Below are 1,131,674 nucleotides of genomic sequence, written 5' to 3' on the forward strand. Positions count from 1 at the left end.
TAGTCCATTGTTGGATGTAGAGATTGTGAAGATTTTCTCACACTCTGTGGGTTGTCTGTTTACTCTGCTGACTGTTCCTTTTGCCTTGCAGAAGCTCTTTAGTTTAATTAAGTCCTACCCATTTTTGTTTTTGTTGCGTCTGCTTTTTGATTGTTGGCCATGAAGTCTTTGCCTAAGTCAATGTCTAGAAGGGTTTTTCTGATGTTATCTCCTAGAATTTTTATAGTTTCAGGTCTTAGATTTAAGTCCTTGATCCATCTTGAATTGATTTTTGTATAAGGTGAAAGATGGGGATCCAGTTTCATTCTCTTACATGTGACTTACCATTTATCCCAACACCACGTGTTGAATAGGGTGTCCTTACTCCACTTTATGCTTTTGTTTGCCTTGTCAAAAATCAGTTGGCTGTAAGTATTTGGGTTTATTTGTGGGTTCTCTATTCTGTTCCATCGGTCTATGTGCCTATTTTTGTACCAGTACCGTGCAGTTTTGGTGACTATGGCCTTATAGTATAGTTTGAAATCATGTAATGCCTCCAGATTTGCTCTTTTTGGTTAGTCTTGCTTTGGCTATGCAGGTTCTTTTATGGTTCCATGTGAATTTTGGGGTTGTTTTTCCTAGTTCTGTGATAAATGATGGTGGTATTTTTATGGGAATTACACTGAATTTGTAGATTGCTTTTGTCAGTATGGTCATTTTCACAATATTGATTCTACCCATCCATGAGCATGGAGTGTGTTTCCATATGTTTGTGTCATCTATGATTTCTTTCAGCAATGTTTTGTAGTTTTTCTTGTAGAGGTCTTTCTAATCAAGAGGTCTTTCACCTCCTTGATTAGGTATATTCCTAAGTATTTCATTTTTTTTTTTTTGCAACTATTGTAAAAAGGTTGAATTTTTTATTTGATTCTTGGCTTGCTTGCTGTTAGTGTGTAGCAGAGCTACTGATTTATGTATATTAATTTCGTATCCTGAAACTTTGCTGAATTCATTTATCAGTTCTAAGAGCTTTTTGGAGGAGTCTTTAGGGCTTTCTAGGTAAACAATCATATCCTCAGCGAACAGTGACAGTTTGACTTCCTCTTTACTGATTTTGATGCCCTTTATTCTTTCTCTTTGCTGATTGCTCTGGCTAGGACTTCCAGTACTATGTTGAATAGAAGTGGTGAGGGTGGGCATCCTTGTCTTTTTCCATTCCTCAGAGGGAATGCTTTCAACATTTCCCCATTCAGTATTATGTTAGTTGTGAGTTTGTCATAGATAGCTTTTATTACATTGAGGTATGTCCCTTGTATGCCAATTTTGGTGAGGATTTTAATCATGAAGAGATGCTAGATTTTGTCAAATGCTTTTTCTGCATCTATTGAGATGATCATGTGATTTTTGTTTTTAATTCTATTTTTGTGGTGTATTACATTTATTGGCTTGCATATGTTGAACAATCCCTGCATCCCTGGTATGAAACTCACTTCATCGTGGTGGATTACCTTTTCATATGTTGTTGGATTTGGTTAGGTAGTATTTTGTTAAGGACTTTTGCATCTGTGTTCATCAGAGATATTGTTCTGTAGTTTTCTTTTTTTGTTATGTCCTTCTTGGTTTTGGTATTAGGGTGATACTGGCTTCATAGAATGATTTAGGGAGAATTCCCCTTCTCTATCTTGTGGCATAGTGTCAATAGGATTGGTACCAATTCTTCTTTGAATGTCTGATCGAATTCAGTTATTGAATCCATCTGGTCCTGGACTTTTTTTGTTGGTAATTCTTTTTATTACAATTCCAATCTCACTGCTTTTTATTGGTCTGTTCAGGGTTTCTAATTCTTCCTCATTGAAGCCAGGAGGGATATATTTTTCCAGGAATTTATCCATCTCCTCTAGGTTTTCTAGTTCATGCACATAAAGGTGTTCACAGTAGCCTTGAATGATCTTTTGTATTTCTGTGGTGTCAGTTGTAATATCTCCCATTTCATTCTAATTCAGTTTATTGGATCTTCTCTCTTCTTTGCTTGGTTAATCTTGCTAATGATCTATCAATTTTATTTATCTTTTCAAAGAACCATTTTTAAAGGGCTAGTTCCTTATGGAAATTCAGAGGAAACAATCCATTTCTTCACCATTTCTAGAGATCAACTTGTGTTCCTTGCCTAGTGACCACTTCCAACTTCTTGTTTCTGTTGTCACATCTCTTGCTGATAACGCTAATCCTCCTGTCTCTCTTGAATAAGGATGCCTCCTGATTCCATTGGGTCTACCTGAGTAATCCATGATAACCGTCCTATCTTAGGATCCTGAACTTAATCACATCCATTGTTATCTTTTACCATGTAAGGCAGCAACATACTTAACAGTTCTGAGATTAGGATGTGCACATCTTTGGATGGACATTGTTCAGCTTATTATAGGCTTTGTATTGGTTTTGTATATGTATTCTTTGATATTTAGATAGGATGAAGAGAATTCTATTTTGGTATTGTGTTCTAAGACAGCCCCTTCTTAAGTGCTTTTCAAATACTTTCTCAGATCTCAAATTGAAGGACTGGTTGATTTGTATTTATGTCACTGTTTCTTTGATCCCAAAATTTCGAGTAGTGATGAGGCACCTACATTCAGTTAAAGCACGAGGGACTTCTAGTTTCCATACCACGTTGTTGCAGAAATCTATGACTAGCAGCAAGCTTTCTGAAGCTAATTTTCTGTTCTGTGCTGTCTCTGCATAGAAGAGCTCCTCCAGCTTTTTTCCTTTCACTACTGTCAAAATGCAAGGTCCATGCCTCTGAAGGTGGTAAACACCATGAAGATGATGATGATGATGATGATGATGATGATGATAATGATGACAACAACAATGATAATAGTGGCTACCACATATTGTGTGTTGCTTTAAAACTATGCACCTTGATTAAAACTTTGCATGTATGGTTTCATTTCTTCCTTTTCACAAACCTGTGAAATCAGTATCTTTATTATCATTTCTACCTTTGAGAAAATGAAAGACACAAAAAGAATACTGACTTAGCTTCAGGTCACATGGAGTGGAAATAGCAAAAATGAATTTTTGTATGTTACCATGGTACAACTATCTTCTTGTAGAAATAAGGGTCTATTTTCACAGTTTGCTGTAGCAAACCTCTCCCTGGGGTCTCCTAGCACAGTTGGGTCAAAATATTCTGCTATATATTAATATCTTACCTTTGCCCTTGCAAATTGGGATTTGTTTTCCGTGTTCTGCTAGTATGTCTTTTGTGAATATATTTGGAATTATAGTACTTTCCTGAGGGGAATAGTTGTGAGTTGGCCCTTGGTGTGTCTCTACTCAGCATGTTCCTATTTATACTGAATTTAGGAGAAAACACCTTTATGTCTTAGAGTATGTGGACAGCATTTTTTAGTTTCCAGGGCTGATACATAGTTTCTCCTAATATTTTATATCCTCTGATCATTTCAATATATCTTTAAGAGAGAGACTGAGATGTTCTTATTCTAGATGCCATCATTTTAGGAAGTCCCTTTTTTTTGAGATGGAGTTTCATTCTTGTTGCCCAGGCTGGAATGCAATGGTGTGATCTCAGCTCACTGCAGCCTCCGCCTACCGAGTTCAAGCGATTCTCCTACCTCAGCCTTCTGAGTAGCTGGGATTACAGGCTTGCGCCACCATGCCTGGCTAATTTTTTGTATTTTCAGTAGAGACAGGGTTTCTCCACAGTTGTCAGACTGGTCTTGAGCTCCCGATCTCAGGTGATCTGCCCGCTTCCACCTCCCAAAGTGTTGGGATTACAGGCGTGAGCCACCACGCCAGGTCAGGAAGTCCCCTTAAGTTTCTGTTTTAAAACTTTGTTTAGGTATCTTAGTGAACTGCTGACCATCTCTGTCATTATTTCAAACTCTCAAATCCATGATGGTGTATTGTTTAGAATCCCCTTAAATCTTTCTTTTTATTTGAATTTACAGGTACCTAATTTTTTTTTTTTTTTTTTTTTTGAGACGGAGTCTCACTCTGTCGCCCAGGCTGGAGTACAGTGGCCGGATCTCAGCTCACTGCAAGCTCCGCCTCCCGGGTTTACGTCATTCTCCTACCTCAGCCTCCCGAGTAGCTGGGACTACAGGCGCCCGCCACCTCGCCCGGCTAGTTTTTTGTATTTTTTTTAGTAGAGACGGGGTTTCACTGTGTTAGCCAGGATGGTCTCGATCTCCTGGCCTCATGATCCGCCCGTCTCGGCCTCCCAAAGTGCTGGGATTACAGGCTTGAGCCACCGTGCCCGGCCCTACAGGTACCTAATTTTAATTTGATTTGACATATTAGTTTGTAAGATATTTTTAAAAGACATTTTAGACAGTAGTTTTAGGTTAGCAGAAAAATTGAGCAGAAGGTACAGAGAGTTCCCATCTACCCCTGCACCTACACAGGCATAGCCTCCCCAGCATCAGCATCCCCCACCAGAGTGGTGACATCATTGTCACACAAAGACCATTGCTTATACTAGGGTTTACTCTGGGTATTTTATATTCTATGGATTTGGACAAATGGATAATGACATATACTCACCATTACAGTATCATACAGAATAGATTCACTGCCCTAAAAATCTTCTGTGCTATGTCTATTCATCCCTCTCTCTCTACCAACTCCTGGTAACCACTGATCTTTTTATTAGCTCCATTGTTTTTACCTTTTCCAGAATATCAACCAGTTAGAAGTAAAAGATTTTCAACCAAATAAGCAAAACACTTTTCTTTGTTGGGCTACTAATCGTGATCTTCTCATTCTGCTTTTTTTTAAAAACAAACAAACAAAAAAACAAGATAATTTAAATAGGCAAACTGATTTTCTATTTATATTTTAGTATTTAAGAAAGATAGAAGATATCCTGTGTGTTATTATTGAGGAAGATACTTAAAATCCCTAGATTTAAGCTTCAGCAGCTCTGTTATGATTGGGTTGTGTGGCATTAACTTTCCTTTTTTTTTTTTAATACAATGATGTTGAATTGGATAATCTATTCCTCCTTTAAAATGGCCTAATTTTTAGTAGCAAGAGATTTATATTTAATAATATAATATAACAAGAAATTAAATATAAATCTCTTGCTACTAAAAAGAGATTTTGCCTCGAGCACATGGGAGTAAACACTGTTTCTGCTTGGGACACTAGAAAGCAAAAGATAATAGTGTGACGACTAATCTTAGTGTTTAAACAGGTATTTTATAACCCAACATTTCATGTAAATGTCATAGAATTTGGTCATGGAGGAAACCTCCACTCTGAAAGCTCATGACCTTTCAAGGATAAGACAGAAAAAAAAAAAAAAGAGTGGCATTGAGACAAACACAGTTCATTAGCACTTCTCAAGTTCTTATTAATACAGGTTTTCATTTTCCCTAAAAGCCTTTGAAATCTTTGCAGCAGAAGATATTTGATTCGTCATAAAAGCATTTCACAACACATAGAGCTGATATAAGGGGACGGAGCATTTAGGTGGAATTAAACCCAGGTCGGAAAGCTGAAATTTGTCGTCAGCTGTTCTCCAAGCTTAACACATTATAAATTTATGCATTGCATATGGCAAGTGAGGGTGAAATGGAGACTTGAGGAAGCCAGACTTTCTGCACATAAACATATTTTTTCTTGCAGAAAAGAGAAAAATATAAAGGAATAGCATAAAAAAAGAAAGGTTCTTGGTGAGCAAAAACATTTTTATGCTTATTTAAAAATTAATTTCTGTGATGGAAAGGACGTTAATTAAATTACTATGTATTTTTTATTTTTATTATTTATTTATTTATTAATAATTACAGTTTTCTTTGTATTTGATCCATAAAATCTTCTGAGGGCCAATCTGGTGATTTCATGAGTCAGGTAAAAAGAAAGATTTGCCTGAATATATTTAAATCTCTGCCAAAATCTAAGCATATAAGGCCTGAATCTGGAAGTGATTAAAATAAAATCTGTGCTAATTTAGACAAAGATAGGCAAAGGAGAAAATAGATCTTTGGACTGAAAATAACGTGTGGGTCAAGAAAAAGATATTTGTCATCAGTGCCTTGTGTTAATGAAAATGAGTAGTAGAGAGTTCCGGAGGGCATTCAATACCTTGAGGTCTTGCTGAGAATGCAGCTGCTGGCTCTATATATAGACTTAATTCTGTTGCTGAGGGAATAAAAGCATACACACCCTAGTAATGAGATTACTGGGACAGCTCCCAAATTGAGACAGCTGAGCCAAATCAATAGATGTATTTTTCTTCCCCTTAAATTTGCCGAGCCCATTAGAAAGGCCAATATACTTCATGGTTAGACCTCTGCAGCTTAGAGGTTGTGTGTCAAGCTCCCTCTAGCATTTTGAAAATTAAAAATTTAAGTGCAAGTATGATTCTGAAATATAACCACATCATCAAAATGACAATTTCCCTGAGATAAGTACTCCTACTTCTCCTTTAAAAATTCCCTTGTACAATTTGGACATGTAAATTGTACATAGTTTTTTGATCAGTATTCTGGGAAGTGTACCATATGGTATACTGGGAAGTATAGGGACTTGAAGTCACACAGATTGGAAGTTAAAATCCAAGCCACTATATGTCTCAGCTGTGTGTACTCAACTACAGATTAAAACAAATGTATAATCTTTCCCTCTATGTAAAAACTATAAAATTGGAGGAGACAAAATCTACAAGTCATTTTAAGGAAATCATTAATGATGTGGATAAATATTCAGCTACAGTGATATTCCTTGCAGCATTGTGTTTATAATTAAAAAAATAAATTTAAAAAGAGAGGATGGCTTAAACTACATGTTTAAACAAAGCATTATTTTATTATTTAACCACTTACATGATAATTTTAAATAATATTTTAGGTAATGGAAAGAGGCCCAAAATGTATTATTGAGTTAAAAAGAATTACGTAACACATCTGTTTTTAAGATATGACACCATTGTGTGTACAGTTTGTATATATACAAAACTTACACATTTATACACATTCACACATCATATTATACATAGAAAAGGACATCTACTAACTTGTAGACAGCAGTCAGTAGTGTGGTTATGGATGAGTATTGATTCTCCTCCTTGTTGCTTTTCTGTCTTAGTAAGTTCTCTAAAATAAACATCATATTCATTTTATAAAGAATATAATTAATATTCCATGAAATAAGAAAGACTGAGACTCTCTTCAGTGATACAAAGGAATATCATAGCACATAAATTGGTGAGTATCACCACCTACTTATACAGAAATTCGATCTGCTTGCAATGAGAACTCCCAAAGAATACATTGTGAAGCCCAGTAAGTGAGAGCAGCAGAATGAGAAGACAGCAGTCCCAAACTTGGTGCCATGGAGGAGACACACAGTTAGTAAAACCTCCCCACAATTCATAGACTCTTTGGAAAGTCTGCCAAGCTATGGAGAGGGATGGGCAATTTTTGTCATAACAGACAAAGGTGGTACCTCTGTCCTGGAGCAATATTCCACTCATAACCTCATCTCCTGTGGGCAGGCAATAGGGTCAAATGGCTAAATACAAGGTCTAACACCACATAGGTCTGCTTTTAAGTCCTCACTTTGCTACACCGTTAACTGGCCCTGTGACCTTGGCCAGCTTTGCATCTCTGAAACTAGTTTCTTCATCTCTTAAAAGGGCATAATAATAATAAGAATGATCATTGTTTTAATTACAGTTAATATTTACTTTGTGCCAGCTAGATCCTAAGTTTTGCTAGTAACATCTGCCTGGAGATTCAGGAAGACTTGTCTGTAAGGTAATTAGCATAGTGACAAAGCACTTAACCCATGCTCAGCAAATGCTAGTTCTCAATACAACTACGGGCAGAGAAATGGTAATTATGCATTCACTTCACAAACTACAATTTGTATCTACAATTTGCAAAGTTCTTTATTATAAAACAGGGAGGGGTCGAAAGATGAATAAGATACTTTCTCTGCTCCCAAGGAATCTACAGTTCTGTGGGGGAGCAAGTTTAGGAGAAAATGCAGAGGGAAGTCTTGGTATGTAAATGGCCAACCTCATAAGGCCGAATTGAACCAAGTCTGCTTGTTTTCACTTCCATCCTCAGGGCCGTTCAATGATATCATTCTTCCTGGGGTCTGGGGACAGATGGCTACCTAGACCTTCCAGTCCTATGTGCATGTAGAAAAAAGGCAAATATTTAACTTCTATTTTGAAGTTTATCATAGAGTTGAAATATGTCCTTTGATACAGCTGTCTGACAGTAAACAAAAACAAAATCCAAAAAACTTAGTTGTCCAAAGTAAAAAAGTGATTCTATTGCTTTGTCCTCTTTAAGAGATATCATAGATATTTAAAAATCATGTTTTTTAATAAAAAGCACTTTCTTATTTCAAACATGAAAAAAATCTATAAATAATTTGATATTTGAAGTTTAAAAAGTCACATGGCCTTATTTTTATTGTTCTTTTATCCTTTTCAAGCTATATTTCCAGTCATTTGAGTCTTTTAGCAGCCTAGTGAGGTAGCAAAAAGCGATGTTATTAGCCTAATTTTATTGATGATGCAAATGAGATATTCAAAGGTCAAATAACTTTATTCAAGGTCATATAATGTGGCAAACTCGAGCTCAGGATCCAAGCCACTTAATTGTCAGCCTTAAAGTGTTTTATCTCCACTATATTCAAAACATATTGTAAGACACTGTTTTTTTTTTGTTTTTTTTGTTTTTCACACGGAGTTTTGCTCTTGTTGCCCAGGTTGGAGTACAATGGCATGATCTCGGCTCACTGCAGCCTCTGCCTCCTGGGTTCAAGCAATTCTCCTGCCTCAGCCTCCCTAGTAGCTGGAATTACAGGCACCCGCCCCCATTCCCAGTTAATTTTTTTTTTTTTTTTGTATTTTTAGTAGAGATGGGTTTTCGCCATGTTGACCAGGCTGGTCTTGAATTCCTGACCTCAGAGAGTGATCCACCTACCTCGGCCTCCGGAAGTGCTGGGATTACAGGCATGAGCCACCACGCCTAGCCTGTAAGATGCTTTATATTCATGATTTACATCATTTTTATAATTGAAGAGACAGCATTGAAAGAATACCTCCAAGTTTTAGGCTGGCTTAGAAAGGTTTTGTGAAAAAGACGTTTTGATATTTCACAGGCCTGCAGTGCAGTTTGCACATGACAGTGATTGCCTGCCGGACTCCACACATTGCCAGATCATTCATCTCCAGAGGTATCCTGCAATGCATAGAGGGGAATTTAAATCCTCCACAATCTTGTTGGACTACAGATGCAGAACCAGAGGCTCAAAACATACTAATGTACTAAAACACTCTGGTAGCACGTTGGAGACTGATGCTATAGTTACTTGGTATTTACTGAAATGTTCTTTCTTTTTTAACACTGATGAGTATGGCCTGCAAATAAAACTAAAGCTACTTTTCAAAAGGAGGATGCAAATCACATGTTAAAGTACTTTTGTAGTTAATAATGAATAAATCTGTGGGACATTTAATATCTCCATTTGAATATAGGGAAATTGAAGTATTATTTCTTAAATATTTTCCACATGGGGAGAAGGTGTAGTTTTCAGTTTCAGTTGTAGGATTTAATATATCCACACAACTAAGAAAAAGAAATTATAAGTTTTTCCATTCTTTAAACTTCTACCAATTCTAGAAAGTTAAATGATTTATTCCAGAGGAAAACTGTTAATAAACCCAAGAAATCTCATAAAATCTAATGCTGATTTTTTATTATTTAACATAGCCAAGATTACTACTTTATTAAATTTGAAATTAGTCTTTCTATGGTGATTAATAATAGAAGTGGATTTATATACATTTTCTTCATTCAAGAAATTTTAAGATTTAATTTAAAAATGCCATGTACATATACTTAAGAAAAATTATATGTGCAGAAAAAACATCAAGAATAAAACAAACACTTTTAATAATACAACAAAAAAGACAGCTACTGTAAACATTTTTGGTGTATTTCAGCTCGCAACTGAGTTTTTTTTTTTTTTTTTGCTATCAGGTCTTTTTATATATTTAAATCCTATATCTCTCTATATGTGTTACGTAAAATTCATATAATCAAATCAGAGCTTATATCAAACCAGAAATTATATTGTATATGTTGTATTATATACTGGGTTTTCTTTTCTTTTCTTCTTTTTCTTTTTTTTTTTTTTCCAGGCTGGAGTGCAGTGGAGCGATCTCAGCTCATTGCAACCTCAGCCTCCTGGGTTCTAATGAGTCTCCTGCCTCAGCCTCCTGAATAGTGCACACCACCACTCCTGCCCAATTTTTGTATTTTTAGTAGAGACAGGTTTCTTCATATTGGCCAGGCTGGTCTTGACCTCTGGACCTCAGGTGATCCCCCCGCCTCGGCCTCCCAAAGTGCTGGTATGACAGGTGTGAGCCACCGTGCCTGGCCTATATGCTGGTTTTATTCTTGGCATCGAGTTTCTCCATTTTTTTTTCTCAAATTTGTGTTGCTAATGACAATCAAAGTGAGATAAATAATCCTGGAGGTTTTGGTATAGAAGACTAACCAGGGCTGCCAAAAATAGACAATTATTTCAAATTTTCTTTTTTTCTCTTTCATGTGAAATTTTCATTGCAATCCATATTACATTTGGGTTAGTTGTTTTATTGCCCCTTAGATATATTTTAATAAACTTGACAGTCTATGAAGATGAGGTATATTTATCCCATGGCCCAAGCACCATCTCACACAGTGTCACATGTAAAGACAGGCATCCCCTTTAAAGAAGCGTAGACAGACATGTACAGAGTGCCATTTTAAGTGTGATGCATGAATGAATCGATGAATGCAGTATAACTAATGAATGATATAATTATTTTCAATTGTTTTAATTAACAAAATTGTATATGTTTATGTGGTAAAACATGTTTTAAAATATGCATATATTGTAGAATCGCTAAATTGAGCTAATTAATATATGTATTACTTCACATACCTGTCATTTTTTATGAAGAGAACACTCAAAATCTATTCTCTTGGCATTTTTTAGTATATAATACATTGTTATTAACTATAGTCACCATGTTGTACAATAGATCTCTTCAACTTATTCCTCCCATCTAACTGAAATTTTGAATCCTTTGACCAACATCTTCCCCATACAACACTCCCCACTGCCCCTGCCCTGCCAACCCAAACCCATGGTAACCACCATTCTATAAGTCTCAGTATTATGATCCCTTAAAGCTTTGCTGTCTTGGGTAGTACTCCTACCCCTTTTTTGGCGCTTCAGTTTTCTTCTTTTTAAACTCAGGCAGAAGAACTATAAAATCCATTAATTTTAATTATAATGCCACTCATCAGTTTTTAATATTTCTTACATTCCTCTTAGAGAAACACTACAAATATTTCCTTCATGCAATTAATATTTTTTTAAAAGTAAGCAGACATCCCAAATCCCAGAATACCACAGGTATTGAAAAATGTTGGCTGTCCTTTGGAGATAAAACAGTGATTGCATTTTGCCCTGAATTTGTTAGAACAGCATCTTGTCATTGATATCTTGTTTTGATTGATATTAGGCAGCCGTTGTCACTGGCACATGGTATTTTCCCTTGACTGAAAGAAAATCTCGTGAGTGTCTAATTTAAAACATTCAAACAGGAAGGAATTGTGGTTTCCACCATGGATGGTCAAAAGGTCAGGATGGGTTTGGGGCTGTGTCTTCTGATGATTATTACCATGGTTACTAGAGGTTTGCAGGATGCATTTAATGGAGAGCCAAGTGCCTCCTGCTGTGGAGCAGCCGGAATGCTCTGGCAAGGTCATGACCTGAGGATGGAAATGGAGCTCACAATGATCAGCCACTATTGAAACAAGGAATTGCCTATCAGGCTGCAGAAGCCAATGCCTTCCTCTAGAGTTCCGCAAGGATCGATTCATCAAAGGAAGCAAGACAGATCACTCAGAGTGAGATCAGCAACTAGAGATTCTGATGCAGTTAATTGATACTAAAAGCAATTTAAAAAAAAACTGCTTTGTAATTTTTAAAAATCTGTCAGAGAAATTATATTTACTTCTAACCATTGAATCATGAATTCCCATCAAGCTCAGTGTGTTAATCTCCTCTGTGATACTCCTGATAGAATGCCCTGTGAGAAAGTTCAGAGTTATCCTTGAGATTTTATCCATTCTATTTCTAAAAAAATGGACTTATAATTCTGTACTTCCCACAGTGCTATGTGCTTTGCATGTGTTATATTATTTTGTCTTTACAACTGCCTTATGCAGTAGGTATTATTATTAGTTTCAGAATATTCACACAGGTAGTCAATAGAGAAACCAATATTTCAATCCTGATCTCTTTGACTTTATACTGATGCAACAGAGTATCATAGTATATATCCTTTTCTCATATCCCAATCAATGAATGAATCCCATTACTTCTACCTTCTTAATATTTCTTGGTCCATTCACTTCTCTCCTTTCTTATAGCCATTGTTTAAACACAGTCCTTCATCGATCCTCCTGGAGTACAGCAAACATCTCCTAAAGGCGTGCATATCCACAGATTACCCTCTCATTGGGGTTATCTTACAAATACAAAAATTATAGATCTGGTGAAGTTATTCCTTTGCTTAAAATTCTTCAACCCAAGCCTGTTACATATATTATAAAATAATACAGTCCGAAGGTCTTAGCCTAGAGCAACCATATTATTGTTATTATTTTTTGAGATGAAGTCTCATCCAAGCCGGAGTGTGCAGTGGTGCAATCTCTGCCCACTGCAATCTCCGCCTCCCGGGTTCAAGCAATTCTCCTGCCTCAGCTTCCTGAGTAGCTGGGACTACAGGCATGCACCACCACACCCAGCTAATTTTTGTACTTTTAGTACAGATGAGGATTTCATCATGTTGGCCAGGCTGGATTCGAACTCCTGACCTCAAGTGATCTGCCCACCTTGGCCTCCCAAAGTGCTGAGATTAAACAATATACTTTAGGGTCTAACTACAACTTTTCTTTGTTGCCTCATACCACCTGAGTATAGCACACTCTTAAGTATTTTGAAGTCTATGTTTAAGTGATTATGAAACAGTAAATAACACAAAGATATTGTTGCTTATTAGGGGTGGGGTGAAGAGAGCATAGTTTGTAGCATAACATAGGAAGAAAACAGGGACTTTTGTGTCTTTGTTGTTGCTCTTGTTTGTTCTCTTGTTTAAAATTAAAGGGAATTTTTGAATGATCGCAGCACACACCGATGAATTCCAGCCAGAGGCTAAGAGTGGCTATAAAGCCCACCCACTGCAGCACCAGCAATCAAAATCTGCCTGCACATTAGAAAGCAGCTGAGGCAAGCACTTTTGCAGAGCACATGTTGGAAGGATGCAGTGGTGAATCTTCTTTAGTTCAGGAATAGCAGGACTGAGCTGAAGCATCCAAGAACAAACAGATAAATGCACAGAAATGGAGTTAATTATGTCTGTAGTTTAGATCTTGATACTTAAGCATTTGTAGATAATGGAAATGTTTTATTATTGTTACACAAAGAAAGATTTATGTGAAACGGTGTGGGCTTTCACTACAGCTGATCAAGAATAAATTTATTTAAAGTCATTCTTTTGTTTCTGAGAATCGGGATTTTTTTTTTAAAGAGTCTTCATAGGACCACTTGGCCATGAACATCAAGAGTGGTCCTTCAGGAAATGTTAATTATAGCATTGCACAATCAATGCAGATGAATATAGAATTGTGGTCTGTTACGCACACATATTTGGTAAATGTTTATATACTACTACTACTTTGGTAAATGTTTATGACTTACATAAGTAAGTCATCTTATAATGTGAGTCTAATAGTTACCATGTAATTATTTTTATTGTATTTATTCCAAATTAAAGTGACTCATGATCTTTCAATATTGCTAAGGAAATGTAACAATATAGTGCTAATTCGCAGACCACACAATATTCTGGAAACTGTGGTTGACAGTAAGTAAGTAGAAGCCCCCTATCCACTCCATGGCATGTTATCATTTTATTTTACTTTTTAACAGAATTGTGCATGAGCTTGCTAGGGCTGCCATAAGAAAGTGCCACAAATTCAGCAGCTGAAACAGTAGAAATTTATTGTCTCACAGTTCCAGCAGCTGGAAGTCTAGGATCAAGATATTGGAAACGTTGGTTCTTTCCAAGGTCTGTGGGAAAAAATTTGTTCCAAGCTTCTCTCTTGGGCCTGAAAATGACCATCTTCTTCCTGTATCTTCACATAGTGCATGTCTGTCTTTGTGTCTAAATTTCCCCTTTTTATAAGGACACCAGTCACACTATTATAGATGAGGGACCATGCTAATGAGCTTATTTTAACCTGATTGCCTCTGTAAAGACATTATCTCTAAATAAGGTTACAAGGTTACATTCTGAAGTGCTAATGGTAGTGACTCTAACATGCCTTTTTTTTTTTTTTTTTTTTTTTTTTTTTTTTTTTTTTTTTTTTTTTTTTAGGGGCACAATTCAACTCGGAATAGAACCTGCACAAAGAGAGTGAATAATTATTCCTACTCTCATTGCATCTGTACATTGATTCTTTCTACCTGCAGTCCTATCCCTCTCATCCTTGCCTAGCAGTTTCCTACTGACTTTTACAAAACTCATATTAAATGTCTTTCTTAGGAGAAACTTCCTTTTGACTCCCAAGACAGAGTTGGTTGATCTTTCTTCTGTGCTCTTATAAGATTTTTTTAAAAACAAGTATCATGATCTTAGCACACCTTATTTTATTCTGCTATTACTTGTCTGCTCCGCGAGGGTGTTGGCCCTCCCAGAGCAGGGATAAAACCCTAAGCTCAGAGCCTGGGGCACAGCATAAGTGCTCCAACTGTCTGAAGAGTGAATGCCCCAGGGTCAGCAATGGGGAACTCACCCCTGCTTGGATCAGCCCAGTCCCTTAGTTAGAAATCTTTTATTCCTATCAGAGCAAACCAAACAAAAATTCCCCCTGTATCATACAAATTTCTGCTCATACCTAAGCATAAGAATAGCCTGAGGCATTGATTGGTACGGTGGCTCACTCCTGTAATCCCAACACTTTGGGAGGCCAAGGGGGGCAGATCATGAGGTCAAGAGATCCAGACCACCCTGGCCAACATGATAAAACCCTGTCTCTACTACTAAAAATACAAAAAATTAGCTGAGAGTGGTGGCAGGTGCCTGTAATTGCAGCTACTTGGGAGGCTGAGTCAGGAGAATCGCTTGAACCCGGGAGGTGGAGGTTGCAGTGAGCCGAGATGGCACCATTGCGCTTCGGCCTGGCGACAAAGTGAGACTCCGTCTCAAAAAAAAAAATAAAAAATAACCTGAGGCATTTACTAAGAATATATCTTCCTAGATTATTCTGCTGAAATTCTGATATAGTAGGTCTAGTGAGTCCAAGAATATTATTTTCCCCAAACCCCACCATTGTTTTTGTTTTAATTCAACTGTCTAGAATTATATAGAATTTGTCTAGTCATTTTCTACATGGAACTCTATTCTACATCTTTCCATAATAGAAACATGAATTTTCCCAGAAGAAAACTTTAACCTCGTCCTTCCCAAGTGAATGCTTCTATTTCCACTGCTCCCATAGACAATGGGTTGATGGACGGGTTGGTTCCCCTTGCTCCAATCCACCATCAGGTAAACAACAGCTGTGTGGATGACCCAGCCCATATACTAGCCTTTAACTTCCATGACTTCCTCAGTTCTAATGAATTCACCTAACTTGAGCTACCCATACACATAGTCACAAATCAACTGAAATTAATTGTTCCATTTCTGATCTTTTAAACATCACATTCTGTGGAGGATGGCAATCTCATTCCATCACTAGTCGTTTCATTGCTATGTTTAATTTGTTATTTGTTTTATTTTTGTTTTTTTCTCATAATGCTTCCAGTGTCTGGTGTATATACTTCTCATTTTTCCTTTGTTTCCTGGATCTTCTGGCCCTTCCCTTCTTTTCCCTCCCCTCCCCTTCCATTCCTTTTTTTCCTCTTTCTTCCCCGTTATCTTTCTTCCCTTTGCTCTTTCTCTTTTTCCTCTTCCTCCCCCTCCTTCCCCTCTCCTTTTTCCTCTTCCTCCTTGTCCTCCTCCTTTTGACACTTACATGACAATATCTCAACCCCGGATCAATCCAAAAGTATGACTTCACATTTTCACCTAGGTTGCCAAGTGCTATGAGGAAAATAGAACAAAACAAAAAACAAATCCTACCAGATGCAAACTGATTTTACTACAGGTGTAAATTTCTACCCTTTGCTGGAACTCTGGTACTATGGAAAGTTATCCAATATTTTCCAGAAACATTTGCTTTCCTCTGCAGTGGCAGTCATTTCAAACCTTCCCCTTTCTTTAAAACTACCCTTGTATTTAGAAAGTGGGGAAAAAAGCAAATTTACAGAGCTCATCTTGTAATTTCTATGTATTTCTTTTCTAGTGCTTCTCTCAGATTTTGGTTTTGAAATTATGATGGAATCCTGAAACAAGTGAGGAAGCAATCTTTCTTTTTTGTCTAGTCTCTAGAAGCATTTTTAAAGATTGACATTATAGTCTTTTTTTTTTTAAGGCTTTTTCTTTAAATGTGGGCTTGGAGATTTTTGTGTGGGCAAGTTTTTAATTATAACTTCTTTGCTAGATATAGGATTACTCAGATCTTTTTTAGTGTTGTTTTAGTTTTGATAACGTGTTTTTACAGTAATTTGTCTCTTTCAACAATTTTTTAAAATTATTGTCTTAAAGTTGTTTAATTACAGTTTTAATTTCTTTAGGATCTATTTGTAGCAACTTTCTCTTGTCAAACCTGATACTGGTAACTTGTATCTTCTCTCTTTCTTCCTGATCAGACTTGCTAAAGATCTTTCCATTTTTTTAGACTTTTTAATGAACTGTCTTTTGGCTTTTGATTTTTTTTTTTTTTTTGCACTGTGGAAAATTATACGGCTGATCGCTTTCATAAAAGCAAGATTAATTCTAGCAGTATATAAAAATATTAATATATAATGAAAGTCACTGTACTTTTCTACATTAATACAAAGCAGAGAAAAATATCAGAGTTATATTGATAGATGCCAAGACATTTTGTGATTCAATTCACTACTCACAATTTTGGCAAACTAGAAATGAAAATAAACCTGCTTAAAGTAATAGATAATCTGTAAAACCAAAGTAACCAACCAAACAAATTTCTGTAATGAGCAAATTCTGAATTCACAATTAGTGTGAATTTAAAATTCTTCCTGAATTTGGAAATGAGTAAAGATGTCTAGTTCTACTTCTGTTCAACATTGTATAGATATCCTACTTATTGTTATAAAGTAAGGAAAAAAAAGCAAAAGTTATAAGGCTTAAACAGTAAAATATAAAACTCTACTTACTGGTGATAAGACTGGATGTAGAATGAATCTACAAGTAAAATATTCGAATTCATCAGTGAATTAATGTTGCAAGATACAAGCCAACATAAGATTTTTTAAAATTACATACAAATGACAAATAAAAATGACATAAAAAACTTATAATTTGTAACTTATAATGGTTTCAAAACTATCACGTATCTATAAGTAAATCTAATGAAAACTGAAATATCTATACATTTGGAAACTCTAAAATGTTACTGATTTTTTTTGAAATCCAAAAACAGTAGGCAATAACCATTTCCATGGATTAGAATATTGTAGATGTTGCAAAGATGTTTACTTTTCCAAAATTGTTCTATAAAATAAATGTAATCCAAATTAAAATCTCAATAGTGATATTGACAAAATGATTATAAAATGTATTTGAGCATTCAATGGACAAGGATAACCAAAGCAAATTTGAAAAATAATACCTGGGCAGGATTACATTCAAGATTCAAGACTTATTATAAAACTACCTTAAGCAAGGCAGTGTGGGATTGGCACAAATAGATCTTAGGCCAGTGGAATAGTGTAGAATGTCCTAGAAATAGACATGTACACGTGTTCATAAAAATCACCTAAAGTTGTTCATCAACCCATTCTGCTTTTAGTAAAGTACAATAGCTTTATCATTCCATCCAGTCAAGTTTAAATATAATTTGTAGGCCAAGATGTTTACATTTATTTCTCGGAATTTTAGTTTCTCAAATTGTGCCATTCTAACGATAAAACATAATCTTTGAGTATTTTTCAAAATATTTGCTTAATAATAGTTATTTAAAATATATTCATAACTTAGGGCTTGATTCATCAATATACTAGTAAATTTCTCTATAGTTAATAGTAATAATTCATTGGGGACAAGCTATTCTGACTCTGCACCATCCATTATATCATCTTTTCAGATAACATTTACAGCTGTGTTAACGTGTTTAAATTGGGTAATTAAATATATTCCAGATAATCATTAGGTGGATAGCTTTTCTCCATTAATGACTTGCAGAGAAGTAAATAATCTACAGAATCATATTCAGCAAGCACAAGTAATTATGTTAATATTTGCCTAAATGAAGCTAAGTCTGAATCTATTAAAGATTAGAATCTGTATATTAATTTCCTTCTTCACTGATTTTACCACCCTCACAGGCTTTTTAAAAAAACTTATTTAAACCTCAGTAACGTTAGTTAGAGCACCTCCATTCTGCCATTTGTTTTCTGAAAGCAAAAAAGACACAAACTCGGCCGGGCGCGGTGGCTCAAGCCTGTAATCCCAGCACTTTGGGAGGCCGAGACGGGCGGATCACGAGGTCAGGAGATCGAGACCATCCTGGCTAATATGGTGAAACCCCGTCTCTACTAAAAATACAAAAAAAAAAAAAAAAAAAAAAAATAGCCGGGCGAGGTGGCGGGCGCCTGTAGTCCCAGCTACTCGGGAGGCTGAGGCAGGAGAATGGCGTAAACCCGGGAGGCGGAGCTTGCAGTGAGCTGAGATCCGGTCACTGCACTCCAGCCTGGGCGACAGAGCGAGACTCTGTCTCAAAAAAAAAAAAAAAAAAAGACACAAACTCAATAAATTTTATGGAATTTTTAATTTTTTTCTATGTGATTGCCCTTGTCTGCTGAAAAAGAAAGGGAGACCAGCATGCTATTTTCTCAAACCCTTTAATCACCAGAGAGGGTAGTTTAGTTTTGGGTGCCCTGTCGTAATCTAGGGAAGATAACGTATTTATTTTGCTAAATTTATCAGCTGGAAAGAGTTTTGAAAACCACAAGGTGAAAACATCTGTATGTGATGTCAACATTTTATACTGTTGGTTTTAGATGTAGGAATAGCATCACTATCATTGACACATAAATTGTACCATGCCTGGTTTTCTTTTTCTATTTTGAGACAGGATTCAAACATTGGTACAACTAAATCGTCAGGATCCTGCAGTAGAACTTTCCACACTGCAAATTCTATATTATAAGAGAAAGAGTATTTCAAAACTGTAAGTAGGTAATTACTGAATTTATCAAACAAAGATTCGGCAGTCCTTGTGACCGAAGCACCTTTTCCAAATCAACGTTTCTATTTATATGTCTATTTTTTTTTAACCTAGAAAGATTATTTTACCAACACGTTCACTAAGAGATTTTGAAATTTTTGATCCTGATACAAATAGACTATTGCTGCAAAGTGAATTCTATGCCTGGTGGGAAATATAATTAAAAAAATATTTTCTGGGTTGATTCCAAGACACTAGGACATTCTTTTTGCCTTTTATTAGCTCCAGTTTCTTCTTCCCCTCTCATCCCACGCCCCCCACCCCATGGGCCACTTGATTGCTGGGATGAAAAAACACAGCCCTGAGCCCTACAATAACTTGCCGTGCCCACTGCAATTTATCCTGCTTGATTTTCCAACATCAGGTCTCTGTTCTGAGCTATTTCATTCATCAGCATTCTTCAACAAGATTTAATCCCAGAGCCAGCCCTATACATAGGCAAGGGAGATAGCTGTTTATACTATGTGTCCTACTAAAAGGCTTACCTATTTCCAAATAAAATTTATTATTAATGATGAAAAGACAAATAATATGTACTAACACTCTCATAGCTCTGATTACACACATTACAGGCGTTGGTCTTTACAGGTTTTATGAACATTACCTCATTGAATACCTACAACAACCTTATGAGTCTGGTATGCCATTATTCTATTTACCTATGAGCAGCTGAAGTGCACAGAGGTTAAGAGTCATGTCCAAGTTCACACAGCTAGGAAGTGACAGATCAGGATTTGAACTCAGGCAACCCGGTTTCAGCCAAAATTTTTAACTGCTGTATTCTACTGCCTCTCACCACTTGAGAAATATGTATTAAGTACCTACTATTTCCTCAACTTTGTATTAAGTTCTGGAGTGAACACAATAGTTACAGTACCTGATCTTGCATGGACCAAAGATTAGTAAGCACTGCAAACAAATTACAGAGGTCACTAAAAACTTGGTACATTGAGCTAATATGAAAGCACCTCTTCTGAGCCAAGCAAGTATTACTACATAGAACGTAGTAATTTTTGATGTATAGCGAAAGAGAAAAATCCCTAGGAGTCAGCTATGGTGGATAAACTGTGAGAGCAGTAATCAAGAACTAAGACTAAAGAGCTCATGGGGATATATGAACTTGATCTAAGCCTTTGTGCATAGGGCCTGAGGTTCTGATATCCATCCAGAAGGCGGTCTCCAGGATGCAGGCTCCGTGCACAGGGGGAGCTGATATTGAGTCATCTATGAACCATTTAGAGTCCTATCTGCAAAATAAATGGGGGGAGAATGAGTCTTCTGCAATAGATCAGAAACCCTGGCTTGTGCCACCCTCAGGTTGGGATTTTAATTCATATTTATTTGCATAGTGGAGCCCTTCCCCATCCCCAAGTCACACATTAATCATTCTGAGAATTCCCTATGACCTTGGAAGGGAAAAGAAACATAAAAATAAACAAATTAAAATTCAATACTCAATAGCTGTTTGGAATATCTTACTTGTCAGAACTAAACAGAAGCTTTTTTGCAGAAAAGATAGGATGTGAGAGCCGTCTTGCTGATAGGAGGGAAGAATGGGTGAAGAAGGGGAAGATGAAGGAAAAAATCAAAGCCAGGTAGTAGAGTGAAAGCTACAAAGTCCTGAAGACATCAGTGAACCTCCAGAATACAACTTATTTTGGACTTTTCAGTTTTATAAATCAATAGTTTCCTTAAAAGTTATCTTAAGCTACTTTGCTTTTGGTTTCTACCATTTGCAGCCCAAATCTCTAATACTCAGAATATTGTGTACTAAAGGTTTTTTTGTTTTTCTTTCTTTTTTCTTTTTTGAGATGGAGTATTGCTCTGTTGCCCAGGCTGGAGTGTAGCGACAGATCTTGGCTTACTGTAGCCCCCACCTCCCAGCCTCAAGCAGTCCTTCCACCTCAGCCTCCCACGTAGATGGGACTACAGCTGCAAGCCACCATACTCAGCTAACTTTATTTTTTGTAGAGACAACTCTCACTGTATTGCCTAGGCTGGTCTCAAACTCCTGAGTTCAGATAATCCTCCTATCTTGGCTTCCCAAAATGCTGGGATTACGGGCGTGAGCCCTCACACCCTATACTGAAGTTTTGACTACCTTCCAAAACATTAGTACTCTAGGTCTTCTTTATATAATGAAAAATTATAAATGGTAAGGCTTTCTATTTTGATCATGGCAGATTAAGCTGTAACAAGCAGTCCTCTCAAATGATATTGGATTTATACAACCATGTTATATTCCCTACATTTTGACCACCAGGATTGGCCCTGGCATGGCCTTGTGCTGTCTTTATTCTGGGACCAGGCTGAAAGAGCACCTCCAATCTGAGGCATCTCTTGTCCTATGGCAGAAAACAAGGGGGTAGGGGGGATGGGAAGCAGAACCAGAAGATAACTCTCAAAGCTTCAACTCAAAAGTGGCATACATTACTTCTGCTCATATTTTATTGGCCAAAGCAAACTATATGGCCAAGCTTGATGTCAAAGTGGTGGGGAAGTATAATCCTCCAACGGAGAAAGAAGTATGTGGAATAATAATAACATCTATTCACATTCTTGAAATAGAGTGTGAATAGATGTTATTCTTTATATATATTTGCATATGTATGTTACACTTTTTGCCATATAAGTAAAATCACAGATTTGAAAATATCAACACTATTCATTTAATCGACCTGAGTTAGTACAATATGCAGCAGGATCATGTTTCAAGATAGTTACCACACTCTGCAACCATAGGCATTTTTCCCTGATTTGCCTAAAAATGCAAGAGGTTGACTACGTCTAAAGGCACCACTCCTACTTGCAGACACTGAGTGAAAAGTCAATAGTGTGTACTGACTTTTGTCTTTAATTGCTTCTGTCATTGTTGCACTATTCAAGAAGTTTTTATCCACTGCTGTAATAATCGTCTTGCTTGTCTACCTCCTTGTGAAGCCCTTAGTGATTTTCTAGGGTGGGACAATTTCACTGACATCATGCATGCCAACAGCCTTTCCACCCTTGGTCTCCCAGTACTTCTATTTCTTGAGTTTACACTCATATGCATTGACATCCCTTGTGCCATAGGACAGCTGGGTCTGAGGTAGATTCATATTATGCCTGAACAAATCCTTCTCACAGTAACTTTCTATTTTGTTAAACCAGATGTCTTGTTCAGAGAGCTCCTATCCTTATTGAATGTTCTCCTTGGGGCCTATTGGTGTCTTCAATATCAATGAACCTCATTTGGCATTCTTAGTACATCAGACTCCACAGAACACAGGAGCTGGGTTCTCAGTTACTGTTCTTATAGGATACCCCATGACACACATTTACCAATCTTGTCCCTGAAAGCAAGGGTCAGTGAAGGTTATCAAAATGAGTCACTTTTGTCAGACTAATCAGTGAAGGATCAGTTGCATTTTATCCTCAATTTAATGAGCATCTGCTTATCTCACACTTACATAACTAGAAATAGCTACACAAATGACTGTATCCTTAAACGAAATCTGATCCAAGATGACTTGTCTCCAACCCTAAAGGAAAGTGACCTGCAGTTTATTATAGTTTTGTCCAATCAGGATGTCCTCTGCAGGTAGGAATCTATGTGGGAAAAATAGTTTGGAGAAACTAGAGGGAAATATTGTTTTACTAAAATGATATGAATCCTACTACGGGTTGAATTTTATCTTCTGAAAAGTTTAAGTTCTAACCCCCAGAACCTTGGAATGCAATCTTCTTTGGAAATAGGGTCAGTGTAATTAGTCAAGTAAGATGAAGTCCTCCTGGAGTGGAGTGGGTCCTAATGCAGTATGACTGGTATTATAAAAGGAGAAAATTTGGACACAGGCTCACATACAGGGAGGAGGAACAGTATGCAGACATGAAGACAGTCATCTGTAAGCCAAAAAGAGAGCCCAGAGATGGTTCCTTCCCTCACCCCCTCAGAAGGAACCAACACTGCCAAAACCTTGATCTTAAATTTCTGTATTTGTCTATATACTCATCCTACGTCTTATATAATAGTTCTGAAATTGTTTTCATTATAAACCATAAAAATCTTTGAAGATTTTAATATTTCCTTAACTAAAATACTCTAAATTGTCCTACCTAGCTGAAAGTGGCCTAGAGGCCCTTTATCATAACATAGGGTCATTTATTTGCTTGGAGAAAATAATGCTCACATAAAAAATATGCATTAAATTTCTGAGAGGATTGCTAGGCTCCTAGGTTGGAGTGGTGAGTAGCTTTGAGATCTGTCCCAAGAGATGGAGATCCAACAGAAGAGAAAAAGAGAAACAGTTTTCAAGAGAAGGCTCTGAACTTTATATGCCCCTGCTAATAATTTAATTCACTGCAGTCCTCCTCTGAATTCTTCTTTAGAGCTAAATCAGACAGTGTTATAGGCTTCCTCCTCAAAGTTTCTATTTTAATTTCAACTTTGCCCACATGGATAGAAAGTTTGCTGAATTCTGTTGGGTTTACCTCAATTTTTTAAAGCAAGGTGGGTGGAATATATTGTATTCCAAAAGAAGTATTATCAAGGTCCGTACGTGTTAAGGTTGTATTAGTAACTAGGACCTCATTTGCCTGAAAGGGTGAATATTGAAAACAGGAGATAGCATATTTATAAGTCTCTATAATTGGATCTGTACATTTATTTACGGTAGGAAATGAAGTAGCATCCCACAATAATTAAACTGTTTTTAAAAATTATTTTGATCATCTTTTGTTTTTAGAATTTGTTTAATTATTTGAAAGTCATTCCTAAGCTTTAAATAAAACTGTAGCTAAAAATAGCAAATACTTTATATTCAAGGTGTTTTTATACCCAGAAACTAAAGTTGTTCTAGATATCATCCTCTTTACAGAATACTGCACTATTTAAAATGTGAAAAACATCTGGGGGTGGCAGAAGACAACTTTTTTTTTTATCAACAAAAGACTGTCAAAAGATACATGCTATACAACCCCTTATGTGTAACATTTTTGAGAACATTATTTTAAAGATGAAAAAAATAAAGTGGTTGCCAAGGTTAGGATAGGGAGGGATTGACATGGCTGTAAAAGGGAACACAAGGAAGTCTTGTGGTGATGGTACAGTGGACAATCTGGTTTGGGTGGTGATTAGGAAGGTTCACATGGTAATATTGCAAAGATACACGCTCACACTGAGTAGATGTATAACTGGTGAAATCTGAGTAAGTTTATAAGCTCTATTGATTGTACCAGTGTCACCTTCCTGATTTTGATATTATATTGTTGTGTAAGAAGTTCGCTTTGGTTGGGTGAAGAGCATGCAGGGATTTCCTGTACATTTTGCAAACTCCTATGAATCTATAATTATTTCAAAATAAAAGGTTAAAACTATTGAACCAATTTAAAGTACAAAAAAAAAAGGGGGGGTCCTGGAAACTAATTAATTCCCTATCTTGGGCCAAGGATTCCATGAGGAGAGTGTTATTCATTCTGTACCTTGGGTCCTCTCTGATACCTTTATGTTCCCATCCACTAGAAGTTGCTGCGATTTCCAACTCGTGTAACATTCTTACAAACTGTCAAATTACTTTAGTTGGGCCAGGAGATCATTTAGAACAAAATTACATTAAAATTAAATGGACTCTTTACAAGGAAGTCGTAGCCTTTCCGTTTATGAAGACCTGTTCAATTTTCAACACACAGTGACGATCCTGAGAGATGACTATTCTTATAGTCTTGGCTATGGCAGTAGAAAACTGAAATCATTCTGGGTCTTTCAAACATACAGGGTTTGATAAAGGAAGCTGAATACTTACAGAATCGCTAGAAATACTGGAGAAGTAGAAATAAGGGGTTATAATTGAATGTTTAGATACAAATATCAGGAAACTGTTTATGCTACTGCCACCACCCCTTCCACTGCCAGTAGAATGTGACTAGGCCGGAGAATGCAAGATCCAATCCTTACAAACATCCATGCCTAGGGGAGTTTGCTTGTTTCCTGCCATGGATGCAAGTTTATTTTCTCTGGCTCCCTTCTGCTTCATGAACTTCTTCAAGTGCACTTTCATCGTTGAAGCTTAGATCTCATTCAGAGCCCAAGCTCAAGAGAGTCAGAAATAGAGTTTTTAGACTTCCAGGCCCTGATACACAGTCATGAAAGAAAAACAGATGAGAAAGGATGTCAACTGCTAATAAACATGTTGCATTTATGCCTAAGCATGTGGAATTTATTTATATCATTCTGCTCAAGGTCATTGCCAAGGTCTGATTGCAAAAATTCAAAAACTTGCAACCTCTGATGAGTTAATCCTAGGAAAACTTTCCTTCAGTAGCACAGCCCATCCAAGTACAGTTCCTGAGAATACTTGTTTTGGAAGCCTTGTGTTTCAGTAGTTCTTGGCCACTGCACAAACAGAAGGATCCATTTATCTATTTTAGCTTTCACTTTTTTTCTTACATATTTCTCATACATTGCTCTGTTTATTCTCTTTTCTAAGCCCAAGTCACAGTCCTCTTCTTTCTCCACAAACTGTTCCTTATGTCTTCTGCAATTAAACTGTATTCCATTCCATTGTAATTAAACGTCAGCAGAGCCTTATCCACTGCCTCCTAATTGTGCCTTTGAGCCTTTTTCAAGCTGGCTTTTCTAGCTTGTATGCTTACCCCTCACTGTCACTGACTTCCTGAATTCGCTGAAAATTGTTACAGATGCTAAGCTCCTAGTCTCCTTCCTATGCCCTGTTATTATTCTACTACGCAAATAGTCCTTAATTACTATAGATTCTTAATTTATTCCACATTGGCCACTCCACTTAGTCACCTACTTGATTTTACCCTGGACTTACATCCCTCACTGGGGGATGTAAGTTAAATCCCTCACTGTTTTAATTTAAAGTCTCAAATTTCAATTAAAATCTCACACTGGAACAAACTTGTTCTGGTTTGTCCAGGACTGTCCTTGCTTTAAAATGGAGCCTATTGAGTCCTGGGCAAATAAACAGAGCTGACCACCCTATTCTTGGGACACTGTCATACTTTTTAAAGGAGTTGAAAATCAACCTATGTTCCATATATTTATTTCATATGTACATGTGAAAAATAATTAGATTTTAATAAGACAAGTTTGATTGTTTCATCTGTTGTAGTCACTATTGTCATTTATTCTATTAAACCATTCAGTAAAATCTGATAAAGTGTTGCATAGTCCTGAAAACTGGCTCGGTGTCGATGATACCTTAATTCTCCCCTAATCCAGGTTAATTGTAATTAACCAAGGTAATCTTAGCCTTGGTTAATTGTGACGCATATGAGATGAATAGGATTTCCAGTATCATTAAAGTAGTGAGTTAATCGCTGCTTGTTTTTGTGAGTTAGCAAGACATATGGCATGCTATTAGTGATGTGGCTAACTTACATCTGGTTTTGTATTCTTGCTAACCTTCATTTTTCTTCTCTAAGTAGATTAATGTTCATATTAGTGCCTTTGTAGTAAATGAAACTCCTACAAGCAAATGCAATATTCCTCATACTGTTTCTTAAGAGATGCACACTTTAAACTTGGTACCCATCCAACTCCTTCTAAACCACTTTCCTTTTAGTGTTTCTGAAAGTACGATATTCGTATCACCTGCCACAATATCAACCAGGGTGTGCCTCATTTTATCCCAGGTGCCTGCATTTAACAAAATTCCAGGTGATTCCAATATCCAGCAATGTTTGTAACTCACCAGCAATATAAATGGAGTAATATTTGTAGAGGAAAAAACTCAGTTTTGAAGCCATGCTTCCTAATGCACTAGAACTGTGATTTTGAGAAACTCACATACTGATATGGTTTGGCTCTGTATCCTCGCCCAGATCTCATGTCAAATTGTAATCCCCATGTCAGGGGAGGAACCTGGTGGGAGGTGATTGGATCATGGGGGTGGATTTTTCTCATGCTGTTCTCATAATAGTGAGTTCTCATGAGATCTGATGGTGGCACTCTCCCCTCCCCGCTGCTTTGCCATAAAACATGTTTGCTTCCCCTTCACTTTCTGCCATCATTGTAAGTTTCCTGAAGCCTTCCAGTCATGCTTCCTGTTAAGCCTGAGGAACTGTGAGGAAATGAAACCTCTATTAATAAACTACTCAGTCTAGGTAGTTCTTAGCAGTGTGAGAACGGACTAAAACACCTACCTTCTCTGAATTTTAATTTCGAATCTGCAAAATTGTAAAGCATAATAGCTATCATAAGACTCGTAGAGGTCAAGTGAAACGTGAAACCTGAAATGTTTAGTAGACTGTAAAGTTCAAGGGCAATTGTTAGCTACTGACTTATTCATGATCCTTCTCTTCTTTTTCGTTAGAAATGCTAAAGAAAAGTTATTTCATGGTGTTTGCATCCTAGTTACTTGACTGCCTTTATTTAACATTGCTTGGTTTGAAAAATAATACTGACCCATTAATTCAAGTTAGTTTCATGGGTATTTTGTCTGATTTGATTAGTCATTTTGGCTGAACTGGTTATGTGTAAAATTGCAGGCATTTTTGATGAAAAAAGTACTGTTACATTCAAACAAAATCACACATAACTTAAATATGAGACCTATTCCATTTCGTGGTGTTGATTGAGGCTATGCAGTAAGTTACTGGGCAGATACTTTCAGATTCCAGCTGTTTTAACAGATGCCTATTACAAATTGGAAAATCCACTGATAACAATTGCTTCTGACTCAATGTGTCCTACCTACTGCATTTGGGGCATTTTTAATAAATAACAAATTGCTCCAAGACCTTAATAAAACAACTACAATTAGTAGCACTGGTAGATCTTTCTCTTTAGGAGACTTTCCCTAATTAACAAAAATTTATTCTGATTATTCCTTTATTTCTCCTCTTCTAGAGTAATTTCATTTGCACGGATTTGATAATAAACTCTATGTTCTTTCCATGTGTTCTTATTTTTCTCTCTTCTATTCCTATATATTGTAGATTATATCTAGTTTGAAGTACCTCAGAAAGTATTTACATAATATACACTAGGTGCAAGACAATGTTAAATTCCAAACAACTGTATACTTGCACGGTTGTCTATGAGCTTATAATGTATTTGAAGAGATAAAATATACAGGTTAGTAAATACGCAGCAAAGCAGGATCAATGTGGTAAATCCCAGAGTTCAGAAAATTATGTTTTGGCCTAAGTCTGTCATTAACTTACAATGTAGCATAATGAAAGCTTTTGGCTTGTCTGAACTCTCACAAAAGAAAGCAGTTGTGGAGAATTGTTAAACTAGAGCAATCTGGTGGAGAAATTAGAGTCTTGAGGATAAAGAGATCAATAAGTGTTAGTTGATCCAAGAAGACTGCAATGAAGATTTGTATTCAGATCCTAAAAGGGAAAGAAGGAAGAATAGGGGGAGAAAGAAACTAGCATCTACTAAATACAGTATTAAGTTAGTGTCTTTGCATTCTTTATCTCAGTTAATCCTTCCAGTAATGCTATGAGTCAATATTAAATTGAACCATATAAGTTCATAATTTTTGTAGGTTACTAACAGTCAATATGGGCAATTATGTATGTGTAATAACAATGTTATTATCCTTTTTAAGTAGATAAATGAAACTAGTCTCAGAAAAGTTAAAAAATTTGTTCAGGCTCAGATAATTATTTCTGACTCCAAAGTTCTTGTTGAATTATTTCTTACCGTGTTCCCTATGTTGAATTCATAATCCAGATCTTATAAGGTCTACTCTTAAGATATTGAAAATCCACTGACTTCTCTCCATCTCCACTGTTAACATCTTAGTCTAGGCTGCAATAGTTTTCCCCAGATACTCTAATAGTCACCCTGCATCTGTCTTGCCTCCCAAGAATCCATTCTCCACCCACCCTCCAGAGTGAGCCCCTAAAGACTCAAAGCAGAACCAGAGCACGTCAGTCTCTGTTTAAAAAACACAATCAAACAAGTTTGAAAAACAAAACAACACCTCTGATGACTTCCCACTTTGGAACAAATTTAATTATTTTTACCATTGCTCTTGTCTACAGTTTAAATAGTATGGGATACAGTGGGTTTTCAGAGATTTTGTTGAATGAATAAAAGGTGCGGTGTTTGTTAAAGAGAGTTTGAAAAATAAAGTAGGAGAGATAAAGTGGGAACCAGAGCATTTTAACTTTATCCTCTTGGTCACTGGAACCTATTGTGAGTCTATAACCAGGGGAAAAAAAAATATCACCATGGAAAGATTAGTTTGAAGGCAGGGAATTAAAAGTGAGAGAAAGGAATAAGGAAAGGCAAGAAAACCAGTTGAAAAATTATCTTAGTACATTCCACTGGTTTATAATGGCTTGAGCAAAAGAGGAAGATGTTTGCAAAAACAAACAAACAAACAAAACCAAAAAATAAAAAACAAGAAAAATTGACATTTGAGAATTTGAGTTTCTTGGCAACTAATCAAAGAGAAAGGACAAAAGACATCATGAACTAAAAAAGGTTATAATTGTTTTTCTCCTTTGACCAGATGATGCTTGTAGTAGTGATAAGTTAGTAGGGATAAAGCTTTTTTTTTTTTCTGGAAAGATGAATTTTTGTTTTTGATGATTTTAGTTAAGTAGTAAAATGTAAAACTGAAAAAAAAATATATTAGAGGTATGGGACCAAGTATTTTATCTCTCAAAGTCTTGAATATACCTCCATCCTCACTGCTGGTACCCTAGTTCACACTTTCATTATTTTCATTCTCTTGCCTGGGCTAAGGCAGTGATCTCCTTAGTTGTCTATGGGGCTGTGCCTTGTCTTCAGAGTAATTCCTTACATGCAAATACATTTCTGCATTTTCTGACTCAAAAATTCCAGTGGCCTCCCCCACCACCCTGTGTTCCTTTTTCCCAAAGCATCATGTCCCAAATCCTTAGCACAGTGTTCAGGGCACTTCCCTACCTGTCTCAAGCCTTCACCATCTCTCACTGCTCTATCCTCCTGCCATGAGCCAAGCTGTTATCAGCAATTGGTCTCCTCACTGCTTCCCACTTCATTCCTGAGTCTAAGAGACAGAGGACAGTACCTTCACTCAGGAAGGCAAAATAGGTCATGGCTATTCTTTTTGTATCAATTACACAGAAGAAGAGTCAAAGGTGTTACATTCCCTGCCCCACTACAAACTAAAGATTCCAACAGAGCTTCCAGGAAAGAGCACAAGCCCAAGAGTCAAAAGGTAGAACTTAAAGGAAGTTAGCATATTTTATGATACAAATGCTTTATTCCTAACACAGGATCTATTTGTATGCAAAAAGCTGTACAACATTAGAGGTCTTCTCATTCTGCAGTATAGGGTAGGAGTGAGACTGGGGAAGACTTGAGCTGCCATGGAAATGTGGTTTTCATAGTTTCTTGACCTTGATACAGAGTAAAAAATTAAATTTTACAATGTGACCCAATATACTCATATACACACACACAAACATAATATATGTGTTATATGTGCATATATAAGCATGTATATGCATTTCATATGTGCACATATAAGCATGTATATGCATATTTAAATACATGCTATAGATGCACATGTGATGTATATGAAAACTGTTTTACAAAATAATGCTTCTTACTCTATGTCACGTACTTTCTTTTGTATTCATTTCTATTTCCTATTTATATTTTATTTTCTATTTTATTCTCCTCTATTTGAAATATTATCGAGAGGCTCTGCTCACTAATGGGTTGACACCAGTATAGTGAAGACCATTGCCTAAAGTTGTTATTAATCAACAAATGGCATGATTATTTGCACCTTTTGGACAGTGTTAACTGTGAAATCATGACTGGCTTTATTTCAGAATCAACTTTGTAAATGTATTTACTTTCCGTGTGTGAAATGAAGAGTCAATACAGAGAAATTACCTTGCCATTTCCAGGTTGCTTGTACCTAACTCACATTGTGGAGCCCTGTTTTATTTACAAATTATCATATTGCTTTGGCAGTGCAAACATTCAGCTTACCTTCCAAAAGAGTGTGTTGGTAGAGGTGAGTTGTAACCTAGAGGCCTTCCGTCATCCATGGTTATCTCTGTTTTAGACAGCATCTCATTCTCCTATCACTTTATAAAAGCAGTAGGGACCTTACAGGTCATTTCTTTCAGCCTATCATTTTTAGATGTAGGAACACAGGCATTACAGATTAAGTGACTTGTTCCAAGTTATAGACTGCTGGCATCAGTGACAGGTCTGAAACCCAGATTTTTTGTTTCTTACTGCATTGTGTTTTCACTGTGTGACATTTTTCTCTCCTTGGGTCTTTAATAAATGTGAGTTGATTTGGGTGCCCACTGAATAGGAAGAGAGGGCATAATAGAAAATAATTGCATTCTCTTTATCCCGTGTTTTCCTCTAAGGAGGATTCAAGGTATCTGATGATTGGCAGGTTTTATTAAAAATATTCATCATTTTTGTAAAACTGAAGCGGGTTAACTGGAAAACATTCACATATTAGGTCTCTAGTAAAGTTTTTATGTTCTCTTAGCTTCTATGATTACTCTGTTATTCTGTTATCTTAGGGCTGTCTTACTTGAAGGCTTGAATTCCTGATTTCTCCTACTAGCTTTTCACAATTTAAAGCCCAAAACATGGCATTAAAAAATGCAGGAATGCAAAAGGATGACTTAGAAGTTAGTAAGCATTTGGTAAACATCAGTGCCTTATGTTTCTCCTTTTATCGTTTTTTAGGGAAAAGCCATCCCTGTCCTCATCACCCCACCCAGTATACAGCTCAACATGAAACTTTAGGAAGAATGAAAAAAGTATGATTGGCATCCCCTTCCAGCTGTTTCATGAGGTCTAAGGCCTGATGACACATCCTGGTGCCACCAAAATGTAGTTTAAGAAATTTAAGGATATGGCCAATGGCAAGAGGACACAGGTCTCTATCATTAGTAAAATTTAGAAATTGAATCCAAGCTGGTCTGATTGCAAAGTCTAGTCTTTCCCTCTACTCTACGCTGTCTCAGATGGTTTCCTGCCTGGCTTGATTGTGACCCTAAAATTGAAGGACAAAGTTCCCCGAAATTATCACTTAAACTTTAAAGAAATAGAAAATTTAGAACACATCATAAATTGCTTTATTCAATTTGGTTCATGATTCCTGTCCACGTCCTCCCCTCTGTCTGGTCCTCTCATGGTAAATCTAATTTGTCTGTTTTTCTGACTCCAGGATGTATACCTCTAAAGATGGTTCTAAACCTTTGGGGAGTTTTATGTTCCTGCCCAGAGTTCTATTTTTTTTTTTTTTTTTTTTTTTTTTTTTTTTTTTTTTGAGACGGAGCTTTGCTCTTGTTGCCCAAGCTGAAGTGCAATGGCGCAATCTCGGCTCACTGCAACCTCCACCTCCCATGTTCAGGCAATTCTCCTGTCTCAGCCTACCGAGTAGCTGGGATTACAGGAGAGCGCCACCACACCAGCTATTTTTTTTTTTTTTTTTTTTTTGTATTTTTAGTAGAAACAGGGTTTTACCGTGTTGGCCAGGCTGGTCTCGAACTCCTGACCTCAGGTGATCCGCCCGCCCCGTCCTCCCAACGTGCTGGGATTACAGGCATGAGGCACTACACCTGGCCCCTGTCCCATCGTTCTAAAGCTCCTGGACTAAGCTCACTGCTGGAGTTCTCCAGTTATTCAAGAGTTTACTGTCTCTCCCATTCCCTAGCTTCTCCTTGATGTGAAGACTCCTCTGGTTTCTGTCATTTCTCCATTCCCCACACAGAAGTTTATGACATATTTTCAGCTCATTTAAAGAGACTAGAATTCATTTTGTTAACCTTATGAGACTGGAGAGATACCCCAGTTACCCATTCACTACCATTAACTTACTAAAATAAATTTCAAAAAACTTTAAGAGTATAACTAAATGCTATTATTTAATTATATATTAACTAATACATTTTAAAGTATAATAAAGTACTTATTTGTTGTACATTTCCTGTATCTCTGTACACTGCATATGTCATCTGATATAATCTTCAAAACTCCTTGAATATATATTATCCTCATTTTACAGGTGAAAATATGGGCCAGGGAAGTAATTTAGAAAATGACTTGCAAAGAAATTTGCCAAGTGGCTCAGCTGATAAGTACTAGAACCAAAATTTAATCTCTTTAATAGCTGGTTTCAAAGTCAGGGTCTCCTTAATGCTGCATGACCTGTGAGCAAAGGCGTCAATAGAACCTGCCATGCGCCCAGACTCAAAAGTTGTTACTGATGTAGTGAAAATATTATACTGTTTTCTTACTTAAAAGTCTCTAGTGGCATGTTTGTTTTTTAACCCCTACATTATATCCAAATTATCCCATCTGTTTTTAAGATCCTCTTGTATCTCAGCCCAACCTTCCTTTCAATTATAAGGATGACCCAAAGGAGAGCTATTTTGTGTTCTCAGTGTCTATAGAGCTATTAGTGAAACAGGCAATTTTGACCTCCACTCTCCATCACTCTTTACTACAACCATGTAACTGCAGGCTTTGAACAGAAATTAGGGCCTGAGCAAAGAGATTGACTGACCAAGGCAGGCTCCATTCTGTGATTTTCTCCAAAAACAAATACTTGTCTTTATGCAAAGCATATTCACCGAGAGTCTTTTTTCCCCTTTGGATGAGACTCTTAAAACTTCCTTTGAAGAGACTCCTGAGTAGGGGTGGAGAATAGCTAAGTCCTACCAGGTCTCCTAAAGCACAAATCCACTTCTCAGATCAGACAATGTCATGACCTCACAAGGTCTTTGTCACGCCCAGCCTCAAACCTCTACCCAAGTTCCTTGTACTTAATTAAACCTCAAGTCCACAAACTTCTTATTTTAGCTCTCAAACATAAAGAGCTTGGAGATTTCACTCCCATCCTTACAATAACAAATAGACAGTCTGCAAGCAATGACATTGCTCGGACACATCAGAGAAATCCAGACACAAGGCCAAATGCCAACCCCAGAATCTGGAAAGAGAAGGATATCCAGAGAGAGACTCTGACCACAATCTGCTTACTGCAAGGGAGACAACTGAAGCCATGAACTGGTAGAAAGACTCAATTTTGACACATTGCTGGAAGCTGTCTGTGGACTAGCAGGAAAGTGAGAAATTCTAGGAGTCCCAGTTTGTGGGGAGCTTTCTCATTAGGAACCACACCAGGTTTTCATGAGGATTCAAGAAAGACCCTCTTGATTCTGGCAGGGTAATGGAAAAGATACCATTGTGAAATACTCCTAGAATATTCTCCATAGCAAAGGCCTACACTGCGATAGAGAAACCTTAGGCTTATGTCTGAAACTTAATCTCAGCAGGGAGAAGGAAATTCTTTTCTGCCACACCAGTCATCTCCTACTTTCTGTCTTACCTCAGAGAGAATATATACATATATATACTGAATCGAGGTCAGAACTTCAAAGAAATGGTTTGGGAACTCTGCAGCCAGGAAAGAAAGTAAAGGGAAGGGGTAAAAACTTATACAATTGGAAAAACACTTATGAAGGTCACAGACGGGGACACAAGTCTACTAAAAGACCAAGAGTTAATCATAATATTAGAGAGCACTCCTCCTCTCCAAAACCTTTCCATTAAAACCTATGAGTCTCCACTATAATAACAGTGGATTCCAGCTGAAGGAGCTGCTGGATTCAGAGATTCTCTGAAGAAGAATATTTATTTGCAGGAGCTCAAAAGTATAAGGGATGACAAAAACAAGGTCACCAGAGAAATTTGAAGCCTCTTGTACCTAAAGCTACAGAGAACATTAAACACAGCCTGACTTCTAGCAAGATTAACATAAAGCCAAACATTAGGCCAAGTGCGGTGACTCACACCTGTAATCCCAGCACTTTGGGAGGCTGAGGCGAGTGGATCACCTGAGGTCAGGAGTTCGTGACCAGCCTGGCCAGCATGGTGAAACCCCATCTCTACTAAAAATACAAAAACTAATCAGGCAGGGTAGTGGGCACCTGTAATCCCAGCTACTCAGGAGGCTGAGGCAGGAGAATTGCTTGGACCTGGGAGGCAGAGGTTACAGTAAGCCAAGATCATACCACTGCACCCCAGCCGTGGGCAACAGAGCAAGACTCTATCTAAAAAACAAACAAGTAAATATTAAAGGCCCATTTACTTCAGTTCCTATTACCCAACACAATATATGAGGCATTCAACTAAAAATTACAAAGAATGCAAAAGGCAAGAAAAAACACTGTCTGAAGAGACAAAACAATAATTAGAACCAGATTCATTGATGCAGATGTTAGAATTACCTAGAAAAAATTTAAAACAAAAATAATTTTTATTTGAGGGTTTGTCTTAGGCCATTTGTGTTGCTGTAACAAAACACCACGGAGTGGGTCATTTATAAATAACAGAAATATGATACAGCACATTAACAGAATGAAGGACAAAAATCATATGACCATCTCAATGATGCATAAAAAGCATTTGACAAAATTCATCCTTTCATAATAACAGCTTTCAGTAAATCAAGTATAGAAGTAATGTATCTCAATCTAATAAAAACCATAGATGACAAGCCCATGGCTAACACTCAGTGGTGAAAAGCTGAAAGTTTTTTCTCTAAGATCAGGACCAAAAGAAGGATGCCCATTCTTGCCATTTCTATTCAACATAGTACTAGAGGTCTTAGCCAGAGCAATTAGATAAGAAAAAAGAAATAAAAGATACCCCAGTCTGAAAGGAAGAAGTAAAATGGCCTCTGTTTGTAGATGATATAATCTTATGTTCAGAAATCCCTAAAGAATCCACTGAACAAACTGCTAGAAATAAATGCAATAAAGTTGCAGCATGCAAAAGTCAGCATACAAAAATGAGTTGTGTTTCTATATACTAAAAATGAACTATGTGAAAGAGAAAGTAGGAGACTAATCCTCTTTAAAATAGCTACACAAACAATAAAATTGTTTTATTGTTTGTGTAGCTATTTTAGGAATAAATTTATTTAAGGGTGGCGAAATAGGAATAAATTTATTTAAGGGTGGTGAAATAATCAGTACAGTGAAAACTGTAAAACATTTATGAAAGAAACTGAAAAAGATACAAATAAATGAAATACTATGTTCTTAAATTGAAAGAATTAATTTACTCTTTCTTAAATTATTATGTTTTCTTACTGTTACTGATTATGTGATAAACCACATAGGTGTATCTATTCAATCTATTAATATCATAGGTTTATCTGTTCAATGATTTTTTCTGGGGTCCCAAATATGAGTATAAAATAGAGATCAAGAGCCTATGAACTTCTGTTAAAAATTGTGGTCTCTTCATGTATTTGCTGTGTGGTCTAAGATTTGATGTGTCATTTAATAAAATTTCATTAGCCCCTCAGATTTCATATCTGCATAAAGAGTCAGTAAGATAATACAGTAATTATGAGCATTATCGTGGCAAAGAGTTAAAATATACTTAAGTCAGGCACATAATAACGGCTCAATAAATATTGACCATTATTAGAAGCATGGAGTATGATTTTCCACAAAGACTTGGTTGAGACATGTAAGGAATACTATCAATGGGGAAAAAGAAAACTTCAAATTGGAATGCTAGAAGGCCTGACAATTTTACAACTTTACCAGTCAATCTGGGCTGAAAATATTGACTAGTATAGTGAAGATTTTGTCTGGTTTTTCAGGATTTTTTTTTTATATAGTTCAGATGGGCTTGGAACACTCATATTTCACTTTTCTTCATTTCCCTGAAGTAAACAAAGGCTTCTGCCATAGAGTAATATCCATGTCAATATCAATATCAATACTAATGTATAACTGGGAAAATGAATCATCTCTTGACCTCTGGATCCAAGCATTAATGAAAGCTTTCAAGGAACCACTTATTCTTCATTACTTTAGTGTATCTAGAATTGCACTGAAGTATTAAAGCAGGTTTTCTAGCAACTCACTTTATCAGATTTCTCTAGAGAAATAGAACCAATAGGATATATATATATATATATATAAAAACAGATTTATTATGAGGAATTGGTTCTTGCAATTATGAAGGCTGAGAAGTTCCCCAAGCTGACGTCTGCAAGCTGGAGGCCCAGAAAAGCCAGTGCTGTAATTCAACCTGAGTGTAAAGGCCTGGGAACCAGGAAAACTGATGGCATAAATCCTGTTTCAAGTCCAGAGGCCCAAGGACTAAGAGCACAGGTGTCTGAGGGTGGGAGAACATGGATGGCACAGCTCAAGCTGTGAGAGTAAATTTGCCCTTCCTCTATCTTATTTTTTTACCAGTCTCTCAACAGATTGAATGATGCCACATTGATGAGGGTGATGCCCATGTTGATGAAGGTCACCTGCATCAATGAGGGTGATGCCAATATTGATGATACCCACCTGCACTGATGAGGGTGATGCCAACATTGATGATGTGCAATGCACTCACATTGATGAGGGTGATCTTCTTTATTCAGTCTGCAGATTCAGATGTGGATCTCTTGTGCAAACACACACAAAAATAATGTGTACCTGCTATCTTAGTATCCCTCAGCCCAGTCAATCTAACACATAAAATTAACCAATGTACCTCTATTCTTTTTGTTTTTCAAATCATTTTTTCTCCTTCGCATTGAACACTTAACACATTTAATTTTCTCATTGGTTTGTGCCTGTTATGAATCAGTATGTACCTGCTCTTAAGAAAAAAGTAGAAGATTTGCAAAGGTCATTGATGATTTATCAAGTCTAATGGAACCAGGTGACACATGGGCCAGAGCTGACAGACTGTACAGCTCCAACACATTCACATTTATTCTATTGACATATAATGCATGGAGGACAATGTAAGTGCCTAAAGCCCTCGCCACAGGATAGCCCCACATTGATGACTTATTGCAGTAAGGGGAAAAATGAAGTTTTTATCCCCTTCTTCAAAGGACGAACTAAAACAAAAGACTTTTACAATCTATATCAAAACTCTGTGAGCCTAGGGCTGTCATTTTCAGTATCCTCTTGGGTGAATTCCTGGTTTTGAAAGTTCTATATCATCCCAATGATTAAGATATAGTATACCAATTTTGTAAAACTTAAGATGCAGTCTGTCATTTCCAACTTAACATCCCAGGAAGGATATTTTTACTTGGTAAATAATTTGTGATTTATTACCATGAAAACTCCAATAATTCCAGATTCGAACTGTTTTCCTTCTTCCATAGCTACACTAATTCCAAGTCATTTTTCGATTCCCAATTTCTTTCTAAACCCTTACCTAATCTTTCTAAGCTAACTCTTTGAGCTTATAGAACGTATTTTTGGTGTCATTCATTCTCCATAAAATATTTTTATTTCTCTTGTATTAAATCAAGTTTAGCTCAAAGCTGCCTCCTTGAACATTTTAAGTTCAGCCTAAAGGTTTCTGTATACGTAGTAAACTGAAATCTAACTGGATCCATCAACAGACTGTAACCTACTCTTGTGCCAGTCATAGGTTTTGGGCAATCAAAGGGGGCCAACTGTTCAAGTCATGTTCAAATAAGGCAAAGATCGAGGTGTAGTCATTCTAGCTATTTTTTTCTTAACCTCACTCCCATTTTCTATACATCATTTTCCTTTTGCTGTCCGTAAGTCTTCTTACACCATGTGGTTGTGCTGGTGTCTCTCTGAGCCTACCACGGCACAGGAGGCTGGCCCATTCACAAATCATTCTTTGCTCAATTAAACTCTGTTAAATTTAATTGTCTAAAGTTCTTCTTTAAACACCGGTATTATTATTAAACTTTCCAAGTGCTACTTTCATGTTCATTTCATGCTGGTTACTCTTCCATTAACCACTTAATGATCATTTTTGGTCAAAAATTTTTTTACAAAGCAATTTCTGCCTTCAAGGAATTCATAGGGTACTAATGGACATACACGTAGTGGATATATACATTACTGACACATAATGTGCTGCTGAATAGATAGATTCTGTATGTACACTTTGCATATAACTGAGACATGACAAGATATTGTAGAAATTCAGAAAACTGAGCTGTCAACTCCACTTAGGGGAGCAGGGCAGAGAATCCAGGGCATTCATGGGGAGTGGATGGCCTTCCTGGATTTGGGTGTGAATAGACACAATAAGCTCATGGTACATAGTGAAAAGGTGGAAAGATACCCCAATCAAGAAATAATTAGGCTCAATTTGTATTTTGAATCACTAATAATTTCTACTTCTACTTATGTTGTTCTAGAAAGATTTGCATTCTGGCAATTTCAAGTTTTCTTAGAGGACGTAACAACACTTGGGCAGTAGATTTTATATAAGAAAGTTCCTAAGAAATATTTGGCTTTCTAATATTATTCTAAAGTGCCAGGCTCAAGATTAAGATATGGTAAACTATGAAATATAAGCCAAATTTAAGAAGAGTCGAGCCTCAAAATATAATGTTGAAGTCAATAAAGATGCTATCTTCCACATTAGTTGGTAGGAAAACTGAGGTCTCCCTAATAAAATTAAAATCAAATATCTATATCTGTATCTGTAATCACCTAGGCATGGAAACACTTTTATTAGGACATTTCTCTGTTGAAGAAAAGGCATCAGGTGACAATAGGATGTCTGCATGACCTACTTTTCTACCTGCTATGTTGGTGGCATGTACAACCAGGCAGAAAGGCTGCAGCATAATACAATAACCTTGATTTTTCAGTAGTTAGATGACAAGAGGTCAACTTTGCCATTTGTCAAAAAGTAAGTTTCACAAACGTAACACTAAGAAATAAAATTTTAAAACATAAAATTCACATAATGTTTGGAGGTGTCCTATCCCATAGGGTGGCAAGAAATTTAAAGCAAACCACATCCAATGGTAGCATGGATTTAAAGAAGAGTCAACATCCAAGTAAACATGGATTTATTTCTCCAGACTTTCCTCTGAAAATATGCTAAGGGGAAAAAAACATGAAGATGCTAAAAGGAGTGATTTACACATTTTACGTTAGCACTTCTGTATATGGCATTAACTCTGCCAGAAACTGTATGCATTTAGGTTTCATATAATGCTTTTGATATTGATGGCCTGTAAAATTACACCAATAAAAAAAACCAATGTATTAAAAATACTTAGGTGACAGGGAACTAGAGAGGTCATTGTCATTTTACAATAGCTTTTACTTTACAAATTCTAAATCCATTGTTGAAATGCATCTATGGTTATAGAAAGAAATTTTTCTATAAATCTTTGAATGAGGCCTTCTCACCATACCCATTAAGATTTTTTTTTTTTTAGTGGTGAACTAATGTTGACAGAGAAAAGGTATTAGATTCAGACCCATTAAAACAACTTGTAATTATTTCAAAAATATTTTTTAATTCTAAAATTAAAAATTATTTTAGAAATGCATAGTCATTAGAGAATTTAGTAGTGTTAAAGACATGAAAATATCTTGGCTAAAATGTGTAGAAATATTCTCTGGCCCTGAGTGAACAAAGTGTAAGATTGCATGATGCTTTTTACTATTGTTTCTTAGAATGGAGCTTGATTTTAAAATATCCTATGTTCAGAGGATTCTGCCTTCTGATGTGAACTATAAGCTAACTGAATTCTGTCTCTAGAGTATTGCTTTCCTGAGTGACCCATCCCTACCCATTAGTGATTTATTTTCTAAAGGGCAGAAAGATTACAGAACAGGTTGCATAATTATTTTGTGCTGTTTTCTTGCTGTTGTTGTTTTGAGACGGAGTCTCACTCTGTCACCCAGGGTGGAGTGCAGTGGTGAAATCTCCGCTCACTGCAATCTCCATTTCATCGGTTTGAGTGATCTGAAGTTTACTTTTCTTATAACTTAATAGTAAGAATATGATAGGGAGATGTACAGTCTTCACCCACCTGAACTGTCCCTAATATCTCCTCAAAAGATCACACATTACCACATTGGCTTCGGTCAGTCAGCAATCATCCTGTCTCAGATCAGGCCAGCCATATTAATTTGCTCAGGTACTTTGTTAAGTACCACACCCTGAGTGGCTTCTACAATAAAAAATCGTTTTCTTACAATTGTGGAAGCCTGAAGTCTGAGATCAATGGGCCAGCAGGGTGGATTCCTTCTGAGGCTTCTGTCCTTGGCTTGCAACAGCATCTTCTCCCTATGTCTTCACGTGGTCTTTCTTCTATCCATGTCTGAGTTCAAATTGTCTCTTCTTGTAAGGACACCCGTCATACTGGATTAGGACCCACCGTAATGTTTTAACTTAATTGCTTTCTAAAGACACTACTTTTTTTATTTTTATTTTTTGCTTTTATTTTTGTGTGTGTGTGTGACAGAGTCTCCCTCTGTCTCCCAGGCTGGAGTGCAGAGGCTCCATCTCTGCTCACTGCAAGCTCCGCCTCCCGGGTTCACACCATTCTCCTGCCTCAGCTTCCCGAGTACCTGCGACTACAGGCGCCCACCACCTCGCCCCGCTAATTTTTTGTATTTTTAGTAGAGATGGGGTTTCATCATGTTAGCCAGGATAGTCTCGATCTCCTGACCTCGTGATCTGCCCACTTCGGCCTCCCAAAGTGCTGGGATTACAGGCGTGAGACACCGCGCCCGGCCCAAAGACACTATCTTTATATGCAGTCGTGTTCTGAAGTACTGGGGGATTAGAAGTTCAATATATGAGGAAGACATCATCCATCCATGACACCACCCTTAGTTGAGCGCACAAAAAACAGTTTATAAATGAAAGGTGTGAGAACTGCTCTCTCTCTCTTTCTCCCCTCACTCTCCCTTCCTGCGTTTTTACTGGAGGTAGGTAGAAGGGCTATTTAAGTGACAGGGTCTCGCTCTGTCTCCCAAGATGGAATGCAGTGGCACCATCATAGCTCCCTGCAGCCTTGATCTCCTGGATTTAAGCTATCCTTCTGCCTCAGTCTCCTGAGTAGCTGGGACTACAGGCACACACCATGGTGCCCAACCAGAAAGATTATATTTTTCCCTAAATAACAACTCAATGGTGACAACTTTTCTTTTCCTTCAAGCATGCCAGCCTCCTTAAAGAGTGGGGACTTCAGGCCGGGCATGGTGGCTCACGCCTGTAATCCCAGCACTTTGGGAGGCTGAGGTAGGTGGATCACGAGGTAAAGAGATTGAGACCATCCTGGCCAACATGATGAAACCCCGTCTCTACTAAAAACATAAAAATTAGCTGGGCGTGGCGGCACGTACCTGTAGTCCCAGCTACTTGGGAGGCTGAAGCAAGAGAATTGCTTGAATCCAGGAGGCGGAGGTTGCAGTAAGCCGAGATCGTGCTACTGCACTCCAGCCTGCCAATAGAGCGAGACTCCGTCTCAAAAAAAAAAAAAAAAAAAAAAAGGAAAAGAGTGGGGGCTTCTTGCCGCATACCTGGCTTCCAAATGATGGCTGTCTTCCCATTTTGGCACCTCAAATGGTCCTCAGTTTTCATCTGTATTCGGGGTTCCTGCAAAGACTGCTCATTTTCTTCCCAGTACCCCTTGCCTCCAGGGGACATCTTGCAGGCCTCTCATTGATCCATCCCTTTGTGCCAATATTTAGTTGCTTAATGAGGTGAAGAAGTGGCCGGTGAACACAGCCTCCAGATTGGAAATCCATCATGCCAAACAGCGTTTTATTTTCCCAGAATCTTGGATCCTTAAAGAAAACTAATTTTATTCTTGATTGTTACTATGCTGATATTTGCAGCTAGGTCATGACCTTTAGGAATATAATATACTTGTGAAAAATGGTATTTATCTCTGCTATTAACATATTTACCTCTGCTATTAACATATAAGCTTGAATATAATAAATTTGTGAAAAATGGTATTTCTCTGTGCTATTAACATATAAACTTGGGAACCCTGATATTTTCCATCATTTTTAAACAACTTTATTGAGATACGATTGACAGATTAAAGTGTTCAAATGGTAAATTTTGACATTTCTATACCAGTGAAGCCATTACCACCATCAGTAGAGTGAACATATCCATCACCTGCAGAATTTTACTTATGTTTTTGTTTCCTCACTCCTGCTTTGACCCACAGCCACTTCCCTGTCACCAACACTGATCTGTTCCTATAGATGAGTTTGTATTTTCTAGAAAATATATAAATGAAATCATAGAGTGTGTATTCTTTTTCTCTGGCTTTTTTTCACTCAGTGTAATATGAGATTCATCTCCAGTGTTATATAGATGAATGGTATATTCTTTTGAATTGTTAATTAGGGCCTCATTGTATGGGTTTACCAGATTTTTAAAATCTATTCATCTGTTGATAGGCACTTTGATCATTTCCAGTTTTTAGCCATTTCAAATTAAGTTGCTATAAACATGCCACTGCACTCCAGCTTGGATGACAAAACGAGACTCAGTTTCTAAAAACAAACAAACAAAAAATGCCATAAATATTCATGTACAAGTCTTTATACGGATATGTTTTTTCATTTCTCTTGGGTTAATATGAATAAATGGGTGGCATGGAAGAGTCATGTTATAGATATACATAACTTTCTAAGAAAACATCAAAGTGTCTTCTAAAGTGGTTGTATCATATAATAGTTTTCTATTGCCAGTAGCAAATTATAGAATTTGTGTAGGTTGAGTGTCCCTGGTCCAAAATGCTTGAGACCAGAAGTGTTTTGGATTTCAGATTTTTTTTAGATTTTGGAATATTTGCATATACATAATGAGATATCTTGGGGATGGAAACCAAGTCTAAACACAAAATTTATTTGTGTTTTATGGGCATCATATCCATATGCCCTAAAGGTAATTTCATACAATATTTTTAATTTTGTACACAAAAAACTGTGTACATTGACCATCAGAAAGCAAAGGTGTCAGTTGTTCAGTTGTGGAATTTTCCACTTGTGGTGTCATGTTGCCAATCAACAAGTTTTGAATTTTGAAGCATTTTCGATTTTGGATTTTCAGATTAGGGACTCTCAACCTGTACCAAAAAAACTAGTAACCAAAGCAAAATCAAATTTATTATCTTATAGTTCTGTATGCCAGAAGTCTGATACAAGTGCCATGAGACTAAGACCCAGCTGTCAGCTGTCACCCAGGCTGCTTTCTTTTCTGGAGGCTCTAAGGGAGAGTCCGTTTTGTTGACTTTTCTAGCTTCCATAGGCTGTTCATGTCCCTTAGCTCCTGGAACTCTTCCTCCATCTGTCTGATTGCTGTTATTTGCTTAAGCCAGTTACTTGATGTAAATGTTGAAAAGTTAGTTTCCCTTAGGAATCTTCAACACTTGACCAACAAAAGGATATTAATTTCAACCCAGGCCAGCCTTTCACGTATTTTTGTTTAAGATTACATGAGAAAACAGCTGAAGTGCTTTGCAAGTTATTTAATATTGTACAAATACAGGGTGATGTTTTCTGTTTCACATTTCTTATTTCATGGTTGGGGAATTTGAGGCTCAGATGAGTTAAGTGATGCCTGCAAGGCTAGAAAATTTGTCCAGGGGCAGTGCCTGAATGGAGCACCACCTTCTATTCCCTCAGCCTCCAAAACGGGTATATTGTGTGTGTGTATATATACATACACGCTTTATATATATATATACTTTAAATTCTGGGATACATGTGCAGAACGTGCAGGTTCATTATGTAGGTATACATGTGCCATGGTGGTTTGCTGCACCCATCAACCTGTCATCTACATTAGGTATTTCTCCTAATGCTATCCCTCCCCTTCATTCCCACCCACTGATAGGCTCTGGTGTGTGATGTTCCCCTCCCTGTGCCCATATGTTCTCATTGTTCAACTCCCACTTATGAGTGAGAACATGCGGTGTTTTGTTTTTTGTTCCTGTGTTAGTTTGCTGAGAATGATGGTTTCCAGCTTCATCCAGGTCCCTGCAAAGGACATGAACTCATCCTTTTTTATGACTACATAGTATTCCATGGTGTATATGTGCCACATTTTTTTATCCAGTCTATCACTGATGGGTATTTGGATTGGTTCCAAGTCTTTGTTATTGTGAATAGTGTTGCAATAAACACACATGTGCGTGTGACCTTATGGTAGAATGATTTATAATGCTTTGGGTATATACTCAGTAATGGAATTGCTGGGCCAAATGGTATTTCTGGTTCTATATCCTTGAGGAATCTCCACACTGTCTTCCACAATGGTTGAACTAATTTACACTCCTACCAACAGTGTAAAGGTGTTCCTAATTCTCCACATCCTCTCCAGCATCTGTTGTTTCCTGGCTTTAATGATTGCCATTTTAACTGGCGTGAGATGGTATCTCATTGTGATTTTGATTTGCATTTCTCTAATGACAAGTGATAATGAACTTTTTTTCATGTTTGTTGGCTGCATAAATATCTTCTCTTGAGAAGTGACCGTTCATATTTTTTGCCCACTTTTTGATGGGGTTGTTTGTTTTTTCTTGTAAATTTGTTTAAGTTCCTTGTAGATTCTGGATATTAGCCCTTTGTCAGATGGATAGTTTGCAAAAATTTTCTCCCATTCTGTAGGTTGCCTGTTCACTCTGATGATAGTTTCTTTTCCTGTGCAGAAGCTCTTTAGTTTAATTAGATCCCATTTGTCAATGTTGATTTTTGTTGCAATTGCTTTTGGTGTTTTAGTCACGAAGTGTTTGCTCATGCCTATGTCCTGAATGGTATTGCCTAGGTTTTCTTCTAGGACTTTAATGGTTTTAGGTCTTACGTTTAAGTCTTTAATCGATCTTGAGTTAATTTTTGTATAAAGTGTAAGGAAGGGATCCAGTTTCAGTTTTCTGCATATGGCTAGCCAGTTTTCCCAACATCATTTGTTAAATAGGGAATCTTTTCCTCATTGCTTGTTTTTGTCAGGTTTGTCAGTGCTCAGATGGTTGTAGATGTGTGGTGTTATTTGTGAGCCCTCTGTTCTGTTCCATTGGTCTATATATCTGTTTTGGTACCACGAACATGCTGTGGGGTTACTGTAGCCTTATAGTATAGTTTGAAGTCAGCTAGCGTGATGAAGAGGCACTATTTTCTAACTCTCAAAAATCCTGGAATAATTGCTCCTGATTGGGTATCTGGTATTAGTGGTGTGATTTCAGTTTCTAACATACCTGGGAAATTGGAAGGGAGACCCCATGTGGGAGAGTTCAAGCGTGTCCTAAGTAGTGACTCAGGGCTGGGCCGAAGTGACTTGTGAGTGATTTAGGTCATCCTAACGCTTGAATGACAAACAACACTATTTTTACATTAGTGTTTTTTTTGTTTGTTTGTTTTTGTTTTTTGTTTTTGTTGTTGTTTTTTTTTACTTAATAGGCAAGTCACAGTTATTCTGTCTCTCTAAAACAAAATATAAAATTCATTTTTAGGAAAGATATCAAATACACATTTGTTGCTGTTGTTCACTTACTGCTTTTGTAATTGACATAAAGTACTCTCCTGTGACTTGATTCAGCAAGAAAACTAATTTACATTTTTCTTTCCTAGAAAACTTCTGAAGCACCAATACTTGGTCTATATATAAATCTTAAGTGTTGCTGTTTTGGTTTTTAATATATACTAGAGGTCTCTGAAACAGCACTGGATTCCCTTCAGAACCTTTTCAGGAGCTTCCCAAGGGAAAATTGTTTATCTGGATTGGCACGGTGCTACTCCCAAATTGCAAGAGATCCTAGGAATCTATATTTAGACTTCAAGAAATTTGACACATGAGAATGCAAAACCAAATTGCTTTTTCTCAATTTGTTCTGTCAGTATCAGCAATGGCAAAGTTACAATTAGGAATATGACTTCAGTAAAACTTCGTTAATCCAAAGGCCACTAATTTGATATTTTTCATCATGTGGGTTGAGGCTGAAGTTTGCCTTTTCACTATTGAAGACTGTTGGGTTTGCTATTTTTATAATCTGAAAGAGGGCGAAAATTTAACTCAATTTAATAAGAAGTACAGAGAATCATTTGAAAGGATATAGGAAAAATCTGGGGGAAAGTGAAACAAGCCAGTAGCTGTCATTTCATGTTGTCCAGGACCTAACGAGCCCCCTCTCTCTCACTCACTGGCCCATCAATCCTCAGAGACTCAGAGCCCACATTAAGATATACAATTTACTCTACCACTGAGATGTAAAAAGTTGCCTCTTCCTTGGAAATTAACATTTTGAAGGTCAACCAAAGCCATACTTTTTGAGATGAGGCTCAGAGAATGTAGTTTCTACTTTTTCCCGGGGAGATAAACATTTTGTTAGAAGTTAAACTTTAAAACCTTTTCTCCTTTCACCAATTCAACAAATGCACCCACAGTGCATTAGGAAGAGTGTTAACTGTTGCCAATGAAGAGAGTAAACGCACAAAGACAGAGTCCTGAACTCACAACCTTGATTGTATAGTTCCTTCTGTGCCCTTGACTTCTGTGGCAAGGTAAAGGGAAGGGTAGTGGTAGCATGTAGGTGCCACTGTAGCATTTCAGTCTTCTGCCAGGCTACTTAGATGGTCATGAATTTTAAAAGGTTGAACACACACACACACACACACACACACACACACACACACCTTAAATAATGAGATTAAGAATATGTGATTAAATATGCAGTTTATTCATGCAAAAAGCTTGAAGATTCCTGCACAGGAAGCACAGACTCTTCAGACTTGGCATCACTGTTCTGAAGTGTAGAAGTTTGGGGTTGTCTATGTAGATGGGGTTTAGGGAAACTTACCAGAATTTCAACATGTTTCCATATAGGCTTACTGCATAGTTATAATGATCTGATTGGTCAAGATGTTTTTTGTTTGTTTGTTTTTTGTTTTTTATTTTGGGAGAGGTATGTTTAACATTCCACACTGAAGATGTAACAGTCATGAAGTCTTTTGTGTCACCTGGTCTGAGTTAGGTACAGGACAGTAAGGGCAACAGTTAAACTATAACAAAGGTAAATAATTAGAAGGGGAGGATGTCTGGCCTTTGGTCTCTCCTAGTCACTTTCAAAATAAGAACACTAAGAAAGAGTAAATCTGTAATCTGAGAAGCAGAAGTTACAACTACATGCTATATGACTCAGATCACACAGTCACATGCCTCTCAAGACTGAAAGTGTTTTAGAGGTTCCAACAGCTTTTAAATTTTATTTTCTCACATATGGGCACACAATTGCAGTGATAAGTAATAGTGAGATGATAAGGAAGTGTGACAAATGCACAGTCACTTCAGGAGCTCACAAGAGAGTCCCATGAGCAGGTTATCAATGAGGTGAGAGTTGAAGTACATGATAAGGAGTAGCCCTTGTGAATAATGGACCTTAAAGCTATTCCTAGTGCAAGGACATGTGAGAAAATGTGGGGAGAAGAAGGCATGTGGTATGTCTGCCATATCTAGGGAACTCTAGGAATTTCAGGGCAAAGGGTCCTTTGGAAAGGATAAAGAGTTAGGAGAGGATGGTGAAGACCAGATCATGAAGGACCTTTTAAGTCTTGCCAAAAGGATACTTGCTTTTATTTCAAAGGAAATACATTTTAAGGTAGCTAGTTAAAAAAATCAGTTTGAATTTAGATATATTACTCTGACAGGATTGTTGGGTGGTGATTTGAGTAAAAAATGCTAACGTAAGTAAGCAGTAAGGCCTCTATTGTAAGCAGCAAGGCCTCTATTGTAGTAATGCAGGTGGGTAATGAGCTGCCCTATGATGTAATCAACAAGAATGCACAGTAAGAGTGGGTTGAGTTCTATGTGGGAGGCTGAGTTGCTTGCACTTGGGAATTGATAGATTTAAGAGGTGAGGAAGATGATGACTTGGTTTACTGGAGTTGGGGGGCTGGATGTAAGTTCCGCTTGAATATACAAAAATACATGTGGAAGTTTTCGAGTATACATGTTCTGGTGCTCTGCTTTGACTCCATATTCTCAGATAAAGTTACTTATTCACAACATAAATATTTCCCCAAATTACAACAATTAATTTGAGGAGCAAAGTCTCAGAATATTTATTATTTTTCAAGAAATTTGAAGTGCATGTTGTCCGCCTACAGATAAATCCTGTGTTGATTAAACAGGCATTGTCTATTTCCCCAATTTTACTCTTTGCTTTAGTGTACGTACTATGACAGACACTGTTGTTACCTAACCTGGTACCCATTTCCAAGCACTGCTAGCCCTTGCTGCCTTCACAACGAGAATGGGAAAGCTAACTGCAGAGTTCACTACCTTCCCTGCAGCAGTGGTGGCCATGTGGTACAATCTTAGGCAATGATACGAAACAAAATCTTCTGGGGGCGTCTCATTTCTGATAAAAAGAACAAACAACTTTGGTACTATCTTTTCCTCTCTTCTTTTCACTTTGTTGAAATACCTGAAGTTGGAATTGTCATCTCGCATTCATGAGAACCCCAGGGACCCTGTAACTTCTATGGTTAAGCTGCTAGGACAGTTCCAATTAAATGTGAAACTTTTCATTGGTGAGAATTTTTAAAAAAGCTCTCATTTGTTGATGTCATGATAGTCAGGTTTCCAGGTGTTGGCAGCTCTGTGCTATCCTAATATCCATCCCTGCCCAGAGCTTTAGCTACAACATATAATCACTTTAAAAGTTGCAATAAATAATTCCATGAAAATGACCAAATTCACTAATAAAATATCCCCACCCTTCAAAAAGAATCTCTGATCCTGAGGAACACGTGCAATAAACTATATCCCAAATACATGACTCAGATTTTCCAATTATACTAATTGGATAAGTGAACTGGATATAGCAGAAGTAGAAAAAATTAGCCCTGATAACTGGGCGTGTCATGGAATTGAAAGAAACTAAAAAATAATGGATTGGGGGTAGACAGGAGGGATACAGCATAGTGACATCTGTGACTCTTAAGTATTTATTGAGGTCCACTGAAATAACCGCATGATCTCATTTAATCTAAGGAAAAAGAAGAAAATGAAGACAAAAAGTTCTGATCAGTTGTTTATGTCCTCCCCCTGGTGTAGTCCTAGCAGAATCTGGATGCTTCTGTAATAAAGATGATCTTAGAGAACATATGTATTAGTTAAATTTAACACAATGATGTTACATGACAAGCCATTCCCAAACTCACTGGCTTAAAGCCAATGCTTTTTATCGCTCAGAAGTCTATAGGTCAGCTTGACAGTTTTTCTAGACTCAGTAGGGCCCCTCTCATATGTCTGTGATTAGTTGCAGGTCAGCTGGGCAGCTGTGGTCATCTCAGCTGGGCTTTTTCACAGGCTTGATGGCTTGGCTGGGATTACTGGACTCAGCTCTGGTTCATGTGGTCTCTGACCCTCCACCCAGTGATCTTGATCATGTTATCTTGGAGGCAGAGTCCAAGAGAAATGGTGGAAGTGTGCAAGGTTGCTGGAGTCCTGAGCTCAGTGTTCCATTCCTTTCTATTGACCAAAGCAAGTCACGAAGCCAGACTAAATACAAGGGGTGGGGCAATAATTAGTGTTCTCTTGATGAGAGAAGCTGCAAGGTTACACTGGAAAGGATGTGGATACAGGGAAAGGGTGAAGAAACAGGCCATTTTTGTCATTAATCTATTTCAGTAACTACATGTCAGAATGTAGAGCTGAATTAGATGATCTTTAACAGTTCCTTTTAATGCTAGAGTGAGAACTAATGGAAACTTGAATTAATGGTTGTATTTGTCTCAGAATGGTGTTTCCTGAAAGATTTTTACCTTCCAATGTCTCTGATAGCAATAATGGTTGATTTGTATTCTTAGGGATACATGTCCAACATGCCAGTTTGGTCCTCCAAGCAGCAGACACCAAGATAGAGTTAGATATACAAGAGATTCACAGGAAATACCTGAGAAAGAAAGGGAAAGCTTTCAAACTATGGTGCTAGTCAGATATCTGTGCAGAGAAAGAGGAAGAGAAGGATTAGATAGGGAGAACCTCAGATCTCAATCCAATTCTGGAAAGAAAACGTCGGCCATGTCAATATGTAGGACTGGCCCAGGGCTACTATCTCTGCTAGGCCCACTTATCAGCTGGAAGTGAAACAGGGGAAGTGTGTCCCAGTGTGAATCTGAAGATATATCCCAAAGTGCGGCAGCTGGAGGTTGCCAGTCACCTGTGCTGTCCACAGCAGATTCTCTTGAAGTGAGATCTGAGTGGATCAATCCCACGGTTACCACATAAGGACAATATAAAATATAATGAATGTTCAAATAAGGGTGGGACCAAATTATATCTATATTGGTCATATTATTGTATTCAAGCCCAAGGCTAGCTACAGGAATGGGTACACTGGGCTCTTATATGAATGTGCACTCAAATTGTCAGTGGGGAGAGTACTATTAAGGAAAAAAAAATGCTCTTCTTATGTGTCATACACGGTCATAAAGATCTCTCCAACAAGTCTTTTCTACTCTCCATCTCCCAAGCATGGTTGTTAAGTCTCACCTATTATTTATGCTGTGTTCTCTGTGATGTCTGTCATTTCTCCTCCACCTGTCTGACACCCAAACTTCCAGGTTCAACCTGAGTACCACCTCTATGACCCCTCAAACAGCAAAGCCCTCCCTCCAAATGCCTAAGGAATATCGTTATCTTATGACTGTTTTCCACTTAATGTATATAGCCATACATATCCTTATAATATTAGTTAGCTTTCTATGTCACTTAGAATTTACATTATTTGAGGATAGGAACTATGAGCTTTTTTAGATTACTATATTTGTAATTTGTCTTCTTTTGTTTTGTTTGGTACTGTTGGGGGAGAAAGGGAAACAGTAGAAAGTCACCTGAAGCCACCTGGAAATTTTCCATATAATCGGCTAAAACAGTGTATATATGAAATGTAGGATAGAAAAATAAAGATTGTTTGGTGTCTGGGGAAGGAATTCCAAATCTTCAGACTATGCTTTTCTGCAGATGCAATCTGTGTACTGCTTATAGTCACAAAGAGACTATGTAGGAAGTATCTAAGGGATTTGGGGAACTGGTAGGTCTCTGTCTCCTGGGATTTCTCAGTTCCACACCCTTGTTGATTCTAGCTCACACCTACAGACAGCTCTCCATCCCCACTGTCATCATCCCACTGGGGGTGGATGAGTGTGACAGCTTCCTAATTTGTCTCGCTGCTTTCATTCCACTCCATTATTTACATATCATCTAGAGTCATTTTATAAATTTATAAATCAGAGATATCATTTATCTGTGTGAAACCATTATTGATTAGGAATCTGAAAACATTCAGTTTCCAGATGTTTGGCATATGATCATTTTCTTTAGAAGTTTTCAATATTTTCTTTATATAAAGTTTTATAACTCAGCAGACCTTTTAAATCTGGAAACTCATTTCTTCAAGTCTAGGAATTTTCCTATATTACTGCTTTTATGATTTTTCCCTCTCCTTTTACTTTGTTTTAAAATTAATAAACTTTTAGTTTTCTTATATTTTAACCCTAATTTCCATCCTACAATATCTTTACTAAGGAGATGGAAATTATGTACTACAGAGTTACTCCTCAAACTAGCTTTAGAGGGGTTGGTTTGAATGAGCTTTACCCCAGGGGCTATTTTTACCATGCTTTATTTTCCAATTAATTGACAAGCTATAAAAAATTTTATTTTTTTTCTCTGTCTCTTCAATAGTTCCATACACCTTATCTTGAACTGATAGTCTTACTAAGAGCTTAACTTAAAAATTCACCCTGAAATGTGTTCATGTCATTTTATTTTTCCTTCAAACCAGTGAAATAAACTGCGTGGTTAGAAGTGGGGATAAAATGCACAGTAATATAAATTTAGAAAGTAGGTCAGGTCCTACTTCTGTGTCAAGGATAAAAATTGAATCTAAGATTCAGAAAGGGGTTATTCAGTAATTGACATGAAGAGAGAGCTCCCTAAAGTCTAAGTCATTTGTCATTTGGTTATGGAATTCAGGAATTCTAATCAACAGCATAAACTCCAGGGAAAGTAACCCTCACCTATTCATTGTAGAACTAACAAGAAGTAATAAGATTTCTGGAATGTAGTCAGTGAGAGGAAGAAAATAGAGAGAGAGAGGGAGGAGACCAGTGATCAGGCAGCATGGGGTAATGGGAAAATCACTGGATTAGAAACTAAGTTAAATTCTGGTTCTGCACTGTGACCGAGGGCAAGACAACACTGTCTGCCTGAGCCCCAGGATCTTTCATACAATATGAGAATAAAATAAACCGTAATATTTGCCTCATCATTGAAAAGTACACATTTCAATTAAAAATCCATAGTTATGATTGAGGAATTGTTCTAATTTGAAATAGAATCCATAATATGGAAACACTAATTGTATTGTTTCATATATCTTTTTTTCTCAGATTAGAAAACTGTCAATAAATAAAAGAGAACGATCCAGAAGTAGATAAAATGCAAACTTCTAAATGTTGGCCCATTAAACATAAACACAATTTAGTTGAGAATTTATGATGAACATATAGAGAGAAATTGATGTCTTCAAAAGTTGCAGTGACTTTTTCAAGAATAGTTGAGAAAAAAATAGGATGAGTTTAACAAATTGAAGCATTTGTACATGATTCTTTGTACTCTCACTTGTCTGTGATGATCTAGGGACTATTTTACCCAAGACAGAAACAGGTAGTATGTAAGTTCTGAAGAATATTTCTTATAATAATTAAAAAATTAACCAAGTGTTGTTAGCTAATGAAAAACATTATTAGAGAGGCTGTAAAGTTTTATTTAATGAGCTGATGACCCACTTGACTGGTATCATTAGGATACTGTGTGGTAGCTAACAAGTCTAGGCAGACTCTGGGGAACCCCTCTAGCTCCAAGAATCTTTAGTAGAATATAGGTTAATCATTACCTTCTAAACCATTCCCCAAGTAAATTATATTTAGAGTATTGGAAAATTTGTGATTTACACCTCTGTATCTTTCTACATGCTGTTGCCTCTGGACAAGTGTTCTTCTTTATTCTTTACCCAGTCTTTGTACCTTCAAAACTCAACATACGTCATTTCTCAGATAAGCTTTTACTGACATCTTCTTTTTATTTAAATGCAAGGCCTCTATGCTCACATAGGCCACCTACATGGTATGATATCTATTACACACTGGAAATGGTGGGTTATTACTGTGTGTCTTCCCATGGACTGTACAAACACGAGGATAGGATCTCATAAGATTACATTTTCCCAGTTTCTAGCACACTATCTCATATGCTAGTAATCCAGATTAAACCAAGGAAGTACATAAAAAGAGCATGGAATTTATAATAGGAAGACCTGGAGTTGAGCTCTAGTTCAGTTCATTTCTAGCTATCTTACTTTGGGGAAATCAATTAATCCCTCAGATGATCAGTTTTTCAGTTCTCAAATAGAGATACCAATAACGACTTTGTTATACACTTATTGAGATGCAAATATGAGATTATATAAAGCCATTTTGTAAGCACAAAATGTTATATTAACATTAACATAATTGTTCTACAGAAGGAAAGAGGTGTCAAAACTTCTTGATCTCATGATAACATGCAAATGCTGGTATCAAATGCCTGTGTATTTTAAAAGCCTCAGATCCCTCTACAAACATGTTTACAAACAAATTACATTATGGAAGACAAAACTATCCAAACACCTTATTAACAACACTGGAGAAGAAAGGGATGTTTGGATACAGTGTGGGGCAGGAGTGAAGTTAACTTGCAACCACTGTCAGTGAAGGGGGATAGGGACAGAGAAGCCAGGAGTGGTATAGATAGATGTTACCAATCTTTAGACAGATAATTAGAAAACATTTTCATAAAGTGTTTGAGTAAAGAAATTCCTACTCAGAAGTCAGAAATATGATCATAAATATCCTATTGTCTAAAAGCTAACATTTATAGGAAACTAATAAGCTAGTTTTGGTGTTTTTTTTTTCTTTTGGTTATAGACTAAAAACACCCAGAAACTTTTGAAAAAGATGACATGAATTATGGTTTATGGTTACTTTGAAATAAAATTATTTTGTCAGTATTCATCTATGTGCAAAGAGATTGTGAGTAACAGCCATTGGATATGAGTTCAGAAGGTCTGAAAGCAGACTCCATGTAGAAGTAAAAAAAAATGAAGAATGACATTTATTTTATTTATCTAAAAAGCCAAGTCAGGATTCTTAGGGATGGGATGGAGAATTTCATAGCAGACCAATGTTCCCACTGAGACAAACTAGACAAAACAGTTAAGGTACAATTTTTATAGATTTAATAATGTCAGAAAACTACAGAACTATGAGGACTACAGAGTAATGTTCTAGGGAGAGAAACACTTTTAGAAGGTGAAATTAGGACTTTCAGTTCTTTGTGGACATTATCTGATTCTGTCCATGGTGCTGAAACTGAGACTCGAGGTGCAGTCCAGGCTGTGAAGCAGAGGCAATCTTAGCAGTCATGAAGGGTTTCAGGGACAGATTTAGAGGTGTGAAAGTCCTCAAACAGATGGCTAGTTTCCCTTTTCATACATTTGCTGCACTCAAAATCTGCATGGGAGAGGAGGCTAAAGAATTAAGCCCAGGCCGGGCGCGGTGGCTCAAGCCTGTAATCCCAGCACTTTGGGAGGCCGAGACGGGCGGATCACGAGGTTAGGAGATCGAGACCATCCTGGCTAATACAGTGAAACCCCATCTCTACTAAAAAAAAAATACAAAAAACTAGCCGGGCGAGGTGGCGGGCACCTGTAGTCCCAGCTACTCGGGAGGCTGAGGCAGGAGAATGGCGCAAACCCGGGAGGCGGAGCTTGCAGTGAGCTGAGATCCGGCCACTGCACTCCAGCCTGGGTGACAAAGCGAGACTCTGTCTCAACAAAAAAAAAAAAAAAAAAAAAAAAAAAAAAAAAAAAAAAAAAAAAAAAAAAAAAGAATTAAGCCCAGATCTCAGAAACGCTGGGTGGAATTTTTCAGTCTCGTTACTTACCAAACAAATATGTACTAGGGACAGTACACACATAATGAAAGTAAGAGAGGAGAACTAAAATCCCCGCCCCCCATGATGGTAAACTGACATGGATACAGAACTCCAGTTTCTTTGTTCATGGAGGTACTTGAATATCTGTATATCACTACAGTCTTAAAATTCAAGCTTGACCTCTAGAAGCAGACATTGCAGTAGACAAAGAAGCCAGAAGGATGTTTGACATTTGCTCAGAACTTGAGTGATAAAATTGGAAAGTCGAGGGCCTTTAAACACAGCTGGTCTCCTCCTCAAGACCATTGTCAAATTCTAATATGTGGGATGGGAGACTAAAGCACTAAGCTGAAAACCTTGTGAAAATCAGAGCAGAGATTCCTGCAGCTTCTCATTGCTGAGGAGACAAAAACTCACAATGATTTCAATTGAAATCCCTGAAGGGCTATATCCTAGGAACAGCTACAAAAAAGAAGTTGGCTAGATTTTTACAAACTGCAACACGGTGTTAGCTGGAGTATTCTGTGATTGGTTTGAAATAATTAGTCTCCTTTTAACCATTTAACGGAATAAAGGGGAAGCCTCTCTGGAAGAGAAAACCCTTCAAAGTATCTACAATTTTTTAACCCACTATGTGTCATTCAATAAAAAATTCCTAGATATATGAGGAGATAGGATCATAGGACTGAACTCTAAGACGAAATTGATAGTAGAAACAATCCAACAAGGAATCCATGTATTAAATTTAGCACACTAGTTCTTTAACTGATCAGGATGTTCAAAAAAGGAAAAGGGAAAAACGGAAAGAGTGCAGAATTTCACCATGGAATTGGAATCTGTGTAGAAAATCTTAGGGATGGGATGGAGAATTTCATAGCAGACCAATGTTCCCACTAAGACAAACTAGACAAAACAGTTAAGATACAATTTTTATAGATTGAATAATGTCAGAAAACTACAGATCTATGAAAAATAGAATTTTTCCATATGGGATTTCCATAGAATTTCTGAATGGATGAGTTTAACAGCAAATTAAATATACCAGAAGACAGAATGATGACCAAGAGGAACAGCCAATAGAAAATACCCAAAATTCAGAGAGAAATATGAGTTGAAAAAATAGAGCACAGTAAAAGAGACATATGAGTCGTGCTCAAAAAGTGTAACACGTACTTGGTATTTGGGTGGGAAAGAAAAGAAAATGGAAAGCAGATAGTTTTTAAGGAAACGATTGTTAAAAATATTTCAAAATTTATGAAAAAACATCACCCTATGACTTCAGATAACTTAGTGAAAGCCAGGTTGGCAAATATGCGTTAAAAAATAGGCACACGCTAGTGAAATTTTTAAAAACCAAAGAGAAAGAGAAAGTCTTAAAAGTAGTCATAGGAAAAAGCAACACATTAACTTTAAAGGATCAACTGACAGTTGATTTTTCTATAAAAGAAGTAAGAAAAAAATACAATGACATCTTTAAAGTGCTGAAACACGAATAACTGCCAAACTAGAATCGTTCGTTTGTTTGTTTGTTTGTTTGTTTGTTTCTGACGGAGTCTCGCTCTGTCGCCCGGGCTGGAGTGCAGTGGCGCAATCTGGGCTCACTGCAAGCTCCGCCTCCAGGGTTCACGCCATTCTCCTGCCTCAGCCTCCCGAGTAGCTGGGACTATAGGCGCCTGCCACCACGCCCAGCTGATTTTTTTGTATTTTTAGTATAGACGGGGTTTCACCGTGTTAGCCAGGATGGTCTCGATCTCCTGACATTGTGATCTGCCCACCTCAGCCTCCCAAAGTGCTGGGATTACAGGCATGAGCCACCACGCCCAGCCGCCAACCTAGAATTTTACACCCAGCAAATATATCCTTCAAAGATGAAGGTGAAAGTAAAGACATATTCAGAATAAAACCAAGTAAATTTGTCACCAGCATACCTACATTAAACAAAATACAAGGGAGGTCTACAGGAATAATTAATGATTTCAGTGAAAATATGGAAAAGCAGGAAAGAATGAGAAGCCTGTTAGAGTATATAAGTGAATAAATGTGAGGAAATTGACTGCAGAAAAGAAAACTCCTAATGTCTGTGAGGATCTAGAACTAGAAATACCATTTAACCTAGCGATCCCATTACTGGGTATATACCCAAAGGATTATAAATCATGCTACTATAAAGACACACGCACATGTATGTTTATTGTGGCACAGTTCACAATAGCAAAGATTTGGAACCAACCCAAATGTCCATCAATGATAGACTGGAGTAAGAAAATGTGGCACATATACAACATGGAATACTATGCAACCATACAAAAGGAAGAGTTCATGTCCTTTGCAGGGACATGGATGAAGCTGGAAACCATCATTCTCAGCAAACTAACACAGGAACAGAAAACCAAACACCGCATGTTCTCACTCATAGGTGGGAACTGAACAATGAAAACACTTGGACACAGGGTGGGGAACATCAAACCCCAGGGCCTGTCATGGGGTAGGGGCAGGGGGAGGGATAGCATTAGGAGAAAAACCTAATGTAAATGATGAGTTAATGTGTGCAGCAAACCAACATGGCACATGTATACCTATGTAACAAACCTGCACATTGTGTACATGTACACTAGAACTTAAAGTATAATTTAATATATATATAAAATATAGAATTAAAATGTGTGATAAATATAACACAAAATGCATAAGGGGTAATTTGAGTTAAAGAATTGTAAGTTCCAGAATTATTAGGAAGTGATAAAAGTAATACTTATACCGCATTACACTCACTCAAAAATGCCTGCTATAATATACGTAGTAACCACAATGCCTGCTATGGTATATGTAGTATCCACTAAAAAAGAATGAAACAGAAAATAACTAAGAAGTTAGTAAGAGCAAAATGGAATAGTGAAAATAACATTTAAATAATATAAAATATAAAATGAGAAAAAATAAAATTAAAATAATTGGGTCAAATAGAGAACAAGCAGTAAAGTGGTAGATAGAAGCAGAACTAAATAAGTAATTAAATTGAGTATTAATGGATTAAGCACTTATATTTAAACACATTAAACATAAAGATAATAAATGGATCAAAATAACTATATTCCATGTAAATATGTAATAAAAGAAAGCTCTAGTAACTTTGCTAATATCAAACAAAACAGACTTTAAGGTAAGAAATCTTACTAAAAATAAAGGGGTATATTTCATAATAATAACTGGGTAAATCTGTCAAAACAGTATCAATATTTTAAATTTGTATGCCTTCAATGGTGCATCTTTATGATATGTAAAGCAAAAAATATTAACATAATTTAAAGGAGAAATAGACAAACCAAATTAATAGACAGATTTTAACAAACATCTATAGCTTATAGAACAAGTAGATAAAACTCAGTGAGAATATAGAAGAAATTAACAACACATTCAGTAAACTTGCTCTGATTTATCCATTTATGCCTGAGGTTGCAATTTTGTGAATTTTTGCAATCAGACCTGGGCGATGACCTTGAGCAGTAGGATATAAATAAATTCCACAAGCTTAGCATTCCAATAATGGAACACTAGGCATTTAACATGAAGAACACCCCATAAAAATCACAATAGAATTCACATTCTTTTCTTTTCGTTTTTGTTTTTCAACTTTTATTTTAGGTTCAGAGGTACACATGCAGGTTTGTTACATGAGTAAATCACATGTCACAGGGGTTTAGTTTACAAATGATTTTGTTATCCAGATAATGAGCATAGTACCCAACAGTCGGTTTTTCACCTCTCACCCTCTTTCCACCCTCTACCCTCAAGTAGACCCTGGTATCTATTGTTCCCCTCTTTGTGTACATGTATACTCAGTGTTTAGCTCTCACTTACGAGAGTGAAAACATGTGGCATTTCTTTTTTGTTGTTTCTTTTTTGTTGTTTCTGCATTAATTCACTTAGGATAATGGCCTCCAGCTGCATCCATGTTGCTGCAAAGGACTTGATTTCATTCTTTTTTATGACTGTATAGTATCCTGTCATGTATATGTACTACATTTTCTTTATCCAGTCAACCATACATAAACATCTAGATTAATTCCATGTATTTGCTACTGTGAATAGTCCTATGATGAACATATGCATTCATGTATCTTTTTAGAAGAATGACATTATTTCCTTTGAGTATGTAGCCAGTAATGGGATTGCTGGGTCAAATGGTAGTTCTATTTTAAATTCTTTGAGAAATCTCGAGACTGCTTTCCACAGTGGCTGAAATAATTTACATTCCCACAAGGAGCATGTAAGTGTTTCCTTTTATCTATAACCTTGTCAACACTTTATTTTCTAACATTTTAATGATAGCCATTCTGACTGATATGAGGTGGTATCTCATTGTAGTTTTGACTTGCATTTCTCTAATGATTAGTGATGTTGAGCATTTTTTCATATGCTTGTGGGCCATGTGTATGTCTTCTTTTGATAAGCGTCATTTATGTTTTTTGCTCGTTTTTTAAAGGGGTTGTTTGCTTTTTGCGTATTTATTTGTTTAAGTTCCTTATAAATTCTGGATATTAGATCTTTGTTGGATGCATACTTTGCAAATATTTTCTCCCACTCTGTACGCTGTTTGTTTACTCTTTTGACAGTTTCTTTTGATGTGCAGAAGCTCTTAGTTTAATTAGATCCCACCTTTCTATTTTTGTTTTTGTGGCAACTTTTGTTTTGTTGCTACACGGTTGTCTATTTTTGTTTTGTTGCTTTTGGAGACTTCATGAACTATCCGCCAAGGCCTATGTTCAGAAAGTATGAGCCAGGTTTTCTTCTAGTGTTTTTATAGTTTCAGATCTTACATTTAAATCCTTAATACATCTTGAGTTAATTTTTTTATATAATGAAAGAAGGGGCCCGTTTTCAATCTTCTGCATACAGCTAGCAGCTATCACAGCACTGTGTATTGAACAGGGGGTCTTTTCCTTATTGTCAGCTTTGTTGAAGATCAGATGGTTGTAGGTGTGCCACTTTATTTCTGTATTCTTTGACTGTATCAATTGGTCAATGTGTCTGTTTTTGTACCAGTATCATGCTGTTTTGGTAACTGTAGCCTTGCAGGATACATTGAAGTCTGGTAGTGTGATGCCTCCAGCTTTGTTGTTTATGCTTAGGATTACTTTGGCTATTCGGGTTCTTTTTTGGTTCCACATAAATTTTAGAATATTTTATTCTCAGAAAGAATATTTTGATTGGAATAGCATTGAGTCTGTAAGTTGCTTTGGATAGTATAGCTATTATGACAACATTGATTCTTCCTATCCAGGAGTGTGAAATGTTTTTCCAATTTGTTCATGTCATCTCTGATTTCTTCCAGCAATGTTTTGTATTCTCATTGTGGAGATATTTCACCTTTCTGGTTAGCTGAGTTCCTAGATATTTCATTCATTTTGTGGCTATTATGAATGGGGTTGTGTTCTTGGTTTTGCTCTCAGCTTGGGCGTTATGGGTGTATAGAAATGCTACTGATTCAAAATTCACATTATTTTCAAGTACACATAAAACATTTACTAAAACATTTACTCTTTTAGTGTGCTGAACTGTTTTATGTGCTGAACCACAAAGAAAGCTTTAACAAATGTCAAAGGATTAATATTCAGAGGATGAGGTTTGATCTTCAGGGAAATCAAGCTAGAAATAAATAATTAAAAATAACTTAAAATTCTTTGAGTTTGTGAGGCTGAGGTGGGAAGATCGCTTGAGCGCAGGAAACGGAGGCTGCCGTGACCCATAATTATACCACTGCACTCCAGCCTGGGTGACAGGATGTGTCTAAAAAAATAAAAAATAAAATAAAAATTGGGCCAGGCACAGTGGCTCATGCCTGTAATCCCAGCACTTTGGAAAGCTGAGGTGGGTGGATCACTTGAGGCCAGGGGTTTGAGACGAACCTGGCCAACATGGCGAAACCCCGTCTCTCCCAAAAATACAAAAACTAGCTGGGCATGGCGGTGAATGTCCATAATCCCAGCTACTCAGAAGGCTGAGGCATGAGAATTGCTTGAACCCAGGAGGCAGAGGCTGCAGTGAGCCAAGAGTGTGCCATTTTACTCCAGCCTGGGTGATAGAGGGAACTCTGTCAAAAAGAAAGAAAGAAAAAAAAAGAAAAATAAATAAAATCTCCAAACTTAGAAATTTAACAATGCATTTCTAATTATTTGTAGACCAAAGAAGTTACAACCAAAATTATAGAGTATTTTGAATTCAGTTTCAGCAAAGATATAACCTTTTAAAAAAGCAAATTGTGGAACTCAACTAAGGCTCAAAGGCAAATTTTTAGTGTGATGTATCTATATTAGGAAGGAAAGAAAGCAAAGTACTCACAAAGCTAAACTAAATAAAATAGAAGAAAAATAGTAAAGTTAAAAGCAGAAATAAATAAAATTAGAGTACAATAGTAAAAAGCAACGAAATTATAAATTGATTATTTTAAAAATTAATAACATCGATAAATACCTAGAAACGGCAATTAACAGAAAGGAAGAAAGGGTAAAAAGGAAGAAAGTATGGAAGAAAGAAAAGGAAAAAGGAAAGAAGAGAGAGGAAACATAAGTTACCAGCAGTAAGAATGAGTATTACCACATCTCCTATACACATTTAAAGTGGTAACAGGATGTTAGAAATAACTTTCTGCCAGTAAATTTGACAATTTGGATGAAATAGATAAATTGCTTAAGAAAAAACTAACATAAACTGAAAGCAATAGGAAAAAAATCTCTAGCCTAATATTTAGTAAAGAAATTGAATCTGTTGCTAAATACCTTCCATATACACAAAATAACAACAAACCAAAACATACTCATATAACTTTGCCAGTATTCTTTCAATACTTAAGGAAAAGAATAATACCAATATTAAAAAATTCTTTCAAAATATAGAAACACAGGGAATACTCCCCAACTCTTTTTATGAGGCCAATATAACCTTCATCCCCAAACTTGATAAGGACATTATAAACCAATATTTCTCAGGGATATAGATGTAATAATTCTAATAACACTTAAGCTTAGTGAATCCAACAAAATATATTTTAAAAAAAGAATACATCTTGAATAAACTGGTCTTATTCCAGGAATATTAGAGTAAGCTAATGTTTGAAAATCAACCAATGTTTTCTTTCATATTACTAGAAAAATGTTGGTGGGGAGTGGGGATCAAATGATATTTTCTCCATCTGGAGATAAACATTTGAGTAATGCCAATACTATTCACAGTAAAACAACAACAACAAGCCAACGAGACAATAATAACAACAACAACAACAAACAAGGAAAGTAAATTCTCAAGAAACAAGGAAAAAGAAAAAGCATTTCCTTATATGAATGAATTTCTCGTTATGTTTATATAAACCAAACCTAATTAATGCATACAGTGTAAGTAGACTTATATAAAATTCTAAACCAAGGAAACGTAATCTATAGTGTTAGAATTCAGATAAGTAGTTATTATTGGTCTTTATTGGCTTGGGCTGTCCAGAGTGAGTGGTTTCAACAGCAGAACTTTATTTTTCACAGTTCTGGAAGCTAAGAAGTCCAAGTTTGAGGTGTCAGCAAGGCAGATTTCATTCTGAGGTCTCTTGGCTCTCAGGTGGCTGCCATCTTACTGTGTATTCTCATAACCTCTTCTTGTTCTGTACTCTCATAATGTCTTCTTGCTCTGTATGTGAAGGGAAAGACAGCAAGTACTCTTTTATTTCCTCTTATCAGAGTGCTAATTCCATCATAAGGGCCTCATCTACTAAATATTAATATTGTATCCAAATACCACCACATTGCAGGTTAGGGTTTCAACATACAAATTTGAGGACAGGAGAAAAGCATTCCGTCCCTAATACCATTTTCAAGAGAAAAAAAACAAAACCACAAAAAAACAAACAAAAATACCCTCGCTGAGTGAGGTGGTGCACATCTGTAGTTCCAGGTACTTGAGAGGTTGTGGTGGGAGGATCACTGGAGCCCAGGATTTCGAGGCCAGCCTGGGCAACATAGTGAGACCCCATCTCTAAAAATGAATAAAATATGTAAAATTAAAAACTCTACAGGATGTCCTTTTTATGTACATTATAAATTTATAACTTCTTGCTTTTTTTTAGATTTAGGAAATGTGCCAAGGCAACCTGCATCAATTCTGATCACTTTTCCTACCTTGGAATAGGCTTATTTTGTATTTCTTAAAATGTCATCCAGGCTCCCAAACGTGAAGCCTTATTTTGGACATGATTTATGAAAATTTAACACATGCAATAATTTTTTTACAGGTTATAATTAAAAAGAACTGGACTTAGCAGGAACTTAATTTCCAGGTGGACTTTGTGCAAAATACTGAATCATTCTATTTCCTGGCCTGAACCCCTACAGTGTTGCTCATTTTGTGTCTGTAGGGAAAGGTACCCTAGAGACAGGCAAACTGAGCTATTGTTCTCACACTTCTCTGGTCCTATTTTCCCTGGAAGATTGTAAGTAGCTACTGCTTTTATTGTCCTTTTAGGAGGAAAACCATGATATTAGTGAATTGTCCTTGACCAATTTTTGTGGACATAAAAGAGAGAAATTGAGGGAAACTTGTTCTGGAACTGATAACCAAGTGATTTCTTTTTGTAATCTTCCCCCCACCCACCCTCTTAAAGGCATGAGCCAAGAAGTGAAGACAGGAACTGGGCCTTCATCCCTGGAAACTCTGGGTCCTGGTTTGGGACTGTAGGACTCTGTCCTGTTTGGTAGCAGCTGAATGCAGTGTCATGAAGTGTCAGAAGAATACTGTGTTGATGCTATCCGATTTTTCAAAAGATATTTATAAGCAGCATAACAAAGACTGCTAAACGATTCTTCTCAGTTGGAATTAAAGTATAATGCAACAAGAGAGGCAATTTTCTCCCTTCTTAATGACCGTGACCCATGAGTTTAAAATAACTTGGGCTATTAATCACTAATCAGATTTTCCAGATTGCCAAGTCAATATTTATCATAGTATAAATTCTGTATAATTGCGCAGGTTCCCATCATCCTTTGGGGGGATATACAATAATAAAACTTTTTTTTTTTTTTTTTTTTTTGAGACAGAGTCTCGCTTAGTCGCCCAGGCTGGAGTGCAATGGCGCGATCTTGGCTCACTGCAAGCTCCGCCTCCCGGGTTCACGCCATTCTCCTGCCTCAGCCTCCCGAGTAGCTGGGACTACAGGCGCCCGCCGCCTCGCCCGGCTAATTTTTTGCATTTAATAAAGCATCTTTAATATCTGTTTTGGTTCAGTACTTTAACTCTTGAATTACCCTTCGATGGTCCACTACAGTTTGCTTTTCTCTCTCAAATCAATTCCCTTCTCACCAGATGCATGTGTTTTGATTCAGTATTCACCCTTAGATCTCACCTAAAGCTTTCTAAATGAATCTGTTTTCCTTTCCTCTGCCCATGGCTCCACCTTTCTTCCTCAGTCCCTAACCCCAGGTCTAGCTTTATAAAATTCAGATAAGATCATGTCACTGTATTGGTAAAAATCCTTCTATATCTCCTCATGGTTTTCAGGAGGAAATTCTGTCTGACTTTGAACATATGGCCTTTCATTCCTTAGCCTTTGCCCAGTTACCACGCTCAATGACCTTGGCCAATCCACTGTGCTTTTTGCAGCTCAGTTCCCTGCTTTGCAAAACTGAAATAATGAAGTTCCTACCTCACAGGGCTATGATGAGGTTAAAATGAGATAAGGCATATAATATATTTAGCTTAGTGCTCCACATGCAGGCTGAAGGTGGAAGCACAAAACAGGATGCATGTCTCTTCACATGGCAGAAAAGTGGAAAAGGGGAACCCATTCCCTCAAGGCTTTTATTAAAGGCCTACTCCCCATCCATGAAAGCTTCTTTCTCATTAATTAATCAGCTCCTAAAGGTCCTATCTCTTAATACTGTTGCCTTGGAGATTGTTTCAATATGAGTTTTGGAGGGACACAGACGTAGACCATAGCAAGGACAATTTTAGTTCCTTTTTATCATTATACATTTTTGTACTATCTATAAAACATACAATAAAGAAGTGTTACTTATATAACCATAAAAGTTAATAGGGTTATTTTTATATGGGAAACAGAAAACACACACAAACATACAAATAATACAAATAGGAGTTTGTAAGACTTCTGGATGAGATGGCAACATGAGCAGAAAACTTCATGTATTTCTCTAAATGGCTCTCCCTCCATTTTTTCCACCCTCTTCACAGTACCTTAATGAAATGATCAACAAAATATAATGAGGAAAAATCACCATCAACGCTTTGATAAGAAATAGGAGTGATCCATAGTCCTGAAAAGTTAAGAAATCTGCAGGATAGAGTACAAAAGTACTTGGGTTTAAAGGAAGGCAGGGCTGACATGCACTATTCACTCTTGAGAGTGTTCTGTTACAGGAAATATACAGAGGAGACCACAGTAGACTTCACCCTCAGTATCTTATCTGGAGCAATGAAAGCCTGTGGCTGAGGCAGATCAGAGGTGTGACAGTGTGCACACTTGTAGGCTCAAAGTCACCATGAGGCCACTTGGTTCATGCAGCACCTACAAGTGGGGAGAGAGGATGGCAAAGAGGAAAAGTAGTCATTATATGAAAAAGATACCTGCACACACATGTTTGTTGCAACACAATTTGCAATTTCAACAAGTGGAACCAGCCCAAATGCCTACCAATCAATGAGTGGATAAAGACAATGTGGTATATGTGTGTGTGTATATCTATATCTATATCTGTATCTACATCTGCAATGGAATACTACTCAGCCATAAAAAGGAATGAATAAATGGCATTCACAGCAACCTGGATGAAATTGGAGACTATTATGCTAAGTGAAGTAACTCAGGAATGGAAAACCAAACATCATATATTCTCAGTATAAGTGGGAGCTAAGTTATGAGGATGCAAAAACATAAGGATACAATGGACTTTGAGGATTCAAGAGGAAAGGGTGGGAAGGGGATGAGAGATAAAAGTCTACAAATTGGGTTCAATGTGCACTGCTTGGGTGATGGATGCACCAAAATTTCACAAATCACCACTAAAGAACTTACTCATTTAAGCAAACACTATCTGTTCCCTCAAAACCTATGGAAATAAAAAAAATTAAAAAACAAAACAACTTGCATACAACCTGTATCCCTTACATGCCCCCAAATTTGGAGAAGCAAGTGTTACAGTTAATGGAAGGTTTTACAGAAGACTGAAACCTTATCAGTTGATTCCATTTCATATCTATAAGTCTGAAACACTAAGAGATAGTTAGTGACTATCTATCTTGTTACGGACCTTGTTACTGAAACTGTGGGTCTTAGGGCTACAGCATCAGTAATATCTGAGAGCTGATTGGAAATGAAGAACCTCAGGCTCCACCCACTGCTACTCAATCAGAATCTGTTTTTTTAAGAAGATTTCTAGTGATTTACAAGCATGTTAGTAAGAAAAACACTGCATTAGGAGGCCCTGAATTAAAAATAAAGAGAGTTAAGCAGTAGTCAGGTAAACTAAGAGAACAACCCAGGAGGTCTCACCCACCTTGTTATAGAGAAAATCATTTGGATAGACCTTTACTCACTCTCACTTGGGAGTAAAGAAACAAAGCCCAGTCAAATCAAAACAAACAAAACCACAGAGTTGAATGATTCTGCAACAATTCGGTGCTCTTAAGGAAAGAACACATTTTTGAGATTGAATAACCATAGCAAACAGGACATAAAATAAAGAAAGATGAAAGTAAAACATTTCTCAGTAAAATTGACATGAAATTATTTTAAAAAGTTGTAAATAAACCAGCAAGAACAGTAGGAGCTAAGAATTAAAATCTGCATCATATTCGGGAGAACATATCACAATGGCAGAAATCCAGATTACTAAATGGAACCATGATAGACAAAAACTCTCACCATTAAAAGCGAAAACATTCAAATGGGTAAAAGGTAAAAGTTTTCATATAAAAACTGGAAGTAATCTACACATAATTGGCATTCTTAATAAAAAAGGGAAAAAAATAAAAAATCTACACATAATTGGCATTCTTATTTAAAGAAAGAAAAAAAAGGGGGAAAAAAACAGAACAGTAATAATACATATATAGATAACATAGAAAGACTCTTCTCATGCCTGTAATCCCAGCACTTTGGGAGGCCGAGGCAGGCGGATCATGAGGGCAGGAGATCGAGACCATTCTGGCTAACACGGTGAAACCCCATCTCTACTAAAAATACAAAAAACTAGCTGGGCGTGGTGGTGGGCACCTGTAGTCCCAGCTACTGGGGAGGCTGAGACAGGAGAATGGCGTAAACCCGGGAGGCGGAGCTTGCAGTAAGCCGAGCTCGCACCACTGCACTCCAGCCTGGGCGACAGAGAGAGACTGTCTCAAAAAAAAAGAAAAAGACTCTTGAATGATACTCTCTAGTTTGCAGATCAAACAGGTCCCATGGTTAAAAAAAAAAAAAAATAAAATAAATTAAAAAATGTTGAACGCAAACTCTAAAAATGTTGAATGTAAACTGACAGCTCTTAAAAAGAAACAAGCTCAAAGTCATACCTCAAGTACATGCTGACAATATTAATTCCTAGGCCTGCTCCTAGAGAGTATGATTAGGTAGGTTTGGATGGAACCAAAACATTCAGAATTGCAACCAAAGCCCAATGTGATTGTGATAATCAGGTAAATTTAGGAAATTAAAACCTAGTGACAAAAAGAAAGTCAAAGAAACAACTAATTAAAAAATATCATTGGTGTATCTGGGAAAATAGCACCCAAAGCATAATAGTATAGGAAGTTTATGGTGGCGTGTCCCTGTAGTCCCAGCTACTTGGGAGGCTGAAGCAGAAGAATCGCTTGAACCCCGGAGGCCGAGGTTGCACTGAGCCAAGATCACGCCACTGCTCTCCAGCCTGGCGACAGAACGAGACTCCATTTCAAAAAACCAAACCAAAACAAAACAAAAAAATAAAAAATAAAAAAACCCCACCTTATCTTCTAAAATAGAAGTCAGTTAATATTTTCCCATTTCTAACACTTATTATTAGAAACATAAATTTCCAATATAGTTTTAAAAGTTTGAATTAATCATACATACATAAAATGTGAAATGGTTGTAAGTTCTCCAGATTATTGGAGAAAAGCAAAATCCAATAAGAAATCTTAGCTCAAACAGCAAAATAGAAAAAAAAAAAGGTATAATAAAATGTAATAAAAGACCCGACATGAGTTTTTATGAAACATTTAACCAAGATAAATAGCCTGATTATAGACTGGACAAAAAGTAAAGAACAATTCTGTTGTTTAATAATACTCTTCCAAAATAAGGTGAAATGGAATTGTTATCAGTAACTTGTTGGAGAGAATATTTTGGACCAAAAATTTATAAAATACTAAAGCAAAGTATACCTAGCATTAGTTATAGTTAGAGGGTTCCAGGGCAAAAACTTTAAGTGGGAATACAAAGATCACTTATAAATTAAAATGATAACTCCCCAGAAAATAAAGTACTAATTAACTAAACTTTTATCATCTATTTTTAAGAAAAGATAAGGAAAAAAACCCCACAACATTATAAATAAAAACTATATGTGACTAATAAAAATATATATATTTAATAAATAACATATGTAGACTAGTCTGCCAATAAATTTTATTCACCTGAAATCTTGACAGAATAAACATAATTACTAGAAAATGTTATGACTTCATTTGATTTAAGAAGAAATAGAAGATAGGAATTGATCGTGGATATGCAAAAATGAGATTTATTTTTTGGCCAAAAAATTACATCTGAAGAATACTGTTGCCCCAACTGGTAATTCCAGGTCTATTTTTATTTTGAATTTCCAAGATTTAATGTCTGTAACTAATTATGCCAGGTTAAAAGAAAATAAGATCAAAAGCTTTCCAATTCATTTAACAAAAATTTACATTTTGCTAAAACTATATTTGATAAAGGTAGAAACAGAGAGTGAAAGAACTAAGTACTACAAAAATTAATTTTTGCACTATTAAAGACCATGATCAAGGATATAATATGACCATTACCGAATGATAGAAAAAGAAATAAATAATCGTATGGGAATGTTCCCCTTTGTTAGAAATCCAATAATGCAGATTAAGATTTTTTTGCTATTGTGATCATAGTTATTATCTTAGTCGTGACTATGAGGGGAAATAAGAAATGTTCATTTATGAGCAAAAATTTCTATACATTTTCTAAAATTTTGTGGAAGTTTATCAGGCTAATTCTAATCAAGAAATTTATTTGTAGGAAATAATCAGAAATGCCCATAAAGACTTTATTATGTACAATAATATTTATTATATTCTTATTTATGATAGCAAAAAATAAAAATTACTAAATATCCAACAATTAAAGTTTATTTACATGCATGATAGCATATCCATAATGTGGGATTTTAGATCATTTGTAAAAATGTAGCAAAGTGACCTTGATATAACCTGAAAAGAGAGATATCAAACAGTATATAAACTACCACTGTCTTTAAATATATAAAATATCCATTTAAAAATATTGTGTGTATGTGTATATGTGTGTAGATAGGTTAGATGGATGGTAGATAGATGGATATATGGATAAATTTGTATAAAGAGATTTATGTGACATGTATGTATATATACGTATAGATAGGTTAGATGGATGGTAGATAGATACATAGATAAATTTGCACAAAAAGATTTATGTGAGGTAAAATAGTTGTCTCTATGTTTATAGCATTTATAATTTTTGGATTGAGGAGTTAAATGTATTTTGGCTTTCTTTATACAACTTTGTATTTTTCACATTTTGTGCAAAGATCAGTTCATGATTGGGAAAACGATGCTTAAGTGCACAATTTTGTAAAAGATCAATACTATGTAAGGAAAGTTTGAGGCTATCTGAGTTTTGGAACTTTTCCTAGGGATTCAGAAATATCCAATTATAGACACCGTCTTAAGAAATCATTGGATCCTATTGTTTTGTAGCTTCTGTGAATTGTGCTTCTCGTTCCTTACCAATTTGTTTCAAGTAACACACCCTCATAACTCAGAGGGGACTGATTTGGAGGAAACTGGCTCTGTGCTGAACAGGCTTTGGGAGTGGGGTGCTGTATATATTCATTTTCAAATAACTCAGCATCCTTCCTTATCTATTTTATCTGGTAAGATTAAAATTTACTGTTGCTATTTTAACTGTTCCCAGAAAACCCTTAGAAGGTTTTAGCTAGAGTGTGTCTATGAATATTCATAGACAGTTAGCTTCTGTATTGGAAACCACACCCACATCTTTGCAGTATCTGCAGCAAGAATAAGGGTGTCCTCTGAGACCCATAGGGCAACATGGAAACTTGACAGCAGCTGCCTGCAGAATGCACATAAGGTTTGCTTGGCTGCATTGATTTTCATAAAAAAGCCTTCTGATTTATGTTTTTGCATTATGGAAATGTTTTTAAGCTTTTTGTATCTGCTTTGCATCATTTGCCTAACACAAAACCTCATAAAATTAAAAAAATTATCTTTTTCTAAAACCAGAGATTAATATGTAGTTTTTTTTGTTGTTGTTGTTGTTGTTTTTTTTTTTTTTTTTGAGACAGAGTCTTGCTCTGTCGGCCAGGCTGGAGTGCAGTGGCACGATCTCAGCTCAGTGCAACCTCCGTCTCCCAGGCTCAAACAATTCTCCTGCCTCAGCCTCCTGAGTAGCTGGGATTACAGGTGTGTGCCACCACGCCTGGCTAATTTTTGTATTTTTAGTAGAGAAGGGGTTTCATCATGTTGGCCAGGTTAGTCTTGAACTCCTGACCTCAGGTAATCCACCCACCTTGGCATCCCAAAGTGCTAGAATTACAGGCGTGAGCCACCACACCTGGCCACCACTACACCAATATGTAGCTTAAAAAAACAAACAAAAAGCAATACATATACTGTTCCTGTATTTTTGGGGATGTACAGTGAAGCAACATTTTGCATATACACGTGGTAGGGAATGTATTGATAGAAAGGAGGTTAAATATATAGACAAACATGCTATGACATGCTATGCATGTCAATGAGGCTATCATTTTGAATTTGAATTTGCTATAAGAATAAGAGGCATATGTAAGTGAGTCAATATATGAGTAAATATTGGACACTTGCCTAAGATCATTTAGCTAGCTAGCTAGCTAAATTTATTAGATGTGTTTTATTGGCATGTATCATTTATGTCTATCTATACTGTGTAGCACATAGGTCAACAGGAACCTTCTTGCCCCTGGGGGAAGTAGGAAGTCCTCCTCACAATTTTTTGTGTGTCAGTTATTGCTGCCTAGTCTCTCATGGCCTCCTCTATCTTATCTTATAAACATAGTCTTTTAATTGTACTAAGTAGCCAAAAGTGGAAATCAATAGCTGTTAGAGAACTGACCCCCTCCACACAATCCCAGGCCAAAGAATCCACAGGTGTAAAGACATCAGTAAACCGTGGAATTACTGAAGTTTTCATTTGGGAAGAGTGTAAATCACAACATAGAACCTCAAATTTTTTTTTTTTTTTGAGATAGAGTCTTGCTCTGTTGCCCAGGCTGGAGTGCAGTAGCTATTTAGCTCACTACAAGCTCTGCCTCCTGAGTTCATGCTATTCTCCTGCCTCAGCCTCCTGAGTAGCTGGGATTACAGGTACCCAACACCACACCTGGCTTGCTTATTTATTTATTTATTTATTTATTTATTTATTTATTTGTATTTTTAGTAGAGACGGGGTTTCACCATGTTAGCCAGGATGGTCTCAAGCTCCTGACCTCGTGATCCACCCACCTCGGCCTCCTAAAGTGTTCAGATTACAGGCATGAGCCACTGCACCTGCCGAAATATATTTTTTCTAAAGTTCCTGCCAGAGTCTTGCTTTCTGATTTCCCTAAGCATCTAGCCTTCCTTTTGTGTTCTTTTGTCTCTATTTTTGTCTAAAGAACTTCAATTCTCTTGTTCTCAATTGCAGAGTAATTTAGCCGATTTGCATCTCTCCTATTTGCTTATCTAAACCTATCAATGTGCTCTCAAAACAGGACTTTTCTTATTAACATAATTCATCCTCCTTAGGAACAGTTGGGGTTATATAACATAAGCCTTTTCTTTTTAATTGAACACACACAATGGTTTTTCTTATGCATGAGTGCACCTGGGTTCCATTTTTCATTATCTTCTCACACAGTGTTCTTCCTGTGTACGCTCTCCATCTCTAGTGGCTCAAACTCCTGTTTCTATTATAGTGATTTGCAAGTTCCTGTCTCACCTTCTACCTCCACCTGCGTCACAAGCCCACACACAGATCTGCATCCCAGACATCTAGACTTGGAGGTCACTTGAGCACCTTAAATTCAACATATTAGAAACAAATCTCTCTATATATCCCACAGGCAACATGTTTTTATTTTATTTCATTTTTCTATACTCTTTATATGTATTAATACTACCACTATCTTCATAAGCACTCAGAAGTCTTACCTTGTAATTAACACTGGATTTCTAATGAAAATCTGTCCCCTCTAAATTTGTCATTTCCTTTGCAACCTCATTAGCCTTCCTTGAAACCCTCATTGTTATTTTTCTCCTAGACTCTAGAAACCAACAAAGTAGTCTTTTTTATTTGGTCTGTTTCTACTTCAGTATCCCTCTTCCACTTGTGTCAGAGAAATCTTTCTAAACTATAAATCTGACTTTCACTCCTCTGTTCCTCCTCTAGGGTCAAACCCAAGGACGCAATTAGAGTACAGCGTCCGTCACAATCTGGATCCAGGTGACTACCTGCCTTACACATTTCCATTCTTCTTCAGGCACCCCATCTGGGTCCAGCCTCTTCTTGCATCTCTCAATGAGCTATCATATTTGTTTTGTATTTCTGAACCTATGTAAGTGTTGTTACTTTTTCCTTGAATGATATTCCTCAATTTTATTTTTCTGATCTGTAAACTCCTACCCTTCCATTAAGACCCAAACCAAAAGAATCAACTGCTGTGAAGACTTCCATGACCCCTGTATTTTTCCCTTTTGTTCAACATCAATTCCCTTTCCTCTTTGTGTTTCATAATATGTTCTTTACCCTCTATTAAAGCATATGCTGTATTACATTGTGATGATTAATTCACACTTTGGTCTCTCCACTAGAGTGGGAGTTCTCAGGTCAAAATTGCATTATATTTGAATTTATTTCTTCTATATTGAGCACAGTGCCTACAGCAAGGTCAGTGGATGCAAACTGTTTAATTAAATAATGGCCGAATCTTATTTATGATATTTGGAGACAAATGAACTTCAGAAGGGCTCTTGATAATGACCTTTTGTGTAATAAAGATTCTCTCCTTGACCAGACCTTAGCCGGGCTCCTCTGAGTCACCTTTAAGACTAAGCCTCATTCTTGGGTTTTATCTTAGGCCTGCTCAGTGCGATTTTAGTCAGAATCCTGCTAAGTCACTTTAGCAAGAATCTCCCCAACCTTGATATCCAATCAGCCTCGGTAACTCATCGGATTTCTCATTCTCAGCCTTTGGTGCATACATACTTGGCTTACCTTCAGTAAGAATCTTGTTAAGTCAGTTTAGCAAGAATCCCACTACCCTGGATCCTAGCTGTTACCTCCTAGTAATTTTCTTTTCTTTCTTTCTTCTTTTCTTTTTCTTTTGAGACAGATTTTCACTGTGTCACCCAGACTGTAGTCCTAGCTGTCACCTCCTAGGAATCTTCCTTCCTTCCTTCCTTCCTTCCTTCCTTCCTTCCTTCCTTCCTTCCTTCCTTCCTTCCTTCCCTTTCCTTTCCTTTCCTTTCCTTTCCTTTCCTTTCCCCCTTCCTTCCTTCCTTCCTTCCTTCCTTCCTTCCTTCCTTCCTTCCTTCCTTCCTTCCTTTCTTTCTTTCTTTCTTTCTTTCTTTCTTTCTTTCTTTCTTTCTTTCTTTCTTTCTTTCTTTCTTTCTTTCTTTCTCTCTGTCTCCCTTTCTTTCTTTCTTTCTTTCTTTCTTTCTTTCTTTCTTTCTTTCTTTCTTTCTTTCTTTCTTTCTTTCTTTCTTTCTTTCTTTCTTTCTTTCTTTCTTTCTTTCTTTCTTTTTTCTTTCTTTCTCTGTCTCCATTTCTCTTTCTTTCTTTCTTTCTCTTTCTTTCTTTCTCTCTCCTTCTCTCTCTCTCTCTCTCTCTCTCTCTCTCTCTCTCTCTCTTTCTCTCTTGACAGATTTTCACCCAGGATGTAGTGCAGCTGTGCTATCTCAGCTCGCGGCAACCTCAGCCTCCTGAGTTCCAGTGATTCTCCTGCCTCAGCCTCCCGAGTAGCTAGGATTACAGATGTGCACAATTACGCTTGGCTAATTTTTGCATATTTAGTAGAGACGGGGTTTTGCAATGTTGGCCAGGCTGGTCTTGAACTCCTGGCCTCAAGCCATCTGCCTGCTTTGGCTCCCAAAGTGCTGTGATTACAGGCATGAGGCCCTGCACCCAGCCAGTAATTTTCTATCCACTGATTCCCTCACTCCACTCTTTGGCTATAAATCCTTAAAGGTCTGTTTTGTATTCAGAGGTCATCTCTCTCCTCTACTCTAATGGTGTTGATATCTATGGTAATAGTCCTGATTAAAATCTTTCATATCCTTTTAACAAGTATCAGAATAATATTTTCTATAATATATACCATATTGTTTCTTATGAAGGTACTCCCTCTGCACATCAGTAAAGTTCTCAGAGACATACTGATTCTTCTAGATCATTTTAAAAATTCTTTCTATCTAAGATGAATTCTCAACCTGCCTGAATAACTGGTTAACTTGGGCTTAGAGAGAAACTTACTCATGTATCAGAATTTCACTGTCTGTAATCAGGATAATGATATTTCAGTATCTTGTTGGTACACATGTGTTTATACATAAACAGAAAGGACTGATTTTATAATGAATGCATAAGAATATGTACATATAAATGATTATTCATCACTGAGATTCTTGAAATTAGATCAAAATGCTAAAGAAAGAAAATCGCCCAGTGTCTGAGTAATTCTAAGCATTCATTTGTACATTACTTTTTCCTGTTTCTCCAATCAATAGAATGTCCTTGAGCAGCTATCCACTTAGTCCAATGTTACTGACACTGACTGAATGCCTCCTCTGGGAACATATAAATTACAATATTTTTAGGATCAATTTTAAGAATTCCTAATAACACTTTGGTTTTTCCTTAAGTATTAAATATTTTATAACTACTTCAAGTAAGATATGAATACAGTACCTTTCCTGGGTACTATATTTAAATATTTTTCAGCACCTACTGCTAGGTGCTGTGAATATAGAAGAAAAATGATGAAATCCTTGTCCTCATGGAGCTTATGTTGTCGTGCAAAAGGATGACAACAAACAAGACAACCTAAAATCTGCTAGACAGTGACAAGAACTGTAGAGAGAAACATAGCAATGCAGAAAAGAAAGGGTGTGTGTAGAAGATGTAATTTTGTATGGGTTTAATAGTCAAGGTTCTATAGAAAAACAAAATATATATGAGGAGATTAATTATACAAATCAGTTCATGCATTTGTGAAGATGATGACCCATGACATGCCATCTGTAAGCTGGAGAACAAGGAAAGCTGGTGGTGTAATTCAGTCCAAGTCTGAAGGCCTGAGAACCAGGGGAGCCCATGGTGTGATTCCCATCCTGAGTCCCCTGAGTCTGAAGGTCTGAGAATGAGGGGAGCCCACGGTGTGATTCCCACCCTGAGTCTGAAGGACTGATAATGAGGGAAGCCCCTGGTGTAACTCCTAGCCTGAGTCTAAAGTCTTAAGAACAGGCTGTGTGTTTGGAGGGGGTGCTAGGGTTGTGCTAGTGTTAAGTCCTGGAATCTGAAGATGCAGAGACCAAGAGCTAAAATTTCTGAGGGCAGGAGAAGATAGATGCTCCAGCTCAAGAAGTGTGTGTTTGTGTGTGTGTGAGAGAGAGAACGAGGGAGGAAGGGAGGGAGGAAGGGAAGGAGGGAGAAGGAGACAGAGAGTGAATTTTCCCTTCCTCCACCTTTTTGTTACATCTTGTCTCTCTATGAATTTCATGATGCCCACCCACCTTGGTGAGGGGGGGGTTTTCTTTACTCGGTATACTGAGTCAAATGCTACTCTCTTCTGGAAATAGACACAACCAGAAATAATGTTTCATCAACTATCTAGGCATCCCTTAACCCAGTCAAGTTGCCACACAAAATTAGCCATTGCAATGAGAGAAGATTAAGAACGCCTTTGAAAAGGTTATAATTGAGAGTAAAGCTGAAGAGAGAGCAAGAGGAAGTTTGCTGGAAGACAGTCATCCGAGACAGAGGAAACGCGCGGTGCAAAGGTGCAGAGGGCAGATGCCGATGCTTGCTGTATTCCAGGAACAGAAGAGGGCAGTAGTAGAAGAGGAGTAGAGAGATAGTGTTGGGGCCAGGTCAGTGTAAGGCCTCTGACTTTCACTTTGAGTGAGATGGGACCTCTGAGGTTCTGGAGCAGAGAGGTGACATTGCTCATTAACTGTTTAGGAGAATTACTCAAGTTGCTTTTTGAACAATAGACTGTATGAGATGGGCATAAGCAGGGAGAGTAATTAGGAGGTTTTTGCAATAATCCAGGGGGAAAAATGGCAGCAGTTTCCACCAGAGTGATAATCACAGTGGTGATTATGAGTGGAAGAGGCTGGATTGTGAGTGGATTTCAAAAGTAGGTCCCCTGTATTTGCTGATAGAGTCAAGGTTGGGTGGAGAAAGAGGAGAAATAAAGATGACTCCAAGATGTTTTGCTTAAGCAACATGAAGGATGGAATTGCCATTTACTGAGATGAGAGAGGTGGGGATTTGGGAAGGCTAGAGTTGGGTAGAAAGAATATCAAGAATTTTGCTTTTAAATATGTTAAGATCTATAACTAGAACTCTCTCCTAGGAAATAAATCTGTTGCACTTTTTTTTCTTGCCAAGATAGCAACAGACTTGAAGCTATAGATGTGCCTATGCAGTGGGTTGTATACTTAGATGGCTAGACATTGCAATGAGTAGTGGGATACTTGCTTCAAAGTCTCGTGGGCTTGAAGATAGGATTTGAAACTCCCAATGGGTCAATCAGCCTAACTATATTTCACAAAGTTAAGAGAGCTATTCTAATAAGATAATTAAGTCTCAAGACAGTTTGTCTTGGATAGAACTCTACCTCAAGAAAACCTGTATCTTCCTCCCTAACATTAAGGCAGATTGCCTTCTCAGTTTCTGGTTTTTTTTCTTTTAACATATGGACATATCACATCTAGCTAAGAGGATTTCTGTGTTTGCTTATAAAGGGTACTAATGTTACCTCAAAAAGGGGTCATAATGTCATCTGTCCCTAAAATTATAGGAAACCATGGAAGTTGAGGTAGATGTGATATCTTCCAGAGCCTTTGCATGTTCGATATTTCATTGGATGCCCTTGCATGCAAAAATTCTGTGGAATAGGTAGGACTGCCACAATTATCATCATTTTTCAGCAAGAAATAAGAATTTTGAAAAACAAAAACAAGATGAACCTAAATCCTAGAAGTGGTAAGTAGAAGCACAAAGTTGCCAAGGTGATTGTATCAGAGCTTGGATTAGGAAAGAGGTGTGTTAACTTATAGTTTAATATTCTTTCCAACATAGTACACAAATATAATTACTTAGAATTTTACTCTGCATTTCTTAATCTCTTATGTAGATTTTCTCTTGGAACAAGCAGAAATCCCTGCAGGCTAGTTTATGTATGAGTTTGTTGGGAAATAATTCTAGGCTATTGGCAAGTCGAGGAGGGACTTGCTTTTACTGAGTGATCATAAAATATCTTATATAAGCAATTGGAGACTATCCAGTTCTTTCTGGTTGCAGAGAAACTTGTCCTCCAACTCCTGGAAACAGAAATTTTAGACTCAACCAATGAAGCTTAAGCAAATAGCATTACCTCATCAAAAGAGCGTTTCATTGGCTGTTCGCTTTCCATGTAGCTTTAAGATAGTTTTTAATACTTTAACCCTTGTGTGTATAAATCTATGTAGTACAGTGTTGGAGCTAACTCTTGATTCTAAAGACTTTTCGGTGATGTACATAGAGCATATGGATAGATTAAAGAAGTGAATGCCATTTATTTCCTTTCAAAACATACAACAATACTAATAGTCAATTTGACTTATAACAAAAACTTTATTTTCTTTTTGCTGACTCATAATGCCTCTATTTGCATGCTAAAAAGATCTCAGTTCTTGAAAAATATAAAAGAGCAAGGAGAACGATAGACTGATGCTCTACTATATGTACTAAACCTTGTGACTTCAGAAACATCTATTTCCCATGGATTACACCTCCTTAACCATCTGTCTTTGGTAAACTGGGAGTTAGTGTTGGAGAGGGGAATAGAAATCTATGCATGGGGGAACCAAAAGGATGAATACAGCTAAAGGATTAGAGCAGCATTGGAAGGATCCGTGAATTAAAAATCTCCTATAGTTCACTTTGGGAGGCCGAGGCGGGCGGATCACGATGTCAGGAGATTGAGACCATCCTGGCCAACACGGTGAAACCCTGTCTCTACTAAAAACACATAAAATTAGCTGGGCACAGTGGCGGGCACCTGTAGACCCAGCTACTCAGAAGGCTGAGGCAGGAGAATGGCGTGAACCCAGGAGGCAGAGTATGCAGTGAGCCCAGATCGCGCCACTGCACTCCAGTCTTGGTGACAGAGCAAGATTTTATCATAAAAAAAAAAAAAAGAAAGAAAAGAAAAAGAAAAAAAAATCTCCTATAGTTAACCATGAGCAGCTTACTCAATCTTCTCTGGTATAGGAATGTTTTTGCCATTACCTCTCTTTCTAGTCCCGTGAATCCTTTAGGTCATAATAATATCTCATCTCTTCTAGTTAAAGCAGTTCCTATTAGTCTGAGTTCGCATTTTTGACTGCTTACATTTTTTCTTCTGTCCTGCTTCTGGACTAATATGGTGACCTATTTACAATATTTATCTTGTGTTGCCAATTAGATTATAAACCCTGTGAGGTCAAGATTTAGGAGTTATAAGTTTTCAGTCTCTCTCAGAACCTAGCACAATATGCATCTGAAGATTGGTTAATAGGGATGATGATTGGAGTCAGACTACAGAGTAAGGGCCTGAGAATGAGCACATTTCTTAATAGCTAACAGGTGAGGACAGCCCAGTCCGAAAAAGAAGGGCAGACAGTGTCTTTTGTTTTTGTTGCAGTTCATAGACTTAGATTCTCAGAGTCTTAAGTTAGCTGAAAGTGCTGTAAGATTGAAAAATATCTACCTTCGATACCTATCTCTGTCTCTTCCTGTATTATACATTTTTATAAATTATTTAATTTCCATGAGCTTTAGTTTCCTTGTTGTAAAACTGGGAGAAACGAAACCTAGATCACAGAGCAGTTGTAGGGATGACAGGCACGTACACAGACCCACCCTCTCTGGCATCTTCTTTACCATCTCCTCTTTACTCTAGATAAGTTTCATTCATCCTAGGTGGTGAGAAAGAACATGTTACACTTAGCAGGAATTTTTTAGTATTACTCTCTATCTGTCAAATTACAATAAAAATAAAGCCAATATGTAGATTTTACAGAATCTGCCAGAAGCCTCTGTTTAAAATGACCTAATGCAAGGACAAATACCCCGGTGCCTTTTGTGACTCCCCACTTATTTCTGCCATGGGATACTGAAGCCCTCACTTTGCCCTAACTTCCCTCCCAGTTTGTAGCCAATCCCCATCAGGACAGAAAGAAGTTCAGTGACAGCATAGGTCATGAATTAGATTTGTTGTCATTGATCTGCTTCAGCTCTCATGAGCCACGTGCATCTGAAAGCCACAGGGCTACAGCCTTCACCTTTGCCTCTGAGGTGTAGGCCTCTTTGTTCCTCTTTATCTTGTCTTCCTGCTTAACTTTTCATTTCCATGGTGAGATAAGAGATTTAACTTCAGCTGTGGCTCAGCATTATTAGAATCTAGACATCGGTCCTGTCACTTGTCTTTTCTGAGCTGTGCCATCCATTCAAACTATGGGAACTCATGCCAGGAACCACAGGTTTGACCTGATTGTATGTTATCAGTACCAATACTAAGTCAAATGCCTCGGCCGATTTGGGCATTGTTTGGTATCACTGGTTAGCTGATTAACAGACACATCCTTCAAGATTATTTAATTTGTTCACTTTAAAAATTTTTCATCTGTTGTTTCATCCACTTTCTGAGCACATTCTCTACTTCGAATTCTTGCCTAAGCCCTAGGATACAGAGCTAAATATATTAATGTTCATTCCAATGGTTTTGATCTGACCATGCCTCAGCTTCACCTTGAACTGTACTTATCCCAGAGTGACTCATAGCTCAGCCTGAAGTATCCTTAAAAACTACCTCATAGTGCTTTTTAAAATTTTTTCAAATAGAAAATGAAGATGTGTTAATAGATTCAAATGTATATAGAGTACTTTTGATATTTCCTGAAGTCTTTAATTTACCTCGAAGCAAATAAGCAAATGATCTTTTTAAAGTGAAATTATTTACATGAAAAATGAAGATATTGACCAGGCATGGTGGTTCATGTCTATAATCTCAGCACTTTGGGAGGCTGAGGTGGATGGATCATTTGAGCCCAGGGGCACAAGACAAACCTGGACAACATGGTGAAACCCCATCTCTACTGAAAATGCAAAAATTAGCTTGGCATGGTCATGCACACCTATAGTCCCAGCTACTCAGAAGGCTCAGTTGGGAGTATTGCTTGAGCCCAGGAGGTCGAGGTTGCAGTGAGCCATGATCATGCCACTGCACTCCAGTCTAGGTGACAGAGTGAGGCCCTGTCTCAAAAAATAAATAAGCATTTTTTTGTCTTTCTAAATTATTATTTTGTTAATCTCTTTATTTTTATTGGTTTATTTATTTGAGACAAGTTCTCACTCTGTTGCTCAAGCTGGAGTGCAGTGGTGTGAGCATAGCTCACTGCAGCCTCGATCTTCCAGGCTTAAGGGTTCCTCCCACCTCTGCCTTTTGAGTAACTGAGACCACAGGCACTGCCACCATGCCCTGCCCAAGTAAAAAAAAAATCTTTAGAAGAATAGCTAAGCAATATACTGTGTTTGTTTAGAGAGAGACAGAGATTGGGACAAAACAATTTTAATGTGGGACTCTGTCTTCTCTATACAAATGCTGTAGTCTTAATAGATGACTGATTTGTTATAGTCCTAATGAAGTTAATGGAAAGAATGAAAACCTTTCCAAGTTTTTTTTTTTTTTTTGCTTTTACTCTAAAAATCAATACCCAGCTTTCCATCAAATTACAATAAAAATAAAACCAATACGTAGATTTTACAGAATCTGCCAGAAGCATCTGTTTAAAATGACCTAATGCAAGGACAAATACCCCAGAGCCTTTTGTGACTCCCCAAGGCTTGACCTATTAACACCATATTTGTGTTCTCTAAGCAAAGCAAGAACAAGGGATATCAGTGGTAGTGTCTTCTCTTTGGTTAGACTTGGGATTAAGCCATATGCTATACCCTGAATTTCAGTGGTCCCGTGGAGTCTCTGCCAGGTTGACCTTGGGTATTGTCCATGGAGGTGAGTCCATATCACATCCACAATTTCAACCTGGTACTTGCCTGATTAATTAGTTCCCTTATGAAGCTTTGCTTTAGTGTTCTACCTAGACTTATGGCTAATATACTGCTGTTTGTGTAGCTTGTTGGTTCATTTGTTTATATAACAATTATTTATTGAACAGCTACAGTGTGCCTGCTGGGTACTGGATTAGCGCAGGATAAGGCTGAGATCCCCTTACCTTCACATAGTTTACAGTCTAGTGAGGTGACAGATAATTAACAAGAAATTGCTATAAAATGTGATGAATGTTTATGGAGGAAGTATAATTCCTAATCCCTAAAGAGGGTAGGCCTAGAGTTCTCATTGAGGAAATTTCCTGAACTCATAGCAACAGTTTCTCTGATTGCCAGGAATGCTACTCCCTCATCCTTGGATTTTTCCATACTATGCTCTCACTACCTCATTCTGTTCCTCAACACTGAACACTTGGAACACCGTAACTGAGGCCAGTTTCACTGTGCTGGGACCTCCCTGGTCATCTCTGCCGCTGGCCTTTCTAGCAAGGTCAGATTCTTCTAGAATGGCTCTGGTGTGTGTGTGTTTCAGGCCAGCCATTATGTCTTACTCTCCCTCTCAGCTGCATATTATACAGATCCTATGCAGATCAGTCCTGAAGGCTGCAAAGACCCCTGCAAACATATCTTCATATAAATTTTAACTTGGAACTGACTTTCTCTGTAGCCAAACCATGTGGTAACTCTTAAGATACAATACAGTGCTTCTTTAAGGAACTTGGAAATTCTTACAGAGAGCCTAAATCACTCTAAAGCCACCGATATACTATTTAGTACCTTAATAAAGGATGAACTTTTATCATGTACAAAACGAAGAAAACAAATATTGATATAAGGATCAGAAAGAAGGGAAGACTTCTAGCTGCAATGCACCATGACATGTAAAGCATTCTTGCAGTTATTTGCTAAGGAATACCCTAGTAGCATAAAAGAAGCATTGTATCCACCAGGATGAACTTGCTTACCCAAGAGAGTAAGATCTGTGGCTGCATGACTTTCTGACATTAACATTGATTCCATGAAACTATTGTATACTAGAAATGCTTAAATATTTCAATAAGATCAATTCATAGAGAAATCTACTATCTGCAAACATTTATTACACAAAAAGCAACTACAAGGAAGCATATCAAGTGATTGGGACTTACAATGATTTAACGTTGGATCATGACCACTGAGGGGCTTACCTATTTTAAAAGACAAGCGGCATATACAGAAAAGAACAACTGTCAGTCCTCAGTTAAGTGTTAAATAAAGGATACTGGAAGTGAATAATGGGAACAAATTCACAGGGAGCCAATGCTTGTGTATAATGTAATCCTCATAATAAGTATGCAAGATTCATATTGGTACCTCCATCTTGCAGATGAAAGACATGAGACTGAGCTAAGTTCAATCCAATCAAGGCAAAATAGCTACTAACTATCCATATTCAAGTCAATTATACAACAAAATGTGAGATTTTCCACTCAATTGAAATTTCGATAGTTTGGAAACTATGGGTTTCTTACCATATAATCTACTATCCAAACTGGGAAGCCTTTGAGAGTGAAAGGGGCTATTGTCAATAATTACTCTGAAACAACAGAAGTAAAACAGTAAGGACCTGGGAAAATGGAGACATAAGATCATCCTACCTATCAGATTTTATTTAAGTTGTGTCCCGTGGGGAAAAAATGAAGATATAGGAATGATTTAGAGCAGGGTCAAAGGCAAGTGTCTCAATCAGTAACTTAGGGGAGGAGCCATCTCTATGACCCTGAACCCACCAGATTCAGCTGTGTTCTTAGACCCACAGTTCTTGAGTCTAATATTCTTTAGCTGCATAGTCATAAACCAACCAGTTATTTGCTTGAAGCTTATAGCAAGTGAATACTGTGTTAATGAACATGAGGTCCCAAGATGGGTCCTCAAATGAACCTGTGAACTTGCTTGGTCACCACTGCCCCTTCTCTGCAGCTAGCTGCCTTATATTTGTTACATCAGTCATAGCGGTGCTCAGGACTCACCAACTGGCCTCGATTTGAATCCTCATCTTTCTCTTAAACGTGTGATATTTGGCAAGTTATGTAACTTGATTTTGCCTGAATTTCTTTATCAATAAAATGTGGAAAATAATAGCATGTGTGTCATAGAACTTGAATTCCAAATGTATTCACAATGTGTAGTATTAGCATTGATTAGAATTATCATTACTTTCTACCACGCAAGGTATGGAATAAGTAGCTCAATACGTATAATCTTCTGATATTTTGCAAAGAGTATCATTAGTAATAGAATGGTGAGTTTGGAACTGAACATCTTGGGTTAAAGTCCTAACTCCTCCACAGAATGTTCCTGAACAAGTCATGTAACTTCCCTGAGTCTCAGCTTCTCAAGTGTATAAATTGGAGCTAATACCTACCTTCAGAGAGCTTTGCCTATCCCACAAGGTCATTGTAAGCATCAAGATAAGGTATTTTATATTCTGAAAAGTGATATATAAAAGTAAATTATTATAAGTTTTAATTCTAACATGTTTTATTATAAATGATTTAATAAAGTTTGTATGGCCCTTGACAACTTTCAAATATTTTGGAATAATAATTCCTAGCTCTTGTATCACTTTTGAAATAACTGGTTGATTTATCATTGCAGAGTTGGCTCAAGAGCTAAAAATAAAACCACTGTTGTCAATTTTCGTGAAGTAAACTGGGTTCAGAGTTGGCTTGTGAGACAAAATAATGGCCAGGAGAACGACTGGCTACAAACGTCTCATTATATCCAAGCCTTTGAGAAACTACTAACTGAATCCTCCCAAATGTGTAAACTGAGTCCCGATATTAAAATATATTATACATGATGAAAACACTGTCAAAGTTAGAACTCGTTGTGCTTGGGAGAGAATGCTGTGCTGCATTTCAGAGAAATACGAATAGCAAGGCTGAAACCAGTTAAAGAAGTCGGTTTTAATTCTCATTTTCTCCCCTATTGAAGGAACCAGAGAAACCAAGAGTACCAGAGTTCAGCAGTAGGCCAGAGGGGTCCCCAGGGCAATTTCCAGGGAAAGATCATAAATCAGGCGCAAGAAAAAGGTCTCTACTATATGCAGTTGCTATAAAAATCAGATTAAATGTGGAAGTTTCCAAGTGAAAATCTTGTTAAAACAAATAACCAAAACGTATAATTTTCATGGAAAAATCTGTATTTTAAAAGGGCATAGTGAGAGTAATATTCACTACACTTGAAAAAGATGTAAGCAATTTCATCCACATGCCCAGAGCTGGTGTGGAGTCGGGATGCTTGATGCTGTGATGCCAATCCCCTATTCATTATTCACATCAAGTAAGACAGTCTCATTGTCCAGTTAGAGGAACCGGACTGAGTTAACTTCCCTAAGCTCACAAGCTGGCTGTTTTCAGGCTTGTTGTTTCTCACTAGTAAACTCCACCATCATTCAACTATACGAAGCAGAGAAATTTCATAAAATGCACTTAAAACTTAAGTGGTAGAAAGAGCTCATGGTTGCCTAGCAACAGGGCTTCCAGAGGTAAGCAGAATGACAAGCTGAAGAGATCTCTAGAGAAAAGAGGAAACCTGCCTTCTTGCTGCAGCTTTTTCTGGTTATATTAAGTGGGAAAGGCATTTCAGCAGTTGGAGGGATGCCCCTATAAAACGACGTGCTTGAACTAGATGATCACTGGAATTCCTTTCACTGTTTTATTTATGATTAGACGAACCGTCAAGTTATTTGAGTCTTAGCCTTGAGACATGACACCTGGGTTTAGATCCTGACGTTATCAGTGAATACAACTTCTTCGGTCATTCCCAATAAGTTTAGACTTGTCTAATTCTTTGTGTAAAATACCACCCTCTCATTATATGATTCTTTTGCATGATTTACTTAAAGAACACACATTTCTAGTGCACTAACTGTGTACAAGGCATGGTGCTTATGTTAAGGGACTTAACGTGAGTAAATCACAAACTCCATCCTCTAGCAGCTTGTAACGTTGCAGAGGATAGGAAAATGTACACAGAGATTTACGAAACAGGGAGTAGCCTTAGACGGCACCTAGCAGAAAGTCTTTTTGTTGACTCCCAAGGCTCTGTAGTGTTCTGGAAGGCTTTCATTTTAGAATGGAGTTTATACTGTAGTAAGTCCTGAAAATTTGCAGCCATCTTCCATATTTTGACATAATAAAAAAGGCCAGGCACAGTGGCTCACACCTGTAACGTTAGCACTTTGGGAGGCCGAGCTGGGTGGATCATAAAGTCAGGATTTCGAGACCAGCCTGGCCAGCATGGTGAAACCCCGTCTCTACTAAAAATACAAAAATTAGCCGGGCATGGTGGCGCATGCCTGTAGTCCCAGCTGCTCAGGAGGTCAAGGCAGGAGAATTGCTTGAACCCAAGAGGCAGAGGTTGCAGTGAGCCGAGATCACACCACTGCACTCCAGCCTGGGCAACAGTTGAGCAAGACTCCGTCTCAAAAAAAAAAAAAAAAAAGAAAAAATTGAAGCTAAATGACTTCCCTCAAATCACACACTTAGTAAGCAACAAAGGTAGGATTCAAACTACTGCTTTCTCATTCTACATTTAGTATTTTTTTTTTGAAATTAGGCCCTTGATAAAAGGGGAACATTGATAAGCACATATAAAAGATATAAAAATAAAGTGGTGATAGTCCTTGAAAGGAGGGAGAAATTGCACCTGGAAGGAATGAGGAAAAACTTTTATCAAAGAGGTAACATTTGAATTAGACATTGTGGGATATGTAGAATTAGGTCTCTGAAGATAGGAGGATGCAAATCTATGGCAGAGGGCCAATTATGAATAAAAGAAACAAAATATGATTAGTAAGACTAGATGCAGCAAATGTGGAGAAAATCAATCTAGTTACAAGAATCAGATATGAGAAGTAGAGCAGCAAAAGGCCTAAGTGAGATAGCTTGAAACCAGCTATGAAGGCCAGGCCCAGGGGCTTTGATTTCATTCAATTAGCAATTGGGAGACATTAACACTTAGAAGCAAAAGAATGGTGTCAACATGTTTATGGTCTTGAAGGAGTCACAGTTATGATGGATACAAATTGTTGTGAAGACCGATTAGGTGGTAGCTACAATTGTCCAGGAAAAGGCATGAGGTGGCAAAAAGAATGATAATTATCAGGGAGGGGAAGAGAGAATGGACTCAACAGATTGTAGAGGCAGAAATAATAGTATTGTGGACACGCTGTCAAAGGTGAGGAAGGGTTCAAGTGGTCCCGTGTAGCAAGTGTGCTTGACAGCAGGGTAGGGATCTCAGGGCTACAGCTATAGACTTTGGCATCATCTGCCCACAGAATAATATTGGTAGAATGAGGGTAGATGAATAGCCAAGGGGAAGATTAGGTACTATTTATAAGTCTGTAGCCCCAAAATTAAATAGCAGGAACCTTAACTACAGGAGGTCATATTTTTATCTTTAATAATGTTATAATTAGAATACATAGTCAGAAAAGTGCACAGATATTGGATGTGAAAATGTCTGTCTTTTTACTGAGAGACTGCAATGAAACATTATCTACATCCTGGGATGCCTCAAGTTCTTCTTTCGTCAAGTTATAGCAGATGGATGACAATTTCCAGGACTCACTGTAATATAAACTCTATCATAAAATAAAAGCCTTCCAGATCTCTAGGGAGCCTTAGGAGTCAAAGGAAAGGCTCTCTGCTTGCTGCCCCCTAAGGTGCTACTTCCAATTTCATAAACCTCTGTGTACATTTTCCTCTTCTCTGCAGGGCTGCTAGCTCCTAGAAGATGGAGTTTGTGATTTACTCATGTTTACTTCCTAACTCTTGTTCTCTGTGTCTTCTCTTCTGTTTCCCAGAGGTAGTCACTATAGCCACTTAGTTTTGTCTGTTTTTGCCCTTTATATAGACACAACCACTGAGAATATATCCTTTTGTGTTTGGCTTTTTCTGCCCAGTTATGCCTACAAAATTTATCTATAATGTTGCATGTATTGATAAATTATGTTTATTTATTATTGTGTAGTACTCTATTGTATAAATATCCTATGATTTATTTATACATTGTTGTTAAATGATTTGAAATAATCCTGCAATGACATTTTTGTGCATGTGTACATGTATTTCTATTGTGAGTAACTCTGGGAATATTATTTTTGTGCGTGTGCATATGTGTGTGTGTGTGTGTGTGTGTCTGTGAGTATGTGATTCTAATTTTTAATGAAGTAGGATTGCATTAGGCCCTTCTATGGGTCATGATGAACTAACCATCTGTAGCTGCTCAGTGAGGACATGAGTGAGTAGACATAAGCCAGGCCAGAACTAACAAACCCAAATGCGGTGCTATCTCTGAGAGCTTAAATAAGAATGAGAGTATCCACAAGTAGCATTAATTATTTCTTGATTTGAGCTGTCAGTTTACAGAGGAGTCTGATCTAAAGAGTGGTGCAGAAGAAAGAACTTCGATATAGTGGAGATATGACTGGTAAATAGAAATCAATGTCATGGTTCCAGGTGGTCCATGTGGTTTTGAACAAAATAAAAACCAACATAAGAAATAGCGAAAAGTAGTCCAGTCCCCAAAGCAAATAACAATGGGGGTAAAGTTGTATGTCAGGGTCCTCTCTATTTCAGTTCCAATTTCCAATGCTATCAGGAAACTGGATTACAAATGGAGTGCAATTCAGGAAACAGGCAGAAGCCCAGGTATGTGGTCTGGAAACTCATAGTAGAGGTTAATGCAAGATTGCAACTCATTGACAAGCAGATGTCTATGAATCACTGCAGAACAAACCATGGGCTGGTTGAAGCATGACCAATTCTTGACCCTATCCAAGGGTGGCTACCAGTTTTCTTATGGTATCCTTTGGTTTAATCTAAATTGGCTCAGAGCTGAGTCTTTACAGGATAGACCTAAGAGCTATAGTCCAGCCTGGAAGAATGGAGCAGGAATTAGCTCATAATCACGATACCCTAAGATGTTTCAAACTTATGTATTCAAAGAGAGATCACTCTAAACAGATTACCTATGCATTTTAAAAGCAAAAATAGGAAATTTATTGCCTTATTCTTTTGGAAACAATTTCCTTTGCTCAGTGGAATGTGAAAGTAAGACAGACAAACCTCTAAGCTATGTGTAGGCTATAAGATCAGAAAGTTGCTTCCCTAGTGGAACTGCAATGGGAACTCAAGGGGAGGGAGTGTGGGCAAATTAAAGGCCTCAAAGAGAAAGCTTATGATAAACATGTTATGCCTGGGGTCTTCTAGTAAAAAGCGCTGCACACTGTAATACTGAATTCAAACAAGGGAATTAAGTAGCATACCTGCCTTTCTGTTCCTTTTTGCAGTTGTGAGAAAGTGCATTCTATTTCCAGATTCCTAAGTTAATGAGTAATGCATTATGTTTTATAAAGGAGCCTCCTTGAAATGCATTGATTGGTTTGTATTCTAGGACATGAGAGCAACCTGGGAGATCTGGGGATGTGTAAAATGTTTATTCTTGCTCCTTGATTGTGAATCTTTACCTTCACTTTCCCCTGCTCTTCACTGGGCAATTTCAGTATTCATAAATTATTTTAATAGAATATTGTCAAGAAGGGAATAAACAGGAAATCATAGAGTTAATAAAGATCTTTTTAACAAGGTCAAATTTAATAACATGTACTTGTGTTTTCTATATGCCAGGCTCTGCCCTAATTGCTTTACTTATATTTACTCAGCTAATTATTATAACAATCTTATGATGTAGGTACCATTATTACAACGTACCCTTGATGAAAGTGAGGCACAGAATGATTATGGAACTTAACCGGGTTTACATGTATAAGTAGTGTAGTGAAGAGTCAGACACAGGTTTTCTGGGTTCAACCTATGCACTTAACCACCATTCTATGCTGCCTTTTAATTATGTGTGAGCACCACAGGCAATAAGAAGACTAAACCCTAATTTATTCAATAGACCTAACCTTAGTGTCATCTATGAATTAGAGAATGCTGTGATCTAAGTGTGGTAAATATGACCAAAACATGTTGTCACTAGAATTGATAGATATATGCTTCAAACTACAGATGTGAAAATAGGCACTTGAGTTCAAATTTTATGTTCAATATTTTCAAAGAATCAGAGCAGAGCTAGGAGCAAATCTATGGTTCTTTCAGCACCTGGCTTAAACTTTAACTGTAGCCTCATAGATTTTAACCACAATATTTTACAGAACTTCTTCCTGCAACTCTCTCATATCTGCTGGTAAAATTCCTTTGTTGCAATTTCATTTCTTGTTCTTATTCTGCTCACAGTCTAACTGAGTTTCCACTGACTATCTATTTCTGTAGCTGGGGTTAGATGAGTAAACTCCTATATTTTAGATACACCTTTTAGCACCTTGGCTTTGCTTATATGTACCATTCCCAAATATTGAGTTTTGGGAGCTGCAAGACTGGAGTTGTAAGGAAATTGGTGCTGCTTGCTAGAGGTCACTGCAGTGTAAATCAGACTAACATTTATGCCGTGTTTATGCATAGTCACAAAACATAATCAATGAAGCCGAAGGAAATGAATATGAAAGCAGTCATTGTGTTGGCCACTGTACAAAAGTGTTCTAACACCATGACACTATCACCTACCCCACTGAACCCCAGTAGATTTTTATTACATTACATAATACTGGGTGACTTAAGGCCAAGCATTCATTAGGTTGCATGGAGGCATTGACATTTCAATGTGGTAATGAGTCTTCCACAAATCACAAACATCAGTGTCTGTGACTTTCACATCAATCTTGGTAATGTTTTTCACTTTGCTCTGTAAAACAGACACCTAGTACTTTATTTATTTTTATTTTACTTTTTTTAGACAGGGTCTCATTCTATCACCCAGACTGGAGGGCAGTGATGCAATCTCAGCTCACTACAGCTTCAAACTCCCAGTTTCAAATGATCCTCCCCCCTCAGGCTCCTGAGTATATGACATCACAGGCAAGAGCCACCATGCTCAGTTTATTTGTTTATTTATTTATTTATTTATTTATTTATTTATTTATTTATAGATACGAGGTTTGCTATGTTGCCCAGGTTGGTCTCAAACTCCTGGGCTCAAGCAATCTGCTTGCCCAAGCCTCCCAAAGTGCTGGGATTACAGGCAGGAGCCACCACACCTGGCCGAGACCTGGTATTTTAGACAATAGCTCCCAGTGGCCCTGAGGAGTCTACAACAACTCTGGAGCTGAGATGGATGGGTTTACCAACCTAGGACGTGGACAAAACCCCGGAAACTTTAAAAGCTGTAATTCATCCCTGCCTCTGAGGCCATAGAATGACAAAGTCAGATCTGTTCAGGCCACTACTCCTTGCCATAAAAACAAAACAAACAAAACAAAACAAAACAAACAAACACTATGACTTGCAAAGTCACTTATAAAGATTTTCTCATTGATCAAACAAAAAATTATGGAACAGTTGGGAAATACAAAATGTCGTATCAGTTCAAACATGGTTCTGTTAATTTGAAAGCCTGAAATATACACATATATTTACACTATACGAAAACAAATATTACTTTTGCTTAATTTCAGGGCAGAGTTGGAGATTTCAATGAGTAACCTGGTACAGTGTAAGCAGCACGAATTTGGGTTCAGAGAAACCAAAGTTTCTCACACACCACATACACACTCATCATGATTTGTGAGGGCTGAATGAGATAACTTAGGCAAAGTACCCAGCAGAATTTCTCTCTTGCAGTTTCCGTAAGGTTTTCTATATAAATCACTAGAGGAGATCATGTTCAGTACAAGAAACAGACTAAGGTGACCCATCCCAGTAGAGGTGCCACAAAGAGAAAACCTTGTTTGTGTCATTCTTTCTCATTCGAGCTCCCTGCTTGGAATAAATATCCATGTGGACTCATAATAGTGTTTAATGAATAGATGGAACACATTTTGAACCTCATGCCATAATGGGTCACTGTGAGTTTATTGATAATGGAAAGATTACATTGGAGAAGATACTGCTGTGGGTCAGATGTGGCTTGTTCCTGCCAAAGCTCATGTTGAAATTTGATTCCCAATATGGCAGTGTTGGGAGGTGGAGCTTAGTGGGAGGTGCTTGGGTCACAGGGATGGATCCCTCATGAGTAGATTAATACCATCTAGGGAAGCGAGTTCTCCCTCTTGCAGGATTGGATTAGTTAGCAGAAACCAGATTGTTCTTTCTTGTGTTTGGTCTCTTTACACATTCCCCTTCTCTTCCCCATCCCCTCTTTCTACCATGAGTTGAAGCGGCAAGAAACCCTCAGCAGGTGGGCTGCCTGATTTTAGAATTCTCAACCTCCAGAACTGTTATCCAAATAAACTTCTTTTGTTAATAAATTACCCAGTCCCAGATATTCTATCATAGCAGCACAAAACAGAGTAAGACAGGTATCCAGATAATATGTTGTAGCAGAAGTAACACCAGACAGGTGCTAGGTATTTAGGAATCTAGTTTCATCTGGCAGCTAGCTAGCAAGTCATCCAGTTTCTCTGAGTGTCAGTTTCCACACCTGAAAAATGAGAAAAATGGCCCAATGACCATTACAACCCTGAACCACTCTTTGAATCTGTGAAGTAAAATTCCTTTATGAAAGCGTGAGTTCTGTAGCTCAGCAAATGGACCAACTGCTATGGAAGATTTAGAAGGTTTTAGAGGAGTCAAAAAACCTTTCTCTATTATTTCCCAAATGTGGGTTTAGCTTAAGGAGTTTCTGGAGCACTGGCTGATAGCAAAGCAGTGGCTCCATCACTGAGGAGAAAAGTGCAAATGAGTTTATTCCAAATGGGAATATTGCCTGCAATGCAGCAGTATTTTTCTAACAGTGTCATTAATGAAGCTGTTCAATATCTTGAGGGTTTTACAACAATGTCATACGAGTTTGATAGCATTTCATTTGGAATGTTTTATATAATACTCGTGCATTTTAATAAGCATAATGGATAATTAAGATGCCACAATATATTTATTATTCTCTCCTAATACCCCTGTGAATCCAAATGGATTAACACATGTATTGCTTTGCATTTTACCCTCTCCCACATTAAGGAGATTTTTCTAGGTCAGGGACTGTGTGTCACTTTTCTCCTTACACCCAGCACATAGCATTTTGCTTAAACTATTTATTTGGCAAATAAGATAAAGAATCAATATTGGGTCACAAAGATCTGAGGAAGTACTGATTTGGGAGTTAACAGACATTCAGTTCAATGACAATCTGCCAGGAAGTTTAAATTTAGAAAATGTAGAATTCAGGCCCTATCAGATCCAGGTAAGTAATTTTCACCTATCTAAGCTTGCATGTCCTCCTTGTCAAATAAGAGGATAGAACAACATAATTGTAAAGGCATCTTTCCGTTCTAAATTCGGTACTTTCATGCTACATACATATTGTATTTAGAAACTGACCTTTCTCCTCAAAAATATAAAATGACTGTCCGGTGCCCAGATAAACTTTAGTTCCTTAAATCTGGCATTCCATTCCTTTGTCAGAATATACAATTTATTACATTTGACATGACACATTCTGCAAGGTTACTTTCAACATACAATATTCACTATCGAATATACAACTTTAGAAGATCACAATTGTCCATTCACTTTATTTTAAACTTCTCAAGGGAGGGATTGTAGTTTTTATTTTGGTTCTCACTGATGCCCTCCATATAAGAGGTGCTGAAATATATGAAAGTATGGATGAATAAATGATATCAAAGCTTAGCTTCCTTCAAACACACACAGTGAATGAATAAAACAATGAGTAAAACCAGTTAGAAAAGAGGAAAGGACTATAGAGGGCATCTCCTTTAGCTATAGGCTTGATTTAATTCAGAGAGACTTAGCTCAGCAGTATGACTGTTGAAAATTCTTAGAGGAAAACAGATCAATTGGGCTGACCACATATATATTCAAATAAATGATTTCTGTTAGTTATACCAGGCGAGTAACATGTAAAAGGTATTGATTATGAAGACTGAGTGTCCTAATTTAAAATCTTTTTGTGTGATTTTGAGCAAACTACTAAACACCCATAGACTTAATAAAGTTGTTACTAAATAAGGAAATGCACAGAATATCGCATAACCTTTTTAAAAAATATTCTAAATATGCTAGCTTTCCATTTTCCTCCAAAGATTTTGTATTTCTTACAGTTGGCCATAAAGGAAAAAGAAAGTATCATATGCAGAACATTTAGATAATCAGAAAGTATAGACCACTTTATGGCCTGTAATCTTATTGGAGTCCTTGTCAGATGGACTTTGTAGCCATTTCTGATCCTTTTCATCCCTTTGCCCTTTTTCTAAGGCTATTATTGCTTCTTTTAGACTACATTTAAAACCATGTGCCATCACAAAGGTAGCCTGGGCCTAAAGAATTATTATCTACTCACTTTTCAAGAAATAGGAATTAAGGAAACTTTCTTGTATGGAAACTACTTCTGGGTGAGTTTCTGAACATTTTGTCAGCTTTGCAATTTCCAAGTGCAGAGCTGTGTTGAAGGCTTATTTATCTGTCATCTCTCTTCTACTGAGCGGAGCTTTAGCAAAGTGCCATAATTCTTTGTAAGGCTCTCTTAACTAAAGATTTAAAGATTTCCACAGCTGCCATTATGAAAGAATGGGCTTGGCTTCTACTGGTTTCTACATTGTCCAGAAAGTTTAAAAGGGTGATTTTGAAGATAGCACTACCAGGGCTCCAAGATCTCATTAATTAACCAAAACTACTAGAACAGAATTCCTTCCAGTGGCCTGTCACTTGTCTCTTCAGGTTGATTTTATACCTTCAATGTCTTCCTATTGCTGATTACATCGAATGTAAATACTTCTATGTAACTTTCAAGATCCGCCTTCGAGTGGCTTTCTCTACCCATCTGACTTCATCTTCCATTGCTCCCTAAACCCCACTCCTCTCAATGTATTAATGTCCTACCTCATTATCTTTGCACAAATGTTACCTTTCCCTGAAATACTCTCTAAACTTCTTAATCCTTTCTATTTGTCAAGGTCAATTTCATCTTATCTATCTTTTCTGATTTGTCCAACCTTTGTAATTATGTTTCTTACTCCTCCTGGCTTCTATTATTGGAACTGAGAACATTCTGCTTGGATAAGCTAATGCTCTGTAAGCCAAGCCTTCCCAACTCTTGCTCCCATCAGCTGAGCCTCTTTGTATCCAGAGGCAGGCAATGCAACTTTTGTTTTATGCCTGGGAGGAATGTTGTGATTATGAGCAGGGTTTATGAAGAGGATAGAGGATGGGAAGAATAACTTGATTCCTCATTTTTATTTTTTTGCCTCTTTTCTAAGATTATAGAGAATTGAGTTTTATGAGATTTGGTGTAACTATTTGACTTATCTGAATATAAGCTGATCTGCTTTGGGCTCCATATAATTGCATGTGACACCAAATGGGAAAAGAGGATGAATATTCTCCTTCCCCTCCCTTGGCATGAAACGCAGCAGAATTTTGACATTGTGACATTCAGAGTCCAGGCAGGTCATAAGTGCTACACTTGAATGGGGGATAATTGATAAGTGTGAATGAGAGGAGTAGCAGGAAGAGGATGATGTCCCATTTTGCAAAAAGGTATACTTAGAGTTTCAGGAAAATCAAAAAGGATGATGAAGAACCCCAAGACTATCAACAGCAGGTAGCCCTTACCACCCTCACCCTAAAGGGCAAAGGGAGTGAACTGTTGCTGGAAGAGAAAGGTATGGGGGAGTTGCTGTTAGGGACAAGGCCGCTTGACAAGTGTTGTGGAATTTAATAGAGTAGCACGGCAACTTCCCAAGCCATAGCCCTGTGCAAAAGGAGTTGGGAGAATGCAAAGCCCAATCCCAGTCTTTCCTTTCCAAACTTCAGCCTATTGTGTCTCCTGTTGGACAAACTCCAAAGGAAGCCACAGAAAGGAAATGCTCATTGCTGTCGTCCACAGCATTCTTGAGGATGAAAAAAGGGTGTAAAGTGAATCTGAGAATCACCTAGGAGGCATCCTGATGATTGAAAGTTTTGAATGATCTGGAGAAGGGGTGTGCACAGTGCTGGGATGAGACAGCAGAAAGGAGCAAGCTTGAGCCTGGGTGGACAAACAGCATAAACTTGCATGACTGCAGCCAATTCTGTGATTTGTTGGATGTATGTGAGAATCCCTATAGGACTCCCAGAACTATTATAAATTGAGGAAATTTAAATGAGAGAATAATACCTACCAGTGAAGCTTATGGGGAGGCAGTGAAAGGTACATGCCACCTAGTATGTGTCAGAGCTGAGAAGTCTAATTTGGGTGGTTTCACTGCAGAGCCTGCAGTTTTAATGATTTCACTCCTCTACCTCTATTTTGAAGTCATAGTGTAGGGAGACCTGGGATATTCACGTTATATAACACTTTATATACTGTGCACTAACATCCAGCTTTGAATGACATACTTTGTATTATTTATAGGTAGATCTTATTTTCAAAATCCAAATAGAAGGATAAAAACTGCTTATCTTTTTTATCATGAGAAATAACAATGAAATTCTAAGCCTCCCAACTGACTGAACAGATCCCTTCTTGGCCAAGGAGACCTCAGAGAAACCTTGAAAACTGAATTCTCAGGCATGATGAGATGGAAGGTTAGATGTGCCTCGTTATACCCCTTCCTTTGCAAACTGCTATTAAGCTTTCTTCCCTAAGGGAAAAACAGAAACCAACCCTTTCAAAAGACTCTACCAATAGTGTAAACCAACTGCTGGACACTGGTCCACCCTTTTGCAATTTCAACAAAACAACCAGCCACATTCCTTTTGATAAGAGTCCACCAACCATGGAGTGGCTCTGGCCAGTCTACAAAGAATGTGTAATGAGGGTTTTCATGTTCTCTGCTTCACCGTTTGCCATTAGAGGGCTGAAAACTCCGCTCTGGGGTCATGGCACTTGCAGCCATTTATACTCATAAAGGGACATGAAACTCAAACATGCATGCACACATTTCTCTTTTCATAAATATACATGGCTACCACAGCTTACCAACTATATATATTTGGCCACCCTGTTCAGCATAAATTCCTATTCCCTTTGAGGTGTCTGTTTTTGGCTTCTGACCAGAGACTACGCTTCCCAGTCTGTCAGAATGGTCACCCTGTAGGCTGCAACCCTTTATGAGAAATAAAGTTCTCTTTTCCAAATTGATAAATCTCATTATTTTAACATTAACAATAGTTGTCATGTATATGTAGTAGTATTTCTGAGGGCTGAACACATAGTAGGTGCCAATTAAATATTTGTTGATGGCTTAGTAGCCTTTGAAAGCTGAATTTTATAAAATTTAGTTATGTATAAATAAAAACAACTATCTGACTATGGCTATTTTACCCCCATAGAACTTCTAATGAATGACACAGACAATGACAATGAGTATCCTTGCTTGAAGCTACTTTCTGTGTATCTCAATTTCCATGTGTTCATACATTTAACATGAGGAAGAACAACTGTTACATTTTCTATATATGGCATATATTGTCTCACTGGTAAGGATGTTAGAATGTCATGAACAGGAATTACAATTACCTTGAGACTTTTTATGTAAAGTGAATTGAAGGGAAAGATCACCAAAGCAAGAACCAATGCTTTGAGATATATATACAGCAGATCTAGTACTATGTTCTATAAATGAGTGCTTACTGCATAGCACAGTAATTATATATTACAGTGTTATATACAAAGTATTATAACAGGAGAAATGGCTATTCTCATTCACAATCAAGTGATGAAAAACTGAGAAAATAAAACAAGCCAAAAATTTCCCCACAATTGGATATAGAAAACTTCCTACTTAGTATAGTGTTCTTCCAAATTTTTCTTTAAACTAGGATTTTACTCTTGTGCTTAATATTCAATACAGAAGACACATTTAAGTAGGCTTCATCAGGTATCTTCATCCTAAGTGCCTCCTCTCCAATAATACACAGCTGTTTTGAAAACTCCGAGTTGATTTTTTTTACTTACAGAAGTGGTGGGCAGTGGAGTTGGCAATGCCCTTCATGATCCATATTCTGTGTTAGAGGAAGAGTATGTGATGCCCTTGTTATGGAAGGAGAGCCTGTGTTATGGTTCTGCATCTGTTCTAAGATCTCAGATGAGCCATTTGCTGCTCTAAGAATGAGGATGGCAAGTCAGGTGTCTCATGTTTCTATCTTAAAAATAATTATTTATTTGTACATTACTACAGGTAGTCCCCATTGATTTTAACTAGTAAATCATGCAACTTTGTAAAAAGAAATTTAACATCTCTGCCTCTTTCATTTTCTATTTCCCACAATGACCCATGTTTAGAGCCTGGAAAATAGTATTTCACAATGTCCTTCAGGTTCAAACACACAAACTCACATATAGGGCTAGATCGCCCTGTGCACCTAGTTTGTTTAAGGTTAATGGCACGCTTTACCATGGGATTGTTTTCTTGTACATATTAGTCCTTCTTCCTAAGCCAATATAAGTTCCCGAGAACAAAAATGATTTAGAGTATCTTTTCTGCTTCCTTTCAGGTAAATACGATCCCATCTTCTAAGCCAATTCAAACTCACTCAGTGCCAAGGTGTACTGCTGACCCTGTCTTGACATGACCTTTTCAATCATACTCTGAGGACCTATTAGAAATCCTAGTATTTCTATGGCTATCATTGACTTTCTTAAAAAAAAAAAAAAAAAAAAAAAAAACTAAACTAAAACTAAACACCACTTGTGTTTCTTTTATTTCTAATGTCTTGCCAAAATGCAACTTTCGTAAGGAGAAACTTTGCACCTCTTGTAATGGGGGAAAAACTATACATTTCACATGCATAAGTAGGAAATTTGACTGTGAAAAAGAGAAAGATTTTAACAAATGAATGCAAGTATTAATATCACTAGCTTAGTGAAGTTTTAAATTTTTCTTGCGGCCTAACTATTCTAAAAACCATCTTCCACTTCTCTTATACATATGCACAGCCTCTGAATACACACATAAAAATTATTATCTTAGTGACTAAAGGAAAATTGCATTCTCATATTCTAAGTACTGCAATGTAATGCAAGCCATTCTAATCATTGGTTCTAATTAAAATAGTAAATCTCTTTTAAAAATCCTTGTGTTCTTGTTAAAGCCTTGATTTTAACACTCCTATCTTAACAGTGCTCCTTAAAGAAAAGAAATGTGCCCAATACCTAGAAGAAATGAACCCTCAGTGCTAGGCTTTTTAGTCAAAGGCAGGATGCAGATATTCTGTCAAGTTAGTCAGATACTAGTGATGCTGTCATCCAGTGATGCTGGCTCATCAACACAACAAAGAGCTTTGTCTTGATCACTTGCAGACTGGTAATCTCATCTATTTCATCTATTTGGAGGGCTCATAGAAGCCATGGATTGAACGTCAAAATTCAATCCTTTGTGTATTTGTGTGTTTGGGTGTTTGGGTATATATGTATTGGTTTTAAATTTGAGGCCTCCCATCATACGACACACGAAAGTCATTTTTTGTCCCATCCTTTTTAAACGGAAGAACTCACTTATGCAAACGTATATGGAGAATTTGTACAAGCCTAGTGGCAGACATTGGCTCTCATGTCTGGAATTACTCCAGGCCACTTCTTATTTACTTCCCTCATTTCAGCCAGTTCTCACCAAATTGCCTAGCTCTCCAATTCCAGTTGATCTCAATATGTGGACTCTTGACGCTTCCTCTATTGCAATTTTAAGGGCCCACTTTGCACATGCCTCTCTGGCTCAGCCTCAACTTTTCTCTCAGTCACAATTTCATGTTGTCCTTCTGGCACTAAGTAGAGATGACAAAGGGACAGTCCTGGTCCTCCCTGGACTTCTATGTCAACCTTGTGGACATACCCCCTCATCCTACCCTGTATGAATTCTCCAACGGGGAAGTCAACTTGAAATAAAAAAAAAATCTGTATCTATATCTATCTATCTATCTATCTATCTATCTATCTATCTATCTATCTATCTATCTATACACACATCCATAAGCACCTATATATATATGAGATATAATATTAGATATTTTGATCTTTATACATTGAAGACCAAAAAAATTGCATCTCTTGGTGTTTCAACCAGAAAATAAAATTATTAAGTTTTTAGCAAAATTGTCTAAGTTATTTACTCATTTGTATGAACCAGAAGTCGAATGTCTTAATAGCTCACTGTGTCTTGTGATGGACAGCTACCTTATCTTCTTTGAAAATATTTTTTTTCATAAAATGTACACATAGTTTAAAATATCAAATAATATCCAAAGATTTATAATGAAATACAGGAGCTTCTGCCCCGTATGTTACCACTTCTGATGCTCATTTGTTATATACTAGATATTCCATACTTTCCTATTCCCACTACCAGCTGCCTCTGTATTTCTAAGTAAGTTACTTCTATTTCCATTTGTACCTTTGTTGGTTTTAGGAATTATATGCTGTCTTGCAACAAAGAAAGTGCAGTCTGATGATTTTCCTTCAACTCTTGAAACCTTTGCTCCATTTTCTTCTAACTTCCCAAGCTGCATTAAGAAATATAATGCCATCCTATTCTTAATCCCTTTTTTATAACCTGCATTTTCTCTTGGAGGTATTGGATTCTTCACTTTAAACCCTATGATTTGAAATTTTAGTATGACTTTTAAGAAAAGTATTTTTACCTGGAAACTGACACGCTCTAGTTTTGAAAACATTTTTTCTTTTCTTTTTCATCTCTTTCTTTTTAACGTTACTGGAATATATATATCCATCGTTACTTGAATAATGTCAATCCATTGTATCATCACTTCAGTTAGATATGTTACATCTTTTCACTTTCTCTTACATCTTTCCTAGTCTTTTATTTTTCAACTATATTTATTTTCAACTATATGCTGTGTTTTGGAATAACTTCTTCAGAATTGTCATAAAGCTCACTAATTATCTCTTTGTTTATGTTCAAAATACTGTTCAACACATCGATTGCATTTTAAATTTCAACTATGTTATGTGTGTTATACAGACTACTTTTATTCACTATTTCTATTTCTCTGATCATCCCATAACTTTTTAAATATAATGAATGTACTTATTTTATATTTTGAGTCTATCCCAAAATTGATTAAATCTGAGAGGCTTTTTTGTTTTGTTTTGTTTTTGATGGAGTTTCACTGTTGTCACCCAGGCTGGAGTGCAATGGTGCGAACTTGGCTCACCGCAACCTCCACTCCCAGGCTCAAGCAATCCTTCTGCCTCCTGAGTAACTGGGACTACAGGCAAGCACCACCACGCCCAGCTAATTTTTGTATTTTTAGTAGAGATGGGGTTTCACCATGTTGGCCAGGCTGGTCTCGAACTGCTGATCTCAGATGATCCATCTGCCTGGGCCTCCCAAACTGCTGGGATTACAGGTGTGAGCCACCACATCTGGCCATATTTGTGAGTCTTAACATTGTTGTTTACTTTTTCTACTGACCTTTGTTCTGGATGACTTAGATCCAGTTCCATTCTGTGATTTTCTAAAACAGTCTCATGTTCACAGGAACCTTATTGTGAGATGAAACATTGAGGTTGTGATTAAAGTGGTTTGTATTTAACTTACATTTCTGGATTTATGTTTCTCATTGTTTCTGGACTCTGAGAATAACCTTTACTTTCTTATCAAAACAACAATCCATTGAAAAGTTAAAAAAAAAAAAATTCCAGAACTTTTCAGAACCTTCTGGTGTTTTGTACCAGGTATGTTTCTTTAGCTTTCTTGTTCACTATTTTGCCAGCTAGGGAAGCTACAATTCAACTTCACTCTTTACTTGTATCCAACCAGGCATTAACTACAGAAAAAGGAACCAGATTTACCTTCTTATCTGGAACAACTGTAAAAACTTAAATGGCAAACAGTATGAAAACAACAGTTTAAGGCACAAGCCATCCAACAATGAAGGATGATGAATCCTGAGAGACTGGAAATGAAGGATCTGAACTATCTGGTTCCCCAAACTCACTGTCTTCAGAGTTTTCAGGCTGCGGCACACAGAAGGGGGAACCCAGGCAGAGCCCAGCGGATTCCCTGAGGTAAAGAGAAGGAGCTATGGATCCAAGTAGAGTAAGGCACCTGTATTTCACAGTATGTATTAGTTCATTCTCACACTGCCATAAAGAAATACCCGAGACAGGATAATTTGTGTGTGTGTGTGTGTGTGTGTGTGTGTGTGTTTTGAAAATATTTTATCTCAACCTGTGGCTTGTGTTTCACTTTTCCAATAGTTTCTTTTTTCTTTTTTTTTTTTTTATTATACTTGAAGTTCTAGGGTACATGTGCATAACATGCAGGTTTGTTACATATGTATACTTGTGCCATGTTGGTGTGCTGCACCCATCAACTCGTCAGCACCCATCAACTTGTCATTTACATCAGGTATAACTCCCAATGCAATCCCTCCCCCCTTCCCCCTCCCCCTTCCCCGTGATAGGCCCCGGTGTGTGACATTCCCCTTCCTGAGTCCAAGTGATCTCATTGTTCAGTTCCCACCTATGAGTGAGAACATGCAGTGTTTGGTTTTCTGTTCTTGCGATAGTTTGCTGAGAATGATGGTTTCCAGCTGCATCCATGTCCCTACAAAGGACACAAACTCATCTTTTTTATGGCTGCATAGTATTCCATGGTGTATATGTGCCACATTTTCTTAATCCAGTCTGTCACTGATGGACATTTGGGTTGATTCCAAGTCTTTGCTATTGTGAATAGTGCTGCAATAAACATACGTGTGCATGTGTCTTTATAGCAGCATGATTTATAATCCTTTGGGTATATACCCAGTAATGGGATGGCTGGGTCATATGGTACTTCTAGTTCTAGATCCTTGAGGAGTCGCCATACTGTTTTCCATAATGGTTGAACTAGTTTACAATCCCACCAACAGTGTAAAAGTGTTCCTATTTCTCCACATCCTCTCCAGCACCTGTTGTTTCCTGACTTTTTAATGATCGCCATTCTAACTGGTGTGAGATGGTATCTCATTGTGGTTTTGATTTGCATTTCTCTGATGGCCAGTGATGATGAGCATTTTTTCATGTGTCTGTTGGCTGTATGAATGTCTTCTTTTGAGAAATGTCTATTCATATCCTTTGCCCATATTTTGATGGGGTTATTTGTTTTTTTCTTGTAAATTTGTTTGAGTTCTTTGTAGGTTCTGGATATTAGCCCTTTGTCAGACGAGTAGATTGCAAAAATTTTCTCCCATTCTGTAGGTTGCCTGTTCACTCTGGTGGTAGTTTCTTTTGCTGTGCAGAAGCTCTTTAGTTTAATGAGATCCCATTTGTCAATATTGGCTTTTGTTGCCATTGCTTTTGGTGTTTTAGACATGAAGTCCTTGCCCATGCCTATGTCCTGAATGGTATTACCTAGGTTTTCTTCTAGGGTTTTTATGGTATTAGGTCTAACATTTAAGTCTCTAATCCATCTTGAATTAATTTTCGTATAAGGAGTAAGGAAAGGATCCAGTTTCAGCTTTCTACTTATGGCTAGCCAATTTTCCCAGCACCATTTATTAAATAGGGAATCCTTTCCCCATTTCTTGTTTTTCTGAGGTTTGTCAAAGATCAGATGGCTGTAGATGTGTGGTATTATTTCTGAGGACTCTGTTCTGTTCCATTGGTCTATATCTCTGTTTTGGTACCAGTACCATGCTGTTTTGGTTACTGTAGCCTTGTAGTATAGTTTGAAGTCAGATAGTGTGATGCCTCCAGCTTTGTTCTTTTGACTTAGGATTGTCTTGGCAATGCGGGCTCTTTTTTGGTTCCATAAGAACTTTAAAGCAGTTTTTTCCAATTCTGTGAAGAAACTCATTGGTAGCTTGATGGGGATGGCATTGAATCTATAAATTACGTTGGGCAGTATGGCCATTTTCACGATATTGATTCTTCCTATCCATGAGCATGGAATGTTCTTCCATTTGTTTGTGTCCTCTTTTATTTCACTGAGCAGTGGTTTGTAGTTCTCCTTGAAGAGGTCCTTTATATCCCTTATAAGTTGGATTCCTAGGTATTTTATTCTCTTTGAAGCAATTGTGAATGGAAGTTCATTCATGATTTGGCTCTCTGTTTGTCTGTTACTGGTGTATAAGAATGCTTGTGATTTTTGCACATTAATTTTGTATCCTGAGACTTTGCTGAAGTTTCTTATCAGCTGAAGGAGATTTTGGGCTGAGACAATGGGGTTTTCTAAATATACAATCATGTCATCTGCAAACGGGGACGATTTGATTTCTTCTTTTCCCAACTGAATACCCTTGATTTCTTTCTCTTGCCTGATTGCCCTAGCCAGAACTTCCAACATTATGTTGAATAGGAGTGGTGAGAGAGGGCATCCCGAGACAGGTTAATTTATAAAGAAAAGAGGTTTATAATCCCAGCACTTTGGTAGGCATAGGCAGGCAGATCACTTGAGGTCAGGAGTTTGAGACAAGCCTGGTCAACATAGTGAAACCCCATCTCTACTAAAAATACAAAAATTAGCCTGGTGTGGTGGCACCTGTAATCCCAGCTACTTAGGAGGCTGAGGCAGGAGAATTTCTTGAACTGAGGAGGCAGAGGTTGCAGTGAGCCGAGATTGTGCCACTGCACTCCAGCATGGGCAAGAGAGCGAGATTCCCTCTCAAAAAAAAAAAAAAAAAAAAAAAAGAGTTTTAACTGGCTCATGGTTCCACAGACTGTACAGAAAGTATGGCAGCATCTGCTTCTGGTGAGGCCTCAGGGAGCTTTTACTGATAGCAAAAGGTAAAGCCAAAGTGGGGGTCTTATATGAAAAGAAAACTTAAAATTAACCTAGAACAGACACAGATATTTGATTTAGCAGACTAGGCTCAGAACACTCATTAAAATAATATTCAATATGTTCAAAAATTTAAGTAGAGACATGGAAGATATAAAAGATATTAAACATTTGCAGTGGACTTAGTGTTTCAAGTCGGGGAAACAAGGAAGATTGTGTTGGGTAGAATAGCACAAAATTGTCATTTTGTCTTTTCAAATAGAATGACTTTCTTGCTTGAGGGGACCTTAACTTTTCCCTTGAGAGGCCTTTATTGGGGCTTAGAGTGAAAGTTACAGAGGCGCTTACTCGGGAGAACTATAAAGTCTTTAGGGTTTGTAGAGAATTTTTGGAATAGCCTAATAGTCTTTATCTCACCAATGAGTCTGCAGATGGGCAGGGACCATGTACTACATAAGAAGCTAGGAGAGTTGGGTCCTGTTTGCACAATTATCCATATTTTATTTATTTTCCACTAGTGGTTTAACTTCACTGGGCTTTGTTTTCAAAACTTCTAAAGGGAACAAGTTGCTTTTAAATCTAAAACAATATTTGATAAACCTACCCTGTACTACATACCCTCTGTTCCTAGTCCAAGGTTCTAGATAGTCAACTGTTAGCACAATAACTGGGTAAAATTGAATGCACATTTTTAAGTAATTTTTTAATGAAAACTTATCTGAGTATTTCTCAGTATAATTTTTTTTAGATTTTTTGGTTGATACACATGTACATATTTTCAGCATAATGAGTAGGGTGTCTACACTTAACATTCATCAATTGTATATTTCAAAGTAGCTGGAAAAAAATAATTTGAGAGTTCCTCGCATAAAAAGATAAATGTTTAAAGTGATACATATCCCAGTTACCCCAATTTGATTACATAAACTTACCAGTATACTTTTTATCATTATATTAATTCACTATATTTATTTACATAAGAAAGTTAAAAATGCATCAAACTTAAGCTCCATTGTCATCTCCAATCTAACCTGCTTCTTTCTTACTTTCTTTTCTTGGTTAAGGAACCAATAAAACTTCATCTACACAAATCAGAAACATAGAAGACAGCATCAACTCTGCCCTTGACCTCATCCCTGTTCCCTTACCCAATCAAAAAAGAACTTCTTGTAGCCCTCCTTTTAATCTATGTTTCTACCACCCTGGTCTCTCTGAGGTTTTATATCTTCTAACTTGGACAGTACAGTAGCCTTCTCTCATCCAACCTTCAAAATCATGACTTCTCCCCCCCAAAACACAAATTTTACCTTGTTACTTTCATTTAAGTTATTTTACCAAGTCAATTGCCTTTAAGATATCCACAGCAGGCCAGGCACAGTGGCTCATGCCTGTAATCCCAGTACTTTGGGAGGCTGAAGCAGGCATATCACTTGAGGCCAGGAGTTCGAGACTAGCCTGGCCAACATGGCGAAACTCTGTCTCTACAAAAAATTAAAAAATTAGTTGGGTGTGGTGGCACACATCTGTAGTCCCAGCTACTCGGGAGGCTAAGGCAAGAGAATTACTGGAACCCAGGAGGCAGAGTTTGCAGTGAGCTGAGATTGTGCTCCTGCTCTTCAGTCTGGGCAACGTAGCAAGACCTTGTCTCAAACAACAACAGATAACCACATCATAGAATATCCAGTGTAGCCTATCTTTAATGTACTCTCATACCATGCTTTCCTATATAACTTATGATATAACTACACTAACCTACTTTCTGTGATCAGACCCACCAAACTCAGGTATGCTTAGACTCGCTGCTTCTCCCTGGAATGCTAATTCTCTGCTTGGCAAACCTTTGTACCTTTGTTAAGACCTTGATTAAAAGTTACCTCTCTGAAGCCTTCTCCATTCCAGCAAGCATTACAAGGCTTCTCTTCATTCCCTGGGCAATTTCACCTACTGCCTTCCTCTTTGGTGCCATGTATCACATTAATTTATTTTTCTAACTTTTTTCCAGAATTTCATTTTTCATGTATATGTGGCAAGGCATTTTATTTTAATTTTATTTTTAATCTTTTAATTTTTGTGGGTACATAGTAGGTATATATATTCAGAGGATGCATAAGATGTTTTCTTACAGACATCACATAATTTATGACCATCCATTTAGAAGCCTGTTTTGCTTGCTCACGGAGCTTGGTTTTCTTAGGGCAGGGCTGTGTACACCTGCATATCTTCACGTCCCTAGAATAATACCTCTAACACAGCCAGTATGCGATGGTACATGTTGAACAAAGAAGTTAATGGATAAGTAAACAGAACCTATATGGTATCAGTCCATATTTGTTGTTTATTTTTATAAGTATTTTTTCCTCTGAAATCTGTAAGCGTGCTTGATCGCTGCCTCTGCTTTTTTGTTGTTATTGTTTCTATTTAGAGGGGTCTAAGAGGGATCCTAGTGAAGAGGGTAATAACTTTGCCTGTTTTGTGATGCGGGAGGTGACGTCATGTGGTTCTGCCATTTTAACATTGTTCCTTCTGAGCCTGAGTGTTCTTTCTGTTGAAGATTCAAGCGAACCAGGTCAGGAGAATGACATCAGACTGTGCTTGTGCCTGATAATTCATTTCTGAAGGTGCAATATTAAGTGTCGCAGTGTCCAGCTGGTGATATTTTCGGCATAGAAACCTGTTAGACATGGCAGCATTAACGAGATGGAATGAATTGATTTATTTCTCTCCTGAATTGCTTGGCAGTGCCTCAAGATTGAGGCATCAGATTTGCACAATGTGCTACTTAGGAGATTATTTCTTCCTTCCTCCAGCCAGACAGAAGACTACAGTAGGCAATGATAGCTTAAACTTGGGAAATGTCCTTCTTCAGAGACAGCATGAGGGACATTTCAGAGAAGATCAGATTACTCTCTAATTGCTTTCACAGGTGGACCTGAGGAGGCACGCCCCTGAACCAGGTCTTTAAGGGAGAGAGTAGAAAAACCTAGAAGCTCAGGAGGTCACTCCAACTATTATTTTCCCATCTGTGGCTTATTGACATACACTTTGACATCAAGGCACTGACACTGATAACATGAGAGAAATGAATAGATTAATTATGGGAGGAGTATTTTAAATGTTAAAGGCTTTGTCTAAAATAATTCACATTTTTCCATCCAGTGGTTCCTCTCTTTGAATCCTGTTAGAATGACAGTAGATCTTTTCATTCTTTCCCTGCTTTGGGCATGACTTTGAAGAACCTGAAGATGTGAAAATGAAATGGATACTGTGCTCCTTTTGGCTAGGATTGGGGAGGGAGCACTAACTGATCTCTGCTACCAGCCACTTTCAACATCAAAGCTACTTTTTTCTTTTCTTTTTTCTTTTTTCTTTTTTTTTTTTTTTTTTTTTGAGACAGAATCTGGCTCTGTCGCCAGGCTGGAGTGCAGTGGTGCAGTCGGCTCACTGCAACCTCCGCCTCCTGGGTTCAAGGGATTCCCCTGCCTCAGTCTCCCGAGTAGCTGGGACTACGGGTGCATGCCACCACACTCGGCTAATTTTTTGTGTTTTAGTAGAGATGGGATTTCATTATGTTGGCCAGGATGGTCTCAATCCTAAGCTACTTTTAGCAGGATTGAACTCTGAGGTCATCCAGTGGCCAATTGTGATGCTGTTGTCATTCTTAAAACTGGAGTGACTTATCGTTTTTGGTGGTCTGAGGCTTGTGATTCCTGTTTTGCCATTTCTTGGCTGTGTGTTTGAGGACCTCTTATCCCTAGCCTCCTCATTTGTAAAAGAATCCTTTCCATGGACCTTGTGCATTTCATGGAAATATAATAGCATCTTGCAGGTGCCTGGGGTCTGGAAGATGCTTTGTAGGTGCTCTACCTTTCCCTGTGTGTTCCAAGTGACCCTCATCTGGTGCATTCTTCATTTGATTAAAGCAAGGAAGGACGCTTTAGCAGAGGGCTCTATCTCTTGATTGGCCCCTGCCATCCCCTGGCCCACTGTCTTCCCTATTGTGCACAGTGATGGCAGAGACAACAACACACAGCTTGCCCAAACACACTAAGCTGAATTAAAGCACCACCCAGGTAGAGGTCTATTCTATTAAGCAAGGATCATCCAGAAATTGAGTCACTATAACACAAGGGAAAGATTCAAGGATCACAAAGTCCCTGCTAGGAAGTGACTAATGAGAGCTGCAAAGGGCGTTTAAGTTTTGGTCCATCCCCAGATACAGTTCTTCCTTGGACAACAGCATCTCAGCTATGCTCTGGCTGAACTGGGAGGTGACAGCTGCCTAGCTTTGCTCTTCCTACTTGATATGTTAACTCATGCACCATTGTTACTGTGGTTGGGAAGTATGGTGGACCGTAGATGGAAGAAGAGAATGGGAGTGAGATATTTACACAGTTCTGAATTTTGGGGGTGAGGGCTGTGCGTTTTTCCTGTCAATGTTGTATTTGTATCAGCAGCATAATAATGATTAAAAGCATACTCTTTGGAGTTAGACTTCCTGGCTTAGAATTGTGAACATACTACTTAATCGGCTATCTCTTTTGGCACATTATTTGACTTTTTTTATATCAATTTTCTAAGCTGTAAAATGAAAATAGTAGTAGTATTTAACTCGTTGTTTCAAGTTAACTGAAATAATACATATGAAGTGCTTAGAATAATATCTGACAAATAGTGTCCACTCACAAAATGCTATGTTTGTTTTAGCTGCTGTAGTAGCATATCCCTGGTATCCTTGAGCAAGAGACTTTGGCTTTTGAATTTATTTATCTAAGATCCTCTAAGACAGCTCTGATGTAATTTCCTCCCAGCCAGCATTCCTGCAATCCCAAAGACCCCCCTTTTCCATTTTTTTGTCCTTGGAGACTTCTAAGGTTTAAAGTTATGTGTATCTTCTTTCCTTAGCAATCAATACCCATTACATATGTCTCACAATTATAACTTTTCCTGGAAACAGATGTTAATGGATTCTGTCCAACCCAAAAGACCCTCACTTCCCTATACATCAGCTCTTGAGTTTCCTAAAAGCCTGACCTTCAGTTAGAAAGTGATCAGGAAGCTTCTCAAAAAGCCTAGGAATCTAATCAATATTTCTCACTCAATGGTGATGATTAGTAGAGGACATCAACAGTGCACCACAATGTCAGATAAGTAACACAGGATGCAGGCTTCTGACATTCACCATCCATTATACATCCCCCAGGAGGTGGGAGAGCTTCAGGTTTCCATGGCTGCAGTCAGCCAAGTTAATTTGATGGCCTTCAAACAAAATGAACAGATAATACATAATTAAAAAACAACAACAAAAAAACTAGACACCCACTCGTAGTAGTTTTCAGGAGCCTGGGTTTTCTTTGGGTCTATCCAAATGCCAATGTCAAGAAAATTGGACTTCATGACTGAGAGTAAAGAAGATTTATGCATTCAGTCTAAAATCTCCATTCAAAGCTTTCTAGCTGAGAGCCCAATTCCCCTTTTGTTTAGGGATATGGTCCCTGTTTGTCTGTTTCCATCCACAGCTCTGCCAGAGACGAAAGCAGTGTTTGAAACAATTCACCCAGATTTCCATCTGTAATCATCAAGAATGGAATTCATCAAATTCCTTAAGATATTTACTGAAAGTCATGATTTTGAGGGCCTAGTGCTCTCCGGAAAAGGGACAGCAGCAGCCTTGATCAGTTTTCCCGCTAACAAGAATTTCGTTAGCTATGTGGCCCCCTAGTGGCTCTTCCATGAACGTCACTGATGGATTGTCAGGTACACAGACAATCGTCCACTAATGAAGAAGTTAATATCTTTCTTGGAATATGACTTCCTAATTTTAGCACATGCGATGTGAGTTTCTGAATTCTAGAATCATCTGGCAGGACAGACACTTCGAGAAAAAGGCAGAATAGCTATGGGGAGATGTTTGATATTTGGGAATGATTGCTGGTATATTGGGAATGCTGATGACAGGTCATCCGTCGGCGAAGGTTTTGTTTTGTGTCGTCATTGGTGTATTCCTGGCAGAACTGATGTAAATATGCACATGAAGATTCCTTGGTACAGCAGCAGTTTGATAATATCGTATAGCAAGTATGGATTCCGATTTATTGTTTTGAGTGTTTTAAAAAGTGGCTGAACTGGACTTAAACTGCACAACCGATTTCCCCCATCCTCTCCCTTAACTCCCTTCCTGAAATGTACAGCCACGGACATCTCTGCTTGAAGTGTATAGCCACGAACATCTCTGCTCAGGTTTTAATTCTCATGTTTATATTTTATCTTGTTTTCCTATGGGTTGCCCTAGTGTCGGCATGTTATAGTGGTCAGTAATTTGGACAGAAGTTTTGCTTAAACCCCAGGGACCTGTAAAACTTCAGCCCTCAGGCCACTGATCTGTGTATGGGTTGGGAGTGTAATCGAAGCCCATCAGCTTTCAGTCCTCTCTTGGATTTTACTCTCCGTGGTGCTTTCTCAGATACCCACTCCCATGCATGTCACAGGGGTGAGTGGAGAGCTTGGCAACCCTTCCATGCTTCTCTCGTTCTCAGAATGCCCCCCCAACTGCGACCCTAATTCCATCCATGGCTGGTCCACTCCTCACCTCAGCTGCACCTCCAGTCCCAGGATAGCCAAGTCACATCTTTGTCCTATTTTCCATAAGTTTTAGTATTTTTGCTTATAAATCATTTGGATTTCTCCTTCCCAACCCAAATCCAGTCCATGGAAGACCATTAGAAATGTAAATGTACAATTAGAAAAATGGTGTTGAAAAGGGCAGTATGTATTATGGGCTCTAAAGGGCAAGATCATTTGCTTCCAGTTACATCTGTGTCTGTTCAGAGCAAAGGGGACATGACCCAACTGCAAGGACAACCCCATACCCTAAAACACACCATCTTCAAATACAACAAACTCAAGTTGAGTTTGGGCAAGTGCCAGCTATGTCCATGTATGGGGTGGGGACTCCCGATATCCATTCCCGGGAAATCATGGCCAGTAACTGGCTCCACAGCCATGGCAGAACTGGGCTGACAAGGGGTCAACAAGTAACGAGGAGCTGTGATGTTTGATTCTGCTCTGTAGACATTGGAAGGAGAGGCTTCTTAACAGCATTTAAAAGGAATAGAAAGTCCTAAGGCCCGGGGTCTACATATGGACAAAACTTGGAGAACGTGACCTAAAATTGAAAAGGGGCTTAACTGTCAGAGGCTTCTGAGGTTGTTGAAAGGAAAGGGAAGCAAATTAGAAATCTAAAGAGATCTGAACAGGAAGCAATGAGTTGGGAGAATGGAGGGGGTATAAGAGATGTTTATTATTGGAGAGAGAACTTCGAAAAAAAAAATCACCAGAAAGTAGCAGTTAGTTAAATATGGAGCCCAAGACAGAAGTAATGGAGGGAGGATTTTGTCTGAAAGAGATATGGAGACAATACAAAAATAATGAATCAGAAAGGTGATCCTTTTATAAAGGAAATACGATATCATCAAACTGTGCTTTGTTCATCCACATATGCAGTGTTCAGGAGAATAGGAAGATGTGGCTGTTCTGTAATTTTGGACATCAGAGGCTTATTGTTTGCTTTAATGAGGAAAGCAGGTATCAGATGTGGAGTTTCTGGGGTTTCTTTCCCCTCAAATTTACATAAAACGTTTAAATTAGTTTCCTTGGCTTTAAGTACACATTTGTCAACACTCTTTCTTAAAGTGGCAGCTTTGATTAGAACAACAGATGCAGAAAGAAAGCTCCTGTGGTATCCAGTGCTGAGTCACTGCCGTGCTATGCTGCAGGCAGGCTCCGCTCCAGGAGAAAGACAAGTCAGCGGAGCAACAAAAATGTCAACAAGGACAACAGTCTTTCTTCCTTCCGTTGTAGCCTTTATTTATTTCATCGAGTCAGAATATTTTTATTTAGCACTTGAAAACTTTATTTCAGTAAATGGAAAAAAAAAATATTGCATGTAGCTTTAACAGTTCGCAAGAAGAAAATAGAGGACACAAAAGAACACCTTGAGAGGCATCTGTGTAAGCAGCAGCTGAAATCATTCCCAGGGTAACCCCCCATCCCATAACAGACAGACAGGTAGGGGGTGGAGACGGCACAGAAATAGCACATTGTCAAGTGGCACATGATAAAGACCTTAGAAACGCTTCATAGGAGTTTTGAGTATGTCCTCACTTGAAGTACCCTTTCTGAAATTCTTGTAACCCTCTGATTTCTCTGTCAGCTTCTTAAGGAATTCTAGAGAGGTAAACCTAGGAATTTAGAATTGCCAGGAGTATTCTGTGTTTTCCTTTCCTTCCACCGTTATTTTAAGGACTCTCCTGCAGTTCTGTCCACTATTCTTCTGCCTCTTTCACTTTCAATTACCTAGTAGAATCCATGCCACTCAGCCCTGCCTTCTTTGGCATTTCTGCAGGAATTTCATTTAAACCAGAGTTAGTGCTAATGATTTCAAGTTTTAAAAAGTACTTTTACATTTCCAAAGAAGTAACTTTTTATATGCAATGTTTTCTTCCTAGACTGTAAGTTATCATCCTCAAAGTTTGGACTCTTAAAATAAACTAGAGTAACATTTTGTAGGAAAATACTATGGCAAGAGTACGAATTTTTATATTGCAGTAAAGAGCATTTGAAAGACCACGAGAAATGTTTTTCTGCAGCGTATGTTTATGATAGAGGGTGTGAATTCTACCGGTAAATATTAACAGGAAGAAGTTGCTTCTCTTAAACATTTTCTGTCTGGATAGAGGACACTTGAAAAACTACCAAAAATTTGAGTAGCAGATATCTAGGTAAGGTTGTAAAGATCTTGCATCCAGAATCCCAAGCCCAGGCTTGCACAGCCATTTTGGATATCCAACGTCAAGCTCTAAATAGAAACAGATGGTTAAAGATAAGTTGTTTACTATGAAATCTGTGAATCATGTATTTCCATTACTCATTTATATCTACTAATTAGAATAACCTTTCTGGATTCCGTAGTCTTACATTTATTCATGCTTTTATAGCTCTCCCTAGCCATTGCTAATTAAGCAGTTATAAAACAAATAGGCCTATTATGAAAGAAAGAAAATAATTTTGTTTTCCATTATGGGATGCCAAACAGTTTGCTGGCACTAAGGAGTGTCTTCACTCTCTACTCTCTGGGGGACAGGTTTGTCATTGTGGAGTGGAAGGATCATTAGAAAATACCCTGCTTTTCAGTGGAGGGGGCGGTAGGTCTGTATTAAGCAAGTTTCCTCATAAGAATGCTCTGTGAAAGAACCTTCATACTAATCCAGTGCCTACTGCACTGTGAAAACTCAGCAAAAATGAAGGAGGAAGAAATGAAAACAAACTCAAAATGTACTCAAGCCATGCTCATTTTCTTTCCCTTTGACATAAATCACAATTTTTGAATAAATTTTCTAATATAGACACACTAAGTTGAATGTGAAGTCAGCCCTCCCATTTATTGATTTGATAAGTAAAAAATTTAGAAAAGCAATCATGAAGGAAACTGTTTCTTTTCTGTGATTTCCAGCATTACTAAAGCCCTTTAACATACTTGAAGAAAATCTGTGGGTATGTATACTCCGACCAACAAAAGTCTGAAAGAATAGTGCTGCTTTCATTATTCCTAACCTGTATCGAGACTCTGGCACTGTTGAATTCTAGATTGCTCCGTTGGTCCGGTTTGAAAGTTTTGGATTAAAACATCCTTAGCAGAATTATATATTAGAAATTTAAGCATATCAGAAAAAAAAAAATTCTAGCCTTCCTAATCTGTTGATAAGTACAGAGGATGTCCCCAGTGAATCAATGAGTAGGTAAAGAACACATAACTATGCCAGCATTTGAAAAATAAAAACGGGAGGTACTATCTGCCAGGGCAACCTACCACTTGGCACTTTGATTGGGATCTGCAATTCCTCTTGAATCTTTACTTGCAGGTTTCTGTAATAAATAAATTATGTTGTATTAGGAGCTGCACCAGATGTTACATGCATGTGCATCCACACACGGACATGCGTGTACACACATACATGTGAGCACATACACACAGACCACCTCTACTTGCTCCTTGAAAAATCCAAGACTGTTTGCAAATTGCTTAAGACAGTTTGTAAATTCCTATGGGACTGGGGGAGAGGAGGGTAGATAGTGCTGGTTAAGCAAAGCTGTATCAGAAACCATTATTGGTTGTAAAACTTGTGAATCTTCCCTAGAATATATTAGGTAAGAGATCTGTAAACACTTTTTAAGTATTAGCACTTTCATTCTGATAACATCTCTATTGGAATCTCAATAAAATTGATTTTAAACATGGACTGCATGGGTTCAAGGAAGAATTCATTCATACAACTCCCCCGGCTGTCTGCCACTTTCTGTAATCCTTTTGTGTGATCGAGGATCGTGTGTAACCACAGATTATAAACGAATCAACTAATCACAGCATTTTAGTCGTCCATAAAGAAAGCTTAACGAGAATGGCTGCTTTTAAAAATACAGAGTTGAAAATCTGTGTGCATTCAGCACCCAGTTCTGAGTAAGAAGTGCTCTACTGAGTAACCTTGAGGATGTAGAGAGAGAGATTATAGTCATTTGGGCAATCCATAGAAATCCTGTAGTGGTTGTACTCTGTGTGTGTGTGTGTGTGTTTTGACTCAGTCTCTAATGCATGCGTATGCTAATATGTGCTAGTATTTTGTTTCTCCCTTATAAATAAAGATGCAGGGATTATACTGCCTCAGCTAACTAAGGGTTCCGGGGGAGAGACTCTGGCTCACTGAAAACCATTGCTGTGTTTTACCTTTCAGAACAGGGGCCAGGACTAGAGTGAGGTGAGTGAGGCATTGGTCTCTGGGGCAGAATTTAAGGGGAGAAAACTAATTTGGTAATTAAGATAAATTATGTGCTAATGTGTTAATTTAAAATATCAAAATTAATTTGCAAGAAAATGAATGTATCAAGATAAACAAAATGCCAACATTTTAAACAAAAAACTGAGTCTGCCCTGGGACTTGCCTGACTCACTTCCCCCTCCTCACCCTAACTGCCACCCTGTTAAGAAGTAGGTCTCTATGCCAGAGTGTCAGGATGTCCCATTTCTACCGCCAATCAGAGAGCTATCCATGTTATATTATTGGTCCTTTTCAAGGAACCAACAGATAAGTTTCATGAAAGTTATTATCGGAAAGGACACAGGCCGCCACCAAGAGGAAGGGGAGGGGGACATACCAGTGTGATGTAGTGGGGACTTGAAAAACTGGTGGGCAGGCTTTCCAAGGATTCTGGAGTTCTCTGCTAGTGAAAAGAGATACTATTAATCTGCAATTCCTAGTAAGTATACAAATACTAAAAGACCCAGACCTAATATTCTTGCCTAGGTTGTTATCCTACAACACATGAGTCTATCTCAGGACCTGTCTATAAGACAAACCTACATATAAGAAGAGTGGGGATTTATACGTTGTGATATGAATATGATGAGGCAGGTCTGTTAGCCACCAAATGTTACTATCGCTATTTGGCTGTATGCCTGAAATTCCCCAGCCAGCCACAGTCTTTTGGGCCTTGAATGTCTTTGAGAAACTCCACAATTTCCTATTAAAATATAAAAATTCCTAAATGAAGTTTCCCTCTTTAAAGTGTGTTCTGTTAACTCCCCAGTAGATATTAATACAACTAGAAAGCATGGTCCAGTGGAGGCAGGATCTGGATGCCAGAGCAGGGAGAGTAAAAACAAACAAAAAAACAAGCATCATTAACATAACAGGTAAAAGATGCCAAAGACAGACATCCCCCAAACCCCAGTTTTGCTGAGGACTGGTCTTTGATGGGTAACTGTGTCAAATAAGCATCAGTTAAATCATTATTGTTTATAATATTTCATGCCAAAAAATATAAAAACCCTAAATGTGATGTCTGAGGATCCAGCTCTGCTATCTGTGTTAATATCATGGTGTATATGCTATCAGCAGTAAATTGAATTCATTCACATATTCAGCAGATATTTATTCTTCTTCTCTTCTGGGTGCCCCTCATTCAACCAAAAAACCGAAAGCCCTTACAGGAAGCTTAGAATCAAGAATCGTAACAAATATGTCCTAGGCTCTATGGTTATTCATCACTGACCAGTACTCAGCCTACCTTTCCTGACTCCTCTCTCTGGAAGTCCACCTATTTTAATGTATTAATTTAAGGAAAATGTAATTAGGAAAGTAACTTTAACAGCACATGAGGCATAGTAGATTAAAATAACACATATTAAGTGCCAAGTATATACCAATCACTGTGCTAGGCATATTTACATACAATTTCTCATTTAAACCTCAAGACAAATGAATGAGAATTATATTAGCATCATGTGGTTTCATTCCTGAAAATCTCAATGTAAACTTAAAAGAAAATCATACATTTTTTTTTTGTTCATTCTAATTGACAATTAAGACTCAGTTTTACCTTCTTAGAGTCACAGCTGGCATAATAAAGAGTAAAAATGGATAAAAATGATAACTAACAAACATATATAACCAGAGAAAGATTCACTATTTCTATACTCCAGTGAAATTCAGCAGAGGCATTTCCACTAAAATGTCATATATGTGTTCTGGGGGATAGAGTGGGGATATGCTCTGCAACATTGTGCAGTAAAAATCACAAAGCTTTTGGCATGCGCCTAAAGCCATGGCAAAGCGTTCAAAACTTCTGGAACTGTGTAACCAGACCAGACCACCCCACCAACCAAAAATATCCTGATTTTAAAATACTGGCAATATTATATTTTTATTGGCACTTGCATCTAGCAACAGTCAGTTAATTATTAACCTTAACATTGGGGCCTTTTGATCCCTTCTTCATGATTTAAATCCTAATGGGCAGTTTCATCATTTTAAAGAGATAATCTTATCAAGAATCATGCTTTCTTCATCAGCTATTTTTTTTTTTAAAAAAAAGCTAATGCCTTTGTAGTTTCTTAATCTTTGCTTACAGGTTTTGTCTTGATCTTTTTTTATTTATTTTTTTATTTATTTATTTTTTTTTTTTTGAGACAAGGTATCACTCTGTAGCCCAGGTTGGAATGCAGTGGCATGATCATAGCTCACTGCAGTCTGGAAATCCTGGGCTCCAGAGGTTTTCGGTGCCTCAGTCTCCCAGCTAGCTAGGGACTACAGGTGTGCACCATTATGCTTGGCTATTTTTTTCTTTTTTTATATAGACAAAGGCTTGCCATATTACCCAGCCTGGTCTAGAACTCCTTGCCTCAAATTACCCTCTTGCCTTAGCCTCTCAAAGTGCTAGAATTATAGCTGTGAACCACTGTGCCTGGCCACTCAGTTTGTTTGTTTGTTTGTTTGTTTATTTAATCTTATGTTATTTTTATACTTGAAGTTCTGGGGTACATGTGCAGAACATGCAGGTTTATTACACAGGTATACACGTGGCATGGTGGTTTGCTGTACCCATCAACCTATCACCTACATTAGGTATTTCTCCTAATGCTATCCCTCCCCTTGTCCCCCATCCCCCGACAGGCCCCAGTGTGTGATGGTCCCCTCCCTGGGTCCATGTGTTCTCACTGTTCACCCCCCACTTATGAGTGAGAATGTGCAGTGTTAGGCTTTCTGTTCTTGTGATAGTTTGCTGAGAATGATGGTTTCCAGCTTCATCCATGTCCCTGCAAAGGACATGAACTCACTATTTCTTATGGCTGCATAGTATTCCATGGTATATATATGCCACATTTTCTTTATCCAGTCTATCATTGATGGCCATTTGTGGTGGTTCCAAGTCTTTGCTATTACGAATAGTGCAACAATAAACATACATGTGCATGTGCCTTTATAGCAGAATGATTTATAATCCTTTGGGTATACACCCAGTAATGGGATTGCTGGGTCAAATGGTATTTCTAGTTCTAGATCCTTGAGGAATTGCCATACTGTCTTCCACAATGGTTGAACTAATTTATACAGCCACCAGCAGTGTAAAAGCGTTCCTATTTCTCTCCATCCTCTCCAGCATCTGTTGTTTCCTGACTTTTTAATGATCACCATTCTAACAGTTTTTTAAGTGAGTGGAATGTATTGGAAATTATAGCTGTTGCTACAATTATTGAACAAGCTATGATTTGCAGGGACTTCTGTGGGATTTTCAACATTTTTCTTAGATCTTCATATATTGCTTACATTTCTAGTTTACTGAATTTTCTCAGGAATAGATATAATTTTTTCAAATAATTTATCTGCATCTATTGATATGACCATATGATTTTACACTTTCCCTGATAATAGAGTAAATTAGCCTCATTGCTTTTTTGAATGTTAAAGTTTCTTTGCATTATTGCAGTAACACTTGATAATGATTTATTATCCTTTATATATGATCATGATGCATTATCATTTATCATGAGATTCAATTGGCTAAAATCTAATAATAATTCGTGCACCTATATTTGTTAGTGTATTAGTTAGTAGTGCTTCCTTCTTGTAATGACTTTTATAAGTAGGTGTCAGAGAAATATTGGCCTCAAAAAATAAATTGGGAATTTCCACCTTCTTTCCAATTATCTGGAAAAGTTTATGTAGAATTGGTGTTATGTCTTCATGAATTTTTAAATAGAATTCACCAGTAGAGCCTTAGGGGTCAAATATTTTTTTGTTTATGGAAAGGTTTTTACTACAAATTTAACATATTAGATACAGAGTTATTCAGGTTATCTGTTTCTTCATGAGTAAGCTTTAGTAATTTTTATCTTTCAAAAATTTCCATATCATTGCACTGTCAAATCTATTAAAATAAGGGTTTTCATAATATTTTCTAATTATCAATTTAATATTTATAGTACCTTCATTGATGTTGCCTTTCTGATTCTTGATGTTAATAATACGTACTAACTAGTTAGACTGGCTGGAGGATTATAAAATTTATTAATCTTCTCAAAATACATTTTCTCTGTTATTTTTCTGTTTTCTATTTCGTTAGTGACCAATCAGATATTTACTTTTTCTTTTCCTCTGCATATATTGGGCTTCATTTTCTTTACTTTTCTAGTTTCTTAAAGTAAAAGCTGAGGTCATTGATCTTTTACTTTTCTTCTTTTCAAACATAAGCAGATAAGTGGTATAAATTTTCCTTTACTGATTTTACTACACCCGCGTGTTTTGGTACGTGGTATTTAATTTTCATCCATGTTAAAATACTTTCTAATTTCCCTTTTGATTATTCTTTTGAAATTTGAGTTCCTTAGAATTTGTTACCTAATTTTCAACTGAGAATTTTTCTAATTAGTAATATCTTTCCATTACTTATTTCTATTGGAATTTAATTCTGAGAATATATTTTGTGTGGCTACAATTCTTTTCTTTCTTGTTTCTTTTTTCTTTATATTTTTAGTAGAGACGGGGTTTCACCATGTTGGCCAGGCTCGTCTCAAATTCAAGTGATCTGCCCATCTTGACTTTCAAAAGTTTTGGGATTACAGGCGTGAGCCACTGTGCCCGGCTCAATTCTTTCAAGTTTGTTAAGACTTGCTTTATGGCCCGTACTGTGGTTTATGCTTGTAAATTTTTACAATAGTGCACAAATTAATATTTTATTCAACCAATATATTCTGCTCTGGTATAGTATCTTGGTTATTGTTCCATATTTGTTTTGAATCCTGTCCTCTTTTCTTTCCCTACATGTAGATTCAAAGCTTCACGTGTGTGTGGAACCATGTTAAGTTGCTCCTCTGCACCTGCCACGTCACTTAGCTTAGGATGGGTTCCATTTTAAACATACACAGCTACTTAAAAAAATCAATTAACTAACTGTTGCAAATGGAAGTTTCTTACATTTAGGAAATGAATTTCTGGCAGGATTGGCTCAGTCCTCATCTGCTGCTCATCACCAAAGTATCCTTTATTCTCCACTCCCAGGGTTTCTATAGGTGGGCTGTCAAGAAGGAAATTGAACACCTAATTTATTAGATATAGGGCTATTCAGGTTATTTATTTCTTCATGAGTAAGCTTTAGCAATTTTTATATTTCAAAAGTTTCCATTTCATTACAATGTTAGATATATTGAACTTTTTATATTGGCTAATTATCAACTTAATACTATACAATCTTCAGTGATGTCACCTTTCTGATTCTTGATGTGGGGAGAATCAGAAACTATGGGATAAACAAACTATGGTATACACTTATGGCTAAAATTAAATCATCTACAAGATTTTTTAAATACTGATGCTCAAGTTATACCCAATGACAATTAAATCACAATGTCTTCAACCCACATCAGTATTTTTTGAAAGATCCATTGGTGATTTCAACGTGCACAAAGTTTGGGAATCATTGATATTAGCATCTGGATAGGAGCAAGTACATAAAAGCTTGAGTTACTACTATTCTTAACCCATCTTCAGTAAGAAGCTTATACTTCCCCCCATCGAATATCCTCTATAACTACAAAGCTTATATATTCTCAGTAACAATTCCCTTCAACACATAGAAAATGCATATGTACCTCTGAACTTGCTTCAACTTGATACATTTTTGGTAACGAATTAATAGTATGAGAACTCCGATACCGACAATAACCAGGACAAGCACAACAATCAAGATGGCAACATCTGCAACATGAAAAAACACGGACTTCAGCCAGGGTATCAGTTGTAAAACAGTGGAATATTAACATTTAATGGAGCTGTTACAATGCTCCTTATTCCTTTCTATAGGACTTTGATTCTCCTTTCAATTATTTTTATGTAAAGTAAAAAGCCCAAACATTATACAAATTACCATTTGTATTTGCAACTGACGCTCCACCCAGTATTCCATTATATTTAAGGGAACCACAATAATCAGGAAGAGATTTGGTTGTCAGTTATTAACTACAGAAAAGCCCTTGTGTGTTGAGGGTTTGTAGAAGACCTAAGAAAACCTAACTGAGCTAGAAGAGACTACACTCGCTATAAAAGGGAATTGCAGTAAAATCAATTTGGGTATTCATGCAAAATAATATGAAGACCATACAAATCCATATCAAAACACAACAGATAAGTAGCAGACTTGAAAAATAAGAAAAACAACTTTTTTCGTTGGGTAGGCTTTTGATATATGAAAGATTTTGTTTTAGGATGCTCACTGGTAACATTTAAGGTTTCTTCCCAGGCTACAGGTGCCTGTCCTTCCTCACAGTGGCACTGGAGTCCATGGTCATCCATCTGGAAGAGCAGTCAATGATATTTTCTCAAATGACTGATATAAGTTGTGTTCTGCAACTCACTTACTTTAGTACTACCTGTACATCAAACATAGATGCACACAAGCACAAGCACGAACTTTTTATTAGTTAATTAAACTGCCTAAGAAAATCAATGATGCATAAAAATAAGTAAACAAAATACAAGAAGCAGCCATCTTTGAAAATGGCCTTTGAATAAGAGAATGATACTGACAAATTCAAAGGCAGATGAACAAGACAGCATGATTTATCTTTCTAGATAAATATATGATATGTATGATAAATATGGTAACCTGATATATATATGTGTGTGTGTGTGATATGTGTGTGTGTGTGTATTACTATATAAGTGTTACTGATTAACCCAGCATATGAGTGATATTAGGCATAAACTGTTAGTAATTGCTGGTATTAGTGTTTATTAAGTGAAAAAATATACAATGTTTGCCGATTTTCTCAAAAGCTTAACTTGACATTGGTGTAATTTAACTATAAGACATATTGTAATAGATTCAACTTTAAACATCGGATTTAAACTTTATACATACATTAATCACTGAATTTCTAGATAACCAGTACCATAATGAAAGCTTTACTTGTAACACTGGCTATATCTGTGTATAATAATATGTGGTTTAGCTCCTTGGATCAATTTTGTTGATAACACATGAAAAAATGAATCCCAAATATATATTTGACTTAGAAAACAGCAAACATACATATATACATACATATACATGCACATACAGGCTGAGGAATAAAGTAAATATATGGCTGATAAGACATTAATTTTAAAAGCAGTCATATCTTACAGGATTTTCATGGCACTGAGAGGGGCAATTGGTTGAGTTATAGACCTTTTCCATGTTTAGACATTCACCATTGTTGCACACCTAGAAATGAAGTAATCAAGCATGAATTAAAATGACTTAATGTAAAATTGTAATTACATGTAATGCATGTGAAGCACACAATTTTGCATGTAATTTACATATGAAATTTTTCAATTTACATGATTTAATTGTAAGTTAGGTAATTTTTCCTATTGTAAAATTCCACATGTAGTGTCTTCTGTGGATAGAGAAATCCTCTATAAATGTTTGAGGAGTGTACTATTCATGCAAACAAATATTTTAAGCTCATTAAAATATTTATGTTCTGAGTAATTATTTCAATATTAGTCTGTCAAAGATTCTACAACTGTAATTGCAACAGTTTCTTTTGTTTCAATGAAGTTTTTCTTTTGATTTGGTTTAACAATGTATGTTTATTATATCACAGTTGGGCATTTTATTAATTGATGGTTGGGCATTTTATTAATATCAATTAATCTTATTTGTGTTTAATATTTTTGCTTTAAATTTTCCTTTCTCTTGGTAAATTTGATCACCAAAATATTATTGGTTTTGTTATTTTTGGTTTTTGCCTGGTTCATCCTTACTCATTTATTTAATTTTTAAGTGTTATTTTTAATTTTATTTATAGTTAAACATTTATTGCCACCAATTCAAAGATTATATTTACATTTTCTATAGGGAGAACTTAATATATCCATATTATATTTACATTTTCTGTAGGGAGAACTTAATGCATCCATATTTATTGGAATAAGTGATATATATACACTCTTACTCCTTTCATTTTAATTACTTGATTTCCAACATCAGACATTGTAGCTTACCTTTTACTATACTTATCACTTTTATTCAGCTATTGTTTTCTCTAATTTGAAAGCTATATATGCTAATTTCTAAAGGTTGATTTGGTTAACATTAATATATTTGAATCTAAATAATTCTATCATTTTCAAGAAAAAATCACCATTAATTTCTCCTTCTGTAAGATAAGAAATTTATCATGTTTTTGCTTCTTTCCTCTTTCTCTCATTCAAGTTTTTGATTGAGTAAATCAGATTCTACATTGTCAAAATTATTTATTATTCCTGAGATTTTTTACATTGCTGTAATATATTATAATTAATAACTAGAATTTACTCAAAAGTCTTATAGATTTTGTTGCTTGCAATCATTTCTTTAATATCCTATCTCCTTATTTTACCTTCTAAATTTAAATTTATTTCTCTGTTGGCTGGAATACATTCTGAACTATTTGTCTTTTCAAAAAACAGGTGGAGTCTATATTACTATGTATTTTATTAGTTATAATATGTGTGAGAGTGTTATTCTATTGCTTTTCTGTCTGAATAATAACTTGGCTGTAAATATAGTTTTAGGGTCTCAACAATTATGTTTCCCAAAGCTCTGTAGATGTTGCTCCATTGTCTTCTGGATACTTGTTGCAGACAAGTATTATGGTAACCTGATATTTCTTTCTGTAGCAAATTAATGACCTTTTCTCTTTTGTGCTTATGGCATGTATTCTTTATTTTTGACATTCAAGGCATGAGGGTAAGTAAAAGCACTCATCTCTTTCTATAAATTTTTCCTGGTACTAAGTGAATTTTTTCATACATTCTTCAGATCAGGGACATATTGTGATTATTTCATTAATTATATTTTCACCTCTCTTCTGTTTTTTTAAATTTAGAATTCAGATTAAATCTGTGATGAATTTTTTAGAAATCTATTTCCTGCTTTTATTTATTTTCTTTGATTTTTAAAATTCCTTTATCTTATTGTGTTAAGAAGTTTAGCATCTAACTTATTGATTTTTTTTGTAATATCCATTCAGTGGTTTACTGCCCACATTACATATAAACCAGTAATCATATTTTGTACTTTGAAAGCAATGCTCTTTGATCTCAAATTACATGTTTTAATATAGATTTAATATCTTTTAAAATTTCATTCAAAAACTTTTTCTTGATAAAGGAGGACATTTTTGAACATTATATTAGTTCGTTTTCATGCTGCTGATAAAGACATATGTGAGACTGGGCAATTTACAAAAGAAAGAGGTTTAATTGAACTTACAGTTCCACGTGGCTGGGGAAGTCTCATAATCTTGGCGAAAAGCAAGGAGGAGCAAGTCACATCTTACATGGATGGCAGTAGGCAAAGACAGAACTTGTGCAGGAAAACTCAACCTTATAATAACCATTGGATCTCATGAGACTTACTATCAGGAGAACAGCATGGGAAAGACCTGCTCTCATGATTCACTTACCTGCCAGTGGGTCCCTCCCACAAAGTGTGGGAATTCAAGATGAGATTTGGGTGGAGACACAGTCAAACCACATCATTCCATCCCTGGCTGCTCCCAAATCTCATGTCCCCACATTTTAAAACCAATCATGCCTTCCCAACTGGCCCCCAGAGACTTAACTCATTTCAGCATTAACTCAAAAGCCCACAGTTCAAAGTCTTGTTCAATACAAGGCAAGTCCCTTCCACCTATAAGCCTGTAAAATCAAAAGCAAGTTACTTACTTCCTGGATACAATGGGGGTACAGGCATTGGATAAATACAGCCATTCCAAATGGGAGAAATCGGCCAAAACAAAAGGGCTAATAGGCCCCATGCAAGTCTGAATCCAGCAGGGCAGTCAAATCTTAAAGTTCCAAAATGATCCCCTTTGATTCCATGTCTCACATCCAGGTCACACTGATGCAAGAGGTGGGTTCCCAGAGTCTTGAGCAGCTCTGCCTCTGTGGTTTTACAGGGTACAGCCTCCCTCCCGGCTGCTTCCATGGGCTGGCGTTGAGTGTTTGCAGCTTTTCCAGGAGCACAGTGCAAACTGTGGGTGGATCTACAATTCTGGGGTCTGGAGGACAGGGGCCCTTTTCTTACAGCTCTACTAGGCAGTGCCCCAGCAAGGACTGTGTGTGGGAGATCTGTCCCTACATTTCCCATCCACACTGCCCTAGCAGAGATTCTCCATGAGGGCCCCACTCCTGCAGCAAACTTTTGCCTGGGCAGCCAGGCATTTCCACACATCTTCTGAAATCTAGGCCGAGGTTCCCAAACCTCAATTCTTGACTTCTGTGCACCTGCAGGCTCAACACCACGTGGAGGCTGCCAAGGCCTGGGACTTCCACCCTCTGAAGCAACAGCCCAAGCTGTACCATGGTGCCTTTTAGTCACAGCTGGAGTGGCTGGGGTGCAGGTCACCAAGTCCCTAGACTGCACACAGCACACAGCACGGAGACCCTGAGCCTGAGCCATGAAACCGTTTTCTCCTAGGCCTCTGGTTCTGTGATAGGAGGGGCTGCCATGAAGACCTCTGACGTGCTCTGGAGACATTTTCCCTGTTGTCTTTGGGATTAACATTTGGCTCTCTGTTACTTATGCAGATTTCTGCAGCCAGCTTCAATTTCTTCTCAGAAAATGTTTTGTTTTGTTTTGTTTTCTATCACATTGTCAGGCTGCAAATTTTCTGAACTTTTATGCTCTGCTTCCCTTATAAAACTGAATGCCTTTAACAGCACCCAAGTCACCTCTTGAACGCTTTGCTGCTTAGAAATTTCTTCTACCAGATACTCTAAATCATCTCTCTTCAGTTCACAATTCCACAAATCTCTAGAGCCGGGGCAAAATGCTACCAGTCTGTTTGCTAAAAACATAACAAGAGTCATCTTTGCTCCAGTTCTACCTTATGTTCACCTTTACTTGAAATGGCAATTGAGATTGAATAATTTTTATTTTTTTCTTTAAATTCATTGATTCTTTCTCTTTGATTCCCTCCATTCTTCTGTTGAACTCATTCGCTGAATTTTTTTATTCCCATATTGTAATTTTTCAGTTCTAAAATTTCCATTTGGCTCTTACTTATATTTTGTACATCTTTGCTGGAAGTTTGTTATTTTGCTGAGACCTTCTATTTTTCCATTTATTTCAAGTGTGTGTGTATTTGTTCACTGAAGCATTTTTATAAAGGCAGCTTTAAATTCCTTGTCAGGTAATTCCAACATATGTACTACCTTGTTGTTGCATCTAGAGATTGTCTTTTGTCATTTCAATTGAGATTTCCCTGGTTCTTTGTATGAAGAGTGACTCATTTGTATTCTGGATACTTTGGGGACTATGACCTATGGGATCTTATTCAAACCTGTTGTTTTAACAGAATCATTGCCTCACTCATGCCAGCTGGGGTGGAAACCCAGCCTCCTCACATACTTTCATGACACTGTGGGGCTGGAAGAATTCATCACCACTGAGCTGTGGTGAATGTCCTGACTCCCCATAAGCCTCCGCTGAAACCCTGTCTGGAGCCAGGGCATCTGTTAGAGCTGGAAGAAAATGGAAGACTAGGCTTCCCACTTGATCCTTGCTGATGTAGAAGGAGTCAGACCACTGAACTTTTCATGGGTGTTTGGTTGGAGTGGGACAATTATTACCAAAATGTTTTCTGTCTTGTTAGCCTACTCCTTTTCTTGTCCTTTGGTTTTAGAGAAGCCCTGCTAAAACAACAGATTTGAATAACGTCCCATAACTCATAGTCTAAAAATAGCATATCAATGCCAAAATGAAGATTTTTTTTCCGTTCACATCATTGTGATACCTACATAGACCAGCATTAACTATGCATGAATTTCTTCCTTAGAATTTGGCTGAAGAACCGACACCGCTGTGATGGATGTGCTTCTGCCCTAAGCCTTCTCTTGAAGGAATGAGCTCTCTATGCGGAGTACATGGTCACAGTGTACTTAGGAGATGGAGGTGGATTTCTTCACAACTGCCTTTCTATCAGCCCCTTTCTTCAGTCCTTGCCACTCTTAAAGAAGGAAACGCTTTGTATTTCAGGCTGGTTTTTCATAACTGAGGTGAATAGCAAATCTTTTGGTATTTTCATCTACCTAAGGCTTCACACTTTGTCTTGCTGAATAGCTTTGAATTTTTTAGCTTGCGGTTAGCATACGTACCTTAATCTTCACAAACATAGATTTCTTAGCATGTTGATATTCATTTAATCGTTTTAACAGGAAGTAGTATAGTTAAATATATAGACTCAAAACATAAATCTCTATTAAATATTTAGTTCTAGTTCTCTTTTTTTTACATTCTGAACTTTGGTTTTCCAAGTTATTTCTCTATCACACTATACAAATATCACTGTAATACTTTTGGTGATAGTGTAGAGAGAGAGGGGAAGACATATCACACAGAGAAACTACTCAGTTTCAGATAGCTGATTTTGGGGGCAAAATATCATGTGTTTTCCATATATTCTTTATGAGCCAGCTATTGTTTAGAGTATGCATTCTAATATTGTCATCTTGCCATAAAAAACTCTTTCCAATTTGGTCCCATTCTGTCTTCTCTTCAATTGCATCTTTTGCCATTTATCCCAAAGGTCAAGCCACTTTGAAATTGCTGGTTATCTGAATTATGCCATACACTTCGTACCTTTGCATATTGTGGAGGCATTTTTTGCTAAAATGTCTTCTCCTGTTTCCTGTGTTTTAAAATGTTCAAGTCAAAGCTGAAATGTTGTTACTCATTGAAGATGCCATTTCATCTTCTCTAAGCAAAGTCAGCCACTTTTCCTTTAGACATCAATGTACATTGTTCACACCACTAAGAAAGCAATTTGTTGAACTGTAATCATTTAATTTTTACTGTGTGAAATTCTCATGTATGCTTATCTTTATTGTACAGTCAGTGGCACCATAGTATATGGCCAGTAAATATGATTGAATGAATAAAATAAATGAAGACGTGAGGCTATTTTATAGTCACATTAATTAGAAAAATCCATGTCTATAATTTCATTAGATATCCATTGTAAGTTACTAATTAAGCACATTTGTAACAATTATGTGTCATTTGGCATGACTAAAATTAGGCAAAATGGATATTTATTACAGTGTTATTGCTACTCTGCTCCTCATTAAAAAATAGTTGTCAATATTTTTTCCTTTTCCATATCTAGGCCTCTTTGGAACCAATTACAGTATCCAATAATGTTTTTAAAGGATTGAACTAAGACGTTTTAATAAAACAAAGGTCTTTTGTCTTACCATTCCATCTCCGCATTTTGTTCCTGACGCCACCAGGCCAATGTCTGTAGAATCATGGTACAAAAAAATGGTTTTGCATTTGACAGTAGCATTTTGCTGGGGATCCTTAAGGTGATAGGTCTTGTCTTCTCCAAGGAGATAGGAAAGCTCCCCTCCAGTGCAGTAGATCTTTCCACATCTGACATCTCTGAAGAAAAGAGAGAATATTCCAACTTGGAACTAGAAATACAACTTTTGAGACTAGGCTGGCAATGAAGCCTCCCAGTCACTCTTTTTCTAGATCCAGGTTTCTCACCAAGTTAAGGAGGCTGGAATGGGCCGAGAAAACCAGTGAGCAAAGTCTTGGCCCTGAGAACTGAGATGAGTCCGTACAAAATGTAAAATTATTGTATTTCTTTTGGATTTCCCTGTGAACCTCACAAATCAATACTGGCTTAAGTTTACAGGGGAATTTTTTTTTATTAGTAATTTGAATTAGCATGATTTTAATCAGGACACCAAGATTTCCTTATTTCCCTCTTCTCCCGATCTCAGTAAAAATTGGTTAACAGCTTTGGGGACAGGAGCCATTCTGATTTTGACAAAGTGCTGTAAGAAGGCAAATTACTTTTTTTCCACGGGGCACTTACTTCTCCTCACAGGGAAGAAATCTGTTTTCCTTGTTTTTGCAGTACCCAAATTTATTTCCTTTTGTATTCATCTTGTAGCAGATATCATGACTCTCTGTTGCCTCTGGGGTAAAAAATGGTTTAAAAGTAAAACAAAAGCATGACTATCATGAATCATAAAAGACCTTATTTTTCTAATGTAATTAAACTTTCAGAATCATGTCATAGTGAAGTAGAATGGAATACATTATTTAAAAACCATCCTATTGCCTCAGGAGAATATTTTAGGCTGGAGATATAAAACAGTAACAAATATACATAACTCATATACTGAGATAGTTAATATTAGACTTAAGATCAACTAATATGACAGGTAATATACAGAGAAATGCTAAGCATTATCTTGGAATAATGCCACAAATGACATTATCTCTGATCTTGACCCAATTCCTACAGGGCAATAACAGAGAAATAGAGGCCATCATCTATGTGAATCCTTCACTGTGATTATCTCTCACCATCATCAAATAATTCAGAGCACTGATCCCTACGAGTAGGACATTTCCCCATGAAGCAGTAGCCTTCTGAGTTCTTGCAAGGAAATCCATTGACTCTGAACTGGTCCTTAGGACATGCAGGCGAGTGGCCAGTGCACATCTCAGGAAAATCACATTCATCTTCTGCTGGTCTGCATATGGACCCTGCTTTTTTAATCTGTTGAGGAAATACAAAGAGACTAAATCCTGTTTACATTTAGGTAGGTAAGGTTTAGTAAGTAGACAGAAAGTTGACCCATTCATCTAAAAAAGGTTTTAAGGATGGATCATAGCTTCCTTCTACATTCCACCAAGAATCATTCTCATTTGTAAATGTGTTGGCACTCATGTAATTTTAGGAATGACAAAATGATGTTTTTGAAATTTGGTATTAGAACAGCCTTAGGGAGAGTTGGGATGTACATCAAACGAAGAAATGGGCAGGTGTTCTCATTTATCTTGTCTTTTCTTTGTTCCAAGGGATCCAGTACACGCCCTGCCTACCCCCTACCTACCTCAAACTGGGAGCCCCTGCCTATAACGAGGAAATCTCCAGTCCTAACAAATCAGATTCCTGCATATGAAGTGGAGAAGAATACCCTTGCTTTCATTGCTGGAGGGAACTGCATAGAGATATTCTCTCATCCAGCCGTTCAATATGAATTTAATTATGCTGGGTTCTGGATGAATTTGAAGATGCATAAGACACATTTGTTTTCTTTGTGAGTTCACAATAAAGTTGGGTGAAAGAAGTGTCAATAAACCCTCGGACAGAGCCACTGGGGTTTCTGGTTGTCTTCCTCAGGAACGTTTCTCCACTTACTAGCCACTACCACTTTCCAATCCTGATATAACCCTTTCCCTTTTAGCTCACCCTTGGGATTTCAACCATCCTCCCAGCTGAGGTTAAACAGATTGGTGATTATTTACAAAGGAGCAAGAATAGAGCTGGTCATGTGACTTCCCTCCTAAAACTCCAATTGCTACTTGATGTTTCTCCACTCCCCAGGCCATAGCACAGCCCAATGCTCAGATGTTGGAGCATCTCACAAGAATCTCTGTTGGGTACTTGCAAGCCTAGATTCATTCTGGAATCAGTGGTGCAGGGCTGTCCAGTGGTTAGAAAACTCTTAGATCCTACACATTCTTAAACTGAAACAAAACAAAACAAAACAAAACAAAACAAACAAACAAACAAAAACCTTCTCCTGGCACACGACCTTACCTGACAAGATTCACAGCATTCTCCTTCTGCACAAGTAAATCCTGGCTTCAAAACACATGTGTGTGCATCACAGCAAGGATTAGTACACTCCTGGCAATAACCACAAAAGAAATATGAGAAGTTGATATGTGCTTTGACTCCTGTTTGAAGAATTAATTAGTTGTGCTTCTGTGTAATCTGTTACAGTTAAATGCTAATGCATGATTGTTGACTGTGGTACATACATACAGATAACTGTTTAGAACTGGTGTTTGGGACTTTTACTATTTCTCCTTCTCTTGTGCTGTTTGATACACTACAGATAATGGATTCTCACTGACAGAATTAGAGAGTCCAACATTTACAATCTTCAATTATCCTAACGATCTCCATTTCCTTGAAGGGCCTTACTGCTTCCCTGTACTGAAGTATGATGTGAGACAGTTCAACTGCTGAAGATCTCATTTTACGTTTTGCTCAAGCTGCTCATAATTTCAGGCTGACTTTTATTTTTTAGTGTATCATTAAATAGCATCAAAATGGTAACCTGTGCCCTATTTTCTCAAACAAAATTAAAACCTCAAAGAAAACGGAGTGTGGCCAGATAAGGTACCTCATGTGTTAGAATGAATCCATGGAACCATTCCAAAGAATGCATATGGACAGGAGGATCAGTTTCCAAAATTAAGAGCCTCTTTACGTTTAACCTGAGACATTTGAAGACATTCTTATAGCCTTTGGACAGGTCACTGTCCCCAGTCTGATTATGGAGTCTCTAACTGCTGTCCTACTAGACCTCCTGGTATTGTGGTCCTTGGGCCAGCAGCATCACTGTAACCTTGCCGCTAGGTAAGTGTGCAGAATCTCAGAACCACTCCATACTTACTGAATCTGAGTCCACATTTTAACAACGTCCCCTGGTGATTCATCTGCATTTATTAATTTGAGAGGCAGTTGTGTAGAACACATACCTATGTGATAAGCTCTTGAAAGAAATAGCTTCTATGATGGAGAAAAGCATATTAAGAATTACTTTAAAATTTGCTTCAAGGGCTTTCCCTAAATGCTCCAGAGACCACAACTATGATAAATACATGAAACATTAGAACGTTTGTGCTCTATTAAGAGTTTTCCAATAACAGGAACTATCCAACTGTGATACAGGCTAGCCTCAAAAGTTAATAAATAAAACTTGACTGAGTAAGAGATTTTGTAGAGCAGACTCTGCATGAGACATCAGACTTAAGGACACTTATGTGCCCTTGTCACAAGCAGAACCAATTGTATATAAACAAGGAAAGGTGATGCTGCTGATCTCCAGCAAGGTCATTACACATGTTTCGTGACTTGATAAGAAGCCTTGGAATGAGGCTGCACCAATAATTTGTTAAAAAATAAAAATAAAAATGGAAAGCAAAAATTTTAAAAGCTTTACAAGGAACATGGTTGGTTTGATTAATGGTCACATCCCTACCTAGGTTCTACCTGATCATAAATTTTGCAATTTAAAGATAGCATTGTTTGCAAATACCTGAGGAGGGCCACAGTCACACTCTTCACCCTCATCCAACTTCTTGTTTCCACAAAATTGGAAATCATCAAAATTGCAAGGAAATGGAATGTTGAGCATGCATGTTGGCTTATAATCCTTCAGGTACTGGTGGTACTGGTTTTGGCTGCATTTACTGAATTTCAGTGCAGGAATGCTAGAGATAGAATGAAGTAAAAATAAATATTAATCCTATCAAAGCATAGTGGTGCGACAGCTATGAGAATTTTATGAAGCATTTAGAAAGAACAAATGTAAATGTTTACTGTTAGAGCAGGGAAGTAACTGGGTTACTTTATTACAGAAAATATCTTCTCAAAACACAGTGAACACATGCTATTTTAGTGAAAATATCTTGGCTATAGATCCTCTAGCAAATCCTTCCTGAAGCCCACATTATAGACTGATTGTGTATGTTTATTGCTTCCAAATCCTCTTTAATTTGGTCCTCTTGAAATAACCTATATACTTGTTTATCATCTCTACTAGATTATAAGCATCTCAAAGCAATAATTATATCATGTGCAATTTTAAAAAATAAACATTAGTTAACACAGTGCCTGGAACGAAGTGGTTCTCTATAAATTTGTTAAGACAAGCGGTTTATTTAATAATGTACATATCCATAGGAATGTGATATACTTCTTAACCTGAAATTTATCTCCCTTCCATCTTCCTTTTCTTTTGACTTCCTTAACATTGTTATTGACATAACGATTAAATACAGTAGGACTTTAGAGTCTTGATTACACTGGACTGAGATGGTAGGACTCTGTAAAATATTACTAATTATGTAAATAATAATGTAAACTAAATATTAATTACTGAGTTCTTATTCTATGCCAGTAATCTCATTTGGCTGTGTTAGCCACTTTACTTCATTTAATCAATGTGTGGAAGCATTGATCACCAAGAAACTTTTCTTACTATATACAATGCTTTATGTATACTTGCTCTGAAGGGATTCAAAGATGTGCGAGACTTAGCACCTGACTGCCTGGCAATTTACAGTACAGTGGGGAATGCTGGATGTGCTTTTATTCTGTAACTATTTATGGAGTATTTAATATGTGTTTGGGACTTTTCCAGTAGAGTGGTGATACAACAGTGACCCAAACAGACAAAACCCTCTGACCTTGTGGGACTAGATTATATTTCAGCAGAAGAGTAAAGTTATAAATAAGCTGAATGCATGAAACAGAGAATATGCTAGATAGTAATAAGTACTAAGGAGAAGACAAAAAACAAAAGGAGTGGGAAGTGAAATGCCAGGATATGTGTGTGATCTAGAAAACAGGTGGCCAGGGAAAACATTGGTGGGAATAACATTTGAATAAAGATGTGAAGGAAGACATTGTAGCTTATAGAGAAGATGACAAAACAAAGCATGCAGAGTCTATTTCTCCCCTAATTGCCTTGATAGTGATTGGTAATAATTGTTCATGGTGTACTTTTGCAATGTGCCCAGAAAGAGTTTTGGGATTTCTCTCATGGTATCACTAGAGAGAGACACTACCAGTTGGTAAGATTTAGCCCCAGAAAGGAAACTCTCATGTCTGGTTATGTAATAGACATTTTAGGAAATTCCATAGCTTTACAACATATCCTGTAATAATGGGTTTTGACTCAAAATCCACTTTTGAAATTCTCTTTTCTTTCTTTCTTTCTTTCTTTCTTTCTTTCTTTCTTTCTTTCTTTCTTTCTTTCTTTCTTTCTTTCTTCTTTTCTTTTCTTTCCTTTTCTTTTCTTTTCTCTTTCTTTTTTTTGGAGATGGAGTTTTGCTCTTGTATCCCAGGCTGGAGTGCAATGGCGTGATCTCGGCTCACTGCAACCTCCACCTGCCGAATTCAAGCAATTCTCCTCCCAAGTAGATGGGATTACAGGCATGTACCACCAGCCCGGCTAATTTTGTATTTTTAGTAGAGATGGGGTTTCTCCATCTTGGCCAGGCTGGTCTCAAACTCCCAACCTCAGGTGATCCACCCACCTTGGCCCCCAAAGTGCTGGGAATACAGGCATGAGCCACCACGCCCAGCCCACTTCTGAATTATTTAAGTGTATTCTGTGTGTTGTTGGAACCTCACCTTCCATCACTGTCCATCACACATTTTCCTGAAGGACAGGTGCATGGGAACTCATCATGCTGCATCCCAAGGTTATGCCCCAGTTGATGTGCCATTCTGTTTGCAATTATGTTTGTGTCAGGCAAAAGATCCTAATGAAAAAAAATTGCATTAGAAATTTTTGAAAGATAGCACACTGTAGTACATAGTGCTTCAAACTAGTGGTTGAAAGACCTGGCTTCTAGCTCCTAGTTAACTGGTACCTATTTAAAAAGGCATGGACTCAGTTACCTCTCTCCCCTGTACCTAAGTTTCCTTAATTATATAAGAAGCCCAAGAAAGTGACTTTTTAAATATCTCTAGCTCTAACATTTTGAAATTCCTTCTTTGTGGCATGGTGATAGTTGTTGTTAGATTTATAGAAGCTCATTCTTATAAATAGTTAAAAACTATTAACTAACATTATTATGATTTTTACCTCTTCAAAATTCATATGTTGAAGGTATAAAACTAACTTCAAGGTGATGACACTAGGAGGTGAATCTTTGGAAGGTCATTAAGTCTTGGGGGCAGAGCCCTCATGAGTGGGATTAATGCCCTTATAAAAGAGGCTTGAATGAGATCCCTGCCCCTTCTACCAGGTCAGGACACAGCAAGAAGGTGTCAACTCTGAGACAGAGAGGCCTTAACCAGACTCTGAATCTGCTAAGGACTTGATCTTGGATTCTTAGCCACCTCCGAGAAATAAATTTCTATTGTTTCTTACCTGTTCATTTGTGATATTTCGTTACAGCAGCTAGAACGAACTAAGATAAATATCCTACACAATATAATAAGTAATATTGATTGTCCTCTTTGTACTAGATATCCAAATTCTATACAAACAGAAACGTGAGGTTCTTGTTTTCAGCTTATAGTCTCCCATTGCACAACAATGCTATACAATCTTAAAGAGGAAGTTTCTATTACGAGAAACACTTAAATGTCAGATATATCAAATCCATGGAAGAATTGGTTAACTTGGCTCATAGTTCTATTGTATGCTTTAATTTCTATGTTAATACAAAATTAATTTCCAAAAAGAGGTGGGCTATCAGATTACTATAAAGCTAATAAAACATACCTAATTTGGTCATCTCATCTTACTCATATAAAGTTTAAAATGTGTCCTGGAGTGATTATAATATCATAATCTAAGTAGCATATATCATAGTCTAAGTAGCATAATCTAACAGCATATATCAGACGAAATTGACTCTATGATCCAAAACTTATGTTACTGAAATACCATAGGAAAAGCTATAAGCACAAAATAATTATGTAATAAATAAGTCATGTGGTCATTTAAATAAGTGCTAGCTTTGAGGTCTTTGATCTTAATAACAGACAAAGCATAGCAACAACTAGGCAGCAACATAAAGGAAATAAATAGAAACCTTAGTGTTTTCAAGAATCTGTCAGATGGGGTTACTTGGACAACATTTACTAGAAGCTTAGAGACTTGGAAAGGATCACATAAAAAAAAGGAGTCAACAATTTTTAGGTCTTATGCTTTCTAAAAACGAATTGACAGGTCGTCTTGATATGATACAGGAAGTAGTTTATGTACCTTATTATCAGCACAAGGACAATTATCCTTACTTGCCAAATGAGCCATCAACTGGTGTGTATGTTATTTGTCCTTATAAGTAGCTATATTTCATATGCAAAAGAGCAAAAGAGCTTTACTAATCATTGCATGCTGATCTTTAAACTCTGAACAAAATGAGTTTGCCCTCAACATTTATAATTTTTTAATGAAACATTTTTTATTCATTTAATGAAGAAAACATAACAGTCTGTTCATGACATATCGTAGTGAGTATATATGACAAAATGAACACATAATCTCTTTCCATGGAACCCAGGACTTACAAAAATTTTATTCAAACATTATTAAGTAATATAAATAAAACACAGCCCACCTTAATGATACTGGTCGAATAATAGGGCAGGCACATACCCGCTGGATAAGAAATTCCTTGCACATGTGTGTAGATCCACTTCCCACTAAGAAAAAGATGCAAATATACTCTTCAATCTGAGTTAGTAGTTTAATTAACACAAAGATCAAATTGCAGTGAACCCCAACAATGTCAATGCTTTTGCATGTGAAAATGCCTTCTTATTTCTGGAGTTTTGGAATTGAGGCTGACCTTAGTTGATATTGAGCTCATCTTTAACCTGTGGGATATTCGAGGCATTAAAAAAGCCAGTGCATTTGGGAGGCTGAGGCAGGTGGATTCACGAGGTCAAGAGATCAAGACCATCCTGGCCAACATGGTGAAACCCCATCTCTACTAAAAATACAAAAATTAGCTGGGCATGGTGGTGCACACCTGTAGTCCCAGGTACTTGGGAGGCTGAGGCAGGAGAATCACTTGAACCCGAGAGGGGGAGGTCGCAGTGAACTGAGATTGTGCCACTGCTCTCCAGGACACAGAGTGAGGCTCCAACTCAATTAAAAAAAAAAAGAAAAAAGAAAAAAAGAAAAAAAAAAGCCAGTGCAATCTTAAACTGAAATTGTAGAAAAGTATAAAACAAAAACAAAAAATACAAATCAAAAAATAAAATCGAAATCCCATTTTACTTGACTCTGTCTACTCTGCCCTCAGCCTTGGATAAAACCACTTATAAGACCAGAAATTAATTAATTAATGAAATTTAAAAGTGCTTAGAAGGAAAAACAAAGTAACATAGTGAATGGACTTAACACCATGATTGATTAGCTACAATTGAAAAATGTTAAGACTTTTAATCAACCATAGAAACTCAGGTATGTTTGATAGCTACAATAAAACACTTAAATGAGTTGTCAGGTAAAATGAGAACTGTTCTTGGATTACTTGAAAAGACAAATGTAGATATTTATATTATAGGAATCCAAATTTTATTTGATTTCAGGGATATTATTTAGAGTTGAACCACTTTAAAAAGAGCCATTAAGGGCTAAAGGGTCACACCTGGAATGTAACAGAACTCAAAGACAAAAAAGGTGGTCAGACTAGATGACCCCTTTCAGTCTAGACCTGTTTTGACCATTTTTTTCTTTATTACTGAAATGTTTCTCTTCCTACATTTTAGGTATCAATATTTGACTATGCTTCTTGGAAAGACAGAATTCTGGTCGTTTTAAACTCTGGGGATATTGAGAAAACCACATATATAGAGGGGAAGCACCAAGACAAGAATAATCTTGAGTGTTCTCTCATGGTCGCTTGACATCAAGTAACACATGATAATGCTGTATATACTGTCTTGCCACTTCTACAGCTAATGAATACAGAAGGACAGATACCCAAGAAACTTAACACATAAGAAGTCCCAAATATGATGCTCAATTGGCTATTTAGTAGCATTTCACCCCATCTCCTTACTTGCAGACATCCTATTGATATGAGAAGCTACTGGTTAGAATAGGAGATGTTCTAAGGTAGTTAAAAGTTTTCTACTTACACCCATTCAAATATTTTTGGGTTTATTTATTAAATATTTAAAAATACACGTATAAGGAGAGGGCAAAAGAGTTAATCTTGCCCACTCTGAAGTTTATGGCGATGTTTTACTACGCTCCGTTCCCCATGATTTTGGGGCAAGCTAATGCATGAATATTCAAGCACAAGCCAGGCACAACTATGCCTCTGGAGATATACGCTATGGGCCATTCCAGATATAAAAAACAGGAATTATGTTACTTTGGAGGTCTGATTCACTCTCATTAATCTGCCAAAGGACTGAATCTGACTTCCAACTACAGGTATCGGAAGCTTCAGGTTTTTGAGTTCAGACGGAAAGTCAACATCTAAATAATAATAGAAGATTAGCAGGCTGGGCTTGCAGACCTTAGGAGAAATACTGATATTATGGGTATATAAAGTAGGAAAAGTGGGCACTATTCTAATACAGTAGCTTTAAGGGCATCAGAAGAGATGCTAAAAGATGGCATCACTCCAAAGGACTTCTTCCACAATTTAGCATTCTTTAGGATAACAGGACTGTACTAAATATTAGGTTGTATTACATTCAGTTCCATAATTACTTATCCTTTTCTTCCGGGCTAAGTACTGTGCTAGGTATCTTGAATAACAAAAATGATAAAAATGGTCCCCTTTTAAAAGAAATTAAAGATTGAGTAGTCTAGACAAAGTCATGCTTTTAGTTAGGAATATTAAAGCTCTGACAGGTTTCACTTATCAGATTAGTTGTCTGTTCAACTGTAGAGTAGAGAAGACGGTATTGAAGGGCTGGTCACCAGGCAGGCAGATTTTGATGAGGGGAAATGTTCAGAGAGTGAGGTGCTTTCCCAAAAAGGCAGATTTTGGTAGAATATTGGAATGGTACAACATGGGAGGGTGACAGGAGTTAGCTCTGGATGTTCATAAAAAATGTAAATGGATTCTAAAAGCATTTTGCTTACCTAATGGCATTTTTAAGTCTACCAAGGAATATGAATATATCAGATTTTTTCTTTTCTAGTATTAATATTAGAAAGATCATTAAATAGCCCACTTGAAAACTTTCTATTTATTTATTTATTTATTGAGACAAGGTCTCACTCTGTCACTCAGGCTGCAGTGCAGTGACACAACCACAGCTCATGTTATCCTTAACCTCCTGGATTCAAGAGATCCTCCAGCCTCAGCCTCCCAAGTAGCTAGGACCACAGGTGCATGCCCCTATGATCAGCTAATTTTTAAATTTTTTGTACAGATAGGGTCTTGCTATGGTGCCTGGGGCTGGTCTTGAACTCCTAGGCTAAAACAATCCTTCTACTTTGGTCTTCTAAAATGTTGGGATTAAAGGTATAAGCCACTGTGCCTTGCTTGGAAATTTTCTGTATAGGTACAAACAATATTTTGTCCCTATGTACTAGCCAAAAGTCAACTGCTTAAACAGTTTTTTTTTCTGTTAATTTTTTTGTTTTCTTTTGTAATAATCCACCGAAGGTATGCAAGAAAATAGAGCAATTACCAACCTGAGTAATACAACATGATCAAAATCCTTCCTTGTTTTAAGGATCCTTTCTTGCCAAGATGAAAAACGCAATAAGGTAGTTTCTATATTTGAATGTAGTTCTATTTTATCTTCATGTGTCCATATTTCAATGCCAACCAACGTCACATGGATGTTTAAGGTTTTATAAATCTGTTCAAAGAAGAAACCATTTTTCACAAAGTCAGGTTGCTGGAAAGATTCTGCAATATTGCTATATTCCTTCACATTTTCCCAAAAACAATAATTTGAACTTGTGAGGTATATAAGTAAACAGTGCAAGCCTCATGTTACAAACAGATATATCAAAAGGGGACAGAGTGCATTGCCCAGAATACCTGGTGAATTTTCTGGGCAACAGTGAAATTTAATCAGAAAGATCTACCTCCTCAAACTATCATAAGTCTTACAGGCACTGTCTCAAGATGTGCTGGAAAAATTTATTAAAGTTCTGAGTTTAGAACTGGCCTAAAAGCATAAATTTACTAACAGTGGCAGGTGGTGTGACTGCTCTTTATTCACCTTCATACTTTAAGCCAAGGGTTCGTTCTGTGACAGGTTAGAAAGTTGGTATTGGTTTTCAAAAACTTACCTGCTGTGTTCGATCTTTATGTTTGATTTCTGTAACTACCTTTTTTTTAAATCTGAGAAATGTTACTAGGGATTGCTCTAAGCAGGCAGAAATAGTTGTAGCCTATAAACCTCACACCTATTTCTACCTGCTTTGTAAACACCTGGGTGATAGGTACTTTTATGCCAGGACAAAAGAAGTTGGAGTTTATGCAATTGTTATGGGAATTTTGAGAGAAAGGACTATGTGTTGTATCAGTTTTATATTCCACAACAGTCAGTACAAGTAGGTTGAAAGACAGTGAATGATAAAGTATCAACACTGAACAAACGGAAATGGAATGATCATTCATACAATGTTACTAGGCAATGTAACTAGTCAATAAGAAGGGTAATACTTATATCATTCCTGTAACAATAAACTTGTGTTAATATTCTACTTTTCGTAACCTGCAAGATATGAATATACTCAATTCCATGTGTCAATAGAGGCCAAAAAGGTCAGTTCATAATCATGAGAATTAGATGCCTTTTAAACTCTCCTGAAGTTAGACATCTAGTCAAACTCTGACTTCAAATCTATAAAGCCTGTGATATGCATCCTTATTCCTCTTGGCCCTAAATTTTTTGTTTGTTTGTTTTTGAGATAGGGTCTCACTCTGTCACCCAGTCTGGAGTGCAGTGGTGAATCATAGCTCATTGCAAAGTTGAAATCCTGGGCTCAAAGGATCCTCCCACCTCAGTTTCCTGAGTAGTTGGAACTACAGGCACATACCACTGCACCTGTCTTTCTTTCTTTCTCTTTCTTTCCTTCCTTCCTTCCTTCCTTCCTTCCTTCCTTCCTTCCTTCCTTCCTTCCTTCCTTCCTTCCTTCCTTCATTTCTCTCTTTCTTTCTTTCTTTCTTTCTTTCTTTCTTTCTTTCTTTCTTTCTTTCTTTCTTTCTTTCTTTCTTTCTTTCTTTCTTTCTCTCTCTCTCTCTCTCTCTCTCTTTCTTCCTTTCCTTTCCTTTCTTCTTTTTTTTTTTGTTGGAATGATGTCTCACTTTGTTGCCCAGTCTAGTTTTGAACTCCTGGGCTCAGTGATTCTCCTGCCTTGATCTTCCAAAGTGTTGGGATTACAAGCATGAGCCACCACACCAGGCTCTTGGCCCTAATCTTAATGTGTGGTAAACTTTAGAAATTAAGTACGACATAGCAACAATTTTAACCTGGGATTTTCGGACCCTCTCTATTCATAAGTGGGCTTTACATTTACAAGACTACACACAAGTGCAAAAGGAAATATTATTTGTCATTCTGATTATATTTTCTTCTCATAAGAACAAATCTTATAAAATAAAAGCCATGCTTTATCTGCTAAATTCTTGGATAGTTTTGGATACACACATATGGAAGGTTGTGGAGAATTGAACTGCTCTTTATAGTAGGGAAATAACTGTGGAATCTCTAAGTTAAAAGGGGTGAAGACATAATGAAAGTCAAAATAAGAAAGGACCCAGTGAAATAATATGAGTATGGGCTCTGTGAAGGATAATAAAGGGTCAGTAAGAAGGGACACAATGGCCAGGCACACAGGCTTTTAGACTTTGTTACCTTAAATTGTTTGTTTTATAATGTGCTATGTAACCTCCCAATCTAAACTACAAATCTTCAGTAAAAGTTCAGCACTATGCAATGGTTTTATATGTATGTTTATTTGAAGATTAGAAACCAAGGAGAGAGTTTTAATCTTGAGTTGGGGTCAATGCCAGGGAAGTGATAAAAGACATAATTGTAAGATAAAAGGAATGGAAGAAAACAGAAGTGATTATGAGATGTAATCATTGCACTCCACATTGTTCCTTCCTCCCTCTTACAAAAAGGCATGGGGAAAATTTTCAATTTCCACAGACATAAATTGAAATAGTTGGGAGAAGTTCTGCTTCTGCCTACAATGTATGAAGTTAGAAAGAATGTTGCCTCTACCCTGACAAAAAGGACAAGCCAGAGAAACTACAAAATCATATATTTTTTTCTGAGTCCACCTGAGAACTGAGGCAATAGGGCCAACAAGTGTGCCTGAACCTTAGGCAAAGACAGTCTCCTTCAAGGAGAGGTGGTGCCAGAACACTTCCCTTGTGGCAGATAACGAGAAAGAAAGATGGTGAGCACTTTATTAACGGGTAGAAATAATTGACCAAATATCATTAATGAATTGCTTAAGGCCAAGTATGGGAGAAAAGGAGAATGCAGAGCCCCATGGAGATCCAGACACAGGGATCTCAGGTCCGCACACAGATTGATCTCCATGGGCCTCCGTGGATGCCGACAACCACAGTGGGGGACAGAGAGGGAGTTTCAAGATGACCTCTCTCAGTGGGGTGGGCCTGAAGAAGGGGAGAATTGCTGCTTTGCAAAAAATTATAACATCTACCGAACTCTTTCCCCAAGGAACACAAGCCTTAAGCTGCCAAGGGAGCTATAGCAAATTTTCCCCCCAGAACTCAAATCAAAATTTATTACAGCTGAAGAAAAGGAAAACAAAACAAAGCAAATCAAAACAAAAATAGGCTTCTACTCCTGGAGGAGAGGTGGGAAACTGTCCTGAACCCAGACCATTCGGGATCTCCTACCAATGGAGAGGAAAATGAACACTGAGAAATACTCAGCCAATGACCCATGGACAGGGCTTCCCTAAGACTGAGGTTAAATCAGGATAATAGAAAGTGCTCTGGGCCCCATAACTAGGCTAGAAGGCACTGAGGAGCAAACAACAGGCCACTATTGAAGAAGGGGTGAGAATGTGAAGGGAGGTGCTGGCTGTCAAAGCCTAAAGTTGAGAATGGAACAGAAATAAGGGGAAAAGCTCTCCAACAATGCAGGACCCATCCTATGCACAAAGTAACACTAGATGAATACGCAGTTGATAGTTCACTGCAGGTAGCAGTAGCAACAGCAAAACCAGCTCAATTTCTGACCAGATTAATCGACTTCCACATGTTAATGACCTAGCAAAAGAAGAAGTGCACCATTTCAGGCATAAATACTATTTTGTTAGACTCTACTATGCATACTGTCTACTATCCAATAAAACATTAAAGAACATACAAAAGAGCATGAAAAGACTACCCACTGTTGGAGAGAAAAGAGCTGACAAAACTAAACTCATAGATGACCCACATGCTGAAATTGTCTGATGGGAAATTTAAATTAGTTATCAGTAATATGTTGAAGGCTCTAATGGAAAAGATGGATGTGGTTTGCAGAATTCTAAGATGGCCCCCAAGGATTCCTGTTCCTGGACACTAACACACTGTGGAATGACCTCCCTTTCAATGTGGGCAGCACTGTGAGTATGATGAATTTCATTAGTATATTTAGGTTATGATACAGCACAAAGATAAAGGGAGCTTACAGCTTTTCAGATGCAATTAAGGTACCCAAATCAGAGGATTCTGAGTTGAATAACAGTGAACTTACTGTAGGTAGACCTAATTTAATCTTTTAAAACAAGTCTAGTAATTTGAAGCGGCAGCATTTCTCCTGGTGGCCCAAAGAAGAAACCTGACATGTTGTAAAAGGGTCCAAGAGAGCACTGTGTGGTAAGAAATTGTCAGGGGCCCCAGTAACTGAGATGGCCCCAGCAGACAGCCAGCAAGAATTTGAGGACTTCAATCCTGCAACTGCATGAACTAAATTCTGCTAACAATAACAAGCTGAGATCGCCAGGCCCGATTTCCTCATTCTGAGATCCTGAGCAGAGAACCCAGTTATGCTGTACCCAGATTCCTGCCTACAAAAATTGTGAGATCGTTAATGAGTATTGTTCTAAGGTGCTAGGTTTGTGGTAACTTGTTATGTAGTAATAAAAAAAATGAATATATTGAAAAACAAGCTTGAAAAGATGAGGGAATTTCAGCAGAGAGGTGGAAACTATAAAAGAGAGTGGATGAAAATAGCAGAGTACATATATAGTAGACACACAGAATACCATTGATGAGTACATCAGTAAGCTAGACATGGGTGAGGAAAGAATCCTGTTGGCCAAAAAAATATTAGCCAAATGGAAACACAAAGAGTTAAGAGTGAAAACCACATAGGGGAAGGTCCAAAGCTGTGGGAAAACCACAAGATCTAATATTCATATAATAGAAATACAACAAAGAGAAGAGAGATAAGAAGGCAGAAGAAATATTTGAAGAGATCATGGTCAATAATTTTCAAAAATAGTATAAAACAGCAAATCACAGATCCAAGAAGTTCATAGAATCCAACACTATAAATACCACACACACACACACACACACACACAGACACACATACACTGATGAGGGTATGCCAAAGGGACACATAGACCAGCTGAAATATTGCCCAATGGACAAAAGTGAAACAATGTGAGCAACAAAATAAAGTAGTGTTAGGTTGTAACTCAAAGTACGAAATAAATATCCACTGATATAAATAAATTATTAAATACATGTTAATGGAAGAAAAGAGATAAATCTCTTGCGTAGAAAAATTTCAAGCAATTTATGTAGATGCTCCATTGTCAAGGAGGAAGAGCATAATTTACACTTCTTAAGTGTGAGCTGTGCATAGTAACTTTCTTTCAAAGAATATATTACTGTAAAGAAGCATACACGTTCCATATGACCCAGTATTTCTACTTCTTCGTTATTTACCAAAGAAAAATGAAATTTTATAATTGCACATACAACTATACACAAATGTTTAAAGCCATTGTATTTACAATAGCCAAAAACTACAAGCAGATTAGCCGGGCGCGGTGGCTCAAGCCTGTAATCCCAGCACTTTGGGAGGCCGAGACGGGCGGATCACGAGGTCAGGAGATCGAGACCAGCCTGGCTAACACAGTGAAACCCCGTCTCTACTAAAAATACAAAAAACTAGCCGGGCGAGGTGGCGGGCGCCTGTAGTCCCAACTACTCGGGAGGCTGAGGCAGGAGAATGGCGTAAACCCGGGAGGCGGAGCTGCAGTGAGCTGAGATCCGGCCACTGCACTCCAGCCTGGGCCACAGAGTGAGACTCCGTCTCAAAAAAAAAAAAAAAAAAAAAACTACAAGCAGATTAAATGTCCCTCAACTGGTGAATTAGTAACCATTGGCCTAGAGGGGCCTTCCTTACAGCTTTTTCCTATGGGGTCTCTTTATCCTAGTAATAGGGCTGAGGTGTCTCAGAATGAGTCAGCAAAAAAAAAAAAAAAAAAAAAAAAATGTGTTGCAATTCACAATTTGTTTTTTTAAAAGGGTTGTATACCTCATTCTAATTTAGACAAATTAAGCATTTTAATATATTTTACTGAAACGCTCCACTTTCTATGCCAAACCATGGACAACAAATTATAGCTTAAAAGACTTTTCATTATACAACTTCACAGAGCAGTGATTTAAAGTAGTGCGATTTGGTTTATAGTGATTGATTTTCATATTCTTTGTACATTGCTTCATAAATTTTGTGGTTAGAGACCAAGTTTTGAAACTTATTTCAATATTAAATGCCATTTACATCGAAAATTGAAAATTCAGAGCTGTGGTTTGTTGTTATTACTTTTTCCCGTGGATTTTTGTTATGAGTCTACTTGGTGAATCTTTGTGCTTTGTACTCCCTTAATATCAGGTGACTACAATAGTCCGGCAGAGATCTGTGCTGAAAGGTTCTTTGCACTCATATTATTGGCTTGATTCAAAAACTATATCAAACCTTACCATGTTGACAAAATTGACCATTCCCCAAATTCGGTTCCTTAGTTTATTGTGAGGATGACTATTCCTGCGATACTGGAAATATAAATATCATATTAATATTCATTAACAATAGGAGTTACATAAAAGCTCAACAAAATACTTCATTCATCGTCAGCTATTACAAAGAAAAAAAATCATTGGTCTAATGAAGAAAGAGAACTCCTTTCATTCAGCTAAACACCAGACAACTTAAATAAGTTTTTGATATAAAATAACTAAATACAGCTCTCCTAAAGACGTGCTTAGGTTTAGTATTACTTCAAGTTTTTCCTTCTAACTTTGTTTCCTTTCCACATTACATTATACTACATTACATTAATTTATTAAACCAACTGATTAGTGTTCTTTAGAGTCCATTTTTTATCATATAGATGAAACAAACCTATTAAAGCTACAAAGCAATCAATATATGGCAAAGAACAGCAACTTTATTAACCCTTCTGTGTCCTTGGTGTTCACAAAGTAAAGAATATGTAATAAAAAAAACCCCACTGGAGCCGGAGATATGCTGAACAGGGACAGGAAAGTGTAGCTACCCCTTCCCTCCAGGAAACAGCCATGAGGGCAAACCAGACTTTCATGTCCCGTCTATTCTGACTTTTGTTCTCTCCTTTTAACTGCATTCCCTTTTTGTACCATTGGGATCTTGTATCAATTATCAATTTAGACTTGATCAAATGTACTTAATAATAACATAAGGTGTACTGTAGGGATAAATGCAAATGGTCAAACTTCTTTCATAATAAAAATAAGAAATTAACTTGTCTTTCCTGAATCTTACAAGTATCTGCTTGTTACCATCCCATTGCTCTCCTGTTACGTTAAATATCAAAATAATGCTAAGATATAGCATTCTTCAATTTTCATCTCCCACCTACTCAACCTACTACACTCTGATTATAACTGCCACTATTCCATTGAAACTATTTTTAAAAACCCACAAATATTCTCTTAATTATCAAATAAATTGTGAATATATTTTCCTTTCTGGTCATCTTGTCCACATTTAATGTTGACCATTTTCAATTTCAATAAATTTCTTAACTTCTTGGTTTCTATTACCCCGTACACTCCTGCTATTTTATTGTGCGTTCCCATTATCCTTTTAAATACTGGATGACAAATATGTTTCCCAACAGGATTTCCACTGATTGCTTGATAGATAAGAAGTACCCAAAAGTCATTGCCTAAAATTCACTGTGGAGAGAGATTCTGAGGCTATTTTAGGGATCACAAAGATTAGGTACTTTATCAATCAGTGATTTTCAACCAGAGGAGAGGGAAGAGGAATGGTTAGGTATGAGCTTTGTACTTTTATTGCCAAATCTTTATTTAGTAGTTGGTGTTCCCCAGGATTCAGACATTTGTGTTCTGCTCTTCTTTTTCAACTTGCTAGCTGTCAGTGTATCATCCATATCCTCACTTAACTTCCCTGCTGAGAATTCCACACTATCTTCAAGATATGTAAACTTCTCAACATGTTTCCAAAGACTGCCTTTGGTTTCCTTATTTTATTTGATCGGAATGCTCACATTTTCTACCCTTCTCTTGCTTTCTTGCCCTTTTTATTGTTGTTGTTCCTCCAGACAAGGTCTTGCTCTATCATCCAGGCTGGAGTGCATTGGCGTGAACATGACTCATTGCAGCCTTGACCTCCTGGGCTCATTTGATCCTCCTGTCTCAGCCTCCTGTGTAGTTAGATTCACAGGTACACACCACCACACCCAGCTATTTTTTTTTCCTTCTTTTTTTTTGTAGTGATGGGGTCTCGCTCTGTTGCCCAGGCTGGTCTCAAACTCCTGGTCTCAAACAGTCCTCCCACTTTGGCTTCCCAAAGTGCTGGGATTACAGGTGTGAGCCACCACACCTGACCTCTGCTGCTCTTTTTGTTTGGCTATCATATATATCATTAATACTCAGAACCTAGCATACTGAACGCACATTAACTATTTGTCAAATGAAAATGGATGATTTACCATAGGAACTTACGTAAATAAAGAAACCCTTAAATATTTTAAGACGGTATTAAAGCAGCACGTGCAAGAGCTATACACATAAAGCCCAGTTTAATGCAACTAAAATAACACCAAGCAACCCTTCTCCTAGTATCTGAGTAAAAATTTTAATAACCTGTTCTTAGTCTTTGATAACACGTATATTATTATTAAGAGCATAGTGTCTCTTAGCACTCTTTTTAAAATTTCTCAGCAACATGATAGAGTAGGCCTATCTGTTTAGTGCTTAGAACTTACAATTTCAATTTAAAATTTTTTTCATAGGTTAACTACAGTTTCCTCTATTTTTAATGTGTAAAAATGTTATATCTTTTCAATTAAAATGGGTCTTACCTTTTTTTTCTTATTACATTGGCTGGGAATTTCAGTAAAAATGCTAAAAACATCTGGTGACAATGAGCATATGTACCTTATTCCCAATTTTGGAGGAAAACTGCCAGCATTTTATTAATAAGTTTAATGTTTATACTAAACAGGAGTTTGGTAAATTTACTTTATTTTCTTCCATTTTTTATATCCTAAGAGTTTTATTATGAATGAGTGTTGAATTATATGTGTGTATACATACACAAATACCTTATATATATATATATATATTTGAGATTATCAATTTAAAAATATCTATTCATGTCAAAGCAAAGCAATATTCACATCACTGGAGGAAACCATCACTCTCATGTAAACTGTTTATGGATATATCTTGGCTTGGGTCTGCAAATATTTCTTGGACATTTGAAGTTGCATTTATAAGTGAAATTAGCTTATAATTTTACTTTCTCATAAGATCACGTCTAGATTTGTTACCAATATTATCAGTTGTCATAGATTGTTATTGTAATGACTCAAGGAATCACTCTTACAGGTATCTGTATCTTTTTATAAGTTTCCTCCAACGTTGATTCTAGGCTTGGACATATGACTTACTTTGGGTGAGACATGTAAACATGTACAAACAGAAGCTTGAAAGGCTCTTGCACCTTGGAGCCTCTCCTCTCTTTTGATGCTTTGATGCCCAGCTATGATGCAAGAAAGCACAACCAGCTAGGCTACTGGAGAGACATGGCCAGCTGAAACCCAATACCATGTCCCAGGCAAATGACCGTGGCCATCTTAGACTAGCCAGTCAGTGGAGTCAATAGATTATTGCAGCTGCATGAGTCATTGATTACCTACCAGGTTTTGATTAGTTTATGACACAGTGGTAGATAAATAATACAAAGATTAGAATAACGATATAAAATGTGGGATTTTTTCCTCTTTTCCTATTCTTTGGAACAGTTTGTAAAAGGTAAGGTTATTTATTACAACAAACTTTGGTAAAACTTGTCACCAAACTAGTCTGAGCCTGGTGTCTTTATTTGTTGATAGGTTGTGGCCTACTTATGTAATTTTTCAAATTTGTTGTAAATATTTTTGGGATTTCCTATTTATTGTTGAGTCAGCTTGATAACATTTAACTACATACTTCTGTTTATAAATTTATTGGTACATAGTTCTTCGTATATTTTAATGATGTGTAACCTTAATTTTATTTATAATTATATTTTATTTTCTAACTTTACATATATTTTTATTCTTTTTAATCGGCATTGTCAGAAGCTTGTCTATTTCATTAATGTTTTCAGAGAACTAGTACTCGGCTCTGTTGAACTACTCCACTGGACGTTTTTTTGTCTTTTGTTTCGCCTTGTGGTTTTATTGATTTTTCTCATTGTTAAATAACTTTCCTCTTTCTATCTTCTTTGGATTTATACTGTTTCGTTTTCAAATCTCTCTAGTTGGACTCTTAGTCTCTTTATTTTCTTTCTTTTTTCTTAATAAAACTGTTTAAATTGACAAATGTCTAAATACTGGTATGCTACCTGTATCGAGTAAATTTTACTTTAGTGTTTTTTTGTTTTTGGTCAGTTATAAAGAGTCCATAATTTCAGATTTAATTTTTTAGACAATTAATATTTGGAAATATATTTTGCTTTAAGTTTCCCAACCAATTGTCTTTTAATGGTCTAATTAAACAATTTTTGTTATAACTTCTAATTTGGTTGTGGTAAAAAAGCAAAAAGTGATCTTATGATATCTCTTTGTTATTTCTATTTATTTTCTTTGTGGCCAGATACCCTGTTAATTTTTTCACATATGTTATTTGTACATGAAAAATATACATATTCTTTTTAAAAAAATGCAAGGTAGTATATCAATTGGTTAGATCCAACTTACATTTTTGTAGTTCAAATCTTATCAATTTTTGCTGAAGCTATTCCTCTTGACTTAAAATTTTCTGATAGAGAAGAGCTAAAAAATACCCTGCTTTCTCTGGCAAGCCTGTTACATTTTTGTTATCTTTTTATACTTTGTTTTTAGGTGTTTTCATATTTTATGTCCTTCTGGTACTCTTTTTCTAATTAATTTTCCAATTTATCTCAAATAACGTTTTAAATCATAAATTATGCTTTACATACTATTAAAATAATAAGATATCTTTTTGGGGGGAAAGATCTACTTTATGTTATTATTTAATGAGATTTTTCAAGTTTCTGAGAAGTTTAGCTATATTTCTTATAAATGTCATAATATCCTTTTTTATATATACAGTTTGAGACTTTCTAACTTCTTTTTTTGTTGTTGTTTTGTTTTGTATTTTGGGAGATGGAGGGAGTCTCACTCTGTCACCCAGGTGGGAGTGCAGTGGCGTGATCTCAGCTCACTGCAACCTCCACCTCCCAGATTCAAGCAATTCTCCTGCCTCAACCTCCTGAGAACCTGGGATTACAGGCGCATGCCACCTCGCCCAGCTAATTTTCATATTTTTAGTAGAGACGGGGTTTCACTGTGTTGGTCAGGCTGGTCTTGAACTCCTGACCTCAGATGAGCCACCCGCCTTGGCCTCCCAAAGTGCTGGGATTACAGGCATGAGCCACCATGCCTGGTCAAGACTTTCTAACCTCTAACAGGCAGATGTAATTGTTACATTTACTCTAATTTCTGACACATTTGGAATTACTTTCACATATTTTATTTTTGTATTTACAATTCTATATGTATGTATGTATATATGTAATATAGTCATACATTGCTTAACAATGGGAATATATTCTGAGAAATGCATTCTTAGGTGATTTCATCATTGTGCAAACATCATAAAGCATACTTACACAAACCTAGATGTTATAACCTACTACACATGTATACCATATGGTATAGCCTAGTGCTCCTAGGCTACAAACCTATAGGGCAGGTTACTATACTGAATATTGTAGGCAATTGTAACATAATGCTTTTTGTATATGTAAACTTAGGAAAAGTACAAAAAATGTTATAAATGACAAAAAATAAAAAATAAAAAACTGGTATGCCTCCTGGGGAACTAATTATGAATGGAGCTTACAGGACTGAAGGTTTCTCTGAGTGAATCAATGAATGAATCAGTGAGTGAATGTAAAGGCCTAGGACATTACTGTACCTCACGGTGAACTTTATAAACACTGTACACTTGGCTCCACTATATTTATACAAGTATAATTTTATTTCTTTAATAATAAATTAAGCTTGGCTTACTGTAACTTTTTTACTTTATAAACTAAAAATTTTTGAACTTTTGACTTTTTAGACAACAGTTTAAAATACAAACACATTGTACAGCTGTACAAAAATATTTTTTGTTATATCTATATTCTGTAATCTTTTTTCTAATTTTTATTTTTACTTTTTAAATTTTTGTTAAAAACTAAGACAAAAACCACACATATTAGCCTAAACCTACACAAAATCAGGATCACCAATATCATTGTCTTCCACCTCCATAACTTGTCCCCCTGGAAGGTCTTTGGGGCAATTATATACATATAGCTGCCATCTCCTATGATAACAATGCCTTCTCCTGGAATACCTCCTGAAGGACCCACCTGAGTCTCTTTTACAGTTAACTTTTTAAATATATCAATAAGAATACCCTATAAAATAACAATAAAAAATATAACATGGTGAATACATAAACCAGCAACATAGTTGTTTTTTATTATCAAGTATTGTGTACTATACATAATTGTATGTGCTGTACTTTCATATAACTGGCAATGTGGTAGGTTTGTTTACACCAGCATCACCACAGACACATGAGTGAAACATTGTGCTATAATTTTATGATGGCTACGATGTCACTAGTGTAGGAATTTTTCATTATCATCCAATGGGACCACTTTCATATATGTGGTCTATTGACCAAAACATTGTTATGCGGTGCATGACTGTTGGCATATGTGTGCATGTGTGTATTTTCTTTGAGACTTTCTGTTGGATTGGTCTTTTTTTTTTTTTTAATGTTCAAATCCATCTATCCCCCTCTACTGTTTTGGGATATTTACATTCTAATTGCTAGGTTAATAGTGATTACAATTAAAATTTTAACACCCATACTTTACTTACCAAGTGTAAAATTGTGACTACCTTTACATTCCTAATCTAAAATTCCCATAGAACATTTTAAGTATGATTTCTTTCTCCCAGCCTTTATCCTTGCCTGATATTTTAGTACTCAATTTAAATTTTACATTTTGCATTAGCTGTTTGAACATATTGTTCTAGAAACTATGTCTTCTGTTGTTTGAAAGGTATGCTCTGTTTGTGATTTACTTATAGTCAATCTATCTCTTTCTTATAATTGATTTTAAAAGATTTTTTCTTTGTCTTTGATATTCAGAAATTTTTCTACAATGTTACCTGATTTGTTTATTCCTTTCCTTCTGGAAGATTCTCAAGAATTGCCTCTCATTTGTCATCTGTCATCCAGTCATTCCCATTCACTCTTTATAAACTTCATATTCTGAATTAATATCTCTTATGTTCTCTTTTACAGTTTCCAACTTATTATTTCTCTGGAGAAATGGTTGTTTCTCTAACTCCTCCACTCTCCAATTCACTAATTATTTCTTCACATGCGTCTAATCTTCTGTTTAATTTTTCCAAGGGTATATACTTTTTCCTTTTATAAATGTTAAAACAGGTAGTTTTTCAAGTATGCCTGCCCTGTTTTCCAGTCTTTTCTAGTTATTTTAACATCATTTTTATTCATCTTTACATCTTTAATAACTTAAAATATATAATTTAATGTTATAGCATAGTCTGAAATATCGCTGGATGATTTACAGATCCTGGAGAGCTTATTTTCCTTTTCTTTAAGTTGGTTGGCTTCCTTATGTAGTTCATTTTATCTTAGATTATTAAAGAGTCATTTTAGGGCATTTTTGACTTGACCTCCAGCAGTTTAGCAGGCCTCTAATAAGTTTTTATATTAAAAAGTTTGCTTGGCAATGCTGCATCTGAAGAAATATATAATATCATGTCCCACATCTGTGCATAACACAAACAGATTTGTTTTCCCATGTGTAACATTTTACCTGCTCATGGCTACAGGCAGACAGAAAATTTCCTTTATTTCTTGCAGTTTCTGTGGAGCGTTTCTAGCTCCCTTTTCCGAGATGGGCAGCCCTTTATGACTCTGAGAATGATGCAGAGGTCTCCTTTCCAAATTTCAGTATTTTGCTTCTCAGGGGTTTAATTTCTTAATTGCCTCTTTTTGCATTCTATATATCGGGATCACCAAGCCTTTAAATTTTACTTACTGTTCTGACAGAGATTTTCTTCTTCGTTTTTAGTAGTTGTAGATTTTCCACTTTTTCTTTTGAGCTTAACAATAGGTTGCTAAAATGTTTTCAATTTTTTGTATGTCATTCAGCATTTCCATACATTCTTAATGGGGACAGGTGTTCTATTTTGGGTTAGTCTGCTATTGTGGCAAAGGACCCTAGTCTCTTATATACATCTGCTTTGGAAAACTAAAAATAGGACTTTGAGCCTAGAATGGAACTCTGATTAGAATACCTTTTTCTCTATGCTAGAATCATAACTACAAGTTCTACAAGGAAGAATAAAGAGAGATATGTTCAGCTGAAAACTTACCACAGTATCATCAGCAACAATGAACAATTCAATGTACTTTTCATTATGGATAGCCTGTAAATTTAAGGAAAATCCAGTTGAAGTATATTAAACACTTTTTATCTTAACCCTTTAAGTTGGAAAAAAAAAACTAATATTTTCAAGATAAGAAATGTTAATATTATTGATACAAAATGGGGAGGCACATGAATATATAAAAATTATATAAATTTATCTAAATAAGATCTACTATATGATTAAACATGGGGTCCTATATATCGGATTGTAGTATTTCCTATTTGTTCTTTTTATCTTTTCTTTTTTTAAAAAAAATTATTTTATTTTTTAATTTCCAGGCTGCATGTGCAGGATGTGTGGGTTTGTTATGTAGGTAAATGTGTGCCATCGTGGTTTGCAGCACCCATCAAACCATCACTTGGTATTAAGTCCAGCATGGATTAGCTCTTTTTCCTAATGCTTTGTTTAGGCTTTCAGGTGAAATAAGAGTTGTAAAGAATCATAAACTCATACTTTAACATTTAGGTTTTGTTTTCTTCATTTACTGAGTCAGTGCTTCATTAGTAAGCTTGTGTGAAAAACATCCATCTGTACCTGACAGTTAAAACAGAGGATGGAGTAATAGGACCGACTGCATTTCTTGTACTCCTTCCCCTGCCTCTCAACTTTCTAATTTTCAGTAGTCTCAATTCCAAGGAAACATGTATAAATTTTGCTAATTATAGATCTTTTATTTTTATTTTTATATATTTATTTATTTTTCTTTTGAGAAAGGGTCTCACTCTGTCACCCAGACTAGAGTGCAGTGGCAAGATCTTAGCTCACTGCAGCCTCCACCTCCTGAGTTCAAGCCATTCTTCTTCCTCAGCCTCCCAAGTAACTGGGATTATAGGCACACGCCACTACTGCCTGGCCAATTTTTTGTATTTTTAGTAGACACGGGGTTTCACCATGTTGGCCAGGCTGGTCTCAAACTCTGACCTCAAATGATCCACCTGCCTCAGCCTCCCAAAGTGTTGTGATTATAGGCATGAAGCATGAGCCACCGTGCCTGGCTGATCTTTTATGTCTATGAAACACCAATACCAGGAGATTCTTCTAAGTGTTCAGGTTTCAGTATGCATGCACCGAGGTATGTACACATTCTCTGAGGACAAACCAGAGGTAAATTGTTCAAAGATTTGGCTAAATCATTTTTCTATGGACTAGGTAATCATTTATTTGTTGATTTATTCAATCAAGAAACATCCATTAGGCATATAGTATGTTTCAGACAGTATATGAATCAAGGACATATGAAAAAGAAAAACAACAATGTAGTTTACAGGCTAACATCCACGGGAATTTAAGGAGATATAGATTAGTTGTGTAGAAAAACCTAAAGCTCCAAGGACTATGTTTATACAACCATCCCACCAGAAACTGAACTTGTTTTATCCTTAATTGTCCTTAACCATTAAAATATTTGGATGATAAAAAGGGCTGACCATAGCTTGCCATCAATAATTCTGCAAAAAAATGTCAGGGAAGACAAGGAAAGATAATATCTCTAGATTATGTTTTAGGACATTGAAAATTCCATTATTTCCAACTACTCATAGCCCCAGTGCTATCAATCTATACGTAGGATTGTAGAATCATCCTTTGTTGAAACTCATGAAACAAACAGATTTACTCTATGAAAATAAACTTTTTACATAGATAACTGAAACAAAAGTTTTCAAATTTCAAATATCAGATAAAGTGCCAGACTCAAAGTAACACATACATTTCACTAGCTAGACTCATGCTTTCTCCCTAGACATCATCAAGAAAATAAAAGGTGTTTCATTTGGGGTAAAGATGACTTAATAATACTCACTTTCATTTTGGGGTCTCCTTCAGATTCAGTATCGCCTGGAACAGTTTTCCTGGTAAAATTAAGCTCTGTACAGGAATAATTGGCAACATATGGCACCCTCGGGTTATATTTGAACACCAAATGTTCTCCCTCATCTGAGTATTTCACTGGTTCAATGAGGTATCTTTGGTCATTTACTCTGAAGAATCCCCTGTAGAAATTGGGAACACAATGTATATTCAAGGTCTATAGTTGCTCTATTTCATTGCACTGACTTTGTCTTTTCAAGAAAGAGAAACTACAAAGCCAGCGCCTCATGAACACGTAGGAGGGTGCTTTCAGTGGTAAGGAAATGTGATGATACGTAGCCTTTGACTGAATCAATACTTTTTTCTAAGAGTCAACTTACTAGATTTTCAGAAGTTGCACAGCCTAATATCTGCTTTGAGTACAGGTAGGGTAGCAAGTCCCACTGGTGGTTGTGGACCGCTGTCAAGTCTTATGACTTATTGCAAAAATTATGTGAGTTTCTATGTCTATCACGACGTGGAATATATATAAAAGTAAATATATGAAAGTAAAAATACTAATATATGGTAATTGTGTCACTAAAGGGGTTCTCATTCTTGAAAATACTAAGAACTAGTCAAGTAAATTTCCCATAATTAAAGACAAAACTTCCTTGTTCTTCTACTCTTTACCTCTCTACATCATCCTTCTTTGTTCATGAGCCTATGATCTATAGAGAACTATAGGCCTTACTTCTGAATTTTTACTTTCACGAGGCTGCAAACACAGCTGGATTTAGTAAAAACTAAATGGGTCAAGCCTCACGGCATAATGGGAATTCACAAAACTAGTATTCAAAAGACCTGGGTTTTGGACTCAATTTTACCACTAGCAAATGAAATATTCAGGAGACAGTTTCTAATTTCAGTCAGTATCCTGATCAATAAAATGAGAGGCCAGACTAAATGATTATCAGTAATCTTCCAAATATGAATCCCTTATTTATATACTGCAAAGCATGTCTCGTTCAGGACTATGCAATGGACATCTGTTTGTCAAAACTCAAATCATAGGCTAGAGCTGAAACTGCTAAAAGTGCACAGCAACTTTCTTCTTATTCATTTTTCTGTATACCAGGAGTGATAAAAGAAAATCAACGAAGTTAATTTCTTTGAAAATCCATAGGAAAACTCATAAAGGAAAACGAAAGATATTCTGCCTTACCTTAGACCATTACACGTACTGATACTGGCAGCTGAATCATATTCATGTACTATGGATCCTTGGTAAAAACAGTGATCCTAAAATAGAAGAAGACTTTATTACTATATCTATAAATATTGGCATTATATAGATATTAATATCTAAATATTTTCTGTTTGGAATATATCAATATTTTATTTTGACAAATTGCATTGATATTTGTTCATGCATTCATTCATTAAATTTTTTCATTTGGAAATATTTGAGCCTGCTTCAGAGGCCTTTTACCTTAATTATGTGATTATTTTGTGTAAAGCAAAGTATAGATTCTTCCTCTACAAGTTTTATAGTGTATTAATGATGACAGTAGTTTTAGAATTGTGACCATTTTCCTTAGAAATATAAGTTCTTAATCCACCCTATAATTTTTATCAAACTAACCCTTCTGTGATAATACTATAATTTTTCCCAGTTGCCCATGAAATCAAGACAAATGCTTGATGATCATGAAAACTAGGTCTCCCTCTCCAACCAGCTCCCCTAACGCCTTTCTCTCTGGCCTGTTTCAATCAAATTGGTGTCTTTTTTACTCCTTCCTTGATGCTCTGCCCGTGGTAGTCCAATCAGATAATTATTTTTCCCATCATTTCCATGTGTTCAAATCCTACCTATGGATGACACTTTCTATGGTCTTCCAGTGACCTCACACTCTCACAAATAACCCACCCCCTGCATCAAAGAATGTTACCCAGTTTTCCTCTTGTCCTATTTTGAAGATTGCATAAAGACTTAGCTCTCATAGAAGTTGGAAGTTGCAGCCGGGCACAGTGGCTCATGCCTGTAATTCCAGCACTTTGGGATGTCAAGGCGGGAGAATCCTGAGGCCAAGGGATCGAGACCATCCTGGCCAACATGGTGAAACCCCGCCTCTACTGAAAATACAAAAATTAGTCGGGCGTGGTGGCATGTGCCTGCAGTCCCAGCTACTCGGGAGGCTGAGGCAGGAGAATCGCTTGAACCCGGGAGATGAAGGTTGCGGTGAGTTAAATTGTGCCACTGCACTCCAGCCTGGCCAAAGAGTGAGACTCCATCTCAAAAAAAAAAAAAAAAAAGTGACACTCCATCTCAAAAAAAGAAAAAAAAGTTGACTGTTGCTTTAAATGGAGGAAATACTTTTTTAAATGTATAGTTTTGGTAAATGTAATGTTCTTGGAAGGTTACAGAGGACCTGCTTTGCAAAAAAGCAATGGGGGTATAAAAATAAAATCTATATCTAGATTTTATTAAAATTAATGGAATTACATTAATAACAAATGAACAAAAAGTCATTTGAGGATTGAAAAAAAGACCTCAATATTGGTGCATCAGAAAAACTGGGTAAAGGGGTGAGAATCACAAAAGGATCAATGAATGGAGATTTTAAACTTGTTTCATAGCTTCAGATTTTATCCATGTAGCTTGATCACAGCCTCATAAGGTGCCTTATATTTTTGGTGTCCTGCTTTACCCTCTCCCAGACTTAACACCATATTGAGTGTATAGAAATCAGTTTAGGAAAAGAAAAGATATATTAGCAGTCAATGATTTGCTTGTCACACAGTAAGAGGTTAGGGTCCACACAATCGTATTTTTATACTATAATTTTTCGGTGAGAGTAATCAATTCAGAACTTATTTCTGATGTAGTGCTTTCTGGAGCAGCTTGTACAGATAGAACAGGGTTTCAAAATCACATCAGGAAATACTACTTTTAGAGAAGAGACACAGGAAAGTTCCATAAGATACCATGATCTGAAGATGCCTGGTGAACGCTTCTCCTTTCATGGAGTAGAATGTTTCACTGTAATTGGAGCCTAGGAACTCCCTGAAAAAGAGGGCAGACAGGTGGTGAGACTTGTTCATTCTAAAAATCTGACAGATACAACCAATAATGTGATGGAGAAGTGTCCAGTTTGCTTCCACATCTCAGCAAGATCCTCTTCTGCTAAAAATAGTAAAGCAAAATCAAGCCCACTCATATGAAAAGCCTTTCTAACTAAATACAATGGTTCATAAAGACTGTAGAAAAACTAGAAAATAGATTCTGGCAGTTTTAGCAAACCAGTATTTTTTAAAAAGCTTGGCGAAAATGTTATCTAAGTAAAAACCTGAGACCAAAATTAATGCAAAATACATGCATTAATATATGTGATGAAAATGTCTTATATTCATCACATCATAAGATATATGTGGTGAATATGTCTTAATACATAGTAACCTAACAGCTACATATTTAGGTAAACGCAATATATACTAATTATAACAAATTCACACTAGCCATGCTGTATTTGGAACTGAGCCCAATCTCTCTCCCCCGTGGCAAGACCTTACCATTGCAGTTGTCTCTATATCTATAGTGATGGGCCTGAATAAAGCCTGCCTTATGGTGCTTTAACAACTGTCACTGAATAATTTTTTCTTTAACATCTTTTTGGACTACCCACGGCCACTTCTTGATCCCAATATGAACATAAGAAACTTGTAGAAGTTCTTCTAAACTCAGTGCAAAACATACTTCCTGACGCCATCAAGCAGATTTTGAGATCCCTTCCTAAGGTGTGTTTCACACTTCCAAAGGTGTTCGTTTTCATGTCTGCCACATTTTTATTATGTATGAGGTCACCAAACCTTTTCTGTACAGGTGAAGATAATAAGTATTTGAAGCGGCCGGGCGTGGTGTCTCACGCCTGTAATCCCAGCACTTTGGGAGGCTGAGGTGGGTGGATCATGAGGTCAGGAGATTGAGACCATCCTGGCCGACATGGTGACACCTGGTCTCTACTACAAATACAAAAATTATCTGGGCGTGGTGCATGCCTTTAATACCAGCTACTGGGGAGGCTGAGGCAGGAGAATCAATCACTTGAACCAGGGAGTCGGAGGTTGCAGTGAGCCAAGATCGCACCACTGCATTCCAGCCTGGCAACCGAGTGAGACTCCGTCTCAAAAATAAATAAATAAATAAAAATAAAATAAAAATAATAAAGATTTTTAAAAATACACATTCAAGGCTACATGGGCCACACACATGGCTGCTATTACATGTTCTTTGTCTGATTTTATTTTTTGTTATTGTTGCTGTTGTTTATGCTCCAGATATTCCAAATTTAAGCATTACTCTTAGATTAAGGGATATGCATACATACAAAACATGTCCAATTTGTTGTACCAATTATCATTTGTTCACCCCTGGTGTATTTCAGGTCAGTCTTCAAGGTTACCTGTGAACTACCTTAGGAAAGGGACTTTTTCATTTTTATTTATTTGTGTCTCCTGGTTTCTAAGGTAGTATTTGGAATACTAGGAGTGGTCAAAAAATGCTGAACTAATGTTTAAAATGAACTAAATATAGCATTTCACTACTGCTATGACTGAATAAGCTACTATCAGACAGACATTCTGTATATAGTTATTTAGTTCTGGATAACATATAAAAAGAAAGTACCTAAAGGGTCTAGGTATGGAGCAAAAACAGCATCCTCCAGGAAAGGGAAGGAGGCACAGGGAAGAAGGCACAGCATGAGATGAAGTTTCCAGTTTTACAGCATTTAGCCTGAGGTCAGGCTGAAGTCTGCCTCATAGAGGATGGATAAAACTCTGCTAGAAAACCACAGTTGTTCTGATTTGAAAAGCCATACAATGGAGTTTAGAGTAATGACAGTAACAGGAATGTACACAGTAATCATGGGGGAAAAAAAATGAGAGAGTGGGGAGAATCCTCAGTTCTGTAAACAAACTCAGTTTGAAATTCAGAATTTTCCCTGAACTATGACCTGTGAGGGATAGACTAAAAGTAGCCACGCTAAGAATAAAATAACTGAGCTAAAATTTGAGCTGCCACCCAGAAGACAGAATTTGCAGTTTAAGCCCAATAAAGTTAATCTCCAAATACAATGAAAATATGAGAACTCTTTAGCAGAACATAACAGAATTCAGAGTCCGTTTCACATAATATTCAAATTGTTCAGTTCATAATTCAAATTCATACAATGAAGAAACATAAAACATTGAACTATTGTCAAGAGAAAAGATGATCAGCAGAGACTTATCTCAAGTTAACCTAGAACTTGAAATTATAGATAAGACTTTTAAAGCAGCTACTATAACTATGCTCAGCAAAGTAAAAGAAAGTTATTTGCAAAGCATGCAAAAATGTAGAACTGTGGCAGATAAATGGAAGTTATATTTTTAAAAAACAAATTGAAAATGTTATAACTAAAACCTACTTAGATAAAAGTTTTACTTGATATCCTTAAAATGAGAACAAAACTGATAAAAGAAAGAGCTGACAGACTCAATGAGAGTTCAACAGAAATTATGTAATCTGAAAAAGAGACAGAACAGAAGTAGAGCTTCAGAGTCAAGTAGATTATATCAAAGGACTAATATACTGATAAGTGGAGTGTTAGAAAGTGGAGAAAGGGTATAATAGAAAAAAATGGAAAAGTAGTAGCAAAAAATGAACCCAATTTGGAGAAAGACATGAATTGTAATTTCAAGAAGTTCAGCAAACATCAAACAGCATTTATATGAAGAAAGTCACTCCTTTGCACATCACTGTCAGATTGCAGCATATCAGAAATAAAGACAAAATCTTGAAACCAGCAAGAGAAAGACAACACGTCTTTCTGGGGAAATTTATACGACTGGGGAACAGAAATTTATACAACTATTAACATTGCATTAGAGACCATGTGAGCCAGAAGAGAGGAGAACATCATCAGTCATCATCTTTTCTTAAAAAATACAGAAAATGGACCAGGTGCAGTGGCTCACCCCTGTAATCCCAGCACTTTGGGAGGCCGAGGCGGGTGGATCATGAGTCAGGAGATCAAGACCATCCTGGCTAACATGGTGAAACCCCGTCTCCACTAAAAATATGGAGCTTGCAATGAGCCAAGATCGCACCACTGCACTCCAGCCTGGGTGACAGAGCAAGACTCTGTCGCAAAAAAAAAAAAAAAAAAAAAAAAAAAAAAAAAAAAAAGGAAAAAGAAAATTGGTGAACCCAGAATTTATATGCAGCAAAATGCAGCAAAAAATAGCCTTCAAGAAGGAAGACTAAATAGACTTGCAGATAAAAGAAAACTGAAGTAAATTTTTGCCACAGATCTATACTAGAAAAGTTGGTAAAAGTTCTTTAGTTTGAATGAAATTGTAACACATGAAAAACTGAACCTCTAACAAAAGGGAGAGATAAGAAATGATAAATAAATGAATAAACTAAAACATTATATTTTCACATAAGATACATATAAATGTTTAAAGTCAAAATTATAGTTATGCATCATGGGATTAATAATCTATATAAATATATAAATATATGTATATGGCAAATTTGCACAAATAAGTAGTATCTGTAAGTGAACTTACTGCAATGTTTTTACATTTTACGTACAATGACATGGTATTAACTATGAATAATAACTTAATTAATTGTAAATATATGCTGCAATTTCTAAAATGAAAATTAAATCTAATGTAGAGAGTCATTGTTACAAATTTAACAGATTAATAAGAAGCCAGTAGGGAAAGTGAAAAATAAAGTAAGCCAAAGATCAAAGGAAAAAGGATAGTAACAGAGGAGATAAACAGAAATGAAATAATTCCAACCATACGAATCATAACATTTAATGTAATGTTAATAGGAATGGTAACATTAACATTAAATGTTAACCTACTAAAAAAGAATAGGCCGGGGCGATGGCTCACACCTGTAATCCCAGCACTTTGGGAGGCTGAGGTGGGTGGATCATGAGGTCAGGAGATCAAGACCATCCTGGCTAACACGGTGAAACCCCGTCTCTACTGAAAATACAAAAAAAAAAAAAAAAATTAGCCGGGCATGGTGGCACGTGCCTGTAGTCCCAGCTACTCGGGAGGCTGAGGCAGGAGAATCGCTTGAACCTGGGAGGCGGAGGTTCCCTCTGGGAACCGAGTGCAGTGAGCTGAGATTGCGCCACTGCACTCCAGCCAGGGTGACAGAGCAAGACTCTGTCTCAAAACAAACAAACAAACAAAAACAAGCAAACAAACAAAAAAAAAAGAATAACATTAACATTCAATGTTAATGTTAACATTCCTATTGAAAATCAGAGATTATTAGAATGCATTAAAAATCAGGACCAAACTACTTTCCTTCTTACAAAAGACACATTTTAAATGTAAAGACACAGATATGTTGAAAGGAAATGAATAAAAGAATAGTATCTTATTTATATAATAAACATAAGAAGGCTGGAATAGCTGTGTTAATATCAGATAACAAACTGCAAAATACACAAATGATTGGCCCAAAGATACGTTTTAAAAAATCAAACAAATCCAAACATTGGCAATTACATAGCATACTCTAAAATGATTCATGACTCAAAGAAGAAATCCCAGAAGAAATAAGAAGATATTTTGAAATGAATGATAATAAAAAAAATCAAGACTTTTGAGATGTATCTAAATGAAGACTTGAGAAAAATGCTATGACTTCAATATTTTAAATACTTAGAAAATATTAAACATTTCTATAACCAGAGAAAAATAAACACCCAATAAGAAGAAAAAAGAAAATTATACAAATGATAAAGGAGATCAGTGAAATAAATAGACAACCAATTACAATTATTCACAAAGCTAAAGAAAAGATCAGGCCAGGCATGATGGCTCACTCTCATAATCCTGGCACTTTGGGAGGCCAAGGCAGAATTGCTTGAGCCCTGGAGTTCGAGACCAGCCTGGGCAATGTGGCGAAAACCCATCTTTACATAAAGGGTTTTAAAAAACAAACCAGGCATGGTGGCACATGCCTATAGTCTCAGCTACTTAGGAAGATGAGGTGGGAGGATGCCTAGAGACTGGGAGGTTGAGGCTGCAATAGCCGTGATTGCACCACTGCACTCCAGCCTGGGAAACACAGTAGGACTCTGTCTCAAAAACAAAAAATAAAAATAAAAATAACTAACTAAATAAAAGGTCAACAATTGATAGTCCCTTCTAGATTGGTAATATAAGAAGAAAAACCCAAATTACCAATGTTAGAAATTTAAAAAAGAGTTATCACTCAATAAATTATTACTTTTTAAAATAATTATAATATTATAAAACACTTTATGCCAAATATGGGGCAACTTAACTGAAATAGACATTTTTCTTGAAAACTGTAATTTAAAACTGATACATAATAGAATAGAAACTTTGACTAACCCCTTATCAATACATTTGAATTTGTTATAAAACCTCTTTCCTACACATACACACAAATATGCTCAAGGCACATGTAGTTTCACTTGTAAATTCTATCAAACACTTTGAATATAAATAACATCTTTTAGAAAATATAGGAGAAAATATTTCCCAACTCAGGATCCCAACATAATCTATTATCAAAATTTGATAAATCTATCATAAAAACTAAAATTTTAGTTTTTTTGGGAATAGCCATCAGTAACATAATTTCAAAAACCCTTAAGATATTGACAAATTTAATACAGTAATTTACTGTAAAATAATATATAATGTATAATGGTCAAAAATGAATGTACACTGCCATATGGACATTTCAATGGATTCAGACAGAATACTTGCAGCAAACTTTTCAAGGAACTTTCTTAATCTGATAAATAAACGGCAAATCTACAGGTACTGTCGTATTAATCATTTAATACTGAATACTTTCCCTTTAAGATCAGGAAAAGTGTAAGGTTGCCCTCACTCCTTCTAGTAAAATTGTAATGAAGGTCCTAGCCATTGTCATAAAATAAAGTATAGAAATAAAATAAATAATAATCAGAGAGGAAGATAAAAATATCAGTATTTTCAGATGACAAGATGGTAAATTTCCTAGAAGATTTCTAGGTACTCTATAAAACAATCAATAAATTCATTTACTAATGCTTCTCAAATCCAAAGCCTAAATAAAATAATCAATTTTGCTTTTCTATTATAGACGCAAATCATAGAAAAATGAAATAATAAAAAAAATTCAGCTTATATAACGACCACAACTAGTAAATATATGGAAATAAATTTAACAAGACGGGTGAGAGCTCCACATTGTAAACTTTAAAACATGTTGATCAACATTAAAGAAGACGAGTTATAAGGTGAATACTCAACACTATTGAGAAGTTAGTTCTCTCCAAACTTATCTATAGATTCAATAAGTTAAAATGAAATTCTATAAAATTCCAGCGGGCCTTTTAATAGAAATTGCCAAGGTGATTCTAAATTTTGTAGAGAAATGCAAAGGACCTAGAATAAATAAACAATTCTGATTAGAAGAGTTACACATTGTGCCTTTAAGGTATACTAAAAAACTGCAGTAATCAAGGTAGTTTGGCCATGACTTACAGACTGTACATAGATCAATAAGATAGAATAGAGAGCCGATAAACAGTCATTTGATTTTAGCCAAAGGTGCCAAAGTAATCCAATAGCACCAGAAAGACAATTCATCAAAATGGACCGGAATAATTGGCGGTAAATATGGAAAAACAAGAATATTGACTTCTCCAGCAAATCACACCCACACATACACACACACACACACTCACACGTATATGCACATACACAAATTTAAGGTCATAACAGACCAAAACTAAAAGCTAAAATTATGAAGAGCTTAGAAGCAAACATACAATATCTTTGTGATTTGCATTTAGGCAATGTTTCTTAGGTCCTAGAAAGTGATGAACATAAAGAATAAATTGAAATTTATTTAAAATTATAACTTTTTACTTGTTAAAAGACACAATTTTAAAAAAATGAATTAAAAGGTCACAGACAGGAACAAAGTATAACAAGAACTATATTTGACTAAGGACTGGTCTCCAAATTATATGGTGGCTCATGCCTGTAATCCTATCACTATGGGAGACCAAGGTGGGTGAATCGCCTGAGCTCAGGAGTTCAAGACCAGACTGGCCAACACGGTGAAACCCCATCTCTACTAAAATACAAAAAATTTGCCGGACATTGTGGTGGATGCCTGTTGTCCCAGCTACTGGGGAGGCTGAGGTACGAGAATCACTTGAGTCCGGGAGGCAGAGGTTGCAGTGAGCCAAGATCGCGCCACTCTACTCTAGCCTGGATGACAGAGCAAGAAAAAAAAAATCTCCTTGAACTCAATAATAGCAGTACAAATAACCCAATAAAAATGGGTAAATATTTAAAGGTAAAAAAGATATAAAAATGATAAAATAAGCACATACATGAGTTTTCAACAGGAAACAGAACATTTAATAGAAATTAAATATTAAAACTAACCAACTACTATAGCTAAAATTTTTTAAAGTGACAATATAAAATGATGAAGAATACATACAGCAGCTAGTATTCTCGTACGTTGCTGGTAGTTACTAAAATTTTACAAATGCCTTGGAAAAGAATCTGTCAGATTTCTATGAAACTAAACATATACATATCCTGTGACTCAGGAGTATCACTCCTTGGTGTTCACCAAAGAGAAATGAAAACATATGTTCATAAAAAGGCTGTGCATGAATGCTCATAGAAGTTTTACTCATGATAGCCAAACACTGAAAACAGCCCACATGTCTATCAATAGGAGAATGGATGAACGAACTGCATTATGTTTATTCAACAGAATACTACCAGAAAATAAAGCAAACTTCTGATAAATGCAGCAACATGAATGAATCTCAGTATCAGTATGCTAAAATTTAAAAGTCTTACACAAAAGAGTACATGTAGTATGATTCTCATTTTAAAACTTTCCAGAATGGGCAAAAGTAATCCGTGGCGAAAAAAACTTCCAAGGACAGATTTTGAGAGGAGGTGGCTAAGAAGAAGCGTGAAGAACTTTTCTGAGTGATAGTTCTGTATTTTTATAGGAGTTTTATAGGTATGGGCATTTGCCAGAACTCAACGGATGGACCTAGCAATTCCACTTCTGGTTGTTTATGTAAAAGATTTGGAATCACTATGTCTCCTCCCCATGTTCATTGCAACACTATTCACAATAGCCAAATTACGGAATCAACCTAGGCGTCCATCAGCAGATGAATAGATAAAGAGAATATGGTAAAGATACACAATGGAATGATGTTCAGCCTTAAAATAGAAGAAAATTCTGTCATTTATGACAACATGTATGGAATTGGAGAACATTATGCCAAATGAAAAAAGCCAGGCAACGGAAGACAAATACTGCATAATCTCGTTGATATGTGGAATCTAGAAAAATTGAACTCATAGAAGCAGAGAATAAAATGGCGGCTACCAGTGACTGGAGCTGTAGGAAAAAGGGGGAGATGATGGTCAAAGGGTACAAAGCCCAAGTTACATGGGATGAATAAGTTAGTTTGTGTTTTATTGAGATCCATTGCATAGCACGGTGAGTTTACTTAATAATAGTGTGTTTTACGATACAAAATCTTATTGAGTAAATTTCAGATGTTTTCACCACAAAAAAATAAGTATTTGAGGTGATAGATATGTTAATTAGCTTGATTTAATTATTTCACATTGTATTCATTAATCATAACATCACTTTGGCCACATAAATATATACAATCATAGTCTGTCAAATTACAATAAATGAATACATGCATGCATACATACATACATAAAATTCAACAAATATGTAGATGCACATTTAAGATTTATGCATTTCATTTTATGAAAATGTTACACAAATAAAAAATTAATTGTAAACCTATATATTAGGCTGGGTGGAGTGGCACACACCTGTAATCCTAGCACTTTGGGAGGCCAAGGCAGGAGGATTGCTTGAACCAAAGAGTTTCAGACCAGCCTGGATAACATGGTGAAATGCCATCTCTACAAAAATACAATTAGCTGGGTGTGGTGGCATGGGCCTGTAGTTGCAGCTACTTGGGAGAATGAGGTGGGAGGATCACCTGAGCCCAGGAGGTTGAGAACAAGGCTACAGTGAGCCGTTATTGTGCCACTGCACTCCAGCCTGGGTGACAGAGTGAGGCTGTATCTCAAAACAATCAAACAAACCAAAAACAAATACTAAACTCGAATGCTAAGCTTGTTCATGTATTGAGAGGAAAGTAAACTGATGTCTGTAATATAATTTGAAATGCATAAAAATAACATGGAAGATGAATGGATTGATCGATGGATGAATAGATAGAGGAGGAAGACGATATAAAACAGAAATAGTAAAATATGAATGAATATGTGTATGTATGTGTACCTTAATGAGTCTATGGGTATATGTATATGTTAGTGGGTATATGGATTTTTTCAATTCTGCCCTGTGTGTTAAAATTTTATCATAGTAAACTTTTTGGGAACATTAACTAGATGCGACAGGTAAATAGAATATAATTATTTTGTGGTTGTTTTGAAAGAGCAAATATAAATTGTATAATAAATTGCTTGGTTGTATAGCAGATTCTAAATTAATATTTCTGGGGAGTCATATACATATACAAATAAAACTCTTCATCTATTAATAGATTTATTATAGCGAACAGAAAGTTGACCCAATCAATGTTTCCACGGAATGAATATACAATCTGATTTGACATTGTTATCACAGAAAAATTCATCACTATTTCTCAACATGAGTTTATAAAATAAGTACGTATTTTTATCAAAACCAAGCTGAATGAAACTTAGAGGGGAAACGCTGAAAAGTGTGGTCATGGAGAAAAAGACAAATAGAAATCTAAATAAGATCAGTTTCTGTTTATTACTGTGTTATGAAAACATCCAATTACGTAATATTCACAGGTTTGGAGGCTCTGTGGTATGCATTAAATTCATTTACTTTGTAGAACTGAGGGAATGAGGCAGTGTTGCCTGTTACACACATTGAAATTATATTAAACTGCTCTGTGTGTGTGCAACCCAATAACAGGCCACGCCAGGCTGATTAGCAGGATCAAGCAATGGCTAGTACAATGAAATTGACTCAGAGGCCTAGGCAGCCTGGGGGAATTGTGAAAGCAACTTGAAACTCCTCAGTCAGACCACCTGCATCATCGTGTGCTTATGAGTATTGTGACCCCGGACAAGTTATCTTTTCAGTGCACCTATGATTCTTCCTCAATAAAGTGCAAATTAAACAGTATCTGTCTCATTTACATTTTTCAGGAATTAAAAAGCAACTTAGGGAAAGAGAAATCTCTCAATAAATGTTAGCTTCTTTCATGCTGAGAAGGTAAAAATATGCAGAGTCTAAATATATTATCAATATAGTTATGGAATTAAGTTTATTATTCTGCACATGTGTGTGTCTGTGTGTGTGTGTGTTGTTATTTACTTTTAGCTAATAGACCAGAGTCTCAATTCCCCAGCAGTATCACTCTTTCTTTCTACTTAGCATTTGACAGCTCCTCATCCTTTTAATATTTGGGACACTGAGACAGAGCTATTATGTGTAGAAATGGGCCAATGGAGAAACAATGAAAATTAAACAGCAGCAACAAGAGAGATTATTTTGAAGAACACCTTGAAGAAAGTTATAGGCATTGCAATTACAGTATTTGGCTACACAAGATGTCTTGACAAAGCAAATGCTCTACAGTTCGTAGTTTACTCTGCAATGGAACTTGGTTTGATATCTAGTTTACACAACTTAGAAGTCACTTTAAAAACCATGTTTTTCAAATTTCTTTTGTTCCACTGATTCCCAACACAGTGATGTATTAACCCTGTTCTTAGAGTGACTATATGGAGTTCAAAAAACTCCAAGTATCCAAAGTAGGGAGTTATTTAGGAGTGGGAGAAGAAGAGCGGCATCTATGATTGCCTTTAAGCTTTTGAGATGTGATTGGCTTACACATGAAGAGCTTTTATTTGAAGAGGAAAAATTCAGATTACATACAAATAACAATGACTTGAGGAATCCACTTCACTGGCAGTTTTCACGAAAATTCGGATACCATAGTCACTAAAATCTATAAGGTACTGGAATCACAATAGAACTTACCTGGATCTTAGAAGATGAAGGACTAAGGTTTTTCTATTTAGTTTTATTTCATACATCAATTCTTCTTCATACGTTTCCTGAAAAACAAGAGGCATCACATGACTTCAACATGGGCTCATTTAGTGTGTACTGGAGCAAGCAGTGCTTTGGGTGGACATTCCCTATCTCCAATCCACCCAGCAGTCCTTTCAGCCAAAAGGCAAAATACTGATAAAGATGAATTGAAAGAGAACTAATACTAGAAGGAAGATTTTACAAACCTCCTTCTAGTTATATTTTAGAACTGATTTCTTCTAGTTGTATTTATATTAGAATAAAATATAAATATATTCAGTTATATTTATTCTTTTATATTTTATATTATTGGTTATATTTTATAGTTTATATTATTAGTTATATTTATATTATAGCTATTCATATTATAATATAGCATATTATAGTTTAATATAATTATAAATAATATATAGCATATTATATATAGTTTCTAGTTATAAAATACAATACAATGGAAAATGCAGATTCTCTCCTCATCCAAGGATACACCATTTACCATATGTCCATGCAGCAGCCCTATACACAGATATCCTGTTCACGCATTTTTGAAACAATTTTTATACATACTGTTTTTTCGTCTACTTTCCACTCGATGATAAATCATGACTATTTCCTATTTTAATAAATTTTTCATAGCCTGTGTCTTTAGGCAGCTAAGCACAATGTGAGTGAAACTTCATTTATTTAATCTATATTTACTATGAGAAATTTGGTTTGGGGTATTCCTTGTAGTTGGACAGAGCTGCATTTTCAATGACATGAAAAAAAAAATGTAAAGCTTTTGATAAATATTGCCAAACTATCATGAAGAAAGGAAGTGGACATATTTAGAACTTTACCATCAATTTGTAGCAGTTTCTGTTTCCTTGCCTTCTTACCAGTAATAGCTATTATGATTAATACAAATATTTCAGACAATGAATTGATAACTTATTGTGATAAATTGTTTTCCTGGATGATCATTCACATCAGTATTTTTCCTTTATTTATTGAGTTATTTGTAGTTTTCAAATGGATTCTGATTCATATTCTTTCACCATTTTCTTTTGTGGTATCTTATTTCTTCATGCTTCATAAAAATTCTCTATAATTTAAGATTCACAGTTGTTGGTCATACGTGTTGCACATTTCTTTGAGATGACTGTCCATTCATTTATTCAATGCCTGCTATTTCAGGCACAGTAATATGGAAAATACAATGGTGTAGAAGGTGGACGTCTCTGCCCTCATGGAAGACCCTGCTTGGCAGAGAAAAACACTGGATAACCAAGCACACGTAGTGGAGTGTAATGAGCATTATAACAGGAGAGGTGCGAGTACTGTGCCAGGAATATTGCAAGAAGTTGGGGGTGGGGGCAGGGAACAGTACATGCCAAGGCCCTGAGCCAGGAAGGAACATGACACATTTGAAGAACAAAGAGAGGATCAATATTGCTGGAAAATCAAATGTAAGTTGAATAGAAATGAAATGACAAGGTGGGAAGGAGTAAATCATGCACAACCTAGTAAGTCAAGGATTTGGGCCTTATCCTAAGGACAAAGAGAAGCTAAATATCTAGGCAGAAACGTATGGTAGCAAGCATGGTGTTTTAGTACTTTACTTATTATAGATAATGGATAAGCAAAACTCAGTACTGTAGCCAGGAAAACCATTTAAGGCTATTGATGAATGCAGGTGATTTGAGCAGAGGAGTAACGAGTAGATAACTTTAAAAGACATTTACATGCTATTTTTTTGTTGTTGTTATACTTTAAGTCCTAGGGTACATGTGCACAATGTGCAGGTTTGTTACATATGTATACATGTGCCATGTTGGTGTGCTGCACCCATTAACTCATCGTTTACATCAGGTATATCTCCTAATGCTATCCCTCCTCCCTCCCCCCTCCCCACAATAGGCCCCAGTGTGTGATGTTCCCCTTCCTGTGTCCAAGTGATCTCATTGTTCAATTCCCACCTATGAGTGAGAACATGCGGTGTTTGGTTTTCTGTTCTTGTGGTAGTTTGCTGAGAATGATAGTTTCCAGCTGCATCCATGTCCCTACAAAGGACACGAACTCATCCTTTTTTATGGCTGCATAGTATTCCATGGTGTATATGTGCCACATTTTCTTAATCCAGTCTGTCACTGATGGACATTTGGGTTGATTCCAAGTCTTTGCTATTATGAATAGTGCTGCAATAAACATACATATGCATGTGTGTTTATAGCAGCATGATTTATAATCCTTTGGGTATACACCCAGTAATGGGATGGCTGGGTCAAATGGTATTTCTAGTTCTAGATCCTTGAGGAATCGCCACACTGTTTTCCACAATGTTTGAACTAGTTTACAGTTCCACCAACAGTGTAAAAGTGTTCCTATTTCTCCACATCCTCTCCAGCACCTGTTGTTTCCTGACTTTTTAATGATTGCCGTTCTAACTGGTGTGAGATGGTATCTCATTGTGGTTTTGATTTGCATTTCTCTGATGGAGAGTGACGATGAGCATTTTTTCATATGTCTGTTGGCTGTATGAATGTCTTCTTTTGGGAAGTGTCTGTTCATATCCTTTGCCCACTTTTTGGTGGGGTTATTTGTTTTTTTCTTGTAAATTTGTTTGAGTTCTTTGTAGGTTCTGGATATTATTAGCCGTTTGTCAGATGAGTGGATTGCAAAAATTTTCTCCCATTCTGTAGGTTGCCTGTTCACTCTGATAATAGTTTCTTTTGCTGTGCAGAAGCTCTTTAGTTTAATTAGATTCCATTTGTCAATATTGGCTTTTGTTGCCATTGCTTTTGGTGTTTTAGACATGAAGTCCTTGCCCATGCCTATGTCCTGAGAATCTACAAGGCTCAGTGATAGTTAGATGATGTAAGAGAGACTAATCAAGACTAAGCCCAGATTTCTGATTTGTTTAACTTGTAGAGCTATGCTACTATAGCAAGGAGGATCTGAAGAGGGGCAGCTATGAAGTCGGGAAGGAGAGTTTTGTATTTGCTCAATGTTAAGTGTGCATAAGTTAAGGCTGTTTTGACTGCAAGTTGAACAATAAAATCACAGTTTTATCATAAAGACATAGAATTCCCAGGCGGAGAGCCAAGAAACTAGGCTAGGTACTTAACCAGGTAGAAAGCGTTTGGTCACATTTTGCAACATGATGAGTTGTGTGTGTAGAGGTGTGTATGTGTGTGTGTCTGCGTGTATGTGTACATGCATGTATGGGTGTAATGGAAATTTTTGGAAATTCAAATGTGGATTTTATATTAACAAATATTAAAAGATTGTTAATATTGTCAATATTGTTAATATATTTTAAATTGTGTCATTAATATTGTTTTTAATAAGAATTTGGTTTTTAATTTTTATTTTGGAATCATTTTAGGTTTATAGAAAAGTTGGAAAGATAGTGCAGAGTTCCACATACTCCGCACTCAGGTTTCCCTGTTTATTAACATCCGACATTACTATAGTCTATTTGTCACAACGAATGAGAGCCCAGATTCATATATTATTATTAATTAAAGTATATAGTTATTCAGGTTTTCATAGTTTTTCCCTAATGTACTTTAACTCTTTCAGGATCTGATCCCAGATCCCACACTACATTTAGTTGTCATGTCTCCTTAGCCTCCTCAAGTCTCTCAGTTTCTCAGGTTTTTATTTTTTTATTTTTTATGATCTGGACCTTTATGGGGAGTATCTGTCAAGCATTTTGTAGGATGTCTTACAATTTGTTTTTGTTCTGATGTTTTTCTCATGCTTAGACTGATGTTATGGATTTTGAGGTGAGAACCACAATAGAAAATGCCATTTTATTACACCCTACGAGCCACAGGACTTAACAAGTGTTAAACTTGATCACGTGGCTGAGGTGGTGTTACCATCTTTCTCTCTGTAAAATTACTCTTTCCCCCCTTCAATACTGTACTCCCTGGAAGGAAGTCACCACCTACAGCCCACACTTAACGGGTGGAGATTTAGGTTCCACCTCCTGGAGAGGATAGCATCTACATAAATTATTTGATTCTTCTCCCAGGAGAATTGTCCATTTTTTCCATTTATGTATTATAATTTATTCAATGATTTATTTAGATCAATATGGGCTCATGATATTTATTTATACTTCATGTTATAACACAAAACTGTTATTTATTTTGTTCTTCAAATTATCCCAGCTTTGGGCATTGGGAGCTCTTTCTGTTGGCTTCTGAATTCTTTTGACAAAACCCCTTCAATGTGGTTTGAATTTTGTTTTGTCTGTTTGAGCACGTTCTGGTACTACAAGAAGCTTTAGGTTCATTGTTTATATTTCTTGCCCTTATCCAAGCTTATCTGGCATATTCATAGTGATATTTTTATTTTATTTTATTTTATTTTATTTTATTTTATTTTATTTTATTTTTTTGAGAGAGTCTTGCTCTGTTGCCCAGGCTGGAAGCCCAGTGGCATAATCTCAGCTCACTGCAACCTCTGCCTCCTGGGTTCAAGCAATTCTGCCACCTCAGCCTCTGGAGAAGCTGGGATTAGAGGTGCACGCCACCATGCCTGGCTAATTTTTGTAATTTTAGTAGAGATGGGGTTTCACCATGTTGGCCAGGCTGGTCTTGAACTCCTGGCCTTGAGTGATCTGCCCACCTTGGCCTCCCAAAATGCTGGGGTTACAGGCGTGAGCCACTGCACCCAGCTATAATGAGATTTTTAACATCAGTCTTGATTAAGTCTTAAGACAGTAGTTGTGAGAAGAGCCCACCAGTGTATGCACAATGGGTGTTAGACAACTGGTGAAAGCCACCTTAGCTGAGTACCAATCTTCAGCCAAGACAAAGTTTGAGACAGTGAGAAAAGAGTTGGATATTAAGAGAGAAATCTTTCAAAGAGAATTGTTGAAGAAAAATAGTTATGTGTTACTTCCAAAGGAGAGGAGATGGAGAGTTGCTTTTTTATTTTAATCATCTCAAGTCATAGGAAAGAGATCTCAATGGGACTGTTTAGAAAATTAAAATGTATCTAATGTATGAATGAGAAACCCAACAAGTGAGAACCTGAAAAACTGGCTGTTCTAATGGTGGACAGAAGAAACTCACTGGGAAGGGTTGGGACTTCCATAGTACATTTGGACAAAGTGCCTGTCAATATTGTCCATGAGCTAAATTAAAACCTAAGGCTTAAAAATCAAGTGCCTAATAAAAAATATCTAAGGACATTAATCTAATGTCTTTTATAACAGTGGAAATTGAAAACATCCTAACTTTCAAGCTTGTTCCCACTTATATATATTCTATATTTTCTATAACAAGCATTTGTTACTTTTGAAAGTAATATTTCACATATTGTTATTTAATTTTTAAAATCTGAATAAATACCCTTCTAGGCAACAGACCAAGCAGGTCTTTGAGTTCCTCTGAAAGTTGTACATCTTTGCTGCAGACTCTACAAACCAAAACCTGCATACCAGACCTCTGGAAAGCAAAATGCTCAAGATGACATTCGCCAGGCACTGGCTCAGAACAAATGAGGTTGTTATAAGTCAGCCTGAAAAGCCGTTGGTGGAACTCCATAAACTGGAAAATTTAGAATGGTATCCCCTAAACCTGAGCTTTACTCCTTTTTGTTTTCTAACCCACTGAGAGGTTGCTTATTCCTAAGCACATACTGTATGCTGAATGGGAGTCCTTAGAACAATTGAAACTCCTCTCTCCCTATTTGCTTTTGGTTGGAGCCAGAGACAACTGTCTACATGCCTGTGAAAGCAATGAGTCTTATTTACTAAATCAAAACCTGTACCTCTATGTCATCATCATGGGTGTGTCCAATATCTCGCTTCTGCATCAGAGAAAGCTTTTTAGGATGAACCAGTTGTTGACCCTCTACTCCAAGGATGACCTTTTCTACAAGGAAACATAGGGGAAAAATCGGTCTGACATTAACATTCATCCACAGCTGCTGAAAAACAGAATTGTTATAATACAGTTCATTTGCCCCCAATTAGCAGCCATGGACAGCAACACTATGAAATATTATTACCACTTTGCTGGCAAGGAAATTGACACTGATATTTACAAATCAGGAGAATATGAGGAAACTTGGAAAGGAGCCAAATGAATCAATGTCCCTCCATTTTCTCCATATTTTTGCCACGTTCTGCAGCTGTAATTTTATTTTTTATTTTATTTATTTATTTTTTTTGAGATAGTCTCACTCTGTCACCCAGGCTGGAGTGCAGTGGCATGATCTCAGCTCACTGCAACCTCTTCCTCTCCGGTTCGAGCGATTCTTCCACCTCAGCGTCCCGAGTAGCTGGGATTACAAGCACACACCACCATGCCTGGCTAATTTTTGTATTTTTAGTGGAGACGGGGTTTCATCATGTTGGCCAGGCTAGTCTCAAACTCCTGACCTCAGGTGATCCGTCCGCCTCAGCCTCCCAAAGTGCTGGGATTACAGGCATGAGCCACCATGCCCCACCTGCAGCTGTCATTTTATTATCCTCATGCTAACCCCTGGATTTTGTCTCCTGTCAAAGCCTGCACTGTTGGCCTGTTTCAATGTAAATTACTGAATTTGGTCTTCCAGGGATGTTTGCATTTAAACTCTTACCTTCCATAGTTAAGTATAAGGCCTCTACCTGTTAAAGAATTTTGGTCCTGAATCAGTGCTAACCATAATCTTCCATTCATGACCTTTATAGTCATCTTTGAGGTGAGCCCTGCTTAATTAAGGTATGGTACTTAAAGAGCAATAAAGAGGAGAGGGCGGGGGCTTTGTGGAATATGCTCTGATTTGAATCAAGGCTTTACCAATTTATTAGTTGTGTGGTCATGAGTAGCATATCTAATCTCTCTGATCTGTAAATACTCATCTCATTTTCTTTATCTTATAAAGTGGGGATATTAATTGCGAATTTTAAACACTTTAACATACAAAACAGCTAATGGCCAGCACAGTGCCTGCCATGCTGCAGGTATGCAGTACTTGTCCATTCCCTTCTCCTCCTTACTGTGGGTCAGAGTGTTCAAGAGTGATATGGCATTACACAGATGCATGGACTCTCATGATTAGCCATAATCCAGTCGAAGCTCTCGGCAAAATCGCCAATGCATAGTTAGTGTCTTTATCACTTACAATTTAAAGTTTGTGACTAACATGACCTCATAGCATAATAAGAAAGTCCTGATAAAAGGAGCAAGACATACCTTTAACCTGAAGAATGAGTAAAATCATCAAGAATATACACCCGGGAAGCATTCTGAGTGATTCTGGCAGAGGAGAGCACAAGTGCTTGAGAAAAGGTGTTCACCTTTCTTCCTCCTTGCTTCCACTGCAGGGATGAAGCACCTCACAGATAGGTGGGCAGTTTTGATCCAGCACAAGGAAGTGTTCCTTGAGGGAGTTACACAACATGCTAGGTGCTTGAGGCTAAAACCTGGAGGTTGAACATCATGTTCTAATTAAAGATGACGACCAAGGTGGTGGTGGTGAAGGTTGGCTAGACATAGATTCCTACTTCATGTCTAATATAAATTTGATACCAGATATCTGAAAATTTCAAAAGTGGGAAAAAATCAAGAATGTCTTAGGAAAAAAATGTTGAAAAATATTTATATATGCTCTGGTTGTTTGCCATATAAAAACTGTAAGGAACATTTGTTAAAATAAATGAAAAATATTGAAAATTTATGTGGCATAAATCACATATTAAAATTAAAATATCCAAACTCCAGGAATGTATGCAATAAATAATTAAAAGGTGGGAGTAAGTGTCCTTATAATATAGAACTCTTTCAAATAAATACAAAAAGGAGAATACTAATGGACAAATGTGCAAAAGGCCTGGATAATTCTACCTGTATGTCTGTGTTCTCTTGTTATGTTAGTAGAGTTATCTCAAGGCCAATATAATCTTTTTATCTTCATTTGAGATTCTATGTCTTGCCTGCATCTATATTTCTCTAATATTTCCAAAAACTGAACCAATCTATGTCAATTGGACGCTTCCTTTTGATATTTAGACCCTCTACTCCAAGGATAACCTTTTCTACAAGGAAACATAAGGGGAAAAATCCATCTGACATTAACATTCATCCATTGTGATTGAAAAACAGAATTGTTCTCATACTTTCACTTGCTCCCAGTTAGCAGCCAAGTATAGCAACATTATAAAATATAATCCCCACTTTGCAGGTGGGGAAATTGACACTGATATTTACAAATTGGGAAAATATAAGCAACCTTGGAAAGGAGGCAAAGAAATCAGAGTCCATTGGCTTAAAATGGGGCTACCATTTTAAGTCAAGACAAAAGTCTCTCCTTTTTGAAAAATTCTCTCTATTCTATATCTCATATACCCCTACTATCAACTTTCTTCCCATTTCCTTTACAGCTAAATTTCTTACACAGTATTATCTGGACTTTTTGCAATTTTCTTACCTCCAACTTGTGCTACCACATCCCAGTTCTAGCATCTGCCTTTATTATTCTACTGAAATGGTCAATATCTCCAGTGATTTTACGATTTCCAAGAGATATTTTGTTTCTCATCTCATTTGCCCTCTTGACAATTTTTGGCACTGTTGACCACATCCTTCCCCTTGAACTATTCTATTTAGCTCCCTTGTCACAATAGCCTTATTAACTTCTTCCTGGTTCAGTGGCAACTTGTAGGCATATCCTCTTCTATGTAGCATTTAAATTTTTGAGTTCCTGGAGGTATTTATTCAATACCCTCTTTTCCCCCAATTATGCTTGTTCCAAAGCCATCTCATCTTCAGTTATGGTTTAATTATTGCTATGCTATGCTTCACATTTTATATTTTTAGCCATTTGGGCAACAGATCTTTACAACGAAGTTTCTACTTAACGTCTTCAAGGGAAGGATCAAAGTCCCTGTAAAATCAATATGTGCAATACATTTCCCCCCAATTTGTCCTCTGTCTTGGCCAGCAGTGCCATCATCCCTTCAGCATTGCAATTCTGAAAGTCAGGATCATCATTGATATCCCTTATAATCAGTCCACCACTAAGTTTTTTTTTTTTTTGCCTCCATTCTAGTCCAAGACATTCTTTGGTTACATTGCAACAAGCGTAATTATTTATTTATTTTATTATTTTTGAGATGCAGTCTCACTCTCTCACCCAGGTTAGAGTGCAGTGGTGCAATCTCGGCTTACTGCAACCTCTGCCTCCTGGGTTCAAGCAATTCTCCTGCCTCAGCTTTCTGAGTAGCTGAGACTACAAGTGTGTGCCACCACACCGAGCTAATTTTTGTATTTTTAGTAAAGATGAGGTTTCACCATGTTGGCCAGGCTGGTCTCAAACTCCTGACCTCAAGTGATCCACCTGCCTCAGTTTCCCAAAATGCTGGAATTACAGGTATGAGTCACTGCGCATGGCCACAGTGTGATATTTTTAATAGGTAAACCTGACAATGTCACATGCCTGTTAAAAAAATGTTTCAATAGTTTTTCACTGGTGTTAGAAAAAAGACTCACTTGACTTAAATTGCCTGACACTTATTAACTCTGTGGCTTTGGTTAAGGTATGAAACATTTCTATACTTCTGTTTTCTCATCTATAAAATGGGCACAATAATATAAATCTGATAGGAATGACGTGAATATTAAATGAATCCATACTGACAAGCCATCTTTTATTCCCTAGTTAATTCACTCCCCACTTCTCTTAACTATTGTATACCCTTTCTTCTTTCCCTATATCTCTAAATCTTCTCTTCATCACTCTTATCTGACCATCTTGCTTTTCTATTTCACTGGAAAAAAATAAACCATCATAGGAACTCTCACTTTCTCTCATTATGACATCTACCTTACAATGTGTGCCCATATAGACTCATTCCTTCCTGTTTTTATGCATGCACTGTTCATGCTTCTAAGGTCTATTTCCCATTAATATGCAGGATTCTATTCCTTCCTGTCCCCTCAATGTCATCACTCCACCAATTGTTCCCCATCTCTACTCTATCATCTCATTTTATATATATATATATATATATATATATAAAATATCATTTTTTTCTATCCTCTGAAAAATATTTATTCTTTTACATCACTCTCCTTTCAGTTACCACCCATTCTTGGATTCTAACAGTAAAATTTCTAAAATAAATAAATAAATAAATAAATGTCTACAGTTTATTTCCAGTTCCTTTCTCCTTATTTGTTCTTCAGATTAGTCCTGTTAGACTTTTTACCCTTTGCTCAACAAGGCAACGTTACAAATGATCTGTACCTTGCTTAATTCAGTGATCAATTTTGAATCCTCACTCACTTGATCCTTTAGCAGCATTGGACACAGTCGATTATTCTAATTTTTTAAAAGGAATTGAGTCCCTGGTGCACCATGGATTTCCTCCGTACTTATTCACTGCATCTTCTTAGTCTCCTTTGTTGGTCCTCTTTCTCTGCCCGATGTGTAAACGCTAAAGATTCCCATGGCTTCATTCTTGAGAATTTCCTCTTCTCTATATACTCATGAGGTGGTTCCTCATTCAATCTTTTGGTCTTCAATGTTATCTATAATATGATGGCTGCCAAATTTATTTGTTTAACATGATCTTTTCTGAATTTCAGACTCATAGAAGGAACTCTCTTTTCAACATCTTCACTTGAAAGACTAATGGATTTCTCAAGCATAAGTACAAAGCCAGATTCTTGCTCTCCCCCTCCAAACCTGGTGTTTCCATAGTCTTTCCTATCTTAGGATATTGCAACTCCATTCTTTCAGTTACTCAGGTGTCATCTTTGATTCGTCTCTTTTCTTCACCCTTTGCATCCCATTCTTTAGCAAATCCAGTTGCCACTATCCTGAAAAGGCATCAAGGCTCTGACCATGTCTTACCACATTTACTGCTACTTAAACTGATTCTTGGATAATCTAGACATTATCATCTCTAGCTTAGTTTATTGAAGCTAAACTCTTAATTAGTCTTACTGTTTTTCTCTTGGTCCCTCACAATGTATTATCCACCAATCACCGAGAATGGTCTTATTAACATGCATCACTTTATGTGATTCCTTCTGTCCAAACTTTTTCAATAACTTCCATTTTCAGAGTATTAGGCAAAGTTCTGATAGACTCCAGGATCTACATGATCTAGCCTGATGTTCTCTGGCTTCATATCTTACTACTCTCCCCCTCCCTCACTCTGAGCCTATTGCCAAGTATTTTTGGCATCTACTGAACATGCCAACCACATTCTGCTTCAAGGGTCTTTGCTCAGTGTTCCTTCTTCCTGGAATGTAACCTTCTCAGTCACACGTCTATCCTTTCCTCTCCTTTCAGGTCTCTATTAAAATGCATCACTCTGTGAATCTTCTCTAAGCACCCTATGCAAAATAGACCTGCCCACTCCCGCCCTGGCACCTCTAAGCCCTTTTGTGCCTTGTATTAGTCACCATCTAAAATGTTATACATTTACTTGTTTGTTTACTTATTTTTCATAGCCCGACCCCTCTCCTTAAAATGTAGCTCTGTGAGAATAAAAATTGGGTCTGTTTTGTTTACCACCGTATCTTTATTGCCCAGAACAGTAGATAGGCAATAGATTTTTATTGAATGAACGTATAATATACATTTGCAAAGTTGGAAAGGTACCTGGTACATAGCAAACACCCAATAAAAGTAAACTATGGGCCTTCTCCTCTAGGAAGTCCCCTCTCACTGGAGAGAGAGAGAGCTGTATTCCTTTCTCTTTCTCTTGCCTATTAAAAACTCTACTTCAAAAATAAAGACAGTAAGCTATGATTATTTTAGATTCTAATGATGAGGTGGTTGTAGAGTAGAGTAAATAAAAGTACACACTAAGAACCACACCACCTGGGTTCAATTTCCAGCACTTAACCTTCCTACCTGTAAACCTTGGGCATATCTGATCTCTCTCTGCTTCAGTATTCTTTTATCTCCTGAAATGAGAATAGCAATGTTATCTAACTTGTAGCAATTGTTGTGAGGATTCAATGAAGTGATTTATGTAAATCACTGAAAACAATGCCTCCCATATGTCAATAGATAGATAAGTGTTGATTTTCTAAGAGCTATATAAATGTCGATTTTTGATATTATTACTTTTATTGGTCCAATTGTATCTGCTACTATTTTTTTTCTCTCTTCTGCTCTCTGAGCTCCAGGTTTTCGGGCTTCCCCTCTTTATTCGATATGCAATGCTTTCTCCCATTAAAGGGCCTCTAGACACAATTACCTTTTTATCTGTAGTCTTGTCCTCTCCTCCTTGTGGCCAAATTAATTTCTCCATTTTCAGTTCTCACTTCAATGTTCACTATCTCAAGAAAGTCTCCCCAATGCCTAAGTCTAGGCCACATTTCTCTGTGAAACAAGATTCCTTTACATCTGAAAATTTATGTTGGTGTGTCCCACACTTGTTAGTCTAAATATTTGAATATTTGTCTCTTCCAGAAAACCAAAGCTCCATAAAGTAAAAAGTGCAGTTGCTTTGCTTACTCTAGTACCACAAACCTAACAAGATCTTGCATATAGACATTGCATTCAATATAAATTTGTTAAACGAATTACTAAATTAATTTGCAAAATAATTATTTTCTGATTAGATCCTTACATATTTTCTTTCCAGAAATTTTGAACCTGTCCTTGAAACAGCTTTAACCCAAATTATCATCTTTACTGGTAGAATTTCTAAGATTCTTTCAGGTCAATAGAAGAGACAGTTGAGGGCCAATGGGCCTACTGAGTGTATCTGACCCTTCACCAAACAAACATTCATTCATGCATCAAGTGGAAATTGTCAGCTTTATTCAGTGACCATTGAAAAGAACATTTTATGTTGGGTGATGGAAAATATGTTGAACTTGCCTCTATTAGAGTTAAGATTGTGGAAAATGAAATAAGTCAATTTTTAAAATACCAGTCATGGAATCTTAGTTATTTATAGTGTCATATTAAAAGATAAGATTTTAAGGCATTTGTCTGATGTCTTTTGGCAACTTATGGTCAAGCCAACTTTCTAGTGTATCTGAAATATTACATATGACATTATCTATGATTACCCCAGGTGAAACAACCAAGAACTTTAAGGAAATTCACAGAAAAGTTTTTGTAACTTATTCAAACAACATAATAAGTGGAAAGCAGAGATGAAAAGAAAATTTCTGCCTAGCGCTGTGTTATTTTTATTATACAGTGAGGCCTTCCTTTTTTGATCTGGGAGAGGAGAAGCTTTATTCCTTCTCACAATCACACTATGATCAATTTTTCCAACTTGAGGAATATGATCCCTCAATTCTAAATTCTACCAGGTCATTGGTATGGGATAGGAAAAAAAAAATGAAGATTTTATAACTAGCCCATAGTAGATTCTCATCTCAGGTCACAGCTTTCTATATTTAAATTAATGATATTGTTAAAGTATACAAAGCTTTAAAAAAAAAAAAAACCCTGAAGCATTTCAATATCAAAGGAACTCTGTGGAGTCCAAATGCCAAACGAAAGCAGATTTTAGAGAAGATGAAACAAGTATGAGAACGCGCTGTTCTCTTCTTAATTCTCTGCTGTAAATTAGTGAAGCAACCTCTCACAGCAGGTGCTCTGATTGAGTCCCATCTAGGTTTCCTTGAGGAGTTTTGAAGCCGTAGATTCTTCCATTCATTCCTTATCGCCACTGGCATCATCTTTTTACAAAATAGTCAGCCAGGAGTACTTGTCTTGGAGGCCTCACAGCTCTGCACACAGCTTGCCTTTTCCTCCTTTCGATTGCTCTCACAACCCAGATACTCCTTCAGGCTTACCCTCCTAAGTCTCCTTCTCTCTCTAGCGCCCTCATTCCCACTCCCACTCCCAGCTAGCAACTTGGAGAGCAATCTCATCAACCTTCTTCAGGATTTAAAAGAGTGAATTCACAATAATGCAGGCCTGGGAAGAATGGCAGTTGATAAAGAATATATTCTGTGTCAGAAATGGAAAGGTGCCCACTTTGTGGACCCAAAATGCTTACCCTTGTGCCACCTTTGTAAAAAGAAGCATGAAGGAAAGCTGCAATATATTCAAGTGAATGGAGAGACTGAAGAGAATGAATCAAAGTATCTTATTTAAATTATAATTGTAATGGCAAAAAAAGGTTCATATAGAATTACTGGAATAAAAATCAGCATTTTCTATCTGACTTTACAATAAATATCATAAAGTACTCTAAAGACGTGTTATTCCAGGAGAATTTGTAATTTTCTTCATAGATTCAGAAGCTCTTTTCAGCTCAGTAATTATGTTTAAGTATTCTGAAAAGAATACCAGATGCTAAATCAGAAGCCCTGTATTCTTCTCTAACTAATTCAGCAAACTTCAGCAAGTCACTTATTTCTGGGGGCCCCTGAACCTTATTTATAAATTGGGATAGTTATGCTTGATCCCGTAGATTGTTTTAACAACAAAATGCTATGTTTCCATCACTCTATTGTTCAAATGTTTGCATCTCTTTACTGATTTTTTTCTTCTCTTAGACCTTCTTCATTGTAAGTATAGATTTCAACTTATCATAATAATAAAAAACTGAGGTCATTTTATCACTATCGTGTTTTCCATTTCCAACCACAAAGTTATTGATTTATATATAGTAAACGTCAAATAATAAATGCAACAAGAATCAAAAAATTTGACTCACTCTGCTGCCCAAAGGGACAAGGTTATTCCTAGGGAGTGGCAGGCCCAGAGTAAACAGAGTGTATAACAATTTTACCTCTTAATTATGGTAATCGTATTATTTAGCTAGCGACATTGAACAAACTACTTGATATTTCCATTAATGATCTTGTTTAATGTACACAGTGATCCTAGCATTCTATACAGGATCACTGTGTACATGAAACAAGCTAATTAATGAATAGCGCATAGCACATGTATAACTCTCAATTTTATGAAAGGGTTGATGTTTTTCTCACTTTCCATCTGACTCTTTCATAACAGCTTTAAGAATTTCACTAAGTTCAGTAAGGTCAAAATGGTTTTAATAACACAGGCTTAAAGCCAAGTGGTGACAGGGTATAGAAGGCAGTATAATTAGATTTTTTTCCCCTGTTGAATTACTGGGCCCAAGGTGATGGCATTCATGCTTCTATTCATAAGTTTCATCTTCCAAAACTCAGTCACAGCTTTGCCTCACTCCTCAATCCTCCAGTGGCTCTTCCTTCATCTCTAATAGCTAATTACCTTGCTTCCAATTTACTGAAACAAAGAGAATCAGAAAAGCATTTCTACAAACCCCCACTGCCACATCTACCCACCTGTCTGTGCCCAGATCCTCTGTCTTACAGTTACTGAGAATGAACGAGTCATGCTTCTATCAAAGGCTGATACATCCACTTCTGCATTAGACTCCCACTCTTCTTCCCTATGGAAGGACATTATGGCAATATGAAGGGGAAATCTTGGGACCCCAAAATACCAAGCTAAGGGAAAAGTCAAACTGGGAACTGCTCTGGACAAACCTGCCTTCCATTCTATTCAAAGCCATCCCTCTGCTCATTGAGATAGATGCATAAAACTCAAAGAATTCATACATTTGTCTCTTACCTACCTGTGACCTGGACACCCCCTCCCTGCTTCAAGTTGTCCCTGACTTTCTGGATGGAACCAATGTGCTTCTTACATATATTGATTGATGTCGCACATCTCCCTAAAATGTATAAAACCAAGCTGTGACCCAACCACCTTGGACACATGTCTGCAGGACCTCCTGAGGCTGTGTCGTGGGTGCGTGCCCTTAACTTTGGCAAATAAACCTCCTGAAAATGATCGAGACTTGTCTAGTCATTTTTCTCAACTGACAGCTGCAACTCACCCCCTCTTGCATCCTTTACCCACTCTGTCCTGGAGCATTTCCATGAGCATATAAACAAGTCGCAATTTCCTTCATCTTTAAAAACTTACAGTAACTCTCTTGATCTCACATCTCCATCCAGCTACCTACAGCTTTCTGATCTCTTTATAACAAAATCCCCTCCAAGAGTTATCTATAATCATTGTCACTAGTTCTTCTCACCATTTGCTCTTTAGGCCACCCCACAGGTTTTTGCCCTCATTACTCTGCTGAAACTACTTATCAAGGTCACCAAGAATCCCCAGATTTTACATTCAGTGGTCTGTTCTCAGCAGTCCTGACTTCATTTGACCTCTCATTCAAGTTTGATTTGTTATTGATCATCTGCTGTTTGGATACACTTTCTCTATGTGACTTTCAGCTCAGGTTTTCTTTCTCATTAGCTGCCCACTTTCTCCCCATGCTCCAGACACTTAAACATGGGGAGAGCCCCAAAGCTCACTCGTTTTGCTTATTCTCCTTTCTGTCTACACTTATTCTTTTGGAGAATCTCAATAAATTGCATGTCTTTAAAACGATAGCTGGGTGGTTGATTGTCAAATTCATAGAACCCAGAAATATTTCCTTGACTTCAATTATCTATTTATCATCTCTTCATTTTGGTCTCTAGTAGGCATTTCAAATTTAATATATACAAAAACCAATGTCGTGATCTTCATCCTCCAAGTTCTTTCTCCATTTGTCTTTCTCACCTCAGGTAAATGGCAATGCTGTCAATAAACCTACTCAAGCCAAAGATGCTGAAGTCACCATTGACACCTTGCTTCCTCTCACACCTCATAATCTGTAAGGAAATCCTGTGGTCTCATCCTTCAGAATATACTCCGAATCTAACCACTTCTCATCTGCACTGCCCCCACTCAGCTAATCCATAATCATCTCTCACTAGGATTTCTGCAATAGCCTCTTTATTGGCAGTGTCATCACTTTTGTCCTTGCTTCTCTCCCATAATTCCTTTTAAAATGGACACAATACTATGCCATTCTTTGCTGAAAATCCTCCAATAGCTTCCCACCCCACTGTGAGTAGGTGAGTAGAAGCTAAATTTCTTGCAATGATCTCCAAGTCCCCACTTGCTTTGGGGCCTTGTTGTTCATGGACCTTATCCCTTACCCATCCCCTGCTCACCTTCTCTGCCCTTGTTGCTGTATGTAACATGCTGTGTTCTTGCTGTCAAATGCTAGCATGTTGTCATCCCAGGGCTCCTTCCTCCTGGCTCTATCCCTTACCTCTTTTAGTCCTTTCTTTAAATGTCACCTTTGCAGTAAGACCTTCCCACTTTTCAGAAAATATCAGCACTTTCCACTCTACTTTAGATTTCACTCCCCCAACACACATGCATCTAAACATGCATCCCTCTCCCCGCTTGATGTCTCATCATAGCACTTCTTAACACCTGCTCGATTAAAACTTTATTTGTGTATTTCTTCATCTATCCCTCTGTACTACAATAAAACATAGAATTTCATCTGTTGTTCTGTGCTGCACCCTTAATGTCTAGTATAGTTCCTCACATATAGTAGCCTCTCAATAAATACTTTTAGTGTAAATTGACCATTTTAAGGATATTGTCCTTATATTACATTTTCTTGCATTCCTTACAATAGCTTACATGCTCTTTCCAAGAACTGAGTATTATTAATAAATAACCAAGACTCCAGATTCTTCTGGCTTTCTGAAGAAAATTTCCTACTCTCATAAATGCTCAAGTATGAGGAGACATAGGTTATCATGCCCAGTCACTGTTTGGAAAATGTTTTAAAATCATCAACTAAGAAAGAGTAGAGATGTTACTTTTGGCCAACGATCACTTGGTTGGTTGGTCTGCTCAGTTCTTGATGTTCCTGCTCCTTTTATGGCATGTCTGTGTGAATTCTCCCATGCAGCTGTCTTTGCTTTCATCTTCCTACAGATTGTACTGAAAGATAGTTTTCAAGGTTGACTGAACAGAACTCCGAGGGCACCTGTAAAGCCTTTTGCAGCCTAATCATATTTTTGATTCCATGTCCCCTTTCTCCTCCAAACTGACAATATGATAAATCATCCTCTGGCATGAGGAGCTCCCTGTCCCATGCCCATCACTTTCCCCAAACCCACACATGTAATATCACATTCTCCAGGAAACCTCTGTTACCCCTCCCTGTCTCCTAATACTCTGCCTCCCTCTGCTCTACAGTCTCCCTGTTGGTGTGTGAGGGTCTTTGAGTGAGTCTTCAATCTTTTCTTTCCTCATTATTGTGGACTAGTTGTAGTGAGGTGTGAGGTATTCAGTTAATTTGTTTGTTTAGACCTTAATAAAGTGATAAATCTTAATTTGAAGTCCTCTGCCTATTCCTGCTTCTGAACATTTGCAATGCCAGGAATCAGAGGTCACATTCTCATATTATTTTCTACAATATGTGTAGGCTCTTTGAAGACAGAAACCATGGCTAACATTCATGTGTCTTCTGCAAGGTCTGAAAACACCAAACCGTGCACATTGTTGGGACTCAGTAACTAGTAGTTTAAGAAGTTTATTGATTTATCATAACTTTATTGCCACACCCAATTTATAGAATAGATGATAAATATTATGGATTTGATATGACTAAAAAGCAATTACCACTGTAACCTTTATTTTCCTAAGAATATATACTGCTCTGGGTCTCTACAGTTAGCCCAAGGCTGCTGAAAAGCTCCAGAGTTATCTGGGATCCAGAGCTATTCATAAGCCATTGAACACCAGAGCCAAGGCCATAGTGATAGTTGTAACTACCTGAATATCCATAATCGTTTTGTTCTGTTTTGTTTTGTTGTCTTGAAAAGAGAAATGAATGTGATAGCATCTCTACAGTCTGCTCATTCAAACTCTGTAAGATCGCTTTCACCCACAGTTGTTCCTTTGGGCACAGCTTGATCTCTGTGTGCCTGTACCAGCAGGTCTCCATTAATCATGGGTCAGAGGCTGAGTGTGGCCCTCAAATTTGTGCCAGAAGCTCCCTGCTGCTAAGATTGTCCCCTGGGAAGAGAAAGTAAAGGAGTGTATTTGGTACCCAGAATGCCCCTTTGGTTGGAAAGCGTGCACTTGAGGCAGGTTTGAAATTAACCCCTCTAGCTAACCATGAAATATAGCCGATATCCTGAGCGTTCCCTCTGTCAGTCTCAGTCATTTTCACAATACATATTAGTTATTGTTTAGCCATTTTACTAATGAGAAAACTGAGACTCAAGAGAAAAATTCACCCACTCTAGGAAAACCAGCAAATGGGGGAGCTTTGTCCTAGCCCAAGTCTCTTAGACAATTAATTTACTGGGTTTCCACTATTCTAACTCTCACTTCTGTGCATCACAGAGAAACCCTTTATCAATGATAGTCTTTAGAAAAACGTTTTTGCTTCTCAAGGCAACCACTACCTGCACAAGATTTAAAATTAAGGAAACCAGTTTCTTCCACTTTCAAACTCTAACCGCAAATGATGCAAAGGTCAAGGGCGTATTTGGAGCCTCTGCCTTCCTCTGTACCTTGTTGGTGGTGCTGCTGTCTGCTCATGCTCATGGTTGTCCTCAGAAATCTAAGAATTTTTAAATTTTCTTTCATCAAAATTCTTCCTTAAAAGATCATGCTTATGTATCCCTAATTATTAAGGAGAATTCACAAAAAAACTATTCTCACTCCCTATGAAGTCAGGAGGTAGGTTTTTGTTTTCTTTGTTCTTTTTTGTTTCTTTTGCTTTATTTTGTTTGTTGTTATGGTTTAAGGCCCTCCAGCATTGGCTTCCATCAAAATCCTTGCTGGACTTTCTCTGTTGCTTTGCCTGAGTAATACATGCTTGTAGCAATTGAATAGTCTTCTAAGAAGATTAAAAAAACAAACAAACAAACAAACAGCCAGTTGCTGCAGCTCAGGCCTGTAATACCTGCACTCTGGGAGGCCGAGACAGGTGAATCACAAGGTCAAGAGAGTGAGACCATCCTGGCCAGCATGGTGAAACCCGGTCTCTACTAAAAATACAAAAATTAGCCGGGCATGGTGGTGCGTGCCGGTAGTCCCAGTTACTCAGGAGGCTGAGGCAGGAGAATGATGTGAACCCAGGAGGTGGAGCTTGCAGTGAGCCGAGATCGCGCCACTGCACTCCAGCCTGGGCGACAGAGTGAGACTCCGTCTCAAAAAAAAAAAAAAAAAAAGAAGTCAGTTTGCTAGGGTAAAAAGATAATTTATCCTGGTGGCAATAGCTGCTAAAGATTTTAAATACAGACATAAAATTGTTCAACCTTTTTTTTTTTTTTTGGAACGATAAGAATATCTGGAATAATGGATTGGAATGGGGAAAGAAGAAAATGGTTGTTATTATGCCTGATGTCATCTTAATTTAGTTTTTTCTCCCACTGACATACTTTATTTTTGTCCTTCAGGCTCAGATATTTTATTCCTGGAGTTTTCTTTTGCTGGAGAAAGGGTACCCAAACTGTATTTAATATAGGATATTAAATGTGATGATTTTCAAGGAATCTTGGAAGATTTTCTCAGTGATTTGGAGGACTGCTGCATGATTTTCTCCAAAATTAAGAAATAAAATGACAGCCATTGCATTTCTTAAGCCAGGGGAAAGGATACTGCAATATATGGAACACAGGTTTTATAAATAAAGTTTTATTGAAACATAGCCATGTCTACTTGTCTGTGGCTGCTTTCATGATACAATGGCAACGTTGTTACAAGAGAAACCATAGGGCCTGTGAGATATAAAATATGTATATACTATCTGGCCTTTACAGGAAATGTATATCAACCTCTGGCTTCAGCGATTTTTTTTATGTTAGTGTTATTTTCCATTTTTGTAAGCATTTTAAATTTGGGGAGATATTTGAACAACTCAAAAGAAAAATTTTCAATAGTATTTATTTAGGGCGACCAGATTCTGGGTCAGGTTTTGGCCCACCAAAAAAAGAGATTAAACTCCAAGGAAATAAACATGGAGCATAAACAAATCATATTCCTTCTAAAATAGATTTTCTACCAATTGTACAACTGCAGTTAAAACTCTATTATATTACAAGAAGGCAGGTGTACAGAAGGAGGAATCATTTTCTTAAGGACATACTTCTCTGGCTCAAAGTATCTGTCGTCCCCAGAGGTTTACTGCATTACATTTTAGTATCAAGAGCTCTTAAGAACTGAAATGGAAATTTGAAGAAAGAAGGTGTATAGAAGGCCTCTCAAATAGTAAAAGTAACAGAGCACTGCACATGTACATGCAGATACGTGCATGTGCAAACACATACACACATGTAAACAGAAGAGCATTTTAAACAGACAAAGCAAGAAACAAAGATAAAAATAATTTGTTTGACCTACTGTGTAACTTAATGCTGTATTTTTTTGTTGTTGTTGTTAGAAAAAGCCAAGTTTGTCTCTTAGAATATCCAACCTCATAATAAACTTCTGAGAATTCTTTACTTAGACACTGGGGCACCCTTCTTTGTTAAAAGTGTGTAAAGGATTGTGTCAGTACATGGGACACAGAAGAATGTAGGCCCCAAAAAGTGGACTTAAAGAAGGTGCTCATGTGCCCTGGGCTACCGGTTTAGGTCAGGGAGATAATAGTGCAGTAGAAAATCAGCAGAGCTGTGACATTACATCTGAGATTGAACAAAGACAAAAATCATTTCTATTATTGAGAGTTACTAATGTTACCTTCCATTTGCTGAATGCTTACTGTGTCTCACACACACTGCTAAGCAATCTCTATTAAACCTTTCAAAGATGGTAAAACATAACCATGCTTTATCCAGGGCTTGCATATCCTATGTCCTCATCTTTAAAATGGGAGGATGGGGTGGTAATTTTATAGATAAGAAAACTAATTTTCCTTTTTAAATTCACACAGATAGTAAGTGGCAGAATAAGGACTCCTGAGTCCATGTCCTAAAAATCCAATTGTTTTTCAGGATATCACAGTAACTCTACTAAAAGTAAATAACTTTTAAAAAAATACCAAGTATCTATTTCTTGCCAAGACTTATGATTCAAAGCAGTTAGAAGTCTCATTTAGGGAATAGGAAAATAGAGTGGTAACTGGCAATATATACTTCTGAAGAAACACGAACTTAATCAGTACTAGGAATCAATATGTGTCCTAAATATACCTTTTTCTAAAATTAGCTCTAAATCCATTAAGGTTGTTCAATATTGAGGTTCTTTTCTAGCTCTAAAATGCTCTTTTTCTAATAATGAAATCTGACTTCAACCGTATGCCCTGAGAAAAAGCACTTTATCTGAAGAGTAAAATTACCGAGAGAACATTTTAGGTCAATCAAATGAATGTTTCCTCCTAATTTACAACAAACTATTTTGATTCTCTAACTCTGTGAAGCTTTTTTTAATTTCCCAGGTGAAAGTAAAACAGAAACATAAAACAATAGAGTCACTTTTTTTAGGAAAAATAATGGATTTTTTTTCATTTGTTTTCTACGTGTGTACATGCGCAGGCCTACATGTGAATGGGTTTTACCATGCAGGGAGAATTAATTCACTAGAAAACTAGTTGATCTATGGGATTTACAAGAAAAGAGAATTTTAAGAACTTTACCTGGTGCTACTTTAACCTATTTTTCTTGTTAGTATAGGTTTTATGATCTTACTTTTATATTTCTGTGGAATATGGAGAAAATGTTTTTTTATGTTTCTATGGATTAGATAGATTTTAGATATAAAAACTTTCTAAAAGTCTTTACACAATTTACACCTTCAGTATCGGAAATGATGTAATAATGAAATACATAGCGTAGCAAATTGTAAAAAGTAACACTGACCATTTAAAACAGAGGGGTAAAAACTAGAAAAATTGGACATGTGAGAAAGTATACTACAGAGACAGATTATGGTAGGAACAGAAGTAGTCCCTAAGAACTGACTGACTTTTATGATCAATAACTATTTTTTGAAGTTTTATATAATGATGAATACCTGCTTTTTTTTTTCTGTTAGGGCAGAGTTTTTGGAAAATACATTCACATTCCTTTTCTATGTGGTTGTGTTCTTTCTGAAATTTTTCTGTGAATTGATGTGCATTGATGTCAGCATTTCCTATTGAACTTTCATGCTTCTGTGTTGTTTTGTGAAACGAATTTTCGCAAACCCTCATGTGCAGACCACAGATTTGGTGCAAACAATACTGGTGATTGAATAGCAACACCGTTGGGCAAGTGTTTGAGATTATGATCAGCATGACTTTATGCTAATAAATATTTTAAATCTACACGAAATGGGAAAATTCCTTAAGAGATTCAAGTTGTTAAAACAAATTAAACAAGATATAGAAAATCTAAATAGATATAGCCACTAGAAAAATGAAATTTGTAGTTTTAAATCTTCCCACAATGCAAACTCAAGACCCAGATAACTTCCTTGGTGAAATTCATTCCAGCATCTTAAGAATTCTACATGAACTCTTCTAAAATTTTGAGCATGAAGGAAAATGTTCACAATTACATTTTGGGATCAGAATTAACCTATTGCCAAAACCATACAAAAACATTTTTAAAAAATGGTTGGCTAAGAAAGAAAATAGTTCAAAGAAAATGTTAAAAATACAAATAAATGAAATATAGCAATATATAAATGAATAATATAACATGACCAGGTGGAGTTTATCCTAGAAATACAAGTTTGGAATAACATTCAAAAATTAACCCCTACATTTCATCATTATGAAAGAGAAACTGATACAGGAGCTAGAAACAAATTATTTAGGCAGATAGGAAGGGTCAGAATTCTTGGTAAGGTTTTCCTTTTAATAAAAAGCAGCCCTCAAATAATATCCTTTTTATTATGCTTTAAGTTCTGGGGTACATGTGCAGAACATGCAGGTTTGTTTCATAGGTATACACGTGCCATGGTGGTTTGCTGCACACATCAACCTGTCATGTACATTAGGTATTTCTCCTAATGTTATCACTCCCCAAGGCCCACACCCTGCCACAGGCCCTGGTGTATGATGCTGAGAATGATAGTTTCTAGCTTCATGCATGTTCCTGTAAAGAATATAAACTCATTCTTTTTATCGCTGCATAGTATTCCATGGTGCATATGTGCCACATTTTGTTTATCCAGTCTATCACTCATGGGCATTTGGGTTGGTTCCAAGTCTTTGCTATTGTGAACAGTGCCGCAGTAAACATTTGTGTGCATGTGTCTTTATAGTAGAATGATTTATAATCCTTTGGGTATATACCTAGTAATGGGACTGCTGGGTCAAATGGTATTTCTAGTTCTAGATCCTTGAGGAATCGCCACAGTGTCTTCCACAACGGTTGAACTAATTTACACTCCCACCAACAGTGTAAAAGCATTCCTATTTCTCCACATCCTCTCCAGCATCTGTTGTTTCCTGACTTTTAATGACAGCCATTCTAACTGACGTGAGATGGTATCTCATTGTGGTTTTGATTTGCATTTCTCTAATGACCAGTGATGATGAGCTTTTTTTCATATGTTTGTTGGCTGCATACATGTCTTCTTTTGAGAAGTGTCTGTTTACGTCCTTCGCCCACTTTTTGATGATGGTGTTTTTTTCTTGTAAATGTGTTTAAGTTCTTTGTAGATTTTGGATATTAGCCCTTTGTCAGATGGATAGATTGCAAAAATGTTCTCTCATTCTGTAGGTTTCCTGTTCATTCTGATGATAGTTTCTTTTGCTGTGCAGAAGCTCTTTTGTTTAATTAGATCCCATTTGTCAATGTTGGCTTTTGTTGCCATTGCTTTTGGTGTTTCAGTCATGAAGTCTTTGCCCTTGCCTATGCCCTGAATGGTATTGCCTAGGTTTTCTTCTAGGGTTTTTATAGTTTTAAGTCTTACGTTTAAGTCTTTAATCCATCTTGAGTTAATTTTTGAGTAAGGTGTAAGAAAGGGATCCTGTTTCAGCTTTCTGCATATGGCTAGCCAGTTTTCCCAACACATTTATAAAATAGGGAATCCTTTCCCCATTTCTTGTTTTTATCTGGTTTGTCAAAGATCAGATGGTTGTAGATGTGTGGTGTTATTTCTGAGGCCAAAAACCAAACCGCATCTTCTCCTCCAAATAATTTCTTTTCTAACAAAGAGCAGCCTGTAAAATTGAGCTGCAGACAAAAATAAGCAAGCTGGAAGCTTGTACAGGTGAATGCCGGCAACTGTGCTAATAGGAAAAGGCTACCTGGGGGCAGGTATGTTCAAAATGGAGGTTCCTTCTTCTGTTTTCTTTGTTGCCATGTGTACAGTAAAAAGACAGGAAGGCTGGGCACGGTGGCTGACGCCTGTAATCCCAGCACTTTGGGAGGCTCAGGCAGGCGGATCATCTGAGGTCAGGAGTTCGAGACCAGCCTGGCCTATGTGGTGAAACTCTGTCTCTACTAAAAATACAAAAATTGGCTGGGCGTAGTGGCGAGCGCCTGTAATCTCAGCTACTAGGGAGGCTGAGGCAGGTGAATCAATTCAATCTGGGAGGCTGAGGTTGCAGTGAACCAAGATCACACCACCACACTCCAGCCTGGGCCAAAGCAGAGACTCTGCCAAAAAGAAAAAAAAAAAAAGAAAAAAAAAGAGGCAGGCAACCTGGTAATGGCCAGGTAGAGACCCCATCTTCATAATAAAAGATTAGGGTAGGATGGTCAGCTTCTTCGCACTATGTGAATGGCACACCTGGCTCGACCAATCTTTTGGGCTCTATGCAAATCAGACACTGCCTCCTCAAGCCCATCTATAAAACCCCACGCATTTCACCGCAGAACCAGAAGACCCACTCAAGAACCCCTTTCTCTCTGTAAGAGAGAGAGCGCTTCTCTTTCTTTCGCCTACTAAACCTCTGCTCTTAAACTCACTTCTTGTGTGTCCATAGCCTCGATTTCCCTGGTGTGAGACGATGGATTTTGGGTATTTACCCCAGACAGCAATCCCGCTTCAAAATCAAATGACTTACTATAACAATAAAATCCTTTGTTAAAGCTCTACACCCATTGGTTATAAAAGTTCTCAGCAAACCAGAAATGGAGGAGAAATTTCTTAACCTAGTAAGGTGCATCTCCATAAAACCTACAGTTAAAATCACACTTCATAGCAATGTTGCTCAGCTGGGAGTGATTTTTGCCCCTAGAGAACTTTTGAAAATGTTTGGAGACAGGTTTGCTTGTCACAGTTAGGGTGGGGGATGACGTTCCCCCTGTGTTTAGTGAGTAGAGGCCTGAAGTGCTGCAAAATATCCTATAATACACAAGACAGCTGCCTGCACAATGAAGAATTATCTAGCTCCATATGTCAACCTCATCCGTATGGATTGAGAAAGCTTTATAGTGAGTGAATGAGTGAGTGAGTGAATGTTTCCCCCATAAGATCAAATACAAGACAAGGATATTCATTCTCAACAATTCTACTAAATATTTTTCTAGAGTACCTAACATTGTGATACAATAAGAAAAAGAATAAAAGGTGTGCTTATTAGAAAGAAGGAAGTAAAAATCTCTTTATTTGCAGACAACATGATATTGTATGTAGAAAATCCTAAAGAGTCTAAAAAATGCAATTGAAACTAATAAATTAGTTCAGCAAGGCCAAAGCATCCGAAGCGCTGACATACAGATCAACAGAACAGAATAAGGACGACAGAAATGGACTCTCATGTCTATGCTCGCTAATTATTTTTGCAAATGTACAAAGGTAATTCAATGAGGGAAGGATACTTTTTTCAATTAATGGTGCCAGAACTACTGGTTATAGGTATTGAAATGATGAACATTAAACCATATCTAACATCATGCATAAAAATTAACTGGAAATGCCTCAGAAATCTAAGGTAAGAGCTAAAACAATACAATTCTGGAAGAAAATATAGGAGAAAATCTTAGCAACCAAAGAGAAGCAAAGATTTCTTAGTACAGAGAAAATAAGACACAACAGAAGAAAATTATTTGGACTTCATCGAAAACTTCTTGAAAAGATAACATTAAGAAAATGAACAGGGAAAAACAATAGCCTGGGAATGATATTTGTGTAGTGTGGATATCTAATATATCCGGAATATATAAAGAACTGCAATCATTCAATAATAGGACAAAGAACTCATTAAAGACATGTGAATGATTTCAACCCATTTGTGTCAATCAGCATTGAAAACCGTGCTCAATGACATTAGTCATTAAGGAAATGAAAGTTAAAATTACAATGAGACAACATTATATATACAACTGAGTGACTAAAATTTGAAAAAACTGACAATACTACTGTTGTTGAAAATGTAAAGCAACTTGAATTCTCACATATGGCTGTCGGGGATGTAAAGTGACATCATTCTAGAAAACATTTTGTCAGTTTCTTATAAAGTTAAATATATATTGCCATATGGTCTAGAAATTTTACTCTTGGTATTTACTCTGAGAAATGAAAATATATGCCCACACAAAGACTTGTACACAAATGTTCATTACAGTTATATTCGTAATAGCCAAAAACTGGAAACTGCCTCACTACCCATGAACAGTTAAAAAATGATTTCTTAAAACATCTTTAAAAATGATTTTTAAAAATGATTCCATTGTAATTAAATAATGTGGCAGTTTTAATATATATCCACAGATCCTTTGTCAAATTTTTTGGGCCTTCCCTTAAATCTACACTGACCATGATCATGTACTTAAAAGCAACATAACGCAATCAAAGTGACGCTACGTAACCTCCGTGTCTACGTCAGAAAAGGCCAAATGGCTTCTGCCTGGAATCCTGACCTACCAGGTAATGAGTCTTGCTGTTCTGAGACCATGAAGCTATGAGAAGACCGCATAAAAGTGTTCCAGCCCAGACATGCCTTTGAGGTCTCTACCAGTAATCAGCATCAATCCTTAGGCACGTGAGTGAAATCATCCCCATTACTCTGACCCCCAAGCGTTTACTCGCCCTTGTCTGTCCGTATTCCCAGCTGAGGCCCTATGTATCATTGAGCTGTCCCTATTGTGGCCTGATGAAAGTCTGACCTACGGGATCAATGAGCATGCTCAAATGATTGTTCCCTGCCACTGAGTTTGAGGTGACTAGTTATGCAGCAATAGTAACTGGAACAATAAATGAACCTGTTAAACATTACACTGAGTGAAAGATGCTGGACACAAAACATGCATTCTGGATGATTCCTTTTGCTTGACACTAGAAAAGACAAACTTAATTTATAGTGATAGCAGATCAGTGATTACCTGGGACCCCGGGTGAAGTTGGGCTGACAAGGAAGGGGCATAAAGGAATGGGTAATGGAAATGTTTTATATTGTGATTGCAGAAGCTGTTACATTTGTTAATATTCATTGAACTATGCCCTTAAAGGAACTGCATTTTATTGTGTATAAATTATACCTTAATAAAGTCATATTTCCAAAAAAATGAGAGGCAAACATATGTAGGTAGCTAGAAACTAGAAAAGAGTGCTGTCTACCTGCCCAAAGTTTGCATAGATGCCTGCAAATATTAGTCCAACTATTGGTCTCTAAATGGCTCACCACCACATCCTCAGGGAAAAAGCCAGGGACGCAGAGGTAGAGAGACAGGTTTGGGGCTGTTTAGAATGTTTCAATGAAAAATGCTTCCTGCTTAATACTGGACTTTTAACAGGCTGCTTAGTACTGGACTTTAAATAGTCAGAAAAAAAAAAGAATAACTTATTTGCTCATCTTCCCCCAGAAGTTTTCATGTCCTAGCAGTGTTTCTTTTCCATAGAAAAGGCCTGCTTTTGAGAAGAGGGTAAGTTCTTTGTTTCTGACAGCAGGTGTCACAATTGCCTAATAAAAGAGAAGAAAGCTGCAAGATTTCCTAATGCAAAAAAGCAAGCCACCAACACCTAAAAATACAGACTCATTCAGTTAGTATCATTAACATATTGGAACAGCCATGGTAATGAGTACAATTCCTCCATTCACAGATAGCATGCTGGAATAGACATGGAATAGACAGCATCTATTTCATCACACTTTTTGAGATGAAAAAGGGCAATAGTACCTTATAAAGTGTGTGTTTCTATGTGTATATGAATACGTATATGTGCAAAAAATATACATACATATATACTACAAGCAGTATCCCAATTTCATGTATGTTAAAATGTGAAAGCACTTGAAATATGGTAACCAACCACATGCTATTTGGAAGGTACCCAGTGAGTCACACATCCCTGCCAATGCTTTCCAGTTTGCCAGGTGTCTCTCTGCCTGATTCTGCTTTCTTTGCACAGAGGCTAACTCTGGAAAGGTGCCATTGCCCCTGCTGGTCAATGACTCATGACAACAATGGAGAATTTTGAGGCAGCGGGCCCTGGGTGGTGAAGGATGGTGGTAGGCACAGTCCTATTTGCTGATGGATACAGGAGGTGGTACTCTTTCTTTCAACGTGCGTTTTAAGAGTAATTAGCAGGGAAATAAAGAATTATCTCTGTTCTTTGTAATCGGAACCTATAGTTAGTAGATGCCTGTTGTCCTGGTCTAGGGCCATAGGGGAAACTCAACAAACACAGAGAAAACACAACCACTAACAATCTCTAGCTGGTGATAGTTGCCCGGCAGGCCATGAGAAAGTTCATTTCCCAGCATTTAACCAAACAATTTTTTGTTTTTGTTTCTGAGATGGAGTCTTGCTCAACTGATGCCCAGGCTGGAGTACAGTGCTGTGATCTCAGCTCACTGCAACCTCTGCCTTCCAGGTTCAAGTGATTCTCCTGCCTCAGCCTCTGGAGTAGCTGGGATTACACGCACCCACCACCACACCCAGCTAATTTTTGTATTTTTAGTATAAACAGAGTTTCACCATGTTGGCCAGACTGATCTAGAACTTCTGACCTCAGGTGGTCTGCCCATTTCAGCCTCCCAAAGTGCTGGGATTACAGGCATGAGCCACTGCACCCGGCCTCAGCCGAAGTTTTTATCTTCCTGTGCTCACATGCTTAGAGAGGACTTTACCATTGAATACTGTCTGGATTTTTCTTTCCTTTAAAAAAGTAATTTAGTATTCAGTTTTTCATGTCTCTGCATTCAACCCAGGACCTTTCATTTTAGCTAAGATTATTACATCTGTTTTGGTGAATGTTCTTTTGTAGTATGAAGTCTATATCTACTGTGTCAAAAAGATGTCCTCAGAGTAGCTGAGCGGTAAAATTCCCAGACACAAGTCCATCTTCTTCCAATTGAATATTTCTTCTGTATGTCTCTTTAACCCACTGGAGAAGGAATAAGTAATCAAATGAATAAATAAATAATATTAAAGTTAAAAAAGTATTAATCTTTTAAACGCTCAGTTACCAAAGGACAAGGGATTCTCCCTGCACCACCACATAGAGATAGCCCCCTCTGGGGTAAACGCTGAAAGATTCATTTGCTAAATTGAATTTCTGTGCTAAAACTGTTGTCTAAGCAAATATAGATGATGCCTCTGACTTGGAGGATGAAGAAAAGAGAATGACATTCAGGTCACCAACCTGGTGCAAGGAGGAAGTAACTGAGTATGGACCAGAGGGCCATCACATGGCAGGATTAGGGGAGAGCTTCAGGATACAGAACAGGACACACGTGTAGAGTCCAGATCCAATTTGGGTTGTTGATAACTGAGTTGGCTGCACAATGTGATTAGGAACAGTCATCGGTGTCTAAATAATGTGACAAGTCAATGGAGAGTCCTGGATTTACAATCCGGTAGACAAGGTATATCAAGGAAAAGCAATGTCAAAATTCAGAACCTACATAAAAGCTACTAGAATAAGTTAGTTTAGCAAGTTGCAGGATCAATATACAAATCAATAGAACAGAATAGAGAGGCCAAGAATTGATTCTCACATATATGCTTAATGACTTTTTTATTTTACAAATGTATCAAGGCAATGCAATAAAAACAGGATGCATTATTTTCCAGTAAAAGGCGCTGGATCAACTCACCATATATATGGAATAAATGAGCGTTGGACCTTACCTGACACCATATATGAAATGTAGTTTGAAATACATCATACAACCAAATATAAAATCTAAAAGAATGTCAGTTATGAAAGAAAACATAAAAGAAATTCTTATCAACCAAGATGAAGAAAAGGTGTGTTAGTACTGAGCAAATATAAAGCATAAAAGAGAAAAGATAAATTGAATTTCACCAAAATTGAACATTTTTAACATTGAAAACATGACAATGAGAAAATGAAAAGGCAAGCCCCAGCCTAGGAGGAAATGCTCTATGTACGTACATATATGTGACATATCTGGAATATTCGAAAAATGTTTATAAGACAAAGAACTTGTGCCTAGAATTCGAATCCTCAAAAATGACAGTAGGCAGGGTAGTCATGATCCAAGAGATTTATCTAAATATGGGAAATGAGGCAAGCCTACAGTTCCAAGTAGAACCATCAAGGAAAAAGCAAAGGAACAAGCCATCCCGCATCTGTGGCTTCAGGCTGAGGTTAAGGAGAAGGGAGGGAGATTACGTAGAAGGTGTGCTAGGCCACTCTTTGTGTTGCTGTAAAGAAATAACTGAGACTGGGTAATTCATAAAGAAAAGAGGTTTACTTGGCTCATGGTTCTTCAAACTGTACAGGAAGCATGGTGCGAGCATCTGCTTGGCTTCTGGGGAGGCCTCAGGAAGCTTACAATCATGATGGAAGGTGAAGGAGGAACAGGCATCTCATATGACAAGAGAGGGAGCAAGAGAGGGTGGAGGGGAGGTGCCCCACACTATTAGCCAGATCTCAGGAGAACTCACTCATTATCACAGACAGCACCAAGCCATAAGGGATTGACTTCCATGACCCAAACACCTCCCACCAGGCCTCACCTCCGACATTGGGGATTACATTTCAATAAGAGATTTGGGCAGGACAAATATCTAAACCATATCAGAAGGTAATGAGAAGGTAGCTTTTTCTTTGAGTAAAAGGGGATAGAAAAGGTTGAGTGAACTCTAGGATAGGAGACACTGTGGTTGGACTAATTGTGATACTTCAGAGGAACAGATGATGATGTCATCTTGCCGGTTATTGCCCTAGTAATGAAACTCAGGGATTTTAGCCCTAAACTCCTGAAAATCCCTTACCTGGAAATCCACCTGATAGGCCTGAGCAGGCATCTTTCTGGCCAGCTGGACTAAGGTTACCTGCCTGGCCTGCTAGTCTGGGCAGGAGGTCTGTTTCTGCTCAAAGACTGTGAGATATGTCAGTCTAGAGCCGGTGATCTGCCCCCAAAAGCTTTAACCTGGACCCCTGATTCCTCTAATTCCCCTTTACCCTTTCTTTTCATACCAATGGACAATAAGCCAGAATCTCCTTAGTATTTGGCCTTTTCCTTTTGCACTCCTGAGTAGAGACAATAAACCTGTAGTCAACCATACCCTGCACAGACTCCAGGTGACAGCTCTGTGCGTCTCTGTGGAAGGTCTCTGCGGTGGTTTTTGTGGCACTCAGCTTGTGAATATGCGTGTGCATGAGGCATGTTAACAGTGCCCCAGAGACACTGCTTCCAGAGCATGCATGTTTTCTCCTTCCAAGAGTCTTCTTAGGCTGAAAACTGGCCAAATCAGCCATGAATAAGGAAGAGAATCCTTGCAAACCCTTAATTTCAAATTCAGTTCCAGATAAAAAGTAGAACGGAGATATTTGGGTGGAAGACAGAGATTGATTATTTCTTCATTCAACAGGTAACAAGGGAGGAGTTGGTTGTGCTGAACTAAATGAATGAGGCTTGGCCAGAGATGCAGTTTTCAGCCCAAGAAGCTCAGCTTTTGTTAAGGTGACCTGAAAGGCATGCATAGTGGCTGAGGGTAGAGGCTGTGGGCAGGTTGTTGTTCAGGGACAGGTCCAGTGGAAGCTGTCTGTAAAGCTGGATTTCTCCTCTCTGCCACGGTCACGTGCTCACATACGGCTGGACCAGCACAGCCAGAGGCCTGCAATAAAGCCATTGTCGGCGGGTTGTGTTATCACCTACGATTCAACAGAAGATGGAGACCTGGGCTTTGCTGCTGTCAACATTATGGCCACACGAGGGCGTACAAGGTCCTAGATTTTGCCCACAGAGGCCTGTCTCTGCGTCAGAGCCATACCAGGATTCAGGGATCTCCTACTGTGCCTACCTACAGTACACCAGTCACAGCCCCTCTGATGCATGAGGAATGCAGAGGAAATGCAAAGGCAAAGAAAGGAAAGAAGTCCTTGGTCCTGAAGGCGCTCCGCTCCCACCCTGTTCTGTGGGCACAGAGGCCTGTGGGGCTGAAGAAGTGGGTTCACCTTCCCTGTCACCTGCTAAGTGGGCTCCTGGTGGAAAGCACCCACGGAGGTCAGAGGCTTTCCTGGAAGCTGATAGGAAAGGGCCTTGCCGACGGTTCACAAGCAGGATTTTTAAAAATGCAGGGTATCAGGAATTGAGGAGGAAAGATTAGGAAATCGGTAATAAAATGTAGTTTCCTACCTGGAAATGCAGGAACCGAAAGGGAAGCGGGCATGATACATAAAGACTGGCCAGTCCTTTGGCCTGGAGCTTGTCTTAAGGTCAGAGATCTGCACCCTGGAAAAGTGACTCTATTTAAGTTTTGCGTGTTATCACAGTATTTTTTCTTGTTTTTATTGAGGACAGAGTAAAATTATTTTTTCAGAAAGTTCTTTATTTAGCTTTGCTTTGCTTTTTTGTGATTGAAGATGCATTTGCAAGAAGGAAGTCTAACTATCTCTGGAATCGACGTGGTGCATTCCCAGAGGGAGAGGGAGTGAACTCAGACCACGCTCAACCTGGCAGTCAGAGGCTCTCTTCACAGTATTTGAAAAGTTTTGCCTTTTTCTCCTAAATGCCTCTGCTAATTTAATTCATCGGTACTGAATTTTCACGCCTTGACTCTTCCTCTCAGCTTCTTCCCAGATGTCCATGAAAACCTCGTTATGTTCCCTTTCCTCTGATTTCTCACTGTTTTCTTGTATCCTGCGGCCATTATTATACCCGAGATAACAGCGTGTTGGGTTTTTAAATTTTTTTTAAAAGTCTCCATGATGGGTAGGGGGACTATCTCTTCTTTTTGCAGGTTTCTCTCTTCTGCCTCCTATCCTCAATATAGGTTAATGTGATTTCAGAATGAAACATTCTGCCAATATAGGATTGTTACTAGATGGTGGTGGGTTTGGGGGTGGACAAAGTTAGGAAGATGTTGTGTGCAGTCCTCTTCTCCCATTCTCTCATGATGCATTGGTTCATTCTTTCTTTCATTTTTCTGGTGTCTAGCTGAGGGCAAGGTATGTGCTATGTGCTAAGTGGTGAGGAGATGGGCCTGTGGACACCCTTTTCCTTTTTTCTCAAACCCTCATTCTAAAGAAAACTCCAGGAAGAAAGTGCAATTGAGGGATATCGTCTGGCACAAGATTCTAAATGTTCACCTTAGAATACCTCCCTTAAAACACAGCATTTGTTCCATACTTTTCATCTGTTCTCCATTTGAGTGTATCACAGCAGGTAAAGTCCTCTCTAACATTCTTATTCATAGATATTTCTCATTTGGTATTGATTTTCTGAATCTCAGCCCTGCAAAATTGTCTTCTAAACTATGTCTTTCATACAGTGGCCTTCTTTTTAAACTTTCTTCTACTTTTTAATTAATACATCATAACTTTACATATTTCGGGGGTTCATGTGATATTTTGATCCATGTATACAATATGTGGTGATCAAATCAGGGTAATTGGGGTATCCATCACCTCCAATAAATATCCACATTTTTTTCGTGTGTTTCTTTCAAACTTGACTTCTGTAAAAGCTCAAAATATTTGTCTTCCTTTTTAAATGGCCACATTTTAATTTCTTCCGTTTCCAAAAAGTATACTGCTACATGACTTCCTTAATGAAGGTCCTTTCTTGGTTCTAATTTTGCTCCCTCCTCTACCTTGCAATGCTACTTTAATCGGCGAACTCTTCATCAGTTCTCCATCGCATCTTCATTTGTCACCATCCACAGCTAATCGGTTTGATCAGTGAAATCTTCCACGTGCTGCCACCTTCCTTCCCATAGCCCTGTGCCAACATCTGTGCTCTTCTTAGATCTCCTCAGGGGTGACTGAACTCTGCATTGACCTTACCCAGCATCCTCACTCACTGACATTCTAGGGCAGCTGGCTTCCCAGACTTTTCTCTGGATGTGTCATGATCATTCCCTGTTCCAAATGAGTACTCCAAAGAAGCACACACATGCGTGTACACATGTGTGCACAGACACATATGCACATGTATATGACATATCCCTTGGTTTCTGTGATGTCTAAGGCTTGGTTGGATTAGTCTTTTCATCTAGTCTAATTATTAAGGGTACATATTTCCTTTTCAATTTGTTTCTAGACCAAAATAATAACCACATTTAAAAAATAGGACATGACCTCTAGAGCACTTTATATCTATTTTTCTCTTGGCCAGTTGTTAATGCTATGAGAGCTTACAGAGATTCCTATGTGCTAGGATCCATTGAGCTGAAATCCCAACACACTGCTGGGACTGTGTAAGAAATCTAACATCTTTCCTCTTTTTTTCTTTTTTTTTTAATGATGAAGTCTGGGATCTTATTGTATTCATCACCAGAATGTACATTGTAGCCATTAAGTAATTTCTGATTACCTACCCCGTCACACCCCTCACCCTTCTGAGTCTCCAGTGTCTATCATTCCATACTGTATGCCCATGTGTACACATTATTTAGCTCCCACTTATAAGTAAGAAAATGAGGTATTTGGCTTTTTGTTTCTGAATTATTTCACTTAAGACAGTGTCCTCCAGTTCCAGCCATGTTGCTGCAAAAACATCATTTCATTTTTTGTTATGAGTGGGTAGTATTCCATGGTAAATATATTCTATTTTTTTAACTTTTAAGTTCAGGGGCACATGTGCAGGATGTGCAAGCTTATTACGTAAGTAAATTTGTGTCATGGGGGTTTGTTGTACAGATTATTTCATCACCCAGGTACTAAGCCCACTACCATTAGTTGTTTTTACTGATCCTCTCCCTCCTTCCACCCTCCACCCTCCATTTGACCCCAGTGTGTGTTGTTCCCCTATATGTGTACATGTGTCTCATTATTTAACTCCCACTTATAAGTGAGAACATGCTGTATTTGGTTTTCTCTTCCTGTGTTAGTTTGCTAAGGATAATGGCTTCCAGCTCTGTCCATAACCCTGCAAAGGACAGGATCTTGTTCTTTTTCATGGCTGCATAGTATTCCATGGTGTATATGTACCACATTTTGTTTATCCATTATATCATGGATGAACATTTATGTTGGTTCCATCTCTGCTATTGTGAATAGTGCTGCAATGAACATACACATGCATGCATCTTTATAGTAGAATGACTTATATTCCTTTGGGTACATACCCTAGTAATGAGATTGGGGGACCTAATGGTATTTTAGGTCTTTGTTGAATTGCCACATTGTCTTTCACAATGTCTGAACTAATTTATACTTCCACCAACAGAGTATAAGTGTTTCTTTTTCTCAATAACCATGCCAGAATCTGTTATTTTTTTGACTTTTTAATAGTATCCATTCTGACTGGTGTGAAATGGTATCTCATTGTGGTTTTGATTTGCATTTCTCTAATGCAAAGCTGGAGGCATCATGCTACCCAACCTCAAAGTATACTACAGGGTTACATAAACCAAAACAGCATGGTATTGGTATAAGAACAGACACATAGAGCAATGGAACAGAATGGAGAACTCAGAAATAAGACCACACACTTACAAGTATCTCATCTTTGACAAACATGACAAAAACAGGCATTGGAGAAAGGTTTCCCTATTCAATAAATGTTGCTGGGATAACCAGTGCTGGGATAACTGGCTAGCCATATGCAGAAAATTGAAAATAGACCCCTTCCTTATGCCATATACAAAATTTAACTCAATATGGATTAAAGACTTAAATGTAAAACCCAAAACTATAAAAGCCCTAGAAGACAACCTATACAGTACCATTCCGGATATAGGCACAGGCAAAGATTTCTTGACAAAAATGTCAAAAGCAATTACAACAAAAGCAAAAATAGACAGATGGGGTCTAATTAAACTAAAGAGCTTCTGCACAGCAAAAGAAACTATCAACAGAGTAAACAGACAGCCTACAGAATGGGAGAAGATTTTTACAAACCATGCATTGGACAAAGGTCTAATGGCCAGCATCTATAAGGAACTTCAGCAAATTTACAAGAAAAAAACAAGTCCATTAAAAAGTAGGCAAAAGACATGAATAGATGCCTCTCAAAGGAAGATATAGATGAGGCCAACAATCATAGGGAAAAAAACTCAATATCAGAGAAATGCAAATCAAAATCACAGTGAAATACCATCTCACACTAGTCAGAATGGCTACTATCAAAAAGTCAAAAAATCAGAGATTCTGGCAAAGTTGTGGTGGAAAAGGAACACTTATACTCTGTTGGTGGGAGTGTAAATTAGTTCAGCCATTGTGGAAGGCAGTGCAGCAATTCCTCAAAGACCTAAAGGCAGAAATACCATTTGACCCAGCAATCCCATTACTAGGTATATACCCAAAGGAAAATATATCATTCTATTATAAAGATGCATGCATGTGTACATTCATTGCAGCACTATTCACAATAGCATAGAGATGGATCCAACATAAATGTTCATCATTGATAGAATGGATAAATGAAATTTGGTACATATATACCATGGAATACTATGCAGCCATAAAAAAGAACAAGATCATGTCCTTTGCAGGGACATGGATGGAGCTGGAGGTCATTATCCTTAGCAAACTAATGCAGGAACAGAAAACTAAATATGTCATGTTCTCACTTACAAGTGGGAGCTAAATGATGAGACCCATGTACACATAGGGGGTAACAACACAGTGGAGCCATTGGCAGGTGGAGGGTAGAAGGAGGGAGAGGATTAGTAAAAACAACTAATGGGTAGTGAGCTTAATACCTGGGTGATGAAATAATTGTGCAACAAACCCCATGACACACATTTCTCTATGTAACAAATCTGCACATCCTGCACATGTACCCCTGAACTTAAAATACAAGTTTAAAAAAGTGTTTGGAAGAAAAAATATTCTTTAGATATCTTCTATACTTCCTACTTAATAATATGCAGGTACATTACTAAAGTATACAGTATGTGTTCAATAAGCTTCCAGTATATGGTGCATCTGTTTGTTTATAGAAACTCAATATATGTGTTTTTTAATCACTAAAAATGGGAAATTTTGTTTATCCTTGTGTGGACCCAATTTTCTTCCAATTAACTACATTTCAATTTTATATGTAAATTATAAGGCTAAATATTTTTTACTTTAACAGTAAACTCCTAGTGTGAGGCAATCTGGTCAAGGAGCAGTCAGTGTTTTTAGAAAGCAAATTACTCAGCATTATCTGCAGGCATTCGTGCTTCAAACTCACATTCATTTTTAACATCATCCTCAGTTCCCTTATGATTTATGACACCTTATGTGTGTCAACTAATAAAGTGGCTTCTGAATGCTTTAATATGTGGCATTCATCCACCTCAAGAGATAATTCCATCAGAATGGAAGATAAGTGGTAGAATTCCTAGCTTTAGGACTGTTTGAATTTGTGTTCTAGGTTTTTTTTTTTTTCCTTCCTTCCTTCCTTCCTTCCTTCCTTCCTTCCTTCCTTCCTTCCTTCCTTCCTTCCTTCCTTCCTTCCTTCCTTCCTTCCTCTCTCTCGCTCTCTCTTTCTCTCTCTCTCTTTCTTTCTTTCTTTCTTTCTTTCTTTCTTTCTTTCTTTCTTTCTTTCTTTCTTTCTTTCTTTCTTTCTTTCAACAGTGTCTCTTTCTGTTGCCCAGGCTGGAGTGCACTTCCAAATTCACTGCAGCCTCAAATTCCCGACTCAAATGATCCTCCCACCTCAGCCTCCCAAGTATCTGGGACTACAGGTACTCACCATCACACACAGTCAATATTTTAATCTTTTATAGAGACAGGGTCTTTCTGTGTCACCGAGGCTGGTCTTGAACTCCTGGGCTCAGGCAATTCTTCCGCCTCCGCCTCTCCAAGTGCTGGCATTACAGGCATGAGTCACTATGCTTGGCCTCTGTTTGCCGTAAGTTTTCTATAGAACCTTAGATAAATCATGTAACAACCTCTTTGGCCACAGATTCTGCCCCTATAAAATTTACATAATAACGATTATCATCATATATGTCTCATTGATTTCATTAAGAATCAAGCTAGATAAAAGATGTGAAAATACTTTGAAAGACTTATCCATTGAACAGATAATTAATAGTGTTTTATTTCTGCTTTGGTTGGAAACAATTATGCCTGTGAAAAGTAATTGCTAGATGTTAAAAGTCACATCGCATTTAACTGTTAAACTGTATGCATATTGTCAACCATCAAAAGCAAACCATCCAGATGTTTCGTCTACCAACATACCAATCCTCTGGAAGTTTCCAAAAATAGTATTTACCTTTTTATCAAAGAAATGACTATGTTTCCCTAAATAATTCTATGATCCATGCTAAATTCAATAGAAAACTTTTCATATAAGTTATTTGGTGATAAGTTAATTATGCACAACCTTTAAAAATTGCCCAAATGTCTAAGTCAGTTTTCTTAAAGAAAAGTGGATCTTTTCATGACACGTGAGGAATCATTTCAAAATTGAAATTTATTGAGTAGGACATTTAGGGTTAGGCAAGGGCTTGGATCTTCGACACCAAAAGCAGTTGGGGTCAGGTTTTACTCCTGCTCCAAAATATACACCAGATTTCAGTGGTTGGATGCTATTAGGTAGAATTAGAAAGGATTCACCCTATTTCCTCCCTTCTCATATCTGTATAGTGTCTCAAGCAATTGTGGCAGAGTATTCTCTTAAGGCAGGAAATAATCAGAATCCTGACTCCTTTTTCTGAGATTTATGTCTATAAATCCATGTTCAACAGACTGCAGGAAGTCTAACTAACCAAAGTTAATTTCAAAACAAAAACAAAAACAAAATAGGGATTTTTTTTTTTAAAGGAAAAACACTGAAAGAAAAATAGAAGGGCCACACTGTGCAGCTGTACTTGCTCATTGGCTAGGAAGTCAGTGGGGAAGGGGTGGTGATCATATTTCTAGGCTAATATAATCCATCCAACTGCATTCTCTGACCACTCTGATGACATTCACGTGCCTGCCTTAAAGCAGGTAGCTACATACGGAACTTTAAAAATTTATGTTTAAGGTTCTGTAATCTGTGGTATGCTGGTAAATTTTTAAAATCTGACTCCCTGGTAGTCCTACTTTTAATTCTTTAAGGAATCTCCATGCTGTTTTTCATACTGGTTATACTAGTTTATATTCCCACCAGCAGTATGAAAGTGTTCCCTTTTTGGAACTAACCTAAATGCCCATCAACCAATGAGTGGAATAAGAAAATTTGGTATATATACACTTTGGAATACTACTCAGCCATAAAAAGGAATAATGTCTTTTCGGCAGCTTGGGTGGAGCTGGAGGCCATTCTTTTAAGTAGAGTAACCCAGAAATGGAAAACCAAATATTGTGTGCTCTTACTTATACGTGTGAGCTAAGCTATAAGGATGCAAAGGCACAAGAATGATATAATAGACTTTGGGGGCTTGGGGGGAAATGTTGGAAGGAGGGTGAGGGATAAAGGACTATATATGGGTACAATGTTCACTGCTCAGGTGATGGGTGCACCAGAATCTCAGAAATCATCACTAGATAACTTATCTAGGTAATCAAAACTACCTGTACCCCAAAATTATTAAAATAGAAATAAAAATTTAAAAAATTAATAATTATTGATTGGAAAAAAGCTATCTCTTTGGGGAAAAAGAGGTTGTGTACATATAAGTACCTGTGTTTATTCTAAATTTCAGTGATATAATATGTAGCATGCAGTTTTCAAATAATAATTAAAATACAATATTACTATAATTCCAAACAGGCAACTGATTTTAACAGAATGCTTTCATTGGTTTCTGTTGAACTATTATGCCTTAGTCACTATGGTGGCAAGCAATGAATGAGTATAGTTCCAACATTTTGGTTGATATTTTTGCTTACATCAATTAGCAAAATTGAAAGAATAAAGATATCTATTAGATTTTCACTCATTCATTAAAAGTGTGAGTGACTATTGAGTTGCATGATAGTTTTCAAATAATGAAAACATATCCTCTCAAAATTCTATGCTTTCACATTTTAATTGCTATAAACAAGACTTACTTTTAAATTAAAACTCCATCACTTTCTTAAGTATAGATAATAAGTAAAACAATACATCAAACCTCGATTTGTAGCATTTGGCTATTCTGTGCTAAAGTTCTCCTATCATATACCATTGCAACGTGGTGTCACTGGTCAGAGAGTAGGGAAGAGGTGTCAGAGACTTAAATAACCATAGAGCATAGATGAGTCAAATGTAGTAGAACAGGGAGTGATATGTTTTGAGTATTTCCTTGATTTTACCAGAATTTATTTAATTATGAATTTATATAGGTTGGGTTTCAGTAGTGGCTGTGTTGAGCAACCAGCTCACAATACTCCTTAAAGTTTAACAGTTGATGTTCACAGACCTGTACTAGAAGTCTCCAGCATGTCACTGATTTTAATCCCTGCAGCTCAATCAGTTTTACTATAGGAAGCCTCTACCTGAGCACAAGGTCAGGGGTTGGGGGTGGGGTGGAAAGGATGCCCTAAGAAGCCCTTTTTCCTTGGAAGAACTGGCTGGAATTTGTATCAGACCAGTGGGCAGTGGAGATCCTGGCAAGGCATATCCTGGGGCCGCAGCTGGGCTGACACCCACACCTGGCACACAGCTTCACAGGAAACACTGGCAGTGCCAGCCCATCAATGACAGCGAGGCCATAAATGGGGAGACGGCCAACACCAGCATGCAGTGCATCCCAGGAGGCCCTTGGTTTCAAAGCCCAATCTTTAAAAATATGTCTGAGTTTCTAGTCTCCCAGCATAGACATCTATGGAAATTTAGGTAACTTTCATTAATTGTTAAAAATTATTTAGAGAAGGAAACCTCAGGAAGAAGCCTAGTCTTCCTGGTGACTGGCCTCGCATCATGCCATTTTGGGCGTGAAAAGATGACACGACCTCCTTTTCTCATATCCATATAGCATTGCTTGGCTATTTGTGACAATATTATTAAATTACCAGAGCGACGATTTTCCAGTGATGTGAGAGGCTTCAACACCAAACACAAACCTACAAAGAAGCTTGAAAATACTCAGTTTCATAAATGACCACACAGAAAAGCCTCAAAAATTGCGTTTTTATTGACATTATGGTTCATTAAATCATTAAGCCTTCTTTGCTGGCTCAATTAAAATGTAAGCAATGTAGACTTCTCAGAATAAACTTCATATATAATGATGAAGGAGATGTGTATAGGATATAAATGATAAAATGAAAAATATTTACATTTAATCATTCTTGGCATGAGATAGAAAAATACTGCACGTTCAAGAGCAAGGCAAAGTGAACACAGAGGAATAACATAAAACCTGAATTCTATTCTTCTTTCTATTGCCAAAGCCTTCCCCCATTGCGTGGTATTGTTTTTTTATAGGCCATACTAGTAAGATGAAAGAAGCGTTAAAGCATAGTACTTGTAATTTAACAATTCTAGAGTGCTAACTCTGAATAATTCAGCGGTGCATTTTAAGGTGCTTTGATGGAAGGCTACTTTCTTTTGTTCTCCAAAGGGCAGAACTAAGTCACAAATTCATGATCTTTAAAAAAAAAAAAAAAAAAATGAAAGATTAGGCCTAAACAAACAGCCAACGTCTCTAAGTACATCTGTTTACCTGTTTCCTGGACTGATAACAATATAGAAAGTAGAATAACAGTGAAAGACCATTATGTCTAAGTACACAGGTGAAAATTCACCAGATTCCTGGGACAGTTAGCATTGTTGGTTCTTGTCCTGGCAAGGCAGCATCTCAGTGAAGCAGACTTTTGGATTCACTCTCTGATTAAAGGAAAAATAAAGTTTGGAAGCCAGGGTTACAACAAGTTATAAAATATTATGTAATAACAATAATGAAAATGTATAGAATGTAAATTATGTGAATAAGAATTCATATTATTTAAGAGACAATATTATTCGCTGTATTTTATGAGTGAAAAAAAAATCTAGTTTAACTGCATTTAAAGTCCCACAGCTAGTTTGGGGCAGAAAAGACTAGAATTTTAGTTTCCTGAGAACACCTCCAATTTTCTTTCCATGGTATAAATTGCGTATCTTGCACAGTAAGGGGCATGTTCACCTAGGGTTCCAAGTCCCTAAATTGCTGGATGATTCTTTTTCTTTTGCGATGCTATGTTTCTGGCCTGGGCACAATTTCCAGAATTTCCTGCAGAGTGGAATCATTCCATGATCCACGCAGGCTGCATTAAATGGTGCTTGGTAAATAACCAAGCGTTGGTCCTTATCTTTGACCTTGCCGATCCATTCCCAATGAAATGATAATTGATGGTGCTTGAGTCCATTATTTTCTTTATACTCTTTGTGCAGTTTCTATTCCAGAAAAGATTCGGGAAAGGGGAGTAAAGAAAATATATCCTGAGTCTTTCTCCTATTTTTGATTTTTCTTGTTGCCATTTTTATATTTAGAGGTTATTTTTCATTGAAACAAGTACCATTTTCCAAGTAATTGGGTTCCGTAGCCCAACTCATATAGAATTGTATAAGACACAGAACTACTACCTGGGTTATGACTCATTGAAACACTTTAAATGGAGTAAAATTGTCAAATTTTATAGCATGTTCTTAAATGCTATTGATTTTCTGACAGCCTTGCAAATTAAAACTACCAACTTCTAACCAAGAATAAAACGAGCTCATTAACTGAGGCTGTTTTTAAATACACTTTTCTTTTCTCATTTTGGTTGGTATTAAACTCATCATTCTCTAACAGGAATTTAAAAGGTTTTGGCATAGATTCCAGCAGCCCTAATCTCACAAGGGTCAAAGTAGCTACTTTTCATGAGTGTTTGTCCACAATCCTTCGTCATGTTCATAATGGTTGCTAGTTTTCCTCTCCAAAATTGAGTCATTTCAAAAATATAAAATACATTGTGTTTTAGTGTATTATAGAACCCAGTGGCATATTTTTCTCAAATGTGAAATAAAAGTGAGAAAACGTTTTGGAACAAAGAAAGCAAAAGGTCTTACGTGGTATGGTTTGGAGCGTCTCCTCCACAATCAGTTCCAGGCTTCAGTTTACACTTTAGGGCTTCGCAGCAGAGGTTGGTACATTCCTTCAAAGCACACACACAATGGAAAAAGGTGGTTCAACACTTTCTTCCCATAGACTAGGTGATAGAATTCTGGTACAAGATGGCAATGAAAGTTTACTTTTTAAGCTAAATTACTCTGATAGGCGAATTCCAGTGACAATGACCAAGGACATTGAAAAATAGAAAACAAAATATCATCAGCAATGAAGACTACTCCTTAGAAGGTGAGAAATAGAATTATTCAAGAATTTTTCAAAAATAAATTTTGTCTAGATGTATGATGTGTATGTCCAAACTAAAAAAAAGAATGACATACAGCAGAAAGAAAAATATGAAAATAATTTAAAAGACCTTTCAAAAGTGCAGGAACTCCATGAAGAACTTTATGTATATAAATTTCCTCAGAAAATTTAAAGGCAACTTGTCTTTTAAGACAATGCTTAATGTTGTAAAAATATCAGTGCCCTTCAAAGTTAAATATAAATTTAATGCATTTCCATCAAATCTCAATGGTATTTGAGGACAAGTTTGCAATAACAACAGTAATGACAAAATAATGAAAAGATTTGACATTAAAATGCATTATCAAGTTACAATCTTTAAAATAGTGTCATGCCTGGGAGAAATATGTAGACAGAAAGCTTATTTTTAAAATAGAAAAAAACTCCTAATTATATACCTAGGAATAATAAACTGGCATATCAGATCTATGAGAAATTGGATTAATCAATAAACAATACTGTATAAAGTATATATACTACTTTTTGGATAAGAAAACAGTTATTTAGAAATTCAGTTGTTCCTAAACCCAAACTCTCTAGTTTTATTCAATTACAGAAGAAAAATATCAACAAGATATGAAAATAATACAGGAGTTGACTGACATAATTCAAGAATTTTAGATGTTACATATTCTGTATACAATGGTCCTCTCTTGGCCTCTTCCTTCTTCTTTCTCCCTTTCCTTTCTGTAAATACATACCATTTACTTGCTGAAACCAGAAGTACCTAGGGTTTTGAGTATCTTCAATTGTCTTCCACCCAAGAAACCATAGAGGAATTTAAGCAAGTAAGAATGAGATAAACATAACTCTAATTTATTATAAAATAATCAAATCTTTTGTAAAATTCCGTGCTTCTTTATAATTAACAGAAAGTTTACAATATTCTTCACAAATGACTAAGTTATGCTGCATAGACTTCTGATGTGATCTAACCACCTAAAATTTCTGAATACATAAACTGAAGCATAGAGAGTTTAGACACCATGCTCATTGTCACAGAGCCATCTTAAGTAATGGATACTTCTTGGGCTGCATCCTGCTTCACCAATGATTAGCTGTGTATCTTTGAAACTAGTTAACTTTTCTGAGCCTCACTTTGTCTCTAAATTGGGACAATGGCAATATTTTGTATATTTGTGAGTAACAGAAGAGATGGTGTATATGAAAGTAATTTTCAGATTATCTGATATGTGCAATATCTTCAAATAAGAATTCTTAGTCTTTGTCTTAAAAGTAAAAGAAACTTGTTATGACACCAGAAATATCTTTTAGAAGCCAATGGGATTGCAAGTGGTCAGCGTTGTTTAGAGTATACAAATGCCTTGAAAGAGTCTGATTTATAGAAATTAACAGAATCATAGTGCTTATTCTGGATGTTCTATGTTAATAGCCCATTTTCTACAGATTTTTGTGATTATTTTTTCTTTTCCTCTTTCTTCTCTGTTTTGTTTACAACCTGGTTTACACGTTGGCTTGATGAGAAAAGACCAACTCTCCCTCTGAGGAGAACTTACTTCTAGATCTCTAATTGTTCCTGTTCAACAGATGATCAACTATGACATTATGTCATTTAGGGATTTCTGACTAATACACGTTTTGGAAAGATCATAAGTGACATGTTATAGTTAACAATTAATTTCTTTACATTTAACTTCATATAATTACATCAAAATCATGTCCTGGTTTTTGAGATGCCTTTCAAAGGTTACTAAATTCAGTAGCAAAAACACAAGTGCAAATCTACTTTTTACTATGATGCGAAGTTTGTCTTTAGAAAGAATTTCCAAAAGAATATTGGAAAACAAAAAGAAAACTGCATAATTCTTCCGCCCCAGTCAAAATCTAATAAATAATACCTTAGGAGAACCACAATCACAATCTTCTCCCACTTCCAGAAGGTGGTTCCCACACACTGGTGTTGTCATTATATTTGTAGGAATAGGTGCTTGCAGCAGGCACTTTGGTTTCTGAGATAAAAGGTATCTTTCAAAATGTGCGCGGCAAGACGTACTGAAATCCTTTGGGAATTTTGAACTGTAATCAGAAGAAAACTCAAATAATATGATATACAGTGTGGTGCCTTCTGCATGAAACACAGAATGAAGATAAAGAAACACGAGACTCTGGCTTATCTAACTGTATTATCGACCTCAATGGAAATTCCAAATTTGGCAACCATTTAGGACTGTACTGTATTAAATGTGGTAGGTGATAGAACATGCATACTGTGGTATTTGGAAATTTTTTTCCTAGAGCCTAAGTCATAGAGCTGAAAGGATTTCCATTGCCATGTGGCCATTTAGTATTGTTCTGAAGGACAGCAGTGACAGCTATCACCATTTGTAATAATCCACTCATTTTGCATTGAGAAATGAGGGGCAAGAGATAATAATAATGAATCAGTGAAAGGAAGTAGTTGCAAGCTTCTGGGCTGTATGGAAATATTTCTTTTCTTCTTTGTGAGCATTTCAAGAACAAAGTATGTTTGATTTATTTTTCTATCCCAAAGTCTTTGCAAAGTGCCTGGCATTCACAGGTAATTCATAAATCGGCAAAAATAGATGATTGGTTGATTGATGATAGGAGTATAAGACGATCCTGTCATCATCATAATGAGATGAATATTTTTAGAAACTATGGGTTCATTTTAAGTTAGACTCATTTTAAGTTAAAATTATAAGGTCACCATACTTGCAAGCTCTATCTTGGCATATTTATAAATCTTAAAGAATGAGCCCTGGTAGTTTTTAAAATTTGTGCCTCAAGAGACCGGAGGTTGAATTAATGGGATACACAACCCTTGGGAAAAAATATGCCCATCCAACATCTGTAGACTGCTTCCGAATTCTTTAAGATTTGGAAAACATCTCTCTTCTTCTAGGATGACGAGGTCTCACCTCAGATACTGATTCATCACACAACTGCCGGAGGGACACTTGGTGTCGAATGGAACATCAGGCATACCAAGGACATGGCCCAGCTCATGTGACATCACTGCTACAAGAGCCACACTATTCTTTTTTTTAGCCTGGAAAAAAAAAAGTAGACACATTTATTTATTCTGTTTTTATTCAATTGTTGCCAATGTGCAGTCTTTAAAAATGGCTTAAGAGATGAAAACTAGTGAACCATTTGCTAAATGTGTATTGCAAAATGTTGAAAGAGCATTGGAAGTGATTGGGTCCTATGGATACAATATATTTTATTCAGTAAATATTTGTTGAACTAATGGATACTAAGTTACCAGTAAATCATGGTTAAATTAATTACATTCTTCATAGGAAGTACTCATAGGCACCATATCAGAGGTCTCCAAAACCTATTGCTATGATATCTATGACACTGGAGTGCTTGGACACATGACATCTACATTCACCTTTCTTCCTTGTCTGGCCTCTCTGGCCACAGATACTGGGGATGAATAGTGTTAACCCGGGTCACAGAGGGTATTGGATCTCCTTTCTGTTCCAATATTCCGACTCTGGTTTTCTAACATGAACTAAAGAATGACATGGCATGCTCTAGCAAGGCTGATGTAAGGAGATGTTCTGTTTCATAATCCAAGGGGTCTTCAGTGCAATGACCTACCAGTAGTTTCATTTCTACCTTGATTCATTGATTCAGCAAATGTTCATTTTGCTCATTCTATATAAGGTGTTATGCTGGACTTCATAGAGGATGCAGAACCACAGGGAGGCTTACTATAAATTTACACACCTCAATAACAGCAATCGAAGATGGGGAACACAAGGAATTTGAAGCTGCCAGTCCCACGCGTCGATTGTTGAAGCTAATCCCGCTGTATGAAAGTTACAGATACTACTGTCACAATCTGAGCCTTTGTAACAATTAGCTTTTGTTAATTATGTTAATGAATTGCCTCACTGCCCTAGCCTTTTTATATGGACTAGGCCCAAAAAAACTTCTATTCCTTCGTGTTATAATGACCATAGATGGTTATCTTATATCCAAGAGCTCATTCTATCATCTGATTATTGATCCAATAATCTCACAGGTGAATTGCTAGTGGTACAATGTCAAGCACTCTGACGGTTGATCAGGGAACTATTACGGAGCTGAAACCCTTGCTAAGGAACCTTGGGGATAGCGATCCATTCTGCCTACATTCACCTGGCCAGCATGTGCTCACCTGAGGAGCTGAGCATGGTCGTGGATCTTTTCCCTCAGGTTGGAACTGTGCCATCTCAGGAAGTTGTTAAACGTGGTACTTCCGCTGGGCACCACCTTTATCTTATCACCGTCAGACCAGATTTCCATACCTACCAAGGCCACTTGAACATCTATGGTGTTATAAATCTGTAGAAAGAGCATTTATCTTCATACAAATGTTCAGGATTCCTTTTGTGTTTGAGAACTTTTGTTGACCCCAAGTGATGGATAAAGTGACAGACTGTAAGTAATGAATTTCCATTTTGAAAGTAAAAATTTTAAAAATTGTCTTTGTTGCAATGCATATAATTTCACCTCGATGTTGATCCTTGTTCTGCTAAAATTTCCCTGAACTGTTTAACTTAAGGCATTTGTGACCTTTTTAACCTCTTGTTGGTGAAATCATAGGGAAGTTCCAGGCTTCTATGCAGAAACACGAGGTTTACATGACTAATGTCTTACCACATTGAGTAGGTTCATCACATCAAACACAAAGCTTCTTATCAGAGTTAGATTCTCATTATAGTTCTTATACTGTAAAATACAAAACACAAAGTATAGTGAAATGGCAAATTACACTGAGAAAGCTGATGGCATACAGGATTTCACATTTTAAGAAAAATTATGCATTTCACTACAATGAACATCTGTGCATTCCATAATTAAATAATGTAAGACTGTGTTCTGGCAAATTCTATTTCAAATGTTAAGAGTTTTTTGATAAAAGTGTGACATTCATGTAAAATTTTAATGTTCTTATAATTTTATGATTTTAAGTTGAATAAATCAAATTAACAATTTTAAGGTTTTTAAACAGAATCATGTGATTAAAATTTGATTATAAGCAACATTTGCTAGATAGAAATGTAGATTCTAGTATTTTCCTCTGTATCTATCAATATAATTTCTAAGTTATATAGAGTTTTGTGTTGATTTTATATTGACATAATATTTATATTAAATATATTTAATTTTATATTAAGATATGAAGTATTGTAATATTTTAATAATGCATTCTTTTTAATTTTTTTTTGGTTGATTTCCTGTAGCTATCTGGTGTTAAGTATATCGCCAATATCTAAATATGTTCGTGGCAGATGGATATTAAAGGGGATGAGGAGATAATAACTATTGCTGGCAAGGCAAGTAAACAGCCAAGACACCCAGGTGGACAAATGCCCCATTATTAGCTAAAATAGTTTATTGCTTGCTTTTGCTTGATAAGTAAACTTAAAAGGTGACTGAACTGGCCAAGAGGCCTGTGTGTTTCATACTCACAAAGGCATTATCCAGCACCAAATAGAGATCAATGTATTTCTGTGCCCGAAGAAAGTCTTCTTGCTTTACAAAGAATAAAAGAACATTGTTAGTCACTGTCTTTATCCTAAAAGATTCTAAAGCTTAAAAGGAGACTTTTTTCCCCTAAAATAGAAGATAAATAGAAAAATAAGTAAATAAATTATAGACTTGACACATGTTACTCATTTCTAAGAATAGTAGTATATCGCCTATCTTTGCTGAGACAATTGAAGTAAATGATGAGGTAATGGAATTGTATTCACCTCTGGGCTTTTGAGTGATCTAGAGATTCGAATTGGGCCTTGTTTCCCGCCAGTGCTCCTCACACCACATGTGTAGTTAGCTGGGTCTTGTTCCTCCTGGTTAGATGTAAAGATGGCATGTTCTTTCTTGTCTGTGCTTTTCAGAGGTTTTATCAGGTATCTTTGATGATGATGTGTGAAGTATCCTCTGGGAGATATAGAGACTTGTATTTCAGGATTCCTGACACACAGAGTCATATTTGCATCCAAGAATGGATTGATGTCTGCCCCTCCATCCCAATTTCACACATAGTCTTGTCATTCTTAGACCTTTCAGCTAACTTTTGGTAATGTAAGTTAGAATCACTATTTGTCGATATAAAATGAAGCCTAGCTTACTTACCAAGATAATTCTGAACAAGAATTATAAAGATGAAGCAACCCCAAAGAATTTGGAATTTGCACCATGGTAAATATTTTTCCATAGTTTATTGATTCATTTAACAAATATTTCATGGCAGATCCTAGGACTATAATGGAAAATGGAGTAAGGGAATGTTTAGATAGCAAGAACCCCAGAGGGGAACATGAATGATCAACAGGCCAACCAGAGTAACATGCTGGGATTAGAAGTAGCTTAAAGAATCCCTGTTTCTATAATCATAATAGTATGATAATTTGTTCATAAATAGAAGGTGAATCCATATAATAAAATATTACAATCCAACATAACTGTTCAAAATTATATTCCTGAAGGTATGTTATGATATGTGAAAAACTTGTCATGTGTGTTATGAGCCATGTTGGAAGAACAATGTGTTCTATATTTTTATTTCAATGCTGTGAAAGATACATTTGTCTATATATGTATATAGGGTGCCAACATGACAAAATGTTAATAACACTGATCACTTAGAGGTCAACTTTTGTGGTAGTTGTTATTTTCTTTTTCTTTTTTTTTTGTTTTGAGATGGAGTATCGCTCTGTCGCCTAGGCTAGAGTGCAGTGGAGCTATCTTGGCTCACTGCAAGCTCCACCTCCCAGGTTCATGTCATTCTTCTGCCTCAGCCTCCTGAGTAGCTGGGACTACAGGTGCCCGCCACCACACCCGGCTAATTTTTTTTTTAGTATTTTTAGTAGAAACGCGGTTTCACCGTGTTAGCCAGGATGGTCTCGATCTCCTGACCTCATGATCCACCCACCTCGGCCTCCCAAAGTGCTGGGATTACAGGTGTGAGCCACCGCGCTTGGCCTGTTATTTTCTTATTTGTGCTTTTTCTTACTTTCCAAACTTTCTCTCATTGGCAAGAATTATCTATGTAAACAGAAACACGTATACTTCTACAATTAAGTTCAATTGCGACAATTGCAGGGAAGAATGTTTTAGAAAACAAGAAGTAACTGTTTCAGAGAGTAGGGTGGACAAACATGGAAGTGGATCCAGATATCATCAAGGTCCACAGTGTAGCATTCTTGTTTTACCATTCTAGGCCTGACTTCTCCTAGAGCAGCAGATTATGAAATGACTGTCAGGGTAATACTTTGTTCTTCACTTTAACCACATATATTCCGCATTTCAGCAATGAAAAATTTACCAAAATAGTAAGAAGACAATATCTAGTAGCCCTTAATTCTGTGTAACAAAAAGCATCTTGATCTTGAATGATTTTGATAGTAGTTCTTACCTCAACCCGTGACAAGTACTAATGCTGGCAACAGAATTCTTTTCATTTAGGATGTTTCCTTTATAGTAACAGTGTTCCTGGAGTGGAAAAAAGAAATTATGCTTCAGAAATGTGTGTGTGTGTGTGTGTGTGTGTGTGTGTGTGTGTGTGTGTGTGTAAAATGTATGAACTATGAGAATACATGTATCACAGTTGTGAGGAAAGCTACTGTCTTGAATATGTAAAAATTCTTCAAGTAGTGACTGTGGCCAGAGCAATTCTCAGAAACACAAACAGCAAGAACCTCCGAGGTTTTCAGAATTGCTTCACTGGAAGCTCTGTATATTTGGTGGCTGAGCTGTTTTTCTGACATTAATTTACACTAAGGAAGAGTCCAGGGAAGTTAAACTTAGGTGGGCTCGTAGTGAAGGTGGTTGTTTTCTCTGAGAAGTGGCCAATACTCTAGGGATTTACAGTACTCCCGGTGGGTCCTCAGGTTTGGGGGTCAGTGCTCAAGAATTTGGCTTCCCTGTCCTGAGTCCCAAAGGCACTGTGCATTACAAATAAGTAAAATGAGACGTCTATTTTCCTAGACTGGGGAATCCTCAATACTTCACACTGTCACTCCTGAGCTCCTCAGACTAACTTATTTAATCACTGTTTTAATTGATCTATTAGTGGAATCCCATTATCAGCCTCAAAGATTCAAAATTACTTGTCTACAGCTAGAGATTCAGACATGATTGCTGGCCCGCATCTGCAAAGTTAAGGGGCCACTTATGTGGAGTGATCCAAAAAAGGTAACGAAAAAACTCCAGTGCGAAATAAATTGACCTGCCTCAGGGTCTGAAATTCCATCTGTGGTCTTTTCTCCCTGTTTGGAAGAGATCTTGTCAACATAAACATTTTTTCATAGAAGACTTGAGAATATTCCTCATTAATGTATCATCAGCTATTAACAATTAAGCATGAATTAATTTATCAGACACTGTCCGCTGAAGATAGTGTTAGCAAAAATTCAGATGTTCATGAAATAAGTTTTGATGAGCATGGGGAACAAAGAACCGTTTTGTGGTAGAAGTCTATTTTTTTTTTTTAATAGAGAAATACACGTTTAGGGTACCTTGTAGGATGGCTCTGAGAAACTCTCCTAGCTTGGGAACGTGAACATCTCTTGACTGAGATTTGTTGTATTCTCTTTCTGATACTATATGCCATGATTCTTAATGTCTGACATTTGGCCCTGGCATTATCTACAGGATAATGATTTAATCAGATATAAAAATAATAATTAAATAATTGATATTTCATTGCTGACCTCAGGATAAATGCATATATCTCCAGAAAATAGTAAATAGTGACATGAGGTTTTAAGTACCCATAGAGAAGAATTTTTCTAACCTATGGATAAAATGGTCCAGGGACAAGTGGACTTTTGGTTGCTTCCAAAAATGTGACACTTGGAAGCCTTCTGCTGCTCCTATGTTTTAAAAGCTGAATGTGATTTTCCAAACTGTTGTCTCATTGGTCACAGATGAGCACCTTGCTTTCAAGTCCTTTGATTATTTTTTGAAGTTGTTCTTGGACCTATGAATTTTATAAAATAATTGAGTCCTTTGGGGATCTTAGTTAACATTAGCACAAACTAATAACATCTAAAACTCAAAAGAGTCTCACAAAGGATTCGGACCCTACCATGTTCTCAGGCTTCGTGGTGATTTCCTCTCCTCTGGGTGAGTACAGTGTTTCAGTATAGTCTGGCCCCAGGAGATGCCTGTAGAGAGCAGAGAGCTGCATGAACCACTCTGGGTGGTAAGAAAGGCAGAACTTCCTGAACTTCAGCACTAAAAAAGTGATAGTGTCTACAATGAGAAATAGCTAAGGTTCTGACCTACTAATCCTCTTCCAATATTGGAGCTCTGCTACTGAAGCAAATCAGAGAGTTAGTTCTTCCTATTAAATCTGAGGGAGGAAGTCCCCTCATCTCCTTCTCATCTGTAGATTCCTTGTCTTCAAACCAGTCATTTTGAGATTTCCTGCACCAAGGACACAACCTCTACAGAACCTTTGAAGGGTGCTGAGTCACAAATATGCTTATAGGCCCATTGCATTCAGGGAGAAGTTTACTAACTGTTATAAAACTAGGAGGAACCCTATCCCCTGGAATCTATCTCTAGGTCATGCATCTTGAATCAGCCTTGGACATACATTCTCATAAAAGAATAGAAAGCATCATCAAAGTCTTGAGTTTATATGAGTAGAAAAAGATGTTCAGTAAGTTCCCGGAAGGTCAAGGAAGAAAGTCATTTACATATGCCATTCCTTTTGTTTTACACTTTGTATATAATTTCCTAGGAAATCTGCCTTTTAGCACAAACTAATATCATGTAAAGCTCAAAATGCCTCATGTGTTCTATGTCAAACCACACTAAATGGAGCCTGAAAAAGATTGCTCCCCAATTTCATAACCTAATCCAGTGATTAGACTTTTGGAAGGTACAACTTACTTGGATTTTTGTAGGGAGAGAATGATTTCTTCTCCATTTAAGATCATCTGATATTGAACTTCGGGTTCATACCTTTCCTGAAAACATTTAATTACACCAAACAATTTATATTTCTGAACATAACTAAAATAATTGTAATGATATATGTAGTATATATTAGAAGAACAATTACAAATGCATATAGGATAAAATCAGTTCTCTGGTGTTTTCAAAATATGTACGACAAAACACATTATGCACTAAAATGGACTTTCAAAAAGTAGAATTATGTGATAATAACACTTATAGATTAAACTAGCTGTAATACATGAGATAGGGACTTCTCATTTGTCCTAATGTACAGTATACTGTGTCAGGATCCCCCAGCCAGGGAATCAAAACAAGGTGTGTATTTTTCTTACTTTAAAACCAAACTAAATACGCTTAAAAACAACAACAACAACAACAAAAACTCACAACCCACTAAGAATTAGGTAACAATTACAAAATGAGGGAAATACTTGCAACAATGTAATAGTCAAATAATTGATATCTTTAATCAATAGTAGAAATATTGTGTTAACTACTGATACAAAATTTAATTCTTCACTATTGACAAAACGGCTGAGGAAAAAGACAATTCACTGGAGAAAAGGGGTGGTGGTGAGGCTGGCCAGGAACAACATCTCAGTTAAAGATGGCTGACCTTCCTGGGCTTCTCTCCTCACTCTCAAACTGAGAGAAATGTCTAAGCAGCTTTATCCTTTCTTTTTTTTTTTTTTTTTTTTTTTTTTTTTGTGTGTGTGTGTGTGTGTGTGTGTGTGTGTTTTAATTTATTTATTATTATTATACTTTAAGTTGTAGGGTACATGTGCATAACGTGCAGGTTTCTTACATATGTATACTTGTGCCATGTTGGTGTGCTGCACCCATCAACTCGTCATTTACATCAGGTATAACTCCCAGTGCAATCCCTCCCCCCGCCCCCCTCCCCATGATAGGCCCCGGTGTGTGATGTTCCCCTTCCTGAGTCCAAGTGATCTTGACTCTGCTGCTTAACCATAGCGGCATTCTGAGAAATTGTGAGCTGTCTCCTGAACACAGGGGAGCTGTATACATGGGCTTCAATATGAAACTATTAGATGGTAACTGTAACATCACTGCTGTTAGTGAAAAGGCTTTTTATTGCCTCTTTGGATGATTGTAACATCTACCACAGTCATTCACCTTGCTTACCTCTTTGCCATGCTTTTCTGTCTGGTTGCTCTCGATCTCTCTTTTGTGTAAAATGTGAAGTTTTATAGGACGAACTATTTCATGGAGCGTTAATTCAGGTGTTTGCTTTATGGCTATTGCTACAGAAAGAGAAATAATATTCACATAAAAGATTTAAAGGTTTCGGTTTTAGTCGTCTTGTGTTTTGTTTTCATTTGTTGGGTTGCTAAAAGGGCAGTGAAGACTACATTCCTATGTAGAGAGCAAACATCAGGAATAACAAATTGATTCTCCTACTTCAGCTTTGATGACAAGGATTTTTTTTTTTTTTTTTTTTTTTTTTTTTTTTTTTTTTTTTTTTTTTGCTCTCCCTCCCCGCATTCTGAAAAGGCATGAAGATTACAAAACAGTTCTTCAGATGATCTCTCAGTGCATGCAAATGCTGGACCACCATACCCAGAAAGGACAGGTTATGGATTAAGAACAGGGGTTGTGTGAGCCTAGAATTCTGCCTGTAGTAATCTATTTCCTTCTTGCTTTAGAGTCTTCTTAAAAATCGTGAAGTTTTCTCTCAATGCCCTCCAAGACTTTTTTTTTTCTTTTTTATACCCTTTTCCCTCTGAAGCACAACTCCTGACTATACACTCTAAAAATAAAATTTTTCCTTTGTATATAATACTTTACTTTTAGGAAAGACTCTACTAGCAGTAATTTTATTCCTCAGTGTGACAATAAGCCATGATGCTTTTTCTCTCAGCATTTTCCCTCAAGACTTTAGATTTCAAAGAAATAAAGATTTTGTTTGCCTCTCTTTGAAGAGTTTTAAAGCCTTAGAGAGGAAGGAGAAATATTGTTTATGGACACAATGTTCTTCTTGATGTACTTGAAATTACATTACATAGACAGATTTTCATTGTTTACAAATAATAGAAATTATCTTGGAGCCAAAAGATGTGGTCTTATGCCCTAGCTAAATAACCTCATAGAAGTCACTTCAGCTTTGTACCAGTTTATTATCTAAGGTATAGGTTAGTGTAAAACTTGAATAAGATAAAATATATAAAATTATTTAGCACCCTATTAGGAAGATGGCAGCATACTTTTTCTATTTTTTCTTTTAATTATTCAATCATTCTTATAAGGTCAGTCTTATTTCTAAATGCTCACATTTTCATACATACGTATCTGTGCTTAGAGACAGTTTTCCACTCAGTATGACAGAGTGATCTTAGGGAAAACAGGAGATTTTATACCTGGCTGATACAGAAAATGAAAGGAAATCACAAAGCAAGAATTCCCTCCTAGTCAGCTCCCAAAGTTCTGCTGCAATACTCTCCCGAGCAGGATTCATCACACACTAAAACAGGAAATCTACAAATGTATGAGTAAATGATCTTTTATTAAAAGAGAATATGAGTCCATTAGTGGAAAAAGCCATGCGCTTGGAATGAGAATGAATTTTAACAATGTCTAGTCCCAACGCTAGCACTAATCATGCAATTTTGGAAGAGCCCTCAAAATCTCTGTTTTCCTTCCTCACTTCTTGTTCTACCTACCTTATTTGTCTTTGGGGAAACTTTATAAGAGTAGATTACAATGTGATTTAGACAAAAACCTTTGCAAGATATATAAAGTAAAAAATCAAAACAACAACAACAACAAAAAAAACCACCCAAATCAAACAGTATTGTTGTTTTGTTTTGTTTGTTTGTTTTGAGACAGAGTCTCGCTCTGTCGCCCAGGCTGGAATGCAGTGGCCCGATCTCAGCTCACTGCAACCTCTGCCTCCTGGGTTCAAGCAATTCTCCTGCCTCATCCTCCTGAGTAGCTGGGATTACAGCTGCGTACCACCACACCCGGCTAATTTTTGTATTTTTAGTAGAAACGGGGTTTCACCATGTTGGTTAGGCTGGTCTTGAACTCCTGACCTCGTGATCCACTGCCTTGGCCTCCTAAAGTGCTGGGATTACAGGCATGAGCCATTGTGCCCATCCCAACAGTGTATTTTTAATGAATATCAAAATGATAGTAAAACAAGGTTGAGTGAAATTTCAACCTCTTAAAAACATATTTTAAAAACGGAGACATTGGGTCAATATTATACTCTTAACTATGATGTGTCAGATCACTACATTTGATTTTTTTACATAGAAGAAAAATAATGTAAAATTATTACATTCTTTTCTAGACAGTAAGCAACTTATCTTCTCTGATATTTCTTTTATATTAAAACTCAAGTATTCATTTGACAAATATGTATTGAATGCTGACTTTAGGCCAAGCACAGTTTGAGGCTGTCAGGTTAAATGAAATAATAGAATAGATAGTGACCCATGCCCTTATAAAATTCATTCTATTGGGAAATGATGTTATATTACATATATTTATACATATGAAGTATACATTATGAATAATTAAATTATTTACAGGTTGGAAGATGATAAATGCTATGGTGATGAAATATATCAGAGTAAAGGAGATTGTGAATGCCGGATTAGAGGTGAGTGTTGCAATTTTAAATAGGGAAGTAATGATAGTCACATCGAGATGATCACTTTTAAGCCAAGACTTCAGGAAGATGTGAGACTGAACAATATCATTCTTTGGGAACAAAGAGTTCCGGATAGAGGAAAGAGCTAGTAATAAGGTTTTAATGTGAGATCCTGGACAGAGAGTGCATTTAAGAAACCACAGGGATCTAGCTGGAATGGAATGAGAAGAGTGAATAATAGAATATGCAAGTAGGTTGGTTATGGAAATGAATAGATTGTGCAAGACCTGATTGACTCTTACAAAATTTGGCTTTTACTCTGTGTGAAATGGGGGCCACTGGAGAGTTCAGAGCAGAGAAGTAACATAATCTGACTTTTGTTTAATAAGATTGCCCTGTCTGATCTGTCGAGAATATCCTGCAAAGAGGCAAGTGTAGAATCAGAGAGATCATTTAGGAGGATACTGCAATAATCTAAGAGAGAGGTGGTGGTGACTTAGATGAAAGTGGTATCAGTGGAAGCAGTGAGGTGTGGTCAGATACTAGATATATTTTGAAAGTGAAATCAATAGAATTGGTGAAGAATTGGATATAGAACATGAAAGAGAGGAATCAAGGATGACTCGATATTTTTGCCTTGAGCAAACAGAATTGCCATTGACAGACTTGGGGAAAGGTGAAGGAAGAATAGATATGTGGGAAAGGTTCTGGGTATGTTGTTTTGAGATATCTACTAGGCATCTGTAGAGGCCAAAGCAACTCCATCTTGGATGCTAATCTGGCAAGCTGGCTTCTGATTAATCCCTGTTCTGGGAGCCCTCTAAGATTTCCAGTGTATCCATTGTTCGTTGTGTAAGAGCAGGTACTTATCATAAATGTTGCCTGTAGGTCAAACAGCTGTGATGCTATCATACCTCAATTGTCCTGTACATCCCTTCTGAACCACCCCTCCCCTACAGTATAAAGGCCCTGGATCTGGAGAGTAATGGAATAGGGATCCACTGTCTGTGTTGTCTCGTCACCACTCAGGACACAGACATGAGTTATCTTTGTAAGCCCTTATTAAGACTTGTTTTCTAAAAAACTGGATCTTTTAGCCTCTTTCTTTGGCCTCTCAACTTCCTTGGGCTTTGGGGCGGTTTGCATAGACCTGCCCACCATGAACAGTATCTAAGTGGGTTTGTTAGAAATAAAGTGTACATTTTAGTGTGGAAGCAAAAAGTTGGGAGTTGTCCTCTTGTGGATGGTACTTAAAGCTAAAGATTAGATAAATCACCAAATGACTGAACACTGCTACAAAAGAAAAGAGTATCAAGCACTGAGCCCTGGGCTATTCCAACATTAGGAAATTGAGGAGAAGAGGAGGAACCAGTAAAGGAGGCCAGTGTGAGGTAGGAGTTCACCAAATGAAATGGTGTGTTTCAGGCCATGGAAAAGGAAAGAGAGAGGAAGGCAGAGAAAGAAAGAGTTGAAAAACATGAGAATACGATGCCCCCAAAATGACCACTGGATTAAACATCCTTGAAGCCGTAAGAGCAGTCTTGATGGAGTGCTGGAGATGAAAACTCTGTAGAAGTAGGATAGAAGAGAATAGGGTGAGACTAACTAGAGAAAAAGTGTATACACAGCACCTTTGAAGATTTGTTATGCAAAAGGAAATGTGAGTGAGTGGTCAGAGTGGTGGGAAAAACTATAGGGAAAGGACGCAAACCTTCTGAAAGTTCGGAAGATTCTGCAGAGCCCCGGGAAAGAATAACTGAAGGCAGCTGTTCTATAACCCTGAGGCAGAGGGCAAGGAGCAGGTACAAGGGAGTATAGGGGGCTTTCTCTTAAACAGGTTCATCTACTTATGTTGACCTGGAACTGACCTTTGATCATCCACGCACCTGACGTTCCCTGAAAGGGGAACAATAAATGTTAATTACCTACAGGTTGTTTTTGCTCCAGGTTTTCGGCATTGAGCTTGCACTGAATAAAAGCAAGCAGCTCCAGCTTCTCAGGGCTGCTCTCTGGCCACCAGAGCCAGGCGGTCACCTCGCTGTTCTTACAGTACATACCTGTGTCTGAATACTCATTTCATCCATCTGCCAGCATCTGCGGGACAGACCCGGCAGGTGGTGCCCCACGTGAGGAATGCTGCAATGGATGGCGATGAAACCCTCGAGAATGAAAGTGAAGTGACTGCAAAGTAAGTAATTGGTGATTGGTGGGGATTTCAAAGTTTGAGGGGATTTTCAAGCTAGGGTTTCATCATGGGACAAAGTTATCAGCTCAACAACAACAGTATATAAAAGTATTGAAACAGCTGCTTAAAGCTAGTGGAGCCTGTGTCTCAGAGGCACAATTAAAGGACCTAATGCAAACTGTTGCTTTCTATAACCCATGGTTCCCAGAAGAAGGCATGCCAAACCTAGAGCTCTGGGAACAATTGGGGGAGAAATCTTAACATCATGCACAAGGGCAACAGGTCCCAGTAACATCTTTAACATTATGGGCCTTAGTCAGGGCTGCTTTGTCCCCACTCTACACAGAAGAGCCTTAAAAGGGAAGGAAGGAAGAACCATTATCTACCTTACCGCCGCCTCCTCCTCCCTCAGCCCCACCATTACTGGGTAAAGGTACCACAGAGGAAACAAATATTTTCTCTGAGCCCCCTCCCCCAATAAAATGGAAAAAATACAAGGGATACACTACCGTTACGGGACCCTGTCTTAGGCAAGTGGAATTAGAAGGGGAACTCTTGACCTGTCCAGTGATGCAAGATCAACAAGGCAAACAGGTACATGAACCCACTGCTTTCAACACTTCTAAAGAAATAAGAAAAAGCATTAGAGAACAGAGCTGCTAGCCCATTTATGAAAGGATTCATTGAGACCATAGCAGACTTCCATATGACCCCATGGGACTGGTCAGTGCTAGCTAAAACAACTTTAGAGACCAGGCAATACCCCCTCTGGCAGACAGAATATGATGAGCTATGCGAACAACAAGCCAACCAGAATCAATTGGCCTGGCAAAACGTAACAGCTGCTCTCTGGCCACTAGGGCCAGGCAGCTCTAGCTAGCTGCTCTTACACTGCATACCTGTGTCTGAGTACTCATTTCATCCATCAGCCAGGGTCTGTGGGACACACTTGGCAGGAGAGAGAAAATTTAGGATGTTAATTGGCAGAAGAGAAAGAAAAAGGATATTCATTTTAAGTTGGGAGAATTTATATGCTGACAGGAATGATTCCATAGGGAATATGGAATAGATACAGTAGGAAGGAGGGAAAATGTTAGGTCAATGTCCTTGTATGAGAAGGGATACAATCTAGAAAACAAATAGAGGTGTTAAGCCAGCACAGATAGGTCAGAGAGAGGAGCAGAAGGTAAGGCTGATCATATAGGGACAAGAAGCAGTAGACTGGTGAATATGGTGGAACACAAAGTAAAACCTTCTTACAATCCCTCCTATTTTCCCCAGAAACTTCTGGCATGTTTTTTATATACATAAAGCAAAACAAATGTAATGCTGAAGTTCATTTTGCTTAGCAGTTCAATGAGTACAAGTTTGTTGGAACATGATTGTTTCATGTACTATTCACAATGATGGTAAGATTTTATGGAAGTTCCAGAAAGTTGTGAGCTTGAAAGAAGAATAATTTACTAGATAAGATTGTGTGTGAGTAAACATAACATTACGAGGTATAAAATTATCTAATTAACTGCAACCTAATGAATATCTTCTAAAATAATAGCTTTTATTGTTAACTATTGGGTTATGTAAAGTAATAGGGAGGAACATTTAAAAATGTAGGGCTGCTTGGGCACTATGGATATCGTAGACTCTCATCAAATTCAGAAGTATTTCAGTGACTTTTTCAGCAGAATTTTGAGAGAACAATACAATAGTAATAAAAAGAAGTTTCACTTTTCTAGAAATGTATCAATGACTGTTTTGAGGCCTCTGAGGAATGGGGGAAAAAGATGTGTAGATGATTTTTTTCATTTCAATCAAATTCTATTTCATTATATGTTGTGTGACTTTAGATACAATTCTCATCAGACAGCACAGGCATAGTTGTTCAGTTGGTCAATTAATGTTTTCTTTTGTTTAATAATGTAATTATAATATATCTGATTTTGGTTTAATAATGGAATTATATATGATTTAGCCCTCATTCTATTTTAAACTCTTCCCTGTTATTCATCCTAGCAAAGGTATGATTAGGAAGTTGTCTTAAATACATGGATTTGATTTTTGGCCAGGAAGTTAGTTCTGTGTTGTCATTGGGATGGTGTGTTTTAGAAAAGAAAATAATAGATCTAGTAGGGTTATTAAATAAGAAATACAATTCCAGAGACATCCTTCCCAAATCATTATGCAAATCACAAACTGTTGACTGTAAGGCTGTCCTTTTATATTTATATGGATTGAATAATTGCAAAGACTTCAGTAAGCTATGTATATATATCACATAATTATTAGTATAACACTCTATCCTTTTTTGGGGTATAGTATTGGTGATGGACAATGAGGAAATATAAAAGAATATGAAAGCTAGAGCCAGCCATATGTGTGGAGCTTTTGCTCAGCAACCTTTAGGCAAGTGAGAATTTTGTGGGGAGTTTGGATAACTCCTCAACTATGTACTTTACCTGTTTCAATACAGGGTTTAGCACAAATATGTTTAACATGGAAATGTGCAAGTTTACAGCTTGACTTTTAACATGCTTATTATGTGATCACTAGTACAATAACCAGTGACTTGAAAATTATTTTTAGGGTGTGTATAGAGTGTCATCAAATTGGTTCATCTATCAATCAATCTCAAAGACAAAAGGGATTTCCTTTCCAGAACTAGTCATTCTGACCCTGTCATTCTGCTTTTAAGAATTTTTCTCAAGGAAATATCCCAAAGTGCAGATTTTTAAACAGCCGTGATTCATGAAGATGTTAATAAAACTTTATTTACTAGAGAAAAGACATAATGAATGGAACAACATGTAGCTTTTTGTTCCTCTATTTTGGAAAATACTGTGCAGACATAAAATTTATTTGTTAAAATATATAACAATTGGAGGAAATAGGACAAATTTTAGAATGCATGTTTCATATAGTGGTTTAAAATATCTTCACTCAAAAAGATACACACACATATATATATATAGTTTGCTTTTGCAGAGAGGTAGAAAATATACCAAAATGCAAATAGTAGTGATCTTTTGACCATAAAAACAGATGCCTTTTTTTTTTTAAAAAAAAAAGCACTTTAAACATTCATCAAATAATTCGACTTTTATGTAAAATGCTGGTGTAATGGTACTTACCTTGAGTTTGAACAATGAGCCAGAGTACAGGCAGCAGGACCCAAGACATGGTGGCTACTGCAGGTAGCTGGGAGGTCCCACACAGCATGAAGTTGTGGTCTCCCCAGTGTCCAGTTTTATCTTCCCCAATTTCTCTTTAGAAGTTGAACAAGAAAATTAAAACTCCCACTTTTTGTGTGAGATTGGGGAATGTTTCTTAAGAGGGTTGGGAAATTGTCAAAAAATTGCAGTGTCAACATCATGAGAATGTTCCTCATCTTTGAGAGATATTTACGGCTGTGGTTATAGCTCGTTAAGGACTCACATCTGGACACTGTTTGCCCTTGGTGCTCCTATAGCAGTGGGAATGTGTGAACTGAGACTGAGGTGCTCACGTGCATATCTACATACTCGACAAACTGGACCATCACGATTGCTGTTCAGTATCTTTATAGAAATAAATCCGCATATTTAGGACATATATCAGCATTCTGTACATATTTCGAGAAACTGTCACAGTGAACACAATCTAAAAAGCACCAGGCAAAGTCCTACAAACCAAGATACTGCAAATCTCTCAAATGTTCAGTCTCCTTATGAGTCAACAGGGGATGCTGATAATATTAACTACCTCAAGATTCTTATAAAATTCAAATGCATTTGCACACATGTGCACATGCATGTAAAATTGTAAAGAAATGTGCATGTATAAGAAATGTGCAAAAAATGTAAATAACCTTGACAGTGCTATCCTTGACCAAACTCTACAACCTATGAAATATGTTTCAGGTGTACTTTTTGAGTTCTACCTTATAAAATAACAATGTTTCTCTGACAAATATGGTAGATTTTCATGATCATAATGTCACAAGTTTATTATGGGGAAAAAAGTTGATTGCCAATGATCTGACATCAAGAAATAACTTCTGTTAACATTTTTATAATGTATTTTCATCTTTTTATGGAGAAAAGGAAAGCTAACCTTATTGGGCAAAGGGTTTAAGAAACTTATTTTTTCAAGGCACTATAACATTAGCATTAAGCATTCTCATGACATTGAATATTAAGACGTAATTTTAATGACTATCATATTTTGTGCATACGTTTGTGTTGAGTGTCCATGTAATGTGTGGTTGTGTGTATTTAATAGAATTTCTGGCGACTTCAGGATAAATGTCTAGAAGTGCTATTTAGCTAAAAAGGTTAAATCAACTTGAGATTATTGATAAATATTGACTCAGTGCTTTTCAGAAAGTTAGGGCCAAATTAAATTATTATGTATAGAATTTTCCCAATCTAAAAACCCATACCTTCTAACTGCTGAACTTACTTTCCACTGATACATCTGGGAGTTTCTTAGCATCTAAGAGGAAGTCTAAAAATCCCCTCTCTATGTCTATTCTTCATTTTGTTGCTGTTCTAGCTTCCTTTAAAATAGTAGCATTTTCTCTTATTTTGCATTTCTCTTTCTGGTCCAGAAGATAAGCATTCTTCTTATATCCTTTGTGATCCGCCTTGAATATTTTAACAAAGTATAATTCTAATTATGTCTCTATCAAATAATAAAAGAATCCTGGAATGGTGAACTCTTATGAGTGCCTTACTCTTTGCCACCTTGGAAGTTGTCAAGTATTTCAGTTTGTTATGATTTTGACCCCCATGTTACTCACTATTTTTGTGTTTTCTACAGGTGTTTGAAATTATTCATGTGTACCAACTTCTTTGCTCACAGGTCCTTTTAGCATCAATTATTGTTTCTTTTTAATTCTTCATTAAGCATATTCGTTTTTATTATTTCCATAGGTTTTTGGGGAACAGGTGGTATTTGGTTACATGACTGAATTCTTTAGTGGTGATTTGTGAGATTTTGTTGCACCCATCACCTGAGCAGTATACACTGAACCCAATTTGCAGTCTTTTATTCCTCACTCACTTCCCATTCTTTTCCCCCCGAGTCCCGAAAGTCCACTGTATCATTCTTATGCTTTTACATCCTCATAGCTTAGCTCCCACTCATGAGTGAGAACGTACAATGTTTAGTTTTTCATTCCTGAGTTACCTCACTTAGAATAATAGTCTCCAATCCCATCCAGGTTGTTGCAAATGCCATTAATTCATTGTTTTTTATGAATGAGTAGTATTGTGTCATACATATATGGTATATACATGGTGTATATATGTTATACATGCATACATATATACCATATGTGTGGTGTGTGTGTGTGTATATGTATATGTGTATATATACACATACACATGCATACACACATACCACAGTTTCTTTATCCACTCGTTGAATGATGAGCATTTGGGCTGGTTCCACATTTTTGCAACTACAAATTATGCTGCTATAAACATGCAATACACAATGAAATACCACCTTACTCCCACAAAAATAGCCATTATCAAAAAATCATAGATGATGTTGGTGTGGATGCAGTGAAAGGGAACACTTCTACACTGCTGGTTGGAATGCAGACTAGTACAGCTGCTATGGAAAACAGTGTGGAGATTCCATAGAGAACTAAAAGTAGAACTGCCATTTGATCCAGCAATCGCACTACTGGGTGAAACTTTGCTATCTTTCGGTGACCGTTGTTGCTGTGGACAATTTTGCTTTCTGGCTATTCAATGGAATTATATAAGTAGTAGTGCTAGGGCAGTTGAATATTGAAATCATATTAAAGTTGTTTCTAATACATTACTACTACATTTCTAAGAATTCTAAGATGATTCTGACACTATCCTTGCTATTCAGATATTCCTGCAATAAAGTCTAATAATGGAGACAGCCACAAACAGGTAGTCTGTACAAATATGAAGTATTATGATTGGTGTTTGTGTATTGTGTTGAGATGGATTTTAGAAGGGACATATCGCTTGATAGGTGGAGATAATCAGATAATAACTAGAAAAGGAATAGTAGAGCTGGTACTATGAGCAAAGCCATGAGTGTATAGAAAATCATGGTGTTTGTTGAAGCGTATGTTCCTCATGACTTGAACATAACATAAAGGAATCAAACCAAATGTCCACCAATGATAGACTGGATAAAGAAAATGTGGCACATATACACCATGGAATACTATGCAGCCATAAGAAGAGGGTGAGTTCATATCCTTTGCAGGGACATGCATGAAGCTGGAAACCATCATTCTAAGCAAACTAACAAAAGAAAAGAAAACCAGACACCACATGTTCTCATTCATATAAGTGGGAGCTGAACAATGAGAACACATGGACACAGGGAGGGGAGTATCACACACTGGGGCCTGACCGGGGCCTGTTGGGGGATGGGGAGTTAGGGGAGGGATAGCATTAGGAGAAATACCTTATATAGGTGACGAGTTGATGGGTGCAGCAAACCACCATGGCATGTGTATACCTATGTAACAAAACTGCACGTTCTGAACATGTACCCCAGAACTTAAAGTATAATAAAGTAATAGGTATGTGATATAAAACTTGTAATATATGCAGGGGCCAAGTTATGGGGGAACAAATGATCTTAAAGAAGGTACATATTTGAGCACTACTTAGCTTATAAAAGTGTCAGACTTGCTGATTGATTGTATGTAGCCACTCACAGTTGGAAGAGACAGAGGAATCCAGAATGACTTCTAAGGTTCAGCTTGAGCCACTATATAAGTCTTCCAATTTGGCGTCTTGATGGAAGTTGCAGTTTGTTAATTCATTAAAAACAGGAAATATATATCCTGGGGCACCCTTCAGGACCACAGCACCATGATGGTAATAGATGTTTAAGATATTCATTGAATATATGAACACCATAAAAAATTTGAAAACTAAACTCTGCATAAGATACAGATGCTGTTTATTAGATAGTTGAATATCAGCTTATAAATCAAAACTGTGGGAATAACAGTGAAGAAATTGTTTACCCAGTGCATCTGGAGGGAATGAGAAATAGAATATATACAGAGCCTTATGAAGACAATATTTAAGGATTGACTAAACATAGGATTTAATTTATGATCCTAAAACTAAGAAATCACAACCAACATCCTGATTACCGAGAATTTTATTCCCATAATGCTTGCAACTTAACATTTTGGAATGTTGCATAATAACATATCTTTGATTTGGGGCAGATGTTTAAATGTTGTCTAACTACAAATGAAAATAGAACAACATGGACAAAAATTATGGTAATATCTTGCACAAGTAACAACTTTTGCATACATGATTTTCTTTGGTCATATAACAATAGATATAAGCAGTCGGTTCAAAGATTTTGGTTCCCATTTTATAGATGACTCAGAGGTTAGGTGATGTATTATACTTCAAATCACCCAGAAATGTAATAGATGTCTCCAAAGTCATTATGGTGGGAAAAGACGTGCTTGATAAAGAATTTCAAATATTTTACTGTGGGAGATCTCTAGGATGGCTTCAACTGCTTCAAAGAAGGCTATCTCAAGGATATGAGAGTGTAAGAGTCAGAAGTTCAAGATGAGAAGTAACATAGTGGTGTCCATGCTCTGAACTCCTTTGATACTCAGGAATCCCTATTTGCTTATGACTGACATTGGGGGAGGGGTCATGTTCCCTACCTCGGTGGTCTATCAGTGTATTGGAATTATCTAATGAGATATTTTTTTTCCAATTTGAGCTTGTCCAAACCCACCAGGAATCCCTACTGGAGAAAGCTGTGTTAATAGTAATATTAGCTGACAATTACATAGCCAGGCATTGTTCTAAGTGGCTTGCATGCATTCAAACATTTTATGTTTATTACAACCCTATTTAAAACATATTTAAACAAAAACATGTTTAAATATCTTGCCTGGATCCTACCAATTTTGCTGACCCATATAATGTCAGTACATCCAGTTTTTCTATTTTTTTCTAATTATGGACATTTTTACCTTAAAATTATAACTGCTAAGACTTTGAAGTAACATAGCAAAAACTTAGTGTTATATTCAGAGCAAAAATAAAGATACAACTTTATGCACATAAATTATACTTTTAGCTATGGAGTTCAGTGAAATCTTTCACTAATGATACCTTGATGAGCTAGAAAAAAATACATATATGTATAACACATTATCTTTTTGCCTTTATAATTATCACATTTTTTCTAACATTTTATATGTATAGTGTACATAGGTTGTATATATAATGTATATTTAATATATAATTATGTATATAATATATAAAATATATAATATAATTTATATTTACAAATATTATTTTTATATAATATATAAATAAAATACATACATATAATATTAGAAAGGTGAGAATTGTAAAGGCAAAAAGTGGTTGAGAGATCAAGGTCCCAGAAAGGAAGGAAGTACATGGCATGAGCTTGACATTCCTCCCAAATTTCCCTCTAGGCATTTAGCACTTCTTGTGTTCCAATTAAGAGGTTAAGAATCCGAGCAGATGAGTAGATTGCAAAAATTTTCTCCCATTCTGTAAGTTGCCTGTTCACTCTGATGGTAGTTTCTTTTGCTGTGCAGAAGCTCTTTAGTTTAATGAGATCCCATTTGTCAATTTTGGCTTTTGTTGCCATTGCTTTTGGTGTTTTAGACATGAAGTCCTTGCCCATGCCTATGTCCTGAATGGTATTACCTAGGTTTTCTTCTAGGGTTTTTATGGTATTAGGTCTAACATTTAAGTCTCTAATCCATTTTGAATTAATTTTCGTATAAGGAGTAAGGAAAGGATCCAGTTTCAGCTTTCTACTTATGGCTAGCCAATTTTCCCAGCACCATTTATTAAATAGGGAATCCTTTCCCCATTTCTTGTTTTTCTGAGGTTTGTCAAAGATCAAATGGCTGTAGATGTGTGGTATTATTTCTGAGGACTCTGTTCTGTTCCATTGGTCTATATCTCTGTTTTGGTACCAGTACCATGCTGTTTTGGTTACTGTAGCCTTGTAGTATAGTTTGAAGTCAGGTAGCGTGATGCCTCCAGCTTTGTTCTTTTGACTTAGGATTGTCTTGGCAATGCGGGCTCTTTTTTGGTTCCATATGAACTTTAAAGCAGTTTTTTCCAATTCTGTGAAGAAACTCATTGGTAGCTTGATGGGGATGGCATTGAATCTATAAATTATTTTGGGCAGTATGGCCATTTTCACGATATTGATTCTTCCTATCCATGAGCATGGTATGTTCTTCCATTTGTTTGTGTCCTCTTTTATTTCACTGAGCAGTGGTTTGTAGTTCTCCTTGAAGAGGTCCTTTACATCCCTTGTAAGTTGGATTCCTAGGTATTTTATTCTCTTTGAAGCTACTCATCTGACAAAGGGCTAATATCCAGAACCTACAAAGAACTCAAACAAATTTACAAGAAAAAGACAAACAACCCCATCAAAAAGTGGGCAAAGGATATGAACAGACATTTCTCAAAAGAAGACATTCATACAGCCAACAGACATGAAAAAATGCTCATCATCACTGGCCATCAGAGAAATGCAAATCAAAACCACAATGGGATACCATCTCACACCAGTTAGAATGGCAATCATTCAAAAGCCAGGAAACAACAGGTGCTGGAGAGGATGTGGAGAAATAGGAACACTTTTACACTGTTGGTGGGGTCGTAAACTAGTTCAACCATTATGGAAAACAGTATGGCGATTCCTCAAGGATCTAGAACCAGATGTACCATATGACCCAGCCATCCCATTACTGGGTATATACCCAAAGGATTATAAATCACGCTGCTATAAAGACACATGCACACGTATGTTTATTGCGGCACTATTCACAATAGCAAAGACTTGGAATCAACCCAAATGTCCATCAGTGACAGACTGGATTAAGAAAATATGGCACATATACACCATGGAATACTATGCAGCCATGAAAAAGGATGAGTTTGTGTCCTTTGTAGGGACATGGATGCAGCTGGAAACTATCATTCTCAGCAAACTATCACAAGAACAGAAAACCAAACACCGCATGTTCTCACTCATAGGTGGGAACTGAACAATGAGATCACTTGGACTCAGGAAGGGGAACATCATACACCGGGGCCTATCACGGGGAGGGTGAAGAGGGGAGGGATTACATTGGGAGTTATACCTGACGTAAATGACGAGTTGATGGGTGCTGACGAGTTGATGGGTGCAGCACGCCAACATGGCACAAGTATACATATGTAACAAGCCTGCACATTATGCACATGTACCCTAGAACTTAAAGTATAATAATAAAAAAATAATAAATAAATAAATAATCCCCCCCCCAAAAAAAAAAAAAAAAAAGAATCCGAGCAGAGTTCTCTGAGCCTCACAGTGCTACAAAGACAAAAACTGGAATGAAGGATCTCTCAAGAAGGAGGATGGGTCCAATACATTTCCTAAGAATAGTTTGAGACCAAGGAGAGTCTACACTCTCAACCCTAGTTGCCCAGTTAAGGCAAGTCAGAAATACTCTAGACCTTAACAAAATTGAAAACTAGCTTCTGATTAACTCAATCCAGATTGGGTTAAAATGATTTACTTTGAGATTAACTGCTTGCCAAAAGTAAAGTATATTTTGGTATAGCCACACAGTGAAATTCTAGATAGCAGTGAAAATGTGTGATCTACTACATGCAGAATCACGCAAATATTACAAATACATTTTGAAAAAGGTTATGATTTCACCGAAATACAGTCCTAAACTGGTAAAATTGATCTAAGGTTTTAGATATCAGGTAGTGGTTTCCTTTGGGAAGGAGAGATTACATTGACTGCAAAGAGATATGCTGTCTTCTAGGGCACACTCTTAATGTTATATTTGCTGATTGGACTGGTATCTACATGGGATATATACTTGGTGATTATTCATTGAGCTGTACCATTGTATATTTTGTGTACTTTTTTGAATAAATACATGAAGCTGAGAAAATATATCTCACTAGTTATGGCTGCATTTTAAATAATAGGCTGTTAGGAAATCTCCATTCTGGGGGAAAAAAAAATTTCCAGGAACCACTATTCAGTTGAGCTGTTGCTTTCACTATAGCAAATTTTTACAAGTATATATCATTTGGAATTTGTATATATTTAGATTTATTCCTGGAAGAAGCACAATGTTTTAACCCCTTCGTAAGATTAGTATCTTAGGAATTACTTAAAACAAATATTTTAAGTAATACAGTACATCTCGCATGTTCCATCAGTTGACTATTTCATATTTATTGCTAGTTACTTGATAATTTCTGATACTATTATAAAATTACCTTGTCTTTAATTTTTTGATATTTCTTCCTTTGTTTTTTCATATATTCATACAGTTGTATGACTTTAAAAAAATCATAAGTAACTCATTGATTTACTTAGTGACTTTATTAGAAATCAGTTGATCTCTGTGTAGGTCTGTTTCCCCTTTTTTTCATCAATATCACACTGTCTTGATAACTGTAGTTCTATTTAAAACAACAAAACACTTAAAATCAAGTAGTGTATGTAATCCATGATTCTTATTTACAAGTTTGTTTTAGCTCTTCTGGGTCTGTTACATTTTCATACCAATTTTGAATTCAACCTATTAAGTCCCAATAAAGAGCTTACTAGGATTTTGATTGGGATTGCATCGAATCATTCAGTCAAATTGGTAATAATTGATATTCTAACTGTATTGGTATTCTGATGCATAAGCGTGTATTTCTCTGCTTAGGTCTTTTTAAATATTTGTCTCATTGATGGTTTGTGCTTTTTAAAATAGAGGACTTGGACAAATTTCATCAAATGTATTTTGAAATATTTTTTGCTTTTCAATGGTATTGTAAATAAAATTATTTCTCCATTATTTATTGATAGCATATAGCAATACAACAAACACAATCTTGATTAAGTGGAGTTTATTTCAAGAATGCAAGATTCTTTGCAAAGACCATAATTTACCTTATTGACAGAATAAAGGAGAAAAACCATAGAACCATTTCAATAAGTTCCAAAAGAAAAAAATCCAACATTTTTCACAAAAACTCAACAAATTGCCAATAGAAGGGGAACTTCTTAATCTAAAAAGGGCAAAATAAAACTTACAATAACTTATTTGTTGATGAAATTTTGAACATATTTTACAAATATTTGTTCTACTGGTTCTAGAAGTATAAAAGGGCAAATAAATAAGCATACATGTTGAAAAGGAGTAGTGAGACTTGCTTTTTACAGGTGACATGATAGTTTACGTTGAAAATCTTCTAGAATGAATAAGATTTATGTATGTGTGTATGTATATATATGATGTATATGTACATAAATATGTAGTGTTTTCTTAGGGAGTTTTGTACCCATATTCATTAGAGATGTTTTCTTACAATTTACTTTTCTTGTAATGCCTTTTTAAGATTGTGATATAGCAAAATTATGTTGATCTTATAAAACAAACTGCATAGAGTCCTATTCTTCCATATTCTAAAAGAATTTCTTTAGGATATTCTTTTTTTATTATACTTTAAGTTCTGGGGTACATGTGCGGAACATGCAATTTTGTTACAAAGGTATACATGTGCCGTGGTGGTTTGCTGTACCCATCAGCCTGTCACCTACATTAGGTATTTCTCCTAATGCTATCCCTCCCCTAGCTGCACCCCCCTCCCCGACAGGCCCCAATGTGTGATGTTCCCCTCCCCATGTCCATGTACTCTCATTGTTCAACTCCCACTTATGAGTGAGAACATGCAGTGTTTGGTTTTCTGTTCCTGTGTTACTTTGCTGAGAATGATGATTTCCAGCTTCATCCATGTCCCTACAAAGGACATGAATTCATTTTTTATGGCTGCATAGTATTCCATGGTGTATATGTGCCACATTTTCTTTAGCCTATCATTTATGGACATTTGGGTTGGTTCCAAGTCTTTACTATTGTGAATAGTGCCGCAATAAACATACATGTGCATGTGTCTTTATAGTAGGTTGATTTATAATCCTTTGGGTACATACCCAGTAATGGGATTGCTGGATCAAATGGTATTTCTGGCTCTAGATCCTTGAGGAATCACCACACTGTCTTCCACATGGTTGAACTAATTTACACTCCCACCAACAGTGTAAAAGTGATCCTATTTCTCTACATCCTCTCCAGCATCTGTTTCCTGACTTTTTAATGATCACCATTCTAACTGGTGTGAGATGGTATCTCATTGTGGTTTGATTTGCATTTCTCTAATGACTAGTGATGATGAGCTTTTTATCATGTTTGTTAGCTGCATAAATGTCTTCTTTTGAGAAGTGTCTGTTCATTTCCTTTGCCCACTTTTTGATGGGGGTTGTTTTTTTTTCCTTGTAAATTTAAGTTCTTTTAGATTCTGGGTGTTAGCCCTTTGTCAAATGTGTAGACTGCAAAAATTTTCTCCCATTTTGTAGGTTGCCTGTTCACTCTGATGATAGTTTCTTTTGCTGTGCAGAAGCTCTTTAGTTTAATTAGATCCCATTTGTCAATTTTGGCTTTTGTTGCCATTGCTTTTGGTGTTTTAGACATGAAGTCTTTGCCCATGCCTATGTCCTGAATTGTACTGCTTAGGTTTTCTTCTAGGATTTTTAGGGTTTTGGGTCTTATGTTTAAGTCTTTAGGATATTGTTTTATTCTGATAGTTTCTTCATTAATTTTGAATAGGATTTATCAGTGAAACCATGTGAGCAAGAATTTTATTTGTGAGAAGATTTTTAATTAAAATTCAATTTGTAGATACATATATAGGGGAATTAGAATTTCTTGAGTCAGTTTTAATGTGTTTTTAAATTTTTTATATTGAAATAACTATACTTGCATATGCAGCGTAAGATGTAATATGGAGAGATTTCATATACCCTTTACTCATTTTTCCCAGTGGTAACATCTTGCAAAACCCTAGTACAATACCACAATCGAAACATTGACATTGGTACAGTTACAATACAAAATAATTCCATCACCACAAGGATGCCTCCTGTTGACCTTTTATAGCCACAGCCACTTCCACCCACCCTGCATCCTCCTCAACCCCTGACAATGACTAATCTACTCCATTTCTACACTCTTGTCATTTAAAAATGTTATGTATGTGGAACCATACAGTATGTAAGTTTTTGGGATTGTTCATTTCTCCAGGATAAACACCCAGCAGTGTAATTTCAGCATCATGTTAGTTGTATTTGTTTTTGTTTGTTTGTTTGTTTTGAGAAATTGCCAACCATTTTTCAGAGAATCTGTACCATTTTACCATTTTCACCAGTGACATATGGATGATCCAGTTTCTCTGCATCCTTGCTTATTTTCAATGTTGTCACTATTTTTCATTTTAGCCATTCTGTCTGGTGTTTAGGATTTTTCATTGTGGTTTAAATTTGACCACGATTTTGCGCATGTGCTTATTTTCCATCCATGTATCTTCTTCATTGAAATGTCTCTTTGTCTTTTTCCAGTGTTCTAATTGGATTATCTTTTTTACTGCTGTGTCGTGAGTCTTTGTTTATGCTAGATACTCGTCCTTTGTCAGTTATGTGGCTTGCAAACATTTTCTCCTAGGCTGTAGCTTGTCTTTTCATTCTCTTAACAGATTTTTACAGAATAAATGTTCTTAATTTTGATGAAGTCTAGTTTATCAATTTTTTCTTTGATAGATGGTATATTTGCTTTTAAATCTAAGAACTCTTTGCCTTACTCCAGATTTTGAAGTTTTTTTTCTATGTATTTTTCTGAGTTTATAGTTTTATATTTTATATTTAAGTCCCTAGTCAATTTTGAGCTAATTGTTGTATAAGTTGTGAAGTTCAAATTGGGGTTTGTTTTCCTTTTTGCTTATAAATGTTTATTCACTCCAGCACTACTTGAAAATTTCTTCGCTATTGAAATGCTTTTGCTCTTTTTTCAAAATCAGATGTGTTTGCATGTGGCTATGTCTGAGTTGTCTAATTGGTTTCATTTATTTATATGTCTATTCCTCCATCAATACATTACAACTAGATTACTGTATATATACATAATGTCTTAAAATCAAGTGAACTGATGCTTCTCACTTTGTTCTTTTCAAGATTGTTTTAGCTATATTAGATCCTATGCATTTCATGTAAATTTTAGAATAGTGTTATCTGTATGCAGAAAAATTCCTGATGAGATTTTATAGGAATTGTGCTAAACATATATATTAATTTGCAAAGAATTGACATCTTTACTATGTTTAGTCTTCTAAACCATGAACAGGGAATGTTTTCCCATTTATTTAAATCTTCTTTGATTTACTTTATCAGCATTTTGTAGTTTTCAGGGTTATACATCCTGTATATATTTTGTTAGGTTTACATCTGAGTATTTAATTTTTTAAAAAAAAATGTAAATGGCATTGAATTCTTCATTTCGGTTTTCTTATATTCATTACTAATATAGAGAAATATAATTTATTTTTCTGTATTCATCTTGTAATCTGTAACCTGACTTCACTTACTGGCTCTAGGATTTTTGTGGTAGATTCTTTCGGATTTTCTAAATAGACCATCATGTCATCTGCAAACAGGAGAGTTTTATTTCATCTTTTATCATATAGTTGCTTTCCACCCCTCCCCACCCCTGACCGCCTGCTTTTCTTATCTCGTTGCACTGGCTAAAACTTCCAGCCCATTGTTGAATAAAAGTGTTGAGAGCAAATGTCCTTGCCTTGTTCCCAGTTTTAAGAGAAAAGCATTCAATCTTTTATCATTAGATTTAATATTAACTGTAGGTTTTTGGTCAATGTTCTTTATCGAGTTTAGAAAGTTCCCTTCCATTCCTATTTTTTTCTGAAGTGTTTTTAAATAATGAATGCATGCTTTGGTTTGAATGTTTGCATCCCTTCCAAACTTTATGTTAAAATGCAATAGCTAATGCAATGTTATTAAAAGGTGTCGCCTTTAAAAAGTGATTAGGTCATGAGGATGGAGCACTCCGGAATTGATTAGTGCTTTTATAAAAGGACTGGAGGGAACTAGCTAGGCCCCTAGCTTTTTAAGTTTTATTACCAAGTATATAACATTTGGAATTATCATGTCTTCATGATGAATTAATTAGTAGGAAATGCTGCTATTTTTCCAGCTCTCTCTCTCTCTCTCTCTCTCTCTCTCTCTATCTATCTATCTATGTGTGTGTGTGTGTGTGTGTGTATATATATATATATATATAGTCTCTAACAAATACATAAAATATATTTATTTTTAATATATATATTTTTTACTAAAATCTACTTTTTGTGGTATTCCTATAGTCACATCAGCTTTCTTCTAATATTTGCATGGTATGTCTTTTTACATTCAATTTTATCTTTACATTAACACAATATATTTTTCTTAGGGTTTAACCCAGTCTTTTTAAAACTTTCTAAAATGTGTCTTTATTTTAGTTGATTTGCTTATTTGTGCTTTATGTAATTATTGGTATGATGAAGGGATATGCTATTTTGCTTTTTATCTCTCCTTTTTTGAATTTTTTTTCTTATCTCTCTCCTTTTATTGCATTATTTTCTATTTGTCTTTTTCTTCCCTGCCTCCTTGTGTTATTAAAATATTCTTGGTGTTTTTAATTCTTTTATTGCATTTTTGATTATATACTGTAATACTTTTATAGATTTTTTTTCTTGTTGGGTGCATATGTACAGTAGATCTCGGTTGACAATTCTATTGTTCAGCTCACCTGTATATTCTGCCTAGCTTTTTGCCTATTTGCACTATTCACAACCAAAAAGGAAATGTTGAATCTGACACAATGAAGGTGGATAATATCAACTTATCCTAATTTTATAAATTTATTAGTTATAAAGATATGTAAAACCCTATATTGTCTTTGCAAATTGTACCTTTTAAAATTATACAGTGACTCTGTCACTTACCTCCTCCATCCCTAATGATGCTTTCCACTGTAAAGTATGTGTATTTGATAATTAGGTGCCTACATGAGCGGATATGTCTATTGCTAGCCATTCATTTTCAGTCTTTGCAAGAAATTCTGTTAGATGTATTATTTAGAAATAATGTGTGTCTGTATTTTATCTAGTCCATCAATCTTTGCCTTATAACTTACCCACCATGCTTCAGATCCCTTACTTTTCCCCAAGCCCTACAACATATTGATATTATTGAGACCTATAATGCCTGAAAAGTAGCCATTAATCCTATGTGGCTATTAAGATTTAAATAACTAAAATTAAATACAATTTAAATATTTTGTTTCTCAGTTACAGAAGCCACATTTCAACCTTGGTAGCTGTGTGATTAGCGGCTACCATATGGAACAGTGAAGACACAGAATAGTTTCATCACAGAAAGTTCTATTGCACAGAACTGATCTAGGCTTTCAACTCAGAGTAATTATGGATGTAATTTCTGGTTTTATTTGGTTTAAATAATTTTATTTAAGATACATAATTTTATTGAGGTATTTGGTTATCTGTTTCATATGTCTCTTGCAGCATATTGTAAATTATCTTTCTTCTAATTTATTAATTTATCCAAAATACTTTTCCAATGGTTCTTTACATAGTTATGTTTCTGTAACCCTGTATTCCTGAGCATATTTTTTAACTAAACCCTTATAACTGAGTGACAATTTGGATGTAAAATCCTAGAGTCTAAGTTCCTTTCCTTCAATATTTTACTATTTTATTTTATTCTTGAATCTATTCCTGCTTCAAAAATTCTGAGATCATGGGTTCTTCCTTTGTTTCTATGTTATAATCCATTTCACTTAGAATTATAGAATTTTTTCTTTGTTTTTGATCTTTTTTTAAAATAATACTTGAAGTTCTGGGGTACATGTGCAGAACGTGAAGTTTGTTACATAGGTATACACGTGCCATGGTAGTTTGCTGCACCCATCAACCCGTCATCTACATTAGCTATTTCTCCTAATGCTATCCCTCCCCAGCCCCCGACCCCCTGACAGGCCCCACTGTGCATTGTTCCCCCCACTTCGTGCATGTGTTCTCATTGTTCAACTCCCACTTATGGGTGAGAACATGCGGTGTTTGGTTTTCTGGTCTTGTGTTTGCTGAGAATGGTTTCCAGCTTCATCCATGTTTCTGCAGAGGACATGAACTCATCCTTTTTCAGGGCTGCATAGTATTCCATGGTGTATATGTGCCACATTTTCTTTATCCAGTCTATCAGTGGTGGGCATTTTGGTTGGGTCCAATTCTTTGCTATTGTGAACAGTGCCACAATAAACATATGTGTACATGTGTCTTTATAGTAGAATGATTTCTAATCTTTTGAACCAGATATTTTTATAGTGCCATGATGTTCTTGGAGGCCAGGGTTGTTGTTTCGTGCCTTGTTTTTCCTTTTCTCTTCTTTGGCTTGCCCTGTTTTTTTTTTTTTTTTTTTTTTTTTTTTTTTTTCTCAAGTCTAAATAAATTATCTCCATTATTCAAGTATTTCCTTATGTCAATTTTTTGGAAATATCAATTTTTGTAGAATTCATATTTTAATTTTAGCATTTCTACTTCTACCTTGAAAAAGTAATTTTTACTTTTTCTTAAAAAATTTCTTTGCTAATTTTTCTTTTCTTCTTGAATATTTTCTCTATTTGATCTTTTCTGTTTACTAATTTGTTCCTCAGTTCTATCTATTCTATTATTCATTTTACCTATTTTATCCTGTATTTTAACTATTCCATTTTTTATACCTGAAATGTTCCTTAATTCATTTTTGTTTTTTCTTATGGTTTCATATTTCAAATGTCTATTATGCCTGCTAATATGTGTATTGTTATTTTTGGCCCCTCTCTTTTGATATTTATGCTTAGATTGGAATCTATAATGCAGTATATTTTTCTTTTCAAACGTTTGTGCTTCTCAATGTACTGTTATTCTGGCAAGCAATCTCACTTATACTACTAAGCAATGCATATGGAGGGCAGTGCATATCAGATATTATCAACTGGAAAAGCTTATGGAGCTGGGAGTTGATGAATCCTCCTCATAGGTGTCAAAACCTGGGGACCAGAAAACCAGTCAATCACTCCCCACCCAGAAATAGAGCTCGTCAGATTTTCATCTTTTGTCCTTAGAGAAGCAGAGTGAACAACATAAACTTACTCCTTTTGGAGGTGTAGAGGTGGTGGAGTGAGAAAGCAACTGCCAGAGGTTAGTTTCATTTTCTCTGGTGCCACATTGCACAAGGTTTCTCTATTGCCCTAAGTTTATCTCAGAGTCCACTAGGACTAGTTCCAGCTTCTGCAGGTATGCACACAGCACTGTGTCCAAGGCGAAGTTGGCAAGTAGCCAGAGAAGCACAATAATGCATTCTTTCTCTCTCACAGACTCCCTAAACTGCCTTGTGACCAAATCCAAAGCACCGCACAGCCCAGGGTCCAAAATTAAACTCACTCCCATTCCCACATCCTCTATGGTTTTTTTTTTTTTCCATTTCTCAGTACTTTCTGAGACTAAAGAAAAAGACCTCTGTGAAAAATGAGCAATTTGCTTTAAACCATTGAATTCTTTTTAACCAAGGCAAATATAGACATGTTTTCTTTTATCATTAAATTTACTTACAACTACATCATTCAGTTGAGTGGGTCATTAAACCCCCCCTTTCAGTATAAAACTAAGTTATATCAGCCTAGCTACTTTTCTTCTTCTTTACTTCTCTATTTTGTGTTTTAAAAAGAAAACAGAATTCTAAACTGACAGTTCTTGTGGCTTTAGTGGTGAGACACTGTTGCACAGTTTCACAAATTGCTGATGCAGGGGTTATTTGAGGTCATCTGAGTCAGTATTTATAGGATCTATTTGTGAAAGAATCTCCAGTTGCAACAAAGTAAAGGATGCTGGGGTTACTTCAGAAGCCTATGTCTAGCAAATAAGCATACAAAAAATACTCAACATCATATGTCAGTAGGAATTGTAAATTGAAACGGTAATGAAATACCACTACTAGAGTGGCCAAAATCCAGAACACTGATAGCACCAAATGCTGGAAAGGATGTGGAGCAACAGAAACTCATTTCTTACTGGTATAAAAGTAAAATGACACAGCCACTTTGGAAGACAGTTGGGCAGTTTCTTAAAAATCGAAACATACTCTTAACAATCCAGCATTAGCACCACTTAGTATTTACCAAAAGGAGTTGAAAACTTACGTCCACACAAAAACTTGAACTGGAATATTTATACAAGCTTTATCCATAATTGCCAGAACTTGGATGCAATTAAGATGTCTTTCAGTAGGTTAATACCACATTGATAAATACACTGCAGAATGTAGGGTGAAATTTTTACCTGTACCCTTTAGAGTTTGTTTTTTCAACTGGTCCTGAAGATTAAATTGATATAAAACAGATAAACAGGAGAAAAACATACAAATTTATATAATACAAGTTTTTTCTAAGTATCTAAAACTGCTCTAAAATAGAGTCTATTTTTAAAAAGCCATGACTTTGGTGCATGGTCATAGGAATGAACCTCAAATGAATGAAAGGACAGAGAGCTGCGCCTATTATGAGTCTCCCAAAATGCTTTGGATTCTGCTACAGTCGGGAACATTTTCTTATTTATGCTTGATATTTTTATACAAAGTTTTTCAGCAACCACCAGGAGAGAAATCGTAACCTCAAGCCTGAATATTTTCTTTTATTCATGATTTACAAGCTGATCTTTTCAAGATGATTTGCTTTGTTGTTGTTGTTGTTTTTTTTTTTTTTTTTTTTTTGAGACGAAGTTTCGCTCTTGTTGCTCAGGCTGGAATGCAATGGCACGATCTGGGCTCACCGCAACCTCCACCTCCCGGGTTCAAGTGATTCTCCTGCCTCAGCCTCCTGAGTAGCTGGAATTACAGGCGTCCACCACCATGCCCGGCTAATTTTTTTTTTTTTTTTTTTTGTATTTTTTGTAGAGACGGGGTTTCTCCATGTTCGTCAGGCTGATCTCGAACTCCTGGCCTCAGGTGATCCGCCCGCCTTGGCCTCCCAAAGTGATGGGATTACAGGCGTGAGCCACCGCGCCTGGCCGATTTGCCTTTTTAAAACATTTTACTTTGTAGAACTACCACTGGATCCAGCAATCCCACGACTGGGTATCTACCCAAAGGAAATGAAGCCATTCTGTGAAGAAGGCACATGTACATGCACGTTTATAGCAACACAACTCACGATTGAAAAGATAAGTAACCAACCTAAATACCCATCAACCAATGAGTGGATAAAGAAAATAGGATATATATACACTATGGAATACTACTCCATCATAAAAAGGAATAATGTCTTTTAAAGCAACTTGGATGGAGCTGGAGTCCATTATTCTAAGCGAAGTCACCCAGAAATGGAAAATCAAATACCCTGTGCTAAGTGGAAGCTAAGCTGTGAGGATGCAAAGGCATAGGAATGATATAATGGACTTGGCAAACTTGGGGAGGTTAGGAGGGGAGTGAGGGATAGAAGACCATATGTTGGGTACAGTGTACACTGCTCATGTGACGGGTGCATCAAAATCTCAGAAATTACCACTGAAGAACTTATCCATGTAACCAAACACCACCTGTTCCCCAAAAACGGCTGTAATAAAAATAAAACGTAATAATTATATTCCAGGTAAAGTCAGAGGCTTTAGCAGTACCACCAGTTAAATATCCTATGTTTAGAATTTGAAAATTCTTTGGATAAAAAGTTGACATTAAAACATAAATTTGTGAATTTGAATTTTTGTAATCAAATTACTTTTGCTATTTTGGATGCTAATTTGCATGAATAATCAAGATCAACAGTTACAGCATACAATTAATCTCTTAAGATAATAGTAGGGATAAGATGTTGGTAGCCAACTACGGCTGAGATATTTCCATTAAATCTTTGGTTCTTAAGAGTACACATTAGATTCATCTCTAGAACTTACTAAAATATGTCTCGATTCCTTCCCTCTGTGTTCAGATTTTTTTGGTATAAGTTGGTTGATATAAAATGGTTCTTGACATATTTTGTCAAGAACCATTATTACATGAACTCTTTCAACAATGATTTTTAGAAAATGAAATATATATATATATTTCATTTTATATATATATGTAACTTTACTGTTTCTTTTACTCCATGCTGGATTGATTACAAATAAAATAAAGGGTAAGAGAACAAATATTGTAACACCCTTATATATACTTTAGTCACCAGAAAAGATCATCCAATATGCCTAGGAATCACTCTGTAGGAAAATAGATTCAGTTCCTCAAATAATCAACTGAGAATCTTTAAAAATTAATGATTAGGCAGTGATAAAAAAATGTAACCAATGTCACTAAAGCCACTGTGTTTTCAGATATTGAATTCCCTCAAAGGAAAATTTAAAGATGCTATGATGTATATTAAAAATTTGTAAGTATTCTAAAAGTAGGTGAAGATAACTTTTACTTGTTCAGTGATGATATGAATAGCCAAGCTATTACTTGGCTTCCAAATTCAGGATATACAGCTCATATCCATTATTCCATTACCCTGAGCAGTGCTGAAAGTTATTGATGAAAAGGTTGAGAGGGTGTTCTAATTTGAGCCTATGTCTTGCTTCCTGCTGGGGTTTATGACTGTGTGCGTGACTGCAGTGTGGTTAGGGCAGGCAGCCAAGAGACTGTATCCATGAAGTACTGAGGGGCTCCCAGGGTGAGAGTCAGCCAAAAGGTACAGACAGGTACTCTAGTTGGATACAACAGCAACACCATCCTGAGTGCAAATTTTAGGTCTTAGAAAGAGCTATGCTCAGTCTTATCCATTAATTTTTATTCACTTGGCTGATTTTGTTTTGTTTATGTGGTTTTGCTGTCTTCCATGATGTTATGTTTGTTCTTTATAGACACTGTGAGTCTCATATAAGTCCTGTTTACTTCTCTTGTTTACTGTTTTATTCTTAGATAGTTTGGAGCTCATATTTATCAAACACGTAGGGCTGTATATTTTATATTTCACAAATCTCATCTGACCCATGGCTTTATGGTTTCTAGAACTTTCTTGCTTTCTAATGTTCTTAAATGTTCATTTTTGGGGGATGTTATACTTTTCTAAATCTCCTGAATTTGTGTACGTACAAATATGTATGTACCTTTGATGAAACATGATGTATATATAAATACCTAAACATATTCAAAAATAACAATTTTTGGTTTTCTATAGTCCTGATGATCTGCTTACAGTTTCCTGAACATGTCATAGCCCTTCTGGAATCATGACTTTGCAAGGCTGTTATTTAACTCCATTATTTTCTAGAAGAATTTTCTCTTTTTCCTTTATAGGTCTAATAAATTGCAGAGTTCAAGATTTAAATGACACCTCTGAGAAACTTCTCATGCCTTCTCTTGGTAAACATTTACTCTGTGCTTTCTTGTACTCACATTTTAGCAATTTATTTTAGTGATTATTTTATTTCTATATTTATGTCAGTCTCTAGAGCTAGGATGTGAATCCCTGGACAGCAGGGAAAGAGGTTAATCTTTCTAGCTCCAGTGTCCACTTAGTAAATAGAGACTTTGTAAATGTTTGTATTACAGAATTAAAACAACCAGATAAGTGTAAATTACACAATGTATTCAACTCAGAATCTTGATGGAAGACTTTTGTTAGCTGATTTATTGAGTACTTATTTCCCAGGCTCTCTGCTAATCACTAGTAACAAGAGGGGAAAAATGAGAACTGATTTTCAGGAGTAGAAAATGAAGAGGCATAAGATTTGACTGCAGCAGAATGGCTATTACTAAAAAGTCAACAACGGATGATGGCAAAGCTCTGGAGAAGGAATGCTTTTACATTATTGGTGGGAGTATAAATTAGCACAACTGTTGTGAAAGATGGTGTCACGATTGCTGAAAGACCTAGAGACAGAAATACCATTCGACCCAGCAATCCCATTACTACCATTACTAAGTACATACCCAAAGGACTAGAAATCGTTCCGTTAGAAAAGACACATCCACTGTCTGCATTGTAGAACTCTTCACAATAGCAAAGACATGGAATCAACCCAAATGCCCATCAGTGATAGACTGGATAAAGAAAATGTGGTACATAAGCGACATGGAATACTATGCAGTCATAAAAAGAAATGAGATCATGTCTTTTGCAGTGACATGGATGGAACTGGAGGACATTATTTTTAGCAAACTAAGCCAGAAACAGAAAACCAAGTATGGCATGTTCTCACTTATAAGTGGGAGCTAAATGATGAGAACAAATGGACATATGCAGGGAAACAACAAACACTGGGGCCTGTCAGAGGGGTTTGGGAGGAGGGAGAGGATCAGAAAGAATTGCTAATAGATGTTGACCTTAATACCTGGGTGATGGAATGATTTGTGCAGCACACCACCATGGCACCTGTTTAATTACCTATGTTACAAACCTGTACATCCTGCACATGTACCTCTGACGTTAAAATAATAGTTGGAAATGAAAAAATTTTAAAAAGATTCGACTGCAATTTCAGATACTTTCATTGGAAACATTGCCTAGAAGAATTTGTTGCTGGAGATAAAGTAGAATTCTCATACTTAATAATATAGTATTAAATGTGCTTCTCTGTGCAAAATAGTTTTGCTGCAGGCAGTGTGGTTGTGTGGAAGTAAGATTCCTGTGCAACACTGTCACAAATGTTAAGTGATATTATACATGCACACATACAAACATACAAAAATACACACAAACTTAGCCGGGCGAGGTGGTGGGCGCCTGTAGTCCCAGCTACTCAGGAGGCTGAGGCAGGAGAATGGCGTGAACCCGGGGAGGCGGAGCTTGCAGTGAGCCGAGATCGCGCCACTGCACTCCAGCCTGGGGCACAGAGCAAGACTCCGTCTCAAAAAAAAAAAAAAAAAAAAAAAAAAAAAAAAAAAATACACACAAACTTGCATAAATCAGAATGTGCTACTGTGTACTTTTGTTATTACCTTATGATATCCTTTCTTTAAGAAATAATCAAATTTGAAATTGGCTATGATTTTATTTTCTAAAAGTTATACAACTTCAGTCCATATTAATTTCCCCAAAATATGAATCCAGGGTCTTTGCACAATGCAGCCTCGGATCTATGACAGTATTTTATTTGGCCCAGAAGTTCTGACTGAGATTCAACTTTGTAAGATGAGAAAACTGAATAGGATTACGGAGAAAACTCTAAAAGCATGTCAGAGGGAGAATAAAAGACCAAGGAAAAAAGACTCGGCTGGGCACAGCAGCTCATGCCTGTAATCTCAGCACTTGGGGAGGCTGAGACAGGAGGATGACTTTAGCCCAGGAACTTGAGACCAGCCTGGGAAACATAGGGAGACCCTGTCACTAAAAAATATTTAAAAATTATCCAGGTGTAGTGGTGCATGCCCATAGTTGCAGCTACTCTGGAGGCTGAGGTGAAAGGATCACTTGAGCCCGGAAGGTCGAGGCTGCAGCGAGTCATGATCATGCTGCTGCACCTCAGCCTGGGCAACAGAGAGAGACGTTGTCTCAAAAACTCACCAATGAAATATGTACTCACCAATGAAATATGTACTCACCAACTAAATATGTACTCACCAACGAAATATGTACTCACCAATGAAATATATACAAACAGCAAATAATTCTTTCCCCACACCTTACTTTCTGCTCAAACAGCAAGTAATTCTTTCCCCAAACCTTACTTGCTGCTCAGAGACATATGACACGATAGACTGTTCAGAGAGGGTCTTGGTGCTGACAAGCCCAACAATGGAATCCTCCTTCAGGTAGGCACTGACGGATACATGTTACTTACCTTTCTAGATGATGGACATTTCCCTCTTTTCTCTTTATATTTTCATGTTCCCCTTACATGTTTCTTAGAAAATCCTCTTTGGGGCAGGGCGCAGTGGCTCATGCCTGTAATCCCAGCACTTTGGGAGGCCGGGGTGGGGGATCCGGAGGTCAGGAGTTCGAGACCAGCCTGGCCAACATGGTGAAACCCTCTCTACTAAAGACACAAAAAATTAGCCAGGTGTGGTGGTGCATGCCTGTAATCCCAGCTACTCGGGAGGCTGAGGCAGGAGAATTGCTTGAACCCAGGAGGCGGAGGTTGCAGTGAGCTGAGATCACGCCATTGCACTCCAGCCTGGGCAACAAGAGTGAAATTCTGTCTGAAGAAAAAAAATATCCTCTTTGAATATTGGTAAGTCATACATTTTTAATTTCATTTTATAGGGGAGTAAATGTACAGATGCTCAACAAATTGAAATTATTTGAATAAAGCTAAAGAACTAGTTTTTGGCAGAGCCAGGAGGACTATCTATGTTTCATTTTCTGTGTGTGGCTTACCCTCCTGTACCATAAACTGACTTTTCTATCTCTTATTCTCTTGTCTTTATATTTCTGCTACATTTTTCTTCCCTTATTTCCTATCTGAGACTGTAGCTTTCCAGTGGATCTACTCAGCCCTGCCATGGGCACAAAAGAACTGATGGAGTCTTGCCAGGAACTGGCTCCTGCAGGCTCCATTTCAACTATAGTTACAACATGTCAAAAGGGACCCATGAATCTCAGAGAGCTATTGCACAGCAGTTAGAGAGATCTAGGCCAATTTGCAACACATATTGATGTACAAGGGAACAGAATTATCTGCTGAGACACAGCACTTGGCCTATGAATTGGAGTCTTCTCTACGAGCAATGCAACAACTTTTGCGGTTTAGCAGCTGATGCCTGCTTTCTCAAAAGCTATTGGGACATCAGGAGGGGACCGTTATCTCTAGTCATGTCATCATTTTATTTTTCATTTAGATACATTTCTGAACTTCCTTAAATTGTTGTTCCCATCAGGATTGCACAGCTAAGATTTCAACATTGAGCCCGAGGCCTGTGCTTGGTCAACTAAGAACAAGAAAGAAACAGTGGATGTGGTTCTCATGAAGAAGAGAGGGACAATAATTGATTTAAATGAGGTTCTAAAGTACTAGGAATAAAGTATGTATCATTATCAATTTTAAAACAGGTTTGCTATCAAAAAAGTGTAAATTTAAAAAGTATAAAGCAGGAGAAAAACAATGTGAATTCGAATGATGATGTGGAGCAATGGAAATTATGTCCAGCCATCTCAAGTAGAAAATAGATTAAAAGATTACTAGGTTATTTAGCCTTAAAAATAAATGCTGATACATGCTATAATATGGATGAAACTTGAAGACATGATGCCAAGTGAAATAAGCCAGATACATAGATGGAAAAATACTGTATAATTCCATTGATAGGAGCTACCTAGAATAGACAAATTCGGAGACAAAAAGTGGAATAGAGGTTACCAGAGTTTGAGGGGAAAATGTAATAGGGAATTATTGTTTAGTGGGTATAGAGTTTCTGTTTGGAATGAGGAATGGGTCCTGGAAATAGATGGTAGTGGTGGTTGAACAGTACAGTGAATGTACTTATGTCACTGAAATTGTATACTGAAGACTGGTTAAAATGATAAATTCAACATCATGTATATTTTACCACAATAAAGTACAATATTTGAGTTAAAATTTAGGTAGCTGAAGGACTCAATATGAGGACTGGAGAACCAAACTTGGTAGCTATGCAATTAGGAATTCCAGCCTGTATTGTGGAGCTGAATAATACAGAATGTCTCTCTCACCCTTGCCACTGTCACTTAACTGACACTGCTAATACTCTTTGCACCACATCAGCCTTGAACCAGCAACTGGAGCTAGTCTCAAGACTTCCTGAGGAACTCAGCCTTATTATGACATCCTGCATCACCAAAGATAATTCTCTGTAATTTCTGCTTTATATTACATACTTCTGATTCAAAGTTCTGGGAGGGGGCATCTGAAAGTTAGATCCTTGGCCATAACTATGTCATAGGTGCAAAAGAGGGTTGGCCAGGTGCTGTGGCTCAAGCCTGGAATCCCAGTACTTTGGGAATCCAAGGCAGGCAGAACACTTGAACCGCGGAGTTCGAGACCAGCCTGGGCAACATGGCAAGACCCCTTCTCTACAATGAATACAAAGATTAGAGTGTGGTGGCACAAGCCTATGGTTCAGCTACTTTGGAGGCTGAGGTGGGAGGATTGCTTGAGCCTGGGAGGTTGAAGTCACAGTGAGCCAAGATCATACCACTCTACTCCAACCTGGGGCAAGAAAGCAAGACCCTGTCTCCAGGAGAAAAAAAAAAGAATCTGGTAACAACATGCAGAATACTTCCAGTTGCCACTACAAATAGCAAAGGAGTTATATCTCCAAGATGTGCAATGTGGGAATCCTGTAAGCAAGGAAAGGTGTTAAGATAGGCATTCTCATTCTTAATATCTGCCTATGTAGAAACAGTTTCATAAATTACTAATGGAAATTTAAATTCATATATGCCTACTACAGAAAAATTTTTGCAAAGTGTAGCAAAAAAGTTGGAAAACTTCCAGGGAGCTAACCAACATAGAGTGCTATCCAAAGGAATTAAGAAGTAATAGATGTTTGGTGTGGTGGATCATACCTGTAATCTCAGTGACTTGGAAGGCTGAGGCAGGAGGATTATTGAGTCTAGGAGTTGGAGACCAGCCTGAGCAATGCAATGAAACCCAGACTCCAAAAAAAAAAAAAAAAAAAAAGCCTTGTTTGGGGCTGCACAGGTCCCCATTAAGCACAGAAGAACTTATCTCCCAATTGTTGGCTGTGCTACCTGCAGACAGCCATTAACTTGCCTTTGAAAATGCTTTCACTAAATACAGTCATCTTGCCCAAAGTCACAGCTCTTTCGAGAGCAATTTGCACCTGTGACTAGTTGACATGAGGGAGTAAAAGCTTTTCCCTTTTACCTCAACTTGGCTGCATTCTGAAGGATTACCCAGGTTTAGGGCTGGGTGGGCCAGCTAAAGCCTTCTTTGAGGCAGCCTCATTCCCAACTCCTCCAGCCTAATCCTGCTTTCTCCCATTCCATTAAACAAATACGGGACCTGACCTGAAAGCATTCCATAATAAACTTCCTGCATGCTAAAATCCATCTCAGATTCTGCTTGCTGAAGAACCCAAACTGTGATACAGAGAACTGCCTGAAGATGGTATATACACCATTGTTCATCACTGCATTATTTTAGCCATAAACATTTTGGAGAACGGACTTCATTGTTGAATCAGATATTAAGTAAAGCATTATTCATTCATAAAATAGTATTGATGGCTGCATAATCTCTTATATATTTGTGTCATATTACTAACAAAATTAAAAGTAATACAAATAGCATAAATATTAATTATATACCAGACATAAAAGAGAGGAAAAAGTCATATTTCTAAGTGTTAATAGAAATCATACTTGGTGAGATGAGGAAAAATTTTTATGTTAGTACTTTCACTTGTATCCCAACTTTTCTACATTAAGCATATATCATTTTTAAATTTTTTTTTAAATTTTACTTTCAGTTCTGGGATACATGTGCAGAACATGAAAGTTCGTTACTATAGGTATACATGTGCCATGGTGGTTGGCTGCAACCACCCACCCACCCATCAACTACATTAGGTATTTCTCATAATGCTATCCCTTCCCTACCCTCCCACTCTCCAACAGGCCCCGGTATGTGATGTTCACCTCCCTGGGTCTGTGTGTTCTCTCATTGTTCAACTCCCACTTATGAGTGAGAATATGCAGTGTTTGGTTTTCTGTTCCTGTGTTAGTTTGCTGAGAATGATGGTTTCCATGTCCCTGCAAAGGACATGAACTCATCCCTTTTTATGGCTGTATAGTATTTCATGGTGTATATGTGCCACAGTTTCTTTATCCAATGTATCATTCATGAGCATTTGGGTTGGTTCTAAGTCTTTGCTTTGTGAACAATGCCACAATAAACATACGTGTGCATGTGTCTTTAGAGTAGAATGATTTACAATCCTTTGGGTATATACCCAGTAATGGGATTGCTTGGTCAAATGGTATTTCTGGTTCTAGAACCTTAGTGAATCGCCACACTGTCTTTCACAATGGTTAAACTAATTTACAATCCCACCAACAGTGTAAAAGCATTCCTATTTCTCCACATCCTCTCCAGCATCTGTTGTTTCCTGACTGTTTAATGATCGCCATTCTAACTGGCATGAGATGGTATCTCATTGTGTTTTTAATTTGCATTTCTCAAATGACCAGTGATGAGCTTTTTTTCATGTTTTGTTGGCTGCATAAATGTCTTCTTTTGAGAAGTGACTGTTCATATCCTTCACCTACTTTTTGATGGGATTTTTTTTTTCTTGTAAATTTAAGTTCTTTGTAGATTCTGGATGTTAGCCCTTTGTCAGATGGATAGATTGCAAAATTTTTCTCCCATTTTGTAGGCTGCCTGTTCACTCTGATGATAGTTTCTTTTGCTGTACAGAAGCTCTTTAGTTTAATTAGATTCCATTTGTCAATGTTGGCTTCTGTTGCCATTACTTTTGGTGTTTTAGTCATGAAGTCTTTTCCCTTGCCTACATCCTGAATGGTATTGCCTAGGTTTACTTCTGGGGTTTTTATGGTTTTAGATCTTACGTTTAAGTCTTTGATCCATCTTGAGTTAATTTTTGTATAAGGTGTAAGGAAGCGGTCCAGTTTTAGTTTTCTGCAATGACTAGCCAATTTTTCCAACACCATTTATTAAATAGGGAATCCTTTACACATTGCTTGTTTTTGTCAGGTTTGTCAAAGTTCAGATGGTTGTAGATGTCTGGTGTTGTTTCTGAGGCCTCTGTTCTGTTCCATTGGTCTATCTCTCTGTTTTGGTACCAGTACCATGCTGTTTTGGTTACTGTAGCCTTGCAGTATCATTTGAAGTCAGGTAATGTGATGCCTCCAGCTTTGTTCATTTTTTTTTTGGGGGGGGGGGGTTGGGGATGGTGTCTTGCTCTGTCACCAAGGCTAGAATGCAGTGGCACGATCTTGGCTCACTGAAACCTCCGTACCCTGGGTTCAAGTGATTCTCCTGCCTCAGCCTCTTGAGTAGCTGGGATTTACAGGTGCCTGCCATCCTGCTTGGCTAATTTTTGTATTTTTAGTAGAGACAAGGTGTCACCAACTTGGCCAGGCTGGTCTCGAACTCCTGACTCTCGTGATCCTCCCAAAGTGCTGGGATTATAGGCGTCAGCCACCGAGCCTGACCAAGCATACATCTTTTCATAGAAGAAAATTAAATAAGTATTTTACATTTGTGATTTGTCCAGATTTTAAAATAACATTGTCAAACTATTTAAAGTAACAAATAGTTTTAACTTTGTGTGAGGTGGGAGCAACATAAACAACTTAGTCATCTTAGTCATTTAATATTGAGATGTCAGATATATCCCAAGAGTATGGACTTTAATATGAGGTGAAGGAGATAAACAGTTCAATGTTCACAAGAAGTTGCCTTCACAATAAATTATATACCATAATTTTCATGCTTAGGAATTTTTTATAACAATAGTATTCGCTTAGCATACTGCTAACAGTAATAGTGATGTTGTATTAGTGTTGGGCATTGTAGCAGACTACCCAGGCCTAGTTGCTAAAAAGTGTCTAACATTGTCAAGCGAAGGCCTTTTTATGGAAGCCGCAAAAGAGACAAGGTGAATTCAAGGGCAAATGTACCAATGTGGCTACAGATTTTGTTAGAGGTGCTTTTTCCTGAGTTAGGATCTTCCCTGACAAGGTGGATCTCAGTATCTCCACACAGCTATGCCAGTCTTGCATTGGCCCACTTTGGAGAGAGAAAAAAATTGAGAAGAAAAGAATATGCAAGACTTGCTTATCACCCCAACCATTTCCATATTGTTCCATATTACATTCAGATACTAGTGCATGCATATTATTTAACTTACGCTCAAGAGATGGATTCTATGAACAAAGACATATAATGAAAGAATATTAAAAGCCTGATATTAATAATATTGGATGCACCAACTGAAAAATAGCAATATAACACTTAAGAAATAAGGGTGTCTTTGAATGATGGGGAACATACTAGTCAAGTGGCTGAGAAAGCATGTACTTCTGAAAAACATTTACTCTGGGAAGCAGTAATAAGGTTTATACACATTTTGCTTTAATTTTTAAAATGATATCTGGAAATGGAAGTTAAAAACAGTTAATTGGTTAGCCTTTATAAAATTAAACTGATAGGAAAGAAGAGAATGTTATTAAGTAAACAAGAGAAACAACTATAAATTTTGAAATTAGTGAACAGGAGGACTGACAGTACAGAACATAAAAACCAGTAATTTGGAAGATAAACTTAAGGAATTATCCCAAAATACCAAGGAAATACAAAGTGAGAAAGAATGTGATAAATGAGAATACTAGCTATCAGAGATTTCAAGTGAATCCTCGGTGCTAGTAAAGAAGGGAGAACAAATGGAAAAGACTAGAGACACAGAAAGGAAAAAAAGTTTTGCAGTGATGAAAGCCTATTAAATACAGTTAATTATACCTAAACCTGTCTGGACCATTTGAAACATGATATGGCTTGGCTCTGTGCCCATCCCCCCAAATCTCATTTTTTTAATTGCTATAATCTCCACATGTTGAGGGAGGGACCTGGTGGGAGGTGATTGGATCATGGGGGTGGTTTCCCCCATGTTGTTGTCGTGATAGTAAATTCTCAAGAGATCTGATGGCTTTATAAGTGTTTGACAGTGCCTCCTTCACACACATCTTCCACCATGTAAGATGTTCCTGCTTCCTCTTTCATCATGATTGTAAGTTTCCTGAGGCCTCCTCAGCCATGTGGAACTGTGAGTCAATTAATCCTCCTTTCTTTATAAGTTACCCAGTCTCAGGTGGTATTCTTTATAGCCATGTGAAAACAGACTCATACAAAATGTTTGTTCTCTACTTCCTTGTGTCAGCTGTCTATTGCTGCATAACAAATATCTCCAAACCATAACAACTTAAATAAAACAACTCATATTAATTATCATACGGTTTCTGTGGGTGTGTAATCTGGACAAAATTCAGCTGCATCCTCTACTTCAGGGTGTCTCACAAGGCTGAAGTCAAGATTCAACTGGGAAGGAACCTAATTCCAAGCTTATTCAGTGGTTGTTGGCAGACTTAACTTCATTTATGGGTCATTGAACTCAGGGGCTCATTTTCTTAATGGCTGCTAGCCAGAAGCCACCTTCAATTCCTTAACACATAGTAGTGATTTCCAATGTGAATAGTAAAATCTTAATTATAATAATAACCCTTTCCATATTCTGATTGCAAACAACTAAAATTTGCTTTTTTTCCATGCATACTTCATTATTTTTTTAAAAAGCTAAAAGCATTCCCAAAGCCCATATAAAAGCAGCAATTTGGTGAGTTATAATAAGTAGACAAACACTATGGTATCTTAGTCTTAGAGTAACTGGATAAAAACACAATTTCACAATTTAACCTAATAATGTTACTGTTTTAAAGTAGAGAAGGTAAAAATAATGATAAAAACACATTCGGTGGCATATCTGAGGTGGCTAAATGTCAAATAAGCAGAATTCCCTTAAAGTTAGAAAGTTATGGCTGTAAGTGTGGAAACAGTATTGTGAAATCAAAGTCTGTTCTAAACTCCTCTGCAGTTCAGCTGAAAGGGAAACATTGTAGGACTTGGATTCACAGTTCCATGATAAAATACCGGTTTTCCTGTCATTGTACTGCATTATTTCTCTTCAAAAAGGAATTGTGTATCTGCATCAGAGACCTGGTGACATCATTTAGGAACTTGCAGGAATGTTCACATGCCACTGCTTGAGAGTGTATGGTTTAGTTTTTGCTTGGGTTATAGTACATGGCTTGTTGAGGATTCACAGGTTTAAGATTTCCATTCCATCATTATAAAAAAGGATTATATGAATCGATTACTGGGGACAGGTGTTAAACACACACACACACACACACACAGAAAAGGCTCATAAGTTGGTCACAAGTACACAATGGCTTTCCAGGAAATAGGGATTTATTTCCGGGTCAGGGGAGAGTCTTCTGAAACATCACAGGGCAGATAAAGCTCTACTTTTTAAGTTGTTCTTGTGCAAATGCCACATGGAAAGAAAACCTCTATCCTTGACAGTGATTTGATCAGTGGATTCTTGATTTCCTGAGGATTGAGATTCACTTTTGAGGCCAGAGTGAACTCATCTAGAACCTCATACTGCAAGGGTAAATGAACCATAAAGTTCCTCATGAAGAGACAGGCCTGTGGGGACGAGGTGAGTGATGGAAATTGGTGAAGCAGACAAATACAAGAAAAACTGTAGCTGTGAAGACGAACTAAAACATGTTCCCTGATTATGGAAATAACTACTTTACCAGTTAGGATGATCTCTGTTGAAAAATGAGAGAAAATCCAACTCAAATGGCCTAAACAACAAGGAAAATGTATGGCTCATATAACAAGGAGTACCAAGAAAGTGTGAGGTGACTCCAGCAGTCATTAATCTACCAATTCAATGACATCATTGAAAGGCCAGGTTTTATTCTTTTCATCTTTCTGCTCTATCTATCTTCTTCAGCCTTCATAATCACAGTGTGGAGTGCAGCAATACCAGGTAGAGTATTCAGATACCCATATCTGGAAAAATTTGCCAGAAATGTCCTAACAAATTCCTCTCTTGTCTTATTGAGAAAAAAAAGGGCATGGTGGGGGGAATAAAATCATCTCCAAGTCAACTACTAGCAAGGAAAAAATGAGGTTATTATAATTGACTTAAAGTGACAGGTATTTATCCATGAAATGGAGATATTTTTTCCTAGAAGTGGGCAGGTGAACAAAATTAGGGTTCTAAAAGCAAGGAAGGAAGGGGATTATGTGGTAGGCAACCAATAGTGTTTGCTATGTTACCCATCAACTAAGCTGACGGTTGCTATGGGCAATGTAATTCTATCGTTGACAAAGCATCGGATTACTTTTTGATTACATCTGACAACGCTGAGAATCTGGATGTTTATGCAAGATCTCTCAATTTTTAAATATTAGCAACACATTCAAAACATTTAAAAGTACTATGTGTCCAATGTCATTCAGACCAAATAAAATATATTTGCAGTGCAAACATGGCCTACAGGTCACCAGTTTGCAACTTCTGGTTTATCGATTAATTTAACTAAAATTTTCTCCATTTAAAAAGTGAAAACCACTTTAACCATGCCAGTAATTAATTATACAAATATATATGATAAAACATTTTTTAATTCATAGTTTTACTAAATTGTAGAAAACCTCAAATGGTATAGCTAATAATGATTTCAGAAGCTAATGTAGGAAAGAGATCCACAAAACAGAACGTTTACATCATTTTCTTAGCTCAGATTCTAATTTGACAAGTTAATGGTTAAAGCAGTCAAGATGTTGCTACTCATTTAATGGATGTACAATTTTTCTTATTCCTCCAAGATTAGTGTAATGTTTTTATGTTTTGTTTTCATTAGAGAATCAATTCCTATTAAAGATTTTAACTTCCCAGATATTTCTTTACAATCATTTTCCTTCTTACAAGAATGGATAATTGAAATTTTTAAACTCATGCAAAGATTCTCAGGCATATGCCCCTCTTGAAAATTCTCTTTAGTCTCTTCAAAGTCTAACATGAATCAGAAAATATTAACCTTCTTGAGTCAAGAGCAAATACTAGTGAAAAATAAGTGTATTTCTCTGCCATCCAGATTTTCCAGTTTTCCAAGTTGATAATTGAGCCATCAGTTCTTGCTTAGCTGTTGCCTCATGCTTTTGGATTTGAGTCCTAAAAAAGACAGAACTTTTAAATGATCAGCTTTCTTCAAAAATTTAGATATTTATTATGAAACTGAACTATGAAGAAATTAAAATTAATTATCTGAAGTCAGTTTCTATTTCATAGGTCACTTGATACAGCAAAAATGAAGCAGAAACGAGAGAGGATAGGAAGGGAGTGAGAAAAACACCACATGAAGTTCTAAATATCTATCTGGTAATTAGCATAATATGGAGAAGGTGTAGGGGACCTTCTCCATATTTGGTAGAGTTATAGGATACTAACTCTATAGAAGGTTTCTTCTCATGTTCATCCTTATGGAATATTTCTGAGAAAATAAATAATATTGGTGTCTACATAGCTTTCTAGCTGAGGCCCTTCTAATTTCTCTCTTTTTAATTGTTGGCCATACTCAGAAGGAAGACATTCATGTCAGCACCCATCTCCAAATCATACAGATACTGTTCTTAGTAAATTTTTTCTAAAAAGACAGGTGGGCCTTCTCTTCTTGATAGTAGGAGATAATACAAGAAGATAATTTGGCTATAGATCTCTCACCTTAGGTGTAGATGTTCACTTATCCTTGAAAAGAGTAGAGGGAAGTGCTTTTGTGTCTTTATGCTACATTAATTATAAAAATGGTATGTCATTAGAAATGCTATGCTTGTCCCATCTTGGCTATATTTATTTCCTTAATGAAATTATTTCTTACCCCTTCTTCACTCATTTAAATTCTCCCCAACTTTCAGGGTCCAGTTCAAATTCCAACTACTCAATCAATGAATATTCATCCTACTTTAACCACTCCGAACCCACTGAATTTCTCCTCATCATATTTTTCTTGTCAGTGTCACTCATCTTGGGTGATACTACAAGTAACAGTTGAGGAATCAAGTACTCCATTTTTACATGACTTGTTTTCTCACTAAAAATGTGAAATTCCTTGAAAGATAAAAACCTTAAATTTTGGTCTTTCTTATTTACCCACAGCAGAATACCAAGTACAAGAAACATGGTCAGGAGCCATTTAAGGAGTAAATGTACTGCAATTTTTACTTCATGAGCACCTGACTTTTATTCCAGGTTGGCCTCTATATCACCTGTTTTTCATACCCTACCTCCTACAGAAAACTATGACTAATAATAGACCTTATTCTATCTATAATATATATATATAATGTAAAATATCACATAATACAATTTTATCTCCTCTTAAATAAGCATCTAGAAATGTATCTTTGAAGGAGACATTTTACCTCACACAGCAGAGCTATTTATCATTTCTCAATAATTACATAACAGTAACGCTTTTATAATGAAACATCAATACCCATACTAATTTATAGACAGTAAGTGGGCCTTGCTTTTTTAGATATCCCTGGGACAAATGTGCTGTGATATCTCCAGTGAACCTCAAGAGCACACATCCTGATAAATAACCCATGCATTTGGAGACAGCATTCACAATGAGCAGAATAGACATTAAAAATTCACCAGTGACTACCTGATACTTACAAGGAAAGAAGATGATCTAGGTGCAGGAATTGGAGGTGGTGAAAAATCTGGCTTTGTAATTAGCTAGTAAAAGGATAAAAAAATTAAATTCAAAGATTGGGTCCTGAAAATAGGTGCGCATGAAAAGGCTTATATCATTTTCAGAAATGGAGAAGCCGTGACCCCACCCATGAGAATATTGTAAACATACGAGTTTGATTGCTTTCATTTAGTTGCACACACAATTGAGACCTAAGTCCAATGCCAGTAGGTATCTGATGAAGATGACTGCTATAAACTGTATCTTTGTGTCACCCCACAATTTCGTATGTTGAAACCCTAATCCCCAGAATGATGGTATTTGGCGGTGAGGCCTGTTGGAAGTAATGAGGTCATGAGGGTGTAGCTCTCGTGATAGGATTAATGCCCTTATAAGAAGAGGCACAAGAGAGATGTTCTCCCTCTGCTATGTGAGGATACAACAAAAAGACAGCTGTCTACAAGCCAGAAGGCTGCTTCACCAGACACCGGATCTGCCAGCTCCTTGAACTTGGACTTCCCAGTCTCCAGAATGTGAGAAGTAAATATCTGTTGTTTAAGCCACTCAGTCTATGATAATTTAGTTACAGCAGCCTGAGCTGATGAAAACAGTGGTACTCTGTTAACCAGATTAGTCCTCTTCTTGTCACAAGTTGGCATGGAGTGGCGTACATGTTCACATTTTATATTTTCAAACTATTTTGCAGAAGAATTTGTATTTTATATTAATATTCACATAGATTTCAATATTGTCCTGAAGAAATAATGAAGTGTTGTGGGCTATGACTTTCACCGATATTTCCTGGAGATTGAACTAGGGTGATATTTAAGAGAAGTTGCAAACTCACAAAAGAGGCTGGGGGCTCATTGCCTTCTACTGGCAGATCATACACATGGAGCTTCATCTGACTCATCTGAAAAGAAGAATGAATCTTTCAAAATGAACCATTAGTTTCATAAGCACAGTTTTTAAGGAAGCAGACTTTTCAAGGCATGGAAGCTTGGAACTAAGCTGACACCAAGAGACCAGATAGAAAACCACAGTGGTCCAGCTGGTGTATTCCATAGAAGTATTTCCCAGAGCTGTAATGAAAATTTGTCATCAAAAAAGGATTACCAATGTTATCATTAACCAACTTCAGCTAAAATCTTTAAATTTACAGGACATGAGTAGGACATTTGGGTTATAAATATTACATGTATTATCATACAGACATACATATTTTTGGATCTATTAGTCAATTTGCAAAGAAATAACCTAGAGTCAGAGCAAGAGGGAGTGTGTGTGTGTGAGAAAGAAAGAGGCAGAGACAGAGAGACAGGGACAGACAGACATCTGCTATGTCCCTTTTTGTTCTCCTTATTCTGTTTGCATTTCATGAACCCCAGCAAAGCAGCTCTGCATTTTAGGGACTCTTTTGCATTTAATAAAAGGCAAAGGAGACACTTCTGAATGTGGAATTGCAAAACACTGCTGGGTAGAAAGGATAGGTAGTCAGGATAAGAGTGTGAGAGAAACGCAAAGTGCAGCCATGGTCATCACTATATAGTTCACCTCTTGTGGTTGAACAGCCTTTACCATCTGGGGTTTCCTCTTCTGCTTGTGTGGCCTGGTACCAGTGGTAGATAGTGGCCTGTAAGAGAGAAACATGTGGTATCAATTGACTTAGCAGCTCCGTCAGCATGACAGGGAAACTCAGTAGATGATTCCCAGCTTCTTTTTCCCATTGTGTCTTTCTTGCCTGTTGCCTGGGTTTTTATCTGCTCTCTGGGTCATTTTTCAGTTTTTACTTCCCTATCAGCCTCCTTCATTGCCCTGTCATTCATAATCACTACTCATTTTCTTTTTGTTCTCTACAGATCCTGACTTCTAAAAATGATAGTGTTGAATCCAAATTTATCTAAATTGTTTTGTTAATGTCATATTCAATATTAAACTCATCATGGGTAAATAAATCATTCTTTCTTTAAAAATACTAAAAAAAAACCCAAAAACACTGTGGTACCAGAATCACATTTGTGAGACCAACCCAGGCTCCACCACTTACTCTGCAAGACTTGAAAGCATGTTTGCTAATCTCTCTGAGCTTGTTTCTACATCCATCAAAATGTGAAGTTCCTAACCTTGCACAATTGTGTTAGGGTTAACGTAAAACACTCTTCATCTGTAAAATGAAACTAATAACCACTTTATGAAGTTCTTGTGACATTTAAATGAGATAATAGATATAAAAGGGCTTAGCACAGGGCCGGGTGTGGAGACTCACACCTGTAATCCTGGCACTTAGGGAAGCCAAAGTGGGTGGATCATTTGAGTTCAGGAGTTCAAGACCAGCTTGGCCAACATGGTGAGACCCTGTCTCTACTAAAAATACAAAAATTAGCCCGGTGTGGTGGTACACGCCTGTAATCCCAGCTACTCAGGGGGCTGAGATAGGAGAAGTGCTTGAACCTGGGAGGCGGAGGTTGCAGTGAGCTGAGATCGCGGCATTGCACTCCAGCCCGGGCCACAGAGGGAGACTCCATGTCAAAAAACAAAAAAAAAGGGGAGGGGGGCGGTGCTTAGCACAGTGCTTATCATATAGTGATCAATTAATGCTAGATATTTTTATAATAAATTCAAAAATCCATCATTATGAGAGTTAATATCTCTTATTATTAATTATAAATATGGTGACTAACAGAAGGAAAAACATTTCTAGATGTGAAGAATTTCCCAGTTAAAGGGAAACTCAGCTTCTGGTCCAAAAAGACTGTATCTGCATGTATTTCTGAATATTAGAAGTAAACCAATTCAATTTGAAAGGGTAGGTTATACATTGAATTTAAAGTAAAATAAGGGTCAAAGAGTCCCTACAGCAAGATAAGATAAAGGATCACCTCTGATCTTTCTTCTGCTTTTCTCTGGAGCTCTGTTGGCGGATTACTATAGCAACCACCAGAGAAATGACAGCCACTGGGAACAGCACCGCAACCACAATGGAGAAGTCTGCAGCAGAGAACAGGGACCCGCTGAGAACTACAGAAACACGCATCTGCACATCACACTAGTCCTTGTTTCTTTACTTTGCACACATTCCAGCTACCCTTTTCTCTAATGAGCATAAATTGCCATAGCCAGTAAAATGAAAATGTATTTTGATTAGGCAATTACATTAATATTTAGATAGAAGAAATATACATGAAATCTATAGGAAACATTTAACATGAAATAAGTTTTAAAAATCATAATATTGAGAATACTTAGAAGGGATAATGTTTGTAACAATTGGAAAATGAGCTGGGAGATTAGAAGAGAATATACAGTAAGGAAGATGGCAAAAAAGAAACATTTTTGAAAAGCAGTCTTGGAATAAAACAGAGAAAAAGAAACTAAAACTTTGAAAATACATTCCTGTCAGTAGTAAATAAGAAGCTGAGGTGTGACTAAGAGAACTGATACACAAATAATTGAGTGTTTCACTGATGTTGGTCTACACTGGAATTACAGACAGGAAGTTATGTGACCTTGAGAATGAGGAAATGCTTTAAACAAATATTCCTGGGCCCTCGTGGTGTTTTTTCTTTTAATGACAAATTTAAATAATGCATATAACTTCAATCTTTTGCTCTCAACTGTTCATTTCTCTCACAATAATTGGAAGCCACAAGAGACCGGGAAGTAAAAGATTGAAGAGTAATGCCAACAGTTACCATTCTCTTTTTACAGAAATTAGCAAACCAATAGCAAGGTGAATATTTGTATAAATGCAAGAAAAGCTCACAAGTTTGAGCACACACACATGTAAATAGAGGTAGACACATCGGAAGCAGAATTCTAGGTAAGACAATGACTTTCGTTCAAATATTCACTACTCTCCACCCTCCACAAGATTCCAATCCAAAAAGTCAAAGGAAAATAAAACATGAAGCATTCTGTTATCATGTAGATATATTCAGAATGAAAAATACACACTTACTTGCACAAATGTCAGAACTGTATTTTCAGAAGAATGACATATTAGCAGAGAAATAAATGGGAATTTGGCAGTACTTTACAAACACACCGAACTTGAAAAGAGCTAACTAAAGTTGGGGCATAAGACAGATGAAAGTATAATAACGGAAGGTTTGCAGGTGAAGATAGAAATCACTGAAGAGTAAGTGCAGCCTCTTCTTGTTTCTGGTAATGGTGGATTAGGAAATTGAGACCAACCTGCCCATTAAAAATATCTTTAAATTTTTTGCAAACAAAAGCTTCCTAAAAGTATAGAAGTACTTAAAAGTTAGAAAAAATTACTTTGTAGAGATTAGTGAGTGGTCAAGAACCCAGAGAGACGGAAAAGAAAATAATCCTAGGTAGAAGTTCAGAAATGCAGAAAGAAATGAAAGGCAAATGAACCAATAGCAAACCCTAATGTAAACTGTGGACTTGAGGTGATAATGATGTGTCAATGTAGGTTTATGGAATATTTGTTACCATCAACAAATACTCCACGGGAGTGGGGGATGTTGATGGTGAGGAAAGCTGTTCAGGAGCGGGAGGTGCCGGGTATATGCCAACTATCTGTACTTTCTCTTCAATTTTGCTGTGAACCTAAAACTGCTCTACAAAAGAAAGTTTGTTTTTTTTTTTTTAAAGCAAATGAAGTGGGAAGTTTCAGGATAATCATTAAAATATAAAAGAAATGCATAACATCAAAATAATAGAATCAATAAGTATAAGAAAGGAGAGAAAAGGGAACATAAACAGGAAAAACAAATAGAAACTATATAATTGTGGATTTATACCCAAGTGTATCAGTAATTACATTTAATTTAAAGGGACTATGTACCTCAGTTAAACAAAAACCAAAGATGTGAGTACTACTAAAAAATATATGTGCATGCTTTCTTTAATAAAACAAAGACAGATTTAAAGCATGATTCAGAAAGGATAAAAATAAAAATAGGGAAAAATGTTACTCCAGTGCAAATACAGACCAAAAGAAATATGTTACAGCTCTATGGTCTCCAGGAACTGTAGATTCTCAAAGGTAAGAAGTGTATTAGATAGACACACAACCATTTCATAATGATACGCTGTTCATTAATTTGGAAGATGCAACACCCTAAACTTGTAAGTACGTAATAATATGCTCTCAAAGTATAAAAGTGTTGATAGAGCCAGAAGTAGTAATCAAATTCACAGTTATAGTGGGGGTATTTTAACACTCCTAGCACAGTAATTGGTAGAACAAACAAACAATGTTAGGATTAATTTATATATTAGACAATTAATAAACTTGATACATAATATCTGGAGAATACTACAGAACACATGTATGAAAAAAACACAGTCCAATTATGAACCATGAATATAAACTAAGAGCAAAAAAAAATACAAATTCTTCCAGAGAATATAAATGAACACTCTCTAATACACTTTATGTGACTAGCATAACATTGATACCAAAATTCAGCAATTTTTTCAATATGAAAAAATCACAGTCCAATATCACCCAAGAGTATAAAATAAGAGTAAACATCCTTCAATATATAAAAAAGATACTATTTCTAAGTTAGGTTTATTCAAAGGTTGCAAAGTTAAATATTCACAAACCAATTGATTTATTTGACAGTACTAATAAAGGGGAAAACATTTTAATAAATAAGGAAGTATTGGATAGAATTCTTAGAAACTTGAAAGAGAACTAGTGGACTTCCTTAATCCAGTCACTAGAATGGATGATATTGAAAGCATAAGGTAGAGAAAAAGAAGAAAATGAGCATAGAAAAATTTCATACATACAAACTTTAAAGGCTTGGTAATAATGATGTGTCTGGGTATGTTTATGGACGTAACAAATGTACCTCTCTGGTGACAGATGTTGATAGTGAGGGAAGCTGTGTTTCCTGTGTTTACAAACTTTATATACATGGAATTATATAACCAAAAGTTGTTGTTTAAGGATGTGTATTTAGGAAACAAAACTACAAAGAAAAGTAACAAAATGATTATGATCAAAGACAGATGAATGGCCAACCCTTAGAGAAAGAGAGGAGTTCATACTGAAAAGAGGCAGGAAAGCAGATGTCTGGGTCTATTTCTTGGCCCTTATTATATTACATGAATGTTCATTTTGTAATCATCAGGTTTGCCTTTATATTTACATGTTTATTATATTTTACAAACAAAAAGATGGTGTTAATAATCTTGAAAGCCAATGGCTGTGTATGGTCATGTTGTAGGGCAGTGCTCTTAACCTTTGTTATGCTACAAATCATTTTGGCAATCTGATAAAGTCTATAAACCCCGTTTCTGAGTGTTTCTAAATTCATTCATAAAAGGCACAAGATTTAAAGGAAGCTATTGATGGTGGGATACAGTTGTCAAAGTATTATAAAACAATTCATGATATAGTAAAGTATGTGTTTATTAACCTCTGAAATAATAAGTTCTAACAGTGGATCAGTAACTACCAAAATTTCAAACAAATGATACTTATGTGGTAATTGGAGATACATCCAACAACTGCAATGAGATATTGAAGTATTTATAATTTATATTGGTGACAAAGTCATGGAATATTGCTAATAGTATTATGGTTTATAAGCCATACATTCCCATAATTGTAGAAAATTCTAAACTTTAGAATTTAATGAAAATAAAAATGTAATTTTTTCCCATTCAAGTTTAGATTTAGGACCCTAGCTATAGTAAAAATTGTTATCCTCTAGGGTCTGTCTTCTTGGTACAAGGACACTTCTGAACTAGGAAATGTTCCTCAGTCTATCTGAGGCTTTTCTTGACTGTTAGATAAGAAATAGCACTGAAAGCGCACCGAACCCACTAACACAATGCCCTGAAAAAAAACAAGGCTTGGGGGATAAAGTTGAATTCTGATACAGTGGTTTCAACAAACAGTAAGTTGAGACAAGCTTCCACTGTATGTATTTTGAACTTCTCCAGCTACCTCTTCATCCTGCTGAAATACAAATTTCATGTAATATACTGTAAATTTGTATCACTAGTCCTCCAAGTTAAAAATTTTGAGAAATACTTTTTAACGGTGCTTATCAGAATTAATTCAACCTTATTGGATTATAACTAAAGAAGAAAAAGCGTCAGTCGAATCAAAAGATTAGGTATAAAATAACACATAGAAGTAGAAGTATACATAAAATATATACTTTCAGAAAATATAAGGAATCAAATTTGGGGTACTCTTAATGCAATTAAAATATAGACTGCAAAAAAACTAGTTATGAAACAAAACCAACTGGGATAAAAAAATCTTTCAAAGAGACGTAAAAATGCCACTGAATACTTTTAAATGTCACTATGAGTAACAAGAGAATTAACATTGCTAAAAAGTTTATTTTATGATACAGAGAATAATCTTGAAAAACTTTCCCAGAATTAACAAGAAAAATGACCCAATGTGGAATATAATATGGGGATCACACAGTAGAGATATTTTGTATAAATAATTTACATTTCTGATTCAGAAACCAGAAAACTGAAACAAATTTTAAAACCTAAAACAATAGAAATATTTCTTAAACTGAAGAAAAAAAACAAATCCTCAGTTTGAAGAAACTCACTAGGTAACATGATAATGGAAAGAGAACATCACCCAGGAATAAAATAATGATTTGTTTTGATTAAGTAGTAATTCTAAAAGCATTTAAGCCAAAACAAACCTAACGACTTTTTAAAGGGATGTTATTTAACATCAACAAAAAATCAGGCTTTTTTTTTTGACATTAAATATAAGCATCTACTTTAATAGTCATGAATGCAAACTTGTGATTTAAAAAATCAAATTCAATCAAACCCGCTATGCATGCTATGATATAGAATATTAATTAAAATATTAAAAATATTTGGCAACAAATACATTCTCATAAATACAACTTAGAAAGTTTTATGTGGATGCATTGTTACAACACGAAGAAATTACTCATAGAGGTGACTTAGCAAATCAATAGATATATCAAAATAAAGCAGTCAAAGTCATAGTTCAAAAGGATTTTTAGTGAGCATTGAAACCATTAAAGAGTTTTCTAATTAAAATAGTTGATTGTGCTCATGCTCCTTTCAAAATACATGACAAATACATGTGTATATAATAAAATCATAGGACATGAGAAAAAATAAATTTAAAAATCTTAAAGATAGGAAGTTAAGGGATTTATGTGGATGAAAACAGAATAAATATAGCCTAAACATCAGAAATAAATGTTCTGTCTTGGAAAGTCTAACAATCTGAATTTGGGACAGATATCTCACTCAGGTCTACCTCATCTCCTGTGTTTATAGAACAAGTTGAGCTCATAACCTGAGATCAAAATCCTAAGAATTTCTCTGTTTCTGCCAACAGAGGATGCAGGAACACCAAAAGGAGGATAGAGGCTTCCTCTAGATACGTACACTATATATCAGACAGAGAAGGGAGGGTCAAGGAGAAGATGATGAGGAAAAGCAGCTCTCTCAGGAAATGAGCTCCCTCCTCAGGGTAAAATGTTCCTCATCATAACAACTGGAGGTGGGTCCCCACTGTGGCTCCTTCCCACCCTAAAGAGCCATAGGCAGACCTACCTACCTGCCCATAGAGCTCCCAGCCAGATTCCCCCATCAAGAAAAATATCAGTAGGTACAACAGCACACACAAATGCAGAGAAATCCCATGTGAACTAATCCAGGTCTACCAATTCCACATTCAACTAAGGATCACATATCCTGAAGAAAAGTAATACAACAGAATATAAGTGACATGGTGACAGAACAGAACAAACCAACTCAAAAGAAACAGATAATTCAAAGAATAGACCTGAATGTACAAAAATAATCATATTCTTAGAGAGTTTTATAAGGATATTATACTTTTCCATTAAGTTGAGGCTGCTATGAAAATGGAACAGTCCTAAAGTAAAAATGTGTGAAAGTAAAATAACATTACAAATATAAAAGTTGCAGATATTTTTTTGCATGTGCAGTGAAAACAAAGACATGGAAAATATAATTAAAATGTGTTAAGGAGATTTGGGGGATAAATATTGTGGATTCAATGTCTACAGAACAGAAATCTCAAGAAAAGAGAAAAGAGGCAATGAAATCTCATGTAATACAAAATAAAGGCTTGGAAGAGGAGAGCAATTTTCTCAGGTTAGATGTGTAATGTTACCTACAGAAGACCACTGAGGAGTCATCGCAGTCAGGAGGGCTCCATCCTTCCTCACATTGACACTGGAGCTCATGGTCACACACCTAGGGTAGCAATGATCCTGTTACTGTCCCCGCTAGACTGACCGCAAACTCAAATCCCTAATCATCCATAATAAAGTTCATGCTGAAAAAGGAATAACCCCAATCTCCAGGCTTCCATCTATCTACGTAAAGTATGAATGAATGACAGGCATTTCATGAATGATTCTCAGAAGAAATTTCTCCTTGAACCATGCTACTGAAGGCTTGGATAAACTTAGTAATTCTCATCATTTAATGCTGAAAACATTCCTTTAGCTTTCTTATGACTGACCTAGAATGTCATAAGAGTCAGAGAGCTTAGGGAAACATATTTCCAGAACTTACAGCATGTCCTTTGCATTTAGATGAGCAATTGGTTGATTTGTAGGCTTTCTCAATATCCACACATTCTGCATTAATGCAAACCTGAAAGTGATGCAGAAAACATGAAGCTTCATCCTCTCTGCATGTAGATGAGAAAGTTGAGGTCTGTGTGAAGAGGCTAGCAGATATTGTTTAAGGTGGCTCTGCCAGGAGGCTGGTGCAGAGGAAGGGAAATAGAGATGGGCTCTGTTGCTTACATTATCCTCTTAAACCAACCCAAAAACGTTGATAAAATCATCTAAGCATTTATGTATTTTTAATAAATCCAAACAACTCTATATTCCAGAAGCAATGACTATGCAAGAAGTTCAGGGATAAGCAATAATGAGATGATCTTAATACCAGGGGACCCTGAAACACCTCAATTCTGCCCTAGTCCCAGTACCGTCCTCCCTTAAGACCCAAGCACCGCAACACTCTTGCCAGGTCATGTGATAACGTCTCAATGTCTTTAAAGTCTTCAGCACTAGAAAATATAAGGAAATTTGTATTTGAAACCTGGAAAACCCAATTAAAGATTATATTTTATGTAAAATTCCTTGCCCTTGATGCTGGCATATATTTCAGGAAAAATTGGGGTAAGGATAAATTTAAATATTGTGGGTACTTCTTATAGGGAAGACCTAATATTTTAACATCAATAAACTTTGCTAAATTTTTATTTTCAGCTCCAAGGGCTCAGAGACCACATCAATCTCATTCACTTTTTTATATTTACTTTTTAAAACTGTATGAGCAATACCCACACTGAACCACTAAGATAATTTTGGACTCACCATTGAATAAATTTACCTTTGAATAGCGAAATCAGCTGAAGTAAATAAGATATGTTTTTAGGACTGGCTTTACCACAGTGAAAAATCAGGGGAATTCTTTGGTCATGTGGATATCTTAGTGAGATAAATAGGGTAATTCTAATCTCTTAGGAGAGACAAACCTCCTCATTGTCAAAGTTCATGAGTTGGTTGGCCCTGGCTAAACAGTACTTGTACTTGAGATAAGTTCATTATATTATGAATGATATACAGGTCTGTTAAATGAAGCCCAGTATCACATACACTGGCACTTTCAGTGAGTTTTCAGACTTTGTCTATGAAAGTTAAACGGATGCTACCATGTGTTATCCACATGACAATATGATACTCTTCTTGAAATCATGACTATGAGAGTCAATTTCCAAATTTCACCATAGGGTTTGAGAATGTTAATGTCGATGTGCTTATTCCTGCTATTTACTAGGTTCTGCACCATTTTCACTTCTGTGTTCCAAATTCAAACTCTGTGGGTTCTATTACGGCATGGTGAACCCCAAAATTGGGAAACAAGGCACGTAGTGAATAACCAAGGGGCAAAACAACAAAACACATCAAAGTAAGAAACACTATTTGGAGTGAAAGCCACAATGTCAACTTACCTTGTTATGGCCACATTTAGTTCCATTGGCCACCATGCCTATTTCTTCACTTGTGTCTTCAGGATCAAATGTTTTACATGTCAGGAAAGTCACTATCTGCCCTTTCCAGGGCAAATTATCTGACCCACCTTGACAGAACAACTTCCCACACATGGTGTCACTGAGGAAAAAGCCAAAATTTATTGCAGGATTCAAACTGCAGTTTTATATAAATGCAAATCAGCTCTAGGACTATGGATACTTAACCGATGTATTTTTCCCTGTAGCTGAGACTTTTAGTTGTACTTTACACTCATTTTCCCTTATTTCTCAGTAACAGGATGCCTGAACATTAGCACAATACATTATTGCTCAAATAAACAGCATTACCCAGATGCCCGTACACCTAATTTTTGCCAGTTGCCTAAGTGCTGGCCCATGAGAAGAAAACAATCTTAAGCACAAATTCTAGAAGGTGGCCTTAAATGAGGAGTTATCTTCTGTTTCTCAACATTTTCTCATTTTTGCTGATTGGAGTATGATAGCTGGAGAAGCCATCACAGGCCTAGAGAAACACTTGGAAATGAAGGTCATGTGGATGATGGAGCTAGAGATAAAACATGGGTTCCTAACATCATGGAGGCGTCTGAGACATCAATTTCTATCTTGTTTCAGATAGTTTACTCATTTATTTGTACAACTGGCTGCAGAATAATTCCACCAAAAGAAAGCCCATGTCTCCACTATAATTCTGTCGGAACAAAGCTGAGCTTCCCTTGATACTGCAAGGCATCAAGTGGAGTTACTAAAAGAACTGTCTCCCTGAAGGTGCAGATTAAACTGCTCAACACTCAATCAAGCCATTCATTTACTGCCAACGGGACTAAAAGACAATAATATTGAAGTCAATTGCTTTATGCAAAATTCAGAAGAGGGCTGTGAAAAAGTATCCTGAAAGTGATGGCATCAGATTTTTTGATATCTCTTGGCTGTAGAAAACATGTTTGAGGAGAGGAGAAAGGCATATATTCTCTCTAAACGCAACAGTGTGTTTTTCTTGAATCATTTAGGTAAAGCCATAAAGGATGGCTTTAGAGCACAGGGAATTTCAGGCTAACCCTTCACTATAGCCAATGACTACTGTGAAGTGACTAGGATGGCAGTTTGTGGGGGTGAAGGAGCTGCTTGAGCCACTAGCTGCAGAAACTAATGCTCACGCAGAGAGTTATATGGGACAATGGTGTGTGCAGAGGAAAGATGGCGAGGCCCACTCTCTTCCCATTCACCACCTACAGTTGCTCTTCCTCTGGCCCTCACATACTGCCTTTTACATAATTTCCTCTTCTGAATCTGCCCTGATTTCCTATAGAGAAGAGACCACAAGACCACAGAAAATGATTGTTCTTTAGGAACAGATTCTCCCAAGAGATAACTCTATATCCAAAGCATAGTTTGGTAATATCTGTCATTCAGCAAATTCATGTCCAATAGACAAATTTTGGGAAATGTTGATCTTGTGCAATCTCTTGTTATAAATTACTCTGCATGTGTCAAATTTGGAGCAGGTACACAGAGTTTACTATAATTGAATTTTAAAAGCCACCTTAAAATTGCCGAATTAAAAATAAACCATAGAAAAGTCTCACGTTCATCTGGTGTGCTATTCTATAGTGTTTTCCCAGATAATCAGTACTAAAACTAACAAACTCTTCACATGAATTGTCAATAAGAAAATATTTTCTTATTGTATTTTTTCTTCATGTAATTCTACTGACAATTTAAAACTGTTCAAGCACTGCATCTGTTATTCCTCTGGGGAGATAAATATTTCTACTCTGAATCTTACAAGGAGAAACGTGAGATTGAGAAAGCATCTGATTTATACTGGGAAATCCCTGGACAAATTTCCAACCAGACCCATTCATGGTTGCCTGTTCCATCATCAACCATTCATTCTACCCAACAATGACTGTGTTTGGTGTCATCTGAAGCACTCACCATGAGATACTTGAAGAAAGAAGCCATTTCTCATTTCTTTTCAGACTCAGTACCTAGCCCACATCATGGCACATAGTAGTTACTCAATAAATGTCAAATGATTGATGGCCAAATGCGCTTTCCCTTTAACTGGAATAAATTAGAATGTGCAGCTGGAAGTGCACCATTGCTCTAGTCTGTGAAGCAGGAAGGTTCAGACAAGGCCACTTACTTTGTTTTGCAGGGAATGAGTGTGTCGTCCACTCTGCGACAGTACCCGTACTTTGACCCACCTTCATTCCTGTTGTAACATGACTGATCTGCAACCTTAGTTCCTGGGACCAGGATCAGTCAGTAGGGAAAAGAAAATCGATTTTTGAGGTTCAAGACATATTTGAAAAGAAAAGAGATTTTTAAAATTCAGTGCTGGCAAGGGATTTATAAAATATAAAGCAAGAAAAAAATACTATTTTAGCATAATTCCATTGACCACTCCTAGAAACATGGGTGTAGTAATCTGGTATCAAATGAGCTGGCTGGAATTACAAATAATCTTTTAAGTAATCTGTTACTCCACAAAAAACTCCTACTATGTGCCAAGTACAAAAATAGGCATCACATATTTCATGTCTCAGGTAATCTTCCTTAGATCTCTATCAGACAAAACACGTTAGTTAAGAGCTCAGGCTTTAAGCAAGACTGAGTAATTGTGTGAACATGGGCAAATGTCTTAACCCCTGAGTTTTCTCATCTGTAAAATGGTGTAGAATTTATATGTGAGTATATATATATATATATTTAATATATTTACACATATATAAAATGTATATATACACATTACATATAACAGTACCTACCTCAGAGGTGTTTTGAAGATTAAATCACTTAATACAGGTGAGTCACTGAGAACAGGGCCTGATCAGCAGTACATGGTTGACAAATACTAGCCATGCTTATTGCCATTCTCAATTTATCAATAAGGAAACAGAATCATGTCGAGTCACAGAGACCTATGTTCCTTCTTGGTGCTGAGGTGCCCCCTCTTCAATAACAATAAGTAATTCTGTCTTAAACATTTGGAAATTTTGAGTCTAGCCTTTGACAAACAGCAAACTAAGTTAAAATAAGCAGACACCTATGAAGATACTGAATTGTTTTTAAGAAATACTTTTAAACCTACTATGATGACTTGTAAACTCAAAACATTTTAAATGAATTCCGTGTTTCAGTGTGCAAGATAAAATGAGTTTTGTTGCCTTTTTTATTATTTGTATCTTAGTAAAATGTATTCATTTTAATATCTACTGTGTAGATATTTATACAATATCTACACAGAAGAATCATTAGTTATGAATAATCAGGGAAAAGCATTAAATTCCTAATCTGAGACTTCAAAGTTATTGCTGCTAATATTGTAGACTGTATCATTCATATATTTGGCATCATGCTGTTTTGTAACTTCTTGCCCATTAACAATATAGCTGTCCTTTCCCCAGGCATTAAATTTTCTAAAGCATCACAGCAGCAAGAATTGTATTGAAATAATACACTTTATTTAATCCGTATATTTTGGATTTTGAGATGTTTTTCAATTACTATCATTAAAAATGCTGGCTGAAAAATTGTCGTAAATATTTGAGTGCAATTGCTAGGAGAAAGAGTAAAAAACAACTATTTTTAGATTTTGTGCATGCATTTTTCTCTCGGTAAAGATGATGCTAATTCGTATATTTACCAGCAGTGTAGGAGGGGAGTTGTTTGATTATGTTTTCACTGACACTGAACATTAACATCTGTAGCAAACTTTTGCCAATTAGCAAATGTAGAAGATTAACTTGTTTTCATTTAGGTTTTGTATGTTGCTAATGAGTTAAAATGGTTTTAATTTTATGGCACATTTGTATTTCTTCTTCATGATGAATTGTCTGCTCATGCCTTAGCCACATTTTCAGTACTTGGAACTACAATTGATTTGTGGGAATGATTTGATGCCAAAAAGAATGATTTTTAAATTACTTACAAAGTTGCAAGACTTTTCAAACTTCCCAGATTTATTTAGAATAAATGGGTAATCCTCTGTGAATTATAAAATTTGGAATTTTATTTAGGCAAATTGTTTTCTCTGGCCTCTTGTAATGGCTGTATTTAAAAGTATGACTTAAGAGGTCTACTCCATTTCATGATCAGATAAATATATTCAATAGACAATTTTGAGCTTTTTACTAAAGCCAGGTACTGTGCTGGGAGGCACTGGGAATACAACTGTGAACAATGTAGACAATGTCCCTGTTCCAGGAAGTTTACAGATTTGCTGAGGAGACTAATCGTAAAGTCCGAAAAAGGAGGGTAACAGTTAATATTGTTTGCAGTTAATATTTACTACAAGATAATAAAGGCGAAGCTCAGAACTTCACCTCTGTGCTAAAGATTTTCTTTCTCCTGGTTTTTGCCATATACTGAAGTTAGCCAAGGAAACATGAGCCTCTTAACCAACAGTCAATTTTGTTTCCACCTTTTTAACCTTGCACATCCATGAACTGGAGGCAGGATTGCTGAGGCCTGGTTCCGGGACACCAGTGAGCTTGCTGACGTACTAACAGCATTGAGCTTTGCTCCTCAAATTGTGTCTCAACCCACTGTAGCCAAAGACAGAAGTTTACAGGGAGGTTTTTCTAGGGTCTTGTCTATTTATTTCCCAGGTTTCTTGTTTTCACAGTGCATTGTAAGTCAGGAATTTTTGTTGATTTTCTCAATCTTGTTTTAGCTGTATTTTCAAGAATTACGAAAAGTTTCTGGTATGCGATGACCCCTTTCAAATGCTTTTAGGAATATGTAGATTTTCTCTATTTTAATAAATACTGTTTCAGTCATTTAAGTAGAAATCTGAAACTGTATTAGGAAGGGGGTATGGAAATTACATACATGTACACAATACACATCATATCCAGAAAGTCCAAATAACTGGTTTTTAAAAACTTGCTGTTTTCGACTTAAATTTTGTATCCTCTGACCAACATCTCCCCACCTCCTCCCCTCCTCCCCTCCTCCCTGTCACCCCCTGGAAACCAGCCTTCTACCTTCTACTTCTATGCGTTCAACTTTTTTAGGTTTCACATATAAGCTAGATCACTTATATGATCTAAAATTGCCTTTCTAATAAAGTTATTTAATACTATATAAATTGCTGTTTAAATTTTCAGATATCTCTCTAATCTTTTATTTTTCCAAGTTTTCTTCTTGGTGAAATTAGAGAATATGGTCTCTAAAATTTTGGTGTTATGGACAAAGTGACCATTTAAGAACTTTCACTATTCTGTATTGCCTTTCTGCATTTCCAGAGTTCTTCTTTTCCTTTTTCCACCTTTCCTTATTTCTATCCCATCCCCCAGTGCTTCTGCCACACCTGCGCGCATGCACACACACACACACACACACACACACACACACACAGATTTCCAAGGGTTCATGATCTTAGTTAGGGTTTGCCAGATTTAAAAAAAAAAAAAGACACCCAGTTTAATTTGAATTTCAGATACACAAATAATTTATTTTAGTAGGAGCATACCTGAAATATTCCATGGGATAAACTGATGCTAAGACAAAAAGCTTGGCTGTTAATTTGAAGTTAAAATTTAACTGGTCCATCCTTATTTTTATTTGCTAAATCTAGCAACCCTAAAACCAACCTCAAATCTTAAAACCTTTCCATGATTTTGAGTTCGAAGTTTCTAAGAAGGATAGGGCAGAATGGTCCTTTGGCCATGGTTAAACACTGTCATCTGAAATTTGTTTTCTTTCGCACATGCAAAAAAAAAACAGATTTGTCTTCCTACCTGGTCCCCACAGCTCAGTGCACTGCTCCTGCAGTGTGGGGCATGCCCCCATCAAGCAGTAGCCCTTCCCGTGATGGCAAGGGAAGCCATTGGCACGGAATCTATCATCAGGACAATTACCAGATTTACCGTCACACATTTCAGGCAGGTCACACTCATCTTTTGCTGGTCTGCACACCATCCCAGCCTTTTTAAACTGTAGAAAAACAAAAATAGAAGGCTTTTTGTTTTCCCTACCTGCTTTACCCTGATACCTCAAATTAACACAAAGATTTTTCCATTTGGACTTTTTGGGCATAGTAGTTTGAAGTGTCATTTCGCTGAAGCTTACATCGTCATTATAAATTAAAGCCATCATCTGCTATATCACTTCTATTAATATTGGTTAATGCCCTAAGATTTTAAGCAATCAATATTTCTGAATTTGTACCAAAAACACCAAAGAAACATAATGTAGAAAAGTACAGGGACAAAAAAAAAACAGGCAACAACTTAGATATAAGGAAGGGAGTTATTTCTCCCTTGGTTGAATGCATCTCTATCAGGAACTCCAAGGAGATTTAAATCTGCAACTTCAGAGATGTACTGGTGAAGTGGGTCTTCGGTATTCAAGGAGATAAGTTTACAAACACCAGATCAGCAGACTTGGGCTTTCCCAGGCCTCGAGTTTCCTAATCCTTAATTCCTTTTATTGTAAGTTCAGCTGGTTCCTTTCAACTCACTTCTTTCATAGAATGACTTATCATGAGGGAGAAATAACCAAATATTCCCTTGCTATATTAACTCGATTGTAATCAGATACTGCAAATCTTACTCTTATTTGCTCAGAGAAATGTTAGTGAAACATTCTGCCATTCCTGCAAAACTGAGAAAGCATGTATGTTTGTTTGTTTGTTTGTTTGTTTTTTCCTTTCTAACAGGAGCAGGTTTTTTACTGCATCAAATAACTTTGAATATCTTAATGCCAGTGATGGGATCAAATCCAAATTTCAATGCAAGCATGTGAGATCCTCCAAATTCAACCCATGGCTCCAGCCAGACCATTCCTTACTAGATACCAGACAAACCATGCTTGTATCTCCTCTTATGTCTTTGCTGTTTCTGTGTCCTCATTTGGAAATTCTTTTTTTGTTGTTGTTGTTTTATGTCTAAATCTCTTTTGTCCAAAATACTTTAAGTCCAGTTGAAAGCCCCTTTCCCAACAAGTCTCCTCTGACATCTTCAATACAAATTGTTGCTCCTGTTTTCATGTGCTTGGGAAGAGCCTTGAATTCAGATTTAGAGGATAGGAATTTGAATCTTGGCTCTGTGCGTGTCTGAGTGCTGAACTTTGGAAAATGGATTTAATCTCTCTGAAAATCCCTGTCCCCATCCAACATCTACTTTACAGGGCCATCGTGAAAATCAAGTGAGACTGTGCAAAAAAGTTTAATATATCATTATGCTATCTACATGGCCATTGAACCACACATTATATTTTCATATGTTTCATATATGTATATCATTGCTCTAAATAAGTAGTAAGAAACTGGATACTTTTTTATGTACCACAATCTAACAAACAGCATTTACCAAACATTCTTTGAGTACTGCTTAAGTCCTCAAATTTACTTCCTTTTGGACTTCTTTCCTCTCTCTCCAACATTAAAAACAAAATTACACCAAGCATTCCTTATAACCTGGTATGCCATCTACACATCCATGCTGCAGTTACAGATCATTTAAAATGTATAAAATTCTGTGCTAGGTGAAAGTGAATCAGTCTTCTGGCCTTAGGAGTCAATCTAACTATGGAAACAAACACACCCTCACAATGTAAAAGGATATGCAACAATAGAAAGTTAAATACTAAACTTGAAGGACAATTCAGAAAAGCACCACAGAGAACATGAAATGTCTTATTTAGTAGAATTTCACCCTGAAGTGACTTCAAAGATTGAAGATAGGGACACCTCCACACTACTCAGAATAAAACTTCTTCCATCACACACATTGTTAACGGGAGATACAATCAGTTTTTGTGAGATTTGACCTGAGAAAGCCATGAAGCATGAGAAACAGCAGCAGGTAGGAGTAACTAGCTGTGGCTTTGGAGATGGTCACACTTGGGGTTATCCCACTCAACAGTGGCCACGTTTGTTTTTACATTTTTTTGTTGTCTATATTTAAGGTGTACATGATGTTTTAACATATATGTACATAGTGAAATGCTTACTACATATGTACACCTACTATGTGCCCACAAAACTTTAAAAAGAATTTTAGAAAGAAATGATTACTACAGTCAAACATTGATGTATTGGTCTCTTACATAGGTGTGTGTGTGTGTGTGTGTGTGTGTGTGTGTGTGTGTGGTGAGAACACTTAAAATCTACTCTGTTAGCAAATTATTAATATACAACATGGTCACGTTGTACCTGTACCTATAGTCATGTTGTACATTATGTCTTTAACCTTACTCATGCTAAACAACTATAACTTTGTCCCTTTTGACCATCATCTCCCCATTTCCCGAGCCTCCTTGTCCTTAGTAAACACCATTCTACTATGCATGTATTCAACATTTTTGGACTCCACATATAAGTGAGATCAGTATGCAGTCTTTGTCTTTTTATGCTGGCTTATTTCACTTAGCATAATGTTCTCAGGTTTATCCAGGCTGTAACAAATAGTGGCCATATTATTTTGGTCATTTTCTACTCTGCATTTTATTCTCAAAAACAAAATGAAATAATATCTACTATGAAGGATCATTGGAAGATGCAATAGGCCATGTATGTAGAACACTGAGTAAGTGCTTCGTATATAGTAAATATATCATTTTATTTAAAGAAAAATATTGCATTGCTTGTTTTGGTTAACATAATCACTGAGATGTTAATGTACAAAAAATGTAATAATTATTAAAATAGAATAAAATAATCTTACTTGGCATTTTTCACAACATTCTCCTGATGTACATTGAAAACCTGCTTTGATTTTACATGTCTTAGCATCACAGCAAATATTGGTACACTCCTAAGAAATACGAGAAACAAATGTAAATGCAACATTACTTTTTGGTCCCAGTTCAGCACAATTTGTAACACAATACAGTCATCAGGCATATGTTACTTTCGTGGAGTCTAAATATGACTTTCAAAAATAAAGATTAAAAAATTAGAAACCCTGAAATTTTGGAGCAACTGATGGCTTATGGTTTATCTGAATTCCACTTATGTCACTTTTCTATTAACTAGTTTCCTCAGTCTCCAATAATACTAAGGAAAGATCTATTCTTTTTGGTAAAACATGAAGAAAAAACACAGTTCTTACAATAAGATTTGTCTAATTGTAGAATATAATTCCTTCAACTCATCAGTTATGTACATATCTAACAGTAGATCCAATTGCTAGGATATCTACTGAAAAGCTAAAGATATAGCTCTTTATCAAACTTTAATATTTAATTCAACTGTGCTTGATGCAAATACTTTGTCTTAGTCTCTCTGCTTTGTGTCAGAATCCTACCTGCAAAAAGTATTGGAGAAACTCCTACCTCAAAACTGTTCCCTGCAGCTGTCTAGATTCCCATAGAAGATTGAGAGTTTTAGAGTTACAACATTTTAGGGTTAAAACTCTGGCCCTTAGTTCAAATACAGTCATCAATCAGGACAGACTACTTTATCTCGTAGATTGAATAAATACATAATTAAATATATAATCATATTTCAAAGTTACTGAAAGCCAATACTCTGAAGGCTTGATGCATTACTTATATTAAGCACTAATAACATGGAAGCAGAGGTCCCATTCAAAATCCCAGCTGCCCTTTGAAGAGGGTCAGCACAGAACTTCTTATGGTAATAACTCCTGAGTGCCAAAGCAGTAAGGGATGCACCAGATCCCTGTGCTAGGTGGTCTTGTGTTTCAGAGCTGAAAACAGATACATTTGATATCAGTTCTTGGCTCCTCCATTTGCCAGCCCAGTGACCTTGAACCAGCAAGCTCTTTGTACTCTGAGCACTCATAGTGCTCTGTCTAAAGTAATACAGGGTAAGTCATAGTCACATAGGGAACTTCAAGTATTTCACCTAGAAAGGGAGGGAGGAGGATACAAAGCCCATGTTAGTAAATAGTCCTTATAAAAAGGAATGAATATAGAACCCTGGGAGAGAAAATAGTAAGGTCTGTTCAGCAGTTCAGGGTTCGTTGTCAGAAAGATTTTCCTGGAAAATACCTACAAATGGACATACCCAAAACTACCCAAAAAACCTACAATGTTATAGTGGGCCACGCATTATTTTATAGTTTATCTTCTTAGCAATTGAAAAACAACTATATCCTTTTAGAAAGTGATTGGTCATACCTCAGATGTCCCACAGTCACAGTCCTCTCCCATTTCCACCATCTGGTTCCCACAAATTGGAGTGGATATGATATCTGTAGGCAATGGAGCATTAAAGAGGCAATTCGATAATTTATCTTCAAAAAACTTGTCATAGCTGACACGGCTGCAGGAACTGAAGTCTGTGGGTATATAGAAGCTGTGAAGATAAGGAAAGAAAAACTGGAATATAGTCATGCTTAAAATGTGGGAAGCAGTATCTGACATTAGGCACAATTACACCCACAGCCTGCCCCAAAAGATAAAATCCAATCCACTGACCAACTGCCAGATTGTAAGCTCATTTGCATGCCTGAATTAACCTACCTGGGTGGACACAAACACCTCCAATTTCATGAGAAAATATAGTCACATTTCAAAGTATAGCATCCAGGCCACTTTTAATAAAACAAATACGTCTCTGACTTCTCCAGATAATCTTAGATCATTTGGGTGTTGTAAAGACCTAAAGGTACCAAAATATGTATTTACATGTCTCAGAATTCACTTTCCTTTAGAGGAATTCCTACTGATAGGATCTCTTCATTATACAGATAAAGATGAGGTTTACAACTGCTGTAATAGAGGGGAGAGGTAACATAAGCTCTGTAACTGGCATGCAGCCATATGCTGTTTCGTGCAGGGGCTTTGGAGAATGACCCTAGCTTGAGTGGGCTGAGGGAGGAAATGAAAATAGAAAAGAGGAAATAGAGTTTATAGAGTGAGTTGTATGTATAGAAAAGAGGACATGAATATATAAAAAAGATGGTGAGATTTTAAAAGATAAGATTGCCTAAAAATTTTGCCTAATTCAGGGTAGGAATGTGTGATGTCTTTTCATAGACTGTCCTCATTGTCCTATGAGCAGTTTCTTCTTTAATTAGAGTTTTATTCTAGAACTCTTTTCTGACCACCATCTATTCTGAATTCATGGAAAATCTGATAAATGCTAATGATTTTTCTGAAGCCAGGTCTTGTATAGATGAGGATAAAATGATGAATTGCCCCAACAGCAAAGAGACAATATGTTTAAATTATGTCTGAGTTATTAAAAAACATTACATATAGATGAGGTGGCTTGGCACAAATGCACATTTATTTAATGACTCAAAAACTTGAACACATTGTTGAAGATGACCTAAAGTAGTACAGCCCATGGTGGATCAAAACCAGGGCTACATAGCATGTCCCCAGAGCCCAGATGAGCCTCACCTCAGTGCTTTGTCCATCACACATATTGTAGAAGGACACTTGCAAGAATAGTTGTCATGAAACATTCCAAAGTTGTGGCCCATTTCATGTGCCATTGTCCCTGCAACTCTAAGAAGATTGTCACTATGGTCCTAAGGGTATGAAAGAAGAAAAAGATTCTCTGATTTTCGACTGAAATTATACTTCACTCGCCATCTCTCTCTCTCTCTCTTTCTCTCTCTCTCACACACACACACACAGAGTACTAAACGGAACTGAATGCCCATCACAGCATATACAGTCTGCCCTTTGCTCTTTGAGTAGGTTCCTATAACGAAGGAAGTTGTTCCAGTTTTCCTTCCAAGAAAGATGGCAAATTTTCATCAACAATAAGAAATAAGAACTTTTTTAAAGTGATATATCTCCCTTACCTCTTTGGCTTGCCTTTTAGAAGTCTTTGATGCATTTGGCCATTAGGGATCTAAAATTGTTTGTCAGCCTAGCACTTTAGCTCTATTTGTATCTTTCTCAATTCCGTAATTGCCAAGAGTAGACATCAGTCATTTAAAAACTTGCCCATTGCATGAAATCAGCCTATAGCCAACTTGATCACCAGATTGTTTCTGGTTTGAGGTGCTTGGACTCAACTCCAAGCTTGCAGATAAATTAGAGCTTGCAGCTATAAATTGTCCAGGAGCAATAAAACAATGCAGGAGAACCATTGCAGGGTAAAATGTCCTATTGAGGAGACAAGAATCTGCCAGTAACATCCACCTACAGAAGTCTGATTCTGTTATCTACTTCATCTCAAAGAACTAAATGTAGAGTTTGATGAGGAACAGTACAAGAGTGGCAAACAAGCAACAGCGGTGTAAATTGGGAAGTTGATACCTACACACTGTATATTCTTTCATTCTTTTGAGATGAACATGGTAAACCCTCCTATATAGAAATATAGAGCTCTCCAAATGGGGAAAAACGCAAGCCAAAAAGCCCAAGAAAAAATGTGTTTAGAGGCCTATCTGAAGCTCCTTTCAAATTATGGTTTATTTCTTTAAATAATGGTTTTCCTAACTTAAATGATTTTTGCCCTCGAATGATCTCCATTCTGTCTTGCCCCACTCTAAATCCTACCTACCCTTTGAGGTCCATTTTTTTTTTTTTTTTTCCTGAGACTCTGTCTCACTCTTGTTGCCTAGACTGGAATGCAATGGTGCAATCTCTGCTCACTGCAACCTCCGCCTCCTGGATTCAAGTGATTCTCCTGCCTCAGCCTTTTGAGTAGCTGAAATTACAGGCACCAGCCACCATGTCCAGCTAATTTTTTTGTATTTTCAGTAGAGACAGGGTTTAACCATGTTGGCCAGGCTGGTCTTGAACTCCTGACCTCAGGTAATCCACCTGCCTCGGCCTCCAAAAGTGCTGGGATTACAGGCTGAGGTCCATCTTAATGCAACCTTTCCTGACTATGTTAATATTCATCAACAATCATCTCTTATGAATTCCTAGCATGGTTTTCACTTCCATTAAGTAGTATTAAGCTACCTACTATATGTTAGAACTATTGCTTTAGGTAGGCCAGTTTCTCTTCCAATTTTATGGCAAGCTATTTCAAATTTGAAAATATGTATTTTACTTCCTCGGTATATCCATGAAGCCTATCACAAACCGAGACTCAAAAGATAGTAACTAAAAAGTATGTTAATTCCATTTCTATCTAGGATGTAGAAAGCTGGAAAGAACATTATTCTTACACTAACAAGGATAAGGCAGATAGATAACTATAACTTCCCTTGAATCCACCGGTAAGTTGGGGTTACAGGACATCCAAAAAGTCTGTGAAAATATATTCAAAACGAAAGTAAGATAAAGCCTTTCTTAGACAAACAAAACTGAAAGAATTTACTGTATTATAAGGAATGTTTTTAAAAAATTCCCTTGAAAGGAAAAAATATATACTAGATAGAAATTTGGACTTTTATAGAGAAGTAAAGAGTCCTGGAAATGCAATAAAGTGATGGTAAATATAAAACTTTTTTTAAACTTCTATTATAAGTTCACAGGTACAAGTGCAGGATCATTACTTAGGTAAACTGTGTCATGGGGGTTTGTTGTACAAATGAAAAATATTTTAATTTTAAATTGCAATCAAAGATGGATATCTAAAACAAAATTAATAATGTATTGTGTATTTATGTGATATAAAGTTAAACATATGATAACAATAGCACAATAGATGGGAAGAAAGAGAGGCATACTCTTAAAAAATCTGTACCCTTTTCCCAGCACCATTTATTAAATAGAGAATCCTTTCTCCACTGCTTGTTTTTGTCTGTTTTGTCAAAGATCAGATGGTTCTAGATGTGTGGTGTTATTCCGAGGCTTCTATTCTGTTCCATTGGTCTGTATATCTGTTTTGGTACCAGTACCATTGCTGTTTTGGTTACTGTGTAGCCTTGTAGTATAGTTTGAAGTCAGATAGTGTTATGCCTCCAGCTTTGTACTTTATCCTTAGGATTGTCTTGGCTATGCAGGTTCTTTTTTGGTTTCATATGAAATTTAAAGTAGGTTTTTCCGATTCTGTGAAGAAAGTCAATGGTATGATGGGTATAGCACTGAATCTATAAATTACTTTGGGCAGTATGGCCATTTTCATGATATTGATTCTTCCTATCCATGAGCATGGAATATTTTTCCATTCATTAGTGTCCTTTCTTATTTCTTTGAACAGTGGTTTGTAGTTCTCCTTGAAGAGGTCCTTCATATCCCTTGTAAGTTATATTCCTCGGTATTTTATTCTGTTTTTAGTAATTGTGAATAGGAGTTCACTTGTGATTTGGCTCTCTGTCTGTTACTGGTGTATAGGAATGCTTGTGATTTTTGCACATTGATTTTGTATCCTGACACTGCTGGAGTTGCTTATCAGCTTAAGGATATTTTTGGTTGATACGATGGGGTTTTCTAATTATACAATCATGTCATCTGCAAACAGATCCAATTTGACTTCCTGTCTTTTTATTTGAATACCCTTTATTTCTTTCTCTTGCCTGATTGCCCTGGCCAGAACTTCCAATACTATGTTGAATAGGTGTGGTGAGAAAGGGCATCCTTGTCTTGTGCTGGTTTTCAAAAGGAATGCTTCTACCTTTTGCCCATTCAGTATGATATTGGCTGTCAGTTTATCATAAATAGCTATTATTCTGAGATATGTTCCTTCAATACCTAGTTTATTGAGAGTTTTTAGCCAAAAACTTCATGCTAAACAATATATTAAAAAGATAATGCATCATCACTATGTTGAGTTTACCCTGGAACGCAAAGTTAGTTCAACATTTGAAATTCAATCAATATTATTTACCATGTTAACAGACTAAAGGAGAAAAACTATCATGATCTTCTCTATAGATTTTTTTAAAGCATTTGGTAAAAGTAAATCATAGTACCAACAGTTTATCGTCATACAGACCTGAACAACACCAACTGAATGATAAGGAGAACACATTGTAGACATAAATGCAAGACCCACAGTCATTCCAGCAAATTCTGTTGCTCTGCAAGAAAGGAAGAAATTGATATAAAAAATTATAATGCTAAGCTCTATTTTTATAGACAATTCATCCAAAACCGTAAATGGTTACCAGAAAAACTCACTGTGAACCATCACTCAATGTTTTTCTTCAGTTTTTGAATTTGCATAAGGCATTTTTCTGTAGAATGGCTTTTGTGTCACTTAAAATCCAAACACCTAGATAGAATTATGTTGAATATTTTCTATCATTTCTGATTATAACACTTTTCATTGTGATATGTATCCCTTGTGAAGAAAAAAGAAAGGCTATTTTTGGTCCTAATAAGTATTTCTCCATATACATCTTGTTTTGATATTAGCATTAGCACACAGGCTTTGTTTTCATTTATATTTTACTCATATTTTTATATCACGTACTTTTGTTTTACATTAGCACTGTTTTAGTACAGTAGGTTTAGGGATTGGGCCCATTTTGAAAGCATTTGTATTAGTGATCATTTATATTATTCAAATAATTTTTATACTAGAGAGGGGTTTGAATCATTTGCACTTACATAGATAATATGTTTTTTCTTTTTTTAATATTTTATTATTATACTTTAAGTTCTAGGGTACATGTGCATAACATGCAGGTTTGTTACATATGTATACTTGTGCCATGTTGATGTGCTGCACCCATCAACTCGTCAGCACCCTTTAGTAATTTTAATTTGCTTTATTGGTTCCTTTTAATTTTTCTATAAATCTTCAATAATTTCATACTCGTTCCTTTTAGTTTTTTTTCCTATCTGTACAAGATCCTGGCCCTTAATTGTCTCTGGAAATTTGCCAAATTTGCATCAGGTTTTTAATTTCCTTAGTAGATGCATTTACATGGGAAATTGAACCTGTATTTTCCATAAAACAATATTAAAAATAGAAAGTATCGATTCTGCTGTGTAAAATAAATGAGAAAACTTCTCAATTTTTCATTCCCTGCAGATTTTATCCATTTAGTCTGATTTCAGATATTTATTTTGAAAATATATTTTACATTATACATACTTAAAAGGTTTATGATACCTGTAATCTCTTTTAAAATTATATCACAAAGTTATTTATACTTCATTCTACATTTTTGTGGTTTCAGTTCTCCCCACTTGCTCATTTGCAAAAACATTTCCTTCATTTTGGAGTTATATATTTTGGTTTATCTTTTAAGTGAACAGAGTATATTTGGACTCTAATTTTTTTAACTACTTATACCTAAGTATAGGTATCTTTTGTTAATTTGTTTGGTAAATGGTAAGACATTAATTGCATAACTGGAAGAACAAATATTTCCTTTCTGTTTTCATTTTTTTCTGATTCTTGACATTGTATCATTGTTTATTTTTACCTATACATTTATCATCTCGTCTATTATTTTTAAGCTTCTACACTATTACTGTACAGTGATGGAGTGTTCAGTAATTTGTCTGGCTCCCTTATTACTTACCAGCTATGAGACCTTGGAAAATCACTAAACCCCTCCACAAAGAATGGGCTCTTGAGTCTAAAACTCACCTTTCCAAATTAAAAAATTGTGTAGGCTACTTCCCAAAGGTGACCCCCCAATGAACCAGCCTTGCAGTATTCTCAGCCTGAGTAGTGCCTTCCCCTTGAATCTGGATTGGCCCTACAACTTACCCTTGATTAAGATAATATACCAGTAATGACACCCTGTGACTTTTGTAGTTAGGTCATAAAAAACCTTGATGCATTATCTTGTGCCTTCTTGAAATGCTTAGTCCGAGAAAAACTAGACACCTAGTAAGAAGTCCACCTACTCTAAGATAGCCATATTGAAGGGAAGCTCAAGCTGGGCACATGAAAGGGGATATAGACAGAAACATGACCAACCAGACTCACTGTTCCAGCCAAATGAGCCCACATGCCAATTATGTAAGTGAAGAAGCCTTATTTCAAGCCCAGAAAGTCAAGCTCGTTTGTCATGCAGTAACAGATGACCAGCACAGGAATATTAACTAATTCTGGTGGACATAGTTCACTGATTTCCCATGAAATTCATGGTTTTCTTAGATAATAGACTCTCCAGTAACTTCAAGTCAATCCTTACTGCTTCCTTCTATCTGATTTCAACTAAATATTATCCAGCTACCAGCAGCATTTTCTTGACCGTTTTGAGGCACACCCTCCAGTCTCATATAATTTATAGCCATTAGATTTATTTCCCCTATTGTTGTTAACTGGATATTTCAGCAGGAAATAAATGAGTGAAGATGTGGGGTTAGAATATAATACTTATTTTTTCTTCTAATAATATCTTAGAGGTTTCTTCTAACTTGAGCCTAAAGCCAATCAGTTCTTTAATTAAACACTGAATCAAAAACTATCTTTCCATTATATAAACTTGTCTTTTCTTCCTGTATACCCAATAAAAACAAACTTTTTATGAATCATTGCTTTTTTTTTTGAAAAAAGAAAATACTTGGATCCAAAATAAGAGCATATTTGACATATAATCCAAGTAAGTGCTCTATAAATGTCTACTCCCCTATGTGTACACCTCACTTTGCCAAGGTTCAGAAAAGCGTCCACCAAATACCACATAGTGTGCAATGGGGGAAAATCTGTACATACGTGATTAACTGAGCAATATCATGACGCTTTCTTCTTGGGAGAACACTCCCCCTCCATTTAGAAAAATTTTCCAAGGTGAAGCTTGCATTTGGGGTTATGTTTATCTTATCCTCGTCAGTCCAGATTTCCATACCAACTAAGGCCACATGAGTATTGAGTTTTTTATAAAGCTGTCCAAAGAAAATAAATGGCAAAGCAATTACTTATAATGGTGATATCATATTAAACATTTTCAATGTATTTTGTATTTTTAAACATTCATCACAGCAGTATAAAAACCTTATTTCCAAGCACATTGGTGAAACAGAATGTATTGACTATTTTGTAGACACTAAAACTCCCATTCAAAACAAAAGACAGATACCCTAAGATAGTTCAGGTCTGCAAATTTTTTTTTTGGGGGGGGGTGGGGTGGTGTAGAAAAGGCCCTGTTAAGACAAAATATTCCTGTTTGTGCTCTTAAGAAATACTACAATTTTGTGTCAGTGGCCCATTACTATGGCTTCAATTGCCTATATGTTTTTCAGTGCTCTCAGAGTGAGAATATTTCAGAATTAGCAAAGTTTGCTCAGTGCCGGTTTAGGCATTAAAGTAGTAACACAATATGATCAAATGTACATCGATGCATTTACAATAAGCTAAGTAGTTGCTATAGTTTGAATGTTTGTGTCCCCCAAAATTCATGTGTTGAAATCCTAACCCCCAAGGTGATGGTGTGTTAGGAGGTGGGGCCTTTGGGTGGTGATTAGGTTACGAGAGTGGAGCCCTCATGAATGAGATTAGTGCCCTTAAAAAAGAGATCCCCAGAGAATTGCTTTGTCCCTTCCACCATATAAAGGCACAGTGAGAAGGCAGCTGTCTCCAAGCCAGGAAGACAATCTTCACCAGAAACCAAATCTTGATGGAACTTGATTTGGACTTCCTAGCCCCCAGAACTGTGAGCTATAAATTGCTGTCATTTTTGAGCCACCCATTTTATGTATTTTCAGAATGACACAATGGTCCTCTAATCTTAAACATGAATTTAACCAAATAATCCACAATGCATATGGGATAAACTTTAGAAATAATGAGTTAAGCTTATGAGACAATATGCTTACTCTAAAGATAAAAGCTTAAATTACTACTATAGTTTCTAAAAGTGCACAGTGACATTCTCACCAGCAACTTTCTGCTAAGAAACTTAAATACTTCTTTAAAAAAGGTAGGTTGGAAAACAAGAAAAGCATTAAGGAATGCAGTTACTGAGAGTGAAGTTAAAATCCAGCCATGTTATCATCCTTCACTTGATTATTCCCTCAACTTCCTTAACTTCCTTGTTCCTTTCTTGCTTAATTTTACTCACCTGACAAAACTCCAATCCTGGTTAAAGCAACTTGCCTCTAAACCTCTCCTCCTTCTGCCCTTGAACCAGGGGAAAACACATTGTTCTGATTGCTCTCCTTTTTTTTTTTTTTTTTTAAGACGGAGTCTTGCTCTGTCTCCTAGGCTGGAGTGCAGTGGTGCAATCTTGGCTCACTGCAAGCTCTGCCTCCCGGGTTCATGCCATTCTCCTGCCTCAACCTCCCGAGTAGCTGGGACTACAGGTACCCACCACCACGCCCGGCTAATTTTTTTTTTTTTTTTTTTTTTTTTTGGTAGAGACAGGGTTTCACCATGTTAGCCAGGATGATCTCGATCTCCTGACCTCGTGATCCGCCCACCTCAGCCTCCCAAAGCTCTGGGATTACAGGCATGAGCCACTGCACCTGACCCTGATTGCTCTCACTTTAAAGCTGTGACTACCAACCTCAAGTAGTCCTTAACGCTTTCCAGCAAAACTGCTGTATTTCCAAATTCCATTCACACGCAGCTTTCTGCACACTTTTTTTATACTTCTTTTCTTGGTAATTCTAACATTTCCTTTAAATCTGACTTTCACAGTTGTCCTTGCTCCACATGCACTGAGAGTATAAGAGCAATCTGAAGAGAACGTCCGCAAGCTCCCACCGTTGGCCTATCCCCTCACCTATTCTTGTCCAAACATCCTGCGCCTCCCCATCTACTATATAAATGAACAACCTCTGAGTCTAAGACCAGTTTCTCCACGTACGTACTAAATCTCTTATTTCTGCCCCCATCAAGATTATTCCAACAATTCTTCTGTCTTTCCTGCATTATCAATGTTTAGCCCTCCACAAATCATTCCCATCAGTGTAAGAAGGAAATTTATTACTTCTTTTATTTCATATATATTGACTTCATATATATTGGTAACATATTTATTTCATATATATTGGTAATCACTTCACTATGCATATGCATATCAAAATAAGTATATTACAGCATTATATTGTACAACAAAAAATTATCTTTAGAGCATTTATAGAATACCACAAAGAGACTCATTAATTTCAAAATAAGTATGCCAACTATATATCCAACAAACAGAAAACTAAGAATTAGTACTTAAAGGTTGTAAAATCATTTTTAAAATATTTTGGAAATTAGATAACTCAATCATGTCTAAAGAACACAGTCAACAGTCGTATGACTCAAATGGGTTTGGAAATCTGACAAATCTATATTCAAACCTCATGGTATCCTTTTCTCACTTCGTGATCTTAGGTGAGTTACTTTGTTTCTGAGAATATGATTCCTTAGCTATACATTAGGCTTTAGTAACATTTAGGATTGTTCTGGGGATTACATGAGATAATTGTTTATGAAATATGCTACTGTGACAGTGCTTTGCATTTTTAAAATTATTTTTCCCCTCTGGATCAGCTTTCTGTCGGGATTTGGTCTTCAGCATTTTCTTAGTGGATTTTTGGAAAACACAATGCACCCACGTAAAACCAGTTTTTATGTCTTCTTATACCTGAGAATAGTGCGGCAGGTAAATAAGAAGTGTTGGTTTGTGGTATTAATATTCATGTTCACCTGTGTAGCAAAAGTCGTGGTCATCCTTCGGGAGCCAGTCAGCCACACTGGTCTCAAGTGTCTTGACTTTGCTTCCCTGCTTCAGGTGCTTTCACTGAAAAACCCAAAGACATCTCCCAGCAAACTGTTTAAAACTGCAGGTAATAAAATATGTCTTACCATGTTGACATAATTAGCCATCTCAAACACCCTCTTTCTGATCTCATCTTGATTCTCATTGTACTTTTTAAACTAAAAGAAAAATTAAGAAAAAATATGGGCATTGATAAAAATTAATATACTTGGAAGGTTAAAAAGGTATCTTCTCTTATATTACTTATTATTGATTTCAATTAAAATTAGTTATTAGAGTTAATTAAAAGTTAGAATCAAATTCCTATTCATCTAGCTACATTAAAGCACTTTGGGAGTGAATATGATGTTTTCTGAAGTACTAGCTCAGTTTAAAGCTCTAAAGAATTATTCCAAATGTATTTTCACTTAAATTTTATAGTTTTCTAAGCTGTGCAGAATTAGCAAAAGGAATACCTTATTAATTTAAGAGATATGTATATGAACAGTACATGAATTAAGCACAATAAGTAAGGCCAAAGCTTAGGGTCTGAGCTAATAGTTGACTTATATTTTCATACACATGTGCATTTTAAATTTAGAAAACCCAGTATATGAAAATGCAGTCTTACAGTAGAAGATAAACAGTGACTGTCACCAAAGATTTGCCTTTTCAGAGGATTCCATTCACTAAGCTTTCATTGTGACCAAGTAAGCTTTTATATTGACTCCCTAATGAGAATAAATTTTAATTTACAAATGATTTAACAACAAAAGACAAAATAACAGAAGAATATAATTGGAAACCTAGTTAGGTGCTCTTAAGTCAATAAGAAAATAGTATTATAAGTCCCAACAATTTATGCGTATCGTATCAATTGCCTTGATAGCTCTGAAAAGAAGAAATCATATCAACTTAATTACAAATGTCAAATTTCATAGTTTTAGAAAAGTATGTAACCATAGCTCATATGCATGATTCTTTAAGTCTCATCCAGATATTTAATGTCTCACATAATAAATAAATATATATGAATGGGAGTTTTGGAAGACAGCACATTTATCTCATACAATTACCTCACCATTATCCAGGACCAAATAATATTCTATATATTTCTCATGTTTCTGAACCTTCCCATCATTCAATTTCTGAAATATAAAGAGGAGAATTACTGATACAACATCTTTTTCTGCAAAAGTTCTTATATTATTTGATATCTGTAATTTTATAAGCAGTTGGTTTATATCTGGAGTAAAGGCAGACAATATTAGCATTTTAACACCAATTCAACAGGCAGGATTATCTACCAACAAGGCTCATAAATTTGGAGGTGAAGGGACCCCAGTAATATTCTGGTCTGACTTCTTCATTTTATCAAGGGGTCTAAATTATGTTACTAGTAGGGGAGCTAGAAATAAAACCAAAGTCTTTCTGTTGTTTTGAACAGTAGACTTCTTCAGCATCCTGACACAAAATAGAGGAACTTTGCCTTTGGCATCCTCCTAGTGTTTTTAGTTAGTTTTGTTTTGTTTTGTTTTGTTTTGTAGCCTTTAATTCATATCCTGGTGAAATACCTGCTCCTTTATCAATGGTGCAATGCAGAGACACCATTGTTTCTAGTCTACTTTTTTCTCTTCTCTCCTTCCCATGTTTCAAACTTAACAATGTTCTGTTCCTCTCTCTATCTCAAAAACAAAAACAAAAACAAACAAACAAAAAAAGGCTAGGCGTGGTGGCTCATGCCTGTAATCCCAGCACTTTGGGAGGCCGAGGCGGGTGGATCACGAGGTCAGATCAAGACCATCCTGGCTAACACGGTGAAACTCCGTCTCTACTAAAAATACAAAAAATTAGTCGGGTGTGGTGGCGGGCACCTGTAGTCCCAGCTACTTGGGAGGCTAAGGCAGGAGAATGGTGTGAACTGGGGAGACGGAGCTTGCAGTGAGCCAAGATCACACCACTGCACTCCAGCCTGGGCGATAGAGTGAGACTCTATCTCAAAAAAAAAAAAAAAAAAGAAAAAGAAAAGAAAAGTTACATAGTGGATTGTCTCATTGAAAAGCGACCAATAGATTATTCCTACTAAATAATAGCTCACCAAAGTTTATTAGATTGCATTTCTGGAAGTGCACATCTTTTAGTAGGTAACTAAAGTTCAATTACAAAGAACAAATTCCTGAAGATAGACTTTTAGATGTTATCTAATGAGACATGAGACATGAGACATGTACTTACTTCCTGCCCTCCATGGGAACAAAATATTTATTAGCACTTACAATACACTGAGAGTGCTCTGGGAACTGCAAATGCAGTAGTGAAATCAACATGGTCTATCTGCTGATAAAGCTTACAAGAGACAAACATAAACATATCAGATGGTGGCCAGTGCTATGTGGAGGATTAAAGTGGGCATGTGATACTGAGTTACTAGGTAGTTATTTCAGAATAGGTGAAATTATCTAAAGAGCTGGTCGTCTAGCAGATGTATTAGGAAAATGAGAAGCTAGGCAAGGAAAGATAAATTGGAAGACAATTCCAGCAGAAAAAAAAAAATTAGTAAATAGACTCTAAGGTGAAAAGTATTGGCATATTTAGAGCATAGGAAAAAAAAATGCTTGTGTTCTGTATAACATAATGGGGCAGGTCACCGAGAGATGGGGAGTAAAGAGTAGGAAGAGACCAGAGAGGTTGATGGGACGACAATCATACAGGGTTTTGTGACCCGTGGTCAGTTGTGTGACTTTTATACTAAATGCTATGGGAAGACATCAGAGGGCTTTGAACAGAAAAGGGATGTGATGTGATTTACAATAAAAATAGCACTGGATTGATTGTGTGGAGTGTGGATTCTGCTGAACTGGGATGGGCAGGTCAGGCAGAGGCTGTTGTCATGGTTATTATGAGATGGTACCTTGGCATAGTCAGAAAAGGGAGCAAAGTAAAAGATCTGAAATATGTTGGAGGCACTTGCTTGTGGATACCATGTAAGGAGGGATGAAGAAAAAGAGAATCAAGGATAATTTCTAGATCCAAACTTGAACAAATGATGAGTGGTGGTAGTGTTAAGTAAAATGGGGAGAAAAAGAGAGGAGTAGGTTTTGTTTGTGGTTTAGAAATTTGTAGTTCTTTTCGGGACATATTTTAGGTTTGTGATATCAGATGTTTGAGTAGATATATTAAAAAGATAATTATAACAGTCTGGCCTTTAGGAGAGGGGCACAGGCTAGAGATACACATCTGATGGCCATTGGTGCACAGTTCCTATTTAAATAAGGCACAGGACAGGGTGAGATTACCTAGGAAGAATGTGTAGATAAAGAAAAAGATCCAGGATTGAGTTATGTGAGGTTCTCTAATATTTACCAGTCAATCAGAGCAAGGGTGACAGAAAGGAAATGAGAAGGAATAGCACTCCTGAGGTAGAGGAAAGTCAAAACGATAAAATGTCTCGAAAGCAAGGCTCTTTCCACATAGTTACCCAAGGAATGGAGACAGACGGATAAGAGGCCTGTACAAGCAAACCCAGGAGTCGATATTCATATAGCTAGGAGTTTCACCAAGTTCTGGCCAATCAAAGGTGGCCAACTCTTCAAACCATGTTCAAATAAGGCAAACACCAAGTTGTAACCAATGCAGCTGTTTCTGTACCTTAATACATTTTCTGTACGTCATTTTTCTGTTCATAAATCCTCTCCAACCATCGAGTAGCACGGAGTTGCTCTGAACCTCTTCTGGTTCTGAGGGCTGCTGGATTCTCAAACCATTCTTTGTTCAATTAAACTCTGTTAATTGTCTATAATTTGTCCTTAACAGTCCTCATATTGTACGTTAGATCTTTCAACTGCTTCACCCAGCACATTGGCTACTTGGTATCCTTAGACCTGTATCTCCCCATTTCCTGTCCCTACCTAGACCCTGGTAACCACTGTTTTATTCTCTATCTCTATATATTTGACACTCATTCCCCCACTTTTTTTAGATTCCTTTTCATTTTGTTTCTTTTATTTGCTGTGCAGAAGCTTTTTCGTTTGATATAGTCTCTTTTTTTTTTTTTACATTTTTACTTTTATAACCTTAGCTTTTAGGTATGATATCTAAGAAGTCATTGTTAAGGTTAATGTCAAACAGCTTTTCCTCTCTATTTTCTTCTAGGAGTCTTATGGTTTAAGATATTACATTTAGGTTTCTTACTCATTTTGATTTGATTTTTAGTTATGGTATAAGAAAAGGATTCGATTTCATAATTTTGCATGTGGATATCTAGTTTTCCCAGCACTATTTATTGAAGAGACTATCCTTTCCCTAGTGTGTCTTTTTGGTGCCCTTGTTGAAAATTAATTGACCGTATATGTTTGGATTTATTTCTGAGCTTGCGATTCTGATCCACTGGTGTAGGTGTCTGCTTTTATGCCATTATACTGTTTCAATTACTATATCTTTGTAATATAACTTTAAATCAGGTAGTATGATGTCTTTTTTTTCTCAGAATTCCTTTGACTATTTGGAATATTTTGTGGTTCCATACAAATTTTATGATTTTTTCTTATTTCTGTAAATACTGTAATTGGGGTTTTTATAAGGATTGCATTGAATCTACATATTGCTTTAGGTAGTATGAATATTTTAACAATATTCTTCTAATTCATGAGCATGGAATATTCATTTATTTGCATTTTCTTCTATTTCCTTCATCAATGTTTCATAGCCTTCGGTGTACAGGTCTTTCACCTCCTTAGTAAAATTTATTCCCAAGTATTACTTATGTTATAAATGGAATGGTGTTCTTGATTTCATTTTTGACTAGGTTGTTTTGTGGATAGAAATGTCACAGATTGTGTATGTTGATTTTATATCCTGCAACTTTATTGAATTTATTTATTGGTGTTAATGGGCTTTCGGTAGAATCATTAGGGTTTTCTATAGGTAGAATCATTTCATCTGCAAATAGAGGTAATTTTAGTTCTTCCTTTCCAAGTTGAACGTTTGTTTCCTTTGCTTTTCTAAATGCTCTTGATAGTACTTCTGGTACATGTTTAACAGAAGTGGTAAAAGTAGGCATCCTTGCCTGGTACCAGAGAATGGCTTTCTATTTCTCCTTTCTGATTGCTTATGATGTTATCAGTGGCTTTTCATAAATGGCTTTTAATTTAAAAAATAGAAAGAAGAGTGGGCAGGTAAACCTTATTGCTTGGGCTGAGACATATTTTAGAGTTTCACATCATTCCAGCTTCAAATAAAATAATGCAAAAGTGTTCTTAAATATTCATTATGGTTTAATCATCAACAACTGCATTGTACACTATCGACATTTGTGTGGTTGCTGAAAGCCTATGATTATGTATGTGCACTTAACCACACCTTTCTTATCAAAACTCGAATTCCAACTAAGCGAAGGACAAAAGTTACATATTCAACGAATTTCAGAAGACCCACATATTTGAGTGAGCACTTACTTCCATGAAGAAAGAAGAATATAAGAATGACAAAATCTCTGAAATGTAACTGGCATGTAAAAAAGTTTTCTGATTATAAACTATCAACTTTGATTTAGTTTTGGGAAACTAGCTGCTATAGAATGTTTACAAATATCCTAAATCAAGAGAATTGGTAACATTGTGTGTTAATAAAATAAGGCATATTTGACTGTTAAAATATATAAACAAATAAATAAATAAATGGCCTTTATGATGTTGAGGAACTTTTCTTCTATGTCTAAACTCTCAGATCAAGAACCATTAACTCCACACCATTATTTAACTGCCTAAACTTTTAATCAAGACAGCATGTTGAACTTCGTTTAATGCCTTTTCACCAATTGATATGATCATGTATTTTTTGTCTTTCAGTCTGTTGATATGATTGATATATTACATTGATCAAGTTGTGTATGTTGTCAGTATGCCAAGAATAAATCCAATTTGATTATGATGTATAATCTTTTGGATGTGTTGTTGAATTTGATTTGCTAATATTTTATTGAAAATTTTTACCTCAATGTTTGTCAGAATTATTGGCCTGTAGTTTTCCTTTCTTTGGTGTCTATGTCTTGGCTTGGTATAAAGGTAATGCTGGGCTTGTAAAAAATATTAAGTACACCTTCCATCTCTATTTTTTTGAAAATTTTAAAAATTATTGGTAATAATTCTTCTTTGAATGTCTGATACTTTTCAGCTCTAGAGTCATCTAGTCCTAGGTTTTCCTTGTTGAAAGGTTTTTAATTACTATGTCAATCTCTTTGTTATTGGTCTGTTCAGGCTTTCTACTTCTTTCTGATTCAACCCTTATAGGTTGTATTTTTCTAGGAATTCATCTATTTTCTCTAGGCTATCAAATTTATTGACAAATAATTTTTCATATTGTCCTTTAAGATCTTTTTATTTCTGAGACATCTTTTGTAAAATCTCCACTTTCATTTCTGATTTTATATATTTGAGTTTTCTCTCTCTTTCTCTTAGTCTACCTAAGAGTTTGTCTATTTTGTTACCATTTGCATGGAATATGTTCTTCTTTCTTTTTCTTTCAGCCAGTGTATGTCTTTAAAGCTTAAAAGTGTCTCTTGGAGGCAGCATATAGTTAGATCTTTTTTCAGCCATTCAGGCACTCTTTATCTTTTGATTGGAAAAATTAATCCATTTATATTCCTAGTAATTATTTATAGGAAAGGATCTACTACTGCCATTTTGTTTTATAGGTTTATTTTTTTTTATTTCTTCCTCCCTTGTTTATCTTTGTGATTTGGTCATTTTTCTGTAGTGCTGCATTTTTATTCTTTTCTATTTATCATTTGTATCTGCTGTAGTTTTTTTTTTTTTTTTTTTTTTTTGTATTTACCATGAGGTTTACATAAAACATCTTATAGTTGTAATGGAGTATCTTATACCAATAACAACTTCAGTCATGTATACAAACTCTAGACTTTTATCTTCCCCCTGACAATTTATACTTTTAATGTCATAATATACATATATTATATATTTCTTAACAAATTATTATGGGTATCATTATTTTTGACTCACTTGGTTTTTAAGTTTCATACTAGAGATATGTGTGATCTACAGAGCACTTAAAAGTATTGGCGTATTCTGGGTTTGACTACATATTTACCTTTACCACTGAACTTGCTGGTAGAATTTAAACCTATAGAAAATTAAACTGACTAGAAATTTTATTTAGACCAATTATGCCCTGTGCTCACAGACTCTGAGAACATTTAAAAGAAATGATTGGATTTGAAATAAATATTGGAAATAAAAGTAGTATCAACAAGGAAATAAAACTAATGTCAACAAAGATATTTTGATATGTACTCTACAGACTAAAACACAACACTATATTCATTTTTCTCCTATGACTAGAAGCAGAATTCCACACATAAAATGATATTCTAAGTTCCTATAGCCAAATTCTATGTCTATCTTGCTTATTTCTATCCCTCCAGCACCTGTGACAACACTTTAAGAGAGATTTGTTGAATGAATTTATGATGACAGGAGGATGTTTTATTTCAAAATAATAATAATCACTTCATAGCTTTTTGGCTAAAATAAAGAGCAAATTAATAATAATACTTTATGTCTTTGTGGTGTATTATAGGCTACAGGGAATACTGTGACAGGTTCCTGCTTCTAGAGGGCAGTTACATTTTACACTTAGTTTTAACCTTTGTACATTGCTGAAAATAGTAGTTGATTCCAGCCAAGTGCGGTGGCTCACGCCTGTAATCCCAGCACTCTGGGAGGCTGAGACAGGTGGATCACCTGAGGTCGGGAATTTGAGACCAGCCTGACCAACATGGTGAAACCCCATCTCTACTAAAAATTAGCCAGGCATGGTGGGACATGCCTGTAATCCCAGCTACTCAGGAGGCTGAGGCAGGAGAATCACTCGAACCCAGGGGGTGGAGGTTGCAGTGAGTTGAGATCACACCATTGCACTCCAGCCTGAGCTACAAGAGTGAAACTCCATCTCAAAAAAAAGAAAATAGTTGATTCCTAACTATTTGTTAAATGAATCATTAATGTCTAGCAATATTTAAGGATTAGTGTCTCTATAACTTACTAATTTCGAAAATGACTATAGTTTCAGTAAATTGCACTGCTAATTCTGGAAACCAAGGCAGAATACATGAAAGCATTTCAAATAAAAATGAAGTTACACATACTACTAGTCTGGTGGCAGGTCGGGCAATGTTCTGCAAATCATGGGCCCACAACACACCATCCGTCCCACAGGTGCTGTCATAATTCTTTTCATCGGGGTCATACTTGAAGAGTGCATGCTCCTGTCCATCCCGATGTATGGGGCTTAAAGGTTCAATAAAGTATCTTTGATTCCCCTGACTGAAGTAGCCCCTGAAAAAAACAGAGTTCTGGTTTCTTAACAAAGTATTACTGCATTAGGTTCATACAGATTTATAAGATCCAAAAGAGGACCTTTAAAATTCCTAGTCAATGTCAAAAACAATTTCAGCTCATGGCAATAAAATACAGAAAAACTTACAGCTGAAGATACCTTGGAGATTATCTAAACTTATTTTCTACAAGGAAGTAAGACATATTAGGGAGAAGTGACTGCTGCAATATCGTGCAACCAACCATTATCAGTTCTGGCACTAGAATGAATATTTCCTGACACTTGATCCAGCATCCTTCCAATTTTAATGCTATACTTGTTTTAAAGGTACCCTTAAAATGAAAGAGACTTTAGAGTTTTATAGATAACTGTTAAAATACTGGCTTTATAACTCATTCACTGTGACACATTGGGAAAATTTTTTAAACTCAAAAGCCTCAGTTTCTCACTTTTATTTGTCCTGACACCTTCCTAATATTGTGATAGTAAAGATTGAATGTGAGAACATGTAAAGCACATGACAAATAAATATTATCAACTTCCTAATTTTCTCTGCTAAAACCTTGAACTAGGATTCATTCAACCAATATTCACTGAGTACCCATTATTCATTAGGCATTGGACCTAAGGGTAGACAGCAAAAATAAAGATATGGTCTCTTTTCTTATGGAGCTTATGTTCAAATGAGGAAGATGGATATGTATCAAATAATTACAGAATATATATAACTATATAGTAAGTACTTATATATAATTATAATAGATAATTGATGTGAAGAAAAAGTACAAGAGAATATAATAGACTGAATTAAGTGTACATAAAACTAGATAATGGCAAGACCTCAAGTGGTCCGCCCACCTCAGCCTCCCAAAGTGCTGGAATTACAGGTGTGACCCACCACCCCCAGACTCCCTCCCCACTTTAAGCTCCCTCTCTCTCTAGATTGTCTTATCTGTGGTTATGACATATGTTTCTGTCTGTTAATGATATGCTATGCATCTCATGTCCATGAGATGCATGAATTGAGAAGATGATATGAGAAGATGAATTATTGCAATGGTCTGCATAAGGAATCATGGTAGATGGACTAGGATATTGCAGTAGAGACAGAATGAACAATTTCAGAAAGCGTTCAGAGGATAGAATCAACAAGACTTGGTAAGGGATTGAAATTGCAGGGCTGAGGGGCAAGCAAACCTCAAGGAATTTAGGTTTCTGAACTGGGCAAGTGATTATTTGATTATACCACTGATTAAGACAGAGACATGGAAACTGTACCAGACTCAAGAGACGATCATTAGTTTGGTTTAAGGCACACTGAAATTGAGATTTCTTTAAGATATCCAACTGAAAATATGGAAAAGAAAATTAGATAATCAAGTCTGGACATCAGAAGAGCCACCTTACTATAGACAGATGCATAGCATATCATTAACAGATAGAAACATATGTCATAACACAGATAAGACAGTCGAGAGAGAGAGCTTAAAGTGGGGAGGGAGTCTGGGGGTGGTGACTCACACCTGTAATTCCAGCACTTTGGGAGGCTGAGGCGGGCGGACCACTTGAGGTCAGGAGTTCAAGACTAACCTGGCCAATATGGTGAAATTCTGTCTCTACTAAAAATACAAAACTAGCCAGGTGTGGTGGCTGGCATCTGCAATCCCAGCTATTGGAGAGCCTGAGGCAGAAGAATTGCTTGAACCCTGGAGGCTGAGATTGCAGTGAGCTGAAATCTCACCACTATACTCCAGCCTGGTGACAGAGCAAGACTCCATCTAAATTAATAAGTAAAATAAAGTGAGGAGCGAGAAGAGAGAGCAGCTCCCATTCCCGAAAGATTCTGACTCCAAAACTGGGACTCAAAATCCTGTATTTTAAAAATAAGCTAACAAAAATATCTTTGAAAGCAATTCAGATATGTAATTTACAAACCACTATCAAGAGAAGCAGTGTTGCTTCAAGTTTCAACATTTATGGCCCTTATGATTCATATGCAACTACATAAAAATTAATGATATTTGGGACTCATCTGGTTGGTTAGATATATACATAAATACCACAATCACAGGTGCATGCAAAACATTCCTGAAGTCTTACCTTAGACCCCTACATGTGCTGATGCTAGCGTCAGAATCCTTTTCATTAATGATATGTCCTTGATAGTAACAATCATCCTAAAGGAAAAGGGGTTTTGTAAAGAGAAGTACATGTGAATGTTAGTGCCACTGCTAAAGCCACATTTGAAATCTTGAAACAGGATTTTAAATACTTTAAATACTTTCAAACCATATTCTGCTGAACAACAGTACACTCAGAGACTTTTAAAAAATAATTAAAAGCTTTCATATAAATTGAAATTGCTAATGTCAGTCAACGATCCCAAAATGTTTACAAGGTATTAACTGTCAGTGTTGACTAAGTAGGATGAATGTCAATAATATTTAGATGGAATAAACTTGGATATGTAAGTTTAAAACCTGAGCTCCTAAAACACTGGGCACTCATTTTTCCTTTTGGCTGATTTCTCATTAACTTTTTTCTAGCAAAGATCTACAAGCCTTTTTCCAAAGGACGGGTTATTCAGATTGGGTTTTTGTTTTTTCTTTCTTGATTTATCTGAAGTGTTCCATCAGATTAGTTGGATCAGCATATTTCTTGCCTGCATTTGGAGCAAAATGCCCTTAACATTTTTTCGTGTGGGTGTTCCATGAAGGACCTTTCCAGTTTGGGACAGATGAGGTGTTGGCCCATGTTAACTCTGGTATTATTGCTACAGAGAACAATGCTTGAAGGGCTTCCCATGGAAAATGGAGCTCAGAAAAAGAGGTAATGGTGCATGACGCCTCACATGGCTACACACTGTCATCTGCTCACTCTAAGAAAAGATGGGCTATGAATAGGAGTCAAGAGAAACTGTTAAAGAAAAACAATTCTGCAACTGCCATTGAGGAAACAGTCTTGGTTGAAGAGACCACAAATCCAGAGAAATGATAGAAATTGATTGAGAGCATCAGAGGTATGTAACTCTTCATGTTCATTCTACCCACCCTCCTATAGGAGTCCTTAAAGGCTGGAAAAACTTACCAGAGTTGCCAAGAAATTGTTTTGCTCTTGTTAAAATATATTTTAAAAAAAAGAAAAGTGGAAGATCAATTGGGTAAGGGCTACTGCTGAAAAAAGCACTAATGTTATAGATGCAGTTTCACTTCTATTATTTGCCTAGCAAGGACACTACCTTTAGGGCTCTGGGTAAAACCCCTATTAAAGCATTGAAGAGACTCTGTTATACCATAATTTGTGGGCTTGTGGTGATCTCCTTTCCAGTGGAATTATAATATGTTTCTGTGTAGCCTGGTGCAAGGAGGTTCCTAGAGAAAGACAAAAATGTTGTGGTTACTTGTGGTGATTGCTAAGTCCAGTGAACTTCTTAAGTCATTCGAGAGCAAAAGCTGATTAGTCCAGGTTTGTGCCAGCCATAAGCAGCAACAGACTCGGCACACTCTCCATATGCTGCCTTTCTCTTGCTGAGGATAATATCACAGATAAACGTACTTACTTGTTTTTTTTCAAATAAAGCACCGCAATTTTTCCATTAACTGTCATTTTATACTTTAATTCAGTTTCAAATTGTTCCTGCAAAAATATACAAACATTTACTTGTAATTAAAAACATACACAAATATTCACTTGAATATTATACTTCTATCTGTGTAGTCATTAGCAAGCAATATCTGCTTTTTAGCAGTGTAATACCAAATGCTTGCCTATTCCCCTTTTAACAGATCAAACAACTCTGGCAACTAAATAAACAAATTTTCTGAGAGCCTTTTATCCATCCATCCTTCCATCCATCCATCCTTGCATTTTACAAATATCGTTTGAGCGAGTGCTGTTTCTTTGTAAGATACTGCTTGGTTTTGAAAATTCGACTCTTAAGCAAGAAAAATTGCTACCTACTGTCAGAGAGCTTATAATCTTGTGAAAAGACAGACACTGACGTGAGTTATGTGCATGATGATGGATGTATTTAGTAGGATGTCTAACATCTTAAGGCCAGGAAAGGCTTTTCTGAGGAAGTAATGTTTAAGATGACACATAAATTACCCAGGTGAAGTGAGAAAGTGAAGTTATCTGATTAGAAAGAATAGTGTACACAGACGCCTAAAAACTTCTATCACATCTCATGATTTTTGGTCTTGAGGTCTTCTCAAGACTAAGTGGAATATAAACTGTGAGAAACATAACAGGAATATATACTGTAATGTGAGGAAGAACCATCAAGAAGAAACCACAGTCCCAGGTATTTAGGAGGAAGAAATATTACCTCAAGTCAACCACGTAAAAGGAGAATTATTTTAAACTTGGATATTGGTATATAAGGAGAGCTGTTGAGGACTACACAGAATTCTTTTAAAGAAGATGTTTTGGGGTACTAAGTTCTGACTTTCGTCTATAAAACAGGGTTATTAGCTGTGGTTGCACTCAATATCTAAAAAGTTATTAGGAAGTGCCTCGTTACTGTCATTAAAGATATCTAAATATGGTAGACAAAAGGTGGTTGAGAAACATATATTATAGACTGAGTTCTGTTTCTTCTGCTGTGTTGCACCTAAGGTCAAGCCTTCCTTCTCTCCCTCCCCTTCTGGCCAGTATGGTATCTGAGCTCATAGAGGGACAATGCATGTTAGAGTCATCAGATCATGAGTACTGTTCTGGGATTTAGCCCTCTCCAAAGTCAATTGTTACAGTCCATACTTTCCTTAAATCCTCAGTTGTTGAGGTCTGCTCTGCTGTCAATAATCCCAGGCTATAAATATCCCCCAATGTGGGCCTAGATAAGTAGAGGTTGATGGACTCAGCTTATTTTCATGGACGACGGGAACTGGAAAGAGACAGGGCATTGAAAATAAAAGTTATGCAGAGTAGTCATAACCTCTTATTGTTCAGGTTTAAGAAAGGCTAGCTAGAATGAAGCTACGAGAACGATACCAAATATGGTCTTCTACCAGAAATGACCTTCCAGATATCTGCTTCCTGTTCAGCAATGGATTTTTAGTAGATTTAGTTACTAAAACTTTAGCTGAAGGTTGTTTTAGAAAAGAATAAATGCTTTTGGAGTGGAGTTTTGGTCAACACTGGCATAAAGATTATGGATGGAAGGAAAGATCAAGGAAGAAAGCCAGAGCCTCTATGAAAGAGAGTACACTGGGTAATATAATAATAATATTTTGAAAGCGAGTTCCCTTGTGGAGAGCAAGGTTTGAGGATAACAAGTGTTGTTCTAGTTGTGTACTCTGTGGGTTCGGAAGTATGCATCAAGAGAAGTAAGGTGCACCTTGATTTGGAGAGTACTCACTAGAAGGAAATGATTTCGGTTTTACTGAGGAAGACTAGCTAGCCACAGAAACATATAGATCCAAATTTTCTCTAAAAATAATGTCATGGGTCCTACTTAGAGGGTGGATTGTGAAAGCCACAGTTCTGGATGGTCCTGGGATGGGGCAAATCTATAAGTTCAAGGACATGTCAATGGGCACACAGGAAATATCAAGAGAAGCCCTAGAAGACAGAGAGATTCTTAATTCTAGTAATATAACAGTTATTCAAAACTCTCAGTGAATCCATGAGCTCTAAAAACCCTGCTAAATCAGCTAATGGGCCTGAAAGAGTTCTCAATCTGAGGGAAGAATTGTGCTGTAAGATATTTTCTTTTATGACATGGGCCAATACCAAGATGGTTTGGGCCTCCAAGAACATGTACAATCTGGATGCTGAATTCTATGAAGAATAGTTACTGTCTTTAGAATGTAAGTTCCCAGCATCAGGGACTTTCACAGAGTATATGTTAAATATGTCTCTAGGGAGGTTTATGGGTAATATGCTCCAGTCATAAACATTTATTCATTTGTCCATTAGTTTACTTATTCATTGGTCATTTAACACATACTTATTTAGTCCTTATATCATTCATATAAATACAATCGTGAATATAATTATGAATAAAATATTCAAAGTTCTACCTTGTTCTTTACCCCCAGCCCCCCCAAAACTTTTTACAAAGGATTATTTCAGTCTAGCTGAAATATTAAGAGATGTGGCATGTGTGATCAAGTCAGAAAGATGGTGTCACACCCCTGGCATAGCTGACAGGTAAAGCCAGTGCCTCAGTTCTCTGGTTGTATAATAAAACAACACAGGGCACAGTTGTATAATGATAACTACAAAAGTCCTCCATCTGTTCATTGTCTTGAGAAGTGAAGCACTTAATCTAGGGTGAGGCCTATGAAGCTTTTATGGGATGGGATACAGAGATCCCCTTGATCATAAGGGTGGTCAACTGCACTATGAATTGTGGATTGTTTCAAGTAGTATTTGCTAATCAAGTCTTTGCACAGGGAAGACCAATAGTCTCAACACAGAAACTGCAAAGATAACTCCCAAGAACTTGGCTTATACCTGGAAGACAGCGTTCTTATTAGTCGTAAGGTGTGCCTGAGAGACTATAGAAGAGTCTATGCCAATGGAAATCATATATTTGTTGTGTGGCAAACAAAGATGTCACTAACTTCTTTAGTCTATGTTTGTAAAACAAGTATCATATGGCAGAACCCAATAACCCCAACAGGGCAGGATTGAGATATGAGGCATGCAGCAGCATTAGAAGCCTTAGGTCGTGGATAGGACAGAATCTGGAATCATGGAGAGATTGCTAGGGTTTAGTTCTGGATGTTCACAGGGTGATATCAAAAGCCACAGAATAGGATTGCCAGGTAAAATACAGGATGCCAGTTAAATGTGAATGTCAGATAAACAGAATATTTTTGTTAATACATATAATACTTTATAAATACATGTGCCCCCTATGACCACTGTGACATACTAATGAAATATTTGTTGTTTACTTGAAATTTAAATTTAACTGGGCATCCTATATTTCTATTTGCTAAATGTGACAATCCTGCACATGGAGGAGTTTAGAAGATAGGAGAAAGAATGGAAAGTAGAAATCAGTGACTAAGAAAAAGAGATGCAAATGCACTAGCTGGGAAAATTAGATTCATTCTGTTGGAATGCTTCTTTACAATTATATCAGAAATGTTGTGTGGGATATATATATATATACACACACACACACACACACACACACGGTGGGGGGCGGGGGGCGGAGGAGGAGAGGGAGAAGGAGAGAGAGAGACTCACTCTCTCACCCAGGCTGGAGTGCAGTGGCATGATCTCAGCTCACTGCAACCTCTGCCTCCCAGGGTTCAAGTAATTCTCCTGCCTCAGCCTCCTGAGAAGCTGGGATTACAGGTGCGCACCACCATACCCAGCTAATTTTTTTGTGTGTATTTTCAGTAGAGTCAGGGTTTTACCTTGTTGGTCAGACTAGTCTCGAACTCCTGATCTCATGATCTGCCTGCCTTGGCCTCCCAAAGTGGTGTAGGACATATTTATACAAAAAGATTTTTACTGTTTGTCTGAAATTCAAACTTAACTGGTACTCTGTATTTCATCTGGCAACCCTATCATGTGACGTTTGATATCTTCCTGTGAACAGCTGGAATTAAACCCTAACAAAAATTACTGCTAATGGTTTAGCCACCTGGTTATTGTGGGGTAATTCAAAGGTGTCACCTGACACCTGAGACATTAAAAAGTAAACATGGGAGAGTTATATTTATTTCTGAGATGCTGTGGAAGCATTCAGTGCTTATTCCATTATATTCATCAGGCCTGATAATATATTCTCTTCTACTCTCTACAACCACAGGGAGCAGGAGAGAACTTGGAAATGTAACAGATGAAACTAAAAAAATAAAAGTTTTTCCTTTTGAAGAAACGTTAAAAGGTTCTAATTATTTAGGTAGTTTTTTCTTCAATTATCTATGGTATTTATTTTAATAATCTTATTTCCTTTAGAGATAAAAACTAATGTGCTTTACAAGTATTTATTTGGACCCACATGTATTAATGAAACAAGTATTTATGTTCCAGGACAAGGATTGGCAGATGAGGGTGAAGGAGGAGTAGAGACATGGCATAGACATATTTAAAGGAAAAAAAAAAACCTTTAAAAAAATTTACCTGGAAAGTTTCAAACCGGAAGTGAAGGCTACACTTGCTCTCATAGAAACACATGCACACACACACACTTGTGAACACACCATCGCTACAGACACGTTTCTTTTTAAAATCAGTAGCTAAACTTTATAATACTGACTGTGACTGATGCACGATTTCAGAATAGGGACGTATTCGTGTATATAGGAATATGGCAAGTTGGCTTGACAAAGACTATAAGAGACTCTAAATGTAGAGTCCCCTAAATGGGAGGGACTCTAAATGTAGTGAGAGTATTTTAAGTAGCAAGAAATCCATTTAAAAAAGCATAGAAGTAGAAACAAGAATATTATTAAGAAAAGCAAACCAAAGTTGACAGTTTATGTCAAAAAGAAGAATTTTAAAATAAAGGTTTATTAACTGGGACATGAAGCCACAAAAACTGAAAATTAGTCATAAGAAATGGAATATGATGGTCTACACAGGGCCATGCCATAACATAATACATAATTTCTCTCTCTCTTTTTTTTTTTTTTTTTTTTTTTTTTTGAGATGGAGTTGGAGGTTGGAGTGCAATGGCATGATCTCAGCTCACTGCAACCTCTGCCTCCTGGGTTGCAACCAGTCTCCTGCCTCAGCCTCCTGAGTAGTTGGAATTAGAGGTGTCCACCACCACACCCAGCTAATTTTTTGTATTTTTAGTAGAGACGGGTTTCACAACGTTGGCCAGGTTGCTCATGGACTCCCGACCTCAGGTGATCCACTCGCCTCAATCTCCCAAAGTGCTGGGATTACAGGTGTGAGCCAATGCACCCAGCCCATAGCATAATCTTGAATAGGGAGTTAAAATTTGGATCCTTCCTTGCTTTTCATATACATTATCCCAAAATATTTGTATAAGTATTATCATGATCATCTCTACTTTAAGACAAGAAACTTAACGTTTATGTTTGTCTAAATTTATACAGAGAGAATGGACAAAATTTACAGGTGAACACAAACTAATTCTCTGAATTCAGATCCTATATACTTGCACTGTGGATCAGGAAAATGTAAGGTTCATGTAGCCGTTTAACCTAGTAATGGACTAGATAAGTAATATAAACACAATAAATATCAAGCACATTATATCAACCTCATCCACCTAGTCAATCATTGCAAAAATTAATATTTTCCATCTAGTATGAGCCAGTAACTAGTCTGTGGCTTTTGTTAATCAAAGTATATTATTCAAAGCTCAAATTTATTTTTTCAGTTGTGAGGAAATAATTTTACAGCTCTGATTAAAAATAGTTCACCTGTGTTTAAATTTTCCTCAAAATGTTCAGTGAAAAAAGGGTGGTGTGTGCGCGTGTGTAAGTAAATGTTGGCTTTTCTCAGAAGTGTTGTTTACTGTGAGTCAAAAACACATAAAGAGTAGATAATTAGTATAAATTTCCACAAGGACACAATCACTGGTTTAGTAGCAAAAGGTTGATGACACAGAAAATACAGGTGAACCTGTGAAATTCGAGCTGATGGCTAACAAGAGAAGTGAACGACCTCTTCAAGGAGAACACACACGACTGCTTAAGGAAATCAGAAAGGATGCAAACAAATGGAAAAACATTCCATGTTCATGGATACGAATAATCAATACTGTGAAGATAGCCATACTACCCATAGTAATTTAGAGAATCAATGCTATTTCCCTTAAACTACCATTGACATCCTTCACAGAATTAGAAAAAATTACTTTAAAATTCATATGGAACCACAAAAGAGCCTGTATAGCCAAGACAATCTTAAGCAAAAAGAACAAAGCTGGAGGCATTATACTACCAGACTTCAAGGTATACTACAAGGCTACGGTAACCAAAACAGCATGGTACAGGTACAAAACAGACACATAGACCAATGGAATTGAATAGAGAGGTCAGAAATAAGACCACACATCTATAATCCTCTGATCTTTGACAAACCTTACAAAAGCAAGCAATGGGAAAAAAATATTTCATATTTAATAAATGGTGCTGGGAGAACTGGCTAGCCACATGCAGAAAATTGAAACTGGACCCCTTTGTTCCACTTTATACAAAAATTAACTCAAGATAAATTAAAAACTTAAATGTAAACCCTAGAAGAAAATCTAGGCAATACCATTCACGACATAAGCACAGGCAAAAATTTCACGACAAATTGTCAAAAGCAATTGCAACAAAAGCAAAAATTGACAAACAGGATCTAATAAAACTAAGGAACTTCTATACAGCAAAAGAAATTATCATCAGAGTGAACAGACAACCTGCAGAATGAGAGAAATTTTTTACAATCTATCGATCTGAGAAAGGTCAAATATTCAGAATCCACAAGGAACTTAAATTTACAAGAAAAACAACCCTATTAAAAAGTGGGCAAAGGACATGAACAGACAGTTCTCAAAAGAAGACATTCATGCAGCTAACAAACATATGAAAAAAGCTCAACATCACTGATCTGTAGAGAAATGCAAATCAAAACCACAATGAGATACCGTCTCATGCCAGTTAGAATGGTGATTATTAAAAAGTCAAGAAACAATAGATGCAAGGCTGGTTCAATCATTGTGGAAGACAGTGTAGCAATTCCTCAAAACCTAGAACCAGAAATACCACTTGACCCAGCAATCCCATTACTGGGTATATACCCAAAGGAATATAAATCATTCTATTACAAAGATACATGCATGCACATGTTAACTGCAGTACTATTTACAATAACAATGACATGGAATCAACCCAAATGCCCATCAGTGAGAGACTGGATACAGAAAATGTGGCACATATACACCACGGAATACTATGCAACCATAAAAAGGAACAGGATCGTGTCCTTTGCAGGCACATGAATGGAGATGGAAGCCATTATCCACAGCGAACCAACACAGGAACAGAAAACCAAACACTGCATGTTCTCACAATTCAGAGCTGAACAATGAGAACACAGGGAGGGGAACAACATACTCTGAGGTGTGGTAGGGGGCGGGGCAAGGGAAAGCATCAGGAGAAATAGCTAATGCATGCTGAGCTTAATACCTAGGTGATGGGTTGATTGTTGCAGCAAACCACCATGGCACACATTTATCTATGTAACAAACCTGCACATCCTGCACATGTATACCAGAACCTAAAACAGAATTTCAAAAAAGATAAAAAGTTATTAGAAAAAAATTCAACTGACGAGTCTCTTATTTTTAACAGTAAATGATACAACAAACTGGTCAGTGTCTCAGGGTTACAGACTGATTCTTAGACTTCAGTGTAACAGAACCTGAGCTACCTTAATGGCCAGAAAGCCTCTATTGATGCCACAGAGGCATTTGGCTGCTTGGATAGGCAGCCACAAAATACTAACACATAAAGTTGTCATTTGGAGTCAAACAGGTTTGAATCCAAGCTCTAAAACATAAAAGCTATGTGCTCCTAGGCAGGGTACTTAAATTTTCTGAGCCCCTACCTCTCCACTTAGAAATAAAATACTGTAAAAATACACTTATGTTATATGGTTGTTGAAAGGACTAAATATGAAGATATATTAAAAATCGTTATTTTTTTTCCAACTTTTATTTTAGATTCAGGGGATACCTGTGCCAGTTTGTTATATGGGTAAATCGCATGTCATGGGGGTTTCGTGTACAGATTACTTTGTCACCCAGATAATAAGCATAATGCACTACAGGAAAAAAGGTGTCCGACATTTTAAAGAAACTCTCAGAAGGCACTTGAAAGTCATATTGAAGGGGAATCCAATGCATTTGGGTTCCATCTGAATTTAGTGAAACCATTTGGTTGATAATTATTTTAGGAAATGGGGTCAAATACAGGTTCTGTTGTCATAAATTTGCTTTAGAAGAAATGCTATGGAAAATCGCATACAGTGAGGGAATATGTGCACCGAGTGTGCTGGATTTCAGAGTATTTCTGTAAACTATTATTTGTGTCCCATTTATCTGTATCTTCCTGGCTCCCAGAAGAAGACGTAAGAGTGCAGGTAATTATAACATTGTTATAATTGAATGAATCATGTTTTAGCTTTTCTTAGAATTAATAAATGTTTATTGAGTGAATGTTGACTGAGAATATGTTGTTTCATTTGCAGTAAGAAATGTACAAACATTAAAAAGAGTCTGTTCAGAAAAGACAGATAAATTCCATGTTAATGTGCGTGTATACATGCATTCACTTGCTGTATTTTGTTTCCTATTTCTGTTTCAATTGTCATAGTTGTGTTTAGAAGGATGGATGGATGGATGGATGGGTGGATGGATGGATGGATAGATAGATAGATAGATAGATAGATAGATAGATAGATAGATAGATAGATAGATAGATAGAATCCAATTTTCTTTGGAAGTACATAGAATAAATCATCATAAAATATTAAATTTATGGCCAGGCGGTAGCTCACGCCTGTAATCCCAGCACTTTGGGAGGCCAAGACGGGCAGATCACAAGGTCAGGAGATCAAGACCATCCTGGCTAACAGAGTGAAACCTCATCTCAACTAAAAATACAAAAAAATTAGCCGGGCATGGTGGCGGGCCACTGTAGTCCCAGCTACTCAAGGCTGAGGCAGGAGAATGGTGTGAACCCGAGAGGCGGAGCTTGCAGTGAGCTGAGATTGCATCACTGCACTCCAGCCTGGGTGACAGAATGAGACTCTGTCTCAAAAAAATTTAAATTTCCTCTCTTTGTTACCTTGGACAGTTTCTTTCACTTCTCAGAAACTTGATTTGTAGAATGAGGTTAATAATATAACTTCGGGTTATAGTAAAGATTTTTTAAAAGGTCAAAAAGAAATACAAATATAATCATTGTTATTTAACTCCAAGGTGTAATTGCTGAAAACATCACAAATTCCACTTGACACACACAGGCACACACACACACATGCACATATATAAACACACACATATAAATCTCATCTATCATCATAGATATATATATAATGTATATATATGTGTATGTGTGTGTGTATATATACATATATATATATCTCAAATCAAGATTCTTTGATAAATCAAAAGCTGTACCTGTTGCTCTGGCTCTTTGACCTCTCTTTTATGTAGTGGATGAAGTCTTATAGGATAAACCACTTCATACTTCTTCACTCCAGGGAGTTCTTTTATAGCACTTACTGAGAAAAAAGAAAAAGACTTATCCAGGTAGAACTGAAGTAGGCTGGCCAGTAACGGCCATCCTTACTGCATTCCCAATGAACGATACCACACACAGAAGCCTGAAGTGACGAATGTCAGAGTTATTAATGGGCTGACACCAGCAGAGAGCGACAACCTCAGAAGGCTACTCTTTCCTCTTAACATTTTACTTTAACCTGTATCTTCAGATACGTCCCCCATTAAAAGTTTACAAGTGTTACCGTATTTAGAGAAAGTATTTCTTTTGGATTTTGCCACTTCTCATTATCTTTGATCCCTGCAGTGCAGGGAAATAGCAACAGCCCAGCCAAAAAAAAAACAAAAAACAAAAAAGACAGAAGCGAAAGTAATCCTCTGAGAAACTAATCAGTCCCAGAAAAATTGCATTAAAGCACTGGAAACCATACAAGGTTAGAAAAAAATAACTAATGTACACAATTTTAATTCTATTTTTCTTGGATTTGAAAACAGCAATGTTTTGTACTAGTGAAATAAAACTATGTCACAGTAAGAAAAGGCTCCAATACTAGGTTCATAGAATGAGCTGGCAAAAGCAATGCAGAAAAACCTTCATGTTTTGCATACAAAACATTTAAAAAATGAAAATTAGAGAAGCAGATAATTCAAACAGAATCACTGGCCTGGAAGGCCTTTTTTGAGCCTGCAAGTCATACTGAAAGAGAATTGAAAAGTGATTTGATCCAACCTGTCTGCATCTTAAATGCTCCTCTCCATGTTGTCTTCAGAAGTCTTTTTTTTTTTTATTTTTTATTTTGTTGAGACAAGGTCTTACTCTGTCACCAAGCTGGAGTACAGTGGCACAAACACGGCTCACTGCAGCCTCAACCTCCTGGGCTCAAGCCATCCTTCCACCTCAGCCTCCAGAGTAGCTGGGACTGCAGGTGTGCACCACCATGCCTGGCTATTTTTTTTTTCTATTAGAGAAGAGGTCTCGCTATGTTGCCCAGGCTGGTCTTGAACTCCCGGGCTGTAGCAGTTCTCCTGGCTTGGCCTCCCAAACTGCTGGGATTATAGGCATGAGCCACGGCACCCGGCCTGGAACTCATTTTAGAGAGAGATTCAATTTTGTCAAAGCTAACATTAGATTTTCTATTTTCTTTTTGATTTGCCCATGTGGTCTAGTCTCTGTTCTGCATGAGGTCAATAGATCTGCTCCTTAACTGCTAAAGGTGGCTACAGGCTTAACCAAAATGTGGACTGCAGTAACAGAATGGGGCCTAACTCTACAACTTTCTAAGACTGGAACTGAAAAGGTTTTGTTCTCTTCTCTGAGTAAGGACTAGGAGGGTCTCTAAAGGTAACCCTAGCTCAGAGTACTCAAATCTTAAAGTTCTATGGTGAGATACATTTATGTTACTGTGGTTGATCTTTTAACAAACATAACAGAAGCACTTAAGTATTACTTACTGCTTACCTAGGAGGGCTGTGCTTTTACTCCAGTCATTTATCACAGAGCAAAACATTGTTTAAAGTTTTCTTCAGAAACTAAAGTATAAACTTTCAAAAACTAGTGTTATTATCGTTAATCATTTGAGAATGGCTTTATTTCATTTAATGACTGAAGAGTCACTTGTATTTAACTTTGAAGAACAGAAAAAGGGTTTAAACCAGCTAAGAACTCTTTGAGTCAAAAAGAGTGTTAAAGTAATGAACTATCTTTTCTCTCAGTGGCTTAAGAGTTACTCTAAAAAATATCAAAATTACTTAAAGGCATGGCACTGACTACCTTATTTTTTTATTTGGTTTGAGTCTTTAAATAGTTTGAAAAAAGGAGGCCGAATAAATGGTTTCTAAAGCCAGTTCAAGTGGTTTATGATTTATGCAAATAAATACAGAATCCCCTATAACCTCTTTGAAGAGTCAGTGATCATTAGGATAGCTGAATTCTGATCCATTGTGATAAAATAAGCCTCATTACATTGTCACACTTCAAGAACAACATCACGAGGTGCTTCAGTTCCTCATTTCTTGCTCTCACAGAGGTAATCCCTGGGCATCTTTGATTTCTATTAAATTAACTTTTGGTAAAGGAAAAGAATAACATCAATTATAAAAAATTTTTGAAACATAAGTTCGAAAACCTAAATAAATATTAAATTGATGATTCTTTTTCTGAGTTAAAATTTTTCTAATTTTTGTAATTATTTTGAAACTGTAAGATGCCAAGAGGTAAGAAAATTACTCCTGCCAGAAATTGACTGATGGTATTGACACAATTCCCTGCTGCCTCCTTAATTTAGGGACACAAAACAAGCATACCATAAGGCACCAACATGCTGCCTAGTAGATTACAGTAGCTAACCAATGCGAGTAGTCTTGTTAAAGATAGAGTTAGCGAAGCCAAATTTCACCAATGTTGCAGCCAACACAAATCTTTTAAAATGCTATATTAGAACACACATGATTCTAACAGGAAATACTAGTCCAAGCTGCCTTCGTAGAATAAAATAATAGTTGTGTTCCTGATTTTTTGTATAAAAGCAGAAAATGAAGTGAGTTTCCTTCTCAACACCATTCAGAAATGGTGAGAAGGAAAACAGGCCCATCTAGCCAACACAAATTTTCTCTCACATGCACACTGACCTCTATGCTTCTAGTTAGTATCTGAATCCTAATGTTTCATGAAATCAGAAATTACAAACTAGCTCTTGACTATGGGCTCAAAATATGTAAGTTAGTTATAAAATTTCTTACTAACTTTTTGGTGGATGAACCACTTCCAAATGGAAATCAAAGACAAAGCAAAGCAAAACAAAATCAACAACAACAACAAAAACCCACAGCATTTCTTTTAAAAGTCTTTGGCAACCTCTCAATCTCTTCAGTTTGAAGTGAATGGAATTCCAGCTCCTTCCAAACTCTTGCCACTCCATATATTCTCTAAAGAAACCAAATAGAATTTCTCTTAAAGGCTCTCATTTTCCGGAAACCTAGAAGTCCCTGAAATAATGAGATCTGGAATACAAGAAATTACACAGCCATTGTAAACCTAATATTGTTTAGCTCATCCGCCTTCAAGTTTAATGGAGATGGTGCAGTCTCATCCCCACTGAATAACATCATGTTAATTATTTTGAAGCCTGAGGAACAAACACAACCAACTGCCATCCAGGGATTACACAAATCCAGGGTGTAACACAATATGTTTCTATTAATTCATTTTAATACTTGCCTTCTCTCTCCCACAGAACTCACATGTTGGATTAGTCTTGAATAGCAAAACCAGATCAGGAAAAAGAAAACTGTTATTTTGGTTTAGAATGGATAATTATTTTTGACTGTTTTGAGTTTTAGAAAAACCAAAGCTCATTAACAACATTAATATGATCAACATTAGTCTGGATTGCTTCATTATTTGTTCATGTGTTTGGGGTCATTTTGAAAATGGGAACATTAGTATGTAATATCGACATTTTCATTTTTGTTCAAATGTGTTTGAAACTGTTCAAAGAAATGTCTTCTTTCCAAACTGAACACATCACATTAAATGCTGAATTAGGGTTTACACAAGGATATTGACTTACGTTCTGGGATTCTCTGTATCTCATCAATCCATCTTGTGGTTTTAAACTTCATGCATTAAAAGTGAGTACAAACAAAAGGAAAAAACTGCATTTCAATTAAGTCTATTATTTTGGCTATTTTGATTAAATTGTATATATCCTTTTCAGTCTTCTAGTCACCTTATAAAGGCAAGGAATAACTGGTAGTTTGAAATAAAATAATTTCAAAATTGCTGTACCCCCGGGTATTCTACTGTAATAAGGTAAAGACCTTTCTCCTATATTGATGCACTCATTTACATCTTCACCCCGCAAACACCTGTCACATCCTTTTAAATATTTGCTTTTCCTTTTTGTAGGATGAAATCCCGTAAGTCATTTTTTCTCAGGGGATTGTGAAGTTCACTACACACAACCGGCCTTATTTTACATCTCCTTCTTTTATGTCAACCGTTTGGGAATTGGGTAGAAGTCGTGGTCAGAGGGGCATATATTTATTGCTTTGATGATAGGGGCAGAGAACAAAGAGGAAGAGGTGGGAAATGAAAATTGCTTTACTTCTTAGATTCTGACTAGAAAGGCCACCCAAATGGGAATCATAACAGGGATAGTTCAGTGGCAAAAAAGACTCCCTTAAAAATGCAAGCTGGAAGTTAAAGGAGGGGTGGCATCACACTTCTAGGCGTGACATCAGAGGAAGCTGCGTCTCTTGGTGCCATGTTGTACAGGCACCGTCAGGGCAGCAGAACCGATTGGTGTGCCTAATTGCACAGAAGGGTTGTAATGTGCATGGGACCCAGTGTTAGTCATGCGAATCTGTTAATGGATCCAGCTTGATCTTTTTTTTCTTTTTTTTTTTTTTTTTTTTTTTTTTTTTTTTTTTTTGAGACGGAGTCTCGCTCTGTTGCCCAGGCTGGAGTGCAGTGGCCGGATCTCCGCTCACTGCAAGCTCCGCCTCCCGGGTTCGCGCCATTCTTCTGCTTCAGCCTCCCGAGGAGCTGGGACTACAGGCGCCCGCCACGACGTCCGGCTAATTTTTTGTATTTTTAGTAGAGACGGGGTTTCACCGTGTTAGCCAGGATGGTCTCGATCTCCTGACCTTGTGATCCGCCCATCTCGGCCTCCCAAAGTGCTGGGATTACAGGCTTGAGCCATCACGCCCGGCCCCGCTTGATCTTTATGCTCTGCAACAAAGCTAGTGCCCAAGCAGTTCTTGTATTTCAGCTAAGAGCGGGTTCCTGAAAAGCTGTTGGTGATAGCAGTCTTGGAGAATGGAGAGAAAAAATATTTCTATTAAGTTTGACTCAAAAAGTAGGAATTTCAGGTCAATATTAAATGCCTGACATCAGTTTTATTTTTTTTAATATTTCAGGCTCATTTTACCAAAAGAAAGCTGGTGTAACACGTTCACATCAGACAAAATAGATATCAAAGCAAAAGGCATTAGAGATGAAGAGGATCACTGCACAGTGATAAAAGGTTCAGTTCAGATATAGGTACATATTAAAAGTGAGTGCAAACAAAAACATAGAAGCAAAAATATACAGAAATGGAAAATAATCAGATAATTAAAGATATTAGGTTAGATGAAATTTTTATAAGTCTTGAAAACAAATCAAAAACAAGTCAGAAGCAGGAAAATCATTTTTAGCAACAAAGTACTAAGAGGGTGCATGGACAAGGGAAAGTTTTCCCTTCCTAAGCCCCATACCTCTAGCTGATAATCTGTTCCCATCCCCAGGTCCCAGCAAACATTCTAAGACCCACAAACAGGTTTACTGGGGAGGAATTCGAGGCACTGCAGTTCATGTGCTGAGTTAAATAAGCTCTGGAAATAGAAATAAGCTGAAGAATCACGATACCTAATCTAATTTAACCAAAATCTAATTAGAGAATTTACCAGCAATTGAGAGACTTGCTAGACACAATTTCTTGTTGGGAAGGTAGTATTTTTCTCCTTTCAAATTTTTAAATGTTTGATATAACCAGCAAAATAAAAGTAAATTATCAAGTTAAGCTTAATAGCAATATTGTTTTGTTACATAATATCATAATACCTTATAAATTTAAAAAAGATAGTTAATTACTTCCAATTAGTCACATTTATTATTGCTAATAATGAATAAATACAAAAATATACACTCAAGCAGAAAGAGCCAAACTGGCTCCCATAATAATAGCAGGTATTTTCCTAAGCCTTGTACACAGTAATAGTCAAATTTGCCACATCTTTACCATTCTTTAAATGACAAGCTGGGTTTTATTAATTCCACTTTTTCAGCCAGAACTCATATTCATTATTTAAATTGTGCTGTATGAAATTGTCCATTTTATTTCTATATATTCTCAGATGAGATGCATACATATTGGTTCAAGACCTCTTGTTGCCTCTTTTTAACATTGTCTTTATATCACTCACAGCCCCCAAACAACAGGTTAAAACCAGCCCAACTAGTTAGTAAAATTGGTTGAGAAAAAGAAAAAAGTCAAAATAGTTTATACAATAAAACTATTAGGAGATGATGAAAAGTTCGCTAATGCATTCAATAGAACCTGAAAAAGAGCTAAACACGTACCTGGAACAGGAGAGAGGAGGAGACTGACTGTCAGGAGAGCTTGCAACATGCTGGGTGATTCCAGGAGCACAGTGTCTGCTCTTCTCGCTCAGATGGGCGCTGCTGGGTCTGTCCCTGCCTCCTCTCCAGTGAGACAGAATGAAACTCCCTGGTTCATTCTTGACTCTGATTCAGGAAGTGTTTACTAAAGGTGTTGCACAACCTCGAAGCTGTGGTCCTGCAACAATGGGACAGCAGGAGGAAGTGCTGGCTGCCTCCTGGCTGTAAGATTCCTTGATCTGAACTATTGTTTCACTCTCCTTCTCCATACTCCCCACTCCAAAGTAGTACATTTCCAACATATTATTATAGCCAGATAAGCTACAAGGAAATAGGCAACGGCATTAATCAGTCTTGAAAAATATGCCATTGATTTACATTATGGATATATGGATACAATATATAAATATATATGTTTAAATATATTTTACATATGTAAAATTGTAGGAAAAAAGTTATTAAGAATGTTATTTTTCCCCCACATACATAATGTGGTTATGTAAAGCAATTCCTAATTCAACCTAATTACTATATAGCATTCTCTTTTCCTTTATTTTCTATTCTCACACAAGGGTACTCTCAGGAAGCTTTAACTATCCTGAAATAAGAATGTCTGACAATATAAGCACAAGAATTTTTAGATCCCTGGGGGTATTTGTATCATAACTGACAACAGGAGTGTGGAAAAAGGAGTCAAGACCCAAATGATACAATTTTAGGATCTGTCACTGGTGGTAGTAAGGCTAAATTGGGCATGTCCAAAAATCATATTTATAACCAATAAAATAACTAGTCAGTTGAGCTGCTTATTAAGTTTTAGGTACTGATAGGGTTTGGTTGTGTCCCCACCCAAATCTCATCCTGAATTGTAGCTCCCATAATCCCCGTGTGTTGTGGGAGGGACCCAGTGGGAGATAATTGAATCAAGGGGTGGGCTTTTCCCACACTGCACTTGTGATAGTGAGTAAGTCTCATAAGATCCAATGATTTTATAAAGGGCAGTTCCCCTGCTCAGGCTCTCTCTGCCTGCCTCCATGTAAGATGTATCTTTGTTCCTCCTTCACCTTCTACCATGAGTGTGAGTCTTCCCCAGCCATGTTAAACTGTGAGTGCATGAAACCTCTTTTTCTTTATAAGTTACCCTGTCTCAGATATTTCTTCATAATAGTGTGAAAATGGACTAATACAGGTACTCTCCTAAATCTACTGTACTTGTTATTTTATTAGTCCTTATGATATGTATTATGCATTTACATTCATTTTTCAGGTGAAAAATTGAGGTTTTAAAGGCAAAATTCAAATGATTAAGACTCGGTTGTCCTCATTGTATAGATTAAGAAGATTAAGCAGATAAAGTCACCTATTCAGTAAGTGGTAGAAGTGGAATCTGAGCTATGTGTTGTCTGGGCTCTTAGTCATATACTCTAATGCTTTCCCTTGGCTTAGCTGACTTATACTCCCAGTCTTATTTCTATTGATACGATTCTGGGAGAATAAAAATAACTATGAAATTCTTAAGGAATAGAAATAACACCGAGGACCAGTTATTACCACAAAATGTTGTCCTACTCCACTAAAATCACGCATCATTTTACAGATTCTGAAACACATTCTTATACTACAGAGATTGCAGTGATGATTGATATCTCCAAATGATCATAAAGTCATCAACTAAAAACCACAAGGGAATTTTTTAGTCTAGTTATTGAGCATTTTAACCATCAGGATTGTGATTCATGGATTTCTTGCCTTTTCAACCCAAGTTCCATTGCTTTATCTTTCCCAGGGAACATAAAGGACACTTCAACTTTTTAATTATTACATGTTTTTCCTCCATCAATTCAATGTAATTTTACTTATAGCTATTATGTGTCAGACACTGAGATTGCAGTTAAAAAAACACAATCATGGCCAGGTGTGGTGGCTCACGCCTGTAATCCCAGCACTTTGGGAGGCTGAGGCTGACGGATTACCTGAGATCAGAATTTGAGACCAGCCTGCCCAACATGGTGAAACCCCACCTCTACTAAAAATTAAAAAATCAGCTGGGTGTGGTGGCAGGCACCTGTAATCCAGTTACTCAGGAGGCTGAGGTAGGAGAATTGACTGATTGCTTGAACCTAGGAGGCACAGGCTGCAGTGAGCTGAGATTGCACCACCACACTCCAGCCTGGGCAACAGAGCAAGACACTGTCTCAAACAAAAAACACAATCACTTTCATTGAGATGTTCACAATATGAGAAAAGTTCAATTACTATAAAATTGCACAAAGTGAGTACCACCTATAAATGATCACAATATCACAAGGTGTTTAGTGTTACAATAGATTTATCAATAGAAATCAGAGGTCTACACCAAACAGGGCAGGGAGCGCATTCTGGAGGCAGGAGTCCTGGGAAAAGGACTCCCTATTTCATAAATGGTGCTGGGACAGCTTGCTAGCCATATGCAGAAGAATAAAACTGGACCACTACCTTATACCATATACAAAAATTAACTCAAGATGGATTAAAGATTTAAACATAAGACCTCAAACTATGACAATCCTAGAAGAAAACCTAGGAAATGACATTCTGGACATTGGCCCTAGGAAACAAGTTATGACTTAAGTCCTCAAAAGCAATTGTAATGAAAACAAAAATGGACAAGTGGGACCTAATTAAATTAAAGAGCTTCTGTACAGCAAAAAAAAAAAAAAAAACTATCAGCAGAGCAAACCAACAACCTGCATAACGGGTGAAAATATGAGCAAACTACACAGCTGACAAAAGTCTTTTAATATCCAGAATCTATAAGGAATTTAAACAATTGAACAAGCAAGAAACAAATAGCCTCATTGAAAAAATGAGCAAAAGGCCAGGTACAGTGGTTCATGCCTGTAATCCTAGCACTCTGGGAGGCCGAGGCGGGTGGATCACCTGAAGTCAGAGGTTTGAGACCAGCCTGGCCAACATGGTGAAACCTCATCTCTATTAAAAATACAAAAATTAGCCACGTGTGGTAGGCACCTGTAGTCCCAGCTACTTGGGAGGCTGAGGCAGGAGAATCACTTGAACCCAGAGGAGGAGGTTGCAGTGAACCAAGATTGCATCACTGCACTCCTGCCTGGGTCACAGAGCGAGACTCTGTCTCAAAACAAACAAAAACAAAAAAGTCAAATGAGCAGACACTTCTCCAAAGAAGACATACAAGCAGTTAACAAACATGTGAAAAAGTGCCCAACATAATTATCAGACTACACATTTTAAAAAATGAGATACCATCTCACACCAGCCAAAATTGCTCTTATTAAAAAGTCAAAAAAATGACGAACACTGGTGAGGCTGCATAGAAAAGGAAACACTCAGACAATGTTGGTAGGAATGTAAATTAGTTCAGCCAGTCTGGAAAGCAGTTTGGAGATTTCTCAAAGAAATTAGAATAGAACTGTCATTTGGCCCAACAATCCTTTTACTGGATATATAGCCAAAAGAATAATTATTCTACCAAGAAGACACATGCACTCGTATGTTCATCATAGTACTATCCACAAGAGCAATGACGTGGAATCAAGCTAGGTGCCCATCAGTGGTGGAATGGATGAATAAAATGTGGTACATACATACCATGGAATACCATGTAGCTACAAGAAAGAATTAAATTGTGTTCTTTGCAGCAACATGAATCACCTAGAGGCCATTACCCTTAGTGAATTAATGCAGAAGGAGAAAATCAAACACTGCATGTTTTCAATTATACATGGGAGCTAAACGTTGGGTACTCACGGACATAAAGATGATTATAATAGGCACTGGGGACTGCTGGAGAAGGGAGGGAAGAGGGGAAAGGGCTGAAAACCTAGCTATTGGATACCATGCTGAGTACCCAGGTGGTGGGATTATTTGTATCCCAAACCTCAGCATCACGCAATATATCCATGTAACAAATGGATATGTACCTCCTTGAATCTAAAATAAAAGTTGGAAAAAAAGAATTAATTATGAGAATAAGTAAGGACGATATATTAGAGCACATTAGTTTATGGCTGGTAGTGTTTGGAACTGTTGGAGCAAAGAATGCCTGGGAGAATGGGAAGATACCCTGCTAAGCGTTAAGAGTTCATGCTTGACTTTGACCCTTTGGTGAATGGGCACCACTGATGGGATCGAATGAGAGGGAGTATAACTTTCCTGCTTGCCTCTTGAGGAGGGGAGTGCACTGGAAATTGTGAATGATGACAGTCTGCACACTGATCCATGTGGAATTTTAAATTGGCACTTGTTCTTCAGGTCTTTTCAATTCTCTTGTAGTCGTTATTTGCCTTTGATCACAGTTTGTTCCAGTTATCATTCTCATAATTTTTTATCATTCTTCATAGCCCAGAGTTAAATTTATAATTCCCTTTACTGTCAAAGAATTTATACCAATCTCTAAATGAATTTTATTTTCTGCTTCCCTGGTTATTTCATCAAAGATGTATTAAGCAAGCGTAAAAGTAGAATTTGGACAGTCAGCTTAATTTTCCCCTTTGTTTCTTTGTGATAAATACAGCATTATCGTTGACATCTTTAATTGTCATGACTTGTCAAACTCTTTGCCAGAATATAAAATATAAATGGCTGAAAGAAGAGCCACATGAGTGAAAAAACATATAATACATGAAGAGGAGTACAATAGAATGAGAAAAAGCATAAGGCAGCACTCAAAACCTGTGCTAAAACATTCAATAATGTTCTATATGTATATAATAAATTATGCACAGGAATAATGTATGCATATATACATATCATTACTATTGACTGATTATACACACATGAACAGTCATGGATCACTTAATGGGGATACAGTCTGAGAAATGTGTCATTAGATGATTTCGTTGGTTTGTGTTACAGTATACTTACACAAAGCTAGATGTTATAGACTACCACACACCTAGGCTGTATGGTGTAGCCTATTCCTCCTAGGCTACAAACCTGTATAGCATGTTACTGTACTGTATACTGTAGGCAGTTGTAATACAATGGTAAGTATCACGAAACTAAATAATATCTAAGTGTAGAAATTATATACAATATTGAAATCTTATAGGACCACATCATATGTGCAATCTATCAATGACTGAAATGTCATTTATGTGGTACATAACTATATACGTTTATGTGTGTATATATACACACACATAAATATACACACATATGCACACATAAATATATATAAACCCTCTCTTTTTTGGGGGATGGTCTTGCTCTGTTGCCCAGGTTGGAGTGCGTTGGCATGATCTCAGGTCACTGTAACCTCTGCCTCCTGGATTAAACCTTCTTTCTATTATACATAGGTATGTGCCACATAAATGACATTTCAGTCATCAATGGATTGCTCTTATGATAGTGGTCCATCATCACATATAATTGTATGTATATATGTATATGTGTATAAAAATATAAATATATTTAGGATAGTATTTCAGAAATAATACTACAAGGTATGAGTGTTGCAAAAGGAAGTATGGAATGGTGTAAAATCAGATTTAAATCTTAGAACAATTACACTGGCAGCAGTGTAGAGAATGACTCTAAAGTCTGATTAGATCAGAGAACAGAAACCAGTTGTAAGTGAAAATGAAAGAAAGCAGGAGTCTGAATTTAAGTAGAAACAATAGGGATGGAAAGAAGGGGAGAGGTTTGAGAAATATTTATTAAGTATATTGGAGAGATACAGTTATTAATTAGATATGGGGGTGCTAAAATAAAAAAGGGTTTATTAAATATGTAGTGTCTACTATGTGCCAACTACTGGAATAGGTTTTAGGGATTAGGCTTTGAACACAGAGATAAAAATGTATACTTGCTTGGAGATGAGAATCTAATTGGAATGGGAACGTGAGCAAAATCAATGCTATGAAAAAAATAAAACTAGGTGACAAGTTCTGAACAAACATCCATTGCTCATTCCCACTGTTTCCTGCCATGGGAAGACTACCCAGTAGCATAACCTCCTAGCCCCTTTCTGACCTTTGCCTTATATTGCCAAGGCAAGTAGAGGGACCCATCTACCTGGCTTCTTCCTCTTCTCCTTCTCTTGGGAGCACATGTGTGTTCTGCTTCTCCATCCTTAAGTGTCCAGGGGCGCAGTGAAGAGCTGTCCTCGTGTGGAACAGAGCCAGCCCAATGAAATTCCTGGGAAAGGTAGATGAGCCCACTGAATTCTGGGGACCAGTGCTAGCAAACATGCTAGTCCAAAGTTATAAACCACATTTTGGTCGTATCCAGCATTAACAATTACAAGGGGGATGTTTTAGTCTTTATTTTCCTTGCCTGCTTTCTCAGATGGCTCAGAGATACAGTGAGGAAGATGAATATTTTTAATTGCTTTATCTTAAAGACCAACAAGAAGGGGTAGGAAGGAAGGAGAGCTGGGGCTCCTTATTCCTCTTTTGGGAGATAACAGATGTTGTGGGCTCTAAATGATGAGAACCTAAACATGAAAAAACATGAGGGAAGAGCATTTCAGGTAGAGGGAACAGAAAATGCAAAAGGTTGAGGCTGAAGCACACTCAACATGTCCAAGAACAAAAAGCGAATCCAGGTGGCTGGAGCGACTGAAGGAGAAGAGTCAGTGGGAGATGTGGGGAAAGGGGGTAAGAATGTTGAGCCTGAAATTGGCTTATTTCAAGTGCAATGGAACACCCTTGGTGGAACTTCAGTACATTTCTAAAATTTATCCACAGAGACAGAAATACAGAGTGGAAGAAGAGAGACCAATTCAGAAGCTGCACATCCAAAAAACACATCCAAAAAACAATGGGTCAGTGAGGTAGCAGTGAAAATGGAGGTCAGTGCTCAGGTTAGGGACATATTTAGGCAGTAGAGATGCCAACGTTTGCTTATGGCTTAATTCTCTGATCTTTGTGTAGGAATCTGAGTTAGATAATTGCCTTGTTCCCTTAGAGTGGAGATTCACACAAGAGAGCAGGTAAGGGAAAAAAATGCGTGAGTTTAGTTTGGGACATGTTACATTCAGGCAGAATATTCAGTAATTAATTAGAAAAAACATGTTTGGAATTCAGGATGGAAATCTATTTTTAAAAAACAATAGGTATCATAAACATAATTGTAATGCTGTGTTCTCTGGATATTTATTATATTCAAGAGCTTAAAATACTTTGAAGAGTAATTACTAACCATCAATTTATATGAATGAGAAACTGTCTTTTTTTAATTTAAGTTCCAGGGTACATGTGTAGGATTTGCAGGTTTGTTATATATGTACATGTGTGCCATGGTGGTCTGCTGCACCTATCAACCCATCACCTAGGTATTAAGTCCCACAGTCCCACAGCCCCACATGCATTAGTTATTTATCCTGATGCTCTCCCTCCCTGTCCCCCCAACAGGCTCCAGTGTGTGTTGTTCACCTCCCTGTGCCTATGTGTTTTCATTGTTTAGCTCCCATTTTTGAGTGAGAACATGCAGTGTTTGGTTCTCTGTTCCTATGTTAGTTTGCTGAGGATAATGGCTTCCAGCTCCATCCATTTCCCTGCAAAGGACATGATCTCATTCCTTTTTATGGCTGCATAATATTCATTGGTGTATATGTCCCACATTTTCTTTATCCAGTCTACTATTAATGGGCATTTGGGTTGATTCCATGTTTTTGCTGTTGTGAATAGTGTTGCAATAAACATACACATATCTGTATCTTTATAATAGAATGATTTACATTCCTTTGGGTATATGCCCAGTAACAGGATTGCTGGATCAAATAGTATTTCTGGTTCAAGATCCTTAAGAAATTGCCTCACTGTCTTCCACAATTGTTGAACAAATTTACATTCCCACCAACAGTATAAAAGCATTCCTATTTCTCCACAGCCTCACCAGCATCTGCTGATTTTTGACATCTTAATAATTTCCAGTCTAACTGGCATGAGATAGTATCTCATTGTGGTTTTGATTTGCATTTCTCTAACGAACAGTGATGTTGAGACTTTTTACATATTTGTTGGCAACATAAGTTTCTCCTTTTGAGAGGTGTCAGTTCATGTCTTTTGCCCAATTTTAATTGGCTTGCTTATTTTTTTCTTGTGAATTTGTTTAAGTTCCTTGTAGATTCTGGATATTAGACCTTTGTCAGATAAGTTGCAAAATTTTTATTCCATTGTATAGGTTGTCTGTTCACTCTGATGATAGTTTCTTTTGCTGTGCAGAAGTGCTTTAATTAGGTCCCATTTGTCAATTTTTGCTTTTATTGACGTTGCTTTTGATGTTTTTCTCATGAAATCTTTTTCCGTGCCTATGTCCTGAATGGTATTGCCTAGATTTTCTTCTAGGGCTTTTACAGTTTTGGGTTTTACATTTAAGTATTTAATCCATCCTGGGTTAATTTTTGTATAAGATGTAAAGAAGGGGTCCAGTTTCAATGTTCTGCATATGGCTAGACAGTTTTCCCAGCACCATTTATTAAATAGGGACTCCTTTCCCATTGTTTATTTTTGTCAGATTTGTTGAAGATTGGATGGCTGTAGATGTGTGATCCTATTTCTGAGATCTCTATTCTGTTCTATTGGTCTATGTGTCTGTTTTGGTACCAGTACCATGCTCTTTTGGTTACTGCAGCCTTGTAGTATAGTTTGAAGTCATTTAGCATGATGTCTCCAGCTTTATTCTTTTTGCGTAGGATTGTCTTGGCTGTGTGGGCTCTCTTTTGGTTCTATATGAATTTTAAAGTAGTTTTTTCTAATTCTGTGAAGAACGTCAATGGTAGTTTAATGGGAATAGCAATGAATCTATAAATTACTTTGGGCAATATGGCCATTTTCATGATATTGATTCTTCCTATCCACAAGCATGGAATGTTTTTCCATTTGTTTGTGTCCTCTATCATTTCCTCTGAACTACAAGTACTAGTTTGTCCTTGAAGAGGTCCTTTACATCCCTTGTTAACGGTATTCCTAGGTATTTTATTCTCTTTGTAGCAATTGTGAATGGAAGTTCATACATGATTTGGCTCTCTGCTTGCCTATCGGTGGTGTATAGGAATGCTTGTAAATTTTGCACATGTATTCTGTATCCTGAGACTTTGCTGAAGTTGCTTCTCAGCTTAAGAAGCTTTTTGGCTGAGATGATTGGGTTTTCTAGATATAGGATCATGTCATCTGCAAACAGAGACAATTTGACTTCCTCTTTTCCTACTTGAATACCCTTTATTTCTTTCTCTTGCCTGATTGCCCTGGCTAGAACATCCAATACTATGTTGAATAGGAGTGGTGAGAGAGGGCGTCCTTGCCTACACTGGTTTTCAAAGGGAATGCTTCCAGTTTTTGCCCATTCAGTGACACTGCCTGTAGGTTTGTCATAAATGGCTCTTATTATTTTGAGATATGTTCCATTAATACATAGTTTATGGAAAGTTTTTAACATGAAGGGATGTTGAATTTTATCAAGGCTTTTTCTGAATTTATCGAGATAATTGTGTTTTTTGTCATTAGTTCTGTTTATGCGATAATTATGTTTACTGATTTGCATATGTTGAACCAGCCTCGCATCCCAGGGATGAAGCTGATTTGATCGTGGTGGATAAACTTTTTGATGTGCTGCTGGATTTGGTTTGCTGGTGTTTTACTGAGGATTTTTACATTGATGTTCATCGGGGATATTGGCCTGAAGTTTTCTTTTCTTGTTGTATCTCTGCTAGGCTTTGGTATCAGGATGATGCTGGCCTCATAAAATGAGTTAGGGAGAAGTCCCTCCTTTTCAATTGTTTGGAATATTTTCAGAAGAAATGGTACCAGCTCCTCTTTGTGCCCCTGGTAGAATTCAGTTGTAAATCCATGTGGTCCTGGGCTTTTTTTGGTTGGTAAGCTATTTCTTACTACCTCAATTTCAGACCTTGTTATCGGTCTATTCAGGGATTCGACTTCTTCCTGGTTTAGTCTTCATAGGGTGTATGTGTCCAGGAATTTATCCATTTTTTTCTTGATTTTCTAGTTTGTCACATACAGTTGTTTATAGTATTCTCTGGTGGTTGTTTGTATTTCTGTGGGGTCAGTGGTGATATCCCTTTTATCGTCTTTTATTGTGTCTATTTGATTCTTCTTTCTTTTCTTCTTGATTATTCTAGCTCGCGTTCTACCAATTTTTTTTTTGTTTGTTTGTTTTCAAAAAACCAGCTCTAGATTCATTGAATTTTTGAAGGGTTTTTGTGTCTCTATCTCCTTCAGTTCTGCTCTGATCTTAGTTATTTCTTATCTTCTGGTAGCTTTTGGATTTGCTTGCTTGCTTCTCTAGTTCTTTTAGTTGTTATGCTAGGATGTCAATTTGAGATCTTTCTAGCTTTCTGATGTGGGCATTTCATGCTTTAAATTTCCTCTTAACACTGCTTTAGCTGCATCACAGAAATTTTGGTATACTGTCTCTTTATTCTCATTGGTTTCAAATAACTTCTTGATTTCTGCCTTATTTTCATTATTTACCCAGGAGTTATTCAGGAGCAGGTTGTTCAATTTCCATGTAGTCCTGTGGTTTTGAGTGGGAGAAACAGTCTCTTGAACTCCACACAAGGGGATTTACTACTGAAGCACCGGAAGGACTTCACTGTAACTCTCTTTAACTCCCAGAAACAAAATAGCTATGCTCCCAGGTGCTCTATTCACTTAGGGGAGAAGAAGGGCTGTACATGTGAAAGATTATATCTTTTCCAAAGAACTTCACAAACACCTCTTTTCAGCCCAGAATTTTCCCTTCTTTCTGCTTGCCAGTTGGATTATTTCAAAGAAGGCCATATAGCAAGAAGAGTAAATGGTTTTTTTATTGAAGGCTGGGAATGAGAGAAAAAGGATGACACCTACTGAGCCCCAGCCTCAGGTCAGGGGGTGCACAGTCTTGGTAAGGGCAAAAGAAGACAGGATCACATGTTCACTGGGCAGCTGGAATGTGCCAGATGGTTTATATTAGCACGTATCAATCTTCACCATAACGCTGAGAAGGAAATATCATGGAAATATCAAAGACAATAGACATTTTCTGATCACGTGTGACAAATTTGGGGGCCACTGGGTGTGGGATCTTCAACATATGTTTTTATTCAGTTAAAATATTAGTGACTAACAGCTGTGTTCTTACAATTGCTCCTGGAATGGACAGAAAAGTACCACTCCTTCAACCCAAAGGCAGACCACAGTCATGTAGTGCCAAGGCACTGTATTTGTTTCCCAGTACCTAGAAATGACCTGCACAGAATTGGCACTGAGTGAATGCTTTGGTGATGCTTTTAATACATGTTTGGTGGGGTTTCAGGAAATTAGACTTTAACATGACTGACCACATTCCTTCTATCTGCTCACTACATATATTGTATATGTGCTGAAAATGTATCTGATTTCTTCCGTACCTCTGTTGAGTTTAGCAAAACAGATAAAAGTGCAAACTTAGAGTTGGAGAGTAACCTCCAAGAGAAAAACAGACTGGTCAGTGTCAAATACAAGATTTTAAAATATTTTCTTATATATTAAACAATACTTCAACCATTGAGAATCATTCTAAAGAAATTGTCTGAAATGTAGAATGTATCAAGATATTAATTATATTATTGAAACAGGATAAAAGCAAAATTAAATGTCCCAAAATAAGAACATGGGTACGTAAATGTTTCATGCTTGTTTGCTCAATAAAATACTGAACCATAATGTAAAATTAGCATTATAATGAATTTTTATATTATAGAAAATGTTTACCTTATACTGTTAGGGTAAAAATGAAGTAATATGGTTATATGAAAAATGATCAAAACTAAATAAAAACATCAAGAATTCATTAAGAATAAAAACCAAAAACAGAAAAAGAAATCCAAAATATTTAGAGACGTGTGCATGTGTGTGTGGTAAGAAGATAAGTATTTTTATCTCCTCTCTTTCTGTATTTCTTAATTTTTAAGCAGTGGTTGGTATCACTTTTATAAATTTTTAAGCAGTGGTTGGTATCACTTTTATAACTTAACAATTATGTAAAAATAAGCATGAAAAATAAATATTTTCCAAATTTAACAAAACAAGCTTTTTCTCCTCTAAACCAAGATTCTTTTAAAGATATATGTGTTATTCATCATTAAATCCCCAAGACACAAATACAGTGATTAGAAAATAGTAGCTACTAAATATTTGCACACTAAATTAATAATTGAAAGAGGATCACTCTTCAAAAACAAGTAGAGCCTCAGAACCACAAGTCATGAACTGCTGAGTCTTAGAAGAGGAGGGGGAAAAAAGGTATTAGGGTGTCGTAGTCTAACTTGCTATGTTCCCACCTGTGGTAAGTAGATAGTGTTGCACAAAGAAAAGAAAGCTATTTGCTTTTGAGATTAGTAAATACATTTCCACAAAAGAAAGCCAAGAGATTTTGTTATCACCTTTCAGGTACTATATTTACATAAGTTTCTACCCTCTTGCTTAGGTTGCTATTTTATAACGAGTTAATAACCTCTCAGGCCCTGAATTACTAGCTGTGTATTTAAGACATGCTACATGCTATTAGGTCCTTTGTAACATGAAACAGCCCATCCTCTCATCGTATAATATCTAAGTTTTAAAGCAATAGGTAATCAGCAGAGATGTTAATATATTGTGGACAGTCAGCGGATGCACCATTTGCAGAATTTGATGCACTTAACAAGCAGACAGGGCTTGGCAGAACAATCTGCCTTCCAAGTAGAATGAGGATAGACACCACCCATCTTTATAATTCTTCTACGTTTTCTTTCTTCTCCCCACACTCCCCACTGGCATGATGAGATATAAGGACTAAAATTAAGGTTCAGTGTTATGCATGACATGACATCTGGGGAAAACTGGTAGGGCCTGGAATGGCTTCACCACCAATCTTGCTCCTCACCTTTCTCCCATGGATAATGTCCACTAGTCAAACAACTCTCCTTATCGCAGGGACTAGGCAAAGGTCCTGCTTAACCCTGAGTAGTGAGCTTCAGTTCCCTGCCAGCTACAGAATTACTCATATAAGGCAATCACATACTCCCACAGGAACCAGAGAGCACCTCACCCCTTTGATACCAATTAGAAAGCCTGCTTCCCACAGCCCTAGTTGTTCCCTGTTCCCTGTACTTATGTTCCTCATGTGGCCTTTAGGGCATGCAGTGTCCTCTTCCTTGAGCCATGAGTGTATGTGACATGAGCATTTGTCAACCTTATCTGTCTCGGACCAGGCAACATGTGTTCAGCATCTCCATAACCCTAGGATGGGAATCCTTCCCCAGCCAACAGGGCAAATAAAAGCAGATAAGACTGCTCACCATACTACCTCTGCATAACTAAGAAGGCCCTTCAGTGGATCCTTTGTAGGACAAAGAGGATCAGCTTTTTTGGGTAGAAAATCCTGGATCCACTTTACAAAGTAATGGACACCCACATGAACAATAATGCCCAAAGATATCACAAGTGGATTAAAATGTACTTTAAACATCTGGGAGTATGTGAATTCATATATATACACACACACACGCGCGTGCGTGCACACACATATATATGTGTGTATATGTATGTGTGTATATATACAAACTCCCAGATGTACTATATATATTTACATATATTTTGCATATATTTGTACATATACACACACGCATATATACTCTCAAATGTACTATATATCCAACATAAAAATATATATGTGTGTATATAGATATGAACCTACTATGTATATTCAGAAAATTATATATATGTGTGTATATATATGTGTGTGCATATACACACACACATATATACTGATTCTTCATCTTTTGATCAGATAAAATCTTACAAGCGAGGACCAACAGATTCTGAGACTGACAGCACTATCCTCACTTTTAAATAAGCAATGTAGGAGAACACTGACAAGAATATATTCAACATGTTGATCTCTTTAGGAATGAGTCATTCTACAATCTTACCTGCTCTTGTCATGTGCTTCTGGATTGATAAGAGGTGCTCAGCTGAGAGAATCAAAATACAAGACCGGGAAATTCTGATCTCTCTCTCAATTTGCAAGCAAAGAAAGTTGTTAACCCATCCTCTTAAAAATGGGTGATTATTTATGCACAATGTGTATGAATGACAACCATTCAAATATTCGTATTTTGTTAATTTAGTATTAAGCAGATGGGGATAGGTCGAGAAGGAAGTTATTTGTGAGAACAGCTTAAAAAGAGAGAAAATAAATTCAGTGGAGTGTCATTTAACTGAGAGAGAAGAGTTCGAAGAAATTAAGATTTGGAATTTTAACATATAAATATGTGATGGTTAATTTTGTTTTCCTTTTTGGCATTGAATTATTTTTATTTTACTTTAAGTTCTGGGATACGTATACATAATATGCAGGTTTGTTGCATAGGTATAAATGTGCCATAGTGCTTTGCTGCACCTATCAACCCACATCCAGGCATTAAGCCCCATATGCATTAGGTAGATGGTAATTTTATATGTCAACTTGACTGAGCCAGAAGGTCCATATATTTGGTCAGATCTTATTCTTGGTCATTTCTGAGAAGATATTTTTATGAGATTAACATTTAAATGAGAGGACTATGAGTAAATCAGATTGCACTTCATAATACAGGTGGGCCTCACCAATCAGTTGAAGGCCTTAGTACAACAAACACTGACCTCACCTGAACAAGAAGGAAGTTAGCCTGCAGACCACCTCTGGACTTGAGCTGCAGCTCTTCTCTGGTTCTCCAGGGAAAACAAAATATTGATTTACCAAGCTTCCACAATTATGTGAGCCAAGTGCTTAAAGTAAATCTCTTTCATATGTATAGGAAAGAGATATATATGTGAGAGATATATATACACACACACACACACACATACACATACATACACACACACATGCACACAAACACACACACACCCTGTTGATTCTGTTTCTCTGGAGAGCCCTGATGCATACAAACTATTCATTTCCCTTTGCTTCCTATGGGAATTAGGTTTTTTTGGATACAACATTCCACTTATACTTGAACATATTCTCCTTTTCCCCTTTCTACCACTTAAGATGTGATAGAGGAAGAAATGATGAAAATGGCTGTGCAAATATTTTTTCCAAGAATGGGAAAATCACCGCTCTTCTCCCTCTCTGTATCCCAGAACTTAAAGTAAAATAAAGAAAAAAATAATAAAAAAAATTCTCTTCTGAATTAAAAAAATATTTTCAAGGGGGCTATTTTTTTCTGTTAATATACATTAAAGGTCAAGGAAAATCATGCCCTCTGCATAAGAAAATGTGTATAGATAACCTGAGAAAATGATTCATGATGTAAGTGACATATATAAAAAATTGAGCTAATTTATCCTTTCTTCAGCACTGGCATCCTTAGGAATACCTTTGAAAATACCGTTTCATTACCATTTTTTAAATCTTTGCCAATTTGATGGATGAAAAATATGATTTATATTTATATTTTACATTTCAATCTTTAAATAATCTGGAATGAGTAGATAGAATATTCTAAGTTTATATTTTTCTTTTCCGTACATACCTAGTTTACTAAGCCTGCTAATTAATATCATGTTTTAAGTCCTCTAAACTTTCTCCTCTAATATGAAACTATAACCTTATCATACATTAAATATTTAGGTATATTTTGGTGCATTTCTGGACTTTCTCTTCTGCTCTACTGATCTGTCTATTACTATGCCTGTAGAAGACCTTTAAATTTTGTAGCTTCGTGATCGATTTTAACATCTGGTGTTAAAAAAAAAAAAAAAAGTACACTCACTTAGACTCACTTTTTATTGTTTGCTAAAATGAATTGAGAACTATTAATCAATACAGTTGAGAACATGAATAACAGCGCTCTTGGGCCCTTTACAAGGTTTGGCAGGTAAACTGATGTATTTCTCTAGGTCTCTGCGTCAGTAATTTCATGACGAATTGTTTACATCTCTAGACTATGTTTCTTCTGCAGACCAGTATTTCTCCTGATCAGCTTCCCTGCTGTAGATGTCCTTACTCCCTGCCCTGACTTATTTCCTTATTTCCTAAGGACAAGCAGTAACAATGGAGAGCACCCCTGGAGCTTCTTGGAACGTGTGGTTCATGTTTCGTTCTACTTACTCTGTTGCTCTGGGCCTGTTCACAAGATGTCGCTGTTTCTGATAAATACTTTCCCATAATAATACCTTCTAGAGTGTACCCACTAGGTATGGTATGCCAAGCAACTCTGGGCAATGGATAATTAGGAAATGCTTGTTGTAGACATTTGAGAGCTTCTGCAAGGTTCTGTGATCTGCATAGAGGAGATAAAACTCCCACCTTCCAACTTCTGTGCTCTTATTTTTCCAAGAATTTCCTCCTAGGACTATACCTTTTTCTCTCAAGAGTCTGCCAGCCTTCATCAGCTTTCAAAATAGAAACTACTTTGATCGATCTTTTCCTATACTTTTACCTCAGTATTTCCCTGTGCTTCCTGTGGGAATTTGTCATCACACCATGGCTCTCTCTTCTAGACGTTTCACTGTGCTTTCTGAAAGGACTGTTCCTTTGTTTACCATACATGCCTCACTTTTAGCATGATTTCACCTTGTTTGGGTACACCAAGGATAACATGCACCTGCAGGCTTTTAGTAGACAACCCTCATTCTACCACTTTATAAGAACGACAAGCCTAGGATCCAGTGTTTGGTTTCTCTCAGTTTCCCACTTCTATTGTTATACTTTTTACATGTGTGCAAGCACCTGTTTTTCTATTAGGCACCCTTCTACATTTGCTTAACCTCCAAGCTACTTCTCCCTATTCATCCGGGATTTACTGCTCATTTCACAGGTTTCCTATTCTAATCCCCACTTCCTGTCACCGTCCTGAGTGATAACAATGTCCATACAATCCTATAGAAAATGCTTCTCTCTCAGTTCCTTGATAATGAGTTGCATTTTTCTTATCACTTCCCAAGCCATTCAGAAATGGTTTCATTCTTGGCCTGCTTGTCACTTGAAATTCTCCAGCTTTGAAACAAAGTTTCAAAAGTTTTTAATTTCTGGCTGGGCGCAGTGGCTCAAGCCTGTAATCCCAGCACTTTGGGAGGCCGAGGCAGGCAGATCACGAGGTCAGGAGATCGAGACCATCCTGGCTAACATGGTATAACCCCATCTCTACTAAAAATACAAAAAATTAGCTGGGCACAGTGGCGGGTGCCTGTAGTCCCAGCTACTCAGGAGGCTGAGGCGGGAGAATAGCGTGAACCTGGGAGGTGGAGATTGCAGTGAGTCGAGATTGCTCAAAACATGATATTAATTAGCAGGCTTAGTAATTAATAGGTATGTATGGAAAAGAAAAACGTAAACTTGAAATATTATATCCACTCATTCCAGATTGCTTAAAGATTGAAATGTAAAATATAAATCATATTTTTCATCCATCAAATTGGCAAAGATTTAAAAAATGGTAATGAAATGATATTTTCACAGGTATTCCTAAGGATGCCACTGCTGAAGAAAGGGTAAATTAGCTCAATTTTTTATATATGTCACTTACATCGTGAATCATTTTCTCAGGTTATCTATACACATTTTCTTATGCAGAGGGCATGATTTTCCTTGACCCTTAACATATATTAATAGAAGCAAATAGTCCCCTTGAAAATATTTTTTTTAATTCAGAAGAGAATTTTTTTTCAGTCAATTTTTATTGATACTGGCAAATTGGATTGCAGTATTGGTTAGCTGGGTTCTTTACTGGGATCTACATGCAAAACAGCAGTGCTGTAAGTTAGTAATAAATTCATTTCACTCTTGCCAAAGTGGACAGCACAATGTACTGCAACTAATAATGTCTTTCTTGTTGGTAAATCTAACCCCGCTGAGTACAGTGTGTTCACACAGTCACCATCCACTGAGAATTAACAGAATTGTCTGAGAATTTGAAATCAACTAATTCTTCGCATAGTAATATTTTCCAGAAGCCAGGATTTATTTTGCTTACGTTTTAAACCCATAAGTAAACATTCCATATTTCTTTTGGAATTTTCCAAATCTTAAACCTTGAACAATAGAAGTTACAGAAAAATACTGTTGAATTTTTTAAAACTTTGGCTTTTTTAGGTAAGTAAAGTGAATTAGTAGGTATGTTTCCCTGTTCTATTTATTAATAGAAAATGATACTTGCTATAACCTCACTAATCTTCACATCTTTTAACCAATTTTATCCACTTATACTATAAATGATTATTCATTACCTTCCTCTCTGCAGGGAGATGGCAAAACCAAACACCCAAAACACACATATATTCTCTCTCTTCCTCTCTTTCTGACACACACACACACACACACACACACACACACACACACACACACACATACACACACCCCAGATTTTTTTTTTTTAATACTTTAAGTTCTAGGGTACATGTGCATAACGTGCAGGTTTGTTACATATGTATACTTGTGCCATGTTGGTGTGCTGCACCCATCAACTCGTCATTTACATCAGGTATAACTCCCAATGCAATCCCTCCCCACTCCCCGTGATAGGCCCCGGTGTGTGATATTCCCCTTCCCGAGTCCAAGTGATCTCATTGTTCAGTTCCCACCTATGAGTGAGAACACGCGGTGTTTGGTTTTCTGTTCTTGCGATAGTTTGCTGAGAATGATGGTTTCCAGCTGCATCCATGTCCCTACAAAGGACACAAACTCATCCTTTTTTATGGTTGCATAGTATTCCATGGTGTATATGTGCTACATTTTCTTAATCCAGTCTGTCACTGATGGACATTTGGGTTGATTCCAAGTCTTTGCTATTGTGAATAGTGTTGCAATAAACATACGTGTGCATGTGTCTTCATAGCAGCATGATTTATAATCCTTTGGGTATATACCCAGTAATGGGATGGCTGGGTCATATGGTACTTCTAGTTCTAGATCCTTGAGGAATCGCCATACTGTTTTCCATAATGGTTGAACTAGTTTACAATCCCACCAACAGTGTAAAAGTGTTCCTATTTCTCCACATCCTCTCCAGCACCTGTTGTTTCCTGACTTTTTAATGATTGCCATTCTTACTGGTGTGAGATGGTATCTCACTGTGGTTTTGATTTGCATTTCTCTGATGGCCAGTGAAGTTCACATAAGCTCCTAATGTGTACAGTTTAGAAAAAAGTAGAGCAAGGTAAGAACAGAGCTAATTTACAATATGAGGATACCATAAGACTGAGGGGCAGGTTCTACTAATGAATGAATTTGCATAAGCCACACAGCAATCCCTTGCAGAAGAACACATAGCAAAAAACAAAGCAAGCATGAGAATTCAGTTATCTCATAAACCCTGCTCAAGTGCAGAACATTCTCTGTGAATTTTGCAGTCAAGAACTGGCAACCAAAATACTGGAAAATAAAACATTCAGTAGCACATATATGGGAGAAGATGGCAGATGACAGGCAACATTTTCATTTGAGGCTTGAATTGGTCTTTCTGTCCTGGAAAGAACGACTTCTCATAAGAATAAACTGTGCTTAGAGGGGAAGAAGCTGGTTGAAGACACAAGAGAACAGTTTACTGATTGCCAGTGACTTGGAGACAAGATTGAGGGCTGAGAGGGAAGAGTCAACCAGGAAATAAGGAGACGGAATGTACAGTTTAAGGGTAGTTAGCATTTAGAACAAATGAAAACTACATGGGGTGAGAAGGCTGGAGATGCTGTTTGAGGCAAAGTTCACTAATAATGTGTGGTCATTTCATGTGTAAGATTTTTTGAAATAGGTGGAAAAAAGGAAGATGACAGAACCAGAGAAGGTATAGATAGATGTTATGAAAAAAAAGACCTGCTTTCTATAGCACACCACCATTGACTCCAGCAGAGATGCTGCCGAATATGCCAGAGATTTGAGCTGCAGAATAACCAGTTAGGTAAGAAGAATTCTTAACCTCTGAGCCAAACCCACACATTTTCCTAATAAGAAACCCGAAATCAGTGAGGCCAAGTTACTTTTGAAAAAACTTCCACTACCAGTTAATGCCAAAACAGGAAATCAACTCAGTTCTGTCTCTTAATTGTATTATTTTGGTTTTATTTTGTTTTGTTTTGCTACAAACCTCTGCTCCAGTTATAGCTTTTCTCATTTGTGAAATTTAGGCAGAAATGTACCAGGGCCAAGGCCAGAGATTTGTTAGTGTAGTCAGAGAGAAGGTGGCATCTCCCAACAATGTGATAGAAGATTGGCCTCTAGTAAGCCTGTTTGGAGCTAAGGCTCATGTTAAAAGAAAAAAAAATATCATGCTGGACAATTCAGAAGTTCCTCTTACAAAACAAATTTCTCCAAAGCCATCTGTTCCCACCATTTCTGGATAGGAAAGAAGGATAGAGCTTGCCATGTTTGTACACAGGAGGGAGTGGTTGGAACCAGATTACCAAGTGAGTCATGATCAACTTACACTTCCCTTTATCACTTCTTGTCAAAGCCTGACGTCAGAGCCAATCGTGTATCACACTCATGTTTTCTTCAAAAGCCCTACATGCATATTAATCACAGTTCTGTACTCCTTACTGTTGATCTATTGTGTTGCAGAATTGTAGGGTTTACTTTTGGTGAACTTCAGATGACACCTCAGCAAACGTTGTCTTCTACATGAGAATTAGATATTCAGGAGACCTCCAGGTAAAACATTTGAGCTCAGGCTAACTAGAGGTCTGAGTGTTATTGCATCGAAGCCGAATAATCCGTGCTATCACTCCTGGGTTCTGTCTAGCTCAGCTCAATCCCATTCTTAAAGGTTTTTACTGTCCAGATAGGATGTTTGGTGGCTTGGATCAAAACCTCTTATTTAAGTTGCAGAGGATCTATTTTGGCAAAATTAGAAAGATAGCAATGCACACAAAATCATAAACTTAGCCCCTAATGAGATATTCTAGAAACAATGTACAACACCACATTGAAACAGAGAGTGTTTCTAAGTATTTTCACTGTGCTGAGTGAAACATTGTGATTTTTGAGACATTAAGAGTTATTGCTACCAAAAAAGGCAAGGGGTGGGGGAGGATGGTGTCACTGAAAGCACCATTTAAGCAATGACAAATTCTCAGAAACTTTAATGTGTTTTGAAAACTAAAATGCTAAACCCCACAGCTGACTGAACAGATCCCCTGTTGGCCAAGAGAACCTCAGAGAAACCTTAAAACCTATGTCACAATGGGATGGAAGGTCAGACACACTTTGTTGTCTAAGCCTTTTGCCTTAGACGTAACAACTGACCAGCATTAATGCTAAAATAGAGATTATAAGACTGACGGAATGGACTCTTTGTGGCAATAAGATACTAAATTATAAACAAGACCTAAGCTCACGTAGGCAAGGGTTACATCCTGTACCTCTACGCTTAAATAATAAACTGTGTTGTAACTGCTACAAGTTTTTCCTTTTTCTCTAGCAGCTAAGGGAGCACTAGCCTTGAGATAAGCATTATCAAAACATTTGCAACTCACCAACCATCAGACCCTGACTCATAAGCCCCTGTTCCACCAGGTGCTTTGATGAGACAAGAGAGTGATTTCAGTCACTTTCCTCTGATAAGATGATTACCAACCGTGGACTGTCTCTAGCCAGTTTACAGAGGTTGAGCACTTATAATATCCTTGCTTCACCTTGTGATGTGTAGGTCCTAATTGTAACATTATATATTTAAATGTTAAGTCTGTACTGTAGAGTGAACACGGGAGGTAGGTAACATGCACGTTTATTCAATACACACGCAGCAGGATCGCCTTCGTGGATATTAATGACTCCTCCTATAGGCTGTTGAATCTGAATATTTGGCCAACCTATTCAGCACAAATCCCTGTTCCAGCTCCTTCTTCAGAGTGCCTGCCTTTGGGTCTCTGCTGGAGGCTACGCTTCCTGGCCTATCAGAAGGGTCACCTTGCAGGCTGTAATTCTTGACAAGAAATAAAGTCTTCTTTCCAAATTTATAGATCATGATTTTTTCAGTTGACAGTTACCTTGCCTGGTGACATGCCAAAATAATACATAGAATTTTCAGAAGATATTTGATCATAGAACTATTTCTGGTGGAAAAATGTTTACTATCTGTTCTAATTCTTTATGACAGCTGGTCAAACCACCACACACACTTTAATACTCATCGGACAAACATTTATGAGTATTATATCTCCCACAGTTCCAGAATGTGCCTGGGTATAGCCAGGACTTTCTTGCCTAGATCCTCTCATGCAATTGTCATTAGTCAGTAGTTGGGTCTGGAAACATCTCATATGTCTGGTGGTTACTGCGGCTGCTACCTGGGACCCAAGCCAAACCAGGCATCATCTGGGCCACCCTCACAAAAGCGCTCCATGTGGCCTCGGCTCTCCTTAGACCCTGGCATCTGAGTTCTAAGGGCAAGTGTCCCAAGACAGACCAGGTGGAAATTGTGTTGTCTTTTATATTCTACCCTCAAAAGCCATGCAGGGTCAGCCAGGCACAGTGGCCTGTAATTACAGCAATTTGGGAGGAGGCCAAGGCGGGCAGATCACGAGGTCAAGAAATTGAGACCATCCTAGCCAACATGGTGAATTCCAGTCTCTACTAAAAATACAAAACTTAGCTGGGTGTGGTGGCATGCACCTATAGTCCCAGCTACTCTGGAGGCTGAGGCAGGAGAATCGCGAATTGCCTGAACCCAGGAGGTGGAGGTTGCAGTGAGCTGAGATAGCACCACTGAACTCTCCAGCATGGGCAACAGAGCAAGAATCTGTCTCAAACAAAACAAAACAAAAGCTCTGCAGTTTCATTCTCACGACATACTATTCATTAGAAACAAGACACTAAGTCTTGTTCTTGTTCACACTGAAGGGAGGAGGAATTAGACCAATGGTTCCCAACCTTTTTGGTACCAGAGACCACTTTCATGGAAGACAATTTTTCCACTGGGGAACAGGGGCATGGAGGTGGGGGGCACAGTTCTGGGATAAAACTTTTCCACTTCAGGCATTAGATTCTCATAAGGAGCCTACAACCTAGATCCTTCGCATGCACAGTTCACAGTAGGGTTCACACTCCTGTTCTTCCCTGAACCAAGCCAGATTCAGCTGCATTTTCTCAAGGCCCAATAACGAGAAGCAGACAAACTAGGAAAGAAGGAAATTAACCACTGTAACCAGACACAGGGAGAAGGCTGGAGATAATTCCACCAGACCAACTCAAAGTGTCATAATTGTGTTAGTGCTTATGTAGGTTGGGATTATGTGCCTACCTGCAGTATAGCATTTGCCTAAGTCTATTGGTAACTAATTTTGTTTCAAGTAGAAGGTAAGAAGCAAAAAAAAAAAAAAATGCTAAGTTCGATTAAAAGGGCTCCATTGCCTTCAAGGCCTGTCTGCTGTGGTACTGGAGTGATTATTTCTATCGTATCTCCTTTACAGCTTGGTCCTGAGGGCTGCCTTAGACTCTCCAATGAATCTATTGAAACAGCAGTCTCTGTTACTTTGACTTGTGTCAGATTTTGTCGACCTAAGACGGGTCCTGGTATTAGGAATGTAAAACTGTTTCTATTATTTTCACTTGCTCCAGCAAGGGGAGAAGCCCATGCAAGGTTCCTACTGGCCATATGTTTCATTTCTAGCTTTGATGTCTGGGCACCGTTTTCCCTAGGTTTAACTATTTGCTCGATGTTAAGGCAGTACTAGGGAAATTTGTGTAACGGGGTGCTATGCAGGCCTGTCTGTGTGATTGTCAGGGAGAATTGACCTGCCATGCTAAGATCGGCAGCTACGTTAGAGTCTCAAATAGCAGGTGCAGCTCAGGTGGTAGTGCTCACTCACCCACAGCTCACCTCCTGCTCTGCAGCCTATTTCTAACAAGCTACAGGCCAGTAATGGTCCATAGCCCGGGGCTGGGGACCCCCGAATTAGACTGCTTCTCTTAATGGGAAGAATGCCAAAAAATTTGAGAATATATTTTTGAATCATCACATCATTTCAGCAGTATTTTTCAGAATATAGTTTGGGAAACTCTGAAACTACTTTTGGTAAGAGTCTGGAGTCTGGGGTATTACAGTGCTAATACTTCACATTTGAGTCTTATTAACTTATTAACTAAAGCAAAAAAAAAGGGCTAAACAAAAAGACAGTAATACCTAGTTAGGTGATTGATCACACCCTGTGATCCTGTGTCATATCATACGGAGTGTATGAGAGCACTGTTCTATTTCCAAGTAGGCTGGACTTAAGTTTTCCAGGAGCTGACCAAACCCGAAATCCACCTGGACTCTTCCTGTGCTTTGAACCCCATATCCACGGTGACCATACATCTGAGTTTCCGTGGGAGTGTCCTGGTTTTCTCTTGTTGTTCTGGCCTGTTAATAGAATTGTGTGTCATAGTAAATTATGCAGTGGCTCTCCTAAGCTCTCAATCTAGTACTTTTAAAGGCAAAACCACATGTTACTTTTGCACCCACCTAATAGTTGCAAGCCTTTCTATTCACCTGTAGTTTCTATACCATGCTCATCCTGACTTCCATTTACATTGCCATGCCTGGACTTCTGCAATTTTCCAGTCTGCAAATTCTCTCCTCCATTCTGTGCTCCCCATTCAGACAGATCTTTCCAAAACATCACTTCGATTGTTCTTAAAGTCTTCAGCAACATCCCTGCCTCTGACAACCCCAGCTCCTCACAGCAGTTTTACTGGTGTGCCACCCGAAGGCTCACTCTGTCCCATGCAGCACTTGAGTCCATCTTAAACAATACAGGATGCAAAACACAGTCTCTGCTCCTCTCCATATTTAGCAGACGTGAGAAGGAATCATGACCCTTTCTAGACTCAGGAATAAGTGGTCCTATCTTGCCTGCTGGATTGGTATGGTATTCTCTGAGTTTCTTTTGCTGCCCAGAACTAGCTGTTGTTGCCAGAGGAGATTTCTGGATACAAGTTATATGGCTGATAGAACACCTTCTCTATCCCTAGTCCCTTTTCTAATGTTTTCTGATTTGAGGGATTTTTTTTTTTAATAGAGGTGTCCTGATGCCTTCAGGCCCACCTTAAGACTTTTCTAGATCCAAGTCAGTGTAGAGGGTTTTGCCAGCCATGTACAGTTCTCAGAAATAACAACTGCCTCCCTGTCCTCTGGCCTAAATCTGAAAACTCTCCTTTGCCTACGTTCTTTCCTACTTGGTTCTAAATACCTGATTCCTTGGCCATCTGAATCTTTTACCAATTGTCCACTGTCTCACTATCCCATCTGCACCTCCAGAGTCAGTGCTAGAGCTGAGCTGCTTTCCTGACCCCCTGAAGTCCACTTATAGACCCTGTTTCAAGATCAGTATTCTGAAACATACACTGATTCCTGGTACCAAAAGGAATCTATGATAAGCTTGGCAAGGAGGTTGTTCCAACCCTGTGTTGTAATTGCCATCATAACGCCCTCAAACTAACCAGGCGGGACAGAGGGAGGCGTTGAGTCCAGCAAGCCTCCTACATCTATTACCTTTGTCAGAAAGACATGCTCGGTCAGGGAGCTGGTCCTGGAACATTTCACCCATTTCCTAGAACACTATCTTCCTAAACTGCATTCATTTAGTAATTTCAAAGCTGAGAGGTTCACTACAGACAGTCAGGAAGTTGGGAAAGTGAGTGGACTTGGACTTGAAGATTTGGGTTTTAGCCTCAGAACTAGACAGTGTGAGCTTAGGCAATTCAATTAACCTCTGTACATTTCAATTTTCTCCTCTGTAAAAATAACACAGCCAAGTAAGATGATTTTTTATTTTTCCTGAGATGGAGTCTCCCTCTGTTGCCCAGTCTGGAGAGAAATGATGTGATCTCGGCTCACTGCAACCTCCGCCTCCCAGGTTCAAGCGATTCTCCCACCTCAGCCTCACGAGTAGCTAGGATTATAAGCACGTTCAACCACGCCCAGCTAATTTTTGTATTTTTAGTAGAGATGGGGTTTCACCATGTTGGCCTGGCTGGTCTCAAACTCCTGACCTTGGGTGATCCACCCACCTCGTCCTCCCAAAGTGCCGGGATTACAGGCGTGAGCCACCATGCCCAGCCGTAAGATTATTTTTAATTTTCCTTTCTGCACTTATGGACATCTCCACAAGAAGGTGAGATTAGACCTGGGACTGGAGAGTCTGCTAGGATTCACAAGCAGGAAAAAGAATCAATTCTACATTGTTGATAAGCCTTTATTAATTCTCCAGAATATGTTAGAAGCTGGCTTTAAATTTTTCCATAAAGAAACGGACATATAAATTTCACTGTGTTTAGAGTTTGGGCATGGCGTTTTGGAATAAGCATGCCTTCTATTTAGAATACATTGTAGAATATAGAGCATCTATTGGGAATAGACGAGTCCCCAAGATATTTTTGTCATCCTATTGTTTTTGTAGAGCGATACTCTCAGGTAAGACACATTAATCCATAGATATTTCTGTTTTATAGAAGTATTTCCAGAATGTCACACTGGAGAATTCTGGGATCCTTCTTTCTCTTACTTTTTAAAATTTAACTCTTTGTGTTTCCAAAGAAAAATATTAGGTTTTTTTTCACCCTAATAGACACATCCAGCTGTGATTATTAAGGTGATGATGAAATAATCTTAAGGTGATGCTACTTCTTTATAAACTAAGCACATACACCCATAAAATATGCCACCCCCTCAATAGACACAAAAATGAAGACAAACATCTCTCTTGGCATTGAGGACTTCACAAAGAATATGTATGTTATTTGTATTTATGTATGTATGGTATTTATAAATTTATACTATCCATACTATATATGCTAATTTATAGTATTTATAGTATTACTATATTTACCATATAGATGCATTTATAATATTACTACATATGATATTGTAATATAATGAAAATATTTTCCTTTTATATAGCTATTTGCCATTTTACAAAATGTTGTTACTACCATTTCTTCATTTAATTTGACTTAAGTTAATGGGATAAATAATTCATAGTGAAATGTGAACTTTGCCTGTATAGGTTAAAAGAGACATAATCAAAGCAAAGTTCTTCTCACTTCTTTTCCTTTTTTCACCTTAATTCTTCCCTGTGTTCCACATATCATGTGTGAGTCTAAGATATCAAATACCAAGCCATCAATGCATTTTTCATTCTACATCCTGCTGGTGGAAAAGTAGCCCACACCAGCAAGTTCATTTTCAGCAAATGGCTGTGTTGAAAACTCCAATATAATTCCCATTCTTACAGTGAAGGGAGACTGTCATTTGCACAGTAAGCATTCTATGAAGGTATATTATCTTGCTAATGAAAACAAGAGAATGGATTTTCTTGACACATTTTCAGGCATGTCATAGAGTCAAACTAACAAGGAGGCAGCATAAAACTAACAAGGAGGCAGCATAAAACCAACTGTAAAAAATACACAAGAACTGTGGCTTGACTCCAAGCCACTCCAGTTTCAAGATAAAATCAAAAGTGCTGGAATTTTATGAAGAATCTCAAAGTAATTCTGTAACTTTATGATAAAATTTACAAAGTTGGAAATTAGTTCTCTTAAGGTCTATGTTTTCATAATTCCTGGCTCAAACTGCTTTAAAATGTGTAAACTCTATTAAATGGCTCTCCCATCACCACCTCCAGTAAAGTTTTACCAGCAAATGACTCCTTAGCTCTGCTTGCATTGAATCCTTCTGTTAACTAATTGCTGTTACTAGTAAAAATCATGGAGAAAAATTGCTCATGTTTCATAAGTTAGCTAATCTTATGATATTTCTGGAAGAACTACCAAAATGAACAGTTAAGCTAAATATGTAGGCTTGCCAATCACAAAGAAAAAAGATATAAGAAACATATGATGACAATGTAGGGTAGAAATTTATGTACTTCTTGTATTTATTTCCTTTTTTTCTTGCTGAAGATGCCATCACTTTATCTGGGCTTAGCAATAATGTAGAAGTAAGCCAAGAAAGTTTTTATAGTCTCTCTACTCTGTTACCAGCAATTTTCCCTACAGTCATTTCATTTTTGGGGTGACTTTTGTCATTTTACCTCAAGTCCTGAATGTCTCTGTGAATTTAGTGATTATTTATTGATTACTCACTAGATATAGGCACTGTGCTAGGAACTTTAAATAAAATCAAAATAAATGGGACATAGCGCTTGCTATAGCTTAACATTAAGACTAATTTTAAGATACACTTCAAATAGGATTTAACAGCATCATAAAGAGATTCACACCACACTTGATATTTGGTTTGTTTAGTTCCAGGGCAACAATTGCATATCAGATTGCAATAAATGAACTCCTTTCTTCTTATAAATATAGTGCCATTAACTGGAACAATTCTAGTAATTTATTTCATACTAATTTTTACAAAATATCCATATCGTTAAACAATGACAATAAAGAATCATGTGTGTATATCTAATAGTTATTGCATAGGCCAGACTGATTAAATAATTTTTAAATATGAATCTAATTGCATTTAGACTAAATATGGCTGAGTGGGTAATTGAGAACGAAGCATTAATATTAAGTAATTGATAATGCCATTAATATAAATAAAAAGTACTGGAAAATGAATGTGCTTGAGGGAAACATACTGAGTTCAGTTTTAAATATGAGTTTGGTGGGAGTGATCACCAAACAATTTTCATGCAAGAATGGGGTTCAAGAGAGTGGTGTTGAACACACAAAATTGGTAGTTATGTATATATTACAAGTTGTAGGAATGGATTATGGACTTACGGGAGAAATTGTAGGGAGAGAAGATAGCCATGGAATGGATGTATGTAAAATTGCACTTGGAGGCCAAGGAAGAATAAGAGAGTCAGTGAAAGAGTGAAATGCAAGACACAAGCCTTTATCACAGAGGACAAAGGGAATGCTGGCATCATAAAGGTAGGAATTGTTAACTGTGGAAAATGCAACCAAGCGGTCACAGAAAATGAGACTTGAAAAGGGGATAAAGGGAGATAAGAGGTAAAAGCAAAAGAGGATGAGAAGATGCTACTTACTAAGAAGATGTGGGATACTGGTAAAAGAGAGACATGGTAGGCTGGGCACGGTGGCTCACACCCGTAATCCCAACACTTTGGGAGGCCAAGGCGGGCAGATCACTTGAGGTCAGGAGTTTGAGACCAGCCTGACCAGCATGGGGAAACCCTGTCTATACTGAAAATACAAAAATTAGCTGGGCATGATGGCAGGCACCTGTAATCCCAGCTACTGGAGAGGTTAAGGCAGGAGAATTGCTTGAGCCTGGGAGGTAGAGGTTGCAGTGAGCCCAGATTGTGCCATTGCACTCCAGCCTGGGCAACAAGAGCAAAACTCCGTCTCAAAAAAAAAAAAAAAGAGAGAGAGAGATGGTAATATAAGTAGAAACAGGGTGAAGGAGAGTTTATGTTAGGATGGTGAAACCAGAATGTATCTGAAGGTGGCAAATTAATACATAGTGAGGAGGCTGGACAGAGAGCGTGTAATGAAATAGTAGGTTTCACAGAAGGAGGAGATAGAATTCAGTCAAGTTTAGGAGAAATTTTTGGCAGGAGCAAGGAGAGATAAGAAGGATGAAAACCCAGGGAAATAGGTGGATAAAATATAGAAACATTAAAGGCACATCCCATCAGATGGACTCATAAATAGAAGATCATCTACTTACAGGAGCTGAAATGGGGGAAAAGTAGAGATTTGAAGAAAGTAGAAAAGTTATAAACAGTAATTTGGACAAAGCAACAGGGAGGCCACAAAAGTTGAAGTAATTATGGGACGGCAATGAGTATAACCTGGCATTGAATACTCCAATAGGAGAAGCATCTATCAAATGCATACCGCATTCATACTTGGCGGCAGAAAAAAAGAAAGTAAACCCTGTGAATTTTTGTAGGTTGAGTAGCAAAAGTTTATGGTATACTTTCCCATAAAATAGTCAAATTTTTGTTCTAGTAAAAACTATAGGACATATCCTTTGCCCCAAACAACCAACCCACCCCATCAAAAAAGTGGGCAAAGGATATGAACACACTTCTCAAAAGAAGACATGCAGCAAAAAAAAAAAAAAAAAATATATATATATATATATATATATATATATATATGAAGAAAAGCTCATCATCACTGAGATACTACAATGAGATACCATCTCATGCCAGTTAGAATGGCGATCATTAAAAAGTCAGGAAACAACAGATGCTGGAGAGGATGTGGAGAAATAGGAATGTTTTTACACTGTTGGTGGGAGTGTAAATTAGTTTAAACATTGTGGAAGACAGTGTGGCGATTCCTCAAAGATCTAGAACTAGAAATACCATTTGACCCAGCAATCCCATTACTGGGTATATACCCAAAGAATTATAAATCATTCTACTATAAGGACACATGAACACGTATGTTTATTACAGCACTGTTCACAATAGCAAAGACTTGGAACCAACCAAAATGCCCATTAATAATAGACTGGATAAGGAAAATGTGGCACATATACACCATGGAATGCTATGCAGTCATAAAAAAGGATGAGTTCATGTCCTTTGTAGGGACATGGATAAGTTGGAAACTATCATTCTCAGCAATCTAACACAGGAACAGAAAACCAAACACCACATGTTCTTACTCATAAGTGGGAGCTGATCAGTGAGAACATAGGGACACAGGGAGGGGAACATCACACACCGGGGCCTATTGGGGGGTCGGGGGCTAGGGGAGGGATAGCATTAGGAGAAATAGCTAACATAGATGATGGGTTGATGGGTGCAGCAAACCACCATGGCAAGTGTATACCTGTGTAACAAACCTGCACATTCTGTACGTGTATCCCAGAACTCAAAGTATAATATAGTATACTAAAAGTGTAATAAAGTATAATAATAATAAAAAACTATAGGACAAGTAATACTCTTCTTTCACCAACAAAGGAACTGAAGTTAACAAAAATTAAGTATGAATCAGATGAGCCAAAATTTTAATGGGATATTTGTTAGGCACCTTGACAATGGTTGAAAGAGATTCCGATTTAATGGAAATAGAGAAGGAAGAAGGGACTGCAACCTCAAGTGTCAGTAAGATTTGAGAGTAGGATATTGTGAAGTTCAGTCCTGTTAACAGTTGGGAAGGAGAAGGCAACACAGAAAGAATTGGGGCTATGTCTGCACCATGATTTCAGATATGTTGGTGGAAGTGGTGCTTCTGCTTGGACTCTGTTACCTAATGTTTCATTCTTGTTCGGAGATGACTTCCAACTAATCCCTGTAAGTGTATTAATACTATAATAAAAGTAAGTAATCAAGGCTTAGTAAAAGAAAGATTTGCTATTTTTGAGGAGTGAGACCCTGCCTCCTTCCTCATTGTATTGAATCATGCAGCCCTATTCCCACATATCAATTGTTTTATTCCTCAATTGTGGAGCTTATAGACATATTCCCCAGGACTCATCAACCACACCTGGCCCATACCTCAAACTGTAGCAGCTTTCTCAGCATGGAGGAAAATATTGATAAGGGCTGCACATCACCCTACGTTCCTACATCGCTCTTCATATGTTATCACTTTCACCTTCAAGTGGAATGAAATAAAATACTGGGCAGCTATTTCCAAAGAATTTGCCAATTCCTATTTATATTCCTAAAGTTAAGAGTTTTGGCTAATGTTTAATCTTAGAACAAACTACACAATTTTATTTTTATTAAAGATCAGTGATTATTACTGCAACAATGTTACTACTTAGAGATTTTGAACAATGGCATTTAAAGACTGTGTTAACAACCAAACCCTATCTTTTGCTTTAAAGATCTGACAGCTTGATGTTTTATCGTGCCTGTGTGTGTTTAACCTCTAACTGCAATGTTTCTGGAACTCAAAAGAAATTAAAGATCAATTAATCCACACTTTCTGTAGAAATACAAATAAAATGCACTTCTGCTTACATTATCTGTATATTTCTTATGGGCAGTTGAGACAATGATCAAGGCTAGTGGTCTCAACTCTGTCCATTGGTGTTACCTGGAGAGCTATTAATAAACACCAATGCTCAGATGTCACCCCAAGCAAATTAAATCATATACCCCAGGGGAGAAACCCAGACTTTGGTGTTTGTTAAAAACTCCCCCAAGTGATTCTAAGACTTGGCCAGGCTTTTGAAGATCACAGATCTCCGCTTTTCAGTTCGTAAGTCCACTTGGTTAAAATACCTCGCTGAGGAAGAATTTTCCTTTTGGATGATTGTCTTCTCTGCTTCCTTACTTCTTTTTGTAAATCCTCCCTTCTCCTTGAGTAAATCGTTCCCGTTTTTATGTTTCACCATTATAACTCTTTCCCTGAGTATTGCCAAATAATTTTATAGTAGGAAGTGACTCATGTTTTATAAATGTTGAAATAGAGCAAAAGCTTATTCATTAAGCTTGTCTGGGAAAGCCACCCCCTGGAAAATTGAAAAGCAAAATGTAAGAAAATCTGGTTTGAAGTGGTTAAAGAATAAGTTGTCTTACAGGAAAAGTTTACAAATACTTTGAGGAGGATTTAGGAAGGTTCAAGTATAGGCTTCTCTGACACTGTCCCAAGTCTCCAACATCAAGATCAAATATTACAATTCAGTCACATTAATAAGTACTTGGAATCTATAATGAACAATCCAAAGTGGACTTAGTCATATTAAAGAGAAACCTGATCATCATAAAAGACACAAGTGAAACCATTTCAGATTATGTAGAACCTTTACAGAAAGTGAAGAGAAACAAAACTCAACTGATTTCTATAAACCATTTTCTCATATCCACCTCTAATCTGTTGTAACTTGGAACTCGTGTTTTCGTTCTAAGCACTAATTATTGACTCTTGGATGGGAAGAAAAAGCCATTTTCAGGCACTTTGGTGAATATTTTCTATACTTCGATTTATAATATAAATTGCCACTGCTATAATTGAACAAAATGTCTTAGTGGATTATTCTAATCCTTTAAAGTTTTATTTAACATAGTGCCTACTCTTTTGGTAAATTGAGAAACTCATCACTGAATGAATGAATGAATGAATAAATGAATGAATGAATACATGACTCAGAACAGGTCAATATAATAACCTTTATTTGGTGGTTCTTTTAGCTGCTGACAAAACAACATGTATCCTGTTTTTCCAATAATTGAAGAAAACTTTCTGTACATCTTATTTGGGTAGTAATATATAAGATATGGCAGTAATAGAAGTTTTTTAAATGAGTTTTAATAAAACTGGATGAGACATTTTGTTGTTGGTAGGCCATAAACTATCACTAGCAACCAATGCCCCGGTGTAACAGGCCTCTTAAGTTACATGCATCAAATCTGCCTTCCCCCAAAGGGTTATAATTTGGTGGGTTATACTGTTCATAAGGTGTTACTTAATTTAAAAGCAAATTACATATTAGCATTGTGTGATCTCTCTCAATTCTGCATAAAAAGTTTATATTATGTATACTAAGAAAACTGGAATTATAACAAAGTATGAATGGATGGGAATAAGAAAGATGTATTTTCTTTTTTCTAATGTTTTGCTTTCAAATTATCTGTGATAATTTTGTGTTACATTGAATAACTTGGTTCATTGTTTCTTATAATTGCTTGCCAAGTCACTTATTGTTCTCCTCATTCACTTTATTTTAAATGCTACCATTCCTGGTGATGTCAATATAAACGTTATGTCTCTTATTGAGACTGTTTACCAAGAGTTTCTCTTAACAACTCACTCTTTGCTCCTGCCCCTTTTTCCTTCCTACTCCCTCTTACACTTCTGGGAGGAAACACACACACACACACACACACACACCCCCTCACATACACACATCCCTGACCCCCTCCCCACAAAACAAAACAAAACAAAAAGAACCTCAAGAAATTTGTAGCTAATCAAAAATTAGCCATTAATAGAGGTTTTTAAAAATCTGTACCCAAATTATTTTTTAAAAGCAACTGAATGTCTTGAGATTAAAACAGGACAGATTTGAAAGTGTAAAAAGTTTCCAACAAAATAAAATCAACTTCTTGCTTTCTTAAGAAGTTTTGCCTCTTAAAAACTATTTCTAATATTATATTTATAAGCCATATTAATGACTTTACAAAATTTACTGAATAATTAACATTTAATAATAATAATTCTTCCTCTTATTAATCTCAATGAACTCACCTATTTATGAAGTACTCATGAAAATACTTAAAGAAGAAGGTACTTAAAGGATGAGGTTGAATTGAGGCATCAACAAATAGCCCTCAATGAAACAGATACACTGTAAGAGAAGAAAATGTTAGCAAATATTTAATTTTTGTTCATTGGGTTATCTGAGAAACCATTACATTCTAAAATTAGACCATAATTTTCTGGGAGAGGAGAAAATCTCAAGGAAATTTCTAGAGATGAAAAATATAATATCTACCAAAGTGCACTGAAGGAAGGATCCATTAGATTGGATACTACAGGGAATTAGAAAGCAAGCTTGAGAAACACTTTTTTTAGAACTCAGAGGAAAAGTATATGCATTAAAAGAAAAGGAGAACGAAGAACTTATTTATCTGATACAATATAAATTTAATAGGAAGTTAATATGAATGCAGAAAAATGGGAATAAAGATATTCATGGCAGAAGTGTTTGTAATAGTTACAAATGGAAGAATAGTTATTAAAATTTTATTTAAAATAAGGAATAGTGAGATAATGGAATACCATGTAAATATTTAAATGACATTATAGAATATCATGTAATGTATAACATGACATGCTATTCATAATGTGTTACTAAATTTAAAAGCAAATTACACATTAGCATTGTATGATCTCAATTCTGAATAAAAAAGTTATATATTCTAAGAAAAACTGAAATTACAACAAAACATGAATAGTGGTCCTTAAATATGGATGGGAATAAGAGGTTTCTTTCCTTTTTTTTTAATTACGTTTTTTGCTTTCAAATTATCTGTGATAAGTTTGTATTACATTTTTAATTTAAACCATGCTTTTTTTCTGTTTTTGAGAGTAGAATTCTTAGAGTGACACAAATAAATGCTGAATTATTTCCTGATGACTCTGAATGGAGATCCCCGTACTTCTGTCTGGTTCTCTCAGGTTATTTAGGTAAATCAAAAACAGTTGAAAAACATCACCTTGGTAATTGATGGAATGTTAAGTTAGAGATATATGTAATGTCTTTATGGTAGTAATTGACTGTGAAGGCAGAATGTACTGGGACGATTGCTTCTAATATACTACAACAATCCTAGAAAGGTGTTTTTACTTTCCAAGTAGGTAACAGAATATTACATAGCAGATGTCTGTTTGTTACAGAAGAGTTAATTATGATAAGCATAAACAACATAGAATAAACGACCACAATTACAGGCTCTGCTCACTCCCTTAGTCCCTTGATCCCAGTCTCATTCATCTGGGAACCTCTGAATTCTGGAAAACTCAGCAAAGATGTTCATATGGTCATTTAAATCCATTATCTGACATCCCACCAACTTGCCCAACATATGTTCCTTTAATTATTTGGCTCCTGGGCAAACAACCTTGACTGTACTATACTTCACAATTCTGGGAGTGTTAATTGTACTTTTAACAAGAAGCTCTAGGAAAACTATTAATTTTTTTCTTCCAAAATTCAGTATAGGAACTGACCCAATCAATAAAGCCTATTTTTTTTAGCCCAAATTACTATTTAACACCTTTAAAAATTATGTTTGAACATTTAAAATGAAGGGTTATTAAAGTCAACTGAAACTCAGATGTTATCCAAAGATATTATAAAAACAAAAAAATTGAAATAAAAATCAACAGGGTTTTCTTCAGATATTAAAAAAATTGCTGTTATAAATAAGCAGTTAGAAATCCAATTAAAGCTACATTATTTCTACTTCTATTGGGTGTACAATCAATTAAATACAGATAATATCACAGATAATTTGAAAGCAAAAAATGTAATTGAAAAAAAAAAGGAAAGAAACCTCTTATTCCCATCCATATTTAAGGACCACTATTCATGTTTTGTTATAATCTCAGTTTTTCTTAGAATATATAACCTTTTTATTCAGAATTGAGATCATACAATGCTAATGTGTAATTTGCTTTTAGATTTAGTAACACATTTATAAAGAGCATATCATGTTATACATTACATGATATTCTATAATGTCATTTAAATATTTACATAGTATTCCATTATCTCACTATTCCTCATTTTAAATAACATTTTAATAACTATTCTTCCATTTATAACTATTATGAACACTTCTGCCTCGAATATCTTTATTCCCATTTTTCTGCACTCACATTAACTTCCTATTGAGTGTAGTGTGAAAGGCACTGGTTGTGTGCTATGAGAGAATATAAAAGAGGCAAACATCTAAGTTTCTATGCTTATTTTCAACAGAGCTGAAAAAACAACATGTAAACAATTTAGAAAAAAAAAGTGTCTGGCAATGCAGACAATGTCAAGACCCAAGAAAATGAAATGAGCCTACAATTCTGAAAAATGACATTTGGTTTGGGAGCTTGAGAAAGGCTTTTGGGTTCAGGGGCAATGTAAACTGGGTGCTATGACTTGAATGTTCCCCAGTCTCCCCAAATGTGTCCCAAAGTTCATGTGTGAAAAGCTTAATCCCAAGTGCAAGTGTTGACAGGTGGGACTTACAGGCAGTGATTAGGTCATGAGGGCAGAGCCCTCATAAATGGGATAATGCTTTGTCACGGGAGAGGTTTACTCACCATGGGAGTTTGTTAGTTACCATGGGAGTGGGTTACTTACCATGAGTGGGTTCCTGATGCAAGATGAGTTTGCTCCCCTTCCCTATTCTCTTTGTATCTCTCACGTGCACTCTCTTTCCTTTCCACCTTCTGCCATGGGGATGACACAGCAAGAGGCCCTCGCCAGATGTGGGCGCCTCAACCTTGGACCTCCCGGCCTCCATTCTCCATAAATTACACCCCGCCCCCACCCCCCCGCCCCAGGCTCTGTTTTCCCTAAATTATTTCTCTCCATAAATTACCCAACTTGTGGTATTCTGTTACAGCAACACAAAACAGACTAAGATGCGAGGTATTCGATTATAAGTAGGACTCAGAAACATGAAGCAGAATTTGGTTCCTCTTTCTTTTTTTTTTTTTTTTTTTTTTTTTTTTTTTTTTTTTCATTTATTTATTATTATTATACTTTAAGTTGTAGGGTACATGTGCATAACGTGCAGGTTTGTTACATATGTATACTTGTGCCTTGTTGGTGTGCTGCACCCATCAACTCGTCATTTACATCAGGTATAACTCCCAATGCAATCCCTCCCCCCTCCCCCCTCCCCCCTCCCCCCTCCCCATGATAGGCCCCGGTGTGTGATGTTCCCCTTCCTGAGTCCGAGTGATCTCATTGTTCAGTTCCCACCTATGAGTGAGAACATGTGGTGTTTGGTTTTCTGTTCTTGTGATAGTTTGCTAAGAATGATGGTTTCCAGCTGCATCCATGTCCCTACAAAGGACACAAACTCATCCTTTTTGATGGCTGCATAGTATTCCATGGTGTATATGTGCCACATTTTCTTAATCCAATCTGTCACTGATGGACATTTGGGTTGATTCCAAGTCTTTGCTATTGTGAATAGTGCCGCAATAAACATACGTGTGCATGTGTCTTTATAGCAGCATAATTTATAATCCTTTGGGTATATACCCAGTGATGGGATGGCTGGGTCATATGGTACATCTAGTTCTAGATCCTTGAGGAATCGCCATACTGTTTTCCATAATGGTTGAACTAGTTTACAATCCCACCAACAGTGTAAAAGTGTTCCTATTTCTCCACATCCTCTCCAGCACCTGTTGTTTCCTGACTTTTTAATGATTGCCATTCTAACTGGTGTGAGATGGTATCTCATTGTGGTTTTGATTTGCATTTCTCTGATGGCCAGTGATGATGAGCATTTTTTCATGTGTCTGTTGGCTGTCTGAATGTCTTCTTTTGCAATCTACTCATCTGACAAAGGGCTAATATCCAGAACCTACAAAGAACTCAATCAAATTTACAAGAAAAAAACAAACAACCCCATCAAAAAGTGGGCAAAGGATATGGTTCCTCTTTCTAAAGAGTGGAGAATTGTGAGCAAGGTATTTTCCTCGAGAATGAGAAAATTGTGTCGGTTCAGATGAAACACAGGGTTCATAGAGCAGGCTGGAGAAAAATTAAGCTTGAAAGAGTGAGTACGGCAGATTGTGAAAGGTGCTGAGAATATTGAGCTAAATACTTTCAATTCTTGTCACATGGATTATGAGCATGTAAGGATGATATTGGAGCAAGGTCATGATATAATAAATTTTCTAGGTACCAGTTATATTTGAATACTACACCAGGTATAGAATACTATTGAAACCCTTGGAGTTTCATTGTTACCTCATATAGACATATTTGTATACCAAATTCCAAAGATATGATCCTGAGATGCTTTGAGTAAGCTTATATTTTTACACATTAATTCATATAACTAATGTATCAGTGCCATCTCAGAATCTACTTAATGATACACACCTAAGCCTACTTTTCACCAGGTTTGAGATTAGCTTTTATATTTAACTTTTAAAATTATAAGATGTAGGAGATCAGTCAGGGTGGTGGGAAAAGTTACAGGGTAAGACGCAAACCTTCTTGGAAGGCCGGGAGGTTTTGCAAAGCTTGGGGAGAGAATAAAAGCTGAAAGCAGCTAATTCCCTTACCCTGAGGCAGAGGGCAAGAAATAGGTGCAAGGGAGGGTAAAGGAGTTTATTTACTTATGTTGTCTGGAAGCCAACCTTTGATCATCCACATGCCAGACTGTTCCCTGTAAGTGGGGGAATAACAATATTAATTATCCCCAGGTTGTGTTGGCTCCAGGCCTTTGTCATTAAATCTGCACTGAATAAATGTAAGCCACTCCAGCTTATCGAAGCTGCACTCTTTCTTTGGCCTCTCTAAGCTGAGCAGTCCCCTAGCCATGCTCACACAAAATACCTGTGTCTGCATACTCCTTTCATCCATTGCTCAGCCAGCGTCTGCAGGATAGACTTGGCAATGAGACTTTGTGTTTATGTATTTAAATATATGTACACATTACACTTAGTATATAGCAGAGCCACCAAGGAATACTAAATTTACCTAAATCAGAAGGAACTGTGGGAAGACTATACTTCTAAGTCATACATTGCTGTAATAATTGATGTTTCTAATAACAGGAAGGTGTTTTTAATAACAGAAAAATATTTAAAAACAAGGAAAATTAGATAAACAGAAAACAAATAAGAATGTTTAGATTTTTATAATGGGAGGCTAAGAGACACACCATGTATGGATTGGAGACAAGATCCTTTTTAAACTGAGGTCCCACACATTGTGTAAAAGTGGCCAATTTTCTGAAAACCATTATACATATGTCATGCAGTTCAAAAATCTTTAGCAACAAATAATGAGATGAGCCAAACCACTCAGGAGAAGCAGCTAAGTAACAAAAACTCATATGCCAATACTTAGAAGCCTCACAGACTTGGAAACCACTTCTTCCTTGTGGCACAAATTTTACTTAAAATATATATATATATATGTGTGTGTGTGTGTGTGTGTGTGTGTGTGTGTGTGTGTGTGTATTTACATACCATATATATTTACATACTATATATAATTGTGTCAAATTTAAATGATCGCTTTTTGTACCACTAGAATAAACCAAGGGAAATAAAGATCCAGTCCAAATTGATAGGGTCTGTATATTAAGTCAGTACTCTAATAAAGCCAGAAACAGAAGCAACAGTAACAGGCTAGAGTGCAGGAGGGTATATGGATACAAATTAGGCTGGGCCTAAGCAAAACTCATGAGTCAAAAACGCATTTTGAATCTCTCAGGTTCCACAAGCCTATCCTCAAAGGTGGCAGGACCCATAGTGTAGCCATGCCTGCAAACCAGCTATTCACCAGAAACCCCCAGAAGCCAGTTTCTCGAACCTGATTGATCACCAGCATCATCTAGAACTTCAAAAATACAGGTTTTCAGATTCCAGTCTGGATGATTTTCATTTGAATAGGTCCATGATGGGGCCGTGGCATCTATGTTTTATAAACCTCTACAGAAAATCCAGTGACAAGCCAGGTGTGAGAACATCCTGCTTCAAGCTACTTCACCCTCTATTTGTTCTTTGGCCATAAATTCATTTTTTGGTCTTCCGTCTGCTTATGCCTGGTGGACCTCTATCAAAATCTATTTTCCTGGCAGATGCATTCTCAGATCTTGGACCCATCTAGAAATATAACTATCATTTTCTCTTTTATATCAACCACACAAACTCAGATAGGACTCTGCTTTTATTTTTTCCTATGACCCAAGGAGGAACATGAGTAGTAACTGGATGCATAACTTAGAAAATTAGGCCATGAAACAAAACTAAAGTCAAGAGTTATGTGAAGAGCAAATAAAATGCCAAGTAGACATGTGAGAACTAAAAAGTCATCTCACCCGAAGAACGGAGCATAGCATCCAAAATTCAGGCAGGGATAAATTGGAGTTTTTCAAAGAGTGAAGACTACACATAAGTAAATAACTAAGACATAAATAGAGCCAAGAAGTGCACAGAAAGTGAGCTTAAGGTACAAAGAAATTTTTTATAACTAAATCATCTTTTTAAGTCCCCAATCAAAAGAACTTAATTCAAAAGAACCCTTCCAATTTGCCCACCAAGCTCCTTCCTACGGCTCTATTCTCCCAGCTTTGCCTCTTGTCATTAAACTCCGCAACCAGCTGCTACTTATCAATGAAGGTGAAACAGCCAGGCTTGTTTATTCTCCATTCACAAATGTGTAAGTATATCAGATTTTATTGAAGACTTAAGGAAAATAAGAGTAACAACCTAGGAGGGCAAGCACTTAAAACTGTAGTTTTATTCGTATGGCAAGAAACTCAAGAAATAGAATCCTTCCCTAAGTTGGCTCCATATGTATTCACTCCAGTGTCTAAGCTTGCTCCATAGTTAGGATGAAAGAGGGCACTATAAATAGCCATCTGGACAAGGGGTATAACTTAGAACTCTCCTGGGCACTTGGCATGTGTGGTCACCTGCCCAGAGTCCTTACCTTTGTGCTTCTTTGTGAAATTGGCCCTTTCTTCTAAATTCTGCCATGTGACTCTCTTTCTGCCTTTTGGGCTTTACCATCACACCCACAATGCACATTCCTCCCTCATGAAGTGGATTTTTCCCAGCCTGAATTATATTTGGAAATACACATGTGTAATTTACAAAATGCCATATATTTGGCAAATCAGGAGGAAAACATTGGTCTGCATCTCTAACTCCTTCTATAAACAGGCTTAGGGAAGCCAATGACATTTCAAATTTAAATCAAAATCTTCTCCAGCGACTTACAGATACTCTTTATTCTCCAACAAGTAACTAATCACAAGTAACCACACACACACAATCTTTCCAGAAGGAAAAATATCAAATCTCACATATTATAGAATGTAGAACCCTAAAAATGAAAATAAATGTGTTTTTCTGTCCATAATCTACCATGATGTTCTTGAGCCGAGAGAGAGAATTCTTTGCTGTCAGGGGATGCCCTGTGCATGGTAGAATATTCAGTAGCTCCTCTGGCCTCCATCCATGAGGTGTCAGTCTGACTAACCCTGTGCTTTTGTGACCACCAAAAATGACTCCAGACATTGCCAAATATCACCTAAGGAGAATTCTCCCCAGTTCATAACTACTGTTCTAGAGTGAAAACTTCACTATGAATAGAAGTTTTAGTTGTTTTCCTTTTATTTCCTCATTTTCAGAAAACCAATCCCTCAGACTTGAAGGTACCAAGAAATAAACCCAATGTAGGGCAATAAGTATCCTAATGTACATTCTCTTAGTTACATAAAAGCACATTGAAACTATTGAAATGATCACTTGTAAACACCCAAGTGAATTCTTAGCCAAAAGCCATCCTTCTTCCTGGTCTGTCTGGGGGAGAGATGGTAGGTGGTAGTTTCATTCCTGCAGTTACCTGATGTTCCTGTGGAAAACCCTAATATAACTATATCAGGTTGAGTGAGTTATTGAGCACACCTGGCTGAGCTGCACAGCGTGTTTTCTGGAAGATGCATTTTAGCACCAAATCATACTAGAATTCAGGTAGGTGAGGGACTAGTGTCTGGTTGGGCCATACCTACCTGAGCTGCCTATTTAGGTAGCTCATGAGAGAAGAGAGAATTATTTCTCTGCTAGGTAATTTACCTCTGCTATCTCAGGCCCTCAAGAATTTAGTAGTATAGGACTCATTATTTTTGTTGTTGAAGAACCTTTGACTCAGAGAATTTATAATGCAACTAAATCACATAGTTAGCAACTGTTACCTCTGGGAGCCATAGCAGATATGATTCCTGATCAAAGGTCTTGATACTACAGAAGAAGTCAATTATTAAAAATCTCACTCAAAATCTAATTCAGAGAGGAGATAAATTATGAGTACATATGAGAAATAAATACTTGATAAAGTATTAGGTTGAGCCACAGTGGCACAGAGAAGGAGGTATAATTTGCCAATTGTTCCCCAGAATTCATTGTGCTATTCTTCTACCAAAAGATGGTGGAGAATCCACCCTGCCATCATTATCCAGCAGGAGGCTTGGGAAGGACCACCACTCCCAGCTGCAGACATGGCCCCTGGTTGGCTTATAGACAACAGCAGATCCTGCCTTCCATTCTGTAAGGTTTGTATAATATCCAATTCAGGCCAAAGGAAGGATACATCTTAGCATTTGCTTGGGATGTACCAGGAGAGAACCTCTCTGTACTCTTAAATAATGTAGAGTGAAGTTAACACCCGGAGCCACTGCAGCCATTTTGCTACCATGAATTGAGAGCTTAGTGCTGTCTTGGGGTAAGTGGGGTGGGCTGGAGTAAGGAGGGATGGACATTGAGGGGGATGTCAGTGCTGCAGAAGGCAGGATAAAGAGAGTGAGGACAGGTCCTGAGTAACATGGTCTGGATGTCTGAGTTGAGTCTCTCCTGAAGTTAGTCCCATATGTGGACTTTTAGTTAGAAACTGATATGATTTCATTAATGTGAAAGTCAGGGTGGTTTGGAATTTCTGATACTTGAGACCAAATGAGCCCTAACTATTACAAGAAGTAGGTAATCACACAATGAGATCTTCTTGCTTGCTGTCCAGATAGAGCTTGTTTAAAAGACAGGGGAATTTCAATAGAGAAAAAGCTTAATTCACGCAGAGCTAGCTGAATGGGAGACTGGAGTTTTATTTCTCAAATCAGTCTCTCAGAAAACGTGGAGATGGGTGTTTTTTAAGGATAGTTTGGTGGGGGGTGGTCAGGGAGTGGAGGAGTGCTGACGGGTGGGGTCAGAGATGAAATCAAATGAGGTCCAGTGGGTTTTGCTTGCTGCCTTCTATTCCTGGGTGGGATTGCACAACTGGTTGAGCCAGATTACTGGTTTGGTTGCTGTCAGCTGTTGCATCAGAATTAAGGGTCTAAAAAACATCTCAAGCCTCAATCTTAGGATTTACCATTGTGATGCTATCCCTAGGAGCAACTGGGAATGTATGGAATCCTGTGACCTCTACCTTCATAACTTCCTAAACCATAATTTCGAATCTTGTGGCTAATATGTTAGTTTTACAAGGCAGTCTGGTCCCCAGGCTAGAAGGGGGCTTGTTTCCAGAAAGGACTGTTATTATCTTTGTTTCAAAGTTAAGCTATAAACTAAGTTCCTCCCAAAGTGATTTTAGCCTCTGCCTAAGTGCAGCTTGGAGGTTAGAAGCAAAATGGAGTCAGTTGGGTCAAATCCCTTTTACTGCCATAATTTTCTCACTGTTATAATTTTTGCAAAGGTGGTTTCAGGTATACCATGCATGTCAGGTGAAAATAAATTCTTTAAATCTCTAAACTCTGAAAAGTTGTTGACAAGGGGTTATCCCTGCGAAGACAACTGGAGCCAATCTACTCAAAAAGTAGGAGAGACTGTATTTAAGGTTCTTGCTTTCAGATTAAATGCTGCTCAGAGCCTTAGTGCTTAACTCATTTTTACCTCAGAATAAAATTTGTTTTCAATGGAGTACTCGTTATATTTCTATTGAGGTAAGAAGAATGAGGCAAAGAAGAAAGAACAGTACATTAGAGTCAAACTAGTTACATTTCTATACTTTTAAATTATCGTGTAGTTACTTAACTTCTCTAATTGTCACCTCAATTGTCTGTAAAATCAACAGAATAATGTCTGTTTCACCTAAGACCACAGTAAAGATTGCAGTAAATAGTAAATGTGTAAAAATGGTTGAAAATTGGTATAAAATGCAAATAGGCAGATGTGAAAGAGGATTTGAAATAAGAAAAGCAAATGAGCCCGACACGATGGCTCATGCCTGTAAACCCAGCACTTTGGGAGGCTGAGGCGGGCAGATCACGAGGTCAGGAGATCGAGACCATCCTGGCTAACACGGTGAAACCCTGTCTCTACTAAAAATACAAAAAAATGTAGCTGGGTGTGGTGGTGGGCGCCTGTAATCCCAGCTACTTGGGAAGCTGAGGCAGGAGAATGGCATGAACCCCGGAGGCAGAGCTTGCAGTGAGCCGAGATCATGCCACTGCACTCCAGCCTGGGCAACAGAGCAAGACTCCATCTCAAAAAAGAAAAGAAAATGAAAATGATTTTCAAATGTATGTTTCTTTGGATAGTGACTAGTTTCTTAGCTTTATCTGGACCATGACATGTCCTTAAAACCAATTCATTCCTTGAAATCTAATTCCCAATATGATGGAATTTGGAGGTGGGGCTTTTGGGAGGCAATAGATCGTGAGGGTAGAGCTTCCATGAATGGGATTAGTGCCTTTATAAGAAAAGGCCAGAGAACTAGTTCACTTCTTTTCTGCTATATGCAGACACACAGAGATGTCAGCTGTTTACAACCTGGAAGAGAGCTGTCACCAAAACCCAGCCATGCTGGCACCATAATCTTGGACTTCCAGCCTCCAGAGCCATGAAAAGTAAGTTTCTTTTGTTGGTAAGCCATCTAGTTTATGATATTTGTTTGTAGCAGCCCAAGCTGACTGAAACATCATCTTCATCATCCATTAACAGGTACAATATTTTATAGGGCCACTGTTATTAAATCATTCATTCAATAGTATGAGGAATACTGCTAGCCACCAGGATTGCAGAGAGGTAAAATGTCCTTACCAGGAAAGCATGTGGGAATTCTTTGCACTATCTTTGCACCTACTCTGTGAATTAATCTAAAATTTAAAAAATTAAATCTCCATTAGTTCTATACTCTGTGTTATGACTGGTTAAAACAATAATCTTCTATAGACCATTATAACTAAATTTGGAGAATGATGAGAACGTATAAGTAAAAAATGTTGAAAAGTCAAAATAAATATCCTCACAGGGGCTTATGATGTAAAACTACAGAAACAGCTATAGAAACAGCTTATGATGTAGCTACAGCAACAGAGGACAAGCTTATTGGAGTTGATATAGAAGCAGTCCTAAGAGCAATGGGCAGCACTTTTGAGGTACCACTGTTTATTCAGTAATGTTTTTTACTAAAAATATTTGAAATCCCCAAATGACACGCTGACTATTCTGTTGAGGTGGTAAAGAGGGATACTATGGCCTTGGGTCCTCAGCTGGGAAATGCTCTTAGTGATGGGAAGTAACTCAGGTCAATCACAGCAACTGGGAGGCTGACAGGCTGGCTGTGCTTATGCAGAAGAGCCAACTTTTGCAAGCGAATGTCAGATCTTCAGGCTCCTTCCCTATGTATTGCTGCCACCTAGTGATCAAATATTTTTGTGAAACACCAAAATAAGAGAAATATAAGACTCTCAGATTGCTTTAATGTTTATGTGAACAATCTAAAGTGCTCAATAGGAATGCAAAAATTCATAAAGTTTATTGAATAACAATTTCATATTCATCATATATATGGGTTATTTGGAAGATGTATAAACTCTATTCCTTAAAAAAGTTTGTAATCTACTGATTCACAAAATTGAAAGTAGTACAATACAGTATGAGAGGGACAAGATCTTTATACTTTTGCTCCTACTTTGGTGGTTTTGATATCAATATGTGTATTCATTTTCATGCTGCTGATAAAGACATAACCGAGATGGGCAATTTACAAAAGAAAGTGGTTTAATGGAGAACTCACAGTTCCACATGGCTGAGGAAGCCTCACAATCATGGCAGAAGGCAAGAAGGAGCAAGTCACATCTTACATGGATGGCGACAGGCAAAGAGAGGGCTCTTGTAGGGAAACTCCCATTTTTAAAACCATCAGACTTCATGAGACTTACTCAGTAGCAGGAGAACAGCACACGAAAGACCCGCCCCCCATGATTCAATTACCTCCCACCAGGTCTCTCCCACAACATGTGGGATTTCAAGATGAGATTTTGGTGGGGATACAGCCAAACCATATGAGTTTGTGTATACCTACAAATGGTAGTTATATCAATAACTACCTGCAAATGGTATTAATAGTTATTGATATAACTACCATTTGCAGGATGTCTTCATTATGGCAGGCAATGAGCTTTGTGCTTTAAATGAATAATATTTATAATCTTCATGCATTTAAGAAAGTCTTTGTTACTGTATGTTTAACTATGACAATACTGAGTCAGTGAAGTTCTGGCACTTGCTCAAGATAACACAATTAATGAGTTATATAGGCAGGATATTAACTCAAGTAGCTGACTTCAAATTTAGTATATTTTGAATAAGACTGAATTGACAAAATGAGAATATTTTCAAACAATGCAGCATTTGCAAATCCATGTGTTTTTTACTTCAAAGGATCCACCATAGGAGGTTATCTCCCTTTTAAATTATTCTAAAGATATTCCACCATTGCCCTAGATCATGTCTTGCAATTATTTTGGAATGAATTTTAGAACCATTCCAGAAGGAAAAACCTATATTATTAAATTTAGTAATCCCTATTTGATTTCACATTATTTTAAAAGTCCTAAGCTTCACACATTTTATTTTTATGACAAAGTCTGAGTGAGAATGAGTGGGACCCTGAAATTAATGCCAAAATATTACTGGCAATGTCATCGACATTCTCAATGAGTTTCCCACAGACTATTTCAACTGCTTCTAACAGGTATAGCAAAACATCTTCAAAAAGATTCTATCAATAAGCTAGAAACTACCAAAAAACCAGAAAACAAAGACTTCCTTTCAGAAATAAAAATAACTCTATCTCAAATAGTGTGTGAGTTAGTGATGAAATAAAACAAAAATTTCATGTACCCCCAAATAGTGATCTAATGACCCTTGTATATGGACTACAGTTAAAGTACAGTTCAGAGAAAAATATATAGCCTTACTAAAAAAATGAATGAATTAAACCTACAAATCCAAAAGAACAAAAGAAAAAACAAAATCAACTGAAGGAAAATGAAAAGAGAAACTGTTAGCTAAAGGCAGAAATATACCAGAAAAGAGAAAATAATGAAAATGAAAAATAGTTCTCTAACAAAATAATCATCTAAATCTAATCAAGAAAAAAGGCAAGCTGCACAAATAAAGATTGAAAAGATGGAAAACCACAAAAATTCAGGAAAAGATATGTAGAAGACAACTTTGTACTGTATGCACATAAATAGCAAAATATAAATGAAATGGAAAATACTTAAAGATATATACTATACACAATTTTCATTTTTTCTTTCTTCCAACCTTACTGTCTTTCTTTGAGATTTGTTAATTTTTTCCAATGGCAAGCTTTGATCCTTTATTCTTTATTTTCTGTGTATCTACTAGAGGTATTTCCTTTGCAGTTACCATGAGGCTCATATAAAACATTCTGTAGTTACAAAGGTCTATTTTGAGCTAATGACAACTTAATTTTAATAACATAAAAAATTCTACAGTTTTACTCCCCTCTCCTCTTGCATACACATTTTATGCTATTGGAATCTTGCTTTACATTATTTTATATTGTGACCCATTGACATAGCAACTCACAGGGTAAAACAAGATATTTTACTTTTTCCAGGCAAACACAGTAATATTGGCTACCTGACTAACATGGTATATTATACTAGTGTAGCAGGACAAGCCGCAGACAAAACCCCTCACACACACCGAGTTGTAGAAGGAAGGGCTTTATTCAACTGGGAGTATTGGCATACTCACGTCTCCAAAAACCAAGCCCCCCGAGTAAGCAATTCCTGTCCCTTTTAAGGGCTTACAAGTTTTTATCATTTGAAGAAGTACAGGTAGCAAATAAGGGAGCAGTAAGCAGGTTTCTATTGCTATTATAACTCCTATTATAAGAGTTTTAAATCTTCTTAGTGCTGGGAACCATTTTCTAAACAAGGCCCCAGGATCAAATCCATGCCACACTTGCATGGGCACATGTGCCAGTTTTGTCATATTTCTAACTATGTCTTCAACTACTTGCCCTTGATCATCTATGTGTAGACAGAAATTAGTAAGGTTAAATTTCCTACAGACCCCTCTTTCAGCTGCTATCAAGTAGTCGAGGGCCAATCTATTTTGATAGATAGCATTTTTCGTCTGAGTTTCTTGCCGGGCCAGAATAGTCAAGGCTCTGCCAGTAATATTAGTAATTATTTCTAAGATACCTTGTAACCATATGATTCAGTTGAGCATGTAAATGGGGATCCAGTATCCCCATGAGCCGTCTTTTGCCCAAGTAGCAGGCCCATAACGTTGTATGATTCTCTCAGGGGGTCATTCATTATTTTTCCAATTTCTTATAGCTATGCTTTTTTTTTTCTTTTTCTTCTTTTTTTTTTTCACAAGAAGCATAGACAGGGAAGCCCAGGAGTTCGCCTGTCTTTATGGGCAGTAGGAAGAAAGATGGTTTAATAGTGCCAATAACACAATTACCAGCACACTGGTCGGGTAATTTGGCATAAGCTCTATGCCCACATATCCAGTATAATCCAGTGGGGGCTGTCCAGTCCTGGTAGGACTGCGGGTGGGTCCACATGGTTTGTAACTTTGGAAATTTACTAAATGGATTTTTCTTAGTGTGGTTTGAATTCCACTAGGTGGCTGTTTTTGTAGTACTATTATACAGTTTTTGCCCAAAGCAGCTGAGTCTTCCCGTAGGAAGGGTGAAGTCCTCCACTCTTACTATACAGTATTGTCTAATGATTGAGGCTTTTAGGGCCCAGAAGTTATCAGGTGATTCTTTTGAGCTGGGAATTCATCAGGAACTGGGTCCGTAGGTACTAATTCTCTGGCTTCCCATGGCCATTGATCTTCAATTACCGTTCCTCCATATACATAACATGTAGTGACATTAAGAGACTGGGCTACATGCTTGGCTAATTGCAAAAACAAATTTATTGTTTTTCCTGGAATTTCTGGTACTGGCACATTCATTTCATCATAGAAGGTTTGAAATACTGGCTCAGGAGAGCTTTTATAAACTTCTTCTCAAACCACGATATTTACTTGAGGATCCAGTCCAGCCCCATCGATTCCTAGGGTTACACACCCCCTTTTTCATCCATCGAGGATTAAGGGGGTTGGTTATTACTTGTTCTAAGGGGTTACACTGACCACTGGTACAGGAAGGGCCACTTTTTCTTTTCTGAAGGTGGACAGGATCCTTTTCATTTTTTATCCAAGTAGCCCAAGTGATACAAGACCAGTATCTACGTTCATTTCCACACAGTCCTAATTCATGTCAAATGTACTTATTTTCTGCCATATAGCCTCTTTCCTAATTAAGAAAACCACATCCTATTCCTATTACTATTAATGACAGCACAGGCATCAAATTTCAAGGTGACTTGTTTGGGCACCCCTTTTTCTTTTGTTTTGGCTAACACTTTACTCATATCATTTATGAGCCCCCACCAGTCCTCAGTCCTTAATCTTATTTCAAAAACTGGTCATGGGAGGCTCAGATGGGTCATAACACACGTCAGGTTGGTCATTTCCTGGGCTACATACCTTGTATAGAATAACATTATGCAAATAAGTTCTTTTTAGAGTTCCGGTACACTTATAATAACCATAAAATAATAGGACCATATTGTCCTACCTCAGTGACTTGATGTATACACTGGGAACCGTCCTCAGTCTGAGGAAGGTCAGTTGAAGTCTTTACTGTACAAGTCCAAATTTTAAGGAAAATGAGTCCTGCAATGAGTTTTCTCATGCTTCAGCTGTGTGTGGACCAGTAAGCTTCTGGGTGTGACTGGAGCAGGGCTTGTTGTCTTCTTCAGAGTCACTTTGCAGGGGTTGGTGAAGCTGCTCCCATCCACATGCAGGGGTTGGTGAAGCTGCTCCCATCCACATACAGCTAACAGTCTACTGATGCTCAAGGTTGGGCCCACTAGAATAAACTGAGTCCAACACCTCTACAGAGTTAAGGTCAACTGGACTTTCTGATACCAGGAGCAAGGTGGTGGGGTTTAGGGTGTTGCAAACCTCAGTGGTTACATGGGGATTTTCACATGGTACGCTTTGGTACTTGGTTAATCTAGCATTTATTAACCAATGATGTCCTTTGGTATTTATCAAAGTTACCACAGCACGGGGGTCCTTTATATTCAGGTTTTGCCCAAGGGTTGGTTTATCTGCTTCTTGTGCTAACAGGGCCATTGCTGCCAGGGCCCTTAGACACAGGGGCTAGCCTTTGGAAACCCCATCTAGTTGTTTTGAGAGATAGGCCACTGGCCTTGGCCAGGGTTCCACAGTCTGGGTTAAAACTCCAACTGCTATTTTTTATCTTTCTGACACATAGAGTATAAAGGGTTTTGTCAAGTCAGGTAGCCCCAGGGCTGGGGCCAACATGAGTTTTTCTTTTAACTCATGAAAAGCTCGTTGCTGTTGGTTGTAATAGATGTAGTTTATCCAATCAACATTTTTATTAACTGTCACCCACCAAAGTATTGACTCAAATCCTGCAGCTATTTGATTTCAAGCTTTAAATTGAGCTGATATTCTCCATGGGACTCCAATTGCATCTAAATGGACATGAGAGTCGAAAGACCCACAAGGGGCTTCTCTTGCTTTACGATGTCTTATTTTTCCTCCCTCTGGTTGATGAAATGCCAGGGTGAAAGGGATAACCAGTTGGACTAAAGTACAAGTGCCACTCCAGTTATTCGGCAGAGTGCCCAGTAAAGGTCCACCACAATACCACTACACATCCGCTCAGGGATGAACAAGGGCTGACTGATAAGCTCTTGAAAATTCTTTGTTTTTTTTTTTTTTTTTGAGATGGAGTCTCGCTCTGTCGCCCAGGCTGGAGTGCAGTGGCGCGATCTCGGCTCACTGCAAGCTCCGCCTCCCGGGTTCACGCCATTCTCCTGCCTCAGCCTCCCGAGTAGCTGGGACTACAGGCGCCCACAACCACACCCGGCTAATTTTTTTTTGTATTTTTAGTAGAGACGGGGTTTCACCGTGGTCTCGATCTCCTGACCTTGTGATCCGCCCGCCTCGGCCTCCCAAAGTGCCTACCAAAGTGCCTCCCAAAGGGATTACAGGCATGAGCCACCGCGCCCGGCCAGCTCTTGAAAATTCTTAAGCTCACTGCATCCCTTCAGGTCTCCAAGGAACGCTAAGTTTCCTCCCTGTCGTGAGAGACATGAAATGAACTTAGTGTTGGGAGATGGAGATGGATGGCTCTCGGGGGCTGAGCCGCAGGGTGCCAGACTTTGGGATATAGCAGAAAGAGCTTGGTGTGACTTATTACTCCAGGCTGTAGAATCCTGGAAAAGAGCTACCATGCAGCCCACACCTGGTCAACTGGAGGACCACCTTAGTGGAAAGGGGACTGGGCCTCTGGCCTGCCATGTGCACAAGCATAACAATTGCTTTTGTTTAATGTGCGGATGAAATATTTGATCCATTCCAACCAGGCATTTGCATCTTGGTATTCTGTCTTAATTGCCAAAGTTTGTTTTAAGTCTTTAATCTATATGATCCTCTAGTAAAATGAATGTATGATTTTAGGAAATTACAAAACCCAATTGGGGAAGTCCATCCTTGCTCTTTAGTGGTCCACAGAACGTTGGACCAACTATGGCATGAAAGCTCTACATCGGGGGGCAAGACTCCTGGTTGGCACTGGGGTCTTTATCGAAATTTCCCCAGATTAAACGGTCCTAATTGACTAATGCCCAGTCTGAGGAGAGTCAGGAGGGACAGGGGTACTTTTCTGAAGTAGAGAGCTGTCTTTGACTTGGCAAGTCCCCACAGGGTATATAACAAGGCAAGCATTAAATGCAATAGTTTGAGGTGAAATTGACTTGGTTATGTTAATAACTAGATGGTCAGCAATAGAGCGATGAAAGAAGAAAGAGTAATAGAATAGATGAAAGAGTTAAATTTTTCTTAGCTTTGGTTTGGTAGGCTTTTCCCCTGGGACTGTGGCCCACAACTCTGGAGGGGGTGGCACTTTGACTCAGATGTGATGAGTCCATCCCTTTTTCACTGTATGGATAGCAGTCTCAGTGGTTAGCAGCACAAGGTAGGGTCCTTCCCAGGCTGGCTCGAGTTTTCTTTTCACCCTTTGATGAGAAGGTGATCTTCAGGCTGGCACTGGTTTACTGGAAATTCTAGGGGTGGTAGCTGTGCTAAGACTTAGTTTTGAGGGAAAGGAAAGTGGAAGATAAACTAAGTATATAATTTCTAAGAAACTGATCTTTTGTTTTAAATGTGGGGTCACCAACAGTGGACTTTATAGTCTTTGGTGCCTTCTGACTGAGAAATTTCCTTTAGCACCTATTTTTATTAGTTTTTAGACCAAAGAAAGCCAAACACCATTTTCTATTTGATAATGTTTTTTGTATGATTTGTATACCAGATAGGTTAAATTTCACCTTTATATTAGTATGTTGTTAATGTTAAACTTAGTTTTAATACAACTTTATAGACATATTTATTCAATTTTTAATGTTGGACCATAAGGTAAGATTTTTATAGACCTTTTTTTAACCTTTTATAATCTTTGTTGAAGAGCAGGTTAGTGCTTTAAGAAAAACCCATTGTGGTTTTACTTTAATGTCCAGTTCACAGAAAAACTGGATGATACCCCTTTAACTTTAGCTAATATGTTTACAAACAGAATTTACACACAATTAACGTTTTAATGTAGGTAAAAATATAGGTAACTTTTTAATGTAGGTAACCTTTTAATGTAAGTAAAAATCAACATTCTTATGCCTCCTTATAACCCCTTTACCAAAGGGGTTCTTTGCTTTCCTTATACACCTTGCACATAAACTGTCTCTTCAATAGTTTTACATTCAGGAGACCTAATTACTTTTAAATTATACAACATGTCTTGCATAAATTCTTTTTCTTACACACGTGTTTTATAACTTTTTTTTTATTTCACAACTTTTACAGGCAATTCTTCAACATGCCTTAACTTTCTGACTTACTACAAACATTTCTTTCTTTAAACAACCAGTTAATTATTTCAGGACAATAATTTACCATATAACATTTTTTTACATAAATTTTGCCCCTGCTTCCCCCGCCCCACTTTTTTTTTCCCGAAGATAACCATTCTTTTTCAAAGCAAACTTCCTTTATGTCTGTGGACTAGACTGTCTAAGGCCACAAGGTTAGAAGTTACTATAATACATGTTACACTGTTAACTTTTAGCAAACTTTACTTTTGTTGAAAACCTTGTAAGTTTGGGATTTCAATTATCCTATGCTATTAGTAAGACCTTGTTTAGTCCAAATTAACTTAGAATTGGTATAGATGACTTTTTTTTTTCCTTCAATTATGCGGGAGGAACAATCTATTTTCCTGTCCTGAAGGGAGTTCCTCCTAGGTCTGGTCAGACATTTGTGTGGTAATTAAGATGTAGATCTTCTGTTAGGAAACCTGCTGGGTTAAGGGAATTTTCAGTGGTTAATGTTAAATCATCTTTTTTAACAGAATAGCCCCATGCTTTAAGATTTTTAAGTTAGTAAGCTACCTTTTTGTTTTTTTGTTGTTTTTCTTTTTTCCCCCTTAGGATACTCCTGAACTGGTGAGGTATGCTCACAATGAGGTTTCTTCTAAAAGTTATTTTTCTACTTCCTTCTGTTAGCAAAGCAGTTGTCACTACAGAATGAATTCATTTGAGCCATCCACAGATAGGTTAAGGATTTTTGATTGGAAGGCTACAAGTTATCAGTGACCTCAGTGCTTTCGGGCTATGCCCTTGTTTACACTGACAGCAAAGTGCTATTGGAGTGTTATAGGGTTTCAGAGAATACCTTTAATTATCAATTATAGGTTTTAAATTTACCCTGGCTTTTAAAGGAATATGGTACACTGCTTTGTTTTTTTTTTTTTTTTTCTCTTAACTACTTGTGTATCTCTCTCTTTCTCTCTTTGACTTTCTGTCTCTCTCTCTGCCTCTCTCTCTCTCTCCTTGATGCCCTCTCTGTCTCTTCCTCTCTGTCTTTGCCTCTTTTCCTGTCTATTTCCTTTCTCTCTCTCTGCTGGTCTTTCCTTGCCTCTTCCAGCTGCTTATGCTGCTGTTCTCTCATCCACTGTGGGGTGGGGGGTCTAAAACCAGCTGTAACCAAGTGTCTATGTACAGGGACTGGTCTGGGTGCCCTGGCTTACAGGTCACCTTGTGCCATACATTTGAAACAAGGGACCTGTCCAGGCTTCCTTCTGATGACCAACCCACCTCTAATGCTGGCCAGTCTATCTTACACAAAGTTTTAAGTTTTCCTGGTGTCATAGTACTCCATAGTCTCCCTTAAATCCTATTTTGAAATTTTTCAACATAGTTCCTGGTGGGGTGGGCTTACTTTGTCCCTGACTCATGCTTCCTTTAGAAAAAATACCACACTCACACCACAAAACAAAGAACGGGTAAAAAGGGCACACACACTTTTATGGTTTGCACCAAACCAGAATCAAAACCAAACTCAGAGTATCAAGAAATCCAAGCCAGGTCAAAACCAAAACCAAAGTATCAAGCAATTCAAGTAAAGTCAAAAACAAAAACCAAAGTGCTAGTACAGGCACACCATAGGCAATCAGGCCACGCTTCCACTCAAATGGAGTAGACAAGTTCCCAAGACCAATCCTGTCAAGCATTTCAAACCAAGTCAAAACCAAAACCAAAGTGCCGATAAAGGCATGGTGTGGGCGATCAGGCCACACTTCCATTCAAATGGAGTGGGCAAGTTCCAAAGACCAGTCTTACCAAGTTTCAGATGTCCGGACTCCATGTGCCAGTTCCTTCCCAGTGTTCAGCCACTGCGTTGATCCTCCATGGGGGCCTGCCATGCACCCCTCTCATGAGGCATTCCACTGGGGCAAAGGCCTACCCAGGAGTGCTCTCAGGATCTGCATCACTTAAGCTGGCCGGAGTCCCCCACAGGGATGCTCCACAGGGCAGGCCTAAGCTGCCTTACAGGCTGCCTCAACCGTCCGTCAGTTAATCACCTCACTTCCTGGTCAGGGAACCAAGAAATGTAGCAGGACAAGCTGCAGACAAAACTCCTCAGACACCGAGTTGTAGAAGGAAGGGCCTTATTCAGCTGGAAGCATCAGTAGAGTCACATCTCCAAAAACCAAGCTCCCCGAGTGAGTAATTCCTGTCCCCTTTTAAGGACTTACAACTCTAAGGGGGTTCGCGTGAAAGGGTCGTGATCGATTGAGCAAGTTGGGGGTACGTGACTAGAGGCTGCATGTACCAGTAATTAGAACAGAACAGGGATTTTCACAATGCTTTTTCATACAATGTCTGGAATCTATAGATAACATAACCGGTTAGGTCAGGGTCAATCTTTAACCAGGCCCAGAGCGTGGCGCCAGGCTCTCTGCCTGTGGATTTTATTTCTGCCTTTTAGTTTTTACCTCTTCTTTCTTTGGAGGCAGAAATCGGGCATAAGACAATATGAGGGGTGGTCTCTTCCTTTCTAGTAGTAGTAGTAGTTGCTTGCAATTTCACCATTAGATCACCTTTGTAAAGATGGGTTTTCAGTAGTTGCTGTATTAAAAAGCAAGTGTGAATCACTGTAGAATAGAAAATGAGGGTGATGGTGTCTGACATGGTTTGTCTGTTTCCCCATCCAAATTTCATCCTGAATTGTAGCTCCCATAATTTCCATGTGTCATGGGAGAGACCTGGTGAGAAGTAATTGAATCATAAGGGCGTGTCTTTCTCATGCTGTTCTCGTGATAGTGAGTCTCATGAGATCTGATGGTTTTATAAGGGGGAGTTCCCCTACACAAGCTCTCTTGCCTGATGCCATGTAAGACATGACTTTGCTCCTCCTTTGCCTTCTGCCATGATTGTGAGGCCTCCCTAGCCATGTGGAACTGTGAGTCAATTAAACTTTCTTTCCTTTATAAATCACCCAGTCTCGGGTATGTCTTTATTAGCAACATGAGAACAGACTAATACAGCGTCCAATCTCACTCTGGGCTTTAGGAAATCATATAGACCTAAGAAGTTCACACACTCAATAAGTTAAGTAACTGTCACTTTTTTAATGAAGTAAAAATATTTTTCTTTGAATTTATGAGTTTTATCATTTTCAAATGGCTATTAAGTCATTAGAACATAAGTATTTTATCTTGTGTACCTAACTACTTAATAAGTAGTACTTAAAGGTATTTCTTTGGGCCTAGGGTACAATGAAAAATGATTGGGTGATAAAAGATGCAGTGGATGAAGACAGCTTCAGAACCTTTAAACTAATCACTAAAGTTGCATATGGAGGCTCATGCCTGTAATCTCAGTGCTTTGGGAGGCTGAGACCAGAGGATCATTTCAAGTCAGGAGTTTGAGACCAGCCTGGGCAACAAAGTAAGACCCTATCTCTGCAAATAAATAAATCATCACTCAAAAGTATACCTATTGGTAATTAACACAATCAAACCTGTACTACTTTACATTAGAGGTCAGCAAACTTTTTCTATAAGGGATTAGATACTATATTAGGTTTTGCAGTCCACATTTGATGTCTCTTGCATATTATTCTTTCCTTGTTTTTACAACCCTTTAAGTAAAAATAATTCCTAGTTCACAGGCATTCTAAAACAGGCTGCAGACCACATTGGATCATGTACTGCACTTGCTATTCTTGCACCTGCTGCTGGATAAGTTGCAGTCATGGGAAAGTTGCCATGGTCTCCACACACATGAACTTGATCACAGACATCTGTATTGTTCTCTTCTCAGTCAAGTTTTGTGGATTATTCTACATATGCTAAGTTTAATTATTTTAAAAAAAATTATAAATGATTATACTGTGATTTGGCATTGAAAACAAAATATAACTATACAAAGGTATTTTATTGGCCTCTTCTTCATTTTATTAATGAGGAAATAATTCTCACCATAGGGTTAGGGGGATGGTCAAACAAAACACCCAACACAATGGACAGATGAAATTGTCAGTGAACTACCGAAGACCGGGTAATTTATGAAGCAAAGAGGTTTACGTGACTCAGTTCTACATGCTGTACAGGAAGCATGGCTGGAGAGCCTCAGGAAACTTACAATCATGGTGGAAGTTGGAGGGGAAGCAAACACATTTTACCATGGCAGAGCAGGAGAGAGAGGGAAGGGGAAGGGAGAAGTGTTACACACTTTTGACCAACCAGATCTCATGAGAACTCACTAGCACAAGAACAGCAAGGGGGAAATCCACCCCCATCATCCAGTCACCTCCCTCCATGTCCCTCCCCCCAAAGTGGGAATTACAATTCCATATGAGATTTGGGTGGGGAAACAGAGCCTTACCATATCAGTTTATTAGTCACATATAGTCAGCCTGGGAGAGGAGAGCATTACACTACACAGAGGTTGTATTCAGGAATCAAGTGCACAACCAAGGACTGTTAGAAACAGCATCAAGAAACAGGATGCTCCCTGGTGCCTATAAAACATTGTGATGGACTTGTTTGAATAACTCTGTAGACTGATAGGTAACCCAGGATAAGCAGGAATTGGTCCCTGAAATTCCAGTGGCATAAGTGTCCAGTGTCAGTTACATGTGCCACCTAAATCTCAGCAGTGGCAGAAGAATGTGTCCTCTTCTGATTTGAGACATTATCTCTGCCTGTGTAACCTCCAAACTTATTTTCCTGGCATGTCAAAAGATTCTGTAAGTTATCACTGTCCTTTAATAATTTCTACCTTCATAAACTCACCATTCTTTTGTTTACAATAATGTATTTTTGACACTGGATGCTCTTAGTTGGACTTTTGTGCTTAGGACTAAACTAATACGAAAAGTAGTGCTGGAAAAAAATTGTAGCCAAGAGCCTTTCCAGCAAAGAAGTTGGTGAAATTCAGGATTTATGACCTGGTCTTGTTGGTGCTGACAGCCATAAAAAATTTTTGTACAATTAAGGGCTTGAACTCTCTGGCAGCTGGCAGCTGATGACATGCATAGGCTCTCTATGGTCACCTGTAATAAAGAGCCTATTAAACAGAAATGTTGGAAGCCTGGGTGGCTGGTGAATGGAAGAGGATGTAAGTCTGAGAACATCAAGGGATTTGAGGTGAGCTGCTTGCTTTTGATAGTGGTACACAATCTAAAACTCCAAACTTTAAAGTCCAAAATTCTCTGCTCAAGGCATGGACTCAAAGTTAGTAACAGTGATATAAAATTGTGTTAAAATAATCTTTTACCACTTGCAGCATCAGACTGGGATGGCCAAGAAATAAACTTTGCATGTTTCAGAAAGACAATAGACCATATCCCCATTATGTCATTTCTGTTATTATATCTTCTCAAGTTTTGTCTAAAATATTTCTTGTTATGGTTTATTTATGGTATTTTCATTTTTCTTACTATTGTGAATGGAGTGTATCCCATTATATTTTGAATGGACTATTTTTTCATTCACAGTAGAAGCTGTTATGGCTGTTTTAAAGAACATATATGAAATTTCATATATAAATATTGTAATCATTTGCTTAAATTGAATCTCTTGATTCTACACAGTTGTCAAAGCAATGTTTTTATTTTCCTCTTAGGTACATCCTCTGCATAATAGTAATTATCTGTCCTTCTTTCCAATAGTTATATGTCCTTTCTCCCTAGAAAATATGTTACCTACATATTCAAATATAATTTTTTAATTTCCAGTGCACTAAAATATTTTTCAATAGAGAGGAGATGCTGACTTTTCATATTCAAATACCTTTCCAGCATCCTTGGGATTATCCTGTTTTTCTTACCCTTGACTTAAATGTGATGAAAGATGTTCAGTGTTCTTTCTTAGTCTGGCTATATGTTTTATTAACAGCAAGTCTCCTTCTCCAGGGCATGAATCAAATTGATTCAGGGAGATTTCAGGACCTGACTTGAACCCACAGCTCCAGGTACTTAGCACTTCCCAGGGCTGACCTGGCAGGAAGTAGAGTAGGTAAAACCATGTTTCCTGCCCCCATTTACTCCCTTCCAGAGCCAGAAAACACATGAGCCTGGGTGTGAAATGAAAAAGAGCAGCAATAGCAACTTATGAGAAGAAACAGCTTTTTCCTCAATTTTGTAATAGGTGAGGGGTGTGGTGTATTTTGGTGAAAATCAACTAGAAGTGGTGATTATTTTATAAGAATCAGCTAACTTTCAGGTTACCTCTTACCTTCTCTATCTGACTTTTGTTCCCTGAAGATGGAATTTTATAATGACATAAGAAAAAAAAAAGACCTTTCATCTAGCCATGTTCCATTTGAAAGGTGAGATTTCCAATATTATGACATAGTCTACTTCTTGGGTAGGTGATGACTGATGACATGTGCTGTCTGTTTAGGGTAGCACTTACCTAGCCAGTAGAGTTCCTGAGGCATGCTTACCTGACAGTGAGAAACTTTTCATATGCCCATATATGTTCATGTTTCTAAGTGTTATACCAACACTAAACATCATTGATTTATGTATTAAAAATAAATTTTAAAAATGAATTATCTGCTTAAAGGTTAAAACTTAAATAACCTTTCTAAATATACTTTGTGAACTTATACTGTAAATATGTTGTAATCTTATGTTTTACATGATAAAAAGTACATATATAGGAACAGAGTAGGTTTTTTTTTCTTTATATCATCCTTTAAGGGAGGAAAATAGATTAATATTTAGTGTCACATATTGTTTGTGTGTTCATGAACATTCTGTCATTGACAAAAATGTAGAGCCAGGGTGAAGCAATGGAACCGTTGAATTTAAAGCCTATGGTCCCACTGCATGCCCATGGCCTCACAAAGCTAGGTTCTGTATATTCAGTCCTGCCCACATTTTATCAAGACTTTTAAAACATGCCTCTGATCCTTTTGAGTATCCAAGGTCATTTATTCTTATAGGTTAAGTTCCTCTCACTTTGTCCTTTGATTCCTCAAAACATACTGTCCTCCCTTTTCTCTGAACAGCTATAAAATGTAGACTACTTTGTCACATAAATGTCAGCATTCATATACATTTTTGGCATTATCCAGTTATATTACGTGATAGTACTTTCTAGCCTTCAAAATTCTGTCCACTGGATTACACTTCAATCAGCTTCTTTATCCTGCTAAAATCCAGCATCAAGTTGAGTATCTGATACTCAGGAGTATGTGTGATTAAATAGAAGTATTTGTAGACTCATAAAATATTAAAAGCATTATGAGGATACACAGGAGGCTTGGGAGTACATTTTTACTTAACCTCACTACCTCTGTGCACACACTAATGATTGAAGTTAAAAAAAAAAAAATACGAGAGAGCAACAGAAAGGTCAAAAATTTAAGTACCGGCCAGGCTTGGTGGCTCACGCCTGTAATCCCAGCACTTTGGGGGGCTGGGGGGGGGGGGTGGATCACGAGGTCAGGGGTTCAAGACCAGCCTGGCTAACATTTAGCCGGGCGTGGTGGTGCATGCCTGTAATCCCAGAGACTCAGGAGGCTGAGGTAGGAGAATCACGTGAACCCAGGAGGCAGAGGTTGCAGTGAGCTGAGATCATGCCATTGCACTCCAGCCTGGGCAACAGAGGGAGACTCTGTCTCAAATAATAATAATTACCTATTAGCAAACTGATAAAACAATATTTTAAGGCATTTTTAAAGTTAGAGCTTAAACAATAGAGATGACAAGTAAAAATGATTTTTGAACTGTGTACCATGGAGCTCTAGGGTTGTATCAGGCTTCTGAAGAGACTCTGGGGGAAATGAAAAGAAGATCTAAGTTGACCAAGCTCAGCCTCCTCGACACAGCCTAAGCTGGAATGGTTCCACAGTCTTTCATTTTATTTTATATTTTTGCATTCTGTGGAATATTTCATCCATAAAAATGGGCTCAGCTGATTAAACCAATTGATAATTTTTAGAAACCACCAATTTGGTTCAATGCTTTCTTTTTAGGAATGAAGAAATTGTAGGTCAGCTAGGACAAATGGTTTGTTTGACCTCACCCAGCTAGATCATGGTGGATTTGAAACAAGACACAGACTCAAGAAGCATTCATAAAGTACTGGCTGATTACTAGATGTCCTGGTTGCTAAGTACTTCCACACATTCTCGAGCATCCATAATGTAGCCTTCAGTTTCAGGATAGAAAGATTTGCCCTAGCAGCAACTTGTGGAGTGACTAGGTTGTCAAGAAAAATATTTCTTGTGCCTTTCCCATTCAGAAAAGATGCTAATGTTAGTGAAGACTGCCTGACATTTTTATACATGATAATTTTGTTTAAAAATATTAATGTGAAGGATTTATGTGCTTCTACCATATCTGTTCCCCCTCTAAATTGGCTTGAAGGAAATTTCTGTCTTGAACTAAGCCTCCATCATCCAAGTGATTTCTACATAGAGGAGACCACTAGAGGGCGCCAAAGGCATTGTTCTCAAATCTGCATCCACTTGGAGGCTACTTTTTTTTTTTTTTTTTCATTGTAAGTTTAGAGGAAGTGGGTGGGGAAGCCCAAGGTCTGGGAAAATGACCATAATAATGGTACCTCATGTTTATATAGCACCTTTCTTCAATTAGCTCAGCATGTTGGGATATGATTATTCAGCTGGGAGCTTCCAGTTGTGGGAAATGAGGCACAAGGCAAACACGTGGCCTAGGTGGGACAGAGGGTAAGACTAATTCTTACTCATTTCACACGTCCATTCATTATTTTTACTCTCAAAAGCTGATATGTGACGTTTCCTGCACATTTCCTTAGAAACAATAAGCTGAGAAGTCAGAGTCCCAAACTCGAATAGATTAAATGGAAAGACTCATTCTGCAAGGGAAAGAAATCACACTCCTCCCAGAGTCAAGGAGGGAACTAAAACCAAATTTTAAAAATTATATAATCAAATTATAAGATGTCAAGTGGAATGTATTATTTTGCAAAGCACATCATGAAAACAACATAGCTTAAAAAACAGCTACATCCTTAAACAAATATGCTCAAATCTGTAATGTAAGTCATTCATCTTTTCTTCATCCAAAATGACAATAAAAGTAAAGAACAGGCAGGAGAATGGCTTGAACCTGGGAGGTGGAGGTTGCAGAGAGCCCAGATCGTGCCACTGCACTCCAGCCTGGGTGACAGAGCGAGACTCGGTATCAAAAAAAAAAAAAAAGAAAAAGAAAAAAAAGAACAAATTGAACTTTAAAAAGCTCAACTTTTGTACTACAAAAGAATATATTATTCCAGAGTTTAGTGTGTTAAATAAATATGCCTCCCAGCACTTTGGGAGGTGAATGTGGGTGGATCCCCTGAAGTCAGGAGTTTAAGATCAGCCTGGCTGACGTGGTGAAACCCCATCTCTACTAAAAATACAAAAATTAGCTGGGCATGGTGGCAGGCACCTGTAATCCCAGCTACTCAAGAGGCTAAGGCAGGAGAATCACTTGAAACCAGGAGGTGGAGGTTGCAGTGAGCCGAGATTGTACCACTGCACTTCAGCCTGGGCAACAAGAGCGAAACTCCATCTCAAAACGAATAAATAAATAAAAACAAACAAATGTGCCAACATGAATTAGTAGAGAAACATTATGAAAGAGCATTTGATTAACAGACAATTCGGTCTGTGGCTTAATCATCAACGATGAATATTGCTATAGTGAATGCCTCCAATGAGAGCATTTGCAAAGACTGATATGTAATACACCACTAAGATGCTGTCTTCCTCCAGAGTCATTTTGGGTCTCTGCTACAAATGCAAGGTCTTGAGTTTTCTCAAAGTATGAAGCATGGTCTTTAACTTCAAAATTAGTACGTGGGCATTTACTCACAGGTATGTTTGAGATTGTGACTTTGCAAGTTTACACTCTCGAGGGTCATCTGTTTTCACTATATATATATATATTTTTTTTTCTTGACATTGCAGATGGTGCTTGAATATGGCCTCCTTAATAATGCATATGATCTTAATGAATACCTGTCATATAAAGGGTTTGTCCAAAAGTGTGAGGGGATGAATATGTTTGCAATTAGCTGATCTTCATTTTATGAAAATATACATTTCAGAGACTCTGCATGTCCTGAAATGGAAACAAATCAAAATATGTTTCTTTCTAACTTACTTCTTTCCCTCTCCCACATTATGTTGAATTTGAGAAATGCCAGTGATTGATTTGAGTTTTGTGATAGTTAATACTGGGTGTCAACTTGATTGGATTGAATGATGCAAAGTATTGATCCTAAGTGTGTCTGTGAGGGTGTTGCCAAAAGAGATCAATGTTTGAGTCAGTGGGCTGGGGAAGGCACAGACCTACCCTTACTTAATTTGGGTGGGCACCGTCTAATGAGCTGCCAGTGACTAAAAAGCAGGCAGAAAAATGTGAAAAGTCTAGACTGGCCTAACCTCCCAGCCTACACTACGTCTTTATCCTGTGTTGGATGTTTCCTGCCCTCGAACATCAAACTCCAGGTTCCTCAGTTTTGAGCCCTGGACTGCCTTCCTTGCTCTTCAGCTTGCAGATGGCCTATTGTGGGACCTTGTAATTGTGCGAGTTAATACTACTTAATGAACTCCCACATACATATACATGTATATGTGTGTATATATAATATATATGATATGTATATTATATATAATTAGTTCTGTCCCTCTAGATAATCCTAATACAGGTTTTATGGGAAAATATTTGTTTTTACCTTGTTTATTTGGATATTTACTCACATGTCTACTTTTCTAGGAATGGGGTAGATCGACTTCTACATACCGGCTATAACCACTGTACATCATTTCTCACCCTCAAAATAATAAAAACATATAGGATTTGGCTTTGGAGGTTAGGGGTTTTAAGGATATTAGACTGAGTAACTCAAACACACATGAATCTAAAGGTATGAAAAGTAAAGTATTACTACTTTAAACTCATCCTGATCACCATTTAATTCCTGTTTGAAATCATTGATTTCTCATTGATGTGAGTTTGCTAGAAAACCAAGCCACAGCAAGGTTAAGTAGCTTGCTCATGAAGAGTCAGTGGCAGCTCAAAGTCACTAACCTAGGTCTCTTAAAGTAGCCTTTATTATTTTCATTAATCTTCTTAATATTCCAGAGGGATTTTCTGTTTAACTTCTACATAAAAAATAGGATGAAAAAGTCAATTCTCTTAATAAATTAATTTTATTCCATAAATATTTTTGAGACACTACCGTGTGTAGGGTTCTATTTAACACAGAGGTGAATACACATAGTGTTGGACCTCTGAGGACTCAGAACTATTTCTTATATTTTCTAATTAATTTCGATAATTTTTTAAAAAGACTAAATCTTGGTATCTGTAATTTTACATTTTCTGATTAGAAATATATTCACATCCAGGTAAACCCCACAAGCAGTATTAAATAACCATGGCCACCCCTCTTGGTACTTCCTCTTTATGATAGTTTTCCTCTGGAGAAAATTCAAAAAGTAAGTTTTACCCGGAAGTAATGAAATTAAAAATGTCATTTTAGTTTTGAGAGCTTTAGTCATTACTTTTCATATTTTGAGCATAAGTTTATGAAAATCATCTTGAATATTTCCAGATTTCAAATTCCTTAGTAATGCTAATCACTGGAAATACGATTTTTTTATATCACATATACCACACATCTGTAAAAACACGAAGCACATTTTACGGAAACTTTGATTTTTGCCTAAGTAATCGGTGTAATTCCTATAGGGATTTTGTTTCATTCATCCTTATGTCTCATAGCACATGTAAAACTAAAAATAAATGCATGGTAAATGAATAATTCAAGATTGAGTAGATAGATGAGTGTCTGTAAGAATCAAGCACAAATAGGGTCAGCCGAGGATGGGAAAAGTGATAAAATGGAAAATGAACAAAGACAGAAATGTAGGGATCAACTACACTTAGGTCATTGCAAAAAGAAAAGAAGTTGGATTAAACTATGATAAACAATCAGAGAGCTAGGGAAAGAGGCCATCGGTATTTTGTGTTGTGGAAAACAGAGAGGACATTTTTAGAAGTTTGGGTTGGCAATAGTGTTAAAGGTTAAAAATGATAGGAAATGTGGTAGTTATTAGAACTGTCCATAAATATTCCAGCGCTCTCTCTCCTTTGTGGTACATTGAAGACTGTTTCCCTGACTTGTTTTGGTGGATGAAATGTGATTGGAAGCGACTTGTGTTATTTTCCATTGAAAGCTTTGATAGCCAGTGAGAACTTCCCCATGTCTCCTTTTGTTTCCACTGCTAAGTGACGGAATGTTTAGATAACGGCTGCTTCATTAGCTTGGGACTAAGCAAGGGGTGCTGTGTAATGTGAACTAGATTCTTCTCCCAACCCACAAAGGACATGTTGCATGAATGAGAAATACATCTTAGTTCTTTAAAGCCACAGATTGTGGGATTATTTGTTACTACAGCATTAACTAGCCTGTTCTGACTGACAGAGAGTGAAAAGAAGTAATAACCTGTTATTAGATAGGAAGTAATTAAAATAACAAGGAAGTAGATTGAAAGACTTAAACAATAAGTCACTGATAAAAAAAAATTAGGGGAAAGGGTATGAACTACTTATTTAGTATAAAAAGAAGAGACCTACCTGTTATCTCTATAAAAAATGTTATTTGAGAGGCCAAGGTGGGCGGATCACAAGGTCAAGAGATTGAGACCACCCTAGCCAACATGGTGAAACCCTGTCTCTACTAAAAATACAAAAATTAGCTAGGCATGATAGTGCGCACCTATAGTCTCAGCTGCTCAGGGGGCTGAGGCAAGAGAATCACTTGAACCCGGGAGGTAGAGGCTATAGCGAGCCGAGATTGTGCCACTGCACTCCAGCCTGGTGACAGAGCGAGACTCCATCTCACAAAAACAAAAACAAAACAAAACAAAAGTTATTTGGAAAAAGAATCCTAAGAAATAATGCGGAAAATGTATATTGATACTATACAGGGAATAGTTTAATGTTTGAAAAGTGTTGAAGAAGGCTATATGCAATGTACCCACAGGTGAAAAATGATTGATGAAATTACTGAGTGAACTGCTGTTCATCACTATTCAAGAGTCTGTGTTTGGAGAAAATAGCACTTATTACCTAGCAGAACTACAATACCATCTTCTAGCTTAAAAAATAAAACACTAGAAGGGCAGATGTTCCTTGAGGCAATTGGTAAAGGCCTAATATCTATCCTACTAGCTTCTTGGAGAACTAGGGAGTCTTCTTTTGAAGTCACTCATTTGTGTTGCTAAGTGAAGAAGAATCTAAGTGAAATATGGTTGATATTCCGATTGGCTACTAAGGAAGTAATTTGGAGAGGGTGTCACTGGCTAAGTTATACTCAAGCTGCCATAACAACTATGTAAGAGAAACTTTGTAGCACAGAAGCAAACTTGACTGTGCAGAATACTGCCCATTATTTTCACCCAAAGTTCTGGATATATGATCTGACATAGTTAAACCTTAATAAAACTGATTTTTTTCACCTCCTGCAGAGTTTTCTTAACTAAAAGAGAGACTCGAAAGATGTATTTCTAAAAGCACCCATTTTGACTCTCTGAAATAGAAAAATATTTTGTATCAAAGGTATTGAAATAAAAAAATGGAAAAATATCATCTGTTAGTATCAGGGCAGTGAACAGAAACATCCATATAAATAAAGGAGAAGTCAGTAAATGTGTCTTGTGAAACAAAGCTGCTGAAATAATCAGAAGAGGACTTCAGAAAATCTCGAACTTTCAAAGAAATCTGAGAGCATATGGCAGCTATGAAATTAGAAGAGGAGGGGAAAAAAAGTCACAATAGAAAATAAGGACATGATTACTAAACAGAAAAAGTGCAGTGGAGGCAGTGAACTGCTTAAAATACAATTTTTAAAGTAGAGGACAATCTTAATAAGTCACCTAGAAAAATCAGAGTAAGACAATAAATACATAAGTGTTAAGAAACAATCAGAAATATAGGTAACAGAAGAGGGAGGTCAGATGTCATTGTAAGAGGAATTCCAAAAAAGTGAGCTCAGAAGGCATAATAAAGGGAGGAGAAAACTGTTCTAAGATAAAACCTGAATATTTAGATGTGAAGGGCCTCTTACTAAAAACTAGGTAATTTTAATTAAAAATAACCACATCCCCCAATATTTTATCACTAAATATGTTACAGGAACATTTTAAAAATTATTTAGAGAAGAAAAAAATTATATGCACATCCTAAACATGAACTTTACATAGGAAAATGGAAAATAGTAATACTTAGTTTATGAAAGAAGAAATATAAATTGCCAGTAAAGAAGTGGGAAAACAAGAATTTAAACAAGAGTGACAGTTTTAACTTATTCCATTGGAGTTAATTAAAATAGAATAAAGCTTGATGTTATCAAAAATATATGGAAATATGAACTCTAGAATATTTTTAAGAGGAGAAGTCAGAGCAAACTGTATGACAATTGAATGCAGGTAGTTAATGCTTTTGGTAAACTCTTTGACAAAATTTGTTTACTAGAATGTATCCAAAGGAAAAAATTATCTATATGTGCAAATATCTAGCCATAAGAATATTCAGCAAAAAATAAAACAATAATGTATCATCACAAATTCAGTATCTAACGTGACCTTGGGGTAAAGACATTAAAATTATGAATCACATACTGCTGATGTATTACGTTGGTGCAAAGCAGTTGCAGTTTTGCTTCAAAGAATAGAAAAGTATTCCTCAAATTGGAAAAGAACAAGTTTTAAAATATATAAATAGCATATTTTAAGTTTATGATCCTGTCTGCCTAGAATTAAAAAGCCACATGTTCACATTTGTTTCTGGACAAGATTCCCTCATCAAACAACCTTCCTTATCATGGGGACCAAGGATACTTAATACTTATCCCTAAGTAGCAGGCTTCAGTTTTTAGCTTGTGTGCAGAAATATCAAACAAGCCCATCACATTGCTCCTACAGGAACCAGAGGGCACCTCACCCCTTTGATGCTACAAAGCCCCGCTAACGTCCCACAGCCTCTGGTTGTTTATGATTTCCCTGAGTGAAATCCCTACGTGGCCCCATGCATGGCATGTGATGTCCTCTTCCCTTAGGCTGTGAGTGTTTGTGACTAATACACGGTTGTTGATCTCATAGGCACAGCGCTGCGTGTCATGGGTTTGGTCCTCCCCGCAACCCTAAGATGGAAATCCCTCCCTCACTAGTGGGAAGAGGAGGAGGCAAATAAAACAAAAAGATGAAAGGTTCCGGTGAAATAAAGGAATTTGTAGAGCCATATCCTAGACTGAGAACAAGCTGATGGACTCTAACAGATAAACGAGTTAATTTGCTGAGAAAAAGCACTCCCTTCTATTAAACAGGAGAAAGGGAGGATAGAATGGGAGAGAGGGAGGATAGAAAAGGGTGCCATCTGTGGCACACCCAGATGTGTCACTATCCACCCAGATAGAATGGGATATGACACAGCTGTGGGATCAAATGGGATGTGACCCAGATAGAATGGGATTGAGCCAGGATAGAATGAGAGAGGACCCAGCTGTGCCATCTGTGGCACACCCAGATGTGCAACTATCCACCCAGCTGTGTGGATAGTTTGGGGCTTGTTAGTCAAGTCGGAGGTGATGTCAGCTGCTGAGATCAGAAGCAGTGATAAGGGTTGGGCCTTAAGAAGTGGATTCAACAGGGTAATTTTTGCCCAGAAACAGCATAACTCCCAGCTAACAGTAATTTAAAGGCAATTAGTTATCTCACTTAATAAGAAGCCTAGAAGTCGGCCGGGCGCGGTGGCTCAAGCCTGTAATCCCAGCACTTTGGGAGGCCGAGACGGGCGGATCACAAGGTCAGGAGATCGAGACCATCCTGGCTAATCCGGTGAAACCCCGTCTCTACTAAAAAATACAAAAAACTAGCCAGGCGAGGTGGCGGGCGCCTGTAGTCCCAGCTACTCGGGAGGCTGAGGCAGGAGAATGACGTAAACCCGGGAGGCGGAGCTTGCAGTGAGCTGAGATCTGGCCACTGCACTCCAGCCTGGGCGGCAGAGCAAGACTCCGTCTCAAAAAAAAAAAAAAAAAAAAAAAAAGAAGTAAGCAGCTGCAGGATGGGGTAAGGATGTTCTATAAATATAAGGATACAGGATTGTCATCTGTGAAATTTCCTTCACCTTTCCCTGAAAGTGGCAAGATGTGGTTGAAGAGTCAATCATCACTATTTTACAGGATATCACCAAAAAGCCAAGAAAGAAGGGAAAAAATCAGCACATTATATATATTATATATAAATATATATAACATTGATTATATATATAAAATGTTATATATAATAAATACATTGTATATACTTACACACACGCCACACACACACACACACACACACACACACACACACATATATACACTCTTTTTTCAGAAGCCGGCAGCAACTATCTGCTTAATCTCAGCAGCCAAAACTGGTCAGGGGTTATTCCAACATCAGCAACTACCAAAGAAAATGGGATTAGCTTCCACAATGGCTGAACTAATTTACATTCCCACCAACAGTGTAAAAGCGTTCCTATTTCTCCACAGCCTGCCGGAATCTGTTGTTTCTTGACTTGTTAATGCCATTCTGACTGGTGTGAGATGGTATCTCATTGTGGTTTTGATTTGCATTTCTCTAATGATGAGTGGAGTTTTTCATGTGTTTGTTGGCTGTGTAATTGTCTTCTGAGAAGTGTCTGTGCATGTCCTATGCCCACTTTTTGATGGGGTTTTTTTTCTTGTAAATTTAAGTTCCTTGTAAATTCTGGATATTAGACCTTTGTCAGATAGGTAGATTAAGAAGTGGATTCAACAGGGTAATTTTTGCCCAGAAACAGCATAACTCCCAGCTAACAGTAATTTAAAGGCAATTAGTTATCTCACTTAATAAGAAGCCTAGAATTTTTCCCCCATTCTGTAGTGTTTCCTGTTCACTCTGATAGTTTCCTTCGCTGTGCAGAAGCTCTTTAGTTTAACAAGATCCCATTTGTCAATTTTGGCTTTCATCACAATTGCTTTTGGGATTTTCATCATGAAGTCTTTGCCCATGCCTATGTCCTGAATGGTATTGCCTAGGTTTTCTTCTAGGGTTTTTAGGGTTTGGGTTTGTACATTTAAGTCTTTAATCCATCTTGATTTAATTTTTGTATAAGGTCCAACCATATAGTATGGCAAAGACAGTATGGTGATTCCTCAAGGATCTAGAACCAAAAATTTTACCATTTGCCCCCGCAATCCCAATACTGGAACAGAAAACCAAACACCACATGTTCTCACTCATACATGAGAGTTGAACAATGAGAACACATGGACACAGAGAGGGGAACAACACACACCTGGGCCTGTTTGGGGGTGGGGACTGAGGGCAGGGAACTTAGAGGATGGGTCAATAGGTGCAGCAAACCACCATGGCACATGTATACTTATGGAACAAACCTGCACGTTCTGCACATGTATCCCAGAACTTAAAGTAAAATGTTTTAAAAAAGAAAATGGGATTAGTATAGCTGGTTTAGACCAATCATAATATTTACTTCCAGGCTAAGCATTGTGCTACCTGAATAAAAGTGGGGTTCTGTTAGCAAATAATAAAGGGGAATCATTCAGGGTAAGCAACCTGCAGAGATTGTTCAAGTGAGCATGGAAAAGTTTTGGAATAGCAGCTGCACGGATAATGTCATAGGAAATCCATAAGACGTGAATAAAAGGATTACTGGGCAGCTGTCTGTGCAACATTGAAGCTGGGAAGGCATGAATTTATAGAGAACATGATATCCTAAATCTGAGATGTTTTTTGGCAACACATAGCAGTCTAGGAATCAGAAGTAAATTAATATGTGGAGTATGGAAGGAAATAAGAATGCTAGGATGTTCATGGAAAAGGTGTGGGATGGCTGATGATGGGATCCAGAACTTTAGGAGGTAACGGAGGCAGCCATGAGTTACAAGAATTAACAGAGGAAAAAAAGTACAGCTCTGGTTATCTGGAGATCAGGATGAAAAAAATGGAATGAACAGGTGGGATAAAGGAAATAAAGAAATTTTATTAAGTAAATCCAAGTTCACTGATATGAAACCATTTTACCTCAAAGCATAGACATGGCAGAGGGAGTCTGAGTAAATTAGGATGTAAAGGCAGTGGATGTAAAGAAGTTAAGAATGTCAGAAGAACATCTATTCATACAGTAGAGAGAATGGCAGGAATATAGATATTTTTATTATATATAATATGTAAATATATACATTTATATATGTATATGAAATATATATTTTATAAATACAATTATATTTTTATATATTTATATTTGTATATATATAAATTTTGCCTACATCATCTTGTGTTTCTAGCTTTATCATATTTTCTTTCAGGCCGAGGTGCATATTTCACATTTGTTTCTTATCCTAATCTAGAAATGGGGTGAGGTGGCGTAGTGTATGTGGTGTTACTGGAGACGTTCCCTAGGATTCTGAGATTTCACAGGGGCTTCAACTAGCAATTATCATATTAGACCTGCACAGTTAGCTTTTCAATACTTTCATAAAACCAGAGAATAGTTTTGCATTGTTAACTTGGTTGAAGGTATTATGTGTGGATACAGCTCTTTCTCTTGTAGTTTCCAGTTGCACTCTCATCCTATCTACCAGTGGTGCATTTTCCCCAAATACAATCCATGGCTATGCCTGGAATATGCAAGTGCCGGTAGATCCCCACCATGCTGCAGAATACCTGAGACCTATCTGGTAGGTCTTAGGACCTTACCTTTTTGGTAAAGCCATTTGTTGTCCTGAATCTAAAAACAGGAGGCTAGAAAATACATCAAACAATACTCAAGGGGTTGAATACACTTTGTGACATGTGTACAAAGCGAAGTTCTATGGCCATAGAATGATGTTTAAAAATGTGTTAACATAAAAAGCACAATGTCATTTTAGATTAATATTTTTATGCACATGAAATATCTGCAATATTTGATTGAGAATATGGAATATTTTTTAAATCATGTTTAGGATTTTATCATGTTTCCCAAGTAAGCATATATTATTTCAGTAATAATTAATTGTATAACAATAACAGTGATAATAGACCTGACTAACTCTGCCCTTTAAAAATGGTGAGTGCTAGACCTGAAAAGAAAAGACGAATTGGGGAGGTTTATCCTCTCAAAGCACCAGAAGGCTTTTTCCTGTGCATAGAGAAAGAACTCCCACCAGATTCCTTACACTAGTCCCAGCTTTGTGGTCCCCATCTCTTCCTTCCAGGTAAGTCCTTAGTCTCTCTCTCTCTCGCTCTCGCTCTCTTGGTCTCGCTCTTTCTCTCTAGGTAAGTAGGTAGTAAGATTAGCTTCTGAGTCACCATAATGCATGCAGCTTCATTTCCTTTATTTCCTGTTTGGGAGCTAAGCCAGAAGGTCTCAGCACAGTCTGATTCAGCCTCTGTTTGTGTAAATATTACCCCAGGCTCTTTCCAGCCCCTAAGGCAATTTCCTTTGCCCCTTCAGAAAACTCGTGCTTTATTATCTTATTGCTTTCTGGGTTGCCAGAATTGCCAGATTGAAAACACTCTGCACTTGGTCAAGAAGATGATGAGCTTTTTGTAGGCTGCTGCTCTTCAAACAGGGCTAAATCCATCACAGTGGTGAGGGTTCTTTTGACTTGGGTTCGGGGGGGCTCCATGGAAAGCAGGCAGAGAGCTGGAAGGTCCCCCTTGGGCTGGTGACTGGACTCTCCCAGGAGACGCATCTGTGCCACTCACCAGGACTCTCTGCTGTCACCTCACTGTTGGCTCTTTGAAAACAGCAGTGTGTGTGAAATATCCTATCATAAAACAAACAAGTAAAACCCAGTCATGATTGCACCCCAGGATATTTCCGTGGTCGGCTACTCATTTTTCTTGATGCTTTTTTCAATTGTCAGGCTTCTTTATAAGCCTTTCTTCCTTTTGGATGTCAGAAATTCCCAAGGATCATTTTGACCTCTTACACCCTCTCTCTTCAGGAACTTACCTACTTCCTGTCTGAATTTTCCCCAGCAGATTGGTGAATCCTAGAATTAGATCTGTCTCTAGATGCTTCAGTGTCCTGACTGATACATTCAGATCCCCTTCACTCATTTTGTGTCTCTTCTTCACAGATTCAGGGGGTATACGTGCAGGTTTCTTACATGGATATCGTGTGATAATGACGTTTGGGATACGAGTGATCCCAAGGTAGTGAGCATGGTACGCAATATGTAGCCCTTCCTCCCTCCATCTCCCCACCCTCTAGCAGTCTCCAGGGTCTATTATTCCCATCTTCATGTTCATGAGTACCCAGTGCTTAGGTCCCACTTATAAGTGAGAATGTGCAGTATTTGGTTTTCTGTCCTTGCATTAATTCACTCAGGATAATGATCTCCGGCTGCATTATTGCTGCATAGGACTTGATTTCATTCTTTTTTATGACGGCATAGTATTCCACACTGTATACGTACTGCATTTTTTTTATTGAATCCACACCACTGGTGAGCATCTAGGTTGATTCCATGTGTTTGCTATTATTAATAATACTGCAATGAAAATACAAGTGCATGTGTCTTTTTGGCAAAATGATTTATTTTCCTTTGGGTATATACCCAGTAACAGGATTGGTGGGTTAAATGTTAGCTCCGTTTTTAAGTTCTTCAAGAAATGTCCAAACTGCTTTCCACAGTGGCTGAACAAATTTACATTCCCACTAACAGTGCATAAGCGTTCACTTTGTAGCCTCACCAGCATCTGTTACTTTTTTACTTTTTCATAATAGCCACTCTAGCATGAGATGGTATCTCATTGTGGTTTTGATTTGCATTTCTCTGATCCTAAAGGCTAGCTCCAGCAACCTTCTTCAGAAGGCATTCCTTGGGCTACTGGAGCCACTTTGCCTAAATAAACCAAGGGCCTTAAGTGCCTGGAAGTTGGTCCCTTGGGGCAGACCATAGCTAATGACTGATGCAATCGTATAAAAGCCCAGATATCTTGCTTTGAGCAGGACCAGCTTTGTGGTGTGATTCATTCCTCAGAATTCTGTTTGGCTTTGGGGAAGCCTGAAACGTCACCAAAACTTCACTCTTGTCTGACTCCTTTCTTACTGAAAGAACTACAAGCAACTCTTGAATGTCACAGGTATATGAATTTTGTCTCAGCATCTGCTTCTGGGGAAGTTGAGCTAAAATATTGCTGAACCTGTAATTCACTTTCACAGATGCCTACTAAATGTGGTCATCTGGACAAACACATGCACCTGAAACTCAATTTGTCTCCAACTCAATTTATCCTTTTTCTCCTAGTCCTGCTCCCCTTTCCATACTCCTAAGTTTATAAATGTACCAAGTTGTCCAAGAAAGACAGTAACATGAAAGTCATACCAGATGCCTCCCATCCTCAAGCCCCACATTCACTTCATCACAATTTCCTCCCATTTTAACTCTCCAGTTTCAAACCTTTCTTCTAGTCTCCATTAGCACTGCCATGACGTTTTAGGAAACATCTATTTTTTTCCTAATCTCTCAGTCCTCAGTTAACCCTTAATCCTACCCAAGCTGGGCCCCAAAAGAAATCCTTTCCCCTTTCACCAGAAATTTCAACTCTTTCTTCCCCTTCCTTCTGCTGCACCCACAACTTCTTACTCCAAATCCCTTCTATGGTGTTTTCTCTCCTCTCTCAGTTAAGCATTGGTAGAAAGAAAGAAAGAAAGAGAGAAAGAGAGAAAGAGAGAAAGACAGAGAGAAAGAGAGAGAGAAAGAAAGAGAAGAGAGAGAGAAAGAGAGAGAGAGAGAGAGAGAGAGAGAGAGAGAGAGAAAGACCCAACCTTATATATGATTTGTAAGTCACCACAAAAGTTTAAATTTCAACACAGAACTTCATTCATTTTATTATTTTTGTTCTGGCTTTGTCACCCAAGCTAGAGAGTACAGTGGCACAATCTCTGCTCGCTGCAACCTCCACCTCTTGGGTTCAAGCAATTCTCATGCCTCAGCCTCCCAAGTAGCTGGGATTACAGGTGTGTGCCACCACACCTGGCTAATTTTTGTATTTTTCAGTAGAGACCAAGTTTCACCTTGTTGTCCAGGATGGTCTCAAACTCCTGACCTCAAGGGATCTGACCACCTTGGCCTCCCAAAGTGCTGGGATTACAGGCGTGAGCCACTGCTCCCAGGCTTCACTCACTTTAGAATGTGAGAGTTCTGTCTTCTAGTTCAAAACCAATCTAATTCCTGCTTATGTTCTTCTTTGTCTCTCAAATATTTTTGTTTCATAAATTTTTACAAATTTCATCTTTCTCTATGGGTTTTACCTCTCAAGAAAAGGTCTATTTCATCCTAAAACACACATACACATACAAAACAAAACAATCTTTATCTTGACTTTTTCTCATACTTTAGCCACTTTAATATTCTTTACTATGAATCATCTAGTAATTTTAAAAAGCCATGAACTTTGTCTCCACTAGAAAGTCTTCAGTATTCTGTTATTATGCTTTCAAAGTTTTATCATGATTTCATCTTTTGCATTTAAACATTTGATGCATTGTAATTTATGTTTGGGCAAAACTATAGATATAGCTATATTTTTTTTAAGAAAGTGAATCTGTGATCCCATCACTATTTCCTAAATCCATCTATTCATATTTATTCAAAGTTTTTCCCCAATTTGTTCTCTCTAAGAGGAAGATAATAATAGCATCTACTTTATAGGGTTGATTTAACGCTTAAGTGAGAGTATTTCTAAAGGACTTAAAAGCATGAAAGCACATAGTAAGTACTCAGTATTTCCAGCACTTATTATCCACAACATTATTTTTAGTTTATTTCTGGGCTATCTTCTGATAGGTTAGTATGTCAATTTGTGGACTATCTTCCCGTTACTAATATTCTTTTTCGAGGTTTTCTGGCCATTCTATTTTCTTATTTCATCTTTCCACGCCTGTCTCTGTGAATCTGCACTTCTCAACCATAGTTGGGTTTTGAAAGGAGTCAGTCCTTGTTTACAGGAATCAGGATGTGAATATTCTCAAGTATGTAGTCTTTATCCTGAATTACAGTATAATGTGCTTGTTGCCAGTGGATTAGGAGGAATTCTTTTCCTATTGTAGCTCCCATACTGGAAGCAGAAGTTTCTCTCATCCTTGTCACATGAAGAGGGATAAATGTTACTGAGTGGATTTGAATCCTTTTTATATCTTGTCTAGGAAGTCTAGAAATTACTGACACAGGACCCAGTGTAAATGAATTCAACACATGAAATAAGTGAAACACTGAAGATTCCATTTAGATATTTAAATAAAATGGCCCCACCTCTAAATTAAAAATAAGTAAATAAAGTAAAATAATCTTTCCTTGCTAACACCAAGCCAATGAAAACATGGGGTATTTCTAATATTATAGATAACTTTAAGAAGATCTGGATTTTTTAAATATTTTTTGAGTTTTCCTATCAAGAGACATTAAAGTATTCTTTTAAATATTTACATCTCATTGTTTCTACATATTCTTTTAAACATTTTTGGACTTGTTTTTCTCTTGATCTCTTTCTACTCCTATACCAAACCATATCATATTAATTGAGTTTGCCTTGCATCATTTTTTGATAGCTCATAGGGCAATTTTCCCCATATTTACATCTATGCTATTTTTAAGCATTTCCTCTTCTAAATAAATGGTAGGCTCAGTTTATCAAAGTTCATTTAAAATCTCCTCGTAACTACATTAACAGTGTTTCACATTTGTAGGCCTGGCATTTTTATAATCCTTATTCTTATTTTTTTAAATAGAATACCATATTTATTCTATCATTTATTCCGCTGTTTAATTAAATTTACTAATTCATCAGTAGTCTTACATATATCCTGTTAAACTTTTTATAGATATCTTAAGGTTTTTTTTTTAATTGACATTGGGAAATGAGTGTTTCTCCTGTCATATTCTTAGATTTTACTTTTGACTAATAGGATATAATTAGCAGTTAATTTTACTTTACTAAATTCTTATTTGTTGCAATAATTGCAGTGATTATAATGAGTGCTTGAAAAGAATATATACTTTTTAATTACTGGACTTAATTTTCTGTTTATGAAATTGTCAGTTTTCATTTATCAAGAATATTTGAATAGTGAGAATTTCTAAATAAATATGTATATATCTACATATATGCACATACATATTTTCTTCTTAATCACTTAGTGACAAACTCTGAATTCTGTCGTCATAATGATGTATTTAAATTTTTCTTCTTGTAAATGTGTCAGGTTTTGCCTTATACAATTTGAAGCTTTATTATTAGTTGCATACAGATTTACATCTTCTTGGTAAGTTCTTTTTATGATTATGTAGTGATGATTTTTCTGCCTTAAAATATTTTTCCTAATAGTGCTATAGCTTCACTAGCATTCTTTTGGTGAGTTGTCTAGTGTAATTTCTTTCATCTTTCTACTTTTTTTTTTTTTTTTTGAGATGGAGTCTTGCTCTGTCACCAGGCTGTAGTGCAGTGGCATGATCTTGGCTCACTGCAACCTCCACCTCTGGGGTTCAAGTTATTCTCCTGCCTCGGCCTCCCGAGTAGCTGGGACTACATGCACGCAGCACCATGCCCAGCTAATTTTTGTATTTTTAGTAGAGATGGGGTTTCACCATGTTAGCCAGGATCTCTTGACCTCGTGATCCGCCCACCTTGGCCTCCCAAAGTGCTGGGATTATAGACTTGAACCACTGTGCCCGGCCTATCTTTCTACTTTTAACTTCTCAGTATACTCTTGTTTTAGATGTATTTCTACAACTGGAATTGTTTCTTTTTTCTCTGTATTAAATTAGACATTTTCAGTTGATAATCTTAGTCTGACTGATATTTTAAAATTTAGGTTTATTCTCTTGTTTTGTGTTTCTATTTATCATGATATTTCTACAGATTTTTTAATCTTTTTTTCAATGATGTATATAGTATTCATTTGTTAGCTGATTGCCTCAGCTTTGTAGCACACATCTTTCCTAAACAGTGCCTAAAGTTAATTATAATTGCCAGTTGTCTCTCAAAGTATTCAGGAGCCTTAGAATGCTTTAATTTCAATTTCCTATCTTTCATTTTGCATCATATTTTGGCCAGTATGTTAGTTGCACCTTTATATATCCTTTACTACTACTATTATTTTATACAGTTAATGTGAGTTCCTATGTTTTACGTGTTTGCCAGTTTATTTGCTTACCATTCTATGTTACATATCCTGTCTTCCCTTTGGTTTCTATTGTTTTTCTTCCAGGATTATGTTCTTCAGCAAGTGTATGTTAATGTTAAACATGGTCTTTGTAAAAAGTTTGTTTTTTCTCTGTGGTTGTTTAAAGGACCTCTTTTCCTTTGGTATCTCAAAGTTCACTGTGATGTGTTTGTCTAAATTCAGTTGTATTTATCCTTCACTGCATTCCTTAGGCTTCTATAATTGAAGCTATTTATGCCTTCTTTTATTTCGAAAAAATTCTATTCATTGAATGTTTATACACTGTTGGTGGGAGTGTAAATTAGTTCAACCATTGTGGAAAACAGTGTGGTAATTCCTCAAAGAGCTAAAAACAGAACTATCATTTGACCCAGCAATCCCATTACTGCGTATATACCCAAATATATAATGCCATTACTGCGTATATAAATTGTTCTATCATAAAGACACATGGACATATATGTTCATCGCAGCACTATCCACAAAGTGAAGACATGGAATCAACCTAAATGTCCATCAGTAGTAGACTAGATAAAGGAAATGTAGTTAATAGACACTATGGAATACTATGTAGCCATAAAAAAGAGTGAGATCACGTTCTCTGTAGCAACATGGATGGAGCTGGACATCATTATCCTTAGCAAACTAATGCAGGAACAGAAAACCAAATACTACATGTTCTCACTTATAAGTGGAAGCTACATAATGAGAACTTGTGGACACATAGAGAGGAACAACAGACACTGGAGCCTACTGGAGGGTGGGATGAGGGAGAGGATCAGGAAAAATAACGAATGGGTACTAGGCTCAATACCTAGGTAGTGAAACAATCTGTACAGCAAATATGCATAACACAAGTTTACCTATATAACAAACCTGCCCATGTGTACCCCTGAACTTAAAGAAAAAAAATGTAAAAAGAAAATTTTACCCACTACCTCTTTAATATTGTTTTTCCTATTCTTATTATTCTGTCCTTCCAGAATTCCAATCTGCAACACTACTCAAAGACTTAGAGAAGAGGAGCTCTGGTCTTGGATTTCATGTCTTAGAGGTTCTGCATCTCACAACACACACTTTCCTTCCCTTGCTCCCTCCCTTCCTTCCTCTCTCTCCTTCCCTTCCATCCTCTCTCTCTCTCATATTTAACATGTATTGTCATCCCTCTCTCACTCATGTTTAACAAGTATCATCACTTGGGATTCAGTACTCAATGTTGGTACAATTTAACTTATAGTCTTAAAATTAGCACCACTTAGGCCCCAATAAATCTTCTTGATTATATTCTTGCAAAAAAAAAAAAGCTATTAATTTGAAATGTTATTAAATTTTGTGGGTTGTGTGACAGCCAGTGTCAAAGATGGATGGTGCTTTGAAATGCAAAGAGGATTTGAGCAATAGAAGACTTGAGGTAGCAGGAAGCTTACCTAACATGCCAAATCCATCTTTTCTGAAAGGATGAATACAAGAGATTCTTGGGTAACACAATACATTTCCAAGTAGTGTCTTGAGTCCACTCTCTTGCTTATCTTCTTATTTCAATTCATAGTACCAAGATACCTAGCAGTTAGCCTAGTTAGCAACAGTTGAACCAAGTGACTGTATTAGTTCATTCTCACAGTGCTATGAAGAAATACCTGAGACTGGGTAAATTATAAAGGAAAGAGGTTCAATTACTCACAGTTCTGCATTGCTGAAGAGGCCTCAGGAAACTTACAAACATGGTGAAAAGCAAAGGAGAAATAGGCACCTTGTTCACAGGGCAGCAGGGTAGAGTGAGTGCAAGACAGGAAAATACAAGACACTTACAAAACCACCAGATCTTACAAGAACTCATTATCACAAGAACAGCATGGAGGAAACTGGCCCCATGGGGCCTCCACCTGGCCCCACCCTTGACACATGGAAATTATGGAGATTACAATTCAAGGTGAGATTTGGTGGGGAAACAGAGCCAAACCTTATTATTCTGAGCAACATTTTGCAATACCAAGCAATTTCTGTGGAATGGTTAATTTTACATATCCACTTGACCAGGTTAAAGGATGCCCAGATAGCTGGTAAACATTATTTCTGGGAATGCCTGTGAGGGTGTTTCCAAAAGAGATTAACACTTAAGTCAGTAGACTGAGTAAAGAAGCTCCTTTTTCACAATACAGGTGGGTATCATTCAATATATTGAGGGCCTTAAAAATAACTAAATGGCAGAGAAAGGGTAAATTCTCTCTCACTTCTTATGCTAGGACATTTATCTTCTGCTGCCCTCAGACATCAGAGCTATTGATTCTTGGCTCAACACCTGGGTCTTGGCTCTCCAAGTTCTCAGGTCTTTGGCCTCAGACAGAATTACACCACTGGCTTTTTTAGTTCTCCAGCTTGTAGATTGCATACTGTAGGACGTCTTGACTTCCATAATCATGTGAGCCAATTTTCAAAAATCTCCTCTTCTGTATATGTGTAGATATATATATATCCTATTGGTTCTGTTTCTCTAGAGAACCTTGACTAATATATTATTCTGAAATTTGTATTCATGTATGTCTGGATATAACAATTTTTTTTATTAGTGTAGGATTCTAGATATCACGTTAAGAGATGTGAAACTATGTGAGAGCAATGCGTTTAATTAAAATGTTTAACATTTTTCTGCAACAATAATATAGGCATCCTTATTAAAAAGTCTAAACGTAATATAAAGTTCTTAGATTATTTCCAAATCTATTAATTATTGAAAATGAAATAATTTTAAGTATATTATAGAAGAACTACAATAAAGGAGAGCTGTCTGACATTACTGTCAATGGAACAAAATTATATAATAATATTTTTATGAACATAACTAATGATTTTTTGAAAAAAGAAATAAGTTTATAGATGTATTATATAATTCATAAATTATGTATATTCTTGTATATTATATATTCAAACATCTTAATCCAAACATGCACATTAGTAATTTAGTTAACTGTGCTATTCTTTTGGCATATGAAAGTCTTATATTCTTATAAAGGTATTTCTGTCAAGGAAGAAAGATATAAATCATTCAATAATTTGTTAGCTTGATTGAAAAATTTTAAATATTTAGACATACATTATATAGACCTGCATTTTTACTATTACTGAGGCCCCACAAATATCTTCTAGACAGGATAATAATTTGACATTCTTCCAGATCAGTGTTTTAAATTTCTTTAGTTGATGCAAGGAAAAGTTGCTTGCTGAAAATATGATCTCCTTCATGACTCTTAACAGCTTTCATACTTTCCATGTCTCTCCCTTTACTTAATTCCAAAACCGTTTTTATATCTAGAAGTTCTGTTTGATTTCTTTTAACATGCTGCCAAGTGTTTTTATGTTATCTTTTGGTTTTGAGTCCTTTTTGAAAAAATGTGTTTAATAGTTTTAAACATTCTTATTTAATAGCTCTGTTATGTGACATTCTTGAAATCCTAAACTTTTCATCTCTCATTCGTGATATTTTGTTTTATGGTGTCTTTGGCCATTTTTAGGTCATGTGGTCATTATTCTAAGGGATTTATCAATGAAGACTTTAAGAAATTTAGATTAATGCTGTATACTGCTAGAATGGTTTTTGATTCTGCTATGTATTATAAGATATTACCTACCCCAAACCTCTTTTTCTCTTACCTTCTTGGCATTAGAATACCTAATACAAAGTAGTCTTCAAATGCAAATAAAGACAAGTTTATGATTATGAATTCATAAGGAAAATTTTATTTTTCTATTCTATAAGTGAGAAAAGATGTCATAATGCTGATATGTGTGCCTTTGCTAGGCCACGGTGTGTCTGAGGATGTGAGGAGGTAGCACTTTGAGGATCAGAGTGTGATATGGTTGCCTCAAGTACATTTCTTTACTCCACGTGGATTCCAATGCTCAGCTCTTGACCCCGTGTAGGGCAGAAATTCAGTTTACACATCAATTTCCCTAATTTATTTTTCTTATTCCTTCTCTTCTTCTTTCTTCCTTTGTTATTTTCTTTCTGCTTTCCTCCTTCTCCCCCTTTCCCTTCTTTTCCGTCCTTGACTAGGTAATAAATGCATGTGATACAGATTTTAAAGTACAAGAGAGCATACTATGAAAAATAAGTCACTGTCTATCCCTGAAGCCCCACTAGAGGCCACCCTCATTGTCAATTTCTTATGTGTTCTTCCAGAAATATTCTAGGCACACTCATGTGGGTTTCTTCCCATACATATGTAGCCATGCCATACGTCATCTTGTGTACCATTTTCTTTACTTAAAATACCTTTTTGGAGGTCGTTCTCTCTGCATATATAAAGAATTATCAATATTCTTAGTGTGGCTTACTATTCCAAGACATGTACAATGTGTTCAATCTTTTTCTTTTACAAATAAAATACACTGCAATAAGAACCTTGTATATAACCACTTTTATTCCATATGAGAGTATAAGCTAATTCTTAGAAGCGGAATTATGGTTGAAAGTATACATGCATGTTATATATGTAGATATATATTTTTTTCTCTATATAGATTTTACTGATTTAAAAGTTTATCACAAATGCAAGAATGTGTCTATTTTCTTGCTCTCATAAGCACAGTGTGCTCATAAATTTTGACCTCTGCCAATGGGAAAAAATAACATTTCATTGGAATTTTAATTTTCTTTTATCATAAATGAGACCGAGTTTTAATGTGAGAAGTCATCTGTATATCCTTTTCCATAAGCTTTGTGTTCATATACTTTGACTATTTTTGCAATGGTTATTGGACTTCTGTTGAATCGTAGCAGATAAGCCTCCTTCCATGTGAGCAGGTAAGGTTCTCACATCCTATTCAGATCCATCCTCAAGCCTATGCTACAGCAACTGATCCAACCAGCAAGTCTGTTTATGCTACTTATCCATTATTTAAATCCCCTTAGTGAATCCCATCAACAAAGAAAAACCTCAGATACCATAAAATGGCAGGTAAATCCTTCCATCATCTGTCCCCTATCTATCTCTTAGTTCTCTGTTTTAGTCATTAACCATTCCTCATTTTACACTTCTGCAACATGGAATTGCTTGAGGATCACTTTTATACCATGTCACTCCCTCTATACTCTGTCCTATTCCTAAAATACACTCCCCCAAGTCCTCCTTTCAGTCAGTAACCTCTTATCCCTCTATTCTTCAGCCTTTTCTGAGTTAATAACTTCTACTCATGCTCTATGTAGTGGTTAAACTATCCCCTTTATAGAAAGCATACTCTGACCTCAGAAGGCAGTAGGTGTCCCTCTTCTGTACTCTCAAATCATCTGTTGTGACTATTAAAATTTTCTGATTCCGTGACAGTCTCTCCACGGGGCTGATAACTTATTTCCAAGGACTCTATTCTATTAATCTTTCAATTTCTAGAGTGTAACATAGTATCTAACACACAACAGGTACTTGGTAGGATTTATTAAATAGGCGAACATATCCATCAAAGAAAGTTGGATAACCCACCCCAGTGACAGAGAATTAGAAAACATGTGGGAGGAATAAATGAATGCAAAAGTGTGACATGTCTCCACCTTTCACCAAATATGCTACTGTGAAGATGTATCTGGTTTGAGTGTGGTTATACTAAGAAATATGGAGACTGTGGCTGAAAAGGGGAATAGACATATGTTAGTCTGTGTGTTTGTGTGTATATTTCCAGGAGGACTCGAAGATGATAGAGCATATGTATAAGATAAACATGTATACTTTAAAAAATAATACAAATTAATTGTTTCAGGGTGTGATAAAATATTGATTCCAGAAACTGGGAAAATTCATACCTTTCCAGAAATGAAGAATATTCTCATGCAACCTGAATCGGTCTAATAGTGTTGATTAGCAATCATTATCATCGCCATAATGTAATTGCTATTTTCAGCAGTATTTTTAAAATTTTTCCATGACTGAGATGACTCAGCTATTTAAAGAAAAATAAAAGTACAAATGAGTGGATGAGTGTGACCTGAATGCCCTCCTCAGATAATTAAAGCTATGACCCTCTCAGCTGTTTCCACTGTTACACACACCCTTTCATAAAAGCTATGCTATGAATAGTCAGCCAGCACAATATTGAATTTATTAGCGAGTCACACCATGTTACTTGAAGGTCTTCCTATGCTCTTTACTTGGGTTGAGGTCCCCAGAAAATTAGAGGAATTCTGTGAATCTGTATGCTCCCTTGACACCAAACAGTTATCGTCATGTTTACAGCAAGAGAAGGAGATATTGAGTTCAAAATCCTGGGCCTGAACCTTCTCTGTTTAAGTGATCTGATCTTACTGAACACTTGTTGAAAGCAGATAAGAGGAACAAAGAGGGAAAGGGTCCCCAGTCTCATACTAGGGGTTCGCTTTCTTACATCGTGGTCAAAATAGCCTTCTAAATCCTTCCCTGGGAATCCAACCGTTTTAAGTAGAACACTTGTTTATAAGAGGCAGAAATACAATTAAAAATAGACTTAGGGGAAACAAACATGGAAAAGGGAGAGAGGTTTTGTTTGGTCTTGTTTTAAGATAACAGGGAGCTTCCATCCTCAAAGAGTTAAACAGTCAACTTTGTAATCAAAGCAGTTCTGGTCCTCAGGCAAGAAAAAAAAACAAAACAAAAAACAGAGTTCCAACGTTGTCATCACCCTCCCTCGCTTCTTCTCTCATCTCTGTTTCTCTTGGCCTGATAGTTTTATTCTTTCTTATTATAAGACGGTGTCTTCACACAGTGGGAGATGCGACTCTAACAGCAAGGGGTTCACAACCTCATAACCTCACACTAGAGAAACTGGGGGTAGTCCCCATAACTCCAGTTGAAAATATTCTTGGAAAGGAATCAGGTTAGCCAGGACCAGCTTAAGCTACCTGGCCACCATTGGATAAATCACTGTGGCTGAGCAGGGAGCTACTATGGTTGCCCCAACTTGAATTGTGTCCACTCCTTTGACTAATTACTAAACTTTGACTAAACAGCTGGAGGTCAAGGGGTTTGGAGGCACTCTCAGAGAACCACAGAGTGAGAGAGAGAGAAAGGGGTATTGTCAACAGTAGACAAAGGGAGGGGTTTAGGCAGAAAAACAAAACAAAACAAAAGAAAACTCATGCACCTTAGAAACCAGCAGCATAACACTGATTTTATGGAACATTGTGTTCTGTGTTCCAACAGTTCTCTTGATAAGTGAACTTTGTGAACTTACAGGTTGGGGACCGCCTATGTCTGAATAATTACAGAAGAGGAAAAAAAAGACAATGCTTATGAGAGAAAGTCCATCATGTTAGTCCTCATCTGTTTTTCCCTTGAAGAACAGGCGTGGCTTTCCTTTGGGGTTCTGGTTGTCCCAACTGAAGTTGCTTCCTTAGTTGATAGGGCTACTACCCTTTAGGTCAAAGCTTAAAGTCAGCCTGATTGTCAGCATTTATAAGGGCATTAGTAGCAAATCTCTCCTATCCTCTAAGGACTGAATGAGACTCTTCTTTACTTTTAATGGAGTATAAGACATATATATTACTATCTTCTTCACAGCTCAGTGTTTATTATACATACTATGAATATGTAAATTAACATTACACAACATATATATACTGTATATATTTTAGTCTATTCTGAAATACTTGCCCCAAGGCTCATATTAGAATATTCCCCATGTTGAGATTTTTGTAGTAATTTTTCTTATACTACATAGACATATTTTGTGAGATAATTACTATACAGAAATACTGTGCTGTGCATTGTATTTTTTATATAATCCCCAAATAGTATGCATTAATACCTCTCAAAAGCCATAGAATGTTTACCTTGTCATGTAGCCCTGTCCTTGGGCAAATGAGTAACTCATCAGCTCTGAAGACCTGTAGGAATGCAACAGTGGGAAAAGTTGCTCAGATATTTTTGGCAGAGAACTCTGGAAAGATTTTTTTAAAGTTATTTCACGCAATTACTTTACAAATGTTAAAAAAGAAAACTAAGAAATCTGAACATGGAAATTTTCTCAAAATGCAAAACCCAAAACTCAACAATCACAACTGAAATATAGTTAATAACAGCTATAGAATTCCATCAACTTTCTAAGGAAAGGCTTATCGAACGAGAGTGTATTTTTTTTGTTTGTAAAGTGAAAATGTCCCTCCCCTATGCTTTATTTTCATTTTTTTTTCTCCCATCACTGTGGAAGAATGTAAGATTTCATAACAACAGACATTCAGCTTGCTTGTGATTGAGTCACTGTATGCAAATATTTCACTACGCTGGAAAAGAGAATTGGGAAATAGAATCATTTTTCCTCCCTCTGGAATTCTTTATAAACTCCCTGGAGCATCTGAGGTAACAGCATGGCTACCAAAAGCTGTCATGTTCTGTGATTTAGACATAAGCATGCACTTTTAGAGCCATGGAACTAACGAGTTTTATTTGGGAACACTTTATGTACCCAGTGTGAAATAGGTCAGACTCCTTCAAGTAACCTTCAACTTTTACTGGAACTGATCTCAAACTTGCAGCTTAGAGGAAACAGGGTACAAACCTTGCCCTGTCTGTATTCAACCTTTTAAAATGCTTCTGTGGGACACGGATGTTATGTTATTTTCTTAGCTGATGGTGAGAAACTCACTGAGATTTACATCTGCTTTGTTGCAAAGCTAAATTTAGCCTCCTTTTGACAGTTTACTTTGGCCCTAAGTCATTTCCGTTAGTCAGATACCTTTCACTGTCCAACTCATCCCATTGGCATGGATAGAGTATTAAATGGAATTAAAGATTTACAATCTCATGTGACTATCATTTTAGTCTAAAGGGAGATGTGACCTCTGAAAACTGAAAATGGACTTAGTCTACAGAGTTGGTGGTAACTCTTGTGGTTTGAGTTTGAATAACTCCAGTGTTTTTACAGATCTCCCCCAGTGTTAGCTATACCACTTGAAATCGACAATTTCAGAAAACATGCTGGGATAAGCAATGGCAAGTATCCAAAAGAATGAATGTCTTAAAATTCAGTAATTTTTTGAATGCAGAGAGGCATTGAGTGTAATTAGTATACATTAAATAACTCAGTTTCCATTCCTTATCTGTTGATTTTTTTTTTTTTATAACTAGCTGGGATTGGACAATAAAAGTAGTATAGTAGAGATTTATAAATACATTAAACTAGGAATTGGAAACTTCTAGTTACAGTCCTGGCATTAAGCCATATGTTGCCTAGAATAAATTATTTCAACTCTCTGAGATTTCTTTTTCTATCTGTATACAACCAGCCTTCCATATCCATGGGTTCCATATCCATGCATTAAACTAACCTTGGATCACAAATATTCAGAAAAAATAAAAAATATAATAAAAAGGATACAAAGAAAAATAATAGAGTATAACAACCATTTACATGGCATTTACATTATATTAGCCATTATAAGTAATCTAGAGATGCTTTGAAGTATATGGGAGGATATGCATAGGTTATATGCAAACACTGCACCATTTTATAGCAGGGGCTTGATCATTTGCAGATTTTTGTGTCTGTGGGGAATGCTAAAACCAATCCCCAATGATTCCAAGGGACAACTGTATTATTTAATGATAACCACTGTAACAAACAACTACAAAACTTTGAGAGTTAACATAACAAAATATATGTTCTAATGACACAAAGTCCAAAGAGGATTTTCTATATCAGGTGACTCTTGGGTTTCACTCGGGGTGGCATTCTGCCAAAAAGTAATTCAGGGACCATTTCCTTACATATTGTGACTGTCTCATCTTGGCATCCTTCATTTTTGGTTTTCAAACAGGGAGAAAGCATGAAATATTTTGTAGGATGATTTGGGAGTGAGATCTAAAAATGACTTGTACCAATTTTGTTCACATTCCATAGACTAGAACTCTTTAATATCCACAGAATAGATAACTTGCATTCACTCAGAACATTTTGACTAGAAACTTACATTCCCTAGATGTAAAATGTAAAAAATGCAACTTATGGGCACTTAACAATTTTTCTTGTTGATGATACTAGAAGCTGATAGACTTGAGGATGGGATGAAACAGGTGAGATGAGAACAGGAAAGTTTGGGTACAGTAGAAGATAATCTTTTTTATTTCGAGATTTGATCTTAGACAGTCTTGGCATGGGTAAGAAAGTCAATATGGAACCAAACAGTCAAATCAGAGCAGAGAATTCTCCTATTTACAGACATCTCCAGTATTATTGAAGGACCTGGTCACATTCTCAGTCATGGCAAGGCAATTTTGTGTTATAATAGTGAGAAGACTTCTAAGAAGAAGAATAGACCCTCAGAGCTCTTCAAAAACTTTTACTTTAGAATTTGTATGAGGTTTATTTCATTGTGGTGGTCTTTTTTTCTTTTGTTTCGTTTTTAAGATGGAAAAAAAAAAACATTCTCGTGGATCAAAGAGTCTTATTTTTGTGGGAAGTTTTCCAAAATCCATAAACTATTCATGAAGAGACTTCTCCAAACACACAATGATTTCAACAAAAATAAGACAAAGCTGTTGGATTTTTGCCCTGTGTTGTCAGGGGACAAAGGCGTATCTCTCAACTAGATAACCCTTTGCTATAGCCTGGCCTCATTATCTGAAATTGCCTGGTGACTTACATCAGTTTTTATGCCAATCTGAGCCTGGTTTCTAAACTCTAAAGGTGAAGTGAGACGTCTTAAAAACATAGCAGTATTCTCACACCAATATAGAAAAAAATACACATCTAGGAAATTTAATAATGGCCAGTATTTATTTACTACCAGGCACTATTCTGTTTATAGGTATTAACACGATGAAACCTCTTTTTGAGAGAAGGTTACTACCTGTTTTGTCACCTTATTTTACAGAGTAAGGAACTAAGGAGCAGCAAGGTGAAATATTTTTCTCAAAGTTACACACCTGAGTAAAAAGAGAAGCCAGAATTCAAAATCCCATATTTTGACTTCAGAGTCAAGTTTTCAACTGCAGTACATATTGCCTGGGGTGACATGAAATATCACCTTCAGCCACTTCCAATCAAAAACAAATTTTAATAAGATATTTTTAAAGGTAATAATGCATCCACATTGAAAATTAGAGAATAAAGATTTACACTCTAATAGTCCACAATCCAAGATAAGTCTTCAAGCATCTCTGACACGAAGAGCTTGCAAGTCATCCTTCTCATCTTTTACAACAATAAAAAATTGAGCAAAATAAAAATCCACCACCAAATCTGGACAGACAGTGGCAGCTGAGGCCTGCCTACCTGCAGAGCATAAGCCACTGGAGCTGCAGTAACACCCAAATAGCTACTTTCCTGGAACATGACTTGGATAGCCTGTAATAAACTCCTGACCAGGGGCTCTCCTGGTGAAACATTGAGAAAGATTCTCTCCTGGATCTCTCAAGGAAAAGGGCAAAGTAACATTTGTGAAATATGCTTACAGCATTGCTCTAACAAAGTCCTACTCTACAGGGAAGAGTAAAACTTGAGCATAGCCTTATCCCAACATGAGAAATGATCATTTGTCTCTCTTCATCACCAGTCATTGATGCATCCTTCCAGAGAGGAAGATGGAATAGGCAGTTCTGTGCTTTCTTGAGTTTTAGCCTCTTGTTATGCCATTACAGTAAATAATTAAATGCTTAACACTTTCATACTGGACTTGCTGCTTTGACTGGCTACTCTCATGCATGGCAGCTCAGCCTATCTCCCAGCTCAGCTGAGCTCCTGACATCTAGAATAGATTTCTTTTTTTTTTTTGTAATTTACAACTCAATAATAAAAATATGAATAATCCAATTAAAAGATGAGCAAAGGAACTGAAATGACATTTCTCTCAAGGAAAATATACAAATGGCCAAAAAGCTGATGAAAAAATGCTCAACATCCCTAAACATGAGGGAAATGCAGAAAACCACGATGAGATACCACTTCACATCCATTAAGGGGGCTATCATCCAAAAGGTGAATAACAAGTGTTGGAAAGATGTGGAGAAACTGCAATTACATATTGCTGATGTGAATGTAACGTGGTGCAGCTGTCTTGGAAAACAGTATGGTAACTCCTCATATCATATGATCCAGTAGTTTCACTTCTAGCTATATATGCGAGAGAGATTAAATGAAAGGGAAATTAAAATGCACTCATATAAAAGCTTGTACACAAAGGTTCACAGCAGCATAATTGATAATAACCAAAAGGTAGAAACAACTCAAGTGTTTATCAGCTGATAAATGGATAAATATTCATACAATGGAATATTATTCAGCAATAAAATGAAGTACTGATACCTGCTATAATATAGATGAACCTTGGAAACATACTAAATGAGAGAGGATAGACCCAAATGACCACATATGATTCCATTTAGACAAAATCACAAATAGGTAAATTTATAGAGACAGAAATGAGATTCTTAGGGACCTACAACTATCAAGGAAATGCAGAGATTGGTGGGTGACATCTAAGGCATACAGGGTCTCATTTTAGGATATAGAAAATATTCTAGAATTTATTGTCATGAGGGATGCATAATTGGGAATTTCCCAAAAGCCATTGAATTTTAACCTTTAACTGAGTGAATTGTAAATTTTGTGGACTATACCTTAATAAAGCAGTTGAGAAATACATACACACAGTGAAAGTGTTACTGTATGCAATTTCTAAATAAGAGTGAAATTATTTAGAAACATCCTGATCATATCTCCATACCATTCAAAATTCATCTAATATATTTTTTATTCTTTTGTACACAGATAAATTTCTAGTTCTAAAGACAGTATTTGCTATATATTGGTTTTCAATGATATTTGATTACTTATATTTTTAAGTTGTAAAACAAGTAAATATGAAATAGGCCATAATGAATATGGCCAAATTATCATAATACCCCACTTCCAAGCTGTCACATTACCGAGTAGCTAATGTATTGTCTTTCAAATAGCATATTAAGTGTTGAAGAGAATCTTCATTTTTGTCTTAATCTTGAATGTAAAGGGACTAATACTGGCTGTTTCTTTGAGATAGCAGACGTGTGTGCATGTGTGTGTGTATTTTGGTGGGTAGGAGGAATCCTTGGTACAAAGAGCTAATTTAATCATAGTCTTCAGTAAATGGAACATTATCATCATTGATCTGCACAACCCTGTTCTTCTGGTTTCTTGTTTTTGACTCATCCATTGATTTATTTGTGCATTTACTCAATTTCCTCATATCTCACTATGTCTCAACTATTCTAATATGATGTGTAGCCTTTTATTTGTTTTTATAAATATTCATTGCTGTTTCGTAGACATGTAATTTTGAATTTTAAATTTAATTTTTTTAAGGATTGTGTTAAGCTTTCTAGTTTTGTCCTTCATGACTGCTTTAAATATTTTTTAAAAAGATTGTGTTAAGCTTCCTAGTTTTGTCTTTCATCACTGCTTTTAGGGTCAATCCATGTTTCTGTGTGTACATCTAGTGTGTTATTAACTCAGACTCATCCTCCATGGAGTTTACCTATAACATGCTACCTAATTGCTTCCCCAGTGATGGACATTCTACATTTCTGCTACCCACTAACACAAATACTGCTGCAATGAGTAATCAGAGGGCACGTTTTTGAGTTTCTCTAGGATCATATGCCTTGGAGAAGGATCCCTGGGTCGTGGGGAATAGATGGATTTAACTAGAGTAAACATTGCTGGGTGGTTATGCAAAATAAGCTGTACCAACCTTCCATGAACAGGGCATAATATATCCACAGCCACACTTCCCAATACCAACTGTCTAATTTATCACCCTCTGATAGACATAAAGTGATAATTATGAATGTTTCTATTTTTATTAATACAATTGAGCATCTCTTTGAGATTTTCTATTCTGCGAATTTCCTATTCAAACCTCTCACCCATTTTCTATTAGGGTTCATGTCTTTTTCTTGTTATTTGCAAGTGTTTAACTTTTATATATTAATCCCTTGTCAATTTTAGACATTGCAAACACCTTCTCTCAGTCTAAATTTTCCATAATGTTCTATATTTAAGATAAATCTTTAATTTTTATGTAATTTTGCATTTATGCTTTCTGCAGTTGAGATTTTTACAAATAATTAACACTTGAGATTTGATAAAGTTGTAGAATACTGAGTACCTAATGTGTGCTTTTTTCTTCAAATAGCATCTTAATTAAGTGTTGAAGAGAATATTTTAGTTTATGTCCTGATCCTGAACGTCAAGGAGTTGCTCATCAATTCTACACAGAAATACATTGTGATTATCTTCTAATAACTTTATGGTTTACCATTAAAATTTGACTTTTAGTCCATCTGCATCTAATATTATATATAGTTTTGATGAGGATTTATCTTCCAGTTCTATTCCTTTGCCACTGTAAGGAATAAGCCAGGTATGTGATTATGTATCTGGGAAAAGATACATATTCAGGCAGAGGAATAGCAAGTATAAAATCACTACGTGGAAACAAGCTTGGCATCTTCCAGGATCAGGAAGAATTCCACTGTGGTAGGAGAGCACAGAGCTAGGGAAGGAGCTGTCATAAGTGAAGAAGTAGGCAGGAGCCATTCAGCAGAGTCCTTGAAGCCATGGGAAAATGATGGATTTCATTCTAAGTGTAATTGCAATCCATTGGAGGGTTAAAAGTAGAGTCACATAATTTGAGTTACGTTTTAAAGTAGATTTCCATGGGGCTTCCAATTATAGATGAGATTAAGAGCATTCTACTTCTTTTCTCCTGATAATTATAACTTAACACTTTAAACAGAATACAGAAACAACTATTAGAAGACTCTAAATAAATGAATATTTGTAAAACCAGATTCATTAGAGGACTCCCCTGAGGTTATGTTTTATTTTCCTTATTTTTTTCTGTTTACTGACCTGATTTGCAGGCTATTGGGACTGATCCTAAACCCATTTGGTCCTGGGCATTACTGGTTCTGATGAGTGAATAATACCTGCTGTCTAAAAATAAGCAGCCCCAAATCTTTTGTGTTTTATAAGAAACTGCTTTGGTGACTCCTACCTTTTCCAACAAAACATCATGTCCAGTATGTATATACATATCTAGTTTGGATATTTCAAAAGAAATGTCACCACTCAATATGTACTCACTTGAGGCTTTTATTTAAAGGATACATGGTAGCATGAGAAAGAGAATGCAAGCAGGTATTAGAAGTCCCCAGAAATATCCCATAGCTTGAACTCCCCTGGGCTCCATCTGCATACTAGGACTGGGCAGTGTTCTAGTGTGTCCATGATTTGAACTGTCATCTGTGTAAAAAATCTTGGCTCCCGGAGAGCACTCCAAAAATATCTCAGTAGCTCTTTTAGTCAAACCACTTAGTCCTGTTGCCTAACCATAAGTTAAGAAGGTAAACTTGGAATATGCCAAGGATGTTTCAGTCCCTAAACAGTACATCATAAATGCCACTGACCTTATCTTAAGAGTAAAAATCATCCAGTGTCTAAATATCCCCAAAGATTAAAAACAGAACATTTCCAGTACAGTTGTAGATCAGCTCTATTCCAACAGACTTCTAACTCTTGGTCAAAGCATTGCAAGTACAAATTGCTGATGGGTGTTCCTGTCCTTGTATCTTTCATACTATTTACAGGAAAAAAAAAAAAAGAACAACTGCTAGAATACTATTTATTTGTATCAACAAACAAGTGGGGTATAACTGTAAAGAAAGCTTTCAGTTTGCCAAAGATTCTAGAAGATTCCAGGGCCAACTTCTTCGTAATCATGCACAAGCTTGACAACAATTTGACATCCTTCTGCCACTGAAATGTAAACTTTATAAAGGGTATCAATGGATTGATCCAATGGAACGATTAATTCTTTGTTAACTAAATCTAGCTCCTCCTTTGCTCAATCAGCTTCTATTGGAAGAAAATCTTGTAGAGGTTTTAATTCAATCTGACAATACATTTGGCCGTCAATATCAGTGTTATGGGTTTAGTCAAAATCCATTAAATTAACCTTATAATTATACCAGCATTACACCAATTAGCAGTTAAATTACGAATTAGATTAAGATCACCACAAAACAAATCAGTTAAAATTATTTTCACATTTCCCTGGCTTTCCCAGAAAAAAGTGACTTTGTCCATATACCTAATGTTGTCGTGGACTGAAGTATAAATCAAGAGGCAAGTTGCAGTTAGTTCTGGATTCCAAGTCCCTTATGGGCATAGTTATATGGTCTGTTTCATACTACAAAGTTTTACGGATGCAGGTTCCCAAGGTGTTTATTTTTAAGAAATGTCTGTCTTTCCCCCACTGGTAAAATCTTGAAGTTTAATTAGTTTTAACTGACTTCACCAATGGGTACATCTGTTTTGATTTATGCACGGGACTTTGACAGTTAAGAAGCATGCATGTAGACTGTATTCTCCATTTAGAAATTTCCAGGCCCTCAGGAGACCATAAGTCTCTTGTAACTCATCCCTGGATCCCAGAACATTGCCCTTAAGCTAACTGCTACCATCTGGAGGAGCATACTTCACAGCTCCTCTTTGGTTATTGTGCATGCCCTTTTCTACCTTTGTTCCCTAGGGTGTATGCCTAACTATCTATTGAGTCTGTTTGCCTACTTCTCCAAGGCTGTGTTATCTGCCCAGGCTTCTTGCCACCTTTTCCCTTTCTCTTGAAATAACATCCAAACTAATAGGCTAATATGGGCCAATAAGTTGTTTCTTCAGTATATTTTCTATATATAGTAAAAGTAAGTTTGGCTTGTCCTAGGAATCCTAGGACTATACCAATTTCATCCAGGGCTCTTTTACAGTGTTTTGGACAATGTTGGTTTACTGATTGCATATACTGTTGCCATAGAGTCTTATAGAGTACATACAAGTTGAGTACATATTTAGGACACAAAAATGGTGAATTCCTCAGGATAATGTCATTTAATCAGTAGTCATCCCCCAAAACACTTTAGTTTGACTGTGCCAGAGTTTGCTATATACTCCCTTAGCAGATCCTGGGGCTATCAGCAGGAGGTATGGGCCCACCAAGTCACCCCTAAACAGACATTGAAATCTGTTCGAAAAGTATTCTTTACATTGACGATTTCCCTCCATCCACATAAGCGTGGATTATATGCATTAGGCCACATAATACTATGACAAATTGAACATGCAACAAATTTGTTCATCATGTTTAGGCATCTTCGTCAACAGGCCATCATTTAGTTTAACTGCTACACAGTGAACTATGGCCCTTTCCTGCATGGTATTTCCCAAAAGTTGTCTTTCACAAGGTGTTGATAATGTCATTGGGATGCTTCATATACATGAACACATGGTAATGCTTCTTTAATTCCCTGAAGCCCATCCTGGACCTTCAGATTCAAGCAAAGGAGGAGTTTTCTGCGGGCTTACACATTCACTCTCATGGGCATTTGTAAATATATCTAAAAGTAAGTATCATTTTCCGTTCTAGCTTTTCCTTGTTAGCATTATCCATTTATTGGCTTCCTTTAGATTTAGCAAGCACTTCTCCTTCTTTGATTGATTTTCACCCATATCCTCCTCCTACCCCTGAAGTAAAGACATAAGGATCAGCAGAGGACTTACCTATAGAGGGGGAGGCAATATGAGTCCTGCCAATGCCTTCCCCTTTATTCATTTCATTCCAATAGACTAGGGTTGGATAAGTACATGCTTATAACACTGGCTCACCTGCTAGGTAGGAAAGCAGAAACCGATCCAGTTCAGACAAGTCAGGAGAAACACAACTTGTCATTCGTTGAGGGAATTGTACAGTGACATTGAGGGACATTGTCATGGTGTCGTGTTAGCAATTGATCCTTATTCTGGAACTCTTGAATTCATTTCAACTCCTGGCATTACAAGATCAGGCAGAGAAGAAGAAGATAAACTAGAAATAAAGAAAAAGTTTATGTAACTTCCTATGCCCCATTCCTTCTTCCCCATCTTCCCCACAATATCTCAACAATCGATTCAAAGGCAAACCCTCTTTACTTCCACACATTCTACATTTTAGCACATATATATTCAGTCATGGTAAGCATCACTTCAATTCTTAGCACCTCCAATTTACTAAGCCAGTGTTTCAATTTCCCATTCCCATTTTCAGTCAGTCTGCTACTTTGTAGGTAGTCAACTTCCTTGTATATGACACTTTTTAGCTCGCAGTGCAGGGCACTCTAATAAAATTGATTCCTGGATTTGACAGTATATAAGCAGGAAGTCCAAACTGAAATAATATTATTTGCTCTAGGCCTCTATGGTGTTAAAGGAATTTGCTTCAGCTGTCAGATATGCAAACCCAAATCCAGAATGAATATCCATCCCAGTGAAGACCCACTGTATCTACCACAAAGTTGGGAATCCACTTGCCAGCTATAGGCAGGCCCAGATCACCTTGGTATGAGGCCCATGACTATTCCATCTCTGATGTTCCTGTTAACAAATAGAACAATTTTTAGTCATTGTTCAAGTTGCTAAGGGAGACATTTGGATACGTCTCACTCCTTGTAATTGTTGCATTGCTCAAATGCTTCTATGGCTGCTCAGAGCTCAATTTGCGTACCTAAAAGGCCGCTTCCAAGGTGCACTGGAGGACATTTGCTTATTGGTCCCAGTCTCCTCAGAAATAACAAGGGGGCTTTTTAACGGGCATGGACATGGGTCCCACTTTAATTTCCCCTTCAAGTCTGCAGATTTTTCTATAACAGAGCATCCCACTAGGTGTTCCTTCTATCTTTTGGTCATCTAAGGCCCATTTTCCAAATCATATTGCCAGCCAGCTAGTTCCTAGCTCAAAATCCTAGCTATTGCCGCTGGGTGGCAGTCACAGGCCTTTATCAGAAGCTCCAGTCAGCAGAGCTGCAAGTAGCAGAAACTTCCCAAATCATTTCATTCAGTTCTCTTTTCATCTACAGTTCACCTCCTGGATCCATCAGCTTTTCTATAAGAATGTAGAATATTCTTTTCTATAAGAATATAGACCATTACAAACAGTGTCATAAGGGATTCAGGGGTACTAATATTACTGCATATAACAGATCTGCAATAAAGGGCAAACTTTATGCCCGCCAGGGTATCCTCTATTGTTTTAAATTACAATTTAAGTGGTTTCATTCTAACAATTTGTGAAGCAGCATGCCTAAAAACAGGGGAAGGAGGAAACCTGAACAAAATCCCTTGCCCAGTGATTTTGATAAGGAAAAACGTCCTCAGACATCACATCCATTGCAGTGATACTTTGATCAGAGTAGGGCAACGCTGTGCACATTTTCATCCATAAATCTCCACTTTAAGCCATACTTTCACTTGTTCGCCTTCATGAGTTGCAACACCACAAACTTCTAATTTAACTACATTGCCCTTTATCACTTCATTCGCAGGTTTAAGTACCAATGTTCAGCAATCTTGATAAAGTTTCTACACTGTGCATGAGCCATTTTACCTATACCAATGTAAACAGCTAGGGGTCCCTGGCTGAGGATTTTTCCAAGACACTTGGGCTCTCTCATTGCATTGCACTTTTGACATTGGTGTAAGCTCTGAAGAGATTTTAGACTCTTTTGTGTAACATTCAAATTTTTAATCCGTAACATTATTACTAGGATATATTTACTAGGATGAACTTACTGGGATAAATTTTCTAGGATACATTGAGTGAATCGGTCTCATTCATTTTATCATCTGAGTTGGTATTACAGCTTTTATAATCTTTTATAGCAATTCATTAACATTTTAGTGACTACTCTATCTCCTCCTTTTTCATGCCATTTTTTAATCAACAATAACATATTTCTGCCTGGTTCAATTGTTCCAAAGTTTTTTCCAACTCCTGTATTCTTATTGTTTAATTTCTTCTGAATAATCCTGCTCTTTTTCTTGTCATTAAATACCCTATTTGGGGGAGCTGAGTAAAGAGATCAACTGCAATTTTCCTCAAATCTTTTTGTCCCCCCAACAATGTAGGCACCCAAGGAGTCCAGGAAGTTGCAACTTTTGTTATTACAACATCAACCCTCACCTACGCCAGTGGTAGCAGAGGTTCCCAACCTTTTTGGCATCAGGGAATGGTTTCATAGAAGACAGTTTTTCCATGAACCAGTAAGGGTAGAGTGTGTGTAGGGGTAACTGTTTCATTTCAGATCATTAGGCATTAGATTCTCATAAAGAGCATGCAACCTGGATCCCTCACATGCACAGCTCACAGTAGGGTTTGCACTCTGGTGAGATCTAGTGTCCTTGCTGATCTGACAGGAGGTGGGGCTCAAGCAGTAATGCTGGCTTACCTGCTGTTTACCTCTTGCTGTGCAGCCTGGTTTCTAAGAGGCCATGGACTGGTCCGTGGCCCAGGGATTGGGAACCCGAGTCATAGCATTAAGTTATGCATCATCACATAACCAATATAAAGTTACCTGCGTCTTTAGCATTTCAGTACCTTTGGGGTACTCCACTTAATATCTAAGAGAGGAGTGAGACAACTCTCCTTTTCAGGGCATGAATCACATACTCTTGCCTTTATGCAACTTAACAGAGTGGGACCATAATTCTGTGAAAGCTGCAAGCCAATTTAGGATCCTGAGTAAGATCCAACATGAAGTTACCCAGGATCCCCCAAACTCAATTTCCATTGCAAAAGCAATTGTGAAAAGAGCTGCAAAACGAACCTAAAAAGTGGCTTAACTCTTTTATAATGGACAAGACTCCAAAGCAAATATCTGACCAGTCCCCTGTGGACACTCCATTCCACACAGGCAGATACAGGGCCTAACACTGAGGCTCTTGCAGCTTCACTCTGCCTCTCTGGGATCGTCACTTTAGCTAGAACAGATGGGAGCAGCCAAGACACCTATTCTTGGCTGACTTCTCCTCAGTGTAAACCTTTTTTGTTACCCATTTAGCTACCTCCCCTGGCCCTGGTCCACAAATGCTTTTCTACCCATCTGTGGACAGAATATTTTTGTGACCTCAGTCTAGGAGTGGGCGGTCAGAAGCCAGCAGAAACCAATGCTTTCATCCCCCCAACCTCAGCTCATCTTTCCTTCTCCTAAGCAATGCCTTAGCCGTTACCTAAATTACAGAATGGAAAGGGTCATTTCAAATGTCTGGTCTGGGTTACTCACCGTATAGTGTTCCCCAGTTTGGGTATTTTGAAAAGTACTTGCCATAGAGTATACTCATCTGAGGTTTTATTTCAAGGCAAAAGATTCAAGGCAGCAGGAGAAAGGAAATACAGACATACCTGGGAGGTTGGAGAAACATCAGGAGGCACAAACTCCCCAGGGCCCTGTCTTTGTAAACTAGGGATCTGGCTTGAACCAACTTCATGCAAGGAATCCTGAGAAATCCCCCCAAAAGGCTCTCTAGCTTTCTAAGTAGTCATGCCAGGTTATCAAACCGGTTAGGCCAGTTGCAAACCCTCAGTAAAGAAACTGACCCTTGGGGGTTTCCTGGGAGAGTTTGGATTGTAAGTAGTACATCATAAACACCACTGCCATTATCTTAGTCAAAAGTAAAACCAGACATCCAGCAGTCCCCAAGGATAAAGTATTTTCAGTCCCTCTGTAAACCAGCTCTCTCTCTACATATCACCTCACCAGAAAACTCAAAGCATTTATTGCCTATATTATGTAATTACAGTACACCATTGTCTAAAATTAAGTAAAAATTTTAAGGTTATATGTATATGTTTTATCTCTCTAGCCATATCAAAAGTTTTGTGATGAATGAGTTCATTGATTCATTGCTAAGTTAATATTTACTGAATAAAAGAATGAAAATTACCATAATTAATACATGAAAAGTAATCATACTGAAGTAAATGAGAAATAGGTCACTACTAATCCACAATACTGAAAGAGATTTTCTAACCACCATAAGAGAGATGCCACCAGCCAGGTTGTGCCTGGGAAATATATATATCAGAATTTCTACTTCAGTTTCACATCACTTAAATATAGACTCAGGAAACTTAAATTATTAGTCAGTGTAATAATCTAGGTCCTATGCAGTTCAACAAAGCAAGAATGAATGGTAAAATAATTGAAAAGGAAGAAATAAATTTTTTCTATGAGTAGACAATTTAATTTTCTACATAGAATATTCAAGAGAATTATATATGAAGAGCTGAGATAATGACAGTATATTTTTTCTTTTTTTCTTTCCACTTACATGATGATGATATAGGTATTTATTTTTGTTACGTTTTATATGGGACATTTAGGCCTTCACTTTTTGAATATGTGCTATATTTCACAAACTTGAAAAATTTTAAATTCATGAGAATTGACAAACTATGGGAAATATTTCCAAAAATTAAGAAATTAAAATCGGTAATGCCCCTAGGTTGCAGCAGTAACAAATTGGAAGTTTTGATTAAAAGAGATAAAGTGAATCTTAGTTTATGTGAAAGTATTTTAAGGTTTGTGAGGGGGTTGTCGGAGAAATCTAGAGTGGATGACTCCGTGTCAAGACAGTAAATTGGAGACTCATATGCCCTCTGGGTTTAGTAGAGGCAGACCAGCTGTGCCTCTAATAGCTGGATGTCGTATCTACTATGTTGGAATTATCAATATGAGAAATTATCAAATACTTTTTTCCACTAAGACCTGTTGCCCACTCCCAAGGTTAGACTTCCTCTCCTAAATATTTCTGATCACACTAAGAAAATTTTTCCTCTCATTAGCCAGTGTAATTATCGAAATGGCCTACATTTATCGAACATAGTATTCTTCTCTACATCAACAGGATCAAGAAATAGATTTGTTTAAATTGAAGATCTTTTCCCAGGCTTCTGTACAGCCTCACCAAGACACACACACAGTGGAGCCATCTTTTCTTTCATTTTCTATTTTTATTCTTTTTGATCAAGATATCAGGCCTTAGTCTAATTGTCTAGCTTAGAGTTCAGTTATACATGCTAATTCAATTTTAGTAAATGCATAGTAACAGTGTAAAGTCGTATAAAACTGCCCTTTGTGAGAAAAAGATTGTTTAAACAGGTTTTCTGTGAATGCTGACATTCATTTTCTACTGTGATTTAATTATATGTACTTGTACCTGTGGTGTGATCTATTCTGTTATGTCCCTTGCTTTTTGAAGACAGAGATTTTATCAAATCATCTTTGGAGTTCTTATTACACTTCATCAAGTATTTTGGCCATTCTAAGCATTAAAAAAAAAAAATGTGTGCTAGCTAACTTCATTTTCCTCATGCTAGCATTCAGCTATTCATTTATTCAAAATAAACACCTATAATCTGCAATAAGTATAATGGGAAAACTTGGAGGTTCTATTTTTCTCCCCACATTTTCCAGTTGGTTAAACAATTAATAGACACAATATGTTATGTGACTATATCATTTTTGGGAATAGGAGCAAGACTTGGTTCCCTTTAAACTCTACGCTTCCCACATCATCTCTTAAAAGTAGAAAATAAATAGTGCTGCTGTTTGGCTAAACAGAGCCAGGAGAACAGTTCAAATTGGACTTGAATGAGAACACATTCAAGAATCACAATATCATATATATTTGTATATCATTTGAATTTACCAAAGGTCTTTCCTATTTAACCCTCATTGAAACCCTTCAAGACAGGTAATCATAGAATATATGATCCTCATATTTCACAGATAAGGATGCAGGTTTCAGCAATGCTACATTATTTGTGCAAGTCACTTACGAGGGTAGTGAAGTCAAGCTTGAATCCAGGACTTTGGAGTCCTCTGTATACACTTTCTACTGTATGACACACAAACACAGACTTAGGACCCCAGAAAAAAGAAGTAGTAATCAAGAGATAAGCATTTTGCTTCCAAATGCAAAGCAGCTAATTTGTTTTAAATAACATTATAAGTCCAATATCAAATTATGACTTAAAGGAAATACAGTGGAAATATAAGCAATATGTTCTTTTTGTCAATAAAATTATTTTGATTTCTTTTTCTTTTCCTACATTGCTTATTCTCAGCTGAGGTAATCAAATAAATTTTAGGTTTATTATTTTAGCCTCCTCTGTCAATTCAAAGTATTTTAAGACTAGACCTACACATATAGCTTTATAAAGCTACCATTTGTTAAGTGCCAGGCACTATTCTGAGCATTTTATAAAGATAATTTTTATTAATCTTCATAATGATGTTATGATAGAAGTAGACATTATTACTTCTCTATTACACACAAGAAATCTCATGCTTAAAGAGGTTTAAAACTTGTCTAAAGACACATGAACAGCAAATGTTAGAGCTAAGATTTGAACCTGGGTTAACCTTGACTACAAAGCCTGGGACCCCAAACACTCTGCTAATTTGGTCCTCCCGCTATGTAAGGGGGATCAGGAAATGGAATAAATTTCAGAAATTATCCATGTCATTTGAATTCTTACGTTGGTCAAGGCTCAATTACGGAATCAGAATCACTAGGATATAGATAGATTTGTTGCAGAGACTTGACCTTATGCCATTGTGGGTCTGGTTTAGACATCTCCATAAGGTTGTTGTCTTTGTCTAATGCTGGAGTCTGAAGATCGCAGAACAGGTCATTGGGAAGGAAAGCTGGATGTGAGATGAGTGAGAGCAAGATCAAGCGGGAACACTCATGCACAATCGGAAAGACAATGGGAAACCCACATCAGTTTTTGTTGCCACTGAACTTGATGATGAGGATATCCTGCAGAAGCTGGGGTCCTTTGTCACAGGGCTAAACACACACACACTTGGCCTAGGCTTTGAACAAATGGAGCGGACTGTGGCAAAGCGGAGCCTTTGCGAGCCTATCTGCTGCCTCATGCCTGCGAGGTGAATCAGCAGATCTGCCGCAATGCCTGCGATCTATTAAATGGCTGCTGCTTCGCATGCGTCCTCCAGATCTCCCACAAGAATCTCTCTTCTAGTCAATGCTAACTGGAAACATATAGGAAAGAAAATGCTGGGAAATGAATAGGTTGGTGCAAAAGTAATTGCGGCTTTTGCCGTTAATGAAAGAAAAACGCAATTACTTTTGTACCAACCTAATAATTTAGCCCACCCAAGTTGACCTGTCACAGAGCCACCATAATTCTCTTGCTTTATGGATGTGAAAAGTCAGTCTTGGATGGGTTGTGCGATATGGCTAAGATTTCTCAAGAAGTTGAGAATAAAGAAATCCTATTAACTTTCCAGGTATTCTTTCCATTGTAAACAGGGTAACACCCAGGTTTCATTTTACTTGCCAAACATATAGATTGATGGTGGCCGCTTGAAACAGTAGGTTCCGAAGAATTCTGAGAATAAGGGTTTCTTTATTGATCATTGATGTCTGCTATAGGCTTAGGAGGGAGAAGCAATGATTTATGTGCCACAATGGGCACCCAACCCTGTACTATTTTGCTTCTCTTCAGAAAAGAAAGTTGGCTTTTATGGGGAGGTGTTTGTTTGTTTTTAATGAGACAGGAGCTCACTCGGTTGCCCAGGCTGGAGTGCAGTGACACAATCATGCCTCCCTGCAGCCTTGAACTCCTAGGCTAAGCAATCCTCCTGTCTCAGCCTCCCAAGCAGCTGGGACTACAGGAACACTCCACCATGGTCAGATCATTTTTTAAAGTTTTGTAGAGATGGTGTCTTGCTTTGTTGCTCATGCTGGTCTCCATCTCCTGGCTTCAAGTCATTCTCCTGCCTCAGCCTCCTAAAGTGCCGGGATTACAGGTGTGAGCCACCACACCCAGCTAGAAAAGATTTTAAGGGATGTGATAAATTAATCAATTTTAGCACCATATGTACTTACTAAAGGACATAAAATTGGGGGCAAGGAACTCTCTAAATTTACAGAATAGCTATCAAGAAGATAATCACATGTTTTCACAAAACACCCCTGTTGGAGCTAGCACATAGGGCTAAATGTCCGTATCTAATATTTTCTGGACACATAGAGGTGAATGGATTTTTCTAATATTCACTTTCTTATTAACAATCTGCTTAGAAACACATACCAGTTTTCACTTACAAACATTCTTTTTGACAGGGAAATTAGAAACATAAAACTGCTGCTAGTCTGCAATCAACTATTCATACTAAGGGAACTAATCAGGTCTTAATTGGGGCTGGTCTGAAAGTTGGGTTTTCCATTGTAACAGCATCCAGGGAGGAATTTAAGAAATGTTCTCCCATTTGGATAGTGTATATTTTAACAAGCTTACATAGGGCTTGCTGAGTTCTATCAACAAACAAACATTTATCTTTTCTATGCACATGCTTTATCTCACTTACTCCTCTCCTTGACACTGTGAAGCAGGTATTACTATTTTCACAGATGAAGATATTCAGGTTCACATATGTGAAACTGCTATGGCCACATAACTGCTAAGTGACAGTGTCATAATTCCAACCCAGATTTGTTGACTGCAAAGCTCACTTACTCTTTAATGGCTATTTCAACGATGCATGCTGATCCCAGACAGGGGAGAACGCTCTCATTCTGAGACAGACTTAGGAAGCATGTACAGGAATTCTGCTGTCTGTGGCCTTCATTCATTGACTGCTCTGCCATTCATCTTCATGCATGCTTGCGTGAAGTACTTAATACTGCCCCCTTCCTTGATAGGGGAAGTTTGTATTTGTCTAAATCTCTCTTTCCACTCTCTTATCACACACATACACACACACCACCACCACTGAAAGACAGGAATATAGTGGAGGATGATGGTGGAATGTTTTTAAGTTTTCAGCAAAGTTCTATGCTGAAGCATGTGCATCTATCTTTATATTTGCCTTAGCTTCACTAGAATAGGTGCCCTGTTAAAGCAGACGGTGAAAATAGGACCTTTCTGCACTGAATATATTATACGTTGACAACTATAGATGTTTAGGATAGGTGGGAAATTGAGATATGTTCCTTGCAGTACGCCAAAGGGAAGATAATCACAAGGATTTGCAAAGGGAACTAACATTTTCAGTTAGTACTTGGCACTGTAAATCTTAATCTTTGCAACTGTGTTCTGAGACTGCTCTCATCTTTCTAACTATATTAAAGAAGAAGATGAGGTTCAGAAAGCTGCTGGAAGCTTCTTGAGGCTCTAAAGCCAGTAAGAACTAATTATTATTATTCTTACAAAGCTCCTGCTTATTGTGAAGTCAAAACGTTCTTCTTAGTTCAGTCTTTGGGGTCCCAAAACAAGTCTAAATTTTTGTGCAATAAATAAATCATTAAGGATAGAAAAGTGGGTCTAAACTAAAAGGCAGAATTTCCTCTTTAGGATAATTAAATACAACTGAGCAATGGACATTCATCAGGGGTTTCAGTAGACGTGTCTATACAATGAACCTATTTCTCCAGGACAATCCCATTTTACTCATCAGTGGCAACATCCATATTAACAGTAGCTGCTATGAACCAAAAACTAGCCAAGTGCTCCTCGGTATCTAAAAGAAGTGTATATTTTTCCTTGAAATTGTGTATCTGAGAAGAATGAGGGTTACAGTAGGTCAGTAAATTTCCTAAAGTTATACAATAAGTAAGGGACAGAGCCAGGGTTTGAATGTAGTCAGTCTGACACTGATACCACTGTAAAGCACTGTGTTCTATAGTCCACCAGTTCAAAAAAAAAAAAAAAAAAAAAAAAAAACCAGGTCCCAAAGAAGTGGGCTGGGGAAGGGGAAGAGAAAGTCAGAAGAAAGCCAGAAAGCCTTGACCAAAAACTCAATGGCTCCCCTACTCTCCACATTACTATTTTCGGCAGCTGGCAATAAAATGCAGTTAATAACAACAAAACTCCCAAAACTTGTTTTTTGAAAAGTACTTTTTGTACTGTACAATTTTTTAATAGACAATTTTTAGAGCACTTTTAGGTTCATAGCAAAAGTGAGCTGAAAGTACAGGGAGTTCTCCTAGACATGGCCCTGTACCCATCCATGCACGATCTCACTCACTATTGACATCCCCCACCAGAGCGGTGCATTTGTCATAATAGATGAACTTACACTGACACATTATTATCATCCAAAGTCCAGAGTTTATATTAGGGTTCACTCTTGGTGTTGTATATTCTATGCATTTTGATAACTGTGGAATGACATTAATCCACCATTGCAGTATCTTACAGCCTAGTTTCACTGCCCTGAAAATCCTCTGTGTTCTGCCTCTGCAACCATCCCTCCCTGTGACCCCTGGAAACCACTGATATTTTTATCATCTCCACAGATGATGCCTTTTGCCTTTTCCAGAATGTCATGTTGGTGGAATTATACAGTATATAGACTTTTCAATTGGGCTTCTTTGCTTAGTAATATATATTTTTCACCATGCCATTTAATGGCTTGATAGCTCGTATCTTTTTAGCACTGAATAACATTCCATATTGAGATGTACAACAGTTTATCCATTTACCCACTGAAGTATATCTTGGTTGCATCCAAATTGGGCTGATCATGAATATAGCTGCTATACACATCTGTGTGCAAGTTTTTATAGGAACGTAACTTTCCAATTCAATAAGGTAAATATCAAGGAGGGCAATTGCCAGATCACATGGTAAGATTATGTTCAGTTTTCTAAGAAACTATCAAACTGTCTTCCAAAGTGGCTAACCATTTTGCACTTATTTCCACAAGCAAGGAATGAGTTCCTCTTGCTCCACATCCTGTTTTGCATTTTGACCCTTTTGATAGTTGTGTAGCAGCACCTCATTGTTGTTTTACTTGGATTTGTAATTCCCTAGGGACATGTGATATTGAACATATTTGCACATGCTTATTTTCCACCTGTATATATTCTTTACTGAGATGTATGTTCAGCTCTATTGCCCATTTTTTAATCAGGTCATGCATTTTCTTATTGTTGCATTTTAAGAGTTGTTTGCACAGTTTGGATAGTAGTCTTTCAGAAAAGACACATCTGGTAAATGTTTTCTGCCAGTTTTTTTTTTTTAACCAATCCTGCAAAGCATATTATTATAACTTTATAGTCTTGAAATTTATCAGCCCTCCAACTTTGTTCACCTTTAATATTGAGTTGAAGTTTTTGCCTCTTTGTATAAACTTTAAAGCTAGTTTTAAAACAACCTGCTGGGATATTGATTTGGATTGCACTGAATCTATGGATCAAGTTGGAAAGAATTGACATCTTTACAACACAGCATGGAATAATTATCTGTTAACATGGAACATCTGTGTATTCACAGCTAATCTGTGAATTAGTACTAATCTTTTAAATTAGTTCTTTTAAAATTTCTTTCATCAGAGTTTTGTAGTTTTCCTCATGTAAATTGTATACATACTTGTATTGTGTTAGATCTATACCTAAGTATTTATCTTTGGGAATGCTAATATAATGGTAATGTGTTTTCAACTTAAAATTCAAATCATTTATTGACAGTGTATAGGAAAAGAATTGACTTTTGCATATTAACTTTGCATCCTGCAACTTTGCTAACACTTATTTGTTTCAAGAGTTTTTGGTCAATTCTTTTTTATTTTCTATATAGGCAAACGAGTCAACAGCAAAGAAAGTTTTAATTCTTCATTTCCAGTCTGTATATCTTTTATGTCCTTTCCTTGTCTTATTTCATGTGCTAGAACTTCCAGTATAATTTTGCAAAGCAATGTCAAGAGGGGACCATCATTCTCAGCAAACTACCGCAAGAACAGAAAACCAAATACCACATGTTCTCACTCATAGGTGGGAATTGAACAATGAGATCACTTGGACGCAGGAAGGGGAACATCACACACCGGGTCCTATTGTGGGGGCGGGGGGAGGGAGGAGGGATAGCATTTGGAGATATACCTAATGTAAATGACGAGTTAATGGGTGCAGCACATCAATATGTTACATTGTATACATATGTAACAAACCTGCACATTGTGCACATGTACCCTAGAACTTAAAGTAGAATTAAAAAAAAAAGGGGGACATAGGCCAGGCACGGTGACTCATGCCTGTAATCCCAGCACTTTGGGAGACCGAGGCAGGCAGATCACGAGGCCAGGAGTTCGAGACCAGTCTCGCCAATATGGTGAAACCCCATCTCTAATAAAAACACAAAAATTAGCTGGGTGTTGGTAGCATGTGCCTGTAGTCCCAGCTACTTGGGAGGCTGAGGCAGGAGAATTGCTTGAACCCAGGAGGTGGAGGTTGCAATGAGCTGAGATTGAGCCATTGCACTCCAGCCTGGGAGACAGAGTGAGACTCCATCTCAAAAAAAAAAAAAAAAAAAAAAAAAAAAAGAAAAACAAAAGGAGACATACTTGCTTTATCCCCAATATTATTGAAAAAGCTTCAAATTTTTTCATTAAATATGGTGTTAGCCAGTTGTTGGAGATGTTCTTTGTAGATAAAATTGAAGAAGTTCCCCTTTACTCCTAGTTTGTTGGGAGCTTTCATCATGAATGAGTGTTGAATCTTGTCAAGTTTTTTCTGTACATATTGATATGATGTGATTTTTTTTTCTTCAGCCTGTTGATGTCATGGATTACACTGATTTTCAAGTGTTGACCTAGTCCTATGTACTTGAGATAAATCTCACTTAGTAACAGCATGTATCTCTTTTTATACATTGTTGGATTAAATTTACTAATATTTTGTTGATGATTTTTACCTCTATCTTCATGATACATATTGAACTGCCATTTTCTTTTCTTGAAATGCCTTTGTCTAGTTTTGGGATTGGGGTAATGCTGACTTCATAGAATAAGTTAGGATGTATTCCCTCTGCTTCTACCTTTTGGAAGAGATTGTTAAAAAAAAAAAAATTCGTCTAGAGTCTATCATAAATGTTTGGTAGAATTCACTGGTGAAACCACTTGGACCTAGCACTTTATGTTTGGAAAGATTATCAGTTATTCAACTTCTTTGATAGACACAGGCTTATTTAGAAGATAAATTTTTCTTATGTGAGAAATAATAATCTTTTGGAAGATCGTCTTCCAAAGAGTTGGTTTATTTCGTCTGGTTATCCAGTGTTTGGGCATAGAGATGTTCTCAGTGCTCCTTGATCATTCTTTTAATGTCCATGGGACCTATAGTGATGTCTCCTCTTTCATTTCTAATCTTAGTAATTTGTGTCCTCTCTCCTTTTTTCTTAGGCAGATAAAGGCTTATCAATCTTACTGCTCTTTTCAAAGAGCTGGCTTTTGGTTACATTAAATTCTCTACTGATTTCCTCTGTTCCATTTCATTTATTTCTGCTCTAATTGTTATTATTTCTTTTCTTCTGCTTACTTTGGATTTAACTTGCTCTTATTTTTCAGGTTTTCTAAAATGGAAGCTTATTGATTTTAGCTATTTCTTATTTTCTAATATATGCATTCCATTCTACAAATTTTTCTGTACAAACTACTTTTGCTATATCCCCTTTAAGGTATTTTCATTATCATTTAGCTCAAAATCTTTTCAAAACTCTCTTGAGATTTCTTTTCTGATCCATGTGTTGTTTAGATATGTGTTTAATCTCTCAGTATTTGGGAATTTTTTTAGCTATCTTTCTGTTATTCATTTCTTATATAATTCTATTGTGGTCTCAGCATACACTCTATAATTTCTACTCTTTTAAATTTGCTAACGTGTATTTTATGGCTCCAAATGCTTATCTTGGTAAAAGTTTTATGTGAGCATTAGAAGACTGATGTGTTGTTGTTGTTGAAAAAAAGTGGTTTGTGAATTATATACAGTTAATATCAATTATATTCAGTAGATGTCAAATATATCCAGTTGATTGATGGAGTCATTGAATTCAGCTATGTTCTGATTTTCTGCTTGCTGGATTTGTACATTTTGAATAAAAGTGTGTTGAGTCTCCAATCATAATCATGAATTAATTTATTTCTCTTCACAGTTCTATTAATTTTTGCCTCACATATTTTGATATTCTGTTTTTAGGCACATAAGCAGTAAAAATGGGTATGTCTTCCTGGAAAATTGACTACAATATTGTTTATAATCCCTTTCCCTATCCCTGATAACAGTCCTTGCTCTGAAGTCTGTTCTCTTTGAAATTTATATAGCTACTCCAATTTTCTTTTAATTAGCATGCTATAACCTTCTCCATCCTTTTGTTTTTCACCTATATGTGTCTTATTTAAAATGGATTTCTTATGAACAACATATAATTGGGTCTTTTTTCTTCTTATCCACTCTGACAATCTTTGTCTTTTAATTGGTGCTTTTAGACTATTGACATTCAAAGTGATTATCAGTATCGTAAGATCTATATTATTCGATATGATTTTATTTTTTCTCCTTCCTTAGCATATTATACTACTTTTTATAATTTATTTCAGGGTTTGCCTGAGTGGTTACATTTCACTAGATAATCCAAGACTACTTTCAAATACAGCATGCCTGCAAATGTGCCTCTGTGCAAAGTTTTGGTGAGCATTTATCCTGGTTGGTGTTTTCTGAACTTCCCGGGTCTGTGGTTTGTGGTATGACATTAATTTGTGGAAATTCTCAGTCATTTTTGCTTCAAATAGTGCTTCTGTTTCTTTTCCTCTTTATTCTCCCCTGGTATTCCCACTTTGAGTATTTCGTAGTTATTCCACTGTTCTTGGAATTGTGTTCCTTTTTTGTTCTGGTTTTCTCTTTGCTTTTCAATTTTGAAGGTTTTTATTGACATATCCTCAAGCTAAGAGTTTCTTTCCTCAGCCATGTCCAATCTACTAGTGAGTTCATCAAAGCCATTTTTCATTCTATTATAATGTTTTGATTCTTAACATTTCTTTTTGACTCTTTCTTAGAATATCTATCACTCTGCTTACATTACCCATCTCTTCTTACATGTTGTCTACTTTTTTCATTAGAGACATTAACGTATTAATCCTTGCTTTAAGTCCATGGTTCCAACATCCTTGCCATATCTGGTTCTGATGTTTGCTCTGTTTCAGCTGGTTTTTTTGTTTGTTTGTTTTTGTTTGTTTTTTGGTGTGCCTTGTAATTTCTTGTTGATAGAAGACATGATGCACTAGCTAAACAGAACAGTGACAAATAAGCTTTTAGTAGTATGATGTACTGTGTAGGGGAGGGGAACCATTTTATACTCCTATGATTAGGTCTCAGTCTTTTAGTAAGTCTGTGCCTTGGACCAGAAACTTCACTAATGCTTTTCAGTTTGTTTGGGATTTCCACCCCATCATCCCCACCTTCTTAGGTGGTCCAGGAAGGGTAGAGAAGTTAGGCATTTTCCTTCCCCAGGTAAATTATGCTCTAATAAAACCCCAGTGGGTTAGTTTTTCTGGAAGGCAGCCCTAGTGACAGAGAGCAGAGCGTTCTGCATATCAGGAATGGCTTCTTCCGCCAGACCCCTGCTGGAAGCCTTAGGGAATTTTCAACAATCTTCACTATGAGAAGCTAGCAGAGCTCCTGGAAATAAAACTCATAAGAGTGTGGGACCCCTTACAATTGGATCTCCCTGGAAGTTTGCAGGAAAAACTCCCTGGAAGTTCTCAGACTTGTCCACACTGCACCTCCAGCAGTTTGTCAACTATAGTTGAGATATTCCCATGCCAGCGTTGGTTCTGGGGTGGGTCCTGCAGGTGGATGTCTGCTCAAGTCAGCTGTGATTCTCTGGGTATGCTTATCTGTCTTTCCATTTCTCAGGGCAGCAAGTTTGCCTTGTGACCTCAGTGCTCTGACAAATATAAGAAGAGTTACTACTTTTTCAGCTTTTTACTTATTGTTGGGGTAGAGTGGGAGCTTCTAAGCTCCTTCTCTGATGGCCCAGAAACCAGAAGTCTTTCAACAGTATTTTAATCCCTCTTTTCCTTTCAAAGAGTTTGGTACATCCATGTTGTAAACCAGACAAAGGCAGAAAAGACAGAAGAATGAGGATCTTATAAAACCAGTTACTCTGATCTGGGTTAAGAATATAGCTAGAGTAATTGTTTTACTGAGGGAGATAACTCATAAAAAGGTCAGATGTTTGAGATCTTCTCAGTGACAGTAGCATTACTGTTTTAGACTGATAGATTTACAGAGTGGCCTTTCTGCTTTTTTTTTTTTTTAACTATATTCATTTTATTTTATCTTGCATTTGAACATGTGATACAAGTAAGTAGTAGGTAATTTGCTCACAAGGCTCTAAATGCCACACTTGAACATTAGGTGATTAAACATATAAAACATTGCCATATATTGCCTTAATGAATATATGTAATTTTATTAAAATATAGAACTACAACAAAGTAAGCAACAGATTGGGACAAAGAAACTAACACTTAGGTACAATTTGACGCTACTGTAATTAATCTTTAAATGCCACAATCTCACACCACACCTCCAATTTTTACTTCAAAGTGTCACTCATTTGTCCTTCCATCAGCACAGTTGGTTTGATGTCAAAACACAGTTTCTTGCCTCTATGGCACCCCGACAGACTTAACTTTATAGCTATAAACTATGAAAACTGCTGCTATACAGCTATATATACTATACAATGCTGCTTCTTTATATATATATATATATTTACTTTATGTTTATATATTTACTTTTTATATATATATATTTACTTTATGTTTCAGGGTACATGTGGACAATGTGCAGGTTTGTTACATATGTATACGTGTGCCATGTTGGTGTGCTGTACCCGTTAACTCATCATTTACATTAGGTATATCTCCTACTGCTATCCTTCCCCACTCCCCCCACCCCATAACAGGCCCCAGTGTGTGATGTTCCGCTTCCTGTGTCCAAGTGTTCTCATTGTTCACTTCCCACCTATGAGTGAGAACATGAGGCGTTTGGTTTTCTGTTCTTGTGATAGTTTGCTGAGAATGATGGTTTCCAACTTCATCCATGTCCATGCAAAGGACATGAACTCATCCTTTTTTATGGCTGCATAGTATTCCATGGGGGTATATGTGCCACATTTTCTTAATCCAGTCTGTCATTGATGGACATTTGGGTTGATTCCAAGTCTTTGCTATTGTGAATAGTGCCACAATAAACATATGTGTGCATGTGTCTTTATAGCAGCATGACTTACAATCCTTTGGGTATATCCCCAGTAATGGGATGGCTGGGTCAAATGGTATTTCTGGTTCTAGATCCTTCAGGAATTGCCACACTGTCTTCCACAATGGTTGAACTAGTTTACACTCCCACCAAGAGTGGAAGTGTTCCTATTTCTCTACATCCTCTCCAGCAGCTGTTGTTTCCTGACATTTTAATGATCACCATTCTAACTGGTATGAGATGGTGTCTCATTGTGGTTTTGATTTGCATTTCTCTGATGGCCAGTGATGATGAGCATTTTTTCATGTGTCTGTTGGCTGCATAAATGTCTTCTTTTGAGAAGTGTCTGTTCATATCCTTTGCTCACTTTTTGATGGGGTTTTTCTTGTAAATTTGTTTGAGTTCTTTGTAGGTTCTGGATATTAGCCCTTTGTCAGATGAGTAGATTGCAAAAAATTTCCCCCCATTCTGTAGGTTGCCTATTCACTCTGATGGTAGTTTCTTTTGCTGTGCAGAAGCTCTTTAGTTTAATTAGATCCCATTTGTCAATGTTGGCTTTTGTTGCCATTGCTTTTGGTGTTTGTTTTAGTCATGAGGTTTTTGCCCATGCCTATGTCCTGAATGGTATTGCCTATGTTTTCTTCTAGGGTTTTTATGGTTTTAGGTCTAACATTTAAGTCTCTAATCCATCTTGAATTAATTTTTGTATAAGGTGTAAGGAAGAGATCCAGTTTCAGCTTTCTACTTATGGCTAGCCAGTTTTCCCAGCACCATTTATAAAATAGGGAATCCTTTCCCCATTTGTTGTTTTTGTCAGGTTTGTCAAAGATTAGATGGTTGTAGACGTATGGTATTATTTCTGAGGGCTCTGTTCTGTTCCACTGGTCTATATCTCTGTTTTGGTACCAGTACCATGCTGTTTTGGTTACTGTAGCCTTGTAGTATAGTTTGAAGTCAGGTAGCATGATGCCTCCAGCTTTGTCCTTTAAGCTTAGGATTGTCTTGGCAATGCAGGCTCTTTTTTTGGTTCCATATGAACTTTAAAGTAGTTTTTTCCAATTCAGTGAAGAAAGTCATTGGTAGCTTAATGGGGATGGCACTGAATCTATAAATTACTTTGGGAAGTATGGCCATTTTCACAATATTGATTCTTCCTATCCATGAGCATGGAATGTGCTGTTTCTTAAAGTTTCTGGGGTTGACACATTGTAAAAGGCCTTGTAACTGAAAATTGTAATATACTACAACCATTTTCAGTTATTCAAATATGCTTCTTTTCAGTTATTTAAATACACTAAGCATGTTCACACCATAGGCTTCTGTGCATGCTGTTCTCTGCTTAGAAAACTCTTCCTCCAGATATTCACAAATTCATGTCCTTACTTTATTTAGATCTTTAGTCGACTATCAGAAAATCCCAGAGAGATCGTCCCTCACCCCTAATATCAAAGCTGCAGTCACTTTGTTTCCTTGAACTGTATTATTTGTCTTCATAGAAACTGACTGGGAAAACACTGATTGGTTATCTGTATATTGTCTGTCTACTCCACTGGAATAGGGTCTTAGTCTCTTTTCTGTAGGGCTGTATGCCCACTGCCTAACAGAACATGCCTGACATGGAGAAGGTGCATGTAAAGCTTTGCAGAATGAACAGACGCTTTTCCCAAACATATTCGTTCCCGGTATGTATGCTGAGATAATGTCTCATCACCTTTCTCCTGGTGTGAATTGTAAGTAAGAGAAATGTGTGCCCATTCTTTTATTCTTAGTTCAACACTTGGTTATTGGTGTACTGGAGTCCACCTTCAGTGGTGGAATCCTGCCAAAAGCTGCTATGTGGCTTCTTTGGGAGGCTCAAACTCTACTCCAGAGTTATTACTGGTATCTACAAATTTGTACATGATCCATAACCCATTGCTATAATTATATCTAATCAATATAACAGCTTCAGTAATATGAATACGTATACCATTGAATTTATTAATATCTAAATATTCATAATCAAATGAAGGTAAATATTCTAGCTATAACTTGGAATGAAACCCTTTTATATGTTATATTTTAAAATTCTATCAGTTGGATGAAATACAAATATATCTAGTATTATTGCAAGAAAAATGGTTCTATAATTAATGACTGAAAGCTGTTAACTTTACATATAAAAACATATTAAAAACTTTCAAGTAGTTGAATAGAGTAATATATTTATAGTTAATTTGAGAATACTAGATTATGCAGAACTATCTATGTGGAAAACATAGTTTAATACAAAACAATATTTAAAAATCTATATAATAGAAATTGTAGAAAGAAAATAATTTATAGAGTAATTATAGCCTGGCATTCCTAACAGTATATAAAATAATGCTTAATATTTTTTAGATACTTAATTCCACCTATACTCAAGCTTTTTTAAAAGCAATCCTACTCATGAATTTTCATATCTATAAGGATGTATTAAAAGCCACATTTCCACGAAAAGAAAAATTTCCAAAATCATATACAAAATATTCACACTAAATTACTTTGATTCAAAGCAATAAACACTATAAATAGTCTGAAGAAGAAAAAAAATTAGAAACAAAGGTATCCCAAGCACCGCTATTTTTCACTAAGTAAATTTCAAAACAATTATTACAAAAGTATTTTAATATCTGTCTTATATTTCTGACTCTAGAAGAAAATATTAAAGGTTTGACAGCTTAGTGGAATAATAATGACTTCCACTACACCTCTGCTTTGCTTGCTCAGAGAATTTTGTATCCAACATAAACTAAAACTGAATTTCATTGAAGAAATACATATAAAATGGAAAATAATTTCTAAAAAACAATGTTATGCAACCGATGTTGAAAATGGCACAGATGTGGTCTAAGCTTTAAGTAATTAAGAAGCCAAAAGCATACATTGTTTTGTTCACACTCATTAATTGTATATTCAGAAAGAAATTGTAGTACAAGATAATGTAAAAAAAAAAAAAATCCATTGGCTTATCAGGAATGTACTGGGAATTTTGCATTTTTTTTTCTAGCTGAAGACAAACTACATAATATATAAGAGATTTGAGTACTGCCTCATCAAATACCTATGCAAGATATTCAAATGTGGCAAAATTGCAATTACGGGTCAAAAAGACAGACTTGCTGAAATAAATATTTAATTCATTTACAGGCAAGCCATAACCAACCAGTATGACCTATTTCATCAATAGTTTCTTACAGAAAATTAAGTGAGTGTGATGGGCACTGCTGAAGAAGTAATCAAACAGAAGAATTTCAAAACTTTTATCTGCCGCAAACATCCTTCTATTATTCCACTCAGGTAAAATGCTAAAATTAATACTCATTTAATGGAAACTGAGCTACAAACAATAAATCAAAGGCAATTTTGTTATCTTGAAAACTAATTACATTGCTTTCATTTCTGCATTTCTGGGTCTGTAGTTTAAGGGCATTTTCCCCACAGTGATTATGTGAAACAGCAAGTGAATACAAAACAATATTAGACATAAGTGAGGGCAATAATTCTAAGCCTGAAATCTGAAAATACTCAGAAAACATCCTTTTTTCAAATACTGTGTCAAACTTTAGTTTATAAGGTTGCTTCAAAGAAATTACATTATATAATACAAATCAAGTTGAGGGTTATGTTAGGAGATGGGTGATAGCATCACTACCAGTTAGACACTGTCAGCGGCAGGAGTAAAAAATGATCTTGGTCATTCAACAGTTTCAGTTGAAAGTAAGCATGTATTTAGTAAGGCAGACATTCAGTACAGTAACAGAAGCAAGCTTGTAGATTAAGGTACTGGGAAATTAACATTCTTGCATTTCAGTGCCAAACTTATAAAATTTGACTATTCAATTACAATTTAAAAATTGTAACAATAGTTAATTCGTTGATATTCTAATTCTCATATCATGAAGTTTCTTCTCTGAAAGTATTATTTGCCTTTTCTAAATATGGGTTTTAAGCACTGGCCCATTAAGTCCAAAGATATGTTCAGAGGACCTGCCAAGTATCAGGGTTTTGAGAGACAGTGAATAAAACCAAGATGCTGTTCCCATCCTTCCAATGCTTATATTCCAGTGGGAGATGATAGGAAAGAAACAAAGGCACGCTGGATGTCTAAAATGCTATGAAGACAAAGCAAACAGGGTAAGAAATGGACAGGAGGAAGGTTATTCTTGATAAGGTCCTGGGGAAGGCCACAGAAATAAGTAGGAAAGAGCATTTCTGGCAGAGAGAACAGCCAATGCAAATGCCTAAGACAAGAACATGGAAGATATGTTTAAGAGAACCAAGGAGGAACATAACACAAGGAGAAAGTGATAGGAGATAAAGTGGGAGAACAAATGGTAAAGACTTTGAAACTTTCACCAAGTATAATGAGAAACCTTTGGGGGAGATTTGGCAGTCAAGTGAAATAATTTGACTTATATTTTTAAAAACTGTCACATAGAGAATAGACATCAGACATCACGGGAGTAGGGTATCTGAGTTGCAAGGGCACAAATTTTACAGGATCTTTTCATAGGAATACCAGGAAGACTGTTGTAATTGTCCAAGGAAAAGATCACAGTGCTTTAATCTAGAGAGATAGCAGAGGAAGTAGAATGTGATCAAACTCAGGAGATACTGTGAATATAAGCTAGCCATTGAACTTAAGCCCAGTCATGGTATGTAATAAAATGCAGCTTCATTTTATCTCTCATCATTTACTTAAAGTGGATGGAAACTTGGTCATTCCCAAGGTGTCCCCATAATCTATCTGTCTCACGATTTATTTTGGGAATCTCTACCACTTTTGGGTCTTAGCAGACAGGCTTTGGGGTAGGGATGAGACAGTAAAAAGCCCTGTCTACTTCCCCAGACCTTTCTTTCCTGTGGTGGAATTCAGGGATTTGCAGGCTGATCAACAGGAAAGATAGGACCGCCAAGCAGTAGTAACACACAGGAGCTCTGTTGGGGGGTAGAGGGTGCTTTGATAAGTTGGCCTGAGGAGGAAAAATTCCCTCTCTGAAAGAGATCTTCCAAAGACAGTGGGGTGGGGTGGACTACACACAGGTGCAAGAGGACAAGAGAGCTCTCAGGAGAGAGGTATTGGAAAGGGAATTTAAGTGTCCAGCATGATGGCCAGTCTCTAGGCCAGAGAGTTCTAGAGCTTGGGGTATTTTTAAATCCTACGGTTTTTGTAACCCATGGCTAGCAGATGTTGGATGCTGTTTTATGGAATATGCAAAGGCAGGTTCACAAATAGCTAAAAATATGCTCATTTGGGATATATTTAAAGCAACTGGATATATACAAATTTGAATTGAGCTCTGACAGGTTTTTGAGCTCAGTGGTCCCAGCCTGGTGTGAAGAAGTAAACAACACAGGGCTATTTTTGGCTCATGTATATAGCAACCCATCTCTTTGCCCCATGTTGTTTTACAATCCAAGTTTTATATTACCTCATAAAGCCTGAGTTTGGAGCCAGTGAGTGGTAAAGCATTCTAATGACCCAGAGTCCTATAAGGGCACAAGCTACAGTTTCAAATTCTGTTTTCGGATATTATGCCCATTTAGTGGAAGAAAGTCTGGAGAATAGATTAGAAGAGGAAAAGACTTTGATTCATTTAATTGTTTAGTGAACAGAGTATCATCATGGCCCCTTTGGTACCTGTTCCTGGCTACCTGTAAAACTTGGTGAGTGTTACCTACAGAAAGATGTATTAGCAAGTAAACCTGCTTCTTCTGCCAGTGAGTAATCCAGGCATGAGATTTGGCCATGAATTCCAGTCCTTGGGCTATTTGATTTTTGTGGGTTATCCTGAGACATGGCTATCTGAGCTTCTTTTAAATCCAGGGTTTGTATGGTGTCTCAAATTATTTTAGCATTAGCAATCATTGCCAGTAAGGACAACTTAAATTTTTCAGGACCCCTCTGAGAAACAGCTGGATAGACTCGACCTATTTCAGACTCAGCCAAACTTGCCAGGTCATCATACTACATGCCATCTGTTAACTGATAAGTCCGTTCTAATATCCCCAATTGATGGAGAGGATTTTTGGCTTCAGCTAAAATTTTCCATTGACACTCTGCCCAGGCTGTTACAAGGTTTCAGGTAGGCTGAATACCTGCCCAAGTCATGAAAATCCACAGCAGCAAGGCATCTGTGGATGAAGACCAGAGCTTCCTATGTGGGTCATTCCTACCTTCTGCACTAATTTTACAGGATCCTTTAAAAGGAATACTATTTTTGCATCTAAAACTATGGCAGCCAATGGTTTACATTTAGCTCCTGTTAGGTAGAGCTTACTCCCCACCAAATACATTCTATGTGGCCAGGCTACCCCTTTTCATTTGTTTCCCAGGCTAGCTCCTGAAAGAGAAACTGGGTCTCAGTGTAAGAGAAAGGCCATGTTTCCTCATCCAAGTGATAACCTTCTCCTCCTTCTTGGCCCTCTCCTGATTTTTCTGTCTTCATTACTTAGCGGGTGGTCACTGGCAAGTAGAGGGTAAATTATTTCACTCCCAGTCCTGGTGACACTGTGCTAGAGAGCACGAGTCCTCCTGCCCAGGTTCCTCTCTTCATATGATCTCCCCCAGGACTTCAGGTCCCTCCTCACTCTCTGTGTGGCCTCCTGGTAAGAAGCTGCCATGAACAAAGACCAGCACATGAGTTGTGGGCTTCTTTAAAGTTCTGGAAAGAACAAAGATGTAGATTGTCTTGCTTTTACTCACTTGAAGTAACACTTAGGCTAGTTTGACCCAAGGTTTGGGATCTCAATATCCCTCCAAGGAGAAACCATAATGACAACATAACTGAGTATCATGGAGGTGTGCTAGCTGCTTACAAAGGCTACTCCTCCAGCTGGGCTCAGGAGCCTGGCCTCAGCCTGATGTCTCTGCCTCACTGGCTCATTTACCTACTGTAGCAGTCCCCAGGAATAAGGATATTCTTTTATTTCAGCATACCCCAAATCACTGACTACAAGGAGCTGTTGCCACTGTAGCCTGTTACAGGGTCACAGATAGGCCGCCCTTCGTCTAGAGATGTGTACTCCTCCCTCTTTTCTATTTAGGGCTGCAGGTCTTACAACATCTGGCACCTTCCTAGTGGGGGACCCAGACTAACCACTTTTCTTGGGCCTCTGACTCCAAAAATCAATTCTAATGGTGGGGTTCACTCAGATATTGGTACTCCTGCTTGGCCAGGCTAATAAGGTATGGGGGTACATGTAAAATATTAAGAGTACAATACAACAATGTCATACCAAACTAATGTATGGGCTTTCCAATGTTTGAGTCCCAATCACTTAAGGCTGTCCAGAACCAATATAACCAATGATTGTTTCACTAACTGGGTAGACCCACATATGAATTCCTTGATCATAACCAAAATCACCTCATCTTCATTGCCACTCGAAGTGAGTTCAGGGACTTCAGGACTATCATATATATATATATATATATATGATATATATCATATATATATATATATATGATAGCCAGGGGGCATTAACAAACAATGAGCTTTATTAGGGTGGTACCTTGACAGGTTTTCATGTGTATGTGTGGTGGGGCAGGAGGGGCGCATATTACAGCATGAGACCTTCCAGTGACAATGGCACAGGACTACCATCCAGAAGGAAAATAGGGCAAGGGCAAGAGAGGATAATTGGTGAGGGGATTGTGTGTCTACATGAGGTCACAAAGCAGCAACATGAGGAGTCTCTAAGACCAAGATTTTCAAAGGACAGCAGTGGCTTGGAGTCTTTTATAACTACAGAATTGGTCTTAGCTAAGGCTAGTAGATGTTGAATGAAATTTTCTGGGATATGCAAAGCAGGCAGACTCTAACTCACTAAAAATATGCTTATTTGGACTACATTTTTGAGCAATTGGATGTGTAAAAATTTGAGTTTGCCTCTGGACTGATACTATTATCATGAGCCTTGAAGAAATAAACAATCTACAGCCAATAGACAGAAGAGGTCTTTGGACTATTCACATAACACTCTCATCAGAAGAAACACATAAGCTACTGGAAGACAGCAGCAAATATTTTTGACTCACAGCACAGGTAAAGAATGACTGATTCTGAGAAATGAATAGAAAAAAATCTGTCTCCCTCTTGGGGAGAATCAGGAAGCTTTTCTAACCATAGAACACATTGCTGTTTCCAGAGAAAGACACTTGAAGAAATACATCAAAAAATATTATTCTACCTCTGGAAGAAGGGTGGGACATCTCCTCTGATTTAGGATTGTACACCAATGCTAAGCAGAAGTCTGCTATCACTAGCAGAAGGGCAGTAAACTCTCTCTTGCCCAAAATTGACTACAGATAAAAACAGATAATTTCTGCAATGGAGAGGATGGGTAGAAAACTAGATAGCTTTAAATATAAGACTTATATGCACTGAGTGAGGCTAAGCCTGAAACTGGAGCAGGGTAACAGAGGACTTTGCTTGCCTACCATGAACCTAGTACTGAGTAACAAGAGCAGTCTACATTTGGGAGAGGGAAAGAGCTTCGGAAGAGCCCTCTCTCTGGTTGAGTCATGGCAGGATGGTTAAAAACTGAAGAAAAGGTGGAAAAGAAAAGCAATAGTGCCCCCTTATACATGATTTCACCTTCCACAGTTTCCGTCACCCACAGTCAACCATGGTTTGAAAATAGGAGAGTATAATACAAGAAGATATTTTGAGAGAGAGACCTCATTCATATAACTTTAATTACAGTATATTGTTATAATTTTTCTTTTATTATTGTTGTTAATCTCTTATGCCTAGCTTATAAATTAAATTTATCATAGGTATGTGTGTATAGGAAAAAATATGGTATAGTGTTAATATGTATGGTATGGGGTTGGTGCTACCCATGATTTCTGGAATTCATAGAAACCTTTTGGTATCCCATTCCCCACTCTTACCACAAGATAACAGCAGCCCACTGTTAGAGAACTCTGAAACCTGTGGTTTACTAGAGGTAATAACAGCAACAACAAAACCCAAAGATAACTCCTAACTAGAATAAGTCAATCCTCCACAACAGCCTGACATGCCTGTTTCCAGCCATGAGTACAGTTTATCTCAGTCTTTACTACATCATGTTCAGAATTCAATCAAAAATCCTGAGACACAAAATAGAGTAAGGAAAAACAACTGAGTCAAGAGCTAAAGCAGACAATATAACTAGATTCGGAGATAATTTAGGCACTGGGATTAACAGTGACAGAGTCTGGAATTTGAAATAACTGTGACTAATATGCCAAAACCCTTAGCAGGAAACATGGAAAAAATGAATAAACATGTGGGAAACTTTAGCAGAAAAATTATAATATTTTCATTTGACATTTTCTAAATACACATACATATCATTACACACAATATCAGAGATAAAGCATTCTTTTGATGGGTTCACCAGTAGATTTACCACAAGCTATAAAATAATCAGTGAACTAAAAATATGTCAGTATAAATTTTAATATATTCAAGTTGAACCATAAAAAGAAAAAAAATCATAAAACAAGAGTCCACCCAATATTGGATATTTCCTTATCTCATTAACATGTAATTAAAATACTAGGAGAGAAAAATGAAGCAGAAGAAATATTTGAAGAGACAATGATGAAGAGTTTTTCAAAAATAATAAAAGATATCAAACCATAGATGCAAAAAGCTCAGAGAAAGCCAAACAGGATAAATACCAAACAGACAAACATATAGTAAAGCTATCAAAGAAAAATAAAAAAATCTGTTTAAGTCAGGAAAAAAACAAAACACATTGCTTACAGAAAACAAAGATAAGAACAGCAGCAGAAATCATTTAATTCAGAGGATAGTGCAGTGACGTTTTTTAAAATAATGGAAAAAAATGGCAATGTAGAATTCTATACCCAGCAAAGGTATCCTTCAAAAATGAAGATAAAATATAAAATATTTTCAGACAAGCAAAATCTTAAAGGATTACTTGCCAAAATATCTGAGCTACACAAAATGTTAAAGAAAATTATGAAGAAGGCATATGATACTAGACAGATATGTGGAAGAGTGTTTGAAATGGTAAAAATAATGTAGATATAAAACATGTTTTCTTTTTAATCACTAAAATATATACTTATCTAAAGTTTTATTTTGACTATGCCAGTTTTGAATTTCTCTTAGATAATCCAAATGAAGAAATCAAGAAGTTGGTTAAATAAACAATCCTGGAGCTCAGTGGATAAACTGAAATTGGAAACATGTAAATATCATTAGCATGCAGGTGACATTTAAAGCCATAAGACCAGAAAAGATGATCTACAAAGAGGGTATAATTTGAGAAAATAAGAATATAAGCCCTGAGCATTAGGAATATTTAACATGTGGACACAAGGAAGACAAAAATGACCCAGAAAAGAAAATTGAAAGAGTTAGTGTGTGAGCAAGAAAGAAAACCTGGAAGTGTTTGGTTTCAGAAGCCAAATGAAGACAGAATTTTGGGACTCACTACCTGGAAGTGCTCTCAACCTAAGTCCAATACTATGTAGATAGCAACTAGCATGGCCAGTTTTGGAAATTCAAAGAAAAAATTTTAATAGATATGTTAGTTACTACATACAGTGATACATCAAAGGAGATAAATAATACAATTGTGTTTATTAATGTCCCAAAAAGAAAGAGCATAGGATATTAAGAGTAGAATTCTGAAACTCAGTAACCACTTTCAAACATGGTACTTGAAAAGTTTCTTTTTACAATTCTTTATAATATCCTAATTTGTATAACTGGGGTTATAAGAGTATCTGATTTATAGAGGTAAGGATGCAGTAGAATCACGCAGGTAGAGTTCTTAGGATACAGGTCATAGAAAGTACTGAATAATCTTTTTTTTTTTTTTTTTTTTTTTTTTTTTTGGAGGCAGGGTTTCACTCTGTCACCCAGGTCGGAGTGCAGTGGTGTGATCATGGCTCACTGCAGCCTCAACTTCTGGGCTCAGGTGATTCTCCTGCCTCAGTCTCGCAAGTAGCTGGGACTATGTGCACCACCATGCTTGGCTAGTTTTAATACTTTTTGTAGAGACAGGATCTCGCTATGTTGCCCAGGCTGGTCTAGAACTTCTGGGCTCAAGCAATCCGCCCATGTCAGCCTCTTAAAGGGCTGGGATTACACGTGTGAGACACTGTCCCTGGACTGAATAATCATTTTTAATTAAAATTTGATAAGAATGAACTCCCATTCCTGACTGTTAAAGAAGATTATTTTTCTTTAACATGATAAAAAGTCTTAACACTACAGCAAAACTTTAAGGTAAATTAATTTTCACTGCAGCTACTTAACAGTATCTTGTAAGTTCATGCTAGGTGAGTGAGTTCTAAAGAAAACAAGTAATTGCTATCAGAAAAGGAAAGAGGAACATCACCTGTCTGCAGATGATATATATCTATCTAGAAATTTAAAGAGAATAATGTACTATTTAAACCAAGGTAATGTGCTCATATATCCAGATGAAAAACATGTGTGACAACTAGTACTCTTGCTATTTATCAGTAACTCTCTGGTAGAACACATGAGAAAGACCATATCTCATTGATTATTCAAATTTTAAAATATTAATATCCAAAAATGCATAGTCTCTGTATATCCATATATTATCAAAATATACAGAGTATGATTACATTCTTTTCAGGGACATAAAATAACATCTTAATGATATATGTGTGTAATAATCTCAGATGGGAAAATGCCATAAACAGCTATCCTCAACACATTTATATAGATTATTTTTCAAAAATTAGGAGAAAAAAATCCCTCTGGAACAGTTGTAATTTTTTTCTCCTTTTTCTCTTAAGTTCAACATTTCTTTTGGGGAAGAATAGAAAAATCAGCTAATAAAGTGTTAAAGGACAAGAGTCAGAAAGAGGGTATTTACTAGCCTCCCAGACAGTAAAACATACAGCAAATTCATGATGATAAAAACAGTATGTGTACTGGTGTACTAAATATATACTGGTGTACTAAATATAATAAAGTTCATTTTATATATGCATTTCAATATTATATTCTGAAGGCATGCTGAATTAGTGTGTTTCAAATTAATGGAACTGGAAAGATTGACTAATCATTTGAAAGTAAGTTAAGAATCTTATTTTGCCATCAGCCCAAATATGCAGCGGATGAACTGAAGACAAACATATAAATAATGGAACCATTAATTTTTAAGATGAATATATTTGTAAATCTTTCTAAAATTTCAGCTTTAGGGATTACTTTTGCCTTACTGTAATAAAGACTAGCTTTCTAAATTTCAAAGATGGATCTAGAGGGTATTTTGTCCTTCAAATGAGTGGGAGTTTACACTGGAAATATAGGCTTACAAGATAGGAAACAAAGCAAGTTTTAATTTTTCCTCCTAGACTGTTCCTGTGGTAATGAAATGGCAGGGAGTGGTAGCTAAAGATAGTGGAGAGGAATAGAGATTTTCACACTCTCGGCTGAATTGGTGCACACCAATGGAAAAGAGGTTAGACTTTAATCTGGCTGCCTGTGTGTCTCCAAGAAAATTGGGTCTTGTCTTCCCAGGGAAGGAACTCTACTTCCCCTTGCAGATCTTAACACTGAAACAACTGCAGCTTTGGTGAAGTGCCTATCTTATTTCATAGAACTACTCCAGACAGCCACCTGGAAGTCTCTGTTTATAGAGTCAACTAGGTATGGTCTAAATCTTATCAAGAATTGCCAAGAAGACTCCATTTTCTCTTATCTCTCTCTCTCATACACATATCCTACTTAAAATATATTACTAAATATTCTTTCATTAAAAAATAATTCTAAATTCAAGCTTTTGCCTTATTAACTTGAATCTGTCAACTGTATACTTAACTCATATAATGTCTACAAGTTTCCAGCAATTTAGTGAACATGCTGGTGTTAAAGCATTTTTATAAAAGAGTGTTATACCACAGTTTCTACCCCTAAAAAATATTGGGTGAAAACACATATACAAATTGACATCTGACAGGAGATAATATTTGCAGCATTTAAGAGTTAATATCAATAATCTTTAAAATCTTAATAAGGGACAAATAAATATCCCAATGGAAATTTTGGAAAATATCTAAGCAAGCAATTCAGAGATGCATAAATATATATCAGCAATTAACATAGATTTAAAATGTTCATTTTTGCTAGAAAGCTAAGTAGATGCAAATTAAAACAGTAATACAACATTTTAAATTTCCAAATGGGATTTTAAAAATAAAATAACAAGACTGTATAAATAGGAATTTTTATGTATTTTTAAAAATTGTGAACAGACACCATATTTAGGACAATTCAGCAGTACATAATAAGAAATAAATTTCTCACTGAATGCCAAGACACTCTTTTAAGCTACTGTGTACATTAGTTCACTTAATCCTCATAACAGTCTTGAAGTGTAGGTACTATTATAGATGGTAGACACTATAGAAGTAAGAAAAATGGCACACAGAGGGTGTTTGTGACATGCCCAGGTGACACAGTTAGCAGGACCAGGGATCTAACTTCAAAATTGCTCTTCTGTCACCCTGCTCAAGGTTTTACAACAGAAGTACTGCTGACATACAGACTTACATTAGAAGTAGATGCTAAAGAAATAGTCATGAACATCCATAAAGATTTCATTGCCAATGTGTCTTAGCAACACTGTTTGCAATAGAAGAAAATTGAAAACGTCCAACACAAAGAGCATACCTGAATATAATAGGTAAAATAAAGACAAATACTGAAGTTATTAAAATAAAAAAGTATGAGATGATATAAAAAATGTGCAATATATGTGTTTGGCGAAAATACGTTAAAACAGACTACAATATAACATTGTTTACAAACTTTGAAATTATAGATATCAAGGTAATGGGTTATTGTCTTTGATTAAAGATAATTTCGTTTACTTTTAATGTGCATTTATATTTCTATAAATATAATCAAATAAATCTTTTAAGATAGAAGAAACACATATGAATTTACTTAGTCTCCTCTAGGTAGACAGGGTTATTGTTTCTTTTATGTAACTTTCATTTTAGATTCAGTGGTACGTGTGAAGTTTTCTTATATAGGTAAGTTCGTGTCCTAAGGGTTTGTTGTACAGATTATTTCATCAACCAGGTGTTAAGCCTAGTACTCAACAGTTATTTTGTTTATTTATTTATTTTTGCTCCTCTCTTTCCTCCCCACCTCCACCTTCAGGAAAAACTGAAAAGAATTCAAAATGGTATTTTTATATTTGACTATATAAAAATTTAAAATAGCTGTATGATAAAATCATTAAGAAACTTTAAAGGCAAATTTTAAAATTTGAAAAATAAATGCTTCTCATTATACCTCACTCAAAATGTTTAATTTCTTTAATATATTAAAAGTTATTGTACGTTGATAAGGAAAAACTAAACCAGAAAAATAAAGCAATCTGACAGGAGGCGAATTAAAAAACAAAAACACATACAAATGGCCAAACGCACATTTAAGCATTGTGATGGTTAACATTGTCAACTTGATTGGACTGAAAGATGCAAAGTATTGTTCCTGGGTGTGTCTGTGACAGCGTGGCCAGAGGAGATTAACATTTGGGTCAGTGGACTGAGAGGGGCAGACCCACCCTCAAACTGGGTGGGCACCATCTAACTGGAAGCCAGTGCAGCTAGAAAAGAACAGGCAGGAGAAGGTGGAAAGAGCAGACTTGCTGAGTCTTCCGGCCTTCATCTTTCTCCTGTGCTGGGTGCTTCCTGCCCTTGAACATCAGACTCCAAGTTCTTCTGCTTTTGGACTGCTGGACTTACACCAGGGGTTTTCCAGGGGCTCGTGGATCTTTGGCAACAGACTGAAGGCTGCACTGTTGGCTTCCCTACTTTTGAGGTTTTGGGACTTGGACTGAGCCACTATTGGCTTCCCTGCTGCTCAGCTTGCCGATGACCTATCGTGGGACTTGAGAGCCACAAGTAACAGACACCCCAAATTTAACTGGCATGTGTAACTGTCACTACTACTATCAATATGCTTGTATTAGGGTTCTCTAGAGGGACAGAACTAATAGAATATATGTATATATGAAAGGGAGTTTATTAAGGAGAATTGACTCACATGATCACAAGGTGAAGTCCCATGATAGGTCACTATTATTCCTAATCTAGACTAATGCAAGGCTTCCTAACTGGTCCCTGGGATTCTGCCCTTACTCTTGGGCCCTCAAATTCTCCTTTCCATTCAAAAGCCAGAACGGCATTTAAAAGCTTAAATCAGAGCATGGTACTCTCCTTCTCAGAACTAGCCAGGAACTTTCTATTGCACTGCCAATAAAATGCAAGCTACAATATCGCCCACCCTATTTCCTTTGTAAGACTTATTCACTTTCCACCAAGCGATTTGTTATTTATGAATTATTGTTTATTGTAAATAGCAATAATCTATTATCTATTATGGCAGTATCTAACATAAGTAATTATATAGGCTAGGACCTTGTTGTATTGTTTATAGCTATATGCTGAGCACCTAGAAAAGTGCCCGAAACAGTGGGAGCTCTATAAAGATTCATATGAATGTGACAGAATGCATGACTGAATTACTGAAATGATAATGGAAGGAGTGCTGTTAAGTCAGTAAGGTAAAATTTAAAAGGTGAAATGAGAACACATTTTACTTCATTGGTAACATATCTAATCTATTTAAAGATCATTCCAATGTTCATTCCCATTATTCCATGATTCTCAAAGCAGAATCAAGTACAGGTTTTGATTTTGCTTTAAAAATCAGGGGTCTCAACTGATCTCATTTAATTTCACCTACAACTTTTTTTGTTCATGCATTAAATGCAAAGGAAAGGTCAATATCAGGTCAATATAGTTTGTGTGAGTCACACAGGAAGTCCTCACAAGGAAGCGAGGTCATAACACTGATCATTCAGGGAATAGATCTATATAACCTACTCAGAATTTATTAAGAAAGAATTAAGTGTATATTTTAGATTGACTGTCTCAAAAGTTGTTTCTTCTCCAATATTTAGGAATAAAATTTTTATTTAAAATATGAGCTGGCTCTCTATTCAGGGCATCTCCAAGAAAATGGTAGCAGCCCCAGTCAGGGTCTTATGGATAAAACTCTCATCTCCCTGGGACAGAGCACCTGGGGGAAGGGGTGGCTGTGGGCCCAGCTTCAGCCAACTTAAACGTCCCTGCCTGCTGGCTCTGAAGAGCGTAGCGGATCTCCCAGCACAGCGTTCAAGCTCTGCTAAGGGTCAGACTGCCTCCTCAAGTAGGTCCCTGACCTCCATGTCTCCTGACTGGGAGATACCTCCCAGCAGGGGCAGACAGACACCTCATACAGGAGAGCTCCAGCTGGCACCTGGCAGGTGCCCCTTAGGACAAAGCTTCTAGAGGAAGAAACAGGCATCAATCTTTGCTGTTCTGTGGCCTCTGCTGGTGATACTCAGGCAAACAGGATCTGTAGTGAACCTCCAGCAGACCTGCAGCAGAGGGGCCTATTAGAAGGAAAACTAACAACAGAAAGGAATAGCATCAACATTAATAAAAAAGACATCCACTCAGAAACCACATCAGAAGGTCAACAACATGAAAGACCATAGGTAAATAAGTCCACGAAGATGGGGAGAAACCAGCACAAGAAGGCGAAAATTCCAAAACCCAGAAAGCCTCTTCTCCAAAGGATCACAACTCCTCACCAGCAAGGGAACAAAACTGTACGGAGAATGAGTTTGATGAATTGACAGAAGTAGGCTTCAGAAGGTGGGTAATAACAAACTCCTCCGAGCTAAAGGAGCATGTTCTAACCCAATGCAAGGAAGCTAAGAACTTTGAAAAAAGGTTATTAGATGAATTGCTAACTAGAATAACCAGTTCAGAAAAGAACATAAATGACCTGATGGAGCTAAAAGAAAAAAAAAAACACAGCACGAGAACTTTGTGAAGCAGACACAAGTATCCATAGCCAAATCAATCAAGCAGAAGAAAAGATATCAGAGATTGAAGATCAACTTAATGAAATAAGGCATGTAGACAAGATTAGAGAAAAAAGAATGAAAAGGAATGAGCAAAGCCTCCAAGAAATACGGGACTATGTGAAAAGATCAAACCTACATTTGCTTGGTGTACATGAAAGTGATGGGGAGAATGGAACCAAGCTGGAAAACACTCTTCAGGTTATTATCCAGGTGAACTTCCCCAACCTAGCAAGACAGGGCAACATTTAAATTCAGGAAATACAGAGAACACCACAAAAATACTCCTCAAGAAGGGCAATCCCAAGACACATAATCGTCAGATTCACCAAGGTTAAAATGAAGGAAAAAAATATTAAGTGCGGCCAGAAAGTTTGGGTTACCCACAAAGAGAAGCCCATCAGACTAATAGCAGATCTCTCAGCAGAAGCCCTATAAGCCAGAAGAGAGTGGGGGCCAATATTCAACATTGCTAAAGAGAAGAATTTTCAACCCAGAATTTCATAACCTGACAAACTAAGCTTCATAAGTGAAGGAGAAATAAAATCCTTTACAGACAAGCAAATGCTGAGAGATTTTGTCACCACCAGGCCAGCCTTACAAGAGCTCCTGAAGGAAGCACTAAATATGGAAAGGAACAACTGGTAAAAGCTACTGCAAACACATACCAAATTGTAAAGACCATTGGCACTATGAAGAAACTGCATCAAAAGGCAAAATAACCAGCTAGCATCGTAATGACAGGATCAAATTCATACATAACAATATTAACTTTAAATGTAAATGGGCTAAATGCCCCAAGTAAAAGACACAGACTGGCAAATTGGATAAAGAGTCAAGAGCCATCAGAGTGCTGTATTCAGGAGACCCATCTCATGTGCAAAGACACACATAGGCTCAAAATAAAGGGATGGAGGGAGATCTACCAAGCAAATAGAGAGCAAAAAAAAAACAGGGGTTGCAATCATAGTCTCTGATAAAACAGACTTTAAATCAACAAAGATCGAGAAACAAAGAAGGGCATTACATAATGGTAAAGGAATCAATGCAACAAGAAGAGCTAACTATCCTAAATACATATGCACCCAGTACAGGAGCACCCAGATTCATAAAGCAAGTTCTTAGAGACCTACAAAGAGACTCGAACTCCCACTCAATAATAATGGGAGACTTTAACACCCCACTGTCAACATTAGACAGATCAATGACACAGAAAATTAACAAGGATATTCAGGACTTGAACTCAGCTGTGTACCAAGCAGAACTAATAGACATCTACAGAACTCTCCACCCCAAATCAACAGAATATATATTCTTCTCAGCACCACATCACACTTATTCTAAAATTGACCATATAATTGCAAGTAAAACATTTCTCAGCAAATGCAAAAGAATGGAAATTATAACAGTCTCGCAGACCACATTGCAATCCGATTAGAACTCAGGATTAAGAAACTCACTCAAAAGTACACAACTACATGAAAACTGAATAACCTGCTCCTGAATGACTACTCAGTTAATAACAAAATTAAGGCAGAAATAAATAAGCTCTTTTAAACTAATGAGAACAAAGACACAAGGTACCAGAATCTCTGGGACACAGCTAAAGCAGTGTTTAGAGGGAAATTTATAGCACTAAATGCCTACCAGAGAAAGCAGGAAAGATCAAAATCGACACCCTAACGTCACAATTAAAAGAACTAGAGAAGCAAGAGCAAACAAATTCAAAAGTTAGCAGAAGACAAGAAATAACTAAGATCAGAGCAGAACTGAAGAATAAGGAGACATGAAACACCCTTCAAAATATCAATTAATCCAGGAGCTGCATTTTTGAAAAGATCAACAAAATAGATAGACTGCTAGCCAAACTAATGAAGAAAAGAGAATAATCAAGTAGATGCAATAAAAAGTGATAACAGGGATATCACCACTGATCCCATAGAAACACAAACTACCATCATAGAATACTACAAACACCTCTACACAAATAAGCTAGAAATTCTAGAAGAGGCCAGGCGCGGTGGCTCAAGCCTGTAATCCCAGCACTTTGGGAGGCCGAGGGGGGCGGATCACGAGGTCAGGAGATCCAGACCATCCTGGCTAACACGGTGAAACCCCGTCTCTACTAAAAATACAAGAAAACTAGCCGGGCGAGGTGGCGGGCGCCTGTAGTCCCAGCTACTCAGGAGGCTGAGGCAGGAGAATAGCGTCAACCCGGGGGAGGGGGGAGCTTGCAGTGAGCCGAGATCGCGCCACTGCACTCCAGCCTGGGGCACAGAGCAAGACTCCGTCTCAAAAAAAAAAAAAAAAAAAAAAAAAAAAAAGAAATTCTAGAAGAAATGGATAAACTCCTGGACACTTAAACCCTCCAAAGTCTAAACCAGGAAGAAGTAGAATCCCTAAATAGACCAATAACAATTTCTGAAATTGAGGCAGTAATAGCCTACCAACCAAAAAAAAAAAAACAGTTCAGGACCAGATGGATTCACAACCGAATTCTACCATTGGTACAAAAAGGAGCTGGTATCATTCCTTCTAAAACTATTCCAAACTATAGAAAAAGATGGACTCCTCGCTAACTCATTTTATGAGGCCAACATCATCCTGATATCAAAACCTGGCAGAGACAAAAAAAAAAGAAAAAAAAATTCAGGCCAATATGCCTGATGAACATCAATGCGAAAATCCTCAATAAAATACTGGCAAACTGAATCCAGCAGCACATCACAAAGCTTATCCACCACGATCAAGCTGGCTTCATCCCTGAGATGCAGGGCTGGCTCAACATATGCAAATCAATAAACATAATCCATCACATAAACAGAACCAATGACAAAAACTACATGATTATTTCAATAGACACAGAAAAGGCCTTTGATAAAATTCAGTACCCTTGCATGCTAAAAACTCTCAATAAACCAGGTATTGATGGAATGTATCTCAAAATAAGAGCTATTTATAAAAAATCACAGCCCATATCATACTGAATGGGCAAAAACTGGAAGGATTCCCTTTGAGAACTAGCACAAGACAAGGATGCCCTCTCTCACCACTCCTATTCAACATAGTATTGGAATTTCTGTCCGGGGCAATCAGGCAAGATAAAGAAATAAAGGGTATTCAAATAGGAAGAGAGGAAGTAAAATTGCCTCTGTTTGCAGATGACATGATTGTATATTTAGAAAACCCCACCATCTCAGCCAAAAATCCTCTTAAACTGATATGCAACTTCAGCAAAGTCTCACAATACAAAATCAATGTGCAAAAATCACAAGCATTCCTATACACCAATAATTGACAATCAGATAGATTGTCATTTATTCAAATAGAGAGCCAAATCATGAGTGAACTCCCATTCACAATTGCTACAAAGAGAATAAAATATCTAGGAACACAACTAACAAGGGATGTGAAGGACCTCTTCAAGGAGAACTACAAACCACTGCTCAAGGAAATAAGAGAGGACACAAATAAATGGACAAACATTCCATGCTCATAGATAGGAAGAATCAATATCATGAAAATGGCCATACTACCCAAAGTAATTTATAGATTCGATGCTATCCCATCAAGCTACCATTGACTTTCTTTTTTTTTTTTTTTTTTTTTTTTTTGAGACGGAGTCTCGCTCTGTCGCCCAGGCTGGAGTGCAGTGGCGCGATCTCGGCTCACTGCAAGCTCCGCCTCCCGGGTTCACGCCATTCTCCTGCCTCAGCCTCCCGAGTAGCTGGGACTACAGGCGCCCACAACCGCGCCCGGCTAATTTTTTGTATTTTTAGTAGAGACGGGGTTTCACCGTGGTCTCGATCTCCTGACCTTGTGATCCGCCCGCCTCGGCCTCCCAAAGTGCTGGTATTACAGGCGTGAGCCACCGCGCCCGGCTAAATATTTTTGTATTTTACATTTAGTTATATACCCTGTGGATAGAACCAGTTGTAAAAAAAAATCAATCTAGTATTTGGAACTAATTTCACAAACATCATGTGATGCATATATACCTCTAGGCTGTAAGGGAGATTTTTATGCCCAAATGAAGTGACAGGTCACTACTTACTCAAGTTTATAAAAAATGGTGTTATTTACCATGTGCTGTTTCTCAAAAGAATGTTAAAGTGTTTTTAAATTTGAAAATGTAAATCAAATGTGGGTTTCATTATTTAGAGTGTCAATGTAGTCTGGAATATTTTATAATTATGGCCATATTTGAAAAAGGAAAAAAACTCACATCACACACCCAATCCATTGTTGTTACCCTTTCAGATTGTCCTCTGCAGTATCTGTTTAGTCAGTAAGTTCTCTGTATACATATATTAACACAGGGCTTTACTTTAATAAAAAGCTATTTGTTCTTTCTTTCTTTTTATAAAGACTTTTATTTTCCTTCTAGCAAAATACTGAGGTTACTCCAAAAATAATCCTGTCCACCAGTTTTAGATTAAGACCATTACATGCAACATTGTGAAGATTTACTGTAAATGTGTGTATAATGATTGCTCCAAATGTACCTACCAGTAAATTACCGTGGACAGAATTTGAAGTATTACAGTTAAATAAAAAAATTGCTTTTGAATGTGAAAGCAACATTATTTACTTTCAAAAAAAAGATATAGCAAATTATGGAAATTATCTGGGTGATTTATGACTCAGTTTTTACATAATCAAGGCTTCAATGATCAGATTATTCTATTGCCCTTTCCTAGTTTCCAAAACATATATGGATTCAGCCAGAATAGTTTTAAAAGTTCATGTATTTCCTGAGTCATACATTTCACAAGTGAGAATACACAATGAGAATGCTTCCGGCCCCAGTGGCATAGGATGTTTAACAGGGCTTAATCACATCCATAAAAGTCTCTCTTAAAACAAAACGTATTGCTTATGAATGACGTCTATTGCTGTCTTGTTTCTTTCAGGTGGTGACTTCGTGGACAAAAAATGACTAATACACAATACCCAAAATAAATTATATCTCTTCCACTCCCATTTCCCACAAGCTCCTTCCCACACAGACTTGTTTTAAGTGAATGGAAATAAAGCCAAAACAATCTAGACTGCCAAGTTCCATTGTGTATATAGTAGTCATTTTCAGCCTAGGGTGACATCCCAGCCTCCTCTCCCTGGCCCTCACCAATGCCCCTGTCCTTTTAATTACAGAAAGCATTCTTCTTGGACTTCTGCCCCAAAGAACTCAGAAGCATTTTTAAGGGATCTTTTTATTATCAACATTTTGTAGCTAGAGATTATTGAATAGATACTATTGAAAGATAACACTACACCTAAGTATATTTCCATGTACTTGAGTCATCTCTGAGTAGAAAAATTAAACAACTAATATAATGCAGGGCTGAGAAAGTCCAAAGAGACTGCCTAGTTCACCTTTCTTGTGTTAAAGACCAGCAAAGAGGCACTGCCAAGGCTTCAATGGTCAGATTATTCTATTCTAAGCTAACTTGTCACTTAAGCACTAGCCCCAGATAACTCTTCATCTAACGCCATTTCTACTTTGCCAGTCTACCAAGTTGCTGACCTAGCAGTGAATCAAGATGAGAGAAGATGCCTAAGCCACTTCGTTGTTTAGACCTCAAGTCAAATACTTTAGGCAAGAAGAATCAAGTACTGACTAAATTGAGATTTTTTTTCCAGGAATCAGGTAAACAGAGAGAAAAAAAATAACATACTTGATTTTTTCTCCTCTCATGCAACCTTTATTTCCTTTCCAGGAGATACTAATAATAAAAAATGGAGGAGAATGAGGAAGTAAAAGGAAAATTAAAAATTCAGATCACTTTCAAAAAATTAGATAATGCTTAGACTGAATCCACTCCAATGTAGCCAACCTTGGTAAACCAAGGGTCTTTCAGCCACTTAGTAGCACCAAATGAATTTTTTGTTGAACTGGATTAAGATGAAGAATAAAAATCAGACAAAGATTTCCATTGTGTATCTATTTCAAGATAACTTTTTGTCAGGTAGAGAAAAATTCATCTCTGTAAATCTTACAATGTGTATTTTCCTCCTTGTGTTAATAGAAAACTCAGTCAAATTTATGGCCTCTCTCTAGCAATAATATAGTGTCTATTGCATGTGTTTTTATACTAATCTTAACCCTAGCTCCAACTTGTTCTCCTCTTTTTCACTCTCCCTTATTTGTGACTTATAATTTCAAATCATTTTTGGAGTGAGGCATAATATAAATCAGACATATGATCCACAAACCATACATCTTATTTCTCTTCCTGGGCACATGCTGAAAAGAAACCCCAAGGGGAAAGTGTATTCTATGCAGTGGCGAGAATGCTATTCATGAAGTTTGACCAAGCTATACTATTCTCCTTTATTCTCTGGATGTAGGTGATTTTGTGGGGAATTTACCTGTGTTCCATGATAATAAGCAGATATAGGAATACCCTCAAATGAGTGGAACTTGGCAAATCAAAATATTCTCCTTCCTCCAAGCACAAAATCAATTTCCAGGTGACAGTTCATTAAAATTAACACTAAGCACAGTCTCTGGGACCAGTGGCATGTACTGGGAAATGTCACATAACTTGTAGTATGAGGGGATTGGGGCAGGAGATTCGTGTTTGTGCGTGTGTATGTGTGCCCACATGTGTATCATCTACTCGCAGGTCAAGCCAAATTCTTCTAGTCCAGAAATCATACTCCATAGAGCCATAAGACAAAATTCCTGAGATTGTAGGAGTCACATATTCTGGAGACTACTCTGTCCAACAATATTCAAATAAAGTTTCATTAGTTGTTTTGTTTTTAAATTTTGTTGTGGTCAAGAACTATAACACACAATTTACCATCTTATCTTTTAAATTTGCAGTTCAGTAATGTTAGGCTCATTCACACTGTTGTGCAACAAATCTCCAGAATGCTTTCATCTTGCAAAACCGAAACCGTGTACCCATTAAACAATAATTCCTCATTACCCCCTCCCCCAAGCCAGTCCCTGGGGAACTACCATTTTACTTTCTGTTTCTATATATTTGACTACTCTCTGTACCTCATAGATATAGAATCATACAGTATTTGTCTTTCTGAACTGGCTCATTTCACTTAGCATAATGTCCTCAAGGTTCATCCATGTTGTAGCATATGTCAAAGTTTTATTTCTTTTTAAGGCTGAATAATACTCCATTGTATATAGAAACTACATTTTGTTTATCCATTCATCTGTTGGTGGATACCTGGTTTGTTTCCACCTTTTGGCTACTGTAGAGAATAGTGCTACAAACATGGGTGTGCACGTTTCAAGTCCCTGCTTTCGATTATTTTGTGTTTATACTCAGAAGTGAGATGGCTGGATCATATGGTACTATTTTCCATAGTGGCTGCACCATTTTACACTCCCACCAACAGTACAGAAGGGCTCCAATTTCTCCACATCCTTTAAAACAATTGTTATTTTATGTTTATTAGATAATAGTCATCCTAGTGCAAGTGAAGTAATATCTTATTGTGGTTCCATTTGTTTTGAAAATAGAATTTTCAGAAAACCATTCTCTATTTCAGAGGATGTTTAAGAGAGAGAAGTATTCGATAAAAGATTAGTAGATTTACAAGTGATTTGTAAGAGAAAACAATTCTTATCAGACAGTCTGACCTGAACTCTGTTAATAACATGAAAACAAAACCTATTCTCTCCTAAACTCCCAAAGCCTCACCCTGGGTTTCAAGCTTCTATGACTAACTATACAATGTACTGATATAAACTGTGAGGCCTGGCTGGTTGTGATTTGCCATCACTGTTGAATTTCTTCAGGAACAACAATAGGTGGCAGCAAATAAGACTGTAAATGGTTTGTCTATTTAAAGAGAAAGCAGAAGTTCCAATTCATCCTTTTTACTTTTGTTTCCCCTAAGCATTCTTCATTTGATAAAACCCAAAACACATTTAGCCCTGAGCAACAACCCTTCCCCCCTCTTTTTAAACATGTGTGTGTCTCAAGAGAATGAATCCATATGTTTCTGATTCATTTACAATTAATTCATCAAAATGTTGTTTTGATGTCCAAGAAGCTTTATTAAGGCTCTCTCATGTGTCTTTTTTCTTAGAAACAGGAAATCATGCCTTGCCAAGAGCCAAACTCAAAACACTAAAGGGTTTTGAGCTGCGTTTGAAACATTGGGACCTCAACATCTAACCGGCTGCCAAACTTGGACGAGAACATCTCTTCATCTCTCCATGCAAGCCAAACTCAGATTTAATATAAGATCCATCTTTGGCTCTTGAGATGCTGAGCATGACACGAGCCCTTTTTGTATGAGCACCATAACCTTCCAGGTGGGCAGCAAAGCACTATGAGGATGAGAAGGAAGATCAACAATTTTTAAAAAAATTTATATAAGCAAGACATAATGAGTGTATTAAAATGGCTGTAGACAGTACGTTCACAGATAAACCCCTGAACAGTCTCTTTCATCCAGTCTGTCTTGTTTCCAGTTTGTAAGCGATCTCAAACGAAATGGCTTAACACCAGGTAATGTTAAATATTACAGAGCCAAAGCTGTTCTTTATCCACATTGTCTCTCTACATACCAAAAGTTTCCTTTCACAGGGATCAGTGTCATTCAGGCTTCAGTACTCTAAGCATCAATACTTCAGCCATCTCTGGGATTCTGTTCCTCTTGCACCTGAACTCATATAGGTTTACATCTTACATCAACCCACTTCAAATGCTCCAGTCTAGCCAAATAGGTCAACTTTTTCCAAATCTCACCTTATGCTTTCAGATCTTCAAGTCTTTGTTCATATTCCTTGTTACTCTGCTTCTCTGCATCTCACTTTCCTTCCACTGGCTTTACTCTTGCTTCTTCCTTGAGGCCAGATATGTCATGTTCACCCTGATACCACATCTCCTTCTTATAAATGCCTTACAGTACTTATTTTAGAATACATGGCTTTAGAATAGTCATATTCTTATGACAGTACTTATTTTAGAATACATGGTTTTAGAATTCATGGCTTTAGAACAGTCAGGCACTCTTCTGAAATATCTTTTTTTTTTCTTTCTTTCTTTCTTTTTGATCTCACTCTGTCACCCAGGCTGGAGGGCAGTGGGGCATGATCACAGCTCACGCAGCCTCAACCTTTCAGGCTCAAGTCATCCTCCCACCTCAGCCTCTCAAGTAGCTGAGACTACAGGTGTGTCACCATGCCTGGATGATTTTTGTATTTTTTTTGTAGAAATGGGGTTTTGCCATGTTGCTCATACTGGTCTCAAACTCCTGGGCTCAAGTGATCCATTCACCTTGGCCTCTCAAAGTGCTGGGATTACAGGTGTGAGCCACCGTGCTCAATCTGAAACATCTTTTTTATTGTAATCTTACATATGCTAAAAAAGAATTACCCTAAATTGTTTTTCTAATATTATATTGCTTTTCTAACTACCTACTAGCATTTTATGTGCAAAGGAGAACAAATAATACACGAAGATTGTTTAACAAATGAGAAAAAATTAACTGCATTTAGAAAATCTCACATGTGATAAGAGATAAAGATTTTTTTATTTATGTAAGACTCTGGTTTTGTAAACATGGAAGCTGCAGATAATGATACCAGAGGAACTTTTAGAAGAACAAAATTTAACAATGATATAATTAATGTGGAGGGGAAGGATCAAGGTCTAATGCTGCCAAAGTCACATCTATCAGGTATATTCCTAGGGTGCCTTAAAGTCCATTGTATATATCAGCATGAAAAGGAAACAAAAATTAAAATATTCATTTTATATTTATATCAACAAATTATTGGTTAATGATATAAGAGTGTACAGAATATTGTGAATCTGAAACAAATGTCAACCAAACTTTGTGAAAATGGTAGAAAAAACTCTAAAAAGAAAGAAAAAGAAATACTAAAGAATATAATGGGGCTGCATGGGTAGCTTTATGGTAAGCTAAGATTTTCAAAAGGACATCAGAGAGATGTGTAAAGTATGCTGAAGATATGTCTCTGCCTACTTCAATCTGGAGGAGTTGAAGTCCATCTGCCACTGAAGGGGCAGAAGGGGAGAGTGGCCACTCTTAGAACTCTTCAGTGCCAGAAGAGCCAGAAAGATGATGAATGTTACCCTTGAAAATATCAAAACCACCTAAACCATTCCACTGGCATCCCATGTAAGAGATCAAGCTCAGGGATACTGTTGCCAGTTACAAGAGCAAAATTCCCTTCGGCAGGGACTTGAAGTCCCTGCTGCTGGCTGATAGCAGAAAAGAAGCCTGAGAATCTGAAATCAAAGGAGCTTGCTTTTCAAGCCACAAAGTGTAGAACATGACTAAGAGAAAATCCAATCTCAAGATATGGGAAACCAATTTCTGATCAATAGAAAACATCACATTTCACTAAAGCCAAGTCATGCTAGATTAAGCTCAGTCCCATAAAGGAATAAGTTACAATTTGGGTAGGTAGGGGGCAAGATACCTGAGAAAATATCTGATAACAAGTGCTTAAAAGAGCTGTACATAATCACTTTCCATTTTTTAATTGTTAGTAGAATTATGAATTTGTGGTCCTAAAAGATAGGCATTTGATATTTAAATGCAATATAAAATGAATGTGGCTAATCAGTCTTATGATTCCAAATTTATAATGTTTAATTAAATAATTGATGTTTAAGTTTTAAAATCTCATAAAGTTATAACATACAAAATAAAAGTGTTAAGACTTTAGGGAAAACTAATCTTTAGAAAAAGTTTAATGTATTATATTAGAAAATCCCCTTAAGCATTTGGGAATATTTGTCAGTATAATTAAAGTACTTTTAAAAAACTAAATAAACATTAAAATAATAAATGCAGTTTAAAATATTTTTTACTTTAAGTTTTTAAGTGATATCAAATATTAATCATATGCTTCCTAAAAAAGTGATTGCTAAAATTTTCCAAATATAAATAGTAAAATAAGAAGTGATATCAGCAATGTGGAATAGGAAACCCCAGATCCTCTGCAAATACACTGAACAATACACAGACTGATTCCCTCTGAGAAAAATCCAGAAACCTGTTAAGAGGCTCCTGAATCCCAGGCAAATGCAAATTCAGCCACATCAACACCGGTAGAAAAATTCACAGTACTCATGATAGTCCCTACCCTTGCCAAAGTGCACTGATATGGGAGAAAACTCCCAGGTGTTAACTTCTTCCTGGGGAGAAAAAAGAAGACTAGATCACACATCCAGTGTTCATACTTTGCAGTTGAGGCACTGCCCAAGGGATTGGCTCTATCTTGCTTAAATTTAAGAGCTGGCAGGAGAGGGCATCAGGGTTGACGATACTGATAACAAAGGCAACAGACTGGGCTAGTATGCACTCATTTGCCATAGTCCCTTTCCCCAGCTCAGTGTGGAATAGTCAGGAGAACATCCCCAACTCCTGGATTCTCCCTGGGGAGGGAAAGAGTTGGAGTGTACATCCAACATTCCAGTTTTTCAAGGGGACTGTCCAAGGAACTTATTTCTGTCTCATCTATCTCAGAGTGCTGATGGGACCTGGCATACTCTAGATGCTTGGAAGCCACCAAGAACAAAAGAAACCTAGATGATTTGCTGTTGTTCCAGAGGATGTGTGGTACAACAGACAGAAGTTAAAGCAACTTAATGGCCCTTTCCATTGGACAGGGGAGTGGAGTATAGATCCAGCATTCCAGCTTTTAGGAGAACTACCCAAGAAACTGTTTTATGTCTCACCCAATTTGTATCACTGATGAGATCTAGTGTATTTTAGAAGCCTGGAGGACACTGAAAGCAAACAAAAGAATTTGCAATAGCTCCACATAACTGCAGTACCATCGACAGACACCAGACGGAACAAGATATTATAAATTTCATTGAGGGAAACCAGCAAATCTCTGAAATCAGGAGTTTACTTGCACAATCCAGGGAAGATGCATCCACACACACACAAAAAAAAGACAAGTTCCCATAATCTCCAGCCAGAGTAATTAGTAAAGGTCTTTTCCTGTATGAAGCTGTTCCATAAAGACTGGGAGAGAAGGCTGTTTAAAAAACAGCCAAGTGTGTGGATTGCAACACAAAGTCATGAGGCACATGAAGAAACAGAAGACATAGCCCATTCAAATGAATAAAATAAGTCTCTAAAACTAACTCTAAAGAACAGAGGTATGGGTAATGAATTTGAAGTGCTAAAAGAAAAAAACTGTCAACCAAGACTATTACAGCCAGCAATATTATGCTTCAAAAATAGGGGAAAATAAAAAATTTCTCACATAAAGAAATGTCATCGCCACCAGACTTGCCTTCCAAGAAATGCTAAATGGAATCCTTCAAGCTGAAATTAAAAATGCTAGACAGAAACTCAAAAGTATCTAAAAGTATAAAACTAGCGGGTAAAAGTAAATATATAGACAAACACAGAATACACTTATACAGTAATAATGCATAAATCGATTTTGGTTTTGGTATAGAAGTTAAAAATAAGTATAAACAACTATAGCATATAAAATATGTAAAATGGGTATAAAATACACAAAGTTGTAATTTGTGATATCAATAACATAAAGTGTTCCAGATTGGGAAAATTAAAAGTACAGAGCTTGTGTATGTAATTAAAGTTGTTATCACCTCAGAATACATGGTTATAATTATAAGACATTTTATGTAAGCCCTATGATAACCGCAAAGCCAATACCTATAGAAGATACAAAAAGAAAAGGAAAAGATAATCAAAGCACATAATTATGACAAATAAATAAAATACAAAGGAAGATAGCAGGAGAGGAGAAGGACAAAAAAACTAAGAGACAGACATAAAACAGTTAACAAAATATAATAATAATCCACCCCATCGGTAATTACTTTAAATGTAAATGGATAAAATTGTCCAATTAAAAGACATGAAAAGGCTGAATGGATTTTAAATATGATTCAACCATATGCTGTCTGCAAGAAACTTGCTTTAGATTTATAGACACATATACGCTGAAGTAAAGAGATGGAAAAAATATTCCGTGAAAATTGTAACCAAAAAAGGCTAAAAGGGCCATACTTATAGCAGAAAAAATAGACTGTAAATCAAAACTGTCACAACAGACAAATGTCGACATTATATTATGGTAAGTGGTTCAATTCACCAGGAAGATATAAAAATTCTAAGTAGACATGCAGCCAACATCAGAGCACTCAAATATATGAAGCAAACATTAATAGAACTGAAGGGAGAAATAAATTACAGTTAATAATAGGAGATTTTAACTTCAGCTTCAATAATGGAAAGAACATCCAGACAGAAGATCAATAAGGAAACAGGACTTGAACAACACTCTAGATGAAAGGGACCTAGAAGACAAAAATAGAATATATCATCTAACAACAGCAGAACACAAACTCTTCTGAAGTGCTCATGGATCATTCTCCATTGTAGGTCACAATTTAGGCCACAGAACAAATCTTTAAAATTCTAAGAAGATTCAAATCATACCAGTTAACTTTTCTGACTACAGTATAAATAAACTAGAAATCAGTAACAGACGGAAATTGGAAAAGTCACAAATACGTGAAAATTAGACAACACGCTCTTGAACAGCCAATAGATCAAAAAAGAAACCAAGAGGTAAATTAGAAAGTATCTTGAGACAAATGAAAATTAAAATACAACATATCAAACATACAGGATGCAATAAAGCTGTACTAAGAGGGAGGTTTATAGCGGTAAATGCCTACATTAATAAAGAAAAATGTTAAATAACCAACATAATTTTCACCTTAAGGAACTAGAAAAGGAACAAACTAAGTCCAAAGTTAGCAGAAGGAAAGAAATAATAAAGTCTAAAGCAGGTGAAATAGGTGAAATAGAATATGAAAAAAAGCAGAAAAAATTAATGAAATGAAGAATAGTTTGTTAAAACTTTACCTATACTAGCTAAGAAAAAAAGACAGAAGACTCAATACAGTCAGTAATGAAAGTGGGATGTTACAACTGATGCCATAGAACTATAAAGAATTATAAGAAACTACTATGAAGAATTATACACCCACAAATTGGATAACATAGAAGAAATAGATAAATTCCTAGAAAAATATAAAATTGAATTTTGAAGAAATAGAAAATTTGGACAGACCTATAACTAATAATGAGAAAGAATCCATATTCAAAACCTTCCCAACAATAACAGCAACAAAACATCCAGGACCAGGTGGCTTCACTGGTGAATTCCACCAAACACTCAAGAAGAATTAACACCAATCCTCTCACACTCAAAACCTTGAAGAAGAGAAAACACTTCCAAACTCACTTTATAAGGCTAGCATTTTTCCCATACCAGGACCAGACAGAAACACTACAAGAAAATAAAACTACAGGCCAACGTTCCTAATATGGGTGAAAAAAAAAATCCTCAGCAAAAGGCAATAAACTGAATTCAACAGGATATTAAAAGGATTATACACCATCGCCAAGTGGGATTTATCCCTAAGGTTCACGGATGGCTCAGCATACAAAAAATAATCAAAGTGATAAATCTTGGCCGGGCGCGGTGGCTCAAGCCTGTAATCCCAGCACTTTGGGAGGCCGAGATGGGCGGATCACGAGGTCAGGAGATCGAGACCATCCTGGCTAACACCGTGAAACCCCGTCTCTACTAAAAAATACAAAAAACTAGCCGGGCGAGGTGGCGGGTGCCTGTAGTCCCAGCTACTCGGGAGGCTGAGGCAGGAGAATGGCGTAAACCCGGGAGGCGGAGCTTGCAGTGAGCTGAGATCCGGCCACTGCACTCCAGCCTGGGCCACAGAGCGAGACTCCGTCTCAAAAAAAAAAAAAAAAAAAAAAAAAGTGATAAATCTTATTAACAGAATGAAGGATAAAAATAACATGATCCTCTTAATAGATGCAGAAAGACCCTTTGCCAAATTCAACACTCTTTTATAATAAAAAAAAAAACCTCAAAAAAATTGGAATAGAAGGAAATTGCCTCAACATAATAAACGCCATATTGAAAAGTTCACAGCTAACAACTGCAATGTGCACAATTTAAAAGCTTTTCAGCATAGCACTGGAAATCCTACAGCAATTAAGCAGGAAAAAGAAATGAAAGACATCAACTCTGAAAGGAAGAAGTAAAATGATGACATTTACAGGTGACATGATTTTATACGTAGAAAACCCTAAAAATATCACAAAAAACTTTTAAAAGTAAATAAATTCAGCAAATTTACAGAATACAAAATTGACACACAAAACTAGTTGAATTTCTATGAATTTATAACATAATCCAAGAAGAAAATGAAAACAATTTCATTTATAATAACATCAAAAAAAAAAAAAACAAGCTTAGGAATAAACTTAACCAAGATGTGTGCCATAATTCTAATGTGATTTGTCCCTGCCAGAACTCATGTTGAAAATTAATTGTATGTGGCAGTGTTGGGAGGTGGAGTCTAGTGAGAGATGTTTGGGTCATGGAGGTGGATCCTTTATGAATAAATTAAATGCCGTCTTGCAGGAATGAGTTCTCACTTTTGTGGTAATAAATGAGTTCTTACAAGAGTAAGTTGTTATAAGGCATGGTTTTCCCTTGTGTTTGGTCCCTTTTCACACAAACCTGCTTCCCCTTTAACCTTACATCATGTTATTATGCAGCATAAAAGCACTCACCAGAAGCTAGTGCCCTTGAACCTCATAGACTACAGAACCATGAGCTAAATAAACTTTTCTTTATAAATTACCCAGTCTCAGATATTCTGTGATAGCAATACAAAACAGACTAAGACAAGGTGAAATATTTGTACACTAAAAACTAAGTAATGTTGAAAGATATTAACCAAGACAAAGACAGGGAGGCATTCCATGTTCATGGATTGGAAAACTTAATTTTGTTAAAGTATCCATTTTACCCAAAGTCATCTACAGATTCAGTGCAATTTCTATCCACATCCCAATGTTATTTTTTCAGAAATAGAAAAAAAATCATAAAATGCATGTAGAATCACAAAGGACCCCAAATAGCCAAAAGAGTCAAGCAAAAGAAAAAGTTGAAGGCAATTCACTTCCTGACTTCAAAACATATTACAAAGTTCTGGTAATCAAAAGTGTATGATACTGGCATAAATACAGGCATATAGATCAATGGAACAGAACAGAGAAATGTCTAGAAATAAATGCATGCATATAAAGTCAACCGCTCTTTAACAAGAATATAAAGAATACACAATGGGAAAGGATAGTCTCTTCAACATATCGTGGTAGGAAAACAGGGGTCCACATGTAAAATAATAAAATTGAACTCTTAATTTACACCATACACAAAAATCAACTCAAAATGGATTAAAGACTTAAAACCCTAAGACCTGAAATTATAAAATTCCTAGAAGAAAAGATTGCTGGGGGAGGGGGCTTCATAACATTGGCCTTGGCCATTTCTTGGATATGACACCAAAAGCACAGGAAACAGAAACAAAAATAAACAAGTGGGAATTGGAACTCATTGGCTTCTCCCTTCCTTTGGACAATCATCTTCAATTACAGGGTTACTTAACTGTGTGGGCCAAGGCTCAATCCTAGGCTTCCTTATATCCCACTGTCTTCTTAGAGATCTTGTTAAAACCAGTAGCTCCAATTGTCCCTTTTTTTCTGTCTCCCACAAATTTTATCTCCAGCTAGCCATTTCTTCTGAGGTCCAAGATGATAAATCCGACTATGTATTTGATAGCTCTGCTTAGAAGTCTCAAGGACACCTATGACTCAATGTAATAGCTGTCATTTACTGAAAACTTACAATGGGCCAGTATAATGAATTCCATGAAATACAAGCTAGAGGGACCTACAGGTGAATACCAAAGAGATTCTAGAGTTCTAACCCATTTCAAGAAGTCAGGGAAGACATCCTAAAAAGAATGAACTATTTAGCTCAGACCTGAAGAATAAGCATCATTAATCAAATAAAGCTGTGGGAGTGAAGAGAAGTTGCCATCAATAAGAGTTATATATCCAGAGATTCACAGTTAAAAGCTCATGGGTAATGTGCTCAATTATTTAATACAGACAAACATTACCTGATTCTTCCTCTCTGTCTAGGTGCTAACCTAATGTATTTCTTTCCTTTACCATCCATCTTCTTAAAACATAAACTACATTTTCTGTTTACTTTTTTATTCTTTGGTCATAACAAATTATCTTTTAAAGTTTTGAGAATGTTCTTTTTAGGATCCTCAAACCTAATAGCTTCTTACTAATTGATGTCTATGCAATTTGAACATGCTGGCCTTATATTCACAGATGGTCTACTCTACTGACTCATTTATGATGTTATTACTCTAGTTCTCTTCTTCCTTCCCTGCATTGTCTCTCTCTTTTACTCTCATTCCTCCTACTTGACCTCCCCTTAAACGTGGTTTTTACTAGGGTTCTTTACTAGAACCCTCATCATTTCTCACATTTCGCATGCTCTTGGGACATTTCATTTTTGTTTGTGGGGGATCTCATCTTTGTCCACGATTTTATCATATATGTGCAATTCATTTTCAAATATATAGCTCCAAATTCACTGTTTTCCTAAATCCCAGATCTTTTCACTCCCGCTGGTATTCTCCAATTTCACAAACTCAAAATATCCCAAACCCAACTCGTATACCCCCAAAACATGCTTCTCTTTTCTATCTAATGTAATATCACCATCTGTCTCTACATAAGCTCAAAGGAGAAATGTGAGATTTAACCACAGCTACTTCTTTTCGCCACTCACAAAACCCAATTTATTAACAAATCTCTGCTGACTGTATAAATATTTCTTTAATTTTTCTACTTTCTCCACCCCAAACTTCCTAAACCACAGATCAAACTCTCATTATTTTGGCTTCAGATATTTTATAAACCTGCTAAAATTGTACTTAAAATATTATATTTAAATATGTCTTTTCTCCTTTTAGTTTATATTTCAAACAAAAATACATAAAATGGGAAATATTTTGACTGAAGATCCATAGATATTATCACATTCCAAAATGGGTCAATGATCTCAAGGTAAATATCACCTATCTAGACAAATCCTATTTCCAAACTTAATATTCTCATGACCCTCAATTTAAAAAAAGAGTACATATCAATATATGTCTATTAATTTATAAATGATGCATATATATTACATCTAATCTGTATAGGCAATATTACAAAGACTAATTTCTTTTTTTGAGACAGAGTTTCACTCTTGTTGGCCAGGTGGGAGTGCAATGGCATGATCTCAGCTCACTGCAACCTCCACCTCCTGGGTTCAAGCGATTCTCTTGCCTAATTGGGATTACAGATGCCTGCCACCGCGCCCGGCTAATTTTTTGTACTTTTAGTAGAGATGGGGTTTCACCATGTTGACCAGGCTGGTCTCAAACTCCTGACTTCAAGTGATCCACCCACCTTGGGCTCCCAAAGTACTGAGATTACAGGTGAGAGCCACTGCACCTGGCCCAAAAGGCTAATTTCTTAAGTAAAAAATAAAGCATTATAACAAATATTAGTTCTAATATATTTTTACTTTATTCCAGTGGACCAAAGTTGAGCATACTATTATGGCAACCCTGACCTAGATAACAAATTCAAATCTAACCATCCTTCCTTTGCCAGTTATCTTTTACTACCTTAACTTTTTGCTTAAACTGTTAATGTTTACCCATTGTCTACTAAGATAAATTAAAGATCCTTATCAAAACATGTAAGACTGCTGCAACTCTCTCATAATCAGTTTTCCAGCTTCATCCTCCCCCAACTTTTTCTTTGTACATTTTCTTTTACTCACCCTAAATACATTGAGAATTCTCACCCAGTTTTGATTTTGCCTATGCTGCTCTCTCCATATCAACCTGTCAGCTTTTGGCCAAATATTCTAACAATCTCTGAGCATTCTGCTTCTCCTCCAAGCTCTCCTTTCTAAAATGAGGAAGGTGATGTGAATCATCAGCACTGGATTCTCCATAAACACCTTTCAGCGACTGTCCACCTTCTGCTCCTTTGACTACACCCAGGGTAACAATATCAATTTATACTTCTCTTTTCATTTATGTGTGCTTGTGTATTTTATTAGTATACATATCCAATATAGCCTTAGACTGTAGAACTGGAAGTAAGCTTAAAGAGTAGGTAAATCACACCTTTATTTTTACAGATGAGGAAACTGAGGCTCAGAGAAACAAAAGAACTTACTGGACAGCTTCGTTTATATGTTCTGTAGCCTGTTCTACCAAATTGCATGTCCTTATATTTTTTCTTACCTATTAAGTCAATAAAATATGGACTAATGAAGGAAAACCTTTACTCTCTTGTATTCTCTGATGAGATTAACTTCACGAGCAAGAGCATAGACCTTTGTCACCGTTGTATCCTCAGAGAGTATATTTGTTTTTATTTCTTCAATGCACCCTCTATTTAAAGTTTTTTAGAGATAATACTAAACACAGACATATGTCTATGAGACATATGAGACAAGTAAATGTAAATATTAATTCATATAAATATAACTGCTATCTTTGCATATCCACATGCTTAAGTCTAAACTTGCTTCACATTCAGAGATTAAAGTCTCTTGAGCATTTTTGCCTTTCAATAGGCACATGGATCCTCAGACCCATAATCACGATATTGATCTCTTCATTACTCTTTAATGACATTGTAATTTCACAATATATAAAGAATTATGGATTTTCCCCCTGTATTTTCTACTTGATTAAACTAATTTTTTTTATCTCCCCAAATTCATTCTGATAGGCTTGACATGAAGAGTACTGATATTTTGAATTTCATGTTGTCTTCTCATATGACAATGATAGGAGATGATATGAAGTGGTCTTTGTATTTTTGCATATCCCATGATCCAGTCTAGGAGGTTTGACAGTTTCTATGTGATTCTTATGTGTACATAAGGACTTGCTCTAAGATATGGCCACATAGGGCTATCTTTTCAATAAATACTTCTTGAATGAGTAACTAAGAGCAAGAAGAGTTGGGTTATAATTCTTAATCCAACTTCTATCCCTACTAGGTCATGTTGAAGTGCATCTGTGAGCATAATTATGCTCATATTGTGGCAATGGGTCCTATTAAATTGCTCTGTGTTCTGGGCTTTACATAGCATAATACCTCAGATAAGATTGTAATTAAGACCTTCTTAGTATTAATAAAGAAACCTAAAGGGTAAGCTTGTTGCTAAAGCCCTAATAAATCTTAATGTCAATCAATGACAAGATGGAAAAGTCACAAGTCTCCAACAAGAACAGTTTTTTCATCTAAAATATCCATATCAAAATAATGGCATATCTCAGATTCTTATAAGAATCAATGTAAAAAAAGAAGAGAGAAAGTGGAACCAATAAATGTTTAAGGAAGGAGATAATGACCAATGGAGGCAAGGAGGAAAGACAAGTTTCAGCAGGAAAACTTGTTTATTAAACTTTCATGTTTTCATTGAAATGTACTATTACCCAGAATATGTTTGATTATTTTTAAGGTTTTTGTTGTTTAGAACATCTCTGAATCATAATGCTGACCAAAAGCCAATGCATTTGAGTATGGTCTAAAGAAAGAATATAAGAATAGTGGAAGACAGACTGAGCCATGTGAGAGGGCAACCAACCAGGAAAATATGCTGTTGGACTCATGTTCAGCCCCAGGACTTCTCCTGTCCCTCAAAACGTTTGGAACCAAGTTGTTTTGAGCAAGCATTCCTTAGAGGTATTTGTCTTCTATTATTAATTGCCCCACATGGGCACTGTCAGGCCACCTGTAACTTCCAAAACTTCAATTTCAGATGAGTAGGCAAGGGGAAAGAATTTCAATGTCACCCAGTTTGGAAACAGAAGGTGGTTTCCTGGGTCTTGAATACCAGAACAAGTATGTATTTTGTGAACTGATAGGAGACCACAGATACTCAAAGATTCAAGATAATGCAAGCAGATTTCATGTGCAGAGATTTTTTATTTCTTTAAAGAGAATACTATTGACACTCAGTTTTACTTTCAGAGAAGACTAGGATTTAAATGGCAATGGTATACTTCCCCTCGCTATATCATTTTGGGGCAAAAATCATCTTTGTCCAAATATTCAACTAGCATGTCAAATGATAAAAGTAAAGAATGCCTAATATCCAAAAATAAAAATATAGTGAATATTGTAGGTTAAGTGGAGCAAAGCTATTAGAAAAGAACTGAGAAGGTTACAGCCAGGGAGTGACAGTAAGAAGGCAAATATACCAGCCTCTGTCATTTTGACAGCAATTGACTAATTTGCTCCAGGTTTTCTTGAGGTTTCTTTTAGTGTATTTATAACCATAAAAGCATTTCTTTTGGTCCCAAGATAAAAAAGCTTTTTACGCAATGGTGCATATTTCTAATGTTTCCATTGTCAAAACTGCCATCAAAGAGGGTTGGGGGAAGGAATGTCACCAACGCTATGAATCTGATTGGGCATTTGCTTTACCAAAGTGCTGGTTCAGAACTTAACCTAATTCCTATTGCACTATTGTTAGTCGACAGACGGAAAAATGCCTTTTGAATGATTTCATCTTTTCTGATACAATGAAGAAGGAAAATATTTTAGACACCAATGTCCTAGGACATTTTATTCTCTAACCTGGTACCCAGAACTCATGCATGCATACTGGATTAGACACAAGGGAAGAGGCAGATGTCCAGAGGCTTAAGCGAATTCAGATGTTTTTTCTGTTTTTTATTAATGCTGTGCTCCAGCTGTTACATCTTTGTACTGGTAAAGTCTCAACACACAAGGTGAAATAGCAGAAGGTAGAGGTGCTCTGGAACATCAAAGGGCCAAAATGATATTTTCCACAAAATTAAAGATAACACCTAAAAATTGGGACTGGAAATTCCCACAGGTTGGCAGTTTTCAGAAGGAAACAGTTACTGAACCTTATCCTCCTACTGGAAAATTAGATAGCAGTCTCATGACTCTACTGACCATTGGGCAATCCCCAATTGTCCTTAAATAAGATTGTCCCCAAGAAAATAAATACCAAAAGAGAGATAAAGTGAAAACATGTATTTTTTAAGCCTCTCTCACACACAAATAAAGTAGACCACAAGAATGAACAAAGTTTAACAATAGCAAAACAAATTAAAAGAAGTACCAGCCTTTGCTTTCCTGGAAGCTACATGATGCCCAATGATGACAAGTAAGATGTTCATTTTTAGTCTAAGAAATGTTTTCCTAGGACAGCTGGAGGGCATGGCTCAGTGGTCTGAACATCTTCTTTGATGTACCTAGACTCCTTGGAGCCATGCATTGGAGTACTGGTGTGATTTGCTTAACTCTTCTGTAGAACTAAACAGAATTCCCAATTCTTTAGTGTGTGGTTCTCAGGAAGTTTGGGGAAAGATACACTCACCCTGGTTCTGCTTGGAGATAAAAGAATGCAAAGGATTAAACTTGACACTTTAGCCCTTGATGACTAACTTTTTAGTAATCAAAAGTTACTTTCTTTTGATTATTTACTGTCACTGGAATACCATATTTGTTGTTTATGCAGGGTCTTTCATTTAAGGATTTCAAAGTAGTCGCTGACATGGTCTGATGGCAGAAATGAACAATGCTCATTTAAGAATGAAAACAATGAGACAGCAGAATGCCACAGTAAGGGAAAGGCAATAATGAAATGCCACAGTAAGGGAATGGTACAGAATGCCACAGTAAGGGAAAGGCAATAATGAAATTCAGTTCACACATTGGAATGTACACTCATTTTTCAGGACAGAGTTTTCTGGGGGAGGATACAGGTCAGATCAATGTGCATCTTGCATCATAAATAAAGAATTCAGTAAAAGTGCTATCTCCAGTAAGAACAGTGAACAATCTGAAAGAAAATAAATTTAATAGCACTTTTGAGCCTTACTTGTTTAATTTTCAAAATGATGGAAATAATACCCATCTATCCAGGTCTATGCAAGAATAAAATGAGATGACAATTGAGAATGGGCTTCACACACATAATATGTGATCCAAAAATGTTACTCTCTTTTTCATTTTGACCCACAAGTATAGCATTATGTAGTAAGCCTTTAAGACCTTCTTATCCCCACAACAAGAGGTGTGAAAGAGAGTGTTTTTTGAGTCCTGATGGCTGAATCAAGTAATCTGGAAATGACAAGCAGAGCTTCCTTCACTTGTGCTGTCCTCTTTAACACAGCACAGCCTCCATTCTCTTATTCATTCCTTTACGCATTCAATACACATTGAAGTGCTTGTTATGTGGTAAGTACTGGGGATACCAAAGGCAATAAGTCAGACCCTCACAAGTGGTTTAAGAGTCTAGTGAAGAGAGACAGACTTGTATACAAATAATTACAATGCAGAAAGATGAATAATACAACAAACTATTTAAGAACAGCCAGAGTATGATATATTTTCTTTTACTTACCAGTGTGTTCTACCCATATCAATTGTTCAGGAACATGTTTTCTGCAGTCAGCTATTAATAATGATGACAATGAGCATACAATCTCCTTTATCTGCTACACAACACAGTTGTTATCATTCATCACAGTGTTGCTGACAGAATTATGTGAATTATTTCCATATCAAGCACTTAACACAGTGGCTGGCACATATAAAGCATTCATCAATATTACTCTCATTATTATAGTTATCATGATGATATCATAATCTGAACATCACCATTATGTCATCATTAAGAACAGAAACATGATATGTTCCAACAAGCTTAAAAATGAGGTAAGGTCACCTGGGACGAATGTGAAGTTAAGGTCCAGTCCCATATATACAATCAAAAGAGTCCTCAGATAACCCATAGATGCTTGATTTACTCAACCCCAACCCGAGGTCCAAGAGTGAAAGAGTCTTTGTATTATAGCTATTCACAAAGGTAAATTAAGTAAACAGTCACCTTAAAGGCATTTCAAAAGACCTCCTAACAAATTCCTCTCAATTATATGTATTGCAGTTCTCTGAAATTCCTTTAGCAGGATATTCAGCTTGATAATGATAAATACCCTTGGAGAAACCAAACATTTCTCTAAAGCAGTGGTCCTCAACCAAAAGGACATTCCTCTCCCCCTCCCCAGAGGACCAATGTCTGGAGACATTTTTCATTATTACAACAGGGTGAGAGGAAGTGGACAAAATAGAGGTGGTACTGGCATCTGGTAGGTGAAAACCAGAGATGTTGCTGAACATTCTTCTATGCACATGTTGGACCTCTCAGAATTACCTGGTCTAAAATGTCAGTAGTAACAAAGTTAGAAAACATTGCCCTAAAAAATATGTACTTATTTGGACCTACTTAGACATTCCTATTCTTTATCCTTGCACCATAATTTCATAGTATGATGTAGTATGTGATTGAGCTATGTCTCCCTGGAACAAGAATAAATGGTGGGATATGGGTTGGAAAAGGGATGATAAGCAAAAGACACTTATTTCGTAAGGAAGCAGAAGAAAGGAATTCAGAAGTGAAAATATTCCTATTTTCTATTTTACCCAAAAGCAATCTCAATGCCTTTCCTTGCAACAAACATTTTTTAATGATATAGAATGAGTACATATAAATGCTTCATAAATTCCCTCTAGATGATTAATTTCTACTCTAAGTCCATGTTGCATTTTTTCATGTCCCTGAGGAAGATCACACTGGACTGTTGAAGATTCAAGGGTTTGTATAATTGAGCATCTGCTGTGTATAAGGCATGGTTCTAGATGCTTGAGTTATCAATGTGAACAAAGCAAAGATACCTGTCCATGTAGAGCTCACATTCAATCAAGTTTTAAGTAAAAGTTCAAGGAATTCTTGAACTTGAATGCCTCTACATATGGCATTATAGTTTTTCATCCTATTTATCTCTCTTGATTCAAAAAAGAGAAATCAGTTCTAAGAAAGTTTTCATCTCCCTTAGATATTAATCTATTTCCAAGGCAACAAAGAAAAATAGATTGCAGGAACAAGCCTGTCATTTGCAGATCGTTGGTTAAATAAGGTTTGTCCTTTGTAAGAAACCAGTATGAGGAAGACATCCAAGCCTGGGTAAGTTACTCTGGTCCAGGTTAAAAGAAACGTAAATGGAGGATTAAAAAATCTATTCTACCTCTTGCCGTGTCTTAGGAGAAGGGCTTCCACAACAGGACAACTAGTAGCTTTATCAAATAGCCTGCCATGACTGTGTTAATGATAAAAAATCACTTAGGCATTTAGTTTTTATCTGCATTACATTTGAAAGCGCAGGGCCATTTACTCTGAATTCTGATTATTATCAGTAATAGCATTCAATCAGCCCTCCTATAGTTCCAGTCTTGAAAGATCAATGACAGCTTGGACTTGCCCTGTTCTTATCCTCTAAACTCCTGGAACATATTCAGGCAGATAAATGTTACCTGCTTCACAGTTCTGTGAGGATCTGTCCCCACAGAGGCAGCAATGTCACTGGGAAGTTTTGTGGGATTCTCCTGTCCCCATATTTTTCTAATAGACTTTTACTCATCTGAATGCTATTTTGAACTACAGAGTTATTTTCATGCTTCTAGACTCTGCATTACATGTAGGAAGGGACTGTGATTAAATTATTTTTCCTTAGCAGAACCTAGCCAGTATCTGGTATCCATAAATATGAGGTAAGTACAATTAATCAATGGATTTATTAGTACATGGATGGAGCAAGGAGATGGCAGCCCAGGAAATCCTGAAAACCTCAGGAAGGTAGAAATCAAGCATTAATAAGTTTATTGGACATTTCCTTTAGGCAGAAATCTAGGGAAAGCTCCTCACAGCTTGTACCTCACATTCCTTATCCTGGTAAACATTAGTAGAATTAATACCCTTTTCTTTCTTCTGCTTCTAAAAGCCAAGTACTTAATATATTTATGAATAGACATTTACTTGTGGGGCTTATAAGATGGATGGAATTCCATGAAGAAAAGCAAAAAGGATTTGCACTAGAGTCTGATAAGACCCTCACCACTGAGGAATATGGAACTTCTGATTCTGTTTCCTGGCCCCCTACAGGGCCTCTGCAAACCAGAAACCCCAGTAACCCCTGGAGCCACCAACAACATGCATTTGAAATCCTTTTGGTTCTGCGGCTTGGTCTAGGACCCAACTTAAGCAAAGAATGGCACACATTTATAGTAGCATTTATATAGGACTATTTCTGCCTTACAGTTCACTTCTATAATTATTATACTCTCTAAATGAAATAGAATGGTGAGGCCCAGGTCAAAGACTGTTCATAAATCATTAAAAACAAAAGAAACATGATGAGAAGTCTTGAGCCTTCTACCTCACAATAAGCCTCACAGTATAATTCATGACTTCTAAGCTTTGCACCCAGGAGCTCTGGATAACCTATGGGTGTACCGAAATAGTTACTGGAAGCCATCAATCAGGCCACACAGGTTACCAGTTTCTGTTCCACTTTTAGGTCTTCCTACCATTGCATAACTCTCATCCATTGGGCATTTTTAAGTTCAAAAATCTGTGATATCTTCTAGCAAGGGATCAGAGTATATGCTATGTGGTTTAAGGTCCTGACATGAGGAATCCACAAAGCTAAGTTAAACCAAATGCCTGTGCCTTTTATTAAGATGTTATATATGGCTCTGAGAGGCCAAGTCTAAACTTAACCTTTCATTAGGTAAGTCCAGGATTTAACTTCTACTAAATACATCTATGTGGTCAAAGACTTTCAATGATCAGAGAAGACTGAAGAAAAAAGCGGATGGAGTAATTAGGTCTTGAAATGAGTAATTTGTATGAGATCAGAGAAAGTTGGAGAAATAATTTTAAAAATTAGGTGAGGGTGGGGATTGAATGTTTTACTTGTTCATTTTTGTGGTTTAGGGAGTGATTTTTGAATGACAGATCACTGTGTGAGTGATCATAAAATCAATTTAGTGGAGCACCAGCCAGCATTTTCTAATCAAATAAGCAACTTTGAGAGATATTATGCACATGTACGGTTAGGGGTCACATCATAAAATGTGTTTCTATAAAAAGTCTGAAGCCCATTGACCTAGAAGATGCATACTGTGTGCATTATGAAGTGGGAGAGGCTTTTTCAACTCTTTTTGAATCTTTTTTGGAACAAATGAACCCTGTCATTTCCTGACCTGAATGAGTACAGCCCTTCTTCCCTCCAAAGGAGTCAACCGGTCTGTTGATTAGTTTCCCTGTTCTGCAGGACAGGGCAATTGCTATAGGTGAAAGAAGGTTGCCACGTGGCCTTAGGAAGTATCTTAAACTCCCTATAGATGTTCCTTCATCTAAAAAGTTGGGAACACTATCACCTACTTCATAGAGTTTCAAAGGAATAACCAATGGCAAATAAAAGCATTTGACACAGTTCCTGATACAGAATAAGAGATAAATACATGTTTTCTTTCCTTGTAGCTTTTTGTTCAGGGGAAAAGATACCTTCTCCCATTTTCATCTCCCTTCTAAAGAGACAGGGGCACCTCTCACATGCTGCCCAGAATTGGGACACTGTGACATTGTCATATGCTTTTCTCCTGTCAAGTTAATGAAGGATTATGCCCAGCCCCTCTCCCTGGTCAGCACAGCTTGCTTGTGGAAAAATCAGAAAATATCTAAGAGTGCTGAGAACCAGCTCTGTACAAAAGCAATTTTCTCCAGCTGCTATGAGTGAGGGCAGCTGTAAATCATCAATTCATTTGCATTTATACTGCTTTAAAAAGGTGGTGGTGTTGGGGAGATGGAGGGAAACCTACCCAATGAGAAATAGTACCCCAGGACAGAACAGAAAATGTTCTCAAAATCACCTCTGTGTTTGCTCAATGACAGGCTATTCCCTGCCCAGAGATCAGGGGGCAGGAGTAAGACAAGGTTATATCAAACTCTCTATCTTATAGAGTAGCTCCCAAAATTAAAATACCTGTCTCTCAGAATCAATATGTACTCATTACCTTTACTTGATTTTCCTTTGCAAACAGAGGGAAAAATTATAGAAGATTGCTTAGTAGTTTTGTAATGCCTGACACATAAAACAGAATATAATACTCACACTGTTACTTGATGGCCCCGTTGGCTTTTGACATCTCAATGCCATTTACTCTATCCGTGAGCAATTTAAGATAAGCTAAGGAGACCCCAGCTGTAACTAAGCCTGATGTCCTTGCTTCATCGAAGAGAAAAAGCCCATGGGGCCAGATCCAAGCATCCAAATCGAGAGAAAATATTTTCCACTACCAAGGACAGATAATCAGAGCTGTGCTAAACCCAGTCTCTGTGGCATTCTTACTTTCACATTTCTCGCTTGGGGGTAAACTGAGGTCAAAGAATGTCACAGGAAATTTACTGGGAAGAGTCTTGTATTTTCAGTAATTATTTTACTCTGGAAATGAATGTGTGTGGTCAGTAGAGACAAGCAAAGGAGGCCTGTTGGAGCAGTCTTCCTCTGAGTCGGTGCTGTCACATGACTGGAATTAGTGCCTCAGCCAGAAATATTTCCTATGTAGTAGGATCTACATTTCTTCCTGGTGTTCATGGGAAATCATCAGAATGATTTTTTTTTATTTAAAATGTTTATTTTAAGTACACATTAAAAGAGTGAGGAAAGATTTGGAAAAGTAGAGCCCAACATCAGACCTCCTCAAACGTCCAGATTTATCTTCTACACATTCTGGGAAGCAGGATGCACAGCTGTTTCACCATTTTTTCATGAAGATTATTTTTTCCAAACACCAGTCTCAATCTTTCCTTCCTTTAAACTAAGCTTTTCAAATGAGTACTCCATAGCTTTCATGTTCACTGTCTTCTTTGAGTTACCAGTTACATCTTGCCAGCCAAATTCAATTCTTTTTCCCTCCCTTTCCATCTCTCCCTCCCTATTTCTCTATGTATCTTTATAAGTCTACAGTTTTCTCACTCTCTTTTTGATTTCTAGACTTCTTATTCTTCTTTTTGATCTTGGCTTTTTATTTATATAATTTTGGCTTCTTATATGATGTCACCACTTCTACCAATTTCAACTGCAAAATTATGTCATAAAATATTATACCTTTGGTTCTTTTTTTTCCCTCCTTAACTACATTTTTACCTTCGATATGTTCCTTTTCTTCTTCTTTCATATCCAAGAATAAATCTAATGGCCATTAGTCTTCTAAAAATTCTCCAAATGTTCTTCCCTCTGTCTGGAATGTCTCCTCTCTCCAGTCACATGAACACTAGAATTCAAACTCATCCCTCAGGACTCAGGTCAAGGAAAATGACATTGAAAAGTTACAAACAGAAAAGGCTGATCTTTTTGCCATATGAGGAGGCATAAAGATATTCTTAGATACACAAAAACTAAAAGAGTACACTCTAAATATATTTCTGTGTAAAGACCTTGAAAACTGTATTAAATAAGCAAAACTGAATCTGAGAAATAAATACCTCAAGAAGAAAGAAGACGTGATAGAGGAGAAATAGTGGTAAGTTATGAACAAGTAAAACAGAGTGCATCTAAACCATTGCTCATAATGTCTGTGAAATTAACTGCTATTTTTTAAATTTGAAGTGAGAAATATAAAACAGTTGTAATAATAATAGCAACCTGAAGCTAAAATTTCAATTATTTCAGCAAAACCTGAGTGGTGCACTGAGATAAGGGTGAGACTAGCAATGTAGTAAGTTAAAACAGGCTAAAATCTAAAGTTCTCTTGTTCAAAAAGAGAAGGCTATTACTGCTATAATTCTTCATTTTGATAGGTAATTCAAACATGTCTGTTAAATATTGAAGAATAACTATTACCTGAATATACATGAGATGTATACTTTCCAAACCACTTAAGGAACAAAGAAGAAACAAAGAAAATTAATTTAATTAAGGAAAGGGGGGCTGGGAGATAAAATTTTAAATGTGATATGCATAATTTAAATAAAATCAAGTGAAATAAAGTAATATCCCCCCCCCACAAAGGGATCAAACAGATCAAAAGTCATCATTAACATAAATACAATTTACTTAGTAAAAATAAAGAATTGTATTTAGGTTAAAACATAGCTCTTTGCTATTTCCAAAGGAAACACATAAAACAGAATGACAGAAGAAAGTTAAAATCTAGGAAAGAATGCATTAGTAAAACAAATTCTTAAAAATTAGAAATGATAATACTAGCTCAGTAAAAGTAAGTGTAAAGAACACTGCTGGCAACTCATGTACGAAGAAATACAAATGGCCAACAAATTTGAAAATATCCTCAGCCTATGTTTTAAGAAATTCAAAACAAAGTGATAAAGAGATACAATTTTGCATATATCAGATTGGCAAAGATTTAAGTGTTTGAGAATATCCAATGTTTGCCAATACAGAAACAGGCCCACTTAAACATTATTTTGGCTACTACAAACTAAAACAAATTTTTAGAGTGCAATTTGGCAGTAGCTTTAAAATTTTTTATACATACACTTTGATATAGCCATTTTATTTCCAGGAATTCAACTTATGAATAAAATTATACAATGATGCAAAGATATATTTGCAAAGATATTCTTTGCTGCATTTTTTTAGGGCAAAAATGTAGAAAGGATCCCTATGTTCATCAATAGTGGGCAAAATAAATACATTTTTATATATCCCTATAAGAAGATCTCAGAAAATACTTTAAAAGAATAGATAATATCTACATATACTGATATAGGAAAATGTCTAAGATACATATGGAATGTAAACAGTTAAGTTCATAACAATGCATTCGTACTATGATTCCATTTACAATTTTAATGGGAAAATACAGATTACATCTAATTTTATCTATAATTTTTTGCACCTTTGTGAGTTTATCAATTAGGGAAACATACAAAGTCATATCTGTTTTTCCATTCATCAAGCCTTAAATATCTTATCAGTAGAAAACTTAGTATCTTCCTGATGCCTCCCACCTTCCTAGCATTAAATTGTAACAGCATGGGGGAAAGGGGTCTTTCTCAAGCCTACTTCCAAATACCAGGCAGAGAGCATTGTAACATCTGATCAGTTCATCACCATCAGCACTTTTGTCTCTGCCACAGAGTGTTGCTCTTAAACATTGATCCCTATACAATCTGATGGTCATTTGTCCACTTCTGTATTTATGCCTGGACTGGTACAGAGTCCCAAAGTCTGCAGTAGTGGCTGCTTTGCCCTCCAACAGTACAGATCTGTTAGTGCACACTCACATGCTCAGATCTCATGTCCAAATCATAGCAGTTTGCCAGAGTGTTACAGCCATTAGAGCTCCCAGTCTCAGCCACAGTTGGTGCGTGAAAGAGTTCCCATTCTTTCTGGGGATCCAAGCTCTGCTACAGAGCTGTGGTCAGCAATTCAAAAGACCTCCCCGACCTGACACACCGCTCACAAGCAATCTCCTTCCCAATGACGACCTTCTGAGGTTCTTGGTGTCTTCTGATTCCAATAGATCTGAGTGAGACAATCTCAAGTCACCAGAGAGCTCAGAACAACACGGAACCACAAAAACGAAGAGGTCAGAGGTCTGACCTTTCTCCCATATTCGAATTTAACAATATTCTCACCAGTACCTTTGCATACCCCTCCACCAGGGCAATGGGTAGCTTACTTTTCTATAACCACTTGAATGATGTTTCCTTAATAACAAAATTTCCAAAGTGTCACGTTGTCTTTAACTCTAGACATAGGAGCTAGCATACACACATGTATACACATCCACACGCACAACTTGATCATAAACATGGGTCTCTTTATTGACTATTCAGTTCTGTTGAACTGATTTATTACTGCGACAAAACCATATTGCTTTAATTACTATGGTTTTATAGTATGCTGATGTATGGTAGGGTATATTTATTCATATTTCAATGTTGTTTTCAAATATTCTTGCCTATTTTGTCCAATTCATCTTTTTCTGGAACTTTAAAAACTTCTCACCAAGTTTTATAAAACACCCTTTTAGGAACTTTAACTTTGTGTTCCACTGAGTTTTAAAAATAATTTTTTAAACAATTGGCATCTTTAAGACATTGAATCATTCTTTCCAGGATCATAGTATATCTGTCTTTAGTCATTAGTACAGCTTCATGGTTGTCTTCAAACAGATCTTGTACCCTTCCTATTAGTTATTTTATAATTTTGTTACTATTGTGAATGGGACCATTTATTATATTTGCTTATCGCAAATATTGGTTAGGAAAGCTACTGATCATTTTATGTTGATATTGTAACCAGCCACTTTACTATTCTTTCATTATTTTGGTTTTAAATTTTTCTTGAATTTTCTAGCAACATATATTGGTTCACTAAAAGTGGAAATTGGCCTCTTTGCCGGTCCCTGTAGATTTTATTCAATGATTCTCTTCTTACTATATTGGCTGTAATATACACCACTAAATAGTATTGGGTATGGCAAGCATTCTTGTCTTGTTTCTGGGTATTTCTCTTAGAAATGTTTCTGCTATGATTAACTCAACTAAAGTTTCCCTTGCCTCTCTGCTCTCTTCTTTTATAATTAGGAGTCCATAAGTTGCTGGTTATGATACAACTGCTTAATAAAACTGCCAAAACTGAGTCAAGCTGTTTATATTTTTCTCTGCATCATCTTTACTATGTTGGTTTTTATCCTTCAGGCTTCTTACTTTTTGGTTGCAGCATGGCTTTTTCTCATAATCAAGGCAAAAAGATGAAAGACAAGTAGGGACCGTCTGGTACCACGTTTTATCAAGAAAGTGAAAGACACATTCTCAGAACGCACAGGAGACTTCCACCCACAATTAAGCAAACAGAACTTGATTATATGATCAGCCCTAACAGCCACAGCGGCTGAGAAAATGAGCATTCAACTAGACCTTGATCCCTAGAAAGGACATTGATATTTTGCTAGCAAAAAAATGGGCAATGAATAATGAGTAGACAACTAATATTGTCTGCCACACTGACTTTCTAAGGGATGTTTAGTGTTTCAGTAATTGTTAGGATGTGTACTGTAATTTTGTGATACAGAGTTTTATCAGCCTGAAGGGCTGTTTTCTATTTTTGACTTGATGAGGTTTTTTAAAATCAGAAATGAATGTTAAATGCTATCAAAACCCTTGTGGCGTCTATGAGAAGATAATATAATGTATTTGTTTTTCAATTAATATGTTAATTTCGAGTAATAGATTCCAGTTGTTGAATCATTCTTGCAATCCTGGGATAAGCCAAGCTTGGAATGTGGTTATTCTGTTAATCTATTATTGCATTTAATTTGAAAATAGCACACTCATATTTTTTGCATTGATGCGCACAGTGAAATTGATCTATTTTTTCTTTATGCTATTCTCATCCAGTTATTTTCATGTGAGTTATATAACCACATAAGCCACATAGAATGATTTAGGGAACTTTCTTTTCCATTTGAATAGTGTCAATAGAATTCTCTGTTCCTAAAAGATTTGATAGGACTCTTCTTTCCAATAATTTGGGATTGGTTGCCTCCTTAGGGTAATGAATGTACAATTATGTTTTCTGTTTTCCTTTTTTCTTAATATCTTCAGGTTTTCTGTCTCTTCCTGAGATAGCGGTTTTTGGGGTTTTTTGTGTTTTTTTTTTTTGTTTTTTGGTGTTTTTTTTTGGCTTGTGGAGTGATATGCTTTATCTTCATTTTCCTAATATATGCATTTTGTTAAAAACTGGACTCTAAATACAGTCATGCACCAAACAATGATGTTTCAGTCAATGACAGACCACATATAAAACCATGGTTCCAATAACATTAACACATCATGTTTTTACTGTACATTTTTTATGTTTAGAAGTTGCTTGATACACATATACTTACCTTGTGTTATAATTGCCTACAGTGTTCAGTACAGTAACATGCTGCACAGTTTTGTAGCCTAGGTGTGCAGTAGGCTACAGCATCTAGGTTTGTATCTGTGATGTTGGCACAGTAACAACATTGCCTAATGCCACATTTATCAGAACGTATCCCCTCATTAAGTGACACATGGCTGTATTTCTTCATCGGTTTTGATGTTCTGCTCACATTTTCATTTTTCCCAAATAATAAACATTTATCCATTGAATTATTTAAAATTTTTTAAAATTCATATGGATAGTACAGGGCATTTATCTTTATTTTATTTTGTTATGTTTAATAGTGCATGCTTGTTGTTTTGTGCTACCTAGCATCAAATCACCCCTTTAATTTTCAGGTTAGCACATGTTGTGTGGGTCCCAGTGGAATGGCCTTGTCATTTTCTCTGCTCACCTCAGGATAGTTATGGAATGGCCATGACTTAGACTTAGCCAATTCAATGCTCTTGTCCTAGATTTTGAATATGGAAGGAGGAAAAAAGTATAGGGACAGTTGAACTGTTTACAGTGGTAAGGGCAATGATGTATAGAGTGCAGAGGTGAGGGCTGCAGCAAGACTCCAGTAGTGGCAGGTGTCTAATAATAGCAATGCACGATGTGACATTGTGAACTAGACCTTGACCATCTTTCCTGATGTCTGACCTGGACTTTCTTGCATCTTGCCTGGTTCTCCAGCCTATAGTTGATTCTGTAAGCCCCCTGCTATCTTTCCAATGTACTTCTCCACTGCTTAAAAGAGTCATAGTAAGTTCTGTTGCTTGCAACCAAGAACTTTTTATTAGTAATTTATAATTTCCTGTTTTATAGCTAAATGTTGTCTATAAAAATTTTCCTTTATGGAAATTTATGGAGATTATTTTTCTTTGGGGCCTAACACAGAATTTTATTAATAGTACAATTTTTGCTTAGTCTCAGTTTATTAAATACAAGATGTTATGTATCTCACTTGTTTCTCATATAATTGAAGTCTTTTTTTTTCTCTCCTATTTGGTTTATTAGTTTCTGAGATAAGTGGGTTTAGGTCTCAGATTGTTGTTGTAAATCTGGCCAGGTCCCCACCATCTCATTGGAATATTTTCAAATGTTAGTATCTGTAGGCGTTCCTCTTGGACCAGCTTCTCCAGAGAAGAATCTTCCAGCTCCTTGCCAAGAGATATGTAAGGCTGGCTGCCAGCATGCTGGATGAAGAGTATTAAAAGAGGGCCAAGAACATCCCCACTAGAGATATATGTTCTTTCAATCCTCTTACTTCTTATACAGTGCTTAACCTCTGGCCAAAGACAGGGCATCCTCACCTCTCCATAGGAATAACATCCTGTGTCTTCTGAAGTATTTAGAAAAATGATCATCTATTTGGGAAAGCAGGAGGGATGCTAAGGTTTAACTAATTATTACACAGACTTCCTACCCCCTGATTTTAGTGGTGTCTCTCACTCCTTCCTGCCCAGCTTTTTCAGGGTTCTATGATTCAAATAGCCTTACTTCTAATTTTCATTTTCTCTAAAGGCCCTGGAATGCATTTCAGCTTTCTGCAAAATGCAAGACAAGTCCCACTTATCCAACTGCTTTCTTTTGCCCCAAATCCACTGAAATCTCTAATTCATAGTCTCCCTCAGCTCTCTTTCTGTTTGTGGAGAGAGAAGGGGGGGGGAGAGAGAGAGAGAGAGAGACAAAGAGAGGAGAGCGCGAGTGAGCGTAAGAGCGAGAGTGCGCGCTGTATAGATACATGGATATATAATGAGGTTTTTAAAGTAGATTTTTATTAGGAAAGGGAGATGTTTCTTTAGTTTCTTTCTTGCTCTCTTCTTGTCTTCTTTTGTAGTTTTATTTTCCCTTTTCTAGTTTATGTAGTTTTCTCTCTGAAGGTCAGACAGGGCTGAGAATAAAGTAAGAATGAGAGGCACCTGGGGTGTAAAATGTAAGGAGGCACATGCTGTCAAGTCGCGACCCTGCTCTTCATGACCCTGAGAAAGAATGCCTCCTCATACCTTAACAACCTAGCTGCCTGCCTTTCTTACCCTCCTTCTGATTCTGCTGAGGGTATTTCCTTTTCTACAGTGCAGTTAAAGCAGAGAACCAAAAGGAAAATCATAGATGGCATTACCGGTCTGAGAAGTCAGATGATGGAATGTGAGCCTGCCAACATAGCTGGAAGTGAATGGAGTTTAAGAAAGTTTAAGAAAGAAAGGAGTCACAGAAGGGGACCTACAAAATCTGGATGCAAACTTCCCTCAAATTCTTTGTGGACCCTGAACACTGTATGCATGGGATGAGACTCCAAGGAGCCCAAGACAAGATTGAACACCCCCCAGGGAATTATAACAGGATCCGAAGTCTCTAAAACACATAATCTACAATATTCAGATAAAGTATCTTTAGATTTGCAAAAACATGGCCTATGATAAAAAGAAAAAAGAGTTAGTAAGAATAAAACTACAAATGCCCCCCAGTGCTCCAGATCGGGCTAAGAAATAAGGACTTCAGCTCTTTCCCATCTTGCAAGATGGCGGGTGAAAAAGTTGAGAAGCCAGATACTAAAGAGAAGAAACCCGAAGCCAAGAAGGCTGATGCTGGTGGCAAGGTGAAAAAGGGTAACCTCAAGGCTAAGAAGCCCAAGAAGAGGCAGCCCCATTGCAGCCGCAACCCTGTCCTTGTCAGAGGAATTGGCAGGTATTCCCAATCTGCCATGTATTCCAGAAAGGCCATGTACAAGAGGAAGTACTCAGCCGCTAAATCCAAGGTTGAAAAGAAAAAGAAGGAGAAGGTTCTTGCAACTCTTACAAAACCAGTTGGTGGTGACAAGAACGGCAGTACCCTGGTGGTTAAACTTCACAAAATGCCTAGATATTATCCTACTGAAGATGTGCCTCGAAAGCTGTTGAGCCACAGGAAAAAACCCTTCAGTTAGCACATGAGAAAACTGCGAGTCAGCATTACCCTGGGGACCATTCTGATCGTCCTCACTGGAAGCCACAGGGGCAAGAGAGTGGTTTTCCTGAAGCAGCTGGCTAGTGGCCTGTTACTTGTGACTGGACCTCTGGTCCTCAATCGAGTTCCTCTGTGAAGAACACACCAGAAATTTGTCATTGCCCCCTCAACCAAAATGGATATCAGCAATGTAAAAATCCCAAAACATCTTACTCATGCTTACTTCAAGAAGCAGCAGCTGTGGAAGCCCAGACACCAGGAAGGTGAGATCTTCGACACAGAAAAAGAGAAATACGAGATTATAGAGCAGCGCGAGATTGATCAGAAAGCTGTGGACTCACAAATTTTACCAAAAATCAAAGCTGTTCCTCAGCTCCAGGGCTACCTGCAATCTGTGTTTGCCCTGATGAATGGAATTTACCCTCAAAAATTGGTGTTCTAAATGTCTTAAGAACCTCATTAAATAGCTAACTACAAAAAAAAAAAGAAAAGAAAAGAAATAAGGACTTCAAAGTAACAGTGATAAATATGTTATAGAAGCTATAGAAAAAAATATAATGGACAAAAAAATGGGAAATTTCAGGACAATACAGAACTTCACATACTCTAACTATATTCCATGTTTTGAAACTAAATAAGAACAAAATAAAAATTCTAAAACTATTATTTTATTGTAAGTTCTGGGATACATGTGCTGAATGTGCAAGTTTGTTACACAGGTATACACGTGCCATGATGGTTTGCTGCATCCATCGACCTGTCATCTATATTAGGTATTTCTCCTAATGCTATCCCTCCACTAGCCCCCCACCCGCCAACAGGCTCCAGTCCAGTGTGTGATGTTCCCCTCCCTGTGTCCATGTGTTCTCATTGTTCAACTCCCCCTTATGAGTGAGAACATACGGTGTTTGGTTTTCTGTTCCTGTGTTAGTTTGCTGAGAATTATGGTTTAGCAACTGAAATGAAATATTTGCTGGATGGTATTTTAAGCAAACTAGACACAACAGGAGAAAATACCAGTGAACTTGAAGACAAGTCAATAGAAAATTTTCAAATTGAAGCACATTAAACAATAATTTTAAAATGGTAAAAATTAAAGCATTCAATGACAAGCAGGTGAGTGTTAAGTTGTTTAACACATATGTAATTGTAATCCCAGAAAGAGAGGGCAAAGGTAATAGGGCATAAAAAATACTTCAAAAAATTTTGCCTGATTTTATTCCCAAAACTGTTCAGAAACAGCACACCACTAATCCAGGAAGCCTGAGCAGTTTAAACACAAAGAAAACCACACATAGACACATCATAGTCAAACTGTTAAAAAACAAAAATAAAAGAAAAATCTTAAAGGAAACCAAGGGAAAAGAGCACATGACATTTGGAGAGATAGTAACAGTAATAAAGCTGACTTCTCCCCAGAATCTATGGAGGCCACGAAACAAGAGAACATTTTCTTTAAAGAGGTGAGAGAAAAGAACTGTCAACCTACAATTCTATATCCAGGGGAAAAAATACTTCAACAATGAAGACAACATAAAATCATTCCTAGATAAACGCTTACAGACTTTGTTCTCTGTAACACGACGTTACAAAAAAAATGCTCAAGAAAGTTCTTCAGAGAAAGGTAAAATAAAATATAAGATAGAAATATAAATCTATAGGAAGGAATAAAGAACAATGGAAATGATCAGTATGTAAGAAAAATTAAGAACCAGTTTTCTTTTTAAAAAAAGTCTTTAAAAGTCAGTTGGCTCTTGGAAGGCAAAAATAATAACATTACCTACGGTTTATAATTTATAGCAATAAAATACATGACAATAGTACAAAAAATAGAAGTGTAAATTGAAACATTGCTGTAAGACTCTTACTACATAAGTGAAATGATATTATATTAATTCAAGGTATACAGTGATAAATTAGGGGTTTATATTATCTCTAGAAGGAACACTAAAATAAAATTTGTAGAGTTCCTGAGAAATCAAGAAGTCATCCTGGATCACGAGGTGTCAACCAGCAATGCCCTGAGCACCAGTGGTATCGTCCCAGCCCTGGATCTTCCTACCAAAGCATCAGGTCATGGCCTAAGCCTTTATTTCCTTGTTAGAGAGACTCCTGAAAAAGGTGTCTATATGTAAAGAGGAAGAAGAGGGGTCATATGAAGCATTTAAGAAACTATCTTATTTCAGTCATTCTGTAAATGATGCCCAGGTCACATTCTGACAGCCCTCTGTGATCTGCATAATCGCATTGCATTGTGGTTGGCATGTAATTTCTGGAGGCAGCTGGAAGAATCAGACAAATCTTGGACATTGCTCCAGTGGTATATGTGAACCATTCAGTTCTAGCCAGAATAAATTTGCTTAGTAGGACCAGCCTGTATCACTTGAGTATGACTCAGCTATACTCAGACAGATGCATGGGTAAAGTATATCTAGTCACTCTGCACACATGTGCCTTAGGCACTAACTCAGTAGTAGTTTGGGAAGTCTCAAATATGCCTTAGTCAACTGGTTCACAGATAGAAAGCAGCACGGAAGTAAACATTTTTTTAGTTTAGGGATTCTTATGCAATCAAAAAGTAGTTCCAATGAAAGCTATGATCTAAGAAAAAAAAAGTGCTTTGTTGTAAAATGGAGTAGCACTAAAAGTAGTTACAGGCACATTAGCTAGCTTTGGGAAGCATTACAGATGCCTGATTTATCAGAGATCAGTGAGTTAAAAGATATCACTGAGGAGCTTTAGCAGTGGTAATATCTTCAAATTTGCTTCTATATAGGTCTATAATTATGTGTGTGAATTACAATATGCATCCATTAAAAACATAGAACTATGGGTCATGAGTGGAAAACAAATGAATATTTTATCAATTTGTGTCTGTCTGTTGGAATTTAAGCCAGAAAAAAGAAAATGAAATTCTCTTCTTCTCCTCTCTCCCTCCCACTTACAAACCATTGTTTGGCCCCTGCTCTCAAGACAAAAGATGACACTCTTGAGTTCCCATTATGGATTAAATATTGGGATGCTGCTCATTTGTAACTATTACTTATACTATCTTCCCTAAAAAACTAACTAATTCCAAAATTTTATTCCCTAATTGGGGAAAGGAGGTAGGGTTCTGACTTAGGTCTTATTAGAAAAAGTCCTATGTCCTCTGTTAACCAGAACCTTAACTTGAATCCCTGAGAAATTGTTAAGGATAGGTTCTTTTCTTTCAATTTTTATATTTTTAAATTTAAATTTTATATATTTTTATATGGAACACTTCACAAATTTGAGCATCATCATTGTGCAAGGGCCATGCTAATCGCTGTATCATTCCAATTTTAGTATATGTGCTGCTGAAGCGAGCATGAGAAGGCTCTAGTTAAGCACATGAGGCTTAACTAGAGCCTTCAATTATGGGTAGAATTTTTTTAACTGATTCTGATAAACCCACCAAAAATCCTCTAGAAAGTCATTCACTTCTTAGCAATCAATTTTGAAAAATGCATATTAACAAGAAAATGAATTAGATTTTTTTATGAAGAATAGATGATATATTTTTCTTTTTTTAAATTTTTTATTATACTTTAAGTTCTAGGGTACATGTGCACAACGTGCAGGTTTGTTACATATGTATACATGTGCCATGTTGGTGTGCTGCACCCATTAACTTGTCATTTACATTAGGTATATCTCCTAATGCTATCCCTCCCCCTCCCCCCAGCAGGCCCCGGTGGATTGGTTCTTAAAGAAATCATCTTCCTCAAGAAATTGTTTTTCATCCTCCTTTAACACATGATATTAGAGTCTTCAGTGTATTTTAGAAAGAGCACTGGAATGACAAACACAGTCTGAGAATGTGGATTATAGCTCTGCTCTACCTTTCTGTGTTTTCCTGTGCGAGTTTGGACAATTCTCTCCATTTTTCTGAATACCTGTTTTCTTATCTGTAACAAGAAAATTTTCCATTTAAGCAGTGGTACTCAAACCCTTTCAGGTCATATATTCTTTTGAGATAGGTAAACCTTTCAACAGAATAATACACAAAGCTGGACAAATGTTTCTCCTCTTATGTTTTCTCATTATTTCCTAGAGGCTGGCATATATATATTCTGAGATCAAGTTAATCATGAAACAGACATTTTTATAATTTAATCATTTGGTTGATAAGGAAGCTCAGTGTCTCGTTGTCTTTAGGTATTTCACCCAGAAGCCAGGATTCCTGGTGTCTTGCCTTTCATTCTTCTCTATGTACAAAAACTGGTTTTCTTTTCCTCTCCAGAAGAGAACTAGAGAATAATCATGAACTAGAGGAAATGCCAAAACAAACAAGGAGACGAGAACTTTGGAGAAAAAGAAGAGGTTGAAGGGACCGAGGGACTGAGAGAAAAAGGAAACAGAACATAAATAAGGTTATTCTGTTGACAGAGATCGGCCTGCATGGAGTGCTCCAAATATCAAGAGAGAGGCCCTTTTTTTCTAAACAGGAAATAGACTGACCAATTTCTTATCACTCCTTGAATCCCATACGGGTTGGACAATATCACTTGAACCTTATTCATCAAGGGTTTGTATGTGTATGTGTATGTATATGTATGTGACCTGATTCTACTCTTCTTTTCCTCAGAAGATCCCTAGATTCCTATGTGGAAGACAAGGATTCAAAGAGAGCTATATGTGAAACCAACCAACCAGTTGCTTTTCTGGATTTTCCAACTTCTTCCCCCTACACATCACACATTCACACATTTAAATCCAGGGGTTCACAGACACCTAATGTCCACCTGTGTCTCTCAGAATGAGAACATTTACATTAGATAATAGCTTAATTCCTACTTTTTCTAATATCCAGAGTCTATGCCTATCCTTGCATAGACTTCTTTGAAGTAGAAAAGTTAGGTTTTTATGTATGGAGAAAATAAACGTAAAGAGACAAAATAACTCTGTTCAGTAACACATATGGCAAATGGAGACCATTGATCACTCAATCTCAGAGAACTGTGCTCACCTTCATTGCTTGAACTAACTTTGCCACTTCTGAAAAAGAAATAAAGAAAAATATGGGGATTCATACTGGACAGAATTTAAGCCAACTAGAGTTGAACCAGGGAGAGTAAGGAGCTGAATATTCAATAAAAATCCCAGATGACAGTTCAGGTTTTTTCCAAGGAGATCAACAACTCCAGTCACCAGAGCCCTCAATGGAGTGGTCAGTCTATCTCCCTACTCCACCCTGCACATTTAATCAGCACCTGTGTGTTCCAAGATCAATATTCTTTTTGTGAACTAAATTTCATTCTGAAGGATTTCAAATGCAACAAAAGTTGATCCACTGCAAAGATAAAAGAGCTGCTTAACAGCTGTGATAAACGAAATTAAAACAATTGGACATTTTTTCTACTGGGAATTAAGCTGTTTTCACTAAGACCCACACGTACCACTGCACTAGAAGAGCTGACAACAAACAAATGGAAATAAATGTTGAAGAAGCAAAATCTACCCTTACTTTTAGGACTTAGGGGAAAAAAAGGCAAAACACTTTTAGAAAGAAGCTAATTTCTATTTTTAAAAGACTTACTTCCCTCTTGAAGGAAATCAATTTCTCCAAAAATTCTTGTAAAACTCCTCAGTAGATTTTTTTTTTTTTGGCGTAGAAATGCAAATCATTTTGTAATGTCAATGATATCAACTCTTATAGGTTTATTGAATTTTTTATAAAATATGGTCAAAAGTCAAAACAAAAGTTATGGAGTAACTGATTAGTTATTGCTCATTGGACCGCAGTATATGTATCAGGCAGGGTCTTGAAAGAACTAATCATCACATTTTACACACCAAATGTGATACTTGAGGAGAATTTAATAAAGGAAGTATTTACAGGATATATTAGTCAAGTTTCTCTAGAGAAACAGACCAATAGTATATATGTGTGTGTATATGTGTGTGTTTTATGTGCACTTTAATCATAGAGCCTGAAGGTAATTTTATATAATATATAATATGTATATATACATATATGAGATTTATTCCAATGACTTGGCTCATGTGATTATGAAGGCTAAGAAGTTCCAAGATCTGCACCCAGTAAGCTGGAGGCCCAGGAGAGCCTATTTGCAATTCCCATCTGGGACCAAAAGCCTGAGAACTAAGAGAGCCAAATGTGTAAGTTTCAGTCCAAAGCCAGCAGGCTTCTGACCCAGGAAGAACCAATGTTTCAGAATGAGTCTGAAGTCAAGAAAGCACTAATGCCACGGCTCAAGGAGTCAAGCAGAAGTTTCCTATTATGCAGTCTTTTTGTTTTATTCAGGCCTTCAGCTGATTGGAGGAAGTTCACCCATATTAGGGAGGCTAATCTGGTTTACTCCACTGATTCAAATGTTAATCTCACCCAGAAACACCCTCACAGACATACAGGATAACTTTTCCTATCTCCCAGTAAGCTGACACACAAAACTAATCACACAAGGTATTGATTGAGTTTAAGAAAATCAAGTGCCCTGGGGTTAGAAATAATATATATATCCTGGTCCATGAGCAGTGAAAAGCCATTACAACTCCAGGGCCTGAAGGAGGGAGACCTTAGCATATCCTAGAGAGTTTAAGGGATGCCTAGGAACTGAAACTTTTGACAGGGAAGGAGCAAAGGAATAAATACTTATAGAGATCAACTTCCCCCATCATAGAACAAGATAGAAAAGAATGGATATTGAACATGGATAAGCAACATATATATTGCTAACCTAAATCAAGAGTCACATGTGCATTCTAGAATCCACTTGGTAGCTTGAATTATAGCAATGAAGCTGCTATAAAATGAAATACAGGTACTGAGGCCTCATCCACATTTATCAAATAAGAAATTATGAGGCTGGATGCCAGAGATGAGTATATATTTAAGATTCTACAGGCAATTCTTTCCTACATCTCTGATTTAAGGGCACTCTCTTGAAAGACGCTTGTCTTCATCTTTATCTAGTTATCTGAGGATCACATCCTATTTCTAAAACCAGCCACATGTTGAGTATCCCTGATATGAAATGGTTGGAACTGGAAGTGTTTCGAATTTTTTGGATTTTGGAATATTTGCATATATATGAAATATTTTGAAGACAGAACTGAATCTGAACACAAAATTATGTTTTGTACCTTATACACATCAATTGAAATTAATTTTATACAACAGTTTTAATGCCTTTGTGCATGAAACACAGTTCGTGCACATCAGAAAGCAAAGGTGTCACTATCTCAGACACCCATGTGGACGATCTGTAGTTGTTTGGCATCACCATTTTTCCTAACTCTGAATTTATATGCTACTGATAAGCAGTAACTTCTTACACTTATTCACATATAAGTACTTAACAGTAAAAAATACAACATACAGGCCGGGCGCGGTGGCTTATGCCTATAATCCCAGCACTTTGGGAGGCCAAGGCAGGCAGATCACGAGGTCAGGAGATCGAGCCCAGCCTGGCTAACATGGTGAAACCCTGTCTTTACTAAAAATAAAAAAATTAGCCAGGCATCGTGGCATGTGTCTATAGTCCCAGCTACTCAAGAGGCTGAGGCAGGAGAATTGCTTGAACCCAGGAGGTAGAGGTTGCAGTGAGCTGAGATTACGCCATTGCACTCCAGCCTGGGCGATAGAGCAAGACTCTGTCTCAAAAATAAATAAATAAAATAAAAATAAATTTATATATATATATATATAAATATATAAAACATACCATTAATACAGGAAATAAAAATGTGTTCAGGGTAACTAACCAGCATGGTGTCATCCCCAGAGTACCTGGATCAGCTGTTAGACAGCAGTGACAACAGGCAAAGGGAGGTTTTCAGTCTCCACCTACCATGCTGGGTTTTAGTTAAAAGGTTACCGTATGCTGTATTTTGGTTTTAGGTGAAAAGAAACATCAGAGCAGTTTAGGAATGAGGAAGCATTCTGCTGGGTGGCTCTTTAAATTTTTTCTCCCAAGTCACTGGTCTTACTAACAATAATTTTTGTCTTAGACATCTCTGACTTTATAAACTGACAAGATTTCTTGTTCTGTTATGAATGCTTGCTGCTATAGCCCTTCACTAAGCCCATGACACTTTTTCACCACCTTGTCTACAGGCACATTTTCTGCAGTGTTAAGGATGTCATCTTCATCATTGCTATTATCACAATCACCTTGATTCAAAACCATTTCGGCTATTTTACCACCAACCAATGAATGAACAACTGGAGCCTCATTGTCGAGGTTGAAAACTTCTTTAGTGTAATCCCAGCACTTTGGGAGGCCAAGACAGGTGGATCACGAGGTCAGGCGTTCAAGATTAGCCTGGCCAAGGTGGTGAAACCCTGTCTCTACTAAAAATACAAAAACTTAGCCAGGCATGGTGATGGGCACCTGTAATCCCAGCTACTCAAGAGGCTGAAGCAGAGAATTGCTTGAACCAAGGAGGCAGAGGTTGCAGTGGGCCGAGACCACACCACTGCACTGTAGCCTGGGTGACAAAGCAAGACTCCATCTCAAAAACAAACAAACAAACAAAAAAACTTCTTTGGTATCCACTTCTTCCAGATTACTAATGGACTCTGAAGGTATAACATTTACCTATATAAGAAGGTAAGATACCGTTTTTTTTTCTTACTTGAAATGCAGAATCCTTCAACGCTACCACATTGTTCATCATTACCAAACATAGTCTCAAATCAGAGGTTGTCCAAGGCATATACAACTACATCTTCAGTCGTGCTCTAAGTGTTGCAACAGCATATATGGCATCCTACGTGCTCGACTGTTTGAAAACCTTTTATGCCCATGCCTCTCTTCCCTGTCATTAGCATGGTGTTCAAGAAAGTGTTTTCTATATTTACTCTTCATTGATCTGAGAATACCCTGGTCACATGGCTGAATTAATGAAGTCACATTTGGGGAAAAGTACATGATGCAAGTATTTTTTATGAGAATATCAGCTAGAGGATAAGAACAGTTGTGAAGTAATAACAGAATATAGCAGTCATCATCCAGTCCAGCTTCCCAGCAGTAAGCACGAGCTGCTAGTACATAATGTTTGTGAAAACAGTAAGAAAAGATATCCGGCCAAGTTTGGTGGCTCATACCTGTAATCCCAGCATTTTGAGGGCCAAGGTGGTAGGATCACCTGAGTACAGGAGTTCAAGACTAACCTGTACAACATAGTGAGACCCCAATTCTCTACAAAAAAATTATCCAGGCATAGTGGCATGTGCCTATAGTACCAGCTATTCAGGAGGCTGAGGCAGAAAAATTACTAGAGCCTGACAGTTTGTGGCTCCAGGGAGCTGTGATCACACCACTGCACTCCAGCCCAGGCAACACAGTGAAACCCTATCTCAAAGAAAAATAAAAATAAAAGTTGTCCTTGGTGATCCATATCTTTTGTGAGCACTATAATGGACTGGTAGAAATTCACTCCATGGAAACAGGAAGGATGCAAGCTTTTGCCCATCACAGCAATTTACACTTAGGCATGCCTGCTGCATTAGCACATCTCAGCAGTAAAGCTGTCCTTGGCATCCTTAATTCCTGTAGGGGATGTCTCATCAGCTGTAGTCAATGGCTTTCTGTGGCAATAACCACAAAACAGTGATGCTTCATTGCATTATAAACTTGTTCTGGCATCATATTTTCATCAGTGGCAAACTCATCCATCAGTTTTTCTACTGTTTCATAATTAGTGCATGCTTTATCACCACAAGTCTTAAAAAAATAAATTATGTCTTTTCTTAAATTTCTGCAATGTTTGCTGAATACTCACAGTTCCCTTCAATCTTGAGTTCACTGTTATAGATCTTTGCTTGTTTCATGATCAGTATACAATTAAGTGCCATGTATTCACTGCAATGCTGATGAATCTACTCTTTCAACACACAACGGAGATCTTTGTTTTTAGCTTTATGCAGTGTTGTTGTATTTTTCATTGATTTTTCTACATCACTTTCAGCATAAAACTATACAACTGTGTACTTCTGTTTCCTCAAGTCATACAGAGTGGTCATTCCAACACCATACTGTCCTATGAGGTGTTTTACATTTACACCACTGTCCGATTTCTCCTACAGCTTGACTTTCTGTGCTATACATCATCATAAATGCTTCCTCTTTTCTTATCATTACCCATATGAATATTTGTAGACATTTTCAACATTTTTACACCACAGACAAGAGAATAAGAAAAAAAAACCCATAATGAGTAATGTACATAGGTCTTGGCCCCATGTGGATCATCCTCGTGAACCTACCATTGGCATGTCCAGCCTGCACACATACCATTTTATTACACTTCTGGGGCATATTTGCATGGGGGAATCTGGGCATGCACAGAAAAAATATATCATAGCCGAAGGGGACTGGGAGGGCTTTTTTTCCCTTGAGAATGCTGAATCAATTGTGTGATATGTACCTGTGTTTTGACTATGACCCATCACATGAGGTCAGGTGTGAAATTTGCCACTTGTGACATAGTGTCAGTGCTCACCAAGTTTCAGATTTTAGAGCATTTCAAATTTTCAATTTTCAGATTAGAGGTGCTCAACCTCTAATTCTGTGTAAGAATTATTGTTTCCCCAATAACATTGTTCTTTGGGAGATATTATTGGAATAATATTGTTCCAATATTTTGTTTACACATATTTACACATGTATTAGAATACATGTCTAATACATGTGTAAATATGTAAACACATGAGGCTAAAATAAACCCTCTTTCTTTTTTCCACTAAGGTGACTACATTGATTATTGATGTGTTCTATTTTATGCACATACAGTCCAAGTCATGAAACTTGGTGTGAAACTTACATGATAGTAGAAACAGCCTATCTATATACTTTGTCCATTATAATTATGCTCCCACAACAAGAAGAACTTTCCTAAATGTGGAAATCAGAGTCAGCAATCAATCATTGCATTCAGGAGAAATTTCTCAGCTCATCATTTTACCTAAGAATCTTTTAGTCTGAAGTGATACCTTCTGTTAGTTCCTTCCTGGATCCTGGTTTTCTTTTTGTCATTGAATCTTTAAAAAGGCTGCAGTTTCATCAGACCTTCTGAGAAAGAGAAAACATGCTCTGCACACACGTGACTGTGGGAATCACAATGAGAAGATAAACAGAGTATCTTTAAAATACAAATCCGTAGGTGAGTGCTTTTATGTGTTATCCCAGTAAGTCTGTGCAACTGTTCTAAATCATAGTCATCATTAGACTATTTTCAAGATGACAAACTTGCTAATCAGAGATTAAGTAATTTTCCTCAGGTCTCTCATGTATTAAGTAGCCAGAACTATGGTATTTACAGCCTGTAGTCTTTTGGCTATTCTACAGCCCCTCTCATTATGTCAGAAGGCTGGGGAGAAGGCTACATTAGCCACGAAGATGGCCTTTAGGATTTAGGAAGCATTTTCCAATACCTCCATAACAACTAGATTTCTTTTGTAATATCTGTAAGGTGGGACATACAGGAAGTTTCTGTGTTTGGTGAACAGCTGATTTCAAAATGGGTTTCATGAATTATCCACCCCAAGGAGCACAGGATCATGGCACAGCAAATTCTACCTCCTGAGAAAATGCTTCAGTCCAACCCTCAAGCTGAAAAGGTCAAAGAGATCTCAACTGCCAGCACTAATAGCAGATTCATGCTACACAGTAGGGTAAGCAGGTGACAGGCACAAAAGTGAAGGAGGAAATTAGCAGAAGCCCATCATTTCAGAGAAAGTGTGTAAACATTTACATAATACCAGTAATCCTTTTAAATGCATGATCATTTAATTTTATCATGATTGAGAAGTAATCACTTTGAAGACACTGATGCTTGCCTTTCTGAAATCCTGCAGCGCATGCAGTTATAATACAAATATAGGTTTACAATATTTACTGTCTTGAAAAATAGTAAATGGTACAGGAAAAATGAAGAATCTAAAAACAGACCAACTTGATCTGTCTTGGTGCTTCCATGTACTTGCTGTATGACCTTGAATGAGTTACTCCATCTTTCTGGGCTTTATTTTCTTCACCTGAATCAAGGTTATAGTTATAAAAGTAACACTTATTTTTTCCTACATGTCAGAGCTCCTTTAAATGTTTTACATGGATTAATTCATGTAATGATCACAATAACCTTATAAACTACACCCAATTACGATTTTTATGAATACCAGAGTCCAGATCCAAATATAAGCTTTTGTCGCCACCAAAGACCAGCTCTTACACTGACTATTTAAATGCCTATACCATTTGGGGTGTGTAATCATTAAGATAATATACTTAAATGCCTATTAATAATCAATAAAGGTGAGTTTCTTTTGGTAAAAGAAAATCATGGATGCCTTCCCTGGCCCCTTACCCCCAACTTTACTCCATACTCAAAGAGTAATGTTGCTGTGGATCAATTAATTTTAAGGATACTGATTGACCTTCAGTTTCTAAGAGTGGGACCATAATGGAGTATATATAAATAACTCTGTTTTAGGGGAAAATTACACTTTATCTTGCTGATTGAAATACTCTTCAGTAGCACTGTTTACATTGGAGAAATTGAAGAGAATATTTTCGTTTCTGCATATCATTCTGGTATAGTATGCCTTGTGATGCATTGAAGAATTAAAATGAAAACCAAAATAATCCACAAACATTCAGTTCATAATCATGTTTCTTTGGTAAGCCCTGGTAAGACTTGCCCTGGTTCTTTACACTAATACTCGGAGAGAGGAGAGATATGGATAGATGAAACTCACAAAAACAATAAAACAGAAGGCTGATCATTCTCATTGGAGGTATAATAAATCACTGGTGTGGCATCAAATTTGCAACACTCTCAAAAAAAGCTGAGAGATCAAAAGTTTAAAAAAACATGAGAAACTGGTAGAAACAGACGAATGCTCAGTGATTCAAAATACCAATGACCCTAAAGAATATACAGTAAATTCTTATTATTTGTGGTACTTATATTCTGTAAAGTGGCTATGAACCACTGAATAAGAAACCAGTACCCCTAAGTAAAATACATGGTGAGGTTTCTGCCCTGTGAACCTCTGATCGCAGTATCTTCACGAATCCATCAGTACATAACTTTGTTTTATGTCTGCCTTTGTTTAAAGACACTTTATTCACTATATAATTTTTATTAACATTGAGCTCACCTCCAACAGCATTACAACTCATGTCTGGAAAAAGAAATAATCTTATCTAAGATGCACAATTCCTCCCTTAATCATCTTGCAGCCTTCCTGCACTTAGGAACACCAGACATAGTTCAGTACAATGTTTGGAGACCATTTTAAATGGAGAAATTACCAAGGAAAAGCATAAAAATGTAAAAAAAACAAAAAAACAAAAACAAAAAAAAGTGGCACTAAATATACTGAAAAAAACAAAGTGTTCGCTGGTAAGCACATGATGTTCATGTCTGCAAATGACCGTGAAAGCATTGCAAGTAGTATTTGGGGATTACGAATAAATTTTATCAAGTAAGCAAATTCACAAATACACAGTGTAAGAGTAATGAAGATTGGTTGTATAAGAATGAATTACATTCTAAGTAACAGAGCTATAATACAGTGACATTTATTCTAGTGAAACACTTCTGTATGAAATTGAGAAAGTCTGTCACATCCCAGTGAAATTGAAGACAACACTGACTGTTTCACCGTTTCTGGCAAAATATCTGAGCTACAGTCTTATAAGGAGTATAAAAACAAATAAACAAAACACTGAGAAAAAATATTCCCAAAAGAATAATGGGTAAAAGACATAAAGTGTTCAAATGGTGAAAAAGTAAGAAACAAGTAGGAATAAAGTGATTCCAACTCAATAATCATCAGAAAAGACAAATGTGTTGCTCACAAAATTATCAACACAAATGTTAATACCAAATGTCAGCAAGGCTGTGGAGAAATAAGTATCACATAAATTTTTTGGCTGGGACATCAGTAAGAACAATTTTGATGGGAAATTTAAGAATGTGAATTAAAAAACAAAAAAGCCTTTTGAGCTAACCATATTTCTTGTAGAAATAGAGCCCTTAATGAACATAAATGTGCTATTATATTCATCAAATTATTTTTATAATAAAATATCTGAAATTCCATGAATGCCCGACATTGAATTAGAATACATTAGAAGATGGAATATTACTTAACTATTTAAAATTATTGTAGAGGATTCATGTATAAATACATCTTTAATACAAATGCACTGAAATTGTACATAGCAAAACCATGAATGTACATATGTGCAATGCAAATTTATACACATATATAAACACATAACAGGATAACCAAATATAATTATGCATATAAATATTGCTGCACATCATGGATATATATGTGTGTATAATATCCACAGACAAGTATCAAAATGTTAACAGGAATTACTTCTAAAATTTGGGTAACAAGTGATTTTTACTTTCTTCTTAATGTTTCACTGAATTTTCCAAACGTTTTAATGTATATTGTATCACTTTCCATAATTCAAGAGGAGATGTAATTTTAAAAAGGTGGGTAATAAATAAAAATTATTTGGATTTTTTTAAGAAGAAAATTTAACTGGTATGACACTGCCCAAGCTTTAGCCTGTTGCTTCAAATCATCAACTTTGTTTTTATTTCTTCCTCCAACTTCCTTGGTTGCTCTTAAAAACAGTGCCAAGCCCAACTCTCCCAATAGGAAGTTCAAATATTGAACCTTTCTCAAGCCATTCAGCTTTGTCAATGTTCTGCAGAAAATGGTCCTGCCAGAGGTACTGCGTTCATACCTGCTCAAGGTATTTTAAGACATCAAATAAATTGTTTCTTGTGAAATTATAACTGGCACGAAATAAGCCACAGCCTGCAGCATCTACAAACATGGTCAAATCCAAGTTCAGTAGCTTATGCTCAAGTCTGTGAGGGGCATGGCATAGGATGGTGCATCCTTGAGAGTAAACAGGGAACAGCTGCATTAGGGAAAAGGGGGAGGGTGTGCAGTCATCTTCGGTAGGAGGATTATATCTATGCCCATCAGATTTAAATACACACATACACACACACACACACACACACACACACACTGTCTTATGTGACTGATCAAGAAAATGGATCAGTAATTGAAAATGGCTTTCAGTAATTGGCAATTATACCTTCAAAGAGAGTTGTGTAAAAAATGAAAAAAAAAATGAACTTGAATTCCCAAACTGCAAACATCGGCGACAAGGACTTGTAAGTGTGTACGTGTGTGTACGTTAAATCTTAATTTTACTATAGAAGAGCAATACACACTATGGGAGTGTGACTGGGCACTTGTCCCTGGGAAGTCACAGAGGTTAAAAAAAAGAAAAAAAAAAGCAGCTTTGTTTCTGCTGGAAGAGCAAAGAAGGAAGAGGCTAATAGCCAGGGAAATAGGCCAGACTGTGGATTTTAAACCCAAAAAAAGCACAAACACAAGTCACCCTGAAAATAGCACTGGCTGGACAAATGGTGGACTGGAAGAGTCTGTTGAGAAAGAAATTGCTGAGAACATTTTAATTCTCCTCACCAGTTTGCCTTCTTCCATGATTGTAAAAACCACAACAAAGGGAGCAAGGCTCACCCACTGTAGGACAAAGTGCTGCAAAGGTCGTTACCCACTGGATGGCAGTTGTGCTACTGAACATACAATGGCCTTCCTTTATCATCCTTCCAGGGCCAAATGAGGTACCCCTGCCATCTAACTCTAGAGTTCAAGATTGTCTTAAGTCAAAGATTCCTTGGTTGTTCTGTTGTGAAAATGAACAGACGCTCCTGCCTACTGTCCTGTGGGTGACACAGCTATGTTCAACTAACCCAGGGCCATAAAAACCTAAACCACTCCTCAGTTCTGGTTTAGGAGGTCCTGGGGTCTGGCCTAAGGAGCCACTTGTTTCTGATGACTGGTCCCACTTTGAACAGTTCTCTGTACCCATTTCATTCAGCATGACGCTGTGACTCTTCATCAATCTACTCCCCTATAGGTTCATTACTTACACTGTAGAAATGTGAAAAAAAATGCCTATAAGAAGAACAAAGTGAGCCTGAGTCCATAGAAGGAAGTCTTCTGACCACTGTTTACCAGTAATCACTGATACAAAGAGGAAGGAAATGCACATTTTATATCAGTTTTATATTAGTTTTATATTAGCACTTATCAATAAGACATGAAACTTTTAATCCAAAGTGGATGAAAACTGTTCTTTAAAACAATAGAGAAAGAGAAATGGATGAAATGCAAAATTCCTTAATCATTCTAAGCTCGAACCTGTTATTTTCATTTGGATATTCTTCAATCAACTTCCTCACCAAATCAAATTTTCACAGTGGAGAGGGTAGCATACTGCTATTTGGAGGTAGGGGGTGGAATTCATTTGTAAGTACTCATATAGCATTACAGGATAAATAATGCATTTATCAGCAAGAGATGAGCATACCACAGAGAAAAAAGGAGAACTAGCCATTTTCTTGGAATTATTCAGAGAGCAGGTTATACCGTGTCACCCAGAGTAGATACTGCCATTTGAATGCGTGTCACATCCATTATGGAATGATGCAGAAAGGCTTAGTTTCCTCTTCAATTTACTGTTCTAGTGGTTATGCTAGAAAGTTGCAATTTGGCCTTCTATGACTTATTATATTAACAAAAGTAATTGTATTAATTACTACAAATTTATTTATAATTTTATAAAGTTATTTCTATAAAAATAGTATAGATTTATTATAAATTTATTATTATAAAATTAAATACAATTATTATATTTTGATTTAATTATATTTAGTAAGGAGGCATTATATTCTCACCAGGGATTTGGGTTAGACAGGTTTTCACATCCCAAGGCACCTTTGCATTTTTCATAGACATGACATCCACATGGAAGAGACTTGGCATTCTCAACAATGCTTTCAATTGCTAATTCAATTGTTTTCCAATGGCATGCCTGCTACACTGCCCAAATTTTGAAAAACAAAACTCATATTAAGCAGTTTTCAGAATACTGATTTTTCCAACTAACTTCTTTGGGAAAAATAGATGTCTTCAAATTATTGCCTTACTCTTTCCCATACATGCCCTTGTCCAGGCATTATCACCTTCATGATTAATTCACAGCAACAGATCTTTTTGTGCCTCTCTCCCAGCTAGCAGTTTCATGACTGCCTTGCAGAAGGGCACTGTGAATTAAGCAGGTGTGCACTTGTGGCTGTGTGACAGGCAATGGTAAGTCTATGAGTTAACATGCTGATTCATGAATAATCAAGATTCACTAGCTAACATACTCCAAAAAATTACAATTTTTATATATATGGTGAAATAGGAATTGAGAAGGGCATACTGTAAAATGAGGAAATATTCTATCCCTACCCTTTCTTATGCTCTCATGCTCACTTGGTAATTTCTCTTAAAACAATTTAATTCATATGGATTTCTAAACAGCAGTCCATGGCATTTATAATAACAAGTCTGAATTTTTGGCTGGGCATGGTGGCTCACACCTGAAATCCCAGCACTTTGGGAGGCCAAGGCTGAGGCTGAGGCCGGCGGATCACTTGAGGCCAGGAGTTTGAGACCAGCCTGAGCAACAGGGCAAAACTCTGTCTCTACAAAAATACAAAAATTAGCCAGGCTTGGTGGCACATGCCTATAATCCCAGCTACTTTGGAGGCTGAGGCAGGAGTATCTCTTGAACCCAGGAGGCAGAGGTTGCAGTGAGCCAAGATCACTCCCCGACACTCCAGGCCGGGCAACAGAGCAAGACTCCATGTTTTTTTAAAAAAAAAAAGAAAGAAAAAAGAAAAAAAAGAAAAGAAAAGAAAAAATTATTTTAGCCTGCTAACTTGTACTACTTTTTAATTTGCTTAGCAAATATTTTAATTTGCTTAGCTACAGTATAGCAGGGAAAAAATAATTTTAAGCTACCACTCACAATCTGATCTTTCCAACTAAATTATTTCAGTTTTTACATATTTTCTTCTAGTCTTGTACCAATTTATGCTATATATTATATATACATACACATGTACAGTTTTAATAGCCAGTGAAATATGTACACTGTTAAATACCTATATAATTTATATGCAAATACACATTTATTATGGACATACATATATGTACTCTATACTGCTTATTAAAAACGTAAAGATTACTGTGTTCATTTAGTATTGAAACATAGCTATCAATCAATGATTTCTCTCATTGCTGTAACTGCAATTGTCACTCATCTTGGCTTAATCACCCAAATTTTCTTAACTTCAATTTCTTTTTTGAGGGAAAAATTTATACGAATAATATTGCCCGACCTACTTCACTGGAATGTCAGAAGCCGTTTAGAAAGTCAGTGGGAAAATGCATTGCAAAGACATAAAAGTTTGAAACGCAAGGTGCTGTGGTCACTGTCACAACTGCCTTCTACCACTCCTGTCCAGGTGAGAAGCGTCCTCTGTAGGTGAGACATTGCTGCTATGCCCTCACATTCTATCAAGCCATCTCTTTTACCTGGAGATGCAACTGGCAATTCAAACTCTACCAGAAAGCTTTTAAAAGTGCATTCCACTCTACACTGTCTAGCTTTAGAGTCTATTCTCTCAGTGCCTTTGTGTTTGGAGGAAGAGCCTGAAGAAAAAGGCTAAGTTCTCATTTTTCAGGGTGAAAAGCTAAAACACAATGCCTGAAACAAACAAAAAAAAAAATCAGGAATTAACATCATAAAATGTGTTATTTAGGACATACATGGAAATACCAAGAGAAAAAGCTAAAAGAATGGAAAGCGGCTGCCTATGAGGAGTGGGTGCTGGAAATAGTGGCAGAGGAAACAGTGGTTTTCATAATAGCCTTTGTAGACCTATTCAACCCCTTAACCTATGTGTATATATATATTTTATAACAATGTAAACTTTTTTAAAAGTTTACATTGGAAAAAGGTTTACAAAATGCTTTGTGTGGTGCCTGTTACATGGTACATGCTTATTATTTTATCATATGTTTTACGTGAGAGACAGAGCTGCTTTTATTCCCTCCCCCCCCATCAACAGAAGTCTGTGCTCTGATTCTCAATTACTCTCATTGCTTAATGATCGATTTGAGCTTCCTGATCATGGCCTGTGTCCTCCTAACCTAATCTCTTCAATTAATTTTTACATAGTCATCAGAAGGAGGCTCCAACTTCCTTAGTGACAATGCCCTGGAGTCCCATTATACTATGGCTTTCAAAACTCTCCATAGTCCAATGAGTTGCTGAATTTACATCTCCAAGCTTGAATTCTGCTGAAAGCTCCAGACTTACGTAGTATGCACTCTATGACTGTGCTGGGAAGCTCAAACTCCATAAGAAGTCTATATGAAATATAAAGTTAAATAGACTTTTAAGACCTGTAGCTCAGCTTTAAGGTCTTCCGTCCATCCTTCCTTCCTCTATGGAACTGAGTTGGTAAATGTCTTCATGATCCACCCAGCTAGTGTTCAAGCTGGAAATCTGAGACTCAACTATGAGTCTCAACTTTCTCCCTCACTTCTCACTTCCAATTCAGAATCAAGTCATGCAGATCCTGACTGTGAAATATATCTCAAAATTGCACACTGTTCTCCAACCACCTCTGTGACCACATTAGTCCACCTCAATATCATCACTTGTTAGAATGATTACAAGAGCTTGCTAATTACTCTCCTTGCTTGCAAACTTTGCTCTTCAGTGGTTTTCCACACAGCAGGCAAAGTGATCTTTGTAAATACAATCTGGCCAGGCCATTCCCTTGATTTAAACCCTTTAATGGATTCCCACTGTGCTTAGGTCCAGGGGAGATTTATTATCTGGGAACTGACTATTTCTCTTTCTCTTGAACCATTCTCCCTCATGCTATCTCCTGCATACTGGCCTCATTTCAGCTTTTCAAGGACACCCAGCCGTTTCCATTTCAGGGACTTTGCACAGAGACTACCACTGCCTGAACACTCATCTACGATGGAGGCAGCTGAACACCTCCCACTTACACTACATTCCTGTTCAAATGTCCTTTCTTAAATAGCCTTTTTTGGATGCATTAATATTAACATTTATCACAATTTTTATCTTTATATTTATGTATGTGAACATCTGTTGGTTGACTCCCCTTCCAAGCTATGTTCTGGAAAGTCAAGGACCATGTCTGTTTTGCTGTCCACTTGACCTCAGGACTGGCTCATTGTAGGTGCTCAAACACTATTCTAAAGCATCTTCCACTAATGGTTAATTCATTTTTTAAAGTATCAAGTTAAACAGACTGCAAGGAACTAGCCCAGGGACAATCTATGGGGTTCTTGCTGGCAAAAGGCCCTTGAAAAATGGCTCTTTTCACCCAGCCTTCCAAGCTCCACAAGTCAAGGGCACAGCAGGATTCTTGATGACTTATACAAACTCAGCTCAGGAGAGCCAGACCTTCTTCTTCCCTTGGCTCCACATGCAAATAATATGAACATTTTCTTATTAAAAAGGAAAAGAGCATCTAAGGTATTTTATTCTGAGTATTTGTTCAGTAAGGAGAAGTTTACACAGCTTGTGGAGAATTATTCAGCAGGAAATTAAATCTCTGTAATTCTGAATTTTCACTTTGCTTTTAATTGGCAAAGCTTCCTGGCAAACCACTCTCCCCTCTAGAACATTTGTTAATACCACATCCGCCATCAAAATGTGCTTTCAGAGCCAAATTACAAAACAGGTTAAACAAGATGACTCTCTGGAGGTCTGAGATACTAGGTTTTCGATAGGCTATGAACACACCACCAGGGCATGCAGATTTGGGTAGCAATTAAGTTTGCATGGCAATTTGAAGCTTACAAAGTATTCAAACAAGATAATGGTTTAACAACAACAACAAAAATTCTCTTACACTATCTATGTAAACAAATTATCTCTTACACTATCTATGTAAACATATTATTTCATTTGAGCCACCCAACAATTTTATGAGACTGATCTTGGAACTATATTTACCAAGAAGGCAACTGAGTGGCTTGGAGAGACTGAAATGACTTGCCCAAGGTCACACAACTAATGCCCCACAGGCAGAACTTGAAATTAAAGCTTTTAGCAGATTTATTTTTGTATTATCTCGTGCTACTTCTCTTCTGCTGAATCTGAGTATTTTGCCATTTCATTTGGGACAGAGAATGGACTTCACCTAGAAACAAATAGTTACAATAAAGAGTGGATTTGTATTTTCAACAACCAACCAACTTGACCCTTTACTTACTAAGGAAAGCCAGGTGGATTTTATCCTTTTACTTTGCTCCATTTAATAAGGAAGGGGCAATGATTTTTACCTCTACTGGACCAGAAGATGTTAGAGGGATTTTATACAGAGAACATGAGAAAATTGGACAGTAACTTATCTCATTTTGCTGAATCTATGGCTCCATGAATTGTTACACTCACCAGTGTGTTTATGCATTTAGAAAGAAGAAAAAATATTCTGCAATTAAACCAGGATAGCCAATGGTAACATGAATCTAAATTTCAAACATCTTTACATATTTTTAAATGTACATTTAGAATATATTAAATATACAAGATAACTCAGATCAGTATGACAGGGAACGTATTGTCTCTCATATATATCTTTAGAAACTCATTCCTTTTTTCTCTTTTTCTGCTAATTTAGTCTTCATCATCTTCTTCTGGAACATTAATATGCAAAACCTATTGCTTTTCCCATCTCACTTCTTCTCCCTCCAATCCATCCTCTGTACTGCTATTAGAAAACTTTTTTTTTAATACAGCTCTGACGATGACTTCCTCACATTAAAGACTTTCATTGATTTCCTACATCCAGGGTGAAATTATAACTTCTTAAATTGTCATCCCCAGGCACTTTACAACTGGGTCCCAAACTTCCTCTCTGTCCCCACCTCATAGTGTATCTTATCCATAGAGCATACTTTACTTCTCACTATTCCCCAAGACTGTGTCCTATCACACCATACATACAGACGTGAACATTCTGTTTTCTCTCTCGGCAAAGCTATTATTCTCCGTCTTTGCTGGTAAACTCTTGTACATCCTTAAAGACCAAGATCAAGTGGAATACCTTTTTTGTGATGCATTTCCCACTCCCAGGCAGCCAGGAGGATTGGAGGGGAGATCCAGTGGCAACTTAGCTCAAAACATTCCAACAGATGTTAAGAGAGAGGCCCAGACAAGTGGAGTGTTTTGTTCAACGTTAAACAGCAAGCTAATGACAATGTTTGGGCAAGAATCCATGACTTCTCGCCCCAGGTTCACTTTTTCTTGCACTTGAATGAATGTAAATAAAAGAATAGAGTGAAGGTAAAACTCAAGACCATCCCTGGCCATCAGATCTCCACAGTTACTTCCAGCAGGTCTACCAGGGACTACCTAGACCACCAGCAGGCAAACTGATGTCCTGACAAGGCAGTCACAATTGGATTCAGACCTCTTTGCCCTTGGGTTACTTCACCCCCCAGAATAAAAATCCCCACCTCATAAAACATTGTGAGGATGAAATGAAATTTGTGTATTTCAATGTCTATCACTGTGCCTAGCATAAATAAAACTCAATAAATGTCACCTCCTTTACCCATTTCATACTAGATGAGGTCAAAATATGGCTGCTTCAAGGTTAAACTCATTGTCAAACCACCAATGTAGTTAAGCAGCATTTTATTTAATACATTTGTAAAAACACACAGCTTTGGTATAAGTTCCGCAGTGAGGATAACACCATGCTGTTTATATAATACACACGTGTTCACTTTGAGAATGGGGTGAGTGGCATTACCACCAAAGTCATAGCATTTGGGTATTGACCCCCAGCAGGAAAATGGATCAATTAGGCAAGCAGAAGGAAGCAAACAAGTCTACAACTATAAATGTCAGCACACACACACACCCAGAATTAGGGAGCGAGATCAAAGGCAGATTGTAGCTACCCAGGAGAGACACCAAGAAGATTCGCATTGGAGCAGCAAGATCCAGGCACCCAGAAGACCTTTTCAGAACTTCCAACCATATCTGGAGAGAAATCAAAGGCTGAATCCTTGGCTATTGCATTTCAAAATAAATAAAGACTCCTCTACTTCCTTCACGAAATATCAGCCAAGCTAAATTTATGCTCTAGAATATTACCCTGGGAGCTGTCCCTGGAAGAAATCATTTTAACCCTAATACTGCTCTTTGTTTTGAATCCAAGTCTTCTGCCTTTGCCCACACAGCCATTAGCAGACAAATTAGAAAAGCATCCAATCAAAAAGTATTTACCGGCAAAAGGGTGTAAAGTGCTGTACTAGAGGAAGTGCCAGTACCCAGATATTATTGAAACATCTCCCTTTGAGTATTCTAAACTTACTTTGTTACTAGTCCCTTCTGTAGGGTTAAGTATTGCCTTTTTTTGGAGGTCACCCTTTAAGTGTCAAAATCCTTGATGTGAGGATAACACGTTAGATTGACAACACCTTTCCAGAGGGGCAGGACTACTGACATCTGAGAGCATTTGACTGGGAAGAGGCCCTGAAATGTATTGAGAAACAAAGGTAGAAAGAGAACCAAGAAATCGGACTTGCTCCTTTATTGTAGTTAAATATTGTGTGATATGGAGCTAAATTTGAAGTAGACTTATCTACATGTTACCTTCTATTAACTGGCTGTGGCTTTCTGGAGCTCTGTGCTAAGGATTCTAAGCCCATTTCGGGACATGGGCTGACAGATGAGGGGCAGCATACGTCATGTATATTTTCTAACCTCTCTACGGGGAAAGAGCCCAGCATTTGGAGTCAGAATCTGGGTTCTGCCATTTGCAAGTTGCAAGTTCTATGGTGCTATGAGCATCGCTGCACCTCGATGACATTTGGTTTTCTTATCTGCATAACAAATGACAATAAAATTATTATAATTGGGTATGGTACAGTGGCCACAAATTTAGCATCTAGCTAAATTAAGTAGAAATAATTTACTATCAGGTATTAAGTGGCTTACAAAAAAATCACAGGAAGGTTAGGAGAGCCAGCTCTAACCTGACTCCCTGAAACACTTCCCAGTCCCCAGTATCACACTGTCTCTACCACGACTGCAGGAGAGTTGTCACCATCAGTGCGAGAAGGTGCCAGATAAGGAAGCCTCCGACTGAAAAATCATGCTGTCTATGCCACAGATCCCCTCAGCAAATGAATGTCTGCCTGTTCTGTCCCTTACTTCACTCAGTTCTAAATCAAAACCTCCGTGGAGTACCTCTGATCACCAAAACCAAAATCACACACAGCTCTTCATCCGCAAGGGAGTGTGAAACCCTAAGACTTTGGACGTCAGAATGTCTAGTTTAGGAGAGCACTGCAGATGATATCCTCCAGGTGGGTGGCACAGATGCTTATGTGGGACTGAGCCACTCATTCCTCCTGCGACTGATGTTATTGGTGGCCAACCTGTCTAGGCTGAATCTTTCTCTGGAAGTTCCCTCCAGTTGGAGAAACTTAACTTATCCAGGATGAGGCCCAGTCCTGGGGACACACTGCATCTAATTGCTGGTCTGCAGGAGGGTATGAAGGACAGGAAGGACCCTTTGGCTCAAGGCAGGATCATTCCAGCAACAGAGGCCCTCATAGAATGAACTGAATAATCCTACGTTACGACTGCCTTATAGGTTAATTCCTTTCTCTGCACAATCTTATGTCTTTTATTCCCCCACAGCTGCTATGATGGCCACTCTCCAATATAAACTTCCCCTATGCAATTACTGACCTCAGAGTCAGTTTGCTGAGGGGCCTGACCTCAGGCAGACACATTGGATGTAGGTGGAACAGAGGTTGAAGAAGCCAGTTCTCAATACTCACCACAACTTCTACAAATCCTCAATCCTGTAATTCATGTGAAAATAGCCCTGGGAGCTGTCACAGAGCCTGGCATAGGGTGAACCAACACATATTTGCTTTAAAATACTACGATAGCGCTAACATTTGTTGAACACTTCCTGTGTATGTAGATATTGATCTAAGTTCTTTGTATAAACTCACTTAATCTTTATAAGAAGCCTATGGAGTAGATACTACTTTATCCACTTTACAAGTGAGAAAAATAGGCACAAAGTGGTTATTTTCAAAGTTAAACAGACTAAGTGGCAGAGCTAGGATTTTAACCCATTTAGTCTAATACTAAGGCTTGTATTCTTACCTGCTTTTCTGCTTTAATATTAATTTTGCAGCCAATAAAATCTCTCACATACAAAAAAAAAAAAAAAAGCCCTGCTTTGACATTTTAAAAATGTGATGGGATTAAGAAAAAGGGATTAAGGGATTTTTACTGAGGTCTGTAGTGGGCTGAACAGTGGCTGTTTAAACTGCCCAGATCCTAATCCCTGGAACCTGTGAATATGTTATCTTATATAGCAAATGAGACTTTACAGATGTGATTAAATTAAGGATGTTGACACGGAGAAATTATCTGTAATTAGCCAAGTGGGCCTTAAATGTAATCACAAAAGTGCTTCCAAGAGAGGTAGAGGGAGATACTACGAGGAGAAGGCAGGGTGATGACAGAAGCCAAGATTGGAGTGATACAGCCACCAGAAGCTGGGAAAGACCCCGACGCATACCTGAAAAGGGTAGAAAAATAATTTCCTCTTGGAGCCTCCAGAGAGAACTAGCATTGATGGCACCCTGGTTTTCACCCTATAAGATTCATTCCGACTTCTGGTCTCAAGAACTGTAAGAAAATAAATGTCTTTTGTGAAGGCAGTAAATTGTGATAATTTGTTTCAATAATAACAAAAACCTAATATTGGTTAATAAAAATTATAGCATTTGCAGTACTCTATGGAAGCATCTTTTGGAGAGCTAGATTGGATCCACCTAGCTATTGCAGGTTAACAGGAACGGTCCAATGAACTCTGAAAATATTGGCCGTGGACTTAATCTAACTACCACTTTCTACTAGGGATAGTGGTTAGGTGGGGCATGAGACTCAGAGATGTAATAAATGTGTAGTTGGTAATTAGTATGGGTAGGTGATGTTTCTCCTCCCAAAACTTAATTTCTGAGAGTTAAGAATTGTACATAAGGCAGGTCACCTACTGAATAATGCATAACAAGAGTCATACTTCAATTTCAGGATAGCTTTTTCTGCATTCCACCTCAGAAGTGGCCTTGCACATCATCAAAATGAGAGCCAGAGTTGAGGCCCACCTGGATCCAAGCACACTGTCAACAAGACCAGCTCCCAGATGCTAATAATCTTTTGGAGGGTGGGAGAAAGGAAAGGAAGCTCCCATCCAAATGCCACTGGACTCTTCAAGAACAAAATAAATGTTTCCTAAATTTAGAGAGCCTCATTCCATCTCAGCTTTCTTAGTCCCTAAGCCAGTCTCCTTGAATTTTTTTTTCCAGAACAAGGTAAATACGCGCACGCGCACACACACACACACACACACACACACACACACACACGCGAAAAATACAATACATATCTGTCCTTACGTTCACTGTCTAGTTTTAACTACAAACAGGCTTGGCAACAGCTATGATTTGACTCAGAGAGGGAAAAATGGTCAATTTCTGAGCAATCATAAATCACCATCTCAAGGAAAACCATAAACAAAGAGGTGTTTTCACAAATGAAGTGATCTAGATCAGGACTTCTCAACCTACTCCTGGTGAAAGAACAAGTTTACTTAAAATTCCCAGTCCATCATGGTCCAACACCCTTGTAAAATGCAATCAACATGAATTACTAGAAAAATGAAATTGAAAGAAAAGATACACAAATATGAACCCAATGTATTTTACTTCTTAGATTTAAGAAACATAAAATTACTCTTTTAAAGTGTTATTCAAAGTTCCTGAAAGCTTACTTTTAATTTCTGTACTGATTTTGTCACCAACTGGTAACAAGGATTTCAAAGATGGCACCAGCCCATGGAACACATTTTGAGTAGCCCCAGTTTACATGAACAGGCTCTAGGTAAAAAAATTAAGTTACGGCTAGATTCAGTGTGCAAGATGCCATTCTCTAATGTCAGTTGTACTTCTAGGTAACTCCAGTCAACTGTTTCTCTTACGTACTAATTCTGCTAGTTCTGAAGCATCTCTATAATCTTGCACAGAGTATTTTTTTAACAATGGAAACATTTCCATATACCCTACATCAGGATATTTACTGTTAACACAATTTAAAATGTTCATTGGTTTCATTACTGACTTCAGAGCATCTTGAACTCCTCGGAACATAGGAAGCTAGAGTGTGGAATGTTAACGTTGATTGAAACAGTTCACAATCTCAAGCCAATGGGGCAAGTTTGTGAAAAGTTAGTGGAATTTCATTTCTAGAAGACATCTGCAATACAATTTCATTCTCCAATTATTCCACAAAATATTCTATAAAGAAATCTGCTTGAAGGTCACATGCATGCTCTCTTGAAAGGCATACTTCCAGGGGCTCTACCTCAGCACCACTGATTCTGAATCTTTGTTAGTGAAACCTAAAAATTCACATTTTTATTAAGCAATGCATCAAGATTTTTAACATGAAATATTAAAATAAGTGTACTTGTTTAAAGAAAGGTACATTTGTATCACAAAGTTACTCTTACCTTACTTCTAACAATGCAATGAAACAAATTCTTAATTTCATTTTTACATTCATTTTAAGTTTCATGACTATATCATATTAGGGTTAGTGTGTACTTAGATCAAATGTTTTTATATCTCATCTTCTTTCAATTAAGGTAGCTTGCAATATTTTGAAAGTAAATACTTTTGGTTTTTGTAGTCTTCGTTACAGAAATTGTTTGGCAAGAAAATCGTGGAATACATGGGGGAAGAAGTGTAATGACCGGCATTAAGGAAAATGACACATGTCCTAGAATAGCTAGAAATCATTTGGGATTCATTTAGTTCTGGCTTAGTGGGAGAACCGATTAAATGAACCTAAAAACTAACTTATCAGCACCAAGTATCTGCAGAGTAGCTGGTTCTGAAAATTCAATTTGACAGGAGTATAAATCACGGTACAATTTTACCCTGCCTTTCTGAAATCCCTTGATCCAAAAGGACGTACCTTGATGTTGACATCCAAAACTCTCAATTTGCTTGTCTCCATTGGGAAATATGTTTTGTTTTGTTTTTTTTACCTTTTCTTGCTTCAAAACAAAATGATTATATAATTATATCTTTGTGACCAAGATAGCTCATTCTTTTTAGGGAAGAAGCAGGGCTGAGAGAATAATTAAAGCATCCATTTTTGCATGATTGTATGCGTCAAATATCTTATATTCTTTTTTCTTTTAACTTTCACAGTTCTGCAAAGAGGATATTAGAATTCCTATTCGATAAATGAGGAAATGAAAGTCAGCGAGGGTAAGGAATAAACCAGAAATCCCACAGTAAGTGACAGAGCCAGAATTGAACCCAGCTCCGCCTTACCCCAAAGCCTGTGCTGGGTGGATTACACAGTGGGGGCCTCCTAACCAAGGTAAGTCTGTACATACACCTTTTCCTCAGTAGTGTTTGTTGATACCTAGATTTTGGAGACTACTGTTTACTATATATGCTCTATTCAGAGTTATACTGCCTAGATTAAAAGAGCTTAGGTGCTCATTTAACCCACAATGGGTGGGTTACCAGGAAAATCAATATACTGAATGTGCTCAAGAAATCAGTCAACCACTTATTTCAGGCTCCAGAGAGCCCTAAAAGCATATCTGACACTCAGTTACTTAGCCTGATTCCACAATGACAATTTCCTATAGTCCCCACTCATTGAAAGAACTCTGATAGAAAGAAGACTCTCTAAGTCAATAAGATTGAGTTTCTGAAGTTCCCTCAGTTAAATCCTCTATTTCATGAAGTCAGATAAATCCAGAGTTACAGGTGAATGGTAACACCCCAAATCATAGAGCACTACAGGGAGGCAAAGAGTAGGTCGCCTAATACCCAGTCAAATACTGAAGGAGACAAAATGAGTCTATACCATGGTTACAAAATCCATTCAAAAGGTAGTTCTCAGATATGCAAAACTTAAACTGTCCTTCAAAGTTTACTCTGCTTGGAAGTCTTACACTGGCTACCGTACAAAGATATACCCCTTGTCACTGAGGGGCCAAGCAACAGAAATGGAAATGAAACCAGCACAATTCAAGATCTTAGACAAGACCTTGGCAATAAATATCTCTTTAGCCTGTAAGTAGTCCTAAATATTTCATTACCAAATATCTTTCTTGTTTCCCCCAACAGAACTCAAAAGTCTACAAATTTGTATTTAATACATCATTTTTCAATTTCTTACGAATAAGGAATGACAGCCAATCAAAGTTTCTGAGCAGAATTAAATAAGTATATTTAGTTGGATATAGTTTTAACCAGTAGCAAAGATCCATTGCTATAGATAACCTTTGCACAGGAGAAGAAACATTTTTCAATGGGGCTGTTTGGAATGGTGGTGTGTATATCCCACCCTCACTTCCCTACTCCCATCCCTGGTCACTGTTACCTGCTTCAAGTATGTAGACTTAACATGGTACCAGACAAGGAGTGCTTATGTCCGCTATCATCTTTCCTTTAGTTTCTTGTACAGTAGGAAGCCAGATAAAGCCCATTTTATGCTCAAATGCTATAGTTTCCCTCAATTTGCAAATTTTATGTTGTTATTACTGTTTTTCAATGAGTTTTGGAGTTTTTTTCCCTCTTTTTAGAAAAGTAACAAGTTAAATGCAATATGGTATCCTGGCTTAAATCCTGGAACAGAACTAGTTAAAACCTGGTGAAATTCAAAAAAAGTATCCAGTTTAGTTAATAGTAATGTATAAATTTCAATATCTTATTTTTAACAATTGTACTGTAATTACAGATTATGTTAACATTAGGAGAAGCTGGGTGAAGAGCACACAGGCATTCTGCTCTCTTTGCAACTTTTCTATACCTAAATTATTCCAAAATTTTTATTTTTAAACAACTATTACATATTATAGAAGATTTAGAAAGTACAGATTAACAAAATTATGAGGAAGAACTCAAAAATGACTTAGCAAATTTTGTCACTTTCAGATTTTTTCTTTATAAAGTTATTCTTAATTCATGCTATACATGTTATCTTCTATTTTATTTCAAAGTGGTGAGTATATTTGCATGCCTAATATTGATTTAGAACATTTATCTTCCCAATAGTCAATAATATTAACTGTTTTCTATAAAATGTCTATATTTTATTACTTATATCATAAATTTTTATAATACTCAAAAATTATAGAATGTTGTTATTTTTAATTTTTAATGCTATGAAATATACACCAGGAGCCAAATTATTGTTCACTGCCATAATTATTTTAATAAGAATTATCATAAAGTTATCATTTGAGTTAATGGGTATATCCATTTTGAAAAGTAGTATATGAGAATATCCATTTTGTTATAGCTTTGCCCAGATCAAATATCATAATTTTAATATGAGATAATTTTAAAATACCATCTAATAGGCAAAAAGTAGTTTATCATCCTTTAACTTGAATTTCTTAATGTACTGAAGTTGGACATATGACAGTATATTTACTGTCCATTTGTATTTCTTCCTCTGAATTTTCTGATAACCATTTCACATTGCATTACTAGATGTTCAAACTACTGTTCGAACTTACTGTTGGAACACCTAGTAGTGCAATGTGAAATGGTTGGCAGAAAATTCAGAGGTAGAAATACAAATGTAAGAATTTTGTATTTCTGAGAGACAGAAATTCAAATACATATGAGACACATACGTGTCTAACACATATAAGACAAATATTTCACATGGGGTCTTATCCGCATTTTATTTATGTATTTGAGACAGAGTCTTACTCTGTCTCCCAGGCTGGAGTTCAGTGGCACAATCTCAGCTCACTGCAACCTCCACATCCCAAGTTCAAGCTATTCTTGTGCCTCAGCCTCCCAAGTAGCTGGGGTTACAGGCTCACACCACCCAACCCACCTAATTTTTGTATTTTTGGTAGAGATGGGATTTCTTCATGTTGGCCAGGCTGGTCTCAAACTTCTGGCCTCAAATGATCCTCCTGCCTTGGCCTCCCAGTGTGCTGGGATTACAGGTGTGAGCCACTTCTCAGCCTATTTATGGTTATTTTTTAAATGTATAAGTTGCTTTTGTAAAGCAAATTTATTTTCTCCTTTATGCTTTCTGCCTGTCACACTTAAAAAATTTTACCCCCTGCCCTCAGGAAATCCTTACCCATATCAAAATTATTTTTACTCATATACATGCATAGTCACAATTTTGGAGATTGCTTTAACATGTATGTCTTTAATTCTTCTGTCTATAATGTATGCAAATGTGTAAGAGACATAGTTATCCCAAAAAGTATGAAATAATCATTCTTTTGAAATATTCCTTTTTGAAACAGTAAATTCTTATATATACTATACTCTGTCTGTTTCCCAACTTTCTATTGTATCTACACTGACAAATCTGTTGAAAAAACTATTTTGGGTTGATTTAAAAAAAAAAAAGTTAATACCTCCTACCACTACTTTTCCTATTTCATTCTTCTTTATCAAACTCTAAGTCCCTATTTTTAAGCTTCTAGATGAGTTTTAGAAACATTTTATCATGTTTCAACAACACCTTATGGCATTTTGATGAGAATTGAATTATATGAATGTATTAATAAGAACAGAATGGACATTTTTACAATTTGAATCGTAAGACGATGCTATGAAGTTCTATTTTCAAATTTTTATCAATGCCCTCAGCAAAGTTACATATTTTTCTATGATGCCTAATAAATTTTATTTACTTATTTTTATGGTGGTAAGAGCACATAACATTATATCCACCTTATTACTTTTTAAAATACACAGTACAGGGTGGGCACGGTGATTCATGCCTGTAATCCCAGCACTTTGGGTGGCAGAGGCAGGCAGACCACCTGAGGTTAGGAGTTTGAGGCCAGCCTGGCCAACATGGTGAAATCCTGTCTCTACTAAAAATACAAAAATTAGTCAGGTCTGGTGACACACAAATGTAATCCCAGCTACTCAGGAGGCTAAAGCAGGAGAACTGCTTGAACCTGGGAAGCAGAGGTTGCAGTGAGCAGAGATCGCACCAATGCACTCCAGCCTGGGTGACAAAGTGAGGCTCTGTCTCAAAAAAAAAAAAAAAAAAAAAAAGAAAGAAAGAAAAAAGGAATAAAAAATACAAGTAAAATATACAATACACAATACAGTATTGTTAACCTTGAGTACAATGTTGTACGGCAGATCTCTAGAGCTTATTTACTTTGTTCAACTGAAACCTGTGTTCATTTACTGGTAGCTCCCCATTTCCCCTTCCCTCCTATCCCCTGGGAAGAGCAATTTCACTCTTCAATTCTATGAATTTCACTACTTTTGATATCTCATATAAGGGGAATCATACAGTATTTAAGTCTTTAGCATATTTCACTTAGCATAATGTCCTCAAGGGTCATTCATGTTGTTGCATATTGCAGAAGTTTCTTATTTTTTAAGGCAGAACTTTTAGTTTGATGGAGTCCTACTTGTTTATTTTTGTTTTGTTGCCTGTGCTTTTGGTGTCCAAAAAAAAAAATTGTTGCTGAGGCCAATGTCATGAAGTTTTTTCCCCTATGTTTTTGTCTAGGAATTTTATAGTTTCAGGTCTTACATTTAGGTCTTTAACCTATATTGAGTTGACTTTGTGTGTGTATCATAAAAGAAGGGTCAAATTTAACTATTTTGCATGTGGTTATCCAGTTTTCCCAATATCATCTGTTGAAAAGACTATGCTTTCCCCATGGTGTATTCTTACCACTCAGTTGGCTGTATATGTGTGGGTTCATTTCTGGGTTCTTTCTTCTGTCCCATTGGCCTGTATATCTATTTTTATGCCAGTACCATACTGTTTCAATTACTCTAGCTTTATAATATATCTTCAAATCAGGAAGTGTTTTGCCTCCAGGTTTCTTCTTTTTTCTCAAGATTGCTTTGATTATTTGGGGGTCGCTTGTGGTTCCATATGAATTTTAGTATTTTTCTTTTATTCTATAAAAAGCACAGTTGGGATTTTGATAGAGATTGCATTGAATTTGTAGATAACTATAGATAGTAGAGACATTTTAACATTATTAAATCTTTCAATCCATAAACACAAGATATTTTTCCATTTCCTTGTGTCTTCTTTAAATTCTTTCAGCAATGTTTTATAGTTTTCAGTGTTTAAGCCCCCCTCTTTGTTAAGTTTATTCCAATAGATTTTATTTTTAATACTATTATCAGTTAGATTGTTTCCTAAATTTCCTTTTTAGATAGTGTATTATTAGTCTATAGAAATGTAAATGATGTTTGTATGTTGGGATTTTATATCCTACAACTTTATTTATTAGATCTAACATTTTTGTATGTGTGGAGTTTTGGGTTTTTCTACATATAAGATCATGTCATCTGCAAACAGAGATAATTTTACTTCTTGTCAGATTCGGACACTTTTTCTTTTTCTTGTCTAATTGCTCCTAATTGAATTTATTAGGAGATTGAATTAGTAACCAAAAATCTCCCAACAAAGAAAAGCCAAGGACAAGATGGCTTCACTGACAAATTCTACTAAGACTTTAAAGAATTAACATAAATGCTTCTTAAACTCTTCCAAAACATTGAAGAGGAGAAAACACTTCCAAACCGATTTTCTGGTGCTGGCATTACCCTGATACCAAAGCCAAATCAAGATCCTACAGGGGAAAAGAAAGAGAGAGAGAGAGAGAGAGAGAGGGGGGGGGGAGGGAGGGAGGGAGGGAGGGAGGGAGGGAGGGAGGGAAGGAAGGAAGGAAGGAAGGAAGGAAGGAAGGAAGGAAGGAAGGAAGGAAGGAAGGAAGGAAGGAAGGAAGGAAGGAAGGGACCCATTAGCCAATATCCCTAAGAAACATAGCTGCAAAAACCCTCAACACAATGCTAAGCAAACCAAATTCAACAGCACACAAAGAGGACCACACAACAAGTGGAATTCATCCCTGGGATGCAAAGATGGTTTCAATCTATGCAAATTCATTAATGCAAGAGATCTACAATTAACACAATGAAGGATAAAAATCACGTTATCACCTTAACAGATGCAGAAAAAGCACTTGACAAAATTTAACACACTTTCATGATAAAATATCTCAACATACCAGTCATTGAAGGAATTTACCTCAACACAGTAAAGACTGTATAAGAAAAACTCACAGCTAACATGATCTCAATTGTTTAAAAAAAAAAAAAAAAAGATTTTGCTCCAAAATAAGGAACAAGGGAAGGATGACCACTCTTGCCACTTTTATTTGATATAGTAATAGAAGTCCTATGCCAATTTAAAACTTTTCTTCTTGGTATGAATTGGATTTTGCCCATTATTCTCATGCTTATCTCTATTCTTGAATTCACACAATCTTTTCTTAACACAGCAGCAAGGGTAGGTGATCCTTTTTGAAACAAAGTCAAATTATGTTATTTGGAGTAGCCGTCCTCAAGCCTTACTGCACATAAGAATCACCAGGAGAGTTTAAAAATCCCAATGCCCAAGGCTCACTCCACACCAATTAAACTAGAATTTCTGGGTGTGGGGCTAAGGCATCAGTATTTTTAAAAGACCACATCGCCCCATTCATCCAACCACAATCATTGGCAGCCAACCACTGTCCCAAAGTAAAATCCAAAGTTTTTCAATGGACGATGCTCCTTGAAATTTAACGTCTGAGATTTGCCTGAGGACTTGTTAAAATGCAGGTTGTGTTTGAACAGGTCAAGATGAAACCTAAGATTCTGCATTACTACCATGTTTGCAGAGGATGCTGATGCTGAGGGGTTTCAGGATCACACTTGAGTGGCACAGGGTCCCTGTGTTGTAGCTCCCCTGCTATTTGTCTTACTTCACCTACTGTCCTCTCCCTTGCTCACTCCACTTCACCAGCCTCTTGCCATTCCCACAAGCAAATCAGCCACACACACATCCTTCTCCATCTTCAGCATTTGCCTTGGTCACTCCCCTTACAAAACAAAAGTCCTTTCTCCAGTTGCTGCTGGTTTCCAAACTCCACTGACCAGGTAAATGGATCCCAGGCCCTTTTCACCTTTCACTCTAAGTCATCTGAACACCAGTTAATGTTGGCGCTTACTATGCAAAATTGACTGCATATTCCCTAGTGAAGTTCTTCTGTATTTCCCTTTATCTATGCTACTTCTGCCAAAATATATTACCTGTAGTATAATGATTTGGTAAAATAAACAGATTAAATAATACAGACATTGTGTCTTCCTTATTATTTTAGAAAACAAAAATATCACATTTTCTGGACCCAACACCCCCTTCTGGAACACTTTCAAATTTCTCTCTAAGTTAAAGCTCTTTTCCTTGTCTGCTTGTGTAATAGCTTGAGTTCCTGCTCAGATGGACAGTTGAAGGGAAGGTTGACTGGCAAAGCTGCTAAGCCAGTCAGTCCTCTGTGTCTAGCCTGTCACTGGGATTTTTACAAATTAGAGCTGGGGTTCCTCACCAACCTGTCCTTAGATCCCATGTTGTTGCTGCTGTTGTTGTTGTTGTTGTTTAGTTTTGGTTTTTTGAGACAGGGTCTCTCTCTGTTGCCCAGGTTAGAGTGCAGTGGTGTGATCTAAGCTCACCGCAACTTCTACCTCCTGGGTTCAAGCGATTCTCTTGCCTCAGCCAGCTGAGTAGCTGGGACTACAGGTGCCCGCCACCATGCGTGGCTTGTTTTTTATATTTAAGTAGAGACTGGGTTTCACCATGTTGTCCGGGGTGGTCTCAAAATCCTGAGCTCAGGCAATCCGCGCACCTCTGCCTCCCAAAGTGCTAGGATTACAGGTGTGAACCTCCACACCCGGCCAGATCCCATGTTCTGTGACCTCTTTTCTATCTAATATTTCATGACTTTAATACTTGAGGTTGAAAAAAAAAAAAAGGAAATACTGAGATTTACTAAGAGTTTCACACCCTACTAAGGCATTGTCCTGTTAATACACTTTCTTAATATAAAGTGCAAAAATATGTATCTTGAAAACCCTTTATGTTTTAAACAGTGATTCTAGGTAAACAAAGAATCAGAAGAGGTTATACAATTTCTTTTCAGTTAAATTGTACATTTTAGGTAAAATTACCAAAGATCTTATTTGTGAATTTTAAGTAAGTACCTGCAGCTGCTATTTAACCTTGAGCACAGAAAAAGCAACTAACAGTGACTTGAGTCCAGTCGGCAAAGTTAAAATCACAAATAGGTTGACTTAATCTTGATGGCTGCTCACTTATCTTATTTGGCTGAGACATCAGGTTCTCATCACCCACACATCTAGGCTGTGAACAGCAAAACTTCAGAGATTGGTTTTGTGTAAGCTGAACCATAGTGATTCTCCGGGAAGCCCATACCAAGGAAGAAGTTAGAAATTCTCTTTTCTTCTCTCAAGATCCACATCGTCCACACAGCCTCCAGCTCTCTCCCCTGTGCCAGCAAGCAAAGCATTTTCTATCTCCACAAAAAATCTGTAAACATTAACTCATCTGTATGGATAACTTCCCTTGCATGTTGTTTTATTTTTTTAACCAGGAAAAAAGTAAAACCACAATTTAAATCAGTAGCAGCAGCCCAAAATTAATGACTAGCTAAAAAAGAAAAAAACACAGTGTATGAGAAAAACTGCAATGACAAATGACCCCACACAGAGTGGGGAAGAAGTGAAAAGGATGTTATAAGGAATAACACACACAGAGGGAGGAACTATTTTTAAAGGAAGCTTATGGAACACCTTATAATTTACTTCAATTGCTAATTGCTTCTAAACATAGAGAAGACATCAATAGGCGATCCATGGCATTTTGGGCAGGAAATGGTGTGAAAATTAAGTCCAGTGAATCTAGACATGTCCCATCCTTAATGTGGGAAATAGCTACAGACATGGATTCACATTAGATCATATGACTTCCATCATAATAGGACATCATAGCCAAATAAATAAAAGCAACTATTCTGGTCCATTGGGTTTTTGGAGGATAGGTATACATGACAGATATTGCAGAAACCTGTGGCTTAGGGAAGAAATCAAAGTAGTAAAGAGAACATGTATGCATACTGGCAGTAAGAGACATCAGTGTGGATTTGAAACTGCCTCAACAACACGCTAAGAGAATTACTCAGCCTTTTTCAATTCCACAAAACCTTCTTGAAAGTTGTCAAGCCTTGATGTTAATTTTCTTTGATAGCACATAAATATATCAGGTTGCATCTTCTGAAATTGTTTTTGAATTTCAAGCCATTTTTATCTTCGAATGAGAATTCTGTAAGATTCGACCTAGTAAACTGGGAAAGACAGGATGAAAGGCTGGGACACGGTGTGATTTTTTTAAGTCATTATCTCTCATCCCCACCCCCAGAGAACCATGTACTACACCGAAGCTGTTTGGGTTGGGTCAAGTCTCTTCTCCCTCCTGCAAAAAGCAAAACCCTTTGCTTAGTAATAAGTTCATTATCGCAAGTAGCAATTTGATAGTATAGAAACTACACCAGTATCACAATTACGTAAATAGAGTCAGTTCTAAGCAAAACTGTATTAACAGGAAAGGAAAATTATACCTGTGATCATGGTAACAGAGGAATTGGTTAGACCTGGGTTGAATCCTGTTTCAAAACTATTGTCATCCTACTAACATGATACCCTGGAGAATCTTTCTGATGCTCCATTTCTTCCTTAATACAAATTAATATTGTTATATCTACATGGTAGGATTATGAAGATTAAAATAGAAAATGTACACTAAAATGCTATAGTGAGTTAGACACATCGTAAGTCTGCATTAAATGTCTGTGTTTTGTATTTTTTCACCCCATTCCAGAGCCTGTCTACCCCATCTTGTCAGAATGGCCTAGAGAAAACCATATGTTCTCCAACATATTTCATCTATTAGTCCTGGCTGTTTGTTACATGCCATCTAAGGATCTAACCAATAAAGTCTAACCCATTTCTAGTGACTAATAGGCTTAATTGTCTTCTAGAAAGATCTGCATTTTAACAAACAAAAATTCCTCTTTCCAAAACAGGGAGGCCTACTGGTTCCGTTCCAAGCATTTGTTAAATTCTAAGATCTGGAGGCTAGAATTAACCTTTTAAAACAGGGGTCACCAAACTTTTCTATAAATGGCCTGAGAGTAAATAATTTAGGCTATAGAGTCCGTGTGGTCTCTGGTGCAACTGTCCTGTTTTGCCATTGTAGCTGAACAGAAGTCAGACACAATGTGTAAACGAATGAGCGTGGCTGTGTTCCAATAAACTTTATGAACTCTGAATTTAAATTTCATATAATTTTATGTCTCACAAAATATAATTCTTTTTTAACTATTTAAAAATATAAAAGGCGTTCTTAGCTCATAGAATCATACAAAAACAAGCAGTGGGTAGTATGTAGCCTGACGCATGCTCTGGTCCTCAAACTTCGCACATCAGCCACTGCTAGCCCACGTAGCCAAATGCAGTCTCTTCTTATAATTTCCCAGTCAAAGCCAAAGCAGTCAAAAGAAGTAAAAAGAAAGAAAAATAGAGAGTGGGAAAAAAAGGAGGCAGAGAGGAAGAAAGAAAGCAAAAAGAGGGAAAAAAAGGAGAGGAAAGGTGGGGAAGGGGGAAAAAAAATCCACAGTTCAAGAAAGTTGTGCTCATATTTCTCTTCAACCAAGAAACCTTAAGTTGTAAGTTTGATCATAAGGAAATTGTCTTGGTTTTGATCACGAATTGTGTTTCTTTTGATTCACAGGTAGATGGTTTTAATCTACTCTTCTTTTGCAATATTGCATCAAAAAATTGCACTTATATTACTATTCTAGGGACTCTTGGCATTAAATCTTTAGCCCAATTGAAACACTTACTGCCCACCGAAAGCTGCTAGCTTTCTGTAAAGTGAAGGGTTCAAAGATAACCTGGCAGGACATGACACCTCGGTTTAGATGTCAGTTCTGCTGACTATTAGCTAAAAGATCTTGGGTAAAATAGTCTCTAGACAGTTTACTCATCTTTAAAATTGGATTATATTGGCTAAAACATGTCTGGCCATATCTAGTTGGGCCTGCTGCAGCCTTTAACTCATAAAATTACAGTGAAACTTAAATAAGAATTACATATGCAAAATTTCTGAAAGAGTAGAGTTGCTTAATGAATTATGGTCATCATTATTGTCTTCTTAAAGATATAAAAATCTGATCCTCCACACAAAAAGGTGTGATAGAATTATTGTAACAAGAAGATTGTTGAATATTGTCCTGGTTGACTACTGCTAAGCTACCTGAAAAGCAGGGGAAACTATTGAAATTTCTTAGAGGACTCCTATTATTAATGGTGCTTCCAGAGATGGGGAGGTAAATTACTTGAAGACATATTGGTGGGTCATTTTGCATAAGACATGCAGAGGAGGGAGGAAATACCAATGTCTGCCAATTGCTTTGGATTTTTATCAAAATTGGCAAGGAATTCTTATTTGAAAAGAAAGAAGAAATAACATTAAGTAAATTTGTGGTTTTAAAGAGAGAGAATAAAAGCAAAGACAATCTTGTTCATTTTCCTGGAAGCTTAATAACTAATTTGGCTGTAGGTTTGTATTAGAAAAAACAAGTGCTAGTTAAACACAAGGTAGTTCATGTGTGTGAGTCATAGGAAGTTTCGTGGTACAGGGAAATTATATCATGTAATTTTACGATCTGCTGGGCAATAATTTCATTTAATAAAGACACAGATGTATGCTTTGTCACACGGAGAAAAGTTTTCAAGTGTTTTAGATTTTAGTTCCTCTGGCTTATTTCTTCTTTATTCCTATGGCAAATTTAACTTTTATAGGATTAAAAAATAAAATTTATAGGAAAGGCACTTTATTTACATTCCCCAAGTTAGTAGGCACTTCCTAGAGCTATAACCCAAGTTAGAGATATAAATCAACTTAGGGATAAAGATTTTTCGCAACTGGGAAAACATTTTGAATATAGGCACATCAGTTCAGAGAAAAGAAATGCTTGAGCATACCATTTGGAGAGGAAAGCGGTAATTTTTTATTAAAGTCAGAAAACCAAGTAAAGCATCAAGTAAAAAAAAATACTATAGTTGATTTTAATTCCCTGGGATAATTAATATATTCATTAGGAAACAAAAACATGTTTCCTCAGCATTACTCTGTTATATCAAAAAGGATAAGAATGTGAATGATGTAGAGACATCTTATGTTCATGGATTGGTAGACTCAATAGTATAAAGATAGTAATTCCCTTAATGTCACCTATGACATGTAAAGAGTTTGGAACTCAACCCTCCTATGTTACAACAAGTAAAACATGAACTGGATGCATAAGACAGGTTTCATGCCAAACTACCCCTGCAAAATCTGGACACACAGGTAATTCCCAACAATTACAGCTGATATCTGCTTACTGTGAACAGAAGCCTTCTGGAGTCAAAAGCTGGGAGGAACACTTCAATGGCAACTTTGATGAATTCCTGGAGGCTACATGCAGATTAGCATGAAAGAGAGAAACTCCTGGGGTTAACAGTCTGATAGGGCTGTCACTCTTTTCTGGGCTTTATTGCCATAAATAATACAAGGTTCTCAATGTGAAAGTTCAAGAAAGATGGCTGTGGCAGGGGTCAGACAAGAAAAGACATTGTGAAATACACAGAGCCTTATCCATAAGAAAGCCTACTTCTCCAAAGTAAAGACTTTACCAGAGTCTCATCTCACATGGAAAAAGTCATTTCTCTGACTCAAGCCCCTTCTAGCTTTCATGTTCAATCTAAAGAGGGGGAAGCTAAGAAACGTTTGTGAAGAATACAACTTGAGGAGGTAGGCCCACTACAACACTGAGATTTTATCATAAGATTATAGAATACTTCCTCTCCCTCAGACTTTACGCAACACCATTAGGTCTCCAGTATAGTAGCAGTGAACGACAGTTCAAAGAATATCAAGATATAGACTCTATCAAGCATGGAGTTTTGGCTGGGTGCAGTGGTTCATGCCTGTATTCCTAGCAGTTTGGGCAGCTGAGATGGGAGGACTGCTTGAGCCTAGGAGTTTGAGATCAGCCTGGGCCACAAAATGAGGCTTTGTCTCCACAAAAAAATCAGAAAGTTAGCCAGGCATGGTGGTAAGCACCTGCGGTCTCAGCTACATGGAAGACTGAGGAAGGAGGATGTGTAAGTCCAGGAAGTCAAGACTGCAGTGAGGTGTGTTCATGCCAGTGCACTTCAGCCCAAGTGACAGAGTGAGACCCTGTCTCAAAAACAAAATTTAAAAAAAAAAAAAAAAATGGAGTTCTGGGAGAATCCCAAACAAAACAAGACAAAAACAAAGCTACTATAGGAATGTGAAGACTCTGGCACCTACAACTACACCAAACATTAAACACGACCTAATTTCTACCCATATAACATAAAAAGTCACATTAGAGGTTTAACTCGGTTTCTATTACTTGATACATTGTCTAGAAAACATGATAAATGTGAAGAAAAAACAGTCTGAAGAGACAAAGCAACCATCAGAACCAAATTTAGATATGACAGACTTTGGAACTAACAGGGAATTTAAAATAGCTATAATTAATACATTAAGAACTGTAATAAAAAAATAGACAACATGCAAGAACAAATAGGAAAGGTAAGCAGAGAGAAACTCTAAGAAAGAATCAAAGGGAATACTAGATATAAAAAACTCTAACCTAAATGAAAAATGATTTTGAAGGAAATAAAAGTATTTTACCTCAAAATATCTATCTTTGACACATTTTGAAATGGCTTCTGGTGGGGGTCGGAAGACAGAAGTAACCTTGCAAAGCTCTCTTTTGCAGAAGAAATTTGCATCTGTGGAGAATCTCCATTAATGCAGCCCGGTCTTTCTTTTCTCAGCCCTTCCCAGCTCTAGTAGAGACTGAGCCTGATATCTTTCAAAGTTTGAAAAGAAACAGTTATCATCTATTCTCTCTGAGGGCTATGGCCTATGAGACTTCATCTACGTAACAAGGCCAACTTTGCTAGCATAGCTTCTTCCTTTCTCTCTCCCATAACCTGTCTTGACCCTCAAATCTGATTTACTGCCATAACATGTTTTTGGCCATGCTCTGAGACCATTATTTTAACCTCAAGATGGTCTATAAACTTCGGTACCTTGTTGGGGGCTTGGGTCTCTATTCTGAAGCCTCTTGTGTATACATGTTAAATAAATTTGTATGTCTTTTCTCCTATTAATGTGCCTTTTGAGAGTTGATTTTTCAGTGAAGCTTCAGAAGGCCAAGAACTTCTCTTGGGAGGGAGAAAGGCAGGAGGAATAAGAAAAATAATAGACTATCCAAGAAGACATGAATAAATGGAGAGATATTCCATGTTCATTGATTAATAGACTTAGTAGCATTAAGATGGCAATTTGTCTCAACTTGATCTATAGAGTCAACACAATCCCAACCAAAATTGTAGCAAATTATGTTTAGATGTTGACAAACTAATTTTGAACTTTACATGAAAAATTAAAGCGCCAGGAATAGCCAACACAATCCTAAAAGGAGAAAATTATAAAGCTGGATGACACATATTATTCTATTCCAAAAGTTACTATAAAGTTACAATACAGATACAGTGTGGTATCATTGAGGAAAATAGACACATAGATTAGTGAAACATAATAGAGTGCAGAAATAGATCTAGACAAATGTAGCTAAATAATCTTTGACAAAAGTGCAAAGGCAATTCAGCAAAGAAAAAAAATGACCTTTCAACAAAGGTTGCTGTAACAATTGGACATTCATATGCAAAAAAATGGGGGAAAGAAAAAAACATAGACAAACACCTTTTACCCTTCACAAATATTAACCCAAGTAGATCATAGACCTAAATTACTTTGCCCTAGAATGATTAGAGAAGAGATTGTAGCTTGTAATGTGAGAGGATAAAGAGGGAGGTTGTGGGGCATAGGGTCTAGATGGGTTAGTTTCCATATGAAAGGTAAAGATTGATCTGCTATGTCTAGGAATTAGCTTGACACAGCAGATCCCTCCAGGGTTTCCAGGATCTCAAGATATCAAAGTATCAAATACAGAAACTAGAAAATATGGTTATTGCACTATAAAAGTCATGCAAAATCATGAATAAATCTTAAATACATATTGCTGAGTAAAAGAAATCAGTCTGAAATCAGTCTATATAATGCCAAATATATGCCATTTATATGACATGCTGGGGAAGGCAAAACAAAAGACAGAGTAAACTGAGCAGTGATTGCCAGTAGATTATGGGTGGACAAAGGTGAATCAGTGAAGCACAGGGGATATTTTTTTCAGAGCAGTAAAATATTCTGTGTAATACTGTAATTCTGGATACAGGATACTATGCATTTGTCAAAACACATTAAATTTTATGGCACAGAGATTGAACCTTAATGTATGTAAAAATTTAAAAATCATTTAGGATGTTGAGGAATCCTATGATAGAAGTAGACAGTCACAAAATAATCAATTTTACTACAAATACGTAAAATAATCTCATTGATGGTAATGGGGGGAAAGTGCTGACCCGAGTAACTAAGAGTAAAGCAAAGGAAAGTGTGCAGAAGCACTGCACTCCAGTTGATAAGTTATTTCCCATGGTTAACAATTCCAAACCATTATATACATATACAGGAACAGAACAATTAAGTGAATTTATGATAGAAGGTAGAAGTCAAGTTTCTCATATTTTGGAATGGGTATTTACAGATAAGCAAGGTATAGAGACATTAGTATAACCTCATGTTTAGCTTAATATAAATGCAAATGATTGCATACAGCAATATTTATATATATATTTATATAAATATTGATAATTATATATAGAGATTGATAATTAATAAATATATAGAGAGATATTGATAAATATCTATATATATATAGAGAGACAATATTGATATATAGATATATATAGAGATATATATATATATATATAGAGAGAGAGAGAGAGAGAGTGCCAGGATAGCATGCACACATGTATGTTCTTGCTTTGTCAGCCAAAAAGACCTAAAAGTAATGACACCCAAATAGTAATGAGTACACCTAGAATCCAGATCTTGGTTTCCAATACCATTCTCCAACAAAAATACCATCCTCTATTACCAAGACTCCTTGGAAAAAAGGTTGATTTTAGGACTAAGGCAGGAAACACACAAGATGAGACCAGTGCATCTTGCAGGGATAGAAAGTAAGGAAGTACTTAACCCATAATGACTATGGCATATCAAAGGAACACAAAGGCCAACAATGGCCAAAGCTGAGACAATTTGAACAAAATATGGTATTAGATTACAACCCAAAGTATAAATATTCATGAATACATATTCATTTAAATAAATAATTGAATTATGAATTCATTTTAAATAAATGGAAGGAGAAGAGACACATCTCCCATGCAGAAGAATTCCAGATAATTTATGTAGATCCTCCACCCTCAAGTGGGAAGTATAACTCTCCATGCCTTACCTGTGGGCTTTGCAGAGTGACTTCCTCCCCAGGAGTAGAGTAGAGCAAGAGGGGGAAGGAACAATGTCAGAGTAGAGAAATCTGACAATCACTGTCTCAGCCCGATAATCAAGGTTAATATGATAGAGATAAGTCTTGTTGATGGTATATATCCTTGAACTTGATATGACAAAAATGGCACTTTACCTCTCTGGTATTCCTCTCAAGAACACAGAATCCCAGTCTAATTATGAGAAAGATATCAGACAAATTCCAACTGATAGACATTTTACCAAATTCATGAGCAGGATGTCTTAAAACTTTCAAGGTTATCAGAAACAAAGAAACTGTCACAGCCAAGACAGACAAAGGAGACAAGATGACTAAATGTAATGTGGTATTCCGGATGGGATTTTGTAACAAAAAAGCAACATTAGGTTTAAAAAAAAAACCCTAAGTAAATCTTTAAAAATCTGAACATCAGTTAGGAATAATGTATCCATATCTGTTCACTAGCTGTAACAAATGTACTATAGTACTGACAGGTACTAATAAGAGAAGAAACAGTATGTGGGGTATGGAAACTCTTTGTACTATCTTGGCACACTTTTTTGTAAATCTAAAACCAAAAATAAAATTTAAAATATATAAACAATCTTTCACATCCATTCTGTATAACAGAACACAAATTATAAATTTTCAAAAACTGAATTATTTCTTTAGGTATCTAAGGGTATCAGTATTTATATAAACCATTCTATATATATTGAATCCATATATCCTACCTATTTGTGCAATATGAACATTTTTCTCCTAAGTATTTATTGGCTGATTCTTTGCTTATGCAATAATTCAACAAATTTAAAGGATTAAACACTTGCCCTTGGTTAGGATTACTATACAGGCCTAATGACATCTTTAAAAAATGCTCCAAGGGTTTCAGTTGGTAGCAAACTCAAAAAAACATAGAAAATAATAAAAACATAACTCTCCAAGTTCTCAGGGGAAAAAAAACAATTTATTTCATTGGCAAGGAAAAACTATTAGCTATTTTTCTAAAGGCTTCATGAGGTATTTCATAGCCTACTGAATTTTAAAAGATCAGTTTTGGCCACAAGCCCAACCCCAGATTTTTTTGTTGTTGTCAGCATACTGAGTGGGGAGCAGAATAAGAAAAGGCTCTGCACCTGTCCAGCTGTCAAGCAAGCTGTTCTGTCAGTCAGGCTGTACGACCCAGCAGATCTGATGGTGCTTGAAATGTCTGGGGCAGATAGGCATTTGGCAAGAATCTCTAGGTGAATCACACTGCAGATTTTTAGAATTTTGAAGCAAAACTATACCATCCTTTATGGATATCTTTTTTTTTTTTTTTTTTTTTTTTTTTTTTTTTTTTTTTGGAGAAACAGCTTCTGGCTTACTACTGGGCCCTGGTAGAGAAGGAATGCTTAGCCGTGGGCTTTTAAATCACCATGCGACTTGAGCTGCCCATCATATCCTGGGGTTGTTTGACCTACAAAGCCAAAAAGTTAGCATTCTGTCAGCAAATAAAGTGGTATAAAAGAAAAAATTTAAGCACATCTTGAAGTCGCAGAGATGGCCAGAAGTATGTGACTCAAGCACAGTGACCAATGGTTTAGCTGGACTTCAGGGACTTAGAAGAAACAAGATTGGAAAATTAGCCCTCGGCAGGTCTTGAAAAGAGATGTGTGGAGAAACACTCCAAATGGGAAGAGTTTAAATTATACTTTTCACGGCCAACTGTTACCAGCAAAATGTAATCCAAGCAAGAAATAGAAAATGTAAAAGGAGTGAGGATAATGAATATGAGGGAAATTAGATGCTAGAATAAGACCTAAAGTCAACTTTGGGCTGCCTTACCTTCACCTTTGCAGGCCTACCCCTGGTTAGTCTCTAAGCCCAAATTAAACTATAAGGATAGTACATCAGCAGCAGCAATTGAAAGTAGCCTCATGCTCATCAAATGGTATCTAGTATGTCTAAGCGAGCTCTGTTCCTATTTGTGCATTCTTCCCTCCCCCAACCTCCCTATTATACACAAATAGCCTTCCCCTAGCCCAAGTTCCCAGTCCACTGATCCTACCTTGAATACTGTGCTTTTCATTCCCTGACTCCAGCTTATCTAGTTCTACATTCTTGAAATCCTCCTGAAGAGCTGGTCTTGCTCCCAAATACCTTCAGTTGCTGGCCATTGGCCCCTGTTCCCTGTATCTCAATGCTAATTCAACCTGCTGGAGTAAGCCTTCCCAAATATGGATGCCAGCTGACACTACACAGAGCATGCCTGACTCTGGTTGCCCATGTGGTGCAAGCAGCACAGCTGAGTCCATTTCTTCTCTCATTTGTCTGATTGTACACTGCCCAGTATGCATCCCAGCTAAGCCTGGTGTGAGGAGTGACACCCAACAGATACGTTTTAGGAAGGTTATTAAAAAACAAATACTAGGATGAATGATAATCTGATTCCCCACAGCAATCCAAGTGTTCTTTTTGTAGCACATACTCATTCCCTCGAAGTAATTATTAATTCAGATTTTTAAATTCAGATAGGTACTCTAAAACTACCAGTCTGGAAGAAACCTGGACATATCCTTTTACCCTCAAATTTCTGTGGTACCGGGCTTCCAAAGATACTTGCAAACATAAACGTCTTGAGATTTTTCCGTGTTAGAAACTCTGCTCAAGTATCCTAATGCCTTCATATGAATTCTGTCAACTGGATACAGTTGGCTTTTTCCTTTCTGTGCCTCAGAGGGAGGCAGATTAACTCAATCTAATGTGCCCAAAAAGAGAAAAAGAAGTTGGGAGTGGAGGAAGGATCACACCAGTTCATAAGCTGACAACAGAAAAAACTGCCTGACACCAGGCCTGAAATTATTTGGTGTTATTTGCCTGCTAAATCAACATCTGTCTCCTTTAGATGACTAGGAATTAAATAAGAAAAAAATCTCTCTCATGCTGCAAGATTGCTAATAATGACAATCAGTTCTCCAGGGCTAAGCATAATTGGAAATATTTTTTCTCAGCGACTCAAAAAGTAGAATATCAAAATTATATTTAAATGGTGCTACTTCCAAAATATATTTAGAGTCAAGGAAAAGTAATATAGTGATTTAATCTATAATGTCAAAAATAAGAAGAAAATTGGTTACTTAAGAACAAAATAGCATCATGTCCTTGTCTATGAGTAAATTACAGATAATGGGTAATCAGTAGAGATAGGAGTATATTGACACAATGTGTGATGAAGATTCTCAGCATCAAAGATAATGCATTTACTAAAGTCACAACAAGGCTTGCTAATTGTTCAAGGGGGCTCCTGAGCATCTCACATGTACCCCTAATACTAGAGCTAATAAGTAAAGTTACCTACTTATACATCAATCTTCCTAACCAGGAGCTAACATTTATAAAGTTAGAAGACGTGTAATAACAATTATAGTCTCAGTATTTAGCAAATAACAGGTACAGGGGTCCCTTTGTATCCATGGAGGATTGCATTCAGGACCCCCGCAGAAAGAAAAATCTGTGGATGCTCAAGCATCTTCCATAAACCTACAAACATATAACCTACAAACATCCTCCTCTATACTTTAAATCATCAATAGGCTACCTATAATACTTAAAACAATGTAAATGTTATGCAAATCATTGTTATGCTTTATTGTTTTTAATTGTATTATTTTTATCATTGTATATGTATTTATTTACTTTTTCTTTATTTTTGATCCTCAGTTGTTTGAATCCTCAGATGCAAAACTCGTGGATATGGAGGGTCGATATACTTGGTAAACATTGACTAAATGAAGTGTTCAGTTGATGTAGCAACTGAGATGCCTCGTGTAACCCCAAAGGTTTAAAATGCTCAGAATAGCTGATTCTATTTTCTTCCTGATGGGAAGACACATCCCATCCCTTTCCCTTTCATGTCATATCTCAGCTGAATAACAAAAGAGATGCGAAAAGGAGGGCCCAGAACATCAGAAGTGTGAACAACAGAAGGTATGATCCACATTTACAAATATCTGAGTCCTACTTGATCTAGTACAGATGGAATCAGACTAAAACCAAGAGCCCCAACCACAACTTTGTTCTGTCATCTAGCTAAGAGTGTCGATGTTTAACTGTCCAGACACTATAATTGCTCTCACCCCTGTGTGGAAGCCCACATTATAATACCAGCCTGACTCATCATCTTGTCTCTTAGATTTCTAACCATTGCCACTTGTATTTTAATTTTGAGATTATATTATTAATATAAGGTATAAGCTGTGCCAAAACCCTCTCAGCTTCCCACCCTCTCAGTCTAAAGCTAAAATTTGACAAGAAAATACTGCTTTACACAATCGGGGATAATACAACCCGTCACTTAATGAAAATCCATTAATATGAAAAGGAAATTGTAGGTATCAAGAGTAGTATTAGCATAATAAGTTTTCAGATGATGGGCCAGTGGAAAAAAAGTGAGAGGTAAAAACAAGGCAAAAAATTTCCCATTTACAGGTGAAAAGGTTTTATAAGCCTAGAGGGAACGATGTTGAAAAATTCAGACTTTATTTTAACAAATGTTTACCATAGTGAAAAACTGCTTAAGTTCAAGTGTTTACATGGATGTAATAATTATTTTTATAAGTAAAATATACAAAAGGGAAATCAGAAAAACCTATTTTTAAATGTTAAAATTCATTCCCATGGAATCATGGTAGAAAGAGAATACAGATAATCATTGAGACTTTATAATAGATAAACAGTACTTAAAAAGTACTTTTTAAAACAGAGGGGATATGTGCCTAGTCATGATGGAATAACAGGGACTAAATTTATACGTACTTTGAAATAACAGGGAAAAAGCAGACAAAATATAGGAAAGAGCAGTTTTCCAACATTGAAAAACAAATAAATAATGGCAGTGATCCCCAAGAATCAGAAATCAAAGTAAAAGAGTCCTAAGATTGCTCTAGCTTACTGCCTGGAGAGAGTATGCAGCATCAAACAGATCAAACCAAGTTGGACCTGGGCGTTTTCCCTGAGTTGAAGAGGCAGAGATCAGGATTTAAGAAGGCTAAGAATTCATACTTACTGGCAGGGGAGATACCATGATCATGAAGGTGGTTTTCCCAGCATGAGGCTCATCCATTGCACTCCAGATGTGCTGGCCCCTGCAATTTCCCCAAATGTGGGAAATTCAACTGCATAATTTGTGGTAGTGGGGGACTGTGTTTGCGCTTTCCCCTGGTCTTCATGGTTGAAGAACAGGTCCAGGCCAGGCTTGGTAGCTCACACCTGTAATCCCAGCCCTTTGGGAGGCTGAATCAGGTGGATCACCTGAGGTCAGGAGTTCAAGACCAGCCTGGCCAGTATAGTGAAACTCTGTCTCTACTAAAAATACAAAAATTAGCTGGGCATGGTGGTGCACGTCTGTGGTCCTAGCTACTCAGGAGGCTGAGCCAGGAGAATTGCTTGAACCTGGGAGGTGGAGGTTGCAGTGAGCCGAGATCATGCCACTGCACTCCAGCCTGGGTGACAGAGCAAGACAAGAAGAAGAAAGAAGAAGAAGAAAGAAGAAAGAAGAAAGAAGGAAGAAGGAAGAAGGAAGAAGGAAGAAGGAAGAAGGAAGAAGGAGGAGGAGGAGGAGGAAGAAGAAGAAGAAGAAAGAAGAAAGAAGAAAGAAGGAAGAAGGAAGAAGGAAGAAGGAAGAAGAAGAAGGAAGAAGGAAGAAGGAAGAAAGAAGAAGGAAGAAGGAGAAGAAGGAGGAGGAGGAGGAGGAGGAGGAAGAAGAAGAAGGAGGAGGAGGAGGAGGAGGAGGAGGAGGAGGAAAGAGGAAAGAAAGGAGAAAAAAGAAAGAAGAGGAAAGAAGAAGAAATAAGAAGAAGGTGGTTAAGAATTGTCAATTCATGAGGCAGATTACTGAAGAGAAGAGAATGAACACCAGAGATTATCAGAGGGTTTCCTCAAAGACTTTAGCCGAATACTGATCAGCATATGCATGTAAAATAAGTCCTAAAGCTAAAGCAAGTAGCATTAGAAAGGAGCAGGGAGAATGAATGATCTCCAAGTCTCACTAAAAGATGGAACTAGTTCATGCCCTCAACAGCTACAATGGAAAGCTCTCCTAATGCTTATCATTAAGTAAAGCAGGAGTCAGTAAAACATGGCCCACAGGCCAAATTGGAACGTAGCCATACTCATCTGTTTACGTATGATCTATGACTGATTTTGTGCTGCAATAGCAAAATTAAACCATTTCAACAAAGGCCATTTGGCCAACAAAGTATAAAATATTTATTATCTGGTCTTCTAGAGAAAAAAATTTGCCAATGTTTGTGTTAGAGCCCTCAAATGTGTTTTGCCTTAGGAGTTGAGACAAATTAGTCCTAACTTAAAAGCTGCTCTGGACCCACATAACAAAACTTAAAAACAAACTTTAAAGTAGTTTAGTTATGCCCTGGAACATAGACCAAAACTATTTAAAGAAGCAAAACAAGATTTATCATCTAAAATTCATAACTGGTATACAATTAAACATTAATAGTCATGAAAATGAGAAAAATATGAAGCATAACAAAAAGCCAATAACAAAGAAATCAAAGAAATAACAAAGATAATAGAATTAGTGGACAAGGGTGTTAAAACACAATTATAAATACAACTCAATTTGTTCAAGAAGTATGAATAGAATAAAAAGATAAGTAGAAGATTAGAAAAATTGAACTGAAATGAAACTGCAATGTTTGACATAAAAGTGCACTGACTGACAGATTAGACACTGCAAAAGAAAAACAAATAATAGACTGAAAGACATGATAGGATAGGGTATCCAAAATAAAATAGAGGGGAAAAAGACTTTAAAAATAAACAGAACAACAGCGAGTTATCAGCAATCTCGAACAGTGTAATGAGCATGGAATCAAATTCCAGAATAGAAAGAGTAGTGAGTCAAAAAAAAATTTTTTGAAAGAATTGCTAAAGTTTCAATCTGTAGAATTATAAAAATTATAATTCTACAGATCCAAGAAGCTCAAAAAACCCCAAATAGAAGAAACAAAGAAAATCACAAGAAGACAAATCATAGCCCAACTGTAGCAAAGCAGTGACACAGAAAAAAAATCTTAAAACCAGCCACTGGAAAACAAAAGACACATTACACACAAAACAACGAAGGTAATGACCATGACAGACTTCTAAACAGAAACACAAGCCAGAACACAGTAAAGCAACATTGTTAAAATACTCCATAAAAAAACTGTCAACTTAGAATTCTATACCCAGTGAAAATATCTTCCAAAAAGAAAATGGATTGAAAATTTTTACAGGTCTATAAAAGCTGAGAGACTCCATTAACAACAGATAAGCACTATAATATAAAATGTAGAAGGGAGTCATTCATGAGAAAAAAAGAATCATATCAACTAGATGTTTGGATCCATGAAGAGGAACGAAGAGTGCCAGAAATGGTAAATATGTTGGTAAATTTCATTGTATTACTTTTAAAGCTCATTAAAATATTATTGGCTGTTTAAAGCAAAAACAGTAACAATGCATTGCCAAGTTTGTAACATTTGTTAAAATAAAATACATGACAATAGCACAAAGACCAGACATGGAAAATGAAAGTGTACTGTTATGATGTTCTTATAATATGTATAGAGTGACAGACTAATATTAAAAGGTAGCTTGCTAGAAGTTAAAAATTATATGTATATGTAAACTATAGGGGAAAAAAGTAATAAAGAGGATCAAACAAAATCATGGAAAAATATGTAATTCATGCAAAACAAAGCAGAAAAGGAGAAAAACTAAGAACCCAAAAATAGATAAGACAAAAAATGAATGAAAAGCTGGCAGATTTGAAGACATGTATATAATCAATCACATTAAATGTAAATGATATAAGTATACCAATTAAAAGGCAAAGTTAGACATGAAACACAATGACCAAAAAAAACAAAAAGAAAACAGAATGACCAAACTATACACTATCTAAAAGAAAAATTGACATTGAATACAAAGACACATATAGGTTGAATAAATAACAAAGTTGTATTTTGCAGGTATACACACATATACACAAACAAGCTTGACTATATCAATATCAGCTATAATATTAGTATATAGTATCGATATCTATAACTGTATAAAACCAAGGAAAAAGCAGGTAATTGTATAGGATTAAGGGGTCACTTAATCCAGAAGAGATAAATATTCTAAAATGTATTCACTTAAAGGCACTTCAAAATACATCAAAAACTGAAAATACGAAAAATACAATTTTCTTAAATCCACAATTATTGTTGAAGATTTCAAATTCCCTCTGTCAATAATGGATAAAAATTAGCAGACAAAAATATCAGGAAAGACACAGAAATCGTGAGCAATACATATTATCAAGTAACTTGACTTAATTGATGTTTATGGAATAATCCCCTCCACCAACAACCAGAATACACATTCTTTTCAAGAGCACATGAAGATGACATGATTGTATATTTAGAAAACCCCATCATCTCAGCCCAAAATCTCCTTAAGCTGATAAGCAACTTCAGCAAAGTCTCAGGATACAAAATTAATGTGCAAAAATCACAAGCATTCTTATACACCAGTAACAGACAAACAGAGAGCCAAATCAGGAATGAACTTCCATTCACAATTGCTTCAAAGAGAATCAAATACCTAGGAATCCAACTGACAAGGGATGTAAAGGACCTCTTCAAGGAGAACTACAAACCACTGCTCAGTGAAATAAAAGAGGACACAAACAAATGGAAGAACATACCATGCTCATGGATAGGAAGAATCAATATCGTGAAAATGGCCATACTGCCCAAAGTAATTTATAGATTCAATGCCATCCCCATCAAGCTACCAATGAGTTTCTTCACAGAATTGGAAAAAACTGCTTTAAAGTTCATATGGAACCAAAAAAGAGCCCGCATCTCCAAGACAATACTAAGTCAAAAGAACAAAGCTGGAGGCATCACGCTACCTGACTTCAAACTATACTACAAGGCTACAGTAACCAAAACAGCATGGTACTGGTACCAAAACAGAGATATAGACCAATGGAACAGAACAGAGTCCTCAGAAATAATACCACACATCTACAGCCATTTGATCTTTGACAAACCTGAGAGAAACAAGAAATGGGGAAAGGATTCCCTATTTAATAAATGGTGCTGGGAAAATTGGCTAGCCATAAGTAGAAAGCTGAAACTGGATCCTTTCCTTACTCCTTATACGAAAATTAATTCAAGATGGATTAGAGACTTAAAAGTTAGACCTAATACCATAAAAATCCTAGAGGAAAACCTAGGTAGTACCATTCAGGACATAGGCATGGGCAAAGACTTCATGTCTAAAACACCAAAAGCAACGGCAGCAAAAGCCAAAATTGACAAATGGGATCTCATTAAACTAAAGAGCTTCTGCACAGCAAAAGAAACTACCATCAGAGTAAACAGGCAACCTACAGAATGGGAGAAAATTTTTGCAATCTACTCATCTGACAAAGGGCTAATATCCAGAACCTACAAAGAACTCAAACAAATTTACAAGAAAAAAACAAACAACCCCATCAAAAAGTGGGCAAAGGATATGAACAGACATTTCTCAAAAGAAGACATTCATACAGCCAACAGACACATGAAAAAATGCTCATCATCACTGGCCATCAGAGAAATGCAAATCAAAACCACAATGAGATACCATCTCACACCAGTTAGAATGGCGATCATTAAAAAGTCAGGAAACAACAGGTGCTGGAGAGGATGTGGAGAAATAGGAACACTTTTACACTGTTGGTGGGATTGTAAACTAGTTCAACCATTATGGAAAACAGTATGGCGATTCCTCAAGGATCTAGAACTAGATGTACCATATGACCCAGCCATCCCATTACTGGGTATATACCCAAAGGATTATAAATTATGCTGCTATAAAGACACATGCACACGTATGTTTATTGCGGCACTATTCACAATAGCAAAGACTTGGAATCAACCCAAATGTCCATCAGTGACAGATTGGATTAAGAAAATGTGGCACATATACACCATGGAATACTATGCAGCCATCAAAAAGGATGAGTTTGAGTCCTTTGTAGGGACTTGGATGCAGCTGGAATCCATCATTCTTAGCAAACTATCACAAGAACAGAAAACCAAACACCGCATGTTCTCACTCATAGGTGGGAACTGAACAATGAGATCACTCGGACTCAGGAAGGGGAACATCACACACCGGGGCCTATCATGGGGAGGGGGGAGGGGGGAGGGATTGCACTGGGAGTTATACCTGATGTAAATGACGAGTTGATGGGTGCAGCACAGCAACATGGCACAAGTATACATATGTAACAAACCTGCACGTTATGCACATGTACCCTCCAACTTAAAGTATAATAATAATAAATAAAAAAAAAAAAAAAAAAAAAAAAAAAAAAAAAAGAGCACATGAACTATTTTCCACAAATGACCATATTTCTGGGTCATAAAATTATTCCCAATAACTATAAAAAATTATTGAAATTATACAAATATAATTGGGTATAATTTTAAAATAACCATAAAAAGTCTGATAATTTTCCAAATATTTAGAAACCTAGCATCTCACTTCTAAATAAACCATTAGTCAAAAAAATACCACAAAGTTAGACAATTTTGTGAACTAAATGAAAAGGAACACATAATATTAAAATCCATGGGATCAAGTAAATCAATACTTAGAAATTTATGGCATTAAAAGCTTATATTACAAAGGTTGAATAGATTAAAATCAATGACCTAGGCTTACACATAATAAATTGTAATAAGAATAACAAATTAACCCAATGCAAGCAGAAGGAAGAAAATAACACACATTAAGCAGAAATTAATAAAATTGCAAAGGTAAATAACACAGAAAAATTCTTGAAGCCCAAAGCTGTTTTTTGTTGTTATTTTAATACAACAAAACTGCTCTTTAACACCCATTGTTAAAAAATGAAAAGGCAAGCCACAGCCCAAGATAAAATATTGGCAAATATATAACAAATGAAGAACTTGAATCCAAAATATAGAGAACTCAAACAACTCAATTAAAAGAAGACACATAACTCAATTGAAAAAAAAAAAAAAAAAGCAGACAAAAGACTTGAACAGACACTTCACCAATGATGATTTGCATTCTTTTTCCTGCCTCAATTTACCTCTGGCAATCCATACAGAGTCTACTTAGGATCAGGATTTGAGAGCTCCTTTACCCCATTAGCTCATTCCATCTGCTCATCATCAACAGAGTTGGAAGCCTTTGTTTTTCACCTCAAATCCACACAGAGCGTTGTTCTCTGCAGAAGCAGAGCTGATCATTTGTGGAATTTGCTTCCTCCATAAGCATCATAGGATCTTAAGCCTTCTGTTCCCCTCTATTCCCACCCAATCCCAAATCCAGCCTTTCTTCTCATTGGCTTCAGGCCTCAGTTATAAGGAGTGAACTTCAGATCAATGAAGCTGAATAAGGGTATAAAGAAAAGTGACACTCCTTGGCCTGAGGCCAAGACAGCTTCTACTGTAAGACAACCTCTGATAAACTTCAGCAAGTGACCAGACTTTATATTTTACCCTACAAGGAACTGCTGAAGGAGTGAACCCTGGGTACCACTAAATTGCAGCTTCATATCATCTGAATCCACAGGAGAAAATCTAGGGAGGCTGGTGTTAAAGGAAGGGGTTACAGAGTGAGACACAGCCTCTGTGAACCAGCTTGCCTGTCAGGATCATGCCCAAGGATGTAAACAAGCTGCAGTGCTCCCAGAGCGTATCTCTGTGCAAAAGACTGTGAAGGAAGCTGCAGAGATGGCTCTGTCAATGAGTTGTAAAGCTGAAATAAACTTCTCCAAACTATGAATTACAAACAACAAATTCTGATCAAACATGCTAAGGGAAATGCTGAATTATCATTGTATCTTTCTATAGAAAAAAATATTACAAAACCATTTTCTAATACTCAATGGTGCTTACAGATGTAACTATAGAGGAATATAGCTGAGTACAATAGTGCTGAGTAAATAATTTCACAGACCATGTAGGAATCAACAAATTCAAACCAGCATCGTTTTAGTGTTTCTATAATCTTCCTTTAAAAGTGTCCAAAATGGCTGGGCATGGTGGCTCACATCTGTAATCTCAGCACTGTGAGAGGCTGAGGCAGGTGGATCACCTGAGGTCAAGAGTTCAAGACCAGCCTGGCCAACATGGTGAAACCCTGTCTCTACTAAAAATACAAAAATTAGTTGGGTGTGCTGTCAGGCACCTGTAATCTCTGCTACTCAAGAGGCTGAGGCAAGAGAATCACGTGACCCAGGAGGCAGAGGTTGCAGTGAGCAGAGATCACGCCACTGCACTCCAGCCTGGGCGACAGAGTGAGCCTTGGTTCAAAAATAAATTAATGAATAAAAATAAATAAAAATGCCAAAAATTCTCACTGAAAATTAAGAAGAGAGACAGAGAGAAAACACAATTAGATTGGATTTAGGGTTAATAATCTGAGCCTCAGTTGCCCTATAAGCTGGGTGACCTACAGCAAGTCTTTTGCCCTCTCTGAGCCTCACTTTGTTACAAAATCAGAAGACACATGTAGCTCGCACATGTAGCGCGTCATCTACATATGGCCATTAGCACTGTTAAAGTCCATGTGAGTGAGACATTAAACAAAACAATATTCTTCCCATTTTTCTAGTTTTTGTGAACTGTTTACAAGGCTCACCATGTCTAGAAAAGAAGATTCGACATAAAATTTTTAGATGGCATGCTGGCTCCCTTCCCCACCCAGCAAAAATCTGAGCCTTATTAAGATAACTGGAATATTGATATTAGGTAAGGAATGAAACAGAAGCCTCTGCCTCATATACAGACCTAGGAAAATAAGAGATAAATTAATCAGTTTTGTTGTTTTGTTGGAGTCAAAAGGACAATGCTCGTGAAGCTAACACTTCTCACTATAATTTTTCATCCATTAAACTGTATGCAAATGAATTTACATAAGTACACATGGAGGTAACACAATATAGTGGAGAAAACAAATTTGTCTAATAACATGGATGTGTTAATTACTGTTTGACCCTCAACAAGTCTCTCAACTTGACCTATGATTTTCTTATCTGTAGAATGTGAGTTGGACCATCAATCATAGCAATTTTACCAAATTGTTACTAAATGAAATGAATTACGTAAAAGTGATTTTTAAACTCTGAAGTTTAATAGACATGTTAAAGCATGTCATGGACATTCCATCTAGGGCAATATTGACATTAACTAGACTTGTGGAGGTGGGCTTAGAAATAATTGAGGAAAACCATGACCCAGCATGTTTAAGAGCAGTTTGAGCAATCATAGGATTTGGGTTTCCATTCCAGCTTTGTTACTCATTAGCTGTGTAATCTTTTGTTGTTGTTGTTGTTTTATTATTTTTAGTTGATACATAATAATTGTAAATATTTGTGGGGTACAATGTGATATTTTGACACATTTATACAATGTGTAATGATCAGGTAATTAGCATATCACCTCAAACTTATTATTTATGTTGGGAACATTCAAACTCTGCTCTTACAGCTATTTGAAAATATACAAATTGTTAATTATAGTTCACCCGATAGAGCTACAGAACACTAAAACTTGTTCCTCCTATTTAGCTGTGTGAGTTTGTATCTGATAACCAACCTGCCATTATTCCCTCACCCCACGAACCTTTCCCAGTCTCTAGAAACCACTGCTCTATTCATTACTTCTAAGAGGGCAACATTTTTTGTAATCTTGAGCAAGCTACTTAATCTCTCTAATTTGACATTTCTTCATAAATGTTACATAAAATAGGGAATATCTCTTGTTGTTTAGATTAAATGAAATAACACGCATAAAATGCCTATCAACAGAACTGGCATATTGCCAGGGTCCAGTAAATGAGAACTGCCATGATGATGATGATGATGATGATGATGATAAGGAGGAGCCACATACATGTAGACTCAGAGAGGAGAAAGAAAGCACATTTTCCATCCTCCAACTCTCAGAGAAATAACAGTTCTCAAGAGCAAAATATTAACATCATGAACAGAAGCAAAGTTTGACTCACCTCACCAAAAATCGTGGTCATTCTAATTTATAAAAGGAAAAACCTACCAAGTAACTTAAAATATTTATTTGCTGTGAACATTTTCATTCTCAGTTATAAAACAGCATGTGCTGCTTTGCTGGTACTCCAGGATTTTTTTCTATATGTGATACACATATGTACACACATCTATTTGAGAAAAACCTTCATGACCCAGGTACACGTGTCCACATGATTTAACAAGACACATGTTTGTACCTCCATAGAGCACGAGGTTTAACTGGAAAGATACACAATTAAACAACTAATTACAATAAAATGGAATAACAGTCAGAGCAGGAGAAGTTCATGGTGCTATGGGGACATATAACAGGTAGATTTTATTGTTTTATAGAAGAAAACAATTTCCCTGAACTAATAACATTTACACATATTCTTGAAGCCAGTCAGGTAAGACAAGAAGCCGCATTTTCCTGGTGGGGAAAGTATCAGGAGTGAGAGCACCTCATGTTACAATAAGTGAGGGGAGGTGGAGAAGGAAAAATGAAAAAACATGGTATCTTCTCAGGCATATTGAAAAGTTTTAATTTTCCCTGAAGACAATGGGAACTGTGGAAGCATTTTAAGAAGAATGCATTTTTTTTTTTTTTTTTTTTTTGGACACAGAGTCTCACTGTGTCGCCCAGGCTGGAGTACAGTGGTGCAATCTTGGCTCACTGCAATCTCCGCCTCCCAGGTTCAAGCCATTCTCCTGTCTCAGCCTCCCAAGTAGCTTACAGGCATGCATCACCAAGCCTGGCTAAGTTTTGTATTTTTAGTAGAGATAGGGTTTTGCTATACTGGCTGGGCTGGTCTTGAACTCCTGGCCTCAGGCAATTTTCAAATGTACAACTATAATCACTCTAACTGATGCTTCTTCCACTTTCCAAATGTGAAAATGATTACAGAATCCATCTCCCAACTTGTCACATTCTCCTAATCAAAATCCTTCAGTAGCTTCCCATCAGCACCGATTAAAATCCATTTCTTCACTTGATATTCCAGGCCTTTCACTGTCTGGCCTCAAATATCTTTCTAGACCTATCTCCCTCTGCTTCTTGTCATATATTTTATAGTCCAACCAATTATTTCCAAAACTCAACCTGTGCCTTTCTATTTTTGTCTTTGATCTTATTATTCACTGACTCTAGGAGATTCTTTTCTTTCTTTTTTATTTGCTTATATTATTCAGGATCCTATTTAACTGTCTCTTCTCTAAAATCTCCCTTATTCTCTGAAGTGGTACTATTCTCTTTCCACTGAACTTTTTAACTATTCGTTCAGTCTTTTTCCTACTAAATATTTGCATTATGTATGTCTATGTCACATACATATTCAATCTCAAATTAAATACTTGACGGCAAAGGATAAACTTTATTAATGCTCATATTCTCTATAGGTCTAAGCCATGTTCTTGGACTATGATAGAAGAACAATTAATCAGTAAATAAATGGATGAATGGTAGCTTTACTATTAAAGATTCTCTTGCTTCAAAGCTATAAATGGCATTGTAATTTATAGTTTCACTTTCTCAGAAACTTGTAACCAAGTTTCTGCATTATAGAATGTCACAAAATGATTGAATTTATGTCTATCTTTAGGATATTTATGAGTTGATAAGATAATAAAGGAAGAGTAAGCCTCCGAGTTTGAATTATTGTGAGAATCCTGCAAGAAAATTAAAGCACTTTTTAAAGTACTAGGTGCTATATAAATAGGAAAATCTAGTATAAATTTTTTTTAATTTCAGCATAATTTTTTGCATTGAATATTAGTGACGTGGTAATGGTACCTAAAAATAGATTTATGTAATAGATTTGTATCAGTTAAAAATCATGTGTATGTCTTTCTGTTATTAATTGTATAACTTACAAATCGAGCATTTGTATAATGAAAAGAACATGGAACCCTGAGTTAGAATTGGTTTGAATAATGAATCTATGAATTATTCCTTTCTTATGTGAGGTTGGGCAAGTTATTAAACTCTCTGGGCTTCAGTTTTATAATAAGCACAATAACCCCCCTACCTCATAGGGTAGTAAGAACTGAAGTAACAAATATCAGTACTTTTGTAAACAGCAGCATTCCCATTTATTGTAAACGTTAAATTTATGATTTCCATCAATCTATTGAATCTTATTCCATAAATAAACTCTATTACAAATCTTGTATCAAAATATAAAATAATTCCTTCTACTCTATCCATTGTTCATAAAGCAAGGTCTTCATATCCTGGCCCTGCTTATGAAAAAGCTTACTGCTTGCCTGCCTGGAATGGCTTTTAAGGTTAGAATGGGCAAAACATAAATGAACAGTGGATGAAATGTTTCATGATAAAAAAGGAAGTAGAGACACCAAATCGATATTTCTCATATATTTTAGTCTAACCATAAAATTTCCAATGTTACATTACAGTTTAAGCATTTTTGCATATTCAAACTTGTGCAATAAGGCATGGTTCTTAAGAATTTCATAAATATGTAAATATAATAAATATACTAAACCTCAAAATAAAGACCTATATGGAGTGCTTTCTGAATACAAAGGAAAATCTCCTCTGAAAGATAGAGTGGAAAAAGTTTCCAAATATGTTGAAACATTTCCTATGTCTTAAAAAGAAAATAAATGAATTTTTTAAACAAATGGGCAAAAGGAGAGATGGACAGAGATTTCAGATCAAAGAAATAACATGTGATACAAAATCCCAACATACTTCAGTAAAGGGAAATTCTTCCTTGCTATCTCTTCCTGTAACAGGGGTGGGAAATGACCAGGTGGTGATTCTGGCATAGATAGATGTAGTCGTCTTTCATCTTTTATTTTATTTAACATCCAGCTCTTAAATCTTCCCACCGTTCTTAAAAGCGAGAATGACTCAGAATGATAGAATTGATGCTGACACATCTGCTTTGCTTTAATAACAAGCTAATTACTACAACCAGTTATTAATTAACTGTATTATATGTAAATTTTAAATGTACAACAGGATGTCAAATGGGATGTTTTCCCATCATGTTAATTTTGGCTGGTAACCCAAACCTGAAATCAAAGGGTGATGAGTACCCAATATTCCAAAGAGATACCAGACCATCTAGCAGGTGGTCTAGCAAATAGGGTTAGCAAACACTGGGCCACGTTGAGGGCATAAACCAAGGACACCTGCCTAATGCTGAGGAGACACTGGTGCATTAGCATTTCTTTAGCAAGAGCATTTCAAGGTACAGTATCTTCCCTCTTCCATCCTCCAAACTAGTAACCTGGATTTCAGAAATCTGATGGGTATATCCTCTGAAGTTTGGGGGATATTGGACCTGATACCTGACTTATGCCCCTCTCCCCACCACCCCCCCTCAAAAAAATAAAAAAATAAAATAAAATAAAGGCCAGAAGCTGCTTAGAGCATCCTGGCCTGACAGAAGAGATATGGTTAGAGTGAAGGTCATAATATAAGTGTAATAAAAATGCTGTATCAAAAGTGAAAATAATTCCCCATACTCTATTATGTAAAACAAGGTCTTTGTGTCTGGCTCCACTTACTGGAAAGAGATGAATACCTTACACTTTGAGAATTTTTAGAGATTCCAGGACAAAAAGAAACGTAGCATTGGGGAATGAAGTCAGACATGAGTCAACTTGCAAGGAACCCTGTCCAAAAGTTGGGCTTCGAGGGGTAAGGCACTCCCAAGAAAGTTGTTTGGAGTAGATAGAAATGGACTGAGGAGAGTGTTAAGCGGCCAGCCATAAAATATCACTTCCATCAGGGAAGAGCGGGAGGAAGATCCCCAGAAACGAGATCCTCTGAGAGACAAACAAGAACTCAAGAGAGAAATAGCTTGCATCTGCCTCTGTCCCATTAGAAACATGCCAATACTGGGTAAAAACTATGCTGGCCAAAAGAACTTTTGTGTCCTTCCCTCTCTTCCCTTTCCCAGGCTCTTCCCTGTAAGAACAGGGGCAGCTCAGTGAATGACAGGGGGAGGAGTAACATGAGAAAATATTAAGGAAGGTCACTATAACCTCTTTCCCCCGTCATGGTTTTCCTAACCTGAAGTTATCCCAAGCTGGGATATCTCAAGCAGGAAAGACTCAGAACTAAGTGAGAAACTGTTGTGAAATCACAATGGACTAGACTCTTTAGTACCTGAAAATGAGACTATCTATTCACACTTAAGAACGATCAGAAAACCCATGGTTATCTGCTTGATATTTTACCCAGGAGGAAGGAAGGAGTCAACAAGACAACTTTAAAGAAACAATGAAAAAAAAAAGTTAGGTTGCTTCTTACTCACACCCTACTGAGCCCACAATGTTCAATAAACTAATTGCACATAAAATATCTAATGGAATTGTCATCAAATCATTTGTCTTAGACATTTTTATTCCTATTTTATAGATGAAAATAATCTTGCATAGGTCAATGTACATTGTTGAGGGCCACCACCTGTAAGGGTGGATTTAAACACAGGTTTGCTTAACTCCAAATCTGGGACTTAACATCTAAGCTATTCTGACTTATTACACACACTATAAACTGAAGTCCCCATTACCATTAAACAGGCTTTGTTGTGAAGATGCTTAATATTTTACTTAATATTTTACCCAGATTCCAGAAAAGGAGATTATAAAGATGTGGCAAGAAGGAACTAGGAATAGCCAAGGGGCAAATAAAAGCTATGTTATAATTGGGCCAGCAGTGCTTTCCCAAACTCCTCCTTTTTGTTCTTTAAAATACAGTTCAAATGTATTGATTTAACAAATATCTATTGAGCTTCTCCTATGTGCCAGGCACTATATTTGGCACTGAAGACACGAAATGAGCATGGTTTCCACTATTATGGGAATACAAGAACAGTGAGCAGCCCACCATCCAATTGCAGCCCAATCTGTTATGTTTTCTAACACACATGTGCGCGCACAAAGAAGGGGACCTAACACTAACTTAAAAGGTCAGAGAGAGCTTCCTGGAGAAAGTGACTTGTGAGCTGAGACCTGAAGGATAAGCAGACAAGGAGAAGCAAAGAGGACGTAGAAGTGTTTTCCCCACAGAGAGAAAGCCACATGTGAAGAAATGGATGCAGGAGCGGATACCACAGGTTTAAAGAAATGACAGAAGTTGAGAAGTGCCGAGTCACAGAGGGCAAGGGAAGATGGTGAGAGATGCAGCAGCAAAGGGAAGCTAGACTCTCTGGCCACGTTGAAAGGACTTGGACTTTCCAAGAAAGGAAGGGCAAAGAAAATACCTCAGCCAACAACTCATGGGCTTACAAATTCTTGAAATCATATAAACTATTTGACGCCTGAAAAACTTCTCCCTCTGAACTTAATCCAAACCACAACTCTGATCCCAAAAAATGGGGAAAATGGGAAGAATGCAATGTATTGAGTTTAATGTCCAGTTTCACAAAAGCTGTTTTTCTTTTTCCTTAGTCTGCACCTTATGCTGGTACGTGCTCAAGGAAAGGGTGTGAACCTCAGAAAGAACCATGCTGCCACAAATGCATTATCTGGGCATCCAGATAGACATAGATCCACCACAAATATGACAACAAAACAACTCTGGTCACTAAAATTTCTAAAGTTATGGGAGTTAAATTTGAGATACCCTTTCCATTTTGAATCACAGAAATGATATGTGTTTATTGGGTTGATTATAACATAACTTTATTGATTGTTATTCTAAAATTCTACAAAGCTTTTCTTCTCTTTTGCCTTGCTTTGTTTTATTAGGAACAGAAAATTACTAAACAGAGACACAGTTCTGGGATTCTCTGCTTTATCATTACTCTAAAGCTACAATATCTAGTCTCCCTCTTTCCTTCACTTTCTTCTTTTAGTACCTTTTCTTGGGCACTAAAGAAAAGGGAATAGACTCAGAGAAATAATACTAATAAACAATGATTTTTTAAAAATCCATCATTCATTGAGTTCCTACTCCATAAGAGGCAAAATACTAGATGTTTTGCATAAATTATCTCACTTAATCCTCACAACACTCCTACGGCATAGATACTATTTTCTTCATCTTTCAAGTGAAGAACTAAGGCTCAGAAAGATATGCTTAGAGATTTCCCTGACTCTACAGGCATTGTATGTTCTTAGTTACTCTAGTGTAGTTGAAAATAGTCTTCAGTTTCCTTATTCTTACCCAGAGCCTTGGATAGGTCTTGGGTAGGTTAGACAGGAATAAAATAAGGGTACTCTTCTTCAAATCATGGAGTGTATTAACATGAGAGAAGATCTTTTATATTCATTAAAAACTGCAGTACTGCAGCCATATTCTTTATTCATATTTTTACTTTTGGTAAAGGAACAAATAAAAATGTTCTTTCACTCTACAAATTTATTTTTCATTAGAAGTAGGCACTCCCTCAAGTGATATTAAACATTGGGCAAGTGCCCAAAATGTATTGCCAAATTGTTTTCTTAATTTGGTAGTGTGAAGCTATTTCTAATTTTCTCTGACAGCAAGTTTTCTAGGCTGACAATTGCTCAGCGTATTTGTATTGTAATGCATTCTCCAAACTTCAGAGCTTTTGCAATCGTAAAATGTGAAATTTCAGAACTATATCCCTATAAAAGATTTCATTTTAAGGTGCAGTACATGTAAAAAACTACTACAAATTCTAACACAAAGTAAACACTCTATATGCTTGCACTTTTATTGATGATTATCCAATATTCAGGTTTTTCCTATAAATTATCTTTGTGTGTATAATGGTCTCAGAGCAGATAACTTTTTGCAAGACACACTCTAATTTGCAAGTCAGAAAGCAGGTAGATATAAACTGAAACTCATTGCTTTAGTTAGATTAATCCAACTAACATTGATGGGGCTGATCTGTTAATCTCTAAGATGTTTAAATAAATTGAAATAATGATATACATTAAATAACCTGAGATGTCCTGAGATCTAGCCTAGAAACTGACAAAAAAGGAGAGGAGTTTTAAGAATCAAGTTGGAAATCTGAAATGGAATTAAAACCTACCCTTTCACCTGCCCACGTCCAAATTTCCACTAGAGCAGGCAAATGGAAATAAAGAGAAATCTATATGATTACAGAAAATGAGACGTATAGACCAAATCAGAGCAGAGAAATGGAGAGTTGGCCAATCTCAGGTTTTTAAAAATTACTCAATATTTTTTCAGCTCTACTGAGGTATAATTGACCAATATAATGTGTGTATATTCAAGGTATACAATATGATATTTTAATATATGTATATATTGTGAAATTATCAGGCTAGTTAACATATCCATATATTTATCTACTCTTAGTGAATTTTGAGTATATATTATCAATTATAGTCACCATGCTATACACTAGGTCAGAATTTACTCACCTTACAGCTCCTATTTTTACCCTTTGACCGATTTCTCCCATCCCTTTGTCCCCTGATAATCACCCTTCTAGTATTTGTTTCTATGAGGTTGACTTTTACATATTCCACATGTAATTAAGAGTATGCATTATTCTTCTGGGTCTTACTTTAACTTTACTTGGCATAATGTCTTCCTGGTTCATTGATGTTGTCATAAATGGCAGAATTTCCTTTTCTTTTAATCCTGTTCCCATGTAGAAAAAAAAAAAAAAAAGTGCAGCTCACTGCCAGTGCTCATTTAATTTTACATAAACACACTTTTTGAGGCTGAAGCAAATCTGATTTTTAATGTGAAAATAAAATACAAAAACTGTTCTCCAAGCTATTTCTAAACAAAATTAACATCAAAATTGTCTGACTCACCAGAATCATATACTTTGGAAAACCTTAATTTATCCAATGAATCTCTGGCCAACAACTGTTCGAGAATGATGTTAACATCACGTGTAGGACTGCTATGTTTTCTAGGATTTGACATTTTTAGCAATCAAGAATTACTATATTTTGTAAATGGAAATACCGCTACTAAAAACAGAATGTTATAAATAGAATGTCTTTTGTTCCCAAAGTTGATTTACCAGAATGATGGAAAAATAATCATAAAAGCAAGATATTTCCTGGCAAAGTTATCTCAGGGTAAATGCTGCAGCCACAAGCATGGCTGACAAGTATTCTCAAGGCAAATGGGAGAAGGGTTAAAGCTAAATAATATTATATTTATATGTATATAATATATTTTGCTATATATATGACAATTTCTTTGTTCATTCATCAACTGACACTTTCGTTGTTTCAATTTTGGCTATTGTGAACATTGTAAAAAATGCTGCAATGAGCACAGGCCTGGGGATATCTCTTCGAGATAGTTATTTTGCTAACTATGAGTATATACCCAGAAGTGTGATTGCTGGATCATATAGTTCTATTTGTAATTTTTTTAGGAAACTCCGTGCCATTTCACATAATGGTTGTATTCATTTACATTCCCAGCAATAATGTATAAGAGTTCCATTTTTCTCCAGACTAGAGAACACTTTTTTCTTTTGACTGTTTCATACTAGCCATCCCAATAGGTGTGAGATAGTATCTCATTGTAGTTTTGGTTTGCATTTGAAATCAAACAATTTGAAGAACACTGAGGATTAGTGATGCTGAGCACCTTTTCATATACCTGTTTGCCATTTGTAAGTCTTCCTTGAGAAAAAAAAATATATCTTTTCAGGTCCTCTGCCCATTTTTTAATTGGGTTATTAACCCTTATCAGATAAATGGCTCACAAATGTTTTCTACATTCCATGGGTTGCCTTTTCATTTTGATTGTTTACATTGCTCTGCATAGAATTTTGAGTTTATGTAGTCCCATTTGTTTATCTTTTTGTTGTCTGTGTATTTGGTGTCATATCCAAAACAATTGCTAAGACCAATGTAATGAAGTTTTTCCTTACATTTTCTTCTATGAGTTTTATGGTCTCAGGTCTTATATTTAAATCTTTAGTTCATTTTGAGTTGATTTTCATGTATCATATCCAATTTCATTACTTTGCCGGTGGATATCCAGTTTTCCCAGCGCCATTATTGAAGAGTCTTCTTTCCTCATTGTGTATCCTTGACAGTTTTGTCAAAGATTAGTTGACCAAATGTGCATGGGTAGAAGTGTAATGTCTCCCATTTTGTTCTTCTTGCTCAAATTGCTTTGGCCATTCAGGGTCATTTGTGATTCCATACTGATTTTAGGATTGTTTATTCTAATTCTGTGAAAAGTGCCATTAGAATTTTAATGGAGATTGCATTTAATCTGTAGATTGCTTTGGGTAATATGAATATTTTGACAATATTGATTTTCAGATCCATGAACATAGCATCTCTTTCCATTTATTTGTGTCTTCAATTTCTTCCATCAGTGTTTTACAGATTTTAGGGTACAGATCTTTCACCACATTAAGTGTTTTATTCTTTCTGGTGCTATTTTAAATGAGATTGTCTTCTGAATTTCTTTTTTGAAAAGTTTATTGTCAATGTATAGACAGAAAACTGATTTTTGTATATTGATTTTATACCCTGCAACTTTATTACTTCTAATTTTTGGTAGTCTTCAAGGTTTTCTATATATAAGATCATGCCATCTGCAAACAGAAACCATTTTCCCTCTTTTTTTTTAAATTTTATTTCCATGAGTTTTGGGGGGAACAGGTGGGTATTTGGTTACATGAGTAAGTTCTTCAGTGGTGATTTATGAGATTTTGGTGCACCCATCACCCAAGCAGTATACACTGAACCTAATTTGTAGTCTTTTATACCCCCTTTCCCACCCTTTCCTGAGTCCCCAAAGTTCATTGTGTCATTCTTATACCTTTGCATCCACATATGAAAACATAGGATGAGTTTGGTTTTCCATTCCTGAGTTACTTCACTTCAAATAATCATTACCTCTTTGGATGCTTTTTCTTTTTCTTGCCAGGACTTCCAGAACTATGTTGAATAGAATTAGCAAGAGTGGGCATCCTTGTCTTGTTCTTGATGTTACAGGAAAAGCTTTCACTTTTTGCCATTGAATATGTTACAATTTGAATGTTTGTGTTCCCTCTAAAATGTATGCTGAAACTGAATCTTCAAAGCACAATAGTAAGAGGTGGGGCCTTTAGAAGTTGATTAGGTCATGACGACTCATCCCTCATGATTAGTGCCCCTATAAAAGAGGGTTCACAAGGGTTCAGCCCTTTTTGTTCTTCCTCCTTCTGCCACGTGAGGACACAGGATTTGCCTCTTCTGCCATGTGAGGGCACAGCAAGAAGGCCCTCACCAGACACCAAGTACTAGTGATTTAGTCTTGATCTTCCCGGCCTCCGGAACTGTGAGAAAATAAATTGCTATTGTTTATAAATTATCCAGTCTCAGATGTTTTGTTACAGCAGCATGCACAGAATAATACAAGTATGATGTTAGCTGTGAGCTTGCAATATATAGCTTTTATTGTGTTGAAGCACATTCTTTTTATACTTAATTTGTTGGGAGTTTGTCATAAAAGGATGTTAGATTTTGTCAAATGTTTCTATACCTATGATGAACATGATTTTTGTCCTTCATTACATTAACATGATGTATCACATTTGTTGATTGGCATATGTTGAACCATTCTTCAGGTATACATCTCACTTGATCATTGTGTATGATAATTTTAATGTACTGGTGGAGTTGGTTTGCTAGTATTTTGCTAAAGAATTTTGCATCTGCTTATCAGAGATATTGACCTGTAGTTTTTTGTTGTGTTCTCATAGAATGGGTTTGGAAATATTTTCTCCTCTTCAATGTTTTAGAATATTTTGAGTAGAATCGGTATTAGTTCTGTAAATCGTTGGTAGAATTCACCAGTGAAGCCATTTGGTCTTGTACTTTTCTTTGTTGGGAATTTTTTTTTTAATGACATTCAATCTCCTTACTCACTAATAGTCTGTTCAGATTTTCTACTTCTTCCTGATTCAGTCTTGGTAGTTTGTATGTTTCTAAAATTTATTTCTTCTAGATTGTCTACTTTGTTGTCATATAATTGTTTATAGTGATCTCTTATGATCCTTTGTATAAATGTAATATCAGTTGTAATGCCTCCTTCCGTTTCTGATTTTATCTATTTTTCTCTTAGGTCTAGCAAAAGGTTTGCCAATTTTACTTTTCTAAAAACCAATTCTTAATTTTCTGGATCTTTTCATTGTTACTCTAGACTCTTATTTATTTCTGCTCTTTGCTATTTTCTTCCTTCTTCCAAGTTTGGGCTTAGATTGTTTTTTCTAGTACTTAGAGGTGTAACATTAGGTTGTTTATGTGAGATCTTTCTTTTTTTCATGTATGAATTTATGACTACAAACTCCCCTCTCAGAACTGCTTTTCTGGCATCACATGAGGTTAATAACATTGTGTTTTTCCATTTTCATTTGCCTCATGATATTTTTAAATTTCCCTTGATATCTTCCCTGACCCATTCGTTGTTCACAATGTGTTGTTTAATTTCCATGTACAGTAAGTCCGCACTTAACATTGTTGATTGGTTCTTGGAAATCATGAATTTAATTGAAATGATGACCTGTATAACAAAACCAATTTTACCATGGGCTAATTGATATAAATAGAAGTTCTTGTGGCACAGGTTAAGCCATTTCACTTAAAGTTATAGTTTCCAAGAACCTATCAATGCTGTTAAATAAGTACTTACTGTATTTATAGATTTTCCTGTTTTCCTCCTGGTATTGATTTCTAGATTCATGTCATTGTAGGTGAAAAAGATAATTAATATGATTTGGTTTTCTTTAAATTTTTACTTGTTTATGGCTTAATATATAATCTATCCTGGAGAACTTCTGTGTGCCCTTGAAAAGAATGTATCTTCTGCTGCTGTTGGATGAAATGTTCTGTATATACCTGTTAGATTTCATCCAAGGTATAGTTCAAGTCCAATGTTTCCTTATTGATTTTCATCTGGATAATCTGTCCATTGTTGAAAGTGTGGTACTGATATCCCTACTATTGTGTTGCTGTCCATCTCTTCCTTCACATTTATTTATCAGTATTTGTTGTATATATTTTGGTGTTCTGATGTTGGATGCATTATACATCCAACATCAAAACAACTTAATAACTGTCGTTTATGATTGTTAAGTCCTCTTGATGAATATATCTTTTTATCGTTATACAATGATCTTTGATTTTCTAGAATATAGATGTCTTCTAGACTTTATAGGCCGGTGTTAGTAGGTAAAAATGTTCATCCAAGGGTGGATGTAGAGGGGCTGGCTGAGTGAGGTGCAGTGATTTTCAGCTTGAGTAAATGTGCAGTGATGTAGCCTTCACCAGGTCTGTCATCTGAGATTGACGTCAGCAAAGATTTGCAGGGGTCGTGAGTAGCCAAAATCATGAGTGTCTGCATTACTAGGGAGAGCTGTTGGGATTTTTGGTGGTAAAGACTGCTGAAGTTCTCCTGATCTCTTTCTTCCATGGGGAAGTTGTGGCCCAGGGAACCCCTCTCTTAGCACCAGATCTGGCTTGTGGGTAACCTTGGCAGTTGGGGTGGCACTAGTGTCTGATCTGTGGTGCCTGTGTAGTGACCAGAGCCTGGGTCTGGACCATGGGCATGTGTAAAAAAACTGTGGCTACAGGATTTGGGGCAGTAGTAGCACAAGGGCCTGCGTTCCAGGCACTTCCATTGCCACATTGATAGCAGTGAGAGGTGTGGGTATTTATGGACCAGTTGCAGAGCCAGGCTCCAGCATGGAGTATATGTAAGGTTATTGCTGCTCTGGGGACTAAGGCACAGACATTTGCTGCAGCAATCGTTCCTGTGTTTGTAGTATAAGACCTCATATAGTAGCAACAGAGCCAGAGTCTGGGGAGCAAGCACATGCAGAGTGACAGTTGATTTAGGGTTTAGGATGCAGGCTAGCTCACTGTGTTGGTGGCTCTAATGTCTGTGATGTGGCTGTAGGGTCCGGGGCTCAGAGTAGCTCACTGTGGCAGTGGCTCTAATATCTGAGACATGGGCATTCATGAAATAAGAAGAGAGCTAGGGCCTGGACTGCAGTTGCATGCAAAGATACTATGGCTCCAGGGCCTGCGGTGCAGTGTGGCTTACTGTGGATGTGGCTAAGATGCTCAAGACATAGGTGCTTACATAGCAGTGGCAGAGCCAGGGTCTATAGCACAGGCATGTACATAGCAATCATGACTCAAGAGCCTGGAGCAGGCTAGGCATGGTGGCTCACACCTGTAATCCCAGCACTTGGGGAGGCCGAGATGGGCAGATCACCTGAGGTCAGAAGTTTGAGACCAGCCTGGTCAATACAGTGAAGCCCCATGTCTACTAAAAATACAAAATTAGCTGGGTGTGGTGGCACACACCTGTAATCCCAGCTACTCAGGAGGCTGAAGCAGGAGAATCGCTTGAACCTGGGAGGCGGAGGTTGCTGTGAGCCAAGATCATGCCACTGCACTCAAGCCTGGGTGACAGTGAGACTCAGTCTCAAAAAAAAAAAAAAAAAAAGAAAGAACCTGAAGCAGGAGCAGTGTTATCCCACAGCAGTAGTGGCTTCATTGTCTGAGGCACAAGTACATGTATGCGGCCACAGAACTGGGGTGTGGAACATAGACACATGTGGAAAAGCCATGATGTCCTAGGCACACGCAGGGTTGGGGGTTGGTGGTGGCCCAACAGTGGATTTTTCTTGGAGTAGAGGCACAGTAGCATCTCCCTATCCACTATGTTGCAGCAGTGATGGCTGTTGATTACCTCAGTGAAAGCTTCCAGTGTCCCTGGCAGAGAAGGCCACTAGAGACCATGGTGGCACTCACTGCATGGTTGATAATCATAGCCCCCATCTTTCTTCTTTTTTCCTAGCCATTGCCAGGTGTTTCAGGTATGCCAATCTTCCCAAAAATCATTTCTGTGCAGTTATTCTGCTTTTTTCTCCACTACAGGTTTTTACTTGAACCCTCCCAAGGCTATTTTCATTGGCCGACAGACGTGTAATTGTTTTTTGTGTGTGAGGGAATAAAGGATGGTATCTCTTACCCCACCATTTTCCTGACATTACTCCCTTGGTCAATCTCAGATTAATCATAAGTTAGGATTTAACATCCACTGGGAAAATAAATGAAATAAAATGCCAGCATAACATCTTTGCTTTTCTAAATTTAGACTGATAAATGTATGGGATGGTTGTTTTTGGTAAATGTTGGTATTTCTAAGGTCCTAAAGAAGTGTCAGAGAAACTAGAGTTTTGACTAAGCAAAATTCCTACTCTTAGGACACATCTAGCTTCCTGTAGGTATGGGATGGGCTGCTTGTGAAATATGATAGGTAGGTGGCATGGCTATCTCCTAACAGCAGCACTCCTGGCATTTAAACAAAGTTGTCATTACAAATACATTAAAGAAATACGTCATCCCAGAGATAAAGATTCATTCTTGAATATTGCTAATTAAAGCTTCTTTTCTACTCTATAATCAGTTGAACCTATATTCCAGCAAATTAAAAACAAAAAAATAGTTTAGACGTAACAGATTCCAATAATGAATCACATACTCTCTGACAGAACTCTCTCAATAAGCACTTAGACTAGCTTTGACCCTCCTTTGTCAGGATGAGACAAGCATAATAAAAAATGTTGCATTTTTAACTAAAAGACCACTCTGAAAAATTAGAACTAGTATTTCTTTTATTATATAGCTGTTTTCAAAAAAGATAACATGTAATACAACTTTATTTTTTGTAAAGAAATTCAAGAAAGGATTAAAATTTTAAGCGGATGGAGACAATTGAAGAAAAAGATTATGAGATCAGGAAACTTATTTGGAAATTTAACAAAAACTAAGAACAGTTTATTTCAAAAGTATAATCCGGACAATTAAAAGCTAATCATGGCAGAAATTGCATTTATGGGTTAAAAGAAAAGTTAGAGAGATTATCTTAGAAATAATAGGAAAAGTACAACATTAAAAATTATATGGGACACTCAAGAAAGAGGAGCAATTCACGATCCCCCAAGCTTGTGAATAGCAGCAGAAGCATTGACTCACTATGACAGCCAGTGGATCAACATCAGCAAGTAGAGCCCTTAGAAGTCACCACCGCTGTCTTTACAATAAGAACATGTTGCCCTCAATGAAAAGCAACTACTTTTCTTGAACCCATTAGAGACCTGAAGTTGCAGGACAAACCACCGCCTCAATTTCAAAAATGACAGGCACATCTAATGTCTTCTTACACATGGTGGAAGATGCTGGAGCTACCAACCCTTAAATTGACAAGTTGCTGGAGTTTGCATGTGAGTTAGTGTTACAATTTAGAAATTCCTACGGAATGCAGTGTTAGAACACCTTCCACATTCATGCGCTTTACTTTCAGGAACACTACCAGAAAGATCTCCTTATGGCTCTCACAAAGAGAAGGGAAGAGTAATCACTGTAAAATATACCCAGTCCCTTCCCCATTATGAAGTTCTACTCTCCAAGTAACTTACCTATAGAACAAAGAAAAAATTATAGTCGATTTTTCATCAGAAACATGCAAGAAAAAAATGGATAAAATATTTAAAATATTTTTACAGCCAGTAACCTAAACTTCTAGATCTAGCAAAATTACTCAAAATGTTGAGTAATATCATCAGAAGTGAAGGAAAAATATTTTTTCAGACAAATAATATCTGAGATAAATCATTTCTTGCACAATTACCTTGTAAGAAATGTTAAAACAAGTTTTTGAGGTAGAAGAAAAATTATATGGACTAGATATTGGGTCCAAATAAAAGAAGAAATAAAGGTAAAATAAAATTTTTACTTTTCTTATTGTAAATTGATCTAAAACATAACTATTTAAAGAACTGTAACAATGTACTAGGTTATTAAAACACAGATAAATAAGTGAAAATAATATCACAAAGGATGGGAGAAAGAGATTGTAATAACTCTGTTCTAAGCTACCTATACTACATGTCAAACAGTATAGTATTTCCTAAAAATGGATCTAAATTAATTTAAAATATATTATAAAACAGAGGGCAACGCTCACTAAAAATTATTTTTAAGGATAAATAAGCTAATAAAAGAGATAAAATGAAATCATATAAAATAATAGCAGAGAAGGCAGAAAAAGAGGAAATCTAAAAAGTAAATGCAATTAACAGAAAACCATTAAAACATGGTGGACATTAATTGAACTGTGTTACTAATCACTTTAAATGTGAATAGTCTAAAATATATTGATTAAAATACAGAGAATGTCAGTGAATTTTTAAACAAGATTCAAGTACTAGTTACCTGCAAAAAAAATGTTTCTTACACCTAAAGTCTTGGATATTTTCAAAGCAAAAGAATTGAGAAAAATATACCAAATAACAGTCATATAAACTCCTGCATTGTTCAAGGGTCAGCTGTAATTGAGAAACTTCTATGTAGACTGAAACTGAAAAAACAGATGTCAGGAGCTAAAAGTATCACAAATGAAAAAATTCAATATAGACCTTATAGATATTTTTTAAATAATATTATGAATTTTTTGCTATTTAATTGTATAACTAAGGTAAAGTAGATAAATTAATTGATATAAGAAACAGAAAATATAAATAGGTTTTCATGTATTAAAATGAATTGGTAACTTAAAACACCTTTATAAAAAAAAATCCAGACTCTAATGTCTTAACTGTTGAATTACATCAAATATTTAAGAGGAAAATTTAATATCAATATATTCCTACATAAACTCTCTTAGAAAACAGTGGAGAAGAAAACACTCCCTGAGGCATTTTATAAGGCATTATCCTGATTTAAAAAAAAAAAGTCAAATAAAAACAGACAACTTAATCAATAGACAATCCAAAAAAACTATAGACCAATATTTTTCACAAACATAAAAATATTTATCAAAATTATAGCTAATTGAATCCAGAAATAGAAGCATGATAATACAATGTGAGTGGACTGAATATTAAATTGGTTAACATTCAAAAAATCAATTCATTATACTGATAAAATAAAAACACGTATAGCCATTTTAAACTAGCAAAAAAGGCATGCAACAGAAATTAACACGTAATCATAGTTAAACTTTTAGAATAACAGCAGCAGAAATGAACTTGTTCACCTTAATCAAAGACACATGCAAAAACTCTACAACATAAAAAGATGATTTTTGTCCTAAGACCTTACACAAAAGAGGGATGTTAACTCTCACTATTCATAGTCTGTAATATACTAAGAGCATGAAATGGTGCAATAAGACAAGAAAGGTATCTAAAACATAAGATGGTAAGGGAAGAAGTAAAAATTTCTTTATTTGTAGAAGACTTAGTGGTACATAGAAAATCCTAAAGAATCCATAAAAAGTGCTACTAGAACTGACAATTCAGCAAGGCTTAGGAATGTAAGATCAAGGAAACTCTCTTACTATATATTAACAGTATATACTAACTCTATACTAACAGAGAATAGTTTTGGAAATTAAAATGTAAAGCAACACCATTTAAAACAGTAGAAAAACAAATGAATTATAGGAAATTTAACAAAATGTGTACCAAATCAGTTTACTGAAAACTCTAAGATATTTTTGAGAAATTAAAGAAGACCTATATAAATGGAAGGATATAATATGCTCATGGTTTCATTAGGACACGGTATTTTGAGATGTCAAAACTACTCAGATTAATAATCTCAATAAAATTTCCAGAAGGCTTTTTGAAGATACTAATAAATTGAGTACCAAAAAAATAGAAAAAATAAGATATACTACTTGATAGCACAACAGGTGAATATAGTCAATAACTTAATTGTATTTTAAATAAGTCATATATTTTAGATAAATTTTGAATAATAAAACTATAATTGGTTTGTTTGTAACCCAAAAGATAAATGCTTGAGGGGTGGATACCCTCTTGCCCATGAAGTGATTATTACACATTGCACACCTGTATCAAAACATCTCATGTACCCAGTAAATATATATACAACTGCTATGTATCCACAAAAATTAAAAATAAATAGATTCTAAGTTTACTTGCACATCCAAAAAACCTGGAATATCCAAATTAATTTTAAAAAAGAACAAAGATAAAGGAATCATACTACCTGATTTCAATACTTATAAAGTTAAGTAGTGAAGAGAATGTGACATTAGAAATGAATAAACATAAATCAAGAAAATAGAGAATACAGAAATAGATCCATGTGTATTTGCTTATTTATGGCCAAAAAAATTCCAAGGTATTTAATGTGGGAAAAAAGAGTGTTTTTAACAAATGGTGCTAGAACAACTAAATATCTACGTGAAAAAAAAATGCATAAATAACTTTGACCGTTCCTTTACTCCATGTGTACAAATTACCTTAAGATGGATCATAGAGTTAGATGTAAAGGCTAAAATTGCAAAACTTCTAGGAGAAAACACAGATAAAAAATTGTTTGCAACATTGGAAGTAGACAAAGATTTTTAGATAGGATACAAAAGCCCACATTATAAAAAAAATTAAATGTGTTTATCAAAATTTAAAACATCCACTTTCTCAAAGGTATTGTTAAAGAAAATACACACAAGCTAGAAGTTGGTGTAAAATTTGTTAATGCGTATGTCTGACAAAGAACTTTTAACCAGAAAATACATAGAATTCTTACAACTCAGAAAAAATAAAGACAAAACCTCGATTTTATTTATTTTTTATTTTTATTCTACTTTAAGTTCCAGGATACAAGTGCAGAACATGTAGGTTTGTTACACAGGTATATGTGCACCATCATGGTTTCCTGCACCTATCAACTCGTCATCTAAGTTTTAAGTCCCATGTGCATTAGCTATTTGTCCTAAGGTTCTCCCTCCCCTTGTCCCCCACCCCTCAACTGGCCCCAGTGTGTGTTGTTCCTCTCCTTGTGTCCCCGTATTCTCATTGTTCAGCTCCCACTTGTGAGTGAGAACATGCGGTGTTTGGTTTTCTGTTCCTGTGTTAGTTAGCTGAGGATGATGGCTTCCAGCTCCATCCATGTCACTGCAAAGGACATGATCTCATTCCTTTTTATGGCTGCATAGTATTAATTGGTGTATATGTACCACATTTTCTTTATTCAGTCTATCATTGATCAGCATTTGAGTTGGTTCCATGTTTTTGCTACTGTAAATAATGCTGCAATGAACATACGGGTGCATGTGTCTTTACAGTAGAATGATTTATTTTCCTCTGACCCAGGAAATGGGATTGCTGGGCCAAATGGTATTTCTGGTTCTAGATCCTTGAGGAATTTCCACACTGTCTTCCACAATGGTTGAACCAATTTATATTCCCACCAACAGTGTAAAAGCATTCCTATTTCTCCACAGCCTCACCAGCATCTATTGTTTCTTGACTTCTTAATAATCACCATTCTGACTGGCATGAAATGGTATCTCATTGTGGTTTTGACTTGCATTTCTCTAATTTATCAGCGATGTTGAGATTTCATATGTTTGTTGGCAGCATAAATGTCTTCTTTTGAGAAGTGTCTGTTCATATCCTTTGCCTACTTTGTGATGGGGTTGTTATTTTCTTGTAAATTTGTTTAAGTTCCTTGTAGATTCTGGATATTAGATCTTTGTCAAACAGGTAGCTTGCAAAAATTTTCTTCCATTCTGTAGGTTGCCTGTTCACTCTGATGATAGTTTATTTTGCTGTGAAGAAGCTCTTTAATTAGATCCCATTTGTCAATTTTGGTCATTGTTGCCATTGCCTTTGGTGTTTTTGTCATGAAGTCTTTGGCCATGCCTATGTCCTGAATGGTATTGCCTAGGTTTTCTTCTAGGGTTTTGATGGTTTGGGGTTTTACATTTAAGTCTTTAATCCATCTTGAGTTAATTTTTGTATAAGATGTAAGGAAGGGGTCCAGTTTCAGTTTTCTTCATATGGCTAACCAGTTTTCCCAGCACCATTTATTAAATAGGGAATCCTTTCCTCATTTCTTTTTCCTGGTTTTTCAAAGATCATATGGTTGTAGACGTGTGGTGTTATTTCTGAGGTCTATATTCTGTTCCATTGGTCTATATGTCTGTTTTGGTACCAGTACCATGCTGTTTTGATTACTGTAGCCTTGTAGTGTAGTTTGAAGTCAAGTAGCATGATGCCTCCATTTTTGTTCCTTTTGCTTAGGATTATCTTGGCTGTATGGGCTCTTTTTTGGTTCCATATGAAATTTAAACTGTTTTTTCCAATTCTATGAAGAATGTCAATGGTAATTTGATGGGAATAGCACTGAATCTATAAATTACTTTTGGCAGTATGGCCATTCTCATGATATTGATTCTTGCTATCCATGAGCATGGAATGTCTTTCCATTTGTTTGTGTCCTCTCTTATTTCCTTGAGCAGTGGTTTGTAGTTCTCCTTGAAGAGATCTTTCACGCCCCCTTTTAAGTTCTATTCCTATGTATGTTATTCTCTTTGTAGCAATTGTGAATGGGGGTTCACTCATGATTTGGCTGTCTGCTTGTCACTTGTTGGTGTATAGAAGTTGTGTTTTTTGCACACTGATTTTGTATACTGAGATTTTGTTGAAGTTGCATATCCGCTTAAGGAGTTTTTGGGCTGAGATGATGGAGTTTTCTAAATAATCATGTCATCTGCAGAGACACAATTTGACTTCTTTCTTTCTACTTGAATATCCTTTCTTTCTCTTGCCTGATTGCCCTGGCCAGAAATTCCAATACTATAGTGAATAGGAGTGGTGAGGGAGAACATATCCTTGTCTTGTGCTGGTTTCCAAAGGGAATGCTTCCAACTTTTGCCCATTCAGTATGATATTGGCTATTGGTTTGTCATAAATGGCTGTTATTATTTTGAGATATGTTCCATAAATACCTAGTTTATTGAGAGCTTTTAACATGAAGGGGTGTTGAATTTTATCAAAGGCCTTTTCTGCATCTATTGAGATGATCATGTGATTTTTATCATTGGTTCTGTTTATGTGATGGACTACGTGTATTGATTTGCCTATGTTAAACCAGCCTTGCATCCCAGGGTTGAAGCTGACTTGATAACTGTGTATAAGCTTTTTGATGTGCTGCTGGATTCAGTTTGCCAATATTTTGTTGAGGATTTTTGCATTGTCATTCATCAGGGATATTGGCCTGAAGTTTTTTTGTTGTTATGTCTCTGGCAGGTTTTGGTATTGGGATGATGTTTGGCCTCATAAAATGAGTTAGGGAGGAGTCCCTCCTTTTTAATTGCTTGGAATAGTTTCAGAAGGAATGGTACCAGCTCTCTTTGTATCTTTGGAAGAATTCAGCTGTGAATCCATCTGTTCCTGGGTGTTTTTTGGTTGGCAAGCTATTAATTATTGCCTCAATTTTGGAACTTGTTGTTGGTCTATTCAGGGATTCAACTTCTTACTGGTTTAGTCTCGAGAGGGTGTATGTGTCCAGGAATTTATCCCTTTCTTCTAGGTTTTCTAGTTTATTTGTATAAAGTTCTTTATTTTGTGGGGTCAGTGGTGATATTCCCTTTATCATTTTCTATTGTGTCTATTTGAATTATTCTCTATTAGTCTAGCTAGTAATCTATGTTGTTAATTTTTCCAAAAAGCAGCTCCTGGATTCATTGATTTTTTGAAGGGTTTTCCTATCTCTATCTCCTTCAGTTCTGCTCTTAGTTATTTCTTATCTTCTGCTAGCTTTTGCATGTGTTTACTCTTGCTCCTCTAGCTGTTTTAATTGTGATATTAGGGTGTCAATTTGAGATCTTTCTGGCATTCTGATGTGAGCATTTAATGCTATAAATTTCCCTCTTAACACTGCTTTAGTTATGTCCCAGAGATTCTGATACATTGTCTCTTTGTTCTCATTGGTTTCAAATAACTTCTTGATTTATGTCTTAATTTCATTATTTACCCAGGAGTCATTCAGGAACATGTTGTTCAATTTCCATGTAGTTGTGTGGTTTTGAGTTTCTTAATTGTGACTTCTAATTTGATTGCACTGTGGTCTGAAAGACTGTTATGATTTCAGTTCTTTTGTATTTGCTGAGGAGTGTTTTCCTTCCACTTATGTGATCAATTTTAGAATAAGTGTCATGTGGCACTAAGAAGAATGTATATTCTGTTGATTTGGGGTGGAGAGCTCTGTAAATATCTATTAGGTCCACTTGATCCAGAGCTGAGTTCAACTCCTGAATATCCTTGTTAATTTTCTGTCTCATTGATCTAATATTGGCAGTGCAGTTAAAGTCTCCCACTATTATTGTGAGGGACTCTAAGTCTCTTTGTAGGTCCCTAAGAACTTGTTTTATGAATCTGGATGCTCCTGTACTGGGTGCATATATATTTAGGATAGTTAGCTCTTCTTGTTGAGTTGATCCCTTTACCATTATGTAATGCCCTTCTTTGTCTTTTTTGATCTTTGTTTTTTGTTTTTGTTTTTGCTTTTGTTTTTTCCTTTCCATTGGTGAATTTTCCTCCATCTGTTTATTTTGAGCCTATATATGTATTTGCACATGAGATGGGTCTGATTACAGCACACTGATAGCAAATTTGCTAATGTGTGTCTTTTACTTGGGACATTTAGCCCATTTACATTTAAGGTTAATATTGTCGTATGTGAATGTGATCCTGTCATCATGATGCTATCCAGTTATTTGGCCCACTAGTTGATTCAGTTTCTTCATAGTGTCATTAGTCTTTATATTTTGGAGTGTTTTTGCAGTGGCTGGTACCAGTTTTTCCTTTCCATATTTTGTGCTTCCTTCAGGATCTCTTACAAGGCAGGCCCGGTGGTGATGAAATCCCTCAGCATTTGCTTGTCTTGAAAGGATTTTATTTCTTCTTCACTTATGAAGCTTAGTTTGGCTGGATATGAAATTCTGGTTTGAAAATTATTTTAAGATTGTAGAATATTGGCCCCCCACTGTCTTTTGGCTTGTAGGGTTTCTGCTGAGAGGTCTGCTGTTAGTCTGATGGGCTTCCCTTTGTAGGTGACCTGGCCTTTCTCTCTGGCTGCCCTTAACATTTTTTCCTTCATTTTGACCTTGGAGACTCTGATGATTATGGGTCTTGGGGTTGATATTCTCATGGAACATCTTAGTGGCATTCTCTGTATTTCCTGAATTTGAATGTTGGCCTGTCTTGCTAGGTTGGGGAAGTTCTCCTGGATAATATCCTCAAGTGTGTTTTCCACCTTAGTTCTATTCTTCCTGTCTCTTTCAGGTGCTCCAATCAGTCATAGGTTTGGTCTTTTTACATACTACCATATTTCTCAGAGGTTTTGTTTGTTCCTTTTTTTTTTCTAATCTTATCTGCATGTCTTATTTCAGCAAAATGGTCTTCAAACTCTGATATCCTTTCTTCTGCTTGGTCATGCTATGTTTTTCAGCTCCATCAGGTAATTTACGTTCCTCTCTAAGTTAGTTATTCTAGTTAGCAGCTCCTGTAACATTTTATCAAGGTTCTTAGTTTCTTTGCAATGGGTTAGACCATGCTCCTTTAGCTCAGCAGCGTTTGTTATTACCCACCTTCTGAAGCCTACTTCTACCAATTCATCCATCTCATTCTCCCTCTGGTTCTATGCCCTTGCTGGAGAGGTGTTGCAATCATCTGGAGAAGAGGAGGCACTCTGGCCTTGTGGGTTTTCAGCATTTTTTCATTGATTCGCATCTTCATGAGTTTGTCTAGTATTGATCTTTGAGGCTGCTGACACTTGGAATGGGTTTTCTTTTTTTGGTGGGGCCTTTATCTTGATGCTGTTTGTTGTTGCTTTTTTTGTTTTCCTTGCAATGCAATGGTCAGGTCCTTCTCTGTAGGACTGCTGTGGTTTGCTGGGGGTTCACCTCACTCCCTATTCATCTGGTTTACTCCTGCACCTGGAGATGTCACTCAAGGAGACTAGAGAACAGCAAAGATGGATGCCTGCTTCTTTCGCTGGGATCTCTGACCGCGAGGGGCACCCACCTGATGTCAGTAGAAATGCTCCTATATAGGGTATCTGACAACCAGTTGGAGGGTCTCATTCAGTTGGGTGGCACAGGGAGCAGGACCCATGTAACAAAGCACTTTGTCCTTTGGTGAAGAGGGTATGCTTTGCTGGGGGGAAACCCACTTATCCGGGCTGCCTGGATTCCTCAGAACTAGCCGGAGGTAAGACTAAGTCTGCTGGTCCATGGAGACTGTGCCTGCCCCTACCCCTAGCGGCTCAGGCCCAGAGAGATCAGAGTTCTTTCCCTGAGCCCCTGGCTGGAGTTATTGGAATTCCTGCAGGGAAGCCCCACCCAGTGAAGAAGGGATGGGTCAGGTCCAGGCCTGAAGAGGCACTCTCCACAGTCTCCCACAGCCGGTGTGTTGGGCTGTGGGGGATACCTCTTGTGACCATGCTGTCCAGCCTTTCTAGTTCCAGCAGGAAAAAAGCACAGCCTGAAGCTATAGAGATGGCTGCTGCCCTTCCCTGACCCTGGGAACTCAGTTTGTTAGGCAGCTATGAGTCCCAGTGTTAGCTGTCACCCCTCCCCCAAGGAGCTCAAACAGCTTAGAGCTCAGGCAGCTGCAGCTCTGGTGCTGGCTGCCCCTCCCCCTGGGAGCTCTGCAGGTTTAAAACTATTCTAGCTTGGTGGCTACTGAGAATCTGCATAGCTCAGTCGCTGGGATCCTAGGCCCCTGTGGCATGGTCTTGTGAGTGGGATCTTCTGATCCGTGGGTTGCACAGTTCAATGGAAAAAGCATGCTTTCGCAGGCTGGGTAGCACGCTCACTCACCACCTCCCCTGGCTGGGGGTTGTGGGATCCCCTTCCCGGCATGGCTCTCAGGTGGGCTGCCGCACCACACTGCTCTTCTTCACTTCTCCATGGGTCATGCCAGATGCCTAGTCAGTTCTGATGACAGAACCTGGATACCTCAGTTGCCGGTGCAGGATTTGCATGCTGTTATGATTCTTCTTGATGGGAGCCTCCAATTGTCACTGCTTCTAATGGGCCATCTTGGACCCCCAAAGTCAAAACCCCAATTTAAAAATGAGCAAAGATTTGAACAGATAACTCACAAAAGAAAATATATAAATTGCCAATAACCACAGGAAAATCATTAGACATCATGAAAATTCAAATTAAAACCATAATGTAATATTACACTCTGTATTAACTCGTTTTCATACCACTATAAAGAACTGCCTGAGGCTGGGTAATTTAGAAAGGAAAGAGGTTTAATTGACTCACAGTTCACCATGGTTGGGAGGGCCTCAGAAAACTTATAATCATGGTGGAAGGCGAAGGGGAAACAAGGCACCTTCTTCACAAGGTAAGAGGAAGGAGAAGTACCGAGTGAAAGGAAGAGCCCTTTATAAAACCATCATACTGTATCTCGTGAGAACGCACTATCATGAGAACAGCATGGAGAAAACTGCTCCCATGATTCAACTATCTTCACCTGGTCTCTCTCCCTTGACATATGGAGATTATGGGTATTACAATTCAAGATGAGATGTGGGTGGGAACACAAAGCCTAACCATACCACACCCCCAACAAAATGGGTAAAATTTTCAAATCACAGTACTCAGCACTGAGGAGAACGTGAAGTAACTAAAATTCTTATTCATTGCAGGTTAGGCTGTAAAACAGTGTAACAACTTTGGGAAACAGTTTAGCTGTTTCTTATAAAGTTAAACATACACTTTCCATATCAGCCAGCATGTCAACTTCTAGATAATTATGCAAGAGTAATGAAAACATATGTCCACAAAAATACTTAAACATAAATGTCTATAAGCAGCTTTATTGAAAAACTAGAACAATCTAGATGTCCATAGATGAATGGTTTTTTTTTTTTTTTACAATTTCAACTTTTCTAGACTCATGAGGTACATACACAGGTCTTTTCACATGGATATATTGTGTGATGCTAAGATTTTGAGTATGAATGATCCTGTTACGGAGGAAGTGAGCACAGTACCCAATAGGTCATTTTTTAGGACAAATTTTTATATATTTACAAAATGGAATACTGTTACGTTAAGCATTGACTACAAAATCAGATGATTGAGTATTACGAATGTGTTCTTATGATACTGAATATTACAAATGAACATGATTAAATTTGGAAAATTGCTATATACTTTCTAAATATTAATGAAGTATTGACAGACACTGTTTTTCTGCTTGTGTGCTAAGCAAAATGACATACACATGAAGTCTAGGCTTCCTTTAAATTTCAGCTATATTCTAGGAAGGGATATAGACACTTGATTTTCTCCTCACTAGAGCCTTCGATATGTTCCTAGCAATAAAGGTTTAAAGTTCTTCGGTTGCCTCCTGCCACCCCCTCCCCCAAGCATCTGACTTATTTGTGCCTTCCTTTCCTGCTATTTTACTGTGTGTTTAGCCCTCCTAGAGCAGCAGTTTCCTTAGCAACAGGCTTGCCCTTTTAGAGGCTCAAACCATGACAGCCGCTTATAGGCAGGCATTCTCCCAGGCCTCTGTACCGCCTCTCTCCTGTCTCCCCTATGAATGCTCAAAGGTCAAAAAGTAAAGTTCATGATGTTTCACTCTTTTCAAACAAAGGGCAGGAGGCTACAACAGGCTGAGAAAAGACATCTGAATGGGAATATCTTATGTAAAAGTCACAATCTGAAATTTGTATGGAAAAGAACAGTTTTCACTGAAGACAAGGAAGGAGAAGTGGAAGCAAAGATTACAAAGGATAAAATCTGGAAAGTTGGCTACATGGAAAAACACAGTGGAAACCTCACATGAGCTAGTGGGAAAACAACATAATCTATTCTGTCTTTTCATAGGAATCTCAACATGAGAAGAGAGGCTGAGGATATTCTTGGCCAGTGTAAAACCTGGTACAATAATTAGAACTTAGGGCTCTGTGCCTTAGGTTCTGAGACTTTTTAGTTTAAAATTCATAGCTTTTAGATATGAATTTTAGACATTTTAAAAATAATAAAAGAAACAGTTATCGACTGAATTTATTAAGAACCTGGATACTATTTTGTGCTGTTTTTTGTATAGAATTTTATTCATTGAGTCATCAAATATTTGTTAAGTGTCTATTATGTGTCAAAGAGTCTTCCATGTCTTGGGTATATCACTGAACAAAACAGATTTTTTAAAAATTTTTTTCCTTGAGAATATATTCAAATTTAAGTATATGCAGATGTGGTTAAAGCATGGCACTTCTAAGAATTCACAGACAATAACTTCAAATTATATTACAAAGCTATCATAGTTAAAACAGAATGATACTGGCATAAACATAGATACACTGACCAGTGGAGCAGAATAAAGATCTCAAATATCAACCCACATATTTAGGGTCAATTGCTTTTCCACAAAGATGCCAGGAATACACAGTGAGAAAAGGTCCTTTATTGAAAGGATCTTCAATAAACAGTGTCGGAAAAACTGAATAGCAACATGAAGAATGAAATTAGAACTTTATCTCACACCATATACATATGGTCCCTGACTTACATTGGTTTGATTTTGATTTATTTTTTTGACTTTGTGATAGTGCAAAAGCACGTAGAAATCATACTTTGAATTTTGATCTTTTCCCAGGCTAGTGATATGCAGCATGATACTCTCTTGCAGTGCTGGGCAACAGCAAGCCATTCCTATTTTCATTTCCAATGCAGTATCCAACAAATCACATGAGATATTCAACACTTTACCTATAAAACAGGCTTTCTGTTAGACAATTTTGCTCAAGTGTAGGCTAATGTAAGTATCTTGAGTATGTTTTTTTTTGTTTTTCAAGATGGAGTCTTGCTCTGTTACCCAGGCTAGAATGCAGTGGTGCGATCTCGGCTCACTGCAACCTCTGCCTCCTGGGTTCAGGTGATTCTCCTGCCTCAGCCTCCCAAGTAGCTGGGATTACAGGTGTGTGCCACTATGCCCGGGTGCATTTTTGTATTTTTAGTAGAGATGGGGTTTTACCACATTGGTGAGGCTGCTCTCAGAAGTCCTGACCTCAGGTAATCCGCCTGCCTTGGCCTCTCAAAGTGCTGGGATCACAGGCATAAGCCATCACACCCAGCCTCCTGAGCATGTTTAAGGAAGGCTAGGCTAAGTTTTGATGTTTACTAGAATAGGTGTAATGAATGCATTTTTTACTTACAATATTTTCAATTTATGATGGGTTTGAGATATAATAGCCCCATCATAGGTAAAGAAGCATCTGTACAAAAATCAACTCAAAATGGATTAAAGACTTAAACATAAGATCTGAAACCGTAAAACTAATAGAAGAAAACAGAAAGAAAACTATACAACGTTAGACAATTTTTTTGTGTTTGACCCCAAAATCTCAGGCAACAAAACCAAAAATAGACAAATGGAATTATATTGAACTCAGTAACATCCACACAGCAAAGAAAACAATAGAGTGAAGAGGCAACCTATAGAATGGGAGAAAGTATTTGTAAGCCATACATCTGATAAGGAGTTAATATCCAAAATACGTAAGAAACTCAACTTAATAGCAAGAAAATAAATAACCCAACTTAAAAAAAAATGAGGAAAGACATAAGAAAAGATGTTTGGAGTACTCTGCCAGAAATGAAAAAGATAGTCTCTAAACAAGACATACAAATAGCCAACAGATATGTGAAAAGATGCTCAACATTCCTATCATTAGGAAAATGCAAATTAAAACTACAGTGAGATATCACCTCACATCTGTCGAAATAACTATTATTAAAAAGATGAAAGATAACAAGTTTTGGTGAGGATGTGGAGAAAAGGGAACCCTTGTACACTGTTGGTGGAAATGTAAATTAACACAGTATTATGCAAAACAGTACGAACTGTCCTCAAAAAATAACAGAATTACCATATGAACCAGCAATCCCCCCACTTCCCAGCATATATCCAGAGAATTTGAAATCAATATGTCAAAGAGAAGTCTGCCCTTTCGTGTTCATTACAGCATGATTCACAATAGGCAAGTTAAGGAACCAACCTAAATGTCTCATAATCAGATAAAGAAAATGTTGTATATATACCATGGACTACTATTCAGCCTTAACAAAAGAGAAATTATGCCATTTCCAACAACATGGGTGAAACTGGAGGACATTATGCCAAGTGAAATAAGCCAGGCATGGAAAGACAAATATTGCATGTTCTCACTTACATGTGGAATCTAAGGCATTCGAAAGCAGAATTGTGGTTAACAGAGGCTGGGAGTGAGGGAAATGGGGAGATGTCAATCAAAGGATCCAGTGTTTCAATTAGACAACACATGGTATACATATATTATAGCATCATTTTTACCCCATAAATATATACAATCCCTTTTACCCCATATATACAATCATAACTTGTCAATATCTGATATAATTTTTTTTTGAGACATAGTCTTGCTCTGTCACCCAGTCTGGAGTGCAGTGGTTCGATCTCAGCTGACTGCAACCTCCGTCTCCCCAGTTCAAGTGATTCTCCTGCCTCAGCCTCCTGAGTAGCTGGGATTACAGGCACCCGCCACCACGCCTGGCTAATTTTTTATTTTTAAGTAGAGATGGGTTTTCACCATGTTGGCCAGGCTGGCCTCAGGTGACCCGCCCGCCTTGGCCTCCCAAAGTTCTGGGATTACAGGTGTGAGCCACCATGCCTAGCCCCAATATACATTTTTTAAAATAAAATTAAAAATTCATAGGTGAAATTGTTCATGTGCAAACACTACTGGCCCTACCTGTACTGCATAATGAGTCAAATGGTGGCAAGGCTTAGTTCTATTTGCTCAGTAATTGTACCTTCCCGCCTTAGTGGACAATCAGATGTACAATTAAAAATCTATGATTTTCATATCATTCTCTATTTATAAACTGCTGAATCCAAAATCCACACCTCAGTCTTTGAGTTCTAGATCCAGTACCCTAATCTTTACTCTGTATCTTGGATATCCCATAGGTACCTTGGATTAAACCTGCCCAAAACTGAATTCAGCACCTCTTCCCCCAAATCTGTTATTTCTTCTGGGGTTGTCATATTAGTTAATTACACTATATTCGATCTTTCATAGCACTGAAACCTAAAGTCAGCCTGCGCCCTTCCCTTTTCCTCACGTCCAATGTGTCATCAAGTCCTGCACATTCTATTTCTTTAAACTCCCTTGAATCTGTCTACTTTTCATTTGGGTATGATACAACCCCAGTTGTGCCTCTTAACTGGTCTTCCTGCCTCCCTTCTTGCCTTCCCTTTTCAATTCATTCATCAGCTGAAGTCAGCAAAAAGCAAATCTGATTGTGTTCTACCCTATGGTTATGGCCCTACCTACTGGCCTAGGGACAAATATTTGACTTACTGGAGTTTATGGTCATCTTTTCAGCCCCATCATCCTCTGTCTTCAAGTCATTATCTCTATTTGAAGTTCTCTTACTGCCCCCCATAGGCTTTCTTCCTAAGGCCTTTGTTTTATGCTGTTTCTTTGCCTTAGAACATAAATTTCCCACTCATTATTGTGTGTGTTTTGTTTTGGTTTGGTTTTTTGAGACAGAGTCTCGCTCTGTCTCCCAGGCTGGAGTGTAGTGGTCGGATCTCGGCTCACTGCAAGCTCCGCCTTCCGGGTTCACACCATTCTCCTGCCTCAGCCTCCCGAGTAGCTGGGACTACAGGCGCCCGCCACCTCGCCCGGCTAGTTTTCTGTATTTTTAGTAGAGACGGGGTTTCACCGTGTTAGCCAGGATGGTCTCGGCCTCCTGACCTCGTGATCCAACCGCCTCAGCCTCCCAAAGTGCTGGGATTACAGGCGTGAGCCACCGCACTCGGCCCTTGATTGTGTTTTTTAGATTTCCAGTTAGAATTCTTCTGAGATGTATTCCCTGACCTACCCAAACTAGATAAAATGTGCTCCCTATGTGTGCCAAATTAAAAATTCTAATTACCCCCATCACATTAATAACAGACCATTTCTTTCAGCAGACTGGAATTTCTTGGAGACAGGGACCATGTATATCTTGTTCACTCATGAATCTCTAGCACTGGATATTTTTAGCATAAAATTTATTGATTTGTTGATTGAATGAATTAACGCATTCTTGAGATATAAAGTTGTTAAATGGACCTGAATGATACTGAGCTCAAGAATTACTCCCATACTTCTTTACATTGAATTATTTATCTAAAGGGCAAGCCTAAACAAACTTCTACTTAGATTTATAAAAACATCTACCTCTGAGCTTTCATACTATGCTTTATGGTGAAACTGGTATCCTAAGGAATTTAATTACTCTCATTATTTGTGTCCTCCAAATTCATTTCATTTGAGGGGGAAGGCTGAAGAGCAATCATGACAACTAGGATAACCTGAACCAAGTCTTTCTTAAGGAAACAGAAGGAATACGTGCTTTTTAAGCTCCTAAAGGGAAAAGCTTGTTAGATGCCAAATAACATAGAGCTAAATATGTGCACGTTTTTGGCCAAATAGTATATTGTGCAACATGGTTTTTATATTCTGAGAGGAGAATTCATTCCAGTCAATCTGCCGTAAATATAATTAGATAAGTAAACATTTTAAATTAAATTCAAGAAAATACTTATCTCCTGTGTGTCTTAGTACCTAACATGATTTCTATACGATATATTTGGCCAGTTTTTTGAAAGATATGGAAAACATTCAAAAAAATGTTCTTCTATTGTTAAATGTCAAGAACACAAAAACATACTATAATGCAAACCTTAAGGAACTCGGATAAAGAAATTTGGCTTAAATGTACAGTAGTAGAATAAGAATAAAAGTTATTATCACTCTTGTCAACTCTTAACAATATGTAAGGGTGACAAATAATTCTAACTAACCCTTTGGCAAGGGTTGTGGAGAACATAAACTAGGTCTCCATCTGATTCAGTATAACAGTATGTTCTAGATGTATAAATGATTCAACATTAAATAAATGCATAAATTATTGGAAAAATATGAGTATATTATTTGTTTTTTTTAGATTTAATTACATAAAGTAACTAGATATGATTTTACTTAAGTATTTTTAAAATTTTAGACATCAAAAAATGAATAAAAAAGGAGTCAACAGATCCTGAAAAATATTTGCTACATATACAATAGACAAAAAATTAGTATCAGGATATCAATATATAAAGAACTCTAGCACATCAATTAAGAAATTTTGAAAAACCAGACATGAAAACTAGACAAACTAGAGACAGATTCTTCTTCTTGTGTCTTGAATCCAGGTTAATAGGCTTTTGTCCCCAAATCAACAGTGAAATAAGGTAACCACACATGGTTTTAAATTTTGCTATAGTCCTATTTAAAAAGTAGAAAACCACTCTAGGTATTTCAAACAGTGGCCATTTAATGCAGAGAACTGGTTACAAAGTCATGGAAGAACTGAAAAGCCAAAAGAATAGTTAAGCAACCCAGACATTTAGCCACAGCTAGAAGTTATGAGCACCCCTAGGACTGCAGGGGCACAGAGCAGAGATAGTATTACCAGAACCCATAAGCCAGGACTGTGGGGGAAAGCTGGTACCACATGAAGGCTACTTAGTAGGGGTTCAGACTAGAGATAGAGGACCATTGGCCAGATGTGGTTGCTCATGCTTGTAATTCCAGCACTTTGGGAGGCCAAGGCGGGCAGGTCACCTGAGGTCAGGAGTTTGAGACCAGCCTGGCCAATATGGTGAAACACCATCTCTACTAAAAATACAAAAATTAGCTGGGCATGGTGGCGGGCACCTGTATTTCCAGCTACTTAGGAGGCCGAGGCAGGAGAATCTGTTGAACCCGGGAGGCAGAGGTTGCAGTGAGCCAAGATCATGCCACTGCACTCCAGCCTGGGCAACAGAGTGAGACTCCATCTCAAAAAAAAAAAAAAGAGAGAAAAAGCAAAAAGGACCATTCTCTACTTCATGCTGCACTTATTTCAGACCTTCAGACATGGTATGATCTCTCCTCTATAGAATAGTTTCTCTGCCTAGAACCCTCCTACCCTCTAATTCTGACTAATTCCTAATCAATCTTAAGGAGTCTGCCCCAAGTTCGCTCTTTCCAGGGCACCTTACTTGAGTCTGTAGCCTAAATAAGAGCTCTCCGTAATCCTCTGCGTTCATTCTGTTATAACATTCACCCAATTTTACTGTAATTGTAATTGAATTATCTGCCTTCCTGGCAGATAAACTCTAAAAGAACACAGGCTTAGAGTGTGATTTGCACTGTCTTGCTATATGCTTAGTGCATGAGCCAGTCTGGCATATGGCATAGGAATCATAAGTAGTGGTTGATAGGATGAATTTTCAATAATAGATATTTGGTATATTCTCAATTGTCCTGTGAAAACCCAGCCCTCCTTTCAATCCATATGGATTGGTTAGATCTGACTCTACTACCTTCTACTCTCCACCATTAAAGGAATGAGTACATTTTTCAGGTGTGGTCAATTAATTCCACCCCCTAGACTGCCCCAGTGTTTGAGTTAGGAATGATCGGATGGCTACATTGGTCAAATAAACTCCGTATCAGGACTTGCATTGGAGTTAATCCTTAAGAGGCATTCTTTGGGAGGCCAAGGTGTGCAGATCACCTGAGGTTAGGAGTTCAAGACAAGCCTGATCAATATGGTAAAACCCCCGTCTCTACTAAAAAGTACAAAATTAGCCAGGCATGGTGGTACATGCCTGTAATCCCAGCTACTTGGGAGGCTGAGGCAGGAGAATCGCTCGAAACCGGGAGGTGGAGGTTGCAGTGAGCCAAGATTGCACCATTGCACTCTAGTCTGGGTTACACACTGAGATTCCATCTCAAAAAAAAAAAAAAAAGAAGAAGGCATTCTTCATCTGCTAAGATCACTGAGCTGAATGATGTTAATCTATACAAGAAAAAGCTGCTAGTAACCATTTCACCATCACAGAATAAAGCCTTCATCAAATAAGAAATAGGGATTTGGCCGGGCGCGGTGGCTCAAGCCTGTAATCCCAGCACTTTGGGAGGCCGAGATGGGCGGATCACGAGGTCAGGAGATCGAGACCATCCTGGCTAACACGGTGAAACCCCGTCTCTACTAAGAAATACAAAAAATAGCCGGGCGAGGTGGCGGCGCCTGTAGTCCCAGCTACTCGGGAAGCTGAGGCCGGAGAATGGCGTGAACCCGGGAGGCGGAGCTTGCAGTGAGCTGAGATCCGGCCACTGCGCTCCAGCCTGGGCTACAGAGCGAGACTCCGTCTCAAAAAAAAAAAAAAGAAAAGAAATAGGGATTTAATAACGAGCAAGAAAGGGAAGTGACTGAATCTAATAGGTAACAGCCTTTGAGCCTCTGCATCCGTTCATGCCTAAAGCCAAACACATACCTAAATACTTCAACTACATCATCCAACAAATTCTTCTCTGGCTGAAGCCTGTTTGATTCCCGTCTCTTACAGATGAAGAGCCCTCACAGATTCTTTTATTGAGAACCATGTATTATCTCTGACCCTCTTTTCATATATCCAGTCCTATCACTCCACCCATTCTTAGACCCAGACTCTGTCTCTTCTTCTCTATGATGTAGGTATTATGGCCAAGGGACTTATTTTTTCCATATTTATTGGCATAAGCAGGCACCATAAAAGACTTTAATGATGCACATGGAGTAAGGTATATATAGACTCTAGTATACCAGATATTACTAGGGTAGTGGTTCTCCAACTTGCAAAGCAGAAGCTGGAGAGCCAGCTATAGATACAATTTCATTGTTTCCACTTCAAGAGTTTCTGATACAGCAGTTCTGGAGGTGTGGCTCAAGAATCTAGTGTTTTAAAAATAAAAATCTCACATCACCTTAATCTAGGCTATCTTCAGACTATACCTAATGAAACTCCAGAGAGAAAAATAGCAATAATTATGCCACGGAGTAACTTCCTTGGTGATATTGCCACTGAGCAAAGCTCAGAGAGAAAAATAGACCCAAACATACTGATTACAAAGGAAATGCTAGTGTTGTGACAGCTTATTACAGAATGGGAGGGGGAGGGCTTAAGCTAGTCTGGGGAATCACAAAACCCTCCCTGAAGAAGGGACATTGAATTTGAGCCCTGAAGCAAGTCCAGGAAAAGAGCTTGGCAGAAAGAACACGGAGAGTGTTCTGGACCAAAAGATGGTATGCATGAAGCCACCAAGAAACAATGATCATGGCCACATGTGAGTTGTTGAAAAATGACCAGAAGAGTTGGAGGAAGGAAACTAAGGGAGAATAGTTGGTCATCAGGCAGGAGAAGTAGACAGGGTCCTCATCCTAGGAACCTTGTGGGCTGCATAAAGGAGTTCAGACTTTACCCTAAGAGAAAGTCCCACCAGTGAAGAACTTTAGGCAGATTTGTATTTTATAAATTACCCTGGAATACAGTAGTCACTCCTTATCCAGTTTCACTATCCACAGTTTCAGTTGCCCGTGGTCAACTGTGGTCCAAAAATATGAAATAGAAAATTCCAGAAACAAACAATTCATAAGCTTTAAATCACATGCTATTCTGAGTAGCATGATGAACTCTCTCACCACCACAAACCATCGCTTTGTCCAGCATATCTACACCATCTATGCTACCTGCTGTTAGTCACTTAGCAGCTTCTCAGTGATCCACTGTTGCAGTATCAGCATGCTTGTGTTCAAGTCATCCTTGTCTTATTGAATCACGGACCCAAAGTGCAAGAGAAGTGATGCCGGCAATTCAGATATGCCAAAGGGCAGCCCTAAAGTGCCTCCTTCAAGTGAAAAAATGAAAGTTTTCAACTTAATAAGAAAAAACATCATACACTGAGGTTGCTAAGATGTATAGCAAGAACGAATCTTCTGTGAAATTGTGAAGAAGGAAAAACAACTGTGCTAGTTTTGCTGTTGCATCTTAAGCTGCAAAAATTATGGCCACAGGGCATGACTGAGTGCTTAGTTATGATGGAAAAGGCAATGTATTTGTGGGTGGAACACATGAACAGAAATGTACTCTGATTGACAGCTATCAGGTTCCATCAGTACTATCTGCGGTTTTAGGATCCACTGGGGGTCTTGGAAGGCATCCCCCTCAGATAAAGGGGACTACGGTAGTATTGGCTACTTTCATTTGTTCGCTCCTTCTGTTTCAGTGCCTTTAGGCAGCTTGAAGCTGTTTCCTGCCTGATCTCACTTTTCATTACACTTTCAGTTCATTCATTCATTTAGCAAATAGGTTTTCCATACCTTCTTCATACCAGTCATTGTCCCAGATATTTGAGAAAGAGTGATGAAAAGCCAAAAGCAAACCCTCACTCACTGGTAGAGGTTGGGATGGATACAGGCAAAAACAAAACAACAAAACCCATTAAGTAAGGTGATTTCAAATTGAGCTATGTGCTATAAAGAGAATCATGCAAAAACAAATAGAACAGATAGGGAAGTAATGGAGATGTTTTAAGGATGGGTCATCTACTTAACTAGGATTGTCAGAGAAACCTGTCTAGGGAATTTTACATTTAGCTGAACTCTCAAAAAAAAAAAAGTAAAGATCTGGGGAAAAGGCCTTTAGGCCAAGAGCAGAGCATAGGAAAAATCCTATAAAAAAAAAAATCAGGCTAAGGACAAAGACTGGCCCGGGAAATGCAGTAAAAGGAGCTCAAATAGTGTGACCAACAAAATGAGACATTTGAAAAATACTGAGGCTATGATAATGGAATATGACAGAATTAAAAGAAAGTATTAGAGAAAAACTTCTAATAAAGAAAAACAGTATATGGGCTGTCTCTGAAGGAATATTTACATGTTAACAATAATTGAACATCAGTGCTGATTTAAATAAAAATGTCAATCCTGGGAGGATGGTGTGTGCAGAATCAGACCCTGGGAGAAGGGTTTTTGAGCAAGTGATTCATGAAGAACCAGCGCCTAAGGAGAAACCCCTGGGGGGGAAAGGGCAGGCAGGACAGGGAAGAGTTTGGTTTCAGGTCAAGTCCCTGCTGAGCAAGGCTTACATTTGATCAAGGAAAAGAAGCTGGTCATCCACACTCCCCCACCTATGGCCACCTGGAGGATCATCAACTCCCAAGCACTTCTGGACTCTGAGTGGTGGGAAGCTCAATGACTCCAGTGGCCGGAGTCCAGTAGAAAGTGTGTGGCGTAACTGACAGGAAAAGCACAGAAGCCTCTGGGGAGTGGCACTAAGGTGGGGAGGGAAGGGAAAGGAAAAGAAAATGAGTATACGTGACCTTATTTTTGTCGCCATTTGTTCCATAGACTTTGTAGGCGAACCTAATAATTGCCAGAATCTTAGGGCTTGCATATGTGTCAAGTATTTCGTCCTAAAATGAACTGTAATCCCTTCCTCCTAACTCTAAAGTCCCATGTCCAAGCCACTATGCTCGGCTGTCCCATGTGGAATTGTGCTCAGAGCTTGTCCTATGTTCTTGTGAAAATCCTCAGGAGTTTCAGAAACAGCCTGAATTCATCCAAAGTTGAGTTTTCGGAATAATGTATGCCATCAAGCTTAGCAATTCTGATTTTTTTTTTAATTAGGGTTGACTTTTAATACATGAGCACTAATTTTCACTAGGTAGCTTGTGAAGAATTCTAAGAGGAATTGAAAAATAGAACTTACAGACATTATTTTGAGCAATGACAGTATTGTTCAAATAAATGCATTGCTTTCGAAGGGGTCTCCCTTGAAGGAGACTGCACTCACTAAGCTTGTTTATTGTTATACAAAAATTAAATTTAATTTAAAAGTCCTTTACTCATAGCCCATTCCTCAATGGTGTTCCATTAACTATAGATGGAGACAAGATATAGGTAAAGATCAGTTTCACAGCATGGGACATTCCCACGTTGCCCTACTCCAGCATGATTAATGATCTAAAAGAAAAAAAAGGCAGTCACCAATCATCTTAATCTCAATCTATCAATGGCTTGATACTGCCTTCTTTTAACAAACAAACAAACAAAAAAAGGTGAGGGGGATGAAGAGAAGGATGATAAAGATTTTTTCCTTTTCATCCTTCCCTGAACTTTGTAATTATAACCTCAATAAAAGGGTGGAAACATGGAAAGCAACATATTTTACCTGAAAAGTCTCATAGGAGACTCCTTTATCTCATGAAATAATTAACTTTGGGCAATGAGAAAATGGCATAGTAAAGGTACAGGCAAGCCAAAAAAAATCACAAACTTGAAATTAGACCGCTCATGCCCAATTTACAAATATTCTGCTTTTTCCCACTATCCTCAGCAGTTTTAGAAATTATTGATTATGGCTTCAAGGTGAAGTCTGTCCAAGGCCAATTTAAACATGTTCCAGTACTAGTCTGGGCCTATTCAAGGAAAAAAAAAAAAGGAATTGGGTTTATTGAAAACTACTTTTTGGGCTCAAAAGCCTTAGTTCCAAAAACAGTATTTTTTCACCTTACTCTCACTAAACATGTTATTATTAATAATAATGATTACTGATGTTTTAGTAAGAGCAAAAAGGTTGTATTGCTGTTAATAAATTAAATATATTTAAATAAATGTTACTTTTTTCATTTCATCTTTTATATTTTATTTAAATTTATATTTCTATATATGTTTTATGAAGAACCTAAACTATCAATAGAGTAGTACATGTATATTATGTATGAATTATGCATATACACAAATACATAAACAGGCATATATGCAAATATATTGTTTGCATATATGCAAATATATGCAAATATGAATACACATTTAATTGTAAAATTATCCATACACTACAGGTGCCTGCTTAGACACTTTTACTAAATGATGAATCCCTTAGGGACCACTATCTAGTCGCATACTTCTGAGATAAAACATAAAGTTTAGGAGAATGAGGGATTTTTATCCAGAAAATAGAAAAAGATTCTTCCAAAGTGACACAGGAAGGAAAAAATATGAGAAACATTTAGGGGTAATGAAGATCAAATCTGATCATGTTTTATATATAGAAACAAGGAGGAATTGTGCAAATGGACACCTTAAGGGACCTCAGGGCATGGTCTCAGAACCTGGGCACCTGAGGCATCCATCTCAAACATCTCAGTCATTGTGAGAATGAAAACTGTCCATCTTCTCTTCCCAGGAGCCACCCTCACCCCTCCCAACAGAATCTGATGAGGGTTTTCCTTCTACAAAAATCCAGAAGTGACCAAGTGAGCCCAGACACTGCTCATACCCTGCTCAGATAAAGAAAACAATCACCCATTCTGTAGGTTGCCTGTTCACTCTGATGGTAGTTTCTTTTGCTGTGCAGAAGCTCTTTAATTTAATGAGATCCCATTTGTCAATTTTGGCTTTTGCTGCCGTTGCTTTTGGTGTTTTAGACATGAAGTCTTTGCCCATGCCTATGTCCTGAATGGTACTACCTAGGTTTTCCTCTAGGATTTTTATGGTATTAGGTCTAACATTTAAGTCTCTAATCCATCTTGAATTAATTTTCGTATAAGGAGTAAGGAAAGGATCCAGTTTCAGCTTTCTACTTATGGCTAGCCAATTTTCCCAGCACCATTTGCAATCTACTCGTCTGACAAAGGGCTAATATCCAGAACCTACAAAGAACTCAAACAAATTTACAAGAAAAAAACAAACAACCCCATCAAAAAGTGGGCAAAGGATATGAACAGACATTTCTCAAAAGAAGACATTCATACAGCCAACAGACACATGAAAAAATGCTCATCATCACTGGCCAGAGAAATGCAAATCAAAACCACAATGAGATACCATCTCACACCAGTTAGAATGGCGATCATTAAAAAGTCAGGAAACAATAGGTGCTGGAGAGGATGTGGAGAAATAGGAACACTTTTACACTGTTGGTGGGATTGTAAACTAGTTCAACCATTATGGAAAACAGTATGGCGATTCCTCAAGGATCTAGAACTAGATGTACCATATGACCCAGACATCCCATTACTGGGTATATACCCAAAGGATTATAAATTATGCTGCTATAAAGACACATGCACACGTATGTTTATTGCAGCACTATTCACAATAGCAAAGACTTGGAATCAACCCAAATGTCCATCAGTGACAGATTGGATTAAGAAAATGTGGCACATATACACCATGGAATACTATGCAGCCATCAAAAAGGATGAGTTTGCGTCCTTTGTAGGGACATGGATGCAGCTGGAAACCATCATTCTTAGCAAACCATCACAAGAACAGAAAACCAAACACCGCATGTTCTCACTCATAGGTGGGAACTGAACAATAAGATCACTTGGACTCAGGAAGGGGAACATCACACACAGGGGCCTATCATGGGGAGGGGGGAGGGGGGAGGGATTGCATTGGGAGTTATACCTGATGTAAATGATGAGTTGATGGGTGCAGCACACCAACATGGCACAAGTATACATATGTAACAAACCTGCACGTTATGCACATGTACCCTACAACTTAAAGTATAATAATAATAAATAAATTTAAAAAAAAAAGAAGAAAACACGAGAGAAAAAAAAAAAAGAAAACAATCACCTTTCACATTACCCAAACATCTAAAAGTCCACAGGGGAAACTGAGCCTGAGCATCTGGCAGAGTTAAGGAAAAGCTTCTGTCGCTGTACTTGGTGCAGGTGGTGGAAAGGTGACAGTGCTCAACTCTCAGTATCAGTGCAAGGCTTCTTGGAGGTAGGCCAATAATTCGAAATATCTACACATCACTTGAGTGATTAAAATGAAATTTAGAAATCAGAAGTATAAGATCAGAAAAATTTATAACTTATCTCATATAATGAGGTTGCCTGACATATACCAGGACTCCACTGTAGTGGGTGACCAAAGCTTAAATGAGCCCCCAGCCTCAGCAGTGCTCACCCACGAGCAGAGAAAGGGACTATCCCATGACATCCTACTATCCCACACAGCCCTGCTAAGATTTTATCAAAACCTCCCTCTTTTCAGACCTTCCAGCATCCCCCAGCATTATACACTCAGATATACATTCTCAGATAATGACCTCACTTTTCACACCACTGTAAAAGAAGGCAATGAAGGAAAACTGCCTCGTATTTCTCTCAACAAAAGCATGTTTCATCTTCACCTGCATCCATCTTCATCTTCTCTGCCTTCTCCATTATTCCAATGGAGGAAGTGTGCTGTTCTCACTGCACACAATTTCTTCTGCCTGACATCTGGGTCTCATCCCCTCTTGCTTTCTCCAAGACCCAGCCTCTTCATTTTTCCCTTCTTTATACCCTATGTCATCAGTTTCTCCATCTCTGTTGGGCCATTCTCTTTACATATATACTCAGCAAACACAAGAAAACAAAACATTAACTCTCACATCTCCTATCAGTGTCTGCTCAATTCCTCTTATCACAGAAAAACTTTTTTAAAAACGTATTCAGGGCATACATGTGCAGGTTTTTTACATGGGTATATTGTGTGGTGCTGATGTTTGAGCTTCTATTTATCCCATCACCCAAATGGTGAACTTGGTACCCAACAGGCAGTTTTTCAGCTCTTGCCCCCTGCTCTCCATCCCCCTATTGGAGTCCCCAGTGTTCACTGTTTCCATCTTTACATCCGTGATCACAGAAAAACTTTAACAGTCATCTCTGCTAGCTCCCTCTTCATCCTCACTTCTCATTCACCTTCTGTGGTCAGTGATCTCCTGTTTCTAGGTCCAATGGACTCCTCTCTGTTCTCATCTCACTTGCATCTTCAGCAGAATATGACTCACTTCATTCTGTCCTGCCTCATGGAACATTCTACTGTTTCCTGCTTCTGCAGTGAGTGTCTATTGAAGTTCTTTCACCAAGATCTACTTTCACTTCTGTTGACAATACTCTAGTTTTGTACCCTCCTCCTTCTCTTGGTCATATCATTTCAGATAGTAGTGACCTTCTACTCCAGACCTATTCAATCGAATAGTAATAGCACAGAGTGCTGACTATATCCAAGGCACTGTTCTAAACATTCTGAAAATAATAATTCATTTAATAGCCATAATAATTTTATGAAGTAGGTACTATAATTAGCCATATTGTAGCAACAATGAAACAGAACCACAGAATCCTCGACTAGTCCAGCTTCACTCAGCTAATGAACAGTAGAGCTGAGTTGAAGCCCATACCTTTAATCATGGTGCTATTCGGTTTCGCTCACACTTCCTGACCACAGTCATTGATTTAGGGGGTGTGCATTAAGATAAATTATCTTACCGTTGGAATTTGTAAATCAGAAGAATCCACTGTGGAAAGTCTGTGTAAGCATAAAGGGGAAAGTGGGAAAAAGTGGAGCCCCAAAATTATACATGATGTCATTTGAGTACTTAGCTCTAGCTATGCCTGAAGCTGTATAATCTTGAATTTTTCAGTTGCACAGTTCAATAAATTCTTTTTTTTTTTTTTTTTTTTGGCGCAAGTCAGCTACGATGTTTTTTCTTATGAGTCATCACTTGCCTCCAAAATGCATTGACAAATAGTGTTCATGACAGCACATTCATGTTTTTCTTTCACAGATTTTCCCTTTCTGTTTCTTTTGCCAGTTTCTCCTTCTCCAGCTGACCATTAAATGCTGATGGTTCTTGAGTATTAGTGCACAATCTCTTTTTTAATCTCTTATTCTCTTCCTAGGTAAGCTAATCTAACCTCATAATTTTAAAGGTCAATTATACGTTGGTGACTCCCAAATTCACATGTCAAATGCATTTTTGCCTTCAACTCTAGACTCATCTGCCCACTTAACACCTCCAGCTGGATGTTTAACAGACATCACAAACAAATCTATTTTTGGCCTCTCCCAAATTATTCCTACTCCAGTCTTCCCTACCTCAAGAAAGGGTACCTCCATCTAATCTACCTGGTTGCTCAAACCAAATGTCTAAGTCAGCCTTATGTCCTTCATTTCTTTTGCCCTCTTGTCAAATCATGTCCCATGAGTTTTTTTTCCTATTTTCTTTTGAGACAGGGTCTCACTCTGTCACCTAGGCTGGAGTATAGTAGCACAATCTTAGCTCACTGAAACCTCTGTCTCCAAGATTCAAGCAATTCTCCCACCTCGCTTCCCAAGTAGCTGGAACTACAGGTGCGCACCACCACACCTAGCTAATTTTTGTATTTTTGGTAAAGACAGGATTTCACCATGTTGGCCAGGCTGGTCTTGAATTCTACACTTCAAGTGATCTGCCTGCCTCGTCCTCCCAAAGTGCTGGGATTACAAGTATGAGCCACTGCACCCAGCCAATTTTCTTTTTCCAAATGTCAAATCCATTCATTTATTTTTGCCTGTCACCACCTTTATCCACTCTTGCCCCCTTTCTAATTTTCAGTCTCTAGGAGTCAGTAAATCAGGCCACATCATTTCCCTTTCCTAAATTCTTTAACTAGGACTTTTGCCCTTGGAATGACTTCTATCCCATTTCTCTGCTCTCTTTAAAGCCACATCTGATCGAGACCCTCCTACTTGTTTCATCACATACTACTTTCTGCTAACCCCAGTACTTCGCTGGCCTGTTTTTCAGTTTCAAACACATACATCCTTTCCTACTTCTTCACCTTTCTTCTTGAAGTTCCTATTTCCAGAAATGCACAGCTTCTACCTCTGCATGTGGTGGCATCGTTTTCATTCCTTCTCTCTCTACCCAAGTGTCATTCAGAAACTGGGGCAGACTCCATAGGTCCCTCTTACCATGAAGACCTGACTTCCGATTCCTGGCACCTACATTTTTGTTTTTTTGTTTTTTTCCAGCTGAGAGCTTTTCTCTGGCTGCTGGATCTCCCCTGGCCACATGTTTGGTAGGCAGGAAATGTCAAGAAATGCCCTTCTCTCACAGTAACTTTCAACTAATAAGTGACCATGATTGCTTTATCAATATCCCAGCTCCCACCCACCTCAGGTGGAATAACTCAGAGGTCCATGTTCAACACCACCTCCAAGAGTTCCCCAGGGGAAGTCAGCTACAGTTGCCTAAGTGATTGGAGGGTTAATGAAGCACTTTGCTGGGCTCTTTCCCTTCCTTGTCTCACCCCCTGCTCTTCTGGGGACTCCTGGGATTACCTTCCAAATAAACTACTTGTGCCTAAATTCTTAGCTCAGAGCCTCTTCCTGGAGGAACTCAAATCAAGAGAAAGGCTTTTTTCATGGCCACTCTCTCTACAGAGGCCACCCCCAGCTATTCAAATACATTATCTACTTAATCACAGTCCTTAAAAAAACAGGGCTTATTTACTTGTTTTCTCTTTGTTTTTTCCTAGGACTTTATCTTCTCAACAATTGCACCTCCCTTACCTAGTTTAGTGCCTGAGAGATAATAGACACTCAATAAACATTTGTTAAATGAATAAACAAATGAATGAACCAATCTCATGCTTCTTTCCTGCCATGCTATGATGGTGCAGTAAATTTCTTTTCATTGACAGGGTAGATTGTCTTAATGAGGATTTTTATACTACTTTCAGCAGTATTCCACAAGCAGAACATGGAGTATTTTGTCCAGATAGTATTAGGGGAACAGTGACAGAGATAAAACATGCAATCCAGGTTTTCCAAATCCAAGTCCAGTGGGATTTCTACAGCATGCCACTTTTACTAGTTCTGTAGAGTGTGGATCTAAGTTTCCTTTTCATATATTGAGAAGAATCTGCATCTGAACATTCACGGCTCTTGCCTGCCTGACTTCCCATGTGTCAAAACTACGCAATTATTAAATGGCTGCTCAAGGTCAGAGGTGCAGCTGCGACCAATAAACAAAGGATTCATTATGTAAGACTAACTGTCCTGGATGACAACCGAACCCTTGACCATGGCCTTGTTAACATAGCCTCCAAACAGGCTGTAACCAGTATCTGACTTCCTATTTTTCATTTCTTCGTTTTATTTTGCTTAAACACAGTTTGTGTTTGTAAATTCTTCAGGGAATACTTTGTCCCTCTGACAGTTTTGGAGTTCATTTCCTTTCACAGTCAAATTCATGTATTGTCTCCAATGCTCACCACCAATTACAATCTGGCTATTTCTACCGAAATGACTTTTTTGGAAGTCACCCATTGATCTCCAAATTACATTATTTTTCCACAACAAATTACTTGCCTACCCTTGTTTTGCTGGTGTTTTTTTCTTTTACACTGCCAAGATGAGGATATGGTAGGCACACATATTCTAATTAACTGCAATAGTAAGTTAGAAGTACTTACTGTGCTCAGCACTTCTCTGAGTAGTAAGTACTGACTCAGCACTTCCTTGTGACCTTACAGTGACTAAGGGCTACTCCTCTGTCTCCTTCACTATGACCCTATCCTTAAGGAAATATTTCCCAAAGTTCCCTTCTGGTCTTCAGAGCTGAAGATGTGACAAAGGAGCCATCCGCAAGCAGTTTGGCTATAACATGTGCTATAGGAAGAGGAGTCATGGGCAATAGGGATGAAGTGGCTGTTACTCTACTAGAGAACCTCAAATACTAAGCATGTACAAGCGGTCTTGCTTGTACAAGCAAGAGGATCCACTGATGTTTCTCTAAATATGTAAGTAACACTCTACTGAATGTATAAGGGTTTAAAAAATACATGTAAACCTACACTTCACACCCTGCACATGCACACACCCTAACGTTAGAGAAAGTTTTTTACAGAATCTTAATTTTTGCATAAAACCATCACTGTCAATGTACAAAATAAATGTGAAACAGAATCTAAATCTTATCAGTAGGGGAAATGAATATCTAGTCTTTTCTTAAGCAGACCTGATTATAATTACATCAATTATATCTTTCAATCTTAGCTTTCTATGTGATAGTAATGGCTACTTCACACCTCTAAATGAGATGGATATCTCAGTCAAGTAAGATCTATTGTCTGGTGAAGATCTAAGAAAGGTTAAAAACCCAAATTCCAGGGTTAGATTTAGTTTCCATCCTTAATCTGCCACCTCCCACCTATGTGACACTAGATGTCTTTTAAATTCTCAAAAATTCAGTATAGGTTTGAAAAGAGTTTTCAGTAGAAATTGGGATTCTAGGTCATTTTTTACAGCTTTATTGAGATATATAGTTCACATACCATAAAATCCACTTAAGCTGCACAGTTCAAAATGTTTTATTCTATTTACAGAATTATGCAACCATGACCACATTCTAATTTTAGGTCATTTTCAACAATCCAAAAATCCTCATAGCAGTCATATCTTATTCTTGCTCCCCTCTTGTACCTAATACAATGTAAATGCTGTGTAACTAGTTGCTATATTGTGTTTTATTTGTTATATTATTTTTTTCAATTATTTTTGGTTTGTGGTTGACTGAATCTGCATATGTAGAACCCAAGGGTATAAGAGGAACAATTGCAGTATGTTTTAAAACAGCAAAGTGTGAGTTCTCCAACTTTTCTTTTTCAAGATTGTTTTGACTATGCCAGGTGCATTGCATTACCACATACATTTTTGGATCAGCTTATCAATGTCTAGAGGAAAGTGGGATTTTGATAGGGTTATATTGAATCTGTATATCGAAATGGGAAGCATTGCCATGTTAACAATGTTAAGTTTTCAAATCCAAGAACACAGATGTCCTTCTATGTACTTAGATCTTACTTTCAACAATGTTTGTAGTGTTCAGTGTACAAATCTCGTTTTTGTTTAGGGAAATTTAATTTTTGTTTACACAAATTTATTCCTAAGTACTTTCTTTTTTTGATGCTTTATAAATGGAATTGCTTTTTCAATTTTATTTTAAAATTGTTTCTTGCCAGTGAATAAAAATACATTGATTTTTATATATTGAGCTTGTATCTTGCTACATTGATGAACTTGTTTATCAGTTTAAATTGTTTAGTTTTCTTATATTTATATATGAAAGTATATACAAAATCATCTGCAAATACAGTTGTGCTTTTTCCCTTTCCAATTTGAATGTCATTTATATCCTTTTCTTGCCAAATTGCCCTGGCTAGAACCTCCAGTACAATGTTTAATAGAAACAGCAAGAGCAGCATTCTTGTATTGTTTCTGATCTTAGGAGAAAGTCATTCTTTCTTTTGCTATTAAGAATGGTGCTAACTGTGGGTTTTGCACAGATGTCCATCACTGAGTTGAAGTTTCCTTCTATTCCTAGTATTGAATGTTTTTATCATGAAAGTATTGGATTTTGTCAAATGCTTTTTCTTCATCTATTAAAATAAATGTGGGGTTTTTTTGTCCTTTATTCTATTAATTTGGTATATTTATTGATCTTAAAATGTTTAACCTTGCATTCTTGAGATAAATCTCAATTAGTCATGGTGTATGATCATTTATAAATGTTACTAGATTTTGTTTACTCATTTATCTCAAGGATATTTGCACCTTCATTCATAAAGGATATTGGTAAATAGTTTTCATATAATGCCTTTGTCTGGTTTTGGCAAAAAGGTAATGCTGGATTCATCTCATGATTTGGGAAGTGTTACCTCCTCTTACTCTTTGGAAGGGTTTGTGAAGAATTGGTATTAGTTCTTCAAACATTTTTTAGAATTCACAAGTGAAGATATCTGGCTCTGAGCTTCTCTTTGCTAGAAGTGTTTTTAATTATTAACTCAAATTTTTGCTTTTTATAGGTGTACTTAGTTCTTTTATTTTTGAGTGAGTTTCAGTAGTTTGTGTCTTTCTAGGAATTTATTTTATCATCTAAATTTAATTTATTGGCATACAGTTCACAGTATTCCTTTACAATTCTTTTTATTTTTGCAAGGTCAGTGATGTCTTCTCTTTCAATTTCTGACTTAATAAAAACTTGTTTTCTTTTTTTCTTGTTCAGTCTAAAGGTTTGTCAATTTTGTTGATCTTTACAAAGAACTAACTTTTAATTTTGTTGATTTTCTCTATTGCTTTTTTATTCTCCGTTTCATTTATTTCTGCTCTTATTTATTCTTTCTGCTTGCTTTGGGTTAGTTTTTGTTGTTCTAGTTTCTCAAAAAATATCTTAAGATGAATTATCTAGAGATCTTTCTTAATATATTTAATATAATTATATGATTATATAATCATATAAATATATAATATATTTAATATATTAGTTAATATATTTAATATATTTTTTAATATATTTAATCTATAGTGGTGAAAAAGCTCCATTTCTATCCCCTTAGGGTCCTGGCTGGATCCAAGAATTAAATAAGATAGGTTAACAGGAGAAAAGCATAATATAAGTTTTACATGATATGAGAACCCTCATAATGAATACCCAAAGGAGCAGTTATAGTCAGCTACTTATGTACTAGATTGCACAAACAATAGTTAATTGTGAATAAGCAACTAAGGCTTAAAAGATAAAAGTTATTTTAACAAGGTCTATGCAGAATTCTCTCAATATTGACTTCCTATCTTGAGTATAAAGATGTTACTTTTCCTTCTAATCTTCAGAGTATTTCACATAGGAATTTTGTCTTCTGCTTTCAAGAAACGGCACAAAGGTCAGAATGATCTTTATGTAACTGCTGTTTTTAAATGCCTTTAACTTAAACTGATGTCAAAATTACTTATTTTACCCCTTCATTTGTTTACAATTGCATACTTCCTTCTAAACACTGCCTCAGCTGTACTCCATATATGTTGGGATGCCGTATTTTTGTTTTCATGTCTTAAAGTGTATTCTCATTTCCATAGCAATTTCTTCTTTGACCCATTGGCTATTTAAGAGTAACTTAATTTCCGCATATTTGTGAATTTCTCAAATTTTTTATTGATGTCTATTTAATTCTATTTTGGTTGGACAACATATTTTGTATGATTTAGAGACAACTGTTCTACAGATGTCTATTAAGTCTATTTGTTCAAATCTTTTATTTCAATGTTGACCTTCTGTCTGATCTACTCATCACTGAATATGGTGTATTAAATTCTCCAAATATTATTGCTAAATTCTCTGTCTCCCTTCAATTCTGTCAATTTTTGCTTCCTGTATTTTGGGAACCTTTTAAAGGTGTCTTTGTTTATAATCATAACATCTTTCTGAAGGACTAATATTCTTTTCATAAAATGTCCTTTTCACCTCTAATAACACTTTTGTTTTAAGCTCTGTGATTACTGCTATTAGTATAGCCACTGAAATTCTGATTTGGATACTGTTTATATGGTGTGCCTTTTTCCATGCTTTTTAAGTCTTTAATCATTTTATGTCTTTTTCCAAGCTATAACTTTGGCCCTTAAGTGTATTGCTTGTAGACAGTATATAGTTGGATCATGATGTTCTTTATTAAATTCATTCTGAGAATCTACTTTTGACTGGTGTGCTTAATCAATTTACATAATATAATTACTGATAAAGACTTTGTTCGCTGTTTTTTCTATGTCTTTTTTGTTTCACTGTTCCTTAATTTGTCTTTTTTGTGTGTTTAATGGATATTTTCTAATGTGCCCCCGTTTCAATTCTCTTGTCAATTCTTATATACTTTTAAAATGTATTTTCTCAGTTGTTCTGGGGATTACTATTAACATCTTAATTTTTAACAACCTGGTGAAATAATTCCAACTTAATTTGAACACTGTTTTAAAATTTGGCTCCTCTGTAGCTCAATTGTCTTCCCTCCTTTGTGCTAGTATTGTCATACAAATTAGGTCCTTATACATTGTTGAGTGTGTAACAAATATTTTTATAATTATTGCTTTATACAGTTGCCTTTTAAAACAGGATAGTTACAAATATTTATTTATACTGTCTTTCATAATGACTTTCATTTGTCCTGAAGTAGTGCTATTTCTTTTTGTGAGTTTCGGTTATTGTCCACTGTATCACAAAGGACGTACTTTAGAAAATTTTAGGGAAGGCCTACTAGCAGTAAATTCTCTATTTTCCGGAAAATCAATTAATTATTCTTCCTTTTTAAAGAATAGCTTATCTGGATACAGGAGTCTCGATTGACAATCTTTTTGTTTTAACGCTAAGAATGTATCAGATTTTCCTTAGCCTCTATTCTGCCTTATGAAAAGTCGGTTATTACTCTCACTAAGGATGCCTAGCATATGATATGTCATTTTTCTCTTGCTGCTTTCAATATTTTATTTCTGTTTTTGACCTCATCAATTTAACTATTATATGTCTATGTGTAGATACCTTTCAGTTTATTCTAATTGTAGTTTATTGAAATTTTCAAATATTTAGATTAACATTTCTCATCAAATTTGAAAAATTGGGAGGCACTACTTCACTTTTTCCTGCCTTTTCTTTTTCTTATCCTCCTGAAATTTCCATTATGTGTATATTTATGGTATCCCACGGGTCTCTCAGACTCTAAGATGAAAAGTCATTCGAGATTATCCAGTCTGAGGAACAAAAAGAATAAAGGAAAAGACTCTGCTCATTTTCCTTTATTCTTTTTGTTCCTCAGATTGGATAATCTCGAATGACTTTTCATCTTTAAGTCTACTACTTCTTTCTTCTGCCAGCTCAAATCTACTATTGCTGTTATATATTTTTTCTTTTCTGTTATGGTCTTTTCAACTCCAGAATTTCTATTTAGGCTCTTTTCTATAATATCTAGCTCTTTAATAATATTCTCTATTTGGCAAGAAGTATCATCATACTTTAAAAAAATTCTTTAGACACAGTTTCCTGTAGTTCTTTGAGCGTTTTAACATAGCTGATTTAAACTCTGTCTAGTAAATCCAATGTCCGAGTTTCCTCAGGAACTTACTAGACAAGGACTTAATTTGTGATTGAACATTAGATTTTTAAGAACACATTGTAACATCTGTGGCATCAGATTCATCCACTCATCCCAAAGTTTTGTGGCTTTTGCTGTTGTTTTTCCGGTTGCCATTTGTTTAGTAACTTTTCTAGACTCTATTCCCTGAAGTATGTGGCATCTGCTAGCTTTTTGTTAAGTTCTTCCTTTTATTTTTAAGCCTAGCCTCCTAAGGGGCATATCTGGTTTAGTATAATTTAGTGGTCACCAACTGATTGGTCAGAAGAGGTCCTTAAATTCCTTGTCTTTCAATCTGTCACTGTGCCAAGGGGAACCATGTAAGAAGGTAACCCTTCAAACTTCAGTTTACAAGGTATCCTTAGCTCTTATTTCTTACTTGCAAAAGGACAGTAAGTCATGAGTGCCTTTTCCTTTCCCGGGTCTTTCCTAGGCATTTGCTCAGGTTTGCTCATGTAATCTTTTAGATCTCAAGGAACATGTCTGAGCTTTCTAAAGTTTCCTGTAGTTGTCCAGTTCTCCAGGATTTTCTTTAAAATTACCCAAACAGGCTTTTATTTGCCCAACTGATATCACAGCCTTGGGCAGCTGAAATGTTGCCAGGAGTTTGCTATTGTTTTAAATAATGTCCTAGAGCAGGCTTCCTGCTACACACACACACACACACACACACACACACACACACACACACACAGCTAAGTTCTTTTTTTGTTTTTGTTTTTTGTTTTTTGAGACGGAGTCTCGCTCTGTCGCCCAGGCTGGAGTGCAGTGGCGCGATCTCGGCGCCACTGCACGCTCCGCCTCCTGGGTTTACGCCATTCTCCTGCCTCAGCCTCCTGAGTAGCTGGGACTACAGGCGCCCGCCACCGCGCCCGGCTAATTTTTTGTATTTTTAGTAGAGACGGGGTTTCACCGTGGTCTCGATCTCCTGACCTTGTGATCCGCCCGCCTCGGCCTCCCAAAGTGCTGGGATTACAGGCGTGAGCCACCGCGCCCGGCCAACACAGCTAAGTTCTGGGTCAAATAGCTACCATACTCTGAGAACAACACTTTTAACCAAGCTCCAAAAGCAATCAATCTTTCCATTTTCTGCATGGGTGTCAATGTTTGGTGACCACACTGCTGAACTGAGTATGGAGGAGGAGAGGAGGAGAGAAACAAACTCATTGTTAAAATTTTTTTTTTTTTTTTTGAGACGGAGTCTGGCCCTGTCGCCCAGGCTGGAGTGCAGTGGCTGGATCTCAGCTCGCTACAAGCTCTGTCTCCCGGGTTCACACCATTCTCCTGCCTCAGCCTCCCGAGTAGCTGGGACTACAGGCGCCCGCCACCTCGCCTGGCTAGTTTTTTGTATTTTTTAGTAGAGATGGGGTTTCACCGTGTTAGCCAGGATGGTCTCGATCTCCTGACCTCGTGATCCGCCCGCCTCAGCCTCCCAAAGTGCTGGGATTACAGCCGTGAGCCACCGCGCCCGGCCCATTGTTAACATTTTACAGACCCTATTTTACTGATCTTTGGTAGTTTCCCTTGGATACATGATTTCCAGTCTGTTCTGTGGTGTTGGTTATTGCCAGATTTTTGTAATGTTTGTTTTTAGTTGTTTGGACCATATTTTTGTTGTTTTAGAGGAAAAGCAAGTTCACTAAGGTCTTTAGTCTATAACTCCAGAAGTTCGTTTTTCTTTCAACTGTTAGAAATTTCTGTCTTGTTTCTATATTGGTTGACCAACTGAAATACTCTCTCTGGGCTGTTTCTTTTACCCAAAGTAAAATAATAATATATGTCACATACTATAAAAGATTGCTGCATAAGTGAGTGCAGAAAGTTCTAGAGAATTATACTTTGTATATAAATGTATACCTACATATGTAGGTATAATTAAATATGTAGATATGCTTTCCTTCCATCATTCTGAAAATAAGAGAAAGATAGGCTGTTTTACCTTGAGGACTTCAGGTGACAAAATTGGCTGGAATAATTTGGTGGCTGACAGCAAATTTGGACAAACATATTAAATGATTCTTTGAGGAGAGAAGACTCATGAAAAAAATCTTAAAGTTACTATATCTCCCACTGTGCCTTTGAAGGTATTCAGTGATGATAGTTTTTCCTTTACCATTGAATAAAAATTTAGTTAGCTCTTCCCTTCCATATCTCCTCTGGACACTTTACAATACAAAGATCATGAGCTTGAGTCACAAATACTCAGTTCAGTCATAAAATTCTCTAGCCTAATTACCTACTTTAATTAAAAACAAGACATCATCATACTCTTTGCAAGCTAAGCCTTGTTGAAGACAAGGCATCTGCCTTTAAGAAAGGAATTGCAGGTAACTTCCTTCTTTCTCCTTCATTTTTATCCCTCATATACCAGCTGCTAATCCTCATCCCTTCCTCTGAGGTTAGAGGAAAGGAAGAGAAAAGAAGTAATGGAAACAAAAATGCCATTAGGTGACTTGTACCATTATAAGCTTCCTTCTGCCCAGCAGGTTGTTAAATCTGCATCTTTTTCCTGTGATGCTTCCATGTTTGTTTGCATTTTGTGATACCCTCGCTCCAAAGTTTATACTGAATCACCTGTGGTTCATAGGACTTTTTACTAAAGCCTCCAGCCTTAAAAGAAACTCCTTTGTTTCAGGGAAACTCCCTTCTTTCAAGGCTGGGAAGAGGCCAGTTGCATTTCTACTAGGTGCACTATTCCAAATTCCCAGATTTGTCTAACCTTGATGAACACCTATTATAAATAACCAACTTGTGTTTCTTCCTTTCATTGCTCTTTAACTTCTTGAGCAACATTTCTTGACTCCTGAATCAGATCATGTTCTTCCCACAGTCAGAGATGACGCTGCATGGTCTTTATAAACTTGCATCATCTTTACTGTCATCAACATTTGAGCAATGAAATTAAATGCCAGTTGCTGTAATTATAGTTAATAGTAGCTAACATTTATGGAGCACTTACTAGGCATTGCCTAAGTATACATTTACTTTATATATACTTATAATCCTTACATATATTATCATACATAATCACCTTATGGGGTAGGTCAAACAAAACCATGCATAGGTAACACCTTTATTTTAAATATGAGGAAGATTAGTCCCAGCGGAACTAGGCAGCTTATTCAAAGGCACATAGTTAGGGGTGGCAGAAGCATGTTTTTAGTTCAGAGCCCAGCTCCAGACTCCACACACCTGTACCCTTTGGTGTTGTCTCTCCTTAGTGTCCTTGTGACTCTGACATTAGTTTTTCAGATAGTCTTAAATTACTTCATCTTCTTCATCCTCAATGTTCCTGCCTTTAAATGGAGGAGGAAAGATCAGAATCAGAAAAGCATCCACTCTTATTTTGTCATTCCATGGCTCAATAAAGACACCTCTGGGCCAGGCTCAGTGGCTCATGCCTGTAATCCCGGCACTTTGGGAGGCTGAGGCAGGTGGATCATCTGAGTTCAGGAGTTCAAGACCAGCCTGGCCAACATGGTAAAACCCTGTCTCTCCTAAAAATACAGAAAGTAGCCAGGCATGGTGGCACATGCCTGTAATCCCAGCTACCTGGGAGGCTGAGGCAGGAGAATCACTGAGGAGGCGAAGGCTGCGGTGAGCTGAGATTGCACGCGCTGCACTCCACTCAAGCCTGGATGGAAGAGTGAGATTCATCTCAAAAAAAAAACCTCTGATAACACCGTCTCTATGAAGCTCTGAAGCTCTGTCCAGCCAAACCGTCACACACTAATTGGCTTAAACAATACTAATGAAAACAATCTCTTCTCTCCATATCTATTATCTTACTTCATCTTTACAGGATTTTTACCCAATTACCGAATGTTCAAGAATAGAGCCGCAGATACAGATATAGAACAACATCAACAAAAAGCCCTGAATTCTGACACAAAAATTTGAACATTTTCATGTTTCCTTGACCTAGAGATACTTGGATTCAGCATGTGAACTTATCTGTCCTCGCAAACCTTACAGCAGGACCATGGTAAATAAGGAGAAAAAAAGTGTAAAACACAATTATCTGCTAACTCTTAAAAATAAAATTCCTCCCTATCTCTTTCTGCAGGAAAAAAAAAATTAATAGTTATATTTGCTCTCCCTTTCCATCTCTTATTCTGCTCCATCCTCATTGGTCTTCTAAGTCTTTCCTTTCTTAATATCTTTGTATTATCCTTAAAAACACATATCCTACTGTACAGGTCTGACCTTGACATTAAGACCCTTGTATATGAGCTGTCTGAAAAGGACCCACAGAGGCTCTGTCAATAAATAATAAAGATCCAGCACATGCAGGTATGACTATGATGTGAGATACCCAGAACATTGGTGTGACATAAAATTTCTCAAGTGTGGCAATGCAGACTTATTTCTCTAAAAACATAATTTAATCTCATCAAATTATCACTTGACAACTGGTTGTAAATCACATGAGGAAGCAGTGGAGCAGCTTGGAACTGGTGCCACCTTTAAAGCCAGTATTTAACCAAGAGATAATATGCTTGCAGGTAATCAGCTCTATGGTTCTGCATCATTAGCAGATCTATTAATACCATTTGCTTATTGGTTCAGTATCTTGCACCCATCTCCACAGTTTCTGGCATGGGTATCCATAACAAGTTGATATGCAACAAGGTCAATAAGCACAGCTGTTGGAAGTTTAGGGATAACAAGTACAATGCTATGTGTCCATGTGGGCCAAAGAGCACCACATGACCCCAGGGATTCAGACCATATCTTGACTGGCTATGCATGTGTATTATTAGTTGAAGGGCAAAGACCTTCACAATTCACGGTGAGCAAGTAATGTTAGGTATGCATAATATGATAAGACAAAATTGAGTTTATAGTCAACTGTCAGTGATTCATTACTACCAGAGAGTATGGATGTTGTGGCTTATCCAAAAATCACTTCAACTGGCTTTGACTAAATCATTTCCAAAATGGATAAAGCAAATCTACCTATAAAGTTTGTATTATTCCAAAGCTAGTCAATGATGACATGGAGACCAGAAACCAAGTCTTCTGAATACAAAAAAAATCCAAGGTTTTGCACTTTTATCATATTTTCCAATGTGTCAGCAAATTCCAGCATTTGACAGAATGAGCAACAAAATAGATGTGGTTTCAGAGAGAAGAGGGAGATACAGACCTTAGGTTCTCTAATTTTTCTCAGGAGAAGTTAGATCCTGAAGGCAATACTGGAGGAGAATAAGAAAATTGGCTGGAATGTTCCATGCCGAAGGACAAAGCACATCTTGTAATGGTTTCAATTGTTTATTTAGCTATTGCTATTAATTTCACGTTTGTCATTTACTGACATGACTGAAAGATTTAGAAAATTATCAATTTCTGTGAGTCAATGAGCCTTCTACGTATCATTCTTGTTTATTCTCTTCAAGATAACTTAAGTCAGTGCAGGATTCTGCCACAGAGGTTTATATAAACTAACTCTTCAGCTTTGCCTCTTGCAAAAATCTCCTCTGCAAAAGCAGATATAGCAGAGTTGATGTGGTTAGCAGTCTGAAGCATTGCATGGAAGACTTTGAGGTCAGCAGAAAACTTTATCACCATGTTTGTCTACTAAAGATTTCTATACTAATGAGAATTGTAAAGGCCAAATAATTAGACCACATCTAATAGTAATGCATGCATTAGAAATTCAGCATAGTGAAAACAAAAAAAGGTTGCTGATATTCATATCCTAATAATTATACAATAGTTTTTCAACCTCCTTCAGCTCGATGAGCTTCTTCCTCATTTATCTATTGGCCTTTCTATCTCTGACAAGTGCTTCTGTGGAAAAAGAAACAAAAAAAGAAACTGACCACTTCTCAAAGTTTGATAGCTCATAAATAACAAGTTGTACACCTAGTACTATTATCACTTCATATAAGCATTACAGTTCAGCTTTGGAATTTATTAACTCAGTAGCTCAAAAACATGACCAGGGATGCAGGATTTCTCCATCTTCCAGCATTGCGTCCTTAATCCGTTTTCTTTCCTTCTTAGGTTTGTTTCTCATCATTGCAATATGAATACAGAAGTTGCATACATCACAATAGTCACAGAAATATTGAGGGATTGAAGAAAAGGAAAATAGTTCCTCCAGCATAAATATTTACCAATGAAAATAAGCTCTACAAGAATCATTCAACAGGCTTCCCCTCATGTCTCTTTAGCCAAAATTGCATTAAATGTCAAAACTTAAACTATACACTTTAAAGGGCAATGAGATGATCTATAATTGGCTAGAACTCATCAAGATGCATCCCCTTGTTGCTGGAATAAAGCCAAGCTTACAACCTTGCCTCAAGGAATAAGGGGGACAACGAACAGTGTCTGCTCATTTGATGGAACTGGGATAAAAATTCTAAACATAGCCAAGATTTAAATACAAGAGATTTGGAATTACAGAAAATGAATTTGACTTGAAGTATGAAGTAGGAACTAGAGTGGCAAAGCATGAAATAATTAAAACCACCAGTTACAGCAGGGATTTTTTCTATGTTTTATAAGAAACACAAATATGGCATAACCTGAGAGCAGATACTATTGGCAATTATTTTGGTGTGTAAATGTTTCAGTGTGACTATGTTTAAAATAAGTTACACCCTGTACCATCATGTATCATCAACCCCCTTCCCCCAAGACAAGACTCAAACTAGACTCACCATATGCCACCACTTCTAAGAACATTAAACTACTGAATTGCCAAATTTTCCCTATTATGAAATAACCTCACATTGAGAATGTGTTACACAGCCCTTAAAAAGCATTTATTGAATAAGATCAATGCTCACTGGAGTGTTCACCAACTGCCACAGGCACTCCAAACCATGGATAGGACATTTAACTGGGGGCTAGGGGCGGGGAGAAAAATAAAAATAAAAACAGTAAAAACATTAAGAGGGTCAGAAAGACATCTGTAGGTACACACTGAATGTTAACAGTGGGTTTTCAGACACAGCCCTGTAGGTATCCAATGTAAGCTTTGGAAAATGAATTCTTGTTAAACACAGGGCACTTGATAGGCTGTTTGTGATGGTTGAAAGAACTTTAGCTTAAGAATTAGACCTAGGCTTAATTCCTGGCTTTACTGATCACTGACCTTGGGCAAGTTGCATAATCCATTAGATAATCAGGGAGCTCATGAAGAATGATGGCAGTGATGCAGGGTTATGGGAGGATTGGAAACAGTACAGAGACAGTGTCTAGCAGCATGCTGAGTATAACAGCCAACAGTGGTAGCAGTAATGGATATGGAAGTAGCATTGGTCATGGTGATAGCTATGCATTGCTAAGGTTAGAAAGGGGCGGGGGAAGTCTTAGTGCCAGATTAGTAATCATACAGAAAGTTTCTTTATATATTGCTGACTATGTGGAGACACTGTGGACTGAAGAATGATCTCCATGTATCAGTGAGAATTATCCTTTGGGAAGTGCCATGAAATAGTGAAGGAAAAGGGAAATGCCTGCACAGCCTCTAGGATGATTCCATCAGAGAGGAGATAAACCACCCCCATATCCAGTGGCAGGCAACAACTATGTCATGAGGTCACTAAGTGGATCACTCACATGTTAATTAAGGTTTAAAAGCAATACAAGCTGGAACACGAGAGATAAATTAGGAATGTATTAAGGCCAGGCACAATGGCTCATGCCTGTAATCCTAACACTTCGGGAGGCTGAAGTGGGTGGATCACTTGCAACCAGGAGTTCAAAACCATGGGCAACATGACGAAACCCCATGTCTACAACAAAAAATAAATACGTAAAGCCAGTGTGGTGGCTTGCACCTGTAGTCTCGCCTATTCCAGAGGCTGAGGTGGGAGGATCCCTTGAGCTGGGGAGGTTGAAGCTACAGTGAGCTGTGACTGTCATCACGTCACTGCACCCCAGCCTGGGCGATGGAGTGAGACCCTATCTCAAACAAACAAAAATGTGTTTAAAGGAGAGACAAATCTAACTAATAGGTAGTGGAGAAGAGGGACTGAGAGAAGAGAGAATGAAACTATAAAATATTTGTTGTTTTCAAGTAAAGTTCTCTCAAGGCCAAAAGTGATATTTGCTACCAGATTCATGATTGCTTTCTCCATCCCTTATTAAATTCTCTGCCTCCCAGCTCTGCCTTTCCCACTTCAATAATTCATTAACAAACAGTTATTAGACACAAGGTTTATGAAAGCAGTGCTGCTTTTGGAAAGCTGTGTAACAAATTGCTGTTATCTAAAAGACTGAGACAGAATAGCATTACCACGCAAAGGGACAAAGCTATAGAAACAAGATTTGCAGAATAATGGGATAGCATATTGCAAGAAATACTGTGCTTAATTTTGCAGAATTATGACAATTGCTCCAAATTTATATTCTACCGTCTGCAGCCTGAAATTCTTATCCTATTCAAGCTCATTTCCATCTGATTGGTTCTACTATATCTCAGTGTCACCATCATATTCATACCTGCTCAACTAATAAAATCATTTTTTGGATACATTCTTTTGAATTCTAGTCATTTGATGAAGCTTTTCCTAACCACTTAAAGCAATGCTGTTCTACCGTGAGCTCACTTTGTCCTTAGTGTCTGTTCTTGTGATTAGGTGTTTACTACATATATTTTCTTGCCCTATTATAATTACTTTCCATTTAAATTTGTTCTATATTTTAGAGAAAGTATTTGCAAACTATGCATCTGACAAAGGGCTAATATCTAGAATTTATAAGGAATTCAAACAAATCAGCAAGAGAACAATATCACCAAAAAGTGGGCAAATGACATAGACATTTATTAATAGATGATATACAAATGACCAAAAAACATATGAAAGAATGTTCAACATCACTAATCATCAGGGAAGTGCAAACCACTATGAGATTCTACCTTACACCAGCCAGAATTAATAAAACGTCAAAAAATATTAATAGATGTTGGTGAAAAAAAGAACATTTATACACTGCTGGTGGGAATGTAAATTAGTACAACCTCTATGTAAAGCAATATGGAGATTTCTTAAAGAACTAAAAGTAGATCTACCATTTGATACCCAGTGATCCCACTATTGGGTATTTACTCAAAGGAAAAGAAGTCAGTATATCAAAAAGACACCTGCATGTATATGTTGATTGCAGTACAATTCACAGTTGCAGAGATACAGAACCAACCTAAGTGCCCATCAACCAAAGAGTGGACAAAGAATATGTGGTGTGTGTATACACCATAGAGTACTACTCAGCCATAAAAAAAGAGTGAAATAACATTTTGCAGCAACATGGAGATGGAAGCCACTATGTTAAAGTGAAATAACTCAAAAATAGAAAACCAAATACCATACAGGTTTACTTATAAGTGAGAGCTAAGACATAGGTTTGCAAAGGCATACAGAGTGGTATAATGGACATTAGAGATTCAGAAAGTGGGGAGGGTAGAATGGAGTTAAGGGATAAATAGCTGCCTATCGGGCATAATGTACACTTCTCAGGTGATGGGTGCCCTAAAATCTCAGATTTCACAACTCTACAATTCATCCATGTAACCAAAAACAACCACTTATACCCCAAAAGCTACTGAAACTATATATACATGTATTTTTAAAAAAATAAATATGTTTCATATTCTCAAGTAAGCACCTTCCAGACAGTTCTATGTCTTGGCATCCCTGGAGTCCACAACAGTGAGCCAATCCAAAATAACACAGTGGAAATTATGCTGAACTATGTCATAATTTTTTTTTTTTTAAGATAGAATCTCACTCTGTCACCTAGGCTGGAGTGCAGTGGCACAATCTCAGCTCACTGCAACCTCCACCTCCCAGGTTCAAGCGATTCTCTTGCCTCAGCCTCCTGAGTAGCTGGGATTACAGGTGCGTGCCACTACACCCGGCTAATTTTTGTATTTGTAGTAGAGACAGGGTTTTGCCATGTTGGCCAAGCTGGTCTCAAACTCCTGGCCTCAGGTGATCCACCTGCCTCAGCCTCCCAAAATGCTACAGGTGTGAGCCACTGCGCCCGGCCTTATGTCATACATGTTAATTTAAACTTTGTGCAAGTCACAGGACAGAGTGAAAGAAATGGAAATATATATTGTAAGGTCTTAAATTGCACATGAAATAGTAGATTGTGATAAATTAAAGCTTCATATTGTAAACCCTAGAACAATTATTTAAAAAATGAAAATGGCAAATCACTAAAAATTGAGTAAAGATGAGATGAAATAATGTACAATACTGAATTAATCCAAAAGAAGGCAAGAAAATGGAACACAGAACAGATAGAGTGAATAGAAAATAGTAAGATATGCCAGGCGTGGTGGCTCACACCTGTAATCCCAGCACTTTGGGAGGCTGAGGCAGGCAGATCACGAGGTCAGGAGATCAAGACCATCCTGGCTAACAGGGTAAAACCCTGTCTCTACTAAAAATACAAAAAATTAGCCGGGCATGGTGGCAGGCACCTGTAGTCCCAGCTACTCAGGAGGCTGAGGCAGGAGAATGGCATAAACCCGGGAGGCAGAGCTTGCAGTGAGCCGAGATCGCATCACTATACTCCAGCCTGGGCAACAGAGCGAGACTCCGTCTCAAAAAGAAAAAAAAGAAAGAAATAAAATAGTAAGATATAAAATATAAACCAAACTATGAGAAATTACATTAGTATAAATGTCCTAAACTCTCCAATTTAAATATTCAGCATATATTAGTCAATATATTAAAACATCCAATTTAAATTTCAAACGACATAAAAAAATAAGATCCAAATGTATATTGTCTACAGGAAGCTCACTGTAAATATAAAAATCCAGATTATAATAAAACGGAGAGAAAAAGGATGCAAATACAATTTTTAAAAAGCTAAAGTCACTATAGTCCTATGAAGAAAATTAACCATCGAACAAGAAATATTACCAAGGATGTCAGCAAATATTAATTTAATAATTAGTGTGAATCTCTCTAAAAATTCAATAATTCCCAGTCAAAATCTCAACTGGTTTTGTCAACTGATAGTTGATTCTATATGTTAGACATTTCTGGGTTTTGAGGGAAGGATTAAGCTTAGATTGGAGGATAAATATATCTTTGACTAAAACAAAAGGAAGAGGTTAAACAAGATGTGAGAAACTACATGGAAGACAGGGAGAAGTCCCACGTGATGACCATATCTCTGTCCATTAGGTAGTGAGGTCATTGGCTAAATTGAATAGCAGGACAGTAGAATGAATATCCTGAAAAGGGGATTAATATTTTGAAATACTCTCCGAATTTAACGGGAAAATGAGCAGGCTAGGGATGCATACAAGAATTTTGAAGTGAGGACTAAGAGCTGAGGTCAGGTTTGAAAACGTGTATCTGTATAGGCACCATTTGGGGGCTTTATCTCCAGTAATTCTCAGAGGCTAGAGTTTAGATGACAAAATTTGGGATTTATAACAGGACTATCTCCCCAAGGCTCCAGTGGACAGGCTGCAGTGATCAGGCAATCATAAGATAACAGCAAGGATGAGGGAGGGAGGAAGGTACAGCTGAATGATATGGGCATCCAAAAATAGACACTTTTCCTGAGCTTAGACAGGAAAATGCTAGCTCCTATGTTTCCATCATTCATTCTCTCTCGCGCGCGCGCGCACACACACACACATACGCCGCACAGGCACACGTGAGACGAACAGTAGTTCATCTAAGACTAAGTTTGGTTAGATCTAAGGAATCTTACATAGAGATGGAATCAACAAAAGGACACTGTAGCTGGAAGATGTCAAGTTTCCCTTTTTTTTTTTTTTTTTGTTATTTTTTTGAGACTGAGTTTCACTCTTGTTGCCCAGGCTGGAGTGCAATGGCACAATCTCGGCTCACTGCAACCTCTGCCTCCCAGGTTCAAGCGATTCTCCTGCCTCAGACTCCCGAGTAGCTGGGACTACAGGCATACGCCACCATGCCTGGCTAATTTTGTATTTTTAGTAGAGATGGGGTTTCTCCATGTTGGTCAGGCTGGTTTCAAACTCCTGACCTCAGGTGATCCACCCAACTCAGCCTCCCAAAGTGCTGGGATTACAGGTGTGAGCCACCGTGCCTGGCCAAGCTTCCCTTTAAAGAACATACATGCAGAAGGTATTGGAATTTGGAGCCCATGAGATTAACCCTCCATGTTCACAGATGAAAAAAATCACAATCAAATTTCTAACGTGCAGATAAACAATATCTACAATATTGGAAATAAACTGCATCAGTTTGTGGAATCATATGGGTCTATTCAAAACCATTGCTTACATTTCTTTTTAATGAACAAATAGAATTCCAGCTTAGGATTAGTTTCAGCTTGAGATAGGTAAAGTTTAAAAGAGCATTGCTTTTTCCTTTATAACAATACCAAAAGCTAAACCAATTGCAAATTCCCAATTTTTCATGAACCCATTAGAGAGCTGAGGTTTCAAAGTAACCAACTAACCAGCAATCTAACACCTGTATGTGATTGTCTATAGCAGCTTTATTCACAATAGCCCAAAACTATAAACAACTGAGATGTCCTTCAATCAGTGAGTGGATAAACAAACCGCAGTGCCTCCGTGCAGTGGAATACTCATTAGCAATGAAAGGAACCAACTATTGATACACACAACATAGGGAATCTCAAGTGCATTTGCTAAATGAAAGAAGGAGAGATAAACCAAAAGGCTGTAAACTGCATGATTCCATTCATATGGCATCTGGAAAGGCAAAACTATGGAACAGAAGAAATCAATGGTTGCCACTGGCTGAAGCTGGGGATAAGAGTCAACAACAAAAGAGCTGTGTTAGAAGCATTCTGTAACTTCATTGACCTTTTACACAGAATCCCTATCATCATTCCAAAGAAGTCTTGTTCCATAGAGTCATTTTGGGAAATGCTGGCGTAATCAAGAGAAAATTAGCTTTGGGAATTAAAGAGGCTCAAGTTAGAATCTCTGGTTCTTGCAGAAATATGACCTTGAGTGAGTCATTAAATATCTCTAAGTTCCAGTTTCCTCATCTGGTATATGAGAGTTGTTGGGATTTGTAGAACAACGAATATAAAATAATTAAAAGATAATTGATCACTCTCCTTCCTTTCCTCTGCTCATTCTGAAAGGTCACCCAGTAATGTCAGTAAATGCTAGCATGATTAGCACTCCTCTCTCCTTTTAGAAATCTAATTTGCTGTTTCTACGTGGTATGCAAAGCCAGGTAAGAATGTGTCTAAAACATGAGTACCTGTGTTTTGATTGACGATCTGAAGGTCTCTTATTAATAAATTACACATTCTCTTGTGGGATTTAGGTTTCGTGGAAGCCATCAATGGATTTAGCTGTGAGGAGCTTCTGAAGTAAGAAGCAGGGGAAATGAGCAGGCACTGAAAAATCTTGGATATTAAAAATAATCCCCCAGAAGGCAAAATGACCTCCATTTGTTTATGCTCTCGAGCCCACGCTGAACAAGCTGCCACAAAGAGCTTTATTACACAACTGCAGAGCAAAATTATTTTCTCCACGTATTTAATAATGAGTGGGGGATGTTCAAATGAGAAAGGAAAAGCTAAGGGCAATCTCTCGCAATCTCCTGTCTCTCACACAGAGAGAAAAACAGTTAGGAACCTCTTGCAACAGCCTAGATGAGAGGCTAAACTAGAAAGGGGGAGAGGGGCGAGCGAACAGAGGGCTGTACCTGAGAGAGAACCACCTGGGAAGAATTCTCAGTGGCTTACACCTGCTTAATCCTGCCCTCTCCTTGACCCTGCCTATTAAAAAAAAAAAAAAAAAAAAAAAAAAAAAAAAGGTCTACAATTTCAGGTGTGACTAGGAAGATAATGGTACCCTGAGAAGAAACAGGGAGGTTGGAAGGAAATAGGATGATGGTAAGAAATTAAGGAGTTTGGTTAGGGCAGGGTAAGTTAAAGGTACCAACAGCATGTCCAGGCAGAAGGTCCGGGGGACAGTTAGCTTTTTCTCTAATTCTCTTTTGGTTTGTTGTTGTTGTTGTTTGAGACAGAGTCTCACTCTGTTGTCCAGGCTGAAGTGCAGTGGCATGATCTTGGCTCACTGCAACCTTTGCCTCCTGGGTTCAAGTGAATTCTCCTGCCTCAGCCTCCCCGAATAGCTAGAATTACAGGTGCCCGCCACCACACCTGGCTGATTTTTGTATTTTTAATAGAGATGGAGTTTTGCCATGTTGGCCAGGCTGGTTTCCAACACCTGACCTCAGGTGATCTGCCCACCTCAGCCTCCCAAAGTGCTGGGATTACAGGCTCTAATTCACTTTTAATAGTGAACTTAAGAGCAAAGGTGTCACTTATTTCACTTTATACATCTGGTATCAGGCATAGGATCCAGCCCACTCTTTAAGGAAGAAAGGAAGAATGGAAAGGGGAAAGGAGGGAGGGCAGAAAGGAAGGAAATGTGGTACTCACAGACACTGAAGGCCTGTGCTGAACTTCATATTTGGAATCAGTTCCCCCCGGAAATACTAGTTGAAACCAGAGAAGTGGTTGAAATCGCCAAAGCAGAGAGAACAGAGAGTGGGTGAGTGTGAGAGAGATCTACATGGAGGAGTCAGGAACAGGAGAAGCAGCTTGCAAAGGACATATAGCAGAGGCCAGGTTGGAAGCGAAGAGAGAAGTTCCAAGAAGGCAGCATTAATCAACAGGATTGAAGGCTGTTATACGCCCGAGAAGTGAGGATAAACTAAGAAAGGCTGCTCTTTCTCTGACTCTGTATAAAACCTAGAAACTGAGGCAGTCACTAAAAGATTGCTCTTCATGACTCCCTTTCATCATGGCCATTCACTATCGCATCATAAGCACAGGACGCTGTCATCCCAGACTCTAACCTGAGCCTCACACAAAATGGCAAGTTCCATATGACAACTGTTGAGATGAATGAAAAGAGGTAAATCAGGCCAAGTAAGAAAAGGACAAGAAGTCAGTGCTTCTTTAGCTTTCGAAGAGAACTTGACAGTGTATTTCACCTTGGGAGCCTATTACCATCTCTTGGGTAGATGGGGAAAAGAGGCTTCAATATTACTAATTGGATTCAACAGATGTGTATTGGTTGTGCACTAAATGCAAGACTCCATGCTAGGAACATAAAGCAATAATTTGTAAGCTTTAGCCTGCCTCAGAATCACGAGGACTATGTGTAAAAACAAACATCCCTGGGCCCCAGCCCAAAACTTCTGATTTAGCAGGTCTAGGGATGGGGGCTGAGAATTAGCATTCCTCACCAATTCCGAGGTGGTCCTGCTGCTGCAGGCCTAGCAACCACCCTCTGAGAGCAAGGAGCCTCATGGGTCATCATCAGAAAAGACTAAGTAAGCTGGGGTGACTTAATTCAACAAGCAAGAAGTGTACACAATTCTATACTGTATCACGATCATTTCAAACTTAGTTAACCCAGCATTCCTGAAATGAAAATCAAAATCAATCAGAGGCTACATACTTCTTACCTTAACAAGCAGTCCTGGAGCAAAATATACTCATATCATCTACAGAATAAAAAGTAAATCAATGTACCTACATCTCCTTACCTGTTGCATTGGTCCGTTCTCACGTTGCTAATAAAGACATATCAAAGACTGAGTAATTTATAAAGAAAAGAGATTTAATTGACTCACAATTTCACATGGTTGGGAAGGCCTCACAATCACAGCAGAAGGCGAAGGAGGAGGAGGAGCAAAGACACACCTTATATGGCAGCAGGCAAGAGAGTTTGCGTAGGGGAACTCCCATTTATAAAACCATCAGATCTCGTGAGAGTTATTCACTACCATGAGAACAGTATGCGGGAAATCACCCCCATGACTCAATTGTCTCCATCTGGTCCTGCCCTTAACAGGTGGGGATTATTACAATTCAAGGTGAGATTTGGGTGGGGACACAGCCAAACCATATCACTTGTGTAAAGATCTACAAGAAGAAGAAGAAAAAAAATCTCTAATCATTTCTCTTAATCCAAAAGTAGCTGGGCCTCATTCACTGAACCTACCCCTCACATTTGCACCCAGCCTTTTCTGTAACTCACTTGCAATAGTGAACTTCTTCAAAGCAAAGGTGTCATTTATTTTCCTTATACATCTAGTATCGGGCATAGGATCTAGTCCACTCTTTAAGGAAGAAAGGAAGAGTGGGAAAGAGGAAGGGAGGGAGGGCAGGAAGGAAGGAAGAAAGGGAAAAGGAGGGAAAAAAGGGAAGGAAGAAAGAATGGAAAGAAGAAAGGGAGGAAAGTAAGGGAAGGAAAGGAGGGAAGTGGGGAGGGAAGGAGAAAACAGCCTGGTTTAATTCTTGGACTCTACAGAGCTGACGAGGCAGCTCATTTTTAGTACTGTTTCCTTTCTGATCAACAGGTCTTGCCACTGTGCAATTCTCCTCTGTTCTGGTCTGTTTCCATCCTGCAACTTTTATTTGACTCTCCTCAGTCCTTCCTCCAGTGTGACTCCTGTTCCAGCCAGGGGCTGTCTCCCAACCCACCCTCCTCTGTGTATTGTTATTTAACAATCCTAGCCAATGCCACTTTCACACTTTGAACAGCCCATCACTCTCTCCACTGCCCAGCCCAAATCCCAGATATCTTTGGCTCTCCATCTTCTTTATGGTAGATTCCCAGGCAGTCTCCACATCCTCCTAACTTCCTTCCTGCGATTCCTCATGGGTCCCTTCTCTCCCAGCCTCATCACCACTACTCTTGTGCCTTGATTGTTAAAGCCATCATGTAACTGGGCTCCCTGTCCCACTATATCCCTCCTCCAACTAATCCTACACACTATTACCACATCAGTTATCGTTAAACACCATGTTCATTATCAAAGCAGCCGTTATTCTTTATTAAGCACTTAATATGTGTCCAACGTAACTGTAAACATTTTATATGCATTATGTCATCTAATTCTCACCCCATGAAATGCCTTATTATCCACATTTTAGAGATGAGGTAACTAAGGCCTGTGCATCTACAAAGACTTGCTTAAAGGACTTTTTTTAAGGGCCTTGCCAAGTCAACCTGCATTCCTAATACTTCTTCTCACTCTCCTCTTCAAAAACCTCTGCACTAGTCAACGTTGTCTACTGATGCCTCCAGATCAGGTTGTACCTCCCTACCTCTATTGTTGAGTGTGTCTCTCAGAGTCAACACAGATCACCAGACATGTACAGGACTCATTGAAGAGCTCACAGGCCTGGGGAGCAATTCCAACACTCCTGTGTAAAGAACTTTCTGCTTCTAAGAAAACCATAAGCACAACCGACCCATGAAACTTGACCTCTGTAGCCCTTCAGGCACTCCAACTCAGGCCCAGGAAGGAATGTTCTCCTATTCCTTGGTGGCAGAAGCCTCTCAGTACCTGGTCCCTGCTTCAGATCATTCCTGACCCTCTGGAGTATGATCCAATAAATCCTATAAATACATTTGCACCATCATCTGGCCATCTGAATGGTCACCCAGGTAATCAGACATACAGAAAAGCACAAACTCAGCAAAATATAGCAATATGCTTGAGAGAAAGTATGTCACCTAGACATGCACCTGTCTATCACTTACTGTAACTGGGTAGCCAGATGCACGCTGCATGCATAGATTGTCATGTAGTCTCTTGGTATACTTCCTCACAGCTTTCAGATCTCCACTAAAAGGATTCTCATCGGAGAGGCCTTCCCTGACTACCCTGGCTAAAATGCAACCTGCTTCCCCTCACACGGCTTCACCTTTCTTCACAGACCTGCTGTCACCCATGTACTCCCTTGCATGCATGTCTGCCCCACTCACATGTAAGCTTGGTGAGTCAAGGGCTTTGCCTGTTGCTTCTTGTAATCTCAGAATCTAAAGCAATACCTGGCACTTAAAAGGCCTTCAGTAAATATTTGTGGAGAGAATGAATGTAGAGAAGATGACGAAAAAAGTAATGAGAGGGAATAAAAGCCTCATTTGAAACAATCTTATTTTAATTCAAATGCATATGCAATAGCAAGTTTTTAGTTAAATGGAAATGAGCAGGCCTATTGAGAAGTACACCAGCCTTTTCCCAGTTTCCAATCAGTGTATATTTAATCTGGCTTCAGCTCCACTCTTCATTTGGCAGCATATAACCAAAGGGTAGGAATAATTTCTTATAGCAGTGAAACACTTCTGTAGGAATTCCCTTTACAACCCACTTAGCTATGGAATCATTGCCCAGTGACCTGGCTTATAGATCGGGATAGATGTCTAGGTATCAAAGAATGGTGATCAGATATGTGCTTGTCCTATTTCCTGCCTGATGGTAAGAGACATTTTCAAGTGCAATTATAAAGGGAAATTGAAAATTGGAAAGAAAAAAATGGAGGTTGAAAAGCAAACACAATGATTTACATTTTTCTTAGGAGACAAAGAAGTTTTCTTAAGATTCTGTCTGACTCCAAGATAAAACAGATATGCATGCCATCCTCTCCCCAGGCCATAACCATCAGTTTAACCCCATACATGATTTTTATGCTCATGAGGCAACATTTCACCATTTCAGGACATAATGATGACAAAATAATTGGTGGTGATGCAGTCTAGCCTTAATTAATATAAGACAGCTTATGCAAACTTTCAGACAGACCCAAGGGAAACACCAGGTTTCAAGACTTTCAAGAAAGCCAGGGCACTCTTTGACCAAGTCTAGGTAGCCAATACCCACCCTCTTCCACATCACTCTCCTAGGAAAGCCAAAGGTATATCCATTTCTGGAATATCCTAGCCAAGGTACATGCTAGATAAATGGAGAACACCTAGAAAAAGCTCTGATGAAAGAGCAATTGCTGCTGGCCACCAATAACAGGGCGCATTGCTCTTCCTTGCAGTGTGTGTGTGCAGGTCTGGGGCCCACCAGGTCTGAACGGGGAGTTTCCCTTTGGCCTGCCCTGGCCCTGTAGCTTCCCTTTGGCCATAATGGACCATGGCATAGCCAAAGCCAAGCATGGTGGGGAAACCTGCTTCCTTACTTTTCAAATTAATCTTTCTCCCCAATGTGTAACAGCACTCCATGTTTTGCTGTGTATTTTACTTTGTGATACTAGGGAGAAAAAATCCTGAGTATTTTTGGTTTTGCTTTTTCTCTCACCTTTGTTTTTTTTATAGAATGAAGCCTTTGAAAGTTACCAGGCAACAGAAATACAAGCAAATAGAGAATGGTGTGTAGTGAAGCTAAAGCAAATTCAATCAATCACTTATTTGGCACTGACTATATTCAAGACATAGTAAGTGGCCACTTACAATGATGGAACAAAGAATCATAGAAAGCAGGACCTGTTCTCAATGATGTATTTTGTTTGAAATTTATTCCACCATCTAGAAACAAAATGGTGACAATTGAGAATTTAAAAATGACATTTGTCTTTAAAATTAGCATTCCAGTGAAAATTCAAGTGAAGATTTTCCAGACAAAACAATGATTCTGGACAATAATTTGTCCCTCTAGGTCTCCTATCTATCCTTCAACCTGCTTTGTGCCCTAAGAGGCTGATATTTACAGGCTATAATCATGTCAAGAAATATTTTGTCCTCTGGCTTCTGGTTATGTTTGACTTGACTTCTTCAAGCCAATGGGAGAGCTATGGCAGGAAACTGGAAGGAGAGGAATGAGGTTCAGGTATTTATTTCTCAGCAACCTTCTTGCAGAGTCAGCTCAGACTATCTCTGTGCCTTGGCCAACTCCTCTCAAGTTGATCCCACACATACAACTCTTTCCTGGGTTCCAGTAACCACTTCCTTGCCCTACCCCTTACCCCTGCATGCCTACTGTGCTTATAGTTTACCTACAGCTATTTATAGCTTTGCAAATACTCTCTTTATTAACATTCCCTCAAAATATTGTGAGAGTACCACCTGCTTCCTGGTAGGACTCCAGCTAACGCATATCTCAAGTCTGCTAAAGGAGAATAGGGACCAGAGTGAGGAGAAGGAGCCAGTGGAGAAGAAGAGACAGAAAGTACAGAAGAAAGAGAAAGAAATACATAATGCAATCCTTGTATTTGGCTAGATGAGAGAGAGGGGCGTGCAGAGTCCAGACACAAGAATTAGTCTTGAACAGAGAAGTCATCTTCTTGGACTGCAGGGAAAAAAAACTAATGTGATTACACAGATAAGTCCATTTGTCAGTGTGCAGGCAAAAACTTAAGGCAATTCACACCTGATAATCGTAATTTTCCCAGTGAGGTAGGAGTCAAAGTCATTTGCTAAGAGCGAATGAGAAAGGAGTGAGGTAGAGGACCCAAGGATTGTTGTGCTGAAAGGTTTGAATAGCCACTGAAGAAAGGGAAATAATTATCTAAACTGGATTCAAGGAAAAGCTCAAGTGATTCTGGAGATGATGATTCTGTAGCGACACTAATCCACCTAGCACTGACAATTTCCCTTTAGCAGCTCTTGGAATCCTTGGTGTAAGGCCGGGCACTGTGGCTCATACCTGTAATCTCAGAACTTTGGGAGGCCAAGGCAGGTGGATCACCTGAGGTCAGGAGTTTGAAACCAGACTGGCCAACATGGCAAAACCCCGTCTCTACTAAAAATACAAAAATTAGCCAGGCGTGGTTGTGGGCACCTGTAATCCCCACTACTTGGGAGGCTGAGGCAAGAGAATCGCTTGAACCTAGGAGGCAGAGGTTGCAGTGAGCCAAGACCGTGCCATTGCACTTCAGCCTGGGCAACAAGAGTGAAACTCTGTTTAAAAAAAAAAAAAAACCTTGATGTAAGAATAGGAAAGTAAGCGTAGGCACAGTGGCTCATGCATGCCTGTAATCCCAACATTTTGGGAGGTCAAGGCAGGCAGATCACTTGAGGTCAGCTCAAGATCAGCCTAACCAACATGGAGAAACCCCATCTCTACTAAAAAAAAATACAAAATTAGCCAGGCGTAGTGATGCATGCCTGTAATCCAAGTCACTCAGGAGGCTGAGGCAGGAGAATCGCTTGAACCCAGAGGTGAAGGATGCAGTAAGCCAAGATCACACCATTGTACTCCAGCCTGGGTAACAAGAGCGAAACTCCATCTCAAAAAATAAATAAATAAATAGATAAAATAAAAAGAGTAGGAAAGTGGATGACAAAAGTCTTTCAAAGCAGCAATTGCAGGGCAGGTAAGATGAGGCTATTGAGGTTCTAACAGAATGGTTTAAAGGAGTATGTGTTCTAGAGCTACACAGAACCTCAATGTACCTCTTTCCAAATATATCACTTGAGGGAAAGTAATCATCCTCAGTTATAGTTTCTTCATTTGTAAACTGGAGATAATAATAGCATCTAACCATAGAGTTTGCTTTTAGAATCAAGTATGATTATTCACATAAAGTGGTTACTAGCATACCTACTAAATGTGATTTCTGTTATTACTAATAAAATTTGGACAGTCGTGGGGAAAAATGATAGCTAAATAATGCAATGGAGTTCTCGACTAGATGGAGAAGAAGTCAAGCTGTAGAGGAGACTCATGGACTGGAGAAAGAAAGGAAATGAGAGATCAGAGTGAGATCTAAGTCCAGGGTATCTGGGACAAGAGGAAGGTCTACAGACATGGAAAGTTGTAGGTAGAGAATGATTCTTGGAGTTTATTATCTCAGAGGGGATGCACAGCTGACTCACATTAGTATTGTCCAACATACAGAATACCACAATCCCTTCCACAGCCATGAAGACAACTCATCCATCATGGCCAGACTCTGTTGAATATGGAAATAATCCGTGATCCAGGTGGTCATGCCCTCAACTAATGAAGAAGAATGCCTGATATAACAATGGCCTGGTCAATTATAATGGTTAGGTCAGGAAAGGCAAAGGAGAGATTGTTGATGGCGTATTCATGCCCTATGAGATAACGGAGCAACTGTCTCTACTCAAGAGAGCTATAAGGAGATAGCATCCTTAGGAGAGGATCTAGGTTTCATTTTAAATGAAAAGTGAAGTAATCCCAATCATCAAGCCACAAGTGCTTTCTTGATGGGGTAACATTGAATTACATTTCAATATGTTCTCAAAAATATGCATTTTAAAATTTGCCATTTCTGTAGCAGTTTGTTAAAAAATATGGCTTATCATTATGGATTAATTTACTATAAATTAAAGAGTATGTCTCATTTTGTGAATGGGAAAAATGAAAATACACCTATGATAAATATTAAATATGTATGTATATTAATGAATAAAATTTTATATACAAATTTCAACTTTTCCCTTTCTGAGTTTGAGAATAAAATGGAAAGTTTGTTTTATAATGACATTTATAATATGAACTTTAATACTATGCTGACATGAGCAAAGCATTTTATTTCAAAGCACTTCATCACATACCATACAAAAATAATTAAATGAATTTCAAATTCAAAAAAGAGTCCAAAGAATTATGTAATATTGCAAAGGGAGCTCAAGAGTTTAAAAACTGTAGTCAGTTTAAGCAAAGTTAAAGTATTAGAAAGAATTCTGTAAAGAGACTAAAGATAAATAAAAATGTATTTATATGAAGGATGCTGAGTAAGAAGCAGCAGTAGGAAGAGTTATATAGAAGAAAGCCTGGGGAAAAGAAGAGTAGGAGATGGGGAGATAGGAAACTGGAGAGGCTGCCTTGTAGGTGATATGGATAACAGGGATAGGGCACAAAGTCAGGGCTGGCTGGACTGAAGGTTTCGTCGGTGGCGGGCAGAGTCATCCAGGAGACCACAGACGAGGTGAACTCACACACTGTGACCTGCCCAGTAGACTGTAGGTTTTGTTTGCTCTGCAGTCCAAACAGAACCCTAGCAAGGTGCCACTTTGGTGGCCATGAGAAGAGCCCTTGAGAATGATGAAGGGTAAGAAACTACCACACCTAAAGGCAGACTATGCACAGATAGTAGAGATAGTGTCAGGGACCCTCATCTTCCAATCACATTCACTGTGGCCACAGTCATACGAAGGTCTGAGACTTCACAGCACGGCCTTGTGAATGCATGATGGGGCCAAGGTCACTGGCCTCTGAAGCGAACTCCACTGACCATAGGGTAAATATGGGAGATTGAAAACAAAAGTCAACTTTCCATGTCTCTCAAACGACTATTAAAAACAAGATAAAGAGATTTCTTTTAAAGGTCTACATCGACAAAGACAAAGAAAATAGGAAAATATATTTCTCCTTCCCCACCACCAAAGAGAGGACTGGGTGTTTCCTAAGGAGTCCAGCTGGCATGGCTTACGGGAATGCTGGGCACCATGAGGATCGGAGTTCTGCGCAGGGGGTATGGGAAAGTTTATACATACTGAGCAGGGCACCTCATGGACCCATCCTCTGTCTAACTCCGGAAATAAAAACAGTCAGGCCTATAAGTCCTCAGAAGAAGATTGCAAGACTCCTTTCTGGATAAACTGACCAGCCCAGTGAAAAAGCCTCAACTGCCATCCACAGTGAACCCGCCAGTCAACAGGCCTTATGCAAAAGGACTTTTCGGAATTTCACTCTCAAATATTAAATACTGCCATAGATCATCAGATATTTGAGGAAAGCCTGAAAAATGAAAAACAGAAACCAAAACAAACAGAATAAAAGGTCCTGAAGCAAACAGACCATTCCAGAAGAAGCAGGAAAAAAAAAATTCAGTTATCATTGATGTGCTTATGTGCTTATAGAGATAAGAAAACAGAACATGATGCTATTTTTGAAAAGAACATTCTAAGAACAAAAAAAAAATTCTTGGGAATTAAAAACATAACACAAATAAAACGCTCAATGTAAGGAAGCTGGAAGAGATGATAAAATATTCTAAAGAGTAAAACAAAAGTCAGAGATGGAAAAAACAGAAATTAAAATATTATAAAATTTGGAGAATCAAACCGGTATATTCAATATCCAAAGAATTCGATACCCAGAAAGAAGAATTAATGTATTAGTAATACAAAAGATTTCCCAAAACTACAGAGTTTCCAGATTGAAATGGTCTAACCATGGGTTCAACATAATAAATATTTTTTAATTCACACCTTGGCACACCATTATGAAATTTCAGAACTCCCAGGATAAAAAGAACAGAAACGCTTTCCAAGAGAAAATACAATTCACATCAAGAGATAGAAATCAGAATGGCAATGGTCTTTTTAATGGCAACTCTGGAAGTTCTGAGTCAATAAACCAATTCTTTCAAAAATCTAATAGAAAATTACTTTTTAGCTAGAATTATATATCCAGACTAAATATCAAATGAGAAACTAAAATAAAGACATTTGCAGACACCTAATGTGTCAGAAAATTTTCCTCCCAAGATACTCAGAATAGATGCAGAAACTTTGATAGCATCAGGGACAAAGAGAAGATGCCAAAACTATTCAAAGGATTAAAATTGATTATATACCAAAAAAAAATCAATAGTTAAAATACATCAGCCTTTTAAATAGCAATACTGAATGCTAGAATAAAATGGAACACAGTCTTCAAAATTTTTAGGGAAAATCAGTTTCAACCTAGAATTCTTTATTCAATCAAACTATCAAGCAAGTGCTGGAGTAGGTAAAGATGGGTTTGTGTCCATGCTATATAGGGTTAACTATTAGGACTATCACCTCATCCTGTGGCTATGGGGAAATTAGCTGTTCTACCAGAAGGTCATGGCCTAGGTGTCACCTCTCCCTGCTAAATTGTGTGCAAGCAGAGTTAGGACATGTGGTACAGGCTGGGTGCTATGCAATAGGAGAGGAATAAAAGGGCATTTACATTGAGCATAATATCAGTGGTGCTCTCTGGAGTTGTTCAGTTTTCAAAGGGTTACAACTGTAGTAGCCACCAAAAAAAAATAAATAAATAAATAAGCTTCTAGCAGTTTAGGTTTGAAGATTATAAACCTGTAAAATGATATTCAGTATCTTATGTTTGGAAAAGAGCCAGATAGCAATCTGACACTTACTAAATATGTTCAATTATCACACAAAAATGCTGTGGTGCTGTGTCTGCTAACTATTTCAACATATATAGGCTGATTATATTTTTCCTTTTTTAGTCTATCGATTCTAAATGAATATGAATAGAGTATAAGTGAAAGCTTTAGATGCTTCAAAAAACTGCTCATTCCAGATTCTAAACCATTACCAAACGTGTTATCTATAATCCATTAGTAAAAGTACATGCTATGATCTATCTGGGTGGGGTAAGGATGAAAGAATGAAGGACAATGTGGGAGTGAACTGGATTGCATTTCAGAGGAAAGCTCCTCCGGGCTTGATTGTCAAAGTTAGCCAATCTGAGCTTTAAAAACACATAGCAAAGCACACACCAATTAAAATTCAAAAGAAAAGCAAATAAAAAAAATTTCATCAGAAAATTTCAGAATCGCAAGAGATATTACAAACCACGTCTCAGGATATTTAAAGACCTCAAAAGTAGGTGAGAATTTAGAATGACAGTTATTTCAAATGGCATCCAAGTGCCACTCAATTTGTATACTGCTCACTTACTAACATCCCTGAAATGTATCCTGTATATTCCACCATCTCCACCCATCCTTGAGTCCTGACCTTCACTTAAAGTTTCTTCCCTACCATCCAGATCCTACCTCACATTTAGAGTGAAGCTCAAACTTCAGTGTCTTCACCTAAGCCTTTTCTGATCTCCCCAACCCATAGATTTTACTGTCATTTGCTGGCCACTAGCACCATTTTTCTTGGTACTAAGACAGAGCTAATGAAGCAGCAGGTCTTATTTCATCAATTCAGTTTTGAGCCTTTTGAGAGCAAAGACCTTATCTTGGAATTCATGCATTCAGCAGCATTTAGCAGCATGTTAGGACATAGTAGGCACTCAGTAGACACTCAACCATTATTTTTCTGTGCAATATGACAGAAAAAAATATTTCTTCCCTCACACCAAGGTAAAATACTTCTTTAATTAGGATCCTGCTGAATGACCACAGATTCAGAAACTTGGATAAAGTAGTTTTTGCCTCGAAAGGAAATAAAAAACACTGAAACAACATTTTTAATACACATTTTCATCATATTTAAACTATAGCATTTTATTAGAACATAAAAAGCGCCTAAAACATGGCTATAGTCCTACCTGCTACAGGAGCAGCACTGGAAACTCTTCCTCATTACACCTTTCTTATTTTTCCTGATGTTACACTCTCCTGGCATTCTTCCTTCCCCTCTGGTTATGCCTTGTCTATTTTAGTTAGGGGCTTATCTTCCATTTGAAATGCAGGAGCTCCTCTAAGCTGATTCTGGGGTTCTCATCTTATTCCGTGCTCTCTTCTAAGCCATCTTATTATCTATGCCCATGGCCTCAAATACCATGACAGCTCTAAAATTTACATCTACAGTCCAGACATCTTCCTAAGCTCTATAATTATACATCCAGCTGCCTTCCCTACTTTAATGTCTCACAAGCAACTCAAATTCAACTTGCCTAAATTGAACTCAAGATCTACTCTCTTTCTCAGCTGTGTAACTCTGCAAATGGCCCCACCATCCACTCCATGCTGAAAGTCAGTAACTCTATGCTTATACCTGACTTTCTTTATCCTTCAGTCTCTCCAGCCAGTCCATTGTCAGATTCTCTTTTTCATACCTGGTGTGTTGTTACTCAAATAACAATCCATCTCCTCTGCCACCATCCAGTGCAACCTATTGTTATCTGATGCTTGAGTTACTGCCACACTCTCCTAACTGGTCTCTCCAAAGCCAATCTGATCAGCCTTCCAATCCATTCTCCATGCAAAAGTCAATGTCATCTTTTCAAACACAAATATTGTATTACTCCCAGGCTGAAAACCTTCCACTAGTTTCTCATCAGACTTAGAATAATATCAATAATGGATACCATGGTGTACACCAAGATCCTTTCCTTCAGATCAAGACATGCATTCCCCCAGCTGTTGAGAGTATAACAGCTGACAACTGTCAGCTGAATCCCACTCCTGGACTTGTCCTCAGATGAAGAAAGCCATTAAATTAAGAAAACACACCCTTCCCCACTGCACTTCTCAATTGGCTACTGGTCAACTGGTCATTGAGAAAGCATAAAGACCCAGCCCCCTCACCTAAATTTTGGTAATTCTGAGAAGCCCTCCCAGCTCTCTATAGAATGAACTGACACATTTCTTGAGACTATACCATAAGTCAACTTATCTCTCTTTCCAGTCCCACTTGCTTCACTCTTTTACTCCCTGCATGCTGCTTATTTAAGTCTTGAGTCTGTTTCTTGGGAAACCTAACTTGTGACAATATCCTTTACATGATCCAGACAGCCACGTGTGATCCAACCCCTGCTGACATCTATATTACACTTCCCCAAGCTCTCTCTGTTCCTGTCATTTTGGCCATCTTTTAGCTCTTTAAATATGGCATTTTTCTTCCTGCTTCAGAATCTTCACATGCCTTAGGCTCTACCTGGGACATTTACTGCCAGATGACTTCCACTCCCCAGTTCCTTCATTATCGTCACTTCACCTTTTTGAATAATTCTTATTCTCTATTCAAATCTCAACTCTAGCTCAAGGAAGCCTTCCCTGGCCCCCAAGGACAGCTAGCTTTCCTTTTATCAGCTCTCACTGCCTATTATACCTCTCTTTCAAGATACTTTAAAAGAATCATAATCATTGCATAATCAATTGTGAAATATTTATCTCCCTTGATATAACATCAAATTCAATCTCACTTGTTTGCTACAATAAACTTTGCATACAGTAGTTGCTCAAAAAGTACTAATATACCATACGGAACATGCTGTTTAATCAGTCATATAGCTGGAATTATATCGTTCAATCCTCTTATAATAGTATATAAATAAAGGGAGGTAAAGTAGTCACTGAAGTCATATCGCTATATATTTACACAGGAAGGATAGTTTATAGCTTAATCCAACTCCTGATTCTCCTGATGATAAAATAACCCATCTCTCCTAGCCTTCCAACAATTAAAGAATTATAGAGGTTACATGAAAAATTATAACCACTATCAAAATTGCCAAATCCCATCAGCAAAGAAATCCGAGATAAGCCTTCCTAGAAATGTGTTTGGGGCAAAAAGAGGAGGGGCAAAGGATTCAGTGTGTGTTTGGAAGGGGAACGACTACCTCCAAATAGAACAAAGACTGAATAGTAGGGAATGTTCCAGATTGAGAAGAATGGTGGGAAAAGCCAGGGAAAAAGACGCGTAAGAGCGTTGGGTGATGTGGCAGAATGTAACATAAGTGCATATAACGCACTTTCTATTTTTCTAATATTGTGCATGACCAGCCACAATATGGCTTTTTCACGTACACCTAGAGTGTAGACACAGAAGACAGTAATAAATCAGTTCGCTCTAGCAAGTCTGATCTTAACATTCCTGTGATCACTAAATATGTCAGAGTTTCCAGATTCATCTACAGTCTAGTGTTGCATGTTGGGGCTAAAGGAACTGCTGCTATACATGGACAAAGCTTCCACCAGGACCTTCACATAGCACAGCGCTAAGAGGCATTGTTCACCTTGCATTCTATGTGAGTGGTGGCCCTGTAATTGTGCATTGTGGCAGCCCTGGTTGTAGAAATGTGGTTGATTAATTTGAACGGTAGTTGTTATAATTATATCTTTGGATCTCAGGATGAGTCAGCAAATAGATGGTGGCAATTGTTTCATCACCTGCCAGGCAGTCAAGTTTCACAGTAAATAATTTAAAGAGGAGCTAGAGTCAGGAGCCAACCTAGGGTAAGAAACCTAGGAGGAAGTGTGAATCAACCAAGAACAACTCTGGGACAGTATGTGTGAAGCAAGTAGAAGATGACACATCAGTATTCAGGAGGGAAAGAGTGTTAGTGAATGTTTTGAATGTCATCATGAACTCAGTACCAAGGGATGTTTAGAGAGTAATGTATGAAACCCAAAGCTTACAGTCAATAACCGAAAGCAGGGATGAGCTGTAGATAATTCCAGAATAAACCTCAGAGTCAGAAGTAGCAGTTAGGTGTGGAAGAGCTTATTTTGCTAATGCTGTACTTAAATGCCAGTGGGTTTGGAAGGCTGCAGGGCTTAGAGGGGTTGTTGCTGCAGGTGCTCCTGAAACTACCCTCCCAGCCCTCTGTAGAGTTGTACCTTTGCCATGTCCAAGGACAATATGGGCAGCCGATAAAAGCAAATGTGTGTCCTGAGCATCAGCTACCCTCATTCATGGAAACAGACATCTTGGTTCATTCACAATCAAATATCACTTTCTTCTTTGAGGGAAATTGAGTATAGGGATTTTTTTTTTTAACCCAAATCACCTGAACAATAGTCTCAGCTCTTCTCTCTTTTTGTACTGAAGGCAGACTAAATGCAAGCAAGATATCTGTTACTAATCAAAACAGGCTCACCACCACCCCACTCTCCTCCAGGCCCAAACCCTTCCCAGGAAGCTTCCTGGGCTGTGGTGGAGCCGAAACCTCATTACGGGGAAGCTTCTACAAGGCCTCCAGGAACAGAGAAACAACCCACGGGCACTTCAAGAGACCATGGGTGTGATGGTAAATTTTAGGTGTCAACTTGATTGCATTAAGGGATGCCCAGATCACTGCTAAAGCATTATTTCTAGCTATGTCTGTGAGGATGCTTCCAGAAGAGACTGGCATTCGAATCAGTGGACTGAGTAAGGAATATCCACCCTCACCCAGCATGGGGCAGTGCCATCGAACTGGCTGAGGGCCCTGATAGAACAAAGAGCAAAGGAAAAACTAATCTACTCTTTCTTTTCTAGAGCTGGGACACCCTTCTTCTGCCCTTAGACCTCAGAACAACAAGTTCTCCAGCCTTCAGACTCCAAGGCTTACACCAGTGGCCCCATATTCTCAGGCCTTTGGCCTCGGCCTGAGAGCTGCACCATTGGCTTCCCTGATTGTCAGGCCTGCGGACTTGGCCTGAGCCATGCTCCTGGCTTCCCTGATTCTCCAGCTCACAGATGACCTGTGATGGGACTTCTCAGGCTCCATAATCATGTGAGCCAATTTCCATAATAGAGTCCCTCATATATCCATCCATCAATCCATCCATCCATCCATCTACTACCTGTCTATCTGTCCATCTGTCTGTCTATCCATCCATCCATCTAGCTTTCCTATTAATTCTGTCTCACAGGAGAACTCTAATACAATAAGTGAGCACACAGTAATCTCAAAATAAACGGCCCTCAAGGCACTCATCTTTAATGTATCAGGGTGCAATCTTGAAAAGGAAGATATGAAATTGAGGGTTGAGTACACATAAAACTTGGAGATCTAGTCCCTGCTGCATTTATTTTAAATTTAATAAAATATGAGTGAGCTGTGCAGTGACAAGGATGGCAAAAAGAGTTAAGTAATCTGGGACTTGAGAGAAGATGAGGTGGGAACATAGGAAGGAGGGTCAGTGATCCATTTCATTCAAAGACCAAGGACCCATAAACTCTCTTACAGAATGTTCTTTATGGCCCTTGCATTTTTAGTGACACGCCAAGCCAAGCTTACTCTCTCAGCTGTCTGATCCAAAAGGCTATATCTGAGAGCCAAGCTTCCTTCCCCCTCAGTAACTGTACCACAGGATGGGACCGATACCAGCAGCAGCAAGTTCCTGGCTTAAGGCCAGCTGCTTTATTACTTATTAACTTATTTTATATAGCCTGCATCATGGCAAGAAAGCTTTCTTTAATTATCAACAGGAATGCAGAAGCCACAAGGGGGAATCAGAGCTAGAGAACTGCGGCTATGCTGATTACACCATAGCTCTTATCAAAGCAGACACAGGGTTAGAGCCGCAGAGATATGATGCTGGAAGCTTCCAGCAGTGCGTGGGAGGGAACCTAGAAGGCAGGCTCCCTGCCAGGTAATTGTGCTGGAATGAATTCTCGACAAAGAGGAGGTTTTTCTTCTTCCCTCTTCTTCCAGTTCAGGGAAGTTGAACATCACAGTTGCCAGAGACAGGACGTACAGTAGAAGTGCAACCTTGATATGCAGGTGGCCAGCACAACAGAGTGTGGTGGAGCTGTGAGGTCATGAAGAATGTAGAGAGAAGTGATCATTAAGCAGAGGCACTGGCAAAAAGGCAGCCTTGAACCTTGGTATAAGCACTGATAATTACCATGGGGGCTGGGCTGTCTTACCAGCATGCAGAGTCAGCAGCAGCTTACTGGGTGGGCTGGAGAATGTCAGGATGATCCTTCCCCTGCCCAAACATATCTCCCCTTTGGGTTCCCTGGGGTCTAAGAGGCCATCATCTAAGAATCAGATCAAGTACTGCCTTCTTCCTAAAGTTACTAATACCTTCCCATAACTATCATAGCAAAACTTTAACTAGCAAAAGTATTTGGTGAAGAGAAATGAGACACAAGATAATACTGAAAAAGATATTGGGAGTACTGAAAACAAACCACCCATATCATATCCCTGACTTCTCAGGCACATGAAATTTCCAGAATGTAGCATCTGATAGATATTATGATTCTGTCCTAGAATATAATTCTGTTTGGGAGAATTTGGGGAGCCATGCCTTTGTTTAGGCTCCAAAGAGAAGACATGCCTTAATGCAAGACGACAGAAACAGACTAGAATGAGACTAGATGTTGAGAAAAAAACGTATCTTCAATAGACACCCACAGAAAGAAATTTAGTTTTGTGAACCAGGAAAGAAATTCCTTCTGCAGAAGGAAATTCAGTTTATCTGAAACCCCTAGCACACACTAGGATCTAAAAAACCCTCACCACACAAAATTAAGACATTGCAGTGGTAGAAAAAGCACTCCGCTAAGAGACAAGTCAACCTGTCCTACGTGGTGAATATCATAATGAAAGGCTGCTGTGGGAATGTTGTATGTATCACATCCCTCAGAGGGCTGGTAAAAATTTACATCACCCTGATGCAAGAGACAAGCATCTGCCTCAAGTAAACTTATAGAAAAGAGGTGAGCTATAAAATTTTGACAGTAAAAACTCTGGGGAAACAGAACAACATTTTAGTATAGAACAAGTTGAAAGAAAATGACAAAGTGAGGGGGATGGTGATATTTCATCATCTCTGGCAAAATGCTGAGGCATAGAAACATGGAGAAGAGGTGACTATAAAAAGATAATGAATTAAGGGAAAGGGAGAAAAGGAAGAAATAAGAGAAAATAAAACTTCAGGTTTTTAATTTTTATAAAAAGCTAAAATGCATTGTAAAAATATTTGGTTTTCTTGACAGAGAAAAATAACTATAAATTTGTATAGCCGGTAAGTCTATTTATAAGAAGAAATACCTAGGAGATAAAGTACTTGAAGCACTTCGAAAAAAATTAGGTTATATGTAGGATATTATTAAGAGAACTGAGTTTGTCCCCTTTATCCAAGACTTCTTTCCCATAATTTTTCTTTCTTTGGCCCTTTCCTTGGGTGGTGGAGGAGAAGTTCTTTCCATTTTAAAACATGTTCTGAACCTTCTATCTTAAAAACACTTTTTAAAGGGCTTATTCTAATGCTTTCTTCTCTCTTCCTCTGTTCTATCTCATCTTTCACTCTCCCATAGTAGCCAAAAAACTTTGTACACATGGTGTTCACTTGTCACCTTTACATTCTATACAAGTCATCCCTCTTTCTGTCCCTTCCAGCAATCTAGCTCTTAGCTCCCTACTTTACAGAAATGTATTATATTTCCATGGTATAACATAGCCTGCTTTCTGCGACAGCCACACCCGTTTCTAAAACTTCATCCTCTTAATTTATCTACCACATTTTAAACTACTGGAAACCCCGATCTTTCTTAACTGCACCCCAACTTCATCTCACATTCTTCCCCTTCTCCTTTGTTGTGTCTTCCCTCAGTCCAGCCCCAGAATGTCAATGTTGTCTATGCACAATTATCCCTACAGGATAGCAAAGCAATCCCTTTGAGCCTTTGGAGACATACTTCCATTGTTTCTGATCCAGACAAAACATTTAAGGGTATGGCTCTTGGCCAACATCTAGAGTATCCCTTATATCTTCACATTGCTTTTGTTTCTGTTTTTGTTTTTTCATTTTGCTAGGATATAGACCACAATAACCCAGAAGATATCACTTACTCTGATTATTTTGATCATCCTGGTTATTTTTTATTTCAACTTTGTCTCCAAAAAATGGTGTGGTTTCATAGATGGTATAGCAGATGGCTGAGAGGGGAGGCATGGGACTGGGCATTGTTTATTGTCCCATATTCTCCTTTCCCAGATTTTTGGAAACAAGCCCTGAGTTCTACTCACCATCAACTATAACATACATACGACAGACTTCTGAAAGGAGATAAAACAAAACAAACAAGCAAACAAAAAGTTTGGCGGTGAATGCCTCTGAAGAAGAGAATTGGATAGCTGGGTGAAGGAGGTGAGAAAGAGATTCACTTTTCACTAAAGCTATTCTGCCTTTTGACCATGGGCTGTGGCCACATACTATATATTAAAACAGTAATTTGTAAATCAGATATGCATGGAATACTTTTTGTAGACCCTGATGATGTAAAGAAATAGAAACATGTTTCCTGCTGTCAAGGAGCTTATAATATCATTAGGGAGACACAACATTATTTTAAAAGGAAATTATAATAGTTTATATTTGTCTCTCCACAAACTTGCTGCCTCATATGAGCCAATTTATTTAACTACTTTGACTTTCATTTCCTTTTTTGTGGAATGGGAAGATTGAATAAAATCATCACCTATTTCATTTATTTAATCATTTATTCATTCATTTAAATTTTCTACTCAATAATTTTTATTGAGGACTGAGGACTATATTTGTTGATGTTTACGGTATAGCCCCCACAAAACTCAGTAGCTTAAAACATGAACCATTTATTTAGCTCAAAATCTGACAGAGTGGCAAGTTGGGCTGGGCTCAGCTGGGTGATTGTTCTGCTAGTCTCAGTTGGACTCACTTATATGGCTAAAGTCAGCTGTCAGTCAGCTAAGGTAGCTTTGCTTCTGGGACTTGACTAGCTATTGACTGGGACAACAGAGGTAACTGGGCCACCTGGCTCTCATGTGGTCAGCTAGCCTGAGTTTACTCACATAGCAGCCTTGGAAAGCAGCAAGAGAGCAAAGTCTCAACAAAAAAGCACTTTTCAAGTCCCTACTAGAGTCACATTAATTAATGCCCCAATGGCAAAATCAAGTACAGCCCAGACTTAAGGAGTGGAGAAAGATACTCCAAATGTGATGAGAGGAGCTATGTAGTAAATTGCAAGGGCGTATGGAAGATGGAGGAGAATAATTTGAGGTCATTTTTGTGATTAGCACAAGCATTATGCGCTCCAAGTCTTGACCTGTGTGCAGCTTACATTGTATGCTTTCTGCTGCTGAGTTTCTACTGCCAGCAGATGATCATTATGAAAATCTGGGGTGAAATGGACCACAGGGAAATCATCAGAAGGGAAGTGATTAGGTTGACAGAACTATTATGATTAAGCAAACAAAACTTTCTTGAGATAGGCTATTCTGACCAGACTTTCCAGAACGTTTGTTGTTGTTGTTGTTGTTTTGTTAAGCTTTTACCTAAAGAAATCTCTCTGCAAACCCAAATGACAGCATTACTATGTTTGGACCCCTTAAGAGTTGAAGGAAGCAGTGACTATTAACAGATTTCCCTTACTGGGGCTCATGGATTTTGTTTGTTTGTTTGTTTTTAACTACAGCTTGTGGGGCAATAAGCTATATGTCTCCCTGACCACTGAGAATAGCAGGAATCAATCAACTAACAATGAGTCCTAAACACATACACCACTCCTTTTACTGTGCCAGATATTGCAGGGATGTATTGAGGCAAAACACCATTCCTTCCATCTGAAAGCTTGGCATGCAATTAGAAAAAAAAATAACATATGCAAAGAAAGATAACTAACAATACCAGGTAGCAAACTAAATGATGATGAAGATGTTGAATCCACAATTCCCTCCAAGTATAAAGTTTCTCCAGGTGTTCCAGCTGTTCTTACACTATCTGCTCCACATTTCCTGCCGTGTCAAGGGTCCCCTAGTAAATTACCCTGTGGAGAGGAAATGTTACTCAGCCAGACATGACTGTGCTCCATCACACTCTCTCACACACCTGCTCGCAACCTCACATCCCTCACACACCTGTCATCACCCACAAGACACCCCACCTCTCTCCTATGCATCAGCCCTATAAATTTACATCCTCATTTTTCCATTCAGATGATACGTTTTCTCCCAAACACACCAAAATGAGAAGGAAATGTCACTTTAAAAAATAGTGAAAAATATGCAGTAGCAAATATTTCTACTTTTCCTTCTCTATAGCAGCTCTAAAGAGAAACTAAAGTCCATTTAGATAATGACCCAAAGGGCAAAAGGCCAAGGTGGGTGGATCACCTGAGGTCAGGAGTTCGAGACCAGCCTGGCCAACATGGAGAAACCCCGTCTCTACTAAATATACAAAAATTAGCCAGACGTGGTGGTACATGCCTGCAATCCCAGCTACTCAGGAGGCTGAGGCAGGAGAATTGCTTGAACCTGGGAGGCAGAGGTTGCGGTGAGCCGAAATTATACCATTGCACTCCAGCCAGGGCAACAAGAGCAAAACTCCATCTCAAAAAAAAAAAAAAAAGAAATGAGAAAGAAAAGGGAAGATTGCCTACTAGAGAGAGCACTTTCTCTCACAGGGCTCAGAGGCCCTGCATCCTGAAGAAGATGTTGATGGTTCTCATTGTATAAACTGGAGTGTGATCACTGCCACTTTGAGTTTTCTTATCTTTCAAAGAAAGTTGGCCAGGCGTGGTGGCTCATGCCTATAATCCCAGCACTTTGGGAGGCCAAGGCAGGCGGATCACTTGAAGCCAGGAGTTCAAGACCAGCCTGGTCAACATGATGAAGCCCCATCTCTACTAAAAGTACAAAAATTAGCCAGGGATGGTGGTGGGTGCCTGTAATCCCAGCTACTCAGGAGGCTGAGGCAGGAGAATTGCTTGAACCCAGAAGGCAAAGGTTGCAGTGAGCCAAGATCACACCACTGCACTCCAGTCTGGGCAACAGAAGAACGAGACTCCTCAAAAAAAAAAAAGAAAGAAAGAAAGAAAAAAAGAAAGTAATGAATATTATATTTTCCTCATCTATCTCAGAGAGTTGTTAACACTTTTCCAATGTGATAGGTCTGTAAAATCATTCTATAAAATGTAAACTACCACATTATGGGTTAACAACTGTATCTAAAATCAGGAGTGGTACTCAAAATTTATTTACATAAATGTCCTCTTTGAGGACATCCAATCAGTTGGAATAAACACCAACCAGCAGTACTGGGGCTTACCCACAGACTCTCAACCTGTCTCTGCAGATCTTCGTACAATATAGTAGGAGAAGTGGTATAACCAGCAAAATACCAAAATAGGTACATGGGCAAAACCATTGTGGGTCCTGCCCAAGCTCAAAAATAAATACTTGTTATAGCATGCATAGATTCCTAATGCTAATATAATTTTTAAGGACTTTGAAACCCATCCCAGCACTTTGGGAGACCAAGGCAAGAGGATCACTAAGGCCAGGAATTCAAGACTGCAGTGAGCTATAATCATGACACTACACTCCAGCTTGAGCAACAGAGCAATACCTTGTCTCTAAAACAATAATAATAAAATATCAATATTTAAAAAATACTTTGAAATCCCAAATTTAAAGAAAGCATGACCATAAGAAAAAAATTAATAAAACGAATTGTGACCTTTTTCTTTTCTTTTCTTTGAGACAGAGTCTCGCTCTGTCTCCCAGGCTGGAGTGCAGTGGGGCGATCTCGGCTCACTGCAAGCTCCGCCTCCCGGGTTCACGCCATTCTCCTGCCTCAGCCTCCCGAGTAGCTGGGACTACAGGCGCCAGCCACCACACCTGGCTAATTTTTTGTATTTTTAGTAGAGACGGGGTTTCACCGTGTTAGCCAGGGAAGTCTCGATCTCCTGACCTCGCGATCGCCCGCCTCGGCCTCCCAAAGTGCCGGGATTACAGGCGTGAGCTACCGCGCCCGGCCGAATTGTGATCTGAATAGTCATATTTCCAAACACGTTTAAGTATCATAGACTTCTGTATACTTTCACCTATATACCAACTAAATATCAAATGTCTACCAACCCCTATGCAAGTGCCTTGCCTTTGCTGGTGCCAAATGAAGTTATGTTCCCTTGAAGCTAATAATTAAAAAGGTTTCAGAAAAGAAACCCCCCACACCAGAAGATACCATCTTTTTAAACATTATTACAAATTAGATGTATGGCATTCCGCACCAGTAAACTTCAGAGTAACTAACATATGAGATGTTCTTATAGGAAACAGAAAATGTCTGAATTTAGGGCCCTGTAAACGCCTAAAAGCCCCACTGCTAGAGTTGATATATATCTAGGTATGTCTGGCAAACTGATGTGCTAGACTTGCCAAATGTCTATTTGAATGAAGGATGAAGAAACCTCCCAGGGGAGAATTCATTCCAAGGGAATAGAAGTTCAAACAGATAAGCATGGCCGATGGAGTCAGGGAAGGGACAATTCTAAGGTGGGCGTGGTGTTTGAATGGAATTTGAGTCCTGCAGAAGTTGGTTGGGTGGTAGGTAGCTCCAGGGGGAGAATTTGGAGTTTTCAGTTGTTAAATTTGGGGGCATAAGCTACACTGCTTTGGTAAATTCCTGTGTGTGTCCACATACACGTAACCTCTATTCTACCCATCTCTGGGATCTCAAGTGTCTAGGACTACCCTAGCTCTGCAAAACGCAGCACTGTGGTACCCCGAGTAGCCGCACACAGGAGAAGCCCCACCAGTGCCCAGCAGATGGCAGCAGTGCCTGGCTGAGGTACCAGAACCTGTGACCCTGGCGCCCTGGTCTCCAGGGCCTGGAGGTGGGGTGCAGGGAAGGGAAGCCCATGGATCTGAAAAACATAAATGATGACTGGGGATGTTGCGGCACCCCTAGGCCTGGGGCGTTGCCACTTCTCCATCTCCTATTTTCAAGGTGCTCTCCTTAAGTGCCATGATTTTAAGGGTCATGTCTGTGCCAACAACTTCAATTTGTATCTCCCCCTCGTAACTTTCCTCTGCACTTTAGACTCATACATCTCACTGGCCACTAGGTATCTCGGTTTCTATACCAAACGTATAATGTGCATAACTGAGCTTCCAGTCCTCTCCAATAACATCTTGAGCCTGCAGCCTTCCTTATCTCAGTCCATGGGAACATCATCCTTCCAGTTGATTGGGACAAAAATCTGACAATCATTCTCACCTCCTTTCTTTCTCCACATCCACATCCCATTCATCAGCAAACAGTAAAATCCAGTAACTTCTTACTGTCTCCACTGCTTCTCTTTCGGTCTAAAACACCCTCATCTCTGGGCTGAATAATTTCAATACATTAAGGCATGGAATTGGAACTGAAACACTTCTCTTTCTAGTGCCAGAGAAAAAAAAGGGGGGAGGCAGTATTTCAGTTTCCCTTAAAAACAGGAAATTAGAAAACTCATTAAATGAACTCTATAAGGATGTATGTGCTAAGTATGTCTCAAGTAGGATAAATGAAAGCAGGATCCCTCCTATCAAAATCGTGCTCTTGCTTCTGGATTCAGCACACCTCTATCCTCATGTGCAGTCTTGCTTAACATGTGCCTGTAGGGACCATCCTGGCCCCGAATCCCATTGCACTGGCAGTACATGTCATCTGTGTAGCATTTGATTATGTTCCACGTTGGATTGTGTACTTATCTTTTCACAGATGTTAATTTTTTTTCTTTTATTTATTTATTTATTTATTTATTTATTTTTATACTTTAAGTTCTAGGGTACATGTTCACAACGTGCAGGTTTGTTACAACATGTGCCATGTTGGTGTACTGCACCCATTAACTTGTCATTTACATTAGGTGTATCTCCTAATGTTATCCCTCCCCACTCCCCCTACCCCACCACAGGTCCCGGTGTGTGATGTTTCCCATCCTGTTCACAGGTGTTAATCTTATTGCTCCAGCTGAATAATGGGGCAGAGGCTTTGATTTGAGCCACAAGTGGGATTCAAACACGTCTGAGCAGCCTGGCCCGTGTGATGACTAAATGGTGGGGCCACCAAATGTTATTTGCATATGAGGTTTTTGTTAAAGATTTTGGATGGGGGTGTGTGTGTATATTGCCAAGTGGAGGAGGGGAATACAAGGAATGCAGGAAAGTCTTGTGTCTGACTTTAGATATTAGACGTCTACTAAGTCTTCAGATTCAGATATGAGCTGAGGAAGAGAACTGTAATAGGGTTTGGCTGTGTCTGCACCCAAATCTCATCTTGAATTGTAGTTCCCATAATTCCCATGTGTTGTGGGGGGGACCTGGTGGCAGATACTTGAATCACGGGGGAGGTTTCTCCCATACTATTCTTGCAATAGTGAATAAGTCTCAGGAAACCTGATGATCTTATAAGGTCAAACATTTGTCTTCATAAGAGAACCTTTTGCTTGGCTCTCATTCTCTGTTTGTCTGCTGCCCTGTAAGACGTGCCTTTTTCCTTCCACCATGATTGTGAGGCCTCTCCAGCCACGTGGAACTGTGAGTCCATTAAACCTCTTTTTCTTTAGACATTACCCAGTCTCAGGTATGTCTTTATCAGCAGTGTGAGAACAGACTAACACAAACTGCTAGCAGAGCTGACAGATTTGTATTATTATTATTATTATTGAGCAAGCCTTGAGACCAGGGTGCTAAGCTATCCTGCTTTGATGCCCATGTGATAAAGAAAAACAGACAGCAGGTAAGCCAAGCATAGCTGCCCACTTCTCAGAGAGAATCAGCCTCGCAGTGGCTCAGGGAAAGCTAGAGCCTCCAAGGGCAGATTTGGACCCCATTAAAAAGGAGAATTCTAGACTCCCTCCAATGACAGATGGGGAAACATGTTTACTAGCAGTGTATGTTGGCATTTTACGGAGTTGGGCCAACTCCCTTTTGAATCCCCATTGAGAGTAGTGGGGAATTGTTTGGGGGTTTACACGTCTACCTTTTTCAGGAACTTAACTTGATCTGGAGATATTTACATTATTACTTTTACAGTGACCTCATTTGTAGCCATAGACCAGTGAAGCAGGAGGAGCCTGGACTTTAATATAAACCCCATAGGTAGAAGGCCTCAGGCAGTCACTCATCCAGAGCAACCCAACTCACTCATCTGGTGGATTCTGGTTAAACAAATTTTTCTAAAATAGGAATAAGTAACAAATGCTGATTCAGGCATATCAGAATCCAGACTGAGAGGATCAGCTCCAATTTCTAGCAGTGGACTAGGAAAGTCACATAACCTCACTGAACTTCATTTTCCTTACAATAAAAAGTAGTAATTCTTAGACTGACTTCTTTGAGGGTTGTTAGGGTAATTTACTGAGATCAAGTATCTGAAAATGCTTTGAAAACTATAATGCACCAAAAACTTAAAATAGTATTTTTATAGTAATTATAAGAAACTCAATTCTTATAATTCTCTGTCTGAAGATTAAAGATTGAGACAATAATTAGAATAATTTTTTTCAATATTTACTTTATTAGCTAAATATTTGGAACAAAACAGAGCTGATTTGTTTTCCAATTCACCTTGCACCACTGAAATTAAAAAGAAGGCCTAGGAAATAAGCTTTTGGCTTTATCAAGGGTTTAAGGCCATTTACTTATTATTAAAATGTCCCATACATTGGGAGGGGCGCAGCCTCAAACACTGATGGGGAAAACATCACCATTTGAAGGTGATTTTATTACTTATAAAAGACATCCCAGGTATGTTATCTTGTTCTTGCCTTCTTTGGTGATTTAGTGCCAGATGATGTTTTGTATCTTTCAAACATTTTTACATCAAAGAGCTTCTCGCACACTATTGTTACTCTCCCAATTATAAAAGCTAAGGGATTTTTCTCAGTGCCTTCCTTCCCTGACACTGATGTCTTCTATAAGAGGCAGTACTTTGGGGGCTGCTATTTCTTGGGGAAGAGATGGCTTTGCTAACATTATTAATATCACATTTTTTGTTCCCACTGGGTGTTTTCTGACCAGATCACCAATTTGTGCAAAAATAGTCCCATAGAAATTAACAAAGGTCTAAAATTGCACATTTCACCTTATGTTGATTTTTTCATTTTTATGTCTATTTTACGTATATATAATTAATATACAATAAGATGCACAGATCTTTAAGAGAATCGGGCATTTTCACAATTGTATATGTCACATAACTAGCCAAAATGGGATAATAAAAGTATGGATATTAGAGAACTCCACTAGCAACAATGATAGCAAGATTGCAGATCTATGTTTTTCTACTGCTCTGCCTGAGCTAGCTTTTATGACACATAGGGTGGCTTTCCAGAGTTCTTGGGATTCCAGTAGATTTGTAGAGAAAAGAATCTCAACACTGATCATGTCCAACTTTGATGTTAATTTGCGGGCTCAAATACTTAGTAGATTTGCGCACATCTTTAGATATTTTCTGATTATAAAGATAACTCGTGTTATTGAAAAAAATAGAAAATACAAGAAACATCAGAAAATGCTTTTAAAATCTAAAAAAGAAAACACAGACTATTCAAAATCAATGCAATGTCAGCTTTATGTCTTTCTATCTTCTTTTAGGTACATATTTTTAGATAAAGAGATGATAGATAGGGGTGTATGTATGTGTGTGTGTGTGTATCCTTAAAATAGAATCTTACTACACATACTGTTTTATGCTATTAAGCAAAAGAGGGGATTTCTTTTTTTTTTCAAGTATTCTTTTATTATTATTATTATACTTTAAGTTTTAGGATACATGTGCACAACATGCAGATTTGTTACATATGTATACATGTGACATGTTGGTGTGCTGCACCCATTAACTCATCATTTACATTAGGTATGTCTCCTAATGCTATCCCTCCCCACTCCTCCCCTGCCCATGACAGGCCCCGGTGTGTGATGTTCCCAAAAGAAGGGATTTCTGATTGAAGGTCCTGCACCCTCCATCTAGCCTGTGCATCTTTCTTCACAGACACTGGAGCTCACTGGAGAAGACAGGCTTGTGGATCTCAGGAATCCACCTAGCCCCACACCCGGCCTCCGGAGAGGGCTGCAGCTCAAGTCCCTTGAGGGCCTGCCTGTCCAGCTGTTTGAAAGCTAGGAAGCTGACAAGGACCTTCTGAATATCTAATTCAAGACTTGTAAAACATTGCAGGATATTTAGATATCAGTATGCATAAGCCTCTCTTCTCTGGCCAATTATTGGATTCCCTGTGTGAACAAATCCTTCTCAGCAGCTCCTGGCATGAGATGCTTACCGCTGATGCCATAAATCACCTGCCTACGACGACCAGCGTGGAGTTGTGTGAGTATTTCTAATCCTGTCATCGAAACTCAGTGTGATTCTGAGACTGTGCACTGAGGAATTGGGTTTTCAAGACAAACTGACTACAGAATAAATAAACCAATAAGATAAATTTCTGTGGGCAAATGTATTCAAGGTCATTATTTTATCTGTATCTTTGGCTAATATTTTCAGAAACCTTCAAGTTCTCTATTTCCAATTTTCTCCACCCTTAATATAAAATCATTTTTTTCATGCAAAGTAATGTTAGCTTGTTAATCTTCAAGTAACACCCTCCCCCACCAAAATATATATATATATTGCCCCTCTTGAATAGAGCATAGATTCCAAGAAGGATGAAGTAAGAAGAGATCCTCTCCAGACTATATGAAAGATAAGAGCTGTGTTCACAAAGGAAGGGGAGGGTAGAAAAGAAAAAAAAAAAGAAAGAAGAAATTGATTCCAAGTGAATTCAGCAAAAGAAAGCCTGTGATTCAGCAAAAGAAAGCCATGGACGATTATGTTTAGCTCACAGACACTCACATAACTGCAGCTGGGAAAAGACTGCTCTCTAATCTCAGCCTTCCCAGCCAGCCAGAAGCAAGGAACATTACTCGTAGCTATTCTTTCTTTCTTTTTAGGAAAACCAACTCCAAGGGAAGATCCCATGCTGTCTAAAAGAAGCTACCTAGGAAGAAAAATGAGAACAATTAAGCCCTAAATCTGTACAAGAAACTTTAACAGCTGAGACTCTAAAACGAAAATGGAGATAATGCTAATGATTATGTTTTATAGCCTCAACATGCCTTACATCTGGAAAAGTTCCAAAGCCCTCAGCAGGTTGTCACATTGATAGAAGGGGCTCCTGCTGAGATGCAGCTGCTTCTGGGGAAGAGTTGGCATCTGGAGAACAGCTGCATATCAATCCCCCACCACACGAAGGGCAGGAAAGCAAGAGAAACTGTCTGCAAGGACACTCCTTCCACCTGGAGCCTCTCTCTCTTGCTCCAAAGACTCAGAGAGGCTGAGGCTTCACATGAGCAAATGAATTGAAATGCAAGCCAAGTTTAACTCTCTGTAAACTTGGTGGAAGGAGATGGTTTGGACAGTCAAGCTTTCTAGCTAGCTGAAGGTTTTTGACACATTAAAGCACCAACAATTGTTTAACCATTACAGATGAAAACTTTTCTAAAATGTATCTCTGGATTCCCTAACTTTCTCAATCAAATTAACTATATATTTCTAACGTTACAGCTTCAATTAATCCTGTTCCATCAACACAAAAAGACTGATGCTGGGTCGATGGGCTTTTGTTTTTGTTAGAGAGACTTCCAAAACATACTCTATATAAACCAATGTGTGTGGGGGCGCATACACACACAGACATATGCACACACACTCATACACAGAGGGAAGGAGGAAGAGAGAAATGACACTGGAGTGGAAATTGGCAGACTACATTACTAGTTTCATGCCTCTATCAACTAGCAGTGTGACTTTCAATTAGTCACCTCAACTCTCTGTGTCTCCATTTTCTCATAATCTGAGGGAGGGTCCCTAAGTGTTCCTTAAGATCTGATCAGATTTTAATCTTGGTGATTCTCTATGAATTATATTGCTCCAAATTCTTTCCTCTCTTCTCCCCCTTTCTCCTTCTTTCTTTTCTTCTTCCTTCCGTCCTTTTTTTTCTTTTTTTTTTTTTTTTTTTTTTGCTTTCCAACATCTGATTATTCATTATTTGAAGTGTCAAATGAACCAAGTAAATCCGAAATGCTATGCAGTCCAAAAGAACTACAATGTGTAAGCTGTGGCCAACATTGAGGTGTGCATTTTCAATTAGATGGCATGGTACCTGTCTTCAAGGATCTTGAGTATCATTATAACATTATTGTAACACATTTCAATAATCACATTTCCTCTACCTCATCCCCAACATTTGAGAATTACATGTGTTGACAAGTAAGAAGGCAAGACAGTGGCCAGGTGCAGTGGCTCACACCTGTAATCTCAGCACTTCAGGAGTCCCCACTTGAGTCCAGGAGTTTGAGACCAGCCCTAGCAACATAGCAAAGCTCCTAAATAAAAAAATTAGCTGGGTGTGGTGGCATGAGACTGTAGTCCCAGCTGCTCGGGAGGCTGAGGCAGGAGGATCACTTACTTGAACCAGGGAAGCAGAGGTTGCAGTGAGCTGGAATTGCGCCACTGCACTCCAGCCTGGGCAACAGAGTGAGATCCCATCTAAAAAATAAATAAATAAATGGCAAAAGATAGTCATGGACTAAAATAACCTAAGAAGTCTTCTTGGAAGTAGTGTATGAGATACGTAAGATTTGCATTCAAAGAATAGGTCAAGAAAGATACAATAGTTGAGGATACAATATGCACAAAGACCAGGGCATAGAAAAAACGTGATCCTCACAAGGTAATACTCACTAGGCATCTGAAGCAGCCCACAGTGCTGCCATAGAGCGCACTGCAGACTATATAAACTAGAAAGAACGAGCCCAGGCTAAAGGACTTAAAAAACAAAATTTTATAAAATATTTATTGAGCAAAATAAATGGGTCTTCAGGCAAGACAGGCCAGTAGGACCACAGTTTGTGACCTTGCATAATTATTTAAATGGCTTGCTGTTTTATTTTTAAAAAGAGAGGTAAAAGGAATCAAAATTATATGGCCTTCATAAAAAAATAAGTCGACTTAAGGTCTTGATGAATAAAACATGACGAGGTTAATTTTAAATCCCTTTTATGCTATCTGTCTTCTGAAGAATTTTCCATTGTCCTTGTACAATAATGTAAGTTATCACATTGGGGATTTTTTGCTCATCTATAAATAGCTCCTTCACCCATAACCCAGGCATGACAGCCTACTTTTATTATTTTAACATGCCTCCAACTATGAAAAGGCTATTTCTAGGCAGTCCAAACTGCCACAGCAACATCGCTGTCGGTTAGTCTGAAATGCACATGTTAGGCAAATGTTGCAAGACAGAGGGCTTCTATGCTGAGCCTTATTCTGATTCAGCAAAAGAAGGAAAAACCAGAGGGAAAACTGGCAGTATACTGCTAGGAAGAAATCCTGGCAGTCGATGCTAAGGGTAATTATCAAAACCAGGAGCCGGAAGGGTTTATGTTCGTTCCTTAGGGGGTCCCCAGGACTCAAGACAGGCCAAGAGATAAACCAAACCATATTGTAAAGATTTGAATTGACAAACCGGTTTACAGCTCAAGTTATCTACTTCTGTGAATTCAATTACCCCTTCTCAGATAGACGTGGTCTAAGAAAGAGGGAACTTGAGCTGTAAGAATTTCAGGATTTTCATTCTAAAGCGAGGTTATCACTAACATGGAGGTGGAAGCAGAGAACTGTAGGCTGTAAATATTGAACATTTTCAGTCATGTTAGCAAGACCCAAGCGAGGATACATTTTGAAGCTTAGTTACAACTCACAAAACACACCAGGACTGGCTGTGTACCTTTGCGCCGTGCTTGACGACACAAGACCCCAACAGACAAAACTCAAGGCAGGGCCCAATACTGAGAGTGCTTGTAACTAATAATAAATATAGATCTATAAAAATCCCAACATTTGAGACTGCATTGTGTACTTAGGTCAGCCTCAAGAAACCAGGCATCCGACCTAGAGACAGCAGGCATTGGACTATAACGACACTGTCTGACTGCCCTAGCTCATGACATCAGTCCTCTAATAATCAGGCTTTAGGCATCTACTTGCCAGCAGCCTCAGGCTGGGAGCCTCTCTCTGGAGCCTGCCCAAAAATTAAAACAACAAACTAACTAAAATCAAGAAGATACAATTCATCCAGAATGAAGTTAGCTCCTTCCAGAGAGGCTGGTGTCTCTGCAAATCCTGGAGACAAGGAAACATTCTCAAGTGCAGTTCATCCAGCCCACCCAGCTGGCTCATGTTGTCGTGGTGCTGCTTTCAAATTTCCTCCCTCATAGTTTTGGGGGGAAAGCTCAGGCTCTGGAGTCACAAGGCCTGGACTAAAATCCTGATTTTGCCATTATCTAATTTTAGTGGCTCAATTTCTCTCTGTCTCAGTTTCCCCATCTGCCAAAAAAAAGATATAGTATTAGTACTTTCTCCTAGTGCTGTTATGATAATAATGGAAATAATGAGTCCAGAGTGCTTAGAACAGGAGCTGACATATAGTAAGTGCTCTGTAATGATTGGCTATTCTTATTAACATCCTCCTGCAGGGGATTGCTCGAACTGACTCTTTTCGAGAGATTGTAGCCCACAGTGTCTTCCCATCCTGTTGTCTGTCATCCTCAATGGCAGCCCCACAAACACTGTCCTTGCCAGCATTTCATCCGCATATGGCCAAGTGCTTCCACCCGTCTGACCACTCTGCCAAGCCTCCCTTCCCTTCCAGACCTTTCAGCTGTGCCTTCTAGAATCCCTCTTTGATAGGGTAATTTTTCCCCCTAATGCTACATCTACCATCATCTTGGATGATGTAAACATGTACTGAATGGTGGTGTATCCAAACATGCAATCAAGAATTGCACATTTAAATGTGAACGAGGGCAACGCAGAGAGTCAGAATGAAGGAAATAGGCCATCGAACAATGTAAATGAGAGAGTAAAGGGCAACAGCATTGGCATCAACTGAGAGCGGTGGGGAGGCGGGCAGGTCTGGAAAGGGAACAGCCCCATCTCAACACCAGCAGGAAATGCCACAAGAGAATGCAAATTTCTAGAGAAACCAGAAATCTAGGATTTTTAAATATTGGCAACGATTTCATTTTTTGAAAGAAAGAAAGCAGAATGCAGGCCAAATCAAATAAGCCTTTGGGCCAGATTCTGTTCATGAGCAGCCAGGTTGGAAACAGATCCCGTCTCCTAGACAGCATCCTTTTTTCCTGACTTCCACATGATCCCCACACTGTCCTCTATGTCTCTCTTCTAACCCTGTTTTCATCTGCTTAATTCTTACACATCCTGCAGATCTCATTTTAAACCTCACCCTCTGACTCCCCATTTCCTATTGCCAAGGTATTGTCATTTTCTATGTATAACTTCCTGTTTGCTTATCTGAATTTTCCCCTAGGCTGTCAGCATGATAAAGATAGGCACCTTAATTGTCTTATTCACCATCCGATCCCCTTCTCTCAACAGAGTGCCTGGCACTTTGGAGATGTGCAATAAATATTTGTAAGTCAAATGAATCAAAGAATAATTTTTCAATCCCCGGTATGCACTCTCATCAAAATCCTGAGTTCCATCTGCACATTTCCTAAAGTCCACGGCTGTCCTCGCCCAGATAGATTCTCAGCAGCTAAACCTTACATCTGTGGTGGTTTTAAAAATCTGTCCAATTCTCCCTTCAGGAGAGGTGGAGCTTAATTTTCCTCCCTTCAAGTGTGGGCTGGATTTAGTGACTTGCTTCTAACAGATAGAGTTCCGCAGGAGTGTTGGCATATCACTTCAGAACTGGATTATTAAAAAAACTATGGCTCTCTTCTGGGCTCCGGCTCTGCCTCCTTCCTTCCCTCCCTCCCTCCCTCTTTCTCTTCCTCCTCCTCTCCTCCCTCCTCCTGCCCCATCCTCTCTCTTTTTGCCTCTCTTGCATCCCTTGCCCTGAGACAAGCCATATTGTGAGCAGTTCTATGGAGACGGAGACGTCCACGTGGCCAGAAACTGCAACCTCTTGCCAACAACCATGTGAGTGAGCTTAGAAGAGGCTCCCGCAGACACAGTCAAATCTTTAGATAACAGCAGTCTGGGCTGACAGCTTGACTGAAAGCTCCTGAGACACCCAGAGCCATCTAGCTAAGACACTTCCTGATGCCTCACCCTGAGAGATTATGCGATATAATAAATGTTTGCTGATTTTAGCCACTTCGTCTTGGGAAAATTTGTTAGTCAGCAATAGATTGCTGGTAAAATATCACAAAACTGAATTTATTATCACCCAACTCCTTCCCCCACTCCCCACCTTCAAATATAATCTTCCTCCAAAGTCCCCTGGTTCTTTTAATGGCTCAGTCATTTCAAGTCACCAAAGCTTCACAAACGTGAGGTCCTTTTGGACTCTCCCCTGCTTCCTTGCACCCCATGTCTAGTTAGTTACCAAATCCTGTCTATGATAATGCTGCAACATACTTTGCCCACTCCCTTCTTTCCATTTCTATCCCTATTTTTCTATTTTATACCTTCCTTACTCTTTTCCTGGAATCCCTAACTGATTTTCCTGGCTCTGTTTATTTTTTCTCTCTCTCAAAGGCATTAGCCAGACTTCTAGGTAAATTTTTATTCAAACAGGTCATTATCCTCATCAAAAACTTTAATAGTTTTCCATTATTCATCAGATAAAATAAAAATTTCTTAGAATGATATGGTCTGGCCTTAATTTCTTTTTCCAACCTTACTTTCCACTACTTTAAAAAAAATTGTACATTGTAGCTGCAAACACTTCTAGGAATAGTATTACAGCTTTGTGGTACTTGTTCCAGCTGTGTATTGCAGCTTTAAAACTATGCCCCAAAACTTAGGGATTTAAGCAACCACTTTTACTTGATCATAATTTTTGTGCATCGGGAATTTGGGACAGGTTGTGTTGGTTTGTCTCTGAGATACATGACATCAGCTGAACTAGAGGATCCACTTCTTAGGTGGTTCCTTCACTTACAGGTCCCTTTGGGGCCCCTGGATCTTTTCACATAGCATCTTACCTTCCTGGGCTTCTCCTACCATGACATCTCTGGATAACATAGCTGTTATCCTGTTTTTATTTGGCTAATTTCTAACAGAGAGTTTACCAAGAGTTAACGTAACAACAGACTCAGGCCCAAACACCAGGGATTTCTATGATTTAGTCTTGAAAGTCAGGCAGCTTCACTTCTGCCACCTCTCCATGGAATGAGTTTCAGGGCCACTGGGATTCAAAAAGAAAGGGTTATGCGAGGGTGCATTTGTGTGACGACGCATGATACTATGCAGGGGAGTCATCTTTGAAGACTAGCTACCATGGTACTATTTACACTGGGGAGCCCTTTAGATAATGAAAGAATATTGGGAGTAGGGGGTTCCAGAAAGAAAGTGTGCAGACAGCTATTAATAGACGTGTAAGTTGTTCTTTCCCTTAGAATTCAGGAACAAGAAGTGGTGAAATGCACACACACACATACACACATACAAATGTGCTGCCACTTCTTCTTTTAAATTAGAGGGACAAGAAAAAAGCTCAAGAAATGGAATTGGATTTTAGGAAAACAAATTAAGGACAGAAATATAGCAAATTTGTCTAAAATGCACCCTGAATCCACCCACTCCCCCACTACATACACTAACTACAATTTCACTTTAGATAGTAACTTCCCAAAACTAATCCTTTTATACCCTAGATAGAAATGGACCAAATTCTTCCCACGCATTGCAAATCCAAGCCTAATTGTTCCTTAATATGCACATGAGTCCTTTCTCATCCTTCATGTTTTCTACGAACACCCCCAACTCACTATGCACATTTTCCTACCAGGTCTACACAGAACCTACGTCTGATTCTCCCAGTAGGTCATGAATTGTTTATCACTGTTGTCTTATGAGTTAATGAAATCTGAAAAAAGATTAGAATACAATTAGAATAGCAGTAAAATACTGTATAGGTCAGTTCTTTTCTTTTCAGGTGGGGACATGAAGGCACAGCATGAGGTTGAGTGGCTTGAGCAAGGTCACAGCGCGAGGAAAGGAAAAGGCTGACTGCTGCACTCCTTCTCTGATGCTCTGATCTCCATGGGGACATCAGTCTTGTCTCTCTAGGGAGGGTAAAAACTCTTCAAGCAAGGAAACATGACTTCTCTTTTTGACTCTGACATGGTACCTAGGGAGTTAACAGCAAAAACTCAACCTATGCTTTGTGGTCTGGGGGCTGAGGGATCATTTCTCCATCGGTCTAGATATAAAATTGGTTAAAGAAGATGGTGAGTTACACTGTACACCACATTGCTAACATTCTCCCAGACAGCCAACGAAGAATAAAGATTCCTGAGAATAGGATATAACAGGGTCTAAACAGCTAAAATGTTTGTGAGCAGACCTATTCTTAAGATGTTGGAATTGTTACAGGTGAAGAGAGAGCAGCCACCCCTGTGGGGACTCCCTGGTTGGAGGAGTGGTTGCAGTCACCAAAACACAGCTGTGCCTGGCCAACTAGGTGTCCAGAGATGAAGATTCCACAGGACATTACACAAGCACTGCACTAAAGCATTGCACACAAAGCATTGCACACAAGCATTACACTAAAGTGTCTGGGAGATGCTTAGGGTAAGATGGGGAGCTAACGTCCCACATCAATGCCATTGATGTTTGTTGAGTTATAATTTGAGTTACAAAAGGTTTAACTTATGTTCTAGATGTGGCCTCAAAACCACAATTCACCCTCATCCTATCTGATGGATGGTAATGAATGTGGCTTTCAAAATGTTTCCCCAATGCTGGGACTGCTGATTAACTTGTCCCCGCTGGTACATCATGACTAGTGGTTTCATGCCAGCACCTGCTTTGACTGATCAGTTGCCTGTTGCTGCATCCGTTGAATATGGCTCCTCCTTCAGACACTTATTATGCTAGGCCTTATGTCACAGCTATTTGTGTCCTTTTGTAAGACAGCACAGCACTTTTCATGGTGCCCTACAGATTGAGGAATTCAACAAGTTTTGTTTAATCAGGGCAGTACAAGGTCACCTTTAGACATGCTTGGGTCTAAATCTTGGATACATTGACCTAAAAGGAAGAAGCTGAGAAAAAAATTAATATAAATGGAGAGTTTATTTGGGCCAAGCTTGAAGACTGTAATCTGGGAACACTGATTCAAGTTGCTCTGAATATACATCGATTAGCAGCAGTTGCAAGTGAATTTTTTAAAAGCAAAAGAGGGGAACAGACAGTGGGTAGATACAAAGCTATTTGTCAGAAATTCTTATTGTTCTACAGAAATAACATTGATTAGTGGATTGGCTATATATTGTTAAGCTATAGGTTGTGGGTTATAGTGTCTGGTGTGGCCTTAGTGGGTTAATTTATAGCTACTTGTGGCAACAGCAAGCAATTTTGAGAGATGCTCATGTGGGAAGTAGGATGTGATTGTTGTCTCATTTTAATGTCCTTCTGGGCCTGATAATTTAAAAGGACTCACATTCCTCAGATAAAAGTTATTTTCTCAGCTCTGACACCTAGTAATGTACATCTTTGAGCTAGTTATGGAACCTCTGCCAGTACTATTTTCTACTCTTGAGAAATGAGGTGATACTACCTCTCTCATAAGTTAGTTGTGATGATTAAATGAGAAAAAAAATGCACACAAAACACAATGAATAAAGCATAGAACCCAGCAGATAAAGGCAGCTCTTATTATTATTTTGGACTTGTCGTCTACTCACCGTGAGCCAGCCCCATCTCTCTGCCTGCAGAGGTGAGCCTAATCTTGTTCTTTAATGACTGAGAGCATTGTGACTTTCTAACACCATTGCCCAGACGCGGGAACAATTATGAACTTAAAAAATCATGTCAGCATTAGTACTTCACTGGGCACATTATGAAAGGCATAGCTCACGGTCCTGACCTAAATCCACCGCTATCATGGAATGAAGGAAAGTCACTCAGTATGTACTTTCTACATGAGCCCACATGCTGGCGAGATCTTTCAAGAGCTCTGCTTGCAAGACAAGCTGTGTATCCTGCCAAGAAGGAGATCAAGGAACTGAATCAAGGGACAGACATGTTTGTTTCTCCTTGTCCCGTACTGGCTCTTTCTTGTTCCAGCAGTACAGTAAGAGCCTCGAAAATTCTGACTTTCCACCTCCTCCTACTCATGAAGGATTTTTTTTTCCCCCTTTTTCCCCTCTGTACCAGAAAGTCCCTGAGCAAGCTTGAGTAAATTAACTTCCTCCTCAGGCTTTTGGGAATTGAACACAGAAAGGCTCTCCTGGTTAGTTTAGTTCCTCCAGCCCGGCTCTCTGGTTGAAAACAGCTGACTTCGTGGTGTCTGCAGCAGAACTCAGCAGTGCAGTCCATACAAGGACCTCTCCAACAATGCCTTCCTCAGTGGTTTCACTTTCTTAGCCACTCCAATCCTGTAATTTTCCAGACGACTTGAAGTTTTGAAAGCAAATGAAGCAGTGAAACTGCTTCAGCTGCTAAATTCTTCCTGGATTCATTTGGAAATGACAAAAAGCTTCCATAGACCAGTGATTTGAGTTTTGCAGACACTTTCCTTCAGTTTTCTGTATGAAATCAGTAGCTGATCCTAATTTCCTTGGAGATCAAGATCAGCTACACACTGAGTAGATATAAATGGACATGAAGCTCCTTTTTATTGAGCCATAACCTGATAATAATTCTTATATGGCATTTGGTACAAGGCGCTTTCACATTAAACTCATTTGATCATCATTAAACTCATTTGATCTTTACAACCAGTCTGACAGGTAGGGCAGGCATTATTATCCCCATTTATAGATGTGGACACTGAGACTCAAGTCTTACCCAATGCGATCACACTAGTATCAAGCAGAGCTGAAACACAATTCAAATGTTCTGATTCCAAATGCTGTGTCCTTGCTATTATAAACAGCTACCCAGCAGGTCATATGGAAACTTATGTGCCTGAAGATAATGTGACAGTTTCACTTCTATGTTTTCATTTGTTTAAACATAGTAACTCCTTCCATCTTCTCCACTGGCTCCAATTTTTTGATAATTAGATACCTGGTGTTTTGTCCAAATTAGTTCCTTAAGAAAGATATTAAATACGGTGTGCCTTTAATCTTAGATATTTTCAGACCCGTTAGCAAGCCTAATAACACACCAGCATATTCTTTTTTCAAGCACAGAGTGGCAAACTATAATTCCTCTTAGGTAGGAATGGAAATAGTGCCTTGTCTTGACAGAGAGATGCAAAAGTGGAAGACAGAAGACCGAGCAGAATCTAAAACAGCAACCAAAAGAGAATCAGCTGGGCACAGTGGCTCACATCTCTACTCCCAGTGCTTTGGGAGGCTAAGGCAGGAGGATTGCTTGAAACCAGGAGTTCAAGACCAACCTGAGCAACATAGCAAGACCTCGTCTCTACAAAAAAATTTAAAAATTAGTCAGGCAGGATGGCACACCCCTGTAATCCTAGCTACTCAGGAGGCTGAGGTGCGAGGATCACTTGAGGCCAGGAGTTCCAGGCTGCAGTGCTATGATCCTGCCACTGAACTCCAGCCTGGGGAACAGGGCAAGACCACACCTCTAAATTTAAAAAAGAGAATCAGTGTGATTGCTATAGGATGGAGAATCTGCTTCTCCCAGAGGAGTTAGACAGAACAATCAGATGTCCCTATAATTTAATATGAACTGCTCTTCTGTGCCTTCGGATGTCCCCTTTGGGCCTTTTAAGGCAAGAGCACTTTGGGACCCGAACAACTCAGCTAAGTGGGCGACAACACTTTTGCCCAAAGAGGGGTGCCATTCACTGCCTCTTCCTACCTCCGCCACCCAGTCCCTGTGCCAGGGTACCTAAGACCAGGCAGAGGCCACAAGACATTCAGCTGACCTGTTTCCTAGGGGCCGTGAGAAAGGACGCATTAATAAGCAGATGAACCACAGCCAAAATGTGACTGAAAGTAACGCAGACATTTTATCTCTTAAATCAATTAATTAATAAACCTAGGAAGACTTCCCATTTTAAAAGCTTATAATGGTGAAGACTATGAACAAAGACTCACAAATGATCACAAAAATTTTTTAAAATAATAAGCATAGACTGGGCACAGTGGCTCACGCCTGTAATCCCAGCACTTTGGGAGGCCAAGGAAGGTGGATCACAAGGTCAGGAGTTCAAGACCAGCTTGGCCAACATAGTAAAACCCCATCTCTACTAAAAACACAAAAATTAGCCGGGTGTGCTGGCATGTGTCTGTAATCATCCCTGCTACTCGGGAGGCCGAGGCAGGACAATCACTTGAACCTGGGAGGCAGAGTGTGCAGTGAGCTGAGACCATGCCATTGCACTCCAGCCTGGGCTACAGAGTGAGACTCCATCTCAATCAATCAATCAATCAAATAATAAGCATAGTTCCCAGTTGTGGAGCTCTTACTCTTGACCAAAAACTCCTTCATGAACTTCATCTCTTGTCCTCATAGTATTACTGAGAGGTGGAAAGAGTGACCACCATTTTACAGATGAGGAAACTGAGGCCAGACAGGTTAAGTAATAAAGCAACATATCTGATAAGTGGCAGAGCCACTCAGAAGACTGTCTGTCCTTCCACTCAAGCATATTCTTGGAAGTGGGAATGAGCGCTTGTGGCTGCTGTGATATTTTAAGTCTGGCTGGCTTATTCCTTGGCTCACAGAGTGATGCCGGCAGCGATTTGTAAAGCAAAAGTATGACAGATATTCTAGATGGCCAGCCCATTAATAATCCTGGGTTTTCTTTCTAGCACACATTTCACAACCAGTCGTGTTTGGGGAGGATGGAGGGAGTCTGGCTCAGTCGTGCCATTGCTTTGACTAATTTAACTTATTTTTTCTATCAAAATGATATATCCAGTAGCCCCCATAGACACAGCAAAATAAATAGATTAAAAAGATATGTTTACCCCTAAGTGCATCCCAAGGGGCTGTTGGAGGGACATTCAATCCCCTCAACAAGTTTCAAGCTTCTTTGGAAACATTTTGCCCTGTGGATATGAAACCAAAGTCATAAAATTTCTGAGCGAATGGGGAAACTGAAATACAATCTACAAGCCACCATCTGGCATCTACTTAATAATGAGGCCAGGGGAAGGGAAGAGAAGTCGAATTTTTAAAATGTTCCCAGATAATCCAACCTGAGAGAGAACTTTTTAACCTCTCGTATCTAAACCACTGGAATCGGTGGCCACTCCATCTCTGCCCGACACGTAGAAAGGTGGACAGAAGACCTTTTATTCAGTCTCAACTCTGGCTCTGGTTACCCAGATGTTTCAAAGCCACCAACACTTGCCTCAACTTCTGTATCAATACAACAGAAAATTTCATTAGATTCTCCTCTCCCAACATTAAAATTCCTATATTTATAAGAACAACTGGGAGCCTATTGGGCTAAAATTCTCATATTCATATAGCCATTATCCTCCTACTAACCTCTTTCAGGGAGGTGAGGCCAACAATTACAATTGCTCCATGAGTTAGCAAGTCCATGTGGTTAGCTGCTAGAGACCTTTGTAAGAGACAAAGGTTTTTTCTTTTTTTTTTTTTTTTTTTTTTGAGACGGAGTCTCGCTCTGTCACCCAGGCTGGAGTGCAGTGGCCGGATCTCAGCTCACTGCAAGCTCCGCCTCCCAGGTTCACGCCATTCTCCTGCCTCAGCCTCCCGAGTAGCTGGGACTATAGGCGCCCGCCACCTCGCCCGGCTAGTTTTTTGTATTTTTTAGTAGAGACGGGGTTTCACCGTGTTAGCCAGGATGGTCTCGATCTCCTGACCTCGTGATCCGCCCGTCTCGGCCTCCCAAAGTGCTGGCATTACAGGCATGAGCCACTGTGCCCGGCCGACAAAGGTTTTTTCAAAACGATGTTGGAGATAGCTCAAGTGAAGAAAGACAGCAGGTAAGAACAGAGATAAAGACAACTCCAGCCATGGGAATTACCAGTTTTGAAGTGCTAAGCACCAGCCAGAATAACTTGATTAGAAAACACCAAAGTAGAAGGCAAATAAGAAAGTAACCATGGAAACTTTTACATTATTGAACTGTCTCCTGTTTGTTTCTCCCTTTTATCAGTATTCGGAGGTTTTTCAAATGCCAAGAGAAATACTGTGCGTGTTTAGTAGATTCAGGAGCAAAGCAAGGAGATAGACAACAACACACAGTCTGTAGCAAGCAATTCTATTCATTTCCCAGAGCTTCCATCACAGACTTTCAGACACTGGGTGGCTTAAGAGAGCAGAAATAAATTCCCTCCCAGTTCTGGAGGCCAGAAGTCTGAAATCAAGGCATCAGAAGGATTGGCTTCTTCTGGGGGCTAGGAGGGAGAATCTGTTCCCTGCTTCCCTGCCTCTCTTCTGGATTCTAGTGGTTGCTGGCCACTCCAATCTCTGCTTCCATCTTCACAGGGTCTTCTCCCCCAGTGTGACTCTGTGTACCCTCTCCTCTTCTTATCGGAGCCCACCCTGATTCAATAGGACCTCATCTCAACTCAGCTACACCTGCAAAGATCCTATTTCCAAAGAAGGTCACATTCTGAGGCTCCAGGTGGACATGAATTTGGGGAGAACACTATACAGCCCCCTTCAGCAACTCAACTTTGAAACGGTTGCCTTCATTGAATTTCACTGGGCTGTAGCCGTGTGAAGGGTCACAGAGAAAAATCAGAGCAGTGTTTTGGGCTCCCACAGCATTCGGTTCATATTTTGAGGGCATCCCTCATTCACTTCACATCTTCTGCAGTGGACAAAAGGCTCCTTAATGACAAGGGCAATTTCTTATTAGATTCTGTCTCTCATTGCTTAGCACAGTGCCTGGCGTGTCGTAGGCACTCAGTAAGTGCTCGTCGAATGAATGCATTTTTACAGGAACAGAATCTCTAAGCCTGGCGTTATTTCACAGACACTTCTGTGTGAACCTAAAATCAATGAGTTCTTACTACTTTGATGGCTGGGACTACTTAGATCATCAGAGTAGTTTCCTTTTTTTCCTTCAGGGAGGAAACAGGGAACATGAATCAATCCATGGGAAACACCCCTCTTGGTGGCAGAGACCAAAAATTCACGTGACTCAATTGTGGCAATAAAAGCAGAGTCCTGCAATCTTAAAGTAAGGTCTTTGTAGCCGCTTCCTTTTTTCTTCCTGGATGTTTATTTTGGGCTTTCCACTCCGTTCCAGGAACTCCACCATGGCCTGCTAAATTGTGTGAAACCTCCTTGTGTTTGGCGCTAAAGCTCTCTTCCTTTTCTTGTAGGATGTTTGGGGTGGGGGAGGTAGAGGGAGGAATCACAGATGTGTCACTGGGAGAAAAATATAGCCTTTATTCATGTGGGCTGAGTATTATTACACAGGCAAAGTTAAATTCAGGAAATACAATAACTTAATTCACACCTATTTTTTGTGCTACTAGCAAGCATGTGATTTACGCTCACTCTAATCAGAGAGGGAAAAAAACCAGTAAGTTCCCACTGGCACAATTCATGGCTGGAGTACGTTTTCCAGTCCTCCCACCGTGGATCTCTAAGCACAACTTTGAGCCTTTGCAGAACCTTGTGCAAAATCAAAAAATGAAGGAGGAAAAAAAGCAAGTTACTGATTCGCTCCAGGCTCAAGTGCTTGGAAATCAGTCCTAGTCTTACTCCCTAGAAGGTGATCCTTCCTAATGAGGCAAGGGATGGTTCTCACATCAAGGAAATCAGCAAAATTGGTCTGTAGTTATTTCTATCTCTGTCTTCACCTCTCATCCGACCCTCGGCTACCTATCCTTCCTCAACTTCCTTCCACACCATCAAAATCTGTGCTCAAATCTCATGGTCAGCCTAAGTAATAAATGACCCATAACAGTTAAAGCAATGGCTCTCAGTCTTGGCTGTGCACAGAATCATCAAGGGTGCTTGGTTTTTACTGTAGATTTCCAACACCACCCTCACCACCAACACCCTCAGATATTCGGATGCCACAGGTCTGTGGTGAGACTGAGTTTCTGCACTTTTGACAGGTCTCTAAGTAATATCATGGACCCCATCTGATACTCTAAATTGGGGGAATTAGCACTCCTAAATCATTGCTAAACCCAGACCCTTCAATTTTTGTAAACCCCACCTATTTCACAAAATAGTGATAGAGTTTATCAAGAAAAACCACTGATGAAAATTTGCATTTTAATAGAGCCTTGACACAGAATTCTCTAAATCAGATCCACTTTTAGAATGGTAAGGGTCATTTTAAAGCAATTTTGATAACAGAAGCCCCCATGAAAGCATCCCTTCCTCAGCAAAGGAACTTCAAAATTCTTGACAGTGCAATTCATCCACTGGATGCCAAACAATGGATTTAAATTTTTGCATATGTTATTCCACTTAATGCTCACAAGAACACGGAAAGACCAGTCCTATGAAGTGGGTGTTATAGTCCAAGTCTTAGTAGATAAATAAATTGAGGTTCAGAAGGGTTCACTGACTTGCCCAAGGGTGTAGAGTTGGGAAGTGGCAAGATCTAGTTTTATCCCAAGTCTACTAACTTGAAGTCCACAATGTATTCCATATTAGTTGCCTCTGATCACTAGCCCAAGCATAGCTTGAAGGCAATGACCTGGGTACTAAACCAGTGAAGTGCATTCGAATCAAAATTAGGCTACTGAATAACTGATGGACTAATTTCCAGTCTGTGGCTTGTTTTCTGAAACTCAATTCATTGGCACTGTTGCCTTTCATTTCCTTCCCCAGAATGTGACCATATGACCATCCTCACCTCTCTTCCCCCTCACATATATCACCCCTACCCACGCAAATGGATTAACTCCATGCTCCTAATGGCTAAACAAAGGCTGCCTGGCTCTAAAAAAAAAAAAAAGATGGCAGACAAGCCCATAAACACTCCTTTACCCATCACTCAGGGAACATTCTGGCAGAATCCTTCAAGGATAGACTTTGGATAGTCTCTCCTTCTCTCACAGCTGCCATTAAAGTCACTTTAGCTTCCACTTATATGAAAGAAAAGAACCAGGAGAGAGAACACAGAATATTTTTTTTCCCAGAACGCCACACCTTCCAGAAATAACCCTGATCTCAAGCAATAAAAGTAGAGATAACATTTTCAAGGTCTAGGATGGGGAAACAAGCAAAAAATAGAACGTTTAATCAATGCAAACATTCTTGGAATCTGAAACATCTGGGAGAGCCGGGTGGGTGGCATGTGGGGAGCAGGAAAAGGGGGGAGGGGGAGACCTGACATTCTTACCCAGTGCTTATCTAAAGCAAGAGCTGAATAACCTGCTCCTAACTGCCCCCAGCAAGCCCAGGTCGTAGCTGTTAATTTTTGTTACTAAATACAAGGCTATCTCTCACCATGAGAAAATCCAAGACTAACTTTACCAGTTTTATATAAATTAAGGGAAAACTGTTCACATGTGCTTAGGGCTGCCTGAGCCTATAATTAATAAGCCATAACTGTCCTCGTATGTTTAAAATGAGATTTTGGGGGAGGTTTGTTTGTGTCTTTGTTTTGTTTTGCATTTCCTCTTAGAAAAACAACTATTGTACAAAATAAGTCCCCTCTGCACACTGGAAGTTTAATCCAGAGATAAAGGTTTCCCTGCAAGCTAACAGCAGTCTTATAGGAATATCAGGGCTAAGTGAACAGACATCTACAACCTGATATATTAGTTATTCCCTCCTTCCCTGTTTTACATCACTCATCCCAAGAAGAGTCTTGATGGTGAAGTCTCGATGAAATGCAGAAGCCAACTCATATGAATTGAGTGAGGAGGATTCTTTTATTCCTTAACCTGCCATCTAACATAGATCTGGTCCCAGGCCATCAAGATAGAAAGTAGCTGCAACCCAAGCCCCAGGAGAGCTGTGCTTGCCCCCGTGTGTGCTGTAGCAGGCTTGGCCTTCTCCACACTGTGGAGGACTGCCTTGTTCTCTGCCTTATCACTGGACCCCAGCACAGAGTAAATGAAAAAGAAAAATCAGGCTGGGCACAGTGGCTCATGCCTGTAATCCAGCACTTTGGGAGGCCGAGGTGGGTGGATCATGAGGTCTGGAGATCGAGACCATCCTGGCTAACACAGTGAAACCCCGTCTCTACTAAAAATACAAAAAATTAGCCGGGTGTGGTGGCGGGCACCTGTAGTCCCAGCTACTGGGGAGGCTGAAGCAGGAGAATGGCGTGAACCCGGGAGGCGGAGCTTGCAGTGACCCGAGACCGCGCCACTGCACAACAACAACAACAAAAAGAAAAATCATTGTAAGAGTCGGTGGTAAATACATGGATGGGGAATAATAATTATCACTTTCTGTCCTCTCCTCTGCCTTCCTCATGCATTACCTCATTGATCTTCACCTCGATCCTAGGAAGTAGGTGTGCATAATCATCTTTGTTCCATGAAGAAAGTTCAGTGAGTTGCAAGTACCTTGTCCAAGGTCACATGCTAGTAAGGCATAGAACTGAGGTTCAAGTCCTGAAATACTTGTCACATTGCTACGGTTACACCATGCTGTGTTTCTTCCATCACACATTCTCTCTCCTTGACCTTTGCACACAAAGTCATGACCCAGAGTTCTTATTTTTGATACTCCCATCTGCAAGCCAACAAATCTTCACATGAAAGAGGTCATTTTCATGATAAAGAAAGAGCAAGCCAGGCATGGTGGCTCACACCTCTAATCCCACCACTTTGGGAGACCAAGGCAGGTGGATCACCTGTGGTCAGGAGTTCAAGACCAGCCTGGCCAACATGGTGAAATCCCATCTCTACTAAAAATACAAAAAAACTTAGCTGGGCATGGTAGCATGTGCCTGTAATCTCAGCTACTCAGGAAGCTGAGGCACAAGAGTCACTTGAACCCGGGAGGCAGACGCTGCAGTGAGCTGAGATCGCGCCTCTGCACTCTAGCCTGGGTGACAGAGCGAGACTATCTCAAAAAACAAAACCGAACAACAACAAAAATTAAAAAGTAAGAAGCAGCAGCAATATCATAGGAGCTGCCATGTCTTGCTCACATCTGTGCAATTAGCAGAGCATTCCATACCAAGGATAATAAATATTCAGTGAATGAATAATAACATAGCTAGTGAGGTGGATACCATTAATATCATAAACTTGGAGATGAGGATAGAAGCACAGTGAGGCCAGGACCATTGCTTACACCATGTTTTGTCACTGCCTTATGGAGAGACAGGTGGCTCTATATCTTTACCTTGAGGATCCTCATAGCCTCTGTTCAGAAGGAACCCTGCCCCTCTGATCACTGCTGCCCACTCAGTGGCTCTATAGCTGCCCCAAATTTTCAGCAGCCAACAGATCATGGTGTCACTCTTATGTCCTTTTGACTGCATTTACATAAAAATAAGAGGCTGAGAAATGGAGGAACTTTGGGGGAAAAAAAGGTAAGTGCTTTTCTTTCATATTGGCATTTTTAATGTTATGGACTATGGCCACAGAATGAGCTGGGAAGCAAATCTGTGTAAAATAAATCTTGTTTCCTTATTGTTTCCATTTTTAAATGTGTTATCATTATAAAAGCTCAAACTCGGCTAAACTGACAATTCAGGGTATGAAAGGAGTTGGCATTTGGCCACTTCCATAGCATGTTAAGTGTGTGTATTACAGCAGTTGAGCTGCAGTGCCTAAAACTACAGCATTGGAGATTTGTGAAAATTTAATTCCTGTAGTTACTCTTTCCTTTATAAAGCTCCTAGCAATGCATAACTCTTTCCTGACTCCAGACATCTACAGTTCAGCCACTTTCCCAGATTCCAGGATTAGTTCCCAGAGTGGGAGACTCCTGACTGTATACTCCAAATTCCCAGAATTTTGTTTCCGTTTTCCTTTTGTCTAGATATTTATAATGTTTAGTAGAGCTTCTATGACGACCATAGATACACATTATGCTTAAGCTTTAAGGTTATGCAAAACGAAAAATTTACTACTTCAGCAATGCAGTAAGTCTGACACTTACACGGAATGAAGGCTAGGGTTATTCTTCTTTTATTTATTTTTATTTATTTATATTAAGATTCTCCGTGTGATTAAAGACATCACTCTATGCTTAAAGGAGACAGAATATCTAGACTATTTTTCTCACACTGAAGGCTTAATTAAGGTACTACCAAAGCCTAATATGTAATTCCCAATAAATTAACTCACATGCAAATGTACCAGCAGACCCCAGTGCACCGCTAAATCCCCCCAAAGCACAAAATCATTTTATTTAGTACTATTAAAGGCTGAAATATCTATTAATACCATGACCACTAGATGGCTCAGGACTTATATCCCTTAAATAGCAAGTAGACAACTAAGATTCAAAAGGAGCAATAAGGATATCTGTCACCCTTCCCTAATTCTGAATAACCTTTTTGACTTTAACTATTTGAGTAGTATGCTAGGCATTCTATATGCATTATCTCATTAAAATATTCCAGAAATTCTATAGGGTCAGTTGTATTATTTTGATCCAAAGGTGACCTCTGTTCATATTTTAAAATATAGAAATTGTGTGTTTGACTGTGGTATATAGCATTGAATTTTCCAGCAGAATATACAAGTAGAAATATCCCATCAGAAATATGGTCCTAAATACTGATATATACAACAACAGGATACATCTCTCAGACATTGCATTGAGTGAAAGAAGCCAAACTACTTGCCCTCAACCTAGCCCACAACACCACACAAGTTTCACATCCTATGTATGTGAAGTTCAAGGACAAGCAAAATTGATCTATGGTCAAAAAGTTTCAAAAATGGTGTCTGAGGTGGGTGGATTGCTTGAGCTTAGGAGTTCGAGACCAACCTGGACAACATGGCAAAACCCTGCCTCTACAAAAATACAAAAATTAGCCAGGCATGGTGGCACGCGCCTGTAGTCCTAGCTACTTGGGGGGCTGAGGTGGGAGGATGGCTTGAACCTGAGAGGTTGAGGCTGCAGTGAGCTGAGATCACACCACTGTACTCCAGCCTGGGTGACAGAGAGAGACCCTGTCTCATAAAAATAAAAAGGTCTCAAAACTGGTTACCTCTGAGGGATGGTAGCAACTGAGGAGGGGCATGAGTCAACTTTCTAGGGAGCTAGATGCCTTCTATATGTTGAACTGGGTAGAGGATACACACAAGTGCACATATGTGGAAACTTATTGTGATATACACTTAAGATTAGAGCCTACTATATACTGAATGTTTGCGTCTGCCCCAAAATTCATGCCTTAAAATTCCAATCCCCAATATGATGGTATTTAAAGATGGGACCTTTGGAGATAATTAGGTCATGAGAGTGGAGCCCTTAGGATGGGATTGGTACACTTCCAGGAAAAGACAGAAGAGAGCTTGTTTCCTCTTTGTCCCACTCCACCATGTGAGGATACACAAGAAGATGGTCGTCTGAAACCAGAAAGAGTCCTCACCAAGAACTGAATCAGCTGGCACCTTGAGGTTGGACTTCCCAAACTCCAGAACTATGAGAAATAAATTTCTGTTGTTTAAACTACCCAGTCTATGGCATTTTGTCATTGCAGCCAAAACCAATTAACTTAATATTCTTCACTGTAGGTAAATGTTATGTTCTACCATAAAAGGCACATATCACATGTTTTCACTGATATGTAGGAGCTAAAAGTGTTTATTTTGTGGAAGTAGAGAATAGAATGATAGATACCAGAGGCTTGGAAGGGCCTGTGGGCGGGAAAGGGGATGAAGAGAGGTTGGTTAATGGGTAGAAACATATAGTTAGATAGAGGATATAACTTCTAATGTTTGATAGCAGAGTAGGGTAACTATGGTTAGCAACAATGTCTTGTATATTTCAAAGTAGCTATAAGAGAGGCTTCAGAAATGACAAATACTCAAGGTGGGGAATCCATAAATACCCTAACCTGATCATTATATATTCTATGCATGCAAAAAATACTCACATGTACCCCATAAATATGTAAAATACATGTATCAATTTTTTATATGTTATGTGCAACCTATCTACAAAGAAGGAAGAAGGAAAGAAGGGAAGGGAAGGGAATCAAATCAACTCAAACCAAATCAAATCAAACTGAATCCAGGCAGCCTAATGTTGAAGAAAGAGGAAGACTCTGGTGACACAGATTTGGGGTCATTGGCATAGGATTAGTTGAGATTTCTTAAGGAAAGTAGAACCAACCACTATAGAACTCAACTCTGTCCTGGGGCTCCCTGAAATAGTGAGGTTGACAACCTTCATAGCCAAGTACAGCAGCCTAGAGAGACCATGTGGACTGAAGAGAACATTCCATGAACACGTGAGAACAGTGGTCTAAGGATGGACCCCAGAGGAAAATCAGCATTTAAAGGACAGGCAGAAAAAAAGAATTATCAAAAGAGGCATGTCTCACCTCAAAAGCCCGGTTCGTTGACTGCCAAGTACACCTATACATAAGGAGTGCTAAATAAATGTTGAAGAATAAATAAACTATAAAAAGGAATGAATGAAATCAACCGTTATGGTTTTCACATCTGATAAAATAAATATAGTAAAATGTTTATAAAATAACAATTGTGAGAAAGCAGTTTTAAAGGTGAAATGGAAACATATGAGTCCAGGGCTTGGTTTAGAGATAACAGGGTAGGAGGAGAAGAGGGAAGGCCTGCTGTGTGGTCAGTGTGATGGATAACTATATATGTTAACTTGACTGGGCTAAGGGATGCCCAGATAGCTGGTAACACATTATTTCTGGGTATCTATGAAGGGTTTTTGGCATAGACTAGCATTTGAGATAGCAAGGCTAAGTAAAGAAGACCCCACCAATGTGGGTGGGCATTATCCAATGCTAATCCACTGAGAGCCTAAATGAAACAAAATAGCAGAGGGAGGATGAATTAACTCTCTCTGAACTGAGACATCCATCTTCTCCTACCCTCAGACATCAGTGCTCCTGGCTCTTGGGCCTTTGGACTTGAGCTGGGACTTATACCATCACCGCCACCCCCACTTCACCTTCTTTTCCTGGTTCTCCAGCTTGCAAATCATGGATTATAATCCCTTGGCCTCCATAATCATGTGAGACAATTTCTATCGTACCATATATATACACATATATATGGCATATATATATTAAATGTATATATCCTTTTGGTTCTGTTTCTCTAGAGAACCCTGACTAGTACAGCCAGGTCCCAATGAAGGGCAATAGCCCCTAGAAAGAGAAAGTAGGCATGTGTTAAAGACAAACTCTACCTCCTTCACATTTGTCCTGAGGACAAACTCAACTTGACAAAAAGAAAAAAATTGCCTTCAAAGCAAATGAAACCACACTGGTGTTTCTGACTCATCTACTACCCTAAGTGACTTCAGCTTAAGGAGAAGAGAGCTCAATTAGGCAGTAAGAGTGTAATTTGGAGAAAATGGGATCTGGCTTCTTAGAATGGATGAGCAGGCAAGGACCCTGGAGCAAAAGTCCGGGGGTGTTTCTTTTTGTTTTTTTTAATGGGTCACCTGGTGGGACCTGGACACTCCCATTTCTTCTTTTTCCTGGCAGAAGAGCTGCTAACTGCAGAAAGTGACGTCAGTCCAGGTGGTAATGGTGCAGCCCCAGGAGGGGCAGGATCAAATGTTGCTCAGGATGATGTTTGGCTTTCACTAACCACCTTTCATCTGGAGCATCTCGTAGCACTTTACAGGAGATTGTTAATTAGGCTTCCTGAGGCTTCGGGCAGGAATATGCATCACAGACTGCACTTACGTCCACGACTGTGTAAGAAGAAATGCTCAAGGACTAATTATTTTGCATTTGTATTTATCATCTCCTTTCACACGGGATCTCAAAGCAATTTCCCAAGGTAAGTAGGGGAGTTAATTGCTTTGTTCCTGGGAGGCCTATAGACTATCTGGGGCAGAGGGTCTAGTCACAGATTATTTCTTCCTGCGTATTTAGGTTGACACAGGGGTCTCTGAGAGTTGAAAATCCAGGAGAAGAAGGATGACTAAGTCAACGGCAAAACATTTCAAGGATGGCCTGTCTGGACAGGCCTTTAGACTCATTTAGAGATGTGCTGTCCAATGCATCAGTGACGTGGAGCCCCTGAGAACTTAAAACATGCTAATCAAATTGAGATATGCCATAAGTATAAACATCAGACGTCAAAGAATTAGTACAAGAAAGAATGTTAAATATCCCATCAGTTATTTTTATCTTGGATACTTGTTGGAATGATTATATTTTGGATACGTGGGGTAAAATAGAATATTATAATTGTACTTATTAATTTTGATTTTTTTTAATGTGGCTGCTAGAAAATGTGAAGTTGCATGTGTTTCTCACATTATATTCTATGAAACCTTGTTGATCTAGACTCCTTCTCTAATTTCAGTATTATTAACCTAACATCTAAAGGGAAGAGAGTGTGGTTGCATAGTGTGACACTGTCAGCACAGCTAGAATTGGAAGCCAGGTCTCCCAACCTCCCCGGTGAATGTGCTGTCCATTGCACTTCAGCAAGCAATTGACGTGGCTTCTCCAACCCATCTGCTCTTGAGTTGGCATGGTGGAGTTGTTGATGGGGCTTGGGTGCTCTCACCTATAATCAGAAACACTATGATCCCCACGCCACTCCAATGAAACATACACTCTAAGTAAAAGCAGTGTGTTTACTCTACCTAACAAACCAACACTCCCTTGCCTACCCCAACCCATGCTGGCAACTAGAGTGCTGCCCAAACCTCTCCAATGGAGAAATCCTGGAGTCAGTCTTGCCTCTCCTGGTACCCTCTAGCTCAGCCAAAGTTAAAGTCCAGGCACTCACTTGTAGCAGTAAACTTTATTTCTATCTCAAAAGTCAATTATGCGTTGTCTCAGCAATCTAAACATTCCAGATAACATTATAGGGGATAAAACAGCCTTTCTTCCTCTAACACTGTGTCACTATTATACATATCACTTCCTCTAACACTATTTCTTCCTTTAACTCATATCAGGGAAATTTGCAGTTGGACAATCTTCTTCCTCTGCTACTGGATTCTCTTCCTCTGGATCACCCAAAAGAAGAAAACATGGCAGAGACTCTGAGCCAGAAATAGCTGCTGACTCAATGTTCCCAGACGTTCTAAATTCCACTTTAGCCACCTCAAGAGTGACCACATTTTTCTAAGCCTGCAGTTGTAGCAATCAGGTTAGTGCACGCTGCAGAATTTCAGAACCCTGGGGGAACCTGAATGAAAGCAACAGAGCCCTCTTTCATCATCAGGTGGATGTTAGCAAGGAAAACTGAAGCATTTGTATCAACGGAGCAATTGATGTCATCCATGGCCAACAAGCCACTGACTGATCAATGAAGAATAGGAAGAAAACTAAGCCATATTTAAAACATCTACCTCTGAGATCCCTAGCATGTGCCCTTGAAAAACCACCAGCCAGTGCAGGGGTTTCAACCCTTCAACCACAAGCCTTCCCCTGGGCCCATTTCTGTTCTTCTGCCACTTCAAATCCCCACTTTCTAATAACCAGTGCATTTAGAGTGTTGTATTCCAGGTACCATAATGCTTTCACACACCTTATCTTACCTTGTCTTCTCATTAAATACTGTAAGTCCACTTAGAGAAACCTCTTATTTCATGTTAATCAGTGTGATGGTTAATACTGAGTGTTAACTTGATTGGATTGAAGGATACAAAGTATTGATCCTGGGTGTGTCTGTGAGGGTGTTGCCAAAAGCAGATTAACATTTGAGTCAGTGGGCTGGGCAAGGCAGATCCACCCTTAATCTGGTGGGCACAATCTCATCAGCTGCCAGTGAATACAAAGAAGGCAAAAAAAAAAAGAAAAGAAGAAACTGGCCTAGCCTCCCAGCCTACATCTTTCTCCCTTGCTGGATGCTTCCTGCTCTCAAACATCAGACTTCAAGTTCTTAGGTTTTGGGACTCAGACTGGCTCTCCTTGCTCCTCAGCTTGAAGATGGCCTATTGTGGGACTTTGTGATCATGCAAGTTAATACTTAATAAACTCATACATATACATATCCTATTATACGTGTGTGTGTGTGTATGTGTGTGTGTGTGTATATATATATATATCCTATTAGTTCTGTCCCTCTGGAGAACCCTGACTAATACAACCAGTAACTTTGAATGCCTGAATGCCATGTCTGGTATCTCAGTCTTCTGACTCCTAGACAGTAGAGGTCCTTTACACTGAACCACCACCATAACCCTTCCTTGGCCCTACCCAAGCCTGCTCTCCAGAAAAGCTTATATTCACTCTAACCTGGAATTTTGTGCTGCCTGCACTCCATAAAACAATTGTTTTTAAAGTCGTGTCTCATTTTGAAATAGATTTCACCCCCATAGAAAGCAGTCAGGGACATAAACACAGCATGAGTAAAATGGTTCAGGGCAAGATGGCACTCAGAGTATTTTAATGTGGTCAGGAATAGAGCATGGATTTGGAGGAGTGAGCAGAGCTAGAGGGTTTCTTCATGAGATGACTTTACAACATAGGCAAGAATACGTGAAGAGGAGTAAGGCCCCTGTGTGCCACTCATGGTGAAGCTCTGCGGTGCTGGCCTGAGCCCATCATCTCTGCAGGCTGCCAGCGGGTATGGGCAGAACACTCATGCAATCCAAGCACAGGTTACTCAAGTGTTCACATATTTCCTTTATCTTTATTGTCTACCACGATGACAAACTCACACCTTTTGCACAGTCACAAAGACAGGACAATGTATGAGGTTGAGTACATGTGTTTTGCATAGCTCTGTCTCATTCCCAACAGTTATGAATACTGTTCTTTGGGAAGTTGGGGGCATGTGCCCTCCTCCCAGACCCCTGGTGGATCTTTACGAGCTCAGGCTTGGATTTAGTGACCCTCTGAAGCCTTGAGTGCTCTGCATGATTTTTGGAGAAAGCTACTGTTTTTCCCCTAGGCAACACTTTAATTGCCTGCTTATATGTACTCCCACTCTCTGGAGAGAGTTCTGATCATTTGTCATTGTCACTTCCTTTAGTTTTGGTTGGGTCTTAGAAAATTGTACTGGTTTTGCAGCAGTTGAAGAACGTTAGGAAGGATTTCATCTGACTCTAGGGAAATCACTAATTGTCACAAGCCTCAACTTGCTCACCTGTAAAATGGCAATAATAATGACTATTTTATTTTTTTATTATTATACTTTATGACTATTTTATAATATTATTTTGAGAGCTCAGTGAGGTAATATACTTGAAAACTTCAGACAAAACATTTACATGCAATAAGCTTTCAATAAGTACTAACTGAGGCTGTACATGGTGGTTTACACCTGTAATCCCAGCACTTTGGGAGGTCAAGGCGGGAGGATCACTTGAGCCCGGGAGTTCAAGATCATCCTGGGCAATAGAGTGAGAACTCATCTCTATAAAATAAACACATTAATTAATTAATATGAACTGAACCTCAATCTGAAGTACTCTGAATCTTTCTAACACAGAGAGTCAGTGAGAAACACAGCACTCAGTCTCATAAAAGTTTAAAATAAAAAGAGTTTTTTTCAGTTTTTTAAAAAGATATTTTCCTTATTATCAAAAAGATGGTATGTTTTCCTAGGACTTTTATATAGCCTTACAGTGTTAAAAATGTTTTCTTAAAACATGTCACATTTCATCCATCTTCCATTGTCATTTTTGCCTTTGTTTTCTTGAATTGAATCTTGGTTTAAAAGTAATGGGTAAAGCACAAGGACTCATTTCCCAAATATTGAAATGTCTCTCAATTCTCTCTACTTTTGTGCCCTTTCTCTTCCACACACATATATATTTATAAATATATAAAATATAAAAATATATGTATGTATAAAATATATACATATATATGTATTTTTTTTTCAGAGGCAGGGTCTTGCTTTGCTTTTCAGGCTGGTCTTGAACTCCCAAAGTACTAGGATTACAGGCATGAGTCACTATTCCCAGCCTCTTCTGGCCTTTTTCCATAACAAATTTGTGAAGCATACAGATTGTCATGTGTAAGTCAATGAATGTCTTTTTACAACAAAAGAAAAAGTGAAGTTTACAACTTCTTAATGCTCAAACACTAGATTTTCAGAGGAGCAGTGACGTGAGTCACCCACATGTCAGCATGAGCAGTTACATTTAGAATCTGAAGGAGTCTGTTGAAATCAGTAAATTTATTTGTTGGAAATGGGTCAAACTTGCTCTGCATAAGGTGCCTATCTGCCTTCTTAATGTACAGAATTCCCCAAAATCTACGGCTGCAGCATAGGCTGATGGTAGAGAATTGCTGGTGATCATAGCGGCCATGCCAATGCAACTTAGGGAACTGCATGTGTTTGGGGCAGGAGGAGGAGTGGGGTAGGGGGAAGCTGAAGCCATGAAGCAAACTCACTGAAGGAGCTAGGAGGATTTTCCTCCTAAACATAGTGAGGTTATTGGAGTAAAATGAGATGGAAAGGAGAAGGAAAAAGAGCATATGCTTTAGCTGAGACAGTGTATTATGAAATATCACCATAAGACACAACATTTATTGTAGTCCCCCATTGAGAAATCTGGGAATCAGGCTGGGAGCAGTGGCTCACACCTATAATTCCGGCACTTTGGGAGGCCAAGGTGGGTGGATCACCTGAGGTCAGGTATTCGAGACCAGCCTGACCAACGTGGTGAAACCCTGTCTCTACTAAAAATACAAAAATTAGCTGGGTGTGGCTGCACATGCCTGTAATCCCAGCTACTTGGGAGGCTGAGGCAGGAGAATTGCTTCAACTGGGAGGCAGAGGTTGCAGTGAGCCGAAATCGTGCCATTGCACTCCAGCCTGGGCAAAAAGAGTGAAACTGCATTTCAAAAAAAAAAAAAGTGAGAAATCTGGGAATCAGAAAAGGTATGGGACTTCACCCAGCACATCTCCATGAATGGCTAGGCTCCAGGATGCCCCCTCTCATCCAGGACAAACAGCAAAGTGAACACCTGAAGTTATGGAATTGGAACTTGGTTTTGATCTAGGGATATTCTGTTTTCTGAGCCTTGAGGAGCACTGAATGAAAAAGTTCACCAGCAGAACTCATGCTGAACAATGTTCAAAATGTTTGTGAGCTAAGATCAGATGGTTTGTTTTTGTTTGTTCAGGGGGGTGCAGAGGAAGGTTGTAAAGAGAGGCGTTAATGAATTTGCCCTTTATTCTAGAAGGGAGAATAGAATACTGTCATCTTTGAGAAAGACGAGAGCAGGGATACTGAGGGCATAACCGAAGAGCCCTGGCATAACATCAGCAGAACTCCCAGTGACAGAACACAGAGGACAAAGGCAATGGCTAGGGAGACATGGCAGGGAAGGTGGTGACAGGTGACAGTTGGGATGGAAAAGCCCCAGTGTGCCGCACTGCAGAACCAGCCTACAGGCCCTGCACTGGCGGTGGCAACAGTAACCCTGCTAGCAGAAGGAGCTCCAACTAGCAGACCAGAGATGTTACAAAGCTCACATCAGGCATGACACAGATGCTGCCAAAAAGTCTCAGTGGTATAGGACTTAAGGAAGAAATTGCCTGGACACAATGTGTTTTGTTGGTGTGTGCAGAATTTTCTCCTACTGCCTTCTGAATTACAGTGAGTTCTTTGTTTTCCTCTTTAAAGTAAGTTAAAGGAATAGCTTGGCCTCTTTCTACTCTCCTTGTAGTTCCCTCTTCAAATTCCAAATTTAGTCATTTTGGCACCTAGTTATTCTTTCAACATTTCCTCTGTACTGATATGTAATGGACCAGTAGTATTAAGCTCTCTTAAACAAATCGTTCATTCTAAAGTCATTCATTTTTTTTTTTTACTGTCTTTGCATTTGAAATAGATAATTACCTTATCATCAACGTTATTTGGTCAGTAATATTAACCTGTGTGAAGGGGTCCCACGAGTTAGAATAAAGGTCTAAAGAGACAAATATCACATGGGTCTGGGTGTCTAGGGATTTTTTAATTGCAATTAACATAGACTTTGATTGACCTAAGGAAGGAAAAAAATGTATCGCACGAATAAAGTTTCTAGCATATAGAGAAATAATTGTACAAACAAAAAGATGTGACTCAGAGGCCCACATCTGTGAGGATCTAGGTACTATCATTAAGTGCTTCTCCTGAACATGGGAAATAGAGAAGAGATCTTTCCCAGATGAAAGGGGATGCTATTATCAGATAATAAGAAAAAGGATGCAGGCAGACATAAACCACAAAATAACACAATTTAGTAAAATCCAAACTCCTAATTGTGCAGATTTTGCTCTTCAAAATGTGTTGTATTCATTCTCCTAGCTACTTACGCTAGATGAGTTAGAAGAAAAGCTCAAAGCACTTATCTCTTACAGCCTAGATTTGAAAAATTATGCTGAGTAGCCATCTCCCCTTTCCATTTCCTTTGGACTTTGTCCTACCCTTATTAGTTTTCCAGAAGGACACAGTTCATAGCCCGTTTTAAAAAAATAGTTTGGTACAATATCAAAATACTGCTCTCAAAAATAGAAAAATAGAGAAATAATTTCAATTTCTTTTGATTTTTCCCTTCAGTTGTCCCCTCTCCCTATAAATCCAGTAATATTCAACCTGGGGAGGTAGAAAAGAGATATCTATCTCATCCTGTACAATGAATAATTTTTACACTTTTGCTCAATCTTTTATTTTATATATATATGTGTGTGTGTGTGTGTGTGTGTGTGTGTGTATTTGAGATGGAGTTTCACTCTTGTTGCCCAGGCTGGAGTGCAATGGCATGATCTCAGCTCCCTGCAACCTCCACCTCCTGGGTTCAAGCAATTCTCCTGCCTTAGCCTCCCTAGTAGCTGGGATTATAGGCGTGAGCCACCACACTCGGCTAATTTTGTATTTTTAGTAGAGACAGGGTTTCTCCATGTTGGTCAGGTTGGTATCGAACTCCCGACCTCAGATGATCCACCCACCTCAGCCTCTCAAAGTGCTGGGATTTCAGGCATGAGCCACAGGGTCTGGCCTCAATCTTTTATTTCCTATTATATTTTATTTCCTTTTATTTCCTAATATCTCTCTATTTCTCTTTATTCAACAAGTCTTAATACTGACTATGAATATTTTCTGAAAAAGCCAAGGCAAGAAAATAAATTAGAAGTTGAATCTAACAGTGTCTTTGTTTCTACTGACCATTTTTATATTCCAAAGGAGATGAAAATTAGTATCCAGAATTGCTGCTATACATAATCCAAAATGTCCAATTTTAACTAAAAATTATGAGATGCAAAGAAACAGGAAAATGTGACTTCATACATAGGAATAAAAGCAAGCAACAGAAATTGTCTGTGAGAAGGCCTAAATATCTAACTTAACAGGCAGCACTTCAAAGCAGGTATTAGAAATATGTTCAAAGGACTAAAGAGAGTTATAATTAAATAATTAAAGAAAAGTATAATAATGTCTAATTAAAATAGAGAATATCAATATAAGATAAAAATTATTTTTAAAAAACCAGAAATTCCAGAGCTAAAAAAAAAATAACAGAAATTAAAAAAAAAAATCTCACTGAAGAGTCTGAGCAGTATATCTAAAGTGACAGAAGAAAAAATTTTAAAAAAAAACAAAGAATCAGAAAACTTCAAAATGGATCAATGGAGGCTATGGAACCTAAAAAGAGAGAGAGAAAAGAGTAAAGCAAAATGAACATAGCCTCAGACAAACACTGGGCAACATTAAGCATTCAAACATATATGAAATGGGAATAACAGAAAGAAAGGAGAAGAAAAAAATATTTAAAGAAATAATGCCTGAAAACTTTATAAATTTGACAATAAATATTAATTTACACATCCTAAAAGCTCAATGAACTCAAAGTAGGATAGATGCAACACCGTAATCAATTGTTGAAAGGCAAAGAGAAAACCTTGAAAACAGCAACAGAAAATTAACTCATTACATAGGAAGTAATCCCAGTAAGACTTATAGCTGACTTCTCATCACAGACAGTGGAGATCAGAAGTCAGCAAGATGATATATTCAAAGTACCGTGGACAAAAGTCAGTTAAAATGTATAGCAGAACTATCTTTCAAAACTTAAGGCAAAATAAAGATATTCCTATAGTACGAAAATTGAGAGAATTTATTGTCAGCAGACTTTCCTTGGAAAAAGTACTCAAAGGTTTTCAGGCTGAAGAGAAGTAACATTAGATGGTGACTTGAATCGATGTATGTGGATGGGAGGATAACAAAAGATCAACAAGAATATAAAAAGTGTGAACATAACATAAACCCATGACACCTGAAAAACAACTATAGACCATTCTACCCAGCAACAGTGAAATATACATTCTTCTTTAGCATATATGGAATATTTTTCAGCATCGACCATATTATAGACTATAAAACAAGCCATAATATATTTAAAGGAATTTAAATCATGCAAAGTATGTTTTCCAAATACAATAGAATGAAATTTGGAATAACAAAAGAAAAATTGAGAAATGTTCAAGCATGTGGATGTTAAACAGCACACTCTTAAATAACCAGTCAAAGAAAAAATCAAAAGGGAAATAAGAAAATGATTTGAGACCAATGAAATCAAGTCCAACAGACTAAAATTTATGTGATATAGCCAATACAATTCTTAGAGGAAAATTTATGGTTGTAAATGCATAAATTTTTTAAAAAAGAAAGATCTCAAATCAATAGACTAATTTTTGAATGAAGAAACTAGAAAATAGGAACAAATTAAGCTCAAAGCAGAAAGAAAGAAAATAAAAAATATGAGTGGAAATAAATAAAATAGAAAATAGAAAAACAGGCCAAGTGCAGTGGCTCACGCCTGTAATCCCAGCACTTTGGGAGGCCAAAGCAGGCAGATTGCCTGAGGTCAGGAGTTCGAGACTAGCCTGGCCAACATGGTGAAACCCTGTCTCTACTAAAAAAAAAAAAAAAAAAAAAAATACAAAAATTAACTGGACATGATGGCAGGCGCCTGTAATCCCAGCTCCTCGGGAGGCTGAGGCAGGAGAATCACTTAAACCCGGGGGGCGGAGGCTGCAGTGAGCAGAGATCATGCCATTGCACTTCAGCCTAGGTGACAAGAGCAAGACTTAATCTCAAAAAAAAATATATATATATATTTTTTAAAATCAACAAAACCAAAAGTTAGTTCTTTGAAAATAGAAAGAAGATTAACAAACTTTTAGTTAGACTGAACAAGAAAAAGAGAAAACTTACATTATAAAAATCAGTAATAAAAGAGAGTGTATCACTACAAACCTTCCACAAATAAAAGGAATTATAAGGGAATGATAAAAACAATTAATGTTACTGTCTGACAATCATTAATTACTGAACAATTAGCATACGTTAACAAATTAGACAACTTAGATGAAATGGACAATTTTTTTTTTTTTTTTTAGACGGAGTCTCACTTTGTCGCCCAGGCTGAAGTGCAATGGCACAATCTCAGCTCACTGCATCTTCTGTCTCCCAGGTTCAAGGGATTCTCCTGCCTCAGTCTTCCGAGTTGCTGGGATTAGAGACACACACCACCATGCCCAGCTAATTTTTATTTTTAGTAGACATGGGGTTTCACCATGTTGGCCAGGCTGCTCTCAATCTCATGACCTCAAGTGTTCCACCTGCCTCAGCCTCCCAAAGTGCTGAGATAACAGGTGTGAACCACCAGGCCCAGCCAGAAATGGACAAATTCTTAGACAAAAGTTACAGAAATCATCAACAGTAAATAGAAAATCTGAATGGACCTATAACAATCACCACAAGATTTAATCAATAATTTACAAACTTCCCACAAAGAAAAGCCTTGGCCCAGGTGGCATCACTGGTAAATTCTACAGAACATGTAAAGAAGAATGAACATCAATCCCACAAACTCATTCAGAAAAAAGTTGAAGAAAAACTTCCCAACACATTCTATGATACCAAAACCAAAGACAACACAAAAAAACTAAAGACCAATATCAGTTATGAATATAGATAACAAAATTCTCAACAAAATACTAACAAATTCAAAATTGAAATCAAATGTATTAAAATATAAAAAGGATTATCCACCATGATCCAGTAGGATTTATCCTAGGAATACAAATTTGGTTAAACATCTGAAAACCAATCAATGCAATACGTGATATTAATAGAATAAAGGAAAAAATCTACACCATCACCTCAGTAGACACAGAAAAACCATTTAACACAATCCAGCAATATTTAATGATAAAAATGTTCAATAGATTAAGAATAGAATAGAACTCCTCAACCTAATCAAGGACATCTATAAAAAACCTATAGCTAACATAATGCTAGCACTGAAAGACTGAAGTTTTCTCCCCTAAGATTAAAGACAATACAAGGATGTCTGCTCACCATTTTTATTCAACATTAACTTGAGGCTTTTGGATAGATGATTAGGCAATGGAGAGAATATTTTAAAAATCCAGATTGGAAAGGAAGAAGTACAATTATTTATATTTGCAAATGGCATGACCTTGTACATGGGAAACCTTATGGAATACACTAAAAATCTATTGAAATATGTTTACATTGAAATATGTTCAGCAAGCTTGAAGAATAGAAAATCAACATATCAAAGTCAATTGTATTTATGTAAACTAACAATAAACAATCTAAAATAAAAGTTAAAAACAATTCCATATACAGTAGAATCAAACAGAATACTTAAAAATAAATTGAAAAAAGGTGGAAGAACTTTACACTGAAAACTACAAAACACTGCTGAAAGAAATTAAAGATTTAAATAAGTGCAAAGAAATCCCATATTTATGGATCAAAAGACTTAATATTGTTAGGATGGCATTATGTCCCAATAGATGAACAAATTCAATACAATTCCTTTAAAATTCCAGCTGTCCAGAGCAATCAAACATGAGAAAGAAATAAAGGTTATTCAATTTGGAAAAAAGGAAGTCAAACTATCTCTGTTTGCTGATGATATGATCATATACCTAGAAAACCCTAAAAGCACCTCCAAAAGATGCCTCGAATTGATAAATGAATTCAGCAAAGTCTCAAGTTATGAAATCAATTTACATAAATCAGTAACACTGCCTTACACCAACAACGACCAAGCTGAGAATCAAATCAAAAACATCCCTTTCACAATAGCTGAAAAAAACAAACAAAAACTTAACCAAATAGGTGAAAGATCTCTATAAGGAAGACTACCAAACACTGCTAAAAGAAATCATATATGACACAAACAAATGGAAATACATCCCATGCTCATGGATTGGAAGAATCAATATCATGAAAATGACCATACTGCCCAAAGCAATTTACAGATGCAATGCAATTCCTATAAAAATACCAATATCATTTTTCACAAAATTGGAAAAACAATCATAAAATTCATGTGGAACCAAAAAGGAGCCCAAATAGCCAAAGAAATCCTGAACAAAAACAACAAACCTTGAGGCATCACATTACCTGACTTCAAATTACACTACCAGGCTATAGTAAGCAAAATGGCATGGTACTTGCTATAAAAGTAGATACACAGACCAATGGAACAGAATAGAGAACCCAGAAAGAAAGCCAAATACTTCCAACCAACAGATATTTGACAAAGCATACAAAAACGTAAATTGGAGAAAAGACATCCTATTCAATAAATGGTGCTGGGAAAACTGAATAGGCACAGGTAGAAGAATGAACTGGATCCCCCTCTTTCATCATCTACAAAAGTCAACTCAAGATGGATTAAAGGTTTAAATCTAAAACCTGAAACCATAAAAGTTTTACAAGAAAACCTAGGAATAATTCTTCTGTACATTGGCCTAGGCAAAGAATTTATGACTTAAGACCCCAAAAGCAAATGTAACAAAAACAAAATTAAATCAATGAGATCTAACTAAGCTAAAAAGCATCTGCACAGCAAAAGAAATACTCACTAGAGTTAAGAGACAACCCACAGAATGGGAGAGAATGTTTGCAAACTCTGCATCTGACAAAGGACTCATATCTAGAATCTACAAGCAACTCAAACAAATCAGCAAGGAAAAAAACAGATAATCCCTTAAAAAGGTAGGTAAATGACATGAATACACATCTCAAAATAAAATAAACAGATGGCCAATATAAGAAAAAATGCTCAACATCATTAATCATCAGAGAAACGCAAATTAAAATCACAATGAAATACTACCTTATCCCAACCAGAAGGGCCATTATTAGAAAGTCCAGAGACAATATATGTTGGCATGGATCTGGTGAAAAGGGAATGCTTATACACTGCTGCTGAGAATGCAAATTAGTACAACCTCTACAAAAAACAGTATGGAGATTTCTCAAAAAACCAAAAGTAGATCTACCATTTGATCCAGCAATCCCACTACTGGGTATCTCCCCAGAGGAAAAGAAGTCATTGTTTCAAAAAGACACCTGCATGTAAATGTTTATTGCAGCACAATACACAATTGTAAAGATCTGGAACCAATCTAAGTGCCCATCAACCAGTTAGTGGATAAAGAAAATGTTGTATGAATACACAATGGAACACTACTCAGGCATAAAAAAGAACGAAATGTCTTTTGCAGCAACTTAGATAAGGGACATTATTCTAAGTGAAATCACTCAAAAATGGAAAACCAAATACTATATGTTCTCACTTATAAGTGGGTCCTAAGCTATGGGTATGTAAAGGCATACAGAGTGGTATAAGGGACATTGGAGACTCAGAAGAGGGGAAGGTGGGAGGAGGGAGATACATTAAAAAACTACATATTGGGTACAATGTACACCACCTAGGTGACAGGTACACTAAAATCTCAGACTTCACCACTATACAATTCATCTATGTAACCAAAAACCACTTCTATCCCCAAATCTATACAGATAGATAGACAGATTTCAATAGCTTCAATAAATAGTTTTATTATATATTTTTATATTTATATATAAAATAAATATATATAATAAAAATGAAAATAAAATTCCAGCTGTCTTCTTTGCAGAAATAGACAAGCAGATCCTAAATTGTATGGAAATGCAGGAACCCAGAGTAACCAAAACAATATTTAAAAATAAGAAAAAATGTTGGAAGACTCACACTTATTTCAAAATGTACTCTAAAGCCATAGTAATCAAAACAGTGGGTTATTGGCATAAAGATAGACATATGGCCAATGAAATAGATTTAAGAGTCCAGAAATAAAGCTTTACATTTATGGTTGGTTCATTTCAACAAGAATGCTGAGATAATTCAATGGGGAAAGAAGTCTTTTCAGCAAATCGTGTTAGGACAACTGACTGAAGACAACAGAATGAAGTAGATCTCCTTACCTAACTCCATACAGAAAAATTAACTCAAATGAGTCACATCAAAATGTAAGAACTATACCAATAAAACTGTTAGAATAAAGTACAGGAGTAAATCTTTGTGATCTTGAATTAGACAATGATTTCTTAGAAGATAAGATTTCAAAAGTACAAGCAACAAAAGAAAAACAGATTTAATATTATCAAAATTAAAACCATTTGGGCTACAAAGGATACCATCAAAAAGACAACCCACAGGATAGATGGAAACATTTGTAAATCATGTACCTGATAAGGGACTTACATCCAGAATATACAATGAACTCTTAATACTCAATAATAAAAATACAACTAAATCATTCCAAAATGAGCAAATAATCTGAATAAACATTACTCCAAAGAAGATATGAAAATGGCCAATAAGCCCATGAAAAATTTTCAAAACAAAACAAAAATTAGCCACTTAGGCAAATGCAACTCAAAACCACAAGAGATAACACATACTTCACACTAGCTACTGTAACTATTATCATAAACAGAGATTATAAAAACCAGTATTGTCAAGAATGTGGAGAAATTAGAACCCTCATCTGTGGCTGATAAGAATGTAAAAGGTACAGCCAATTTGGAAAACAGTTTGGAAGTTCTTCAAAATGTTAAATATACCAGTTACCATTTGACCCAGGCATACACACGGGAAAAATGAAAACAGATGTCCACACAAAAAACTTGTATACGAATGCTCACAGCAAATTTATTCACAGCCCAGAACTGAAAACAATCCAAATTTCCTTCAACTAATGAGTGCATACAAAAAATGTGATATGCCCAAACAGTGGAACTTCCTTCAGCAATAAAAAGGAACGAATTATAGACACATACTACAACCTGGATGAACTTTATATTAATTGAAAGAAGCTGGTCACAAAAGACCACAAAATGTATGATTTCTCTTAAATAAAATGTCCAGAATAGACAACTCTATACAACAGACAAATCTATACAACAGAAAGTAGATTAGTGGTTAACTAGGGCGTGGGGGAGATAAAGGAAAATTGGATGATGGAATGATGAAAATGTTCTAAAATTAGATTGTGGTTGTATTCACCTGCCCAGGCTGCCATAATAAAACACTACCGACTAGGTGGATAAGCAACAGACACTTATTCTCTCACATTTCTGGAAGCCAGATGTCCAACATCAAGGTGTCAGTAGGTTTGGTTTCTCCTGGCACCTCCATGGCTTGCCGACGGTTGTCTTCTCAGTTTGTATGTTGACTGTTTCCAAATCTCCTCTTTTTATGGTGATACCAGTTGCACTAGAACACATCCTCATCCATATTCATCTATCCATACTAGATTAGGGTGTATCCACATGACCTAATTTTACCTTAATTACCTCCCAAGGGCCCTATTTCCAAATACATCCACATTTTGAGGTACTGGAGCATTAGGATTTTAATATGTGAATGGCAGGGAAGTGATTCAGCCCATAGCAGTGGTGATGGTTGCACAACTCTATGAATATATTAATAGTCATTGAGTCATGTCATTAATTAATTTTTATTTTATTTGTTGATTGATTGATTGATTTTTGAGATAGAGTCTCACTCTGTCACCCAGGCTGGAGTGCAGTGGCGCCATCTCAGCTCACTGCAACCTCCGCCTCCTGGATTCAAGTGATCCTCCTGCCTCAGCCTTCCAAGTAGCTGGGATTACAAGTGTGCTCCACCACCCCCAGCTAATTTTTGTAATTTTAGTAGAGACGGGGTTTCATCATGTTGGTCAGACTGCTCTGGAACTCCTGACCTCAAGTGATCCATTTGCCTCGGCCTCCCAAAGTGCTGGGATTACATGCATGAGCCGCAGCACCTGACCCAGTTCTGTCATTTAAATGGGTGACATTTATGGTATGTGAATTACAACTCAATAAAGCAATTGTTTATAAAAGAACAATCAGATGAAAAAGAAAAACAGGAGAGTTATTTAGAACTTTCAAACAGGAAAGTGAAATGATACAATCTGAGTTGTATAAAAATTGCTCTGAATTTGAGACCAGCCTGGGCAGCATGATGAGACCCCATCTCTATAACAATTAAAAAAAAATTAGCTGGGAATGGTGCCTTGTAGTACCAGCTACTTGGGAGACCAAGGAGTTTTAGGCTGCAATGAGCTATCAATCATGCCACTGCAGTCTACCCTGAGCAAAAGAAAGACATCCATCATGGCCAGGCATGGTAGCTCATGCCTGTAATCCCAGCACTTTGGGAGGCCAAGGCGGGCAGATCATGAGGTCAGGAGCTCGAGACCATCCTAGCTAACACGGTGAAACCCCATTTCTACTAAAAATACAAAAAATTAGCCAGGCGTGGTGATGGATGCCTGTAGTCCCAGCTACTCAGGAGGCTGAGGCAGGAGAATGGCATGAACCCGGGAGGCAGAGCTTGCAGTGAGCCGAGATTGTGCCGCTGCACTCCCACCTGGGCGACAGAGGGAGACTCCGTCTCAAAAAATAAATAAATAAATAAAATTTAAAATGAAAGACATCCATCCTGTCTCAGAAAAGAAACAAACAACAGAAAAAGAAAAAACAGGAAACAATTCCTATGGTAACCATATCTAAGATGAAAATACAAGGAGGCTGGAGATAAAAATGACCAATTAGATAACTGCAATAATCCAAGTCGCGCTTCTGGGGGTATCAACTAGCCCAGAGGCACTAAAATAAAAAAGAAGGGAGCAGGTATGAGTGACTTTACCTGGTTAGGTACAATCCCTCCCAGAAAACAACTCTAAGGCCAAGTTTCAAGGCTGACTCCACAGGCTGGTTGTACAGACAGCTCGTGTGATGTGCAGGATTCTGAGAAGTCTTGCAGACCTTGAAGGCCTAAGCAACCACAATGCCTGGAACTTCCATACTGCTTTGTTCTGCATTGTGTCTAAAGCTTTGGGTAAAATAAAGCCTTACCGTCTGTGTTACTCAGAAGGAGAAGCCTATGAGATTCCTACCATTCACTGACGTATTCAGCACAGATAACTCTGAGGGATCTGTTGGTCACCTGGCAGGCTCTGAGGGCTGCAACAGTCTTGTGGGATCTGTTGAGGGGAAGGCTAGAATGACAGATGCAGAGCATGTATGACGATGGACTTGCAAGGGCTGTCCTATGAGGACACCAGGAGGGACACAGTTCAGAGAGCAGACAGGAAAGCGAATGGAAACGATGTCCCCGGGCCTGGCACAGTACTAAATTGGGATATGGATGCAATCTTGGCTAGTAGGGAAAGGGCTTTCTATGTTTATTTCCTATAGTTTCTTGTTTAGAACTTGGTTTTCTAATATTATTCACTGCTATAGCAAGAGTCACTGGAGTCAAATGCAACCAACTTGAATAAAAGTATGACATTCATGCTGTGTTTGCAAGTATGTGTGAGTATACACCCCCTTTGTCTCTCTCTCTCTCTTTCTCTCTCTCTCTCTCTCTCTCTCTCACACACACACACACACACACACACACACACACACACACACCACACAACCGCTCCAAGAAAAATTGGAGAAGCACGTTGCATCTCTGGGGCCCTAGTCTCCCTCACTGTCCCTGTTCTCTCCTCTGTAAAGAGCTCAGCTCCCTCCACTCTTCTACTCTTTCTCCTTCTCACAATCTATTTATTTTAAAAACTGAATTCTACTCATTGAAAGAGAGAATTCATCCCAGTGTAATGAAAAATAGGAGATTCAACCCTTGACATTCTCCATTTGATCTAGCGGATCTAGCACTGACCAAGTGTGCAAACTGGGGGATCTGTCGTACTGTCTCTGACTCTCAGTTTCCTCATTTAAAAAGTGAATATAGCAGCATTACCTGCTTTTCAGGGTGGTATGAAGTTCTAATGAAATAACATACATGAAAGTGCACGCAAGACTCTAAATAAATATGAGGCATTATTATGACTTTTCTCTAGGATGTTAACACTTTAACACCTTTATGACTTTGTGGCATGGAAGTTTAGCTTTGAGCCAGGAGGTGAAACAATATTTGGGGTGAGGAGAGGGGGTCTCCCAGACTCCTGGCAATCACGCATAGGCAAATGCCTCCTTTCTGCCTACGTATAAGATCTCACCACAAACACACACAGGAGGCGTGCATGCACAAATGTTTTTGATCCCTAAAGCTACTCCAAACTTTGTATTTAGGTCTCAGTTGTGCATTTTCATACCATTCTAGCTGAACTCAGAAGTGGAAAATTCCAGGAAAGAAAGTCGTCTCCTCTGCTGCCCAATTTTGGGTTTGATAAGCTGGACAGACCAGGACGAGTGTTTCATTTGTTTTGCACCATCTGGTGGACTGTGCCTGGAGGTACAGGGTCTGCTCTGAAATTGGCAAAGAGCTACAGAACCTTCCAGTTCCTGCCCTGCGGTAGAAAGAGAGAGAATATGGCCTAGGGTGGTTGGCAGGCTAGTTCACATCAATAAGAAAGACAGCCTCTGCAGAACACAACAGAACAGATTCCAACTCATTGTTCCTGAAAAATGGGTAAGAATTTACAGGTAACTGAATGGGCCCCTCCTTTCCCAGCACTCCAAAAGGTTGGCAACTACCTGATAGATGATAGTTCTTGGCCTGGTTCTTCTTACCAGAATGTGAACATCTTGAGACAAGGACTGATGTTATCAACATCTCTGCACTCTCTCCTTCCCCTCCCACTCCCACCTCTAAACACACACACACACACACACACACACACACACACAAAAGCCCTCAAACTGGCCTGAGAATAGTACTCCAGTAAATGCTCACAGTGACACTGAACTAAGCAGGCAAGGACCTCTTAAACTTCAAAAGAGAGTGAAATTTTAGACAAGGCTCTACAGCGCCCTGAGACTGTGCAATCTTGGAATACACACTGGTTCTCCTTGCTCCTTTTCCAATCCCAGTGAAATGACAGCACTGACAGATGACATGTGCTCTAAACAAGAAGTGTTCATCAGAATCCAACTGAACCACCAACTGACACTTACTGTGCTCACTCCCTGTGCCGAGCCTTGCTGAAGGCAAATGGGTAGGAGGAGAGAGGGAAACAAGACCATCGTGGTTCATGCCTTCAAAGAGCTCATAGGCCTAATCAGGCCATCTTGTCAGATGTACTTGCAGAATGAAAAGCAAGCCAGCAACTGTGAATAACAAATGGGTTACTCCACCATAACCCCATTCCAGTCAGGGAAGACACTGGGGTAATCAAGGAAGACCTCATGGAGGAGATGCTTAAGTCGCTCCCTGATTGAGACAATCTACCAAGTGTAACACCTTTCATGGAGGACTGAGACTTCTTAATGAGACTTGCTAATACCACCCAAGACAAATCCTGTGTTCCCTCCAGGTCCTGCACCATCCCCTACATGGGTTCTCTGGCCTGGTGGCCTTACCTTTCACCTCCAGCTTTTCAAACTCGATTCATTTCTTCAACTCTACTCCTTCCCACACCCTAGGTAAGTCTTTCCTAATCCTTCCTGGCTTGTAGATGTCCTCTACTTTTCCATAAGCCTACAATACCTTAAAATCTATATCACATGACAAAGCACACAATCACAATCTTATGTTTTCTGATACCTTGGATGCATATGCCATATCTCAACTAGATTGTTAGTTGAGAAAGGTTAAGAGTGAGGCTGTCTGTCTCCTTGTGTGGCTCCTGGGCACCTGGAACAGTGCTGCACACCTAGGATGGACTCAGAGTACTTGCAGATCCCACCTCTCTGTGGCCTCTAACAGAGAACAGCAGCCGCTATACTAACCAGGGAACAGTTACAGTCAAGCTCCTAGGTGGTAACCCAAAGAGTCAGTCACAAGGCCGGACATAGTAGTTCATGCCTGTAATCCCAGCACTTTGGGAGGCCAAGGCAGGTGGATCACCTGAGTTCAGGAGTTCGAGACCAGCCTGGCCAACATGGTGAAACTTGTCTTTACTAAAAATACAAAAAATTAGCTGGGCATGGTGGCGGGCACCTGTAATCCCAGCTACTCAGGAGGCTGAGGTGGGAGAATCACTTGAACCCATGAGGCAGAAGTTGCAGTGAGCCAAGATCATGCCATTGTACTCTAGCCTGGGAAACGAGAGCAAAACTTCATCTCAAAAAGAAAAAAAAGAAGTCAGTCACAGAGAAGGGAAGAGGAAGCCCTATCCCAGCTACACTGAGGTATGTTTAGACCCTGCCTCCAGGCCATAAGCCTGACAACGTCCCACTAAGACACCTCCCCTCCTACCCCAAACTGTGTGCTTCTAGGGCTTCTTTTCTTCTTCAAGGCAAGTCCTACTTCTTACCTTACGTGGCCCTCACCTGCACACCAACAGAGTGAAGAAGAGACATCACAATCAGGTTTGTCTCCGGCCCCTGGCAGGCTTATCCTGAGACCCAAGGGCTTCAAGTAAACACCCAAAAAAAGCTGTTATAGGACTCCTTCAAGAGTAGTTCTCCCAAAGTATGGTTCACAAAATATTGTTCCTGTCAAAATGTTAAGACACAAAAAAGGAGTATCAAGTCCCATAAGTTTACAAACACTGTGTTAAAGAGATTTAGACAGAATCTTGCATTGTCTCGTTTTTGTTGCCTTTTCCTCCAGAAAGTTTCAGAGCTTTTCATGAGCATTATGAGTCTCCACAAAGGGGCTGGAATACACCATTCCAAACGCATTTGACCACAGAATGGTTTTTCCAAGGTTGCTGCTTCAAGAACGTTTAGCAAATTCCATTTAGGACTTATTTTCAATCTTCTTGAAAGTTCCCCCACAAAGTTCTCAGAGCTGATCTCCCCAGGCATTTGACCTTCTTTTAGAAATTACAATAGAGACATAGATACAGATACATAAATGTCTCTGAACACCAAAGGAAGACATTCATGGCAGAAAATTCGGAGAATAAAGAAATCTACAAAGAAGAAAATTTAAAACCGCGAGAAAGTGAATAGTATTGCAGTCCTGCAAGTGTTTTCTATTGAAAGCCAGTTAATCCTGCAGAATTTCTGCTACGTGGAAGGACCAGTGTGGTCTTTCCAGATATATTCTTGCCTTTTTGTCCCATAGGTCACAGTTGCATCTCCTCCTCCTCTTCATCTGTTGAACCCCACTGAGCAAAGAACACTTGCTCCCTACATAACCCCGAGCATGCTGTAGTCCTCATCAAAATCAACTCCCTCAGAAATAAAAGCAAATATAAAATATGTAAGGGTGCTGTGAACATGGGGAGATCATCAAAGGGCCAGAGGAGAGCCACAAGCTTGTCATGAGGGCCAGCGGAGAGCCACAAGCTTGTCATGGCGGTTGGCGCATTTTACCAGGCACCTCCAAGTGATCCAAATACAGTCATGCATCACTTAACAACATAGATCTGAGAATTGCAGCATTAGACAATGTTGTGCAAACATCATACAGTGAACTTACACAAACCTAGATGGTGTAGCCTACTACACACCTAGGCTATAGGCATAGCCTACTGCTTCTAGGTTACAAACCTGTACAGCATGTTGCTATACTGAATACTATAGTCTACTGTAACACAGTGGTAAGTCTTTTTGCACCTAAATGTATCTAAACATAGAAAAGATACAGTAAAAACATGGTCTTTTATGAGACCACCATAGTGCACACAGTCCATTGTGGACTGAAACACTGTTACGTGGCACATAACTAATAATACAGTTGTTTCACAGAAACTAAGGGATTTCCAGTGTGAGGAGACTAGAGAGAATAGAAAAATGGAATTCTGAATTTTGGTTTCCTTGTTGGCACAGTGAAGAGATTGGATTACACAATATGTAAAGTCATTGCCAAGGTGAATTTTCAATACAATTACCATTGCTAACCTATCAGACCAAAACTATTATCTTGGAAAATGCCCAAGAGGAAGTAGTGCCAATGGCAAAGAGGGCCAAATATATCATATCTCTCAGGGACAAAATTTCCACTCCTTCCCACCTTCTCATACACTGTCCCCAGAAGAAGTCATGTTTTCAAGAAAAGGATTTAGAGGATAAAGAAGTTACCAAAGGACAAGGCCTGAGCAGGCTGTGCAGTCTGTGGGCTGCCCCACTTTGCTTGGAAGCTGCTCTGCTTGCACCAGACCCGGGCTCTCCCTGATTCCAGGCTGCATCCCAACTCATATTTCCAACTGATCATGCAATACCTTTTAGGCCAGTTAGAAATACTAAGCGGAATAACATGTTAATGCTAAAAAAAAATAAGAGAGAAGGGGAGAAAAGTACTCGATGAAGTCAGCTATTATTATTTTAAGTTTTCAAGAAATAACAAAATTCCAAAACCCGGGATCAAACAACAGAGAAAAACGCAGAAATATCGTTTGGCTTTAGTGACATGACAAAGAAGGCCATTCTCTTTATTAGGCCAGGTAGGGTCTCCCTGCAAAGATCCATGTGGAATCTCTCCCTAGAAGGGCTGAAGACAAGGGTAGAAGATGATTTACTAGCAGCGTTACTACTCAGTTCCTGACACCTAAAATACCCATTTCCAAGATCAGGCCATTTTCTCCAGAAACGTCTAAGTTAGTGTTTTGTTATTTTCATCACTTACAGTCAACATTTGCAAGTTCGAACTCTTTGCTGCAATCCTCGCCCTCCTCGTGGACCTTCCTGTCTTCAAGCCTACTCGATGCCAACAAATTAACTATTTTTGTTGATCACTTTGATCTTTGATCATCTTACTTTCCCACCTAAAGCTCTTCACAGTTGCCCCCGAGCATAGATTTAAATCCAGACCCTTCAGCCCAGCACATGTTGCTGCTCTCTGCAATCTAGTGTTTCAGACTCCTCCTTTTCTTTCTCTGCCACACATTTCTTGGACCCAACCAGAAGCCAGCAGGCAAGGCGGCCCATTGAGGCAGAACATTCTTGCAACCCCGCATGGCATCGAGCAGGCTGGGAAAGGAATGGAAATGATTCTGATGGAGCAAACAGAACAACCGGCACAGCCACTAATACAGCTTTCAAAATGTAGATAAGTAGAAAATGGGACCAAAAAGAATCTGAAAAAAAAATAGGAGTTAATATTCATATAGTCTTGGGGTTAGGCCTTTCTAAGCAGGACAAAAAGTGTCAGAGCTTGTCCTGGATCCCAGACAGTGTATCTCCAGAGCCCATGCTTTATATAGTAATACTTGGATATGTAGATATTTACGAATGGAAATAAAGAGCTATTGATAGGTTAGGAAATCAGTAAGTCTACTGTACAAATTCAAAAACTGTTTAATTTCAGTAATCGAGAAAATTTAAGTATATAACATGACACTATTTTAATCTGTCATATTGGCAAAATTTTTAAAATTTTACTGCAACTACTGTTCCGGGTATAATCCAATGAACAGACATATCTATTAATATCACTTTTGGGGGGTTAATTGGACAACAAATATCAAAACCCTTAAACTTTTTGTACTCACTTTTTTTATCCTAAAGAATAAATTATTAATGTACACAGAGACTTAGCAACAAAGATGTTTAGGGCAGACGGGTTAAACAGAACAAAATATTGGATATAAATTTAATAACCCTAAAAAAGGAAAGACCTAAATAAATTATGATATGTCTATATGACAAAATACTATACAACTATGAAATATGATATTGTAGAAGATTGTTATGACATGAAAAGATATTCTGATATGCTCCTGAGAGAAAAAGCAGTTTAAAAATTCTGTGAACAGTGTTAATATTGCCTATGTCAAAATATGTATTTAAAAAGCCTAAAGGATAATATAAAATGTTATCAGTGGATATCTTTAGGTGACAGGATTCAAGTGGTTTTTATGTATTTATTTGTCGCTTATCTGTACTTTTCAAATTTTCTGCATGAAATACTCGTGTAATAAGAAAAGCATAATAAAAACATTATAAATTAATAGAAAACTGCTTCTTTTAGATGCAGAGTGATTTTGTACATGATCCTGAGCAGCTCTGTGATCCCATCCAGGCTGTGAGCTATACAACTCCAGTCAGCCACATTCTTTAGTAAGACTGAACTTATTTCCAAATCAAACCTAAAATAATAATGATCATAATCTACTGTAATTCAAAGATAATTTTTCCAAGTGCAGAGAAAGGACAAGAAGAAGTATAAGTGAGTTCCTCACATCAAAACCTGGCAGCATGAAGCCAGGGACACTGACCCCTTCATTCAACCTTCTGGGGTGCAGCCTTTAGATCCTGCTGCTTTGTAGCAAAACTTCCAGTGCCTACAAAACCCTTTGTGAAACTAAACCACAGAAAGAAAGAACCCTTGTCTCACAGCTAAAGGCAATCTGCCAATTTATTTTCATCCTTCATCTAATTCTCAGTTGGCCAGCTAAGTGAAAAAGGTAACCAGAGACAGAAGAGAAGGCCAGTGATAAGAATGACAGATAAGGAAATAAAACATTCGTCAGAGTCTATTCTCTATGTCACCAACCCATTTTATATGACCGCCAGTGAGAGTGGCTGTTTAAAGAATCTATACTGCATGAAAAAGGATGGACAATTGGACAGAGAATAATACAGAAAGAAGATGCACATATTTTAAAACACAGAATAGAACATGAGAAGAATGTTTACCTAGAGGAAGGCTGCTCCTTGGTTAGACCTGTGTCTTCCAGTCCCTCTAGAAGAGAACATTGTCCTTTTGCTGTTTGGAAATATCTCCCTGGTAAAGCAGAGACCATGCTGGGTATAGGATGCTTGCAATGCATTCCTAGTGGGACTTTCAGAGGCCAGTGCATTTATACTTGAATTCACTCAGCATTTAGTCCAGCATTTCACATGCTACAAGCACTGGGAATATATATATTAAGTTGATTAATCTCCAAAATATAAGAAAAGATCACAAGAGGCCAAGAAAACTGTTTCTTCCTTTTGGTGTTCAAGTGCTGTATGGTCCAGTAGAGGTCAGCCTCTCACAATTGATTTAAGGACAAAGAGTAGCCCCCACCCCCAACTTTATCGCCCCCCACTAAAATCCTTAGCTTCTAGCTGATGGTACAGTGGAAAAACTCCTGTAAATAGAAGTCATTGCATGATGACCTGAGGCAAGTTACTTAACCACCCTAAGCTTCGGTTTCCTTATCCGCAAAAAGTTGAGGTAAGAGAATGGAAGAGTTTTACGAGCAGAGTTGTGTAACAGAATCTAGGGCAGGATCTGACATGAACTACCTGCCAGTATTGAATGTAATTTCCTTGCCTTTCCCTCTTCCTTGAAGTCTCTTCCTTTCATCATCAGAGATAAGACAATACCCCTACAAGAGGTCCTGATTGGTTTAAGTTCACGCTGAGTTATAAATCACCAATATTAGATCCTTTCTTGAAAATTGCTTCTAAGAAAAAGAGGGAACTGGGTGCCACCAACACATGAACGACAAAGAAGAGGTGTGATGGAGGGGCTAACATGGGGGTAGAATACAAACCTAAGTCAACAATATCACCTGGTATTAGTTCTCAGAATATCAAACTTAGGCAAAAATAGATTTAAGTTTTTAAGAGCTAGATATACATACTGAAGTTGAGCAATTATATAAAATATTCTTTTTTTTTTTTTAATTTGAGACAGGGTCTCATTTTGTCACTGCAACTGGAGTGCAGTGGTAGAATCACAGCTCACTCTAGCCTCAACCTCCTGGGCTCAATTGATCCTCCTGCCTCAGCCTCCCAAGGAGCTGGGACTACAGGTATTCACCACCACACCCAGCTAACTTTTTTTTTTATAGAGACAGGGCTTTACCATATTGCCCAGGCTGGTCTTGAACTTCTGAACTCAAGCGATTGGCCCACTTAGGCCTCCCAAAGTGCTGGGCTTACAGGTGTGAGCCACCACACCCAGCCTATAAAATATTCTTAACGTCAAAATCATAAAAGCTATCATGGGACAGGCATCAGGAGCCCTGGGTCCTTGCCCCAGACCCCCTGCCATGCCCTACAGGAGCCGTGTAGTACACGTGGGTAAGACCATGAACATGAGCATCAGATACTTGAACTCTAATCTCCATTCTGCCCCAGAAGCTGTCTGACCTTAGACAAGGTGCCTAAACCGTGCAGGCCTCAATTTCCCTTGTAGTCAAATGGGGATAATAATGACTTGTTAATGAATTACTGAATAGGTAAATAAGATAATACCTATAGAACATTTAGCACTATGTCTGGAAGTTTAGGTCTTCAAACAATGGGAATCTCTACTCATTATCCGTGTGATTGTAGAAAGGCATTTCCTCTCTCTGGGTGTCATTTTCCTCATCTACAAAAGACATAGGAAAGCAGGGAATTGGAAGATAATAAAGCAGGGAATTGGAAAGATGGGAAGAAAGCAGGGAATTGGAAGATGTAGGGGAGCAGGGAATTGGAAGATAAATTTTAGGGTTCCTCCATAAAAAAAACTTGTCTGATTCTCATGCAAAGGCCCAGCCTCTCTCAAGGCAGCTCTCTCAAGGAGCCCAGCAGCTCAAGCTCAGGGGCATGGTCTGAGCCTGGCAGCTGCTTCCATCACGCAAAGCAATAGGACAATGTTGCAAAAGGATCTGCGAGAGAGGCAATTCCATCCAGGCCAACTTGAAGGAAAGACTTTGTCAAGATCATTTTGAAAATGAAACGTGACTTCCTCTTTTGTTTTGTTTTGTTTTCAGGTCAAGAAATGAGAAGGATGCCAAGCTGAGCACAGTCCCTGGAGGCTTCTGCAGGATCACATGTCTCTGCAGAAATGCCATTTTAACTGATGTAAGTGTGAAGGACTTGGAGCCCCAGGGATTAAATTTCTGCTGAAATACACATTTTTTTTTTTTGAGGAAAAAAAAAATAGAGAGAGCTCTTGACCCAGGGGAATGCAAAGCTTTTCGGAAAACTGTTCGAAGCCTGATATGGAGGGTATCAGATGCCCGTGGCCTTTCAAGGCTCCCCTCGTGTTGTAGGTTAGCATGAGATCACACCTGGCCCTGGGCTGGGGGGCAGGGAAGAAGGACACCTGTCTTAGCTTGTCTCACATATACATACACACATTCCTAGGCCTGGGAACTTTCTTCCCCCCACAAAGACATGTTTTATGACTATACTTGTATTTTTATGACAAAACAATCCCACATTTGTCTGAGAGGAAGTGTGATTCAAGCAGCCTGGGAGACATAACACCTGGGCTCTGCAGGGCTGGTTTTATCACAGCTCACCTTATTCTCTCAGCTCACTGCTTGGGTTGCCTTCTCCCTCTGCAATGTGGGTCAGAGGGAGTGCCCCACCAGCCCTCCCTTTGGTGAAGGGGTCAGCAATCATTTGTAGCAAAGAATATTTGTCTATCCAAAGGTCTGGCTGTGAGTCTTGCATGTCATCTCACTTCTCTGAGCCTCTGTGTTCTCAGCTTTTGAGAAAGGTGCAACACTTCTTCCTCCCAGCTGGTCGCAAAACGTCAGTGACATTGTGTGCGAAGGTTCTTATGAAGTATGAAGAGCTAAATTCATGTGATGTTAATATCTCCGTCGGTGATTATTTATAGTCAAATGCCTGCTGTTTTAAGGTAATGAGGGCATTTGTGTGAGTGCATAAGTGTGTGAGTGTGTGTGTCAGTGTGAAGACACTTTGCACAGAACAAGGGGATATTAACAAGTGCAACCCAGGTACCACCATCCTCAAAGTACCCATCATCCCTGGGGATCAAAAGAGGTAAGTGTCTAAACAGATAAATAGTAACACTAGACAGCAAAGAGAGAAGATGCCCTGGGCAAGCCCAGGGCTAGTGATCATGGATAGTAAGAACTAGAAAGAAAGATGAATGCGTGAATGGGGATGCTCAGGAAGGCTTTGTGGAGGAGGGGAGGATCTTCTGGGTCCTTAAAGTAAAGCAGAAAAGACTTGGTAGGTAGCACACAATTGGTCAGGGACCTGCCAACACCCTGGTCCCCTGAGTGTATTCAGTGGAGCTCAAAGGAGTCTCCTGGGAGTGCCTATATTAATAAATCTTTTCACATGGCCGGGCGCGGTGACTCACAAAGTGCTGTAATCCCAGCACTTTGGGAAGCCAAGGCGGATCACTTGAGGTCAGGAGTTTGAGACCAGCCTGGCCAACATGGTGAAACCTCATCTCTACTAAAAATACAATACTTAGCCAGACATGGTGGTGCATGACTGTAGCCCCAGCTATTCGGGAGGCTGAGGCAGGAGAATCGCTTGAACCTGGGAGGTGGAGGTTGAGGTGAGCCAAGATCACACCACTATACTCCAGCCTGGATGACAGAGCAAGACCCTGTTAAAAAAAAAAAAAAAAAAAAAAAAAAAAAAAAAAAAAAAAAAAAAAAAAAAAAACTCACTCAAATAAGACAAGTATTTAGTAAACTTCCCACAACATCTTTTCTAACTGAAATAGGGCTATGTCATGTTGTTGCTGCACTTTATGGTTTTCAGGACTCACTGTGCATTAGGGATGGTGTGAAAGAGACATGCTCTCATGTTTCCTGCCTGGAGGAAAAGGATCCTCAGACAGCCTCGGCAGGTGGTAGCAGCAGGAACTGCTGAAGGCCAGAGTGAGAGCCCGGAGGGAGGAGAAAGACAAGAACTGGTTGGAAATCTGTGCAAGAAGCAGGTAAACCTCTATATCTTTACCATCGGCCTGCACAGCCCAAATGTTGCCATCTCTTAGCCTGGCAGAAGATGGGAGATTTAGTCTCTGAACAAGTTAGACAAGAAAGCTCTGGAAAGAGGAATAGTAGGCATAGCTATGAGCAGGAGAGACATACTGCACTGAACACAGAGGTACTAGGTAAGCCCTTATAATGAATGGTGGGCTTCACACCTCTTCCTCGCCTTAGAGAACTCTTAGGAAAGTGGCAGCCAGGTTTACAGCTCCTAGCCTGGAAACTAAAGAGCTCCTCTCTCAGATAGGCCCAAGCAGGGGGAATAAAACACCTATAGATGTTGAAGTTTCATCTCCAACAAATGATTCCAATTCCTACCTGAGCATCCTATAGTGGCACCCAGTAATCAAGGAGCACCTCCTCAACACAGCTATTCCTTTCAACCTGTGAGTACTTCGACCTTTAAAAGGATGACTTGTGGGTATCTAGGACTTGACAAAAGTCTTAGAGAAATGTAGAAGAAGAAGAAAATTTTAAACATATTTAATATAAGACATATAACAAAGAGTGGAACAAGATTGAGAGCTATGAAACAAGAATAGGGTGCTATTTGGCCAGGCATGGTGGCTCACGCCTGTAATCCCAGCACTTTGGGAGGCCAAGGCGGGTGGATCACCTGAGGTCAGGAATTCAAGACCAGCCTGGCCAACATGATGAAACCCCATTTCTGCTGAAAATATAAAAAAATAGCCAGGCGTGGTGGTGGACACCTGTAGTCCCAGCTGCTCAGGAGGCTGAGGCAGGAGAGTCGCTTGAACCCGGGAAGTAGAGGTTGCAGTGAGCTGAGATCACACCATTGCACTCTAGCATGGATGACAAGAGCAAAACTCCATCTCAAAAACAAACAAACAAAACAAGGTGCTATTTAAGAAAGAAGAATCAGAAAGAAGTCTTGAAAAATTAAAAATAGGCTAGCAGAACATTTCTGTAAATTTAAAGGAGGCTGGGTGTGGTGCCTCATGCCTATAATCCCAACACTTTGGGAGGCCAAGGCGAGTGGATCGCTTGAGCTCAGGAGTTCAAGACCAGCTTGAGTAATATAGTGAAATTCCATCTCTATAAAATAAAAAAAAAATAATAAAATTGAAAGGGTTAGAATAGAAAGGTTTTTTTTAATCTCACAATAATAAATAACAAGAAGAAAAGGAGGATAAGAAATCAATGGCAAAAATATAAGTAAAGTATACAATCAATCCAAGAGGTAAAAGAAATAGGTAGTAGGACTCCTAAAAAGGAGAAACAAAGAGGCCAGTCATGGTGGCTCATGCCTATAATCCCAGCACTTTGGGAGACTGAGGTGGGCAGATCACGAGGTCAGGAGTTTGAGACCAGCCTGGCCAACATGGTGAAACCTCATCCCTATTAAAAATACAAAAATTAGCTGGTGTGGTGGCATATGCCTGTAATCCCTGCTACTTGGGAGGCTGAGGCAGGAGAATCACTTAAACCCAGGAGGCGGAGGCTGCAGTGAGCCGAGATCACGTCACTATACTCCGCCTGGGTGAAATAGAGTGAGACTCCATCTCAAAAGAAAAAGAAAAAGAAACAAAGAAAGGGGAGGGTGTAAAATAACCAAAGTAGAGATGCAAAAACATTTTCTAAAACTGAATAGAGTTTTCAGATCTAAAAAACTCACCAAATGCCCAGCATAACGATTGAAAAAAAAAAAATCTGCTGCAAGGCACTGCATGTGAAATTTCATAATACCAAGGTTACAGAGATTTTTGAAACTTCTAGAAATACGAGGAATTGGAAGGAGATTGTGCCAGTTACTAAGCTATTGTCCCTCAGCCCCGTCCCACCCACAGCAGGGACTCTCCAGCTTCATTTCTCCCTTGCACGATGGCTTCCTGGTACAGTCGTTAACAGGTGTTATAGACGGAGACTGGCAACCTGGATGGGCAACAAAGACAGCTTCTTTCCTGTTTTTTTCTATCCCTCTCAGGATCACCTCTGTCACAACCCTTCCCCTGGCTGTGGCAATTGATCAGTCTCCAGCTTTTGGGTATTTCATTTTTCTGGAATTCCAAACCCAACCTCATGCTACCCCTCAGGGGTCTCAGTGGTGGTTGGCCTCACCTCCTCCTCAAAGTTCTGTATCTCAGCTTCAAGAGGCTCCTTCTTCAAATTCCTGGGCTCTGATTTTCCCAAGCCTTCCTTTTGTATGCCGTAGGTGTGCTGGCGGCTTCCTGTAGTTACTAACTTTGTGTTATCTCAGTATCCCGTCTTCATTTCCTCAGTTCTTTAACACCCATTTAACCTTACTTATATTAAGTTAATCTTCTGAAAATAAGTGATGTGGTTTCTGTTTTATGACTGAACTCTGGCTGATAGAGTACTTGGTACCAGAAGCAATCCCAGGGAATACGTCTTCTGAGAATTCTGGGATTTGTTTGGTACAATCCTGAGTCTATACTCAAACTGCCAATCAAAGAAAATGCTGAAATACCTTTTCAGTGAAAAAGAGTTTCCAAAGTGTTATCTCTCATGCACACAGAGCCACTGCATGATTTACTCTACCAAGACAAGGAGAAAACCACGAAGAAAGAAGATATTGAATCCAAGAAAGATGCTTTAATAAGGTCAAGGAATGAAGGAAAGCTAGGATGAGGGCAGAGAGAAGTTTGGGGCTGACAGCTGAGTCCCAGGACAAGAGTAGCCAGTCCCGACTGGAGCAGGTGGGGAGAGGCTTCGGAAAGAGATATCTAATCTAAAAGGGGGAGAGTGATAGAGGCTATGATAAACATATTGAGAGGAGTTTAGTGATTCTACTGGAAAGATTGACACTGATGTAGTGAAGAGCACCTAGAAATCCAATTTTAAAAATTATTTATTTCAAAGAAAACACATATTTACAGTATACTACACCATTCAACTGTGAACAATATTTACAGAATCATAAGAATGCCAACACTAATATTAGTTGAATAAAAGTATCTAATCAATCCATAATAAATGAAGGATGCATAGAAGGCTGAATAATGTCTCCCAAAGATATCAGGTCCTAATCACCATAGCTTGTAAATATTACCTTATTTGAAAAAACAAAAATAAAATAAAAGGGCCAGGCACTGTGGCTCATGCCTGTAATCAAAGCACTTTGGGAGGCCAAGGCAGGTGGGTTGCCTGAGGTCAAGAGTTCAAGACCAGGCTGGCCAACATGGAAAACCCCCATCTGTACTAAAAATACAAAAAAAAATAGCCAGGCATGGAGGCAGGCACCTGTAATCCCAGCTACTCAGGAGGCTGAGGCAGGACAATTGCTTGAACCTAGGAAGTGGAGGTTGCATTGAGCTGAGATCATGCCACTGCACTCCAGCCTGGGCAACAGAACGAGACTCCGTAAAAGAAAATTTTTTTTAAAAAGGGTGGTGGGGATGACATCTTTGCAGATGTGATTAAGGATTTTGAGATGAGGAGGTTATCCTGTATTATTAAATAAGGCTTAAATGCAATTGAATGAATTGTTTAAAAGGGAGGGAGAGAGAGATTAGACAGACACACAAAAGAGGCATAGCAATGTGAAGACAGGGTCAGTGAGCAAAGTGATGTGGCCACAAGCCAAGGAATGCTGGCAGCCCCCAGTAACTGGCAGAGGCAAAAAAGGATCCTGCCCTAGAGCCTCCAGAGGGAGTGCAGCCCTGTCAACACCTTGATTTTGGCCCAGTGATACTGATTTTGGATTTCTGGCCTCCAGAATTATATAAGGATAAATTTCTGTTATTCAAGCCACCAAGTTTGTGGTCATGTGTTACAGCAGCCACAGGAAACGAATACAGGGGTGTATGGGGAAGGAAATGAAATAGGGATGAATTCACATCTTCCCTGCAGGAAGTTAATAGATTTTGCCTGCATCTATTGCAAGAGTTAACCATCATTTTAAAGAAAGGAATTACTAGAACTGATGTGGGGACTAGAAATCAGGAGTAGAGAGGACTGTTGTTTGTTGGAAGTCTTATAAGTATCACCTAACTTTGTGAACTATGGGAAAAAGATAGACAGAAAAAATAAGTTCTGGAGTTCTATTACACAGTAGGATGGCTATAACAAACAACAAAATGATACATATTTTAAGATAGCTAGAAGAGAAGATGTTGAATGTTATCGCTACAAAGAAATGACAAATGCTTAACATGATGGCTGTAGTGAAGACTCTGATCTGATCATCATACAATGTATACATGCGTCGAAATATCACATTGTACTCCATAAACATTCACCATCATTATATGTCTATTGTAAATTTAAAAGTTAATTAAAAATAAAATAAAAATTTAGAAAACCTGAGAAGAGTAAACAATCAATTCCTACCCCTTTTCAAAGAGCACTTTGCAAACTCTTCTTTCTGGACTTAGTTAAGAGAAAGGGGATATGGAGAATAAAAATAAGGAGGTGGAAGTAACAGAAAGGCCTTATGGCCCCTTCTATGTTCAAGGCTCTGTAGAAGACACTAGAAAAGCATTATGGCCTCTGCTCCTTGCAGTAACCCTGCAGGACAGGTATAAATTTTAGAGTTTGAGCCATTGAGTCTCAGGAAGACAAAGTAACTTTTCCCAAGGTCACACTGCCTAGTTGATCTCCAAAACCTGCACTCCAGTTTCTACTGTCTATACTATGTGGATTATAGGAAGTAGACACACAGCGATCTCATCACATTAAAGAACTTAGAGGAGAAAGAGACCCTGTCTGCCTGAGGAAAAATTTTTAAAAACTTCATGAGAGTGTGGCTTTTGAGTTTCATAAACAGTAAGAAGACATTGGTTTCTTCGAGTTTTTACTATTTGGTTTCATAGGAGCTGATATGGTTTGACTATGTCCCCACCCAAATCTCATCTTGAATTGTAGCTCCCATAATTCCCACGTGTTGTGGGAAGGACCCAGTGGGAGATAATTGAATCATGGGGGCAGTTTCCCTCATACTGCTCTCATGGTAATGAATAAGTCTCATAAGATCTGACAGTTTTATAAGGAGAAACACCTTTGACTTGGCTCTCATTCTCTTTTGTCTGCCACCATGTAAGACGTGCCTTTCATCTTCCACATTCCACCATGATTGTGAGGTCTCCCAAGCCACATGGAACTGTGAATCCATTAAACCAATTTTTCTTTATAAGTTACCCAGTTTGGGGTATGTCTTTATCAGCAGTGTGAAAATGGACTAATACAGTAGCCTCTCAAATGCATAGGTTAAAGACCGACCTGCCAGGTGAATATCATTTTTATAATCCGCATTTTACAAAGGAAGAAGCTCAGGCTTTGGGCAGTCAAGTTATTTATCCAAGTAGTAACAGCAGTACTAGAACTCTGGTCTTTATCCAGCACATCCTCTGCTCCTTGTATTTCCCTAACTTCCTAATAAACATTTACTAAATTGGACTGCACTGAGGAGAAACTTGCAGTCAACAGTGGCTCCGTGATTAGGAGGGAAGGAGCCCAGGACAGTGCTGACTGCAGAAGGAAATGAACTTGAAAGTAAAATTGAGTCTCAGAGAATTCAGAGTCAAAGGATGCAAGTTGGCTGCATTGCCACTGCTTCTCACTTAACCCAAGCTCGTATGAATCTGGAGCTACAAACTGACAAAAAAGAAAAAGCAAGGAAAGAAAGAAAAGAAACACATTTCAAGCAAAGTCCAGCTGGCAGCAGGACAGTCTGGCTATATGCATTGAACCAAAGCCAAAAAAGAACAGAAAAAGTCTCCGTCAGACAATCCACCCATTTAAACCCGATCTGCCAAACCAGGGCTCCTTCTTTCCAGTTCCAATTAACAGCCATCCTCCCAGCGCCCGGCGTGCTGAGTCACCCTCCAGTGCCACAGCTGATGGCTCATACAGCTTTGTGCTCATCTAATCCTCTGATAGCCTGGGGCTGTATTAGTGTCACAGTAGCAAATTCGCTTCCAAATTGGAACTTTATTATTTTACGGTACAAAAGTCAGCAGGGTTCTTGAAGGAACTGCAAACCATCTGTTAACCCTTTCCAATCTTACCTCCCATAACTGCCATCAGAAAATAGGACTTCACCTTATGGAAGTGGCTGTAGATCAGTGTTCCTGGGGCCTCCAGTGCCAGCCTGAGTACATGGACAGCTGCCCTGCTGGTATGATATGAGGTGCAGCCAAATCTCTCTGAAAAGACAAGCTTGATGTCTAAAATCCAAGCTCTGCCACATAATAGCTGAGTTATCTTGGAAAAGTTCCTTCATCTGTCTGAGTCACCTGTAAAATGGTCAAATTCTGGCTGCATGTGGTGGCTCATGCCTGCAATCCCAGCACTTTGGGAGGCCAAGATGGGTGGATCACGAGGTCAGGACATGGAGACCACCCTGGCTGACAAGGTGAAACCCCATCTCTACTAAAAATACAAAAAATTAGCCAGGCATGGTGGCACATGCCTGTAGTCCCATTTACTTAGGAGGCTGAGGCAGGAGAATCGCTTGAACCCAGGAGGCAGAGGTTGCACTGAGGCGAGATTGCACCACTGCACTCCAGCCTGGGCAAGAGAGCTAGACCTCATCTCAAAAAAAATTTAAAAAGATCAAATCCTGCATATCAAATACCTAAGAGCTGCTACCTCAGGAGATCATGCAGCTGTGCATACACAGCATTTCTTGCCACATAGAAGGCACTCACTGCATACCTGTTTCTTTCCTTCCTTGGTTCACTTCAGCCTTGCCATCTCCTTTTGTTCCTTGCAGATATTATTCCCAGAAAGGAAGAAGATAAACATGTTAATTCCTGGGTATAAATGAATCTTCAGTTCTGCTTCCCTTCTTCATCAGAATAGGATACATCTTGAGGGGCTTGGATAAACTCAGAAATACCTGCCAAATTAAATACATCCAATTTTAATGGTGCTTAGTTATTGGAATCTGTGGAGGAAAGCTGCAGAAAAACATAGAAAAACTGCAAGAACCTGGGAGATGATCAGTCTAAGTTTCATCATCTTCATCGTTTTGCCTGGATACAGTTAGTTGCAAAAAACCTACGGTAGGTAGGTAAAAGTCAGTCAATTCAGTGGAAAAGAGTGTAGACTGTTTTATCATTTGTAAAAATGAGTAGTTAGGACAGTACAGATGTAGCCTGAATGTTGTATAGAGCAACTAAGGGAACCAAATTCTCCAGGCAACTTCATCCAAATGTGAGTTTGCCAGGTGCAACATGAATAAACAAAACAGCCAGCAACTGTGTGAGTATGGGGAAGAGGTGAGAGAGAAAGGGGTCTTTCCCATTCCGTACTTAACCTGGAAAATGTTTTCTTGCTACCCAAAGTAAGAACAATACAATTATTCTGCTAAGATACCACAGAATGCAAAGCAATAAAGAGAGAAGTCTCTCCTGAGTTATAAGCAGCCACAGTAGGCATTTGACAATGGCTGGAGAAGAAATGAATGTCCCTGAGCCTACATTGCACAGCGTGGTTGCCTTACAGCAACTGCATTGTCTAAAGGTATCAACTGTGAGCGTGATTGCTAGAAGGAGCTAACATTACCGAGATCACACTGAGAGTAAACGCAAGGCTGTCTTATTTAATCCTCATTACCATCCTATACAGTTGGTAATATTCTTATGTCTACTTCAGAAATGAAGAGATTGAGGTTAAGAAGCATGTCTAAGGTCATGGAGTTTGTACATGACAGAGACCAAAATGCAAACCTAGATTGCCTGATTTCAAAGCTGCAAGTTAAATAATATCTGTACTTTAAGTCTGAAATTTGATCAATTGCATATCAAGAGGTGATTTAAATCGAAATCCAAATTTACAACAACACATATATCCCCAGGTGGACCTGCATAGGACCCAGAATATCATGGGGTCCAGAAAAGAGAAGGCAAATGTTGCACAACCAAAGAAGAAGAGGAGGATACGTACAGGACCACGACAGACATATTTTCTTTGCCTCCCTTGAGGAGGAATTTCTTCATTCTCATGTAGGAGATTGGTGTTAATAATAGAACAACATTATATTATTTATGGTTATATCTGTATCACTTTATGCTGAGTTAACTATATATTTAATGCAGGTTCAGTCAGTCTCAATAAATCCTTTTATGATATTATCATAAAGCCATAAGTCAAAAAAACAAAAAGCATTCGAGTATCGTTAAGGGTATTGTTATCAAACAATATTAGATACTGGTAAGGAAGTTTCATACCTAATTGCAAATTGCTGTCAAAATTCCACTGTACTGAGTCTGCAGGCCAGGCGGACATCCTCCCTTTTCCTATTAGATAGTAGCTCATCACAGAAATATATCCAAGGAATAACCCATGCTTTTGACTTTCAAGACAAATTCTTTCTCTACCCAAACAAAACACCAGGCTTTGCCTCCCAGCTTTCTCCCTTCGGTGATGTTCCCAATCAGTTGCAGTTGAAGCAGGTGAGGAAACATAGGACACAATGAAGCAGTATCCTTTAGAATGGGGTGTTGGTGAACAGGTGCTACAAAATATGTCAGGAAACATGCAACTTATATTTCTTCCCAGCTTGAATATCCATCAGGAAGTGTTCTTCCTGCCAAAGACAGTGAATTAAAAGGATAGGAGACGAACACAAATACATATACGAATGCAAAGCACAGATACTCCATGTAGATCATGCAACACTCATTACAGAGTATGTCAAAGAAAAATGTGAAGGAATAATTCCCACAGTAATAAACAAGTAACCTCAGGTGGATGGAGAATGTTCTTGAAGGAGTCCATTACAAAGACTTGGCAGTAAATGTGAAATTTGATTAATTGTACATATTGGCTATTGATCATTTCCCTCACATTAATGAGAATTATCAAATCTTGATAATTCAAGAGTAGGGAAATTAGATAGAACTGAAACAGAAACTATTTCCTTAGCCATATATGGTTAAAAGTTTCCTAATTGAAAAGAAACAGATTCCAAGTCTGTTCATTGTTAACATACATTTTTATGCTTATGTTAACTGTATACCAAAATATTTATAGTTCTAATTTCCTAGTGTGTCTTGAGTCATCTAACTTAATCATATTGCTTCCTTTAAAATTTCCCAAGTATAAAAACTAGATATAGCTGTAGATGCAGATATTAGTTGCCGTATAGACAAAATTCTAGAGCCTGGGGCAATAAAAACTAGAAAGCAGAGTACCTTCTGCAATGTTGACTTTACAAGTCTTATTGGGGATGGGATGCGCTCTAGGTTTCACAGGTACAGATACCATTAAGTTCCCATCACCCAGCAGAGGGCTAGGGAGAGGAACAGAAGTCTGTAATACTACAAATCACCCTCATAGATCTCACACCAGTCCTTCTTCTACCCCTTATGATCCACCAAAAAAAACACATACATTCTCAAAAATAAAAATAAAAAATTACACACACAAACACACACATCAGTCCTATAGGATTAGTATCTTACCCTTACGATCTCATTAACCTTAGTTACTTTCCTTAAAGACCTAGTCTCCAAATACAGTTACATTGGAGGTTAGTGCATATGAATTTGGGAAGGAGGAACACAATTCAGTTCATAACAATAGAACAATGTTCAGGAAGCAGGATACAAATTATGTTTGCTCTGTGACTACAGTTACATGAAACATATGCATAGGAAAAAGGAGTAAGGAGGGAAATGCATAAAAAGGGGAAAATTAAGTATGAGATAAATTGGCTTATTCTTTTTCTCTATTTTCTGACATATTGTAATTAAAATATCATTTATGCCTTTAAAGTATTTTTGAATGATTTACATTCTAACATATACCATGCACTGTGGTAGTTGGTGATAGATTGTATAGCTTTGCCCTTAAGGACTGCCATTCAATTTAACAAATATAGCTGTAACACACATATCCACATGGCCCAAGGGAAGGGAAATGAGCCTGTACTGACCTGAACAGAGAGGAGCAGTGCTCTTCCTTTCATCTTGATCAGTAACACTTCAGTCATTTACCTTGTCCCTGGATTAAGTCCATCCCATGAGAAAAATGGAGAAAATAGCAGAATAAATGGAGAGTTTTAAACCACCAAACACTCTACTTATTGGAAACAACACCAAGAGAAACATAGCTTTCCTACTATTCTGCCAATCTCAAATATAGACTAAGTATTACAGGTATAAGGAATTATAAGATTTTTCAGGCACTCCTGTGTAATTACAAAAACTTGTTACCATAAGCCCAAGAAATAAAACAGATTCTGAAGAATTCATTAAACACAAAGCATCATGCAAAACTCATCTTCCTTCTGTTCCCACTAACCCCCTCCTCAACAACCCCCTAGAACAAACCTAAACAAAAGGCTTGAAAACCAAGTGTAGTTTTAGAGCCAAGGTTGATTTGCATGTAGAAGGACACATATGCAAAATCTAGCTCACACAGTGAGTCCATTCAAATCAAATACTCAAAGTATATGTCTTTAACATTTGAAATCTGGAGAAAAACGCAAATTCAGAGACTCATGGACAAGATCTGCCTACCTAGAGCAGAAGCTGTTGGAGCCATAAACTAGTAGGAACATGTAAATGGTCATTTTGGTGATTTTCTCCAGGCCGAGCGTGCAATAGCCAGAGAGTGAGAAACTCTTTGAGAGCACAGTCTTAGAGGGACCCCCACACTTTTATGGGTTTTACCTTTAGGAATTACACCAGGTTCTCACTATGAAGAGCCAAGTAGATCCCTGACTAGCTTAAGCAAGGGGGGAGAAGAAGTAACCAGTATAGAATATACCCAGAGCATTCTTTATTTCAAAAGCCTGTCCTCCCAGGGAAAATATGTTTTCAGAGCTTTATTCCACCTGGGGGCTTTAGTCCCCAACTAACTTTTCTGTGTCAAATAAAGAGTGAGAAAATAAAATCTAAGAAACCCTTGTGAAGGTCACAGGCCCACTAAAAGACTGAGCACTAATCGTAAGATTATACAATGCTTCTTCCCCTCCAGACCTCACCATTATGCCAGCAGGATGCCGTTATAATAACAGTGACTATAGCTGAAAGAACTGCAAGGTGGAGACTGTCTAAGGAGGAGCTCCCAGGGAAGCCCAGTGACAACAAATGAAACAAGGACAACAGAGAAACATAGAGCTCTAGAACCTACAGCTGCAGCAAACATTAAATACAGCCCAATTCCTAGACAGATTAACATAGAACCTTACAGTAAAGCCTATTATTTCTCATTTTAAAAAGGAATTTTAAAGAACATGTAATAATTGTACATATTTATATGAGTACAGTGATGTTTTGATAAAAGGCATATTTACCTCAGTTCCTATTACCCAACATATCATGTGCAGTTTCCACAAAAAGTTAGTAAAACAACAATGTCTGAAGAGAGGAAAAGAAGTCATTATTCAAAAAAGATACTTGCACTTGCTTGTTTATAGCAGCATAATTCACAATAGCAAAATTGTGGAACCAACCCAACTGCCCATCAATCATTGAGTGGATAAAGAAACTCTGGTATATATACATATATATGATGGAATACTGCTCAGCCATAAAAAGGAATGGATTAACAGCATTTCTAAAAAGGAATGGATTAACAGCATTTCTAATGACCTGGATGAGATTAGAGACTATTATTCTAAGAGAAATAACTCAGGAATGCAAAACCAAACGTCGGACATTTTCACTGACATGTGGGAGTTAAGCTATGAGGATGCAAAGCCATAAGAATGATACAATGGACCTTGGGGACCTGGGGGAAGAGTGGGAGGGGAGTGAGGGATAAAAGACAACAAATATGGTGCAGTGTATACTTCTTAGGTGATGGGTGCACCAGGTTCTCACAAATCCCCACTAAAGAAATTACTCATGTAACCAAATACTACCTGTATCCCAATAACTTATGGAAAAAATATTTTTTTTTAAAAAAAGTAAGCATCAGAATCAGACTCAGATATGGCATGGATTTTGGAATTTAAAATAACTATGACTATATGTTAAAGGCTTAACAAAATTTTTTTTAAAAAAGCAAGTACAGATGAATAATGTAAACACAAAGATGAAAACTCCAGGAAAGAGAAATTCAATGAGATTAACCAAAAATATTGTAACAAAAATGAAGAACGCCTTTGATGGGCTCATCAATAGATTAGATATGGCCAAGGAAAAAATTAGTGAACTTGAAGATAGTTCAAATAGAAATTTTTAAAACTTTATCTTTTCCAAGAGAAAAACAAGAATTTAAAATGTAAGAAAGAATATCCCAGAATTGTGGGACAATTTCAAAAGATGTAATGTTCAGATAATTGGAATATCAGAAGGAGAAGATACAGAGAATGAAGAAGAAGAAATATTTGAAGGAGTCATGGCCAATAATTTTTAAAATAAATAATAAATAGACATCAAACCACAGATCCAGGAAGCAAAGATAACACTAAGCAGGATAAATAACAAAAATATGTAAACCTAGGCATAATATATTAAACTAAAAAAAAAAAAAAGACAAAGACAAAATCTTTAGAGAAGGTGGTGGGGAGTGGAGAAGAAGGACAGGGAAAGACCTTACCTATAGAGAAAGAAAGATAAAAATTACAGTGGACTTCTTGTTGGAAACTGTGCAAGCAAGAAGAGAGTGGGATGAAATACTTCAATGTCAAAAAAACAAAACAAACAAACAAAAGAAAACCCACCAACCTAGCATTCTCTGTCCAGTAAAATTATCTTTCAAAAGTGGAAGAGAAATAAAGAATTTCTCAAATAAACAAAAACCAAGAAAATTTACTATCAGACTTGCTCTCTAAGAAATGTTAAAAATTCTTCAGGGGGAAGAAAAATAGCATAGGCTGGAAACTCGGATCTATATAACAAGAAGTATGGAAAAGAAAGAAATGACAAGTTCCATTTTCAACAGGATAATCTTTCAACACCACAAAACCCATATCTCTATACCATAATTCAGCCACGATTGACATTAAATTTAGAGGGAATGTTGCCTTTGAATATTTTAAAGTGAAGCCTTTATTTTAGGTGGTCCTGATGAAGGTTTCTGCCTCTTTTCTTGAGGCAATTACACTGGAAATACTATAATATAATTTATGTCCGAAGGGAAGCTACAGACAGAAAGAATTATGTCTGATAGGGAAAGAAAAATCTATAAACAAGAGATCCTGGATCTTATTAAACTGAAAGGTGACTATTGAATAAACTGATCACTTGTAGTGTCATTTAACAACTGCATACACAGAAATAAAAGCAGAAAATAGGAATAAAAGTGGAAAAGTGAGGAAAGGCTAGAGACGTTGATTTGTCCAAGGTCACACAGCTGGCAAGTGGCAAACTGAAATTTAAATCCAGATCTTACTCCATATTGTGATGAATTACAAGTAAGTCATGAGATTCAGAGTTTCCCAAGCACACAATAAGGGGACATTCTGCAATGTCCAAAAACTGACACCAGAATGGTACTTTTGTGACTTTAAGAAATTTCTTTTGCCTAATTCATACCCAAAAGAAGCTAAAAAAGAAAAAAAAAAAAAGACAATCTACAACAGTTGCGTCAAGCTGCTGGTCATTGAATTACAGTGGGAAGTCCACTTGCCAAGGCTCTTCTAGGAAAGAAGGCAGAGTGGGACTGTTTTCATGGAGTCAGTTTCCTTATTCCCTAGAATGGCTTATTTTAGCAGTAAAGACCTCAGAAAACAGACCCCTAGCTACCATCCCCCGGGGCATCCTTTTGCTGATTAATCACAGCAGCTGGATCCCACCAGCTGGAAAACATCCCTCCCTCCTCTAAACTGGCCTAGCACTTAATGTCTATACCACTCATCTGATATTTAATGTACACTGGATTGATGATGATATTTAAAAGTGCATTACACTTGTTTTCCTATAAAATCCTAAGCTATTTGAGAATAAGCACCTATCCATTATCTTCCAAAGCACCTAACGGTATGCAGGATGCCCTGTAGATGCCCCAGCAACATTGGTTGAGTAATTGTCTAGTGATGAAAGGAAAGTTGTCCAAGTATTCAGGAGTGATGTTGGTGGAATCTTAATGAGCTGTAATGAGAAGGTGATGCCCAGATTACAAAAAGCAGAAATACATTATGTTTGTTAACAGGGTATCCATTCCTCCATTTGACAAACATTTCTGTACCTGTGCAGCACTGAGCAAATGAAGGTTTCATATTGAAAGAATGTGGCTATTAAAAGCAGAGTAGAATTAACCACCTTTCCTAGTGGGTTCCACGTTTTGTTCATATTAATACAGCATTATCATACTACTCTAGCTGGTTGTATATGTGTCTCTCTACCTAGACTAAGAACTTGCTAACTGGAGAAACTATTCATCCTAGACCTGTCTATTTCTCTTCAGTGTATATGTGGCTTATAACTTATGCACTTTATATCTAAAATATATAATTTGCATTTATATTTTGTTCATTTTATTTTACAATGAGTGAGCACTATCTCCCACCTGATAGAAGCCAGGCCTTGGCCGGGCGCGGTGGCTCAAGCCTGTAATCCCAGCACTTTGGGAGGCCGAGACGGGCAGATCACAAGGTCAGGAGATCGAGACTATCCTGGCTAACCCCGTGAAACCCTGTCTCTACTAAAAATACAAAAATCTAGCCGGGCGAGGTGGCGGGCGCCTGTAGTCCCAGCTACTCGGGAGGCTGAGGCAGGAGAATGGCGTAAACCCGGGAGGCGGAGCTTGCAGTGAGCTGAGATCCGGCCACTGCACTCCAGCCTGGGCGACAGAGCGAGACTCCGTCTCAAAAAAAAAAAAAAAAAAGAAGAAGCCAGGCCTTAAGTGCAAGTGTAAAATTACCAATAATTTAGCAAGAGTACAGACAATGCCTGTCCAAAAAAAAGTCCTTTGATTACAACGTTAGTGCCCATATTTTATCTAGCAAATTTTCTCTGATTTTGGCCCTGATTTGCTAACTCATCAGGTATCTAATCCCTGGCCATGCCATCATTATTACCACCCCAAGAGGCTTTGGTATTTAGCAATCTTTTTCCAATATCCTGATTCTTCAACTCATCAAATGGCGTTTGGTTCCATCTCTCACATTCGAGCATTAAATGTGCCCATAAGTCCTGTCTTCTTGGCATGGCCTGATAGGATAAGTGTATATATACTCCCTTTCAGACACCATGTATATCCTAGTGCCACAAAGATGAACAGTCTTTGCTATCAGATAATTCAGTCAATGCTGTCAAGTTGAACTCCCTGCAATGATAGAAATATCTTATATGTGTGCTATCCCATCTGGCAGCCACTAGCCATATGTGGCTATTGAATTCCTGAAATGGCAAGTGCAACTAATTACACGAACTTTTAATTTCATCCCACTTTCATTCACTTAAATTTACATAGCCACAGGTGGCCAGTGGCATCTGTATTGGACGTGCATGAGAGAGACAAACATATTATGACTACAAAAAAGACAACTTGGCAGGTGCTATCTCAGTAGCATGAACAAAATACTACGTGAGCACAGAGTAAAGAACAACTAATTTGGCTCCAAAGGCTGAGGAAATTTAGCAAAATGGATGACATTGAAATTTCAATTTAAGGGACAAATAAGATTTCATCAAGCAGAGAAAACAACATGAATAAATGCTATGAAGGAAAGATATGTCATTGAAACCTAAAGGATTTAGGAGTACAGAGACTAAAGATGAAACTAGAAAGACCAGTAAGAGCCAATGATTTCTAGAGATGTGCAATAAAATATAGTAGACACAAGCCACATTTGGCTATTTAAGTTCAAATTACATTAAGTTAAAATATTCATCAGTTGCAGTAGCGGCATTTCTTGGATCCATAGCCGCATGTCACTTGTGGCTACCATATTGGACAGCACAGATATGGGATATATCCATAACTGCAGTAAGTTCTAATGAACTGGACTGCTGTAAAGTTTTAACTTTGTTTATATTTTGGGTTTTGTTTTTAATTCATCTTAAATCCTCTAATGAATGAAGAGGGAAAAGATGAAGAAATAGGCCAGTTACAATTTGATGGCAGGAGAATGAGTCAGAAGGGCACTGGCTATTTCCAGACAAAACCATTTCTTGCCAGACAATATCACTGCCACTGAAGACCCAACACTGCACCTTACCAAACTCTGGGTCAACTCAGATTCTTCACCATTTGGCAAGAAAATTCTAGGCAAAGAAATGGACATGGGGTGGGGGATGAAAACAAGAAACTATAATGGAAGAATAGTGGTAAAGAAATAAATATTGACTTTTTTCCATATGATTTGAAAAAGATAAGAATAGAAACATTATGTTCAGGGTGAAAACACACAATCTCTTAATATATATGTTTTTCTGTTCCTTTTCCTCTTTCACCTTTAAAAAGCCTTCTATCGATTGATGACTATTAGGTGTTCCCAGCTATCCATGAGATTGGTACCTAAGCCAGCAATCCTCTGCTATGTAGAGTCAACTTAGAATCACACACACACACACACACACACACACACACACACACACACACACACAGAAAATATGTTCAAGCCATCTGTAGCCTCTGTTCGTGAGCAGGGCCACTGTTCCCAAATTCCTCTCTGCCTGCCTACTCAGATATGGTACAAAGTGGTACCTTCATGTCCCCTTTATCTCTTTCCCTTAAAAATCAAAAACAGTTCCTAAATGGTTACCTTTTTCTTTCTTTTCTGTGAACCTTGTTCAGTCCCCCCTTATCCACCAGCTCTCAAAGAATCAGCAGTTCTTTTAGAGAGTCCATGATGTCATGATTATTTTTGTCACATTACTAAGACATTGATACTCTTTGGATCTGTGTCCCCACTTAAATTTCATGTCGAATTGTAATTCCTAATGTTGGATGTGAGGCCTGATGGGAGGTGGTTGGATTATGGGGGTGGATTTCTCATGAATGGTTTAGCACATCCCCCCATCTCCCTTCCTCCTGATCTAGCTGTGAAAAACTTGCCTACTTCCCCTTCGCTTTCCACCATGATTGTGAATTTTGTGAGGCCTTCCCAGAAGCTGCCATGTTTCCTGTACAGCCTGCAGAACCATGAGCCAATTAAATCTCTTTTCTTTATGAATTACCACGTCTCAGGTATTTCTTTATAGCAGTGAGAGAATGGACTAATACAAACGTCATTTGCCCTCTTCACTCTTTTTCTTTCACGGGTGTATAAGGTATTTTCCTGAAGCCACATGATGTGTGATAATTCCATTGTTCTGATGGTTAATGAAATATGTGTTTCTGTGTTCTTGGGTTTTCCAGAACTTTTTAAGGCTGTAGGTTTAGGATACAAACACATGCGCCTCCAGCGGTTAGCTCAGTTTGTTCTTGGGATTTCTACTGAGATTTTGCCAGCTACTTCCATTTATACCATCTATAATCTGATCTGTGTTATCTCCTTACTGTCCAATAAGTTGTTATTTTAAAATCCCCAAGTTTTCCTCATACCTATAAGAAGCACAAGAAAAATGTGAATACACTTTTTGTCTTCTTTTGCAAAATTATTTTTCTATTTTTAAAACTTTTCTATCTAAAACATTATTTTAGGACTTAATAGAATTTTATTCTAAAATAAATAAAAATGCATTTAAAATATGCTTTTCTTGCATTTTTTAGGATAGATTGTTGACTTAAAAGGAGAAATTAGAGACTTACTTTTTCAACTCACAGCTGCATTATCTATCTCTAAAATGCTAATAAAGATAATATTGACATATCAGAGTTCTTTGACTCCTGGAAGGGAAGAAACTGCCCCAAACTGGGCAAAAATGTAAATAAGAAATAAAAATAAGTAAAAGTTATCTTTTCCTTGATTGTATAGATAATAATTTACCAGGTGTGTCTTATGTAACGGAACATTGTTGAATGGTATTTTGGTGTCAGTTAAGGTGCAGTATCATTTTGAGATTCAGCATCTAAAGCATTGGCTGAGAAGTGGATATAATAACTGAGACGTTAATAAAGTGTCCACATTTGACATCTGCCAACTCCCTACTAGATGAAAAGTCTGTTAACAAAATCATGACACTGCCACTTTCCAAAAACACAGTAACTTGATGAATTAAAAATGTGTCTGTAAACAGAAAAAACTGAGTTAGTATCTCCTTTGTATAACTGCACTTTTGTTTACAATTAAGTGAGCCTATAGATATGGCTAAACTTGTTGTTTTGCTAGAATTTGTCTGGTATCAGCAACAAGTAATGATCAAAGAAGATGTTTTATGTAAGTGCTTGGCAACAAACACAGTGGTACTGACATATTTGAAGCGCTTAATAACTTTTAAAAATCTCATGTTTTATCCTGGACCAACTATGTTGACATTTGCACTGATAGTGGAACAGGAGTGGTAGATAAAATTGCTGTTCACTTAGCATAAATCAAGGAAGTGACATCAAACCCTACCAGTGGCCATATTATTCAACACCACATACTAGCACAGAGGAAAAATGCCAATTTATCTTGAGAATATCCTTCATAAAGCAGGAAAAAGTAGTAATGTTATTATATTTTAACCTTTGAGTACATGTCTTTTCAATATTCGGTGTAACTAAGTGGGAAATATGAATAAAGCTTTTCTGCTACACACCTAAGTCCAATGATTGTCTCAAGAAAAAGCACTGATGTCATTAAGCTATGAGTTAAACTACCTGAATTTTTAATGCAGCAAAATGTTTTACTTGGAAGAATGACTAGTCATAATACTATGGTTATTTAGATTCGTGCATTTGGTAGACATTTTCTTGAAAACGAACAAAGTGAATCTGTCACTTAAAGAGAAACAATCAGTATTTGTTGCCAATGATAAAATTTGAGCTTTCAAAAGAAATGAGAACATTAGGAAACTTGTACCCACTATTATGAGCTTGATAGCTTTCCAATACTTAGTGACTTTTCTGATGAGGTTAGCAATTAATGAATGTGACTTTTAAAAATAAAACCAATTAACATTTGGAAGATTTGCATGACTCAATGAGCTAATATCTTCCAAATCACCAATGCAGGAAAATTATAGAATCATGCATGAATGAAGATATATTCAAAGTGCAAGATAGACCAATATATTTCAATTTCACAGAGCACATAAAGTTCATTGATACGGTTTCATATTCTGCATTGCACCAACCTTTTAAAAATCACCACTTGTTGAGCTTTGACATATCAAAGAACAGTAATGTTATCTGAAAAGGCTATTAAAATACTCTCTTTTCCAACTACATATCTGTATAAAGCTTCTGCCAAATATACTTTAACCAAAAGAGTACATTCCAACAGACTGAATGTAAGAGCAAATATAAAAATGCTATTGTCTTCTGTTAAGACACCCATAAAAGAGATTTGCAAGAATAAAACAATGCTTCTCTACCAAATAAATATCTTGCTCTGAAAAATACAGTTCTTTTTAATTAAAATATGTAATTTAACATACAACAGTATATTATTGTTACTATTAAGGAAACTAATAAGTATTTGAACTTTTTCTCTATTTTAATATCTGCCTTAGTAAATACTAATAAATATGATACACATTTTAAATACCACTTAAGATTCCTTAATAATTTTCATGGAGTGAAAGCACCCATGCCAAAAACTTTGAGAGCTGCTACGTTTAGCTATCAACAGTCAACAGCATCTTTGAAGCTAAATGCGTCTTGTCCTTAAGTCTTACCAGTGAAGAGAGAAAGAAGAGAGAGAAAACGATCATTGTGCCTTTTGACATGTTCCCCAGATTCTCAAAGAGTGTCCTCCTCCAGCTGGCCTCGATTTGGTATCGCTTCCCTTCTTTCCACAGAAGCGCCACCCGCTGCCACCCACTCTCCACCTCTAATCCTGTGATAATGGAAAGAGAGAATAGAGAGGAAAGGAGTGAGGGTACCTTTTATTGCCTCTGTTCTGAGTGTTGGACATTGTTCTATTTCCTCCCAACCCATTTTTCACTTCTATAGGGATCCTTTATTGGGGACACTAGTGAAAGGCATCTGTGTGACTTACTGGACGAGGCTAGCAAGCCTAGGTTCAGATACTGGCTCCACCCCTCACTCTCTGTTTAACTTTGGGCAAGTCGTTCAGTGTGATGGAGACTCAGTTGCTCTCCCATAGAGTACAGAGAAGATTAACTTACAGGGTGATTGTCAGGTTTCCACAAAGCATGGATGTTACCCAGCACATAGGAAGCACTCAACAGATCTTAGTTCTTCTCCCTCTTACTCCCACTGCCCTTTGACCTTGAATCCCACTCCCACCTTCCAGGGCATTGAAGAGGTCAGAGAACTGAGGAAAAAGTGGGTGGGGAGTCAAGCTATAGAACACTTACCCCACCCCTCATCTAGAATGGAGATGAGAATCCTTGTCACTCTCCCTCCCTCTTCTCCAGCCTCTGCACAAGGAGGCCCGGGATAAGTTATTTCCCCATGCTTCATTCCTGACAATCTCTGAGAAATGTTGCCTTTGTGGAGGAAAAAGATACTAAAAAGTGATGCCCCAGGAGATTTTCAGCCTGAATCTTCATGCTGTGAGCAAAAGCTTCTCTGGTTCTCCTCCTGATAAAGTATAATGTTATTATAAGACCCCTCCAGCCCAGGGCCCAGTGTTAAACAGGTTCCCTGTTGAATAAGATGAGACATTTTTAAGACAGACATATGGTGATTCTGGCAGACCTCCAAATGCATTGCTGAAGGATTTGGACTCTACATAGGACACCAAGAGGGACTTGGGCAAATACCATACTGTCTTTGTCTCTAAAAGTTATTTGAGTGTCCAACACCCTGGTGGGGACATGACCCAGTTGCTTGGGCAGGGCAGAGTGAGTTGGAATCAGAACTGTGCTGGAGACAAGATTCCAGAGCCAAGCCATGAAACTGTAGCAATAAATGGTTTTCCAGGGATTCTGCTCCAAAGCCTTGTGTTTATGATTTCCCCTCCAAGAGCCCCTCGGGGAAAGGACCATGCCTCCATGTGACATTTTCCAACCTAATAAAGCAAGCCCTTCCTAGCACAGCCATCCTGACCCTGCCCATCTCCCCCAGGCATTAACAAATCACCCCTGAGCAGGCTGCTCTTGTCACAGCTGTGGTACCTCTGCCGAAATGATGGTCAGAGCCAGAAAGGATCTTTCTGGTTTATTACCTAACTGATAAACTCTATACTTGAAGAAAACAAGTAAAATTTGAGATACCTCATACAGCTGGGGCAAAGAGGAATTAGCAGAAGACTGCTTTTATAAGCAATGGGATTATTAATTTTAAAACATAGCCCGGCCACTTTCGTATAGCTCTAAATGGGTTTTCCAGCAGGATCTGCTTAGCCGAACTCTAACAGAAGCTGAACTGTCATTCAAAGTATTCCTAGTAGTAATTTCAACCAATCATTAAATTTATAACCAAACTTAAAACTTGCAACCCCTTTGGAAGCCAGGCCTTGTTATGAGGGGAACATTGTATGTATCATTCTCCTGAATGGCCATCATGCTAGAAGGCGCAGTATATAAGAGTCGCCTAATTGAGTGGATGGTGATAACAAACCTTTGTCTCTAGCCCTCCTCATAAGAGAGCCTTGAATTTGCAAAGCGGCATCAAATTTAGGAGTCAACCCAGGCTTCTGAATGAGGAACCGCTGCAGGCACAAGGAGCTTGAAGCTCTAATTTGGACCATATTGAAAACACTCTGGGCATCATAGGGCAGCAGAGAAGGGAGATCACATGAGGTTTTCAACCTGGTGCCATCACCTACTTAGAATTATTCAAGGGGAGGGTAGAAGGATAGATGGCTAGCTGGGAGCAGTGGCATCTCTGGAAGGTGGGATTGTGGCAGGGAGGGAGGGGAGAGGTGACTTGCACGATGTACAATATACACTGAAGTGTTGAAGAGGTTGTAGAGTGTGCTGCCTTTTCCAAAAGAAAAGTGGAAAAATAAGAATACACATATGTGTATTTGTTTACTTTTTATTTAAGAATATAGGTAATGAAAATGATTATCCATAGAAGGTGATGAGAATGGAGTCAAGAGCGTATAAGAAGCAATGAAATTTCGTTGAGTGTATCTTTTTATATAATTTTGACTTTTCAATCATGTTAAGAGTTTAAATATTTTTTTAAATTGCAAAGAATATAAAAGGCAAACCCTAGAATTGAATACAAACAGAAACAAATGATTCAAACTCTATATAAAGTTTAAGACATATGAAAACAGAGAAAAATAATTATTTAAAGTAACTTGAATACGATAGGATATGTAGTAGTTACCTTTATCCATGGGGACTATGTTCCAACACCCCCAGTGGACACCCAAAACTGTGGATGTACTGAACCCTATATATGCTGTTTCTTTCTATACAAACATATGTACCTATGATAAAGTTTGAGGTGTGACAGCGCAACTAGCATGATTTTTTTTCCTTCTTTTCAATTTCACAGATTCACTCTTACCATAGATCCTGGACAAAAACAGCATATGCTTTTTTTCTTTCAACTCAAGAACTTGCACATTTTCACTTAAAGGAAATATCCGATGGCTTCTTTTTGGTACATCCAAATTGCCAGCATCACTCCTCTTGTGGATTGGGGCCATTATTAAGTAAAATAAGGGTGACCTGAACACAAGCATGGTGATGCCATCACAGTCAATCTGATGACCAAGACAGCACTAAAGGGACTAACAGGCAGGGAACATCCGCAACATGGAGGATCTGGACAAAGGGATGATTCACATCCCAGCAGGACAGAGCAGGAAGGTACAGGACAGCACAAGATTGCATCATGCTCTGCAGTAGGGTGTGCAATTTAAAATGTATAAATTGTTTCTAAAATTTTCCATTCAATATCTTTGGACAGAGGGTTGACCACAGATAACTGAAACATTGAAAAGCATTTTCAGATAAGGGGGACTAATGTAGTCTAAGAAGATGAATTGCAACCAAATTGTGAATTTCACAGTTAGGTTTGCTGTTCCTAGTGGCGTTCATGCTGTAATTTTGAAACTACTTTGTCTGTGGTATAATATAGAGTAAACATGTAAGTAAATTAATATTTTAGGGAGCCAGCTTTTCCACTTTACAAGAGGGAATCACAGATATGGAATGAGAGAAGCTGGGGGAAATTTCTGTGGTTTTCTACATGAATAGGATGTATATGTATGAATCGTGTGTCTGTGTGTGTGTGTGTTTGTGTGTGTATTTCTAAACACCACTCCCCACCAATAGGAACCACTTTTCCTTGAGAAATGCTGACTCCAGGCCTGGACAGTGAAAAGCCTGACACATCTTAAGCCAGAATCAAGCAAGAGTCCAGGACTGATGGACACAGGTCAAAAGACGGAGGAGCTGTCTTGAAGGGGCTCTCATTACTCATGTCTGGGATGACTGCAGATCATAAGGAGTAACAATAATAATAAAATACAACACTGAAGAAATGCAGATGTTATTATAATACTGATACTTGAAAAACAGAGAAAGAGAGATGAGGAAGATAAAGGAGAAAAAGAAAGAGAAGAAGTAAAACAAGAGAGGAAAAAAAGAAGGAAGAAGAGGCGGAGGAGAAGAAGAAGAGGAAGAAGAGGAAACATGGGGAGGGGAGAGAAGAGAAATAAGAGCGAAAGGAAAATCTCTTTTTACCAAAGAATGTCAACTAGTAAATGTAAAAGGACTCAAAAAATTAGAAAACCCCCCAGTGTAATAATTAAGGCAAAAATCATCAATGTATGCTAAAAAAAAAAAAAAAAGAATCTTAAAGTATCACCCCACTGGTTATTTATTAAATTCCAGGGATGGAGCGGGGAGGAGGAGAGGGAGGTGGAGTGGATGTGTTTCTCAACAGAGAGGTCTGGGGGTCACCACCTTACCCAAATAGTCAAACTTGACCTCACCAATAGTGGGACCGCTGACACTGTATGCCCCTTTGTGTGGTACCATGAGTACACACATTCTTTTTGTGTACTTTGCCATAATTGTTTAACCTGAATTTAATTATGAGGAAACTTTCAGACCAATCTCACATTCTTCAAAAGCTTCATTGTCATGAAGAACAAAGAAAGACTTGTGGATTGGTCTAGATGGAAGGAAAGTAAAGAGATATACAGGCAATGCAATAGCTACAGGGTATAGGGAACATTGTCAGGACAATTAGGAATATTTGACTTTACAGACTGTTGGGTGATGATATGAAATTATTAATTTCCTTAGATTTGTTAAGGGTGTGGTTGTGTATGAGAATTCTCTCTTCCCTGGGAGTTGCATGAGGAAGCTTTTAGAAGTGAATTGTCATGATTTTGCAGCCTATTTGTCAACACTTTGGCACCAAGGTAGTGTGTCTATACAAGCCCAGTGGGATGGAAGTGTTGAGGCCAGATGATGCCATTGGAAAATCCGGGTGAGAGGTGCAAAGTTTACATCTTACTGTTAATTATATTTGGTATGTATTTTTTTAATTTTCTGTGCGTTTCTTGTTTTCTAAATCAAAAATAATTTACTTTTTTGAGAAGAAGTTTGCCAAGCCACCACACAAGCGTTCCATGCCCATCCTGTATCTCATGTTCCAAGGGAAGAATTCCTCTGCCACAATCTGAGTATGCTTTGGTTACAGAATCATGGAAGTTGTCACCATCCAAGATCCCCTAGCTTAACACTCCCAGGAGGTTTGGCTGAAGGATTTTTGAGCTTCTTGCAGTAAAGTCTCACCTCTAACAGCATTCTGTGCTGGAGTATGTATCCTCCTCTAGCCTCCTACTCAATCTTTCACATATACAGGGTGTTTTGCAATAAAATTCCATTGGTTAGAACATCCTGGAGTACTGAGCTTTTCAGGTAATCAATCCAAACCCCGCAAAAAAATTTCTCCTCATTCCCAATCTTTTGTGCTGATGCAATTTTTTTTCTGGGTTTACCTTCCTGCCTTGGCAAAGTCAGGCTAAGTTTGTCCAGGACAACTGAGGCAACACAAGGGCCTGGGATCATTTACATCATATACCAGATTGCTCAAGTGCCTGCAGGGAGTGGGGAAATCTGAAATCCACATTGACCTCTGCAAAGTCCCTAGAAATTTTTCCACAAATCCCTCACATAAATTTCTTTTTCTTGCCATTTCTATATTTTCTGTTAAATAAGATTATAGGCATTCCAAATAGCCAAAGATCAAATTAATCAAAGTTCCAGTTCATTTCTTTCTTTTTTTTTTTTTTTTTTTTTTTCTAACTTGTTTTTTCAGACCAAGCCTCACTCTGTCATCCAGGCTGGAGAGCAGGGGTGTAATCACAGCTCACTGCTACCTCCACCTCCCGGGTTCAAGCAATTCTCCTGCCTCAGCCTCATAGGGATTACAGGCATGCACCACCACACCCTGCTAATTTTTATATTTTTAGTAGAGACAGCATTTCACCATGTTGGCCAGGCTGGTCTCAAACTCTTGATCTCAAGTGATCCACCCGCCTCGGCCTCCCAAAGTACTGGAACTACAGGCGTGAGCCACCGTGCCCAGCCTCCAGTTCTTCAATAACAGACTTGTAAGGAAGGTTCTAGAATACTTTTTGTCAATTCTGTAGAATTATACAACCATGAGAACCAGCTGACTATTTACTAATAAACTTACAATTTGGATGGTGTTATGAATATCTCACATTTTAAATATGTATGGGGATGATTTAATTAGGTGATGAAATTGAGAAATATTTTTATCTTGGATACCTCTTGTTATTTTAATATGATTTTGTCAATGCCATAATATTTTTAAAAGTGTTCAGGGACTATTGTTTCTGAGTTTGGTTGTATTTTCCCCCTCTAGCTTTATATTACACTTTGCAGCAAGATGTCAATCCTCAAATTCTTCAGTCACAGCAAAAGGCATATAGCACAAGTATTGCTGTCTCTGGGTAGAGAATGCATTTCATTGTATGACCATAACCCAGGGTTTTTCAACAATTAAAGTTATCCTATGCATTGTAGGGTGGTTAGTGGCATCGTTGGCTTTTAACCACTAAATTCTAGTAGCACCCTCTACCACAATCAAAATAGAGACAATCAAAACTGTTTCCAAGTATACCAAATACTCCCCAGGGTGGAGGGGCAGTGGCAAAACTGCTCCAGGTTAAGAAGATCTGCTGTCACCCCAATAAGAAACCAAATTAAAAACAATGAAGTAAGATGGAACTCCACACCATCTCCATTTCTGATATTACAGCCCTAATTATTATAGAGAGAGGAAGTATGGTATCACGGAATTATGCTGAGTTAGACACTCGAAGTGCAAACTCTAATCCTGATGCTGGCTCTTTCTTGTGATGTTGGACTTCACAACTTCCCTAAGACTTCCAGTTTGCCATCCTTAAAATAGGAATCAAGCCGGCCAGGTGTGGTGGCTCACACATGTAATCCCAGCACTTTGGGAGGCCAAGGCGGGCAGATCACAAGGTCAGGAGTTTGAAACCAGCCTGGCCAATATGGTGAAAGCCTGTCTCTACTAAAAATACAAAAGTTAGCCAGGCGTAGTGGCGGGCACCTGCAGTCCCAGCTACTCAGGAAGCTGAGGCAGGAGAATGGCTTGAACCCGAGAGGTGGAGGTTGCAGTGAGCTGAGACTGCACCATGTACTCCAGCCTGGACAACAGAGCGAGACTTCATCTCAAAAAAAAAAAAAAAAAAAAAGAAATCAAGCCATAACTACCTTTTCCTAGGATTGGGAATTACACAAATAAGGTGCCATCAAGTGTGCGTTAGTCAGCCAGACTACTAAAACAAAATGCCACATATTGGGTGGCTTAAACAACAGACATTTATTTGGAGACTAGGAAGTTCAAGATCAATGTGCTGACCAATTTGGTTCCCGATAAGGGCTCTCTTCCTGGCTTGCAGATGGTCGCCTTCTCACTGTGTCCTTACTTGGAGGAGAGAGAGTAAAGTGAAACAAGCTCTCCGGTGTCTTTTCTTATAAGGCCACTAATCCCACCATGAGGGCCCCACCCTCATGACCTCATCTAAACTAATCACCTCCCAAGGCCCCACCTCCAAATATCACATTGAGGGTTAGGGTTTCAACATACCAATTCTGGGCAGACATATTCAGTCCATAACAATATGTAAGTATTATGTTACCACCATAAACAGTAAAGATGCTAGGATTACAAAGGGAACTGACATTTTATGGAATGCTGGTCATGTGCCAAGTAATTTAAGATTTTGTTTAATTCTCATTATTCTCTGAAGAAACATCATTTCCCCTGATTTTACAGAGTAGGAAGCTGAAGCCCATAGAAAGTAATATTCCCAAGCTTACAGAGCTGTTAAGTGGGAGCAGCTGTTTTGAAACCTTAGCACTGTCCCCCCAACTCTCTCATGCAGCACTCCATGCTTCCTCCTGGGCAGTATTATTATCATTAACGACCAATAACCTTTCCATAGATCTCTATTATAAACTGATAAAAATTCTGCTTTATTTCCTATTTTAAATTTGTGCAAATGCATATATGTTTTTCTATGTATATGTCAGATGCAGTATTTAGAAAAAAATGGTTTGTCAATATATCTTAACAAGTTATTATATGCTTCTCCCTCCTTCTCTCCCTTCCTATACTCACTCATCATCCTTGATTCCTTTCTAGCATTATTTACAGCACAATATATTAAGGGTCAGTTGCAATATACCCATGGCAAGGAGTAATAGATACATTTTCAAATAGATATTATAGTTTAAAGCTATGCATGTGTGGGCATATATACCCACATATACATATACACCCACACATACATATAAGTAAATTTTTAGCCACAATTATGAGATTCTTTGTTACATAAAGATTCATGACTTTAAACAGCTTGAAAAACTTTTAGCCTAGAAAACTCCAGGACCTAGACCTTCCAGAAGCCAAATTTTACCATACTCAGATGCCTGAAACAAACTTTGAGACTTCATTGTTTTCGTATATTGACACACAGAGATTGAAATGCATATACACACACAACTGTCCCAAGAGCCAATATTCTGCACACAGAGCCAAAAATCAGCTAGGAATTAAGTAACAAAAAAGGCCCGCATGATAAAGTGCTTGTCAAACGCAGGGGAAAGCAAGACTTACTTTTGTTTGTTCTTTTTCAGACCAGCACAGGGAAGAGGACCAGGTATTCCCAAGAACACAGAGGGTAATGGATTTCCAGGATCACACGGAAAAGCCTTCAGCCTCCAAACCTGGCTCTCAAACCTCACTATTCCCACGGCATCTGTGAGTATCTGGACTCAACCAGAGCTTGGTAAGAGGGACGCCAATTAAATCTCCATCAGGCTGCATGAGCACTGGAGGTCCTCTGCCAGCTGTGGGACCTTAGCTTTCACATCACTTTCTCAGTCTCCTCCCGTAAAATGCCAGTTACCCTTCTATCTAACTTCACCTGTGAGCCATGGTGTGGCTTCCCAATGCATTTCCATGAGCTAAGGATTGGTTCTGACAACAAGGCAGAGGTTCTCCCTGATAATTTCACTTCTAAAACTAGACCTACTGAATGGTCTTCAGTGCAGAGTGACTGAGGGGACATAGGAAGGTTCTTGTCTCCCAAATATATCTCTACTAAGTGCCTAAAAGACTGCTATTAGTTGCTTTTCCTGAGACCTTATACTGAGTGCTGTACTCTGGAACAGGTTCCAAAAGGAAATCATTAACTCCTTAGAATGGGTGAGCATATGTGATTCCTGGAGAGATCCTGAGCATCAGCACACTGGTCATCAATGAAAGAGAGGGAGAAAGGCAGAGAGAACACAGGCTGGAGGCCCAGTCAGCCTTGAACTAGCCCTACATGCAAGACACAGGAGTTTGTGGGTTCTTCACCAGCACAGTGCAGTACCCCATGGAAGTGCTCAGGTCCCCTGCTTAGAATTTGAGATATTGCCATGCTGGGTGGGGAAAAAAAGAACTACGACCCTGAGAACTAGAAGTTCAGCATCCTAGACCCACTGCACTGCTAATCTAGCTGTTTGACTTTAGGCAAGTCACTTCACATCTGGGATGAAGTTCTTTCATCTTTAGAATGATTGTGTAGGATTATATAAAATCTAAGGTTCCTTTAAGCTTGAATATTCTATAATATTTTTGTCCTACTCTTCTAACTGCCTTACCTTTTACACAACAGAATTGACTTCTCCCTCCTCTCTCCCGGCATGGTGGCATGAAAGTGTCTTGTTACATCTGCTGACATCAGTGTTGATCTCCTTCTACTAACCCGTGAGCTCCTTGAGAGCTAGAACCTCACTTTATTTCTTTATTCCCCCAGCAAACTGCATGGCAGAGATTAAGTTTGCAATCAGCGATGATTGAAGAGACATTTTAAAGTATAAAGCTCTATACAAGCATAAGATATTATTTTTATTTTTTTCACCCTAAACAGCCCTGGTTTGCCCTTGCCAAGCCTTTAGGCCATAGATAGTGTGGGAAACTCCAGAACTGAAAATCCAGCCCTTGCAAAACCTGTTTTGTTGTTTTCTCTTTAAAAAGAACATATTGCCTTTATTTTTTTTAAGCCAAGGATGAAATAAAAGCTCTTTGTCAAGTGCCCAACTAGAATTTAGTATGGATAGGACTAAATTAGTTTAGGGTGTACTAAAATCAAACCACCAAACCAAAGCTACATCCGTGGTGGGGGAGGTGAGCGTATCCTGTAATCAACTCCCCTATCCCCATTCGGGCCCCAATCACACCCATCCCTGTGTTTTCTGGCCCAGCATTCTCATGAGGCTTTTGTGGCTAAGTCTGTAACACAAACAACTGTCAGAAAAAGCTGCTGTTCCAGGTGAATTGCATTTGAGTTTCTTCAAAGCCAGGAGCTTCAGGCCCTCGTCCAGGGTAGGCTAAGCTGAAAACTAGCAACCTACTTTGGTTCACCCATCATCAACCAGCCTCTGCCACGCAGTTGGTTTCAAACAATCCAGGGAATTTATACAAGGTCATTTCCCAGGCAAAATGAAAACACCCAGGTGAGTGACCAGCGGTGAACAGGAGCCATATTTAACAATAGCAGAGTCTTCAAGCATGAAGGTTTGGATTGAGTTCAGATAATCACCCAAAGGTTGAAAGACATTCTCAAAACCTTGTGGATTCCAAATTTAGACTGCCATGTGGCTGAGAACAATTTGAATGATGCTTTCTTGGATGGAAGCCATAGTTTCTATTCCAGGTTGGGCCCGAAGATAGGCAAAAGATAAAGAAAAAAAGATATACTCTAGCAGGTAGGATTGAATGGATGGGCTGAACAAGAGTTTGAATTGATAGACGGATAGACAGGTAGATGGATGGATAGAGATATAATAGAGAGATGAATCTGTCTTTATTTGTGTGGTAATCAACCGTTTTGGAGCATTTGTTTTTATGACGGTGAATAAATTTATGACAATGAATAAAGCTAGTTTTTGCAGCAAAAGAGGAATTTAGATCAAGAACAGCCCTGATTAAGAAAAAAACTAGAGGAAGAGAGAGAGGTATGGGTATAGGTATATAGATAGATAGATACAGGTATGTGTGTGTATATATATATGTATACACATATATATGTGTATACATATATACACACATATAGAAATATATAGAGAGATAGAAACAGAAAAAAATGTGTGGATGTATATAGAGAGGAAAATAGAGATCACTCCACGGCCATCAGGCATCACTCAGCCCTGGAGGTTGAGTCACTGTCCTATCAAAGGCGAAGCAATGGCCTTTGGAAGTCAGCCATGGTTTAAGATTCAGTTGTTGATCATGCCCTTCCTAATCCTCACACTGATGCAGTTATCCTAGAATGGCATGTCCCTAAAAAGAGTAGAAGTTGTTCAATATCTGCAGAATGTATCTGGGAACCCAACACTGAGGGAAACACTTACTTATAGCTGCATTTTTTTCAATTGAAAGGGAGACAGTAAAATTACCGAAGTAATCTCTCCTATCTTAAATGCACAAAATACCTTAATGTAGATTACCTTTCTTGACACAGCCAGTCTATGAAGCAAGTAGAAATCCCTATTGTTCGTTTTTGGTTTCTTTTTTTTCCAGTATTTCCCATTAAAGGATAAAAAAACAAAAACAAACAAACAAACAAACTGAGCCTAAGGAGAGAACGTACCTTAAATTGGGTCACATAGCGAGGGAGGAAGGGTTAGAATCCAGATCTCCTATCTGGGTCCATTTCTTTATCCATCACTCTATGCCATCTGTCATTCAGTGCTCAAAGGTGTCCACAGAAGACTCCATTTAGAAATGTCTGACCTGGAAATCATGCAAAAGAGGGTTATAAGCATGCACACATTTATTTTGTTTCTTTGTTTGCTCGAGGTTTTTTTTATATATATATATACTATGTAACCTTGATCCAATTATTTCTTTGGCAGTGAAATTAAGACTTCTTTTCCAGTTACTTCCTCAGGACTAATACAATGACTCAACACTACAGGTATGAGGAAAGATACATATTCTGCCTTCAGCATCATATTCAAGATCAACTCATGACTAATGAGTGTCAACTGTATGTCAAGTATTAATAGGTATCTTGCGTTATTTAATCCCTTCAATGACCTTGAAGTGTAGGTATTATTTTCTCCATTTTACAGAGAAAGAAACTAAGGTACAAAGTGGTGAATAACTTGCTAAAGGCAACACACCTACCATTTGCTTCATATGGTTGAATACTAGGGTCAAATCAATGGAAACAGAAACACATTCTATAAAAATTCAGAGGAAAGTGAAATCATTTCCACTTGGAGTAGTTCAGGAAGTGTGTGCTCAGTACTGAAGTATTGCAGAGGCATCTTCTAAAAACTTGAAAATGTGTGATGAGAATTGTGTCTCTCCTCTTGCCCCTTTGTAGGAGGGTGTGGCATGCCCCCAGACTGTCTTTTGAGCTTCTTTATGCAAATGATGACAAAGTGGCCAAAAATATAGAGCTGGAGAAGTCAGGGTTTCCAGATAGCTTTAAAGTGGAGGTGTCTAAGAAGGAGAGAGACCCAGGATGAAGGGAGTAGAGCATGAGACAGCAATTAATCAGTGTAGGCTGAGTTTTAGAAAAATGGGGAAATTTTGAGAGAGTGAAACATGAAATTAAAGACAGATGCTGCCCCTTGTGACACAGTGCAAGGGTGAGAAGCAAAGATGTGCCCAGTGCCCTGGGAAGCAGTTTAGCCTGTTGGTGCCGACCCCCATTGCCACGGTTCAAGTCCTGGCTCCTCCACTTACACTATAGGAAATCATCTCTCATCTTTCAGTTCATGATCTGAAAATAAGAAACACTGATCAAAAGAGTCATGGTGAAGATTAAATGAGACAATCTGCATAAAGCACTTAAATTGGTGTAGAAATACCACTGCAACCCAACTTTGGGAGCAATGATTTAAACTACGATTCAATGCTTTCTTGAATTTTGGACTTGTGTTTTCTCAGAATGCGTCACCAGTATAATGAGGATCAGAAGGGAATTGCTATTTTGAATAGGACGGTCTGAGAAGGACAAAATTGAACCAAGATGCAAGGGAAGTGAAGAAGAAAGTTATGTCAATAACCTTAGGGGAAAGTGTTCCAAATAGAGGGAACATCAAGTTAAAAGATTCATACACATGTTCAAAGAACAACAAGAAGCCAGTGTTGGTAGAGAAGCCAGAAACGGGAGAACAGGAGGAAATGAGGTTGGAGCAATGGCCAAGTCTCAGATCAAGTAACATCCTGTAAGCCTCGGTCAGAACGTCAGCTATCATGTTAAGTGCAATAAGAAGATGGATAGGCCGGGCGCGGTGGCTCAAGCCTGTAATCCCAGCACTTTGGGAGGCCGAGACAGGCGGATCACAAGGTCAGGAGATCGAGACCATCCTGGCTAACACGGCGAAACCCCGTCTCTACTAAAAACACAAAAAAAATTAGCCGGGCGAGGTGGCGGCGCCTGTGGTCCCAGCTACTCGGGAGGCTGAGGCAGGAGAATGGCCTGAACCCGGGAGGCGGAGCTTGCAGTGAGCTGAGATCTGGCCACTGCACTCCAGCCTAGGCGACAGAGCGAGACTCCGTCTCAAAAAAAAAAAAAAGAAGATGGATACTAGAGAGTTTTGAGCAAGATGGTGGTACCTATTTGGCATTTTAAATTCCTAGTCTGGCACGTGTGCACATAAGAGACAACAGGAGGTGCAGAGTGAAAGCAGAGAGAGCAGGTGAGAAACTCTCCAGTGTTAGGCCAGAGAGGGCTGGGATTTGGACCAGGAAGTAGCTGTGTAAGTGAAGAAGTGTGTTCAGATTTGAAATCATTTTTAAGGGACAGCAAACAGAATTTATAGATGAATTGGATATGGAGTATGCGTGAAAACAGAGAAGATTTGGGCCTGAGAAATTATTACTACTTTTATAATTTGTACAATCATCCGCCTATACTGAACATGTCAATTACTTCTAGAAGGCTTGGTATTATAAGGCAACATAATTTATGTGATTCACCAGTCAGAATGGCTATTACTAGAAAGTCAAAAAATAACAGATGCTGGTGAGGTTGCAGAGAAAAGGGAATGCTTATACACTGTTGGTGGGAGTGTAAATTAGTCCAACCATTGTGGAAAGCAGTGTGGCAATTCCTCAAAGACATAGAAACAGAAATACCATCTGAGCCAGCAATCCCATTACTGGATATACACCTAAAGCAATATACATTGTTCTATTATAAAGACATACACATGAGTATGTTCATTACAGCATTATTCATAATAGCAAAGGCATGGAATTAACTTAAATGCCTGTCAAAGGTAGCCTGGAAAAAAAAAATGTAATATATATTCACCATGGAATTCTATGCAGCCACAAAAAGAATGAGATCACATCCTCTGAAGGAACATGGATGAGGCTGGAGGCCATCATTCTTAGCAAACTAATGCAGAAACAGTAAACCAAATACCGCACGTTCTCATTTATCAGTGGGAGCTAAATGATGAGAACACGCGGACACAAAAAATGGAACAACAGACACTGGGGCCTACTGGAGGGTGGGGCCTGGGAGGAAGGAGTGGATCAGGAAGAATAACTAATGGGTACCAGGCTTAATACCTGGGTGATGAAATAATCTGTACAACAAACCCCCATGACATGAGTTTACCTGTATAACAAACCTGCATATGTACCATTAAAAGTTTTAAAAAGCATGTGATAAATTTGTTTCTGTAATAAATATAATAAATCCTACCTATTTTATTAGATAATTTTTCTCTTCAGTCTCTGAGTTCTTGGCATGCAAGGAATATTAGCCTTTTCGTATATATATTTGCATATATTTCTTCTCTCCATCTATCATCTTTTCAAAATTTTTTGATATCTTTTACCATAATATTTTTTTAAGTTTTATGTAACCAAATCTGTTGATTTTTCTTTTATGATTGCTATGTTTCTTTAAAAGTTTTAAAGAAGAAAAACATAAAACTGTATATACCAGGACCTTTTTTTTGAAGTAATCCTCTGAACTTTTTTTTTTTCAGTTTTTTCATGGCTACTCTTCTGTTTCAGTTTTGAACTTCTTCAGTCAAGCTGGTGATTTGTATGTATAAGAAAATTATTTATTTACATAGTGTTTTAAGGATTACTGGCATACAGTTGCCCATAATACTGTTTTGCTCCTTAAATCACCTCTTTCTCTAAGGTACATTCTCTTTCTTACTTCTAATATTAAATATTTGCATTTTCACTATATTTGTGATTTATATTTGCCAGAGTTTGGCCTATCTTATTTTATTAAAAATAAATACTTATTGACTTTGGAAGACTGAGGCAGGTGGATCATTTGAGGTCAGGAGTTCAAGACCAGCTTGGCCAACATAATGACACCCCGTCTGTACTAAAAATGTAAACATTTAGCTGAGCATGATGGTGGCTGCCTGTAGTCCCAGCTACTTGGGAGGGTGAGGTAGGAGAATCGCTTGAAGCCTGGAGGTGGAGGCTGCCGTGAGCCGAGATTATACCACTGCACTCCAGCCTGGGTGACAAGTTAAGACTCCATTTCAAAAAAATAATAAAATAAAACAAAACAAATGCTTATTGGATTTATTAATATGTTCTATTACCTTTAGGCATTGTAATGTTATATCAACCCTCAAAAATTTCTTCTTATTTTCTTCAGTTTTTTTTTTTTTCTGGCTGCTTGCATTTCTCAGTTTAATTCTCCTTCATTTTTATTGTTTATTTCTGAAAATATTCAGAGCAGTGACATTTCTCAAGAACAACATTGGCATAAGTTTGATATGTGTATTCTCATTGTTGGTTATTTTCTAATGAGTCTATTACTCATTAGAAAATGAGTAATACTCATTTCTATTACTGCAGTTTTGATTTCTCTGTTAACCCAAGAACTATTTAGGTCACTTTTAAATTTAAAACTTTTACTGTTAATTTTTCTGCATGTCACATTATGATTCTAGAAACTCCTCCCCTGGTTAAGTTCAGTGGAAAGAATGTTCAAAGAAACCAAATATGCGAACAGCTGTGGGTAAGTCATATTGAAAAAAAATATTGATCCACCTCTTACAATCTTGCATCTCTGCAGCAATTGCTGACAGCTACACAGCTGCTGTCTCACAGCAAACACAGGAAAGACTGCAGAGGCGCTCTTTTAAAGGAATAATTTGGGGAACTTCTTAGAAACCTTCATCTGTTCATTCTTGAAAGATCACATGGGTTTGGTTGGTTGTCTCCTCTTCCTGACAGTGCTGATAAGGCCACTGAGCATGGTCTCTGTGCACTAGGGGCCCCTTTTCAGGTTCACAACATTGACTGCCAGCCTGGCTCCATGACTCTCAGTGGAAGAGGAGGTGGTGGTGTTCACAGCAAGTAGTAGTTACCTACAACACAGCAGCATTAAGATTCCCCAAATGCCTGGTATCCTGTGGTCACTGCCACCTATATCTATCTAGAGAGAAGGCAGTGGGGAGAACAGCAGTGGCCACAGACTCTAAAGCCAACTTAGTCCCTGGGCATCGTGGGAGTTTGCACAGACTCTTGGATGAGGTGACCCAAAGTGGCCTTCTGGTATCAACAGTTTCCCCTTGAAAGTTTGCCATATCCTTTTCTAAGGAAACAAACAAACAAAAAAAAACCTGGCAGGATATCATTTTAAATGCCTGACTTTGTGCCAGGCTCAATGTGAGTATAACCCAGAGGTCAGCTGGGCGCCTTCTGCTCCATGCATTCTTGACTTAACTTCCTTGAATTGCTGGGCCCCCCACACATTGCATCAGACCTCCATTTCCAAGGTGTGGGGAAGTTCAAAGTTTGTTTCCCATCCATGCTCCTCCTTCAAGTTCCTGTGAAATCAGAGGTGTCCAGTCTCCAGATCTGCCTTCCACCCACTCACGATGCAGAATCAGCCTTTCTTCCACATCCACAGCAGAGCCCATCACACCCATCTTCTCAGATTACTTGAGAATCAGGGTAGAGGTCATAACATCAAGAGGGTGGCATTCCGCCATCATGTTCACCCATCTGCTCTGTCCTTCTCTCCCAGATCCTCACCACCTTCCTCCTGAACACTCCAATTCCCCAGCTCCAAATATTCTTTTCTCTCTTATGTAAAGAATCTCTCTCCTTCAGAAACCTCAGCACCAAGCCCCAGAGGCTCAATTTCTACACCTCATAGACTAACAAGACATTTTTCTAGGGAAGGAGCTGAGACACTCTCTCGGGGGAATTCCAATACATGCTGTGAGAGGGAAACATCTCCTTTTAATTAAAAGAGGAGCATCAAGTTCAAGAAGCAGGAATCAAGCAACTCTGTATTGTTTCTGCTGGATATAAAGTGCTTCAGGGGGCCTGGAGCAATCCAAGGCTGGCCTGCCCTTGAGGTCATAGAGTCAAAAGAGGAAGAGGTCACTTCCGGCTGTGAGCTTCAGAACAGGAAGAAGTTAAGACAGTAAATGTGCCACAAATAAGGAGCCAAGGCCCAGAGGCATGGTAGCGTCTACCTGTTCTCAATTCAGTACACATTAACTCATGCAGAGGGAAGCAGGCAATATTTGTATCCTGAAAGAATCATCACCATCCTTCAAAACAAAATGGGAATGAGCTTGGAAGTAAGAGAATGGGAGACATCAGAGCTAAAAAAAACAATAACCAAAGGCTGAAAGAAATGGTAGTTAATGGTCTGTGACCCAACCTTCCTGGAAAAGACCGGTAGTCAGAAAAAGAGACCTCATGAGTGACTTAAAGTTCCTTTCTTAGGAAAATGTCTGGAAGTTCCCTTGAGAGGCTCAGGACATTTTTGTCCTGAGAGTCCATTTGGTTCCATATAGCATGGAAAGGTGAGGAAGGTGGCTGTGGTTAATCAGATATTGTCCCTTCAGGTTCACATCTGAGAGCAGAAGAGACAGTAACTACAATGGATCAGTTGCATCACGTGTATTCTTTAGTTTTCACCATCTATAGAGTAGGTATGATTGTATCGCAATTTACAGGCTAAAAAAAAAAGTTCAAAATGACAATGTGACTTGCCCAAGATCACAGAATGATTTATGCAGTGACAAAGCTGGATTTCAACCATGGAGCTGCCGCCTCCGGAGCTCCAGAGCCTTATAATTTAGAGGGGAAAAGTAAACACATATATGTTAACTCAAAGTCAAGGCAGACCAAGATAAACATGTAATAAAAGAATAAGCAACATGCATGAGGACTGTCAGGGAGGGAAATGTTAATCTTGCCCTTTTGCTGCTGCCTCATTAAAATGTGCACTGACCACATCACAGGCAGTGTCAGGAGAGAAGAGCAACAGTGAGGAAGTGAGGAAGAAGAGCCCAGACTACATCTACACTGTCAAGAACAAAGCAAAGGGTAGACACTTGAGACATGACCAGATCAAAACTGCAGTGTGCACTGTCTTCTTGCTGGTATGTGACTCAAAGCAAAAAAGCATCCTCAATGCATGAAGCTGTAAGGAGAAGGCCCTGTACTGGGAGCCAGGAGAACTAAGTTTTCAAGTCCCAACTTTTCTGTCATCTTCAAGTGTGATCTGGAGCCAGCCACAGACAACATTTTGACGCTCTGGGCCACAGTGTCTGCAAATTTGAGAATTAGACTAGCTTGATTTCCCAGTTCCTTTGCCTGCCCTGAGTTTCCACGGTTTCAGCACGATACCATGGGCTCTGTGGACAGTCATGTACAGAGCAAGACTGCCCCTGAACAGACACCCAAATAGAGGACCTCGCAAAGCATAAGCCACCTGTGTTTTTTCCACCTGACCACATCCTAATCGGCAGGGTAGTGCTATTGTCAGGCTGCCCATCAGATAGAACATTCCACCTCACAGATGGATGCATTTCAGTGGGTCGCCAATAAACTCTAAAGAAATCCCTGCTTCTAGGATCAGATATTCTGAAATAGCAGAAGTATTAACAGACTCTTAATTGTCGATGTAGTTCCCCTGCAGAACCAAAAGCAAGCGAGAATCTCCTTGTGTGTTCAACTTGAGAGTTCTAAGTTTGGTATTTAAACTCCAGCATCCTCTGCTGCCTGAGTAAATATAATTAAATCTAAGTTTCTGCCTACTAAAATTAATGATCATTCACTCGGTGATGGCGATAATAATACTAATAATAAGTTCTTACGTCAGTACTTTTCAACTTTTTGGATGACTTTGACATGCTTTATCTCACTCAAGCTTAATGATAGCCACTCAGCATAAGTAGGGCAAGTATTATTATCCCTATTAATACTTAGAATAGCTAACATTTAGGTAGCCCTTTGCATTTACAAAGTGCTGTCACACATGTTTTCTCATTCTACTAGAGGCTGAATTCCTGGGCATAAGCACTGTGTCTCAGTCATCTCTGTACCCTGCAGTATTTAGATGGGACCAGGCTCATGCAAGTCACTCAATACATGCATATGAGATTTTAATTTCATCCTCATGAAAAGTCCATCAGGTTGTAAGGCAGCTATTTTTACCCCTTGTTTTCAAATAGGGAAGTTGAGGCTCAGAGAGTTTCACTGACACATCCAAAGTCATACAGGAATGTACAGATCAAGAAAACGGCCATTTCTAAATATTCCCAAACATTGTGTTTTTTCCTCCACAATAGTGCTTGTCAAACTTGATCACGTGGTGATCTTGTTAAAATGATTCTGATTCAGCAGGTCTGGGGCAGGGTGTGAACGTCTAAATTTCTAACTAGCCTCTAAGTGATGCTGTGACTGCTGGCTTGAAGATCACTTTTCAAGAAGTAAGAGGACATAGGAGGCCAAGAGCAATTAAATGACTTGCCCAAGGTCACCTCCGGAGTTAAAAGTAGAAATAGAATTATGAGTGATTTCTCTGACTCACATTTGGCCCTAGGCTCGTTCTAGACATTTGCCCTCATGATTCAATAAAATGGCACCCAGAGTTCATATGAGTCCCTGCATACTCCCATCCCATTCACAGTTGGGAAGAATCTCTTAACCTCTCACACTCAAAAATACCAAAAACAACATTTCATTGTTGTTTAAGGAACACACACCAAGACACGTAACCAGAGCAAAAACTGGGCTTCAGAAAATCAGGTTCGTATTATGCTACCTGTTATGCCACTAAATTGTACTGGTCCCCTTCAATCCCCAGTATTCTATTGATTTTATCCTTATAATATACCACCTTCCAGGTCCGTTAGGCAGAGATCCTCTCTACCCCTTTTATCAGAGACCTGGATTCCCTAATGGTCTAGAAAAATCCTGTCTGGGAAAGGTAGACATAGCAGAATCTGGCCCCAGATCAGTACCAGAAATTCGGATCCTGTCAAACGGGAAACAGAAAACAGCAGTCAGTAACCAGGCACCAAACAGGGCCACATGAGCTGGTTGAATAACCTCTCTGTGAGCTTTATACATTTATCAATCACCCTGATTCATCACCAGAGCTCAGGTAGAGGCCAGAGCTATGCAGAGAGACCAGGTGTATTAGTCAAGGTTCTCAACAGGAGACATACGTATATATACACACACACACACACACGCACATATACATACACACATACATGTATATATTATATGTATGTGTATATATACATATATATGTACACACACATACAGAGGTGGAGTGGGGAGAGAGAGAGATTTATTATTAAGAATTTACTCACAAAACTGTGGAGCCCGGAAAGTCTCAAGATCTACAGTCAGCAAACTGGAGACTCAGGAGAGCCAATGGTTTAGTTCTAGTCTGAGTCTCAATGCATATGAGCCTGGAAAGTCTCAAGATCTACAGTCAGCAAACTGGAGACCCAGGAGAGCCAATGGTTTGGTTCTAGTCTGAGTCTCAATGCATATGAGCCTGGAAAGTCTCAAGATCTACAGTCAGCAAACTGGAGACTCAGGAGAGCCAATGGTTTAGTTCTAGTCTGAGTCTCAATGCCCGAGATCCCAAAGAGCTGATGGTGTGGTTCCAGGCTCAATACCCAGGAAGAGCCGGTGTTTCAGTTCAAGTCTAAGGACAGGAAAAAGCCAGTGCCCAAGTTCAAAAGCAGTCAGGCAGGAAGAATTCTTTCTTACTGAGAGGAATACAGCCTTTTTATTCTATTCAGACCATCAACTGATTGATTGGATGTGGCCCACCCATATAGGGAAGGGCAATATCTTTCACTCAGAGTCCTCCAATTTAAATGTCAATCTCATTCAAAAACACCGTCACAGATATACCCAGAATAATGTTTGACCAAATATCTGGGCACTCTATGGTCCAGTCAAACTGACACATAAAATCACCCATCATGCCAGGGCACCAACCACATCTACCCACTGTTCAGCTAGGGAAACAGAGCACCCAAAATCTAACATACTCCAACATCTGCCACTCTGCATTTCCTATGATCCAGAGCCCCTTTTTCCAAAAAGAATATTCTCAATATGACTAGCTAGTTACAGTGTGTGGGTCTGCTAGTTACCGTTACCTGAGGCATATTCAGAAGAGACTGGATGTGAGAGGTCACTGACCAGCAGGGGTGTGGGGCAGAATGGCACATGCCCAAGACAGTGTGGCTGGTTTCATTGCAGGATCCTGTCTGTGGTGCCCAAGGGCTCATGCAGATGAATGGGCTCTGACCTTATCTCTCTCGCCTTGTTATCCCTGAATACTAGTTCTTCGTCCCTAAACTCAACCCCTTCCTTCCCCTGTAGCTTTGGAAAGGATAATTTCTCAAAAATCAGAGGAACATTTAAAAATGAGTAATATGGGATCAGGAGTAGTGGAAGAACTTTTGGATAAGAAAGTAACTATAAAAGCATGCATAGACTCAGGTCATGGGAATCTCCTATGTGGTAAGACTCCCAACATGGCCCATCTCCCAAGGCTGATGAAAATAGATGCCGGGCAACTGCACCCCAAGAAGTCCTCCTTGGCCCTGGTTCATTCTAGTTTATACAGTCATCAGGCAGAAGCCCTGAAAGAATTGCCATCGAGGATTCTAGAAAAAATGAGGTGTACACTAACGGACAAAAATAAAAAAGGAGGTGAGTTGGGCTCAGTCTGGTTATCAGAAAGTATGGAATATATTATACTCACTAGGTGAAGAAAAGCTTTCTCAGGTATTCTGCTTCTAAGCGCTTTTCCTGATTCAACCCTGATACAGGCTTACGGGGATTCCAACCATGGTCACAAGTTGTACACTGCGTATGCACATTTGAGCAATATGTAACATTTAAAAAAATATGCCCAGTAGATGCCAGGCATGGCACTAGTTAATGGAAAAAACACAAAATAGCATACTAATCTGTTCCATTTGCAAAGAGCTATATCATTTTTATATACATGATCCCTATTTAATCCTTACAACTAATTTCTGATCTACATATTATAATCCCCATTTGTAAATGAGACTCAGGGGGTTAAACACTTTATCTGATATTGTGCAAATAGAAGGTGGCAGATTTCGTATTACTAAGGCAAGTCAACACATACCAGCAAAGGGAACTAAGGAAATGCCTCCCACAGTGATCTCAGAGTGTTGCAGAAGAGCTTCTAGAGTGGATAATGACACCATCCTAAAATCCCCAGTATCCTTTTCTATGTTGTGTTTCCCAAGCTCATCAAGCATTCTGGACTCTGAGGCCCCACGCCAATTCTTTCTCCATCACCCACCAAAGTCTGCTTTCAGAAAAAGCTCTAGTATTAATCAATGGACCATTCAAGGTGAGCAGTAGTTGGTCTGTGACCTTGCCCAAGGGTAACTGTGAATTAAGTTTTCTTCCTACTTGCAAAATGAAGGTCATTGTTCCCCACTAAGGGAAAAGAGATTCTCCCATCAGTGAGAAAAGAATCAGGGAGAAGTTGGAAGAGATACTTGAGAAACCATTAAGACCTCCCTTCAAAATGGTACCACACAGACTTCATTCCGTGTGCCAGTCAAGACTCCAAGAAGGAGCATACTCAACCATTTGACTAGTTTTCATTCCTCATTTATTCATTTTCCCAGAATTTATTTTCCTCTGATTATTTATTTTTTAATTGACAAAAATTTATAATTTATGTATGTATTGCATACAACATATTATCAAAATTTTGTTATCTGTTATGTGCCAAAGATTGAGAGATGAGTAAGATAAAAGACTTAATGTCCTACTGAAGTAGAGAGAGAAATACAAATAAACAGACAATCACAGTTCAGGTGCCACAGCAGAATTATGAGCTATGGGTTTCTGCAGAAGCTAACTAACAGAGCCTGAGTGGAAAAGTATCACAGAAGATGGAAATGGGAGCTAAGTTTTGAGGGATAAAATGAGATTTGTAGACATGGAGTAGGAAGAAGCATGTTTCGGGCAAAGGAAGCTATGTGAACAAAGGCACAGAGGTATGGAAGGCATGGAATGTTAGTGGAAGAAACAGGGTGTGCCCTACAGCCTGTGTCTGATGTGGTGAGAGCTGTAGCTGGAAAGGAAATGTGAACTTAAGCTGGAGCAAAGGGAAATCAAGAGAGATTTTCAAGGACAGGAGAAACATGCTCAGAACCCAAAGAGACAAGCACATTGTAGGTGCTCAATTATATGTTGATTAAATATTAAGTTTGTTTTTAAAAAACAGAACTGGTATCTTGTATAGTGTATGGATTCAGTAGGCAAGGGGATGAGACAGTAAGCAGAAAGAAAAGCAGCATCATCAAGGATGAGGTTTCTCAGAGTCCAAGATCAGAGAGAGAACTTTATGCCTCACTTCAACTTGAAAAGGCCCTTTCTCTGAGACGGCTTATATGAGAAGCCCTTGAACTATTTCATGGAGCATAGTTTTTTGATGGAAATGAGGCTCTCCACCCACCAATATTTTTTTCATCTTTTCTATGTTTAAAATTCTCTACAAACACATCTTTTAAAACTATGAAAACAATCTTGTTCAGAAGAAATCATGGAACTATTTGATGGACAAACATACATTACAAAGCCACAAGCTTAGAATTTCAAAGCAACTTCCTGGGGCTCAGGCAGACATTCTTAACCCTGAGTTCCTTTGTTTCCACTATGGTCCATGCCCAGGCTTAGACAGGATGAGGGGCCTTCTCTTGGTTAAAGTTGGCGATAAGCTGTTGCAAAAAAGAGGACAACATCTTTCCATACTCTTTATAGTGGATTTGAACCATAATCCCAAAAGACCCAGCAATAAACTCCATAATCCCGAAGTTGAAATCCTGAAAGATCAAAATCTCTAAAGTCTAAAATCCTGAAAATCATCATCACAGGATAGTTGCATCATGGTAGGCCGGTTCTTATGGGCTATCTCCATGTGAATGCCCATAAACTATCCCTGTAATCCACTTTTTCATATGTCAAGTTTTCCTTTTAGTTTGTTTTGGTTTGGTTGTCAGTTTTTTTCCCTTTTTCTTTTTTTAGTTTTTTTCACTATTTTTTCATTTTCAGCACAGTTTTTTACTAATTTTCTACACTATGTATTTCGTATTCACATTATTTCCAGTAGTGGAAATATAAGTTATTAGAGACTTTTAGAGCATTCTAATCTGTTTTATGCATTTTTTGCAAACTTGACTCCACGAAAGTCCATTATCACAACATTGACGTTGCATGTAAACATTGTGCGTGTACATAAAAACTTTGAAATTTTCTCAGTAAATGAAGAGATGTCCTTTTGGTACATCTGCATTGATGAAAGATAAAATTTCTCAAGATCTTGACTTTCTGAACAAGTGCATATGCAGTGGTGACCCATCATGGTTTTTGAACAATCTTGTCAAAGGCTTAGGTTGTCTATCACAATATTGCAGACGACTGCAGTGATAAAGTTGGGTGCACAAAATTGCCATTTACAATATGTGTTTATATATTTCCCTTTTTTATCTATTTATTTATAGATGTGGTTTATCTGCTCACCACTGTTGTATCGGTGCAACTGTCATTAACATAACTGAGTGCCTATGCTTGCAAAAATATATATGCTCTTCTTGCCTATTTTATTGTGTAAAGTGGCCTGTGAAGTGTTCTGTCATGTTTTTATATTTCTCAAATAAATCCCCATTTTAAAATATAAGTGAATACTTTTTTAAATGTTTTAAATTATTTTTTCTACAGTTAAAATTTGGGGATTTTGATCTTTTAGGATTTCAACATTATGGATTATAGTGTTTGAGATTGTATCTTTCAGGTTTTTCACTTGCTTATTGGCTTTTTGGTTTATTATGTCCTGGTTCATGGAGGGCCTACTATGTGCAAGGAATTGTGGGGTCTACTAAATATCTTTAAACTCTAAGATATAAACTGATAAAATATTAAAGCATGGGAAAAGCAAACAACACCTCAAAAGAGAATTCTACCGGAAGCTATTACAAGGCAGTAAACAGCAATTTACTAATGGGAGACATGAACAATAACTGCTAGGAAATCATGGTTATTGTTCACACTGAAGTCACATTTCCCTTAATAGAAAGCGTATAAAAGACTGCACAGTTTAACATGCACGTATGGGTCTAGGAGACATAGGATTAATTTGCATAACCCCAGATGAGATTCTTTCAGCCATCAATTGTCATGAACTGGATGATATTTTTGTGTGTTTAGCTCTCTAGTAGACACCATGGGATAGGCAGAATGAATAAAAGGCTTGGTCTCTTCTCTCCAGAAGCCTCCAGTTGAATTTAAAAGCATATCCAATCAATATTATAGAATAAGTAATTGTAATGTGAGGCTTACTAGAGATATAAGTAGAGTAAAAGAAACTATTGATCTACAACAGAGGTTTTATGTTGTAAAAGGAGACGTAGAACAGAGAGGATGAGGCCAGATTACAATGAGTCTCACCTCTCAGTTATAAAATTCTGAACTTGACTTTTCAGCAATGAGGAGCCACTCTAGAAACTGTGCAGATTCAGGTGTGAGCTAACTGCATGGCTTAGGGAGGTTGACTGCATTGTGACCAAAGAAAGAGAAAGAATCAGTTGGCACTCACCTAGGTGGAGTAATGGACTCTCTGTGGACTTCTGCAAGTGCGTTAGTCAAGGTTCTCCAGAGAAACAGAACCAATAGGATGGATGAGGGGAGAAAGAGAGGGAGAGAGATTTCAGAAAATTGACTCACGCAAGTGTGGAGTGGGCAAGGCTAAAATCTGCAGGATAGGCCGGGAAGCTAGAGGCCCATGGAAGAGTTGATGGTGTACCTCGAGTCCAAAGACAGTTGACAAGCAGAAATCCCTCTTCCTCAAGAGGCTTTAGTCTTTTATCTCTTTAGGTCACCAACTAATTGTTGAAGTCCCACCCACATTATGGCTTTAAGCAACATCTACTAATTTAAATATTGATCTGATCTAAAATATACCTTCACAGTGACATTTAGACGGGTGCTTGACCAAATATCTGGGTACTATGCCCTAGTAAAGTTGACACATAACATTAGCCATCATAGAAAGGGAACCAGTTATCTTCCTTATCCCTCCAACCTTGCTTCCTCTTCCAAGTGGCTAGGTTTCCTGTAGAGTACTGGGCCTGCTTGGAGTGAATGTTTTGATCTTACTTAAATATTAGGCTGAGCACAGTGGCTCATGCCTGTAATCCCAGCACTTTGAAAGGCTGAGGCGGGTGGATCACTTGAGGTCTGAAGTAGGAGACCAGCCTGGCCAACATGGTAAAACCCTGTCTCTACTAAAAAATACAAAAATTAGCTGGGGATGGTGGCACATGCCTGTAGTCCCAGCTACTCAGGAGGCTGAGGCAGGAAAATCACTTGAACCTGGGAGGCAGAGGCCACAGTGAGCCATGATCGTGCCACCTGCACTCCAGCCAGGGCAACAGAGTGAGACCCTGTCTCGACGACAACAACAACAACAAACATTAAAAAGCATATTCAGTCGATCTAAAGTAGAGCCAGTTCTTCTCCAGCAATAGGAAAACATTCCTTGTCTTCCTAAATCCACTTTTCTCAAGACCTCTATCAGCTACATCTCTTCTCCCATTTGGTAGTCATTCTCAGGTTGACCCTGAGAATCCACCTCTTGTAGACTCACCTCTGTTCTGCAGTAAACAACCTGGTAAAACAGTTTACAAGAAACTCATGTCATTAGGGCTGTGTTTTGTTTCGGTTTGGTTCAAAGATATCTGAACCAGCTCTCCAACTTCATTTAGCTTGTAATTTACGGTGGTTTGACATGTCTTACGAGGGGGAGAGAGATGACTTTCATTTAATATTAACCAAGCAGCTTTCTGCCACTTCCTCTTTTCCATTGTTTCACTTTAATAAACAATGGATTTAGCAAGTTGTTTAAAGTCGGCTGGGCTCTGAAGCATTCTTCTAAGTATTCTGCCTCACACATGACCTTCTGAAGATTTTACTCAACATCTGTTTAGAAAAATACACACACATACCGAACACACAAGACCCAAATAAACTATGCATTGTTTCTAAGTAATGGTCATAATGTACTTGATGTTTCTTGAAAGGGAAGTACTAAGCAAAAAAAAAAAAAATTTGTTTTCCCCCAAATTATTCATGCTGAACAGAAAAAAAAAAAGTTTGAAGTCAGAAACATTAACCCACAGACAGTAACTACCTTTTCAGCTGGGGAGGGATTAAAAATAGCACTTAGAACTTTCTGGTTAAAATGGCGCTCATCTTTACCAAATTCACACTACATATTGCTGAGGGTACAGGGAAATATGATAATGTGCTGTACCAAAAACTCAGGCTTAAAGATTAAATAATGTCAGACTCTGTTAGCAATTTCCAGTGAGGAGAGCTGGATTAAGAAACAACAAATCGGATTTCTCCTCATGGCAACTGATATGGCTTCTTGGATCTGGTCCCCACCCAAATCTCATGTCAAATTATAATCTTCAGTACGGAAGGCGGGACCTGGTGGCAGGTGACTGGATCATGGGAGTGGATATCATTAATGATTTAGCACCATCCCCTTGGTGCTGATCACGTGTTAGTGAGTGCATTCTCCCAGGATCTGGTGGTTTACAAGTGTGTGGCACCGGCCCGGTCTCTCCCTCTTGCTCCTGCTCCAGCCAGGTGAGATGCCTGCTCCCACTCTACTTTCTGCCATGATTGAAAGTTTCCTGAGGTCTCCCCAGAAGCTGAGCAGATACCAGCATCCTGCTTCCTGTACTACCTGTGGAACCATAAGCCTATTAAACTTTTCTTTATAAATTATCTCGTCTCAGATATTTCTTTATAGCAATGTGGAAATGGACTAATACAACAAGATTAGGCTTCCCTATTGGAAACAGGTAGGAAAAGATATCTTACAGAAATATCTGAGCTAAAATAAGGAAGGCAGTGTTGCTCTGCCCTTCCCGGGACAGCAGAAAATGCTGTGTGTGCTGCAAGGAGAAAAGAGAAATCCTAGAAGCAGTTACTCCCATCCTCTATCAGTTCTGGGTACAAACATAAAACAAAGTGATCCAAAAAGTTCTAAGAATAAGCAGAGATATGTCAGGTAAGTTGCAATGACTAAAATAGGGATAGCTCTATTTATGGCAGAAAAATTAGAATTCATAGTCAAAAGCATAAAACATTCCAAAGAGGGTTCTGTTATGATGCTAAAGGGTAGAATTCACAATGAATATTTAAATGGCAATTCTAGGTATTTAGTATTAAACTGAACTGTAAAATATTTTGGCTTCTAGTGTAGTTACATTATAAATAAAGCCTGCTAGATATAAAAATGTCCATTTATTTAATCACTTAAAAAGAAAACATTCTAGACTCTGTACTGGGATACACAAAGAAAGGACTTCAGTGTGTCTGATCATTTGGTAGCAGGAAGTAGGAACAAAATTGCTATTCTAAGACTTCCAGAAACATGCTTTCTGTGATCCTTAGTTTGGAAGCTTGGATTTACCTAAAAATAAATGGCAGACATTTTGTTCTGAGAGGCACTTCAAGGTGAGTCTCCTTCGGCATGCAAATGTCCTCTGTAAAGGTACCTGTTCTTTAACCATGGAAGCTCCAGCTGTCCGTAAAGTCACTGCAATTCAAACACTGCCATCTGAGATGTCAAGTGTTCTCTTTAGTATTGCAAGGAGCCATTTTATTTCCACAGAAGGAAGAGCATGCCTCTGGATTAGGTCTATTACCATAGAAACAGGAGTCACACCTGCAGGTAACTTACATAAATTAGTGAGCCAGGTGGGGATTGTGAAAAATTCAAAGCTCAAAGCCATCAATAGAGCAGCCTTATGACTGAGACATGACAATGTGATCCCAATACTGTTGGGTCTTCCCATGAATAAAGGCAGCCACAAATCCAGAACTTTTTACCATAATTCACTGACTCTCAGATGTAATAATTTTCACGTTTTTAACAGGTTTAAAGTCAGGATATGTATTATAATCAATAGTATCTCACAGTTATAATTGGCAACAACGTTTTTATTTCCTTAGTGGTATGTAAAATAATGATGTATCCTAAAAATCAATCATGGCATCTTAATTTTATAAAATTTCAATTTTATTTTATAAAAAAATAAATTAAATTTATTTTTATAAATTTATAAAAATTTATAAAATTTTATAAAATTTCAATTTTATTTTATAAAAAAATAAATTAAAAATTTTTATTTTATAAAATTTCAATTTTACAAAATTTTATAAAATCTCCATATAGCTAAATGTTGGTAACTGATTCAAGCAAAACAAAACAAAACAGAAAAACACATTGTAAAGCACCCCCACCACCAAAAAATTAACTGAGCTACCAGTTTATAATGTTTCACAGAAAGACCTTTCAGCACTCTCCTGGAACATTTTTAGAGGACAACTGGCAAATATTTCATTTATGCCATATAAAATTGTTATAATTGATAGAAATGACCTGATTTGTCAAAGGCTGATAAATATGACCAAAAAAAATGGCCTAAATTATATGAAATAAGATTTAAGAGATAAAAACTGTACCATGTGTAGATGGAGCATACCTTCTTTTCTAGTGATCAGGGAATATTTATAAAAGTTAACCATATATTAAAGTTCTGTCACTAAATTGCAAAAATCAAAAGTAGTCTAGACCAGAGGTCAGCAAACTTTGAACCACAGGCAAAATTCACCCCATTGTCTGCTTTTGTTAATAAAGTTTAATTGGAACATCGCCATTTGAAGCATAACTTATTGTTAACAGGCTATCTAATGCTGCTTTCCCGCTACAATGGCTGAGTTGAACAGTTTCAACAGAGACTGTACATCTGCAAAGCCTTGCCATCTGGCCCTTCACAGAAGTTTACCTATCACTGCTTTACATCAAAATCTATGAACACAACATGATTTCTAAAAAAGGAAAATCATAGCAATCATTTTAATTCATGAGTGAAACCAACTTAAAAACTAGGCTAGAAAACACACCTTTAAGAAATTTCTGTACAAAATTGGAAATACATTCAAAAACTTTAAGGTGGGAAGAAAAAATAAATATATACATAAACACAAAGAAATTGCAAATACAAACCACAATTGCAAATTATCCAGAAAAATGAGATACAAACACTATATAACTAAACAAGTTTGGGGCCACCATTGTTCTCAGAGGAACATTTATGCCATTAGAAGCTCTTCTTACTAGATTATAAAGCTTTCAAAATGTTGCGGAAAGATCATTTCTTCACTCTTTAAAAAATGCACTAGGCCATAAAAAACAATAGAAAGTTAACTGGTGATTTACTTCACCAAGTTATACTTATCTACTCTGAAATCTGACAAACAGTCCACTCAAAAACACAGCTGCAAAACAATCCCATTGGCAAAATACATAAGCAAAACTCTGAAATAGAGTAGTGGTAAATGAATCCATCAATTATTAGAAAAATACTTTTTTAATAAATCAAGTTTTACTCTAGAAACTCCTGAATTATCATATTAGAAATCCATTAACTGAATGCAGATTATCAGTGAAGAAAACTAGAGTCCCTGTACTTTGTGGACAGAATTCCACTGGTTTTGAAAGCCCTTATTCTAAGAGGAAAAGAGAAGGCAATGAATTAAGATAACATAGTATAAAAAATGTAAACTGATAAACATCTTAGAGGAGATATAAGGAAGATGAATATTTTAGATATTAAGAATCTTCCATTCTTAATAACCAGCTGGTTAGGGTTGCGAGTCAGCCTACTGACTTTCCAGTTCCCTCTTGTCACTACTTTCTGCTCCTCCCCTCAGTCCCTTATTCTCGAAGTTAAACTGCTTGAAATGTCCTGAAAGTGCTATGCTCTTCTCTGTGGCACGCTAGGAGATTTTTTTTTTTCCTTCTCAGGTGCCTTCCTTCCCTCCATAACTTGCTACTTATTATTTAGGACTCAGCAAGATGTCACTTCTTCTGGGAAACTTTCCCTGCCCATCCTCCAAGGATGTGTCAGATAATCCTTCTAATGACCAATCACATCATATGGACCCCTTAGCACTGATTACATGTATTGTAAATGTCTGCTGCTTGCCTCTTCTAAAGCTCCCAAGGGCAGATACTCACTGACTCTTATCAATAGTGTATCCCTAGTGGCTGGGACTTTGTATGGCATAGGAAAAAAACAATGGGTAGAATGAGTTAATTACTTTTAAACTCTCTCTTACCCTTTTGCTTTCACTGTGGCAGTATCACAACGAAAGCCCAGTACTCTCTTCAAAGCTGCTAGTCCTTCCATCCCACTTCATACCCCAACATCCTCATTTTGTGCATAAAGGGTAAAATATAAATGTCTTGCAGATGTTCAAGATGCTCACACACTGGCCCAAATCTGGGCCCTTCTGCCTGTGATTTTCGCAACACAAACCATCCCATTTGGGCACGTTGATCCCAACTGCTCCCCAGGCACATCTTATGCTCCTCTGACTCCACATCTTAGTTCACACCATTTCCCCTTTCTCAAGCATCTTCTGATATTCTATCCATAGATCCAATTCTCCCTCTGTCAAGGACTAGCTGAGGGTCTAATCCTTAGAATGCCTTCTTGTACTCTCAACTCTTATATTAGCTTTTATATTAGTTTATGTTGGCACCATTTGTTAGCCACTTAGTTTATACAAATACACACACACACACACACACACACACACACACACAAAGTCAGTGCATCTACTCTCTGTTCTCTTATACGATGAGCTCATTAATTCATCCTAAAGCTGTCTCTACTAGACCCCAGGGACACAGAGTTCAAAGAAAACATGGGCCCTCTCCTCAAATAATTCAGTCTGGTATTTTTGAAGAAATACATTTAATCAGACAATTATAGTACAATGTGAAAAACAAATAAATCCATTAAAAATACCATGCCTTTGTAGTCCAAAACATGATACTAGATGATTGATAGGTAAAAATATGGGTAAATTTTTTGGAAATGATTTTTATTTTTAAAAAGATAGAGAATCTGACACCTAATAAAGTTAAACCAATTGTTGGTAATCAACAAAAAAATAGCCATGGGACAACAAACAAGTCATGACTTTGACCTTCAGTTTTTTTTTTTTTTTTTTTGAGAGGGGGTTTCACTCTTGTTGCCCAGGCTGGAGTGCAGTGGTGCAATCTCGGCTCACTGCAAACTCCGCCTCCCGGGTTCAAGCAATTCTCCTGCCTCAGCCTCCTGAGTAGCTGGGATTACAGGTACCCACCACCACACCTGGCTAATTTTTTGTATTTTTGTTGTTGTTGTTGTTGTTTTGGTAGACACAGGGTTTCACCATGTTGGCCAGACTGGTCAAGAACTCCTGACCTCAGACGATCCGCCCACCTCAGCCTCTCAAAGTGCTGGGATTACAGGCATGAGCCACCGCACCCGGCCTTCTTCAGTTCTTTCTTTAGTTGATGTCTCCAGAAATCTGCTTTTTTCCTTCAATAGTATGTTTTCTTCCCAATCTTCTCAAGACAACATTCACCTAGAGATGTTAGGTAAATAGATATTTCCCTAGTCCTTGCACATATCTCTGACATCATATCACAGAGCTATCAACCAGTTTCTCACCCTTTTGCTAAGAACTCTCTTCTCTTAAACCTGAGATTGCCACTGTCAAAAGCTTTTGCTGTTACTGTGGCTATACTCAAAGTTCCAGAACAACAAAATGCATGCAAAGAAGCCCACTGGAAGCTTTTGAAGAGTTGTGCTTAGATCTCCTCAGATGGTCCCAAAAGGAGAATCATCACAGGAGGCTCTGTTCTCTGCTGCCATATTGGGAGGACTGAAGTTTATTGTTTTTAAGGGAGCCTGTGAATATTACATGATGTAAGATTAAAAGTGTTGGAAAAGTCATTTTGAGATAAGTATAATTCAGTTTTCTCAAATATAAAATGATGGGATTGAACCAGGTTAGAGTTCCCTACTTATGCAGTTACTGTGAAGAGAAAAAAGGAGCGGGTGAAATTGAAGTTCACGGTGCTCACCTGAGGGCCAGGTGGGGAAAGAGGTGAATATGAGGGGATTAAAATTGCCCTCACCAACAAGGGCTCTCTCCAGTCATGATAAGTTCTTACATTCACTCAATTTTTGTCAAATTAGAGCTACACAAAGGCAAACCTATAACATAAGAAAATACCATTCTCTGCATCCCTCTATTTCCTTATTTCTCTCCTTGGAATCTCATGGTTAGGATTAGCAAATGCTAAATAAATTTAAGCCCCTTCCTTCATCAGAATTCAGCTGGCCTATGTTAAGTGGCATTATTATGCTATGGTGCATGATAACTAGCTAATCTACAAATCTGTTGGTGAATATTGGAATTATATTAAACTTTGATGCAACAAATAAACATATTGGCATTTTTATGAGGACTGTTTATAGACAATGCTCTATTCCACCGTTTCTCAAACTCAACACACAAGTCCTTTTGAAAGCACAGGAGAAAGGGAGGACCACACCAATCAGTGGAAGGCCATGGCACAGGTCAGGCTGCCTGGCAGCAGGTGAGAGGAAGAGTCCAGGGATACAAGAAGAAAAGCATTGTGTCAAGGACTGCAGCAGGATGACCCTATCCATTCAGGGATGTGAGTTATTCAAGATCCTGAACCTTCTGCCCAGCGCCATTCTCAGGTCTAAGGACATAAAAGGATGATAGTAGCAGCAGCAGTAGCTCCAGAAAGTTGTGTTAGTGATATCACAAGCATCAGAGAGAAGGAACTTACTTTCTGGAACAATATTATAGAGGCATCCTTGGCACCAACACGAGGGTCTATCACCATCCTTGTGTCTGCACCGTGGTCTATCTGAATACAGAGAGTTCTAGAGAGGGACTTCCCACAGCTGAGACTCCAACCTTCCGGAAGCCAGGCTCTTACCTTCCCTGGATGAAAACAAAGATGTGGGAAGCCCCAGAGACCCAGACCTGGAGGTAGTTCAGCTGTCATGTCTAAAACTGAGCTGGCCAGTTAGCCAGACAGTTCATGGGTCCAAATTCCACTAAAAGAGTGAGGAAGGGAGGGTGAAGGCCACATAAGCTGTTTCCCAGAGACCCAGATGTAGTTATGGGATAGAAGAAATGCACTGGCCACTCTGGATGTCTCTGGTGAGGGCATTGCCGATAGCCCATTCTCATCATCCTGGGTGCTTGAAGACCTACCTGCTCAGGGGACTGGAGCTCTGAAGAACAGGGTTTTGGGCCGGGTTCAGTGGCTCATGCCTGTAATACCAGCACTTTGGGAAGCCAAGGCAAGTACGTCCCTTGAGGTCAGGAGTTCAAAACCAGCCTGGCCAACATGGTGAAACCCTGTCTCTACTAAAAATACAAAAAAGTTAGCCACGCAAGGTGGCAGGCATCTGTAATACCAGCTACTCTGGAGGCTGAGGCAGGAGAATAGCTTGAACTGGGGAGATGGAGGTTGCAGCGAGCAGAGATCACACCACTGCATTCCAGCCTGGGCAACAGAGTGAGACTCCACCTTAAAAAAAAAAAAAAAAAAAAAAAAAAAAAACAGATTTGGGCTTGAGTCTCATCAAGAGAAAGAAGAACAGTTGCAATTCCTGGCAGGGATAGACCAAATGGTAGCAATGTCACAAACTGAGAAGTGCAAAGCGAACAGCATCCACACATTCTAATGGCCTTAAAAACTGAAAGGCAATTTGTATTATTTATTCACTTTCAAGGTGGAGGATTATATTGTGATGACCACCATTTGTTGTAGTTTTGTGATTTCTTTGTAATTCACAAATGTGATACTGCTATATTAAAATGAGAAACACCTACATCATCACAGAGGATTGTCAAACACTGATTGAAAATGAGCAATTGATAGCCATATATTATCCAAAGTCTTTCCATATACACAATGACTAGTTAAAGGGTGCACTGCAAATATGACCCTCATTAAAAATATCACAAGAAAGATGTACCTGGATGTAAATTTAACAAAAAATGTGCTACTGCTGAATGCAAAAGAATTCTTAAGTAAATAAAATGGAAATATGCATTCTTGAAGAGAATGGCATCACAAAGATAATAATTCTTGCTAAATTAAGTATGAACCAAGTGCAATAATAATGGAATTTTTCAACTCTAGAAGTTGGCTTTAAAGTTGATATAAAAAAAATAAGAAGAGAGCTGGGCACGGTGGCTCACACCTGTAATCACAGCACTTTGGGAGGCCAAGGCGGGCAGATCACAAGGTCAGAAGATCAAGACCATCCTGGCTAACATGGTGAAACCCTGTCTCTCCTAAAAATACAAAAAATTAGCCGGGCATGGTGGCAGGAGCCTGTAGTCCCAGCTACTTGGGAGGCTGAGGCAGGAGAATGCAGTGAACTCGGGAGGCAGAGCATGCAGTGAGCCCGAGACTTCGCCACTGCACTCCAGCCTGGGTGAAAGAGTGAGACACTGTCTCAAAAAAAAATTTAAAAATAGGAAGAGTCATTGCAACTGTGAAAAAGATTAATGAGGAGGAAACAGCTTTATCATATATTAAAATGCATCATAAAGTTTAAAATAAACGGTTAAGTATTTGAACAGAGAGATTAATGTAACATACTAGGAAGTCCAGAAATATACGCAAATAAGAATTAAAATATAGTAAATTATATAGGAGGTATTTCAAGTAAACTGTTAAAACTTAAGGATTTTTTAAATAAATGCTTTAGGGACTAGAGTAACCATCATGAGGAAAAAATTAAATTGGCTCCATATTTCATAGCATACATCATCAAAATAAATTTTAGATGGGTCAGGGATTTAAATCTTTAAAAAGAAAAAGCATAAATAGTGCTACAAAAAATATGAGTTTTTATTTGTAATCGCAGAATGGAGACAGTTTTTCCAAATATAACACAAAACTGAGAAGTCATGATATAAACACCAACAGAGCCTCAGCTTCTGGCCATGATGAGGTAACCCCTATGACATTAGTTTCTTCACTATAAACAATTATAAGGCCAGGCACGGTGGCTCACGCCTATAATCCCAGCACTCTGGGAGGCTGAGGCAGGCAGATCACTTGAGCTCAGGAGTTCGAGACCAGCCTGGCCAACATGGTGAAACCCCGCCTCTATCCAAAATACAAAAAATTAGCTGGGCATGGTGGCACGTGCCTGTAGTCCCAGCTACTGGGGAGGCCAAGATGGGAGGATTGCTTGAGCCTGGGAGGCAGTGGTTGCAGTGAGCTGAGATCATGCCACTGTACTCCAACCTGGGCAACAGAACAAGACTCCATCTCAAAAAATAAATAAATAAATAAATAAAACTGGACAAGCTATATAAACAACTCTTTTAAGACATTGGATGATAGTCAAGACAGCTATAATTTGTGAGAGTAGGAAAACTCAGGAGGTAAGCTGAATTTGACGATCCTGCTGAGTTTAGGAGGAACAGATCAGAGTTCAAAGCAGCTGATTTTACAGGGAAAGATGTAAGAGAGAGAGGCAGATGTGCAGAGTTGGGGGCTCCAACAATCTGTGTTAGCTACCTGAGACCATAACGAGATTCAGACTGCACATGCACAAGACAATTCCATTCACGGTTTTCCAGAGAGCAACTGCAACAGGGTTGAAAAGAGACCCTAGATTCTAGAGGTTGGACTGTGCTGAGGTAAGAGCAGTACCAGGGAGTTCTGACACTGCCAGAGTGGAGATTCCTCATTAATTTCTCAACATCAAGCTGAATTACCAGAAAAAAGTAAGGATAAAGCTCTAGAGCAGGACTTATTCTAGACTTTCTGAAAATCAGTAACACTTAAAACTAAGCCCTGACAAGATCTTTATGGAAGAGGGTCTTTGGGAGTTGAGATCCCTCTTGTTATAAGGGACTGCCAGGACTTAAAGGGGCTTGGGAAATATATCCACTCAAATAAAGCATAAAGTCAATTCTACACAAATTCAAAATGACCAACCACTAATTTCACTGCCTGCTAAAACATGCCTCAATAATCTTCAAAGAAAGATGACAGAATTCAGAATCCTTACAGTGCTTTATTCCAAATGTCCAATATTCAATAAAAGCCACTAAAAATATTTTCTAAAAAAACAAAGAAAATGTAACCTATCCTAAAGGAAAAAAATTAATCAATAAAACAAGTTCAGATGTTGTATTTAGCAGACTAAGATTCTAAAGAAGTGGTGGCAGGTTGTATCTTCCAAAGATGGCTACAACAATATCCTATCCCATATGCTCTTTTTCAAAGTGTATGTGCCAATCTCCCATGGTCTAGTTTTAGAACTTTTTAACCAATAGAGCACTGTGGAAGTGTAATAACGAGACATCCTGGGCAAGGTCTTAAGAAGCCCAACAGATACCACCTGTGCCTCTTGAAACATTTGGCTGTCATGCTGTGGGAGCTTAAGCCACGCGGAGAAGCCACATAGAGACGCTGTGTTTGACAATTTCAACAGAGTTGGGTCCAGTGGACAATCAGCATCAACATGTGAATGGTCATCTTGGATGTCTAGCCCGGTCTGTGTGAATACAGAGTTATAGAAATTATTCAATCTGTGGATAAAAAGGAAAAAATGGAAGAAAAATAAATACATTCTCGTGACCCTGTGGGAAAACATCAAATGGTATATAACCTATGTGTAATAAGAATTTCAGGAGGATAATAGGGAAAGATGGGACAGAAAAAAATATTTGAAGAAATAACGACTAGAAACTTTCTTAAATTTGCTTTTTTAAAAAACTGATTTACAGATCCAAGAAGCTCAATAAACTCCAACCGGGATAAACATGAAGAGAAGAGAACCACTCTGAGGATGATGATCATAAATTGCACCAAAGATGAAGTCTTAAAATCAGCCAGAGAAAAAAGATTAATTACATGTAAGGGAGTATAGATAACAAAGACTATTATTTTTCATCAGAAGCAATGGAGGTCAGAATTTAATGAAATGACATATTTAAAGTGCAAAAAAAGAAAAAAAAACTATGTCCACAATTTTTGTATGTGGCAAAAATAAGGATATTTCAGAAAATCAAAAACTGAGAGAATTTGTTCAGTAATTTTTTTTTTTAAATACTGAGTCTCACTGTCGCCCAGGCTGGAGTGCAATGGCACAGTCTCAGCTCACTGCAACCTCCGCCTCCTGGAATCAAGCTACTCTCATGCCTCAGCCTCCCGTCCTGAGTAGCTGGGATTACAGTCATGCACCACCATGCCAGGCTAATATACATATATATATATTTTTTTTTTTTGCTTTGTTTCGTTTTTTGTTTGTTTTTTTTAGTAGAGATGAGGTTTCACCATGTTGGCCAGCCTGGTCTCGAACTCCTGACCTCAAGTGATCTGCCCGCCTCGGTCTCCCAAAATGCTAGGTTTACAGGCATGAGCCACCGTGCCCAGCCTGTTCAATAGATCTTCACTAGAAATAGTACTAAAACATAGCCTTAAGTCAGAAGGGAAATGACACCAGATGAGAACTAGGATGTATAGGAAGGAATGAAGAGAAACCGAAGTGGTAAATAAATGAGTAAATATAATTTTTTTCTTCTCTAATTTATTTAAAAGATAACTGACTGTTGAAAGCAAATATAATATCACCAGAAGGTGGGTTTATAATAAATAAAAGTAAAAAATGTGATAACTATACCTAAAAGTATAGGGGGTGGGTAAATGGAATTAATTTTGTTATGTATAAATTATATCACAATAAAGTTTATTGAAACATGCTGAATATTGATCACATAAAATTTTTAAAAATATTTTCCAGAAAGGGATAAAACTAACAGCAAAACAAGCATGTTAAAAGTAGAAAAAATAAATTAATGACAATATAAAAAGATTTTAATTAGAAGATTTAATAAAACTCAATGGTGCTTTGAAAACACATGAACAAATCTTTAACAAGTCTTATTACTTAAAAAATGCAGAGGATACAAATAAGCAATATTAAAAGCCGACAGATGGTGTCAATCACAGTTACAGAGGAAATTTCACTAATTCAAAGGGAATACCATAGAGAAATTTATTCTAATGTAATGAAATATAGATGAATAACTTTTTCTAGGAAAAACATAAATTGCCAACATAAACTCAGAAAAGGGTAGAAAATCTGAATAAAACAAAAAAACAAACAAAACATATTTAAAATAGAGAAAAGGATTCACTTTGAAAGACACAATAGTAATATAGGAAATAAATTAAAATGACCATTTAATTTCACCAAAATTTTTTTTAACTTTTAAGTTCAGGGGCAGATGTGCAGGTTTGTTATATAGATAAATGTGTGTCATGAGGGTTTGTTGTACAAATTATTTTATCACCCAGGTATTAAGCCTAGTACCCATTAGTTATTTTTCCTGATCCTCTCCTTCCTCCAACCCTCCACCTTCTGAAAAGCCGCAGTGTGTGTTGTCCCCGTCTATGCGTCAATCTGTTCTCATCATTTAGCTTCCACTTATAAGTGAGAACACGTGGTATGTGGTTTTCTGTTCTTGTGTTAGTTTGCTAAGGATAATGGCCTCCAGCTCCATCCATGTTCCTGCAAAGGACATGATCTTGTTCTTCTTCATAGCTTCATAGTATTCCATTAATTTCACCAAATATTTTTTTAGTTGCCAATATTCAGCATTGGCGAGTGTATGGATAAAATAATTACTTTCTTAGATTGTTCAAAGAAATGATAAAGCCGTTAGGTGATTTTTTAAGCACATATAAAATTTTATGTACTTACCCTTTGATCCAAAAATTTTACCTCAAAGAACCTATTTTACAGAAAAGCTTATGCATGCCCCAAAAGGCATTTACAATGATGTAATTTGTAATACTGAAAATATTTGAACAAGCTAAATGTCCCTCATTCAGAGGCTGGCTATATATCTTGCACACTAATTCTATAGAACAGTTTAAAAATAATAAGGTGTATTTGTGTTTACTTATTTCCAAGACATGTATTTAAAGGGAAAAAAGCAAATTACAGAACAATATGTGCAATGTAATCCCATTTAAATTTTGAAGCAATGATAACATTGGGTATTGCATTCTATCTAGCAGAATACTCACCACACTGTTAAGAATAATTACATTGGAAGGTCAAAGTGGGTGGAAACCAAATAAAGGAACAAAGATGAGAGACAATATAGGAATATATACATGTATGTACATGTATGTGTATATATATACACACACACACATATATATACTTGTTGAAAATTGCATATATTGATTTTGCATATATACACTTGTTGAAAATCAATTGTATAATATGCATATACATATAAGTAACTGATTTTCAACAAGTATGTCAAAGAAATTAAGCCAAGAAAAAATAATCTTTTCTAAAAATAGCTCTAGAATAATTGGTCAGTCATATACAAAAAAAAAAATTAACATGACCCTTACCTCAAACCATATACAAAACTAACTCAAAATCAATAATAGTTTTAACTTTAAGGGTTAAACCTATATAATTTCTGAAAGAAAACATAGGGGAAAATCTTAATGACCTTGAGTCTGGTGAAGATTTTTTAAATATAGTACAAAAAGCACAAACATAAAAATAAATAAATTTGACCTTATCAAAACTAAAACTTTGCTCCTCAGAAAATAGCATTAAGAAGATTAAAAATGGAGCCAAAGACTAAGAGAAGATATTTACAAATCATATATCTAATAAATAATTTATATCTAGAATACATACAGAACTCTTACAACTCAAGAATGAAACTAAATAATTTTTTAAATAAAGCAAAAGATTTGAACAGATACTTGACCAAAAAAAGGTATATGGATAGCAAATAAGCATATTGAAAGAAGCTCAACATTATTAGTTATTAGAGAAATGCAAGTTAAAATCACAAAGAGATAGCACTACAGACCCACTAGAATAGCTTAAATTAAAAGGACTGACACTACTAAATGTTAGTGAGGAGGTGGAACTCCCATTACTGCTAGTGAGACTGTCAAATGGAACCACAACTTTGTAAAACAGTTTTCCAGTTTCTTAGTATATGACTAGCCATTCCACTCCTAGGTGTCTACCCTAGAGAACACATTTGTACATGAATACTCCTGGCACCTTTATTTGCGATACCTCAAAACTGCAAACAACCCAAATGTCCATCAACATGTGATTGGATAAACAAATTGTGACATATCCATTCAATGGGATACTATACAGCAATCAAAATGAATGAACTACTGATGTGCACAACAACATGGATGAATCACAAAATAATTACACTGAATGAAAGAGGCCACACAAAAAAGAACATATACGTCTTTCATTTATAAAAAAATTCTAGAAAATGCAAATGAATCTATAGTGACAGAGAAGATCAGTGATTGCCCAAGAACTGGACAAGGAGGGGACAAGAAGGATGAGGAGAGGAGCAAGTGATTACAAAGGGTAGTAAGAAAACTTTTGTATTCATTATCCTGACTGTGGTCATGGTTTCATGCTGCATTTTTAAATATGTGCAATGAATATGCGTCAAGTATAACTCAATAAATATCTATAATTTTTTTAATTCCAATAAGCAATTCTCATTTATTGCTCATGTTAATATAGTGGACATTGTTGGTTGCCCAACCTACATCTGTTCTCTCCTTCACCATCCCCAAAAGAACGCTAGTCTTATGACTCAAGGGAAGATAATTCCTATTTCCTGAGGTAAGATTTATTGGTTTATTTACCCCTAACGCCTTAGCAATAATAAATTTGGGAAATCACACTTAAGTCATTAAATGCAAGGTATTTTTCTGTCCAGAATTTGGTTCAGGAATAAGCATGACTCAATTTAGCCCAATAATAAGCCAGGAAGAGTATACCAGGGGCTTCGGTAAAGTTAAGTTTTCTCCCTCTCAAGAATGAGCAAGTAGAAGAGACAAAAATTCTCTTCCAGGTGTCAGAAGGTACTGATGTGAAACCAGAAGCAACTACAAACATTTTGTCTCCATGAGGGAAATAGTCTCACAATAAAACCAACACACAGAGAAGGGTACCCCCAAGAGAATCCAGAGTAATGAAGGCAGACCCATTAGAATAAGGTGAACTGGAAGCCTTCCCTACTTCTAAAATTCTAGTAAGAAGAGTCAATATATACCCTGGTTGTTTAAGCAATTTGAATCAGCTTTTCTGTTACTTCCAGCCTTACGCCCTTGTTCTCTCTACAGCACTTAACAGTTAACTACTTCCTTCTTCCTAAACAATCTTTTCCTTTGCCTTTGATGACTAGATCTTCTTACCTCCCTTGAACATGCCATTTAAATCTCCTTCATAATCTCCTTCCTCTACCCAACCATTTAAGGCGTGTGTGATTTCTATAGATCGCTTACTTTTTTTACTTTCCTGTTTCTAACTCAATGTTTTCCCCTTAAATAATCTCGCCAATTTCTATGGTTTCCAGAACCTGATAGCCAGCAAATTTAAAACTCCAGCTGACTCCCCTCCTGAGCTCCCAATCCACAAAAGCAACCACCTACTCAAAATTTTCCATTACACATGTTAACATCTTAATTCAATTTGTCCAAAACCGAGGTCATCCTCTTGCATTGGCACACAGAAAACTCTCTCCCACCATTGTTCTGTATCTCAGTAAATGTTGCCTTCATCCAGCCAGTTCAAGACAGAAACTTAGAAATTATCCTTGAATTCACACGCTCCCTCTCTTCACACTCCCTCTACCCACTAAATATCTTTTGGACCCATTTCTTTTACTCCAACTCCGCTATCACTCTAGTCCAAACAACATTCATTATGGTTCGTCTCCCATTAGTCTACCTACTCTACTTTAGTTCTCAACCAACCTATTCTTCATATTGTAGTACGAATTATATACTCTTAATGCAAATCTCACCCTGGCATTTGCCTACTTTAAATCGAGCGCTCTCACATTGCCCTTAAGAAGAGTCCAAAAGCCTTAATAGGGACTACAAAATCATGCTTGATCTAGCCCCATCCAACCTCTTTGGTCTCATCTAATATCACTCTTCCTTTCCCTAAGTTTTGCCATGTCGTGCATTTATCAGTTTCTTTTTTTTTTTTTTTTTTTTTGAGACTGAGTCTCGCTCTGTCACCCAGGCTGGAGTGCAGTGGCGGGATCTCAGCTCACTGCAAGCTCCGCCTCCCGGGTTCCCGCCATTCTCCTGCCTCAGCCTCCGGAGGAGCTGGGACTACAGGCGCCCGCCACCACGCCTGGCTAATTTTTTGTGTTTTTAGTAGAGACAGGGTTTCACCGTGTTAGCCAGGATGGTCTCGATCTCCTGACCTCCTGATCCGCCCACCTCGGCCTCCCAAAGTGCTGGGATTACAGGCGTCAGCCACCGCGCCCGGCCATTTTTCAGTTTCTTGTACCCACAATACTGCATCTCAGGATGGTCACGCATGCTGTTCCTTCTCACTAGAAACCTCTCCCCACCAATCACCCTAATTTCACACCCTCTGCACTCAGGACTAGTCTAGATACTGTAACTAGTGATCTCCAGAGTTGTGCAACCAACTACCCTGTCCCTGCTATTGTCTAACTACAACTCAGCTACTTCGATTTCAGCTTAAATATCTCTTCCTTTAGGAAACTCTCTCTAATCACCCAACCTGGGCTCAGTCTGATTCTTGTCTTGAATTTTTGAGTTGCAACACAGCACATTTGTGACTATTTGTTCAATGTTAGCCTGTAATTTTCACTCAGCCAAACTATGGATATTAATAGAGAACTGAACATAATGGTATACATAAGAATGTGATTAAACTTTTTCCTTCATATCATGTCGAATGCCAAAGTAATATTTAACACATATTTTCTTCCTATCCCAAATGATCGCAGCTTAGAAATAGCATGAAAGAGAAACATAAATGTTAATTATCCTTTTTATTTCAATAATTTGGCTTTTTTGTTGTTGTTTCACACAGCTACAAAGCCTGGAGAATATAGGTGTGCAATTGTATGACCACTCCTCCAAGAATCCACCCTCCAAAAAAAACAAGGCATGGGAAGGCTATAACTATACAAAGCCTTAGAGCTCAGACAGAGGATCTCACTGATGGAGAATCAACTACTTGGGTGGCACACAGAGGCCCTTCTATGAAAGGAGATGCTTACAAATATTAGATTCTGTGACCTTTACTAGGTGTGCACCCTCTATACTACATATGAATGGAGAAAGGCATAAGCTTAGAATTTTCCCCAGCAGTTTTGAGGAGTGAGGATTTGGGACCCTTCAAATGAGCAGCACTAAGAGCTGTAACTCTGAAGTTCCTCTCTTTGTATAGAGAGAAAGCCAGGACACCATGCACTCTACAGTCTCATCAAAGCAGCCATTGGGCTGCCCCTCCATTTTCTCAAGTCAAGAAAAGAACCCTCAAGCAGAGATTGGGCCATTCCCTAGTGAGAGGCAAGAGCAATTTTAATGGGACAAAACTGAAAAGAGAGAAAAGGGCACCCCAGACGATTCTGTTTTGCTGCAGTATTTTATGTAGCCAGTAACTACTTCAGCAGTGATTACTAGAAGGATCCATGTGGAAAAATGGCCAGTGAGGAGCAGAAGCCAGAGATAAATTCCAAAGGAAGAAGCAATCCTAAACCTCTGGGTGCAACCTGGCCCAACCACCCTGCACCTTGTCAGCAGCAGAGAGAACTTTCCAAACTGGGGGAGAGATACTGGTCATGAATGCCTGCACTCCTTCCTCCCTGAGCTGCTTCATCAGGCAGTTTAGAAGAGTTTTGTTCAGTTGAAGGTAGAATTTACCAGTACCTAAAGGAAACACACACTTTCTATTGCCTTTCCTAAAGCAATAGACAGAAGACATATATGGGGAGACCTGCAGTGGAATGAAAATGGGGCATAGTCATGTCCTGGATTCCTGAATATACTTATTTCTGGATTCAGTGTTAGTTTTCTTCTATAACATGCCATTGGTTAGAATCATGGGCTCTAGAGTCATATACACCCCATATTCTGTTGAATAAAGACTCTACTTCTTATTGACTGGGCTTCTTTGAACCTCATGCTCTTTGTAGGTACAATATGCATAATAATACCTGTATTACACTGTTGTGATGAAGATTGCAATGGTGAGGTTAATTGAATTAGGTATGTCCAGCACTCAAAGCCCTATTGACCCTCAAGCAAAGGTGGGTTTAATTCTGAGTATGTCTGTAAAGAAGGATGCCTGAGGTTGCAGGCATAAAAATGTAGTCCAGAGTAGGACCAAGGTAAACCCAGAGGGCTTAACATGGCAGCTAAGAGGTTTCTATTCAGCAGTTCCCAAAGTTAGTTCCAACACTAGTTTTTTAGGAGAATAGTAAGTGCTACTCATTTAAATAAAATTTCTGAATCAAATGCATTTGGGAAACATTGGATTCAATAATTTAAAAGTTTTCTTCTTGCAGGATTTCTGGGTGACTTTCACATGTTGATGTTCCTGGTACTCCCCTACACCAAAATGAATTTGAGTATGGAGTCCCTTTCTCTTAGTGCATTTCAAAGGACTATAGTCTGGGAAATGTCAGTTTAAATGAATGGACCTCTGTGTTCTGTCTGACAACTCTTTCTTGAACTCAAAACCCAGAGCCATCTTATTCATTAGGCACACTATAGGATGGTGCCCAGCATCTACAAGCTTTTCTAAGGCTTAAAGATGATTGAGAACTGGGGGAAAAAATGCCTACTCCAAAGAAAAAAATGCAAAAAGAAAACTGCACAAAGTTGAACAGATTTTTAAGTAAGCATCTACAAAATGTAACACCATGTCAACTAATCAACTGCTGTTCATTACATTATATATAATTACGTAAAAACACACTTATCATAGAATATGGGTGCATTTTAACATGCTTTCTGTGCTATGATTTAGGAGCTCCATGAGAATGAGAACCTAGAGTTGAGAAAGGCCATGCCTTTTAACCGTGGATATACACTTATATGATATACACACATACACGCGCGCACACACACACACACACACACACACCCTGGAGCTGCAGAAGTTCCAACCAGTAAGGAACCAAAATTATGAACCAAGCCCCTGGCATAAGAGTAGCACCTGGATTCAGTTACTGAACCTAATAATAGGGTACACAGAGGATTCTCCCTCCCCACCTTCCACAGCCCTCAGGGCCCACAGACAGCACAATTCGGATTCTTTGTCATGTAGCAAACCCTTTTTGGCAATAGTCAGAGAAGTCTGCAGCAAAGCGCAGCTCATTCTCAGTAAATCTACCCTCCCTGTGACAAGCCATTCACAGCACCTATTTCACAGCTGGCAGCTTCGCATTCACTGCTTCTGAAAGGAGCTCTAGATGGCAAAAGGCAACATTTTCTGGAGTGAGTGGGGGAAGGAGTTGGAGCAAGGCTGAAAGAAAACCTCACAGCTTCTAAAGGTCATCTAGAGAAATTTCACTTGTTCAAAAGGAAAAAGTAAGGATTATATAAAGGTAAGAATTCTCAGAGCCTTGCTCACTGTGGAACTAAGGCCACCCTTCACGTCCTCAGCTCCAGCCTGGGCTGCAATAAAGGGCCAGTGAGGGCAATGACAGGGATCTCTGGAGAATGACTCTATGTCTGTACCCCTTTCTGAATGGTCTGGAAAGACATCTGGACTCATGGAATAAGTCTAAGCTGTCAGTCCATTTCTCTACCTCTACGGAGAAAAAAAAAAGAGAGAGAGAGAGAGAGAGAGAAGCTGTGATTCTAAAAGCCCAAAGCATTAACCCTTCTTCAAATCAACCCACGTTGTAAGGTCTGATATGTATCATGAAAGGAAATACACTTTTCTTACTTCAAATGTTTGATTTTCACAGTATGACTCATTTCACATTGTTTCCCGTATACCAAAGTCTATTGTGAATGATTGAAACACTAAATCAAAAGAAGGGTAGACATACACACACACACCCCATACAGAGGAAACAGCCTTTCCTTTGTTAATCTAACAAGAGAAACAGTAAAGACAATCAATTTCAACTGTGTGAAGAAATTATTCTAAGTACAAATATGAAAAGCAATGAAAATAAAATTAAAATTTGCTGCATGAAAAAAAAAATTCACCCTTTCACACTTTTCTGAGCTGAATTTCCCTATCTTAGCAGCAGTGACTCCCCCAATGACATTTTTGCTCTTATGGATTTCACCACTTCCTCCAAAGCTGTAACTTTTCTCTCTCTCTTCCTCCCCTTCCTATTATGGTCACTAGGGAGTGCAGAATGACATGTTCAAGAAAATGCTTGCCTGGAGGCCAGAGTATGTTTCCTTTGCACTTGGATTTCCATTTGTTCCACTAAATTTCCTTACAATTAATTTTTAAAAGGGCTGAGAGAGTTCATTTCCCAAAGAGCTAACAAGAACTGTGCTCCGTAAAAGCAGACAAAATGGTACTGGGTGACCATTTTTGCTACCATTATCAAAATCCTACAGTCTAAATTCTGACTCTGCATTCTGCACTTTATTACTCTGATACAGTAATGGGAATATGTTGATTCTCCCATGGTACCCATCCAGAGCCAGGAACTGGTGTATCTTAATTGCACTTTAGCCTAAAGCATATTAAATGCAATTTGATTATAAAATACATCTGAATTGCCATAAAAAAATTCTTGGCAAGATTTCCAAACATCAAGTAAAGAAATCTATAATCTCCCAGTCTAGCCCTTTTCCTGACTTGCCAGGTAACTTTGTATAAAGGCTGTTTCTTCCCCACACCTCTCTTTCTCAGCCAATAAACTAGTAATGATAGATTTGTCTAGCACTTAGGAATGGCTGAAAGACACTTCTTTACAATTTGACAGCATTTTGCAAATGACAAGCTGGCTTTAGGCTAAATATGTCAGAATGATGCTTCAGCATGGGTTGCTGGAGTGGACTTTTAAATATTTCTATTTCACAAATTCATTGGCATCATTGATCAGCCCTACTCATTATAGCTCGGTTTTAACATCATGCATATGCTACCCTGGGTTCAGTGTCATGAGCCCAAGCCTTGCCCCAGGACTTCATTGTACTCTCACAATGCTAACACCATTTTCGGCACAGAGAGCAGAAGAAATGCACACTGATGGATGGATTTGTCGCTGGAAGTGGTAAGCCCTGATCCTTTCACTGAAGGGGTCTGCACATCTCAGACACACTCAGCGTGACAGCCTGCCCCACCCCTCAGGTATTCCAAACCAGTCCCTGCGTCCACCTGAATGCAAAATCCCTTCTTCACAAAGGTATTTGGGGACAGGAGCATGAAGTAGCAGGTGCACAGGTTTGTCCCGATATCTACCTCCCACACTCCCCTGGAAGATCTCCAGGCAGGAGGATGGGCACAAAAAGTGACAGAAATAGAGTAGGTTATTCAGCCTTGATCTGTCTAGAGACAACTGGAAAAAAAAATAATCCTAGGTAGAAAAATGAATGAAAGGTTTCTTTTTCTCTAGTAATGAAGAGGAATGCTCACTACCACCTTGAGATAGAATCCTCTTTTTAAACTAAGAAGCCCAAAGTACCACAAGTGTATTATCTGACATATTCTCTCAACTGCCTTGAACAATTTGAGTACACATATTATTCTTCACTTAGGACTGGGGCTGATCAGGTAAGAAATTTGCCTGCAACCTATTTCCCTATCAGGCAATAATAGAATAGTATATAGAACGGTATATGTTGCAAAACTTCTAAATATGCAGGACCACTCTAATCTGCAAGCTCAAGGGCTGAGTTATAGGTGACTGCCCTAAACCACTAACACAGAAGCATCCTGACAGCATGAAACAATGGCTGATAGAACATAGCCAGCATTCACAACTTTTTTTTTTTCTTTTTTTTTTTTTTTTCTTTTTTTAATTTTAAAGGAAACAGATCCTCATTGTTGGTTGATCCGAGCGCCCTCATGTGTCTCAATAGAGTAATGTCATTTTAGGTCTCCCCAAGAGCTATTTCAAAGGACAGATTCCATGACACACAAATCCTCTTCCTATTTGCTTCGGAAGCCTCGTGTGAGACTGAAGATTTTCGGGCTGCTCTAGAATGATGAATTTGTCCTCCCTGATATAAAGTGACATTGGAACTTATACGTGAAGGAATGAGAAGCAGATGTTAACAGGCTTGGAGGCTAATTTCAACTTGCCTGTTCTGGTTTAAGCATGTTAGGTCATCCTGTCTATTTCTTTTTCCTGTACCCTGCTCCCCGCACCCTGAGGGGCAGGGCTGTCAGCGTGCACACTCTCTCTATCACTACACTGGTCACACAACTAAAGAACCCAGAGCTGTTTGTGTAATAAGCAAATCTCAGATTTTTCTACCATCCACTCTATGACTATGGGAAAGTCATTCTTCTCTTCGGATCCCCATATCCTCCTGTGGGAAGGGAGGAGAGCAGTTCTTTGCTCACAGTTAAGAAGCCTCTGCAGTAATGCCTGGCATAGAGCAGATAGGCACCCAGTAAATGTTAACTGAATCCAAATCTACAAACTCTATTCCAACCCACTTGCTGCATTGTATTTCCAGAAAACAGATATTCTTCTTCAAATACAACATGCGTGCTTTAAGAGCTAGCTTGGGAATTCATGAAGAGCAGGCAAAGGTCAACCATCTCTCTGCATTTCCCACAACACCTGACCTAGAACCAAGCACACAGTCACCCTCCATCAACAAAGGGGAGAAGTGGGGATTTGCCCTCTTAATATATTTTCTGACCTTCTTTCTTTAGTAGAGTTTACAGCAATCAAAGACTTGCAAATGGCACCAATTTTCTCATGAATTGAGGACTGTCCACGCAGATGATCTGGTGCCTTTATAGAAGAGTAAATAAAAATGTTTTCCCCTCATCTTCCTCCTTTTCCTTCTTCTCCTTCTTTGTCTTGAAGTTAGGAAGGCATGACTCAACAGCCCGAAGTCCAATTGAAAAAAACACAGGCTCAGAATTCCCAAAGAAAAATGGTCCAACTTTGGTCACTATGCCAAAACAACCTTGGTGGGTCTTGCATTCTGTTAGCCAAACACGCGCGCACACACAGGAACATTTACCAAGAAAACATGCTCTGTTCTTGGGCTCCTCTCACCAAACGGCAAAGAGCTGTTCACTGCTTAGCTTTAAGCTAGCCAAATCCAACAAAGCCCCAGAGATTTTTGGCTTAATCTTCTCACTGAACTCATGCCAGCCTTGCACGGGCACAGCCAGGGCATCATCACCCAGTCTTAGGTGTTGGCAGCTTCTCCCACCAACTTCTTAGCACTTTCCCTGCTCAGGGCAATGGCAAAGTGTACCCTCCCCTCCCACCCACTGCACTTGGGCGCAGCTCCCTAATGTGCAGTCAAGTCCTTTTGTTAGGTAATTCTGCTGCTCAACAGAATGCCAGGAAGCACCTGCCTAACGGAGCCACTAGATAGTCCTGTCAACTAAAAGTCATAACTAAAACATAAGGGGGGAAAAGTCCTCATGTGCCTTATCTCCATTATCATTAAACTGGGAGAAAGGGTTTTCCCAAGACAATCCTTAGGTTAATTAATAATTTCCAGTTCATTTAAAATACCTCTCATATTTGTCTCCCTTCCTTTCCTGCCACCACCATTGTAGACCAGAATCTCATCAACGATATTCTATGTTATAAACTAGTCTTAAAACTTATGTTCTTTTCTTCCTCCAAACCATCATAAGTATGATGAAACAACCTTGCCCAAACACTTATTTCCACCCACCATTTAACAATTCCTGCTCAAGAGCCCTAATAACTTCCTGTTCCTTATGGGATAAAATTCAGACTCTGAAGCCTGCTAAGCAAACTCCTCCATATTCTCTCAGACCCCCAAGAGAAGTTACAAAGAAACCAGACATCACCACCAGGGCCCCCAAGACCCTTTTATCATTGCTATATCACAGTTCTAGATAGTTGCACAATGATTGAGGGCACTTGGATATCCACAAACCATGACATTCTAGAAAGAATCTTTACACTGGGCATTTCACGTAGACTTCAGCTCCTTCCCCTAAGGTTCTCAAATGTATTGGCATGCATACTAGCTACATTCAAATCAATGGGTTGACCACTATTGTATTTCTTCAAAGGACAGTTTACCTGTTATTGGGAAACACTTGGCACACCTAGCAATGAACTTCCAGGCACAAGATAGTAAGTGAGCAAAATAAGAAGGAATAATAAATCAACATCAGAAAACACACACACACACACAAACACATCTTGATGCTTGTAGGTCATCATGTTCTGGTGAGAGCAATAGGAAGTTGGAAAAACAAAGTGGACAGCTGGTGGTAAATTATCACCCTACCAGGCCAAGCAGACAAACTCAGGGAAAGCCCAAGAGAAACAAATGGCACTGCCTCAGATGATGAATAAAGGCCAAGGAGATAGAGAATGCTAAAGAACAGAAGTCAAGACCCTTGGGAGGAACACGCATCTGTCCTCTTATTCCCTTCCTGGAAGAGAGCACTGAGCAACTCTATTGCCTTGCCTGGCATCTACTACTCCTGACTAAAGCAATACAAACAACCTTGAAGCTTTCCACAATACAAACTTTGTTCTTTAAAAATGAAATAGCATAGCTTTTTCCTAAATTCTTAAAAAGCAACAACAGCAGTTTACATATTTTCCCACTGATCTTTCCCTCAAGAGCTTTCCCCTCATCTCCAGCCAGTGCTGCCTGAGCCTATGTCCTACCATGTGAGGTCCTGACATCCTGAACCTTTAGGAAGTATGACTGTTGCTGGTCATCTTTCCAACTCACCTGCAAGTACCTCCAGGACAAGAATCATGAATTTACCTTCTTCTCTATGTCTTTTCACTTATCCTCCCACACTGTCCCCTAGCACTCAGCCCAGAAGGTACTCAAGAAATACCAATACTGCCTGTTAATATAAATTAAAATGTATTCTTATTATTTAATGTAAATCTGAAAATTCCCTTCCTTTCTTTTAGACATTTCCTGTATCCTTTATTCCTTGTATTCCTTTTTCTAGCAAACGTTCATACTTCCCAAACAACCCTATTTTGTGAGGGATAGGCTATCATCACCCAGAACCACCCCCATCCCTGCCCCCACCCCATCACCCCGCAACATATACAGAGCTGATTCTTGGTTTAGTTTGTGGTTAACAGGGTTGGCACTCTTTCTTCAACTTTTGTTTGAAGGTTTTAGGATTTAAAGTAAAGCCACTGGCCCTGTTTCTCTGCAAGATTATCCTGCCCAAATCTGTATGAATTACCAGTGGCCCTTTCTCGTCTACTTCCCCAAAATTATTAAAGGTTTTATTGTATAATACCTTCACCACATTCCTACCGTAAGAAGTTCTCTCCTGGCTCATTAACCTCCTTCACATGTGAGGGACAAACCTCAGCGTTGCCTACAACTCACTTATAAGAAAATATAAGCTTCTATACCAGGCATGATTTGCGATTGCAGTGCAATTTTCCTATTAAGTCTAGAGTTTATCATTCTTCTCTCCTACACATTCTGGTCTTTCCCTACCCCTTCTTTCCATTCCGCCCCCTTTTTTCCTACCCCCCTCCCCAAGAAATGAACTGGTTTCCATTCAGCAAGTTTAGTCTTGCTTTGGCCAGCTTATTGTTTCAAAGTGATTATAAAGTTGCTGGGCTTGAACACAGTTTATTAATTTTCAGGCATTCATGATGTCTCCCTGTTGATGGTGGTGTGTGCAGGTGTGCACATGTGTACCTGAGGTAACTAACACTCCTGGACTTTGCAACTTTGATGGTGACTGAAAAGATGAAGTCAAAGTTGATTTGATTATTGAAGAATCACATTATTTTAGAGGTATAGAGAATGTCAGAGTCCAACTTTGGCGTGTTACAGATGTGAAAACAGAGGTGGGCAAGGTAAAAAAGACTTGGTTAGGGTCATAGGTTGATCAGTAGAGGGACTAAGGCTTCAGCTCTGAGCTGTCACATCTCAGTCCCCCAAGGCTTTTCCACTCACATAAATTCCCCCTTAAGGGCTCAAATGTGTGAGTGAGAACCCAGGATGTCCACATACAAACAAAAATGCATCACAGACATGTGAACATGTACATGCAGAGAAGATAGGGAGTTATTGCATTTGTAGCTTACAAAACAGAACCGAGAATGTACTGTTAAAATTAGACTAAAACTGCTGTAAGCAGGTTAAGTTCCATCTAAAGAGATCACATTTCCCCACCATACCCCTGCTATCCATTTCCCCCAAGTGGCTCATTAGAAAAAAAGATGGCTAGATTTCAAAAAGCAACTTGGAGAGATTTCTATAGGATTTTTCTTTAATTCAATCAATACAGAGATATCCCTTACTTCCATGAAAATAGCTTTTTCACACGTTTCTGCACACACAGTCACACACACATATAAAACATTGGCAGCAGGTACTTTTAATTTGCTGGAAAATATTTCTAAGAAGTCAAAAAGCTCCAGCTGAATTGCATGCCCTCTTATTGGCTCGCCAGACCGGTTGAGGGACCTGATTGGTCCTTGATCCTGAGGACCGATAAGAACGGCTATAAAATCCCTGGGTGCAGCTCTTGGGCCCCCAGTTTGCAAAAGCCAGAGGTGCAAGAAGCAGCGACTGCAGCAGCAGCAGCGGCAGCAGCAGCAGCAGCAGCGGCAGCAGCAGCGGAGGCACCGGCGGCAGCAGCAGCAGGAGCAGCATCAGCAGCAACAACAACAAAAAAAATCCTCAGCAAATCCTCACCTAAGCTTTCAGTGTATCCAGATCCACATCTTCACTCAAGCCGGGAGAGGGAAAGAGGAAAGGGGGGCAGGAAAAAAAAAAAAAAAAAAAACCCAACAACTTAGCGGAAACTTCTCAGAGAATGCTCCAAAACTCAGCAGTGCTTCTGGTGCTGGTGATCAGTGCTTCTGCAACCCATGAGGCGGAGCAGAATGACTCTGTGAGCCCCAGGAAATCCCGAGTGGCGGCTCAAAACTCAGGTAAGCAGCAAACCCAAGAGCAGTTTCTCCCCGAAAGAGCTGTCCTCATTTGCCTCTCCCTTTTGCAACTGTGTCTGTGAAGGCTGATCTTGATAATAAATGTGCTTCATGCCTGATGGCAATAAACTGCCAGTGTAATCCAATAGCCTTAGGCAGTGGAGCTCCTTTGTTTAATAAATTGCATGCAACTAAACGAAGAAGCTGGACGCTCTGCTGAGGGTATTTCATTGCATAAGCCTAGCCTGATTGCCTGAAATCTGGCACGTACCCTCTTGGAGGGGGAGGGGTGAGAGGGGAGGAAAGGCTTGAATGTTGGCATGCTTCAAAGCGCTCTCTATACTTTCCAGAAGCTGATCTAAGGTAAGACCTGGCTTGTTTGATGCTGTCCCTCTTCCTTTCCTCTTAAGACCCTACCTCTTCACTTCTTGACTTCTCTACCTCTTAAGAGAATACACAGAAAAGCTCCCTCTTCAGACTGATTTTCAGAACCATAGCCCTCAAGTCTGACAAATCCAGGGCGGATTCAGAGAAAACCCTATACATCCCACCCCCAACCCTGCTGCCTGTCTCCCTGCTGGCTCTCTAGGGCTCCATTCAATCGTCCCTGCAGCCCGTAGCCAGAGAGCCCCTGGAAAAAAAAAAAAAAAATTGTGAAACGTAGCAGCTGTTTCTCCAAGGGTAAGGTCTCACTTTCGTCTTGACTCTTGGAGCAGCTAATTGTGCATTATTTTGGCTTCCGAAGGAAAAGAATCATTAGGAAGCCCGCATTGACACCTCTGCCTCTTGACTTCTCTGGCTCCACTTGTTCCCCTTCCAATACTGCCCTCTGTCCTCCAACTGTCAGCAAAGATCGGATCGCAGGTGTCAAAATGCTGCAGATGATGATCCCCTTGGAAGAGCACAGGTCCCTGCCGAGAGGAGGGCTTTTGCTTCACTTCCTTTTGTACTTAGTTGCTATAGAGATGCAGTGATTCACAATTCGAGCTTGCCTAAAACAATAGCAGCCCTAATGCATATTAAAACTGCTTAAAGCAAAGTTATAATTTAAACCCGTGGAAATATATAATTAGGGAAATGACTTGTAACATCCTAGAGGCTGCGGGTGGTGGGAGGGGGTGGGGAAGACTAACTGAACCATGCTTTTGATCTCAGAGGAGAATCCTGTGGCATGAAGGCTGCAGATCATTCCTTGCCGAGCTGCCTGCCAGAACACCCCCCTTCTGTGGGAGAAAAATTACTTTTATGGGAGATCTTATCCAGAATGTAGAAAGCCTCATGCAAGTTTTTTGCGGTTTTCTTCCAGTCTTGCACAAGGGATGCCTTGGCCTGGTTATTCCACACCTGTGTTTCTTTTTCCTTTTCTTTTTCTTTTTTTAAGGCTTTTAATATGAAAGAGATTATACATACCTCTAAGCACTGTCCTAGTGGAGGGTTGGGGTGAAACATGAACGGATCAGATTTCTTTTTGCCAATATGACCGTAAGTTAAAAGCCTGAAATCAGAAGGGTCTCCAAGTGGACTCCTGGCACAGTCTTCTCTTCCATTTAGACTAAAATCCCATGCTTTTTACTCGGGAGTGCATTTTTCCAAAGCTAGATGGATTCCCTGGCCCTTTTACCTCTTAAACCTGACCACCAGCCACTGTCTCCTGCCTTTCCATGCTTTCAAGTGCTAAGCAATGACCTTTGATTCTATGGAACGGCTTAAAGGCACGGTGCATTTCAAGACTTGAGCCTCACTTCTCCAGACACCAAAATTGTAGGTAATGGTGAAACAGGGAGCCTGTGTCTGAAACAGAGAACTCCCTCCCTGTCCATCATGTGCTCCAGCTCTCATAAGCAAAAGGAGCCTGTCTATCCTCTCTTTCTCATTCAAATGGGTCTATCCATTGCCTCTCATGACAGATTCCTAGGATAAGTTCTTCTGACCCCATGTCCTTGAAATTCACCTCTGCACCCACTTGATCCCACCCAGCCATCCTCACTGTTTGACCCAGAATGGATGAATTTGTCTCTTTCAGCTGAAGTGGTTCGCTGCCTCAACAGTGCTCTACAGGTTGGCTGCGGGGCTTTTGCATGCCTGGAAAACTCCACCTGTGACACAGATGGGATGTATGACATCTGTAAATCCTTCTTGTACAGCGCTGCTAAATTTGACACTCAGGTAATAAGACCTTGACCACTGCTCCCACTGGCTGCTTGTCTTTAACAGTGTGTTAGACCATTGTTATTAGGAACCAGTCTTGTAGGGAACCAGCCCTACTTCTCAGCTTCCCCACTCTAAATTCCCATCTCAGCACGTGTATGCACGAGTGTGCACACACCACACATACGCAGAGGCACTCATCTGGCCAGGAAATAGGTTCTGTATAAGACACGCCCCACTCACTCTAATGCATGATTCTAAGGAGCTAGTAGAGGATGTCTTATAAGGCCAGGGGTGATAAGACAAAAAGATTTTTCTCTGTGAGAGGACAGAAAAACATGCATAGAGCAAGGAAGTTCTCTCTGTATGACCAACACACTAGCTTTTGATCTGAATTCTCAAAGTCTCAATCTCAAGAATAGAAAGTCAGATTATGACTATTTTTAAGCTGCAGGATGGTTGATCACAGTTCATCTTTTTTTCTCTAATTTCATTTTGGTAGAGCTCAATTCTCAAGGGAAGCCAGGGAGGTGGGGAGGGGGTTTTTTTTTTTTTAATCCTTAGCCAGGACATGCAATCTTCTCATTGCAAGCATATGCAGATGGCCATGATATGTTGCCCAGATGAGCCCCCTTAAATTCCTCCACGTGTATGCCCATCCTCTTTTCAGGTCAACCTAAAGACTTCCCTCTTGTCCTTCCTCCATGGCAGGGAAAAGCATTCGTCAAAGAGAGCTTAAAGTGCATCGCCAACGGGGTCACCTCCAAGGTCTTCCTCGCCATTCGGAGGTGCTCCACGTTCCAAAGGATGATTGCTGAGGTGCAGGAAGAGTGCTACAGCAAGCTGAACGTGTGCAGCATCGCCAAGCGGAACCCTGAAGCCATCACTGAGGTCGTCCAGCTGCCCAATCACTTCTCCAACAGGTACAAACTGAGTTCACTTTTTCACAGTCAGGGGACTGGGAGCAGGTGGCTGGCTGGCAGAGCCAGACTGGAAGGGGGGGTTAAATTGCCACAGTCATGCTCTTATTTTAGCTTGCAGTCTTCCCAGCTTTTGCAGGAAAAAAAATATGTTTGTGATTGGTTGTGACAGTTTAAGCAGCTTGGGCTTTTTTTTCCCTACTGTTATAGGAAAAGTCTTTTCATGCAGCTCATAGAAAGCCAGCCTCATCTGCAGCATCCCTGGGTGTTTTCATTGACCATTTTTTGCCATAAGCCTGAAGGGAATGGTGAAGTTTCTGGAAACAAGCTTTTAAGACATCAGATTTGGCTAAAACCATGACCGTGCAACAGCACAATTGGCCATGACAAAAAAAAAAAAAAAAAAAAAAAAGCCCTCTGGTTAAATGTCATAATGCAGATTTTAAATCTCCATCTATTTCAAAAGAGTCCCAAACACAGTCAGAGATTTCACTGGGGAGCCCAGAGCAAGCCATCTCACTTCCTTGGGGCTCAGATTTCCTTTGCAAAAAGTGAAATGGCTGGACTGGACCATTTTCAGGTTTCCTTTCAGGCCTTATATTATCCCATTCCTCTAGTCCAACACTTCCTAGAATGAGTGTGTTCTATGCCTGTCCAGATCCCATTCTCATCTTAGTATTCAAACACCACCCAAGGCCACTGAGCTAGTACAGTAACATCTGGGCATTGTACTTTTCGGTGTCTTTACCAGCCAGGAGTGAATTCCTATTACATGAGACAGCTGGCATCCTCAGTTCATGTGCGTGGCCTGGAAAGGTTCCCAGCAAGAACTGAGAGATGCTGATGGGGTTGGCATGGAGGTATGGCAGGGGCAGTGCAGGCCGGTCAAGTTTAGCCCCCTGTGATATCCTTCAGCCTAAAAACTTGACTCCCAGTCTTGAATTTCTATGATTTTTTGATTCTCCACTCAAATCTGCACATATCCACAATGATCAGTCCTTTGCATGTTACTCTGATCATCTGAGAGTTCTCACAGGCTTATGTGATTAATTTCCTAGCCAGGGGCCACCACCTTTCTTAAGATAGTGGCCACAGCCAAGTCCCTCTGGGGCTTACAAGTGATTTAGTCATGTACATACATGCAACAAAGAACTAATTCCTCCTTAGGGAAAGGCTAAGGTGCCTAACACAAACACTTTGTAAAATTTCTTATTCACCCTTAACTACAGGTGAGTGCCCTTCAGAACCGCAAGTCAATTTGTAAGAATCACTTCTCTAGTCCTTGGAAGTGACTTTATCATGGGCTTCTAAATGGTTTTCTCAGAACAGAAAAATAAAACCATTTCTCTCAAGTGGGCTGTCTCTATATAACTCTTGGTTTTAAATTTCCCCTAGGAAGATTCTTATTGCACAGAGGAAATAGGGGCAGGTCATGGGGAGGGGAGACCTGATTAATTATTGGAGACTTCCATCACCATTAGGAAAAGAAATGAAGAATTCTTAGCCAGACAGGGGCTAAGGACAAAGTATGTGTTTGTGTGGTAGTTAGAGGTGGGGGGAGGGGTGCATTAGCAAAGCCACTATTGCAATTTAGATCCTGAAGGATTCTGTGACAAATCATGATCTATAACACGGCATATTTCCAATTGTGAGGCAATGCTAATCTCCCTATTTCATCTGAAGTAGTGTCTTCCATTAGAAAGGCAGAGAGGTCTTTAGGCAGAACTATATAGCTACTAGACTAGAGGTCCCAACTTATCTAAGAAGAGACTAGTAAATTTTTAACCAGGCCATTATTTCTTCTAATCAGTGCCTTATTTTCAACACCTTTAGAAAATGGTCACAAAGAAAGTCTTCTTATCTCCCTCTTTCATCTTAGGGACTCATTAGGAAAGGTCAATTGGAGAAAAAAAATATGGCCAGCCCTTGAAAACCAGAATCTTCCATGCAACCTTTCTCCAAAAATTTCACTTTAACAGGCTATATTATTCCTGCTCAGGATTGTAGAAATGTGTGGTTCCATGCTGGGCTTGCTTTGCTCCATTGAAGCTGCTCACCTTCCTGAGACATCCTGCTTTCCCAGCCTCTATCCCACCATAGACACATGCTAAGTCTGTGCCAGCTGGCACAGAATTGCAAGAGGAAGTAGTTACAGGTTCATTCCACCTTCCTGTGACTTATCTAGCATGAGATTTGGGGCTGGGAGAATCCAAAAGCCTGTGACTGGACCAGGAGCCAGAACAAGGGGATTTTCCATGACAGAAATGCACCTAGAAGTTAAAAAGGTAGCTGGAGTTTCCACCTGCCTGAATTTGCAAACTATGCTTTCAACCCCGTGGGAAGCAGGCAAAATTGATCAGGCCAGCAGGGTGGTGTGAGGCTTGGGAACCACTTAGACCAACCCAGATCCAGAGTAGGAAAACTGACAAAGCTTCCAACTCTCTAGGGCATGGATAGGGAACAGGAAACAGAAGAATAATATTGATCAAGGGAAACAAAGGACTATTTATAAACCCTCACACAGAACGTTCCTAGGCAGTATGTGTGTATTTGGGTAAGCATGGCTGAAACAGTAGCTATGGAGAATATCTGATCTTATTCTTTACCAAGAAAAAAAAGGTCAGGGATGGAATTTTCAAAGTGAGAAAAAAGACACATAATTAAAAAGGTACTTTTGGGCTGGGCAATCAGAACCCTTAGCCCACTAAGTCTTTCCAACACATCTCCTCCATCCTCCATAAAGATAAAGAATCTTCTTCTTTTTTTGAGACAGGGTCTCACTCTGTTGCCCAGGCTGGAGTACAGTGGTGAGATCTTGGCTCACTGCAACCTCCACCTCCTGGATTCAAGCAATTCTCCTGCCTCAGCCTCCCAAGTAGCTGGGATTACAGGCGCCTACCACCACACCCAGCTAATTTTTGTATTTTCAGTAGAGACAGGGTTTCATCATGTTGGCCGGGCTGGTCTTGAACTCCTGACCTCAGGTGTTCCACCCACCTTGGCCTCCTAAAGTGCTGGGACTATAGGCATGAACCACTATGCCCAACCAAGAAAGGAATCTTCTTAAGCAGTCCTAACTACCACTGCAAAAGAGGAGATATAAGCAGAGCTGCTCTATTTTTTACAAAATTTAAAAGAAAAATGTGTATTGAATCCCTAGAAACAGAGAAGGTCATAGTTGGAGATGACTGCAGAGGTTAACTAGACTAACTGCCTCGTTTTACTGATTAAAGAAGAAAGGCTCAGAGAGTAGAGTGACCTGCTGAAGGTCACACAGCTTGTGAATAACTAAGTTGGGCTTAGAATTCATGTGGCCTTGAGCCAAGCTATTTGATTTCTACTTCAAAAATGGCAGCCAGCAAAATCTGCAGGAAATAGCCAGAACCCAAAAATAAAATACTAAGCACAATTGAATATATGTGAACCATGGTAGTCCACAATTAAATTTGTGTACTTTCTCTCTCAAAAGGATGGACACATCCTACCAATAACTGTAGGAACTATAAGACTGTAGTACAAGAAGGTGCTCACTAAATAGGTGATGATTGCTAAGCCAACTTTTGCTGGAGACACAACCTCTTAAATAATCTATCACACTTAATGACACAGGAAAGAGCTATGTCATTGGCAAGCATGATCCCAGAGGTAAATGGCTATTCCAGCCCTCACTGGACAGGCACTGGGTTAACCTATTGCTCATACTGAGAAACTGGTGACATCAAAGAATCCTAACAAATTTTCCAGCATTTGAAGAACTACTAATGGAGACATGGACTTTTTTTTATATTCTAAAGAGCTTTCTCAGCCTGCCCTTGTTGAGTTAACAAAAGCTCCATGAGGGAAATAGGGTAGATTCCAGTGGGGGTGGGTGGTTCTCACGAAGAGCCCTCAGGCTGGCAAGGGTCATTGTCAAGAAACACCAAAGTCAGGTATCATATCTGAGCCAGCAGACAAAGTGACAGTAAAGGTAGAAAGGTAGAACCCCTCCAAAAAAGAGCAGGCACTCTGACAAAGTGGGGCCTGAAGGAAACGTATGGCCCTGAAGCTACAAAGCTGGCTACAGAAGTTTAATTCCCTTAAGGGTACTAGACTTCTTTGTCTAGACAAAAGCTTTCAAGTCCTTCTAAGAAAGAACTTGCATTTCTTTTTATCCCTTTCTAGGGAAAGATTGTATTTTCCAGCCCATTTGGGGACTCATCTGGCATGAACAGCTCTTTCTAGAAATGGAAGGGTTAACTTCTAAGTTATAAAGTCCTTATTGGAGGGATGGGAGATCAGAAACCAGCTACCAGGATCTAATCACCCTCTGAAATAGACACGGCCATCCAAGGACCCAGGTCCTAGCAGAGCCCAAGAGCTAGGAGATGCCTGGAGACCTATGTGGGTGTGTAGATGTCAGAAGCTGCTGGTGCAAAGTTGTTTACTCTATGTTTTTCCAAAACTGGTTTTCTCCCCATTTCCCCACCCAAAGGAGATCTCCTTTGACTCATGTGCTTTATAATTCCAAAGAGCTGGAAAATGTTCCTCTGTGCCAGAGAGTCCCGATTTTAACCACCTCTGGATATAATTCTCTCCGGAGGGAAGGGTTTTGCCAGGCCTGTGTCAGCAACCAAGACACTGCACTTGCCTCTCAGTCCCCAGCTTCCTTCTGCTGGGCCACAGAAGGGTGACCATATCACCTCATTAGCCACGTTCCATGCTATTTACCATACATCTTTGAAAGAACCTCTCTGGGGGGTTAAGTTATTCTGGAAAGATGTTTGATCCTGTGCACTGTACAGTGAGTTAAAAATAAACAGGTTTCTTTTCACGGAAGATCCAGTGGCCCCAGAGATCCATGGGCTCCTCTGAGGAAAGGTTCTCTCATTATAAATACTGCAGGTCACTGTCACCCAGAGTCTCTTATTAGTGAACACAGAGCTAATGGGCTTTGACAACTCAACTACCACCGCAAAATGGACCACAGGCATCCCAATCTAAATTGGAAAATACCTGAACTGTCTTCCCAAATAACAGGACAAGTCATTGATATGCCCTAAATATTAGACAGTTTAATCCTTTCCAAGCCACACAGCTTAGCTACATTGCTGGGGGGTGTTTAAAGAATTTGCTCCAAATATGAAGGTAACTGATACCAAACATAAGGGGTTTTGGTAAAATTTACCAAAACTACAGTTAAGTTTTCTTCTAGGAATCACTACTTATTGAAGAGAATTATATTCTTAAAACTCCATTTCCTTAGTGGCTGCAAAATAAATCAACAAATATGCAGTGAGCAGGCAATGTAGCACAATGGCACTGGGCCATGAGGAATACAAAGAAGGACACAAATCCTGCCTTCAGTAAGCTTACAGTCTAGTCAGGGAAAGAAAGCCATCACAAATGATGGTGAACAAAGATCTATAAATATCCAAAAAGGGAAGAGGTTAGCAAACCCTGGTACAGTAGGAGAAGGATTCATGAATTATAGTAGTATGAACCCTTAAAAACCACCAATATTTCCATTTAAATAGCCTTCTTGCCTAGGATTTGGCCTTCTAACTACAATATACCTTTGATGGAGGGCTGAAGATGGAGTCAGTCAATATCTTTTATCAGAGTTGCCCAAGTATGTGATATGGGAATTAGATTATGTAGAAAAATGCATGGCACACAGAAGAGGGGGCCTTAGATGAAGTTTCATCAGAAGATGCACACATCTGCACACACGCACACACACACACACACCCCTGTGCCCACGCACCAAAAAAAAAAAAAGGAAAATTACAAAAAAGCATCAAAATAATTACATATGCATGTACAATGGCTACTAATCTCAGTGTTGAGCATTGGACTCACCTCATTCTAAGTTGCTTCAGCTCATCCACCTTAGTTTCTTCTCTACAAAATGAGAGTTGAACTAGTCACCAAAAGGTCTCTGTGGTCCCAGCTAGCTCTGTAATTCTGTTTCTAAAATTGTCAATCACCACAGTCAGCCTGCTCTTCAAAGTGTGATCTAAATCTCCTGAACTCTAAACATGAAGACCTGTCTTGCATTGTGTGGTAAACCCTAGGAGTAGATGCATTGAAACTAGGGAGACACAGCACAAGGGTTAGAGAGCAAAAGCCACCTTCAACTGATGAACTGTTGATGTTTGCATGGTCAGGCCATTAGGGACTCGTGTTGGCTAGAGCCCGGGTGAAAGCCTAGGTCCTGCCTGGCTCTCACTGGATGACTACCACATGCACTCTCTTTCTTGATGCAGATACTATAACAGACTTGTCCGAAGCCTGCTGGAATGTGATGAAGACACAGTCAGCACAATCAGAGACAGCCTGATGGAGAAAATTGGACCTAACATGGCCAGCCTCTTCCACATCCTGCAGACAGACCACTGTGCCCAAACACACCCACGAGCTGACTTCAACAGGAGACGCACCAATGAGCCGCAGAAGCTGAAAGTCCTCCTCAGGAACCTCCGAGGTGAGGAGGACTCTCCCTCCCACATCAAACGCACATCCCAAGAGAGTGCATAACCAGGGAGAGGTTATTCACAACCTTGCCAAACTAGTATCATTTTAGGGGTGTTGACACACCAATTTTGAGTGTACTGTGCCTGGTTTGATTTTTTTAAAGTAGTTCCTATTTTCTATCCCCCTTAAAGAAAATTGCATGAAACTAGGCTTCTGTAATAAATATCCCAACATTCTACAATGGCAGCGTTCCCACCAACAAAATCCATGTGATCATTCTGCCTCTCCTCAGGAGAAAGTACCCTCTTTTACCAACTTCCTCTGCCATGTTTTTTCCCCTGCTCCCCTCAGACCACCCCCAAATACAAAACATTCATGTAACTCTCCAGCCATTGTAATTTGAAGATGTGGATCCCTTTAGAACGGTTGCCCCAGTAGAGTTAGCTGATAAGAAAACTTTATTTAAATGCATGTCTTAAATGCTCATAAAGATGTTAAATGGAATTCGTGTTATGAATCTGTGCTGGCCATGGACGAATATGAATGTCACATTTGAATTCTTGATCTCTAATGAGCTAGTGTCTTATGGTCTTGATCCTCCAATGTCTAATTTTCTTTCCGACACATTTACCAAATTGCTTGAGCCTGGCTGTCCAACCAGACTTTGAGCCTGCATCTTCTTGCATCTAATGAAAAACAAAAAGCTAACATCTTTATGTACTGTAACTGCTCAGAGCTTTAAAAGTATCTTTAACAATTGTCTTAAAACCAGAGAATCTTAAGGTCTAACTGTGGAATATAAATAGCTGAAAACTAATGTACTGTACATAAATTCCAGAGGACTCTGCTTAAACAAAGCAGTATATAATAACTTTATTGCATATAGATTTAGTTTTGTAACTTAGCTTTATTTTTCTTTTCCTGGGAATGGAATAACTATCTCACTTCCAGATATCCACATAAATGCTCCTTGTGGCCTTTTTTATAACTAAGGGGGTAGAAGTAGTTTTAATTCAACATCAAAACTTAAGATGGGCCTGTATGAGACAGGAAAAACCAACAGGTTTATCTGAAGGACCCCAGGTAAGATGTTAATCTCCCAGCCCACCTCAACCCAGAGGCTACTCTTGACTTAGACCTATACTGAAAGATCTCTGTCACATCCAACTGGAAATTCCGGGAACCAAAAAGATCATCCCTATGGGCTTGGACCACTTACAGTGTGATAAGGCCTACTACACATTAGGAAGTGGCAGTTCTTTACTCGTCCCCTTTCATCGGTGCCTGGTACTCTGGCAAATGATGATGGGGTGGGAGACTTTCCATTAAATCAATCAGGAATGAGTCAATCAGCCTTTGGGTCTTTAGTCCGGGGGACTTGGGGCTGAGAGAGTATAAATAACCCTGGGCTGTCCAGCCTTAATAGACTTCTCTTACATTTTCGTCCTGTAGCACGCTGCCTGCCAAAGTAGTCCTGGCAGCTGGGCCATCTCTGTAGGATCGTAAAAAAATAGAAAAAAAAAAGAAAAAAAAAAGAAAGAAAGAAAGAGGGAAAACGAGCTGGTGGTTTGATCATTTCTGCCATGATGTTTACAAGATGGCGACCACCAAAGTCAAATGACTAACCTATCTATGAACAACAGTAGTTTCTCAGGGTCACTGTCCTTGAACCCAACAGTCCCTTATGAGCGTCACTGCCCACCAAAGGTCAATGTTAAGAGAGGAAGAGAGGGAGGAGGGGTAGGACTGCAGGGGCCACTCCAAACTCGCTTAGGTAGAAACTATTGGTGCTTGACTCTCACTAGGCTAAACTCAAGATTTGACCAAATCGAGTGATAGGGATCCTGGTGGGAGGAGAGAGGGCACATCTCCAGAAAAATGAAAAGCAATACAACTTTACCATAAAGCCTTTAAAACCAGTAACGTGCTGCTCAAGGACCAAGAGCAATTGCAGCAGACCCAGCAGCAGCAGCAGCAGCACAAACGTTGCTGCCTTTGTCCCCACACAGCCTCTAAGCGTGCTGACATCAGATTGTTAAGGGCATTTTTATACTCAGAACTGTCCCATCCCCAGGTCCCCAAACTTATGGACACTGCCTTAGCCTCTTGGAAATCAGGTAGACCATATTCTAAGTTAGACTCTTCCCCTCCCTCCCACACTTCCCATCCCCAGGCAAGGCTGACTTCTCTGAACCAGAAAAGCTATTAAAGTTTGTGTGTTGTGTCCATTTTGCAAACCCAACTAAGCCAGGACCCCAATGCGACAAGTAGTTCATGAGTATTCCTAGCAAATTTCTCTCTTTTTTCAGTTTGGTAGATTTCCTTTTTCCTTTATTTTCCTTTTTTCTTTTTTCTTTTTTTTTTTTTTTTTTTTTTTTTTGCTGTGACCTCTTCAAACCGTGGTACCCCCCTTTTCTCCCCACAATTATATCTATATATGTATCTACAATACATATATCTACACATACAGAAAGAAGCAGTTCTCACAATGTTGCTAGTTTTTTGCTTCTCTTTCCCGCACCCCACTCCCTCCGACTCCCCCTTAAACTTCCAAAGCTTCGTCTTGTGTTTGCTGCAGAGTAATTCGGGGGCTGACCTAGACCAGTTTGCATGATTCTTCTCTTGTGATTTGGTTGCACTTTAGACATTTTTGTGCCATTATATTTGCATTATGTATTTATAATTTAAATGATATTTAGGTTTTTGGCTGAGTACTGGAATAAACAGTGAGCATATCTGGTATATGTCATTATTTATTGTTAAATTACATTTTTAAGCTCCATGTGCATATAAAGGTTATGAAACATATCATGGTAATGACAGATGCAAGTTATTTTATTTGCTTATTTTTATAATTAAAGATGCCATAGCATAATATGAAGCCTTTGGTGAATTCCTTCTAAGATAAAAATAATAATAAAGTGTTACGTTTTATTGGTTTCCCCCCATGTCTTTCATTGTTATTCTTGAAAAACTTATTGAATGAGAATTCCTGAACATGAACCAAGACTGACTACCTTCTTTAAAGTCACTAATTGTCAATATGTAAATTTGACATATTGTTTAAATCAACATTTTCTAAGTTTTTTAAAAAGCATTGAGTAGCTCCCATTATTCTCACTGATGATATCCCAAACTCCTTGCCAAATTGGAAGAAGCTTTAAGGTCTGCAGGCTGCTCAACTGTAAGACCCAACTTTCTTTCTGTTCAGTGACCTCTACGCTCCCGCTACATAGGCAGCTCTGGGAATGACTGGGCTCTCTCCCTTCCAGGTCTTTTATTTATGCTATTATCTCTTTCTGGAAGATTTTTTTCTCCATCCTTCACCTAGACTGAAAGCATGATGGGGAGAAGCACGTGTCAGTCACCAGTGTGTCCCCAACACTAAAATAGCATCTTTAATACTTTAAATGAATGATTTAGAAAGAGTTGGAAGAAGGGGAAAAAGACAACTGAATCAGTGTGACAAGGGAGGCAGATAGCGCTGCAGTTAAAACAAAAGATTTGAATTCTGGCTCTGTCATTCATTAACCACATGATGTCAGATGAGTTTCTTAATCTCAAAACACATCAATTTCTCCCTCTATAAAATGGGGATTGTGACAGTCATCTCACAGAGCTGCTATGGGGAAATAAAACAAGTGAACTGCTTACAACATTCCCAATACACGATTATGCTCAACGAGGGTCAGTTGGTATCACACAAGTTGTGACAATGAGAGCAAAAGCTCCCTATCTCAGAAAATGGTCAAAGACTACACAACAGAATGATGGCTGGGTCTTGGAGGATGCTTATGAGTTTGGTCACATAAAAAGGGGAGCTTCGGTGGCATAATTTTTTTCAAGAGACACCTTATATGAGACACCTTTAATTGTGAAGGTTATCTTCAAATTAAATAATAATTTATATATAAATACATATAAAATTTATATATATAATATATACAAATTAATAATAATTTTTCTCAACATCATTCATTTCTAGCTCCAAATTGCATTTTCCCGAGTTCAGTTATGCCCAAAGCAACTAGGAAACAGTACATGAATTGTCACTTAAGGGCCAAATATGTACTGCATTTGCTTTACTCTGACCTGGCCAAGGAAAAAGAGCACATTTCTTTTATTATTATCCTTCATCCATAGTCTTCTATAAATATTTATTTATATAAAGAGATTGCATGCTACACTATAGTATAGTGTTTAAAAAAAAAAAAAACAGACCTGGGATTTGTATAAACTGAGTTTAAACCTTAGTCCTCTACGATCTCTGTGGCCTTGGGCCAAGTGTCTGATATCTTCACACTTTAGCTTTTTTTCGTTTATGAAAATGCCCCTACAAAATAGGGACAAATAATAGGCCTTAGTTCCAAAAGTAACTGAGAATTCAATGTGTTACATATAAAGGACTTAAAATAGCGTCTACCATATAGCAAGTACCCTCAGAATAGAATTCCTTGAGCCTTCAATACATGTAACTCTCACCATTTACATTAAAGTTATTCCCATTATTTAGATTCCACTCCCACCCTCACCGTGAGTATTGAGGTACCATTTTGAATGGAGAATGTTTTTCTGACGTTTTCCTTTTGTAGGTCACCAAACATTATTATTTAATTAAGATTTTATAATTTTTTTGTTTGTTTGAGACAGAGTCTCACTCTGTCACCCAGGCTAGAGCGTAGTGGTGAGATCTCAGCTCACTATAACCTCCACCTCCCGGGTTCAAGCGATTCTCTTGCCTCAGCCTCCCGAGTAGCTAGAATTACAGGTGCCCACCACTAGGCCCAGCTAATTTTTGTAGTTTTAGTAGAGATGAAGTCTCACCATGTTGGCCAGGTTGGTCTCAAACTCCTGACCTCAGGTGATCCGCTCGCCTTGGCCTCCCAAAGTGCTAGGATTACAGGCGTGAGCCACTGTGCCCAGCCAGATTTTATAAATTTGAATTATAAATTATTGCAACCTGCAAAAAAATGGCAAATGAACACCTGCATCCCATCACCAAGCTTGGAAAATAGAATAACGTGGGTATAATAATCTCCTGTGCATGCCTCCCTGAACCCATTAACAATCTGTGCCTCTAAAACATTTTGAAAAGCCATGGTTCAAAAAGATAGAATTTCTCAAACTATTGAAATACATTTAATTTTTAAAAAATTGTTACTATCCTTTCCAAAAAAGAGGTGACAGAGATCATGGAATGGTCTGTGAGTTTGTGGTATGAGAGGAAAAGGCCAGGCCTCCCCTCCTGTGGGGAATATGTGAGTGCCGAAGAGCCATCAACATAGCTCCTAAGTCAGAGTTTATCAGACTTACCATGTGCAAAAATCACCTGGAGATCTTGTTAAAGTGAGTGAGAATGGCTGAATGAGGCCCAAGGGTCTGCATTTCTCACGTGCTCCCAGGTGATACAGATGTTGTTGCTCCACAGAGGATGCTTTAAGTAGCAACGTCCCAAGTATCACGGCGTACCTGAATCAGTTCCCCAGTCCTAGGGACCTCCACACTACAGGGATATTGCTGAAGTACAAATATGATCATTTCACTTCCTTGCTTTCGTAGCTCCCACTGCTTAAAAGATGAAAATAAAGCATCTTGACTTCAAATTTAAGCCCCTCAACATAGAAGAGCTTCATCCTACTATTCACTCTAAATTCTGTTGGTGCTAACTTCTTGCTATCCCCTCAAAGACACCATGACCTTTTCTGCCTCATGACTTTCTCAGATTATCTTCACAGGTAGGTAATTCCTTCTAATGAATAGTTCCTTCTAATGAATATTTTTATAATGAGTAGCCTTCTTCTCAGACTCCTTTTCATTCACCAAAGCCCATGTCACCTCCTGGTAGCAAATGGCACTGCAGACTTCTTGCTAGCAGAAAAGGACTTAGTCATTTTGATGCTTAACACAAAGCTGGCATCCACTAAGCATTTGTGAAAGGAGAAAGGAAGGAGGGAAGGAGGGAGGGAGGGAAGCAGGCAGGGAGGAAAGAAGAAAGGGAAGGAGGCAGGGAGGAAAGAAGAAAGGGAGGAAGAAAGGAAAGGAAAGGGAGAAGGAGAGGGAGGGAGAAGGAGAGGGAGAAGGAGAGGGAGAAGGAGGGGGAGGGGAGAGGAGAGGAGGGGAGAGAAGGGGAGAGGAGGGGAGAGGAGAGGAGAGGAGAGGAATTCTTTCCACTACCACCAATTAATCTATGATATCTCCCCCAGTAGGATGCTGAGGCCCTAGCAGCAAAACTTGGGTATGCCAGAGAATAGAGGGCATGTGGCCATGGTGGGGAGAGAAATTAATTGCAGATGCCACTTCAGATATCCTTAAGTCTGCCAGTTTGCAACCACAGTACATAACTACATTTCATTTCAGCACTAGCTCTAATAAAAGTGCCCACTTGCTGCTACTTTCTCCTGCTAATCTGAGCAACAAAAGACTCACCAACAAACATGGTTAGATATTTCCCTGACCTATGCCAAGCACCATACTAGAGAGCTAGAACACAGAGAGACTATATCCACCTGCAAGTTGAGCTCCATCATGTTTCCTGTATCCTTAGCTATTTTGTCATGTGATTCTTATAATACCCCTATGCTCACTAATTCTTCTTCCCTATGCTCAAGCTCTACTGCAAACTGCAATCCTCATGACCCTTTGATTTGATTTTTTTTTTTTACCTCAAAGAAGAACTTGAGAAAATAGGTGAGACATTGCTTAAGCCTACCCCACCACCCTACTGTAAAATCTAAAGAGCAATGCACATCTCTCTATTTTGCAAATAATAAATTAAAGCCTGATTGTTAAATAAGTGTCAGTGTGCTGCTCAACACTATGCCTGTATGACCTGCAGCATGCTAAGCTGAGAACTCACTAATTCCAATCCTTGCCTGCCAATTAAATATGTCTCTGCTCCCCCTCAGGACTAAGGGATCTGTGGCTTCCACTTGAGGACAGAATGTTGTTCTCAACTCCAGCACAATTAAGTCACACTGCAGGTGTACTCTGCTATAGGAAAACCAGATACAGTATATGTCCCACAAGAGATTAGCTGTTTCCAACATGTGGCCAAAGTCCTGGAAACAATTCCAGTGACAGCCCACTCACTTGTCCTGGGATTTCTTGGAAACACAATTGCTCCTGGCCATAGCTCTCTCCTGCCACACTAGCCTAAGTTCCTTTCCTCCCCATCTCCCATGCATTGGGAGGCTGCTAGGACTAATTATTTGGAAACCTTGAAGACTGCTAATCCCTTCATGCCTTATATTCTGGTCATCCAAACTCACCACTCAAAATGTAAGCCCCCCAATCATCTAGCCCCTCCTGTGTGCACATTCCCATACGGCTTTATATTCCTCCCTGAGTCAATCTCCCACTACTCTCCTCCTTCCAAAATCTGTGCATTCTGAGATTTTAAAAACAATTCTACTACATCTTCAATCTCTTCTTTAATATTCCCTCCAGTGTCCTGTCTTAACTGAAACCTGGTATCTCAAGAACAGTTGTCCCATGCATTCCTCCCAAATGGAGGCTTATTATTCCAAGTCTCAAGATTGACAAATGGGGTTCGTGTGCCTCTTTTCCCAATGCTGTTCCAGAAATAATTTTGCTACTGTCCTATAAAGCTTCTGATTGACTGAGGGTATACCCCTTTCTCCTCTCTGTATCATTGTTATCCAGCCCAAAAGTATCTTGGAATGATATTGACAGAAATTGCCTCTCATTGATCAATGATGTTCATGTCAGATGTATGATTTTCCTTTTCATTCTCAAGTCCCATCATAAGTCTGGGAATATTCAATATTTATATGAGTGATTTATCCAGTGCTCAAACTTACAATCCTTCTTTGGCTCCAACAATGATAACCTGCATTCCCTAGCCACACCCTAGAAACAGGAGGTACACATCAGTATGGCTGCTGTACTGGCTGTTCACTCTAACTGATTACTCTCCCTGTCATGCCAGTTACACATGTTGAATATCACCCTTTTCTGAAACTGATGCAATTCTGAAATCCAAAATCTCCCCTTCTAACTATGGCTTCTTTTCCTTACAGCTCTCCTATTCACTTATTTGCACTATACCCATTCTTTAAGCTCCATTCCCTTGACCCTTCTACATTCTCCTGCCCTCCTATCAGCATCTCCTCTCTGCCCAACCGTGGAACCATGGTTAATCACTTCAACCATACCACTGCGTTGCCCTCAAATAGCTTGCCTCATCAATCTTTTGCCACACTCAACTGGAAAATATCCAGCCCTGGAGTCTGCCTTCTCAGCTAGAGGAAAAAAAAAAATCATAAAGCCATGAACAGATTTGGTGTCACTTAAAATTTGTCAGCTTCAAGCTCAACAAGACCCTCAGTGTTGCCTGGGAATTTTCTTATCCTTCCCCGCTCAGTTTCCTTTTCTACTCTCCATAGCAACTATTAAAACCTTCTCCAATCCATTCAAACCTCCCACCCAGCCACCTCCCTTCTAATGCCCAGGAGAAAATCTTGCCTCCTACTGCACAGACAAAATAGAAACCATCACATGGCAAATTCCTCAATTCCCTGCCACCATACCCGTCCACACCTATCCTTTGTTATTTTCCCTTGTCATAAAAGGTACAGAATCCCCCTTCCTATCTCAGACTAATGAGTCCACCTGAATCCTAGATGCCACTCATAACAGACCTTCTAGCCTGCAGGCATTCATTATTAGCACCTTCTCTCTACTTCAGCCTCCATGATCTCTACAGCCTAATCAGCACTTGCTCCCCTCTGCTTCCCCTCAAAACCATCTGTATTTCAGCTGCCACCATATCCTTCTCACCCCTTCAAAACTAACCTACTCTAAAAAGATGTCTGAATTTACTTTCTTCTTTTTTTCACCTCCAATTCAACCTTTAACCTTTTAGAATCTGGCATCCATCTCCACTGAAATGGCTACCAACAAGGTCAAAGACTCCTCATCGCTAAGTCCAGAGGAAGCTCTCCATTCTTTGTCTTAATTAATTAATCAATGCCTTTTGGCACTGGTAAGCATGCTGTTCTCCTGAAAAGGCTTTCCATGACAATACTTTCTCCTTTCTCTAAAGGTTCCACCTCAATCTTTACCTTCCCTTCTCATTCTTTAAATAATGGATTGGCTTTCTGTGGGGGCCTTTCTTATCTTCTCATTCTATATATTCTTCTTTGACATTCTGGTCTGTTCATCTATTTCAGTTGCTGTTGATGTATTAATAACTCCAAGAGTCTGTATATCCCTTAAAAACTCTATTGAGTTTCAGATCTACATATCAAACTGGAAGACTCTGATGTATGACAGCCACTAAAGTCTTAATACATTCAAAACTGAACTCTCTCTAAACCTTCCTTCTTAAAGAGACTATTCCTCCTCTGTGTTCCCAAGCTCAGTGAATGGCATCCCCATCCCCCTGAAATATGGATACCATCTTTGACTCCTCTCTCCTTACCCCTCTCAGCAAATCATACTCATTGATTCTTCCTAATTATCTCTCAAATATGTCCATTTATCTACATTGACATTAGGCCCATCCTTAGGAGCCCTCTAAATTCTCTCTCAGATTCCAGGAATACCTGGAACTGCCCTCAACCCCAAATCCATTCCCTCCCTTGGGGTCAGAGGACCCTTCACAGAGAGCAAATCTGATTCTGTCAGTTGTCTTCCTGAAAACCATCAATGTCAAATATAAACTATCAGAAAAAGACATTCACACTGCTTAGTATGCAATATAAAAATGCTGCATGATCTGTCCACTTCTTACTTTTCAGCCTAATCCCTTGCTAAAAAATGGAACCCCTTACTCTACCTCTCCCACTATGAGCTCCAGTCTTGTATGTAGTGTATGCCATTCCATGCATTTACCTTGCTTTCCTTTTTTAAATTTATGTACATTTAAGGGGTACAACTGCTCCTTGACCTTTGTTAATACCATTGTATTAACTATGCAATAATACTTTGCTAATAGTATTCCATCTCACTGGCCTACACACACACACATATCTCTATGTCTGGCTAACTACTGTTAATCCTTTAGGATTCAGCAAACTCATCTCTTCCTCCAAGAAACCTCCCATGACTACCTAAGACAAGTTTAGTTAGGTGCCCATTCTACCTGTGTCCAAAGCATCTAATGGTTACCTCTTGATATGGTTTGGCTGTGTCCTCACCCAAATCTCATCTTGAATTGTAGTTCCCATAAACTCCACATGTCGTGGGAGGGACCAGGTAGAGATATTTGAATCATGGGGGCAGTTTTCCCCATCTTGTTCTCGTGATAGTGAGTGAGTTCTCACAAGATCTGATGGTTTTATAAGGGGTTTCCCGCTTCGCTGGACACTCATTGTCTCACCTGCCACCCTGTGAAGAAGTGCCTTTGCCATTATTGTAAGTTTCCCAAGGCGTCCCCAGCCAGGCGGAACTGTGAGTCAGTTAAACCTCTTTCCTTTGTAAATTACCCAGTCTTTGTCTTTCCTTTATAAATTACCCAGTCTTGGGTATGTCTTTATTCGTAGTGTGAGAATGGATGAAATCACCTCTCTATTAGAGGATTTAATGTGCATATTGACTTGTTTTACTTCCCTCCCTGGGCTATGTGTTCTTTGAGAGCTAGTGTCATTTTACAAAATTGTACACTTATTGCCTATTGTTTAGCACAGTGCCCAGCACCTAATAGGTACTCAGTAGATACTTGTTTAATTTAATTATAGGAAGATATGACCTAATTAATGTTAAAAGGTAGTCATTCTCTTTTCAGAAGACTTGTTCTGTGACAGTAGCAAGACACATATGAGATATACAAAGAGTTCTTATCATCTATAAGCATAAGCACTCTGGTAGAAAAAGCAGCAAAAGAAATAAAAGCAACAAATACAATTGACAACTGCAGATGAAAAATGCTCAAGTTACATACATTTTCACCAGCCTAATTGGAAAATATTTTTTAATAATAATTTCCAGAGTTGATCAGTGTTTGAAGAAAATAGAACTTTCAAACACTACTGATGAGAATGCAAAATAGAGTGCCTTGGTTGTGTGGCGGGGGGGATAAGACCTATACAAGGTCTTAAAATTTTACAAATTCTTTGAACTAGAAATGTACTTCTAGAAATGTAGTAGAAAATGATATACATGTGTAACATTTTATGACACAGATATTTATCACAAAACTTTTCTGTGGCCAAACAATTCAAAATAATCTGTATGTGTAACAATAGAGTGATTAAGGAATTTGTGATGAAACAACAATTTACTTATTAAAAAGGATAAAAAACATTGCCAGTGATACAGGCTCAAAAAATAAAAAATAAATGTAAAAAAAAGTCTATTTATAAACATATACATATAAGTAGAAAAATAATTTAGTAAAATATGTGATATGATCTCCTTTTTGTAAAAATATGTATATATGCACCATGGAATACTATACAGCCATAAAAAAGAACAAGACCATGTCCTTTGTAGGGACATGGATGGAGTTGGAGGCCATTATCCTTAGCAAACTAATGCAGGAACAGTAAACCAAATACCACATGTTCTAACTTGTAAGTGGGAGCTAAATGCTGAGAACACACGGACACATAGAGGGGAACAACACACACTGGGGCCTACCTGGGAGTGGAGGGTGGGAGGATGCAGAAGATCAGAAAAGTACTTAATGGATATTAGGTTTAATACTTGGGTGATGAAATAATCTGTACAACAAACCCCCACGACACACGTTTACCTGTGTAACAAAACTGCACATCCTGCACATGTACCCCTGAACTTAAAAGTTTTTAAAATGTGTATATGTATATAAATATAACCACATATATGCATATATAAAAGGCTAAAAGGTTATATTTTAAAATGTTGGTAGTGATTGTTTCATACGTTTGCTTACCATTTTGAGTTTGGGTTTGAGGGGTTTTTTTCAGTATTTTTACAAGATACTATATTTTTGTAATAAGACAAAAGTAAGATTTTTTTACAAAATCACAATCAAAAAGCAGGCCTTCAACAAATCGGTCACTTACTACCTTAAAACTACTCTGGATTGACCGTAAAGGATCCAAAGTATTAATACCATGTTCTAACCATATGTATTTATATAAAAGGCCTCTTGAAAGTAGTAAACACCTTTGTCATGTTTGATTACTAGCTATTCACATACCCCATCCAGTGATTTTAATGTTTAAGACATATGTGTCTGTTCCCAGAAAAGAGTCACACATCTCAAGGTCAAGGCAATTCATACAACATGCAACACCAAGATCCAGCTCCTACTAAGTGCTAGGCTCTGAAGTAATCACAGCCGGGGACTAATAACCACCTTCACCCCTACAAAATGATTACAGTTCATAATTTTTTATCATTTTCTTTAGTGAATGGAAAGTACTCCCTGCCAGCATACTAATTTACTGTTCCTTCTACATGATGATAAAGCCATCTTGATGACACATGCTTTGAGCTGGCTTCCCAGGTGGCGAAATCCATTCACACCTGATCTCTGCCCCCTCCCCCACTCTTTTTGGCTCTATGGCACTTGGCTCTTATCATTTGCAAGGTAGCTTGCTATAGGGGAGGTTCTGCCTGTGCTCAGGAAGAAGCAAAACAAGCTGTCTTGCTTTTGATCAAACCCCTTCCTCAGTCCTGGTTATTCTATAGAATAATGAACTAGTCTAATATACTAAAGAACTAAAAATCACTTGCCTTGTTAGACTTTCGAGGGGAAATAGCAGACATGGAAATGAAGACTGACAGAATCCAAAGCCACTCTGTGATACACTGCTGGAGAAACCAAACACAGGGGTCACCCACCCCAAAATCAGGACATATACTTTGACAAATGGGCAAAAGAGTCAACAAAGAAGGGCAACGGAATCTGTACTGTCTCATAAAGGCTGGGCTACAAGGTCACCATGCCCAAAAGGACTACCCCTACCCTGGCCCACTCCATCTGTCTTTTAGGAATATTCAATCTCTAACAACCAGAAATAAGCCCAGTGTAAGCTCAGGGCTCAGTGTAAGAAAACTGAATCAGTGACAGTGCTTTGCTACAGGGCTTCTGCCAGCTGGGTGAAGCCCACGCCCCCAGTTCTGCTTCCCCTCGCCTTTCCTTCAAGATCTCTGCTCTGCCAGAACCCTCCCTTGGCCTTGGGCTCAATGGCTATGGCAAGAGTGTGTACGATCCTCATTCCAAGTTCTCTTGAACCCTCTAACTCTTCTCGGCAAGTCCTGCTAAGCTCCAAAGCGAGCCAATTCCAATTATGTGCCTGGTCAACTCCCTTTCCTAACTTACTACCCGCTTCCCACATTCTCCTGGAAGAGCAACGAGTTATATAACTTCACAAGATGTCCGAACCACGACAGCCTCAGTATACTCAGATAGTGGAAATAATCTCCCTGTAAAATAAATTTATGGGGCCACTTAACAGAGTAGCTGCAGGGGCCTGGCTGAGAGCCAGTGTCTCCTGCTGCCAAAAGCCAGTTTCCCTTTATCTTTCCTTTAGTGCCACTTTCTTTTCACTTAAGGTTAATGTTCCTGGGCCTTTTGAAACAGGTGACTCTAGCCATGTTAATAAAGCAAGGTGTGATAGCATCTTCTATGACTTCAGATGTCAAACACTGAAGAGAAGAGAGAGGAAAGTACTTTTAAATGACCACATCCTCTTAATAACATTCCAAGGGAGAGACTGCTTATCTCAATTTTAATTTTTCAGTCTCCTTTCATCTCTTCCTCTAAAAATACAACTCAGAGAAAGATCGCCCATGAAGTACTTATCAGAACGGCAACCAACAGTTCATGGGAGCTGGCTGGAGTATGGGGCAGATTAAGGGCAAGGGTAGGAAGGGAAAAGTGACAATGGGGCCTGATGAGAATACACTTTATACTCTGTAAGCCCAGGCACAGGTCATAAACACAGATATGAACACATTCAAAATTTAAAGTAATTTGAACAAAACATTGCCTGAAGTTCACCTCTGAGTTTCCTCTGAAGAAACAGCTAATCAAGAAAATACTTAGAAGAGACAAACTTAGGGAGAGAACATTTAGCTTACTTAGGAAATTAAATTGTTTGCCACCTGCAAAGAAGATCTGATTTCTTAAGTTATTCTTACCTGGTCTTAAACCTTGCAACTTTAAATCTCTATTGGCCAATATGACAATATTTCCCTTTATATGAAAGTCAGACTTTCAGAAACTTCAGTGTTGATCAGTGTTGTTCAGAGTGTCTGATCCATGATCCACCTATATCAGAAACACGTGGCATTCTAGGCAGGTTCTAAGCTCTGGTTCCCTGTAGTTCTCTCTCACCCCAACTCCTTCCCTAACCAACCTTCTGAATCAGAATCTCTCCTGGAATCTATGAGTTTGGAGTCTAGAAGGAATCCTAGCAAGGCATTTCTGACGGGTTTGGTGGATATAGGTAGTCGAACCTATATAGAAGATCTGGATCCAGGGATTCAACTAAAGATAGAAATAAAGAAATCTGAGCCGGGTGTGGTGGCTCACGCTGTAATCTCAGCACTTTGGGAGGCCAAGGCAGGCGGATCACCTGAGGTCAGGAGTTCAAGACCAGCCTGACCCACATGGAGAAACCCTGTCTCTACTAAAAATACAAAATAAGTCGGGCGTGGTGGTGCATGCCTGTAATCCCAGCTACTTGGGAGGGTAAGGCAGGAGAATCACTTGAACCCGGGAGGCGGAGGTTGCAGTGAGCCGAGATCGTGCCATTGCACTCCAGCCTGGGCAACAACAGCGAAATTCTGTCTCAAAAAAAAAAAAAAAGAATTCTGGACATCCAGTCCAGAGACCCTAGTGTTAATGCCAGATTAGTAGTACTTTTAATTACTAATGAGAGAAGATGGAGCCTGATGAGACCTCTAGATCAAATTTAAGAAAAGAAGTTAGATATTAAATACCACAGACAATGACTACATTCTGTTAGCAGAGGTTCAAGTCCAGAGACAGAAATCCTGGAGCAAAGATCAGAACCCAGAGACAGAGCAGATGATCAATAAATGTAGAAAGAGCCATAGTTAGCAGCAAGATAAACAGGATAGGGGTGCTAAGGTCACCTGAAGAAGGAGCTTGAGCTGGGACAAGACATGTTCACACAAGCACATCTGGTTAACAAGAGCAAATGAGTCCAGGCTGCTCCCAACATCAGGGTCTCCCTGAACTCAATATAATACAGGCGTTTCCATAATGATGCCTTTTGTTAAATGCACAAAGCCTACAACAGCTGGAATATACCACCCCAGGGAGGGAGGATGAGGGACACAGGCACTTGGGAGGGGGAGGAGTTGACATCTCTTTACATCCCCAGGCTGTGTTTTAACAAGGGCAAGATAACGCAGCATTAGCCCCATGTGCAAGCTCCAGGAATCAAGATACTCAAGGACCGGCCCTGGAGGGACAGGCACATCTGTTTAGGAAGCTTTCCCTTTACTCAGCATTGAGCAATTGACCAGGCAAAAGGCTCGAGCAGGAACAGGAGTTTCTTCCCCTCTCTAGCTCTTTCTCCCACCTAAGTTAACCAGCATTGTGGGCAGCATGAAATGACATAATATCAACATTTATTGAGAACTTACCAGGGGCACATGCTAGTTGCTTTTATATGTAGTATTTACTAGTGCCAATGACTCTGAGGAGTAAGTTGTATTATCCCCATTTTACAAGTAAAAAAGCCAAGCTCCAGAGACATTAAGGAACCTGCCCAAGGTCAGGTTCTTGTAAGCACTCTGACTCTTGTAAGCATCAGAGCCGACTCACACTTTGAACTCTAGAACCATGGCTTCCTACGACTCCACACTGTACTGCCTTGCTCTTGCTCCTGCTGCTTGAGGCCCCCTCTCCAGCTCTCTACATGTGTTAGGATGTTTCCCAAACTTCAAGGCCCAGCTCAATTCCTACCTCCTACAGGAAACTTTCTCTGAGCCATCCACCTGTGCCACCCTCTTTCTTCTTATATGCTAGCAATGACGGAAAAAAACTAAGTAGTCAGCATCAAGACAAGTGTTCGAAGTCAAAAATCAGAGACGGTGCAATGTTAGGCTGCCAGAAAAAAAGAAGAAACTCAAAACACAGTTAGTGAGATATATATATATACACACATACACACACACACACACACACACACACACACACACATATACACATATATATGTGTGTGTGTGTATATATATATATATGATGGAATACTACTCAGCCATAAAAAGGAATGGATTAATGACATCCACAGCAACCTGGATGGCATTGGAGACTATTATTCTAAGTGAAGTAACTCAGGAATGGAGAACCAAACATCATATGTTCTCACTCATAAGTGGGAGCTAAGCTATGAGGATTCTTATGCAAAGGCATAAGAATGATACAATAGATTCTAGGGACTGAGGAGGAAAGGGTGGGAAGTGGGTGAGAGATAAAAGACTGTAAATTGGGTTCGTGTAGGCTGCTCAGGCGATGGGTGCTCCAAAATCTCACAAATCACCACTAAAGAAAGTACTTATGTAACCAAATACCACCTGTTCTCTCAGAACCTATGGAAATTAAAAAAAAAAAAATGTAAAGGAAATAAAACAAAGTACCAAAGTACTTGTACCTTCTAAATATAAAAAATAAATTTAAAAAAATATCAAAACAGTTACAGTGGCCAAAGTAGAGTCAAGGTTGACCCCAAGTGTAATTAGCAGATAAGTCAAGAAAAGACAATACAGCTTGTCCAAAAACATGAAAGAGGAAGAGTCTGTGAGTCATCCCAAGGTTTGAGATGGCCAGAGTTAACAGGGAGACTGGGCACAACCACCTGGTCATTCCAGAGTCAATCCCAGGGCTGCCTTTGAGGAGCAGACTTCTTCTGCCAGAGGGGGGCTTGGGCCCACCCTAAGAGCAAGGCAATCAGACCCCAGAATCTGACACCATAATTTTCATCAGAACCCCTCATCCAGAACCAGAAAGATCCCCACCCTTACCAGGTGATTTTAGAAGCATTGGGAATGCCACTGCTGGTCTCCAAAAATATTCACCATCACTACCACCACCTCACGAATGCCTGAAGTGCCTTTGGTTGTGGAATAGAACTTAATGGACATTTCATGGACTCCACTTGCCTCTCATCAGCACTGCTCTAATTGCCCCTCCCTGCTTGTCCAGTGGAAACCAGCACAGGGGAGGAGTGGCCAATATCTGACAGAAGCTCTGTGTGCACCCTTCATGACCTTTGCGCCAGGACAGAGGACCTAAGAGACACAAAATCCTGCTGCAGGATAAAAGACACACACACAAACACCAAGCATGTCATCAGTGGACAGCGAGTCAGTACCAAGTTTCCCACCTGGAAATGTCGATACTATTCCTGTCACTGATTTTTCTCTGTGATGTTGGACAGGTTTTCTCTGTGAAACCTCTCTGTACTTTCATTAATTCATGAACAATATGTCTAATTCCTGTCTCATAAGAATGCTGTGAAAATTAATGAGTTTATAAAAAACTAAACAAAACTAATGTAAGTCTTTTGTATGCCCCAGAGATGCTATAAACACCAGGTGATCTAATTTAAAATACAGGTGTGCATTTCCACTTATGTGAGCCAATACAAGAACATTCAATTTTAAAAGGCAATTGCTCTTTGGTTTTTCTTTTTTTAATGAGGGTTTTATGATGAAAACAGAACATTCTATAAGTGGAAGAAAATTAATGTTAAGTACTCAGTATTAATGACTTTTATTGAGCACTTACTATATGCTAGATGCTATGCTATGCATGTATTATTATTTAATCCTCAGAGTAACCCATTGGGGTTGGGGGAGGTGTCCTGTTGCCCTATTCACAGATAAGAAAACAGAAATTCTGAGAAATAAAGTAACCAGCCCAAAGTTACATATCTGATCAGTAGTAGAGAAAAGATTTGAACTTCAGGCCTGCCTAGTTCCTCATCCATTTCTTTTTCCATTAAATCTTACTGCCTTCCCAAGCAGACAGGTAAACCCCCTGGGTCACTTAATGTTTGTAGCATATTAAATGCAAAAAAGAAAAAGAAAAGAAAAGTACAAGTTTCACCTAGCGGCTAAGGGAGAAGGCTTAGAAATGTAAATACTCATTAATTCTAAAGACAATATATAAGATAAATTATCTATAAAATTGACAAATCAATAGGAAAATAACATGTGATGTGTGAAATTCTTTACATTTGCCCTTCCACTCAGCTCATTTTGGAGATCATATTTATGATGGAGGTTTCCAGGAGCACAGAATTCAATGGTCCCTGTGGAGAAGGGCACCTACTCCCTGGGACCAGACCCCCTCCAGCCCTAACATGTTACACAACCTTGGGCAGGTCACTTCCCTTCTCCAGAGAATCAGTAAGATTGAAAAAACATGACCAAGAACCAATCAATCATCAGGCACTGGACCAGACGGCCTTTCCCAACTACAAAGTTCCAGGACTCCAGGAAAGCACCCCAGAAGCACAGAGCACAGTGTAGTTCACCTGGCATAAATTACCATGTTAAATTCTTTCCAACATCCAACTTATTGCTGATGAGAATAAGAAGGACTGAAAGGGACTCAAACTGCTGCTAAATCAGTTCGTTGTTGCAAATCTAACAAGCCCTGACTTTAACTTTCCCCTCTCTGCTGCCTGACAGCTCAGTGATCTGATGATTAACACACCATCCTCCAAAGGGAGCAATTGCCTTCTGGCCCCAGGGTGGGTTGGTGACCCTGGGCTTCCTCCAGCCCACGTGGTGTCCACCTGTTTCCTCTCTCTCAGCCATGCAGTTCTCAAGACACTGCCTAAAACCCAGAAGCAGAGAAGAAAACGATCCATTGCTCTGAGCCCTAAGAGTGGAGCTGAGTTGAGTCAGCCATTCAGGGTAGAGCTGGAAACCTCCCTCTCCAGCCTCAATAGCTACACCTGAGACCACTGGGGCTCCTCCAAGCCATCTGCAGCCTCCATCTCTCCTCCCAGCCAGAAAGTACAGAGTATAATGGGGAGAGGGAGAGGACTGATCTCCCCAGAAAGACCATAGGGGAGGTCAAAAGACCAAGACGTGAGCATTCATGGGGCCAATATCACCTATACAACTTTATGTGAGGTTATCCTCAAGCTTTTAGAAAACTCTCTAATGTCTAAAACCCAGGATGCCTTATCTGCTCATTCCCTTAGTTTTTGTTCCTTTTGTCCCATCCAAGGCTGAAGGGAGCCCCATGTTGCTTCTGGCCAAGGCTGGAGCGGTATCCTGGGGCTGGAGCTCAGTTGGTGAAGTGGTCACTGTAAGCAGAACAGATCCAGAAGTGAGGACCCAAGCTCAGTTGAGGGGTACCCCTTCTGGGCCCCTGGGCCAGGCCACCCCTCCTCCAAACCATGGGACTGAAGACCAAAAATAAAAAGTTCCAAGAACTCCAGCTTCACTCTCTGTAGTTGTCTGACTTTCTAGTTCTATCTTTGTTCTTTTCCTGTACATTTGTTTCTGGCTGCTCCATTTCAATGTCCACTCAACTTCTAGCTCTTTTACTTTCCTTTTAAATTTCTGGCCATTCTTTACTACCCCAGACTAGATGATGGGTGCTACTTCTTTATTGGTACCAGGGCAGGGGAAATATTACACATGGGCTTTGCAATCCAACAGATAAGGGTTAGGTTCCAGCTTGCCATTTATTAGCTGTGTGAGCTTGAGCAAATTATTTTAAACCCTCCAATCTTCAATTTCCTCATCTAAAAAATGAGTCACTAAATACAACCCACACAGGGTTGTAGGGAAGATTCAATAAGATAAGGTGTATAAAGTTCAAAGGCTGGTGGGACCTCAGGAATGGTCACACCCATCCCCTGGCTCTTTCAAGTCCCAGTTCCCAGTCAAGTAGCTACCTCAACACAAGTCAACCCAGTATAGCTTCTGATGAGTGTAGGCCCTCTTCCCAGCCAGGCTCATTCGGACGTGGCTTGTGGTGGTGAGGGTTGGTAGAGGGAGACAAGAAGAGCAGCCAGTTAGCGCTAGGGAAGAGGTTGGTGTACACAAACCCAAAGAAAATGCAGACACAGAAAGAGGAGGCAAAGCAAGAGCCCAGTGCCAAGGAAGGGTCCCCGACTTGGGTTGAAAATGCAGTGGGAGTGCTTGGAGCTTAGTTGCATGTGGTGCTAACTACATGGATCTTCTGGAGGCATAGGAGTTAAAAGGCAAGAGCTAAACAAAACATGTACAAAATAATATCCAGGAAATGTAATCGTTTATGCCCCCTTAGCTGTGCACATCTCAGTCTCAAAGGGTTTCCCTTCCCTTCCTAAGAACAGAATTTTGACAGAGGGGAGGTAAGGATGAGGGGATCCCGGAGGAGAGAAAAGAAACAACATCAAGGGACAGGAACAACTAAGAAAGGAGAGAGTATAGACCCAAAACGAAACTGTCACATTCTCAGTTTTCTATTCCTTTGGAAAGAACTACAAGTTCTTTTTCCAGGTGGTAAGTACATCTTGTGTCCTCAGTACCAAGATAGGGGAGTCTACATGAATGAGTAAATAAATATCACAATGCAAGTTGCTTTCAGACTCTTAAGACACTCTATCCACCATATGACTGCTCTTGACACAAGTCCAGAATCCCAGCACCAGACTACATGAGGCCCGGCCAAGGGTATCAGCACTTAGTAGGGCCTCCTCCAACCCAACCCCATGTATACCACCCACTCACTGAAACCCACCTTTCCTTGCTTTTTCATTCCCTGGCTCCACAACCCAACTCTTAAGAGGCAGCCTGGTATAGTGGATGGAAGTGAAGATGCTGGAGCCTGACCACGTTGGTTCAAATCCTAATTCTCCCAGTTGCATACATTTGGGCAAGGTACTTATCTTCTCTGGACCTTGAGTTCTTCATCTATAAAGCAGAGGCTGGCAGTTCCTACTTCATAAGATTCTCATTTAGATTAAATAGCTTAATACAAACAAAAGGCCTATTTGACAGTAAATGCTCAGTAAATTATTAATATCTGCTTTCAATCCCTCTCCTTGGTCTGACGACCAACTTTAGATTCTTTGTACTGGGATTCTGAACTCCTCTTCCCAATAGATTGCTAAGTACTAGTGCCAGTACTTCATCTACTGTTTAAGAAGAGCTATTGTCTGCACCAGCTCTCTGCCAACCTTACCAAGAGTCTTGACCAACCAGGAAAGCCCTCCAGGCTCCCTGCAGGAGAAAAAGTGAGGACAGTCCATTGATATGATGTCATGGAACACCCTAAGTGTACCTTCAATAAGGGAACTTGAATCGGATTGCAGATGGCAAATATCTCCCTGAAAATCATTGCATGCAGAGTTCTTATGCTCAACCTCACTCAGCTGCAATTTCTTAATCTGTAAACCAAAGTGTTGGAGAGACCAGCATTTCCTAGCCTTCTCTGCATTACACGTACCTTTGAAAATCTGGTAAATGCCATCAACTCCCTTTGAGTCTACAGTACAGACCCTAGGTTGAGAAGCCCTGGACTACATGATTTCTAAAACATACACATAAATCCAGTTAAGAAGAATAAGACAATACATGGCAAAATGACTTCATCTGGTATGCACTGTTATGTCTGTGCTATCTTAAAATACTTCTATTCTGGGTGGCAAATGGCATCTGCCCCAAAGCACTCCCACCTCTGCACTCCCTGCTATTCTGGCCACTCTGACCCCTTGCTCAGGCCTTAAAGGCCTCTCCATCATTCAGCAATTACAGGGAAATATCTGGCACAGAGAAGGGCCTTTGGAATCATGTGCTAGCACTATAGCTAGCAACCATTATGATCAGTTAGTGCTCAGGGTTTCGAACAGCATTCCTAGTATATAACAAATCATCAAAGAATGGTGCAAACAAAAATGGCCTAGGAGATCAGAAGGTGTTAGAAAAGTTTCATAGAGAAGGTGACATCTGAGCTTTGCCTTGAGATGGCTTAGAATGTAGACAGCATGGAGGGAGGAGCCCATTCCAGAAACAGGAAAAGAGTCAGACAAGACAAAATATAAGGAGTGTTCCATGAACAGCAGGGAAACCAATTTGAGTAAGCAGATGACACATGAGGAATAAAAGCAGGAAGGTAGGCAGGTACCAGCCTGGGGAAGGTCTTCAATGGCAGCCTAAGGAGTTTGAACTTCACCCTACAATGGAGAATCAGCCCTGTCTTAAATCTGATGAAGAGCTAGATTTATAGCTCGGATATTTCCTCCAGTTTAACTACATCACATTATTCTAAAATTTCCCGAATTCATGGAGTAAAATGAAAAATTCAGAAAATAAAAGGAAGTATATTGTAAAAGCAGATTATAATAAAGCCCAGGAGCACTGAATTTTGGCCCAAGTCAACCTCATTCAATATCTCAGAGTCTCCAATGCCCTACCAAACTTAGACATTTGACAATCAGATAATTTGAATTCCAGTACATCATTTTCTCCTAAAATGTTTAGAAATTTTAGAATAATGTGATGTGGTTAGAAAGTAGGCTGGGGCCTAGGGGCTGGAGCTCAGTGGGGATGACAGGAACTGGAAGAACCAGAGGAGGGGAGCAAGTCAAGTTGCTTCTACAGGATAATCATTATGAAACCTGAGACCCTGAAATCTGTCTTATGGAGCCAGATACAGTAAATAAAACTAAGAGCCAAGAGGCAAAGAAAGGCAGTAACAGAGGAAGAAGCTAGAGCAGATGTGAAGTGGGCATGACCAAAGAACTGCCTACAACAGAGCTGTGGCTGCAAGGTGGATTTCAATTCAGTTTCAGCTATGGAATAGGAGTGAGAAGGGTGACCTGGGTAAAATTCATAGGTTTAGACATATATTAAATAGATTAACCTCTTCCTCCCTTGCTAGGACAAATAATATATTGACAACTAGTTGTCCCCACTGCTGAAAGTCTATACACACACACAGTCTAAGCACATTGGTACCTCTTTTTTTTGAGACAGGGTCTCACTCTGTCACCCAGGCTGAAGTGCAGCTGAGAGATCGTGGCTCATTGGAGCCTGGAGGATCCCACTGAATTTTGATTCAGGCCAAAATTCAATGCCCCTGGGCTTTACTATAATCTGCTTTTACAATATACTTCCTTTTATTTTCCAAATTTTTCATTTCACTCCATGAACTTGGGAAGTTTTAGAATAATGTGATGTAGGTTTAAGTGACCCTCCCACCGCAGCCTCCTGAGTAGCTGGGGCCACAGGCACTCACCACCACACCAGCCTATTTTTTTTAAATTATTCTTTTTAGAAATGGGGTTTCACCATGTTGCTCAGACTGGTCTCGAACTCCTGGCTTTAAGTGATCCTCCTGCCTTGGCCTCCCAAAGTGCTGATATTACAGGTGTGCGCCACCACACCCAGCCTGGTACCTCTATTTTTAAAGGTTAACTCCACACCTAAAGATGACTATGAGCTAGAAGTAAGAAAAAAAATAGATCCTAGGTCTTGATTTAATACAACCCATTTGAGGACTTCAGAGCAATTTCTTTTCTCTAGCCGTTGGTGTTTTTCCACTGTCAAACTGTGGCTAATGTGAGCTAACCTTCTGGTGGTTTGGAGGATAAAGTGAGAGAATGTATTGTGAAAGCACTTTGGAAAAGCATATGTGTTATATCCATGTAAGAGATCAGATTATTAAAACAGCTTTGTGGGCTACTTAGTTTTCAATTCTTTCCTTCAAAGCCAGACTAATCCCAAGAACCTAAGCCAATGGCAACCCATTTATGATTATAGTCAAATCATGACTTTGATTCCTAGAGCAGCTCACCCTGACTGGCTTCAGGTTCTTCTCTCAGCTTCACTGACTAGTTTTACCCTCAGCTTGCCAGAAAAAAAAAGGCAGGGCATCTAGTTAAATTTGAATTTAAGACAAACAAGCAATATTTTTAGTACATATATGTTCCAAATCACGCATGAGACACACTTAAAACTGTATCCCTCATTTATCTTCAATTCAAATTGAAATGTGTTTTGTACTGTTATTTGCTGGGTCTGGCAAGATGCTATTTTATCCTCATACTGACCTCTCATCTCCTTCGGAACCCAGTAAATTTTAATATGGTAATGCTTTTAGTTACCCTTAAAGCAGGAAGGGAGACATCAGCTGCCAATTTCATTCATCTTGAAAACATAGAGTAACTTTTTATAGGTTTATTTCATAAGTAAATTTCAACATTTTTCTCATAACAAGACTATAAAAACAACAAAAAGCTCAGAGATTAGCAAGCCCATCTCGCCAGCCCCATTCTGATCTTTGTATCTGTGTTTTAGCCCAGCCTACCCAAATAACAAACACTAATCTCAAAACAAAAACAGAACAAAGAAAAACCCTCCCCTGCCCCCAGCACAGACTGTAATCCTGGCCTCCAATTATATCAGTGACATGCAAAGGCTAAAGCAGTGGTTCTTCAATCCCAGATGCACATTGGAAGCAAGGGAGCACTAGAAAATTCAAAAGTGGCCAGGCACAGCGGCTCCCGCCTGTAATCCCAGCACTTTGGGAGGCCGAGGCGGGCAGATCACGAGGTCAGGAGTTCGAGACCAGCCCGGCCAACATAGTGAAACCCCGTCTCTACCAAAAATACAAAAAATTAGCCAGCATGGTGGTGGGTGCATGTAATCCCAGCTACTCATGAGACTGAGGCAGGAGAATCACTTGAACCTGGGAGGCAGAAGTTGCAGTGAGCTGAGATCACACCATTGCACTCTAGCCTGGGCAACAGTGCAAGACTTTGTCTTAAAAAAAAATTAAAAATAAAAAAAAAATTCAAAAGCTCAAGTCATACCCCAGGTAAATTATGGCACAAACCCTTGAGGTGGTACTCAGACATCAGTATTTTTTAGCACTCTCATGTGATTTTAGTGTGCATCCAAGATTAAAAACCACTGCTCAAGCCCTTACTTCTCATTTTTATACCCAGCCCAAGCCCCTTACAAAGCTTTAGGAAAATACAGGAATCAGATGGTTGGAGAAGGGGAGCAAAACAGCAAAAAGATATGAAAGATATTGTTGCACCCTCTCGGTCCTCAAGTCCTGAATCTTGATTTTGTCTTTCTTCTATTTTCCTCTGGCCATAGCCACCATTGCCATGGAGCAAATGTGTCATCCAAAGCTTGTCACTCAACTTCCTCAATATTAGCAAATAGATTTAAAAGGTGGGATAAAATATGAATAACAACTAATGCTTTTTAAATTTGTAACCTGTTTAATTCTCACAGCCACCTCTGTAAGGTAGTAATTATCACACTCACAGTACAAACAAGGTAACAGAGGATCATAAAAGTTAAGTGACTTGACCTAGGTCACCCAATGTGTAAATGGTCCAGTAAGAGTCAAGATCAGGCTCTTTCTATAACACAACAATATGCCCCCCCACATACAGTTCCCTAGGGCCTGTGCAGACCAATTCCAGGGAGCATCATTCATTGCATTATGATATGAATAGCGGCTATACAGCAGTACCACAGACAATGTGCACAACCTAGTACAGCAGCCCCAAATGGCTTCCCCCAAATTATCAGAGGCTGTTGATAAACGGACCAAGAATCAGAGTTTTGTGAATGGGAATCTGATTTTGAGAAAATGTCTCCTCAATCAGGTATTAAATTCTCTTATGTTTTTTGTCCCACCAGTAGGGCAGGCACAAATGAGAGAGAGAGAATAAGCATCAAAAAGAGCATCTTCTCACGGCCACCTCAAGCTCAGCACTTGCTAAACTCTCCCTGCCCCAGAACTGTTCCTCCCCACTGCAGCTCGTAACATTTCCTTCCAGCATTTTTCATGTGGTTATTCTAGCCAAAAGACTGGAACTTATTTTATGCCCACACCCTCTCCCGCATTCCCTCACACACAGTAAGTTAAGATGTCCTGACATTTTAACATCTTAAATAATTCTCCTCTCTCTCCCTAAATGTCCATCCCTAACCCCATATTACAGTAAGGCCCCAGCTTCTCTTCCTTGGACAAAGGTAACAACCTCCCAACTTATCTTCTGAAGGTCAGTCTTTGCCCCTCAACTCCATCCTCCTCATTACAGGGTGATGTCTCTAATGTCACATCCCTGCTTCAGAGGAGAACCTTCAGACGTTCTCCATTATTTATAAGACTAAGGCTAAATGTGTGAGCATGACAGATAAGGCTGTTCATGAGCTAGCTGCCCATTTCTCCAGTCTCACCCACCATTTCTACCTTGATGCAATGGTTAATTTTAGGTGTCAACTTGACTGGATTGAAGGATGGCCTGGATGGTTGCTGAAGCATTGTTTCGGGCTGTGTCTGTGATGCTGTTTCCAGAAGAGACTGGCCTATGAGTCAGTGGACTAAGGGAGGAAGACCTGCCCTCAGTGTGAGCAGGCACCATCCAATCTGGGGACCCAGTTGGGACAAACAGAAGGAAGAGGATGGATTTTCTCTCTCTTCTCGCTCTCCCTTCCCAAACAATATGACTTTTTTTTCCTTCTGACTTTGAATATCATACTCCAGATTCTTTAGCTTTTAGACTCTGGGACCTACACCAATGGCTTAACTAGGGCTCTCAGGCCTTCAGCCTCAAACTGGAAGCTGCACCATCAACTTCCCTAGTTCTGAGGCTTCAGGACATGAACTGGGCCACACTTCTGCCTTCTCTGGTTCTCTAGCTTGCAGAGGGCCTATCATGGGACTTCTCTGCCTCCTGTGATTTTGTGAGTCAATTCCCCTAGTAAATACCCTCTCATATATCCTATTGGGTTCTGTCTTTCTGGGGAACTCTCACTTGAACACTTGCTTATTATTCTTTGATAAAATCAAACTGATTGTAGTTCCTACTTCATACCATGTGATTCCACATCAATATGTTTTTATCCACGGTGAACCTCTGACCTGAGGTATCCTCTCCTCCCACCATGCCTTCTTTATCAAATAACATGTGCGCAGTCATCAAGGCTTCCTCATACCTACTGTGGGGTTAGAGCCTCAACTATTGAGCTCCCATAGCAACTTTTATCATGGCTCTTACTACATTCAATTAAAAAATGCCATTTTTGCCTGTCCATGTGACTGACTATCTCAGAGATCACAAACTAATGACCTATGGGCTAAAAGAAATCCCAGGTGGTTTTTGTTTGCTTGCAGTATATCTTTTAAAATTCTGTATTAAATGTCAGTATTTAATAAATGATGTTCAACTTCTATCCAAGATACAGTAACAAGGATCAGATTTACCCTCCTTCCTGAAACAAACAGACCAAAGTAAACAAAAGAACAACAAAAAAAAGACAAAACATATGTAACAAAAATTTTCAAGACACTGCACATCAGGTAACGAAGGGCAATGATCCCTGAAAGATGATAAATTAAATGAGATGAGCCCTGCCATTGCCCCCAATATATTGCCTTGAGAATGTTTCCAAGCCAGAGAATAGTAGGGAGAATAACTTATAAGGAGCCTAAAGCAGTCCCTAAATTGAGAAAATAGAGCTGAAAGACTAAGGTAGTTAGAATTCACAGGATAAACTATCAGAAAGGAGAGAGATGCACATGGAAAGAACCATGGATATCTGCAGAGTCCCATTTGGGTTTTCAGCAGAATCCTAGTCAGAACATGAGGCCAGGGAAAGAATCATCCAAAAGGACCAGGAAAAAAGTTTTTGGCATTCACATGAAGCTAAGAATATTGGCTATTTTCAATAGCTAGACTAGAGAATCTCATAATTCACAGAGCATTGGGTACAGCACCCAAAAGGGTCTTGCTTCAATAGTATGAAATAATTAGCCCTTGATAGGGTTAGGTTTTGTATCCCCACCCAAATCTCATCTTGAGTTGTAATCCCTACGTGTTGAAGGAGAAAAGTGATTGAATTATGGGGGCAGTCTCCCCCATGCTGTTCTCATGATAGTGAGTGAATTCTCACGAGATCTGATGGTTTTATAAATGATAGTTTTTCCTGTCCTCATACATGCTGTCTCACCTGTCACCATATAAAACTTGCCTTTTCCCATTCTGCCATGATGGTAAGTTTCCTGAGGCCTCACCAGCCATGCAGAACTGTAAGTCAATTAAACCTCCTTTGTTTATAAATTACCCAGTCACCAGCAGTGTCTGTATAGCAGTATGAGATCAGACTAATACACCCCCAAACCAAACACTGTTCTTGTACCACTTACCAAATCTTAAACAGCAAGACACCAAATGAATCAAAATATTTCCAAATATCTCAGCTGTGTGCCTGAACAAAAATTAAAAATATTTATAAAAATACAAAAATATCTAGCATCAAACAAATAAAATTCACAATGTCTAGAACCCAGTCAAAAATTATCAGATGTGCAAATAAACCAAAAAAAATGCCTTATAAAGAAAAAATTCAATCCATAAGAACCAACCCAGAACTAACAGAGATGTTAGAATTAGAATGCAAGGTCATTAAAACAAATGTAAAATATAATAGTATTAACAAGTTAAGTAGAAATATGGAAGGTAAATAAAGACACAGGTGCATTGCAGATTGTAAAATAATGTTGTATGGGAATAATGGCAGATGAGACACTGCAGAAGAAAAGAGAAAAGAACGTGAAGACATAGCAATAGAAACTATACAAAAAGGAACACAGAGAGAAAAACAGGAAAGAGTATCAGTTGAACAAATTTAGTTGGACTAACATACATATTATGGAAGTCTCCTAAGAAGGGGAGGGAGAAAAAATATCTTTAAAAATATTCTGCTATGGGTGAGTTAGGTGAAAAAAAAGAAAGAAAGAAAAAATATTCTACCAACAAGACTGTTTTCATGTTATTTTGAGCAAAAAAATAAATTAGGTATCATTATATTATAACCCAAATTATAAAATAAATACCCATGAGTCCATACTAATATTAATAAGTAATTGCATACAAAAATGAATGGGAGAGATGTGATTTAAATATAGACACAGATTAAAATTAAAAGTGTTATACCATGCAAACACTAATTTTAAAAAGATTATTACTACATCAATATCAGAAAAAGTAGATTTCAAATCAAAAATTATTACCAGAGATAAAGAAGGTAATTTCACAATAATAAAGTGGTCAATTCATCAAGAGGTTGTAATAATCCTAAATGTTTATGCTCTTCCTAACATTGCTGAAAAATACATGAAGCAAAAACTAATAGAATGTCAAGGAAACATGAGCAAATACACAATTATCATTGCAGATTTCAATATCCCTCTTTCAATAACTGATAGAACAAGTAGACAAAAAATCAGAAAGTACATAGAAAACTTGGATAATGTTATCAATAAAGCTACAGTAATTAGAACAGTATAGCATTGGCATAAAGGCAAACATATAGACCAATGAAATATTATAGAACAGAGTCCAGAAATAAATCCTCAAATATGGTCAGTTGATTTTTGTTAGGGACAAATTGCCCCAAGAAAGCTTCTTGGTGCTGCTCACCCTTCCCCCAAGCCTCTTTACATTTCTAAGCCCTTGTCTAGGTGCCACAGTGAAGCCAGCAGACTTCACTTATCAGACCTTGCTGCGATAAGCAAATCCCAATTACAAAACATCTGGACTGCACAGGGGGAGGTCATGGGAAGCATAAACAAACTTTACCTACACCCTCCTGTAATGAACATCACAAGGTGATATGTGGCCAAATTAACCAGCAAACAACCCCGGGATGTGGCCATACCAAAGAATTCCCTCAAACTCCCCTGCCCAGCCATACCAAAGAACTCCCTCAAACTCCCCTGCCCAATATAAACCCCTAATTCTGTAAGCTTAGTGCTGCCTCCTCTGTCTGCGGTGGAGCAGCCAGCAGGTTAATAAACTTCCTCACCTGACCTTGGGTCTGTCTCTCATCCTTTCTCTTGGCTAACCTTACAATTTTTGGTAAGGATAACATGACTATTCAGTGAGGAAAAGACAATCTTTTCAACGAATGGTGCTGGAAAACAGGATATTGATATGCAAAAGAATAAAATTGAGCTCTTACCTTATACTGTATAAAAATTAACTCAGAATGAATCAAAGATTTAAACATAAGAGGTAAAACTATAAAACTCTTAAAACACTGGAGAAAATCTTTATGACATTGGATTTGGTAACAAGTCCAGAAATATTACACCAAAAGCACAGGCAACAACAGTAATTCAAGCTTCACGTATGTAAATGTTTAAATTACTATATCATATTTCTATATTAAATTTTTTACTAATATATAATATCCTTCTTTGCCCTCTGAACTTTTTTGAAGTTAGGCCTATTTTGTCTAACATTAGTGTAGCTGCTTCAGCTCTCTTTTAGTTACTATGTGCATGAAATATCTTTTTCTATCATTTCATTTTCAACCTACTCGTGTATTTGGAGGTAAAGTAAGTCTCTTGTAGTCAACATATAATTAGATCATCTCGTTGAAGGAGGGGGATCATTGTGCCCGTCTTTGTCTTTGTATTAGGGGGTTTAATCCATTTGCATTTTTAAATAATTACTGTTAAGGAGAAACTTCTGCCATTTTGCTATATGTTTACTATTTGCCATATAGCTTTTTGTTCTTCATTTATTATTGTCTTCTCTTGTGATTACTTAATTTTTTGTAGTGAACTGTTTTGGTTTTCAGTATTTTCTTTGTGGTTACCATGGGGCTCACCTTTAACATCCTAAAGTTATAACAATCTAATTGGACTTTAGACGAATTTAACTTCAATAACATACAAAATTCTGTGCCTAGAGCTCTTTCCATATCCTCCACTAGCTCTTAGACCATTTTTAAAACAGCTGTTTTAAAGTCTTTGTCTAGTAAGTCTGATGTCTGGGCTTCCTCAGGTACATTTTTGTCAACTTACGTTTTTCCCTTGAGTGGACCATACTTTCCTGTTTCTTTGTGATTTCTTTTTTGGTGTAAACTGCAAGTTTGAATCTTATAATGTAATAACTATGGAAATTAGATTCTCCTCCTTCAGATTTTGCTTTTCTTCTGATTCTTGTAGCATGGCTCTATGCCTGGGTCAGCTTAAAGTAAAAGCTTAAGTTTTCATTAGGTTTTTACTGCATCTGTGTCTTTTTCTGGGCATAAGAAGTTACTTTCTAACGCTTTCTGTATGCAGAGCTGCCTCTGATTGTCCAAAGAACAGGCTCAGACCTTTCCATATCCTGGAAAACACCTCAGCCCATGGAGGTTAGAACAATGGCATCCAGCCTCCATGCCCACACCTCAACCATTAAAGCAACAATTCAAAACCACAAAACAAACCCCCAATATTTGGGGAACAAAGTCCTTATTACCTACTGTGGATAACACAAGCAGCACTAAAACCACAAGTTGCCATTCCTCAGCAGCTACCACAGGGTTGGGAATGGAAAGAGAATAGGTAGCTGCCACTGTACTGTTGGTTAAAAGTGACCAACATTGCTGCAATTTACCAGCCAAGGTCTTCACCCAGAAGTTGCAAACATTCAAATAAACTCTAGAGGTCCAAAAACACTTACCTCTTACAGTTTCTGCTGCATTATTGTTGTCCAGGTGGAGAGACAGATTCCTGGCACATCCTACTCCACCACCTTCCCTGATACCATCCTTAAAGGTAAATTTACATCACTAAATACCTATATTAGAAAAAAAGCCTCAAATATCCTTCATGACTTTTAGTGTAAAATTATAACTAAAAAATTTGGCAAGCATGTTCAACAATATATTAAAAAGACAATACATCATAATCCATCAGTGTTTTAACATTCAAGAATCAATCTATTTAATTCACCATATTTATAAACCAAAAACTAAAAATCATATGATGATCTCCATTGGAACAGAAAACAATTTGTTAAAATTCAACATCAATTCCTGAAATAAATTCTTGAAACACTAGGATTAGAAGAAACTTGATATAATATACCTATTTTTAAAAGACCATAGCTCACAACATTGAATATTTTACACCTAAAGATCAAGAACAAGGCAAAGACTTCTACTCTCACTACTTCTATTCGACATTCTATAAACAGTTTCATGTAGTTTAATCAGGAAAAGAAGCAACAACAAACAAAAGGCTCCAGATTGGAAAGAACGAAAACAAAACTGTCTTTATTTGCAATCACATAATCATCTATGTAGAAAATCTGATGATATCTAAAAGAAACTGACTACAACTAATATATGACTGTAGTAAAGCTTCAGGATACAAGATCAACATAGAAAAATTAATTGTTTCTACAAAACAGTAAGGAATAATTAGAAATAGAAAAAAATGAAATACCTTTTACAATAGCATTAAAAGTATTAAAATATTTGGGTAATAGCTGACAAAGATATGCAAGGTCTGTACACTAAAAAGTACAGAACACATTCCCATTGTGATTGAGGATAGTGAAAAGAAAAATAACTACAGAACATTGATGAGAAAGAAAGAAGTTCTAAATCAATGGAGAGTTATACCTTGTCTGTGGATCAGAAGGCCCAATATTGTTAATCTGTGAATTATTCCTAAATTTATCTATACATTCAATGAAATGCCAATCAAAATTTCAAAATTCTAGTAGGTTTTTGTTGAAATTGATAAACTTACTCAAAAATTCCTACAGAAATGCAAAAAATCTAAAATAGACAGGACAATAGCCAAAACAATAGCCTTGAGTTTTCTTGAGGTTTTTAATCACAAATTTCTTTGTTAGATGTAGAGCTATTCGGGTTAACTATTTCTTTTTGGGTAAGCACTGCTAGTTTGTGTCTTTCAAGAAATATGTCCATTTCATCGAAGTGGTCAAATTTAGTATCTGTAGAATCAACTCTTTCACACCCGATACTGGTAGTTTTATGTCTACTCCATGTTTTCCTAGTGTAGTACGTGTATAAAGATAGACAAATAGATCAGTAAGACAGAATAAAGAGTCCAGAAATAGATCCACAGATATGTGTACAATTAACTTTTGACAAAAGTACAAAGGCAAGTCAAGAAAGTCAGGAAAGCCCAGCCTTTTCAATAAATGGTGCTGGAATCATTATATATTCATAAGCAAAAAAGAACAAGAACTTCAATATGTATTTCAAAACATACACACAAGTAAATTCAAGATGGATCATAGATTTAAAATGTAAAACCTAAAGCTTCTAGGTTTTGTAAACCAAAATGTAAAACAAAACTTCTAGACAAAACCATAGAAGAATATCTTTGTGGCACAGAGTTAGGCAATGATTTCTTATCTAGAACAAAAAGAAGAGTATACACAAAAGAAAAGTTGATAAATTGGACTTCATCTAAATATAAAAACATCTGTGTATTATTTATTTATTCTCTAGACAGGGTCTTACTGTGTCACCCAGGCTGGAGTGCAGTGGCACAATCACGGTCACTGCAGCCTTTAACTCCTGGGCTCAAGCGATCCTCTCAGCTCAGCTTCCCAAGTAGCTGGGACCACAAGTGTACACCAACACACCCAGATAATTTTTGTATTTTTATAGAGATGGGATCTTGCCATATTTCCCAGATTGATTTCAAACTCTTGGGCTCAAGTGATCTGCTCACGTTGGCCTCCCAAAGTGCTGGGATTACAGGTGTGAGCCACTGTGCCCAGTCAACATCTGTGTATTAATCACAACTTCTATTTTGTATGACATTTTGGGGAGGATCTTGCTGCCTAGGGAAAGATTGCCCCTGCAAGGGCTAGTTCATTCCCAGAGAGAGTAAACAATTTGTTGGTAAGCCTACCTTTCATATATTATTAAATAACTAACCAATCCAGAGTTCATATCCCCAATCACCTCCTTTATCTAATTCTCACACACCAAGTCAGTATTTCCCCTGCCCTAAATCAACCCAGGGCAAGGTACCAAACAACTAGGGACAACCCTGTACCCTAAAGGCTGCTGGAGCTGATCGTAAGTTTTTTCCCCTGCCCTACTTTGCCTTTCCAATAGAGACCCCAATAAGTTCTGTGACCTGTGCCTTCCCCTTGCTCCTTTCTGCCTCCTAACTGACACTGCTGCTTCACCTGTGGCCAGTATTTTATGCTGTGCCTATCATTTCTAAGGAAACTATGAGTAACATTAAGCTTTTCTCTCAATGGCATTGACCTATCTGTGTTGTCACTCAATAATCTCTATAAATTAAGACCCAAGAACAAATCAATCTGCTCCTCAAAAGACCCTGCCAAGAAAATAAAAACAGCAAACACAGATAGCAAGCAATTATCCGCAAAGCATATATCTGATGAAGGATGCATACAGAATACACACACACACACACACACACTTATTTACCTCACTGAAGGAGGTTAGGGGGAGGTACTATCCTAACAAACCTGAAAATCGGTGAACTCCACAACATCAAAGGCAGAACAAACTGTACGTAAGTACTATACCCTAGTTGATAAAGTTGTTTCCCACAAGGTATAACTTAACAATCATGATACCACTATACACCTATACTAGAACTGAAATATATATATAATATTCTTAAACCTCTCCATTCCCAATAAGAAAACCACAACTCAATATAATAACAGACAAACTATTTGAATAGACACTTCACCAAAGAAGATATGTGAAGGACAAATAAAGGATGAAAATATGCTCAGTATTATTAGTGACCAGGAAAGTGCAAATTAAAACCACAAAAGGATACCACTACACACCCACTGGAATAGCTAAAATTAAAAGGACTAATCATACCAAGTGTTGGTGAGGACTCGGAAGAATGGAACTCTCCTTCACTGCTGGTGAGAATGTAAAATGATGCAACCACTCTGGATAATATTTTGGCAGTTTCTTTAAAGTTTAACTGTTCATTTATTGCATGACCCAATCATTCTAAGAATATTAATATGAAATAAAAAATACACATCCATATAAAAACTTGTATACAAATATGCAAATCATCTTTGTCATACCCAAAATTTGAAACAACCTAAATGAATAGTAATAGATGGATGGATAGACAAGTTATAGTATACCATGCAATGTAAAACTATGCAGCTATAAAAATGAACTATTGATAACACAACATGAATAAATCTGAAAATATTTATACTGAACAAAGAAGGGAGATAAAAGGAATGCTCAATGTATACTTTTATTTACTTAAAAAAAACTCTAGAAAATGCAAACTAATGTATAGTGACAAAAAAGATCAATGACTGTCTGGGAGGTGGGATAGGAAAGGGATTTTCAAGAAAAATGAGAAAAGTGTTTGGAGTGATGGGTTTAGTGGCATAAACATATGTCAAACTTTACCAAATTTTATACTTTTAATATGTAAAGTTTATTGTCTATATTTTTTAAAAATGGAACAGTCTATACAAATCTAGATTTTTGGCTTCTCTTGAAAAACTTACAAAATTTAGAAACACTGGACCCAAGTTCCTGCGTCAAAACAATTAGCTACAGCCAAGTGGCAGCTAGACATATACTTTGAGTAGCCACAGACCCAGTCACTCTGTTTTTCTCATACATATCCATTTTCTTAATTTATTCTCTTCTTGGTCTCCATAAGCCTCAAGTGTTTGATCCCTGAACCATCTCTGTACTCTCCCCTTCATGAAAGGGAACCAAAAACTTTCCAGCAAAGTCAAAGATTTTCATTTTAAATCTCCTGGGTCAATTTAAAAAGTAATATTCATCTCATTTATTGTTAATAAGAATGTAAAATAGTACAGCCACTTTGGAAGGCAGTTTGGCACTTTCTAATTATAAGATGTAGCAATCATGCTTCTAGGTATTCACCCAACTGATTTGAAAACTCATGCCTACACAAAAAACTGCAAGGGAATGCTTGTAGTAACTTTACTCATAATTGCCCAAAACAGGAAACAACTAAGATATGCTTAAATAGCTGAATGGATAAACAAAGTGGTACATTCATACAATGGGATATTACTTAGTGATTTTTGAAGAACTACCAAGCTGCCAAAAGACATGGAGAAATTTCAAATGCATTCATTGCTAAATGAAAAATGTCAGTCTGAAAAGCCTATATGCTATGTGATTCCAACTATATGACATTCTGGTAAAGGCAAAACTATAAACACAGTAAAAATATCAGTGTTGGCCAGGATCTGGGGGAAGGAGACAGAGTTGAGTAGGTAAACCCCAAGGAATTTTTTAGGGTGGCAACATTATTCTTTATGATACTGTAATGGTAAATACATTATTATACTATGCATTTGTCAAAACCCACAGAGCTTCATAAGCACAAAAAGCAAGCCTTAATGCATGCACTGTTTTCAAAAATCATTTAGGAGTTTGAAGAATATCAAGATGAAATGCAAAATATGGCAAAATAATCTAATTGTATTACAAATGTATAAAACCACCTCCCTGAAGGGGGTTGGGGAGAGATACTAACCTAACAAACCTGAAAATGGGGGGACTCCGTAACATCAAAGCCAAAACAAATTGTACAAAAGCACTATACTCTAGTTGATAAAGCTGTTTCCCACAGGGTATAATTTAACAATCATGATACCACTGTACAAACATACTAGAACTGAACAAGTAAATAAATGGATCTCAAATGGTGGGAGCCAGATTCTCATTGTTGGAGTTGGAGGTTGCAATTAAACAAGCGGAGGAGGCTAGACTGATCCATCTGGAAATGGATTTGAGTTGGAGCTATCAGTATGAAGTTATGTTTGGATTTCTATAGACAAGGCAGTTATATTCAGATCTATTTATAGGTATGTGTTTATAATGAGTTACTACACACATACATTTTTTTGCTCTGTCAGTTGACAAGGCTCAAAAGCCTTGTAACAGTGAACCCCAGAAACAATGAACACACTTAGCACCCAGATCTTTCTCTGGACAACCACTTCCTACCTGCCCCTGGCCCTCCATTTCTTCCTCCTAAACCTTGGCAATCATGTATTTCAATTCTTTAAGTTCTCAGATAATGAAAATAGGGGCACAAAAAGGTGGCATTAGTTTTCCAAAGTCACAGAGCCAACTGATAATAGGACCAGCAATGGAACTCCCCGATATTATTGCAATGACTTTTACTTACAGGGTAATTCCCCTACTGTGGGGTGCATGTTTGTTGTATTTTGTATAACAAAACAAACAAAAAAAGGACCATTTGGGACCAGCTCCTTCCCTTAAATATTCTCCAACACCTTTCTTAGGACTAGGAGTGCTGGAGACAAATTTGCCCCAGTTCTTTTTTGGATTCACTTTAATAAAAACCGCTCATCTTCTCAACCTCACAAGATTTTCTTTGACAGGTGTTGCATCTTCTTATGAGCATAAATGTCCTTCCAAAAGAAGACTTAAATGGATTAGAGTTTGTTAACATGAAGCTTTTTAAAAACGAGCAAACAGAACAGAGGACATTTCGACTTGGCCCAAAATCAAAGAAACTGATGGACTGATGCGCTTATCTACTTTTTTTTTTAATTTCATTATGTAACAAGGGAAAAATCATCTCAAATTTTCCTGGCCCTCACCCTTCCTGCTTCTCTTTGCTTTCTTTATAGTTAAGCAAAGGCAGTCAAAAAATTGGCTCTTTAAAATGTCTTTAGAAAAAGTGCCCGGTTGTAAGGTAGGTAATGCGCTTTCCTTTCTGCTTACGCTGGAGCTTTGCAGACATTAAAACTCAAATTTCTTACAAGTTGGCACTGTCTTAATTATTCCCCCTTTGTTTTGTTTGATTGGAAGTAATTACAATAATTCGCAATTACCCATTAAATCACCTTTTTCCAACAGCAGCACTGTCCTCTCTGTTCCACATGTTCCTAATGTAACTTGAGAATAATGTTTTTTTCCCAAGGTCTTGCATCAATCGGGGCCCTATTTTATCCCATCTAATTTCTAACTTTCCTCCAGCATACCTTCCAGTTCACCTGAGCTAAAATTTCTTCCTTTCTACCCTCACCCCTCTCGCACCCTTAGTCTCATCTGTCTCATAAACACACATGCACACCATACACAGGTACACGTGTGTACCTTTATACAAACATGCATACACATACATGCATACATACATAGGTACACACATGTACCTTTGTACCTGGCTGACAATTGCATTCCCAGATCAGATGCTTCCAACCCTTTGTCTATGCAAACTCTACTCATCTTCCAAGCCTTGCAAAGTTACCTTGTTTCCAAAAACATTCCCTAATTTGCAAGATACTCTGCTAGGCACAGTTAAAGAAAAAAGATTAATTCTACATAGCCTCTATCCTCAAGGAGCTGGTAATGCTTATTGGTTCCTTCTCAAAGATACTAGGACATTTCATCTCACCACAAGTGCTTGATTATATAAAGAACATCTTGCTATTTTCTATCTCAACCATGGATTGTTAGAACATAAATCATACATTATTCTCCATTTTGCTTTGCTATTCCAATTTAGAGGAGGAGTGGCTGACAGGGGAAAGAAGACATGAACACAGTGAAGGGTTCGGGTAATAATTTCAGTAGCCTTCAATTCTGGGCCTAGGCCCAAGAGAATAACCAGGACTCTAAGTCACCTAGGGAAAGAATATGTATCAAGGCCCATGTACCATATGGTTAAATATTTAAAAGTATAGATCAAGCTAACAAATAAAATATGCTCTCTCCTCTTATCTTGATGAATATTCCCTCACAACAATAAAACTGAAAAGCGTGTGTAAAGCTAGGGTTTTAAATAACTAAAAATCAAAAAATATCAACAATCCAAGGGGACTCCCTCTCCAAGGGAACATGCAGTACCCCTCTCAGGAAAGTACTAACTTAGAATAGAATCTAGCATGTCTAAGGTCTTTGGGGAACAGGGGATGCTTATTTCCTCTGCCTTCCTTGGCTGCCTACATGGACACCTAAGTCTCTTCCCTTCAGGATAGATTGTCCTCTCATGCACATGCTGAAGAGTTGCCTTTCTTGACATAGGCCAGAGGCTCTGATGTACAGTAGGTTTCTTTAGTCATCAACTATGACCTTCCCATCAATAGGGAAAAGTATATCCACAGAATCAGTTGAGGTGGACGGTTTGGCCATAAGGGTGTGGCTATTAACATGGTGAAAGAAGAAGACAAGAGAACTCTTCAAGACATTGAGACTTTCTACAACACCTCCACTGGGAAGATGCCCCTCAATGTTGCTGACCTCATCTGAGGGGATGTCCTACTACCTAGCCCCAGTCAGGGTTCAATCTTGGGGGGCTGAGGAGCAGCAGGAGAGGGGAAGGAAGGGAGAAAAGAAGTGGACATCTTGTTTTTTTCTTTGAATAAATATCACTTTTTGAGGCAAAAGAAATACATATATATGTGTATATATATCTCTCAACAATGACTAAATATAATTATTATTGTCTTTTCCTAATGTTCTGTTGTTGGGCTAGTAGCAGTGTGTAGATAAGTAATAAAAGCAAACATGGTTCATAATTACTACTTATTTATTCCATAAGCTTTATTTTCCTTGCCTTCATTTCAGCAAAATCACTGTTATCATTGAGATTTTCATGTTTCATATTCTATTGATAGTAATGAGATTTTAAAATATATTTGTATCAAAGTTTACAAAATTTCAATATATTTTCAACAAATAGTAAATTTCAAAAAATAAAAAGTTTATTTTTATAATATGTTTCAAAAAGATATTTTTTCCAAAGCACACAAAGTAATCCATTAAAATTAAAAGACAAAAAAAGTAATTTAAAATATCAAATTTAAATCAAAATTATTTAAGTAAAGCTGAATTTTATTTAACTTTTTTTACTTAATTATATCTTACTATGTACTTTATAAAAATAAATTTATTCCCAATTCAATGTCCATCTACTTGCCAATGAAGAATTAGTATTACATTTCACAATGTTACATCTGGATCCACACATACACAAATCGAAGAGTATTTTTGTTTAAAATTGAAAATGTTCTTCAGCTGTTAGAAGCAACTGTAGCAAATATTATGTCAATCCGTGAATAACTCTGAAACCACAATTAAAACCTGAAGAGAAACAAGAAATGGATACCGGGTACTACTGGAAAATTATACTTCATTATGCAAGAATCTATTGTATTCATGCAATCTGAGAAAATGATTTGACAAATTAATTTCAAATGTTTTACATTTACATAAGTGCTGCCACCTTTCACATCCTCACCACTCGTCTAACCAGTGTCCTCTCATGTCCTTAGTGACACCACCCACAAACCTTCTCAGCATTTAAAAACAATTATCTTCAGTTTTGAGACAAGACATAAGGCAAGAGTAGTGAAGAAAGATTTCCCTGGAATGATGAGAACTAACATTTAAATTACATCTCATGCCCAGCACTGAGCACCAACTATCAAGGGACAGAGGCATTCAGGTGCTCTTTAACAATATTTTTTATGTATTTTTATTTTATTTATTTATTTATTTATTTATTTGAGACAGACTCAAGCTCTCTTGCCCAGGCTGGAATGCCATGGTACAATCTCAGCTCACTGCAACCTCCGCCTCCCAGGTCCAATCCATTCTCCTGCCTCAGTCTCCTTAGTAGCTGGGATTACAGGTGTGAGCCACCACATCTGGCTAATTTTTGTATTTTTAGTAGAGATGGGGTTTCCCCATGTTGGCCAGGCTGGTCTTGAACTCCTGACCTCAGGTGATCCACCCACCTCAGCCTCCCAAAGTGCTGGGATTACAGGCATGAGCCACCGCGCCAGGCCAACAATTTTTTGTTTGTATGCCGTGTCCAGGACTAATAGCAATATTTTATGTCTGACAGCCTCCAAAAATTAAGAAATGAAAAAAGTCCATGAAAAAGAACATGATACAATACAAAAGGGATACATTCAGAATGTCAGAAAGAGTTATTGATACAAAATGATGACTATAGTTGATAACGATGTATTGTATTCTTGAAAATTGCTAAGAGAATAGATTTCAAGTATTCTCACCAAAAAAAAAGTATATATATGAAGTAATTCCTATGTTAGCTCGATGTAGCCATCCACAACATATACATATATTTTAAAATAGGTTGTACACAATTAATATATATGATTTTTGTCAATTTAAAAAGTAAACAATAAACAGTATTTTGTTACCCAAAAAAAGTGTTCTTGAAAATTAAAAATACAATAGCAAAAATTTAAATCCAACAGAAGTGTTTGAAAATAATGTTGAGGAAATATCCCAGGAAGTAGAAAAAAGAGAGAAAGAAAGTTTGTGAAATAAGTAAGGAAACTAGAGGATCAATCCAGGATACATAGCAGCCAACTAACACAAGTTCTAGAAAAGAAAAAGAGGGAAAATAAAGAGTAACAATTCTATTATAATTTCAGTACTACCCTCAAGAACTGAAAAACATGAGTTTCCAGATTGGAAGGGGTCACTAAAAAAACAGTGCAATCGATGAAAAAATATTCTGTATAATGGTCCATCGTGTGGTATTTGTAAATACCAGGGACAAAGATAAAAGCCTAAAATTATGTGAACGGTGGAAAAAAAAAAGTGTTCATTTACAAAAGATATATCACTGTCATTAAAACTCCTATTAGCAACACTGGTAGAAAACAATGTAGCAATATCATCAAAATGTGAGAAGAAATTGATGCCAATCTAGAATTCTGTACCCAGCCAAACTATCAGTCAAGCATATAGGTGAAATAAGGATATTTCAGAGTTTCAATATACCCCCAAAATTGTCTTTCCAGCTACCTTTCCCAGGAAGCTACTGGTTGACCCATTCATTCCTCCTCAGTGAAAAGTTAAGCAGGAAGGAGAAAGACAGGGAAACGAGGTAACAAGGCTCCTACACAGGAAAGGTGAAGGCGTTCACAGGATGAGAGTGAAGAGAAGTCCCAGGATAGCAGCTCTAGTTAGAAACATCTAGAAGTCTCTCTAGATTTCTCTCTAGAGAGAAATCAGCTTGACTAGAACAGATGCAGGAGGCTTCTGGACTAGACAGCCATGAAGAAAATATAAGTAACAGAATACTTGACAGGTTGTAAACACACTCAGACAAGATTTTCTGGTCTATTCCAGGGGAAAGTTTGAGAGATTTCACAACTGATGCAAAGAAAATTTTGCAAATAAAGAAGTGGCAATAATTAATTCCAAGAAAAAAATCAAACATTATTTTTCAAAAAGAAGAAAAAATGTTATCCTAGCATACTATGTAAGTTCAACTGTGAATATTAATTACATAGTAATAATATAAACATTGAAAAATGACTTACCCAAAAATTTTGGAAAAAAAAACCATACTGGAAGAATGCGAGAACAGTCAGAAGAATAACATGAGTGTGTGTGTAAAGGCACTATCATTGAAAAAATAAGAAATGGTAGTATAATCATGGTCTATGGGGGAAAACATAAGAGTTAAAAATATTACCATGGGAATTGGGAATTAAAGGAAATTTGGCACAAAACTACTGTTTCTTAGTTACCTACCTACTATTATTTATTGACTTGTTAAACTATGTACCTGTTTTACTTTGACAAAATTCAATTTAAAAATCAGTTGCATAGGAGGGAGTACATGGAATGAGACTGTAACAAATCATGAAGCAATTCTAGAACAATGAGAGTGTGCATTGGCCAGGGACAAAGAGTAAAATTGTTTCTCTGCATTAAAAAGTTTATTTGAGTCAAGGTCATGATTTTAAAGTGCAACTAGCCAGTGTAATTATATCTTTTCCTCCAACTACATTTGTCCAAGCACAGATACAGGCACCAAGCAAAAAGCTGGATTTAATCAAGGCTGCAGTTTGTTAAAATGAATATATGAGAAAATGGAAAGCGAGTCAAAGACATATGCAAGGGTTATAACAATTGAACATGGAATTTAAGATAGGTGAAGAAGGAATCAAGACAGCAAGGGAATCATGACAGTGAGGGGATGAAGGGCAGGGAAAATACAGTAGGACCAATGGATTGAAAGTCTGATGGAATAGAAAGGTCATTGGTGTTGGACTACTAGAAGGAAGGAGGTAGAAGAGTGGAGGCGTTGGTCAAAGAAAGGGAGCCATGAGATTGAGATTAAGGAGATGTAATTATTGGTGATGACAAAGTTGCAAGTGTAACTAGGGGAATGAGTGGCTGAGAATGGGTGGAGGACAAAGAAATAAGAAGAGCTTAAGGAAGTGTGGAGACAGGACTTATTTTGGGTAACATGACGACAAGTAATAAGGATGAGAAGCTGTTGCGGGGGGCAATTATTGACATCCATAATGTAGAATGCCATTTTCACATTTCATATCTATGACTTTTATGCTCCTGAGTTTATAAATTCAGGATGGGAATAGCTGTTTTACCACGTCTGTAGTAAATCCTGTATACATCTGAGGGGTAGGAGTGGGATATACTTACAAATCCTTGCAGAGGATGACAACAATGTCTTCAGTTCAGAGGTTCTTTGGTGGTTCTTAATGACCTGCATAATAAGGTACTGAACTGCTGTCTTTCATTTCAGAGGACATTTATCAAGTTCTACTCTATGTCTACTCCATCCTTTACCCAAAATGGCTGAAACCCATCTATGCAGACTCACTGTGAATACATGAAAGCCACATGCCGCATCCTATCTTCGTTACTCACTCAGACTCACCCTAGTTCCTTCACTCCTCTTCCTTGGATCACCAATCATTTGATTCTATCCTTGCTGCCCTAATTATTATTTCAGGGTTCCCATTCTAGGTCACCATCTTATAATTCTTCAGTGGATTTCAGCCAATTCTCTTGTTTTTGAACATGCACTGGGACCAACCCCTATTTGGGATCGTCGTCCATTTCAAATAATACCTTCTCTCTGTTCATCCTAGTTCTTTGAGAGGGCCAGGCTACTTTGCACATGGGCCATGGTGAGGGTGAGTGTGCACCCTGTTCCAGACACTTGTCTCCTCTTTGAATTCTCACCAAACAAGGGAGAAGTGTCAGCAAAAACAAACCAAAAAATAGTATATACAGTTTCACTGCACCTCTTCTTCTGCAGACAAAGATAAATAATCCAAAGTTCTGGTACCCCAGGATATGTATTCATGCTTCATGTCTTTGCCTCCAAATACAGGCCATTGTTTTTCATCAAACAACACATACTACATATCTCCTATGTGCCTGGCACATACTAGATGTGCTGGCTTCCATCTAGCTTTCCATCAATCCTTTGGACACTTAAAGACTACACACGTGTTTTACTACAAGTTTCCCTTGCTTTGGGAATTGGAGGTTTTGTCTACTAAAACAAGGAATAGTTTTTGCTCCATATCCTAATTTGATTGAAGTTATGAAAAATCCAATCCTATCAAAACTTTACTGCCAATTATCTCAACATCCTGTTACAATTTTATAATTAGCCAAGGAATTTATACAGCCTAAAAATAAAGTTTGAGGCATTATTTTTATACTGAATTTACGATTTTTCTAATGGTTGTTTCAAGGGTATTTTAAATTATTTTTCCCAAAGAATCTGCATTTAACTAATTAATATGCTCTTTTAAAATATTTCCTTGATTTTTAACATTTTACATGTTTATATTATTTTCCTAGCTAGGGCTCATGCCTGTAATCCCAGTATTTTGGGAAGCCAAGGTGGGAGACTCACTGGAGCCCAGGAGATCAAGACCAGCTTGAGCAATGTAGGAAGACTCCATCTCTACAGAAATAAAAAATAAAATTCACATTTAAGAAATCAGTGTCTTATATTTTCCTCATTTTGGACACAGCTCCAAACATCTTGCTGGATATATAGTATGCCCTTAATACACGTGTGGGAGTTTTGTTTGCTTGGCTGGTTTTGGTTCTGGTTTTGTAGCAATACACTCAAGAAAGGCATACAGAACATTTTTTTTAAGCTTTATGCAATCTCAACATTATTGCCTCCATTTAAAAATCAGCCTTGGCTGAGCAAGGTTGCTCATGCCCATAATCCCAGCATTTTGGGAGGTCGAGGTGGGAGGATCATTTGAGCCCACGAGTTTGAGACTAACTTGGACAATAAAGGGATAACCCATCTCTACAAAAATATAAATAAATTTTTTTAAATATTATGGTCTCTAGTAACCACACTATAATTACGTAAGAAAGTATCCTTAGAAAATACACATTGAAGTATTTAGGAGTTAAAAGGCACAATGTCTCCAATTTACTCTCAAAGGGAATGTATGTGTATATAAAGAGAGAGACAGAACAAGAGACAGATAACAGAGCGAGAGACAAAGAGAGAAATGGTGAGACAGAGAAACGGTGAAGTGAAAATTGGAGTAGCCAAAAACATAGAGACAGAAAGTAGAATGGTGGTTGCCAGGGCTGAGGCAAGGCGGAAACGTGGTGTTATGTCATAGGGAGAGTTGCAGCTTTGCAAAATGAAAAGAGTTATCAAATGGAGTTATGGATGGTGATGATGGTTGCGTAACATTATGAATATAACTACGACTACTGAACTGCATACTTAAAAATGATTAAGATGTTAAATTTTATGTTATGTGTATTTTACCATAATTTTTAATTTGGGGGAAAAGAGAGCAAATGGGGGAAATTGTAAACAGGTGATGAATCTGGTAAAGAAGGGTACACAAAAGTTCTCTAGACTATCGTTGCAAATTTGCTGGAATTTTAAAATTATAGAAAAATAACAAGTGACCCAAATAAGTCAATATCTAGAAAAAAGTATATCCTAGAGTGAAAAATTCTCTCTTGCCATGCACTAGAAAGCAGGAGGAAAAAGAGGTTTCGAGTGCCGAGTTTCAGATGATGGATGAGGTGATGAACTATCAATTGTTTCGGTAGGGAAAGAGCCCTGATGTTAAATGAATTTTCACTTTTGCTAGACTTGGTTTGGCTCTTAGACAACTCAGCCGTCAGACTTTGGGGAGCTTTGGGAAAATCCCAGCACACATGTTTGAGCATCATCTACGACTGCTTCTGGAAAGCCCTGCCCTGAGACAGGTCCACCCTTGAGACACTGTCCAATGAGAAAGGAAGTCAGTGGAACAATGAATTATAATTACAAGGGAGACGAGATGGCTGAGAGGCTGGGAAACAGCTGACATCTCTCTGCTTTTGAAAGCAATTCAAGGTGAGCTCCTAATGCTACGTTGGCTCCTGAAACCACAAACTATGCCTTCTCTCCCCCAGTAAGTCATCACCAAATGCCAAAATGCATGGACTCGTGTGCTTCAGCTCCTGTATATTGTTAGGAAGTTACAATTCAGAAGCCAGCATCTGGGCACAGTTGGCAAAGTATTCTAATTTCCCAGCTCCCTCTTGCTGCAACCTGGTCCTCCCAAGTCCTTCTGCAGTGACCTGTGAAGCCCAGGATGGACTTCCCATGTCCAGGTTTACTGTAAACTGGCAAAGAATTAAGTCAAGAAGCCTTAGGCAATGAAGACATGCACGGGAATGCTGAGGCCTGACCACAATTGAAACTGTCTGAGTCAAAAGTCAAGAAGTCATTCACATGCCAAGGGCCATTTCCTCCACCTCACCCCCACCCCCCGCTATGCTGGAAGTCAATTCTCCACAGTGCGTGGTGAGTCAGGCGTGAGCACTTTGATTACGGCTCAGCTGATGTCATTCAAGAAAGCAGGGGGCGTCACCCACTGCATCAGAGGAAGAGACATTTGACTGAGACAGATCCACCCTCAAGCTCTCTGGGGAGCCTGACATTTCCAGGACACAGAAAACAAACTTCCTCTTAGGAGGGAATACGCTTTCAGTGTGGGAAAAAAAATAAAAAATAAAAAAAAAAAGACGGAGAGAACTGGAGAGGGTCAATACTTGCTCACCTCTGGCTGAAAGCCCACAATCAGGGAAATTTCCGTCCTTTCCGAAAAGGTGAAAGCATCAAAATGTCCTCTGGTTCACAGGCAGATCCAAGGAACTGCACGTACACAGAGAAAACCTCAGTCTTGACCCAACAGAGCCTACTGGATCTAGCAACCACGTACCTCCCTTTCAATTCAGCTCATACATTTAAGTATTTATTGAGAGGCCACCTTGTATGTGGTGTCAAAGCTATTCTTTGTGGTGGGAAGATGGAATTCAGATCCAACAGGGCCAACATATAAGCTGCTGTTGTTGTTGCTGCTGTTGTAACTTACCTTGAGTTCTCATTTTCTGACACTCCCTTTGCATGGATTATCCTATTTAAATCTCAACAATTTTGCCAAGTAGATACTATTATTTTCTCTATTTTATAAATGAGGAAACTGAGGCACCAAAATGCTAAGTAACTGATTGAAGATCACACAGAAAAGGAGTGGAAGGGCAAGGGCTTGAGCCCAGCCTAGACCAGCAGTGTTCAATTGAACTTTCTGCAATGATTGCAATGTTCTCTATCTGCCCTGTGCAATAAATAGGGTAGCTGCTAGCCCTATGTGGTTAATGAGCCTTGAGATGTGCTCACTGCAACTGGAAAACTAGATTTTAAATTTTTATTCAATCTTATTTAACTTAAATTTAAGTTGTACTTGTTGCTAGTGGCTACCCCATTGGACAGGGCAGATTTAGACTGACTCAAAAGGTACACAACCATGTACTAAACAGCAGATGACAGTAGGGAAGACCACAGCCTCACCATCTTTTAGTTGATAGAAAATCAAATTACAATAGACATCCATGCCATTCTTGAAGAGGAGGAGGGTTGTCATGAGGCTGTAAGGAGTGGACGAGAGAAAGGCATGGCCTGCGGTTGCCAGAAAAGGGAACACAGGCTGACTGGGGCTCTCCTTCAGGCACTGATGGCATATGTCTTTAAACATGCTGAAAGCATGTGGCTCACATCCCTAGCTACCACCCTTTTCCCCCATCTACCCACAACAGCCTCCATACAACTGTGACCCTGGTCCTGTAGTGGAGTCTGCAGGCCCCGAGTGCATGGAACCCCAGGGCATTCCACCCTCTGATGGGCACTGTGCCCAACACCAAGGAGGATGCACGGGAAAGATGTGTCCCTGGCCACCTGCTTGGGAGGAAGTAGCTCACACCCCAGAAGGTCAAGACTTACCAGCCTGAACTCACTGAGTCACAAGAGACAATGTGTGAGTCAGTATAGGATGGGTTTCAAGGGAGAGGAAAAAAAAAGGATAACAAATTTGGGCTGGATGAATAGGTAGGGACAATGTCATACAGGAAGAAAGATTTGAGCTAGGCTGCAAAGAATGGATGAATTTGGAAGGTCCAAGAGATGGGGAGGAGAGGGCCAGCCGACAAGAGCACAGATGTCATGAAGGGAGGTCTTGTGGCTTATGTATGCAAGGTGGGACAGTGGTCAACTTTCTGGCTAGCCCTGTCTCACTCCAATGTTGGAAGCTCATTAACAATGTCCTTGTTCTCAAAGTGCCAGAAGAGATCTGAGATAATTTTTTTTTTTTTTTTTTTAAAGACAGAGTCTCACTCTGTTGCCCAGGCTGGAGTGCAGTGGAGTGACCTCAGCTCACTGAAACCTCTACCTCCAAGCCCAAGTGATCCTCCTGCCTCCCGAGTAACTGGGACTACAGGGACTACAGGCAAGCACCACCACGCCTAGCTAATTTTTATTATTTTTAGTAAAGACAGGGTTTCACATTGTTGGCCAAGCTGGTCTCAAACTCCTGATCTCAAGTGATCAGCCTGCCTTGGCCTCTCAAAGTGCTGGGATTACGTGCATGAGCCACTGCGCCCAGCCCTGAGAGATTATTTAAGCTGGCAGGAATTTCATTCAATATAGAGATTTCAGAGATAACCCCATAGGGATTCCATGAGGTGTCCATTCTGTTTTGTCAGCCAGTGAACGGGGTGATTCTGATGCTTCTGAAGCTCTCATGGGTGTACAGATCTCAATCACTCCCTTTTCTAAGCCAGGACCTGCTCAACTGTTAGAGGTCAAGGAGAATTTACCCCATTTCAGAGCTGTCCAGGAAGAATGACCCAGACTCTCTTGGGAAGCTGTTCTGAGAAGTAGTAAGTTTAGCTCAAGATACAAGTCCTGGTGGGCCAAGGGAAGAACTGTCTGCCAAAACCCAGCAGCGACTTCAAGTGGCTGTATTGGAATTAAAGATTTCTTTGCAGGGAATTTTTTTGAGGCAGAGTCTTGCTCTGTTGCCCAAACTGGAGTGCAGCGGTGCAATCTCGGCTCACTGCAACCTCCACCTCCCAGGTTAAAGCAACTTTCATGCCTCAGCCTCTGGAGTAGCAGGAACTACAGGCACGCACCAACATACCCAGCTAATTTTTGTATTTTTAGTAGAGATGGAGTTTCACCATGTTGGCCAGGCTGGTCTTGAACTTCTGACCTCAGGTGATCCACCTGCCTTGGCCTCTCAATCCCTGTAATCATGGGATTACAGGCATGAGCCACCATGCCCGGCCTTCTTTGCAGGGAACTGAAAATAGTTTCTCCAAGCATTTCATTTTGCAGTAGAGGAAGCTGAGGCTGAGAGAGGAGAAGTGACAATTTCAAGTTCAGACAGCTATGGGGCCATACACAGGAGGTAAAAAACAGGATTTGAGGCTGAGATCCTTTGACTCAGCACCACCTGGACAGAACAAGGTCTGTCCCCACTGTATTGACTCCTGAGTACCATCCAAAACTAAAGACAAAAGCCTTCTCTTGGCCTCTTTCATGCCTATTTTCATTAAACTATTTGACTTGACAGCAGTTCTGTATTAAAAAGCAGGCACGTATCTTTCAAGGGCTGTGTCCTTTGTTGTACTATCTCAGTATTTTCCAAAAGCACGAGGAGATCCCGGGGAAGATAAACCTCTGCCAATAAGGTAAATGTTCCTGTTGATTATGGGGAAAAATATGATGTCCCTCAGTGTTTGCTGCCCCTATGGGAAGAAAGTGGTGGCAAGTCTTGTTTTTATTCTGAATTTCCTCCTGGACAGTGCAGGTCCTTTTTGTTTTTGGTCTCCCAGCCAAGTCAATACATTTTCCTTCCTCTCTTAAGGAATTCCTACTCCGGATGGCAAATTTCACCCACGCAGCTCTGGGGTTCCCATGTGTCCGACTCAGAAGCAGACAGGGTGCAAAGGTAGCACTTCCTTTCCTTGTTCATCAGCATAGGCTTGTGCACGATGAAAGAGCCCAGCACTTTCGGAGGCCAGGCCGAGCATCTTGGCACAATAGAAAACACAGACCCAAAACAACAGCATGCATGATAATGAGCCTTTCCTTTCTCCTGGGAGGTGTCATGTGATATTCCCCAGGAGCATCTCTAGTCCCTCCTGGGTTCCCCCCTTGCAACCACTTTATAGGGTAGAAAGAAACATGGAGCGTTGGAATATTTTTACGTGGAGATAGAGGGTCTTGCGATGTTGCCCAGACTGGTCTCAACTCCTGGGCTTAAGTGATCCTCCTTCTGCCTCAGCCTCCCATGTAGCTGGGATTACAGGCTTGAGCCACCACACCTAGCTCAGATTTATCTTCTAACACATTCTTTTAAAAGGTCATTTTAAAGATTCTTTTTATCTAGTTTAAAAAACAAAAAAAGTCCCAGGAAGAAACTGAAACAGGAAGACTCCTGCAAAGCTCATCTCCTAAATAGGTTGGTTTTTATCTGATGAAAATGCTCAGGTTGTGAATATTTCTGACAACAAGCTGGTTCACACGACAGAGGATACTGCTGGGAAATGTGGGGAGGAATTAGCCTATGTGTGTCATTAGTCACAATGGGCATTTCCTATTTAAAAAAAAAAAAAAAAAAAACACCCCACATTGAAGAGGTTCAGAAAATGAATTCCTCATTTTTGAGCTGCGTTTCAGGTTGTGATAGAACTTAGAAACAAAGGAACATGCTCTGCCAGTCCCAGTCACAAACTCCATTCCAGAAATTAAGGCCCAGGGCAATTCTGATATTTTGATTTTTATTCTTTCCCTTTCAGTGTGTAGAAAATGACTAAAGTCAAAAGCAAAGATTCCTAAGAGTCATTCTGACAGGCATGTGGGGCCAGGGACAGTGCTAGAAGATAGAGGACAGGTGGTTCCAGATGACATGCGAGATACACTGAAGGCCTGCGTTCCTGCCCCCACCTCCCCAGACCAACGCCAGTAGTAGAGTAGTTGATGTGTTTCAGTAAATAAATATTTCTCTAGGCATTTAGTAAAGCCAGGGTATGTGATCCATTTATTTAGAAACAGAGTTTTATGTAGTGTTTTATTATTTTTCCCTTGTAAGGTTTTCTTTTTTCCCAAAGAAGAGTACTCATTAATTTCAACCATGGCCCTTAGGTATGTTGAAATCTTCTACTTATATTGGCTACCACAGAATCTAAGTTCAAATAACAATCTTTTACGAAGAGCAAATATTTGTCAGTACTAAAATTGAATGTGTTCCTCTGTGAGATACACTCCAACACCATCCTAGAGACTCCAGGAACTTGGGTGAAGCTGTCACATAAAGAAGCTGGAACTTGGGGCTCTCTGATACAACCCCCAACTGTGGTGCTCAGAGGGTCCATATTTTCCATGGCTGTAAACTGGGATTTCATCCAGGTGCTGGGCTACTGCCTTATAATACATGACAAGTACCTTGAAGATGGGATTTAAGTCAATTCATTCCTAAAACATCTGAAAAATCTGGCCAATGCCTTTTCCAGGGTGTGTATCTTCAGTAAATAATGCAAGCTCATATATATTGAAAGCTTACTTTGCACTAAGTACTGCAAAAAGAGTTTTCCATGTGCTGGCCATGCTCAGTGGCTCACATCTGTAATCTCAGCACTTCGGGACACCAACGCGGGTGGATCACTTGAGGTCAGGAGTTTGAGACCAGCTAGACCAACATGGTGAAACCCTGTCTCCACTAAAAATACAAACATTATCTGGGTATGGTGGCATGTGCCTGTAGTCCCAGCTACTCAGGAGGCTGAGGCAGGAGAAAGGCTTGAACCCGGGAGGCGGAGGTTGCAGTGAGCTGAGATCACGCCACTGCAGTCCAGCCCGGGTGACAGAGTGAGACTGTCAAAAATAAAAAAGGCGGGGGAGGGGGGGCTTTCCATGTGTTATCCTCTCTGATCCTTCCAACAAGTCAATGATAGAGTCATCATTATTATTCCCATTATATAGATGAGGAACTGAGGCACAATAAGTAAAGTCAATCGCTCAAAATCATACAGCTAATAAGTAGTGGATGTGAGATACACATCTTAGCATCCAGATGCCCAAGCTTTAGAAAGAAAAGTCTCAAAACTATTATACTATCCTGCCCCCCATTCAATAAAAAATATCACTCCTTAAGTGAGACATTGTTCTAACTTTAGAGTCAGCTCTTCTGAGATGGTTTTGCAAAGTTAGTTTTTGCACAGATCTGCATAAAGTTAGGTTACGCTACAGTAATAAAAATACCTCCGAAATCTCAATGGCCCAACACAACAAAGGTGAACCTCTTGTTCACTTCTGCTAGGACATCATTAGCCAGGTCTAGTCATGCAGCCCCAACCTGACTACTAAGGAATACTGGGGGACACCCAGAAGGTTTGGTGAGCAGTGACTATGCCCCGCCACCTGGAAAGTCCTCCCAAGTCTCCAAGGACTTCGTGGCAACAGCATTGCTCTGAAGGATGAGGTTCCAGTCCCAGGTCTTCCACAGACCCACATGTGGCTTGAGCAAATGACTCCTTTTCTGAGCTGCAGTTTCTTCATCTCTTAAATGATGTGATTACACTACTGTCCTTCAAGATCACTCCAGCATACTTTTGAATTTACAAATGAATGTCCCTTACAAAAGACATGTGCCAAGGCTACGCTGGCACCCTCCAGAGGATGTGGAAACGTGTCTCGATGTGAGGCAAGGCTGTTCTGTGGCACAAGTCAAGCTCACCGTTTTGCTTGGATGGCGGGCTTGGGGAGGCTGTTTGCCAACCTAATGGAATGGGGTCAGCGGTTCATGGCAACTCCTAGGCCTCTGGAGATGTTGGGAGCTTTTTTTGTTGGTTTTTACACCTAATAAAAAGCAATTTCCTCTTTTCAAAAGACACATTTTTTTTACGTTTTGAAAGATCAGTGGTTTGCGGGGGCGGGGGGGGTTGTTTGGCTTTGTTTTTTAAATTAAAAGGACATCATCTTTTAAGGCTAAAGATATGAGTAACAGAAAGGACAGATAGGTTAACCCAGGTCACTCTGCAAGACAAGAGCAAAGAGGAAACCCCACTGCCCTGGATGGGCCTCACTCCAAGGCAGGAAATCATTCTGGGATAAAAATGATTGCCAAATGGTCCGTGGTGAACAAGTGTAACGGGTCCCAAACATGGATTTTATATCCCTTTGAACACACCTAGAAAAGGGGACTCGGCAAAGTAGATTTTGGCTCCAACCTAGCTCTGAAAAGATGCCCATTGAGACACAACCCTGAACCAACCCAGGAGCAAGCTCCTTGCTGGCCTCTTCTGGGAATGGAGCAATTTTACCTTTTCTGGAAGTGAGATTAAGGGCAGGTAAGTGAATAGTCACACATGAGCCAGCTTTCCCTTCTTCAAAACCAGCCTCGGCTATCTCTAGACAGGAACGTGAAGAGCTCACACACCACACCGTGTTCACACTAAGTTACACCACCATTCCATCACATTAGCCCTGAAAAAATCATCTGCACACCCACAAGGCCAGCCTGCAAAGCGAAAAGAGAAATAGCAGCAGTGCCAACCCTTTCCCTGGCAATACGAATAATTCCCAGGTGTGTCTAAAGACCACGCTGCTTAATCTACTTCCTCCTCTTTTACCCTGAGGACCTGCTTGCCCATCCAGCAGAACATACTTCCCAGAGGTTTGCCAGACTAGCCAAGCTGACCCAGTGCTATCCTTGGGGCTTTGACAATATCCCAAAAGTTTCACGATAGCGGTATCTGAGGGGCTAGTGCTCCCCTTTTCCCCAGTGCATCCCTCATGTTGCCATAAGGAAAAAACCCCTTACCCTACACCATTCGTGGTGACTTGATTTGAAAATACTTTCTCAAACATCCAGTTTGATCTTTATGACAGACTTCAGGGAACATAGATTCTCATTTCCACTGTAAGATGAGGAAAGTGCAGCTCATAAGGCTTTGAGTGGCTTGCCGGGCTTCCCCGGCATTCACAGGTACAGAGTGAGAGTGTTGTAGCTAGAACTTGGACTTAGATGTTCTAGTTCCATATCCAAGCTCCTCTACCACTTGCCTGACATTCACACGGGTTCTTGGTTGAATGTTACCAACATGATGTTCCCCTGCCGAGAGCATCAGGACCCCAATATATCTAAGTTGGCCCACAAGTTCCATAAACAGAGGCCGGGATTTCTCATGTCAGGGAGAGGACTGCCAGGAAATGATTATGAAAGTAAAGGAAACTGAAGTCAGAACAATCCTGACCCCAGGTCACAATAGCCCTCGCACAGGAGGACATTCTGGCTGCTCCATGACTCAACATGCGTGGGAGGCCCCTCTAATATCCAGCTCATCTCCCAGATTGTTCAGGTTACCAGGGGCCATTTGGCTGAGAGAAATTTAGGCTTCTGGTCAGCGGTCAGAGGCCTCGGGCCTCTTGTGGTCAACAGTCTGTTTTCCCAGGTCTCCATGCAACCATGACCCCAGGAACCATCAGATGACAGGACAACACTGGTGATAACTGCCCAAGAAGCCCCTGCAGGCCTTGGAGCTCAAAGTCCGTGAGACATCTCCACTCCCCAACAAAGGCCCACTGACCTCAATAGGAAATCGGCACAGGGCTAGGACGTAGCGTACAGACACCCACTTCAACTGCTTTTGCATAGAAGGAAAGATCCACTTGAGGAAAAACAGGCAGTTCCACTGACAGCAGTTAATCATCAGGACTCTGGTTATCTGGAAAACACACAGAAAGTTACAAAGCAAGCTAGAGTGGAAGGACATGAAGAATCTTATTCTTGCCTGAAGCTTTTAATGCTCATGAGTGCACACAGTCACCATCACATCTGATCCCACAACCCTCCCCTCCCCCCGGGGAATGCAGAAATAATTATCACCATTTGAGGAATAATTATCCCCAAGGAAAGAAGTTCCATAAAGAAATTTGCCACCAGTTCCAGAAAATTCCAGAAAAATAGATTTGCCCGTGATTTCACAGCTGTCTAGTAGCTGTTCCCCACACAGACCAGCCTTGTTCAGGTTCTTCTGGGTCAACAGTGTCCTCCCTTTTGCCCTCTGCTCTCTCAAATCTTTAAAGGTGAAGTTCATGTTCATCTTCTTGGAGAAGCCTTGCCTATTCACTCTAGAGCCAGAACTTGGTCTCTGAACTCCCTCTTCAGGTCCTTGTCCTTCTTTTTTAATCCATTCACCATTTATTCACCCATTCAATAATGAGATGCTGCAAGAGTTCTTCATTGGTGCAAATACCTCCCAAGCTTGGCTTCCCAGTAGACCTGGAATTACCTGCTTTGCAGTCATTTGTGGATTGAGAATGTTTCGTTACGTCACTCCTCTGGAATCTTCTTGTTCCTTCCCATTTCTACTCTCCTCTCCCATTCACATTCAAACGTTTTCTGAAAAATATTTTTTTGAGACAGAACAATTTATTCTCCCTCACATTTTTTTTTAGCTTTAAGTTCAGGGGTACATGTGCAACTTTGTTACATAGGTAAACTCACGTCATGGGGGTTTGTTATACAGATTATTCCATCACCCAGGTATTCAGCCTAGTACACATTAGTTATTTTTCCTGATCCTCTCCCTCCCCCCACCCTTCACCCTCTGGTAAGGCCCAGTGTATGTTATTCCCCACTCTGTTTCCATGTGTTCTTATCATTTAACTCTCATTTATAAGTGAAAATATGTGGTAGTTGGTTTTCTGTTTCTACGTTAGTTTGCTAAGGATGATGGCCTCCAGCTCCATCCATGTTCCTGCAAAGGACATGATCTCATTCTTTTTTATGGCTGCATAATATTCCATGGTATATATGTACCACAGCTTCTTTATCCAGTCTACCATTGATGGGCATTTAGATTGATTCCATGTCTTTGCTATTGTAAACTGAAATTCAGGAAATCTTTTAACAAGGTGAAAATAGGATCTAGAGACCAAAGGACAAATCTAATACAGAACCTTGATTTTATCTTTCATTGTTGTATGATTTAGATCGTTCAGCCTCTCCACTCCACTTTTGCTATAAAATGAGAGAAACTTATCACCAAGAACTAAATATCAATGAAAACTAACTCATCAGTCTCCTTAGCTGCATTAGCTGTTAAAATATTTCAATATGTCCCTAATGGTTGGTTTTAAAGAATGGCTAATGAAGCTAGACATGGTGGCTCTCACCTATCATCCCAGCTACTTGGTAGGCTGAAGTAGAAGGACTGCTTGATGCCATAAGTTTAAGACTAACGTAGGTAACATAGTGAGACTCCATCTCCCAAAAAAAAGAGAGAGAGAGAGAGAGAAAGAGAGTTATCTGACTCTCCTTTCCCAAACATTGTCCTAGAGCCACCCACACTTCCCATGATCCAGCAACTGAAGAGTGAGCACCTGGACCAGACTTAGAAACTTGCTTCAACACAAGGACACATCCTTTCTGACTGGTCAAAGCCTAGACATAAGGAAAGGCTACAAAAAATCAGGAAAATAAGTAGAAGAGGGAAATGCAGCTCTGAGTGGAAGTGCAGCTCCTAAAAGCTCAGCAATGCAGTTGCTAAGTTGTTGAACTGCAGTGAAATCCGGGATCATAAAGCAATTTTCACCTGGACCACAAAAGCTCTTCTTGAAACACATCACTTTTCCCATTGAGAAACACTGGACTTCTATCTCCTGTCTTGTTTGCTTTTAGCCTCTCTGCATGTCTTTTGGGGTTCTCTCAGCCTGTTCCCTGAAGACCACAAAGTGAGCCCTGGCTGTGGGCAAGCTGATCCCCACACAGACCAGCCTTGTTCAGGTTCTCCTGAGTCAACAATATCCTTCGTTTTCCCCTCTGCCCTCTCAAATCCTTCAAGGTGAAGTTCATGTTTATCTTTCTAGAGAAGCTTTGCCTTTCCACTCTAGTGCCTAGTGGTTCATCCCTCCTTTGAGCTCCTACAGCACTTACGATTTGGATAATATAATCTTCTGCTGCCTTTTGTTGTTTTTCTCTCATTTCATGCATATTGATCATTTGTCTTCAGTTTCACTAAAAGATCAAGAACCAATTCTTACCTTCTCCTAGACCCCTACAGCACTGGCATAAAGCAGGCAACTTAGAAATGGTGTGGTACCTGCTTGTCCATGGAAATCATGCTCACAACTAGCTTGGTCGGTCTGCAAAGGTCTCTGTCTGAAATTCTTCCACAGGTCTAATTGGGATCCATTTTAGAAGACATGGTGGGCATTTTTGACATCTGACAGCAAACTCATGAACGTAGCTAATGTCATTCTAACTCCACAAACTGCCAGAAGATCCTAAAACCTGCTTTAAAACCAGACATTGATCAACTGTTACAGAAACCACCAGCCCTGTTGATAACCTTTGCCTAAAGTAGAATAAATATGTGCATAAACTCATTGACCATGAAACTGACCAGGGGGCAGTGGGGAGGAAAATTAACACCTGCCTTTACTGTTTCTAACAAAAGAATTAGCACCTCATTCCCACCTTCCCTCCAGAAAAGGGGAAGAAGGTATGGATTGGGACTGGGGCAGGCTCATTTCACTTCTCCTTTTGTTTTAATCTGTAGAGCTTTAAAAGAGAAAAATCTCTGCAGACAAGAAAATGAGACCAAAGACTGTGTCTGTGGGTCTTATCTTTGGAAAAGGCTTATGTTTACTTTCAATAAACTTGACTGCTTCTGAGACAATGAAAAGAATGATTGCTTAGATTATGTTTGATGATCTCAAAATGTCAAACAATAATAAGGGTCAGCCTTTAAGAGAGAAAATTATAAAATGAAAGGCAGGGGAGAGAAGGACAGCTGGAGGTAGATGCAGTCACATTCCAAGTGTCGCTTTATAAACGGAGAAAGTCACATGAAGAGGGGTCCTCCCACTTTGGTGAGCTGCATCAGAATCACCTGAGGAGCCTGTGAACAGGCAGACACCTAGCCCCCACTCCAGGAATTCCAACTCAACAGGTCTGAGTAACAAAGTGTCTAGAGCATCACTCTTTGAGAAATCCCATGCTAGAAGAAGGAAACATAAAAAGATGGGAGGCTTAGTGTTCCAGAGAGTAGGTTAGATTAGGAGACTCTGAATTAGCCAGAAAATTTAGGAATCCAAGTTACCCACAGAGAGGTATTAACAAGACAATTCACATGTTCCCATATATATAGGGCTGGTTTGCAGCTTGCATGCACCTGCAGGGCCATACCAGTGATCTGTACCTAGTATCTGTGCTGATTGGCCTGGGCCTGTGCTATCCCAGTTGCCAAACCTCATGCATGTCATCATTGCAAGGACATAGTAAAAGTAGCTGAACACCAGCCATGGTAATTCTTAAAAATATTTAAGGGACCCTATTTGTAAAATTGACAAGTACACAAATATGCAAAGCAGATGAACATTTAAATGTTCGAAGGAGGTTTTGTTTCTTGTTATTCTTGCTTGAACTGAAATATTTGGTGATTTATGGAAAGTAAAAGAAAGCTGCATATGTGACAATGTTTCTGCCTAAAAGCAGGAGTATGGCCGGGCGTGGTGCCTCATGCCTGTAATCACAGCACTCTGGGAAGCCAAGATGGGCGGGTCACCTGAGGTCAGGAGTTTGAGACCAGCCTGGCCAACATGGCAAAACCCTGTCTCTACTAAAAATACAAAAATTAGCTAGGCATGGTGGTGGGTGCCTGTAGTCCCAACTACTCCAGAGGCTGAGGCATGAGAATTGCTTGAACCCGGGAGATGGAGGTTGCAGTGAGCCAAGATTGCACCACTGCACTCCGGCCTAAGTGAGAGAGCAAGACTCTGTATCAAAAAAAAAATAATTAATTAATTTAAAAAGTAAATGAAAAGCAGGAGTGACTCCACTGACTTATTGCTGCTTCCCTCAGTTCTCCATGTTTGAAGTGAATTCAGCTATAGTGTCAAGGGTGCCTCATGCACTCAAGAATCAGAAATTGCTCTGTGATTTGCCTACCACCTGGACCCTCCTCAAAGTGAAGTGGCTGTCCGAGTGGCTGTCCGAGTGACTGTCCTCCTTCTCATCCTCTTGACTGATTTCCTCTCACCCTGCCCTTCTGCCTCTACTTTGATCTGACCCCCTACCCCTTAATCACAATGGGTCTGTTTATCTAAACATTATCGGGCTTTGGAGAAATTACACTACAGAAGCCAAATAGATGAATAAACTCTGATCTTAGACCTCAACTACATCAAGTTTATTAGTCCCATAGGGATGTTTATCTTGGAGAAGTGCAACTTCAGATCTGGATTCATTATTTGTGGAGGCTGCCAGATCCATCCATAGTACAATCTATGTGAGGAAAGGGCAAATGAGGACAGTGCTAATCCCAGCATTCAGGTTTAAGAGGCCCCCTAAAGAACATCTCTCTTACTGGCCTGGGTTCTGGGACAACTGAGAAATGAGAGTAAAACCTCTCTTTAATGAGAGACTAAATTATCATCTTTATTACTGATAAATATTACAGTAGAGAATGTGGTGGCTAAGATAATGGAACAAATAGGCTTCCTCATCTTGGATCCCAGAATTTTCCATATTTTACCAGGCAATCACAAGAAGATACTATCCTTGTTTTAGCACTGAAAGCCCCACATCCCAAGAAACCCCTAAGTCCTGAGCAAACCTGGATGATGGGTCACCCCAGCTAGGCCAGGGTAGACTGCCTCCAACAGCATGGGGAGAAGAAGAGATTACACTTCCTACAGGCAGCTCCCTCTCGAGAGAGAGGAACCAGGAAGGCCTCAGTCGTGGAGCCCAATTTCTCCTTCCAAGCTCACTAATCAAATTAAGTAACTAAAGGACAACAGCATCAAGCTGGTGAATCCCCACCCCATGGAAGGAAGCATCTAAAGTGGGGGAAAAAATTCCTTTCCATCACCAAATTCTATCAATGTAACCAATACAAATGAACCCTTGACAATCCAATAGGAATTCACTGAAAGTATGACTCTAGACTAATCTGAAAAGATATATAATTTCAACCCACCAGGCCAACATGGTGAAACCCTGTCCCTACTAAAAATACAAAAATTAGCCAGGCATGGTGGTGCACACCTGTAATCCCAGCTACCTAGGAGGCTGAGGTGGGAGAATCATTTCAACACAGGAGGCAGAGGTTGCAGTGAGCCAAGACCTCACCACTGCATTCCAGCCTGGGCTAGAGTGAGACCCTGTTTCAAAAAAAAAAAGAAAAGAAAAGAAAAGATATATAATTTTGTAGGTTTCATACAATAACTCAAACTAACTTTTATAAGTGTTATTTAATAATAGTTTCATTGTTTAATAAAGTATGCATGATATAATGGGGGTCTGTGGTTGGATTAGGCCACTTGATCAATTCTTGCCATTGATTTGCGAGCATAAGCAATACGTGTCATTTCCTGTGCAAATGTTTAATTTCCAGTGTGTGGCCATTCAGTGCACTCTTTTCACCCTACAGTGGTAACCAGAAAAGTTCCAGATTGTGATTACTCTGAGTAAAGACAATAATGACATGGGTACAGGGCCTCCAATCAATCTGCAAAGGACATGTAGCACATGTGAGAAATAAGCAACTGTACTCTTGCACGATCGAAACTTGGAGGTGAGTATTACCACATCACAACCAAGTCTATCATGTCTGATACCATAGGTCATAGCAACTACCTAAAACATAAATAGAAAAAAGATTGAAAGGAAATATTAACAGTGATTGCCTCTTTGAGGTAGGATTTTAAGGTCTTCAATTTCTGCTCCTTGATTCTTTTTTGTACTCCTAGGTTTGTTTTACTGAGATTGCTTTAAATGTCCCCATTAAAAAAAATTAAACAAAAACAGATGCCTTTAGACCATCTGCTTTGAAAATATAGAGAGGAATGCTTTAAAAGTATTGTATCAGTTGTTTATGTGCAAACCATGTGTCATGATACTAGTTTAATCTCAGTTCTAAAATATTTTCATATAAATTCTGCTAAAAATTCTGCTCTGTGTCCCATATATGAAGAAATACTTTCCACAAAATTTCCTAACTGAGATGTCTATAAAACTCTTTGGTTTCTAAGGAATGCTAAAACTATTTAACTAACAAAGCACAAGGTCCAAAGTACTTCCAACAATTCTCCACCTGAAAAGGAATTCAAAAATGTTTTACTTTTCAAGAGTCACCATGAAATCTACATTTCAGAAGAATAAAATGACACGAAGTACATGCTTCTCATCATTATAGACATTCTATCCACTGTTCTCATATTTCTTCTTTTCTGTGATATTTATAGGGAGAGAGAGGAGGAGAAAGAGAGGTTGTTCTGAAAAGCAAAAACTACAATTATTGGGCTACTCTATTAATTAACAGTATACTCTAGGAGCAGACTATTCAAAATGTGGCTATAGTCAATACAAAGTCCTTAACAAGAATTAATACAAATATCTCAACAAGGCCACATAGTAAGAGGTAAATTGCTGGAGGTATTTTATAACTGAACATTGTACACTTCTTTTTCCAACTCGAGAAGAATACTGAGCCTTCAATGATCCTTGGCAATTCTTTTACATAAATCTCAATCAGTGCTTTCTCTCAGATTCTCGGCAGTGGTTCCTTCAAACCCACTCCATTCACTCAATCCTTGGATCCAACCACTCCTTCCTAAAAGTTGACCTGACCCCAAGGAAGATTTATGAGTTGTTGGCCTTCCTGGTATGTAGTTCCCTTTCCAGTTTACACAGAGTAAATTCAGACAAATAATTTAAGGAGCTCATTGTTACCTGACAGATTAAAAAGTAAGTATCCATGCGATGGGGTGCGGGAGGGAGAGGTGGTACTCCTGGAACATACCGTACTTACTAGTTAATGGGTTGCCAATTTATGGTGACTTTGCTTGAGTGGGAAGGTTTGCTGGGGAAAGGCACCAAAGAGGAGTTGAAGGGTGATGTGTTGCTGGAGTAGTTGTTTCTTTCCTGACCTGAAAGGCAACCCCTTACTAGACAGAAAGACACTGAAATTCCTCATTATAAAATTGTAAAGGTAGGATTTGAATTGCATCTAAAATAAACTCAGTTGTAACTCGTATAGCATTTTCATAATGAGCCAAACACCACAGTTTACTTTTTTAAAAATTACTTCTTGCAGTACTAAGAAGGGCACGGAGAATACCTTCAAGGACTTTTCAAAAAAGAAAACTTGGTTTCATCATGGAAGAACAAGTCATCTTAAAGAGCTATGAAGTTATCCAACAAACTTGCCTTTTTAGAGTGTTTAATAACAGTCATTTAAAATAAAAGAATACCAAAATTTTTCTTTAAAAATTGTCACAAGCATGTAATAGGTACAAAGCTCCACTGAATATATGGCTTACGAGAATGTTACCCAGCCGAAGCCAGCTTTGGCCCCGTAGGATAGGCTGACGAGCAGTAGACACTAAAGCAACAGGAGCTATCCTGCCACAAGTACAGGTTCACAGGCATTTGCCAGGAGATGCCTCAGTTAGCGGAAGGCACAGACAAAGGCTCAGATATTGAGGTTAACTTCCAGTTTCGAAGCCTAGCATTTGATCCCCAAAACTCACAGGTATGACCTGTATAAACCATGGACAAAATGTTACATTGTGAAGGCCTTCTCTCTATTTTGTTACTTCCATCAATATGAGTCTCATCTTCTGTGATGGTTAATTTTATGTTTCAACTTGACTGGGCCATGGGATGCCCAGATATCGGGTTAAATATTATTTCTGGGGATGCTGGAGAGGGTGTTTCTGGACACGGTTCGCATTTGAATGAATGAACTGAGTAAAGCAGATGGTCCTCCCCAATGTGGGTTGCATCACCAACCTATTGAGGGCCTGAGTAAATAGAGAAGTGGAGGAAGGTGGAACCCTCTTCCTCTCTCTCTCTCTCTATCTCTCTCTGTCTGCCTGACTGCTGAAGCAGAGACATCAATCTTCTGCCTTTGAACTGGGATTTATGCCATTGATACTCCTGGTTCCCAGGCCTTTGGACTTACATCATCATTCCCCAGTCCTCAGCACTTCACACTTGGACTAGGATTAAAACACACCGTCGGCTGGACACGGTGGCTCAAGCCTGTAATCCCAGCACTTTGGGAGGCCAAGGTGGGCAGATCACGAGGTCAGGAGATCAAGACCATCCTGGCTAACATGGTGAAACCCCGCCTCTACTAAAAATACAAAAAAATTAGCCAGGCGTGGTGGTGGGCACCTGTAGTCCCAGCTACTCAGGAGGTTGAGGCAGGAGAATGGCATGAACCCGGGAGGCAGAGCTTGCAGAGAGCTGAGATCACGCCACTGCACTCCAGCCTGAGCAACAGAGTGAGACACCATCTCAAAAAAAAAAAAAAACCCTCACCCTATCAGTTCTGCTGATCCTCAGGCATCATACTCAGACTGTAACTATACCACTGGCTTTCCTGTCTCCAGCTCGCAGATGTCAGATCATGGGACTTCTCGGCCTCCATACCACGTGGCCCAGTTCCACAGACAGACAGGCAGACAGACAGACAGATAGATGATAATGAAGATAGATCGATAATAATGAATATGATAGATAGATAGACATGACGATGATGATAGAGAGACAGACAGACAGATCTCCTATTACTTCTGTTTCTCTGGAGAACCCTGAGTAATACACCTTCCCAAAGTAGGATCAAAAACAATATACTTCCCAGACTCCCTTGCAGCAGTTACAGGCAAATGGCCCATTGGATCCACATGACTTGGATGCAGAAGAGAATTACATGAGGCAGTAACTGAGTGCTAGGATGGAGCTTCTGAATCCAGTACCAGACACATTTACAGTTGGGGAAGGTGGCAGCAGTGGTATTTTTGCCAGGACAGCTCCATTATGTGGCTCAGGGTGGGTCCTAACTACCTCGTTCCTGGATGGGCTGCTCACTCTCAGTTGTGCAGCACCCAGTCTGGTCATCTGGCCCTCCCAGAGATTTTGTAAAATATGCAACACTCTTTTTTTAAGAAACAAGGTCTTAGTCTGAGGCCAAAATGCAGTGATGCAATCATGGCTCATTGCAACCTCGACCTCCTGGGCTCAAGAAATCCTCCCACCTCTGCCTCCTGAGTAGCTGGGACTACAGGTAAATGCCACCATCCCTGGCTAATTTTTTACACTTTTTTTCTGTAGAAATGAAATCTCACTATGTTGCCCAGGCTGGTCGTGAACTCCTGAGCTCAAGTGACCTTCCTGCCTCTGCCTCCCAAAGTACTGGGATTACAGGCGTACACCACCATGCCCAGCCTGCAACATTCTTCAATACGTCTCTTTTGGCCTAAATTAGCTAGGATAGATTCTGTTATTTGCAAGAATGAACCTTGGCTGACAGAAATGACAGTTTACAGGTCAAGGATTGAGCCAATAAATATGGAGAATAATAATATCCAGGAGTGGCAATTACCACTTCAGGAGCACACATAAGGCTCCATTTTCCCTTGGCACCACCCCTAAGCACCTGCTCTTGGTACTTGAAGAGTGCTCTCAGCTGAAAAAACCTCTATTTCTATGATCAAGTATAAGGATTAGAAGGCAGATTTTTTGGGTAGAAATGGCACACAGGCTTAATCTCACAACGTATTTGTTAAAGTCATGTAATTTTTTTTCTCTAGAGCAGGTTTTAAGATGAGGTCATGGGGAAAAGTATGAAGGAACTGGATGAAGGATGAGCATAAAAGAAGCAAGGGAGAAGGCAGAAGTAAGCACCAGAGATTTCATCTGCTTCTCAATTTTTCCTAAAACATGGAGGGAAAGACTGAAAATAAACATGCCGAAATATTAGGACTGTTGTCCCTCCTTATCTGAAGGTATTGGTTTCAGAACCTCCCTTGGATACTAAAATGCTCAAGTCCCTGATCTAAAATGACACAGTAATTGCATAAAATCTATGCACACCCTCTCCTATACTGTAAATCATCTTTAGATTTCTTATAACACCTAATACAATGTAAATGCTAAATACTTGTTATACTGTATTGTGATAGTTGTTATACTGCCTTGTTTTTATTTGTATCTTTTTTCACAAAGAGCTGTTATATTGTGTCGTTTTTATTTGTATTATTTTTATTGTTGTATTTTTGTTATTTATTGGGGTTTTAAAAATTATTTTCCATGCATGGTTGGTTCAATCTGCAGATGCAGAACCCACAGATACAGAGGGCTGGCTGTAGTTGCTACCGTTATGTAGGATTATGAACAATACTTTTTCTACACATTTATATTTTTCTTAACTTCCCAAATCTTTTGTAATCCACATGTATTTTATAACTGGATTTTAAAGTATTTTTAATAATAGATTATTCTAAGTCTCATTGCACTCAAAGCAATTGGTTAACTATTTAGACCCTGAAGGGAACTTTGGAGTCATCTAGCCTAATTTCCCACACACAGAAGCTCCCCCAACATGCCAGACCTCCAGGATCCTGGATGAAGAGACCCTGACCCTCACAGACCCTTCTTCACCCAGAGTTCCCTGACATACAGAGGACAAGCCCCTGCTTCCTCTGCCCACGACTCCGCCTCAGATGTTTGAAAATAACTTTCATTTGAAGGTCCTGAGACTTTTCTCCAAGTTAAACATCCTTGTTTTTTTTTTTTAAGTAATTTCTCAAATGGCTTCTCACAATTCTAGTTATACTGAGATTTACAAATGTCCTTCATAAAATATGGCACCCATAAATAGAACAAGATATTCATGTTGCCATCAGACCAGGATAGGGTATATTGCCCTTGACATAACATTGACCACCAAATATATTTTTCTTTCATTTTATTTTCCTTCTTTTTATTTCCTTTCATTTCCTTTTCTTTTTCCTTTCCCTCCCTTCCCTCTCCTCCTCTCCCCTGTCTCCCCCTTCTTCTTCCTCTTCTCTCTCTCTGTCTCTCTCCCTCCCTCCCTCCCTGTCTGTCTTTATATATTCCTATCACTATCTCCCTATGGCAAAATGTTGCCTTTAATGGATGCACACTTTTTCTCATAGAAGCATCTTATATTCCTATGATGATTTCATAAAATGTTAAACATAAAAACAGATGTGTATAGAGATATGCACTGAGCCCAACATACTGTGAAGGAGGCATAGGAGCAAGTTCATGTTCATGTTCCCATCCCAAACCCTGGGCCTTCTTCCTATTTGCAGAGCCCTCCTTCCCTCCTTATATACTATAGCTACTCAAGCCTCCCCTCACTGCAGAATAAACTCTGGCTCATGTCTGTAAAACACTTATCCTCCCTTCTCAACATACACATCTGGCCCAGCTAATAGGTATAATCTTGGTGCTTCGCTCTGTTTCCCAAGGTGACCACTTTTATTTGATAAACCCTAATTCTTACCAATATGCCTATGGTCAACAATAGTTTTCTATGTTTCAACAGTATTTGCATTTCAACAGAGAATAATGCCTCTGCTCACAGGTCACACAGATCTAGGCAAACTGTCAAAGTGAAAAAAGTAATAACTTTACAAAAGTAAGTGTCGTAATCTCCATGTTACAGATGAAAACAAGTCAGACCCTTAGAATTTTGAAGATGTTGCCAGAAGTTAACCCACTCACGAGTGGCAGAGCTGAGAATCCAGTGACTATCAACTCTGCACTGCCTTGCTCTACTCCTCCAGATCAGTCACCGGAATCCCGGGTCCTTCATTCTCTCCCTTCCCCCTCTAGAAGCATCCTGTTTCTCCAAACATAATAGCCAGGGAGCTTCACTGTCTTTCTCTCCTCTCAAATCAAAGCCTCTCCAATCCTCTTTTCCTACAAGTGTGTTAAATACTAGTAGATATTATCTGTCCAGCATGTTATATAAAAGACATTAAAGAGCTAAATAATATAACTCTAAAGTCCATTTTAAATAGCGAGCTGGAGCAAGGAAGAATTCCTCTGAAGTCACACTGTGTGTTCCTCCTTTTATTAAAACTCACTTTGCCCTATTGCCTAAAGATTAAGATTTTAGAGCAAAGTTGTTGATTCCAGGAGGGCCCTCTCTCTTGTTCACTTCCTTTGGTCCCAGCACCTAATGCATTTCCAAGCACATTGTAGGACCTCAGTAAATACTTGCTGAGTTAATTAATGAGCATCAATAGCCAACCACCTTTTGAAATGTTCTACAGGCCTAATGTGGAACTCCAAAGCCCACCTGACTTACAGATATTGAGCCCCCCAGGAAGGGGAGACCTGAGCTAGGAAAAAATCTTGTAAGTTGAAGCTCCAGATTTATACAAAGAAAGAAAAGTCCGAAAAAATTCTAATTAAACTTTGGAATTTATTCATATAGTCAACAAGCATGTATTAAAGCCTTCCATGAGGCAGGCACTGTAAGAGAGACAGAGAGCTGAGATGAATAAAACACAGACCCTACCCTGAAGAAACCCACAAGCTACTCTGCAATACAGACACATGAACAGATAATTCTGTGTCAAAATGAAGTAGGACTTCTCCTCCCTCATTCTATGGAAAGGATATTTGAAAACTATGAGAAATCTAATTAAACCTGTTACTGGGCCAGGCATGGTGGCTCATACACGGAATCCCAACACTTTGGGAGGCCAAGGAGAGAGAATCAGTTAAGGCCAGGAGTTCGAGACCAGCCTGAACAACATAGGAAAACCCCATCGCTACAAAATATTTTTTGAAAAATTAAACAGGTGTAATGGCTCAGCCTGTTACCAACTGGCTGAGGCTTTAAGGGCACTGGTAGCCACCAGGGTGGAATGGAATACTCATCATGAATGATAGGTTTTCTTGCTTTGCAACAGGCTGAGTCAATCACACTAGGAGAAGAAATAGACCTTCCTCAAGCCTCAACTGTGTTACCTGCCTTTATAAGGTAAGCTTGAGTTTAGTTGAAAGTTGTGGAGAGATTACACTGAAATTACAGTGTAATTTCATCCTTATTTTGAGAATTAAAGTCCAACTCTACTCAGCCAGAGGCAGCGATGAAAACTGGGACAAGTCCCATCAATGTTCAGCCCATGAAAGAGGCATTCAGATCTCTAAGGTGCAGGGGTTGGGGGCATACACTTTGTATGGGGAATAGTGGAGTCTTCTGTGAAAGGTAAGGGAGAAAAGGAAGAGAAAACATATCAGAAAACAGGGAGCACCACCTGAAATGTCTACTTTTCAAAGACCTCCATTTGTAATGCCCTCCCTGGTCAGGTACAAGGGAACAAGCACGTTAGATACAGATATCATCTCCATTCAGTCCACCCTCTTCTGTTCTTTTGACATCTACACAGCCCCTCAAAAAATGACATATTCCTCCACTGTCATAGTATTGGGTCTGAAAAAGACTGAAAAAACTCTAGGAAGACACAGGAACTGCTCCTCAATCATGTTGCAGAGCCAAGGCTGGAGAGGCATCCATTTCTCACCCTTCAATCAGCACCTCTCTAAAGGCAAAGTCACCATTGATTAGCAACAGCTGCCTAGAAGAGCCCATGCCCAAAAGGCAGTAAATTCCCAGGTAATGCTTCATGCATTAAGAACAAGAATTAAAAGGCATGAAAAGTGAGGATTCCCCTACGTGTGGGTTATAAAAAATATTGTAATAGATACAGCAATGAGTATGTCAATAATGAATGCCATTTACTGAGTACCTACTATAGGCCTGACACTACACGTACATTATTTAAGATCATTCTTCCACTATCCCCATAAATTAAATATCATCATCCCCAATACATAAATGGCAAAACTGCAGCTCAAAATTGGAAAATACTTTTCCCAAGGCCTCAGTGCTGCCACTTATATCCAGGTCATGCTTCCTCTACAGTCCTTGTTCTTTTCATTATACCACAGAGCTCATTTATTGGCAGACTTTGGAGGACTCTGAGCAGAAGCTTTTTAAGGGCTCCAAGAAGGCTCCCTGGAGGAGGTTCCACCTGACCTGGGTCCTAAAGGATGAGTATGAAGTATTCAAAGAAAGAGCAGGAAGAGGAAAGACACCATCTTCACCAAGAGGACCACCTAAGTAGAAGTGTGATGTGAGCAGGAGCCCAGCACGAGCTGAGAATGCCGAGGCCACCAGTATTGTTAGAACATAAATGTGAGACAGGCAGACAGGAAGAAAGGGCAGAGGAGGTAGAGAAATCTGGAGGGGCTGGTTTGTGCTGGGCTTTGCATGCTGTGTTAGAAGTTTGAACTTTCTCCTATAGACAGCGTGGAGCTTTTGGAGGAGTTTAAGAAAGGGGAGTGACGTGATCAGATCAGCATTTTAAACACATCATCATGGCAGATGTATGAAGGGTAGATTTAACAGGAACAAGACCAGAGGCACAGATGAGTCAAGAGACTGTGACAATAGTAAGGTGAAAAGTAATAAAGACCCAAACATAATGTTTTTAATAGGAATGGAGATAAGAGACAAATCTAAAAATTAGAAAGAAAAGTTGGCAGGTCTTGGTGGTGATTTAGATACAGCGGGCATGCGGGTGGGGGGTGGCATTTGGTGGTGCATGTGGCATTCAAATCACCAGAAACAGAGCTGGTTTAAGAAAAGAATGAGTCTAATGTTGGAGACATTGGGCTGAGGTGTCTGTGGGATCTTGAGTAGGATGTCTAGGAGGCAGCTGAATATACATGTCTAGGGGTCCCCATGGAGACCTGAAGGTGACCTACATCTAGGTGGTAATTGAGGTCATGGGTTTTGATGAGTTCTTCCAGTATGGAGGACCATGGGCTAAGGACAGGACCCAAGAGAACACAAACAGTGAAAAGTTGGACAGAAGGCCATATGCAGCGGCTTATGCCTGTAATCCCAACACTTCAGGAGGGCCATGGTGGATTGCTTGATCCCAGGAGTTCAAGACCAGACTTAACAGCATAGTTCAACCCTGTCTCTACAAAAAACACAAAAAATTAGCCAGGTGTGGTGGCACACACATATAGTCCCAGCTACTCGGGAGGCTGAAGTTGGAGAATCACCTGAGCCCCAAAAGTTGAGGCAGCAGTGAGCCATGATCATGCCACTGCACTCCAGCCTGGGCGATGGGGTGAGACCCTGTCTCAAAAGAAAAAAAAAAAAAAAAGTTGGACAGAAGACAGGGAGCTCCTGAAGGAAATGTTAACAAATGGTTGGAAAGGAACTAGAAAAATCAGGAGACTAATGAGTTCTGAAAGCCAGTGTACAACATTTTCAGAAGGTGAAAGTCATTCATAGTATCAGATTCAGAGGAAAGCTAGAGAAAACTCAGTACAAAAAAAAAAAATCCTTTAGATATGGCTATTAGGGAAATGCCGTGACATTAAAAGAGCAGTGTCAGTCATGGTTTGAGAAGTGGTGAAGGGGGTTTCAAGGTCAAAGGAGAGTTGGGGGAACATCGGTATTATTAGGATGAGAAAGAAGTAACCATGTTTACAGACTGAGAGGAAGGAACTGTAAGGAGACAGAAAGATCAAGGATATTAGCCAAGGTAGGGAAAGAGATGGAGGGGTAGGTTAATGTACCTAAGTGATAGGAGCTGAGGTCAAAAGCACAGACACAGCAGCAAAGCAGCAAAGCAGCAAAGCAGCAAAGCAGGTGGCCGTGGGCCCGGAACACAGGTACACCCTGAAATGGTAGAAAATAACAAGGAAACTAGAGCTGCAGGTACATTGGAAAAGATTATGGGAAGATTTAAATATATTGAAGAAAATCATGCCCTTTGGTTTCCACTTTTCTTGATAAAGTAGAAAGCAAGCCTTCAGGCCTTTGTAGTGATGCTAATCCACAGAGTTGTGTGGTTATCTCCAGCAGCAAACAGGGAATGATGGGTTGTGGAGAGATGAAATTCAACATTGGCTTATTTGGGGATTTTGCAGCCAAGCAAAACTGTGAGAAAGCCTAGAAGATGCATATAGCGGCAGTGAAAGAGTAAGTTTAAGAAACTCAATCTGGGGCAGTTCTGAGAGTCCCACTCAAGAAGATACTGTCCTACAACTCCCAATGTGATTTTAGTCCTGGAAAAGACAAGATTCTTAGAAGCACCTTGCACTAAAGTAAGTTGAGCTTCTTCATGCTAGGCAGACGCTGCTAGTTTTGGGTTGTCCTATAAAGAAGTATTAAACTGGAAGAACTGGTAGGACTCCAGCCAGCTCAGTGGCACAGCATCTCCATGTTCCCTGGCACCTGTGGGGCTTGTTTGCTTGTTTTGCATTTGGGGTTCTCCTAGGGGGCCAGATTAGTCAATGCACTATGCCTTACCCTTCTCCCCACTGCTTTTGTAGCTTTGCTTCTCTTCCAATAAAAGAAAATGTTTCAGCCTTAAAGCTTTTAAATCAAAATCAGTTAATTCCAGGGCTCTCACCCCCTCCTCTTTCACCTTGGTCCATGCCCCTCTGCCTCCCTGCTGACTGAAAACCCCACCTATGCCACCGAAAGAGACTCTCTCCATCAACTTGCCTTGTCTAAAGCTCACCCTTCCCCAGCATCAGTGCTTTCCTTTGTAGCCCTCTAGAATAGAGAGTGCATGCACCCCTGTGCCCTATGCTAGAGCTGGGATATTCTCCCAGATCTTCATTGTCACATTGAAAGTCCCTCCCTGTTGGCCCCCATGCTGTCTGGCTCTACCACTCACTGACTTTTCTCACAGTATTCGTGTCCTGACCTCCCAGTAAATCCCACTACAGTCATCAGACTTCGGCAGCTGGATCACTAGCTTCTTCCTCACCTTAAGCACTGCCGGCATCCCAGGGACAATCCTTCCAACACCCTGGTTTCATTGTCCCAAGGTCAACTGCTCCACTTGCAAAATATTAGCCTCTTAGACCCTGGAGCTCACCTCACCACCTGCAAAACATCCCATACTTGCAGCTTCCTCCCTCTTTTTTCCTACCCTACTCTCCAGCTTCATGGAGCACCCAAGCCCTTGAAGCCTTTCCTCCAAAGCTGTTCACCCTCCTCTGCTTCATCTCCACCCTTGTCTAGACCAGACCCTAAGTGGAAGAATGTCGACCACTTCTCCCCATCACTCTCAACTCCCTTGTCCTGTTCTGAGCTACGCTGGTCCCTCAAGCCCCAGGATCCCAACCATCCATGTTCCCCAGGATTACAGGACTTACTAAAGAAACATTACAGCTGGGGAGATTCGGCATTCCCAATATATTGATTCCATTCTCAGCCAAACCCTCAGGTCTGCCAAGATATCCTGTTATATTCCTGAGTCAGCTCTTTTTCCCCAGTCTCTGCAGTAACGATTCCAACTTTAATACTCTTTTCAAATCCTCTCCACAACAACATCTCCACTCTGAATAAGGTATCTTGCCTCTTATTTCACCAAAAACAGGATGCCTCAGGCAAGATCTCCCTCAACTTCCTAAGTGTTTCTGTACCTACCGCTTCTTCTCCAAGCAGTGTTCTAAGGTTCATTCTTCCATCCACCTTTGCTTTAGAGACTATCCCTGAAACATTAATTATCCCTCTTTTTCTGTGTCTCCTATCTCTATTCTTCCCTCAGATTTTAGCTTATAATTGCATTTAAGCCTCCCTCAACTTTAAAAAAAGAAAATAGTTACTGTGACTCAAGATCCCACATCTAGATGGTGCTCTGCATAGCCAAGCTGTGCAAGAAATACTTTTCATTCATTTTTTAAATCAAAGGAATGCATAAGCACAGCTTTTGAAGTTAAATAATGCTACACGACTTAACAAATTTTAAGATATTTTTCCATAATCCTCGTTTTTCTAAATAACATGTACATTATACTTTAACTTTTTATATTTAAACATTATATCTCCCTAGTATGGAAGATGAAGATCAAGCTCTCTCTCCCAACTGCTCAGCATCTCCCACCAGACACACAAACATCCCTTTTCCCCCTTCCTTCATCCTCTCCATATTGTTATACCATAATTAGTGGTTAATTAATCAATATTCACGTGGCCATGTCTATATATATATATTTCATATATTTAGTGTACTAATGTTTTTTAATTTAGTTTACTAATTTAGTTTTTCCTTGTAAACATTTTGTTTTTACATATTTTTTCCTAATCTTTCTTTCCCTGTTCAGTCCTACACTTTCCAAAAGAACAGTAAAACTCTTCTCAATACAATGAAACACATGAGGAAATCCACCGCTTAATATTTGTGTCTCCTATAATCCCTCCATCATCAGTTCCATATGGAAGGATTACTGCCTAGACTGACTGTCCAGCTGTCATACTGAGGTTTTCCTTTGCTACCATCTGTTAATTTTTTCTTTGCTTCTCCCAGTTTTAGAGAACCCGATTCCTAGATTCTAAGTCTTTCTATTTCTTGGTTTATATCCTTGTTTTGATGGATCGCATCCTACAGTAGCTTTCTGAAAACAAGGGCAGGGAAGGAACATCTTTTGAGACCTTGCAAGTCGACTCTCACTCTTAAATGGTCATTTTGTTAGGGCTATGGCTCTAGGTTGGAAATCATTTTCCCCCAGAATGTTGAAGGCACTGCTGCACCATCTCCAAACTGTAGAGATGTCCTATGCTATTCTGATTCCTGGTCCCTAGTATATAACCCGTTCCTCTCTGGTAGCTTTTACAAACTTCTCTTTATCATTAGGGTCCTGATATTTCACCATGCTGTACTTTGTATGTGAACTGTTTTTCATCTATTATGCGCTAGGTACTCACTGGCTCTTTCAGTTTGGAAAGCCAGGTCTTCAGAAGACTTGAAAACTTTGTTCTCATTTATTTGATAACTAACCTCTTCTACTTTCAATTTTCTCCTTCTGGGCTCTTATTAGTTAAATGTTTGATCTTTTGGACTGATTTTCTCATTTTCTCATCTTTTCTACTTTCCATCACTTTATCCTTCTTTTCTTCTTCTGAGACATTATCTTTCCTCAACATTATCTATTGGCCTTTAAAATTTCTACGATCTGCCAGGCATGGTGGCTCATGCCTGTAATCTCAGCACTTTGGGAAGCCAAGGTGGGAGGATTGCTTGAGGCCAAGAGTTCAAGACCAGCCTGGGCAACATAGCAAAACCCTGCCTCTACAAAATTAAAAGAAATAATAATTAGTATATGTGCTGCCAGAGAGAACACAAATAATAATAATAATTAGCCAGGCATGGTAGTGCATGCCTGTAGTCTCAGCTACTCTGGAGGCTGAGGTGGGAGGATCGCTTAATCCCAGGAGGTTGAGGCTGAGGTGAACTGTGATTGTGCCACTGCACTCCAGCCTGGGCAACAGAGTGAGACTCTGTTTATTAAAAAGAAAATACTAACATATTTTAATTTTCAAAAGCCCTTTCCTGTTCTCTGAATGTTTCTTTACATAAAATCCCATTCTTATTTCATAGATATATTTTCTCTTATCATATGAATAGCATTAATCATTGTATTTTGAACTTTTTTATGCCTCCTACATTGTCTCTACTCCTTTCTTCCATTCATTTATCTGTCAGAATCTCCATGTACACTTACAATCTGCCTCAGTTTTTTGGTGATTCCTGGTTTCTCTTCATACTTAATGATTAGGCACTACATTTAAGAAGTTCATCATGCATGGGCAGAGCCTACTGCCTTATGAGCTTCTCCAGAGTTTAAGAAAGGATCTATCTATTCTGCTAGGCCCTGTGTTTGGGAAAGCCAATCTCCTCACCTGGCTGCCTGTGTTGAGTGGGCTGTAAAGCAGAAGAGGCCAAGGGAACCTTCCTGTTCTGCATGCAAAGTGTCACTTAGTGCCCCTGCTTCCAGCACATGACCTGAGTGCCAGAATTAATCCCCAGGCATGGGGTGTGGCGGGGGGAATGGCAGGTACTGGGGAAGTTGCCTGGTTGCCTAAAGATGGGAGAGAAAATATGGGTATCTAATGGTTCCTTATGCAAATGTTCCCGCAGCCTGCTTTTTGCCCTTTCCCAGTGCCTCCACCTTCAGTGGTACCTGATGCCTCTGATTCCAAGCTTTTCAGAGTTTTCATGACAAGAATGGATTTCTTCCTTCTTGATTTTACCCCCATGCCAACCTCACAGACAGTTTAGCTTTCACCAAAGGAGAAGGAGGGAAAGAGGGAAGGTTGGGGGGGGCGGCGCAGGAAAGAGAAAGGAAAGAGAGGGAAGGGAAGAACTGAGAAGGGAAGGAGAGAGGGAGGGAGGCAGGGAGGGAGGCAGGGAGGGAAAATTTTCTTGAACATCTATTATGTACCAGATTCCATCTGTCCTGGGCCCTTCACATAAATAAACATTGTAATCCCAACAACCCTCTTAGATGGCTACTGGTATCATTACTCCCATCCATCAGACGGTTGAGGAAATACTGCTCAGAGATACTATTGGGTTGGTACAAAAGTAATTGTGATATTTACCATTAGAAGCAATGGCAAAGACCACAGTTGGTTTTGCACCAACCTAATAGATAACTTGCTCAAGGTCATACAACTAGCAAATGTCTGCATTCATACTCAGAGCACTGTGACCCCCAAACCCCATGCTCCTTTCCCCTAATAGAGATATATGGCCCTGGGGACCACGGGCCACCTCTTAAGTCACAAAGTGTTGGCAACCTCTGCCTTTCCTTCACGCAAGGCCAGTTCCGCTGCTGGGGTTGACTCTGGAGGCCCTTCCATCTTCTGGTCCCCCAAAGCTTAGCCAGCCTTCTCAGGCAGTGGATAGAGTATTTTATATTCTCCCTGGAAGGGGACCAAGGCGCTGTGTTCTCAGCTGCCTGGGCTAAGATCTGAAGCTCAGACCCAGCCACTGACGTCACTCGGCATGTCCTCCACTTCCACCAGGCCGTTTATGCTGGCACAGCCCAAGAGCAGGGCTGGCGGGAAGAGGATCAGCCTAAACAGCATTAATAAGAGGCAGCTGGTCTTTAAAAGCTTCCCTGACAATGTAAAGAAACTAAGTCAGATGTTTTTGGAAAGGGTATTTGAATGAATGTGTCTAGCACCTCATCTCTTTCTAGTGCCACTCTTCCTACTTCCTTCCCCACATACTTGCTGCAAGTTTCCTGTGGCTCCTTTCAGCACAAATGGATGATGACCTGATGGGCTAAGGTCAGACACTGGCCAGCATGAGTTAGGGTCCCAGGACTGAGTTGCAGTCAGGGTGCAACATCAAGGCAGGTGCTCTCTCAGGATCACCTAACAAGCACCCTCGGTGCCTGGCTTACCATGCCCTGGTCCCAGGCCTGTGGGGTAGAGTTGCTAAGATGTTTGGGTGAAAAAAGGGTAAGCAGACACAGAAAGTGGGCAGGGATTAGCCTCTTCATGGATTGGCCTAAAAGCTGCACTGGCTACCAAAGTCAAGGCATAGATTATGCCGACAAATGGTAACCTTCCTTCAGGGACTAGAAGAAACTAAACTAAAATAAACTGTGCACCCATCGCACACTGGGCAACATGTTATGGTCTTTTATGTGCTTCAATTCCCATCCTTAATAAAGCCCCATCCATGCTGTCTTCTTCTCAAGCTATTCCAAATCCTTCCCCTCCGCATGGCCAAGTTCTTGCCTCTTCCGTGAAGCTTTCCCCAGTCAACTCCTCCAACAGAGACCTCTGAGATCTTTCAGTATTTTTTATCTACCCAATCCACTCTGAATCACATAGTTTTTGTTGAGGACAATCTGTCCTTTACATTGGCCTATGATTCCTATAGAAGGCCCCATGCAGGAAATTTCTTTTCAAATTCTGTGCCAGAGGAAACTCTCATCATGAACAACTAGCATTCTCTCTCCTTTCTGACAATGAGATCTTTGTAATGGACCATATTTCCTTCTTTGCCTACCAGGAAACTCCAAGCACAGGGAGGGTATAGTTTAGGTTAGGCATTCAGAGAAGGTCTCTACTATACAAGGAAACGGTTTTTTAAGCTGGGACCCAAAGGATGAAAAATATTTAACCAGACGAATACTGGAGGGAGCATCATCCCATTCTAAAACGGCAGCATGTGCTAATGTCCTGAGGCAGAAAAGAACCAAATGCCCAGTGTGGCTGCAGCATATTCAGTAAAGGAGCCAGCAGTACCAACAAGACTCAAGAATGCACTTGAGACCCTCCAAGAAAGGGAGCCAGCTCTTACAGATCCTGTGGGCCATGGAGAGAAGTCTGGCTTTTAGTCCAAGTGTATTGGGAAGCACTTGGAGAGGTTAAGTAACACATTCCATCTTAGTTGGCTTTTCAGCAGCAGAGCCAGGTCTCACCACAATTCCGCCTGGTTCTGAATCCATTCCTTATGGTACCTTTGAAAACTTGAGAAGTTTTATGTGGAGGTCTGGTGTGAGCCAATTTACCTCTTAAGATGATTTCTCTAGCAGCTCTGTGGAAAATGCATTGAAGAGAGACAAAAGCAGAAAGAGAGAGATCAGTTAAGAAACTATTGCAAGCTGCCAGGCACAAGATGATGGCAATCTAGCCTGGATACATCTGTGGTCATAAACGGAAGTGAAGAGCACCATGGCATGTTTTGGGGATGGAATCGACAGAACATTTTGGTTGCATAAAGTACTATAAGGAGGCCAGGCACAGTGGCTCCAGCCAATAATCCCAGCACTTTGGGAGACCGAGGTGGGCAGATCAGCAGAGGTCAGGAGTTCAAGACCAGCCTGGCCTACATGGCAAAACCCCATCTCTACAGAAAAAAAATACAAAAATTAGCTGGGTGTGGTGGTGCGCACCTGTAATCCCAGCTACTAGGGAAGCTGAGGCAGGATAATCGCTTGAACCTGGGAGGCAGAGGTTGCATTGAACCAAGATCTTGCCGCTGTACTCCAGCCTGGGTAACAAAGTGAGACTCCGTCCAAAAAAAAAAAAAAGGTACCATAAGGAATGGCTTCAGAACCAGGCAGAATTGTGGTGAGACCTGATTCTGCTGCTGAAAAGCCAGGTAAGATGGAATGTGTTACTTAACCTCTCCAAGACATAGACCCCTCATCTGCACAATGGGAATAACACCTACCTCGAAGGCCTGAATCAAGTGTTAAAAAACATGACAGCTGGGCACAGTGGGTCACACCTGTAATCCCAGCACTTTGGGAGGCAGAGACAGGCAGATCACGAGGTCAGGAGATCAAGACCATCCTGCCAACATGGTGAAACCCTGTCTCTACTACAATACAAAAAAATTAGCTGGGCATGGTGGTGCACGCCTGTAGTCCCAGCTACTTGGGAGGCTGAGGGAGAAGAATAGCTTGAACCTGGGAGGCAGAGAGTGCAGTGAGCTGAGATCGTGCCACTGCACTCCAGCCTGGTGAGAGAGCGAGACTCCATCTCAGAAAAAGAAAGGAAGCATGATGTGCTGCAAGTGCTTCAGAACACAGCATGAACCTGTTGAGAATCTGTTTCTACAGACTGGGCTGCACCAGCCTGGGGACAGGGATAAGAGGCCTGCAGAGACGTGACCTCGTGGCAATGGGAGCCGAGGCTCAGCCACCCCATGGGCTCAAGAGGCCCCTGTGCTTGTCACCCCTTTTTTCCCGAACTTCATTTTCTTAGAAATTCTACCATAGGAAATGATACTTTCAGACCCCAGAGGAGGGCAAGTTCTAGTCCCCAAAGAGCACTTGAGCAGGAGGTGACACAATAACCTCAGGAGGGCAAGTTTACCGCAGTGAGAAGCTGGGAAGTAAAATTAACTCTTTAATGAATATTTTGCAGTGTCTTCTTTCTACGAAGTCCCCTCTTTCTCCCTCTCTCTCTCTCTCTCCCTCTCTCTGACTTCTTTCTTTTTCCTCCCGTGCCCTCCTTTTCCTTTCCCTTTTCCTCTATAGTCATGGACTCTGGAGATCTCCTGTCCCCAGTGTTAGGACTCAGGACCAAGAAAGCCCACCTCTGTTTATTCTCCACCCCTCTTTCCTCAGCAGCTCACAGCTGAATTCTCTAAGGTCAGTGAATTCTCTAAGGAGAAGTTAGCCTCTGAACTCTAATTCTCTCTTTCTCTGCTAGGAACCTAAAAAGTTCGATTTCACCAGCTTTCCCCGCAAATTTTCTACGGGCGTAGGGCCATTGGCTATAGAATTCAGCGTCTTCAGTACACCAGACCAAAGCAGTTGCATAATGTTCAGCCAGGCTCCCAGAAGCCTCACAAAGCCAACCTTCCAAAATAGCCCTGGTGAATGAGCCCAAATAATATGTGAAACTGTATCAGGGCTGCTGTGCTCAGAAGCCTCACACAGAGTGGGGAGGGGCACTCACCAGACCAAGCTGCTGACCGTCGATATCTTCTCACCGTCATGGGCCGATTAGAAAGGGATTAAGATTAAGTGGACAGGGGGCAACTCCAGTGCATGAGGCCGGAGCGTGACGAGAGGAGAGCAGTCAGCTAATGATTAAGCCCTATGATCGGACCCAAGCAGCCAACACACCGAACCCTCAGAGATGGCCGGGATTCCTGTTCTGCACTTCACCTGTGTTGCTCTCACGTGTGTCCCCACAGCTCCATCATCATTTCCTCTTGGTAGATGGAGACACCAAGGCTCAGAGCTGCTCAATAGCCTGCCCAATCCACCATCACTTGTCTCCTTAAAGGCATACTCGGGGCCACAAGGGCTACCAGCTGTAGTTAAGTCAGATGTCACAGGTGCAAACCAGGCTAAGCTGCTGCGCTCCAGAAGAGAGGCAAGGAGGTATTCCCAGAGAGATCGGCTCTCAGGAAGGAGGTATTTGGATCTGTCTCTGTTTAAAGTTCTCTGTGGCACTGGTTTTAATGCTGCACAATTCTAGCTGTTGAATAACAGCTCAGAGAGCAGGGCAAACAAAAGGAGAAACTATGAATACAGTGGAAGCCCCTGGGAGCTGCAGGAGGAAGTCATGCACAGTGCGGCCAGGTATCCCACCTGCAGGCACTCTCGGCTACCCCAGTTGCTCCAGCAGAGGGTGCTGCTCATGGTCCCTGCATGGACCCCAAACCTGGCTCTTCATGCTGCAGCTGCCCTGTTGCCAACAGGCCTCTCTTCCATCCAGCCTCCCTCCTGCGTCTGCCAAGAAAACAAAGGCTCAGGGACAGGACCTGCCTCAGGGTCCCACGCCCTTACCCACAGCCTACCTATGTCCTCCCAATCCACTCCTAGCTTTTCTGTGCCAACCTCAGTGGGATATATACCCCTTCCTTCACCCAGGCACGGCCATCAAAAATGCCTTCCTGAGCCCTGGTTCCTTTTGGTGCTCTAGTTTCAAATCCTACTTAACTCTTTCAGCCCCTAACCTTGCCCATGTTGTACTCAAAAATATCATTTAACATCCCAAGTGTCCATGTCAGATGAATGAATAAATGAGGTCTACACATACAGTGAAATATTATTCAGCTTTAAAAAGGAAGGAAATCCAGGCAGGGTGTGGTGGCTCACGCTTGTAATCCCAGCATTTTGGGAGGCCGAAGTGGGCAGATCACTGGGGGTCAGAAGTTTGAGACCAGCCTGGCCAACAGGGTGAAATCCTGTCTCTACTAAAAATACAAAAATTAGCCGGGTGTGGTGGTGGGCACCTGTAGCTACTCAGGAGGCAGAGGCAGGAGAATTGCATGAACCCAGGGTGTGGGTTGAGGAAGCAGTGGGCCAAGAGAGCACCACTGCACTCCAGCCTGGGTGACAGAGTGAGACTCCATCTCAAAAAAAAAAAAAAAATCCTACAAAAAATTTAAAAATTAGCTGGGCATGGTGATGTACTCCAGTAGTCACAGCTACTCAGGAAGCTGAGGCAGGAGGATCAGCTGAGCCTGAGGAGGTCAAGGTTGCAGTTAGCCATGATCATGCCACTGCACTCTATCCTGGGCAACAGAGTAATGACCTTGTCTCAAAAAATAAAAAAAAAATTTAAAAAGGAAGGAAATCCTGACACATTGTGACAGGATGCCATGTGAAATAAGACAGTCACAAAAAGACAAATACTGTATGATTCCATTTGTACCTAGGCACCTAGAAGAGTCAAACTCACAGAGGCACAAAGCAGAACAGGGCTGCCAGGGGCTGGGGGATGGGGAAATGGGAGCTCGTGTTGAATGGGCACAGACTTTCCATTTGGAAAGATGACAAAGTTCTGCACATGGATGATGGTGGTGGTGGTGGTCACACAATAATGTGAATGTTTTTATTGCCACAGAACTGTACACTAAAAAATGGTTAAAAAGGTAAATTTTATGTTATGTATATTTGATCACTTTTTAAAACTTCACATAAAAGTAAAAACCAGTTTCAAAAATGAAATCGCTTAGAAGCCTCTCTCCAGGAAGCCTTCCCTGAACACCCAGGCTTCACTAGATGCTGCCCTGAGCTCTGTCCATAGCTCTATCATAGCACTTCTCACATTTTACTTAAAATGTCTATTATGTGTCTGTTTGCCTTTCCCAATAGGACATTAAGGCTGCAGGCAAAATTTCATCCGCTTTCGGGTACTTGGTGCCTGGTCAGTGCCTATCACATACACAAGTTCACAATACATGTGCCTTCAATGAAACAACTGAACCCTACATCTGTCTCCTCTCATCCTCTGTCTTTCCATTGTCAAGCTCCTCAAAAATGTCAACCTATACACACTTTCTTGTTTCTTCAGTTCCCATTCCCTCTTCACCCTCCAACAATCAAACACCTTACTCAGACAGTGCCCTAGTAATTACTCCGCCTCGTAAGCCTCTGCTCTGGTGACTGCTCTTCCAGAATCTTCCACCATCACCCAGTTGTGCCATGAGGTCTGTTCTCTGTGTTCACACAATCCCTGAGTCATCCCCATGATGTGATTTTCCACATTCTATATCAATTATTAATTTATGTGACACTCCATCAACTATGAGCTTCTTGGAAGCCAGAAAGGTATCTTACACATCTCTGAGCTTCAGTACCTAGCAAAGAGCTTGCCACATGGTAGATACTTGATAAGTGTTTGTTGAATGAATTACTGAGCCCCAATCACTTAGTTCCTATCACTAGTCACTTCCCTCTTGTGAACATCAGATTAAAAAAAAAGAAAGAAAGATAGGTAGACAGAAAGTGTAGTGCATGACTGAAAAAGGAATGAAAGAAAAAGAAAGAAAGAGGGGAGGAAGGAAAAGGGGAAAGAGGATGAAAAGGAAGGGAAGGAAGGAAAAATGTAGTTGGGGGCTGTCTACAGGACTAGCTCCTTAAAGTTTTGCTTCAGTTGACTCTAACACAAATCCTTCCAGTGCCATCTCATGCCTCCTGGGGTGTCTTGTTCTGGCAGTTTGATTCATTCTTTATTTTAGGGGGCAACCAAATACCCTACTTCCCTTAGTAGGCAGAGTCTTAGACAGATCTTGTTGCACCAGGACTCATCTGCACTCCAGAATCATCTTCATCTGTATTTAACTATCCAATTAAATCAGGCAATCAGCCATCCTTCCAGATAGGGCTGGGGGCTGTGATCCCCATGCATTTTGTGAGCTTGCAGCAACTCAGACCAACAGCTGCACAGTGTTTAGTTTAGGCCTTTTTTGTAGTGGTACAGGAGGTGGTCTTTTTGGTATGTTTTTATGGAAGGGATAGAGGAGGGGAAGCTGGGTAGATGCTGAGTGATCACAGTGTCCTGGAGGATATTGAGCACCGGGGGAAATTACCTTCCTGATGACTCAGAAACAGGAAGTGGTGACCCAGAGCAACGCACGAAGGGGAGACATGTACATAAGTGATGACATCGTTTCCTATTTTGATGAGTGTGGTCGTATGGGAGTGGAAAAGAGGGGAAGAAAACAATCAAAGGGATAGGACAGTGCCTTCCTCTCTGTCAGCCTCGGGCTCTGGTGGAGAAGACAGAACCTAGCAGAGCTCATTTTGAGTCATCCTGACCAAGGATAGGAGCTAGATGAGCAGGCAGGTGCCCTCAGTCCTGCAGAAGTCAATGTGCTGGAGGTGGGAGTCCTCTGAACAGTCAGCGGAAGAAACCAGAATCCTAAGCTTCTGAACTCCTCGCCTGCTCCTGGAGCACAGGAGTGGCCCCCACCACCCCCACTTCACCACTGGGGGGAATGGGTAAAAGGGATTGGAGGTGGCACAGTGAGCAGCCAGCAGCCAGGCGCAGAGTGAGGACAGAGAGACCCAAGAATGTGCAGCAGAGCATCCCGAATGTCACCAGGACATCCCACAATTCTGGGGGAGGTCAGAGCACAGACAGAACTAGGTCTATTGTGACTACAGAATCAGGCAAAAACTGAGGGCCAAAAGATCTTCCTTTCCCAAAGCTGGAACCTCAGCCAGGTGAGCATGTCCCGTCTGCCAAGAAAAAACACAGCCCCAGCTCTCTTTGCCAGGGTGCCCCAAACTTGCCCTCCACCATAGCAATGAACTCTGTATTAGTCTGTTCTCACGCTGCTGATAAAGACATATCTGAGACTGGGTAATTTATAAAGGAAGAGGTTTAATGGACTGACAATTCCACATGGGTGGGGAGGCCTCACAAACAAGGCAGAAGACAAAGGAAGAGCGAAGAGACGTCTTACATGATGGCAGGCAAGAGAACGTGTGCAGGGGAACTACCCTTTATAAAACCATTGGATCTCATGAGACGTATTCACTACCACAAGAACCGTATAGGGAAAACCGTCCCCATAATTCAATTATCTCCACTTGGCCCCACCCTTGACACGTGGGGATTATTACAATTCAAGGTGAGATTTCGGTGGGGACACAGCCACACCGCATCAAGCTCCTCCATCCCAAGAATGCTCTCTTTAGAAGTCTCTCTGGTTGTACAGGCTTATTGCCTACCCCTGGGAGCCCCCAGGTGGGGGAGCCCCAGCAGAGAGAGTATGGGGGACCCATTGGGAAGTTCTTGGAATGTAATTGACAGTCCATCTGCGGCAGCCTGCTCCCAGTGTGCTCTCTTTGCGGAAGCTCAGGATGAAACCTGCAGCCCAGGTTGTCAATTTTGTGAAAACTGATAGATAAATAGAGCACAGCACATCAAGTCCACCGGCATAGATGGCACCAGGCCCTTGTGTTTGCCCACATTTGTCTCTCTGGCCATCTCCTCTAGGGGAAACCAAACCACCACCATGCTTAGCCAGCATTCTGTGTGAGCAAACCCATGTCAGCCAATTGATCCAACAAGACAACCAATCTGGAGCTAACCTGATAGGCAACTATTTGGTTCTCTGGGAATTTTTTTTTTCATGGAAACTCAAGTTTCCATGAAACTAAATGGCTACCTGAGCATGTGTGCCCCAAAAGTCACTGTAGAGGGAACGGGAAAATGAAGAGTTATATCCGAAGTCTCATCTTTGGAAGGGACTGATGAAAAGTTTGTCCAGTGAGTCTGGGAATGTCCTGGTCCTGGGTATCACATTGGCTCCCCCCGGTAGCATCATGCTGTCCCTCAGCTCTCCAGCCTGCTCCAGCACCTGATACCTTGGTCCACCCATTCCTTATTGGGGTAGAGTTGAGATGGTGGCTAAAGTGGAGGAAAGACTAGAGGAAAGAGCCACCTTCAAATCACTGGGCAGTGAAAGGGGTTCAATGGAACAAGCATAAGAAGGAAAGGGAAGAAAAGGAAACATCTCCCTTGGTCTGATGGGAGGTGTTTCCCATGTGTTATGAATTTGGTCCTCACACTTCTTCTACAAAATATTATTACTGCAGAAACTGAGGCTCGGGGAAGCAGAGTAACCAGCTCTAGACATCACAACGAGTAATCAGCTAAGGCAAGGTTTGGCCTGAGGTCCTGAGATGCACTTTCTCTAATTTATCCTGTTGCCTCTGAAGAAAGAGGAAAGAAGTCACAGAGACTGGTGACATGTGAGATGCCATGAAATACCCTCCCCAATAGGAGTCTCCACAGCTTCTATCACAGAACCTGAAATTGGACCACCAAATCGTCATTCCCTGGATCTTAAAAAGGTTCTGGAGGTTTCGTTCAATTCATCAACACAGAGTCATTCTGTGGGCTTCTGCTATGTAACCAAAAAAATATAGATCCTTATTCTCTAAAGACTGAAAGTAGATTTGTGGTTGCCTAGAGGCAGGGTTGGGTGGAATTGGGAGTGACAACTAATGGATATGAGATTTCCTTCAGGAGTAATGAAAATGTTGTAAGTCAGGCACGGTGGCTCATGCCTGTAATCCTAGAACTTTAGCAGGCTGAGATGGGAGGATCACTTGACCCCAGGGGTTTGAGACCAGCCTAGGCAACATGGTGAATCCCTGTCTTTACAAAAAAATACAAAAATTAGCCAAGCATCACCAGGTGCAGTGACTCACGCCTATAATCCCAGCGCTTTGGGAGGCCGAGGTGGGTGGATCACCTGAGGTCAGAAGTTTGAGACCAGCCTGACCAACATGGAGAAACCCCATCTCTACTAAAAATACAAAATTAGCAAGGTGTGGTGGCGCATGCCTGTAATCCCAGCTACTCGGGAGGCTGAGGCAGGACAATCGCTTGAACCCAGGAAGTAGAGGTTGCAGTAAGCTGAGATCGCACCATTGCACTCCAGCCTGGGCAACAAGAGTGAAACTCCACCTAAAAAAAAAAAAATTAGCCAAGCATCATAGCATGTGTTTGTAGTCCCAGCTACTCTGGAGGCTTAAGCCCAGAAGGTTAGGGCTTCAGTGAGCCATGATGGCACCACTGCACTTCAGCCTGGCCAACAGAGGAAGACCCTGTCTCAACAACAACAACAAAAAGAAAATGTTCCAAACTTAGACTGTAGTGATGGTTGCACAACTTTGTGGATATATAATTCACATTGCATACTTCCAATGGGCAAATTTGTTGGTATGTGCCTTATATCTCAATAAAGATGTTTTAAAGATAGGACCTATTCTTGAGGAGCTTAAAAGCAATTATAGTGAGAAGACCTATGCAAAAAAAAAAAAAAAAAAACACACACACACACACAGACACACACACACACACACACACACAAACAGTATATGCCAAATAGCAAGAGGCCCCAAAGGAGTTCAGGAACAAGAAGCTCTAACTGGAGTATCAGAGAAAGTAGAAATGGTTGTATTTGAATAGATAAAAGGGAAAAATAAATGTTTCCAGGTTGGAGGAATATGACCATGGGTACAGGAGAAGGTGTGAATGCATGAAGCATGCCCAGGAAATAGTGAGTGAGCAAACCAATAAAACCCTGTTTGGCATCAGACACAAAGATGACTTACAATACTGTATCAGCTATCTATTGCTGTGTAACAAACACCCGAGAACTCAGTAGCTTAGCAACTACGTATTTGTTTGCAATTACACAATCTATATTGGGCTCAAGTGAATGGCTTATCTCCACTCCACGATAAGTTCAGCCCAGGGATGAAGAACCCTATGGCCTTACTCATAGCCTGGCATGTCTAGCTAGCTTCAACTAGCTAAAAGCTGGGTGTTCCTCTTCCTTTCCTCATGGCCTTTAATACTCAAGGGCCTTTCTCTCTCCCAAGAACATGCATCCTCAAGGAAGCTGGCCCAGGCTTTCTTGCATGACCTCTCAAGACAGCAAAAGAGCAAAAACAAAAGCTGCAGGTCTCTTCCAGCCTAGGCCCAACACCACATCCAAGCAAGTCATAACGTCAACCAGATTCAGTGAGAAAGGGAACTATACAGGTGTGGATTAAGGGAAATATGACTTGCTGGGTATCTACCACAAGTACCACTTAGTAAAGTATACACCAGCCTCAGAGGAGCTTATTGTTCGATGGCCTGGTGGCTTGAAAGGTATTTAGAGGGGGAACATATCTGGGAATGTAGGATGGGGAGCTAAGCATAGAGGACATTGAATTCAAAGCTAAGAAGTTTGGATTTCACTCAAGAGTTCTTAGTAGAAATGCAAAAATCCATAGGAGAGGTGATATTGTGAGATTTCATCAGACACCTTAATACAAGTTGATCATGTTGGCCAGGAATGGAGTCTCATGCCTATAATCCCAGCACTTTGGGAGACCAAGGCGAGTAGATCACTTGAGCCCAGGAGTTCGAGACCAGCCCGGGCAACATGGCAAGATCCCATCTCTACAAAAAGTACAAATATTAACTGGGTATGGTGGTGCGTGCCTGTAGTCCTAGCTACTCAGGAGGCTGAGGTGGAAGGATCACCTGAGCCAGAGGAGGCCAAGGCTGCAGTGAGCCAAGATCATGCCACTGCACTTCAGCCTTGGTGACAGAGGGAGACCCTGTCTTAAAAAAAAAAAAAGTTGAAGAAGTTGATCATGGGCACAAGTAAGGCAGAATAGAACCCTGGGTCTATCTATGAAGTCCAATAAGCTACAAGGACTATGCATTCCTGTTCCCTAAATCAGACACCACCACCTCTTGATAGAGGACTGGAGGATGACAAGCAGGTTTGCATGCCTGCAGCCCGGCGGGCAGGCACACACCACAGATAGTAAGAGACTCTGCTCCTTTATCCACCCTGTCTCTTCAATTCTCCTATTCTTCTTTCCTCAAGAAACGGTTTGCATCTCCAGATCAGTGGATTGTAACATACTGAAGCTGGAATCAGAGCTCAGGGAGTGAGAGAAAGGAAAGCAAAGATAGCCAGGACAGAAGCCCGACTGTGCTACGGCAATAAACAGCAGAGGGAACACTGAAAACGGCTGGTCCAACCTAACTATTTGAGTAACAACTGCTCCTTTTCTGACCATTGCTCTCCTGACTTCACATTCCACTCCACCAAAACTTATAAAGCTAATATATTAATTAAATTGATTGTGGTAACCATTTTACAGTGTACACATGTATCACAACATCATGTTGTACACCTTAAATACATACAATATTTTTTCTTTTGGAGAACAAGATCTCGCTCTGTTGCCCAGCCTGGAGTGCGGTGGTGCCATCATGGCTCACTGTAGCCTCAACCTCTTCGGTTCAAGCGATCCTCCTGCCTCAGCCTCCTGAGTAGCTGGAACTGCAGTTTTGTACCACACCATGCCCAGCTAATTTTTTTATTTTTGTAGAGATGGGGTCTCACTCTGTTGCCTAGGCTGATCTTGAACTCCTGGCCTCAAGCAGTCCTCCCACCTCAGCTTCTCACACACAATTTTACTTGCCAATTATACCTCAATAAACTTGGAAGAAAACAGAAAAAACTTAGAATTCTAATTCACAGAGTAGCATGATTTCAGCTAACTATGAGTGTGAATGAATATATGTTTGCTCTATAACCCAAAGAAATGAATGTGGCCTGGTAGCATTTTAGGTAGAGTTTGTGATAGATCAGAATTTCCAGATAGATTTGGGGTTTTTTATATTTTTATTTTTTTTTTTTTTATTATTATTATTTTGAGATGGAATCTGTCTCCGGAGTGCAGTGTCACGATCTCAGCTCACTGCAACCTCTGCCTCCCAGGTTCAAGCTATTCTCCTGCCTCAGCCTCCCAAGTAGCTGGGACTACAGGCACACGCCACCATGCCCAGCTAATTTTCATATTTTTAGTAGAGACAGGGTTTCACCATGTTGGCCAGGATGGTCTCGATCTCTTGACCTTGTGATCCTCCCACCACAGCCTCCCAAAGCTGGGATTACAGGTGTGAGCCACCATGCCCAGTCTATATTTGTCTTTCCAAAGAAAAGTTGAACCAGGGAGAGAAAGGAAGGCGGAGAAGACAGGGACTTGAACTCACCTCTTGACACCTCACTCCTCCATGCCCCCCATCCCAGTCATATCAAAGTAACGTCAGCCACCAACTGCAGTGACCCTCTGTGTATACAGAATGACTGTCCTGTGACAACAAGAGCCACGTGCCATCCACATAAACACGGCATATATCTCATTCCTACTGTAAACCATTGTGAAATACCCAAAGGAGGGGACTGTTTCCAGCAGAAATCACTTCTGACATCACTCCCTGAGTCCGACAACCAAAACTTTCCATTGAGACAACAGCAGCTAACTTGGGCCTTTTGAAGCTGCTGAGATGCCAGCAGCTTCAAAAGAAAGGGGTAAAAAGAAAGAAACGCTCAGGCTTGACAAGGAGCACCATCTAGGGGATTTATAAGGCAAAACTTTTCTTCAAGCAAATCCTAGAGCTGGAAGCGTTCAATAGTGAGGACTAAATGCGACCTCCGCCTGGGGCCAGGCTGGCAGGAGCCTAGATCGGAGATGTTTAGCCACATCTGACCCCCAAGCCCAGCTCTGGGCATCCATCTGACAACTCAGAGCACCACCTAGTGCAGAAAACTGCCTTTCTGGCACTGAAGAAGGGATTCCTGTTTGGAGAGTTGGGGAGAAAGGAAAATGTCTCTAAGCGCACTTCTGTGATTCTGCCAAAGCAAAAATGTCAAGATCCATGTTTCCAAGACTTCCTAAATGAAGATATTTAATTAGGGTGATTAAGAGTTCCACATTCAAGCAATTGAATTTAGTGTTTTCTCTCGAATTCTAACCTTTCAGTTTTAAAAGGATGTCAATGTTGGCATTATCTGACTTTATTTTGAGATTCTAATCCCCACCTGTACGAGGCAGAGTTCCTTCATTGGGACTGCAGGAATTAAGCCTGCCGGCAGTGAGCAGGGAGATGCCTTACACAGTGAGACCCCCACTCCTCCACCACTCTGAGGAGCAGGATCCACAGTTTAGGGGTCCTGAGGGAGTTAGGGGAGTAGTGAGAGACTCACTGGCTACCTCTCAAGCCTATCTGGGTCCTTAAAAAGGAGACTCCAGAAAAGTCCATTTAATCCAACCCCTCATTTTAGTGACAACGAAAATTGAGATTCAGACTGATACTATAATGGTGGCTATGTATCCTTTGTCCAAATCCACAGAATGTCCAACAGCAAGAGTAAACTCTAACTTAAACTACGAGCTTTTGGTGATTATGACGTGTTGATATAGTTTGATCAGTTGTAACAAATGTACCACCTAGAGGGGGATGTCCACAGTTGGGGGGGCTATACATGTGTCGGGGCAGGCAGGATGTGGGAAACTTCTGTGCCTTTTGTTCAATTTTGCTGTCAATATAAATACTCTAAAAAGCCTATTTCTCTATTAAAAATTCATCTATTAAAATGTCAACTCAGTCGGGCACAGTGATGTATGCCTGTAATTCCAGCACTTTGGGAGGTCAAGGCAGGCAGATTCCTTGAGCTCAGGAGTTTGAGACCATCATGGGCAACATGGCAAAAACCGTTCTCCACTAAAAATACAAAACTTAGCCAGGTGTGGTACTGCATACTGTGGTCCCAGCTACTCAGGAGGCTGAGATGGAAGGATCGCTTGAGCCCAAGAGGTCAAGGCTGCAGTGAGCCTTGATTGCACTATTGCACTCCAGCCTGGGTGACAGAGCAAGACCCTGCCTCAAAAAAAAAAGATTTACTCAAAATTCCCAAGAGAAGGAGGGTACGCCAGGCCATGGGAGTGGGAGGCCATCAGGGTTGGGTCAGGAGGCAGAGGGCTTCCATGTGAAAGAAGAGGCAAGACAGGGTAAGCAGGCTTAGGGTCAGCAGGTTTGAATAATTTCAGTGGGCTCTGGGGCTAGGGGTTGGCCCTAGTCATCTAGTACCTGGCCTGGGGTAATGAAGGCAAGGGAATAGCAGTCCAGAGTGTGAGAGCCAGATACAGAAGGTTGTTGAAGGAATGGGCTCTAGATGGGTTGGTCTGTATACGAAAGGTACACTCAGAAGCAAGTTCTTCACCATCTCTGGAAACTAGCTAGCCTTGGAAGGGATAGTGCCTCCTATGGCAGCAAGGCCCCACATGTCAAAGCATCAGAAACACATGGGTAATACACTGTGGTCGCACAGTGCGCTTAGTGGCACAGGTAGGACCTGGGACTCTCAATCCAGTTCTCTCCTCAGTGAAGTTCGCTGCAGTCCCTCCAGCCCAGCCCAGTCTCATCTGCATCCTCCATCATCTTGCAAGCGCAGAACATTCTTTCTTAAGGAACTTGCTCATGTGACTCTGAGAGGCTTCTTTCTCTAGTTTACCCTTTAATTTTCTCCTCCTAGAGCTACTTCTTTTCTAACAACAGAATCCTTTTATGCAAATGATGCACATAAAGTCACCATGTCCAAATGGGACTCACACCATCGGTTACTGGGCTTTACCCACTTTCCAGGACTTAGCTAATTAGCACGCGAGGCCAACTGCATGAAACGGGCAGGTGTCAGCTCTGTGTTTTCTCTGGGGCTGGACAGGGTTTCTTGCTACTACAAGGGGCCGTCTGTGGAGGCTCAGCCTATCCTGCCCCATCACAGTTCAAGCAAAGAGTTAGCATCAGGGATGCATTATCTGTAACAAGATGTTCCTTCCCAAACAGAGCAAGCCCAGGCCCCGGAAGGAAGGACTCTAAGGTCCAGGCACATAAGCAGGCATCGTCTGGAAGGTGTGAGTCACGGGACTCTGCCACCCAGAGAGGTGAGGCACTTGGTCTCAGCACTTGAGGAGGGGAAACTGGCAAGAATGAGACAGTCACGGAGGACCCCACAGGGTGATCAGAACAGGAGCCCAAGGGGACGTGAGCTCTTTGTGCAGGTACAAATCCCTGGCAACAAGCAGAGGCCTGAGCAGGGACTCAGTGAATACGGAATGAATAAAGAAACAAATGACAAAAATATATTGGGTGCATGGCAAAGGCTCCAGCTGTGGAACTTGGAAAAAGAACCTTGTTATAAGGCCAAGTTCATGTATCAAATATAAGGGTGCAGGAGGAGCTGTGGGAAATAACAAGGCAGAGGTCTATGGCTGTGGTGGCAAAAAGAGTGACTCAACACTGTGTCCCACTTTAGTGTGTGTGTGTGTGTGTGTGTGTTTGGGTCTGGAAGTAGGGGAACTGTTACAGAGCTGAGCCAGTGTAGACTACTCCTGCCTCAATTCAAAATTGGTCTGAAAACTGGTGTGGAAGCTGAGCTGCAGGGGAGGTAAATCAGTGGCCTGCTCTGTAGAAACACAGTAACAGGGGAACCGAGGCAGGATCAGGGTTGAGTTAGGGTTAGGGCAGGATTAGGGTTATGGTTAGCAAAAGGAAGGTAGCTGATGTGGTAAGCAAAAAGAAAAAAATTTAAAAAGCTAGTAGTTTATGCTTCTGACAGCATCAGGGGATTAGAATAATCTTCAGGCCTCAGTGTTCTGGGGCACATTGACCTCCCAAAGCCACCTTTTTCCTATTTTCATGCCTTGCACCAGAAAGAGGCAAATCTAGTTTATCCTTCCTTCTCAATTCTCAAATCTATGCCTAGATGCGACTTTCTCCTTTCACGTACAAGGCCTGGAGATTCTGCATATTGTCTTATTAGAAGAGGTGCCATTCCCATAGAGCTGACTCAGAGGTGTGGGTCAGAGAACTATGAAATTCTTTGAGGCCAGTGATTCACTAACAGGGAAAGGAGAACAAGGAAGGTGAGGAATGGATGGGGAAGTGGGATGCCTCCCCCATGTCCTTCATCAGGAGGACAAGCGCCCATGAAGGCGCTGGGTCTCCATATCTGTCCATTCTCACAGTTCTTTCTCAGTTTGAAAAGAACATTTGATTCTCAATCAACACAAGTTTGAAAACCCACAGTATCCATGACGCTGTATTCATGCAATACTGCTTGATGCGATGTGATCAAAGGGGTCATGTGTAAGCCGCCCTTCCCCTTCCCACAAATGCACATCAATCCACATGCACTCAGGCATGTACACACAGCTGCATGCATCTGCCCTAGGCACAAGTTATTCCTTCATACGAAAGCATGTAAAGTGGAGTTTACATGTAAAAATGCATTCAAAAAGACACTACAATAAGTCAGACTTTGCATCAGGAAGTAATTTCATCAGAAGGTAAATGTGACGGATAACATATTTTCCCCACTGCCTCGCATCTTTCCACATATGTGTGATTTTAGCCACCCAGATGCTCTGGTTATCATCTTGTATTAAACAATTAGAATCCTGTTCAACCTGTACTAGACACAAAGCTGCTTCCTGCCCCAGAGCAAAGCAGGGTAGAGATCACCTCAGGGATGAGTCTGTCTCAAAAAGAGAAGAGAAGATATTAAAGGTTTAAAGGGAGAATTCCTTAGCAGGGTCCTCTTGTCCTCTTTTCTTCCAAAGGTCCAAGTAAACTGGTACAGGGCCCAGACAGCGAGTAACAGTGGAATCTATTTTGCAAGCCACATCTTTCAAATTCCTTACATTCTCTGCTTAATTCTTTTTTTATTTTTTTTTTAGACAGAGTCTCATTGTCACCCAGGCTGAAGTGCAGTGGTGCAATTTTTGGCTCACTGCAACCTCCACCTCCCAGGTTCAAGCGATTCTCCTGCCTCAGCCTCCCGAGTAGCCAGGATTACAGGCACTCACCACAACGCCTGGCTAATTTTTGTATTTTTAGTGGAGACAGGGTTTCACCACATTGGCCAGGCTAATCTCAAACTCCTGACCTCAAGTGATTCACCCGCCTCGGCCTCCCAAAGTGTTGGAATTACAGGTGTGAGCCACCATGCCTGGCTTAAATCTCTTTTCCTCTCTATGTAGTGAAATGCATTGTTTCTTTAAAATCTCAGCCGATCCTAGCTGAGAAGAGAGATCTAAAGATGGAGAAGCGAACTCTTGGGGCTAGAGGTTCTACCCTGAGATGATCAACAAAACTTAAAGGGCAAAGTCAAGATTGTTTAATCAGCAACTCCTGCTCACTGGGACTTTCTCCTTTCATGTACAAGGCCTGGAGATTCTGCATATTGTCTTATTAGAAGAGGTGCCATTCCCATAGAGCTGACTCAGAGGTGTGAGTCAGAGAACTATGAAATTCTTTGAGGCCAGTGATTCACTAACAGGGAAAGGAGAGGTGAGGAATGGATGGGGAAGTGGGATGCCTCCCCCATGTGCTTCATCAGGAGGACAAGGGCCCATGAAGGCACTGGGTCCCCATATCTGTCCATTCTCACACTGCCATAAAGACACACCCAAGACTGGGTAATTTATAAACAAAAGAGGCTTAATTGACTCACAGTTCCACACGGCTGGGGAGGCCTCACGAAACTTACAATCATGGCAGAAGGGGAAGGGGAAGCAAGGCACATCTTACATTGCAGCAGGGGAGAGAGAGGGAGGAAGAGGGAGAGAGGAACGAGGAGAGGGAGGAGAGAGGGGGAGAGAGAGAGAGCACACAGAGGAAACTGCCAAATACTTGTAAAGCATCAGATCTCATGAGAACTCACTCACTATCACCAGAACAGCAAGGGGGAAGGGCCCCCATGACTCAGTCACCTCCCACAAGGTCCTTTCTTCAACAGGTGGGGATTACAATTCCAGATGAGATTTGGGTGGGGACACGGAGTCAAACCATACCAGTCCTCAACAAAAGGAACCCTGGAAGGAAGACAGAAAGACTGAAGGTACCATAAGACATATTCTCAAGGGCTGACCACAACTTGCTGTTATCTTAAATTTAGAGTTCAATAATCCAATAGTTCATTAGACATTTATCACTGAAGTTGATGATAAGTCATGCAAATTACTTGGTAAGTTAAAAACACAAAACCTCTTCTTCAAAATTTGAGGACACTCACTCTAACCTACCTACTGGGCTAGATAGTCTAAACTGACTAGGAAAGTGTCTTGATCAGGCGTGGTGGCTCACTCCTATAATCCCAGCACTTTGGGAGGCTGAGGTGGGTGGATCACCTGAGGTCAGGAGTTCAAGGCCAGCCTGACCAACACAGTGAAAGCCTGTCTCTACTACTACTAAAAAAAAAAAAAAAGTAGCCAGGGATGGTGGCACGGGCCTGTAGTCCCAGCTACTTGGGAGGCTGAGGCAGGAGAATTGCTTGAACCCTGGAGGCAGAAGTTGCAGTGAGCCAAGATCACACCACTGCACTCCAGCCTGGGCAACACAGCGATACTCCATCTCAAAAAAAAAAAAAAAAAAAAAATGTAGGAAAATGTTTGGATTATCATTTGCATTGAGGATAACCAGAGCATATTCTGCCCCAGGTGCAAACAGATGAAGGAATGCCAAGAAACAAATCCCTAATGGTAAGTGGTGGAGTATCAGGCTCCAAGAAAGCCAGATGGGGCAGATTTTGAAATAAGAAATAAGAATCTTTATGGTAGCTGATGGTCCCCAAACTTTGTATGTGAAATCATCTGAGGAGCTTTAAATACTGAGGCCTGGCTCCTGTTCCTAGACATTTCAAATTAACTGATGGGCCTGGAGTGTGATCTGGGTGTTGGGACTTTTAAAATCTTCCTGGGTGGCTAGGTTTGTTTCCTGTGGCTGCTGTAATGAATGACCAAACATGTGGTGTCTTAAGATAACAGAAACGTATTCTCTCACAGCTCAGGAGGCCAGAGGTCCGAAATCAGTTCTCTCTGGGCTGAAATGACAGTGTTAGAGAACTGAGCTCCCTCTGCAGGCTTTTGGGGAGAATCTGATTCTTGCCTCTTCCAACTTCTAGTGGCTTCTGGTTTTCTGTGATGTGTGGCTACATCACTCCAATCTCTGCTTCTGTCTCCAAATCCCCTCCTGCATTTGTGTATTTAATCTCTCTCCACCTCTGTTTTATAAGCACACTTATGGCTGGGCATAGTCGCTCATGCCTGTAATCCCAACATTTGGGGAGGCTGAGGTGGGTGGATTCCATCACTTGAGCCTAGGAGTTTGAGACCAGCCTGGCCAATATGGTGAAACCCTGTCTCAACAACAACAACAAATTAGCAAGGCATAGTGGCGTGTGCCTGTAGTCCCAGCTACTCTGGAAGCTGAGGTAGAAGAATCACCTGAATCCAAGGAGGTTGAGCATGTAGTGAGCCATGATCACATACTGCACTCCAGCCTGGGCAACAAAGGAGACCCCATCAGAAAAAAAAGAAAAAGACTTTTTTGATGGCATTTGAGATCCACCTGGATAATACAGAATTACTTCCTCATCTCAAGTTCCTTAACTAACTTAATCACATATGCAAAGGCCCTTTTACCAAAGAAGGCAACATTTATAGGTTCTAGGAATTAGGACCTGATATGTTTGGAGGCCATTTTCAGCCTGCTACGTGGCTTCTAATGTGCAGCAAAATTGAGAAACCGCTACTGCAGGTCCGTTCCAAGATGGCCGAATAGAAACAGCTCCGGTCTGCAGCTCCCAGTGTGTTCGACACAGAAGACGGTGATTTCTGCATTTCCAACTGAGGTACCTGGTTCATCTCCTTGAGACTGGTTGGACAGTGGGTGCAGCCCATGGAGGGTGAGTTGAAGCAGGGTGGGGCGTCACCTTACCCGGGAAGTGCAAGGGGTCAGGGGATTTCCCTTTCCTAGCCAAGGGAACCTGTGACAGACTGTACTGGGAAAATCTAGACACTACTACCTAAACACTGCACTTTTCCAATGGTCTTAGCAAATGGCACACCAGGAGATTATATCCTGTACCTGGTTCAGCAGGTCCCACACCCATGGAGCCTTGCTCACTGCTAGTCTGAGATCAAACTGTGAGGTGATGAGCCTGGCTGGGGGAGGGGTGTCTGCCATTGCTGAGGCTTGAGGAGGTAAACAAAGTGGCCGGGAAGCTCGAACTGGGTGGAGCCCACCGCAGCTCAATGAAGCCTGCCTGCCTCTGTAGACTCTACCTCTGGCGACAGGGCATAGCTGAACAAAAGGTCCCAGAAACTTCTGCAGACTTAAACATCCCTGTCTGACAGCTCTGAAGAGAGCAGTGGTTCTCCCAGCACAGTGTTTGAGCTCTGAGAACGGACAGACTGCCTCCTCAAGTGGGTCCCTGAACCCGTGTAGCCTAAGTTGGAGAAACCTCCCAGTAGAGGCTGACTGATACCTCATAAGCCAGGTGTCCCTCTGAGATGAAGCTTCCAGAGGAAGGATCAGGCAGCAATATTTGCTGTTCTGCAATATTTGCTGTTCTGCAGCCTCCACTGGTGATACCCAGGGAAACAGGGTCTGGAGTGGACCTCCAGCAAACTCCAACAGACCTGCAGCTGAGGGACCTGACTGTTAGAAGGAAAACCAACAAACAGAAAGGAATAGCATCAACGTCAACAAAAAGGACATCCACACCAGAACCCCATATGTAGGTCACCATCATCAAAAACCAAAGGTAGATAAAACCACAAAGATGGGGAGAAACCAGAGCAGAAAAGCTGAAAATTCTAAAAACCAGAGCACCCCTTCTCCTCCAAAGGATCGCAGCTCATCACCAGCAATGGAACAAAGCTAGATGGAGAATGACTTCGATGAGTTGACAGAAGTAGGTTTCAGAAAGTCAGTAATAACAAACTTCTCTGAGCTAAAGGAGGATGTTCAAACCCATCACAAGGAAGCTAAATACCTTGAAAAAAGATTAGACAAATGGCTAACTAGAATAAACGGTGTGGAGAAGAGCTTAAATGACCTGTTGGAGCTGAAAACCATGGCATGAGAACTACATGAAGCATGCACAAGTTTCAGTAGCCAATTTGATCAAGTGGAAGAAAGGATATCAGTGATTGAAGATCAAATTAATGAAATGAAGCGAGAGAGAAGTTTAGAGAAAAAAGAGCAAAAAGAAATGGACAAAGCCTCCAAGAAATATGGGACTATGTGAAAAGACCAATTCTACATTTGATTGGTGTACCTGAAAGTGACGGGGAGAATGAAACCAAGCTGGAAAACACTCTTCAGGATATTATCCAGGAGGACTTCCCCAACCTAGCAAGGGAGGCCAACATTCAAATTCAGGAAACACAGAGAAACTACAAAGATACTCCTTGAGAAGAGCAACCCCAAGACACATAATTGTCAGATTCACCACGGTTGAAATGAAGGAAAAAATGTTAAGGGCAGCCAGAGAAAAAGGTTGGGAAACCCATCAGACTAACAGTGGATCTCTCAGCAGAAACTCTACAAGCCAGAAGAGAGTGGGGGCCAATATTCAACATTCTTAAAGAAAAGAATTTTCAACCCAGAATTTCATATCCAGCCAAACTAAGCTTCATAAGCAAAGGAAAAATAAAACCCTTCACAGAGAAGCAAATGCTGAGAGATTTTGTCACCACCAGGCCTGCCCTACAAGAGATCCTGAAGGAAGTACTAAACATGGAAAGAACAATCAGTACCAGCCACTGCAAAAACATGCCAAATTGTAAAGACCATCGATGCCAGGAAGAAACTGCATCAACGAACGGGCAAAATAACCAGCTAACATCATAATGACAGGATCAAATTCACACATAACAATATTAACCTTAAATGTAAATGGGCTAAATGCCCATTTAAAAGATACAGACTGGCAAATTGGATAAAAAGTCAAGACCCATCAGTGTGCTATATTCAGGAGACCCATCTCACGTGCAGAGACACACATAAGCTCAAAATAAAGAGATGGAGGAAGATCTACCAAGCAAATGGAAAGCAACAAAAAAGCAGGGGTTGCAATCCTAGTCTCTGATAAAATAGACTTTAAACCAACAAAGATCAAAAGAGACAAAGAAGGCCATTACATAATGGTAAAGGGATCAATTCAACAAAAAGAGCTAACTATCCTAAATGCATGTGCACCCAATACAACAGCATCCAGATTCATAAAGCAAGTCCTTAGAGACCTAAAAAGAGACTTAGACTCCCACACAATAATAATGGGAGCTGGTACCATTCCTTCTGAAACTATTCCAATCAAAAGAAAAAGAGGGAATCCTCTCTAACTCATTTTATGAGGCCAGCATCATCCTGATACCAAAGCCTGGCAGAGACACAACAAAAAAAGAGAATTTTAGGCCAATATCCCTGATGAACATAGATGCAAAAATCCTCAATAAAATACTGGCAAACTGAATCCAGCAGCACATCAAAAGGCTCATCCACCATGATCAAGTTGGCTTCATCCCTGGGATGCAGGGCTGGTTCAACATATGGAAATCAATAAACGTAATCCATCACATAAACAGAACCAAAGACAAAAAACAACACATGATTGTCTCAATAGATGCAGAAAAGGCCTTTGACAAAATTCAACAGCACTTCATGCTAAAAACTCTCAATAAATTAGATATTGATGGAACATATCTCAAAATAATGAAAGCTATTTATGACAAATCCACAGCCAGTATCACACTGAATGGGCAAAAACTGGAAGCATTCCCTTCGAAAACTGGCACAAGACAGGGATGCCCTCTCTCACCACTCCTATTCAACATAGTGTTGGAAGTTCTGGCCAGAGCAATCAGGCAAGGGAAAGAAATAAAGGGTGTTCAATTAGGAAAAGAGGAAGTCAAATTGTCCCTGTTTGCAGATAACATGATTGTATATTTAGAAAACCCCATCGTCTCAGCCCAAAATCTCCTTAAACTGATAAGAAACTTCACCAAAGTCTCAGGATACAAAATCAATGTGCGAAAATCACAAGCATTCTTATGCACCAATAATAGACAAACAGAGAGCCAAATCATGAGTGAACTCCCATTCACAACTGCTTCAGAGAGAATAAAATACCTAGGAGTCCAACTTACAAGGGATGTGAAGGACCTCTTCAAGGAGAACTACAAACTACTGCTCAATGAAATAAAAGAGGACACAAACAAATGGAAGAACATTCCATGCTCATGGACAGGAAGAATCAATATTGTGAAAATGGCCATACTTCCCAAGGTAATTTACAGATTCAATGCCATCCCCATCAAGCTACCAATGACTTTCTTCACAAAATTGGAAAAAAACTACTTTAAAGTTCATAAGGAACCAAAAAAGGGCCTGCATTGCCAAGACAATCCTAAGCCAAAAGAACAAAGCTGGAGGCATCACGCTACCTGACTTCAAACTATACTACAAGGCTACAGTAATCAAAACAGCATGGTACTGATATCAAAACAGAGATACAGACCAACAGAACAGAACGGAGCCCTCAGAAATAACACCACACATCTATACCCATCTGATCTTTGACAAACCTGACAAAAACAAGAGATGGGGAAAGGATTCCTTATTTAGTAAATGGTGCTGGGAAAACTGGCTAGCCATATGTAGAAAGCTGAAACTGGATCCCTTCCTTGTACCTTATACAAAAATTAATTCAAGGTGTATTAAAGACTTAAATGTTAGACTTAAAACCATAAAAACCCTAGAAGAAAACCCAGGCAGTATCATTCAGGACATAGGCACGGGCAAGGACTTCATGACTAAAACACCAAAAGCAATGGCAACAAAAGCCAAAATTGACAAATGGGATCTAATTAAACTAAAGAGCTTCGGCACAGCAAAAGAAACTACCATCAGAGTGCACAGGCAACCTACAGACTGGGAGAAAATTTTTGCCATCTACTCATCTGACAAAGGGCTAATATCCAGAATCTACAAAGAACTCAAACAAATTTACAAGAAAAAATCAAACAACCCCATCAAAAAGTGAGCAAAGGATATGAACAGATACTTTTCAAAAGAAGACATTTATGCAGCCAAAAGACATGTGAAAAAAATCCTCATCATCACTGGTCATCAGAGAAATGCAAATCAAAACCACAATGAGATACCATCTCACACCAGTTAGAATGGTGATCATTAAAAAGTCAGGAGACAACAGGTGCTGGAGAGGATGTGGAGAAATAGGAATGCTTTTACACTGTTGGTGGGACTGTAACTAGTTCAACCATTTTGGAAAACAGTGTGGCAATTCCTCAAGACTCTAGAACTAAAAATACCATTTGACCCAGCCATCCCATTACTGAGTATATATCCAAAGGATTATAAATCATGCTACTATAAAGACACATGCACACATATATTTATTGTGGCACTATTCCCAATAGCAAAGACTTGGAACCAACCCAAATGTCCATCAACAATAGACTGGATTAAGAAAATGTGGCTCATATACACCATGGAATATTATGCAGCCATTAAAAAAAGATGAGTTCCTGTGCTTTGTAGCGACATGGATGAAGCTGGAAACCATCATTCTCAGCAAACTATCACAAGGACAGAAAACAAAACACTGCATGTTCTCACTCATAGGTGGGAACTGAACAAGAGAACACTAGGACACAGGGTGGGGAACATCACACACGGGCCTGTCGTGGGGTGGGGAGACGGGGAAGGGATAGCATTAGGAGAAATACCTAATGTAAATGATGAGTTAATGGGTGCAGCAAACCAACACGGCACATGTATATGTATGTAACAAACCTGCACGTTGTGCACATGTACCCTAGAACTTAAAGTATAATAAAAAAAATAAAAATTTTTAAAAAGTAAAAAGAAAAGAAACCACTGCTGCAGCAGCTGTTCCCCATGGGGCCCCTGCCCTGCCCTAATACACCCACTCTCAGCTCTCACCTCTTGCATTCCAGGAACCCTCCCTGCTCTGTGTATGGACACCTCTCCACCTCACTCTGGGCTCCCCCAAACACTGTGTGTCCATATCCAATATCCTGCTCCTCCTTGCCCATTAAAATAAATCCCCTCCAACATCTGTGTTTCAAAAAGAGCCCTGCTCATATAAATGAAATATCCAGTAATTATAATGGCATGCAGAAACAAAGTTTGGGAACACATTTGAATGCTTTGCATATCATAATACTCACTGAGGCTCTAAAGTCACTTTGTCAGCTTAGAAATATACTGTGCATAAATTAGTTTTCTCATAAAACGCTTGAATATCTTCTAATGTGAAGACAGAAAACAGGAAAGTTTTTTTTTTCCCTTAGGAGAAATGTTTTAAAACTTTAAAACTAGAAAATTTTACACTGTGGAGTTTTTTAGTGCTTTCATTTCTTTATGCCCTCTTCCATCTCCAAAGGGTTTTCTCAGGATTAAATAGACACTGCATCCCCAGAGCTTCTCTAAAATGAATGAGGAGGTCCAGGATGGCATGGTTACCTTTGCCCATGGAGGCTCCAGGTGTGACGTTATTTCTTCTAACCATCCTCAATGCTGCCATTTTGCACTATAAAAAGAAGAGCAGGCTGGGCCCGGTGGCTCATACCTATAATCTTTGGGAGGCCAAGGCAGGTGGATCACTTGAGATCAGGAGTTCGAGACCAGCCTGGCCAATATGGTGACATCCTGTCTCTTCTAAAAATACAAAAATTAGCTGAGCGTGGTGGCAGGTGCCTGTAGTCCCAGCTACTCGGGAGGCTCAGGCAGGAGAATCGCTTGAACCCGGGAGACGGAGATTGCAGTGAGCCGAGATGGTGCCACTACGCTCCAGCCTGGGCGACAGAGCGAGACTCCATCTCAAAAAAAAAAAAAAAAAAAAGGAGATTCCCGGCCCCCATCGCAAACCCGTTCCATTCAATTATCTGTGGGTGCCGCTCCGGGCAGTTCTGACGTGGAATCCCCAGGTTTGAAGGTCGCTGACCTGAGTAACCGGGTCTCCTTCCCTGCGCCAACAGAAGGCGCTGGGCCTGCCGCCCTCTGCAGGAGCGCGGAGGGACCTCACCGCGGAGCCCGGCGCAAACCAAGCAGGTGCATGGCGCTAGATTCCCAGCAGAGAGCAGTGTCGGCTCAAGGTTTTCCCACGGATCTTTCTTCGGCGTTAAGCTTTCGACCTAAAGGCATTGTTGTGTTTTTGTTTTTGTTTTTGTTTTAATAATAATAAAAGGTAGCAAATATAATTCCTAATTCTATCACTTCTTTGAATTCTGTAAAGTACAATCCAATCCCACCTCACAAAGTGACCGTTAACATTCATCTGTATCCTTTCTGACTTGTTCCTAAGTTGAAACACATGAGTCCATTGTGTATTTATACATACCATACATATGCGCATGTAAACTCTTTTTCTCAGTGTGGAATTATATAAAATTTCTTGGTCCATAACTCATATTTTTCACTTTAAAAATATATCATGATATCTTTTTTCCAAGTCCATACATTTTTATAGTGGGTATGTGCTATATCACTGTATTACCACTGAAATATACATTAATGAATGGGGTTTCTTTGTTTTTCAGTTACAAATGCCAGTCCAATTACTCTCCTGGGGCATACATCTTTATGTAATTATGGCATTGCTTTTGTAAAACAGAAACAGTTGTTAAGGAGCCCAGGAGTTTGAGCGTAGGGTGAACTATGACCAGGCCACTGCTCCAGTCTAGGCGAGAGTCTGTCTCCAAAAAAATAAAAATAAACATAAATTTTTAAACGGAATTGTTAAGTCAAAGGACATGCTCAGTTTGTAGGGGGGTTTTGTCTTATCAAATATTGAATAGTTAAAAATATAGTTTGACATGTTCTGAGTATAAATCATACCAAATACTCAGAAGTCATTTTTTTTAATTTAGCTTTTATCTTTGTTGTTGTTGTTGTTGTTGTTGTTTTTCTTTTTGGGTGGCAGTTGTTATAAAATTGGCTTATTTCCTCAATTACAAGTATTTTGAGACAGGAATATTTTTGTGATCACTAAACCACTCCATGGATAGAAAAGAATATTGCTTAGACTATACTACTCATTTATTTTAGCATTTTTTTAAAAAAATAAGTGTTTGTGTTGCCTCTTGTGTTTTACAAAAGATATAAAAAGTAATTCATATTTAAATATGTTATGCTCCTTATGGACAAAATCAGAGAAGCAAATAGACTCCAAGTTGCACAGTGGTGCTGGGATTACTTCTGTTAAAAATTGCAAGGCAGGGACCCGGCGTGGTGGCTCACGCCTGTAATCCCAGCATTTTGGGTGGTCGAGGTGGGAGCATCACCTGTAGTTGGGAGTTTGAGAACAGCCTGACCAACATGGTGAAACCCTATCTCTACTAAAAATACAAAATTAGCCGGGCATGGTGGCGCATGCCTGTAATCTCAGCTACTCGGGAGGCTGAGGCAGGAGAATTCCTTGAACCCAGGAGGCAAAGGTTGTGGTAAGCCAAGATTGTGCCATTGCACGCTAACCTGGGAAACAAGAGTGAAGAAAGAAAGAGAGAGAGAGAGAGGGAAGGAGGGAGGGAGGGAGGGAGGGAGGGAGGAAGGAAGGAAGGAAGGAAGGAAGGAAGGAAGGAAGGAAGGAAGGAAGGAAGGAAGGAAGGAAGGAAGGAAGGAAGGAGAAAGAAAGAGGAAAGAGAGAGAGAGAGAGATTGCAAGGCAGACATAGATTTCATGCTGCTTTCAGGGTCCAGCCCTTTCGGTTTCTTCCAAGCTCCTATATTCTCATTGGGATAAAAAGGGTCATTTGGTTAAATTGTACCTGCTTGCCATACCGCCCTTGAAAGGGACCCTTTGAGGAAGTCCCTTGAAGGAGACCCAGTTACCTAGGCCAGCAACCTTCAAACCTGGGGGTTGCATGTCAGAACTGCCCCGAGCGCTACCCACAGATAATTGAATGGAACGGGTTTGCAGTGAGGGCCAGGAATCTGTGGTGGTGGTGGTGGTGGTGGTGGTGGTGGTGGTGGTGTTTGAGACAGAGTCTCGCTCTATCACCCAGGCTGGAGTGCAGTGGCACAATCTCGGCTCACTGCAACCTCTGCCTCCCGGGTTCAACCCTTGAAAGCTGAGTTATTGCCAGATCAGGCAGTTGCCAGGTCAGGCAGTAACCAGGTGCTAGGCTCGTGTGAGTTTCCAATTTGAGACTGAAAAAAACCTAATGTGTTATCAGTGGGGATAGGAGGCCCCTTGTTTAAAAGTCTTTGGGAGATTTTCTTTCTGGGAAGAAATTTCAATTTCTCTGGAAATGATTCCGCAATCTCAAGGGCAAGCAGGTAAGTAACCAAAAAAGGCAGGTCCAGGACTTTGGCTCAGTTTGCACCCGAGAAGGCAGACAAGGGATTCACAACACTGAGAATTCAAACTCCTCAGTGCCCTCCCTCTGAATCCCCAACACTAGAAGCAGGTAATTTTACAACAAAAGCAAAAGTTGAATACACAATTTGGAAAAAAAATAAAAATCTTGAAGGAGTTTTTAAGAGATATTTTTCCACATCTAGGCAGATTAAAAGTTGCATAGAAATGAAAGATGACATTGGATTTTGCAATATCAAAGTCCAAGTAGTATGTGGCAGGAAGCCTCCCAGGCAGTAGAAGCTGGCTTGATCTCTTTCTAAAGGTCTAGATTGGAGGTTTTCCTGGAGAAAACCACACCGTTTTCTCCACTGTTCAGCTACTGGAGTTGCCAGTACTTCCTTGTGTTTGACTCAACCCCACATTGTTCAGTCCCACAGCTATGATATGACTTCAGCTTACTAACTGAAATCTAAATTCTGGCTCTTTGATGTCACTTAGCAACAAAAGAAGAAAATTGTAAAATACAGTACACAAGAAACCGGAGAAAATGTAAATGACACCTTAATTGTTATCATTTGCTTTAAAAAGTTAATTTTAAGTATTTCTCTTGCATATTAATTTCTTAAAGAGAATACTATCTATTCAACTAGAAATAGATGCCTGCCACTGCAACAAAAGAATAATATGAGAAACCAAAGTTCAAAAGCTGAAGATGCAATGAGAAGGGAGTAATAAATTGGCCTCCCTAGGCCAGGTAGAGAGTAGGGGACAGGACAAAGGTGACCAAACAGCTTACTAAATGAGAGGCACTATTTCCCTCCAAGAAGAGTAAAGAACAGTTATTCTCAGCCAGGTGGGCCAGGCACTTGTCACGCTATTCATAGTTAGGAGACGGTTATGCCGACTGATCTGTCTAAATTATGCTCAAAGGAGGATGAGGGGAGAACCAGTGTTGTTTAATTAACTGAATCTTGGGAAGCAGGATGTCTCTTAACAGGCAAAAGACCTAACGGGGTCATCAGTGTCTCCACTGGCTAGGCTCACCATTTTTTGTCAAGCAGCCACATAAACTCCTTCCCCTCCACAAAAAAAAAGGGTCTGTCTGGATGACAAAGTGTCAAGATATTTGATAATCTGCAGATAGAAGGTATTTCATGAGCAGAACGAAGACAATACCTGAATTTTTTTTTATTACTCAAAATGAATTCATCTGAAAGTAAAATAACCCATTGCACTGAGTTCTCCAAAGCATCTACACATCACTGAAAGCAGTGTGGCTTTCCTCATTAATATCATAAGAAGTTTTTAAGGTATGAGATGGCACAATGGTGGTCTAGGGACATGCTTAGAAATCTCATGCTTGAAGGAGCCGGGGATCCTGCACACACACACGTTGCAAGACCTGAAAACAAAGGCCTCACGGTAAACCACACTGCAGTTCAGGGTGTTCTGAGTACCGAAGAGTAAGTAGGGAAAAGCATCAATGTGAAATCTTATAGATTTATAGGACTGTTGACATGGAAGTTGGGGGAAGAGAGGAAGAGAGAAGAGGAGAGCAGAAAAGGAGAAAATCTGTCCCAGAGCCAGTCCTCAGTGCATAAATATAGCAGCCAGTAACTCGCCCACCTCACACAGTCACCAAGACCCCATGACTACTGTCCCATCACCGTAAGGAACATCATGTGATTTCGATTAATTGTTTGAACAGGTCAACTGATTCTTCTCTTTAAAAAATCATAACATCTCTGGTCTTTCACATTCAATCTGGAGCTTTGTAAAGTAACTATTTGTCTGGGATGACGGAAGTTGTCAGCAGGTGTTCTGCCCGTTTCCAGGTAAGGCTGAACACCAGGATTTTGTTCATCCAGTTTCCTCTCAATGGGTCATCCAGACCTGTAAATGTGGACTTGGAGAGTGTCACCTTCAGGCCAGCTTAAGATCCTTCCAGAAGAATTTGAATCCTGTGTCCATTGTTCCACTTTTTTAAAAGAAATAGACATCAGGATATGATTTTATTCAAATCTTTGCCCTTCTATCTACTTCCTGTCACTAAGACTCAATGTATTCCTTTTCAAATGGAAACTAAACTGTCACCCTATTTGATAGTCTCTTTTACATCCTGCTACTTTTTATTATTATTATTATTATACTTTAAGTTCTAGGGTACGTGTGCACAACGTGCAGGTTTGTTACATACGTATACATGTGCCATGTTGGTGTGCTGCACCTATTAACTCATCATTTACATTAGGCATTTCTCCCAATGCTATCCCTCCCCCAACCCCACCACAGGCCCCGGTGTGTGATGTTCCCCTTCCTATGTCCAAGTGTTCTCATTGTTCAATTCCCACCTATGAGTGAGAACATGCAGTGTTTGGTTTTTTGTCCTTGCGATGGTTTGCTGAGAATGATGGTTTCCAGCTTCATGCGTGTTCCTACAAAGGACATAAACTCATCCTTTTTTATGGCTGCATAGTATTCCATGGTGTATATGTGCCACATTTTCTTAATCCAGTCTATCATTAGTGGACATTTGGATTGGTTCCAAGTCTTTGCTATTGTGAATAGTGCCACAATAAACATACGCATGCATGTGTCTTTATAGCAGCATGATTTGTGATCCTTTGGGTATATACCCAGTAATGGGATGGCTGGGTCAAATGGTATTCCTAGTTCTAGATCCTAGAGGAATCGCCACACTGTCTTCCACGATGGTTGAACTAGTTTACAGTCCCACCAACAGTGTAAAAGTATTCCTATTTCTCCACATCCTCTCCAGCACCTGTTGTTTCCAGACTTTTTAATGATCGCCATTCTAACTGGTGTGAGACAGTATTTCATTGTGGTTTTGATTTGCATTTCTCTGATGGCCAGTGATGATTAGCATTTTTTCATGTGTCTGTTGGCTGCAAAAATGTCTTCTTTTGAAAAGTGTCTGTTAATATCCTTTGCCCACTTTTTGATGAGGTTGTTTTTTTCTTGTAAATTTGTTTGAGTTCTTTGTAGATTCTGGATATTAGCCCTTTGTCAGATGGGTAGATTGCAAAAATTTTCTCCCAGTCTGTAGGTTGCCTACTCTGATAGTAGTTTCTTTTGCTGTGCAGAAGCTCTTTAGTTTAATTAGATCCCATTTGTCAATTTTGGCTTTTGTTGCCATTGCTTTTGGTGTTTTAGTCATGAAGTCCTTGCCCATGCCTATGTCCTGAATGGTATTGCCTGGGTTTTCTTCTAGGGTTTTTATGGTTTTAGGTCTAACATTTAAGTCTTTAATCCATCTTGAATTAATTTTTGTATAAGGTACAAGGAAGGGATCCAGTTTCAGCTTTCTACATATGGCTAGCCAGTTTTCCCAGCACCATTTATTAAATAGGGAATCCTTTCCCCATTTCTTGTTTTTGTCAGGTTTGTCAAAGATCAGATGGGTGTAGATGTGTGGTATTATTTCTGAGGGCTCTGTTCTGTTCCATTGGTCTATATCTCTGTTTTGGTACCAGTACCATACTGTTTTGGTTACTGTAGCCTTGTAGTATAGTTTGAAGCCAGGTAGCATGATGCCTCCAGCTTTATTCTTTTGGCTTAGGATTGCCTTGGCAATGCAGGCTCTTTTTTGGTTCCATATGAACTTTAAAGTAGTTTTTTCCAATTCTGTGAAGAAAGTCATTGGTAGCTTGATGGGGATGGCATTGAAGCTATAAATTGCCTTGGGCAGTATGGCCATTTTCACAATATTGATTCTTCCTATCCACGAGCATGGAATGTTCTTCGATTTGTTTGTGTCCTCTTTATTTCGTTGAGCAGTAGTTTGTAGTTCTCCTTGAAGAGGTCCTTTACATCCCTTGTAAGTTGGATTCCTAGGTATTTTATTCTCTTTGAAGCAATTGTGAATGGGAGTTCACTCATAATTCGGCTCTCTGTTTGTCTATTATTGGTGTATAAGAATGCTTGTGAGTTTTGCACATCGATTTTGTATCCTGGGACTTTGGTGAAGTTTCTTATCAGCTTAAGGAGATTTTGGGCTGAGACGATGGGGTTTTCTAAATATACAATCATGTTATCTGCAAACAGGGACAATTTGACTTCCTCTTTTCCTAATTGAATAGCCTTTATTTCTTTCTCGTGTCTGATTGCTCTGGCCAGAACTTCCAACACTATGTTGAATAGGAGTGGTGAGAGAGGGCATCCCTGTCTTGTGCCAGTTTTCAAAGGGAATGCTTCCAGTTTTTGCCCATTCAGTATGATATTGGCTGTGGGTTTGTCATAAATAGTTCTTATTTTGAGATATGTTCCATCAATACTGAATTTATTGAGAGTTTTTAGCATGAAGGACTGTTGAATTTTGTCAAAGGCCTTTTCTGCATCTATTGAGACAATCATGTGTTGTTTTTTGTCTTTGGTTCTGTTTATGTGATGGATTATGTTTATTGATTTCCATATGTTGAACCAGCCCTGCATCCCAGGGATGAAGCCAACTTGATCATGGTGGATGAGCTTTTTGATGTGCTGCTGGATTCAGTTTGCCAGTATTTTATTGAGGATTTTTGCATCTATGTTCATCAGGGATATTGGCCTAAAATTCTCTTTTTTTGTTGTGGCTCTGCCAGGCTTTGGTATCAGGATGATGCTGGCCTCATAAAATGAGTTAGAGAGGATTCCCTCTTTTTCTTTTGACTGGAATATTTTCAGAAGGAATGGTATCAGATCCTCCTTTTACCTCTGGTAGAATTTGGCTGTGAATCCATCTGGGCTAGGACTTTTTTTGGTTGGTATGCTATTAATTATTGCCTCAATTTCAGAGCCTGTTATTGGTCTATTCAACAATTCAACTTCTTCCTGGTTTAGTCTTGGGAGGGTGTATGTGTCCAGGAATTTATCCATTTCTTCTAGATTTTCTAGTTTATTTGCATAGAGGTGTTTATAGTATTCTCTGAGGGTAGTTTGTATTTCTGTGGGATCGGTGGTGATATCCCCTTTATCATTTTTTATTGCATCTATTTGATTCTTCTCTCTTTTCTTCTTTATTAGTCTTGCTAGAAGTCTATCAATTTTGTTGATCTTTTTAAAAAACCAACTCCTGGATTCATTCATTTTTTTTTTAATTTATTTATTATTATTATACTTTAAGTTGTAGGGTACATGTGCATAACGTGCAGGTTTGTTACATATGTATACTTGTGCCATGTTGCTGTGCTGCACCCATCAACTCGTCATTTACATCAGGTATAACTCCCAATGCAATCCCTCCCCCCTCCCCCCTCCCCATGATAGGCCCCGGTGTGTGATGTTCCTCTTCCTGAGTCCGAGTGATCTCATTGTTCAGTTCCCACCTATGAGTGAGAACATGCGGTGTTTGGTTTTCTGTTCTTGTGATAGTTTGCTAAGAATGATGGATTCCAGCTGCATCCAAGTCCCTACAAAGGACTCAAACTCATCCTTTTTTATGGCTGCATAGTATTCCATGGTGTATATGTGCCACATTTTCTTAATCCAGTCTGTCACTGATGGACATTTGGGTTGATTCCAAGTCTTTGCTATTGTGAATAGTGCTGCAATAAACATACGTGTGCATGTGTCTTTATAGCAGCATAATTTATAATCCTTTGGGTATATACCCAGTAATGGGATGGCTGGGTCATATGGTACATCTAGTTCTAGATCCTTGAGGAATCGCCATACTGTTTTCCATAATGGTTGAACTAGTTTACAATCCCACCAACAGTGTAAAAGTGTTCCTATTTCTCCACATCCTCTCCAGCACCTGTTGTTTCCTGACTTTTTAATGATCGCCATTCTAACTGGTGTGAGATGGTATCTCATTGTGGTTTTGATTTGCATTTCTCTGATGGCCAGTGATGATGAGCATTTTTTCATGTGTCTGTTGGCTGTATGAATGTCTTCTTTTGAGAAATGTCTGTTCATATCCTTTGCCCACTTTTTGATGGGGTTGTTTGTTTTTTTCTTGTAAATTTGTTTGAGTTCTTTGTAGGTTCTGGATATTAGCCCTTTGTCAGATGAGTAGATTGCAAACATTTTCTCCCATTCTGTAGGTTGCCTGTTCACTCTGATGGTAGTGTCTTTTGCTGTGCAGAAGCTCTTTAGTTTAATGAGATCCCATTTGTCAATTTTGGCTTTTGCTGCCATTGCTTTTGGTGTTTTAGACATGAAATCTTTGCACATGCCTATGTCCTGAATGGTACTACCTAGGTTTTCCTCTAGGATTTTTATGGTATTAGGTCTAACATTTAAGTCTCTAATCCATCTTGAATTAATTTTCGTATAAGGAGTAAGGAAAGGATCCAGTTTCAGCTTTCTACTTATGGCTAGCCAATTTTCCCAGCACCATTTATTAAATAGGGAATCCTTTCCCCATTTCTTGTTTCTCTCAGGTTTGTCAAAGATCAAATGGCTGTAGATGTGTGGTATTATTTCTGAGGACTCTGTTCTGTTCCATTGGTCTATATCTCTGTTTTGGTACCAGTACCATGCTGTTTTGGTTACTGTAGCCTTGTAGTATAGTTTGAAGTCAGGTAGCGTGATGCCTCCAGCTTTGTTCTTTTGACTTAGGATTGTCTTGGAGATGCGGGCTCTTTTTTGGTTCCATATGAACTTTAAAGCAGTTTTTTCCAATTCTGTGAAGAAACTCATTGGTAGCTTGATGGGGATGGCATTGAATCTATAAATTACCTTGGGCAGTATGGCCATTTTCACGATATTGATTCTTCCTATCCATGAGCATGGTATGTTCTTCCATTTGTTTGTGTCCTCTTTTATTTCACTGAGCAGTGGTTTGTAGTTCTCCTTGAAGAGGTCCTTTACATCCCTTGTAAGTTGGATTCCTAGGTATTTGATTCTCTTTGAAGCAATTGTGAATGGAAGTTCATTCCTGATTTGGCTCTCTGTTTGTCTGTTACTGGTGTATAAGAATGCTTGTGATTTTTGCACATTAATTTTGTATCCTGAGACTTTGCTGAAGTTGCTTATCAGCTTAAGGAGATTTTGGGCTGAGACAATGGGGTTTTCTAAATATACAATCATGTCATCTGCAAACAGGGACAATTTGACTTCTTCTTTTCCTAACTGAATACCCTTTCTTTCTTTCTCTTGCCTAATTGCCCTAGCCAGAACTTCCAACACTATGTTGAATAGGAGTGGTGAGAGAGGGCATCCCTGTCTTGTGCCAGTTTTCAAAGGGAATTTTTCCAGTTTTTGCCCATTCAGTATGATATTGGCTGTTGGTTTGTCATAAATAGCTCTTATTATTTTGAGGTACGTTCCATCAATACGGAATTTATTGAGCGTTTTTAGCATGAAGGGCTGTTGAATTTTGTCAAAAGCCTTTTCTGCATCAATTGAGATAATCATGTGGTTCTTGTCTTTGGTTCTGTTTATATGCTGGATTATGTTTATTGATTTGCGAATGTTGAACCAGCCTTGCATCCCAGGGATGAAGCCCACTTGATCATGGTGGATAAGCTTTTTGATGTTTTGCTGAATCCGGTTTGCCAGTATTTTATTGAGGATTTTTACATCGATGTTCATCAGGGATATTGGTCTAAAATTCTCTTTTTTTGTTGTGTCCTTGCCAGGCTTTGGTATCAGGATGATATTGGCCTCATAAAATGAGTTAGGGAGGATTCCCTCTTTTTCTATTGATTGGAATAGTTTCAGAAGGAATGGTACCAACTCCCCCTTGTACCTCTGGTAGAATTCAGCTGTGAATCCACCTGGTCCTGGACTTTTTTTGGTTGGTAGGCTATTAATTGTTGCCTCAATTTCAGAGCCTGCTATTGGTCTATTCAGGGATTCAATTTCTTCCTGGTTTAGTCTTGGAAGAGTGTAAGTGTCCAGGAAATTATCCATTTCTTCTAGATTTTCCAGTTTATTTGCGTAGAGGTGTTTATAGTATTCTCTGATGGTAGTTTGTATTTCTGTGGGGTCGGTGGTGATATCCCCTTTATCATTTTTAATTGCGTCGATTTGATTCTTCTCTCTTTTCTTCTTTATTAGTCTGGCTAGTGGTCTGTCAATTTTGTTGATCTTTTCAAAAAACCAACTCCTGGATTCATTGATTTTTTGGAGGGTTTTTTGTGTCTCTATCTCCTTCAGTTCTGCTCTGATCTTAGTTATTTCTTGCCTTCTGCTAGCTTTCGAATGTGTTTGCTCATGCTTCTCTAGTTCTTTTAATTGCGATGTTAGAGTGTCAATTTTAGATCTTTCCTGCTTTCTCTTGTGGGCATTTAGTGCTATAAATTTCCCTCTACACACTGCTTTAAATGTGTCCCAGAGATTCTGGTATGTTGTATCTTTGTTCTCATTGGTTTCAAAGAACATCTTTATTTCTGCCTTCATTTCGTTATGTACCCAGTAGTCATTCAGGAGCAGGTTGTTCAGTTTCCATGTAGTTGAGCGGTTTTGATTGAGTTTCTTAGTCCTGAGTTCTAGTTTGATTGCACTGTGGTCTGAGAGACAGTTTGTTATAATTTCTGTTCTTGTACATTTGCTGAGGAGTGCTTTACTTCCAATTACGTGGTCAATTTTGGAGTAAGTATGATGTGGTGCTGAGAAGAATGTATATTCTGTTGATTTGGGGTGGAGAGTTCTATAGATGTCTATTAGGTCTGCTTGCTGCAGAGATGAGTTCAATTCCTGGATATCCTTGTTAACTTTCTGTCTCGTTGATCTGTCTAATGTTGACAGTGGAGTGTTGAAGTCTCCCATTATTATTGTATGGGAGTCTAAGTCTCTTTGTAAGTCTCTAAGGACTTGCTTTATGAATCTGGGTGCTCCTGTATTGGGTGCATATATATTTAGGATAGTTAGCTCTTCCTGTTGAATTGATCCCTTTACCATTATGTAATGGCCTTCTTTGTCTCTTTTGATCTTTGATGGTTTAAAGTCTGTTTTATCAGAGACTAGTATTGCAACCCCCGCTTTTTTTTGTTCTCCATTTGCTTGGTAAATCTTCCTCCATCCCTTTATTTTGAGCCTATGTATGTCTCTGCGTGTGAGACGGGTCTCCTGAATACAGCAGACTGATGGGTCTTGACTCTTTATCCAGTTTGCCAGTCTGTGTCTTTTAATTGGAGCATTTAGTCCATTTACATTTAAGGTTAATATTGTTATGTGTGAACTTGATCCTGCCATTATGATATTAACTGGTTATTTTGCTCGTTAGTTGATGCAGTTTCTTCCTAGCCTCAATGGTCTTTACATTTTGGCATGTTTTTGCAATGGCTGGTACCGGTTGTTCCTTTCCATGTTTAGTGCTTCCTTCAGGGTCTCTTGTAAGGCAGGCCTAGTGGTGACAAAATCTCTAAGCATTTGCTTATCTGTAAAGGATTTTATTTCTCCTTCACTTATGAAACTTAGTTTGGCTGGATATGAAATTCTGGGTTTAAAATTCTTTTCTTTAAGAATGTTGAATATTGGCCCCCACTCTCTTCTGGCTTGTAGAGTTTCTGCTGAGAGATCTGCTGTTAGTCTGATGGGCTTCCCTTTGTGGGTAACCCGACCTTTCTCTCTGGCTGCCCTTAAGATTTTTTCCTTCATTTCAACTTTGGTGAATCTGGCAATTATGTGTCTTGGAGTTGCTCTTCTCGAGGAGTATCTTTGTGGCGTTCTCTGTATTTCCTGGATTTGAATGTTGGCCTGCCCTACTAGGTTGGGGAAGTTCTCCTGGATGATATCCTGAAGAGTGTTTTCCAACTTGGTTCCATTTTCCCCCTCACTTTCAGGCACCCCAATCAGACGTAGATTTGGTCTTTTTACATAATCCCATACTTCTTGCAGACTTTGTTCATTTCTTTTTCTTCTTTTTTCTTTTGGTTTCTCTTCTCGCTTCATTTCATTCATTTGGTCCTCAATCGCTGATACTCTTTCTTCCAGTTGATCGAGTCGGTTACTGAAGCTTGTGCATTTGTCACGTATTTCTCATGTCATGGTTTTCATCTCTTTCATTTCGTTTAGGACCTTCTCTGCATTAATTACTCTAGCCATCAATTCTTCCACTTTTTTTTCAAGATTTTTAGTTTCTTTGCGCTGGGTACGTAATTCCTCCTTTAGCTCTGAGAAATTTGATGGACTGAAGCCTTCTTCTCTCATCTCGTCAAAGTCATTCTCCGTCCAGCTTTGATCCGTTGCTGGTGATGAGCTGCGCTCCTTTGCCGGGGGAGATGCGCTCCTATTTTTTGAATTTCCAGCTTTTCTGCCCTGCTTTTTCCCCATCTTTGTGGTTTTATCTGCCTCTCGTCTTTGATGATGGTGATGTACTGATGGGGTTTTGGTGTAGGTGTCCTTCCTGTTTGATAGTTTTCCTTCTAACAGTCAGGACCCTCAGCTGTAGGTCTGTTGGAGATTGCTTGAGGTCCACTCCAGACCCTGTTTGCCTGGGTATCAGCAGCAGAGGCTGCAGAAGATAGAATATTTCTGAACAGCGAGTGTACCTGTCTGATTCTTGCTTTGGAAGCTTCCTCTCAGGGGTGTACTCCTCCCTGTGAGGTGTGGGGTGTCAGACTGCCCCTAGTGGGGGATGTCTCCCAGTTAGGCTACTCAGGGGTCAGGGACCCACTTGAGCAGGGAGTCTGTCCCTTCTCAGATCTCAGCCTCTGTGTTGGGAGATCCACTGCTCTCTTCAAAGCTGTCAGACAGAGTCGTTTGCATCTGCAGAGGTGTCTGCTGCGTTTGTTTAGTTTACTGTGCCCTGTCCCCAGAGGTGGAGTCTACAGAGACAGGCAGGTTTCCTTGAGCTGCTGTGAGCTCCACCCAGTTCGAGCTTCCCAGCAGCTTTGTTTATCTACTTAAGCCTCAGCAATGGCGGGCGCCCCTCCCCCAGCCTCGCTGCTGCCTTGCCGGTAGATCACAGACTGCTGCGCTAGCAATGAGGGAGGCTCCGTGGGTGTGGGACCCTCCCGGCCAGGTGTGGGATATGATCTCCTGGTGTGCCTGTTTGCTTAAAGCGCAGTATTGGGGTGGGAGTTACCCGATTTTCCAGGTGTTGTGTCTCAGTTCCCCTGGCTAGGAAAAGGGACTCCCTTCCCCCTTGGGCTTCCCAGGTGAGGCAATGCCTCACCCTGCTTCAGCTCTCGCTGGTCGGGCTGCAGCAGCTGACCAGCACCGATCGTCCGGCACTCCCCAGTGAGATGAACCCAGTACCTCAGTTGAAAATGCAGAAATCACTGGTCTTCTGTGTCGCTCGCGCTGGGAGTTGGAGACTGGAGCTGCTCCTATTCGGCCATCTTGCTCCGCCCCCGATTCGTTCATTTTTTTGAAGGGTTGTTTGTGTCTCTATCTCCTTCAGTTCTGCTCTGATCTTAGTCATTTCTTGCCCTCTGCCAGCTTTTGAATGTGTTTGCTCTTATTTCTCTAGTTCTTTTAGTTGTGATGTTAGGGTGTCCATTTTAGATCTTCCCTGCTTTCTCTTGTGGGCATTTAGTGCTATAAACTTCCCTCTACACACTGCTTTAAATGTGTCCCAGAAATTCTGTTATGTTGTGTCTTTGTTCTCATTGGTTTCAAAGAACATCATTATTTCTGCCTTCATTTCATTATGTACCGAGTAGTCATTCAGGAGCAGGTTGTTCAGTTTCCATGCAGTTGAGCCGTTTTGAGTGAGTTTCTTAATCCTGAGTTCTAGTTTGATTGCACTGTGGTCTGAGAGAGAGTTTGCTGTGATTTCTGTTCTTTTACATTTGCTGAGGAGTGCTTTACTTCCAACTATGTGGTCAATTTTGGAACAAGTGCAATATGGTACTGAGAAGAATGTATATTCTGTTGATTTGGGGTGGAGAGTTATGTAGATGTCTATTATGTCTGCTTGTTGCAGAGCTGAGTTCAATTCCTGGATATCCTGTTAACTTTGTATCTTGTTGATCTGTCTAAAGTTGACAGTGGGGTGTTAAAGTCTCCCATATTATTGTGTGGGAGTGTAAGTCTCTTTTTAGGTCTCTAAGGACTTGCCTTATGAATCTGGATAGTCCTGTATTGGGTGCATATATATTTAGGATAGGTAACTCTTCTTGTTGAATTGATCCCTTTACCATTATGTAATGGCCTTCTTTGTCTCTTTTGATCTTTGTTGGTTTAAAGTCTATTTTATCAGAGACTAGGATTGCAACCCCTGCCATTTTTTGTTGTCCATTTGCTTGGTAGATCTTCCTCCTTCCCTTTTTTTTTTTTTTTTTTTTTTTGAGCCTATGTGTGTCTCTGCACATGAGATGGGTCTCCTGAATGCAGCACACTGATGGATCTTGACCCTTTATCCAATTTGCCAGTATGTGTCTTTTAATTGGAGCATTTAGCCCATTTACATTTAAGGTTAATATTGTTATGTGTGAATTTGATCCTGTCATTATGATGTTAGCTGGTTATTTTGCTCATTAGTTGATGCAGTTTATTCCTAGCATCGATGGTCTTTACAATTTGGCATGTTTTTGCAGTGGCTGATACCGGTTGTTCCTTTCCATGTTTAGTGCTTCCTTCAGGATCTCTTGTAGGGCAGGCCTGGTGGTGACAAAATCTCTCAGCATTTGCTTGTCTGTGAAGGATTTTATTTCTCCTTTGCTTATGAAGTTTAGTTTGGCTGGATATGAAATTCTGGGTTGAAAATTCTTTTCTTTAAGGATATTGAATATTGGCCTCCACTCTCTTCTGGCTTGTAGAGTTTCTGATGAGTGATCTGCTGTTAGTCTGATGGGCTTCCCTTTGTGGGTAACCCAACCTTTCTCTCTGGCTGCCCTTAACATTTTTTCCTTCGTTTCAACTTTGGTGAATCTGACAATTATGTGTCTTGGAGTGTTGAGGAGTATCTTTGTGGCATTCTCTGTGTTTCCTGAATTTGAATGTTGGCCTGCCTTGCTAGGTTGTGGAAGTTCTCCTGGATAATATCCTGCAGAGTGTTTTCCAACTTGGCTCCATTTTCCCCATCACTTTCAGGTATACCAATCAGATGTAGATGTGGTCTTTTCACATAGTCCCATATTTCTTGGAGGCTTTGTTCATTTCTTTTTACTCTTTTTTCTCTAAACTTCTCTTCTCACTACACTTCATTCATTTGATCTTCAATCACTGATACCCTTGCTTCCAGTGGATCAAATCGGCTACTGAAGCTTGTGCTTTCATCACATAGTTCTCGTGCCATGGTTTTCAGCTCCATCAAGTCATTTAAGGACTTCTCTACACTGGGTATTCTAGTTAGCCATTCGTCTGATCTTTTTTCAAGGTTTTTAGCTTCTTTGCGATGGGTTTGAACTTCCTCCTATAGCTTGGAGAAGTTTGATTGTCTGAAGCCTTCTTCTCTCAACTTGTCAAAGTCATTCTCCATCCAGCTTTGTTCTGTTGCTGGTGAGGAACTGCATTCCTTTGAAAGGGGAGAGGCACTCTGATTTTTAGAATTTTCAGCTTTTCTGCTCTGTTTTTTCCTCATCTTTGTGGTTTTATCTACCTTTGGTCTTTGATGATGGTGACATACACACTGGGTTTTGGTGTGGATATCTTTTCTGTTTGTTTGTTTTCCTTCTAACAGTCAGGTCCCTCAGCTGCAGGTCTGTTGGAGTCTGCTGGAGGTCCACTCCAGACACTGTTTGCCTGGGTATCAGCAGCGCAGGCTGCAGAACAGCAAATATTGCTGAACAGCAAATGTTGCTGCCTAATTGTTCCTCTGGAAGCTTCATCTCAGAGGGGTACCCGGCCGTGTGAAGTGTCAGTCTGTCCCTACTAGGGGCTGCCTCCCAGTTAGGCTACTCAGGGACCAAGGACCCACTTGAGGAGGCAGTCTATCCGTTCTCAGATCTCAAACTCCATGCTGGGAGAACCACTACTTTCTTCAAAGCTGTCAGACAGGGATATTTAAGTCTGCAGAGGTTTCTGCTGCCTTTTGTTCGGCTATGCCCTGCCTGCAGAGGTGGAGTCTACAGAGGCCGGCAGGCCTTCTTGAGCTGTGGTGGGCTCCACCCAGTTCAAGCTTCCCGGCTGCTTTGTTTACCTACTCAAGCCTCAGCAATGGTAGGTGTCCCTCCCCCATCCTCGCTGCCACCTTGCAGTTTGATCTCAGACTGCTGTGCTAGCAATGAGCGAGGCTCCGTGGGCGTGGGACCCTCCCAGCCAGGTGCAGGATATAATCTCCTGATGTGCCGTTTGCTAAGACCATTGGAAAAGTGCAGTATTAGGGTGGGAGTGACAGGATTTTCCAGGTGCCATCTGTCACAACTTCCCTTTTCTAGGAAAGGGAATTCCCTGACCCCTTGCGCTTCCTGGGTGAGGCAATGCCTCGCCCTGCTTTGGCTCACAGTCGGTGGGCTGCACCCACTGTCTTGCACCCACTGTCCGACAAGCCCCAGGGAGATGAACCTGGTACCTCAGTTGGAAATGCAGAAATCACCCCTCTTCTGCATTGCTCATGCTGGGAGCTGTAGACTGGAGCTGTTCCTATTCAGCCATCTTGGAACCGCCCCCACATGCCACTACTTTTAAAAAGTTAAAAACTTAAGGTCTTTTTAAAATATAAACTACAGGATTTTAAAAAGGTCCAGCGTTATAAACAATGAAGCATTCTGGAAATTTTAGGATTCTGGATTTTTGAAACAATAGATGGGAGACTTTCCATAGTCTTCAGTCTTAGACCCTAGCTCTGTTGGCCTTGTTGAGAAGGCTGCAGCTCTGATGCGTATCAAAGCCGATGTGATGGGCTTTACAGGAAACTTAGGGCCATTGCAGATAACTCTCAGCCAGTTGGGCCTGGCACCTGTCAACCATCTGAACCAGGGCATTCTCCTTCTTATTAGCAAAGTCGTCACTGACTGCTCAACACCATGAACAGAAAAGGAACAGGTTTGGGGTGTGACTCTCTCTAAACACCAGCACAGAATTGCCTGCTCCAGCCAGGCCCAGGCTGCCTCCACCCGTGGAAGGAGAGAGGAGCCTCCAACTTGAGGAATCTCAAAGGTGAGAGAAAACCCAGTCCTTGTATGTACAGAGGCAGAGCTTATGCCACATGCGTGGAAGACTCTGGGCTTCTCCAGCAACTTTTTTTTTTTTTTTTTTTGAGATGGGGGTTTCACTTTGTCACCCAGGCAGGGTGCAGTGGTGCAATCACGACTCGCTGCAGCCTCTGCATCCCGGGCACAGGTGATCATCCACCTCAGCCTTCCAATTAGCTCAGACCACAGGTGTGCACCGCCAGGCCCAGCTATTTTTTAAATGTTTTGTAGAGGCAGAGTTCTCACTATATTGCTGAGGCAGGTCTCAAACTCCTGGCCTCAAGCTATCCTCCTGCCTCAGCCTCTCAAAGTGTTGGGATTACAGGTATGAGCCACCATACCCAGCCTTTAACAGCTCTCAATAAAGATTTATCATTTTCACCACTAAAGGTCTTATACGTATTTTTAAAGATTTATTTTTATGTACTTCATTTCTTGGACTTATTATAGATGGTATGTATTTACTTAATTTCTGTTTGTTGTTAATAATGTAAATGTAATCGGCTTTTTTCACCTTGACTTTATGCCCAGCAACCTTGCTAAGCTCTTATCAGTTCTAATCATTTATCTGTAGAATCATTTGAATTTTTCAGGTACACAGCCATATAATCTGTGAATGATGACTATTGTGTTTCTTTCTTTCCAGTCCTTGTATTTTGTGTGCCTTGTCCATGCATTCCTACACTGGTTAGGACCTCCAGCACAATGCTGAAAACAGGTGCTGGTAGTGAACATCCTGTCTTACTCTTGATATTGTAGGGAATGCTTTCTGTGTCTTGTCTTTTACCTTCACACTGTAAGTTTTAAAAGAATGAATACACATTATCTGATTATGAAAGCTTTCTTCTATTCCTGCTTTGCTGAGGTTTTCATTATGAATGTAGAATTATAATCAATCTTATATCTAAATATATCAAAATGGCTCATTACATGACAAATGGCATTCATTGATATTATAAAGTTAAACTAACCCTACATTTCTTGGGGAAATGCAAGATTCAGTGTGGAATCTCTTTGTATGCTCTGGAATAGTTTCTGTGGAATTGGAATTACTTATTCCTTGAATATTTAGAAGAACTTAGTGCGGTCAATAGGGACTACTGCTCTCTTGAAGGAAACATTTTTTAGCTACCAACCGAGGACCAGGATAGTATACTGATTAAGAGCATAGACCTAAAGCTCAATTGTCTGCATTTACATTCCAGCTTAGCCTCCTACAAGCATACCTTTTAGCAAGTTATGTGATCTGTGACTTAATTTCCTCATCAGTAGACAAGAATAATAAGATCACCTACTTTAAATGATCTAACCTACCTAAAACATTTAAAATGATGCCCAGCTCATGGCAAGGGCTATTCATTTGCTATTATTATCACCAATAATGTCTTTTGAAATTGTAAAATTATTCCAGTTTTAAATTTTTGTAAGTTATTCTAATTGTGATTAAATCCATGTAACATAAAATTTGTATCTTAATCGTTTTTAAGTTTATAGTTCAGTGGTATTAAGTATATTCATATTGTGCAACCATCACCACCATCCATCTCCAGAACTCTTTCGTCTTGCAAAACTGAAACCCATTAAACAAGACTCCATTCTTCCCTCCCCATAGTGCCTGGAACCACTATTCTACTTGTTCTATCCATGAATTTGACTACTCTAGGTACTTCATGTAAGTGGAATCATGCAGTATTTGTCTTTTTGTTACTGGCTTACTTCACTTAACAGAATGTCTTCAAGGTTCTTCCTTGCAGCATGTGTCAGACTTGCTTTTTCTTTTTTCTTTTTTTGAAACGGAGTCTTGCTCTTGTCTCCCAGGCTGGAATGCAATGGTGCAATCTTGCCTCCTGAGTTCAGGCAATTCTCCTGCCTCAGCCTCCCGAGTAGCTGGGATTACAAGCACCTGCCACCACGCCTGGCTGATTTTTTTATATTCTTAATAGGGATGGGGTTTCACGCTGTTCTCCATGCTGGTCTCGAACTCCTTACCTCAGATGACCCATCTGCCTCGGCCTCCCAAAGTGTTGGGATTACAGGCATGAGTGACCGCACCCAGCCGCATTTCTTTTTAAAGCTGAATAATATTGCTTTGTATGTATGCATCACATTTTGCTTATCCATTTATCTGTTGTTGAGCATTTGTGTTGTATCCATATTTTGGCTATGGTGAAAAATGCCACTGTGAACATGGGTGCACAAATATCTTCTCAAGGTCCTGCTATATTAATCTGTTTTCATACTGCTATAAAGAACTGCCAGAGACTGAGTAATTTATTATATAAAGGAAAGAGGTTTAATTGACTCACAGTTCAGCCTGGCTAGAGAGGGCTCAGGAAACTTAAAATCATGGCAGAAGGCAAAAGAGGAGCAAGGCACTTTTCTTCACAGGGTCGCAGGTAGGAGAAGTGCTGAGAAAAGGTGAGGGAAGAGCCCCTTATAAAACCATCAGATCTTGTGAGAACTCACTCACTATCATGAGAACAGCATAGGAGAAAACGCCCCCGTGATTCGATTACCTTCACCTGGTCTCTCCCTTGACACGTGGAAATTACAGGGATGACAATTAAGATGAGATGTGGGTGGGGTCACAAAGCCTAACCATATCACCTGCTTACAATTATTTTGATTATATACCCAGAAGTGGAATTGCTGAATCATACGATAATTCTATGTTTAATTTCTTTTGGGAGCCAACATACTGTTTTCCACCAGAGCTGTACCATTTTTTATTCCCTCAACAGTGCACGAGGGTTTCAGTCTCTCCACATCATCACCAACACTTATTATTATTCTGGGATTTCTTACAGTAGCTTGTCCTAATGGGTATGAAGTGGTATGGTTTTGATTTGTATTTCCCTAATGATTAGTGATGTTGAGCATCTTTTCGTGTGCTTGTTGGATGCTTGCATATCTTCTTTGAAGAAATGTCTCTTTAAGTCCTTTGCTCATTTTTTAATCGGATTGTTTATCTTGTTGAGTTTTAGGAGTTCTCTGTATATTGTGAATCCTAATACCTTATCAGTATGTAATTTGCAAATATTTTCTCGCATTCTGTGGGCTGCCTGTTTTCTCTGTTGATAGTATCTTTTGATGCATAAAAGTTTTTCATTTTCATGTGGTCTAGTTTGTCCACCCTTTCTTTTGCCTGTGCCTTTCATATCCCACATTCTCCCTTTATTCTTTAATCAGTTTGGGTATACTGTATTCTTCCAGGAATTTTACCATTACATCTATTTCCAAATGTATAATATTCTTCTATCACCTGATTAATGTCTGCAGCATATTTTATTATTCCATTTTTTTATTCCTGGTTTTGTTTTCTTGCGCCTTCTTCATTTCCTTAATCAATCTTGCCAGAGATTTTTCAACTGTGTTCATCTTTACACACAGCATTTTGGCTTTGCTAAAGTTCTCTTTTGCATGTTTGTTTTCTATTCCATCAACTTCTACCTTTCTCTCAATTTCCACTTTGCCATTCTCTTTAGAATTCTCCACCATCTTTTTCCTAACTTCTTAAGTTCAATGCTTAGCTCACTCATTTTCAGCCTTTCTTCTTTTCTGTTATAAACACTTTGGAGCTATAAATTTTCTTCTATATTCTACAAATTCTGATATGTAGTATTTTTATGATAATTCAGTCATAAATGATTTTTAATTTGTATTTTATGTTCTTTAACTCATGGGTTTATAAATACAATGGTGACAGAGAAATAATACTGTTGATTTAATTCAATTATCTGGCTCCAGATTTGAAAGCAAACTACATGGCAAATTAACAGTCTGGTTGCACTTATTTAAATAAGACTAATCTCACAAAAGCAACCTTATTTTGTGAACAAAAATAATCTTTCTTTGAGAGTATTATTACAAGGGGGAATATCATCATGAACAATGTTCAGATTTTGAAATGTGCAAAGAAAGAAAAGATTACTAAGTGTTCTGTCTACAGCATCATTCCAGGTTGTACCTGCCTTTCATTGCCTTTGAACTATTTTATAACTCCGTAAGTTGAAAAACTCTGACAATGATGCAAATGTTTTTGTCTATAGAAGTACAAATTAGCCGGGCGCGGTGACTCACGCCTGTAATCCCAGCACTTTGGGAGGCCGAGGAGGGCAGATCAGGAGGTCAGGAGATGGAGACCACAGTGAAACCCTGTCTCTACTAAAAATACAAAAAAGTATCTGGGCACGGTGGCGGGCACCTGTAGTCCCAGCTACTTGGGAGGCTGGGGCAGGAGAATGGCGTGAACTTGGAAGGCGGAGCTTGCAGTGAGCTGAGATCGCGCCACTGCACTCCAGCCTAGGCGACAGAGCGAGACTCCATCTCAAAAACAAACAAACAAACAAAAAAGTACAAATAAATTAGGTCCAGTTGAATGCAATTGATTAGTGACCCATTTTGCATCTATTTCAAATTCATTTTAGCACTCCTTATCTGTGTGGGTGTGTTTGTGTGTGTGTGTGTGTGTGAGTGTGTTATTTCGAATTGTCCTTTGAATAAGTTATAACTTAATTAATGAGATAAATGAGATAAATTAGAACTCTGGAATATGTTCATTTAAAGAGATAAATTACTTGGCTGGGCGTGGTATCTCCTGCCTATAATCTCAGCACTTTGGGAGGCCAAGGCAAGAAGACTGCTTGAGCTGAGGAGTTTGAGACCAGCCTGGGCAATATAATGAGACCCTGTCTCTACAAAAAAAAAAAAAAAAATTGAATAATTAGCAGGGCATAGTGGTGTGCATCTGTCTTCCCAGCTGCTCAGGAGGCTGAGATGGTCTGCACTCTAGCTTGGGTGACAGAGCTAGACCCTGTCTCGAGGAGGAGGAGAAGGAGGAGGAGGAGGAGGGGGAGGAGGAGAAGGAGGAGGAGGAGGAGGAAGAAGAAGAAGAATAAGAAGAAGAAGAAGAAGAAGAAGAAGAAGAAGAAGAAGAAGAAGAAGAAGAAGAAGAAGAAGAAGAAGCAGCAGCAGCAGCAGCAGCAGCAGCAGCAGCAGAAGAAGAAGAAGAGGAGGAGGAGGAGGAAGGGGAGGAGGAGGAGGAGGAAGGGGAAGGGGGAGGGGAAGGGGAAGGGGAGGAGGAGGAGGAGGAGGTCAATTGCTAAAAGTATTATTTTAAAACTTTTTCACTCTGGATATCTATTTGTCTATTTCTCCTTACACATACAATAATTTTTGCTCTATATGCTTTAAAACTATGTTATTAGATACATACAAGTCTAGAATATTAACTCTTCTTCACAAACATAATCTCTCATTATAGGGCAACACTTTTTCTCTAAGAATGCTTCTTAACTCAAAGTCTATTTTCTCATAATTGATAGTATTGAGTTAGCAGGTATGTGCTTTATCTTTTTTCATTCTTTTAATTTCAAGTATTTTTAAGTGAATATGTTTTAGGTGTGTTTCTTGGAAAAATCTATTTTTTAACTGCAGGATTTAGTCTGTTTGCATTTATTGTAATTGCTTGTATATTTGCACTTTTTTTTTTTTTAAATGAAACAGGTTCTCTCTGTCACCCAGGCTGGAGTGCAGTGGGTGCAATCTCGGCTCACTGCAACCTCTGCTTCCCAGGTTCAAGCGATTCTCCTGCCTCAGTATCCCAAGTAGCTGGGATTACAGTCACCTACCACCACACCTGGCTGATTTTTGTATTTTTAGTAGAGATACGATTTTACCACGTTGGCCAGGCTGTTCTCGAACTCCTGGCCACAAGCAATCCAGCCACCTCAGCCTCCCAAAGAGCTGGGATTACAGGCAGGACTACAGGTGTAAGCCACTGCACCAGGCCTGCGCTTACTTTTATAATCTTATTTTATATTTCCTTTCTGTCCTGTCCCACCTTTTATTTATTTATTTGCTTTTCTGTTTGTTTTGCTTCCCTTTCTCTCCTTTCTTGCCTTTTTTGATAATGAAGAATTTTTTTCTCTCATTCCAATTTCCCTCCCTCTTTCTGTTCTTTTAGTAGCCATTTGTTATATGTTATATTGTGTCCTCCCCACGACCCCACCAGAAAAATGTGAAAATTCTAAGCCCCAGTACCGCAGAACATGACATCATTTAAATAGGGTCATTACCAAAGTAGTTAAGTTAAATTAAGGTCATCATACTGGGTAGGGTGGGCCCTTAACCTAATATGTCTGATGTCCTTATGAAAAGACAGAGATACACAGGAAGAAAATCATGTAAAGATCAAGGCAGAAATTGGAGGGCTGCATCTCCAAACCAAGGAACACTGTGGAATGCCAGCCATCAGCAGAAGATAGGACAGAAGCGTGGAAGAGATTCTCCTTCCCAGCCCCAGAAGGAACCAATTCCGCTGGCACCTTGATTTTGGACTTCAAGCCTCCAGAACTGGAGAAAATCAATTTCTGTTGTTTTAAGCCTCCCAGATTTTAGTACTTTGGGATGGTAGCCCTAGGGAATTAATACACTACCCCAGAAACTATAACATGCATACCCAATTTATCAAAATCATTACCATTAATGAGGTCATTATCATCCTCATGAACAACATAAGGACTATGGGATATTTTAACCATGGTTTTCCTATCGTCTTAACATGCTTTTTTTTGTTCTTTTCTATTTTATGTTTTTCCCCAATCCCATAGGACATTGTTTTTATGAATGTTATATGCCTTTGTGATTTGTTTACTTTCAATTACTTTCAATTTGTTTACTTTCAATTCACCATCTTCTTTGTTTACCATTCATTTTTTGTATCTCAAACTTCCTTTCTGGGATTACTTTCCTTGTGGCTAAAGTGCATTGATGAAGATTTGCTGGTGAAAATGCTCTCTGTTAGTCTAATAATGTCCTTCTTAGATACACTATACTAGGTTGTCAGGTGTTCACTCTTGGCACTTGACACCCTTGGTATATCTTGGAGATATTATTCCACTGTCTTCTGGCTTTCATTGTTGCTCTTGAGCACTCTATTGATAAGGCAGCCATCAGTCTAATCATTGCTCCTTTTTGAGTCATCTGTCTTTAGGGCTTCCTTAAGATTTTCTCTGCTTTTTGCATTCTGCCACTTCCTCTGATGTATCTAGGTGTAGATTTCTATTTATATTTCATGATTGGGATTTGTTGGGATTCTGGAATCTGAGAATCGATACCTTTATCCTTTCAGAAAAATTGTCAGCCCAGTCTACTCAAATATTGCCTTAGCCTCATTCTCACTCTCCTCACCTTTGGGAACTTCTGGAATGTAGGTGACATATATGTTAGACCTTTTGCTGTCTCCTCTCTTTCATAGCTCGTGTTTGTCATTCTATATGCATAATCAGTAAATTCTTTAGATGCATTTTCCAGTTCACTAATTCTCTCTCTAGTGTTCAAGCTGTTGTTAAATGTGTTCAATTAGTTCCTAACTTTATAATTTTATTTATTGAAGTACTATTTGATTATTTTTCAAATTGGCTTGAATTTTATATTATCAATTATCTTTAGGCAAAGAACACCAGGAACACACCTGTAGTTGAGCAAGTGGGTTCATTACTCATTGCAGCAAAGGCACATGCATACCATAAGGATCCATGAGGATCTCAGTAAGAGGGTCTAGAGGCTGTAGATGCCATTAGGCATCTCAGTAAGGGGGTAGTAAAAGGACCTGTTAAAAAGATTTGGACTTTGGCTGGGTGATTTGAGGGAAGGTTTAAGAAACCAGGGTTTTGCTTTGTATTGGATGCGGTGAGGAAGCAAAATTAATTCTATAACTGTGTATCAATAAATCTTATCTAAAAAGAGGACAATTATGATCACTCATATTAGCCAAGATACGGGGATATTTGGTCATTTTTGCTATTAGGACAATGTTCATATATTGTCAGACATGACAGTGGAGTGGTCTTGGTTTTGCCCAGGTCCATAGTGGTCACAGAGTAGCCTTGTCTGGTGCTGATTTTCTTTTTCTTTTTTTTTAAGACAGGGTCTCACTCTGTTGCCCAGGCTAGACTACAGTGGCTCACTGCAACCTCCGATTTCCAGGCTCAAGGAATCCTCCTACCTCAGCCTACCAAGTAGCTGGGATCAGAGGCGCTGCATATCCCCACCCCTGGCTAATGATTTTATTTATTATAGAGATGGGGGTCTCGCCATGTTTCCCAGGCTGGTCTCGAGCTCTTGGACTCAAGTGATCAGCCCACCTCGGCCTCCCAAAGTGCTGGGATTACAGGTGTGAGCCACAGTGCTCAGCCAATTTTCTGTTGTCTATGTTCAACAAAAGAACAGTGAGTGTCAGGCCAGATATTAGATGTTAGAGGCTACTTTTTGCTTTCTCAATAGTCTCACATTTTAAATTTTCAGTCCTTTCTTTTACATCATTACACACACCAAACATGGTTACTTTCCATTCTGAGTCAGATCACTTCAATATCTGTAACTTTTGTGGACCTAATGTTGCCATGTGTTGTTTCCACTGGCCCTAGCTTATGGTGCTTTGTTTGTGTGTATATGTGGGAGGTTTTTTGTTTGTTTGTTTTTTATTTGTTTGTTTGTTTTGAGACAGAGTTTCGCTCTTGTTGCCCAAGCTGGAGTGCAACGTCTGACTCCCGGGTTCAAGCGATTCTCCTGCCTCAGACTCCCAAGTAGCTGGAATTACAGGTGCCCGCCACCACGCCCCAGTAACTTTTTGTATTTTTGGTAGACATGGGGTTTCACCATGTTAGCCAGGCTGGTCTCAGCCGGACCTCAGGTGATCAGCCCACCTCGGCCTCCCAAAGTGCTGGGATTACAAGCTTGAGCCACCATGTCCTGCCTACGTGTGGGTTTTAACTCTGCCTTTGGTTTCCTACTTTGTGACATTTTACCTGTGTGAATTCTGAGTCTTAGAGTTGGGCTCCTGCAGCGAATATCTGCACATGCTTCCACCAGGACCCTGTGGGCACTACCAATCTATAAGCATGCTCATAAATTATTGGCTTGTAAATTATCAGTGTGATGTTCAGACCAGCCTGATGATGTGAATTGGTGCTACAAACCTGTGTGGGTGCCAGTTTTAAGCTTGAGTTCTCAGGTAATATGTTTTTTACTTTCTGCCTTAGTAGGCAAATTAACTGGCTGTATCCTCTTTTCTAAATCATTCTTGCACAGAGAATGTCATCACATGAAGTCCTAGCTTTCTGTAGAAATTCTCTATTAGCTTATCCCCAGTGAGCCTTAGGCTCACTGTCTCTGGTGCCATAAAAACTGAAACTCAGCTGGGCATGGTGACTCACGCCTGTGATACCAGCACTTTGAAAAGCCAACCAAGGTGGGCAGATCACTTGAGGTCAGGAGTTTGAGACCAGCCTGGCCAACATGGTGAAACTCTGTCTCTACTAAAAATACAAAACAAAAATCAGCTGAGCATGGTGGTGGGCGCCTGTAGTCCCAGGTACTAGGGTGGCTGATGGAGGCTGAGGCAGGTGAATCACTTGAACCCAGGAGGCAGAGGTTGCAGTAAGCCAAGATTGTGCCACTGCACTCCAGCCAGGGTGACAGAGAAGACTCCGTCTCAAAAAAAAAAAAAAAAAAAAAAAGAGGGAGAGAGAGAAACAATATATGATGCCAGCTCTTCCAGTTTCTGAGAAATGCCAAAAATCAAGATTTGGTGTTTTTTTTCGCCCTTTCTCATTTGAAAAACTTTTAAACATTAAAAAAGTTTCAAGAACAGTACAAAAATGCCCATGTGCCCTTTACCAATTCCCTGGACATTAAAATTTTACATTTACTTCATCCTTTTTTTCTCTCTATGTGTGTGTGTGTGAGTTATTTTGTAAACTGTGAAGTTTAAGACATAATGGGCCGGGCGTGGTGGCTCAAGCCTGTAATCCCAGCACTTTGGGAGGCTGAGACAGGCGGATCACGAGGTCAGGAGATCAAGACCATCCTGGCTAACACGGTGAAACCCCGTCTCTACTAAAAAATACAAAAAACTAGCCGGGCGAGGTGGCGGGTGCCTGTAGTCCCAGCTACTCGGGAGGCTGAGGCAGGAGAATGGCGTAAACTCGGGCGGCGGAGCTTGCAGTGAGCTGAGATCCAGCCACTGTACTCCAGCTTGGGCGACAGAGCGAGACTCCGTCTCAAAAAAAAAAAAAAAAAAAAAGACATAATGCCTCTTTATACCTAAATACTTGGGTATATGTTTTCTAAATACATTATCTTATATAACAAGAGTGAAGTTATTAAAATCAGGAAATTAGCACTAACATCTTACTCAGATTTCACCAACTTTCCAAATATTGCCTTTCATCGAAAAAAAAAAAAAAGACTCCTGGATCATGTTTTGCATTCAACATCCAGGTCTCTTTAGTCTCACTGAATCAAGAAGAGTTATTCATTGTTTCCTTAACTTTTATGATCTTAACAATTTTGATGATTAAAGACCTGTAATAGATCACATGTTCTAAAAATGGCCACAGTATTTCTAGTTCAATATGCTCTTCCAGAATAGTCTTGACACTCTCCATTGAGTCTATTTCTTGAACGTGAGTGGGTTGTTGTTGCTTTGACGAGTAGAGTACAGCAGAAGTGATGCTCTCTGATTTCTGAAGCTAGGTTATGAAAAGAATGTGACTTTTGTCTGATTCTCTCTTTCTGTCTCTATCTCTTTATCTCTCTTGCTGTCTCTCTCTTCACTTATCCTTAGAATCCAGTCACCAAGTTGTGAAGAAACCAAGTAGGTCTCATGGAAAAACCGCATATCGGTGTTTCTGCCAAGAGGCCCAGCCAAGATCCCAGCAACAGGCAGCATCAACCACCAGACATGTAAGTGAATGAACTTTAAGACACTTCCAATCCCCAGGCTTTGAGTCTTCCAGCCAAGACCCACATATTATGGAGTAGGAGCAAACCACTCCTTTTCACACTTTCTGAATTCCTAGCCCAGAGGCCATAAACAAAATAAATGATTGTTTGACATAAATATGTGTTGGGGTTATTTGTTACACAGACATAATAACCAAAATAAGGCCTGTTATTTTTTAAGATATCCCTCAATTTGTGTTTATCCAATGTCAGATTTGTTCCTTAACATACCTTTTTTTTTTTTTTTTTTTTTTTTGAGATGGAGTTTCACTCTTGTCACCCAGGCTGGAGTGCAGTGGCACCATCTTGGCTCACTTCAACCCTCACCTCCCGGGTTCAAGCAATTGTCCTGCCTCAACCTCCCAAGTAGCTGGAATTACAGACACCCGCAGCCACACCCAACTAATTTTTATATTTTTAGTAGAGACGGGGTTTCACCATATTGGCCAGACTGGTCTCAAACTCCTGACCTCAAGTGATTCACCCACCTTGGCCTCCCAAAGTGCTGGGCTTACAGGAATATTTCTACTTTTAAAGTATGGGCTTATATTCAAACATTTTAACATACAGTGTGGACCAGGAAATGATTTTTTTTTTTTTTAGATACAACACTGAAACACAATTCATGGAAGAAAAACTGATAAATGGGACTTCATTAAAATTTAATACTGCTCTGTGAAAGATGCTTTTAAAAGAATGAAAAGACAAGCCATAGACTAGGAGAAAATGTTTGCAGAATACATATCTGAAAAAAGATTTGTGTTCAAAATATACAAAGAACTCAACTCTCAATACAAAAACAAACAACCTAATGTAAAAATGGGCAAAAGACCTCAACACACACCTCACCAAAGAAGACATGCAGATGGCAAAATAAGCACATAAAAAGATGCTCCAGTCATTTCCCATTAATGAATTGCAAATTAAACCGGTGGTGAGATACTACTAGAATGACTAGTTGACCAGAATGAGGTATCATTTGAATGACTAATATCCAAAACACTAACAATTTTGAATGCTGGTGAGGATGTGGGGCAACAGGAACTCTCATTCATTGCTGGTTGGAGAGCAAAATTGTACAGCCACTTTGAAAGACTGTTTGGAATTTTCTGACAAAACTAAACATACTCTTACTGATCCAGCAATCAAACTCCTAGGTATTTACCCAGATGAGTTAAAAACCTCTGTGCAGACAAAAATCTGCACACTAATATTTATAGCGGCATTATTCATAATTGCCAAAGACTAGGAGTAAGCAAGATGACCTTCAATAGATGAAAGGATAAGCAAACTGTGATACATCCAGATGATGGAATATTACTGTCGCTCACATCTATAATTCCAGCACTTTGGGAGGCCAAGACAGGAGGAAAGATTGAGCCCAGGAGTTGGAGACCAGCCTAGGCAACATAGTGAAACCTTGTCTCTACAAAAAATAAACAAAATTACCAAGGTGTGGTGGTGCACAACTGTGGTGCCAGCTATCCGGGAGACTTAGGTGGGAGGATCATTTGAGCCCAGGAGGATGAAGCTGCAGTGAGCCATAATCACACTACTGCACTCCAACCTGGACAACAGACTGAGACTCTCTAAAAAAAATTTAAAAAATAAAAATAGAGCTATCACGTCATGAAAAGACATGGAAGAACCTTAAATGCATGTTGCTAAGTGAAAAAAAAACAATCTGAAAAGGCCACAGACTATGATTCCAGCCATATGGCGTTCTGGGAAAAGCAAAGCTACAGAAACATTTACAAAATCATTGGTTGACACGGATTCAAGGGGGAAGGAGGAAGGGATGAAGGGAACACACAGGATTTTTAGGGCAGCGAAACTATTCTTTATGATACGGTGATATTGGAGACATGTCATCATACATTTGTGAAAACCCATAGAATATGAAACACCAAGAGTGAACTCTACAGTAAACTATGGAATTTAGATTAAGACTAAGGTATCAAATATTGGTTCATCTATTATAACAAATATATCACACTAATCCAAGATTTTATTATCTAGTATGGGAAATTGTATAGGTGGGGTACATGGAAACACCACTTTCTGCTTAATCTTTCTATAAATCTAAAACTGCTCTAAAAAATGTCTATTAATTTGGTTGGGCACAGTGGCTCATGCCTATAATCCCAGCACTTTGGAAGGCCAAGGCGGGTGGATCACGAGGTCAGGAGATCAAGACCATCCTGGCTAGCATGGTGAAACCCCATCTCTACTAAAAATAAAAATGAAAAAATTAGCCGGGCTTGGTGGCAGGCACCTGTGATCCCAGTTGCCCCGGATGCTGAGGCAGGAGAATGGTGTGAACCCCTGGAGGCAGAGCTTGCAGTGAGCCAAGATTGCGCCACTGCACTCCAGCCTAGGTGACAGAGCAAGACTCCATCTAAAAAACAAAAAACGTCTATTAATTTTTTAAAAATACAGCATGGGCCAAACGCACCATCTCTGCAGGACCAATAGTTGGTAACCCTTGTTTAAGAGAAGTGAATCCATTAATATACAAATGAACCCTATTTTCAGAAAAAGGAACAGATGCCCATTAACGACTACAGTAGTTAGTTAGTGGCTAAGTCAAGACTAGAATTTAGGCTTTTTGTTCAATTCCAAGTTCTTGTCAATGCACCTTACTGCAACATTAGGGTCCTCACCCTATCTAAGAACAGGCTTAGATAAAACTTGTCTTTGCTCTAAGTGAGCTGTAAGTTACTACAGGAAAAAGTCCACGGAATAGAAAAATGATCATCATTCCCAAAAATGAGTTGGAATGAGGCCTGATAAAGTACCAAGGGCAGTGGTCAATGTGGTCAAGGATGCCTTCCAATGCCCAGCTCCAGATGGCACTGTGCCCCTAAGGGTCCCCACCCCAATGCACATGCTCTCCTAAGATTGATGTGAGAGGTACAGAAACCAATGCCGCCACAAACTGTCACTTTTCTTTCTATGCCTTTCCTTAAGAATTTGAACTCATAATAGTGAAGCATGATGCTTGAGTCATTTCAGGGAGAGGAATGTAACTTTCACTTTTGAACAAAACAGCTCTGTGTGAATGCACATGCATTTAATATCCCTTTTATTTGTGTGGTTAGTCACATCAATCTACCTTTTGAGAACTTACTGCAAATCCATGGAGAAGAAAATATTAAACCTTTAAAGGCAGTCAAGGCTTTACATCTAGAAAAAGCATGTTTATATGGGGTTTTCCCCCCATAATTCTTGCATAAACCCAGTGATACAGATTCCTATGCCCATTTTACAGATGAGGAAACAAAGTTCAGAGAAGCTGTGTGACTCACCCAAATTCATGCAGTAAGTGATGTAAGCCAAACTTAACAGCTTGGCCTCCAAGAGGCCTGCTCTTCATTACAAACCTTGTCTTTTTTTTTTTTTTTTTTTTTAAGACCTTGTCTCACTCTGTCATCCAGGCTAGAGTGCAGTGGCATGATCTCGGCTCACAGCAGCAGTATCCACCTCCCAGGTTCAAGGGATTCTCCTGCCTCAGCCTCCCAAGTAGCTGGAATTACAGGGGCAGACCACCATGCCCTGCTAATTTTTGTATTTTTAATAGAAATTGGGTTTCACCAATTTGGCCAGGCTGGTCTCGAACTCCTGGCCTCAAGTGATTCACCTGCCTTTGCCTCCCAAAGTGCTAGGATTATAGGCATGAGTCACCTCCCCTGGCCAAACCTCCTTGCCATTGTAATCAATTCATAAACAAAGAGTCCACTCAAGCAAAGGAAGGTGATGCCAACTGAGGGCTGTGGGGAAAGGCAACTGCCCTAAGTTTTCTGTCCCTTGAGCCAGCCCCAAACTCTGAATCCCTTAGACCTTTGCTATTCAAAGTGTAGTCTGAGAACCAGCAGCTTATGGGAAGTGTGGAATCTCAGGTCCCACACTGCTGAATCAGAACCTGCACTGTGACAAGGGCCAGGGTAATTCCTAGACTCTTTAAAGTCTGGGAAGCCCTGGTACAGACACGCAGTCCTGTGGGATAAGGCATTGTCTCTAGCAGAACTGTCCCTCATCAAGTGAACATGGAAAGTGGAGAAACAGATTGAGCCAGACACCCAATGCCATCAAATCTGCCAGCTAGGTTTTTGGTTTTTTTCTTTCCCCAAAGGGGTACATCCTAGCAGTAAGCCTCAGTGGGCAGGTGAGCGTAGGTACATGAAGGCTGTTTCAGCAAGGAAGCTCTAGCAATCACAAAGTGGGGGAGCTCCTGAATGGCCCCAGAGTAGTCCTGGAGTGTAGGTGGGGCACTATGGGAGAGCAAGCGGCAAGACTGTCAGAACTGCAGGAATCGCTTTCTAAGCTTGCCTACAAAACCTCAGGTGCGGGCTGCATAGTGCCAGCAGATACCAGGTGGGTGCTCTCCTGCACCTCCCATGCCTTCCCAGGCTGGGAGAGCAGTGAATGTTCAGTCAAGGCCCCGCCCCTGGGCTAGGAAGTCTCCTCCAGTCACCCAGGAGCTGAGCATTACCGTGCCGCGGATCCAAGCCGGAAAGGCATGCGCAGCTGGGTGTGGGGCAGGTGCAGGGCAGGTGCAGGTCAGGTGTGGGGCAGGTGCGTGCTGCCATCCCCAAGAAAGGTCCCTACGCACCTCACCTCTTTCATCTGTACAATGGGACTGGTTGTGGTGGGGAGAAGAGGTCTAAAATAGGATTAAACAATCTCTCGAGTGTGGTTTGCAGGTCACAGCCAGCGTGAAAGACGATGAGAAGAAACAGTTTTGCAAGTTATAGTTATAATGCAATAACAGTATCCGTTAAAGCATATGATACTATGCTTTTACGGACACTATTATCTAGATTTAAGTTAAAATAAATATTTTGTTTTACATTTTCTAAAAGTTAGTAAAATCAACATAAGCTATTAAGTAAATAATATTAACAGTACGGAGGGAAGTGGAGTGCGAGAGGAAAACAGTAGGGTCGGGACAAAGGGTCTTGGCCACCATGCAGGTACAGTGCCCAGGGTGGGTGCGCAGTCCCTGCCGGCTTCGCTCCTCGGCGTCCGGGAAGAATGGGAGGGCCCCTGGTCGTTTCACTGCTCTGTGTGGACTTCTTGCGCCGCCCCTGCCCGGCCCGGGGTCGCCGCCCGCCCCGGCTCCTCTTGCGGTCCCCGGCCTGCGCCGAGCTCCACCACCCGCCCTGGCGCCGGCGGCCCCGCGCCGTCAACAGCGGGAGTTGTCGGGTGGCCCAGGGTGTTTAGGCCACACCGGGAGGCTGTTGGAATGACAAGGACGTCCCCGTGGCCAAACGAAAACAACCCAACCCCCTGCGGCGCCACCCAGCGGGGAGCAGAGAGAGACTGACGGCGGAGGCGGAGGCGGACCCGGACCCCAGCCCCATCCGGACAGAGTCCAAAAGTAAGCGGGGCCACGGGGAGAGCAGGCACCACAGCCGCGTCCATCCAAGAAGCTCCTAGGAGGTGGCCGCGGTGTCAAAGTCGTCCCAGAGTTTGTTTTGTCGTTCCAGATAGCTCGCGTCCTTGTTGTTCGCCTTGTCGCAGGAACCTCGCCATCGCGCAATCTGCACTCGCCCCTCCGCAGATCTAAGGCCAGACCTAGGCCACCCTAACTTCTCGGTATCTCCTGTTTCTACAAACCTGCCGGGTGGAGGATGCAGCCGGGCGCGGTGGCTACAAGGAAGTGCTCTGGTGTTAAGAACTCAGCCTCTGAAACCCGCCGCCCAACTTCAAATCAGCGACGTGCTTTTGTTGTCCCGGCCTTAGTATCCCCGCTGCAATAAGGGGTACTCGGCTCAAACCATCTGGGCGAGGATTAAACGAGTTCATATCCATAAAGGACTAGAACAGGGCCTGGCACCACGTAAACATTCTTATCATCAAGGGTTAAAAAACAAAGTTCTCTAAGATTTAGAAAGTGAACAGGTTATTTTTCTACGGAGTATTTGTGTCTGTTTCAATGTAAAATTCAAGGTGTATATTTCAAAATAGATAGCTAAATGAATGGCTATTCTATTAAAATGATAAGAGAAACCTCTAATGAGAAAATGCAACATACAAGTAAATCTTACACAAATAATTCTGCTGAGACAATCACCGCTTATCACCTTTCAGTTTAAAAATCAAATCATCCAGCAAGTTCTGATTTGCCTGAGAACCCATGCTCTACACTTTTTTTTTTTTTTTTTTTTTTTTAAAGACAGGGTCTTACTCTGTCGCCCAGACTGGAGTGCAGTGGCATGGTCAGGGCTCACTGCAGTTTCAACCCCCTGGGCTCAAGCGATCCTCTGCCTCAGCCTCCTAAATAACTGGGACTACATGCGGGCACCACCATATCCGGCTAATTTGGGGTTTTTTTGTTGTTTTGTTTGTTTGTTTGTTTGTTTGTTTGTTTGTTGCAGAAATGGGGTATCTCTCTGTTGTCCAAGCTGGTCTCAAACTTCTCAGCTCAAGTGACCCGCCCACTTCAGCCTCCCAAAGTGCTGAAATTACAGGCATGAGCCACCACACCCCAGCCGCCATCTACACTTTCTAATTCCCCTCGTTTCCCTAATTTTGCCTTGAAATTCTTCCCCAGTTGGTCCATACATTCCCAGTAATATACGTAGGAGTGAACAGCTTCCTTACCTGCCCCGCTTTCTGCCTGGTTTTGCTGAGAATAGGGAAGGGGGCGGGGCTTTGGGAGCCTCCACCTCAGGGTTCCTCCCAGTCAGAGGCTGAAACCCTGGTGGGCAGCTGGCTTTTGTTAACTGGGAACACACCTGACTGGGAATAATGACTTATTTGAAGTGTCTGCTCTATTTGTGGAGAAAAGTTTTGTTAAGTAAAAATAATTATAATAAGGACATAGATACTATAACACCAGCAATGATTCATTTCGTCAATGCAAAGATGATGACTGCAGGCTGCTTTCAAAAGATGGAGACACTGTTTCAGGCTAAGCCTTGTCATGTTCATTACATTCAAGTAAAGATAAATCAATTATCTCTACTACAGGACTAAATTGGCCCTTGAAGAATCTACTAGGAAAGAATGTAACGTCCACAATATCTTAACATAGTTTCACTTTATGTTTCACTAACATAGTTTCACTTTGTGTGCATAGCTGAAAACAGCAAAACTTTATCCTTCCACTCCTCCATTCTTTAATCAGAAAATAAAAAGGGTTCCCCCAATCTCTGCCTCAGATAATCTCTCTCCCTATTTTAACTGAGAGGAGGCATACAAAATATAGCAAACACACACCAAAAAATGTATAAAACATAAATGTTGAAGCTAATGAATTGTAAAACAAACACTAAGACAACACCCACCCAGATCAGTATACCCCGGAAACTCTCACAAGCCTCTTCTGGCTCATAAACCTCTCTCTCTTCCTCCTCCTTAGTAGTCATCACCACCTTTACTTTTATGGAATTCATTCCTTTTCTTTTTAGTAGTTGCATTACCTAAGTATGCCTCTAGAATATACAGTAATTTTGCCTGCTTTTAAGACTTGAAGTAAATGAAATCATTTAGTGTGTGTTTTGTATCTGGCTTATTTTGCTCAATATTTTGTCCTTAAGATTCACCCCTGGGGCCGGGTATGGTGGCTCCCACCTGTAATCCCAGCTCTTTTCAAGGCTGAAGTGGGAGGATCGCTTGAGCTCAGGAGTTTAAGATCAGCCTGGGTAATAATAGTGAGACCCTGTCTCCATTTGAAAATAATTTTAAAATTAGCCAGGCGTGGGTGGTACATGCCTGTAGTCCCAGCTACTCAAGAGACTGAGGAGGGAGGATTGTTTAAACTCAGATAAAAGATGCAAGGAACTCTGATTGTGCCACTGCACTCCAGCATGGGCAACAGTGCAAAACCCTGTCTCAAAAAAAAGAAAGAAAGAAAGATTGATTCATCCTTGTTGTGTGTATCTGTACTTCACTTACTTTTGTTGTTGTAGAGTATTTCATACTACTTATTTACTTAGCATTTCATGCTTACAGTATTTCATATATATTATTCTGTGTCATTCCATACTATAACATACTTTCTTTTATCCAGTTTTACTATGGGTGAACACTTGAATTATTTCCATTTTGGAGCTATTGAAAACAGTGCCACCATGAACATTAATGTAAGCGTCTCAGTGCAGGTGTTCACATACTTCAGTGGGGTTTATTTGCACAAGCGGAATTGCTGGGTCATAGAATAATTGAACCTCCAACCTTGTTAGACACTGTCATGCAGACTTTCAGTTTTCACTCCCACTCACAGTGTATGGACATTTCTCTGGCTCCACATCCTAGCCCACGCCTCCTGTGGTCAAGCTTTAAACTTTCAGCCAATTTAACCTGTTGATGAATGCCCCTTTTTATGCCTTATTGCCTGTTTAGATTTCTTCCTTCTGGGGAAAAAAAAAAAAAGTTGTTTGTCCATTTTTTAAATTCTTACTGATTTGGAAGAGATTGGTCCATATTCTGGATACCAGCTCTTTGCCATGATATACTGCAAAAATCTCTCTGGTTCACCTTTTTAGTAGAGTACTGATGGTTTTTGATGACCAAAATGTAGTCTCATTTGCCAGTCTTTTCCTACATAGTTATATGTATTATAAGAAATCCACCCCCTACCCCGAAGTCATGAAAATATTCTTCCAAGTCTTTTCTTTTTTTTTTTTTTTTTAGACAGAGTTTTGCTCTTGTTGCCCAGGCTGGAGTGCAATGGCGCAATCTCGGCTTACTACAACCTCCACCTCCCTGGTTCAAGCGATTCTGCTGCCTCAACCTCCTGAGTAGCTGGGATTACAGGCATGTGCCATCATGCCTGGCCAATTTTGTATTTTTAGTAGAGACAAGGTTTCTCCATGTTGGTCAGGCTGGTCTCGAACTCCCGACCTCAGGTGATTCGCCCACCTCGGCCTCCCAAAGTGCTGGGATTACAGGTGTGGGCCACTGCACCTGGCCTCATTTTTAAAGAAGCTTTAACCATTTGCTTTTCACTTTTAGGGACATTGGGGTTTTGAGTCGGTGCCTTAAAATTCTACCTCCAAGACATTCTCCTGCGATGCAAGACAAATATCCTCAAGATTCTGGTTGTGGCCTCTATAACCACTGGGTTTTCTTGGCCCCAGGCAGCCCGAAGTGGGGGAAGCTGCAGGCAGCCAAGAAAAATTCATGTCTGCTACTGTGCAACCATCTCAAAGCCAAATGATGCAGATGTGCTCCACGTTTGCCCCTTACATCCCCAAGGCAACTTGCAAAAATACCAGAAAGCCCTCACAACCCTGCGCTGGCTGCAGGCTGTGCCCAACAGTGGGTTGCCCAACATGAGCCCTTCTCCAAGCTCCAACAGCCATTTCTGAGCCAGGGAACTCTGGGAACCAGGAACTGGGCCCATTCAACATCCACCACCACCCCTCCACCCCTGTCACCTCCTGATCCCTTGGCTTCTCCTGGTGGGATCACTTTCTCTAGAAACTGAGGTCTCCTAGGAGACTGGGAGGAGCCCCCACCCCACCCCCACCCAGAGAAGAAGTGGTTGTGAATGGATCCTGCTAGGCGCCAAGGCCCAGCTGGGCACAGAGGGGCTGAGACTACACCCAGAGGCATCACTTGAGACTCACTTGAGACTCTCAAGTCTCAAGTGAGACTCTCAAGAGGCATCACTTGAGAGTGGTGTCCACTTTTCTAGTAGGTTCTGCCACCACAGGCCTCCTTTCTGGAAGAACTGATGCCCTCCATCCTCCTCCCTCTCCCCCACTTTATACCAAGGAAAAACAACCTGAGAAAAATATTTTTTGCAGGAAAGTTTATGGTGATGGACAACACTGTAGGAGGCCATTGTTTTAGACTGAGCTCTTGCACCAGGCTCCAACAGACCAGACCAGCCAAAATGGAGTCACTCATGCTAAATCCCACAAAATCAAACTGAAATTTTATGAAAGCAGACAGATTTCAAAACGGCCACTTTTTTTCCCTAAAAACAAGAGATTCCAGTCTATTCAAGTCAGGATAATCAGAAAGTCCCCTCTGCTTTAACCCTTACAAAAAAGTAAATTGATATTAACCAATCAGCTTCTTTTTTATTGTTTTGTTTCCTTGTTCCCACCTTCCAAAACTCACTGTTCAAACACTGCCCAGTGCAACTCTCCAGATATTTTGTAGAATGGAGGCTCCCCCCATTCAGGAATGGCAACTAAAAGTCAATTACATCTATCACAAATTTGGTACGATTTTTTGTCTTTTGACAGTAGAAATGTTACTTATAAAAGTGATCTGTAAGAAACCTAAATATCCCACAAAATAACTCTAATGTTAAAATTCTATAGATCCACTGGATGCAGTGGCTCACATCTGTTATCCCAGCATTTTGGGAGGCCGGACCAGGCAGATCACCTGAGGTCAGGAGTTTGAGACTAGCCTGGCCAACATGGTGAAACCCAGTCTCTACCAATAATATAAAATTAGCCAGGCATGGTGGCAGGCACCTGGAATCCCAGCTACTTGGGAGGTTAACGCAGGAGAATCGCTTGAACCCGAGAGGCAGAGGTTGCAGTGAGCCAAGGTTGCACCACTGCCCTCCCAGCCCGGGTGACAGAGCAAGTCTCCATCTCAAAAAAAAAAAAAAAAAAAATCTATGGATCCACAGGATAAAATATAATTACTCAAAATTATGTTATAGAAGAATGTTTGATGACATGCACAATTTCTACAATACATTGTTATATTGTGAAGGGGGGAAAGCAGAAAGCCACATATCTAATCCTTATTTATTTAAAAGGAATTAATTATATACATATACAAAAAATAAGCAAATGGATGATAACAAAAAATTTTTTCTAGGTAACGGGATTAGGAGATTTTGATTTTCTTTGTGTTTTTCTAAATTTTTCTTTGTGTTTGATGAATGCGTGCTACTTTAGGAATCTAGTGTCTTTGAATAAAGGAAGAAGGAGAGTGATCGAGAAAAAAGAGAGATTGAGATTGATTCACGACATTTTCAAAACTACTTTGGCTCCTTGGGGTGAGGGCAGACCTGTCATCAAGGCTGGTTTCTGTGCAATCAACCCTGAGGCAAGGTCTATATCCCTAGAAAACTCTGAATTGAGGCAACTACTGGGGTAATTCAGGCAGGAGAGAGAGAGAGAGAGAGAGATAGAGAGAGAGACAGAGAGAGAGAGAGAGAGAAAGGGAGGAAGGGAGGGAAGGAGAAGAAACCTCTGCTGTTTTTCTGCCTGGAGAAAACTGGAATTTGCTTAATAAATGTACGCTTTATTCTAGTTATTTTGGTTTTTCTATGCAACCTTCTCCATTTGAATTAATTTACTCCCTGTCAAATAAAAGCCAATCCCAGTTACTGTACTCAGAGGTTTCTTTGAACCACCCCTGAGCGCTGCCAGAGAAAAGTCAATCTGTGTTGCCAAACTGGAGAGCCAAGGCAGAGCCCCTGGGTCGCCCTCCTGCCCGGTACAGCCGCCCAGTTCACTCACCGTGACTCATCCTACACAAAGATGAGTGACCACACACACATGCATTCCTGGCTTCTGGAGGCCCAGGCTCTGAATCAGCATGCCCATCCTTTGGGTTTAGCCAGCAGAGGTGACTGTCACCCACCCGCCTGCCCAGCCACCTTGCCAAGGTCACCATTAACTCTGTTTTTAAATTCAAGGTTCATTTCTAGGTCCTCTTACTTCACCTACCAGTAGCATTTTACATGGATTTTTTTTTTTTTCTCACGCTGCCCCCAGGCTGAAGTGCAGTGGCGCCATCTCAACTCACTGCAGCCTTTGCCTCCTGGGTTCAAGCGATTCTTGTGCCTCAGCTTCCTAAGTAGCTGGGACTAGAGGTGCACACCACCACACTCGGTTGATTTTTGCATTTTTAGTAGAGACAGGGTTTCACCATGTTGTCCAGGTGGTCTCAAACTCCTGACCTCAAAAGATGGGCCTGCCGTGGCCTCCCAAAGTACTGGGATTACAGGTGTGAGCCACTGTGCCCGGCCTTGCATTTCACATGTATTTTATTCCCTCCTGCTTTATACGCTTCCTTCACTTGGCTTCCAGGACACCTATTGCCCTCTCTGGTTGTTCTGCTCTTCTCTAGAGTCTCCTATACTGGTTCTCCCGACCTTTTTTTCTCTGACAGTTTTTTTTGAAATTTTCATACTATAGGAAAATTGAAAGAACAGGGCAATGAATACCCACTCCTATTTCCCTCACCCAACTATTCCCCTAACCATTCACCAGCTATTGCCAGTTCACCACATTTGTTCTCTCTCCATGTGTATTTGTTGAGCCATCTGAAAGTTGCGTATGCCATGACTTTCAACAGAACCACTCTATTACTACTACAGCTAAGAAAATTAACATTAATAGGATACCATCTAATATCTACTCAGATTTCTCCAATTGTCCGAAAAGCGTTTGTTTCTTGTAGCTTCTTCTTAGTCAGTATCCAGTCCAGGTTCACAAAATGTATTTGGTGGTGATCACTCTTTGGTTTCTTTTAATCTAGATCAGCTCAGCACATTTAAAGAAAATAATAATAACATTGACCTTTTTTGCAGAGTTCAGAAGAGTTGGTCTGTGAATTTCTCCTATCCCCCAACCTCTTAACTTCTGGGCTGCCTGAGAATTTGGTTTTGGACTTCTTTTCTTCTCTATTTACACTCATTTTCTTGGTGATCTCATCTGGGATAATGGCTTTAAATATCATCCACATGCCAATAACTCTCCAATATATATTCTTAGCCTAGGCCTGTCTCCTGAATGCCTGACTCTAAGTATTAATGGAGATCTCTACCTGGTATTTCATAATCAGCTCAAATTTTAAAACTGAACATTTGGTCTTCCCAAAACTTCTTCTGCCTGTGGCCTTTCCCTTCGCAACTGATGGCAACTCCACCTATCCATTTGCTCAAGCCAAAAAACTTAGAATCATCCTTGACTCATCATTGTGTCTTACTGTCCACATCCAATCTGTCTGGAAAGCTTGTTCCCTCACCCTTCAGAATATCCTCTGAATCTGACCACTTTTCACTACCTCCACTGCTTCCACCTGGGTCCGCTGTCTAGATTATTGCAATGGCCTCTGAACAAGTTTCCCTCCTTCCACCTCTGTTCTCCTGTAACCTGTTCTAACACAGAACCCAAGGAGGGCTTTCACAATCTTAAGTCACATTATGTATTATACACTCTGCTACTCAAAACTTTCCCATGTTCTGACTTTGCCTCAAAAGTAAAAGCCAAAGATATTCACTAGCCCATCAAGGCCCCCTTACCTCTCTTACCTCATCTCCTCTATCCCCTTTCCCCCTTCCCCTCATTCACTCCACTCCATCTATTCTCAGCACATTGATTCTCAAACATACCAAGTGTGAGCCCACTTTCGGGCCTTTGCACACTCCCTCCAGACTCCCACATGGCTCCTTCCCTGACCTCCCTTGGGTCCTTGCTCAAGCGGCACCCTCTCAAAAAGGCCTATTCCTAATATTTCTTCTTAAAATTGCAATTGCTCTCCTTTGTGCAACACACATGCATGGCACACACACATCCCTGATCCCCCTTGCCACTTATCTTACATTACCTTCTAACTTGCTATGCAGTTTACCCATGTGTTATACTTCTTGTTTGTTTCCTGTTCCTCCCTCCCCAGTGTAAGCTCCTAAAGGCAGAAATCAAGCTGACCTAAGCAAAGACCTGAAGGGGCTATGAGGACATCTGGCAGAAAAGATAATGCTACGGGTAGAGAATTGTACAAACACATGAGAAACATCCACAGAAAGCACAGCGCCTGGTAAGCACAGAATGAGTACTAGCTACTATTAATATTTAGTCCACCTCTCCCTTCAAAATGGAAAAGCAATGCTGTGAATTTTAATAAATCATTTATAATTAAACCAACCATGTTTATTTAAAGCTACTTGGCAGAAAGGCACTAGGTAAGAAGGCTGGGCCGGGGGAGAATGCCAAAAGCTGATATCCCACAGACACCTAACTCATGCCTAGGAGACCCAGGGAGGAATGTGGCATTCCCAGCATAATAGAGGCCCTGATCCTCTGCTTGGAAGGATGTGCTGTCAATTACATTATTCAATTTCTCTGGCCCTGTCTGTAAAAATGAAGGCGTGGTTGATAATGCCTAGAGTTGGATAAATTAATAGCCAAATATTAGCTTTTGATAAAGAGTCCCTCCTGGAATAAGACAGGAAATAACAATTATTGTTAGGACCGGCAGCTTTATTCTCTGCATAAACTTGGTTTGACACTCTCTCCTGTGTGTTTACACAATTTCAGCTCCTCCTTTCCTATCTCTATTCCCAGACTCTCAGAGGGATCAAAAGGAAACAGAAAGTAAAATTTTGAAGACGTGACTATTTGACAGTCGGCATGACAGTTCAGAGTCAAATATTCTATAACTTTTTCTTATAATTTCTGTTCTGCAGTCTCTCAAATTGCTAGGAATGGATAATGAATTAGCAGCTTCTTTTAGGGTAAATGTATTCCCCTTCCATCCTTCACCTACCCCAAGCATACCCAGGGTCTTCTGGCCACAGGTCCACTCCAACCCTGCTCCAGGCAAGCAAGGCAGCTTGGAGGGAGGAGTCCTGCCAAAGAAAGTTGGATGAGCAGCTCTGGCACAGTGAGAGTCTTCTGGGCCTAATTCTTTTATGTAAAATGGACCTGCTCAAAAAAAAAAAAAGATCTTCCCTGGGTCGCTTTTAAATGACCCATCCTGCTCTCTAATATTTCTTCCCAGCATCAGACTGTCTGGGGAGGAGGTAGAAAGGGAAGCACACACTTGGTTATCAGAATAATTTATCTACATGGCACCAAACATCAGCATGCTGCTGTGCCTGCCTGCTCCATCTTTATCCACGTAGTTGCTCCCCACTGCACTCCCCATCCCACCACTGCTATGCATGTTTGGAGAGTGGCCACTGGGGAAAGAGTAATGGACTGTGCTGCAGCAGCTCCCCAGGCCCTGGGTTTCCCCTCCACTCCCCCTGCACAGTAACTCACATGCCAGGAAGCATCCACAAGTTCCCTGGGCATTGGGAGAAGATCTCAGGAGAGTTTCCACTTTCTCTGGCATCATTCCAGGATTAAGGAACATGGAAGCCTGTGGCCATACTACAAATTAAGTTCCTTCCATGCAAGGCACCCTCCAGGGCTGGGTGGTCCCACAGATGGTTAGGGACATAGTCTGACGGTTGTTGCCTTAGGGGGCAATAGATCATCAGACTATGAGTACCTTAGGACTCAAAAAGTGCTGTGCATCAATGATAGAATGGATAAAGAAAATGTGGCGCATATACACCATGGAATACTATGCAGCCATAAAAAAGGATGAATTCATGTCCTTTGCAGGGACATGGATGAAGCTGGAAACCATCATTCTCAGCAAACTAAAACAGGAACAGAAAACCAAACACCGCATGTTCTCACTCATAAGTGGGAGTCGAACAATGAGAACACATGGACACAGGGAGAGGAACATCATGCACGGGGGCCTGTCATGGGGTGGGGGGCAAGGGGAGGGAGAGCATTAGGACAAATACCTAGTGTGTTCCGGGCCTAATACCTAGATGATGGGTTGATAGGTGCAGCAAACCACCGTAGCATATGTATACCTATGTAACAAACCTGCATGTTTTACACATGTATCCCAGAACTTAAAGTAAAATTTTAAAAAAAAATTTTAAAGAGTGCTGTGCAGAGGCAAAATACATCTGAAGGATGGCGTGTCACCTCATTCATACCTCCATTCAGTTATGGGCCCCAGAAGCTGGGATAGAGGGGTTTTTCTTGTTTTGTTTCTTTGGTTTTTTGGTTTTTTTGGAGACAAGAGTTTCACTCTGGTGCCCAAGCTGGAGTGCAGGGGAGAAATCTCAGCTCACTGCAACCTCCGCCTTCCAGGTTCAAGCAAGTCTCCTGCCTCAGCCTCCCGAACAGCTGGGACTGCAGGCACCTGCCACCAGGCCCGGCTAATTTTTTGTATTTTTAGTAGAGACGGTAGTAGAGACGGGATTTCACCGTGTTAGCCAGGATGGTCCCGATCTCCAGACCTCATGATCCTCAGTCTCCCAAAGTGCTAGGATTACAGGCGTGAGCCACCACGCCCGGCCGGATGGTATTTAACTGAGAAGCCCACTTCACAGCTGCTCTTAACACTTAGAACTGCTTCTAGTTTGGCCTGACCCATCTCACCTTAGCAGGTTTCTCCTTTTCCTAAAGAGCATGCTTAAAAGGTCTTTTAAAAGTTAAACTCACAAGCACAACTAGTTTATCTGTATTATACCCCCAAAATAGCTTTTAATTAGAAAAACAAGTTCAGAAGCCTGGGCTGATTCTAGCAAGTCACAGGAGGCCCCTGGAGAGTGAATTCAGGAACAATTCTTGGGAACTTGTAATTATGTTGAAGAAAGAAATCAACAAGGGTTTCCGTTTGTTTGTTTGTTTGTTTGTTTGTTTGTTTAAATGGCCTTTTTTTGGCCGGGCGCGGTGGCTCAAGCCTGTAATCCCAGCACTTTGGGAGGCCGAGGCGGGCGGATCACGAGGTCAGGAGATCGAGACCATCCTGGCTAACATGGTGAAACCCCGTCTCTACTAAAAAAATACAAAAAACTAGCTGGGCGAAGTAGCGGGCGCCTGTAGTCCCAGCTACTCGGGAGGCTGAGGCAGGAGAATGGCGTAAACCCGGGAGGCGGAGCTTGCAGTGAGCTGAGATCCGGCCACTGCACTCCAGCCAGGGTGACGGAGCGAGACTCCGTCTCAAAAAAAAAAAAAAAATGGCCTTTTTTTTCTTTCTTTTTTTTTTTTTTTTTTTTTTTTGTAGAAAGATTCCATTTAGAATGTTGTTCACTGTGGACATCTCCCACATATACAGCCAGTGGAGGGGGTGGGTGGCCCTATATTCAGTGGGCACAAGGAGAGGTGTAGACATATTTTCATATTTTACATTTGTAGAGAATAACAATAACGATACTAGAAACTTATTTATAGCAATGTGCAGGTTGGTAACTTCTTTTTTGTTTGTTTGTTTTTGTTTCTTTTTTGTTATACTTTAACTTCTAGGGTACATGTGCACAATGTACAGGTTTGTAACATATGTATACTTGTGCCATGTTGGTGTGCTGCACCCATTAACTCGTCATTTACATTAGGTATATCTCCTAAAGCTATTCCTCCCCGCCTCCCCCGCCCGCCCCGGGAAGCCATGAATAGTATACCTGTCATGTCCCCCTCCCTAGGCGAGCGGCTGGCCAGCGGCTATAAACAAGTTAAGGGACTCCTCTGAGCCTCAACATCCCATCCCTGGAATGGAGAGAAGGACGTCTGCCCTGCTTATCTCAAAGGGACATCGATGAGATCATACAAGCCCAAGCTGAGGTTACATCTGATGCTAAAAACCAGATGAGAAAGGGTCTGTCTGACCCTCAAGGTCAGCAATGTGTGTGCAACTCCCCTCTCGGGGTTTGGGGACGCAGCCACGTGTTCCATCGCACACCATGCTTTGGGGATGCTGTAGGGCTCAGCAGGACCGCCGACTGCCAGTTATTAAAAGAGCAGCTGTCGTCCTGCCGCGCAGTGGGACTGAGAGCTGCAGCCCGGCTCAGGCTCCACCGGGCAGGGAACCGCGACGCGGGGATGGGCAGCTCTGGGCTGCGCTGATCTGGGACTCTGTTGGCCCTACAGACACACACACACACACACGCACACACAGATGCATGCACAGCCGCTGGGCCTGGAGTTTATTTTTCCAGGGCCTGGTGCGGACTCCGCTACCGCGGCAGGCGGCGGCACTGGAATGTTAATTGAAACGGAGCTGGCGAGCTGCGGAGCAGATAAGCTTCGCCCAGCAGCGTCCCCGGCTGCGGCTCCCCGAATCCGCCATCCGGGGAAGGACCCGCCGCCTCTCTGGCCGCTGAGGGTTTTCTTTTCCACGCTGGAGGAATGAAACGCGCGCGGAGGCGGCTCGGCTCCCGCGACCCCCCGGAGTCAGCCCCACGGTCCGTCCCAGAACTAAACGGTCTCCGCCACCCAAAGCCGAGAAGCTGGGAGGCCGGCTGGGGAGGGTGACGCAGAGAAATGGAGAAGCCCACCTGGCGGTTACATACCAGCAGATTTTTATTTTCTTTAACTGGTTGGTTTTTCTAAACATTTGATGCAAGAAATCTCTTGGCCCGCTTCACTTTACGCTCCACCCATGCTCGGAAATTCCCCTAATCCTGAGAATTTTGCACAGATTTTCGGGGTTCGCGGGGAGCGCCTCTGAAAGTGATAGCGGGCAAACCGTCAAAACGGCCTCAGCACAGCAATTCTGGAAAAGATCATATCAGATCCTTAATTCACACCATACACTCGAATACACTCGAATGTAAGCAAAGAAATTATAACAAATACTAGAATAAAAAGTGGGTGAACTCCTTTTTAACCTCAGTGTAGGAAAAGAAAAGTCTTCTCACCATGACTCAAATCAAGAAGCAAGAGAGATAACAAAAATGATTACATTTTATAAAATGCATGGTAAAAAGCACTATAAAAGAAGTCAAAAGACAATTGTCAAACAGGAAGAAAATATTTTCAACACATAGCACACATAAGCAAAGTAACTGATATTGAGAAAACCTAAAAATTGAAATTGGGAGATGGATGCAATTTACATTTGTGTATATATGTGTATATATTTATGTGTTTTTAATTTTTATGTATATTATACGTATATATATAGATACATACACATATGTGTATATATAGATACATACACATATGTATATATCCCTTAAACATATAAAAGGATGTTGCACCTCACTTATAATTACAGAAATGCAAATTAAAAACAACACTGAGATACTGTTTCTCACCTATCAAATTTGTGAGAATTAAGAGGCGTGATCATGCATTCCGTTGCCCAGACTACCTGGGAAGCAGGCACTCCCATACAATACTGGTGGAATGCAAAACTGTAGAACCTTTCTGGAGAGGAGAACTCCTAAAAATATTATATATGCATTTATGTTTCACCTATGGTCCCATTTCTTAGAAATTTGTCTTTTGACAAATTCAACTGACAATTGTCTTTTGACTCTGAACACACGCCTCCAACAATATGAAAACACATACAAACTTAAAGTACTGGAAAACTCTAAATACTCATTCATAGAACAGTGGTTGAATAAACTTTGGTACATTCATGTAATGGAGTACCAGGCAACTACAGAAAACAATAAGAAAGACCTCTTTGGACCAATATGATGTGACTGCTGAATATATTGTTAAGTGAAAAAAAGCTAATGGCAAAAGAGTATCTTCAGGAATCAATGAGAGCTGGGAACAGTTCATGTTCTGGGGAGGAGGCTGTGCCAGCCATGGGACTTTGGGTGTGTGATTGGCTGCAGATGTGCTTGCCTTGTGGCAGCAGAAAAAGGATGCACCAGTGATCAACCAGTCTCTTAATATGGAATATCTTAGAATATCTTTTTACAAAATTTTGATTTTGAGAACCATGTTAATTTTTCAAATACTCAAAAATATAAATACATTATTAGAGTATTAAAAAGTGGATCCCAGCAAAAGGGACCATAGCAAAGCGGAAATTTCCACCATTGATGATCCCCAGACACCCTTTGGGCCAGTCCCCAGAGTATCCTAGGAACTATCCCCAATCAAGCAGGACAGATACCTGTCCCCAACAAATATTTGTTAAAGACCTACTACGTGCCTTGGGGACACAGCTGTGACAACAGACCCAGAGCCCAAGTCTAGTCTAGTCTAACGGGGATCCTGCACTTGGGTTAAAGAGGAATGATTTTATCTCGGCCCACAGGGCCCACTAAGCCGCAAGGTAACCGGGAATTGCCTGTTGAGTATGGTACCTGCTGGAGGGAATCCCTTCGTTTTAGAAGAGTGAAAGAAACAGGAAATAATGACTTTTGTTAACCATGGAGAAGAAGAGGTTCAGGGCCAGTCGCGGTGGCTCACGCCTGTAATCCCAGCACTTTGGGAGGTCGAGGCGGGCTGATTACGAGGTCAGGAGTTCGAGACCAGCCTGGCCAACATGGTGAAACCCCGTCTCTACTAAAAATACAAAAATTAGCCGGGCATGGTGGCGGGCGTCTGTAATCCCAGCTACTTGGGAGGCTGAGGCAGGAGAATCGCTTGAAACCGAAAAGGCGGAGGTTGCAGTGAGAGGAGAGCATGCCACTGTACTCCAACCTTGGCGAAAGAGTGAAACTTCATCTCAAAAGAAAAATTAAAAACTCAATAAATATAGTGTACAAATTCCTTCTGATTGTGCAAGGTAACACACTGCATGGGAATCATTTAAAAGTCTGTCTTCTATGCAAGAATGCAAGTTCGGATAAGAGGGCTGTGACCTCTCATTTTCTCAGTATTCCCAGAGCTTGGGCAAAGCCAGCCCACGGTAGGCGCTTAAAACACTCTGTGGATCTGAGTGAAGCAAAGCGGATCAATCACACCCCCAGCACGACTGTCTCCATCTCACGTAAGAACAGAGGTGATCACGATGTCTCCATTCCTGAGTAATGGACACACACACACACACACACACACACACACACACACCCCTCCCCGCACCACGCTGTTGGGGCTGCACGGAGTCCTGCCTAAGAAAGAGTCTCTGGACTCTGACTTTTCTGCTCTCGCCGCCCCTCCTAGTTTCCTGCCCGGCTCTCCTGGGCTCCAGCGCTTAGGCAGGTGGCCCGTCGCTCGCGCCTCTGTTGCACTGTGAGGCAGCAGCCGCTAATGCGCCTCCAATTGACCCGGAATGGGCGAGATTCCAGGTACCAGTTCCACTCTCGGCGGGCAGGCGGCTTTCAATGCTCCTGGCGCTGAAGGAGGAGGAGGGTGGAGGGACGCCAGGCCCCTCCGAGAGGTGACTGAGAGAGGGCGAGACCCAAGCGAGCAAAGAAACTGAAACCTGAACGCAGGACACTGCAAATTCCCGCCGCGTGGCGCAGTGCTGCAGAAGGACGACCTTGCTCCCTGCAAGGGTGGGGCGAGCGCGACAGGGACTCCTATCCCCAGGTTTGCGCCCGGAGCGCGCATCCTGAGCCGAAACGACCCTTTCCGTAACAAGGACTCGCTATGGTGGAGAGCCTGCTCTTGCAAAGCGGCGGGTAACTGCTCCGCAGACCTGGACTCCGGGCGAAGGGAGATGTTTCCACCACTCGAGAGGGGTTAGAAAGCATTTTCACGTACAAAAATCTCATCTGATCCTCGCAGCAAGCCAGGAAGGGCAAGGCTGGGGACGTAGGGCTAGGATTTGAAATCGAGGCTTCCGAAGCCAAGTCCCCCCTCCAAGGTGTCCTTTCTTCTATGACTTAGGTAGAGCGCGACTGTCTGCCACGAAAATTCTACCAAGTGATAAGGCGCTGGAAGGTTTCTGGCGTTAGGTTTCTACCCCGGGTCACGCTACTTCCCGCCTCCAGCACTTGGAAGGCGAGAACCCAGTGAGCCGTCAGTATCCCCTGCAAGGACGAGGCGGAGCTCCTACCGCGGAAATATTCTAAATTCAGGGTCTCTTGTGGGTGTCCGGTGATGATTGTAAATACCCATAGACTAGGCACTCGCCTGCACCTCCAGGGAAAAAATACGATAATACTGTTTTTCTAGAAAGCCCTGGAATGAATGGCATGTCTTATGAGCATTAAAATCTTTGATTCATTGATGTTTCTTCTATATATGTATCCTGAGAAAATAATAGAAAATATTGACAAGGATGGAAATTAAAGCCACAAAATAAAGTCTTATTTACAGTGATGGAAAAAAGATATTATCTGAAAACACAAACACAGTCTATTATGGTCTATCCATAACATGAAATATTAGATACCTATTTTAAATTATATTTGTTAAAAAAATTCTAAAGATGAACTGGGCATGCTTATGATGTAAATTTAAACATATACAAATAGATATACCCGATGAGCTCATATATGCAAAAATAAAGAGAAGAAGGTGCACGAAAATGTTATCTCTGGGTGGATATTTACTTTTAACTTTTCTTCACTTTTTCCAAGGTGCACATGATTGACTTTTATCAGGAAAGAAAAATCCAAATGAACGTATGGGTCATCACAAGATTTTGAGATCTCTAAGAGCAAAGGATGTCTATTTCCAAAGGAAAGAAAGAAAGGGTTAATTATCTTGGTTTAGAGGCTAGTCTGGTCTTGCCATTTGGTGAACTATCTGGGCCACCTTTCTGATCTAGACTCCTCGCTGAACAAAAAGAAGAAGAAGAAGAAGAAGAAGGAGAAGGAGAAGAAAGAAGAAGAAGAAGAAGAAGAAGAAGAAGAAGAAGAAGAAGAAGAAGAAGAAGAAGAAGAAGAAGAAGAAGCAGCAGCAGCAGCAGCAGCAGCAGCTGGAAACATTTGGGTATAGCTTTGATGTAAAGATTAAATGTTACTATGTACAAGAAATCATTACTTGGTAGCTGAATGATCAAATTTGCTGAAATTTTGCATAAATCTTTGTGTGCAATTTTGCACCCATTAGCCTGGGGAGATGAGTTGGGTTTATCTGGATTTCAGGAGATAATCATATTCAAACAGCTGTTGTAACACTGAATTCACGTAAGTAGGTTTAAGAAGCATTTGAGGCCTGAGCGGTGGCTCACACCTGTAATCCCAGCACTTTGGGAGGCCGAGGTGGGCACACTGCTTGAGCCCAGGAGTTCAAGGCCAGCCTAAGCAACATGGTGAAACCCCGGCTCTGCAATAAATAAATAAATAGCCAGGCTTAGTGGCTGCATCTGTGGTCCCAGCTACTCAGGAGGCTGAGGTAGGAGGATCACTGAGTCCGGGTCGAGGCTGCAGCGAGCCATGATCTGGCCACTGCACTCCAGCCTGGGAGACAGAGAGAGACTCTGTCTCAAAAAAAAAAAAAAAAAAAAAAAAAAAGGAAGGAAGGAAGGAGAGAGGGAGGGAGGGAGGAAGGAAGAGAGAGAGAGAAAGGAAGGAAAGAAAAAGAAAAAGGAACATTTGATCTGAAATCCCCAAAAGAACTCTAATGAGATCCCATTGTGATTAAAACACAATTTTTAAACCCTCTTCGATTCTGTGCTGGAACTGCTGACACCAAATCCCGTTTCGCTGATCCAGGAGTAGTAACAGCAGGGGCTGGATCTGTTGGCGCTGTCTCCGTATTGGTAACCTTTGGGCCACATTGCCCCATTTACTCGGCGACCGCTGTAACCGAGGGACTTTTCCGGAGATCTAATGCGAGTCAAATCTTCCCAGCCCTTCGGCGGGCGCCGCATTTATACGCGCACACAAGCTGGCACGCTCCAGGCAATCCGCTTTAAGGAGGATAAAGCAGAAGAAGAAAACGAACGTGGGGACACCCAGGGCGACGGGAGCCCCCCACCCCACCTCGCCTCTGACCACTTTGCGCCGGCCGCAGCGATTGTCTTCCCGTCTCCCCCACCATTCGCGGAGCCCTTTAAGAGGCCGAGGGCTCCAGACATGTAACCCCCACACCCATTCCTCGGTCCTGGGACTGAGACGCTGCTCCTAGGAAGTGGCGGGTCGGGACTCAGCAGACCCGGATTCAGTTCAAAGAGAGAGGTTTCCATCTCAATATAGGCCCTGGCGGGTCATGACTCACTTCAACTCGGCGGTACGGCCTCTGCGCACGTAAGATCCTAGCGCGCACCTCAAATCCCGCGGGTCCCAGTCGTCTCTATCTTAGCTTTCCTCCGCCATAAGAATGCAGAGTTGAGCTAAGAGCAGGCTGGATGGACCGGATCGGGTTGCACAGCAAGGACTCCACCCCCAATCCTCGCATGTCCACTAGGAGGGTCCCCGTGGACCCTAGGTTGACCTCGGAAGCGCCCGCTAGTACCGTATTGACGAAGATCCTAGCCGCGCAGCACTGTCTCTCCGCGTTTTCTTTGCTTTGAGAACCATCAGTACGAACCAAACCTCCCAGGAAGGCGACTGGGGACTGGAGAGGATTAGACGGGTGCGCGAAGAAAGCGCTGGGGGAGGAAGGTGCAGGGTTAGCACGTGATTTCTGCGAGAACCAATGGGGGGCTACGGTCTCGTCACCCGGCCCTGGACCCGGGCCTGCCAGCATGACCCAGAAGAAGACGCTGTGTGGGACGCTGGGCGTCTGTCCCAGAGTTTGGGTCTGTCTGCGGGGCCTGCAGCAACAAGACGGGAAGCTCAGGGTGCCGCTCCTCACGGGGACCAGGCACTCCTCGGCCCCGCCCCATCCGCCTTCGGGATGCTGTTGAGCCCCGTCACCTCCACGCCCTTCTCGGTCAAGGACATCCTGCGACTGGAGCGCGAGCGGAGCTGCCCGGCGGCTTCGCCACATCCGGGGATGCGGAAGAGCTCGGAAAACTTTCAGTACTTGAGAATGGACCCAGAGCCGCGAGGGTCAGAGGTTCACAACGCTGGTGGCGGCGGCGGTGACAGAAGGCTGGACGGTTCGGAGCCTCCTGGGGGTGCCTGTGAGGCAGTCTTGGAGATGGACGCGGAACGGATGGCGGAGCCACGTGAGTAAGCGCTCAGGTCTTGCCTCCTACGGGGGGAATGTGGGGGCGGGGGGGGGGGCGTGATCCATGGGTGCATGGGGAAAATACGCCTCCTGTCTCCTGGGTTCGAGAGTCTGTCTTCATTTTTTCTCACTTCAGGAGTCCAAAAAAGGCCTCTCGAACCCCATTCCCACCCTCTCCCGACACCCAGCGTTCTTCACACACCTCTAACGAAATTAAGCCCCTGAATCTTAAGGATTCACTTTTCCCAAATCCGCTCCTCTGATTCCCACAAACGCATGGCTCCCACTCGCAGCCACAGTGCCCAGAACCTCCATCTTCTCATCTCCACAGCGAAACCCTCTGCAGGGTCTTAGCCGTGCCAGTCACCACCACCCTTCCCTTCCATCACCTGGTGTCTCTCCACCCCCAAACCGTTTGCAAAAGAGTGTGAGCAATCAAAGCAGTGGAACCCTAGTGGCTCCGAGGTCACTCCTAACCAGGCCCTTTCTTGCTGGCCTGGCCGGGGGCGGGGGGGCCCATTCCTCCTCATGGATTTTTCTTCTGGAAGACGGAAGATGGGGACCGGGTGGCGATTGAGTCTCCCGAAGTGGAAGGCCCCGTTGGCACAGGATTCTCCGCGTCAGGGAGAGTGTTAAAGGCTGCCAGGGTTTTCTCTGCCCTGGGACATGGCTCTGGCCGAGTCCTGTCGCCTGAATCCGAAGGCGCAACCATGCGCGCCGAGCTGCGAGGCCCACGCACCTGTGTCCAGCAGCCTGGAAGGGAAGGGGCTGGCGGGGAGTTGTGTTGCGTCGATACGGAGGCTTTGGCTGGAGAGGCCCGACATTCCAAGGGATGAAAACTACACCTTTTTCTCTCCAAACCTCAGCACCTCGCTCAGCATTCTCAACGCAGGGACTCTGAGTAGCGCCCGGCAGGGCAGGCCTCCTCTGCCAGACTGCCATGGCGCCTCCATTCAAGGCGCAAACGACCGAAATAAATCAAGGGGCTGGATCGGAGTTACCGGCTTGCAGGCCGGCTACTCACTAACTCCAGAAGCCGGAGAACATTATCTGTTGTGTCCGCGAAGAAGCTGGTAGGTTTTCTGCAGCGGATTCTAAACTCCCTCGGCGCTGCTCAGCTAACTCGGCGATCACTTCTGCTCCGCTGACAAAGGATCACGTTTCTTCGACCACCACAGTCGCCTCGCAGTCGATGGTATTGGTGGTGCCTTCCTTGTCCCGCTGGAAACCAAATCCTGGGAGCGTCTCTTCTGCTGCAGCAGTTGACGCCGCCGAGGAGGGACCCGAGGCGGGCTCCAGGAACTGAGCCCAAGGCCGCGGTAGCGATCCGGACAGGGAAGTCACCTTCGGTGGGCTTCATGCCCTCCTCCATCGCAGTCAACCACCTTGCCCTCAAGAACTCCAGGATTGTGAGCAGGAGGGCGCAGGGTGCTGGCGCGCCCTGCAGTACTGTGCAGCCCCAGGGCCTGCATGATCTGTGACTTTCAAATGGGGTCCTCCTTGCTCTACAGCCTGACTGAAGGTCAGTTGTTACCTTTCGATGTGCTAAGAAAACAAACCTACCTCAGGATTTTTCCTCTTTGCAAGGAGAGATGGCCTCAGTTTATTTGAGCACAGGCGTCTCTGAAGGAAGTTGTTCTCTCCTCAAATTTTAAATACCAAACAGCTCCATCCCCCCATGACATTGTGCCAGGGCCTTGGGTCTTAGGAGTCTGCTTCCAATCGCACTGGCTCATTTAGAGTCCTGTCTCTTCTTGCCATGAACTTGCACCCCCTCCATGCTCCTGGTTTTCTCCTGGCATGAGATTCCATGAAAACTCAGCATTTCCCTTCTATCCACCCTTGGGGTAAAACGGGGCTTAAGCCCAGACAGGAGAGAGGTGAGAAGAAGGGAGGAAAATGCTGCACCGCGGTGGGCACAGTCTCAGCTGTAGGGGTCGCCCTGGGTGAAAGGAGGACTTCAGGGTGAAGCCCACATCACCTGCTTGCCAGAAAGACCCCAAAGGAAGGAGAGGCTACCTTTTAAGAAGCCAAATGTGGACCTCAACTTTATGTAACTCTCAAAGAGAACCTCAGTTTCTGAGCCAAGAGTCAGGAGCCAAGAAATATTTTGTTTTCATCATATATTGTTATTTTGGATTACAAACCATCACATCCAAGAAAGCTGGGATGCATCCTGGTGTTGGTGGAGTGCTGCGTCAAAAAGACAAGAGTGTGCACAAAAGTGGGGTGAAGGTAGGAGACACTCAAGGCCCCGGCTCCTGGACTTAGAGCTGAGTTCCCTGCAGTGCGCTTGGGGCTGCGAAGGAAAATGAGGCAGACGGGAGCCTCCTGAGAGCCTGTCACCGAGTTTGCGCCTTCTTGACACCCGGGCTTCTCTGTTTTTCCTTCCTTCCCCGCCTTCCTCCTCCTCCTCCTCTTCTTCCTCCTCTTCCTCTTTCTTCTCCTCTTTCTCTACTTCCAAGGAGAGTCCAAAGTCTCCCCAATCTGATCGACACCTCCACTCACACTTGTTCCTCACAGCGAAGGTTTACCAAACTCGACCACCATACACACACGGTTTTTTTGTTTGTTTGTTTGTTTTTTGAGAAGGAGTCTGGCTCTGTCACCCAGGCTGGAGTGCTGGGGCTCGATCTCGATCTCGGCTCACTGCAAGCTCTGCCTCCCGGGTTCATGCCATTCTCCTTCCTCAGCCTCTCGAGTAGCTGGGACCACAGGCGACCGCCACCACGCCCGGCGAATTTTTTTGTATTTTTAGTAGAGACGGGGTTTGACCGTGTTAGCCAGAATAGTCTCGATCTCCTGACCTAGTGATTCGCCCGTCTCGGCCTCCCAAAGTGCTGGGATTACAGGCGTGAGCCACCGCGTCCGGCCCATGCACTCACATTCTAAGAAGCAAATGGAGCTGCCTTAACTCTTTATCTAGAGTCTACCTTTTGGAAAAGGACGCACACATCGGGGACCACATGGTGTCACAATTTATGTTCCAGCAGTAACATAAAAGTGACAGAGCTTGGAGGGAAAGAACATTGAGACAGTCCTGGGACAGGGTTCGGGGGTAGTAGGAGCGAGGAGGGGGATGGGCAGAGTGAAGGCTGCCAGGGAGAGGGAAGTCTTGAAAACTAAGTAGAAACTGCTCAGGTGAGCCTTAGGCTGGGCGCTGATGTGTCACTTCCTGTGCTTTTAGAACCCGGCCTGAGCGCGGCCTCGCCCCTCGGCGGCGGGACCAGGGTGCCAGAGTGCGGCGTTGGCAACGGCGGCGACAGCGTGCGGGGTGGCTGCTCCGAGCAGCCCAAGGCGCGGCAACGACGGAAGCCGCGCGTGCTCTTTTCGCAGGCGCAGGTGCTGGCCCTGGAGCGGCGCTTCAAGCAGCAGCGATACCTGTCAGCGCCCGAGCGCGAGCACCTGGCCAGCGCGCTGCAGCTCACGTCCACGCAGGTCAAGATCTGGTTCCAGAACCGACGCTACAAATGCAAGAGACAGCGCCAGGACAAGTCGCTCGAACTGGCCGGCCACCCTCTAACGCCGCGCCGAGTGGCGGTGCCCGTCTTGGTGCGCGATGGCAAGCCCTGCCTGGGCCCCGGGCCCAGCGCACCTGCCTTCCCCAGTCCCTATGGCGCCACAGTGTCGCCCTATCCTTGCTACGGAGGCTACACCGGAGCACCCTACGGAGTAGGCTACGGCAGCTGCTACGCGGGCGCGCCCTCCGGTCCTGCGCCGCACACACCACTGGCCAGCGCGGGCTTCGGACACAGTGGCCAGAATGCCACCCCGCAGGACCATCTGGCAGCCACGCTGCAGGGCGTCAGGGCCTGGTGAGGCTCCTCGGCTTGACTCTGCCCACTAGGGTCAGATGCTCGGTCCCTTCCCCTCCGCCCGCAGGTCGCGACAAGAAGGAGGGGACGCGGCGCTGGAGGGAAGCTGCTGCCCAACGGCGCTTCGTTCCGCAGCGATCTCTGGAACTGCGATCTGCACCACAGTCACCCAGCTAAAGGCCTTGCCTGGGACGTTCTTCCCCCAGAAGGCGAACCCTCTACCGGTCACCCACCAAGCAACACAGGGACTGAAGAAAACCGAGGCTGACTGGCAGTTTGGGGTGTGGGAGCAGTACTGAGGCGCGTGACTTTTGGGGCTTCAACCCCAGAGGCCCAAGAGGCTCTCGCATCTGTACGCAGCAGCCCCGGTGCATCGGGGGTGAATGGAGATGGTGATCTAGCGGGCCTACCATCCTCCAATTAATGACAGCTGTTAGGGAAGAACGAGAAGAGAATGGGAGTGCGGGAAGCCGGCTGAAGAGCCGGGAACTTGAGGATGGGGAAGTTCACGAAGAGGGACCTGCTCTGAGCCTCCTCCTGTGGGGTTTAAACATCCCCACAAGGCTGCGCCCCTGCGGACTCCATTAATCCAGAGGAGCGCTCTTTTCCCGCCATGATTGCTCTCCCGGAAGTAGGCTCTACCTTCCGGTGCCTTTCACTGTTGTGCATTTTCTCTCTTTGTACAGCACAGGACCTCCAATAAATATACTAAACAAGTGTGCATGTGGTTGCGTGTGTGTAGGCCGTTAGAACATACATACGCCATTACCTTGAAACAATTTCGAGTTAAAGTAAAAATGAAGCTCAGAAGTGCTAGGAGAACAAAACCAATTCAGTCTTGGAGGTAGGTTTCCTGATTTCTTCCTTCACACTCCTCTCTCCCTCTTTGTAGGTTTTCTTTGGAGCATCAACAGTTTCTAAGTTTTGCGCCAGGAAAAGATCAAGTGCCCCGAAGTCCTAAAAAGATGGGTAGAAAGCCTGACCTTTAGGCTTTCTAAAATTGTGAAATTTTGACATCTCCACCCCTAACGTATCTGAGGTCATGCAAACTCAAGAATGAAAACAAACTCATTTTACTCATAGGGACATGGGATCAAATAGAAAATGTGTGTTTGCCGAGACAGATTTTATAGAACATTTAGTAAGAAAATGTGGCTTTTTTTCTCCCCTTGAATTGCATTTTTAGATAATGAAAATTCTAATTATTCATCCCGCAGGACTACTGACTTCTTGAATGTTAAATTCTCGTATTTGATAAATTCCTATATTTAATTCAAATGTACTACCCCTGAATTTTCTCATTTCTAATATGACCTGGTTGTTTTACTAAAGTGAGAAGCAGACTGCTTGAGGGTGTGTAAACTATACCTGACTGTTGATAGCTTTCATCCCTTAGAGTGTATATGTTTAAGCTTAAAAAAAAAAAAAAAAAAAGTAGTGGTTAGTTTTTTTTACTATCATTTTCTTACATTTTCTCTCCTTTGGGGTTTTGCCACTTCTCTCTTTTATTTCTTTTTTTCCATTTATTTATTTATTTATTATTGGGCTGGGGTATTTATTTATTTATTTATTGAGCCTGCTCTGTTGCCCAGGCTGAAGTGTAATGTCATGGTACAATCTTAGCTCACTGTAGCCTACACCTCCCAAGCTTGAACCATCTTCCCACCTCAGCCTTTCAAGCAACTGGGACTATAGGTGCATGCCACCACACATGGCTAATTTTTAAAATTTTTTATATAGAGAGGTTCTCCCTGTGATGCCCAGGCTGGCTCAAGCGATCCTCCCGCCTCAGCTTCTCAAAGTGTTGGGATTACAGGTGTGAGTCACCGAGCCCAGCCCTCATTTCTCCATGCTCATTGCCAATAAAAGTGTGTTCAGAAACACTTCACAGTATCTTCCAATTACAGTGTTGTGCCCCTGGGATTAAAAAGTGGATATGTCTATTTTAAATTTGGGAATATCGGTGAGTCAACTTGGTCAACAAAACTGAGAAAAAAAGTGGAGATTACACTGAAAATTTCCACCATGAGAGAATTGTCATAGAGTGCCACCACTCTTCTTTCACTTGGGAGGCCATTCCTCACAAGAGGAGAGGTCTCACCCTTGGACTCCAGCCTTAGACCCATGACAGGTGAGCTGCAGTCCAATGCTGCCACTGAATTATAATCTGCCCAGCCTGCAATGGTTAAGTGAGGTTTATTAAACTTTTCTATTATCAGATTCTAGAATGCTATATGTTAATTTGTTTAAAATCCTCCGGGGAAGGTCCCTACCCCAGAAATGTAGGTCACTGTAGTATGGATTGAGAAGTATTTGGCACAGAGTAGGAAATTAATAAATGTTATTTCCTTCACCCTCTCACCCTCTTCTAACATAGAATAGTAGCAGAAGAAGCAGTTACTAGATATGTGATGTTTTGAATAACCTTGTCTCTGGAGTTAGGGCGAGTGAAAGACTCCCTTGCCTCCTCTACACCGTTGTGACCACAGGGAGAGGTACAGGAAGATCAGTTGGGTCAAGGCTCAGAGTGAAGGGGGCAAGAAAGAGGCGCAGTTTAATCATCAGGAACTCAGTCATTGCTGAACATTCCTGGTAGGGACACAGGAAAAAAATAAGATTTGGCTGCCATCCTTAAGGAATGTATTTTCTAATTGGGAAAGCAAAGACCAACATGAGGAAGGTATCTAAAAATACAAAGTGGTCCATGCTGCATGTCAAATAGGACAGACATTAAGCTCACTCTAGAGAGAAGGAAAATCCGGCCCAAGCTGGGGTGCTTAGAGAAGGCTACATGGAGAATGGGGGTTAATCCAGGTGATTAGCACAGGAATGACACTGTTTGCTGGGAGAGGTTCCAGAAAATCTCTAGGACTTTGGAATGGATAAAAGAAATGGGTATATGCCAAAGCCAGAGCTATATTTTATAGTAGTTTGAGACACAATTCAAGTTAGCTTCAGGGACTTTGTAAACTGCATTCAGTTGGCTGAAGGGGTGTGCGAGGTGGGAAGGGGTGTCAGTTACATGTACACCCAAGATCCTTTAGATGTTCCATTTGCCTGCCACATTTTTTGTTATGCTCCCTGGATTGCTGTGGCATCTATATCTGGCTGGCAAAAAAAAAAAAAAAAAAAAAAAAAAAACAACTATAACCAAAATCTTGTCCATGTGCAATCCACGTGGCTTTCCCTTCAGACCACAGCAAGGAAGTTTGAGATTCACATGACAGCAAAGATTTCATTCCTAAAGGAAAGGAGAGTGAAGGAAAACTCTCTTCCCCCATCTCCCCACTCTCTGCCTGTCAAGATCACTTTAAAACGCATCGGTCTCCCAGCTCATCAAGCCCACCCCCAGCTGCCTGTCTTCCGTCTCCCGTCTCCCTAATCTCTCCTCTGCACTGAAAGCTGCCCCTTTTTGTGTGTCTCTTACCCGACAACTGCTTATCCTCTGCAGGGCTTTTACCAGGGAGCCGCTCTGTAAGCAATCAGCCTCTTATCTCCATCGTTCACTCCGGTCACCTCTTAATGTTCACAAGTTCCCCAAATGGGAAGTAATTGACCTCTAAACAAAACAAAAAAGCTCTCAGAGAGATAGCAGAGGTTCCTTTCCTGACTGTCCCAGGGCTAGGGGTCTCACCTAGGCCAGGTGGATAAGTCAATAAAGTTGCAGACTTCCTGGCTCCCTGTCTTTCCTTTCCCATCCCAGCCCCACTCCAAGCCAGCTCCATCCTGATACCATCTGCAAGTCAGATGGAGTCTAATTCTAGATCACAGACTTGCCAGATTCCTGGTATTTATTTTTTGTAATGTTGTCATTATTATGATTAACAAAATCATTATGATGATTTGAGGAAGGCATATTTAAATCTTTTAAAATTCCATTTGAAAAGTGTTTACAACCCTCAATGTTTAGACCAGCTCTTTAGTATTTTATTGGCTTGTCAACTGACCCTTTTTCTTTTTCACAAAACGAGGGAACTCTCAGGCTTAAAAACTGTGCTCCTCCTTTCCCTTCCCTTCCCCTAACGAAGATTCCAGAGACACAGAGGATGTAGAGAAACCTGAGTTTGGAGTCCTTTCATTCTAGTCCCAGTTCCACTAAGAACATGCTCTGTGACCTTAAGTAAGCCTCCTAACCTCTCTGGGTTTCACTCTCTGCACCTATACAGTTGAGGAGATGGATCTCTGAGGCTACTATTCTAATTTGAGGTGGCTCCCTATTGATTTCAGATGCCTTTACTTTTTTTTTTTTTTTTTTTTTTTGAGACGGAGTCTCGCTCTGTCGCCCAGGCTGGAGTGCAGTGGCGCGATCTCGGCTCACTGCAAGCTCCGCCTCCCGGGTTCACGCCATTCTCCTGCCTCAGCCTCCTGAGTAGCTGGGACTACTACTCGCCCACAACCGCGCCCGGCTAATTTTTTGTATTTTTAGTAGAGACGGGGTTTCACCGTGGTCTCGATCTCCTGACCTTGTGATCCGCCCGCCTCGGCCTCCCAAAGTGCTGGGATTACAGGCGTGAGCCACCGCGCCCGGCTTACTTTTTTTAAATTATAAGATAGATCATAGATCCAGAAGACTACACAAAACATATGTACGGTTTAAAGAATACCTGTAAAGTGAGCACAGATGGAAGTCCCACTCAAAGCAAGAAACATGGGATGCCAGATCCCCAGCAACCCTTCTTCCCACACCCCTCCCAGAATGCCAACCCTTTCCCCCTCCTCCTCTCAAAGGAGGTACCAGCTACTCTGACTTCTCTTTAATAGTAATAAATAATGAACAGGCTTCTTTTTACGGATTTACCAGGCTTCTCTTTTTGTATTTACCCATATGGATACATCTCTTAACAAATACGGTTTAATTTTGCTGGATTTTGAATGTTCTATAGGTAGAATCATACTACATATATTCTTTTTTTCTTTTTTCTTTTCTTTTTTTTTGAGACAGGATTTCACTGTGGTTGGAGTGCAGTGGTATAATCATAACTCACTTAAACTCCTGGGCTCAAGAGATCTTCCTGCCTCAGCCTCCCAGGTATCTGGGACTACAGGCACACACCACTGCACCTAATTTTTTTAAATATTAATTTTATTTTTTATTTTTATTTTTTTTTGAGATGGAGTCTCGCTCTGTCGCCCAGGCTGGAGTGCAGTGGCCGGATCTCAGCTCACTGCAAGCTCCGCCTCCCCGGTTCACGCCATTCTCCTGCCTCAGCCTCCCGAGTAGCTGGGACTACAGGCGCCTGCCACCTCACCCGGCTAGTTTTTTTGTATTTTTTAGTAGAGACGGGGTTTCACCGTGTTAGCCAGGATGGTCTCGATCTCCTGACCTCGTGATCCACCCGTCTCGGCCTCCCAAAGTGCTGGGATTACAGGCTTGAGCTACCGCGCCCGGCCCAATTTTTTTTTAGAGACAGAGTCTGGCTATATTGCCCAGGCTGGTCTGAACTCCTGGCATCAAGCGATCCTCCTGCCTCAGCCTCTCAAAGTGCTGGGATTATGGGCAGGAGTGACTGCACCCAGCTATGTATGTATTCTTTCATGACTTGCTGCTTTTATTTAATTTGATGTTTGTGAGATTTGTTTATGCTGTTGTGTGCAGCTTCTGTTAGCTCATTTTCATTGCTACTCTGTGTTCCATTAAATGCCTATACCTCAATGTATGTATTTATTGAAAATGTAGGGAGTTTCCAACTGTAGATTGTAACAGATTTCTGTTAGTGGTACCCTGTCTCACAGGTACAGCTGGATTCCATAGCTGGAATATGTCCTGGGCTGTCATGCACTTTTGTGACTTGCTGGCAAGCATCCATCCTCTGATAGATTTCTATTTTATATAACAAATAACAGCCTTGCACTGGCATACCCTTTGAACTATGGTATGATTTTATGCTGTACTTACCATCCGTACAAGGCAGAATATATTACTACTGCCATCCAGAGTCAGAGTCCCAGGGTCAGAAAAGTGACAGCAACATTGTGAGTGATGGAACTGGGAATAGACCCTGGGCTCTCTGTCCTCTCATCCTTGGGTTCCTTCCACTGAATACTCCACAAGGCATTCTTGTCTTCATACAAATCACGGGACTCTCGAGTGACACTTTCTGTGTGTGCTGAGTGAAAAATGCAGAAGAGGTAGGAGGCCTTTGGAAAGCATGAAGAGGGGAGAAATATGAAGCCAGATGCCAGAAAGGGTGGGGAGGGAAGGGAGAGATACAACTGTATCTTCCTATTCCTGTGGGTAAACAATGCGTGATGACCCTGGCTTCTGCATTCCCCTTGCCTAGTTCAGTCCACATTTTTCTGTGTGCCTTGAGGCCCTGGGGACACTGATTCAAGCTTTCAAATGGCTAACTCTTCAGAGTGGGGAGCATTCCCCTGACTGTTTCTCCTCCTCAGTTCCACCTCCCCCCACAGTGGGGAGAGGGCTTCCTGGGAAGCTGATCTGCCTTCCTCCCTGACCCTCTGTTTAGACTCGTCTAGCAACCCCCACCCAAACCAAAAGAAATGTGGTCTTAGTGACATAGTCCAGATTCCACTGTAAGAAAAGCAAAGATATGCCCAGCAGCCCTGAGCCCCAACCTCAGAGTGCTTCTGACTCTGTCCCTGTGGGGCTGTCCTTGTAAGCTGCTCTCAGTTATGCCTGCCTCCTTCCCACTCGTGCAACAGTGACTCCTGCTTCCTCCCATCGCCAGTCCAGTTTAATTGCCTGAAATTTGAGGGCACAGGATTGAAATCCTAAGTGAGGACTTTAGTGGTCCAAAGGGGATCTTTTCCTTGCACAGCTCCCATATCCAGGCCATCACAGAGCCCTCTGGTGCCTTGCCTGGACATTCCTGGTAGACAGCCTGTCTTAATGCCCCAACTGGGTCAGGTGCCTCCGGCATGAGATCCTGGAGTACCCCGGATGTCTCCACGATAGCTCGGTGACTCTCCACGTTTGTTGTCCTTTTTAAACAATCAGTTGTCTTTTATTTTTAAGCAATGAATCTGCCCTATGTATTTCCAACTTGCCCTGTGCCCAACATAGCGGAGGGGGCCCCATACCATTTGTTGATTGATCAAATGCATGAATGGCTGCTGGTTGACTTTTTTGTATGACCTCACAAAGTCTTCATTAAACATTCAGGCACTGAGCTGGCTCCTGAGCAGTCAGATCCTCTGGAAGAAATCCCTTCTCTGTGCGGATAGGGACCTAGCTCTTGGCAGGGATTGTCTGACCCCTGATAACAGGGACCCTAAGAATTTCTGTCAGCCAGGATTTATGGCTATGGAGAAAAAGGAAGTTCTTTGTTTGCTTCTTCCAACCATTCTCCTGTAGATCAACTTAACTTTAATTAGCAAGTATAACAAATCAAGCGTTGCGGGTGAATATAAGATCAGTATCATTAAAAAATATTTACAAGAGACCTATTACTTAGTGCAAAGTACTCTTCTATGCACTGAGAAAAGGGAGCATAGAGAGCAAGAGAGACCCATGGATGCAAAGAACATTTAGTCCTATTCTGAAGAAGATTATAAACTGGCAGGTGAGACAGCACCTCTACAGCTAATTATACCACATGGAAAACTAGAAGAGGTGCATTATAAACATCGCCTGGGAGCACACAGAAGGGAACTATTTATTCTGACTGTGGTCAATCATTCATTCAATTAATGGAATGTCTACATTATGATTCCTGTCCAAAAGATGCTTATGATGAGAGACAACCTGGCTGTCGTCCAATGTCCATTTTCCTTCTTTCCTCTTTAGTAATTGAACCCGAGTTTTAGTTAAGCACACAGTCTCCCAGCTAAGGATTATATTTCCCTGACTCTTTCTGCAGTGAGGGGTAGCCAAATAATTACATTCTAGCCAAAAGGATGTAAGCAGATGTGAGGGGGGCACTCTCCATGACACGGCCTCCACTTTCCTTCTCTTCCTGCTGCTGGCTGGAATACAGATGAAATGGTGAGAGCAGTAGCAGCTATCTTAGATTATGACAGAACAAAAGATAGAAGAAGGCTAGGCCTCAGGTTACTATCTCCCACCTGACCATGTGCAATTTCTCCTAACTGGCATTCCTGGATGCCAAGCCATTCCTTTTTCTCTCCAAGCCACTCCTCATGCTTCTATAGGATTTTTTAAAAATTCTGTTTCTTGATGAAAAGACTTTCATATGTAGTCTGCATTCTTCAACCAGACACGCAAGAGCTTCAATAATCTGTCTCTTCCCTACATTTTCAGTCTCATTCCTTGCCAAATTCTTCTGCATGCTTTCTGCTTGCGGTCAGCAAACCTCTGGCTCTCCAAAACACATAAGGCATGTCTTCCTCTTTTGGTCTTTCATGCCCAGTTCAATGCCACCCCTAAGGAAGTCCTCTGAGCTACCCAGTCAAGGACTCTTCAGGGTGCTCCGAGCTGCCACAGCTCATGGTTTGTTCCCTGTTGTAGCACATAGTTCACCCTTGGATTGTAGTTGGCTGTTTCCCTAATTGCTCTCCAATAAAACCATAAGCCACTTAATTGAAGAAATCAGTTTTACCCAATTTTCTTTGTGTATATACATTTTTATTGAAGTACAGCATATGTAGAAAAAAATTGTATAAATAATAAATGTACAGCCAGAGGAAATTTAATAAAGTGAACTTCCCATATCATCAGCACCCAGATCATGAAACAGAACATTAATATCCTCCCCCATGTACTCTTTTTACGGTCAGCACCGCCCAAAGGAAACTACTATCTTGACTTTTAACATCATAATTAATTTTGCCTGTTTTTGGAAAAGGCAAAAGTAAACATAAGTTGAATCATATGGTTTATACTCAATTTTTGTCTGGTTTCCTTTGCTTAACATTATGTATGTGAGTTTCATCCATGTTGTTGTAGGTGGCTGCAGTTCATTCACTCTTATTGCTGTTTGGTTTTCATTGTATGAATATACCACAATGGATGCATCTATTCCACAATGGATGGGCATTTGGGCTGTTTCCAGTTTGGAGTTATTCTCATTAGTGCTGCTGTGAACATTCTTTTTTTTTTTTTTTTTTTGAAACGGAGTTTCATTCTTGTTGCCCAGGCTGGAGTGCATCTCGGCTCACTGCAACCTCCACCTCCCGGGTTCAAGCGATTCTCCTGCTTCAGCCTCCCATGTAGCTGGGATTACAGGCATGCACCACCACTCCTGGCTAATTTTTTATTTTTAGTAGATACAGGGCTTCTCCATGTTGGTCAGGCCAGTCTCAAACTCCCAACCTCAGGTGATCTGCCCACCTCAGCCTCCCAAAGTGCTGGGATTACAGGCGTGAGCCACCGCGCCCAGCCAGATATTCTTGTGCATGTCTTCTGGTGAACATATGAGCACATTTCTGATGGGTATATACTAGGTGGGGAAACTCTGAGTCATGGGATAGGCATATGGCCAGGTTTAGTAGATCTATTTATCCAGAGGAGTTGTGTTAATTTACATTCCCACTAGAAGTGGGAGCTCCATATTCTCACCATCCATAATCAGTTGTCTATTCACGTCTCCCTTCTTCCCCTTCCTTGCCCAGAACAAGGCAATACAGATAGAGAGTGAGAGTACCATGAATGTTTGTATAACGGTATACAGTTGAGTCGAACCATTGGAGGAGCAGAGGGAGGTAAAAATAATGAATGTTTAAACCCATACCGAGTGCTGAGCTCTTGACATGCTTTATAGTATTTAATCACTATAATCACGCTCTACACTCTAAAATCCAGTGGAGCCCAATAAACTCCCAAATTAGGAAACTAAAGACCAGAGAGATTAGGAAACTTATGCAGAATCACCATCACTAAAGGTAGAGGTAGAAGCTGAGCCTCCAAAGTCCACTTGCTTTCCATTATATCCTGTTGCCTTCTGGCACTCATTACAATTTGCTGCTCCTATTCTTTAACTACTTAAACATACAGCTATATTTGCCAATGATTCAGCACCCAGCATCTGCCTTCTGACTGATTGTGGTGTTTTTTGATCCTGCTATTTTCATCCCAGCCTCAGAGGGAGTGACTTGGAGGGAAAGTGGCCCAAAGAGCACCTTCAGACGTTTCAGAAGGCTAAGATCTCAGCGATGCCCATGGGGCTCTGATCTCTATCCCGGGATGTCTGCATTCAGAATCTATAAACGACTTATTACGTATGAATATTGCATATAACGCCAAGAACTTCTGTGCTAGAGGAGCAACCAGCAGCCATTGCTTGCAGAACTTCAACTGCCCACCAGGGGACACCATTGCCTCCAGTTTCCTACCGTGGGAAAGAGGGAATTCCCCCAAACTCCTCGGGACTCCACTCGAAGCTCCATTTGACTTTGAGCAATGATTCAGGTTTCTTTTTTCAGGTCAAGCCCTTTACCTTCCTATTTGGATGTTGACAGTTGGGGATGAACTGGAGACATTGAATCAACAGATTAAGGGCTCCAGGGATAGCTGCTGTTGTTGGCAGTGGTTTCAGTGTGGCAAATATTAATGATAACATTGGTGCTGCTGGTGGCTATCAGATCAGTGGGATGCTTTACAATGCATTAATGTCCTCCATAAATACCGTCTCATTTAACCACCATATGAGAAAGTATTATTCCCACATAGCTGAAGAAACTAGGGAAATTGAGGCACTTACCCTAGGTCACCCAGCTTGTAAATCAGAGAGAGAATACAAACCCATGAATCCTGTTAACAAATCCTCTGTTCAGGGTTTAATTTGTGTACCTAAAATATAACTGTCTGTTTTTAAGAAACGCCCTCTGAAGGGCTGGTAAAGCAAATACTGCTAACAGATTAGCCTGCAATTCTGCCTGCCTCTTCACCAGCGTCCAGGCTCTCACTCCAACACACCGAAGGGAAGGTGATCGGATCAGTTCCTTCCCACTGAACTGTTGTTCTTGACTCAGAGCAGAGGTTCCCCACTCTTCCTGAGTTGAAGACTGCTTGGAGAATCAACATCATTGAATCTAGTGGATTCTGGCCTCACTTTATCCTGACCAATTCGGTGATGGAGATCGAGTTATTTCATCTCTCCAGCCTTCAACTGCATCTTAGGTAAGATGGAATGAGTTAAATCTCACCCATGAGACTCTTTGGGTTGTAAGTGACAGAGGCCCAACTCACACCTGCATGGGCACTTTCTTTGCCCACACGGCTGAATGGCAGAAAGGCTTAAGGTGGAGCTGCACTTAAGGATGGCTGAAACCAGGGAATAGCAGGATCTCTTAACCACTGAATTAAAAAATCAGTGCAGCTTTGGGGACTCTGTGCTTTCCTACACTATGGAGTAAAATCCTCTTGACCTAAAACTAGCCTTATCTACAGGGAAGGGCCAAAACCTCCAGGGTGGGTCAGGCTGGGATGCAGTGGCTGGCTTCCTCCCAGGACTGCAAGCTGTGGCAATTGGCAGATACACAGAGGGGCAGTAAGAGAAGGACTTGGCTCCACCCAGGAAGATTAAAATGAAGTTAATGTGCATGAAGTCCAGTCTATAACTACCAGACTCCATATACACACACACCCACTGTTCTGGGGACAGCTGGAGACACCAGATGCCCTCCAGCCTGCAGCATCCTCTGATAACTGCCTTAGGCTTTACTTTGACCTGATCCCCCCTATATACAAAATGTAGTGGGGAGCCCATAGACCACAGATTGCTTTGATTCTACACCACCCCCACAGAAGGCTCTGTTCCAGGGCTGCCTGGTTCCCTTCCCGCTAAGCGGCTCCTCTCAAGCTCTGAGCCTCAACACTTGAGGAACAGAGTCCCAGGCTTCAGGATAATTGTATATCCAGAGGTAGTGAACCCAGGGTTCACCCAACAATACTATTAAAGCAGAAATTGATTTCTTCAGACACACTTTTTCCTGCTTTTCAAGCACTCTCAGCTTCTAGGTTGGATAGTGAAACTGTTGGCAAAGCTCTTCTGGGTAAGCTCATGGAAGTCCTGCCCTCCTCCATCTATACTGATAGGGAATGTGACATGGCCCATCAGAGGCATCAGGGACACTGCTGGATGGAGCTGTCCAAGGCTGAGCTCATAAGCTGGTCAGACACTAAAGCAAAGAGCTCACATACTTCGTCAATCCTCGGCACACTTCCATGTGACAGCCAACCCTTAGGACTCTCATTTATCAGAGGGCTCGCTTAGGCCAGGAGAGGTTAAGTGTACATGCACCTCGCAAATGGCAGAACTGGGATTTAAACTTGGCCTCTGAGAGCCTGAAGCCTGCTGGCCTCCTTGCATCCTCTCCTGCATAGGTCCACCTCCTTAGCTCAGGCTCACTGGCCTGGGCCTCCTGATTCCACTGCTGCAACCTGTCTTCAAGTGCTGCAACGGCACATGCTGTCCACTATGAAGTGGACACCTAGTATTTCTGTCAGCAGTGTCTTTCCAAAATGCAAATTTGGTGGTATTGCTTCTCTTTGCTCCAAATCACTGCACAGCCCCCGAGTGGCCTGTTGTATACAAACCCTTCCGTGTGGCAGTCCAGGCTGCTTCCCATCTCACACAGGCCCCGCATCCTTCTCCTCCCTCCTCTGCACCCACTCCAACTCTCTCAATGCGTCAAGGCCCATGTAAAAGCCCACCTCCTCCATGAAACCTTCTGTCCTGAAGCCACTGGTCTCAGAGAGTGAGAGTTGAAGGGGTTCCTTGTCTAGTGACTTTCAAACTAGGTGCTAAAAAACTACAAGGGTCCTCAGGACCTATACTGGGACAAACAGCTGCTGGGTTCATGTGGCAGGGAGGGGTCATGTGGCAGGGAGGGGTCATGTGGCAGGGAGGGGTCATGAGCTCCCGGCAGCAGATTCACCTTTATCTGCCATGGATTTGGGATTTCTGGAAAATTTCATCTGAAAAAGGTTCTGCTGCTAACATAATACATAATATTTTATGTATCACATACACATAATTATTATATTGTATATTATATAATATAGTATTTCTATGTAGTATATTATAAAAATATGTAATATAATATTGAATATATTGAATCATGTAATATAGTATTGAATACAATATAATATATAAAATATATTATAATAATGTATTCAATACTATGTATTCAATATATTACTGAATATATTATTCAATATATTATAATATAATATTTTATATTTTACTTATTTTTCTATTATATAATAATATTATATTGTTATATTGTTATATTTATATTTTCTATTATATATTATATCATGTTATAATAATATATAATATATTATATATGATATATGTCATATATGTCATATTATATATAATATATTATAATATAATAATATATTATATATTATACTATATATTATATTTTAATATAATATAGTCTATATTATATTTTAATATAATATAGTCTATATTATATTTAATATATTATATATTATATTTAATATATTATATCTTAACATAATATATTATATTATATATTATATTTTAACATAATATATTATATATCATATTTTAACATAATATATTATGTTATATTTTAACATAATATATTATATGTTATATTTTAATATATTATATTATATATATTTTAATATAATATGTAATATATTATAGTGTATATTATATATAATATAGTATATTATGCACTATAATATATTATATAATGTATAATATATTGTTATATTATATATAATATGCACTATAATATATATAATATAATATGTTGTTATATTATATATTATACATTATAATATATTATAATATATTATATATTATATTATATATAACAATATATTATATATTATTTTAGCATATAATATTAATGTATTATATTAATGCATATTAATATAGTATTATATATCATATATTTATATATGATATATGTTATAATACAATATATAGTATGACAACACAATATATTATATATTACAATTTATAATATATTATTACATTATATATTTTATATAATGTTACGTAATATCTTTTTTAGTATTATATAAATTATATGTAATATAATTATATTACTACTATAAAATTTTAGTATGACATAGTAATGATAGCATAATAAGCAGCATCCAGTCCAACCTTCTCATTCTACAAATTGAAAGCTCCTCCAGCACTTGCTGTTCACTATGAATTTGACATCTGGTATATTCTACCGCTGTTGATATAATTGTTTTTTCTTGTGTATATCTGTCTCCCCAATTTGAATATAAACTCCTCATGGGCAAGGATGAGGTCTTATATTTGGTTATCTCCAGGGCTAACAAGGCTTAAGATACGTTTATTTATTATGACTATTCCATCGTCTGCTTCAGGTATTTCTTTAAAGACATAACACAATGCAGACAGAGCTAAAGCCCTACCCCAATCCCTGCCTGCTCACTCTCTTCTCAGAGGCAACCACAACCCTCATGTTCGAGTGAATCATTTCTGTGAATGCACAGAAGCGTTAGTGTGAATGCACAGAAAATGCATCTTATGTGTAATTTATTGTTTCCTGAGTTCCAGTGCTTTATGTTAGTGGTCACTTCTTTATCCTTTTGCACCTTGAGTAATGTGGGGGACAGGTGTGAGAAGAAGGCTGCTGTTTCAGATCTATCATGTTCTCCAGTTGGACTCTAAGCTCCCTGAGGGCAGACAGCACATTCTGCAACCTCCCAACACCCCTCTTCCCAATTTAAATCACATGCTGACTCCAGGGACAATTCCTACTCATCCCTTAAGGATATGGCATTTCCTCCTATGGAGAATCCGTGGCTAGGAGCAATGTCAGCAGAAAGCAGCATCCTAGGTGATTAAACATGCAAGATTTGGGGCCAGATAGTGTGCATCTTGGCTTTGCTTCTTACTAGCTGAGTGGCTGCAACAAAGTTAGTCCACTTCTCCTGCCTTGGTTTCTTTTCCCATAAAATGGAGGTATAATAATAGCCTCTGTGTGTGGGGTTGCTGGGACGACTAATATAATCAATATCAATATTAATATACAATCAACTGATATTACATCAATTGATATCATCAATAAGTACAAGCACAGTGCTTTGAACAGTGCATTCTAAGCTTTAGGTAAGAAGTAGCTACTATTGTTTTAATGCCAAGCTAAGGATTTCTGCATTGCTGAATTTCATTAGTTTGGAAACATTCAAACTAATGAAGCATTCGGACTGTTTCATGCACTCCCAATGCAAGTTCAGGTCACCCTAAAACATCTGGACATAAAATGGGGCAGCCTCCCCCCAGCACTCATCCCTCACTGGAGGGTGGATAAGTGTGTCCCTGAAAACCAGGTGTCTCACCTGGCTGCTCCTTTCTCCTGCTCTAGGATTCCCCATCCCTGGGGAATTTCCACACTTTTCCTCCTGCTCACATCTCAGATGGCACCAAACAGCTTATATCCATATTTGAGGAAAGCAGCCATCAGGAATGTGGGGCCTTAATGTGCCCGTGGGGACTGGTTTCCCAGGGGCATTCAGCTAAGCTCAGTAGTCAGAGTGTGGGTCCCCCACCTGCAGCCTCCTCTTCAAGATCACCTGCTTAGACCGGAGCCCTCCCTGCCACCTGCTCACCATTGTTCTCCCCTTGCCTCCTCTAGCTGACCTTGATTCTCTCCAGATGTCTAGGGAAGAGGCGCTGTCATGCTTGATCTGGCCGGTCAGTTTCTCTATTTGCCAATCAGCTAACTGCTGGCTTTTTGTTTGTTTTGTTTTTGTTTGTTTTGTTATTGTTTGTTTGTTTGAGACTGGGTCTTGCTCTGTCACCCAGGCTGCAGGGCAGTGGTGCCATCTCACTGCAACCTCTGCTTCCCAGATGCAGCACCATGCCTGGCTAATTTTTGTATTTTTGGTAGAGATGAGGTTTCACCATGTTGCCCAGGCTTAACTGCTGGCTTTGACGGGAGAATATGTGAATGAGATTTTTTTTTTAAGTCCTTTACATTTCCATTGCTATGTCATAGAAATAAAACACTAGAAAGGGGCTTTGACTGTGCCTGTGACATTGTGTTTCTTTTCTCTTAAAGTACATGAGATAAATCAAATTATAACAATTACCTCCACTTTTTTAATTGTTTAAAACATGTGGCCGGGCGCAGTGGCTCATGCCTGTAATCCCAGCACTTTGGGAGGCCGAGGCGGGCGGATCACGAGGTCAGGAGATCAAGACCATCCTAGCCAACACAGTGAAACCCCATCTCCACTAAAAATATATATTAAAAAAAAAAATTAGCCGGGCGTGGTGGTGGGCACCTGTAGTCCCAGCTACTCGGGAGGCTGAGGCAGGAGAATGGCATGAACCCGGGAGGCGGAGCTTGCAGCGGGCTGGGATGGCACTGCCACTGCACTCCGGCCTGGGCAACAGAGTAAGACTCCGTTTCAAAAAAAAAATTAATTAATTAATTTTAAAAATTTTTTAAAAATAAAAAATAAAACATGTTAGTGTAAAAAAAATCACATTTTTTAGGAGATCAAAATAAAACTGACCTACACATTGAGAGACATAGGTCAAAGTTCTGACTTGGTCACTGACATGTAATTTTTGGTGAGTCATTTAGATTATCTGAACCTCAGTTTCTCCACTACTACAATGATACCTAAGGCCTTTATCATGCAATTCTGTGGATGTTTAAGTGGGAATGCCGCAATGTCTCCTGTTCCTGGACATTCTCCTCTCTCTGCCATTCCCTGCTTCCATGCCTTCCAGCTTATTCCCTGTCTCCTTCTTTCCTCCCCCAGCCCCTCAAGAGGGGAAGGGAGCCTGGATAAATATATGAATGGATGAAAGGTTCTGTCCATGCCCAAAGTATTTCAGGCATCAGGGCGCTGCTGCAGGGTGGTCTCGGGAGTCTGCCCTTCCTTCCCCACATGCCTGAGGTGGCCATTTCCCTTCTGAGCTGTGAAAACAACAGGAGGGTCTTGCTTGCTTCCCTCCCTGGGAGCAATAGGGATGGGACCTGCCTCAGGCCAAACTGGAACTCTTGGCTGAGCAAATTCCTCCCCACCCAGTGGTCCACGGTTGTGCCGTCCCGAATAATTTTCAGGAAAGTGTCCATCAGAGGAGCCACAGTCAGCAGTCCTAAGAGAAAGCCGTTTCCTTTGTGAGGCAGCCTCTCCAGCCTCCCAGGTCCTGTCCAGTCTCAAGGATCAGTAGAATCCTCTGGAGAGCCAAGCAGAGGCCTGGCACCCAGCCGCTCACCCACAGGGATCTGCACCCACCCCGTGCCTGGAAATGAGCTCCATCACCTTCTCAGATGATCATCCACCTGGGAAGGTGTCATGTTGGGGCACCAGGAGGCTACAATAACCTGCTTCATGTTATGGTGGGCACTGTGCGGCAGGGAGTGGCAGAGGGAAGGTCTCAAATTGCTCTGGCAGGCAGCACAGGGTGGGAAGGTCAGAGCCTCCTCCCTTAGACAAACAACACCCGATGTATCTCCCAGGCGAGGGTCTTCGTTAAACTGTTGAGCAGACCAGGCTCGGAAGGACCAAGGCCACCCAGTGAGAGGGCAGGGAAACTTCTGCAGACTCAGCCCTGCAGCCCGGGGCTCTCCAGAAGCCAGCAGCCATGGAGGGGTGAGAAGAGGTGACCAGGGCACCGTTAGCAAAATACTCTTGGATTCCTATTGCCCAGTAAATGCCCACTGGTGGCTTTTCTGGGGCCATAGCCTTGATGAGGGGTATAATAAGGTTGAGCTATCATCTGCTGCAAATGTTTCCCAAACCTTCATGCCTTGGCCTTACAGAAAGGGCTGCAGGGACAGCTGGCACAAACAGCTACAGAGTGGCGAGGTCAGACATTTTTAAAGGGTTCTGGGATGGAAGAGAGGAGGACTTTCTGCAGGTATGAGATAGGAAGCATGAATGGGCACATGAGATAAAGAGCACAGAAACACATGAGGTCTGGAGTCCCCAAGAGGAACAATGGAGACCATCGCGTGAACCTATAGTGGCCTCTGTCTCCTCCTCATAAAGCCCCCCTCCCTCTCTGGCTGAGCCACTCAGAGCCCTCGGGTCTCACTGCTCAAGGGAGAGAGTGTTTGCTGGACCAGTAGCACAGGCATCACTTGAGAGTTTGTTAGAAGCACAATCTTAGGGCCCTCCCAGATCTACCGAAACAGAATCTACTTTTTTTTTTGGCTAGAGTGCAGTGACGTGATTGCACTGCAACCTCTGCCTCCCAGGCTCAAGCGATCCTCCCCCACCCCTCAACCTCCTGAGTAGCTGAGACTACAGGCACATGCCACCACGCCCAGCTAATTTTTTGTGTTTTTGTAGAGATGGAGTATCGCCGTGTTGCCCAGGCTGATCTCAAGCGACCCACCTGCCTCAGCCTCCTAAAGTGCTGAGATTACAGGTGTGAGACATCATGACTGGCCTCAGAATCTACATTTTAACAAGATCTTCAATGTGTGTAAGCGGTGCCCCAGCAGTTGGTCTCTTTACCCTCCCCTCTTGGGCCAGGTCTCTCATAACCTGCAGCTCTGCCCTCTGCCAACCACCAGCTGGAAAATAAAGGTCAGACTAATCCATGCCACTGTGTAAATGGTGGAGGATCACTTAATGTGCCACCAAACTCACATCACATTTTCATATTAACACATGACAATAATCTTAACCAAATGCCACAGGGAAAAATGTAGGGCCCAGAGCAAGACCAGTGGGGAGGGGTTGCCGGGGAACCACTGAGGAAAGGAAGTGGCCTGAGGACAGTGTCATTTGCCTCTGGTTCCATTCTTCAATGGCCCTGCCTAGTGGGCTCCCTTGGGAGAAGAAAAAGAGAAACAAGCCAGGAAAGAGGGTCAACTGAGCTAGGAATTTTGGAGAAGCCGTGGACAACCGCTGCAACCCTCGGGAAGTTGTCCACAGTCCTGGCTGCCTTCCTCATTCTGTGAAACTGATGCATACTTTCTCTTTTCCCAGTGTCAACCCAAACAATGAAACCCAGGCTGTCAAAGAGCCTGATCTGTTCTCAAAGCCATTTCCAAAGAGCCAGGTTGACAGGTGTTTATGGAACACCTGCTATGTGCCCAGTGCATGGGGTGGCGGGGAAGGCACGGGCTTTGGAGCCAGGACAACCTGGGTTAATAGTGAGAACCTGGGCATGTTATCTTCATGCCTGAGCTTCCTTCTCTGCACAAAACAGTCCCCAGTGGGTTGTAGTGCTTATTGAATGCCTATAGTGAGCCACAGACTCACTGTGGTGAGCCTAGAGTGAGCATTCAACAGGTGTCAGTCTTCTCTGCGCTGTCCTGGTATGAGGAAGGAAGAGGAGAAGCCAAAACACAACCCTGGGCCTCAATAAGGTTTACAAGAAAACTGGTGCTATGGTTTGAATGTGTCCCTTCCAAAGTTCAGGTGTTGACATTTCATGGTACTAAGAGATGGGGCTTTAAGAGGTGATTAGGTCATGAGGGCTCCTCACTCATAAATGGGATTAAGTCCCTTGTGCAAGTGGCTTCACAAAGGATTCAACCTCTTGCCATGTGAGGACACAGCGTTCCTCCCCTCTGGAGACTTCAACATAAGGCACCACCTTGGAAGCAAAGAGCAGCTCTCACCAGACAACCGAACCTGCTGGCACCTTCATCTTGGACTTTGCAGCCTCCAGAACTGTGAGAAAATAAATGTCTGCTCTTGATCAATTACCTAGTCTATGGTATTTTGTTATAGCAGCACAAACGGACTGAGACAACTGGTGAGCATCAAAAGATTAAATACTCTAAGGCAATATAAGATTATGTGCCCAAATGAGCCGCAGAGCCATCAGTGAAGGCTGGAGAAGGCTACAAAGTCTTTTGGGTGGAAATTGAACCAGCGAACACAAACAAGAGATAGAAAATGTACATGCAGCTTGCAAAAAGGCCTAGGACTGATAGAAGTGAGCATGACACAATTGGAAACCATGACAAACCAGTCAGGAGAGGCAGGGGAGAATGTCAGTAAGGAAGGGGAGGGAGGACAGGGAAGCTGAGGATTGTGACTATCCAATCTTAAATCTGTGTAGCTGTCTGCTCCCCTAATCCATTCCTTTCCATTAAAACCACAGTAAAGTCTCTGGCTTTCCCCTCACCCTCTCTATGTCCCAACCGACCCTGGTGTTTCCCTGCATGGCCCTGCAGGCTGTGCCCCCTGCTTCTAGGGCATGTGAGCATAAAACTTCCTTCCAGGCTGGGTGCGGTGGCTCATGCCTGTAATCCCAGCATTTAGGGAGGCCGAGGCAGGTGGATCATTTGAGGTCAGGAGTTGGAGACCATCCTGGACAGCATGGGGTACTAAAAATACATAAAAATTAGTAGGGTGGGGTGGCCTGTGCCTGTAATCTCAGCTACTCAGGAGGCTGAGGCAGGAGAATCACTTGAATCTGGGAGGTGAAGGTTGCAGTGAGTCGAGATTGCTCCATTGCACTCCAGCCTGGGCAACAAGAGTAAAACTCTGTCTCAAAATAAATAAATAAATAAATAAATAAATAAATAAATAAATAAAACACCTTCTTCCTTTGTGACATTCACTTCTGGGTCTGTGTGTCTTACCATACCTAATTAAAACAAACCCCGGATACCTTTTCAAACACACATACAGGGGCCAATTCTATGGGCTCTGGTTGTACTTCCTACCCTGAAGGGTATCAGTGGAGGCAGGTGGGGTGGGTGGAAGGATTGAGGGTGATGCAGTGGAGACATCCAAGGGCCTAGATGTTTAGGGACTCAACTTTGTTATAGTTCTGTCATCTCTGTAAACTTGAGGCACCTTCCTAGAAAAGCAAGACATTTTCTTAGATAATCCAGAGGTCCCTTCTAGCTCTCAGATGGTTTCTAAAACATGCAATGGAGCAATGTAAAAATGTTTCTGTGTAATATGAATTTGGGAGGAAAAAAGGATACAAAATTATATTTATCCTACCATTGAAGCTAGCCAAAGACTGGAAGAAAACACACAAAGAAAACAGTTTTAATGAAGGGATGGGATCATGGGTCTAAAGAGATATTTATAACTTAAAAGGAAAAAAGGCTCCAAAGTTCATCTGTACAGTCAAGGTCAAGCTGGTAGGGCCTCCTTGGGGAGGAAAGATGCAGTGAGGTGAGGCTGAGGACCATGAGCTGTGGCCCCACTCACAGGCTTGAGGAGGGTGTGGTGGAGGAGGGCAGTCTAGGCTCAGCTCCAACTTGATATTTTTCATCTTTTTAAATTATCAACGAGTACAAGGAAATACACCCTGTTCCACTATCCTCCCGCACCTCTCCCAACCTACTGTCTCCATCTCTCCATCTCACTGAGAGGAGGTAACTACTCTATGGAAAAAAAGAATACATATGTATATATCTTGTTCCTGATATAGTCTGTATGTTAAAGTGTTCAAATGAAAAACATTATATAGGTAACTTATAATGCTGTTTTATACAATGGGTTTTGTCTATAACACATTTTGCAGCTTGGACCAGTCTCTAACCAAATTGAAGGTATATTCCCAAGTCAATACATTGTGTATTTGTGCACTTCTAGGGCAAATCGCCAAACACAGAATAGCTGTGTCAAAGGATATGCTCAGTTTTATTTTGACAAATATTCCCAAGTTACCATCCAAAAACAGTCATGCATCCTTAGGGAAAAGAATATGCTCTGAGAGATGCAATGTTAGGCAATTTCATTGTTGTGCAAACATCACAGAGCTACTTACACAAACTTAGATGGATATAGTCTACTACACACCTAGGCTACATGGTATGCCCTGTTGCTCCTAGGTTACAAACCTGTACAGCATGTTACTATACTGAATACTGTAGGCAAACGTGACACAATGGTAAGAATTTGTGCATGTAAACATATCTAAACATAAAAAGGTACAGTAAAAATAGAGTATTATAACCTTATGGAATCACCATCATATATGCTGTCTGTCACTGACCAAACGTCACGATGCAGGGCATGACCTTATGATAGCAGCTGTTCCTCCATGCTCTACACTGGACATTATCCATTTTCTTTCAACCTTTGTCAGTCTGAAAGGTGGAAAAGGTTTGCCTCAATGTGATTTTGATTTGCATTCCTTCACTGATGAAGTGTAGTTAAAATTATTTTTTCACGTGCTTGTTTGTGTTTTACATCTTTGAGCTGTCTGGAATTTATTTTGTCATAAGAATAGGACTTTATATTTTCCAAATGGCAGCACTTTTTATTAAATAATTCACACCCAACTCTCAATTCTAAAAATGAAAGGAGGCCATCTCAATCTAAACCTCACACTATATACAAAAATTACTTCTGAATGAATCATGGATTTAAGAGTAAAGCATAAAACTTTTAGAAGATAACATAGGAGCAAATCTTCAGTATTAGGACTAAGTAAAGAGTTCTTAGGCAGGACATCAAAATCACATTCTGTAAAATTCAAAAATTCATAAATTGATCTTCAATGAAATTAAAATCTTTTGTTCTGTTGAAGATCCTGTTAGAGGGATGGAAACACAAGCTACAGACTGGGAGATAATATTTGCAAATCACCTATCAGACAAATACTTACATACAGCAATATATAAAGAATTATCACAACTCAATAGTTAAAAAAAAAAAGAAAATTCAATTATAATACGAGCAAAAGGCTTGAACAGATATTTCACTACAGAGGAAATATGGATGGCAAACAAGCACATGACAAGGTATTCAACATCTCTAGGCATTTGTGAAATGCAAATTAAAAATTTAAACCACAATAAAGCCAGGCACAGTGGTTCACACCTGTAGTCCCAGCACTTTGGGAGGTGGAGGCAGGATTGTTTGAGCCAAGGGCTTTGAGACCAGCCTGGGCAACAAGGTGAAACCTCATCTTCACAAAAAATGTAAAAATTAGCTAAGCAGGGTGGCACACACCTGTAGTCCCAGCTGTTCAGGAGGGTGAGGTGGGAGAATCTCTTGAGTCCAGGAGTTTGAAGTTGCAGTGAGCCATGATCCCTCCACTGCACTCCAGCCTGGGCAACAGAGCAAGACCCTACTCTAAATAAATACATAAATAAATAAAAAGTCTGTAGTCTAGTTAACTGTAATGTCCCAATGTAAATTTCCTGTTTTCTACATTGTCCTACAGTTGTATAAAATGTCATTGGAGGACAACTTCCTGTGAATCTACAACGATTCAAAAGAAAACATTAAAGAATGTTCTAATATAAAGAGACTTTGAAAAGAGAAGAAAACCAGCTTTGCCAAAGTCTTTCCCATTGCACAGGTAGTTTTCTTTGGCGGCCGCTTTATCAGCAATAACCTATTAACTTTCCTTCCTCCAGAGACACATGACATACCATCCTTTTGAAAAGTTGCCAGTGGAATGGAAGGCATCTTAGACCAGGACAGACAAAAATGTCGCATTAAAAAAAAAATGGTTAAAAAAAAATCAGCCTACCCTTTTTCCAGATTACCAACTGTTACCATTTAACCCATTGGCTTTATGGTGTGGGATCTAACTGCATCCTTGTTTCAGAACCATTTGATGTAAGTTTTGTAGATCTTGTGCCTTTGCTCCTACACACTTCAGTGTTAATTTCCTAAAAATATTATCTTATACACTGACAGTACAATGTACAACTTCAGTAAATTTAACATTAATTCAATACTTCCACCATCGTCCTGACGCTGAGACTCACGCCTGTAGTCCTAGCACTTTGAGAGGCCAAGGCAGGAGGATCACTTGAATCCAGGAAATCGAGGCTGCACTGAGCTATGATGGCATCACTGCACTCCAGCCTGGGCGGCAGAGGGAGATCCTGTCCGTAGAAAAAGAAGGCAAAAGCCAAGGAAAGAAAATACTTCTATCATCTATGTTCCACTTTCGTCCGTGTCACGGTACCGTCCAGTCCAATCACAGTACCAGCTGGTCCAATTCAGCTAACCCATTGTTTAGCCAATGGGTTAAATGTTAACAGTTGGTAATGTGGAAAAAGAGTATGCTGATGTTCTTTTGAACTACTTTTTTAAATGCAGTTTTTGCGCCTATCCTGGCCTAAAACGCCTTCCATCCTTCTGGAAACTTTTCAAAAGGATGGTATGTCATGTGTCTGGGAAGGAAGGAAAGTTAATAGGTTATTGCGGATAAAGGAACCACCAAAGAAAACCACTTGTGCAATGGGAAAAGGCTTTGGCAAATATGGTTTCCTTCTTTCAGCCTGGGGTCAGGCTGCACCTACTTGTCATGCCTCTTTGAGATCGTAGATATTGCAGATCTAAGTTTGCCACCATCTCTCCCAGAGAGAGAAAGCATCCAGAACTCTCACGGTACCGTGCGGCTGCAGTGACTGCGTGCTCACCCCGTGTGATTGGCTCTGACCGTCCTGAAGAGCTAACTGGAGTGTTCGTCTTGGTCATCCCATCCCCATGAGCTTCTCAACTTCTGTTGCGGGTGGGTTGGGGCAGAGGAGCCCAGCTTTGGGGTGCGCTCCCGACCTGGGAAAACGGCTCAGGGCGGAGGGAGGAGAGCTGGGTGAAGGATAGGGAATTGGGGAAGGAGAGGGAACTGGGGAAGGAATCCCCTAGGGAGGAGCGGAGCCGGCTCGTGGTCAGGCCTTCCCGTTCCGCGGCGTCACCTGGAGCGCAGGGCGGCCAATCCGCGGCGCGGCCCGTCCCGCGGCCAATGGGAGGGCGGCGCGGCGCGCTTCCCCCGGGGCTATAAGCGCGCTGGGAGGTGGAAAGTGAAAGCTGTGCGGGCTGGCGCAGCGAGGCCAGAGCGGGGCAGCCGGGATGCTCAGGGCTACGGAGCAGCTGCCCGGGGAGGCGAAAGCGGAGGGGGCCGCGCCGCCAACCCCGTCCAAGCCGCTCACGTCCTTCCTCATCCAGGACATCCTGCGGGACGGCGCGCAGCGGCAAGGCGGCCACACGGACAGCCCGAGACGGCGCGACCCGGAGCCAGAGCCAGAGCCGGAGGGAGGACGCGGCCCCGCCGGGGTACAGAACGACCAGCTGAGCCCCAGGCCCCGCGCCGCGCCGGAGGAGGCCGAGACGCTGGCGGAGACGGAGCCAGGTAAGCGGCGAGGCCGGGACCCGAGGGCAGCCTAAGGTGGACCCCCCAGAGCTTGGGGTGCAGGGACGCGGGGCCCCGCGGCCTCAGGCAGAGGGAACTCCCCGCCTCCGCAGCCACGCGCGCGCGCCCCGGGGATGAACCCTGAGCCCCAGCGTCAGGGCGGCGCAGGATTCTGACACGGCAGGACTCTCCCGGCTCCGTGCCCTCCGCTCCCCGGGGCTCAGAAGCCGGCGCGACCGCAGCGCCACCGCCCTCCACCGTCCCGGGAGCGGATCCCGCCCCGTGCCACCCGCGATCGGCGCCAGCCCCACGGTAGTTACGAGAACTAATGATAACTTATTAATAGTGACAAAGTAGGGGTTGACCAGGAAAGCCTCCGTGTGCTTCCCAATCCCGTGGGCAGTAAAGCGGTACATTTTGGGTTCCCTCCAGGAAAGAGTTATTTTCTTCCCTGTCACTTCTGATGAGGCGACTGAACGCCTAGTTTAGTGAAGACGGAATTAAAGCCCAGAATGAGCCTGCCTCTGCGTCTCCCGTGGCACAAGCCCTTTCTTGCCCACCTGAGTCCTAACACCGGATGCCTTTTGGTCCGGCCTTCCCGGGTGTCTTTTTCCTCTGTCTTCCCTGCCTCCCTCTCCTGCCTCTCCTCAGCACACAGATCCAGAATCCCCATCTAATTCTACTAGACAATAGGGAGAACGTTCAACCACGAAACATCTCTAACTTTGGGTTCTTAATGATTCTTAGAAAATGAATAGGTTATAAACATATTTACTCACTCTTCACTCCGGAGAGCTCCTTAGTCATGTGAAAAAAGTGAAATGTATCCACGATGACAGTGGGCTGTTTGTTCACTCACTAAAGAGATAAGGGTGGATTGAATTCTGTTCTCTTCCCTGCTAACATGTAACTTTTGTCTTCCCATCCCTCTTTCCCCGCTGTCCTTTCCAGAAAGGCACTTGGGGTCTTATCTGTTGGACTGTGAAAACACTTCAGGCTCCCTTCCAAGCCTCCCCCAAACCCCTAAGCAGCCGCAGAAGCGCTCTCGAGCTGCTTTCTCCCACACTCAGGTGATCGAGTTGGAGAGGAAGTTCAGCCATCAGAAGTACCTGTCGGCCCCTGAACGGGCCCACCTGGCCAAGAACCTCAAGCTCACGGAGACCCAAGTGAAGATATGGTTCCAGAACAGACGCTATAAGACTAAGAGAAAGCAGCTCTCCTCGGAGCTGGGAGACTTGGAGAAGCACTCCTCTTTGCCGGCTCTGAAAGAGGAGGCCTTCTCCCGGGCCTCCCTGGTCTCCTTGTATAACAACTATCCTTACTACCCATACCTGTACTGCATGGGCAGCTGGAGCCCAGCTTTTTGGTAATGCCAGCTCAGGTGACAACCATGTATGATCAAAAACTGCTTTCCCCAGGGTGTGGCTATGAAAAGCACAAGGGGCCAAGGTCAGGGAGCAAGAGGTGTGCGCAACAAAGCTATTGGAGATTTCTGTGGAAATCTCACATCTTCACTACTGAGACAATGAAACAACAGAGACAGTGAACGTTTTAATATCTAAGTCTGTCCCCCAGTGCATACTGTAGGTCATTTTTTTGCTTCTGGCTACCTGTTTGAAGGGGAGAGAGGGAAAATCAAGTGCTGTTTTCAGCTCTTTGCATGATTTTGGAGGAACTGTACACGTGAGGATTCTGTTCTACAACTCCATCCTCCTGTGTCACTGAATATCAACTCTGAAAGAGCAAACCTAACGGGAGAAAGGACAGCCAGGACGAGGATGTCACCAACTGAATTAAACTTAAGTCCAGAAGCCTCCTGTTGGCCTTGGAATATGGCCAAGGCTCTCTCTGTCCCTGTAAAAGAGTGGGGCACATAGAGGGTCTCCAAGAGAACACCCTCATGCTTAGCACACATTTGCATGGGAGGGGGAGATGGGTGGGAGGAGATGAAAATATCAGCTGCTGCTTATTCCTTTTTATTCCTTTTAAAATGTTATGCCAACTTAAGTATTTACAGAGTGGCCCAAATAGAACAAGATGCACTGGCTGTGATTTTAAGACAAGCTGTATAAACAGAACTCCACTGCAAGAGGTGGGGCCGTGCCAGGAGAATCTCCACATGTCCAAGACAGGAGCCTAAGGAGGGTCTCCACACTGCTGCTCGGGACTGTTGCGTTTTTTGTTAGCAGAAAGTGGAAAGGACTCTCCTCAACTTTTTTCTCCCAGACTGGAGAATTTAGAATCAGAAGTTTCCTGGAGTTTTCAGGCTATCATATATACTGTATCCTCAGAGGCAACATATTTCTTCCTTCCCTCCTTTTACAATTTTTTGTTCCTTTTTTGCAGCAATTACTCACTAAAGGGCTTCATTTTAGTCCAGACTTTTAGTCTGGCTGCACCTAACTTATGCCTCACGTATTTAGCCTGAGATCCCGAGATCTGGTCTTTTTTTTTTTTTTTTTTTTTTTTTAATTTTTTTCCTCTCCCCAAAGCTTTATCTGTCTTGAGTTTTTAAAAAAAAGGTTGGGGGCAGATTCTGAATTGGCTAAAAGACATGCATTTTTAAAACTAGCAACTCTTATTTCTTTCCTTTAAAAATATATAGCATTAAATCCCAAATCCTATTTAAATACCTGACAGCTTGAGAAGGTCACTGCTACATTTATAGGACCTTCTGGTGGTTCTGCTGTTACGTTTGAAGTCTGACAATCCTTGAGAATCTTTGCATGCAGAGGAGGTAAGAGGTATTGGATTTTCATAGAGAAGGAAGAACACAGTGCAGAATGAAGGGCCAGGCTCACTGAGCTGTCCAGTGGAGGGCTCATGGGCGGGGTCATGGAAAAGAAGGCAGCCTAGGCCCTGGGGAGCGCAGTTTACTGAGCAAACAAGGGACCAAGTGAGCCTTTTGCAGGAAAAGGCTAAGAAAAGGGAAACCCATTTTAAAACACAGCAAGAAACTGTCCAAACGCTTTGGGAACTGTGTTTATTGCCTATAATAGGTCCCCAAAATGGGTAACCTAGACTTCAGAGAGAATGAGCAGAGAGCAAAGGAGAAATCTGGCTGTCCTTCCACTTTCATTCTGTTATCTCAGGTGACCGGGTAGAGGGGAGACATTAGAAAAACATGAAACAACAAAACAATTACTAATGAGGTATGCTGAGACCTGGGAGTCTCTTGATTCCACTACTTAATTCCATTTAGTGAGAAACCTTTCAATTTTCTTTTATTAAAAGGGCCAATCTACTGTTGGTGGCAAAATTGCCAACATAAGTTGATAGAAAGTTGGCCAATTTCACCCCATTTTCAGTGGTTTGGGCTCCACACTGAAATATTCAATGCCATGTACTGCTGACACCCACCGGGGTACTAGCCAGCACAAAAGGCAGGGTAGCCTGAATTGCTTTCTGCTCTTTACATTTCTTTTAAAATAAGCATATAGTGCTCAGTCCCTACTGAGTACTCTTTCTCTCCCCTCCTCTGAATTTAATTCTTTCAACTTGCAATTTGCAAGGATTCCACATTTCACTGTGATGTATATTGTGTTGCAAAAAAGAAAAAAAAAAGTGTCTTGGTTTAAAATTATTTGGCTTGTGAATCCATCTTGCTTTTTCCCTGTTGGAACTAGTCATTAACCCATCTCTGAACTGGCAGGAAAACATTTGAAGAGCTAGTCTATCAGCATCTGACAGGGGAACTGGATGGTTCTCAGAACCATTTCACCCAGACAGCCTGTTTCTATCCTGTTTAATAAATTAGTTTAGGTTCTCTACATGCATAACAAACCATGCTCCAGTCTGTAACATAAAAGTCTGTGACTTGAAGTTTAGTCAGCACCCCCACCAAACTTTATTTTTCTATGTGTTTTTTGCAACATATGAGTGTTTTGAAAATAAAGTACCCGTGTCTTTATTAGATGTCTCTGTGTGTGATTTTCAGTTTCCCAAAAATTACATGCTGTGTAACTTAGATATTTCTAATTACCATATCCTCTTGCCCTCGTCCACCTGACACACCAGTTGCAACCTATGGTGATCGAAAGCCTCAGCCTACCCAGTAGCTGATGATGGCCATCCTTTTATAAATGCACTGTCCTTCATTCCTGTTAAGTCATGGGGAGAGGAAGTCCTTTTCTCTCTTCAGTTTAATAATCAACTGTTCCACTATTCACAATAGCAACATCATGGGCTGAACCTACGTGTCCATCAACAGATGATTAGATTTTAAAATGCGGTGCATATATACCATGGAATACATATGCAACCATCAAAAATAATGAAATCATGTCTTTTGCAGCAATATGGATGCAACTAGAGGCCATTATCATAAGTGAAATGACTCAGAGACAGAAAGTCAGAAACGACATGTTCTCATTTGGAAATGGGAGCTAAATGATGGGTGCCCACGGACATACAGAGTGGAATAAGAGACACTGAAGGCTCCAAAATGTTGGAGGGTGGGAGGAAAGTGAGGGATGAAAAATGACTGGGTACAGTGTTCACTATTCAGGCAATGAGTACTAAAATTCCAGACTTCACCACTGTGCAATAGATCCATGCAACACAACTGCACTTGTACCCCTGATCCTATAAACATAAAAATAAAAAATTTAAATAATCCCTACTCCAGTCAAGGAATACCTTTCGTTTAAAAAAAGATAACCAAGTACTTACTTTCTTGAAGACCTTAAAGGGAACAAAAGACTACAGCAATCCTTCTTTAAAAGTTCCCCTTTGGCCAGGTGCAGTGGCTCATGCCTGTAATCCCAGCACTTTGGGAGACCAAGGCGGGCGAATCACCTGAGGTCAGGAGTTTGAGACCAACCTGGCCAACCTGCTGAAAAAAAACCCTGTCTCTACTAAAAAGACAAAAATTAGCTGGGTGTAGTGGCACATACCTGTAATCCCAGCTACTCCGGAGGCTGAGACAGGAGAATCGCTTGAACCCGGGAGGCGGAGGTTGCAGTGAACTGAGACCATGCCACTGCACTCCAGCCTGGGTGACAAAGCAAGACTCTGTCTCAAAAAAAAAAAAGAAAAAACCCTTTTATGTTCCACTAGCCCCTCATGCTATAACTTCCCTGGCTCCTGCATCTCCCAAAAAATGTCACCTTCATCCAGAGCTGACAGACCTCTTGCAAGTGACGCCTTTGAACTGGAATCACAAGTATGAAAAATAGGTTTTATTAATGTGTTAAAATAAAACATAAACAACACATCCTTCATCTCCCTGCACTTAAACCTTCATTAAATACCACAAGAGGAGAATCCCATTCACCCGATTACCTTCAAGAATTGACGGTTTCTTCCTCCCTCCTTCAAGGAAACAGAAGCTTAAAGAGTAAGGTGCTTACTCTAAAGAAAATATATCATAATTTCAAACTTTGCTCTAATCCTTTAAGCACATGTACACACAGGTGGGGCTTCTCTTGGCATGCTCACATCATAAGATTTACCTCTTTGCACAAATCTGTAATCATCCTCTCCTTGCCTGGAAGGCCAAGAACTCTCAAATTACAAAGACACTTGCAGTCAATTAACAGATGTAGATTTTAACACGTCGAAACCCCGTCTCTACTAAAAACACACAAAAAAATAGCCGGGCATGGTGGTGGGCGCCTGTAGTCCCAGCTAACCGGGAGGCAGAGGCAGGAGAATGGCGTGAACCCGGGAGGCAGAGCTTGCAGTGAGCCGGGATCGCGCCACTGCACTCACTCCAGCTTGGGCAACAGAGCGAGACTCCCTCTCAAAAAATAAATAAATAAATAAAAATACCTAATCCAGGAAATTAAATAAAAATCTACCATCCCTTAAGAAAGTCCTCTTCTCCCTCCTCTTTTTGTCCCTTTTCCCACTTTCTTTCAATATCTCTGCTAATCTCACACCCGTCTTCTTCTAGCAACTCCCCTTAACATGCCATCCAGCAATCCCAGTTAGCATGCCACATTTTCGTGACATCTAGAATTTCTCTTCAATTTGTCTCTCAAGTTACTTCTGGTGAAAGTTTCTAGAGCCACTGCAGCTTTGTCATCTGTGGTCCCATTGGTTCTCCCCAAGCGTCCTTAGGAAGGCCAACCATAGCTGTGAGAGGGGAAATGAATGTCAGAGGCTTGCATCTAACAACAATGTTTTCCTTCTATCAAAGCAAATTACTGTTGTAGGGTGATGTTAATTTCACACATCTTAAAGCTGACCTTGAAGAAAACAGTGGCCATTATGAGAAAGTTAGTTAGCTTAGGTGCCTGGGAAACAGCTCCAGTTGTTGGGAAATTGCACCCAGAAGCTTTCTTGAGAGGGTGCTCGGGACACATCTGGGAGGAAGTGAGGAAGGCAGGGTTGAGGAGAAGGGGAACGTGACTTTTAAGACAGCTGCGACTGAGGCCTCACCCAATACCTTAAGAAGCTCCAAAACCACTGTGCACCAAATTGAGGATTGTAGGCTGGACATTTGTATCCCAGCATCAGCTGCCTCCCGAAAATGAGAATAACCTTAGGCAATGTAGTCCTGTCTGTGTTAGGCGATGACCATCGAGGGACCCAGCTGTGATTCATTGCACCAATATGCCTAGCAGCTGGGAGGGGGCACATCAGCCCTGCACAGCAGGACTCAGTGGAGCACCATGTGATCCACGATAAGACAGGATCCTTTCCTTGGTCACTCTCAGGGCCACAGTCTCCACCATTCATCGCAGTGAGAAAATCGGTGTCAGACGAGGTTTGGAGCTCCGAGTTCTGCACCCAGACAGCCAGACTCTGCTCCTCCCACGGCCATGATGAACACGTCACCAGGGCATGCTTTTCAAAGCTGAGAGTTATTTACTGCTCAAGAAAAAGGGCAGGACCGATAGCCCTGGGACATGAAGAGCTCCTAGTTTAGCCTAGACTTGGCCTTCATGCAAACTTTCCCAGACAGACTACCCCGTGGAAAGGGTTATCTAAAGTCTGCAAGGGAAAGGAAAAGAATTTCAGTTTCCATGGTATGTTCTCCCCTAATTTATGCAAAGGCTGTAGATACAGACTTGACTTATTTCCTGAGCTTGCTCTGGGTCCAATATGGAGTTTAGGATAGATTTAGGATAGATCCATTGTGTGGCATCTTCTAACTGGGCATTCTTCACTTGTTTCCAGCCAGCTCCATCATGGGAAGAGCCCGTACTGGGGAGGTGTGACCGGGTAGAGAGAAAAGGGTGATACACAGAGAAAAGTTCTATTTTCTCATTGGAATGACTATGGGATACCTAGAGAATTTGTTTAAAGCCTAGTGTATTAGTTCATTTTCACACTGCTATAAAGAACTGCCCAAAACTGGGTAATCTATACAGGAAAGAAGTTTAACTACTCAAAATTCCACAGGCTTAACAGCAAGCATAGCTAGGAAGCCTCAGGAAACTTACACTCATGGCAGAAGGCAAAGGGGAAGCAACCAAATCTTACATGTGGCAGGTGGGAAGTGAACTGAGAGCACAGGAAAAAACTCCCACTTTTAAAACCATCAGATCTTGTGAGACGCACTCACTATCATGAGAACAGCATGGGGGAAACCATCTCCATAATCCAATCACCTCCCACCAGGTTCCTCCCTTGACACATTGGAATTGCAATTCAAGATGAGATTTGGGTGGGGACACAGAGCCAAACCATATCACCTAGAAATCTGTATGGGAGAATAAATGCTGATTTTGCTCTCTTAACAGTGAAAGTCCAGCAGCAATTAGTCTCAAATACCAACTGTACTTACAATTGCAGTTGCACCTGTAGATGCCTTTTACCCAGTGGTTGTCAGCATTGGTTGTGCAATAGAATTTCCTGGTAGTCTTTGAAGACATACGAAGGCCCAGCACTACTTCCTACTTAACACCAACTCTACTGTAATATCTGGAAGTAGGGCTCAGGCATCAGTTTTTTGTTTTTGGTTTTTGAGGTTTTGTTTGTTTGTTTGTTTGTTTTTTGAGAGAGGGTCTTGCTCTGTCACCCAGGCTGGAGTGGCACAATCATAGCTCAATGCGGCCTTAAACTCCTGGGCTCAAGCCATCCTCTTGTCTCAGCCTGGTGAGTGGCTAGGACAGCAGGTGCACACCACCACACCTGACTAATTTTGATATTTTTGGTAGGAAAAGGGGTCTCACTATGTCACCCAGGTTGGTCTTTAACTCCTGGGCTCAAGTGATCCTCCTTTCTTGGTCTCCCTAAGTGCTAGGATTACAGGTGTGAGCCGAGGCATCTGGTCTCAGTACTTATTTTAAAAACTAACAGTGTCCAAGATTACAAACCACTTCCTTATCCTCCTTTCAACTGGTTTGTCTACTCGGCCTCTCAGACCTTATAAAATCCTGTGAAAGACAAATGGATGCCAGGACAGGAGAGAGATATCTGGAGGTGCCCACCAGGAAGGGAGGAGTTGGGGGTGGATTTTCTTTGCTTTGTTTTGTTTTGTTTTTGACTTGCTTTTTCTTTTTACAGAAAACAGATGTTCAATCTTTCTTATTTTCCTACCAAGCCTCCTCCTCCTGGAATGTCTGATATCATCAAATGCCCTTTGTAATCTAGGAAAGCCCAGCTCATTCTGGTTGATCCCTCAATAGAAGTCTAAGGGAACCAAAATGTGTGCGTGCTTTTGCCAACCTGGTCATTCAGAAGCATTTATTACCCACCTCCAACCCAGGCTCCCCCAGACTGGCAGCACACTCTTTGACTTCACCAATGGAAGACAGAAAAGAAAATCTCATTTTTGACTGTGCCGCTGACAACTTTTCACCCAGCCAGAACCACAGAGCCTTCTTAGTGCATTGCTGGGAATAGCAGGTGCCAGCTAACATCTGTCAACTAGTGTCACACTTCCCTGACAACTCATCTATCAGGATTAAATCATGTCTTAAGGCTGACACAACATTTACACATCCTTCTGCCAAATTGGTAATGTACATTTAATTTTTTTTTTCTGTTTTTTTTTTTTCTTTTTTGAGAGAGAGTCTTGCTATGTTACCCAGACTGGACTCAAACTCCTGAGCTCAAATGATCCTTCCACCTTAGTCTCCCAAATTGCTGGGACTACAGGTGCACATTACTGCATCCTGGTAGATAGCAGACTTAAATTATGTGTTCAGGGTTAGACGGGTGTGGAGGGTGCTCCAAGGAGAAGGAATATGCCTTGAGTTTTAAATTAAAATTTGCTTGCAATAAATGCAGAGTTGGCCTTAGAACTCCACCCTAAAGCCAGAAAAGCTTAAACTTGACCTAAACAGCATCTGCAAACAAGAGGGATGGAAATGAGTTAGTTCTTTTATTAAGAAGAATGCAGGCAATATTCACAACACGAACTTGAGAGCAGGGAGGAGATGGCATCCTATCACGGAAAAGTTTGGATCTCTCCCTCACTCCATCCTGAGAGCTGGTTTATACTTAGATCCTTTATATTTTTTTCCCTTCAAGGAAGATCTGACTCACGAAAGGCTAATATGTGCAGGTTCCCCTGCTTTTCAAAGACTTGGATGGTAGGTGACTATGTGGAGTGAGCACAGAGGATTGGAGTGAATAAAGATACATGAGAAGGTGCTTAATTAGCTTTAGCAGAGCTCTACTTAGATGTTCCACCATCTCCTTCCCGTGGGGGGAAAAATAACAGCTTGAGAGACTTGGATTACATTAGAGAGACTTACAGAGGGTACGGATTTTTCTTTAGTTGCTCCGTTAGCAAAACACACAAATTACCAGGGTAAATTGATCATCAAAGTTTAGGACAAAGGTCCCGGGGTCCACAATGTGACTCCTACAAAGGATTTATCTGGGTTTTTAGTTTTCCTTGTCTGTAAAGTGCATAGACAAGACTCCGTAAATTGCAAACTGCATCAAGAAATTCTGGTGGAAGTAATTCTTTAGATTAAAAAAAAAGTGAACAGGGTGAAGGATAATAGCATGGGCAAGAAAAGACACATTAAAGACACCCAAAGTGTAGATTTCAGAATTCTTCAGCCTCCTATCTGCAGAATCCCAACTTCAGAAATGTCTCTCAGGCCTTGACTTCAGTTGTGTGCCCTGTTACTGGGTTGTTGCCTTTCTTTGCTTTGAGCCAGTTCAACTGCATGGGAAGAGCAAAAGAGAAGGAGGAGGGACCGCGAAGAGTCCAAAGCAAGGGGGAAGAACCGGATGGGTAGTTTTCCATGGGCTACAGAAGCATCTTTGTACACATATGAGCTCACAACCCCTCTTGTTGGCTCCTGATTGACCCCTGAGCAGAGAGATGGCTCCACATCCTGGAGATTAGATTTTATTACAGAGACAGACCGGGGACATGTCAACTTTGGCATCAGGAAGGAACAAAAGCTGGACTGGGATCTGAGGAAAGTTGTTCTCATTATAACCCAAATAGGTTTTATAAAATCCTGTGCAGGCACACACCCCCCATACAAAGACGGCCAGCTTCACACACAGAAAAGCAGCTTGGTGAAGAACAAGGCACACTACACAGTAGGTCATCGGGAAAATCTCCAGAGAACTCATTGAAAATGAACCCCTAAAAACCAGAATTAATTTGATCTTAGGCTACAACCAACAGTGTATGGCATCTTGAGCAATGGAGCTAAGTGTCCCCTCCCTTCTCTGCACTGATCAGACAGAGGTTTGACACTGATCAAATATACGTTGAATGAATGAATAAATGAATGAGTGAGTTCAGACCTCGCCTGGAGTACTAGGTTCAGTTCTACACACCATACTTTGAGGAAAACTATAGCAAGTTCAGAAGAGTATAACTGGGAGGATGCAAGAGTATAAACATGTCACATGAAGAAAAGTAGGAGAAACTAGGAATATTTATCCTGAAAAAGAAAAGTCGGTGCTGAGGGTGGGGAAGGCATGGGGTTCAAGGAAGAGAAGAAGGACTAGACTTTTTCTGTGTTGTCGTAGGTGCAATCTTCAAGGTGACATAGGACTGAGATCAGCAACGCCTGCAAAAATATTGGGCTGATGTGTGTTCTGTGTCATTGGGGAAGTTTCTCAAAAATAATATTTGGTAAGGAGGTCTTGAGAAGGATGAACAGCATGGTGCTACTCTAAGATCCTTGTCAACACTCTGGTTCTGTTGCTCTAGAGAGAAGTATCTGGTTGTAACTCATCTGCCACCTACTAATTGTGAGATGTAGGTAAATCACCCAACTTCTGTGAGTTTCAGCTACTCCTCTGTTAAACGTAGAAATTAATTCTCCTGGTGGTTAATTGAATCAAATCAGCTCTGCAGGTCCCATCTTTGATTCGTAAGGAAACCAACTGTGTGATTTCAAGGGCAGTGAAGATCTACTGATTGATTGATACCTGCTGATTAATATCTGAAATTCCACCTGTAGGGATTCATTCTTGAACCTTAAGAATTTATTTCCAATTAAAATATGAATATTCATGGGAGAAGTAATGAATTAAACATAATGAATCATTTATTCCTAATATGAATAATTTTCCTAATATCAACACAGCACCATGTGATACAGAAAACAAATTTGTATAAAAGAGAAGGGAAAGCATAGTGGAGGCTTGAGAAGAAAAAGATAAACTTATATTTCTATTTCTAAATTTCATCTAAGTTTAGCACTGCTTATAAGTCAGATAATTCTGATTGTTTTATTGCTTAGTCTTACATTCTGGGCTTAAGCTATTGCCTTATTTTCTTGGAATCTTTTGACTTCAGACCTCAGAACATATATATTGTGGCCTGGAAAATGGATATCCAGAGAGAGAGAGGGAACAACATTCTTCTAGAAGCAAAAGGACAGAGAGGGATGATGATTTCTCTCTATTGTGTCAGTCACGTGTCCTTTCCTCCAACTCAGAAATTATTAATACAGTGTAGATGAAGGGAGACAAAAATATTTTTATATTTAATTTTATTTTTATTTTTAACCCAAAATGCTACAATTCTAAGACCTTTACCTAAGTCTATCATTGTTTAGATTTCTCTAAATGTAGCATGGCATAATGAAAAGAGCAGAGATTCCAGCTTTAGAACCAATCTGGAACTCTGGCTATACCTTTATATTAATATTAGCTGTGTGACTTTAGACAAGTTATTTAATCCATTGAGACTCAGGTTCTACGTCTTCAAATAGATGCCTAATTTACAGGATTGTTCTAAGGGTTAAATGAGATAAATCCAGCATATATTAGGCCATTAAGAACTGCCAGTTCACTTTCTTCTTTTTGAGAAAATGTCTAAAATTATCCACGTGTTACATAAGTTTTTAGACTATACTTAAATATATGAAATGGTCACTTAATATGTTTCAGATGTGCTGTTCCATGAAGCTACACAGCAGATGATATTTTCATTTGTATTTTTTGTGGTCACTTAATATGCCAGTGAGTTAATACTCTGTAATATATAACCATATTATTGGACATGGAAATTGGAAGTAGGTAGGTAGGCAGGTAGATAGATAAAAACATTTCAAAGCAAACTCAGAAAGAAATGCAGAAAATGCAGAAAAAGTTGCCACAAAAGAATTCAATATGAGTCTCCAAGATAGAGTAATATCTCCTGGGCTGAGATATGACTCCATGGAATCCCATATAGGACCATTCCCACAGAAAGAGAAGTACATCCCCTGAATTAAAATCATTAGAGGTAGAGGACCAGAAACCAGAGCTGTTGCTTCTATGACCAAAGCTGGATTGCACAAATACAGACAAAGAAAATAAATCAAGAAAAATAGCTAAGAGACATTTCTAAACATGCCCGGCTGCAAAAATTTATGGCTATTAGCTCTTGGAAAAAGGTCATTTCAGATAAGACAACTATTTATACAGAAAACAAAAATGAAACATATATTGATTGGTTTTCAGTTGACTCTCCCAGTCCTGGGAGAGGTAGGAAGTGGGAACACTGCTTGCTCCCATCCATGTAAAGTCCCCAAAATTTGGACAAACGGTGGCTTCAGAAAAAGCTGAAGTTCAGTGTTTTATGACCATGTGGACCTTTCTTTTTATTTTCTCCAGCATTCTTTTGTAAAAGAGAGGAAAGGATCCAAAGACATAAACATTCTTGAGATGGCGGCTTTTCCATAGCCAAGTTAGACCTTTGAGTACTACGGGAGGAGTGGTTCATAGCAGAAATTCCCCTAGCAGGGAAAGAAGACTTTCTCTTTCAATTGTTGCAATGAATCTACTGTTCAAAGGCTGTATGATGTTGGAAAGTTATCCACTTCTCTATATCTTAGTTTCCTCATCTATAAAGTAGTGCTGAGATCTCTTCCAGCTCTACCAGTCAACATTTAATGATTTTTCTTCTATTTTTGAAGCTGTCAGACTCTTCTCCTAACCATATAAGTTTGAATACATTAAAAGGTAAAGATAAAGTTTGCATATAAAGTGTCATTCAAGTAGATCCCTAGTAATTTGTCACAATGTCCAGCCCAATACAGATTGAGTTAAATTTGCACAATCTACAGAAAGAGTTTGCTTCACATGACTGTTAAACAGAGTCAAAGGAAATAATGCTGTTAGAGTAATTTGATAACTATACAGGCATCCTTACTGTAATATGTGCAATGCATATACTAACCTAGCTGAGGTCTCCTGGCCCCTGGAGAACCAGATAAGCTTATCTCCAACCACCATTCCTGCCCTGTCAAAATCCAAACCTCAGCAAGACGGTTGCTAAGTCCTGGTGGTCTCATTTCATTCTCAGCTTCCTCAGGTGTTCTCTGTTCTTCACTGCAAAAGTAGAACTCGAGTTCTTTCTTGAATTCCTAAAGAACAAAACAAAACTTTCACACAAAGCACTCATGAGTGTGATAGAGTTTAGTAAGGGTGAGATGAAGTGGTTAGGGACAAAACTGAGTGTCATATCACAGCAACAGGAAGATTTTCAAATTCAACATCAGGCATCCCTAATCTTATGTGGTGGAATTTCTAATGGTTGCTTCATTGCATGTGGATCTCAGCTTTATTTCATCTGCTCATTCCTCCAATCTCCTTTCTTAATCTTTCCTTTCCTGTCTTCTGTATCCTCCCTCTTGGGAACACAGAGCACCCTCTCTTTGGTTCAAGCAGGGCACTATTTTTTGTTGGTTATTGTCTTGACTTATGCCTTTGCAAAATTTACCTTCTTTTCTTAGTAACTTATCAAAATGTTTTTTCCAAACAATGGTATTTTTCCCTAAGAAGAATTCTGGTGCCTAAAATATTTTAAGTTACCTTAGCTTTTTTGTCTGAAAATTTTATGGTTATAAATTGTTACCATAAAGTGGTAAATTATGGTAATACATTACCACCATTATGGTAATAATTTATTACTCATCATAATAGTACTATATAAATATACAATTTATAACCATAGAAAAATTTTCAGATGAAAAAGCTAAGGTAACTTATTTTCCAGTAGTCTTAAAAAATGACTTTAGTTGTACTCAGAGGTAAGCAAACAGTAGACAATTAGTTCAGAGCCTGTAATTAAGCAAGGCTCTAAGCTAGACCTTGATGAATCAATGAAGCTTAAAATGCAATATGGAGGCAAAAGACCCAGAATACCCAGCACACTGAAAAAGAAGAAAGAAGTTGAAGGACTGACACTATCTGACCTCAAGACTTACTATAAGCTACAGTAACCAAGGCAGTGTGGTCATTAGTTAAAGGGGACATAGATCAATGCAACAGAATAGAGAGCCTAGAAACAGACCCATGTAAATATAGTCAAGGGATCTTTGACTAAAGAGCAGTAAATGAAATTTAATGGGGGAAATCATAGTCTTTTCAACAAATAGGGCTGGAACAATTAGATATCCGTAGGCAAAAAATAATAACAATAATGTAGGCACAGACCTAATACTTTCCACAAAAGTCAACTCAAAGTGGATCATATATAGACCTAAATAAAACATACAATGCTATAACACTTCTAGAAGAGAACACAGAAAATCTATGCGGCTTTGGGTTTGTGATGAGTTTTTAAATACAACACCAAAAGAATAATCCATGAATGATTTCAATGAAAGAAAAAACTGATGTTAGATCTCACTAAAATTAGAAACTTGTGCTCTTTGAAAGACACATTTAAGAGAATGAAAAGACAAGTCATAGACTGAAAGAAAGTATTTGCAATCACCTATCTGATGAAGGATTCATCTCCAAAATATACAGATAATCCTTAAAATTTAGCAATAAGGAAACAAACAACCCTATTTTAAAATGGACAAAACATTTGAACAGGCATCTCACCAAAGATATACAGACGGCAAATAAGCCTATAAAAAGATGCTAGACATTATTTGCAATTAGAGAATTGCAATGTAAAACAACAAGATAACATCACACGCATATTAGAATTGCTGAAATGAAAAATAAAAAAAAAACTGACAATGCCAAATGCTGGTGGGGATTTGGAGCAGTAGGAACTTTCATTAATTGCTTGTGGAAATGAAAACTGGTACAGTCACCTTGAAAGACAGTTGTTTCTTAGAATGCTAGACATAGTCTGACCCCATGACTCTGCAATTGTGCTCCTAGGTTTCTAGCCACTTGATTTGAAAACTATGTTCACACAAAACATGTACATGAAAGTCTATTGAAGCTTTATTCATAATTGCCAAAAAGTGGAAGCAACCAAAATGTCCTTGAATATATGAAAGAATAAACAAACTGTGGTACCTCCATACAATGGAACAGTATTAATGATAAAAAATGAGCTATCAAGCTATGAAAAGACATGGAGGAATTTTAAATCCATATTAATAAGTGAAAGAGGTCAGCATGGTAATGCTATATACTAAATGATTCTAATTATACATTCTGGAAAAAGCAAAACTATAGAAATAGCTTTTTTAAAAAAAATCAGTGGTTGCCAGCAATTTGGGGGAGTAGGAGAAGTATGAATAGGTGGAGCACAGGGGATTTTTAAGGCAGTGAAACTTCTATGTAACATTGTAAGAGTGGATACATGACACGACGCATTTATCAAAACCCACAGAACTTTACCTCACAAAGAGGGATGCTTAATCTATGTAAATTTTTTTAAACTCACTTAGTGTGCTGGGTCCAGTGGCTCATGTCTGTAATCACAACACTTTGGGAGGCCGAGGCAGTTGGATTGCCTGAGCTCAGAAGTTCAAGACCAGCCTGGGCAACATAGCAAAACCCCATTTCTACAGAAAATATACAAAATGAGCCTAGAACATCTTATAGTTTCAGAAAGTAAGAAAGCATTAAACACACACACACACACACACACACACAATGATGGGGGTATATCAAAAGGACACAGGAACCAACTGAAAGAGATCCCAGTGGCCAAATATGAAATGATTTAAGTAATAAAATAAATAAAGGAATAATGGATTATAACCCAAAGCATGAAATAAATACACATAAGCGCATTCTAGTAACAATAAATAACTGAATGAATGAATGAATGAATGAGAAGAAACAAAATCCTGTGCAGAAGAATTCAGAATAATTTATGTAGATATTCCACCCTCAACAAGGAGGGTGAAATACTTTGCTCTTCACTCCTTAAGATGGGCTGCAAATAATGACTTCCTTCCAAAGAGTGCAGCTTGGAAAGGGGGAAAACGGGAGGAATTTTGCTGTGGAGAAACGTTGACAAACACCACTTCATCCATATGATCAAGGTCAGTTGAGAGCATGTACTCTAAATATAACATGGTGAAAATGGTACTTGACCTCTCTGACCTTCCTCCCCCAAACCCATTAATCCAGTCTAATCATGGGAAAGCATCAGACACATTTCAATAAAAGGCATCCTGCAATATACCTGACCAATACTTCTCAAAACTGTCAAGGTCATCAAGAATGAGGAAAGTCTGAGAAACTCACAGCCAAGAGGAGCCTCAGGAAACATGACCAAATATACTGTGGTATCCCAGATGGGGTCCTCAAACAGGAAGATGACATTAGGTAAATACTAACGAAACCTGAAAAAATATACCAGTAGATGTCAGTTATTAATTATGTATCAGTATCAGTTCATTCGTTGTAATAAATGAGTCCTAGTAGTGTAAGCAGTTGATAATAGGGAAACTGGAGAGGGTGGATGGGAGTTCTCTGGGGCATATAGTACTCTCTGTACTATCTATGCGATTTTTCTGAAAATCTAAAACTTTTCGAAAATTAAAGTCTATTTAAAAATGTACGGTATATTCACCATTTAAAAAAAAAAAAAACAAGTGTATGAGCAGGCTGGGCACAGTGGCTCATGCCTATAATCCCAGCACTTTGGGAGGCCAAAGTGGGCAGATCACTTGAGGTCAGGAGTTCGAGACCAGCCTGGCCAACACAGTAAAACACCATCTCTACTAAAAATACAAAAATTAGTCTGGTGTGGTGGCGTGTGCCTGTAGTCCCAGCTACTCAGGAGACTGAGACAGGAGAATCGCTTGCACCCAGGAGGTGGAGGTTGCAGTGAGCCGAGATCACACCACTGCACCCCAGCCTGGGTGACAGAGCAAGACTTTGTCTCAAAAAAAAAAAAAAAAAAGTATATAAGTGATAGATTTGTTAATTACCTTGATTTAATTATTCTACAATGCAAACATATAGCAAAATATCACACTGTACCTCATAAATACAATAATGTATACATCATTGTCTATCAAATAAAATGTATAAATAAAATAAAAATATACCTTTGACACAACAAATACTTATTGAACAGTAAAACGACAATGTATATGGCATCAAGGAAATTATATTCTGCACAAAAAGAGAGAACATCATATGTGAAAATGTTAGTAATATAAGGCTGTCTGATCTGAGTGTCAAATAGTTGGTAATAACAAGTAACCTTTATTAAATGCTTACCATGTGTTTACTAAAACTTCACACGTGTTATCTCATTTAATGCTCACAATAGCCTCCAGAAGAGGTGCTAGGATTATTGCCATTATAATTATCTCTGTTTTACAGATAAGGAAGCCGAGGCTCAAAGAGGTTAAGTAACTTGCCAAGTCATATGGATGACAAATGGCAGAGCCAGGATTTGAATTCAGCCTCTCTGATGACAAAGTTAGTGTATAACAGCTTAAAGGAGTTACAGAGACAGAAGCTGTCTTCTCTGGAGGGCCAGCCAGTTTTTGTGGTAGCATGGGGATTTGAGCTGAACTCTGAAGGCTGGAAGGACTAAGATGAGTGGAAAGATGGAAGGAGAACATTTACAGTGGAGAGAAGTCTGTGAGCAAGAGCTGGAAGGCTGGTGTGGCCAAGTCCTCCAGAGAGCAGAGGCAAGCTTTACCCCTGGCCTCCTGTGTAGCACTTCTCCCAGCCCTGCTGGGTCTTCTCAAATCCAGAGCTGGGGAGCCTCTACCACGGCTCCATCCAGCTGCTTTGGGAGTCACACTCATGCCTTTCTATTGCACCAACATGGAAGGACAGGCATCCCCTCTGGAAACCCACAAATACCTCCAAAAAATCAAAGTTAAAAAAAAAAAAATCCTAGCCACTGGAATTCCTTGAAGAGCTACACGAAGGAGAGTGGCACAAGGACATGCGCCCCTGGGGGGCCTCGTAAGCAGTACACCTGCTCGGCAGAGACCCACATTTCCAGCCCAGGTTTATGAGAGTGGGCATTAGCCTTCCATCACGTAATTACTCCTTCTCCGCTACATTAGAGCCACCAAGTCTCCACTCTGACTTCTGCTGCACCTCTCAGATTCCAAACCTGGATTCTGTCTCTTTACAAAACAATTTCCTATATGCATCCCAAAGACCACTCCTCTGCAATTTAGAGTCAAACGTGGTTCCTTACGGCATCCCAAAGATCTTTCCCTGGAGAAAGTCTTTGGTTAATTTGTGTGGCTATATGAAGTCGATTTTCCTATCAAGTCACATGGCCTTCTCCTCCCATATCATCTAAAGTGGTGTTATTCAACTACACATCTATTTATTTTCTTCGGTCCTGGGCCTAAGCAAAGGCAGAGAGGCTTGTCTTCAGTTCTCCCCTCTGTTCACTAACAAATTGGGGTGGTCCTCCCTCTTGTACAGCCTTCAGCAGCCCCAAGTCTGCTCCAAGGCCCCCAAATAGCTTCTCAGCAGCAGCCCCAGAGGCCAGGCCTTCATGGAGCACCGAGGTCTCTACACTGCTTGCTGTAGGCTCTGTTCCTGGTGTAGGAGGAACTGCTCTGGGTGAATTCTTCCCTAGATTACAGGTTTCTGTACTCAAAGCTCTGTAATTGTGATAGCTTTTATACCCAGTGTGGTGTTTGGACAGGGAGCCCACTTGGGAAGGGCCATTGTCAGAGCTGAGGGTCGCTGGGCACTGCCATCTGAGTTTCAGCTAATTGCCAGGCAAGGCCCTGGGTGCTGGAGAGGACATAAAGGATTGCATAAGTAAAATGCAATTCTATCCCTCCAATTGAGAAAAATTACATAGTAACTGTAAATAGTCAAATGAGACTCAGAATTGTTTTTCTCTGACAAATAATATTGTAAAGGGATGCAGCAGATGGTCTCTAAAAACATTTTTTATTGTCATTCTGTGATTCTCTGAATGATTTGCATTCATTCACTGGGCAAACACAGATTAAATACCTACCAAGTTGTATCCTAGGCAAGGCATTTAATCTACATTAATTCACCCAGGAAATTTTGCCTGATTGGAGCTAGAGATGCAGCCCATGGCCATGAAATAGAAAAAAGCTCACATGCCCACAAAGGAAAAGGACCCACACTTCGGCTTTGGTTAATGCCCACTGTCAACCAGCTGAGCTAACCAGTCAGAACAGGAGATTCTAGCAAGCCTTTGGTACATACACTATCTCAAGAGTCCTCATGGCCCCCCAAGTATTGGAGAAAGGAAATCAAGCCACCATTTCCAGTTTGGTTCCTAAATGGAGCCAAAGCAGAAATAGAACCTAGGAACTTTGGACTTCCAAGCAAACACTGTATTTATGAGGCTCTGCACCTCCCAGTGCCCCAGAGACTGCCAAACCCCATCAGAGTGAAGAAGCAAAGTGCAGACAATGCAATCTGTGGCCCCTGGCAAAGGACCAGGGATGTGCAGGATGTGCTCTGCTTTTAATGCAAGTCCCCTTTTAATTACAGAGCTGGTCAAGAGCTCTCAGCTCCCACACACCCAGTTCATTATAATGCTAGACTGTGCTACAGCCATCCCCAGTAGCAACAGAGTAACAAACACAACTGCTAGCCTCAGCTCCTTAAGGGAGCAGGGGTTCCAGCTGATATGACCAGTTCAGCAACAGTTCCTTGTTGTCTTGCTTTTTTCCAATCCAGGGCCTGTTGCCATGGGTCAAGGATATGGACCCTCTGCTGTCATCCTCTCCCCAAAGAAGTCATTTTCCAGGGCAGGAAAATGGCTCCCATTAAACTTCCTTCTGCCCTGGAACAGAAGAGTAGTTTTCAGGAAGAACTTCACATCTGGTTTCTGATGCTATTCAAATCAAAATACAGTACCTGAAAGGGGAAACCAAGTGAATTCTGGCAAGGATGTTCAGTTCTGCCTGGGAGATTTTAGCTCCAATATTTCCATGGCTGCACAGACAGATGCCCAAGGTCTAAATGGGGCGAAAGCATGTAATATTGGGATATACTATGAAATACATATTTGGTCTCTGCCTGGGATTCTTAAAACCTTTGGAATTTCCTGAGTAGTGATGAGAGGAGCTTCTTTTGTTATTCATAATAAGCCCCTTTCAATTATACCTGAGTTTATGCAAATGAAGTGACTCTTGGATGATGGGGTCTGGACCCCAGAGGAACCATGTGATTAGAGCACTGGAACTTTCACCCCCACCTAGGAATTCTGGGGAGGAGAGAAGGGCTGGGGATTGAGTTCAGTCACCAGTGGCCAATGACCTCATCAAGTATACTTACATAATGAAGCCTCTATAGAAACTCTGAACTATGAGATTCACGGAGTTCCTAGGTCAGTGAATAGGCTTGAATAAGATGGCACGCCCAGTGAAGGCATGGAAGCTCCGTGCCCCTTCCCCATCCCTTGCCCTCTACATCTCCTCCATTTGGCCGTTTCTAAGTTGTGTCCTTTATAACAAGGGTCCTCAATGCCTGCCCCCACCCCCCACCTCCCTGCCGCTGGGTTGCACAGTAGGAGGTGGACCTCAGGTGAGAAGACAAACTTCATCTGTATTTACAGCTGCTCCCCGTCACTCCTATTACCACCTGAGCTCCGCCTCCTGTCAGGTCAGCGGCTGCATTAGATTCTCATAGGAGCATGAACCCTGTTGTGAACTCCAATGCGAGGGATCTAGGTTGCACACTGCTTATGAGAATCTAATGCCTGATGATCTGAGGTGGAACAGTTTCATCCTGAAACCATCCCCCCACCATCTGTGGAAAGATTGTCTTCCATGATACCAGTCCCTGGTGCCAAAAAGGTTGGGAACTGCTGCTTTATAAAACTGTTAATAGTAAGAAAAACGTTTCCCTGAGCTCTGTGAGCCACTGTAACAAATTATTGAACCTGAAGAGGGAGTCATGAGAACTCAATTTACAGCCAGCTCAGGCAGAAGCACAGGTATTAACCTGGGACTTGCAATTGGCATCTGAAGTGGAGGCAGTCTTTGGGACTGAGCCCTTGCCCTGTGGAGTCGGCACTAACCCCAGATAAATGGTGTCAGAAATGAATTGAATTACAGGACACCCAGTTGGTGTCTTCAGAAAACTGAGCAATTGTTTGGTGCAGAAAAACCCACACATTTGATGATGAGAGGTGCATAGTCAGAAGTGTTCCGTACGAGTGTAGAAAAAAACTTTCACCTTTTTAGAGCCCATGAGTACTCAGATTTGGGATTCTACTGAATAGAGGGGAAAGAGGACTGAAGAAACAAATGTCTTGGAGGCTTATAGTCTGTTTTCTGAAACACAAACATTGCAGTAATTCACACTTCTTTCATAGAAGTTGCCAACACAGAAGACCTTAGATATAGAAGAGCCAGAGAATTCCAAAGCCTCAGGCTCTGGGAGGAGAGGGTTCTATCTCCATTCTGTTTCCACTTCTTGAGGTCAGTAAAGAGATAAATATTCTCTAAAGTATCTAGCCACACAGCTGGTCTCCAAAACCATTCTCTATTAGTGTCAGGCTGTTATTTATAATCTTCCTTCAAGATTATGTAATGTTGCCAATGTGAGTGTTTTATGGGCAGGATTTCTTCTTAGTATATTACTTCACATTGGGAGTGAAGAATGCAGAATCTGAATTTTACAGATTAACTCTACCCTAGAATAGAGTTTGGGGCCTTGTGTCTGTTCTATATGACTCTCTTACCTTTAAGCTCTTCAGTTAACACCTGTGCAACCAGCTTAGTTGAGTTTCAACTCCAAAGCAAGTTATCTACTCAACTTTTCATCTACACCAACAGACAAAATCCGTGAGCTCTGCTTTTCTGAAATTTTAAGGAACTAATGTAAATAATGAATATCTACTCTTTGTTTATTTATTTACTTTTTTTTTTTTTTTTTTTTTTTTTTTTTGAGACAAGATCTCACTATGTACCCAGGCTGGAGTGCAGTAGTGTGATCACAGCTCATTGTAGCCTCAAATTCCCAGACTCAAGTGATCCTTCCACCTCAGCCTCTTGAGTACCTGGAACTACAGGTGTGCATCACCAGGCTGGCTGTATTTTCAAAATTTTCTTATAGGTACAGACTGTCACTATGTTGCTTTGGCTGGTCTTGAACTCCTGGGCTCAAGTGATCCGCCTACATCAACCTTCCAAAATGTTGTGATTATAGGTGTGAGCCTCATACCTGGCCCACCTACTCTTTTTAAGGCATTAACTCTTATTACTTGAGTTGCAAATAATACCAAGGTTGTCTGATATTAATAAGTTAAATTTATGAAATTATTTTTTATTTGTCTTCATGTAATTCATTTTTTGAGCCTTCTAGCATCTGTGAAGAAGCTAGGACAAATAAAATTTATAAGGCATTGTTATTATTATTGTTGCCATTTAACAGAGAAGGAAATTAAGGATCAGTGGAGCAGAAACTTGGCTAGGTTTACATAACAAGTCAGGATTGAAACCAGCACTGAAACCCTGGGTTCCTGACCCTTAGTCTAGTAAATAAATAAATACAGAAAATCCAGTCTGTGTTTTTGTAAAAAATGATACTGAAACTTTATAACACAGTGCCCCTGCACCTTTTCCAAAAGGCCTACTTTAATTCCTGAGTGGATTCCAAGCTGATGACCACCTATTGGAGATACTGTGGAGGAGACTCTCACATTGGGCAGAAGACCAGACTACTTACACAATCAAGCCACTCCTAATGCTAGGATTCTATTACACTAGAACCCATTTCACAGAGTAAAGTAGCGAACACTCCACTTATTATGTAGATAGCAAGTTGCCAGACCAATGGTTCTGAACTTGAGATTATAGACACTTGAAGTTTACAGTATCTTTTTCAAATAACCAAGAACTCCATTGTGAATCAAGCAGTCTGAATTAATGACAAATAGTCTCTTGAGTATGTGTCGTTGTAATTAACAACACAAAGTTATTAAAAATTTAGCAAAACCCAAAAATTACATGATCATTTCAATAGATACCGAAAAAGCATTTGACAAAATTCTACACCCTTTCGTGATTAAAAAAAAAAAACACATACAAAAAATAAATAGGACTAGAAGGAAACATCCTCAATCCATTAAAGGGCATATATGAAAAACGCACAGGTAACATTATACTTAATGGTGAAAGACTGGATGTCTTCCCCCTATTATTAGGAAGAGACAAGGATGTCTACTCTCAGCACTTCCATTCAGTGTTGCTCTGGGAAGTTTTAGAGTAATTAGACCAGAAAAAGCAGTAAAAGTCATCTAAGTTGGAAAAAAATTTAATTACCTCTATTGGCAGATGACATGATCTTATATATAGAAAACCCCAAATAATCCACTAAAAAGTATTAGAAGTACTAAACAAGTTTAGCAAGTTTGTGGGATACAAGACTAATATACAAACATCAATTGTATTTCCATATACATGCAATGGGAAGCAAATGGGAAAACATCCCATGTTCATGGAATGGAAGACTTAACATGTTAAGATGTTGATACTTTCTAAATTGATCTACAGATTCAACACAATCTCTATCAAAATCCTAGCTGATGTCTTTGAAGAAATTCACAAGCTGACCCTAAAATTCATATGAAATTATAAGGGACCATAAATAGCTGAAACAATCTTCAAAGAGAAGAAACAAAGTAGGAGGACTCACACTTCCGGGTTCTAAAACTCACTGCAAAGCAATTGACATCAAGATAGTGTGGTGTTGGCACAAAAGTAGACATATAAATCAATTGCATATCATTGAGAGTATGGAAGTAACTTCATATCTCTCTAGTCAACTGATTTTTTTTTTTTTATAAGAGCATCAAGGCTACTCAATGGGGGAAAGAATAGCCTTTTCGACAAATGATGCCAGGACAACGGGATAGTCATGTGCAAAAGAGAAGAGTTGGTCCTCTTCCTCACACCATATAAAGAGTAACTTAAAATAGGACAAAGACTTAAACATAAAAACTAAAACTACAAAACTCTTAGAATTCTTAGGAGAAAATATAAGGCTAAGTCTTCATGACCTCACACTAATAAAGGATTCTTGGATATGATGCCAAAAGCATAAGCAGAAAATGTACAACTACTATGTATCTATAATAAATACACTGGACACAATAAAAATGTAAAGCTTCTGTGTGTCAAAGGACTTCATCAAGAAAGTGAAAAGACAACACACAAAACAGGAGAATATATTGGGAAATCGTAATCTGATAAGGGACTTTTTTCCAGAATATTTTAAGTACTCTCGTAAATCAATAATAAAAAGACAACATAATTTTTAAAATGACCAAAGAACCTACATAGACATTTCTCCAAGAAAGATTGTATACTTATCAGGGAAAAGCAAATCAAATTCACATTAAGATGCTACTTTATCTCCATTAGGATGGCCAGAATCAAAAAGTCAGAGAATATGTCTCGATATGGATATAGAGAAATCAGAAAACCCTCTGATTTTATATTAAACATAAAATGACGCAGCCTCTGTGGAAAGCAGTCTGACAGTTTCTCAAACAAGTATACATACAGTTACCACATGAACTGGCAATTCCGCTCCTAGGCAAATATCCAAGAGAAGTGAAAACATATGTCTGTACAAAAGTTTGTACCCAGATGTTTGTAGCAGGATTTTTCATAATAACAAAAAGTGGAAAGAACTCAAATGTTTGTCAACTGACGAACGGATAAACAAAATGTGATATATCCATCAACAGACTATTATTCAGCTATAAATAAGAAACGAAGTATTCATGAAAGCTACAACATGGATAAACCTTAAAATGTTTATGTGAATTGAAGGAGACCAGTCACAAAAGACCACAATTTCATCTACATGAAATGTCAGAATAGGGTAACCCATAGAGACAGAAAGTAAATCACTGTTTGCATAGGTCCGGGGCAGTGGGGAGAATGGAAAGAGAGGAGTGATAGCTAAAGGGTACAGGGTTTCTTTTTGAGGTAAATAAAATGTTTTAGAGTTGACCACAGTGATTGTTACATGGCTCTCTGATTGCACTGAACACCACTGGATTCTACACTTTAAATAGGTGACCCCCATCAGCTCTCGTCTTAACAAAAGGAGCAGGGAGCCAGAGCAGAGATTTGCTTTCTTTTCTCTCTTCCCCATCCCAGTCTGCCCTGTGCATCCCCAGGGCCCAAGCCTGTTCCAAGAGAATCCAAGGGTCAGAAGCAAATCATGTCCCATTGCTCTCTGATCCTTCACCTCCACGATGTTTTTATTTATTTTATTTCACATGTTTGTATGGCGTGTGAATTATATCTCAAAAAACCTGTTAAGAAACGTTAACAGTGGCTTTTGTGTTATGTAATTTTCTCAAACTTAGATACAGAATTAATACCCACCATCACATGAGGGTCCATGAAGTTTTAAAAGTTAAAAGAGTCTTTTTCTATGAGCCATGAAAAACAAAATTGATGAATTGGTCTTTATCACATGTAAAACACCTGCTCATCAAAATACCCTATTAAGAAATGGAGAAGCCTAACTACAGACTGGGAGATGATATTTGCAATACACCTATCTAACCAAAAAACTTATATACAAAATACACAGAGAACTCATAACTCAATAGGAGAAAAATAACCCAATTAAAAATCGGCAAAAGATGCCAATAGATAGAAGATGTACAAATGGCTAGTAAGTTCATGGAAAGATGTCCAATATAGCTAGTCATCTGAGAAAAACAAATTGAAAGTGTAGTAAGATGCCACCACATATCCACTAGTGTTAGTGAGGACGAGGAGTAAGCAGAACTCTCAGACACTGCTGGTAAGAATGCATAAGCGCTCACCAGCAGTGGTACAACCACTTTGGAAAATCTCACAGTTTCTTATGAAGTTAAATATACACTTACATATGATGCAGCAATTCCATTCTTAGGCATTTACTTGAGATATAGGAAAACCATGTTCACACAAAGATTTGTGTATGAAAGGTCATTAGAAGTTTTGTTTGTAACAGAAAAAAAATAGAAGTCCATCAGGAGGTAAATGGATAAATAAATTGTGGTATATTCACACAATGGAAGAGTATTCAGCACGAAAAAGAAACGAACTCTTGATTCATGTAGCAACATAGACAAATCTAGAAAATCACTCTAGGCAAAAGAAGCCAGACACAACAGAGGACATGCTATGTAATTCTATCAGGGTCTAGAAAAGAGGGTATGGCCTGTTAAGTGGCAGAAATCAGGCCATTCTTGTCCTTGGCTGTGGTGGAGGTGAGATTGATTGAGAAGAGGCACAAGGGAGCTTTCTGGGGTGATGGAAATGCTCTCCATTTTTATTGTGGAGGTGGTTACATGACTGCATTACTTGTCAATATTTACTAAACTGTATATTTTAAATGAGTACATTTTATTGTATGCAAATTATACCTCAATACAGTTGACTTCGAAAGTGTTTTTCTTACTCATTTTGACTTTCTTTACCCTAGACCAGAGAGGTCAAGAAACTCTGTACCACAGGGCAAATCCAGCCTGCCACCTGGATGACTTGTGAGCTAAGAATGGTTTTCATATTTTTTAATGGCAGAGAAAAAAAAAGGCAAAAGAAAGATATTATTTCATGACACATAAAATATATGTCGTTCAAATAATAATAAAATTTTATTGGAGCACAGCCACAGGCATGGCTTTCAGACTGTAGTGGCAGGAGACTATATGGCCTGCATAGCCTAAAATACTTAACGTCTGACCCTTTCCAGAAACGGTCTCCTGACCCCTGCTCCAAACAGTAATCTCTTCTCAATGACACCATCCCTTTGCAGGCTATAAGGAAGAAAGGAGTGGTCATGTTTGTACTTTTGAAACAAAAAAAGAGGCAACATTTAGTGAGAAAAGCAACCAGGATAAACCAGCAACCTTTTTTTTTCTTACCAGTGGCTTGGCTATTGGAAATTATGGGTGTTCTCTGGAGTTCTGTCACCTTTGTGAGAAATTGGTCAGGCTTTGAGTGGCATTCCACAGATACAACATTCCCCCTGCCCCTTACTGCCAAGTCAGCTTGACGGGGCAGCCAACTGCTGGAATTGAGGGCAAGAACAATAGGTGATTATACAGCTCCTCTCTAGGCCCACTGTTTTCCAACACTTTCTTTTTCTCTTAGACCACTGTTCTTGTGACTCAGAGACTCACTTCAGAGACAATCAGACAAGACATCTTCACATCAGTCTTCTATGTCAGCTGCCTACATTCAGAAGAGACTTCATTTTCCCCCATCGGCTCTCATCTCAACGGAAGGAGCAGGGAGCCAGAGCAGACATTTGCTTTCTTTTCTGTCTTTCCCATCCCAGCCTGCCCTGTGTGTCCCCAGGGCCCAAGCCTGTTCTAAGAGACTCCAAGGGTCAGAAGCAAATCATGTCCCATTGCTCTCTGATCCTTCACCTCCACAATGTTTTTATTTAAGGGAATCCAGGTTCAATGAGCTTCCAGGTAAGTTTAAAGGGGGAAACATAATCAAAACACGCAGCTCAAGAGGTATCTGTAAAAGTAAGAAAAGACAGACCATTAACTTTACCTCATTGATATATTCAGGTGGTTACAAGTTTATTGTCTCATTGAAACCTGAGATCTTTTTTTTTCTTTTTCTCCTGGTGGTGACTTTCTCAATTCAGCGGCCATCTCTCTGTGTCAGGACCAAGGGTACTGATTCAGTTTTTCCTTCCTTAGGAGCATGTCTGTAAATTAACTCAGATTTACAGTCAGAGAAATGCTGCCTGCTGGTTGACAAAGTTAAAACAAGAAGCCTCAGCTCAGAAATGTTCTTGTCAAGCAAATGCCTCATCTCCTGCTAAAAACATTGTGTGTCCCATGAACCCACATGAGGAACAATTCGGTGAGGTGAGTGGGTCGTTTCCTTTGGCAAAGGAGGAGAAAAGGACAAAAGGCTGGATGTCTTTGTATTTATTCTGATGTAAAGGTGACTTACTGCTTTGTTTACCTAATAAAATCTTTCTCTAGGTGACACACTGAGATGGAAGTGTCTTATTTGCATGGCAGACCTAGGGCATTGAAAGCATAGCCCTGTTCACATAAACCCCTTTTCAAAGAAACACAGGAGAGGAGGACTTCAAATAGAACGAAAATAAGCTCACAATGAGAGATGATACTGAATCATATGCAACTGGCTGGAACTGCGACTTGGAACACATAAACTGCAATAAAAACAGCTCTTATTATTTCTTTAGGGACACACCTTCCTCTGAGTACTTCGTTTTCTATGGGAGAGAATGAGAATGGGACCTATCTGTGGTTCCTGGAAGACCTACCAGAGCAGACTCATCATCTGAAGGAGTTCCACCTCCATCTGGAAACTCAAAGTCACACCATCGGCCGGGTGCGGTGGCTCATGCCTGTAATCCCAGCACTTTGGGAGGCCGAGGTGGGCAGATCACCTGAGGTCAGGAGTTCGAGACCAGCCTGGCCACCATGGTGAAACCCCGTCTCTACTAAAATAGAAAAATTAGCCGGGCATGGTGGCACATGCCTGTAATCCCAGCTACTCAGGAGGCTGAGGCAGGAGAATTGCTTGAACCTGGGAGGCAAAGGTTGCAGTGAGCCAAGATTGTGCCATTGCACTCCAGCCTGGACAACAAGAGTTGTCTTTTTGACTCTGTCTCAAAAGAAAAAAAAAAGAAAAGAAAGTCACACTGTCTAACATTCACGAAAAACGTCAACGGAAGATCAGATGTTTGTAATTCATTGCCATCTTCTTGACTTTCTTCTAACACACTAAAGTACAGGGGTGCCAGTAGGCCATGCATATACTGACTTACAAATTTGCTCACTTGGGAGTCTGCTTCCCACATCCCCCAACTCCTTTCTCCTTCCTTTTTTCCCCCATATCCAATATCCACAACTGCCCAGGGCATAAATAAGATTGGGCTGACTGCTGTTTCCCTATAAATAAGTACATATGATGGTGTTAGGACTCAATATGTAACTCTTCACATTTTAAAGTTATTAATAAGGAGCATTTTTAAAAATGCAAATTGAAGACGGCAATGATAGATCAGAGGAATGAATCTTCAGAATCTTCATTCTTCTGAAAGTGGAGTTTCAGGCATTAGTGGAGGACCTATTCAAAGACAGCAGGGAGGAGATTTCCCAGTGAAGTCACCCCCAGCCCTTCCTAGGAGCTGAGTTCATAGCCTCCCTAACTCAGGTTCAACCACCATTCTTGAATGGCTACTGTGTGCTAGGCACTGTAATAAGACTTTCCAACATCCTACTTGGTTAATTTAAAATAGACATTTTAATTTAAATTTTACAGACATAGACGTCAAGTAAATTACCCAAAGTCACCCACAAAAAGAAAAAGAAAGAGAGAGAGAGAGAGAGAAAGAAAGAAAGAAAGAAAGAAAGAAAGAAAGAAAGAAAGAAAGAAAGAAAGAAAGAAAGAAAGAAAGAAAGAAAGGAAGGAAGGAAGGAAGGAAGGAAGGAAGGAAGGAAGGAAGGAAGGAAGGAAGGAAGGAAGGAAGGGAGAGAGAGAGGGAGAAAGAGAGGAGAGGAGGAGAAGGGAGGAGAGGAGAAGAGAAGAGAGGAGAGGAGAGGAGAGGAGAGGAGAGGAGAGGAGAGAAGAGAAGAGAAGAGCATGATTGGTCATGAAGTCAAAAGACCAGTATTTGATTGATGTTTCCAATGTGCTGTTTCCAGGATGCTCAGCTCCACTATCCAGAGCCCTAAAGGTCCAGGGATAGTAAACAAATCTGTGCTGAGGCACTGCATATGACGACCATTGTCAAAGGCTAAGTGGTAAGGTGAGACCTTTAATACAGAAAATTGGGGCTTAAATATAGAAAATTCTGCGTTGAGAGTAATGCCCTAATGAAAAAGAAACTGACTCATTACCCACACCTGCAGGCCAAGCAGAGCTTTATGCACGGTCCCTAAACTCAGAACACAGCCCCCTCACACAGTCTCAAGAAAGGCAGCAAACCCTGATGGGATGGATTCACATTCAATCAACCAATACATATTTACTGAGCAACTAGTATATGTTCACCAGAGATCTAGGTACTGGGGGAGATACAACAAGCCTAAGACTCAGTTCCTGTTCACAGCTTATTTGGAAACCAAACCACACATTTACAAAGGATAACTAAAAGATAAAGTGGAATACTAAATTGGGGGGCGGGGGCAGAAAATCAGCACTACAGGGGTTTAAAAGAAACACAAATCTCCTGAAGTTGGAGTAATTAGGAAAGTCTTCAAATAGCTATTTGGGGCTGGATTAGAGGTGGTTAAAAGGGAAAAGGGTGGGGTGTGGTGGCTCACACCTGTAATCCCAGCACTTTGGGAGGCCAAGGTGGGTGGATTGCCTGAGGTCAGACCAGCCTGGCCAACATGGGGAAAGCCTGTCTCTACTAAAAATACAAAAAATTAGCTGGGTGTGATGGTGCACGCCTGTTATCCCAGCTCCTAGGGAGGCTGAGGCAGGAGAATCGCTTGAACTTGGGAGGCTGAGGTTGCAGTGAGCCAAGATTGTGCCACTGCACTCCAGCCTGGGTAACAGAGTGAGACTCTATCTTAAAAATAAAAAGGCAGGAGGGAAAGGACTCACTGAGAGGAAGTCTTTGAGTGGGGAGCTATTGCAATGATCTGGCATGGGACAGTAAAAAATGAAAAACTAAGAGAATTTAGTAACTCACTGGATGTAGGCAACAAGGCAAAAGCCTCTAGACTCGAAAGTAGCACCAGGATTTCTCCAGAAATAAGAAGTTGGGAAGATTTGGAAGTTTGATTGGGGATCTACTGAGTTGAAAGTGGCATTCGAATGTCCTAGAAGTCCAGTGCGGAGATAGAGGATTCTAGTTCTCTGGAGGAAAGCTGGAGCCACAGTTAAAGATCTTGGTGTCCTGTGCCTAGAGGCATGGGAGTAGATAAGGCCACAGAGAAACCAAGTACAATAATCTAATTAATGTTTACAAGGCACAGTCTATGTTCTAAGCATTGTGTTTAACACTTTAAAAGAGTCACCTGAGTTGTCCTCACAGCCCCACTAGGTAGACAGAGTACCCTAGAACCATTATGACTCATGTTTTTATAGATACAAACACTGAGTCCTAGAGAGTTTTTATTTTATTTATTTATTTTTAAGCATTTTATCACATGGACACATAGAAGGGAACAACACACATTGGGGCCTATCAGAGAGTGGAAGGTGGGAGGAGGGAGAGGATCAGAAAAAATAACTCATGGGTACTAGGCTTAATATCTGGATGATGAAATAATCTGAACAACAAACTCCCATGACACCAGTTTACCTATGTAACAATCTGCCATGTGCTCCTGAAAGTAAAAGTTCAAAAATAAAAATAATTAATTATGCTTTATTATCTTAGCCAGAGATGTTTCCACTGAATGTGTGGATTAAACTTAGCTTCCTGGTTTGACAGGCTTTTATAATTCAAAACATTATTAATTATTTAATAGTCTCTAATTAAAGTACAAAGTTAGCTAAACAAAAACAATAAGCTCGTCTGATTGGGATAACAGTAAATATAGGTAAGAAAGACCAATTTGTTAATTACTCTTCTATTAAAAATGTAAAGCAAATAAAGATTTAGTCCATTATTTTTCTTGTGAGGGAAATAAAAACAAATAGAACAAAAAAACCATTTTACTGTATTTATTATTTTTAACTTTTTTATTTCAACAGCTTTAGGTGTATAAGTGGTTTTGGCTACATATATGAATGGTCTGGTGAAGTCTGGGCTTTTCATATACCTGTCACCCGAATAGCATGCCCAATCATTGTACCCAAGAGAGAGTTTTTATTAATATAATTTTCCCAAAGTCACTCGGTGGATAAGCAAATGATAGAGGTGGGGTTAGAGACCAATTTCTCTGACTCCAAACTCATAGTCTTCAATACAACATTCCCCTGCATGGCAGAAGATGAGATGAGCTGGCTCACTGGTTACTATCAAGGCTGTGGGAGACTGCCAAGGCCAGAAAAGATGGGGAGGGTGGGAAGAGGGCCAAGCCCTCCAACACCTGGCAAGTGCCTCCCTCCTAGCTGAGCGCCAGCAAAACTTCTTTTGCTAAGAACACATGCCCAAGCCCAAGGGTTGAACCTGTCATATCGAGGTCATCTTGATCCCCTCTGTTTATCCACTCTCTTAGACACTTCCTGAGCAAACTTGCTTACTTACCCAATATAGCCTCATGTATTTTTGAACCCATCACCTCCCTCCCAAATCCCTAGATGCTCTTTCCCAGTCTCCCAGATTGGCTTTACTGATGAACTGGGCTCGTGATTTCTGCTTGAAACCTTGTTCGTCTTCTGTGAGTAAACTCAGGCAGCACAGTATGGCCTAAAAGTCAATAAGAAAAGTGTCTTGGGCAAAATCCAAGCCAAGCCTAACAAAATTGTGAGGTGGGGAAAATTCGCCTTTTTTTATCTGCCCTTTTTGTCTTTTCTCCTGAACTTACTCATGTTCAGGCTTTTGATCCAAGCCTCCAAGGGGAGGAAGATTTCAGATTCTTTATATCCCCGCTTCTTCCTTTATAACCCCTTTGACAAAACTCTCCCATAGAAAAAGACACTCATTTACTTTAACATATAAATGACTGATAATGATTCTATACATGAGCTCTACCAGGTATTTAACTCAACACAAAGTCATTTGATTTATGCCAAAGGAATAAAGTTCTAATGATAAACTTCTGAAATCCAAGTCAAAGGGGAATCCTTCAAGAAGGAAAACTGGGCAACTTTAATTTGTAGTGTAGAAATTCTCCAAGATAAAATTCCAAAGAATGAACTGAGCTCATGACAATCAATATGACAATCAAAATTACAAAACACACAAGAAAATAAGGAATCATGAGTGACATAAAGCACACACAACACACAGCTAAATTAGATCTGAACCAATTGTGAGAGTTGAAAAGGAACCAACTACAACTTCAAGAAATAAAAATGTCATGACTTAAAATTAAAATTTAATAAATCAGATTACAACATATTGAAAGCAACTGAAGATCTAAGTTAGATCTAACTTAGATCTTAAAAATTATCCAAATACAGCACAAGGAGTCAAAGGGATGGACAATACAAAAGAGAGATCAAAAGACATGGAGGAAGAAGTGTGAAGATTTAACAGATGTATCATCAGAGTTCAAAGAGAAGAGGACAGAGATAATGAGAGAGAGACAGTATCTGAAGGAATAAAGTCTAAGAATTTTTCAGAACTTATACAAAGGCCCTAGTCCAAATAATTCAGGATAAAAAAGAATCAGAAAAAATAAAAAGAAATCTACACCCAAGTACAACATGAGCGAACTGCAGAAACCAAAGACAAAGAGATTATAAAAGCAGCCAGAAAAAGAATAAAGTGGAAAGCAGATTGCCTTCAAAGAAAGTTGACAGCTGATTTCTCAACAAAAATAGGAGTGCAAAGCCAATGAATGACTACCTTTAATATGCTAAGGGGAATACAACACTTTCTTCATAAAAATAATTCTAAAGGGTGTAATTCAGGCAGAAAGAAATCCCAAATAGAAATTCTGAGATGCAAAAAGAATGATGAGTAAAGAATGCAATCATGTGGGTAAATCATACCACTGATTAAGACAGTAATAATGATGTCAGTGGGCTTTAAACAAAATAGTAAAATAAAGACAATAATGACTTACTAGTCAGGATTGAAGTTAAATGAACGAACGTTCTAAGGTTCTTATATTGATGTGGAGGATGGCAAATATTGATTAACTTTAGACTGTGCAAGTTATATTATACATCTTAGTTTTATAGGGTATTATCTAAAAAAAATGGAAATAGTATACAGCTTCCAAATAATGAAGGGGTGGGGAGACAGAGAGTGAGAGAGAGAGAAAGAGAACTAATATGGAGGGGGATACATTTAAAATATAAAAGAACAAAAAATGTAAGACATAGAAAGCACAAAATAATATAGTAGATTTAAATTCAAATGTATTAGTAATTTCAATACATATAAAAGGAATAAATCCTTCAGTTAAAATTTTAAATTTTTCAAACTGCATTATAAAAAACATGTTTTCCATAGACATTATGTTCATATATGTAGAAAACCCTAATGTACAGACAAATCATTAGAATTATGGAGAATTTAGTAATGTTGTTGGATACTAAGTCAGCATTCAAAAATCAGTTACACCCATCCACACAAAAACCTGCATGTGAATGCTTATAGCAACTTTATTTATAATTGTCTAAATGTAGAAGCAACCAAGATGCTCTTCAATAAGTGAATGGATAAATACACTGTGGTGCATCCAGACAATGGAATATTATTCAGTGCTGGAAAGAAATGAGCTAACAAGCCATGAAAAGACATGGAGAAACCTTAGGTGCATATTACCAAGTGAAAGAAGCCAATCTGAAATGGCTACATATTATATAATTCCAATTATATGACATTCTCAAAAAGGCACACGTGGAGGCAGACAGTAAAAAAAAAAAAAATTCTGATTGCCAGGGTATATGGAGAGGGAGGAATAAATAGGGGAAGCCCAGGGGATTTTTAGGGCAGTGAAACTACTCTATATGATGCTATAATAATGAACACATATCAATATGAATTTGTCCAACCTATAGAATGTGCAACACCAAGAGTAAACTCTAATGTAAACTATGGATTTGGGTGGTAATAATGTGTTGATGTAGGTTCATTGACTGTGACAAAGGGACCATTCTGGTTGGGGTTGTTGACGGTGGCAGAGGCTGTGCCTGTGTGGGGAGAGGGGTAGAAAGGAACTCTCTGTATTGTCTGCTTAATTTTGCTGTGAGCCTAAAACTGCTCTAAAAAATAAAGTCCAATTAATAAATCAGTTATACAACCCAAATCTTTGAGTAGAAAATAACTATAGCTCTACATATCAGCAGCAAACAGATAGGAGATATAATTTTTTAAAAGAGATAACATTTACCATAGCCTTAAAAAATGTAAAGATATACCTATGAATAAATCTACAAAAGATGTCCATTCTTTTGTAAAGAAAAATATAAAAATATTATTGATAGATAATAAAGAAGGCCTACATTAGTAGAGAGATATACTACACTTGTGGAGAGAAAGAGTTAACCTTACAAAAGTGCTAGCTATCTTCAAATTTAATGAAATGATTCTAAAACATCAGTGGATGAGCAAAGAACCAATAATAGCCAGCAAACTCTTGAAGAAGAACAAAGTAGAAGTTACCTCTACTCCTAATTCTTAGATTTCAAGAATTAATATAGAGCTATAATATTTAAGGCAGTGGATAAATAAATCGACAAAGAGAACAGAATAATGAAAACTTGATTTATATCAGAACTGGCCCTGCAGATCAATGGGGACTGGATAGAAAATTGGATATCCATATAGAAAAACTGAAATTGTACCCCTATTGCACACAATTCACAAAACTCAATTCCAGGTAGATTAAAAACTCAAATGTGAAGGGCAAAACTATAACTTTCAGAGGTTCATATAGGCTAATATATTTATTATCTTGGGGTGGTAAAGGATTTCTTACACAAGAAGGAAAAACTACAAACTATAAAAGACTACATTAAAATTTAAAATTCTAATTAATTACAAAAAATCATTAAAAGGCAAACCACAAACCAAGCCAAGATACTTTCATCATGTATATCAAGAATACTTAAGAAATTCCTACAACTTAAAGAAAAAGCACACATGATACAAAATAAAAATGGGCAAAAGACACAAGCAGGTATTTCAAGGAAGAGAAAAACCAAGTAGTCAATAAACATAAGAGAAAAAATAATCTTAATTTCATTAGTAATCAGAGAAATGAACATTTAAACTTTGACGACAGAGATTTCTCACCCACAAGACAAGCAAAAATGTAAGTCTTTCAGCATCAAGTTTCTACAAAGATATGAACAACCAGAACACTGAAAGGTGGGTAAACTGGTACAGTTACTTTGGAAAACAACGTGGCATTATTGGTAAAGCTAAAGATGTTCAAACTATATGGCTCAGCAGTTTCACTCCTAGGGCTATATCCTGGAGAAACTCATGCTCACATAACCCAGGGATGCATAAGAAAGAATGGCATAGGAGCCAGCTGTCAGAGCAACAAAGCAGAAATAACATGTCTCCCTCAACAATGTTATTAATTAAAATATTATTATATGTGATTTTCTTATAATGAAATACTTCATTGCAGAGAAGCAGTTCAATTACAGTTACATGCCACAACAAGGTTGAATTTTGGGGAACATAAATATTAAGCAAGTCAAGAATAGAATTATAGTTGCTGGGGGTAGGCAGGACGAAGAAATAAGGAGTTGCTAATCAATAGGTATGAAGTTTCAGTTATGCAAGATAAATACGTTCTGAGCTCCACTGTACGCTATTGGACCAATAGTTAACCAAACTGTATTGCATACTTTAAAAATCTGTTAAGAGGGCACATCTCACATTAAGTGTTCTTACCACAATAGAATAAAAATAATAATAAAAGAGAGAAATTAATGTTAAAAAAGAAAAGCAAATCTAAAAAGAATGCCTATAGTATCATGTAATGATGTACATATACATAAATATACATATATACTACGTATATACCAAATAAACATAAATATGAATATTATATTGTTTAGTAATGCTAACAGATTTGGTAAAACTGAAGAAAAGCAAAGAAATGATCAAAGTTCCTCTCTGAGTAGCAAGAAAACAGGATATAATTGAGGGAGGTATGCAGAGGTCTTCAAAGGTGGTAGTTATGTTATTTTTTAGTAAACTAGTTAGTGGACACAGTACTTATTGTATTGATATTTATATCTATATATTATTGTGCATCTAGTTTATGTTAAGTTACAGCAATTAAAAAAATAAGCATTCATTCAACAAATATATATTGAGTCACCACTATGGCTCCGGCACTGTTCTAGGGGCTTAGGATACACCGGTGAATAAAACCAATGAAGTCCTTCCCTGCTTACCTGCCAGCTGGAGGGCAGTGGCATATCATTACAAATGATAAACAATAAACATAACAGTAAGCAAGCCATATAACAAGTTAAAATATGATAAGTGCTATAAAAAAAAAAGAAAGAAAATGTTGAGCCAGGTAAATGAGAATGGTAGGGTGCGATGGGCAGTTTTACCAAGAAAGTATCTGGGAGGCGAGTAACCTAGGTAAAAAGTTAGAGCCAAGCAAAGGCTCTATAACAGGAAGACATCTTGTAGTATAAAGAACAGCTAGGAAGCTTGTGTGGTTGAGGTCAAGTGAGCAAAGAGGGGAAAGACTAGAACATGTGCTCAGGGCGGTACTGGATGGAGGGAGAGAAGAAGGGGGAGGAGGAGGAGAAGTGGGACTACAGATTATGTATGGATTTTGAGCAAAAGAATGATATATAAATTTCCCATTGCTGCTGCAACAAATTACCACAAACAGTGGTTCTAAGAAATTTGGATTTATTATCTTACAGTTCTAGAGGTCAGATGTTCAAAATCAGTCTCTCTGGAGGCTGCAGGGGAGAATCTGCTTTCTTGCCTTTTCCACCTTCTCGAGTCAGTCCTCATGCCTTGGCTCAGGGTTCCTTCCTCCATCTTTTTTTATTTTGTTTTTCTTTTTTCTTTTTTCGTTTTCTTTTTTTTTTTTTTTTTTTTTTTTTTTTTTTTTTTTTTTTTTTTTGAGACAGAGTTTCGCTCTTGTTGCCCAGGCTGGAGTGTAATGGCGCAATCTTGGCTCACTGCAACCTCCGGCTCCCAGGTTCATGTGATTCTCCTGCCTCAGCCTCCTGAGTAGATGGGATTACAGGTGCTTGCCACTATGCCTGGCTAATTTTTGATATTTTTAGTAGAGATGGGATTTCACCATGTTGGCCATGCTGGTCTCGAACTCCTGACCTCAGGTGATCCACCCACCTTGGCCTCCCAAAGTGCTGGGATTACAGGTGTGAACCACCATGCCCAGTCCCCTTCCTCCATCTTTAAAACCAGCTATGTTGTATCTTCAAGCCTCTCTCTGCTTTCGTCATGAAGTTGTCCTCTCTCTCAGCATCTGTCTACTGCTTGCCTCTTATATGAGCCCTTGTGGGTCTACTTAGATACACTCCCCATCTGCGAAGTCCCTTTTGCCATATAAGCAACATATTCACAGGTTCCAGGGATTAGGATGTGGATATCTGGGAGACAGGGACATGTTTCAACCTACTGCAAGGAACATAATTGATTTTTTTCTTTTCTTTTCTTTCTTTCTTTTTTTTTTTTTTTTTTTTTGAGATGAGTCCTTGCTGTGTTGCCCAGGTTGGTCTTGAACTCCTTGGCTCAAGCAATCTTCCCACCTTTACCTCCCAGGTAGCTGGGATTACAGGCATGAGTCACCACACCCAACTGAATATTTTTCTCAAAGGAATTTTGCAAGGGTGGAAGTAAGAAAAGCAATTAGGGAGCTTATTCAATCATCCAAGTGAGAGTTTATGGTGGCTCCCATCAAATCCATAGCAGTGGGGGTAGTTAGAGGTGGTAGGACACTGGATATATTTCTGATACAGTGTGAACATTATCTCATAATAGGTAGGGTGTGGGATTTGAAAGAAAGAGAAAAATTAAGAATAAATCCAAAGTTTTTCACTTGAGCAACCAGAAAGCTCAAAATCCCATCAATTTAGATGGGGATGAACAGGGACAGCACATTTTTAGGGGGAAGTTTAGGAGTTCTGTTTTGTACATTGAGGGAGATTGCAAAAAATGACCACAATTTTTTTTCTCATCCCTCTATGCAGGCCTCTTTGCAATGTGGTTTTACTGGTCATGCCATGAAGAGGTGATGGCTATTTCTCCATCTCTTGAATCTGGAAGACTCTTGTGACTTGCTTTGACCAAGAGAATGTGGCAGAGGTGACACTAGGTGACTTTCAAGCCTAAGCCTCAATAGCCTCTACTCCCACTACCTTGGAAAGCTTCCCTGATACTCCATCCTGATCTAGAAGATGAGAGACCAAATGGAGCGGAGATGAGTTGTTCCAGTGAGACCCTACAGATCAGCCAGCCAACAGCCAGCAGCAACCACTAGATCTGGGAATGAGCCATCCTAGACCATCCAGCCCCAGGTGAGTTTCCAGTGAAATCACACTGTTCATCTACCTTCGCAACTTCTTTTTTCCTCATTCAGTATTATGTTTTTAAGATGTATCTGTAAATAAAGAGATCCACTTCAGTAATTTTTAACTACCCAGTAGAATCCCATTATGTTGCATATTCATTCCCCTACAAAAGGGATGGCCATCCTTGCATATGTGCACATTTATGAGTTTCTTAAGATACATACCAAGAAATGGAAGTGCTGAGTCCGAGAGGATGCTCATTATTCAACTGTATTAGGTGTTGCCAAATTCTTCTCCAAAGTGGTTCTTTCAGTTTACCCACCCACCAGCAAAGGATGAAAGTTCCTTTTTCCATACATCTTCCCTAACACTTTGTGTAATTAGACTTTCATTTTACCAATCTTACAGGAATAAAATCATTCTCACTGTTATTCTAATTTTCTTATTCCAGATTGTTGTGAGGTTGAGAATACTTTTATAAATGTATTAGCCATTAGGGATTCCTCTTCATGTCATGCCTCTTCATGTCATTTGTCTATTTTTCTATTAGATTTTTTTGCTTTGCCTTTTCTATTTTTAGTCATTCTCTGTGGATCCTAGGAATATGGATTACAAATTTCTTCTCCTGATCAGTGGATTTTCTTTCTTTGCACTTTATGATGTCCTTTGTTGAAGACATTTAAATTTTAATATAGCCTAATTTATTCTTTTTGCCATTATAGTCAAATCTTTTTTCTTTTTGCATGCACAAAATTTACTAAAGGCATTTTGTTTTTTGTTTATAGTCGAATCTTTTCTGTTTTGGTCTACCTGAAGTTAAAGATTTTCTCTATTTTCTCCTACATGGTTTAGAGTTTGCTTTTCACATTTAAGTATTTAATCCATTTACAGTTTCCTTTTGTGTAGGATATAAGGATCTGGTTTTATAGATCCACTTACAACCAATGTTTCAACACTATTATTGACTCATCCTTTTCCATTCATTTCGATGTCTCGTCTGTCATATTTCAAGTGTCCACTTATGAGTAAGTGGACAAATGACCTGTGCTTAGGTCATTTGTCTTAGAAACTGTGTGTCAATATCAAAACTGTTCCAATAACCATAGCTTTACAGCAAGTCTTGATACTTGATAGAGCAAGTTCTCCTCCATTTCCTCCCTCTTGTTTATTTTTAGTCTTTTATTCTTCAATAGGATTTATAATCAGCTTGTCAAGTTTGAAACCTGTACTAGTTTCCTAGAATGGCTGCAACAAAGCGTCACAAACTGGGTGGCTTAAAAATTACAGAAATTTGGCTAGACAAGGCAGTTGAGGAGGGGGTGCTTGAGGCGGGGCTGGCCCAGTGTGCACTCCTCACCTTGGGGACGTTATGGCTCGTGGAACAGCTGCTTTTGGAAGACTATTGCCCGGAAGAAAAGATGTTTGATTTTCATAAGCCAAAGATGTACCAGCATATAGGGGGCTGCTGTATCTGCAGAGCTAAGTCCTCCAGTTCTTGATTCACTGACAGTAAATGCTATGAAAAGGACTTCCAGAGCCGTTTTGGATTATGAGACCTGTTCAGGAGACATCTGCAATGCCTATGTCTTGCTTGTAAAATGATGGAAGAAGGTGCCAGCAGGATTAAAAAAACAAAAACAAAAAAACAAACAAAAAACTAGAGTCATGTGGTAGTTACAAGGCCTGGACCCAGTATAAAGCGTGCATTGAAACCAAAGAAAGTGAAAACTCTATCTGGAAACAGGATAAAAAGCATCCAGATCAGTAAACTGCAGAAGAAATTTGAACGTCCTAATTCTGATGCTCACAATACCACCTCAAATGCGTCCGCAGCTCAATCTCCTTGTAACAGTAACCAGTTAGATGACAGCTCAGATAGAGAGGTCGTTTCTGGTTCTGACAGAATGCCAGTTTTTTTCCTTTTTAGAGCTCACATACTGGAAAAGACAGAAGAGACGTTGTGAGGTCATCTATAAAGACTGTTTTGGGGAAGTCCTCATCTACACACATCTCTTCAAGCCTTGCTGCAGTCAAAAGAAAGAAGCTGGGCCAGGCACTGTGTCTCATGCCCGTAATTCCAGCACTTTGAGTGGCCAAGGTGGGCAGATTGCCTAAGGTCAGGAGTTCGAGACCAGCCTGATCAACATGGTGAAACTCCGTCTCTTCTAAAAATACAAAAATTAGCCGGGCGTAGTGGTGCACCTGTAATCCTAGCTACTCAAGAGGCTAAGGCAGGAGAATCACTTGAACCCGGGAGGCAGAGGTTGCAGTGAGCTGAGATTATGCCACCTCACTCACTCCAGCCTGGGTGACAGAGTGAGACCCTGTCTCCAAAACAAAGGAAAAAAGAGAAAAGCATCTGCTGAGAAGCCAGAAGCCAGAGGAGCAGAGGCCAGAGCCTCTGCCCATCCCCACTCAGGAGTGGAGACTGAGGTTTTCATGTAAAAGGGGAACAAAAAAAAAATCTAAATTTTGAAAAGACCACAAAGCAACAAACTGACCGTCCTATTTTTAACTTGGATACCTGCTATTCTGCCAAAAGACAATGTCTAGAATAGTTTTCAATGGGTTGATTTTCCCTCAGTCCCACCAACTTTGAAGCCAGTGTCTAGCTCACTAAAAAAAGAGTTGTATATAATATTTACGACGCTGACTATTTCATAGGAAAGCTGAATGCTGCTGTAAAGTACTCTTTCACTCTTTTTTTTTTTAATCCCCTTCTAATGAATGAAACTAGGGGAGTTTCAGGGGACAAAGATGGAATTTGTTTATGATAAACTGTAGTTTTAAATCTTTCTGTATTGAGAACCAGTGGTTGGGGCATTTTTTAAGATGGCTGACTACACTTGTTTTCCCTTATGATAATAAATTTGTCATAACTCAGTAACATGGACTTGCCCCTAGTGGTAGCTGTTTATAATTTTGAAATATTAAGGTCTTGCCTCGGTTCTGATGATTCAACCTGTACTACTGATTATCAAGCAGGACAGACTGAGCTTTCTGTTGCATATACCTTGGAGGAGAAAGTAATTTCTCAATATATAGACAGGTAACTTGATGCTATACGTTGCATCCTGTGCTATCTCCCTTCATATTAACATTTGATAAAGATTTTAGTGTACGTGAAACTTCTAAAGCAGAATCAAAGCTTCTCTTGGGGAAATGGCAAGACAGGTGAGACCCTGCAGGAATAGGGCCAAAGCATTATCACATGGTAGAGAACACACCCTATTAAAAATGTTAAACTATCCGAAAAATACAATGTGCAAGTCTTCAGGATGGCACAAAACAAAGGTTAATGCAACCTGGGGCACATTTCTTAGAGGGCTTGCTGAGTTTGTAAATAATCGACTTTTGCTTGTGTTACATGACTTTGATGACTTCATTGAAAGTCTGCACAATTCAGTTTCAGCTCTGGATTACTTCAGTTGACCTTTGTGAAGGCTTTTATCTGTGTAGAGTGAGTGTTTGACTTGTTCCAGCCTATTAGGTTTTTATTTTCTTTCACTCTGTATTAAAAGCAAATTTTACTAAAAGAAAAGAGGTTTGTGTTCATGTTAAGTGGGTTGGTTTTGGTTTTGCTCCTTTTATTCAGGCTTTCTGAACATTGAGATAACCTGAACTTAGAGCTCTTCAATCCTAAAAGCCTCAAGAAAAGCCTCTCACTCGAACCCAAACCAAAGCACTCTTACTGCCTCTTTTCTGAATGTTCAGGAAAAAGTATCACCAGTTCAGTCTTTTCATAATGAGGGAGAAGCACTTGCCTGCCTTGTAGTAACAAGACTCAGTGCTTATTTTTTAAACTCCATTTTAAATATTGGATAGTATAACAATAAGTAGTGAGCCACCTTTTATGGGCACCCTGTAGTTTTATAGTTCTGAATATAAACATTCTATAATTCCTTCTTTTGGGAAAACCTTACATGCTACAAGCCACCATATGCACAGACTATACAGTGAGCTGGGTCGGCTCTCCCCTAGTCTTTGAGGCAAATTACAAAAGTCCAGCCATTATCATCCTCCTGAGTTATTTTGAAATTTTTTTTTGTATATGTTGGCTGCAGTATTAGTGGTAGAATATACTATACTATGGATCATCTCTACTCCTGTATTTATTTGTTTATTACTAGACCTCAGCCACAGTCTTCTTCTTCCCCTTCCACCTCTCTTCGCCTGTGGGATGTACTATATGCAGTCATGCACTTTGTATTAATATATTAGAAATCTACAGACCTATATTGTACTTTTTATACTGTTGGCTACTTATAATCAAAACTTTTACTAGGGAATTGAATAAGTCTAGTCTTATTATAAACTTTTTTTAAAATACAGAAATTTGTTCTTTCACACTTCTGGAGGCCAGAAGTCCGAAAGGGTGTATCAGCAGGTTGGTTCCTTCTGGGGACCGGGAGCAGGGAATCTGTTCCATGCTTCTCCCTGAGGTTCTGGTGGTTTCTAGCAGTGGTTGGCGTTCTTTGGCTTGTAACTGTATCACTCCAATCTCTGTGTCCATCCTCACACAGCCAACATCACCCGGCCTTCTTCCTTGTGTGTGTCTCTGTGTCTTCATGTGGCCTTCCTATAAAGATTAGGGCGAGATCTAATATGACCTCATCTTAACTTAATTACATCTGTGAAGACTCTATGTCCAAATAGGGTCACATTCACAGATCCTGGGAGCTAGGACTTTACCTTCTCTGTTAGGAATATGCCATACAACCCTCAATAAAACCTTTGATTGCAATTACATTGCATTTGGGTGCCAATCAAAACCACAATGGGATACCACCTTACTCCTGCAAGAATGGCCATAATAAAAAAATAATAGATGTTGGTGTGGATGTGGTGAAAAGGGAACACTTCTACACTGCTGGTGGGAATGTAAACTAGTACAATCACTATGGAAAACAGTGTGGAGATTCCTTAAAGAACTAAAAGTAGAACTGCCATTTGATCCAGTAATCCCACTCCTGGGTATCTACCCAGAGGACGAGAAGTCATTATATGAAAACATTTCATTGCACACCCATGTTTATAGCAGCACAATTCACAATCACAAAAATGTGGAGCAAACCCAAATGCCCATCAATCAACGAGTGGATAAGGAAACTGTGATATATATATATAATATATATATAAGATATATATATATGATGAAATACTACTCAGCCATAAAAAGGAATGAATTAATGGTATTCACAGACACCTGGATGAGCTTGGAGACTATTATTCCAAGTGAAGTAACTCAGGAATGGAAAACCAAACATTGTATGTTCTCACTCATAAGTGGGAGCTAAGCTACGAGGATGCAAAGGCGTAAGAATGATAAAATGGATTTTGGGGACTTGGGGGGAAAGGATGGGAAGCAGGTGAGGGATAAAAGACTACAAATTGGGTTCAGTGTATACTGCTCGGGTGATACGTGGACCAAAATCTCATAAATCACCACTAAAGAACTTATGTAGCCAAATACCACCTAGTCTCAAAAACCTATGGAAATAAAAACACAAGATAAAATAAAAAGGAAATTACATTGCATTTGGGGATTTGTTTAGGGGAGGATTGTCATTTTTACTTAATTTACTTGCATTTAACTTATTTCCTTCCAGAATATTTTATCCTTTTCTTCATAAGATTTTTAAACATCTTTTGTTCAATGTATTCCCAGGTACCTTATTGTTTTTTGTTATGCTTCAAAATGGTATCTTTTTTCAAGTTGCATTTTTCTACTTCTGTGTTGCTGGTGTACAGAATGCTGTGTTTTTGGGGGCAATTGACAAAACATTCAATAATTATTATTCTTTCTAACAGTTTGTGGGAGTCACTGGAATGTTTTGTGTGTAGTCGTACTGTCTGCATTGACAATTTTATTTTTTCCTTTCCAGTCTATATTCCCTTTACTTATACTCCTTATCTCATTAAGTTGGTAGGACCTTCAGTAAAATGATGAATAAAAGTAGCAACTGGGGATATCCTTGACTTGTTTCCAATTATACAGAAATATTTTTAGTATTTGGCCATTCATTATGAGGTTTACTTTGACATTTTGTTTAAAATATTTTATCAAATTACTTTTTATTCATAATTGGGAAAAAACTATTTTGATTTTGTGTTTGCTTTCATCATGTATGATATCAACTTTTATACCAAAGGTTTGATCAGAATCTATAAAAATAATTGTATGTTCTTTTGTCTTTTCCATATGCTATTATGGTCAATTTCACTGGAGAATCTTTTAATGTTAAACAATTCCAACACTCCTGTGATAAATCATATTTAGTTATGTTTTTCACTCCTTTTATCTTATATATTATATCCTTGATTACAAAGTTATGATCACATTTTTAAATATGGTGTTCCATATCAAGGAAAATGGAAATAGTCACACATAAATATTTTTATATATGTGTCTATTTCTCCTCAGTTAGGGAGCAGAAGTATTTCTGCTTTTATCCTTGGCACCAATGTGTCAAGGATTGAACAAAAAGGCAGAGGCAGAAGGAATCTGCTGTACTTTTATCTGCATAAATATCTGCTATCAGATCCCACAAGTGAAGCCCTGAGGTGTCCTGTCGAGGTGTTAGTGGATGACAGAAGTTGTCTCCACGTGTACGCAGGGGCACAGGGATAGAGGGTGTCCTCCAAGAGCTGCACCATCATCTCACCTGGTACCAGTCACAGTTGGAGCCATATAGGATCTCCAAACACCACTTTCTTCCTGGATGTCGGTGTTTAGGGTTATTAATGTCTGAAAGGCCAAGAGTCATTGGAAATTCTACCAAGAAATAACAGGAGTTCTCTGAAGATCAGAGAAGGGCTGTGGAGTCTAATTAGAAATCCTACCACAAGGGAGACTGGCAAGTCAGCAGTGACTGGGACCTTCAGGAGGGCGTTGGTCCTTCTTGCTTCTGCCCTCTTGCTCTAAAAGACATGTATATTTCTGAAGCTCCCATGGGGAACAGGATCTCCTTGATGATGCATCCATACAACAAGAGTGGTTGCACTTCTTAGAGGTCACGCCAATATACATAACCACCAGTAATGCCTGAACATAATGCCAGAAAAAGCGTTGCCCCATGCAAGAGTTGTGGTGAGGGATTCCCCTGGCTGTCAGAAGACCAAAACTCTCCCTCTCTTTGGTTCTTGATCCACCCTAATTACACTGGACATCACACCTGTGATTATAAAGTAACTGTGGCTGCAATATTTTAAAATTACATATAAACTACCATAATTCACATATGTACAAGTTCTTGTGTACTTGTTAAAAGTTTCAGTTAGCCATAATCCTGCCTTAGATTAACTTCATGGAATATGACGCCACCCATGTAAACAGAATATTTGTTAAAGGGGAGGTAGTCAGTGTAGGGTAGGGAGGTGGCAGCTGGAAGAACACGATGGAAGACTTGGGCTCAAGGTATCAGCTCTGATTCCAACCCCAGACTAGTCACTTAACTTCTGGGACCTTATCCGCCAATATGAAAACCATACTTGATGACTCTTTGAGCTTTTGTGTGCTAGAATTTCTTTTAATAAACCATTTTTATAATCACATCTCGTATATTACCCTGTGTTTCTTTCTTTTGTGAGTGTCTTGCTTTCATCAACAGCTTGAAACACATTGTGGGCAGAGATCCCATACACTCCTTCTTTTATATATTCTTTGTGGTCTAACCAGAGTTTATGATGTGACAGGAGCCAAATAAGGGCTTAGCAGAGTGAATGTGTGAATGAATGACTTTGAATCTCCCTGTGATGGTGAATTTCATGTATTAACTCAACTGGGCCATGGCATGTCCAGATAGGTGGTAAAACATTATTTCTGGGTGTGTCCCTGACAATGTTTATGGAAGAGATTAGCATTTGAATCAATAGACTGAGTTAAGAAGATCCACCCTTACCAATGTGTCAAGGATTGAACAAAAAGGCACAGGCAGAAGGAATTTGCTGTGTCTTTTTGAGCTGGGACATCCATCTTCTCCTGCCCTCCAACATCAACATTGCTGGTTACGTGGACCTTCAGACTCAGAATGGAATTGACCCTATTGGCTCCCCTGACTCTAAGGCCTTTGAGCTTGAATTGGAACAATGCCACTGGTTTTCCTGGGCTGCCAGCTTGTAGACAGATGGCATATCAAGAGACTTCTCAGCCTCCACAATTGCTTGAGCCAGTCCTTCATATAAAGATAGATAGATAGATAGATAGATAGATAGATAGATAGATAGATAGATAATATATAGATAGATTTTTTTTTGAGACAGAGTCTCGCTCTGTCACCCAGGTTGGAGTGCAGTGGCACGATCTTGGCTCACTGCAACCTCTGCCTCCTGGATTCAAGCAATTCTCCTGCCTCAGCCTCCCAAGTAACTGAGACTACAGGTACACACCTCCATGTCCAGCTAATTTTTGCATTTTTAGTAGAGACGGGGTTTTGCCATGTTCACCAGGCTGCTCTCCAACTCCTGACCTCAAGTGATCCACCTGCCTTGGCCTTCCAAAGTGCTGGGATTACAGGCATAAGCCACCACAACCGGCCAATATCTATGTGTCTATAAAGATCCTATTGGTTCTGTTTCTCTGGAGAACGCTGACTAATACACTGCCTAACCTCTAGCTCATAGTAGCCAGACAAAAGTAAAATTTTTCTCCGTACTCTCTATAGTCTGGGTAATACTGTATATAAGCTGGACTTTAAGAAAACCACATGAACCAAAAATCTTACAAATGTTGACAGCTGTCAATTATTCTTTGTCTTATAAATGGGGTTCATATCAGTCAGGGGCCCTGCAAGAAGCACTCTCAAAATGGGTAGTGTGAGAGTTTAGTAAAGGAGCTATTTACAAAGGTGTGGGCAACCTGGCAGAGAAGGTGCCAGGGAAAGTAATATCTCAACCTTGTGTTCCTCTGGCCCCCACACTTCAAACCCTCAAGATGCACCATTATGCCAGAAAGAGTTCTCTCAGTCATAACCCTTCTCCCTCCCAAGTCCCTACTGAAAGGTCAGAAAACATATTTTTGAAAGATCAGAACAATGACGGTGCTGGAAATTTTTTAAAATGAGATTGCATGGTCAGAGAAAGCGAAGCAGGAAAGTCACAAAACAAAATACTAGAAGCAAATGCAACTCCTTCCTAGAGAGTATCAGAGAAGATCCAAGCTTGGGGCAAATAGGAAGAAAAATTGTGAGCCACTGGGAGTGATTATGGGGCATGTAATGAAAGAGAATTAACTATTTTCTTGATTTCAATTGATCCAGAAAATTCTGAAATTTGGCTCACAGGTTCCTTGTAATATATTTCCCTATGTTTCCATCAGTGACATATATTTTTCTTGCAATAACTCTACGCCCCTTTGATTGGAAAATCTAGCTCTGGAGCTCTTCCTGGAATAACTGTGCCAGTTAAGCTCTTCCCACCCCCAGCCCCACTTCCATCCCTCTGGGCATCCTGTATGCCCAAGATGTAACTGCACTCTAAAAGCAGTAGGTGGGAGAGACTAATGGAGCATCAGAGTAGCATTGAAAGGGACTCTAGTCTATACCACCTGCTGCAGCAGACATGGAGGAAAAAAGAAAGGAGGATCTCCTTCAAGGAAGGAAACACACAAATGTCCAACACACCAGAGAACAGCCTTCCTCGTTGTACCTGCATCTCATTCACACTGTGAAGTACATCATGGTTGATCACAACTATCACCCTCAGCAAGAAGCCAGAGAGAAAACAGATGTATGTAACTAAAGAAGAAACCCATCCCAACTATTTATACAAACCAAACAAACGATGACATGCTGTACACACCATTACTTTCTTGTCCTATATTTCAATCTCGTTTTGGAAACTTTCCTGTTATCAGTACATAGAAAAGCTTTCTTATTTTGGGTTTTTTTTTTTTAATTTTTACTTTTTTGTTTACATCTGAATATTATTTCATTGTATTGATATATCATAATTTATTTAAACACACTCTTACTGGTAGATAATTTAGGCTGTGTTATCAAACTTTCTGATCCTTGCTAACCTTATAGGTGATAAGTGGTAACCTGGGATAGTTTTATTTTGCATTTATCTTTTTTTTTTTTTTTTTGAGACAGAGTCTCGCTCTGCTGCCCAGGCTGGAGTGCGGTGGCACAATCTTGGCTCACAGGAAGCTCTGGCCTCCTGGGTTCACGCCATTCTCCTGCCTCAGCCTCCCGAGTAGCTGGGACTACAGGCGCCCACCACCTCATCCGGCTAGTTTTTTTGTATATTTAGTAGAGATGGGGTTTCACCGTGTTAACCAGGGTGGTCTCGATCTCCTGACCTTGTGATCCGCCCACCTCGGCCTCCCAAAGTGCTGGGATTACAGGCGTGAGCCACTGCGCCCGGCCTGCATTTATCTTATGATGAGTGAAATTGAACATCTATTAATGTGTTCAAGAACCATTTGTATACTCCTTTCTGTGTGCAGTCCAGTCTGTTAATATCTTTTTTCTATTTGGTTTTGGTCTTTGAGAGAGATCATTTTTTTGTTTACATCAGTTTGATTTACACACATTTGAATATTATTCAAATGACTGACTTGTTTCCAATAAGTAAACTAAATTAAAAATAACTTGATCACTTTGTGTCAAACACAATTGTTCATATACCATACTCTAGCACCACGGTCTTTTATTATTGGTAGGAATTCAACTTCTGAACTCTGGGGCCAAATAGCAATGAAATTAGAACTTCTTAAAGCCCCAAATCCATTATTTCTGAACTAAAATATAATGTAACTAACTTTTTCAAAGTTATCCTCGGTTAAATAAATTAGATTACAAATTAGTCCACTGTTTCAAAATGCAGGGGTTTTTTTAACCCCATAAATTTAGCTTCACAGAAAATACATTGTTAAAGCCAACAAATTTCATAGAGTGTTACAACTTTAAAACTAGAAGCTACCTTTAAAGTTATTAATTCTATTGCATCGTTATATAGATATAACAGAAAATTTGAGCAAGTAGCCAGAGTTAATAGAACCTAACCCTCCAGATTCAGCACGGTGATCTTCCTGTGCCACTTTGTTGCTCCTTTCAATCTGCTACTTAAGAGAAATCAGAATTTTCTGTCCTTGGCAGAAAGTTTCTTTTCAAGAGATATGTGAATACGTAGCACCAAACCCTTCAAAGAAAGCCCAGGACAGCTGACCTCAAAGTTTTGCTGTGGGTGCTTCTCCTAACTGGGTCCATTGTTCTCCCAGCCTTGACCTTAAGCTCCTATAAAGGAAAAGAATTCAGCAACGCTGGGGAGACAAATACATATTTTTAAATTTCTCCCCAGTGATAGACAGGACAGAACAAGGCAGCCCAGGCAGGGGTGTGGCTAAGAAAACCTTTCAGAGTTGGACACCTCACTGAATGCTACCATCCAAGGTAAACACCAAGCTTAGTGAAATCTCAAGCAATTGGCTATTTGCCTTTATGTCTGATCCCATGTAAAGGAGGGGTAATATTTGATGAAAAACAAAAGATCTGAGAAAACCACATAATAATCACGTACTGAGACCAGGTACAGGAGCTTAGTTGTTTAGATCCTGAATTAATAAATGATGTGAGATACAAAACCCCAGAGGCAAGAACTCCAGCAAAAGCAGTAGAGGGGATCAGCCATGTAGCCCTTAGAGAGAGCGCTAGGCTAAGTAGGGGTACGTTGGAGGGTGAGGAACCAAGGCCCAAGCTCTCTTCTTTAAGTAGAGAAGGAATAAGTTCATTCCTACATGTCATTCTGGCAGTCTCTGGAAAACAAAGCAAAACAAAACAGGTATTTCTAAAAGAATGAGAGTTACAATAAATGCCTAGATGGGCTTGGCTGAATTGTGCTGTGAAGGAAGGAGAGTAGCAGAACATCTCAGGTGGATCAGAAGCAAGGCTGTCTTCGCAGTAGTCCAGGAGACATCTGTCTACATGGTGAGGACTGCCATGTACAGATGGGCAACTTGTGCACTGCTCAAAGGCACTGTCCTAAGAAATGCAAGGACTGAAATACATCCTGCACATCACTAGTAAAACTGCACAGGAAAAGAATTCCTTTTACAAAGGCACCCACTGGACTGCATCTGCCCAGAGGGAGAAACCTTTTCTAATTCAGGCAAAGGTGTTATGTAGGTTACTGGCAGCTTGGGATCTTATTATAAATGTAGACCCCCAAGGCCTACCCCAGAACTGCTGAATCAGGATCTTCCCATTAGCAATATCCCTGGTGCCTTGTATGCCCATTACAGTTTGAGAAACACTGGCTAAAACACAGGAAAATACATTTCTTTGCAGAAGGGGAAATAGATACAGAAGACAGCACTTTGCTTAGAGAAGAGGTACAGGTTGCACTCAGGCCTCCTGAGTTCCAAGCTTCAACTTTTATTCCATGCTAATAACCTTTCATTACCCTTGGTCTATTTCGTCATCATAGCACATGGACACATGGCCTGAATCCCTCATTGCTTTTAGAGTCCTGAGGCTCCTGGAACCCTCAAGACTTGTAACATATATTTTCAAGATCCCCTAGTTCACTTGTGAATGAGGATCGTTGGATTACAGCTGAGCTAGGACAGTGGAGGTAACCCTGCCCCTGCTCAGAGCTCCAGTCCTTAGATTCTGGCTAAAATTCAGGTCTAGGAGTGTTAGAGAAGACTGGTGTGTGTATGTGTGTGCATGAGGACAAGTGTGTGTGTGTCACAGAGTGCACACAGGCATGAGGAGAGGGTGGGTATGTAGAGCAGATAGAAATATCTTGCATGCAAGCCTTGCTCTTCTTCTGCCTGGCTTTTCATTTGGGGTTTTAGCATTCTTCTAAGAGCCCAAACCACAGCTTAGCTTGTCATACACTCTCGAAGAATCTGTCCCCAAATTTTCTTTGCATTCCTCATTTATGCAAACAGATTGTATATCTAAACTTGGAGTGCCTTTCAACTTAAGTTTTTCCATGATAGTTGATATGATCTCTCTCACTCTCCCCCCTTCTCCTCTCTCAATTTAATTGTGAAACCACCTTCCTAGTCCCTGCTAGATGGTACTCAGCCTATAGGAATAGAGAGGAAGTCTGGAAGCAAAAGTATCAAGGAGAGAATTCACAGTATAAAAGCCTGGTTACAATACATCCTTTTGGAGTAGCAAGCATCACCTCACACTGTAACTAGCAGCTTATCATGGTCAGAGAAAAGCTGCTAAGTTTTTCTCCTTAGTACTATCTACGTCTTTTACTCTGTGTGCCAGCGGTTGGTGTCTCTCTCTCCTCCTCCTCCTCCTCCTCCTCCTTCTCCTCCTCCTCTCCCTCCCTGTCTAAAGTCTCATTCTCCCTCTCCATCGCTCTCCTCACCCTCCCACCAAGGAGGACCTCTTTTATCTTCTCCAAGCTAATTATGATTTTCAAGTTCTCCTTCATGAGTTCCAGTAAAGAGAGAAAGAAGTGGAAAAGTGGAAGGAGGTGTTCACAGCATGAGAGCTTCTTCTCAAACAGGGGCTCCTTCCTCTGCCACCTTCGTGCTCAAAGCAGGCTGCCTCCTATCCCCGCGCAGCTCCCTGGGGCTAGGGACCCTCTATGGCCGTGCCCAAAGAGGCTGCACAGTCCTTCCAGCTAATGCAGCTCTAGTCAACTGACCTTTAGTCAGATACCATTAACTTCTGTCCCCGTTCACATTCACCCTTTCTCCTCTCCTCCCCACTTCTAGACTTTTTTCAGGTAGGTGGAAGGATGTTGAAGGAGTTTACACTGGATACTTTTTATTTAAAAAAAAAAAAAAAAAAAAAAGGCAGAGAAACAGCCATCTCAGACTGTGGGAATAGGTCATGGGGTCAGAAATTTAAGAAAAGTCAAGGTTTTTTCATTGCTATGCTGGAGGAAAAAAGCAAGAATTGATTGAGGAAACAGGAAGGCTGTGTGGTTTTGCAACTTTCTTCCAGCCTGCTTGCACTCACAGAAAAGACAGACTTTAGATTCAGCCATTTTCCCCTCCCTCCTCTCATTCGTTGCAGGCACTTCGCCTTGAGAGTAAGGAGTTTTATGTTGTTTTGTTTTGTTTTCCCAGAAGGACTCTTGGTTCATTACAAATCAAATTATACAGAATGAGAATAAGAAGAAGTTTTTCAATGCAAGGTGCTGAGACTAGCCCAAGCCACCTGTCTCAGTATTTTGGCATGTCACTTCACCTCTCTGGATCTTAATCCCCTTTGACATAAAATTAGGATAATAACATCAATCCAATCTACCACACAGGAAGGTTAAAAGAAGCATGCCAGATAATGTATGTGAAAGAATTTTTTAAAGTATAAAGTTGCTCTAAGAGTAGAAGGTGCTATTGATAGCAAATCACTATTTTAAGTGCTTTGTGAGAAATAAGTTTGAGTAAGAATTCTTTACCAAAGAGTTACAATACAATCAGAGGGCAAGACATAGAGCAGATGACACAGTGCAGAACAGATGACAGTATCAGGTGGCCTATGGTAAGGGTCAGGATGGTGCAGGCGCAAGTTGGAGGCTAGAAACCTGCCAACTACACAAATGCAGAGTGAAGAGTGATATTGAAGGGGTGGGAGCTGTTTCAGATTGCATATGACTCCCAAAAGGATATGTTAGAGACTCAACCCCCAGTACCTCAGAAGGCAACCTTATTTGGAAAATAGGGTCCTGCAGATGTAGTTAAGATAAAAACCCTACTGGATTTGGGCGCGTGTTTAATCCAATGTGATTGCTGTCCAGAAGGGGAAAGAGAGAGACAAGGAAGAGAATGCCAAGCGAAGACATACACGCTGAGAATGACATAGGATAAAAGGAAGAGAGACTTAAACTGTGCACCTGCAAACCAAGAAAGGTAACGGGTAACCAACAAATCACCAGAAGCTAGGAAAAGGCTGCAGGGATCCTCCAATACAGGGTTTGTTGGTTTGTTTTTTGTTTTTTGCTTTGTAATGGAGTCTCACTCTGTTGCCCAGACTGGAGTGCAGTGGCATGATCTCGGCTCACTGCAACCTCCACTTCCCAGGTTCAAGCAATTCTCCTGCCTTAGCCTCCTGATTAGCTGGGACTACAGGTGCATGCCACAACACCCAGCTAATTTTTGTATTTTTAGTAGAAGTTTTACCATGTTGTCCAGGCTGGTCTCAAACTCCTGACCTCAAGTCATCCACCCAACTTGGCCTCCCAAAGTGCTGGGATTGTAGGCGTGAGCCACAGGCCCAGACTCTCATACAGGTTTTAGAGGAGTGTGGACGGCCCTGTGGACACCTTGATTTCTGACTCCTGGCTTCCAGAATGGCAATAGAATACATTTCTGTTGTTTTTAGCCACCCAGTTTGTAATACTCTGTTACAGCAACCACAGGAAACTAACATAAAAGTTGAGCAGGGTCTTGTAAAGCTATGCCATAGTCCCATAGGCACAGCTGAGGAGAGGCAATTATTCATGTCCTGTTATATCACAGGGAGGGGTGAACTTCACCAGTCAAGTTAATCATTTCTCAATATGCTAGAATATATTGGAATAATATCTGTGTTCCCTCTGTCTAAAATCAGCAATTTCTACTTTACTATATAGTAACCAGTATTATTATCATAGCTTTGTTGCTTAATATATTTGGTTTGGCTGCACAAACTCTTTTTTAATTACTTCTCCTTGCCTATTATCTGTTTATTGCCCATGAAGAATCATCCTGACTCTGTTCTCATTTGAAAAAAAAAAATCTATGTTTGGCTTTCACGTTTATTGATATTCAGATCTTAGTGGTATATACCCAAATGTCCTAATAATTTTTGACAAGGAGTTCTGAGGAGAGCATTCTGAAATGACCTCGGAAGCAACTCCTAAAGCACTGTGAGCCCTGTTTGATACTCCATAGATTCTGCTTCAAGGAAATCCTGTTCCCTGAAGAAGTTGTTATGGTCTATTGGACCAGTATCATACATTGAGAAAGATCTAAGAGCCATATTTACACATACAGCTGTCATAGATCCAAAGTAGCCATTAGAGATGATTAGGTAAATAGAACAATTTCAAATGTCCCTAAATACATATTTGCAGGATAATAGTCTATTGGAAGAGGTGTTTCTCTTTCAGTAGGCCCAGCTTTTAAAAATGAAACTCTGGTTGAGTTACAAGCCCGCTATATAGCACTGCCTCATCTCTATGTATTGTCGATTAATATATCATGGTTGTATCTGATAATGTCTTAGCAATTCTTGGGCTCTCTAATAATGATGGGGAGTAACATTCATTCAAGGCAGGGCTCAGGACACAAATCAGTATTCTGGTTTTAGAGCAGAGGCGTCTACTTGGGTGCCCCCAAAGGTAGTAATTGATGTCTGTGTGCTATTTTTATTGTTTCAGAAAGTATCAGAAATTATTCATTTGCACTCAAACCACAACAAGGTCTAATTCAAGGGTCAATTGTGCATTACAAAGTTAAGAGTCTAGAGCCAGACTGTCTGAATTTCAATTCAGCATCATAATTCACCAGGTGTAAAACTTTGTCCAGTTTACTCAACCTCCCTGAACCTCAGTTTCCTCATCAGTAAAATAGGGGTGATAACAGTACCTACTGCATAGGTTGCTTCTGAGGCTCACCTGATTTGATGCAGGGAAGGCACTTAGGGTAGTGCCTGACAGATAGTAAGTTCCCAAGAAATGCTTATTAAGACTTTTTGCTTTTAGCTAAATTTTATGAATTCCAACCAGATATTTTATGCTAGCCAGAAACTCTGCTTTGCAAAGGCATGTGTCTCAAATCAATTCTTATTAATTATTAAATATTATTTATTTATAAGATACCTCATAAAGCCTGATTTATGCAAGGGAAAAAATAGAAGGGGTCATTGGTGGTGACAATGCTGGAGATCATTTTTTCTTCTTTTTTTTTTTTTAAGATTCTCTTGCTTGTTTTTACTGATTCTCATGCTGACACAGTATCCAAACCATGAAAGAATATCCAGAGAATCCAGTCCTGTGAGACACTGTCATCTTTCTTTTTTCTTTTTCAGAGACAGGCTCATGCTCTGTTGCCCGGGCTAGGGTGCAGTGGCACCATCATAGCTCACCGCAACCTCAAACTCCTGGGCTCAATTGATACTCCTTCCTCAGCCTCCCAAGTAGCTAGGAGTACAGGTGTGTGCCACCATACCTGATGATTTTTTATTATTATTATTATTTTTGTAGAGACAAGTCTCACTATGCTACCCAGGTTGGTCTTGAACTTCTGAGGTCAAGTGACTCCCCCACTAAGGGGGATTGCTAAGCAATTGCTAAGTCTCTGATTCTGTCTCTCTCAATTTCCGTTAAAATGTCTGAGGAGATTCAGAAAAGTATGAAAATGAAAACTGCATGCTGATTGGTACGTTAATACCCAAATTGGGGAGGAATTTCCACAAGGTAAAGTGGTTGGAGCAGACATGAAGGAAAAAACTACCCAACATGATACAGAACTTAAAATGTAAAGCACCAAAATTGAAATCCACTCAGGAAGAAGTAAATAGCAGAATGAATACTACAGACATAGTCATCACCATTCAAGTCTCATTTTAGGGGTCACCTCCTCTAAAAAGCGTTCCTGTAACCCCTCAAGCTGACCCAGGTGCCTCTTTGCCTGTTGTTTGAGTTCTCAGTGCAGCCTCTGTGTTCTTCTACCATATCAACCACACATCATATTGATATTAGCAGTTTCTAGATCTAAGTCTAAATCTAAATTGTATGGACCATGTACTGGTTCTGTTTGCATCTCCTGAAACTGGCAGAATGGCTGGTCCACTACAGGTGATCCATTGAACCATTCTGTTATGGTCTAGCTTCTTCAGAGAGGTCGTTTACTGAATTATCCAGTGTTTTGTCAAAAGCCAGGTATACTCTCTGCTGCACTTTCCTGAACTATGAATTTTGTAGTCCATCAAAAGAAAGGAATTTGGTTATTCATTTATTCACCCATTTTATCAGTATCTTCTGAGTTTCTACCATGTGACAGACATTACACATATATTCAGCCTGATATGACTTATGTCTTTGGTCATAAGCTGATGCCTAGTATGGATAATTCCTTTTTTAGGTTCTTAGGAATAATTCCTCTAATAATTTATTCAGAGCCTAGTACTTTAGAACCTTTCTAAGTTCAACGTCAACTTCATTGGTCTATAATGGGATCAACATATCTTCTTCATTGTTTCAAAATCTAGAACCACAGCTGTCTATCTCTAAACTTCTGATACCACTCTCATTGTCTATGATCCTTCAACTATCACCAGCAACAAGAGCTGGACACTTTCAGCCACAAGTTTTCTACATGGCACATGACGTCATCTTTTAGGCTAGAAGATCTGCAGTCATTAAGAGAAGGTATCTCATATTTCCTCCTCTTCTTTAATTTTAATTCCTATTAAAGTTTATGTAGGAAGATCATTGTCCCTGACAAAGATAGAAGGATAGAAGGTAGGAGACACTGGACAATCTTGCTTTCCTTGTTAACCTGTCTTTGGTAACCTATCGAAGGGAGGTCGTCAATACCAAAGTTTATTTATTTTTATTTATTTACTCATTTATTTATTTTTGAGACGGAGTGACCTTGTTTTGAGACCTTGACCTTGTTGCCCAGGCTGGAGTGCACTTGTGTCATCTCGGCTCACTGCAACCTCCGCCTCCAAGGTTCAAGCGATTCTCCTGCCTCAGACTCCCTGGTAGCTGGGATTACGGGTGCCTGCCACCATGTCCAGCTAATTTTTTGTGTTTTCAGTAGAGACGGCATTTCACTATGTTGGCTACACTGGTCTCGAACTTATGACCTCAGGTGATCCACCCACCTCAGCCTCCCAAATTGCTGGGATTACAGTCATGAGCCACCATGCCCAGCTGATACCAAAGTTTAAATCTGCCCAAATTGAAGATTAACTGCTATAGGAATTGGCTTTCTACCAAAAATAATCAGAATACTGGACCAAACACGTGAAACAACTGTTTCAGATATTGCACAACTGTTTTCAGACACTGGACAACCGTTTTCAGATACTGGACAACCATTTTCCGATACTGGACAACCGTTTTTAGATATGGGACAATTGCTTTCAGATATTAGACAACTGTTTTCAGATATTAGACAACTGCTTTCAGATATTGGACAACCGTTTTTTAGATATTGGACAACCATTTTCAGATGTCAGAATGGTGAAGATGTCAGATGTTAGAATAGTGCCCTGCGGGTATTCAGAGGTTTCTACTTGAGCCTATGGCTGCTCCCTTAGTTGCACACATGTGGAGTAAAACTCCATGAGGCTGCAGAAGGAACCACCAGAAAGCAGCAGCAGATGAAACAACTTCCAGAACTTCCTAGCTTTTATGAAAAGCTAGGAACATTTCATGTTTTGACCAGACAGGGCAGACAGGGAGGAGAGACCTCATACTATGTAGGCATTGGCAGTGATGTACTGGGGCAGGTTTGTCCCTGTTTGAGACAGCTGATTGCTAAGCTTTCAGGAATTTTGAGAGTTGTTTGATGTCACATTGGTAGATGGAGACTGGCCATGATAGAAAATCAGCAAATGTTACAAATAGATTTTTATTTTTTCCCAGAGAACCAGTTGTTAAACATTTACCAGCACACCACTAGGTACTGGGTAGTCTTTAGAAGAATCATGCTTTAGTAGTAAGGATAAATTAATCCTAGAACAAAAGCTACACTGAACCCACACCCTAAAAAAAGCCCAAAAGCAAGCCTCAAAAGGGTCAAACTCATCTATAAGCAACATAACTTCAATGAAGGCCCAACACCTTTTTTTTTTTTTTAAGACAGAGTCTTGCTCTGTCACCCAGCCCGGAGTGCAGTGGCATGATCTTGGCTCACTGCAACCTCCTCCTCTTGGGTTCAAGCAATTCTCATGTCTGAGCCTCCCGAGTAGCTGAAACCACAGGCATGCACCACCATACCTGGCTAATTTTTGTATTTTTAGTAGAGACAGGTTTTCGCCATGTTGGCCAGACTAGTCTTGAACTCCTGACCTCAAGTGATCCGCCCACCTGGGCCTCCCAAAGTGCTGGGATTACTGGCTGAGGCCCAATACTCTTGAAAGTAATACAACAAAATCTAGCTTTTAACACTATAGCATTCATCATAACATGGATAGCCTTACATCTATTAAATAAATGTAATTCAGTATCAGAAACCATTCCAAAAAGAAAAAAAAAAAAAAAACAGACTCAGGATATTTTAATGAATTCCACAAAAATACTTAAGGAGGAAATAAACCCAAGTCTACATAAAGTCTTCCAGAAAACAGAAGAGGAGGAAATACTTCCTAATTCAAATGCTATGGGGCCAGCATTACCCTGCTATCAAAACCAAAGACACATCACAAGAAAAGGACACTGCAGACCAATATCCTTCCTCAATATAAATAAAAATTATTTTAAAATATTCACAAATCAAATCCATCAGTTTAAGGATAACAATCCATTATGACCAAGTGTGGTTTATCCTAGGAAGGCAATGGGTTTTTTTTGCCTTTGAAAATCAATTTGTGTCATTCACCTTATTAACACATTAATAAAAGAAACCATAGACTCCATATTGTATGGTTCAATTTATGTGAAATTCTAGAAAAGGCAACACTTGAGTGGCAAGAAGCAGATCAATGACTGTCTGGGCCTGGGATGGAGGAAGAAGACTGGCTACAAAGGAGGACAAGAAAATCTTGGGGGTTAATGGAAATATTACAATTCTTGAGAGTAAAAGTAGTTTTGTGACATTTGTCAAAATTTATGAAACTGAACGCTTAAAATGGGTGATTTCCATTGGTCTCAAATTATACCTTTAAAGTTGATTTTTTTTTTAATTTTTGGCTCAAATGCCGTCATGGCAAAAGTAGCTTCCACAACCATCTTCGTTCTGTAGATCCTCTTTTCCCTTCCTTTGTTAGCCTGATGATACCTTAGCACAATATCAGCTCTGGGTGGCTGGTCAAGTGCTCTAGCCTGCCACTGCCAGAAATGGGAGTTAGTAATTGACTTTCTCAATGGAGAGTCTACAAGAGAAGACCAGAGCATGAGGGCCTTCAGCTTCCTCAGTAGAGAGGGGGAGTGAAGGAGACTTTGGTTGTGAAGGTGGCATCTCTCTCCTTCCTTTTCTTCTTTTTTCATGTAAATAAATGTTTCAATCTGGCTCTCCTGACATACTTTCTTTGGTTCCATTCAGAAACATCTATTCATTTATCAGTGATGATAAATACATCAAGTACAGGACTTAGGAGTCAAAAGACAATTCTTTAGAATTGGTTCTGCGTGAGATTGAAGAAGTGAACAACCAGCTTAACCTCTCTTGGCTTCAATGTCATCCTTCATAGATGAAGATCAATAATCCCTAAAGTACTTGCAATAAAATCTGATTCCTTACTTTCCAGAGGAAACACTCCTCCACACCTGCTGCCCTTCTCTCATATTGCTGCTCAAAATTGTCTGTCTACTTTTCACACATAACTTCAAAAACTGTGCCTGTAATATTTTAGGGATCAGTGATATTCAGTTTAGTACAACAATACTGCATCCATCTAGCAATCAAGTCTCTTGATATCTTAATTCTCTAGAGTATCTAGGATCCAAAAATCAACTTTAAAACAGGAAGGAAGAAAGGATTCTGAATAGCCTACCTACCAGGGTGAGCATTTGCCTAAAAGGAGAAACCCTTGGACTTACTTAGAGTTAATCTGTTGGGAATTTTATATCCAAACCTACAAGATTAGTTAGTTTGTTCTTAAGTCCATGACAGATAATTATCAGCAAATTAAAAGGTACATTCACAAACCAATTACAAGGGAGGAGATAGAAAAATCATAAAATACAGGTACAATAAAATATAAATAATTCTAGTGTAGAAAATAAATTATCTTATGTACACACTTCAATAGGTCCTCAGTGAACTACTGCATTGGAGCTAAGTACAACTGCAAATTTTATTAATGCTACGATCTTATGTTTTAAGAGACAGTCTCTCAGATGTCCAGAAAACTGAACTCTCCAGAATGACTCAATCTTTGACAGTTCTGAAAAACTGATGTTTGCTATAGTATCTTTTACCTAGCAGCTATTCCATATGTGTAAATGTTCTGTTATTGACTATACAGAAGCTCCTTGAGACCAGGTCATGTACTTCTCTATAACTTTCATACAATCATAGTCATCTGTATCATGAGACTAAGACACTACCCTCACATGAACACAGTCTAGGTTAAAGGCCAAAGTGCCTAGGGCCCATGCATAGTGCCCAAAATGTGCCCCACAGAGCTGATGCTTAACTAGTGTCAGTCAAATGAATGATCTCAAAGCGTTGTGCAGCTCAAGGAGGACTTGAATTATTATTGATGTAGGGATCCCTGTGTCTTCTTCAAAGCTGTGTTATATACATGGATGCCATCCTTTTTCTCTGAAAAATTGACTAATCTTCTCTCTACATAATTAAAATAATTTCTAAAACCCCACAAATTCTCAAAAGTGATCCTGATTATCCTGAAAAGATCTGATGGCTTCTTTTTGATCTCATGAAGGGTAGATTGCAAACTCCCACAACCCTCATCCCTATTCTTTTCTCAAAATGCTGTTGCTCCCCTCTCTCAAAATTTTTCTGAATTCTGACTCATATTTGACATCAACAGTTTACAGAATTGGTTTAACATTTACATTTATTTTCTCTTTTCTCCTTCTATGTTCACATCCCCGTGATTGTCTTAGATTACATATTTTTAGTGTCTTGGTAGAAGGTGTCTTTGCAATTATTTTTTGCAGTTTCCCACAGGCAATTAGGTGCTTAAAAATATCTTAAGAAATGTGAATCGGGGATTCAAAGATTCAGACACTTCCAAAAGAATGTTTTCATTGGATGCTTTCCAACAACAAAACATTTTCAAATGGAAAAAAAGAGAGTATTAGTTTGTGATTAACTCTTCCATAAAATTCTGGAAAAGGCCAAGATTGTTGCATACCTCTTATTACAGCTAACATGGGGCTATGTGAGCTGGGAGCAGGGGCAAAATAATAGAATTCAACAGAACAACAAAGGCATTGCATCTACTTAGTTTGTCTTAGTATAAATATAATAATAAAATACATTTTTAATCTTGGAAAATTTTTAAAAAATAAGAAAACAGTACTGACATTTCCACCACCGCAATGAGACCATTTGTGTATACTTTAGACGTGTTAATTGGGTACAGTACTTGGGTAGAAAACACAGTTCCTACTCTGGAGGTTTTTAAAATCCTCGTGGGGGTAGACAAGGCCACACGTTTGAAGTTGTTAGGAAGCAAAGTGAGATCACGTGTAATCCAGTGCCAAATGGAGGACTTACAAAGAAGAAAACAGAGCCTGTAGAATGTTCGCCTCCAGGACCTATATCCAAAGTATGAGACACTGTCCAGAAAACAAAACCCTCTATTCCAGTGACCTGCTGGCTGAATGATAAGCATTGAGGAAATGTTCCTGTTTCTAGTAATACTCACTGACCAGGTGGGAGACAAGGCTTCTCAGGCCATGAACCGTGATGCAACTAAACCCTCAAACCAGCTGGGTTATGGGGAGGTGGGGGCTTTGTGAAGCTTTAATCCTATCACACCCTCGCTTAGTTATGGCCTGACACGAATGCAGAGTCTTGGCCAAAACAAACTCGACATTGGCCCTGAAAACTTGAGCAGATACTAAAACACCCCGGCCAATTAAGTCCTCATCGTTCCCCCAGAACAAATGACAGGCTAAGAAAAGCAAGCAGTCATGCATATTTGTGCTGATAAATTGTTAAAATGTGCATTTTATTTGTGCAGAACAAATCCCCACAGTGAATGATAAGCGTTACCACCTATATACTGTGCAGTGTTCTCTTTTGGTGAGATGGTGTGCTTTTTGTTCCAGGCACAAGAATCTATCATCGTCAGGATCGTCCCATTTACACCTGTGGTTTCCGGTTTTGAAAATCAAACTCCATGCAGTTTAAATATATTTTCATCACTCAAAATCAATGTACAAAAATGAATAAACAAATTAATAAATGTCCACTCTAATGTGGCTAATTCACTGGCCTAGGAAGAAATCTTATATTCTTTCCAAATCACAACTATTATGACTTACTCTGGAATTCTAGAAAATGTGTTAAAAAGTAGTTCTCTTGAAATACCTAGGATGAAATGGAATCATAGAACGTTAGAGCTGCACATGAGTCTTGGAGATGAATCAGCCCCATTTCTTCATTGTCCAGTTGAGATTCTGAGAGGTGAACAGATTATCAAGGCAACAGAGTTAATTAATGAAAGGATCTCTCTATAGCAGGCTTCCATGTTTGTGAGCAGTCAACTGACATTTGTTGAGTGTTTCTATATCAGGAACTTCCATGTTCTTGCCTCTGGATTTCCCAAGATGGAAAACCTTCTCAAGGAGTTTATATTCAAGTAGGTGAAGCTTGGTCATAGGTATATCTTTTAAAAATGATAAATAGTTAATATTTAATACTTTTTGGTTAAAAAAAAATTAGATCTGCTATCCATACCACTCCCACTTTGTGTTAACCAATTCAATTGAAGGAGTATGGCCGTAATGTGCTTCGGATCCTAAAACCTAGAATAAAAGGATTGGAAGACACTGTAGCTTTTATTCAGTCCTCCCACTAAAAAAGATCCTCACCATCCAAGTGTCCAAGCTATGAAGCTAGGTAAGGAAGCCAATGCGTTTTTAATATGAAAATGTTCACTAAATGAATTTTCACTTTTTAAAATTTGTACCCTCTCAAACATGCCACCTCACTCAGCACTGGTGTTTAGTTTCACCCTTTGAGTCAGCATCTTTGTTGGTCAGTCATTCCCTAATCATAATAAACATCAACACGATGTCAATTACTTTTAAAATAAAATTGAATATCTTATGAAAAGAATCCATAAAGCCAATCACACTGATGTTGAAGCACTGTTCAATCACATGGAAAGCTGTTGATGAATGGAAGGGCTGCTAGAAATAAAACAGTCAATGGAAGAAGAGAAAATTGCAAGGATGGTGACATAAGTTACTTCAAAGAAGAATGGGCTGATATCCTGGAATCAGGAGAGGCCCTTGGGAAAATTGATGAAGTTCTCAAATATTTTTCAAAAAATGATCATCACTGGAGTATGAAACTCAAACAAGAACTGGAGGCTACTGTATAATGCCAGCATATACTTTTGCCAGAAATATCACACCCCCCAAAAAATAATGAATATAGATGCTATTCTTTGTTCATTCTAAGAAAAAAACAGTTTTAATTTAAATATATTTTTATATTCAAAATAAGAACTTATTTTACAACTCTTCAAAATACAGTCTCCTTTGCTTTATTACTATTTTTTTTAATCTTTTTGTTTTTTATTCTTGCGGATACCTAGTTGGTGTATATATTTACGGCACACATGAGATATTTTGACATACACATGCAATCAGTAATAATCACGTCATGGAAGATGGGGTATCCATCCCCTCAAGAATTTACACTTTGTGTTACAAACAATCCAGTTATGCTTTTAGTTATTATCAAATGTACAATCAAATTATTATTGATTGTATTCACCCTGTTGTGCTATCAAGTACTAGATCTTATTCATTCTCTCTTTTTTTTAGAAACTAACCATCCTTTTTAATCTGTACATGTGTTCTCAATTTTACGTACAATTTGTACCCAATAATGAACATGGCCTGTAATTGCAGAGCTGAGGGACTGAGACCCAGAAAGGACAGCAAATTTTCTAACGTCACACATCTACTAGTGACAAAGCTAAATCACTTAACGCTCCCATCACCCAGAGGTTGTTAATCTCTGTGCAAAGAAGTAAAGAATTTGCCTTGCACTTAATATAGCTTTTCAATCAAGGTAAGAATCTGATGGCAGGAGAAGTAAAAGACACTGAGGAAAGATCTTATGGAAGATTAAATAAAAATTTGTTTTGTCTTCACTTTAGCTAAAGAAATGACATGTCTAAAACTGATCCTAATCCAAAACGTACATTCCAGGGAGAAGACTTGCCCATTTTAAAGTGTGTTCTGGTACAATTAAGAGGTACACTTAAGATGGGGATTAATTTTAATGATTCTGTTTAGGGTTCTTTGTAAAGGAAAGAGTGCATAGAGGAAACCATGACACTCCCCAGAACCATCATCTCTGCTGCCTGGCTCCTCCCAGCAAGTGTTGATATAAGGCAGAAAAGAGCTTTAAGGTATTACGGAAAGAATCTTTGCATCCCCTCAAAATCCATATGTTCAAGCCTTATGCCCCAATGTGATGGTCTTAGGAGGCAGGGCCTTGGGGAGATGATTAGATTTAGGTGAGGTCATGAAGGTGGGGCCCTGTCTTAGTGCACTTATGCTTCTCTGACAAAATACCTGAGACTGTGTTATTTATAAAGAGTAGGAATGTGTTTTCTTACAGTTCTAGAGGCTGGGAAGGCCAAGATTAAGGCATCAGTAGGTTTGTTGTCTGGCAAAGGCTTGGTCTCTGCTCCCAAAATGGCACCTTGAACACTCTATCCTCTGAAGAGGTGGAACACTGTGTCCTCACATGCCCAAAGACAGGAAGGTAAAAGGGGAGAATTCCCCCATCAAGGCTTTTTATAAGGGTACCTAATTCATGAGGGATAAGCTCTCATGGCCTAATCATCTTTCAAAGACCCCACCTCTTAATACTATTACATTGGCCTTGTCTGAATTTTGGAGGGGACACACACAAAATGCAGCAGGCACCTTGAAGGGCTTACTGTTCTAACCTAAGAAGAGGAAGAAGAAACCTAAGTGTTCTAACATAAGAAGAGAAAGACCAGAGCTCGCTCGCTCACTCTCTCCCCTCACTTCTTGGCCATGTGAGAACACAGTGAGAAGCAGCTGTCTACAGACCAGAGAAAGGGAACCTTCATTAGGAACAAAATCTGTCAGCACCTTCATCTTGGACTTCCCAGCCTCCAGAACTGTAAGAAATAAATGTCTGTTGTTTAAGCTACCTGGTCTATGGCATTTTGTTATGGCAGTTTGAACTAAGACAAAAGATATCTGTATTAGTCAGAGTGCTCTAAAGAAACAGAACCAATGGGATATAGAGAGATATATAGAATAGATTTATTATGAAGGATTGACTTACACAGTTATGGAGATTGAGAAGTTCCACAATCTGTCATCTGCAAGCTGGGGGCCCAGGAAAGCAGTTGGTGTATTTCCAATTCAAGGACAAATGCCCAAGAACCCAGGGAGCCAATGGTTTAAGCCCAAGTCAAGTCTGAAGGCCTGAGAACTTGGCAGGGGTCTGGGCCTTGTAAGTAGTGTAAGTCTTGGTCTGAGTCCAAAGGCCTGGGAATCAGAAGCACTGATATCAGAGAGCAGAAAAGGATGGACGACCCACTTTAATGAGGATGAGCAAATTCAAACTTCCTCCACCTTCTTGTTCTATTCACCCAGTAGTTGCTCAGTGTTATTTGATTAAAGTGCAGTTTAGCTGGACCTTAACAAATGAGTATGGTCTAAGTAGGCAGAGAATAGAGACAATAATGGGGATTATTAGAGCAATACTAGGGATAATTATAGCAATACTAGGGATAATACTAAGAAATTCCGTTGCAGAAAATATTACATAATTCCAACATCCCAGACTTGACAAGTGGATTTTCTGACCTGCCGTGCACAGAGCATACAGGAGGTTTCCAAATGTGAATTCAGGAATGTGGCTGCAGCTGTTCTCTGGAGCTGAGAGGTCCCAGATAGAAAGCTGAGTGGTGTGCACACAGATTCACCTAAAAGTGCACCTGTTATAGCTGAGTAGACTCAGAGCGAATGAGAGGCTAAGAAGCAGCACTTTCAGACCATTCTTACCCCATACTACAGCCATCAAGAAGCGAGCCCCATTGGACTGGATTTCCATTCAGTGTGAATTTTTGAAAAGCTACATATGAAACGGCCCCTGCTACCCCCAACTTAGGATAAACCAGTTATTCCCAACTTAGGATGGCTCTGAAGGGTCATCCTAGTTTCAGGACTCCCCACAGGGTCGGTGATGGCTTCTGCTGGGCCTGCATCACAGCTCAAGTTTTCCCTCACCCAAACGTGGGTCCCCACTTCTTTAAGGGTTGATCCCCAAACCTCCTGCACATGAACCATTGCAGCCTCTGCTTCCGGGGAACCCAGCTTTGCAACACTGCCTGAAGAAACAAAAGGTAAGGTCCATGATTTCAAGCCTCAGTTTAGCTAGAAATATCAAACGCAGCCACAGAAATCATTACAGTATAGCACAGATTATAGACTATAAACCTCTTGAAGGTAGACACACTGCCTCATTGTTTTAGTATCTTCAGAGCCCAGCAGCAATCCAGGTTGTAGTCACTGTCTGTGGAATGGATGGACAGATGGAAAACAAATGAGTTAGCACTCATGAGAAGGGCTATCAGAGCTCAGAGCAACACAAAGTCACCATGGAGTTTCGTTCCTGGGAAAGGCATCACTAAGAAAGTAGCAATTAAGTAAGGGTCTTCTACACAGTAGGGAGAGAGAAACCCAATGCAAGAATGAGATCCCACGATGCAAGAATGAGATCACAAAGAACCAAGACTACATTGAGAAGAAGGAAATATTGATAGCTGTCTAGACTGCCCATCTATAAAAGCCACTAAAATGTTACTAGAAACATAATCAAATAGATAATTGTGTGATAGCATGTGCCCATATTTCTTTCAAGGATGTAACTGGAAATAAAACTCTGATAATTCTATTGGAGTGAGGAGGAAACCCCAAAGACACATTCTCAAATAACAACACATGGCCACTTGACTTCCTTTAAAAGGGCAGGGCTGGGTAAAAGCAGGTTTAGGTGAGAGCTGGATGGCTGAGGATGTTAAATAGTCAGGGGGCTACTCTTGCCACTGCCATTCTTCTTCTTTGATTCTCTGAGTCCCCTACTTCATGCAGCCATCAGCCACTCCCCTAAACAGACACTGAAAAAAAAAATTTGAAGAACATTAGTTTTAAAAGACATCAAATCATTAGCCTCCTTTGGCTGCCCACATGCCTCAATTAAGTCTTAAATCTAGAGATATGCAGTAAGGAGAGAAAAAATGAGAAAGATATTAGAGATGTCAGGGATGAGTTCACCCCATGATTGTTACTAAAGCTGTTTGAGGCTGTTTGCATTTCTGCCCGTTCCATAAGTGTACAATTGTTGCATGCTTTGTGCGTGTGTGTGTTGTTTATGTGCATGTGTATGTGTAGAGAAACATCAGAAGAAAGGCCTAAGTTGTGTTCTCACTGTAAATCCAGTGATGTCCAGACAATCCTGGAAGCTTTTTAATGCCTTCTTGACTCCCAGTTTCCAAGACCAAGACTCTTAACCCTTCCCTAATGAAAGCCTCCCCTTTACTCACCGGAAAGGTAAATGGATAAAAAAGGAACTCATCAGGGTCAGGGGCATGGTGAGGCTGAGGATCACAGCACTATTTGGGGAAAATGGCTGGAACCAGTGGGGCAATGTCATTTTAAATACAGCAAGGCGTGCATTAGGACTATTCTCTCTGCCAGTCTCCAGTGACTGCTGCTGGGGGCCTAGGATTGCCAGGAGTCTCAGTGCTCATGGCGGGGCTCAAAGCTTTGCAGTCCTGTCACAAGGAAAGATTGTGAAGGTAGAAGGCAGTTTCCACACTTTAGCATTTACTTGTTGGAGTACAGAATGGAGGTGTCAAAAGGCCACAGAAATACAGACTATTGGCAACTCCTCCTATAGGGCCCCAGCAACACTGCAGGGTTCTGGGGAGGGGATTACTGTAGAGACAGTGGAAGCTGCTTGATAAGATCGGACCACAGAGGAGGACAAGATGGACAAATCCAGATAGCCATTCCTGAGCCCATAGGAGACCCCAAGAACCCTGAAGGACAAAAGGAAGGAGTGAGGATTTGGAATACCCAAAGTTTTGAGAAGGAGATTAAGCCAAAGAAAGACTGGTTTGTTGCAAATATTCAGGCTCTGTTGTACATCCCAACACCAGATGGTTATTCCTGGGAAACATGGGTGTGTGTGCAGATGACTGTATTTACAGAGTTCACCAAGAGGACATAACCACATCTGGACAGCTGGAAATCCCACTCCTGACTACTTACATTGTGGGTGTTTTCCCGAGCAGTGGAGAGAAGTAGCCAGCAGGCTCACCGGAGGAGCCCTCCTCTGCAACACTTGGAGAGGAATTTCATTGATTTTCCTTTCCTGGGGTTTCCAGTCTTGATGGCATGTGGAATAACCAGCCTGGTGCAAAAGTGAAAACAGAACCTTCAGGAAGGCTGACTAAGTGGTTGTTGATGTAATCAGAGGTTCTGAGTGCTGAGGGAAAGTCCCAGGACTTAAAAAGAATCTCTTCCATGCGTACTTTTGACAGATGCCTGAAGTTCTGCCATGACAGCCCCACTCTGTTTGCCTTCAGTGCTGTTCATGGCACTTTGGAGGATTTTGTTGGGGAAAGAGCTTGTTTTTAAATTTAAGTATTAAAATAGATTTTGCAGCCAGCTTTGGTAGCTTACATCTATAATCCCAGTATTTTGGGAGGCTGAGGCAGAAGGATCACTTGAGCCAAAGAGCTCAAGGCCAGCCTGGGCAACATAGCGAGACCCTGTTTCTTTAAAAAAAAAAAAAAAAAAAAAAAGATACTGCATACTGCATTCACATGACTCAAAAGTCACAGACCTAACTTTAGAATTGACTTATATATATATATGCACGGTATCCCTTCCACACCTTACCTTCACCACCATTGCTGTCATAACCTCCCCTAGCCATTGTTGTGAGGGTTCTGTGTATCCTTTGAGGGTTTCTTTTTGCACGGATGAGCAATGTAAATATATATTCTCATCCCATCTTACCCAAAGATAGCATATTATAACACTCTGTTTTATTTTTTGTTTTTTATTTGTCTGAGTTTTTTAGTTTAAAAAAATTTAGTAATTCTCTTTACTGAAAAAACAGGTGTATTTGACACCTCTCAGATGTTTCCTTGTGATTCATTAATTTATTTTCATTTCCATAGGTTATTGGGGAACAGGTGACGTTTGGTTACATGGGTAAGTTATTTAGCGGTGATTTGTGAGATTATGCCCATCACCTGAGCAGCATACACTGAACCCAATTTGTAGTCTTTTATCTCTCACCCTCTTCCTACCATTTCCCCGGGTCCCCAAAGTCCACTGTGTCATTCTTATGCCTTTGTATCCTCATAGTTTAGCTTCCACTTATGAGTGAGAACATACGATGTTTGGTTTTCCATTCCTGAGTTACTTCACTTAGAATAATAGTATCCAGTCCAACCAGGCTGCTATGAATGCCATTAATTCATTCCTTTTTATGGCTGAGTTGTATTCCATTGTGTGTGCATGTGTGTATGTGTGTGTGTATCACAGTTTCTTTATCCACTCATTGATTGATGGGCATTTGGGTTTGTTCCACATTTTTGCAATTGTGAATTGTGCTGCTATAAACATGGGTATGCAAGTATCTTTTTTGTATAATGACTTCTTTTTCTCTGGGTAGATACCCAGTAGTGGAATTGCTGGATCAAATGGTAGTTCTATCTTTAGTTCTTTAGATGTATCTTTGTAATTTAAACAACTGGATGGTATTCCATTATATGAATATACCATAATATTTTATCAGTCCTTTGTAATCGTCATTTGGGTTTTATATAGTTTTTGCCATTTCAAATAATCTGGCAAGGGTGGAGCCTGGAGAAGTTACCAAAATGGCCATTTTGCACATGTGCAAGTATATTTGGAAGATAAACTCCAGAAGTGGAAAGGATAAATTTTGTAATATTTATAGATACTGTATATGTGAGTGTATGTGAAAGTGTGCTTATGATTTTTTGTTTTGGAGGAATTTTAGACTTACAGAAATGTTGCCAACATAATCCAGAGTTCCTATATACACCTTATGATACTGCATTTTTTTGATATACAGACATTTGCCATTTTTATGTAGTCACTCTACTTATGTTTTGCTTTGTAGTTTCTACCTTTGCAGAAAAAAAATCCATTCTTTTTGTTTAGTTTGGTTTGGGTTTATCTTTTACATTAATTATTTAATTCATCTGAATTTATTTCTGTATATGGTATAAGGTATGAGGTAGGAATGTAACTTAATTTTAAAAATTGTTGGCCAGGCATGGTGGCTTACACCTGTAATCTCAGAACTTTGGGAGGCTGAGGGGGGCAGATCATGAGGTCAAGAGATCAAGACCATCCTGGCCAACATGGTGAAACCCCACCTCTACTAAAAATACAAAAATTAGCTGGGCATAGTGGCGCATGCCTGTAGTCCCAGCTTCTCAGGAGGCTGAGGCAGGAGAATCACTTGAACCCAGGAGGCGGAGATTGCAGTGAGTCAGGATTGCACCATTGCACTCTAGCCTGGTGACAGAGCAAGACTCCGTCTCAAAAACAAAACAAAAAAAAATTGTTAATGAAAGTTCCCAATTATAGTATCTTTTGTTAAATAGTTCTTCCCCTCAAGTATGAATATAAATTTAGCATACAGTAAAGGCAGAGTACATAGCAGGAGAGGAGTCAGGGCAATTCTATTAAATTGATCTGACTTATAAATATTAGTGCTTTGGGGACAATTTAATATTTCAATAAATTCATTATATGTTCCATTGGTTTTTCAGCTGATTTTTCTTGAATTTCTAGGTAAATCATTATATTTGCATTATGTTTTATAATAAGAACAATTTTGTCTCCTTTTAAATATTTTTTGCTCTTGTTTTAATTTCTTATTTTATTGCATTGGCCAGAACTGAGGAGATGGGCAAAGGATGGAATCAAGGGCACAAACAGAGGGGCCTCACTTTAGAAAGGGAGATAAACGTACCTTTCCATTGAGGCAAGAAGGAGAAAGGACAAAACTGTACAAGGAAGTGGGAAATGAAGCACCCTCTTCTTGGGAGGAATGCAGAGGAATAAGTGTCCTCAGGATAAGAACCAGATTTTAGTCAAGACAAGAAGGTAAAAAAGAAAACATTAGGAGAAGAGGCTAGGATGTGGGGAGTGTGTTCACAGAGGGCAAAATGGAACAATTTAGAGTAAATCAAGAAATAGAAGTGTGGGACATGGAGAGACAGCTTCAAGGCTTATGGACATGAGAGTCTTAGAGATAGATGACCAGCGAGGTGTACGACTGCAACCTGACCAAGGATAACAGGGGTGCGAGACGTGGACCTATTGGTTGCTCAAAGTTTCTAAAAGGAGCAGTATCAGAGTCCTCTAGAGCACAAACAACTGTGGCAGTGGGGAGAAGTTGCCACAATGGGAGTTGATTATCTTTCTAAGAGGGTTCCAATGCCAGAGGGCAGACAAGTGATAAGACCAGCAAATGTTATAATTTAGCAGTCTAAGTACTTCCAGTGCTGGCTAAAATGGAGTAGGTTTACTATAGCCTATATCTTCCATTAATTACAACAACAATTCTGAGGAATATAAAAAGCAACTACTGAGAGCTATAAAAAGTAAATAATAGCAGGTGGATTGGGGAGGAAAGATCAAATTTAAAGAATGACTAGGGGTTGAGAGCAGTGGCTCATGCCTGTAATCTCAGCACTTTGGGAGGCTGAGGAGGACGGATCACGAGGTCAGGAGTTTGAGACCAGCCTGACCAACACACTGAAACCCTGTCTCCACTAAAAATACAAAAATTAGCCAGGCGTGGTGGCATGTGCCTGTATTCCCAGCTACTCAGGAGGCTGAGGTAGGAGAATTGCTTGAACCCAGGAGGCAGAGGTTGCAGTGAGCTGAGATCGCGCCACTGCACTCCAGCCTGGGTGACTAAGCAAGACTCTGTCTCAAAAAAAAAAAAAAAAAAGAATGATCAGTATGATGGTGAGCTTCTTTGTTTTTTGCTTTGCTTTGGTTTTGTTTGTTTGTCTGTCTCCTTTACTTCCCAGCTTTGACCTGAAGGTAGATCACATTACTGGAGGTGTATGGTTAATGCAGCTAGCAAAAACTGGGAGAAACCTCCTCTTTCCAGCCATAGGACCAGGCTTTTTGTGAGCCAGAAAGCATCGGAGTAATTCCCATTCTTTTTCCTTTTTCCCCCTTTCTTTTCTCTCTGCACTCTGTACTGTGGCCAGCCCAGTTGCAGAGCTGTGCTGCCACTGCAGTGGCATGGGCACATAAGACTGAAGAGAAAACCTCCTGGCTGGGAATGGTGGCTCACACCTGTAATCCCAGCACTTTGGGAGGGTGAGGCAGGTGAATCACTTGAGGCCAGGAGTTCAAGACCAGCCTGGCCAACATGGTGAAACCCCATCTCTACTAAAAATACAAAAATTATCCAGGTGTGGTGGCACGCACCTGTAATTCCAGCTACTCAGGAGGCTGAGATAGGAGAATCGCTTGAACTCAAGAGGAGGAGGTTGCAGTGAGCTGAGATCACACCGCTGCACTCCAGCATGGACAACAGAGCAGAGCAAGACTCCATCTCAAAAATAAAAAGGAAAAGAAAAGCTCCTGTGAGCCTAAGAGTGGAGACAATTCCTACTATTTTTTTCTACTATTTTTTCCCTCCCTTTTCTCTCACCACTTTTCTTCTAGGATGGGGACAGGGGCTAAAACTCTTAAAAAGACCCATATTTCTGGCCAGAGGAATCTGGAAACAAACCCATAGGATCATACAGTATGTGGGAAATTCTGTAGAGAAGAGAGCTGGAGAAGCAGATACCATAATTCTGTGTAGGAACTAGCACAAATCCCAAGCTCAGCATTGAATCTCACATGCATAGAACAGACCCAATGAAGCATAGTAAAGGCTTGAGAACTGAACTATGATACAAACCACTGAAAAGTCCAAACTAAACTCTGAGGGGCCATGCATGGGGCAGATTTACACAGCATAAGAAAGACTTTGAAAATTAAACTGACATTGGGCCCATCCCCAGAGGGTGAAACAGAACTTACGGTTCAAACACAATCAGGTTGATTGCCTGCTAAAACAAACAAACAAAAATATTCTATAGAGTGTTTTAATATAACTCAAACTCTCATCACATAATATTCAAAGTGTTTAGAATACCATCCAAAGTTACTTAACATGCCAACAACCAGGAAAATGTCACCAAATATCAAGAAAAGACAATTAAAAATGCCAAATATGAATAATCCAAATGATCTGACAAAGACTTTAAAGCAGTATTATAACCAAACACTATGAAATACAAATAAACATTTTTGACAAAAATGTAAAGATGAACATACTCATCAGAGGAAAATTATTTTTTCAAAATGGAAAGTTTAGAATTGAGAATATAATATCTGAAATAAAGAATTCATTGCAGGGGCCCAACAACAGATTGAAGATGATGAAAGAGTGAGTGAATCTGAATATAGATCACTCGTAAATTTCTAATCTGAAAAAGAGAAAAAAAAAACGGATTATAAAACAAACAAACTGAGCCTTAGGAATTTGTGGGATGATATCAAAAATTCTAACATTCATCAAAAATTCCAACATTCATGTCACTGGTCCCAGAATAAGAAAGAGATTGGTGCAGAAACAATATTTTTAAAAATAGGATGAAAATTTTTCAAATTTTGTGAAAGACAACGGTTTACACATTTAAAAATCTCAGTGAATCTCAAACAAGACAAACTCAACAAAAACCAACAAATCATAATCAAACTGATAAAAAAACCAATATGAAGGGGAAAAAAAATCTTGAAATCAGACACAGAAAAATGACACATTACATGTAGGAGACATCAATTCAAATGACTGCAGATTTCTTATCTGGAACCATGGAGGCTAGAAGACAATGGTACAGGATCTCTAACATGCTAACAGAAAATTGCCAACCCAGACTTCTATATCCATTGAATAGGCTGTTCAAGAATGAAAAATAAAGACTTTTCAAAGGAAGGAGAACTAAGAATTTGCCACCAGATGATCTGCTCTAAAAGAAATGCTAAAGGAAGTTCTTCGGACTGAAGGAAAATGATACCAAAGGGAAACCTATAACTTTAGTAATTTTTAAAAAACGAAGAGCCACAGAAATTATTTTAAATGGATAAAAATAATGGACTTTTTTTGTTAAGTTTTTTCAAATATGTATGATTATTGAAAACAAGAATTGTTTAGCTTTGCACAGTGGCAGTATCATAGCCAATGAGGTTTATCCAAGGCACAATTATTGCTGGTTATTGCTAATTGAAAACAAGAATTATTTTACATTGTCTGGTGGAATATTCAGTGTATATGCAGAGCAACTGAAATTCTTATGCATTTCTGGTAGAAATGCAAAATGGCACATTCCCATTTTCGAGAGTAGTACATTCTAGAAAACTATTTGGCAGTTTGTTATGAAGTTAAATATACACATGTGTAGAACACACCCAAAGGCAAGAAAGAGAAAGGACAGAACTGTGCAGGAAGTGGGAAATGAAGCAATCCCACTTTTAAGCATTTATCCTACAGAAACAAAAATTTTACATTCACACAAACATCTGTGTGCAGATAATGAGAGTAGCTTTATTCATAATCACCAAAAACTAGAAACAATCCAAATGACCTTTGCTGCTGAATGAATAAACAAACTGTGGTACATCCATACAATAGACAATAGTCTACAATTTATGTGACACTCTGAAAAAGGCTAAACTCTAGAGATAGAGAACTGTTTGTCCAGCGTTAGGGATGGAGGGAGGAGGTGACTATAAAAGAGCAGCATGGCCAGACACAGTGGCTTGTGCCTGTAATCCCAGCACTTTGGGAGGCTGAGGTGGGTGGATCATGAGGTTAAGAGATCAAGACAATCTTGGCCAACATGGGGAAACCCCATTTCTACTAAAAAAAAAAAAAATTAGCCAAGCGTGGTGGTGCACGCCTGTAATTCCAGCTACTTGGGAGGCTGAGGCAGAAGAATCGCTTGAACCAGGGAGTTGGAGGTTGCAGTGAGCCGAGATCACACCACTGCACTCCAGCCTGGCAACAGATCAACACCCCACCAAAAAAAAAAAAAAAAAACAGCATGAGGAAAATTGGGGGAGTGGTAATGGAACTGTTCTGAACCTGATTCTTGTGGTGATTACATGACTCTATGCATTTCTCAAAACTCAGAACTGAACACCAACACAATAATTGTTCTTTACACAATTTTAGACATTTTTTTAAATGTAGTCATCTGTTAAATTTTCAATTTCATGTGTCCCTCCCTTAAGTCAATATATACAGTATCTAAAAGATGAATGGAAATTGAATTCTTGTAAAACTAAATATTTGAAAATTCACCAGGGGAGCTTAACTTTTAAGAGAATCATAGAAAACTTGGTTAGTGTACCTGTTACCTGCTACTGTCTATATAAAGTCGAGTTTTGGATTTCATTGTCTGTTTAAAGTGAGATGGCACAGCTGGATGAAAAAGAGTGGGAGCCCTGCAGGGCAGTTCAAGTCCCTCAGCACCTGCCACCAGAGAAACATAACATCTTCCCCTGATTTAGTGAAAAGGATACTGGGAGATGGGGCTTGCACACCCAGGTGTGCTGTAACTTGCCTTTTTTTAGATTGGGCTCACAGCTGAAGGTCACTGGGGCCTGAGTCCCCATGAGCCAGATCACAGCCACATCCCTCTCTCACACTGCCAGCCTAAGAATACCCTGATGTCAAGAGCAAACAGCAAGACCATGAGAAGGAGGAAGTTGCCTTTGTCTCAGCTTCGTGTTTAGTGATGTATGTCAGAGATGACACCTGTTCAACAAGCCAGGTAAACTTTACGCTCCTTGTTCTTGGCTTCTTTCTAGCCCTGCAGTTAGCTCAGGTGCTCCATTCGGCGAGTTTGCACATCCTGCTCACATTTCCACAGGCCTCACTTTCCTAAGCTGTGTTTCAGGTTCAGTAGTCTGCCTTGCCCCTCCTAGGAAGGTGAGGAACATCTTTGCTCAGTAACTTCCTGAAGAAACAATGGATGCAAAACTCATTGTTATCAATCACGGAGCATAATAAATGTCTAAGGAAGTTTCTTATAAAGCAAGCCTAGTGTGGCTTCTTCTACAAATTGAAGTCTCCTTATGAAAAGAACCAAATCCCATCTCCCTCCTGAGCCACACACATATATACACACACACACTTGCCAATTTCTCTAGCTACTAAATCCACATTGGACATAATGTGGTTTTCTTTTTTTTTTTTTTTTTTTTTTTTTTGGACTGGTGAGCATTCTAGCAGTCATTCTCCCAAGTCTCTTAAAAATACAAATGTTTCATCCAGTGATTCTGAGAGGAATAAACTTGAACTGAATTGCTGGATATCGAAACCACTTATGGGAGCCTCAAACTCCCAACAGAAGCATTTCCTCTTCTTTCCTTACCAGGGGCTGCTTCTGTTTCTTTCTTTTTTTTTTTTTTTTTTTTTTTCCATTTCCACCCAGCACCCCCTACTGTTTTATCTAGCACTCCCCACTGACAGGATGCATCTTTCACAGAAGAAGAAGATGGTGCTATACATAACTCAACACAAGGGGATGATATACTTAAATAAAGTATGCATTTAGTAAATAAGAAGAAATTGGGCCGAGCACCATGACTCACGTCTGTAATTCCAGCACTTAGGGAGGCTGAGGCAGGTGGATCATCTGAGTTCAGGAGTTCAAGACAGTAGTGAAACACTGTCTCTACTAAAAGTACAAAAATTACCCGGGCATGGCGGCACATGCCTGTAGTCCCAGCTACTAGGGAGGCTGAGGCAGGTGAATTGCTTGAACCTGGGAGACACAAGTTGCAGTGAGCTGAGCTAGGACCACTGTACTCCAGCCCGGGAGACAAAGTGAGACTCCATCTCAAAAAAAAAAAAAAAAAAAAGAGAGAGAGAGAGACAGAGATTGTTAAGTTGTAATACAAATGTCCTCTCCTATTGCCAAAATACTACAAGAGTTCATTTTCTTTCTCTAGGGCTCTTGCTGCAACTGGAGGGGATCAGTGAATACTGCTAAATTTTTAAAATAAAGTTAAGCATAAATCAAAGTTAAATCATTAATTGTCTTACTATTGAAAAACCAAAAAGCATCCACTAACAAGAAAGAGTTCATGGACTCCTGGTCCAGTTCATCCCTCAGTCTCTGCCAGGCTCCCTTCTCTGGCCTGAATGTTTGTATCTCCCCAAACTGCCTATGTTAAAATCCTAACCCTGATGATATTAGGAGGTGCAGCCTCTGGGCTGATTAGGTCATGAGGGTGGAATCCTCTTGAATGGGATTAGTGCCCTTATAACAAAGGCCTGAAAGAGACCTATTGCCTCTTCCACCATGTGAGGACACAGCAAGAAGGCACCATCTATGAACCAGAAAGTTGGCCTCCACCAGACATTGAATCTGTAAGTGTCTTGTTCTTGGACTTGCCCACCTCCAGAACTGTGAGAAATAAATTTCTACTGTTTATAAGTTGCTCGGTTTATGGCATTTTGTTATAGCAGCCCAAAAAGACACTCATCCTATGCTATCTGATTTTCTACCTATCAAAGGAGAGTAACAGGTCCGGGGGACCAATGAATACCCCTCGGACCCTGCCTCACCTGGCATGCCAAGCTGTGGCTCATTTCTTAAGGATTCCATGACCGTACCAGCCAAAGGAGCAGAATTATTTCAGGAACATCTTAGGACTGGGGTTTTCCTACTTTTGGAGTTCTCATCCCATATCAAATCAAAATTTTAATATTTGCCAGTACACCAAAATCAAAATGCTTTGCTTTACTCTTGAGCTGCAGGCTAGAAAACTATATGGTTACTCATGTGTTTCTAGTTATGCCAGAATGTCCAGCTCCTTTATTGGGATGAGGTTTCCTAGCCACCCTTGGAGCCACTTTACATTTATTAGGCCCTGGGGAGCCTTATTGGCGATGACTGTTGTTTCTAAGCCAGCCTGAGAAAAGCAGGAGATCCACCTCCTCGAAATAAGGTCTCAAACAGTCCCACAAGCACGGGATCAAAAAACCCCTGGGAAAGCAACCCATGTTCAGCCAGTGAGCCCCTCTTTAAAAGACAAAAATGATTTCCCATAGAAGCATCAATATCCCCTCAAACCAAAAGCCAGGCCCCAACTGAGAAGTTTTTAAAATACGGCCTCCTGGTTCCATGTCAGTCTCCTTGCAATATTCCTGTCTTCTCTGTCCAGAAACCAAAGAATATCATCTAGTTCCAGACTTACGAGCCATTAATGAGACCATAATTCCCTTACATCATATAGTGTCTAATACTTATAATTACCCAAATACTGGGAGACACCATTTGGTTCACGATATTAGATCTTAAGGATGCTTTCTTTTGTATCCCTTCGCACCCCAACTCTCAATATTTTCTCAATTGTTTGCTTTTGAGTGACCCTATTCTGAAACTAGTATTTCCCAGCAGTACACTTGAACGGTACTGCCTCAGGGCTTTATGGATACCCCTCATTTGTTCTGAAACATCTTGGCATGAGAATTAAGGGAGCTAGAGTGAGACAGGGGAGCCAATACTCCAATATGTAGATGACATCCTGGTATGCAATCCCACTAAAGAGGACTCAGGTAAGAATGGCATTCAAGTCTTAGAGTTCCTGGGAGAAAGAGTATTGGATCTCTCCATCCAAGGCCCAGATTTCCAAACCTGAGGTAAAATATCTGAGGTACATCCTAAGCCCAGAAAATCAGACCTTGTCCATCAAACGAAAGGAGGTTGTCTAAAAGGTGACACCTCCACAAAAAAAGAAATAATTCAGAGCCTTCCTGGGTATGACAGGATTTTGCAGGATTTGAATCCTAGGATTTGGGTTCATTTCTAAGTCACTGTATGAGACCCTGACAGGGTTAGATCATGAACCTCTCAGAGGGGTTTGCATAGTAATAAACCACACATGGTGTTCTTACATTAACAATTCAGGATTAGTTGAACTGCTAGTTCAAAAGACTTACCAACAGGCTACTGGTCTCATAATTTCAATAACCCCACTGCTCAAAGTATCTGGATTCCATCAAAGGATATCTGCCAAGTGTGACACGGTATCCACCTTTCCTAGGACCTTTAATAGCTATTGTATTATGGCTACTCTTTGGTCTTTGTTTAACCTCCTTGCAAAGTGTGTGTCTTCCAGGTTGCAACAGTTCCACGTCAAAACTATGGTTATGCTAGGATTCCAGCCAGTCCCTGCCTTGGATTCAGACTGATGATCCACCCTTGGGACTCTTAGACAGGCAGCCAGAAATTTCTATGTCCTCACTATGCAGGGTCAATGCCCCTGATCAACAGGAAGTAGATTCAGAAGACTGACTTCCTCCCTCAACAATTCCTAAGAATAAGGTATGGAAATCTCTGCAAGTGGGGAGGGAAAATGAGACAGAAATAATATAGGGTGGTCACACCTGTATGATTAAAGCCTATAGGCTAATAAAACCCTGAAAACCAGGGTGTGGATCAAGCTGACTAAGAGCAGCAACTAGACCCAACATGGTGCTGAATTTGACCCAGGTTTCACATAGGACCTTTTTTTTTTTTTTTTTTTTTTTTTTGAGACGGAGTCTCGCTTTGTGGTCCAGGCTGGAGTGCAGTGGCCGAATCTCAGCTCACTGAAGCTCCGCCTCCCGGGTTTACGCCATTCTCCTGCCTCAGCCTCCCGAGTAGCTGGGACTACAGGCACCCGCCACCTCGCCCGGCTAGTTTTTTTGTATTTTTTAGTAGAGACGGGGTTTCACCGTGTTAGCCAGGATGGTCTCGATCTCCTGACCTCGTGATCCGCCCGTCTCGGCCTCCCAAAGTGCTGGGATTACAGGCTTGAGCCACCGCGCCCGGCCAGGACCTTTTTTATATGCTCATTAACACACAAAATCCTGCACACATTAGCACCATGACAGTTCCAGGAACACCCATATTTGGCGTAAAAATGGGTGTCACCGCAGTTTCAACAAATCCTCATCTTCTTTCAGGAATTTTCATGAATATTCCACCCCTTGGTTTAAAAAAACCATAAAGATAGAAACCCCATTGCAAGACTCTGTCTTGAGTACATCTGCACTCCACTTTCTTAAGTGTGTACTTTTTACTTTGCAAAAAATCTCTGTATTCTCACTAAAAAATAAAATAAATAAAATTTGCCAGCATGTCACATTAAATATAATTTATACATGGCTATATAAGCCTTAGAAGCAATTAACTAGTTGATACAGTTTTGTAGACATCTAACTGGGTGTTCATTAATTTTTGTTTTCTTTTGTTTTCCTTTCATGTTTTGAGATCAATGCATTTCTTTTGGGTTTTCAAACATTCCCATTGTCCCCTATAAAGCTGGTACACGTAAGGAGTTGATTCTCTTGTGCTTAATGGTTACAATGGCCTTGCAGGGAAACAGGAATGGCACCTCTGGGCCAAATCCATGGTACATCAAACTCAAGATGCTTTTACTAAGCATGGCCCAAAATATTTGAAGAGAGGAGGAACCCAGAGTTCTAACACCATCAGTCAGTTTCACTTGTATTAGTCATTCCATATTCACAACCACTTTTTGAGCTTGAAATTAGTATCCTTATGTTCCAAATGGGATATAACCACAAAAGATCTCAGCAATTTGCCCCATGTCCCATCTCTAGAAAGTGGGCTTTTGAACTCAGGTCTCATGGCTCTGAATTCCACCATCTTCAGCTTAGTCATGACTCCTGCAGGTACAGCAGAAAGTCATAGCTCTCTTTCCTGACATTAAAGTTAGATAAATATTGGCCAGTTTCAATGATTACTTAATGTTCTGCCTTTCTTAGATTTGTTTGTATAATTTAGGAGATACTCATTCTTTTTATGTCTGTGTCTTCTTGCCCAAAATGGCCCTTATTTAAGCTGGAAAGGTACTCCCATGTAAGTGCTGTTTATTTTGCTTTTTTTTTTTTTTTTTTTTTTTTGAACTACTTTCTGTGTTCCTTCTTAGCCTTGCCTATCACGAGCAATCTCTGTTTTTTACGCCTAGATCACATGCTGTCTGTAGAATTCACTTGGCACTTGGAACCCAATGTCTCCTTTTCATTCCTGCTGATCTGGTCTCTCTCAAACAGCACTCTGGGACCCTCCAAGCAAAGGTTGGATCTTACGCTTCTTGCTGTCTCCCTTAGCACTGTGGTCTAATAGTAAATGGGTCCTGGTTTCTGGATCCCCCTCTGATGCTAGCCAGTTATGTGATCTTGGGCAAGTCACCCAACATCTCAGTCTCTTTATTCATGAGATGGAAACAATAGTTGTCCTGCTTACCTCACAGGATTATTACAGAGATGAGACAGCAAGTCAACGTCCATGTAAGTGCTTTGCAATCTAGTAATATTGTGCAATTATACAGGGTTATTAGCCTAAAGTATTGCTAAGTGATATTGGGAGGAGTAGGTCACTGGGGTCTCCTGTCAAACAAAGGAGTTTATAAACTATGACAGGGACCAATACTGCACTCGGCTTCTCAAGATCACAGCAGGTGCCTGAAGCAATGGGTCAGATTTGATGTGACAGATGATTTGGCAGTCAACCTTCTAGGAGAGCAAGGAAAAATTATCAGGCAGTGACACTCTTGTGAGCCAGCAAATCTCCTGGTCCCTTCAAAAAACTCAACCCCGAGTGGTACCATTGGATCACTGGACATCTAGAATATACCAAGAGCTATTGCCAGCACTCAAATATGCACACTACTCTCAGCACTCACCTTAACAAAACATCAAAGGTGCAAGCACAGATGCCGGTACAAGGAGAAGGCACTTTGCCAAATCTTTTCTTAAAGCCCCAAATTGTCAAGGTGAAGAAGCTGTGAGAGTAGAATGGGCTAAAGCACAATGAATAGTTCTAGAGGAAGCTGAGGCTGGGGAGAGACTGAGAGGGAAGGAGGCTCCAAGCCCAGGATAAGGGGCAGGAAGGGAAAAATCAGATGCTTCACCTAGTAAGTCTGGGCTTAACAATTCACTGGGGAAATGCTTGCTGTGGAAAAGGAATGCCTTCCACAGTATAGCTCAAAATAGAAGCAAAGCCACCACTTGTAATACATTGCAAGCAAAGAAAGACACCTGGGCTGTCAAGGTAACATCACCAAGGCTAGCCCACCAGTCCAAGTCTAAAACATATCTCCCTGTCCCGTAGTCTAATACCCACTGTGGCCAGCAGGCCTCTTCATTCTCTCAGCTCTTTCCAAAGCCCCTAGATTTTATTTACAACAGTCCATCCAGCTTACCTAGAATGGCCCCCCTTGGTATATCCCACTCAAAGCCAGTATGGCTGCACTTGACAACTGGGCAAGTCTCTCCTCCTGCACAAAGCCTACTGCATCCACCCCAGTACCTTGGAAGGCCCCACTCCACTGAGATCATAGAAGACTTGGTGCATGCATCTACTGTAGAGCAAGCTTTTCTAGAAACACAAGTGAGTAAATGTGCTTGTGTTTCTAGTTTGAGTTCCCCAAAAATCAGAGCCTGAGTCAAGGACATGAGTCAAGGACTTGAGTACAGATTATTTATTTGGAAGACGATGCCAGAAAGCAGAAGAGTATATGATGTGAGACAGGGAAGAAGGAACCAACCAAGGATGCATTATTAACGGTCTACATCTTGAGCGACTGGGCCTCAACCCCATTGGAATCCTCTGAGTAACCACTGAGTAGAACGTGCCTTGGAATTGTCCTAACTGAAGACGGACAGCTGAGCATATGGCCATGGTCTTGCCTTCATTGCTGGTGATGCCCTTGGAGGCTTTATCTTGCCCCTCTTTTTGTGCTTTCAGGTCACAACTCACACAATGGAGTATGTCACCTCTTTGGTATGACATACCTTCTTGGGTTTCAGAAAAAGCCCTGAAGCTGCAAATCCACAGGAATCAGTTTGGTGCACCACAAGTCACCCCAAGATCTGCCGCAGTGAGCACACACCTGCTTTCTCTTGCCAACCAGATCATAAGCTCCTAGAGTACAAAGATCATAAAAGGAGAAAGAAAACCAGGCAGATGGCTTCAACTGTAGACTGATATCATTTTGGCTAAAACCTTGAGATAGTTTTCTCTTGGTTGTTTTCAGTTGATGGCATTTTATCAGTCCCTTTCCCCTATGTTCTCACTGAGAAATAAAACCATAGCATTATATGGCAAAACCAAAGCATTATATGGCAAAATTGTAACATTATATGGCAAAATCATAGCACATTATATGGCAAAATCATATAAGGAAATAATACAGAAAAAGCTGTGCCTTCGTTCATTGTAGCAGCAACTGTGTCTATCACCATCTTTAATTCAGAAGAAAAGTGAGAGAAATCTCATCTTTTTCCATTAGATCCTTTGCTGGCCCCCATCTTGCCAGTCCTTCAAGAAGTAGGGTCAGACCCAAATGACCAGACTGACCCTGGGGAAGTCAAGTCATTTAACCTCTCTGAGCCTCAATGTCCCCATGTGTAAAGCAGGGACAGTAACTGTGCTGACACCACAGGGATAATGTGAGCATCACGTACGGTAATGTTTGAAAAGACTTTGCAAACTGTAAACAGACATTCAAATGTCAGCTATTATTATAGCAGGTTTGGGTCCCAGATACTTGCCCTGCAGCAATCCATGCTGTGCCAGCTGGACAGGATCTTGCTTCCTTCTCTGAAAAATTCAGCTCAAGTTTTACAACACCTAAGGACACATGTCCTATGCTGCCCAGGTTATTATTTATGTAGGTGCCTTGTGTGTTTTTCAGTGTCCCCCACCGACCACAGGGCTTTGTGCTTCACTTTTTTTTTTTTTCCAGCTGAATTTTAGACTCACACTTTTTTAAAAAAATCCATGAGAATGGTTCTCAACTTCCCCTGGGGAAAGTACAGGCACCTCAGCATGACCTCGGGGCCCTGCCCAGGTGGAGACCTGGCTATCCCAGTGCAGGCCAGACCACTCTCCTCCTCCTACACTCTGGCCGCCTCACACTGCTCCTGTGCCTCCTGCACCCTGTCTCTCCAAGTTGCAACACCTCTTCCTTGACCTCCTCCATCCAACTCACACTCATCATTTTAGAGTTAGTTTCACCCCATTCTTCCATGAAACCCTTCTTAGGCCTCTTCATACACTCATTCTGTAGGTTTTTGTTTGTTTGTTTGTTTTTAAGTTTTTGTTTTAGAGACAGGGTCTCCCTCTGTCACCCAGGTTGGAATGCAGTGGCACAATCATAGCTCACTGTAGCCTCGACCTCCTGGGCTCACGCAATCCTCTCGCCTCAGCCTCCTGAGTAGCTAGGACTACAGGCATGCATCACCACGCCTGGCTGATTATATTTTTTATTTTTGTAGGGACAGGGTCTCACTATATTGCCCAAACTGGTCTCAAACTTCTGGCTTCAAGCCACCCTCCTGCCTCGGCCTCCCAAAGTGCTGCGATTACAGATGCAAGCCACTGTGCCTGACATATATATATATTTGAGTACCTAGTATGTGCCAGTGCTGTGCAAGGTGCAGGAGCACAATGGTGAACCTATCTCTCTTAATCCCTTTTCTCACAGATCTAGATACCTTACTCATAATACCAGTCTGGGACTTAGACAATGTGCCTGTGAGTTTTTCCTTTATGGCTATTTCAAGCATGCACTTTGCGTCTACCCCACTTAAAAGCTAGATCTTTGAAAAGGGCTCCTTTGCACCTTCCTACTCACGAGCAAAACAACATGCAGCATAGGATAGGCATATGTAAAAAAAATTGCGTGACCCCACTCTTATTAGCTATCGGGCAAAGAAATACATGGGAAACGCAGACTATGATAAATTTTCCACACAATGATCAATTAAAACGATTAAAAATGTAGGAGCATGCCTTGGGCCGGGCGCGGGGGCTCACGCCCGTAATCCCAGCACTTTGGGAGGCGGAGGTGGGCGGATCACGAGGTCAGGAGATCGAGACCATCCTGGCTAACACGATGAAACCCCGTCTCTACTAAAAATACAAAAAATTAGCCGGACATGGTGGCGGACGTCTGTAGTCCCAGCTACTCAGGAGGCTGAGGCAGGAGAATGGCGTGAACCCGGGCGGCGGAGGTTGGGGTGAGCTGAGATCGTGCCACTGCACTCCAGCCTGGGCAACGCAGCGAGACTCCATCTCAAAAAAAAAAAAGTAGGAGCATGCCTTGACACAAGCATGACTTAACCAAATACAAGAAGGTTTAGTTCTAGGCCCCTAGACAAACACAAGTTAATGTAATTTCCTTTACACAAGTTAATGTAATTTCCATTAGATCCTTTGCTGGCCATGGGGGCAAAAAATCTGTTACAGTAAGAGTCCAGAGGCTGAGACAGATGGAAGTTTCCAGCTTGAGAGGTGGGAGATGAAGGGGTGTGGCTCCCGTATTAATGAAAATCAGATGCCACCTTGTGGCCAGAAATCAAAATTCAGGTATTTCACTGGAGAAAAGAATTGAGTGCTGTGATTATCAAATAAAAAATTGCATTCCACAAGGAACACAGATTTTCCCAGTGAGGAAACTATATACCCACATTTACCCCCCTCAAAAAACTTCTTTGCTGTAATCTATGACCTCCTTATAGCCATAATCCTTAAGTCAAACACGTACTACACTCAAAAACCTCCAAAAGCCCCTGCTCTAATTGATAGGACAGGCTGTCACCTCAGCTACAATGCAGTGTTGATTTATCCCAACAAACTCTCAGGGAAATATTGATCCCTGAAAGAGTAAAGATGACATCACAGATATTTTCAGGGAAATTGGGTGAAACATAATTTTCTTTCAAGAGCAAATAAACTCTCAGCGACGAGGGAATGAATATTTTGCAAAAAGTTGGCTATATGAAATCATTTTTAACCGATATTTTATAGGCATATATAAGTGACCAATTTTGACAGTACTGGGAAGTTTAGGATTTCTCACAAACAGCTACTGAATAGAAAAGATCAAAATAGGCCGGGCACAGTGGCTCACGCCTGTAATCCCAGCACTTTGGGAGGCCGAGGCGGGTGGGTCACAAGGTCAGGAGATCGAGACCATTCCGGCTAACACAGTGAAACCCCGTCTCTACTGAAAATACAAAAAACTAGCCAGGCATGGTGATGGGCGCCTGTAGTCCCAGCTACTCCAGAGGCTGAGGCAGGAGAATGGTGTGAACCTGGGAGGCGGAGGTTGCAGTGAGCCAAGACCGTGCCACTGTACTCCAACCTGGGTGACAGAGTGAGACTCCGTCTCAAAAAAAAGAAAGAAAATATCAAAATAAACATAATCATGCCTTATTGCAGATATCTAAACTTTTTTGAAACTACAGACCAATACTCTCATGAATATAGATGCAAAAATCCTCAACAAAATACTAACAAATCAAATCCAACAACATGAAAAGAATATGCGCCATAAACAAGTGGGATTTACCCCAGGTATGCAAGGCTGGCTCAACATTCACAAGTTAGTTAACGTAATCCAGCACATTAAAGGCTAAAGAAGAAAAATCACATAATCATATCAATAGATACAGAAACAGCATTTAACAAAATTATACCCATTCATGATCAACATTCTAAATAAACTAGTAATAGAGGAAAACTTCCTCAACTTGATAAAGAAAATCAACAAAAAACCTACAGCTAACATCATATTTAATGATGAGAAACTAGAAGCTTTCCCAATAAATTCAGGAACAAGGCAAGGCTGTCCCCTCCTACCACTCCTTTTCAACATTGTGTTGGCTGGAAGTCCTAGTGAATGCAATAAGACAAGAAAAGAATAGAAAACTAAAGACTATACTGATCGGGAAGGAAAAAATAAAACTGTCTCTGTTCAAAGATGACATAATTGTTGATGTAGAAAATCTAAAAAAATCAACAAAAAAACACCTTGGAATAAATAAGTTATTAAAGCAAGGTTGCAGGACATAAGGTTAATATACAAAAGTCAAGCATATTCCTGTATAGCAGCAACGAACAAATAAAACGTGAAACTGAAAACACAAAACCATTACATTAGCACCTGCCAAAATAAAATACTTAGATATAAATAGAACAAAACACATACAAAATCTAAATGAGAACTACAAAACCCTGATGAAAGAAATGTAAAAGGAACTATATAAATGAAGAGATATTTCAAGTTCTTGGATAGGAATGTTTTATATTGTCAAGATGTTAGTTCTCCCCAAATTGATCTATAAATTCAGTGTAATTCCAATTAAAAGCTCAGCAAGTTATTTTGTGGATGTCAACAAACTGATTCTAAAGTGTATGTGGAGAGAATAAAGATCCAGAATAGCCAACTCAATATTGAAATATTGAAGGAAAAAGGCGGGGCGCAGTGGCTCACGCCTGTAATCTCAGCACTTAGGGAAGCCAAGGCAGGCAGATCACGAGGTCCGGAGATCAAGACCATTGTGGCCAACATGGTGAAACCCCATATCTACTAAAAATACAAAAATTAGCTGGGCGTGGTGGCACATGCTGGTAGTTCTAGCTACTCGGGAGGCTGAGGCAGGAGAACTGCTTGAACCCAGGAGGAGGTGGAGGTTGCAGTGAGCCGAGATTGTGCCACTGCACTCCAGCTTGTCTCAAAAAAATTAAATTAAGTTAAATTTAATTTTTAAATTTTGTGTGTGACACTTTGTCTCAAAAAAATTAAATTAAGTTAAGTTGAAAAATAAAATGAAATATTGAAGGAAAAGAACAAAGTCAGAGGACTGACATGACCCGAATTCTAGTGTCATTAATAAGCTACAGTCATCAAGAGAATGAAAGCAGCTGGGCACGGTGGCTCACGCCTGTAATCCCAGCACTTTGGGAGGCCGAGACAGGTGAATCACAAGTTCAGGAGATCGAGACCATCCTGGCTAACATGGTGAAACCCCGTCTCTACTAAAAATACAAAAAAAAAAAAAAAAAAAAAATTAGCCAGGCATGGTGGTGAACGCCTGTAGTTCCACCTACTCGGGAGGCTGAGGCAGGAGAATGGCATGAACCTGGGAGGTGGAGCTTGCAGTGAGCTGAGATCGCACCACTGTACTCCAGCCTGGGTGACAGAGTGAGACTCCGTCTCAAAGAGAAAAAAAGGGGCAGTAAAAGCACTCTTTGACCAAGTGGTATTAGTGAAAGAATAAACAAATAGATCAATGGAACAGAATAGAGCCCAGAAACAGATCCACATAAATACAGGCAGACCCTGTCTTATTGTACTTCACTTTACTGTGCTTTGCAGAGGTTGTGTTTTTTATAACTGAAGGTTTGTGGCAACCTTGCATGAAGCAAGTCTACCAGTGTCATTTTCCCAACAGTTATGTCTCCGTGTCACATTTTGGTAATTCTCACAATATTTCAAACTTTTTCGTTATTATCATAGCTGTTATGGTGAGCTGTGATCAGCAATCTTTGCTATTACTATTGTAATTATTGAACTATGTCCATATAAGACAGCAAACTTAGTTAAGAAATGTTACATGTGTTCTGACTGCTTCACTGACCAGCCGTTCCCCAATCTCTCTCCCTCTCCTCAGGCCTCCCTATTCCCTGAGATATACCAATATTGAAATTAGACCAGTTAGTAACTCTACAAAGGCCTATAAGTGTTGAAGTGAAAAGAAGAATTGCACATCTCCCACTTTAAGTCAAAACATAGAAATGATTAAGCTTAGTGAGAAAGGAATGTCAAACGCCAAGATAAGCCCAAAGTTAGGCCTCTTGTGTCCAGCAGTTAGCCAAGTTGTGAATGCAAAGGAAAAGTCCTCGAAGGAAATTTAAAGTGCTGTTCAAGTGAACACACGAATGACAAGAAAGCAAAACAGCCTTATTGCTGATGCGAAGGAAGTTTTAGTGGTCTGGATAGATCAAACCAGCAACACCATTCCCGTAAATCAAAGCTTAATCCAGAGCAAGGCTGTAACTCTCTTCCATTTTATGAAGACTTAAAATTGTGGGGAAGCTGCAGAAGAAAAGCTTAAAGCTAGCAGAGGTTGATTCCTGGGGTTTAGAGAAGAAGCCATCTTCATAACATAAAAGGGCAAGATAAAGCAACCAGTGTTGATGTAGAAGCTGCAGCAAGTTATCCGGAAGATCTAGCTAAGATAATTGATGAAGGTCGCTACACTACACAGCAGATTTTCAATGTAGATGAAACAGCCTTCTTGTGGAAGAAGATGCCACCTAGGACTTTCAAAGCTAGACAGGAGTCAATGCCTGCCTTCAAAGCCTTCAAAAGACAGCCTGACTTTCTTGTTAGGAGCTAACGCAGCTGGTGTCTTTAAGTTGAAGTCAGTGCTCATTTATAATTCCAAAAATTCTAGGGTCCTTAAGAATTATGCTACATCTACTCTGCCTGTGCTCTATAAATGGGACAACAAAACCTGAATGATAACACATCTGTTTATAGCATGGTTTACTGAAGGTTTTAAGCCCACTGTTGAGACCTACTGCTCAGGAAAAAAAGATTTATTTCAAACTATTACTGCTCATTGACAATGCACCTAGTCACCCAAAAGCTCTGATGGAGGTGTACAAGGATATTAATATTTTATGCCTGCTAATACAACATCCATTGTGCAGCCCATGGGTTAAGGTGTAATTTCATTTTTTCAAGTCTAATTATTTAAGAAATACATTTCATAAGGCTACAATTGCTGTAGATAGTAATTCCTCTGATGGATCTGGGCAAAGTAAATTGAAAGCCTTCTGGAAAGGATTCACCATTCTAAATACCATTGAGAACATTTAGGATTCATGAAAAGAGTTTGAAATGTCAGTATGAACAGGAGTTTGGAAGAAGTTGATTCCACTCCCAGGGATGACCTTCAGGGGTTCAAGACTTCAGTGGAGGAAGTCACTGCAGATATAATGGAAACAGCAAGACAGCTAGAATTGGAAGTGGAGCCTAAAGATGTAACTGAATTGCAGCAACCTCATGATAAAACTTTACTGGATGAGAAGTTGCTTCTGGGTTTTTTTTGTTTGTTTGTTTGTTTTGTTTTGTTTTTTAAGACGGAGTCTCACTCTGTCACCCAGGCTGGAGTGCAATGGTGTGATCTCAGCTCACTGCAACCTCTGCCTCCCAGGTTTGAGAGATTCTCCTGGCTCAGCCTCCTGAGTAGCTGGGACTACAGGCGTGTGCCACCACATCCAGCTAATTTTTTGTATTTTTAGTAGAGACAGGGTTTCACCATGTTAGCCAGGATGGGTCTCCATCTCCTGACCTCATGATCCACCCACCTCAGCCTCCCAAAGTGCTGGGATTACAGGTGTGAGCCACCATGCCCGACCAAGAAGTTGCTTCTTATGGATGAGCAAAGGAAGTGGTTTCTTGATATGGAATAATCTACTCCTATTAAAGATGCTGTGAACATTGTTGAAATAAAAACAAAGAATTTAGATATCTTACACAAACTTAGTTGATAAGGCAGCAGCAGGATTTGAGAGAACTTACCCCAATTGTGAAAGAAGTTCTGCTTGTGGGTAAATGCTATCAAACAGCATTGCCTACTACAGAGAAATCTTTCATAAAAGGAAGAGTCAATTGATGCAGCAAACTCTATTGTTGTCTTATTTTTTTTTTAAGAAATTGACACAGCCATCCCAATCCTCAGCAACCACCACCCTGATTAATCAGCAGCCATCGGTATGAAAGCAAGACTTTCCACCTCCAAAAAGATTGTGACTCCCTGAACACTCAGATGATTACCAACACTTTTAGCAATAAAACATTTTTAATTAAGGGGTGTACATTGTTTTTAGACATCATGCTATTGTACACCTAATAGACTGCAGTATAGTATAAATATACCTTTTATATGTATTGGGAAACCAAAAAATTTGTTTGACTCACTTTATTGCAATATTTGCTTGATTATGGTGGCCTGGAATCAAACCTGCCATATCTTTGAGGTATGACTCTATAGCCAACTGATCTCAGACAAAGGAGCAAAGGCAATATAATAGAAAAAAATATAGTGTTGTCAACAAATGGTGCTGGAACAACTGGACATCCACAAGCTAAAAAAAAAAAAAAAAATCATTCTAGTCACAGACCTTACGCCCTTTACAAAAATTAACTCAAAATGGATCACAGTCCTAAACGTAATACGAAAAACTACAACATTCCTAGAAGATGACATAGAAGAAAATGTAGATGACCTTGGGGTTGGCAATGCCTTTTTAGATAAAAACCAAAGGCAGGATCCAAGAAAGAAATGATAAGCTGGACTTTATTAAAATAAAAATTTCTGTTCTGAAAAAGACACTGTTAAGAGAATGAAAACCAAGCCATAGACTGGGAGAAAATATTTGCAAAAACATATTTGATAAAGGACTACTATCCAAAATATACAAAGAACCTTTAAAACTCAACAGTAAGAAAACAAACAACCCAATTAAAAAATGGGCCAAAGACTTTAGCAGACACCTCATGATGAAGATGTACACGTGGCAAATACACATATGAACAGACGCTGCACATCATATGTCCTCAGGGAAATACAAATAGAATAATGAGATCCCAGTACAAACCTATTAGATGGCCACAATCCAGAATACTGATGATACGAAATGCTGGCGAGGATGTGGAACAACAGGAACTCCCATTCACTGTTGATGGGAAAACAAAATGACACGGTCATTTTGGAAGACAGTTTTGGCAGGTTTTGTTTTTTTTTTGTTTGTTTGAGACAGAGTCTCACTCTATCACCCAGGCTGGAGTGCAGTGGTGCAATCTCGGCTCACTGCAACCCCCGCCTCCCGGGTTCAAGCAATTCTCATGCTTCAGTCTCCCAAGTAGCTGGGATTACAGGTGTGCACCACCATGCCCAGCTAATTTTTAATATTTTTAATAGAGACAGGGTTTGGCCATGTTGCCCAGGCTCGTCTCGAACTCATGCGCTCAGGCAATTCGCCTGCCATGGCCTCCCAAAGTGCTAGGATTACATGCATGAGCCACTGTACCCAGCCTGGCAGTTTCTTACAAAGCTAAGCACACTCTTACCTATGATCCAGCAATTGTCCTCCTTAGTATTTCCCAAAGGAGTTGAGAATCTATGGTCACACATGAGCTACACACGGATGTTTATAGCAGCTTCATTTGTAATTGTCAAAACTCGAAAGCAACCAAGATGTCCTTCAGTAGGCGAATGAATACCTGGAGTACATCCAGACCAGGTAACATTATTCAACACCAAAAAGAAATAAGCTATCAAGCCATGAAAGGACATGGAGGAATTTTAAATGCATGTTACTAAGTTAAGCCAATCTGAAAAGGCTACATACATACTGTATGTTTCCAACTACCTGACAGTCTGGAAAAGGCCAAACAATCGAAACAATAAAACAATCAGTAGTTGCCAGGGGCAACCGGGAAGGAGGAAAGAAAGATTGCAGGCCAATAAAGTCTATTTTTTTAGTAAGTTTGAGACATATAGACCCTACAATAAAAAACATCTTGGAGGCCGGGCGCCGTGGCTCACGCCTGTAATCCCAGCACTTTGGGAGGCCAAGGCAGTCGGATCACGAGGTCAAGAGATCGAGACCATCCTGGCCAACATGGTGAAACCCCGTCTCTACTAAAAATACAAAAATTAGCTGGACATGGTGGCGTGCACCTGTAGTCCCAGCTACTCAGGAGGCTGAGGCAGAAGATTTGCAGTGAACCAAGATTGCGCCACTGCACTCCAGCCTGGCAATAGAACGAGATTCTGTCTCAAAAAAAAAAAAAAAGGAAAATATACAATGTGCCTTCCTATAGTAAAGGACTGTGGGAAAATAAGGGCATCACATTCCATGAGCTGCTGGCACACAATAAGACCCATTTTGTTTCAAGCACTGGGCTGGAGGGCTTGGACTGCACCAGAGACCAACAGTACTCACTCAGAGTTCAGATAGACATATAGGCAAATAAATTATTTCCTTGCAAGGGCACAGAAATGTAGCAATTAAAAAACATATTAAAGAAAAGGACGTTAAATAGTCACATCCATCATTCTCCTATATCAAGTTCCTGGATTTTAGTCTTTATTTGTAGAGTAGTTTAGGAAGTGGAAAGTGAGAAGAAGTAAAGCAAAATGATAATGAATGATTCTTTATGGTGGGTAAGTTAAAAGTCCTGTGAGAATTTCCTTCTAATTTCATCTAAAAAGCTTGTAATCATATTTTAATCATAGACTTAGAGGCGAGATAGAGCCTGTACTCTGTGGACATTATTACAGGCTAGTGAAGCTAGAGGAGCTATTATTACACGTCATCTGGCCCAACCCTTTCATTTTGCAGCTGAGGAAACTGCAGACCAGAGAGATTAAGTGATATACCCAAAATCACCCAAGATCACTCAACCAGTTTAGTGACCTGCAGGGCTAGTGTCTAGGCCTCTGGACCTACTGACCCATCTGTTATATGCTCAATGATTACAATGGACCAGAGCAAACAAATTACTTCATTGTATGAATGAATAAGAAAATTATCCTTGCATTGGAATCCTCTCAAAGGTAACTGTATGCTTTTCAAATGTGGCTTTGAGAAACTTGCTGATCTTAAAAACAAACGAGTCATAGAAGCCAAGGTGGACATTCAAGAGAGCATCAAGAAACAAAGATTTTGATGGAAGTCAAAATCAGCAAAAATCATCTCTTCAAAATAGGAAGCTGGATCAGATTAAGTGTGACAGTAGGAGTCTAAGGATATTTGTTAAATGACTGCTCTTGGCAACCCAAGCTCGTTGGAACACTAGGAGGCTTAGAACTTCATGTTCCATTCTGTGTAAAGGAATTTTTTCTACCATGATGAATAATAGGCCCAGGGTTTGGTTCATTCTTTCCATCTAGAACATTCTTTTCTCCTGGCTGCTCTTCCCACTGTGACTGCCTCTCAGTCTCATTAATCATGACCGCCTTCGTGTGTAATTTATCCAGATTTTACTCATTTGTGAGCTTGAGGGGAAATGTGAGAGGGATTCATGCAGGACAATTTCCCCTCAGACCTTGGACCCTACCTAAAAATTGTGAAATGACCATGGAGTTCCGTTGTTATGGATATACATGAAACCCTGAATGGATCACTGGATGTGCTAGAGACTACACAAAATCCCAAGGAAGCTCCTAGCACGTAGGTATTACCAGTTTCCAGGCTGGTGATGTTTTTGTAGTCTTAGACCAAAGCCGCTGAAGCTTGGGCATTGGCCTTGAGTCCTCAGGTTTTTCTGCTGCGGTCAAGGACTCTTAATGTTGACAGTGCTAATAGAAAGCAGCACCCATTGAAGTCTCATGAAGCCCAGAGCTACAGACAGAAGACATTACGAATATCCATAATTATTAACATTAAAATTTGCTCATTGATATGATTTGGGACTGGGTGGGGTGGCTCATACCTGTAATCCCAGCACTTTGGGAGGCTGAGGCGGGAGGATCATTTGAGGTCAGGAGTTCCAGAGCAACCTGACCAACACGGTGAAACCCCGTCTCTACTAAAAATACAAAAATTAGCCGGGCATGGTGGCACATACCTGTAGTCCCAGCTACTTGGGAGGCTGAGGCAGAAGAATCGCTTGAACCTGGGAGGCAGAGGTTGCAGTGAGCCGAGATCATGCCACTGTACTCCCGCCTAGGCAACAGAGTGAGACTCCATCTCAAAAACAACAAAAAAGAGAAAAAAAAAAGACTTGGTTTGGATTTGTGTTCCCATCCAAATATCATGTCAAATTGTAATCCTCAATGTTGGAAGTGGGGCCTGGTGGTAGATGACTGGATCATAGGGGAAGATTTCCCTTTTGGTGCTGTTCTCATGATAGTGAGATATCACGAGATCTGGTTGATTAAAAGTGCGTAGTGCCTCCCACCTCGTTCTTTCTTCCACCTGCTCTGGCCATGTAAGACAAGCCTGTTTCCCCTTCACCTTTTGCCATAATTATAGCTTTCCTGAGGCCTCCCTGGCTATGCTTCCTGTACAGCCTGTGGAACTGTGAGCCAATTAAACCTCTTTTCTTTATAAGTTACCAGTCTCAGGTATTTCTTTATAGCAGTGCAAGAATGAACTAATACACACATTATATTTATTCTAAACTTTATGCAGACACAATCGGGGAAAGATTGAGGATGTGCTGGTATATTTCACCAGCTAGTTGCATTAGGCTCAACATAGAAATCTTGGGATACATATTTGTCACCTGTCAACCCAAGCTAAAGGTGTCCATCAAGAGAATATTTTCACTGTTCAGCAAGCAGCAAGAACTCTTTCCACGAACTCACATACTGATGAGGACAAACACCCCTGGTACATATCTCTCTTTGTTCTTTTTAAACCCCCTCTTCCCTTAAAGGCAGCCACCCCAAGGGCCAGCATGACAATAATGAAGAAGTCAGACGTCCACAATCCCTCTTTCTGTAGCTCTGGGCTTCATGAGGTTGCAGTCGGGTGCCCTTTCAACACTGAGAGTACTTGACAACAATATACAATACTTCAAGGACTTGTTGTATTATTGTCGAGAGTACTCGACAACAATACACAATACACAAGGACTTCAAGGCGATACCCAAGCTTCAACTGCCTCAGGTTGAAGACTAAAACATCGCTGGTATGATTTTGATTTATACTTTTTCTTGTCACAGACGAGTTTCTGATGACAGTGGACAGGGGTTGGGCTGTCTGTCTCTGCTAAAGTGGCCCTCGTGTCCTCTTAGCAGTAGTGCTGGGGGCTCTGCCCAGAGTCTCACTTACTATGGAAAATGAAACATCAAAGCTACCATAGGTAAATATGAGCATAAGCAAAGAAGAGCTTCTTAGAGAAAATATGGCAACAGGAACCTGGAAGTCTAGAATTGTTATATCCGTGGCTTCACAAAAGAGAGGTCACGTGTTTACCAAAGTAACATTACCTTTAGGAGACAAGGCCAGAGAAATGGGGAAGCTCAGAAGCATCCTAAATTTGATAAATGTATTGGGAATACAGATTCCAAGACTGCTGGGAACCCTTAATGAAATTTCTTTTCTACAAAAATACCAGGACAGCCAGGATGGTCTATAAATCATTTCACTTCTTGATAGATATCTAGTTTTCCAGCTTTTCACTTTCATGAACAAGCCTGGGATGTGCAGTTTTGAGTGTTTGTCTAATTATTGCCTTTAGGTAGCCTCTGAAATATTATGCTAGATACAGTAGGAATGGTGCTAGGTGCAGGGGGTCAGGGGAGGGGCAGGGGTGGAAGCAGCTGAACTTGGTGAAGGTGACATTTAAAGGGGAATCCAAAAAGGCAAGAGAGTAAGGGTAGGGAAAAACAAACCAGGAACAAAGAAGACAAGAGCAAGGAGAGACAAAGTAGGGTCGTTGTTGTTGTTGTTGTTGTTGTTGTTGTTGCTGTTGTTGTTTAAATGGCTTTAGTTGCTTATATTTCACACCTAAACTTGTAGAACTGATGACTACCCCTCCTTTGTAAAAGCCTCACAGAGCTCTTGGTTACTTCATAACTCTCTGACCACTCCAGCCTCTCCTGGTTCCCATTTCTCTCTTCGATATTACATGTAAGCCTTCCATAATATTCTTTTTCTCCCTAGGGACTCTCCTCTGCCCATAGCTTTGGCCATTACATCCCTTGGCCTATCTACCAGGTCCTTTGTTCCAGTTCCAGTCTTTCTCCTGACCACCAATATTGCATTTCCCTCTGGGGGTCTCCATCTGGATGTCCACAGCAGTTTCAAACTCAACAGGATGTCAAAAGTTTGTTACATATAATGAACAATGACTGTCACTCTTATACAGAATGTGGGAAACAGTAGGCTGGAGGGCTATGGAGAAAACAGGAGTGAATAAATCAGTCTCTGCCCTCACTGGGCACATAATTCTGGGCAGAAGGCAACAAAAACACAAAGTGAGATCAGCCATGGAAGGTTGGAGGTTTGTCAAAGAGGCTGTAGATACTGACAAAGAGGAGAGAGAGATCACATAGATGGGCAAATTAGTAGGAGCTCCACAATGAGGTAGTAAATGCTATCTTCAAGGCAGCCTGAAAAATGGGACTTGAATGAGCAGAGAGGAGGTGGCAGGAGAGGGAGGAAGACATTCCAATGGGAAGAAAGTTCTGGAAAGAGCACAGCACCAGCCTGTTAAGGAGATTAAGACCTCAGGGTCTTACACAACCATCCTGCTGACCTATTCTGTTTTTCTCTGGTCATTACCTTAAACACGAAGCTAAACTGGGAACTGCCATATGCAGGAAAGCCTATTAAATTCAATCAGCAATGAGGAGCCCTTGAAGGTCTTGAGCAACTGAGTAACATGGTGAGCCTCTGGCAGCAAGGGGGGACAGTCTCTTGAGAATGGGGGACAAGTTGAGATCCAAGAGATCTCCAGCAGGCCACTAGACATTTAAATCTGGAGTTCAGGAGAAGAATCGGGGTGCTACAGCCCCACATCTAAGAATTATCTTCCCAGAGGAGGGCAGATCAGCACCAAGGGGGTGTGCAGAGACAGGATCCCCAGCAGCAGAACCTTTCCAAGCAGCCACACTTAGGTGGCCCAGAAAGGAGCTGAAGCTGGTGAGGGGCCAGAGAAGGTACTCACAGAGGTGGGAGATCAGGAGGAAGCAGGGAAATGGAAGTCAAGTTGGGGAGCTAAAAAGAGAACCCTCAGGTGTTGTGCATGCTCAAGGAGAAAGACTAGGGAGGGACCCATGAACTTAGAGATGTGGCGTCTATGCCTAAGGAGGAGGAGGACTAAAGACAGACTCATGGACTTGGAGACCAGGCATCTACGCCAAGAAGGAGCAGGACTAAGGAGAAAACCCATGGACTTGAGATGAGTTTTACATCCCCAAAGAGGAGGAGGACTAAGGAGAGACCCATGGACTTGAGATGAGGGATCTTCTCTGCCATGTATTAGTCCTCTCCGCCAGGTCTTCCTACTCCTCTCAGACAGCCCAGCCTGTTCCCAGCATGACCTAGAGTCCTGCACCCCCAGGCCTCTGTTGATTTCACCTCTACACTCTCATCGATCCAGTCCCACTCATTCTATTACAGTCTTCCTCACCTTTCTCTTAGTCATCCCTCTTCTGGACAATTTCACTGTGACACAGAACTGACCATCTCCTGGTGCCCTCCATATTTGTTCTTAACTCAGTCCTGTACACTTTAGCCAGATGAGTTTCCCTAGAACCAAGCTCCAATCATGGTGTCCCCTGCTCAAAGACTCTTGGTGACTCCCCATTACCTACTGCTTAAAGGTCAAACTTCTTACAATGGCAGTCAAAGCTCTTATGTGCAGCTTACTTACCATGAGGGTGTCTCCTACAAAGCCCTTATGGATGCAAACCAAGCTCTTTTCTCCCTAATTGCTCTTATTTCTCTTAGGCCACTCACTGCGTTCAGACTTAGACCAGACGCAATGCTTTGTTCCCTTGCAAGCAATCATAACCCACCTCCACATCTGCCCAGTTGGCTGTGTGTCTCTCTTGTACAAGACTAGGCTCATTACTTCTTCTCTGAGATGTTTGTCACACTAAGGCCCCTCCTTGGATAGGAGCAGAGGTCTCTCCTGGAAGAGGTCGCTGAAAACTAGAAAACATGGGACTCAGTAAGGAGACCTTGTCCCCAGAGGAAAGGGTATACCTTCCTTGCGTGGTCTTTTTAGGGCTGGAATTTGAATGTGGTCATGCTGGAGAGGGCTCCTGATAGAAAGATGCCCCCATGAGGAGGCAGGTGGCAAACTAAGAGGGGCACCACAGAAGGGCCCCCCAGGTTGATGCTGGGTTCTACTTTTCTTATCTTCCTCTCAGCAAATCTTCACCAGACACCTAGCACATACCAAGCACTGTGCTATGTACCAGCAGTGGTATGCTGGTAAACTAGCCCTTAGAAAAGCAAAGGCCTTGATAAGCAGCGTTTGACAATTTCTGTGGTGTAAATATTCCCACTGTTGCCGATTTCAAGCTACCAACGTGGTAATATGGAATGTGAAGCTGGGAAGGAATGTGCGCTGTACAACCTAGAGAGCTGGTGCAGTGCCAGCACCAGCACACCACTGGCTGGGGATAAAGAAGCAAATCAGACAGACAAGGCCACTGTCTCATGGAGCTTGGTCTAATGGGCACAAAGCTACTGTTTTGCTTCCATGGCTGACTTTGCTACCATGTTGGTAGGTCAAGATCTGATTGTCTTAAGGAGTTTGCATCTCCCCTTGTACTCTTCTACTAGGCTGTAAGGCCTTCGAGGACAGGGACCACATCTTACACTTCACTCTGTCCCCAGCACCTGCATGAGGCTTTGCTCACGGGAGGCACAGCCAATTTGTTGGCTGATTGATTCTGTGGTGGAGGGAAAGGGAGGATATCTGTTGAATGAATCCGTATCTACTGGAAGCAGATCATCTGTGCCGCCCACCCCAGAGGATGGGAAGCAACCACAAGTTGGAGTAGCACAGCATTGGCCATAGGTAAATTACAAAACAGGGAGTTTATCCCAGTGCTCACCATCCACTAACCATCACCGCTTCCCACCTCTGGGCACCCCTGCATTGGCCAGTTCTCAGGCCTGACCTCAATTCTGACCCTGCATTCTGGCAGGCCAAGGGCTCCAGTGGTCATACTGAAGGTGGGTGCTCAGACTTTCAAAATTGTGGGAAGAGTCAGAGTCATCCCTGGCTTCTCAAGGGGGTCCAAACCTTCCCTCCTCCCACCTCCAAAAGAGGTCACGTTCTCTGGCTTAAGCTGAGGTTTAAGACAGAGAAAATAGGCATGAGCACAGCATGTTCCAAAGAACCACTTGCAGCCTGCCACATCCAGGCTCTCACAATGAGAAAGAAAGTTGCCACCCTCCCCAGCATGGTGAGCCACGCCAGTGGGAGGGCTCCCGCTCCTGCCCAGCAAGACAACACAAACACCACCATCAATCTGCTTGCCCTGAGGAAACGTGGGTTGCAGGGGCAGTTCCTACCAAAGCTGCAGACCTTGGTCCTTAGTGCTCAAGAGGAACAGGCATAGACCCCGTGAAGGACATCCCCTCTTGCCGTCCACTCCCCTCTCATTTCAGGATTCCCACCACAGAGCCCACAACACTTCGAAGATCAGTACTTTATTTTCTCTAGCTCCAGTGTTGCAACTGTAGCAGCATATCAGAAACATCCCCACACAAAAACACACAATTCTCCCCTTCTTCAAAGAGCTGGCAACAATTGAGAGGCAGAAACAATAGTTACTACAGGCATTTGAGAAATTTAAGAAATAACACTTGCTCACCCTTAAAAACATACATTGTGCGTCTTGCAGGGAGCAAGCAGCAGTACATTTGTCATTCGAAGACACAATCATCCTTAAATAAAGTTAAATAAAACCTTACTGGCATAACAATGTGTTGGAGATGCAGCTTTATGGAGACTTTAGAGGAAGATGCTTAGAATAAGACATGAGCATTTTAAAAGAAAAAAACTGAAAAAAACAAACTACACATAGAAAGTAACCCAGTAAATAGATTCAATGCAAAGTTAAGAAAACATATCAAGGGGAACGATTTCACCCATCTGGAAAAAATCAGTTTATTGTATAAAGCTTTAATCTACAGGTAGTTGAACCTCAAATCATGATTTGGGCAGAAGAGCTACTCACACACACACCACATAAAAGTACGGGTGCTGTACCCAGGTGACACTGACTGGCTGCAGAGGTCACTCCAAAGACACCAATGACTGAGTACGTGCCATGATTATACTGAGCTGGTCACCAGGGTGGGATGGCGGGGTGGGGAGACCACTTACTATTTCACACTTTGCAATGTCAAAGTCACAATCAAAAACCAAACTGCAGTCTGCACGGGGCAACAATACCGACTTTGGAGATAAAGGCCAGAGAGGAAAGTTCATTTCTACAAAATTAATGAACACTTGTATCTGCTTAGTGCTTCACAACTTTCAAGGCTTTCCTCAACCTCCTGATGACCAGGCATGCAGGCTGGCCATGTGGTTCCCCCAGCTGACCCATCCCTCATCACACAGGGAGGGGCCTGCAACCAGGGCCTGCAACCGGGGCCCACAGAGCTCCAGGTTCCGGTTTTCGCCTTTTCTTCTATTTTTTTTAAAATTTATTCATTTATTTTTTTGAGACAGAGTCTCACTCTGTCGCCCAGGCTGAAGTGCAGTGGCACAATCTCAGCTCACTGCAACCTCCAGCTCCTGGGTTCAAGCAATTCTCCTGCCTCAGTCTCCCGAGTAACTGGGATTACAGATGCCTGCCACCATGCCCAGCTAATTTTTTGTATTTTTGTATTTTTAGTACAGATGAGGTTTCACCATGTTGGCCAGGCTGGTCTCAAACTGCTGGCCTCAAGTGATCCGCCTGCCTCGGCCTCCCCAAAGTGCTGGGATTACAGGCGTGAGCCACTGCACCCGGCCTTCACCTCTCCTTCTTGCATCCCCCTAACCAAAGGAGTGCTCCTAGAGAAATCAAGTTTCTTTTCTGAACACCAGTGAAACCAAAATCCAGTAGGAAATACCTTGCTTCAGTGTGGCATATCTTAAGTGGACCAAAAGAGGTGGTGGGATAAACTTTTTATAATTTGCTTTAAATTCCACTTTGAAATTTAGAATTTGATTTTTTCCCCTCCATTTGCAGAATTTAACACCATTTAACACGAGCCCAAGGCAGGTTGAAAGCGCAGATGTAAACATTTTCAGAAGCATCGTGGACTCCACGGTTTTCTGCATCCTCATGTGGACTGAGGCTGCAACTGGTTTTGGGGTATAGGGGGCAGAGCAGAGAGGAGGTGTTAACCCCCAAATGGGCCCGGACAACAGCCAAGCCCCACAACCCAGTTGCAAGGGAGTGTTGATGGGGCACACCTGGGAGGTACCCAGTTTGGCTCTTTCCCATCCCTGATCTGAAAAAGTCAGTCAACTGACTGATAAAATTCCTCATCGCTATTAGGGCAAAATCTACTCCCCAAGGCACTGTGTGCATGGTCCCAAGATGGAAATTCTCCACGTTACTTCCTAGGCAGTTACTTCCTAGGCAGCAGCACCACTCAAAAGAATCCAGGCCTGCACCTCCTCAGTGAGATGCACCACACTGACCGTGGTGGGTGGCGGCAGGTCAGGACCCGGCTCACTGAAATGCAAACACACATGAGCTTCCTGCTCATTTTCAAAGACAAGCTCTGGTGCGGGCTCCAAATCGGAGACAGTGCAGCTCGTCTCATCAGTATCCCCTTGCACGGCAGCCTGGCAGAGCAACAAATGGCACAGCTAGGGAAAACGGGCTTGTATTTTCTCTGGGCGGCAATCTGACTCGGCACACACCATTTCAGAAAGCGAGGCTGCGAGGCCTGTGTTCTCGGGTGACACAGAGCGGACGAGGATGCAGAATGGCTTCTGGAGAGAGGTCTTCTGACTCGGGCATGAGGGTCCAGGTGAGACCTCAGCCACAGGGGCCTAGCAGATAGGCCTGGCTCTTGTCACATGCGATGAGAAGCTGTGACATTGGAATTAATGGTTGGGACAAGACAGGGGGACAGACAAAGACCAGAGACATGTTTCCCTAGACTGCACAGGGAAACACAGGAGATGAGATTCAGTCAAAACACACACAGATCACGTTACCTGAAGTGACTGAGTTAAAAGGCTGATGCAGAAATAAGTCCTAAGATGAAGGCAGGATTTACCCCAAACACCTGCACCACAAGCCGCCAAATGCTGCCTATCAAGGGCTTCTAAGTGCTGGCCTGGGAAGGCAGGCATTCACATCACTCACAAGGGGAGGAAGCGGTCTCAGCAGGTTTATGTCCAGTCACCCTAATTCTGCTGGGCTCCACCACCCTCCAGCGGGCGAGATCCTGCCACCCGGCATGTATGCAGGTGTATACACAGCAAGAGAAAATGGGCCAGGGCCAGATCTCTGGTCCTGAAATTTTGGGGAAAGACAAAGGAAAAAGGCACATGAAGGTGGCTGATTGAATTTAAAAGAAAAAAAAAAAGGTAGCTGCAAGTGACATATCATTATTTTGATTTTTTTAAACGTACCTTTTTTCCCCCATGAAAAGAGAAATTCAAAATATAAACTTTATTATTTTACATTCAAGTGAAACTTCCATCTGGCGGGGCTAAACACAGCTGCAGGTCACATTCAGTGATTTATTACTTTGGTGCCTTTTTCGTTCACCTGATGGAAGAATTCAACCCTCTCATTTAAAAACAAAACAAGAACAACAAAAACAGCTGGAGAGTCCCAGCTGCAATACTAGGTGTAGACACGCACAAGCACACACACAAATTCAAAAACTTCTACATAGAAAAATAAAGGATAAACATTATCCATCTATTTTGTACTGTGTAATGGAACTTTTATATACATAAAAAATTTTTTTTGTTTACTGTTTTCAGTCACTGCAAATTTTCTTCCCTCCTCTGGGATCTAAGGATCCAGGGAGGAGGCTGCCACAGTGAAGCAGAAAAGCTACATTCTGCCCGGGGAGGAAGAGAAAAAGCAATTTCTCGCTCCCCTTCCAAAGTCTTTCCTGTCCACCACCGCCTCGGATGTCCCTGCAGACAGCCTTCCGGTGAGCGGCTGTCCCGTCCCCTCCTCTCTGTAAGGCATTGGGGAGCAGAGGGCCCATAGGCAGCACCCTGCGAAAAAAAAAAAAATGATCTAGCTGTGAAGAGAGGGCAAGGGGCTGGATGCAGGCAGAGAATGACTTTAAGAAGAAAAGATTCTATGATCCCTTCCCACAGCCTGTTCCTTTAGTATGGAGCTCGATTTTCCAGCTGGCGCTTGGTGAGGAAGTACTTGAAGAACTCATAGACAGACCAAGAAATGGCGGTGGAGGGCATCTGGTAGACCACACGCGCCTGGATGCCTTTGAAGTAGCCGGCCAGGCCGTTGAGCTGGTACACCGTCCGGAAGGCATTGGCCATGCCCGACAGCCGGCCGCTGATGTTGGCCAGCGAGAGGGCCACGTTCTCCTGAGTGTTGAGAAGGGTCTTACAGACGTCCAGGGGGGTCGTGGCGGCCGCGGCGAGGGCCCCGGCCAGCCCGCCTGAGATGATGTGGGACTGCGGGTTGTAGGTCCGGTGGGGGTTGACCTGCTCCTGCAGGAACTCGTAGGTGATGAAGTGGATGGACTGGAAGGGGATGTTCATGGTCAGCTGCGTGGTGTAGCTCCGGTAGAAGGCCCCCAACCCCTCGGTCCTCCACACTGTCCGGATGCAGCTGAGAGCTGACCGGTGCTGCGAGTTGTACATCTGCAAGCGCTGCTTCACCACTGTGGTTGGAACCGCGGGGCAGGCCAGACGGACAGCCAGTGGGCAGTGGGTTGGAGGTGGCCCCACCCCAGGTCGGAATGAAGCCAAGCCATAAAGAGAAACAAGCCAGTTAGACACCGGAAACAGGCGAGAGCCAGCACACACAGCCCTAGTCTGAGCAGCCGCGGAGGGCCAGCCCCTGGCAGTCCTGGGTTACAATCCATTTCTATTTCCAGGACTCATGCCTGGAAGGTGGCTATTTCCTTAAGTTTCTCCTGCCTGAATCTTGCTGAAGGCAGCCCTCAAACCAGGCAGCCACTTCAGACTAGAGTCGTTGATCTATTTCCCAGATCCTGGCTGCCCCTGGTAGGAACCCTCAGGACCCACCACAAAGCTGAACCCTGTCCCCTACCCCCTGCCCTCCTCCTTCCCCAACACATCTGCTGGAAGCGTGTCCCCTCGTGTATTCACAAGGGTTTGTGCCTCTAACGGTAATTCTAGCTTCTGTGACACAGTGCATTTGAAACACACTAGAATTATGTCTGCCCAAGTTCAATGACATTCTAACTGGAGTTCACAGGACAAGAGGCAAATGAGACTAACTGTGGTACCTTAGGCTCAGGGTTTTAATGGCCTCATGTATTGCCAAATAAATACACACAATGTGCTTTTCTTTACTTTTAAAGAAATAAAGACTGTAAATCAATAGTTATGACAAGGAGAAAGAGACAGTTTGAACCTCACTTTTTTCTCCTTTAAAAAAGATAAACAAAACCCTTGCTTGGTTACACTAAGTTAACTACCTGTTTACTGACCGGGTCCCTGAATGAACTGCCCTAAAAAGCAGCCCAATATATACAATATGTAAGCGAATATTGATTTGGGCATTTTTAGGTTTTTCATTGAACTACTTCCTGGAAGGGTCTCCTCCCCCCACCGCCGCTTACCTAAGAATGCCTCTGTCCTGCCCCGAAAACACTCTGTCTTGAACACATTCATTACAGGATGAGCCATGAAGGCAGGTCAGTTTACTTAAGGGCATCCCATCTCTTGAGAAAGATAATGTGTATAGAACAAAACAGAACACGAGCTGTCTTTCTCAGCTGTCTACTTTGTAAATAAAAAGGGGAAAAGAAAGGTGTGTGTCCCTCCAGCATGCCTCGTGCAGCACACGATAAAGAAATCAATGGGAATGGAGAAGGTGATTTTCTTCACCTGCCCATTGGCTCAACCTCAGTACCCAGACCACGGAGACTCCCCGCCCACCTCCCAACCTGCCCCATCACAACTCTGAAGGTCAGACCAAGTCCTCTATCTGCTAGGACATGGCGGGTAGCTGAGAGCAAATTTAATAGCTTCACCTTAAAAGACAAAAGATAGGCAAACTTATAGCATAAGACTTAAAATGTTGAAACTTTTCTCTCCAATTCTCCCTTCTGGCCAGAAACTATTTTCAGATGAGGCAAAAAGGTGAAAAGAGCTCCACAGCTCACCCAAAGCCATCACCAGGTAGAGAATGACCCAGCGGAAGGTCTGCCCGGTGCCAGGCCCAAAACATGGTCACTATTCAGACCCGAGCTGGCTAAGACAGCAGGATATATAAAAAGGGAACAGACTCTGGTCTGCCCAGCTGAGGCTCGCTTCATAATACCCCCAAAATATAAAAGAACAAAAAGAAGATAATGTGGAAAGAGATGGCTAAAACAAAATGACCCAATGTTAATTTCTGAAGCACGGTGATGGACACATTAGGGTTCATCATACTATTCTCTCCACGTTCGCATCTGTTTGAAATGTAATCCATAATCTTTCATATTAAAAACAGTCAAATTGAACACTAGCCCTAATAGCCTCTGATGGGTTCCCCATACATTTGTCTAGGATCAATAAGTGTTAAAAAGGGCTAAGAGAGTGTGTGTGTGTGTGTGTATGCACACATAGGTTTTAGAATAGTGCAAAAGCATGCAACAGAGTCACCAGGAAACAGATTCTGGTACCTAGCTCCAGGGATTCTGATCCAGTAGGCGCTGTGTAGAGCCTGAGAATTAGCATTTGTTTTTTTTTTTTGTTTTGAGGCACAGTCTTGCTCTGTCATCCTGGATGAGTGCAGTGGTGCAATCATGGACTCACTGCAGCCTCAACCTCCCAGACTCAAGCAATTCTTCCGCCTCAGCCTCCCAAACAGCTGGGACTACAGGCACACACCACCACACCTGGCTAATTTTTGTATTTTTCGTAGAGACAGGGTCTCATTATGCTGCCCACGCTGGTCTTGAACTCCTGGGTTCAAGAGATCTGCCTGCCTTGGCCTCTCAAAGTGCTGGGATTAGTTTTAAACCACCATGCCAGCCAGAATTAGCATTTCTTTTTTTTTTTTTTTTTTTTCCTTTTGAGATGGGGTCTGGCTCTGTCACCCAGGCTGGAGTACAGTGGAGTGCTCTCGGCGCACTGCAACCTCTGCCTGCTGAGTTCAAGCGATTCTCCTGCCTCGGCCACCCCAGTAGCTGAGATTACAGGTGCACACACCACACTTGGCTAATTTTTGTATTTTTAGTAGAGACGGGGTTTCTCCATGTTGGCCAGGCTGGTCTCGAACTCCTGACCTCAAGTGATCTGCCCACCTTGACCTCCCAAAGTGCTGGGATTACAGGCATGAGCCACTGCACCCAGCCTCAGAATTAGCATTTCCAACACCCTCAAGAGGTCTGATGCTGCTGGTCTGTAGAACACACTTTGAGTAGCTCTGAGCACAGGAATACCATAAAACTCAAATGTTCGTGTCCCTTCTTGAGGCCTTTGATAACGCAGTAAAAAATTCAATTCTCCTGTCTGCTCTGACTGGAGACTAGGAGCCTCCCTGCCCACCTTCAGTCCTCTCCACTCCCCCACCATTTTTTGTGCCCCTTTGCGCATCCCCTACTGCCCCCCTCCCTGGGACCATGACATTACCTTCTGCTGGATTCATTACCGCATCGTGGAGCAGGGTGGCCATACTCCCAGCTATCCCTGCAAAACAAACTCCAGAAAATTACCCTCTGCGATCGGGTGTTCTCAGGAAGTTCCCGGAACCTAAAATCAGACGGAACCCAGGACTTAGCTTTCTAAGAAGCAAAATGTACTACCAGCTCCACCCAGGTGAGCATTGACTCTTAAAACCCTAAAGTGATGGTGGAAATATAATAAAAATGGGGGTGGTTAATTTAGGCACATTCACCCACATTTTAATCTTGCAAAAACCTCGTTTTCTTTCTTGTAGTCAACCCTGGGAAAAAGCGAAAACTGCAAGTGTTAGTGGTTCCCAGAAACCACACATCACGGCTTTTTCCACTGTCTAGATGTTAACTCTCTCTTGTCCCTTGCCTTTGTCTACACATTAACTCACTTTGCCCTTAAGCTGGGGCCCTGAAAGGAGATAATATCATATATACAGCTGAGAAGGGGGAAAAAAGCAAATCTGGTTAAAATCCAGGCTTTTAAAAAAAAAAAAAGAAGAAGAAAACTGGACAAGAGAAGTGGAAATCAGGAGAATCTGCATTTGGTAGACTTCCAGGGTCGGTCTGCAAAGCAATGGGACTGACCCTATCTGAGAGTCAGGTCAGGCCTGGCTTCAAGAACCAGGAACCTCAAAAGCCAGAATCAGGCCTGAAATTTTGCTTTTGGCTTTGAGTTTCCTCCCTTTGCGGTGACACTGCCCCGTAATTAAAATGACCACAGGAAGGTGGGAGGAATGAGGAACACCAGGATGACTCTTGAGCAATGCATGTAATACCCACTCCCCCACCACACACACACTTATAATCATTCCTAGCCAGATCACCACAGCATACACCACACGTTGCAGAAACAGCGCAGGGCAGCACTTGGCATCAAATGGATTCCGTCAAATCTCTTTCAAGGAGAGAAACCCTTACAGAAGGCAGTTTCAGCAAAAGGGCCCCAATGTCATAGAATCAGGGGTAGGTCAGGGCATGGCTCTTTAGTGACTGTCTCAATAAATGCACTAATGGCCAATTTTTACAAAGCAAAACAAGTATCTGCAAATCAGCCAGGCACGCTTATGACCAAGGTTGGCTAATGGGAGGAGAGATGCTTTTTGAGCAGAGTAAAAAGAGAGGGGGAGAAGTTATTGCTGGTCATATCTATGTCTCCATTGTTGAAAAAAATGAATTTTGTCAAAATAAAGGTACTTTATGCTGCTATCCATATTTCCATTCCAAACCCAAACAGAAAACAACAAAAGCCAACCCCACCAGAGAGAGGAAAATAAAAGCTCAGCCCTCCCCAATAAAACATGCCTTATGTAAGAGCTGCTGACAGATTTGCACCCCCCACCCCGCCTCTCTCCCTCAAAACAACCAAACAAAATGATTTCAGCCCTTGCTTGCAGAGAGACGAGACTCAGACAAACAGAAGAGAATGGGGGTAAAATTCGCAAATCCCCGGAAGCTTAAGGTGGGAAAGGCCTTCTGCGTTGCGAGTCCTTTGTCAGCCAAAAAACTTCTTGACCTTTTAAAGCTTAGTTAGATCTTGGCGTTGTAGAGACCTGTTGTACCAGTTTTTAAATAGTCTCAAAGAAGCTGTCCAGATAATTTTTTTTTTTTTTGAATCCAGCATTCAAAAGTTTTGTTTCTATTCAGGGTTTCTCCTATGTCTGATCATTAATTGCTTTTGAATGTTTAAAAACAAAACAAAACAAAAAAACAACAAAAAAAGAAAACCCACATAACAATAAAACCAAAACCCCCTCTGTCACTGATTTCTCCCCAGGCTTCAGAAAGCGGAGGGGAACAGAAAAAAGCATGTGTGTGCGCGCGCGCGTGTGTGTGCGTGTGTCTGGGTGTGCGTTGCACACACAACTCTGAGTTCTTTATTCATGAGCAAGCGGGCCGAAGTCGAGGCGGCTGGGTCACAAGGAGGAACACCCTGGGGAGGGACGTGTTGAAGAAGAGAACTTTCTAACTCCAGACAAACGCTTTCAAAATACCGTTGGCTAGGTGGCTGTTTCCTTGGTGGTGGAAAACGTCATTTAAAGTCCTTTTCATGTTTTCATAGCAGGCAAAATACATGGCGTGGGCCGGTCCTGCACCCATGACCATGACGTTGACGCCCCGCAAGGGCCTCCAGAAGCCTTCAGTCCGCATGATTTTCTGGAGGGCTCCGTAGATACTTGTGTACCGGGCTTTGGGATCTGGACTCAAACTCTGCATTCGTGTCTGGGAGTAGGCAAGAAGAGAAAACAAACAAAAAATAGAGTTAATCAGGATGGTAAAGAAGGAAAATAAGACCTGGAGAAGGAGAGAGGGAGAAAACAATGTTCATAGTATCACCGGATTTCTCTGGGAAGGAAACGTTTGAAATTAAAATGAATTCTACATGGACATAATGAAATCTACATGAATGTGTGCATGTAGATTTCATCATGCCCCACAAAGGGAGAAAGAGAGAGAAGGCTGTGGAAGAGGAAGACCTTCCCCTGCCACTGGCAAGTTGTGTGGCCTCTGGGGAATCCCTTAACTTCTCTGGGCTTTAAGACCTTCAATTAAAATAACAGAGTTGTTGCAAGCAGCAAACCAAACAATGCATATGGAAACCCTTCAAAAACTCAGAGTCCTAGATAGATGTAGAATTGTCCTGTGGTGCCCACTCTGGTTGTGAAGACGTCTGTGTCCTCACTTATCTGAAACCTCCGTGTTCTGGAAGCTTCTATTCAGTCCCTACACCATGAAATCTCTCCGAATCCTCCAGCCCTCACTTACCTTGTCACCTCTAAATACCTTTTTACATTTCATTTTTATAAGTTGGCATTTAAATATAAATGGTCTTGTTCTTAATTTCTTAAGTGAAAGCAAGTTTGTTAAGAAAGTAAAGGAATAAAAGAATGGCTACTCCAGACAGAGCAGCATTCTTAATTTTTTTGCATGCACAATTTTGTGTCCTTGAAGCAGAGACCTGGGTTTCCCCTCCTCTGTCATCCCTAGGACACCACCCAGGAGGGAAAGGCGCTTGCACAGGTGTGATGGTTAATTTTATGGGTCAGCCTGAATGAGCCACAGTACCCAGATATTTGCTCTAACACTAGTTTAGATGTATGTATGAAGAGATTTTCTAAATGAGATTAACATTTAAATCAGTAGACACTGAATAAAGTAGATTAACCTGTATACCATGGGTACATACACCCCATTTAATCAGCTGAAGGGCTCATGAGAAAAAAACTGGGTCTCTCTCAAGGAAGAAATTCTGCCTCCAGACTGCCTTCAGACTCAAACTGTAACATCAGCTCTCCCTAAATCTACAGCCTGCAGATTTTGGACTTGCTAGTCCCCACAATCATGTGAGCCAATCCTCAAAGTAAATCTCTCGATTTCTAGGTAGGTAGGTAGGTAGGTAGGTAGGTAGGTAGATTAGGTAGGTAGGTAGGTAGGTGGATTAGATAGGTAGGTAGGTAGGGAGATTAGATAGGTAGGTAGACAGACAGATAGATAGATAGATAGATAGATAGACAGACAGACAGACAGACAGACAGACAGAGATAGACAGAGAATAGGCAGAGAGTTAGATAACCTCTCTACGTAGCCGGATATAGACGTCTCTGTCTCTCCTGGTTTCTGTCTGCTAGGACCTAGGGAAGGTCTTCAACCAAAGGCTGGTCTTATAAACCCAAGTAGACTTTACACATCCTAGTATCTGTTTCTCTGGAGAACTCTGACTAGTACAGTAGGTAAGAAATACTCGCCAAGTGGAAGATCACCATGGCTCAGGCCCACCAAAGTAACCACATTCCTTCCTTCGTTTTTCCACCCTCCCTCTCTTCCTCCCCGCTCCCTCTCTTCCTCCCTCCCTCCCTTCCTCCCTTCCTTCTTTCCTGCCTCCCTCCTTTCCTTCCTCCCACCCTTCCTTCCTCCCTCCCTCCCCCACTCCTTCCCTCCCCACTCCCCCCCTACACACACATCCTAGAGGAGAAGCTTTTCAACTTTTGGCAGGGGTATCCTTTTATCTCCAAACAAAATCATACAAAAAATCTAATCCTATATATAAAAAAGGAGGGCGTCTCTGATTGAAGATGGGCAAAGGACTCTCTGGGGCTCCCTGTCACTACCCAGGACAGAGAGCCCCAGGTACCCCAGAGCTCGGAGGAACAGTGAAAACCAATCACCTGAATTAGTGGTCATTTTCAGAGTTCAGATTTCACCAGCTATTAAAACCACAAAGGAAATGGACACACCAAGGCCAACTTTTTATTTTGCCCAGAAAGGACACAAAAACAATAACAATATAAGCAACAATCACCACCACCCTCTACCGCAAACATCATTTCCTAAAAGGGCATTTTTAATGCTTGAAAAAAAGAAAGGGGCCGGGCCCGGTGGCTCACGCCTGTAATCCCAGCACTTTGGGAGGCCGAGGCAGGTGGATCACAAGGTCAGGAGATCGAGACCATCCTGGCTAACACGGTGAAACCCCGTCTCTACTAAAAATACAAAAAAAAAAAAAAAAAATTAGCTGGGCATGGTGGTGGGCACCTGTAGTCGGGAGGCTGAGGCAGGAGAATGGCATGAACCCGGGAGGCAGAGCTTGCAATGAGCCGAGACTGCGCCACTGCACTTCAACCTGGGCGACGGAGCGAAACTCTGTCTCAAAAAAAAAAAAAAGGAAGACTACCTCTGATTATAAAATGATACCTTAAATTAGATTTAGCTTTATTTTTTATTTTTTTCTTTGATACGGAGTCTCACACTGTTGCCCAGGCTGGAGCGCAGTGGTGCCATCTTAGCTCACTGCAACCTCCACCTCCCAGGTTCAAGCGATTCTCCTGCCTCAGCTCCTGAGTAGCTAGGATTCCAGGCACCCTCCACCATGCCCAGCTAATTTTTTATATTTTTAGTAGAGATGGGGTTTCACTATGTTGGCCAGGCTGGTCTCAAACTCGTGACCTCGAGATCCACTTGCCTCGGCCTCCCAAAGTGCTGGGATTACAGGCGTGAGCCTCTGCACCCGGCCATATTTAGCTTTATTGAAAACTCGCTACTCTGCTCCCTTTTTCCTACCACAGAGTGGTGAAAAGAACTTCTGGCCCAGTCCAAGGCAGCTGCCAAGACACCTGGGCCCCAGGGTCCTGGGGAGGGTGGCCCTGCACCCTTTGGTTTTTAAAAGTGATTTCAATTTTAAGTTGTTTCAAAAAGGATTTGATCTGATTTAATAAGATGATACATTAGGCTAGGTGTGATGGCTCACACCTGTAATCCTGGCACTTTGGGAGGCCACGGCAGGAGGATCGCTTGAGGCCAAGAGTTTGAGACCAACCTGGGCAATATAATGAGACCTCATTTCAACAAAAAAAAAGAGAAATTAGCCAGGTATGGTAGCACACCTCTGTAGTCTTGGCTATTTGGGAGGCTAAGGTGGGAGAAGTGCTTGAGCCCAGGAGTTTGAGGCTGCAGTAAGCTATGTTTGTGCCACTGCACTCTAGCCTGGGTGACAGACAAGATCCTGTCTTTAAAAAAAAAAAATAAGGGCCGGGCGCGGTGGCTCAAGCCTGTAATCCCAGCACTTTGGGAGGCCGAGGCGGGTGGATCACGAGGTCAGGAGATCGAGACTATCCTGGCTAACACGGTGAAACCCCGTCACTACTAAAAATACAAAAAACTAGCCGGGCGTGGTGGCGGGCGCCTGTAGTCTCAGCTACTTGGGAGGCTGAGGCGGGAGAATGGCGTGAACCCGGGAGGCGGAGCTTGCAGTGAGCCGAGATCACGCCACTGCACTCCAGCCTGGGAGACACAGCGAGACTCCGTCTCAAAAAAAAAAAAAAAAAAAAAAGAATTAAAAAAGGGATACATTATAAGCAAGAAAGACCAAGGGAAGGACAAGCAAGTGAATGTGCCAACCAAGAAGGTATCTGAACCAAGAGAATACCCAGGTCACGGTCACAACCCCTCATTCAGCTCCCGAGTGGCCTGTTGGCCAGACCAAATGAAGTACACACCATGCCAAGTGCTCATGCTGGGAAGGAAGAGACAAAACTCCTCCTTTAGGACACATGAAATCGCTCAAGTTTTAGAGCAAATAAAGCTTCGCATGTCACTTGGCTTCTTCTTATACTTGCCCCTGACAAAAAGCGAGGGTACCAGGTGGTACAATGTGGCTGTCAAGAACCCCAGCTTTGAATCAGAGAGAACTGGGGCTGAATTCAGATTCCATCACTCATGGTGTGACCCTGGGCAAGGTCATTAAACTCTCTAAGTTTGAGTTTCCCCACTTGAGAGAAAGGTTGGGAAAATTAAATGGGATAATACGTGTCTAAAACCATCATTATTGTCAGTAATAACACAAGAGTCCCCTGTCGAGGGGCTACATGATGGGATTCATGGAGAGGCCAAGTGATAGGGTTCTAGTGTGTGACCTTCCAGGGTTGTGCAGGCCACAGAGGTGGGTTGTGTTTGTCTTGTTCACAGCAGATCTCCAAGGACCAGTAAGATGATTTATTGGGAGCCCAATAAATATCTGTTGAATGAATGATGAACAAACAAACTCAACTTAGAATACCCACCGGGGTGAAAGGGTACTGTGTCTTGTCTCTCATTCCCACCAGGGTGAAAGGGTACTGTGTCTTGTCTCTTAGCCCACCGCCCCTAAATAGGAGCCACAATTTCTTGGACTTAGCCATCCTTGCCATCACCTTTAATTTGGACCTCACGTGTCACTGCATTTCTCAAACCTAGGTGTGATCTGCAGAACCACATGTGGAGCAGAGGCAACCTGTCCCGGGGGGACTAACGTGGGCCTGTGAACAAGAGGTGGCTCCAGGCAGCGCCCTTCAGGGGAGAGGCTCCCATACCTTGGGAATGGCAGTGCATCTTCTTGGGGATGAGCCCTGACTGGAGCCCTGAGGTTTCCAGCCTAGGGCAAGGTCCTACCAAGGTTTTGCAAGCCCAGCCTATGGTCAAAGGCCTTCCTTGGGTTCCAGAGCCCTGCTGAGCAGGGGTGGCAGTCTGAGCAAACACAGAGCACGGAGAACTGGCTACTGAGATTGCACTTTGGACCTGATGCTGGCTCTGGCTACAGCCCAGTGGCCTTGGCCATGGCATCTCATCTCTCTAGTCCCCAGTGTCCTTGGCTGGAAAATGAAAGGGAGGATCAGAGCAGGGACTGATGATCAGAATCACCCGGGAAATGTTTGAAAATACCCATCTGTAGACACCACCCCAGCACGCACTGATTCAAGTCTTCTTTTTCTTTTTAAAGTTCTCCCAGACGATTTCGATCAGCACTCAGCTTGGGGAACCACTAAGTGACCATCTAGACCCCTTCCAGCCCCAGCCCTCTGCCTGGGCAGTAGGGAATTACCTCTGGTTACCTCTGGAGGGAGTGGCTGAGAGAAGGCAGGGGGCACAGAGGGTGCCCGGGCTTTACAGTCACCCAGTTCGAGGTTGTCAATCTCAATTCCAGCTCTGGGACCTCAAGCAGGTTCCTTAACCTTAGGGCACGGCCATCCTTGGCTGGAATAATCTCCCACAGAACTTCTGGGAAACACCCGGCACAGGCTGGCTGTCAACAGTGACTGTCCCCATCCCACCCCGTGATAACGTGAAGCCATCAAGAGGGTCTCCCCTTTAAAAAACTGCTCATGTCAGCCAGTTAGAGGCTGGCATCACACCAAGACTTACAGGGACATTTGGAACTGATTTCTCACCCCCTCCCCTTTTTAAATTAGGGGTAGGGCAGTTGGAGTAAACACTACTGAACCAAAATGCATCATTCTCTTATGAAACAAAAAGGTCAACTGGGTATCTTTGTGCCGTGAAAGAAAAATAAAACCTCAGGGCCCCAAACTCACTATGTCAAAGGAAAAGAAAGTTAAGCTTGGGAAGTGAGTCATGCAAACCTGACCTTCTTTTTGTTCCCAAACAGACAGCTGTAATTTCATAAGCTTACTTTATCTTATGTAAAACATAGATTTACTCAGTGCAAGACCATGATTGACTTTCCCTAACTTCCTTCTTTTCACACGTAAAATGCAGATTCACTGAGTGCTAATCAGAGCCTCACAAGAATGGTACCACTTGCCTCAATGCCTACCCTTCCTCCTTTTATTTTTCTTCTCTCCCTCCTGCTTGCTTTTTCCCCTTTAAATACTGATGTTCCCAAAGCCCTCTTTGGAAAAAGCACAGGACACAGATCCTACTGTAACTTGTGTTTCTTTTTCCTGGTGCATCCTCCACCTTGACAGAATAAACCTCCAAAAGATTGAGATCTGCCTCAGTCACCACACCTCAGTGGACTTCTCTGCCCTCAGAGTCGTTTACTCAAGGGCAGGCCACAGTTAATGACACAAGCCCCAGACAGAGGCAAGTGGTCCACGAGTGCAGAGATGGGCCTGGTCAGGCCCCCGCTGGGACCACTGCAGCCACAGCAGCCAAGTTTAGGGCCAGAGCCTCATTCATCCTGCAGCACCATCATTTCTTCCACCTGCCTGCAGGGAGCACCCACTGAGCTTGACACCAGGATACAGAGGAGAAAAAACGATGGGGAAAAACAAGGAAAGTGTGTGATAAGAGGAGGAGGAAACGAACCACAAGGATGCCTCGAAGTAGTGTAGGGCAAGAGGCCAGGAGGGATCAACCCTGCAGCAGCCTCAGGAGAGGCAAGAGAGGCAGAAGGCAGGCGGCTAGGAAGGCAGGCCACAGTGGCCACAGCCAGAGAGACAATAATCAATTTAGTCTCTTTTTTATTTTTTATTTTTTATTTTTATTTTTTTAAGACAGGGTCTCACCCTGTCACCCAAGCTAGAGTGCAGTGGTGCGATCACAGCTCACTGCAGCCTCAGCCTCCTGGGCTCAAGCAATCCTCCCACCTCAGCCTCCTGAGTAGCTCAGACTAGAGGTGCGCACCACCACGCCCAGCTGATTTTTGTAGAGACTGGGTCTTACTATGTTGCCCAGGCTGGTCTCAAACTCTCAGGCTCAAGTGATGCTCCTATCTGGGCCTCCCAAAGTACTCTCTTTTTTAAAGCTCCACTACCCGTAAAACGTAAAAATGAAGGCTGGGCATTTTCTATTCCCTGAGGATCAGAGAGGGGTAAAAAAAAAGTCTGGGGGTGAGTGGAAGCAACTCAAGTGTCCATCATCAGATGAAAGCATAAACACAATGTAATAGATCCATACAGTGGAATATTATTCAGCCTTAAAAAAGGAAAGAAAATTCTGACACAGGCTACAACATAGATAGTTCTTGACAACAACATGCTAAGTGAAATGAGCCAGTCACGAAAAGACAAATACTGTATGATTCCACTGATATGAGGTGCCTAGAGTAGTCAAATTTGTTGACTAAAAGTGGAATGGGGGTAGCCAGGGGCTGGGGTGAGGAGGGAAAAGGACAGAGAGGTCTTGTTTCATGGGCACAGGAGTTTGAGTTTTGCAGGACGAGGAGAGTTCTGTGGATGGATGATGACGATGGTTGCGTAATACTATGGAATGTACTTAATGGCACTGAACTAACTGTATGCTTAAAAATGGGTAAGGTGAGAAATTTTGTTATGTATATTTTACTACAATTTTTAAAAATACAAAAAAAGGAAGTGAGGGTGGAGAGGAGGAAAAAGGAAATGAATGAATCAGGATGCATAGAGACAGGGCAGAGATTAAAAATAAACACACACACACACGCACACGCACACACACACACACACACACACAACCGGAGACGGAGAATTTCACAAATCTCTTTTCCTGTCCAGGTTTCAGTTCCTGCCCAAGACCTAGCTGCCAGTCTCCCGTTCAGTAAAATCAGTTTCCATGTTAGCATTTCAGTTCTCCTCTCTTGGAAATTCATAAGCACATTAGCATACTAAAGCCCCTGGGAAATCCTTCAGGAAAGAAACCCATTTCTCCTGGTTTTCCGAGGCACTTCCTAAACCTCTGTCTTTAGCAATGCAAGCCTTGTCTCATTTAATAACCAGAGACACCTGACCGAACACACGTGTGAAAACATAACTGTAGCCAATGGGAACCTAAGCCCTTGAAGCAGCAAGTACGGAGAACATCCAGGTGTCAGAGAGAGTCAGAAAGACCCCACTGGCAACTGCGGGGAGCGGGCCGAGGCAGGCGGTTGTGTGGCTGGCCCCTGGAGGGGACAGGGAGTGCCAAATAAGCAGCTGAGAGGAGCCCTCGCGTGCTGCCTGTGAACATGCGTTCCTCCTCTGCACCTGCCTGCAGGATGAAGAAATGTGTCCTACCCGGGGAATCAAGAGACAAGGGTCTCTGGCCTGACACTGCCACTCCCAGTGTGACCTGAGCAAGTCCCCTCCAGCCCCAGACCTAACTGCTCCAGGGCAGTGAAACTCCCAGTGATGTGAACTCTGTGTCTGCATCCACTGGCTCCACAAACTCCTAGCAAGGCTAGAACGAAGTGAAGGGTCAGCCCCTGACACCAATTCTCCCCTAAGATGACAAAACAGGAAAGGCCTGTCTCACTGGCCTGTTCTCTCACTGCGGGGAGGAGGGAGAGTGGAAAATGCACATTCTGTCCCAGGTGAGCTGGCGGAATCATGTAACAGGAGCTACAATGCCCTTGGGAGACCGCATCCAGCCCAGCCCCCACCTTTTCAGATGGGAAACTGGAGCCCAAGGAGGAAAATGACTTGTCCAAGATCCTGTGGGTAAGGAGCCTCTGATCCAGGCCCAGGACCAAAAGACAAAAGAGAAAAGAGAAGGCGGCAAGTTGAGCCTGGTAGGGGGCCTCAGGCCCTTCTGTGGGTCCTGCAGAGGTCATGCCACCCAAGCCAGTCCCCTGTAGCATCAGAAACGCAGCCACTGACTCCCTGCCTGACCTGGTGACAGCCTGTGACTCCCACCTCTCCAATTTCTCAAAAATAAAAAACTTTCCATGTTCGAAGTTCACGTGGCATTTCTAGGACTGAGGAAATAATCATGTGAAATCTACTCACTGGCCCGTTCTAAAGCATTTGCTTCACACCTCCCTTGAGCCAGGTGCAATGGGGATACAGACAGGAAACAAACAAGCACTGTGATACCATGAGCAGCACAACTCTGGCGAGGGGGGGCAGGGCTGAGCCCTAGAGGCTGCTCTGCACCATCTCTATTGCAGACTTTCTTCCAGAGAAACGAAACAAGGCTCGGGCACCTCGAAAGTGTTAGGATAAATGCCAAATGTTAGCCTCTGCTGCCCAATGTCTGCTTCAGAATTCAAAATCAAACCGGTAAGTTTTTTCTCTTGTCTGTCAACTGTTCCCAGCTAGCACTGACATTCACTAAATGAACCACAGTAAAATGTGGGGCCAAGCCCAGCCCCCTCCCTGTTTTCCAAGCCTCACCCTGCAGTCCCCTGGCCAGCAGCTCTCCCATGTCCACCATGAGCCCATCCAGAGCTCCATGCTCCTGCTTCACTGGGGTCTGCGGAGGACACTCTCAAGACACCAAGAAGCCAACTCCCATCCACAACTGTCCAGAAAGGATCAGACCAAGGAGCTGGTTCCTGCAGAGCCCTCCCTCACTGAAACTCCACACCACAAATCAATCACAATGCAAGGCCCAGGAGGAAAAGGCCTTTTTGGCATTGTGCTTTATGGAAAGGATTGTCTTCCTAAGTAAAGCCACAAACCCCATCTATGCCTTGGAAAGCCCTGTCTCACCTTCCAGCATCCTTAGGAGGCACACACTACAAATGCAGAAACCCAAACCACATCAAAGAGCACCACGCACACTAAAACCACCGGCGCTCCCCATCCAAAACCACCTGCTCCTCGTCCAAAACCAGCAGCCTTCCTCACTCGAACCTCCTCCCTTCCTAGGCTCCTTTACAGAAGAGGGACTCTTCACAGGGCTTTGGATGGTCACACCCTGGCCCTTTGAAAAGTCATGTAAAATCCTGCAAAACTGGCCAGGTGTGGTGGCTCACACCTGTAATTCCAGCACTTCGGGAGGCCAACACAGGCAGATTACCTGAGGTCAGGAGTTCGAGACCAGCCTAGCCAACATGGCAAAACCCCATCTCTACTAAAAACATAAAAATTAGCCGGGTGTCGTGGCACACGCCTGTAATCCCAGCTACTCAGGAGGCTGAGGCAGGAGAATCGCTTGAACTCGGGAAGCAGAGGTTGCAGTGAGCCAAGATCGCACCATTGTACTCTAGCCTGAGTGACAGAGCGAGACTCTGTCTCAAAAAAAAAAAATCATGCAAAATAAAGCAGGAGGACATCACTCAGCATCATTCCCACACACCGCAGGCAAGAGCAGAGCAGCACAAACAATCCTTTAACTGCAGGTCTCAGAGCACAAATTAGAAATATGCCTAATTTCAAGATTCCAAATCATGTCTTTTTCTAACATCTCCCAAACTGGCAAAAATAAATACACAAAGAGAATATACATATAATGCATATACATATACACACACAAATAAACACACATATATATACACATATATACATAGACACACATATATATACATGAATATATATGTATATACATACATACATACATATACACATATGTATGTTTTTAATGAAAAGGAAAATTTGAGCTGGGTGCAGTGGCTCACACCTGTAATCCCAGCACTTTCACTTTGGAAGGTCGAGGCGGATGGATCACTTGCTGCCAGGAATTCAAGGCCAGTCTGGACAACATAGCAAGACCCTATCTCTTCAAAAAATAATTTTTTTAAAAAATTAGCCAGGCATGGTGGGTGCCACTTTAGCTACTTGGGAGGCTAAAGTGGGAGGATCACTTGAGCCCAGGAGACTGAGGCCGCAGTGAGCTATGATCATGTCACCACACTTCAGCATGAGTGAGAGAAAAAGACTGTCGCCAAAAAAAAAAAAAAAATGGTGCTCTTAATGTTTTGAAACCAGCAAGAGAAAAATGATTCCCCTCAAAGTAGTCATTGCCCCCACCTCAAAAAAGGGGGAGTGGGGTGGGAAAACAATTACCTATCAGAATCACATGGCGGGGGACTCAAGCAAAGTTAGAGGAACATACATTCCGAAAAACACTTCCTGCTCATCTGAAGAGTCTCTGGTGAAAACCACCATTTTGGAACAAGCAAAGAACCCAACCAGCTTGCTAGAAAGTCAGCCAGAAAAGCTATACCAAGACAAAATGAAGAGTTGAGACCTGGTGGCAAACACTTGTCCAACTACATCAGGTCTACGTGGCTTTCCCTCCCTCACCTACAGGAAGGCCTAGACTTCCTTTAGCATTCAGGTCACCCTGATGTTGGAGAGGGGAGAAAGTGGGTTCATATGTGTGAGAACAAACCATAAAGGCTCCTCTGTCTTTCCACCTATGTCCCCGAATGATCCCAGTTTTCAGAAGGGTCACATTTGTCCCTCTGAAAAGACCAGCCGCAGTCTGACCTCCTGGACATCTGCCGCCTCTGAAGTGGACCACAGTGGATTCACGCCACCTGTCACTGATGCTCTCCAGACACAGTCCTGAAACACTCATTATACTGGGGCTTCAGGAGGCACTGCTATTGCTAGGGACAAAAGACTCAGCGAAGAGTTTTCGTTGCACATTTGGTAGAAAATAACAATTCTGCTAAGACAGCAATAACCAAGTTCCTCAGCCTCCCAGGAGAGAAGCCACAGCACCAAACCCCCCTTCTCCTTGGAATAGGTCACAGCAGGGCGTGCTATAGGGTAGAGATCCAGACTCCAGATCACATCCAACCTGGAGAAGGTGGCCAGAAGGAAGCCATTTGAACAGCCACCTAGAAAAAAGGAAGAGTGTGTCAAGCTGTAAGAATCAGAGCTGTCGTTACAATCTCTCCTACACTATTTCATTTTGTGACTATGTACATATGTTACTTTGACTGGAAAAGAAAAGGGCAGATTTGGCATGGAGAGGAAGAAAACAATTCTCGCTGCAGGAGGATGTGAACATGCCGGTACATCTGGGCAATGAGGACCTGTGGCTGGAGGGTCTGGTGTGCAGAGAAGACAGCAGTCAGGTAAGGGTTGAGAGGCAGCCTCAGACTTAGGAGAGCAGCTGCAACCCTAGATGATCAATTAATGTTTGCTGGAAGAAAGGCAGGATGGGGCTAGACCATGCAAGGCCCTGAATACCTTGCTGGAGTGTGTGGAATTTACTTTATGATCAGGTGTCTTCCATGGCTACGCATCGCACCTAACAGCAATATGATGGGAGCTATGAAAAGTCATGCGGGAAGCAAGACAGATGGGCTCTTCAATATCTTAGAGAAAGCAACAAGCCATGCAACAGAAGCCCTCTCTACTGGGGCCCTGGATGGGCTGGCCGCCCTCTCCAAAGCTGCAGCTGCTTGCCAGGTCACCATTAACATCACATACCAGTTAGATTTCCCTATCCGCCCATGGGCAGCAGCTCCTGGCCTTGCCTGTGGTTCCGAGGGTGCCAATCCCACATCCCCTGACCCTAAGAGCCCAATCTGATCTTCGCCCCTTCTCTAGAAAAGCCTCCAATGGAAGGAGGGTGGGACGGAAGGGTCTGTGCCTGGCCCAAGCCCAGTGTACCGAGAACACACTCGGAATATCCCATATGTGACCCACCCAAAAGGATTAAGTTATCTCTGCCCTACAGGTGGGGCAAATTCCAAAGATGCCAGATAACAGGACTAAGATTTCATGGGTGCAACTGGTGACCTCCTTGGGAGACGGAAAGGGAAGGGACAACCTTGGATTGGAGGAGGAACAGAGCTGCCAGTCTCTCCTGCCCAGCTGCCCTGCCCTGCCCTGGTAAGAGGGACAGGGCCTGAGTCACAGTTCTTTCTCATCCTGCATCTGGCACTGATACACTGTATGGCCTCAGGTCAATGAACTTGCTTCTCTGAGCCTCCAACCCTTCTATGTACAAAATAATTATAACAATAAAAACAGCAATATTAGCAACCAGTTATCCCCATTCTACAAATGGGGAAACTGAGGCACAGAGAAACCAAATGACTTGCCTCAAGGTCACAAAGTACAGAAGCAAGGTTAGAAAGAAGCCAGGCGGTCGGCCAGAGTCATGCTGTTAACCACTAGGCTATCCTACCTCTCACAAAGGGATGGACGCTAAAGGATCCCAGGTGATCTTCAACTTCCCCTCTGTCCCAATATGCTCTGTTTCTGCAACACGCTAAGTCCCACGGATGTCACCTCCTATGTGCCTGACCTTGGGGAAGACCCCGTGTCGGAGTCACCTAAATCCTCACCTGTTCATGTCCACAAAGCCCCTGGTGGCTCTGTCTATGCCCAGCTGCAAGAGTGTAACTTACAGGCAAAGTCAACAGCCCTGACCCGCGGAGGTCACACAACTTATCTGTTCCACAACCCTGGTCATCACGAGACTGGGCAATAGCGGTTGGTTCAATACAAACCCATTCTGTCTCCTAAAGAAGCGCCTGAGACATTAACCAGCTGAGGCCACAGAGGGCATCTTGACAGATGAAAGCCTGGCACTCCGTCAGTATTCAAAGGCTAAGGTTGAAATATTCCAACAGTTAGGTTGCTTTCAAGAGAGAATTGAATTCACTGCTAGTAAGTTGGACTAACCAGGGCCTCTCCTTGACGCTGCCAGCCTTGTCAATGTCACTGGTCCATAAACATCCCACTCATAAGTAAGGAAGAAATGCCTCATCCTCAAAATTGTTTAGTTTTTTTTGTTTTTTGGGTTTTTTTCTTTTGTGAGATGGAGTCTCACTCTGTTGCCCAGGCTGGAGTGCAATGGCCTGATCTCGGCTCACTGCAACCTCCACCTCCCGGGTTCAAGCGATCTCCTGCCTCAGCCTCCTGAGTAGCTGGGATTACAGGCGCATGCCACCACGCACAGCTAATTTGTGTTTTTTGGTGGAGACTGGGTTTTACCATGTTGCCCAGGTTGGTCTCAAACTCCTGACCTCAGGTGATCCACCCACCTTGGCCTCCCAAAGTGCTGGGATTACAGGCGTGAGCCACCGCACCCAGCCAAAATTGTTTTCCTTTTGTATATAGACACACTCACTGAAGCGTCACAAGGCTGCACAGAAAAACAAATTTAACACAATGTCCACATCAAAACACCATAGATGCACATCAACCCATGTGCGGGGAGATAAGAGGAGTATCCAGGCACCTAGAGTATGTTCACAGACTCCACACAAGGCTCCCGCCCGGCTCCCCGCTGCAGCCCAGCAGCTCTGCCGTCATCGGTTTTACACGATGGGGCTCCCTGTGAGCTTTCTTTTGCTTTCAGAGTTCCCCTACCCCTCCAACCTCCCCAACTTCGTTCTGCCAGTAAGCAAACAGTTAGACTTGCCCAGGCTCCCACTGCCAGACTCGCCCCTCTGACCAGCCTGCTACCATATTTTGCTGAAAATCCCAATCACAAAATCTCAAAGAAACCGAGTTCAACCACCCACCCAATGCTCAAAGACCGTCTCTGCCCATAAGAAACATATGTTCTGGTTGGGGATACTAGGTGCCATGGGGACAGGGTTGGGATAGGATGGGAAGGGTGTCAAACAGTCAATAAAGACCTCCCAGGTAAGACAGCGTTCCTTCTGGGCACGTGGCCTGGGCAGCAGGAAAAGCCAGAAGGACCAGCTTTGAAGTTCATCCAGTCACTCAACCATTATATAGAGAGTTTCTACTCCACTCCAGCCACATTCCTGACAGCACAAAGACGACCCCATCCCCACCTACCACAAGGTAGAAATCCTTTTCTATTTTTCAGCTATATGAACTTGGATAAGTAACTTAACTTCTTTGAACTTCAGTTCCCTCATCTGTAAAATCCCCTAACCATGCTTCCTGAGATGAACGAGAAATCCATTTATTCACCTAGTGGAGTACAGTAGGTACTCAATAAATGTTTATCTTCACTGGAACTATTTTTAGAAAGACTCCAGTATATTCCCTACCTGGTAAGGAGAAAACCACCACCTAGGTTAATCAAAATGGCTTGAATTGTCATTAAGAACCACAGCACTTAGCTTAATCTTGCTAGAAGGCGTGGGTGTTTTTCTCTACTTGCTGATAAATGGCCATTTGGCCCAAAGAACAGCACTGCAGGTTTGAACTGAATCACTCCTATCAGACTACAGAAGAAAATGACTGAATCAAACAATAGATCCTGGAGTCCCAGGTGGAGGCTACCAGCCATAGGGCACTGGCGTTGGGAAATCCAGGTCACAGTCCCTGCAGCATCATGAGGAAGGGACAGAAATAAAACCCCATCCTGACCCTAGGTACCCCCCGCACACCTTTCAGTTTCGATGGAATCTACAGCCCCAGGACCTCAAACCTGGAGGGACAGGCTTGGAGACCCCTCTGTATCTAAATCCTAGCTCTGCGGCTTCCTCTTCCATGTGTGTCCTTGGGCAACTCACTTCAGTTCTCCGCCCCCTTTTTTTATCTGTAAGTGAGGCTCCTAATGGCACCTACTGCCTAAAGTCTCTGTGAGGATTCGAGGAAAAGCCCTTTGCATGGGGTCTGGTGGACAGCTGCCTGCTGCTTTTATTTCTGCCTTTTTTTTTCCCCCTTTGGATAAACAGCAAAGAAGACGTCATTCTTAGCAATGACATCATTTTTACCAATTCCTTCCTAAGACACACTGCCTAGGAGCAGGATCCGCCCTGGTTGGGAGCACTCTCACCTGTACTCACTACACACGACACTAGGATGTGGCAGGACCACCTGAGCAGCCCTTCCCTGCAGCTGCCCCAACTCACGGAAGGGAAACCAAGACCCCAAAGAGCGAGGGGAGGGGACTCGCACACGGTGGCCACCTAAGGGACTCTGATCCCTCCCCATTCACCTTTCTTCACTAATCATTTCTAAATGGATGGACTAGCCTGCTTAAATTAAGCCTGATTACATAACAAAGAAAACTTAGATAGCTGGCAGAGAGGTGGGGGAGGGAAATCACTAGTATCAGTTTACACTGGCACAGAGGCCCAGACAAAAGTGCTCTGGGAAGCTCACTCACCTGCTCAGAGCCAAGGGCAGCTCTGGGGACCTTTGACCAGTGCTGAAGTCCAGGGCCAGGGCTAGGCAGGGACCTTGAGGGCCAAGATTCCCAACACTGCTGACTGGTCTGGTGTGGCCAAGTTCATACTAGGGAAAAGGCCCTCCCTGTTGCTGAGAGCTTGCTAGCCTCTGAACTATAGGGAGACCAGCCCTGGGGGCAACAGCCAAGTTCAGCTACAGGACTGGGCACCAAGAAGCCCATGCTCGACAGTAGCCCTCGAGGACCTGGGCTCTCCCCAGCCCGTGGGTGCGAGCACGCTCTCTGGTCCCTTGGAATCTGGGTGCTACAGGGCACAGATATTTACACCGAGTGTGTCTCACTAGATCAAACATCAGTGCTCCCCAAACTGTACACCTAGGTAAGATGGACAGAGCCCTGTTCCAAGTTAGAAGATCTAAATTCTGTCCCGCTCTGCCACCCAATCCCTGAGCAACTACGCAATCATTTCACCTAGTTGGGCGTCAGTTGTCCACACTGCACAGGCCAGGGAGCCAGGCACCTCAGAAGCCCATGCTGTCTTCCAAGCCGGGTGTGGTCCTGCCAGCTTCCAGCTTCTACAAATCCAGTTCCCACACCCTTGGCGGAGGCCACACCTTCTAAAGCACACCCCGCTATTAGCCTATTATCCACAGAAAAAAAGGATTTTTAAAGCAGCCCTGTCGCCAGTCTCCTCTTGCTCATTCCTTCATGTATAATTACGCCAAGTGATGCGTCTGCGTGACTCCCAGGAAAGGTGCAGAGAAACGTGAAGGAGGGCGGCAGCACTGTCATCTCTGAGCCAGTGCCATGCTCGCTAAAACACACGCTCAATAAATGATGACCAAGGATGCAGAGATGAACTCAATTCCACCCACAGGCAGGTAACAAAGCAGGTTTTGGTTTTCTCGCTTTTTGTGGTTTGTGGTTTTTTTTTTTTTTTTTTTTGAGACGGAGTTTCACTCTTGTTGCCCAGGCTAGAGGGCGATGGCTCGATCTCGGCTCACCGCAACCTCCGCCTCCCAGGTTCAAGAGATCCTCCTGCCTCGGCCTCCCGAGTAGCTGGGATTACAGGCATGCACCACCACACCCGACTAATTTTGTATTTTTAGTAGAGACAGGGTTTCTCCATGTTGGTCAGGCTGGTCTCAAACTCCCGAACTTAGGTGATCTGCCCGCCTCGGCCTCCCAAAGCAGGTATTTTAAGTCCTCCTCAAATTCTGCCTGCTGTGGATCTGTCTCCCCTAGCACAACGCACCTGGCCACAGTCTGGGGCCCATCCCATGGGTTAACAGCTGGGGATGTAAGCCCCATCAAAGCTGGGCTCTGGAATTTAGGGGTGCCAGGGGGCAAATGAGGGGTCCAAATTTCCCAGATCCTACCAAAGCCAGATTTCGCACAAAGGCTACTAACTTGATAGCGACTAACCACATGGTGCAAGTCACAGCTCTAAGCCACAGCTCGAAGGGATGTTCTTTCTCCACACACCTTTCACACTGATGACAATCACAGAGAAAGATGGCAGAACAGCAGATGTACCAGGCTCGCTGTTCGAAGGGTCTCAGGGAGAAACACCAGAGGAAACAACCACAAGACTCGACTTTCAACCTCCAGGACTCACTTGCTGAATTTATGCCAGACAATATGAACAAATTACTTCCGAAGCTTTTGGAGGAGTCACTTCAAGTTGTACTGGATGCAAAAGGTAACAGCAGGAACCTTCATGTGTGAGACTCTTACGCTAAAACCCTCTCCCTGGAAACCAAGAGCTCCGGCATATAATTTAAAGCAAAGCCGTCTGACCAGAAGGGTTTCCAAAAGTGAGAGGAGGAAGCAGGGACCAGAGATGAATGACTCCTCGGACCACAGAAGTCTCAGCTGATAAAACTACAGGATCGTTCTGCAAGAAAATGATGCCACTACCTAAATGTCAGCGCAGTGCTAGGGACTGCTGGACCTGAGGGGGCAGGTGTCATCTCTGCCTTCAAGGAGTTTATAGTCTAGTAGAGGAGAGAAAAAGTACTAAAAATCCTATCAATAAAAAATCCCAAACTCTAAATGCCATGAAGCAAAAGCAGATGGTGCAATGAGGGCAAATGCAGGGGGACTTCATTTAGGTTTGGGGAGGGGTCCCGGCAGTGACCACTGAAGGTGAAGCTAGGGTAGAAGGAGCAACAGGTGGAAAGTGAACAGAGGCTCCGAGAAGGCTGGTGTCACCTGAAGCCTGCTGAGTACCAGGAGATGAGCCTGGAACGAAGTGTAGGATATACAGCCCATGCTGGGCCCTGAACACCAGACAGAGCAGGGGGAGGGTATTTTACCCTTAATGCTGTGTTTCCATCTATGTGGTCCTCGTCTCTTGCCTTTGGCCAGGCGCGGTGGCTCACGCCTATAATCCCAGCACTTTGGGAGGCTGAGGCGGGCGGATCACCTGAGGTCGGGAGTTTGAGACCAGCCTGACCAACATGGAGAAACCCCATCTCTACTAAAAATACAAAATCAGCCGGGTGTGGTGGTGCATGCCTGGAATCCCAGCTACTTGGGAGGCCGAGGCAGGAGAATCGCTTGAACCCAGAAGGTGGAGGTTGCAGTGAATCAAGATTGCGCCACTGCACTCCAGCCTGGAGGGGCAACAAGAGCAAACCTCCATCTAAAAAGAAAAAGCTGCGCCGGGCGCGGTGGCTCACGCCTGTAATCCCAGCACTTTGGGAGGCCGAGGTGGGTGGATCACGAGGTCAGGAGATCGAGACCATCTGGCTGACATGGTGAAACCCCGTCTCTACTAAAAATATAAAAAATTAGCCGGGCGTGGTGGCAGGCGCCTGTAGTCCCAGCTGCTCGGGAGGCTGAGGCAGGAGAATGGCGTAAACCCGGGAGGCGGAGCTTGCAGTGAGCTGAGATCCGGCCACTGCACTCCAGCCTGGGTGACAGAGCAAGACTCCGTCTCAAAAAAAAAAAAAAAAATGGCCAGGCATGGTGGCTCATGCCTATAATCCCAGCACTTTGGGAGGCCAAGGCAGGTGGATCACGAGGTTAGGAGATCAAGACCATCCTGACCAACGTGGTAAAACCCAATCTCTACTAAGAATACAAAAACTTAGCTGGGTGTGATGGCGCATGCCTGTGGTCCCAGCTACTCGGGAGGCTGAGGCAGAAGAATCACTTGAACCCAGGAGGCAGGGAGGTTGCAGTGAGCCTAGATCACGCCACTGCAGTCCAGCCTGGTGACAAAGACTCCATCTCAAAAAACTTTGAAAAAGAAAGAAAGAGAGAAGAAGAAATGAAGTGAACATAAGAGGAGGCAGTTCCTCACTGCAAAATCTACAGGAAGTTCAAAACACCATGGCAGGGAGATCCCACAGGGAGGCTCCCCAGCTCCCCAGCCCCGTCATTCCACGGATGCTCCCCTGGAATGATGGGCTAACCCCATCTGTGCTGCTGGCAGTGCGGGGTGACCTTGGCCATGCTGGCTGACCCCTGGATGACTCAGCTTCCTGGTAGTGAACTTGTGAAAGGTTCTGGCAGGAAGGAGTCAGAGAGCTGTAAACAGAGCCTTCCAGAAGCATCTGCCACACTTCTCCCCTTGATTCCAGGGCGGGGCTGTGGCCATTCAGCATTTCTGTAATTGCCCGGATGGATGATTTGCAGTCTTGAAGTGTTGTCGTTGGAAGTTTCAAGTAGGTTAAATAAACTATCATTTATTTCTAGGCAGGCAATTTGGAATGCAGGGGCCCAACATGGTACATGGGCCGCTGGTCCTTCCCACCACTGCTCAGCCCCCCTGCAAAATTCCATGGGAGGGTCTTCCCAGCTTCCGCTGCAAAGCAAAAGTGCTTGTGAGCCTATATTTTACACCCAAAGTTGAAACAGGGAGTTAAAGTTATACTGCCCGGTGAAAATAAGGAGTGGAAATTTTAGAACTGGTGAGTTTCCAAGAGAACCATGTAGTGTTAGTTCAATCTTGCCATTTTATAGACAAAGAAATTAAGACGTAGACAGGTGTTTTTCCCAGAGTCGCTTGATTGGTGGGCCCCTGGTCATCTCAAGCTAATTACAATTCACCCTAAAATGCAAATCCAAGTCTTCTATGTGTATATCTACAGAAAGATCTGCTTTTGCCTTGCTTCTAGTCCTTGCCTTCCTTGCCCTCCAGTCAAGCAACACCATGAATGGCCGGTTCTGGACTGACAAATGTTCTCCGTGGCTCTCCCAGTCCCTTCCTTACACTCGAGCTGCTCAGGTGAGATCTGAAATCTGTTTTCAATTTCAAGTCACTTCTGGTAGAAACCCAGTTTTGCAGTAACTTTTGGGTTGTAGGATCTGAAAGAGAATTTCAGAAACTTCCTTATGATTGATTTATCAGAAAAAGTGCAAAAGATTCTTAGAAGAGACCTCAAGGGAATTTGAAAACAAGAATTCTTATCCAAGGTCAGGCAAAGCGTCACCAACCAGCCGGCTCCCAACTCCTAGAAGTCTGTGGGGCGAGCAGTGCTAATTCCAAGGATAAATGGAACCTGCCGGAACCTAACATTGTACTAATACACACCGCACCCCAACCCCCATAATTGCAAACTGCAGTTCTAACTCCTTCTCTACTTCCTTCCAAAATTTGAAAAAAAATAAAAATTAAAACAAATAAGTAGCTAAGAGTCATTCCAACTTGTAGATGAATTTTTTTCTTGTGATTTTATCACCTGCACAATTAAAAGTCATTTCTGAGCTGATATTTTTGAAGCTCTAAGTGCTAAATACAAATCTACCTTAATTTTATAAGTAAGGCAATTTAACACTTCACCCTTCCTGGCCCAAATATATAAATATACACAAATATATATACACATACATATATATACACACAAACATATATATCCACACACATATATATATATACACACACACATTAAAATTCAGTTATTGCCTGAGAAGCCAAGGTTCAAGAAAAAAACATTTTAAGCACAATTTCATTAACAGAGAGATCTCCAATCTTACATACACTTGAGGTTTCTAACTCCTTTCACAGACAACCCTTCTCCCCACACAGGGCATTTTCTGTTCTTTTATTTATTTATTTTAATTTTTTTTAGAGACGGGGTCTTGCTCTGTCACCCAGGCTAGAGTACAGTGGCATGATCACGGCTCACTGCAGCCTCAAACTCCTGGGCTCAAGCGATCTTCTCACCTCAGCCTCCTGAGTAGCTGGGACTACAGGTGTGCACCACCACGCAAAGCCAATTTTTTTTTTTTTTTTTTTTTTTTTTTTTTTTTGAGACAGAGTCTTGCTCTTGTTGCCCAGCCTGGAGTGCAATGGCACGATCTTAGCTCAATGCAACCTCTGCCTCCCGGGTTCAAGCGATTCTCCTGCCTCAGCCTCCCGAGTAGCTGAGATTACGGGCATCCGCCACCACACCTGGCTAATTTTTGTATTTTTAGTAGAGACGGGGGTTTCACCATGTTGGCCAGGCTGGTCTCGAACTCCTGACCTCATGATCCGCACATCTCGGCCTCACAAAGTGCTAGAATTACAGGCGTGGGCCACCACGCCTGGCCCATTTCTTTATTTTTATTTTTAGAGGCAGGGCCTTGCTCTGTTGCTGAGACTGGTCTTGAACTGCTGTCTGCCAGCAATGCCCCTGGCCTCAGCCTCCTGAGTAGCTGGGATTACAGGTGTGAGCCAGTACACTCATCTACATTTCCACAGGGCATTTTCTATGCTTCTATCCTGACCATTTCTTCTGAGTGACAGCTTGGCATTGTCTAACGACTCTGAAAATGGCCCACACACGTGCTCCTTCAAAGCACCCAGCAAAGAGATTTTGTAACAAAGACCCCTGTGCCGGGGAATCTGTGGACACAAATAGAGAGGATAGCAGGTCTGTGCCCCTGTCACCGCACCGGCCTGTTGGAGAAACAGGACTCGGTTTCCAAAGCTGCAAGATCCAAGAGCTTCCGTCTACACCCTGGACTATCATGGACTCCAGGGGGAAAGTCCCCAAGCTCTCATCTCAGGCCCTTTACCAAGCCCAGCTGACTGTGCCCTTGGCATTTGATAGCAGGCCACCTCTGACAGAGGAAGGCCACAAGGAAAGAGAGAGGACAGGAAAGTGTCCAGCTCTCTAGTTACCTTTCAAAAGAGAGAAGAAGTGACACACGAGTCTGAGCTTCCAGAGCAGGCCCTGGCACTACAAGATCCCAGGTCCATCTCTGACCTTTGGAAGGCACAGCTGTCGCCTACACCATCCTCAAGTCTCTCTCTGCCCTACAAGTTGTGACCTGGACCAGGAAAGGTCACTCAGGCTAACCCTAAACCTGCACACATCACATGAGCATGTTTTATTTTTAGCAACTTACCTGGCCACTGCTCCACCAGCCACTACTGCCACCCATTATGAGCCAACGATGAGCAGAAATGCCTCTAATGTGACCGCTTAGCCTTCCTTCCTCCCGTTTCCATCCTCCTCGGGTCCTTAGTTCAGCAGTGAAAGTTCCCACCCGGGAGGAAGCAGGGCTTCTCTGAAAGCCACCAGGCAGTCAAACAGGGAATTAAGATTTCAGAACAGCGAGGAGAAGAGCTGCCCCCTGATGACCCCAAACCACAGACACTTTCTCAGCTCAGAGCAGAACCCCAGATTAGAGTGTCAGAGGGATGTAGGCATCCTGGGGATGGCCAGGCACCTTGGGAACAGGCCGTGACGTTCTTAGGGACAGAGAGAATCATACAGTTTAGTTGTAACATCCACATCTCCTTCAGGTCCACATAGAGATACTGAGATATTCCTTCCTCGGGGGGACTTTCCTCCCCATGAGGTTCAGGATCCCTGAAGACAGTTCATCACTCCTGAAAGGAATGATTCATTGGACATCTGTCCTTCCTGCCACATCGGGGCTCCCATGGGGAATGCCTGGGTTGAGTCAAGCCTCCGCCTCCCTAGTGCCCAGCACCTACGGTCAAACCCCATAAGCCCCATTCCTTAATTACAGTCACGCATCGCAAATGATGGAGATATGTTCTGAGATATGCATTGTTAGGTGACTTCATCCTTGTGTGAACATCACAGAGTGTACTTACACAAACTGAGAGGGGATAGCTACTGCACACCTAGGCTGTACGCTATAGCGTGTTGCTTCTAGGTGACAAACCTGTACAGTATGCTCTGTACTGAATACTGCAGGCGACTGGAATACCATGGGTATGTGTTATCTAAATCAATCTAAATATAGCAAAAGTACAGTGAAGGCTGGGCGTGGTGGCTCACGCCTGTAATCCCAGCACTTTGGGAGGCCGGGACGGGTGGATCACCTGAAGTTGGGAGTTTGAGTCCAGCCTGGCCAACATGGTGAAACCGAGTCTCTACCAAAAATACAAAACTAGCCGGGCGTGGTGGCGCACACCTGTAATCCCAGCTACTCGGGAGGCTGAGGCAGGAGAATTGCTTGAACCCAGAAGGCAGAGGCTGCAGTGAGCCAAGACTGCACCACTGCACTCCAGCCTGGGCAACAAAAGTGAAACTCCATCTCAAAAAAAAGGTACAGTGAAAATACCATATAAAAGTTTGTTCTTTGCCAGGCACGGTGGCTCACGCCTGTAACCCCAGCACCTTGGGAAGCCGAGACGATTTTTTTTTTTTTTTGAGACGGAGTCTCACTCTTATTGACCAGGTTGGAGTGCAGTGGCGTGATCTCGGCTCACCGCAACCTCCAACTCCCAGGTTCAAGTGATTCTCCTGCCTCAGCCTCCCGAGTAGCTAGGATTACAGGCATGTGCCACCATGCCCAGCTAATTTTGTATTTTTAGTAGAGATGGGGTTTCTCCGTGTTGGCCAGGCTGGTCTTGAACCCCTGACCTCAGGGGATCTGCCCGCCCTGGCCTCCCAAAGTGCTGGGATTACAGGCGTGAGCCACTGCACCCAGCCAAAAGATTTTTTTAATGGTACACCTGTGTAGGGCATTTACCATGAATGGAGCTTACAGAACTGGAAGTTGCTCTGGGTGAGTTTGAGTGAGTGGTGGTGAGTGAATATGAAGGCCTAGGACATTAGTGTGCACTACTGTAGACTTTATAAACACCGTTCACTTAGGCTACACTAAATTTATTTTTTAAACTTTTGCTTTCTTCAATAATAAATTAAATTTCAAGGTTGGGCATGGTGACTCATACCTGTAATCCTAGCACTTTGGGAGGTCGAGGCAGGAGGACTGATTGAGGCCAAGAGCTTGAGACCACCTGGCCAACATTGTGAAACTCCATCTCTACAACATTTAAAAATTAGCTGTGTGGTCGTGCACACCTGTAATCCCAGATACTCAGGAGACTGAGGAGGGAGGATTCCTTGTACCCAGGAGTTCGAGGCTGCAGTAAACTATGATCGCAACACTGCACTCCAGCCTAGGCGACAAAGCAAGGCCCTGTCTCTAAAAATAAATAAATACATACATACATACATACATAAATTAATTAATTAATTAAATTTAGTTTACTGTAATGTTTTTATTTTATAAATTTCAATTTTTTGACTTTTTGACTCTTATAATAACACTTGGCTTAAAACACAAAACACATTGTACAGCTGTACAAAAATATTTTTTCTCTATATCCTTATTCTATAAGCTTTTCCTTTTAACTTTTTTTTTTTTTTTTTTTTTTTACTTTTTAAACTTTTTTCTTAAACACACACATTAGCCTAGGCTTACAGAGGGCCAGGATCATCAATATCACTGTCTTCCACCTCTACATCTTGTCCCAATACAGTTGGCACCTCCTGTGATCACAATGCCTTCTTCTGGAATCCCTCCTGAAGGACCTGCCTGAGCCTGTTTTACAGTTAACTTAAAAAAAAAAAAAAAAAAAAAAAAAAGACCAGGGGCGGTGGCTCACACCTGTAATCCCAGCACTCTGGGAGGCTGAGGAGTGTGGGTCACCTGAGGTCAGGAGTTGGTGACCAGCCTGGCCAACACGGTGAAACCCTGTCTCTACCAAAAATACAAAATTAGCCGGGCATGGTGGTGCATGCTTGTAATCTCAGCTACTCGGGAGGCTGAGGCAGGAGAATCGCTTGAACCCAGGAGGTGGAGGTTGCAGGGAGCCGAGATCGCGCCACCGCACTCCAGCCTACGCGCCAAGAGCAAAACTCCACCTCAAAAAATAAAAAAAGTAGGAGTACACTCTAAAGTAATAACAAAAAGTATAGTATAGTAAATACATAAACCAGTAGTAGAGTCTTTCATTATTATTTGCAAGCATTACCTACTAATTGTGTGTGCTATGCTCTTACATGACTGGCAGCATAGTAGGTTTACACCAGCATCAGGCCAAACACGGGCGAAATGCAGTGTGTTGTGATGCCCCTGGGTAATAGGAATTTTTCAGCTCCATTATAATCTATGGGATCACTGTCGTCACATATGGAGTCCATAGTTGACCGAAACATCATTATGTGGTGCTGACTGTAACGCAGCCATTCAACGAAGGGCCGTGGATGAAGCTACATTTTCACAAACGCCACTTGAATCTTCCTAGGGAGCCACATTACTGTGAATCAGGCTAACGCAAGCCAATGTTTAGCAAATGAACCACAGAGATGGGTGACTAAGGAAAGCAGCTTTCTTGATTCTTCAGTTAAAGACACACCCTGGGTTTACCCCTTCCACCCGCATATGTATATACACGCACTGGCAGCATCTTCTTGCCTTTGAAAAGATGTCCCCCCATCTCTGGTCTGACTCCCTGGATCTGATTATCAGCCGGCCACTCAGCCAACTTTAACCCAGGCTCCCAACAGCGCTAGGACACCCGTGATCCACAGGAGGGCAGAGAAAGTGTGGAGAGGAGCACTGCGCATCAAGGACACGCTGTGAGTCAGAGGCAGTGCCCGTGGGTCCCGCTGCCCGGCAGGTCTGGCTGGCCAGCTTCCTGCAGGCTGCAACCTCTCTCTCCACGTTCTGCTTCTAAAGCCAGGCCTTGGGCAATGCAAGGCGTCCACAAAACTCTCAACATGGGCACCATGGGGACCCTGAGACAAAGGCACTTGTGTGTTACCTCCTTCTCCTCTTAAGCAAGTGAGGAAAACAGTGACGGGAAAGGCCAAAGTGGGGAAGAGCCCAGGCATCTGCAAACACACACAGTCATTCTTCCGGGATCATTAGTCACCTTCCTGCTCCTGGGGGACCCCTCCCCACAGTGTCCCCAGACTCATCTGCCTGCTGCTCAAAGGGACAGACTTTCTTGGAAAATAAGAGTAAGGATATCAAATGAGAATACCACAGACGTCCTCACCCTAACACCCTGAGTACACCTCCCGGAAGGTGGGCTCATCCTGTCCTACCCTGCCGGTTTCTGCTACGCGCAGCCACTACTATCCCCTGTCTACATTACCACGAAATGAGCATGCTCTGAGCAGCACTGGCTCTTCCTCATTAGCCAGCCAAAGGGTCGGCAGCAGACAGCCACCCTGTCTTGGCTCAACAGATGGGAGACACTGTAAGGAGAGAGGTGAAGTGCCCAAGGCCAGGCAGCTGCATGAGTCCTAGGGCTGGAATGAGAGCCTGGATTTTCCATGCCAATGAGCTAACCTTACCCCTCCCACAGGATCCCAGTGTGATAATAAATACCATGACCTAGCACCTGCACAGAGTTTTAAAGTGGAGTTCCCTGCCAGCCTGCCTCTATTTTCTCACTACATGAATAGGCAGATCGGCCAGGGGAGGCAGGATGGGCACCGTTAGCATTCCTTATTTCAGATAAGAAAACTGCAGCCCTAGTGGACCACAGAACTATGATGTAGTGCTCTTCCCAGTAAGTCACTTATATACATATACTGTGATCTGGCAAGGACTCCTCAAGACGAGTCCGAATTCAAAACACTACAGTGAGTGCAACTTCGACTCGCTGCTGAAATGAGAAGGTGTCACAGCAGCTGCAATTTGTTCCAGAGAGAGAAGCCAGACACAGCCAAAAATATCCTATGGCAATAACCATATGTCATCATCCTTTTTCCTTGCTTGCTGGAGTATTTGGCCAAAAAACTCCTAACTATACATTAGAGCCCTGCTTTCTGTGCCACACTTTCTGGGTGCCATGATTTCCTGGAGTTAGTCTCTCGACTCAACTCTGGCTCCTCCGTCCCAACAATGCAGCTGGGTCCCATCATCAATCCCAGCCCTTTCTCATATTCCAGAACCCAGCTCAAGGGCTCTGCTGCCATTAACAGCTGAGTCTGCATCCAACACCCTACACTGGCTTGCTCCAGCCTGATTCCCTTCCTCTCTCCTCTCGCTCTTTGCTCTGGAGCAGAAAAAAGCCCGAGTTCTAGGGCATGTAATTTTTCTGAAGTTCAGTTTTCTCGAATATGAAATGAGAAAGAACACCTGCCTTTTCTCACCTTCAAAGGAGAGCTAAGAGGATCAAATGACCAAATAAAAGTTAAAACAATACAAAAATAATATAATTAACAATTGCAACAGCAATATACAAACATATCCAGGCATTCAAGTAATGCTTTTAGAAATAACAAGAGGAGCTGATATTAATGGAATGTTTGCCCTGTGCCTGGAACTATTCTTAACATTCTAGGTGTATCATCTCAATTCTCACAGCAACACTGAAATGGGTACTGTTATTAGCCCCATTTTATAGATGAGAAAAATAAGGCAGAGAGAGGTATCAGGAACTTGACCAGGTGCCACTCCAGGCAGTCTGGCCTCTGAGGTTGTGCTGTTAACATAAACAGCTCTAATTATTAAGCACATTGCCTCTGATACAATCTGTCATTAGCTTTGCACGTTAAGGTTTGCAAGAGCCATTCACAAATCTACCTCACCTAAGCTTCCCAACAGCCCTGTCAAAAAGGTAAAGTAGATGACACTAGTCTAGGTTCACAAGGAGAAAACCAGCCCAGAGAAATGGTTAGCCCAAGGTTTCCAAGCTGGTTAACAGCAGGACCAGGACTTAAATTCATGGGGCCTGCACCCCGCCCCAGTTTGGTGACCGTTCTAGGGCCTCAACACCAGCATAAGTCAGACACACAAACGCTCCTCCGGGTCCCCCACCCACAGCAGTGTCTCAAATGCACCCTTTCTGGTCACGCCAGGGAATAAACACTGTTGGCTAAATAATAGCCAGGGTCTCTCTTTCACCAGTGACAGCCATCACAGACCACGTGGCCAGCCAGACCTCAGGGTCCCAGAGCCTTCCAAGTGGCTCTCCGGATGGACCTGATGGATCCAGAGGCTCGGTGGACCCGGAGGAGTTCCCTCAGTGACACAAGGCTGGAGTCCCTCAACTTGACCCACATGGCCAGACGTTTCCTAGACCTGTTATGCAACCTTTGCTTCAAGCAAGCTGCTGCTGGGATTTCTCCCTATTTCAACATGTTTCGTTTTCTCTTCAGAGAGAAAGCACGAATGTGAAACCATAACACCTCTTAGTACCCGACAACGGCCCTTCCTGACTGTCTGGGGTTACGAGGAGGGTGGGGGATGTTTTCAAGAGTACCTCCTGTGAGCCAACTTGAGCCTCCAGAATGACTAACCACCGTGGGAGGGAGGGAGGGAGGGCGAGGATGGTGGGGAGGGAACCCAACTGAGGACCACTGTCTCTCACAGGAGAAGGAACCAATTTCAGAAGCGCCCAGCAAATAAACTAGAACCATGCTACCCTGTAGGCTCTAGACCTGCAAGACGACAGCAGCTTGAGCAGTCCAGAGTCCAAATACCCCAGACCTTGTTCTCCCAGCCCATTTGAAAGTCCATCAAGACAGGCAACTCTTCTCTTGAAAGGGCGCTGTTTCTGTCGCCTTAGCTCAGGGTCTAATTATAGGAAGCACGCTTACTTTGAGAATGGCGGACCAGGCATTCTTATTTTTGTGGCCCAGTGTCTAGCACAGTGCCTAGCCAAGAGGGCACTCAGGAAACGTGGAATGACATGAGTGGCCAAATGAAGACATTGCCTCATCGGGGTACAGCTGCTGCTTGCTGGGTTACACACACACACACACACAACACAAACAACGGAGCCAAGAAAGTCTTCTTTGTGGCCATAATATGCATGGATTCAAAACCAATGCAAAACAAAAAATCAAAACTGGAATTCATTTAACAGCAAGTTTTTTCTCTCTCTTTTATTTTTTCCTTTGAGACAAAGTCTCGCTCTGTCATCCAGGGTGGAGTGCAGTGGCGCAATCTCGGCTCACTGCACCCTCCGCCTCCCAGGTTCAAGTGATTCTCTCCTGCCTCAGCCTCCCAAGCAGCTGGGATTACAGGCGCCTGCCACTGTGCCCAGCTAATTTTTGTATTTTTAGTAGAGACGGGGTTTCACCATGTTGGCCAGGCTGGTCTCAATCTCCTGACCTCAGGTGATCTGCCCGCCTCGGCCTCCCAAAGTGCCGAAATTACAGGAGTGAGCCACCACACCCAGCCATTAACAAGTTTTAAAGATTTTCATAATTTTTTTTTTTTGCATCTCTTTTAAAAAGCTGTGCCTTCCTTCATTCAACCAATATTCACAGAATACTTCTGTGTCATTCTGTGGATGAGTCCGAGAAAGGCTGGAGGAGGGAAGAGTTTCAGTCTGTGTGCCCGCCATGCAAAGGTCGGGCTTTACATGCGAGGCAAACAGAAGTGCTAAGGGATTATCAGGTGGGAAGAGACACAGGCGTGAACTACAGAAAGACGTGGCTACTCCCCATCTTTCTGCAGGCTTGCAGGCTCTGCGGCACCATGAAGAATGGGCTGGATCTTCCACTCCCATCAGCTAACCTTATCTCTCCCTCAGGATCCCAGTGTGACAATAAACACCATGACCTAGCACCTGCACTGAGCTTTATACTTTGAAAACTGTGTTCCCTGCAAACCTGCCTGTATTTTCCAACTAGATGCACTAAAAAGACCTACAAGGGAGGCACAATCGGCACTGCTACTCTTCTCTATTTCCGATGAGAAAACTGCAGCCCACCAGGAAGCTGCTGGGCTTGGAGACTGAAGAGCAGGACCCGCCATGACTGACGTGCAGAATGAACTGCAGAAGCTCCTCCATCAAATACTTACTGAGCACCTACTGTGCTTCTGGCAATGGGAATACAGTGGTGAACAGAGGAGCATACATCCCTGCCCACTTGGAGCCTACATTCTGATGAGGGAAGAGAGACCATAAACAATAAAATAATATTATAAATATAAGTAAAATATGTAAACAATATAAATAAACAATGGTGTGTGTTAGGAAGTAACAACTGCTGGGGAGAAAAACAAAGTAGAGATGGGCAAAAGGGAAATGTGAGGCAGGGGAGAGTAAACTCACTTTTTTTTTTTTTCTTTTTGAGACAGGGTCTTGCTGTGTTGCCCAGGCTGGAGTGCAGTGGTCCAATCATAGCTCACTACAGCCTCGACCTCCCAGGCTCAAGCAAGACCAAGAAGCTGAGACCACTGGCATATGCCACTATGCCAAGCTAATGTTTTTATTTTTTGTACATATGGGGTCTCGCTACGTTGCCCAGGCTGGTCTCCAACTCCTGGCCTCAAGTGATCCTCCCACCTCGGCCTCTCAAGGTATTGGGATTACAGGCATGAGCCACTGAGCTCGGCCTAAACTCACTTTTAACTTGGGCAGTCTGGGATCTCAAAGAAGAGGAGACATCCAGGTCCCTGAACCAAGGCAGTAAGTAGCTGTGGGGAGGGAGAAAAGGAAACACATTCAAGAAGTATTACAGATACAGCCACGGGCAGGCCTTCCCTGCATAGAGGGTAGCGGCGGGAGAAAAGCTGACGATCACTCCAGGGTGCAGAAGGAGGGCCCGAGGGGAAGCCAGGACCACCATTCTGGCCACACTGAGTCTGAGGAGGCTCTGAGGTAGCTGGAGATTCAGCTCCAGAAAGTCTGGGCCCAAGATAGTGATCTGGGAGCCATCAGGTCCCAGGAGGAAACTGAGGCATGTGTGCTGGGGAGAAATGAGGTGGAAGGGCACATTCCTGAGGAAAAGCCATGCCCAAAGAGGAAAGCTGAGTATCACAGGGCCAACCCCTCTCGGAGGTGCCGTTGGCAGGGACAGAGGCAGCAGGATGGGCGAGGAAGATGGTGGGTAGCCAGGAGCCTCGGTGAGGCTGCAGCTGGCCAGTGCAAAAGCCAGGAAGCAGGGGTGGCAGGTGAGGAAGCAGAGACCGGTGTCAATAGTTCTTTCACAACATTTGTTGTTTTAAGGAGCAAAAAAAGGGGCAACAGTTTGTTTATGGGAAGAAATTTGGGGTCAAGGTGAGAAGTCTCGGGTTTGTTTAAGACAGGATGGGCTTGGATCTGTAGAAACATTTTTGAGAAAAACTCAATGGAGAAGGAAGGCTAAAGATCCCGGAACTGAGTCACTCAAGAGTGAGGGGACAAAAATGACATCACCATCACCATTTATTGACAACGTACGCACCACGTACTGTGGCAAGAACTTTACATATGTTGCCTCATTTAATTCTTTTTTATTTTTCCTCTTTAATATCTTTTATTATAGAGATATAGGAAGAACAATAGCTTTGAAAAGACAAAAAAATTATCCTGCATCAGAGGTAGGGTTGTTAGACAAAAATCAGGAGATTGCTCCCCCAATTTCATGGTCCATAAGAAGTTCACATTTTGTAGAACTAAAGCCTTCAGGATCACATTAAGAGCTTTTAAAGATTAAATGGCCTTTGCTTCCACACTTTCTGAAGTGTAATACAGAATACAAAATGGTTTGAGGGGCTTTCCCTTTAGAGAACAAGGTGGCTGACACACACTGATCAAGTTCTCACACCCCATACCTCCAAGAACACTGAAAAAGATCTGCAGATCTTTCGGGTGCAGGAGGGACCTCTTTATATTCCGCTTGTGGTGGAAGTTTAAGGATGTCCTTTAAAAACGTCTACATGTAATAATTTTAAATTCAGTTGAGGAAATCAGTGTCCCTCTTCAGGGCATTCCTTCTTAATTCTTACAACAACCCTATAAAACAGTTCTTGGTATTTGATATGGTTTGGCTGTGTCCTCACCTAAATCTCATCTTGAATTGTAGCTCCCATAATCCCCACGTGTTGTGGGAGAGACCCAGCAGGAGGTAATTGAATCATGGGGGCGGTTACCCCCACACTGTTCTCATGGTAGTGATAAGTCTCACGAGATCTGAAGATTTTATAAGGGGAAAACCCCCTTTCACTGGGTTCTCTCATTCCCTCTCGTCTGTTACCATGTAAGATGTGCCTTTTGCCTTCCACCATGATTGTGACGCCTCCCCAGCCACATGGAACTGTGAGTCCGTTAAACCTCTCTTTCTGTATAAATTACCCAGTCTCGGGTATGTCTTTATCAGCAGCATGAAAACAGACTAATACAGTATTCATATCCCCACTTTGCAGAGAAGAAACCTGAGCTTAGAGAGGTTAGGTAATGTGCCCAGGTGTGCAGCCAGGATTCAAATCCAAGTGTCAGAGTGGTTTGTATACATCTCCCTTCTCTGCCACATTGATGTACCTTAAAGGAATGAAGACACCTGTTCCCTTACAGTGGGGGTGGAAGGCAAGAGAGTTTGGAAGGACGGTGACAGGAAGATGGGTTTGATCGAGGTACTGGTTTCCCTATGACATGGAAGCAAGATGCCAGGCTGAGGCTGACAACAATAGGGTGGGAGCTGAGGAGCAACAGGACCCCTGTGAAGGATGCAAGCAGCTACCCAGACACGTGGAACTGAGGCCAGGGAGCATGCGCATTGGGGGCAGTGTGAATGTTCCTGAAGGGCTTGGCTGCCCAAGGGACAGATGGGCTGTCCAGGACCCAGATGGGGCAAGCTAGGGTTGGAAAAACCATAGGCAGAGAAACTGAACGCCCCAGCAGCTGCAGTAGTCAATCTTGGGGTCCAGGCTATCAGACATCTGAATTTAAGATCTCAGAGGCGGACGGTTCTGAGTTAAGTCAAGACACCATGGAGGTGAAGGCCATTGACTCAGAGGTGTAAGGAATAGAGTGATTTGGACTTGAGTCGGGTGGGGACAAAGAGGGGCCATCCTCAGGGTGAGGACAGGATCTGTGGAGGTGAAGTCTGTGCATCAGATGCCAAAGTCCTCAGGGAATGAGGGAAAGTGACAGCAAGCATGCTGATAATGATGAAGATAAAGATGAGAGCAGACATCAGAGAGTATCCACTGTTCTGTGCGTGTACCAGGTACGTGAAGTGCAGCGAGGGCTTAACCCTCACAACCACCCTGGGAGATCAGTACCATCTCTTCTCCTTTTTACAGATAGGGAAATAGCACAGAGAGGTTAAGAAACTTGCCCAAGGTCACACCTAACTGGGAAATGGGACCCGGTCCCAGGGATTTGGACTCACGGGTCCATGTGCCCAACCCTTAGCAAGACGAGCTGGATTTCCATCAGAAGGGGGAAGTGGAAGAAACATTCGGTAAAAGGGGAAGATGTAAGGGACCTTGTTAACAAGGAACTTCCACAAGGCCCACTGGAAAAATGAGAGAAGAGGGAAAGAAGCAATGGAAAGCTGGGTCAGGAAAGAGAAAGCAGGAAGAAAATAGGATCCCCATTTTACAGGTAAGGACATGAAGAAGCTAAGTGTCCTGCCCAACCAGTAAGTCAAAGACTAGAATTTGAACCCCAAGATAGTTCTCTAAGGGTGGGAAATCCATCTCAGCGGGAACTTGAGGGAAGGTTAAGGGAACTTGGGGGAAGATTTCCAGTTCAACAAAAAGAAAGAGGCTGGGCATGGTGGTTCATGCCTGTAATCCCAGCACTTTGGGAGGCCAAGGTGGGAGGATCGCTTGAGCCCAGGAGTTCAAGACCAGTCTTGGCAAGAAATTGAGACCCCCAGCTCTATAAAAAATACAAAAAATTAGCCAGGCATGGTGGCATGTGCCTGTAGTCCCAGCTACTCAGGAGGCTGAGCTGGGAGGATCACTCAAGCCCTGGGAGGTCAAGGCTACAGTGAGCTGCGATCATACCATTGCACTCCAACCTGGGTGACAGAACGAGACCCTGTCTCAAAAAAAAAAGAGAAGAGAGAGAGAAAGAAAAAAAGAGAAAGAGATTGGATATACCCCTCCTATGACAAACGTCAGACACAAACATTCAAGGTGGGCATGAGAGTGGCAAAGCCATGCCTCCTGGCGTGGGCCAACCAACACCATGATCACAGGGTTATGTCTGTGGCCAGCACGGATGGGACATGACAGCTGCTATTTCAGATTAAAAACAAAAACAAAAACACAAATTCTTTGACAAGAAAAGGTTCAGTACTAGTGGAGACAGCAAAAGAGCCACAGGGTTCAAGAAAGGTGCTGAAGGGCTTCCACACCAGCAGGTGGGTTCATCCTATGAGTCAGAGGAAGGAAACTCCCTGAAGTCAGAGGGGGTCAGGAGCCCAAGACTGAAACACGGAGAAAGTGGGACTGATTCCCCAAGACTAGTCACTGCTCCAAGATGGGACAAAAGTCATCTTTAATGAGATGGCCACATGCAGCTGAAATGTGCCCAAGTGGAAGCCAGGAAAAGGTTTGGGAAGCACATTCCTCCCTTCCAGGTGACACACACATCCCCCACCCCAGGTGCACACCCTTGTATAGTTTAAGCAAAGCAGCTGATTAAATCCTCCCATTCAACCCCAAATACCTCTCCCTACTAAAAAGCTGAGGCCCCCTTTGCTGTTCACAGTACTCCTGGGCACCCGCCTCCAAACCACACCCCAGCCTGGCCCTCCCCAATTGAGGGCAGAGAAAAGGGGATAAGGTTTTCACCCTCCTCGGGCGGAGTAGGCCTGAGGGGTGCAGGCCATGGCTGTGGGTATCGGCACGCAGCCTGGGAGTTCATGAAACAAGGAACAGGACTGCAGTTCACAAATCCCCTTTTTTGATTCCTCACTCCTAATTCACCTTTTAAGAAAATCACCTCTCATCAAAGGACAGAAAAGAAGGGAGCAGGGGGATGTGAAGGAGAGGAGACAAGAAGGGAGAGAGAAAAATCATTATAATTTTGTCCCAGGAACTAGAGCAATTTGGGATTTCACGCCCTTCTGAAGCTGAATGGCATGGACCTAAGTGCACTTTGTTTGGAAAGCGCTAAAGTGGGTGGGAGGGGACTCTGGCAGCTGCTGCACTGCCTCCCACCACCCTTCCTACCAGTCCTCCTGCAGCCAGGAGAAAACTCAGGAGAGAAGTCAGAAGTTGAGGTAATGCTGTGCTGAGCTGGGCAGGCTGGCTGTGCACGCCATGAGGTCAGCCAGGAGGCTCCTAGAGTGAACGCTCAGTGGTGCACCCACCTGGGAAGGAGGGCTCATCCTAGGAGAGTCACAGGCAGGGTTTCCCCCAACAAGCAAAGCAAAAGAAGGGCTGTGAAAGGGTCAGCGGAAGTCCCCCGGCTTCAAATCTTTCCTGTTTCCTTCTGCCCCTGCTTTCCCCAGGCGGGACTCGGGACTCGGCATGGTCTCCGAGTGGTGTGCCTAATCTGGTTGGAATTTCCTCCTCCACCCACCTGGCATGCTCCTCAAGTCTTGAGCTCTCCTGACCAGACCAGGGGTTCTTGTATCCACCCCAAGTGCCCCTTGCCACTCTGGAACACCAGAAAGAGGCTCATGGAAAACCTGCCACCAGGCCCCGCCGGAGAGGAGTCAGTCATTGCCACCATTTGGCGAGAGCCCTGCAGAGACCCTATACTCCCTCCCTGGGTATCACTTCGCTGCTCACTATCATCACGGGGGCAGCCAAAGGTCCCAGTAGAGCGGCCCTTTATGGATGAAGGAGCACTCACACCCCACCATGGGAGGACCAAGTGAAAGAGGAAGACACAGGAAGCAGCAGGAAAATTGCCAAAGGTCTTCCAAATACCCACTTCATAATCTCAGTGTCGCCTGCTGGGGCTCCAGAGACATTTCCTCAGGTTCGGTGGTTTTCATATTTTTTTGACCAGAACTCCTAGCCAGAAGTACATTTTACACTTCCGTAAAATGCATCCGGGGACACACACACACAACCCAAACAGAATTTCAACATTTCTCCTACTGCATGCCAGGCACACTCGTATTTTATACTCTCACTAATAACTTTTTTTTTTTTTTTTTTTTTTTAATGCAGAGCCCACTAATGGGTCATGGCCCACCATGAAAAATACACCAGTTATTAAAGTGACACTGGGGAGGTGAGGTGTGACTTCATGAACAAGCAAATTTAATATTATAATGGGAAGTATCCACCAGGCCGACTTTGCACTTAGAACTGCAAAATAAGTAGCATCAGGTTCAGGGTTGCAAGTGACCAGCACAGAGTTCCACAGTCCATACTACCTAGGATAGAAAAAAAACCAGCCGATTCAACATTCTTTTTTGTCATTACAAGATCGAAGTTAAAAATGGTGCCTTTCAAAATTGGAGAAAGCTTTCTCTCTTTCAAGGTCCTATTTACATAGATTTGTTTTCAGCTGTAATAATTCTTTTCTTATTTCAAGTAACATAAAAGAGGACGATGGGCATTGTGTGTTCAGAGAAACGGGGCATCGGTTAAAAATGTGGAGAGGGACTGAATAGGTCCACTGTCCCCACTTTATGGTGACAAAACTAAGGCACAGAACAATGCCCGAGGCGTGAAGCCGCTGAGAAGCACGGCTTGAAGCCCAACCCACGTCTCCTGACTCAGTTACTCCTGGTCTCTGCCATCATCCAAAATACTTAAGAGTGACACAGGGTGATCTCCTCAAGCCTTTCTATGATGGAGCATACATCCCTGACTCCTCACGCTGGGCAGACAGCTGTGCTGATGTTGGCAGATCCTGGCACTCAGCGGCAGCCTCAAAACCAACCCTGCACACTTCAGCATGGAAGGGCCCCTAAGGGTCATGTTTTGGGGTCAGTTAGAATCCCAGAACCTAAAAGACTTTACTGATTAGCTAACCCACGCCTTGTTTTACGGACTTATCTAGGAAAACCAGACTGGCTCCTTCTACCACTCACACCATGTTAACCTGTCCACAGAGGAAAACTGCTATGGAAAGTAATACTAAGTACACAGGTGACATCTAATCCAAAACATATCAACATCTATGGGGCAGGGAGAAACTAAACACAGATTACACAATTTAAACATATGAGAAACGCCTCTTGAGAGTGTCAAAGGGTGCTCAGAAGGCACAACTAATTATTTCTAATCCTAAAAATAAGCTAAAATGATGCTCTGAAGTGAATTCACAGTGGGGTTCCCGAACAGCACAGTCATCTCAAGACACCAGCAGGACTAAGGCCTGCTCAAACAACACCTCCCTGCTCCTAACTTTCCCCAGGCTCTGCCCAGGGCACTTGAGACAACAGCTCCAATCATGGAGAATTTTATTACATTTGAGGAATTCTTTCCTACACAAATGCCTCCTGGTATCAGTCCGGTGTCTTTTCTGGAGATGAGAACCATTCCTCTAACTCCCCACTACAACACTGGAGGGACAGATGGGTGACGGCTCAGGTTTAGGTCCAGCAGCACCTTGGAAGCCCATGTCTTTCCTCACTGGATTTGTGCCTGTCCAGACACTGACTGCCGGCTCCAGGAGCCGGGAAAACCCTCTGAGTTATACTTTCTGGCCTTCATACCTGCTCATGCAGAACCAGCATCAGAAACAAGATACAGCTGCTGGGGGTGCCTCTGTGGGACCTGCCTTGCAAAATAATTGCCACCTAGAGAGGCCTCTGAATCCCCCAAAGCACACTGCAGCTGCAGCCAGAGGACTGGAGGTGGTGTAGGAGCCTGGGCAAGGTAATCGGTTCGCCTCTGCGCCTCAGTTTCTTCATCTGTTAACCCCCGGGGCTGTTGCATGAATTAGATGAGTTATGCCTATAAAAGTGCAATGTGTAACAGTCAATACTGGCATTACTTCCTGCACCACTCTATCCTGGTCCTGGGGTGTTCTGGGCAGGCTGACAGAGAGCAACTCTCAGTCTACCAGGCAAAACCCACCTACTAACGCTGCCTGTTCACAGAAATGCAGTTAAAACTACCGGGGCAAGTGACAGACAGGGTTTAAAGGAAACTGAGTGCCTATCACACAATCCACAGCAAGGACTGTAAGGCACAAGCCCATCCACCTCCCCGCAAGCAAAAGAAGGCAAACGTCATTGCCTCCCGGCGGCTCGGCGACCCAAAGTAGGGGCAAGAAGTGCAGGAACCCTCAGAAAGAGGATCCCACGGGCCGATGCCGAACCGGTAAAGAGCTGCCACGAGTCGAGAGAAGTCTTGCCGGCCCCAAGTCCCCGAAATAACCTGGGAGGAGCAGCCACACATCAAGTCCTGGGGCGCGCGGCCCGGCCAGGGCCACACGTTTCTCAGCGCCAGCGTGGTGAGGGCTTCCCCTGCGGGGAGCTCCCTCGGAAACCGCGCACGTGTGGGCGGCCCCAGCCAGCCCGAACGGCCAGCGTGGTAAGACTGTGCAGAGCTGCAGCGATCGCGTCCCCCGGGAGCCCAGTCATCGCCGAAGCCAGCGGTGCTCGCCACTCCGCCTCCCCCGCCAGCAGCCGGGGCCCGGCACGCAGCGGGAGCAGCGGGCGGTGCGGGGCAAGGACCTGGCACCCTCACTGGGTCGGCGAAAGGCGCGGCGCCCAGGCTGCGCACAGCTGCTCCCGGGGATACCCCGGCCCGCCGCGGTCCTGGGGAGAGCGCGGTTTCGGGACTCTGCCCCCAGGCTGTCGGCGCGCGGGATGCAAACGCGCGCGCGCTCCTCCTCCGCTCTTTGCGTCCCCAAAGTCCCCCAGCGCCTCACCTTCACCGAGTCCACCGGATACATGACCGAGTGCTCCAGGATCCCGGCCATCGCTCCGGCTGTCATGTGGGTGGACACGGAGGCGCTGGTCGGCAGGTTCTCGTAGTCCTCCGACCCGGTGGCGTCCTTGCCGCCGCCGCCATCTCGGCTGTCCCCATCCATCCTCCGCGCCACCGCCTGGCTGCCCACGCTCCCGCTGCGCAGCTCCATCCGCCAGCTCCGCGGGGCGCAGGAGGCTGCAGGAGGTGGGCAGGGAGGGGGAGGGGGCGCAAAACTTCACTTCTTAAAGTGGGAGCCACCTCCCCGGGGCCGCGGCGCCTGACGCCATGGCGGGCTGGGGTGGAGCGCGGCGGCCCGAGACACCAATCGCCGGGAACCAAGAGGCCGGGGGCCGCCGCGCCATTGGTGTGAGGGACAGTGGGGACCCGCCTCCCTGTGTGACGTCACCGTCCCGTGCAAATTTCCAAGCAACCGGACGGGGGCGAGAGGAGACGTGGGGTGTCCCGGAAAGTTGTACTATCTTGAGGATGGGGCTGGTCCGCGAGGGGCAGGGGAGGTCACTGGGGAGGGGCCGCAGTGAGGTATGCCCAGAGATGGAGGCAAGGGTGACAGTGTCGCGGGGAAAATCCGCCCCCGGGGCGGGTGGGTTTGCAAACAGAATCGCTGAGCGAGCTTTGGCATTCCTAAGGCCTGAAGTTAAAACTCAGGGTCCCATTCTAGATTGCTTTGTTGGAGAGACCGCCCCTCATTCGAAATTGTTTCGCTCAACCTAAATACATAATGCAGAGCTAAATTTGTTCCTCTTGTTCTCACCGAGAGGCCGAACCCACCCTGCCCTGGACCAAGCAAGACTATAAGGAGTGACCAGGAGGGAGCCCCTCTGAGTTGGCACTTCCAAGAAATTTTCTTTGGATCTGATATGCCCGTAAAGTCTGTAGAGGCCTGATCTCACAGTAGAAGTGCGAACTGGCTGAGAGTAAAATCTTACAGCCTTGCCCCTGCCTGTCTTAAGACTGTAGTCACCTAGTTCTTCAAGTCGTCCTAAGCTGGCCTCTTCAGTAAAGTGTAACCCAGGCTGTTTTAATGTTGTTTTGCTCCAGTTTGGGGGAAAAGGGAGAAATCAGAAAGTAGGGGAGGGACCTGTCTGCCTCTGGAAGTGTCCATCTAAATTGCATGTTCCAGGGCTTAAGATGACTTGGGCTGATCAGCTTCTAGGCACCGGGGCCCTGCCTTATCTAGACAAGGCTTCTCGTCAGGAAGGCTGGACCCTGAGATATGAAAGGGCGGGGAAGACCCTGAAGATGCTGAGCCTGCTCTCTGCCCTCACCGTGATCAGCATCCCAAGCAGCTCTTAGGGATTTGAGATACAGTAATGTGAGCATAGGTAGAGATCAATAGAGGCGTCAGGGCCAAGGGCACTGTTTCCCCAGTTTTGGTAGCTGCAGATAGTAGCTGGCAAGATGAGTGCTAAGAATGTGATAACTAAAAACAGGCTTTGTGTTTTTACTTAGCCATCTCTGTAATGGCTAGAGAAAACTCTACTTTTGTCAAAGGTCATTTTTAAGAAATACTGATCAGAAGCTGTTGATCCTTATTTTTAAGTGGATGCCCTTTAAGCATTAAGTCTCTGAGAACCCATTGCCCCACTTCTGGGAATGTGACAAAAACCCAAATACACATGAAGCTCTTCTTCAGAGCATTCCTTATTAATCATTGGAAACAACCTAAATGTTCAACAAGAAGGGAATGACTAAGGAAATTATGATGCATGCATAATATTAATGAAATATTATGCAGCCTTTCAAAGTGGAATTTACGTTACACAACATGGATGATGATTATAATGTAATGTTAAATGGAAAAACAAAATTCTATAACCATTACATTCACAATGTAATGTAAATGTGCACAGGAAAAGAGTCGCATGGTTACTGTGCTAGTGATGGAGGATTATAGGCAACTGCTTTGACTTTATTTTTCAGACTTTAAATGATACTTATATTATTTCTGTAATTTAAAAATAAAAAATCATTCTTTTTAGGATATATATACCATATATACACATACATATACATATCTATATATAGAAGTATATACGTATAGGATATAGATATTTACATATATAAGACATAAATAGGATATATAATATATAGATATGTACATATATCAAATATGTTGATGCGTGTATATAAAATATATAGACATGTGTATATATAAAATGTATTTTTTACTTAGCCTCTCAGCATTCGTATCCATGTGTATATATAATATATGTACATTTTATGTATAAATGTATACATTTCATATATAAAATATGTTATATTTTATATATAAGATATATACACATATCTATACATTTTATACATATTTAATATATACCTATTATATATGATATATACACCTATGTATACATATATACATCTATCTACATATGTACACCTATATTATATATGTATATATGTACACCTATATTATATATAATACATATGTATAAGATATATTTTTAATATATATATGCACACACACACACACGCCTCCTAATGGATGAGAAACCCTCCGAACTTTGCAATAGCAAAACCAGTGGAAAGAAGTTGCCTTTTGATGGTTAGGAGAATTCTTAGCAAATGTGAATATGCCCATAATCTTCACAGACATGATTTTTGTTTAATTTCATTAAATAAATATTAGAAATGGTTGAAAATCTTTGGAATATTGATTATTTAAAAGAATTCAATATTTTTTTCTCCCCATATATGGTAGATACGGTGGTTTGGCGCTTAGCATCTTAGACTCCTCCTTGGACTGCAGTGGCCAGAACATGTAAAGCCACGTTTCTCAGACTTTCTTTCAGCCAAGGGTCTAGCCATGAATTATATTCTGCCAATAGATGAATTAGAAAGATCTGGAAAGTGAACGTGAGATGAAGCTCCCTTCCTGCTCTTTGATGTTTTCTACTGCCTAGCAAGGTCGGAGACACTTGAGGCAGGAACAGTTGGGGTGGGCTGTGGGTTCCCTACTGCAACAGCATGGCAGTGTTTGGTCACCGGATTCATGGATGCTGAGAGGTATTTATGGAAGTGGGTGGTGCAGCAGTGATGGTGGCAGCCTCCTGATCCCCGCACCATGACTTTGTAGGTGGCCTTCTGATTCCTTGCCTTTGAGGCCATGGCAGAGGTAGCCAGTCCCTTGGGAAGCCAGTTTGGCAGTGTGGATCTGTGCCTAAACCCCTCCCCACAGTATTGTGTATAGCAGCGCAAGGGCACAGTAATGAAGGAGCCATCCCGGATGTCAGAAGGCAGTAACCGGTCCAGCTCCCAGACCTCTAGGGAAGCCATGCTGGGAGAGGGTAACATCCCAGACAGAATAACCCAGTGCTTGGGCCACACTGCCATCAGGAAGGGAGCAGCTCTGTCTTTGAAAGGCAAGAACATGGTGACCAGGAGCAGAGGAGTGGCAGCTCATTTGGTCCTCTCCCATGGGGCAGGCCAGGAAGCTCAGAATGACTCGTCACTTCTATCAGAGTCTTTCGTAAAGTTCCTGAACGTTGTAGTTCTGAAGATGTCCTCATGCAGCCCTGGTCTAACTGGAAGCCAAGCTCCACTTAGAAAGAGGAAGCTGTAGAATGTGCAGGGCAAGAAGCACCTGACTTGGAGGTGTGGACCTGTGCAAGCCCTGCTTCCAGTGTTCACTAGCTGAGTGGCTCTGGCCTGTTTCTGGCAAGCTTCCTCCTCTGTAGATTTTGGTCATTCCTACCACATGGTGAAACAAATATAGAGAAAATAGACTCAGTATTTGGAAGAGGATGTATCTGAATTATATATACTTCACCATGGAAGCTCATGGTGAGGTTTAGATATAATTGTGGAGAGTTGGGAGAAAAGAGGACAGAAAATGAGGGGTGCAGAAGGAGGAGGTTCAGACTTTCTCCTAAATCCTGTTTTTTTTTTTTTCATAAGAATTACTCTAGCCCTGACATCCATCTGCTCCGTGCAACACACAGGTACATTACTACCCTAGTTGTAATTTAGCCAGTGCTGGGTCTCTCCCTGGGTCCCAGCACTCCTCTGCTTTGTGCCAGAGAGAAGACTCCTGGCCACGAAGCAACTGCAGCTAGCATTATGTCAACTAGGGCACCGGGTGGTGTGGTGTGCTTTCAGGCTTTGTTGATCTTTGGTGTTTTGTGGGTTTTTCTGGTTTGTGTTTGTGTGTTTGTTTTTGAGACAGAGTCTCGCTCTGTGACCCTGGCTGGAGTGCAGTGGTACGATCACCGCTCATGCAGCCTTGAACTCCTGGGCTTAAGCAATCCTCCTGCCTCAGCCTCCCAAGTAGCTGGAACTACAGGCATTTGTCAGCACACCTAGCTAATTTTTTTAATTTTTCTGTAGACACGAGGTCTCACTGTATATTGCCCTGGCTGATCTCAACCTTCTGGACTCAAGCAATCCTCCTGCCTCAACTTCCCAAAGTCATTGGATTACAGGTGTGAGCTACTGCACCTGGCCTGTTTATTATAATACACTCTCATCCACATCCTGCGTAATTTTAAGTAGAGTACATATGTTGGGAGGGCCTCAAAGGACTCTGGGCACACAGTCCCTCCCTCCCTCCCTCATACAGGTCCTGTCCTGTAGCCTCAGATTCCTTGCTTTCCCTAGGACAGTGCTGTGTTTCTAAATCTATCTGAGATTCATACAGAAATGAGTCTCCCCATGAGATGGACGAATAAATGGAGGCAAAAGCTAGCCCCCCTCTCAAACCCCAAGTCAAATAAAGAAGAGATGGGAAGGAGCCATCAGATGGGAGAACACAGGGCTGCCTCACTTTACCAGGCATCCTTGTACAACCCGTGGTGCCTGGCAAGGGTCAGAGCTGGGGTGTAATCAGTAACTTGAGAGAGAAGCGTTGATCTGCTTCCCAGGAGCCTGCCTGTGCCCTGGCGTCCTCCGACTCTGCTGCTTCACTCTACTAATCGTCATGCCACGTGATGTGGGTGGGCCACCACAAGAGCTGACATCTGCATTTTTCCCTCTCCTGGCCTATTTCCACAAATATACTTGGTGCCCCATCACCTAATAGAACCTCTCTTCCCTGATCCTTATCTGAAGCTAGTACCCTCTGTCTCTCCTCCATCCTGAAGTCCTCCAGAGAGGGGAGAGGAATCTCCCTGCTCTCTCTGCTAAAAATGCACTCAGTCCTTAACCCTTTACTTAACCCTTTGCAGTGACAGTTTCTTTTCTTTTCCTTTTTTTTTTTTTTTTAGACGGAGTCTCACTCTGTCGCCTGGCTGGAGTGCAGTGGCACAATCTCGGCTCACGGCAACCTCCGCCTCCCGGGTTCAGGTGATTATCCTGCCTCAGCCTCCCGAGCAGCTGGGATTACAGGCGCCTGCCACCATTGCGTGGCAGTTTCTAACCGTTGCAATTTTCTACAGGAATTTTCGCGTGCCAGCCACATCGGCTGCTCCTCCCAGTACGAACCTCTCAGCCTCCGCCTCCTCTGGAATCCCCTCCTCACTTCCGCTCGCTTTCCTGGGGCCCTCTGCCTTCTCTCCCTCTCCTTCCTCCCTCCCTGCAACTCCCGTCCTGGCAGCTGCTGTCCTGTCCTCCCGTTGGTCATCTCTCCTATTCCCACACCCCAGTTACCAACCCCAGCTCCTCCACATTCCAGTCCCACGTGTTCATGTGCCTTCCGGCAGCCCTACCTGAATATTCTGCCGCACCTAAAGCTCAAAAAATGTACAATATTTGTGTCCTAGGAGTGCTCTAACAAAATGCCACAAACTAGGTGGCTTAAAACAACAGAAATGTGGTCGGGCGCGGTGGCTGACGCCTGTAATCCCAGCACTTTGGGAAGCCGAGGCAGGTGGATCATGAGGTCAGGGGTTCGAGATCAGCCTGAAACTAACATGGTGAAGCCGCCGTCTGTACTAAAAATACGAAAATTAGCTGGGCCTGGTGGCGCATGCCTGTAATCGCAGCTACTTGGAAGGCTGAGGCAGGAGAATCCCTTGAACCCAGGAGGCGGAGGTTGCAGTGAGCCAAGATCGCACCACTTCACTTCAGTCTGGGCGACAGAGCAATACTCTGTCTCAAAAAAAAAAAAAAAAAAGAAAGAAAGAAAGAAAGAAATGTATTGTCTGGCAGTTCTGGAGGCCAGCAGTCTAAGATGGAGGTGTCAGCAGGGCTATGCTCTGTCTGAAGGCTATCCTGGAGGATGCTCCCCTGCCAGTTGCCAGCTTCTGGTCTGGCTTGTAAATGCATCACTCAGACCCCTGCCTCTGTTGCCATGAGGCACCCTCCCTGTGTGTCTCTGTGCCTGTCCAACTCCTCTTTTCTTATAAAGATACCTGTCATATTGGATTCAGGGCCTATCCTAATCCAGTATGACCTTGTCTTAACTTGATTACATCTGCAAAGACTGTATTTATAAGTAAGGTCACATTCACAGGTTCTGGGTGGACATGAATTGAGGCGGGGGACAGACACTATTCAACTCAGTCCAGTGAGGCAAGAGCACCAAGAGGCCTGCGTTCCTGTCCTAACATCCCTTTTTCTCCTTCCTTCATCTGTGAAATGATTATCTGGATTGGACTCACTGGTGTGCAGACCCCTCCAGCTCTGTCTTTCCAATCTTTTTTAACAATCACCAACTCCTTTTTTTTTTTTTTCTTTCTTTCTTATTAAGACGGAGTCTCGCTCTGTTACCCAGCACAGTGGCGTGATCTCAGCTCACTGTAACCTCCGCCTCCCAGGTTCCAGCAATTCTCCTGCCTCAGCCTCCCGAGTAGCTGGGATTACAGGCACCCGCCACCACTCTCAGCTAATTTTGTTTGTTTGTTTTGGGGGGGCGGGTTTGACACAAAGTCTCACTGTGTCGCTCAGGCTGGAGTGCAGTGGTGCGATCTCAGTTCACTGCAACCTCTGCCTCCTGGGTTCAAGCGATTCTCATGCCTCAGCCTCCCGAGGAGCTAGGATTACAGGCACCTGCCACCACGCCTGGCTAATTTTTGTATTTTGGTAGAGATGGGGTTTCACTATGTTGGCCAGGGTGGTCTCAAACTCCTGACCTCAGGTGATCCACCTGCCTCAGCCTCCCAAAGTGCTGGGCTTACAGGCGTGAGCCACTGTATCTGGCCTAGTTTTTGTATTTTTAGTAGAGACGGAGTTTCACCATATTGGCCAGGCTGGTCTCAAACTCCTGAACTCAAGTGATCCGCCCACCCTAGCCTCCCAAAGTGCTGGGATTACAGGCATGAACCACTGTGCCAGGCCACCAACTCTTTCTAATGCCATTTTTTCCCCTTGCATTTACCTCCTTTTTAGCAAGCTGTAGCCAAGCATAGAGTCATCTCTCTCTTTTTTTGACTCTTAGATCCTATTAGCCACATCGGGATCCAGCCTCTGAGACAGCATCGTCTATAGCTATGGTGACTCTGTAATTTATCATCCAAACTGGGACACTTTTTGAGAATGAAAAGGGTCACTGTTAACAATTCCACCAGGACAGAGGGTATAAACTGAGACTATCCTGGGAAAACCCCGACATAGGGTCACCTAATTATAGCCAGACCTTGCTTGTCATCCCCAAAACCATGTCCCTCAACCTATGGCCCTTGTCTCTTCTTATATCCTGTTGAAAGGGAAGACTCTCCACATCTCCACTGTTGAAATGATGCTCAACATTCGTTTCTCAACTCAGACACCTCAACTTCCATGAAGTCTTCTCTGACCCCTAAAAAGTAAGAGGAACCCTGGAGCTCTTCCTTGCCTCTTCCACAGCTCTTAGAACCTTGCACTTTATGTTGCAACTCTGGAAGCCATGTCTTGGCACTCCCATTACACTCTAAGTTCCTTGAATACACACAACGAATAAACAGTACATATTATTAAATGAGTCAGAGTTTCTTTGGAAAAGAGCTTCATCTTCCTATATAAATAACAGCATGAAAATATTGCAGACGTCCATGATTCCCAGGGAGTTAAGAACACGTTGCACCTCGGAACTGGAGCTTCTGAGCAGTTTGTGGAGTAGAGAGAAAAAGGTGACTTTTTTTTTCTTCCAAAGCATATGTCACAAACACTAAATTAGGGAGCTACCTTTCTTTTCTTTTTTCTTTTTTCTTTTTCTTTTTATTTTTTTGAGATGGAGTCTTGCTCTGCTGCTCAGGCTGGAGTGCAATGGTGTGATTCCGGCTCACTGCAACCTTAGCCTCCCAAGTTCAAGTGATTCTCCCGCCCCAGCCTCCCAAGTAGCTGGGATTACAGGCACGTGCCACCACATCCGGCTAATTTTTGTATTTTTAGTAGAGGCTGGATTTCACCAAGTTGGCCAAGCTGGTCTCAAACTCCTGACCTCAAATGATCCACCCAAAGTACTGGGATTACAGGTGTGAGCCACCGTGCCCAGCCAGGGGACTACCTTTCTTAGGACAACATGGAGTTACAAAGCTGGGGACCTGGAAGAGAACTAGAGTGTGATATAGTCTATAAGTCCTTTTTACAGGTGGACAAAAGAGATCCAAGGTAAAGTAACATGTCCAAGGACACAAAAGTGGTTGGCAGCAGAGCTTAGATAAAACCCCAGGTGTGTCATTCAATACACTTACTCACCTTTGAAATAAACTCAGAGCCTGATAAAACTCCTTTATTGCTGGCCGGGCGCGGTGGCTCAAGCCTGTAATCCCAGCACTTTGGGAGGCCGAGGCGGGTGGATCACGAGGTCAGGAGATCGAGACTATCCTGGCTAACATGGTGAAACCCCGTCTCTACTAAAAATACAAAAAACTAGCCGGGCGTGGTGGCGGGCGCCTGTAGTCTCAGCTACTTGGGAGGCTGAGGTGGGAGAATGGCGTGAACCCGGGAGGCGGAGCTTGCAGTGAGCCGAGATCACGCCACTGCACTCCAGCCTGGAAGACACAGCGAGACTCCGTCTCAAAAAAAAAAAAAAAAAAAAAAAAAAAAAAAAAAAAAACTCCTTTATTGCTATCATTTGTCGTATCTCAGATGCCTGCTCTGTAAAAATCAATAGTCATCAATTCTCCACTCTGATTAGCTTCACCTGACACAGCACATTAGCACATGGCCACATTTGCACAGTTTTGTACTGAGCTCTATGCGCAATGAATAAGAGAGTTCATTGACCACGATCCTCCAGGCAGCAAAGTCACTGTATTTCCCCGCCTCAAATAGACGACTGAGCAGAGAAGAGGCCCCTCTGTAGGAGAATGGAGATGATATCTCATAAAAATAGCAAGCATGTGCTTTGGAGACAGATCAGGATTGAGTAAAACCCACTGCTTCCAAGAGCTGCCCTTGTGAGAAGCAGCTCTTTTGCAGTTGGAAGCACCAACCACTGTGGTTTTCCATTTGCGTTCCATGCGTTTTCTCTGTCCACAGCATCTAATTATGCCTGGCTGGTTTCTCCTGACTTGAGTCATATGTGTCTCTCAAGTCTGGACCTCTGTTTCAGCTGCTGTTGGGGGGCAATTGCAGAGTGATTGTGAATTTGCAGGAGAAAGATGTGCAAAGGGGACCAGGTTGCCACCTACCAAAGCAGGGGTGAAGTTAGCACTGAGAGTCTCTCAGGTGGGAGAGAAGGGTTAACGAAGGATCTCCACTTGGTGGCCTGTCTCCATAGTCCTTCAGAAACATTGGGTAGCAGAGAGGAACCCTGGGAGTGTCCTCAGAGAGCAGCCAGATCTTCCCCCTCCTCTCAGGCTCCCAGGCTGAACCGTTCAGCTACTGTGTTGGTAGATGGAGCCCCAGTATCTGAGACTCCCAATGTGGCTGTGCTAGAATGGGCAGGATGGTACCTTTTCCCTACATCAAAGCTCCAGGCTATGGGAAAATTCAGCCACATGCACACTGTGAAGTTTTTAATTCTGCTTTGTTAATTTCCATAGTCCCACTTGATGTAACAAACACATCCTTCTCAATTGAGCCCAAATGTGGTAATTCATAAAATTTGTCTATGTAGCAAGATGCTACGTAGCAGTTTGCTGCAAGAAATCTGCCTACTCAGGACAGATTTTCAAGAATCAGGACATTTGGTGAACATAATCAGAAAGAGTATTTTTAGTCCAGTTTTTAAAACTAACCAGCTCTGATGCAACCAGTTTGGAAAATGGTCTGGCAATATCTAGTAAAGCTGCATATACACATGACCTATGACTCAGCAGTTCTACTCCTAATATATACCCCAGAAACACCTACTTTGTGCACCCAAAGACGTTCACAGAAATGCTCATAGCAGCACAATTCACAATAGTCCCAAACTGGAAACAACCCAACTGTTCATCAGTAGCAGAATGGATAAATACATGGTGGTATGTTCACATAATGCAATGTGACACAGCAACCAACAGGAATGATTCTCAACTTTGGACAACAACATCGTTCAACATCACAAACACAATGTTGAGCAAAAGAAGCCAGACACAAAATAGCAGACAATGTGATTCATTTAACATACAGTTCAAGAACAAAAAAAGCTAATTGGTAGTGTTAGAAACCAGCACAGTCATTACCCTTGTGGCTGCAGGGAAGCGTGAGAAACCTTGTGGGATTCTGGTCATATTCTGGGTTTTTTAACTTGGTGTGTTCACTTTGTGGAAATGCATTGAACTGGACACTTACGACTTCTACACTTTTTATAACATATGTTATAAGTCAATATATAACTATAAATGTAGAAATATTTATATATTCTGGAGAAAAAATATAGTAAATATTTGTTTAATTGATTGAGGAGGAAGCAGGGAATAGTAGAAAAGTTTAAAGTTTGTGGGAAAGGTAAACTTTGAAGTCAGAACTCCTCATTTACCACCTACTACCTGGCTGTGTGTCCTTGGAAAAATTACTTACCATCTCTGAGTCTGGTTCTCAATTATAAAATGAACACGAAGAATTCCTACATTACAGAATTAAACGAGAAATTACAGAAGGCACCTGATATATATTAAGGCTATTATACATATATAGACTACTGCTATATATATAACATATAATACATATAATAGTGATATATATATATGCCAAACTGTCGATTTCCCCTTAGTGTTTCACTAATATTTGTCAGCACTTACTGTAGCCATAGACAGTCACCCAAGCTGGAGTGCAATGGCACGATCTTGGCTCACTGCAACCTCTGCCTCCTGGGTTCAAGCAATTCTCCTTCCTCAGCCTCCTGAGAAGCTGGAATTACAAGCACCCACTACCACGCCTGGCTAATTTTTGTATTTTTAGTAGAGATGGGATTTCACCATGTTGGCCAGGCTGATCTCGAACTCCTGACCTCAGGTGATCCACCCGCCTCGGCCTCCCCAAGTGCTGGGATTACGGGCATGAGCCACCATGCCTGGCCTGCCATAGAGATTTTTCATAGCATGTTTATGTTCACCAAAGATCTGTCTCTTAATCGGCAGTTAATTCTGCTTTTTAAGTGTCCTCTGGCCAGGTGCGGTGGCTCACACCTGTAATCCCAGCACTTTGGGAGGCCGAGGTGGGCGGATCAGCTGAGGTCATGTGTTCAAGACCAGCCTGGCCAATATTGGAAAACCCCATCTCTACTAAAAGTATTATTTCGCCAATATGGCAAAACCCCATCTCTACTAAAAAAATTTAGCTGGGCATGGTGGCGGGCATCTGTAATCCCAGCTACTCAGGGAGGCTGAGGCACAAGAATCACTTGAACCATGGAGGCGGAGGTTGCAGTGAGCTGAGATCACGCCACTGTACTCCAGCCTGGGCAACAAGAGCGAGACTCTATTTCAAAAAAAAAAAAAAAAAAAAGTGTCCTTTTTTTTTTCCCCAAAAATCAAAATCTTTTTGATAAATGCAAGTATATAAAATCAGGACATAAACATGATTTGCTCAGTTTAATGAACTTAATTTTAAGATATAGATCAATTCAAATTCTCATCAACTGTGTCACATCCGTAAAAGTTACTTTAAGGGCATTAGCAGTCTCTTAAAATTGATCAGTTTGGTACAAGTAAACCATGTTTCTCTTAAAAGGCTTGTGCACTCACCTAGGCACAAGGGTGTTATAGTCGAGCACATTTACACCAGTAGAAACACAGAGTGCCTTCTTGTAGCTTTGCTGTATTCCCCTCTGTCCTTCCGTACCTGTCCTAGGAGAGCAAGGAACTCGCTCAGTTTCAGTGTCTCTCCATTCCCGGAAGTTGGTGGCCAAGTCATCCTAAAAAATGGCAACTTGATAACTTTCCAGCACTTTCAGATATCTTATCTCCTTTCCTTCTTAGGGCTGTTATTAAGGAGCAAGCTGGAGAAATGCAGGCCGTGTAATTTTATATGATAGTTGGCTCCATTTGTTGCTGCACCCCAAGAGGGTTGATTAATGGTAACAATATCAGCAGGAAGGGGGTGGGACACAGGACTCTGTCCTTGACTTAGGTTCAACTCAACTATTTTTTTTTTAATCACCTATTAGAAAAAGTCCTAGGATGAAGATTTACCAACCTCTTAGAAGACAAAGCTAGGGGGAGTCACTTCTTAGAACGTTAAAAATCAATTTTTTTTTTTTTTTTTTTTTTGAGACAGAGTTTCCCTCTTGTTGCCCAGGCTAGAGTGCAGTGGCACGATCTCGACTCACAGCAACCTCTACCTTCCAAGTTCAAGCGATTCTCCTGCCTCAGCCTCCCGAGTAGCTGGGACTACAGATATCTGCCAGCATGCTCAGCCGATTTTGTATTTTTAGTAAGACAAGGCTTCTCCATCTTGGTCAGATTGCTCTCGAACTCCCAACCTCAGGTGATCCACCCACCTCAGCCTCTCAAAGTGCTGGGATTACAGACGTGAGCCCTTGTGCCCGGCCTCAAAATTATTTTTAAAATCAAAAATTTTACCCTTAAATCCTAAACATTAGGGATTTACTGGACAGGACTCAGCACTCCTAAGCAGATAAAACTTCACATGGCACTGTCCTCGCCCCCCAAACTTGGCACAAACTCCAGCTCCTAGAACAATTTTCCCTGGCTCTCTTCACCTGGATAGTTGCTATTTGTCCTTCCAGTCCCCATTTAGATGTCACCTCCTCTGGGAAGCCATCCTAACCTCACAGGTTTGTTTCTAGTTGCTCAAGCCAAAAACCCTGGAGTCATTCTTAAGTCATTCTTAAGTCTGTCTTTCACACAGAAAATTCCATCAATCAAGAATCATGCCAGCTCTACCTCCAAAATGTTGCTTTCCAATATACAGTAGAGCTGTATGTATTCTTTTTAAATGTTTAACTGGATTATTTATGGTTTTATTTATTGTGCTTATTTGTTTGTGTTTATTGTCTGTTTCCGCCCCGAAAAATGTGTCTCAAGAGAGACAAAACTCCAATCTGTTTACTCATGCTTCCCAGAATCTACAGCAGTCCCTAAGACATGGTAGAAACCTCAAAAGTATTTATTTTTTATAAATGAACAGATAAATGTTTGGCACTCCTGGATCACCCTGAATTCTCTCATCATAAGACTTTGTATCCTGCCGTGTAATTGACAGAGGTTTGTTTCTACATAAAAACCTGTCTTTTGGCCAGGTGTGGTGGCTCCCAGCACTTTGGGAGGCCAAGGCAGGTGGATCACCTGAGGTCAGGAGTTTGAGACCAGCCTGACCAACATGGAGAAACCTCGTCTCTACTAAAAATACAAAATTAGCCGGCGTGGTGGCAGATGCCTGTAATCCCAGCTACTCAGGAGGCTGAGGCAGGAGAATCACTTGAACCTGGGAGGTGGAGGTTGCAGTGAGCCGAGATTGCATCATTGCACTCCAGCCTGGACAACAAGAGCGAAACTCCATCTCAAAAAATAAAAATAAAATAAACCTATCTTTTAATTACACCTTTGGCCATGAATAAATTCTAGTTGTCATGTAATGGTTTGACCATTTCACTAGACTACAAACCACAAAGAGCCCATAGCTGGTCAGCCTGGCTGACTGCAGTACCCCCAGCACTTTGGGACAGTGCTCTGTAGAGAGAAATAGCACATGCATTAAGTGCCAGGCACTCTTCTGTGTTTTACAGGCACTAATTCATTTAACCCTCACAACTATTCAATGAGGTGGGTACTACTGCTATCTCTACTGTCTAGATAAAGGAATTGAGGCCCTGAAAAGTTAGGAAATGTACACAGTGGCACATAGCAAGAGATGGATCTTGGATTCTGACCTAGGAAATGTGGCTCCAGAGCTCAAGTTCTAAACTACTATACTGAAGTGCCTCATCTTCACAGGACGCTCAATAAAAATTGTTTAATAAATACATCCATGAAATGTAGCTGCCAAAAAGAGAAGAAGGCATTCTTAAGCTGCATTAATAAAGTGTCAAGATAAGAGAGGCTGTTATAAGCCACATATATAATTTTAAATTTTCTAGTAGCCGCCTTAAAAAATGTAAAAGGAAACTGGTGAAATTCATGTTAATAATATATTTTATTTATCCCAGTTTCTCCAGCATAGGGTACAGGTCAGCACCGTTTACAATAACTCGTTTTCAAAAAGACATTAGTCAACTGAAGTGGGTCTGAAGACTTAAACCACAAAGGCAATGAGTCTGGAATTTATGAACAGTCATGAAACTTCTCAGTCTTTGAAGAGTTGGGGTGGGAAATCAGGATCTCCCTTCAAATCCAGGGATTCCTGTGGGAAGAGGACTCATCTGGCGTGGTGGGGCCTGAGAGCAGAGCTGAGGGATGAGGGTTAAGTCCTAGAAAGGCAGATTTCAGTTCCCTATAAGAAGGAACTAGTAGTTAGAAATACGCAAAATTTCAAAACCCAAGGGCCTAGCAATAGATGAATGGGTAAACGCAATGTGCTCTATACATACAATGAAATCTTATTCAGCCTTAATGAAATTCTGACATATGTTACAACATGGACGAACGTTGAAAACATGATGCTAAGTGCAATAAGCCAGTCACAAAAGGACAAATACTGTGTGATTGCACTCACATGAGCTACCTAGAAGAGTCACATTTATAGAGACAGAAAACAGAGTAGGGGTGACCAGGGGCTGGAAGAGTGGGAGAATGGGGAGTTAGTGTTAGTGGGTGCAGAGTTTTAGTCTGGGTAGATGAAAATGTTCTAAAGATGGTGGTGGTGGTGGTTGCACAGCAACATGAATGTACTTAATGCAGAGCCGGCATCAGGGCTCAAGTCCTTCCTGCTGTCTGGGGCTCCTCAATGACTCTATGCTCCGTCCCCACTCCTTCGTCCTCTGCTCAGGGCATCAAATGCTTTATGTGGACATCCTATTTGGTCACAGAAGGCTCTAACTGTCCTCAGGAAGTCACGTGCCCAGCCTCTGAGAACATTGCTGGGCCAGGATGTCTCATGAGAGACATAAAGACTGGGCCAACGTTGGTGGCACCATCGCTGTCCTTTCAGGGTCCAATTTTCTGGTTAACAAGTAAGTTACCTTGTTATTTTCATCACAACTTCCCATGTCAAAACCTCAGTGCCCCCTCATTTAAAAGGCAGTTGTAAATGATGGTTTGAGAACACAGGCTGTTCCAGAAACCCAGTGCCCATTTTAATTTGATAAGCACCATGCTTTGTGTTGGATATGGTCTGTTGGTGCTTTGAAGCAGAGTCAAGACAGTAGAAATAGAAGTCAAGCCACATTATGCAATATTACACTTTCTAGTAGCCACCTTAAAAATGTAAAAGGAAGAAGGTGAAATTAATAATAATATATTTTATTTAACCCAATTTATCCAAAATAATTACTGATGAGATTTTTGCATTCTTCTTTCATGCTGTCTTTGAAGTCAGTATATATTTTATATATAGTTACATCACATCTCAATTCAGCCTAGCCATATTTCCAGTGATTAATAGCTACATGGAGCCTGTGACTACCGTATTAAAACAGTGCAAGTCTAGTCTCTTTTTTTTGAGACAGGGTCTCACTCTGTTGCCCAGGCTGCAGTGCAGAGTGGTGCAATCATGGCTCACTGAAGCCTCCACCTCCTGGACTTAAACAATCCTCCCACCTCTGCCTCCCAGGTAGCTGGGACTAGAGGCATGTGCCACCACTCCCAGCTAATATTTTTTTTTTCCAGTAGAGACGAGGTTTCACCACGTTGCTCAGGCTGGTCTCAAACTCCTGGGCTCAAGCAGTCTCCCACCTCGAACTCTCAAAGTGCTAGGATTACACTGTGCCCAGCTTAGGCACTTTTTTCAAGGAGTTTGAAGTATAAAAGAGAAATAAGGGAGTTAGATCAAGTGAAAATTTTACTTAGGATGAGATGCTGATCATACATGTCGCCTATGGGGGATAGAGAGGGGAGGGACTAAAGGTGGAAGAGAAATGAAATAAGTAACGGTGCCTTCTCCAGGAAGATGCTTGACTGGGGTGGATGGGGGCGGGAGGAGTACAGAAGGTGTGCTATCAAGGGTCAAGACAAGGGCAAGCTTTGGGGCCAGTGCTGATCAAGTTCTTCTTCTTCTATAAGAAACTCAACCTCTATAGAAACTCTTCTATAAGAGGACTCAAAATCATTTTACTCTTTTTATAGGATTTCTAGTTTTCACCCTTATTTCCTTCTCTCCACCCTGTTGCCCCCCATTTACCCAATTGCCATCATTGTGATATCACAACAAAAGAGTTAGGACTCATATCACCTACAAACCCATCCCATGTGCCACTGCTAGACTACGGGACTTGGAGCAAATCAGCTTCCTTGTATGACTCCAGCTTCCTCCTTAGTAAAATGAGATGGTCGAACTATTCAGGTATTCATTCATTCAGTCAGTCAGTCAGTCATTCTGTAAGTATTAAGCGCTTAATAAACACCCCCACGAGGTTCGAGCTGCTCTCTGATTGTCACCTCCCTCTGATTCTACTTTGTGTTCCCTGTGACTCCTGGATAACTCTCGCTCTGCTGCCACGTGCTGGATCTCCCAGGCTGGAATTTTCTGTTCCCAAGCCAAACCAGAGGCTCCTCAGGCAACCCAGATAGTCCCTGCTAGTGACCAAGAAAGGGAGGAGAGTGTATTAGTCCATTCTTTCACTGCTATAAAGATACTACCTGAGACTGGGTAATTTAGAAAGAAAAGAGGTTTAATTGACTCACAGTTTCACATGGCTGGGAAGGCCTCAGGAAACTTACAATCATGGCGCTGGGAAGCAGGTATGTCTTACAGGGCAGCAGGCAGGAGAGCATGTGTGTGAAGCGAAGTGGGAAGAGCCCCTTATAAAACCATCAGATCTCATGAGAACTCCCTCACTATCATGAGAACAGCATGGGGGAAATTGCCCCCATGATCCAATCACCTCCCACCAGGTCTCTCTGTCAACACCTGGGGATTACAATTCAAGATGAGATTTGGGTGGGGACACAGAGCCGAACCATACCAGAGAGGGAATGATCACTGACAGGATGGGCCACAGCCGTGCCCGCTGCACTTTTCCACTCAGGAATTTTCTCAGTACGGTGACCTCCTTAGCTTCCATTTGGAGGTTTTGGCCAACATTCGTCTGAGCTCTTTGAACTATATGCCACAGCACTGGGAGCGTAGGAGAGAAGAAGGCAAACACAACAAAAATTCCCAATCCGGTCTTCATTCCTGGAAACCTGATTTATAACTGCTATCAGTTAGTACTTAGGGGGCCATGGGGTGGTGCCCCTCATAACTCTGGCAATGAGGGAAATTTGGCTTTCCTCTAACGGTCAAAGCTGAGAGTTTGCATAGAGTACATCAGAGCTGCACAGCCACCTGAAAGAAAGGAGGATGCTCAGGCACATGAAACCTGACTGATAATGGATTGCAAGTAGCAATGCTTCCATTAGAGAAGGAAAAAAAATGGGTTCGTGAAAAAGAGTTTTGAAGTCTGGGAGTAAAAGGAGAGTCACACCTAGAGACCTCAGTAGTGCCTGTCCCCACAGAGATAGGAAAGGGCACAGCCTTGGTAAGGCCTGGAGGTCCCACCTGCTGACAGTCTCCTGGAACTGGGACACACAGGGCTTGTGAGCACAGGTGGCATGCCAGTATCCTGTGGCCTTTGGTTGGACAGGTGTATAATGCCCTACTGTTTATACTGATGCTGCGAAATGCCTGATTTATCTAGTTTCCCCTGACTGTGGCTTTGTGCTCACCAGGTAAGCATCCAGGACACCCTTTGGTTTCTACAAGGCTCTCCCTACACAAAGGGAATGTGTCCATGCTCTGGAGCTGGGTTATTTATTCTTCACTGTAAATTCACGAACAGGTTGGCAGTCTAGTTCCATACATTAGTCTTGAGAGTTTGAAAAATATGAACCAGGCCCTGAGACATCAAAGTACTCTCAGAGCACCAACAAAAGCAGAGTTCTGAGTCTGTTTGGTCCACACCCTGCATTATGTGTGGGCAGTCACG

The 1,131,674-nt window shown here is 39.4% G+C and overlaps 7 protein-coding genes, 2 long non-coding RNA genes, 3 other non-coding genes and 3 pseudogenes across 19 annotated transcripts; 10 read left to right on the forward strand and 5 right to left on the reverse strand.

The window, feature by feature from the left end:
* Window positions 1–108,066: 108,066 nt before the first annotated feature.
* On the forward strand, window positions 108,067–131,750 carry LOC139355894 (uncharacterized). Its single transcript, XR_011607155.1, has 3 exons — window positions 108,067–108,247; window positions 130,810–131,110; window positions 131,370–131,750. It is a non-coding gene; the product is annotated as an uncharacterized lncRNA (long non-coding RNA).
* LOC105482047 (ADAM metallopeptidase domain 7) lies at window positions 113,468–178,396 on the reverse strand. Of its 2 annotated transcripts, XM_011741918.2 has the most exons (22): window positions 178,262–178,396; window positions 176,853–176,956; window positions 171,030–171,106; window positions 159,854–159,932; window positions 158,091–158,167; window positions 156,879–157,068; window positions 155,021–155,074; window positions 147,012–147,083; window positions 140,720–140,889; window positions 137,670–137,754; window positions 135,727–135,857; window positions 133,625–133,799; window positions 132,115–132,204; window positions 130,872–131,067; window positions 130,375–130,477; window positions 129,746–129,932; window positions 123,639–123,719; window positions 122,728–122,806; window positions 122,107–122,212; window positions 121,433–121,532; window positions 115,495–115,550; window positions 113,468–114,483 (listed from the first exon to the last, which is right to left on the reverse strand). In XM_011741918.2, coding segments are annotated over exons 1-22 (2,265 nt in total). In that variant the 5' UTR covers window positions 178,314–178,396; the 3' UTR covers window positions 113,468–114,482. The 2 variants fall into 2 exon arrangements, with proteins under 2 accessions (XP_011740220.2, XP_070924585.1); XM_071068484.1 differs by lacking the exon at window positions 113,468–114,483 and having other exon boundaries at window positions 115,434–115,550; window positions 178,262–178,313.
* A 34,786-nt stretch (window positions 178,397–213,182) lies between these two features.
* Window positions 213,183–234,641, reverse strand: LOC105482054 (ADAM like decysin 1). Its single transcript, XM_011741926.2, has 14 exons — window positions 234,333–234,641; window positions 226,550–226,668; window positions 225,335–225,411; window positions 224,523–224,601; window positions 222,849–222,925; window positions 221,185–221,371; window positions 220,901–220,963; window positions 220,085–220,156; window positions 219,603–219,769; window positions 219,170–219,251; window positions 218,350–218,480; window positions 217,309–217,486; window positions 215,104–215,189; window positions 213,183–213,897 (listed from the first exon to the last, which is right to left on the reverse strand). Exons 1-14 carry the CDS (start codon window positions 234,418–234,420, stop codon window positions 213,891–213,893), a joined length of 1,413 nt encoding a protein of 470 aa, XP_011740228.2. The 5' UTR covers window positions 234,421–234,641; the 3' UTR covers window positions 213,183–213,890.
* Window positions 234,642–263,147: 28,506 nt separating this feature from the next.
* LOC105482052 (ADAM metallopeptidase domain 28) lies at window positions 263,148–859,653 on the reverse strand. Its single transcript, XM_071068485.1, has 31 exons — window positions 859,556–859,653; window positions 835,763–835,872; window positions 835,058–835,195; window positions 811,993–812,080; window positions 728,485–728,627; window positions 423,832–424,030; window positions 413,966–414,019; window positions 327,604–327,963; window positions 321,378–321,481; window positions 311,823–311,899; window positions 311,556–311,634; window positions 310,364–310,440; window positions 308,073–308,262; window positions 300,988–301,059; window positions 300,019–300,090; window positions 296,938–297,107; window positions 294,253–294,337; window positions 290,808–290,938; window positions 289,578–289,755; window positions 288,158–288,247; window positions 285,230–285,425; window positions 281,629–281,731; window positions 279,441–279,600; window positions 277,988–278,068; window positions 277,585–277,663; window positions 271,312–271,420; window positions 269,987–270,065; window positions 269,280–269,345; window positions 268,414–268,476; window positions 267,457–267,519; window positions 263,148–266,907 (listed from the first exon to the last, which is right to left on the reverse strand). The coding sequence occupies exons 8-30, from the start codon at window positions 327,650–327,652 to the stop codon at window positions 267,472–267,474; spliced, it is 2,358 nt and encodes a 785-aa protein (XP_070924586.1). The 5' UTR covers window positions 327,653–327,963; window positions 413,966–414,019; window positions 423,832–424,030; window positions 728,485–728,627; window positions 811,993–812,080; window positions 835,058–835,195; window positions 835,763–835,872; window positions 859,556–859,653; the 3' UTR covers window positions 263,148–266,907; window positions 267,457–267,471.
* On the forward strand, window positions 494,274–495,177 carry LOC105482051 (large ribosomal subunit protein eL6 pseudogene; annotated as a pseudogene).
* On the reverse strand, window positions 497,959–498,062 carry LOC112426712 (U6 spliceosomal RNA). Its single transcript, XR_003018119.1, has one exon. It is a non-coding gene; the product is annotated as a U6 spliceosomal RNA (small nuclear RNA).
* LOC112426720 (U1 spliceosomal RNA) lies at window positions 544,226–544,388 on the forward strand. Its single transcript, XR_003018126.2, has one exon. It is a non-coding gene; the product is annotated as a U1 spliceosomal RNA (small nuclear RNA).
* On the forward strand, window positions 770,925–783,506 carry LOC105482049 (stanniocalcin 1). The gene is made up of 4 exons (XM_011741919.3): window positions 770,925–771,053; window positions 773,074–773,216; window positions 773,910–774,121; window positions 780,364–783,506. Exons 1-4 carry the CDS (start codon window positions 770,936–770,938, stop codon window positions 780,632–780,634), a joined length of 744 nt encoding a protein of 247 aa, XP_011740221.1. The 5' UTR covers window positions 770,925–770,935; the 3' UTR covers window positions 780,635–783,506.
* On the forward strand, window positions 819,150–819,290 carry LOC112426717 (small nucleolar RNA SNORA67). The gene has a single exon (XR_003018124.1). It is a non-coding gene; the product is annotated as a small nucleolar RNA SNORA67 (small nucleolar RNA).
* Window positions 859,654–934,695: 75,042 nt separating the features above from the next.
* Window positions 934,696–939,761, forward strand: LOC105482056 (NK2 homeobox 6). The gene is made up of 2 exons (XM_011741928.3): window positions 934,696–935,133; window positions 938,323–939,761. The coding sequence occupies exons 1-2, from the start codon at window positions 934,860–934,862 to the stop codon at window positions 938,952–938,954; spliced, it is 906 nt and encodes a 301-aa protein (XP_011740230.2). The 5' UTR covers window positions 934,696–934,859; the 3' UTR covers window positions 938,955–939,761.
* Window positions 939,762–963,549: 23,788 nt separating this feature from the next.
* LOC105482055 (NK3 homeobox 1) lies at window positions 963,550–967,788 on the forward strand. The gene is made up of 2 exons (XM_011741927.3): window positions 963,550–963,873; window positions 964,825–967,788. Exons 1-2 carry the CDS (start codon window positions 963,594–963,596, stop codon window positions 965,241–965,243), a joined length of 699 nt encoding a protein of 232 aa, XP_011740229.1. The 5' UTR covers window positions 963,550–963,593; the 3' UTR covers window positions 965,244–967,788.
* Window positions 967,789–1,004,878: 37,090 nt separating this feature from the next.
* Window positions 1,004,879–1,017,091, forward strand: LOC105482144 (SIN3-HDAC complex-associated factor pseudogene; annotated as a pseudogene).
* Window positions 1,017,092–1,039,591: 22,500 nt separating this feature from the next.
* Window positions 1,039,592–1,039,750, forward strand: LOC139355974 (U4 spliceosomal RNA; annotated as a pseudogene).
* Window positions 1,039,751–1,068,414: 28,664 nt separating this feature from the next.
* LOC105482057 (solute carrier family 25 member 37) lies at window positions 1,068,415–1,113,695 on the reverse strand. Of its 7 annotated transcripts, none has more exons than XM_071068487.1 (6): window positions 1,113,309–1,113,448; window positions 1,105,152–1,105,222; window positions 1,094,669–1,094,887; window positions 1,074,592–1,074,820; window positions 1,072,557–1,072,613; window positions 1,068,415–1,069,627 (listed from the first exon to the last, which is right to left on the reverse strand). In XM_071068487.1, exons 3-6 carry the CDS (start codon window positions 1,094,732–1,094,734, stop codon window positions 1,069,107–1,069,109), a joined length of 873 nt encoding a protein of 290 aa, XP_070924588.1. In that variant the 5' UTR covers window positions 1,094,735–1,094,887; window positions 1,105,152–1,105,222; window positions 1,113,309–1,113,448; the 3' UTR covers window positions 1,068,415–1,069,106. The 7 variants fall into 7 exon arrangements, with proteins under 7 accessions (XP_070924588.1, XP_070924587.1, XP_070924589.1 ...); XM_071068486.1 differs by lacking the exon at window positions 1,105,152–1,105,222 and adding an exon at window positions 1,112,146–1,112,386 and having other exon boundaries at window positions 1,113,309–1,113,447; XM_071068488.1 differs by lacking the exon at window positions 1,105,152–1,105,222.
* Window positions 1,113,696–1,118,799: 5,104 nt separating this feature from the next.
* LOC105482059 (uncharacterized) lies at window positions 1,118,800–1,121,344 on the forward strand. Its single transcript, XR_987369.2, has 3 exons — window positions 1,118,800–1,119,043; window positions 1,120,680–1,121,046; window positions 1,121,266–1,121,344. It is a non-coding gene; the product is annotated as an uncharacterized lncRNA (long non-coding RNA).
* Window positions 1,121,345–1,131,674: the final 10,330 nt, after the last annotated feature.

Source organism: Macaca nemestrina, chromosome 8 (assembly GCF_043159975.1).
Source record: "Macaca nemestrina isolate mMacNem1 chromosome 8, mMacNem.hap1, whole genome shotgun sequence".
In the NCBI taxonomy this organism is placed as follows: Eukaryota; Metazoa; Chordata; class Mammalia; order Primates; family Cercopithecidae; genus Macaca; species Macaca nemestrina.

What these genes read in the sequence shown, in the direction of transcription:
- LOC105482047 (XM_071068484.1), bottom strand. Translation starts at nt 178,313, where the DNA reads ATGCTTCCCGGGTGTATATTCTTGATGATTTTACTCATTCTTCAGGTT. An exon ending in CTCTGAATTATTTGATGATG is followed by an intron (nt 130,478 to 130,871) that starts GTGAGAGATAAT and finishes TTTTTACCCCAG; the next exon opens with AGGCAACAGAGAGTCATGAT. An exon ending in AGAAACCTTAAATGTTACCA is followed by an intron (nt 122,213 to 122,727) that starts GTGAGCATCCTA and finishes TTCATGTTGCAG; the next exon opens with ATGTTGCCATCTTGATTGTT.
- LOC105482054 (XM_011741926.2), bottom strand. Translation starts at nt 234,420, where the DNA reads ATGCTGTGTGGGACCTCCCAGCTACCTGCAGTAGCCACCATGTCTTGG. An exon ending in GACCATGCTCAGCTCCTCAG is followed by an intron (nt 219,252 to 219,602) that starts GTGAGCACATGC and finishes ACTTTCATACAG; the next exon opens with CGGGATTAGCTTCAACAATC. An exon ending in CTTCGATTGCTGTTATTGAG is followed by an intron (nt 218,481 to 219,169) that starts GTGTGTAAATTT and finishes TTTTTTTTCCAG; the next exon opens with GCTAAAAAAAAGAATAGTGT.
- LOC105482052 (XM_071068485.1), bottom strand. Translation starts at nt 327,652, where the DNA reads ATGTTGCAAGCTCTCCTGACAGTCAGTCTCCTCCTCTCTCCTGTTCCA. An exon ending in CTCATTCCCTGCAAAACAAA is followed by an intron (nt 279,601 to 281,628) that starts GTAAGTGGCCTT and finishes CTTTTTCCTCAG; the next exon opens with TGACACCATGTGTGGGAAGT. An exon ending in ATGAGCCCCCAGCCTCTTTT is followed by an intron (nt 268,477 to 269,279) that starts GTGAGTTTGCAA and finishes TCCTTTTACTAG; the next exon opens with CTAATTACAAAGCCAGATTT.
- LOC105482049 (XM_011741919.3), top strand. Translation starts at nt 770,936, where the DNA reads ATGCTCCAAAACTCAGCAGTGCTTCTGGTGCTGGTGATCAGTGCTTCT. An exon ending in CTGCTAAATTTGACACTCAG is followed by an intron (nt 773,217 to 773,909) that starts GTAATAAGACCT and finishes CCTCCATGGCAG; the next exon opens with GGAAAAGCATTCGTCAAAGA. An exon ending in CCCAATCACTTCTCCAACAG is followed by an intron (nt 774,122 to 780,363) that starts GTACAAACTGAG and finishes TTCTTGATGCAG; the next exon opens with ATACTATAACAGACTTGTCC.
- LOC105482056 (XM_011741928.3), top strand. Translation starts at nt 934,860, where the DNA reads ATGCTGTTGAGCCCCGTCACCTCCACGCCCTTCTCGGTCAAGGACATC. An exon ending in GGAACGGATGGCGGAGCCAC is followed by an intron (nt 935,134 to 938,322) that starts GTGAGTAAGCGC and finishes CTGTGCTTTTAG; the next exon opens with AACCCGGCCTGAGCGCGGCC.
- LOC105482055 (XM_011741927.3), top strand. Translation starts at nt 963,594, where the DNA reads ATGCTCAGGGCTACGGAGCAGCTGCCCGGGGAGGCGAAAGCGGAGGGG. An exon ending in GCTGGCGGAGACGGAGCCAG is followed by an intron (nt 963,874 to 964,824) that starts GTAAGCGGCGAG and finishes TGTCCTTTCCAG; the next exon opens with AAAGGCACTTGGGGTCTTAT.
- LOC105482057 (XM_011741929.2), bottom strand. Translation starts at nt 1,113,518, where the DNA reads ATGGAGCTGCGCAGCGGGAGCGTGGGCAGCCAGGCGGTGGCGCGGAGG. An exon ending in AAACAGCCACCTAGCCAACG is followed by an intron (nt 1,072,614 to 1,074,591) that starts GTATTTTGAAAG and finishes TTTGTTTTGCAG; the next exon opens with GGATAGCTGGGAGTATGGCC. An exon ending in GGTAATGAATCCAGCAGAAG is followed by an intron (nt 1,069,628 to 1,072,556) that starts GTAATGTCATGG and finishes TTCCAACCACAG; the next exon opens with TGGTGAAGCAGCGCTTGCAG.